Source organism: Symphalangus syndactylus, chromosome 15 (genome assembly GCF_028878055.3).
Source record: "Symphalangus syndactylus isolate Jambi chromosome 15, NHGRI_mSymSyn1-v2.1_pri, whole genome shotgun sequence".
Lineage (NCBI taxonomy): Eukaryota > Metazoa > Chordata > Mammalia > Primates > Hylobatidae > Symphalangus > Symphalangus syndactylus.
In genome coordinates, this window is record NC_072437.2 from 60,894,121 (window position 1) to 62,047,553 (window position 1,153,433).

General features: G+C 38.0%; 1 protein-coding gene, 3 long non-coding RNA genes, 1 other non-coding gene and 1 pseudogene across 12 annotated transcripts; 2 read left to right on the forward strand and 4 right to left on the reverse strand.

Moving 5' to 3' along the window:
- Positions 1-93,651: 93,651 nt before the first annotated feature.
- LOC129463856 (TAR DNA-binding protein 43-like) lies at positions 93,652-95,017 on the reverse strand (annotated as a pseudogene).
- Positions 95,018-164,763: 69,746 nt separating this feature from the next.
- Positions 164,764-177,049, forward strand: LOC134732611 (uncharacterized). 2 transcript variants are annotated; one of them, XR_010115935.1, is made up of 4 exons: positions 164,764-164,855; positions 167,380-167,444; positions 169,619-169,739; positions 177,006-177,049. It is a non-coding gene; the product is annotated as an uncharacterized lncRNA (long non-coding RNA). The 2 variants fall into 2 exon arrangements; XR_010115934.1 differs by lacking the exon at positions 177,006-177,049 and adding an exon at positions 170,394-170,482.
- Positions 177,050-220,186: 43,137 nt separating this feature from the next.
- DIAPH3 (diaphanous related formin 3) lies at positions 220,187-727,276 on the forward strand. 6 transcript variants are annotated; one of them, XM_055244170.2, is made up of 28 exons: positions 220,187-220,574; positions 251,369-251,401; positions 272,921-273,097; positions 291,314-291,418; positions 348,394-348,524; positions 377,813-377,887; positions 377,976-378,045; positions 383,558-383,694; positions 385,561-385,666; positions 404,191-404,301; positions 404,588-404,706; positions 405,497-405,613; positions 409,548-409,666; positions 412,905-412,969; positions 419,627-419,731; positions 422,916-423,248; positions 424,052-424,166; positions 469,992-470,087; positions 479,257-479,351; positions 483,672-483,773; positions 516,331-516,570; positions 534,198-534,327; positions 553,583-553,707; positions 559,774-559,938; positions 579,932-580,067; positions 616,500-616,595; positions 617,075-617,134; positions 726,021-727,263. In XM_055244170.2, the coding sequence occupies exons 1-28, from the start codon at positions 220,395-220,397 to the stop codon at positions 726,281-726,283; spliced, it is 3,606 nt and encodes a 1,201-aa protein (XP_055100145.2). In that variant the 5' UTR covers positions 220,187-220,394; the 3' UTR covers positions 726,284-727,263. The 6 variants fall into 6 exon arrangements, with proteins under 6 accessions (XP_055100145.2, XP_055100146.2, XP_063474866.1 ...); XM_063618796.1 differs by having other exon boundaries at positions 220,228-220,574; positions 553,592-553,706; positions 559,773-559,938; XM_055244171.2 differs by lacking the exon at positions 251,369-251,401 and having other exon boundaries at positions 220,226-220,574; positions 726,021-727,276.
- Positions 368,851-381,524, reverse strand: LOC129463542 (uncharacterized). Of its 2 annotated transcripts, none has more exons than XR_008651221.1 (3): positions 381,374-381,524; positions 372,955-373,042; positions 368,851-369,263 (listed from the first exon to the last, which is right to left on the reverse strand). It is a non-coding gene; the product is annotated as an uncharacterized lncRNA (long non-coding RNA). The 2 variants fall into 2 exon arrangements; XR_008651220.2 differs by lacking the exon at positions 381,374-381,524 and adding an exon at positions 380,858-380,957.
- A 183,107-nt stretch (positions 727,277-910,383) lies between the features above and the next one.
- On the reverse strand, positions 910,384-910,445 carry LOC129464251 (U7 small nuclear RNA). Its single transcript, XR_008651490.1, has one exon. It is a non-coding gene; the product is annotated as a U7 small nuclear RNA (small nuclear RNA).
- Positions 910,446-1,104,428: 193,983 nt separating this feature from the next.
- LOC134732551 (uncharacterized) lies at positions 1,104,429-1,113,632 on the reverse strand. Its single transcript, XR_010115868.1, has 3 exons — positions 1,113,586-1,113,632; positions 1,107,182-1,107,268; positions 1,104,429-1,104,500 (listed from the first exon to the last, which is right to left on the reverse strand). It is a non-coding gene; the product is annotated as an uncharacterized lncRNA (long non-coding RNA).
- Positions 1,113,633-1,153,433: the final 39,801 nt, after the last annotated feature.

The following is a 1,153,433-nucleotide window of genomic DNA, read 5'->3' on the forward strand; positions in this document are numbered from 1 at the left end:
CTGCTTGAGCCCAGGAGTTCAAGGCTGCAGTGAGCTATGATTGCACCACTATGCTCCAGCCTGGACAACAGAGCAAGATGCTGTCTCTAAAAAAAAGTAAAAAATAAAAATAAAATCAAAATATAAAGATTGCTCAAGCTGAAGGCCATTTGGAAATTAAATTATGTGAGGAAAAAAATTAAGGGCTTATCTTGAATTAAAATATCAATGATATAAAACAGAGGTCCCCAACCTCTGGGCCACGGAACAGTACCAGTCTGTGGCCTGTTAGGAACCGGGCCACACAACAAGAAGTGAGTGGCGGGTGAGCAACCGAAACTGAGATCTGCCTCATGTCAGATCAGTGGCAGCACTGGATTCTCACAGGACCGCGAACCCTATTATGAACTGCACATACAAGAAATCTAGGTTGCGTGCTCAGTATGAGAATCTAATGCCTAATAATCTGAGGTGGAACAGTTTCATCCCAAAACCATTCACCCATCCCCCTGACGAAGCCCGTCCCTGGTGCCAAAAAGGTTGGGGATTACTGATATAAATAACCAAACACACACACACACACACCAGGAAAACTGGGGAAATCTTAATATGATTGGTGAATTCTGTCTGTCAATATCCTCATTGTGATACTGTGTTATTGTTCTGCAAGATGTTACTATTGGGGTAACTGGGTAAAGGGTACCTGGATCCTCTCATATTATTTCTTACAACTGTATGTGAATCTATAATTATCTCAAAAAAAAGTTTAAATGCAAAAACTAATAAAAACATAAAAGATCAATAAGTTTTAAAAATATTAACAGGTATGGATCTTGCTAGATAGGCACTTAATAATCACAGTGTAAAAGAAGGACAGAGGAGGCTAGAGAGAGAAAAAATGAGTGCTTGCTTCAGTCAGAGAAACGTATGAGAGAATTTCTCATTTCCATATTGTGTTTTGAAAGAGAAAGGTAGCTGGTGCTATAGCAAACATTAAAAACTACATGTCCCAGCTTCAAGTTAGTAGTAGTTAAGTTATGGTACTATTCTTCAGAATCTTTAACTTGTTGCTGTTAGCCACTGTCAGCCTGAGGGTAGGCACACTGCTATCTATTACCTATGAGAGTAGCTGGCGTATAATAGACATTCAACAAATGTTTTATATTTTTTTTTAAATGAAAGAATAAGGAACTGATGGCCTAATGATTGAAGAAATGCCAGCGTAAGCCCTTTCTTCAGGAGGAGTATAACCCAATAATTAAGTGTATGAACACTGGACTTAGTCTGCCTGAGTTCAGATCCTGGCTTTGTTCCTAACTAGCTGGACAAGTTATTCAACCTCGCTAATACTTAGGTTCCCACCCTTGAAATGAGGATGATGACAATAACATGACCTACTTCAAAGGTTTTTGTGAAGCTCAAGAAAACAATGCAGCTAAAGCACACTAGCACAGAGCCTAGTAGACAATAAACACTAATGAACATTAGTAGTTACTGTCCATAAAATAATCCCAGTGGTAACACTGAGAATTGCAGGCCAGTAATTTTTCTCCCATATTGGATGAATTCGTTAAATGTAGAATAATAGTAATCACTAGCAACTAAGCTATGTAGAGCGAATACAAAAGGATAATCCTCACATAATGACTGGAGTTATGCATAAATGTAATTGTTTATTAAATACTTAGTAAATACCAGCTACTTTATGCAGTAGTTAACTCTCCTAACAACCCTAGGAGGTAGATACTATTATTTTGCCCATTTTACTCCTCAACAATGCAAAAAAAAAAGAGATACGCTAACTTGCTCAAAACCAAACAACTTGAAGCTGGAAGAGCCAAACTTTGAGCTGAGGTATTACCTCCAGAGCCATTGCTTTGATGTCCACATGACAGCTGGTCTTTTTGGGGAGATAATTAAAGATGAAATTTAAAGCATGATCAAGGACCTAAATATTGATACTAAAGTACTTACTGTAGATTCTCAGGCAGTGCATACTTTATGAGATAGTAAGCACCAAAAATTGAGGGGAAATAAAGGTCTCTAGTGCCAACAGAAATTCTTTCTTTCTTTTTTGTTTTTTCTGAGACAGAGTCTCACTCTGTCACCCAGGCTGGAGTGCAGTGGCACGATCTTGGCTCACCCGCCTCCTGGGTTCAAACAATTCTCCTGCCTCAGCCTCCCGAGTAGCTGGGACTACAGGTGTGTGCCACCATGCCCGGCTAATTTTTTGTATGCTTAGTAGAGATGGGGTTTCACCATATTAGCCAGGATGGTATTGATCTCCTCACCTCGTGATCCACCCACCTCAGCCTTCCAAAGTGCTGGTACCACAGGTGTGAGCCACCGTGCCCAGCCAGAAATTATTTCTAATGGATATCTAACTCATATTGAGGCAGTTTTATAAATAAAAAAGTACGTATAGATTAACTTTTGTATGCCTCAATGATTCTGGAGAGAAGCTTCTAAAATGATCAAGTAATTTCTGGAAAAATAAACAAAAACTGTTGAAGAGAAAACTGGTGACCTGTTGCATCTGAATGAACCTGAGCAACTAAAAGACAGAGGGATTGAGGAATATATATATATAAAATCATTGTACATATATATGTATATAAAATCACTGTACATACTTTTAATTTCTAATTTTTTGTTTTCCATGTATTATTTACAAAAACAAATGACTAAAAAATGAAATGACAAGGGCTAAGTGTATTAGTTCATTCACACTGTTGTAAAGAATAACCTGGGACTGGGTAACTTATAAAGAGGTTTAATTGACTCACAGTTCCACAGGCTGTACGGGAGGCATGGTTGGGGAGGCCTCAGGAAATTTATAATCATGGGAGAAGGGCAAAGGGGAGGCAAGAACATCTTCACATGGTGGCAGGTGAGAGAGAGAAGGAGTGAAGGGGAAAGTACTATATGCTTTTAAATAACCAGATCTCATGAGAACTCACTCACTATCATGAGAACAGCAAGGGGGAAATCTGCCCCCATGATCCAATCACCTCCCACCAGGTCCCTCCCCCAATATTGGGAATTACAATTCAACATGAGGTTTGGGTGGGGACACAGAGCCAAACCATATCACTAATTATCTAGTTTGATGCTATAAAAAGCTAAAGTATTAAACAAATCATCCCTAGGTATTTGCTAGATTAGATAGATGTTGGCTTCAAACAATATGCCATTTATATTTTCTCTTAAATTTGAATGTGGTTAATTACCGAATGTTAACTTTTGATTTCACATAATATTACCACCTGGTTTAATAACTTTTCTTCCACACAACTTCAGTCTTTTAGTATTAAGGTTTAATTAACATTTTTAAAGTCTGGTCTCAATTTTATATATTTCCTTGCTTGTCTGGTATAACAGTAAGGAATGCTGTGGTAGGCTGAATAATAGTCCTTCCAAAGTTGTCTATGTCTAAGCCCCAGAAACTGTGAATATGCTATCTTACATGGCAAAGGGATTTTGCAGTTGTGATTAAAGTGAGAATCTTGAGATGAGTCCCCTGGATTATCTAGGTGGACCTGATGTAATCACAAGGGTCCTTATGATAGAAAGGATGGATAGTAAGAGAAGGAGATGTAAGGACAGAAGCAGAGGGAAGAGCGATGCAGCCTAAGAGCCAAGGAATACAAGCAACTTCTAGAAGCTGGAAAAGGCACGGAGCATATTCCCATTACAGCCTCCAGAAGGAATGAAGTCTTGCCAACACCTTGATTTTAGCCCTGTGAGACCCATTGCAGACTTCTGACCACCAGAACTATAAAATAACACATTTGTGTTGTTTTACGTCTCTAAATTTGTGGTGATTTTCTTACAGTAGCGATAGAAAACTAATATAAATGTTGTGCTTTCAGTTTTTGAATATTGTAAATAAGAGAACAAATGCATAGATAATAGCAAAATCTAGAGATAATGTCACACAATAAATAAAGGTTTTACTATAAGCAAAATGTTTATCCACAAAATCCAATGCTGTTATAACAAGAGGAGAAAATAAACAAAACTAGTTATATCAGCAAGCAAATTTGTAAACATTAAATAATTATATGGGAAGTAGAAACTTGTTATTAAAATTAAATTGGATTAAACAAATGTTTACTGACCTAGGCTGGGGTGTCAATCAAGGTCTGAGTCCCAGGTGAGTTGATCCAGGGCCATAAGGTAAGCAGAGAGCAAGAGCAGGATGGAAATTCATGGGTCTGCCATGAGGCCATGAAGGATAAGAGATTGTTTCCGGAAGCAGAGCATGGAGAAAAGCCCTGATGCAATGGAGTGCATAGTAGAAGGGAACCTGTAGGTGAGGAGGAATCATGCACCTGCACCTACATCAGTGGGAAAGGACGAAGTCATTAGGACTTTCCCAAACAACTAGAATGGCCATGGTGATTTGCCTGATTAGTGATTTTATTCTTTAGCTGATAAAAGGCAAGTAGACTTTTCTCAATCAGGTCCGCAATATAAGAATAATTGATCCTCACTATGGCCGTAATGTCAATACAACCATCAGCACAGTGCCCATGTGGAATCGAAACTCTTTTTTCCATCACATGGTTTTATAAAAGAATAAAATAATACCGATAGTTTATTTCACTATGTCCCTTCCTTCCCTCCTTCCCCCAGCTCTTAGGTTCTTGAGCACAATAGATGGACTGTGAAACATTTGTAAGAAACTCTTTGACACATTTACTTTGAATTTTTGTAAATATAAGTAATAGAAGTTCCAAAAACTGTGTTCACTTTAGAGCAATTTATTAGTAATTACTTAAACATATCTTCTCTTAGAAACTAAAAATGGAAAGGAGTGTTGCTAAGTGGAATTACAATTCATTGGTAAAACAGAATTAACATTTTTAGAGTATAAATATGAAGAGTGACATTTCATATAGACTGACTAATATAATCATTTCTATTTCACTTTCTTGACATTTAAAACAAATTTACCTAACTTCTAACTTCTAAAACAAAATTGAAAAAGTTAGTGGTCTTAACTCACTTAAAAGCAGGCTAAATATGTTATGATTAAATAGGATAAATCTAACTATACTTTCAGAAATAATTCAGACAAATACTTGTGTACACTATAGTACTGTTAAGACTAACTTGTACTTATTGTGCTCAAATTAATTACCCTATTATCTTCATTTTACAATTCTCTACACTTAGTTAAACACATGGTTCACGATATATTAAAGGATGATACCCGAAAATAAGAATTAGATAAGCTTACAATACGATCATTAAATCAAATTAACTTGACTGTAGATTAAAGATAATAGGAGAAACACTATTCTTACAAAGACATGATGAGTCAAGAATGTTAAGTACTTAATACATTTTGGTTTGTCACTTACAGAATATTTGTACCATGTAAGTAAGGCTGAGATTAAGCCTTCACCTTGGATCCAGATAATTTTTACAAAATGTTTGCTCCCCCTGACTTAAGAATAGAAAAATGTTTGTATATCATTTTGCAGACAAACAGGGCACAGGGGAGGTTTCCTGGTTATAGACTCCTGCTCCATGAATTGACTTTCCTGGACACAGCAATAGATACAGGTAGAAGGATTCAGTCTAAAGTGAGCTATTTATGTTACTATGAATCTGGGAATGGGCAGGTGACTCAAGGTAAGCCTATGGAAACCTGCTCCAGTAGCTGAAGTTTCCTTCCTTCATGATGACAAAACTGAGAGGAAGTAAACTTAGGGCTAGTGTTTGTCCCCTCTACGACCCGAAAACTGTCCTCACCAAGATCACCAATAGCTTCAGGTTGCCAAAGCTAATCATCACTTTGACCTCTTACTTGACCTCTCAGCAGCATTCAAAGCAGTTGACCACTTTGTCTTCCAGTTGGCCACATTGTCCTCTTTGAAACTCTTCTCTTGGTTTCTATGACACCACACCCTCTTGCGTTGCTCCTCATTCACTGGCCAGTTCCTAGGCTTCTGGCTGGCTCCTGTTTTCAGCTGCTCTAAATGTTGGAGTACTCTAAGGTTATTTCCTGGACATCCTTCCCTTTTGTACTTACACTGTTGCCATAGAGATTCCTATCTAGATCCTAGGATTTTTAAAAATTATTTTATTTTGTTTATTTATTATTATTTTATTCTACTTTTGAGAAAGGGTCTTACTCTGTTGCCCAGGCTGGAGTGCATTGGCATGATCTTGGCTCACTGCAACCTCCACCTCCCAGATTCAAGTGATTCTCGAGCCTCAGCTTCCTCAGTAGCTGGGACAACAGGTGTGCACCACCACACCCCCTGTAATTTTTGTATTCTTAGTAGTGACAGGGTTTCACCATGTTGGCCATGGCTGGTCTCAAACCCCTGTCCTCATGTGATCCACCCGCCTCGGCCTCCCAAAGTGCTGGGATTACAGGTGTGAGGCTCCACACCCAGCCCCTAGGATTTTTTTTATATCTATTTTTTGATTGAGGTAAAATACATATATATAATTTACCATCTTAATCATTTTTAAGTGTACAGCTTAGTGGTAATAAATACATTTATGTCCTTTTTTTCCCTTCATGCTATCTATATGAAAATGGCACACAAATCTCTGTGTCTCCAAGTCTATCCACTCACTTCTGCCTATTGGACATCTCTCTTAATGTCTTTGAAATCTCAGACCTACCATGGTAGAACATAATTCATGATTCTCACATTCTACCCACTTACCCTCCATCGTAAACTATCTGCTTCCCTTTAAACTTTTTCCATCTGAGTAAATAGCACCACCATCAACCCAGACCCAATTTGTAGCATAAAAAATATTGACATCCCCGATTCCTTTCATTCCCTTAGCCTCCAAATCAACAAATCTCGTTGACCTACCTCGTCCAAAACGTGCTCCAAGTATGGTGACTTCTCTCTGTCTTCATTATTACCACCTTAGTCCAAACACTATCATCTCTTACCTAGACTACTGCCAGACCTTCCCACCTGGTCACCTTGTTTCCACTCTTATGTACAATAACTTCTTGCCACAGCATCATCAGGCTTCTTGTCAATCGGATTCAGCTTAAATTTTACCGCACAGGAGTCTTCCATGGCCAATCATTCTCAAGCAGTCCCCCAACCTTGTTTTAATTCTTGGAATAGCTCTTCCCTGTCACACTCTGCCTTGCTCTCCTTAATCTACATTCTTTCACAACAGGAAGATATGCTCCATGTCTTGCTCCCCACTGTGCCCCTGGAACCTAGTAGAGAGTACAGACTAGATAAACACTTATTGAATGACTAATTAAAGGAGTAATTATACTCCCTGGAGCTTCTCAACATAATTTTAAACCTCCTTCCAACCAAGAAACCTCCTTGTATTTCACATAGTTCTCTATACTTCCATACCAAGTTGTCAACATTACCCCCTCATGGTCTTACTGAGTGGTCCCTAAGGAGCACCCAAGTTTACAAAACTGAAGTCTTTGCCTTTTACTTATTGATTTGAAAGGCACTTTATACATTAAGATATTACCTTTGCCTAACACATTGCCAAGTTTTTTTTTTTGCCATTTTGTCATTGATACTTTAAACTTATTAATAAGCTTTAGTATTTGTTTGCTGATTTTTTTATTCCTACATAGAAGTTTGAATTTTTATGTTCTTCTCTTCAGTGTTGTGCTTAGAAAATTTTTTCCTTCCCAGAGATCATATGAATTATACATAATTATATCTATTGTTCTCTGGCTTATTTTAATGTAAATTGTTTCCATTTAATCCCTCTGGAAATTGCTTCACTCAGATGGGAAGGATCCAACTTTATTCTCTTCCAAATAATATATCAATTGCCCCAACATCAGCTATTCACTAGTCTAAACTTTTGCCAACAATGTCACCTTGAGGCTATATTGACGGTGGTTAAAAGGATGGCCTCAATGAAGTCTACTGTTTTTGATGCTGAATTGCTTCATCTGTAAAAGTGGAATAATAGTAGTATTTACCTCAAAGAGTGTGCCAAATATAAAATAGTTGTGAAATACTTAACCTGATTCCTGCCACATGGTGAGCATCATTATTAATCTTGTTAATGTTAGTATTACTATACTTCTATTTATCTAGTCTCTGGTACGGTAACTTTTCATGACCTTTTAAAAAATTTCTTCATCTAGATTTTCAACTTCAAATGGAATTTTGATTGGACTCGTATGAAATATATAGATTAAATTATAGAATTGCAATTTTTCGTGATACAGGGATCTCACACTGATGCCCAAGCTGTAGTGTAGTGGTGAAATCATGGCTCACTGCAGCCTCAAATTCCTGAGCTGAGGTCAAGCAATCCTCCTGCCTCAACCTCTCAAGTGCCAGGATTATAGGTATGTGCCACCATATCTGGCTAATGTTTAAAACTTTTTTAGAGACACCCAGCCTAGAATTGCATATTTATAATATGCAATCTTCGCATTCAAGGGCATAGCATGTCTCTGATTTTTCAAGTCTTTTTAGAGCTTATATTAAAAAGTTGTTCTTTCTTTCTATTCTTATTAAGCTTACTACTAGGTAATTTGTATGTTTTTATTGCTATTTTGAATGGGATTGCTTTTCTCATTACGTTTAATAAATGGTTATTTGTACTTAGCATTCTATCATTATTTAAAAATTTTTCTCTGAATGTGATGTATATTTCTTTTTTCTCATTGGTCAGATTTGTCTGATGTTTGTCTTACTAGCCTTTTAAAGATTTCACATATCAATTCTATTTCTGTTTTTGTCTATTTTATTGTTTTTAACATATTCAGTTATAGATTTATTAATTAATTTTCTGCTTTCTGTTTATTTTTTGTTTCCCCCTCCCAACATTTTAGTTGTGTTGTACATTATTCATTTAAAAATATAGCTTTATAGCTTTAACTATATCCCATAAAAAATTTTCCCCCATGATATTCTCTCTCTCTCTCTTTTTTTTTTTTTTGAGTCCAGGTCTCACTCTGTCACCCAGGCTGGCATGATCACAGCTTTCTGCAACCTCAAGCTCCTGGGCTCAAGCAATCCTCCTGCTTCAGCCTCCCTGGTAACAGAGACTACAGGTGCAAGCCCCTGTGCCTGGCTACATTATTGAATAAACTATTGACATCCTACATATATTTATTAATGTGCTCTCCTATTTAGTGGTTTCAACCTTTACATTTAATTCTCTCATTTTTTTTGGAACTCAGGTTTTGACGTGTATTTATTTATTACTGTGTAGCAAACTACTACAACTGGGTGACTTGATACCACTTATATTTATTACCCTTCAGTTTCTGTGGATCAGGAGGCCAGGCATGGCTTAGATGGGTCCTCTGCTCAGGGTCTCACAGGCTGAAATCACATGTTGACCAGGCTGTGATCCCTTCTGGAGTTTGGAGTTCTCTTCCAAGCCTACATGGTTGTGGGTAGAATTCACATCTTATGATTATAGGACACTCTTTCTTGCAGGCTATCTGCCAAGAAGTATTATAACTCTGAGAGACCCCCACAGTTACTGGCTATGTGATCCCCTTACATGTGGATGTTTGCTTCTTTGAGGCCAGTAGGAGCATGTCTGACATCAAAACTTTTCATTAGGGGGCTCACCTGATTAGGTCAGGCTCACTCAAGAAAATTTCCCTTTTGATTAATTTAAAGTCAGCTGATTAGAGACCTTAATCACATCTGTTAAATCTCCACTTTTTCCCGGTAACCTAACCACAAAAGTGACACATATTCATAAATCCTGCTTATAATCCAGTAGAAGGGATTGTATAGGCCATGTACACTAGGAGGCAGGAATCTTGGGGATGATCTTGGAATTATGCCTATCAAAAGTTGTTAAGTATCTTTTTAAAGTATTTTTCAGAACGCACACAGTTTTTTCAACACCACTTTTTGATTAGTTTTTTTCTCAACAGCTTTCAGATGCCTCATTTATCATATACTAATTTATACTATATATTTGGCTCTATTTCTGAAATTTTGATTCTTACCTATTTGGTTGTCTGAAGGCCTTGTAATATTTTAATACTGGTAAAGTTTGCTCTACCTCACTAAAAATTCATTTCCTTTTTTTTTAGGGTCATTATGTTTTATTCTTTTTAATTTTTCTATGTGAAATTTAGGAACAACTTGTCTAGGTAAAATAAATCTGTTGTATTTTCACTGAGACCATATTAAATTAGCAAATTAACATAGAGGAAACTGATTTGAATCCTAATCAAGCACATGATTTGTCTTTCCATTATTTCAATTGTTCTATATGTGTCCTTCCTTTGTGTTTTAATATTTTTGTGTGTGGGTCTTGCAAACTTATGAAAAAAATACATTTAGAATTTTAGTTTTTCTCCATACTTAGAATAGTTCCAATAGCATTGGAATCATTTTTTTAAAGGTTACGCAGAAATTCCTATAAAATTGTCTGGGCCTGGTAATTTTTCAAAGAAGATCACTCCCTGACAACTGCTATTTCTTCTTAGAAATTGGTTTGTTTACATTTTCTATCTTTTTATGGTAATTTATTCATTTCATCTAGGTTTTTCATTTATTTGCATAGAGTTGAGCAGAGTAGTCTCAGAATTCTTTGAATGTCCTCCTTCACAGGTTACTTCCCTACTGTCATTTATTAATTTGTGTAGTTACACTTTTTTTGTGTTTTTTTCTTCATTAAGCCAGCTAGTTTGTGTACTCTATTGTTTTTCCACCTCAAAGAATCTGGTTTTGGATTTATCCATTTTATTTTTCTATTTTTAATTCATTAATATTTTATCTTTATTACTACTTTCTTATTTCCTTCAGTTATTTTGATTTCCTTTTTCAAACATTTTCAGTTGCTAGCATAAGTCATTCATTTTTATTCTTCTTTGTTAAGTAATATAAATATTTAGGGCTATAATCTTTTTTTTGAGCTGAGTTTTATAGTATTTTTCCTATTATTATTCTTAGAAATCCTGCAATTTAAGTTTATAGCTTTTTTTGACCCATGCCCCAAGTTGCTTAAGAATTTTTAAGTTATCAGATGAAAGGACCCTTTTATTTTCTCATTACTTAAAGTTTTATTTGATTGTAATCACAAAGTTATTTGATTGTGATCAAATATACTATTTGAGGAGTAATCTATGATCTAAAAGATGACTAATTTTCATGACATACTCCTTGGGCATTTGAAAACAAGGTGTATTTTTTACTTTCAGGAACAAAGTTCAACATGCATCAACTGGATTTATTTTAATAATGTTTAGGTCTTTTAAGACATTCATCTTCTATACTGGTGTATTTTTGTCCATTTCTCCTTGTAATTTCTATCATTTCTGCCTTACGAGTATGACCTATTTTGACTGGTGCATAGATTTTCATGACTTTTATATCTTCATTGTCAATTGTCTGCTTTGGCATTATAAAAACATTTGTTATAAAATACTTTTTATTCTGAATTTTACCTTGTCTGATATTGACAATTCAAGAACTACTTTATTTTGTATTTTTAGAGACAGGGTCTCTCTCTTTCACCCAGTCTGGGGTGCAGTGGTACAATCATAGCTTATCAGAGCCTTGAGCTCCTGCTTAGCCTCCTGAGTAGCTAGGACTACAAATGCACACCAGCACATCCACCTAATTTTTTTATTTTTGTAGAGATGGGGTCTCACTATGTGGCCCAGGCTGTTCTCAAACTCCTGGCCTCAAGTAATCCTCCTTTATTCGGCTTCCCAAAATGTTGGGGTTACAGACATGAGCCATCACACCTGGCCAAGAGCTACTTTAATTTTAACTCTTCTGAAAGCTTTATATGTGTCTCCTGCATATAGAACAAAACTAAATTTTTATTTATTCACCAATAAAATTTTTTTCAGAAATGAGTTAAACTCATTTACACTTATGGATATGGTAGATATATCTGGCCTTATTGTTTATGCTATGTTATCTGATGAGAGTTTTTTAAAGTACTTTTAATGTAATTTGTTTGTACTGTATGTAGTTTTTTTATATTTAGGAAGGCCTATATTTTTATTTTTCGATTTACCCTTATTTCTTTAGATACCATTAGTTTCTATGACGTAATCCTATGAGATAATATCAGAATGTTTTCTTCTTTGCTTTCCTTTTTGCTTTTGTCCCCATTATGAGTAAATATAATTATATTTATTAGTGTTTATTCATTTTCTTTTACTTCTAGTATTTAACTGCCAACTCACAATAGTATCTTGTGACTTTCAGATATTACAGATGAGACAATCTTCCTTTTTCTCCCCCTTACTTTCCCAATTAATTAGCTAATTAATTTCAAAATTGTGACCATGTATACAAGGTTTGCTTTCTACAGCAGAGTGGGAGAAAGTAAACCCTGTATACATGTACACAATTTTGAAATTAATTAGCTAATTAATTTGTTTGTCTTGGTTTTATTGTTAAATGAACTTAATTCTCACTGTAAGTTCTTTGCTATTGTTTCCTTAGTCACTCTTTGTTAATGAAGTTCATCCTTCAATAATTTCCTCAATAAGGGCTCATGGGCATTCCATTCCTCAATTTCTTAAGTGCTCAAAATGTTTTCAAAATTTACTTCAAGGCCTTGAAGGACAACTTGGGTAGATATAAAATTGTTAGCTTGAGAAGCTGGGCGTGGTGGCTCACGCCTGTAGTCCCAGCACTTTGGGAGGCCAAGGAGGGTGGATCACCTGAGGTAGGGAGTTCAAGACCAGCCTGACCAACATGGAGAAATCCTCTCTCTTCTAAAAATACAAAATTAGCTGAGCGTAGTGGCACACGCCTGTGATCCCAGCTACTAGGGAGGCTGAGGCAGGAGAATCGCTTGAACCTGGGAGACAGAGGTTGCGGTAAGCCAAGATCACACCATTGCACTCCAGCCTGGGTGACAGAGCAAGACTCCATCTCAAAAAAAAAAAAAAAAAAAATGATAGCGTACAGGAACAGAAAACCAAACACCACATGTTCTTGCTTGTAACTGGGAGTTGAACAGTAAGAACACATGGACATAGGGAGGGGAACATGACACATCGAGGCCTGTTGGCGGGTGAAGGGCAAGGGGAGGAAGAGCATTAGGACAAATAATGCATGTGGGGCTGAAAACCTAGATGATGGGTTGATAGGTGCAACAAACCACCATGGCACGTGTATACCTATGTAACAAACCCGCACGTTCTGCACATGTATCCCAGAACTTAAAGTAAAATTTAAAAAATTAAAATTAATATAAAAAATTGTTAGCTTAGTAACTTTGCTACGATATATCTTCAGATTGACCATTTTAGGTCAATTTTCCTTGAACTAGTGTATACCCTTTCAATAGGCTGAATCAAAAAGTATCTTTAACTTTAGGATTTTTTAAAATTTCATCTTCTTTAAGGATTTCAAGATGCATACACTGAAGCTTCTTTGCCTGATTTTTCTATTGTTTTCCTTCTAATTCTTTTTATCTCCTCAATTTTTTTCTACTTCTCTAATTTCTATTTCCTCTATCTCTTATACCCCCATGAATTTCCACAGTGTCTATTTTCCCTTGTTTTCTAACCAGTTCCTCTTTTTCTGTAATTGCTTTACCTTTTTGCCTCAACTTTCAGTTCTGCACTTCATATTTCATTTCTTTCTGTTATTTTACAAAATTCTTATATATAGCCCTGCTTCATGGTCCCTTTTTCAGAGACAGTTGTTTCATTTACCGTTTAAAACATATTTGTTAGAATTAACTGAATGTTTGTGTTTCCTTAAAATTCAAAGGTTAAAACCATAAGCCCAACTTGCTGGTACTTGGAGGTGGACCCTTTCTGAGGTAGTTAGGTGATGAGCATGGAGTGCTTACGAATGGCATCAGTGCCCTAATATAAGAAGAGGCCAGAGAGCAACCTAGCTCTCCTTCCACCAAGTGAGGACACAGCAAGCAGATGTGTCTCATAACCCTACCTTTCTGCAGCAAAGGTAAATACACAATTTTCTTATAGGAACAAGCAAAGGAAAGACAACAGGACATTCTGCAGACCCCCTTATATGTCATTGCCAGCCTTAGCTTTCCTCACTGTACAACTAGCCAGTACCTCAGGGTAAGACAAGCTGAAACTAATGTTTTAGATAATTCCATGGGACAGAGAGTTGAAAAGGCTCTTCTTTTCTCTTCTCTTCTCTTTTGTCTTTCTTTCTTTCTCTTTCTCTCTGTCTCTCTCTTTCTTTCTTTTTCTTCTCTTTCTTTCTTTCTTTTTCTTTCTTTCTTCTTTCTCTCCGTCCTTCCTTTCCTTCCCTCCCTCCCTTCCTTCCTTGCTTCCTTCCTTCCTTTCTTCCTTCCTTCCTTCCTTCCTTTCTCCCTCCCTCCATCCCTCTCTCTCTCTTTATTTATTTATTTATTTATTTTCTGAGATGGAGTCTTGCTCTGTTGCCCAGGCTGGAGTGCAGTGATGCGATCTCGGCTCACTGCAAACTCCACATCCCGGGCTCAAGCAATTCTTCTGCCTCAGCCTCCTGAGTAACTGGGATTACAGGCACACACCACCACACCCAGCTACGTTTTGTATTTTTAGTAGAGACAGGGTTTCACCACATTGGCCAGGCTGGTCTCAGACTCCTGACCTCAAGTGATCCTCCCGCCTCAGCCTCCCAAAATGCTGGGATTACAGGCGTGAGTCACCGCACCTGGCCTGAAAAGGCTCTTCTTTCTTTTTCCTACATTTTGTTCCCATCTCTGTGTCTCTCCCTTCATTGTCTTTTCTTGATGTAACATGACTACTATCATAATTCTTTGACTCAACAAACACATAGGTTGTGTCTACCATATCGCCAGCATTGTATTAAATACTGGAATTGGTGCTTGAGAAATAATTCTTATTGAAAGTTATAAAATCTTGATCTATTCTGAGGGAAAAGCTATAGAAAGCCAATTAATAATGTAGGGAGGCTGCATTACTATAGCTTATTGTTATCTCTGATTTGGAAATACAGCAACAAACATAGTTTGTGGTTTGCAGAGTTTTTGTTTATTATACATCATTTTCTCCTTCAGCCAGATTTGTGGCTTATAAAAATAACCAAATATTTGCTTACAAATTGTTATAATGAAAATCTGTAGCTTGCTGCAGTAAGATTCATGGTCATGATAACTTTGAAAGCATTTGTTTGCATTTAGAGTGTGGGGGAATAATTTAAATTTAAAATTTTTGCATAAATTATTTATATGTTGAGTCCAAGATGCAGTGCAATTACAACGTTTTTCAGAAGTGAGGCAGAAGTTTAAAATTTATAAATACCTCTTTACATTTTGGCGGCACTCGATATAGTTTTCTAGAAAGCTGTATTTTTTGTTGTTTGAATAGCAGTTAGCTGTTTTCACTCTCTCTAACAGATGGAACCAAAGCATTGTGAACATTTTTATTAAAACAGCAAATGAAGCTATGAAAGAAGTGTCACATTGCCAAGTATTCATCTTGCAAATTAAATTCTACAACTTAGCAGGTGGTTTAAGTTCCCTTTAGAAATTTAAAATCAGCTTATTTCATTTCTCTGTGGTTTAACAGAGACACAGGTTCACTGCTGCATTCACTTACACAGATTCTGTTTGCATGTTTCTTAGAATTGACAGTTGGGAAAATATTTGCTAACTCACACTCAAAATGGCTCATAATTGCCACATTCAGATGGTTGAGTCTTCAATTTTCCTCACTATTAAAGTCTACCATTTGTCTCTGTAGTCTGTTTGCAAGGCCCTGATGGATCCAAAAATTTGAAGCCCACATTCAGTATGTTTTTTGACCATTTCAATACATATTATCATTTCGTGTACTGACAGTATACTACCCAATTTAGAAAACTCCAATATCAGATGATAATATTCAGCTAGTCTGCTTCTAGTTTAGAGAATGCCAGTGAAGTAATTGGCACTTCCAGGTCTCTACAGGACTGTACTGATGAGCTAAGGCAAGTCTAAAGAGCCACCTTTACTGGTCCTTGCAGAGGAAAGAAAGTAGAATTTCCTGTACTGCTTCTAATGTCACTGCAATGAGATTAATTTCACAAAAACATCATTTTCCCTCTACATAAATTTTCATATTTTTTCACTACCTACATAATAAAACTTAGGCTCATTGTTCACAGCCTTCTTCAATTTAGCCCCCAAACTCTTTTTACATTGATTTTTCAACAAACGGTCTTGGCCCAGGTAAAATGGTCTATTTATTATTGTCTCCCAAGCAGGTTGGTATTTCTTTGCCTACCCCTCTGTTCACCTGTACCAATGCAGTTTCCTTCTCCTCTTTGATTGTCCAAGTCCTTCTTTTCCCAGAAGGCACAGCTGAAGTCACAATGCCGAGAAGCCCTCCTACCTTCTCCTAGCCCCCCATCTCATCCTCATTCCTTCTCCGTTAATCCTCTCTAGCACCACTTATTACATGGCACCTTGCATTGTTCTTTATTTTCCATGTACACATCCTGTTTCCTCAATTAAAATGTAAGATCTCGAGGGTAGAGATACCATTTTTATACTGAATTACTGGCACCTCAGTACCCAAGATGCAACAGTCAGTCATGTGTGTTGATGTTGGTAAGGTAACCAAGATTTACAATAAGGGCTAGCTCATAACTCTTGGGGTTTAAAATTACAGCTAGTTTTGCTTATCCAGCATACTTTCTCATTTCTCTTCTTCTGGCTTTCTTGTGGACTTGACCCTACTCTATGTAGAGTTGTCAATTATAGTTCTGTGTTTGTCAGGACAGATCAGTAAACAAAGAACTTCTGGATATTAGATAGTTCAAGCAAAAGTTTAATTTTCACTCACACTGTATGTCTGTGTGCTTTGTCTCAGAGCTCTTCATGTTACTATCACTCTGAAACCCAAACTAAGACTTCAGCGTCTTTTGGGAGCATTGCCAATGAAGAGGCAGAGGAATGAAGTGTGGTAAATTATTCACTTGCTCTTAAAGACTTCACATAGAAGAGACACACATGTCCTGGTAGAAAGCTAGACATATAGATCAATGATACAGAATTCAAAGCCCAGAATTACACCTTTATATTTATGGGCAACTGAATTTTGAAAAGGTTCCAAGACTGTTCAATGAGGGAAAGAATAGTCTTTCCAACAAATGACGTTGGGATAACTAGATATTCACATTAAAAAGAATGAAGTTGAGCCTCACATCATATACAAAAATTAACTCAAAATGGATCATAGACCTAAATGTAAAAGTTCAATGTAAAATGTAAATGTAAAGCTAAATGTAAAAACTAAACATAGCAATAAATCTTTATGACCTTGTGTTTCTTTTTTATGACAAGAACAACAACAACAAAAAATAAACATCAAAATTAAACTTTTGGCTTCAAAGAACACTACCAAGAAAGCGAGATTACAACCTAAGTAATATGAGACTATATTTACAAATAATATATCTGATTAGAAACTTGTATTAAGAGCATACAAAGAACTCTTACAATTAAAAAAAAGCAACCCAATTTAAAAATGAACAAAGGAGTTGAATAGACATTTCTCCAAAGAAAATATACAATTGCTTAATAAGGAGGTGAAAAGATGCTCAACATCATTAATCATTAGGGAAATGCAAATCAAAATCACAATGAGATACCACAAGGATAGCTGAAGTTAAAAAGAAAGAAAATAAATAGCATTAGCAAAGAAATTAAGAACCCTTGAGCATCACTAGTGGGAATGTTAAATGGTGTAGGTGCTTTGGAAAACCGTAGAGAAGTTTTTTTTATGGTTTTTTTTTTTTTAAGAAAACATTGAGTTACCCTATGACCCAGCAATTCCACTCATAGGTATATAACCAAGAGAACTGAAAACATGTCCACACAAAAACTTCTACACAAATGTTCATAACAGCATTAGTTGTAATAGCCCCCAAATGGGAATAACCCAAATGTCCATGAACTGATGAATGGATAAACACAATGTGGTGTATCCATAAATGGAATACTATTCAACCATGATAAGGAATGAAGTACTGATATAAGTTACAACATGCAAGAACCTTTAAAACATTATGAAAGAAGCTAAAGCTAAGTGAAAGAAGCCAGTCACAAAAGGGTCACATATTGTATGAAATGTTCAGAATAGACAAATCCATAGAGGCAGAATATAGATTAGTAACAGCCAGTGAATAGGGCGAGGAGAAAATGAGCAGTAATTACTAATGAGTATGGAGTTTCTTTTTGGTGTGATTAAAATATTCTGGAATTAGTGGTGATGGTTGAGCAGCTCTGTGAGTATACTAAAAACCACTGACTTCTAATTTAAGAGGGTGGCTTTTATGGTATGTAAACCATAGCTCAATAAAACTGTTATATTTTTAAAAAGTAACACCCATCACTTCTGTTTAGTTTCATTAGTCAAAGAAAGCCACAAATTACTCCAACAGGCCAAGGAAGTGCAATCCTTCCTTACATGTGCTTAGAAGGGAAATGGAAACATTTGTTGAACAGTACTAATGACTACAATAAGGCCCCCGGCCTTTATGAGGGTATGAGTCTCAGAATAGGCCAATCGTGATCTTACACCCTCCTGCATACAATGATTGGTCCACTAGTGGTCATGTAACATAAGCTGGCCAACCAGCCCTTTTATGGAATGAATGTATGTTACAGGCAGAAACATCCTGTGATTACTGAATAGGAGGATGGGAGACTGGGACTGTCAGAAGCCATCCTATTAGCCTTATGGAGAGAGCCTGCATCCAGCTGTGACTGTTCAACCCCAAGATTTTCAAGATGCAGAAGAACTTGGCTTAGTAAGTCATTAGCAGCAAAATGGAATTCCAATCTTATAACTCTTTGCCCAGCAGATGTCTCACATTATTTCCTAAGAAATCCTGACAGTATTTCATCTTGCCACCTTCTAGACTCTCTTCTCTTCCTCATACTCTTTCCAATGCTTAAAAGGGAAGATCCCCCTTCTCAGCCTCTCATGTTCCCCTTATTTACAACCTCAGGCTCCATCTCCAATGTTATCCCTAGATTGAGAGATTTTCAATGGGGCTTATTCTTCCCATGTTTTCCTGCCTGTATTAAACACCTCCTAAGATGGCTTGTAATCTCCTCCTCTTGAGAGTGGGCTGGACGTAACTGCTAGCAAATAGAGCATAGGGCACTTCCAAGATTAAGTTACAAAAATGTTCTGATTTCTGATGTGCTTGCCCTCTGATGGACACCAGATGCCATGTTGTTAGCTGCCCCGTGGAGAGGCTCACATTGCAGAGAACTGCAGGTGGACTCTGGCCAACAATCTACAAGAAAACTAAGCCCTGCCAACAACCAAGGAATGACCATGGAAGTAGATACTCCTCTAGATGAGCCTTGAGATTTCTGCAGCCCAGCTGACATCTTGATTGCAGTCTGTGAGAGACCTTAAAGCAGAGCACCCAGTTAAGTCATGGCCAGATTCCTGACACGACACAAACTGTGAGATAATAAATATTGTTGTTTTAAGTCACTAAGTTTTGGGTTAATTTGTTATGCAGCAATTACATAACAATTGGTTATCAATGCAGTGCACCTCCCAAAAAATCTTGGCAGAATCTGTCTTTAGGTCCAGGTTGGGAATCATTATGTAAACTTTGTTCTAAACTGCTCTTAAAAATGATCTATCCTAGGCTGGGCGCAGTGGCTCACGCCTGTAATCCCAGCACTTTGGGAGGCCGAGGCGGGCGGATTACCTGAGATGAGGAGTTCGAGACCAGCCTGGCAAACATGCTGAAACCCCATCTCTACTAAAAATACACAAAAAAAATTAGCCCAGTGTGGTGTTGCATGCCTGTAATCCCAGCTACGTGGGAGGCTGAGGCAGGAGAATCGCTTGATCCTGGGAGGCAGAGGTTGCAGTGAGCTGAGATCATGCCATTGCACTCCAGCCTGGGTGACAAGAGTGAAACTCCATCTTGGAGTTAAAAAATAAAAAAAGATCTATCCTTACTCATAGCTTATTTAAGGTCCTAAACCAAGCAGGTTCACCTCACCTCCCTTCCTTTCAGTGAGCTGCTTCTTCATTTCAGTATGCTGTCTGGGGAGGTTACTGAATAGGAAGATGCCATTCATGTTCTTTCTTATCTTGACCCTAGAGTTTCAACCTAATGTGCCCAGTAGTTTCTTATTCTGAGACTACAGTGCTGCTTTCACACTAATAGAACCTCATTCCTCCTGGACACTCTCTGACACGTTCCAATTTGCAGTGAGCATGCAGTTAATCATCCACTGTAGGAATCTCATTTTACTAAATTCTGAGACTGAATGAGAATCAGGATAGTAGTAAGTAAATTTCAGAATGGGCTTAAGTGGGCTTTTTATATCAGCAGGCAATGGTTCTACAATAAGAATCTGATCATATCCCTACTACTTTCAGTCATCTGATGCCCTATAAATCTCTACAGAATGACGTCCAAGATATTTAGCCTTCCCCCTCATCTGTCACCCCCAATCCTTCCTCACATCCTAGGGTCCAGCCATGCTGCATTCTTTGGCATTTCCTAGACTTGCTGGGATCTCTCATGCCTGGGATCTTTGGCATATGGTTCCCTCTGTTAAGAATACCCATTTCTAGGTTTCTTCATGCTTCAAAACTTTATGCATACAGGACTCTTGACCTCTCTGGAAAGCTCCTCTCACCCAGTCCCTTCACCATACACTTCCCCCAAAATAGAGGAATATTGTTATATTTGGTCATCTTAAAGGCATTTTACTGAGTGCCATGAGAGGAAAAGAGCTTTTCTTTGGGCTGAGAAAAGACATCACAAAGTAAACCCATGCATGGACAGTCTTTGTGGTTCCCTCTTCAGTTGCTGGAGAGGTGCAGTGGGCTCAGGGACTGTCCCTGCAGCCTCAACCTGACGGGGTTGGAGGTAGTTGGTCTGCTCTTGGGTCGAAATCAGGGTGAAGGACAAAACAGAAGAAGGCAAAGGATTGTGGGGTTACTTTTGTTGTAGGCACTTGCTCTGCACAATCCCCACGGTCTGTCCTAACTTGCTCATTTCACTGACTTAGGGCCAGAGCTGATCATTAGTTCCTGTGCACATATTTCGCTGTGGAAGTTTGAAAGAGGAACTACTGGTTAAAAAAGGATTTTATAGCCCAGTGATCCCTGTCCCAGGTCTGTCTGTCTGTCTCTCTCTCTCTCCCCCCGCCGACTCCCTTCCTGGCTCTCTCCTCCTTCCTTCCTCCCTCTCTCTCTCTCAGTGTAAGATTTACATCCTAGTTGACATGACTTTCTTTGTCTGGGAGGCTGTTTTTAGCTCCCAGGCTAAGTAGGGTATTCTCCCTTGGCCTTCCATAAGACTTGTTGCTTGTATGTTATATAGCCAATTAGGCTTTTTTTTTTTTTTTTTATTTAACTCATGCACGTCTCTACTAGACAAGGAGCTTCTTGAGAACAGTGGTAATATCATTCATCTTTGTGTCCTCAGTACCTAGTATGGTTCTTGTCCCATAGCACTTTCTCAACAATTATTTAATACATGAATCAATGCTCTGTAATGCCCTAGTTTTTATCCAATCTGTGTCATGTAATGACAAATGATCACATACTGTCTTGATTTGTTCTATAATAAGTTATTCACAAGTCTCTTCTGCCCCCTCAGAAATCAAACTCTGTTCATGTGGATGGCAATTCCTGTCCCTATCTTAGCCCCTTTCCAGATGGTCCAGATGACCCCCTGCAGCTGCAGTCTACTCTGCTCTGCCTCAAAATTAAATCAGAAAATATTGAATCTGCATATCAACTTTTTCATCCAAGGAAGCAATAGGGCGTGAAATATTCAAGCCTGAGACAAGATTGCTAGGGTAGCCTATGAATCCATCTAAAAGAACCCTTTGAATAACTCCAATGGGGGGCATGCTACCTAGCTGACTTCTTCCACCTGGGTGTTTAAGATTCCTCTCCCCTGGTCGACATCGCCCATCCGCAGACTCACAACTCCCACCACCACTCACACGCAGACCTTAACCACCCTGGTCAGAGCCCCAGCTCCCTGTGGGAGCTCAACCAATGTCTCTTGCCAGCAGCTAGGATCTGCTCATTACCTTGTCCCTGCCAGCCCTACTCCCAGAAGATTGAACCCACTTCCTGCCTTCCTTGATCTGGTGACAGTAGTGCCTAAAATACGGTAGGCAGTCATCAGTTCACTTCTCTCCTGTAATCTAGGGATCTCCTGGGGCTCCCCTCTCCATCAGAGCTGCTGAAAATGCCCGTTCCCAGTTGGTGTCCATCTAGAGCCCTCCCTGTGATTTCTTATAGCTCTCTGGGAAGGGAATGCTTTCCCTTTTCTTCATTATATCCTCAACATCTGTCTCCACCTTTCCCCAGTTTCTGCAAGAAATCCAACCAAACTTGGTATTTTGTAATTTTCTGTGGATCTTTATTCAAGTTGGGAAGCTTGAAGGGCATGGGGGAGCTTTCAACACAGCCTTCTACTTCCTATCTGGCCCTATCAGCCGGTCCTGCCCTCGGCATCCACCCAGGTGACCTATCCACCTGAGCACAGTGCCTGGGACTTCTATCTGGCTGTCATACTCACAGCACCATCTCTGCCAGGAGTTTTGGTTTTAAAAGTTTTTTCCTTATTATCTTGTTTTGGATGCAGTTTCTAGTATGACCTGGCACTATGCCTGTTAATAGCTACCTTCTCTGTAAATCCCTATACTTCACCTATTCAACCACATTCCCCCAACAACAAAGCACCCCTTTTGTTTTCAAGGCCTGTTCTAGAACTGGGCTGCATCTGCCAAGCCTTGGATGTATTGGCCTGTTCCTGAGATTTGGTCTCCCTTCCCCAAGCTGATCCTGCATTGTTTACCACTAAACCCCTTTTTTGGGAACACTCTAACAATTGACTGGGACAGCAAAGCTTTTTTTGTTTCATAGATGTGTGTACTGAGCCTGAGGCAGTGTTTTCTCTTGAATCTGCATGCAGAGAAGCAGATTAATCAAAAAGATCTTAAGCAGGCACTGTTTGTTTTGCATGAACAAACAGCAATTGCTCTTTGTTTAAATTTAATAGTTAAAAATGAACAGTTCTGGTGATAATTACCACATATTTATATTGGCATTTTATCTTTTAAGTTCCAAAAGAACAGCAGTTTCACTCAAATGAATCAGATTTATCACACCAAAGGTTAAGTTCTACACAGTCTTTTAAAATTAGAGAAGGCAGTGAATTACTAAGAAAATGCCCCAAATTAATAGTCGTGTATAATATACATATCTTTTGTTGGGAAGGTGTGAAGGGAGAAATACGAGGAATAGTAGACCAAAAGAAACAAATACAACATTTGTCTACCAATATCTGAGAAGGTTCACAGAAAATCATCATTGCTGTTCACATTTGCACATGCTGACTTAGGTCACTGGACCATTGAAACATGTTTGTCATTGTAGGCACTGTAGCACAAATCAAACACTATAAACTTCACACCCAAAACTAATCCTGCTGATGCGGCATATACTACACTATAAGTGAGAATGTCAACAGTGGCATTTGCAATAAGAATATTGTTAATGATAATCTCACGGTTTATGAAATACACTGCTGCTTTAAGAATCATTCTTAATTTTAATGCTGTTTCCAACCAACACAAAGAGGAAATTTTCCCTTTTTATTGTGACAGTCTATTTGCACCTCTCATTAAAATGTGTCTTGCCAGTGCATAGTATGCAAGTTATTTTAATTAAAACTCATCTATATGGAAGCTTCCTATCTGCTAATAGTAAATAATTCCAAATAGAAATGTTTGAAAAGAGACCAAGTTATGAATTAGAAGCAATTACCAATTTGGAATTGGAAACAGAGTAGATAACATATAACATGTTTATAAAAATGTGCCTATAGTTATTTTTACTTTAGAAATTTAAGACACAACTTAAATTATAGAATTAGAAAACTAGAAGAACTCCACAGGTTACCAACCTCTCCTCATTTTGCTAGAGAAGGTAACAAGAGGTTAATTATGTCCCTGAGACCAGACAACTGGTGGCAGGGATGGAACTAATACACAAAGCTCCTGATTTCTAAATTAACATTCTTTGTACGACCTCAGTGTTCCAGTAGTAAATAAAATTAATTTGAAGTATTAAGCTTCATTGTATTTTAATAAATCAATTTTCTAAATGAAATTAAGATATCAATATTTCAACCAGTCAAACCATTGACTTTGTGTGGATATATTTTCATGTTTATAGTATTTTGCATATTTAATATTCAAGATGTTCTTTCCATACACCTAATTTTCAATCCCTACAATTGCTCAAGGTTGAGGGAAGGATAAGACATAGACTTTCAATATTCGCATCTTTTATGCCAAATGAGAGTTCAAAAAATTAGTTTCAGCGAGGCTTTAATATTAAAATATGACTTGAATTGTAGAATGCATTAATAGGAAATATATATTCATTTTCAGATAAGTAAAATGCTTAATCCATTATTCCTAAGCTGATTTTTTTGTTGTCTTATAAGATTAGGTTGCTGATTCCATTTTATTAGAAAAATGCTTTACAAAACTCATTGAACAATACTTCATACAAATAATCTTTCTTGAGAATTTGAAATAAATCAGTGACTCTCTGACAATTAAAAATAGAAGCAGCCTTCATATATCACTGTATCAGATAAGCGGCTTCCAGTTACAAGTAACAGAAACCCTAAATTAAACTGACTCAACAACAAGGAAATGTATTAACTTGCGTAACAGAAAGTTTGGTTTGGTAGATTTGGCAGCTCAACCATGTCATCAAGGACTTCGGTTACTTTAATCTCTGTATTGGAGTCTGAAGTGCCAGCTTCATCCTTTATGATGTAGATGCTAGCAATATCCCCATTTTACAGATGAGGAAACTTATGGTCTTAAAATGGTACCCTTATGATCACTTCATGGTTGTAAAATGGCCCCCAATTACAGTCAGTGCTATTATTTACATCCAATGGGAGATAAAGTCACTGGCTTCCTGTGGCTGTCTAGTAAGAGAAAGAAAGGACTTTCTCAGAAGTCTTTAATATACTTCTTGCCAGAATTGGGCCTCAGGTTCATTCTTGTACCAAACATTGGCAAGGAAGCATAAGATTGCTTTTTACTCTTTCAGATTCACTGTTGAGTCAGAGTCCCTTCTCCAAAATATGCAATGGCGCTACTCAGTGAGGAGGAGAGAATTTCTGAGTTTAGCAGAGTGGACCCCAACTTCCTCCCTGAAACATTTTAACCTCTTGACTTCCATAACATCACATTCTTAGCTCTTGGTTTGCCTTCTACCTCTTTAGCCACAAATTCTCAGATTCCTTTGTAGGCTACTCTACCTCTTCCCTCCCTCTGAATGTCAAAATTACGGATGCCTCAGTCCTAGGTCCTCTTCTTTTTCTTTCTCTAATCCTCCGCCTAGGTTATCTTACCCATTCTTATGGCTTTAATATCATACTAAGCTGATCGTCTCCCAGCCAAAACTATCTCCTAAGCTCCAGATTCATATATCCAGCCTTATTCCACATAATATTCAGGGACTCGGGTTTCTCTCATTTTGTGTTTTCTCCTTCTCTTAGAATAGTGGCTCTCAAACTCCAGCATGCATCAGAAGCTCTTGGAGGGCTTGTTAAAACACACATTGCTAGGCTCTGTGTTAGTCCGTTCTTCTACTGCTATAAAGAAATACCTGAGGCTGGGTAATTAGTTTAAAAAAGAGAGAGAGAGATTTAATTGACCCACAGTTCTGCAGGCTAAGCAGGAAGCATGGTGCTGGCGCCTGCTCAGTTTCCGGTGGGGCTCCAAGGAACTTTACTCATGGTGGAAGGCAAAGTGGGAGAGGGCACTTTACATGGTGAGAGAGGAAGCAAGAGAGAGGGAGCAAGAGACAGAAAGGGGAGATCCCAGACTCTTTTAAATAACCAGATCTTCCATGAACTGAGAACTCACTTCAAACCAAGGGGATGGTGTTAAGCCATTCATGAGGGATCCGCCCCATGATCCAGTACCTCCAATTAGGTCCCATCTCCAACATTCGAGGTTATGTTTCAACATGAGATTTGGAGGGGACAAACATCCAAATGATATCAGCCCCATCCTCAGAGTTTCTGATTCAGTAGGTTTGGGTTGGGGCTCAAGAGTCTGCCTTTCTAGCAAGTTTTTGGGTGATGTTACTACTGCTGATCTGGGATGACACTTTAAGAACAAGTATTTTAGAGTCTTCTCCACATCTAAACACCCAAAGCTTAAATTGCCACAAAGAGGATGCAATTAAACATTCAAAGAAGCTGCTACAAAGAGGATGCAGCCAGTGGGAGTGGGAGAAGAGAGGATAAGGAGGTACACCCATTGTATGCATTATTGGCCCAAAAGTATTCTACATCACTCCCACTGACATGCCACTGCTCCACCTAAATGAGGGGAGCCTGGGAAATGTATTGCAGTTGTACCTCCATTCACCTGGCTGCATTCTAGTGCTACAAAAGAAGAAGCGAATGGGTTTTTGTGAAGAGCTAAGTCTCCACCCCTCTCTAATCTTATACTACCAACAAATCTTCAGTCACACTTGCTTTCTTTTATTTTAACTGAGGGTCTTTATACGTGCTTCTATACACTCCTCTCTGTTCTGCTCATGGTTGACTCGTTCTGTTTCTTTGGTTTCAGTTTAAATGTCACCTTACAGAGAGGTCTTTCCAGAAATACCCTGTCCTAAGTAGACATCAGTCTACTTCCCAGCTCCTTGTTTATTTCCTTTTTATTACTCATCACAATGTATAATTTTATTTTTTAAATGTAATATCTATCACCCTTGCTAGGTGATTTTGTTGTTGTTGTTTTTAGCTTCATCAGGACAAGAAACTTTGCCCCTTTTACTTATGTGTACATTATTCATCTAACAAGACCATTTCTGTTGTTGGCTCAAAATTCATTTCCCTTTCTTTCTTACTAACATAATCTCAATTTAGTTCAAGTATCAGAAGATTCATCTCAGGCGATCTGGGACTAGTGTTCCAGGGGCAAGTGTGTAATCCAACGGTGGCCAGTGGAAAGCAATGAGAAATCTGGAAAATGTAGGAGAGCTTTTCTTCCCTGATAATAAAGAGATGGTGAAACAGAACTCTGCCCTGCATTTCCCTGTTTCTTGCTTCTGAATGCAGTTATGTGAGGGCGTGATTTCTGGAGTTGCAGCATCCATACTGCAACTATTAGGTCAAAAGAATTGTAGAGATATGAATCCTAAGACCTAACATATTAAGCCACTGCACACGCCTAGCAGCCTCCTACCAATTCTTAAGGGAGATAATAAAACACACTCTATGTTTAAGCCAGTTTCTGTTGAATAGTTGTATAGAGCCAAAGTATTGTGACTTAGCATATTACTTGGTACATACAAGCAGTGTATGTTCAACTTATTTAGGAATTTGTTGTTGAATGAATGGAAGAATACATAGCTTGCTGGGCACAGTAGCTCTCACCTGTAATCACAGCACTTTTGGAGACCGAGGCAGGAAGATCATTTGAGGTCAGGAGTCCGAGACCAGCCTGGCCAACCTGGCGAACCCCCACTCTCCCGTTTCTACTAAAAATACAAAAACAATTAGTGGAGCATGGTGGCACATGCCTGTAATCTCAGCTACTTGGGAGGCTGAGGCAGGAGAATCACTTGAACCCGGGAGACAGAGGTTGCAGTGAGTTGAGATCGAGCCACTGCACTCCAGCCTGGGCAACAGAGTAAGACTCTATCTTAAAAAAAAAAACAAAAACAAAAACGAAAATTAAAAAAAAGCCAGAAGAAGAATAAATAGGTACTCACATACTTTAAAAAACAAAACATAATTTTGTTTCTTAGGGTTACATTTGAGGGGAAGACAAGTGAGCACAGGGTACATATTATACAGACTGACTATCTTTATTAGAAAGTCATACAAATACTCTTTCATTCTTTTAAACATAATAAAAGACTTACTACTTTGAAAAGTAAGTAACTAAAGAAGCATATAGCACACTATTTGAAAATACAGGATTTGAGTTTTAATTTAAGGCAAGTCACTATCTGTCATTAACTTCAGTTTACTCATCTTTAAAAAGGAAATATTTATGCCTTTAAGAGTTAGTATGATGAATAAGTGAGATAATACATGTAAAGTGCTCAATGTAAATACACCCATCTATGGTAAACAATAAATAGTATTATAATTGTTATTATTATTAAGCATTGTTGGGAGAAATGGGACATAAATGTGAAAAATACATAGCCCATTCCATAACTAAAATATCAAAGAACATTTAAGTAATACAATCAACATGAGAAACGTGAAGGAAGGGAAGGTCTTTCTGTCATGGAAGATCAAACAATGTTTCAGGAAAAAAGAAGACATTTAATCTGGACCTTTAAGGAAATGTTCAATTTAATACACAGAGATGAGCAAGGAGCGTGTGTATTGTGGTGGCTGGAAGAGGGAGAAAAGATAAATGTGTTACAGACAATAAAGTATGGGGAAAGGAGGACAGGTGTCTTAGACTATTCCTGCTGCTATAACAAAACACTGCAGACTGGGCAATTTATAAATAATAGAAATTGATTCCTCATAGTTCTGGAGGTGGAAAAGCCCAAGATCAAGGCACTGGCAGGTTCAGTGTCTGGTGAGAGCCCAATCTCTGCTTCCAAGGTGGCACATTGAATCCTGCTTTCTCTGATGGGGAGGAACACTGTGTCCTCACATTGCAGAGACTGGGCAAAAAGCGTTGGGGTGCTCTCTCAAACTTCTTTTATAAGTTCACCAACCCCATTCATGGGGTGCTACCCTCATGATTTTGTCATCCCCCAAAAGGCCACTGCTTAGTACTGCCACATTGGCAGTTAAGTTTCAACACATGAATTTGGAGGAACACATTCAGACCGTAACAGCAGCAAAGTACAAATCATGGTTATGTAATAGCGGATAGAATGGTTTGGCACCAGTAGAGCTATACAGAGGAGGTCCATGGCGATGAGACTGGGAAAGTGGAAGGGCTACCTCATAGAGGAGTCTTGATAACTGATGAGCAAGGTGAGAGCACTTTGAACAGGCGATGGGGTGACATGAAAGGGTTTTGAAGCAGGGCAAGAAAGTGATGTGATGAAAGCATAGCAGACACTGTTAATTGGCTCCCCAATAGCCATTCTTTCTTTTGGCCTGCCTAGCTTTAATGGCAATATAACATATTGCCATAACACTAGCTCTGGCAATATAACATAAGTCTGAGCAATAAGCTGTAAAATAAATCCATCGAATGCGTCTGCGGGAAAAAAAAAAATTTCTCAAAGAGAAAGACATACCTTTTAAGAGAAACACATACCTTTTTAAAGGTAGAACGAGAAAATCATCTTGCTACCGCATTCTCCAAATCCATCTTGCTCCTCTTGTGAATTCTATTGTGTAAGGATGTGGTACTTATGAGCTTCAGCAGCAATCTTAGCTCAATAAGGAAGGCTCTCATGTTGACCACAACATTCTAACTGATGTGGAGAAGGATATTTTAGAAAGATCTGTAAGGAACAAATGGGGATGGATTGTGATGAAACTAAAGGCAGGAGATAGAAAAACAACTATTGAACGCATCTTGTGTGCAATCGTTAAATTAAGAAACGTGTATAGCACTTACTATGTACCAGACATGGTAGAGCACTTTGCTCATTTATTCCTCATAAAACTTCTATGAGGTTGGAATACTGTGCAGCCATAAAAAATGATGAGTTCATGTCCTTTGTAGGGACATGGATGAAGCTGGAAACCATCATTCTGAGCAAACTATTGCAAGGACAGAAAACCAACTACTGCATGTTCTCACTCATAGGTGGGAACTGGACAATGAGATCACTTGGACACAGGGTGGGGAACATCACACACTGGGGCCTGTTGTGGAGTAGGGGGATGGGGGAGGGATAGCATTAGGAGAAATACCTAATGTAAATGACGAGTTAAGGGGTGCAGCAAGCCAACACGGCACATGTATACATATGTAACAAACCTGCAGGTTGTACACATGTACCTTAGAACTTAAAGTATAATAAAAAAAAATTAATTAATTAATTAATTAAGGTAAAGAAACTTCTATGAGGTAAGTACTATTATTATCCCCATTTTTCAAATGAGTCATAGACAGATGATAAAATTTGCGCAAAGACACAGAGCTAGTAGGTAGCCGAACATTAAACCTAGCAGTCTGGCTTTAGAGTGTGTGCTCCTAACCACCAGTGTGCATTTACTTTACAAACATGTACTATCTTGCTCCTACATTAACAGTTCTATGAGGAAAAATACCATGGCTATTGCCATTTTACAGATGAGAAAACTGAAACAGACACGTTAAGTAATTTACAGTGACACATGTAACAAGAGATGGAGCAGAAAGTCAAGCCCAGTTCTACCCAACTCCAAAGTTCAAGCATGATAACAAATTCCTAGTTAGAAAACTGTTTTAGGCATGCTTCTGGGGGGGGAAAAAACTATTTTTCAAAGAGAAAGATATACTTTTTAAAGGTAGAAAGGAGAAAATCATCTTGCCACCTCTTTTCAGGGACCTGAATCAAGGCAGTGGCTTCAGAAATGTAAGGGAAGAAATCTATGTGAGACAGATCGTGAACAAAGGTTAGATAAGAATTATGGGTAGGTTATATGCAAGGTAAAGTGATGAAAGATGATTCTGTCTTTTCAAAGCTAAGTTAAAACACAGGGATACTTTATTTTAAAGGAAGCCTATAAAATGAATATTTTAAATGTATATTTTAAGTGAATACTTCCAAGTCATTGTCAGCATATCCAGTAAGTTAGGGTCAACTCAAAAAGTGGGTATTACGATTAACTATTACTTGTATAAGTGGCAATTTCTTTGTGCATCTAAAAACGTAGCCCTGTAAGAGTGGGTAGGGGCCTCTTCTACATAATGCTTTTGCAATTTAAATCCTTGCGTCAATTGTCTAAACAAAGTTCCCTGATAATTCACCTCCCCTAGAAGTAGGGTATGATTAAATTGCCTGTCCCTCCCACCCAGGCTTCTCTCACCGCCACGCAGTCTTCCTCAGTGTAGGACACAAGTAATAGTTTAAGAACTTGACATATTGTACTGCTGTGGAAGGATTCTTATATATATTCCCAAGGTTTTGGTGGGCTATTTCCTGCCCTTTCTTCCCAGGGTCCCTTTGCCCTCTAGCTCTAATCTTTAATCACTCTGTTCGTTCCTCATTCCACACCATACTTTTTATCTCTGAGCCAAGGCAGATTTTGTTTGTTTGTTTTGAGACAGAGCCTCAATCTGGTGCCCAGGCTGGAGTGAAGTGGTGCCGTCTCCTCTCACTGCAGCCTCCACCTCCCCAACTCAAGTGATCCTTTGGCCTCACCCTCCTGAGTAGCTGGGACTAGAAGCATGTGTCACCATGCCCAGCTAGTTTTTTTCTTCATAAATTATTTTTTTTTTTTTTGTAGAGACAGGGTTTGCCATCCTGCCCAGGCTGGTCTCAAACTCCTGAGCTCAAGCGATCTGCCCACCTCAGCCTCCCAAAGTGCTTGGATTAGAGACATGAGCCACTGTGCCCAGCCCAGATGATTTTACTTAGTTTCTATAGTCACTAAAAGTTTAGCTGTAGCTCAAGGCATTGGTTTGGGGTTGAAATTACTTTCTTCCTCTCCACCTGTAGCTCAATTTGGTAGCTTCTAGGAATTCAACTTAATTCATTCAATAAATTTCCATTAAGAATTGACTAAGTGCCAGGCGCCATGCTAGAAGCTTAAGGTCTATGAAAGTGGTGATTCTCAATCTGTAACATGCATAGGAAGCATCAGGGCATCTTGTTAAAAATGCACTTGTGATTGCTTAGTTCTGGGATAGGGCTTGAGCTCCTGCATTTCTAACAGGCTCCCAGGTGAGGCCCATGCTGCTAGTCCTAGGACCACATTTTGAATAGCAATAGAGGACAACGGGAATATAAACAATGAAGTTCAACAAAATAATTACAGATGCTAGGATAAATATGTGAGAAACTGAGAATAGGAGGTATAGGGGTCCCATATCTCTCTAGTCTGTGCCAATTCCTCAGTAACCACCTCTAACCTTCCCTCCGCTGCTCTTGATTCATTTAAGTATTTTTGGTCCTATTCTGAACCTCTGCCATCAATTCCCACTCTAAAAATTTACTAAGCACCTACTAACAACTACAGTTGATCCTTAAACAACATGGGAGTTTGGGGAGCTGATACCCTGCCAATACCCATGTATTTGAAAATCTGAATATCATTTTTGACTTCCCCTAAATTCAACCACTAATAGCCTACTGTTAACCAGAAGCCTTACCAATAACATAAAGTCAATGAACACATATTTTGTAAGTCATATGTATTACATACTTTATTCTTATAATAAAGTACACTAGAGGAAAGAAAATGTTATCAAGAAAATCAAAAGGAAGAGAAAATGTATTTACTATTCAATTAAGTGAAAGTGGATCATCAAAAGGGTCTTTATCCTCATCATCTTCATGTTAAGTAGGCTGAGGAGGAGGAGGAAGAGGATGGGTTTGTCTTGCTGTGGGAGGGAGGGAGACAGAAGTGGTAGAGGAGGTAAAAGGGAAGGCAGAACAGGCAGGCATACTCTGTGTAACTTTTACTGAAAAATTTTCACATATAAATGGATCTGTGCAGCTCAAAGCCATGTTATTCAAGGGTCACATGTAACATTCTTCTTTCCATGTCTACGAAAGCATCTCTCTGCTCTCCTATTTCCCTGTTGGGGAACCTGCCCCGATAGTCACGTAGGTTCTTTTCTATTTTCCCTAAGCATCGGCTGGCTTGAGAAATAATGGGACAGTGTACAAAAGAGAGAAATTTTAATGCTGGGTGTCCAGGGGAGACATCACATGTCAGTAGGTTCCGTGATGCCCCTCAAGCCACAAAACCAGCAAGTTTTTATTAGGGATTTTCAAAAGGGGAGGGAGTGTGCGAATAGGTGTGGGTCACAGACATCAAGTACTTTACAAGGTAATAGAATATCATAGGGCAAGTGGAGGCAGGGCAAGATCACAATACCACAGGAGTGGGGCAAAATTAAAATTGTTAATGAAGTTTTGGGCACCATTGTCACTGATAACATCTTATCAGGAGACAGGGTTTTGAGATCAACCAGTCTGACCAAAATTATTAGGCGGAATTTCCTCTTCCTAATAAGCCTGGGAGCACTATGGGAGACTGGGGTCTATTTCACCCCTACAGCCTCGACCATAAAAGACGGCCACGCCCAGGGGAGCCAGTTTAGAGACCCACCCCCAGGCGTGTATTCTCTTTCCCAGGGATGTTCCTTGCTGAGAAAAAGAATTCAGCGATATTTCTCCCATTTGCTTTTGAAAGAAGAGAAATATGGCTCTGTTCCGCCCGGCTCACCGGAGGTCAGAGTTTAAGGTTCTCTCTCTTATTCCCTGAACAACTGCTGTTATCCTGTTCTTTTTTCAAGGTGCCCAGATTTCATATTGCTCAAACACACATGCTGTACAATTTGTGAAGTTAATGCAATTATTACAGGGTCCTGAGGCGACATACATCCTCCTCAGCTGACAGGATTAAGAGATTAAAGTAAAGACAGGCATAGGAAATCACAAGAGTATTGATTGGGGAAGTGATAAGTGCCCATGAAATCTTTACAATTTATGTTTAGAGATTGCAGTAAAGACAGGCATAAGAAATTATAAAAGTATTAATTTGCGGAACTAATAAATGTCCATGAAATCTTCACAATCCACTTTCACTTAAACCTTTACAGAATTCCTTCATCCTAAAATATCTCATCCTTGGTCATCAGTCACTCTTCAGAAAATTCCATTTTCTAGGCATACAATGCCGAATTTTATCTCATCTTTATAATCACTAGCAGTGTCTAAACATATACATGTAAACCTATTCATTTATATGTTGATTATTTGTACCTAATAATAGTAATAGCTCACATTAGGGGAAGCTTAAATTATGCCAAGCACTGCTATCTCATAATAGCCTATGGGATCAATACTAATACCCCATTTTGCAGATTGAATATAACTGAGACATAGAGGTTAAGGTCACATTGCCACTAAGTGCCATCACCAATTTGAATATAAACAGGTCTTCAAAGGATGGTGCCTCTTAAAATGAATTGCAATACAATCTATTCGCCATCCTGGTATGGTTGGGAATGTGTGTGTTAAGCATTCCTGTGGCATGGGAAACCTCCATGATATGGAAAGAACTGGAATTTTCTCCTCTGCCTATGAGTGAAAGGGTATCAGGGGAGATCCAGTATCTAAGAATCATCTTTCAAACCTGCATAAATGGCATGCCAAGGTAACTTATTTCCCTAAGAGTCACTTAAACTCTTAATTCAGCTCTGCCTTATTTAGATGAGAGACTCACTTTTATTTGACACTTTATGTTCTGATCAAGCCTCTCAGTCAAGTGTCTCAAAATGCAAACACAAATTTTGGTTTTATAAAATCATCTGGGTTTAGCAGTAAATCTGATGTTGATAGAGAATTGTATCACATTGGGTTTCTTTTATGCTGTGACTATAATTGAATTGCCTTTTCACCAAAAGGATTATTTTGAACTCATAGAAAACTTCTTAAAAAAATAAATGACAATGAAAGCCCAAAGGACATTCAATATGAAACCAAATTATTATGGCATTAAAGGATCTAAGTTAAATCCATGAAGGCAAGAAAATTCAAAGCAAGGTTTTAGGAGTAAAATTCCTTTAGTTTCATGCCTCACCGCATGTACATGACCACTTCTGTAGATATATAGCAAGGAGGAGAGGCAGTTAAATTATTTTGCTGATGACAACTCCTATGGGCCATTAGACAATCAAGAAACAAAATATTGGTAATAGGAGTGGGATCATAAGGGAATGATCAACTTTTTTTTTCAAATGAAACCTTCCAAATGAACCTACTGTTCTCCCATCTTTTCTTTGTCCTTAGTATTTTCTTCAGCATACTGCCCGGAAGCTATCTTTTTGGCCATCAGAATGATATCACGAAAAATGAGATTCTGTTTCAATGCTATTGCCATCTCTTTACCTCACTTAATCACCTCCAACCCCTGATTCATTTTCTATCAGCCCATCCTAACAAAAACAATCTTTCTTTGTTCTTTTCATTTGGCCCTCTATAAAACCTCAAATACATGGGCAGCATGGTGGCTCACGCCTGTAATCCCAGCACTTTGAGAGGCCGAGGCAGGCAGATCACTTGAGGTCAGGAGTTCGAGACCAGCCTGGCCAACATAGTGAAACCCCATCTTTATGAAAGATATGAAACTTAGCTGGGTGTGGTGGTGTTTGCCTGTAGTCCCAGCTACTTGAGAGGCTGAGGCATGAGAAAGGTTTCAACCCAGGAGGTAGAGGTTGCAGTGAGCCGACATCGTGCCACTGCAGTCCAGCCTGGGTGACAGAGTGAGATCCTGTCTCAAACAGACAAACAAACAAAAAATACCTCAAATACAAATTCATTTCCTATATTAGTGCCTTCACCAGATCTCTGTACTATCCTGATGAAAATGTATAACAATTTCCAACATACATACGTGTGGGGTGTTTCAATAAGAAAAGCAGTCAAGGACAGTGCTCCTGAGTCAGTAGGCAAGTAGCCATTTTTGTCTATTTAATCAGATCATTCCAAGGGCCTCGAATTTACCTGTAATGTGCTTCACCTCTCCTCTCCATTGTGGTTAGCAACATCTTTGGTTCAATCATATACACAGCTTTGCAGTTCAGAGCGTCAGACATAATGTTTTTCTCTTCTTTTTCCCTTTGGAATAAAAATGTTCTGAAATTTGGTAGTTCCCCTTGCACAGTTTCAACTCAATATGTTACCCTTGCCTTTCTGGCTATTATTCAGGCTACAGAAATATTTAGGCGGGTGGAAAACCCATCTAAATTCTATTTTTTAACATTAAATCTAGCCAAGTTAACAGAAATATGCTGATTAATCTTTATTATGCACCACTTTTAGCTCTATATCCCTTTCCCCTGCTATATTTCAACTTACACAAATAAATTAGTGTAATGCAGTTCTGCATCTTTTTCACAAGATGGCACTATACGTTTCTATATTTGTTATCAAGCAAGGAAACAATAGAATTCTAAAAATTTATAGTTTAAATTACATAAATTATTGTTGAATATTAAAGGGAAAATAATAGCACAAAAACTATATGATGATCTAATTTTCTTTAAGATATTTTAACTCCCTTTTAAAAAGTAATCAGTGAAAATTAGAATGACCTCAAGGAAATTTGTGTTTTTATTTCTTCCTGGTTTTTAATATCTATTAAGTCAGGGAAACCTTTCCTCCTTTAGAATAATATGATATGGTATTTTCGCTGGTGCAGTGATACCAGACCTCTACTTGGCTCTACTTTCTTGATTTAATTTTTCTAATAATGTAATAAATACTTACTTGGAGAACAACTATTCCAATATTATTAAAATATAAAAAAATCAGATTTTTTTCAGAAATATGGGGGAAATCATAGAATTATGAATTCAAATTGGATTCTTAATGACATCTATGAGCATGGCCCTATAAAGAGTAGATTTTTTTCTTTTTTTTAATTTAAATAGAGATGGGGTCTCACTATATTCCTCAGGCTGGTCTTGAACTGCCCTCAAGTGATCCTCCTGCCTCAACCTCCCAGAGTGCTAGGATTACAAGCATGAGCCACCATGCCCAGCCAAGAGTAGACGTTTTTTAAAAGAAGATATAAAGAACGAAAGTAACAGGAAAAGTTAAAGAAGTTAAGGGAATGCATAATTATTTAATTCTTCTATGTCTAGGCCCTGAGATATGCATTTCAAGTAACTATATGGAGTAATAATAATAGTTAACACTCACTGAGCTCTTACTCTATGTTAAATGCTATGCTGGGTTCTTTGCAGAGGTGAGCTCACTTAATTCTAAAGCCCTATGGGGCGGTTACTATTATTGGCCACATTTTGCATAGGAAGAACTGATCCTTAGCTAAATTATCCATCCATTCATTTATTCCTTCAACAAGTAATTGTTGAGTCCCTACGATGTGGCTTGAACATCTGAGTGTGGCACAGTTGAAATTTAAACCCCAAATCTGCTGAAACCAAAGCCCTAAACTCTTCTGGTTAATTATAGAACTATAAAGAATAAATTTCTCAGATAAGCCTAACAGGAAATTCCATAGTGAAAAAGAGAAACATCCACTATAAAATGAATAAGCAAATTGACACACTATCAAAAACAGTATTCTTTTCTTGCTTTGTGTATTTTCCTTAAGATTTATTTAAAGCTCCTTTATACAAGGTTCAATTCAGCCAAAGTATGCTATAAACTTTAATTATATAACAATTCAACAACTATTTCTTGAGCATCTAATCTGTACCAGAGTGAAAATTACTTTTGTGGTAAAGACAAGAAGACCTGGAATGACATCCAGTCCAAATGGTGGACTAAGCAGAAGGGGAAATCCTTTTCACTCCTCCAGAAAAGCAAAAAATCAAAAAACATAGACATCTAGATAGAACATTTAAAATATTTTAATAGCATGTATCTAAACTAAACCCCCAAAAAAAAAAAAAAAAATCCAGGTTGCATAAATGAAGAAATCTCCAAGTAAAGAGGAATTAAGGCTTCATTGCCTATGAAGTATCAGGATACCATAATTGAGGCTTTAATACTTTGTAGAGATAAGACTCAAAGTGCAGAGCCTGCACACAGCAAGAACTAGATTCATTGCCTAAAGTGAGAAGCCAAGGAAGAATTTTCCTGCCATGAGGCCAGTAGACTTTAAACAGAGCCCAGAAACAGCCCATCTGGTTGGGGATATGGAGGAGTCTACACGGAAAAGTCAAATCTATGCTCAGGTGAAAGTATCTAAATTTACATTATTGACATTATGCAGAAATCTCAAACTGGAAAACATGATAGTTCAGAACCTCAATAGAGGCTATGGGAAAATTTCCTAAGGGAAACCTCTAGGGCTCATATGATACTGCTAGGAAAGATAACTTACGGAAGGCGAATGCATAAAAAGAAATTATAATATATAAGAGAGTTTAGTGGTAAACAAGAAACCCAACAAAGTGGAGATTTCACAACTATGACAATACAGCAATCTAAAGGGGACTTTAATATAAACATATTTAAGATGTTCAAAGATACAGGTTTTTTTGATGAGTAAAACTTTAAAGCTGAAGGAATTTGGACCATTTAAGAACAATAGAAAGGAAATAACAGTCACTTAAAAACAAACCTTTGATAGACTTGTTAAATAATGGTTTAGATACAGCAGAAGAAAAAATTAGTGAATTGAAGATAAATCTTTGAAAACAACACAGAACACAGCACAGAGAAATAATAAGATAGAAAATGTGAAAGAGAAGTTAAGAAATAGAAAATAGGATGAAAATATTGGGATAAGAAGATAAATGGCTAAGAGAATTCCAGAATGAAATGAAGACATGAGACCTCAGACTAAAGAAGCATACTTTATTCTGAGCTAGACAAATGAAACAATTCCATTATTAGACATATAGTGAAATTGCGGGATAAAGTAATCAAACTTACAAGTCATGAGAAAATCTTAGAAATAACCAGAGAAAAAACAGATTAACTTTTAAAGTGGACTATCAGCAGGAGCATTGAGTTTTCATTGGAAAGAGATGTGTTTTTTTAAGGGCTAACAGTAAGTGTAGTAAGCTAAATTTTATTCTAAAGTAAAGGCAAATTGAAGATACTTCAGATTTACTGATACCATCTAAAAGAAGCATAAGTTGGCCAACATTTCCCTCTCACACAGCAGTTTTCTTTTGAACTGAAATATTGCCCAAAATGGAGGGGAAAACTGACAAGTACAGTAAACTCCACTTCTAGGTAAGGGAATCTGTAATATTTCAAGTACTGGGAAGTACTTCCTCTTTTACTACCTGCCCTGCTAAAAGAGATTTTTAGTTGTCTTCTTAAGAAAATTCCTGTTACATAAAAGAAATAATAGCTTTGAAAAACAACAACTTTTGTTTCAGTGAGAAAGATGCTGAAGGAACCATAGAATTTTGACTTCAAGATGTCCAGAATAAAGGCTTTCCTTTAATAATTTCATGTACAGCTATAAACCCCAAATATTGCTTTCTCTCCAGCTGGTATACCCATCCTTGGGGCAGAAGATTAGGAACATGCAACTTTTGTCATTTTAGATTTATGGCAAGCCAATTCTTCCTTGTGTAGGTCTGTCCTGTGCATTGCAAGGAGTTTAGCATCTCTGATCTCTACCCACTTATTGCCAATAAATCTCCCACCTACACTATTTTAAGAACTAAAAATTTCCCCATATTTTTGGAAGACCAGTTCTGTGTCACTGCAGAACTAATTGCTTTTCTTTTCCAGTAACCTCCAGAACTACCAATTAGCTCAGTGCTTATCTAAAGATAGCACTTACCGCCTTCATCAGCCATCTTATCACCCAGCCATTTAAACAAACTTGGCTGCAACCAGAACAGCAGTTTTGCTCTGATTGGTGCTAATTCCCAATCTCTGTCCAATTATAGCCAATGCAATCTACAAAATACAATGTTCCCTAATGAATCAATCATATCAAAGTCAGTTCAAGTTATGAAAACTCATGTTGTAGCAGAGAAGCTTGCACTCCTGAGACCTCTGCACATTTTTTGTTCCCCTGTACATTGGCAAATCTTTCAACTTGTTCTCAGTTCTGAGCTCTGAGTACAAACCCCTTCCACCTCTTATCCACCCACCTAGAAATCGAACCTCAGATTCATATTGTGTAGAATATATTAAGTCTAAAGAAATCAGTATTTAAGCCCATTTGAAAGTCAGTGAGAAATTTGAGAAGAGAAGCATTATTTCCCTCCTGGAGACAGAGCACTCTCCAAATTATAAATAAATAAGAGGCAGGAAAGAGTGAAATGTTTCCTGCTGAACTCTCTCCTTCCACCCCTCCTCCTCAGGCATAACGGGACCAGGCAAGTAAGGAAACCAGGGAGAACCTTAGAAACTGTGTGTTCTCTTGTTTTATCTTTTGGGTGTGGTGAAAATCTTCAAATAGGAAATCAGTTCTATTCTTTTATAACACAATGTTTTCTGATAAAGAAAAATATTCTCTCCCATTAGAGGATATAATGAGAAAAATATGATCAGTAAAGACAGTTGGTAACCAAGTGATGAGGTAAGAAACGGGCTTACTTTAGTGGACAGGGCTTTTTGGAGGCAGCAGACAGGGCCTTGTTGAGATTGAGCTGCCCTGTAGTATCACAGGCAGACAACACAGAGGAGATCCTCTGTAAATGCAGAGAGGAAATGCAGCAAGGAAATGCAGCAAGGTGTCAGACTGCACCTGAGGCTCAGGAGGCAGCCTGCAGAGGACTGACAATGGACAAATCAGCAGCCCAGAGATGGAGCAGCCTGTTGGTGCTGTGCTCCACAGATAAGATGGGTGTCCAGGGGAAAATGTGCAGGAGAGCAGAACTGCAGAAGAAAAGAAAATTATGCTTATATCAGGACATTCTCACACAGGACAGCAAGGACTAAATCCAAAGATTTATATCTTCCTTCTTTCCTTCATTCTTTCTTTCCTTCCTTCCTTCTTTCCTTCCTTCCTTCCTTCCCTTCCTTTCCTTCCTTTTTTTTTTTTTTTTTGAGACGGAGTCTTGCTCTGTCGCCCAGGACGGAGTACAGTGGTGTGATCTTGGCTCACTGCAACCTCTGACTCCCGGGTTCAAGTGATTCCCCTGTCTCAGCCTCCCAAGTGGTTGGGATTACAGGCACATGCCACCAGGCCTGGCTAATTTTTGTATTTTTAGTAGAGATGGGGTTTCACCATGTTGGCCAGGCTGGTCTTGAATTCCTGACCTCAAGTGATCCACCTGCCTCAGCCTCCCAAAGTGCTGGGATTACAGGCGTAAGCCACTGCGCCTGGCCAAAGATTTATATTTTCATCCATCCATTCCTTCATTCAAGGAGTCTTTAGGAAGCTATAATTCCATGCCTGGCAATATGCAAGGTGCTGCCCCAAAGCGAGCATAATAAAATCGCCTCTGGAGTTTGGCGAGGAAGACTCACAAATAAACAGACACAAAACAATGTGATCAAGTGATACAGAAGAATATAGGATGCTGGGGAAAGAATGGAGTTTTCCTGGGGTTATAGAGAAGGCTGGAACATACTTTACAGACTGTTTCTTTCAAGGGCGAATAGAAAAGCTAAGATGTAAATGTATAGGTCCGGATGCTGAGGTGTAGGAACTGCAATTGGTTTACAATGGTCAGAACCTCAGTTGCCTATGGGAGAAGGTGGGGAGCAGGCTAGAGAATAGGCCCATGAAAGGCCTGCCATATAAGAAGTCTTGGCTTCATGTTGTAAGAAATTCAGAGAAAGAGCTTCTAAACATGGAAAATCCTATGGTCTAAATGTTTCCATCCCCTGAGAATTCATTTGTTAAAACCTAATCCCCAATGCAATAAAATTAAAACGTGCAGCCTGTAGGAGGTGATTTTTCAAGAGGGATTCACCCTCATGAGTGGGATTAGTGCCCTTAAAAAAGAGGCCTAAGGGAGCTCATTTCCCCCTCCTACCATGTGAGGACACACAGAAGGCACCACCTCTGAGGAATGGGTACTCACGAGACATCAAATCAGCTGGCACCTTGATCTTGAACTTCTCATTCTCCAGAACTGTGAGCAATGCATTTCTATTGTTTATAAATTACCCAGTCTAAGGTATTTTGTTATAGCAACCCAAATAGACTAAGACAGAAAACATGGCCAACATTTATTAATAATGCCCAACACCCATTTCCAACTTCCTTCTTCCTTGCTCATCTCTCCCTCTCTAGAAGCTGGAAAAAATCAAAACAAAACAAAAAACAACCAACCAAAACAAAACCTATATATTTTCTTTCCTGGTCTCCCTTGTAGCTTGCATGGCCATGGACCCAGTTCTGGCCAATGTGACCTGAGAGGTCTAATGGGCAGGCTTCTAGGAAAGGTTTTTCTCTCCCTGATAAACAGGAACAGGCCTGTGGGAGGAGCTCTCCCACCACTCTGGCCTCACTCCTGCTTCTTGTCTTTAAATTTTGAGGCCTGAGAACGTAGTGCTTTGTGCTGCAGGGATGTCCAAGATAATCACAAAGACATCAACCAAGTACCCTAAAATCTGGAGCTGCTGATCTAATCCTCAAATCATATGCCTCTAGGCTTCTGTTACATAAAGAGTAAAAATTCTTATGGCTTAGGTCAGTATCAGCTGGAGTTTTCTATTACATGCTGCCCAAAATATTTCTAAGAGAGTTAATAATTTGTAAGTAGTTATTAAGAATTACTACAATGTGGTATTCATAAACTAAATTAAACTTATTTTGGAATTTACTAGGGACTCTAAATTAACATTCTACTGGCTTTTAAACAAATTTGCAAACGGCTTACTATTTATGCATTGCAGATACTTGAAATTCTTTTTGCTTTTTGAAAGTACTCTTTATCATCAGTGTATCAATGGTATTAGGTTAGTCAAAATTTTCTTCACAACTAGTCTTACTCTTTAATTATATAGGACTGTTCACTTCATCATTATTAATCTAGTTTATTTTGCATTCTTTGGTCAAACTTATAGTGCAGGCTTATTTTCATTTGATCTATAAATTTCCAAATAATAGACTTTAGTTCATGTATACATTGTGGTTCCAAATAGAACTCAACAATGTTGCTACTGATAAAGGCGTAACTCTCAACAAAAAGTTGTTTGTACACATTCCATTGGTGTTAGGCTACCAGTGGATTTGTGATTTTTTTTTTTAAACTTACAATGCTGTCAGGGTGTCATATTATTACTGGATTATTTTTAAGATTATCTGTGAAATCATGCTTATATGTCATGAACAATTCATGTGTTATGAAATGCAAATGTTTCCTAGTTTCCTCTTTTCCCCTTTCAGGGAAGCATTCTCCAATCTATAAGCGTTGCCAGGTTTGGTCTTACATTTCTTTGGAATACTCGTCTAAGACTGCGAAACAGCACTGCTAATCACCTCGTGGAACTGTGCCCCACGGTCCACTCAAGAAGCTGATGCCGTCTTCCCTGAGGGCACCATGTTCTTTTGGTTTCTTCAGACAAGCACATCACGCACAGGTAAATGCAGATTGCTCTAGTAGAGCACTAGCAGAGTAAAGGATAAGTTTCTAGCTAACATAAATTTTTCATTTTGTTATCAAAAGGAAAGACACCAAAGACTTCTACCTTCACAAGGAGGTCAGTCTTCCTTCATAGCTGCCTTCCCTGCACACAGAGGAAGTCAGGTCTCCTTACTCAGTTCTCTCCCTGTGGAACTCTCTTCTTCTGGGAGCATTACACTTCTTTACACAGTAAGAGACCCCATTTTCTGTTTTTTTTTTTCATCATACAATACCCCAAATATAAAACTTCTGTCAGGTGATAAGGGTCAGGTTCTATTTTCATGTGTAAAAATTGATATAGATTTTCTATTCTGAGTTTCTCTTCCTGTGGTTTCTTCATCCGTAACAAGATAATAATAGTAGCTATCTCAGAGTGAATAGGAAGATTAAGTAATAGCTCATGTCTTCTAACAGTGACAGGCACATAGAAATAGCTACAGAGGAATTTGTTTTAAAAAAATCATGTGATGTTCCTTTGACTAATGTATCTAATTAAGATAGGTATATCTCTCCACGACAACTACCAATTTTTTCGGATATGGAATGGTCAAGTCCTGTGCTGGGGCTGTTAGTCTATTTAAACAAATGAATAAATAAGTACTAACTGGTTCAAATAGTGCACTTCCAACTAGCAAAATAATAGAAATGGAGGGGAAAAAACTGAGACTAGAAACGGGCATTAGATTATTTTTAAAACAACATAAAAAGAAAATAATGAAATTAAAAGTGAAATAAGAGAATGAGAAATATAGTAAGAAAACACAGAAGAACAAAAAGCAAAGAGGAAGAAAATCAAGTTGTTTGTTCCAGGAAGCAAGCCTCAGAGTTAATGAATATAGTTTCCTGTGGATTATGGCCAGGAGAAAATTAACAGTTTAGGTAACAGCCAATCCTCACTGGATGTGGAAGTCCAGGAAATTGCCAAGGCAATAGCAGCTATTTATGACATTTTGAGAAGAAGGGATATGGGGAATTTCTTGTTATTAAGCAGCTGAGACAATGGCAGAAGACCATCAAATAGTGGAGGTAAAGAACAGAACATGTCCAAAACTCAGCAGAAATGCAGTTAGCAGCCATACAAATATAGGGGAATGCTCCAAGTGTTTGTTGAATTCAGATGGGTTGAACAGTAAAAGAGATGTAAGAACAGTGGGGAAAAAATATGGAAACTAAAAGAGAAACAAAAGGAGATGCTGTGGGCTTTGCATCTTCTGTAAAGATGGGATGTGGCCTTTACTGCCAAAAGAAAACTTGGCTTTGAATCCTGATCATATGTCACTGGACAAGTTAACTTAAATGCTTTGAACCTCAGCTTCTTCACCTGCTAAAAGGAGGTAATCTTAGAGGATTGTTATGAATTTAAGTGAAATAATGTTATGTCGTGTCTGCCTGTTCTGTTGTAAGTGCTCCATAAATTTTAGACCTCTCCCCCTTTCTGTAGCTTTCTAATATTCTAGAAAATATTAGAAATATTTTTTATAATGGAGAATTCAAATATTCAAAAATTAGAAAGCATGAAGCTGAAAAAAATTAAATGGTGCTGTGTTTGGACAATTAAAAGTAAAAAATGACTTGAAAAATCTGAAATTTATTTCAGCTCTGTAAAATCAAAGAATTACATTACTAAGCATAATCCTTCATGTTGTGTATATTGATATATTTAGGCTAACTACAGAATGTGATTGACTTTATATTCATAATATATATATAATATAATATTAGCTCAAGCTCATAGATCTGATTTTCTAAATTACATCTTTACTTGAATTTCTTAGAGGCATCTCAGACTGCATGTTCAAAACCAACCTCCTGATCTCTCAACACACAGACCTTTGTAGGGTTTCTCAATTCAATACATGGCACCATGTTCACATATGAAACACTCAACCCAAGAGGTTTCCTTGATTCGTCCAATCCTTCAGCCTCCACATAGAATTCAGCTTTAAGTCCTTTTCATTCTACCACCAAAATCTGTCCGTTATTCTTTATGTCTTTTGCCAACCTCTGCTCTAAGCCACTCTCATCTCTAGCCTGGAATAGTGCAATAGGCTTTTTTTCCTACTTAGCTTCAGACATCCACTTTAGCTTGTTTATATCTATTCCTCACATAGCCACAAGGATGATCTTTTGAAAACATAAGTTCCCTTTGAATTTAGAGTAAAATCCCACTCCTTTGCAGGGCCTGTAAGGCCCTAAATGATCTGGCCTATGACCACCACTTCCTCATTTCATACCATTCTTCACCAGGCTCACTGACCTTTGACAGTTCTAGAACAGTCTACACGCTTTCTATTTTAGGGCCATTGTATTTGCTATTCCCTTTATCTGGAAACCTCTCTCTCAGCTCCTAACATAGCTGACCCCACTTTCTTTCGTTCTCAGACAAGCCTTTTCTGAATGTCCAGTGTAAACAATTCCTCGTTTTTACTTTCAATTACGATCACAACCTGTAGTTATTTATTGATTTATTATGTTAGCTTTTACTTATCTGCTTATCCCCTAAAATTTAGGCTATATCAGGGTAGAGACTGTGTTTATCTTTTTTTTTTTTTTTTTTTTTTTTTTTTTTTTTTTTTAGACGGAGTCTTGCTCTGTCATCCAGGTTGGAGTGCAGTGGCGCAATCTCGGCTCCAGGTTCACGTCATTCTCCTGCCTCAGCCTCCCCAGCAGCTGGGACTACAGGCGCATGCCTCTACGCCTGGCTAATTTTTTTTGTATTTTTAGTAGAGATGGGGTTTCACCGTGTTAGCCAGGATGGTCTCGATCTCCTGAACTCGTGATCCGCCTGCCTCGGCCTCCCAAAGTGCTGGGATTACAGGCGTGAGCCACTGCGCTCAGCCTGTGTTTATCTTATTCTGTGGTGTAACCTTTACAATTACATTCAGGACTTCCTTGCTCTATAACTATGTGCAAAATAAGTACATTTTTAGTCAATTTCCTATGTTTCTCTTTCTGCTAATGTGTATGTGTAGGTATATACACATTTACACATACACTCAGTGGTTTTTTGTTTTTAAAGTAAGCCCACCAAGAGTATAATCAAAAGTTTTTCTTCTGTTTTCCCATTATTTTTTAAATATTTGCATTTTGTTGTTTCCGTGGTTATTCAAGCCAAACATGAAGATTACTTTCTCCCACAGTAATTAGCTCCTTCTGGGAAAACTTTCTGGAAAAATTCTTTGTAGTCTTGCCCAATTGGAGCTCTGGTCTTACGTTAACTTTTTTTCTTTTACCCCTTATATTTCATCTCAACTGGCAAAAATATTGATTGACAGCTGAAAATCCATGTCCCTCTCTTGGAGCAGGAATTGATACAGGGATTAGGAAACCCCAGCACAGGCTAAGAAGTCTAACTGGCTGCTACAAATGTGAGGTCCTAAAGAACACCCAGGCCAGATGCTTAAACATATCTCTTTGCTAATAGCTTAGTACAAAGAAGAAAAAGGGTCCCTTGCTAGGTACCATATTTCAAATGGTTTTAGAGATGGGAATTAAGGTAATGAAAACAGGTGAATAAATACCAATTTTTCTTGTTGAAAATACAGGTGGTTCTTTCAAGTGCAGCTGTTATGTTTTAGGGGAAGATACTAGAAATATATTTTTCTAATTTCCTTATTCTGAAACTTGATTTTTCTTTGGAAGGGTTTGAAACACTACATAAATGCAAGATACTAGGATAGTTGTTAATATTATTAATATTGACATTATCATTTGTATTAGTTATCTATTGCTGTGTAACACATTACCCCCCAAACTTGGTAGCTTGAAACAACAATTTTTGTAAAGTAGGAATCTGGCCATGGCTTCACTAGGTCCTCTGCTCAGAGTCTCACAGGCTGCAATCAAAGTGTCAGCTGATGGGCAGAAATCTCAAGGCTCAAGGGAGGAAGGATCCACTTCCATGCGCACACATGTGGCTGTTGGCAGTATTCATTTCTACATGGGCCTTTGGCTGGAGGCCACTCTCAGTTCCTTGCATCATGGGCCTCTCCATAGGGCAGCTCACAGCATAGCAGTTTGCTTTATAAGAGCAAGTGAGCAATAAGGCAAGTCAGAGTGCTGCTAAGATGGAAGTCACAGTCTTTTATCATCTAATCTGAGAGTGGCATCCCATCACCATTGTCACATTCTATTTGTTAAAAGCTAGTCACTAGATCCATACTACACACAGGGAGGGGATTACATGAGAGAGTGAATATTAGGAGGCAGGGATCATTGGAGACCTTTCTGGAAGCAGTCTACTATCTCATTATGACTTCAGATATACTGAGGCAATGTCATATTGTACTTAGGAGCACAGGCCTTGAAGACAGAGGAGATTGAGTCCCAGAACTGTTATTTATTAACATGTGACTGGACAAGTCACTTAACCTCTGTAAGTTCCCATTGCCTAACCTCTAAAAATCTCATGCATACTCCAAGGAGTTAGAGGAATGATTAAATAAGACATCCGGCCAGGCGTGGTGGCTCACGCCTGTAATCCTAGTAATTTAGGAGGCTGAGGTGGGCAGATCACCTGAGGTCAGGGATTCAAGACCAGCCTGACCAACATGGTAAAACCGTGTCTCTACTAAAACAAAAAACAAAAAACAAAAAAAAAATTAGCCAGGCATGGTGGCGGGCACCTGTAATCCCAGCTACTCAGGAGGCTGAGGCAGGAGAATTGCTTGAACCCAGGAGGCAGAGGTTGCAGTGAGCCAAGATTGTGCCACTGCACTCCAGCCTGGGCAACAGAATGAGACTCCATTTCAAAAATAAATAAATAAATAAAACATCAAAGTCAAGCACTTAGTATGGAACTTGGCATATAGTAAATACTCAATTAACATTGCCAATTATTATAGGTATGATACAAGACCAGACAAGTGATGGGGCCATCAATGTTTTTGTAATAGCACATCACTCCTTTATTATACTGAAACAGAAAAAAACATTTAGTATATTATACTCAAAATGAACATTGGGCCCATGTGGCAGGGCTAAGCAATTAGAATGATTCAGAAATAAGACAGTGAAAAACACACTTGGCCACAATCAGGGTGCATTTCTCTGCCACAAAACAAGGTGGGGAAGACATTCTAAAACACACAGCAGGATGCATTCTTACCCCTTAGAAGTCAAGGAGCTTATCCTGTATTGGTGTGGGACTATTTCTAATACTTTCTAATGATTTTTTGTGGGACTATTTCAACTACCACTAGAAACCCCAGAAGGGCTTTTGTTTTGTGTCATTATATATATACATATATATACATGCATCATTTTATATATATACACACATGTATATATATCATCATTTATATACATATATACAGAGAGAGAGAGAGACAGAGAGAGTGTGTAAATGTAGTGTATAATCTTAATTTAGGATTGCCCTCAACCTTCTGGAGCCAGCTCCTCTAGAGTCAGGAAGGAAAGAAACAGTTATTTTTTTTACATCATCATGCAGGTTACATTTATCTTCCACTGGAGTGACTAAAGCCCCCTAAGGCAGTGGCCCAGCTACAGGAGAGCACAAGACTGGCTCCTGGGGGGCAACAGGCTCTCTTGCTTCTCCTCATTGGTCATGCCTCAGCATGGTTCCCTCCCTAACCCGTACTTAAGCAGGTTCTTAGTAAACAAAGCACTAGCAAAAACCGGAGTTACTACCTCAATATTACCTTGAAAAAGAGGAGTCTTCCCTCAGCTTGGACTGAGAACCCAGGCCCCAGAGGTGTCATTCTGACTAGACTGTATGAAGGAAACAAAATGGCTATGCAGGAGGCAAAATGGCTAAATGGCTAAAATAAAAATGGGAGGCACCGGTCCCCATCTGCAGCTACAACTTGAGATGCCTACATATGTGTTCAGTGTGGTACCCGCAATGGGCTGGGCAGGGAGGGTGTTCCTGGGGATAGTAGCCTACCTGTTGGCCTTCACTTCTTGGCCTAGCCCTGGCAGGCATGGCTTCCTTAGCTTTACCTGTGGAAGTTAATCCCCCAAGAACTGCATGGGCTTAATGGGCTTCCAGATCTTGTCGAATACTTAAACAATGGGAATCCCAGTCAACAGGTTCAGCTGCATGATGGCCTCTTCACGGAGACTCTCCAGATGCTTGTCAAGGAGACATCAATATTTAGAAAGGACTCTTCGAAAAAAAAAATTTTTTTTTTTTTTGACACAAAGTGTCACTCTGTTGCCCAGGCTGGATTACAGTGGTGCGATCGTGGCTCACTGCAACCTCCACCTCCCAGGTTCAAGCAATTCTCGTGCCTCAGCCTCCCAAGTAGCTGGGATTACAGGCACGTGCAACCATGCCCAGCTAATTTTTGCATTTTTAGTAGAGATGGAGTTTCACCATGTTGGTCAGGCTGGTCTCAAATTCCTGACCTCAGGTGATCCACCTGCCTCAGCCTCCCAAAGTGCCAAGATTACAGGCATGAGCCACTACATCTGGCCTAGAAAGGATTCTTATGTGAAAAACCCAAGCCCTGGGATGATGGGATGATATCAATATGGCTCCTATAGCAGCCATGTCAACAATTCATCATTATATCCTAAGGATTTTACCTCCAAAATACACCTTCAGTTTAAAGCTTTATTCCTCGTTCCTCAGACACTTTCTGTCACCTGCATGACAGCAATGCCCTCCTAACTGGTCTCCCTAATTCCTCTCCTGAAGGACCTCCACTGAAGCCTTCATATGGCAACCAAGGTGATCTTTATGGTATCTTAAAAGACCAAAGCACTCTCCAGATTTAACAGCTTTCAATGGCTTGATCTTTTACGTGAAATCCAAGTATTTTAATCTGGTCTGCATGGTTCTGTCTATCTTTCCAACCTCATCTTCTCCCGACTCACCTTCCCCTTTATACTGAGCCACACCAGCTTTCTTTTGGGCCCTTGGGCTTGACAAGTTCTTGCCTGCCGTGGGGCCTTTGCACCTTCTGTTTTCTCTGCCCAAAACCCTCTTACTCAGACACTTCATCTAGCTGACGCCAGTCGTTCTTCGGGTCACAGTACCAGTCACTCAGTATGGACTTCCAGCACCTTCCTCTTTCAATTCAAATGGGGCTTTGCCATCATTATTTCTTGTGGTATCTTATGCTCTCTCTCTCTCACTCTTTCACAGTTTCTAACTTTTTATTTTGAGGGAATTATATGTTTAATTTCTGTCTGTTCTGAACAAACCGAGACTGTCTGTTTTATTCACCATACTCTATTTAAGAATAACACAATATCTGACACATACCGTTAAGTAGAAAATAAAGGAGAAAGGGGAGAAACCTCAAAACTTGAATTACAGCATACCCTAATACTATACTTCTCTCCTTACTTATAACAACCCCTCACCCTACTTTCAACATTCTATCCGCTGTCAAAAGAGGCACCTGACCAGGCGTGGTGGCTCATGCCTGTAACTCCAGCACTTTGGGAGGCCGAGGCAGGTGGATCGCCTAACGTCAGAAGTTCAAGACCAGCATGGCCAACATGGTGAAACCTTGTCTCTACTAAAAATACAAAAATTTGCTGGGCGTGGTGGCAGGCACCTGTAATCCCAGCTACTCGGGAGGCTGAGGCTGGAGAATTGCTTGAATCCAGGAGGCAGGGGTTGTAGTGAGCTGAGATCATGCCATTGCACTCCAGTTCGGGCAATAAGAGTGAAACTCCGTCTCAAACAAAACAGGCACCTACACTTTCTCTGTTTCAGGAATATCTATATCCATTAGGGAACAGCTTTCTCTCTATTTCATTCCACCTTAAGAGAATTTTTGATACTTTTTTTAAGTTAAGCACTTAAAGACTCAGAATAGTCTCATTATTTGGTTATTTTATATTTTCTTTTACATCTGAAATAATATTGACAAATTTTTATGGAGCCTGTGTTTTAGAGATATATGCAATACTTACAGATGAAATGATATATTATTAGGAAATTGCTTCAAATAATTTGGGGCATTGGTGGGAGCTACAGGTTTAGATGAAGCAAGATTGATAATTTTTGGAGCTAAGTCATGGCACAAAAATGTTTGTTATAGTATTCTATTTTAATTTGACATTTTTAATAATAAAAAATGTAAAAGGATCCTTACAATGTAATTTTAAAACCTCCCAGATTCTATATACCTGTTTGGTTTCTCCTAACTCCACCTTAGGTTCTTACCATACTGGACTTAGAACCCTAGTGACTGAGAGTGTGGTCTGGTCCAGACTACATGAGTGCAAATCCTGGCTCCATTACTTACTAGCACACATAATTGGTATATCCTGAAAGAGGCAGTACGACCTTTCTGTGAATCGCTTTCCTTTTCTATAAAGTGGGGATAAAAAGAAATCTCTAACTATTATGAAGATATAATGAAATAAGGAATGTAAAATGTCATCTGCCGTGTAATATATGCTTATTCATGCTAATAATGACAATCATTTATAAGTTAATCCAATTGATAATTTATTGAGTACCTACTCTACATAAGACACTGCTCTAAAGGTAGCTATTCTTATTCCTAGATTTGACTGTTGGCTATAAATACATAGAAACCTGAAAAAGAGGGGAAATTTCCAGAAACTCAAGAGTTGAAACTTGGTTCTTGAAGGACATAAGACCCTAGGGCAGAAGATATACTTTGAGGATGCCCTCTTTATAATGGATAAGAACATAATTGCCTGGTTAACAACAATAACAACAACAACAAAAACCAATTAAAAACCTATACACTGGGAACCCTTATCCATTCAGTAAGGATAAACCCAGGAGAATTTTTATCTCAAATTCAAAACCTCAGGGGTACAAGATTCACGGATTTGATATGCATTTCTTTCTCAGGTTGCATCTGAGGGAAATGCCCTCACCCTAGTCACCTGTCTGGTGTTGCTTATTTAGCCCATAGCTACCATAGCCTTAGAAAGACCAGAAGCAGGGACAGACAGAGTTTTTTCCAAAGATAAAGTTTCTTTGACATTGTGAGTGCCCCCTTCTCTATCTGCAGCTGCCTGGTCCTGTCCCTGCCGACAGATTCTCCCCAGCCTCTACCTCTAGTCAGGGGCCTCAGACCCCCTGATGTCAGAGCCCTGGTGTGAGATCTTGATTTCCTCCTCTTCTGCTCCTGCTCGTCCAAGGCTCACGCCCGGCTGCCCTCCTGGCTTGGTGCTGTCCATCTCTCTACTCTCCGGATCCACAGTTTCATGAACCTGAAGCCACCTCATGCCTTGGTGCTGTCAAGAGAAAGAAAGAGAAAAAATTATGACCTTGGAGATTAAGATTCTTAGCAGCAGACTTATGGAGAGTTGTACAAACAAGAAAGGGAGAAAATAAGTTAAAAAAAAAAAAAAACTTTTTTAAGAGTACATAAATGTCTTAAAATGTGGAAGTTTTCTTTAGGAAAATAATTTTAAGGAATTCCTTTAGAATTATTTCAGAATGTTTTTGAAAGACTTAGAAACACAAACACTTTTACATAAGTCTCAATTATGTTATCTAATTCAGGATGAACACAGAGTGACTGCTTTTCTTAGGAAATCAAGCCTCCTCTCACCTAAGCATGTGGCATCTGACAAAATATGTTGACCACCATTATCTTAAAAGTTATTTTCTCATTTTTATATATTTGTCAAGATCTAAATTAAAGGTTTTTTCTTTTGTTTTTTTCTTTGTTTTTCATTTCTTAAGTCATTAGCTGGAGAGAAAAGGAGAATCATCCTATGATATCTACCAGTGATATCTGTAGCAGTTACAGGGGAGAATTTGAAACTCAGTTTGGCTGATGTGATCTTTTAAAAATTGCTGTGGATTATGTTACATAAGTGATGCACTCTGATGACCTTTTTTTTAGTATTGGTGGAGTTGGTAGAATGCCCACTTGTTGAATCTCGGAGGGAAATCAGCAGAATTCTGTTATTGATGTGCTCAGTAACTATTCATCCTCCCATGTTGATTTCCTGTAGATATCACCAGAGCAGCCACGTGGACATTTCCTACTCTCCTTAACACTTCCAAGCTTCCCTACTCCAGCCACTCTCTGTTGTTAGTATCACTTCCTCTTCTTTTTTGAGACAATCAGAGCCATAGAATGTGAGCTTTTGCTTTCTCAGCTTTCCTTCTCTCCATGGTGATTCTCCACATCTATATAAGCTCAATGAAGATTAAAATGTGTGTTGGCGGAGGCAACAAATAGGTTTGCAAAAGATACTGGCAGTAGTATTCTCCAGTAGGAGAATTTTAAGGGATTGCTTCTTGCTTCTTAAAGATTCTATCCATTGCAAATTGTCAGAAAAAACAGTTAATAATATTTTGATCAGAAAAAAAACCCTATATTTTGCAAATAACCGAAAGAATTTTTTTTGTTCTCTTCAGCATCTCTTCTCTTTTACCTTTCCTAGCACCCCCTTCATTCCTTAAAAGAAAGCCAGTATCAATTTCAGAGCAATAGGGGGGAAAACAGATGTATTTTGTAGACCTCAAAAGAAATTGTTTTTCCGTCTTAGCCCAGTTCCCAGGGTCCCGATTTTTATCTGTTCACAAGACTCCATTTCTATCCCTCACAGCTTGGTCTTGTTCCCAGTCCCTTTTCAGACCCTCCCTCATACAGCGCCTAATATTACCCAATCCCTCACCCTTTCCTCTCCTCTCTTAGCACTTCTTTTGTCTTATAGAATTCTAGATCCACGATCAGCAAACTCCCCTGTAACTCCGACTTCTTGAATGTACCTTGTACTTCTGCTTACAACTGAAACCAGGCTGTTCCCTGAGGATACGGCTCCCTTACAGCCTTCACGCACTCCATTTACCTTGGGCTAGAAGTAAAGGGTAGAATGTTCATTTCCATACCCAAGCCATTTCTCTTCCTTCAAAGCCCCAGATCTTCTGAGTCTCCTAACTTCTTATTTGCTGCATTTTCGTCCCCTGTTTAGTTGCCATCTACTGACTCCTTCCCAGACTCTTTTCTTTGAGGAGTTTTGCTCACTGTCTTCCTCTCCACCCCTGCAGTTGGCACCATTCTCAGTGACTTTTGACATCACAAGATGCCAAACATCCCAGTCTCTCTGGTCTTGGCCCACTCAACTTCAGTCAGCTTTTCCTTCATCCTGCTCCAGCCACCCACACCTATAGTCATAGCCTACTCATCCTAATCACCACTAACAGCACTCCTCTGAAATCACACTTTCAATAAGCTGTCCTTTTTTTTTTTTTTTTTTTTTTTTTTAAGAGACAGGGTCTCACTATGTTTCCCAGGTTGGATTCGAACTCCTGGGCTCAAGCAGTACTCCTGCCTCAGCCTTCCAAAGCACTGGGATTATAGGCATGGGACACCATGCCTGGCTAATAAGCTGCCTTTTAAATACAAACTCCTATCTTTCCAGCCCCCTTGTTCCTCCACAGACACTGTAATAACTCTTTGGCCCACTGACATGTTTAAGTGACCACTTTCTTTTTTAAAGAAAGGTGACAGGAGGCTTGATTTCCTAAGAAAAGCAGTCACTCTGTGTTCACCCTGAATTAGATAATATAATTGAGACTTACATAAAGGTGTTTGTGTTTCTAAGTCTTTCAAAAACAAAAAGTGTTTGTGTTTCTAAGTCTTTCAAAAACATTCTGAAATAATAATTCTGAAGAATTCCTTGGAATTCTTTTAGAGTTCTAAATTACATTTTTTTTACTTATTTATTTTTATTGATGTATAATTATTGTACATATTTTGGGGGTACATGTGATATTCAGATTTCTGTATACAATGTGCAATGATCAAATCAGGGTAACTGGGATATCCATCACCTCAAAGATGTATATTTTACCTGCGCTGGAAACATTACACATCTTTTCTTCTAGCTGTTTTGACATACACAACAAGTTATGTTTAACTATAATTTTCCTACTATACTATCATTCCTGTCTTTTCCTTTTTTTATTTTTTTTATTTTTTTATTTCTTTTTTTGAGATAGAGTCTCACTCTGTCACCCAGGCTAGAGTGAGACTATCTATCAGGGAGGTGGAAGTTGCGGTGGCACAATCTTGGCTCACTGCACCTTCCACCTCCCAGGTTCAAGCAATTCTCCTGCCTCAGCCTCCTGAGTAGCTGGGATTACAGGCGCGCATCACCACACCCAGTTAATTTTTGTATTTAAGTAGAGATGGGGTTCCACCAAGTTGGCCAGGCTGGTCTTAAACTCCTGACTTCAGGTGATCCACCCACCTTGGCCTCACAAAGTGCTAGGATTACAGTGTGAGTCACTGCGCCCAGTCTCCTACTGTACTATTAAACACTGGAACTTATTTCTTCTATCAAACTGTATTTTTGTACTCCCTAAGTAGCTTTTCTTTATCCTCCCAACCCTTCCCTTCTCAACCTCTGGTAACCATCATTCTACCCTCTAAATTAATGAGATCCACTTTTTTAGCTCCCGTATATGAGTGAGATGAGAATTTGCAATATTTGTCTTTCTGTGCTGATATAGTTTGGATGTTTGTCCCTCCAAATATCATGTTGAACTGCAATCCCCAGTGTCGGGGGTGGGCATGGTAAGAGGTGTTTAGATTCTGGGGGAAGATAACTTCATGAACGGTTTGGTGCTGTTCTCATGGTAATGAGTGTGTTCTTGCTCTGAGTTCATGTGGTGATTATATTTAAAAGAGCATGGCACTTCTTGCCTCTCTCCCGTTCCCTTTCCCACCATGTGATACATCTGCTCCCCCTTCACCTTCTGCCATGATTGAAAACTTCCTGAGCCCTCATCAGGAGCAGGTGCTGGCACCATGCTTCCTGTACAACCTGCAGAACTGGGAATCAAATTAAACCCCTTTTCTTTATAAATTACCCCACCTCAGGTATTTCTTTATAGCAATGCAAGAATGGCCTAACACATGTACTTAGCCTATTTAACTGATCACTTCTGACTATTCATCATTTCTCTTCTGTTTTCATGTCCTTTCTTCCCAGTCTAGATTTCCTGGTCCAGCACTTCCATGCAACCATCCTCAATGAACTTTCCCCTCTTTTCTTACATCATATTCACCTGTCAAAACTCCAACCTCTTTGAACACATATCTGCACCAAAGTTGCTAACCTTTGCTAGGAAAATGATACATAGGACCCATGGGGTGACTGGTTGCATCAAAATTCATGATCACAAACCCCAAATGAACATCCAACAGTGCCCAGCTATCCTGCTCATTTCTAGTGGGTTTGTTTTGCTTTCCCACTCTCTGAAATCGCTTTTTTTTTTTTTTCTTTTTTAGAACAGAGTCTCACCCTGTAGCCCAGGCTAGAGTGTAGCGGCACAATCTCAGCTCACCGCAACCTCCAGCACCCAGGCTCAAGCAATCCTCCCGCCTCAGGCTCCCAAATAGCTGGTATTACAAGCATGCACCACCACACCCAGCTAATTTTTGTATTAGTGGAGATGGGGTTTCACCATGTTGGCTTGAACTCCTGACCTCAAGTCATCTACCCCCTTCAGCCTCCCAAAGTGCTGGGATTACAGTTATGAACCACTGCGCCCAGCCTGAAATCACTCTTTCACAAGTCTTACTTCCCACACTTTCTTATTTCCTCACTCCAGCTGATGACCTTTCCTTGCTGTTGACTGATGAAATAGAATTAAGAACTCTCTTATTCCTGCTACCAAATTGAAAAACCTACCTATTTTTCAGGCTCTCCTGTGTTACTTCTTCCTCTTGTTACCGCCCCCTTCTTGTGACTCGAATACCATCTCCCCTCTCCTCAAGGACTTCATTCATTTGATTATTTCCTCTCTCCAGTATCATCTGTTTCTCCCTGTCTATTGGCTCATCTGATCAGTACAACAGATAGGCTCTGTAGTGTCCTATTTAAAACAACAACCTTCCTTTGCCTCACATTTCCTACCAGCTTTTTCCTTATTTCTCTTTTGTTTTTTCGCTGCAAGATGTCCCCTAACTGGTTCTATACTTACTGTTTTCACTTCTTCACTCCCATTCTCTCTTCCAATAACTTCAGCCTGGTTTCTGCCTGCACTATTCCAGTGAAATGCTCCTCTCAAGGTCACTAATGACCCCTAGGTCGCCAAATAAAATGGACACTTTTTTGTCCTCATTCTGACCTTTTAGCAATTTTTGACAAACTCGATAACTTTCTGTTTCTAGAAATTCTTCCCGCTCTAGGGGTTCTCTTCTACTCCCTCAGAACCCTTCGCTGGTTCCTTCTTCTCTTTCTTCCACCCCAAATATGGGAGGGCTCCTGTACTCCCTTCTTTCCCCTTGTTTCATCTACAAGCAACCTCCCTCCCTCCGAGGGCAACTTCCTCCTCCTCCATGGCTTTGAGCATCACCTCTATGCTGCTTACTCTCAAACGTCATCTTTGGCACTCTCCTCTTTCCCCTGAGCTCCAGACTCATACATCCAACTGCCTATATATCTCCACCTCAATGTCTAGTGTGCATCTAAAAATGGAATTGTCCAAAGCATTCCCTAGCCCTCAAAATTGTCTGTCTGCCAGCCTTCACAGTCTGAATAATGGAACCACTATGCACCCAGATGCTCAAGTCAAAAATCTAAGTGATATTTTGCTTCATCTCATTCCCTCCTTCTCACTCTAACACATTAGAATATATCCAGAATATGCTCGTTTCTTTTGTTTTTGAGATAGTGTCTCACGCTGTTGCCCAGGCTAGAGTGCAGCAGCATGATCTCAGCTCACTACAACCTCCACCTCCCAGGTTCAAACAATTCTCGTGCCTCAGCCTCCTGAGTAACTGGGACTCAGGCACATGCTGCTATGCCCGGCAAATTTTGGTATTTTTAGTAGAGATGGGGTTTCGCCATGTTGGCAAGGCTGATCTCGTGTGATCTACCTGCCTTAGCCTCCCAAAGTGCTGGGATTATAGGTGTGAACCACCACACCTGGCCCAATTTCTCTTCTTATCTACAGTTGCCACTCTTCCAGGACACTTGGAATATTCCCTTGAACAGGCTTAGCTTCCACTCCTGCCCCTCTTCAATCCGTTTTGCAGGAAGAGTAATCTGTTTAAATGCAAATTGGATCCTTTAGCACACACTTTACTGGCATCCCGTTATACATAGAATATACTCCAAATCTCCTTACCTCCTACTCCTCCCTCAGGCCCCAGCCCAGATGTCACTTTCTTCCGCTCTCCTGTTCTTTGACTGCACCCACAAGTCTGAATCATTGGCCTTCCCAGAGCCACAGAACAGTCTACTCTTCCTTCAGAGCTCTTCCCCTACAGTGCTTCCCCTGCAACTCTATCCCACTATGTTTCCTTATTGTCTGTCTCTCTTATTATGCTGGAAATTCCTTTAGAGCAGGGAATATGCCTATGCTGTTATTATTATATCCCAGGAACTGAGCACAGTGTCTAGAAGATAAATAATTATAATAGATGAGTGACCCTCCCTACTATGTAACTCTCCCCTGTATTCACCACAGTTCACACTTCACGTCACTCTGGTAGAGCTTTCTCCCTATGTGTAACTGATAAAGAATCTTGTTACTGATTTAAGTGAATTTTTTAGTCAATACAGATTTATTGACCTTTATTTGATGAACACAAGGCAAATAAAATAAGCAAGCAATTTTTGCAGTCTCTAGAAGATTCAGAGATATGAAAGTGCTCTGTGAGTGTATTTTCTCCAGTTCCAGCTGCCTGAATTACATGTGGAATGGTGACAGATATTCAGGACCTTCAGCCTTCTCTTGCTAATTACACAAAGATCTATCCCAAGGGCCTAACTTCAGGCAAGATAATCAGTGAAAAAAAAAATTATGGCCACAACTAGGAGTAGAAACTTTCAGCTTAGCAGTTTTCTTCCAAGCAAAGCTTAAAATGAATTCAAAGCTAACTACCAAGTATACCTCATTTGAGTTGTTGTTGTTGTTGTTGTTTTTGCAGTTTCTTTCAAAACACCTACAACAGTCCAGGTGTGGTGGCTCACACCTGTAATCCCAACACTTTGGGAGGCCGAGGCAGGCAGATCATTTGAGGTCAGGAGTTCGAGACCAGCCTAGCCAACATGGTGAAACCCTGTTTCTACTAATAATATTTTTTTTAAAAAATTAGCCAGGCATGGTGGCAGGCACCTGTAATCCCACCTACTCGGGAGGCTGAGGCAGGAGAATGGCTTGAACCCGGGAGGTGGAGGTTGCAGTGAGCTGAGATCGTGTCACTGCACTCCAGCCTGGGTGACAGAACAAGACTCTTGTCTCAAACAAAACAAAACAAAACAACCTATAACAAATATTAAAGATAAAGTTTGTTTTTAATTCATTTATTCATTTAATAAATATTTCTTGAGACATTCTATATATAAGTATATATAAGGCATTGGGCCAGGTACCAGAAATTCAGCAGAGAAAAAGACACAAAAGGTATCTGCCTTCAGGGAGCTTACATTCTAATAGGAAGACAGATGCTAAACAACTAATTATGCAATCCCTTTTTTATTTAAAATTGTGACAAGTGCCACAAATAGTAACTATGAGAACACATGGAATAGATTATCTTCATTTCCTCCTCCAAATGCATCCTCTCCCTTCTCTGCTCTGTGCCATGGGAGACTGGCTTCGTTGGGCAGCATCAGTGAGTTCCCTGTACACTGGCTTCCCTTTGGGTTCAGCAGGAGATAGGAGGGCCAAAATGTATCAAGGTCAGGGTAGTTATAGTCCCAGCTCCCTCCCAGCCTGGCCATAGTATGACAGTAGTTGCCTTCCTCTGCAGTTTCTGGGAACTACTTCCTGTGCCACTCAGGCGTGGGTGTGGTCACAGCTCCCACGGGCCAGGCTGGCGTTATTGGTCTCCCTTAACCCTGCATACACCTTTGTGGATTATCTCCTTGTTGAATTCATCAGTTTCCCAGTTTGAGTGTGCCGCCCATTTCCTGTTGGGACTAACTCAGACCAGATAGCTGGGGGGATCCGACTTAGCTTAGACAGAGGAGGCAGTGTCAAAGATGATCTTGTTGACAGAGTTATATTTAAGCTGCATGCTGAAGGATGTTAGTTTCCTAGTCATCCCTCCTCACACCTCCTCTTTTCCTCCATCCCAGCCTAGAAATATCTCTGTCAAGTGGAGAATATTGGCATAGTTCGTCATTGTTCTTTTATTTATCTCTTTCTTCCCCTGATCTCCCACAACCAGCAGTAAACACTTTCTTTTTTTTGGCTTTAAAGCCCCTCTTCATTGGTCTTTTTGTCCTCTGAGACCTTTCCTTCTCAGTCTTCCTCCCAGATCTTTCATTTCCTGTCAGCGTCTATCAAATATGTACAATCCCTCCCCATACGACCCACCTTTGATCAGCAGTTGCCTCATCTCTCCCTGCTCCTAGAAATTCAGCCACACTAGACCACTCACTGTTCCCATGCCTTTGTTCACTCTGTTTTCTTGCCCTGGATCTCCCTAACCTCACCCGTACCCTCTGCTGAAATCCAATCCAGTTTAAATGCCACCACTCTGCAAAGCCTTCCTGAAGGTCTCAGCAGGAAGTCCTTGCTTCCATTATTTTTTGTTCTCATAAATACTTTTTTTTAACCTTTGTTGCACTTCCTACATGCTTTATAGTTTTGATATTTGTGAAATGTCTTATTTCTCTCCCATGACCATTAGCTATGAGCAGGCAGGGGCTGGTTTGTCTCTGGAAAGTCTGCAACATCTAATACAATGCCCAGCACGTAGTAGGAACACTATGGCTTTCATATTGACTGACGCCTATTTTATCGTCTGTGTTGTAGAAAATCATTCTCAAGTTATTCCCTTATACAACAAAGTAAATGAAAACATTAGTGTGCTCTCTCTGTATGAGGTCCTTGGCATGGTTACTTTCATTATGTAGTTTTTTATTGCAATGTAATTAAATTGTATAGTTAAACCCAATATAACTAGGAGAAATAGAGCTAAGAATATTTTCTCCAGTTAAATCTTGGTAGGCCTGATTTTATTCCTCTATTTCCAGTCTTTTCACATTTGAGAATCAGTGATGCCAAAATATTTATCATCTCAGGAAAAATAAAATAGAAATCTTTTAAGGGCCTCCAGATACCATATAGCTGCATAGAGCTGGAGAAGTAGAAATGAGACATATACAGATTAATTGGGAGGAAAATAAAAATATGTTTCCTCTGGCTTCCTGTTCTGCACTCCAAATTGGGATGTCTAAAAGTTCTCCTCCAGGAGGGTTTTATTATATCTAATGTTTGGTTTGAAAACGTTGGAAGATGACAAATTTGAGAATTTTAACTCCTAAAAGACTTTTCAATTAAACGTGTTCTGTGAAATTGAATTTGGTTTTAAGTGGTAGTTTCTCTATTTTTAAGATATATTTAAAACGGCCGGGCACGGTGGCTCACACTTGTAATCCCAGCACTTTGGGAGGCTGAGGTGGGCAGATCACGAGGTCAGGAGATCGAGACCACGGTGAAACCCCGTCTCTACTAAAAATACAAAAAATTAGCCGGGCGTGGTGGCGGGCGCCTGTAGTCCCAGCTACTCGGAGAGGCTGAGGCAGGAGAATGGCGTGAACCCGGGAGGCGGAGCTTGCAGTGAGCCGAGATCGCGCCACTGCACTCCAGCCTGGGTGACAGAGCAAGACTCCGTCTCCAAAAAAAAAAAAAAAAAAAAAGATATATTTAAAACAACACAGTAATAACCACCATTTATTCATCACCCAATAACTCTTTTAATGTTATAACCCACTCCAATGCAGATAATATTGCCCCCATTTCATAGATGAGGAAACAGAAGCTCAAGATGTTAATTGCTGTATTCTAGGGCCCAGATTTTGGGTGACTGCTCTTCTGTGGTCTCATGCTCATGTTTTTAGCTAATAAGCATACCTCCTCCTGTTGTGAGTGCACATTTGCTTGGCCATCCTCTGTGGATGCTGCAAATATTCCATAACCCACTGGAACACTGCCCCAGAAGGCCCTTCTCTTAGGAAGGAGAGATGAACAGGAGCTAAAGAAAAAAAATGAACTGGCCAGAAAAATGCTGGAAAATGAACCAGACAGGATGCCCCCAGAGTGGTGCACCTGGGTGCATCCTGCCTGGTTCATTTTCCAGCAATTTTTTGGTGCATTGTGGTGCATTGTGGAAGCTGATGGGGCTTCTTGTGCCTTCCAGACCCACAATGGCAAGGAAGTGAGCCTGTCAATAGGCTAGGACAAGAATCTGTGGAAGGACAAAAAGACATTCCGCCCTGCACACACAAGTGAGCATGCTCCAAAAGCATATACTTATCATCTTCTGTTAAAAAATTACTCAGGTAAAATTGAATTTTCAGGCAATTCGATGATAGATATTTTACATTGCTTTCTATGCATATTTAAATGCATCTTTTCCTCAGTTGTCACATGTTTAAACATCAAAAGCCTCAAAGACATAGAAATCTGAGAAAAATAGTTTGTATTGAATTGAAGCTATTTTTTTAATGGAGAAAGAAGTCAATCTAAGTGGTTTTTCCTATTTTCTATCTCACGTATAACAGAACATCTCAACGGTAACATGAGAGACAGTATTCAGAAAGCAATTCCAAACACATTAGAAGAGCTGCTTCGGAAAAATGAATCTAGTGAGTTTTTTTTCCTTCAAAGGTCACAAAAAAGGAACACCCTTCCTATGGGGTAATAGGTTGAAAAGGGGATAAGAAGAGGAACACAATATCTCATCTAAAATCTTGCAGGCAAAAACATTTATTACTGCAGGAAGCAGAAGGTGAACCTAGCTTATAAATGAGATCCTGCAGACGAGGGAGATGTATCTTACTGAAGTATGACTGTACAGAATGAACCTTTAAAGCTTGGACTCTGAAGACATAAACTATTGTCCAATAAATCTAAACCGATATATTCATTTTTAATAAAAGTAAACGTGACATCACATTGCCACCATAATATGTAATTTCATCCTTGCATTTCAATTCTCAGGGATTATTTAATTTTCCTTAAAACATTACAGGAAACCACAAGGGGTTTGTTGAAAATAAATCTTGTCACCTAACACTGAGAAACAATAGTAGAATACTCAAATGTAAAGGTTCATCTATGGTTGATCTGTTTAATAAGTTTAAATACCGAAATTGACAAATAGAAGAAGAGATGGCTAATTTTTTTCCTTAAAATTAGTCTCTTCTTTGGATATTTAAATTTCCTACAAAGAAGGTCACTCACAGGAAAGACATAAATATTAATTGTGAAAAATAAAGAGAATGGAGTCAATAGAGGAGTATTTTATTGAAAACAGTCCTCAATATAAATAATCGATAGGGTTAATTGCAGTCCTGAAACCAAATGATGGCCAAAGCTGTTTGTTTAAAATGTTTTTCTTAATGTTACATTAGGTTTTTTACCTCAGCTGTTTTTCTCTCTTTTTCCCTTTTCCTCTTCCCTATTTTCTTTCCTGCATTCTTCTTTGCTGCTGCTTTCAAAGTCAGATTTAAGTTAGTTATATTAAAGAACACATAAATAAGAAGGTAAAGAAAATAAAAAATGAAAATTACTTGAAACTAATAACTTTACTATAAGGCTCTATGAAGATTGTAGAATCTTCCTGTGTCCCTGAGAATGCAGCTGAGTGAGTTTTATGGTGACCCAGGGAGGGAGATTTTAGGCCTTCTATCAGTGACCAGTCACCAGTTACTTAACCTCCTCCATTACCTAACATACCAGAGAAACTTTAAGTTTCTAGTACATAACTGTATTCAATGATTTAACATAAGGATGTTTTTCTTGACGCTCATATCATTAAAAAAAAAAAACCCAAATATACAGTTGATCCTTGAACAATATGGATTTGAACTGCAGGGGTCTACTTATACATGGATTTTCTGTCTCCACCAACACTGAGACAGCAAAACAAACCCCTTCTCTTCCTCCTCCTCAGCCTACTCAACAAGAAGATGAGAATGAAGATCCGTGTGATGATCCACTTCCATTTAATACATAGCAATTGACATGGTTTGACTGTGTCCCCATCCAAATCTCATCTTGAATTATAGTTCCCACAATCCCCACGTGTCGTGGGAGGGACCTAGTGGGAGGTAATTTAATCATGGAGGCAGTTACCCTCATGCCGTTATCATAATACTGAGTGAGTTCTTATGAGAGCTGATGGTTTTATAAGGGGCTTTTCCCCCTTCTGCTTGCATTCTTCTCCTTCCTGCTGCCCTTTGAAGGACATGTTTGCTTCCCCTTTGCCTCCCACCATGATTACAAGTTTTCTGAGGCCTCCCCAACCCTGTGGAACTGTGAGTCAATTAAACCTCTTTTCCTTATAAGTTACCCAGTCTTGGGTATGTCTTTATTAGTAGCATGTGAATGGGCTAATACAGTAAATTGATACCACAGAGAGTGAGGCCCTGCTATAAAGATACCCAAAAATGTGGAAGCAACTTTGGAACTGGGTAACAGGCAGACGTTGGGATAGTTTGGAGGGCTCAGAAGAAGACAGGAAAACGTGGGAAAGTTTGGAACTTTTTAGAGACTTGGAGGGCTCAGAAGACAGAAAGATGTGGGAAAGTTTGAAACTTCTTAGAGACTTGTAAAATGGCTTTGACCAAAATGCTGACAGTGATACAGACAATGAAGACCAGGCTGGGGTGGTCTCGGATGGAGATGAGGAACTTGTTGGGAACCGGAGTAAAGGTCACTCTTGCTATGCAAAGAGACTGGTGGCATTTTGCCCCTGCCCTAGGGAGCCATGGAACTTTGAACTTGAGAGAGATGATTTAGGGTATCTGACGGAAGACATTTGTAAGGGACAAAACATTCAAAAGGAAGCAGAGCATAAAAGTTTGAAAAATTTTCAACCTGATGATGTAATAGAAAAGAAAACCCCATTTTTCTGGGGAGAAATTCAAGCCAGCTGCAGAAATTTACATAAGTAACGAGGAGCCAAATGTCAATCACCAAGATAGCGGGGAAAATGTCATCAGCACATATCAGAGACCTTTGTGGCAGCCCCTCCCATCACAGTCCTGGAGGCTCAGGAGGGAAAAATGGTCTCCTGGACTGGGCTTAGGGGCCCCCCTACTCTATGTAGCTTCAGGACATGGTGCCCTGCATTCCAGCTGCTTCAGCACCAGCCATGGCAAAAAGGAGCCAAGGTACAGCTCAGGCCATTGCTTCAGATGGTGCAAGCTCCAAACCTTGGAGGCTTACACATGGTGTTGAGCCTGAGGGTGCACAGAAGTCAAGAATTGAGGTTTGGGAACCTCCACCTAGATTTCAGAGGATGTATGGAAACATCTGGATGTCCAGGCAGAAGTTTTCTCATGGAGAACCTGTGTTAGGGCAGTGCAGAAGGGAAATGTGGGGTGGGAGCCCCCACACAGAGTTTCCACTGGGGCACTGCCTGTTGGAGCTGTGAGAAGAGGGCCATCATCCTCCAGACCCCAGAATGGTAGATTTATCAACAGCTTTCACCATGTCCCTGGAAAAGCCATAGACACTCAACACCAGCCCATGAAAGCAGCCAGGAAGGAGGCTGTACCCTGTAAAGCCATAGGAACAGAGCAGCCCTAGGCTGTGGGAGCCCACCTCTTGCATCAGTGTGCCCTTGAAGTGAGATGTGGAGTCAAAGGAAATCACTTTGAAACTTTAAGGTTTAATAACTGCCCTATTGGATTTCAGATTTGCATGGGGCCTGTAGCCTCTTTGTTTTGGCTAATTTCTCCCATTTGAAACAGAAGTATTTACCAAATGCCTGCACCCCCATTGTATTTAGGAAGTAACTAACTTGCTTTTGATTTTACAGGCTCATGGGCAGAAGGGACTTGCCTTGTCGCAGATGAGACTTTGGACTTGGACTTTTGAGTTAATGCTGGAATGAGTTAAGACTTTAGTAGACTGTTGTAAGGGCATGATTGTGTTTTGAAATGTGAGAACATGGGATTTGGGAGGGGCCAGGGGAGAAATGATATGATTTGGTTCTGTGTTCCCACCCAAATCTCATCTTGAATTATACTTCCCATAATCCCCATGTGTTGTGGGAGGGAGCCAGAGGGAGGTAATTTAATCATGGGGCAGTTATCCTCATGCTGTTCTTGTGATAGTGAGTGATTTCTCATGAGATCTGATGGTTTTATAAGGGGCTTTTCACCCTTTTGCTCATAATTCTCCTTCCTGCCACCCTGTGAAGAGGGATGTGTTTGCTTCACTTCCCACCATGATTGTAAGTTTTCCTGAGGCCTCCTCAGCCATGTTGAACTGTGGGTCAATTAAACCTCTTTTCTTTATAAATTACCCAGTCTTGGGTATGTCTTTATTAGCAGTGTGAGAACAAACTAATACAGTAATATATTTTCTCTTCCTTATGATTTTCTTAATAGCCTTTTCTCTAGCTTACTTTATCATACGAATACAGTATATAATACATATAACATACAAAATATGTGTTAATCAACTACAATTGGTAAGGCTTCTGTTTAACAGTAAGTTATTAGTGGTTAAATTTTTAGGGAATCAAAAGTTACACAAGAATTTTCCACTGCACAGAGGGTCTGGATTCTCAACCTCTATGTTCTTCAAGGGTCAACCAAAAATAATCAAGTAATTGATTATTTTGAATTTTTTTTTTTTTGAGACAGAGTTTTGCTCTGTCACCCAGGCTGGAGTACAGTGGCACGATGTTGGATCACTGCAACCTCCACCTCCCGGGTTCAAGCGATTCTTCTGCCTCAGCCTCCCGAGTAGCTGGGATAACAGGCACACGCCGCCATGCTTGGCTAGTTTTTTGTATTTTTGTAGAGATGGAGTTTCACCATGGTGGTCAGGCTGGTCTCAAACCCCTGACCTCAGGTGATCCTCCCACCTCAGCCTCCCAAAGTGCTAGGGTTACAGGCATGAGCCACTGCACCCGGCTGATGATTTTGATTTTAAGACTCTGGGTGCAATTCAAGGAAAACTAACTTTCAGAGATATTTCATCTAAAACTTTAGTTTTTGTTAAACAGAAACTTTAAAAGTTGAGGAAAACACATTTGCAGTTCCTCAAAAAAATAAAACACAGAATTACATAACACACAGTGATTCCATTTCTAGATGTATCCACTAGAGGACTAAAAACAGGCACTCAAACAAATACATACACAGGCATGCTGGTGGCAGCATTATTCAAAATAGCCAGAAGGTGGATAGTTCAAATTTCCATCAATGGAACAAAGGACAAACTGTAGTATATAAATATAGTGGAATACTATTTGGCCATAAAAAGGAAAGAAATACTGTTATATGCTACAGTGGATGAACCTTGAAAACACTGTACTAAGTAAACGAAGGCAAACACAAAAGGTCATATGTTGTATGATTCCATTTGTATGAAATATGAAGAACAAGTAAATCCAGAGAGATGGATGCAGACTGATGGCTGCCAAGGGCTGGGAATGGGAAGCAACTGCTTAATGGGCACAAGGTGGTGAAAAGTTTTGGAACTATGTAGAATAAGTTTTGGAACTATGTGAAACCAGCTCTGGGAGTGTACTCCATGCCACTGAATTATTTACTTAAAAATGGTTAATGCTATGTTTTGTGAATTTCATCTAAAAAAAAAAACTTTCCAGTAAACAAAAAAGTTTAGAAATGAAGCCTCAAAGCCACTGCAGCTTAAAATATGGCTCAGAAAAATATGTGTAAGAAAGGCATTGGGCAGTCAGAATTTTATGTAAATGAACATGTGATAAGATCAAGATACAGAAGAAAACTGAGCTCAAAGCAAGTTTAAAAAAAACAAACTTCCATAGAAAGGCACACCTAACAAAAGCAAACTTTCCCTAAAGCAAACTTTGGAGCTGTTTTTAAATAAATGAAATATAAATGTTGACATGTTTTAAAATGTTATTGACCCAATTTCCCAATAAAGGTTCTAATTCAATTTTTTCATTGATAATAGGTAATTCATTTATACTTAGCTTATGAAATTATATAATTATTTTCAAATGTGTGGCATAATTCAAGGAATTAAATGTACTTCCTCAATCTTATTTATAGGTTTGCTCCATATGCCCCACTTTCAGAAAGCAATGCAAAGGAAAATCTTAGTCTATCTTTGGTCTATTGTCAAAAGAATTCTATGTAAGTTAGGTTTAATTAGTTTTAGCACACAAAACAAAGAAGCATATCAGAATAAGGGATGTGGAGCAACTTCTAAATACAAAAAGGAGACTATAAAAGTCCACATGTTGAGTCTGAGTTATAGCGATGGTACGATACAGTTATTTCAAATCATTTTAATGATTAGGGTATGTTAATCTGAAAAAAGAGAAAAGCAATTTGAAAACACAGAGACCATATTGAGTACAATACAGAGGGATAAGCGAGAAAATAGGAAAAGAAATGGAAAGTGTTGAGGAAGCAATTACTCACTCTCCCAGGGTTCCGTGAATGATCTAACAGTAAGTGCCCCTGGAGTGGAAAGGGGCGACTACAAGAGAATAGGACCTGGAGGAAGTAATAAGAGATAAGAATAACGAGTATTAGAGGCACAAGATACAGAATATAGAGAGAGGGTGACAAAGTTTACAGCCTGAACTTCAAAGACATTACACAATGAGAAAGCAAGTGAAAGCTGAAAATTAAATGAAGGGTCTGCTCACAAATATGAAAATGTAAGATGATGGAATACAAGCTCACTGAAGGAGGCGGTAAGGGCGGGTGAGAGAAAACCCAGGAATGATGTGCGAAACGCAGTGACATTATGAAAAGCGTAAGTGAATTTTTAGCCTTCATGTTCAAATGTATAGATAGGCAAGATGAATAGGTGCTGCAGTCAGGAATATAATTCTCAGAAGAAGCAATTGTGGAAAACCAAGTCCACCTAAACTGAAAAACAGAAAATGAGTCCTTGGCAATCAGGGATGCACTGAGGCCAGAGTTTCCCTTCTAGAAGTTTCAAGGAGGTGCAAAACGGTGAACTTAGAGCCTTTCCCAAACACTGACTGTGTGTTTGGAGAATACTGAACAAATACAACAAACTAAATATTGGGAAGAAAATGATAAAAATGATACAAGAAACAATTCCTTATCCTCTACCTACATCTGTACACAAATGTGAAAATTGAGAAGCATGTTTGATTACTCAAATTATACCAGAAACAGTTCTACCGCTTCATATCCTCCTAAAAATGTTTATGTGTGAATATGATGTGAAGCCAAGTGTGTTGTCTTTAATTACTGTTTTAAATGACAGATGTTATAGTTTTATATGCAACTTTGTCTCTTTCCAGTTGTGTCACTTAAGATTCCTCCCTCTCAATTTTCTTACCTGTGGAAAGGAGCTACTGACACTATCAGTATATGCTGTATGCCACACACTGTTGACATCAAAAGAAACAAGAGATAATGTTGTGACATGCCCTGCAATTTGTGACACAGTATACTCATGTTAATTTTGTTGTCATTATTATTATTATTGTCAGTATGACTCTGTCAAATAACATGGAAAGGGAGAAGAAAATCTTTTGGTCACAAACAATATAAAGCTTATTTGGTAGCAACTTACCATGATGCAAGAGAAAATGACAAGCTTTTTCCTACATGTTTTTAAAAAATTAAATGTTATATTTTATTAATAACAATATTTTGTCAGAAAAGAGGAAATGTGCACATTAAAAAATGCTTCAAAATTAGTCCAATGTAATTAGTGTGAATTATCAAAATACCGGCATATAGGAGTATATGTGTCCTGTTATAAAAACCAGGTGTTTAAATAAGATAAAACTGCCTCCTGAATTAATAGGGGATTTGAATTATGCTTTGTAAATGTAGAAAAGATTGTTTCTAATTGCCTTTCCATAGGTACCAAGCTTTTACATTTTATAAAAATGTTTCAAAAAGAAGTTGTCAATGTGATGTGGACACTTGTATTCATTTTATCCCTTCTCAATGTATATTTGGCCCCAACAAAAGAAATTTAAATATCAATCTATTATAGAATATTAGTTGGGAAAATGCTAACTATAATGAAAGGAAAAAATTTTTTTCAGGGTCTTGAGTTTAGCATAGAAATTTCTGCATACAGTTTTGAATCCTAGGAAGGGTATGTAAAGACAGAACAAGGTCCTGAAAGAGGCCAAAGGTAACTGGCTCAAGGGACAGGTAAAGGCTTTGGCGTTAAGCAGGAAAAGGGAACACCTCAGCCTCTGAGACAGGGTGAGAGAAACTGAGTGCAGGCATGAATGAAAATAGTTTATAGGTCGAGGGGCAGGATTTAAGAAAGATTGTACCCAGTGGCCTCGATTTTCTTGATTAATTGGGAGGCAAGATTGTCTGCTGAGAGTGGGGCCAGCAGAGGCAGGGCCAGGTTAAGGGAGCCAAAATTAAAAGCAAAACCAAATGAAGCATTAGTTATTGTCACAGACTCCAGGACTGGGATTAACCCGAAGAGATGTTAAGCCTTTTTTTCATTTTACGTATTTTCCTAAAGAAGTAAAAGATTATAATCTCGTATTCTAAATTTTTTACATGGCATCAGACTATCCTTTCATCTTCCATGTAGCTTTCACACTTTTCCTTATAAATATTCTTCACTAAACTGCCAGAAATACACGTGTGTTTTGCTCTGGCTGAAAAACCAATGCATCAGTCAACAATTCTTCCAGGTTATCCATGCTTGCAAAAATTGGTTCATCTCAGATTGATAAGAGAAGTCATTTCTAGGGCTTTATATTTGCACGAGGCTGTCTCAGCAATAACATCACTATGAAATCTTGGTTCCTACTGAATATCTTAGTCTCTGAAGATAATATTCTGAGAAATATGCCTGTAATTTCTACTCTAATTACTACAGTGCTCCAAAGGAAACTCTGTTTGACAGTGAGGTCAATTTGCCTACTCCTTCCATTAGCCAGGAAACAACTTCAGGATCCTATCTCTTCCATTTTTGCCCAAAAAAAAGTCAGATAAAGAAAAGTTTTGAGCACCTTGTCAACAAAACTTAGCCGTCTAATTGGCAATAACAAGCATCTTTTCACTCCTCAATAATCAACAGTTAGATGTGAACTTAGAAAGGTGGCCCATGCCTCCGTCCAGGTAACATCAATTTGTCAAACCACAGCCTACTGGGAACCATAATATAATGGCACCTGGTAAAACAGTTGTCTTACTGTTGGATAAGCCCTTTAGGTGTATGCAAAATGATTGTATCAGTTTATGTTTAGGTTCCAGGCAAACAAGATGTTGAAACCATGAAAGAAATCTGCTGCGACTTCTATTGGCAAGCCCCCTTGTGTCCGATTAATCTTCATAAAGTCCTGGAAGAGTTTTTCAAAACAGTTGGTGGAGGAAGGAATTTGGACTCTTGGGGCTTGAATATATGTGAAACTATTAAACTTAAACACGATACGTAGGTGAAGGAGACAGGAGAATATATACCATTGGAACCTGACCTATACTGAAAGCACAGTTTCATCACCCACTTCCATCTACAGCCAATTCACATGGAAAATCAAATTTCTGGATAGTACAGGCTGCAATAATAAAGCCTTAGATGAATGACTAGGAGAAATGAAATGATGAAGCTGCATGATGTCCTAGCAACAGCCGGGACTGATTCAAAGAGATGGAAGTTCAATTAGCTAGAGCACAGCCTGTCCTCTTACTAACAAACACTCAGCAGCTGAAAGGCTGTTTTTTGGCTGGTCCCCCCCATATTTGAGCACTGGGAATCTGTGGTTTGATAGTGTGCATTGACTTGAAAGTCACGCATCTCAGAGATCAGCAAAGACCCAGGACCCAACCAAATACCAGCACCCAAGGAGAGGCAAAATGGGATGTCATTATTAGATGTAAGCACACTTGCTAACTCAATTTCCAACCATCCAATTATTTTGTTTTTTGTTTTTTTGTTCGTTTGTTTGTTTTTGAGACAGAGTCTCACTCTGTCTCCCAGGCTGGAGTGCAGTGGCACCATCTCTGCTCACTGCAACCTCCACCTCCGGGCTCAAGTGATTCTCTTGCCTCAGCCTCCCAAGAAGCTGGGATTACAGGCACCCATCACCATGCCTGGCTAATTTTTGTATTTTTAATAAAGATGGGGTTTCACCCTGTTGGCCAGTCTGGTTTTGAACTCCTGACCTCAAATGATCCTCCTGCCTCAGCCTGCCGAAGTGCTGTGATTACGGGCGTGAGCCATTGCTCCTGGCCCTATCCATCCAATTCTTAACAATCACATTTTATCAATCTGACAGAAGATGCAGAAAAGAGGATGCCACTCTGAGTCACTTTGCGTTAACCCAGACAAAAGCCAATGTAATCAAAGATGGAAGCTCTTCTTTTGTCAATATAAAACAAGATCCATCTGTCTGTTAATAATAGGGTATCGCATTGCAGAGACATTACTAAAAAAAAAAAAAAAAAAAAAAAAATGGGCTACCACTGTCAATAACATATTTTTAATAATATATTATGATTATGTATGAGGCTATCATCAGGGAAAGCCAGGTGGAGGATACACAGGAACTCTGGCAATTTGTGAGTCTTACATAAAAAGTTTTTTAAAAAGTCAACCAAAACAAGACATAAAGGTCCTTCTGCACACAAATTTGTCTCAATCTCTCTCCAGTGATCTATTGGTCAAAAAAAAGTGATCTGCATTATCAGCAGAGGAAGTGGTTTCCTTTCTGTACTTGTTCCAGATTTCTATCTTACTCATAGGTTCAAGGTGGCAGTAAAGATGGTGTGAGGAGTGGGCCCAGACTGGGAAACTGCAGGATGGGGAAAACATGTTGTATGAGGGCTTTTGTGTATTTGTCTTCCATGGGGAAATAAAGTCCAGAAAGTCCATGTGGTTTATGAGGAGTTGGTGTAGCTGGGCCAGGGCTGAGAATGCCTGAGCACACAATTTATGTCCCATTCTGGATGTGGGCTCCTGGATAGGCCCAGGGACCACATCTCTCTCCAAGGTCAAAGAAAGTGGGAAGGCCAACTTGCCAGTCCTTCTACTTCCTCCATTTGTGCTCCTGTTGCCCTCTCTCCACCCCTGCTGGCTAGATAAAACCAGCCAAGGCCTCCTTGGCTCACCTGTCTACCCAGAAGCTGACTAGGAAGTGTCCTCCTCTGAACTGGGTAATGCAGACTGATCACAGTCCCAGGTAATCCCCACTGCTCAGCTCTCCAGCCCTACCCTTAACCTATGGCCAAGTCTTTCTCCAAAGCTCATTCTCTGATTTTCCACAAGGCCAAAGCAAGTCCCTGTTATTACACAGTGTCCAACTTCACCTTTAATTTGGCCTATTCTGTTTATGATTAATCCATTTTAAATTACTATACCATATCTGCTTGGGTCACCTGTTATACATGATCATTTCATCAAAGGTATGTAGAAGACAGCATTAGCACCATGCTTGTTAGCCAGCTATATACGTTGGCCAATTTAGACACTGGTCCTGAGTCTCCAGAAATATGCAAGGGAGATTAATGGGAGAAGTAAGTGTCCTCATCTCATATGCATCTGACTCCTGCAATGTTTCTACTGCTACCTCCTATGGCTGATGTGGGAGAGACCTCAGATGGGCTTATGAAGAAAGCATTGGAAGAAAGGGTCATGAAATACCCTGGACAAACCAGTTCTTCACTTAGGCACTGATATTGAGAGGTGTTGGATGAGTGTGAGGAACACAAACCAAAACTGAGCCAAGAGGTGAGAAGACCGAGGCAGCAAAAGGTAAGAAACAGAGGGGGAATGTAGACACAATACTAAGTTGAATTATATGAAATAGCCATTTGTGTAGATCAAAAATAGAATATCAGCCTTGGTGCTGTGGCTCACACTTGTAATCCCAGCATTTTGGGAGGCCAAAACAGAAAGATCACTTGAGTCTGGGAGTTTGAGACCAGCCTGGGCAACAAAGTAAGATCCTGTCTCTACAAAAAAGAAAAATTAGTGTGTATATGTGTACACACATATACATCCACACATAAAAACACTGACTATATATAGTCTATATATATATATAGTATGTTAGTAATATGCATGCACACATAGTATGTTTATCTTAGCATTACTATCTACATCAGTCTAACATTATGTATATAATGAATGTGTGTGTATATATATATACATAGTGTGTGTATGTATATATATATTTAGATAGTAATATGTACTATGAAGAAAAATAAGAAGGAAAGGAAGACAAGTAGTGCAGGAAGTGTAATGTACAATTGTAAATAAGATAATAAAGAAAGTTTTTATTGGTAAGTTGACCTTTGAGCAAAGACCTAAAGGTTGTAATGGAGTAAACCATTAGGATATCTGGAAGAATGCTCCAGGAAGGGGGAACAGCAAAAACAACAAGGTGACAGAAATGGAATGAGCAAAGAGAGCATAACAGATGATGTCAAAGAAGCAATGCGAGCCGTATTTTATCGGGCACTGTCAAGTTTTGGCTTTTACCCTGGGGGGTGTCAAGGAAGCCATTGGAGGGGTTTGAGCAGATGAGAACTGTGCCCTGATGTACATTTGTAAATAATCACTCTAGCTTTTCTAGAGTTGAGAATGCACTCTATAGAGTTGAGAATGCACATTTTCTAGAATTGAGAATGCACTCTATAGAGCAAAGGTGGAAGCAGGCAGCAAGTTAGACAAGTCTTATGGTAATTCAGAGGAGAAAGAGAGAGTGGTAGTGATAGAGATGAGGAGAAGTAGTGAGATTTGAGGAGTATTTTGAGGGTAGAATAGATAGGGTTTGCTGAAAGATTGGCTATGGCATGTGAGAGAGAAATAGAGAGGTCAAGAAGACTCTGAAGTTTTTGGACTGAACAACTGGAAGAATAAAAACCTGAAAGAATATGAGCTGGACATGGTGGCGCATTCTTGTAGTCCCAGCTACTTGGGATGCTAAGGCAGAAGGTTGACTTGAGCCCAGGGGTTAGAGGCCAGCCTGGGCAACATAGCAAGACCTCTTCACCTATAAACAAAACACGAACAAACAAAAACTGAAAAAAAAAATGGGGAAAACTGTAGCAGAAGTAGTTATCAGCAAGATGTAGGGGAATAAAATATGAAGAGTTCAGTTTAGATGGTGTTAAATTTGAGATGTCTATTAGACATCTAAGGATCATAATATAACATTTATTCCAGAGCTAAAGCTATAAACATTTTCATATATTTATAATTTTAAGCATCCTCAAATGATTGCTTGTGCAGTTATAGAAACACCTAGTTCCTTAAAATTAACCTTATTTTTATGTTAGCCTAAATGTTAACATACTCTTTTCTCAAACGAACAGGAATTTTAACAACTGACTATACAAAATAGGCAAAGGTAGAATTTGATCCACATTTTGCATGTTAATCACACAACTGAGAAACTTTTGCATTTAAAAGTGATAAACACATTCTTCACTTTATCCACATGTACATGAGAAATAAAATTTGACTTAATTCTAATTTTTAAAATTCATGAGCTTATATCTGGTGCTCAGTCATGCAGGACTGTAATTTGCTACTCTTATGTTCTCTTTATTTTTTTTTAAGTTCAGCTTCTTTGACTCTCTGGTGTCAGAACAAATGTGTCCAGAGTCTTCCAAAAGCATGTATGTCATCTCTTTTTGTTTCACAGAGTCCTAGACAAGTCAGGATCTAAGCCCGGGGCAGTCAATACACAGGTTGTGTGTAAGTGGGTCATGGTAATCGTCATTTCTGTGGATCAGAGACAAATGCAAAGCAGAAATCCAGTTATGTGCATATTGTTATTCTGTGATTGAACTGGTTTAACTTAGGCATTTTACTGTGTCTATCATTGTTTCAATAGCCTTTAGGTAAACAATAAAAAGACGTTGGATTCAACTAGCAGGATAAATTCTTGGATGGCAAAAAAGATGAAAAAAGAAATGAGGGAAAGATGCAGTTCACGATAATGATAGAATATACATGCTCCTTGACTTATGATGGGGTTATGTCCCAATAAACCCATCATAAGTTGAAAAAAAATTAAGTCAAAAATGCAGCCTAGCCTGCCTTTAACGTGTTTAACTTACATTAGCCTACAGTTGGGCAAAATCATCTAACACAAAGCCTATTTCATACTAAAGTGTTGAATATCTCAGGTAATTTATTAAATACTGAAAGTGAAAATTAGAATAGTTGTATGGGTACTCAATGTATGGTTTCTGCTAAATATGTATTACTTTTACACCACTGTAAAGTTTAAAAATAGTAAGGCAAAACCATAGTAAGCCTGGGACCATTTGTATTTTTTTTTTTAAAAAAAAAAAAAGGAGGGAAGAAAGGAAAGAACAAACAAGGCACTCCCCAAAATTCAGCCTTGTGTTTATTATATTTTCCACAGTTTTCTCTACCTCCCATTTTGTAGTTTTCAGACTTGAACTGGGCTGACTGTGATTTCAGTCCGCCATTCCCTATTCACCTCGCTTTTTACCTGTTATCCCTCTGAGAGCTTTGAAACAGGTAGGCATGCCTTTTAATGTAAACACGATAGTTTCATCTAAGTAAAAAAACCAGAGTGAGTAACTGGTTACACAGTTAACAAGGTGCTCCATTTTTACCTCAAGATCATCACGGATTCTTTCTCAATACCACCTTAGAAAGAAACAAATTCCCTCTAATCAGCTAGAACCACAATAAATTCTCAGTCTTATGCTTGGCCTGCTTTATAAGTGAACACAGTGTTTGCATAGGAAAGGCTTCAGACTGGTATTTTTTAATTAAATTATCCAGATAATTATGCAATTCTTCATATCATTCCACTAATATACACATAGACTGTGCTAGAGGCTTGCTGACAGTGCTAACTACAATACCCGATGGTGCAACCACTGAGCTTTCCTATGTTCTTTTTTAGTCTCTAGTTTTAAAAGTAAGTAAGAGGAGAAAAAAAAAAACCTAGAACGAAGGAGGAAAGATGAGTGATTTGATCATCACAAACCCCAGAGCCCTGTTAAAAAGTATTTGTACGTTAAAAAATCTTTTTTGCCGAAAGCTTTTTCAGGAGAAATAAATTATACTGACTATATAAATAAAATCAGAAAGAGCAAAGACGAACATGAACATATATTACCAATGCCATTCATCAAATATAGCTGACACTTCAATCTAATCCGGCAAATGAAAACACAGAAGTTTATAGAGTTATAGGAAGTAAGCAATTTAAACATACCAGGGTGCAAGGTCATCTAACAACACAACTAGGAAGATGTTTCCTTTTTCTTTTCTCTTTTTCTCTCTTTCATCCTTTTGAGCCTCTGAAATACTGATTGATAATCCATCTTTCTCACAGGATGAGGTGATCTTTAAATCATATAATTGATAGTAGCAGTCCAAATGTTCTTAACAAGTCTACCTTCCTCTAATGTCATAAAATAAAAGGACATTTCATCCTATCATTAGGGTGCCAGGTTTCTCTTTCCATAATAAAGTAATACATTTCTTAACTAATTAGTTCATTAATTTTAAATGTGATTCCCAGTAAAAACTCTTTGAGATAATCTTTCCTAAAAGTGTGTGAGGTTGTAAAAAACAGTTCTTAGAGCACTGTCACCACCAGTCACGAACAGTTGGAATGGGTGAGGAAATACAGAGCTGCAAAGACACATCTCATTTGTTTTCAAAAGCAAACCTCCAAGGCTGCTTTATAGCCAGAAATCATATCCACGTCATGCAGATGCTGTGGTAAACTTTACGGTTCCAATTACGAATGGACAGTTTTCAATGCACTGCTCAAACACTTTGCTAGTCTATATGTAAATACTTCAGTAAAACCACTGAACGGTGATGGAGTTCAATATTAATATCACAAATTAAAGATGACATCTGAATGCCTACTATCCAGAAGAGCGATCAGAGCTCATGGCAAGGCAATAATCAGTGGCTTAAGCAACTTTCAAGCACCATGGGGGGAAAAACAAATGGGATAGAGCTTGGAAATTGCACTGGTGCATGAAGAACATACCATATTAAAGAGCAACTGCTGATTGACCTGGTGATGAAGTGGAGGATATGACCATATGCTTCCATAAAGGACATTTGGAAAAGGCTTCGAGATTATCCCCTGAGAGCTCATGACTATTACCTGGTGTATTCCCATTAATTGACAATGTAAACTTTATCTGTAACAGTGAAATAAACTGTCAAAATAACTGCCTGTCCTCCTGGGAGGAAAAAATTACCTGAATAATTATCATGCCAAGCATATTCTCCAGGCAGAACTATCAAAGAGTTATGCTGGCTGGATTTCCCTTACATATTGTACTCATTGTCTTGGAAAAAGGAATGGTTTCCACTTCTTTACTTGGGTCATTTAGATGGGGAACATAGGTGTGTTAAAGTGGGAATAAGAATACAAAGTTATAGAAGAGGTGAAAGATGAATCAAAGAAGAGTTTATAATATCAGCACAGTGCCCTTTGCCATATGCTAAGAATACTGTTCTGGGCCTGCATCCTTTAGTAAACCACGGTTTTACTTACAGAAACCAATAATAAAGAGTGTGTAAAGAAGGTAGCCCCAGAGGTGATGTCCAAATCCAAGAATCTCTATGAGGAAAGCTATGCAGTTCCTAAGACACTGCACCATCATTTCTTACTGCATGTTGGGAAAATGACAGGAGTGAAGATGAGCATAGATGTGAATAAATGTTATTTCCTTGTGACCCTATGTGCAGTGGTCAGAAGTGCAGACTCTGGAGTCTGGTGGCGGGAGTTCAAATCCCTGCTCTGCTATTTGCCAGCTGTGTGGCCTTGGTTATTTATCTGTGCTTTGGCTTCCTGTGTCAAATGTGGCTACCCCACAGGTCAGGGCGTGGTATACATTCTATGGATACTGCCTGTTGTTTTTGTCTTCCTGGCCCTAGAACAGTCTAGGCATATGTTTAGGGAGCAAATTTAGAGTTCGACAATTGTCCTGGCCCCAGTTCATCCCGTTTGCTGTCTTTGGTTCAAAAAGTGAGAAGGGGGATTTTGAGTTGTTGTCATAACTCCCTTTGTCTGTGTCTGTGTCTGTCCTGGCTTCACTGAAGAAACCACAACCTGAGCTGCTTCCCCTGCTGAACCTGGGCCCAACAGGGATGTCACTCCTCAGGTCCCTTCCCCACCTGAGGAAGAGCCCTGGGCCACAGGCTGGGGTCACAGCACCTCTTGCCCCCACTGCCTTTCTTTGTACTGTCTTCCCACTAGTTGTTCTGCTTCTAGGCCCATGGAGATAGATCAAGCACCATGAGGAAAATGGAGCCATCCCACTCTGGACACCTGTCTCTGACATCCCCCATAACTACGTAAAGCACCAGACCTCTGATGCCAGATGGCACCATCTCCCCTGATTTCCCAGGACCAACTCCTAAGTAAACAATTTGCACTAGGATCCTCATCTTGGGTTCTGCTTCTGGAGAAAACCAAACTAAGACATTCAGTGGTCATTTTTTTCTGGTGGCGTCCCTAGGGCTTGAAAAAGTTTAGGGAACTGCAGTAGTTACATTGCTTTGGATGTTAGAGACACAGCATCAGCAGCAGCAACCAGGCAGACACCTGCGAGCAGGTGAACAAAGGGAGAAATGTTCATAAACATTTGCATGTCATGCTAATCCTTCTTTTATTTATGGCCTTCTCTTTTCCTGAATATTCTCTTTCTTTCAAGAGGCTTTAAAATAGGAATTTTAGAAGAAAAGAAACAGGATACAGAAACAGGTCCAAAGAGAGCACTGCTTCCTCCTCTAATTGCTGTGAGTGTACAGACAGACTGTGAAGAGCAGGTGCCACATTAGGTTGAGATTTTCTCACCTGCACTTTTTCCAGGAGGCTGACACAAATGGAAGGATGTGACATGAGGGCAAACTCCCTAGAACAATCATCTCCCACAACTGTACAGCCCATAATAGCTTTAATAGAGAAAGCAAACAATAATAAAGGCATGCTACCTTGCCTCTATGAGATCAAACGATGTTCAGGTTGATGGAGGGGACACTTTTATGTCTCCTGAAAAGTCCATATTTCTGGATATCAGTGAACTACCAAGACTTTTCCTAAGGGAAGGTTAAAAAAATAATTGTAGTTTGGGCTTCTGTTTCAAAAGGAGAACAAACTGTTATTTAAGTTCTGTGAGAGAACAACAGAGACACTGACTATAGACAGTGTCTCTGACCCATTGTGTGACAGAAGAAAAATAAAGCAGAGGCTGCCCATTAATACCCTGCCCTGAAGTCAGGAGTTGTTGGAGTGGGTAGGACAGGCAGGAGGTATTATTATTTTTCAATGGCTACTTCAATGGAGATGTGCATGCTAACATTGTTCTTGGAGATAAAGCTTTTATTCTGTGAGATACTTGTCACGCTCCAATTAAAAACAGAATTTATTGTTAAGGTGTAGGAGAATACCGGTTTCTTTCCACCTGTATTTTGTCTATTGTTGAAAATCCTACATAAGGAAAAAGTTTGAGGCTGAGAAGAGCTTTTTTAAGTCCAAAGTAGGGAACATTGCCACTTTAAAAAATATCATTTCTGAAAGAAAGCAGAGGTGTCAGAGACAAAGAGAAAAGGAGGGAGATGTGTCAGTCAGTCAATAGTATTTATTGAACACTCACTGTGTGGGGAGAACACAAAGGGCATAATACACTTGGTACTCCTTCGCCAGGAGCTAGTAAGCTACAGAAAGGACCAGCATTAACACAGGTAAACACTTTTAAAGCAGATGCATAAAAAACCACATGACTAATTGTAACTTTTAAGAAGTGTGTGTGTGTGTGTGTGTATATGTGTGTGTCTAAAAGGAGCCTGAAAGTAAGAAATAGCCATGGTAATGAAATCAGAAAATGAATGCCACCAAATGCTGGAGAAATGATATGAGAATACAAATTATCCTGTAGCACTTTTGTCTTTCAGTTGACTCTTCTCTGAGTGTAAATCAGAAGTGGAAACATAACACAGGATACCTTTCTTGTCAATGAGACATCGGGGAACTGGCATCTCACCATGTCTGATCGCTAATGCTTCAAAGATATGTGTCATATATATTACTGTTCCACCTCGTGCAAGTGATTTGACTTGAAAATGCAATGACAGGGAGCCATATTGGGGAACAGAAATTGTTTACATAATTGCTTGGTCTGTTGGTGAATCTAGGCCCTCATTTAGAATTCATTATTTTATAAACTGCACAAAAGGATTTCCAAGTTGTCAAGCTTAGTTTGTAAAAAATAAAATAAAAAGATATGATAAAATGTCTGGCACAAGCTTTTCTGACTTTAATTTTTTTTCCTCCGTCCTATTCATCTTCCCAGTCATAGTGGGTACTCCATCAGCTGTGATAGCTGCTATTTTCTCTTGATTTAGATCAAACAACCTCAGAACATCCATCAGGGCCATTTTTACATCCTTTCTCCTTTGATGCCAAACCCCAAAGATTCCCCATCATGTACAGTCTGCAAGTTGTTGGACTGACAAGCATTAGTAACCTTGGAATGTCACCCAGACACCAGCTTTCATCCTGGAGGAGGCTAATGAATTTTGCTGCAACCAACTTGGTCTTGAAATGATTTTTCTTTAGGTCACCTTTCATAGTTAAAATAGTTTGCTTTCTTATAGTTTACTTTTTGTCTGCTGAGTTAAAGTGGCAGAGAGAATTGAGCCCGAGGACACGAGAGTCTGAAGCACAAAATTCTAATACCGACTTTTAATGCTGCAGATTTTTTAATCATCTGAGCAAAACTTTAATTTCTGAGAGTGTCCTCATCAGTGAAATAGAAGTATAAAAGTATTATCTACTATTTAGGGTTTTTGACTTTTTAAGCATAGGAATCCTTTTAAAAATACATATATACAGTATACACACATTTAACATACTTTTAACATAATGCGGGTACACACACATACACACAGAGACTCCTGTGTGGAATTAATTATATATATGGTATACCTTAAAGAGGAATATACCAAATGACATAAATGTAATAAAATTTTAAAGAAACTTATATCTTACTAAGCACAACAGCCACTCTACATACCCTTTAACAGGACAGTACAAACACATGTGAGATATATCAATTACTAATGCAATTTCTGTATGCATAAAAACGTGCCTGTTCTTCAACATAACTGAGTTCTAGGGGATGCCACGGATTTAAGAACCAACTAGTGTTGGCATAATATGCAATAACTATTTCTGGGTCTATAATTTATTCATGTAGAGAAGAGTGTTAATATGGCCCAAGTCAAATGTTCAATCTCAGGATCCCATGCATTTATGTAATTAGTATTTGTTGAAGACTAACCATATGCATGTCACCCCTGTTTACCCAGCCATTGCTGGAGGCAGAGGAGACCCACAACATTTCAAATAAAAATAAATAAATCAATCTATGTCACCTAAGTTGTCCTCCCTCTCTCTACTTTATAGCTTCTAGTGGAGTTACCTGATTTACAGATAACTTCACTGGCTTCTGCCCTCGCCCAAATATTGCAGGCCTTTGGCCCCTGAAAACCCCACCCAGGGACTATATTTCTTTTCTTTTCTTTTTTTTTGGTTTTAAGGAACATTTCATAGGCAAGAAAGGGGGAAGAAAAAAAAGAAGTTCCCCTGTACAGAGACGAGGGGGGGGGTGGGCTCCAAAGCCGACAGATGGAACCCCACACTTAGGTAATACCAGCCAGCGCCAGCTATATTTGATGGCTAGAGGAGGCCGTGTCTGATTTGCACAGGGCTCAGGGAATTGGTTTGACCAGGCATGTCATTCACGTAGCCCGCGAAAAAACTGGCCCTCCCACCCTAGCCTTTTAATATGCAAATGCAGGGCGGCATGATGTTCCACATAAGTGGGGATATGTGGGGGTGGCCATGCTGCCAGGCACATGTGTGGGCAAGGGCAAGAGGAAAACGGTGGGAATTGTCATGTTGGGTGGACACAGTTTCCAACGGCTGGTATTTGCATATCAAAGATTGCTGGCCCGGGTCAAAGATCCAGGGCTTTCATGCTAGACAAGAGCTGTGGAAAATTTTCCAAGGACCCCTTTTTCCTCTCTATGTGCCTAATTACATTTTTTTTTTTTTTTTTTTTGAGACGGAGTCTCGCTCTGTCACCCAGGCTGGAGTGCAGTGGCACGATCTCGGCTCACTGCAAGCTCCGCCTCCCGGGTTCACGCCATTCTCCTGCCTCAGCCTCCCGAGTAGCTGGGACTACAGGCACCCGCCACGAAGCCCAGCTAATTTTTTGTATTTTTAGTAGAGACGGGGTTTCACCGTGTTAGCCAGGATGGTCTTGATCTCCTGACCTCGTGATCTGCCCGCCTCAGCCTCCCAAAGTGCTGGGATTACAGGCGTGAGCCACCGCGCCCGGCCTAAAATAATTTCTTAATAACTCCTACCTCATTTCCCCCTGTGGAGACATCACACTAACTGCCGTTAGGGGGTTCTGGACGACGACTCTGTCTGGCTACTTCCTGCTGAAAGGGGGCGTCAAATGGGGAACAGCAGCTGGGACTTCTCCCGTCTTGTCTTCTCTAAGTGTCTCACACGTGCCCTCCTTTCCTATTCCTCATTCCCACCATGACCCACGGATCCACTTGAGGGTGCCAGCACCCTCCTCGCGAAGGCACGGTCTCCCAGGGCTTCCAAAGCAGAAAACTGGTCATTTTAGAGGATGGTCACATTCCCTGATGACTTCTCATGCAAGATTCACCATGTTTGTCACAGAATGGGGGGGATTGCGCCTCTTTCCCACTTTGTGCCACACTTTATCAATGAGGCATCGAAAAGAAAGATGTCTCACCTGGCCCCTCATGAAAGCAGCTTGTCCTGGTAGCTTCGGCTTGTTCTGTAGCCACTATTCCACAAGGCTCATGACGATGACCTGAGGCACAGATATCTGAAATGTGCCCCACACTGTCCTCTCCAATCCTGCCCCCCCACCACACCCCATCCCAACAGCACTTCAGCAGTGCTTCTTCAACTTTATTATGCATCTCAATCACCTGAGGATCTTGCTAAAATGCAAATTCTGATTTAGTAAGACTGACCTGGGGCCTGACCTTCTGCTTTTATCAGGGCCAGGACTAGGCACAAAATTTAAGGGTTGACAAAAAATTCAGTAATCAAGATAATAATATTTTAATGCAATATTTTGAAAAATCAAAATGAATACCAAAAAATCCATGATGAACAGAATACCCAAATTTTAAATGCAGAATTAAAGATCCCAACTGAGGTTAATCAGATCACATTTTGAGCAGCAAGCTTCCATAGCCAAAAAAAATTAATTTACTCCAAGGGGTTATGCCACTTATTTATACCAATTATGCACTAATCTGCTGAGTTGGGCATATGCTAGGACTATATATATGTACATATATATATATACACACACACATACACATACACACAGGCATCTCATCTTATGCTTACATCATCATGGGAAGGAATTATTATTATTTTGAGATGGAATCTCGCACTTTCGCCCAGGCTGGAGTGCAGTGGCACAATCTCGGCTTACTGCAAGCTTCACCTCCCAGGTTCACCCCATTCTCCTGCCTCAGCCTCCTGAGTGGCTGGGACTACAGGCGCCCGCCACCACGCCCGGCTAATTTTTTGTGTTTTTAGTAGAGACGGGGTTTCACGGTGTTAGCTAGATGGTCTCGATCTCCTGACCTCATGATCCACGTGCCTCGGCCTCCCAAAGTGCTGGGATTACAGGCGTGAGCCACCGCGCCCGGCCCATCATGGGAAGGAATTATAATTAGTTGAAGAAACTTACATTCTCAACTAGGGGGAGGAGTCATTTTTGTGACCCTAGGGAGTGTTAGCAATGCCTCAAGACATTTTTGTTGTCACAAGATCTAAGGAGTCTACTGGAATTGGGTGGTTAGATGTCAGGATGCTACTAAATATCATACAATGCACAAGACAGCTCCCCACAACAAATAATTATCTGGCCTAAAATGTCAACAGCGTCAAGATTGAGAAATTCTGCTCTAAAATAGTATACGGCACATAAGTATACCATAGACAATCAATGTTGTCATAACTGAGTTTGATCTCAAGTATTCTTGAGTTTTTAATCTTTCCTACTCACCATCTTCTCTCACTATGAATAAAGCATTTTTACTTCTAACTTTGGGCATGACTTAGTAACAGTCAATAAATAATACCTCTTTATGTATAAAGATATATAAAGAAATTAATATTCTGGGAATCTTTGGGAAAGGCCATTAGGTGACAAATTGAAAAGATTAGGAAGAGTGGTTACATGTTTCTAATTTAAAGCCAATTAAGGATGCAAGCCCACTGTGATTCTGTGGAAAATTGGCTGTGACAATGTTTAATGAAAGTAGATCTCAAACCACATTATCTGGCACTGAATTTGGAAAGCTGAGCTTATTCTGAAGTTTTGTAGGGCTTTAGATTTGAAGCCAGCAGAAAATTCATCTAGCTTTCCAAAACTGTTTATCTGTCAGTTGAATAGTAATATCAAATGCCAAAATAAAAAATGCATAAGAACATAATTTAAAATGTGTGAGTATATGAATTAATAAAACATCAATATAATATTTTCATCTTGCAATAGTATTTTAGGGGTATTAAAAATGATAGGATCCAATCTTACTCTGTACCCCTTGCGATCACACTGTCCCAAGGTATAAAACAACTATAAATGGTTTCAAGGAGTCTTAAGGAAAAGTAAAACGTGCCTGGTGTACAAAAGTTTAGACAAAAGGTACTATATTAACTAATAATTATTGCAGAGCTGTGGATTGATGATTTGCATATTGTCTTTCAGCACTAAAACCACTTTTCTATGATCTGCTGTGTGATGCTGGGCCTGCGATTTTACAAAACATTTCCAAGGCTTCCTTGACTTCTACCTTCTCTTAGGCTAACAGAAGGCACAGACAGGAGATTGGAAGGCAGAAAGAAGGGAGAAGATATTTCTGTCATGTTCTCCAATTTCTGGACAGCCACTGCTACAGCCTCCAAGTTCTTTTGGCACTCCCAGCCAACCCAGGGACCACCATCAGCAGTGGGGTGGGGTGGAGGCCTCCTCCAAGCTCCTCTTCTCTTCTCTTTTGTATTCCTAGGCCTAGGGGTAGTACCTGCTCTCAGCAGTTACTAACATCAGGGTTTGTGATGGTTAATTTTATGTGTCAACCTGACTGAGCTAAGGGATGTCCAGATAGCTGGGAAAATATTACTTCTCGATGTGTCTATGAGGGTGTTTCTGAAAGAGATTTCACGGCTGAGTAAGGAAGAATGTCCTCACCAATGTGAGTGAGTATCATTCGCGCCATTAAGGGCCTGAATAGGAGAAAGAGTCTGAAGAAGGGCATATTTTTTTTCTCTTCTTGAGCTGAGATAACTCTCTTTCTCTGCCCTTGGACATCAGTGTTCCTATTTCTCAGGCTTTGTATTTGGACTGTGACCACACCAAAATATTTCCTGGACCTCCAGCTTGCAGATGGCAGATCGTGAAACTTCTCAGGCCCAACAATTACAGGAGCCAATCCCTCATAATAAATCTCTTTCTATGTACCTATCCATATCTATCTATCTATATAGGCTAGAGAGATGGAGAGAAGGAGGGGAGGAGTGAGAGAGGGAGAGGCAGAGAGGGAGAGGCAGGGAGGGAGAATTAAGGAGGGAGGCAGAGGGATGCAGGGAAGGAGAGGGATGGAGGGAGGGAGGGAGAGAGAGAAAGAAAGAGAGAGAGAGATCTCCTATTGATTGTTTCCCTGGAGAACCCGACTAATACAGGGCTACCTCAGCATTCCCTTTCTGTTCTTTCAACTTGCAAACACCTGAGTAAATAATTCTCTGCATGAAGTCCCTCTGCTTGAAATACCTATCCTCCTTCTGTTTTCTGAACTAGAACTTCACTAATGTAGGATACTAATAACAAAAATATAGGACATACATAGCAATAAAATGCATATAAATGTACTGATTACATCTTTACACATACAACTTATCAGTTGTATGTTTCTCTGTGACTGTGCTAGGAATGAATAACACGTGTAGAACATTACATTGTATGCCTGGAACAGAATAGGTAATTATAAAGAGGGCATATTTCTTTGCCGTTCATGCTTTCTTTTTTCTAAACTGGAGGAAGTTGAAGATTAGGCCGATCAAAATTTTATTAAAAAGAAAAAAAGGATTCCAGCTGTTTGACCAAAAGAAGAACTGTCCAGAATGTATTTCAATAATGTATCACTACCAGATGTTATCTAGAGCTTTCTCCTTTTTAAGAGCAATGAAGCCTGTCCAAGAGAAACACTTAATCATCCCACTTTTCCTTTGGGACTGTGGAAAATTGCTACCTGCAAATGTTGCAGGCCTAGTTGATCATGTGAAAGTATATATGCATGCCTGTGTATAACTTTTGATTTGCCTGTTCATTTTAAACAAATACAACTTATTTTTTTCTGGGGATCCTGGATGTTCTTAAGTCTTAAAGAAACTTGAATATTTTGGCAGCCTGGCTTCACTCATCTAAATTATACTCTGCATAACTGTAAAAGTTTTCCCTAAAAAAACAGAATCTTAGGAATGATGACAATTTCTGAATCTTCTGACAATCATTTTATTCTATACAAACACAGCAGTTAGTGATTTTATGCCAATTTCAATGACATTTGGTAGGTAAGGAGAAGATAAATGAATGTCTGTATCTTTATAAAGCCAGTTATATATCTTATATAGTACCTTGTTGTTCATAATACTCATGTTAGAGGAAAATATTTTTCTTGCCCTCACTTATGTGATTGTATTGAGATCTACAGTTAATAGAGATATTTACACAGCCACTGTCTGCAGGTTACCAGTGGCACAACACCATGAATTATCCATTGAATTTGGAACAACATCCTGGATGCTAAAAGGGAGAACCAAGGGAACATGAGATACGGGCCCTGCTTTATAGTCTTTAGCAGGAAGTGATGGGATAATCATGTGTGTCTTTACTGCAGCGTGATAAACTTTATAAATACATGTACATATGGAGGGCTCTTTGTGATGCACTGAGACATACTTAAGTGACAGATAATTCATGGAGAGGCCATTTGAAATCAGGGGAATGATTGCTGTGACCTGTGGTATGAGTCTGCTGTCTTAGCCTGACTTCTCCCTGGGAAAACAAAGCCTGAGATTCAGGCTTTTGTACAGGTAGTTTATTTTGGGACGGAATCCCAGGGAACAGGAGTGAAGGATTAGGGATTTTGAAACGAGGAAGGAAGAAAAGCCAAATCAAGGATATATTCTTGAGTTGGTCACCTCTGTGAGTTTACTGGAGCTCTACCATGCTGGTACCTTGGGTGGCCAAATAGATAGTCCACGCAAAGGATCATGGGGAAAAGCATTTATCCATTGGCTCTAGGATGCCCCTTGGATCTCCTTTGGGGGGTTAGCACTGCCCTTTGGCACCCACTTCCAGAGTCACAGGGGTCCCATTCCACAGCATGAAGAGCACAGGGCAGGTTATGAGATAAGCAGTGCTTTCAGCATAAAATGGGCCAAAGCTCCTGCAAGCTTATTTACAGTAGATGCAACTACAACAGGAAGCAAGATTAAAATTGCTTGAGGCAGTGTCCAAGAGGAGTCCGATAGGTCCAAAACAGAGTTTAAGCAAGGAAGTCTTCTAGAAAAGATATTTGGCCTTCTCTGCTACGATAAATGTTTTCATAAGGAAGTACGTGTCAATATGTCCTGGTTTATCTTTTCTTTCTTTCTTTCTTTCTTTCTTTCTTTCTTTCTTTCTTTCTTTCTTTCTTTCTTCCTTCCTTTCTTTCTTTTCTTTCTTTCTCTTTCTTTCTCTTTCTTTCTTTCTTCTTTTTCTTCTTCCTTCCTTCCTTTCCTCCTCCTCCTCCTCCTTCTTTTTATTCTTCTTCCCCCTCCTCCTCATGCTGATGCTGCTTTTGTTTTTGTTTTTGAGAAAGGCTCTCACTCTGTTGCCCAGGCTGGAGTGCAGTGGCACAGTCTCGGCTCACTGCAGCCTTGACCTCCCAGGCTTAAGTGATCCTCCTGCCTCAGTCTCCCTAGTAGCTGGGACTACAGGGACAAACCACCACACTCAGCTAATTTTGCTTATTTTTTGTACAGACAAAGTCTCACTATGTTGCCCAGGTGTTCTCAAACTCCTGGACTCAAGCAATCCTCCTGCTTCAGCCTCCCAAAGTGCTGGGATTATAGGCATGAGCCACCACACCCAGTCTTCTTTTTCTTATGAAGCACCTCATTTTCACAGACTTTCCACTAATAAAGAACTAATTTATTTCCTGGCTCTTATATAAGTGATATGTATGTCATCAACTTTGAAGAAAGGGAAACTTTCTTGTCTGACTTTAATCTGGCTAGACTGTAATCTTCATTGCTTACTGTAACTAACTACAGGGCCACCCTTACCTTGGGGTGGAAGGAGGAAGGTAAATATATTTTTATTTATTATTATTATTTTTTGAGACAGAGTTTTGCTCTCTTGTCCAGGCTGAAGTGCAGTGATGTGATCTCGGCTCACTGAAACCTCCACCCTGCCAGGTTCAAGCAATTTTTGTGCCTCAGCCTCCTGAGTAGCTGGGATTACAGGTGCACGACACCATGCCCGGCTAATTTTGGTATTTTTAGTAGAGATGAGGTTTCACCATGTTAGCCAGGCTAGTTTCAAACTCCTGACCTCAAGTGATCCGCCTGCCTCAGCCTCCCAATGTGCTGGGATTACAGGCATAAGCCATCACGCCCAGACCATTGATATATTTTTAAAGAGCTACTCTCTACATAAACAATTTGAGTCACCTCAAATCAGCTTGTTAGCACCATTTTGATGGTTCATCTCACGCAATCCAGCAAAAGAAATACTTAGCCTCCAGCAAGAATCACTTGCTCACCAGGCTGTCCTCTGGGAACTGGCAACTGGCCGCAGGGCCCTAGGATGGCCTCACAGATTAGAGTACTGGGATTCCTAATGGAATCTGGGTGACTTCACACTTTGGGTGTGGTGAGAGAGGATTGGAGAGTACCCTAATGTGTAGCCATGGGGTCCAGGGCCCCCACAGCTGTTGGTCCAGCCCAGGGCATCCTGCTGGGATGGCACTGCTGCTCTGGCTGGTCTCAGCCACATAAGGAGGGCTTAGAAACTTTTTAGGAAGTTGCTCCAACACACAAGGGGGAGAGGAGGACAGGACCGAGTCCCTGCTACCCTGCTCCAGGCCCAACCCAGGGCCCAGAGTTGGAGCCTTTTTGTCTAGATCTGAGAGCAGAACTAACTCTCCTAGTTGCCTCCTGTTTTGAAAACATCTTTCCTAGAGGCCAAGTCACTGCTATTCTGACAGACTAAACACCTGGAGAAATGGACTTTTCCTTTGTGTGCTAATGCTGAACATTTATAAATCAGGCTTTATGCACTGTAGAAATGTGTATGTATATTGGAAACCCGCTTTTATCTGCAATACAACCAAGGGGCAACTCATTAGCAGTATTAAAAAACCATCTTCATGCTTTATGTATTACTCCCCAGACGTTCATATTCTACTTAGAATGCACTCCTGGTTGAAGCAGAATGGAACTTCCTCATTTTCATTTGATCTGTAATAGAATCTGTAGGCAACACTGTATATTTTCTTCTTTTCTTCATGTTTAAAGGTGCTGCTTTATTATTTTAACACTTGGTTAATATTTCTTACAACCCACATTTAAATCACAGGTTCTACAGAAAACAACATTATCAAGGTCGTATAGTGCAAACATTGTCACCTATATACCCTTTCTTAAGACGACAGCATTAATGCTGCTGTTACTGTTGAACTGCTCCTGTTTCCATGAGGTTATAAAAATGTATTATTCATGAATGAAAATGCATTTTGTATATTTTACCAATTGTTATTATTGTTCTAGGGGGGGAAATAAATGAAAATGGTGGTAGTTGTAGAAATGCATCCTTATTCAGGACTTAATATACACTACCAATTTAGACTACTTACCTTCTTCAACTTTAAGCCTTCCATTAAACTGCAAAGCTTGATGTCAGCTAAACTCTATAAATGTTAATTTAAGGTCAAGGTGCTCCTGGGAAGCATTTGAACGCTTAGAGCAGAGCCCAAGAAAAATTCTTTTCAAAGATTTATGGGATGATATGGCTCCTTTCTGAAAAATAGGAACTCTATTTCTACCTTTTCCAATCACTTTCTATTTCAAGCTCTAGGACACACTTTCCTTTATGGATATTTCTGAGATATTTAATAGCATTCTGGAGATGTTAAAATGCAAATTTTTTCCATGTGTAATGTATGGTGTCTCTCCAATTTAAGCTTCATTTAGTAATGCCAAATGCTTTGTACAGTGAGGAATGAATCATCCATAACTCAGGAGCACCTTCGTCCATAAAGATGGCCAAAGCACAGCTGCATCATTTACAATATCCAAATTGTCACAAGGTTGGATTTTTAGCCAATAAGCACTTTTTCTGAAAATAAATCACATTTCAAAGTGCATTTAAGGTTTGGTTCAAAGGGGCCCACAGTCCAGTTTTCTCTGTTGCCTAAATTACTGTATGGAATGAAGTTGAGCACACAGGAATCTAAAGTTGTTCTCCATCTTTAGGCTACCAATATTTCTTTCAACAGGGATCTGGAAACTTTTGGGGAGATCAGAAAGAGCAGCCTGATTTATTATTTGCCTGAAAGCTACGGAGTCACTTCATTTCATGCACGAACATGAGGTGCTGACAATGAAGTCTCACAAGGAGAGAGGAAACAGCATCACCACATTCAAACTTCTTTCTGGGGTACGGAGTAGTTAGTTTATTGGCTCTCCTAGGAATCCCCCATCCACAGCCGCTGGTCAAGGAAAGCAAATTTAGACAGTCTCTTAAGCGTTTTTTTTTTTTTTTTAATTTAAATCAGTTTTATTTAAGAATTTCCAACATTGACAACTCTTCTAAAAAGCATCCAAGCACAGGACACAGAACTGCAGCAAACAGCATTCTTATGGGTAGCTAACAGACATTAGAACTTCCACCCTTCTTTGAGACACCTGAGCTCACTGATGAACTCTGCTTCCAAGTACTCCTGCAAAGCACATTACAAGCTCAGTCCATGTTCTCAACCCATCAGCTTCAGTTCACATCACCACACTTACATACCAGTAACAGAAGAGAATACACACCACACAGCATTCACAGCAGTTGACAAAGGGGTAGGGGAAGTACAAGTATCGTTTCACTTTACACATTCAACTAATGTGGGTTATCTAAGAACAAAAATTCACTTAAGTTCTTCTAACAGATGTGGATGTCCTTTGAATGCAAAACACATTTGCACGTTATTTGCTATCATTGCTTTCTGCATACTCTCTCACCAAAGCCACAGGATTGAGAGACATAGCTCGCCAAGTTAAAAAATATCCATTATGCACCACCAAGTCTCTGCACACGCTCTCGCCTTTTCTTGCTCATACTAGCTTTTCATGCCTCGGCACCACCAGCAATCCCACACAAGGTTTCAAAAGTTCAAACAGCCTTCTGGTTCCATATCACAGCCTTGCGTTCATAGGGTTGATAAAACTCCATGAAATAAAGAGTAGCAGATAAAAATGGGACACTCACCATCAAAGATGTGGCCTGTGATGCGTGATGATGAATTATTGAATGAGAAAGAATGTAGAAGGAAGTATTCCTATGGCAGAATATTTATAGCACTACTTTCAATGAAGTACTTGTTCCATAAACATTTGAAATGAGATGAACTGCAGAGATTAAATGAAGGCTTCATATTGTGCTTTTGTATATGAGGGAAGACAAGTGTTAAAAAACAAAACAAAAGAACCAAACACTGTGACACCATGATCTCCCAAAAGGAGATTTTCTTAAGGAAAAAAATCCATATGGTGGGGTTCAAATTAAAACAAGGAGTAACGAATGTAGTTCTAATCCATGGTTTCCATTTTGAACATGCAAAGAATTCACTTGACAAGTCCAGGGATAAAATATTACAGGGGAAACCCTTTGATATCAATTGTAGTGTATTAGTATACCAATCAGGCAAACAGCAGTTCACTTTTGACCACTCAATATTTCAACCTTTCATGTAACAAAACTTATTTTTATTTATTTATATATTTATTTTTTTATTTTTTGAGATGGAGTCTCACTCTGTCGCCCAGGCCGGAGAGCAGTGGCGTGATCTTGGCTCACTGCAACCTCTGCCCCCCACATTCAAACGATTCTCCTGCCTCAGCATCCTGAGTAGCTGAGACTACAGGCACCCGCCACTGCACCCGGCAAATTTTTTTATTTTTAGTAGAGTCGGGGTTTCACCATCTTGGCCAGGCTGGTCTTGAACTCCTGACCTCGTGATCCACCTGCCTCAGTCTCCCAAAGTGCTGGGATTACAGGCGTAAGCCACCATGCCCAGCTCATGTAACAAAACTTATAAAATTCCTTTAGCCCTTCCTTTAAAAAAAAATATACATATACATACTTTATATATATATACATACTTTATATATATATACACACATACTTTATATATATGTGTATATATATATATATATATACACTTTAAGCTGTAGGGTACATGTGCACAACGTGCAGGTTTGTTACGTATGTATACATGTGCCATGTTGGTGTGCTGCACCCATTAACTCGTCGTTTACATTAGGTATATCTCCTTACTGCTGAATATACTCCAGACTGAACAAATCAATTTTGAAAATTCTTAGTACATATGTATTTTACAATATACTTATCTTGAGTTTAGAAAAATTTGAATTCCCACCATTCTATACCAACCAACCACAACCCCACTGTCTACATTCCCCAGCCAGAAGACTTAGAATCCATGCTTGAGCCAAAGCCTCAGTTAAAACCACTGCCCAACCCTGCATTTGATGCTGATCCCCAACCAATTGCTGCACCAGAATTAGAACCACTATAGGAGTTATTTCCAGAACTGAAGGCCTGGTTTGGCTGTCTCTGCATGTTGCCTTGCCTTTGGTTATTACCCGATGGGCCTGACTGGTTCTCTTGGCTGGCTAACATGCCCATCATACCCCAACTGTTGTAGCACTGCCTGGGCTGCAGCCATCATGGTTGGATTAATGCTGAATGCACCAAAGTTTATCCCACCACCCATATTGCTACCTTGATTGTTTCCCAAACCAGCTCCACCCCCTCTACTATTACCAAATTCACCCTGATTCCCAAAGCCACCTGGATTACCACCAAATCTTCCACTTCTTTCTGTCTATTGCTATTTTGCTTAGGTTCGGCATTGGATATATGAACACTGATTCCTTTAATGATCAAGTCCTCTCCACAAAAAGACTGTGCAACCTGATCATCTGCAAATGTAACAAAGGCAAACGCCCTGAATGGCTTGAGGATGAAGACATCCACCACTTCCCCGTACTAACAGAAGAACTACCGCAACTCATCTGCAGTCATGTCCTCTGTTCAGCGCCCCACAGTTTTCTGCTTCTCAAAGGCTTATCTGGGCTTTGCTTAGCATTGGGAAGTTTACAGTCACACCATTGTCCATCTATCATATGTCGCTGTGACATTACTTTCACCTGTGTTTCATTTTTCGTACAACAAATGAAGCCAAACCCCTTTGAATGACCAGTCTTAGTATCTTTCTTGACCTGCACCATAAGAACTTCTCCAAAGGTACTAAAATATTCTTTCAGATCCTACTCAGTTGTTTTCCATGTGAGACCCAACACTATTAAATCGGATGTTTTCTGGACTGCTCTTTTCACTTTCACTGCTGTTGAAGCATCTATCTCATCCATTTTTCTTTTGTTATCTTTAGGATGGTTGACAACATACACCAGATTTCCCCAGCCAGCATCAGGGGCGTGAAGAATTCCTTCTACCAGCCGGACACTTCTCATACACTGAGACACTGGATTCCTGTAGCGAAGCCCACATGCCCCCGGAAACCGGGCTGTAACCGTGGACAGCAGCACTGTCCCATCGTCTTCCAGTGGTATTTCAATGGGCTCATCCTTCTCATCTTCGGTACCCGAATATATTCAGACATCTTTTACTTTTCTGCTAGGCCACTGCTGGGAAGCCCGACAGGGACACCAAGGCAGTGACCGCTTTGCCCCCACTTTTAAGTGATTTATATAACATTTTATATAACACAACATTTCCTAGACCAAGTGATAAAAGGCCAGCCAATATACAGGCTATCCAGAGGTTTATTAGGTGGTTTGACAGAACAGCTTTGTCTAGCAAGGGATGATGTTGATTAGGCAGGGCAATGAGATTTTTCTCTCAGGAATTTGAAAGTGAAATAAAAAACAGAGTTGAGCAATTAGCAGAGGGGTTGAAGGTGAAAGGACTCGCAGAGAAGGCCATTTGAAGAGGCCATTAGGCAGTAAAGGTTATAAATGAGCAGACACTCTAATAATGCCATAGTCATAAAGTATAAAATGCACATGTAGAAAGAAATTCCTCAGAAACAACAGGAGACAGAAGTTAAGTCATGTTAATCGCAAAATACCAGAATACAAACCTTCTCCGTGAGGCCTTGAGGTAGGCCTTTTTCTAATCCCCTGAGGCACTTGCTCTCCTCATTCCCATAAGTTTTTTCACCATAAATGTCTTGTTAATTGACATAACCTGAGTTCTTTTCACAGAACCAACAAAGAGGGGCAGGATGGTCACTTATGGAGCTGCCTGTAAGGCTGAGAAAATAACTCAGGCACCCTTATCATCTGACGGAGGACTCCTCCTGTCTCATGACTGACAAAAGGTGAAATTATGCAGACTTCACAATAATCATTGCATTCCTGAGGAAAGTCCTGTCTAAATAGCACCACCTTTTTGGTGGAAAGGAGACACCTGGAGGTTGGCGTGGATGTGCCTGGCAACAGCAACATGAGGAATCCAGGTGGAGCCAGAATAACTGCCATCCTGAGAGCCTGAGGGAAGAAAGTCAGCCTTAGACTTATTCTTAGTACTTCCCCCTAGTTGATGCTATAAGGCCTCGCTTTCAAGACAAATGTACACCTTGAGTCCTTCTCTTGGTTAACTGAGTCTAGAAGAATGATGCCAGAAGGAAAGAGTCTCTTAGAGTCCTTGACAGAACAGACTTGCTTTGACCAGTGTTGGGCTCCCATTAGGAACTCATTCTCTCAGGGAAAATCTGGTCTAAAATAATTAGAAATAAGATGGGGAGTGAAATTCCAAATAACGCAAGCAACCTTATTTGTGAAATGGTGGACTGTGGTAGAAAGTACTGGGGTAAGAATTTAGAGCCCATCTGTGACTAAGAGCATCTCACTTCACCCCTCTGGGCCTCAGTTTCTTCATGCCTTCTGCTACCTGCAAGCCAAAGACCCAGGAAAGCTGGTGATATCAATCCTACTCTGAGCCCAAAGGCCTAAGAACTGGGAGCATTAATGGGGCAAGTCCTAGTTTAAGGGCAGGAGACGATGAATGCCTCAGCTTACGTAGTCAGGTATAGAGAAAGAATTCAACCTCACTTCACCTTTTTGTTCTATTTGGGCCCTCAACAGGTTAGACAGTGCCCACTCACATTGGGAAGGACAGTCTGCTTTACTTAGTCCACCAATTCAAATGCTAATTTCCTCCAGAAACAACCTCACAGACGTGCCAAGAAATCATGTTTAACCAGGTATCTGAGTATCCCATACCCCAGTCAAGTCAACATATAATTAACCATCACATTGCCCATAGGTAAGAAATAGTTCATGGATTATTTACTTATTTATTACCTCTTTCTAAAAATGATCTAAGACAGATTTATATAATCATAGTTTTTTGGCTTGAAGAACCTTCCAAAGTTTTTAGAACCATCACTCAACTGAGATGTGTAACCTATATTTGTATAGTATCCAAAAATGTGAGAACATTCTCACATTTTTGGATAGCATTCTTCAAAAGTGTATTCATTTACTCATCTATTAAACAAATATATAGTCACATTCTACAATGTACTTGGAACTATGGTAGCTGCTGGGAATATAATGAGGAATAAGATGTGGTCTCCACACTCGAGCAGATTTTCCTCCAGTAAAAAAGATGGGGTTGGGCGCGGTGGCTCACTCCTGCAATCCCAGCACTTTGGGAGGCCAAGGGGGGCAGATCACCTGAGGTTAGGAGTTCAAGACTAGCCTAGCCAACATGGTGAAACCCCATCCCTACTAAAAATACAAAATTAGCCGAGTATGATGGCACACACCTGTAATTCCAGCTGAGGCCAGAGAATCGCTTGAACCCGGGAGGCAGAGATTGCAATGAGCCGAGATCGTGCCACTGCACTCCAGCCTGGGCAGCAAAGTGAGACTCGTATCAAAAACAATAACAACAAAAAGATGGAAAAGTAAACAGCCAGGTACAATACAGTGTGATGAGTTCATTGATTAGGTACGCACAGAGGGTGCCACACAGGAGTGTACCCACAAGGAGGAATAACACTGAGTCTTGGGGTGTTGTGGACCAGAGGAAGAAAGAACGAGTTAGTAAGGCAAGGGTAGAATTGGGAAGTGTGTGGGGGTGAGTGCACATAGATGTACACACAATATGTGTGCGCATGCACACATGTTCTCTTTTTTTACTTCTATATGTGTGGATTTTGAGGGCAGCTGGTTTCAGGCAGAGAGCTACATATGCAGAAGCCCAGGAGTTGAAGATGGCGGAATAGGAACAGCTCCGGTCTCCAGCTCCCAGCCCCAGCGACACAGAAGACTGGTGATTTCTGCATTTCTGCTTGAGGTACCGGTTTCATCTCACTAGGGAGTGCCTAACAGTGGGTGCAGGACAGTCGGTGAAGCGCACTGTGCGCGAGCCGAAGCAGGGCGAGGCATTGCCTCCCTCGGGAAGCGCAAGGGGTCAGGGAGTTCCCTTTCCTAGTCAAAGAAAGGGGAAACAGACGGCACCTGGAATATCGGGTCAGTCCCATCCTAATACTGCGCTTTTCCAACGGGCCTGGAAAACGGCACACTAGGAGATTGTGTCCCGCACCTGGCTCGGAGGGTCCTATGCCCAAGGAGTCTCGCTGATTGCTAGCACAGCAGTCTGAGATCAAGCTGCAAGGCGGCAGCGAGGCTGGGGGAGGGGCGCCTGCCATTGCCCAGGCTTGCTTAGGTAAACAAAGCAGCCAGGAAGCTCGAACTGGGTGGAGCCCACCACAGCTCAAGGAGGCCTGCCTGCCTCTGTAGGCTCCACCTCTGGGGGCAGGACACAGACAAACAAAAACCCAGCAAGAACCTCCACAGACTTAAATGTCCCTGTCTGACTGACAGCTTTGAAGAGAGTAGTGGTTCTCCCAGCACGCAGCTGGAGATCTGAGAACGGACAGACTGCCTCCTAAAGTGGGTCCCTCACCCCTGAGCAGCCTAACTGGGAGGCACCCCCCCAGTAGGGACAGACTGACACCTCACTCAACCAGGTACTCCTCTGAGACAAAACTTTCAGAGGAACTATCAGACAGCTGAATTTGTGGTCTCACGAAAATCCGCTGTTCTGCAGCCACCGCTGCTGACACCCAGCCAAACAGGGTCTGGAGTGGACCTCTAGTAAAGTCCAACAGACCTGCAGCTGAGGGTCCTATCTGGTAGAAGGAAAACTAACAAACAGAAAGGACATCCACACCAAAAATCCATCTGTACATCACCTTCATCAAAGACAAAAAGTAGATAAAACCACAAAGATGGGGAAAAAACAGACCAAAAAAACTGGAAACTCTAAAAAACAGAGCACCTCTCCTCCTCCAAAGGAACGCAGTTCCTCACCAGCAACGGAACAAAGCTGGATGGAGGATGACTTTGAGTTGAGAGAAGAAGGCTTCAGACGATCAAACCACTCTGAGCTACGAGAGGAAATTCAAAACAATAGCAAAAAAGTTAAAAACTTTCAAAAAAACTTAGAAGACTGGATAACTAGAATAACCAATGGAGAGAAGGGCTTAAAGGAGCTGATGGAGCTGAAAGCCAAGTTTCGAGAACTACGTGAAGATTGCAGAAGCCTCAGTAGCAGATGCGATCAACTGGAAGAAAGGGTATCGCTGCTGGAAGATGAAATGAATGAAATGAAGAGAGAAGGAAAGTTTAGAGAAAAAAGAATAAAAAGAAATGAACAAAGCCTCCAAGAAATTTGGGACTATGTGAAAAGACCAAACCTACGTCTGATTGGTGTACCTGAAAATGATGGGGAGAATGGAACCAAGTTGGAAAACACTCTGCAAGATATTATCCAGGAAAACTTCCCCAATCTAGCAAGGCAGGCCAGCATTCAGATTCAGGAAATACAGAGAACGCCACAAAGATACTCCTCGAGAAGGGCAACTCCAAGACACATAATTGTCAGATTCACCAAAGTTGAAATGAAGGAAAAAATGTTAAGGGCAGCCAGACAGAAAGGTCGGGTTACCCACAAAGGGAAGCCCATCAGACTAACAGCTGATCTCTCGGCAGAAACTCTACAAGCCAGAAGAGAGTGGGGGCCGATATTCAACATTCTTAAAGAAAAGAATTTTCAACCCAGAATTTCCTATCCCGCCAAACTAAGCTTCATAAGTGAAGGAGAAATAAAATACTTTACAGACAAGCAAACGCTGAGTGATTTTGTCACCACCAGGCCTGCCCTAAAAGAGCTCCTGAAGGAAGCACTAAACATGGAAAGGAACAACCAGTACCAGCCACTGCAAAAACATGCCAAACTGTAAAGACCATCGAGGCTAGGAAGAAACTATAGCATCTAATGAGCAAAATAACCAACTAACATCATAATGACAGGATCAGATTCACACATAACAATATTCACGTTAAATGTAAATGGGCTAAATGCTCCAATCAAAAGACACAGACTGGCAAACTGGATAAGGAGTCAGGACCCATCAGTGTGCTGTATTCAGGAAACCCATCTCACGTGCAGAGACACACATAGACTCAAAATAAAGGGATGGAGGAAGATCTATCAAGCAACTGGAAAACAAAAAAAGGCAGGGGTTGCAATCCTAGTCTCTGATAAAATAGACTTTAAACCAACAAAGATCAAAAGAGACAAAGAAGGCCATTACATAATGGTAAAGGGATCAATTAAACAAGAAGAGCTAACTATCCTAAATATATATGCACCCAACACAGGAGCACCCAGATTCATAAAGCAAGTCCTCAGTGACCCACAAAGGGACTTAAACTCCCACATAATAATAATGGGAGATTTTAACACCCCACTGTCAGCATTAGACAGATCAACGAGACAGAAAGTTAACAAGGATATCCAGGAATTGAACTGAGCTCTACATAAAGTGGACCTAATAGACATCTACAGAACTCTCCACCCCAAGTCAACAGAATATACATTTTTTTCAGCACCACACCACACCTATTCCAAAATTGACCACATAATTGGAAGTAAAGCTCTCCTCAGCAAATGTAAAAGAACAGAAATTATAACAAACTGTCTCTCAGACCACAGTGCAATCAAACTAGAACTCAGGATTAAGAAACTCACTCAAAACCGCTCAACTACATGGAAACTGAACAACCTGCTCCTGAATGACTATTGGGTACATAATGAAATGAAGGCAGAAATAAAGATGTTCTTTGAAACCAATGAGAACAAAGACACAACATACCAGAATCTCTGGGACACGTTCAAAGCAGTGTGTAGAGGGAAATTTATAGCACTAAATGCCCACAAGAGAAAGCAGGAAAGATCCAAAATTGACACCCTAACATCACAATTAAAAGAACTAGAAAAGCAAGAGCAAACAGATTCAAAAGCTAGCAGAAGGCTAGAAATAACTAAAATCAGAGCAGAACTGAAGGAAATAGAGACACAAAAAACCCTTCAAAAAATTAATGAATCCAGGAGCTGGTTTTTTGAAAAGATCAACAAAATTGATGGACCGCTAGCAAGACTAATAAAGAAGAAAAGAGAGAAGAAACAAATAGATGCAATAAAAAATGAAAAAGGGGATATCACCACCGATCCCACAGAAATACAATCTACCATCAGAGAATACTACAAACACCTCTATGCAAATAAACTAGAAAATCTAGAAGAAATGGATAAATTCCTCGACAAATACACCCTCCCAAGACTAAACCAGGAAGAAGTTGAATCTCTGAATAGACCAATAACAGGTTCTGAAATTGTGGCAATAATCAATAGCTTACCAACCAAAAAGAGTCCAGGACCTGATGGATTCACAGCTGAATTCTACCAGAGGTACAAGGAGGAACTGGTACCATTCCTTCTGAAACTATTCCAATCGATAGAAAAAGAGGGAATCCTCCCTAACACATTTTATGAAGCCAGCATTGTCCTGATACCAAAACCTGGCAGAGACATAACCAAAAAAGAGAATTTCAGACCAATATCCTTGATGAACATTGATGCAAAAATCCTCAATAAAATACTGGCAAACCGAATCCAGCAGCACATCAAAAAGCTTATCCACCATGATCAAGTGGGCTTCATCCCTGGGATGCAAGGCTGGTTCAACATACGCAAATCAATAAATGTAATCCAGCATATAAACAGAACCAAAGACAAAAACCACATGATTATCTCAATAGATGCAGAAAAGGCCTTTGACAAAATCCAACAACGCTTCATGCTAAAAACTCTCAATAAATTAGGTATTGATGGGACGTATCTCAAAATAATAAGAGCTATCTACGACAAACCCACAGCCAATATCATACTGAATGGGCAAAAACTGGAAGCATTCCCTCTGAAAACTGGCACAAGGCAGGGATGCCCTCTCTCACTGCTCCTATTCAACATAGTGCTGGAAGTTCTGGCCAGAGCAATCAGGCAGGAGAAGGAAATAAAGGGTATTCAATTAGGAAAAGAGGAAGTCAAATTGTCCCTGTTTGCAGATGATATGATTGTATATCTAGAAAACCCCATTGTCTCAGCCCAAAATCTCCTTAAGCTGATTAGCAACTTCAGCAAAGTCTCAGGATACAAAATTAATGTACAAAAATCACAAGCATTCTTGTACACCAATAACAGACAAACAGAGAGCCAAATCATGAGTGAACTCCCATTCACAATTGCTTCAAAGAGAATAAAATACCTAGGAATCCAACTTACAAGGGATGTGAAGGACCTCTTCAAGGAGAACTACAAACCACTGCTCAATGAAATAAAAGAGGATACAAACAAATGGAAGAACATTCCATGCTCATGGGTTGGAAGAATCAATATCGTGAAAATGGCCATACTGCCCAAGGTAATTTATAGATTCAATGCCATCCCCATCAAGCTACCAGTGACTTTCTTCACAGAATTGGAAAAAACTACTTTAAAGTTCATATGGAATCAAAAAAGAGCCCGCATTGCCAAGTCAATCCTAAGCCAAAAGAACAAAGCTGGAGGCATCACGCTACCTGACTTTAAACTATACTACAAGGCTACAGTAGCCAAAACAGCATGGTACTGGTACCACAACAGAGACATAGATCAATGGAACAGAACAGAGCCCTCAGAAATGATGCCGCATAGCTACAACTATCTGATCTTTAACAAACCTGACAAAAACAAGAAATGGGGAAAGGATTCCCTATTTAATAAATGGTGCTGGGAAAACTGGCTAGCCATATGTAGAAAGCTGCAACTGGATCCCTTCCTTACACCTTATACAAAAATTAATTCAAGATGGATTAAAGACTTATATGTTAGACCTAAAACCATTAAAATCCTACAAGAAAACCTAGGCAATACCATTCAGGACATAGGCGTGGGCAAGGACTTCATGTCTAAAACACCAAAAGCAATGGCAACAAAAGCCAAAATCGACAAATGGGATCTCATTAAACTAAAGAGCTTCTGCACAGCAAAAGAAACTATCATCAGAGTGAACAGACAACCTACAGAATGGGAGAAAAATTTTTGCAACCTACTCATCTGACAAAGGGCTAATATCCAGAATCTACAATGAACTCAAACAAGTTTACAAGAAAAAAAACAAACAACCCCATCAAAAAGTGGGCAGAGGACATGAACAGACACTTCTCAAAAGAAGACATTTATGCAGCCAAAAAACACATGAAGAAATGCTCCTCATCACTGGCCATCAGAGAAATGCAAATCAAAACCACAGTGAGATACCATCTCACACCAGTTAGAATGGCCATCATTAAAAAGTCAGGAAACAACAGGTGCTGGAGAGGATGTGGAGAAATAGGAACACTTTTACACTGTTGGTGGGACTGTAAACTAGTTCAACCATTGTGGAAGTCAGTGTGGCGATTCCTCAGGGATCTCGAACTAGAAATACCGTTTGACCCAGCCATCCCATTACTGGGTATATACCCAAAGGACTATAAATCATGCTGCTATAAAGACACATGCACACGTATGTTTATTGCGGCACTATTCACAATAGCAAAGAGTTGGAACCAACCCAAATGTCCAACAACGATAGACTGGATTAAGAAAATGTGGCACATATACACTATGGAATACTATGCAGCCATAAAAAATGATGAGTTCGTGTCCTTTGTAGGGACATGGATGAAACTGGAAAACATCATTCTCAGTAAACTATCGCAAGGACAAAAAACCAAACACCGCATGTTCTCACTCATAGGTGGGAATTGAACAATGAGAACTCATGGACACAGAAAGGGGAACATCACACTCCGGGGACTGTTGTGGGGTGGGGGGAGGGGGGAGGGACAGCATTAGGAGATACACCTAATGCTAAATGACGAGTTAATGGGTGCAGGAAATCAACATGGCACATGGATACATATGTAACAAACCTGCACATTGTGCACATGTACCCTAAAACCCTAAAGTATAATAAAAAAAAAAAAAAAAAAAAAGAAGCCCAGGAGTTAGGAAGAAATGGTGACTTAGGAAAGTGGCAAGTAGTTCGTTGTAAATAGAGCTTAAATGTGGGGAGCAAGAAAAGGTTAGAGATTGATGCAGGGGCTCTTAAGCATTTGGATTTTGTTTTTGTGGTAATCAAAAGTTATTGAAGGCTTTTAGTGGGGGAATCAGGTTTTCCTTTTTGGAAATATTACTTTTCTGCAATGTGGATGAAAGAATTGAAGCAGCAAAGCTGAAGGCAGGAAGACCAGCTCTGAGATAGTTGCAGAAACTCAGATGAAAGATAATGGAATTTTGAATGAAGTGGTGTCAGTGAGGATGGAGGAGCTGCCCTTGGCACCTGCAAGCAGACAGTCCAAGCAGATCTGCCCCCAAGGCAGATACAGGCTGCCTTCCTCTATTCTCTCACCGAATACAATATGTATTGTTTGCATTTATCATGATCTATTATAATTGTTTGCTTGCATGTCTTTCCCACTGGACAGTAACCTTCTTGAAGTGAATAAATGCTGATTTCCATCTTGCATCTAGTTTCTCAGAGCTCTACCTGATACCTGGCAGTTTCTTCAATGTTTGTTGAAGGAGAAACATGCATCCCTTATACGTTTCACCCATTTTCCTATTTCTACCACTTGGCAATTGTAAGGCACATATTTAAACCCACTTTCTATTTATTTTATTTTATTTTTTGAGACAGAGTCTTACTCTGTCATGCAGGCTGGAGTGGAGTGGAACGATCTCGGCTCACTGCAACCTCTGCGTCCCAGGTTCAAGTGATTCCCCTGCCTCAGCCTCCCAAGTAGCTGGGATTACAGCTTTTGTATTTTTAGCAGAGACAAGATTTCACCATGTTGGCCAGGCTGGTCTCAAACTCCGGACCTCAAGTGATCCACCCGCCTTGGCATCCCAAAGTGCTGGGATTACAGACGTGAGCCACCGCGCCCGGCCTCAGCCTCCACTTTCTGTTTAAAGTCTCTTCAGAGCTCCCCTTTCCACTATCAGGGTCAATGACTTAATCCTTTCAACAATTCTTTGTCTGACTTAGTTTTGAATCCTTCATAATCCTACTTCCAGTTTATCAACTTATACCAAACTCCCAGGACAGTGCACTTGATTTCTGGTATCTTGGAAGACACAAGCCAAGCTCCAGAAGATAAGTGAGATGGAACCTAGCCTATACTGTTAACCAATGTCTATCTGCAGTTTGCACGATCTTCTTTTCCAAAGACCAAGCTAAAGACTAAAGCAAAGAGAAAGCACTTCAAGGAAATGAACAGTTTCCTCATATATTCTAAGAGAATGTCCTCTATGTAAAGATTGGGGAAGGAGTGAGAAGCTGTGGAGGAAGGTTCCAGGTAGGCAGGAATGAATCTAGCCCCACTAACAAAGAGCAAAAGGAAATGCAAGCAGCTGAAACGAGAACCCAAGAGGGTCTACATTGCATTTTATCCCTTAGGCTGCCAAAGCACAGAGTATCAACTTCAATCCCACTCACAAGTTCACCAACCACCTCTCTCCCACAAAACTAAAATATTTAACGTTCCTCATTATTTTTCTTTAGAGATACATGTATAAGCACAGACTTTCTGGCTGGAGAAGGAGAGAGACAGCAATATTGAAGAATAAAAGTTCCATTGTTCTGTTGCTTCTAAAGTAAATGATGGAAATTATAAGCTAATTTACATATGGGAGATTAGCAGAGTATCCCTTTATTCCTATTAATATATTTTCCCTTCCTAATTATAAAGATTTGAATCTTTTTAAAACAACTTTATACAAAACATTTTGTGTGGATATAAGAACTGCATGTTAAATGCTAATTCTGGATGAGTTATTTGCATAACCTTACAAAGGAGCTAAATTGCGTGTATTTAATAATAAATAGAGAGTTTAAAAAGGATTGTGGATATCTTGAGAGAATGTGAAACAGAGAAAAAATTTGCTTCTATTTTAAGATATGGAACTTTTTTTCCACTTCGAATTTAAAACTACTCTCCACCCTCTAGGGAAAACTTGTCCTAACTTTCCGATAAGCTTAATATTCCAAGTCTCCTGTAACATGACAATTCAAATACATTGAAGGTGAAGAGCTAATCTGTTTTTAAATGAACATGGATAATTTTCAAAAGACAATAAACTGCATCTAAAATAGTTTTGCATTTGGAAAGTGAAGACTTTTGAAAATTATAGATTCTGCATATGTTAGCAAAATAAAGAGAAGTGTGGAAATTATCCAGGGAATTCAGGGGGAATCAAAATTTATAAAGAAAAAAAGATTAAAGTCTTTTTTTAAAGTATGAGATTTGAATCAGATAGTAGTCTCATGAATCAGATAGTAGTCATCACACCTGTAGGAGAAACACGATAGTAGGTGAAATACACATGAAATAAGTATGATAAATACTTCTAAATTTGATTTGATGTTTATGCTCTTTGAAATCAGGAACTAGCCTCTTCCTTACCAGTATTCAATACAGTAGACACTTTATCTTTCTTTCTCCCCTTCTCCCCTTAACTCTTTCCTTAATTGACACCATCCTCTCTTGGGTTTCCTTCTATCTCTTTGCCAAATCCTCCTCACACTCCTTGTGAACCCCTGTCTGCTTTTGACTTCTAATTGTTGCCTTTCCCCAGGATTTAGTCCTGAGCTCTCTTTCCCTCCTTACTGCCCTCTTTCTAGGGGATCTCTTCAGTTCCCATGACTTTAAATCCCATTTATATGCTCCCGAATACCAGCTTTACACCCAAAACCTCTCCTCAGAGTTCTGGTTTGCAGGTTCCTGCTAGCTATCTCCTCTCAGACGTCTCCCAGCATCTCAAAAGCAACAAGGCAGTTCCAAACCGCACAATCAAGGCAACCCACCACTCTTATCTCCCCAAACTCCTCCACTTCAGCAGCGACACTCATTCTGGTTACACCATAGCAACACAATCTCTCTGTCATTTCTACACTGAAAATATACATCGAATCCTTTCACTGTTCTTCACTTCCACCACTGACACTCTAGTCTAAGCTACCATCTCACATTGACTATTTTGCAGGCTTCTCTACTGGGTACTGACATGACTCCAAAAACCAGTTTTCTCCACAACAACTACAGTCATCTTCTTATGTCACAGATTGTTCCTGGCTGCCTTTCCTTCAAGTTAACAAGCAAATTTTAGACCCTACTGCAAAATGGCTACTCTGGATTGCCATGAGTTTGACCTGATCTGTGAACATGTCACTTTTCTATTAAAACCCTTTCATTGGCTTCCTACTGCATGAGAATAAAATCCAAACTCCTTACCATGGTCTACAAAGACCCCACACGATTTGGCTATTTCCTGTCTGACAAAACTCAGCTGTCTCCCAGCCCCTTCCCCTTTCTCACTACTCTGCAGCCACACTGACCTTCTTTCAATCCTCAAAGGCCCCATGCTTTTTCCATTCTCAGGAACTTTACATATGCTGTTCCTCTATTGCCTTCCTCTACAGCCCAGTGCAGTGGTGAGAAGAGGGGCCGGCTGGGCTTCCTGGGTCAAGTAGGGGCTCAGAAAGCTGTGAAAGTCACTCATTTCCGGCATCAGGACTTACTTTGGTCCTGGATGGATAATATTGAAGATATATGCTTAAACTATTCCTAACACCAGGATTTCTGCATGTATTTTCTTCCCCCAGAAAGCCATACACAGCGAAAATTTTGCTGTAAGTTTCCCTGTGTCCTCTCTCCCTCTCTCCCCTTCCCCCTCCCCCGAAACTAAAGTAGAAACAATGTTAACTGCCCATTTTTCTGTGACCAGTGGACCTTATCTATACCCCCAATCCCAATTCCTTGTGAACATACTTTGTAAAGTCCTGTAAGATGCTGTCTCCTTTGCCATGCCGCTGCAAGGTCATAAAATGAATAAAACCTAAGTTGCAATTCCGGTTTTCCTTAAGATCTAAGACATGTCACAAATGGTTAATTGTCTTTTTTTCTCACTCTGGTAACATCTTCCCACCGCACGTATTTCCCACCTTAAAGAGTTTAAAAGGCAATTGTATAATCTAACTCTGGCTACCCATTCAGGACCCCTTCTACACTGTGGAAGCTTTGTACTTTCACTCTGCTCAATAAAGCCTCCAGCTTTTCCTCTCTATCGGTCCTTGTGTCTATCACTCGCTGCGGTCAGCTGCCACACCAATTCTTTGGTGTGGCTAGGCAAGAACCTTAAGTGTTACATTTTGGCGAGCCAGCCAGGAGTCTCCAGGAAACGCATCTAGATTGTCACATGGTGAGTATGATCGGATTTCTTTCACTTGCTGTTGTGTCCTGTCCTTCCTTAGAATTCGGAGGCTAAACCGGGCACCTGTTGGCCACTTAAAGGCGATTAGCATGGCCACCGGACTAAAGACACAGGTGTCCGGCTGTCCGGAAAAGGGCTAACAACCCCTGACCCTTCGGGGTTAGGAGCGTTGGTTGGCCGGGTTGGCCTGGAACCAGTTCCAACTCTTTTGCTTTCTGTGGTGGTCCCGAAGTACACCCAGGAGTGCTCAGCAGACGTCTTAGTCTCCCAGATATCCTGGTTGAGACCATGGCCCCGCCACAGGCTCCCCCTGCACAGGTTACTGAGCCTGAGACAGCCACATCTTCTGACTCCTGCCTCCTGGGTCCTAATGTCCGCCAGTTAGACTTCTTTCCTAATCTCATAAGCAAGGTTATTCCCGCTAGGCAGGATCAAGATTCCCCATTTAGAAGTCTTCAATTCTTCGGGTGGTGCCCAAAAAATCCCTGTTCATGGTTCCCTCCAGGGTTTAGGCAGGTGTCGCCATTTGATGGCTATTTTGAAGGGCCAGTTCCCCATCATAGTGTATGGTCCCCCACATCAGGACAATTTAAAGGCAGATCTGTAATTTTCATGTGGATAGTAGAAGGCTTAGGGCATTTCCTCCATTGCTCCCCAGAGAAATTTTCCCCTTCCTTGGTCCCTCTCAAGTACAATCTGTGGTGCATAGGCACAGGTCTTAGAACTGTTGAATTGTTGTTTCAACCATTCAATAATTGGTATTGGATGGGAGAAAATATAGTCAATTGGGACACAGGATACTGGCACCACCTTGAGAGGGGGGCTTACTCCTTTGATGGCCAATGGGGACAGAAGGCTAAAGTGCAGCAGCTGTTCTGTCAGCCCTGGCCTAGAGGACATCCACCACCCCCTTTAAGCTTACTAAGCCTCCTGTGGCTAATTCAGAGATTTCTCCTTGAAAGACGGTTTTATGGCCAGGCCCACATAAATTGGGCCTTAGTATGCAAGCATCAGTGGTGCCCCTGACCCAAGCCTTGCCACCCTGGAACAGGTAGGATGTGTTGGCAGAAGGACCACGATGAATCCAACAGTCTTTGTCCTCCATTTAGTGGTCAATGGGCCCACGGCAGGGGCAAGGGAAGTTTCCATCCTGCAGGTAAGCATGGTTAAATGCTGTAGATGGAGAGCTCAGGAAAAGTGGCCATGAGCTTTGAGCACAATTGGACCTGACCCTTAGGGGATGCCCTAAGGGAAGATGAGTCCCAGGACTAACCAGGCGTACGGGCATCCCTGTGTTTAAAATTCCAGATGGGCATCACACCTTCAAAACTGGACACTCCCTTAAGATGTATCCTGAATTACTGGGACAAATTCAACCCTGAAACCTTAAAAAAGAAGTGGCTGATTTTCTTCTGTACCAATGCCTGGCCACAGTACTCCTTACAAAATGGAGAAACTTGGCCCCCTGAGGGAAGTATTAATTATAACACCATTCTACAACTAGATCTTTTCTGTAAACAGGAAGGTAAATGGAGTGAAGTCCCTTATGTACAGGCTTTCTTTGCCCTTTGTGACAATACTGCCCTGTGCCAAGCCTTCAAGCTTTGCCCAAATGACAAGGGCCCACAATTGCCGCCATACTCAGGGCCTCTTCCCTCAGCCCCACCCTCCTCAGTCTGTCTCTCTATCACTCACTGCGGTCAGCCACCACACCAATTCTTCGGCGTGGTTAGCAAGAACCTTAGGCGTTACAGTGACACATGCCCATAGTCCAGCTACTCAGGAGGCGGAGGCAGTAGGCTTGCTTGAGTCCAGGAGATCTGAGCTATATCACGTGATGACTGTGCCTGTGAATAGCCATGGCACCCTAGCCTGGACAATATAGTGAGACCCTCATCTCTAAATAAATAAATAAAAATAGAGGTCTTCCTCTACAATAGGTAATACCATGTATTATGTGTTTGTTTCCTTCAGTGCACTTAGCATAATTTATATTTATTTACTTGTCTATTCTATTCTTGTTTTGATACTCTTTCTAGACTGTTAACACTCTAAGGGCAAGGATTAAATTTATTTTATTCCCTGAAGTACCCAGAGCTTAGTACAGTACCTGGCACAGACTAGGCTTTCAAACATTTCTGTAGAATGAGTAAAGGAATGAAGAAATGAATAAGCTGTGGAAATTACAGAGATAAAGTGTTTTACCAAATTCTCAGGGAGTGAATAAAACTAGTCAACTTCTTAGCATCTGGAAACTCAGTGGTGGGTGGCTCTAGTTTGCTACTTGAGAACTTGATACACTTTAGGGAAGAAATTATGTTCTATAGCAACATTTTCATGTCTGGAGAATATTAAAAGTTTTGTCATGTAACCTTTCAAAATGTCAAGTGCCTATTGTATTAAGGTTTTTAATGTTTTTAAATGACTTAAGCTAAATTGCATTCTCATTATTTACTCACAAAACCCTTGCATGGCCCCGAGGAATAGAGTCAAGGCCTACAAATGAAGACAAGGCAGTCAGCACACAGAGACTGAAATGGCCTGTCATTGCAGGTCTCCAATTTTCCTGGCATGAGATGGAAAAACACTGTAGCAAGGTGACTGCAGAAGAGAATTACTCACCAGTGTGGGTTGGGACCAAATGACTTTAAGAGTACATGATTCAGTCACTCTCAACATAGTCAATGAGTTGATGTGTCTCCTTGGACTTCTGTGCTATTTTCTTTGTTCCAATATAATTTTTTGAGTCCTAGATATTGCTTCTGGAGTTATACAAAATAGTAACCTATGCAAGGCCAATGTCAAATCCTTGACAATTTCAAAAAAAAAAAATGTATTGAGATCTGCCAGAAAATAGCCTCTGCCCTGCTAATTCCCTCTGAGTGACATTTCAAAGCTGATTACTTAGCCCCACTCAGACAGATATCCCACTGCAATCAACATCCGTCTTGTGTTAGCCTAATAGGGATTTTGCCTTAATAAGAAATATAGAATTGGGTTCTTAGTGATAATTATGATAATAATTTTCAAAAGACAAGTCTTTCCTTTAATAAATAATCCTTTTCTAAGAGCAAGCATCCTTGAATCTTACCTCTGCTGTTTTTCAAATTAACATTTTAAAAAATCAATTCTGATACTTGAGACTTTTGCAAGGATAAGCGGAACTCAGAAGTGACAGATTCTGCTTTTATGTGGATATAGATGTGTACCTGATGCCAACAGTAGGGGCAAAATAAGCAAATTTACTCATTAAGGTGTTCTTTAATCTTCAGATGTCAAAGATAACCTCCAATTTATGTTAACCTAAATATCCCATCTTCCTCCTAAATTAATTAATTAAAACTAACAGAGGCTATCATATCAGCATATTGTTATCATTATAGCTTAAAATAAGACAAGTGATATCTCACTGAGGTTTTGATTTGCACTTCTTGATTACTGATGAGGAGCATTTTTTCATATGCCTTTTGGACATTCGTATGTACTCTTTGGAGAAATGTCTATTCAAGTCCTTAACCCATTTTTAAATCATGTTATTAGTTTCTTTGCTACTAAGATGTAGGAGTTCCTTAATATTTTGGAGATTAGCCCCTTATATCAGATATATGGTTCGCAAATATTTTCTCCAATTCTATTGGTTGGCTTCTCACTCTGTTGATTCGTTTGCTGTGCAGAAGCTTTTTAGTTCCATGTAGTCCTACTTGTTTATTTTTGTTTTTGTTGCCTTTGCTTTTTGGTGTCCTATCCATTGTCTTAATATGCTCAGACTGCTATAACAAAATACTACCAGCTGGGCACTGTGGTTCATGCCTGTAATCCCAGCACTTTGGGAGGTCGAGGCAGGTGGATCACGAGGTCAAGAGATCAAGACCATCCTGGCCAACATGATGAAACCCCATCTCTACTAAAACTACCAAAGTTAGCTGGGTATGGTGGTGCATGCCTGTAGTCCCAGCTACTAGGGAGGCTGAGACAGGAGAATCACGTGAACCCAGGAGGCAGAGGTTGCAGTGAGCAGAGATGGCACCACTGTACTCCAGCCTGGTGACAGAGTGAGACTCTGTCTCAAAAAAATTAAAAATTAAAAATTAAAAAAAAAAAATCACAGTCTGAGTTGCTTATAAACAACGGTAATTTATTTCTATCAGTTCTGGAGACTGGGGAGTCCTACAACAAGGCACCAGCAAATTCAATATCTAGTAGAGCCCACTTCCTCATAGATGGCCATCTTCCACTGTTACTTCCATGTGTTCCATATGTAACCTCACATAACCAACAGGGGTAAGAGCTCTCTCTGGTCTCTTTCACAGGGGCACTATTCCCATTCATGAGGGCTCCATCTTTATGACCTAGTCACCTCCCAAAGGCCCCATCTCCAAATACTCTCACATGGGGGGATTAGGTCTCAACATACAAATTTGGGAATACAAACATTCAGCCTATAGTTTCCATGAAATCATTGTTGAGACCAATGTCAAGAAGCTTTTCTCCTATATGTCCTTCCAGGAGTTTTATAGTTTCAGGTCTTACACTTAAGTCTTTAATCCATTTCCATTGATTTTTGTGTACAGCATAAAATAAAGGCCCTATTTCATTCTTTTCATGCAGATATCTTGTTTTCTCACATCATTTACTAGTGTCAGAGACTATTCTTTCCCTACTGTATCTTCTTGGTACCCTTTTCAAAGAAGAGTTGACCATATATGTATGGATTTATTTCTGGAGTCTCCATTTTGTTCCATTGGTTTATATGTCTGCTTTTACATGAATACTATACTGTTTTGATTACTTTAGCTTTGTAATATATTTAAAATCAGAAAGTGTGAAGACTCCACCTTGGTTCCTCTTTCTCAAGATTGATTCAGTTAGCTATAGTCTTTTGTAGTTCCATATAAATTGGAAAATTGTAGAAGAGTTGGTAAGGATGTGGGGAAGTTGAAACCCTTGCATACTGTTGTTGGGACTGCAGAATGCTACAGCTGCAATGGAAAACAGTATGGATGGCCCTCAAAAAATTAAAAATATATTTATTATATCATCTAGCAATTCCACATTGGAACATTCGTCTCAAATAACTGAAATCAGGATCTCAAAGATATATTAGTACTTCCATGTTAATTGACACACTATTTACGACAGCCAAGACGTGAAAACAAATTTGTCTGAATGGATAAAGAAAATGTGGTATATACACATAATGGAGTATTATTTGGCCTTTAAAAAGAAGGATATCCTGTCACTTGCAACAACATCGATGAACCTGGAAGACGTTATGTTAAGTGAAATATTTCGGGCACAAAAAAACAATACTGCATGATTCCACTTATATGAGGTATCTAAAATAGTTAAATTCATAGAATCAAAGAGTAGAACAGTGGTTTCCAGGGACTGGGGGATGGGGGGAATGGAAAATTAGTAATCAACAAACGAAGTTTCAGTTAAACAAGATGAATTTCTAGAAATCTGCTGTATAACATTGTAGTTACAGTCAACAATACTGTATTATACAACTTAAAAATTTAAGAGGGTGATTTCATATTAAGTGTTCTCGCCATAATAAAATTTTAACAATACATAAGGCAGGTGGTTGGATGACTTGAGGCAATTTAACACTTCCTATTTCCATCAGCCATCTCCCATTCTACCTCCTATAAATATATAATTAAGTAAAAACAGAACATTTGCTAGGCTATAGCTATAAGTCCACAGCCCTCCTTTAAATTCACATTCCTGCCTCCAAACTGCTCATATATGGAAACTCTGGACCCATCACTGGAGACAGGCAACATGGTGAGGCTGCTAAAACTGTGCAGAGGTTCTTAAAGAGTACAGATGATACAGGAAGTAAAAAGAAATTATTTAGGCAGTTAGGGTAAGAGAGTCCTCGGTAAGGCTTCCCTTTTAACAAAAAGCAGCCCCCAAATAATTTCTTTTCTAATAAAGAACAGCCGTAAAATCGAACTGCAGACATAGATAAGCAAGCTGGAAGCTTGCACGGGTGAATGCCGGCAGCTGTGTCAATAGGAAAAGGCTACCTGGGGGCCAGGCATGTTCAACATGGAGGCTCCATCTTTCCTTTTGTCAACCACCTGTATAGTAAAGGAAGAGGCAACATGACGCCAGCCAGGCAGAGAACCCATCTGTATAATAAAAGATCAGTGTGGAGCAGCCACCTTCTTTATGTGCTATGTAAACGGCACACCTGGTCTGACCAATCTTTTGGGCCCTATGTAAATTAGACACTGCCTCCTCAAGCTCATCTATAAAACCCCATGCATTTCACCAGGGAACTGGCAACCCATTTTTCTCCAGGACCCCACTCTGCACAGAGAGCTCTTCTCTTTCTTTTGCCTGTTAAACATCCGCTCTTGACCTCGCTATGGTGTGTCATGTCCTTGATTTCCTTGGTATGAGGCAATGAACCTTGGGTATTACCCCAGATGAATGACATTGCTTCACAGAGTAAAGAAAAAAAGTTGCCAGGAGTCAGTGGCAGTCCCTACAGTGTTTTTATGACACTATCTCTTGTTACATCATCACAGGTACACATCCTTTCAGTATCAAGAAGATACCCAAATTTCACTGTTACAATGGTGAGAGCACTGAATGAAGTGCTGCAAAAGTAGGTTTCTAATTCTGTCATGCCACTAGTAGCTGCAGATACCTTACCCAAGGTTTTAGTTTCCTCATCTTAAAATGGAATGTGTTGAATTTCTCCTTCTGGGAAAATAGAGTAGATGTATTTTTCCTATTTGCCCTGTTAAACACAATTTTAAAACCCTGAGCTTTACACATAAAACAAATACAAGAAGACACTGAAAGGTAGAGAGAAGACAAACCAACAAGAGATTTTGGGACATGGGAAAAGAAATGGGGATGAGTTTCCTAAATTTTCTTTTAGCCTCATATATCCCAGACTTAGAGCTGAAGAAGCCAATAATATTGGAATGCCAGTGGGCTCAAACAAACAAAAAAGCCACAACAAAAACCTGCTCTCTCTAGCCAAAGACAGAAAAAGGACAGTCTAGCAAGGCAGAAAGCTTTTAGACAATAAGAACAAAGCACCACAGTTAAGACTGTGGCCCCAACCTCACTCATGCCTGCAAAGGCTGATTTAGGAGCTGAGACTTTCAATCACACATCACTATAGCTAGGTGCCCCAAAACCCCCACCAGAGGGCTGTTTGAGAAGGCCGAGTAACAAGCCAGGACATCTATTCCTGCTGACTGGTTATAAATCCGCTCTCCTCATAGTAACACTGGAAACCATTTGAGAGTCTATAGTTCCACCCCCATTCAGCGGTAATGAGGCACCACTCCCTGTCTCTGCTGGAGTGGTATCAGAAGAGGCCCAGAGGATAGTGGGGGCTTTCACCATTAACTAGTAATAATAAGGCCATCTCTACTGCAGTGTCAACAGAGACCACAGGGGGAACCATAAGTCCCACAGTTTCAGCAGTAATGTGAAGCACCTCTTTTCCCCAGGTGTCAAAAGAGGCTGGTGGGAAACTTGGACTTCTACCTCCACCTGGCAGTAACAAAGAGATTCCCTCCCCTTTTCCTGACAGAGAAAGATAGTTAAAGTAAAATGCTTAGATAAGATCCACAGTCTCATTTAAAAAATATAAAAAGGTTAAGATTTTATTTGAAAATCACTCATCATAACACAAAGACCTGAGCAATGTAGCAAGAACCTATCTTTACAAAAAAATAAAAATAAAAAAATTAGGTGTGGTGGCATGCACCTGCAGTCCTAGCTACTTGGGAGGCTGACACAAAAGGATAGCTTGATCTCAGGTGATTGAGGCTACAGTGAGCCATGATTGTACCACTGCACTCTAGTCTAGGTGAGAGTACAAGAGCTCATCTCATAAAAAAATGAAAAATAAAAATAAGACCTTAAACTTAATTAAAAATACTAACAATAATGCCAATAGTGAGATGACAGAGATGTTAAATATTACCTAAGATTTTAAATTAGCCATCATAAAAACACTTCAATGAACAGTATAAACACTCTTGAAACAAATGAAAAATAGAAAGTCTCAGAAAAGAAATAGAAAGTGTAAAAAGGAACCACAGAGGAACTTTATAACTTAAAAATACAATAACTGAAATAAAATGAGTGCAACAGTAGAAGGGAGGTGAAAAAAGAAAGAATCAGTAAACTGGAAGACAGAGCAAAAGAAATTACCTAATCTGGCTGGGTATGGTGGCTCGCCTGTAATCCCAGCACTTTGGGAGGCCGAGGCGGGCGGATCATGAGCTCAGGAGTTTGAGACCAGCCTGACCAACATGGTGAAACCCCATCTCTACTAAAAATACAAAAAAATTAGCCGAGGGTGGTGGCAGGCACCTGTAATCCCAGCTTCCATCGTTGAACCCAGGAGGCAGAGGTTGCAGTGAGCAGAGATCTTGCCACTGCACTCCAGCCTAGGCAACAGAGCGAGACTCCATCTCAAACCAAAAAAAAAAAAAAAAGAGAAATTACCTAATCTAAACAACAGAGAGAAAATAAACTAAAAAATAAAATGAAAAGAGCCTGAAAGACATGGTGAACTGTAACAAAAGATCTAACATATGTGTCATCCTAGTTCTGGAGGAGAAGAAAAATAAGATTTCTCTAAGTACTTTAAAAGTAATAATTTATACTTTAAAAAGTACTCAAAGATGAAGTGACTAAATACTGCCCAAATTTAGCAGAAAATGTAAGTCTATAGATTCAAGAGGCTGGGGAAAGCCCAACAGGACAAAACCCAAAGAAATGCATGAAAAGACACATAGTGATTAAACTTTTGAAAACTATAGACAAGGAAAAAATCCTCAAAGCAGCTAGGAAAAAATGACACCTCACTAATGGGGGAAAAATAATTCAAATGACAGTAGATTGCCCATCAAGAATCATAAAGGTCGGAAGCATGAAGAAATCACAAAATATACTGGACTGAATAAAAATGAAAATACATGTCAAAATTTGTGTGGCACAGCTAAAGCAGTGATGAGAGGGAAATCTATAACACTAAAAGCTTAAGTGAATAAAGAGAAAATTCTCAAATCAATACTATAACATTCCATCTCAGTGACCTGATAAAAGAAGAACAAAATTAACCCAAAACAGGTGGAAGAAAGGAAATGATAAAAAGCAGAAGTCAATGGAATTAAAAACAGAAAAACAACATAGAAAATCAACGGAACAAAGAGCTGGTTCTTTGGAAAGATCAAGAACATTGACAAACCTCTACACTGTGAGGGTAAAACCACCTACTCAAGCCTCAGCAATGGTGGACGCCCCTCCCCCAACCAAGCTTGAGTGTCCCAGGTTGACCCCAGACTGCTGTGCTGGCAACGAGAATTTCAAGCCAGTGGATCTTAGATTGTTGGGCTCCGTGGGGGTGGGACCCACTGAGCCAGACTGCTTGGCTCCCTGGCTTTAGCCCCTTTTCCAGGGAAGTGAACGGCTCTGTCTCACTGGTGTTCCAGGTACCACTGGGGTATGAAAAAAAAAAAAACTCCAGTATTATTAACAAAGAAAAAGAGAGAGAAAACAAATTACCAATATCAGAAATGAAACAAATGATATCACTAAAAACTCTCCAGACATAACAAAAGATAATAAGGGAATATGGATTGAGTATACCTTAACTGAAATACTTGAGACCAGAAATTTGGGTTTCAGATTTTCTTTTTCCAATTTTGGAAGATTTGCATATACATAATGAAATATCTTGGGGATGAGACCCAAGACTAAACACAAAATTTATTTATTTTTATATAAACCTTATACACACAGCCTGAAGGTAATTTATACAATATTTTAAATAATTTTTGCATGAAACAAAGTTGTGTACATTGAACCATCACAAAGCAAAGGTGTCAGACATGAAATTTTTCACTGTGGTGTCAAGTTGGTACTCAAAAAGTTTCAGATTTTGGGGTATTTCAGATTACAAATTTTCAGATGAGGGATGCTCAACCTTTCTCAAGGTAGTTTCCTTGAGAAAACTACCATAATCCATCCAATATTAAATAGATAATTTGAAATAGACCTATAAATGTTAAAGAAATTAAATCCATAATTTTAAACACTACCAAACAAGAATTTTTCAGTCCCAGATGGTTGGTTCTACTGGAGAATTCTACCAAACATTTAAAGAATTAACACCTATTCTACACAACATCTTCCAAAATCTAGAAGAGAAGATTCCCAGTTCATTTTATGAAGCTAGTATTACTGTATATACCAAAACCAGACAAAGACAGTGCAGAATAAGAAAACTGAAGACCAATATCTCTCATGAACACAGATGCAAAAAAAAATTAAGAAAAAATATTAGCAAGTAGAATTTAGCAACATATAAAAGAGAATTATACATGATAAGTAAAAGAGATTTATTCCAGGGATGCAAGGCTGATTCAATATTTGAAAATCATTCAATGTAATCAATTTGACGTAATCCACTATATTAATCAAAGGGGAAAAAATACAACACAATGAAATAAATCAATGCAGACCAACTTATTTGACAAAATTCCATGCCCATTCATGATTAAAACTCTCAGAAAAATAGAAGTAGAGGGGAATTTACTCAACTTCATAAAGAGCATCTACAAAAGAAATCTACAACTAATATTATACTTCATGTTAAATTGCAATGATCTACTTTTACTACCATTATTTGACATAAAACTGGAATTTCTAGCCAGTGTAATAAGGCAAGAAAAGGAAATAAAAGGCATACAGATCTGAAAAGAAGAAATAAAATGGTCCTTATTACAGAAGAAAGACAATTTCAAATTCTACAAAAGAAAAAATCTTCTAGAACTAATAAGTGAAATTAGCAATGTGGCAGGATACAAGATATACATGTAAAAATTAATTATATTTCTATATACTAGTAATGGATACTGAAATTTAAAACATGATACTTCTACAATAGCTTTTAAAAATTACTTAGGTGTAAATCTAACAAGACGTACATGATTTGTATACTAAAAACCACACAATGCTGATGTAAGACATCAATGATATAAATAAATGAAGAGACATACAATGTTCATGGATTGGAAGAGTCAAAATAGTAAATATATTGCTTCTCCCCAAATGGATATGCAGGATTCACACAATTCAGCAAGGTTTTTGGTAGATAAATAGCATAAGATCAGTCTAAATTTTATATGAAAATGCAAAGGAACTAGAATAGCTAAAGTAATATTGAAAAAAGAATAAAACAGGAAGAATCAGTTCTGTTTTAAGAGTTATTATATAGCTACATTAATCGAGACTCTGTGGTCTTAATGGAGGGATAGAAAATAGATCAATGGAACAGAAAAGAGAATCCAGAAATAAATTCACACAATTATGCTGATATGGTTTGGGTCTGTGTCCCTGCACAAATCTCATGTCAAATTGTCATCCTCAGGTTGGAAGTGGGGCCTAGTGGGAGGTGATTGTATTATAGGGGTGGATTTCCCCTTTGGTGCTGTTCTTGTGATAGTAAGTCATCATAAGATCTGATTGTTTAACAGTGTTTAGCATGTGCATCCCCCAACCCCCAATTCCTCCTGCTCTGGCCATGTGAAATTGTGCCTGCTTCCCTTTCACCTTCCACCGTGATGGATAATTTCCTGAGGACTCCCCAGCCATGCTTCCTATACAGCCTGCAGATCCATGAGCCAATTAAACTTTTCTTTATAAATGACCCGGTCTCAGGTATTTCTTTACAGCAGTGCAGGAACAGACTAATACATATGCCCAGAAGATTTTGACGAAGGTATAAAAGCAATTCAATGGAAGAAAGATGACCCATTTAACAAACTACTATATCAAATGGACAGCCATAAGTTCAAGAAAACATGAAGAAATTTGGCCTAAGTCTTATATCTTATTCAAACAATTAACTTGAAATTAGTAATAGATTTAAATTTAAGATGTGAAATGACAAAACTTTTAATAAAAAACAAAATCTCCAGTAATTAGGGCTACACAAAGACTCCTTGGACCTGATACCAAAAGCATAATGCATAAAAGTTGATAAATTGAACATTACCCAAATTTTAAAATATTTACTTGGTGAAAGGCCTTATTAAAAGATGGAAAGACTGGTCACAGACTGGCAGAAAATATTGGCAAACCACATATCTGACAAAGAGCTTGTATCTAGAATATATAAAGAACTCTCAAAACTGAACAGTAAAAAAAAAAAAAAAATACTATCAGAACATTGGCAAAATACATGGGGAGACATTTCACTGGAGAGAACACACAGAGAGTAAATAAACACATGAAAAGATGTTCAACATCATTAGCCATCAGAGAAATGCAAGTTAAAACCACAATTAGATATCACTATGCATCTACCAAATTGGCTAAAATAAATAATAGTGACAACACCAAATGCTAGAAAGAATATGAAAAAATGGAATCACTTGCATATTGTTGATGAAAATGTAAAATGATACAATCACTTTGAAAAATAGCCTGAAAGAAAGAAAGAAAGAAAGAAAGAAAGAAAGAAAGAAAGAAAGAAAGAAAGAAAGAAAGAAAGAAAAGAAAAGAAAGAAGAGTGGGGGGGGCAGAGGAGGGGGAGGGGAAGAGGAGGGGGAGGGGAAGAGGAGGGGGAAGGGAGGGAGGGGAAGAGGAGGGGGAGGGGAGGGGATGTCCGTCAATGGATGAAGAGTTAAACATATGGTGCATTCATACCAAAGACTACCACTCAGCAACAAAAAGGAACAGGCTATTGATATATGTAATAACTAGATGAACGTCTAGAGAATTATGCTGAGTAAAAAAGCTAGTTCTCCAAGGTAACATTTATGATTTCATTTCTACTACATCCTTGAAACGACAAAAGTATGCTCTTTGCTGCTGAAATTATGTCAGGAATTAGCATACAGGGTCAATGTGGAAAAGAAAGGTAGGCAGCTTAACTGGCTTCTTTTTTTTTGTTTTTTGTTTTTTATTATTATACTTTAAGTTCTAGGGTACATGTGCACAATGTGCAGGTTCATTACATAGGTATACAGGTGCCATGCTGGCCCGCTGCACCCATCAACCCGTTATTTACATTAGGTATTTCTTCCAATGCTATCCCTCCCCCCGCCCCCTACCCCACAACAGGCACTGATGTGTGATGTTCCCCACCCTGTGTCCAAGTTCTCATTGTTCAATTCCCACCTATGAGTAAGGACATGCAGTGTTTGCTTTTCTGTCCTTGTGACAGTTTGCTCAGAATGATGGTTTTCAGCTTCATCCACGTCCCTGCAAAGGACATGAACTCATCCTTTCTTATGGCTGCATAGTATTCCATGGTGTATATGTGCCACATTTTCTTAATCCAGTCTATCATTAATGGACATTTGGGTTGGTTCCAAGTCTTTGCTAATGTGAATAGTGCCGCAATAAACATATGTGTACATGTGTCTTTATAGCAGCATGATTTATAATCTTTTGGGTAGACACCCAGTAATGGGATCACTGGGTCAAATGGTATTTCTAGCTCTAGATCCTTGAGGAATCGCCACACTGTCTTCCACAATGGTTGAACTAGTTTACACTCCCACCAACAGTGTAAAAGCATTCCTATTTCTCCACATCCTCTCCAGTATCTGTTGTTCCCTGACATTTTAATGATCGTCATTCTAACTCGTGTGAGATGGTATCTCACTGTGGTTTTGATTTGCCTTTCTCTGATGATCAGTAATGATGAGCATTTTTTCATGTGTCTGTTGGCTGCATAAATGTCTTCTTTTGAGAAGTGTATGTTCATATCCTTTGCCCACTTTTTGATGGGTTTTTTCTTGTAAATTTGTTTAAGCTCTTTGTAGATTCTGGATATTAGCCCTTTGTCAGATGGGTAGATTGCAAAAATTTTCTCCCATTCTGTAGGTTGCCTATTCACTCTGATGATAGTCTCTTTTGCTGTGCAGAAGCTCTTTAGTTTAATTAGATCCCATTTGTCAATTTTGGCTTTTGTTGCCATTGCTTTTGGTGTTTTAGTCATGAAGTCTTTGCCCATGCCTATCTCCTGAATGGTATTGCCTAGGTTTTCTTCCAGGGTTTTTATGGTTTTAGGTCTAACATTTAAGTCTTTAATCCATCTCAAATTAATTTTTGTATAAGGTGTAAGGAAGGGATCCAGTTTCAGCTTTCTACATATGACTTTTTTTTTTTTTTTTTTTTTTTTTTTGAGATGGAGCTTTGATCTTTTTGCCCAGGCTGGAGTGCAATGGTGCGAACTCAGCTCACTGCAACCTCTGCCTCCCGGGTTCAAGTGATTCTCCTGCCTCAGCCTCCTGAATAGCTGGGATTACAGGCGTGTGCCACCACATCCGGCCAATTTTTTGTATTTTTAGTAGAGACGGGGTGTCACCATGTTGGCCAGGATGGTCTCGATCTCTTGACCTCGTGATCTGCCCAGCCTCTCAAAGTGCTGGAATTACAAGCGTGAGCCACTGCACCCAGCCCTTAACTGGCTTCGATCCAAAAGGTTCAAGCTGAGAGAGCAACTGTAGATATGAGATATCAAATCAGAAACCAGAGATGGTAGAAATGCTGCCCAGAGCAAAAGAGGGCTGGATAAATTCTCCATACTGCTGGGACATAAATGAAGACACTTTTATAGGATATCTGTGCTTCAACTGTAGATGAAGAGAGCTGTTCCACGTTGGTTCAGACACATTTCTTTCTTTTTTTCAGAAGGAGTCTCGCTCTGTCGCCCAAGCTGGAGTGCAGTAGCACAATCTCAGCTCACTGCAACCTCCGTTTCCCAGATTCAAGTGATTCTCCTGCCTCAGCTTCCTGAGTAGCTGGGAATATAGGTGTGTGCCACCACACCTGGCTAATTTTTGTATTTTTAGTAGAGATGGGGTTTCACCATGTTGGCCAGACTGGTCTTGAACTCTTGACCTAAAGTGATCTGCTCGCCTTGGCCTCCCAAAGTGCTACAATTACAGGTGTGAGCCACTGCACTGGGCCCCAGACACATCCTTTTATTTGACAGATATTTAGTGAGAACTTCCTATACGTGCCAGGCCTTGTGCTGATTATTGGGGAAGTAAAGGCAATTAAATGCTTACAGTTTAGTTGAAGATAGAGATAAAGTAGCAATTACTAAGTCCTGTGAAAAGATAGAGGTAAACACGGGGTAATATAAGTGCCTCCAAAGAGGCATTTCTGTTGTTCACGAGTTTGTGTTGGTAAGGGATGGTGAGGGGGTCGGGCCAGAGAAAATGTTCCTGAGACCTGCCACTTGAACTGGGTCTTGAAAGGACAAATAGGGGTTGGCAATGTGAGGGAGAGAAGGAGGGAGAAAAAATGTCAGGCAGAGGAAAGCAGAAAAAGTCCGTGTGAAGGCACTGAGGTTCAAAAAACCGTGATGCCTCTATGCAAATTCCATTTCTGAAGAAATTGACCAGGAAAAGGTGGTGGTTTGGGAAACACTGGACAGAGCCGCTGCTGAGAGTGAGTCAAAGAGCTGAAAGCAAGGGCATTAAAAGGAAGACTGCACAAGAAAGGTGAATCTTCGAGCCCCGACCCTATGTTCAGAATGCCAACATTCAGGCTTCTACCATGTGGGACAGAAGTTTATTCTAGTTCAGTATTTCTGACACTTTAACGTATGTATGATTATCCTGGGTATCTTGCTTTGCAGATTCTGATGCAGTGGGTTTGGGGAGGGGCCTGAATATTGCATTTCTAAGAGTCTTCTGAAGGATGCTCAATCAGCTGGTATGTGGACCATACCATGAAGAGCAATGGTTTAGAGTGGACTCGTCTCCAGAGCAGACATGAAAACATTCCATAGGAGTGATGGAAGAAAATATTAGAACTTGTAATTTTTATAAAAACTGCTTTATAAAAAAAGTAGGAAATTAAATTTTGCTAATGTAACGTAGAGAACAACGCTGGCACCTTCATCCACTCTGTCTAGTGGATGCTTGAGAGGTATAATATGAAAGGAATTTTGAAGGCAGTGTGACATTCTGGAACTTGGAGGCCTTGAGAGTGGCACTTTTTCTCCTGTCAAATTTCAACTTCTAGCCACATATTGCAGTTATAACATATTGTTTAATGGATATTATATTATCTAGCATTAACTAACATTCATAAAATGAACAATTAGCTTAAAAGGATCCTACAAACAAACCACTAATCAAAAGTAACACTAGGGATATAAATACAAGTGAACAATAAAGTAGCAGTGAAAACATTTCCACTACTCCCTTCACATAGGGAAGTCAAAACAGTGATTCCAAGATCTGACTCCAAGTTGGTCAAAATAAATCAAAATTATGAATAAGACTTTGTGAACTATGAATTTACATCTACTAATATTAGCAATGAAGCTGGCCATGATCTTTTTAAATTACCTATATCTTCTTTCCACATGAATATGTTTTGTTTCTTAGGATATTAGTGAAGCCATCATGATTGGCAAGACTTTTTAAAACAAAGCATCACCATGAAGCAAACCTCTACTCTTTTTTGACTACATTTAAAGACATGCAGTACTCAACCTGGGACAACATTGTTTTAAATTTGATGATAATTTTTAGAAACTGGTTTTGAATTTTCTTGCATAATAGCAGAGGCAAAAAAGTCACATACTAGGAATGACTTGCTCTTTCTGGTGGAATAAAAATGGCTGAAACATTACAGGGAAAACAATCTGGCATCCAAGCATGTTGAATATACCCTGATCACCAATACTGTTTGAAGACCCATAGAAAAATCTGCCAGTATTTAAGTCCCTTAGAAAAATCTGCCAAATATTTAAGAAACAAAAGCTGATTAAAAACTAGTCAGCTTTTCACAGTTTCACTCTTAAATATGAAGAAACATCCAAGGACCACTAGATATATGAGCAAATTCTCCGACGTGGGAAAAAGAAAGAAACAAGAACTAAATCTAGAGCACATAAAGAAAGCAGAAAAAAAAGTTTTCACAAAATTACCACTAACACTTTGAGAGAGGAGAAAAAAGATATTGTGTACTGTATCCATGAAGAAGATGAAGGGAAATAATCAGAAGATAAAAATAGTTCTCGGAAATTAAAAATAATACAGCAGAAATAATTCAGTAGAAGAGTTGGGAGCTAAAGATGATAGAGAGATAAGGAAAGTTGAACCAAAAGACAAATAGATTAAAAGCAAGAAAGATAAGACAAGCTGATTAGGCCCAGAGGTTCCAGATATGAGTAAGAGGATTTCTAGAAAGAGATTGCAGAGAAAACAAAGGCAAAGAAAAAAAGCAATATTGAAGGCTTAAAGAAATGTCTTTGAAATTTTGAAGAAAACAATATTTCAAACAGTCAAATTATTGCATCAAGTGTGAGAATTTTAAAAAGACATTTTCAAAAATGTAATTATTTAGAAATGTTACCTACCATGTATCTTTCTATTTTTTTGGCAAGCTAGTAGAGGATATATAGTAAACAAACAAAAAAAAAGGCAGTAGATCAAGAAATACCTATTAGTCAGGGTGGGCTAACTGCTATAAAAAAAAATCCCTAAATCTCTGTGTTTTGGCACAATAAGTTTATCATTTATGCATCAGTCCAACAGCAACTCTTGAGACCAACTCTCCTCTAAACAGTGATTCAAGGATCCATTATTTTAGGTCCCTGAGTTCCCTCCATTTGCGGGAAATTGGGAATAATATCAGGGAAATTTTTGATGGGCCTGGAAGTGGCTTGCATCACTTTTGCTCATATTCCACTGGTCTAAACTCAATAACTTGGCTGCAAATAATTGCAAAGGAGCCTGGGAGATGTTATCTACCAAAGACTTAAAAGGAGCTGAGTTGGTATCCCTGTTGAGTAAGACTGGATGCTGAGAAGTAGGGCGGGGCATATCATTTTACTTACTGGTTAAACTGTGTGCATGTTGGCTTTTAAACATTATTCTGAAGAATAACTTTTTAAAAATAATAAAAGCATAAAATAAGTGGACATCTAGCAAGGCATTTAGAATCAGCAACCAATCTGTTTTAGGCATGTGTGTATGTGGTTTTAATTTTGTGGAGGATATACCAGTACCTAGATCTACTTGAAAATATAGATAAACAAACAAGAAGGTCAGCTAAAATTTTATTCAAAATACATACAAACAACTTTTTACTAGATACCTACAAAAAACAATGAAAATATTGATAAAATTTGGGGTGTATGATAAAGACTAAGCATTAAAATATACGAATCCAGGTAAGTTTACTTTCTTTTAATATTAGTCTATAAAACTACTATCTAAAATTACCATTTATAAATGCTTAATTGATATCTAATAATATTCTCTAGAATTTAGGGAATTAATCTAATTAATTTTGCTAAGCTGACAACAAAAAGCACAGAAAACAACTCAAGAAATGCAGACCATATAACAGATGACTGTTCTTATTACCTCTGGAAATAATAATTCCTAGGGAAGATAAAACATTCATCATACTGTTGTAAAATGAATGAAAGATGCAATTTAAAATTCTAAATCCTGATAGCATAACTGTACAAGAGGGGAAAGTGAAATTTACAAGGAACAATTAGAAAAATTATAAATACTTTGGTTTTCTAAAATTATTTCATAATGTATTTGATCACTGAGCTATTAAGATTTTTCTCTCACAAAATTATAATAAATCCTAGGCAGTCTGAAAATCCTATCAGCAGGGAGCATGTGTCTTTTTTTTAATGCAATGTGGCTTTAAAATGAGCAATTCCCAATTATGAACCTTAAAACATCTCAACAGACAGAAATAGAGATAAATGCATTGTTTTTCTGGAGCCCCACACTAGGCATTTCCATCATCTCCTCTTTCCTTCATGGGAAGCAATTAAATTTTGCATATAAGATTTACGGTCTTTGGAAAAGCAAAATCATTAGAACAAAACAATGTGGCCATTTGAAAAGAGTATCAGGGTAGGTAATAACAATTGAACTTTGAGTTATTAAAGCAATAAATTTTTTAATCAATTTGGAAAGTATGATGAGTATCTGAAATCTTTACTTGGTATTAGCTAATTTTTCTCTTCTAAGACAGGTATTCTCAGAGTGACCTCTTAAGATCTCTTCAAGACCTAACTCAATTATTACATTTTTCTTCAGACTTCCTAAAGAAATATAAAATACTTTCAAAAATCAGTATGGTCTTTATTTTGTTTAATTCTTGTGAAAGTTACTTGTTCCATAAGTCTTAGGATTTTTATAAATACACTTCCCCTTTTTAACCTGAAATGATATCTGCAGTTGCCAAAAGCAGTAACACTATCATTTATTGCTCTAAGCAGAGTTAAGGTTAATTCAGGATGATATCTAGCACCTCATAGCTGATAACATCATGCTGGGACAGTCTCATCAACAAAGGAATGAATACTTAACAGTTTCAGTATTTGAATACCAATTCTTGAAGTTGCAGACAGGATCCAAGAAACCAAGACTGGAATATTGTTTCAAATCTCCTGGGAAACTCTTTCCACTCAGGAGAGTGCAAATACCATTAAAAAACTTTCAGTTGTTGAACAGCTGAATGCTGATGAATGTGTACCCAAAGTGCTCACACCAGCAGATTTGCTGGATATATGGTACTGTTTGGGGGAGTCAGCACAATGATGTGTGCTCATGATCAACCAAAGACCCCAGACAGGCTGCAGCCCAAAGATACAGACAGGAAAAGACACAATTCAGAAACATATGACTGTGAGCCAAGATCAATTCAAAAATGCTCCCAATTATTTCCAAAGGGATGAAACCATTTATGTGGTAGTTACTTTTAACAAAACAACAAAAATTCTTACAGTACTGCCTCCATCCTTGTCATGGTCCTAATACCTCTCACCAGGTTTACTGATGCAGCCCCTGATATCTCCTTAATTTCAGTCTCTTCCATGAATTCTCATATCTCTGTGGACTATTGCCAAACTAACCTTCCTAGAGAATTGCTCTATTTTTTTCATATCCTCCATACTTCAGTGAGATGGCCCATGTGGAAGATTGCAAAAGTAGCCTTCCCTGTATCCTTTATGATGTGACTTTGCAGCTCCTCCCATTTAAGTCTCTACCGCTGGAATCCAGGCTGGCCTTGTGATATGCTTTCACTAATAGAATTTAGCAAAAAATGATAGTGTGCCAGCTACGCCTCAAGAGACTTTGGGACACTTCTGCTCTTGCTCCCTTGTATCCCTACCATGTGAGGAGAACAAGCACAGACCAGGCAACTGGAAGATGAGAGAATAAACAGAGGTGAGCCGAGGCACTTCGGCCAACAACCAACCAACAACCAGCCAATAAGCCTAACATGTGAATTACTCCAGACCAGCCCACCCATGCCTGACCTTCCAGCTAACTGCATCCCAAATGATAGCAAGTCCAACCGACATCCACAGAGCCTGGCCCAGATCAGCAGAATCATCCATCCAATCCTACAATAATGGACAATGGCAAATGGCCTTTGTTTTCAGTCATTATGTTGGGAAATGATTTGTTACATAGCAAAAACAAACGAATATAGCCCCCACACACTACTTGCTTATTCTCACCTCTAAGTTTACATCTACACATTGATCTTCCTGGAATGCTTTCTTTCTCTTTCCTCCGCTTCCATCTGCCTGGACACTTTAGGTTCCAAGTCAGGTCCTATCTTACAAAGCTTTCCTTCACTACTTCTATCCAAATAAATCTCTCTCTTTAGTTTAGAAAAAAAAAAGTTATCATTATCTAATATTTCACATATCCTTCATTATATTATACAAGCCCATAGTTATCTCAGTCCCCAATATAGAGCTAATTCATTCTGGAGGCTTAATAAAAATTTATTGGCTGGAAGCAAGTATTCTCCCAACCCTTCCAACCTGTGGCCTGGTTTAGGCATCAATATAAACTCTGTCAACTGACTGTGTCTTGGAACTGATAAACGGGTGCAAAAACTTCCCTGTGGAAGATCTTTATAAGGAGAATTGATGGCTATATAAATACAGTTTACTTAAACCATCAATTTCCTTTAAATAAAAGAACTATGTTGATAGATTTTTCATATATATATAAAGCTTAAGAGAATTCCCCCTTCGTAAGGGCTATCAGTTTTTGTTTCTACTTATTAAGGATGTACTTCATATTCATTTTACTTGACACCGTAGAAAATTGTGCGTGCCTCAGGCTACATAATTCTGAGCCTATTTCTGAGATGCTTTGTCTATTATTTCAAACTGTCACAAGGTCGGTTGACTCTTAAAATACATCAGGTAAAATAAGGTCACCTAATATTTTATTTGTAATATTAATTTAAATGCCATAATAAATATCCATGTTCAGTAACATCCATGATTGCCTCATGTTCTGACATTACTTTTTCCAGAATGTATGATACATACACATGATAATGCAAGAGTTACAGCACTAGAACTTTAATGTAATAAACAATTTTAGCATTTTTTATAATTTTGGACTCATTCGTCACCCCCAAATAATTCCAACAATTAGGATGAAAAATTTAACTATTCAACCTATTTTAAATGTATTTTTCTCTTTACTGAATTTTTCTTAGAAATCACAAATTCAGGGGGTGGAGCCAAGATGGCCGAATAGGAACAGCTCCGGTCTCCAGCTCCCAGCCCCAGCGACACAGAAGACTGGTGATTTCTGCATTTCTGCTTGAGGTACCGGTTTCATCTCACTAGGGAGTGCCTAACAGTGGGTTCAGGACAGTCGGTGAAGCGCACTGTGCGCGAGCCGAAGCAGGGCGAGGCATTGCCTCACTCGGGAAGCGCAAGGGTTCAGGGAGTTCCCTTTCCTAGTCAAAGAAAGGGGAAACAGACGGCACCTGGAATATCGGGTCAGTCCCGTCCTAATACTGCGCTTTTCCAACGGGCCTGGAAAACGGCACACTAGGAGATTGTGTCCCGCACCTGGCTCGGAGGGTCCTATGCCCACAGAGTCTTGCTGATTGCTAGCACAGCAGTCTGAGATCACGCTGCAAGGCGGCAACGAGGCTGGGGGAGGGGCACCCGCCATTGCCCAGACTTGCTTAGGTAAACAAAGCAGCCAGGAAGCTCGAACTGGGTGGAGCCCACCACAGCTCAAGGAGGCCTGCCTGCCTCTGTAGGCTCCACCTCTGGGGGCAGGGCACAGACAACCAAAAACTCAGCGAGAACCTCCACAGCCTTAAATGTCCCTGTCTGACTGACAGCTTTGAAGAGAGTAGTGGTTCTCCCAGCACGCAGCTGGAGATCTGAGAACGGACAGACTGCCTCCTAAAGTGGGTCCCTCACCCCTGAGCAGCCTAACTGGGAGGCACCCCCCCAGTAGGGACAGACTGACACCTCATTCAACCGGGTACTCCTCTGAGACAAAACTTTCAGAGGAACTATCAGACAGCTGAATTTGTGGTCTCACGAAAATCCGCTGTTCTGCAGCCACCGGTGCTGACACCCAGCCAAACAGGGTCTGGAGTGGACCTCTAGTAAACTCCAACAGACCTGCAGCTGAGGATCTTGTCTGGTAGAAGGAAAATTAACAAACAGAAAGGACATCCACACCAAAAACCCATCTGTACATCACCATCATCAAAGACAAAAAGTAGACAAAACCACAAAGATGGGGAAAAAACAGACCAAAAAAACTGGAAGCTCTATAAAACAGAGCACCTCTCCTCCTCCAAAGGAACGCAGTTCCTCACCAGCAACGGAACAAAGCTGGATGGAGGATGACTTTGATGAGTTGAGAGAAGAAGGCTTCAGACGATCAAACTACTCTGAGCTACGAGAGGAAATTCAAAACAATAGCAAAGAAGTTAAAAACTTTGAAAAAAAATTAGAAGAATGGATAACTAGAATAACCAATGGAGAGAAGGGCTTAAAGGAGCTGATGGAGCTGAAAGCCAAGTTTCGAGAACCACGCGAAGAATGCAGAAGCCTCAGTAGCAGATGCGATCAACTGGAAGAAAGGGTATCGCTGATAGAAGATGAAATGAATGAAATGAAGAGAGAAGGGAAGTTTAGAGAAAAAAGAATAAAAAGAAATGAACAAAGCCTCCAAGAAATTTGGGACTATGTGAAAAGACCAAACCTACGTCTGATTGGTGTACCTGAAAATGATGGGGAGAATGGAACCAAGTTGGAAAACACTCTGCAAGATATTATCCAGGAGAACTTCCCCAATCTAGCAAGGCAGGCCAGCATTCAGATTCAGGAAATACAGAGAACGCCACAAAGATACTCCTCGAGAAGGGCAACTCCAAGACACATAATTGTCAGATTCATCAAAGTTGAAATGAAGGAAAAAATGTTAAGGGCAGCCAGAGAGAAAGGTCGGGTTACCCACAAAGGGAAGCCCATCAGACTAACAGCTGATCTCTCAGCAGAAACTCTACAAGCCAGAAGAGAGTGGGGGCCGATATTCAACATTCTTAAAGAAAAGAATTTTCAACCCAGAATTTCCTATCCCGCCAAACTAAGCTTCATAAGTGAAGGAGAAATAAAATACTTTACAGACAAGAAAACGCTGAGTGATTTTGTCACCACCAGGCCTGTCCTAAAAGAGCTCCTGAAGGAAGCACTAAACATGGAAAGGAACAACCGGTACCAGCCACTGCAAAAACATGCCAAATTGTAAAGACCATCGAGGCTAGGAAGAAACTACAGCAACTAACGAGCAAAATAACCAACTAACATCATAATGACAGGATCAGATTCACACATAACAATATTAACGTTAAATGTAAATGGGCTAAATGCTCCAATCAAAAGACACAGACTGGCAAACTGGATAAGGAGTCAGGATCCATCAGTGTGCTGTATTCAGGAAACCCATCTCACGTGCAGAGACACACATAGACTCAAACTAAAGGGATGGAGGAAGATCTATCAAGCAACTGGAAAACAAAAAAAGGCAGGGGTTGCAATCCTAGTCTCTGATAAAATAGACTTTAAACCAACAAAGATCAAAAGAGACACAGAAGGCCATTACATAATGGTAAAGGGATCAATTCAACAAGAAGAGCTAACTATCCTAAATATATATGCACCCAACACAGGAGCACCCAGATTCATAAAGCAAGTCCTCAGTGACCTACAAAGGGACTTAAACTCCCACACAATAATAATGGGAGATTTTAACACCCCACTGTCAGCATTAGACAGATCAACGAGACAGAAAGTTAACAAGGATATCCAGGAATTGAACTCAGCTCTACATAAAGTGGACCTAATAGACATCTACAGAACTCTCCACCCCAAGTCAACAGAATATACATTTTTTTCAGCACCACACCACACCTATTCCAAAATTGACCACATAGTTGGAAGTAAAGCTCTCCTCAGCAAATGTAAAAGAACAGACATTATAACAAACTGTCTCTCAGACCACAGTGCAATCAAACTAGAACTCAGGATTAAGAAACTCACTCAAAACTGCTCAACTACATGGAAACTGAACAAGCTGCTCCTGAATGACTACTGGGTACATAATGAAATGAAGGCAGAAATAAAGATGTTCTTTGAAACCAACGAGAACAAAGACACAACATACCAGAATGTCTGGGACACATTCAAAGCAGTGTGTAGAGGGAAATTTATAGCACTAAATGCCCACAAGAGAAAGCAGGAAAGATCCAAAATTGACACCCTAACATCACAATTAAAAGAACTAGAAAAGCAAGAGCAAACAGATTCAAAAGCTAGCAGAAGGCTAGAAATAACTAAAATCAGAGCAGAACTGAAGGAAATAGAGACATAAAAAACCCTTCAAAAAATTAATGAATCCAGGAGCTGGTTTTTTGAAAAGATCAACAAAATTGATGGACCGCTAGCAAGACTAATAAAGAAGAAAAGAGAGAAGAATCAAATAGATGCCATAAAAAACGAAAAAGGGGATATCACCACCGATCCCACAGAAATACAATCTACCATCAAAGAATACTACAAACACCTCTATGCAAATAAACTAGAAAATCTAGAAGAAATGGATAAATTCCTCGACAAATACACCCTCCCAAGACTAAACCAGGAAGAAGTTGAATCTCCGAATAGACCAAAAACAGGTTCTGAAATTGTGGCAATAATCAATAGCTTACCAACCAAAAAGAGTCCAGGACCTGACGGATTCACATCTGAATTCTACCAGAGGTACAAGGAGGAACTGGTACCATTCCTTCTGAAACTATTCCAATCGATAGAAAAAGAGGGAATCCTCCCTGACACATTTTATGAAGCCAGCATCGTCCTGATACCAAAACCTGGCAGAGACACAACCAAAAAAGAGAATTTCAGACCAATATCCTTGATGAACATTGATGCAAAAATCCTCAATAAAATACTGGCAAACCGAATCCAGCAGCACATCAAAAAGCTTATCCACCATGATCAAGTGGGCTTCATCCCTGGGATGCAAGGCTGGTTCAACATACGCAAATCAATAAATGTAATCCAGCATATAAACAGAACCAAAGACAAAAACCACATGATTATCTCAATAGATGCAGAAAAGGCCTTTGACAAAATTCAACAACCCTTCATGCTAAAAACTCTCAATAAATTAGGTATTGATGGGACGTATCTCAAAATAACAAGAGCTATCTACCACAAACCCACAGCCAATATCATACTGAATGGGCAAAAACTGGAAGCATTCCCTCTGAAAACTGGCACAAGACAGGGATGCCCTCTCTCACCGCTCCTATTCAACATAGTGCTGGAAGTTCTGGCCAGAGCAATCAGGCAGGAGAAGGAAATAAAGGGTATTCAATTAGGAAAAGAGGAAGTCAAATTGTCCCTGTTTGCAGATGACATGATTGTATATGTAGAAAACCCCATTGTCTCAGCCCAAAATCTCCTTAAGCTGATTAGCAACTTCAGCAAAGTCTCAGGATACAAAATTAATGTACAAAAATCACAAGCATTCTTGTACACCAATAACAGACAAACAGAGAGCCAAATCATGAGTGAACTCCCATTCACAATTGCTTCAAAGAGAATAAAATACCTAGGAATCCAACTTACAAGGGATGTGAAGGACCTCTTCAAGGAGAACTACAAACCACTGCTCAATGAAATAAAAGAGGATACAAACAAATGGAAGAACATTCCATGCTCATGGGTTGGAAGAATCAATATCGTGAAAATGGCCATACTGCCCAAGGTAATTTATAGATTCAATGCCATCCCCATCAAGCTACCAATGACTTTCTTCACAGAATTGGAAAAAACTACTTTAAAGTTCATATGGAACCAAAAAAGAGCCCGCATCGCCAAGTCAATCCTAAGCCAAAAGAACAAAGCTGGAGGCATCACGCTACCTGACTTTAAACTATACTACAAGGCTACAGTAACCAAAACATCATGGTACTGGTACCACAACAGAGACATAGATCAATGGAACAGAACAGAGCCCTCAGAAATGATGTCGCATAGCTACAACTATCTGATCTTTGACAAACCTGACAAAAACAAGCAATGGGGAAAGGATTCCCTATTTAATAAATGGTGCTGGGAAAACTGGCTAGCCATATGTAGAAAGCTGCAACTGGATCCCTTCCTTACACCTTATACAAAAATTAATTCAAGATGGATTAAAGACTTATATGTTAGACCTAAAACCATTAAAATCCTACAAGAAAACCTAGGCAATACCATTCAGGACATAGGCGTGGGCAAGGACTTCATGTCTAAAACACCAAAAGCAATGGCAACAAAAGCCAAAATCGACAAATGGGATCTCATTAAACTAAAGAGCTTCTGCACAGCAAAAGAAACTATCATCAGAGTGAACAGGCAACCTACACAATGGGAGAAAATTTTTGCAACCTACTCATCTGACAAAGGGCTAATATCCAGAATCTACAATGAACTCAAACAAATTTACAAGAAAAAAACAAACAACCCCATCAAAAAGTGGGCAGAGGACATGAACAGACACTTCTCAAAAGAAGACATTTATGCAGCCAAAAAACACATGAAGAAATGCTCCCCATCACTGGCCATCAGAGAAATGCAAATCAAAACCACAGTGAGATACCATCTCACACCAGTTAGAATGGCCATCATTAAAAAATCAGGAAACAACAGGTGCTGGAGAGGATGTGGAGAAATAGGAACACTTTTACACTGTTGGTGGGACTGTAAACTAGTTCAACCATTGTGGAAGTCAGTGTGGCGATTCCTCAGGGATCTAGAACTAGAAATACCGTTTGACCCAGCCATCCCATTACTGGGTATATACCCAAAGGACTATAAATCATGCTGCTATAAAGACACATGCACACGTATGTTTATTGCGGCACTATTCACAATAGCAAAGAGTTGGAACCAACCCAAATGTCCAACAACGATAGACTGGATTAAGAAAATGTGGCACATATACACCATGGAATACTATGCAGCCATAAAAAATGATGAGTTCGTGTCCTTTGTAGGGACATGGATGAAACTGGAAAACATCATTCTCAGTAAACTATCGCAAGGACAAAAAACCAAACACCACATGTTCTCACTCATAGGTGGGAATTGAACAATGAGAACTCATGGACACAGGAAGCAGAACATCACGCTCCGGGGACTGTTGTGGGGTGGGGGGAGGGGGGAGGGACAGCATTAGGAGATACACCTAATGCTAAATGACGAGTTAATGGGTGCAGGAAATCAACATGGCACATGGATACATATGTAACAAACCTGCACATTGTGCACATGTACCCTAAAACCCTAAAGTATAAAAAAAAAAAAAAAAAAGAGATGGATGGTGGTGATGGGTGCACAACTTTATGAATGTATTTAACAACACTAAACTGTACATTTAAAAATGATTAAGATGGTAAATTACATTATGCGTATTTTACCACAATAAAAATTGAGAAACTGAGAAAAAAAAAAAAAAAAAAAGAAATCACAAATTCATACTCATTACCAAAAAGAAAAAACTGTCTCAGCTCAAAACTCTTATTCTAAGATTAATATTAAATAGTGATACTACTGAATATTATACACAGGCCACTCAAGAAGCAAATTTAAGCCAAAGTGCAATTTGGTTTATGCAGAAAAAGTTATCTATTAGAAGTGGTACTGGCTAGGAGTGAAAGTAGCTATTCTTTATTTAAAGGCAACCACTTACTGAGTATTTTCTATGTGAGGTACGTGTAAAGGGTTTTACCTTTATGGTCTGATGTAATTCTCACAACAATCTCATGAAAGAGGTATTAATATCAGCTTCATTTTTGTGAATAAGGAAACTGAGGCTCTTCAAAGTAAAGTAACTTGCTCATAATCACTCAGATAATGGGTCATATTTTTAAAATCACATGACTTGCAGCTTGCTCTTGTTTTCAAAAATTCCAAATGAATTGTTAAGGGTTCCCCTTGAGATTATTCTGAAGGCAAAGCTTCTTCCTATTAACATTTCCACCCATATCACCTTTACCTAGGTAGCTGCTGCCTTCTGTGTACAACCAGCGCAGGACAATGGGTGTGCTGCATGTGTAGTTTCCCCACATGCATAACTATAACTTTAATGCTTGTGTCTTCATATTAAAAGTCTGCTAAACTCACTAGTCTAAATTATTAGAAACTTGATGTATTAAATCTTTGAAAAAAATATGTTTTAAAAGAAGATAACCAAGAAAGAAAATAACAAAAAAGGAATTGCTTAGTCTGAAGGAAAGAGTTACTCACGGTAGAATTTTAGACAGGTGTGAGGATGTGTAATTAGATGAGTGGTTCTCAGTCTTGGCAGCACATTAGGATCACCTGTAGCACTTTAAAAAGTCCTTACCCAGCAATCCCTAGAGGTTCTGATTCAATTGCTTTGTGTGGTGGATACTGGGTACCAGCATGTTTGAGAAAATTTCCTAAGGTCGTGATAATTGTCAACCAGGGTAAGAAAACCACTAGTTTGGATAAGGAGCTCCTGGAACTGTTCACAAAATGCTTACATATCCAAAAAATTGGATCTGTCTTTGGTTTTCCTCAGACAGTGAATCAGTCTGTGGCACTGAGCTTGCTCTCTAAATGAAACCCAATTTTTTTCTTCACCAACATAAAAGTATGTGCACTTTAAGACTTTTTAAAAAATATTTTCCTAGAAAAGCATTAGAAGAGAACATTGGGAAAATGTTTTAACTCTGAAGTGTGGAATGGCTAATAAATTAATCCAAGAAGCAAAACAAGAACGGTGGGCAAACTGGGCTGCAAAACGACCAATTATTTCTGAACAGGAAAAAAATCATCATAAATAAAGTCAAAACAAAAACTTCACACTGAGAAAAGCTACTTGCAACACAAGTGACAAATCGGTAATTTTCTCAAACTATAAAGAAAGGGCTTGAAAGGCCCGAGAGAATTGGGAGCAGCAACACCCCAATAGCAATATGCATGACCAGCAACCAAAGTTTAGTTTCTAAGTACCATTTGCCATTAAAAGGAACTGGGGTCCTTAGAGAAATGGCCGATTCCAGGGCTGGGGCAGAAAAAGGACCAGATGAGCCTAGAACATTTTCTTGTGCCAGGAAGTAAGAAAGTACTAAACAAATAGTGAGGACATGTGAAAAGGACATGGGAACCACCTTCAAGGGGATCCCACTGTCATTTGAGTACCAAAATAAATATAGTAACATTATAATCCATTGAATGAAGTGGGAATCCAAGAGTCCACACTGAAATAAACAGGAAGTTAGATATGGAACAAGATATTTATGTAGCTTAAAGTATCTCCCCATAAAGCATTTATTGATTTAAAAGGGGAAGAGGTAAATACAGATAAGACTGGCAGGTGTGACTTTAATGGCGTGATCTAAGTTAACATCAGCCCGTCAGACAAACCAAAATCACATTCCATCTGATAGGATACAATGAGAACCAACATCCCTTTGGTGGCATTCCTGCCAAAAATTCGTACTGTGAATCTAATCATGAGGTAACAAAATGACAGCCATTCTATTAAAAAAAAAAAACTAATCTGTAATCTTCAAAATTGTCAAAGTAACCAAAGTCAAGGAAAGACAAACCCATTCCAAAGTGAAGGCAACTTAAATAACAACTAGTGGAAACACTTGATTCTGAACCAGATTTTTTTTCTGTAAAGGATATCGTTGTGATAGTTGGCACATCTTGAATGGAATCTGAGAGTTAGATGGTAGTAAAATATCAATTTTGATCTCCTGATTTGCGTACTTGTATTGTGATTATGTAGGAATATGCCCTTGGACTAAAGTATTTAGGGATTATGAGACATCAGGTCAACAATTTACTCTCTAATGGTTCTAGGAAAAAATCTTCGTATGGTGTTTGCCATTTTTCTGTAAGTAAAATTGTTTCCTTTTTTTTTTTTTTTTGAGATGGAGTTTTGCTCTTGTCACCCAGGCTGGAGTGCAATGGCCCAATCTCAGCTCACTGCAACCTCCACCTCCCAGGTTCAAGCTATTCTCCTGATTTAGCCTCCTGAGTAGCTGGGATTACAGGCATGCCCCAGCACACCCGGCTAAATTTGTATTTTTAGTAAAGACGAGGTTTTACCATGCTGGCCAGGCTGGTCTTGAACTCCCGACCTCAGGTGATCCACCCACCTCAGCCTTCCAAAGTGCTGGGATTACAGGCATGAGCCACTGCACCCAGCCTGAAACACTGTTAATGCATTGGAATTAGGAGAGCTCAGTGAGGTAGAGATGTGAATATACATATTCACAGGAAAGGGAGAATAGTAGCAATCCTCTAGATACTGCACATGGCTAAACAATACAAGACCTTGCAGCTAAGTATCAAAAGATCCTACCTTGAGGCTTCCACGACAGGTTTCACCCTGCCTTCTGACATTTAGGATTGCCACTAAAAACCATAGCAGACTGCTGGAAGCAGAGGGACTTCTTGGAGGAGAAATGACTTATTTTCCTCTTCAAAATTCAGTGGAAGAAAGAAGGAATCTGTAAAGAGAAAGATTATGTAAATAAAGCTCTGAAGTTTTGCAGCAGCTCTCTAGCAAATCTGAACATTTAACTGCAGTTAAAATATTTTTTAAAGCACAGATATTTATGAAGTTTCAACAAATACTTCACAAGTACAATTTTTTTCAAAAGCAAACTCAGTTTTTTAAAATGCTACCTCTTCTCAGAGATAAGAAAGACAGTGTTCATTGAATTAGAGCTTAAAGAGACCTCTGGAGCTCAACTAACCCATATACCTCCTGCTGGATTGTAACCCCATCCTTTTTGTTCTGCCCCGGTGGGTGTGGAGAACAGATGGAAGTCATCCTCTGATCCAGGCGAGCTCCAGGGTCTGCAGATAGAGTGCCTAGCCCCTACGCAGCCTGCAGTCATGCCATGCCTGATTCCCGTCAGATCTCCTCCAGCTGATGTCAATATTGATGTTTTGTGGTTCACAAGCTCCATGGGCAACAGGCTTTTCAGACAATGCTTACCTCCTGGCTGGCATTTTGCTAATCCTCCTGAACCGTGTAGTTTGTGGACCAAGCTAAATGGGAAAGGGTAGAAATTGGCTTTCATCATATTCTGAGGATATCTGTGGGATGCACAATGGTCATATTTCACCCCTTCCTAGAGTATAATCATCTTTCAAACAAGATTGCTTCCTAGAATCACTTGTCCAGTTTCTGTTCCCAGACTTCAAATGCCCTGCAGAAAGAACAGCACTATCAGTCTCCTGTTCCTCCTTCCTTGCCCCTTCCTTCTATGTGATCTATTAACCAGCCATCGAGTGGATTGACTGAACGACGCCTTTATTTTTTTTTGCTTTCACCTAACATGAGATGACTGGGACCAAAGTGGAGAATTCCACGGGAGAGGGAAGCCATGGACAGAGATAATGCTAAAATCAGGGAAATCTATCTCTGAGAAATCCGAGTTCACATGTTTTATACCTGAAGTAAACTGCAGGAAATCAATGAATCTTCATAAAACCACAGAGTGGGAACAGACTTTATAGCCACTTGTTCCAGCTGAATCCTGTTTACCATGAATACTCACAGGAGTTCTTAAGCTATAATCCACATTTCATTTTCAAAAGCTTTTTCCTTTCCTCTTTCGATCCATAGAAGAAGCAAGTTTGTGTAGTACTGCTTTGTCCCTACAAATTGTAATGTCCTTACCTTCTGCCTAGATAAGAATATACAAAGTCAGTATTTCTTAAGCCTCCCAACTTACCTATGAGGTAGGAACCATTATTTTCCCCATTTCCCAGATGATAAAACTGATTCTTAGAGAGGTTAAGTGGCTTATTCAGGATAAGTCACAGAAGCTAGGAGTGGCAGAACCAGGATTTGAAGCCAGACTGTCTGATTCCAACTTGTGTTAATAATCTCATTTCTGAAAAAACAATTGTAGTGTTTGATGCATACAAAATAATATATGTGACATCATGTTCTGGCTATCTCTTGTATGACCAACCATTTCCAACTTTGTGGCTTAGAACGGTGATGTACTACTCTCTCTCACAGTTCTGAGGGTTTACTGGGCTCAGTTGGGCAGTTGTCTCTTGGAGTTTCTCATGCAGTTGCAGTCAGATGGTGGCTGGGGCTGGAGTCATCTGCAGACTCAACTGTGCTGGACACCCATGATGGCTTCTTCACTTATATAACCAGTCTCTCAGCTGGGAATAGCTAGCCAGACATCCCTCGTCTCCAGGCAGCCTTTCCATGTGGCTAACTTGGGCTTCCTCACATGGTGATGTCTGGATATTTGGACTTCCTGCATGATGGCTTGCTTTCTCAGAACATGTGTTCCAAGAGGCCCAGGAGGCAGATACAAGGCTTCTTATGACCTAGGCTTAGAAGTCACACAGTGTCACTTCTGCTGCATCCTCTTGATTAAACCCCCCAGGTTTAATGTGGGAGAGCACTATATAAAAGCATGAACACTGGGAGGCACTGTGCTTTGGAGAGCCATCTTTGCAGACTGATTACCAAATATAAGTTGTGAAGCATAATCAAAACACAGCCATCAATCCACCATTCAACTAGTGAAATAAAATGTTATCATCACCATTGAAGATATTGTGTATTTTATCCTTAGCCAAATCCACTGACCTCTACAAGTGGTAATGCTGTCCTAAATTGTGTAGTTTTATTCCCTTGCTTTGTTGAAAAACAGTGTGCATATAACTGTTTAATTTTATTCACTTTAAAACCTTATTTGAATGGTATCATATAGTATTGTCAACCTAAATAACAAACAGAGAGAGGCCATCTGAAAATATTTAGTTTAATCAGGAACAAATAGGGCATTGCAAAGTGGGACACATGCTATGACAAATCATACACACATCCAGGAAGGCAAAGAAAGACAAGCATTTTTAAAGGTAAAATGAGGACGGTTACATAAGTTGTTGTGAGACAAATTATCCTTGGCTACAAGGATCAATAATAAGGGTAGCATCAGTCCAAGACTGGAGAGGCATTTGCTAGGCAGATGTCCTCACAAAAGTATTTTCTTTTTCTTTTTCTCTTTTTTTTTTTCAAGGGGGGTGGGGGGCGGTGTGCAAGGTTGTGGTGGTTTTATGCAACATTATGGGTTTGGCAGAATCTTTTGTGATAGTTTCTGGCAAACATGTGTAAGAATCCCCCAACTTCATGACTGCCTAACTCCATTTTGCCAGCATCTGACATAAGTCAGTCCATTTTGATTCCAACAGCTTTCACAGTAGGTAGTCTTTCATTACTGCTTTTTTTACTCTCAAAACTCTACAGTAGTCCCCACTTTTCCACAGTTTTGTTTGCCGTGGTTTCAGTTACCCATGGTCAACTGTGGTCCAAAAATACTAAATAGAAAATTCCAGAAATAAACAATTCATAAGTTTTAAATCACATGCCATTCCCAGTAGCATGATGAAATCTTGCACTGTCCCACTTCTTCCTAGCTGGACACAAATCATCCCTTTGTCCACCATATCCACACGTCCATGCTACCCACGTGTAAGTCACTTAGCAGCGGTCTCAGTTATCAAATCAACAGATCACAAGAAGAAGGCTAAGTACAGCACAATATGATACTTTGAGAGGGAAAGAGAGAAAGAGAGAGATCACATTCACATAACTTTAATTACAGTATATTATAATTATCCAATTTTATTATTAGTTGTTAATCTCTTACTGTGCCTAATTTATAAATGATAAACTTTATCATAGGTATGCATGTATAGGAAAAAAACATAGGATATATAGGGTTCAGTACTATCCAAGGTTTCAGGCATCCACTGGAGGTCTTGGAATATATCCCCTGAGGATAGGGGGACCCCCGTGTTTGTAAGATTCATCTGTTTAATTGCATATAGATTTGATTCATTCATTTTCACTGTTGTAGCATATTCTCTAATGGGAAAATATCACAATTTATTCTCCTATTCATAGATATTTGGGATAGTCTTATTTTTTTTGCTACTACATACATTGCTACTATGAACACTTTTCTACTGTTTCCTAAGGTACACATATTGGATTTTTTTCTCAGACATATACCCACAAGAGGAGGCTGGGTCCTGAGTTATAAAGAAAATCATCTTTTAATCAGTCTCCCTGTCTCCAGGATCACACCCCTCAAGTCTATTCTCTATGCTCTTTGCAGAGTGATCTTTCTAAAATACAAATCCGGTGTTACCCCCTTAGGCCAGGGTCTTCAGTGGTTCCCCATTGACTATACCAGTGGCTCTCAAATTTTGTGTACACTAGAAGCACCTGAGGAGCTTGTCAAATACATGTGTCCTGATCCTGCCACCGGAGATTTGGATGCTGTCACTCAAGGGCAGATGCTTGTGTTTTAACAAACTCCTCCAAATAATTCGATTGCACACTAAAATTTGAGTATTACTGGATACATCATCAATGTCCAAATTCTTACTGTAATGCAAAAGACACTGCACAATTTGGTCCCTGCCTATGACTCCAGCCTTATCTTCAGCCCACCTTGTCAAGCACCCTCGAATCTAGCAAGGCCAAAGGGCTTGAAATTCCTGGACAGAAAGGCCTGTTTCTGTCCGTAGCCTCATCCCATCTATTTCTTACTGTGGCACGTGTAGCTCTTTATTACTATTTTTTTACTGCCAGTCTTTCTCAGGGGAAAGTTGAAGAACTTTTCCTATTGCCATTTTAGCTCCAACATCTTACATAGTACCTAGGTGCTTAAGGAATATTTATCAAATTCATTGATTTTTCCCAAGGTCACAAAACCAGTTAATGATGCATCTGGGATGAGAACCTACAGTCCTTCCTTTTTAGTCCAGTGACCTTTCCACACCATGCAGTCAGTCATAATAACCAAATATCGCATTACTATAGTGCTCCTAATATCTGGACTAAAAGAAGAATGACCCTTCATTCCCCTTAGGAAAGGAGTACAAATTCGGTCCTGAAGGATTACACTGAAAAGAATATCCTCCTTTCAGAAATATAGGTTGAGCATTTCTAGTCCAAAAACCCCAAATCAAAAATGCTTCAAAGCTGAGCACAGTGGCTCACACCTGTCATCCCAGTACTATGCAAGGCCGAGGTGGGCTGATCACCTGAGGTCAGGAGTTCAAGACCAGCCTGGCCGACATGGTGAAACCCCGTCCCTACTAATAATACAAAAATTAGCCGGGTGTGGTGGTGCATGCCTGTAATCCCAACTACTTGGGAGGCTGATGCAGGAGAATCGCTTGAACCTGGGAGGTGGAGGTTGCAGTGAGCCAAGATCGTGCCACGGCACTCCAGCCTGGGCGATAAGAGTGAAACTCCATCTCAAAAAAAAAAAAGAAAAAAAATGCTTCAAAATAGGAAACTTGTGGAGTACCGACATCATGCCCCAAGTGGAAAATTCCCCACCTGACCTTGTATGACAGGTTGCAGTCAAAACTTTCTTACACAAAATTATTTTAAAATATTGCATAAAATTACTTTCAGGCTATGTGTTTAAAGGGTGTATGAAACATAAATGAATTTCATGTTTAGACTTAGGTCCCATTGCTAAGATATCTCATTGTGTATATGAAAATATTCCAAAATTAAAAAAAAATTCGAAATTCAATAATACTTCTGATCCTATCATTTCAGAAATACTCTACCAGTACATGTAAATCCTTGAACCTCAATTTCTTCCCAACAGCACTAAATGATGGTTCTCCAAAGAATACAAAGTTTGTTTCTGTTCACTTTAGTAAATAGCTTTGAAAATCTGCCATTTTTTTTTCTTTTTTTTTTCTTTTTTTTATTATACTTTAGGGTTTTAGGGTACATGTGCACAATGTGCAGGTTTGTTACATATGTATCCATGTGCCATGTTGATTTCCTGCACCCATTAACTCGTCATTTAGCATTAGGTGTATCTCCTAATGCTGTCCCACCCCCCTCCCCCCACCCCACAACAGTCCCCGGAGCGTGATGTTCCCCTTCCTGTGTCCATGAGTTCTCATTGTTCAATTCCCACCTATGAGTGAGAACATGCGGTGTTTGGTTTTTTGTCCTTGCGACAGTTTACTGAGAATGATGTTTTCCAGTTTCATCCATGTCCCTACAAAGGACACGAACTCATCATTTTTTATGGCTGTATAGTATTCCATCGTGTATATGTGCCACATTTTCTTAATCCAGTCTATCGTTGTTGGACATTTGGGTTGGTTCCAACTCTTTGCTATTGTGAATAGTGCCGCAATAAACATACGTGTGCATGTGTCTTTATAGCAGCATGATTTATAGTCCTTTGGGTATATAGCCAGTAATGGGATGGCTGGGTCAAACGGTATTTCTAGTTCGAGATCCCTGAGGAATCGCCACACTGACTTCCACAATGGTTGAACTAGTTTACAGTCCCACCAACAGTGTAAAAGTGTTCCTATTTCTCCACATCCTCTCCAGCACCTGTTGTTTCCTGCTTTTTTAATGATGGCCATTCTAACTGGTGTGAGATGGTATCTCACTGTGGTTTTGATTTGCATTTCTCTGATGGCCAGTGATGAGGAGCATTTCTTCATGTGTTTTTTGGCTGCATAAATGTCTTCTTTTGAGAAGTGTCTGTTCATGTCCTCTGCCCACTTTTTGATGGGGTTGTTTGTTTTTTTCTTGTAAATTTGTTTGAGTTCATTGTAGATTCTGGATATTAGCCCTTTGTCAGATGAGTAGGTTGCAAAAATTTTCTCCCATTGTGTAGGTTGCCTGTTCACTCTGATGATAGTTTCTCTTGCTGTGCAGAAGCTCTTTAGTTTAATGAGATCCCATTTGTCGATTTTGGCTTTTGTTGCCATTGCTTTTGGTGTTTTAGACATGAAGTCCTTGCCCACGCCTATGTCCTGAATGGTATTGCCTAGGTTTTCTTGTAGGATTTTAATGGTTTTAGGTCTAACATATAAGTCTTTAATCCATCTTGAATTAATTTTTGTATAAGGTGTAAGGAAGGGATCCAGTTTCAGCTTTCTACATATGGCTAGCCAGTTTTCCCAGCACCATTTATTAAATAGGGAATCCTTTCCCCATTTCTTGTTTTTGTCAGGTTTGTCAAAGATCAGATAGTTGTAGCTATGCGACATCATTTCTGAGGGCTCTGTTCTGTTCCACTGATCTATGTCTCTGTTGTGGTACCAGTACCATGCTGTTTTGGTTACTGTAGCCTTGTAGTATAGTTTAAAGTCAGGTAGCGTGATGCCTCCAGCTTTGTTCTTTTGGCTTAGGATTGACTTGGTGATGCGGGCTCTTTTTTGGTTCCATATGAACTTTAAAGTAGTTTTTTCCAATTCTGTGAAGAAAGTCATTGGTAGCTTGATGGGGATGGCATTGAATCTATAAATTACCTTGGGCAGTATGGCCATTTTCACGATATTGATTCTTCCAACCCATGAGCATGGAATGTTCTTCCATTTGTTTGTATCCTCTTTTATTTCATTGAGCAGTGGTTTGTAGTTCTCCTTGAAGAGGTCCTTCACATCCCTTGTAAGTTGGATTCCTAGGTATTTTATTCTCTTTGAAGCAATTGTGAATGGGAGTTCACTCATGATTTGGCTCTCTGTTTGTCTGTTATTGGTGTACAAGAATGCTTGTGATTTTTGTACATTAATTTTGTATCCTGAGACTTTGCTGAAGTTGCTAATCAGCTTAAGGAGATTTTGGGCTGAGACAATGGGGTTTTCTACATATACAATCATGTCATCTGCAAACAGGGACAATTTGACTTCCTCTTTTCCTAATTGAATACCCTTTATTTCCTTCTCCTGCCTGATTGCTCTGGCCAGAACTTCCAGCACTATGTTGAATAGGAGCGGTGAGAGAGGGCATCCCTGTCTTGTGCCAGTTTTCAGAGGGAATGCTTCCAGTTTTTGCCCATTCAGTATGATATTGGCTGTGGGTTTGTTGTAGATAGCTCTTATTATTTTGAGATACGTCCCATCAATACCTAATTTATTGAGAGTTTTTAGCATGAAGGGTTGTTGAATTTTGTCAAAGGCCTTTTCTGCATCTATTGAGACAATCATGTGGTTTTTGTCTTTGGTTCTGTTTATATGCTGGATTACATTTATTGATTTGCGTATGTTGAACCAGCCTTGCATCCCAGGGATGAAGCCCACTTGATCATGGTGGATAAGCTTTTTGATGTGCTGCTGGATTCGGTTTGCCAGTATTTTATTGAGGATTTTTGCATCAATGTTCATCAAGGATATTGGTCTGAAATTCTCTTTTTTGGTTATGTCTCTGCCAGGTTTTGGTATCAGGACGATGCTGGCTTCATAAAATGTGTCAGGGAGGATTCCCTCTTTTTCTATCGATTGGAATAGTTTCAGAAGGAATGGTACCAGTTCCTCCTTGTACCTCTGGTAGAATTCAGATGTGAATCCGTCAGGTCCTGGACTCTTTTTGGTTGGTAAGCTATTGATTATTGCCACAATTTCAGAACCTGTTTTTGGTCTATTCGGAGATTCAACTTCTTCCTGGTTTAGTCTTGGGAGGGTGTATTTGTCGAGGAATTTATCCATTTCTTCTAGATTTTCTAGTTTATTTGCATAGAGGTGTTTGTAGTATTCTTTGATGGTAGATTGTATTTCTGTGGGATCGGTGGTGATATCCCCTTTTTCGTTTTTTATGGCATCTATTTGATTCTTCTCTCTTTTCTTCTTTATTAGTCTTGCTAGCGGTCCATCAATTTTGTTGATCTTTTCAAAAAACCAGCTCCTGGATTCATTAATTTTTTGAAGGGTTTTTTATGTCTCTATTTCCTTCAGTTCTGCTCTGATTTTAGTTATTTCTAGCCTTCTGCTAGCTTTTGAATCTGTTTGCTCTTGCTTTTCTAGTTCTTTTAATTGTGATGTTAGGGTGTCAATTTTGGATCTTTCCTGCTTTCTCTTGTGGGCATTTAGTGCTATAAATTTCCCTCTACACACTGCTTTGAACGTGTCCCAGAGATTCTGGTATGTTGTGTCTTTGTTCTCGTTGGTTTCAAAGAACATCTTTATTTCTGCCTTCATTTCATTATGTACCCAGTAGTCATTCAGGAGCAGGTTGTTCAGTTTCCATGTAGTTGAGCAGTTTTGAGTGAGTTTCTTAATCCTGAGTTGTAGTTTGATTGCACTGTGGTCTGAGAGACAGTTTGTTATAATGTCTGTTCTTTTACATTTGCTGAGGAGAGCTTTACTTCCAACTATGTGGTCAATTTTGGAATAGGTGTGGTGTGGTGCTGAAAAAAATGTATATTCTGTTGACTTGGGGTGGAGAGTTCTGTAGATGTCTATTAGGTCCACTTTATGTAGAGCTGAGTTCAATTCCTGGATATCCTTGTTAACTTTCTGTCTCGTTGATCTGTCTAATGCTGACAGTGGGGTGTTAAAATCTCCCATTATTATTGTGTGGGAGTTTAAGTCCCTTTGTAGGTCACTGAGGACTTGCTTTATGAATCTGGGTGCTCCTGTGTTGGGTGCATATATATTTAGGATAGTTAGCTCTTCTTGTTGAATTGATCCCTTTACCATTATGTAATGGCCTTCTGTGTCTCTTTTGATCTTTGTTGGTTTAAAGTCTATTTTATCAGAGACTAGGATTGCAACCCCTGCCTTTTTTTGTTTTCCAGTTGCTTGATAGATCTTCCTCCATCCCTTTAGTTTGAGTCTATGTGTGTCTCTGCACGTGAGATGGGTTTCCTGAATACAGCACACTGATGGATCCTGACTCCTTATCCAGTTTGCCAGTCTGTGTCTTTTGATTGGAGCATTTAGCCCATTTACATTTAACGTTAATATTGTTATGTGTGAATCTGATCCTGTCATTATGATGTTAGTTGGTTATTTTGCTCGTTAGTTGCTATAGTTTCTTCCTAGCCTCGATGGTCTTTACAATTTGGCATGTTTTTGCAGTGGCTGGTACCGGTTGTTCCTTTCCATGTTTAGTGCTTCCTTCAGGAGCTCTTTTAGGGCAGGCCTGGTGGTGACAAAATCACTCAGCGTTTTCTTGTCTGTAAAGTATTTTATTTCTCCTTCACTTATGAAGCTTAGTTTGGCGGGATAGGAAATTCTGGGTTGAAAATTCTTTTCTTTAAGAATGTTGAATATCAGCCCCCACTCTCTTCTGGCTTGTAGAGTTTCTGCTGAGAGATCAGCTGTTAGTCTGATGGGCTTCCCTTTGTGGGTAACCCGACCTTTCCCTCTGGCTGCCCTTAACAGTTTTTCCTTCAACTTTGGTGAATCTGACAATTATGTGTCTTGGAGTTGCCCTTCTCGAGGAGTATCTTTGTGGCGTTCTCTGTATTTCCTGAATCTGAATGCTGGCCTGCCTTGCTAGATTGGGGAAGTTCTCCTGGATAATATCTTGCAGAGTGTTTTCCAACTTGGTTCCATTCTCCCCATCATTTTCAGGTACACCAATCAGACGTAGGTTTGGTCTTTTCACATAGTCCCAAATTTCTTGGAGGCTTTGTTCATTTCTTTTTATTCTTTTTTCTCTAAACTTCCCTTCTCTCTTCATTTCATCTTCCATCAGCGATACCCTTTCTTCCAGTTGATCGCATCTGCTACTGAGGCTTCTGCAATCTTCGCGTAGTTCTCAAAACTTGGCTTTCAGCTCCATCAGCTCCTTTAAGCCCTTCTCTCCATTGGTTATTCTAGTTATCCATTCTTCTAATTTTTTTTCAAAGTTTTTAACTTCTTTGCTATTGTTTTGAATTTCCTCTCGTAGCTCAGAGTAGTTTGATCGTCTGAAGCCTTCTTCTCTCAACTCATCAAAGTCATCCTCCATCCAGCTTTGTTCCGTTGCTGGTGAGGAACTGCGTTCCTTTGGAGGAGGAGAGGTGCTCTGTTTTTTAGAGTTTCCAGTTTTTTTGCTCTGTTTTTTCCCCATCTTTGTGGTTTTATCTACTTTTGGTCTTTGATGATGGTGATGTACAGATGGGTTTTTGGTGTGGATGTCCTTTCTGTTTGTTAGTTTTCCTTCTACCACACAGGACCCTCAGCTGCAGGTCTGTTGGAGTTTACTAGAGGTCCACTCCAGACCCTGTTTGGCTGGGTGTCAGCAGCGGTGGCTGCAGAACAGCAGATTTTCGTGAGACCACAAATTCAGCTGTCTGATAGTTCCTCTGAAAGTTTTGTCTCAGAGGAGTACCCGGTTGAATGAGGTGTCAGTCTGTCCCTACTGGGGGGGTGCCTCCCAGTTAGGCTGCTCAGGGGTGAGGGACCCACTTTAGGAGGCAGTCTGTCCGTTCTCAGATCTCCAGCTGCGTGCTGGGAGAACCACTACTCTCTTCAAAGCTGTCAGTCAGACATGGACATTTAATTCTGTGGAGGTTCTTGCTGAGTTTTTGTTTGTCTGTGCCCTGCCCCCAGAGGTGGAGCCTACAGAGGCAGGCAGGCCTCCTTGAGCTGTGGTGGGCTCCACTCAGTTCGAGCTTCCTGGCTGCTTTGTTTACCTAAGCAAGCCTGGGCAATGGCGGGCGCCCCTCCCCCAGCCTCGCTGCTGCCTTGCAGCGTGATCTCAGACTGCTGTGCTAGCAATCAGGAGACTCCGTGGGCATAGGACCCTCCGAGCCAGGTGCGGGACACAATCTCCTAGTGTGCCGTTTTCCAGGCCCGTTGGAAAAGCGCAGTATTAGGATGGGACTGACCCGATATTCCAGGTGCCGTCTGTTTCCCCTTTCTTTGACTAGGAAAGGGAAGTCCCTGACCCCTTGCGCTTCCCGAGTGAGGCAATGCCTCGCCCTGCTTCGGCTCGCGCACAGTGCGCTTCACCGACTCTCCTGCACCCACTGTTAGGCACTCCCTAGTGAGATGAAACCGGTACCTCAAGCAGAAATGCAGAAATCACCCGTCTTCTGTGTCGCTGGGGCTGGGAGCTGGAGACTGGATCTGTTCCTATTCGGCCATCTTGGCTCCACCTCCGCCATTTTTTTTCTTATACTTTAAGTTCTACGGTACAAGTGCACAACATGCAGGTTTGTTACATATGTATACATGTGCCATGTTGGTGTGCTGCACCCATTAACTCATCATTTACATTAGTTATATCTCCTGATGCTATCCCTCCCCCCTCCTCCCACCCATGACAAGCCCCAGTGTGTGATGTTCCCTTTCCTGTGTCCAAGTGTTCTCATTGTTCAATTCCCACCTATGAGTGAGAACATGCCTACCATTGTTTTTAAAGGTTGCCTTTGGAAAAGTCATAGAGGTTTATTTATTTTGTCACCCATCTTGTTTCTATTTGTTTTAAATTTGTTTACCTTCACTTATTTTATTAATCTTTTCTGCATTATTTATAACTGATTCCATTGTTTTAATAAGCTCAGACAAACCATGTGTAACCTATTCAAAACTATCCATATTTTATTATGCATTTCTGGGAGGCCTTTTTTGGAGATTTCCCATAGATCAGAATATGAATGGAATTGTTATTGTTGTGTCGTTGGACTTGGCTTCTAGCTTTAGAATTCCTTCTAAATGTTCTTTCAGTCGGACTTCTAGTGTCTTCTATAGTTTAATGTTGTCATGCTTCCGAATTTCTGCTCTTTTAGAAAAGCAATGTTGTATGCAACTTCAAATAAAATATAAACAACAAAAAGATTTATCTGAAAAATCATTTAAGGTGATTATTGGGTAAATGAAGTTAATCTCATGTTGAAATAAGCCAAGACATTTCCATTGAGCAACATATCCTATTTTACCGATATGAATTCTTGCCCTGACAGTGAGCCGCAGCAGACAACTTGAGACAAGAATAATTAATTAAAAGATACATTTCATGAAGCAGATGACATTGACAGAGTGAGAAATAAGCAAAGCAGGAAGGCAAAACAGAATTTACAATCTACAGATGAGGCACTAAAAAAACTCAGCCCTTTCAAGTGGTATAGGTATTTTCTTCCGATGAACAAAAATGCAGAAGGCAATTCAACCCTTTAGAGGTCTGTTTTTCATCAGCTTTGATCTGAAAATTGAGACAAGTGTTTGGAGTACTGTCACTGATAAGGAGGAAAGTGAGGGCTGGAAGCATAGTCGAACAGAATGTGGTTACTCACACCCTGAGCGATTAAACACTCACTGCATTTTTTAAGGCAAATTCCACAAGTCACACAGTTTCAGAAATCATTACAGGGAAAAAGAACACCACACTCAGTACTTTCATGAGAGCAAAAGCTGTCATGACCACAGAATACCAAAGCATAAGCTGTGCACATATTCCCAGTTTCATCTTTAGTTTCTCTTATTTGTTTCTAGACACTGTTTTCTCTGCCACCGACAGTGTTTACAGTCTCTGACTGTCACATAATGAAACAGAAGCAGAAAGCCTTTGTTATGGTGTTCATACTTTGGAAGACACCAACATAGCTGGGTGCCAGACTTGCTTTTGTTTTATTTTATTTTTATTCTCTCTCCTGGAGAAGGTTATTTCCTTGCTCTGAGGATCTGAAGAAATTTCAGGTCAGCAAATTGTTAGTAATTAAAAGGTCAAATTAATAAATCCAGTTGCATGGTTGAGATACAACCCAATGGGACCTAAATTATTATAGACATTTGCTCCTAGAAGAGGAAGAGCCATTTCATAAGCCCATCCATCATTGTCATTCTAAGACTTTTTGGTCCGGGCAAGAGTGAAACTTCTCCTGTTGGCCTGGGTTGAGCTTGTGGAAAGTCCGACCATTTTATTCAGCGCCTCTTTCAATTTAAGGGCAGGGCAAGACCTAATCATCAGCTAAAAAACAGAAACTTCTGACTTAAGCATAGTGCTTTAGTTTCCTCCTTATTAGCAGAATGCGTGAAATCTCTTTAGAGTTGCTCCCTTTCTGTATCTGTGCTAAATGACGGTGCATGTGTGACAAAGTATAGTTAATGAAATCATTTAAACATTACTCAGCACCCACTATGTGGCAGATACTGCAAGGCACTGGAGACACAAAGAAGAATGAAACATAATTATCCCGGGCCTCAAGCAGTCATGGTCTAGTGGGAGGAGACAGATCTGCAAACATCTAATTACAATATAATGACATAATGTGGAAAATGCTGTAATAAAGAGTACACAGGGAGCTGTAGGAGCATAGAGGAGGGATGAACTCATTCCACAGGGTTTCCAGGAAAAGGGAGACTGGGACCATGTGACAAAGATAATGATATATTTATCTGCTGAGCCAGAGTTCTCCAGGTAGAGAAGGAGTAGAAAGGCACTCCCAAAAGAGGATCTAGCAAAGACCAAAGCTGCTTGAATGTTTGAAAATATGTTTAGGAAACAACTGATTTGGAAAGTTTGTTATCAAGGGACCTCATTCAACAGGGGAAACCTTGGAGAAAAGAAATAATCCCCTTTCTACTGACACACAGAGGAGAGCAGATGAAATAAACATTAGAGTTGCTTTGAACAGGAAAAGAAGTAGAGATGGTTCAAAGAAGGAACAGACAGTGTGATGGGGAGGGAGGAGGGTAAGATAAGGTAAAGCCAGTCCCAGATGGATGCCCTCATGTTTCCATATTGTTTCTAAGTCCATACCTTTATCAGGTGCATTTTATTCCATTTTTACCACGTTCCCCTAGCCACCTGGTCTCTGAAGCAGCACTGAACCCCTTGAGTGACAGGGTTCAAAGATGAATCCAGATTTGGCCACGCCCCAGGGATGATGTTATCTAAATCCCAAGAGAGACATAGACTAAAGGTCCCCTCAAAGAACAAAAATAAAAGGGAGACAAACATTTCCTCGCCAAATTTGGGGTCTTGAGGAGGAGAAAGACTCTCTAGACAATTGAACTCCTGTCAGAACTGGGGGACAAAGCAAAAGCTTGTTATCTAAAAGACCAGGAACGTTCAGCCAGAAACTAGTGATACGGATTAATTTCCAGGATATATGTTTTTTTTTTTTTTTTTTTTTTTTTGAGATAGAGTTTTGCTTTTGTTGCCCAGGTTGGAGTGCAATGGCGTGATCTTGGGTCACTGCAACCTCCGCCTCCCGGGTTCAAGTGATTCTCCTGCCTCAGCCTCCCGAGTAGCTGGGATTACAGGCATGTGCCACCACGCCGGCTAATTTTGTATTTTTAGTAGAGACGGGGTTTCTCCATGTTGGTCAGGCTGGTCTTGAACTCCTGACCACAGGTGATCTGCCCACCTTGGCCTCCCAAAGTGCTGGAAGTACAGGCATGAGCCACCGCACCCAGCCCCAGGATATACTTTTAAGTGAAAAAGCCAAATGTAATCCTAGGATGTTATGTACATCCTAGTGTGTATAACATAGTATTAAAAAGTACACACATAAGGCCAGATGTGGTGGCTCATGACTGTAACGCCAGCACTTTGGGAAGCTGAGGTGGGTGTATTTCTTGAGCCTAGGAGTTCGAGACCAGCCTGGCAACATGGTGAAACCCTGTCTCTATAAAAAATACAAAAATTACCAAGGTGTGATGGCATGAGCCTGTGGTCCCAGCTACTTAGGAAGCTGAGGTGGGAGGATCACCTGAGCCCAGGAGGTCGAGGCTGCAGTGAGTTGTGATCATGCCACTGTACTCCAGCCTAGGAAAAAGAGTGAGAGTCTCTAAAAAAAAAAAAAAGAAGAAGAAGAAAGAATGAAAAGAAAAAAGGAAAAGAAAATATACATATATCTTCTTGTTTGTGCAGATAGAAACATAGTAAGAATAAACCTGAACTAATGAGATTGGTTACCCAAAGGAGTTGGGTAGGGACTCAATAGAAAGAATGGGAGAGCAGGAACAAAGGAGAAGGGCTAAAGGGAGGTGACATTTCTCTGATTATACCTTTAGATAGATATATATATACACATACATATATATATGTACATTCATATATATACATGTACATTCATATATATATATATGTACACACACACACATATGCTTTGACTTTTGGTATCATGATCATGTTAGTCATACTGAATAAATAGTCAAAATGAATTAGGAAGTAGAGAACATCCAAAATGAAAAACAGTAACAAATTTGAAAAACAATGTTTTGACTATATTTTGTAAGGCTAAAGACAAAAAAAAACTGTTCACAAATATTGTTAGTTACTGAATTTGTTTTTCACTGTAGTATGAGCTAGCAATTCAATAACTACTTTGTGTATATGCTAGGACTGCTCAAATAAATATATTGGGGGTAATAAGAGTCTAGTTCCTCACTATTGGAGACAGAGATGGGACAGGCTAGAACGAACCCTGAGGTGGTGGTTTGGAATCTGAGGTATCAGTGTGAACTTGTGTTTTTGATGTATTTGAGATAGCTAGAGATAGCAAAAGATGTAGATGGATGTATGTGGAACTTACGTATGTGTATACATGCGTATATTTCTCATCTGTTTTCTCTGTGAGCACCTGGAAACAACACCACTTTAGCAAATGAGCCCACCCAGCACTCGATCTCATTTTCATTTTAAAACCATTCTCTAATAAAAAGAACCAGTGCTCCGTGGCCGATTCCAGAGTTGACGACAAAGAAGTACAAGGGGAGCCCGAAATATTTTGTGATGCCAGAAAGTAAGGAAACGATAAAAAATTGATGAGTCATGTGAAAAGGACACCAGAGTGCACTTGAGGGAACTCCCCATGGTCAAAGTTGGAAAAGGCAACAAAATAAATGAGACTAATAGATTATAACCTACTGATTACAATAAGTATTCACGAGTCCACACTGATAGAAAGACATACTGTTTTCATGTGGGCCTTTATTTTCTACAATATCCTCATCTATAATAAGGGGATTAGTAATATTTATCTTGCAATATTGTTGTGAGGATTCATTTGGGAGAGGGTTTGAAAGAACTATTTAAAACACATGAAGAGTGCCTAGAAATTTTAATGGACTTCCCTGCCTTGTTCTCTTTGTACGCAGTCATTTTCCCGGAAAACCAGACTATCACAATTTTGAAGCTGAATCCTTAGTAGAGTTTTAGTTTTAGAAATATGGTGTTAGTCACTTTTTAGCAGCCTCCTTCAAAATGAAACCTTCTACCCATTGGCTTGTCAGTAGTATTTAACCTAGAATAGTCATTAGGAATTCATCATCATTTCCCTATGCATTTTGCCTTCAGCTTCTTCCCTCCAGGTAAATTGCGGAAGTGATGCTCAGAATTAAACTGTCAGGATGCTGTGATTCTGCTGCATGCTCCGGACAGCTGGCCGTTAGGAAGCACTGCAGGCTTGGAAGAGGTGACTTGTCTCCCTGTTTACAGCCCTCTGGGTAGAGCAGCTGTCATCTGAATACAGATGCTGATCTCCAACAGAAGTTCCAGTTTGGTTACAGAGGTAATTTCGGCATTTTTCCTTTCTCTCAGTATTTGAGTGGTCCATTTTTAGGATTGTTTAGAAGAGCTTCAGTGGACCTATTTTCCTACCTATTTTCTATGGGTATTGTCTTCTCCTTCAGGTAATATGATCCTCGAAGGCAGAGAAAGTTTCTACTTTTCTTTGCTAATCCCTCAGCATCCAATTTAATAATCTGCACACTAGACTTGATGCTATCAATCCTGTTATGGGTTCAAACTAATCTTAGGAAGCAGATATAAATCCAATCCTCCTTCTGTTAGAGGGAGATAATAATACTTGCTTTTTACCTATCATACAAAGATATATGTTCACATCATTTTTTTAAAAGTTAGAAAAACATACTATGATTTGTGTGTAAGTGCTTTAGACTCTGGCATAAAGACAGTTAATTTGTTGATAACACTATGATGTTACTTATTCAACAAATATTTATCAAGCATTCATGCTAGCCCTGGTATTGTGTTAAATAGTGAGGATAAATAAAACTCGGGGCAAATAAAAGACTATAACATCTGTCCTCAGTGAGTTTATAGTCAAATAATACGTGACAGATGTACAAATATGTTCAGCAAAGTGCCATAGTATATGTGCTATGACAGCCATCTGTACAAGGCACACTGAGGAACAAGGAAGGTCAAGACATTCTACTGAAATTATTGAGAAAGGCTTCACAGAGAAGGTATCAATTTGAGCTAAGTTGGAAAGACAACCTAGCAACAGCATGAAGAACAGATAAAAAGGAGAACTGACTGTAAGCAAGGAAACCAATTACGAGACAATTCCAAGAGTCCGGGCTGGAAACAATGAGTCCTGCAGCAGTGACAATGGCAGCAGCCAGCACTCTGCAGGTCTCATATGAAGATCTCAGTGAATATTTATTGAATATGTGAGGAATATCCAAGGAAACTGAGACGATAAATGTTGAAGGAGTAGGTATGACAGGAATTAATCATGCAGTCATTTACCAAATGTATGTTGTGTCTCTACTAAAGATTGAACACTGTTCTAGGTGACGAAAATATCGTTAGTAAGCTAGATCCTGGTTTCAGGGGATGCACATTTAATAGAGAAGAAAAATGAACAAACAAAATAAGTCAGGTGTGTATAAGTGCTATGAAGGAAAATGAAGCTGGATAGGAAGATAAGAGAACAGTAGGGGAGTAGGTTACTAATTTTATGTTGAGTGGTTAGGAAAGGGCTCAATGACAGATATTTCTATCAGTAGACAGATGAGCAAAGGAAGGTGGGGAGCTGTGTATCCGGGGGAAGAAAGGTCCAGGGAGAAGCAGGAAGGCTAGCATTTCTGGCACAGAGGAAGCAGGAAGAAGAGAAGCAGAAGGTGAGGGCAGAGAAGAGGAATACAACGTGATAATGTGGGATGTCATTCCAGGATCACAGGTTGTCCCACAAGTCCTGTGTGCGAACACTAAGTGAAATTCTGAGGGCTTCTGTTGGCAGCTCCACGGATGCTGGAGGTGGTGTCTTTAGGAGTACTCAGGTCTCCAGCCTTTGAGGAAAAGGAATACTCTAGAGTGGCTTCATGCTTCCTTGTTGAATTCCTAGTGCCATTCAACAAGATAAATAGCAGAGGTAAAGCCAGCCAGAGTGGTGGTGAATGAGCTATGTAATGAGTGTGTTAGGATATGTTGAGATTGAGGTGTCTATGAGTGGCCAGGAGGGGCTGCCTAGTAGGCTGTCTATATAAAAATCTGTATCCCAGGAGAGACTTCAGAGCTGGAAATAAGTGTTGTGTGCTTGTTTTTGATAGTTCTCTCATGGGAGTTGGTGTGGTCGTTGAAGGAGGGATGAGGGAAGCAGAGGATGATGCTAGCACCTGAGGACTGCCAACATTTTAAGAAAGGGCAGAAATAAATGAGATTCCAAATAAGACTGAGAAGGAATGGTTGGAGGTAGAAGAAGGAATAATAAAAATGAGATATCATAGAAATCAAAAACAAGAGATTTCTCAAAAAGACAGGAATGGCCAGGTGCAGTGGTTCATGCCTGCAATCTCTGCATTTTGGGAGGCCACGGCAGGCGGATCACTAGAGGACAGGAGTTCAAGACCAGCCTGGCCAACGTGGTGAAACCCATCTCTAATAAAAAATACAAAAATTAGCTGGGCGTGGTGTTGTACACCTGCAATCCCAGCTACTCAGGAGGCTGAGGCAAGAGAATTGCTTGAACTCAGGAGGCGGAGGTTGCAGTGGGCCGAGATCGTGCCACCACACCCCAGCCTAGGTGACAGAGCAAGACCCTGTATCCCCCCCATACAAAAAAGACAAGAATAATGAACACCATGCAGTGAGGAAATGCCAAATGGGGGGTAAAAACATAAAGACACTGAGAACAGGTTACGTTTTCAAGGAACTTTGGTATAAAGGAAAATGTGTGGGATGTTAGCGGGAGAAAAATCAAAGGAATTGAAATGAGGCAGTTCTTGCTTTTGTTTTTGTTTCAAACGTGGTTGGAACTTTAGCAAGTTTGTAGGCTTTGGGAAATGAATGCCTATACAGAGCTAGAAGCTGAAAACTTAGGAGAGAAAAGAAACAGCTAATTGAGCAAACTCGCAGGAGACAAATGAAAATGGGAAGGAAGGCATTCCACTTGGAAGCCTGGTTCACTAGTGGGAACAGCACCCTTATGCTAAAGTCTAATCCTGTCTTTATTTCAGATTTTGATATTCTATGAATCATGGGTTTTTTGCGTTAAGTTTAATTTTTTAAATATATTGCATTAAATACTATTTATCTTTATCACAGAGTTTTTTCGTCCTCTGAAGTTTTACAGCAGAACACTTACACACACACACACACACACACACACACACACACACACACACATATATATATATCCCTTACTTATCAATGAAAATGCTATTAGGATTAATTACTCAGGAATAAGGTTAATCCTCAGACAAACATTAAGGACTAGGGATGTAGGACACAGGTGGAGGTGAATATTCTCTGGGACTCAGGGCCTGGACTCCCGAGGAGCAGCAATACTGTGAAACAGAAAGGCACCACACAAGGGATCCCCCTCCACAGATGGGCCTGGCTTTGAATGTGAGCACATTGACAACAGCCATTAGATGTTCACTAAATCATTCTTCTGTGACCTGATTCCAGGATCTTCAGTAAAGCTTTCTATCAGGGACAAACTACTGCCCAGCAAACATATAGCAACTAATGAACTCATATTATTACCAAATTATGAACCCATGTAGTGCATTTCCTTATTTTAGTACATTCTTTTCACAAAGCACAATTTATGTCCCTCTCCTTGTGATAGCTTTTTCTCCATCTCTGACCGATATATTCATGCAATAGATTTACGAGTTTCATATATTTACTTATTTTCTAACAGCATAAAATGCTACCCACATAGTTGATTGGCATCATTTTTATTTCTTGTTGAAACCCAATTTAGTTCTTTATTGCTGCTGATTTACAATTTTCACTGGTGATAAAGAGAAAATGAGGGAATTCAGTTGTGAGTATCAAGGCTCACAACATTACAAAAATAGCTAGTTGATGGCAAAATGTCTCACTAGCCAGTCATGTAAACATAAGTAATTGTTTTGTCAAGTATTGGCAAAGGAATTGACATCTATTCATACTCTCGTTGTCAATGGGGTGACGGTAAACATTTAACAACTAGTTCTCTTGAAATAAAAGCCCTATTTTTTCATGTTTGCCAATTTCCATGGTGTAAATGCTCATAGTTGATTTCAAGCTACCCACCTGACATCACCAAATGTGGAGTGGAAAAGAGTTGCACACTTTTATATGATATTTCTACCATATAGATAAAATGAACATAAATATTGAGTATAGATTGTTGTAAAATGTAGTAAAATCACTAAGATGTGAAGAGTTTGGATTATTTGTTACCTTTTTTACAAGAAATTTATTTAATTCTAAGGTTATACAATTTAAATTTTAATAGTGGAATGTATTAGTTTGGTGCAAAAGTAATTTCAGTTTTTGCCATGACTTTTGATTACTTTTACACCAATCTAATAAAATAAAATTCCTGGAAATATAACAGTCAGCTCTAATGAGCCTGTATTGTCCAGCTTCAGCATACCACTGTTCCTTCTAACTTTAATGAAGACAGTTAGTTATGAGGAGACAGATAGGAAGCACATAACTTCTTATTTACTATAATAGCAGCAGCTCTCAGAGATGGTGGCTGCCTGCTTTGAAGGAACAATAGAGAAACTGAAAACACAGGCAAAGAAGCTTTTCAATGCAAAGGTACAACATTGAAATATATAATCATGATTGTCACATACTATGAACAATTCATAACTCTTTGACACATCCAACTTTGTGCTATGCAAGTAGGGCCTTACTATTGAATCTGCCCAACTCTGCTATTCTGCCAGGTAGCTTTGTTTAGGATATGGAAATGTTTTTCCCTTGCAGATTTATAAAAACCAAGGATCCCACTATAGAACTGGAAAATGGGGGCTCATTCTAAAGATGGTCAGTCTTCTCAAATATAATGCAGGGAATTGTTGTTTGTAGAATAGTGCCTCTGGGATCAACGTTCCCTTTAGCAAAGTAAGGTTCGGCATGCTAGTGTTGGAAGAAAAATTCTTTTCTCTCCAGTCTTATGTCAAAGTCTAAGCAACTTAGGAGTGTATCTTTGTGACGCAGGATTTTTGTCTGCCACTTTGCCAGTTGGGGCCCTCCACGGCCAGTGATGCCCCCACCTAGGCCTCACTTGGCCCCAGGCCTGCTGCAGGAGGCACTTCATCCACTCGGCCCACCAGGCCACGCCTGGCTCATGCACCAGCTCAGCCCACAGCTGGGCTGCGTGTGCTCCAGCCTGCCCGTGTTACAGCTTGTACCCACATTTGGTGGTTCCTGAGTTCTTGTCCCATGTTCAAGAATGAGGTTGCACTCACAATAGAAGGGTAAGGAGGACGGAGAAGAACTTTATTGAGCGATTGAACAGTTCTCAGTGGAGAGGGGAGGAAAGGGTGGTTCCCCACCCAAAGTTGGGTGGTCTCTCTCTCTCTCAGTGTGTCTGGGTCCGGGGCTTTTATGGGCTCAGAATGGGAGAGTACATGCTGATTGGCTTGTGAGTATGCAAAAGAGGCTAAAACAAAAGCACCACAAAAGGTGGGCATGACAGTGTAAAAAACCAATTAGGGAAGGGCAGGTATATGTTAAATAGGTGAAGGGTGGAGATCAATCACAGGAAAGTGTGCCAAACAGGAAGAGATGTTCTTAATCCAATCTATGGATTTATCCGAGATTGTGGCTTGGTTTTCAGGGTTTAAACTATCTTTGGTTTCAAGGTGGGGTTTCACCAGCAACCTGCCCATATCTGCCTAGGCATTTGTCTGCCTCCTGCCACTATCATTTGTACTGTCTCGACTGGGAATGTGGGTCCAGAATATGACACATTTAGGTTTTCTTCCAAATGGGTCATATTCTGAACCCACATTCCCAGTGTTTGGATCAGTTACCCAGTTTGAAAGTCCTGGGCTTACGACATGTACAACTTTGAATTATTGGGAGGATATCCATTCAGGAGAGAGGCAACAGAGCCAATTGCTAACGTGCTGCTCCAGAGCCCCAGCCCTTCCAACCTGCACGAGATGGGGATTGCAGACTGCGAAATTCAGTCTAGAACCTGTGTAGCCATTTCTATTTCTGGTCACAAAGCCTAATCCTGGAATTCAACTTTTTCATGACTATAGTTACTATATATTATTTTCTACATATGTTACTTAACAAATTTCTATTCTTTGAGCAACTTACATTTTTTGAGGAACTTACATCCTCTATTCTGGCTAGGAAACCTGTCAGTGAAAGGATTTTTGGTATAGGGCAATGATTGTCCAGTGATTTTCCTGACAGGAGATACTTCCCGAGCAGTTCCGCTATGCTGTTGGGTTTTGAGTGAGATTTTATTTGATAAGAGATTCCTCAGCTCAAAACGCAAGTTTGAAAACCACTAGTAAAAAAGAGACTGTACCTGTGCTATACAACAAAAGGAAGAATTAATCTGGAAGCATTTGAAAGTCACTGTTGGAATTTAGACTATGATAGAAGTCAATTTAAAGCTTAAAAAAGATGTGAAAAAGGGCCCTCAATATTAAATTGAAGATTGTTGTCCTGGTATCATTCTTACTCAAGGACTATTGATTTTTTAAAAATCAAGCTGTTTAAAAATGTTGTGCTAAGGATGAAACCATATTCAATGACAAATGAACTGCATAAACTGTCTTCACAGGGCCTTATCAAAGCCTTTCACATGGTGCTTGGATGGTTGGTTTTGATGGGCAGAATCTGAGTCATGTACCCTTATCTAGCTTCATTATTATGGATATGAACTTGGTTCCCAGAGACTCTCACTAGTCCCACAAAAAGAGATTTTTTAAAATGCAGCCTGATAAGTTCTCCATTCAATGAGAGATGGATAATGTTTTATTCTACTGTATTGCAGCTTAAAGACATCTGACCTGAGTTTCTGCAGGAAGTTGTATTTATAGGGAGAATATTTAGGTTACAATCTTCAATGTTGCTCTCCTCCCTTCACTTTCACTTTCTCCAAACCAGGTTTAAGTATTCCCACCCCATCCACCCCCCCTCCCACCCACCCCCTTCACTTAATAATCCAGGAGAACTTAAAATGAGAGACCACGATTGGAATAGAAGAAATTGAGAGCTTTGCTAAACATCTGGAAAAGCGTTTTGGAGGAATATCAATTCGCTTCATCACTATAGTAGCTCAGTTGAACTCCCCTAAGAAAAAAATAAGACTAATCTTAGATCTGAACTCCCACAGTGCTAGATTTGCTATGACAGATTCTCTCTAGTTTATGCAGTTGTTCTTTTCAGTTTTTGTCATAACTTAAAAGTAGAAAAAGATTTAATATGTAGGTCAGGAAAAGAAGAAGCCTGCCATTGGGGTCAACATTAAACTCTGAATTTACTAGCAAGGGTATTTACTACAGGCTGCTATTATGCTAAGAGTACCTGATCTATTTCTGTATGAGTACCACGCCCTAGCTGATTGTGCCACTGAAGCTCCATACCTGATCTATCCGTTATAACAACTCTGAGAAAGAAAACATTACTCCTACTTCATTGATTAGAATATTGAGGCTTAGGCCAGCACGGGGAGGCTCATGCCTGTAATCCCAGCACTTTGGGAGGCTGAGGCAGGCAATCACCTGAGGTCGGGAGTTGGAGACCAGCCTAACCAACATGGAGAAATGCCGTCTCTACTAAAAATACAAAATTAGCCAGGCGTGGTGGCACATGTGTGTAATCCCAGCTACCCGGGAGGCTGAGGCAGGAGAATCACTGGAACCCAGGAAGTGGAGGTTGCGGTGAGCCGAGATTGCAGCATTGCACCCCAGCCTGGGCAACAAGAGCAAAATTCTGTCTCAAAAAAAGAAAAAAAAAAGAAAAGGAAAGAAAGAAAGAAAGAAGAAAGAAAGAAAGAAGAAAGAAAGAAAGAAAGAAAGAAAGAAAGAAAGAAAGAAAGAAAGAAGAAAGAAAGAAAGAAAGAAAGAAAGAAGAAGAAAGAAAGAAAGAAAGTTGAGGCTTGGAGGCTTTAGGTGACTTACTCAAGGTCATTCAGCTAGAAAATGGTAGAAAAAGGATACAAATCCAAGCAGCCAGATCCCAGGGTCTGAGCGCTTAACTGCATCCTGTACTATGGTACAGTCAAGGATGGAGGGCTGTGATTCTAACACATGGCAATGTGACATGATGCATCAAAACACTTTGTAAGGCAATTCATCTACGCACTAGGCTACTTTTTGCTTTCACATAAAATGCAAATTTTGTACATTTCTAAAACTTTACTGTGTTCCTTATATAATAATTTGTATAAGGTCAAATTTGCATAAGTCAAGTGCTGAGTAACCTGGTGAGCATCTGTACATCATTATACTGTAACTAAATAGAACAGGAAAGGAGAAAGGTAGGTAGGATTAGGTTTGGTGTTTTGTTGTTGTTGTTTTTGAAGGCTAGGAGAGAAAGGATCACAAAGAATAAAGAAGTGGAGGTGGGGAGGAAAAAAACAGCAATAGGAGGAGAGAAGTCAGCTTTTACTTGATAATAAGAATGAATGCGCTAGCTCTGATCACACTTGCTTCTTTCTCTCACTCTCTCTCTTTCTCTTTTCTTCCTTCCTTTCTTCCTTGGTGGTTTTGTTATTAAACTCTCTCAGATTCTCAGGATCATAAACATGCTTAGGGCATCTCAGGTAATAGGAGTTATTTGTAAGGATATGTTAAAAAATAAGGAAGGAAGGTAGGTAAGGTAAACGCACACACACACACACACACACACAGAAAAACATCCAGGAGTTAAAACAACCAGGCCTTCAGGATAATAGCCCTTTGCTCACCAAGTCACACCTCAAGGAGAACTGGAATACCCTTCAGCTACCACATGGTTGTGTCTCATTATTTCACCCACTTCATCCACAGGCTTCCAGTGTTTCTCTCTGTCTTGGCTTCTACTTTTCTTGACACCACAGATTCTCCTGACTCTCTGTTCACCTCCTATCTTTTTCTCACTCAAGACTTCTGCTGACCCATAGCTTTGTCTTTCTTCTGTTTATATCACAGCTTTTGCCAAGCCATCCAAGAAAGTTCTGTGTATTCATTCTTTCACTCAAAGAATATTTAGCTTGGATGAGATGTCTCTCACACATATATTCTGGACACCCATTTTTGTCCCTGTATTGAAGACCTTTTAAAAGCTCTGATCAGTTCACAGGAAATTCCCTTAACTGCCCCCCTGTTACAGGTAGTTAAGCCTGAGCAGGGCAGGAGAGGGCTCCCTCGCCTCCACCAGGAATGTTGAGTGACGATGGTTTGGCAGTTATCACATTGCCTATCTGAACGTGATAAATTGGCAGCCAGTGCCAGGGAGAGGCCATTTCCTGGTGGTCTACACCTGTCGCACCGAAGTGTTGACTGAATGCAGATGTGAGAAAAAGCAACTTCCTGGGCATGCGCATTATGAGACAAAATGGTGGAGCATGACTTTCCGGTGGCACTCCGTCAGAAAAGGGAAGAAAGCTTCAGATGGCTGTGCATACAACTTCCTAAACACACTAGGAGTGTTCACTTCCCAAAGGTAAGGAGGACACTGTGCATGCGGGCAGCCCACCCTAAGGGAAGAATCACGGGAAAGGGATGCAAGACACCAGAAGTGGGCCAGGCTTTAAAGTCCTAGGATCAAAGTTAAATGCCACACTTGTCTTTCAAGTTGCTTGCTTGGGTCTCTTCCAAGTGTACTTTCCTTTCTTTCCTATTCTAAAGCCTTTTAAAATAAACTTCCACTCCTGCTCTGAACCTTGCCTTGGTCTGTTTTTCTGCCTTATGCCCCTCAGTGGAATTCTTTTCTTCTGAGGAAGCAAGAACTGAGGTTGCTGTAAAGCCGTACAGATTCGCCACCGGTAACTCAGATACATTCCACTGGTAACACCCCGGCCCACCCCAACATAAAGGTGGATCCAACAGCCATTTTGTGCATAATCCCACTCTTCTATCAGCCCCACTTGTCCCAAGATAAACCAAGCGGAATTCTTTCCTGGTCATCTGAAATTTAACAAAGAGAATGAGTCAATCTCTCCAGGTGGCTAGGTCTTTAGCTTGTGTGATTTGGTTATCCCTGCTCCTGGCACTGTCTTGTTTTGCTGCAACCCAGACAACTCAGCTCTTTTGTTAGTTTCCAGTAAAATATCTATCATCCCCGGTATCTTATAATTTTAATAGTCTTTACTATCAATGGAATGGAGGGGGAAGAGTTCATTCAGTCCCTCCCCTCTCCCTCTCCTTCCTAACTCTGTCTCTCTCCTGGGCCACACTAATTCTCCTCCTTGTTTTGTGCATAGCAATTTACAGTAATCATCTTTTCAGACATGAGCATGCCCTGAGGGCTCACCCACTAAGCCAATCAGCTAATCAAAGAGCTTATTGAAGCATTACTTTCAAGAGTAGATATTCCTCCTTAGGGGAATTCTGGTCAATATAATTGTCTTCTCTGGACTGGTCTGTACTTAAAAGCTGTGACCAGTTTTACAACAGCACTTGGACTGGGGAGCAAATAAGACAGTTTTGGGGAAAAGAAAAGGAGAAGCAGAGAAGAGAGTCAGAAAGAACATTTCCTAGGGAGACAACGACTCTCCAATTCCCAGTCCCTGTCCTCCCAAAAGTCAGGCTGCATTCCTCCTCTTGTGTTCTGTGAGACACCCCAATAATTCCCTTTTTAACCTGGATTAGCTAGGCTATCTACTTGTCACACCAAAACTATAACTAATCATATATTCCCCCTATCAAAAAAGTATTACTTGGCCAGGGGTGGTGGCTCATGTCTGTAATCCTAACACTTTGGGGGTTGAGGCAGAAGGATCTCTTGAGGCCAGGAGTTCACGGCCAGCCTGGGCAACATACTGCAACACCATCTTTATAAAAAATTAAAAACAAATTAGCTAAGGGTGGTGGCACATGCCTGTAGTCTCAGCTACTCGGAAGATTGAGGCAGGGGGATGGCTTGAGCCCAGGAGTTTGAGGCTACGGTGAGCTATGATCATGCCTTGGTACTCCGGTGTGGGAGACAGAGTGAGACCCAGTCTCTTAAAAAAAAAGTATTGCTTTTTATTATGATATCATTGCCAGTTATCATCTTCTCTGTGCTTTCCACTTGAAAGCTTCTTAAGGGCAAGGACTGCACTTGTCTTGCTCACTATTTCATTCTCAGTAATTAGCATGTTCTCCAGACACTTAATAAATATATTTTGAAAAACTGTAGAGTTATTGACTGCCAACTGTGTACCAAGCACTATTTTATGCACTGTGATTAAGAAGATGAATGATATAATCCTTTACCTCCTATTGCTTTGAGCCTAGATTACTCCCAAATCTATCTTGTTCATCTTTAATTTTTCCTTGTGTTAGTTAAAACTCTTTCATGGGGCAGCGTTGGCTCAAGTGGCCAAATGTTATAAAGGGCAGAGATAAAACTGGACCTAGGGGACAGCTGGAACCAGGGTCATATGTGGTCAGGACTCTTTCCCCTCTTGTCTCCATCCACAGGTTGACTTCACCATCTCAGACTCATTTCCCCCTGAGTATGGAGTGTGGGACACTCAGCAACAGCAGTTTTCAAGCTTACGTTATTCCAGTTTTATCACTTTCCATGGTTCCAACTTGAAAAATTGGGAGAAGTCCTCCAGTCAGCTCAGCTTGTGTGAAGTGTTCTTCTTTGGGCCAATTACTGTGGAGGGAAGGCACTAGGATGATTTTAATTTAGGTTTCCCTTTCTACATCAATCACCACCGCGGAATCTGTAGGAGGATGGCAGCTTCCAATCTCAGCCGTATGAATGGGGCATGGCCAGAAGGGGAGTGGATTCTCTTCTATGCAGATAAAATAATAGATGTGTGTCCACTCCATTTCATTATTCTCATATATCCATAAACTCTTTCCCTGACTTTAAGTAACAAATGTTTATAAAATGCTCATTGAGCACAAAGCATTGTTCTAGGCTCTTAGATTAAGCTTTTAGATTTTGTATATCAAAATTAATTTTTAAAAGAAAAACATTTTTTCTCAATTCCTATAATAATAGCCTAATCTGTTCTGTGTTTCTTTTCCAGAGTTACAGCATAGTGAAACTTCAAGAACTAGTGTTTTTTGGACCATCCCAGTGCACATGAATCAGGTGATTTTATCTTTTATTCCTCTCCTTGCTATCCCTAATCTGTCAGGCAGTCCTAAATCTATACCATCAGGCTTGTTTGTTCTACTTCTCTATCCTTTTATCATGGTTCCATTAACTCACATCCAAGGATGTCAAGAGAATAAATAGCCCAATAAAACAAAAGAATATACTTCCAGATTTAAAAAGAAAGAAACATACAAGAAATACATAAATCATACTATATGACAATAGCCCAGAAGATTGCATGGAGGATCTTTGTGTTTCCTGTAGAAGAAAAGAAAAATGGAATTTCCATCTCTTGCATCAGCACTTGACAGCTGGAGTTATTGTTTACCAGGCACCAAGAAAGGAGGGATATGCATCAGAAATCATTTTGCCTGAAATAAGCACAACTTCATGGAGGACGATGACACATTTTCTCTGGTGATCTTATAATTGGGGATGCTGTAAACATGAGTCTAATCTGCATTTTGTCTAAGAAATTCTTCATCATGAACATCTTCTAATAAAACATGGTTCCTTACAACATGAGTTTGCATGACAACTTACCACTTCATGTCACACTTATATCATGCAGACTCATGTCTCAATGAACGCTTTCCAGATAAACAGAAGGCACTTGTCCAAGAGTAATAAACACCTGCCATACAGGTTGCTAAGAGCTCAAATAAAGATAAATTTGTTGGCTTGACCCAAACGTTCTCTGGATCTCAAATTAATCTAATGTTATCGGACATTTGGCACTTTCTCTATCTCAACCAAAAAGACCAGTCTTTGATCATGGTCTCATCACTCTTTTTCAAGAAGTAATTGTTATTTTTCTTCCTGGTGTTCACATGCTGCTTCAGTAGGGTACATCGTGATCTCCAAACATAGAGCCCAAACTTGAACAGAATATAATTCCCAGTCAAATAGAATGTTTGCTTCTTGGAATTAATGTTAATGTAAGGCTAAGTCCAATATCAAAGGAGAATTTATTTTTTTAGATTCTCTACATGACTTGATTTAGAAATTATATTAATATTTTAAAATATTTAGAAATTATATTAATATTTTAAAATGCACTTTAAAGATTTCTTAATTTAGGCTTATAGTTTTACAGTTGAGGAAACTTAGACATAAGAAAGCCTTTCCCCAAGGTCACACAGATCTTAGTGACAGAGTGCTAACTTACACTGGAACATAACTTTGTTTTACTTTAATCATGAAGAAATTGAAACTAACTTCAAAATATTTTCTATATATCTTAATATGTTTAGCTATGACAAACAAAGAATTTTTTCATGTCAATGAAAACTGTCTTGGCAAGTATCCAGCAAGCTTACCTACCAGCTTTTATAGATTTAAAAGTTAGTAATTACCTTACCTTTCTAGGAAATAAAGATTCGGTACAGAAAACTCAGAGGGAAAAGTCAATGCAGAGGGAGAGAAACAACTGAGAAGGTCACCAGCTGTGGATGCAGAAAACACCGGCACCAATCTCCCCCATTAGATAAGAACAGACTTACACTATTAATATTATTATTACTATTACTAGTTTTATTGCATTTAATCTAACCTCTGATGTCCTCCCAGAGCAAGCTCTAAAACATGGTTTACAGCACTTAGGAAACTTTTTTTTTTTCTGAGCAAACCCTTTCTGCTGTTGTCTGGAAGCCTGGAATTTGCAAACAGCAGCTTTCTGACAGCTGAAACTGTAAAGAAAGTTTTTCCTCTTCATTCCCACTGGAACCTGAACTGATCTGAAACAGGTGAGATGGGCTTACAGTAGAACAGAAGAGACCACTGGAATTGCACTGCATCTGCCTCAAACCCAGGAGTCCAAAGGGCTTTGGGATTGCTGTGTGCTTCCTGCAAACCCTCCCAGGAGTGCAAGCTTCCTTTGTTTACCATTTCAGCCAGCTCGTTATCTCTCTGTTTTCTAGCTCTGCCAACACCCTCCACAGGATTACCACACAATCTTACTGATTTTCCCAAATATCTGCCCATTTCATTTACTCAGAAGTGACAGCTCTCTAGCTGACTACATCTGCACTTCAGTTGTAGTCAAATGCTCTTAAATGACTATTTTTTTTTAAACTTTCTCCTCTTAAACCAGTTTATTTAACCATGCATTTATTTTACATCACGGTGAAATTTAAACAAAAGGAAATGCATTATTCTATATTCTGCAGGAGGCAGATTACAGAAATCATAAGTCCAGTGACAATGAAAAACAATCAATTCCAGTCTCATGCACATCATGGATGAATTCCCCAGACATAATGCTGAGCAAGAAGAGGGAGATGCAGAAGAGTACGTATTGAGTAATTCCATATTTGTGAAACTCAAAAGCAGCAAACCTAATCTGTGGAGATATAGGTTAGATACTGGTTGCCTTCAGCAGTGGTATCAACTGCACGTGGGCATGAGCAGGCTGCTGGTGACACCAAAAGATCTCTCTTGACCTGAATAGTGGCAAAATGAATTTATAGTTATATGAATATTCACCTAGTTGTAAACTTTAGATTTTTGTACTTTACCATATATAAATGTATATATTGTCATGCTTTAATTTAATTTAATTTAATTTTTTGAGACGGAGTCTTGCTCTGTCGCCCAGGCTGGAGTGCAGTGGCACGATCTTGGCTCACTGCAACCTCCGCCTCCCAGGTTCAAGCAATTCTCTTGCCTCAGCCTCCCGAGTAGCTGGACTACAAGCGCCCACCACCACACCCAGGTAATTTTTGTGCTTTTTAGTAGAGACGGGGTTTCGCCATGTTGGCCAGGCTGGTCTTGAACTCCTGGCCTCAGGTGATCTGCCCACCTCGGCTTCCCAAAATGCTAGGATTACAGGTGTGAGCAACCGTGCCTGGCCAATAGTCATGCTTTAATTTTAAAAATTATAAAAACATGTTATATCACTACTTAAAAGTATAATCTTTTTTTTTTTTTTTTTTTTTTTTTAAGATCCAGTGTTGTGCTCCAGTCATTGATTCACATAAGAAGCATTCCTTGGGGTTACCACCCCTATCATCACAAATTTCCTTCTAAGGGTTCACAAGTCTATAGTCCTACTGTTTGTTGATGGAGGGGCTCACCTCTCTCCACCAGCCTGGTTGCTCCTCCAGGGGGAAAATCCTGCCAAGCTGCTCTTCAGGGAAGGTAGACTCCTCACACTTCTTCACTGGAGTCAGCTCGATCTTCCAATGTGGCTGTGATCTCTTGGTGTTTTCTCCTGGTTGGAATCGTCGTCCAGATATCCAGGGTACCCACACATCTTTCACCCACAAGCATAATTTCTGAAAGCACTCCAAAATCATCTTTAAAATATTTTAAAACATTTTAAATATAACAGCATCATAATGGCAAAGAATACTATGGTACATTCACAATCATCACAAAAATAATATTTAAAATACAGGAGAGGGATCACAACAATTATAGCAAGCTAACAGGTCGTTTATTTTCCTGGGTTCATGTTCTTTATCAGTCCTTGTCTATAGGTATAAATAATTTAAAATATATAATATAAAACATTTTTACTTAACAATTGATCAAACATTTTTTGAAAAATTAGTTGAATTGATAAAGTGTTAAGTATCCTCATTTTGTACAATACTTGAGGTTTTCAGTTTTTTAGTATTGTAAAGAATAAACCTTCAGGCATATAACTTTCTTCACAGTTTCAGCACTGAGCGTGGTTTAAATTCCCAAGGGCAGGATTACTGGATGGAAAGACTTGTACAGCTCACGGAAAGTATAGTCAAATTTGCGTCAGAAAAGAATTGTACTGATTTCTAAAAGCTTTAGAAAAGAATTGTACTGATTTCTAAGCAGCTAGTAATATGTAATTGTGCCAGTTTCATCAGTCTTGACAACATTGAATGATACAATTTATTTAAAGAACAGATTTATTGAGATATTGTTCATGTATCACCCATATCCATTAGGAGCCACTCCCCATTTTCCTTTCCTCCCAGATCTTGGCAACCTCTATTTACTTTCTGTTTCCATGGATCTGCCTATTCACAGAAATGAAATCATGTAATATGTGGCCTTTTATGACTGCCTTCTTTCACTGAGCCTAATATATTTTAAGTTCATCCATGTTGTAGCATGAGTTAATACTTCATTAATTTCCATGGCCAAATAATACTGCATTGTATGGAGATACATTTGATTCATTGATTCATCAGTTGATGGACATTTGAGATGCTTCCACTTTTGGCTATTATCTGCTATGAACATTTGTGTACAGTTTTTGTATGGACATGTCTCAAATTATTTTGGATATATAACCAGGAGTGGAATTTCTGGGTTATAGTAACTCAGGTGACTGTAACTATTTCTGGGTTAACTATAACTAACTCTTTCTGGGTTAACTGCATGAGAAATTGCTGAACTGTTTTCCAAAACAGTTTCACTTTTTACATTACTACCAGCAATGTATGAGAGCTCCAATTTCTCCATATCCTTGTCGATATTTGTCTGTCCTTTTTGGTTATAACCATCCTGATACATGTGAAGTAGTATTTGAGTTGATTATAGTTTAATTTACATTTCCCTAATGATTCATGATGTTGAGCATTTTTCCATGTGTTTGTTGGCCATTTGTATATCTTTCTTGGCAAAATGTCTATCCAAATTCTTGTCCATCTTTAACCGAGTTATTTGTATTTTTATTGCTAAGTTGTAGGAGTTCTTTACATATTCTATATACAAGTCCTTTGTCAGGAACTTGATGTATGATTTGCAAGTATTTTCTCCCATTTCTGGCATTGTCTTCTCACTTACTTAATGATATCTTTTGAAGCACAAAGTTTTAAATCTTGATGAAGTTCAATTTATTTAATTTTTTCTTTTTGTCATTTTTACTTTTGATGTCATACCTAAGAAACCATTTTCTACTCCTAGGTCACAAAGATTTATGCCTATGTTTTCTTCTAATATTCTTATAATTTTAACTGTTACACTTAGATCTATGAACCATTTTGAGTTAATTTTTGTGTGAGGTAGAGTCCAACTTTACTTTTTTTCATGTAGCTATCCAGCACCATTTGTTGAAAAGACTATTCTTCATTTAACTGCTTTGGGATTCTTGTCAAAAATCAGTTGCTGTAAGTATAGGATTTATTTCTGGATTCTCAATTTAATTCCTTTGATCTATATTTCTATCCTTATGCAATCTATCACATTGTCTTTATTACTGTATCTTTGTAGTAAACCTTGAAATCAAAAGGTGTGTGTCCTCCAAATTGGTTCTTTTTCAAGAATGTTTTGGCTATTCTGGGTTCTTTGAATTTCCATAGGAATATTACAATCAACTTGTCAGTTTTTGCCCCTAAAAAGGCAGCTTGAGGTTTTGATAGGCATTGTGTTGCATCTGCAGATTAATGTGAAGTGTATTGTCATCTTAATAATACTAAGTATTCTGATCCAGAAGCTTGGGTTGTCTTTTCATTTATTAAGATCTTCTTTAATTTTTTTCAATGATGTTTTCTGGTTTTCAGTGTACAAGTCTTGCACGTATTTTATTAAATTTATTCCTATGCATTTTATTTTTTTGATGCTTTCATAAATGTAATTGTTTTAATTTCATGTATAAATTTCTCACTTATAGTCTGTATAAATACAATTGATGTTTGTATGTTGCTCTTATAGCCAGCAACCTTGCTAAACTCATTTATTAGTTATCGTAGTTTTTTGTGTCTTTCTTTAGATTTATGTCATCTGCAGTAGAGAGAGTTTCTTTTTTATTTCCAATCTGAATGTCTTTTATTTGATTTTCTTGCCTACTGGCTCTAACTAGTACCACTAGTACAATATCAAATCGAGCTGATGAGAGCAGATATTCTTGGTGTTAGGAAGAAGTCATTCTGTCTTTCACCATTAGTTTTGATGTTAGCTATAGGTTTTTGTAGATGGCCTTTATTAGGTTGAGATAATTCCCTTTTACTTTTAGTTCACTTTTTTTTTTCACGAAAGGATGTTGTATTTTCTTAAGCTTTTCTATATTTTTGAGAGACTTGTGGGGATTTTTTTCCCCTTCATTCTGTGTGTGTGTGTGTGTGTGTGTGTGTGTGTTTTCAAGATGAAGTCTGGCTCTGTCGCCTAGGCTGAAGTGCAGTGGTGTGATCTCGGCTTACTGCAACCTCCATCTCCCGGGTTCAAGCAGTTCTTCTGCCTCAGCCTCCCAAGCAGCTGGGACTACAGGTACGCACCACCATGCCCAGCAAATTGTTTTATATTTTTAGTGGAGACAGGGTTTCACCATGTTGGCCAGGCTGGTCTGAAACTCCTAACCCCAAGTGATCCACCTGCCTTAGCCTCCCAAAGTGCTGAGATGAGCTACCACGCCCAACATGAGCTACAGGCATGAGCTACCACGCCCGACCCCCTTCATTCTGTTAATGTGGTCTATTACATTGGTTACCTGGGCTAAAGCCTGTTTGGTCATGATGTATAACCTGTTGTTGTTTTTTGTTTTGGTTGTTGTTTTTAGAGACAAGGTCTCTTTCTGTCACCCAGGCTAGAGTGTTGTGACACAATCATAGCTCACTACAGCCTCTACTCCTGGGCTCAGGTGATCCTCCTGTTTCAGCCTCCCAAGTAGCTAGTACTATAGGCACATGCCACTGCATCTGGCTAATTTTTTTTATTTTTAGTAGAGACAAGGTCTTGCTATGCTGCCCGGGCTGGTCTGCAACTCCTAGGCTTAAGCAATCCTCCTGCCTTAGCCTCCCAAAGTGCTAAGATTACAGGCATGAGCCACCACACCCAGCATGTAATCTTTTTTATCTGTTACTAGATTTGGTTTGCTAGTATTTTGTTGAGGATTTTTGCATCTGTATTCAGAAGAGACATTGATCTGTAGTTTTCTTATGATGTTTTTGTCTGATTTTGGTATTAGGATAATACTGGCCTCATAAAATGAGTTGGGAAGTATTTCCCCCTCTTCTATTTTTTTGGAGGAGTTTGTGAAGGATTGTTAATTATTCTTAATCATTTGGTGGAATTCACCAGAATATCATTTCTCTTACACATTAAAGTGGTGTAGGATATTAACACAATTATTTTAGCTTGTTTTTCTTTGATAACTAGCAAGGTTAAGCATTTTCCCATATGTTTGCTTGCAAATTATCTTCACTGGTATGTATTGTTTATTCATGTCCTTTGCTCATTTTCATATTGGGGTCTCAGTGTTTTTCTTATCAATTTTAATGAGCTCTTTAGAATAGTAACCCTCAGACCATTATGGTCTAATCTAATAATTTTTTACTGTCCAGAAGTATTAATGTACCATAGGCATACAGAGGACAAGTCATGTTTTAAAGATACTTCTGTTTATAATTTTCTTGACCAGGTGCAGTGGCTCACACCTGTAATCCCAGCACTTTGGGAGGCTGAGGCAGGTGGATCACTTGACGTCAGGAGTTCAAGACCAGCCTGGTCAACATGGTGAAACCTCGTCTTTACTAAAAATACAAAATAATTAGCAGGGTGTTGTAGCGCACACCTGTAATCCCAGCTACTTGGGAGACTGAGATGGGAGAATTGTTTGAACCTGGTGTGGAAGAGGGGGTAGAGGTTGCAGTGAGCTGAGATCATGCCTCTGCACTCCAGCTTGGGCAACAAAGTGAGACACTGTCTCAAAAAAAAAAATTGTTTTTCTCACAACTTTTATCCTGTTGGCATATAAAATTATTCCATATTTGGAGAGGGAAAAACAGGAGATCACAAATCTAATTAAAATACATTTATGTCTCTTGATGCCCAGACCAATTTTTAAAATTTATTTTATTGAATATTTTATCATTGTTACTACATCAAACTAGGTATATATGTCAGGCATACTCGAATCCATCACGTTTTATTCTTCCTGTGACTTCTTGCTGCGGGTTCCAGTCAGTGAGTTTGACTTACTGTGTGTCATGCCTGAACACTTAGTTCAGTTTGACTTACTGTGTATCATGCCTGAACACTTAGTTCAACATCTAATTCAACTTCCTCTTTTTCATTTCAGGAATATAACACAACAGGAATCAAAAATTTAACAAAGACATATATTCAAAAATTAATTTTGTCCACTATGCTAATAAAGAGCCAATTGTATAAAAAACGCTTGATGACCCCACTCTAGAGTCAAGCATCTGTTTAAGAAGACCAGTTGGTATAAGCCCACAGGCCTATCACACAGGCCTACCCCACAGGCCTATCACACAGGCCTACCCCACAGGCCTATCATAGTGCCTGTACCTCCCCCGTTAAAAATGTATCATTTGTGATTAGATCTGGAAAAGTCCTATTCCAAATATATTTTGTGTGGGTTATCGTGTGTGTGAGGGTGAATGTGGATATGTGATTTGAAATGCAAGAAAAGTAAATAAAACACAGAGATGCACAATGTTGTATTTTTGCTAGCACAGATTAGGAATCAAATTACTCTTAAAGTCTGTCTCAAGAAAGTAATTTAAACTGGCTGGTAAACAAGAGTTTTGTTGGCTCTTTGCACTGTCACCAGAAACAAAAACTGCCATTTGGGTTAGGAGATTTTTATCTCCTACTACGTTGTCACATTGGATGGGTACTGCACACAGTTGTACAACTTCTTCCCATTCCAGAACTGTAGAGATAACGTCCCTGCAGACTATCTGGAGAGCAGAGAGAAAAGTTTACTTTGTTTTCGTCATTCTTAGGGTTTCCCTTCTTCTATTTTAGTCCTTTCCTCCTGATCATAAATTGACACCGATCCTACACTTTAAAAATCGTCCCCACAAAATATGTTTCCATATGTATAACTTAACGAAGTATAGCTATCACTAGAAGCTTGCTAGACAGTATATTGAATACAATTCTCTTTCCCCCCAAGTTATCATTTTCATTTCGCTGTTTGAACTAGACAGACCTGCAGGCGCTATCATTTATATCTACATAATCCTAGTACAAGTCACCTAACCTCTCTGGGTCTCAGTTTTCCCATTCTTAGTGGGCTAATTCTTCCCTTTTGAGGTTGTTGAGAGGGTCTGTCAAACTTCTTTTTTTTAAGTAAACTTTAATGTCGAAAATGCAAACTTGGGGAAGGCAGAAAGATCACACACAAGGCCGTCACTTCACACTTGGAAGGTCGCACAGCGGCCGGGCAGAGGCGCTCCTCACTTCCCAGACGGGGCCGCAGCCAGCAGAGACGCCCCTCGCATCCCAGACGATGCAGGGGCCTGGCAGAGGCGCTCCTCACTTGCCAGACAGGGCGGCGGCCAGGCAGAGGCGCTCCTCACATCCCAGATGGTGGAGGGGCTGAGCAGAGGCCCTCATCACTTCCCAGACAGTAGGCGGCCGGGCAGAGGCTCTCCTCACATCCCAGAGAGGCTGGCGGCCAGGCAGAGGCGCTTTTCACATCCCAGACGGGGCGGCGGCTGGGCAGAGGCGCTCCTCACTTCCCAGACAGTGGGCAGCTGGGCAGAGGTGCTCCTCACTTCCCAGTCAGGGGTCTGCCAAACTTTTGCTCTCATGAAGCTCCAGTTGTAAGGCCACTTACTCATAGTTAGATGAATATAACATGCCTATTCTCTTCCATCACAGCTGGATCCATGTTGACAGAATCGCTGGAAGATTGAGGAGTGGGAAGAAGTTTAAAACTGTTTCTGTATCCTCTCATTGTTATATCTTCCATGGATATTCCATCCCTTATTATATCCTAAGTCTTGACATAAATACTTAAGATATCTGCTTCCTTTTTGTTGTTGTGGTTGTTTGAGATGGGGTCTCACTCTTTTGCCCAGGCTGAAGTACAGTGGTGCAATCTCAGCTCATTGCAGCCTCAACCTCCTGATCTCAAGTGTTCTCCCACCTTAGCCTCCCAAGTAGCTGGGACTACAGATGGATGCCACAATGCCCAGCTAATTTTTGTATATTTTATAGAGACGGGATTTTGCCACGTTGCCCAGGCTGGTCTCGAACTTCTGGACTCAAGAGAGTCACCCGCCTTGGCCTTCCAAAGTGCTGGGATTACAAGTGTGAGCCACCATGTCCAGCCTTCTGCTTCCTTTTGAAGCAAGATTTTTAAGCTACCCCTTGAAAACTTTTCTCCAACCTTATCACTATTTATGTTTGACCTATTGCTAATGGAAATATTTTATCCGATGTCCAGGAAAAATGTACACTTTACTCACCTTACTCACATAATAACTCAAATTATGAACATATCTACGGTCCTGACTAAGTGTATCGACACTAGAAATAATTGCAACTAGGTAATTGCAACTTGAAATAGATAAGCATTACTGTTCACAGAAGCCCAGAGAGCAGAGGCCAAGAGTTAGGTTCTCATACAAACTAAAGGCTTCTAAAAGCTTAACACAGGAAAGTGTTGATCAACTCTTTGCATCCAATGACATGGGTAAGTTTTATTCATCTAGGAAGTGAACACTGATGCTGTGAAAGAAGAAATTCCCTCCCTATAGACAACTTTCTCATCACCACTAAGCGATTTGATAAGAGTCAATGCTGTGTGTTCACATTATCTCTTTCTACAACCGTAAGCCCTTCTCAGCATATCATCAAGAGCAGGAAAATGAAAACCTGAAAACAACTTGAAGAAAACGGAAGCACCTCATTTCTCATTATGGAGTTTAATTAACTGAAAAGTTTTCCCTGAGTTTGGTACAAACTCATTTGGCAGCAAAACCTGAGCTGATATAAGGCTGTTTAAAGACTATTTATCTGACTTAGTATGAATATTCATTCCTTTCTCCGCAGAAGTAACAATGTGGTGATTACAGGGCACAGACCTGTTGGTGATGTTATATAATATATATCAGTACATTACAGAAGGTATATGCATTCGATTACCTTTCTGAAAGCCAAGAATTCTGAATTCTAAAATATTTCTAGCCTTAAAGGTTTTTAGGAAGAAAGGATGAATTTATACTAGTTTTTCCTATTCAGGTTATAGGGAATATTTCTAGACACTTTTACTTTATATAGCCTTATACTTGGCCCATATTCCTGATCCTAGCTTCTTCCTTTCTGTCTTTTTTCTTTTCTTTTCTTTTCTTTTTTTTTGAGATGGAGTTTCGCTCTTTTTGCCTAGGCTGGAATGCAATGGCACGATCCCGGCTCACCACAACCTCTGCCTCCTGGGTTCAAGCAATTCTCCTGCCTCAGCCTCCTGAGTAGCTGGAATTACAGGCATGCGCCACCACACCCAGCTAATTTTTTTTTTTTGTATTTTTAGTAGAGACAGGGTTTCTCCGTGTTGGTAAAGCTGGTCTTGAACTCCCTACCTCAGGTGATCTGCCCACCTCGGCCTTCTAAAGTGCTGGGATTACAGGCGGGAGCCACCGTGCCTGGCCGATCCTAGTTTCTTAATTTGTATCCTTAATGTATCTCATCTTAATCAGAGTACTAGGTAACTAATAATAGCTAACCATTTAAAATGATAATATGCATATTATCATATATGTATATTCATGTGTATACAAACACACACATAGCTGCTACAGCAAATACCTTGAATTTAGTAAACACAATTGATAATGGATACTTTCACTCAACTCTCAACAACAACGCTTTCTCAACAACAAAGCTTTCATCAAGAGCCCAGGCTGCCAGCAGGTAGGAAAGTGAACCACTGAAATACCGTTTGGTTTTAAAGAGGCTATCTCTAGGCAGAGAACTCACGGATCATTCTTCCAATTGCTGAAAGTTTTAGAGGAGCCTAATATTCATACTGAAAATTAAGTTATCAAAATATTGTTTAAGAGCTTTTATGTGGCATCTATATCTATGCGGATCTATGCGGAGCACTGTAAGCATTTCTTGATTGTGTTGCAGGAGTATCTTAGGTTTCTATTATGGTTTTTCAAAGAGCTGCAGTATATAGTCTCTATATTTGATTTTACATAATGGGATGATAATAGTCACGTCAAGTGTTGTTTTGAGAATTAAATAACACATTAAATGTCAAGCCCACTGCATTCTGTTTGGTATCACTGTGCATTATTATCCCCAGTTTTCAGGTGGGGCCCAGAAATTGTAGGTAGCTTGCCCAAGGTTACATGACTAGTAAGTTGGAAAACTGACACTTGATCTCATTTTGCTGTCAACAGTTGTTGTTCAGTGTTATTTACATACTATTTCACTATCTAAAATAAATGATGGTACCTTTTACCATAGCTTTTTGTAAGATGGAAATAACTCTGCTGTTTTTACTGATTATTCAAATAGTACATGCTTAGTGTAAGGACAATAGCACAGATCTAAAATTGAATCAATATAAAAAAAAGTACACAGAGAAATCTCTTATTCAATCACCTAGAGAGAGCCATGTCTGAATAGGAATATAAACTTTAAGACATTTTTCTAGCTGGGCATGGTGGCCTGCACCTGTAGTTCCAGCTACTTGGGACACTGAGGCAGGAAGATCACTTGAGCTCAGGAATTCAAGGCCAGCCTGAACAACGTAGTGAGACCTTACCTATAAACAAATAAATAAATAAGGCACTTTTCTATGCATAAACACATGTAAATACAATATAGCAATTTGAATATAATACTTTGTTTTATAATGTGGTTCTTTCATATAATAATATATTGTAGACATCTTTCCCTATCAATACATATATATGTTGTTTATGCATTTCAAAGTAGTTACTAAGATGAACAAAAATGTACCTTTCTAAAATGCTACTTAATTTATTCTTAAGATCCACAACTAGTAGAAAAGTCAATCTGGCCAATTCATGGTCAACTCAGTCACTCCTTTGTTTTCTTGGTTACTCTAGTTTGACCTAATCTCATCACTTAAGGGTTTTTTTCTGTCTCACTTCTCTGTCCCTTCACCTAGGATGATTTTTCAGTAATCAGACAAGAGCTAAAAATAACCTGGACAGCAAAGAGGCTAAAGTCCTTTGGACAATGGCCTCTACACTTGCTATATCTGCGAAGAGGCTAGAATCATTCCTTGACATCTGCCTGTCTGTCAGATTCTTCATTCTTCATCCTCCTTATTTCAAATACAAGGCCTCTTCAAGTCTGCCCAATCAGTCCGTCTGTGCCTTCTCATCCAACACTAAACTGAAGTTGCCCTTGGGACCATTTGCTGACACATTTAACACAGTCATTGCTTTTCTACTGTTAGGGGTACCATGTGGTGGTATGCAGAATAATGATTCCCAAAAATGTTCAAAATCTCATTCGCAGAACCTGTGAATGTACTATCTTACATGATAAAAGAGACTTTGCAGATGTGATTAAATTAAAGATCTTGATATGGGGAGATTACACTGGATTATCCTGGTGGGCCACATGTAATCACAAGAGCCCTTATAAGAGGGAAACAGGACAGTCAGAAGCAGAAAAGGAAGTGTAATGATGGAGGAAGAGATAGAAAGATTCGAAGGTGCTATGCTGCTGGCTTTAGAGATGGAGGAAGGACTAAGGAGCCAAGAATAGAGGCAGCCTCTAGAAGCCAGAAAAGTCAAAGAACAGATCCTCCCTTTAAGCTTTCAGAAGGAATGCAGCTCTCTCACCTGTCTTGATGCTTAGCCCACTGAGACTGATTTTGGACTTCTGACCTCTAGAAGTGTGAGATAACAAATGTATGTTGTTTTAAATCACCAAGTTTGTGGCAGTTTGTTAAAGCAGCCATAGGAAACTAATATATTAATACATACTGAACAGGAAATTTCTTTAAAAGTCCTGCAGTGTTCCTGGGCTATACCTAGAAAAGTAAAACACAGGTGCCTTTTCCATGAATGCTCCCCACCCAAACTCATTGGATTTCTGTTGCTCCTACTCATCCCACCTTCAAAGCTTGGCCAAAAGGGCGGCAGAGAACTGTATTTCTTCTCAGAGACCACCACCCACAGTCAACTCCATTACTCTAATCTCTGTGAAAAATAAACCTGTTTCTCTGTCCACTAAGGGGAAAAAACTGGCCAGACATTATGCTTCCAAATCTACCATTCATTTTTAACATCTCAGGACTTTGGCTTTTAACATGCAAAGACAAACTTTTCAAACTAAACATCTTTCTCTTAAAAGGTTCAGCTCTGGCCAGGCGTGGTGGCTCACGCCTTTAATCCCAGCACTTTGGGAGCCTGAGGTGCACGGATCACCTGGGGTTGGGAGTTCAAAACCAGCCTGGCCAACATGGTGAAACCCCGTCCCTACTAAAAATACAAAAATTAGCTGGGTGTAATGGTGCATGCCTGTAATCCCAGATACTTGGGAGGCTGAGGCAGAGAATTGCTTGAACCCAGGAGGCGGGGGTTGCAGTGAGCTGAGATCAGGCCATTGTACTCCAGCCTGGGCAACAGAGCAAGACTCTGTCTCAAAAAAAAAAAAAAAAAGTTCAGCTCTTACAAACCTAAAGCTTATTAAGTTTAAAATTTTATTCCCAAGCACATATTTTCTCAGTTATATTTGTCCTCTTCTTGGGTCAAGAATGCATTAATTTAACAATAGGTGGGGAGAGAATGTGGTTTTATATTACTGCAGTTTAACTCTGTTCGTATGGAACTCCAACAACACTTTTAATAACTGTGGAATATTCTATTATATGGCTACTCTACTATTTACCTAATTCCTTTTTGATGAACGTTTCTATTATTGCCAAGCTTTTACCAATACAGATAATGAAGAACAGAATATTCCTGTATATACATTTTGGTCAAGTATATAATCACTTTTTTAAGGGGAAAGCCCTAGGAACAGATTTTTTAGGTTAAAGTGTATAGACTATGTAGACATATTTTATTTGTAATCTTACAGCCAAACTGCTTTTCTTTTTTTCTTTTTTTTTAAATTGGTAAATAATAATTGTACATATTTTGGGGTACATATATTTCAATGCATGTATACAATGTATACTGATCAACTGAGGATAAATATCTTTCTGACCACAATGAAATAAAACTAGAAATCAATAAAAGAGGAACCTCGGAAACTACAAATGCAGACATACCTCTTTTTATTGTGCTTCACTTTATTGCACTTCATAGGTACTGCATGTTTTCCATATTGAAGGTTTGTGGCGACTCTGTGTCAAGTCTATTGACGCCATCTTTCCAACAGCAGGTGCTCACTTTGTGTCTCTGTGTCACATTTTGGGAATTCTCATGATACTTCAGACTTTTTCATTTTCTATTATTAATGTTGTTTCATTATCTATTATAGTAATATGTGATCAGTGATCTTTGATGTTACTATTGTCATTGTTTCGGGGCACCACAAGCCACACACACCCATATAAGATAGTGACCTTAATCAGTAAATGTTGCATGCGTTCTGACTGCTCCATTTAGGGGCCATTTCCCATCTCCCTCTCTCCTTGGGCCTCCCTAATCCTTGAGACACAGCAATATTAGGTCAATTGATAACCCACAATGGCCTCTAAGTGTTCAAGTGAAATGAAAAGTCGCGTGTCTCACACTTTAAATCAAAAGCTAGAAAGGGGCCAGCTTGAGCAACACAGTGAGATGCTATCTCTACAAAAAATGAAAACGTTAGCTGGGCGTGGTGGTGCACACCTGTAGTCCTGGCTACTTAGGAGGCTGGGGTGAAAGGATTCCTTGAGCCTAGGAGTTCTAGCTTGGTGACAGAGTGACCCTCTGTCTCAAAAAAAAAACAAAAAAAAAGGAAGGAAATCCAGAAATGATTAAGTTTAGTGAGGAAGACGTGTCCAAAACTGAGACAAGCTGAAAGCTAGGCCTCTTGTGCCAATCAGCTAAGTCATGAATGCAAAGGAAAAGTTCTTAAGGAAGTTAAAAGTGCTACAAGTGCTACTCCAAGTAAACACACAAATGATAAAAAAGCAAAACAGCCTTATTGCTGATATGGAGAAAGTTTGGGTGGTCTGGATAAAAGATCAAACCTACCACAACGCTCTCTTAAACCAAAGCCTAATCCAGAGCAAGGCCCTAACCCTCTTCAATTATATGAAGGCTGAGAGAGGTGAGGAAGCTGCAAAAGAAAAGTTGGAACCCAGCAGAGGTTGGTTCATAAAATTTAAGGAAAGATGCCATCTCCATAATATAAAAGTGCAAGGTGAAGCAAGCAGCAAATGCTGATGTAGAAGCTGCAGCGAGTTATCTAGATCTAACCAAGATCATTGATGAGGGTGGCTACACTAAACAACAGATTTTCAGTGTAGATAAAGCAGCCTTATATTGGAAGAAGATGCCATCTAGGACTTTCATAGCTTGAGAGAAGTCAATGCCTGGCTTCAAAACTACAAAAGACAGACTGACTCCCTTTTTACGGGCTAATGGAGCTGGTTGCTTAAAGCTGAAGCCAGTGTCCATTTACCATTCTAAAAATCCTAGGGACCTTAAGAATTATGCTAAATCCTCTCTACCTGTGTTCCAGAAATGGAAAAACAAATCCTGGATGGCAGCACATCTGTTTAAGAATGCTTTACTGAATATTTTAAGCCCACTGCTGAGACCTGCCCAGAGAAAAATGGTTCATTTCAAAATATGACTCTGCATGTTGACAATGCACCTAATCACCCAAGAGTGCTGATAGAAATGGGTGAGGAGATTAATGTTTTTTGTTGTTGTTTGTTTGTTTGTTTGTTTTTGAGATGGAGTCTCACTCTGTTGCCAGGCTGGAGTGCAGTGGTGTGATCTCAGCTCACTGCAACCTCTGCCTCCTGGGTTCAAGTGATTCTTGTGCCTCAGCCTCCCAAGTAGCTGGGATTACAGGCACACGCCACCACACCCAGCTAATTCTTTGTATTTTTAGTAGAGATGGGCTTTCATCATGTTGGCCAGCATGGTCTCTATCTCCTGACCTCATGATCTGCCCACCTTGGCCTCCCAAAGTGCTAGGATTACAGGCGTGAGCCACCGCACCCAGCCTAATGTTGTTTTTATGCATGCTAACACAACATCCGTTCTTCATCTTATGGATCAAGGAGTCATTTTAACTTTCAAGTCTTATATAAGAAATACATTTCACAAAGCTATAGCTGCTATAAATAGTGATTCTTCTGATGGATCTGGACAATGCACATTGAAAACCTTCTGGAAAGGATTCACCATTCTAGATTCCATTGAGAACATTTGTGATTCATGAGAGGAGGTCAAAATATCAACCAATATTAACGTGCATTTGGAAGAAGTTGATTTCAGCCTCCATGGATGACTTTTAGGGGTTCAAGTCTTCAGTGGAGGAGATAACTACAGATGTGATAGAAACAGCAAGAGAACTAGAATTAGAATAGGAGCCTGAAGATATGCCTGAATTGTTGCAATCTCGTGATAAAACTTTAACAGATGAGGAGTTGCTTCTTATGGATGAGCCAAGAAAGTGGTTTCTTGAGATGGAATCCACTCCTGGTCAAGATGCTATGAACATTGTTGAAATGACAACAAATAATTTTAAATATTATATAAGCGTAGTTGATAATTAAGTGGCAGGATTTGAGAGGATTGACTCCAATTTTGAAAGAAGTTTGACTGGGGTAAAATGCTATCAAACAGCATCACATGCTACAGAGAAATCTTTCATGAAAGGAAGAGCTGATCGATTCAGCAAGCTTCATTGTCTTATTTTAAGAAATGGGCACAGCCACCCCAACCTTTAGCAACCACCACTCTAATCAGTCAGCAGTCATCAACATTGTGGCAGGACCCTCCACCAGAAAAAAGATTAGGACTTGCTGATGACTTAGCTGATTGTTAGCATTTTTTTTTTTTAGCAACAAAGTATTTTTAATTAAGGTATGTACTTTTTTTAGACATAATGCTATTGCACCCTTCATAGACTATGGTATAGTTAAACACAACTTTTATGTGTACTGAGAAACCAAAAAATTGTAACTCACTTTATCTAAAAGAATAATTAATACTTTTTCTACCATGTCTGTCCTTTGCAGGATTGTTTGAATTTTGGAAAGAATTCAGAACACTTAGTCTCTAGACTTTATTGTGATATTTGCTACACTGGTCAGGAACTGAATCCATGCTTTTCTGAGATATGCCTGTACATGGAAATTAAATAGCATGGTTTTGAATGAACAATGGGTCATTGAAGAAATTGAGAAGAAAATGAAAAGTTTTCTTGAGATGAATGAAAACAGAAACACAACATACTAAAACCTATGTTTTACAACATAGCAGTACTAAGGGATACAACAAAAGCAGTAAGGGATACAACAAAAGCAGTACTAAGAGGGAAGTTTATATTAGAGGTAAATATCAAATTACTTTTATTGTTGATGTAAAAGAGGAATCATTCCATTGCTTGTACAAATTTTTGCTTTCATATATACCCCAATGTGTGAAAGTCCTAGTTTATCTATACTCTGCCGATTATAGATGTTATTCTTTTTTCTTTTATTGTCTTAATAATCAAAATAATATCAAAGTGATATTTTACTTTTTACATCTGTAATTATTAGTCAGATTAATCATCTTTTCCTATGTTTATTGACAATTTCTGTTTTTTCTCTAGATTCTTCAATCGTATTCACTGCCCTTTTTTAAATTTTTGAATATCTTTTTAGATTCAGGGTCTCACTCTGTCACACAGGCTGGAGTGCAATGTTATGATCACAGCTCACTGCAGCCTCAACCACCTGGGCTCAAATGATACTCCCACCTCAGCTTCTGAAGTAGCTAGGACTACAGGTGTGTGCCATACACCCAGCTTTCAGACCATTTTTCTCTGTTTGTCTGCTTTATATTAGCTTTACATGTCACTGTAAAAATTTCCAACATCCTTTTTGCTTGCCTTCTAAAAAATTTTTACCTTTTATTTTACTTTCATGGTTTCTTTGCCCTAGGAGGTTTTCAAGTATGTCAATCATTCCTTTGAATTTTCTGATTTAGATATTACTCCAGCTTTTAATTTTGGTGCCGTGGATGATTTGCAAAGCATGATATCTGAATACTGGGGTTAAGTAGGAAAGTTTTTAAAAAACTTTTCAATGACACGTCAACAGAGTTTATTTCATAATAAATAAATACACTTTGATTTCACTAAAGATTCAGGGTCTTTAAAAGCTGTCAGGCATAATTGAATGGTTTTCTGAAATTTTACAGTAATGTTCATAGCAGCACGTCCCCACAAAACACACTCATTTAATGTTTCTGGTTCAACTAATGATTTTTATTTCACATTTGGTATCTTTTTCTTCTACAAACTAATAGACTCTCCAGAACCTATTCACCTGAGATTTCTTTTTCTACCATGCCTCTCCTTTGCAGGATTGTTTGAATTTTCAGGAGAATTTGAAACACTTAGTCTCTAGACAGTTTCTTTCAATGTAGCCCTTTGCTCTTCAAATATATGTGACAGGAGTCAAATCACTGTTGAACACACCAGAATTACCTCTGTGTCTGCTGAAAGGTTAGCGTACTTTGTTCAGTAGGTGCATGTCTTCAGTCTCTGAGGGAAATGTAACCTGGAAAGTAACCAGGGGGAAACACTGGGACAGTATTTATACTAACCTACCAGATTAAACATTTGGACTAAAATAACAGTCAATTCAGTTAGGCAAGTAAACTGGCTGTTAAGCAAGCAGTTGTTTGTATAAATTAATGAGATCAATTAGTGATTTGGTATTTTGTAAATACCAAACTATATTTTGGATTCTTTAAAACTGAAACCATTGTCATGGTCTTGATATTTTATTTCTTTTGTACATTCTTCTTAAAATTTTTAAATATTTAATTGACAAATGAAACTTGTATGTATTCAAAGTGTAAAATATGATGATTTGATATATGTATACATTGTCTACTGACCACATCAAATTAATGCATCCATCACCACTCATAGTTACCATTCGTGTGTGTGTGTGTGTGTGTGTGTGTGTGTGTGTGTGGAGGGTGGTGAGGAAACTTAAAACTCTGTTCTCATCAAATTTCAAGTAAATAATACAGTATTATGAACTATAGTCATCATGCTGTACCTTATATCCCCAGAATTGATTTTTTATTTCAACACATTGTTGCCCTTGGTGCTCTAAAGTGTGTGTGCGTGTGTGTGTGTGTGTGCGCATTGGAAAGCGGATGGCAAAGAAAGTAATTCATGCCATGTAATTGTTTATAGATAAAACTGTTTTAACGTGGGATTTTTTAAAACATCAATGACTCTTTCAAAGACATTCTTGATGAGCTGATTAATTAACTGATTAATAAACAATTCTCTAAATAAGTACTGTTATAATTATGTGCCAGATAACTTTAATATTCCTACTTAAAATAGTTACATAAAAGATACTGTGGAATAGTACACAGCCACCAAAAAGGATTAACATAAATTAAAAATTGTATTTGTTGGCTCTTTCTTTCTAATGTACTTTTATTGGTTAAAACTTACTTTTTCTAACTGATACATACATTCAAGAATTGTTAAGCTATGAATGGAAGCAAAACCAATGTACTTATTTCTTAAAATAATAACTTCTGGCTCAAAAAAATTTATGTTGACTATTTCTAAATGTCAGATAGCTGGAATGTTAGAAATCTTTAATTTGGTTTTGCTAAAAGAGCTTGGTTGAAAGTTGAGACCATAGGCGCTATGTTTTTCCCCTGATAAATTCAAGTAGCTTGCATGAAAAAATCTGATATATTTTCATCTTATAATCTTTACTACAGACATAAGGAAAGCTTTGATTCCTCTTGACCACAGTCTATCTAAATCAAATTCATTTTTCTTCAACAAAAAGTTCAGGAAGACAGCACAGAAATATTATTAATGTTGAAATACCAAACATTTTCCAGATAATTCTACAAAAAGACAATTTTGAATGGGAGTTTTTATCTTGATAATGTGTTGCTATTCATTTTTCTTGGAACTATTTTTTCCTGATATATGTAGTTTTTCTCCTGTGGTGGTGAAACCACTCTTTTGCTAATAGTTAACAATATATCTCCCAGATGGTCACTCCCTCTGCCTTGGTTCCTTGACCTTTTCCTTCAGCAGTGTAAAATTCTTTTCAACAAATGCTTTTTAAAGGTATCCACCAGCTTTTAACAATTAAATTAGCAAGGAACCCAGTAGGTCCTCTGTCTAATTGCTTTTCTTCTCTGACTAACTTGTCATTGGCTGCTGATTTATGTGTATCCAGAATCCCTGACTTCCTTACCATGCTACCATGTTACCAACTGTTACTTGGGCAAGATCTTTCTTATTTCTAAATGGTAAAAATATATTTTCATTTTTCTTTGTAAAGAAAGATTTTTAAAAAATGACTTCAGTGGCACAGTCATAGTTTTATGCTTGTCCTCATTTATTAGCAAATTTGTTTCCTTTTGGTGATCTTCTTCACCTGATATATTTGTTAACATCCTACTGATTAGTGTTAATCCTTTGTATTATTAGAATATTTTGCTTACTTGCAAACACATATCTTTTCATCTAAAGTACCTTATCCTTATCTGATGTGTTTGCTTTGCTTCCTTGTCATCTTTTTATTTCCCACACGTATTTTAATTGTCAAAAGTTCTTTTAGTGGTATGTACTCAAGTTACTGTTGTATAGAGTTCTCATTCTTAAAGGAGTGAAAAGATACGCTGGGTTTTAATTAACATCTCTTAGACTGAATACTTCCTTCACACTTCTTGATTTTAGTACATTTTTTTTCCTCTGAGCAATTTTCCAGAGTTATTATATAGTTAAGTCTCTGCTATTATTCTGGAGCTAACAATCTTCTGCACTCCTACCTGTTTTTATATCTATAGTGTTCCACAAAATACGTATGTATGTTTAATCCACAAAACATCTTTTAAGAATTTCTAAAAAGACTTAGTCATTGTATTCTATGTTTTTTGCGTCACCTAACATTGGAGATGAAGAAATAATTTAAGAATATAGTGGGCCGGGTGTGGTGGCTCACTCTTGTAATCCCAGCACTTTGGGAGGCCAAGGCGGGCGGATCACCTGAGGGTAGGAGTTCAAGACCAGCCTGGCCAACATAGTGAAACCCCATCTTTACTAAAAATAAAAATTAACCAGGCATGGTGGTGCATGCCTGTAGTCCTAGCTACTGAGGTGGCTGAGGCAGGAGAATTGCTTGAACCCCGGAGAAGGGAGGTTACAGTGAACCAAAATCGTGCCACTGTACTCAAGCCTGGATGACACAGTGAGACCCTATCTCAAAAAAAAAAAAAAATAGAGATTAATACTAGAAGTCTTTGGATTTTTTTTTCTTTTTTTGAGACAGGGCCTTACTCTGTTGCCCAGACTGGAGTGCAGTGGTGCAATCATAGCTCACTGCAGCCTCAAACTCCTGGGCTCAAGTTATCTTCCCACCTCAGCTTCCTGTGTAGCTGGGACTACAGATGCCAGATGTGTGCCACCATATCTGGCTCTTTTCTTTTTTTTTTTTTCTGTAGAGATAAGGTCTTGCTGTGTTGCCCAGGCTGGTCTGAAATTCCTATCCTCAAGCAGTCCTCCTTTCTCAGCTTCCCAAAATGTTGAAATTACAGGCATGAGCCACCACACCTCACCCTTATTTGGAATGACTACCTTCTACTTACTTATTAGCAAGTAACTTGAGGCAACTTGTTGAAATTGAAAAAGCACAAAATCTATATATTTTTTAAATATTGGCTTTTAACACTGCTGTTTACCAGCTATGATCTTGGATGGATTTCACAAGCAATCTATGTCGAGCATCTTTATTTATAAAATAATACAAAAGCACTTTGAGAATAAAATAAGAGCATATAATTGAAAGAGCTACATAAAATGTAACAGACTTTCTAGACATCAGTTTCTGTTAAAACTCCCTCTTTGTTTATGTATGGGTTCAGAAAATGTGATGTGAATTGATTTATATGTAAAGATTTGACCAGGGAAAGCATATAAATTAAAAGAATCAAGGTTGGAGAAAGGAGGAGGAGAGTCCTTCTCATTCTTTTCTTGATGGATTTAATTCTCTTTTCTCAATTTTCAATGGTTAAAGTTAATTAAAAGAGCTCCTCTTCTCTCTCCCACTGTTGCTCTTTTCTACCTTTCCACCTACCCCATCATCTCAGGACAACGTTGACCTTGATTTGGAGGATGCAGCCAGGTCATTGTAACTCTGGAGGATGGTAGGTCACTATTGCCTGATTAAGCCTTTATAGATATTTTATACCTAATCACTTCTCCCCCATGAAAGTTTAATACCATAGATTTAGTGTATATGTGTTGTCATAGTGTGGCCCTTCAGAAAGCTGCAAACCATTGTAGTAGCTCATTTTTTTGACCCTATGTAACAATTTTTACCCTCTTAGAGGTAATATTACCCTTATGGAAAATTTGTGCTGTGATGGAGAGACAGTAGAATTAATTCTTCAAGTTCATCCTCCTCTTCCTGTCCACTCTTATAATAAGGTTCCCCTGAGCTAAACACAGCAGAAAGCCAGGAGGCAATAGTGTTCACAATCATGGTCTGTACAGATCAGCCTCCTAGGACACAGAGATGAAAGAAGAAGGGTGAAGAGTGGGTCTGGATGGGTGAACAGAAGATATTAACACAGACAGTAAGCCAATAGCCATGAAATACATTCAACCTATGTGGGTTGGTTTTGAGAATGGGCAAAGTCAAAAGTCAGATTTGCTGATGCTCTAGAGGAGACAGTGCAGACAGGAAATCAGAGCAATAAAGAGAGAGCTGAATACAACACACAAAACAAATAGCAGTGGCTAGGCCAATTCAACACCTAGATCTTCTTCCCAAATCTTCAAGGCAGGAGTCCTCAAACCTAGTGCCAGGATTGATGATACTCTACTGCGGGCGTCTTGATGGATTTTCTTAGTTAAATTAAGTTCTGCCAGGGATGTGGCCCAAAAGGGTTGAATAAAAGATTTCATTTAAAAGAATAAATGAGGCCCAAGAGAAGTGACTGGAAAAAATTAGAACTTGTGTTTAAATCTCTAATATACTCCAGAGCTTTCCTGGTGTACCACATTGTGTCACTACATTTCTCTTGCTGACCCAAATTTTCCAGCTCTTTCCTAAAACTGTCCAGTTTATAACTATTAATACTACTTGTAAAATGTTAAGAAAAAGACTCCACTTTCCTTCCCTTAAAATTTCACAAGTAGTATTAACAGTTATAAATAGTTATAAAAATCATACTTATAAATTGTTTTCAAGCATTCACGTAGTTGACTTTTCCACTTTTGTTTCATAAATAATCCCAGATTTTCATGCCATATAATACAGTCATCTACAGAGTGGCAATGGGCATATGTTCTAACAAATGCTTCATTAGGGCAGATTTGTTGCAGGAACATCATAGAGTGCACTTACAAAAATCTACATGGTATAGCCTACTACACATCTAGGCAATATCCGTATGGCCTATTGTTCTTAGGCTACAAATCTGTACAGCATGTTACCGTACTGAATACTGTAGGCAGTTGTAACACAATGGAAGTTTTTGTGTATGTAAACATGTATAAACATAGAAAAGGTAACCCATTATGCTACAACTTTATGACAACTACAGTGTCACTAGGCAATAGGAATTTTTCAGCTCCATTATAATCTTATGAGACCATCTTGCACATGTAGTCTTTCTTTGACTGAAAGGTCTCATGCACACATGACTACGATTTGTAATTTTGCTGGGGATGCTAATTTTAGTTCTTTGTGTTACGTGGTAGCTGTCCCTTAGCTAGTGAGTAAGGCTAGCCACCCATCCTGCGTGAATATTCAAATGAGCTTTGTGTTTAGCAACTTTTATGGCCATCACAAAGCAACTAAAAAACTTTGTGTTTATTGACTCATATGGTCATTTTTATGTCAGAAATTATGCATTAAGGTAGTATTTAGGAAAAGAGGAATATGAAAATGTATGGTAAAGGTCCACTATAGTTGAAAAACTAAGTATATAAAACATAAAAGAATGACATTTCTCATAGGGTTTTAGTTTTGTTGTCTTTTAGATGCCACAGAAGAGAAATCTTCATAAATGCAGTTAGAAAGAAAAAAGGAAAGAGGCTTAGTCATTATTCTCTTTCTGATAAAGTCCTATCACAAACTAAAAGTTTTCTCAATTTATCTAACACTCTTTAGAAGAGGCACAAAATGAAACAAATGGTAATTTTTAAGAGCACAAATACTGACCCTGTTCTGCTTAAAACAAAATTACATATTCCCTTGTAAAAGAAAAGATGTCGAAGTTAGCACAGAAGAATGAATTCATGTTATTAAGAATTCACAATTAAAATATTAAAATTCTGACATTATAAAAACGCTCATAAACCCATAACCATCATTTGATGTCAGGATGATATTATAAGTCATTAAAAAATAATATTACCTAGAAATTGCACTTCGAACAAAGAAATTAGATAGAAGAATTTTATTAAATAAAATTACCATTCCTAAAGATGTTTGAAATCTACTTTGGGTAACTTTTGCATTTGTGAACAGTAAATATGAGCATTAAGTACATATTTAAACCTGGTGAGTTACATTTACTTTTTATTTTTGTCACATATTTAGTTCTCCAGTTTGTAAGCAATACTAGCAAATTTATATTTAGAACAGCTTTCAATTTTTATATGCACATTTAAACATCTTAAAAATACATTTTTCAGCAATGTGATACCTTATTAGGTACCATACATAGTCAACTTAGCACTGTGGATGAATTATATTCATCTATATATTCATCAATAAAATATGGAACATGCTTATTTATTTTTGTCTACATAGTAAAGTGACATTGACAGATAGTCAACCTTTAAATGGAAGTCAGAACTTATCCCTTAGCTTTACTTCACCTGGGATTAGAATCAAGTATCAGTTAATGATCCAGTTTGTGCGGTGTTAGGAATATACAAGGTACCTGCAAATTTATTACAAATACGTTTAATCACACAAATGACTTTATAATAACAATAAAGCGTCATTTTAAAAGCATATTTTTCTCTGTGCCATGAGAAAACAAAAAAGCACACTTTTTTTCTCTATGATGGAGAAAATGATATTTGCTACTTTACAGAGCAGACATTTGGCTTTATCATATTGCAAATGTGGAAACAAGGATTTTATGAATGGATTTGTTTTCAGATTTTAGGGGATAGGTAAATCTCATATAGCAAATTATCATTTTTATATACTCCAGTAAACTGTTATTTTTCACTATCCTTATTATATATGTTGACTCTCTAAGAAAACATTTTGAAATCTCAGGGTTTATTGTAGTTCCACTGGCAACATCTTCATTTTAACCAGAAAAATCTTTGCTGGTTGAACCAAATTAATATTTTCCACACCTATTTTTAGTCCCAGTAATATACATTTATTTAACTATTTGTCTTAATTTGTAAATAACAATTCTGCCATAAAAATATTTCAGTTCTTACGAGTAGAATGATCTAAGATGCAGAACATTCTTGCCCAGCTATTTATTCCATTTCTATGATTAAGAATTAATGTTTCATGTTTTCTTTCTCACTGTCACTTATGTTTAAAATGCCTTTCTCTTCTCATTCAACTAAACCTCCTCACCTTCTTCATAGTCTTTCTGAAGTCCTACCATTTATAAACATTTTCAAATAACTAAAATGGGACAGTTGCCCTTTAAAGTAAATGGCAACGGATGTTGATTTCTCTGATAGGGATAATAATGGCCCACCAAAGACGTCCATATCCTAAACCCCGGGAACTGGTGAATATGTTATCTTACATAGGAAAAGAAAATAAAGGGTGCAGATGGAATGAAGATTGTTAATGAGCTAACCTTAAAATAGGGAGATTATTATTGCAGTGGACCCAATATAATTATAGGGAGTCTTAAAAACAGAAGCAGAAGATTGAGTCAGTTAGAGATGCAATGATAGATGAAGAAACAGATGAGATTTAAAATTTGAGACATCTTGACCCTCAGTTGCTGGATTTGAAGATGGAGGAAGAGAGCTTTAGTAAAGGCATCTGAGTGGTCTCTAGAGGCTGGGACCAGCCCTCAACTGACAACCAGAAAAGTAATGGATGCTCAGGCTACAAGAGCCGGGAAATAAATTCTGTCAACAATCTGGACGACCATAGACATGAATTCTCCCCCAGAGCCTCCAGATAGAAATGTAGCCTTACTGGACACATTGATTTTAGCCCAGTGAGACCCATTTTCAAAGTTCTGAACTCCAGAGCTATAAGATAATACATTTCTGTTGTTTTAAGCCTATAGAGAGGGTTGGTTCTGTTCCACTGTGGCAAACTGAGCCAAAGGCTGTTACCACCCACTCTTCCCAGAATTCCATTGAAATAGTAGTAAATAGAAGAATATATTCATAAAAGACTGAAAAACAAGGCTGGTCTGATGGTAGTGGGTTATCAAAGCATAACATTGTGACACTAAAATTAGTCTACAACCTGTCACTGCTAAATTTGACTGGCTTAAAAGAAAGAAATCAAAACCAAGAGAAGGAACATCCACAGATATTTAATGAATTGTAGAAGATAGAAAATAGTTGGAAACATATTGATGAGCAAGCTGAAGTGGAAGAATTAGAGACCCAAACCTGCACAGACAAGCCTGTGTTGAAAGCGAGCACGGGCATTTTCTGCCAAGTCCTGGAAGACTGGTAGTTTAAAACTAGGGAGTGAGAAGTGAGACAGAAATCACAGTGACTATGAGAAGAAATATCTATAGATCAGCTATGCAAGTTTCTTCATTCCCATCCCCAGGTAAAAAATTAGTGGAATAATCTTCCAGAGGAGTAAGGTTTCCAGAGTAGGGGTTGTCCACTGGTGTAAGCCCTCTTCAGAGTGAAAGGTGGGAAAGAAGACTTCCTGCCTGTTCCTGGATCTTGTACTTAAGGGGAAAGAGTCAATAGACTTAATTATACTTTTGGGTAAGTGGTATAAGCTTTGACAATGTAAACATAACTAGTTGATAGAAATGATGGGGGGAGCTGCCACCAGGGAGGTAGAAAGAAATAATTTCATCATTTTATGGTGGTTGAGAGATATTATCTAAATATGTTGAAATAAGAAACAAGATTTAATTACGTATATTGTTTAAAATTATAAGTGTGATCTATTGTAGTAGGTAGCCCCTAGGATCATCCTTATGGGTCCCTGCCTCCTGTTATTCACATTTTGTGTAATCCCCACAACTTGCCTGTGGGCTGGATTTACTAACTTCTAAAAAAACAGAATACAGCACAAGCAGGAAGTCAAGTGAGACTTGGTTATAAAAAAGACTGTGACTTCCACCTTAAGTGCTTTCTCCTGCTCTCGCTTGGATTGCTTGGCCGCCAGGTTATGGGACAATCCTGTGGAAAGGGCTTCTTCCAGAGGTGAGCCTTTCGTTGAGACTGAGCTCCTGGCTCATAATTTGACTGCAGCCTCATGAGAATCTTTAACAAGAGGCACCCAGCTAAGCCATATCCAGACTCTTGACCCAAAGAAACAATGAGATAGTAAACTGTGCTCTATTTATTTTTGTATTATTTATTTGTTATGTATTATTGTATTATTTACATTATTATGAAGGTAATTTATTATGCAGCAGTAATATATATATTTATATGTGTATTTACACACACAAATATATAATGTGAATTTTGAATTTTTATGTAATCAAATATGTCTCATTTCTTACAGAAATTTTAGTTTTCCTATTCATAGATTGTACATGTAGTATCCCAGGTATTTGGATAAGAATGTTTTTTCATTTTACATTTGTATTCTTTAGCCATATAAAATTTATTTTTTGTCTAAAATGGAGTAATGTACTTATATGACCAGTCAGTTTTGCCAGCAACGTTTATTAAATAATCAGTCATTTTCCCACCTACGTGAATGAATATAGTAAGTTTAATGAATTATTATATATACTTGGATTTGTTTCTGGAGGCTATTCTTTTCTACAGATCCATTTGCCTCTTACTATACAAATATCATTGATTCGATAAATGTACACTCTGCTACATATGGTGATACAAAAGTAATTATGGTTTTCGGAAATAAAAGGAAACCACATTTACTTTTGCACCAACCTAATGGTAAAGCAAGGTCTGACCCCATCCAAAATGCTTTTCTTTTCCACATTTATTGGCTATTCAACCTATAACATACAAAGAGCTCAAGATGGGTAAGAAAAAGACAGCTTAATTTTTAAATGGGCAAAGAACACAACAGTAATTACAAAATAGCAAATCTGGCTGAGTGTGGTGGCTCATGCATGTAATCCCAGCTCTTTGGGAGGCCCAGGAGCACGAATTGCTTGAGTTAAGGGCAGATCACTTGAACTTAGGCGTTCGAGACCAGCCTGGGCAACATAGCAAGACCTTGTACCTATTTAAACATTTTTTTAAAATCAGCAGGGCATGGTGGCACACACCTGTAGTCCCAGCTACTCAAGAGGCTGAGTAGCCAGGAAGTTGAGGCTACAGTGAGCCTTAATTGCACCATTGCTCTCCAACCTGGGTGACAAAGACCTGTCTCAAAAAAAAAAAAAAAAAAAATCACTTTGCATGGTTTTAACCTACATGGCCATTTCAATAGTGCTGTCTTACATGCAAAGAGATTAACTGCCTCCGTAGATATTTTTGGCCACTGTTTAATGTTGAGATCATGTTACCTATACTTTTCTGCATTTTGCTTTTCTCATTTGACAGTTCTTTCTTTGTGGAAATCTTTCTAAATCAACTGATACAGCTTTAAGGGATTTTTAAATAATCGTTGCAAATTTTGTGATATACATGTACCATAATTTATTGAACTATTCCCTTCTAATGAGCATTAAAATGTTTTTTGGGGGTGGCGGGCGCCTGTAGTCCCAGCTACTGGGGAGACTGAGGCAGGAGAATGGCATGAACCCAGGGGAGGCGGAGCTCGCAGTGAGCTGAGATCGCGCCACTGCACTCCAGCCTGGGTGACAGAGTGAGACTCTGCATCAAAAAAAAAAAAAAATACTTTTTTGGTACCACAATGGTCATCACTTCAATAAACATTTTGTACAAATATTCTTAAGTATTGCTTGATATATTTATGTGAATTAGATTCCTAGGAGTGAGATCGCTAGGTTGAAAATATGTGGTCTTTAAAAATTCTTTTAGATGTCATCAGACAGATTTCCCAAAAGGTTGTGATGTTATACACTCTATTACCTGTAAGTAAGTTAAAGTAAGGAAAGTAAAGTTAAAAAGTTCCTCACTAGAAATAATTAGAGCTATTAAATTGTTGCCAGACTGATAGGATAAGATTATATCTCACTGTTAATTTAATTGGCTATTATTGACTATTAGAGAATTTGAACATAGTTTATAGTCTGTTGGTTATTGAGATTGGTTTTTGTTGTTGTGGTTGTGGTTGTGGTTGTTGTTGTTGTTGTTGCTGTTGTTTGGATATAGGGTTTCACTCTGTAGCCCATGCTGGAGTGCAGTGATGCTATAATGGCTCACTGCAGCCTCAATCTCCTGGGCTCAAGTGATCCTCCCACCTCAGTCTCCCAAGTAGCTGGGACTACAGGCGTATGTCACCACCCCCAGTTAATTTTTAAAAAAATTTTTTTGTGGAGACAAGGTCTTACTATGTTACTCAGGCTGGTCTCAAACTCCTGGACTCAAGGGATCCTCCTGCCTTGGCCTCCAAAAGTGTTGAAATTACAGGCACTAACCACCACACCAGGCAGCAAAGTGATCTCAATAGTAAATGGAGTAAACTATAATTGTTTTGAGACCTTTAAAAATTTAATCCAAACATTAAGTTTTTTTTTTTACTGTAAGTTATAAATATGTAGGGAAATAAAAAATTTCAAAACTAGTATTTATTTAGTACACTGTAAATGAAAATATTAGAAGCATTAAAAATTAAAGCATCCTTTTTGTAAAATCGAATTAAAACAAACTTATTAAGTTATTAAGTATAGTTGCAATAGTGCTGCCTTCTTATTGTATAACTTAGAACATAGAGCAAGCATCTTTTCTATGCCTTGGCAAACTGTCATACTTCTTTCTAAGTTTAGATCACCTCTGACAATTTATTCATTGTACTTTCAATGTTGTCAAGTATCTCCAGAAATTTCCTTAATGTGAAGTTTTTGTTGGTGTTGCTTCCTCTGGGACACTATCCTTTTTGTCACAATTATTTTCCTCATTTATGTCAATAAGTTCACCTTCACTAAGTTCCTTTAGCCACAAAGCTAGAGTCTTCTGAACATTGGCAGTGTCAACATTTCTGTGGCCAGCTATTTTTTAAACATATGTATATATAATTTTATTTCAATAGCTTTTATGGTACAAGTGGTTTTTGATTACATGGATGAATTGTATAGTGGTGAAGTGTGAGATTTTAGTATACCCATCACCTGAATTGGGTACATTGTACCCACCTATTTTCTTCTATAACTCCATTTATGATCAATTTGAATTTCTCTTTGAGCATTATTTTCCCTTATTTGCAGCATTTTCATCTTTGTTGACCATTTCCCTCTTTTGATTATTTGTTTTTGTACAATGTCATGTGCGTTTATCTCAGGGAGACAGGGAAGCAACGCAACTATATGCTTTGCTGTCTGTGCATGAACTAAGTAAAAAATGTGCAGTGACCAATCACCAACAGATTTTGAAAGAAGTGACATGATTGGTCACCAACCGTGATGTACATTTGTTGTCTACGGTGATTTGTAGACTGACAAGGTAGCAATGAAGTTTATACTTTTATGGAGTCGTTCACATTAATATACCATAGCAACTGATTTGACCCATGTTGTTGGGGGAGTGGTGTTATTTAATTGAATGTTGGTAACTGAAATTTATATATAGGAATGGTACAAAGTGAAGACTTCCTGTATGTGTATTATTATACACATGTATATGGATACATATGTGTATGATTATAAATAAGTATACACATACATATGTGTACAATTATACAATTATGTATTTTAAAATTTTTAATTGTGAAAAAACACGAAACATAAAATTTAACATCTTAACCTTTTTTTGTTTTGTTTTTTGAGACAGGATCTCACTCTGTCACCCAGGCTGGAGTGCAGTGGTACAATCAATGGCTTACTGGAGCCTTGACCTCCTGGCCTCAGGTGACCCTTCTTCCTCAGCCTCCCAAATAGCTGAGACTACAAGCATGCATTACCATGCCTGATAATTGTTAAAAGTTATTTGTAGAGACAGGGTCTCACTATGTTGCCCTGGATAATCTCTAACTCCTGGACTCAAGTGATCCCCCTGCTTTGGCCTCCCAAAATGCTAGGATTACCAGTGTGAGCCACTGTGTCCAGCCATCTTAATCATTTTTAAGTGTACTCTCTGGTAGTGTTAAGTACGTTCATATTATTGTGGAACAGATGTCCAGGACAAGCACAGCGGCTCACGCCTGTAATCCTAACACCTTGGGAGACCAAAGCGGGTGGATCCCTTGAGCTCAGGAGTTCAAGACCAGCCTGGGCAACATGGAGAAACCCCGTATCTACAAAAAAAACCAAAAGTTAGCTGGGCATGGTGGTGTGTGCCTGTAGTCCCAGCTACTTGGGGGGCTGAGGCGGGAGGATCGCGTGAGCCTGGAAGGTTGAGTCTGCAATGAGCTGAGATCAAGTCACTATACTCCAGCCTGGGTGACAGAGTGAGACCCTGTCTCAATAAAAAAAACCCAACAAAACAAAAACCAAACAAGCAGATGTCCAAAACCTTTCATCTTGCAAAACTGAAACTTTATATCCATTAAACAAAGTGTAAGTTTTATATAATTATATAATCATGAAGAAATATTGAAGCATTCTTAATAGGTTGCAAGCATGTGTTAATGGGAAGAGACTATTTCTGAGTTCAGGGAGGGAGAATTAGGTGGAAAGAAAAGAAAAAAAGACTGCATTTAAACAAAACATACATAATATTATATTTATGTACTTATAATAATAAATGTAAATATATTTGTGTGTATACTTATGAATAAAAATAAAGGTAGCTAATTGGATAGAAATAAACATTAACAAAAATTGGGAGGAGAAGAAGAGATGGCAGAAGCTAGAAATAAGTTAACTTTTTCATTTTTTCATAATAGCCAGTTGATACCATTAAGCACTAATAAATTGAGAAAATGAGACTTAAGCATAAAATTCAGTATTTTGGAGGTAATGACCAGAAGAACTTGAAATAGAAACAGTTAAATGTGGTTATCTCTGCTGAATAGAATTAGGAGTAGAGAATGGGAAATTTTTACTTGGTATTTTATAATCTTTTATAATGTTGAATTTTTTTATTACCACATCTATCTTATTTTTATAATTTTAAGAAATAGTAAACTTAGTATATATTCTCTAAGTGCTTACAATCAAGTTATACATCACATAATTAATTAAAGTACCATATAGGGCAGTATCATTCGACAGCATAATTATCTGTTTCGAAATACATATATAATAAGATCATTTTTCCTTAAGAAGTGAAGCTTAGTGCAACATTAATGAGGAGAAAGGAAGTACTACATTTAAAACTTCTGTGATCATTATGCAGACAGTAATATCTAACACCATAAAATACTGAGATGGATTAAGGTAAGTAGCAGGACAGCAGTAAGAACATTAACCTAAAATTTGAAACCAATTTAAATAGTCTTTGGTCAGCTATACCATATAATGGATAAGCATGTCAGTTTCCTCCTTAAAGTGAGCCAAGGCACTTTAGCATTACTTATATGAGGCTGACATAATAGAAAAATGGATCCCAATTTAAAGGTTTTCTAGAACATCCTTGATAATGAGTAATTTAAGTAGAAGTTATTCATTTCTTTTAAAATGGATCCTGATTTAAAAGGTTTTCTAGAACATCCTTGATATTGAGTAATTTAAGTAGAAGTTATTCATTTCTTTTAAAGTTAGCCATATTTAAATCATGGCTCTAGATATATTTGTGGGCAAATTTCCAGACTTTCAGAGAATATGTGTATGTATACCAGTATCAGAAGCGGCAATGATTGAATTTGCCAAAATGTATGAGTGAAGATCTAATAATATTTTAAAGATGTTAAAACCCTTTGAGAGCATGATAGTGTGGTAGTAGTTCTGTTTGTTTTCCTGCCGCTGTTACTAGATAAATGAAGTTGTATTTTGGTATGAAGCTGAAGATTGGTGTGGGTTTTTATTTGTGCATGACATAAGACTGTGGTTGGTAGCAGGCATTCTTCTCCCTAAATTTTGGTATTGAAAGGATAACATATTAATGGGTGAGATTAGATTTTGCTTACCAAGAAGAGAAAATTCGATTGTAGCTTCTCAATACTAATTTTTCAGAATGGCTCATGTAAATGGACAGAAAGAATAAAATAAATTAGCAAACCACATGGAGGAGAACATCTGTTGTCCAATCTTATACCTGGTAATTAAGGCAAATAGACTCACTTATTTGCCTGTTTTTTGGTACCAGTTATTTCTGAATGCATGGGAAAATCCATTTTGTAGCGATGACTGTTGCTTTTCCAAGACTTTGACTTTATGTTAAAAAAAAAAAGAGAGAATTCATTGTAGATTCTGGATATTAGCCCTCTGTCAGATGAGTAGGTTGCAAAAATTTTCTCCCATTGTGTAGGTTGCCTGTTCACTCTGATGATAGTTTCTTTTGCTGTGCAGAAGCTCTTTAGTTTAATGAGATCCCATTTGTCGATTTTGGCTTTTGTTACCATTGCTTTTGGTGTTTTAGACATGAAGTCCTTGCCCACGCCTATGTCCTGAATGGTATTGCCTAGGTTTTCTTGTAGGATTTTAATGGTTTTAGGTCTAACATATAAGTCTTTAATCCATCTTGAATTAATTTTTGTATAAGGTGTAAGGAAGGGATCAAGTTGCAACTTTCTACATATGGCTAGCCAGTTTTCCCAGCACCATTTATTAAATAGGGAATCCTTTCCCCATTTCTTGTTTTTGTCAGGTTTGTCAAAGATCAGATAGTTGTAGCTATGTGGCATCATTTCTGAGGGCTCTGTTCTGTTCCACTGATCTATGTCTCTGTTGTGGTACCAGTACCATGCTGTTTTGGTTACTGTAGCCTTGTAGTATAGTTTAAAGTCAGGTAGCGTGATGCCTCCAGCTTTGTTCTTTTGGCTTAGGATTGACTTGGCGATGCGGGCTCTTTTTTGGTTCCATATGAACTTTAAAGTAGTTTTTTCCAATTCTGTGAAGAAAGTCATTGGTAGCTTGATGGGGATGGCATTGAATCTATAAATTACCTTGGGCAGTATGGCCATTTTCACGATATTGATTCTTCCAACCCATGAGCATGGAATGTTCTTCCATTTTTACAAGAAAAAAACAAACAACCCCATCAAAAAGTGGGCAGAGGACATGAACAGACACTTCTCAAAAGAAGACATTTATGCAGCCAGAAAACACATGAAGAAATGCTCCTCATCACTGGCCATCAGAGAAATGCAAATCAAAACCACAGTGAGATACCATCTCACACCAGTTAGAATGGTCATCATTAAAAAATCAGGAAACAACAGGTGCTGGAGAGGATGTGGAGAAATAGGAACACTTTTACACTGTTGGTGGGACTGTAAACTAGTTCAACCATTGTGGAAGTCAGTGTGGCGATTCCTCAGGGATCTCGAACTAGAAATACCATTTGACCCAGCCATCCCATTACTGGCTATATACCCAAAGGACTATAAATCATGCTGCTATAAAGACACATGCACACGTATGTTTATTGCGGCACTATTCACAATAGCAAAGAGTTGGAACCAACCCAAATGTCCAACAACGATAGACTGGATTAAGAAAATGTGGCACATATACACCATGGAATACTATGCAGCCATAAAAAATGATGAGTTCATGTCCTTTGTAGGGACATGGATGAAACTGGAAAACATCATTCTCAGTAAACTATCGCAAGGACAAAAAACCAAACACCGCATGTTCTCACTCATAGGTGGGAATTGAACAATGAGAACTCATGGACACAGGAAGGGGAACATCACGCTCCGGGGACTGTTGTGGGGTGGGGGGAGGGGGGAGGGACAGCATTAGGAGATACACCTAATGCTAAATGACGAGTTAATGGGTGCAGGAAATCAACATGGCACATGGATACATATGTAACAAACCTGCACATTGTGCACATGTACCCTAAAACCCTAAAGTATAATAAAAAAAAAAAAAAAGAGAGAGAAAAACATAGGGCATGTATTTAACATTTAGCATGCTTTCTTGAAGAAAATATTTAATATTTACAGAGTTTCCATAAATGAGTGCACATTAAAAGGTTTATAACCTTTTAGTTATATATTATATTTTGCAAACATACATACAGAAAAAGACCTATCATCATGTGACATGATTAAAAATTTTTTTAGTCCTCCATGTAGTTCTGAAGGTATGTTCCATATTAACCTAAGCGAAATGCATAAAAAAACTCAAGGTAGTTAAATAGAAAATTTTCAGAATGTTTAGCTTTTAAGAAAACTGGCTATTTGTATCAGTTATGAGTCAATTCTCTGTGTTACTCTGCCAGTGTAATAAAAACAAACTGTTGATTATATTTTTATCTTTTACCAGTTATCTTGTTTGTAATAAATTCTCTATTCAACTCTTCCTAGAAATTTAACTTTAGTCCTTTCTCTTTGAGAGTGTAGAGAGCTGCTTTACCTTCTTCAATGAGCTTTCAATAATGCATGGGCTAAGGGTGTAACCAGTATACCCATGTGTAAAAGAAAGGAAGCTCTGGAATATACTTCATAAAATTGAATGAGAAAGACACAGAAAGCTGTTTAGCTTGGATACCTGAATAGGTAATGACTAGTAGGGAACCTTTAGAAAAGGGCTTGTCCTAAAACTCCTGGAAAAGTTATATTTGGTAAATTTTTAAAATTCCATCTTGTTATCTCCAAATTTTCAAAAGCGCTTTATCATTACAAATTGTCTATCTGTACTGAGGGGAATTAAAAGACAGTTGATCAAGTTTTGACAAATAATGTGTACCATCTCTATTTAGGAAAACCTGTTCTGGAAAAAAGTCAGTCTTTATACTGTAAACACAAGTTTCTTGTCACCTGTCCTGCCATTTGTCCTTCAGCTTTCTCTCAACCGTTATATTAGTGGGTTTCGCAGAAGAGATTTAGAACCAGCCCGGATCACTGTGCAGTTCATCTTTACGTACAGATTTGAAAACCGTATCTCTACCCCAAATTAATGATACAATTCTTTATCTGAGGCCCACACTATCATTAGAAAATATAAAACAGGCCGGGTGCAGTGGCTCATGCCTGTAATCCCAGCACTTTGGGAGGCCGAGGCAGGGGAATCACCTGAGGTCAGGAGTTTGAGACCAGTCTGACCAACATAGTGAAACCCCGTCTCCACTGAAAATACAAAAATTAGCTTGGTGTGGTGGCGCATGCCTGTAATCCCAGCTACTCGGGAGGTGGAGGTTGCAGTGAACCAAAATTGCACCACTGTGCTCCAGCCTGGGCGACAGAGTGAGACTCCACCTCAAAAAAAAAAAAAAAAGATAAAGAAAATATAAAACGAACTAATATAGGTTGAATGCCCATAATGTAGTATTAACCATTTCATTTAATCTTCACAACTATGAATTAGAAAGATTAAAAAACTACAACCAGTAGGGTGGCAAATCAAACCCAGTGGGTTTTATGTGGTAATTTCAGTTTTGCTTGTTTAGGATACTGTTCCATCTCATGTTTACTGGTAAGAACGTTCCAGTTTCCTTTGAGGAGCCCTTCCCCAATTCCTTGTGATTTGGATGTATGGGTCCATACCATTATTTCACATGTATAACTCCACCTCTCCCCTGCAGATCACCTCAACAGAGAGGCTTTTCACTTAGGCCTGACCAATCAGAGCCCTCTCTGAGACCTTATGTGCTTGAATTAGCAAAGAAGACTGGCTCAACCCCTCTGCAGTAGGAGACAATGAGGAAAACAGAGAAGGAAAAGAAAAAAAAAAGAGAAAAGTAGATATGAGACATTTCAGAGTGTATGAGAGAAGGGAAGTCCTAGTTGACTTGAATCTCCAGCAGGACCAGGTTTATGGGCATGTCACATACATAGTCACACGCAATTCTGATCCTAGAAGGGCCCCCACACTTGGTTTCATACTCTACCATCTAGAAATTCTTAATAATTTTTAAATAAGACATTTTGCTTTTTAACTTTGCAAAGTGTGTTGGCAGGCCTCATTACCACCTCCACATCTAGTTGCTTCTATCATGTGAACTTCCCAGGTATTTTTCTCAGTGTTGTGAGAAAATAAAATGCCCGATGTGCTTAAATTAGTTTGAGTTGAGAATTTGTGACTTGCAATGAAGTGGTTCTGACAAATACATCTCTGAACCTGCACTTTCTATCAGTCCTCAGGTTATGGTACTATCAACCCCTGATTATCTGTGAAGGATAAATTATTCACTTATGAATGATTTATGACACAGTTCTAACACTAAATGTTATTTTCCTGCCATCTGTCATGCTTTCAGCTAACTTCACATCAGTTAGGTAGTCCATGGAATGAAAACTAATGTTAACAACATCTTAAAATATATCTATTTCTTATATACATAAAGTGTATTTTAATATATAATATAAAAATAATATAAATATTTTAAATATAACACATTTGAAAATATATATTCTATATATTTGTGTATATATAACTATGTATGTGTGACACACACACACATATATATATTTGGAGACAGGGTTTTGCTCTGTCACTCAGGCTAGAGTGCAATGGTGTGCAGTCACAGCTCACTGCAGCCTCAACCTCCTGGGTTCAAGCAATCCTCCTACCTCAGCCCCACAGGTAGTTGGAAGTACAGGTGCATGCTACCATGCTTAGGTAATTTTTAAAATTTTTTGTGGAGATAGGGTCTCACTATGTTGCACAGGCTGGTCTCGAACTCCTGAGCTCCAGAGAGCTTCCCTCTTTGGCCACTGAAAATGCTGAGATTACAGGCATGAGCCCATGCCCAGCCCATAATTTGTATTTTTAGAGTGATTTCCAGTTTATAAAATGCTTTTACTTACAACATATTACTATAAGAAGTTTGAGGCAGGCAGATCACAAGGTCAGGAGTTCGAGACCAGCCTGGCTAACATGGTGAAACCTCGTCTCTACTAAAAATACAAAAGTTAGCCAGGCGTGGTGGCAGGCACCTGTAATCCCAGCTACTCAGGAGGCTGAGGCAGGCGAATTGCTTGAACCCAGGGGGCGGAGGTTGCAGTGAGCCAAGATCGCGCCACTGCACTCCAGCCTGGGTGACAGAGCCAGACTCTGTCTCAGAAAAAAAAAAAAGAAGTTTTGTGTTTTGAAATAAACTCATGGGTCATTGTTAGGTAAACTATCTATTTTTAAATGGGTACATTCTCACATCAGAATCTTTTGAAAATGAACGAAAACTATATCCCATTGCCATATAAAAGCATGGTTCATTTACGTATGAAATTCAGTCTGTGGTTCTGGTTATCACATGTTAGTAAAGACACAGAGAAGTAGAAAAAAATTCATCCAAAATCAACCAAAACATCTGAAGGGGCTGAGTGCTGCTATATTGAGGTAGAACTCAAAGATGGGAATGCTTTCCACCAAAAGAATGAGACTGGGGGAGGACATGCTCAAAAGGCCTGAAATCGTATGTGTTAATTCGATGGAAAAGAACACGTACTTCAAATTCTGAATTATTAGAATGAAGTCTTGTGTTTCGAATTCCCAGTTTAGAAAGTTAGGTCAAACTAGAAGTACCATTTAATTTTAAAAAGCATTTGGTCAAATTTACTAAAGACAGAGGAATAAGTGGTTACCAAAAGAAAACAGACTATGCCTGAACATTAGGGTTTAACCTGCATTTGAAAGAGGCTAACACATGTTCGCACAGTCTTGTGGTTTTTAGGTGGGACCTTTGGGAGGTGACTAGGACAGGAAGGCAGAGTGCTCATGGATGGGGTTGGTGTCCTTATGAAAGGGACCGCAGAGAACTTTCTTGCCCCTCCAGCATGTGGGGCTGCAGCAAGAAGACATGCGCCTGTGAACCAGGGAGCCAGCTCTAACCAGACACTGAGTCTGCTGGCACCTTCATCTTGGAGTTTCCAGCCTGCAGAACTGTGAGAAGTAAGTTTCTTTTGTTTATAAGCTGCCCAGTTTATGGTATTTTACTATAATAGCCCACATGGACTAAGACAAGTCTCCTAGGTGTTCGTATCCCAGAATAACTTCAGCAGGGCCATGGTGCACCAGAATTGTCTTTTTAGCATCCTCCGTAGCGCTCCTCCTTTCTTCCTTTGCCAGCATGGCTTGTCCTTGCTCAAGACTACTTTCAGGAAATAGGTTAAGTTGCAACTCTTTCTTGTCATAGTGAATGTTTTATTTTGTTTATGACAGTTCACTCTCTCCTGTTAGTAAGAAGTGGAAATTAGGTTTAGGGAGTCATACAACTGAAGAGGTGAGAAACAGTTATAGAATGGCAAGACCTTAAAATGAATTCAGGATTTAGTAGCCATCTGAAGGACAATGGCAGATGGTAAGTTTAGAGGTGTACAAATATAATGGGAAGAGGTCAGGTGAATTTTGATAGCAATTGCAGAAGAACTGCGTGATAGTTTTGAGGAATAAAGAAGAGAAGAGAAACCATACGGTGAGATGATAATTAGGCTCAAGTATTTGTCTTTAAGAAAAGAAAAATATTGGAGACGTATTTATGAAGACACAATCTGAGGTAAAGGAAAAGAATTACTGGAAAAGAGAAGGAGAGATGGTGATATAGGTCTAAACTGAAGAGTTTTGGAGAGATTTTGCAATAGAATTAAAGCTAGGAAAATGGAGGAAGGAAATACAGTTATACATTGCTTAATGGCAGGAATATGTCCTGCAAAATGCATTATAGGTGATTTAGTCATTATGCAAACATCATAGAGTGCATTTACATAAACCTAGGTCATACAGCCTACTACACAGCTAGACTATGTAGTATAGCCTATTGCTCCTAGGTGGAAACCTGTACGGCATGTTACTGTACTGAATACTGTATAGTATAATGTACTGTGAATACCGTGTAAATAATTTTATTTTGTTTATATACTGTGTTAATAAATTTACTTTATTTTGTTTGTCTTCTTGCTGGATCCCCACATGGTGGAGGGGCAAGAAAATACTCTGAGGTCCCTATTATAAGGACACTAACCCCATCCATGAGCACTCTGCCTTCCTGTCCTAGTCACCTGCCAAAGGTCCCACCTAAAAACCACAAGACTGTGCAAACATGTATTATCCTCCTTCAAATATATGTTAAACCCTAATGTTCAGGCATAGTATCTTTCCTTTTAGTAACCACTTATTCCTCTGTCTTCAGTAAGTTTAGCAAAATGCTTTTTAAAATTAAGTGGTACTTCTAGTTTGACCTAACTTTCTAAACTGGGATTTCAGAACACAGGATGTCATTCTAATATTTCAGAATTTGAGAGACATACAATTACAACACTGGGAAACGTGTGTATCCAAACATGCCTAAAAATAGGAAAAGTACAGTAAAAATACAGTATTATAATCTTATGGGACCACCATTGTATTTGAGGTCTGTCATTGACTAAAATGTTATGTGGTGCATGACCACATGTAGTAATTTAAACAATACAGAACTATGAATCAGGCTTAATTTTAAGAATAGTAGAATATTCTTTTACAATATATTCTGTGTACTAATTCTTATAATGAGGAGATTGAGACTCACCTGACCTATAAAATTGGCAATTCTGTATTTCTGAATCCAGGATTACATTATAACTACAGGGGACCATGACACATGTAGTTATGTCCCTGACAAATTAAAGAGTTCCTAAAGAAATTATTTATGAGAGCTAATAAAAAACATTTTGACACTGAAAATAAACTGAGTAAAACTTTACTAAACTCAGGGATTACTCCTTTACCTAGGCTAGGCCCAAGTTTGTTTCTTTTAAGGTCAACAGAAGGTAGGTTTCATGACATAAAGCAACTAGTTAAAAGGTTTTTCTGCTGCCAGTTTTCTAGTCAAGGCAATACTGCTACATTGCTTTGTGGTGGTTTCTCCTGGAGCGGTTTCCCCTCCTCTCATTCTTTTGAGGTGTTGGAGGGGTGTGAAGTGGAGTAGCTGGATTTTAAACTGTGAGAGTTATGTAGATGATTAGATATCCTTTTTACAGAGAGCACTGTGGCAACAGCCTGCAGAATGCGTTGGAGGGATCTGAGTGTAGCCTCAGAAAGCTGGGCTGGGTCACCTGTCTGGGGGAGCAGGGGCAGAGCCTGTTCTCAGGTGGAGCAATGTTGTGGAGAGAATGGATTTGAAAGATATTAAGGATGAAGAATTGACAGGATTTAGAGGCTGGATGTGAAGTGGAGCAGATTTCTGCTTAGGTAATTGGGTAGGCTATGTTGCTATTGAGTGAAGTGAGTTTATTGGGTGAGACAGGTGTAGGGGCAAAAATGCTGAGTTTACATTTTTAATGCGTTTGATTTTTAGATGTCCATGGGATAGGCTCATTTTTTTCCTCCTTTCCAATTCTGACCGCAACTTCTGGTTAATATTCTTCTTTGCTGGTAGATTAATATACTCTTGAAGTCAAAGTTACCAGTTCTTTAACTCAGAAAACAAACAAAAAATAATCTCCTTTCTATTATATGTTAATGTAATTGGTTTAATTATCAGCGAGGCAACATATTTCATTCCTCCTTCCCAGAGTTTTGGGATGGTACTACTCTTTGTCACCCTATGCCACCTTGAATTAGGTGTAATTTGTCAAAGAGAGGGAAAAATCAAAGAGAACGTTCAGGATTTCTGCTTGGAATACTAAAGAACAGTGCTAACGCCGGCAGACACTGGCAACCGGGAGGGGAAGATGATAGCAGTAGGGCTGTGAGAGGTGGCTTTTTATGTTTAAATTGGGAAGATCCAAGTAGAATTGTAATTTCATAAAATGTCAGACTGCGTGAGACTTTCAAGGTGAAAAAAAATTAACCTTTATTGAGTATGTAATATGTACCAAGTGCTTTCTCCTGTTTTGTAAATGGAAATAGAGATTCTCAAGGATAACAAAATAGCTCAAAGTTACCCAGTTATTTATTTAGTGGGTTATTTAGGTGATTTAGAGTACAGGGGGGACTGTTACCCTTGAAAATTTATTATGAAAATTTACATTTTTGAGGTTATGAAAATTGGTTCTTAGGGGGCAATATAAATGTTCCTTTTTAGATATAAAGCAGTGGTATACATATAGTACATAAACATATACAGTATATCTAAAGTGGTAAAATTTCATAGAGGAGGACAATTAGGAAAAATGTCTAAAAGATTTTTTAAAAGGATGATTTATTTATTTATTTATTTGTTTATTTATTTTGAGATAGAATGTCTCTCTTGTAGCCCAGGCTGGAGTGCAATGGTGCCATCTCAGCTCACTGCAACCTCTGCTTCCAGGGTTCAAGCAATTCTCCTGCCTCAGCCTCCCAAGTAGCTGGGATTACAGGCACGTGCCACCAGGGCTGGCAAATTTTTATATATTTTTTAGTTTTAGTAGGACCGAGTTTCGCCATGTTGGCCAGCCTGGTCTCGAACTCCTCCCCTCAGGTGTTCCGCCTGCCTCAGCCTCCCAAAGTGCTGGGATTACAGGCATGAGCCACCGTGCCCAGCCCAAAAGGACGATTTTGAAAATAGGTTAAGGAACACTGATTTGGCCGGGTGTGGTGGCTCATGCCTGTAATCCCAGCACTTTAGGAGGCTGAGGTGGGAGGATCACTTGAGCCCAGGAATTCAAGACCAGCCTGGGCAACATAGCGAGACCCTCATCTCTAAAACTGAAAGAAAACAGAAACACTGACTTATAACCCATTTCATTTAATAAAGTTTTTATTCTTTTTTGCTGACTTATTTTTTCGTTTCACATGGTACCTCATATCGAATAATAAAACAAACAGGTAAAAGCAATGTCAGTTTAAATGTCCCTAGAGGGAGGGTCTAGAATCATACCACATGGATGCTTTTTCCCTCACCTTCTGCAGTGGTCCCTGAAGTACTGGTGTGAAAGCTTAGAGCTCTGAGTATCCCAGTTTGAACGTGTGGGGAATATAATTTAAACTCCTCATTTTGCAGATGAGTAAATTGAGGCAGATTTGTCCTGAGTAAGCATTCACTCCCCCAGTTGTTTTATTATTTGGAAGTTGCCCACATAGTGGAACTAAATCGGGCTTTCTGTCTCAAAGCATTCTACACAAAGAGGCATACCATCCCACTAGAAGATAGGGAGAGAAAGAAAAGCCCAAGCAGAGGTCAGGGAGATAATTTTTAGAGAGATGATGAGAGAAATAAGTGAGAAAAGAGTCTCAAGAAGGATACTGTGATCAACAGCAGCAAATAAAGAGGGATCAAAGACTGAGAATGAGGCTCTGGCAGTATAAAATTCTCTGGTGACTTGTGACTGCAGTGTCAGGACAGTGTGCAGGCACAGCTTGATTTCCCGAGAAACTGTAAATATTTCAGACATCTCAGCAAAAAGGTAAGGACGCTAACTTGCCCTTGTAACTGTTGCAACTAATTACACGTTACTCTTTCATGACCCAAATATAAACACCAATACCTTAATCAAAGCAAATTTAGTAAATACTTTTAAGTCTATTGTGTTACAATGAGTTCAAAGAACAAAACAGAAAGCAAATAATGCACACAAATGGATACCCTAAGGAGAGACGTGGCTACAGACAGGTTTTATGTACATTTGATCTTAAGGAATGTCCACAACACAGCAATTCACCTGACGATAAAAAGAAAAGCATATGTGGTGATGAGACAGAGATATAGATGAAAGAAACAGACAATTTGAAAATCTCTATTGGGCACCACAGAATTCTTATCGTGTATTTTACATTTCTTTTTAGCTTTGGGTGACATAATTTCTATTTGCTATTGTCGGACAAATTATTTTCCAAGTGACTCAACAAATTATATTTAGGTTTTAGTAATTGTGCTTTAAAGGAATTAAACTGTAATTTTACAAGAGTCTTAATAATTACCTAATTCCTTTTTTCTACTTATTTAATACTGGGAATATGATCTGGTAGTGACATCTAACACTTTCAACTGAACCTTAGTTAAGAATCTCACACTAATAGGAATATTTCTGTTCTGCTTTAAACGGCTCTATCACCTACAAACAGGGGCAGATTAATTTTCTAATCAAAACATTCTGGGAAACTGTTAAGCATGACATTAAACTGTGTTATACTAATTACATTCCCTATGAAGCATTTCTATCTGAACTTAGAGCATAAGACCCTGGAGAAAACTTATCAGAGCACAAATTGCTTTAATGTATTTTAAGAAGAATCACATATCCATATAATAATTTTATAATTTTAATAATTTGGCTTTTTTTTTGCCATCTCTTCCTGCTATCACTTTGCTTTTCACATGTATTTTAAATCAACTTGGTTCTCCACAGTGATTCATTATGATGGCAAGATATTTTTGACCTTGTTAAATAGGTTAAAGAACAAAAAGGATTAAAGCCTGTGTGGGTGTATAATATGGTAAAGGCAAGTACTTAGCTCCATTGTGAACACTTGTCCAAAATTAACATTTTACTTTTTACTAGAATACTACTGTCATTGAAGAAAAAGAAATAATCAAAAGTAATTGTGATACAATAAGGGAAAAAACATCCTTTAGCAGGGCTCAGAAAACATTTTCTGTAAAGGGTTTGATAGCAAATTCTTTAGGCTTTGCAGGCTATGTGATCTCCGTTAAAACTTCTTACCTCTACATATTGTAGAGCAAAAGCAGCTATAGACAATATATAAAGGAATGGGGGTAGCTAGATTCCGATAACATTTTTTTAACAGAAAATAGCAAATCAAAACCACTTCACACCCAGTAGGATAGCTAAATTCAAAAAGCCAGATTTTAAAATATTGTTGATGAGGATGTGGTGAAATTAGAACCCTCACGCACTGCTGGTGAGAATGCAAAATGGCCCAATTCCTCAAATATAGGATTACTGTATGACACAGAAATTCCTCCACTGCATATTGACAAAGATTCTTTCCTTTGACCAAACTTGAGTCAGCCTCCTCTGAGTTCCTTCTGACTAGGCTTGACCTTGAGCTTCCCTCTCTGTCCTTGTAGAATCCATATTGAGCAAGAATCCTGCTATGTCAGTGTATCCTCCACCACTGGTATCTTTTTGTTTTTTTTTTTTTTTTAGGCAGAATCTTGCTCTGTCACCCAGGCTGGGGTGCAATGGCACAATCTCAGCTCACCACAACCTCTGCCTCCCAGATTCAAGCGATTCTCCCTGCCTCAGCCTCCCGAGTAGCTGGGATTACAGGCGCCTGCCACCACACCCAGCTAATTTTTTGTATTTTTAGCAGAGATGGGGTTTCACTATGTTGGCCAGGCTGGTCTCGAACTCCTGACCTCGGGCGATCCACCCACCTATGTCTCTCAAAGTGTTGGGATTACAGGCGTGAGCCGCCATGCCCGGCCTGACTGTTTTTATCACTCTGGTCTGTCTTCAACAATAATTCTGTTGAGTCGGTTTAGCAAGAATCTCCTTACCCCTGATGTTTCCTCTTGGTAATTTTCCATCCACTGACCCCCCCACCAACCCAGCTCCTGGCTATAAATCCCCACTTGATCTTCTTGTATTGGAAGTCAAGCCCAATCTCTCTCCCGCCCTGCAAAACCCCATTGCACTGGTCCCTATGCTTACCTTGATGGCAGCTTCTTGAATAAAGTCTGCCTTACTTTCTTCAACAAGTGTCATGGATAATTTTTTCCTTAACAGTGTATACGTGACAGAAGTAAATACTTAGGTCCACACAAAAAGTTGTACATGAGTATTTGTAGCATCATTATTCAAAATAGCCACAAGGTGGAAATGTCCCAAATGTCCATCAACTGATGAGTGGATAAGCCAAATCGAAGTGTTATGTCCATATAATGGAATATTACTCAGCCCCTCAGGGATATTTGGCAATGTCTGGGGAAATTTTTAGTTGTCATAACCATGGGTCTGGGTCTGCTACTGGCATCTATTGGGTATAGGCTGGGAATCCTGCTAAACATCCTGCAATGCACAGGACAGCTCCCACACAAACAATTATCCAGCCCCAAATGTCAATGGTGCTGAGGTTGAGAAGCCTTAGTGTAGACACATACATTACGTGACTATATCAGTGGTTACTCTTTGTACCTATTTTGCTTCTTTCCCATATAACCTTATATTGTTAAACAGCAGCAATCTTAAGACACACAAGCATGTGGAGAGTGTGGAAAGTGCCATGCCACAAATCCTGTAAGACAAGTAACAGCGTTTTATCACTGAGGGTTTGAAATGGAAGATGCAAAGTCAGTGCTGTTGGCAAGATAATATTCTAATATCCTGTCATTAAGCACAAAATGCTATAAGATTTGTGTTCAGTGAGGTATATTTCTGCTGTAGTCAGATGGTGAAATAATAAAGTTGTGAAATTAAATCAATTAGGCATTGAATTAGACAGGTAACTAAATGGTTCTTCTTTTAATATACTGACCACTTGGAAAGCATGCATGGTAAAGAACTGAATTCTAACCTGAAACTGGAAGAGTGAAATGTTTTCCTGTCTTTTGACTCTCTGTCTCTGCACTACTTTAAGGGAGAGAAGAAAAAGGGATGTGAGAAGAGAGAATAGAAGAAAGTGGAAAGGCAAGGTGGAGGGGAAAGAATATATTTTATTACCCAGAATTAAAAATCAACTTAAAATCATCCTAAAAGGAAATTATTTTATACTTTATTACATAGACTTAATATCTCATTGTGGGCTCAATGCCAATAAACCAAGAATTTGTGGAGGAACAAAATTAAGGGACCTAGTACTAAAGTGTCTATTTTTCTGTTAATTTGTGCATTGTGTTAAAAATTTAATATGAAGCATTTCCAACAAACAGAAAATAATAATATAGACACCAATATCCCACCACTGAGATTAAAAACATGTTAATATTTTGCTAGATTTACTTCAGATATTTCCCTATTAATAAATAAAACATTTACAGATATTTTAACTATAAACTTCCAGCTTTAATTCCTTCCCCTTCTTCCTTTTTTTCTCTCGAAGTAGGTGAAGTTGTTGTGTATAATTCCCTTGTGTTTTCACTGTGTTATAACATGCACTTACATATAACATATTATGTATACATATACACACATATATATACAATGTTGTTTATATGCTGTTTATATTTTGCGACTTGATTTTTCTGTTTTTGAGATGTATCCATATGTAGGTTTAGATATTTATTTTATATGTAGTGTAGAATTCCACTGTAACAGCTCTTTCACACTGTAATCTCTTGCTCTTTCCCTGACTATAGGACAGTTAGGTTACCCACTTTTGCTACTATGAAGTGTTTAGAAAAAACTCTCGGCCGGGCGGTGGCTCACGCCTGTAATCCCAGCACTTTGGGAGTCCGAGGTGGGTGGATCACAAGGTCAAGAGATTGAGACCATCCTGGCCAACATGGTGAAACTGTCTCTAATAAAAATACAAAAAATTAGCTGGACGTGGTGGCGTGCACCTGTAGTCCCAGCTACTTGGGAGGCTGAGGCAGGAGAATTGCTTGAACCCATGAGGCGGAGGTTGCAGTGAGCCAAGATCACGCCACTGGACTCCAGCCTGGCGACACAGTGAGACTCTGTCCCAAAAAAAAAAAAAAAGAAAAAAGAAAAAACTCTCAAACTGTTTTTCTTCTGCTCTTACACATCAACAATTAACACAGAAGACTCCTGTGACCCCAAAATATGTAAGGAGTTCTCCCCACCAGCAAGCAAGCAGTCAGTTCTCCTGTGGACACCAGCTGAGTGTCTTCCAATTCAGTTCTGATACTACTTATCCAGAGATAGTGTCAGATCCCACAGGTTGAGGGCTCAGTCCTACAAGATTGCGTCCTCCTTCCCATCAATCACAGGTCGGCCTCTAGCACTTCTGATCCACTGGCTTCAAGCAGGGGTTTCCATTATACCTTCTTTGGGCTGGATTAATTTGCTAGAGAGGCACAAAGAACTCAGGAAACACATTTTCTGGTTTATTATGAAGGAGATTTTAAAGGATATAGATAAATAGCCAGATGATGAGATACCTAGGGTGAGGTCTGGAAGGGCCCTGAATGAGCTTCTATCCCTGTGGAGTTGGAGTGCACCACCCTCCCAGAATGTGGATGAGTTCTTGTTCACCTTCCTGTCAGCCTCCATGTGTTCAGCTCTCTGAACCCTGCTTTTTAAGGGGACTTCATTGGTTGTTCATGATTGAAGCATGGACAATTGTGTCGAAATGTGATTGCACAAAAGGGTATGCTCTAAACCCAGCAAGGCCTGTCTGTTCTGTTCAGATTCTTCCTGGTCTTTCTGTGCAGCCTTCCTTTCTCTAGAGTGTGGGGCAGGACTCTCTCTGGCCTGAGGGTCTTATGACCCACCATCATATTCGATTCCTGTCTTGGGCAGGTGAAAGGAGAGCAGGAGAAGTTCCCAGAGAGAGATTCTGTTCCCTGAGGCCTACTTCTGTGGCCTAAAACATTCTCACATTATAACAAAAGGCTGTAACAAGGGTTATGAGACTTATGAACTAGGAACCATGGGTGAAAATCTATATCTATCTATATATACATATATAGATAATCATAATATGGCAGAAGTGTTCAAGGAATATCTTTGTAAGTGTATGTTTGGGCTTTTCCAGGGAGACATCTAGACATGGAATTGCAGGGTCATAGGTACACATACCTTCACCTTTACCAGGTATTACCAAGTTTTTGTCCAAAATGCCTACACCTGTTTTGCACTTCCACTATCTGTCTAGGAATTCCCAACTTGGCCCAAACTTGGAAACATGGAACTTTGTGATATTTGCCAATTTAATGAGGGTAAATGACACCTCATTTAAAAAAATTGATTAAGGATAATCACTTCCTTCCCTCAGCTTTCAACAACTTTCTCATATGGTCCGTAAGAGTGAGCCATCAAAAGAAAGGCATTAGTAATTTTCTGGATGTTGACACTGAACAGAAATGATAAAGGAAAGGAATATATTCCTAGATTCCAAGCTTTTCCAGGCCTTTTTTTTCACCTTCAACTTTTTACCAGCCCTGCACACTAGGCCTGGCACAAGGTAGCATTTCCATGACTGTTGACTCACTGGGGTGTATCATCTCGCTGGGTGATCAAAATGAGGGTCAGTGCATGCTGTTATAAGGTTTAAATATGTTGTGGGCACACATATAAAATGTACTTTAAAAAACATAAAACTTATACAAAGGTATTTTCACTAGTACGCTGAAGTTCCAGTGCATTTCTATGAGAAAAAATTCAGCGTGCTGTATGTAAACTTGAAAACTAATTATCATGGCTCCTGTTTACTTATATTTAGTACCTTCTATGTGGCAAAGACATGAGAAAGAAAGGAGCAGTCCCTGACATCAGGGAACTAGTTTGACACTTATAGCTAAGCCTCAGTGTTTTTAGAAACTGGCCTGACACTCATAGCTAGGCCATGTTGTTCTGATGAACAGCATCTCACAGAACAGCAATATCAGACGGGGTCACTCTGTGACCATGATGAAGTGAGACAAAACAAGACCACTTCCATGTTTTGTCTAAGCACAGGCAATAACAAGGTCAGTGTGCAAATCAGAAAATATCAATGTTAAATAAATTCATGGGAAATGATTATAGACTAACCTTAGTTTTGGACTAATCTGCTGCACTAGGCTCCGGCAGACCAGACCAAAGCAGAATGGTCCCTCATGCGTATTGCCACATAATCAAACTCAACTCTGAAACTGGCCAGTTTTCCAAAAAGCAGGAAATTGAGAGCACCCAATCAGAAGGGGCCAAGTTTATCTGTGCTGGTATGTTAAGAAAGTTCCCCTCCGTTTTAACCCTATAAGGAAAGTAACTTTGAAACAACTCATCTGCTTCTCATTCCTTATTTCTGTTCTCTAGCTTTTTTCTGCTTATAAAGCCAACCTCCTCTGCTTAGCTCATTGGAACACTGATTCTATTTTACAGAATGAAGTTTTGCCTATTCTGGAATTGCAAATAAAAGCCAATTAGATCTTTAAAGTAAATTTGTTTTGTCTTTCGAAATCAAACGTCCCCCTCTCTCCATGATATGGATGACTAATGCTTCTTTGTCAGTTACAGCTTTAGGCTTGTCTTTTAGCTTGCCATCCTCCTAGATAAGATAATCCCTGAACTGTCTCCACTTCCTGAAAGCACCTAATCTTGAGCAACCCTTCCCACCTCTTTCCAGGGAGTCTTTCCCAAATCATCTAATCAAAGCCCAGATCCTTTAAGTGCTTTCTAACACCATTTACCTAAGACACTCCATGGCTCCCCATAGTGCATGTTCTCCCTCCCTGAGTAATAATCCCAACTTGTTCAACTACAGTATTCCTGTAGGAGCATTGACAAAACTCTAAGGGCTTTACATATGCTATGTTATTTAGGCCTGAAAATGCCCCTCTTTCATAGGTATTAGTGTAATTAGCCCCCTTTTGTAGACGAAGCAGCAAAGAAAGTTAAACGTCATCTCCGGTACCAAATAGCTAGTAAATGGCAGGAATAAAATCTGTTTCTGGGTCTGTCATCAAGACACAAGGAACTACTTGTAGTTCTCCAGATCTTGCTGTTCTCCTGTAAGTTTCCCCAAAGATTATTTGCTCTTTGAGGACAGAGCTGTAGAGTCTGGCACAGTAAAACAAATATTAAAAAAGAAAAGCTGTAGCGTGAAGACTTACTGAGAACTAAGGCTCATTTTTGAACTTCTGTGCCAATCTCCTCAGAGTACCTAGAGTTGTTTCTTGTACCAAAATCAATACTGCATGTTTCCGAGTCTTGGCCTACACCACCTCCATATGATCAGAAGATAGATATCTTAAAGGAATAGTTCCAAGGAAAAGCTCATTTTTAAAGAGGGTATATTGATGTGTTGAGAAAAAGGTGTTGGCCTTGTAGCTCGACCTTGGGTTTACACAACAAACTCTTTTGCATGGTTTCAGTTCAAGGCGCTTTGTTATGTGACCTTAAAGTTTCTTCACCTCTATGCTCTCTTGGCCTTGCTCCTGCCTGGAATGGAATGCCTTTTAAATGAATGCCCCGCCACTGTTTCCTGCCTAGTGAAAACCTATGCAGCCTTCCTTTTACCTTTCCAGATCCACTCCTTCAGATTTAATAACTTCCCTTTTTGTTCTCAAGGAACTTCTAAAACAACTGCTATAGACATTTACATTCCTTGGTTAATTGTGTTAGGGTTTGCGAACCACAGGAGACTGTGAGCTCCTGAAGGGCTCAGCCTAGCCTAGCTCTGTCTGATTTTGGGTGGATCCCTCTGCCACCCCAGAGCGAGCACTTAGGCAGGAAATATGTCCAGAAGGCTTCCTTTTGGAGCGTCGTGGGCCGCGTCGTTTCGTCCTGCCTAGTACCCCTTCCAGCACCGTACCCAGTCCCAGAACTACTTTTTCCAGCCCCAGACGTGCAAGGAGAGGGCTAGCAGATGGTTTTATATTCCAGCGCAACTCAAATGGTGGCGCAGGGCCTGTCTCGCCCGCCTTCCATTCTGCTGGAAACCTATCTGCAAATCCAAAGAAATCCAGGCCGATGACTTCCTCCACGGTCTCCGGCGCTTCTCCAACTCTGACGCCACTCTGTGCCCTTAAGGTGAGCGGCCTAGACAGCCAGAAGGGTTGAGCGGCTGCATAGACAGGCGGCACGGCGAATCATATTTCGCGATGCCCGGAAGGGGCGGTGCCTCAGCGTGTCATTGATCCGGCGGCGCGGGATTGGCCAGTCCCGGGCCAACACGGGTGGCGGGAGTTTTCAGATGTGTTGGCTGCGGCCCCGACTTCAGCGGTTGGGCTAGGCTGTGCTGACTGTTTGGGTGGCGGGCCGCGGGAGACAAACCCGTTGCCGATCCCTCAGCTTCCCGCTTGCAGCTTGCTGAGTGGCCACCTTCTTTCCGGTTCCCGGAGCTGCGGGGAAAGATGGAACGGCACCGGCCGCGGCTGCACCACCCGGCCCAAGGCTCAGCCGCTGGGACTCCCTACCCTTCCTCAGCCTCACTCCGCGGCTGCCGGGAAAGCAAGATGCCGCGCAGGAAGGGCCCCCAGCACCCTCCGCCGCCCGGTGGCCCCGAGGAGCCTGGGGAGAAACGCCCCAAGTTTGTAAGTATCGCCTGGAGCTAGGGTGGGGCCGCTCCCGCCCCGCCGTAGGGCTGACTGCCGAGGGTGGGCCCACAAGAACTTGGGGACCAAATTTAATTCTAGAGATCCAGAGGTGCCAAACATCATAGATTGACAACGACCGGGTCTAGTTGTAGTTGGATCCTGTGACAAATGCCCATATCTTTGTGTTGCCTCCAAATTTCTTAAGGCTGATGTGAAAAGCAGTTCAAATGTATATATGTATTGACGTCATCTAGGTGGACATTGCATTTTTTAAGTCGAAGTTCTCCTTTCTTCCCTAGTGTAAGAGAGTATAAGATATATCAAAGTGAACTTTTAGGTGACAGTATTTTTTTCCTGCTTATTATTTTAATAAGAACTTTTAATTACATATAAGAACTTTTAAGGTAGATATAATTTTCCAAGTTGAAACAGCTCGTTTTAAAACTTGACGGGTGGTGTGGTCACTGCTAAAGAATGTTTTGCTCAGCTTGGAAAGAATTCTAAATATTTGAAACTTGCTATTCTGGTTTGCTTGTCTTTAACACTTAAGGAAAGTGTCATGATTAACACCTTGTCTTTTCGTTGGTGTCAACTAGTGAAAGTATAGGCAGTGATGATTATTTTGGGGGGTATGTGTGTAAATAAATCACATAGAGGGTTGATAGATTTGGGATGAGTCCAACAGAATTGAAATTTCACATTGACCACTCCACCATTTTCCTTAGGAATATGGAAAAACTCTGTGTGTGTGTGTGTGTGTGTGTGTGTGAGATAGTACAGCATTTGCCTTATGTGGGCAAGTAAAAATTGTGAGAAATTTAAGTCATGATTCACAAATTAAGGGAATAATGGTTTGTGAACCAGTTGCTAACTATAACATTTAGTTAAAAATAATAGTTGAATAAGACTGAGAGCCCATATTCTGAAACATGAGATATATCAGAATACTGAAAATGAGGAACAGCATAGATTAATTGAAAATGAGGAACAGCATAGATTAATTATGCCAAATTAAGTATCAAAATGGTCATAGGAATAGTGACATTTTGCAGAAGGATCAAATATGGACTTGATCATTATCTTGACAAATCTGAAGAATGAATAGGACAGAGTTAACTTCCCAATGAAAGATTTTTGCCTAATGTGAGAAGAATCCACTAAGGCAATGACCTTCTTCCTTTTATAGTCTACTCTCTGGGTTAATAATCTTATTTTATTTTGTTTTAACTTCTGTGGTCCAGAATACAGGAGGTGTTATTTTCTGTGACTCATTCCCAGCAAGGAGGTCATGAAAACAGGATCTAAATTAGTATTTATGTTAAGTTTCATTGAAGGATTTGATCATTTGGTTTCCAGTCTCTGTGCCGTTTTTCATTCTTATGTATGTCACATTGACCATCTCAGCATGCCATTTGTTAAAAGGATTCTCATAAAGATGAAATGACATCTAAAAGATAACACTCTTAAGCTGTAAAGGTAAAACACATCTAAAACACTGTGTTTTTGGGTGGAAGTCTGATATGAACCATGACTTCCAGTTAATTTAGAAGTAATTTGGACTCTTGGTACTTTGAAGCTAATTTAGATTCTTGCTTATATGGTAATTTCTTTAGTTATATCTTCCAGTTCATTAATTTTGTTATCAGCTATGTCTAATCTGCTACTTTTCTGAATATTTGATTTTAGCAATTATTTTTTATTTTAATAAGTTCCATTTGCTTATTTTTCAAATCTGCCTGGGCATTCTTGATAGTCCTTTGTTTCTTATTCATTTATTTCTTTAGACATTTCCTACTTGGTTGTTCTTATTCTTTATTTGACAGTTCTGCTGTTTGCAACCTGGGCTGTCTACGTTGACTCAGATTCATGATGGCTTGCTCTGTTTCTTGTGCGTATTTATCTTTGTAAGCTCGTTGCTTTATCTTCACCTGTAGGATTCCAGGGATGCTTTTCTTTGGAGAGAGTTTGAGTTTGTCTGCCAGGAGCCTGGGCATGCTACTGATTTTGGACCACCTTCCTGTTGAACTGGAAATCTTAAGATGGGCAGAAGTTCCAGGCACAGCTTTACTCTGTTCCTGTCCTAAAGTTCAGTATCCCAGTCTCAAGGCTGCTTCCTGAGCAGCTCTTCCCTGTTTGCCTACCTTTCACTGCTCTTGATTGCACACCAGTAACTGTTGTTTTTTGGATGGAGCGGGAGGGATCTTTGAGACCGTCAAATTTCCCAGCAATGCCTCAGAAAGTAATTGTATTTGCAGGTGTCAAGTCAGTCACTGTTCTTGCAGATGTCAAGTCAGTTCTTGGCTTTTTCTTGATTGGATGAAGTGACGTTATCCTAAATCTTTTCAGGTCACTCAGTCATTATTCGAGCCTGGGGCAGCTGTTTTTGATTGGAACAAGTAATATGGGTTGGTGATGTGATAGATAGGAATAATTTAGGTGGCCAGTGTTTTGCACACTTCTGCAAAGCAGCAAGCGAGTAGTGGAATGGAGTGGTAGACTGGTCACTCCCTCTTGTCTTAGTGTAAGAAAGCAGGAGCTCTGGTACCCGCTGAAATCTTGTTTTACTTTGAGTCCTGATAAAGTAGGCAAATTCTTGTTTTCTACCAAATGTATAGTTGCGGGCTTCAAGTCACTTGTGAGTTGGGTAAAAGAGTTTGTAGCTTAGATATCTCTTCCCATAGATAAGTATAAATAGCAGAAATTAGTCTATTGTAATTGTGTGATACTTTGGCTGTGCTATGAATCAGTTGACTTTGGGATGCTTGTGAATTAACCAACTTGGTCTCATTTGAAAATATCTTAAGCCGTGAGCATTGAGATGGTAGGGATAGCTACTGGGGCATAGAAGAGAGATGGAGGAGGCTGAGAGGACAGGGCAAGTATCTGGGTGGAGACTTTGTGAAGGCAGATAAAATTCCGTAGGAATTAAACTTGGAACCTGCCCTAGGCCACACTCTTAATACCTGGACCTGAGTCCTATATCCTTTGTAGAACAGAACAGTTGTCCTACAGATTGTGGAAAGCCTTTCAGTAATACCTGTTTCTCATTACTCTTAGCAACACACAGGTAGTGGTGGCAGAGCAGAACATGTGGCTTCTAGAAGTGTGCATCTCTAGGATGTAGGTCAGTCCATTCAAAGGGAGCCTGTAAATTAGTGGTCCAAGTTAATGAAGGAGTTCTTTTTAATTAGGAGAGTCCTCTAAAAGTTCTCACAGACTTCAGTGTAAATCATCTAATCGTTTCCATCGGATAGATTGTTAATTATTGATTGATTATGTCATTGTAGTACCTTCAGTGTTGGTTTTGAGATTTTTCTTTTCTTTTTTTGAGACGGAGTCTTGCTCTGTCGCCCAGGCCGGAGTGCAGAGCCGTGATCTCGGCTCACTGCAAGCTCCGCCTCCCGGGTTCATGCCATTCTCCTGCCTCAGCCTCCCAAGTAGCTGGGACTACAGGCGCCCGCCACAACGCCCGGCTAATTTTTTGTATTTTTAGTAGAGACGGGGTTAACCGTGTTAACCAGGATGGTTTCCATCTCCTGACCTCGTGATGCGCCCGCCTCGGCTTCCCAAAGTGCTGGGATTAGAGGCGTGAGCCACCGCTTCCGGCTGGTTTTGAGATTTTTCACCTTGTCCTTTAATTTCTGTATATTTACCATGTTTGGGCATTGATAGTAATACTAGTTAACCTTTCTGAGTGAGCCAAGCACTGTTCTAGGTGCGTTGTAATTGTCAATTCCTTTAATTCTTAGAATGACCTTGTGAGGTAGGTAGTATTATTAACCTTGTTTGCCATAGGAGGAAACCAAAGTACACAGAGATTAAGCTGCCTAAAATCACACAGCTGCCAGTTCATGAGGCTGAGATTTGAACCTCGGCAAGTTGGCTTCAGAGTATTCTTTCTTTCTTTCTTTCTTTCTTTTTTTTTTTTTTTTTTTTTGAGACGGAGTCTCATTCTGTTGCCCGGACAGGAGTGCAGTGGCACAATCTTGGCTCATTGCAACCTCCACCTCCTGGGTTCAAGCAATTCTCCTGCCTCAGCCTTCTAGTAACTGGGATTACAGGCACGTGTCACCACGCCCGGCTAATTTTGTATTTTTAGTAGAGATGGGGCTTCACCATGTTAGCCAGGCAGGTCTTGAACTCCTGACCTCAAGTGATCCACTGGCTTCGGCCTCCCAAAGTGCTGGGATTACAGGCGTGAGCCATTGTGCCTGGCCCAGAATACACATTCTTAATCACTGTCCTGAATTCTCTCCCATAGCTGTTGGGAACTTTAATCTTTACTCTTTCTTTTCTCATCCAGGAACATTAGCAATAATTAGTGATGCCTTTAATTAATATATAATATGAATGTAGAATTGATTTTCTGATTATAGGCAGGCTGCGAGGTGAGAAGATTTACAAGGTTGGAGAATTTTTCTTGATTGTACACGTAGTAGGAATTTGAGTAGAGATGAAATCCCAGTAAGCTTAATGAGATTAGTGCATGTTTGCCAATTACTTTGGGTTATTTGGAAGCAGGTGTAGTAGGCTGAACAATGATCTTCCAAAAGATAGACATTCTTTAATCCCTGGAACCTGTGAATGTTACCTTATATGGCAAAAAATGACTTTACAGGTTATTTTATTTTATTTTTTTTAAAGAGGGGCCAGGCAGGAGCAACAATTAAACCCAATGTATGACTGTGCTATCGTGTAACTTCTGACAGCAGGATGTCTGAAAGAGATACTGCTCTTTGCTCTTCCAGCCCCTGAGAGACAGGGTATCTCATAGCCTCCAGCCTCCTGCTGGGAGGATGAGGAACTATCCTTCAGTGTTTACCTGCCTGAGTTTGGGCTGCCACTTTTTAGAACTCCCTGCTCAGCTTCCCAGCCAGTCCAGATTGTGGAATGTGGCTGCTTTTACCCTTTTAGCTGGGGCAACCACAGGTGGTTCAAGCAACCTCTGCCTGGGCCTGTTGAACTCCACCAGGAGGCAGCCCCAAAGTTCCACACATCTGGACATCTGGGGCCTTGGACAGTGATATGGTCAGCACATGGAGATTGAATCTATGTCTGAGATGGATACACATTAACTAAGCTCACAAGCTTAATGAATAAGCTGTAACCCAACTCATTAATGTATACCAGCCAGTGCGTGGCAGCCAAATCCTTCAAGGCATGCAGGCCCCAGAACAAAGGGGATTAACAAACAGCAGATGAAAACAATTCTAGCCAGTAAGCTAAAGGAGAAATCTGCTGGGGAATTCTGAGAAAGATGTCTTTGCTCTGTAAAAAGGAACTAACAGAAACTTTGCATCCAGTATTGGCTGAGCTCTCATTGGACCACAGACCTCTCACATGACAAAATTATAAAAAGCAACTATTAAAACACTGGAGAGTGATCAAAAGACATGGCTATTGGAGACAATACTTGGAAGAAGGGACTAGTGCTGGATAAGTTTGTCATTTTTTGTAGCTTTTTGCATAAGGGAAGCCCCTAATCAGGGTCATGTGGGGTGGTTAAAACTAGAATGTAAGCCCACAGTTGTACTGGCATAAAAAACCAGAGGGCAGAGTTCTGGTGACCATATAGTTGATAAATGAGGACGAAATCCTGGAATGGAGAAGGAGCCACAAATGGGTAGCCCCAAATTCTGTGTGTAGAGTCCTCAAATTTCTGAACCCTACATGTATGGGACAGACTCCAAGCAGCACAGGTAGGGCTAACATATCTGAACTAAGATTTCAGGTCCCATCCAGCAGATGGGACAGTATGTGCAGTTTGAGAGTTCAGCCAAGTTAACTGCCTGCTAAAACAAACACAAAAAGCAATACTTCTCAGAAGAATAGAAGGAATTCAGAGTCCCTACACCATACATTCACAATGTTCAGGATATAGTGCAAAGGCATTTGACATTAAGAAAAAACAGGAAAATGTGACCCATACAAACAAGAAAAAGAATCAATGGAGACCAACCTCAAGATAACTCAGTTGTAAGCATTAATAGACAAGGATTTTAAAGCAGTTGTATAACCATATTTAAGAATATGAATGAAATATGCTCACAATGAATGAAATGATAGGAAACCTCTGCAGAGAAACAGAAACTAAAAAGATCACAGTGGAAATTCTAGCATTGAAAAATACAACATCTGAAAGAAAAAGGCTAACAAGAAGCAATAGCCCATTTTTTGCCTTTGGCCATAGTCAGGATGTGATGCTTATTTTGCCATAGTCTTCTGGTAATGAGGATAGCTAGCCTGAAGACAAGGCCCATGTACTGTGCTACATATGGCAGACCAAGAATATAGGAAGGGGTTGGGTACGGTGGCGCATGCCTGTAATCCCAGCACTTTGGGAGACCAAGGCAGGTGGATCAGTTGAGGCCAGGAGTTCGATACCAGCCTGGCCAACATGGTGAAACCCCATCTCTACTAAAAATACCAAGATGGGCGCCTGTAATCCCACCTACTCGGGAGGCTGAGTCAGGAAAATCGCTTGAATCTGGGAGGCAAAGTTTGCAGTGAGACGAGATTGTGCCACTGCACTCCAGGCTGGGTGACAGAGTGAGACTCCTCTGTCTCAAAAAAAAAAAAAATATATATATCTATATATACATATAGATATATATACATATATATATATGTATATATATGAAGGATCTGGGTCTCTGGGCCACTATAGGTTAGGTTAACCTAGGAACTTACCTGCCACCACACATCTTGTACTGGGAGAAAACTAAAATGCACTTATTTAAGCAACTTCTGTTTAGAGCTTATGATACTAATATGAGAAAGAAAGCATTGTTAGGGCTCAGAAAATTATACCCCCAAATATGCCACTTTGGATTTCAAATCGAGAGAACCTGGGGAGCCGGAAATGCAAGAAGGGGTCTTCTCTGAAGTTCACCTCTCTACCTAAAGATTGTGTCCTCCAGAAGATATTCAACTGTTGTGAATCTCTTTCCCAGACATCTCAACTCAAATAGATGCATACTGAAGGAAGGAAGACTGGAGTTGACACCACACCGAGCCCAGACAAACTTTGTCTCAGACTTTTGTCTCTTCTTTGGGCCCATTCATCCCCCCTAAATATTATTTACTCATCCTGTAAATTGCCTTACATCCCCCACTTCCCTCTTCGCTATGAAGAGGGTATTTAAGATTTAGCCGTCTGGCCCTTCTTTGAGTTTCATACTTTGTATGACTCCATACTTGCCACACTTGCACATAATACCTTTGTATGCCTTTTCTCCTGTTTTCTTTTTTAAAGGACTTTACACAGATGATTAAGGATTTTAAAATGAGATTATTCTGGATTATCACAGTGGCCCCTAAATGCAAACATACGTATGGTTATTTGACCACAGAAGAGGAGAGAGTTTTGTGACTGCAGAGGCAGAGATTGATAATGCAGCCATCTGAAGCTGGAAGAGTCAAGGAAGGCTACTCCCCTAGAGCTTCTAGAAGGAGAGCAGCCCACCTTCATTTTGGCGCAGTGAAACTGATTTGGGACTTCAGGCCTCCAGAACTGAGAGAATGAATTTCTGTTGTTTTAAGCCGCCAGTTTGTGGTAATGTGTTACACCTGCCATAGGAAATGAACCTAGGTATAGTTACAAGGAGGACCGTCAGATTCATTTAAATCTCTCCCTTCTCTTTATTTCAGAGGGTTTGTTTGTAATTTGGAGGACAGAAGATAACCAAATTACAATAGAAAAATAAACCACAACTGGAATAACAACCAAAACCTCCATTCATGTTTTGTCTACTCTATAGTTTCTAGAAAGCTGGGAAAAGATGGAGGTGATTTCTGAATGCTCTTTTTGGTTTTTTGAACTTGTTCCTTCATTGAGTTCTCAGCTTAAGTGATGCTCTCAGTTGTCCTAGGTTTAAACTGTCAAGAATTGAGATACTGTTTTTAGTTGAAAGCTTTAGGCACCTAAATTTTATTCATGTCAGAATTCTACCTAACGCACACCAGACATTGTAACCTTTAGAAGGAGGTAAAATCATTTTATTCAGGCTGCTGTTCTAAGAAATTGCTCTGAATTTTCCCAGCCTTTCTTTCCTTTCTATCCTTAATAAAACAGAAACACCCAGAATTTTTTTTTAAATAAATGATTTATCAAAAGAAACAATATATGTTAAGTGGCTTTTTGGGGGATACATTTAGTTGCTGAAAGTAGATAACATATGGTATTTAATACTCCTGGACCACTCTGGGTCTTTTCTTTGAGGGTAAAAAGGGGTGGGGGTAGGGATAGGGATGATTGTCTCAGATTTAGAGCAGGGCTTAATTGCTTTTTTCAAAGACTCATGTCTTTAATTATGAAGCAAGCAAACTGACATACACTTATTACATGGTGAAACCTTGCATCTCATCTAGTCTATCTTGTAGCAATTGCTTCTGAACAGATGTTACCTGAAACACCTTTGTGCAGTTGGTGGAATGCTAAAATTTGTCATGCTTTTATTATTGTTGTCTTGAATTAACTCTACTTTATGGCGTAACTTTATTGGTGTGTCCTAGAATCTTTATATATTTATTGTCTTATAAATTGGATTTAAAATTGGCTTTTTATATGGAATGTAAATTAACATGTGTATGACTTGTTTATGCTTGCAGAATAATACAGGAAAAAACTGCTACGTATTACACTAATGTAATTGTCTTTAACTCAGCACATAGTATCCTCTAAACTAGGAATCAAATGAATGCTAAAGAATATGCTTATCCTTACACTCTTGCTTGTTTATCTCAGAAACTAATTTGACTTTTAGATCTATAAAATATAGATTAAGCATAACCTTTTACTTCGTGGGATATTAAGGATCAAAGCATGGGCTTTCTTTGAACAGGATCTACAAAGGTAACTTTTCTCTCAGTAGCAGCAGGATGGCATTGAAATACCTTACCATGGGGAGTAATTTTTCTCAAATAGCAAATTGAATAGTCTTTATTAACTTAGGGGAGAATTTAAGAGTTTAAATAAGCTTTGGTCCTGAAACATTCATGTTACTAGTTACTTAGTGAAATCTATTTGGAAATGCTGGCCATAGATTTTATTCTTCAAAAGACCCACTGCTATCTTTTCTTACAGTTTTTTGTAGAAGAAGCATTATGAGTAACATTTACGAGCAGTGACTTGAACCACTCTCAGGGGTTGAATCCCAGCAATATCACTTATTAGCTGTGTGAACTGAGCAATTACTTAACCTTTCGCTGTGCCTCCTCTTTCTCATGTGTAACATGGGGTTGTCATGAAGATTAAAGGTTATGTTTTGGGCCTAGAATACCTGGCTCATTGTAACCTCTATTGAAATATTTGCCATTTATAGGATTGTTGTTTTTGTTTTCATTAGTAGTAACGGTAATAATAGTACAATTTTTGCCTATACCTTAGGGCATTAGGAATACATTGGATATTTGAATAACTTTCTAATCTTGGAAAACTTAATTGAACCAGGCTTTTTGCTCTTGGTGTGCTGGAGGCAGAGCCATTCTGTTCTTAGTTCTTATCCTGGCATACCAGGTGACATTTGGATTGATGCAGAGTTCTGATCTGATGGCTGAGTGGTCAGAGCAAGTTTCTGAAGCTTTCTTAGGGGCCTGTTCTTTATTTCTAAAGTGGGGGTAATAGGATGATGAAACTTGGGGTACAAATGTAACTTACAAAAAACGTATAAAGGAAACAACTTCAAACTTAGGAAAAAAAAATTCTTGTGATACTCCAATATGGACTTGAATGATAATAAAAATAATGTTACTAATATATGTACAGATATAAAACTAAGTGTAACTCTTTATGCTTATCACTTTTTACACCTATAAAACTAAAACAGATTTACAGCTACAATCCAAAACAAAACTATAAAACCCATAAAATTCAAATTAACAGCAACATTAATGCGATTGATGATGTTTTGCTGAAATTAAGTCATCCTTATTGGATTTAATAGTGGAAAAATATGTGTATATTTTGCTGTTTTTCTTTCTATCAATTTGATTCTTGGGTGGAAATGGAATCCCAGAGGCTGAGGAAGATATGTGTAGACTGAGGAGTTCACAGATAGCCTGACACTGTTAGCAGAGGCCTGTCATCGGACACCATTATCTTTCTCATAGGTGTTGGCTTGAGGATGTAGATGAAGTGGTGAACTGTTATAAACCTGTTTTTAAAAAGAAAATAGCCATATATAAACATTTTTTAGTAAATGTTATGAAAATGTTGAAGCAGCAGAAAAAATAAAAACTCTTATACTTCCAGCTTCTGTATTCATTTTTCTCTTGAAATCTAATTTTCCATACCTATGGGTGCATAGTTCCCAGAATAGTGTGATTTTGGAATTATAAATAGCCATTTGGAACTGAATTCTTCCTAAGTGGAAGAGCTTGTGAAAATCTATTGTGTCATGATGTTGCTTGGCCCTCATTGAGTACCATATTGGTAGTAAATACAAAAGTATTTACAAAAGTAAAACCAAAAGTTCCTGACAGAACATGGTTATAGAGTGGGTCATTCACAATGTCCAGAATATGCTTACTTTAGTTCTAATGTTTAAGATAATCTTGAAAAAACGTAAGACTTAAGTAGAATTTGTGGAAGGCCTCTGTAGACCACAGTTTGGGGTACCCAGAGATGACTTGAGTGATGAAATTGGAAAACATCATTCTCAGTAAACTATCGCAAGGACAAAAAACCAAACACCGCATGTTCTCACTCATAGGTGGGAACTGAACAATGAGAACTCATGGACACAGGAAGGGGAACATCACACTCCGGGGACTGTTGTGGGGTGAGGGGAGTGGGGAGGGACAGCATTAGGAGATATACCTAATGCTAAATGAGTTAATGGGTGCAGCAAAACAACATGGCACATGGATACATATGTAACAAACCTGCACATTGTGCATATGTACCCTAAAACCTAAAGTATAATAATAAAAAAAAAAAAAAGAAAAAAAAGAAATTAGATGTGTACCTGAACCGGGCAAATTTTTTTCACCTTAGTCCTTTGTTTAGTGATGAGATAAAAGTGATTAGTATCAGTAGTGAAGGATGTATACAATGTGTTTCAAAACAGTTTGCTTCTAATAATCTTTTTGGGTAAATAAGGAACTTGCAATCTTTAAAAAAATATATTTTATCATATATGTATCATACAAAAGAGGTGTAAAACACTGTATACTCACTAATAAGCTTAAAACATTAAATATCATAATTCCATTGAAATGCTCATTTTCTCCCTTCTTATCTTTATCTCCTTTTAATCTTTACTCTTCATTTCCTGGGTTTACAGGGCTTTTTTTTTTTTTAATTCAATTTTGATTTTTTTTAATTCAATTTTGATTTTTTTAGGGTTCCAATTTATATATATATATATATATATATATATATATATATATATCTTTCCCTAAAAGTAAATCTGTGAATGGAATTAATACTCAGTAGCTTTCTGATCTCTCCATCTTTGAGGATCATGGCAGATATTAAATACTGGAAAGGAAGGGGGAGACTATGATTTAATGTATCAAATGTGAGGTCATTTTGTGTGCTGAGGGATGTGGGATATGCCCAAGTAGCTGTGGTCTAAGTACACACCCTCTTGAGTTAAAGATGACTGAATACCTGTTCAGTCATAGTTCTGTCAAAGGAGTTATGGTGTAGAATTTCTTGAAGCCCTTAGTAAAAGCCCTTAGTGGATTAATTGTGAGATCCATAATGCTGCATTTATTTGGTTAATTTTATTATGAAGTATCTTCCCAAGATACAGAGAGTTTATCCCGTAATTGCTGCATTTTTTCCGAGGTTGGCTGTTTATTTGGGTGTCACAAAATGAAACTTTGTAACATTCAGTTTTTAAATAAAAGATTTGCAAATTGGTGACATTAATTATGGAATTTACTATAGAATTAAACTGTTTTTGTTTATTAAAAACTTTGATTGAATTCCTTGCATAATGACAATTACAATTCTTTTTTAAAGAAAAAATTGACAGCCTGGGAAATGAACATGAAAAATGGAGTGTGTATAATCTGCTTTGTGAAATTCAGTATGACTATTTCACTTCTTTATACAAGGTGACGGTCTCCAATTAAAACCATGTCCTAACTCCACTCAGTCTCTTTTGAGGGTATAATTTTGCTCTTATTGTTATGTTATATTGGACCTGCTTTTAGTTACTTCATGCGTGTGTTTGTAAGCTTTTGGAAGTCACTTTCTGTGTGGTGCCTGGTATATATAGACTTGTGCTTATAGTAGGAATCTGAATGTTTGGCTAATTGAAAATCGAAACAAAGTACTCTTGTAACTTTGTAATGCCTGGTTCATTAACCCATTCATGATGAATTTGTTTAAATGTTATTAATAATTATTCATTTCTTTTTATGAAAGATCCTAGTGGTGGTGGGCAAGGGTATATAAAGACTACCAGAAACATATGTGGGTTATTGAAGAACTTGGGCCTGGCAATGTGGCTCTGAAGTCCCACCCTTAAACTGTGATAAAAAGACTTGAGAGAGACTCAAACGTGGCTGTATATCCTTGGGCAAATTATCAACCTTTGTGCCTCTGTTTTCCCTTCTATAAAATGAAGTAATTAGTCTCTATGCTTATAGATTGTTGTGAGGATTAGTTGAGTTAACACGTTTCAATAGCTTAGGCACCACACAATTAATATGTGACAGCTGTTATTAATAGGGGAGATCCCATCACTATAGTGTTAAGTTCTCAGTTATTGACAGCATTTTAACCTCTTCTTCTTGCTTCCTACTTCCTTTCTCCTCATAGCTTTTTTTTTTTTTTTTTTCCCTGGGGGACACTGGCATTGTGTCCAGGGACTCAGCCATTCATTGCAGTGGGACACACACCAGAGGTTTGTTTGGTGCCTGGATATATTCCCTTCCTTTCTGTTTCATGCAGACCTACTACAGCCTCTTTACATTGCCTCTCTTTCTCTGTCTGCCTCCTGCTGTCAACATTTGCTCCACACTAAACCCACACTCCACAAAAGTAACCATGGAGCTCCCTTTGAACTGGGATGCCTTCAAACTCCTCACTTCCTCACACCTCACATAAGGTAGAATATCAATAAATAATAGAACCTTTGGCCTCCTTGTTCAATTGCCTCAGATCTCCAAGCCTGGAGTAACCTGGCAGGCTTCTGTGGCTGAACTGGGTTCCTGCATCCTGGTGGAAACCACTCCCAGCTTTGTGAACTGATGCCCTTAGACATTGAGTATCTGTGTGTCCTCAGTGCTGCTAGATAACAATCATCATCCCAATAACTGCATTTGTTCAGCTCATACAATGGGCTGGGCACTGTTTTAATCACTTATCCCTCACACTACTTTGAAATGGGCACTCTCCCTACTGTTATTTTGTACATGATGGGGTTGAGACACAGAGAGATTAACTGGGAATAGGGCATGATGGGGCCTGGCTTTTAACTAGCTCTTTGGTCATCTCCTTTTCCATTTCTCAGAGCATTTATGCTAAACCTTTATCACTTCTTTACCTCATCTATGGGCCTGATTCTTTTTTGTCCCAAATAGTTTTTTCAATTGAAAAAGCGGCCAGGCGCGGTGGCTCATGTCTATAATCCCAGCACTTTGTGAGGCTGAAGCGGGTGGATTGCTTGAGTCCAGGAGTTCAAGACCAGCCTGGGCAACATGGTGAAACCCCGTCTGTACGAAAAAATACAGAAACATTAGCCTGGCGTGGTGGTGCATTTCTGAAGTCCCAGCTGCTTGGAAGGCTGAGGTGGGAGGATTGCTTGAACCTGGAAAGCTGTGGTTGCAGTGAGCCATGATTGTCACTGCACTCCAGTCTGGGAAACAGAGTGGGATCCTGTCTCAAAAAATAAACTGAAAAACAACATCTGTATTTCTTAAAAAGTCCAACAATGTAGGAGTACAAAGGGAAATTTCCTAAGCCTCCCTTCCATCCTAGACCACCAATTAAGGTCCCCCCGCCACCCGCCATGATGACATTTATTATTTTTTCTTTTTTAACATGAAAGAAAGTATTAGAGAAGTAAAGAAACAAAAGATGGCTACTCCATAGGCAGAGCAGCCCCAAGGGCTGCTGGTTAGCTTATTATTTTCTATCTTTTTTTTTTTTTTGAGACAGTGTCTCACTCTGTCACCCAGGCTGGCATGCGGTGGTACAATCATGGCTCACTGCAGCCTCCACCTCTTGGGCTCATGCGATCCTCCCACCTCAGCTTCTGGAGTAGCTGGGACTACAGGCACGCTGCACTGCTTGGCTAATTTATTTATTTATATTTTATAGAGACAGGGTCTCATCGTGTTGCCCTGGCTTGTCTTGAACTCTTGGGCTAAAGTAGTTCTTCTACCTCAACCTCTCAAAAGTGCTGGAATTGTAGATGTGAGCCACTGCACCTGGCTCTTTTGTATCCTTCCAATGATATTCTGTGTATGTGTCAAGCACTCACTTTTTTTCCCATATGGGAACATACCACAGCATTCACTTAAGATCTTAGAAATGATTACTCCTGACTCTTAGCATGCCCCTTGATACCTTTTTCAGAGAAAGTTTTCCTAGAGCTTGCTGTAATTGTCTATATCTGCAAACATTCTTCATTGTCTCTCCTCCAATATCCACACAAGGAATATATTTTCCTATTTGAGGTTAATCTCTTTACTGCTGTTTTTGGCCCATCCACATTCTGTCAGGAAGGTTTTGCTCTTTACACGCTCCATCCTGTAACGATGCTGAAATGTTTACCATTGTGAAAGAAAAAGCAGAAGGAAAACCAAACAACCCCTTTCCTCAACTTTCCCTTGACCCTTTGTCTCTCTGAATACCATGCTCTGCTTCTTTCCTTTTTAGCCACTTTCTGTGAATTACTTGTTTTCATTTATTCGGTAAATTTTTGAATGCCAGTTATACTGAGCATAGCACACGGGTAGATGCAATTTGGTCCTTGATTTCAAGAAGTTTATATTCAGTCTGGTATGGGGAAAGAGAGGTGTGAATCAACACATATACTACAGTGTTACTGGGGAGTTCATGTAGCATAATCTTTAAGAACTCAGGCTGTGGAGTTAAGTTGGGCTTTTTTGGGTCTTGCTCTGTTGCCCAGGCAGATCAACTGGCAAACCCAGTGCTGATTTTTGTTTTAAGCCTCACCCTATATGACTTCTTCATTGTATTTGTACTAACCTCGCCCCCCTTGAAACCATGGTCTAACATGTTCTTCTCTTCTGATCTTTGGTTATTCCTTTCCCTACCCTTTATAATGAGTGTTTCTAAGTAATCTCTTTGATTTTCTCTTTTTACTTTATACGTGCTTCTAGTGTGAACTCATCCATTTCTTTAGCTTTTACTACCACTTAGATTAGTGCTTTCTGAGACGATGGAAATGTTGTGTCCTGCCATGTCCAATTTGATAGTCACTAGCTATATGTGGCTTTTGAGCACTTGAATGTGGCTACTGCTACCAAAGAGCTGAATTTTTAATTTGTGTAATTTGAATTAAGTTGTGTTTAAATAGCCATATGTAGCTAATGGCTAGCATATTGGACAGCTCAGATTTAGAAGCTAATGACTTCTTAAACTTCATCTTTATTTTAGGATGGTCTTTTGAGCTTTTGTCCAAAATATTCAACCTTATTTTGCATGGATGGCTTAGAGGTACCTCAAACTCACTGTATCTCAACTTGAATTTATCTGCTTTCTCATAAACTTCTTTCTTTTGTATTCTCTTAGTCAGTGTCAACATTTTATCCTTGGATTTATTTTCAACTTCTTGATCTTTAACTTCCATATGCATTGGTTATCCAGTAACCTTGATTATGCTTCCTGGGTACTTATAGCACTTGCCTCTTCTCTTCACCTACTGTCCCTGACCTCATTTATCTTACCTTCCATCTCTCTGCTGGGTTATCGCAATAGCTTCCTAACTGATTTCCTTGGCTCTGGTTCTTGGGTCTACTCTGTTTTATCCACCATGTTGCTGCTACAGTAGTTTTCTTTGGAACCGAAGTGTGATTATGGAACCTGCTTAAAACCCTTCAGTTTCTCTCCTGCATCATCCACAACTTAAAGGCCAAGTAGCATGATCTTGTCCTTTAATGATTTCGTCGTTGCCCACATTTCTAGATTGGATCCCTCAATTTCCACCTGAAATTCCAGTTCCTCATCCACACAATTTACTTGTAGGTCCCTGCATGATTGCAATGTAGTTTTACAAGCTAGACCTCCTGTCTGGAAAGCTTTTGCTCTGTGCTGGTTTGGTCCATTCCAGTGTCCTCTGTGCATGCTTGAAGCAAATCTGGACCCTGAGGTGTTCCCTGGTATCTGTAAGCAGCTCTTCTGGAATGCTTAGATCAGTATCAGTTATAGCACTAATCTCACTGTACTGTACCTTACACATTGAAGTTTCTGTTAGCCTTACTTATCTGATAGATGTGTTGGAGAGGGGAAGGGGAGGCCTAAGAGGAAATTTTTCCTATTTGAGATCTCTAGTTCCAAACATGTACCAAGTAGACTGGTGAACAAATTTACCTTTTTTTTTTTTTTTTTGTCCCAGTCTCCTATACTTAAGAACCTTGGCTGCTCAGTCTTCCAAAAATGGCTATATTTTCCAAATGATCTTTTCTCTGTAAATGGAAATTTGCACAAGTTGAAGACACATGCTGAGAATTTTCCTATGGTATTCTTGGCAGCATTTTTTTTTTCTAGTTCTCCTTCAGCTGACAGACATTGACCTGCATTCAAGTTTAGAGGGACTACCTATGGCCCTTGGAGGCTTCACCTGTGAGTCAGGTGTTTCTTATAGACTACCTTCCAGTAATGTGATTTAGCTCTTATAGATAACAAGAACATTTTATTCTGGCAAAGATGATGCAGCTTTATAGCCTGTGGAGCTACCCTCAATAAGTTTACAAGTGAAACAACATCAGTGATGACAGAAACAGGCATGTGAGAATTATCTTCACATCCTTGTGAGATCTGCAGTCCTTAGTAATTTTCACTAGATTATTAGGATCATTGGGTGCCTTCCCTTACCTGTGGCTGTCAGCTGCTGACTTCCTGCAGTCCTTGTTGCCTTTTTTTATTAGTGTGTTTGAATGGTGTGATAATCAACCTAAAACTATTGTACTTTTAAAAAGTCCTATACAAATATGCTTAAATCATTGCTGAAGTCTCCTTTGGCATTGTTGGAGGATTTCCAAGGACAGTTAGGCTGCAGTTGCTTGAGCTTGTGGCTGGACTACAGAAATTGGTGTGTTCATAACCAGACTGCAATATAGAATGTAATGTGTTAGGATTTCACTGTATTGCATATGGCACAGTGCAAATTAGGTACAGTATTGGGCCACTCTGTATCAAATCCCATTCTAGAATTTATCTCTCCAAATTTCCCACATTGCTTTGGAAGACAAGTGCAAAGGAAAGCATTAAGGAGATGCATCTGTGTTTTTCAGTATGTTTAGCTCTGGCAGGCAGTTATTAATGTTATATTATTTTTTTGAATCACCAAAAAGGGAAAATAAGTGACCCAGCTTATTTCTTTTTCCTCTAGAACTTATTGCATTGTAAACTTCTTCAGGGCAGGTACCATATTTTATAGGTCTTTATGACCCAGCCCTCACCTGGTGGCCTGGTAACTTAGATGTGCAGTAACTGTATCCTGTTTGGTTAATATTTCTGAAAGAAAGGTAAAATGTAACCTATATCCTATGCATAGTACTGGAACTGCATGTAAAAACTGGAATTGTGCTCTTCATTTTTCAGATGCTAATTTTATAAATATGTACTCATCTTTTTGATTCCTTTTAAGAGATAAAACAATTTAGAGGGTATAACAAAAAGTAGTATTAAATTATACAAGAAAACTTAATGGTAATTCAGTTATTTAGAAAAAGTTCAAACTTTATCAATAATTTAAGAAATTAAATTTTCTTTAGCTGTTGTATTATAATTCCTGACAAGCATTTCTTAGTGACATGTTGGAATGTGGATAATTTTGGCTTATGTTTCAGTCTGAATTGACAGTATATGGTTTATAAGGTTTGTGGTATATACCACAGCTTTAAAAATCTATAAATGAGAAATAAAAAAGCTTTTCATTTCTATTATATATTTGAGAGCAACTTAAAAAAAAAAAGGAGGAAACACCCTAGCAAACCATGTATTCTTATTAGTGTTGGTCAATTGACAGAAATTGCAACCCCCCTCCATGCCCATTTATCTCTGAGGTTTTTTTTTTGTTTTTTTTTGTTTTTTTGTTTTTTTTGAGACGGAGTCTCGCTCTTTTGCCCAGGCTGGAGTGCAGTGGCACGATCTCGGCTCACTGCAAGCTCCACCTCCTGAGTTCATGCCATTCTCCTGCATCAGCCTCCCAAGTAGCTGGGACTACAGGTGCCCACCACCACACCCGGCTAATTTTTTGTATTTTTTTTTTTAGTAAAGACGGGGTTTCACCGTGTTAGCCAGGATGGTCTCGATCTCCTGACCTTGTGATCCACCCGCCTCGGCCTCCCAAAGTGCTGGGATAACAGGCGTGAGCCACCACGCCTGGTTTTAAGGTATGGTTTTGTAGTCAGTGTTGTTGTTATCATTTAGTAATCATCCAGTTGGAATTACACTCATCTTTCTTGTTAAGATTTCATTTTTGAATTCTTTGCTCCATAAATAATTCAGAAACTGCTTCAGCAGCTGGCTGTCCCATCATAGTTCTGGGGACTGAGGGAAAGGAAGGAGAATGAGGCTGGATTTTTGACTAATTCCCAGACTAGGTACTCACCAACCCTTATAAGTCACTTCTGTGCTGTTCAATTTCCTATTCTCTAAGATGGGGATAATAGCAAGTTTTTAGGGTTGCTGGGTATACTAGTAATCGCAAAGTGCCCAGTAAGGTGTAGTAGTAGTGATAAGGTGGGCTGTATCATATGGGTACCTAGGGACCCATTTAGCAATCTTGGGTTTTGTCTCAGTTAAAGGCCCATTTGGTCTAAAGGAACAGATCCCTATACAATATCTACTGTAATCCTGAAAGGAGGAATTGTAAAGATGCACAAGAGTAGCACCTCTAATCAAACTGGCCGTCACGAAGGACTGGAACCAGGAACTAAAAGCTGACAGCTTTTCTCAGTCTCTCTCTCTCTCAGGCCATCCAGTGTCTCTTTGCATCTCACTAGGCATAGCTCCATTGTTGGTTCTCTGCATTGTGTGGCTTCCTCTGCTTTGATCTTCACACAGCCAAGCCTAGAACCTCATAATTCCAGATAGACATACACGTCCTTGGTCCATGCAAGAGTAGAGCCTGATTTTCATTTCTGAATTCTAATTCTAGAATTCTGGGAAAATGGAGATTTGATTGGTTCTGCTTAGGTTTATATTCTGCCTTGTGTTTAGCTGCGGCTAGGGCTGGCTTACAAGGAACAGTGAAGACTGGTGGGCCTACCTCTATGGCATAGGCATTCTCAGAGAAGAGATGGTGTGCAGGAGGCAGATACACCCACAGGTGTCTACCTTGTTTACATGTGGGGATCTTTGGAGATTCCTTGATGACAGTCTTGGTACTGAAAGACTGAGTCTAAAATAGTTTGCCTAGTTTTAGTAGTTTGTTTCCTGTTTGCACATTAGAGTTACCTGGGGACCTTTAAAATTATCCATGGCAGGCTCCATCTTTGGGTATTGATTCATTTGGGCTGGGATATTACATAGGTATCTGTATGGGGAAAAGAAAGCAAGCTTTCAGGTGATTCTCATATGTAGTCAGGTTGATAACTACTCCCTAAAATGTTCCCTGCACCATGGTAGGGCTGGGGATTCAAAGTTGAGGGGAACATAGTACATGCGACATACAAACAGAGGAGGAGGTATAAACACAAACTGCAAGACAAACCATGATCGGTGACCCAAGGGAATTGTAAACAAAAGGGCTGTGGGAAGAAGGAAATGAGATCATTTCTCCATAATAATGAAGGTTGATCCACCCTTACTCTAAATTTTTATCTGCAGTACTTACTCAATCTGTTTACCTCACATCTCATTCATCCATCTGACTGTGAGTCTCCTGAGGCCCTGGCAACATGCTGGCTCTGGGGATGGCATTAGGAAACTGCCACTGCGTAGATTTCTCAACCCCCATATTTGAGCCCCAAAGAAATATGACAGCATGTGAAAAGCCCCAGAGGGCAGCCCAACATAACTGACACCCAGCAAAACAGAGCTGCTGGTAAAGTGACCATGACAAAAATCAAGCCCACAGGAGAGGCAGTACACATTTAAAATGGATTTAGATGGATTACAGACTGGTTATGGGGCCCCAGAGGAGGAGAAGACTGTTGGGAGTATCCTTGAGAACGAGTGAGCTGAACCCAGGTGATGCCTATATGGATCTTACTGTGAAGGAAGCAGAATAACATTGGTCAAAGTTTCTGAACCTCAGGTGTAGTATTTTATGTACTATGGCCTTTTTCTATAAGTCTCCTACCAAGCCTATGGGGAAGATGCTTGTTTGCCTCATGGTACAGTTAAGAAATTCAGGCTCAGAGAGTTTAAGTGCTCAAGATCACACAGATGATTGGTATCAGAGCTGGATTCTAATCCAGGTGAGTCTTATCCCAGAGCCCAGGCTGTCTCAGATAAAGGCCCAGTACTGCTCTATTGTGCCACAGCACAAGGCAGGATGTAAAAGTCTCAGGAGAGGCACGCTTGATGTGGGCAAGCTTACAGAACCTTCCTGAATCAGGCAGCATTTGAAAGGTGAGCCAGGTATTGAGAGGGAGAGGACTGTGGTAGTGTCTTGGTCAAGGCCCAGAAATAAACAGAAACCAAGGTAGGTTGGTTTAAGGTGGGGATTATTTAGGAAAGTATTAAAAGAGAAAGGCTGGCCAGATGAGGTGGGCTCACACCTTACGGTAATCCCAGCATTTTGGAAGGCTGAGGCAGAAGGATCACTTGAGGCTAGGAGTTTAAGACCAGTCTGGGCAACATAGTGGGACTGCCGTCTGTAAAAAAAAAAAAAAAAAAAAAAAAAAAAAATGTGGGGCATGGTGGTGTGTTCTTGTAATCTCAGCTACTTGGGAAGCTGATCGCTTGAGCTCAGTAGTTCGAGACTGCAGTGAGCTATGATCACTCCATTGCATTCCAGCTTGGGCGACACAGCAAGACCCTGTCTCTAAAAAAAAATAAAAAATAAAGGAAAAGGGCATATTGGAGATGCTGAGGTAAATCAGAGATTATTAACTGTAGGAAGGAAAAGAGTCCCTGATTGTAGGAGCTGGAGGAGGGGCAACCATGAGTGGTGCTGGGCTGTCTACAAGGGTCCCTGTTGCTGGGACTCGCACACGTGTGGAGCACATTACCATCTGCATGTAGACCTCTTGGGGGGACTCCTTAGGGTTTGTGCTTAAACTTCCGAGGGGTCCTCAGAGTTATGTTTAAATGGTTGTAAATACTGTTTTTCTTACCCTCTTTTCTCTAGACATGCTAAACTGGTCCCTCTACCCCCTAGACTAATTCCATATTAAAAAAATAGTTGATAGAATTAACTGAGTTTTTCCAAAAATTGCCTTTATTGGCTTTACAGTGTTTTGAGAGTATTTCTAATACCTTCTGGTAAATGACTCTTGGAAGCATAACTAAGCCACTTAAAGGGCCCTCAAGTAAATAATGATTATTTGAGTACAGACCTTCCTCCCTACCTTCAGTAATTTGTATAATATGCTGAATATGCTGATCTGATTATTTTTTACTGTGTAAGTTGGTTATTTATATTTGTTTACTTACAAAATATTTGTGACTATTCAGTTAGAAAAGTAAAAGCCCATGTCTTTGAAATGGTCTGGGACTGATCTGCCTCCTCCTTCCCTGTCACTGACTTCATTTTGTCCTATTGGAGCCAACAAGCTCCCTTGTTTCTTGAACATCAGGCATACTCCTCCTGACAGCCTTGTTATGGCTGTTCTATCTCAAACACTCCCCTGCCCATCCACATAGATGACACCTTAGCCCACTGGCAACTCTGCTCAAACACTACTTTGTCAATGAGGCCTGTGCCTACCTCAATTCCCCATGTTTAAAATTGCAACCTGCAAACCCTCTTGGCTTACGCTACTTTTTATTTTTTATCAGAGCATTCATCACCTTCTAACATCTTAAATAAGTAATTATTGTGCTTATTGTCTGTTTCCCCAATAAAGATAAGTTCTTTTAGGGCAAAAATCTGTTTTATTTATTGATCTCTCCCTTGTCAAGAATATAGCAATATTTAATTAACAGTTGTTGCATGAATGAATGTTTTAGGAATCTTTCATTCTATTAGAAGAACAAATTCTACATTCCAAGTTTTACCTGAATCATGGCTAAAATTTTATTTGCCTTTAGTCTTAGATCATTGCTATAGTGCTTGCCTGTTAATTAGCATGCATTTAAGCATATATGATTAGCAGGTGGAGACTCTGCCTTTTCTTCCAATCACCATTGAATACCTTATTATGAAGCATTTTGGTTATTGGTTTATCTTGTTCTTTTGGTTGCAAGCTTGTAAGGGGAGAGACTGGGTCTTCATATTTAATGTTGTGTCTCACACATGTTGTTGGCCTAATTGTGTAGTAGAAAAAATTAGAATTATGAGACTAGGTCTTGCTTAAAATCTTTATCTTTTATTTCTTATATTTTGGCATCATGACCTTATTTACATTAAGGAATTATCTAGTAAGTGGTATTTACCCTAACTTTCTCAAGATGGCATGATATCATTTACATTTACAATAAAGAAAAATGATAGATTTCTTTTAACTCTGCCATTAATAAGTGTCATAAAGTAGAAAAATAAAGCAAAGTCAATATATTATTGTTGCCACAGAAATTGAATTTGTGTCAAAAGGATTTGTGCTTGTGATGCAGTGATTCGTATATTTTTCTTGGAATTAAGTCTGTAGCAGGTGACAACATCAATAATTCACAGAACCAAGGAGCTTTTTGAGATTGGTTAATTTATATATGTGAATTAGAAAACAAATGAATAATGTGCTTAATATATTCTGACATACTTGAAAATATGCATTAAAAAAACTAGCCTATTAAAAAGTCTGTGCACATTATTAGATGTTTTTTAGATTTTCATTTTTTCTTTTACTAATACATACATTTTTATTTGAAAAGGAACAATCTATATTTTCTGCTCAACCTGAAAAGCATTATCCATAGTAACTTAAAAAATACTTTCTGTATTAAAAGTAAATATGCTTATTGTAGACAACTGGGAAAATACATGAAGATATGAAAAAACCCCACAAATCCCATAATCCAGATGTATAAAATTATGATTCCTGTTTTATTTTTTCCATGTATATGTATATTAATGAAGTTGGAATGTTACATATGCAATTTTAAATGCACTTTTTTTCATGTACCATTGTAAGCGTTTATGTAGAAAACTATGATTCCTGTTTTGTTTTTTCCATGTATATGTATATTAATGAAGTTGGAATTATGTTACATATGCAATTTTAAATGCACTTTTTTTCATGTACCATTGTACTGTAAGCATTTTTCCATGTCATTATAGTCCATATTGGTAGGACTGTGATTTATTTAATCTTTCCTATGTTTGGGGAAATGTCAGGCTGATTACAGTTCTAGTTATTTAAAGTAATGCTGTAGTGATACATATTTATATATAAACTTTTGATTGTATTTCTTAATTCCCAAGTATAGATTCTAGAAGTAGAATTATTAGGTTAAAGTGTGAACATGGGATTTGTTTTACCAAATTGTTTCCTAAAATGGTTTAACCAAATTTCCTTTCTTTATGGTGATGCTGAAATATTAACAAAATCTTTCTCAAATATATGTGAAAGAGTGGGTGATGCTCTGTCAGTCTCAGGAACATCCAATCTAAATTTGTGTCGTGGACAAGATGTCTAGGATGCTGAGCCACTCTCAGAAGTAATTTAGTAGTTGGGATAAGCTTCAAGGTGATTCTGGGAGTTCTGGGATCTCTAGTTCTCTGTATAGCAAATACTGTAAATGCTTTTCAGCCTTCTCCAGACAATGAAAAAGGTCTTGGATTCCCATAACCTAGAACTGAACCTACTTGTAAAGTGGTTCAGAGATTCGATTTGCTTTTCCCTGGACATGTTGCAAGAGAGTTTTTGATCTGGTAGTATAGGTGAAAAGACCTGAAATAGACAAAGAGGCATCTTAAAATATGTACAAAAGCTGTGTTACTAAATTAGCCATTATATTTCTCCTTTTATTTTACCCCAACATTGAATGAGTTCATTCAAGGAAAAAGAATATTGGAGTTATGTTAGAATGAAAAATGACTTGTTAGGTTAGCCTCTGTGGGGTGCAATCTAGGTCAGAGTTCCAAGCCACAATATGATAATTGTTTTTTTCTAGAGAGGCAGTTCTTTCCTAGCAGGTATGTTGCCTCCTTAAACCTTGTGTTCTCAGAGAAATGAATCTTTTCACTGCTGTGGACACTTGAATGATGCCTTCTCCTTAAAGCTGATCTCTCTTGTTGGCTCTCCTTTCACGATGGAGGAATTGAGGGGCAGGGAGGTCTGGATACTTGAGTGCATCACAATAGAGAAGCTTTGCATAATGAGTAATACATGGTATATTTGTCTTTCTGAGGTTGGCAGAATTGCAGTTTTGAATAAATGAGCAGATTAAAAGAGGCTGGAGAGCTTTTCCTAATTCTCACCTGTTCCTAACATCTCCCCTTTCACTTTTTTCCACCTTGGACTGAAAAAACGTGTGAACTTAAAAGTTTTCCTTTGTAGTATCAAAGAGCCAGCTCTACTCTTGCCCTCAGTGCTATGAAAGCTTCAGTATTATTTTTGGACCTTTCTTAGATGTTAAATCTGGAGCCCTTGAAGAATAATATTTTCACATCTATGTGTGTTGTGTAGTTGCCAGGGAGATGATCCATAGATAGACTCTGTAGGTGTGTTTAGTGTCATGGCTGGTAGGAATATTACTTTAAATTTTCATAGTCTTTATAATTGGTGTTGATGTTAAGATAAACACAGGTGTGTGGGCTAGAAATGTTATTAGATTGAAGTACATATTCATAAATTATTGGTGGAAAGGAATAATCTGGACTTCAAAACAAAAATGTGAGCAACATCTCAACCTATTATCAGCCATAGATTATGATTAAAAGAAGACTAATCCTTTTTTTTTCTTTACGATATCCTCCCCTCCCCTCCCTTCCCTTCCCCCTTCCCCCTTCCCCCTTCCCCCTTCTCCCTTCCCCCTTCCCCCTTCCCCTCCTTCCTTCCGTCCTTCCTTCCGTCCTTCCTTCCTTCCTTCCTTCCATCCTTCCTTCCATCCATCCTTCCTTCCTTCCTTCCTTCCTTCCTTCCTTCCTTCCTTCCTTCCTTCCTTCCCTCCTTCCTGTTAGTAACCTGTGATTTATTCATTTTGTCAAGCAAATGGTGTCATGTCATAGTCTGACACAATGAACAATCTTTAATACTTAGGTACTAAGTTTATGTTTATGAAATGATTTGTACCTTAGACTAAGCATTTAAATAAATGATGCAATTGGTAATTCATCCTACATACCAGAGATTGTTGAATTATCTTAAAACTACTAATTGTTACCTTTCACTTCATGGCAGTAAGGCTTGTCCCAACGTTATCAGCTCCCTGTCTTCACTTCTTTGAAATCCTCTTGTACTTCTTATCTATACCCTTCATGTGGCTTGTTTCAGGTATGTTCAGTTTTTAAAGTGAGCTACATGATGAGAAATTCATATGTGTGCAGGCTGAGGGAATGTTCAATGGCTGATACTGGTGGAGTATGGAGTAGGGTTTCTCACGTGGTCCTGGGCATGCTGCCACATCATTACAGGCATGACTCCTTAAACACGTGGGTTCCCAGGTCCCACCTTAGACTTACTGAATAAGAATATTGGTAGACTGAGGCCCTGTAATCTAGCTTTTCAAAGAAAGACTTGGTGTGATTCTTGTGCATGCCAAACAAACAAAAACCTGGAAAAACCAGCTGGTCCAGAGGATCTAGCTTATGAAAATTTTGTCTGAGTCTTTAATCTTACAAGTTTTCCTCCTGTTGGTAATCCCTCCTAACCCACTTAAATGATGTAAATTTTTGGCTAGGTGTGGTGGCTCACTCCTGTAATCCCAGCAGTTTGGGAGGCCGAGGTGGGAGGATCACCTGAGGTCAGGATTTCGAGACTAGTCTGGCCAACATGGCAAAACCGTGTCTCCACTAAAAATGCAAAAATTAGCCAGGCATGATGGTGCATGCCTGTGGTCCCAGCTACTCGAGAGGCTGAGGCAGGAGCATCACTTGAACCTGAGATCAAGTGCACTACTGCACTCCAGCCTGGGCAACTGAGCAAGACTGTGTCTAAAAAAAAAAAAAAAAAAAAAAAAGTCAATTTTAATGGAATTAAACTGTGTCAGCCAAAGATTATTTAAAAATACTACCACATATTTGGTTCTGATAATAATAAATTGATGCAAGCCTACTGGCTTGAATCTGATGGTGGCTGTCATGTTCCTAATGATATCAGTGGACAGATCCTTTGCTCCACTGGCCTGCTAGTTCAGATGTGCTAACCGATGAAAGAAAACATAAAATTTGCGAAAAGTCTTGGGCTACAGCTTGGCATCTTTTTCACTGTGTGTGGACCTCCTGGGTTTGTATATTTCTTCGTGTACTACAATTTATCTGTCTTTGTTACTTGTAAACTAAGTTAGTGGGGAAACTATTTCACATGCCTCTTGAATTCACAGCATTTAGGACAGTTCTCTGAAAGCTCTAAATCCGTTTTTTGACAGCATGTACTATCTTCAATAAAAGTTTTGATGCATTGCTTAAATGGGAATATAGAGACCGATGTTCTGTGTTTCTATTTTTTTCCCCCCGACTCCTATGTTCTTTTGAAGAAAAATCTATAAAGGCTTTTTTTCCTCTTTCAATTCCAGAGTGACCCTCTTGACCATTCATCCTAGGAACTGTCATTAACAGAAAACATTGTTACCCATCTGTATGTGGTTCTCCTTACTTTTTAGGGGGAAAATAGAATTAAGTAAGTTGAGAAACATAGGACTGTAGGAAGAAGGATGAGTTTTTAGCTTAGGAAAAGAGTCCTCATGTTCTTTAATATCACACCTTAACCAATAACCAGTAGTCTTGTGGACAGAACTGTTTATAATTTAAATTCATGAGTTTTACTTGATTTCAGTGCCATAAAACATTAATAACACCTACAGAATCATAGGCCAGGTAGGTAATATATGTAAAGGTCACAGTCACATTTAGATATGAAAGTTTTAATGTCTAAAACTGTATGCTTCTAACTTTTTTTTTTTTTTTGGTAAATATAACCCTAAAAGTTTGCTATCAGGTTATTATTTTTAAAGGTGTTCCTAGTTGCTTTCATTTAATAGTCGATTTTATGTTTCTATTTCCTTTTTGGAGTAGATGTTCACAGTGGCTACTCATGAACTGGATTGATGTTTGCAGTTAACTATTTTCCTGAACTAGGAGATAGTAAAAGAGCATTGCTGGTGGCTATAAAACAGAGGTACTTCATTTTAAACAGTACCACCATAAAATCAATATTTTTGTGTTACAAAGTTTTTTCTTATTTTAATTAAGGATATTACCCTTATAGTTTTGTATTTACAAAAGTAAGGCTAAAACCCCACAGAATTATCTGAGGATTTAGTTAGTCATTCTCTTCCTTTCTCCCTCTTCTTGGCAATTTCTACTTCATGGATAGTCCCTATTTTATGTGTATAAGCCAAACAGGCAGGACCTTGCGATCATATAAACTTTTCAGTGATAAACTTGAATTTAGTATTAACATTCAGACATCCTACAAAAGATTGCCACTTGATATAGTGTTTACATTTTTTCAGTAAGTATTTAGTGTTTATTTTTTCTTTAATTCACGTTTAAAGTAAATTGTGATGAGACATTCCAGTTTTTAAGGGAAATTACTAGTGCTTAGATTTATTTAGATTTTTAATGCTAGCCTATCTTTAGTGGTTTAAGATTGCATGTGTTTACATAACTATGTAATCTCTATTCTTCAGCAAGCTAAATCTTGAAATGAAACCTATTCTGACTTTATTGTTTTGATGTAGAAACACAATTCTCAGATTAGTTTTCCAGCTCCTTACTCTGTTAGTGAGTTTCTCCAGTGCTGTCTGGACTCTTGAATTTGCTGTGATTTCCTGCCCTATTGACTTCTCTTGCTAATGGTGAGAATTGATAGGTAAGTGTTCTCTGGAAGAGAAGGAATGATGAATTGACCTTCTTTTCTCTCAGACTCGGTTATACTCTCCACATCTACATCCCTTTGAGTTTTCTTACTTCTCCGTGCAAGATACACCTGCATCTTAATTCTGTTGTGATTCATCACATGTTCTTTGGGAAATATAATAACATAGGTTATAACTGGGCTTATGCACGTACCTATATAGTTTGAAAACAGATCAAGCCTTTAGGAAATTAAATCTTTTAAAAAGCTATATCCTCAATGAGATAGTTTCAGAATGTATATATTTAAAAAAAAAAAAAAAAGTGACCAAAAATGGATCCCTGGGGTTGCCTTGTTTTTACATAAGAGTGGCAGTTCTTTTTCCTGAACATTGTGAGCCCAACTGAAATTTTAAAAAGTTGGTCTAATTTTAGACCTTTGACAGTATATAAGTGTTTCTCTTGAATGTTTACAACTGGATTTTGCATCATGTAACTTACATTTCCTATTTTCCTATCTAGTTTTATTTTCCTTTTACTTTCTGTATCTTTTATGTAGTTTTTAGATCATAAATCTTGCCTGGACCCTAGTGGTCTTTATTTTAAAATTATTTATCTACTGTCTTTTACTCTTACTTTTTAAAATATCACTTTTATGGCTTTTTCCTGAAGCAACTCAAGCTGGTTTTGGGAATATTTTATTTGTTTAAATAGATGTTTTTCTCTTTATTGTGGCATACCATCCTAAATAGGATTTCAGCTTTATACTTTATTTCTTTGGCTTTACCTTTTAAGCATTAGGCCACTTGGCATGCCATTGTGCCAGAAGTTCATTACATGCCACTTTTTTTTTTCTTTGTCACAGGAACTTGAAATGAACCCTTTTGAGAGTGAAATGAAATGTGATTGGAGTGATACCTCTGATTGTAGAATAACAAGAGTGAAATGTGGTTAACCAAATGCAATAGGCTGGAAGCCTCTACTGGCAGGAAGGCACACATACAACAGGCTGTTAGAGGAAGGGCGCCCCACACAGGCATTGCCCCAGCTCCTTTCTCTGCAAACTCAAGAGCCCTCTACGTTTGGGTTTAATTTTAGTAATGATCTCTGGGGTGACACTCTGGCCCTAAGTTCCTTACATACTTTACAGTCCCACTCAGGATCCCAAACACTTTTAAGGACCACCGTGCATACTTGTTAATTTCAAAGACTGAAGATAGTATTGATAAAAAAGCAAATTCTGTAGCCTGGTATTAGATACTAACCCTTAGTTAATCCACTATTATCACTTCCTTATTCCCAAGTCAAAGTAGGTGATTCTAATTCAACAAGGCAGTTCAATCTGGAGCCTAGTGGTGTGGCTAATGGTCTTTCATTTGGCTACATTTTCTTTGGTATACCCAAAATTCATTTTAGATCCCAGTTACCTTCTTTCCTTTGCACTAGAAGAAGGAAAATCTTGGTGAAAGAAAGGGAGAAGAGAATCTGGGATGGTGATTTACATTGTACAGATTTTTAATCTGGATCATCACTGAGGTAGATTCATGAGCATGAAGGTGTGCTTGAGTATACAAAGATGAATGATAAATTTTATTCTATTAAGTAAATGTTGAATTTAACTGTGTACCACTTAGTCTGTTAGATAATGGTTGTTAACATCTGTCCTTATGAAAGAGTAGACCTTGTTTCCTATTTAGAAAATGTGTTTGACCCTTTCCCTGCCCCTTTAAAAATTGAATGCTCCAGTGAATAAGAGAAAGGAGAATTGGTAATTGACTCCAGTTACTTGAATACAATATCTTGCCCGACACTGGGACTTATAAAACTTAGATTTCTGTGTTTTTTCTCTAAATAATTATTTTTTCTTTTGAATTGTATTTTGTAGGAAACTATTCACTCTCTAGAATGGTCTTATGTTCGTCTAGCAAGGAAATCAGCAAAAGGGTCCTTGAAGCTAGCAATGAAATTGAAAAGTGTCTGCTGTCACCACTGGTGATAAATCAAACTGATGTTAAAGATGCAAATAGTCATTTTAGTACATTCTTCTCCGTTACTAGAATTGTTTAAGTTAATTAAGACAGCAAAGTACTTCATTATCTATTATGCTGCATACTAATGGTAAATTTAAAGTTTCACTGTTTTATAATACGAAAAATTTTCTGAAAAATGATCACATTAAAATCTTTTATATCCAATGTTCTTTTTTGTTTTATTTTTTCTATGTGCCCTCGTTCTCAGACAGATCCGTTGTGTTCTAAGTTCATATACTTAATGGTAATTAATACTGTTAATTGGGATAATGTATTTATTGTACTATAGTTAATTTTTTAGTTTGTGAGGTTTACAAAGTTTTAAAAAAAATTTTAGTAAGTGTTTGGAACTACCAGATGCAGGGTAACTTTTGTCCATCTTTTTAAGAAAGATTAAAATGATTATATATAATGTGTTTTTATTGGACTGTCAGAAATTTAATTATATTCAAGTTAGGATTGTAGAATTTTGAATGTACCCTATTAACTAAAATAAAAAAGCGGTTATAAATTACTGATATGATTGCTTTTTTTTAATTTGCAGCATTTAAATATTAGGACACTGACGGATGATATGGTAAGATTATCCTTCACTTTTCCTTTGTTATGAATTGTAACTAACCATATAACGTTGATGGTGTGCTCTGCTAACATCTTTGAAATTGCTAAAAGTCACATATATTGGAAACGTACTGTTCTTATAGTGCTGAAATAAGAGGCAGAACTGGTAAAATACACTAAATTGTTGGTTTTAAGTTGTAAAGTGAATGGTGGATATGTTAATCAAAAAATTTGTTTAATTACAAATTGTTAGTCAACTTTGAATCATTCAAATCAACTCTCATTCTTTAGGAATGAGTTGCACACTTCAAAAAAGAAGTAAAAATAGCAAAGACGTGTCAGCTTTTCAGAAATATGTAGTTGCTAATTAAAGTAAGTCAGACTAAAATATTATGCATATATATTTTTAAAATTTTGCTTAAAAATGAGAGAACTGGGCATGCCTTACTATGTTTTTTATGTTGAAAATAATAGGGCTTCTCATAGTAAGTAACACTTTATAGCACCATTATAGATTCTTGCATAGTCAAGTAAGTTTTTCTGAGAAATATATTTTTAAATGTAACTTGTGGCTAATAGTAATGGAATAACAAGAAGAACAACAACAAAACACAAATAAACAATGACACCAAAAATATGTAAGTGTGTTATAGAGGAAAAAGCATGGACCCCCATTGACCAGGCTTTGCATTAAACTTCACCATATATGAAGCATGAAGGAGAATGCCTAGACCATAGTAAGCACTTAGAAAATAGTACCTCTAATATCAAAGGACTGTCTTATGCACCTGGGTAAGGCAGAATACAAAGATGAATGAAACGTAGATCTTGACATGAATGATTTAAAAAATTGTGTTAGAATGTTGATATGTTTTATTCCTTTGAATAGTACCTAAGAAAAGCATATTTACATACAATTTTCTGGATGACATTTTCATATACTAACATATAGAAATTGGTAACAACACAGATTTCTCAACTTGCAAGGTAGATGTCTTTATTTTACAGTTGACAATATTGAGGCTCAGACAGATTAAGTAGCTTGCCCAAGTGTGCCCTGCTGGCAAGTGATACAGTCATAGCTTGAATTTTGTTCCACATTGCTTCAAGTCTCATATACTTACTGTGCTAACTTAACCCAGCTTGCAAATGGCTTCTCAAGGCTGATAAACCATCTGCAATTTTTATGTTTGAATTTCTATGATATACAATGATATATTTGTAACAGCTTTGATCTATAATTCATGGAGCATACAATTCACCCATTAAAAGTATATAATTTAGTGGTGTTTAGTATATTCAGAAGAATTGTACAACCATTACTACAGTCATTTTTAGAATGACTGTAAATTTTTAGGATTTTCATCACCCTTAAAAGAAATGTCATGTTCATAAATAGTCCCTCTCTGTTTTCCCTCAACTCCCTCAGTTCTAGGCAACCACCAGTCTACTTTCTGACTGTATCGATTTGCCTGTTCTGGACATTTCATATAAATTGACTCATATCGTACGTGGTCTTTCGTGATTATTTCACTTAACATAATGTGTTCAAGGTTCATCCACATTGTTGCATGTATCAGTACTTCATTTGTTTTTGTTTTGTTTTGTTTTGTTTTTTTGAGACAGGGTCTCACTCTGTTGTCCAGGCTGAAGTGCAGTGACATGATCATGACTCACTGCAGCCTTGACCTCCTGTGCTCAAGCAATCCTCCCACATCAGCCTCCTGAGTAGCGGGGATTACAGGCATGCACCACCTCACCTAGCTAATTTTGAAGTTTTAAATTTTTTGGAGAGACAAGATCTCCCTATGTTGCCCAGGCTGGGTTTAAACTCCTGGGCTCAAGTGATCCATCTGCCATGGCCTCCAAAAGTTTTGGGATTGTAGATGTGAGCCACTGCACCAGGCTCATTCACTTTTATTGCTGGATAGTATTCTGTATGATGACATTTTTGAGGTTTATTCATATTTTATGGACATTGCATTTTTTTCTCTTTGAAACACTGCCCTTGTTTTCATTATATGACAGTCCTTGCACACTGCCAACCCACAATCTTTACCTTAAGTTTTAGAAACTAGAGTCATGGGGTGGCTTCGGCATGCCATTCCAGAAGCCATGTTGCTCTATCTTATATTAATAATTGAGTTCCTCATTGAGGACTTTCTTAGTTTTTTCTCTGACCTTCCCCCATTCCTCACCTCTCCCCTTATCCTTGCAGCTGGCCTTGGTAAGGTAAAAACTTTTGAGTTGTTACCATAATGCCTAGTGCATATCTTCAACAATACATCATTTATTATCTGCCTTTCTCAATGGTTTAAACCTTTTGAAGGCACGGACGATGTGTAATGAATACTTCCAGTACCTAGTGTGCTTTCTGGCACATAGTGAATATTTTAATAAATTTTTTTGTTGAACAAGTGAAAGAGTCACTGTTCTGATAACCTGCCTGGTATTGGATCTCAGCCTGGCTTGGTGCTAGTCAGGCTTCCCAGAGACAGAGTCTTGCCTTTTTTGCACAAGGTAAGGGAGCTGTAATGAGGACCTTCTGTCAGTCTTTCTGACCGCTTGCCTGGATTGCTGAGTGTTGCCTTGCACCTGCTTTCTTCTTAATTGTACACATGTCTGTCTCTCCTGGATTCCTCATTGACCCTCTTCACGTGGACTTGCTGACTGAACTGCTGTCTCCTCACTCTCACTGTTCTCTTCTGATCTTGTGCTTTAGCTTGTCTCTTGAGTAGGCCCAGAATTTAGTCCAGGGAAGGATCAGGCAGGTAGCCTAGTTTAGGCATCTGTATCTGTTGCTGCAGAGATTTGAGAATAAGCATGGCTATCTTCAACAGGAGACACCAAAGAGTAAATTCTTTCTTATTCATTGTTGACTGATGCAGGGTAGAAAGAGCATTGTTGGATTTGGAATCAGAAGATTCTTCGTGAAAGACAGAATTTTACCTCTTCTTAGCTCTGTTACCTTGGCAAATCAATTATTTGATTGTTCACTTATTTAAATTGGGACTAATTATACAGTTTCTTCCTTTCTCATAGAGTTTTGGTGAGTTTCTTAAGTTTTTGTTGACCTGCTGCATTCAGTTCTGTCCGTTTTTACCCCTTTAAAAAATGTTTCTTGATGTACGGACAGGGAAGTGGTGTGACACGTTTGTAGCTGAGCCTTCCAGGGTATATGTTATAGATCAATGCAGAGTTGTGAGAAGGGAAAGGGTAGCTGGATATTTTGAGGGCTCTTTAAACTATTTCTGGTGTGTTAGAACTCAGGGCAGCATTTGCCAATGATGCTTGATATGTGCTAGCAATATGTTTTCTGATTGAAGTTTGTCCCCTTACAACATACACATTGCATGTATGCTTTCAACGTAGAAATTCTTAATGTGAATAGCCCTTTTTTTGGTCAGAACTTGAGAGAGGCATATAAGAATAGCATTGTGCTGTAGTCATACATTTGAATAACAGTATTTTAGAAACATTAAAACATCACGGGAAGCATTAATGTTAAAAACCTATCTCTTTAAGTTGTTTTGTTAAAGGTCTGCAAAAGTACTTTATGTTTTAAGGTTATTTCTTGAGTTACTATCAGAATTGAATTTCATTGTCTTGTTAAAGGAATAAAGGATTGCTATAGTGTTGGGTTCCCTAGGCAGAGTTAATAGACTATAAGCAGTGTTTGTTCTATAAATATGAGCATTCTCTTTGTATAAAGTGCAGCTTAGGTGCTAGGGTAATAAATAAAGATGAATAAATGTTTAGCTTATAACTTCCATTGCTTATACCTGGGTTTTGAGGAAGGTTTTCCTCATAGAGGCAAAAAGGTTGGGAGGAGGGGGAGTGAGGGGAGACAAGTTTGAAAAGGTAAGTTGGAAAACATTGAATGTGGATGTGACAATGCTGAATTATCCATCAGCGTGTCCACTGAGTGTTTTTGGAGTGTAGGAGTTGTTTTTGACTTGCTGTTTTCTCTCCTGTCCTTCACAACCATTTCTCTACAGTAGAGTACTTCTATGATCCTCATCTCTTTGTTCATCTAACTGCAGCCTGCTTTACTGTTTGGCCTGCAGCAATGGTTTTCAAATCTTTTTGACTAGATACTGCATTAAGAAATACATTTTATTTTGTAGCCTGGCATGCATAAACTCCTAAACTCTCTGCTTCTCAGTTGAAACAAGTTTAAAAACCAGTATTTAACATTTCTAAGCAAAATGAATTCTGATCTTTTTATTTCCATTCCTTTCTAATTTTCTTCACTCCTCTCCATTCCTTAAAAAAAAAAAAAAGGTGATTGAATCCACTAAATTGATTTCATGACCCACAAATGGTTAACAGCTATAGCTAGAAAACCAAACACTGGCCTGCACAGAAACTAGAGGAAGTCATGAGGTCTTTTCATTGGTGTCTATTCTTTATTATATGTAGTTGCATGTAGGAAAGCCAGGTTAGAGTGCCACCTCTGCTATTTACTAGCTGTGTGACTTTGTGTTAGTTATGTAGCTTTTGAGCCTTGGTATAGACATAGTTTAAGGGACAAAGTAAGTAAGATGCTTGGTAAACCGTGTGTTTATAATTTAGTGCTGTGATTAGTAATATACACTTTTAAAAACTGAGGTATGATCCAGCAATCTCAATGCTGGGTATATACCCAAAGGAATATAAATTTTTCTACCATAAAGACACATGTACACGTATGGTCATTGCAGCACTATTTACAATAGCAAAGACATGGAATCGATCTAAATGCCCATCAATGGCAGATTGGATAAAGAAAGTATGGTACTAATACACCATGGAATACTATGCAGCCATAAAAAAGAACAAGATCATGTCCTTTGCAGGAACATGGATGGAGCTGGAGGCCATTATCCTTAGCAAACTAACACAGGAACAGAAAACCAAATACTGCATGTTCTCACTTATAAGTGGGAGCTAAATGATGAGAACGCATGGACACAAAGAGGGGTAAAACAGACACTGGGGCATACTTGAGGGTGATAGGTGGGAGGAGGGAGAATATCAGAAAAAATATCTATTAAGTACTAGTACTAGGGCCAGTACCTGGCTGAAATAATCTGTACAACAAACCTATGTGACATGAGTTTATCTATATAACAAACCTGCACATGTACCTCTGAATCTAAAAGTTAAAAAAAAAAATTGAGCTATGATTTACTTACAATATAACGCACCAATATTGAGTATAATCTGATGAATTTTGAGAAGTGTATACAATAATGTGTGCACTAGTTGTGATATGAAATATTTCCATCACCCCAAAAGGTTCCCTCTGTACCCCCTTGCAGTCAATTCTCTTCTCCCATCCTGGCTTTTGACAAACACGTATCAGCATTCTGAACTATAGTTCAGTTTTTAGAATTTCGTATAAATGGAGTCACAAAGTGTGTTGCCTTTGTGTCTGGCTCATTGTTTGGTAATACTACAATTGGTTTAATTCTTCAGCAGTTTGGGTTGTTTCCAGTTTTTGGCTATTATTAGTACAGTTGCTATGAGCATTTGAGTACAGTGTTGTTTTTTTTTGTGTGTATATGTTTTTATTTTTTTGTGGGAGTCCTATAGTAAGTGTGTCTTTAACTTGGTAAGAAACTGACAAATCGCTTCCCACAATTACTAATGTTGAACATTTTTTTATGTGCTTATTTGACATTTTCTTGTTTAAATGTTTGTTACTAGATATAGGACTATTCAAGTAATCTATTTTTTTCCTAAGTGAGCCTTGGTAGTTTATGTCTTTCAAGGACATAAATTTTACCTATATTGTTAAATCTAAATTTTTACCTATATTTTACATTTTATCTATGTTGTTGAATTTATGGGTATAAAGTTTTTTGTGATATTTTCTTATCCCTTTAATGCAGGATCTGTATTAATTACCCCCTTTGCAATCCTCATATTGATAATTTGTGTTTTCTGTGTTTCTCTCTGTGACTAATCTGGCTAGAGGTTTGCCAGTTTTATTGATCTTTTGAAAAACTAGCTTTTGTTTTCACTAATTTTCTTTATAGTTCTTTTGTTTTTGTTTGTTTTACCTTTATTATATACTTTCTTTTGTTTTATTATTTTTTCTCTGATTTCTTCAGGTAGAACTCTAAGTCATTGATTTAATGCCTTTGTTTGCTAACATACTAGATTTTTTATGCTATAAATTTTCCTCTGACAGCTGCTTTAGCTGCATCCCACAAAATTTCATTGAATTGAATATTTTAAATTTCTTATCTTGTTTGACCCATGGGTTATTTTGGTATATGTTATTTAACTTCCAAATATTTAGGGGTTTTCCTGATATTTGACTGTGTCTGATTTGTAATTTAGTTCCCTCATGGTCAGAGACCCAGTTTGCATGAATTCTGTCCTTTCTGATTTTTTAAGTCTTACTTTATGTCCCAGAACATGGTCTATCTTGGTCAATGTTTGTGTGTATTCTGAATGATTGGTAGTGCTGTTCACATCTTCTGTATTCTTGTTAATTTTCTATGTGTTCTAACAATTATTGAGAGAAGTATCAAAGTTTCCAACTGTGATTTTAGATTTTATTTTTCCTGTTTGATTGGTTTTTGCTTCATGTATTTTGAAGCTTTGCAGTGAAGTGCATATATAAGATTGTTGTGACTTCTTTATCTTTAATAAATGATGTTTTAAAATCACAAATAATTTTTATTAGTTTTTAGTTCTTGGAAATTTATTGGATTTACCTACTCTACTTGATATAATCATATGCTGCTTCTTTGGAGAACAAAGATTTCTTGACTTCTGTGACATCAAATTTTCTCAATTTCATACCCCTTTGACCTTTCATTATCTATCTGGTTGCATAATTTTTCCTTTTTGCCTTAAATTATTGTTTTTTCTCAGTTGTTTTTCCTGATTCTACTATTCTTTTCCTCAGTAGACAGTGTTTTACTTGGGTAATCACCTCTGAAGTTTTCAACTAACCATGTATATCTCTGTTTAGGACCTTCCCTCCAATTGAGAAATAATTCACTGGCCTACTGAATAACCTCAATGGATGTCTCATCTATTCCAGAAGCTCTGTGTGCTCTAACTTAAACCCTTTACTTTCCTCATAAACTTGTTTTATTCTTTATATTCTCTTAGAAAGTAGCTTCACCTTTCCAGTGTTTCTTTCTGATTATTTCTTGAATCTCTTCTTCTCTCGTTCCTTCTATCAGAGTCCTAGTCTTCTCATTTTTTCTTCTCTGGACTCTGGCAGCTTCCTATTGCTACCCAAAATGCTGCCTTCCCACACAGCTATCAGAGTGATCTATCTACATTGCCTATCTGATCATGTTTTATGCTGTTTGAAACTGCTTAATTGCACCTGTTTTATATAGATCAAGTCTAACATGGCAGATAAGGCCTTCATGGCAGGACCCTGCCTCTCTAACTTGACAGTGCATCTCTCATTAGCATGCAGAAACCTTCTAGGGAATAGAAAGATATAAGATGCTGGAGAATTTACTTAGGGAGTATAAAAACATAATTAGGGGGCTGAGTGTAGCGGCTCATGCCTGTAATCACGGCACTTTGTTTGGGAGGCTGAAGTGGGAGGATTGCATGAGCCCAGAACTTCGAGATTAGCCTGGGCAAGATAGGGAGACCCTGTCTCTACCAAAAAAAAAAAAAAAAAAAATTAGCTGGGTGTGATGGTATGCAGACATAAACCTATAGTCCTAGTCCTAGGTACTTGGGAGACTGAGGCAGGAGAATCACTTGAACCCAGGAGTTTGAGGCTACAGTGAGCCATGATTGTGCCACTGTACTCCAGTCTGGGTGACAGAGGGAAACCCTGTCTTAAAAAAAACAAATCAAAACAACATAACTAGGGAATTGTGGTTGCTAATTAGAACGGTGTGTTAAGTAACAGTAAGAACTATGTAATTGTTAGCTATGTGCCAAAGAGTGTTCCAAATGTTACTATATAAACACATTTAATTGTAACACCAAACACCAAACCTCTGAGTAAGCACTGTTATTGTTCCCATCTTTAAAGATGGGGAAACTGGGGGAAGAGAGAGCTTAAGTAACTTGTTCAGTGTCATAGAGGGCGGCCAGGAAAACTCTGGCAGATTGGCTCCAAATAACATGATCTTTTTTTTTTTTTTTTTTTAATTATTATACTTTAGGTTTTAGGGTACATGTGCACAATGTGCAGGTTTGTTACATATGTATCCATGTGCCATGTTGATTTCCTGCACCCATTAACTCGTCATTTAGCATTAGATATATCTCCTAATGCTGTCCCTCCCCCCTCCCCCCACCCCACAACAGTCCCCGGAGTGTGATGTTCCCCTTCCTGTGTCCGTGAGTTCTCATTGTTCAATTCCCACCTATGAGTGAGAACATGTGGTGTTTGGTTTTTTGTCCTTGCGATAGTTTACTGAGAATGATGTTTTCCAGTTTCATCCATGTCCCTACAAAGGACACAAACTCATCATTTTTTATGGCTGCATAGTATTCCATGGTGTATATGTGCCACATTTTCTTAATCCAGTCTATTGTTGTTGGACATTTGGGTTGGTTCCAAGTCTTTGCTATTGTGAATAGTGCCGCAATAAACATACGTGTGCATGTGTCTTTATAGCAGCATGATTTATAGTCCTTTGGGTATATACCCAGTAATGGGATGGCTGGGTCAAATGGTATTTCTAGTTCGAGATCCCTGAGGAATCGCCACACTGACTTCCACAATGGTTGAACTAGTTTACAGTCCCACCAACAGTGTAAAAGTGTTCCTATTTCTCCACATCCTCTCCAGCACCTGTTGTTTCCTGCTTTTTTAATGATGGCCATTCTAACTGGATCTTTGACAAACCTGACAAAAACAAGCAATGGGGAAAGGATTCCCTATTTAATAAATGGTGCTGGGAAAACTGGCTAGCCATATGTAGAAAGCTGAAACTGGATCCCTTCCTTACACCTTATACAAAAATTAATTCAAGATGGATTAAAGACTTAAATGTTAGACCTAAAACCATTAAAATCCTACAAGAAAACCTAGGCAATACCATTCAGGACATAGGCGTGGGCAAGGACTTCATGTCTAAAACACCAAAAGCAATGGCAACAAAAGCCAAAATTGACAAATGGGATCTAATTAAACTAAAGAGCTTCTGCACAGCAAAAGAAACTACCATCAGAGTGAACAGGCAACCTACAGAATGGGAGAAAATTTTTGCAACCTACTCATCTGACAAAGGGCTAATATCCAGAATCTACAATGAACTCAAACAAATTTACAAGAAAAAAACAAACAACCCCATCAAAAAGTGGGCAAAGGACATGAACAGACACTTCTCAAAAGAAGACATTTATGCAGCCAAAAAACACATGAAGAAATGCTCCTCATCACTGGCCATCAGAGAAATGCAAATGAAAACCACAGTGAGATACCAAATAACATGATCTTTATCAAAAGCATTGTAATGCCATTTAAGTACTATCCTTTTCTCCACTGAAAGCACCAAGTGTAAAATCTAGAAGTATATCTCATTCTTTCCCTTTTTTTTTTTTTTTGTTTTTTTTTGAGACAGGGTCTCGCTTTGTCACCCGGGGCAGTGGTGCGAACACAGCTCACTGTAGCCCTCACCTCCTGGGCTCCAGCTCAGACCCACAAGTAGCTGGGACTACAGACATACACCACCTTGCTTGGCTAATTTTTGTATTGTTTTGTAGCGATGGGGTTTCTCCATGTTACCAAGACTGTATCTTAATATTTTCTGCTTTTCCCTTGATGCCATCTATATGAGACTTTTAAATGGAAAAGAGAAATTGTATCATAGCCATTGACCTTAATCCTGAGAAAATCATTGTAATTATAAAGACATACTATATCTAAGATGTTTTCTAAGATGAGAAATGAACTATTTTGAATATCTCAAGTAAACAAAACTGAAAAAAATCCACCCCAAAGAAATAGGTGTTGGACTGAGAGGTCATCTGTTAAAGAATATGAGATTCTTTTAATTGTAAAGGACATAGAAAAATTTCTCTGTATAGAAAGCACTTCACATATCTCAGAACAACGGCAGCCTGCGCCCAGAAACAGATACGGGCTTTCCTTGTTATCCTCAAAGTTCCCAGGGTAATGGGGTCATAGAGCTACTGCAGAAATCACCTGCTGTGGATGTAGGTTCTAGTGAGTGGGTGGAAGTTTTCACTTCACTACTCTCGCACCTCCTGACTGTTCCCTGGGCCTTCTTCCTCGGTATAACTGTTACCAGACAACTCTAGTACATTCCTGTGTGATTTCTGTGAGGCTTCACTCAAAGATGAATGCGGCCTAATAGGAATGAGCTTTGTTTACCTGTACCTACCTAGATGTGATGTGTCTTGTGGGATATATGCTAAATTATACATCGTATTTATGAAATAAAGGAAAATGACTTTAATTACCTGAGTTTGTTCCTAACTTTAAGGTGAAGTAATAGAACATAAGTCAGTAGCTTTTAAAAATAAAGGCTCAACCTAGAATTATTTAAGATAGTTTTATCTTATTATTCTAGTTAGGATATAAGGCTTTCTGTACTATAATATACTTTCTATTTTCATTAACTTTTTATATTTTCCTTGGTAAGTTAATAATAATGAGTGATAAAAAGTGTGATGTTCCGTCTGCCCAACCACAGTTTTTCAGTAAAACTATATATTCATATTATACTCTTCTGTGTAAAGTAGAAATACCAGCATGGATTGGGGCAACTGAATGTAAAATACATCCAAACAAGTTCTGTTTTAAATAACTTAAACTGTTCATTTAGTCAGGTGGGCCTTTCTTAGCCCATTAATGAGTTAATTAGGACTTCCTGTACTTAAATTTTCAGTAGTAATACTTAAGTACTATCTTAGAATCTTTAAATATTTATAGGATAGTTTAGAGAGCTCCTCCTCAAATCAGCACAAACTTGGGAATAAGATCAAGAGCTCTCAGAGTTGAATATACTAATATGTAGTAGGGTGTACACACTTGTATATTCATTCTTTTGTCCACTGATTCATTAATAATTTGTTGAGTGCCTAGTACTGTTTTAGAAATACAAATATGGAAAAAGAAGGTCTCTGTCGTCTGGGTGCAGTAGAGAAATGGATGTATAGACAATCAGTAGTTTTAGTGTGGTATGATAGGGGCTGGAAGGTCAACTTGATCTTGGAAGACTTCACATGAAGGTGACTTTTCAGCTGAGTTTTGAAGGACGGGTTGGAATCTGGGCTGGCAGGAGTTGGTGTAGTTTTTACTCCTTAATAATTTTACTTCTGGCATACCAATGAAATGGATTCGTAGTGGAAGCATGTCAGGTTGGCAAGTAGAAAGCGATTATTGATGTCTGCAGATGACTTTTTGTGTATGGGTAATATAGGTCTATGCTTTTTAAAATAAAATGTAATATATACAGAGCTAATTTATATTCTCAAGTATATAGTATTAATATTTCAATATATGCAATTAGAATTGTACTTTGAGTAGATGGGTAGATAGAACTTTGGGGTTTCTTGAATGTTAAATTTTTTTCAATGATATGTGTGCTCCCTTTTGAATGGATATTTTTCTTATTACCTTATATCATGACATTAAATAACATAAGTTATCCTTGTTTTTAGTGTAGGGGTCTACTCTAAATTGTCAGTGTTAGGAACAGTCTGGGTTTTCCTATTGAATATATAACAGGCATGACACCTGGCATTCTCCCTTGATATGCTATGTTAATTATTTTTTATTTAAAATATTGTTGAGAAAAATTTAGCAAGGCAAGAAGCAATGGCTGGGGTGTTCCAGGCCTGGAAGACAGGAAGCTAATTATTAATTTATTCACTTAACAAATATTAATATAACATCCACTACATGTTTAGAACTGTGGTAAGTTCAGAGGAGGTTTAGTGAATAAAATAACAGTATCTGTTCTCAAGGACTTAAAGCCTAGTTCACAGGCAGTTAAAGAATTGTATACATATTATATGATGCAAACACTAAGTCTTTTAGCATCTAACTCAGTCTTGAGGAATCAAAATGGGCTCTTACATTAGCTGTAGTTTAAGTTGAGAGCTGAAGATTGAGTTGAAATTAGCCAGGTAAGGGGATGGGGTATGAGGTGTGGGTAGGTTTTAGGCACAAGGAACAGCCTGTGCATGTTTAGGAGACTCTAGGTTGTTCATTATCTCTAGATCATACAGTGTAAGGTGGTGGAGTGGTGAAGAGATTGTCTAGAGAGGAAATATGTTCAGATCAAGATGGACCTTTGAGCCAAGAATGTCATCCTTTGAGTAACGAGGGGCTACTGAAAGAGTTTAACCACAGGAGTGAGGGGCATGATCGGATTTGCATTTTCAGGAGATTGAATGGTGTTGGGGTAGAGAATTGCTATAGCATGGTAGGGGGAGAGGGCAGTGAAGAGATGGAGGCAGGTTAGAAGGCTAGGAGGCAGGTTAGAAGTGGCCTGAGCTAGTGACAGTAGGGAGAGAGAGAAGATGAATTAAGGAGGTGTAATCCACATGCTTTGAATTATGTCTTTATTAATTTTCATTACGGTTATCACAATTCAAATCACCTTTCAGCAGAGCTGAGTCATAATCAGTTCATATCATCAGTAAGCACCCCTTTGCTTCTCTCACTATTCAGGTCCATTCATTCTTCTGATCTGATATTATCTCTCAAGTCCTCCAGGCTTCCCAAAGCCTCCTACTTTGCCCTTTGGAACTCGAAGTCTGTCATCTTCTTTGAATGTTCTCTTTCCTCCTTGCTATAGTTGAAACCTGGATGTTCTTTGATGGCTTTATTTTCCTGGTGGCTTCTTACTTCAAAAGCTTCCAGCTCTCTTTGAAGCATAAACCATCAGAGTATACAACCTGTTGGTTCCTCCTTGTTGGTGGTCTCAACTGTAGGTCTTCTAGTCCCTCCCACTGATTCACTGAAGGCATTGGAACTTGAGTTACTTTCTTCTTTTCCACCACAATTTCTGCTATCGTTCTGTATCCACCTACCAGGGGTTCTTAGCTTGTGGTCCATGGACCACCAAGGGGTCTTGGTGGAATTCATGGTGTCCTTGAAGAAAAAATTAAATCTTTATTTTCTTTAATCTGTAAATGAAATTTAGTATTTCTTTCAGTTATGCATATAGGAAAAAAACACCTATCAGCATGCCAGAAAAACCCACAGTAGTATTTGGCCTGTGACTTTATCACCAACAGAAATCAGATATTTTCAAAGCACAGTAGTTACTGAAGATATTTCAAAATATGGTTTACATTTGACAATATGTTGAAATTAGACTTGTCATTACCTTTGTTATTTAATGCAATAGTGAAGAACATTTATTGATATATTAAAATTTATTAATATTTTTATAACCTCATTTTACTTTAGTTCATATATACTTTAGGCATTTAAAAGTATTCTATGAGGAGCTCTGTAATTATCTATTGCTATATAACATTTCTCAAAACTCGGCAGCTTCAAACAATAATAAACACTTGATATTTCAGTTTCTTGCATCAAAAATTTGGAAACAGCTTATAGGATGGTTCTGTTTTGAGGTCTTTCATGAGATTATAATCATCTGCAGCCTTGATGGGGCTGGAGTATCTATTTCCAAAGTGGCTCACTCATGACTGGCAAGTGGGTGCTAATTGGTGTGGGGAGGCCTCGGTTCTTCCCTGTGCAGGCATCTCCAAACACTGCTCCATGGCATGACAGCTGGCTTTAGAACACATAATGCATGTTGTAACTTATTTTCAAGCAATTGAAGAAATTTTAAGAGCATAAATTTTTTTTTCATTTAATAATATTAAAATACTATGTGAAACCTACGTGTGGACAAAATATTATAAGTAGATAATCAAGTATTTTTTGGTAGGGAGGGAACAGTAAGTTTTCATCTTTTCAAAGAAGCCTCTGGCTAAAGAACTTCTTATAAATTTCAGTAAAATACAAATTAAGAGCTGAAGAAGCCCATATGTAACATTGAGGAATATCGAAGTCAGAATGCAGTTGATTGGATGGTAGGAATTGTTCCTGGGTGGTAAGTCTATGGCCGAAAACTGTCCTTGGCTTATCATACCTGAAAGATTGAATGGTTGGTTTTTCTCTCCACAGTGATACATCTTTGTACCAGTGATGTCACTAGTGCTTAAACATAAAGACCATAGAACAGGCAGACATACTGCTTAGCAGTTAACATGTTCTATAATTTTCATATCAGCATCACAAGTTCCCTGTTGTACTGCCATTCCAAAGCCCCTCTTAAGGTACTTTTCTCCACTCTAGAATTAATCGTTCATTCCTGTTGCTAGTTCACTTGGCTTATTTTCTTGGGGGCATTTACAATATTCTACCTTAAATTATGATCCTTTATTGTATATTTTTCTCTCAAATGGTAAGCATCTATAGGGATGGTAACTATGTTTTATATATTTTATCATCTAGTAATTGCTCATTCATTCATACCTTCAACAAGTATTAATTGACTGACTGCTAACTATCAGGTACTGTTCTATAGGCTGCATACACAACTTGACTATAATCGTTATCTGTTGGTATGTAACGAGTTGCCCCAAAACTTAGTGACTTAAAATAGCAAACATTTATCATTTCATACCACTTCTGTGTGTCAGGAATTTAGTAGTTGCTTAGTTGGGTGGTTCTGGGTTGGGGTCTGCCTTGAGTTTGCAGTAAAAATGTTGGCTGGAGCTACGGTCATGTGAAGGCTTGACCAGGACTTTCAAGATGGCTCACTCACATGGCCGTTGGCAAGAAACCTGTTTATCTTTTAGCGGAAGCCCTCAGTTCTTTGTCATGTTCTTTGCCTCCCTTAGGAGTTCTTGAGTGTTCTCATGATCTGGCAGCTGGCATACTCCCAAGAAGGAGCAAAACAAAAGCTGTAAAGTCTTTTATGATCTAGTCTTGAAAATTGCACTCCATAATTTCGACAATATCTATTGGTTACATAAATCAGGATCACTGGGGCCATCTTAGAGACGGGCTGCCACAGTGATTAAAACAGTTGATGGTTTGTCTAGCATGGCACTTACGTTTTAGTTGGAAAGAGACAGAGTTAACAATTACAAAATAAATGAGATAATTACAGATTTTCGTAAGTCATGTGAAAGGACATAGGAAGAGAATGTACTGTGTGCTGTGACGGATAAGAGGTGGGTACATGTGCTACTTTAGATAAAGTGGTCAGAGAAGGCATTTCAGCCTTTTAAATCCAAAGATGAGAGTGAATAGTACTTTTATTTCCTGTTAACACTTCTCTGTGATGGGTACTATCATGGAAGGTTTAAGTAGCTTAGTTGTGGTAACACAATAAGCAAGTGGCTGGACAGGATTGTGAAGTCAGACTCCAGAACCTTGCTTGTTTTTAATCACAAAGTTCCCAGATTAGTAATAAAGTTAACTAAAGAGCCAAGCTATGTTAGCTGTTAGGTTTTTGCCCCCTTTTAAGCATAGTGTAAGATTGCCTGAAAATAGAGAATTTCAAGCAGTAGATTTTATTCCGTATTTCAAGTATGTATTTGGATAGAATTGATTCTATAATGAGAAGGAATTTTTGTTTGCTTAATAATTCTCCTGGATTTCGTGAAAATTTCTACTCCCTTCTGGGTTCTAATGAAGTATGTTTATGATCATATGTAGTTTTTCATACTTGTGAAATTGTAAGATGACTAATTATATTTTCTTTTTATTTTAAATTAAAAAATCACTTGCCTTTTGGTGTTTAAAATGTTGTAATACTGAAAACCTTAAACACCAAGTTTTCACTTTTGCAGTGATATACTATAGCTAAAAATTCAGATAGTTTTTTTTGAACCTTTTTTGTTTAATTAATTTTATTTAAACTGTCATTACTGATTATCAGTGTGATTACTCAGTATGAGATAATACTCAGTAGGGTGCTCATTTAGCTTCCCCGAAGATAAGTGATATTAATTTATAAAACTTAGTATACCCCAGACACAGTCAAAGCCATATTAATGAAGTGTGGTATACCATCTCCAAATGGCATTATAACAGAATCTCCTCAGTCTTGCATATGTTTAACTAATTCTTCAACAAAGGCAAATTGTTTGTATACTTCACCTCTCTGGGTTGTGTTTCTTGCTCAATTTTAAGAGGAGAATTTCGTATAAAATTATGAAAATTTTACATGAAGTAGAAAGTGCACAAATTGTAATACACACACATAAACAACCCCCAGCCAAATTGCCAAATACAAGATAACCAACTTATGGTCAATATTAGGGGGATTCCGGTCATATTTTTATGTAAAAAGTATTTTTAAAGTTTGCTCAAGTGTTCTATTGTACCTTGGTTTAAGCAAATTGTGTGTTGCAATTTCATCACAGATAGATTAGGAGTGATTTTTCCATGTGTGAATGGAATCATAGTAACCTCTCTTTTAAAAAATGAAACTTCTTTTAAAACATGTAAAATGATTTGATAGTAAACCTCACCTTGCGCCTAGCTTTGTTATAGGGCCCAGATTTTGTAGAATCTACCTGGAGTGCTCAATAGGGCACGGAAATGCTTTTACTTTTAGCCTGAGGTATTCATTAGATCCGAGTTGCTATTCCAGTATAGGAGGAAGGATTGTGCTTATTTTTCTTTTATGGTTCTTTCCTTATTTTTTCTTTTATTCTTTCTTGTCTGGGAAAAGAAAGCATTATATTGAAAATATGAAATACTGATTGATCCTTTTGTATCTCATATTACTATTTTGACCATTGTGGATTTAGAAGCTAGAAGAGGGGAATGCTAATTTTTCCTATCTTGCCTTCATCCGTCTATACTAGTGGTAATGTACAAATTTATTTTTCAATTTGGGTAAAATTTATCTTTTCCCCAGAGTTTTAGGTGCTGAGCATATGGGGTAGGTGTGATAATTATATTTTATTATTAATGTTATTACTTTTACAAATTATGTTATTGATACAAGTACCGTTTTACTAGTTTTACTCCTGAAAACATTAAGGGCTGATTTTTTTCCTTTGTCCTATTTTTGAGCTCAATACTATGAAATTGTTAGGTACAAAAGTGTTTTGGAGCTTGTTCTTTTATTTTTTAGACATGCAGTTTCCTCACTTTAAGGATTAAACAAATGTATTCAACCTGATGCTGCATTTCAAGCTGTTAGCCTGGTGCTTGACATATAGAAAAGGCTCAGTAAATATTAGTAAAAATATTGTTAATTTTTATGACTTTAGAGATTCTTTTTAAAAAAAGTTTTGGTTTTTGGCGAAAATTAAGATTTTATGTCTTCTATCACTGTTAGAACCATTAGGTTATGCATTTACAAATTAGCTTGTGAAGTGCTTAAGCTTATTATTCCCATTTATTGACATGTTTACATTTATAATATTGATGTTGCATTAATGAAGTTTTGCTTAATTTCACTTCATTATAAGTTTGGCATATTAATTAAGTTACACTGGGTTTTTTTTGGGTGTGTGTGTATGTAAAAAACCAGAATAGTTTCTGTGCTTAGGAATTGATATCTGTACAGAAATGATGGCAATGAAGTAGTGACTTGGGAGATAGGTAACCAGTCCCATTTCCTAAAAACAGTTTCTTTGGTTTCTCTCATTTTTTTTTTTTTAAACAAACATCAGTAATGAGGGTACAAATGTACATAGGGATAGTAACTTCTGGACATATATTCATGTGGAGACAGTTTTATGTTTCTGAGTTATTCCAGAGTAGGAAACGCTTATGGTGGTGAGTTAGATGCCACTCTTTTTTGCTATTACATTTCACATACCTCCTACATTTTCTGTATAGCTATATAATTACCTATTTATGTGCTTGTCTCCTCCACTTGATAATTATTTAAGGTAAGTCTTATAGCTCATTTATCTTTGTATCACCAACATCTAATAGACAACTGTTGATTACTCTTCATTTCTTTTTGTAGATCTGGGATTTCATCCCAGAACAAGTTAAGAAAAAGTTATATATGTATCACTTCCCTACAGCCTGAAAAAATTCTTTTATACTTTTTGTAGTACAGGTCTGCTGGAGACAGATTATCTCAGTTTTTGTCTGAAAGTGTGTTTCTTTTGCTTCTACTTATGAAAGATAGTTTCACCGTATACAGAATCCCAGGATAACAGTACAGCTGATCCTGGAACAACATTGATTTGAACTGCCCAGGTCCCCTTAACACACAGGTTTTTTTCAAAGAAATATATTGGAGATTTTTGTAGATTTGCAATAATTTGAAAAAACTTGCAGACAAACTGATTAGAAATCTCGAAAAAAGAAAAAGTTACATATGTCTTGAGTATATTTAAACAATAGTCTGTTTTTTCAATACCATAAAACATTTACAAATCTATTATAAAAAAGTTAAAATTAATCAAAACTTACTGACTTTAGTTCACACAAACATGAACTAAAGATGGTGCCATTTGCAGTCAAGAGAAATGTGAACAAATGTAAAGATGCAGTATTAAACTATAACTTTATAAAATTAACTGTACCGCACACTATATTACTGTATTAATGTTATAGTCACCTCTGGTTGCTATTCCGGTGAGCTCAAGTGTGTTGAGTACCTACTTAAAATGTCATGTGACACTAATCATCTCCACTTGAGCAGTTAATCTCTCCAGTAAATTGCGTATTTCAGTAAAAACTGATATCTTGCAGTTCTTGAGTATTTTTCATCGTGTTTAGTGCAATACCATAAACCCTGAGTAACACCATGGGACCCATACAAAGTGCCACTAGTGATGCTTGAAGTGCTCCCAAGAATCAGAGAAAACTCATGACATTACAAGAAAAAGGTGAATTGCTTGATACATGAATTGTATAGATTGAGGTTTGTAGCTGCGTTGGTCACCATTTCAGCAGAAAATTCATCTTGTTATATGATGTAAACTTACAGTATTGATAAATATAGTACAGTATTGTAAATGTATTTTCTCTTATGATTTTAATAAGATTTTCTTTTCTCTAACTTATTGTAAGAATACAGTAAATATGTTTAACATACAACAATGTATTAATTGACTGTTTATGTTACTGGTAAGGTTTCCAATTAACAGGAGGCTATAAGTAGTTAAGTTTCTGGGAGTCAAAATTTATATGTGGACTTTGACTGCCCTAATCCCTGTGTTGTTCAAGAGTCAACCCTACCTTTCTTTCAACACTTTAAAGATGCCATTCCATTGTCTTTTGCCACCATTGTTTCTGGTGAGAAATTAGCTGTCATATCATTTTTTTCTCGTATATATAATGTATTTTTGTTTCTCTTGCTGTACTTTTATGGTTTGCTGTTTATTTTTAACTTTCGGCAGTTTGACCATGAAGTGCTTAGGGATAGGTAGGGGTGTGTGTGTGTGTGTGTGTCTTTTGTATTCTTTTTGGGTTTTGCTGAGCTTCTTGGATCTGTGAATTGAGTTATAGATATTTAATCAATTTTGGAAAATTCTTAGTCATTATTTTCTGAAATATTTCTTCTGTACCATTTCCACTCTCTCTTCTGCTTCTGGACCCCAGTTACACTTGTGTTACAACATTTGATGTTGTATCACAGATCGTACTCATTTTTTTTCTATCTCATTATTTTGTTTGTGTTTGAGTTTGGAACTTTCTATCGATCTGGGTTTAGGTTCACTGATTCTTCCTCAGCTATGTCCAGGTTACTGTTAAGCTCATCTAAGAAAATCTTCATTTCTGATCTATTCTTTATTTCTAATTCATCCGTTTTTCTTTTCTTAATAGTTTCTGTGACTTTGCTGCTGAAATTATTCATTTTATGTGTAATGTCCACTCTTCATTATATCCTTTCAGGAAAAAAAATGCCCATTTTAGGGTTAATGTAGAGTTCTCTTTCTGTTTTCAGTTCTACTTCTGGCTGTTTCTTCAGGAAATCTCTTTGACCAAGTACCCTGCCCCAGCCTTTAGATGGCATTATGACTTGCTCTTTCAAAGTCCAGAATGTGTCATGGGGATTTCTCTCCAGTCTTTTGCTTAGTCTATGGCCTTTGGAGGGCAGCTGTTTGCATATGCCTCACGGAGTATTCATACAGCTTTCCTGTTCTGCTCCGAGCCATTGGCTCACTACCCCATTCAGTTGGTGAAGACTAGGGAAAGAGTTGGTAGGTGGGTGTAGACTTGACAAATGGCTGGGGCTTCATGTGGGGCTCCTTGAAATTCTAATGCCAGCACCCATGCAGCTATCAATATTTCCTTAAATATTTGGCTGGCTTTTCTTTACCCTTGTTTAACTTATTCTTCTTCCTCAACTGTTTGTCAGGGATAAGAGCAGCTTGTCATTTTCTGGTATTTGATTCTTGTAGGTTTCTTTGGGTCTTCAGTTTTCTGCTGGGTTGATGACAACAGCAAGTATAACTTTATACGTTTTCTGGTTTGTTTTGGTGGTTAGAATGAGAGCAGTGGTGTTTTATGACAACTTTCTAAATCCTACAGGAAGCTGTATTCTTAGTACTGTAATGTTTAAGTGATGTTAGGTAGACCATGGGTGAGTGCAGTACATAGTATTTTTCCTAGACATTGTCTTCATAGTAAATTTAGAAACCTATTTTGAAAGATAATACTTATCTTTACGTCTCATTATTTGAAGAAATCCTATTTCTTTAGTGAATTGAATAAACAATACTGTGACTTAATTGTCCTTTTAAATTGAAACTTTGAGGTATCAGACGTCATGGAATCACTGTGTTTGAGTATACTTCTATTCTTGATGCCTGGTTCAGCTTAAGGCTTTGCATTTTTGATGGTTGAAACACTGTATTAGTCATGAGTCTGGGTATGAGTCTGGGTTCTTTGTGAGCAATAGAACTTGTGAAATTCAAACAATTTTGAATAAATGAATAATTAGCTTTGTAAACTAATATCTATGCTTTTTTGAATGTCAGCAAGCTATTTGATTATCTAGTTGTAGAAGAAATCTCATTGAAACAAAATCTAGCTTTATTTCTTAAGGCCTTAACCATTTTGCCCTGTAGATATTCAAGAAGTTCACATACAGACCAGCCTGAACAAAGATAAATAGTTTATCAGGCCAATAAGCTATGAAGATATAAGTAGAATTCAATTCCTAAAAATTCCTAAATCATGTTCCCCACCCACCCCACTCCAAGAGACAGTATGCATTATGGAAAGGGCAATAGGCAAAGGGGCCAGGAGGGGGTGGGAGATTGGACACTGAGTACTAGTTTGGGACCAACACTAAATTATCTAAGTAATCTTTCTAAACTGCTTAATTTGCTAATATATAAAGCAAAGGTCACCTGTCATTAGAATCTCAAATCTATGTATGGTTTTAAGATTAGAAGGAATCTTTCAATGTTGTCTGAGCTCTCTTCAATCTTTAGATAGAATGGTTACTGAAAAATTTTCACCACTCTTTATTATTAATTTTAAATATTCCAATGCTGAATGCCTCTTGATGAAATCACAATGATAACACGATTGGCCCTCTTTGTTTTTCTCATTTTTGAGATGAGATAAATGTTGGGAAAGGAAATACTTACACGTGTGTCATTCTGTCTTTCTTTGTAGCTGGACAAATTTGCCAGCATAAGAATTCCAGGGAGCAAGAAAGAGAGACCTCCACTTCCCAACCTGAAGACTACATTTGCAAGCAGTGATTGCTCAGCAGCACGTTTAGAGATGATGGAGAACTTTCCAAAGCCACTGTCAGAGAATGAACTCTTAGAACTTTTTGAAAAAATGATGGTAAGAATTTTGATTCTTTAGGAAATGTTTGAGGAAAAAACCTTAGCTTTTGCTCATGTTAATGGAACTCTAAGCATTTTTGGTAGCCATATTCCATAGGCTAATTTTTGATGTCACTTAAGATAGCACTTTAGCCACAAAGAGTTTTTGGATTACAAAAATATGAAATCTGAAGAAAAACAACATACCAGGTTTTGGTTTCGTAAAGAGTATGTGAAAACAAATACTCCAAAATATCGAACGGTATATTTTTGTCTTGAGTAGATATCTAAGCCCCTTTTTGGAACCAGGGACTGATTTTTATGGAAGACAATTTTTCCATGAGCGTTTGGGGGGTGGTGGAGATGATTTTGGAATGAAACTCTTCCACCTCACGTCATCAGGCATTAGTTAGATGCTCATAAGAGCATGCACAGTTCACCATGGAGTTTGTGCTCCTATGAGAATCTAATGCCACTGCTGATCTGACAGGAGGCAGAGCTCAGCTGGTAAAGCTGGCTGGCCTGCTGCTCATCTCCTGCTGTGTGGCCCAGTTCCTAAAGGGGTTGGGGACCCCTGATCTAAGTGGTCTGAGTCCAGTCCATGTTAAAATGACAGTCACTGTGCTCTACTGTTTGCATTGTTATGGGCTGGATCTTAGACCTAACTTGTTTTATTCTTTTCTTAGTTTTTAGGATAAACAGGTTCTTTTTGCAACACTTAGATCTGTGGAGGCTTGAACTCACCTTTTAAGTCTTTTTCTGGGTGCCTAACTTTTTCTGGTTAGCCTTTGCCTCTGTTAATGAGGCTTATATGAAGGTAACTCTCTTCAGTACTGTCTTTGAGGACTCAAGATCGTAAAGTGCCCTTTTCTCCCATCCATGCACTATATATCGAACTACTCACCTAAATTATCCATCCATGAGATTCCAGGATGACACTTTTATGGTTCACTTGTGGCTACTAGGTTAAAAAATTTCATCATAATTGAGGGTGCCATCTGAGTAAGTGGACTAAGTAGCCCATTGATATTAAACATTTATGGAGGCCACATTTTATTTCCACAAGTTAAAAGTACAACTACCTAGAAAGTACTGAATATATTTTATGTTAGTTTTCTGTTACTCTTAGCTGGGAGGGGGCGAATACTATAAATTTTAATATTATTTAGAGGTCAGATGAATATCAGCATTTTTGAAATATTTACAGAATACTTTTAAAATAACTGGGCCAGATCACTTTTTTATCCTTAAGCCGGTCTACCTATTGGCTTTAGATTTTGGGGATCAAACCCTCACTGGAGTAACTCAGCAGAAATAAAATGAAACTGTTGCCTTCTCAGGGCTGTCAAATTTGCTAAGGGATGAGACAGTTACAACTAAGCCCTTTTTTAAAAAATAAGGAACAGATTCTTTCTTTCCCTTACTGATTCCTTGAGTATATTACAATACTCTGTGGGGAAAACCTGCTATTGATTCCGAAGCTGAAAGGCTTTTGAAGGGTGTTGTTGCCTTCTTTAAATGTGGATTAGGATATTTTTCAAACTTCTCAGGGTACCATATTTTTGACAAATTTAGAGCTATTTCTATGTCTGTGGAGAATGCTAGATTTAAACTGGCCTGATTTTTGGCTTGTACATATCTGTTACATTTTTATTAATAAGAATTCTCTTGAGAAAGCAACATTGAATAATCAGCCATAGTAACCTTTTGGCATTTGTACCTACAGAGGCTTTATACTATTTAAAGTTTGCATCTAGGTTCTTTGCTTTGGCATTGTGCAATTTTTAAAATGATTGTTCTTATTTATCATTATCAAAGGTATTTAGTAATTTTTACATGAAGTAACAACTTTGTTTTGAAGAACACCTCTTTTCCCTCCTCAAGACAGTCCTTTGAAAGACTGTGCTGACTTGATTACTTAATGAATGTGAAGTACAGTGTAATAACTTCAACATTCGTACTCATTTCACTTGGGAAATTGATTTACTTGGTTTCTGGGTAATAGTCTAGTTTCCATGTGCATTCTTAAAAGTGGTGTTGAATTTTTAGTTATACTTAGAGGTTTTTCCCCTGTTTGTCTTTTGGTGAAAGCTGAAATTCTAGCTGAAAGCCCATATTGGTTTCTGTGTGACTATTAGATATGTGAAATGGTTGTTTTCATCACTACATTTACAACTTACGTTTCTGAAGTCAATTTCAGTGATTACTCCTGAACTCTTAGATACCTGTAAGCAGTTTTTTTTTGAACAAGGTGAACATGATAGATGTAAGTTGGAAGTGGCTAGTTTATTCCAGCCGTTGCACCTTTAAATCAGCCCTCTGAGCTTATTTTTCTTCTGATCCTGGTTAAAAGTCCCAGGTAGGTTCCAGAGATTTCCTGTTGGTTTCAGATAATACAAACCCTAGCTTAATATAAATTAATTTTCACCCAAAGAAAGCTGCTCCTTTTCCCCGGTTCAAGCTTATTCCATTTCTAGTCTCCAGTAGGGGCAATTGTTGGGGATGCGGTTGGCCTCTTCTCTTTCTCCATCTTGCTTTTCCATTCTTCCCTATTCTCTGGACTGAATCTGTCTCTTCCAAGACTAGATTCGGGTCAGGGGAGGGAAGGAATGAGCACTTGCTGGCTTAAGGTATCTATTGGTTTCCTAGAGTGTTGTATTAGTTTCCTATTGCTGCTGTAACAAATTACCACGGACTTTGTGATTTAAAGCAACACACATTTATTATAGTTCTGTAAGTGAGAAATCCTGGTTGGCTTGACTGATCTGTGGCAGTCACACACCGTGTGAAAGAAGTGTGTGTCACTGTGACACACACTTCACTTTTCCTAATTTTCCTCCTCTCTGGCCAGTTTTTTCCAGTTTACTCTCCATATCCTTCTATGTGTTCTTTTACTTCCTCTCAGTGTTGCCTCTGCCTCTCAGTCTTATCTTTATACACTTCAGTTTTCTGCGTACTCCTTTTGGGGGACTGGAGCTCTTTCATGTTGTAGAATATCTTTTATATTGTGACACCTTGGTATGTCTTCTACAGAAGAGCAGTTATAATCCAGCTCTCTAAAAGATGCTGAACCTCAACACATCAGAAAGTGAACTCATCGTATTTCTTAAATACACACACACCTCCCCCCAACACACACACACCCACTCACCAAAATTTCTGCTTCACTCTTAATTTCCTATCTCAGAAGTCCACACTGAAGTCATACTTGGGAGTCATAGTTGATCTCATTAAGGCATCAGTCACATCCATTTACTTCTCTATCCTCATTAGCTCTGAATTTTATTTCCCTCCTGCTTTAGTTCAAGCTTTCATGACCTTTTATCTAGGATATTGCAGTGTTCTCTGCCATTTATCTCCCTCCATGCCTCTGTTAGAGACTTCTTACACTTCATTTTTTTATTTTTATTTTTTTTTCGAGACGGAGTCTTGCTGTGTCACCCAGGCTGGAGTGCAGTGGCATGCCCTTGGCTTATTGCAACTTCCATCTCCCAGGTTCAAGCAATCCCTGCTTCAGCTTCCCGAGTAGCGGGGACTACAGGCACATACCACCATGCCAGCTAATTTTTATATTTTTGGTAGAGATGGGGTTTCACGATGTTGGCCAGGCTGGTCTCGAACTCCTGACCTCAAGTGATCCACCCGCCTCAGCCTCCCAAAGTGCTGGGATTACAGATGTGAGCCACTGCACCTGGCCTTATACATACTTTAAATCTTAGTGTATACATTAGTCTTTAATTATCTTCGCATGTGCTCTCTGAGTTAAGGATTCCTTAAACCTGCCTCTCAGAACTGCTTGAGTATGAGTCTATTGTGAAATTCATTCTTTTTTTTTTACTTTTCACTTTTTAGATATCTGTCTTCCCATTAGATTATATCCATGCAGTATCATCCATTGGTTTATCATTCCAAACAAATGTCTGTTAAGTGCAGCTTCCTAGCTTAAGATTTCTAGGATACTATATTTCTCTTCACCTTAGACACTATACTTAGATGGAGATTAGCTTTAATTGCTAGTCAGCTCAATAACACAAAAACATTAAAATAATGAATGGAAGATAGCTTTTCTCATGCATTCATACCTTTTCTTATTTTCACTATTGGTTGAGAGAATGAAAGCTAAGCAAGAAAGCTCATCTATCAGGATGCTATCATTAACAGGCATTAAATGAGTGCCAGTGATATCAGTATCATTCTGACAAAAATTATTTAGATTCTGGACTTCCTGTCTAGAATTGTTGTAAGTGTAGAAAAAATGACCTGATAAAATTGCACGAAGTACTTAAGTATGAATAGTGATGTTCTATTCTTTTATTGGGAAGATGTTTATCTGGCTTTTTTGTAATGTAGGAGAAAGCACATTTATAAAATGCCATCGTCATCTCTTAAGCATATGTTTGAAGTGTGTCCTGGTAGTAAGAACTTAGATGACCTACTATCTAATACGTATATTGGCTTTTCAGCATGGGAAACCTGGTTTAGGTAATACCAAAGGCATTAATATTTGACTTTGAAACAATTTTCCGTGTATAACATAGAGTGGAATCTAATTTTGTCCTGCAGTGTTTTTTTTAATTATACAGTATTTCAGGCATACAAAAAGTATAGAACATAATATAAAAAATACCACCATGGATATAAGTAAACTCCCTTGTGTAATTCTCTAATTCCCGCTTTTATCTTCTTTTTTTCCCTGAGGTGAACAGTACCCTGAATCCAATAGTTTTGCTCCCATACATTAAAGAAAGTTTCCTTTTTTTTTTTCTCTGTATAAGAATACAGTTGTACGGAACAAAACCTTTTTTCTTCTGAGATATTTGATGGTAAATTGCTGATTCAATGCCCCATAATCCTCTAATACTTCAGTGTATATTTTCTACAAGTAAGGACTTCCTTCTATATAACCACAATATAGCCACCAAAATCAGAAAGTTAACACTGATCAATTTCTACCTCAGACACTATTAAAGTTTTACCAATAGTACCAATATGCTCTTTATAGCAAAAGAATCTAGTTCAGAATCATATGTTGCATTTAGTTATGTTTTTAAAATCTTCTTCAGTCTGGAATAGTTCCTATATTTCCTTGTATTTTATGAATTTGAAAGTTTTGAAGATGGCAGGCTGGTTAATTTGTAGAACATCCCTGTTTGCATTAGTATTAGACTTTTTAAGTTTTGCAAGTAAACAAATGTAAACAGGATATCTCATACTAAAGGATTTATATTTTTCTGATTATAAATGTGTCCGAACATCTTTTCACATGTTTATTGGCCCTTTGCTTTACTCTTCTGTGAATTTTCGGTTTATATTTTTGCCCATTTTGTTGTTTGAGATTTCCATCTTGTTCATATTGATTTGTAGAATTTCCCATATAGCCAGAATAATACTCATGTGTTCAGTTTATATGTGTTGCGAGTATCTTGTCCTAGTCCGAGTCTTGTCTTTTTACTTTTGTTAGGGGGAAAGGGGAGCTGAAGTATAAAAATGTAAAATTGTGGTCAGATTTATCAAACTTTTTATGGTTTGTCCTTTTTGTATATTATTGAAGAAATCTATCCTGACATCATAAACCTATTCTCATATTTTCATTTAAAATTATTAGAAATATATATCTCTATGCCTGATGTGAGCTGTGGATCCAATTTTTTTCCACATAGTTTTTCCAGCAGCATTTATTTGAATAGTTCATTCTTTTTTATGATTTGTAATATCTCTAATGTTATAGATCAAGTTTTTGCACATGTGGGTTTGTTTCTGAGGTTTGATTTTTGCCCATCAGTTGGTTTGTCTAGTTCTGCATTTATGTCTGTTGTCTTAGTCACCACAACTGTATAATAAACCTTAATATCTAAGAGCCGTTTTTCCAGAGGAGAAAAGAAGAGCGCAAGTGAACCAATAAAAATCAGATGTGACCATGTTCTTTTGATATTTTCAGTATAGAGGTGGGGAGGGTTCATCTTGCTAAGCTTATTCCATATTGCCACTCTTAGGGTACATACTAATGACAATTTTCTTTATTCTCTTTAATTCTTGGTGTTAAAGATTTACGCATAGCTATTACTTTGGTCAAATAAATGAATGCCTATTGTGTTGAGTGTGCAAGGAATATCTTAAGGGTCAACCAGGAGTCTGAATGAAAAGAAAAACCAATAAAGACCCCTTTGTGTTAATTCTCTTAAGTGTTTATTGACTGCTACAGATTCCTATCAGCAGCTTGTTTCAAGTATTAGTATTCTTTACAAATCTACTTTCCTATATCGTGAACATTTTCTATTTCTTACAAACTAAAAAAGTATATTAAGGCTTGACTAGATAAAATGAGAGAGGTTCTGTGGGAATGCTTTGTTCTGATTTATTACTTGTCACTCTTTTCCCTCTCCATTGGGTAGAAATTGAAAAATTCAGGGAAAGGTGGTTTAAAAGCAATGCAAATAATAATCCAAGTATGAAGAGGAAGAGGGAGAGAAGTATAGTAGTTCAAGGCAATTATCAAGTTGAGTCATGGGTTGTGTTTGTCAGGGGGATAATGTCAATGTTTAGTTGTTTCTTCTAGATCCAGATAAATGAGAAAATAAATGATTTAGGTGTATTGGATTTTGCCTGGTGGGATTTTGTAGCACCAATAAAATGGTTAGAGGGAGGAATTTTAAAGGGGTAAATGTTATGGTAATATTTCAGCATGCTGTTTTGCCAATTAGGAGCTGTGCAGGCAATTATTTGTGTATACCTGTGAAGGCCTTTTCTCAGTCATATTTTCTTCTGTAGAAAAGTTGGCCTTAAGAAAAAAGTTGTATCTTAAGTCAAATGACCATTTTATCCTTTATGTAAATTTGTGAAGAAATTGTCATTTACTTAGAAAAGTTGAAAAACAAATATATGAATGAAAATCCTTTTTCATCACTGGCAGTTTTTTTTTTTTTTTTTTTTGAGATGGAGTCTCCCTCTGTCGCCCAGGCTGGATGCAGTATAGTGGCGCGATCTCAGCTCAGTGCAAGCTCCGCCTCCTGGGTTCACGCCATTCTCCTGCCCCAGCCTCCCGAGTAGCTGGGACTACAGGCGCCCACCACCACTCCTGGCTATTTTTTTTGTATTTTTAGCAGAGATGGGGTTTCACTGTGTTAGCCAGGATGGTCTCCATCTCCTGACCTCGTGAACCACCTGCCTTGGCCTCCCAAAGTGCTGGGATTACTGGCCTGACCACCGCGCCCGGCCAATCACTGGCGGTGTTCTTGTCTGCAGGATTACACAGCAGTTGTTTGTGATTGTAGGTGCTTATGCATACACTTGAACAATTCTGGCAAGGTTACATTCCAGAATAAATCAGAGTTGTGCAGCTTTCTGAATATTCAGCTCACTTCTTGTCTGTTCTGCTAAAATTTACAGTATATGAAAGAAAAGTGATATTTAAATTTCTTTTTTTCTTGTGTGTGTGTGTGTGTGTGTGTGTGTGTGTGTGTTCCTTGATACTGCATTAGGATAAACTGAAATTTGTTTTTCAATTAAGATGGTTTACACTCTTCTCATATTCTCCAGTTAGAATATTTGGCCAAAAAATAGTGTTTATGAGTTCATTATCAATCTCTGGGTAAATGTCATTCTTTGGCTGCTGTTCTATTAATGAGCTAGCCATCTGACTTTCTTTTAATTTTAATGGGAATTGAGTAATCCAGTGTTTACTGGATAGTACAGTGGAAATTCAACCCCACTATTGGTAAAACCAAAAAATATAACTTTTAAATAATCACATTTATGTTAAAAACGATTATTTAAATGTTTATATAAGGACATAGTAAAGCTGATAGGCAAAAGATTTTATAGCTGTTTTAAGCTATTTTATAGCTTCAATGTTATTTATAGACATCTTGAATATAGAAAAGTAGTAATAAAGTTAATTCTAAGTTCCAGGTTCTTGGTAGTATTTATCTTTTAGTTTTCTAATTATGTCTAAACCAGTAAAATTTATTAAATTGCAGAACTGGATAAGATTCATTTAGTCTGCCCTATTCAACAGTGTATAATGACCTTGAATGAGGTCATGAAATCTTCTGTTTTTTTATTTGGCACTAAGCCATTCATGGTAGTAAAAACCTTAGTGTAATGAAAAGCTTGACCATTTGATATTGTGTGATGTCAAAGATGAATTCAAATGTAGTTAAGAACAAAACTACATTTTTAGCAGAACTCTGGATAAAATTGTGCTTATATGATGTTGAGCTCTGTCGCACGAGAGGGAATTAGGGGATCATTTTGGACCTCTTAAGATGCTTAACCAATTTGTGGCTTTAATAACATAATGCTAGCAAAACAGAGACTGCTACCAAGAATAATTATGTTGGCTTTAACCCCTAAAACAAAACATAATGTTATTGAAATTAGATGATTGCTGTTGACTTAATAGGAATAAATGTTTGGTTTTGCTATTGCAGTGCTTCTAATTTTTATCTTCCAATATTATGCTTATTGGTTCATTGTAATACTGTATTTCCCGTATCCATTTTGTAATGCTAGTCATGCTCTGCCTGTCTGTAGTGTTTTTCCTTTTTGGTTGAATATCCTTCCACCTGACCATCTTCAGCAACTTGGTGCTTGTATATATTCACTTAATTCTGCAAATAGTCAATCATTTTAAATTTAATCTGACTCTCTGTGGTGTTAACTGTCCCACTCAACTTGATGTATGTAAATTTAATGAGCATGCTGTCTTGTAAAATCCACAGCCATGAATGAAAATATTGAGTCTAACGTGTGTAATTCAGCTGGAAAAATGTCCACTCTCTCATTGCTGTTCTCTGCTTGATTGTGCCTTAGTGTTCCAACGAGTTGCATGTGTGTGCACAGGTACTAAATTACATATTTCCCCCCCACCTCAGTTTTGCCAATAAAATGTGAAAAATATTTATTTGGTACTATTTTTAAAAAATCAGTCTAGTAGGGAGTTAGGGTCCCTGAAAACAGTAGCAAACTGGCAATTTGCTGGTGTGTGGGAACTTCTGGCCCCATGCAACTTGTAGGAAGACTCTTTGGGAATATCTTAAAAGTTGCTCAGTTGACCTGGTTTCCAGGTCAGGGCTGCTGCTGACTAATTTGGTGTCCTTGCGCAAGTTACAGAATAGGTGTATGCTTTCATTCTGGATGGACACAGCACCACACAAGGTCACAAGTTTGGAAGTTTGGAACAGATGATTAAGTGAGTCTGGAAGGGACCTTGACCCCATTCATTCCTCAACCAGGTACTACTTGGCAGGGGTCAGTCGTTATATTGACTCGGTTCTAGGTCACTGAGGTTTAGTGTGGTTCTGCTAGTGTTCCCTGAAAAAGTGATGGATTTTAGCTTGGCCATTTTTGTGTCAGTGCCACGACCTGAAGATTTCTACCTCCAGAGTTGGAACTCATTCCTGTAACTGTTATCTGAAGATTCTTGAGAACCTTCTTAGGAACAGCAATTGCTCAGTGTTCTAGTCTGGGGCTGTATGATCTCCAGCTTCAGTTCCATCTCCCAGAAGCTTACCTGCATCTCATATGTTTGTCCTAAAATACAATGAGCAAATTCTATTTGAGAACTTTTCTGATGTCTTCTTTATTTAGCAAATATTTAAAAAGTGACCATTGTGTTCCATGCACGGTGAAAGAGGCAGCAAGTATAGAAATATTTCTATTAAATGTTATTGGTGAGGGAGAAAAGAGTTACATATAAAGAGCCAGAGTTGAGGGAAGTTTTTTAAATTTTAATCCATTAAAGATTAACTTGCTTATATATTGATACTCAACCAACTGAGAGAATTTAGTGAAATAAAATAGAAGAGGATAATAGATGTGTAATGCCCTTTCTTGAGGTGGGAGGAAAGGGGATCTCGAGCATAAATGAACAGGAATGTCTTTGGATAAATGCATTGATTGGGTAGGGAAAGATAGTAGTGTGCAAATAAAATGGTAAAACAGCAGGAAATGGAATTATAGCTTTCTTTTCATATAGGGAATTGAAATTTATTTACTGAGAGTGATAGGCTGAAGTAGTGGTTTCATAGTTCCTGAAAATAGCTAAGGTTTGAAATAAGTACCGTATGAAATGTGAAAAGAGAAGAGACTAGTAGGATTTGCCATAAATGTTGTAAGAATTGATAAATCAACAGTGGCCTGCATTGGAAGAAAATGGAAGGGTCAAGAAACTGGAGGTTTTTATTGGGGCCAAGAAAAAGGTGGTTTGGGAGTGGGAGAAGTGGCAAGATGGAAGATTGAGGTCAGAGATAAGGATTATGGAGATTCTGATGATGACTTTGGTGGAGAAGTTTTAGATAACGAAAAGGTCCAGGTGTGGTCATTAGGACTGTAGCTGAGAACAGTGGAAGTGAAGGTTGCATTGGCGAGGAAGCCAAGGACACTCTAGGGCAGGGGTGCCCAATCTTTTGGCTTCCCTGGGCCACATTGGAAGAAGACTTGTCTTGGACCACAACTAAAATACACTAACAATTTTGATAGCTGACGAGCTAAAAAAAAAAAAAAAATTCGCAAAAATATCTCATGGTGGTTTAAGAAAGTGTTTGAATTTATGTTGGGCCACATTCAGAACCGTCCTGGGTGCAAGCTGGACGAGCTTGCTTTAGGGCCATTGTGGGTGATAGCAAGGTGTGGAGTGTCAGAGGAATCAACCCAAGTTGATGGCAGTGGAAGTATTCAGTCAGATGTTACTAGCCCCAAGGAAATCGGACTTTAGATGATAACATAGATAAATAATATGGAAATAAGAATGAGGGAGATAAGATAGAACAGAGTTTAAATCTAAGTTAAAGAACCATGGTCAACTTACAGAATTTTCCTAAACCTCAGCTCTCTCCTCAATAAAGAGTACATACCTCAAGTTACTGAGGATTAATTAAGTAATGCTTATAAATGTTTAGCACAGTGCCTGGCTCAAGAATTTGACTGTAGTTTAAGATTACAGGAGTACTAGAGGTCTTTGTAAAATGGTTCTGGGAGAATGGGTGAGAAGGTCAGTGCATAGAGCAGGTTTGGAATGAAAATAGGAGGAAATGTAAACAGTTGGAGAAGTTTGTGTTTTGAATGGAATTCTGTTACCTATGTCTGACCTACTTAACCCTTCCTCTCAGGACCCTTGGATTTGTCTTGATTGCGGTTACCTTAGTCTCCTTTCCTCCCTCAATTCAGTGTGTATTTGCTATAGCCAAATATTCTACAAACCTCTTCTTTTTATTTAGGGGATATAAAAAAATCTTTTTTTTTTTTTTTAATAATGATGTTCTGTTTTTCTTTTTTTATCTCAAGTTATTTATAAAAAGTTCTATTAAAATATTTCAATTTAGTCTTTTAAAATAACTCTTTATTTTGAAATAATTTTAGACTTATAGAAGAATTGCAAAAATAGTATAGAGAATTCTTGTGTACCTTTCACCGAACTACCTCTAATGTTTACATCTTATATAACATTAGTACAATTATTAAAACTAAGAATTGAATACTGAGACAATATTGCTAACTAAACTACAGACTTGCTTCAGATTTTGCCAGTTTTCCCACCCATGTCCTTTTTTTATTCTTCCAGGATCTAATCCAGGATTCCATCTTGCATTTATTTGTCATGTCTCCTCCAGTCAATGACAGTTCCTTATCTTTTATGACCTTGATACTTTTGAAGAGTTATGGTTAGTTATTTTGTAGGGTGCTCTCAATTTGGGTTTGCCTGACTTTTTTTTCCTTGTGATTAGATTGAGATATATTTTGGGATAAATACCACAGAGGTGATCACCCTTCTCATTATATCATAGCTAGAGGTTCGAAATATCAGTATGTCCTATTATTTGTGGTGTTAGCCTGGACAACTTTGTTAAGGTGGCATCTGCCAGCTTCTTCCCTTCTAAAGTTAGTATTTTCCCTCTATAATTAAGGAGAAAAAGGATATCTGCACAGTCTTAAAGTATCTCCTCAATTTATTTTGCTTTTTAGGTTATAATCTAATACTATCATTTTATTGTTAAAATTGTTCTAGTTTTGGCCACTTAACAGCTCTTGCAGTTTGGCTCATGTCCTTTTGGCTGGCCTTCTTTCTTTTCCTTTTCCTTCCTTCCTTCCTTCCTTCCTTCCTTCCTTCCTTCCTTCCTTCCTTCCTTCCTTCCTTCCCTTACTTTCTGGTACCACATTAATTTGGTCTTTTTAATTCTAGTCTTTTTGGATGACATAGCTGTGTTCCCACGTATTGAATGAAAAAAAAATTTTCCGAGTATTCTACTTCTGAAATCTGTTCCTAGTGCTAGTGAGATAAGCACAGTGATTCTGTTTAGGTATAGATTTTAATTAGAAAGTAATTGGCCAAAGGGAAACTATTTTTTTGATGTTGCAACTCTGTTTTGAGTGGTCCCCAACATATAGCGGTTCGATTTAACAATTTTTCGACTTTACAGTGGTGAAAGCAACTTGCATTCGGTAGAGACTGTACTTTGAATTTTGAATTTTGATCTTTTTCCTGGACTAGCTATATGCAGTTTGACACTCTCTTGTGATGTGGGGCAGCAACTGAGAACTGCAGCTCACCTGTCAGCCATGCAATCATTAGGCTGAACGACTGACTGTACTGTGTCCCCAGCATTTTTTGGATATTGTGCCTTGTGTGTTCACATCCCACCATGTCTACAAAATGTGCATCTGTGCATTCAAAATGTTATTATAAAATAGCATTTGTGTTAGATTATTTTGTCCAACTGTAGGCCAATGTAAGTGTTCTGAGCATGTTTAAGGGAGGCTAGGCTGAGCTGTGACATGCAGTTGGTTAGGTGTATTAACTGCATTTCTGCATTTCAATTTTTAATGGCTTTTTTGGGACATAACCCCATTGTAAGTTGAGCATCTGTATATTAAGGAGTACAATGAATGAGATAATTCATAATGTATATTACTAACATATTAATAGAACTTTAACATAAAAAACAATAATATGCTCTTCAGAGAGATTAAAATTTTGAATAGGTGACTTGGCAAATGATGTTTTTGAATGAGATATATTCAGCCCAATAGCCAGTTGATAAGATTTTTCCATTTAAAGGGTAGAGATTTATTTCATCTATCCATGGAAATTTTAACCTCATTCAGATTACTCACTGAGCCTTATGTATTTATGTTTTCTTTGTATTTCTTTTTACCTATAATAGATATTTAATGAGATACATACATATATCAGCATGCTGATATATTGAGGTAAACGGCCATTTTAGAACTGTTTTACAATCTGTGTCTGCATTGTCATTTTGTACCTATGCAGTGTGGTAGCACAGTAAAACAGCATGTTTTACTGACCTGTGTTCGAATGGAAGGAGGAGTTAATACACAATAGTTTATATTGCCTTTTTTTTTAAGGTCAGCTATATGTGTTTCTGTATTTATTCTGTTCAATTTGAAAGAAGTCTTATTTTAATATCAAGTAAATTATTTTCAGATGGTATAGTGGGTACTGTTAGTACCCCCTCCCAGCTCCTTTTTACCAGGCTGGTGCACCCATGCCCCAGGTGATGAGTGTTGGCTTCTAATGGCTTATAGATGCCCCTTTCTCCAGAGATTTGCCCTCATCAGAACTAGGATTCTGCAGCTGATGACTAACTTGAGGTTGTTGAGGCTGGTTTCTGCTACCAGGCTGTCCTGACTGTGGTGCATCTCAGGGTGAAGTGAGAATCCACCAGAGGCCACCTTTAGTATGTCTTTTTTCCTCTTCTGTCTTACCTCCTTTACTTTCTTATCCTGAGAGCAGCCCCACCTGCACCTGAATCCCTGTTTCAGGCTCTGCTTTTAAGGGAACCTGACCTTAGATAATGGAGATACAACATGATAATTTTGAGGAAATATAAACTAAGAAACATAAAAAATGATGACTTGCTCACTTCTCCCCCACTGACCTTCACCTAGATAGCCTTGGGAGATGCTTAACCCTCCTGGAATTGCAACATAAAATATGGATATGCGTTTTTTAGGAAAAAAAGCTCCTAATAAATTTTCTAAGGACTTCGTGACCCCCAGAAGTTAAGTGCCACTGCCTCATGGAGTTTTCTTCTTTCAGCCTTGTTTTCCATAAATAGAAATTCAAAATATATTCTAATAATACCATACCCTTCATGCTATCATGCATATTTTCTCTCTACTGCCCCCTTATTTCTCTCTCTCTCTTTTTTTTTTTCTTTTTTAAAGGGCAGAGCTGTTCTTACTCTTTCAAATGCCATTTCCTCCTGGACATATGGAGAATGACCTGTTAGATGAAGTTACATGCCTAGTGGATATCCCACAAAAGTTTAGGGTGTTATGTAATTGATTCCAAACTTTTATAGTATTGTCTTAGTCCATTTTTATGTTGCCATAAAGGAATACCTGAGGCTGAGTAATTTAAAAAAGAGGTTTATTTGGCTGTCAGTTCTGCAAGCTGTACAAGAAGCATGGGACCAACATCTGCTTTTGGCGAGGGCCTCAGGGAGCTTCCACTCATGATGAAAGGCAAGAAAGAGCTGGTGTGTGCAGAGATCACATGGTGAGAGAGGAGGCAAGAGAGAAGGTGGTGGGAAGGTTCCAAACTCTTATAAACAGCCTACTCTCATGGGAATTAATAGGGCAAGAACTCAATCGCCCCCACCCCAGGAAGGTCATTAATCTATTCATGAGGGAGCTGCACCCATGACCCAGACACCTCCCACTAGGCCCTACTTCCAACATTGGGGATCAAATTTAAATAGAGATTTACATGGGACAGCATCCAAATTAGAGCAAGTATTATTTGTTTCTTTTTTGTTTTTTATACTAGGACTGTCATCATACTTTTGTCAGGAAGGCGAGTGCCATATTTAGGCAAAAGAGGTGGATAAACCAGAGGAAGCAGCTAGGAGAACTTTGGGTTTCTCCCTTAATTCCAGATGTATCACTGTACTAGTCAGAGTTCTCCAGAGAAACAGAACCAATAGGATGTCTGCCTGTCTATATGAGAGGGGATTTATTAGGAGAACTGGCTCACATGATTATAAAGGGCAAGAAGTCCTACAGTATGCTATCTGCAAGCTGGAGAACCAGGAAAGTCAGCAGCATGGCTCAGTTAAGGTCCCAAGTTTTCAAAACCAGGGAAGTTGTTGGTGTAACTCAGTTGGAGGCTGAGGTGGCTTTAAGGCCTGAGAACTCCAGGGAGAGTGCCACTGGTGGAAGTCCCAGGGCCCAAAGGTTGAAGAACCTGGAGTTCTGATGTCCAAGGGCAGAAGAAGTTTGTCTCAGCTCCAGAAGAGAGAGGGAGACTTAGCCTTTCTTCTGCCTTTTTGTTCTATCCAGGCTTTCAGCTGATTAGATGGTGCCTGCCCACACTGAGGGCGGATCTTCCTTACTGACTTAGAGTCCACTGATTCAAGTGCCAATCTCTTCTGAAAGACATACCTAGAGGTAATGCTTTACCAGCTATGCGGGTATACTTTAAGCCAGAAGACTAACCTAAAATTAACCATCACACCTAAAATTAACCAACCCCCAAAAATAACCATCACAACCACTTTTGTGTATGAACTGGTGTTATCATGAAATTGTCTTTCCAAAAAGAAAGCAGAGGCCTTTTAAAAAAATTCTACTACTCACCTTGAAATTTTATTTTAATTTCAGCCATAACTAAAGGGCTTTCTGTTTTTTGGTATTCTGTATATATTAAGTATTTTAATTTACTAAAGAGACTGGGTAATATTTGGCCATTAGCCTGAAAATAAAAATAAAGTGAATAATTTAAAACAGAATTTTCCAGTGCTCTCAGATTCCCCCAAGTTTTATAACAATTATCCCCTAACTGTCTCATTACTTTCTTCCAGTGAAATTCTTTGTGGATAATGTTACCTATGTTCATAAATTAAGAAAATCAATATGTCTTACTCTACTATATAATAAAATGTATTTCAATTTAAACAATTGGCCATGACTACTCAAGAAGGTATAGTAAATTCACACTCTTGAATCTCTGCTTCATACCTCTGTGAGTACAGCAGTGGCATTGTAGATTGGTAGATTGATATAGTTGTGCTATTTTGGGGATTCAAATACCACAGACAGTATTTCCCTGGGATACCTACATTTCAGAAATGAAGCACAACTGTTGGTAAAGCTTAAAAAAAGCAGAGTGTAACTATAATTTACAGAATAGCTTGATTCTTGGAAAATTCAGTGAAGTAAAACTATGCAATACAAAGTATTTAATATGCAATAATTTTACATTTTACATCTATTTCTGGAATAGGAGACCGGCAGAACGTGTTTTCTAGTTACAACCCTGCTGATCAAAACAGAAACTGGTCCAGACAGACTAAAATATTAAAAAAAAAAAAAAATAAGTGGCAAATGGGACAAAAGCAATCCCTAGCTGCCCTCATTAATTAGCATAAGACACTCTTACTAGCACCATGACAATTTACAAATGCCATGGCAATGGCCCAGAAGTTACCACCCCTTTCCTAGAAAATTCTAAATAACCCACCCCTTAATTTACATTGACCCATACCCTAATTTGCATATAGCTAAGTGAGTTTAAGTGAGTATAATTATAATTGCCAAGAGCCCATACCTTGCTGACTCTGGGCACACTGCCTATGAGTTAGCCCTGCTCTGCAAGGAGCAGCACCATTCAATAAAAGATTGCTGTGTAACACCACCATCTTGCCTTTGAATTCTTTCTATGATGAAGCCATGAGCCCCACTGGGCTAAGCCCCAAATTTGGGGCTCACCTGTCCTGCAACGGTTCCATTGAATTAGAGTCTAGGCTTAGTTAAGGATGATTCTTTCTCTCTCTCTTTTTTAGGTGTGTGAATCTCTCTGTGGGGCACAAGGTAGTTTTTACTGTACAGGTCAAACTGTGATACTAACCCTGTAAATGCTGGTAGCATCACCTCAATTATTGTGACAACTAACATGCCTCCATAAGTTTCCAAAATTTTGAAAATGCTTCCTTTGTCATATTAAGGCCTATTGAGCCTTCTCTCACTAGCTTAGAGAAAAAACGAAACAAAACAAACACATTCACATAACAGGGTGTTTGTGTTTCTAACTAGAACAGCAAAAGTGACATTGCCAGTTACTACCTTTTATCGTGGTGTCAAATGGAACAACTTCTAAGATCTTAAATATTTCTATCAAGGTAAAATGAAGGGAATTTTGACTTTTAAGTGCTCGAAGGGTTTGGTAGCCAAGAATTGAGTCAGCTAAAGACATAAACTACAGCGTTTGATGAATGTAGCACCCTTATAAAATCTGTAAGAAATTTAACTTGCTAGGCTCCATAGGTGATCCAAAGTCCTGAATTTTATGGATCCATTCTGAGTAGATACGAAGTTTATATACATTCAGATATTTTACAATGCACATCACAAATGACTCAGGGCTAAGTTCACGAGGAAATTCATTTGAACTGCCCATCTCCTTTAGCCATTTCTGTCTTACCTCAGGCGCCCTTTCCTTTGCCAGAATAGCCTCTTACTTCAGCAGGTTAATTAAAAGCAATTCATGTATTTATGTGGATATATACCTGACTTGAATTTTTAGTCAAAATTAAGCTTGTAGCAAGATCTTGGTTACTTAAACCCTTATTTTGGTTGGTGCTGTTGAGAAATGTTCGATTTTAGGTGGTAGCTGTTTTTATAAGTACAACTTTTATGTAATTTAGAACGTTCAATAAATTAATTAGTTAACATTTTTGATAAGAGTAGGGAAAAGACAAAACTATAAAGTGCTTTGTCTTTTGCTGGAATCAGTACTGGATATTTGATATGTGCTTGTGGCTATCAGAATCTGAAAATTGGTTGGTTTATTTACTTTTTAATTTTTATGACACACAGAGCAGCTCTTTCAAAGCAGTGCAAGATAGCTTCAGGTGCAGCTGTTGTAAAAATAAATAAATATATTGGAATTGTGAATCCTAATGACCTTATGAATGGCAGAAATCTGCAACTGTCTAATTATCTATAGTGATATGAATATAATTTTATTTGCCTGCTGTGAATTTTAAAAGTTCTTTTGGTAAGTGTTTTACCTGTTAAAATGATCTAGAATACTTTCTTCTCTCCCTCTCCACCTCTTTTCTCTCTCCTTCCTTCAGGCAGAACTACACGTAAATCATTCCAAAACAATTAATGCTGCTTTAGTCACAAATTATTGATTTTTCCATTCGTAGTGCATGTAGAATTGCTGCTCTACTTAGATTCTAAAATAAGGCATTTTAATTGTGTTTTCCAGGAAGATATGAATTTAAATGAAGATAAAAAGGCACCATTGCGGGAAAAGGACTTCAGTATCAAAAAAGAAATGGTGATGCAGTACATTAATACAGCTTCTAAGACAGTAAGTAAAACTGTCAAATTGAAAAATACTGCCGAACATGTTTTAATATGGAAAACAACACATTTGTCTAATGACATGCTTAAGTTTGTGGGCAACTGTAATCAGAGGGCTTCTGAATGTATAATTAAGGGCATAAGTATTATACATTTGTTTAAAAATATTTCTCATCTTAAAACTTTTAAGCTGCTTGTGTTTTTTAGCTAGTTACATTGCTAAGAAACACTGGGGGGGGTCTACTCTGTCACCTTTCCTTGGTAGTGAATTAATATAGTCATTGATTTTTAATGTCATTTATAAATCAGTGGTATTTGCATTATAGAAAAGTGAGACCGATTTTACTCTATCTACATCAAGGTACATAATAGTGGCTTAGAAGTGTCTTTAATGTGAGTCTCCCTATGAATAAAATTATCTTGTAACGAATTATAAATGCTGGTATTGAAAGGAGCATTAGGCCTCTATGTGGCTGCCAATTTTCTAGAGAAACATGAAATACTTGGGTGGAAGTAATGACTAAATGTCTAAGAAACCATGACTGGCACACAGAATCAATTGCATTTATTTCATGGAAAACAAATGAGCTTGACTAGTCATATGCAAATTGTGAATAAATGGATTGGATGAAAATATAAAATGGAAGCCAATGAAGAATCAATCAGTAGAAAGACAGTGGAAAATGATTTTGGCTCAATTTACAACAGAATTGGATTAGGAAAAAGTAGCTTAACACACTAGTTTTCCTTGTGTATTTTAACCTAAGTTCAGGTTACAAGAACATAAGTTGTTTATACTTTCCACTTCTCTGCTAGACCAGTCATTGACTCTGAGGCATTTCTTGTGGAAGAAAGACACAAGTGATGTTTAATTTTTAAACATGTCTCATGTTTTGGCAGCTTGCTCTTCAGGTATAGAAATCACTGTGAGTACTGTGCTTTTTTTTTTTCTTTTGAGACGGAGTCTCACTCTGTCGCCCAGGCTGGAGGGCAGTGGCGCCATCTTGGCTCACTGCAAGCTCTGCCTCCCGGGTTCACGCCATTCTCCTGTCTCAGCCTCCGGAGTAGCTGGGACTACAGGCGCCCGCCACCACGCCCGGTAACTTTTTGTATTTTTATTAGAGACAGGGTTTCACCGTGTTAGCCAGGATGGTCTCGATCTCCTGACCTCGTGATCCGCCTGCCTCGGCCTCCCAAAGTGCGGGGATTACAGGCGTGAGCCACTGCACCCGGCCTTTTTTTTTAGCTCTTTATATAGATGGGCTCTGTATCCTGCTACTATGATACTGATACTAATTGCCTTTGTCCTTTAATGATACTTATATATCACAAATTGGTATTGGGGGTTTAAGAGTCAGAGCTCTGGTTATGTATCTCTGCTTGACCTTGGAAATCTTATTTTACCTCTTTGATTCTCAATTTCCTTACTATAAAATGGGAATACCTACATAGTGGACTCATTATCAGAGTTAAATGGGCAGGCATGGTGGTTTGAGAAGTCAAGGTGGGAGGATCTCTTGAGGCCAGGAGTTTGAGAGCAGCCTGGATAACATAGCGAGACTTTGTCTCAACCAGAAAAATAAATTAGCTGGATGTGGTGATGAGAGTCTATAGTCCTGGCTACTTGGGAGGCTGAGGTGGGAGGATTGCTTGAACCCAGGAGTTCGAGGCTGCAGTGAACTTTGATCACATCAGTGTACTCCAGCCTGGCTGACAGAGTGAGACCCTGTCTCTAAAATAATAATAATAATAATAAAAACAAAATTAAATTGTTTATTTCATGGTTAGAACACAACATATTTTATGACTGGTGACTGCCTCTTGCGGTAGCAGTGGTGGTAGCATTAGTTTGTTTTTCTCTGTAATTTGTTTATTGTTCTTGTTATTGCTATCATTATACTATAATTTAAAATATAGAGAAAAATACATCAGTAAAAATACAGATTTACTATTTGTAAGTTCACATTTCTAAGGCTTTTTTTTAATTGTTGTTTTTTAAGTGTCTATAAGGCCAGGTGTGGTGGCTCATGCCTGTAATTCCAGCACCTTGGGAGACAGATCTCTTGAGCCCAGGAGTTCGAGACCAGCCTGGGCAACATAGTAAAGCCCTGTCTTGACAAAAGATATAAAAATTAGCTGGGTGTGGTGGCATGTGCCTGTAGTCCAAGCTACTCAGGAGGCTGATGTGGGAGGATTGCTTGAGCCCATAAGGCAGAGGTTACAATGAGCCGAGATCGTGCCACTGCAGGTCAGGCAGCATTTTAGGCACTAGAGATGGTGCGTGACGATAGTCTATCACTGTGTCCTATGAAGCAGCACTGGACGTACATAACAGAAACACATAAATGTATATGTAATAGGAGGTGAAATGTGATGTGGAAAAAAAATAACAGACAGGTGAGTGTAGATAGTGTTCATGTTTTGTGTAGTCAGTGAAGACTACCCTGTTAGGGAATTGTAAATCTTAACAAGTGGGAATTCATTAATATAATTATAAGAGATACAACATCAGTTAGAACTGGTTTAGAAAACCTTGGCATGATAGTTCATATTAATTCTCGAATTTGAGATAATAAACATAATTTTAAGAAACAAACTGTTTTGAACTTTGTTATGTGGATCTATTTCAGTTTGCATTCACTGATTTTCAACTTTAATCCTCTAATCATTTTGGACTAAGGTTGAAATTTGTTTACCAGAATTAGGTAATTAAATTATCAGGATTGAAATAGATTAGTTATCTAAAGTGTGATTACAGCATTGACTCATTTAATTAGTGTGTGGAGGATCATGGCTCTTCCTAGGAAGGTTCTAAATAATTTGGCAAATGGTTAACATTCTAGAAAGTTCAAGCTGACCAGTCATTTATTTTTGCTCTGGAAGTAGAAACACATTTTATTAACTCTAGGGTGCAGACTTTGTCATGCCACTTTATTTACATTAATGACTGTTGAAAAAGTTACTCTGAAAAGAACAGAATCAAAGTTCATATATACATTGTTCTACAAAGGATATGAAAAGGATACAGGATAAAAAAGATATACTTTTGTTATGATTTTAGGCTTAGAATTGCTTTGAGATTCTCTTTTTTGGGTAAGCATTAATATTATTTTTTGGAAAATAGTACTGATGTCTAACAATGTATGGTTTGAAAATACTTAACCCTCAAAGTATTAACCCTCAAAGTAGGCCTAACGTAGATAAGATTGGTTTTTAGAATTAAAAAAAAATGCCACCAATCAAACTAGGTTATTTCTAAGACCTTATTAAGTTTGAATTTAGGTGGCACAAGAATAAAACTGAATTTGTGCAGTTAGGAAGGATTATTACAATTTTATTAAGCAAGTGTTGTATTTAGAAGCGGAAAATACCAGATTTACATTTTTCTAACTTCCAGGGCATGGGAACGTGATCCAGGTTTGTCCGGTACACTCTGGTGGGCAATTGCACTTCGGGGTTTTTGAGAAAGTTTTCCCTCTCTCATGAAAGGATCCAGAGTTGGAGAGCCACTTTGTTCCGCCATTGGATGTGACTGTGAGAGGTTGTACCGTGCTTGATGTCACAGAGCTGCTTCTCTGGCTTAATGCATTCCTGCCCCTAGACTCTTCACTGTGCGAAGTGATGCAGGTTCTCATGGAAGCTGCTCCGAGTTTTTTCTTTGCCGCTGTTAAGAGTCCTGATATACCATCCACATGCATTTTTGCCTGTGTTGGATCTTTAATTCTAATTCATTCTGGAAATTACTGTTTCCATTCAAAGGAGCATCTTTAAGATGCTCCCCTCACTCAGTGTGGGCTCACTCATACCATAGATGAGAGAGGTACTACAAGGCACTCTGCCCATTCCATGGTAAATGACTCAACTCAGATGTTTAACAGCAAGTTTATTGGAGAAAATGTTTTTTAAGAAGAATATAGACTTGACTTGTTAGATCACGTAGCTGGAGGGTAAGACTGTGATGCAGTTAGTGGTAAAGGCCTTGATAGCAGGATATGATGTGGTAGGCCAAATGGAAGAGGATCCATAGTTTCCAATAAATGTAAGAACAAGAAAATTCTGGACCAGAACAGAGAATGCTCTTGTAAACCACAACTGCCTGAGGATTTTCACTATTTTTAAAAATAAAAAAGAATTAGAAATTAATATACAAATCTATTATATACATACAGATGTATTTAATAGTAATGCTTAACCTTGAGTATAGTTCTCATTCTTTATTAGAGTTTGATTATTTTTAATCTTATCTTCCCTTAGAATGCTTAAAGTACTCCATCAGATACTGTTAAAAGATGATTTCTGTAGTCAAGCTTCTTATGTTTGAGTGGACAAACCAAGCATAGAAGATATATCCTAATAGAGTCGCTGCCTTCACTTAGTATTCTTTTTCTCTTTTCTTTTTGGGATGGTGCATCATACCTATGTCTGTGATAGAAGTGTTCATTAATGCTTATTTTCTTGTAGGTGCTTGAGTTGTATTAAAGGTGAGCTGTTTCTGGATGTATTATTTCTGGGTAATGTGAGAAAAATCTCATGATGGGGGTCATGGGAGACCGTGGATTAATTTATATACAATTAAAGTATGTGTTAAAAAGGATTCTTATTGATCTAAATCTATTCTGAACAAGATTTATATATTTTTTCTCTATCAATCACAAAGGGTTAGTAAAAATAAAATATATGGCTGGGCTTGGTGGCTTACGCCTGTAATCCTAGCACTTTGGGAGGCCGAGGTGGGTGGATCATTTGAGGTTAGGAGTTCCAGACCAGCCTGGCCAACATGGTGAAACCCTGTCTCTACTAAAAATACAAAAATTAGCTGGGTGTGGTGGCACGCGCCTGTAATCCCAGCTGTTCAGGAGGCTGAGGCAGGAGAATCGCTTGAACCCAGGAGGCGGAGGTTGTGGTGAGCTGAGATCGTGCCACTGCAGTACAGTCTGGGTGACAGAGTGAGACCCTGTCCCCCTCCCCGCCCCCCAAAAATAAATATACATTATACCTTTCCTATCTGTTGAGAGGAAGGAGTCTTCTATTTGCCATTCTACTTTTAGGTTTGTCAGGGTAATCTGCAGCAATATGAAACTAGGGAAGTCCTGAGAGGCCAAAACCTATATTCCAGACAAGTGAAAGCAGACCCTTGAAAGGAGCAGAAGATTCTTGAAGGAGGCAGAGGCTCAGAGAGGGGCAGAGAGGGAGTAAGGATAGAGGGAAGGAGGACAAATTTGAGAGATAGATAGGAAAGGAGAACCAAAAAGATGTTTGGTCCTTTGTGGGGAGGTGGGGTTTCTGGGAGAGATTTGGAGAGATATTTAAAGAGATTTTCAGGGGAATTTTGGTTTATGTTATGTAGTGCAATGTGTTTATTGTGTCTCCAAGAATACTTAGTAGAGATGAACATTTGCTTATCAGTGCTTTGGGAGTTGTCTTTTTCCCCCAGTTAGTTTTTGTAGGTCAAGATGATTAAACTGTCCAGACAGTGTAATTACCTACAGATTACAACTGGACTGCTACCTCTTAGCATGTTGCACCCCCCCGTCCCCCACCGCCACACTTTTTGGCCGTACCATTAGGTTTAGATAAAATGCTTTAAACATTTCTCTTTGAACTTTGTACTTCTAATTAAAAGCCCTTCTGAATGCACTAGCTTGGAATCAGAAGTTGTGATAGACTCCTCACCTCCCTTATCCACATATCATTGGCATCTGTATTACAGCTGCATTAACATGCCCAGTTTAGGTGAGCTGATATCGAAGGATAGCCCAATCCCACATTTCTAAGATTCTTAATTAGAACATCCATTCTTTATTTTCTATTTATGTTTTTGTTTTATCTTTTTTGATTTTTTGGATCAAGAAGCAGAATTCCTCTTTTATAAATGCTCCTGAAAGTTTGCTAGCTCCTTCTTTTTCCCTGTCAAGCTGGTTTCCATGTGAATGTAAGGGCTATTCTGAGGCATTTATTAGAAAAGTTTTGGATAAAGTTTTTATTCTTTGAACGCTTCCTTAAGTATTACTGTAGTAGTTCTTCCTCAGACTTTTTAAATGTGAAAGTTAAATATCAAGTATTAATGATCATAACTTTACAAGGCATAAAGACTGTAACAGAAGTTTTTTAAGCAGCACAATGAAACAACTGAGTCTAAATTGAGTCCATAAGTGTAGAATTATAGTTTCTTGTGTGTGTATGTATATATTTGTGTTTATGGATATATGTATAATATAGTGTTTTAAAGTATTTTGAAAGGTCTTGTCATAGTACCGTTGCTCTAGCTCAATAGGCCATTATGTTCTCAAGGATGGAAGACATTGTATTCTGCAGTATTATTCTTCTAGGCGTATCTTGATCAGAAAAGAACTATGTTTTGAGAAAATATCAGTCATATATTTAGATTTATGTGTACAGTTGAACCTCTGTATCCATGGGTTGGTTTTGCATCCATGAATTCAACTAACCGTAGGTTGAAAATATTTGGAAAAACAATTATGTCTACAGTGAACATAAACAGCTTTCTTTTCTTGTTATTCCCTAAACAATATAATGACTATTTACATAGCATTTACATTGTATTAGGTCTATCATAAGTCATCTAGAGATGATTTAAAATATATGGGAGGATGTGAATGTTATATGCAAATACTATGCCATTTTATATCAGAGACTGGAGCGTCTCTGGATTCTGGTGTCTGTGGGAAGTCCTGGAACCAATCTCCCATGGATACCGAGGGTGACTATTTTCTCTAGATGGAAAATCTGGAATTGATTTGTTAGTTTTAGCATTGATTTGTTAATATTGTAATAGTAGGGAGTTTTAATACATTTCAGTGTTTTTCTTGCTTTCAGTTACAGTTTCCAATGTTAATTTTGGAAAACATTGTCAGGTACAAGTAAATTAAGTTCTTTTTATTTTCTCTCACTTTTTGGTTGTTGTTACTTAAAGGAGGCTTAATTTTAACCACTAGAAACTTAGAAGAACCAAAGTTTCACACATTCTTGTTAACATTAACGTGGATTTTTTTTTTTGCTTCTATTTGCGATTAGGGATTTGATAAAAATGCCCTTATAGCACAAAAGCTTAGCAGAAAATTTGTGATTGACATTAGATGTATCTAATAAACACAATGCCCTTGCTTATGATGCTTTGCCTGCTTGTTTCCAGGTCTTACTTGCTGACTAGCAGAAAATTTCAGAGCCTCAGCACAGTGAACCGATTTCTTGTTAAGAGTATTTTCTAATAATCTAGCTGGCACTTTAGTTTTCATTTATCCCTATATAGTATAGGTTTTATGTATGCACAATTAAAATGATCTTCCAACAGCTAAAATTCATCCAGATTCCTTATGAGTTATTTCTGGGCAGCACCAGTGGTGTTTCATGTTCTCTAGTATTACTGCATTGTGTTTTTGTTTAGTTAGGAGATGATAATGAAGAAACTAATCATCTTTTCCTTTTTTATAGGAGTAAATTATATTAGGCTTACATTAGAATTGTATACTTTCGGTCTTTTAAAAATCTTATAGGTAGTTAAGACAGCTTTTCTTTTATTATAGCATTTTTTAAAAAAGACTTCATCAGATACAGAAAAACTGCTATTTACTAGTTGAATTTTATTATATCCTGAGTTGGTTAATGATGTTTATACCACTTGTTGGCATTAGAGGTCATCCAAGGTTGTTTTCATCTTGTCACTGAGTTGTTTTCATCTTGTCACTGAGTTGTTTCTTGGCCTAAGACATTTTGCTGTGCTCGTACTTACTTTTTAGATTTTTATGAACATAATTAAACTTACCATGTCAGATAACCATGAATGTGGTGATAACTTTGAAAGTGCCACAAGAGGCATGTGACATCTGTATATACAAATATAAAGAACCTTTTAAAAGAAGGAACACTTCTGAAGGAAAAAGTGAAAATTTAAGAAAATAAATGCTATGTATGTGCAGGTGTCTTTCAGTGAACAAAGGTGCTCAGTGATTGATGAAATGAAGAAAAAGTATCCAGGAGCAATAACTCTTGATCTTGATATCCAGTAGAATCATCTGGGAACTTTAAGTATTTTAATGTCCAGGCCTTACCACTTAACACTTCCATAAAACAGTTCCTATGGATGGGACCCAGGCATCAGTACTGAGTAAAGCCCTCCTGGTGATTTTAGGGTACAGCCGAGAATGAGAACTACTGGGCTGTAGAAAATGAGCCTTGTCACCAGATGTCTCTTAGTATAACATTAATTTAACAAGAGACCAGGAATTGACAGAATTTAAAGGCTAAGCATGGGCCATTTACTATTAAAACTATTATCTAGTCACAGTGGCTTCAAGGATAGTTTGCCATATGCATAACATCAAAATGAGTGTTCAAGTAGCATACATACTGGTAGCTGCTAAGAAATTCTCTATGACATTTGGTCACTAGTAGAAATAATCAAAGGATAAGGTTAACTGTTGTAACAGAGAAGAACCTGCTTTATTTTGGAAAAAGATGCCCAATAGAACAGATGTGAGTAAGGAGAAGAGTATGCCTGGTTTGAAAGCTTCCGTGAACTTACTCACCTTCCTAGTTGGTGGCATTAAACTTAAACACATAAGCTCTTTTGTACTTAAGAGATATCCTTTGATTTCTTAGTTATTCCTAAAGCGCATAAATTCTATACATACTTAAAAAAAATCCTTAATAGGCTAATCAATCACCTTGATGCCCAAAAGGCATTTGTTCCCAATTTAATGGTTTCCTGACTTACTACCATTTCCTAACCGTCTCAGTGTAGTGGTTTCCCCCACAACCCTCAAGACAATAAATATGGTTGGTATAGCCTCTTACTATCGATGTGATGCAAAAATTTTTCAAATGCTTTTATTACCAGAAGGCCTTCCAGGGTAGATTAAGTAAATTAAGGATCTGTCCTTAGGATTTGTTGAGATGTGGAAACCAAATAGTCCAACAGTAACTTTAATCTTAGGTTTGGACTATTCCTTGTATATTACTGTTATGGTAGATTTTATTTGTGGATTTTTTTTTTTCCTTGGGAAACTGCTTTGTACTACTTTGGTGAGTTTAAAACCTTTTTTCTGCATTTTTGTTAAGGATGACTTTGTTATACTCTTATTTAGTAGATATATTTAGTAGTAGTTCTTTTTTTTTTTTCTTTTTTTTTTTTACTTAGGTCTGGAAGATATCTTCTAGCATTGTTAAATTTTGCACATGAGGGAATGGTCCAAGGGAGTGTGTGACTTTCCCACATTAATGCCATAACTAGGACTAGAAACTAGGGTTTTTGACTTAAAGAAAAGAAGAAAACCCTTCGTCAAATAAAAATAGTTATAGAAAACATCAAAAAACAAATATGTAGCTTAATGAATTATCATAAGGAGGACACCACACAGATAAGTAAATAGAACCTTGCCAGTCATCCTGGAAAGCCCTCCATCTGCCCTGTCCCACCCTAAAACCTCTCTTCAGTTTTGTGTATATTTTAGCCTAAAAGTAATCACCATCTTGACTTCTATGGGAATCACTTCCTTGAGTTTCTTTCTAGTTTTATCACTCAAAAGTGCAACTGTGGACTATAGTATATTCTTCTATCTATCTATCTATCTATCTATCTATCTATCTATCTATCACTCAAAAGTGCATCCTCAGACTATAGTTTATTCATCCATCCATCCTTCCATCCATCCATCCGTAGGGTCTTGCTCTGTCACCCAGACTGGAGTGCAGTAGTGATCATAGCTCACTGTAATGCTGAACTCCTGGGATCAAGTGATCTTCCCACCTCAGCCTTCCAGAGTGCTGGGATTATAGGGTTTATTTAAATTTTTTATTAAAAATTTTTTTTTGAGAGGGAGTCCCTCGGTCTCTTCTGTCCAATCACTGTTGAAGCAAGTGATAGATCCATGGGGGCCACAAATGCGCTACTGTTGCTTATATTTTAAAATTTGGAATATCTCTATGTCTTGTTTAATCTTCAGTTATTTTATCCAGGACATTCTGAATTTCACTGATTTGTATATTTGTGGTAAAGTTAACGTGTTTTCCTATCCTCTGTATTTCCTGCACAGAGACAGCTAGATCTAGAGGCATGATCAGACTCAATTTTCATCTCTTTACCAAGATCATAAGAAGTATTATATTCTTTCATTAATATCTAGTTTGCAGCTAGAATTCTATAATTTCATTTTCATTTATTGGGATACTTTTACAACTCGAGACATCTCTCAAATACTATTTGGTTAGCCAGTGATATAGGAAATTTAGGATAATGCTTGATTTTTTTCCTTTATTTGCCAGCTTTCAATATACTGATTTCATTCTCTATCATTCTCTGAAGATGTTCCATCATTTTTAATATCATTAAAAATTTATGCATTACAATTATTTTTAGTGAAGATCAAATTGTCCCATCTTTGGCCATTGGGACTTGTCTAGTTGGCTCCTAGTCATTTTGATCTGATGATCAAGCTCCTCCTCTAGAATATTTATGCCACTAGACCTGGTATCAGTTTACTCTTTCCTTTAGTGTGGGGAATGATATTTCAAAGTTTACAAGCTGGGGGCCAAGGATACTTACTGTTCTTTTTGTTTAATTACTGTTTTTTAGTAGAGAAATAGAAAACTAAAAAAGCATGTGTGGATGTGTATGTAAAAAGTTTTTATTTTGCATATGATCTGTCTCCAACTGCTATTTTTGTCCTACTACGTCGACATTGACTAAGCATATAGCCATTACGTTTCACACTCTTCCTTTTAGTTCTCATTTAGTTTTAACCTCATTTAGTAACTATATTTGAATGCTCACCACGGTCCTTATGTTATTTCTGCAGACTTTTTGTTTGTCTGAAGTTTGTTCTTTAGTAGATTCCTCTGAAGGACTCATGGAAACAGTATTTCCTGAGTTTTGCATGTTGGTAATAGTATATGCCCTTTATTGTTTAGTCAGCTTTGTTGGATATAAAATGCTTGGCTCATACGTTTTTTTGCTTAGGATCTTGAATAATACTATAGGATCTTGAATAATACTATTTTTTTTTTTTTCTGGCAAAAAGCTTAATGGCATTGTTGTCAAAAGGTCAGCTGATAACTAACTTTTAGTTATTGATTAATGTCTTTCTTTCTCTGGGATATCTGAGTTAGGATTATCAAGTGTGCAGTATGCTCTTTTTCTTTTTTTCTTAAATTTCTTTGTCTTTCATTGATGTGTTCTAGTTTTTTGCTTTGGTTTTCTTTTTCATGGATTCTGTTATCTGTATGTTGGATTTTTGTCTATCTTTAATATGCCATCTTCTCCCAAATGCTTTTTATCTTATTCTTTATTTCTTTTTAAGTTTTAAAAATTTTATTTATTTCGTGTCTGCATTCTCTTATGATATTATGTTTGTTCTTTTGTTCCTTGTTAGTTTTTATTTCTGAAATGATTTTTTTATTTCTATTTTTTTCTTGAATTCCCTCACTGCATTTTTGAGTGTGTCTTAGTCCACTTTAAATATTTTCTCATGTCTTATATATTCTCTTAATGTCTATTAGCTCATATTGAAATTGTAAGTTACAATTTGATTTGTGGGTTTGTCTTTGAGGTGTCTTTCATCTTTTACGGGAATTTTCTGCTCAATTTTGATTTCACTTTCAGCACTTTCTCTTCAGTGTAGGACCCTGTTCTGGAAGGAGCTCTTGGCAACTCATGGGACATAGAGTGCTCCAGCCCCTTCAGATCTTTTCTGGGCCTCTTGTAGTCACTCATACTCCTTCCGGTTTCAACTGCTGCTTTCAAATTGGCCTGCTGAGATGTCCAGCGGATATCATTGGGCCATTTTGGAGTTATCTTGTTTTCATGTTCATTAGCTACTCTGTTGCCTCCCTTTGGTGCTTCCCATACACGTATTGCTACTGTGCGGATTTGTGGCTGTTGGTGGTTTGTCTTCAACCTCCTGTAGTTTGAGGATTGTTGAGAAGGTACTTTGTCACTCAGTATTGTTGGGTGTTTGATTTTGCTACTTAGTTATTTTGTCTTTTTTTTGTGGGCGATCAGGGAGTTTTCAAAACTGTATTGCCGCTGCCATCTGCCTAGATCCTCTAGCCTTCTGATTTTGAATCTCATATTCTTTTCTTTATTCTATGCCAATTTATGTCTTTGGTTAAAAAACAATTCAGAGTTATTAGCACTCCCCCTGCCCTATTAGGGTAGAAAATAATGACATTTTTCTATGTAACTTTTAGCTGTTATCTCTTGGTTTTGCTGTTATTTCATCCATAAACTTTCATTAAACCTCTTAATGGTCCATGACCTACAAATAGTTTTAAGCTTAATTTCTACGCTATGCTTATGCAGTGTTATCATTTCCTTCTGTAGTTTCAGTAAGTTATGCAGGATGCATCCCTTTCTGAATCCCATTGATAGTTGGGAAATTCAGACTGCCCTTCAGTACTATACCCCACCCCTGGAAAAATAGGTCTCATCTGCTTGTATATGTCTATAAATTAGTGAGTGTGTTAAATCTATCACAGCATGAAATCACTTCAAGCACTGTGAAAGACTATCTTAAAGAATTTAAATTGATTGCAGATGTTAGTGCAATTAAGCAGGCCTGATGAGCTCAGAATCATGTTTCTCAGATTTGAATATGAATGCATTTTAAAAAAGTATAGCGATGTACTCCATGTAAATGGAGTTCATAGGCATCTAAGAGTTTTTATCACCTTCTGTTTTAAAATGGCTCTGTAATGTGAAGAGTGATGTGTGACCCCTTGTGCAGATACTTATATTACTTTGGATAAATGTGTATTATTTGCCTTAAGTATATAGAGTTGACACTGATTATTTCCTTTGTTAATTCATTTGTCTACTATCAGTAGTTTGTCTACCTTTTGTGCCTATAATTCATTTAAAAATTATCCTATAGACAGAAAATGTAATGTTATTTCATTCCATTTTTAAGAAAAAAAAATGAATATGACAAGTCAAATGTGTTGGCTTAGATTATAGAAGCATAGGATCTTTTTTACCCTTGAGTTCAGATCTCTTGACTAATCAGACTTTACCTACCTTAATTTCTTTTGCTTTATTTTAGCTGAAATGTAAAAGTTTTCTAATTATTATTTTAAAATGTAACATAACTATAACAAGATTAAGTAGAATGTACGGTATGTTCATTTTCAATTTGTTTCAAATTGATCTGTGCACATTAAGTAATTAAACTCATCAATTTCTATAACACATTGTAGAATGTTACGGGCATTAGGGCTTTATTATATGTACAGTAGTAAAATAAAGTAGAAAAATGGTGAGTAATTGTATTTTACTACTGTTTTTAAATACTAAGAAAATCACTGAAATATTGTTTGAAGGATAACAACATTAATGATTTTTAAATAGGAACAAAATACAATATATTTTTTCTAGATGGTAAAAATTAAAGCTGTGTTCTGCAATATTTTATAATAACTTATTTAGCCCTTAAAACTATACTTTGTTTCCTGGAGTTAAGAATCTAGCTTTGTTGCTTCTAACTTTGTGGTTTCAGAAAATTCATTGTTTTTCTCTAGGACTCAGTTACCTAAATTATAAAATTTAGGGATTTTTGTGTGGGGAAGTTTGGAATAGGGGCTAGGTTTAAAGTCTTAACAGTTCAAGTCTTCTAATCCAAGTTCAAGTAAAGTGTAAAATGAGCCTGAGTAAATAAATGTTACAGTTGAAGCCTTCTTAAATCTGATTCATATCTGTAATAAAAAGTTGAATAAAAAGTTAATAAAACTGGGTATAAGAAAAAATAACACATATAGTATTTTTCCCACACATGAAATATACAAGTATGTATTCACAGCCAATCTTTAGATATTGAGCCAAACCCTTTTCTTTGAGTAGGAGTGGCTCTTACTTTTTTTCCCACATAAGACATGCCCATAAGACATCATCTGTAATCACCATTTTTGTGTATGTTTTGAGTAGACCAATAATTTATACTCATAAAGCAATCTAAGTTTAGACTTATAAGAGAGGTATATGGTTTTTATAATGTGATTTTTTTGTTATCTTAAACCTATACCTAATTTTTAAGATAAGTTTTTTTAAGCAACTTACCCTAACCTTGTCTTTCTTAAGCCCTAATAATACTCTTAATTCTCATATATGATTACATTAATGAACACAGAACAGTTCATAAACAGGGGTATAAAAAGTCAACTCTTGGTATTCACAGAATTCAATTTATGGAAGTAGATGTGTAGCCTTCAGTATGCTTTGAGCATCTATTACTTACTATGTGTTATAGAATAATGGAAAGCCTAATATTGAACATCTATCTCTGGAATCTTAAATCATGCTTTATTTTTTCTGGTGAACTTTGTTTGCTACCATTTCCCCAATGGGGTCATAGAAATATATTTTTCTATAACTTGTTTTATTTTTCCCCTAGTTAACTTTTCTACCCTTTTTTCTGTCAGAAATGACCTACTGAATTCAAACTGAATCAAAAACAGAGCATATTGGCTCGTGCATCTGAGAAGCCTGGTATTGGCTTCCAGCACACGTAGATCTGGGTTCTCAAATGACCTAAGGATTGGTTCTTTCTGTATCTCTTAGCCCTGCTTTTCTAATCCTGGCTTCATTCATGTAAGTTTTTTCTGTATCTAAAAGGTTAGTAGAACCTCCCAGTTTAACACCTATATTTTAGGTCTAGTAGTCTCCAAAAATTTTAGGTCTCTCACCCCATTGATTTTTAAAAAGTTGATTATATGTTACTAAGCTAATATATATGTATTTGTCTATACCTCATATTTGTTGTATTCATTTTATATGTAATATAGATTTTATTTTAAATATATGTGAATTGAAAATATAAATAATATATTAATATTTCATCTGAAAATTTTGCCTCTTAAATCAGTTTGGTCTCTCTTTAATTTTTATCATATTTTAGGTATGTTAGATTCATGACATAATTCCTTTTATTAGTTTTCTTCTAAAAATTATCTCCATTTCTACTCCTGAATTTTAACTTTAAATGACCCATTCTATTCTTTTCTGTATATCTGAACTTAACCATATTCACTCAGGGATGTTCTGGGATCATGTGCAAACATGCAGTAACCATTATACTTCTCCAAAGTTCATTCTGACCTCCACCTTGCCCACTTCAAGTCATTTTTCGTTCTTGCCTTGCCTGTACTAGTTCTGCCTTTCTTATACCACAAACCAGCTCCTGTTCTCTCTTTAGCCACATTTAATTATTCAGTTTGAATTTGCTGTTTTGACTTCAGCATTGCCACCCTTTTTGCCTATTGAGTTAGTAGCTGAGGGCACTGAGTGAGATATAATATGCTTTGGTTCTGCCTTTTTGTGTTGCACTTGGAGGAAAAGACATGTACTGAGGTAATGTGTCATTTAGGCAAAATAAATCCTTAACTGAGTATTACTTTTGTGAATTCTTCATTATTCACATTGATGGGGAACTTGGAGGCTCACAAACTTGATTGGTCAACATACAAAGACTCAGTTTTCATTTCATGAGCAGGCATACAATCTGTTTTAATGGAGACTGATATATAAAAATCCAAATGTCACTTTAGTAATTTACAATCAGAAATATTATTCTTAAGAAGACTCTTGTAGTCTCTTCTCTCCTTATAGGCAGTCTACACAGGAAGCCAAATAATAGAGAGTTGCTTACTTGGTTTGTTGGATGATCCACTATGGAGATAATGGGGCATATATTTAGACTAAGATCCTGCCACTGTGCGTGCACCCAGCATCATGTGCTTTCTTTAATGTGATAAACTAGAAGCTCCACGAAGGCAGAGAAATCTTGCTGCAGCAAAAACTAGATAATTGTGTTTATGTGTCTGAGCACTCCCTTTCCTGGGGAGTTGCAATGGTATTTTGCAGCACTTTAGGTCTCTGGACATGTTTGCAGGTACCATGCAGACTGCCTCCTCCTGTAACACATGCTCACCTCTCTTAGAGTACTCTGAAATTGATAAAGTCATACTTTCTTATGGCAACTAAAATAAATTTATTTTGAGGTCATAAATTAATTTTATTCTGATATTGGTGCAACTGTGTGTGTGTGTAATCTCCTGGGTCATTTTACTGGGAGGCTCATATTATCTCATATTTTGATTTTCCTTAATTTAATCTAAAGTTAACTATAATTTAAGATTTGGGAGTATCTTATAGTTGGCAAAATGTATCTCTCCTAAAGTATACTTCTTGTCTGGTTATGTTTTAGAGAAGTTAGATAAGAACTAGTGTTCTCATTTTATTTTTACACTATTTAGATTTTATAGCTCATGGTCTTTACGCATTTCCCCCTGTCATTTTTGAGGATTTTTTTTTTAGGACACAAAGGTTGTTTCAGTAATCAAAATAAAATGATTAGAAATTCTCAGATCAACTTGTTTAGTAATCAAGTAACATTCCAAGTATCATTCATTTATTCATATGCTCAAATTTAAAATTATTAAAATCAAAGATACAACTTAAAAGAATAGAGTATCTCTTAAGCAGTCTTTAACTAGTGTGAAATAATTTACTATTTTATTGCTTTGTTTTGTCTACTTATGTGAAAAAGGTGTATGATTTATATATACTTCTCACATTAACAGTGTTATAGAAATAATACTTTTCTTTTGATGTATGATCAGAATTCAGATATCATTTTCATGCCCAATAAATAAGTAACAAGATAAATGAGTGAATAAAATGTCTTTAAATAATTACTTTTGTATAATGCTTATTTAAGATTAATAGCAAAATCAAAGTTAAGATTGTGACCAGTGGGTAATGTGCCAAATAAAGGTATTTAAAATATAGCAGTTTTAAGTCTTTTTTCTTCTTTCAAAAGTGATTCATTGTTACAGAAAATTTAGAAAATATAAGATATTATGAGGAAAGAAATAAAAATCCTACCAAAGATGAGGCATTTGTCTATAATAGTAAGGGTTTCATTTTTGAACAGCCTATATAGGAATTTTATAACAGTAAAACTAAGATTTCTATAACAGGAAAATTAAATATGACTTTTCCTGTTATGTCAGCGTTTTGACAGAAGCCCAGGGGCTGAGGATATCAGGTGCTGAAACAACACAGCCATGAAAAGAGACGGCGAAGCCTATTGTGCTACCATTAGCCTGTCATCAACTTTGAAACTATACAAGATACGGTTCACAGTAATTTAAGAAATGGAAGATCGACAGAGGGGGTTTCTTTGGAGAGAGAGGTGTCAGAATGCTGTGATATTATTTCTGACCCTTTGGGAGGGACTGGAGCCAAATGAGTGGGCATTTGAGAGAAGCACTCAGAGGTTGATGTGTATCCCTTCCAGTTTGGAGACACAGATTGGAACCTTACTGTATTCACTCTGCTGGGTTCTAAAGGCAAGAGGCTATTCAAGCTGCTTTGGTGGCAGAGCAAAGAAAAAGGATTAGACTTGTGGTTGGAACAAGCTGGACTTTTGCCAAAACATTGGTCAGATGTGGATCTTTCAGAAGGCATTGACTTTGACTTGTCTTAGGAGGAATTTTGTCCCAAGGGGACCCCCTGCATGTGCAGTGACCCCAATAGGGACAGTTTATGTAGGGTGGACTGCTATTTCTTTAGTAGTATTTCTTTACTGTCTGAGTAATGCACATATGCATTCCATGAAAGATGTAGTCAACCCTTGGATATCAGCTACATCTGGCGGACCATGGCACCAGAGTATAACAGTGATGCTTGATTATAGCAGTTTTCTGCATCTGTTTCTCTTTCCTCCCCACTGTCTCCAGCCCTGAAGGTAATGGAGGAAACCTGATAAGTTGGCATGGTGGAATGGAAGTACAAGGTGGGAAAATGGTGAAAATCTGCAGCCCTGTTCGTCACTATAGATTTCTTTGAGTGAGGTTCACACTGAGAAAGGGGAGAAACTTTAACATAGTTAAGACTGAGGTTTTAATATTTTCTGTGTCTTGAGAAAGAAAAACTTACTTTATGAGGCTAGATAAGTTATCTGAAAATTACACTATCATCCTGAGATGATATTACCAAAATTAATCTTCAAGTGAGAGAGTGCTATTGAGCAGGTTAAAATCCAGAAGTCATAAGGGAAAAAAGATGGCTATATTTGCTAATACAACTAAAAACTTTTGTATGGGTAGTGAAGGAGAGAGAGAGAGAGGGAGCAAGCAAAGTTAGAAGAAATAAAAAGCTGGAAGAAAATGTTTGCTATGTATCAATAATGTGTAAAGAACACCTACAAATCAAGAAAAAGATGAACAACCTAATAGGAAGAAATTTATTTCACTTCAACAGGCAATTTGCCCAAGAAAAATAATGAATGTCATACATCCATATGAAAAGACGTTCAATTTCAATATGTAAATTAAAACAGGTATGGAGAGCATTTTTTGTCTGTCATAATAGAAAAACTAAAGATTTTTGATAGTAAATGTTTGGTGAGCGTATAGAAATATATATCAATGCAAACTATTGCTAGTATAATTTGTCAGTATCTATCAAAATAAAAACTTGTATACCCTACTGATGTAATAGTTCCACTATTTTTAACCTATTTTATAAGAATAGCTTGAACATATAAAGATCTATGTACCAGGATGTTCTTGCAGCACTGTGTGAAATGTCAGGAAATTTAAAACCAAAATATTTATCAATAGAGACATGATTAAGTAATTTATAGTACAGTCATGCAGTTGATGGATAATACAGCTATTAAAACCAATGACTTAGATCTGACTTAGAAAGTTACCCAATATTAAAAAAAAATAAAAGCATATGTATAGTATGAACCAATTTTTGTTTAAAGACATTGTGAGTTTATATTGTGAATGAGTGGGTGTCTGTGTGTATCTGCCCATGTAAAGGAAAACCCTTGATGGATTCTAACCAAACTTGTAAAAGCATTTGCAGTGATTATCTTGCACTAGGGTTGGAGAAACTGGGGCAAGGACTTTCATTTCCTTGTGTACTTAAAAAAGAGTAGTGAGATTATGGGTGACTTTTTATTGTGGGTATTTTTGCATATCTCAGGATAGTATTTTTTGACACACACACACAAAGGATAATGTGGTATAAAGAGCTAGAGGAATAGGAAGGGCAGCCATCCCTCAGATCAGGTCAATCTTCTGGAGTGGTGAGATGTAAACCATTGCATAAATGACTGCTCCTTGATTTTAGGCTAAAATAATCCAGTCTTCTGTTAAATGCAAGAAACTTGGGGTAGTTAATGTGAATAAGATAAGGTCTATAGCACTTCAGAGAGCTCACAGTTTAGTAGAGACAAAATGTGTAAGCAGGTAAGAGGAGTACAATGTGATATATGGGCCCTAAGTATATGCTAAAGTGCTGAATTATTGCCAGAAGCACAGTGTTGAAAATGCAGTCTGACTTATTGGAGTTAATGGGAGAGACCCTGGATTGTCATCAGCATCTTAGCTGGCAACCTAAGCACTGCAACAAGCATCTCCTACTGTGGCCTCCTTTATCAAAGTTTTCAGCATTGGTACCAGAAAATATCCCTTTAGAATAATGTTTTCTTAGCAGAAACAAAATCTGATGTTGTTCCTGACAGAGAACACCATTTTTGTCTTGTTTACAGGGTCATTTTGCCACAGTGCAGATGGCCTGATAACATGGACCACATTTCAATTAGGAAAAATAAAAACAAATCAGCAGAGCTAATAGTATGCTGTTTGCAAAGCTTTTAAATGTGACTTGGAATAGCACACAAATTCATTTTATATTCTTGTAGTAAATTGGCATTCATTTAATCACTTTTATTTACAGAACTTAAAGTCTTGGAAACATCTGGGTAAATCTATGAGTAATTTAAGTGTTCAGTTTGTGATCATTGTCAAATAGTGTTTATTAAGCATTTATCTATGTATTACAATGCTGGATGCCATAAATGAAAAATAGAGGCAGCTTGGATATTTACCTCATAAAGGAGGTATATTACTACATTAAAATATATGAAAAGTATGATTTTATATTTGAAGAATTTACGTATTGTCCATCAGAGTTTATTTAATGTTACATAAACGGATTGCTTTTAATCTAAAAAATTAGAGGACTAGATTTGATAATATCTAAGTTACTTTCCATTTTGCAATTCATTCCTTCATTTACCGGGAAATGCCACCCAATTATAATTCTTTCTTCCAAAATGATTCATTTGAAAACTTGATATTTTCATCTTTTTTTTTTGAGACAGCGTCCCGCTCCGTTGCCCAGGCTGGAGTGCAGTGGCGCCACCTCGGCTCACTGCAGCCTCCACCTGCTGGGTTCAAGTGATTCTTCTGCCTCAGCCTCCTGAGTAGCTGAGATTACAGGCACCTGCCACCATGCCTGGCTAATTTTTGTATTTATAGTAGAGATGGGGTTTTGCCATGTTGACCAGCCTGGTCTTGAACTCCTGACCTCAGGTGATCCGCCCGCCTCGGCCTCCCAAAGTGTTGGGATTACAGGTGTGAGCCACTGTGCCTGCCCTATATTTTCATCATAACACAACTTTTCAAAAGTAATGTATTATCATTGTAGAAAATGCACAAAACAAAATGCAAGCCATCCATAATTTCTCCACCAGAGGTAACTGTTGTTAACATTTTTGGTTACTTTATTTTTAGTCCTTGAAAATGAGTTTGAAGACACCAACCTCAAAGGTTGTTGTGAAGAATAAATGAATATTACTTTATGTGTGTTGGCTGGCAGATATATTTGTTAAAGCATCTAGCAGTACTAAACATAGGTGCATTCTTTAGCTATCTTTTAAGTGTCAGCCTTATTTCTGGTATTATTTCTCCTTTATTTCAATAATGTCCGGATTGTGTTTCAACTTTTTATTCTGAGATTTGTTAGAGACCTTTAGTAACTATAACTTATAGTAAGCAGTATAAGGTACATTTTGATGAAGATACATTTGTAATCTAGTGTTTCTTGGTACTACCCAATTTTCCATTTCAAGGAAAATTTTAATGTTCATATATATGAAAGTTAAGTCTGATAGAGAAGAGCAAGGAATACACATTTTCCCCTGAAATTAATAAAATTAGTTATGGCCTGCTATAGATTGGTTTTCTTGTGCATGTGTGTAAAGGCATGTATGAAAACTTATCAATGAAGTTAGCAAGAAGAGAGAAAAGATGGAGTGATAGTGAAAACGTCTGTTAAGTGGGTAGAGGAGGAGAAACTCATGAAAGGACAGTGACCAGCTGCTACAAGCATATCTACATCTATAGGTATAGTGGAGAGAGGTAGAGAAGAATTAGATGAGATAGTCTAGGAAGAGGGCAGTTCAGGTAGGAAAACACAAAGTATCTTGCTTCAGGAGATTGGCAGATGCGCATCGAGAAGAGACTTGTAGATTATGAGGTTCCTGATGGTCATTTGTAAGAGCTACCATGGGAGAGGGCCCATGTGGAAAGTAACCAAATCTATGGAGTCTTCTGAATTGAGTGTCTAGTGAGGAAGGGGGTTGGCGAATGTACCCCACACTGCTCAGATGTTTGGTGGTTAGCAGTGAGGGATGAATCAGTAGCCTGATGGGAAGCAGAATTGGGGTAGGTTTGGGTGAGAGGATGAGTGGTTGAAAGGTTTGTAGAAAAAGAGTCGCTAGGGAGAAAGAGATTGAAGATAAAAGAGGCAAATAGGTATTGGGATTAGATTGATGGTTTAGGGTTAAAAGTTTTAAAAATAAGGAATCACACATATTTCTCTGGGCAGAGGGATCAAGTATAGATAGAAGAAAACTTGTTTCCTTGACAAAGAGGAAATTTGAACCAGTTCATACTGTGTAGCTTCACTATTCTCAGTGAAGTAAGGGGCAAAGTTATGTGTCCAGAGTGGAGCAGATTTCAGGATAGTTTTGAGAAGAGTTCATGGTTTTGAAGAAGCATTGAAGGAAATGGGATATGATAAAAATATCTGAAAGCTACCCTGAGGGCCCATTTGAGATTTGAAAATATAAACAAATAATAATGCAGAATAATGGTTCTTAAATTCTGTTTAGTGCAGGAAGCCTTTCTGTAAAAATGGAGTCTTACACAGTCCTCCCTCCCCGCTATATCTGAAAGATAAATATGGAGCTATTCTGTTTTGAAAAAGGATAGTGGGACTTAGAAGCTACGGTCAATTCTCTTACAGTCAGTTCTGAATCCTAGAACTCTGAGGAATGCAATGCAGACTGCTATTGTCTGTCCTGATGGGAGAGGAGTACAGCAATCAGAAAAGGAAGATGATAAAAGAGAAATGGAAACTTTGGGGTCAATTTCTCCTTGGCTACAAATAGGTCAGAACAATCTCAATCTGTAAATAACACAATAGTTAATCTGGGTTAAGGCTAGAGAATAAACATGTAAAATGGGAAGTATTTTCTGAAATTAAGTATTAGCCATTGTATCCATAACTTTTGGGTGAGTGGAAGTGAGAATAAAAATTTTGCATATTTAAGGAAAAGAAACATTTGTCAAATGGAAATTCTAAATGTATTACTACTGTGGTTCTTAGGAATAATTTAAATAATAATATCAATTATACATCAATTTCAAAAGCTTTAGCTATTGTGCATGAAGAAATAATTAAATTCCATTTCTTTCAAACCATGTAATGATATGTTCTTTGTATAAACATGTGGAGACTTAGGCATACTGACATGGGTAGTGAAAATGGAAAATAATTTATATAATACCAATTTTCTAGTACTGACATAAAAACTGCAGTGTATCAAACTCAACAATTCAGTTGGGTAAGTACATGGCAGTGTTAGTCAGATTTCTTTTGGTTGTCAGTGACAGAAGGCTAACTTGAGATAATTTGAGCAAAAAGGGAAATTTTATTGGCTTGAATATCTGGAAGGGAAGGGGTAAGGTTGGAATGACACCAGAATGAAGTCTGGTGCAAGGGCATTTTCTCCCTTCTTTCCTGGGTCTCTTTCTGGATGTTGATGTCCTTTTTGCAGACTGCAGAACAGTTTTTTCCAAAAATTGAAAACTTGAAACTAAAATAAAACATAGGCATGATCAACTTTTTTTTTTAAACCCTAAAACTGTTTTTATGTCAAATTAAGCACAGGCAAAAGACAAATAATAGATCTGGTAAAAAATATTTCTAATGATTTTTACAAACAGCTACTACCAATACCCTGCAGTGGGCTTTTAGGACTTGGCTAGAAAAAAAGACCAAAAAAAAAAAAAAAAATCCAACAGAAAAGCCAAATCAAGAATGCAATCCCATTTACAGTAGCCACAAAAGGAATAAAATACTTAGGAATGCAGCTAACTGAGACATGAACGAACTCTACAAAGAAAATTACAAAACATTGCTGAGATAAATTAGAGACAACACAAACAAATGGAAACATATCCCGTGCTCATGAATAGGAAGAATCAATATTGTTAAAATGGCCATACTGCCCAAAGCAATTTGCAGATTCAGTGCTATTCCTATCGAGCTACCAACAATATTTTTCACAGAATTAGAAAAAAAAGTATTCTATAATTTCTGTGAGCCAAAAAAGAGCTTGAATAGCCAAGACAATCCTAAGCAAAAGGAACAAAGCCAGAGGCATTTCACTACCCGACTTTAAACTATACTACAAGGCTACAGTAACCAAAACAGCATGGTATTTGTACAAAAACAGACATATAGATCAATGGAACAGGTTAGAGAAATGAGAAATAAAGCCATACACCTGTAACCATCTGATCTTTGACAAAGTTGACAATAACAAGCCATAGGGAAAGGACCCCCTATTTAATTAATGGTGCTGGGATGACTGGCTAGCCATATGCAGAAGATCGACACTGACCACTTCCTTACACCATATACAAAAATCAACTCAAGATGGCTAAAGACTTAAATGTAAAACCTAAAACTACAAAAACCCTTAGAAGAAAACCTAGGAAACACCATTTTGGACATAGGACCTGGCAAATATTTTACGATGAAGACTCCAAAAGCAATTGCAACAAAACCAAAAATTGACAATTGGGACCTAATTAAACTAAAGAGCACCTTCACAGCAAAAGAAACCATCAAGAGAGTAAACAGACAACCTACAGAATGAGAGAAAATATTTGCAAACTATGCATCCAACAAAGGTCTGATACTCAGAATCTATAAGGAACTTGAATCAACAAGCAAAAAACAACCCCATTAAAAAATGGGCAAAGGACACGAGCAGACCCTTTTCAAAAGAAGGCATACAAATAATCAACAAGCACATGAAAAGTACTCAATATCAGTAATCATTAGAGAAATACAAAGCTAAACCACAATGAGATACCATCTCACACCAGTCAGAATGGCTGTTATTAAAAAGTCAAAAAATAACGGGTGCTGGCGAGGTTGGGAAGAAAAATGAATGCTTATACACTGTTGGTTAGAGTGTGAATTAGTTCAACCATTGTTGAAAACAGTATGGTGTTTCCTTAAAGACCTAAAAACCACCACCATTCAGTCCAGCAATCCCCTTACTGAGTATACACCCAAAGGAGGAATATAAATCTCCCATAAAGACACATGCATGCACATGTTCATTGCAGCACTTTTCACAATATCAAAGACATGGAATCAACCTAAATACCCATCCACAGTGGACTGCATAAGGCATATGTGGTACGTATACACCATGGAATACTACACAGGCATAAAAAAGAATGAAATCATTATCTTTGCAGCAACATGGATGGAACCAGAGGCCATTATCCTAAGCAAAGTGATGCAGGAACAGAAAACTAAATACTGCATTTATAAGCGGAAGCTAAACATTGAATACACATGGACATGAAGAAGGGAACAATAGACACTGGAGCCTACTTGAGGGTGGAGGGTGGGAGGAGGGTGAGGATTGAAAGAGTATCAGGTAGCGTGCTCATTGCCTGGGTGGCAAAATAATCTGTACATCAAACCCCATGATATGCAGTTTATCCATGTAACAAACCTGCACATGTATCCCTTGAACCTAAAATAAATGTTGGAATAAAAAAAAAAGACAAAGAAAAATGGGCTAAGGATCTGAAAGGTCAATGGAAGAACAAATTCAAATAAGTAAGTACATCTGTAAAGACTGACAGTATGGATATCCAAATTAAAGTAACTTTATACCTACCAAGTATCTTTTCTAGTGGAGAAAAAATACCTTCATACATGGCTGGTGGAACCATGATGTAATATAGCATTTTTGGTTAAGTTATCTGAAATGTCTATGAAAAAAGAAAATATGCATGCTCATTGACCCAAGAATCCACTCCTGCAACTCTATGGCGTAGAAATGAAAGCACCAATAGATGAGCACATATGCACAAAGATGTGTTTTCTACAGTTTTATTCACTGCTGTTAAACAGTTGGAAACAAAAGGAGATGGTGAAGTGAATTAAGACTATTCATGTTATGGAGTAATATGCCCATATTAAAAAGAATGAATTTGAATAATACTAGATAACTTGAGGAATTTCCATGAGGTGAAAAATGAGAAAAGCAAATCTGCAGAAAATCATATAAGATGATTCTGTTAAGAAATAATGGAATTATTCTCTATGTGTACATGTGTGTGTGTGCATGCACACACCTATATAGGATTTTATCTGTAGGGATTAAAATACAGAAGAGTATACATACCAGGCTTTTTACATGGATTACTTTATTATGGGAAGGAGATAGAGAAGCTAGGCAAAAAATTATGCTGCTATGGATTTATGAAAAAAAAATCAGATAAATATACACAATCAAATTAATAAAGAAGAGTTAAAAAATTGTTTAGAAAACCATATTAAAAGGGTAATATAGTTTTGGTTACTTTCAGGAATTATGACTAAAGGATTTCAGAATGCCATATTTAAAGTCCACTTTTCAAACTAAAGAAGTTGAGAAACATTAAAATAAATCTCCAGGCATAGTTTGAAGATGGCAGATAGACTTACTGTGAAGGAAATTAGCATGAGGTAATGGCATATCTAAGTCTAATTGTATCTCCTCATCCTAGCAAGGGGTCAGCTGTCTGTATATATCCATGGCTGTATCTGGCATTTAATAGATGTCGGTTGGATAAAGAGATATGTTTATGCCTATTTATCCAATATGTATACATACCAGGCCTGTATATATTTGACTTAATAAATGTTGGTTGAGTAAATGTATTGGAAGATGTAAATAGAGTGACTTTCAGTGAGAAAATAATTTTCTTTCTTTTTTTTTTTGATATTGGGTCTCACACTGTTGCTCAGGCTGGAGTGCAGTGGTGTGAGTCTTACTGCAGCCTCAATTCCTCACGCTCAAGCAATCCTCTCACCTTAGCCTCCAGAGTAGCTGGGACTACAGGCATATGCCACCATGCCTGCCTAATGTTTTATTTTTATTTTTTGTAGAGATGGGGGTCTCATTGTGTTGCCCAGGCTGGTCTTGAACTCCTGGAGTCAAGTGATCCTCTGGTCTCAGCCTCCCAAAGTGCTGGGATTATAGGCGTGAGCCACCTCACCCAGCCAAGAAAATAACTTTTAAAAAATACAATTTCGAATACCAATTATATACCTCCATAAACATATAGTTCCTTTTAGGAAAGATCTGTAATTCAGTGTCACTTTGATACATTTTGGTTAACTTGATGATATTGAGATATGTATGAAATCAGATCGATGATTGAGCAATCTAAAATGAATGTAAGCTGTTGCCACTTTAAGATGGAAAAAATAAATATCTGTTTTAGATTTTTAAGCAGTTTAAAATTCATATGGCATGTGCCATTTCTGATTTTCACAAGAACTCTAATTTCATTGAGGGCAGGGATTATGTAATTTTTAATCTCCTCAGCTTGGAATGTAGCATATGAACAATAAGTTATTGATGAGTGATTTATAACTACAGTATATCTCAAACACAAATTAGTCTAGCACAATATATCCTTCAGTGGTGGTCTAGATTCACTTTCTCCTTTGCATTCAGTGACATTGCACTAGTTGCTTGTAATCAGCCATCTGGGAGTATTTACATCACATAGATTGGCAAACAATATTAGACTGTTTTTCTGTTACTGAGGAATGGTTGTTAAACATTTACCAGCAATACCACTGTATTTAAGTATGAATCATGACCTGTGATATGGTGACTATACAAATTAATTGATGAAGGTAAATGTTACATTCTGTAATTTGTGATGTAATTGTTTCATCAGAAATTAGATATAACATTTATAATATATAGGATATTTTTCTCACTTAAAATTTTATTATTATTAAAAAATTAATCCATTAATGCAAGTGTGAATTATTGCACTTCCACTACTAGATTTGAGGGTGGTAGTATTTCCAGGATAAACCAATTTACTTTCATGTTTAATGAATGGCTTATTGCTTATGATACATGTTATTGAGTGCAAATGACACTTAAAAATTATACTTCTATGAAAGTTATACTATTTTCTTGAATTTTCTTGGCTTGTTTCTAAAGAAATGATTTATTAAAAATGACATTTTGATATATATGATTTGTAGGAAATGTGTAGGTTTCTGCAGATCATCATGAATATTAATCATTCTGAAATATATCATCCAAAACAATGATTAAATAATGGCTTTTCAGGGCCACTGTATTTTCTCTTTGGTTTTCCATTCAAAATTGGAAAGATACTTAATTACCTACCCACCCCTACCAGTTTTTTGTTGCTCAAAGCTGTGATTGGTGTGCTTTTCTCTCCTGTTAGTAGTTATTTTAGTAGTTGGCCTGGAAGATAGCATATTTATTTATTTATTTATTTATTTATTTATTTTTTTACTTTTTTTTTTTATACTTTAGGGTTTTAGGGTACATGTGCACATTGTGCAGGTTTGTTACATATGTATCCATGTGCCATGTTGATTTCCTGCACCCATTAACTCGTCATTTAGCATTAGGTGTATCTCCTAATGCTGTCCCTCCCCCCTCCCCCCATCCCACAACAGTCCCTGGAGTGTGATGTTCCCCTTCCTGTGTCCATGAGTTCTCATTGTTCAATTCCCACCTATGAGTGAGAACATGCGGTGTTTGGTTTTTTGTCCTTGCGATAGTTTACTGAGAATGATGTTTTCCAGTTTCATCCATGTCCCTACAAAGGACACGAACTCATCATTTTTTATGGCTGCATAGTATTCCATGGTGTATATGTGCCACATTTTCTTAATCCAGTCTATCGTTGTTGGACATTTGGGTTGGTTCCAAGTCTTTGCTGTTGTGAATAGTGCCGCAATAAACATACGTGTGCATGTGTCTTTATAGCAGCATGATTTATACTCCTTTGGGTATATACCCAGTAATGGGATGGCTGGGTCAAATGGTATTTCTAGTTCTACATCCCTGAGGAATCGCCACACTGACTTCCACAATGGTTGAACTAGTTTACAGTCCCACCAACAGTGTAAAAGTGTTCCTATTTCTCCACATCCTCTCCAGCACCTGTTGTTTCCTGCTTTTTTAATGATGGCCATTCTAACTGGTGTGAGATGGTATCTCACTGTGGTTTTGATTTGCATTTCTCTGATGGCCAGTGATGATGAGCATTTCTTCATGTGTTTTTTGGCTGCATAAATGTCTTCTTTTGAGAAGTGTCTGTTCATGTCCTCTGCCCACTTTTTGATGGGGTTGTTTGTTTTCTTCTTGTAAATTTGTTTGAGTTCATTGTAGATTCTGGATATTAGCCCTTTGTCAGATGAGTAGGTTGCAAAAATGTTCTCCCATTGTGTAGGTTGTCTGTTCACTCGGATGATAGTTTCTTTTGCTGTGCAGAAGCTCTTTAGTTTAATGAGATCCCATTTGTCGATTTTGGCTTTCGTTGCCATTGCTTTTGGTGTTTTAGACATGAAGTCCTTGCCCACGCCTATGTCCTGAATGGTATTGCCTAGGTTTTCTTGTAGGATTTTAATGGTTTTAGGTCTAACATATAAGTCTTTAATCCATCTTGAATTAATTTTTGTATAAGGTGTAAGGAAGGGATCCAGTTTCAGCTTTCTACATATGGCTAGCCAGTTTTCCCAGCACCATTTATTAAATAGGGAATCCTTTCCCCATTTCTTGTTTTTGTCAGGTTTGTCAAAGATCAGATAGTTGTAGCTATGCGGCATCATTTCTGAGGGCTCTGTTCTGTTCCATTGATCTATGTCTCTGTTGTGGTACCAGTACCATGCTGTTTTGGCTACTGTAGCCTTGTAGTATAGTTTAAAGTCAGGTAGCGTGATGCCTCCAGCTTTGTTCTTTTGGCTTAGGATTGACTTGGCAATGCGGGCTCTTTTTTGGTTCCATATGAACTTTAAAGTAGTTTTTTCCAATTCTGTGAAGAAAGTCACTGGTAGTTTGATGGGGATGGCATTGAATCTATAAATTACCTTGGGCAGTATGGCCATTTTCGCGATATTGATTCTTCCAACCCATGAGCATGGAATGTTCTTCCATTTGTTTGTATCCTCTTTTATTTCATTGAGCAGTGGTTTGTAGTTCTCCTTGAAGAGGTCCTTCACATCCCTTGTAAGTTGGATTCCTAGGTATTTTATTCTCTTTGAAGCAATTGTGAATGGGAGTTCACTCATGATTTGGCTCTCTGTTTGTCTGTTATTGGTGTACAAGAATGCTTGTGATTTTTGTACATTAATTTTGTATCCTGAGACTTTGCTGAAGTTGCTAATCAGCTTAAGGAGATTTTGGGCTGAGACAATGGGGTTTTCTACATATACAATCATATCATCTGCAAACAGGGACAATTTGACTTCCTCTTTTCCTAATTGAATACCCTTTATTTCCTTCTCCTGCCTGATTGCTCTGGCCAGAACTTCCAGCACTATGTTGAATAGGAGCGGTGAGAGAGGGCATCCCTGCCTTGTGCCAGTTTTCAGAGGGAATGCTTCCAGTTTTTGCCCATTCAGTATGATATTGGCTGTGGGTTTGTCGTAGATAGCTCTTATTATTTTGAGATACGTCCCATCAATACCTAATTTATTGAGAGTTTTTAGCATGAAGGGTTGTTGAATTTTGTCAAAGGCCTTTTCTACATCTATTGAGATAATCATGTGGTTTTTGTCTTTGGTTCTGTTTATATGCTGGATTACATTTATTGATTTGCGTATGTTGAACCAGCCTTGCATCCCAGGGATGAAGCCCACTTGATCATGGTGGATAAGCTTTTTGATGTGCTGCTGGATTCGGTTTGCCAGTATTTTATTGAGGATTTTTGCATCAATGTTCATCAAGGATATTGGTCTGAAATTCTCTTTTTTGGTTATGTCTCTGCCAGGTTTTGGTATCAGGACGTTGCTGGCTTCGTAAAATGTGTTAGGGAGGATTCCCTCTTTTTCTATCGATTGGAATAGTTTCAGAAGGAATGGTACCAGTTCCTCCTTGTACCTCTGGTAGAATTCAGCTGTGAATCCGTGAGGTCCTGGGCTCTTTTTGGTTGGTAAGCTATTGATTATTGCCACAATTTCAAAACCTGTTTTGGTCTATTCAGAGATTCAACTTCTTCCTGGTTTAGTCTTGGGAGGGTGTATTTGTCGAGGAATTTATCCATTTCTTCTAGATTTTCTAGTTTATTTGCATAGAGGTGTTTGTAGTATTCTCTGATGGTAGATTGTATTTCTGTGGGATTGGTGGTGATATCCCCTTTTTCGTTTTTTATTGCATCTATTTGTTTCTTCTCTCTTTTCTTCTTTATTAGTCTTGCTAGCGTTCCATCAATTTTGTTGATCTTTTCAAAAAACCAGCTCCTGGATTCATTAATTTTTTGAAGGGTTTTTTGTGTCTCTATTTCCTTCAGTTCTGCTCTGATTTTAGTTATTTCTAGCCTTCTGCTAGCTTTTGAATGTGTTTGCTCTTGCTTTTCTAGTTCTTTTAATTGTGATGTTAGGGTGTCAATTTTGGATCTTTCCTGCTTTCTCTTGTGGGCATTTAGTGCTATAAATTTCCCTCTACACACTGCTTTGAACGTGTCCCAGAGATTCTGGTATGTTGTGTCTTTGTTCTCACTGGTTTCAAAGAACATCTTTATTTCTGCCTTCATTTCATTATGTACCCAATAGTCATTCAGGAGCAGGTTGTTCAGTTTCCATGTAGTTGAGTGGTTTTGAGTGAGTTTCTTAATCCTGAGTTCTAGTTTGATTGCACTGTGGTCTGAGAGACAGTTTGTTATAATTTCTGTTCTTTTACATTTGCTGAGGAGAGCTTTACTTCCAACTATGTGGTCAATTTTGGAATAGGTGTGGTGTGGTGCTGAAAAAAATGTATATTCTGTTGACTTGGGGTGGAGAGTTCTGTAGATGTCTATTAGGTCCACTTTATGTAGAGCTGAGTTCAATTCCTGGATATCCTTGTTAACTTTCTGTCTCGTTGATCTGTCTAATGCTGACAGTGGGGTGTTAAAATCTCCCATTATTATTGTGTGGGAGTTTAAGTCCCTTTGTAGGTCACTGAGGACTTGCTTTATGAATCTGGGTGCTCCTGTGTTGGGTGCATATATATTTAGGATAGTTAGCTCTTCTTGTTGAATTGATCCCTTTACCATTATGTAATGGCCTTCTGTGTCTCTTTTGATCTTTGTTGGTTTAAAGTCTATTTTATCAGAGACTAGGATTGCAACCCCTGCCTTTTTTTGTTTTCCAGTTGCTTGATAGATCTTCCTCCATCCCTTTATTTTGAGTCTATGTGTGTCTCTGCACGTGAGATGGGTTTCCTGAATACAGCACACTGATGGGTCCTGACTCCTTATCCAGTTTGCCAGTCTGTGTCTTTTGATTGGAGCATTTAGCCCATTTACATTTAACGTGAATATTGTTATGTGTGAATCTGATCCTGTCATTATGATGTTAGTTGGTTATTTTGCTCATTAGATGCTATAGTTTCTTCCTAGCCTCGATGGTCTTTACAGTTTGGCATGTTTTTGCAGTGGCTGGTACCGGTTGTTCCTTTCCATGTTTAGTGCTTCCTTCGGGAGCTCTTTTAGGGCAGGCCTGGTGGTGACAAAATCACTCAGCGTTTGCTTGTCTGTAAAGTATTTTATTTCTCCTTCACTTATGAAGCTTAGTTTGGCAGGATAGGAAATTCTGGGTTGAAAATTCTTTTCTTTAAGAATGTTGAATATCGGCCCCCACTCTCTTCTGGCTTGTAGAGTTTCTGCTGAGAGATCAGCTGTTAGTCTGATGGGCTTCCCTTTGTGGGTAACCCGACCTTTCTCTCTGGCTGCCCTTAACATTTTTTCCTTCATTTCAACTTTGGTGAATCTGACAATTATGTGTCTTGGAGTTGCCCTTCTCGAGGTGTATCTTTGTGGTGTTCTCTGTATTTCCTGAATCTGAATGCTGGCCTGCCTTGCTAGATTGGGGAAGTTCTCCTGGATAATATCTTGCAGAGTGTTTTCCAACTTGGTTCCATTCTCCCCATCATTTTCAGGTACACCAATCAGACGTAGGTTTGGTCTTTTCACATAGTCCCAAATTTCTTGGAGGCTTTGTTCATTTCTTTTTATTCTTTTTTCTCTAAACTTTCCTTCTCTCTTAATTTCATTCATTTCATCTTCCATCAGCGATACCCTTTCTTCCAGTTGATCGCATCTGCTACTGAGGCTTCTGCAATCTTCGCGTAGTTCTCGAAACTTGGCTTTCAGCTCCATCAGCTCCTTGAAGCCCTTCTCTCCATTGGTTATTCTAGTTATCCAGTCTTCTAAGTTTTTTTCAAAGTTTTTAACTTCTTTGCTATTGTTTTGAATTTCCTCTCGTAGCTCAGAGTAGTTTGATCGTCTGAAGCCTTCTTCTCTCAACTCATCAAAGTCATCCTCCATCCAGCTTTGTTCCGTTGCTGGTGAGGAACTGCGTTCCTTTGGAGGAGGAGAGGTGCTCTGTTTTTTAGAGTTTCCAGTTTTTTTGGTCTGTTTTTTCCCCATCTTTGTGGTTTTATCTACTTTTTGTTTTTGATGATGGTGATGTACAGATGGGTTTTTGGTGTGGATGTCCTTTCTGTTTGTTAGTTTTCCTTCTACCAGATAGGACCCTCAGCTGCAGGTCTGTTGGAGTTTACTAGAGGTCCACTCCAGACCCTGTGTGGCTGGGTGTCAGCAGCAGTGGCTACAGAACAGCGGATTTTCGTGAGACCACAAATTCAGCTGTCTGATAGTTCCTCTGAAAGTTTTGTCTCAGAGGAGTACCCAGTTGAATGAGGTGTCAGTCTGTCCCTAGTGGGGGGGTGCCTCCCAGTTAGGCTGCTCAGGGGTGAGGGACCCACTTTAGGAGGCAGTCTGTCCGTTCTCAGATCTCCAGCTGCGTGCTGGGAGAACCACTACTCTCTTCAAAGCTGTCAGTCAGACAGGGACATTTAAGTCTGTGGAGGTTCTTGCTGGGTTTTTGTTTGTCTGTGTCCTGCCCCCAGAGGTGGAGCCTACAGAGTCAGGCAGGCCTCCTTGAGCTGTGGTGGGCTCCACCCAGTTCGAGCTTCCTGGCTGCTTTGTTTACCTAAGCAAGCCTGGGCAATGGCGGGCCCCCCTCCCCCAGCCTCGCTGCCGCCTTGCAGCTTGATCTCAGACTGCTGTGCTAGCAATCAGCGAGACTCCGTGGGCTTAGGACCCTCCGAGCCAGGTGCGGGACACAATCTCCTAGTGTGCCGTTTTCCAGGCCCGTTGGAAAAGCGCAGTATTAGGATGGGACTGACCCGATATTCCAGGTGCCGTCTGTTTCCCCTTTCTTTGACTAGGAAAGGGAACTCCCTGACCCCTTGCGCTTCCCAAGTGAGGCAATGCCTCGCCCTGCTTCGGCTCGCGCACAGTGCGCTTCACCGACTGTCCTGCACCCACTGTTAGGCACTCCCTAGTGAGATGAAACCGGTACCTCAAGCAGAAATGCAGAAATCACCCGTCTTCTGTGTCGCTGGGGCTGGGAGCTGGAGACCGGAGCTGTTCCTATTCTGCCATCTTGGCTCCACCACCAAGTTAGCATATTTATAAACTATTCTGGGAACTTGTGAAAATTTTTTAAAGAGCAACTCCAGAAATGGAAATTTGTTGATGAGTTGACATGGGTCATGTCTCCAAGTCATGACCTTTAGTTTGAGATACTGTAACAGCAGTGTATCTCTTAGATTAGTGGAATTGTTTCATCTCTCTCTCCCTTGTTCATTCATTTTTCTTTTGACAAATATTGCTGTGTGTCAGGCACTGTTACTATGCAGTAGGAATATTATGATGAGCAAAGTTGATCATGTCCCTACCCTAATGTAGCTTAGATTTTATTAGGGGAGTCAAACAATCAGTAAGTGCAACATAAGGTCAGATTTGGGAACAGAAGAAATTGTAATAGTTGTATTATAATAGTTGTATTTTTACTATTATTAATATAGGTATACCTTGTTTTATTATGCCTTGCTTTATTGGTCTTTGCAGATGCTTTTTTTTTTTTTTTTTTAATAAATTAAAGGACGGTGGAAACCCTGCATTGAGCAAACCTGTTGATGCCATTTTTCCAACAGCATGTGTTTACTTCATATTTCTGTGTCACATTTTGATATTTGGTAATTCTTGCAATATTTCAAACTTTTCCATTATTTGTTTGTGTATCTGTTATGCTGATCTGTGATCAGTGATCTTTGATGTTACTTTTGTAATTGTTTTAAGGTGCCACAAACCACACCCCTGTTAGAAAGTGAAGTTAATAAGTGTTGTGTGTGTTGTGACTGCTCCATTGACCACCTCTTTTCTGTTTCTCTTCCTCTCCTTGGGCCTCCCTATTCCGTGAAGCACAGCAATGTTAAAATTATGGAAGTTAATAACCCTACAATGACTTCTAAGTGTTCAATAAAAGGAAGAATCCCAAGTCTCTCATTTTAAATCAAAAGCTAAAAATGATTAAGCTTAGTGAGGAAGGTGTGTCAACTCAGTGAGATCGGCCAAAAGCCTCTTGTGCCAAATAGTCACGTTGTTAATGCAAAGAAAAAATTCTAAAGGGAATTAAAAGTGCTATTCCAGTGAACATGTGAATGATAAGAAAGCAAAACAGTCTTATTGTTGACAGAGAGAAAGTTTTGAGTGATTCAGATAGAAGATCAAACTAGCTACAACATTCTCTTAATCCAGAGCCTATTCCAGAGCAAGGCCCTAACTCTCTTCAGTTTTATGAAAGCTGAGAGAGGTGAGGAAGCTGCAGAAGAAAAGTTGGAACCTAGCAGAGGTTGGTTCATGAGATTTAAGGAAAGAAACTACCTTTATAGCATAAAAGTGCAAGGTGAAGCAAGCAGCAAATGCTGATGTAGTAGCTGCAGCAAGTTATCCAGAAGGTGTAGCTAAGATCATTGATGAGGGTGGCTACACTGAACAACAGATTTTCAGTATAGACGAAAAAGCCTTATATTTGAAAAAGATGCCATCTAGGAGTTTCACAGCTACAGATATGTCAATGTCTGGCTTTAATGCTTCAAAAGACAGGCTGACTCCTTTGTTGGGGCTAATGCAGCTGATAACTTAAAGTTGAAACCAATGCTCAATTACCATGCTAAAAATCCTAGGGCCCTTAGGAATGATGCTAAATCTTCTCTGCCTGCACTCCAGAAATGGAACAACAAATGCTGGATGGCAGTGCGTCTGTTTATAGCATGGTTTACTGGAAATTTTAAGTCTGCTTGTTGAGACCTACTATTCAGAAAAAATATGCTTTTAAAAAATATTTCTGGGCCGGGTGCGGTGGCTCACACTTGTAATCCCAGCATTTTGGGAGGCCGAGGCAGGTGGATCACGAGGTCAGGAGATCGAGACCACGGTGAAACCCCGTCTCTACTAAAAATCCAAAAAAATTAGCTGGGCGTGGTGGCGGGCGCCTGTAGTCCCAGCTACTTGGAGAGGCTGAGGCAGGAGAATGGCGTGAACCCGGGAGGGGGAGCTTGCAGTGAGCCGAGATTGCGCCACTGCACTCCAGCCTGGGCGACAGAGCAAGACTGTGTCTCAAAAAAAAAAAAAAAAAATTTTCTGTTCATTGACAATGCATTTAGTCATCCAAGAGTTCTGATGGAGAGGTATAAGGAGAGTAATGTCTTTTTTTTTTTTTTTTGAGATGGAGTTTTGCTCTTGTTGCCCAGGCTGGAGTGCAATGGTGTGATCTTGGCTTACTGCAACCTCCGCCTCCTGAGTTCAAGCGATTATCCTGCCTCAGCTTCTCAAGTAGCTGGGATTACAGGTGCGTGCCACCATGCCTGGCTAATTTTGTGTATTTTTTAGTAGAGACAGGGTTTCACCTTGTTGGCCAGGCTGATCTCGAACTACTGACCTCAGGTGATCCACTCATCTCGGCCTCCCAAAGTGCTGTGATTACAGGCGTTAGCCACTGTGCCTGGCCAGGAGAGTAATGTTTTTATGCATGTGAACACAACATCCATTCTGCATCCCATGGATCAAGGAGTCATTTCAACTTTCAAGTCTTAAGAAAGAAATACATTTCTCAAGGCTGGAGCTGCCATAGATAGTGATTCCTCTCATGGAAAACCTTCTGGATAGGATTCACCATGCTAGATGCCATCGAGAACATTTGTGATTCATGGGGGAGGTCTATCTATGAACATTAACGTGAGTTTTGAAGAAGTTGACTTCAACCTTTATTGATGACTTTGAGGGGTTCAACACTTTAGTGGTGGAATAACTGCAGATGTGGTGTAAACAGCAAGAGAACTAGAATTGGAGGTGGAGCCTGAAGATGTGACAATTTCCGCAATGTTATGATAAAGTTCAACAAATGAGGAGTTGCTTCTTATAGATGGGCAAAGAAAATGGTTTATTGAGACAGAAACTACTTCTGGTGAAGATGTTATAAACATGGTTCAAATGACAATAAAGGATTCAGAATCTTCCACAAGCTTAGTTGATAAAGTAGCATTTGTGATGATTGACTCTAATTTTGAAAGAAGTTTGAAAGTAAAATGCTATCAAGTAGCATTGCATGCTACAGAAAAATCTTTCATGAAAGGAGGAGTCAGTTGATGCAGCAGACTTCATTGTTGTCTGATTTTAAGAAATTGCCACAGCTACCTTAATCATCAGCAACCACCATGCTGATCACTCAGCCGCCATCAACATTGAGGGCAAGACCCTTCACCAGCAAAAATAGGACTTGCTGAAGGCTCAGATGATCGTTACCATTTTTAGGCAGCAAAATATTTTTAAATTATGTATGTTGTTTTAAGACCTAATGCTGCTGCTCACTTGATAGACTGCAATATAGTGTAAACATAACTTTTCTGTGTACTGGGAAACCAAAAAGTTCACATGACTCACTTTTTATAATATCTATCTGCTTTATTATCATGGTCTGTAACTGATCCTGCAGTATCTCTGAGGTATGCCTGTATTTTTGTTCAAGTTCCTTCACAGTACCACAGAACTTGAGAATCTGACATGTTCACCTTTTCTACTGGCACAGATGTCCTTATTTATTCATGATGTTCATGAGGGGCTGTGCTTGGTAGATGTCAGAATGTAAAGGTTTAAAGGTAATTGGAAGGAAATATATACAGAAACACTGGTTTAACTAGTAATCATAAAAAAACTTCTCTGGAAAGAGTTACCTAGCAAATTGGTAAAATTACCAAGCATGTATTTCCAGAGGTCAACAAGAATTTTGCACGTTTTGTTCATTTTTGTATTTTTAACATGTAAAACACTGCTTGTATATAATAGATGTTCAGCAAATGTAGGATGAATAAATGGATGTAAGTATCTTGTTTTAACCAGTAGCCCCAATATGGTTTTAATCAAGGAAGGATTACAAAAATTTTTTTAAATGTTTTTTGAGTTCCTGTTTTCTGAGATGCAGGTAAAGATAAATCCAACATTTATCTTTCTCTCAAGGAGTCTTTAATCTTGTAGTCATAAATATGTCACTGAAACGAGGTAGAAGTAATTAAGATAAAATAGGGGAAATAAACCTAAGGTGGGATTTTGAGGGTCAGCACTATCTCCTTCCGAGGGGGTTAGAAGAGGTTTTGTTGGGAAGGAACAGATAGGATTTGAACATTTAGAGGTGGGGTTGTGTAGGAGGCTGTAGGCAGTAAAGACGTTTGTACAGGGAAAACCATGGTATGCATAGCTGGATTGGAAAGTTGTTCTCCCCCTCACCACCTGGAGTTAAGGCTCTTGTGAAAGAGAATAGTGGGATATGAGGTTGGAAAGGTAGGTTTTGGAAAATTTTTACTTTTTTTAGATAGTAGAAAATTGAATATTTTTGAGAAGAGTTAGATTGTTTGAGAGACGCCCCTTTGCTTTGTGTCTGTTAACAGGAAAAGCAATTCTCCCTGTATTTTGTCTTTTAAGTTCCTTGAAGTCAGATATGTTTAGTTTCCTTCTTACGTGTGGGGGGTGGGAGGTATGTGGGGAGGGAGGGGCATGTTTTGTGATCAAATGCAGCAATTTTTTCCAGCTGTTTCTTTCTTGATTTTTTTTTTAAGTGTTATGGTAGAACTGAGAAGATGTATTTATTCATGTCCACCTGAACATGCCTCTTTGTAACCTTCTAAGCCTCTGGAGAGGCTCATGTCTCAGTCTTCCTCACTGTTGCTTGAATATATTTCTAACATACAGCTGTTTGTAACTTCCTTTCCAATCAGTTTTGCAGTTCCATCCTGTTGTCCGTAGGTTAAAGTCTCCTTTCCTTAGTGTGAGGTAGGCACGTTTCACTTTCTTGTTTCTGTGTGTTTTGTGCTTCTATTCTCTCCCTTCCTATAAAACCTGTAAATGTGGGCATATAGCTCCTAAAACATACCAGCTCTTCCACCTGACTCTGGCGTGGCCCATATTGCTTTTGTTATTCTGCTTTCCAATCCTGGTCTTTTAAGACCTGACTCTTGTCGGATCTCTGCTGGGAAGCTTTCCTGACCTTCTAGGCAACAATTGGGACATCTTCCCTTCTGCTCCCAGAGACTAGGTTCATGTACAGGCTCCCTTACTTTTTAACTGTTTAGATGTTCTTACTCAGCTGATGATGAGCACCTCATGGGCAGAATTTTCTTATTTCTGAGTTTCAGTAGTTATTATAACAGTATATAACAGATACTTACATGGTTATTTCAATGTATCTTTTAGGTGGATAGCTGGGTTTTTACAGAACATCCTAGAAATTATGAATTTATAAAATCACTATAATTTTATTTATTATTAAAATTTTAAATTTTCATGTTTGTGAATTTTCTTAGGAGCGTGGTAGTTCAGTAAATTTAGGTCTATTATCCTTTTTACCCTCTCGTTTATTTAGGAAGTATTTATACATTATCTGTTTAGAACATAATAGTGCCCAGGATTCTGGGAAATATAAAAGGCATATGAGACAATCTATCCAGTTAGTTACAAGGAGGATGAGGTATAAACAAATGAACAACACAACTCTTTTGGTTGGACTTTAGTTGCTTCTCGTTTTGATTATTCATTTGTTCGAGTTGTTCCCTTACCCTACCCTGCAAACTATGGGTGAGTACTTTCTTCTTTTGCTTTACTCTATAAACTGCACAGCTTTAAAAACTGTTAATCATAAAAGAGAATATTTGCTTATTGTGACAACAATGCAGGCATTTTCCCAGTATATTTCAATTTTGCAGCTTCTTCCACTCCATAACCACTGTGAGCATTTTATACTGAGGAAATCAGAGACCAAAGTCCCATAACAGATTGTAGTGGGATGTGATCCAATGATCCAAAGATTTTGTTTTATCCTCTCTACTATTTATTTTTTGCCTGTATTTAGCTGGTACTATTATTAATATGAAGAATAATCTAGAAAGTGAATTAGATTTTGTTCTGTTTGTTTTTGAGCTTTTTACTAATATAAACAGATTACATTTATAGGCTAGCTTGTACATATGAAGAGGCAAGGTGGTGTTCTTCCAAAAATCAAGAAAAGAAAAAAAAGGAAGACAGACTTGAAGTGTAAATGTAACAGTGACACTTGAAAGTAGTACTCTGAATTGTGGAGGGAAATAATTGTGCAGTTACCTGGAGGGATTGAAAAACAAATTGCCTAATTTTAAAGACTGGAACAGCTGGTGTTTTCTTGTCCCTCCTCCCCTTTTGTTGGTAAATGCCCAATGAAGTTTTGTTGTGGCTTTTCTTTTTACATAAACATAGTCAACACAATAAAGACGATAATGAACCAGTGACTAAGAACATCAGTGGATTTTTTCTATCTGTTCAGATGTGCTGAACACATCTTCATGCTTCAATGAACCATCAAATAGAGGCTGGCAAATTAGAACATCCATGTTTATTTAATCAGCTCCCCCACCCCCCAACTTTGAGCTGCCTTTAAATCTTTAAATCACAATTTGTTTTTTAGGTGAGATTAAACATTTTCCAGTACTAGAGGTATACTGAAGATGCTAAATAAAAACAAGTGGTCCTGTATGACACCATATGACCTTTTTATTTAATTTTATTGTTCAGAAAGGAAACATATAATGATAATCTATGTAAAGTATTTTAAGTGGCATGTTTAAAAACCTGAATTAAGGGTTTCATAAGAATTTGATTTGAATGTACCTTATAAATAGCATAAAGCATGAAACATTTGTAAATTTAAAAATAATTGTCTAGTACTTTTAAGATTATGTTCATACAGTAAAATCCATAAATCTTAAGAATACCACTTGATAAATTATCAATGAGTAAACACACCCATGTAATCAGTATCTAGCTGGGGAAATAGAATAATGGCCATAAACTCAAATGTTTCAGTCACTACCCTTTCTCCTCTTCAAGACAGCTTCTCTCCTGGCTTCTAACACTACAAATTAGTTTTTTTTCTATTTTATAAATTTTTTTAAAATGTATTTTTTAGTTTTTTAACCATTAAAAAATTTTTACTGAACATATAATACATATATAGAATATGTAAATTGTACCTTTTATACATATTAACAGTTTTTAATCTAATTAATATTTTTAATTTTAATTTTATTTCAACAGCTTTAGGGGTACAAGTGGTTTTTGGTTACATGTATGAATTGGATAGTGGTGAAGTCTGGGATTTGGTGCACTTGTCACCTAGGTAGTGTACATTGTACCCAATAGGTAATTTTTCATCCTCCAGTATTTATTATACCATGCTGTATGCCTTGTGTACACATAGCATAGCTCCAACTTATAAATGAGAACATGCAATATTTGGTTTTCAATTCCTGAGTTACTTACATAGAATCATGGCCTCCAGGTCCATCCAAGTTGCTACAAGATATGATTTTGTTCTTTTTTTATAACCAAGTAGTATTACAGTGTATGTGTATGTGTGTGTGTGTGTATATATATATATATATACACACACACACACATACACATGTATACACACCAAAACACCACATTTTCTTTATCCACTCACCAGTTGGTGGGCAGTTAGGTTGATTCCACGTCTTTGCAATTGCAAATTGTGCTGTGATAAACATACGTGTCCAGGTGTCTTTTTGATAAAGTGATTTGTGGAACTGCTGGATCGAATGGTACATCTACTTTTAGTTCTTTGAGAAATCTCCCTACTGTTTTCCATAAAGGTTGTACTAATTTAAATCCCCGCCAGCAGTGTATAAATGTTCCCTTTTCACCACATCCATGCCAACATCTGTTATTTTTTGGCTTTTTAATAACGATCATTCTAGCTGAGTAAGGCAGTATCTCATTATAGTTTTAATTTGCATTTCCATGATGATTAGTGATGAGCAATTTTTCATTTTTTTTGTCCATTTATATCTTCTTTTGAGAAGTGTCAGAAGTGTCTATTCATGTAATTTGCCCGCTTTTTAAAGGAATTATCTGGGTTTTTTTTTTTTTTTTTTTTTTTTTGCTGATTTGGGTTCCTTTTAGATTCTGGATATTAATTCTTTGTCAGGTGCATAATTTACATATATTTTCTCCCATTTTGTAGGTTTTCTGTTTACACTGATGATTTCTTTTGTTATGCAGAAGCTTTTAAGTTTAATTAGGTTCTATTTATTTTTTTTGTTGTTGTTGTTGCATTTGCTTTTGGGGTCTCACTCATTACTTATTTGCCAGGGCCAATGTCCAGAAGAGTTTTTCCTAGGTTTTCGTTTAGAATTTTAATGATTTCAGTTCTTAGATTAAGTCTTTAGTCTATTTTAAGTTAATTTTTATATATTGTGAGAGACAGGGATCCAGTTTTATTCTTCTGCATGTGGCCGTCAAATTTTCTGAGCACTATTTATTGAATAGGGTGTCCTTTCCCCAATTTATGTTTTTGTATGCTTTGTTGATGATCAGTGGTTGTAAGTATTTGGCTTTATTTTTGCGTTCTCTATGCTGTTCCCTTGGTCTATGTATCTCCTTTTATACCAGTACCATGCTGTTTTGGTTACTATATCCCTGTCGTATAATTGGAAGTCAGGTAATGTGATGCCTGCAGATTTGTTGTTTTTGCTCAGTATTGCTTTGGGTATTCAGGCTGTTTTTTGGTTCTATGGAATGCTTTTTCTAATTCTGTGAAGAATGGGATTGTTATCTTGATAGGAATTGCATTGAATCTGTAGATTGCTTTAGGGAGTATGGTCATTTTCATGATATTGATTCTTCCAATTCAGGAGCATGAGATGTTCTTTCCATTTGTGTCAACTGTGATTTCCTTAAGCAGTGTTTTCTTGTTCTCCTTGTAGAGATCTTTCACCTCCTTGGTTAAGTATATTCCTTGGTATTTTATTTTTTTGTAGCTGTTTTAAAAGGGATTGAGTTCTTCATTTGATTCTCAGCTTGGTTGTTGTTGGCATATAGCAGTACTACTGATTTGTGTACATTGATTTTGTAACCGGAGACTTTACTGAATTCATTGATTAGATCTAGGAGTCTTTTGGAGTAGTCTTTAAGGTTTTCTAGGTATAAGATCACATCATCAACAAACGGAGATAATTTGACTTCCTCTTAATGCCCTTTATTTCTTTCTCTTGCCTGACTGCTCTGGCTAGGAGGGCTTCCAGTACGGTGTTGAATGGAAGTGGTGAAAGTGAGCATCCTTGCCTTGTTCAAGTTCTTAGGAGGAATGAAAAACTTGTTTTAATTGGGCAAAATTTAAATAATATAAAATTTATCATTTTAAATTGCACAATTCAGTGGCATTTAATATCTTTACAGTGTTATGCAACTAGCACTACCATCTAGTTCCAGCACACTATATGTCAACCCAAAAGGAAACTTCATATGGTTTAAGTAGTAACTCCCTATCTCTTCCCACTCCCCCAAATAGATTTGGCCAGTAGAAGTCTCTTCAAGCTAGTTCCTTTGTCCTTTTTTGTCCTTATCATTCTTTGAATACTTCCTCATTGTCTTGTACACTGTCTTCCAGGATCATCTGGTACTATTCTACACCCAGCCTTGGAGTCAGACATTTCTCCAAGGACCCCAAGTTCCTCGTAGTTCCTTTTAGTGGAGAATGTTATTTAGAATTCAAGATCTGGATGCTAGATCTTTTAATGGTATATTTTCTGGGCCCTTATAGACAGAGCTAGGAAAAATAAATAAAATAAAATAAAATAAAATAAAAATACACACACAAGTACATATGGGTGTATATTTACATGTATGTGATATGTGTATATGTACATGAGTATGTGTGTATATGAAATATGTGTAGATCCATGTATAGAAAACACATGATATTTGTATACACATACCCATCTTTATTCTTCTTTTCATCTATCTATATCTATGTATCTCTATCCCTCCAACTCTCTCCTTTCTCTGTCTCTATTTCTCCTTCTCTCTCCTCTCTCTCTTTTCTATATATATAGCTAGATAATATAGCAGATAATATGTATAACATATAGAAAATAGATAATAGATAATATATGTATTTTATATATATATTCAAAAACCTCAAGTTCATGTTGCTAATCTTCAGTTAGAGTCTAACATTACAGGGTTCATTCTAGCCTTCCATATTTTCATATTCTTATTTCTCTGACATTATTATTCATTTGAAAAACAATTAGGTTTCTTGTGTTTGGATTTTTAGGGTTTCCTTCCACTCTTTCTGATACTAATATTTCTCATTTCAAGTGTATGAAACATTAACATAGTTCTAAAAGTCAGAACTATACAAGGAGGACTATACTAAAAAAGTCAGAAGTTTACAAGAAATAACTATGCAAAAAATTGTCACTTAGTCTCTCATCCCCCTTTCTTCTCTGGAAATTTTCTCTCCCCATCTTTTCTACCATATTCCCATCCACCCTGAAGGTATATGATTGTATTAGTTCCTTGTTCCTTCCTGTGTCTTTTTGCACAAATGAAGAGATATGTGTATTTTTTCATTTCTTTCTTCCATAAACATAAGGTAATATACTGTAGATATTCTTTGGCATGTTTCCCAGTTACACATGCTTTCTAGGATATGATTTTATCAGCTCATAGAGATACTGTCTTTTTTTCTTATAATTGCATGCTACTCCATTATGTGGTCCATCATGGTTTGTTTAGTATTCTCTGGCTATGGGAGAAACATTTGACTGTTATCTGTATAGTTATATCCTTTTTGAGGCTTAAGAGCTAAGAGAATACTTCAGTTCTGGTCATGGTAAGCAGTTAGAAGTGTTATAACACTGGAGTATTGCATTCAGCAGTTGAAGCAACGCTTCTTAAATATGTAAAATAGTCTAAATAATCAGCTCTCTTATTGAAGGCACTGGGCCAATGCAGGAAAGCTTTTCCATTAGAATGGAGGTCATGTTGGTTAAATATTGATGGATAATAAGAGAATGTTGTGTGTCAAATTTCTTCTGCTATTTCAAGTTAATTTCTAAGTGTCTCAAATTAGTATTAGATCATTATAATTATTCTTTATAGAGATATTTTAGAAGTGAAAAGGGGAGAAGTAGCATATTTTCTGTACTTTATCTTTTTTTTGGGTAAAATATAGTTGGTAATTTTAAGCTTTTTAATGTACTCTAAAACCAGCTTCCAAATTATAGGCAGAGTTTTTGGCACATAATGATACTCATTAAATGTTTGTTTAAAAAGCCAAGCAACTCTTTAAGGGAATCCCTTGCTAAACTTTATTTTGTTGGTGAATGCACCTTTCTGCAATATTCTTCAGCTTTCATAGTTTCTACTATGTGTTTGCATAAAATTATCTGTGAATAACAGATTTTATTGGCACTGGAGATCTGTTTGTATATGTTCTGAAAATGAGTTATTCATACAGCAGTGACAGCTTAGTGTTTCTGTTGGTCAGTGACATTGTGATGCTTGAAATCATTTGAAAAATGCAAGGAAATAGTCGCAATGCATTTTAATAGTAATATGCACAATAGTAATTTAGATTATAATTACCCTCTTGGCAGCAACTGTGCTTACCCTTGTTTTGTACTGCGCTGACTCTGCTCTTTTCTTAAAATATTGTCCCTACCAGTGCAAACTATTTCTTCAAATAGTCTTGACATTTCATATCATCTCATTCTTCTTCACAAGTCTCATCACGTGAGTAGGTACTGGGAATTCAGCAATTGCAAAATCAAAGAAAAACTGAGGCAGTTAATTAATGGTTATTGACTTAAATAGAAACCTCCAGGCAGAGAGATAGATACATATACCCATGCAAGAGTGCATATAACTCTCTTATCACTATGAGAAGGTAAGCTTTTTCACTATTTAGGCTTTATGTAGATAACAGTTTTCTGTTTTCTGTAATCTACTTTCTTAAAATTACAAAGTAAATGTTATGGAGAAGGATCTAGAATCTAGTAACTAACTTCACATAAAAATTAAAGTTCAAACTATTCTTACAGTTCTCTGATATCTTAATATTTTAATCTCTAGAGGCTATATATTATGGGCCTTCATGTAAAAAAAAAATACTGGTTTTCTTTACAGGTTTAAGTGTGATTTAAAGATTAAGCTATCACCAGCAGTTGAAGATGTTGCATGGTGAATTTTGGTATAGGCTACTATCTGGGAGAAATATGGCATCATTTAGTGAGTTGGAAAACAGTTTACAGTGATTGGAGTAGTGTTTAAGAATATAATTTCTGACTCCTTTGATATCACAGATATTCTAGGCAAACTTTTGCTTTAAGCAACTACCATGTGTTAGATACTTTATTAGGCAGATAAAGAAGGTCATTGTCCTGATCGATATTGGCATTGTGCTGTATCATCTTCTTTCAGAGTGTGTAGATATTTCAGATTTAGTTTTTTTTTTTTACATTTATTGTTTAAAAAATCTGGTCATTAATAAATGGTAGATTCTTTATGGTTGTATAAAAACCATTCAGTTATTTCAAAAATCAACTGGTAACTAGAAATTCAATGTATTTTTATACATTGAATAAAGCAAACAATGAGATAGAATAGCGAGTGAACATATACTGAATAAGTGTTACACCTGAACTGAGATGAAATGTAGTCATTTATGTAGGGACAAAATAAGCTTTTCAAGACAGGTCAAAGGAGAGGGTTACTATTACCTGTAATGGTTACCTAGCAAAAGAAAGAGCATTTAGTTTTAGACAAACAGAAATGGTAAGGGAAATAAGTATGGGAAAGGGTATATTACTTTTTCTACCTTAGAATACATTTAATAAAGAATATGATAAGAGGAATCTATGTACTTTTCTTTCTATGCTACATTTGGTATTTTAGAATAAAATTTGCTAAAGGATTTAAAAAGATTTAAAAATTATGTTGGATAAATATCCTTCTAATTTTTGTGATGTCAGGCAGACATCCTTATCTCACTAATGTGTTTTGATACCACAGGGGATAAAGCTTTCTAAGTATTTTCATCTTCATGGCTAATGGACTTAAAGATATGCAGCCATGAGTATCCTTTCCCCCCTCCCTGTACTTCCCTCTTCCTTTGAAGTTATGTTAAATGAAATACAAGAGCTGTGCTTAAAAGGAGTATTTCTGATTATTCTTGTAATATAATATTTTTCCCCTCAATTTCCTTTCTTTTATACCTGTGTTTGGATAGTAATATAATAAAAGGTAGTTAATTGTGTTGAAAAATAGTCTCTCTGGTCTATTTCCTATTTCTTTAAGAGGTGTGTGTGACTTATCTTCTTCTTTCTTCTTCTTCTTCTTCTTCTTCTTCTTCTTCTTCTTCTTCTTCTTCTTCTTCTTCTTATTATTATTTATTTATTTATTTTTTTTGAGATGGAGTCTGGCTGTGTCACCAGGCTGGAGTGCAGTGGCGCGATCTCAGCTCACTACAACCTCTGCCTCCCGGGTTCAAGTGATTCTCCTGCCTCAGCCTCCCAAGTAGCTGGGACTACAGATGGATCCTACCACACCTGGCTAATTTTCATATTTTTAGTAGAGACGGGGTTTCACTATGTTGGCCAGGCTGGTCTTGAACTCCTGACTTCAGGTGATCTGCCCGCCTTGGGTCTTTTCTTATTTTAACCCTTAGTCTATGTATACCTTCCATTTTATTATAACTTCATTCATTCACTGAATGCCATTCACTTTGCAAAGGACTGGTGTTACAGTGATGAATTAGGCAGACACAGACACTGCCCTGTAGGATGTATTCTAGTGGAGAAGATGGCATCACACAGAGATGCTGGCATGTATGACAGACTTCTTATACCTTGAAGACTGGGCTACCTAGTTGATTGCTTTTCCTTAAACTACTACCACCTCCATCATCCCTAATGATTTCATTATTCACATACATGATCTGTCCAACATCCCACTTTCCCATTTACTTGACTTTATCACTCCTAGTGAACTTTGTTTTTTCACCCAATCTCAGTCACCTGGGACAGTAAAATACCACTTCTAAATATGATTTACAAACTTCCTTTCCTGTGTACTGTCTATCTTTCCTATTTACTTAGTATCCTCACTTTAAGAATTTTGCAATCCCATTGGCAATTCTGACCCATTGACTTTACATGTTTCATGTTCGTCACCTCCCTGTTCCTGCCATGCCCTTACTTCTCTCCTTATATACTTAACACCCTCAGATCTTCACTCTCACACATACCATCAGTTTGTTTGCCTCATCGTTCATATAAACCCTGCCCTTGGTTAAACTAACTTGCCCCCCTCCTCTGCATCTGCACCTCAGCACAGCATGCATCTGGGAGGAAGCAGGTAGCTGCTACACTGACTAGTCTTTTTTTGAATGACCACAGTTAATAAGCAAGCCCTTAACAGTGCTCAGATATCCTACCACATGACCATTTTTATTGCAATTCTTTACTTCCTGAAAACAATTTCCTACCTTCAGCTCAGTGTTCTCACTTTTAGTTGATTATATTGCCGCTTGTTTCACTGAGAATGTTGATGTAATCAGAATAGAACTGCCATACCTCACTTTCTAATCATCAGATCTGACAATGTACCAGAATCTGTTCCCTTAAACTCTGCTTTTGCTCTTTTTACAGTGATAAACTTTCCTTGCAGCTGTATAAGGTCAGTCTCTCCCCTTGTATAGTAGGGCACATCCTCTGTCATCTACTCAAGTGGTTTTTGTTTGCTTGTTTTTTTTTTTAGACGGAGTTTCTCTCTTGTTGCCCAGGCTAGAGCGCAATGGTGTGATCTCAGCTTACTGCAACCTCTGCTTCCTGGGTTCAAGCAATTGTCCTGCCTCAGCCTCCCGAGGAGCTGGGATTACAGGCATGCGCCACCACGCCCGGCTAATTTTTGTGTTTTTAATAGAGACAGGGTTTTGCCATGTTGGCCAGGCTGGTCTTGAACTCCTGACCTCAGATGATCCACCCGTCTTGGCCTCCCTAAGTGTTGGGATTACAGGCGTGAGCCACCTTGTTTGGCTGCTTGTTTGTTTTTCTGAGCCTGTACCTACCTCCCTGCATCATCAGTTTTGTTTCCTTTTCTTGGTCATTCTCATCAGCATGCAAACATTACCATATATATATATTTTTTTTTCCCACTCCCCCCAAATTATACCCTAGGATTCCCTGTAGCCACTGCCCCAGTTCTTTTCTCCCCTTTACAGAAAATCTCCTAAAAGTTGTCCATTCTTCTTGCTTTTCTTCTTGAATTTATGATCAGGCTTATCCCTAATCCTCCACTAAAACTGGTCTTTTCAAGGTCACAGTGATCAGTAGACAGTATTCATTTACTTGCTGAGAACAAAAACCTGGACATCATCTTCAAAGTTTACTTTTTTCATTCTTACAGCTAAACTATCAGCCTCCTGTCTGCTGTACATTGAAGATTTATTTTCATATTGAGGACATCTAATGTTTTCCATCACTGCATCTTATGCCAGGCTACCAACAACTCTTGACGAGACAATGCAGTAGTCTTCTAACTGACCTCCTTGTTTCACGTTTTGCCGTGTATAGTCTGTTGCCACACAGTAGTTAGATAAATCCTTAAAAAATGTTTATTTCATCTTATACTTTCTATGCTCAGAACTCTCCAATACTTATCCGTCCCACTCAGAATAAAACCTAAAGTCCTTACCATGGTTTATAAGATCCTATCAGGGAATGGCATACTTTTTCTTAAATGGCCACACAGTAAATGTTTTAGACTTTGTCACATACGGTCTCAGTTGCATCTGCTGCTGCTGCTGCTTCTGATTTCTTCACTTCTTCCTCCTCCTCCTCCTATTCATTCTCTTCCTCTTCTCTTTAACAAGCATTTGAAAATATGAAAATTATTCTCAGCCCCAAGATCATACAAAAACATTTGACATTCAGGCTGTAGTTTTTCAGCTGCCTGCCTAGAGGATTGGAGCCCTGCCTTTTCTGTCTGTCCTTGTCATCTGTTACCCTTATCATGTTCACTGAGTCTTCTTACTGTCCTCTAACTATGCCAAGTTCATTCCTGCCACAAGACTTTGTATTTTCTCTTCTGTTTGCTAGAAGTTCTTTTTCTCAGCTTTCCCATGTCCTCTCCTCTTCATTCTGGTCTCTGCACAAGTGATATTTTCTTTCTTTCTGTCTTTAATTTTTTTGAGACACAGTTTTGCTCTGTTGCCTAGGCTGGAGTGCAGTGGCGTGATCATGGCTCATGGCAGCCTCAAACTCCTGGGCTCAAGTGATCTTCCAACCTCAGTTTCATGAGTATCTAGATCTACAGGCATGCACCACCATGCTGGGTTAATTAAGAAAAATGTTTTTTGTAGAGATGGGGTCTCACTGTGTTGCCCAGTATGTTTTCAAACTCCTGGCCTCTAGCAGTCTTTCTGCCCCAGCCTCCCAAATTGCTGGAATTACAGGCATGAGTCACCATGCTTAGCCGCATATCTCTTCTTAGAGCAAAAGATATTATTTTCTCTAGAGGCTCTTAAATAGCTACTTCCCCTATCACTCACTCCCTTTATTCTATCTCCCCCATCTAAGTAGATGGTACCATGTTTTGGCATAGACCGAAGTCCTAGGACTCATCTTTGACTTTTATTTCACTCCTGTGTCTGCATCATGTAAACAGTACTTGACACACAATAGGTGTTCAATATATCCTTTAAATAATAAGTAGTAATGAAAGTTATTTTAATACAGAGTAAGAGTTATGAAAAATGAATCCATAGATTGGGGGAAGGGACCCGTTGTGTGGCTCACGAGAGGCCTTCTGTGGGAAGCCACTCTCAGCCCAGGTCTAACCAATTTTTAGGAGTGGGCCTGGGTAAGGGTTGTAGTAGTGGTGGTGAGGGTTTGAGTAAGGGCGGAGGGTGTTAGAGGCAGGATTCTCAGTGAGAATGCAGAATCCTTGAGGCAACAAACTGTTCAAGTTGGACAGTTCAATATGGTTAAGTAATTATCGTTAGCTAGTGGATTTAGTCTGTCTTTCCCGGTGTTTATTGGTTAAATCTACTTGCTGCCCTATTTAAAATGTTGCCTCCTTTTAATCCCATCCTCCAGCCAAATACACCAAATTTAGTAGCTTTGCTTCTGTGCCTGAATTGTAATGGCCCTAGAGAAAAGATTGACAGGTTAGTTTTGGTTTTTCATATAAATAGAACCATCCACTGTGTACTTTTTGTTTGGGCTACTTCAACCTAGCATAATTTTTTGATTCCTTTGTCTTGTTGCATTTATCAGTAGTGAATTCTTTTTATTGCTGCATAGTATTTCATTGTGTGGTTATACTATAATTTGTTGATGAATACTTGGGTTGTTCTCAGATTTTGACTATTAAGAATAAAGGTATTCCATACATCGTAGATTTTTTTCATTTTTTTCCTCCTGCTTAACACCTAACTGCAATTGCTGAGTAATATGGGCAATGTATATTTAACTTAAAAGCAACAAACATCTTCCAGGGTGACAGTATCATTTTATATGTCCACCAGTAGTGTAGAAGAGTTCCAGGAGTATCAAATTCTCACTACTCTAGGAGACTACTATAGGGACTATGTAGCACTCCCTCATTTGTGGTTCCAATTTGAATTCCCCTGTTGACAGGTGATCTTGAACATGTCCTCATGTGATTATTGGCCATTCACATATCTTCTGTTATGAAGTTTTTAATCTGTTTATTAATTTGTCTTATTACTCTTGAGTTATAGGAGTTCTTTATTCTGAATACTAGTCCTTTATGAAATGTATCATTGGGAGAGGCAGTCTTCCATGGGTCCTGAGTTTCCCTGCATCTACTTGCTGGCTATGCCAAGAACACAAGGTTTGATTGCTCTTTACCCATCCCATTTTTCTGAGTTGCATTTGCAGTGAGTAGCCTGGAGAGGTGAGGTTTTGCCTCCCTCTGCACAATGAGCATGCCTATTACTGCTCACTATAAAAATGGTGAATCCCCTAAGCTCTGTGTTTTTCTCTTATGATGCAATCCACTGCATGTGCAGGTATTCACCATGGGCCCTGCATTGTCCCCATGCGATTGGGTGGGTTAGGGACCTAACACATGCATAATGAAGTCCTTTGGCTCTAATCCAGGAGTCTTGTGTTTTCTGCCAGCATCTGTGAAATAGTAACAGGCTAACTTAGCTTGTAAGTTGAAATCTCAGACTCTATACAGTTGAAATCTCAGACTCTATACAGTTCTTAACTGTATTGCAAATATTTTCTCCTGGTTTGTGCTTACCTTTCATTTCCTTACCGAAACTAATTTAATAAGAGACTTTTGAATTTAATGAGGTACAATATTTTAGTTTTATAGCCAGTACTCTTTGTGTCCTATTTAAGAAATCTTTGCCTTCTCTAAGGCAGGGAGGATTTTTACCTGTTTTCTTCTAGATGTTTTATAGTTTTAGCTTTCACTTTTAGGTCTAGGATCCAGGTTCACTTTCTTTCATATGAAAGTCCAATTGTTCTAGCACCATTTGTTGAAGAGATTCTTCTTCCCCCCATTGAATCACATTGGCAACTTTTGTGAAAATCATTGACGATCTAAGTTATATTTCTGGACTCTCTATTCCACTGATGCATGTATCACTCTAATTTGATTACTATAGATTTACAGTTAATCTTGAAATCAGGTAGTGTAAGCCCCCCCAACTTTGTTCTTTATCACAATTGTTTTTCCTGTTTTAGGTCTCCTTTATTTTCATATAAATTTTAGAATGTAATTCTCAATTTCTACAAAACACTTGATGGGATTTTGACAGTAATCATTGATTGAATCTATGGATTATTTTTTTCAGAAAATGTACTTAATGAATTTCTTAATAAAATTAAGTCTTCTGATCTACGAGTATGGTATAATGTGTCTATTTTTGTAGGTTGTCCTCAATTTCTCTCCACAAATTGTGTTGTAGTTTTATCTATAGGTATTTCCTTTTTTCTTTTTTTAAAAAAATACTTTAATTTCTGGGATACAAGTCCAAAACATGCAGGTTTGTTACATAGGTATACACGTGCCATGGTGATTTGATGCACCCATCAACCCGTCATTTACATTAGGTATTTGTCCAAATGCTATCCCTATCTTAGCCCCCCAACCCCCTGAAAAGCCCTGGTATGTGAGGTTCCCCTCCCTATGTCCGTGTGTTCTCATTGTTCAACTCCAACTTATGCGTGAGAACATGCAGTGTTTGGTTTTCTGTTCTTGTTGTTAGTTTGCTGAGAATGATGGTTTCCAGCTTCATCTATGTCCCTGCAAAGGACATGAACTCATTCTTTTTTTTATGGCTGCAGAGTATTCCATGGTGTATATGTGTTACATTTTCTTCATCCAGTCTATCATTGATGGGCATTTGGGTTGCTTCCAAGTCTTTGCTATTGTGAACACTGCTGCAATAAACATACATGTGCATGTGTCTTTATAGCAGCATGATTTATAATCCTTTGGGTATATACCCAGTAATGGGATTGCTCGGTCAAATGGTATTTCTAGTTCTAGAACCTTGAGGAATCGCCACACTGTCTTCCACAATGGTTGAACTATTTACACTCTCACCAACAGTGTAAAAGTGTTCCTATTTCTCCACAAGCTCTCCAGCACCTGTTGTTTCCTGACTTTTTAATGATTGCCATTCTAACTGGCGTGAGATGGTATCTCATTTTGGTTTTGATTTGCATTTCTCTAATGACCAGTGATGATGAGCTTTTTTTCATATGTTTTTTGGCAACATAAATGTCTTCTGTTGAAAAGTGTCTGTTTATATCCTTACAGTAATTGAGCGATTTTATGATTGGGACATATCCTATTGAGTGATAATAAAATGAACTAAAGCATTAAGATTTTTGGATGCCTGAACTCATCTCTTTAGTGATGTAGCTGTAAGGACTTTATAAAATGTGGATTCAGTTAGCTCTCATTTCATGGAATGGCATCTTTTGGTTCAATTGAGTTTACCTATTGCTATTCAGGAGTTGGAAGAGAAGAGGTTCCAATGTTTGAAGATAATTAAATCCTTATTTTTCATAATACAAATCAAAGGTAATAATGAATATTTAGAAATCTAAAAATATCAGGTACATTATTTAGACATATTAAGTAACTATCAGAAGAAACTGTTAAAGGAATTGAGAATTACTGTCTTTGTGAGACAGGGCTAAGATGTAGGATAGGTGGTTTTTGTTTTTTATCTTTTAATACCACTTTTATTCTTATCCACATGCACTTATTGGTTATTCTTATACTTAAAAAGTATTTGCTACATGGAGCTTACTTATTGTTGAAGAAAAAAATCTATTTATTCAGTTGTGGTTTATTTTGATCCTACCCAAATTGCAAGTTTTTAGGTAATAAATTTAGAATGAGCTACAAGAGATCATCTAGTTAACCTCCACTGCTATATTTTTGGATAAAAATACTGGCCTGACAGCACACACAGGAAACTTGAAAAATTTATGATATCAAGAAATTGTAAACAACCTACTTGCCCAAGAGCCAGGGACTAATTAAGTAAATAATGCAATAGTCTGTAGGCAGGAAGAGGTCATATTCTTTATGGCTTATGTGTTGAAATTGGAATATGTTCATGAAATATTGCTTAAAGATAACAGTAGCCTATAGAACAATAGGTATCAAACGATGTTTTAAATAAGTAAAGTGTATTGTATTAGTTTTTTCTCACGCTGCTAATAAGATGTACCTGAGACTGGGTAATTTATTTATTTTTATTTTTATTTTTTTTTTGAGACGGAGTTTCACTCTTGTTGCCTAGGCTGGAGTGCAATGGCACGATCTCTGCTCACTGCAACCTCCGCCTCCCAGGTTCAAGCTATTCTCCTGCCTCAGCCTCCTGAGTAGCTGGGATTATAGGCATGTGCCACCATGCTCAGCTAATTTTATACTTTTAGTAGAGAAAGGGTTTCTCCATGTTGGTCAGGCTGGTCTCAAACTCCCGACCTCAGGTGATCTGCCCGCCTCAGCCTCCCAAAGTGCTGGGATTACAGGCATGAGCCACTGCGCCCAGCTGAGATTGGGTAATTTATAAATAAAAAGGTTTAATGTACTCACAGTTTCACATGGCTGGGGAGGCCTCACAATCATGGCAGAAGGCAAAGGAGGAGCAAAGTCACATCTTATATGGCAGCAGGCAAGAAGTGCCAAGCGAAGGTGTGGGAAAAGCCCCTTTTAAAACCATCAGATCTCGTGAGAACTCACTGACTATCATGAGAACAGCATGGAGGTAACCGCCCTCAAGATTCAATTACCTCCTACTGGGTCCCTCCCAAAACATGGGATTATAGGAACTAGTATTCAAGACGGGATTTGGGTGGGGACACAGCCAAACCATATCATATATGTTTTAAAATATAAATATATGCAAATATATTAATATTCTCTCTATATATGAGAAAAATGCTTTATGTAGAAATACATTAACAGTAGTTATTTTGAGGCACCTTTGTTCCTGTTGCTTTTCTGTGTTTTCCAAATTTTCTCTGTGAAACAATCAATCCTTTGGTAATTCAGAGCAAAAAGAGACATCAATAAGTGCTGTGTTGGTGCAAGTTGAATATGTTCTTTGAATGATATCAAAGAAATAATCGGTAAAAATAAAGCGGTAAAAATAATCGGATGTTAATTTTCATAGCTTTCACCATTTCCCCTTTTATTTTCGGAGATTGTACCATTGAATTCTTCTTTATTAAATTACTACTTTGATAATGACATGAATAAAAATAACCCGTCTTTACAGTGCTAATTTGTTTTGCTTTATTGGGAATGTTTTCTTGAATAACATTATAGTAAATTAATACAAACAAAAAACGTGAAAAACACCTAATTTCCTACCACTTCACCTGATCTTCTTTTGAACTTACACAATTCATTTCCTGCCGTTGGATGGTGAATCTGTAATTCAAATAATAGAATTCAGAACTTTATTGTTCACCAACCTCATCATTTCCTATCTAGGCTGTATAGATACCTTCTCAACAGATCTCTCTGCTTCTGATCTCAGAGTAAAAGTCCAAGTTCTTTGAGTGGGCTATAAAACCTACAGTTCCCTGCATCACAGCATTTTTTTTTTTTCCTGTATCTGCATGGTTAGCTGTCTTATCTCCTTTAGACTTTTTATTTAAACACTCAAGTTTGAGGCCTTTGAAGTCTTCTCTGTGAGGCTTTCTTTGACCATCCTGTTTAAAATTGCATGTCTCATATGATGCTACTTACTCTCTTTCCTGCTTTTATTCTTCTCTACAGCATGTATTATTTACAGTGCAATGCATTTTCATTATTTTATGTATTACCTGTTTCTCCCCATATGTAGTAAAGCTACATGTAGGTAGGAAGTTCAATCTCTTATTCTTCTTTCATCTCTGCTCTATTCTCAGTACTTAAAACAGTGCCCAGTATTTAGTAGGTACTTAATGTTTGTTGAATAATGAGTGAACTCTAACTCTTCTAATTTGTATTTCACACTGGAGTGATCCTTCCAAAACTCCCCAGGAGAGCTAATTGCTTAGTAGTGCTCTATCACTCCATGATCTGGCCTCTATCTTCAGTTGCATATATTTTTGTTTTTCTCTGCATGTGTAAGTGCGTGTTATGTTTTGGTCTGGAAGTTAATTCCTTTCTTATTCTTTGCCTCCTTAATGCTTACTTACAAAAGAAAAACCAGGAAGATGTACCCCTGTTATGCAAGCTTCCCTGATCTGTTCTGCCAAGTTAGATGTTCTTTCTCTGAGTCTCTCAGTGCTGTGTTACAGGAAGTAGACTGTACTGAAAATTATTATTTTCTTGCTTGCATTTCTTCCAGACTTTGCTTTTTGTTAATCCATGTGTCTACAGTGCCTAGAACTAGGCTTATAGTGATAGTTGAATGAATTAATACCTAATAGCCTTTTCTACACTGCTCAGAATACTAATTTTAGTAGGGTAGTTCTTATATTGAGTTTTGAATTTTATTTTGTGTGTGCCTAAAAATATTACTGTATTTTAAGACATTTTCTGTATTACACAATTGTTCTCCATGACATTTTACATTTGAGAAAGCAGTTATTTCAATTTGCACACCTTCTGATGTTGTATTACTATCTGTTGTGGATACCACAGATTATGAATGCGTAGATTTTTGGGCAGAAGAAAGGAAATTATCTACCACCCTTGCGCAAATAGTGCTAATTATAGTAGTTATGTGCTGCTGCTAGGGGGATTAACTTGTTATTTTTTAATGGATAATCTCCATGCAGTATTAATCAAAACATTTTTTGACTTATTTTATAGGGAAGTCTTAAGAGAAGCCGACAGATCTCACCTCAGGAATTCATTCATGAGCTGAAAATGGGGTCTGCAGATGAGAGACTTGTCACATGTCTGGAGTCTCTCCGAGTGTCTTTGACCAGCAATCCTGTGAGGTAATTCATCTATTTGAACACCAACAGGGCAGATGTCATTAATGTGTTCTTTTAGTTTAATACTTTTTTTCATTGTGCCTAGTAAACCTCAACAGTTTCTCAAAGTACAAACTGAATACCTAATATTTATATGCAGGAAGAAATATAGTCTCAATAGTACCTTTTGCATTTATTACTGAGTGGTACATTGCTCAGGGACTTTAAAAAAGCCTTTTGCCCACATAGAATTTTTAGAAACTCAAGGTGTTTTCTAAAAGAGAATTGTCATGTGAGAAACTATTAATTTAATATGACTGAGTTTCACCCCGAATTTTGTCGTTGTATATTTACTTGCTGATCTTACTTGACACCGTAAGAAATACCACTAATTAATTTTTTGTGTTGTTGGAAATGATGTCGTTGTAGGGGCCTATAGGTTAGTTTTGCTATATTTACCAAATAAAAGTACAGGACAACCAGAAATATTCAATTCTAGACACACACACACTGTTTATCTGAAGTCCAAATTTAAGTGAGTATCCTGTATTTTATCTGAAAACAGTACCATAGGTGTTTCCATAAGTCAGTTTTGGAATGGGGCTAATTTTTGGTGCCTCTAAGAAATAGTTGTGAACAAAATTTAACAATCAGTGTAAATATATTTTGATAAACTGGACATATTTAAACTTGTCAGATTATTGTATGGTAGGAGACAGACTTGTTAAAAAAACAAAAACCAGGAAGATGTACCTGAAATATATCATGTATGTTAATTGTGGTGCCTAAAAAGAGAGATTTCAGTCTATTCAGAGGCCGTTTGCTAACTCTGAATTAGGTAGGTGGCTAAACAAGAGTATTCTTGAAAAAATTCAAGCAGAAGTTGTTATGAAATACCTAAACAGTCAGAATCAGAGAATTTCAGAGCTGCAAGGATTGTAGATCAGTTTTGGGTTTTCATTGTGTAAGAAATGAATGATTATTTCTGCATAAGAATATATGTATATGTAGTCATGTGTATATATGTGTGTGTGTGTTCTGAAGGCTAGAATTGTATGCTATAATTGGAGGTTCATGATATGGAGAAGAATTTGCTCTGATTATTACTTTTTTGGACATTTCTGTGGCTGGGATATAGTATGCAGAAATCCTTGACCGTACATGTATTTAAAAGAAAACAACCTTACCTGCTGAGATGTGAGACTGAGTGACATTTAACTAAGGAGTATGATGAGTGAACAAAGAAACTTTAGTATATTTCAACTTTATTTTTCCATATTTTGCCATTTCCAGTCTGTCCTCTAGACTGCAAACTAATGGTTGGCATGAGACTAGGGCTTCATATGTGTAATTTACCTCGCATTACCAAACACACTGTTTAGCATGTAGGAAATGCTCCATAAAGATTTGTTGATTGAAACAATGAGGTTTTAATTTTAGCCTTCTTTAGTCTTACCTTGGCTAGTGTTAGAAACTGAGAATGGATTGGGGAATTTATTTGACAGATATATTCATAAATGAAGAGCTTTGGTGTCCAGCTTAATCATTGCCTGTAAAATATGTTCATTTAAAAATATGTTTGGCCAGGTATGGTAGCTCAAGCCTGTAATCCCAGCACTCTGGGAGGCCAAGGTGGGTGGATCACTTGAGGTCAGGCATTCCAGACCAGCCTGGCTAACATGGCGAAACCGCGTCTCTACTAAAATTACAAAAATTAGCCGGGCATGGTGGCGGACGCCTGTAATCCCAGCTATTCAGGAGGCCGAGGCAGGAGAATTGTTTGAACCTAGGAGGTGGAGATTGCAGTGAGCTGGCATCATGCCACTGCATTCCAGCTTGAGTGCGAGAGCAAAAAAAAAAAAAAAATTATTGAGCACCTGCTGTTTTCTAGTAGTATGTTGGGTGTGGGGCTTGAGTAAACAAAGCAGATTCATACCGTATTTCCATGGAGTTTAAACATAGGAAGAGGGTATTGGGGGGGTTGACTGGGGAGACAATTCACACTCGTTTCGCAGTTTATCTGTCAGCCAGTGGGCACTGGAAATATTCATAGTTTTTCAATATAATGAGGAGTAGACCCTTTATTTACTACTACTATTATTCTCCTCTTCTTCATCTACTCAAAAGAGATGTCTGTGCTAACGAAAGAAAACAAAATAGAAGGTTTTCATATACGAATTCGTGCATCTTACAATGGATTATTATTGTGATTTTACCTAAAAACACTGGGAAATTATGCCGTGTCTTGTTCATTTGAACCTTATTTAAAGAAGAAAAACTAGAAACTGGTGGAATTGTTTCTCTAAGGATGGACAATTCTAGAATATGTTATTAGGAATCCATGATGTTATCCATGAAGTAGTTTTTTTTAATTGAAAAGAATAGAAAATATCATTGGCGAATTTTTTCTGAAATCATGCCACTTTATTTAGAGAGAAAATTGAGAAGATCCCCCTTTTTTTTTTTTTTTTTTTTTTGAGATGGAGTCTCACTCTGTCGCCAAGGCTGGAGGGCAGTGGTGCAATCTTGGATCACTGCAGCCTCCGTCTCCTGAGTTCAAGCGATTCTCCTGCCTCAGCCTCCTGAGTAGCTGGGATTACAGGTGTGCACCTGGCTAATTTTTGTATTTTTAGTAGAGACAGGCCTCACCATGTTGGCCAGGCTGATCTTGAACTCCTGACCTCTAATGATCCACACACCTCGACCTCCCAAAGTGCTGGGATTACAGGTGTGAGCCGCTGTGCCGGGCTCAAGAAGATACTTTTGAATATTTCTTTGTCCAGTGTTCCAATTAGAGAAATGACTTAGCTGGATATGTAAAACTTGGAAGTTATGCCTGTGATCAAATTTTTAGACTTTCCTGTTAGTTATGATATGGCTGCTCTTTGAATCAGTTTTTAATTTTTATGCAGTATGTGACTAAAAAGAATTTCTAATTTTTGTTAAGTTTGAGATCATTGTTAGACCTGTAATATCATTAAGTAAATTAAAGTTTTTTAAATGTCTGAATAGAACAAAAAAGAAAATTGAACTGATTGATGGTTTTCCAATGCTGGTGTAGGTTTAGGATTTATTTAAATAACAAATGAAGGAAGGCCGAGTACGGTGGCTCATACCTGTAGTTGTGGCACTTTGGGAGGCTGAGACGGGCGGATCACTTGAGGCCAGGAGTTTGAGACCAGTCTGGCCAACATGGTGAAACCCCGTCTCTACTAAAAATACAAAAATTATCTGGGCATGGTGGTACATGCCTGTACTCCCTGCCACTTGGGAAGTTGAAGCACGAGAATCCCTTGAACCTGGGAGGCAGAGGTTGCAGTGACCTGAGATCATGCCACTGCACTCCAGCCTGGACAATAGAGTGAGACTCTGTCTCAAAAAAAAAAAAAAAAAAAAAAAAAAAAAAAAACGAAAGAAAAGAAATCAAGGAAAAAGTAGATTCCTCTGTACTCCCAATTAGCTCTCCCCTCTTGGCGCTGGATACGTAATATTTTTAGAGCCACTCTTCAACTTCTGAAACTGCCTAGCAATTGTGAGCCATGTCAGCCTTTTACTCTCTATGAATTATGTGAAAATCAGTATGCTAAATACTAGATTATTTGCCTTGCTTTATGAAGGTTTGATGTAGAGATCACAAACGTCTTCTATTCGTTATTTATTGATTAGTATTCTTGGCGACAGTTTTTTTTTTTTTTTTTTTGAGACGGAGTCTCGCTCTGTCGCCCAGGCTGGAGTGCAGTGGCGCAATCTCGGCTCACTGCAAGCTCCGCCTCCCGGATTCACGCCATTCTCCTGCCTCAGCCTCTCCGAGGAGCTGGGACTACAGGCGCCCGCCACCACGCCCGGCTAATTTTTTTGTATTTTTTTAGTAGAGACAGGGTTTCATGTGGTCTCGATCTCCTGACCTCGTGATCCGCCCACCTCGGCCTCCCAAAGTGCTGGGATTACAAGCGTGAGCCACCGCGCCTGGCCTTGGTGACAGTTTTGAGCTAGTTCTGAACACCAGGGAAAAGACCAATTTCTTCAAATTATCAAATATTATTTTTAGTGGATCTTGACATAGTCAATAATTATGTTTGAATTATGGAATACATTTGGGTAGAAACATAAAAAAGTAGACAGCAACATCATTATGATTGATATCAAGCATTTATAGATCATACTCATCTATGCATTTAGCAAATTAGTGATAGAAGGTATCTTTATTTTCTTAATTTGACGTGCCTGTCAAGGGTAAGATTTTTTGTCTCAAAATCTAGGCTTCTCAGGTTTTTGTGTTTTGAGATTTTAGGCATTTTCCATTAATCATAGTTAAAATTTTCATTTTCAAATTAACAAGAATAATTTTCTCATAGTTATCTTTTTGTTACATTTCTAAAGAGATTCTTAAGTTGATAACTATAATTTTGAGAAGATCATTTTGGAAAATTTTGCAGAAATGTATGTGTTTACGTGAAAACAAGTAAACAGCCTTTGAATGTCATTATTCCATTTAGTAAGTGTCATTTTTGGAATCTATTTTTTCTTCATTTCTGGGATTAAAACACAAAGCAGGTGGAACATCTTGATTTCGGAGATGATCTAGTTCATACCATATGTCACATGTGTAAAGACAGAAAAACTTGTGACAATCAGTGAGATCAGTGTACTGATCAACGTGATCTGAGGAAGTCTTTCAAGATCAGAAATTTGAAGTTGCTAATACTTTGACTTACTTTAAATTTTTAAATAAAATATTAAACATTTCCAAAAGACAATTTGTCATAACAGTAAAGCATGCATCTCCTTGCCTACTGAGTCTGTGACATATAATATTGCATATAGCTTTGAAGCTTCCTTTCATCCCTTCTTAATCTTATACCCTCATTCCTAAGCACCCCTTCCCCCTACTATTCTGTGGTAACCACTATCCTGAGTTTTGGGTTTATCATTCCTTTCTATTATAGTTTTAGCATATACATATTCCTCATTAACCTACCGTTTGGTTTTATATGTTTTTGAACTGTATGTTAACGAGTCATCTTCCATGCATTCTTCTGAGAGTTGTATTTCCTCTCAATATTGTTTCATAGATTTATCCATCTTGATGTTTGCAGCTGTTTACATTTTTCCCAACTAATCATTTTTATACCTTATATTTTAGGAATATCTATTATAAATACCATATGAATAATTTTTTTTACCCCATCTGATAATCTTTGTCTTTATCTGGTAGTTTTAACTTTTTGTATCAATTGTGAAAATATGTTGGAATTTATGTCTGATGTTTCATTTTGAATTTTTAATTTATGCTACTTTTTCCAGGTTCATCATCCAAACTGCTCCTGCTCCTCCTCTTCTTTCTGCTTCTTCCTTTTCTATATTCATCGTTCCTCTTTATTCTCCTTAACTTCTTTTGGAGTGATATTTAATTTCTTATTTTATTTTTCCTCATTTACTAATCTAATCTTAGAAAAGAAATTTAACATGAACCCACTTTAAAAAGAAATTTAACTTGCATGTACCTAAAAGGTACAAAAGTAAGCAATATCTCTTCTCTTGAACCAAAGAATACTTTAATATCTTTTTTTACTTGTATGCTAGTTTTGAGTGAAATTTCAGTGTATCTGTTTTCTTTTAATAAGTTAGATTTTACTATTATTGAGTCATATTATAAATATGTGTATATGTATATATGTTTCTACACACATCATTCTTTTTTATTTTTGTCCCCGCCCCCCCCATTATTTTACTTTTGCTTTAAGTATATTATTAAGATTCCTTAGTGAGAGTGTGATGGCAAAATTCTGTTTGAAAGTATCTTTTTTAAAAATGATATTTAATCAGGTTGACCCACAATTTTTTTTTTTTGTTAATATACTTAATGTCTCAAAATATCTATTTGCCTTTGCTTTGGAAGGATAGCCTTCCTAGGGCATGCAATTGAGATGCAATTGAGGGTTTTAGATATCTATGCTTAACACATTGAAGATACTATTTTCTCTTCTGGCTTTCATTGCTATTTTTGAGAACTTGGCGTTTAGTAGAACTGATTCCTTTCCAGGTAATCTGCCTTTTCTCTTTGTCTGGTTCTGTGATTTTTTTTTTTATCTTTGGTGTTGTAGAGCTTCTTTTACGTGTCTGGGTGAGATTTTTTTCTTTTTTATTCTGATAGGGATTTTTTTTTTGGCTTTTTGAATATGATGGGTATCTTTCTGTGAAAATTTTGCCATTGTTTTGTCAAGTATTGCCTTTTCCCCTCTAATTTTGTATATGTTAGACCATCTTGCTCTATACTTTATTATTTCCTATTCTATCATTAATACTTTGCATTTATTTGTCTCTCTCTGCTACATTCTGGATATATTTTTTAGATTTGCATGACGTGTTTTAGAATTTTAAATTAACAAGTTATAAAAACCTATTGAAAATTCATCTTAGGTTAAAAAGTGTTTGAGAATTAACGATGTATTCAGATTCATTTTGATACTAGTAGTGATAATTTCTGAAAGGGGCAGGTGGAGTAAAGGTTTTCCTGGGTGTATTTCTTTTCTCTTTTTCCTTTCCTTTGTTTTTCTTTCTCTCTTTTCTTCCTTTCTCTTTGATATTGATACCACGGAGATAAGTAATGCAGGCAGCTCTGTTTTCTTTCCTGTTATTCAATATGGTAGCCACTAGCTGCCTGTGGCTATTTAAATTTAGTTAACTAAAAATGAATGAAAAGAAACACCACAACATATTAATTGCTTGAGAGCCACATGTAGTTAGTGGCTACCATTTTGGGAAATATATATAGGCCATTTCTGTCATTGTAAGCAATTCTATTAGACAGTGCTGCCTAAGGGGCCTTGGTCCTGCATATCCACTTCTTTGATGTATTAACTAGATTATTATTACATTCTCAATGTTATATTCCAGATGGTGAGACTATTATAAAGAAAATAAACTCTGACAGATTGAAGATTATTTTTTAAAATCTGCAAGGATGATTGGACATTAATCTCAAGAGAGTCCCAAGGGAATAGAAGAGTGATCTAAGGAGGGTTCCCTTCAGCAGGGAGTGCTGTCTTAGCAGGATGAGGCTAAGGGAGGGAGTGGGCTTTACACCAGGTATTAAGGAATAGAAAAGGAGAGGTGAAGTATGTCTGACAGGAAGTGCTATAGTTATGGTCCCTGGCAGTCATCCGTGTAACTGCCTGTAGCTGGGATGAGGGAATCAGCAATATAGTGCATCATAGAAGTTGTAGAAACATCTCCTCTGGTAATTTAAAAATATTAGTGGGATGCATTTTTTCTTTTTCTTTTTTTTTTTTTAATTTTTTTTTTTTATTATACTTTAGGGTTTTAGGGTACATGTGCACAATGTGCAGGTTTGTTACATATGTATCCATGTGCCATGTTGATTTCCTGCACCCATTAACTCGTCATTTAGCATTAGGTGTATCTCCTAATGCTGTCCCTCCCCCCTCCCCCCACCCCACAACAGTCCCCGGAGTGTGATGTTCCCCTTCCTGTGTCCATGAGTTCTCATTGTTCAATTCCCACCTATGAGTGAGAACATGCGGTGTTTGGTTTTTTGTCCTTGTGATAGTTTACTGAGAATGATGTTTTCCAATTTCATCCATGTCCCTACAAAGGACACCAACTCATCATTTTTTATGGCTGCATAGTATTCCATGGTGTATATGTGCCACATTTTCTTAATCCAGTCTATCGTTGTTGGACATTTGGGTTGGTTCCAACTCTTTGCTATTGTGAATAGTGCCGCAATAAACATACGTGTGCATGTGTCTTTATAGCAGCATGATTTATAGTCCTTTGGGTATATACCCAGTAATGGGATGGCTGGGTCAAATGGTATTTCTAGTTTGAGATCCCTGAGGAATCGCCACACTGACTTCCACAATGGTTGAACTAGTTTACAGTCCCACCAACAGTGTAAAAGTGTTCCTATTTCTCCACATCCTCTCCAGCACCTGTTGTTTCCTGATTTTTTAATGATGGCCATTCTAACTGGTGTGAGATGGTATCTCACTGTGGTTTTGATTTGCATTTCTCTGATGGCCAGTGATGAGGAGCATTTCTTCATGTGTTTTTTGGCTGCATAAATGTCGTCTTTTGAGAAGTGTCTGTTCATGTCCTCTGCCCACTTTTTGATGGGGTTGTTTGTTTTTTTCTTGTAAATTTGTTTGAGTTCATTGTAGATTCTGGATATTAGCCCTTTGTCAGATGAGTAGGTTGCAAAAATTTTCTCCCATTCTGTAGGTTGCCTGTTCACTCTGATGGTAGTTTCTTTTGCTGTGCAGAAGCTCTTTAGTTTAATGAGATCCCATTTGTCAATTTTGCCTTTTGTTGCCATTGCTTTTGGTGTTTTAGACATGAAGTCCTTGCCCATGCCTATGTCCTGAATGGTATTGCCTAGGTTTTCTTGTAGGATTTTAATGGTTTTAGGTCTAACATATAAGTCTTTAATCCATCTTGAATTAATTTTTGTATAAGGTGTAAGGAAGGGATCCAGTTGCAGCTTTCTACATATGGCTAGCCAGTTTTCCCAGCACCATTTATTAAATAGGGAATCCTTTCCCCATTGCTTGTTTTTGTCAAGTTTGTCAAAGATCAGATAGTTGTAGATATGCGGCATCATTTCTGAGGGCTCTGTTCTGTTCCATTGATCTATGTCTCTGTTGTGGTACCAGTACCATGCTGTTTTGGTTACTGTAGCCTTGTAGAATAGTTTAAAGTCAGGTAGCGTGATGCCTCCAGCTTTGTTCTTTTGGCTTAGGATTGACTTGGCAATGCGGGCTCTTTTTTGGTTCCATATGAACTTTAAAGTAGTTTTTTCCAATTCTGTGAGGAAAGTCATTGGTAGCTTGATGGGGATGGCATTGAATCTATAAATTACCTTGGGCAGTATGGCCATTTTCACGATATTGATTCTTCCAACCCATGAGCATGGAATGTGCTTCCATTTGTTTGTATCCTCTTTTATTTCATTGAGCAGTGGTTTGTAGTTCTCCTTGAAGAGGTCCTTCACATCCCTTGTAAGTTGGATTCCTAGGTATTTTATTCTCTTTGAAGCAATTGTGAATGGGAGTTCACTCATGATTTGGCTCTCTGTTTGTCTGTTATTGGTGTACAAGAATGCTTGTGATTTTTGTACATTAATTTTGTATCCTGAGACTTTGCTGAAGTTGCTAATCAGCTTAAGGAGGTTTTGGGCTGAGACAATGGGGTTTTCTAGATATACAGTCATGTCATCTGCAAACAGGGACAATTTGACTTCCTCTTTTCCTAATTGAAGACCCTTTATTTCCTTCTCCTGCCTGATTGCTCTGGCCAGAACTTCCAGCACTATGTTGAATAGGAGCGGTGAGAGAGGGCATCCCTGTCTTGTGCCAGTTTTCAGAGGGAATGCTTCCAGTTTTTGCCCATTCAGTATGATATTGGCTGTGGGTTTGTGGTAGATAGCTCTTATTATTTTGAGATACGTCCCATCAATACCTAATTTATTGAGAGTTTTTAGCATGAAGGGTTGTTGAATTTTGTCAAAGGCCTTTTCTGCATCTATTGAGATAATCATGTGGTTTTTGTCTTTGGTTCTGTTTATATGCTGGATTACATTTATTGATTTGCGTATGTTGAACCAGCCTTGCATGTGGGATGCATTTTTTAAACAGAGTTTTCGTTAGAGAGATGTGCCTACTTATACCTCTTAAAGGCATTTTTTCAAGATTACTTTCCAATAAGAAGACAAAAAGTATTAGGTAGGATATTAATATTCTTCTTTACCTCTTTATTTTGACACTGCCATCTATCTTCAAATATGCCTTCTATTATTTCTTAATTGCCATTCAGAGTTTGTAGTGTTTATGACAAGTAGCATTGCTTATTAAATAAATATTTGTTGAAAATACCTTCTAATTTTAGGTCATGTGACTGTCCTTTCTAAAGGCATGTCAAATTGATGAAATATTAATGAAAAATGTCCTGGAAGAAAGTAACTATTAATGTTTTCAAATAAGTATTAACTTTATATTTTCAAAGGACAAGCCATTACATTCTCATGCTTTCACAGTCCTTCCAAACCTAGCACCATTTCTCTAAGAGACCTCTAGAAAACTGAATGTTCCCTAGGGGTAGGAGGCTGCCTCTTTTGTATATTGTCATTCATTCTATAGCTTTTTTTTGGTTTATAGATGTAGCAAAATGTTGTATAAATATTTGGTTTCAAAGTGTATCTGTATCTTAAAAGCTTTGGCTTTGAATACAGGGTTAACAGTAAACAAAGAGCGCATGGAAAATTTATTACTTGCTTTTAACAGACACGTATCTTCTATAGATGGTAAATAAGAGCTGCTCAGCTGAATTTATAGTTGACCTGAGAGGGCCTGGAATTGTAAAGTGCTCCAAATCTATTTTTTAAAGTTATATCTATATCTATATATGCTGTACATATATACATGGCATATATACATATATGTATGGCATATATATCTGCCATATATAGCTCCCAGTTTATTTAAATATAAATTTCTATTTAAATGGCCAAGATTGACTATCTTTTTTAAAAAAAATTATGTTAACATGTAAAGTGAGTCACAATGTGACACAGAATCCAAAATCTTCATTTTTAATGCAGTTTCATATAACTACGAGAGCTCATTTATTTCTAGATTAGTTATATTCAACTACTCTATTAAAAAATAGATTTTGGACCCTATATTACTGATATTTAAGTATAACCGGGAGAAAATGTAGCTAAAACCTAATTATTTGAGCTGGGCATGGTGGCACATGCCTGTAGTCCCAGTTACTTGGGAGGCTGAGGCAGGAGGATCTCTTGAGTCCAGGAATTCTGGGCTGTGGTGCACTGTGCCAATCAGGTGTCCACACCAAGTTCAGCATCAATATGGTGACCTCCTGAGAGGGGCAGATCACCAAATTGCCCAAGGAGAGGTGAACTGGCCCAGGTCAGAAACAGAGTAGGTTAAACTCCCATGCTGAACAGTAGTGGGATTGTGCTTGTGAATAGCCACTGTACTCTAGCATGGGCAACACAGTGAGTCCCTGCCTCTTAAAGCAAAACAAAACAAAACAAAGCAAAACAAACCTAATTATTTGAAACTATCAGTTTACTGTTTAAAAGACAACAACAGAAGGTAGAGCGTTAAGCCAAAACAATTTGGAAAAAAAAACTCGTTAAACTTTACAGTTTCTTACGAATATAAAGGTAGAATATAATAAACTTTCTTTCTTTTTAATTGTTATTGCCTGTTTTCTGAGAATGTAAACCTTATGTGTTTATGGCTTTATAGCTATCAGTATGAAGTTATTAACTGAATATTTTGGTTTCTTTGGTTTCTGTTGAAAGATAAATATTTTCAATGAGATAAATTATTGAACTGCAGATACTAAAGCCTCTAGTTTTTAGTACTTTACATACAAAGAATCAGTATAGTTTATTCCTTAGATTAATTTTCTGGGCTTGTTATTATGTCTTAAAGTATTGCCAAGTCGGTTAAGTAAACGATTTTTAAAATGATGATGTTTATCTTGGTATTGCCTTACATATCTATACATGAAGAAAGGCCTTAATACAAAGGAAGGCATCACATTGACAATAGAAGGAAGTTTTAATTTTTATCATTCAGAAAACTTTTTAAGAGTAAAACTCTATCATTTAGATTGGTGATGGATTTCTAGTTCTTTTATTAGAGGGGCAGTATATATCTGAAAGGAGCAGGTACAGTTTATTTCAGCTTCTTGTATACTAAATTTCATAAATAATAATTGATATAGTTTGGATATTTGTTCTTGCTCAGATCTCCTGTTGAATTGTAATCCCCAGTGCTGAAGGTGGGGCCTGGTGGGAGGTGTTTGGCTCATGGGAGTAGATCCCAATGAATTTGGTGCTGTCTTTGCAATAGTGAGTGAATTTTCATGAGATCTGGTCATTTAAAAGTGTATGTCACCTCTGCCCACACTCTCTTTCTTGCTCCTGGTCTCGCCATGTGATGTGCCTGTTCCCCCTTCACCTTCCACCAAGCTTCCTAAGGCCAACCCAGAAGGCAAGCAGATGCTGGTGTCATGCTTCCTGTGCAGCCTGCAGAACCATGAGCCAATTAATCCTCTTTTCCTTAGAAATTACCCAGATGCAGATATTTCTTTATAGAAATGCAAGAATTGGTTAATACAGAAAATTGGTAAAAAAAAAAAAAAAAAAAAAAAAAAAAAAAAAAAAAAAGAGTGGGGCATTTGCTGTAAAAATATCTGAAAATATGGAAGGAACTTTGGTACTGGGTGATGGGCAGAGGTTGGAAGAATTTGGAGAGCTCAGAAGAATATGGGAAATAAGGGAAAGTTTGAAACTTCCTCGTGACTCGTTAAATGATTGTGACCAAAATGCTGATAGTAATATGGACAGTGAAATCCATGCTGAGGAGGTCTCAGATGCAAGTTAGGAACTTATTGGGAACCAGAGCAAAGGTTATGCATGGTATGCCTTAGCAAAGAATTTGGCTGCATTTTGCTTCTGCCCTTGGGATTTGTGGAAGGTTGAACTTCAGAGTGATTTAGGGTATCTGGTGGAAGAAATTTCTAAGCACCAAAGCATGCAAGATGTGGCCTGGTTTCTTCTAATTGCCTATGTTCCAATGTTGGAGCAAAGAAATTTATATTTGAACAGGAAGAAGATCATAAAGGTTTGGAAAATTTGCAGCCTGCCCATGTGGCAAAGAAAAAGCTCTTTTCAGAGAGGAACTCAAGAAGGCTGTGGAGCAACTACTTGCTAGACAAATTTGCATAACTAAAAAGGAGCCAAGAGTTAATGTCCAAGACAATGAGGGAAAAACCTTGAAGGCATTTCAGAGACCTTTGGCAGCCCCTCCCGTCACTGGCCCAGAGGCCTCCTGGGGAAGAATAGTTTTGAGGGCCAGGCCCCGGGCCCTGCTGCTCTCTGCAGCCTTGAGACATTGCTCCCTGCTTCCCTGCCACTCTGGCTCCAGCTTCAGCTCAAAGTGGCCCTGGTACAGCTTGGGCCACAGCTCCAGAGAGCGCAAGCTGTGAGTCTTGGTGTCTTCCATGTGGTGTTAAGCCTGTGGGTGCACAGAGTGCAAGAGTTGAGGTTTGGTAGCCTCTGCCTAGATTTTAGAGGATATACGGAGAAAGCCTGGGTGTCCAGGTAGAACACTGCTGTAGGGGCTGGCAGAATCCTCACACAGAACCTCTGCTAAGGTAGTACCAAGGGGAAATATGGGGTTGGACCACTTACACAGAGTCCTCAATGGGGCACTACCTAGTTGAGTTGTGAGAAGAGGGTCACTGCTCTTCAGACCCAAGAATGATAGATTCACCAGCAGCTTGCACCCTACACCTGGAAAAGCCATAGACACTCAATGCTGGCACCTGAGAGCAGCTGTGGGTGGTGCACCCTGCAAAGCCACAGGGGCAGAGCTACCTAAGGCCTTGGGAGCCCACCCCTTGTACCAATGTGGCCTGGATATGGGACACGGAGTCAAGAAGATTATTTTGGAGCTTTAAGATTTAATGACTGCAGGCCAGGTGCGGTGGCTCACGCCTAGAAGGCCGAGGCGGTGGATCATGAGGTCAAGAGATTGAGACCATCTTGGCCAACGTGGTGAAACCCCGTCTCTACTAAAAATACAAAAATTAGCTGGGCATGGTGGCCCGTGCCTATAGTCGCAGCTACTCGGGAGGCTGAGGCAGGAGAATCGCTTGAACCTGGGAGGCAGAGATTGCAGTGAGCCAAGATCGTGCCACTGCACTCCAGCCTGATGACAGAGCGAGAGACCCCATCTCAAAAAAAAAAAAAAAAAAAAAAGGTTTAATGACTGCGCTACTCGGTTTCAAACTTGCTTAGGGCCTATAGCCCCTTTGTTTTGGCTGATTTCTCCCATTTGGAATGGGAAGGTTTACCTAATATCTGTACCCCCATTGTATCTTGGAAGTAAATGACTTGTTTTTGATTTTACAGGCTTGTAAGTAAAAGGGACTCACTTTGTCTCAGATGAGACTTTGCACTTTGGACTTTAGAGTTAATGCTGGAATGAATTAAGACTTTGGGGGACTATTAGGAAGGCATGATCACATTTTGCAATTTGAAAAGGATATGATGTTTGGGAGGGGCTAGGGGCAGACTGATACAGATTGGATATTTGTCCCCACCCAAATCTCATGGTGAATTGTAATCTCTAGTGCTGGAGGTGGGACCTGGTGGGAGGTGTTTGGATCATGGGTCAGATCCCTCCTGGCTTGGTGCTGTCTTTGTGATAGTGAGTGAGTTCTTGTAAGATCTCATCATTTACAAGTTTGCCTCCCCACCCCTTCTCCAGCCAACACACACACTCTGGCTCTGGCCATGTGACGTGCCTGCTACCCCTTCACCTTCTGCCATGATTAGAAGCTTAAGGCCTTCCCAGAAGCAGAGTAGATGCTGGTGCCATACTTCCTGTACCACGTGCAGAAATGCGAGCCAATTAAACCTCTTTTCTTTATAAATTACCAAGCCTCAGGCATTTCTTTATAGCAATGCAAGAATGGCCTAATACAATAATGTGAAAGAAACACCCAAAAGAAGGTTAGAGCCACTGATGTCACCTGCAGTCCCTCTGCAGGGCTAAGTAGAAGTTTAGCCCATTTGAACAGAAGCCTGATAGAACTTTCTACAATGACAAAAATGGTCTATGTCTGTCTTGTTCATTACAGAAGCTGCTTACCACATGTGGCTGTTGAGCACTTGAAATATTGCTAGTGTGATTAGGATTTAAATTTAAAATTTAAATAGCCACATGTGTCTGGAGGCTACCCTATTGGACAACACATCTTTAGAGATCAGAAAAACATATTTCTTGTGCACTTGTTTTGAGCCTTTGTACTCTTGAGTCTATATGTGTGGCTGCTCTCTCCACTGTGCTATGAATTTCTGAGGAGGGGACCAGTTTGTGTCATGGTGAAGCCTTAATATGGGACTCAGGAGAGAAGATCAGAGTATATGTTAAATGGATTTGAATAGTAAAAACAGAATAAGGAGATTAATGCTTGAAATAAAGTAAAATACATGAACCTGTACTGCTCATTTTGCAAGACAGGAGAGCAGGTATTTCAAGTGTTGTTATGCATTCTCTGTTTGGAATACTAGATGAGGTGCAAGGATTTCTTTTCTTAAATTGTTCTGATTCCTTTTAGAGAGAAACATCTAACATGTGAAAGAATAAAGCTCTTAAGTTCCTGAGTATGTGACATGGATAACATGCCACTAAAACATAGCACAGGATTTTATAATCTATATATGCAACAAGTATTCCAAGGGCTATGCTAGGTACCACAGTAAATGAGAAGCATGTAGGAGAGAGAAACCTAGAACACAAATAAATAAAACAAAAAGGTATAATCAGTTCAGTAAAGAAAAAATGGGGACTGAGAGTGATTAACGGAGAGGTTTTTTGATTTAGCTGATTATAGAAAGTCTTTCTGAGGTGGTGGAGTTTGACACCAAAGGACAAGGAACTAGTTTAGAGAAGAGTGGGCAGAAGTACTGAACATGAGGTGGAAAAACCGTGTAGCAGAGGGATGGAGAGAGGAGAGGATGGTGGAATCCAAAAGGCTGTCAGAGAAGGTGGGCAGTGGCCAGGCCATGTGGAAGGTCATGGCCATAAAGCTCGTGGTAGGGATATTGGATTTTCATTCTATGGAAGTGGAGTCTGTTGAGGAGTTTCAAGCAGGAGATGAGCTATTCTGGCTTAACTTTCTAAAAGGATCACTTTAACTGCCACAGGAAGTGTATTAGTGTGTTCTCAGGCTGCTATAAAGAACTGCCTGAGACTGGGTAATTTATAAAGGAAAGAGGTTTAATTGACCCACAGTTCTGCTTTACTGGGGAGGCCTCAGGAAACTTACAGTCATGGCAGAAGGCAAAGGAGAAGCAGGCACCTTCTTCACAGCGTGGCAGGATGGAGTGAGTGGAAGCAGGGCAAATGCCAAATTCCCGTTATAAAGCCATCAGATCTTGTGAGAACTCACTCGCTTTCAAGAGAATAGCATGGGGGAAACCACACCCATGATCCCATTACCTCCACCTGGTCCTGCCCTTGACATGTGGGGATTATGGGGATTACAATTTGAGGTGAGATTTGGGTGGCAACAGAGACCCAAACCATATTAGGGAGAATTGATTGAAGGGAGGAGAGAGTGGACAAGGAGGTGTGAGATAGGAGGCTCTGGCAGTAGTCACATGAATTAGGAGGGTGGCTTGTATAAGGATTGTAGCAGTGGTGGGCCAAGGGATGGGTGAATGTTGCAGATAAATTGGAGGTAGAAACTGTAGGACCTGTTGATGGATTGGATATAGGATGTGAATGAAAAGGAGGAATCGAGAATAAGAGTTTTTTTTTTTACTTGAGCAAATAGGCAGATAGTAGTGCTGTTAACTGGGGTGGAGGAGGTTGTTACTTGTTCCGTGAATTTTGGAGAAGAAAAAAAAATCCCTTTTTCTTTGAGATGGAGTCTTGCTCTGTCACCAGACTGGAGTGCAGTGGCATGATCTCAGCTCACTGCAACCTCCGCCTCCCAGGTTCAAGTGATTCTCCTGCCTCAGCCTCCTGAGTAGCTGGGACTACAGGCGCACGCCACCACACCTGGCTAATTTTTGTATTTTTAGTAGAGATGGGGTTTCACCATGTTGGCCAGGATGGTCTCAATCTCCTGACCTTGTGATCCGCCCGCCTCGGCCTCCCAAATTGCTGGAATTACAGGCGTGAGGCACCATGCCTGGCCAAAAATATCCCTTTTTAACATGTTAAGTTTGACATGTTTAAAAGAGTATCACAATTTGAGACATCAAGCAAACCCCTACATATGTGGGTCTGGAGCTTACATATGTGGAGTGGAGATATTTAAGCCCTGAGAATGGATGCAATCCCAGTGTGGGCAGGTTGTATGGAGAAGGAAGCTAAAGATATAGGTGAGTGGTCAGAACAAGTTCTGAAGGACTCCAGGTTCGGAAAGTGTCCAGAAATAGGTGATCCAGAAAGGGAAGAGGAGGCAGAAACACAGACTGAAGAGTAGCCAGTGGGGAGGAGAACCCCAAACGCTGGTTTCTGGACCTAAAGGAAGAGTGTTTCAAAATAAGGGAGTGACAAACTGCAAAGCGCACTGCTATGAGGTGGGGCAAGATGATATTATTGGAACTGGCAGAGGAAGGTTGTTGGCATCCTTTTAGAAAATAGATTTTTTTGGAGTCTTGGTGGTAGAAGCCAGACTGAAATGAGATTGAGTGAACGGATGGCAAGAAGTGCTGACCATGCTTGTGATGAAATTTTTTGAGACCTTTTGCTATAAAAGAAAGGAGAGAAATGGGAACTAACTGGAGGGGTATCTGAGGTCAAGTGAATGGAACTTGGTGAGCACATGGAGAAATCAAATCAGTGAGATTTCAAAGAAGAAGGAAATGTGAATTGTCCTTGAAAGCTGAACTTGTTTCAGTTGTTACAAAGGCAGTTCTATGGAGGGGAGCATTATGAGTGCATTGCCACACAAAAGTAGCAATGAAATTTATAGAATCAAGGGAAGATCATGGATTTTAATAATTAGGACTGCTCTGACTAGCATTGGGTAGTAGTGACAAGAATTTAGGGTGGGGACAAGTGGTGAAAGGCCTGAAATGTGACCATAATGTCTTTTCCACATATATTGTTGGCAAATTAGTCTATATTTAAAATGAATAATTTAGTTCAATAATTCTTGAACTAACGATATTTAATTTGATACTAAGAAACTACCTATTAATATTTAATACATTCCAAATAAGATATTTCCTTTTTTATAATATGTTCCTTTTAATAGTGGACTTAAGTTTTGATTAGAGCACATACCAGTATCTGTGTTTTAAAATCTATAGTTCTTTTACTGTTTTTTTCATCTAAAGGTCAAGAACTCTTGTTTCTTGTGCTTTGTTTTTTATCATTCCTGTTAACCTGGTTTTATTTTCATTTTTTTTGGAATGCTTTCTCTAGATATTTTATGCCTTTCAGTATGTTATAGCCAAAAACAAACTAGAAGAATACTACATTTATTACTGTGTTATCTTATCTGATATGAAAAGTGGGAATAAATGATTGTTTTTAAATATACAGTTTCTTTAAGAAGAATATTTCAAGAAAATATACATATTAGTGGTTGTATTTTGAAGGTTAGTAGATTTTATAATCTGAACATTATTTATAATAGTTCCTGAATTCCCAGCCTGGCTCTGTAATTTAGTGTAATTTGGGTGGATGGGCCATTGAATGGCATGTAGGTGTATGTTTGTCTTGCCCCACAGGGCATGCTAAGTGCTTTGTACTCCCTCCTAGAACTGTTCATTTTAAGTATTTAGTCACCTTGGTAAAGGTAGGTGAAAATGAAAGCTTAAAATAAGCTATAATTATATTCAGCATTGGTGATATATTACTCTGACAGAGGAATGTAAATTGGATCTAGATATTATACAGTATTAAAGCTGACCTTCCAAGTTTAAGGTATGAAATTTGTTAGTTTGTCACATGTGAGCAGTAATGTATTTTTTCTCCTTTTAAGAAGCTTCGTGTATTGATTTTAAACCATCTAGATTTGTGTTTCCCTAGGCATTCATGTAAGATTATCCTTTTGGGTAATTAAAAATATTTTTCTTATTACAAAAAATATAAGTTCATTATAGGACAATGAGAAAATACGCAAAAGCAAAATCAAGAAAAATGTATAATATTATCTACTTAAATAGACACTAACTTCTTGGAGGAGAGAGAGAGAGAGAGAGAGACACTGTCTACAGAGGAAGTCTTCCTGTCTAATACCGTTGGTTGGTTGGTTGGTTAAAAAAATTGCTTAAAGTATGTAATCATCAAATAAATGATTCAAATATACCCCAAACATTTTTTTTTTTTCAATCTAAAACATAAACATTTTTTTCTCTAGACATTTCATATGGAGCCCAGACCTTTACTTGGAGTGGGCAAAGGCTGATTGCATAAAGCATACTCATAATGCGTTGTCTTCCTGGTATTGGTGCTTTAAAGAAGAACAGGATCGTAAAGGCTCTGGCAAAGCAATCTGAATACAGAAGTATTCTTCTGCTGAAAAAAAATTTTTCTGGTACTGTGATTTCCCTTTAATATATAGTTGTGCCCACATTTGCTTCTATAGCAATTTAAAAAGTAATCTATTTTTAGCTTTCCAAATCATTAGGCTTAGTTTTCATAGAAAAAGTACCTCTTTCCCCAATTAGGTGTTATCTGTTTATATAATATTAATTATATAAATACAATAGTAAGTACAACTGTCAGGAATGGATTTGGAAAGAAACCCAACTGGTTCTGGTGGGAGCAGTGTGTGGGGATGTATGAGAGAGTAGAATTAGCTGACTAGGTGGAGGATGATTAAGAATATGTTTGTATAGCTACACATATGTACATACATTTCTTATATGTGAACAAAAACGTTTAAGAATAATAATAGAAAATGCCTTATATACCATTTCTGCTTTTTAAACTTCAGATATATGAGCATCATTCCACTTCAATATTGTAGGCATAGTTTTTTCTTTAAGTTTGGTTTTGTTCCTAGGCCCTAGCTAAGTGTGGTAGCCATTTTCATTGCTCCTCTAATATTCTCTGTTTATTTTGGTAATAGTGTTTATTGCACGCAGTTTTTTTTTTAATTGTCCTCATCTCAGTCCTCCTACAAATTTCTTCCATCAACTCTTTAATCCCAAATTATGTTTTTTTCTTTGTACTTACTACCCTTTTTCTCTTTTAATTCTTTTGCAATCAGGATTTCACTTCTACAGAATTATTTATAAACTACTCTTGAATTCATTTCTTTATAGTTCTTTTTAGCCCTTATTTTCTTTGACCTCATTTTAGCACTTGACTCTTGACCCTTCTCTTTTTGAAACTTCTTTCCTTTGGATTTGTTATGTCAGGTTTACTCGGTTCTCCTCTTACCACTGTCACTGCCTTTTTCTCATTTGCTTGGTGGGAGCTTCTGCCTGTTCTCACACTCTAACAGTGGATGTTTCAGACTTCTGTATGAAAGATAAGACTAAATCTACTTTTTCCTATTTTTTTTTCTAAGCACAACTAGAAATACTGGACATTATATGTGAAACAAATATAAGAAGACAGGCTAGGAACCTTGATATTTAAGGAACAATATGGCAGTGAGTTTGCTGGGTTGTCTTTCTGCCTTTTTGTCAGATTTGGAGGTGAAGAAGTCAGTAACCCAGAAGTGACAGTGGGCACAGAACAAAGAAGTCCCAACAAAAGCCTTCTCTCTTAAACCAAAGGACCGCAAAAATGGCAGCAAACAAGACAGAAAATGTTGGCAATAACTGCTCTGTATTTCTGCTAAATACCGCAGAAAAAAATCTGTGGCTCCATCCTCCCCACCACACCATCAAAAAGCAAAGTGGGTAGCCTGGATTTCTACCCACAGATGGCAGTAATGAGGCATTCTTCCCCTTCCCCACTGGCATTATGTCCAAAGAGGCAAATAGAGTCAGGGCTTTCACCACCACCCAGTGATAACAGATGTCCACATCCCCCTTCCATGGTGCTATTGTAGGTTACATGGTGAGCATAATGAGACAGTCCTTCTCTCCATCAGGGAGTGCCTAGATTCCCATCCATGTCAAGTGGTAACAAAGAATCTCTCTTGGACTTCTGTTTCCACCTTGCAGTAATGAGGTGGTGCTTTCTCTTCTTCCACTGGAGATGTGTCACAGGAAGCTTACTGAAATAAGAGGTTTATATAAGATTTAGAATCTTATAACACGATATCCCAAATTTTCAGGCTTCAGTATAAAAAATATGGTCATACCAAGAAGCAGGAAAATCACAAACTGAATGAAAAAAGACAATAGATGACAACACTGATATGACAGAGATGGTAGAATTATCTGACAAGAATCTTTTAAAAAGCAGCCATCATAAAAGTGTTATAATAGGCAAATAGGAATGTGCTGAAACAAAAAAAAAAAAATAGAAAGTCTCAGCAAAGAAATACAGGAAACTATTTCTTCTTTTAAAGAACCAAATGTAAATCTTAGAAGTGAAAAATACAATAACTGAAGTAAAAAGCTTGCTGGAGGGCCTCAAAAGCAAAACATGAGGCTGAAAGGAGAGAATTAGTGAACTAGACTATAGAATGATAGAAAGTATATAGTCTGGACAACCAGGAAAAAATAGATTGGGAAAAAATACATACAGAGTCTCAGGGAATTATGGGTCTATAACCAAAGATCTAACATTCTTGTCATTGGAGACGAGAGGAGAAAGAGGACAGGATAAAAAAGTACATGAGGAAATAATGGCTGAATAGGGTGGGCATGGTGGCTCATGCCTGTAATCCCAGCACTTCAGGAGGCTGAGGCGGCTGGACCGCCTCAAGTCCGGAGTTTAAGACCAGTCTGGCCAACATGGTGAAACCCCGTCTCTACTAAAAATACAGAATTAGCCTTGCATGGTGGCACGTGCCTGTAGTCCCAGCTACTTGGGAGGCTGAGGCAGGAGAATGGTGTGAACCCAGGAGGCGGAGGTTGCAATGAGCCGAGATCGCGCCATTGCACTCCAGCCTGGGTGACAAGCAAGACTGTCTCAAAAAAAAAAAAAAAAAAAAAAAAAAAAAAAAATGGCTGAATAGTTCCCAAATTTGGCAAAAGACATAAACCTACCTAAACTGAATCACAAACAGGATAAACTCAAAGAAATTCATACACAGACATATCACAGTCAAATTCCCGAGAACTAGGCTGGGCACAGTGGCTCACGCCTGTAATCCCAGCACTTTGGGAGGCTGAGGCGGTTGGGTGTCTTGAGGTCAGGACTTCAAGACTAGCCTGGCCAAGATGGTGAAACCATGTCTCTACTAAAAATACAAAAATTAGCCCGGCATCGTGCCGCATGCCTGTAGTCCCAGCTACTCGGGAGGCTAAGGCAGGATAATTGCTTGAATCCAGGAGGCGGAGGTTGCAGTGAGCTGAGATTGCACCACTGCCCTCCAGTTTGGGAGACAGAGTAAGACTGTGTCTCAAAAAAAAAAAAAAAAAAAACTGAAAACCAAAGATAGATAAAAACATCTTGAAAGCAGTGCCCAAATTGCCAATTTCATGAACTAAACAAGAGATATTACCAAGACATCAACAGGGTAATGAGGGAATACTTTGAACAACTTTAAATACACAACTCAACAACTTAGGTGAACTAGATCCGTTCTTTGAAAAACTACAACACACCCAATATGAAATAGATAATTTGGATGGCCATCTGACTATTAAGATAATTAAGTACCTTCTCCCCACCAAAAGGTCTTCAGGTGCAGGTGATTTCACTGGAGAATTTTACCACAAACTTGAAGAATTAATGCCAATTTTCCATAGTCTATTCCAGAAAATAGCAGAGCAGACAGCAATTAATTTTTTTAAATGAGGCTTGAATTACCTGATAGCAAAACCAGACCAATACAGTACCAAGATAGAATAAAACAAAACCAAAACCCTCAAACTTACAAACCAATGTTCATCATGAGTATAGATACAAAAATCCTTATATAATGCATTATATTGACAAGCAAAAGAGGAAAAGTCACTTGATCATTTGAATCGATGCGGAAATAGCATTTGACAAAATTCAACACTTGTTCATAATGAAAACTCTCAGAAAAGTAGGAATAGAGGGTAAATTCAGTTTTGTCCCTAGAAAGATCTATTTACATTCTTAACAATCTCTGCAGAATGTGGCCCTTTTTGGAAACAGAGTCATTGCAGTGTAATTAATTAAGATGAGGTCATAAAGGAGTAGGGTAAAGTCTTGATCCAGTATGACTTGTGTCCTTAAAAAAAAAAAGCAGAGATACAGGAAGAGTCCCATCTGATGACTGGAAGGATTGGCAGCTTCCATCAGAAGCTAGGAAGAGGCAGTGAAGGATTCTACCCAGAGTCCCAGGCAGCAGCCCTGCTGACACTTTGATTTTGAACACCTTGCTTCCATAACTACAAGATAATATATTTGTTGTTTTAAACTCCTCAGTTTGCTGCAGCCCTAGGAAACTAATACAGAGGGGAACTTTCTTAACTTGGTAAAGAGATCTACAAAAATCCTATAGTTTATATTCTATTTCTGATGAAAGACTAAATTCTTTCCCTCTAAGATAGATTGAGAACAAGGCAAGGATGCCTGCTTTCAGGACGCTTATTTTACACCATGGGGAAGTTCTAGGTAGAACACTGAAGCAAGAAAAGGAAATAAAGGCATGCAGGTCAGAAAGGTAGAAATAAAACTGTCCCTATTTGCAGATGACATGATTGTTTACATAGAGAATCTCAAGAAATCTATCAAAAACTCCTAGAACTTATCACTGAGTTCAGCCGGGTTGCAGGATTCAAGATAAAAATATAAAATTGTATTTCTATGTACTAGCAATGAACTTGTAGAAAATGAAATTAAAAACACAATACCATTCATAATTGCTCAAAAAATAATTGTAATTCTAATGAATTACCCATAGGACTTTTATGCTGAAAACTACAAAATAATGATGAAAGGAGTTAAAGAAGATCCAAATAAATGGAGACATCTAGTGTTTATGAATAAGAGACTCAACTCAATTTGCTTGTCCATTTGGGTTATTGGCAGAACCCAATTTCTTGTGGTTGTGGGATTAAGATTCTTGTTTCTTTTCTAGCTGTTCAGTTGAGGGCCATTCCCAGGTTTTTCAGTCCACCTACATTTTTTGGCTCTTCTTTGGCCTCCTTCATTTTCAAAACCATTAAAGGTAAGATGAGTCCCTTTTATGCTCTCAGAGCCTTGCTCTGTTGCCCAGGCAGTGCAGTGCAGTGCAGGCAGTGCAGTGGCACCATCTTGGCTCACTGCATTCTCTGCCTCCTGGGTTCAAGGGATTCTCCTGCCTCAGCCTCCCAAGTAGCTGGGATTACAGGCACTCACCACCACACCCGGCTATTTTTGTATTTTTAGTAGAGATGGGGTTTCTTCATGTTGGCCAGGCTGATCTCGAACTCCTGGCCTCAAGTGATCCACCCACCTCAGCCTCCCAAAGTGCTGGGATTACAGGCATGAGCCAGGGTGCCCATCCCTTTTTGTGCTTTGACTCACTTTCTTTCATCTCATCTCTCTAACCAAGCTGGGAAATTAAGAATTATATGATTAGATTGGAACCACCTGGATAAACTAGGGTAATTTTCCTATCTTAAAATCATCTGATTAGCAACCTTAATTCCATCTGCAATCTGAATTTCTCCTTTGCTACATGAGGTAATATATTCATATGTTCTGAGTTTAAGATGTGCAGATCTTTTGGTGGGCAAGGGTAGGATTACTCTCTTTACTACACATGCCTAGTCCTTTTATGCCCTCCCATTGCCCATGGCATTATATATGTGGTTTTTCAAGATCAAGCCCTTTCTTACCTGTTTGGTTTTATCTCTGATACAGCTTTCTCTGTTGCTCAGCACAGGCCATTTCTTTTACGTTTAATGTCTTCATGCATATGCCCTCCTGCTTAGAAAGAAAGACTCAGGTCAGACAGCAGATGCTTCGAAGTTCCCAAGAGAGGTAGATATTGTACCTTCTCTTCCCAGAGCACCATGATTATAGCATTTATTGCATTGTGGAAATAATTTTGTTCAACATTTGTTTCAACCACTAGTCTGTGATCTTTTCAAGGGCAGAGAACATATTTTGTTCAGTTTTGTATTTCTCATTCCTAGTGCAGTATCAAGAACACAGTGTGCCCTTTAATAAAGGCTGACCTGGCCAGGCATAGTGGCTTACACCTGTAATCCTAGCACTTTTGGAAGCTAAGGTGAGAGGATTTGCTTGAGGCCAGGAGTTTGGACCGGCCTGGGCAACATAGTGAGACCCTATCTCTACAAAAGTTAAAATTAGCTGAATGTGGTGACACATGCTTGTAGTCCCAGTTACTAGGAAGGCTGAGGCAGGAGGATCGCTTGAGCTCAAGAGGTTGAGGTGGCAGTGAGACATGATTGTGTCACTGTACTCCAGCCTGGGCAACAGAGTAAGACCCTGTCTTTGGTTTTATCATCTTTGATTCAGTATGGATAAATAGCAGTTCTGAAATTGCAGTTGAAGTTTCTAGCTTGAAGGTTGAGACAGGTTCAGTAATGGTGTGGAGATCTGTCATCTCTTTGTGTTTATTTCTGCATGTATAAAGGCCACAAGCCTGGTTATCAGCAGACCTAGATGTTATTTCTCAGTGACTGTAACCTCTTATATGTAACAATAGAAGGGGACTTAGTTTCATTCTAAAATGATTTATTGAGTGCTCAGTCTATCCCATGCTGGAATAAATATGATATATAAGAAATGGTCCCTATACTCAAGGAGTATGCATCAGGTAAGATTGCTCTTATGATCTGGTATGTTTATTCCACATCATAAGGGAATAATTCCAAGATTAATTCCATTATAATTCATGATGGGTTTGTCTTTCCCTTTCTATGAGCACATCTGGGAAGAAAGGTAATAACTTTAAACAAAACAAAGGAAGGGTAGGAGGGTCAGTCTTTGGGAAAAATACTTGAGAGTGCTTTGTTCCTTTTGGCCAGGAGGTAAATCTGAGACCTGATTGTTGCCTCTATTGTTCAATGAGGTGACTGACTGTATTTGCTTCCTAAAGCCAACAACATGTCAGAAACCACTTTATACACTTTCAGTTTCATCCTGTGTTTCTGGAAGTAGTAACTGAATTTCAAAGTCTAAGCTGCTTTTGAACATTTAAAGGCGGGTTAAACATTTTAATTCTGGGAACCTGTTCTCCCTCTCCCTCTGTTTGTTTTTTTTTTTTTTTAATTTTTGTTAAGTTTTATTACCTCTTCATCTCTTCTTTTCTCCTATATTGAGACCCCTACTAGGAAGTGCTAAAGGGTAATATACTTAGAAGTTTTCCTTGAGGCAATTAGAAGAGTTTAATATTTCCTGTTACAGAATTTTAAGAGGTAGATTTAATATTTAGCACGCTACGGTTGCTGTTTTAAAGCAGTTTTTTTCTGATACAAATGTCATACTGATCTCTATGTCATTTCTATTCATGAAGAAGAAACATGCATATTTATCCATGAATGCAGTTTATAGTTAAACCACATAATCCCTGATGGTACTGTGCTGACAGGCACAGGAGAAATAGTGCAGATTTTAGTTCGTGGAGATAGATCATTTATAGATGAGTTGATAATTTTTTTCTAGGTTGCTTCTTACAGTGATGATGAGAAATTTTTTCATTTTTGTAGAAAGCTATGGATCTCAATAAACCTCTGTCAAGACTACAGACCTACCTACTCAATATCACTTTTTATCTTGAACATCTTTTCCAGTGGAAATAGGAAGTGATATTCGTACCCCTATCTTTAAAAATAATATTGCTGAAAATAGTAGGGGTGAGGGTGAAACACTTGAGATTATTGCTTTGTGAGTGATACCTGTTAATACAACAGTATGTTGAGTTTGCAAATTTTTAAGAAAACAGGGAGATGTTTTATGCATATTTATTTTTAATCTTTTTAATAAGTACTTTTGTTAGCTTTCTTTTAATTCTTATATCATTTCTTTGGTTGTCAAGTGTCTCAGTTTTTTTTCCCTGTACCCTGTCCCACTTTTCTTGTTTTTGACATGTTTTATGAAATATAATGTGTAATCTGGCTTGCAGAAGGCCATTGCCCAACTCTCATTTTATTGTTGTTGAGAAATTCCCACAGTGACTTAAAAGATTGTAATAGATGAAGTGATTTGGTTTAATGCCTCTTTACATGGAACTTTAATAAGTTTTGTTTTTTAGAGAATTAGTTTATATATAAAATACATGAGTAGGCATAAATTTTATTTGAATAGTTCATATTCTGTAGTTTAGAAGAGAGTTACATAGTGGATCTAGAAATAGTTGACTTTAGACCGTCTATGAGTCCCACTATTCTAGTTATAATTATGTTAAGGGTAATACATTTTAAATAGCTATTTTTTATTATTAATTATGTAGATCAGAGAACTTACTGATTTACATGGATTTGTATTTCTTAAATTTTATAGTGGGTCATAATATAAGCATATTAAGTGTAACAAAGTCTTTTTGTTATATTAACATAATTTAAAATTACTTTGCCTATTTTGGTGTGAGGCAGTTTGATGAACAGTGATTTTATTCTTCACAATGATTAAAGGTGATAGCAGTATGAATAATCTGAAACCATTTATATTGGCTTTAGAATATCTTTGTGGCTATATTTTTGAATATGGATATTGTTGAAAATTTACTTCAAACAAAATATTGAAGGCCCTCTGTAAAGTATTAAAGAGGAGTGCCTTATGAGCAGTCTCTCTCTATGCATCCCAATGTCAGCCCAAGTAAAACTCTCAGATTGCTCCTCACTTGCCTGCTGCATGTGAAATAGGAATAAATTCAGAATAGGATGCCAACAAGGCAAACAGTTAAGTGAGATGCTGTAGTTGTTTTCATGAAACATGAAAACAGGATTCAAAATGCCTACAGGTAATCTGTCTGGCGCTAATAGTGAAGAGTAAACCCTTCACTTTTGAAGTAGCAGCCTGGTTTGAAAACAACCTCTGTTTAACTTTTTTCCTTACCTTAACTATAATAGCAATCTTCAGTCTTTTACAAGAGAGTATCTTTCCTGTTTAAGTGCATTTTAAAAATTAGTTATTTCATGGCTTTCACTGGCAAGAGATGAGTAAAATATCGTCTGACAAGAGATTGCCAATCTAAATGGCAAATTTCTTTTTCTTTTTTGTAAAATCAGAAATCCTCAACATTGATAGGTGTCAAGTTGTATTTACAGAAATGTGCAAATGAAGAAGCTGGATTTTAATCAATATTTGTATTTTTTATATAAATATGTTGCATTTGGTTTTTATTCTCTTGTTTTCACTGGAAATGTATCTTATGGAAAAAATGATATTTTGGTATTTTCTGATATATGACTTAAGCTTGTTTTTATTCTTTATAATGTTCTGTTTTTCATTCCTTGAATTTTTTTTTTTTTTTTTTTGGTGATGGAGTTTTGCTCTTGTTGCCCAGGCTGGAGTACAATGGCACGATCTCGGCTCACTGCAACCTCCGCCTCCTGGGTTGAAGTGATTCTCCTGCCTTAGCCTCTCCAAGTAGCTGGGATTATAGGCATGCACCACCACCCTTGGCTAATTTCGTATTTTTAGTAGAGATGGGGTTTTACCATGTTGGTCAGGCTGGTCTCGAACTCCTGACCTCAGGTGATTTACCTGCCTCAGCCTCCCAAAGTGCTGGGATTACAGGCAGGAGCCACCGTGCCTGGCCAAAATTTTGTTTTTAACATCTTGCTGTTCAAACAGTACACATACACATACATAAAATCACATATATAAGTACAAATAAATACACACACATATATCTTTTCTTTCCTTCATTCTTTTGGTGACAGATTATTATCATTGTATTATTTATTGGCCTAGGTTTACTAATCTCCACTGAAAAAAATTATTCATTTCTGCCGAGGTAGTTTTCCTGTAATCCAGGCAAGCTGTTGTCTAGTGACAGTAATGTTCTAGTTATGTAAAGGCCTGTGATTGGGTCAGTGGGTTTATGGGACAGATTTGGTTTGGTGAACATGGAGATACTCATTTAAAACCCAGTGATGCAGTTTTGTTTTTGTTTTTGTTTTTAAGCAACTGAACTTTGAAACTTAGGAAATTCTTAACATTTGTAGGAATGTAGTTCAGTGGTTGGGGAAATTCTGCTAAAGCATCTCTTTTTTTTTTTTATTAATTTTTGCCAGTAATCTTTTTCTTTATGTTGATCTACATCTTTCCTCCATAGATCTTTACTCACTTGTACAATTTGTCTTCTTTGGCATAGCCCCAAATGGGCTGTAATTAGTGGTATGCTGGTAAATGTTTAGAGCCAGCTCTGGGTGCGTGGGTGGGGGAGGCTCTGATTGGTTTGCCAGTTTCTTTGGTGTGAATACTTTCACTGTGGCTGATTTCAAGCTACCCACGTGATGTCCCTAAACATGAAGCATGGAAGAGGTGGGCACAGTCTGCTCTTACAAGCTTGTGCAAGCAGAGTTTAGTACACTATTGGCATATCCATCTTTGCTTCTTTCACAACTAAGATGAGTCATGAATAATTTTTATATATGGTGTTATTCTTATGTTTTAGTTACGATTAGGAATATAGCAAATATAAAATACTTGTAGGTATATAACATGATAACACAAGCTGCATTACTGACAATGCGTAACTATCTTTTTTCTGTTTTTCAGTTGGGTGGAAAGCTTTGGACATGAGGGGCTTGGATTATTACTAGACATTTTGGAAAAACTGATTAGTGGAAAAATGTAAGTATTGCTAATAATTATTTTCAAGTAAGCATCATTCATATGTCCAATTATAATTCCAACACTGCTATTTTTTATGTCAATACAGCCAAGAAAAAGTTGTAAAGAAAAATCAACATAAAGTCATACAGTGTCTGAAAGCCCTGATGAATACGCAGGTATGTACATAGGTAATTAGTATCTGTCCATCACCAATTTTGTAATATATGATTTTTCAGTTGCAGTAAAGTGATGATAAATTGTTCTGATGTGTTTTTCAGTACATGATGGAAAAATATTGAATTTTATTGAATTCTAGTTTCAACTGTCTTGCAATAGGAGAAACTTGATAATGAATAAACCTCTTCTGGTGCTGAACTCCTCATGAATAGGTTAATTATCTCTCCCCACCCTTTCCTCCCTCTCAACCCTGCGCACCCCAACCCCATCTTCTTTTTTTCTCTCCCCCCACCACCCTTTCTCTGCTTTTTTGTCCTCTTCTTCCTCTTTTCTTTCTTCCTTCATTTCCTCTCTTAACTCTCAAAAGTACGGCATGAGTCAGCTTTAAGATCATGATTATTAAATGTGAGCTGCAATAATATTTATTACCAAAGGTTCAAGTTAGGAAGATTTCTTATATTCTAGGAATTTAAAATCTACAATGAAATTAATGTAAACAGATATAAGCAGGTCTCAGAAATAGAGCAATGATGCTTAACCCAAGTAATATTGAGAACAAACGTAATACGGAGGAATTTGCATAGTTAAAGAGGTTACATTAGAAGGGAGAAACCTGCCGGGCGCGGTGGCTCACGCTTGTAATCCCAGCACTTTGGGAGGCCGAGGCGGGCGGATCACGAGGTCAGGAGATCGAGACCACAGTGAAACCCCATCTCTACTAAAAATACAAAAAGTTAGCCAGGCGTGGTGGTGGGCGCCTGTAGTCCCAGCTACTCGGAGAGGCTGGGGCAGGAGAATGGCGTGAACCCTGGAGGCGGAGCTTGCAGTGAGCCGAGATTGCGCCACTGCACTCCAGCCTGGGCGACAGAGCGAGACTCCGTCTCAAAAAAAAAAAAAAAAAAAAAGAAGGGAGAAACCTGCTTGTGGCTCTCACCTATAATCTTACCACTTTGGGATGCTGAGGCAGGAGGGATTGCTTGAGGCTAGGAGTTTGAGACCAGCCTGGGCAACATAGTGAGACGCTGTTCTCTACAAAAAGTAAAACAAATAGCTGGGCATGGTGGCACATGCCTGTAGTCCCAGCTACTCAGGAGGCTGAGGTGAAAGGGTGGCTTGAGCCCAATAGTTTGAGGTTATAGTGAACTATGATCGAATCACTGCACTCCAGCCTGGGAGACAAAGTGAATCCCTGTCCTTAAGCAAAACAAAACAGAACAAAAAAACTAGAAAAAAAGAAGAATTCTTAAGCTCTTTACTGAAGTTAGATTTTAGGTTTGTCTAGCAATGTTTCTTTTTTGCTTTTATACTGTTAACTGCAGAAATTAGCATTATCCTATGCCGTTTCTTTAAGCTGCAGCATCTAAACACATTTACGTCATGATGTGTGAAGTAATGATAGGTGTTTAAGTTGCTGTTAGACAGCAGGGGAGGAAATTTTACCTGTGGTGGTACGATTATTTTTGTTTTGTAGCAAAACCATCTGTATATTTCTGATTAATTTTAATTTATAATATTTTGCCCTATTCTAATTTAAAAACAAACTTTTATAGGGCTACATACTTAAGTACTAGTATGTAAATTATTAAGATTTATATTTATTTTACTAAATGTATTAGCAAATATTTATATTTTCTAATTATTTTTATCTTATTAAACTATGTATTTTTAAGCATTTTCTGGAGCTAAGCTTTCTGTTTTTAACCAATGAAATATTTTTTCTTCCTTGCCTCCTCTAATCAGATATTATTTTCAAAGAAAATATGTGATGTAGGAATCACAACTCCTTTCTATGCTGAATTCACGGTTCTTTGAAAATCAGATATTAGATATATAAGGTAGCTTTTTACATATCTGTTTTAAGAGTAAATGAATGAAAGAATCAAATTGCTGATAAGGAGAGGTCTTTCCCACTAAGTACATAGAACTGGTTTAGGAAGCCCTTTTTAAAGTGAGAATATAGAAATTGGAAATTTCACTGGTGATGGAAAAGCCTAAAGTAGAAAAAATCTAGGAATTTTTTTAAACCAAAGGGGCATTTGGATCATAATTTGAATTTAAGAAGAATATCATGGTTAAATTAAGGTGGTAAATAGAAGATAATATTCTTACTTTGTTTCAGAATGAATCTGAGGAAGAGTGAACTTTATTTTCTAATTAATATACTATTTTTCTCTTAAGAGATTTTTGTTGCTTGTAGTTTATATACGTGGAGCTATAAAATATTGCCATTTTATTTGGTGCTTTTATCTGTGTTATTAAGAATAAAAAGTTAAGTTATTGGTACTTAGTATTATAGTGTCTGAACTCTAAACCTAGCAATATGTGAAATTTTTGGTTAAGTTTTTTTTCCCTTCAAGATTGGTTAATGGTTTTCTTAATCTTTATTTGATCACATCTATAAGTACAAAATTTGTTAAACCTCACTTATACAGTCTTTATTAGCATTCATTGAATGATGAAAATATAAGTTTTGAGAAGAAAAAAATGTGGTGCCTTATTTGGTACTAGTAATTAATTATACAATTAATGAGCAAATTTGATAACATTACATGAAAGTGAATTTCTTATAACATTAAATTGTACTAAGAATATTTTCTAAATGGAAGAGAATTTTAATTGCCTAGGGGAAAGAAAAGATAATAAGGATGAAAAGTTAGTATATTCAAATTGAAAGGTAATTAGAACAGAGGCTTCAGTTTGGTCAGTTAACTTTGTGTGTGTTGCTTTGAAGAGTGCACCCAAGGTGGGGGTGCTTTGCTCCTGAAGCCAGCAACTTTACCCACATTATTTCTGCTACTGGGATTAACTCACTGTGGGTGGCTACTCAGCACCAGTAGTCATGCTGTGTGGGTCCAGATGTTGGGCATCCTACATGAGGATTTAGAGCATTAACTTTCCTCTACCTAAAACATCATCTTCAGTGCCTGAAATTCCATCTATTAGCTAATAATAGGCCTCATGTGGAGTGCAGGTAGAACCTGGCATTGATCCTCAGTTTAGAACAGGCCAGTTACCATATTGTCCGGAGTGGGTCCTTGACATTCAGGAAAGATACATCCTTAGACCTTTCAAAATTTGTCATGCTTCTCTAACCTAAAACAGCCCTCATTAAGTGCACTTTAATCCAAGCACTGGTAAGTTGACAACTTCTCACACAGAGTCAACAGTTTTTGTTTTGTTTTGCTGTGTTTTTTTTTTAATAATTGAGAGTAATTTATACAAGTAGCAATTCTGTATTTATAGATACTGAGTAGTAGTAATTGGCCTCATTCCAGTCTTAAAATGAGTGTGACACATTTTTGCATTACCAAAATCAGAGCATGTTACCTGTGATGGACTTTTGGGGTCACAGGATGATGGTTAAAACTGTGAAATCAGAGTATGCTCCTATTTCACCTTTCATACATGATAGGTTAGGGCCAGAGGGCTTGACAGAGAAGGCAGGTAGTATCACCTGGAGGAAGTCATTATGAGTCACCTTGGGTGGCTGGAGGAGTCACAGGATTCTGATTCTAGAAGGGCAGGTGTTAGCTAAGGATAACCAGGTAGGTGGGAAATGAAGGGGAAATGCTAGAGGCAAGCTTTACTCAATTCCCAGATTTATTAGGACAGAGCCAGCTCTTCTGTACTTGGTAATCACTGACTGACATTCTGAAGTGGATCTAAGTGGTACTTTATAAACCTGACAATTCCCTGGAATGATTATCAAGGCATATTGATAGTTTCTGGTCCTGTACCTGCCTTTTCATTCTTTTTCCAGTTAGGTAATAGCCCAGGCTATCATAAAAGTTAGTATTTCCTGAGTGTTTAGCTGTCTTGTTGTAAACTTTTCCCTATTACTAACAAGACAGAGTAATCTCTCCAAAATTCATATTCTTGGGCCCTTGGCCTTTCCTTGTACTCTCTCCATTGTTCTGTGTTTCTTAGATGGTGGTTTAAAGTAAATACAGTATTTCAGCCTAGTACAAGGTTTCTTTGCATAAATGGCCATATACAAGATAGGAAAGTTATAAATAGGATTTTATCACAATCAAAGTACTTGGATCTAAGCTGGTTATAGATTCAACTTCGATGCTTACATGTAGTGCTGATTTTGAGTTTAGTTCATAGGCCTGTAATTGGGAATAAGGCCCTTTTTTAGTGTTTGGTAATAACTCTGATTAGTCAATTCTCATGCTTTAGTAGGATCCTCTGAGATGCATGCTAGGTAAATAGTACTGTTTTATTGTTTCTATTCGTCCTCTGTATTTTGACAGTTATCTTTCATGGATACATCATTAACATAACTTATCTTCTAATTGGATTTGACTTCCTGGCAGTAGTAAATAAACTTTATCCTAATCCCAATCGTCCCATTTATAGAATGAGTTTACAACTGCATTGTTTTCCTTATAATAAATACCATTGTGATTAGAATACCTGTGCCCATTGTGGCAGTTTCTACATGGTATCTGCTCAAATCATCCTTCAGTTTTTGCTTTTTTATGAACTAAATGCTAATATCTAGGCCTGTATTTTGTAATATGGTAGCTACATGTGGCTTCTGAGCATTTGAAGTGTGGTTAGTCTGAATTGAGATGTGCTACAGTGTGAAATACACACTGGATTTCAACTATTTAGGAAGAAAAAGAAGTGAAATGTCATCAATAAATGTTTTATATTGGTTATATGTTGAAATGATAATATTTGGGATATATTGGATTAATTTTACTGAAAATAGTTTTGCTTGCTTGAAATTTTTTAATTACTCATGTGGTTTACATTATATTTCTCTTGGACAGTGTTGATCTGTGTGTTTGCTTATGGTAATATATCTCTTACCAACCTTCCTTCCCAGGAAAAAGATTTTCATGGCCTGAGTGTCTGGTTCCGTATCTGGCTGTTTGTTTCATATGCTTCTGTTGGCAAATCCCATATTTCTGACTGCTTCCCTCTTTCTCAATTTGTCTACTTAACCTGTCTTAATAATTATCAGCTATATTGTCGTAAAATCACCTTGAGTTATCTTTATTTGGTTTAGTTTTGTGGTTCTTGATATAAAGTGAATACCCTTATGAACTTTTTTTTTTTTTTTGAGATGGAGTTTTGCTCTTGTTCACTAGGCTGGAGTGCAATGGCATGATCTCGGCTCACTGCAATCTCCGCCTCCCAGGTCCAAGTGATTCTCCTGCCTCAGCCTCCCGAGTAGCTGAGATTACAGGCATGCACCACCATGCCTGGCTAATTTTGTATTTTTAGTAGAGATGGGATTTCTCCATGTTGCTCAGGCTGATCTCGAACTCCCAACCTCAGGTGATCTGCCCGCCTCTGCCTCCCAAAGTGCTGGGATTACAGGCATGAACCACCGTACCCGGCCATGAACTTTTTAGAGTGTTACACAGTCTATATTTTTTAGCTTTAGTAAGTGTAAAAATATCCTATAAAAATTTTTTTAATAACTACATTTCTTTCAGGGTATTATTTTTCTAACTAATTTCTAACATTTGACCTCTTATTTTCAAAACATTATAGTATGGCTTGGAAAGAATTATGAGTGAGGAGAGGAGTCTTTCCTTATTGGCCAAAGCCATGGATCCCAGACACCCCAATATGATGACAGATGTGGTTAAACTTCTCTCTGCAGTATGCATTGTAGGGGAAGAAAGCATGTAAGTGTTATCAACCTTTTTCCCTAATTATATAATAATTTAATACAGATTGATTAATGTTTCATTATCTAGGCCAGAATTTACTAGAATTTAAATAAATGTTGAGGTATATTTAAGCAGCTAATTTAGATTCTTATTGGCTGGAAATTTTTGAGTAATAATTATTTCTCTTAATTGATTTATTAGTTATGATGTAAAATACTTCTATGAAAAACTGATTTCTTTATCATATTTAAACTGTTTTTTTAACTGAAACCCTAAATTAAAAAAATTCTAAATGAAGGCTTTGAAAATATACAAATGGTTCTATTTCTTACATGATTTTTTTCCCAGATAGAATTATTTCAAACTGTAGGTCTTCTCTATCCCCTTGTAAAAGCAAACATATTATGATTTGGAAATCTATATGTAAGGCAGATTAGAAAGTGATTTATGTAATAGTAGTTTACTGGTTGAGGGTACAAAGTCCTTGAGCATAAAGTACATACTAGAGCTGTAAAGAACTTAACCACATTTGTTAGGAGTATAATTAAATACCATTACATACATATTGAAGATAATTATAAAGATAAAGATTTTTAAAAATTAGGGTTCTAATTATAAGGAAGCATTTAAAAATTATTTAAAATGCCTTTTAAAAAAGATAAAAATGTAAAAACTAAACAGCCAAAAGAACTAACAGAAATATCCCCCATATGTAGGGGTTGGCAGAGCCCTGTAAGGGAAGCCTCCTGTGTTCATTTGAAAATCAGCCTTGTGGAGGTCCTGCTGGAGTTGGTGGGATTGAGCAGGTTCAGCTTGATAGTTGGATAGTCAAAGACACCACTCGGCCTCAGCCTGGCAGTCTGCCCGCAAAGTGTGCCTACAGTGTTTATCTATAGAAGAGGTGTAGCCACACCCAGCAGCAGTCCCAAGCGTGCAAAGCCAGGCATACAGCTTTGTTATTTAAGACCATATAAATGTTGGTGTACAAATATAAGAGTGAAATTTATGTGGACAGATGATACTTTCTGAGCTTCCCTTCCCACTTTCTTCCTTTCCCCTGTCCTCATTTTTTAATTCTGTCTTTTAACCTCCTCTTTTTCCCCTTTTCTTCCTCCTCTTTCGTCTTGGACTCTTCCTTGCTTTTCTTTTCCCTTCCCTATTCTGTTATCCTTCCCTTTTCCTTGTTTCTTGACTTCAGAATGGGTATCAAGATTCTGTAAATAACATTTAGGACTGCATGCCCACGTCCACGAACTGTGAGCCTCTCCAGTGTGCTGGATGCTGTTAACTATTATTTAAAAGAGGAGGAAGTATAGTTTTTGCATAATTATTATATTTTATAATTGAATATTTATAATACCATACTATTATATATTTTTGACTATCAGCTTCGTTTTCTTAAACTTGTGAGGCATAAGAGTGCAGTGGTTGAGAGCACTTATATGGTGCCCACCACATAAACTGTCTGGTTTCAGATTCTTGCTCCACCATTTCACAGATATGAGACCTTGGACAGGTTGCTTAACGTTTTTCTGCCTTAGTCTCCTAATCTATAATACGGGTTAATTATAGTACCTACCTCAAACAGTTGTTATATACTTGAAAATGAGTCGATGTTTGTAAGGTGGCTTAAATGGTGCCTGATGTGTAGTAAGCATTATATAAATGCTTGATAAACATCTTCACAGGGTTATTGTCAGGGATAAATGATTAAAATGTAACATGCTTAGAACTGTGCTTGATACATGGTATGTACTCAGTAATCTACTTCTAAAATATATTGGCTGCTTAGGGTATTGACTTCTTTAGTAGGATAAAGCAATTGTATTATGGCATTTGTGTTTGCTACTTGCAATTTAATTGACTCAAATTTTCCAATAGCCTTGAAGAAGTTTTAGAAGCTTTGACTTCAGCTAGTGAAGAAAAAAAAATTGACAGATTTTTTTGTATTGTGGAAGGCCTCCAGCACAATTCAGTTCAACTGCAAGTAAGTTTTGTGTGTATATAAAATCTATTTTTAAATGACATATATTACTTTTAACTGGTTTATGATTGGTTTATATGAAAACATTGTTATGAAGCTCTGCATGCCTTTTAATATTCTTTTATAGCATTATTTATTTATTTATTTTTTGAGACGGAGTCTTGCTTTGTTGCCCAGGCTGGAGTGCAGTGGCGCGTTCTCAGGTCATTGCAAGCTCTGCCTCCTGGGTTCACACCATTCTCCTGCCTCAGCCTTCCGAGTAGCTGGGACTACAGGCGCCCGCCACCATGCCCAGCTAATTTTTTTTGTATTTTTAGTAGAGACAGGGTTTCACTGTGTTAGCCAGGATGGTCTTGATCTCCTGACCTCATGATCTGCCCGCGTCGGCCTCCCAAAGTGCTGGGATTACAGGCATGAGCCACCGCGTCCGGCCTAGCATTATTTTTAGTATATAGAATTCCTATTTGTACTGTGTCATAATTTATCTCATAGATACATCTTGGTACACAACAATGGTTATTTCCTAAGTTGCTTTTCTTGTAGTAGAATTATTAGATTTCCCTATATAAGATATAATCACAGTCCTATGAACTGTTTATTCTATGTTAGTCTCATAAATTACTTTAACTTTTGAGATGTTTTGCCAATTAGGTCAATTAGGGCTTTTCATTGTTTTAATTTTAATAACTGAAAAGTTGAGCTTACATGAATAATAAGGAAACCCAAGGTTATAGATGTTTCCAAAAATACTGTTAAAAAGACACATTTAGACTTAAACATTTAAGTATTCAAGCTGAATAATATTCATTTAATTTCTTTCTTTTTTTTTTTAAAAAAAGAGGCTTTTATTGGTATAATTGTTCAAAAGTGATCATCTTAAAAAAATATTAATACCTGATTCTCACCTCCATACTTCTAAAACTTAATTGGCATGGTGTGACCTGGACATTGGGAAATTTAAAATGATCCTCAGGTGATCCTAACGTGCAGCAAAGTTTCGAAGCCAATGTGTTAATAGATATGAAGTAAATCTGTTTCACACTTAATAAAAGTAAAAAGTTACAGTTTTTTTTTAAAGGTTCTGGGCAGCTTGGCCATTTTATTGTTTCTTGGTATATAAGGAATAGAAAAGCTAAATCTTAAATAAAAAAATAAAGTGAAAAAAATAAAGTAAACAAGTGGTATTTGAAAAATAATAGACTGGGCGCGGTGGCTTATGCCTGTAATCCCAGCACTTTGGGAGGCCGAGGCAGGCGGATCACCTGAGGTCAGGAGTTCAAGACCAGCCTGGCCAACATGGTGAAACCCCGTCTCTACTAAAATACAAAAATTAGCCGGGCATGATGGCAGGTGTCTGTAATCCCAGATACTCAGGAGGCTGAAACAGGAGAATCGCTTGAACCCTGGAGACGGTGGTTGCAGTGAGCCGAGATCGTGCCACTGCACTCCGGCCTGGGTGGCTGAGCGAGACTCCGACTCAAGAAAAAAAAAGAATGAGAATATGATAGGAGCTGTGAAACTAATAATTTAGTACGACATTTCAGATGACAGTGTTAATGAATAGCTAGTGAGGAGCCCTATGTTGTGATTTGTTTCTCTTGGAATAGGCAAGATTGAAGACCTGACTAGAGGGTCTCTTTGGCATGGGTCCTGCAGGAACCTCTGGAAGAGAGCCCCTTTTCACACATTCTGGGCTTGTTAGATGACATTGGCTTCGGAGTCTGGGATGTGTTCCCCATCTCTGACATAGACCTTGCCCATTTAGTTGCTTGAGAGACTGGAGTCTTTTAATTCATATACTGCTAGCCTCATTTCCAGTCTCCTCCTCTTCTCTTTTCTCTTTGCTTTCTTCTGTCTCTTCTCTCCCACCTCGTCTCTGAGCTCCCCCTTCCCTTCTCTCCTTTTCCTTCCTATTGCTTTTCTTTTTCCTTTCTATTTTTGTGTCTTTCCTTGTCAGGTTGATCTGCTGTCATCTTGTGCTTTGAACAAGTTTCTTTGTCATCTGGTCCCAGGTTTTTTATTCAGCTGAAGATTAATGAAGAGTAGCCCTAAAGAAAACTTTGTAGAGGAAAGTTGAACCATTACTTTATCTGATTTTTTTGCAACGATTTATGAATCTATAATTATTTGAGAATAAAAGTTTTATAAAAATGTTGGTAAAACTGGGGTCCCATCCTTTTGTTTACAACAGCATTACATTACCTGAGGTTGTAAACTGTAAGGGAAGAGATGAATAATGGCTTGTTAAAGACAAAGCCCTGTTTTGTCCTGGTAAATGACATGATCTCCTCATTTGTTGGAAAGTTTTGACTATTGCAGTCTAATTTTTGGTTATTTGGAATATTTATTTTGGCTGTCAGACATAAAGGTAAATATATCTGACCTTTATTTTAATTAACTACAAATTAAATTGATGAATATGAACTTGAAGGCAAAGTATGTTGATTTAAAAAATTTAGGGGGTAAATTAAGTAATTTCTTTTATAGGTAGTTGTTCTGATTTTATTGAAGGTGCTCTTCTGTGGAAAAATAACATTTCTATAGTCATGATAAACTTATATTTAGCCAGTAAATATCTAGAAAGAGAACTATCAGTTAAAAGTTTGGAATTTTATATGTTACTATTCTATAGAAGATATTAAGACTTAAATAAATTTATATAAAGTTTTGATACAGGTTTAATTTCTTTTATTAACAGCTCTAGTCAGACTAAATTAACGTATCATAAAATTTACCCATTTAAAATGTGCGTTTCAGGTCAGGTGGTGGCTCATGCCTGTAATCCCAGCACTTTGGGAGGCCAAGGCGGGCGGGTCATGAGGTCAGGAGATCGAGACCATCCTGGCTAACACGATGAAACACCGTCTCTACTAAAAATACAAAAAAATTAGCCGGGCGTGGTGGCAGGCGCCTGTAGTCGCAGATACTCGGGAGGCTGAGGCAGGAGAATGGTGTGAACCCAGGAGGCGAAGCTTGGCAGTGAGTTGAGAACATGCCACTGCACTCCAGCCTGGGCAACAGAGCGAGACTCTCTGTCTCAAAAAAAAAAAAAAAAAAAAAAAAAAAGTGTGACTCAATGTTTTTTGTATATTAACAGCTTTGTGGAATCCTTACCACAATCAGTTTTAGAAGATTGTCATTGCCCCCAAAAGAAAGTCCCCATTCCTTAGCTATAACTCTACAATCTTTGATTCTCTCTAGCCCAAGAGAGCTATTGATCCACTTTCTGTCTTTATCGAGTTGCATATTCCAGACATTTCACGTAAATGTAATCATGCCTTATGTGGATCTTTGTGATTGGCTTCTTTTACTTATTAATAGCAAAATATTTTAGAGGTTCATTCATGTTGGAGTACTGCATTTTAAAAAATCGCCACATAATCGTCTGTCATATGAGTGTATCACATTTTATCAGCTGTCAGTTGACAGACATTCGGGTTTCTACTCTTCAGCTGTTATGAAAAATGCTGCTGTGAACATTTGTGGAGTTGATTTCTTTTTAAACTACTGCTTATTTGCCATATTTAGTGTTGAGTGAATAGAGGTAGGGAGGAGGAGAGCTTAGAGCAATGTTTTCTTTCCATAGTTATGGAAGTCATGGGCACGATGCAGTTTCTTTTTAATTTTTAATTTTTGTGGGACATAGTAGGTGATAATTCAATTTTTGAAAATTTTTTGCCAATATATAGGTAGCTGATTATATTTGCTTTTATGAAACTAATTGCTTTTGTTGTAATTATATTTTCTGTTACAGTTAGTAGTAGTGTTAATTATTCAATATCCTGTAAACACTAAAATAAATTTATTTATTTATTTATTTATTTTTTATTATTGTACTTTAAGTTTTAGGGTACATGTGCACAATGTGCAGGTTTGTTACATATGTACCCATGTGCCATGTTGGTGTGCTGCACCCTTTAACTCATCATTTAGCATTAGGTATATTTCCTAATGCTATCCCTCCCTCCTCCCCCCACCCCACAACAGTCCCCAGAGTGTGATGTTCCCCTTCCTGTGTCCATGTGTTCTCATTGTTCAATTCCCACCTATGAGTGAGAACATGTGGTGTTTGGTTTTTTTGTCCTTGCGATAGTTTACTGAGAATGATTTCCAGTTTCATCCATGTCCCTACAAAGGACATGAACTCATCATTTTTTATGGCTGCATAGTATTCCATGGTGTATACGTGCCACATTTTCTTAATCCAGTCTATCGTTGTTGGACATTTGGGTTGGTTCCAAGTCTTTGCTATTGTGAATAGTGCCGCAATAAACACACGTGTGCATGTGTCTTTATAGCAGCATGATTTATAATCCTGTGGGTATATACCCAGTGATGGGATGGCTGGGTCAAATGGTATTTCTAGTTCTAGATCCCTGAGGAATCGCCACACTGACTTCCACAATGGTTGAACTAGTTTACAGTCCCACCAACAGTGTAAAAGTGTTCCTATTTCTCCACATCCTCTCCAGCACCTGTTGTTTCCTGACTTTTTAATGATGGCCATTCTAACTGGTGTGGGATGGTATCTCATTGTGGTTTTGATTTGCATTTCTCTGATGGCCAGTGATGATGAGCATTTTTTCATGTGTTTTTTGGCTGCATAAATGTCTTCTTTTGAGAAGTGTCTGTTCATTTCCTTCGCCCACTTTTTGATGGGGTTGTTTGTTTTTTCTTGTAAATTTGTTTGAGTTCATTGTAGATTCTGGATATTAGCCCTTTGTCAGATGAGTAGGTTTCGAAGATTTTCTCCCATTTTGTAGGTTAAAATAAATTTCTTGATACAGTTCTTAGAGCTTAATTTTTAAGAAGTGAAAGGTTATTTTAGCATCATTCAAATTTATTTCTTTCTCATTTTTCTGATATGTTCAGGTTAAATTTCCATGCTCTTAATTGGGAATAGAAAATGGGAAGAATTGTTCCACATTCTTATTTTTTCTATTCAAATATTTTGTTGAAGGCTTTTACTCCTTAATAAAGGTTTCTCATTGTTTTTAAGCCTAATGTGTGAAATAGCTAGCAGGTAGCAGGCTTCAGAGTAAAAGATACCATTTTCTAGAGTGCTAACTTAGGCCAAACAGACAAACAAAAAAAGGTAACATAGATACTCTTTTCTGCATATTGCAGATTATGCTCTTTCTATATTCTTTAAAATTATCAAAAAAATTGTAGAAATATCTAAAAATACTTATTTCTCTGTCTTTCTGAATTTTCCACAAATAAATTTTGAGGTGGCTGGCTATCAATTTTCCTATAAAACTATTTGTACCTTTTTAATTCCATTTTAATAAATTGCATTATTAAAATGTGCTAAACTAGATGACATTAGCAAATCGCCAATTTACAATAAAACTTGTTTATTGGTGAATAAAATAAGAAACAATTGTTTACTTTTAAATTGGAGAAAATGAGATAGCAAAATAAAAACATTCTTCATTATTCTTTTACTGCAAAGTATATTTATGACAAAGTATTTTTTTAAAGGAGAATAAGGAGAATTGTTACTTTTTGTTATTTTGATCCTAATAATGATAGTTTGTTTATGATTAAGATAGAATTGAGCACACATCCCCCATTTGATATTATATAGTAAGAAAATGTTAAACTTTGTACCTGAAATAGCTTTATTCTCAGGCCTTGAGGAATATTATTATCAGGGGCCATGCGCGGTGGCCCACGTCTATAATCCCAGCACTTTGGGAGGCCTAGGCAGAAGAATCACGAGGTCAGGAGATTGAGACCATCCTGGCTAACCTGGTGAAACCACGTCTCTACTAAAAATACAAAAAAAAAAAAAAATTGCCTTGCTTGGTGGTGGGTGCCTATAGTCCCAGCTACTCGGGAGGCTGAGGCAGGAGAATGGCGTGATCCCAGGAGGCGGTGCTTGCAGCGAGCTGAGATCGCACCACTGCACTCCAGCCTGGCTGACAGCAAGACTCTGTCTCATAAAAAAAAAATATATATATATATATATATATGTATATATGTATGTATGTATACACACACACACATATACATTGTTATCAGGAAAGAAAGTACAAATATAAATCTAGGACTTAAAATAAGCATACATTACTTTTTTTTCAAACATCAGACAACATTTCTCAGCTGCAAGCACCATAATCACTCTAGGTAATTTAAGCAGAAAATGGTATTACAAAATTAAATATGCTATGAAACAAATTGAACAGATTTCATCATAGCCTATATCAATTAATTAATTCACAAATTTTGTACCTACCTTACAAAATTTCTGGTGGGCTCAGGGAATCATGTGGGTGGTTTGTAGCTAGAAGTAATTCAGAAGATAGGCTGCACTGTATCACAGCAATGCTCTAATGGAAGTGCCACTCCCAACTCTCTGCTGTGGTCAGCACTTGTGACACCAGGGACAGAGAGCCTTCTGCCACAGTTGCCCCAGGAGAACCAAACCCTCCATCATAGTGTCCAGTATTCATGTGTGTGGTTGTCCCTCATGTTGGCCAGTTTTTCCGTAGTAGAAAAGGACTGCGATAAGTATTCGTTAACTAATCTCTAGTTTCTGCTGTCCTTTAATCTTCTGTTATTTTTATTTCTGTCCTCTTTTTCTTTTCCTTTCTGTGTCTTCTGTCTACTCTTGTCAGGGTCATACTTTCCTGGAGTATCAAGAGCATTTTCTAGATTTCAAAGAATTTATTGAAACCTTTGCTGTTGGTCATAGGACTGATTGAATTGTGATATATTTTTGGAAGGGAACCAAAATATGGGAATCCTAGAGCGTTTTGGGTGGATATTTGGTTCTTCTTCTGTGTATATGTCCTCAGGCCTGCAGTGATAGAATTCTGTAACTTCCTTTTCCTGTGGTTTCTCCCTGATCCAGTACCCATGGAGTTGCTGATGGGAGGGTCAGGAACATGAGTGGTCTTAGATGATCTGCCACTTGTAAACTGACATGTTAGTCTGCCACAGTTCTATTGGTGCTGTCAAAAGACATGAACTCCTAGGTTAAAAACAAAGGATTTTAGTGCTCACAGCAATAGCAGTAGGCTGAGTATCAGCTTTCTGTCAGTCCCAAGGCCCATATTGTGACACTCGTAGTGTAATGTGAATACTGCCAGTTGCAGTGGGTTGTGTTTTAGGAGAGAAACCTTGAGCATAGGGAATACTACTTTTATATTATGGGCAGCAATGACTGTAATTGATCTGATTGATACAGGCTATGATGAAATCTGTTCAATTTGTTTCATAGCACGCTTAATTTTAAGTTCAGTAGGGACTGTGGGCAGCAGAATGAGGCCTGTCTGAAGTATTGGCCTCAGTACTGCCTTCCAGGTCCCAGATCTAGTCAGCTGAACAAATCCCATAATCTAGTAAATCATCAGAGTCTACCTTAGAACACCAGGTGGCTTTCTTTTTAAATTTTTTGATTCATCTTTCCACTTGGCCTGAGGTGTTAATTCAGATACAGTATGATGTGTTAGTGATAGCGCAAACTTCCCATTGTTCAGCAAAGAAGTCTAGGACAATTCTTTCATTCATAACAATTCTGGTCAGTGAGTTGAAGCTGACCTGATTGCCTCCCAGGGCTTATGTAGTGTCACTGATCACTTTAGCTAAAACCAGGCACAGATTTTTTACCACTTCCCATTGTAGGGATAACTACCTGCAGAGTACACATAGTAAGTCAGTATTTTTCTCCAGGAAGCTCCCCAGAGTAACTAAGGATAGCTTCCATTTGGAGAGATCTCCATAGTTGCCTAAGAGTTACATGACATACTGGTGGCATTTCTTTAAACACTTGAACATTTTTTATGATCATACCTGTAGGGTTCAAGTCATGGTGTTTTTGAAGAGAGAGGCAAGTTAATGCCTGTCTTTCACATAAGATAGTCTTGAAAGGTGTACATGGTGCTCCTGGAAGGAAAGTGTTGTTTGTAGTTGTTGGGACGACCCAAATAGGACCTTTATTAGTTGAGGGACTTACAGGGTGGCAGAGCTTTCAACTTGGCTTCCAGGTGGCTGGTAAATTTTACAGTTCTTGGTTCAGGAAATAATTAAGTCTAAAAATTTTTGGAGGGACTGTCTGAAGACAGTCAGTCCACCTTACCCCTTTTTGTCAGTTCTATTCACCCACCCCACAGAATGACTGAGCTACAGTTATGGGATTTGGAATAGGGTTGACATCCAGAGAGAAGGGAAGATATTTTGCATGGGAGATGCAGGAGCTGGATCTATTCTGATTGACCTCTTAATAAAGTGTAGGTAATGGTAATCAAATCATGGTCAGAACTTGCTGGTGGTAGATGGCAGGATGTGCTGTAGGAGAGGAACTTTGAACTTGCCTGCACTTTGCTCTAAAAGGAGACATTACCTTTATTATACTAGACATAAAGTGAGCCTGCTCTTTGCTCTGGAGAGATATGCTGTTGTCCAAGATTGTTTTGTATACACACATCCTTGAAGAGCATCTAGATCAAAGACTATCAGTGTCTTTACTTGCAGTACAAGTGGAAATGAAATATGAGAGATCCAGGGAGAATTGTCTTGCAACAGACAGAAGACCACAAACCTCCTAGTGTCACCTTGGCTACTTTTCCTTTGGCCCTAATGTTCTAATGTTGTTCCTACACATTTGTTATATCTTGGATGTAGATTGAATGGAATGAAACCCTCATTAATTTTAATTCTTGAGAATACCTCAAGAATATTTTCCCTATGTTAGTTACTGAATAAAGGGAAAACATGATTTCCAAAGTTTCTGAGTCCAGAGAGGAGAAATAATTACGTCAGAGAGCAAATAAAGGAAAAGATGGGAAGCTTGTTTCGGAGAGAAAAAATTGTTTGGTTGTCTGATGGTTTGATGTGAATCTATAGCATCTTTAGTTCTGAGCTTGCTCACTTAAAATGTATACTTAAATCCTTTTACTTAATTTCATTCAGGTTTCTAAATATCTGATTTTAGTATACTCTTTAGATATAATACCAATAGCTGGGTTTATGTTGTCCTTCTGTGGATCTCTACTTGTTATGATTATCTAGAAAAGATGACCCAGATCTTGTCATTTCTTTACCCACTGTTGAAATACGTAGCCATCGTTTGCTTTAGGTTTTTTTTTTTTCTATTGTGGTAGGATATATATAACATGAAATTTACCATTTTAACCATCTTCGAGAGTATAGTTCAGTGACATTAAACACATTCACATTGTTGTGCAACCCTTATATCTTCAGGCTTCTTAAGCTATAGTGATAACAGTGATGCAGTACTGGATAGGGGTGATTGATGGTTGGTATGTCTTTCTAGGATTCCTGTGGTAGATATTTCTCTACTCTAGAATATATTTTTCAAGGAAGCAAAAGCAAGAAATATAATCCAGGCTATTGGTGTCTCTGGAAATATTACTAGAGAAAAACTGTGTTCCAAATGTATTTCAGTGTCTGGCATGCATATGGTCTTAACCCGTATCTCATGATAACACATGAAAATACAGAAGCTGGTCATATATAAAGAACAAGAAGAAAAAGCAAAAGTGTTCTGTTAAATACCTAAAAAATAAGAAATTTGATTAAGCTTCAGTTACAGTACTTACGAGTCTGACAAGTTGAAAATGATAACCCTTGTTGAAACTTGCTTTGTGAAATGAGGCTGTTAGTCTTGGTTCTCTGAGAAGCAAGAGGTTTGATGTGTAAGGGACTAGAGGAAATGCCTGTCAGAGACCCTGGAGGAGGAGCTGGGGGAGACTGGGAGAGCTGTCAAACTCAATGCAGATCTGACCCTAAGTGAAGGAGAGAGGGAAGGAGTGGAGATTGGGTGAAAGTGTCTCAGGTTGCCCTGAAATTCTAGGAGAGCTTGGCAAGCCTGTTGGGGAATCCTTGAGCCAAAGTCCCATGTGTCCCAGGAACAGGTCTATTTTAGTATACTTGCTGTGCTCAAGCCTTGGCTGGCTTCAATTCAAATGCTGTGATAGGTTTCAGAAGGTAGCAGCTGGGGCTGTAGGCCATTTATGTTTCCTGCAGTCAAAGATTGAGTGTTGCATTGTTATGGCTGCAAAGATAGTTAAATTTTTCCTTAACTTAAAAAAAAACTCTTCAATCTGTGGATTTCATTAAGTTTAATTAGAAGAGAGATCTTTGAAAGTTTGATGGGATCTCATTTTTCCATGTCTGAAAAGGTAGAAAATGCAATATTTTAATAAATTAAAAAAGGATAACTTTTTATCATTATATAGTTTCATTAAAGTATTAAAAATAGTACCAAAAACTTTTCTTAATTGAATGATAATCACTATATTTTGAAATTTGTCATTGGGCAATAATCAGAGAAATATGCCATTGAATACTCACATTAAAACAAATCAGAGGTTAAATGCCTTTCTGGATTTAGCCAAGTTTATTTGCTTTGGTTGATTTTGTTCCACCTACCACTTTAATCTTCAAAGTTTACCCAGGTTTTATTATGCCCAAGACCAAGTAAAGGTCGTCTTATAATGAACAGTTATATCTTGATTTACTATTTTTTGTTTTAAGTATCTCTTCTGTTCTATCAAATCATTGTTAATTAATTTTCTGTTTTAAATACATTTTTCTCACATTTAGTGAAGGACTACATGAAGAATACAGACTATTAGTAAAAGGCTTATTTTTAGGATCATTGTTGAGCTATCCCAGAAGGATGCAAAAGTTGATTTGTTTTAATTCCTTTATTTTCTGACTGCTACTTTTATTGGGGTTTGCATGAATAGGGTTGATATATAAGTACCAATCGATTAAAACATCAACCATATTAAAATGGATCAGTAAATAATAAGCCAGTATGCTAGTAGACATTAAAGGAACAGATAATATTCTAATGTGAACTCATATTGTCATATGGAGCATACCCAAGTATAAACTAATGGTTATCATTATCTAGAGTTTACTGGCAGTTTTCTGAATCTACCTAATAAGTCTATATAATACATTTCTTCATTTATTCTACCATGGACAACTAGAAAGATAATTAATGTCTTGAAGGTAACTAAAAAGTTTCATAATTAACTGATCAATTACTTAGTTATTCAGTGACTGCTATGTACTGGGCTATGCTAGGTATTGGAACTACAAAGTTGAATGAAATACACCTCTGCCCTTCAGAAGCTTATACTCAAGAATTTAAAGCCATCTAACATTTCATATGAAAATTGCAATAAAGGTAGTTTTAGAAAAAGGCATGGGAGGACATAGAAGAAATTAATGATGTCTTGGGGGAGTTTTCGAATAAATATTTTAAGAATTCAAGTTTGTTCTTTAGTATCCCTGGTATAAATTATAGCTTCTTGAGTCCTGCAGTTTATTTCTCTGAGTCTATATGGGGTATATGCAGTTACTTCAGTGCATGTGTATAAAATTTTAAAATCTTTGGAATTTCTCTATTTACACTGGAGGCAAAATATTTCTCCATAAGCATCATTTACTCATTTTAACTTGATAAATGTGAAATTTAATTGTGCAAAGAGAAACAGATGGTTTCTGCTATGGGGTAGGAAAGATGAATAGCAGTCTAAACTGTATCTTCCAGGCCCAGATAATAAGCTTTTGCAGCCTCTGATAGAATTTTTATTTTTATTTTATTTTTTTTTTTTATTATACTTTAGGGTTTTAGGGTACATGTGCACAATGTGCAGGTTTGTTACATATGTATCCATGTGCCATGTTGATTTCCTGCACCCATTAATTCGTCATTTAGCATTAGGTGTATCTCCTAATGCTGTCCCTCCCCCCTCCCCCCACCCCACAACAGTCCCCGGAGTGTGATGTTCCCCTTCCTGTGTCCATGAGTTCTCATTGTTCAATTCCCACCTATGAGTGAGAACATGCGGTGTTTGGTTTTTTGTCCTTGCGATAGTTTACTGAGAATGATGTTTTCCAGTTTCATCCATGTCCCTACAAAGGACACGAACTCATCATTTTTTATGGCTGCATAGTATTCCATGGTGTATATGTGCCACATTTTCTTAATCCAGTCTATCGTTGTTGGACATTTGGGTTGGTTCCAACTCTTTGCTATTGTGAATAGTGCCGCAATAAACATACGTGTGCATGTGTCTTTATAGCAGCATGATTTATAGTCCTTTGGGTATATACCCAGTAATGGGATGGCTGGGTCAAATGGTATTTCTAGTTCGAGATCCCTGAGGAATAGCCACACTGACTTCCACAATGGTTGAACTAGTTTACAGTCCCACCAACAGTGTAAAAGTGTTCCTATTTCTCCACATCCTCTCCAGCACCTGTTGTTTCCTGATTTTTTAATGATGGCCATTCTAACTGGTGTGAGATGGTATCTCACTGTGGTTTTGATTTGCATTTCTCTGATGGCCAGTGATGAGGAGCATTTCTTCATGTGTTTTTTGGCTGCATAAATGTCTTCTTTTGAGAAGTGTCTGTTCATGTCCTCTGCCCACTTTTTGATGGGGTTGTTTGTTTTTTTCTTGTAAATTTGTTTGAGTTCATTGTAGATTCTGGATATTAGCCCTTTGTCAGATGAGTAGGTTGCAAAAATTTTCTCCCATTGTGTAGGTTGCCTGTTCACTCTGATGATAGTTTCTTTTGCTGTGCAGAAGCTCTTTAGTTTAATGAGATCCCATTTGTCGATTTTGGCTTTTGTTGCCATTGCTTTTGGTGTTTTAGACATGAAGTCCTTGCCCACGCCTATGTCCTGAATGGTATTGCCTAGGTTTTCTTGTAGGATTTTAATGGTTTTAGGTCTAACATATAAGTCTTTAATCCATCTTGAATTAATTTTTGTATAAGGTGTAAGGAAGGGATCCAGTTGCAGCTTTCTACATATGGCTAGCCAGTTTTCCCAGCACCATTTATTAAATAGGGAATCCTTTCCCCATTTCTTGTTTTTGTCAGGTTTGTCAAAGATCAGATAGTTGTAGCTATGCGGCATCATTTCTGAGGGCTCTGTTCTGTTCCATTGATCTATGTCTCTGTTGTGGTACCAGTACCATGCTGTTTTGGTTACTGTAGCCTTGTAGTATAGTTTAAAGTCAGGTAGCGTGATGCCTCCAGCTTTGTTCTTTTGGCTTAGGATTGACTTGGCGATGCGGGCTCTTTTTTGGTTCCATATGAACTTTAAAGTAGTTTTTTCCAATTCTGTGAAGAAAGTCATTGGTAGCTTGATGGGGATGGCATTGAATCTATAAATTACCTTGGGCAGTTAGAATTTTTATTTAAGTATTTTACTGGTTCTTGTTTTCAATCTGGATTTAGCTCCTGAAGCTGATATGTTGTTGCAATGTATATCCATGATTTAATTGTAAAAACATCTAGTTATACCCAGGATGAACATGTTGACTCAAGAGTAAACTTTCTAAGAACTACTTACTTTTGCTATTAGACAACTTTCTAAATCTTGTCAGCACAATCAGGTTGAAAGCATTTGCTCTGGCGGCCTTTGGAAAAACTGGATTGTCCTCGTGGATGGGGCTTAGGGATCATACCTGTTAGTGGACCGTGAATTTTGTGCTTAAGTTTGTTGTCCAAAAAGGGATCAGGGAACCAAAGGTTAGAAAAAACAATCTCATTACTGAGTATCCACCCAAAAGAAAAGAAATAAATATTTCAAAGGGATGCTGGCACTCATGTGTTTATTACAGCACTATTCACAATAGCAAAGATATGGAATAAACCTAAGTGTTTATCAGTGGATGAATAGATAAAGAAATTGTGGTACATGTACACCGTGGAATACTATTCAGCCATAAAAAGGAATGAACTCCTGTCATTTGCAGCAACATAGATGGAACTGGAGGCTATTATCTTAAGTAAAATCAGCTAAGCACAGAGAGACAAATATCCCATGTTCTCACTTATATGTTGGAGCTAAAAATTGTGATCACATGCATGTAGAAAGTGGAAAGATAACAGGCTGGGAAGAGTGAGTGGGGGCAGAGGAGGAAGGATGAAGAGAAGTGTGTAAAGGGTGCAAACATATGGTAGAAGGGATAAGTTTAATGTTTGATAGCAGCATAGAGTGACTGTATCTGACCAAATATATTGTACTTGGGGAATAGACACACCCTAAATACCTTGACTTGATCACTGCACCTTATATGCATGTAACAAGATTTCTCATGTACAATAAATTTGTACAAATAAACACATTTGTCTTTTCTCCTATTTGTGTTGAACATAGTAATTGCAATAAATTATGTACCAAAGGAAATTTAGGTACTATGTATTCACATATGAAGAAAACTTCATTTTCAAGGGCAGAAAGCCACTTTGCTGATTCAGTGATGTAGATAGTGGCATGTTCCTCTATCTTGTTGTTAACCTCTTTCGGCTTCTGATGATTTTCCTTTGATCATTTGCCCTGTTCTTAAGATTGCCTTTGACTGGCTCTGTCCCACATATTGAATATCTTTGAGATTTCTATTTACAGCTTATCTACTTTATTGGCCCCTGTTATGTCTTTACCCTCCTAGTTTATGGTATTGCTGACTTTTGTCCCACTCTTTGTCATTACCTTTTTGGCCGCTCGCTTTCCAGTCTTAGGCTGTCTGGAGTTTGCTGATGTCAGTCCTTGTACTATACTTTTAGTTTACTGCTGCCCTAAGGAAATCCTCAACTATCCTGAATCATAGATGGACACACACCCCTCCAGCTAGAAGTTACGTTTAAAATACCTTTTCTCGCAGAAGACCCTTTTTGATAATTGACACAAGAGTAATAAAGTGAGCTTACAGTATTGGCTTTCCAAACCATTAGAATTGAATTTGTAATCCATAACACCTAGAGATAAGTGTCTTTACATAGACTTTTTAAAAAGAAAGATAAAGGAGCAGTTACTTCTAACATATAAAGATGCATTTAGGGCAAAGAGGAGAATATTTTAGAGAAATTGCTTTGTTTACTGGCTGCATATGGCATCTGTGGGGAGGCAAGTGGTTTCCACTTGGACAGTAACTCTATCCCTTTGTAGAAACTATTCTTGTCAAGTCACCAGTGTTTTCATTTTGCCAAATGCAGTGGTAATTGATTAGTCCTTGTTTTATTTGACCACAGTTGACACAGTTGATCACTCTCTCACTGTTGAGACCACTTTCCATACTTCCAGGACACCACAATCTCCTTGTTTTCCTTCTACCTCACTTATGGTTTTTAACTTATCTTTTTCTTTAACTTATTTCTCTAATCTCCACATTGAAACCTACAGTTGAAAATGCCCTAAACAGTTCTTACACCTCCTTTTTCCTCTATTCTGTCGTGATTCCATCTGAGATCTTGGTTTTTACGTATTATTGCTATGGTAATTGCTTTATTTTGAACTGGAGTCTTCTATCTTCAATTTCCTTCGCAGCTTTTAAAATTTAGATCACTAATAGGCATTTCCAACTTATCTCCAAAACTGATTCCCTCTCTCTTCCCAAGCCTGTTTCTCCCGTGGTCATTTCTGTTTCAATAAATTACAATTTCATCCTTTAAGTTGCTCAGGCCCAAAACCTTGGAGTCAGTCTTGACTCCTCTTTCTCTCAAAGAAATTTCCATCTTTTTTCACAGCTGTATGTCTAGCACCAAGAACAGTGCCTGGTATATAGTGGGAATCAATAAATAGGCTTTGAAGGAATGAAGTATGTGAGCCAGTATCAGGGTAAACTGCTTCTAATGCCCTAAGATGGAACCTTTAGTTAACTAGATGCTCTCAAGAAGATGGAAGCTCCTTATTTTCTTACCCTTATTAGCGCAGAGGGAGGTTGGTTTTGTAATGTATCACAATGACTTCTGTAACATGCAAATTAAGAGAGATCATATGCTACATTTTTGGAACATCAAGTAGAGCACAGAGATTACTTCCTTATGACAAACATCTGACTTTTGTTTCTCATTTTTTGAGTGGGAGTATCTCCAGTTGACAGAAGTTGTAGGTACTCAGTAATTATTTTTTTAATGAATGAATGATTCTAATATACATCTCAATCAGAATTTTGAAAGTAGGATTTATCCTATTCTCTAAAACCTGTTGCTCTTCTTACATTTTGTATGTCTGCTAATGGTACCACTTTCTATCTAGTTAAATAACAAAAGTGGGAGGCCTCTTGTAAATGCTTTTCTTCTACCTCATTCTATCAATTTTTCTTCATATTTCAAATGTTCAAACCTTCCTCCTTGCTCAAAAATTTACTTCTACAGTAGCTTCTGAACTTGAATCTATTGCCTCTGTTATTGTGCCCCCATTGCATAAAATTCCTTATGATTTTCACTATTTCTGGTTGAATCTGAATTTTGTGACTTGACACACAAGGCTGTGTCCTGTCTCCTGTCTCCTTATTCAGCCTCATTTCTTGACTTCTTCCCATTACTCCCCTTTCTACCTTGACAAACCACTCATAAAATTTGAATTACTTGTAATTTAAAGGTTCCATGTCTTTGAATATGTTAATTCCTCTCTTAGATCTTCCTTCTTCACTTCTTCATCAGGCCATTTTATTAATCCTTGAGTCAGTACTTTATTCAGCTGTCCTAGTTCTCATTTAGCATCTCCATTTTCCCATTATTTACCAAACATATTTCTTACAGTATATAGTATATTTTTATCATTTTACTGATATATCTTCATTGGACAGGCAAAATGTCCTGTTAACCTTTGTAGTTTTTTAACCTTTCTCGATATCTCTAGGAGTTGATTGATATGGCATAAATGCTGATTGACACTCCCTTCTTTTGGTATGCTAAATTGTCTGATACCACAGGTATGTATCTCATTATGTATAAAACCTGGAAGGAACTCCTTGGTCTTTACCTTGATGATAGAATTATTTATCCATAAAGAAACAATACATTTTAATGCATACCTGTGTATATTTACAGACATGTTTGCATGATTTAAATTAGACTGTAGTCCATGCTAATGGCAAATTATGATTAGAATTGGGAAGCAATTTTATAAATTTAACTTGAATTCATTATTTCAATTTAATTTTCTATTTTTTTCTTCTATGGAGAATCACCTTTTTGAATAGTTCCTGGAAATAATTTGGATTATCTTTTCCCTTATTTCTCAATTTCATGCTACTGTTGTCTACATATATGTATTTTCCATTTAGGTAATATTTGCTGCTAGTTTTTGTGTTCCTTATTTTTGCTACTTTCTTTGAGTTGTCAGTAATTTGTGTTTTTCTAGAAGCCAGGTGACTGAATTTGATTTAGTTTCTCTGAATGTAGAGAAACATTATTTATTTGCTCTTTGAGATCTTTGAAAATTATATGGCATTCCTGAAAAAAACATTTGTGGGTCCTGGGTAATGACTGGCAAGGGGGTGGAAGGAAAGCATTTTAAACTTGACTTTTTGACATGAACTGGTTACAGCTGAATGAACATGTACTGGAAAGGTAGATTCTGTTAAGTTTTTTTTTTTTTTTTTTTTTTTTAGTATGTTTTTCTTCTTCCTCTCTCTTCTGACATATTTCCCATTCCCACTTTAAACAACCTTAAGTTTCAACAGTAGAGTCATGCTGGTCAGATTTTAATGCTTAGATATCAAATATAACAATTACTATATATTTCAAACAGCAGGAACTGAGACTCCTGTTGGTGTCTTACTCCAAAACAGCATTTTAAATTCATATAAACCTTGCCTTAAGGGATGGAGAAAAGACAATTTAGGGAACAGCATGAGGTTAAACATATTGATCAGTAGTCCAGTAGTTCTTGCTAGACTTGGATAGAATGTAGACTTTAGAAAAATAGTATTATCAACAACAACAAAGAATGCTTCTCTAGAAAGACTGTCTTTTGTTTCCATTTAATGGATTCTGGAGGATGAAAGATATATTTTAGCCAGGGATAAAAAAAAGTGGAGAAGTTGAAAGTTGAAGTGTTAAACATGAGCTGAAAAATTTTGTGATTTAAAAAATTTTTATCATTTAAGCTATATATTAAAGGATTTAGTGAGCTCTGTTATTTATTTCTGCTTAAAACATAGGGTAATTTTGAATTTTTGCCAAAGTATGAGAACCATTGCCTGATAAATGAACTTCTAGAAATTAATTATACAGTGTTTATTTATAACCTTGTTAACTAGAGTTAAGACCCTTGTTGACCTTGAAGTCTTTGGGACTTTGAGTCTTGCTTGATGAATGGAAAATTATTTTATTATCCTATTTTAGGTAAGTGTTATCTATCCAATAGGTGTTTATCCTTTTCAACTAGGATATGTTCAATTTCTGTTTTATGTGTGTAGAGTGATATTGCACAGGAACTTAGCTTTTGGTTACAAGTGTTTTTTTGTTTTTTTTCTATTTTTTTATGGAGCAGTAGTAATGGCTAATATTTTTCCATCTTCCTTTCACCACAGTAACGCTCAAATAAATGAGAAATGAAAAACTCCACTGAAACTTTATTTCTTCTGTAGTTTATAACTGACTAAAATATTTTGCTTACAAATTGTTTTAATAGGAAAGATATTTAATAATGCTGGAACAAAACCTTGAAGTTTACTTTTGTTACTCTTTCTTTAATGTTGGAAACCCAGTCTGTCTCACTGTTTGATCTCTTGTAGGTAGCTTGTATGCAGCTCATCAATGCCCTGGTTACATCTCCTGATGATTTGGACTTCAGGCTTCACATCAGAAATGAGTTTATGCGTTGTGGATTGAAAGAGATATTACCAGTAAGTGCCCTGCAGTCTCCTTATTAATATTTAAATTAAAAGAGTACTTGAGTAGGGGGAAATTTAGATAAATTACCTTGAAGAATAATTTATCTGTGGGAAAAGGCTTGAGTTAAAAAATCTATTTTTGAAATATAGATGATAAGATTTGAGTGTTATTTAACACTTTAAATGTTCGAATGCTATAAATCAAGTTGAATGGTTGCTTTATTGTTTATATGTTTTTTATTCTTTTGCATAATTAAAAACAAAATCATTCATCATAATTTTTATTTCATATCTCTAGAATTTAAAACGCATTAAGAATGATGGCCTGGATATCCAACTTAAAGTCTTTGATGAGCATAAAGAAGAAGATTTGATTGAGTTATCCCATCGCCTTGAAGATATTAGAGCTGAACTTGAATATCCTTTTGTTCTGAAGTCTAGTCAAATCATATATAAAATTATTGCTAAATCCAAAATACTCAGCCACAAATATTTAGCTCATTTCTATGTAAACAACATGAAATCAAACCTTCATGCATCAGAAGAATGTTATTTTATTAATTTGTGTGTTTTTATGAATACACATATATGTAAGCGTATGCCGCAACTAACAAATGGATTCTGTAGATTGGCTTCTTATACGTATGTGTGCAATCTGTTTTGTTTTCTTTTTGTATTTGACACTTTTTCTTCTACTCAGGGCTTTTTAGCATTAGGAATAGGGCAGCCTTAGTCACTGGCTACTCTTTCCCTGCATCTTAGGTGCATACGCAGGGGTCGCATGTTAATCTGTGGGTTTGCAGATGTCTGTGCTCCTCATGAGACTCAACAGGTTCCTATCCTCACCTGGGGCTTCTTCATGATAGATAATTAACCTGACCACCAGCTCTGTTGGTCAGGCAACCTTTAGAATTCAACACAGTATTCATAGCCAGCTTCCCTACTACCTTTGTTCCCAGCAGCGTCTGTGCTTAGGGGAGACAGATTAGTTGGAGCTGATTGTAGAAGGGAAGTCAGGAAGTGTCAGGTTAAGTCACCATTTCCAGAGTTTTTCCACTACCCTCAATCCTAAATATCTGTATTTTATGTTGAATATATAAGATGCCTGTATTAGAGTTCCAAAACCTTACAGAACGAATTCTGTCATATTATTATAGTTGTTTGGTGTAGAGTATAAATAAATCCATATATTCCTTAATCAACTCACTGAAGCATATGATGTTTACAACATGGTGTGGAGCACAGTTAAAGAAACTGGAGCAGAGAGATATTTTATTTCTATTCTTCAGCATCTTCTGCTGATTCGAAATGATTATTTTATAAGGTAAGAGGAAGTTATATTCTAATGTTTTCTTTCACTAATAAAAATCTATTAATTGTGAAATTCACATCATATTTGCCTTTGACAAGCAAGCGATTTTTATTTTTGTCATAACACTGATTCATAGAATGTGTTGTTTCCTCTGGGCATATATTTAGGTAGACGGTGGTAAAATGATATTACTACTACTTTTTAAGCTCCTGCGGATTCCTGGTTACAACCTTTCATCTGAATAAAAATGCAAACTAGCAACAAATTACTAGTTTATCATGTGACAGATAATATTTTCTGGTTATTTCTTAGGCAGTAGGAATGATGTTGATAAGTTTCTTCTTATAAGTTACATGAAGGGCACTAAACATTGCTTTTATTAGTGTTTAAGTAGCTGGCAAGCCTTAATAATACAGTTGCGTTTAATGTTGCTAATATATCAAAAAGCCAGACAAATGGCTTTTAAAGATTGATTATATCCTAGCCATCTGAGTTTGACAAATTATTTATCTTTCTTTTAACCTCATCTACATTATAATGTGACTAAATATGGAGATTAGTGCCTAACTCACTGGGTTGTTAGGCAGGTGAAATATGGGAACGTGGCTAAAAGTTCTAGCCAAACCCTTGGCATATGGTGTATGCTTAGTAAATGTTCTCTATATCTACTTTCCATTTCTATTACTGTTTTATGGTGGAAGCTGAGCTCTTTGAATATAAAATCATTTTGTTGCCACCAATTTAGATTTGCTGAAATTTCATTCTCTTATACTTTGGGTGTTTTTTTCTTTTCTACTTAATTTCAAGTAGAAGAGTTTTTTAGACAAGCTTCATTCAGGCTGTGTCCTCAGGGTAACATCAGAGGGTATGACTCAGTGGTTTTTTGATGTACCTAACAAGCAAGGAGGAGACCCCAAATGTTAAAACTTCAGGTTTTTCAGGATGAGGATAGGACATGCATCAAAATTACTCTCTTTGTAGCCAGAAATCCCATTGATATTCTAAAATATGAGTTTAGTAACTGATTTTTAAAATTTGCTTCTTTCTGATATTTTATTAAAAATAAACCAGTTTAAATATTTATATTATAAATGCTAGATTAAGAATTGCTAATTTAGATTTTAAAATACCATTTGTACCATGCTGTTTATGATACTATATTTCTACTCCAAATTTGCTTATAAATGAAATTGAAACTTCTACTTACTCTAAAGTAAACTCCATACATTTTTTGATCTGTATGTGGTCAGTCCTGTCGTCTTCTGGATGTTTGATGCTGTTTGAGTACCCAAGAGTTTAAGACTGTTGTTTGTTTTCAATGGTTTGAACATGCCTATAGTCCTGCAGGGGTTTTATCATACTTATGACTTTGATCCCTTCATCTGTGCCCCAAGAGGGCATGTGTTTGTATCTAGCTTCAAAACAGATTAAAAAACACAACTGTTTTGGGTTATGTTCAGGTGATCCTATCATTTGAGTTAAATCAAGAGTCTTGGAGAAAGATTAAATTGTGGCATTACCAAAATGACATTAAGGCATAGAAATTTAGATATTTGGCCATCTTTTGAGTATGAACTTTTACATTTGATGTTCATCTATGTTAATTCCTTCTTTGGCTCTTTAAACCTCAGGTATCTTGGTTGCAGATATGGTTGCCACAAAGGCAGTGTTCTTCCTGTGACTGCTAGACTCAAGACAACTCCATCAGTTTTTTCCTCATGTTTCCAAACTCTCCTATTTATTATTGTTGTTGTTAATATTTCTTAAAAATATGTTATGCTTTTATTCCAAGATTGTGTCAGAATTGTGATAATTTGCATATAATTTTGTCATGCATTTATTTTTTAATTTACATACAGTAAAAGTTACTCTTGTTGGTGTACACATCTATGAGTGGTTTTTTTTGGTTTTTACCGTCATTTTTTGGTTTCATCTACCTCAGAAGGACCTCTATTTTTACCTTTTCAGCAATCTTAGATAACCTGTAACATTTTTTGTTTAATGAGCTATTTAAACTACTTTTGATATGAACACACATAATTTTTCTTTTTCTTTTTACAAACAGTAGATTGTTCCATTGCAGAATGTTAAATGTTCTCATTTGAAAGAATTGGTAGATGGAAAAATTATAATATTTTTTCATTTCCACTTTTGGGACAAAAGAAAGTTTGACAGAAATGGAATTCGATTGGAGAATATATGTCAAAGGCAGCCCCTTTTCCCCAGGAAGAAGGGAGGGGGCTGAAATACAGCAAGATAATTGGGTGGACAAGATCAATTCAATTTTGCACCAAATAATTAAGGCTTACCGTGTGTAAAATACCATGCTAGTTAAATGCGCATGGGACATAATTTCTGATATTTGTTAACAATACCACAGAGAAAAGTGAAGATTTCAAAAACTCCTCCAACAAAAATAGCATTTTATCAGTAATGACAACTTAATGTTCATCCCTTAATTAAGTTATTCACATATTCCTCAGACACATTTACTACCTCACCAATATTGCTCATGGAGATTATTTCCTAGATTTACATTTCTGGAATCCGGAAATGTTGTGTATTATTCTTTGATAGTATTGCCTCCCCAATGAATTTTTGCATGAAATTTCAGCTACATTATAGATGAACTCATAATTGGACATTGTGGAGTTGAGGAAAAACTTACTAAAATTATGATTTCTTTAAAAGATGACATGAAATAGTTTGTGTTGTTAATTTAAAACATTTTCATTTTAAAAACATTAATGTTAAGAGTAGAAAAGAAATACATCATCTAGATTTTTAAATGTGATAGATATAAATGTGTTTAAATGTATGTACCACGTGTAAATGTGGTTATTATGGCAGAAATATTTGGGGATGGGAGATAATGTCTGGAAAGAACTTGAACAAATAGAGGCAAGCATAGGTAACACTTTTGATTTGTACCCAGGAACTGTTTCTTAAACATTTTTACTCTTTGACAGTTAATGATCATTAGTCATCTTTGCTATGTTAAGCTGTAGTAGATTTTCTTCACCATAATAGATGGTTTATTAGGTGGAAGGTAAGTAGGTCAAGAGCAGTGGGTCATAGTTTATGGAAAGGAAAGTCTAAATGGCTTGAGGGACCAACACTTAGGTAATGAGGAGGATTTAGAGAGCAAAAGTATGCTAAAAGTCATTAAGGAAAGAAGTTCTAGGGGATGATTTGAGATGGAGTACTATGCTTCATTAGAATAGTACCCAACCTGTTTATCACTTTAGTTTGGTTTTGCTTATAAAATCTTTTATCTGTTTTACATTTATTAAATGTTACGGGATGTTTCGTTTATGACCAGTGTAGATGGACTAGACTTAAATGTAATGACAACATGAAATCTACTTGGAGATTTTAGTTAAACTTCGATTTTTGGACAAATATTATTATACTGAATTTTTCTATTTCCTTTTGAGTAAGAAATATAAATTTGATATTGTATATAACTTACAGTACCAGTTTTAAATTTGATTTCACAAACACTTGGAAAACAGTATATCACATACTCCCATAAAACATTTTAGAAAAGATTTTTGTTTATTTTGGTTGTATTAATGAAGTGAATTAATGGTAGCTATTTCAGTGTGGTACAGTGGAAAGTTGATGACCTCTGAGCACGAATTTTAAGCATTTATCACTTCACTTTCAGCTAATTTACTTAATTCAAGGTTTTGACTTTTATAAGAAAATTAAGGGATACTGTATTTCCTAAAAGACTATAAAAATGATGTTTTGAATTCATTAAAAGCAAAATGATGACAATTGTATTTACTCTCCCTCCCATGTAAAATCTGTTGTGTCAGCTGTTGAAACTATATTACTAACAAATTGTTGAACTTGAAATCAATCTTAGCAAAAAAGTTTTGTTTTCATGTAAAGTTACACTAATGATCGATCGTACATTTACTCTTTTCTTTGGTTTTAGGCAACAGTACTTCAAATTAATTGATGAGTGTGTATCCCAGATTGTATTGCATAGAGATGGAATGGATCCAGACTTCACATATCGAAAAAGACTAGATTTAGATTTAACCCAGTTTGTAGGTGAGTATTTATTATTTAAATGGAAATATCTTACTGTCTCTTATTCTATGAATGAGCTCTAGGGTATTGGTTCTCGGGTTGTGTCTGGACTCCTGAGGGCCCTAATTGTCAAAACTGTTTTCATAATAGCACAAAAACATTATTTGCCTTTTTTGTTCGGTTGGTATTTTGCACTGGTGGTGCAGAACAATGGTGAGTAAAACTCCTGGCACTTTGTTATGAATCAAGGCAGTGGCACTAAACTGTGGGAGTAGTCATTGTCATCTTTACTGTCAATAAAACAACAAAAACTGCCATTTTTTACTTAAGAATGCCTTTGATAAGGTCCTAAAATTGTTAACTTTATTAAAGCCTGACCCTTGCGTACACATTGTTTTAATATTCTGTGTTAACAAGTGGGATTTATACATACAGTACTTCTGCTGCATATGACCAGTGCCTGATGTTACAAATTCTCCATAGGCAAAAGATCTATTAAAAGAGTTCAATAAGAAAATATTTGTGTAATTGAGTTGCAAGCAGAATTGCCTGTCCCCACGAAGCCTTTTTTTTTTTTTTTTAAACTTGGAATGACTCATACAGACGACGGCTTCTGTAACTTGAGAGTTTTTCTTTTCTTTTTTTTTTTTTTAAAGATAAAGCATTATTATTTAGTGTTGTAACATTTGAGTTTTTGTTAAAGTTTTCGTCAGGCACTTGCTTTCTTAAAAATGAAACAAAGTGAGCCTGTAACTTCAAAGAAAATGGCCGATAAATATGCTGCCAATGAGAAAATTTGAGTTTTTAAGTGGAGATTTGAATTTTGGAAAACTTGTATCTGCTGCTTTTAGGCTGACAGGTTCTCAATACTAAAATTATTTCCTGATGTCACTGGTGTTATTAACCTATCTGATTATTCATTGTGATATTGTATAAAGACATGTTAACGTTCAGAACTTTTGCATGATTCAGTACACCATTCTTTCCATATGACCAGTGCCTGATATTACAAATTCTGCATAGGCAAAAGATCTATTAAAAGTGCAACATTTATCAAGAGATTTTAGAGTAACAGAGTACAAGTTAATTGATATGATATGTGATTCCACATTGTAACTACTGTTTAAGAAGTCACCATTTGTCAGATTTCGATATAACATCAAAGAAGATTACCCACAATGATTTGAAAAGGCTATTAAAATACACCTCTCGTTTTCAGCTATGTATCTGTGCAGGGTTGTGTTTCTTTTCATATATTATCTGAGTCCAGGGAGAAGCATGAAATATAATTAGTGAATAACTAGATAATATTAATGAAAATGCTTGTTTCTCTCTGTAAGAGATAAGCAATTAGAAGTTCCTGGGGTGGGGGGAGTGGGAAGAGGAAACAGAAATTAAGAAAATGGTGCTGTAAATATGCAGCAAACTAAAATGTGGAATGATTTTGAATAGTATCTGAAAAAATGTATTCCACTGGGTCATTTAGGAATGGCAGCTGAGAGGTTTTTTTCACTGAGCTCTTGAGAAGGAAATAGAATATTTGAACACCATTTGGCTGTATAAGTGATGCGTGCTTATGTAGTTTTAATAAATTAATTGTATTTACTGATTTTTAAATACTTAGAATAAACTCATAAGTAAATACAAAAGATTTAAATACAGAAGAGAATGTCATTGTATTTCTTTCTTTTTTTTTTTTTTTTTTTTTTTTGAGACGGAGTCTCGCTCTGTCACCCAGGCTGGAGTGCAGTGGCGCGATCTCGGCTCACTGCAAGCTCCGCCTCCCGGGTTCACGCCATTCTCCTGCCTCAGCCTCTCCGAGTAGCTGGGACTACAGGCGCCCGCCACCACGCCCGGCTAATTTTTTGTATCTTTAGTGGAGACGGGGTTTCACCGTGGTCTCGATCTCCTGACCTCGTGATCCGCCCGCCTCGGCCTCCCAAAGTGCTGGGATTACAAGCATGAGCCACCGCGCCCGGCCTAGAATGTCATTGTATTTCTATGAATCGGTGAAAGAAGAACCAAAGTTGGGCAGTAGGGGAGAAAAGTATTGGAAAGCATAAGGCACAGATAATTTGACATACTATGGCAAGAATTTTAAGTTATTGTTAATGTAATGGGAATCAAAATTAAATATTTCGTGCTCTGGAGCAATCCAGTTTAGTAAATAAAATATCAAAAATTAGGATTAGAGAACAAACACCGTCTTAATCTTTTATAATAGAAAGTTATCTATAATGTCTTAAATAGATAAATCTAGAAATAATAGTTATGTACATTTTATTTAGAGTTAAGAAACTAACCACCAAAATAATCTAGTATAGAAATGGTAATAAGAGATTGCATTTAGGAAGTGTGATTAAGATTTGGATGCAGTAACTTTGTTGACTTATTTTTTATTATAAATTCTTCTGTAATATATTTTTATAAACCTTGTTCGTGTATCGCTTTCATTTAATAAAAAAGAAGGGATAACATGTATTATGGGAAATCCATATGAATTACTTCTATATTGTGTTCTATCATGTATTTATATCATAACTTATTTAAGCAGTTCATTACTGATGGGCATTTAAGTTATTTTCAGTTTTTTTTTTTTTTTTTTTTTGCTAACACCAAAAAATATTTTAATGAGTTTTCAGGCCTAATGGCCAAGTCTCAGAAATGGAATTGCTAGGTTAAAAGAAAATCCATATTTACAATTTTAGTACATATTGCCTAGTTTTTCATCAGCAAAGTTCTTAGTTTTTACTATTGGTTTCCTCATGTCAACTCCAACACTTGGCATTATCAGTCATTTAATCTTCACATTCATATTGCTAATTTTCATATCGTTAGGGAATAATAAACATTTATTCATCTGTTTTGGTGATTTTTTAGTATCAATTTTTTAATTTTCTGTTTGTTACTGTTGCCTGTTTTTTTTTTTAAGCTTGTTTAGACATCATCTTTTTTCTTGAAAATATGTACGAATTGGTGGTAGAAACATTTGAGTGTCATTACAATTGAACGTCTCCTTTTGCCTGCTAGAAGTTTAAAATTGTTACTGAGTTTGGCTTTTCCTTTGTTTTCTGTTTTCTGGTATCATGCTTAGAAAAGCCTTTTTGATTCCAACATTATAATATTTTTTTCCATTTTGTTTATTACTGGAGTGTTAGTATTTAATTATTTTCTATGATATTTTTTCTTTCGAAACTTTTGAAGTCATAATAAGTTTAAGAACTTTCACATTAAAAATTTCCTGTCATTGCAATTTTAGACATTTGCGTAGATCAAGCAAAACTAGAAGAGTTTGAAGAGAAAGCATCAGAACTTTACAAGAAAGTAAGTAGTTTTGACTAGCTTTATAGTATTCTGTGGGGAACCACTGCAGGCATGCTTCTGCCTCAGGGAATTTGCTTGCTATTGCTTCTTTCTTCTTTATCTGCTTCAGGTGTGTGCATAGATGCCATCCACCAAGGAGGACTTCATAGACCATTGTATCTAAAATCTTAACTCCCCACTCCCAACCTTGACCTTCCCTATTTTTCTTTCCTTATTTTTCTTTGAATATATTTATCATCATCTGACATGCTACATAGTTTATGTATTTATGTATGAATGACTTATCTATTTCACCCCAAGAGTAAACTTTGAGGCATTTTGTTTGTTTTATTCACTATCCCTGCACCAAGAACAATTCTTGGTCCTTTGTAAGAACTAAAAAGATACTTTTTGAATGAGTGGATGATGGAGCAAAATGTATGTAATCGAAATTTTAAGATTGTGGTAATTCTTAAGAAATCATATTATTTAGGCCCTTAAGAATGAAATCATATATAAAAATTTGAAGAGAAAAGTTAACTTGCTTTTAGTTTTGATTAAAGTTGCTTCATTATATTAAGTCAAACTTTATAAAATTGCCATTTTCATAGGTCATAGCTATCGGATATTACCAGTTTTGTTTCAACTCAGTAGTATTTCTTTTTTTTTTTTTTTTTTTTTGAGAAGGAGCCTTGCTCTTTCACCCAGGCTGGAGTGCAGTGGCGCAATCTCGGCTCACTGCAGGCTCCGCCCCCCCCGGGGTTCACGCCATTCTCCTGCCTCAGCCTCCCGCGTAGCTGGGACTACAGGTGCCCGCCACCTCGCCCGGCTAATTTTTTGTATTTTTGGTAGAGACGGTGTTTCACTGTGTTAGCCAGGATAGTCTCGATCTCCTGACCTCGTGATCCACCCGCCTCGGCCTCCCAAAGTGCTGGGTTTACAGGCGTGAGCCACCGCGCCCGGCCTTCAACTCAGTAGTATTTCTAACCATCCTGCCAATTCCTTACTTTTCTTTAACCCATTTATGCCTGAGATTGCAATTTTTTTTGAGTTTTGAAAAAATCAGACGTTGGCAATGACCTTGAGCAGTACGATATAAATAACTTCCACATGCTCAACGTTCCAATAATGGAACAGTAGGCATAAATTTAAGGTACTGTTTTGTCCTTTTATCTCTGGCTTAGCAAGTACCTATTAGACTTTTAATTTGTTGTTCCAATTCTTTGCATTTTAAATAGTCAATCTGATATGAATTATTCAGGTGGTTTTTCACATTGAAGGAGTGATGATAATTCTTACTACTATTGCCAGCATGATGAACCCACAGCAAACATTTACTAAGTGAATATTTCCTGTGTGTTAGGCATCATGCCAAGGAGTATAGGTTTTTGATGTAGCAGATACTAAATGTATCTTGAGGCAGTTGCACATTTCTGTAACTTTGAAGATAAAACATAACTTACAAATTATAGGGACTCTTTCGTAAGTTAAGAGTAACTTATGAAAAACATTATAAATGTCCTAAGGGGCCTTAAGGTTCTGACTTCACCAAACGCTAAATGAGAGGTTGTTATTTCCCAGGCCTTCGGCTGCAGGTTAGGATTACAGTTATGAATATGATATTGTTGTTGCTCTGAAGTGACTTAGTTTAGTGGGGGAAACAAATTAATGGATCATTTAAATTTAGTCTCATAGTGTTACAGTGGATAGATGTTCATGTTGTGGGGTGACCCTTCACCCAGCCAACATTGTGTTCTAAGCTGGATAAGCACTTTAACTCTTTATAGGAAAGTAGTAGTAGACTTTTAAGTACTTGATTTGGATACACACCAGATAGTATAAATTTGATTTTGTTATCATTTTTAGGTATATAGTATATATGAATGGAATTAAACATGAATGGAGTTAAAGTTTCTCAACAGATTTTTAAAAAAATTGTTGGTTTTAAATATATAAATAGAAGAAAGACCTTGTTCAAGGTTAGTTGTCTCCTTTTAGTCAGAAATTATATGCCTTAGGTATATTCAGAAAATACTATTTGCTCCATAAAATATTTCTATTGCCATATCATTTTGTATATATCGGCAAAAACTTTGTTCTGATAGCTTTATAAGGACACATGTAAATACTTTGCTTTAGGCAGGAAGCTATCATGGTTGCTAGACACATTCTTTATTTTGGTGCATAAATTTGAAAAATGAAGACCAGAAATGTCAGAAAGTATATAGAGAATATTGAATTATCAACCTTTTTGTACAGATGCACTAATACATTCACCCTAGAGAATGAAATTAAGCAGAGCCTCAACCTTAACTGTGTCTTTCAACATTTTTTTGCGTGTAATTTTGTAAGTGTAATATTGCTTTAGTAACTCTTTTTGGAGAAGGCTATCATATCAGTTTTTATAAGGTGTGCTTTTAATAGAGATTCATTTTATCCCCAAGGTTACAGTGATTTGACTATAGATGTTACAAAAATGCTAAAGCAAAGTTTATATTTCAGCCATCTTTTTATAGGGGAGGATGTGGAAACTTCTTTTTTCATAAGTAATACAGTTACTTTCAGTATGAGCAAGTTAATTTAATAAATGTTCTTAGAGTGTACTCACTATGCCTGTGGTTGTTTTTATAATTTTTATCTTAAGTCCTGAAATAATTCTTTTTCCTTACGAATTTTAGTCTAGGGTTTATGAAATAGGAAGTACACATGTTGATATTGTAGAAAGGCTTTTTCATTCTTACTGTCATAAGAATGCAATTTTTTTTCTCGCTGTGTAGCAGTGAACTTTGTCTTAGTTGTCAAAAAGAGAAAATGACCTCAAAGATTTTTGATGCTGGGAGAGTGACTATGTTGACATAGTAATTCAACATATAAAGGAAGATTTGACGAGGTTGGCTCATCACTTCATTCAACAAATATTTATTTGACTTTAATTATAGATGTAAGACACTGGAAAGGTGATGAATAAAATAGAAAAGTTTCTCACATTTATGAGCTTTCAGGTCGGTGAGTGTTATTTTGACAATTTTATATTACAGTGTGCAATTGGTATGGTAGACAAACCCTATGTGGTATGTAAGCCTAGAGGAAAGGTCCCTCACCTAGTCATGGGTGGCCAGGGAAGCCTTCTCCAAGGAAGTGATGTCTAATCTGAGCCTTGAGGAATCAGTATGAAGAACAACGTGAGATAGCCAAGAAGGATTCATATCTAAATTTCTTTTGAATTTCCTATACATATCTCAAGCTGAGCATATCCAAACCAAATTTATCTTTCTTCTCCCTAAAAATATCTTTTCCCCTTGCATTTTATAACCTTATTTATTTTCCCCAAATAACAACACTTTTTTTCCAGCTTGCAAAACAACAAAACCCTGTAGTCTTCTTAGATACACTTCTCTCGCTCATTTCCTTCGTTCAGTCAGATACTAACATTTTTGGATTCTGCGGTCTTTTTTCATTTCTTTGTCATTACCCTCTCCTCCACCTCAATTCAGGAAGGTCTTCAGTTCTCGCTTGGATAACTACAATAGCCTCCAAACCAATTTCCATGCCTCTAGTATGTCTTTTTCAGCCCATCTTTCACACCTGCTACTGGTTGAGTTTTTGAAAGTAAAAATTTGATTATGTTATTTACTTATTATGTATACCCTAATAACGCTCCAGGCTTTTTAGGAAAAGAGGATTAACTCTTTGGCTTATTGCAAAATTCCTTTCAACAGTTTTATTTCTGTATTCATCTCTGGCTTTATCCCCTTCAGTTTGTTCTCATACCTCTTTTTGTGCCCCTTACAAAGTATTGCTTGTCATTCATCCGTGCGCTGAAATACTAGTAAGTTTTTCAGACTTCGAGGTCAAGCATCATTCCTCCAGGAATCATTCCCCAGCTTTCAATCTCTCTCTGTCTCTCTCTTTATTGCTGGTATTTTTAATGGATTTAGGGTTGTTAGTTTGCTTTTACTTCTCCACCAGCCACTGTGCTGACTAAAAGTACACCGACCATATTCTGTTTAACTGTGTCTCCAGAACCTACCACTCTGAGGGGGCATATCTCGGGTGTGTTGTTAAATATTTATTGCATAATGGGAAATAGGTAGATTAGGGCCAGATCCTAGAGGGTCCTTAGATAGTAATGATTATAATGAAGTCACTGATAGTTTAAGAACAAAGGAGTCATGTTATTTGAGCTGCCCTTTACAAAGAATAGCAACATTCAAAAAACAAATCTTGTAGGGGGAAACATGTTTGGTTTTGAAAATATGTTTTTTTGTCTGTCTTGAAAAGTTTTCATTAAGTGGTTGGAAATATATTCATGGACTGATTTGTAGTCTGGAATTCAGATGAGAAGCTGAGATGTTGATAGGGATTTGTAAGCCATCAGCGTATGCATGGTGATTTAAACATGGCTGTGGAAGATGAGACAAGCAGGAGAGGGGTGAGGAAAGAGTCCTATAGAGTGCCAACATTAGTGGGTTGGATTTTGTAGAAACCCATAACAGGAATTGGTGGGAGCACTCAAGGAGTAGCAGGAGAACCAAAAGTGTGTGTTGTAATGGAACATACAGGAAAAGAGGTTGAATATGGAGGCCTATTTGTAGGTGTTTATGCTATAGAACTGGCCTGTCTAATATTGTATGGTGGAAATGTTTTATAATCTGTATTGTTCTACATGGTAGTCATCAGCCATATGTGTCTATAGTGTACTTTTTAAAATGGCTGGTGTGACCGAGGAACTGAACTTTTAAACTTTATTTATTTTAGATAATTTAAGTTTACATTTAAATAATCATTTGTGGTCAGTGGCTATGATATTGAAATAGCATGGCCCTAGAGAGATCACCTAAGATGAGGCTGAGGGCAGTCCAGAGAATTTGGACTTCTGGAATTGGAATTTGGTAAGTCAGGGTTTTTAGAATGAATTATAGCTAAGTTGTGATAGATAATGACATGAATGGAGTTCAACAGGTCAGAAAAGTGAGTGTGGTTTAAGAATACCCTTTGAAAAAGTTGACTTAAGCTAAAGAGGGATTATGGTAAGAGGGGTTATAAGGAGTAAAATGAGGGATGAAAGTACAGAGAGGTTAACTACGCAAGGGAGGTGTGAAGGCAATTGATTTAGCAAGTCCTTAGGGGGAAGCACTGGGTGACAGGAGAAGGTGGGCGGACCTCTGAGACTCATGCATGGCTTGTTTTGTAGATTAGTAATTTGATTAGATTTAGGCTTAGAATCTTTTTAATTATTTAACGGTAAGAGGGGTTTGTAGGATCTGTAGTAGTAGTGGGGAATGGTAATGTTGCTCTGGCTTAAGTCAACTGAAGGACATTTGGACAGTTTTTACCTGTTAGTTTTTGTTATCTTAATAAAGGAACACAGGGTTGAGACTGAGAGAGTCAGTAGTCTGAAATTTACTTTCCTTCCCTGTAAAATGGGAGTTAAAGCAATATTTCTTATTTCACAGAGTTTTTGTAATGAAATTTAAGAATGCTTCTTTTTATGCTTTAAAAGCTATAAAGTATGGGAAGAGATAATGCATTTGTAGGGTTAGTGAGTATGTGGAAAATCTGTTTTCTGCTCAGTTTTGCCGTGAACCTAAAACTGCTCCAAAAAATAGTCTGTTAAGTAAAACTGTAAAGCATTATCTAAACATTAATTGCAGGGAGGTGGCATAGTTTCATTTGAACTTAGACTCTGAAGGCGGGAAATCTGGCTTTTTAATCTCACATCTTTTACTAGCTATGAGGGACTAGCAACTGCCTCTTTGTGTTATTAAGGACAAAATAAGATTCCCTTTATAAACTAAGTAAAAATAAAAGCCCTTTGTAAACGGTGGAGTTCTACATTGTTGTTATTTTCCTAATTGAGGTTTGAGTGTATTTAAAATGTAGAGGCCACATTTGTGAGATAGTTGCATTTTTTTGATTGATTTTTTTTTCATTTTTCTTAAAGTCAAATGCTTGTGTTTGTGAGACAAAAAGGAGGTTTTTAGTCATAATAATGGCAAAGTTGAATCTATTTGAATGCAAGATGAGAACTGGTGATGAGTGGATATATAAATTATTATAGAAAACTCACCAGATTCACCAAATTTTATTGTTTGCTTTTTTTTCCAGAAGATATTTCACTAGGGACTTTGAAAAATTAATTTATCATTACTTTCCCAAAGATATTAGGAGATGTTATGTTGTTATAAGAAAAAAAGTTAGAAACTGAATAGAATGGAGTTATTTAGTAATAAAAAATATTAAAATGGAATCCCCTAAATCATGTTGATATACTTAAGATAAGTTTCAAGAATAAGTTTTTGCAGGTGGAGGGTGCAAGGAATTCGTACAATGCTTTGCTCTCCATTATTTTACACAAAGTCACAGTAATATTTAGAGACTTTGAAGAAAAATGCCAAGGTTTCAGATAACTGTGGCCAGTTTGCTCTGCAGAGAGAAGGTCACAGACTTGTCTGTGGCTTTTTTCTGCCCCCTTGTGAATGAACGATTTTGGTTGGGACCTGCAGGGGCCTAGAGAAAGACTGTAAGTGATTTTTCAAAACTCTACCACTCCTTTCAAAAAACCAATTCAGGAATTTGTGTTCTACTGGTAGATCATTCGAGTCATATTTCTATAAGAAGAATAGTGCTTTTCATTTTCATCTTTCTGTTTTTGTTATTATTTTTAATTTGTTTCAGTTTGAAAAAGAGTTTACCGACCACCAAGAAACTCAGGTTGAATTGCAGAAAAAAGAGGCAAAGATTAATGAGCTTCAAGCAGAGCTACAAGCTTTTAAGTCTCAGGTAAAATTCCACTCTGAGTGAACTTGGGTATTAAAAACACAGTGAGGGAGCAAAGGTTATGTTATATCTTCATAGTATCAAAATGTTTAAACTTTAATTTTGCTTGTATATTTTTATAGCATTATTTGTACTGTGTTTTGCTATTTTTTGTCATTTTTTTCTGTATGTATTTGTATCTAAGCTTTTACTAATTAATCTGCTTTCTTATGTTTTGTTAGGGTTTTGTTCCTAATGTCACATGTTTCCTAAGTAATTAAGCATAAAGAGTAAGAAAATCTTTTACTCTCAGATTTGTTATTCATCACTGATCTTTATCCCACTACAGGAAATTATTGCTCAAGGTATTTATTTTTCAAAACCTTCAGCCTAGAGGTCCCTTGCAGTAAAAGATAACCTCTAGCTGAATGAGAACATTTTCTGATAATTTTTCAATTTCCAAAGTAAACAGATTTAAAACATGACAAAAAGGAGAGTAAATCTGGATTACGAAGCAGATAGCTCCTATGCACCCTCTACACATAAAACATTTAGATAGCAAGAAATACATCATCTGCATGCTTTATGTGGATGTAAGTAAGGAGGTAGAATATTCATAGCTAAATTTCTTCATGTAGATTTACGTACAGGATGATGAGCAATAAGTATAGTTCTGCTATTTTCCTTTCATCTTAATTTACGGTTATGTTGAAATAGTCTCAGGTATACTATATCCTGTCTTATTGGCAATTTTGTTTTCTTTTAAATGCTTAGTGGATAGTTTTGTTGCTGAGGCTGTCTGGAGATAGCTATCTGTTAGTATTCAATTTTAGAAAAAAATTAAAATCTCCTATCTACAAGAAAATTATTCTCATTCATCTTCCTTCTTTAGTGCTGCAAGAGGGAAGTATCACATTTTATTGAATTTTTTTTAATCTTTCCCATATGGCTCCTTGTCTCTCATATTGAAAGAAACATTTGATTGTGTCTGTACTTCAGACTGAGTTACAGACAGTGGCTGAAATATTTATAACAAGTTTTTCTTGGTCTGGGGTAATGTAAATTTAAGAACTTTCTTTTCTTTTTAATTATGTTCAGTTGAAGGTTTATTTGTAAATCTTCTCCAGAAAATTCCAGTTTATAAAAAATGTTTCCACCATTTTTGGATAAGTTATTGCTGCATAGTGCTTTTACATAAAATGGGAATAAGTGTATGTTTTGAAAGTGAAATTAAATCAAGGAATCTCCTAAATTGTTTTAAATTGTATACAGTGATGACCCATGTTTATGGCTATGAGAAGAAAAGCTAGAATTAGATAGTTAACATTGGCCACCATATTCATGTTTGAACAACTGACAGATTCTTTCTTTAGATTCTGGCTTATTTCTTATGAAATGTGGGCATTTATCTTAAGATCCTTCTTTTTGTTCAAAGCTTTGCTGACTATGAAGAGTGTGAATAAAATATGTTCTGTTATCTGTGATTTAATTCCTTTGCTCCTGTAGTCTCTTCACAACCAGGTAGTTTAGGTGCTGGAGAGACATAGTGATGAGCAAGATAGTCACAGTGTCTGGCCTCCCAAACCATATCTTCAAGTCAGTCTTCACACTTTATCAAATGAACAATTCTAGAGCAGAAATTCAGCCATATCTTTAAGACATTGATAGTTAATTATCAAATACATTCAAAGGGTAGTATCATCTTTGATCACAGCAACCCAGAGTAACACTGAACTGGTTCTTCTTTATACTTAATGGTTTTGATAAGGCATGCTTTTGATTTGTGGCCTCAACTTCTTTTATAACACTGTTTTCTTTGTCATGATTTCAGACGTCATTGATTTCAAGCTTTTATACATGGTCTATTTTTCATAACTGTGCCATGAAAATTCAAAATTATGTAACATTTATTAAATGCCCACCACGTGAAAGGTAGTTAGAAGTTTGTAATTTCAAGAAGCTAATCATATTACAAAAGTTATTTATTAACCCAGAATGTCTTCTTTGTATCCATCGAAATGCATCTGTTAAATTCTTACTATGACATGGAAACATGAGGACAAAAGTGACCAGTGGACACAGGCGGTTCTTTTTCAACCCCTGATTTTACCTTGCTTCTCTGTGGCATTTGATTCTGCAAAGCAGTCTTTTAGGTGGTGCTCTCTTCATTGATGGTTTTTGACCCTGTGCCCAGTTGGCTTTTTCTCTTCTTGTCTTTCATGCATTTATCCTATGCATTTCTTCCATAGCTGTCATGCACCAGTCACTGCTTTAGGTGCTGGAGAAAGAGCAGTAAATAATACAAGATAGTCACTTACCTCATCAAGCTTATAATCTGTCAAAGAGATAAATGCTAATGATTCCTTAAATAAATTCTCACTTTTGATAAGAGCTATTGAAAAGTACAAGGTGCTGTGAGTGTAAAATGAGTGGTCAGATAAGGCTTTCCCAAGGAAGGGACCTGTTAGCTCAGACTGAAGAGGCTAGTAGGAGATGGTCAGGGGAAGAGAATGCTCCAGGCAGAGGGACCAGCATGTACAAGGGCCCTGAAATTAGCATGAGGTTGGCACATACACAGAATTAGAAGAAAGTCACCTACAAGTCCAGATAGCAGAGACCAGATCATGACCTACTTATATAGGTCCTATGAAGAATTTTAGTTTGTTGTTGTTGTTGTTGTTTTCTCAAGTGCATTAGGACACCATTGAGAAGATCTGAGCAAAGGCATGATGTGGCAATACCATTGAAGTCCTTTTGTTGAAATCTTATTTCTTACTTATCACTTAAATTCTTGCGTTCCATAGAACCCTGTGCATAGACCCTTTGTCATGCTACATATTCTCTCCATACTATGAGTGAACTTCTCTGCTTCCCTGGCTTCAACTGTTCTCCAGAGACTACTGATTTTCAAATCTTCTAAATCCAAATACCCATTTCTCTCCTGGACATTTCTACCTAGATGGTCATAACTGCCTCAAAACAGGGAATTCTGGCAATTATGTTTTTATGAGGAAAAAAAAAAACTATAATTATATTCTTAAATTAGAAGAAAAATTGTTGGAATTTTGATTTTCGGTTAAACGTTATGAAATTACTGATATGTAATTATTTTTGGTTTAAATGAATACCTTATTTTTGAGTAAAGTGCATATTTACCATGTTTTGTAGATATGTTCTTAGTTATGTCTCTTATTGTTTTTTTCTCCAGTTTGGTGCCTTGCCAGCTGATTGTAATATTCCTTTGCCTCCCTCTAAAGAAGGTGAAACTGGCCACTCAGCACTTCCTCCTCCACCTCCACTGCCTTCTGGTGGAGGGGTGCCGCCTCCACCCCCTCCCCCACCACCTCCTCCACCCCCTCCCCCACCACCTCCTCCACTTCCAGGAATGCGGATGCCATTCAGTGGTCTTGTGCCTCCACCACCTCCCCTGGGATTCCTTGGAGGACAAAATTCTCCTCCTCTACCAACCCTGCCATTTGGGTTGAAACCAAAGAAAGAATTTAAACCTGAAATCAGCATGAGAAGATTGAATTGGTTAAAGGTAAAAACAAATTAATGGAGGAAAATACTTTTACTTAGATCTAAATCTAATTTTGGATTTATATATACATAATTTCTAATGGGATTTAATTTGTACATACATAATTTAATTTATATATACATAATTTCTAATGTCACTAATCAAAGTGACAATAAAATAGCTTTTTTTTTTTTTAAATATTGAGACAAAGCCCTTTCATATTGACCAAAACTTCCTGCATTATAAATACAGTGAGAGTTGATGTTGTTCCAGTGGAATGCGATTTGTAATTAAATTGATAATTAAACATTATTGCAGTGAATCCTATGTTTATGAAGTGTTTCTCAAAAAAAGAAAAATGATGGTGTTCTTAGGAAATTTTCTCTATTGATAGATGTTGGGAAAGTGTTAACTAGTTGTCAGAAGCTAATACCTAGTCAGATATTAAGAATTCAGAATCCTGCAGAAAAATGGTTTCATGGTAACAGAAACATGGAAAATGCTGTATAATGTATCCTGCCCATCAAAATGTATAGTGCAGGTGAAGATTATTAGAGTCTATGAGAAAGGCAATTGAGAAGAAGCTAATTAAATCGTGTTTCAAATCCTCAACTATTGGATCATGGAAGCCTTTTCTTCCTAATAAGACCTTAACATCCTGCAGAACTTGTATCTTATTGAAGATACTTTGGGGAAAAATCTTGCAGATACGACTTTATAAATATCTGCTGACAGCTATGATACTCAGTGTATGCATAGTGCTTGACCTGGAACACAGGTGAAACACTCACCTATTTATGAATCAGTCTTCTCTCTGATTGTAGATCAGACCTCATGAAATGACTGAAAACTGTTTCTGGATAAAAGTAAATGAAAATAAGTATGAAAACGTGGATTTGCTTTGTAAACTTGAGAATACATTTTGTTGCCAACAAAAAGGTAAGTTTAACATCTTGATTATTTATTAATTTAATTTTAGAATTTTAACATGATACTTTTTATATACCAATTTTCAGAAAACATTATTTTATGAATCCTGTACATGATATTTTTACATTCCTAATGGGCAAATAAATGATATCATGAAATAAAGTGCTTAAAAAGTAAATTCTATTTTAAAAATGCAAAAGGTTAATATAAAATTTTGATTATTAAATTTTCTATATAATATTATTTTTGAAGATATTCCATTGGGATAAATTAGACTTTTGTAAAAGAGGATATTTTCAGAGGCAGTTTTGGCATGAGAATGTCCTTTAGTTTGAAAAATAGAAAAACAAAACGTGTGCTTTCTTTTAGTTATAATTTTACTACCCTTTAATATTACAGTGGCTAGGGGAGCTAGGAGAGGGATAGCATTAGGAGAAATACCCAATGTAGTTGACAGGTTGATGGGTGCAGCAAACCACCATGGCACGTGTATACCTATGTAACAAACCTGCATGTTCTGTGCATGTATCCCAGAACTTAAAGTATAATCCAAAAAAAATTACAGTGACTATCACATAATTTAATTGCTATGAGTCACATGGGATAGAAATATCAAATTTATAGTGTCTTCAAAGTTAGCTTGAAAGAGAAGTATCTGAGTAGGTTATATGATCTTTTCATTAAAAGCAATGGCATTCATTTTCCAAAATGTTTTGTGATAGGTTTTACTTGTGCAGTGTGATGTTTAAAAAATTGTTTAGGTATTACATAAGTCTGAAAATTGAACTTATTTCATCCAATTTCGTGGGCCTGCTACTTATATTTCAAGACTGATATCCACACAGAAATTTTAAGTATTATATAAAACTTACATTTTAGGTCTGTAGTGCCAAACACTTAGATTTTCAAAAAGAAACTTTTCACTATAGACTTATGCCACCTATATCCCTGGGCTCATAGAACAAAGGAAGAGGTGGCAGGGAGAGATTGTACTGGTTGGATACAGGTCAGAGACCTTTGTGTAGAGGGTTGAGTTGACTTCCTAAATGTTGACTGTTAGCCAGGCACCATGCTAGATGCTTTATGTATCTGTTTAACTTGAACACAGCAGCCAAAGAATGTTGGCAGATATTTTAAAAATGTATTAGTATTCCTTTGAATGAGTTTCTGAAAGATTAGAATCTCTTTCTAAAAGGTAATTGAAAATTAAGAAATTATTAATGTAAATTAGAAACTCTCTCTAAAAGGTAATTGTAAATTAAGGTAGTTTTCTAGAATTTGATAAATCAAAAACAGTGAACAGATATTTTTGAGTACCATTTATCTTGACTAAAATATTAAAAATGGTGTATTTTTGGTCTTTGAACACAGGGAGAATTTTCTCAGCAAGCTCACCCTAGTAAACTTGTGAATAAGATTTTAATTTTACCTTTTGATTATGGAGGATCAAAATTTTCTTCGAATAAGATTAGTGTACTCTTCTAGCAATCAAGGAAAATATATGGCAGTTAAAATTTGTATTTACATGTAAAACACTTCAGAATTTCAGATTTCATAATCTGGAATTGATTAGTTTTCCTTTTGCTTTCCTAGTAGTTACAAATGGTGGTACCTAAAAACTATTTAAGTAATTCTGCCATACAGCTACTCTCTCTTTTTTTCTCCTTACTCTGATTACTTTCTTAATTAATGAGGCTCAAAAGGGAAACTTGTTAGCATGTCTTTAATTTAGCTGTAGTGTTAGCCCTAAATGAAATAATTGGACCTTTAAAAAATTCTTAAGTCATCTAACTTTAGCCTTGAGATTCAAGGTTGAAAAAAAAAATGATGTATTTGCTCATTCTAATACTAGTTAGAAAGAGTAAGGTGAAAAGGTGATCATTTTTTGCATACTCTGTATTTCCATCTCTCTCTGCCTTTGTACTGCTGGTCCTTTGGCCTGGAATCTCTTTACTTGACTTAGAGGCTGGCAGAAGACTATGATACCTTCTGTCTCAACTCAACTCAAATGCTGCTTTCTTTTTTTTTCTGTGACAGTAGATGACATTTCCAGGGGGAACACAAAAGGTGGGGAAGCCCAGGGTTGTGACTCTGAGCCCTGCTAACATTTCTCAATGGTAAGCAGACATGAGCTGTAAAGGTGACTATTTTTTTGGGACTTCATTTTAAAGAATAATTCCTAGAAAGCATTATTTGAGAAGTCTTAAGAGTGCTTTTTGGCATTACTGGTCATCTGGCAATCAAGGAAAATATATGACAGTTAAAATGTGTATTTACATGTAAAACACTTCAGAGTATTTTATAGGAAAGGCCAGTTATTGCTACGTTCAGAGAAACAGGATTTTATATAGACATTTAATAGGAAAGATCAGAAAGGAAGGAAAGAGAAAGATGTCCAGAGAGCTTAGACAAGACTGGTCAAGTAGACAGGTTGCTTCATGTGGTCTCTTTATTCGTGGCCCAGCTGCTGAGGCATTGGGTCCAAATGTTACATTCACGTATCCCCCTGACTCCAACATACTTTGAATCAATTTTGTAATTGCTAAAGAATTCAAAACAATGGCCGGGTGCAATGGCTCCCACCTGTAATCTCAGCATTTTGGGAGGTCGAGGTGGGTGGATCACTTGAGGCTGGGAGTTTGAGACCAGCCTGGCTAACATGGTGAGACCCTCATTTCTACTAAAAAAAAAAAAAAAAAAAAAAAAAAAAAAAAAAAAAGCCAGGCATGGTGGTGCACACCTGTAGTCCCAGCTACTCTGGAGGCTGAGGCATGAGAATCGCTTGAACCTGGGAGGCAGAGGTTGCAGCGAGCCAGGATCACGCCACTGCACTCCAGTCTGGGCAACAGAGTAAGACTATGTCTCAAAAAAACAAAACAAAACAAAACAGGCAAACACCCAAACAAAAGTAAACCTGGTCACTTACGTATTGTTCACTCCAAGGTGAAAATCCGTTTGTCTTTCCACCCTTTAGCAAGCCAGTGCAGGAGATAGAGGCATTGGCTGCTGGCTGATTTTCATCACAACTAGGTAGGGAAGGATGATAATTACTGAAGAATAGTGGGTTTTTTAGAGAAATGGTGTATCTCTGTTTTTTATTGCAGTAGTAACTGTTTGGACTAAGAACCAAGGCTATTTCTTTGATTACAAAGATGGACATTCCATCCCAGGCATTTAAATGTTAGATGCCAATCCTTTGTGCTTCCCAAGCATTCAAAATAGGTAGTAAGAACAAAGTAACTGAATCCAATCATTTGAAGAGATCCTTGAAGTTTTCTCTCATGTAGCCTTTATTTGTTGTCAAATAAGTGGGGCTTTTTTCTTATGGTAGACACTACTTTAGGTTTTCAGGACTTCTAATGTTTAGACTACTGGGATTTACAGGTCTAATATGCTTAGAGTTGGCAAAGGAGCGAATATCTATATCAGGTATTGCGCATACGTGATATATCAGTGCCTGAGCTGGGTTGTCTTCATATTATCTTGTTTAATCTTTATTGTATCTCAGCTGAGATCTTTTCTCCTGATCTCCTGATGGCAAAACAACTCTGATTTCTTGTGATACTATCCAACCCTACCTACATTTACATATTACCAAGATATTCTTGATAAGGACTTGGCTATTTCCTCTTAATTCCTGTTGCCTTTTATTACATTCCTACTTTTTTTTTTTTTCCAATTAGATCTTACCTATTCTGCTTTTTAAACTAATCTTTGTGACCATTTACAACAATGCTTCTGTGGGAAAGTACCTTGTGCCATATCTGCAGAGGAATAGGAATCCTTTCTAATCCTTTTCCTGTGAAAAATCAGTAATTTTTTCCTGATTCACTTACATCATTTTCTTTTACACTTTATTTTGCTGTTAAGTAGCTCACTTCAGTTTTCTTGATTCTCTGTGTTGTAAGTTTTTGGGATACATCTTAGCTTTCTATATTTTAAATTATTCTGGAAATATATATAGGCACTTTTCCAGATTATCTTTTTTCTTTTTCTCATACCTCCTCTTTCATACCTTCCACTTTTTCTTACTGGCTACCACTGTTCCGCTCAACAACTATTTATTGGGTGCATATTGCATGTGGTGCCTCACGCTTGACATTGGGGATACCGGCATGAATAAGGCAGGTGTGCTTCCCATACTCATGTTGCTTTTACATTCCTGATGAAACTCAGTCAAGTTCTTAGTTGAAGCATAATAACGAGGGGTGGAATAACAAATGCTGATTTTGACTTTAGAAAAGACTGACATTTTACTAAATTCAGCTTCTGTTAAGATTTAACAAGGTTATAAAAGAAGATTGTTTATCTCTCTGAAATTTAATCATAATATTCACATATTGAACATTTGGTATCATCAAAATAATGCTAATGACCTATGTATTTTTTTTTGCCAGATTGGAAGCATCTGTTGGTTAATTTTTACAGGCTGTTGGAAAACAGATTAGAGTATACTAACAGGTTATTGGTGTTGGATTTGTCAAGTAAAATTAATATTAATTACTTTCATTATTCACAAACTGTTAACTTAATAGGGATTAAAGGGTTTTCTGAAAGTATATGAATAGTCTAATTCACTTAGAATAATTTATTATGAAAATGTGGTTCCACAGTTGTTAGCTTTCTGAAGTAATCATATTTTATAACAGGTATGTCATATTTGCCAGATAGAGCCCATAAATTGGTTTATAAATTATTTCTCAACTGAATAGTTATGGCATATGGAAACAGTTAATGGATTATCCACTTAAAAACAAATCAAGCTTAGATTTCTGACATCATAGTTCAGTGGACAAAGAATTGAGGTAGTAGGTGGTAAACGTGGATTATCCCAGCAACTTGGCTGTGTTCAAGATGTTGCATTGTATTTGAAACATAATTTATTCCTCTGTACAAACAAATGTGTCTAAAAATTTTTAAACTACTTCACAAGGCTACATTAAGGTGAACACATAGAAATATGCTTTTTTTGGAATGCATGCTAATAAAGAGATGATGCCAAAATAAGTGCAACATGTTTTATACATAGTAAAGTTTCCTCAAAAGAACAGAATATTTCACAAATACTAATTTGGAAAGATTGGGGAGAAAGTCAGTAGAGAATGAAATATTTCTCTAGGGACATATCATTTGGTTCTTGTCTGTGGCTGAATCTCAAAAGTACTAAAGACTTAAGGAAATTATGAAATGAGTCAAGAATATCTTATCTTCCCATTAAAGGATCTTATTGTTACCAGTTATAGTATATTCTCTGTTGGGGTGCTGAAGAAATGGAAATTTATTTTGAAAGCTTTAGCGAAATGGGAACTAAAGAGAGAGGCTAAAGAAAGTGGATTTATTTAGCTTGGAGCCACAGAAGACTTGCAAGTCCACCAAATGCTTTGGTTAAATGCTTAGTTATAGCGTATCTTTGGTATAGTGTGGTAGAAATTTATGCATTGTAACATCTGTACAGTATACAAAAAACATCTCTATTTTGAATCCCTATAAATAGACATGTTTCTTGCATACTGTACAGATGTTACAAACAGAAAGAGAGGAAACTAGAGTGTATGTGTATTGGTGTGTGTATGTGCATACACATAGCTTTTTCCTTCTTTTTTCTCCTTTCCTACTTCTACTGGAGAAAGGAATGATATTAGGGTAATGGATTTGACTGGAGTCACTTGACTAATGGTAGATTGGAGGATACTGTTTCTTTTCCATATTACAAGTTGACCTTGATATTTTAATCTTGGTAGTAAGTTCTTAGTGGTGTGTCTGTAGCTATCATCCCTTAACAAAATTATAAAGTTGTTGCATTTCATTGTTCTTATCTCACACCTTTTGTCTCAGAATGTATCTTCCATTTTCTCTGTCTTCTGCCTTACTCTCCATTTCACCAGGGCAATTCTAGTTGCCCTCCGATTGCTTAAAGTGCACTTCCATATTTTAGGCAGTTCTTTGCCTTGTCTGCATCATGTTCTGTCATTCAAGACTCTCATTCAAATTAGTGCTTGTTGTTATTCACCTGGAAATTTAAATGAGGCTTATCCTTCTGAATGCACTATTGTAATCTTAGGGCATTAATAATATTTTGAGGCTGGGCACAATGGCTCATGCCTCTAATCTCAGTGCTTTGGGAGGCCAAGACAGGAGGATTGCTTGAGGCCAGGAGTTCATGACCAGCCTGGGCAATGTATTGAGACCTGTCTCTACAAAAGTAGAGATTGGGTGATAGAGTGAGACCCTGTCTCTATTTAAGAAGAAAAATTTGTAAATCTAGCTATTCACTTACCTGTTCTCCCCCTTGCCCTCCCCTCCCATTACATATACTGTTTGCCTGGCTAGAAGAGATGGAATCACCTAGAGTTAGAATGGTAACCTGACACCATCCTTGGAACACAAGAAGAGAATAGGGTCAAGATAGGAGAGTCAGAAGTAGATACAGGGGACTTCTTGCTAGATTAAATGCTATATAGCAATTTGGTATTCAATAAATAGTATAGCAAATAAATTGTATAATATAGTAAGTAGTAAATTCTGTGTAGCATTTTGATGTTAAACAGTATAGTATATTCTTAGAAAAATCTGTATAAAAATAACTTTATTGTATATTTTAGAATCTTGAATTTCACAATTTAGATTTTTAGGTGATTATGCATTCATATGTTTAGATAAGCTGTTCTTGTCCCTCAAGGTTAAATCATTTGGGCATATGATCTTATAATGTATTCTGTGCATTTAGTAGAAGCTTTCACGTGTTTGTTGGCATCTGAGTAGGTAAGCCAGGTTAGAGACCTTTTGTTACCACAGCTTTCACTTGTCTAAGTGCATCTCTGTATCTTAAAAGAATGGATGTTTCAAAGTCAGACACTTTATCCCAGGATTCTTAACTTGGGGTCTTCAAATAGAATTCTGGGGTCTGAACTTGGATAAGAAAAAAATTCTGTACCTTAACCTCTAATTGAAATTTAGCTTTTTCTTCAATTATAGGCAACAAACATAGCAGTACCTATTAAGTTTCCATGAGTACAATTCATATATACTTTCAAAATACATGAGAATTATTTTAGTTAAGTTGAAATATTTAAAATGATCAGTATTTCAAAATTAGGGTAGTTATTAGACCTGCAACTAGATCTTGTTATTTAATTCATTAATAAAGAAGCAGATTTTGTTGGTTGGTTCCATCTGGAAGCAGTCACAGAGGTGCTGGAGTGTAAATGTGTTTTTTTTTAAGGGTCAAGATGTAAGACCGGGCGGGAAAAACCTTAGACCATGGTGTAAACCTGAGAAATTCTCAGCCAGTCTAGCCAGGAAAGAGCTCTGGAACAAATGATGCCTGTGAGGGGAGTCCCTCGTTGGGCCCTAATGGCAGTCCTTACTACTTGTGCCAGGCTCAGCCGTTGGCTGGGGGCTGCCCAGGAGGAGTATGGCCTGGACTCAAAAGCTAAGGAGGATTCTAAAGGTGTTAACAACTTGAAGCCTGTCAGCTAAATGCACTCCTTGCGGCTGAATGGAAAGTTCTTCCTAAATGGAGATCTGAGCAGCACATCTACATTGCTTCCTCACATGTGTATTACTATTTCATAAACTGGTGTTTAATGCATTTTGATGGCTGCATTCAAGTATAATTTACTTCCTTTGAAATCCTATGTATTTTTGTTTATGCATTTACAAATACTATTTTGAGAAAGGGTCCACTTCTTTGACTATCAATGGGGTCTTTGGCAAAAAAGGTTAAGAATTAATTTAGACTCTCTCATTTGTGCAGTGGTGAGAGTGAAGTAACATCAAAGACCTGGGCCTGAGCCTCAGCTTAACTGCTGCCTATTTAAATTTATGTTGCCTTTTTTTTTTTTTTTAATTCAAGGAACCAATACATGTAATGAAATATTTCATCCAACTTAGAATAATGTTTTAAGGCATTTTCAACATCAGACTGTCCATTTTTGAATCTCACTTTAGCAGACTACTATAATGCATTTATTAATAAAAGTATACTTAGGTCAAATCTGGACAAAATATGAAACTCATTAATTAGATAATAATAAAACAACATATTAATAATGTATTTTTTAGTAGTCAAATGTTTGCTTATGTTACTTTATTTGCTCCCAGAAACATTTATATGAAAGAATCAAGGCAGATGTTGTATACATTTATAGATAAGAAAGTTACATTCTTTGGTGAATTTCAGCTAAAAGAAGCAGCCCCTCTGAATGGAATACAGATCCGAGTCTAAAGCCATTGCTCTTTGTGCTATGCCATGCTGCTTCTCTGATTAAAAGAAATCCTATTATGTTTTATTTAAAGTGCTCTGCTTTGATTTAAAATAATTTTCCTCTCATCTCCTGCCACCTTACCGCTGCCCCACAGCAGTTCACCCTCATTCCACAATTTATATTAAAGGCTTTAAAAACTTGCCATTTTTTTATTAAGACCATCTTTCATCATTTCGTACCTCTATTCACTTCTGTAAGTATTTGAGCTGTAAATACTAACACCATGCTGTGTAATATACACGCAAAGTGAGGGACGTTGTGGAGTCCACCCTACAAGTGTGTGACCCTGGCTTTTACAGCATAGTTTCTTTCCTCTATAAAATGGGGGACATAATACCCATCTCATGAGGTTATTGTGAGGATTATATAATGCATATTGTAAAGCATCTTTTGCAGTGCCCAGCTCATTGTAGTTGCTCAGGAAATGTTAGCTGAACTTAAATGTTGAGAATACAGAACTCATTTCAACTTGTAAAGTTTTGTGTATCATCTCTGAATCTTCCACAATGTAACAAGTTAAATGGCCTATGTTCACTGTAGCCTTGCTTTCAAGTGAAACTTTCTAAATCATGAAACTGCTATGTTAACTGACCTATGTTAATAGCCACTTATGGAGACTACTGTAACACTAGTTCATACCATTAACTTTAGAAAATAATAATTATTTTGTATATCTAGTTTCATTTTTATGTATGTCTTAAATGTCAAGTATTTCATTAAGTTTCTCGAGACAGGGATTTGTTGAATCAGGAATAAATATAAAGCTTGTTTTTATTTGCTGATTTTTTTTTTTTCCATGACTTTTTTCCTTTCAGTTGATGACTCATTCATGGAACTAGGGCCTAATAATACTTGTAATTTTATGAGATTTGAAAGCTGAGATTCTAAACTTTGGTTTTCTTGTTGTGATTTCAGTTTTAGAGCGTTGAACTGGTGACTTTGGGGGGTGATCTTGAAAAGCTCATTCAGTCTCTTTTAAAGCATTACTTGTTTTTGCTAATAATTCATTATTTTTGACAGTTATTTATATTTTCAGAGATCAGTGAGGATGGTAGAGATGCCTCAATATAATTATGGAACTGGGTTGAATTAAGGCATAGAGAACCTTTATTTGATAGGCAAATAAGAGTGCCAGATAAAGCGTATGGCTAAATTCTCCCAAGGGTTTGCTGGAGGTATATAACTTTTAGTGTTTTTAGTTTCATAGATTGCTAGCAGAAGGTTCGGAAGAGTGATAATTTTTCAGGAATGGATTACTCCTTTTTTTCTCCTCTATTTGTGTGGTGCAAGCTAATAGAAATTAGTTGAGTGAACCATATGCCGTTATACCATTTTGACAATCGAAACCTTCACATGGTTCAACTGAATACTCGTTTCCTAAACTGGTGACAAATTATTAAGGAAATACATAAAGAAATGTCTTTAGTTTTTAGCTTAAATGAAAGTGAGTATTTATACTTCCCTACTAGCTTGACAGGTAATAGATAAGGAGGACAGAACTCTTGAAGTCAGAATTATTCAACTCAGAATATGACTGACAGCCCCCAAATCTGTGACTGGGAAAAAAACCTTAGAATTTTACATTCTGTATTAGTGTATATAAATCAGTCTTTTCTTGTGAATCATTGAGGAAATTTGCCTGCAGAGAATGATTAAAGCAAGAAGTCTGGTGGTTGGTTGTCCTAGAATTGGTTAATTCAATATCCCAGTGATGTCAGAACTCTAGGTTAGCTTCTCATCTATTTTTCTTAGTTTTCCCTTCAATTTCAGCTTAGCTTAGCTAGCAGACAGGAAGAATCATTATGCTTACAAATGGGCTTTGTATTAGTTTTCTATTGCTGCTGTAACACATTACTACGGATTTAGCAGCTTTAAAAATGCAAATTTATCATGTTCTAATTCTATAGAAGTCCAGTATGGGTCTCACTAGTTTAAAATCAACAGGACTGTGTTCTTGATGCTCTGAAGAATGTGTTTCCTTGCCTTTTCCAGTCGCTAGAGGCCACCCACGTTCCTCAGCTTGTGGCCTCCTTCGTGTATCATCAAAGCCAGCAACAGCCGAGCAAGTCATCTTGTTAGATCTCTCTTGCCTTCCATGATTCCATCTCCTTCTCTAACTCTGACCTAAGCTACAAGAGGTTCTTTTAAAGACTCACATGGGATTAAATTGGGCCCACCTGGATAATCCATTCTGCTCTTCCCCATCTCAGAATCCTTAACCTTGATCACATGTGCAGAGTTCCTTTTTTCCATGTGAGGTAAAATATTCACTGGGTCCAGAAATTAGGACATGGATATCTTTGGCAGCAGAGGCTGTGGAACAACTCTATGCCATAAAATTGCTTATTTCACAGGATACTTGGCCGTTAAATGAAAATATTTGTGTTACGTCAACTTTCTTTTAGCTTGCATTCCTTTTATAGGAATGCCATTTTAGGAGTCCTGGGGCATTTTGACTCATCTTTTTAAATCATTTATTCTATTCACAAAAGGTTTATTGAAGACTGGGTACAGTGGCTCACACCTGTAATCTCCCCACTTTGGGAGGCTGAGGTGGGTGGAGCACCTGAGGTCAGGAATTCGAAACCAGCCTGGCCAACATGGTAAAACCCCGTCTCTACTAAAAATACAAAAATTAGCAGGGTATGGTGGTGGGTGCCTGTAATCCCATCTATTTGGGAGGCCGAAGCAGGATAATCGCTTGAACCCAGGAGGTGGAGGTTGCAGTGAGCCGAGATCTTGCCATTGCTCTCCAGCCTGGGCAACAGGAGCGAGACTCTATCTCAAAAAGAAAAAAAAGTTTATTGAAGTTTAGATCTGTATCAGTCACATTAACATATGTTTTTGTCACCACAGCCAAAAATGCCTTTCTAGATTTTTAGGAAAAATTCTTATATAGTGTTTTCTTAAGTACCAGGAAAGATTTTTTTTCCCCTTCTTTTTCAAAATATTATATTAATGTGTATCAAGTATCATAGTGTATAATATATTTTGCAGTTTGTAATATATACTACTAACTTCATTTTTTTCTGGGAAATAATTAAATTATATATGTTTTTATTTCATATATCTTTTTAAACCTAGAAATACTTTCTATAAACCTAGAGTAAAGAGCCATTGGCATTTAAAATCATTTTTTTGTGACTCTCACTACTATTTAAGATTGAAAGAGAAACTAGTTCTAATCTAGAAAAAAGATTTATACATTATTAACTTTTAAAAGATAACAGTGTCTACATTGCCTGTTGATAAACTAAGTTTCCTTATCTTAAAGTTTATATTTTAAAACACAGATTGTTACTCTTGTTTTATGATGCTTCACAACATATTTTTACTTGAATATTTCTGTTCATGTGATAGAGATTCTGGGAATAGAGACCTTTTCCTAGTTCAAATGTTACGCAGACCTAATAATGGATATGAATATATATAATTTTATCCCAACATGGAAAATATATGTTATTATAATTGCACATTTCAATGGATAATTAAAAATACAGTATATAAAGTTTATTTTAATTGGAAAAATTTCATCACTGAGGGCAATCACATTTATCAGAAGGTCTATTGCAGCGACATTTCACACAAAATAAGCAATTTATTTTAATTTAATTGTTAGCTCTTAGTCATTTTCCAGTCCACTCTTCTATGATCATATTACCTTAGACTCATTCTTCCTGAAGCAGGACTCTTCTTTCTCCTTTAATCTTCTTTTCTTTTTCATTAGAGAACCAGTTATTTTTCAGGGTTTCACAGGTCACAGTGGGTCAGTTTGGCTTTCTGTTTCCCTAGCATAAGATTCAACCCAGGAGAGCTAAAATAGCCAATGGGATAATTGTGTTTGTTTTTAAATGAGGGGTATTAGTTTTTAGAGATTTTATGTTTTTCTATTTTAAAATTAGGCTTTTTCTGAATATTTTATTTTCCCAAGTTTTATTTTACTTCATTTTGTATCTTCTGTATCTGTATATACATAAATGACATTTTAAAATTGACCCGTTATTTGTATTTTCATTAAATACTTTTGCAGATTCAGCAGTTTTTCAGTACTAATGGCAAGAAAAACTGCAGTTTGTGTCAGCTTCTGCATGGTAACTGTAATTGTCTGTTCTCACTCTGCTAATAAAGACATGCCTGAGACTGGGTATTTATAAAGAAAAAGAGGTTTAATGGCTTCAGAGTTCCACATGTCTAGGGAGGACCCACAATCATGGCAGAGGCAGAGGAGGAGCAAAAATCCATCTTACATGGTGGCAGGCAAGAGACCCTGTGCAGGGGAACTGACCTTTATAAAACCATCAGATCTCGTGAGACTTATTCACTATTATGAGAAAAACATGGGAAAAACCCACCCCCATGATTCAGTTACCTCTCACTGGGTCCCTCCCACAACACATGGGGATTATGGGAGTTACAATTCAAGATAAGATTTGGGTGGAGATACAGCCAAACCATATCTTTCTGCCCCTGGTCCCTCCCAAATATCATGTCCTCACATTTCAAAACCAATCATGCCTTCCCAACAGTCCCCCAAAGTCTTAACTCATTTCAGCATTAACTCAAAAGTTCACAGTCCAAAATCTCATCTGAGACAAGGCAAGTTCCTTCCACCTATGAGCCTGTAAAATCAAAAGCAAGTTAGTTACTTCCTAGATACAATGGGGGTACAGGCATTGGGTAAATACACCCATTCCAAATGGGAGAAATTGGCCAAACCAAAGGGTCTACAGGCCCCATGCAAGTCTGAAATCCAGCAGGGCAGTCAAATCTTAAAGCTCCAAAATGATCTCCTTTGATTCCATGTCTCACATCCAGGTCACACTAATGCAAGAGGTGTGTTCCCATGGTCTTGGGCAGCTCTGCCTCTGTGGTCTTGCAGAGTACATCTCCACTCCTGGCTGCTTTCATGGGGTGGTGTTGAGTGTCTGTGGGTTTTCCAGGTGCATGGTGCAAGCTATCAGTGGATCTGCCATTCTGGGGACTGGAGGACAGTGGTTCCCTTCTCACAGCTCCACCCAGCAGTGCCCTAGTGGTGACTTTGTGTGGGGGCATCCACTCCACATTTCCCTTCCACACTGCCCTAGCAGAGGCTCTCCATGAGGGCTTCGCCCCTGCAGCACACCTCTGCCTGGGCATCCTGGCATTTCCATACATCCTCTGAAATCTAGGTGGAGGTTCCCAAACCTCAGTTCTTGACTTCTTTGCACCCACAGTCCTGACATCATGTGTAACCTGCCAAGGCTTGGGGCTTGCACCCTCTGAGGCAACAGCCTGAGCTGTACCTTTGCCCCTTTTAGCTACAGCTGGGACACAGGGCACCAAGTCCCGAGACTGCACAAAGCAGCAAGGCCCTGGGCCCAGCCTACGAAACCATTTTTCCCTTCTCTGTCTCCAGGCCTATGATGGGAGTGGCTGCCATGAAGATCTCTGACATGTTTTGGAGACATTTTCCCCATTGGCTTGGTGATTAACATTTGGCTCCTCATTACTTATGCAAATTTCTGCAGCTGATTTGAATTTCTCCTCAGAAAATCAGTTTTCTTTTCTATTACATCATTAGGCTGCAAATTTTTTGAGCTTCTATGCTCTGCTTCTCTTTTAAACATAAGTTCCAATTTGAAACCATATCTTTGTGAATGAATAAAACTGAATGCTTTTAACCGCACCCAAGTCACCTCTTGTATGCTTTGCTGCTTGAAAATTTCTTCCACCAGATACTCTAAATCATCTCTCTCATTTTCAAAGTTCCACAGATCTCTAGGGCAGGGGCAAAATATTGCCAGTCTCTTTGATAAAACATACCAGGAGTCACCTTTATTCTAGTTCCCAACAAGTTCCTCATTTCCATGTGAGACCACCTCAGCCTGGAGTTTATTGTCCATATTACTATCAGCATTTTTGTTAAAACCATTCAACAAGTCTCTAGGAAGTTCTGAACTTTCCCACATCTTCCTGTCTTCTGAGCCCTCCAAGTGTCTAGGAAGTTCCAGAGTTTCCCACATTTTTCTGTCTTCTTCTGAGCCCTCCAAACTGTTCCAACCTCTGCCTGTTATTCAGTTCCAAAGTCGCTTCCACATTTTCGGGTATCTTTACAGCAGCGCCCACTCTCTGCAGTGCCAATTTACTGTATTAGTTGCTTCTCATGCTGCTAATAAAGATATACCCAAGACTGGGTAATTTTTAAAGAAAAAGAGGTTTAATTAACTTACAGGTCCACATCGCTGGGAAGGCCTCACAGTCATGTAGGAATGCCAAGGAAGAGCAAAGGCACATCTTACGTGGTGGCAGACAGGAGAGCGTGTGCAGGGGAACTGCCCTTTATAAAAATATCAGCTCTCATGAAACTTATTCACTATCATGACAACAGCACGTGAGAAACCCACCCCCATGATTCGATTACCTCCCACTGGATCCTTCCCATGATGGGATTATGGGAGCTAGAATTCAAGATGAGATTTTGGTGGGGACACAGCCAAAGCATATGAGTAATAATAGTTTTATAATAGAATTTTTCATATATAAAAATACATATGTACACATACAAATACAAATATATATATAAAAGTGTGTATATATATATGAAAGAATATTCCATAAACCAGAAAAATCTAAAGTTGAGTAATCATTGGATTATTTCATTTGTTGTTACCTTGATATGGTTTGTCTCCATGTCCCCACCCAAATCTCGTGTTGAGTTGTAATTCCTGGTGTTGGAGGCGGGACCTATTGGGAAGTGATTGGATCATGTGGGTGGTTTCTAATGGTTCAGCACCATCCCCTTAGTGCTGCCTCATGACTGAGTTCTCATGAGATCTGGTTTTTTAAAAGTGTGTAGCAACTTCCCCTTCACTCCCTTTTCTTCCTGCTTCAGTCATACAGGATGTACTGGCTTCCCCTTCGCCCTTCTGCTATGATTGTAAGTTTCCTCAGGGCTCCCCAGTCATGCCCTCTCTACAGCCTATGGAACTGTGAGTCAATTAAACCCCTTTCCTTTATAAATTACGCAGTCTCAGGTAGTTCTTTATAGCAGTGTGAGAATGGACTAATACACACTATCTTATTATTTAATAAGACAGTTGAATGCAGAGAAGTCAACTAACCACCTGACATGATCATTCCCTGTCCACTTTTATATCTCTGAGGTATCCGTTATTAAGACAGTTGTTTTGTGAATGTGTTCTTGATGAATAAGCATGTCCTACAACCATAATAACCCAAATTTTACCATTATTTATGATTATATTGGGGTTATAAGGCCAGAGCAGCTGTTGAAAGCAAAAGGGAATGAGATAAAGGAAGTGACTTACAAGTTAAAGGAAAAGTGAGTGCCTTGCATAACCCCAGGGATGGTGCCCAGTCCTCACATTTGTAATTTAGGCTTTTGCCTTATTTTAATGTAAGAGGGTGAAATTCAGAAATTAAAACTCTGGCTGTCAAGGTTGCATTATTAGAAAGGAGTTGAAAATCAAGAATTTACTTTTTGACTTCATAACTTTTGTTCTTTCCTCTCTGTCCCGTTCATAGACATTAGAGAACAGGAGGGAGGGAAAGACATGAGAGCATTCTGGGTGCATCTTGAAGGACCTTATGCATTAGTATGGAATTGACCTTGGTGTCGGGAACCCTGACTACTTACACAGCACAGTTACATCTCCTATTTTGCCTTATTTTGTTTCCTGACACTTAGAAACAGTGATAGCCTTTCATTTATTACGTACTTTCTTCAAATGCCTTTTAAAAAAAATAGCTTCCAAATTGCTCTTTCTTTTCATATTCTTTTTTAAAGACAATAATGCAAACTGTCTTCAGATTTATGGTCCCGAGGAATATCACATTTATCATATCCTTTGTTTGCACACATACGAAAAGATTAAAAAGAAAAGGGACTTCTCAGTCTGGCATTTGTAGCCTTCTGCAATCAGTTCTAACTTGTGTATCTAGCTATTTTCTCCTCATTACTTTTCTGCTCTACACATCCTTTACTCCAGTAACAGTGGTCTCCTTTTTCTCTAAATTTGGCTTTGCATTTCATTGCCCCTTCCTTTTTGTCCTCATCATTTATGCTTGAGTGTTTTAATTTGTAATCCTTACCCATTCTTTATCTCCTACCAAAATTCCTACTGAGAGCTGTTGCTGACTGACTTAGAGTACATCTTTCACCAGGCATTGGAGAGCCCACCTGGATTCTGCCCCTGTCCTCCACATTCCATGTAGTTCTCTTTCTACCTTCAAACAGTTGAGCCCTTTTTTCTCAGTATCTGGAAAATGCTGAAGCTTCTGGAAACATTTTATTCTCCCACTCCTTGGCTTGCCAACTTCATTTCCTATTACCTCTCTTTCAGTTCTTTCACTTCTACCATGCTGGGCAACCTTTATGATGTACCCCAGATATGCCAAGTATACTCCTGCCATGGGCTTTTCCCTGCCAGGAACATTCATGCTCCAGATATCTGCTCCATGAGCCCCTTACCAGTCTTAACTCAAATGTCGCTTTCTCAATGAGGCTCCTACACTCAACTCCCAAATTAATCCTGCCATGTTTTCCTTTGTCCTCACGCCATCCCCATTTTGTCTACTGTGTTGTAGTTTTCGTATCATTTATCTCCTTCTAACATATTGTTAGCTGCTTATTTATTCGGTATGTTATCTTATTCTCTCCCTACTCCCACTGGAATTTAAGCTCCTTTACTAAAGAGCTCTTTGTTTCATTTACTGATATATCACAAGCACCTAGAAGAATGCTTGGCACATATGGGCACTGAATGTTTGCTGGATAAATGAATGCTTTTTCATTTCTTTAAAGCAGAAATGCAATAATTTCAGCCTCCTCAAGCAAACTGTCTTTTTTCATTTTAAGCAAATGGGAATTTTGGAAGGAGAGTAGAAATATTTAAATGATCTAGATTCCAATTAACTGCCACTGATGGCTTTAGCTCTGAGTGAATAGCAGACTCTTTTGTAAATTAGGTTAAAAAAATTCAGAGAATAATGAAGGTGGTTGAGAGTGGAATAGGTTCAGGACCTAGATGCTAAAATGATTCACCTTTTTTTTCCCTTATGTTTTAGCAGCAAAAAGTAAGAAGGAGGAAGGTAAAAATTATAGGTAAATTCTGTGTTATTGTTGGATGCACCCTGATTGGTGTCTACAAACCAGGAGCAACTAATAGCAAACATACTCTAACACATTTTGTAGGTATTTTTCCTGAAAATTGCTCCTTTGTTTGGTGTTGATTTTTGTTAAATTGTGATAAAATTTATATCACATAAAATTAACTGTGAATAATTGTGGCTTTTAGTACAGTCACACTCTTGTATAATCGCGGCCTCTATCTAGTTCTAAAACATTTTCATCATTCCAAAGTAAAACCCTGGACCCCTTAAGCAGTCTCTCCCCATTATCCACTTCCCCTAGCCCCTGGCAATCATCAGTCTGTTTTCTGCCTATGAATTTATGTGTTCTGGATGTTTCATATCCATGGAATCACACAATATGTGACTTACTGTATCTGGCTTTCACTTTACATAATATTTTTGAGTATGCATTGTAGCATGTGTCAATGTTATGTTTCTTTTAATGGTTGAATAATATTCCATTGTGTTTTTATACCATGATTTATCCATTCATTCACTGGTGGATATTTAGGGTGATTCTGCCTTTTGGCTATTGTGAATAGTGTTGCTGTGAACATTGGTGTACATGTATTTGAATACCTGTTTTCAATTCTTTTGGATAAATACTTTGGATTGGAATTGCTGTATTATTTGGTAATTCTATGCTTAACTATTTGAGGAACTGCTAAGCTGTTTCCACAGTAGCAGAGTCATTTTACATTTCTATTAGCAATATATAAGAGTTCTAATTTCTCCACATCCTTGCCCACACTTATTTTTCTTTTTTTATAGGTGTTGATTTTAAGCTTTAAAAACCTCAACATTTTACGGAAAATGATGCTTTTATAAAAGTTTGATGGGACATAACAGAAAATCAAGTATATTAATGCCTATTATAGAAACTAAAAAAGTCTTTAAGTAGGGAAATATGAAGCTCAAAATAGTATTTAATTATGAAGTTTATTGAGTGAATGGTGGCAGAAGATTCATAAATATGACTGAGAAGCTTGCAATTTTACATGAAAGATAGATGTGTTATAGGTAATACAGTATACAGTATTATGTATGTCTGTATTAGTTCATTCTCATGCTGCTAGTAAAGACATACCTGAGACAGGGTAATTTACAAAGGAAAGCGGTTTAATTGACTCACAGTTCAGCATGGCCTGGGAGGTCTCAGGAAACTTACAATCATGGCAGAAGGGGAAGCAAACACATCCTTCTTCACATGATGTCAGGAAGAAGTGCTGAGCGAAGTGGGGAAAATGCCTTTTATAAAACCATCAGACCTTGTGAGAACTCACTCACTATCACAAGAACAGCATGAGGGTAACTGCCCCCATGATTCAGTTATCTCCCAGTGGGTCCCAACCACAACATGTGAGGATTATGGGAACTACAATAGGAGATTTGGGTGGGGATGCAACCAAACCGCATCAGTGTCTTAATAGTTAAGTACACATAAAACATTACTTATGTATTTCATTAAGATTATATAAAGATAGTTCACCTAAGCTGCCCTAATTTATTCATTATAAAATAATTACGTTACAGAAAATTTAGAAAATTGATGAAAGAAAAAAATACCACCCTAAACTCCACTACTCTATTCAATTTCATCGTAGAATTTAAATTTCCTTTAAGCTTTTCAAAACTGTTGTTTTCTAGCAGTGTTTATACTGCTAGAATAAATAACAATATATATACATAGTTATTTCCACATATTTCTCATGCTATTAAATAGCCTTCATAATATCTTGACTGACCATATAGTATTACATTTAGTCATTATATCACAGCTATTAAGTATATTTAAAAACCTGTTGATTTTAATTGGGATAATTAGAAAAGTATCATGAAGGAGGATAGCTTCACCTTGCCCACCTCATATACTTCATTTCTTGGCTTATGTGTCATCTCCTTTGGGAAATGACTTCTATGACTTCCCAGATTGGCATAGATTTTGTGATTCAACCCCACACGGCCCTTTATTTTTCATTCATAGCACTGGTTTGTAATTCTACTAAAATTCTTAGTTGTGTGAGTGGTTAGGAACTATGTCTTCTGCCTACTCTACTCCTTTTACTCAGGGCAGTGTCTGATGTTTATCATTGCTTAATAAGCTCATTGGATGGATGAGTGAATGTGCCAATAAGGAGAGGAAGTCAAGAGTGTGAACAAAGGCACTGAAACATGTGCTGCTGGGGTGTTTGGGGAAATATGTAGGCTTGGGAGCTAAAGATCAACAGTGAAGTATACCGCACTGTGTTTGAGAATAAGAAGATATATATGGGACAATGTCACTGGAAGACAAACCTAGAAAGAGTTGTGTTTACATTAGGGAGGTCTTTATATGCAAAATATAGGCATTTATATTTTCTTCTGTCACTTATGTTTATAAATAATTTAAAATATTAAATTATATTGTCACAAAGTTTTAAATGTTTTGAATAGAGACATAACATATCATAATCTATGTTTTAGCATGACACCTTAGTATCACACAGCTCTGTGTTGCAGCAGGTAAAGTCCAGAAGCAGGAATATCAATTAAGAGACTACTTTTATTACCAAGGGCATTGGTGATGAATTTATGAATCTAGGTTACTTCCATGGGAGTACATTAGATATAAAAGCTCTTTGAGGAAGTGCGATCCATGAGGTTTAGACAATCATTAGCTGGTAGATTTTGGGAAGAAAGCAGAGCATGGGATGATTTAGGATTATAGAGTGAATCAAGCTGGTGTCTGTAGATTTTAGGCTAAAGATAAATGGGTTTTATTGTTATCTGCTTGACTCAAGATACTGTTATGGATCTTCACTACAGATTATAAGTTGGCCACATTTTTCTATACAAGACTGAATAGTAAATATTTTTGTTTTTGTAGGTCATATGTAGGTCAAATATTTTTGTTTTTGTTTTGTTTTGTAGGTCAAATATTTTGTTTTTGTTTTGTTTTGTAGGTCAAATATTTTTGTTTTTGTAGGTCATATGATCTCTGTCACAGCTGTGCTATTGCAGTGTGAAAGCAGCCACAGACTCTATATAAACTAATGGTCATATCTGTGTTCCTCTTATACTTCATTTATTAAAACAGGTAGCAAACTGGTCTTGGCCCATGGGGCTATAGTTTGCTGACCCTGGTTATATTACTGAGGTTTTATTTCAGATTATATTATTAAATTATAGTAGATCCCATTGTAGGTGATGTGATTTCCTTCAACAAGGAGCACTAATCACAAGTAGGACTAGAGATATAGACTGTTGTATCTATTAGGTTTCTTGATTCCCCTCTCCCAGATATTTGTGACTAAATGTTGCTAAACAATTCATGGGAGGCCATTGTTTTTGACTAAGCAGTTGCACTTGGCCTTAACAGACCAGATCAAACCAGAAAGGAGTCACTTGTGCTAGGTGCCATTTAATCAAACTGAACTTTAACCTGGGCCAGTTTTCTGAAAAATAGGAGATTCACAGCAGCCAATCAGAAGGGGCCTATTTTACCTGGGCCTATATGATAAGGAAGTCCCCTGTTTTAAGCCTATAAAGAAAGTAACTCAAAAATGACCAGTCTGTTTTTTGTTCCTTCTTCCTGCTTTCTTTACCCCTTCTCTAGCTATAAAATCAACCATCTCTGCTCAGTTTATTGTGGCACTTTTCTACATTTTTAGATGAGATGCTACCTGATTTATGAATCACGTATAAGATCTTTAAATTAGATTTTTAAATGAAATTTGTTGAAGTTTCCTTCCTTCCTTCCTTCCTTCCTTCCTTCCTTCCTTCCTTCCTTCCTTCCTTCCTTCCTCCTTTCTTTCCTTCCTTCCTATGTCAAGCAAGGCAGAGAAAGGGTATAGAAAGAACCACATTAAGAAGTTTGATTAGAAAATCTAAAGCATGGGCTGGTGAGGTAGTCACACCTACAATCCCAGTGCTTTGGGAGGCCAAGATGGGAGGATCGCTTGAGACCAGGAGTTTAAGACCAGCTTGGGCAATATAGCAAAAAAAAACCCGACGTATATACAAAAAAACACACTGGGCATGATAAACACATGCGTGTAGCTCTAGCTACACGGGAGGCCAAGGCAGGAAGATCACTTGAGGCCAGGAGTTTTGAAGCTGCAGTAAGCTATGATCGCACCACTGCACTTCAGCCTTGGTGACCAAGTGAGACCCCATCTCTAAAAACAGCAACAACAAAAACTAAGTGTGATGGAAGTGTCAAAGGGAAACTAGGTAGACGTACAGGAACTAGAGATTATCTGAGTGTTAAGAGCAGGCTTCTTGGACACAAGGAGAGTAGAAAATGTGGAAGTATAAATGCTATGTCTTGGAATAAGGACCTTCTAGAAATAGGTCTAATTCTACAAAGTATTGTACAGCCAAGGAATTGAGATGAAATAATGGAAAATAAATAAGATTCTAATATAGAAATTAACCACGAAGCCAGGTGAAAAGCATCGGCTTTGGAATCAGAATACCTGGTTGGAATCCTGTCTCCATAATGTTTTGACTTGGGATGAATTTTCAGTCTCTTTCAGATTAGCTTTAATTTTCTCATCTGAAAAAGAGAGTTAATACTACTTTTAGGATTATTAAGAGACTGTGCCTATTGAGGGCCTGGCATGATACCTGATTCACATTACTCTAAAAATGGCAACTAGTGTTATCATTATCATATTAATTCCATTTTATTTTTATTGCATTATGGCAAAGAAGTAGCTATCAAAGCTGTTATGAATAGGATGTTGGACTGGATTCTAAATTCCCTTCCATATGTAGGACTCCTTTTTTATTGATATTCCAGATTTCTTCAGTGATATTAATTTATTTTTCTGAATTGACAAGTTAAAGCAAAAATAATAAATAATGATTTTATGGGACTTTATAGAAAACTATTGTTTTTTTTGTTTGTTTGTTTGTTTTTTTAAATACAGAGTCTTGCTCTGTTGCCCAGGCGGAGTGCAGTGGCATGAGCTCAGCTCACTGCATCCTCCACATCGGGGCTCCAGTGATGATCCTCCCACCTCAGCCTCCTGAGTAGCTGAGTCTACAGGTGTACACTATCATGCTCAAAACAATTGTTATTAGTAAGGTGTGAAACTCTTCTCTTCCTCCTCCTCTGCCTCCTCCTGCTTTTCTGTCTTTAAATTAAATCACAAATTTAGATCGTGTCTGATTGTACCACATCAAAAATATTACTTCTTTTCATGAAATAGTAGAGTAACCAGGGTCAATGTTTTTCATTGGTTTATTTCAAAATAAGAAAGCGTTAAGAGAATCAGGCGGTGGACCATGCAGAGTTAAAGTTAGAGGAGATTGCTGTTTGTGATAATGACATTTCCTTCACTTCTGTTGAAAGCTATTCAACACGAACATGTGACTCTTTTACTAATTGTAATGCATTACAGTACCCCATAATCTATGAGAGTGTTCACCTCTGCACTCTGCCTGTCCAGCTGTTGTCTCGAACAATTATCAGCGAGTTATTATTCCGGTATGAGCTGTGTCATGCTCGAAAGTGTGATGAAAAAAATGTTAATGAGCAGGCATGAATGTTGGTTGATGAAGGTTAAGTGGTTGCAGATATGCCCTCTGCATTCTTTCCTATGAATGTTCAGACTGAGGCAATGGGTTCTGATGAGGGATTACAAACAAATGGTGCTGATTGACAGTTCTTGATTTAACATTAAAATGGTATCTAAAGGCAAATTCTGTGTTTCAGCTGAATAATAGACACAGTGTTGTTGACCCCTGGGTGCAACTCAACACTTCAGCATCCATTTTATTTTAAGAGTTTTTTTCCCTTATCGTACCAGATTTTCAAATGTTCTCATTTTTGTATTACATTTTATTTTAAATTTGTGCCTGGCAGTGGTGGTATAGTTAAATAAAATAACGTATCCATTATGCATTTACATTTTTAGAAGAATAACTTTGCAATTTTAAGTATGATTGAATTAAAATATTGTACACAATAGCTGTCTAAGTAGGTAAGCATGGGACAGTACTCATCAGCAACATGTTTGTTTCTCTTTGTGTGTTTTCATGTATTTTAAATGACTCAAGTGCTTTTTTAGCATTTGTTTATTTGTATGCTACTTCAAATTAGCTGTCTATATACTCTTTAGGAACTTTTAAAATTTATTGTTGTGAACATTGTGTTTCGTGTGCTATCTATTGAGCATAAACTTCAAATACTTTTTTTTTTTGGAAGAAATCAACATTGTGAGGAATGGTATCAGGTAGCGTTCGGGAGGTTTCTTTTCTCTCATCATTTTCCCCATTATTAATAACCTTGAACTTGGTGCTTTGTATCCAAACTGGATTCTGTGCTTTGTAAACTGTAAAATGTCGTGCAAATATTTGTTTTTACTTAACCATTTTAGCTGAAAGGACAACATATTAGGAACACAATGCTTTGCAACATGTAACAGAAGTACAAAAAAGTGGAAGATTGTTCAATCATCATAGGATTGTAAAGTTACTAGATCGTAGCTATCATTTTCTCATTTAATAGATGAAAAAATCTGAGAGCTAAGTATGGAAGCCATAAAAGTGTTGCCAATAGAAATACCATTTGACATATTTGGCTTATTTGTTGATATTTTTTATGTCCCCTATGGAGACAGCTCTCTGTAATTCACTGCCTACTTAACGTATAAGCTTTCAGTAATAAGCCAGAGTGTTCTTCTTCATTTTTTCTTTGCAAGCATATTTTTAATATGTGAAGCTTTCATTTAAATTTTAATTCATAGGTTTTAAATCTTTTTTGGTAAAATTAATTTATAATTGTTGTGGAAAATACTTGTAAATTAACCTTGAGTCGTGAAGGAAACAGGACAGAAATACTCACCTGTACCTCTTGACCCTGGTTCTCATGTCAATATCCCTCTGTGGAAGAGGGCCTTCCTATTTCCTAGCCCAGCATCTTTGTGCTTAAGGACTATTTCTTCTCAGAGCTCTGTAATTCCTATTGTATTAAGTGCTTAAGTCTTAGTGCTAGTGTGGCTTTTTTTTTTTTTTTTTTTTTTCTGTCAGCGAGTGAAATTGGATATACAAGTCATATTCCCTCAAGGCTAGCTGCTACTTAGTACTATGCCTAGGATTGCAGCTATCTGCTATCAGTAAGCAGGGCTCTCGTTTTGGTTACTGGGTCCATCATGGCAAATCATGCAGCCAGCTGAACAGTTATTCAGCCAAGCAACAGATAATATTGGATGCCTCTCCCATGAAAGATACTGTCCTAGCTCCTGGGATACAGTGCTGAGCAGATAACTTCTTGCTTTCCTGTAGTATATAGTCTAATGGAGAAGACAGAAAATAAATAGGCCAACAAAAATGACTGCAGTTTTTGAATGTGCTATGAAAGTAAATGAGCAAGGTATGATGAGGGGTGTGTTTAGAGAGGATAGTCATGGAAGGTCCTCAGATTGGAAAGAATCTGTGATCTAGGATCCATCAGAAGTTTAGTGTGACTGGAGACAAGGGCAGATGAGATTTGAGGTGTGGATTTTTTGGAAAAGCTTCAAAGAAACATTTGAGTTGTTTTGAAGCATGAGTGTATGATTTTTGAAAGCAGGGAGGAAGGAGAAGGCCAATCCAGCAGTAGGAGTGATAGGGGCAAAGGAAGCATTGGTACAATGTTGAAATACCCCTAGCTTAGGGCATAGTTATGTAGATGTTGATGATGGTATTGCTGGCCTGCAAGAGGGAGTGGTGGTGTTACAAGTTAGTTAGTGGCCAGTTATGAGCCTGGAAAGATTGATTACTAAGGGCAAGTTCTTTCCACATGTTTTGCCTCTCTCCTTTCTAAAAGGAGGTGTAAAGGATAATACCCCATCTTCTTTTTTTTTCTAACATACAGAAAAGTTGCTAGAAACAAGTTAGTGTTAAACGTAGTAGTTTTTAATTCAACTATGCATTAATAATAAATGTATATATTTAAACAAACTATCAAAAATCCCATTGTACACAAGGTATGAGTAGCAGTAGAAGTCAAATCTATCAATTTTTCTTTCCAAATTTGAGTCCTTACGATTCTGCTTCCTTGTGAAGATTGGTTTGTCTCACGTCCCAGAGATGCACTAGGAGTTTATGTGTGATAATTTTTGAAACAAGTGTTCCTATTCTCCAGTTGCCTTCCAGAAAATAAAACTGCAAATGCCTAAAGCTTTTGGATTCATCTATATTTTAGTCAACTTTTCTTCTACACTCTATGGAAAACTTATTCAGAGCTATAGTTTGCTTCTTTCTCTATATGTATACAAATGCATATATTTATATTTGGAAAATAGCTCTTCATAGAGAAGAGAGGAAAGGAATGCATTCCAGTTCTGTCCCCTGTTAATCATTCATGGCCTACATGTGATACCATTTACTTTGTGAAGATTTTCCTGGTCCATCTACTGAGATGTTATTGCCTCTTTTAACTTTCTAAGTCCATCATTTTTTTTTGAGACAGTGTCATGCTTAGTCACCCAGACTGGAGTGCAGTGACATGATTATCACACACTGCAGCCTTGAATTCCTGGGCTCAAGGGATCCTCCTGCCTCAGCCTCTCAGGTAGCTAGGACTACAGGTATGTGTTAGTATGCCCAGCTAATTTTAAAATTTTTCTTGTAGAGACATGGTCTCACCATATTGCCCAGGCTGGTCTTGAACTCCTGGCCTCAAGTGATCCTTCCACCTTGACCTCTCAAAGTGCTGGGTTTGCAGGCATGAGCTACCGTGTCCAGCCTCCGTCATCTTTTCCCTTGGTTGGCCTCAAGGAAATAGTAGTAATTGTTATTATTAATGAATATTAGTGAGACCTCAAATAATTGAGGCCAATCAAAGCCTTTGGTCACTGAAAAATTTACTAACCTTTTACTGGGCTTCTGATAGAATAAATATCAAAATGTGCTTGAACTCTAATGCTTTTCACTTTATATAAATGATTATGTTATTGTATAATTTTATATCTGCACATCTTACTGTTCCAATAAGATCTTTAACTCTTCACATCTTATTGTTCCAATTTCAACCGAGGTTCTTTATGAGCAAGCCTTACATTTGACTTTTCTGTATTCTTCTATAGAGAGCCTAACTCAGTGATTTGGGAGTGAGTGAGTGAGTGAATGAATGAATGAAATAGATTAAGATTTTCTTTATCGTGACAGGGAAGCCCTCAGAGGAGCTCCATATTGAGAACCATTACATTTCCACTTGCTATTATTGTTCCAACAGGGCTTTCTTGGTCCTGTGTGTCTGTGTTCGTCCTTCCCCGGGAAATGGAGTGTGGTACAGTAACAGTGACCTAGAACCAGGAAGCCGATTTCTTGTCTTGAATCTACCACTAGGTAGCTGTGTGCCTTGGAGAAATCAATTCTCCAGGCCTTAGTTACATATCTATAAAATAAGAGTTCTTGGTAGCTTAACATTCTAGGATTCTTTGAAACTGCTGATCTTCGTTAACATTAAGAAATAAACTGCCAAAATAAACTTTTTTTAAAAACCAGAAAGCCCATTTTATTCAGACTCGATAGAAGAGGAAATGTGCTAAATGGTGTTAAATTGATCATATTTCTTTTCTCGTAAGAGAACGAGATTATTACATAGGCACAGTTAAAAGTAGATGCAACAAATGCTTATATATATGGAAAAATATGCAAGAATATTTATTTTAGTAATATTGATAGCAAAGATTTATAAACAACTTAAATACTCATTAATAAGGAAAATAGCTAAATTATGATATGTAGCCAAATTATGGTACCCGGTGATATGCTATGAAGCTGTTAAAACAAATGTTGTTGATCTAGACATATGAACATGGAAGATTACACTGGGTTTATTGCTTTGTGAAACAAGTAAAATGCAAAATAATGCATATGATATGAGCTCAATTAAGGAAAAAACCCTTAAATTGTATATTTGTATACATGTGTATACATCTTTTTTGTTTATTATGTTCACTCATACACTTTTATGTGTGGCCTTTCAGAAGGCTACCAGCAGTAGCTTTTGTTAACAATAACTATCATTTCAATAGTTTCCTTTGGAGAATATTTGTATTAATGTGTGGGGAAACTTTACTTTTTAAAAATTGTACTTTTATATTGTTTGAATTGTTTCACAATGAACTTTAAAAAGTCAGTATCTTTTCCTAGGGGACAAATCTAGAATAATATGGCAATTAGCTGGAATAGCATGTTTAGATTTTTTAAAAATCCTTTTATATTTTGATGTGTATTAACTAGAAAATAAAAAGGCAACTTTGCCTTAGTCAATATAAATGAATCTAAAAGATTGTTGCAAGATCTGTGAGTCATTTGTTTTATTTTTAAAGTTACAGCTTAGAAATTACCTTAGCTTTTCAAAGTGAAAGAAATTTTTGTCAAGTATATTACGTACACAGGGTTCCATTAATTCAATAAACTCCATTCAGAAAGCAATATATTTGATAGTTAATTATTCCAAATGGTGCCTGTGATCAAAAGGGACACTCATTTATAATGAAGGAAATCTGTGTAATGGTTATCCTGAAGAATATTTGCTCCAATGTGAGGATGGAAGTAATTGATGAAGTGAAAAATCATATATATCTTCTTCAGGCTTAGAAGGAGCAGCTTGTGAAAAGCTGAGAAATCATTATGAGTATTTGAGAAACTAAGCCAAAAGAGCTAAGTATGGGGATAAGGTGTTAAATTTGATAATTTAAGATAAGGTATTATACAGGTCAATAGAAATACGTGTTTTTTTTTTTTTTTTTTTTTGTTTTTTTTTTTTTTTTTTTTTTTTTTGAGACGGAGTCTCGCTCTGTTGCCCAGGCTGGAGTGCAGTGGCGCGATCTCGGCTCACTGCAAGCTCCGGCTCCCGGGTTCACGCCATTCTCCTGCCTCAGCCTCCTGAGTAGCTGGGACTACAGGCGCCCGCCAACACACCCAGCTAATTTTTTGTATTTTTAGTAGAGACGGGGTTTCACCGTGTTAGCCAGGATGGTCTCGATCTCCTGACCTCGTGATCCGCCCGCCTCGGCCTCCCAAAGTGCTGGGATTACAGGCTTGAGCCACCGCGCCCGGCCGAAATACGTGTTTTATGTGTTATAATCCCTCTGGGCCTTTGCATGTACATATTGGGAAGAAATTCATGTTTTTCTGCCGTCCTTCTTGCTGCCTTATTCTTTGAAATATGAAATATAATATTTGCTGCTAGTATAGATTTTTTTCCTAATTGAGTTGCAGGGGATTTTATATCCAATGAAAATTTTTCAGTTGTTACTTGAAAAATCTAGCGAGACGTAGTAAATATTTTTTGAAAATATGCCCGCTGACTCTTTTAGTGCTTTTACATCTCCCATTAACCACTTACAAAGCAAGATATTGTCACAAGCACACTTGTCTAAACTTACTATGCACTATTTTTGTTCTCTAGCGCTTGCCCCGTATTGGTAGAGGCTTCTGTGAGACGGTCTTCCTGTGGAGGTCCAGACAGGAAGCTGGCCACAAATACCCTCTGCTCTGGGGTCTCCAATATGTTTTTAGTTATTTAGTTTAGTTATTCTTTGGAGTCACTCCCCAGGTGGCTCTCCTTCAGCCTTGCACCATGAGGCAGGAGGAAGAGAGCACACCCTCCAGAGGTGTATATGAATTCTGATCTTGTCCTTCTGATCCCCTGCTAGTTCTCTCTTGGCCCAGGAAGGGCTTTTGTGTCTTCCCTATGTCTGACACTCTGTCCTTTTCTCATATGCTGCATCCTTCCTAGCCACTGCTTATAGTAGGGCCCTGTTCTCAGTTTTATATAGTTAAAGGAATGTTTTGTGACTGCATTAATTTTTTTTCCTGTAAGTACCCAGCTTTTGCAATTGAACCACATAGCTTTCAAGACTATTGTCTCACTGTAGATATTAACAGAAATCTAATTTTATACTCAGTGCTGAGGAATGACCTCTTATTCTAAGGTTTATCTTTTCTCCCCAGAGGAAATAAATGCCATTGATCTGAAATGGCACGGCTATGGGACAAATTTCAGGAAAGAAAAATATTAATCTCCAGTTATCATCTCCAATTATTATCTGGCTCCACTTTCTCTGCAGGGTAGAATGAATCTTAGTCATTCTGCCTTTAATTCCATTTAGTTCTTTTGTCATCACATTTGCAGTTTCTACTGATGGGCTAGATAGGCTTTGAATGGCCAAGATGGCATAAGCACAAGAATGAGAGTCCAGAGTCCTCATTTTCATTTGCCGGGCCCTTAGCCTCTTATGGGTTAGTTTTCTTATTGGAAATAATAGTTTCTTATTGGAGATTTTTTTAAATTAGATGATATTCCACTGTCCATTAGATGATATCCCACCTACCATTTTAATTGGGAAAAAAAGGATTTGAGTCTTTCAGAAATTCAAGAAATTATATGAAATTACAGATTTGATGTTTCCAACATGAAGTAAAATAGTCTTAAGCATATGAATATGATTTATTAAAACATTTTAGAGATTAGAAATTTTGACATGAGCCAGAGAGTCCCAATTAATAGGTGTTCCTGGATGTCAGAGGTTTTCTGTTTAGTATTGTGTTTCTGTTCTGCGTTGGCTTGTTGGCGTATGTCTTTCGAACAATAACTTTTACTGTCTGACATTTTCATGAAGCATTTAAAGTTAAAGATAGTTTTTAATTAGTTAGGTTGGGGAGTTTACAGTAAGGGATATTTCAGTTCTTGTAAAGATTCTTCTTCACTAAGATGTTAATTCTCTGCCCAAGTGTCAGGTGGCCAAACATAATTGTAAAGTAATTGAGTTTAAAGTGAGATTTCTAATACAATTTAAGCCCCTGCATTCCCATTAATGAAGGGTTACTTCGCTCCCCATTTCACAACACAGCTCTGTTAAGTACAGTCTGTTTAATAGCAGATTTGGTTGTTACGCTGAAGGTAAGATTGTTTAGGGGGGTGGGGGCAGGCTCGAAAACATTGGGAGATTTTGATTTTATAAGTAGCCTAACTTTAAATATGGACATTGGCAAGGGGATGAAAGTACTGCTTATTTTATATTCTTTGGAGTTTTTGTTGGGGCTTGGAGGATTATAAACCATCCAGGGATTTCTGAATCCTGACTTGGCTTAGCTCTCCGTTTTTCCTGTGGGATTCCTTAGTGATACACACACACACCTCATTCTCCCTGTATATACATGTACATATGTATTGTTTAACTAGAAAATAAAAGGTGACTTTGCCATAGTCAGTATGAGTCAATATACAGGGATCCACAACAAACCTAGATAAAGAGCCATTCCATTGTTAACTTGGCTTTTTTCTGAATATTCCAAATACATCTCGCTGGTCTCTGGTCCTGGGTAAATGGTTTGAGGCTTTTAAGCATGAGGATGGCTTGGGTTTTCTTTCCAGAATCTAATTCTGTACATTATCCATGTGCCACCTGTCTTTATGCGACAAAGAACAAGAAGCTGAAGAGAGTCAGTTTCTGTGTAGGAAAAGATGAAGATCTTCCTTTCCTGTAAAAGTCTGCCCTGGCTTTATCACTATGCAGCTTTAATGACGGAGTAATTGATATGGGCTACTATAAGCTTAGAAATCTGAGAGCTGGGTATTCAAGGAAATAGAAATGTGATTAGGTTCTTGAAACACTGAATTGCCCAATAATGAAATTCTTTGTACAATTTGGAGAGGTAATCCGGGTGAGAGGTAGAAGAGAAATCATTATTTTGTAACAGCATTATCTATATCATCATATAAATAGTCAAACTGATGTATAAGTTTGAGGTGTGCAGTGAATAAGGACCAACTCTGCCTTTGAACAGCTCTTGAGAAAGAACGTATACATTTTAAATGATCCCAGTTTGGTCTGATTAATTTTACAGCCACTTAGATTTTTGTTCTTCATTTGACAAAGCAAAATATTAACGACATCATTCCTACATAAATTTCCAAATCAAGAGGTCAAATTAAAATGAGTGATTTGAAATCAAGCCTCATAAAGAAATTTTTTCTATTTTTAAATGTTGTGGTTAAGTATACATAACAAAATTTTACTGTTTTAACCATGTTTAACTGTACAGTTCTGTGGCATTAGCAACACTAACGTTGTGCATCCATCAGTACCATCCGTCTTTAGAACTTCTCATCTTCTGCAGCTGATAGTCCGTACCCATTAAACAATAACTCCCCATTCTCTACTCTCTCATAGGAAGATTATTTTTTAAGATATCATTTTCTAATCACAATATAAAATGAATCCTGCTAGTCTTCGTTTAACTTCACCTCCTTATACTACTAGGGAAGTGTTGGAACATTTGGGTTGCAGTTAGATGGTACAGTGGAAAAGAGGTCTGTGTGTGAGCTGGGCATTTTATTAATTTAATTTTATTTTTTTCAAAACAAGGTCTGCCTCTGTTGCCCAGGCTAGAATGCAGTGACATGATCTTAGCTCACTGCAGCCTCAAACTCCTGGGCGCAAGTGATCCTCCCACTTCATCCTCCTGAGTAGCTAGCACTACAGGTACATACCACTATGCCCAGCCAATTTTTACGGTTTTTTGTAGAGATGAGTACTCATTTTGTTGCCCAGGCTGGTCTTGAAATCCTGGCCTCAAGCAATACTCCAGCCTTGGCCTCCCAAAGTGCTGAGATTACAGGCCTGTGTCACTGCAAGTCGGGTGTTATAAATAGCTATATAAGATGTACACAACACAAGCTCCAGCCAGAAGGTAAGATAACATAGAACTACAAATTTTAACAGACCAGATTAATAAAAATTCCAAATTCAAGAGATTGTGGGGACAGAAACTAGCACAGAATAGTTTATTCTAGAATACAGATCAGGCAAATAATGGAACTCCAATTATCTAGACCAATTGTAGACCATAATGATCTGGAATGCTAACTGGGGCGTTATTCTTAGAGCACAGAGAAATAAAGATTCAATAACTGAGAAACTGGGCAAGTGACTTGAATTCCCAACTGGGCTATCAAAAACAAGAATATAAAAGCAGAGAGAGAGGATAACTATGTATCAGAGAGTCTAGATAATAAAAGTTGAGTTCATTTGAACAAATACCTAGGTATTGTCTCTACCTTCTCCTCCTCTTTTCTACCCTGGCACACCCACACCCCATTCCCCATACAATAAAGCATTTTCTTTCTTTCTTTTGCTTTCCCTCCCCTCCTCCCCCCTCCCAATACAAGATCACAAAATTATAGGCATGCTGTCATCAAATATAGAAGTAAGTTTATTGTAAAATTCTACTACTTAAGCTTGACCATTTTGCTATCAGTCAATTCTTTTTCAGTATTTTGGAATAATGGTCATTTTTGTGTCAGATCACTTCTCTTCTATCAAGTTTTGGATAATCACTCTGGCTGTTTTGATGATTGTGTTCTGTTTTCCCCAGGAACACACCAGGATGGTCTGCCTATGATTTAATGTGACATTGCTTTTTTTCTGTTTGTTAATATAATGTATTGTTACTTTTACTAGTTTCAAGTTGCTTAGCATTGTGTGTACAAATACTAGTAAGCTGGTTTATCAACTCTTTCCATTCGACACCATGCTAGAGATCCTGAATTACCTGTGTTATCATTTGGATTTAATTCTTCTAAATTAGGAATGTACACTGAGTTCTCATTCATGACTTTTATCCTCTCTTGAACTTTCTTTTGTATATGTCTTTGTATGTCATACATTAACTTTCAGAGTTGGTTTTGTAATTTATTCTAGCAGAGATTTATTTCTACCATCAGTGAACATATGAGAGAATGTTATACGTAAAAATAGTGGAAAAATTATTATTATTATTTTTTTGAGATGGAGTCTTGCTCTGTTCCCCAGGCTGGAGTGCAGTGGCGCAATCTCGGCTCACTGCAAGCTCTGCCTCCTGGTTTCAAGCCATTCTCCTGCTTCAGCCTCCCGAATAGCTGCGACTACAGGAACCCGCCACCATGCTCAGCTATTTTTTTGTATTTTTAGTAGAAATGGGGTTTCACCGTGTTAGCCAAGGTGGTCTTGATCTCCTGACCTCGTGATCCGCCCGCCTCAGCCTCCCAAAGTGCTGACATTACAGGCGTGAGCCACCGTGTCCAGCTGGAAAAATTATTTTTTATGAATATACATGTATGATTCCATAATTGGGAAGCACCAACATTCAAGAAGAATTCACAGGGGCCAGATACTAGAAGTATTTCTTATGGTGGTGAGATTTTGAGGACACATAAAAATTTATGGATGTTTTCTGGAGAAGTTGTGATGAGCCAAGAGAGATGATGTTAGAACAGGATTCCGTTTTCTTTCAGTTGGGTTTTGAACTCTTTCCTGTTATCTTTTACTTTCATCTCTCAGTCCTTAGATCCATTCAGTCAGAGCTCATATCAAATTGTAATGAACCCAGTTAACACTAAGATATATGTGATAAATAGGCTTAACTTTTCAGGATTATTTTTCTCTCTAATCCACAGCTTGTGAATTTAAAAAGCTGTTTCATCTGTGAATTTGAATGGTGTTAATATTTTATTTGATTTGAACTCTTGTTTTTCTGCTAGTTAAATCTTTGGTTATGAGGGGGTGATTATACCCAGGGAGACCTCAATAAAATGGTTCTTTTTGTAGGGGTCATACTTTTGAGATGAGCAAAGTTGCTAATTATTATAATTTAGAAGGTCCTTGGATATTAAGCAGTTTTTATGAAATATTTTGGTTTTTAATTTCATATAGGAATAAAGAGGTAGGGGAAGCATTCTTTAGGTAGCCTTTGTAAAAATCGTTATTGTTTTGAGGTATATACTTTAAGTTTTTTAACAAGATATTTCCCGATACTTTAACAGTTCTTTTGTACATATGACTATGGCTAAAAAAATCTAGATATACCCATAATGAAGGGTTTATTAAGTAGTGAGGTTCTTATTCCTGTCTGTGTAGGAATTGAGTTGCAGAAAAAAGACCTTCAAGACTATTTGTTTTGTGACATTGTCTGCTAAAACAGAATGTCACAGAAAGAGAAATACGCATTTATCTGCTACATTTTTGATGATTGCTACAGTTGAAATAATCTGTTTCACAAAATTTTATTTAGGGCTTTAACTACTCTTCCTATATATTATATAATTCTTAGCCTTGAATTGTCAAACAGACTTCTTTTTGCTAGTAAAATACCCTGATTTGTTATGGCAGTCATATATATTAGTATTTGAATAGAAAAATAGCCTGTTTCTCCACTGATTGTTTTCTATGTAGTTAGGTACATACCCATTTATTTATGTGCCTAGAAATATTAAAACTTGGTTTGAGAAGGCAGATATGACTAAAGTGATTTATACAATGTGGTTTTCAATACCAAAGCATTTACTTCGATATTTTCCCAACGGTCTATTGCCAACTCATAAAAACATTACAAATTTTTTCACTTTTTTTCATATGTATTCTGTATCATTTGCTTTTGAGCTACCTAAACCTTCTTTGAAACCATATTGTCCTATCAACCACCAATATTGTTAACTCTCAGAAATTTAGTTTTTTTCTGTCATTTGCCTATTCTCCATTTCTGACCTTTAAGTTTAAGATTATCAAGTATATTCCATTCTACTCTATGGCTGAATAATTGAAGCCTATCCAAAGCAAAGTTACCCACTACTTGAGAGGTAGTGATAGGCACATTCTTGACTTTTCCTTTGGAACCAGAGTCATCCTTCTGTATTTGCAGGGGATTATTTCCAGGAACCCAACAAATACTAAAATCCACACATACTCAAGTCCTAAAGTTGGTTCTTCCCAGCCTACAGTTGACCTTCCATATCCACAGGCTTTGCTTCTTGAGAATACTGTAGTTTCAGTCTGTGTTTGGTTGCAAATGGGAGTCTGTCAATATGGAAAACTGACTACATTTATTGAAAAATACCTGCATATAGGTGTACCTGTGCAGTGCAAGCACGTGTTCAAGAGTCAACTGTGTGGTTATTTCCCAAAGCTTTAAATCCTGTTCATTGTGTTCTGGAGACTAAACATTTCTCTTCCCTCCCTCAGGCCTATTCAGTTTCCCACTAACTGTCCTGGTGAACATGTACAGCAAGGGAAAATTTGGATCAACTGTAAATGCAAAGTGTGGGGAGTTATCCTTTCTAATGTGCTTGGTTGCAGACTGCTTTCCTCATGCAGATTCCCTGTCCCAGAGGATGCTCTAGGCTTGCTGTGTGGTGGTCAGTTCCTGGTCTCAGGTCTGCTCATAGCCAAGCCTTGTGCCACCTTCAGTATGTAGCTTATATTCTCTGTGCTTAGGTTTCCTGATTTATAGAATGAGATGGTTAAAGTCCATACTGAAGGGCTGTTCTGGTTCAAAAATTTATATCTTTTAAATTTCGATACTCTTTATCAGCCTCTTAGAATCTCCTGAGTTAGAAGGCAAAGAAAAATAACAGCAATTATGCAAATAATTCATAGATATCTCCCCATTTGAAGACTATTAGTGACTGGTGTTTTTCATTTTCTAGGTAAATTATTTTGCTTACTTTATTTTTTCAGTTGAGTTGAATTTATTGACTTCTCTCTGCGTCATAGAGAAGAATACTTGCTTATTTAATCAGATATACTTATTTTCATCCTCTTAAGGCTAGTGTAATTAGTCTATTTAAAAAGGTAATTTATTATAAACATTAACATGTGAAATTTAATAATATCTATGCTAAAGGCATACCAGAAAAAAACTTAAAATGCTTAATATTTTAAGTGCATATTGTCATAAGATGCATTTAACCAGGGAGTACCAACAAAAGAAGAATAAACACTTATTAGTAACATTTACTGATTTAAAATACTCGGTTATAGAAAGAGAAAACTGGTTTTTAATTACCTTTTATGCCTATACTGACTAGTAAAACATTTAAAACTGCATATTCTGAGGTGTTTTTTTCTTTTGCAATGGTGAAATAATGTATGATAATATTTATATGAAATCTCACTCCTAAAAAGCTATATTTTTAATCAATCTGATTAGTACATAATGGAAAATGAACTGGAATAATATGTATAACCATGTGACATGGAATTATGATTTTTAAATGGAAAATTTAGTATGAAAGAAAGGATTTTGAAATGATATTCTTTATATAATTTTGCTACTATTTTTGAAACTTTGAAAATAGAAAAAGAATGAAGTGAAAATGTAATTAAAGGCTGGGCGCGGTGGCTCACGCTTGTAATCCCAGCACTTTGGGAGGCCGAGGCGGGCGGATCAAGAGGTCAGGAGAGCGAGACCACGGTGAAACCCCGTCTCTACTAAAAATACAAAAAATTAGCCGGGTGTGGTGGCGGGTGCCTGTAGTCCCAGCTAGTCAGAGAGGCTGAGGCAGGAGAATGGCGTGAACCCAGGAGGCGGAGCTTGCAGTGAGCCGAGATTGCGCCACTGCACTCTAGCCTGGGCGACAGAGCGAGACTCCATCTCAAAAAAAAAAAAAAAAAAAAAAAAAAAAAAAAAAAAAAAAAAAAAAAAAGAAAATGTAATTAAAAGAGACTTTTTCAGTTCATGGCTCTTGGCAACATAGAAACTTTTGTCATCTTTGACTTCATTCTGACATAAAACCCTTATAAAATGCGGTATATGCTGTGTCAGTGATCAGAACAGTTTTTGAAGAGTATTAATCTTCTCTTGGAAAAATGGAGCCTTACGCAGCATCTCTAGGAAGTAAAATTAAACACAAAACTGTAATGGCAACAAAGCTAGATCACAAGTATGGATGGCACTAATAATCTGACTTTATGATTCAGAGTTTCATGTTATATTTGAGAAAATCTAGTCTTTCAGAGTAAGTGTATTTTGTACTGGCTTTAGAAGAGTAGCTCCACCGATTCATGGGTTTGAGCCTAAAGTGTGCTTTACTCTTGAATGCTAAATTGTGTTTATGGACTCTGATTGTACTCTTCTTTGTCACCACAGTGGGAGGGTTACATGAAGGTATTTATCATCTCATTTCATTTTCACAACTACTTGTAGAGGGCCAGTATCCCTGTATCATAGGTGAGCAATCACAGCCATAATGAGGTTTAGCTACTAGCATGTGGCAGACTGGGATGTAGAACCTGCTGTCAGGATTCCAGGCCTGAGTTCCCAGACAGAGGACCCTGCCCTTCCTCCAGGCATGCTAGTATTTTACCAGAGGTATTGCCAGCATGGCTACCAGAAATAGTATTTTGTACAAAAACTTCATTCTCACTAAATGTCCTCCTTTATGCTCATTTGTTTTTAATTCATCCTTATTGTTGCCAACATTTAGGTGCTGCTTTATCAGTGATCTTTGCATAAAACATTTTTGCTGGTTTTCCACTGATGCAGCCCTGATTGCATTAAAAAATAAAAAACAAAGAAACTTTTGTTATCTCTCAATATGAAAGATTTTTCCAAATCAGTCTTTTTGTATAATAGACTCATTATCTGGCTTCATATCGACAAAAAAGTATTTCTTTTTTGGTTTTAAAATTTCTGTTGTTTTCTCTCTTAGGCAATTCTGCTTCTTTGTATCCCTTTGTCCATATTCTCACTATCTAAGTTCCATTGATCCTTTGTCCCAACAATCCTATGATTATATGATAGCAGCGAAGATGGGAGAAGATGATTACCTTACTGGGTGTATACTCACCATCCTGAGTATGCTGATACATTAAATTCAGTAAGAGTCTAATTTGTCATTTTTATTTTCAAAAGGTAGAATTGGTTAAATTATGTCAGTGTCTTATTTGGAGGTTGAAGTGGTGAAGGTTGCTTGTATTTGTTTTTTTTAAACTATGACACCTAACATACTTCATAGATAGTGAAAAGAATATTGGAGTCCAAGTCAGGTGGTCATCATTCTTTTATCAGATTTGTTGCTTAAAATTACCCTAAGCATTATTTTTCCTTATTGTGATGATGGTGATGACAACGATAGTAGTAGTAGTATTAGGATGACTATAATGAGAATTATATAAGAAACGGAAACGGAAACAGAAAGCATTCAGTGCAGTACTTAATAGGTGTTCAGTAAATGTGATTTAAAATTTACGGTTACTTGTGTCTTTGACGTTTTTCTTTAGGTAGACTATGAAATGTTTCAGAATGTAAAAGGATACTGATGATGAGAAAAGTAAACATTTTAAAAAGTTACAGTCTGCTCTTAAGAATAAAGACAAGAAAATAAAATGTATACATTTTCTGAGAAGTTGAGGATTGCTATTTGGTCAGGTTAAGGAAGGGAATCCTACTAACTTTTTTATTAGCCTTCATCTGAAAATTTTAATAATACAACAAGACCAGAAACAAGGTTTAAATTTTGGGAATAAGGAGATGAAAGTGTCGTTATATGTACCTGGAAAACCTGCGACAGTCAGTGGAGTAGTTACTAGGATTGATACCTGTATCATCATTTCCATTTTCTCTTCTCCACATCTGTATGTCCAGCTGCCTCTTGTACATGACTATGTGGATATACAAGAGCTTCTGGAACTGAACATGTTTTAAACTGGACTAGTCCAAACCTGTTCCTCATTTGTTGCTGAATTAAATAAACATCACCATCGTTTATCTAAATAAACATTATCATTATCATCTATCTGATTGCTTAAGCCTGAGTATCCTCTTTATTCTCTTTTGCTCTGCCGATTCATACATACGTACACACAAGTGACCATATGTATGTCCATCCAAAAGATATTTGTTGAGCACCTGATGTGTTCCAGGCTTTAATCCTGGTGCTAAGAATATAGTGACAATCAAAGTTTCTGCCTCTAAGGATGTTATTTTCTAATGGAGGAAGAGGGACAATATCAAATTTATGATATGTAAGGAGTAAGTGCTTTGAAGGAGAAAAAAGGCAGAGCAATGGTGATACAGAACACCAGGTGAAGAGTTTGCTTTCTATATAAGGCAGTAAGTGAAGCCTTTGCCATTAAGTTTTTAACAGGATTCACTTGCTGCACTGTAGTGGAGAGACTACAGCTGGTCAAGCCTGAAAGCAAGGAGACTAGTTAGAAACCAGTTGTGGTCCAGGTGAAAAAAGATGTTAGCCACAAAAAGAGAAATTGTAGCCAGGGCAATGGTGAGGAGTGATTACTTTAGTGAATATTTTGGAGTTAGAATCGACTAGATTCACTGATGGATTGGATATTATTGTGAGGGGAATAGTAGCAAAATTCAAGCGTTTAACTTGAAAATAGAAAAAAGAACATTCCCGTTTTTTAAGCTGAAGAAAATAGTTGGGAGAGCAGATATGGAGGTGGGCACGTATATGTCAGGAGTTTGCTTTTGGGCATGTTAAGTACAGGTGCTCATTAGACATCCAAATAAAGATGTTGAGAGAGAGCAGTTGGTTATTCAAGTCTGGAGTTCAAGAGACAAATTTGGGCTGGATCAGTAATTAGTCTATTTCCCACTATAGAATCAACTTTTGTAACTCATCCACACTCTCCTTCCCTGTTGTTATTGCCCTTGGTGAAGGTGCCATTTACTTTCATTTGGATTACTGTAACTTCCTTCAGTCTTGCCCTTCTATTGTGATTTTTGCCATTCTTCTAATCACCTTCTTTAGCCTGAGTTTTTCCTAAAATATAGTTCTCCTGATGTCTCATGTGCTTAAATCTTCAGTGGCTCCTCATTACTGTGAGAATAAAATCCAAATGTCTTAGCCTGGCTTAAAATATCTTATGTGATCTGGTACCTGACTCATTTCTGGTGTCATTTATTTCTGTTTAATATTTTCTGTTCTTGTTATCTTCACGTCTTTCAGTGCCTTTAGAGTTTTTGCACCTTTACACCTTCAAATACTATTCTTCTATTATTGTGTCTTTGCCACATACTCCCACCTTCTTACCTGGCTGACTCCTTTTTCCTTTCAAGCTTTGCTTAGGTATTTATCCCAAAAGGACTATTTTTGACATGCATGGTTAGGGTGCTCTTCTGTATTCTTGCGTAGTTTTCACTATAACATCACTAATACATCCATGTATTATAATTGTCATTTATTTTATAGTCACTTCTATTAGACCTTAAATTCTTTGAGGCAAGGAATTTCTCTATCTTGTCTAGCATTGTATCTTTGTTGCCTAACACAGTCTCTTTTAGTTGCTTAATAAATTTTTTTATCTGAATGAAAGACAAAATAAGTAAAATCCTGATTATAAAACATGTATACAAAATTAGGCAAAGTTTCTATACAGTACCTAGGAGTATAAATTAAATGTCCTTTGGATACCTAACACTTAACGTAAAATATACAGGTCGTGTATGAAGAACACTGTGCTAAGTTGAATAATTATAAACACATGCCATGTTTATGATAAGGAAGTTCGGAAATGATCAAGGTATCAAATCTCTCAGAATCTATTTACAATTACCTTGCAATTCAAATACAGTTCAAATGGATTTTATTTTTAGACCTTTTGGATTGCTCTAAAGTTCATGTGGAGAAGTAAATGAGGGCCAGGCGCGGTGGCTCACACCTGTAATCCCAACACTTTGGGAGGCTGAGGCCGATGGATCACTTGAGGTCAGGGATTCGAGACTAACCTGGTCAACATGGTGAAACCCTGTCTCTACTAAAAAAAAAAAATACAAAAATTAGCTGGGCATAATGGCATGCGCCTGTAAATCCAAGCTACTCAGGAGGCTGAGGCAGGAGAATTGCTTGAACCTGGGAGGCAGAGGTTGCAGTGAGCCAAGATCGCACCACTGCACTCTGGCCTGGGCGATAGAGCAAGACTCCATCTCAAAAAAAAAAAAAAAAAAAAATGAACAAAATTTAGATATGGAGAAAAATAATTTGAACAGCCAATGAATAAAATGTATCATAAATCTATAGTACTTAAGACAGGGTGATAGCAGTGTTAACAGTAGCACAGAGAATAATGTAGCAGACCTAGTAGCCCAGAAAAATAGAAATAACGTATCTAGACACTAAGTATATGATCAAAGTGTAACTTAAAATCAGTTGAGACAGATGGTTAATTATATAAAATGACACAGAAATATCAAATGGAAAATTTGATTCTTACCTCATGCTATGTACCAAAATATATAATTGTAACATACAGGTTGAATATCCCTTATCTGAAATGCTTTGGATCAGAAGTGTTTTGTATTTTAGATTTTGGAATGTTTGCATAATACTTACTGATTGAGCACCTCTAATCCAAATCTCTCTAGTCTGAAATGCTCCAGTGAACATTTCCTTTTAACATAACCTTTGAGTGTCATCTTGATGCTCAAAGTTTCAGATTTTGGAGCATTTCAGATTTTGAACTTTACCTTTAGTGATTTACATATCTACCAAGACACATTGCTACACTCTTCTTTCTTATCAAATTCCCAATTTTTTCCAATAGCAACCTCGCCACCTCCAGTGTGGGACTGCCATACGATCGATCACATGTGCCACCTGACTGTTACTGCCAGTCCCCAAGTACAACCCCCAGGGGCCCAAGGACTAGTCTTCCCAGAACCTATGTTTGCTGCCCAGGGGATGAAGGACTGATGTGACTAGGGCCTGCTGGTATCCATATACATGCCACTTGATGCCACTTGGGCTCAAGGACAGACCCACCTTGGGTCTGGCTTTTCATCTTCATCACTATGAAAGTCATACCAAAGCCTCCACAAACAACTGCAGCCTACGCCCCTGAGGAAATCTCAGACACTGCTGATGATTATGGCTGAAGAAATCACACAGAGACTATGTGGCTGCTCCCACTCAAAACCCCAAACACTCTACTTAATCGATGCTGTAAATACATCTGCAGGAAAAAGTCTTAGCTTATTAAAGCTACTCTATAAAATTAGAAGTGATTATTACAGGAGGTGCACAGATATCACTATAGGGACACAAAAAAAAAACAGAAAAAGAAAGGAAACAGGATACCTTAAAGGAACATAGTAATTCTCCCATAGCACACCCCAAATAAAAAGAAATTTATAAAAGACCTGAAAGGGAATTCAAAATAATGATCATAAGGAAACTCAGTGAAACACAGAGAACACAAGTAGACAATATAAAGAAATCAGGAAAACAATTGATTAGAATGAGAAATTCAACAAAGAAATAGATGCAAAAAAAAGAGTCAAATAGAAATTCTTGAATTGAAGGATTCAATAAAGGAAATAAAAATACAATCAAGACCTTCATCAGTAGACTAGACAAGGAAAAGAAATAATTTCTGAGTTTGAAGATAGGTTTTTTGAGATAACCCAGACAAACCAAAAAAAAAAAAAAAAAAAAATAGAGAAAAAGATTTAAAAAGTCTGTGTGACATGTGGAACAAAATTAAGCAAATATATATTTTGTGTTTTGGGATTACTGGAAGGAGAAGAGATGGGAAAAGGCATAGACAACCTATTTAATGAAATAATAGCTGAAAACTCTCAGTCTTGGGAAAGAAATTCACATCCAGATACACGAAGCTCAGAGATTCCCAAATAGATTCAAGTCAAAAACTCTTCTGTGAGACATATTATATTCAAATTTTCAAAAGTCAAAGGCAAAGAGTGATTTATAAAAATAGCAAGAGAAAAGTGTCAAGTCACATATAAGAGAATCCCCATCAGACTATCATCAATTTTTTTAGCAGAAAACTTACAGGCTAGGAGAGAATTGGATGATACATACAAAATGCTTAAAGAAAATAACTTTCAGGTAAGAATACTTTACTCAGTATAGCTGTTCTTCAGAGATGAGGGAGAAATAGTCTTTCCCAGCCAAGCAAACACTGAGGGAATTCATCACCACTAGACTCCCTGCTTAAGGGAGTCATGTATCTGGAAGCAAAAGAAAGCTGTGTCTACCACTGTTAAAACACATAAAAATATAAAACTCCCTATAGAGCAGGCGCACAAATGAGAAAGAATGCAAATATTGTTATTACAGAAAACCACCAAACTACAAAGATAAACAGAGAGGAAGAGATGAGCAAAGGATATACAAAACAATCAGAAAATGATCAACCAAATGACAGAATTAAGTGCTCTTCCATTAATGACCTTGATTATAAGTAGTGTAAATTCTCTAATTGAAAGTTATATACTGGCTGAATGGATTAAAAAAATGGGATGCAAATATATGCTGCCTACAATAATTCACTTCACCTGTAAAGATACACAGTGACTAAAAGTGAAGGGATTGAAGAAATGTATGTAAATGAAAAGTGAAAGTGTGCAGGGATAAGCTATACTTGTCTCAGTCAAAATAGACTTTGTCAAAAAAGATAAAAAGAGACAAGATAATTATATAATGATAAAGGGACCAATTCAGCATGAGAATATAACAGTTTTAAATGTATGAATGCCCAGCGCCAGAACACCCAGATGTTTGAAGCAGATATTATTATATCTGCAAGGAGAGAGACACTCCAATATAGTTGTAGTTGGAGAATTTAACTTTCAGCATTAGTCAGACCATCTAGGGAGAAAATTGTCAAAGAAATATCAATCTGAAACTGCACTGTAGACCAAATAGATCTAATAGACATTTACAGAACATAGCATCCAATAGGTGCACAACACACATCTTCTCTTCAGCTCGTGGAACACACTCTCCAGAATAGACTATATGTTAGGCCAGGAAACAAGTCTCAACAACTTTAAAAAAATCAAAATTATATTAAGTATCTTTGTAGCTCACAATGGAGTAACACTAGAAATCAACAACAGGAACTTTGGGAACTTTACAAATAATATGGAAATTATACAACTTGCTTCTCTAATGTCCAATTAGACAATTGGTCTCAATGTCCAACATGTCATGAAAAAATTAAGAAAATAAAAAATATTTCTGTAATGAGTTAAAGTAGAAACAAAATATACCCAAACCTTTAGAATATAGCACAAACAGTACTAGGAGGGAAGTTTGTAGCAAAAAATACCTACATAAAAAAATAGATTTCAAATCAAGAACTTAGTGATGTATTTCAAGGAACTAGGAAAAGAACAAACCAAAACCCGAAGTTAGTAGAAGGAAAGAAATAATAAAGTTCAGAGCAGAACTAAATGAAACAGAGACAAACAAAGAAGATACATTGCTGGGTGAGGTGGCTCACACCTGTAATCTCAGCACTTTGGGAGGTTGGGGTGGGAGGATCACTTGAGGGCAGGAGCACTTGAGGGCAGGAGTTCAAGACGAGCCTGGGCAACATAGTGGGACTCTGTCTCTGTGAAAAATAAAAAGAAATTAGCTGAATGTGGTGGCACACATCTGTAGTCCCAGCTACACGGGAGGCTGGGGTGGGAGGATCAATTGAGCCTGAGAAGTCAAGGTTGCAGTGAGCTGTGATTATGCTGCTGCACTCCAGCCTGGGTGACAGAGCGAGACCCTGTCTCAAAACAAACAAAAAACAATATGAGATTAAAGACATGAAAAGTTGTTTTTTTTTTTTTTAATTAAATTGATAAACCATTAGAAGAAAAAGAGAAAACGCAAATAAAATCAGAATCAAAAAAGGAGATATTACAACATACCACAGAAATAAAAAGGATTGTTAGAGGCTAATTATGAACAAATGTTTGTCAACACATTGGAAAACCTAGAAGAAATGAAGAAATTTCTGGACACGTAGCTACCAAGATTGAATCAGAAAGAATAGGAAACCTGAGCAGACCAATAATGAGTAAGGAAGTTGATCAGTCTTCCAACAAGACTGGATGGCTTCACTGTTGAATTCTACCAAGGTTTTGAGGAAGAACTAACACCAATTCCTTCCAAACTATTCCAAAAATATGAAGAGGAGAGAATTCTTCCTAACTCATGCTACAAGGCCAGCTTTACACTGATACCAAGACAAGACAAGGACCCAACATAAAAAGAAAATTTAGACCAATATTCCTGATGAATTTAGATGCAGAAATCCTCAACAACATAGTAGCAAAACAAATCCAATAATACATCAAGAAGATAATACAGTATGATCAAATGGGATTTACTTCAAGGATGCATAGATGATTCAACATTCGCAATCAATAAAATTTATTCTGTTAATTTTCCATAAGCTATGTTTTTAAATAAGAATGGTATTGTATATTAGACATAAAATGACTGTGTTTTAGTTAGCATTCTTAGAGCTAGCTTCATAATCCAATTAAAAAATATAATCCAATTAATATACTTGCAACTTGAGTGCAGGTGTATTAATTTTTATAACTGTATCCTGTATGCTATTCAAATGAGCTAATTGTAGTTATTCTTATACCCATTTGTAATGGTTTCCATAGTATATGTAAGTTTTATTTTTGTTTTTCCTGTTAGACCTTCAAATATTTACTTTCCATAGTTTCTCTGGCATAAAAGCTCCCACTTTTTATCTTCAACAGTTCAGGTCCTGGGATATCTATTGTTTTATTTGTTTTTATAACTTTTATTTAGAAGAGTTACATCCTTTTTAGCTTATTTAATAATAAAAAGTTCACTTTTTACACTTTTGTATTTGAATGAATTAGTGCCCTTAACATGGATCTACTCTTGGTTTTACAGAGAAAAGAGAAGAGGAGGATATTGAAGAGAAGAAATCGATTAAGAAAAAAATTAAAGAACTTAAGTTTTTAGATTCTAAAATTGCCCAGAACCTTTGTAAGTATCATATTCCAATACCATTGAAAGACAGTGGAAATAATTCTTTAAATGATTTCATTTTCTTTAAGACTGATTATTCATTATTTGCTATTTTCATTTTGTTATTATATGCATGATAAATTCACAGATAACTCTCCTTTACGTAAATTATGGGATTAAATTCTTCAAAAGATAAGTGCATATTAGAAAATACAAATAGGAGGTTTTAAAATGAAATTCTACCTTTCATAACTGAAAAAAAAACTACTCCTTAAAGTCCCTTTTTTAAAGTATAAAAATAAAGACTTACAGAATTTAGGTAATGACATCATATTTTGAAAAAAATTGGTAGTGTATTGCTTCTTTTATAACTCTGAATCTGTAATATTTGTGATACTTGATCACGCATAAAGGAGGTTATAATATTAACGGAAATAAGGATGGTGAGTAAAGTGAATTCAGTTATCCCATCTGAGCAGTTCAAGGCCTTTCCTCAAAAGTTCTGAGTAGAAATATTTTAGATTTAATTACTGTTACAGGAGCTAAATACTCAGTATTGAATTATCTTCTTCACCAAATTACTGTGAGAGAAGAAGGCAAATAGTTTTGCTCTTAACTCATTTCTAACTACTCTAAATGCATAATAGGTAGTTATGCTTAGAGATGATATACTATGGTCTGTATATATCACTTTCTGATGGTGCAAGAGGGATATAAATAATGGGGAGAATCTAGAGTGATGAAGAATTAACATGGTTTTTAGTCTCCCTCAATTATTACATGCCTCAACTGAGCTTTTAGCAAGTATTGGAATAAAACCGTTCTTCAGCGAGAGGATAAAGATCCCTGCTACTGATTAAAGAGGGAGTTATGTTAGAGGCAATATATTCAAATGGTAGAGTTGGCATTCCTTTTATGAAAATTTCAGAACCTCCTCTACTTCATAATCACTTTGATCTAAACCCATCTCTTTTCTACAATGCAAGCCTGCCAAGATCCCCATGGATAGTATGGCAGCATTGGTGTATTGTCTAGTATTCAATTCTCTATTTCTGGGCACTGCTGATTGCACATCTCTGCCCCTGTCAAGTTAGGAGTCACCAAGTGACATGCTTGGACCAGTGAAGATGGGAGTGGAAATAATGTCACTTTTTGGGTGGAAGCATTTCATTGGTGGTTGAAGAAGCTCCCCCTGGCACCCAGAATGTCATCCAGAGTGGTGTCCATCATCCTGATATAGGGATCATGATTAATAGAGCTCTGCATTTCTGGTGTGATGAACATATGCTCTTCATGAGAAATAATTTGTATGTGTTCACATAGACCACAGAGATTTTGTTTGTGTTTTTTGTTTTTTTGCATGATATACATATTTTAGGGAATTTCCCTCCCAAAAGAACTTTGTCTCAGTTCAAAGCACTGTGTTTTCAACTATCAGATAATGTCAAAAAGTTCTGTATCTGTGATCTAAAAGAGATGATTTTATTTTGAAAAATGTTCATGACCTGCATTACAAATTACTAGTGTTGATTCTAAATAGTCTTGTAATAGTTCCTGAAGAAATATAATGTTTAATAGAATTCTTTCTAGATGGGTCAGCTGTGATAAGTTAGCCTAAATGTCCATCTCATAGTTAAATAACTTTTTGAACACGGTTATTTATTTATGTATTACAGAACATGTTCTACATGGGATTTCAAATTTAATTAAAACAGCTAATAAATACTGATTACCTTTGTTTACTAGTTCTGTATTTGGCCCTTTAATCTTCACTATAACCCCACCAGGTGGGTATTAGCATTGACAGTATAGGTAGGGAATTGGGTGGGTGTAGCAGTTAAGTGATAAGATTGCTCATTTTGAAAATATTTTGATGTTTATATAGTTTAATGTGTATCTGTTCCTTTTTAGAGAAAACAGAATAACATTTTTATGGAGAAAGATCCTGTTCCCCTTGTTTTATTTAGCTTGAGTATATATATCCTATTCATTTAATTGAGAAACATGTTTTAAAGTATAAGATCAAAAGATACAGAATTTATACCATGTCATATTAGGATGCAATCCATTTTAAGATTATTCTTGTCCTCTCTGATGGTAGCAGGCATTATGATTTGAGCTTTAAGAAGCTTTAGCAGCCTATAATCTTTATTGTAATTATAGTTTGATTCACAGCTGGTTTTTGTCATGAGATTTAGAGTTTTGAGAGTCTGAATTCTGAGAAGAGTCTTAGAACTGTTTTGGAATGAGATAAATTGAAATAAAACAGTGGTCAGTAGTAGAATACTGATACTAAAATGGAGAGGTTCATTTCTACAGTTCATTGAAGAGAAATATTATGGGTGTGTACTAGATTAGAATTTTGGAGAAAGAATCTAAAAGTCATACATTTATCTACTTGTCTATTTAAAAGTGGTTTTGGTTTCCTATATTTTTGAGTTCATAAAGGTTTCCAGGCACTCTAGGATCAAGAGAAGGCTTAGGAGTTTTATAAGATTCATTTGTTTATGATTTTTTATATTTCAGGTTGTTTTCTGCAAGCAAGTACAGCTTATTTCTGCCTATTTTTTTTCTTTTGCCTAATTGCCCTGGCTAGGACTTCAAGTAATATGTTGAATGGAAGTGCTGAAAGTGGAGATCCTCATCTCTTCCAGATTTTATAGGAAAAGCTTTCAGCTTTTCTCTATTTGTTATGATGATAGCTGTATGTTTGTCATATATAACACATATATTTATTGTGTTGTGACATATTTCTTCTATACTAATTTGTTAAAATTCTTTATCATAAAAGGGAGAGGATGTGGAGAAATAGGAACACTTTTACACTGTTGGTGGGACTGTAAACTAGTTCAACCATTGTGGAAGTCAGTGTGGCGATTCCTCAGGGATCTAGAACTAGAAATACCATTTGACCCAGCCATCCTATTACTGGGTATATACGCAAAGGATTATAAATCATGCTGCTATAAAGACACATGCACACGTATGTTTATTGCGGCACTATTCACAACAGCAAAGACTTGGAACCAACCCAAATGTCCAACAACGATAGACTGGATTAAGAAAATGTGGCACATATACACCATGGAATACTATGCAGCCATAAAAAATGATGAGTTCATGTCCTTTGTAGGGACATAGATGAAATTGGAAAACATCATTCTCAGTAAACTATCGCAAGGACAAAAAACCAAACACTGCATGTTCTCACTCATAGGTGGGAATTGAACAGTGAGAACTCATGGACACAGGAAGGGGAACATCACACTCCAGGGACTGTTGTGGGGTTGGGGGAGGGGGGAGGGACAGCATTAGGAGATATACCTAATGCTAAATGACGAGTTAATGGGTGCAGGAAATCAACATGGCACATGGATACATATGTAACAAACCTGCACATTGTGCACATGTACCCTAAAACCTAAAGTATAATTAAAAAAAAAAAATGATGAATTCTGTCAAGTTATTTTTCTGTCGATTGAAATGATTATATGGTTTTATCTTCTATACTGTTAATAGGATGTGTCACATTTACTGATTTGCATATTTTGAACCATCCTTGCATCTCTGGAATGAATCCCATTTGATCATGGTGAATGATCTTTTTCATGTGTTGAATTCGGTTTATTGAGAATTTTTGCTTCAGGGTTATTGACAAGTAGCTTTCTTTTGTTGTATTCTTGCAAGTTTTAGTCTCAGGGGAATGCCAGCTTTGTGGAGTGAGTTTGGCAGTATTCTCTACTCTTTGATATTTTTTGAATAGTTTGATAAGAATTGGTAATAGTTTTTACTTACATGTTTGATAGAATTAAGCAGCAAATATATTAGATCCTCAGCTTTTCTTTGGTGGGAAACTACTTATTACTAATTTCAGTTTCCTTACTGGTTATTGGTTTATTCAGGTATTCTATTGTTTTATAATTCAATCTTGGTAAGTTGTAAGTTTCTAGGATTTTATCCATTTTTTTTCTAGGTTATCCAATTTATTGATGTATAAGAAATTATTCAAAATGGTCTCATACAATTCTTTTTATTTTTGTGGTGTCAGTTGTAATATCTTTTCATTTATGACTACATTTATTTGAGTTTTCTTAGTCTAAATAAACATTTGATTATTTTGTTTATTTTTTCCAAAAATCAACTTTTTGGTTGTTCTTTCTTTCTTTTTCTTTTGGTTTTTTTTTTGTTGTTGTTGTTTTGTTTTTGGTGTTTTCCAGTCTCCATTTCATTTATTTCTGCTTGGATCTTTGATATTTTCTTGCTTCTACTAATTTTGGGTTGAGTTTGTCTTGTTTTTCTAATTCCTCCAGGTGTAATGTTAGGTTGTTTGAGATTTTTTTTTTTTTTTAGTGTAGACATTTATTTCTGTAAACTTCTCACTTAGATTTGCTTTTGCTATATCCCATATATTTTGGCATGTTGTGTTTCCCTTTTCAATTTTCTAAATAAAATTTTAAATTGAAGACTTAATTTCTTCATTGACCCATTGGTTATTTAGAAGCATGTTGTTTAGTTTTCATGTATTTGAAAAGTTTTTGAATTTTCTTCTGTTACTGATTTCTAGTTTTATTCCATTGTGGTCAGAAAATATACTTGATATGATTCTAGTCTCCTTAAATTTGTTAAGACTTGTTTTGTGGCATAACATATGATCTGTCCTGGAGAATGTTCCATGTGCAGTTGAGAGAAGGATGTTTATTCTGATTTTGTTATATGAAATGTTCTGTAAATATCTGTTAGGTCCTTTTGGCCTAGAGTTCATTTTCTATTTCATGTTTGTTGATTTTCTGTCTAGATGACTGTTTTATTGCTGGAAATGAGGCATTGAAGTCTCCTAATATTATTGTATTGCAATGTATGTCTCCCTGTAGATCTATTTGCTTTGTATATTTAGATGCTTTGGTGTTGGATACAAATTATATACACACACACACACACACACACACACACATATATGTTTACAAGTGTTACATCCTTTTGCTGACTTGATCACTTTATTATGTAATATCCTTCTTTGTCTCCTTTTACATTTTTGGCTTAAAGTATATTTTATCTGATGTAAATATAGCTACTCTTATTCTCTTTCGGTTTTCATGTGCATGGAATATCTTTTTCTACCTTTACACTTGGTTTATATGTGTCTTTACTGGTGAAGTTAGTCTTCAGCAGTCAGCGTATAGTTGTAGTTTTGTTTTGTTTTCATTCAGCCACTCTGTCTTTTAATTTGAGAATTCAGTCCATTTAGATTCTAGATAATTATTGATAGTGAAGGACTTATAACTACCATTCTGTTGATTGTTTTCTAGTTGTCTTGTAGATCCTTTTTACTTTCTTCCTCTATTACAGTTTTCCTTCCTGGATAAGTGATTATTCTCTAATAGTATGTTTTGATTTTTTTGCTTTTGATTTGTAGTACATTTAGTATAGATTTTTGCTTTGTGGTTATGAGGCTAACTAAAAGACTTTTTATAGTTAAAACAGTTTGTTTGAAACTGATAAACTTGATCACTTATAAAAAGTAAAACTACATGTTAATTTTACTCTTTCCTTCAATTTTGAATTTTTGATGTCACAACTCACATCTTTCCATATTGAATATTCCTTAACAATTTATTGTAGTTACTGTTAATTTTAATAGTTTTGTCCTCTGTTCTCCCTTTTAAAGATACAAGTGATTTACATGCCACCATTACATTATTAGAATATTCAGAATTTGACTGTGTACTTACTTTTACTGGTGAGTTATACTTTCAGATATTTTTATGTTTCTCATTATCATCCTTTTCTTTCAACTGGCAGAATTTTATTTAGCAATTTTTATAAGACAGAGCTGTTGATTGTGAACTTCCTTAGCTTCTGTTTGTCTGGGAAACTCTATCTCTCCTTGATTTCTGAAAAATAATTTTTTATGGTACAGTATTCTTAGAAGTTGTTTTTCTTCAGCACTTTGAATATGTCATCATATTTTCTCCTGGCATGTAAGGTTTCTGTTGAGAAGTCTGCTGTTAGGTATACTGGCACTCTCTTGTATGCTATTTTATTATTTTTTCTTGTTGCTTTCAGAATCCCCTCTTTGTCTTTGATCTTTGACAGTTTGATTATAATGTCATGGTGTAGTATTGGATTCAATCATACTAGACACCTTTTACCTTCCCGTATCTGGATATTTATATCTTTTTGCAGGTTTGCAAAGTTTTCTGCTATTACTTATTAAAATAAGTTTTCTACAATGTTATCTACTCTCTCAAACCTCAATGACATATTTTTGCTCTTTAATGCTGTCCCATAAATTTCACATTTTCTTCATTCCTTTTCATTCATTTTTCTTATTCTCTTACTGTATATTTTTAAATAAATTGTCTTTAAGTTTACAGTTTTTTTTCTTCTGCTTGATCACTTCTACAGTTGATGCTCTCTACTGAATTTCTCATTTTGTACCTTGCATATTTTAGTATTTCTGTTTAATTTTTAAAAACTATTTTCTTTGTTAAAAAAAATACTGATTTTTTTTTGTATTTTCTTGAAGTTCACTGAACTGTCTTGAACCACAGTTTTGAATTCCTTGCCAGATGGTTCATACATGTCCATCTCTAGTGTACATCACTGGCAGCTGATTTTGTCCCTTTGGTGATGTCATGTTTCCCTGATTGTCTTTTTGCATTGTGGTCAAGTGTTGCTGTCTGCACATTGAAGAAGTAGATATTTATTCCATTCTTCTCAGTGTGACTTTATTTTAGGTCATCTTTCAACAGTAAGTCTGTCTAGGGTTTTTGAGTAGACCATCTGGTATGAATTGCTGTTGTTGGTGCAGTGCTAGGGAGTGCCCTAAGCCTCGAAGTGCTTTGGGTGGTGCAGCCCAGGCTGGAAATTTTTGGCTCCCACAGCTGGCCCAGCATCAGGCTCATTTTCGTGGTTCTTAATGTTTTTGCAGTCCTGGGTGGTTCCTGAAGCCCACGGCTTCTGTTGCCTGTTTGCCACTGAGTATTTTCTGTAAACGAAGGTCGCTGCAGTCATCTGTCAGTGATATAGGCCAGAACTCAAGTCTTTCTCAAAGGACCGTTGGATTCCTGTCTGGTACCAGTGTCAGTCTAGATGCTTAGATTGCAGATACCTGTCAGGAATCAGAGTCCATGAGCATTTTATGCTGGTAGATTTGTTGTTAGGGACAAAGGGAAATTTCTATGTTCACTTCTCTCTCTTTTTTTCAAGTGGACAGTATCTCTCTCTCTCTCTCTCTCTTTTTTTTTCTCTGTGCTGCCTGATGTTGGGGGACAGGTGATTGATATGGGTGATGTAAAACATTCTTTACATAATCAATGTATCTTTTTTAGTATTAGTCTATAGCAGGTACTGTGATTTTTCACTTGTTTTCTTTCTTTTGAAGGTATTTTCTTTCACATGTGACTAGTTCAAATTCATGTTTCTGTGAGGGTGGAGAATTACTGGAGAGCCCTACTTCACCATCTTCAGTGATTATATTTTTTGCATGTTCTATTGTCTACTATGGAGTTATCTTTTGTAATTTTATAAATCTCTACTTACTTTTTTTTTTTTTTTGAGACAGAGTCTTACTCTGTTGCCCAGGCTGGAGTGCAGTGGTGCAATCTTGGCTCACTGCAACCTCTGCCTCTTAGGTTCAAGCGGTACTCCTGCCTCAGCCTCCCGAGTAGCTGGGACTACAGGCACATGCCACCATACCTGGCTAATTTTTTGTATTTTTAGTAGAGACGGAGTTTCCCCGTGTTAGCTAAGATGGTCTCGATCTGCTGACATCGTGATCTGCCTGCCTCTGCCTCCCAAAGTGCTGGGATTACAGGCGTGAGCCACCGCGCCTGGCCAAATCTCTATTTACTCTTATACCATTTATATATTTCATCTTGTTCTTGGGATATTAAGGATTATAGATATCTGTGAGTTTTATTGTAATGATTTCATATTTAAGACTTCCTGGGTTCAGAACTGTGTGTGTTCCTGATATGAACACAGATGGTGCCCTTGTTAATCTGTAGGTGATACATGATATTCTCACAAATCAGGAATACAACCTCAATAAAGAAAAGAAGCAGATCCTGTTTCCTGAGTTTTATAAAAAATAGTCATCCTTTGATATCAGAGGGATTTGTTCCAGGACCCCTGATGAATACCAAAATCCACAGATGTTCAAGTTCCTTATATTCTGCTTTTATATCCATGGTTTCTGTATCTTTAGATTCAACCTACTGTAGATTGAATTTGATCCACAGTTGGTCAGATTTGTGAATGTGAAACTCACAGATATGAGGTGCTGAACATAGTTTCTTTATCTAGAAATACACATACCAGATGACATAGAAATTCATTAAATAAAAAGAAAAATAATAGGCTATTGATTTGCAGGTGCTGAGTATGGTTAAGAAGTGACATCTTGAATGTAAAAACATAATAGTACAATAAGGGGTGAACTAGCAAAAGCATAGTATCTGTTGCTGTGAAAATATCCTTCTACTTCAATAACTTTTGAGAACATCATTATACTAGTTGATATAAGAGGCATCAAGAAAGATGTAAATAATGTTTAGAATTCTCAGTAATAACATACTATCTAGTACATTTGGATAATTTTCAGTGAGAATTTGTTTTCTAAAACTGGATATTTTAAGCTTTGGTTACATGTGAAGATTTTTCTAGCATACTGTTTACAATGTTTCTGAATAGTGAAGTGCTACTATTACTTGTAAAAGTGTTAATGTACTGCTTAGCAGTTTTCTTAAAATACTTTTTCCTGAACTCTTTCCTAAGGCTAGAAGAGATACAAGCAAATAACACATATGTTTAGACAAATATTACATGCATATACTGTGGTTTTCTCATTATTTTCATTACAATGTGATGTTTTTATAGTGTACCTTATTTCATTTTTTGTTATCACATGAAAATTGACATCATTTCTATGGTAGAAAAATAACTGAGCATTTAAAAATCAACCTTGGATCCAGTGCAATAACCCAAGACTGTTGTTTAAACACTAGTTATAAAACTAGAGAAGAGTATAAAATGTGGTAATGAAGGTTTCCCCCATAATAATTATATTAAATATTTGAATTCTCTTGTTTTATGAATTTATTTTTGATTTTATAAATAGAACTACATCTGAAATACTTTTTTTAACCTTATTCATTATAAGCCTTTCTCTCTTTCTCTCTCTTAGCAATCTTCCTGAGCTCTTTTCGGGTGCCATATGAGGAAATCAGAATGATGATATTGGAAGTAGATGAAACACGGTTGGCAGAGTCTATGATTCAGGTAAACAAACAGGCACAGCTTAAATTTCAATATTTCACTGCAAGCTTCTCATTAAATAGAAATCTGTAAGTGAAGCAAAATTCTTCACCCAAATCATTCAACTGGAAAATCATTGCTGCATAATTAGTTTTAGCATAACTTCTGCATTGCCAGGAGAGAAAGCTGCATCTTCTCTTAACTGCACATGAAATATAATGCTATCAAATGATTACATTTTAAGTTATTGCTTCTGAAAAGCAAATTGTTTATTTTTACATTTTTGTTTTTGTTATACTTTAGATTATTAATATGTTACTTAAAATTTGTTTCTATAGCCCTTTTAGAATGTGTTTTTCTTTGGCTTATGAAGATATTATTATATGGTTTAGAAGATTGAGGGAGTTTTCATTTACAGTTACCTTTACTAACAATTCTTCTTTGAGTCATTTGGGCTCCTATGAGTATTAGAGATTGTTTACACAGTATTCTGAATTTATTCAGAAGGCTAGAAGATTTTTGTTAATGGTTTTTATTCATAGTATTTTCAAGTGAATACTAGCATCATGTCGAAGTTATTGCTGAGTTCCACTTAAGAAATCAATAATGTGTATCTTGATAAAATTTAAAGTTGGAGAATCAAAACACAAATTATATAGTGAGAGATTATCTTCAGCTTACCATCTTTTGTTCTGATAGCGGATATATTTAGGAAAATGATTACTTAGCAATAAAAAGAAACCAAATATTTATTAGTGCCAGCAAGCAATTAAAATTATTTTGAACATTTTAACTAATCAATAAATGATATCTTTGGAAGTTGTTCTAAGTTTTGCCTGTCCTATCTTGTCTTCTAAATGTAGTGGTCATATAATTTCACTAGCGATTTGTGCTGTGAGTCGCTGAGACTCATAAACTACCTGATTCAGCTACTCTTATTTAAGCATTTTTTTCTCTTTCAGTTTCTTTTTAATGGATTTTCATCTTCGTTCATGTTGATTATGTGTGTGCCTTCTTGCTAGGAATAGATTCCAACTTCCTTAAATAAAATTTTTCTACTTAATACTTATTTTTATTTCTCATAATGAATTGGTTAAATATTTACAGAGTAGCTTTTAGCTTGATTACATGAATGTTTTAAATGAACACGTGGTTTTGTTATATAATAGAAAAGAGATGATTTGCTTTTTAAAATTCGTGTCCAAAGTACATTCAGCTCCATATATTTTGTAACGTATTAGTTTTTTATTTGTACTGTAACAATTCACCAAAAACTTATTTGCTTAAAATAATACAAATTTATTATCTTACATTCCTGTAAAACATAAGTCTGGTATTGGTCTTACTATGCTAACATCAAAGTATTGGAAGAATGGCCTGTGTTTCTTTTCGTAGGCTCTAGGGAAGAATCTGTTTGTATTTCCAGCTTTTCATGGTTGCTCATACTCTATGGCTTGTAGAACCATTCCTTCGTCTTCCAAGCCAGCAATCTTGCATTCCTCGATTCCTTTGTCTCATAGTCACATCTCCGTCCAGCTCTATTGTTTTTTTCTTCCACTTTTAATTACTTTTTGATTACATTGGGTACATCCAAATAATTCAGGATAACCATGCTAAGGTCAGCTGATAGCAACTTTAATTCCATCTATAACCTAAATTCCCTTTGCCATGTAACTTAATATTTTCATGGGTTTTGGGGATTAGTCATGTACATCTTTAGGAATGGATGTCATTATTGTGCCTATCATACTTTCTAAATATAAAACCAGCCTTGGGTATTTCTAAAATGTAAAAATTTATTTTGAACATATATAGGGTTTTAATATATTCATTAAAAAATAAGAATTTCTTGCTATTTGAACTCTTAATTTTAAAAGTATATTCCTCATTTTAATGTGAAGAATTCCTATTTTGACCAGGGCATGGAAACAGAGCTTTATGTTGTAATAATCATGATTTTGGTTCTCTGTGTTCACTGTGATGGTTATATTTTGACATATTAAGTTACTTATTCATATATATGTCCAGGTCAGCAGTATGTCATTGTTTTGCCATTTTTCATGCCACTTTGCCACATCATTTTTTACCCATTTACCTTTGTTTGTCACATCAGTCATTTATTAATTCATTTTGCAAATACTTTATTTTATGCAACATGTCCAGGGCATTGTATTAGGCTCAATAATTTTTATTTTTTATTACTTTTGTTTCTTTTTGAGACAGAATGAGACTCTGTCAACCAGGCTGGAGTGCAGTGGTGCGATCTCGACTTACTGCAACCTCTGCCTCCTGGGGTCAAGCTATTCTTCTGCCTCAGCCACCTGAGTAGCTGGGATTTCAGGCGCCCGCCACCACGCCCAGCTAATTTTTGTATTTTTAGTAGAAATGGGGTTTCACCATGTTGGCCAGCTGGTCTTGAACTCTTGATCTCAAGTGATCTGCCCGCCTCGGCCTCTCAAAGTGCTGGATTACAGGCATAAGCCACCGTGCCCAGCTGTATATTAGGCTCGATAAGAATTAGACTTGACCTTCTTGGAATTTATAATTTGACAAGGGAAATGACATTTACATACATAATTGTAAAGCAAGGTAAGCAAAGTTTTAAGATTGGTTTAGACCTATAGAAGATGTTGAAGGAGTATGCTTTGTGAGTGTATGTGTTGAGGCAAGGGTATGTAAAGGTTGAATAGGTATAGATGTAGAATAGAGCAGAGGAGTTGCATGAAAAATGTAGTGAAGGGCAATTTTTTTGGCAGTAATAATACTGTGGGCTGTGAGGGAAGCTGGGCATGTGTGCATATGTGTGCAGAATTTAGCTGAACAGGAGCTTAAGATTTGCGAAGGGTATGGGTAATTTGTAAGGGGAGAGACAAAGGGAGGTTGGGACCATGCACTTAAAAATCACAATAGTATTTTTATGTTAGAATGTAAAATTAATGAAGTGAAAAAATTAAAAAATTCAGATGAAAGATGAAAATCTGATTATATATGAGATATTCAGGGGGATTTGATTGTCATCTAAAAGGATGCTAAAGAAATTCAGAGGCCTGAAATAATAAAATCTAACAATCCAGCTGTCAACTAGAATGGGTAAAAAGAAAATATAAATAACCATGTCTTTTGGTCTCAAGCAATTCCACTAAGAGAAATTTCTATTTATGCGGGGAAATCATATACTTTTATTTTTATTCAATTTGATAGTATTAATAGTGAACACTTTGTCTACGGATGATCTTAAAATGCCGCTTTTTTTTTGTTTTGTTTTTGGCCAGTTAACCAAGTTTTTGTCCAAAGGTACACAGTGAGTCAATAACTTATTCTTTGATCTAATTGATTTTGATGTATAACATTCTCTAACAGTATTTTTAACTAATAACACCTTTGGGGAATTTCCCCCCATAAATATATATAGCATGATCTAGGCTTAATTATAGTTTGTATTCAACTTTGGGCTTGTACAGAATTTACTTATGCTGTAATTTGGAATTGTGAGCACCAACCACTCTTATTTTAATTTTAATATCAATGCACTAACTTCTTGTAACACTATTATAGTTGATTGTATTTTGATACAGAGGATCAATATAGACTTTGTCCAAGGGATTGTTTAATCATTTAAGTTCTATCAGGAAGACATAGTCTTGTGTATTTCTTTAATCTTTCTTCAAGTAGTTCTGTTGTTTAAGTGTGTGGCTTACTTAAGTTTCTAAAGGACCTCTACATGCCTTTTATCTGCAAGGTATATCAATCATCATGTGTCTTCAACACCTTTTAAAATTTTCTTTCACATCAGAAAAGTTACTTTGTTTTAGAGACATCTTCAGTTTTTATTATTAAAACTGTTATCCTATTGGTAAATCTTGCAAGCACTGCCATTAAAATTCCCGTGATTTCTCTTCTGTCCCTTCCCATGCCTTTTTGTAGCAATATGATGATTTCTTTTAACCCCCTGAGTGAAGTGTTAAAATATGTTTGGCTTTGCCTGAAATTTCTGACATTTAATTCCTTAAAGCTGAAATGTAATGGATCACATTCATCCAGGTGAGAAAGCTGTTCCTTTGGTATAGGTTGAGTTCTCTTTCTCAATTATGTAGCTAATCAAATAAACATTCAGTTTCAGTAGTGCTTGATTTGAATATATAATAACTCTGGGATAGAGAAATGGAAAATTGACTGTTTTCAAGATGCAGGGAATTTTGCTTAAGGCTTATTAGGAGGGAGGTTACCTAGAAATAAAACTGAAGATTAACTTCACTGGTTTTCTTTCAGTAGTTTTTAAATTATATTTTTAAAATTCAAGAAGTACATTTAGTGAAGATCTTTCCTTCTGGTTTTAATTTTTAGAACTTAATAAAGCATCTTCCTGATCAAGAGCAATTAAATTCGTTGTCTCAGTTCAAGAGTGAATATAACAACTTATGTGAACCTGAGCAGTTTGTTGTTGTGGTAAGTACCAAGTCTCAGAGAGGATTTTTATACTGTGCCAAACAAGAGAACCTGTCAACTGTTTTTATATTGTTAAATGTAAAAAAGCATGTGAGTAATCACATACATTTAATATCCATCTTACTTTTTTTAACTTAAGGATATTCATGTGAAATTATCTTGATTTAAAATATATATTGAAACTCTGGCATTAAGTGAAGTCCAAGGGGCTTTTGAAAAGTGTATGTATAATTTTTTTGGTCTCTATTTAATGTTAAAATGTAAAGTAAAAACTGTACTTCTTATGAATAGAGGTATATTTGTGATTTATTCTAGAGCTATGTATTCCAACATATTGCAAGAGTAGCTTCGGTTTCTTGTTCTGATCACTTACTTGAATTCATCTCATAGTTTAGACTGAAATTATAAATATAGTATCTTTCTTGGCAATGAGGATGAAAAATGAATTCATTTTAGAAAATCTTTGAGGTACCTTGATAATCATCTTGCTTCAGCCTTTTATTTTATAGAAGCTGGGGCCTAAGAGGTGAAAAGAATTTCCAATAGCATATATTAGTTGTATTGCAACTTAAAATTTTAAGATTTTTATCAAGGTTTCTTTTCTGTGCTCTTTTCTCTTACCATTAAATTATTATTTTTAGGTTGGTTACACATTGTCATTATAACAATACTACAGTGTTGTTTCTCCAGTAAGATTGTTTATTTTTTCCCTTTCATCTTCAGTTATATTAATAATCTCCAGGGCCAGGATGGAATTTTGTTTGACAGAATTTTAAAAATTCAGGTTGATTTACTTAATAGCTGTGCCTACACCTCATATTTGGCATGTTGTAGACATTTACTTTTACATTCCTTCCTATCTCTTCATAAACGCATTCCACTCCTCGCTACCACCAAAGTTAAAAATAAAAAAAAAACCCTCCAAATAAACACAAAAGGAAAAAGCATGATTTTCCTTGTTCACAGTCTTATAATTTTTATTCTAAAACTTTTTTTTTTTTTTTTTTTTAAATACTTGAGACAGAATTTTGCTCTGTCGCCCAGGCTGGAGTGCAAGTGGTGCAATCTCAACTCACCAAAACCTGCGCCTCCCAGGTTCAAGCGATTCTCCTGCCTCAGCCTCCTGAGTAGCTGGGATTACAGGTGGCCAACACTACACAGCTATTTTTTTGTATTTTTAGTAAAGACAGGGTTTCACCGTGTTGACCAGGCTGGTCTCGAACTCCTGACCTCAGGTGATCCGCCTGCCTCCGCCTCCCAAAGTTCTGGGATTACAGGTGTGAGCCACCCCACCCGGCCTATTCTAAAACTTTTAAATTCATTGTCTTTAAGAAAACAAAAAAAGTTTTTACTTTTTAATCCAATTCTTCAGGGTATTCTCTTCCCTGCCTGCCCTTTTTCTGTCTCCTTTCTCTTTTCTGTATTTCCTTGCTTGCTTGCTTTTCTATTATCTGGTCAGTTTGTCTAGTTGATACTCTATTTGCCATGTCTTCCATAAGAGAATAGGTGAATAAGGGAGAATTTGCATTACATTTTTAACCACGGACTATTTAGAGTGTTTGTTTTTACCTACGTTTTGACACTTGAATTAAAATAATATGTAAAAGTACATTTTTGAAATATTTTCCACGTACATTAAATCTGATACCATGCAAGGTTATATGAAAATGTCTAACAAGTAGCTTTTATATTGCCTATCATTATAGTAAAGATTTAAAACTATTTCTGTGTTCTAGTGATTCAAGAAGACTGCTCAAATTTGCAGATATTTTCATTTTACTTAAAATAGCAAGTTATGCCTTGTTAAAAATTAAGAATTCAAATCAAAGAGCTTTGATTTACAAAAAGTGTACTTTTAGGGATCAGCAGTTAAAACAAATGGATTCCCAGATACCAATGCTAGAGGTAATAGTTTTGATTTTAAGATGGTGATGGACCACTTCCCTTTCAGGACATGTCAACTGAAACTTAATCTGGAATGTACACATTCCATGCTGGGTCATACCTGAGTGCCAATGGAATATAATTTGGAAGGAATAATGCTGTTGAAAAACATCCTCTGTAGACAGTATGAATAATGCCTTAGTCATCTATTGATTATGACAATATACTCTTGAACAAATTGTTTTCAGTTCTGGTTTCTGTGGTACTAATATTTTAAAAGGTAATTGTATTGGTGGAAAAATCAGAATGAAAGTTGAGGAACAAAATGAAATATTTTGTTTTTTTTTTGTCAAATAGTAATGTTCTTAGATTTTACCTTTTTCCATTTCTGTTTTTCACCATTTCCAATCTGGCTGCTACTACTTCTCAACTTCTGCTCTCCAAAAAGAAGTGGGAAACCTGCTTAAATTTCCAAACAATCCTTGATAATTAACCAAAAAAAAAAAAAAAATACCAGACAAAGAGTGTTAGACAGTCTGGAATGTCTGAAATTTTCTGTACTCCTTTCTAGATTAAAAACTTTTGCTAACTTACTAAAGAATGATGTGTTTTCAGTTTATCAACATTATCAATAATACAGTAATTTGATGATTTTAAGAAATTGGTTATAATTACCAAGTGTATTTCTGTAAGACTTCCATAATAATGTTTCATTTTTAAAGTAACAAACTTTTTGAAGTGTTTGTATCAAAAATGGGCAATTAACTTGAAGTGAATAAAACTCCAGATTTCTATAAGACATCCTTGCCTTAAAAACATGTTTACTTCTTGATTTAGCCTAGATTTAAAGTACGTTAGAAATGTACTAATCATCTTTACCTGAAAAATCATCACACAGTTAGATATAAGAAAAAGTCAAGAGTTTGGGATAGCGTTAGTGCTTTCCCAGCTCCAAATAGGACCAGAGCTTGACTTTCATTTGTTTTTCACTGTAGAAAAATTAGCTCTTAACTCTTTCATCTTTAGGTTTCGTAGACTGATGTTGTGATTTCTAGCATTTTCATTTGAACAAAAATTAGTTAAAATTCTACGGTTTTTACTTGCCACTAAGTTTAAGTTTTCTTTTATCCAGTTATGTGAATTCATTAATTTGATTCATATTAATTACAAATTTTTGCAAAAGGTTGTGTTTTATTTAAACTGATACTCAAACTTGAGACAGTAGATTAAATTCAGTCAAGTTGCTTGCATTATATAATCAACTTTAGTTCTCCATAAGAATTAGTTAAAAAACATAAGGTGTAGCTCCACCGGGACATTGATGTTTATGTTATTTTCTCTTTGATAGAAAGGCAGGGTGTAAAAGTAACACATCTAAAATATTAGTAACCAATGTCAATTAAGGTCAGTTAGCGTGTATCAGAAATAGTTTGTATACTGGAAATGTCTTACTCTTTTTTTTTTTTGAGATGGAGTCTAGCTCTGTCACCAGGCTGGAGTACGGTGGCACGATCTCGGCTCACTGCAACCGCCTCCTGGGTTCAAGCGATTCTCCTGCCTCAGCTACCTTAGTAGCTGGAACTACAGGTGCACACCACCAAGCCCAGTTAATTTTTTGTATTTTTAGTAGACATGGGGTTTCACTATGTTGGCCAGGATGGTCTTGATCTCTTGACCTTGTGATCTGCCCACCTCGATCTCCCAAAGTGCTGGGATTACAGGTGTGAGCCACTGTGCCCGGCCATATGTCTTACTTTTATCGTTGTATCACTTAGATACAGTTTTCCAGGGCTCTATATCCTGTAGAGTATGGTATACAAATTTACTATGGGAATTATGTCAATTTCTATTAAATTGTATATCCTTGAAACTTCTAACAACCATGTGATGTGCCTATTTTTTCACATTTTCTGTAATATAGACTTTCATGTTCATATTTATGTCTCTGTTGAAATTCGAAGCAAAATTATTTAATGTTGATATTACCTCTTTCTAATTAAGAGTCGTAAATGTATATGTAGTAGACGTGGATACTTTTTGTGGTACTCAATTCTTACTTGTTCATCTGTCACTTATATAGTAATTCAGAAACTTAAAAGTTACCTTCTTGAACTGATCTCCTTGTGGTTCTTGTCACTGGACATGCACTCATTTGGTCAGGATAGCTCTCAAGGTGTTCTAGAGCTGATTATCCATGAGTAGGGTAAAGTAGTGCTGGTAACGTGTGGTCGTAGGTTGGCTTGTACCTATTAGGATTGAAATTCAGTTATATGATTTCAAGGCCTTAGAGCTTAATTATATTATTGACTTTTTTTTTTGTAGATGATCATATATTTATATGTCCTGTGTTTTCTAGGAGATTTTGCTATATGAAAAGTAACACATCAAAAATCCAATAAACTCTCATTTAATGCTAAAAGACTAAGGATCCTGGCCAAATGGTGTTTTAGAGGTGGTCTATCTCTGCATCTTTTTATAGTGGCTTGTAATGAATAAGGCCATTTACATGCTGTTTTTGTTGGTTTAGGTTCTGGGCAGAGAACACTGAATACTGACTGATATGCTTAATTTGAAATATTCTGGCCGGGCGCGGTGGCTCACGCTTGTAATCCCAGCACTTTGGGAGGCCGAGGCGGGCGGATCACGAGGTCAGGAGATCGAGACCACGGTGAAACCCCGTCTCTACTAAAAATACAAAAAATTAGCCGGGCGTGGTGGCGGGCGCCTGTAGTCCCAGCTACTCGGAGAGGCTGAGGCAGGAGAATGGCGTGAACCCGGGAGGCGGAGCTTGCAGTGAGCCGAGATTGCGCCACTGCACTCCAGCCTGGGTGACAGAGCGAGACTCCGTCTCAAAAAAAAAAAAAAAAAAAAAAAAAAGAAATATTCTTTTCCCTGGACAGTCCAGGACAAAATTTTCTTGTGGAGAAATTGGTTTATATTTGAGAGGCAATAGTCTCCTCTTTTACTCAGCTTAATTTTCTATCACTAGATTAACAAATGAAAATATACTTTGTCATTAATTGGAGTCATTGCTTGTGTCTCTTCTTGGATTCTTTCCATCCCTGTTTATCACCAACACCTTCTCGTCCATCTTTCCAAAATATTAGCTACTTACCAAAGGTTGATTCCGGTGGGGTAGAGCCTGACTTTAGTTGTATGACTGCATTTCTTGTATTTGTAGGCTTTCTTTGATCAATAAGCTATTAGGTAAAATCACTGTGTTCACAGTGGCATGGTTTAACTGTGAGAAATGATTTATGTAAATATTCAGTGGGATCAGAAGATTAGCTGAAGTTTGGAAAGAGGCCTAAAAATTTGCAATTGAAGCTTGGTGTACTAGACTTTCTTTGATTAAAAATTCTAGGTTTTTGAGTATTTGTCTCTACGTTATTTAATTCTGTTAAGCTTCCTGTTCTTCAAAGAAATCAAACATTTATAGGAAGATTGAATCGAACAAATGTCGTTTGTGTGCTGTATTTTGATCTACCACCATTTGGTGTCACTGTAGGGCAGGGCTTTTAAACTTTGTGCAGCTGAGGCCTTTTTAATGAAAAATGTAGGAAATTCATGCATATCTCCCTGCATTAAAAATCCCTCGCTTTAAAATACATCATATATTCTTGTTGTAAAACATTCAAATAACATAAAAATCTTGAATACAATGTAGATGTCCCCTGTATCCCACTACCTCTTTTCGTTCCATACAAATGATCATTTTTAACAATCTGTTGGACTTCTAATTCCATTTCTATGTATTTACCAATGTATGCATGTTCATGTGAACATTTTTAAAAATCCATTGTTCTGAAACTTTTTGGCTGTGTCATATATTTTGAATATGTTTTTCATGTTGTACTGTTTTTAAATTATTGCACTTTATTTCATAGCCCATATTATGATTTTTCCTTTTAATCATTCTGTTAATGAAGGACACTTAGTTGTAGTTTCTCTCCTTGCCTCAGGTTTTTAAAAAAATAATTCTGTATTCATCTTTGTATATGTATTTGAAGGCAGTGTGTTAGTATTGCACATTGTCTGGGTTTAAATTCTAGCTGTACCTCTTCCTAGCTATATGATCTTTGGAAGTTACTCATTTTTTTATACCTCCGTTTTCTTATTTATGAAGTAGGACTATATTAGTTTCCTGTTGCTGCTATAACAAATTACCACAAACTTGGTGGCTTAAAACAACACAAGTTTATGATCTTACAATTCTGGAGATCAATAGTCCAAAATGGTTCAGCTTGGGTGCATTCCTTCTGAGGGCTCTAGGGGAAAAATTTATTTCCTTGCTTTTTCCAGCTTTGAGAGCTGCTTGCATTCCTTGGCTCATGGTTCAGCATTGCTCTGACTTCAATTTTTGTCATCACAACCCCTTCTCTGACCCTCCTGCTTCCCTCTTATAAGGACCTTGTGATTATATTGGGCCTTCCTGGATAATCCAAGATAATCTTCCCCATCTCAAGATCCTTAATGACATCTGCAAAGTCCCTTTTGCTATGTAAGGCAACACATTCAAAAGTTTCGGGTATTAGGACATGGATATCTTTGAGGAACGGTTATTTCGCCTATAACAGGGACAATAATAGTGCCTACCTACATTGTATTGTTCTGAGTATTAAATAAATTGAGAGTGAAGAGGTGTAAATCATCTCACAATCATAGTTAGTCTTTGAATTGCTAAATTGAAAAGCCTTTTTAATCTTGCTAGTTACTGTCAAATTGTCCTTCCAGAAGGCATGTGAACTTACACTTTTTTTTTTTTTTTTGAGGCAGAGTCTCGCTCTGTCGCCCAGGCTGGAGTGCAGTGGCGCGATCTCAACTCACTGGAAGCTCCGCCTCCCGGGTTCACGCCATTCTCCTGCCTCAGCCTCCCGAGTAGCTGGGTCTAGAGGCGCCTGCCACCACGCCTGGCTAAATTTTTTGTATTTTTAGTAGAGACGGGGTTTCACCATGTTAGCCAGGATGATCTCTATCTCCTGACCTCGTGATCTGCCCATCTCGGCCTCCCAAACTGCTGGGATTACAGGCATGAGCCACCGTGCCTGGCTAAACTTACACTTTTATGAATAATATAAGTGAGGATTCTTTTCCTTGCATAATCACTAATATTGTTTTTCTTTTTTAGTTGGTGACTTTTACTTTTTTACTTATTTCATATTTTTTTATTTACTTATTTACTTTTTTACTTATTTCATATTTCCTGGTTATTAAATGAATTTAGTATTTCCTGGTTATTAAATTTAATATTTCCTGGTTATTAAAAAAATTATTTACTTATTTACTTTTTTACTTATTTCATATTTCCTGGTTATTAAATGAGATTGAAGCAGTTATGTATTTATTGGTTGTTTATATTTTTTCTTAGAATTGCCTATTAATATTGTTTATTTTCCTATTTTATTGTCTTATAGCTTGTAAGAGCTCCTTATATATTCTATAGCGCTACTCTTGTAAATATTTGCCGTTTTTCTCACTGCCTCTTGTCTTTTTATTTATGACGTCTGCTGTATCTTGCATCTTCGAAGTTTGGTTTTAAAAGTGAATTAAAATAAAGAAGATCTGTATAACTCAATGATAGAGATGTGTTATTTTAGGGACACATTGGTGCTTTGTACATGATAGGTGCATGGAAAATAGCAGTTGGTTAATTCTTTAATTTGATTAAATAGAGGATCTTGTCAAGATGTAAAATGGAGAATGAAATGCCTCTAAATATGTTTCACTGACTCTAAATTCCTTCAGTTGCTCCCCGAGACTTTCACACTGACCCAAAATTCTTAGAATAGCATTAAAACTTTTTTAAAAAGTATCATTTAGGTAAACTGATACAATAAATGGCATATATTTAAAGTATGGCAGTTGATTAATTTTGACATATGAAAACATCCATGAAATGTTTACAACAATCAAGATAATGAACATACCCATTACCCCTAAATGTTTCCTCAGGCTCATCTATAATCCTGTCCTTCCCACCCGGCATTACGTCTTTAAATGAAGCAGTTCCTACCATTCCCCTTCTACCTCCTATCTTACTTTTTTCTCTCCGCCTCATCATTGCTAGACAATTTGTTGAGCTCTAAAAGCATCATGCTCAAGCCTGTCAATATTTTGCCTTTCCCTTCTTTCCCCTTTGAGGAAGCCTCTTTGGGGAGCTTTCCCTAACACTTCATTCTATACAAAATTCTGTATCTTTCCTCTTTGTTACCATAGAACTCTGTGCATATCTCTAAATGGTTTGTATTATACTGGAATATAAGTGTTATTTTACAAGTCACAGTCTTCATTTATGCTCTGAACTTTTTGACAGGCTAGAGTGTATTGTGCTCATCTTTCTATTCCCAGCACATGGCACATCTACTGACACATAGTGCCACATAACATATACATATATGTTAAGTGAATGTATGAAATAAAGAAGAGATGAACAGAAAGGATGGAAAAAATATAGCAAGAACAATAAAATGAAAACAGTGTTTTTAAAAATCATGTTGAATATTTTTGATTTTTTTGTTAAAAATGAATCTGTAGGTGATTTCTCTATGAGTGAAAATGGGTTAATTCAAAAGTAGACCAAGAAATCAATAACTTGGTGCATAATTCACACTTTTTTTTTTTTAAAGAGTAGAACTTAAACCCTAAGTGATCTTGCCATTTAACTTGTAGGTTTGTCTAGTACAACATCTTAGATTGAACGTTTTCCTGATTTTTAACTCAGAAGGCCATGTTGTTTTGAGTATGACTACTCATGGTACTCTATCCAATACTTGTTTTAGTACTTAGTGGTTTTATTTCATAAAAGATTTTGAGGAAATTGTGATTTGATATAAGAATCATGGCTTATTGAAACACTTGTAAAAATCATTGATCAAGATAGGTGAGAACCTGAAAGGATATCTCCACCAAACCAACATTTTCCCAGACTAAATATCTCCAGGTCTTTCTTGCATTCCTTAGGTGTTGAATATTTCAAAGCTTTGCAAATGTCCAGATACAAAATCAATCATGTTTCCCAGAGTTCAATCTCCTAACAAAAGACACACAGTTACTCTGATATAAATTTTTTCAAGAACCCATTTTGGTTTCTTGTAATTACTACTTCCTTTTCTCTTTAATAATTCATCTTTGATCTTGTCTGTCAATTACATAAGTTGTGTCAGTCTGAAATTGGCAGAATCTACTGTCTTCTCTTCCTGGAAAAGAGAAGTTCCATTCATCCACTGCTACTGCTTTGTCCAGTTGTCCAAGGTCCCTCAAGTTCCATGGTGCTTTAGACGGTTATTTGGTAATCTTGTCTGGAAATCTTTCATTACACAGTGAGAACATTTGTTTGAAATAATAAACTATTATTTCATAACTATATTTCTAGCTATTTTAAATCTTAGATGTATGCATCTCTTAAGATAAGCATTCAGTCATTGTTTTTCTTGTCACTTTATTTTTACTTTTATTTTTTGGAGACAGTTTCACTTCATTGCCCAGGCTGAAGTGCAGTGGCACGATCTTGGCTCACTGCACCCTCTGCCTCCCCAGTTCATGCGATTCTCATGCCTCAGCCACCCGAGTAGCTAGGATTACAGGTGTGCGCCACCATGCTTGGCTAAATTTATTGAATTTTTAGTAGAGATGGGGTTTCACCACGTTGGCCAGGCTTGTCTTGAACTCCTGACCTCAAGGGATCTGCCTGCCTTGGCCTCCCAAAGTGCTAGGACTATAAAGAAACACCTGACACTGGGTAATTTATAAAGAAAACAAGTTTAATTGGCTTACGGTTCTGCAAGCTGCACAGGAAGCATGTCAACATCAGCTTCTCGGAAAGCCTCAGGAAACTTATGATCATGGTGGAAGGTGTAGGGGAAACAGGCACGTCTTACATGGCCAGAGAAGGAGTAAGGTGGGAGGGGGGTGCAACACACTTTTAAACAGCTGGATCTCCTGAGAACTCTTATCACAAGAACAGCACCAAAGGGGGAAATCCACCCCCATGATCCAGTCACCTCCCACCAGGCCTCACCCTCTAACATTGGGGATTACAATTTGAATTGAGATTTGGATGGGGGCTCAAATCCAAACCATATCAACCATACACAGTTTTTCTTTACATGTTTAACAGTCAAAATAATGTGTTATCGATTCATTGATTTAACCAAATATACTGACATTCATGGAAAATTAGAGGCTTTTTAATGGTGAAACTTAACATTGCTTTTACTGCTGATAGGCTGGGTATACTTAAGAACTTTGTACGTTTTTATTTGCACTCTCATTAGATGATTCGCCTGGCTGAGGCATGAGAATTCCATGAACTGGGGAGGCAGAGGGTGCAGTGAGCCAAGATCGTGCCACTGCACTTCAGCCTGGGGAATGCCTCCTGGCAGCAACTATTCCAGTAGTGTGTGTTTCAGTCTTAGGATGTTTCAGGGACTTGGATTTTGTTGGAGAAACTTAGACTTCGAGTTTGTATTGGTAGACTGTACCATTGTCTGATAAATTTTCTTAGAATACTTTGTCTCCTTGATTCAGCAATAATTTATTCATTTTCTGACAGATATTTATTGAACACCTACTGTGTGCTAAGTATTGCTGCAGACTCTGAGTTAAATGTGATGATCCTTCTCTTAGTCCCTATTTGTCATATATTTTCATTGGGGATGGTAACAATATATGCATAAATAATAATGTAATATCAGATAGTAGTGAATGCTCTGCAGGAAGTGGTAGGATGAGTGTGTTTGTGTGTGCAATTTGTGTGGTTAGGAAGGACTTTCTGAAGAGGTAAGAGTTGAGCAGAAGCCTGAGTGACTTTAGTTAGAGGTGTGGATATCTCAAGGAAGCATGTTATAGACAGAAGAGACCACAAACAGCAAGGCCTTGAGGGGTAAGTGAGTTTGGCTATGTGAGGCCAGTGGCTGTGGCAGAGTGAAGGTGGGAGATGGTGTAAAGAGGCCACTAGGGCCTTGATCATGCATGGCCTTGCAGCCATAGTGTGACAATTATGGATTTTATTTTAAGAAAGCTGTTAGTGAGTTATTAACAAAGGGGTGAAATGATCAGACTGATGCCGTAGAAGTGTTATGCTGGCAGCTATGTGGAGAAACAGATAGTATGGTGAGGTGAGGAATATAATTAAAGCCAGTGACTGGTTAACAAGCTATTTCAATTATCTCATTATTAATGTGTGAATAAGTGGTAGCTTGACAGGCTTAGCAGCATTGTAATTGGTGAAAAGTAGATTCTAGATGATTTTGAAAATAGTGAAGTAGAGTTTCTGACAGATTGGATTTGGGGTATAGGAGGAATCATGAATAACTCCAGGTTCTTAGGCTGTAAAATTAGATAAGAGTTCCCATTTATAGAGATGAGGGAAAGTCTGCAAGAGAAGCAGATTATGGAAGGGAAGATAACTAAGTGTCTGTTGACCTCTAAGTGGACATATGAAGCATGCATTTGGGGGTATAAGCCAGGAGTTCAGAGATGGAGGTATAAATTTGGAAGCCAGTAGCATACAGGTCACATACAAAGCTATAGGAGTGGATGAGATCACTGAGGGAGTGAATTAGAAATGTAACACAAGAGGCAGTGAAGGGCAAGGTGAAATATGCAAACCTTACTGTTTTTCTCAGTCTTCTCCCTGGAGAGGGGCACATCATCAGCAAGGTTTTGTTTGTTTTTGCTGCTGGTTATCACCTCTCAAAGGACAATTGCAATCCCTTACCTAGGGAATTGTACAAGGTGATTTTATAATATAACACTATTGCAGTTTGTTTCAAAACCTAACCATGAGTTGGGGTGAGAGGGATATTTGGCATTTGTAGGGTATATAATCCATCAGGGACATTTAGAAAGAAGCTAGTGGTCATGACAATGTGTGTCTGTGCAGTGAAAGAAAAAAAACTTTTTGCCTCCAGACCTTGCTCTCATATGGAAGAAAATGGAATAATCTCTAATACATTGTGATAATAAATATATAGTTCCTATATTATGAACTAAGATAAAGTTAAAATGCCAGAAGTGTGCAGGCATATTCCTTGATAAAATAACTCTCATTTAATCAAGGGATTGAGTTCATTTAGTTCAAATCTCCATCAAAATAGTAATATCAAATCCTGCCATTACAGGGAAAAAATCACTCACATGCTACCAATTGTGTTCTCTGTAGAGTGGGAGGATAAGTGGAATTGAGCTTCACTGAATGAATTCTCTTATGAGCTTTTGTTACTCTTGTTCCCTTGAAATTAGTAGAATGTCAGCTATATTAAATAACTCTGCAATTCTTTAATTTATTAGAACTAATAAAAACACAGCATGATCAGAATAATATGCTATTTCCTTGAGCTGCTAATACTTGTTTCTCAAAAAGTTTGAAATTTCAACTGTGACTTATATTGATCTCTCTTCTTTTTAATTGATGGCAAAAGGTACAAAATTTTGCTTGTGTTTTATATCACATGCATGTAAAATTTGTGAAAGAATTTGATATAGCATCTCAAGTTATATTTAACACAGTCTATTCTTAACACAACAGCCAACGACTTCAGTCACATAATGTTCTGTTTTACCTATAACCCTACAATGACTTCCCACCTCAGAGGAAAGTCCAGAATTCTTGTAGTAGTCTACAAGGCTCTACATAATTTGTCCCTGCCTTGGTATTTCTTACCTCATCTTCTACCATTCCCCCTGGCTAAGGCAACTTTAATCATATGGCTTCTATACTGTTTCCTAAACATGCCAATCACATTCTTGAGAATTTCTCACTTGTACCTTGCCTTGTCCAGTTATTCAAATGGCTTGTTCTCTCATTTCTTTCTGGTCTTTTTTCATAGGTCCTTTGTGGAAGTCTTCTCAATGCACCTTCTTTGAAATTGCATAATCAGTTGCTCAAAATACTTCTTTTCCTCTTATATTAGTCAGAGTTCTCTAGAGGCACAGGAGTAATAGGATAGATGTATATATGAAAGGGAGTTTATTAAGCAGTTTTGACTCACAGGATCACAAGATGAAGTCCCACAATAGGCTATCTGCAAGCTGAGGAGTAAGGAAGCCAGTGGGAGTCCCAAAGCCTCGAAAGTAGGGAAGCTGGCACTGCAGCCTTTAGTCTGTGACCGAAGCCCAAGAGCCTCTGGCAAACCTCTGGTGCAGTCCAAGAGTCCAAAAGCTGAAGAACTTGGAGTCTGATGTTTGAGGGCAGGAAGCATCCAGCATGGGAGAAAGATGGAGGCCAGAAGACTTACTCAGTCTAGTCCTTCCATGTTCCTCTGCCTACTTTTATCCTAGCCATGCTAGCAGCTGATTAGATTGTGCCCACCTAGATTGAGAGTGGGTCTGCCTCTCCTAGTCCACCTACTCAAATGTTAATCTTCTCCTTTGGCAACACCCTTAAGACATACCCAGGAACAATACTTTGCATCCTTCAATCCAAACAAGTTGACACTCAATATTAACCATTACAGCTCTTTACTACATTATTTTTCTCGCTAGTACTCATCGGCTTCTCATTTACTGTATTATGCTCTGTCCACTAACCTAGTTAGCCTGCCATAAGTATCTGTGGTGGCAGGAATCATTCTCTCAGGTATTCACTGGTGAATTCCTAATGCCTCAAACAATATATGGTATTATACAATAAATATTGGTGAATGAATAAGTAAATTTCCCTCAGATGCTTTATTTATTTTAAATATGAAAAACTAAAATCATTTAGCTCTGGGCTTATTGAGGCTTGCCTGGCAATATGTTCTTAGTATTGAGACTTGAATCTGGGTTAAAACAACTTCATCTAAGTATTTCAGAAACCTTCAACTGTCCTTCCTTGTGTTTCTAATCTGATTGTGAAGACCTGGGTTTGAATTCTGAATTTACCACATCTAGTTATGAAACGCTGTATGAGTTTCTACTATCTTTCAATTTCATTTCCTTTATTTATAAAATATATGTGAATACAGAACCTGCCTCACAGAGTTGTGGTGAGATTAGGAGAGCATGCATGTGTATAGTGTATAGTGGATAGCAAATGCCTAATTATGTTAACTGCTGTTATCATCATTCTCTTTTTTTTTTTCTTTTTTTTTTTTTTTTTGAGGCGGAGTCTCACTCTGTCACCCAGGCTGGAGTGCAGTGGTGTAATCTCAGCTCACTGCAGCCTCTGCCTCTCCAGGTTCAAATGATTCTCCTGCCTCAGCCTCCCGAGTAACTAGGATTACAGGCATGTGCCACCATGCCTGGCTAATTTTTTTCTATTTTTAGTAGAGATGGAGTTTCAACATGTTGGCCAAGCTGGTCTCGAACTCCTGACTTCAAGTGATCTACCTGCCTTGGCCTCCCAAAGTGCTGGAATTACAGGTGTGAGCCACCACGCCCAGCCTTCATTCTCTTATTTTTGTTTTGCACTTTTTCTTCTCATCTATTGTGATCCAGTTCAGCACACACTTTCTTTTTTTTTCTTATTCTTTTTTTGTTTTTTTGAGACCGAGTCTTACCCTGTTGCCCAGGCTGGAGTGCAATGGTGTGATCTTGATTCACTGTAACCTCCCCACCCCGGGTTCAAACGATTCTCTTGCCTCAGCCTCACGAGTAGCTGCAATTACAGGCACACACCACCATGCCCAGCTAATTTTTGTATTTTTAGTAGAGACGGGGTTTCACCATGTTGGCCAGGCTGGTCTTGAATTCCTGACCTTGTGATCCGCCCCCCTTGGCCTCCCAAAGTGCTGGGATTACAGGTGTGAGCCACTGTGCCCGGCCAGCACCCACTTTCTTTAAGATCTGTATTATACTTTACAGTAAGAGTTTTCTACGATTCTTTAGCATGTTTTATGTATATGCTTTTGTTCCCATCACTGTCATAGAGTTATTCTCTTTGTGATGTAGACAACCTCATAATTCCAGATTCAGCTTAGGTCCTTTCATTTCTCATTTTGTGTGGTCTTGACCTCTGGTCAGCATTTCACCCTGTTAATTATATCTACTTTTTGTTCTCTTTCCTGGCTCCCTTGTGCTTCTAATGTCTGACTCCTCCCTGACTCTTTTCCCATATCTTCTAACACTTGAATAAGAATCTTACTCAGATGCTGTCCTCTACTCTCTCTTCTTTTGATACCCTCTTCTTTCTCAATGATTTTATGAAACACATATAATTTTTTTTAATAACTCTTTTTCAGCAATTTTTACCTTCCAGACTTTCTGTACTTTGGCTTTCAAGTAGACACAATTGATTGCAGTGAAAAGTAGCAAAGGGGATGCCATATAGGGGTTGACATAAAGGTAGATACTAACTGATGAGCATTTCAGTGTGATCAATTATTGTAACTTCCAGATCTCATATTGAGACACAGTGCTGGGTTATTTATTTTCTTTTCAACAGAATGGGTTTCAAGAGTATAATCTAAATTACTAAAAAAGTAATTAGAATAAGCTTCTCTTCTGATATTAGTTGCACATGTTGGGGCTAGAAATATGAGCCTTTAAAAGCTTTCTACCTCTAACTCTCTGACTAGGTATCCCGGATTTCTCGGAATCCCCTGAAATTAAAATCAACGAGTTGTGTTTAATAACAGCCTAATAGTTGTTACGAAAGTATGTTCAAGGACCGCCCCCCCCGCCCCCACCCCTGCCTCTCCCACCAAAAATACTGCAGTTCATGTAACTATCTGAGATATTATAAAACATCAGGTCAGCCTTCTGTTTGTAAATCATATAATGCTTTAGGATACCTAGAGGAGATTAAAATCTTACTCTGCATTCCTTTAGTCTTATTAACTTTTAAAATATGGTATCTGTGACTTGTGATACTCAAAAGATGATGGTTTGGATAAAGGGAGTGGGGAGAGAGGTCAATTTTGGAGTTTCAGGTTAATGGCATAATATCGCATCAAATGAGCCACTATAGAGCAGACAAGTAATTACACAGCAGTTATATGAAGTTTATTTAGTGATTTACAGTTCACAAAGTATGTTTATATACACATATATGATATATTCTTTATAATAGCTCCTCAGGGTTACAAGAACAGAAACTCATATAGAATAGACTGCTTAACCAAGACCTCCTCCACGTGCCATAAGCAAAAGAGAAAGATTGAAACTGAGGATTTCTAAACTTACATTTCCATATTTCATTTTGTTTCCACCACACTATGTTGTTTTTAGGCACAGAGTTCTTGATATATTGGCAAAGAATTAGATGCACACAGGAGGTGGGAAAAAGGTAAATGAATGCAAAGGGAAAGGTTTTTAAAAGTAGAGTTTAACCTGTGTTTTTGTTTAGGATCAATCTTGTCCCTATTTTCTGTCTTTAGAAATAAAAGACCCAAATGGGAGAGGATTCCCCCGTCCATCCTTAAAGAGCCCAGTGAATATGTATACTTCTAGAATGTCGACTATCTCATCTGGCTCATTATTCTTGTGGCCTGACCACTGACTTCTCTTGAGTAGGCCTTTCTCCATTTTCTGTCCTCAGCTTAACAGGGAAACTGGCAATCTGAGGCCAAGCACTTGAAAATTTCTCTGAGATACTCAGAATCAACTTTTAAAAGTTTTATTTAACTTCGTTCACATTGTGGCTCCTGAGACAAAGGGTGGTAGTGTTTTGGCCCCATATGTATTTGGTTAATTACAGTCTTTGTCTGAGTTGATTTTCTTTCCCTTTTTTGCTTTTCTTATATTTTTATTTTGTATTAAGTTATATGCATCATTAAACATCCTTGTCTTCCATACCAGACTTGGCTCTTTTCACAAGATGAATGTGTTTTGTTTTTGTTTCTTTTTTTTCCTTTAACACTGGATCAAGTTTCCTATCCTGCAAGTCTGCTATTTTCCATTACTGTTATTTTTCTTTCTTTTCCAAGGATGCCAATTTTATATCCAAGTCTAGATATTACAGTTATTTAGAAGAGCAGATACTGAATAGCCAAAGTGATTTTTTTCCCATTTAGTGAAACACTAGCACTAACTTATATGCCACCAGCATCATCACTACCAAATCATTTGATTTACTATATTTGTCCAAATTCCTTCTGCAAGGAAAATCTAGGAATTTGTTAAAATTGTTATATGTTAGGAAATTCCTTTTTTTGTGTTTATACTGTCCCACTTACAGTATATTGACTTACATTTATGCATTAAATAGTCAAAACTTAGCAATATAAATTTTAATTTGTTTAAGGGTTCTCAGTTTGTGGCTTTATGCTGAAACTGTCATTAAGTCAGTTTTTATTCTGTCAATATTTTGTTCCTTGTACCATTATGTGTCATCTTCTTATAGTAAGCTATGTGGCATTACTGAAGTTTTATGTTTTGGACAAATGGAGTCTTTCTACCCTGTTTTATAAATGTTTCCTTTTTAAGTAGCTCCCCTTGGAATCACTAGCCACAGTAAAGTGCCTAAATCATTCTGATCAGTTGAATGCTAGTATGTTCTGAAAAGATTTAAGGTTCCAGCAGCTTTATATTATTATAAGTTTCCTTGACACTGTATTTGTTTTTCCTAAGTTCTGACCCAGAATTTCCAAAAACATTTTATATTTTTAATGTAATTAAGAGAAAACTTGTTCAATTAGTTTCATGACAATCTTTTTCTTTACTGCTCAATTGTCTGTTCTATTCTCATTCTATTACTTTATGTGCTTTTGGGAGGGGCGGGGGGGACTTCTTTTCTTTTCTTCTCTTTTTTTTTTTTTTTTTTCTCCTGGGAAGGACTATGTCTGCTGTGGTCTTAGCTCCTTCTTACTGAATTCTTATTACCACTTCCTTTGGAACTATCCATGATTTTGACTGCTGGCCTCACTAATTATCTCTCTTAGCAGTTAGAGACCACTGTTTCCTCAACCTGTACTTCCTAAAATGCAGGTTTCTGCCTATTTTTTAATGCCCACAAGTCTTAATTATAGCCTCATCCTTTATTATGTCCATTACCTGAATGCCACCTGATGTCCCATCTTCAGTAGGTTTTCCTTTGTCTTCCCACATTTTAGTATCTCCCATTCTGCTTAAATTGCAGATCACAGACCTGGCCCTTCTGATATCCTCAGACAATAACAACGGGCATACTTTATTACTGAAGGGCAGAGGAGTTGCCTGAAAAAAAATGTATCACAGTGATTTGATCTGAATGCTCCCAAAATGCACCCACCAAATCAATGGCTTGAAATAAAGCATAACCCAAATACCAGATGAATTACTGAAAGGCCACCAATTTATTTTTAGAAGTCCCTGAATGAATTTTACTTGTCCTAACGTAGCAACAAAGAATAAAAACTGCATACAATCAATACTAAGAAACACAGCAAGCTGTCGTTCTTAATGGGTTTACGTTTGGAATATAGAGAAATACTTTTGTCATTAATATTCTGGCATCAGCGAAAAACAAGAATTTGTAAAATCGCATAGATTAAACTTAAGGCAAGGAATTAGTCATTTAAGAGTATGTGGGCAGAGTTATTGTTCGAAATATGAGCTGGTTAGCAAATATCATAGAAAAATGTTATTTTGTTCATTATTTTTGAATAAACTAATCTGCAACATAGAGAGCATTTCCTGTGTCTGTATCTCTACCCCTGACCCTGCCTCCCTAAAAGACCACCAAAAACTTTAATGTCTACTGGTGATGTCCACTTTTAGAGATAGATATAAAACCATTAGCTGGCAGGAATTGCATTCAGGGATCCGACTGAGTTGTGTTTTGTTTGGATCCTACCTCCCAGCTCCAGCTTTCCCTTTTACTCTGTGACTAACTGACCTTTACCTGGTCCACTGATCAATCTTGAACATGTAGTTAATTAACCACTTGCAAGTTCAGAGGATTTAGCCAAGTGACTCTAGAATGTAAGTATCACGTTTATAGTATTTTAATGAATTCTCATAATCCCTCTTTTGTTAAATAAAATTCTGAAAGTATGGCAGGGGTTGCCATGCTTATAATGTGTTTGTTTCATAAATGTTAATGAAATGACAGTGGAAAGCCAAATTGAAAGTAGAATAAAATATGGTTATTAATCTTAGAACAATATTGTTGAGAAAAGATGTAATGTTAGAGATGTTGATGCTATGGCGGTTCATCATACCATATGTATTTTTGTATTTGCCATTTGTTATTTACTGTGTTGCAGGACCTGTGCTTCATATTTTGAATATACTATTTTCACATAGCAGCTACTGACTCTTGTTATAAAATTAAATGAGATTTTATGTCATTCACAAACTTCAAATACTCTAATGGTTTCTGAAACTTACTTTGTGTTATCTTAAAATAGTCACTTCAGCTTTATTTTGATTAGTGATTGCATGCTATGCCTTTTTCTATCCTTTATCTTTTAACCTACAGTTTTTATAGGCAGTCTATTGAGTTTTGCTTTTTAATCCAATCTGACCATTTCTGCCTTTTAATTGAAGTGTTTAGACCATTTTAATTTAATCTGGTTATTCATATGGCAGGGTTTAAATCTAGCATCTTACTATTTATTTTCTATTTATCTCATCTATTCTTTGCTACTCTTTTTCTACCTTCTTTTGGATTGAGTATTTTTAATGAGTCTATGTTATCTTTTTTGACTTATTCACTCTTATTCTTTGTTTTGCTATGTTATTGGTGCTTTAGGACTTAGAGTATTTCTTTTTGAAAGAAATTTTAAGTCTTTTTATTTTTTTAAAAACAGTCTTTTATGTCTACTTACCTATATACCATTTCCAGTATTATTCACATCATTGTATAAATCTAGACTTCTATCTGAAATCACTTCCTTTCTTCCTGAAGAAATGCTTTTAACATTTCTTTTCGTGCCAATGAATTCTTTCAGTTTTTTCTTTGACCCTTCTAATGGTTTCCAGTTTCATGATAATTTATAAGATAATGTAGTCTCTGTTTCTTTAATCCCAACTTTTGCTACCCTTGTCCTTTTCCACTGTTTGAGCTATATACATTTTCTTGTTCTCATTTTAGGTTTTTTCTTGCTGTTTCTTCTTGGGCCCAAATGCCACTTCCTTATAGAAGTTTTCATTATAATGATGCTGCCCCCATCATTCTCTATCTATGTTACCCTATTTTTCATTTATTTATGGCATTTATTTTTGTTTAAAATGATCTGATTTGTTTATTGTTTTTCTATCTCTTTTTCACCCCTTCTCCCTCTGCTTGCTTATGGTATATTCCATGTGCACCAGGTTCTTGTTTTGTTGTTGTTGTTGCTTTGTTTGTTTGTTTAATATGAATCTTCAGGTCCTAAATCAGTGTTTGACACATAAATAAGGTTCAATAAATATTTGATACACAATGAATGAGTAAAGTTAAATCTCATTTTCATATAACTCCAGAAATAGGCATTACCATTACATAGATGAGACAACTTTTTGACCTGTTTACTCAACCGGTAACTATTACAGCTCAGCTATGAACCATGCTTTTTTGACACTAAGGCCATACTTCATTTCTTATGGTGGCAATCACTCTTGTGTTTCTATTTGCTGTAGGTACCTACTGTACTTAAAGTTGCTTTTAGCAGTGGTTTCTCTGTTTCAATACTTCCGCAATTTATTTTTAATAGCTGAAGATTAACTTCGAGGTAAAAAATTACCTAGAATATTTAAGCATCAATTACCTTGAATTGATGGCTAATTCAAAGTACGTTTTTGGAAATTTTCTTAGTTTCTACTTTTTCTAATTTGGGATTTAAAATCTAAAATCCCCACTGCTCCACTAAATTCCTGCTAAAAAGTGGGGGCATTTTATTTTATCATAGAATTGTGGATTGTTTTTATTTTTCTGATGATAATTTTTGGGTTTTTTTGGTATGGAAACATGATGCTTTCTAGTTAGACCATCTATGTAGCGTCAAAATTTTATGACACAATCTGCTTAATTTCTTTCATTTGGAAAAACAAAACAAAACATCATTATAGTCACATACTAATTACTAGCCATGCATCATTCATTTGAAATACAGCCTAAAGCATTTTGTAGTTATAAGCAAAAAGGTCTCTTATGATTTAGCACTTTGCAAACAACATTGTTTTAAGGTTGCTTTTAGATCTGACTTTCATCTGGTGCCTAGGAATCATTTTCCTGTACTCTTCAAATCTCATTATGAGGTTTGAGATTTGCTTTACCTATACGCTTGTAAGACTATTTTGGAAACATCATGGAAAAGAGGAGGCTGGACTTACGGAACTAAATCACTGAAGTTAGGCAATTTTGTTGCAGTTGTGGCTTAAAGTGAAATTATTGTAGATATGTTCTGATTCATTTGCACTTTTATGTCATGCTCTTGAAGGTACTGTTGTTTCTGAAAGGGTCCATAAAGTTCAGTTTTAATAAAGTTGAGTAGATTCTGTATTTTTCTAGTTAGTGTGCTATCTCTGTTGATACAAATGTGAAAATTTGGTGAAAATAGGTTATATACATACTATTTACATAGCCTCAAAACGGCTCCTCATAAACTATTAATTATAAAGGAAAGAAATAGTAATTTAACATTGGAAAAACTTGTGGAGAGCACCTTGTACATACATACATACATACGTACATATATGTATATATGTGGAGAGGAAGAGAGAGAGAGAATATGATAAATTAAGTGGAGCAATATGTGGACAGCATGTTTAATTTGGGTACAGGATTTTTTTTTGTATTTTAAAAGTGGAAATTATAGTAAAAAGTTGTAAAAATTATGATGACATCAACATCAGAAAACTTAAAAAATGCTTAGGAATACATATAACAAAACATATATAAACTGCTAACAATGATAAAACTGGACAAAATATCCAAGTCAGCTGTTTTCAGACAGTGAACAACCAGTAGAGAAAAGCTGTAGTTCTTGAGAGAACAGAAACTTACAAGTTTCATGAATACTCAGCCTTTGGCTTGGTGACAGTTTTCCAGTTAAATCACAGAGATTTGAGTTCTAGCAGAGAATATAGTTCTCTGAGCTGAGGAGGCAAAGATTAGAATTTATGGCAGTGAAACAGCTGGTATCTACAAGGCAGAGCACTAATGGGGAAGGAATTGTGCAGAAAGGAACTCCAGTAGTCGACGTGGGTATCTCCCTTGTGTCTGTGCCTAGGAGCTGGAGGGTTCATACACTGAGCAAGACTAGCCAGATAGCAGCTGCTACAGGGTGAGAGTGGAACAGAGATACTAGAGGTTCAGCTTTGGACTTCTGGCTCTGCCAAATTACAGAGATCATCTTAACATTTCATTAGCATATTTGTCATTCAATCAAATAAGGAAAAGCTGGTGCTTTAGGAAGTAGGGCCACACCCTAAAGACCTACTCTAGACCCACCCTAATAAAACCTATAGCACGTCTTGACGAACTCCCCAGGGAAAACAGTTTGGAGATTGAGTTTCACTAAGTTAGAGGGTCTAAGAAAACAAATCTTACTTTCCACAGAGCTACACTAACAAAGTTTATAGTGAACTGTACAACTTAAGATGATCACCCAGTGATTGATTTGACTGCTAAAATAAGAACAAATAGTTTTCAATGGGATATTACAGAACTGAGAGTGGTTATATGTAAGTAAGTATTCAATATTGAATGCAATATTGAATTAAAAATTAAATAATAATAAAATGGGATGTATTGTCAAGAAAAGAAGTCCAAAATGGCCCAGGTTTTGGATTTCACTTGCAAAGACAAAATATGGATACTATAAATATGTTCAAAGAACTAAAGCAAATGATCTTCAAAGAATTAAAGAAAAACATGGCCATAATTAAGGAATATTTGCAGGGAAATGAGAACTATAAAAAAATTGCTATATAGAAATTATTGAAAAGTTCAATAACTAAATTAAAAATTTTAGTATGTGGGTTTAATAGTGCATTGGAGCTGGCAGGGGAGTCAGTGAAATTCCAAGGCAGTTTTATAGTGATTATTTTCTCTTAGTTACGTAGGAAGGAAGACTGAATAAAGTAATAAACAACAGGTATTATTGGGTAGATATCATTCAGTCTAAAATACCTGTAACTGGAGTCCCCAAAGGATAAGAGAGTAAGATTGTGGGTGACAAAATATTTGAAGAAATAATGGACAAAAAAGTCTCATTCAGTGAAAAACATAAACTTAGGGTTTAAAAGGCTCAGCAGATCCCAACCAGGATAAATATAAAGAGAAAAAGATATCATGGCACAGCCTAGTAAAACTGCTGAAAACCAAAGAAAAAGAGAAAATGACAAAAGTATCTTGAGAGGAGGAAAAAGATAAAAGGCACAGTACATGTAGGAAAACAAAGGTAAAAGATTTTGCTGGCTTCATAGAAGTAATAGATAGAAGTCAACAGAAGAGTTTAAAATGCAAGAAGCTCAACAGAAAGGTGTTAAAAAAAATACCCTGTAAACTCAGAATTCTCTATCTAATGGATGTCTTAAAAAAAAAAATAAGGTGACATGAAGACATTTTTAGTATTATAAAAGCTGAAAGAGTTTGTGACAGTCATACCTACCCTACCAGAAATGCTAAAAGTTATCCTTCAGGCAAAAGGGAAATATGCCAGATGGAAACTCAGATCTACAAAAAGTAATGAAGAGTACCTGAAATAGTAAATAAAACCTTTTTTCTTAAGATTTTTTGAAAGAAAATTTGTAATAAAAAACATTGCATAACGGGGTTTATAATTCCAATTAGATTGATACATTAAGATGTATTAATCCTAGACAAACCAGAGAAAATATAAAAAGAGGCATAGTTAAGCCAGTAGACGAAATAGAATACTAAAAATTGCTTGACCAACACAAAGCAGAAAAGGGATAAAAGAGGTTGTCTTGGTCTATTTTGGCTGCTGTAACAAAATACTATAAACTGAATGAATTATAAACAACTGAAATTTATTTTTCACAGTTCTGGAAGCCGGGGACTTCCATGATCAGGGTGCTGGCTGACTCCATGTCTGGTGAGGGCCCACTGATTTCTGATTCATATATGTTGCATTTTGTCTGTTCTGAGATGGTGGAGGGACAAGGCAGCTCTCTGGACCCTCTTCTATGAGGGTGCTAATCCCATTCATGAGGACTCTGCCCTCATGATCCAATCACCCCCAAAGACCCCTTTCTCATAATCCCATCAACATTTATGTTTGGTGGGACACAAACACTCAAACATAGCAGTGGAGAAAAAGGCAGAAAGGACATATGGAAAACAAATAGTAATAAAATAAGCACATGAAAAGTATCATGGGTATGTGTATTTCCAAGAAGGTATCTTTCAAGGCGAACTATATTATAAGAAATAAAGTATCAGTATACAGTAACAAAAATAATAACTCGCCATGAAGAGATAATCATTTTAAATATGTATGCCTAAAAATTGAGCATCAGAATGTATGAAGCAAAACCTGGGAGAAATAAATGGAAAAATATACAAATTCTCAATCATAATGAGATTTTAACACTCCTCTTTGAATAAATTCTAGAAAAAGTGTACAAAAAAATCAGTAAATACTTAGAAAATCAAGATACTTCTATCATCCAACTTGTTCTGATATTTATAGAACACTATCTACAACAACTGCAAAATACACATTATTTTTAAACACATATCAAATGTTTACCAAGGTGGACCATATGGGAATATAAAATAAGCCTCAGTAATTTTCAAAATATAGATATCTTGCAGGGTATGTTTTCTGTCTATAACAGAATTAAGTTAGACAACAACAATAATAGAACATCTACCACAGTCTAAAAATTGCATAACATAATTTAAAATTACTGGTGGGCCAAAGAAGGAATTATTTTGATCCAAATGAAAATGAAGCACTGAAAAAGAAAACCAAACTCTCAAACTACTGGTATCAGGAATCAAAGAAGGGAATCTACTACAGCAAAACTAGAAACTAATATAATATATAAACATAGATGCAAAAGTTGTCAACAAAATATTTTTGCATCAAATATTGCTGAACTTAATAAGGAGAGTATGTTATGACCACATGGAATTGATCCCAGGAATGCAAGATTGGTTTTACACTTCAAAATTAATTAATTAGCCATATTATCAGATAAAAAAATACAAGGTAATTATGAGAAAAATCATAATTACCTAAATACATGCGAAATAAGCATTTGACGGAATTCAGTCATTTTTTATGAAAAAACTCAACAAACTAGAAATAGAAGGAAACTTCCTCATTTTGATAAAGGACATCCATGAAAAACCTGGAGTTATACTCAACTTAACGGTGAATGATTAGATGCCTTGTCTTTTATGGTTGAGAACCTGGTAAAGGTGTCTATTTGCATTACTTCCTTTCAGCATTATAATGTACTAGTCTGTGTAACAAGAAAACATAAAAGATGAATACATTAGAGGAAAGAAAGTATACCATCTTTTTCTTTTTTTCAGCTGACCTAATTGTCTATGTGAATTGAGCAAGGTCATAGAACACAGTCAGTGTACCAAAAATAGTTATTTTTTTCTACAAACAGCAAAAATTTAAATGTAATTAAAATAATATTATTTACAATGTCATAAAAAAACTAAAAATACTTTGGGATACATTTCACTTAATATATGCAGATTTTCTACTGAAAACTATAAGGTATTGCTGAGAGAAAGGAAAGAAGTTGTAAAGAAATGGTATTTATTATGCTTATAGACTGGAAGAGTTGGTATTGTTAAGATTTCATTTCTCCCTCACATGACCTAGGAATTTCACACATTCCCAATCAAAATGCCAGCAGGTTTTATTAAAGAAATTGACAAATGATTTCTAAAATTCATATGACATGCAAAAGACATAGAATATAGAAAACCAATTTTAAAGAACAACAAACTTGGTGGACCTAAACTACTGATTTAACATCAAGGCAAAAGTTTTGGCTTAAGGATATACAAATAAGCTTTCTAGAAGGTTAGAAATAGACCCAGAAAGATACCATCATTTGATGTTCAGTGATGTTCTTTGTATCAAATGGTTTTGTAAAGTCTATACATCTTGGGGACTAAAACGAATCTCAACTCCTGCATCACACCTCACTGAATAATTAGAGGAATGGAGTATGGACCTAAACATGAAAAGATAAAAGATAACTAGAATAAAACATAAGTTGGTAAAGGGAATATAAAATCATATAACCTACTTTGCAAAAACAGTTTGGCAATGTTTCAGGTTAGGTATACATTTGTACTATATTTTTTACTAATTTAACAGAAATGAAAACACTCACAAAAGTATTAATAATAGCCTGTATTAGTTTCTTAGGGCTGCCCCCACAAATGTCTATGATCTCGGTGGCTTAAAACAACAAGAGATTTATGCTGTCACATTTCTGGGTCCAGAAGTCATAAATGAAGGCATTGGCAGGGTTCCTTTCTTCCAGAGGCTCTGAGTGAGAATCTGATCCATACCACTCTGCTAGCTTCATTAAGCTACTCACGATCCTTGGCGTTTCTGGGTAGATGTATCACTCCAGTCTAGGGCTCACCCCAAATCCAGGATGATTTCATCTTGAGATTCTTAATTTAATTACGTATGCTAAAACTGTTTCCAAATATGATCACATTCAAGGTAGCAGAGGTTAGGATTTAGACATACCTTTTGCGGGTCTCTGTTCAACTCAACTCACTACGTAGCTCCAAACTGGGGTGGGTTGGGGGGAAAGTCCATCATCAGGAAAGTAGACACACAAATTTTGGTATATTCTTGCATGGAAATCTATTAATAAAAAGGAACAAAGTACTGAATTATACAACATGTGTATAAATCTCAGTCATTTATTTAGTAGAAGAAGTCAGCTATATAAACTGTTTACCGTATAGTTTCATTAATATAAATTTCAAGAACAGGCAAAACTAAGGTATAGTGATTGATATCAAAACACTGGTTTTCTGCGATGGGATGGGGATTGTCTGGAAGTGGGCATGAATGAATTTAAGACACTAATATGATTCTGGGGTTTATGCCAGCTTTTTAATTCAAGAGATATGAAACTTATGTGTTAAGACTGTGTGCTGAGACTGCCAAATTAAATTGGAAGTCTCTTTGTTCTTTAGCTTTACCAATCATAGCTTTACCACTTGATGATCCTGAGTATCTTCAGAACTCATTTGGACCTCCTGTGAAATCCTTAGTGATCCAGAATGGATAAGGATTTATAAACAAAGGCGCAGCGGTCTCTGATGTCTATAGCCAATTGTTTATTTCTTGACTAAGTGGAGGAATATACATTTTAGCCTTTTAATATTTTTGTACAAGCCTTGGCTTTACCTTTCTCCTATGAAATATATAAAAATTATACCATATGTACTTTATTTTTGTATAGTTTTCTTAAATAACTTTAGCATAGCAGCTTTAATATCATAAGAGTATATTTTAAAAACAGTTTTGATATTCTGAGTATTACCTCAGGCATAAGTCACTTGGATAACTTTTTTTTTTGAAGCCTTTCTCCAGCTGAAATGAACTTGTGTTTTTTTTCTGAGAATTCTAGAGATCGTGAACATATTGGTCTGTTAACAATTAAAGATATTTTTTATATCATTAGAAAAATCAAGCTCAAACATTTTTTCCCTAGTGTCTTAATTCTGTAATGTATTAGGTCACACTACTTTCTCAAAGTACTTTCTCTTGTCTTTCATAAAACTGCATTTGTTTTTTCACATTCTTCTTGCTTATCATACCTCTCCCATGGAGAACTGAAGAATTAGCTAATAGGAGAGTATCAGTGGAGAGTGTAGTATAGAGCAGCAGTCCTCAACTTTTTTAGCACCAGTAAATGGTTTCATGGAAGACACTTTTTCCACAGATGGCAGGGGGATGGTTTTGGGATGATTCAACCACATTACATTTATTGTGCATTTTATTTCTATCGTTACATTGTACTATATAATGAAATAACTATACAACTCACCATAATGTAGAATCAGTGGGAGCCCTGAGCTTGTTTTCCTGCAACTAAATGGACCCATCTGGGGGTGATAGGAGACAGTGACAGATCATCAGGCATTAGATTCTCATAAGGAGCATGCAACCTAGATCTTTTGTTTGCGTAGTTCACAACAGGGTTCTTGCTCCTATGAGAATCTAATGTCACTACTGATCTCACAGGAGGTCAAGCTCAGGTGGTAATGCTAGCAATAGGGAGCAGCTATAAACACAGATGAAGCTTCACCTGCTCGCTCAGGCCTGCTGCTCACCTCCTACTATGCGGCCTGTTTTCTAACAGTTACTGGTGTAGGATCCCTGATGTGGAGAGACAACAAAAGTAGATCTGAAAAAGTATTAAATATTCAGCACAATAGGAGGTAGTTGGGTATATTAAGGAGGAAGGTAAGAAATATTGAGATAGTACAGGTGGCAGGCAGAGCTCATTGCAGGGTGTTACTTGATAATTACTGTGAAGAAATTAAAGTTCATTCTTACTTACTAGAAAACATAGCAGAGGAAGCTTGAGTTCCAAATGGTTTGTAAATTGTGGTTCTTAATTTCCACATTGTGATGCTCTGAGTGGTAAGGACAGTTGATTAGCAGCAAGTTAGCTCTAGGCCTGGGTCCTACTAGCCAGGTGACTTGAAAGAGTTATTTCACCTTCCTGAAGTGCTTTTCTATTATTTCTTATAATGTGATATCTACAAAGTATATGAACTAATGCTTTTAGAGTATTATAAATTAAGACTGAGGCCAGTAACTTCCCATTCAGCAGGTTACTACACTGTTAGAGAGTTAAGTGAACAGTGAAGTTTCATAATGACTTCAGGGAAGAATAAAAAATAATAAAAAATAAATCCTTTTGAGGTGTGCCTTGTTAAGTCTGCATAGTAGGACGGGGAAAAAAACATCTGACAACCTTTATTTATAAAAGAAAATGTATAAAGAGAACTAGATAAGGTGTTAAAGTTGGTGTAAAAAATGATTTTTTTCCTTATAGAATAATGGATAAAATTATATGTGAAAAATATAACCATAATGAGATTATGAGAGATTACATCTTCCTGGAGACCTTTCCGACTTTCTACTCCTTAAGACAGGCAGAAAGAATTCAACAATAAGGGCTACAGGGGCAGCTGCTATGGCTCCTGTGCCGCTCACAGCACTGAATGGGGCCCAGTCAATACTTGTTGGTTCATTGATTTTTCTAAAGGTCTTTTTACGTTGTTCCCTCTCCAACAAACATATATTGCCAACAAACAAAATTTTGAAATAAAATTACCCTTAGGGTTCTGGATATTGCTTCTTGATTTTTACCAGTCACTGCTTTTAACTTCTCTTCATTCTGACATATGACATCTGTGTATGGGGAGGTTACAGGTGTACTGCTCCCTGCCTTCAAGAAAAACGAGTGAAATCAATGTATTTTTCCTTTTTTGGATTGATCTTCAGATTACATCTCATTATTGTCAGATTTGGGTTTCGTGAATTTATATTGCTAAGACTTCATAACAATAGATTTAAAGGATAACTGTAAAAATGAAATTCTAATTTCTTCTAGCATTCTAATTATTAACTAGCTTACATTTTATGTTTATTGTTCATTTACCCTTTCCTTCTTCTCATTTTTAAAAATGACTTTCTGTTGCCATTCAGAGTATTATTTGAGCACCATAGTTCATTTCTGCCTTCTACTTAGACAAGTCAGTTTAGTTTTCTTAGCAGGAAAACAGAATGCAAATCCCCAGTGTTGATAGAATATGAGAAGTGGTGAGGATGCGGAAACATTTGTCGGGGTTTTTACATATACCTATATTTTCCCCCTTCTTAACCTTTTTTATTTGATTCCACCTGAAGAAATAAGGTTTGATTCAAATAATGAGGAAAAGGGCTGGGCTCAGTGGTTCACGCTTGTAATCCCAGCACTTTGGGAAGCCCAGGTGGGTGGATCATTTGAGGTCAGAAGTTAGAGACCAGCCTGAACAACATGGTGAAACACTGTCTCTACTAAAAATATAAAAAATTAGCCGGGCGTGGTGGCTCGTGGCTGTAATCCCAGCCACTCAAGAGGCGGAGGCAGGAGAATTGCTTGAACCTGGGAGGTAGAGGTTGCAATGAGCCGAGATTGTGCCACTGCACTCCAGCCTGGGTGACAGAGTGAGACTCTGCCTCAAAAAAAGAAAAGTAAGCCTTCTGTTATTATCATAGATTCCATGATTTAGATCTTGGAACATTAACGTTAAATGATATTTTGTTGTTAAATAAAAAGGGCAACCATTTGGCCTAGAGGTCATCATATGGCTAAATAGTGAACTAAAGACAGGCACCATCTCCAGGTGACCTTTCAAGTTCCTTTCCCACTCAATAATTTTATTTATTAAAACACATTTACTCAATAATAGTCAAATACTGACTATTTCTTCCAAAAACTTGGAAGAAAGAACAATAGGAAAAGGACATCTAATTTTTTTTAAAGTGTTGTTCAAAGCTTTGTTTTTAGGTTACCTTTCCTGACTTTGCCTTGTCAGGGATTTTCATGAACTTGTAGCACTTTGTTCTGCATTACATCATAGACTTACTCTATCTTTTCAAGGTACCTGTCCCTAGTGCCAGATACACTCATTATTCATACAAATCTAGGTTATATTTTTCTAGGAGAATTAATTACTTTATGCTGGCTACATATGGTTAGCTTGTCAGCAGGAAAGCTTTAACATATTTTGGGGTGGTATAATGTAGGCATTTAAGCAGTCTCTTTTTTCTTCCGTGCATGAAAGTAGTAGTACGTTAATATATGTTAGAATTAATATATTTCGTAATACAAATGTTTTGCATAGAATACTGGAGAATTTCTTCTCATATTTACTGCAAGTACTTGGCTTCTTAATAATGAGTAATGGCACTTACTGAAAACAGTGATGCTATGAGCCCATTATACACCTTCAGAATGGCCATAACTACAGGTACTACATGTGAGTGCTCTTTTGTATGTCTGACTGCTCTAAAGGACATATTAAGTGTAATAGAGCATTATTCATGTTACCAATGTCATATGAACATCTTCCTTTTGCGATGGTTAAGGATAAAAAAAATCCAGGCAAGTGAACCCATCTGGAGACATATAATATATTTTAAGACAAATGTCTTTGTGATAAGTGATCACTGCTTAAAAAGAACAATTCATGCCCAGTAAGAATCAACATTCTAATAGTATATCTCTTTGTCTCTTTATAATTTTATATCACTTAAACTTACTCTATAAACTTTTAATGATATTTCTTTTTCTTCTTCTTTTTTTTTTTTTTTTGGTCCTTGTTGAACTTACGTTCTTTATTTTTCCTAGACAGTGGAATATGAAGACGTTCCTTAAAGTGCCTTGTAAAGTAGACTTCTTATTAATAACTACATTAATTGAGCCCTTAGAATCTTGATTGTATATGCATAACCATTTAATTTGGCAAGGGGCTGGGGAGAAAGCTAAGTATAAATTAGATATTTATATTATTTGAAAATGGAACTTTTCGTTCACTATAAGGCTTTGGTCTATATGAAAATATTCTCTCAGAGTTGTGTACAAAGAACTAATTATTGCTCAATTTTTGTCAGATGAGTAAGCTGAGTTATGTTTAGTCATTAAGGCAGTGTCTGTAATATGTTGGAGTCTAATAAGCCTTTGTCTAGTATATTTTAAGTAACGGTCATATTATATTATGAGCTGATAGCTTTCTGTGTACCAAACAATCATGATTTTCATTATATTTGGCACCCTACAGGCTTCATATAGCATTGTTTTTTAGCCTTTCCTTTACAGTCTGTGACTAAGAGAAACAGTCCCTATTTTAACCTGTCACTGCTTTTTTTTCTCACCTTGCCTTAACCTGCTTTTGATATTTACAATAGTTGTCATAGTTCAACAATTTTACTATTACCGCCCCTTCAGTGCGTTTTAAGTCCCGAATCCCTAGTGCGTTTGGTCAAGGAATTCATATCTAGCTTAATATGTGGTATGTCTTCAGCCTACAGCTAAGTGATTATTTCCTGCATGTGTGTTGATATAACACAGGAGTAAGGATAAAGGCAGGAACCTGCCCTTTTGTTCTTTTAGACACCTCCAGTCCCCCACATTCCCAATAGAGAAACCTAGAGTCCCAGACAGGGTTAACTTGGCATGTGATAGATTTGTGGGTTTGCACCGCTTCTGCCTGCTACTACTCCCATGTTTCCTAACTCCGATTCTGCTAATTTAGTATGTGTCAGGAGTCATTCTACTTTCCTGTGTTTCTGAAGAAAGTCAATTTAGTACAAATTGGGACCTATTTACTCTCCCTCTGTCTAACACATACTGTTAGTCAGCAGGGTTTCTGAGGACAGCAATTGCTATTTGAAGAAAACAAACCCTCTTTAGACTTTTCTGAATGTCTTTTAAACATGACCCAGTATATTGCAGTATTGAACAAAAATTATTCAAAATAATGACATGAATGCCTTGTAATTTGTGGCCTATGTATCTTGTTACCTTTTTAGAATTTAGTTTAAAAAATGCTTACTTCATTGCTTAATTAAATATTATCATTTAATTAAAGCTTTCTTTTCATTGAGCATCTAAATTGTTAATTTGGGTTTTGAGGGATGACTCTGGATTCCTTACAAAAACAAGCAGGCCTTTTCTCTCTTCCTGCTATCAGTTTTAGGAGACATATTTCTTCTTTGGTACTGTCATACCAATAAATCATCCCAGATTACTTGCAGTCGTACAGTACCAAAGTATACCATGCATTTTAAAGGAAATCTGCTGTTTTCTTTTCAATCAGATGAGCAATGTGAAGAGACTACAGCCACGGCTCAGTGCTATTCTCTTTAAGCTTCAGTTTGAAGAGCAGGTGAACAACATCAAACCTGACATCATGGCTGTCAGTACTGCCTGCGAAGAGATAAAGAAGAGCAAAAGCTTTAGCAAGTTGCTGGAACTTGTATTGCTAATGGGAAACTACATGAATGCTGGCTCCCGGAATGCTCAAACCTTCGGATTTAACCTTAGCTCTCTCTGTAAAGTGAGTTTGTTTTTTAAAAACACGTATTTGCCTGAACACTTGCTCTTAAATGTCAGCCCTGATTGCATTATTTAAATATTTTTTATTTTGATGTGCTCATTATCAAGAACTTGAACTGAACCATGAACTCAAACCCAGAGTAAACTGAGCTAATTTACTCAACCTCTGAACTAAACCCAAATATTAATTTTCTTCAATCTGCAAATCCAATTCAAGGATTTTATTTAATAACAAAATTATATCATAAACCTATGCTTTCTCAAACCAATGAAATGGAACATCAAAATATTATTAATACTGACTCGTACTTACTCAGTTCAGATACCTGTATATATATTGAATATTGCTTAGGATTGCCATTAATATTTTTACCTTTAACTATTTAAATATTTCTTTGCATTGCTTTCATAAGCAGACTGAAAGGAGAGAAAAATGATATATATAAAGGGGAAATTATTATATTGGAAATATATGCAACTCAGATATTATTGATTTTGAAGTGTTTCTATTTAAATATAATTTTAGAGGGCGTGAAAATGGAGTAAGTTTAGAGCCTTTTTTTTCTTCTGTGTCTTTCATAGGTTGAATTTCCTTACAGCAAATATATTCAATGTTTTTTAAAACAGAGCTCTTTCCTGAGGAGTGGGCCAAAGTAATAGGGCTTTATTGATCTGCTTACAACAAATTCCTCTCAGTTACACATCAGAAGAAAACCTTTTTCTTGTTCTTGACCTCGTAACAACCACACTCCCTGATTAAGGAATTTGATTATTGCTATTGCCAGCTAGTTAGGGAAGGTGAAAAACAAGTTCAGCTTTACCTATAGGTTTACTGCATACTTATTCTATTGGGGCTTTCATGAATTTTCTTATATAATTTCCCTGTCCTAAGCCTCTCATTGCTATCAATGCCTTGTGAGCGTTTCCCTTGCCCCATCTCCATTCTTTTATTTTCCTCTCTGTTTTCTTAGGCAGCTGGGTTTGGTGAAGATCCCTAGCATGGGCAATGCAATTCCTAAAACACATCCTGAAGACTTGGCACATCTCTCGTGGGCTTACTCAGAGTGAAGTCCTGTGCCAGATGCTTTGCCAGATTCTGTCTTTAATGTATGTGATTAATATTTACCTGGCATACATGAGACTCATATTTTCCACATGTAAACCATTAATTATGATTAAATGCTTTAATGAAGCCACATACTAAAAGTTATGGCAGCAGAGTTAAGACAGAGAGCCTAGCTCAGCTATGAGAGGGCAGTTAGCTATTCAGAGAGAAATGGGAATTTAAGCTGGATCTTGAAGGATGAGCAGATGTTCTGTGAGAGGAAAAGGCATTCTAAGCAAGAGTCAGCAGCTTCCATAAGGGTTATAGCTTGGCATGTGTGAGTACAGTGAGTGGCCTACTACCTTTGCAAACTAGATGGGAAAGGAGTGGGGCTGAGATTGAGGTGGTAAATTGGTCTAGATTGTAAAGAGCTTTGAATATCCTGCCTAATGATGGAGATTTTATGGAGTCACATTCTGTAAGGCAAGTAATATGATCAGATGTTTTGTAGCAAGATATGTCTTCAGCAGTATGGAAGAAGGTTAAGCTGCATTGTTTAGTACTGTTGCCATTAAACATATATGGCTACTTAAATTCAAATTAGTTGAAATTTAAATAAAATTAAAAACATAGTTCCTCAGTCACACTCGCCACATGTCAAGTGCTCAGTGTTCATACCCGTTGGCAGCATATATATGGCACATTACCATCATTGCATAAAGTTATTGGACAGCGCTGGGTTAGAGGGTTACATTGAGGAGGTATTTGGTGTTTGGTTGACATGTAGTGTGAGACCTAAGAGAGCAATAGAGGAAACCAAACTGAGAAGGTAATAGGAAAGATGGTATGGGAGGTGGCAGAGAAGAGAGAAAGGTCAAAGATAATTCCTAAGTATCTACCTTAGGCAACTAATGGGAGATATTGCTACTGGCATGTTTGAAGTGGTTGCTCAACAGAGAATGAGATCAGGGTTTTTTTGTTGTTATTCTACTCTTGTTTACCTCAGTATCTTAAAGGGCATATGATTGAAGCTACCTTATTCAATTATTTGGCAAAGGTTTGAGTGTCCACTAAGTAACTATCACTGTGCTTTGAGATGATGGAGTTCCAAGCTAAGCTAACGGCAGAGGGGTTTGAGGTAGAATGTAGTGGGGATGTAGGGAAGTACACAAATTCAGGGACATCTGAGGAATTGTCAAGGTGTGCTGGTTATGAACTTGGAAGCTGAAGGAGAAGGAGGCAAGCAAGAATGGCAGATTCAGGCTTTCCCTGAGAAGGAAGGCAACGTAAGAAAAACAGGGTGAGGGGCAAGATAGGGGAAAGTTAAGTCCACAGCCACACATGTACTACAGTCTTTCCTCGTGCAAAAGTGTCTGTGATCCTCTTTAGGTTTTACATCTCAAAATTATAGTTGACTCACAAAAAAACTGGCTGCATGCTCTTCCTCATGTCCTTATGCCTTCCTCTAAGGAGAGCTGTTGACAGGAGACTAGGTCTGATTAATGAGGTAGGATAGCCTACTGCAGTGGTTGGTATATAGTAAGTACTCAATAAATAGCTGTCGAATGAATGAAACTTGTCATAAGACAAAAAGTAGTGTCTTATGTTTATTTTGTAGTTGAAAATAAATAGACATCCTCTCACTGAGATAGAATCACCGATGCATAGTAATTTTTAAATCTTTTACAAATGCAATATAGCTGTTATTATTTTACTACAGTTAGTCAGCAAACTAGTTAATCTGTCTGCAGATAAAGAGTGACTTTATTTTCATGCAATGATACTGAGTATTTTGATCATCCCCCTTAGGAGCCTTCTGTTATGGAAGAAACAAAATAAATACTACAACTTCATGTTTTTTATTAGCCTACATGTCAAGTTGAAAGCATATATTGAACAAGATGATATCTCATCATATTTGTTATCAGAAGTAGCAGCTTGATCTTTGACAATTGTGATTGAATTTTCACACTGAGTATAAAGCATTTGGTTTGATGATAAGCTCCTACACAAGGAATTCCATATATATTTGACAGTAGAAAGACAGGGAAGTATTTTAATCTGTTAAAACATGCTGGGTAATTATATGACATTTAACATTTTATATCCAAAATCCTTACTTTTAAATGCCCTTTATGAATTTAACTCAAGTATGAAAAATTCATGAAAATTCATATTAAATTAACATTGCATTGTTAGAAATAAGAGCATGAATACTTGAGTTTCATGTCCATTATAGTTTAGTTTGGGGAGCTGTATCATAGCTTTGTAGACATTTGTAGTCAGGATGGCAATGAATAACTATAATATCTCTGGATTCGAGAGAAAAGGATTTGCTTTCTTATATCCCAAAGATTTGATGTGGCATATGACAAAAAAGTAAAATATGACATATAAGGTAAACATAACTGAATTTATGATTAAGATCTAAATAAAAATTGAAGTTGCTGTATAGGTGCTTGACTTTTTGGTGATCAAAGTGATGTGCAAACTTCACTTCATGAGCGAAAATAGTGTTTTCCCTGATTAAACCTTCATAAGAAATTTTGCGTATGTATCTTTACAAAAGGAAAACATGTTGAATAGTGTTATAAACAACAAATGAGTCAGTTTCATCAGGAACTTTTTTTGTTTAGAACCATCTCTCTTTCTCCTCCTCTCTTCCCGTCTCCCCCAAAATATGTATTCTGGGCCTCTTAAGGACCTAGCACCCCACGCGAACCCTCATGATGCAAAACAAAATGTACGTTTCAGTCACAATAATGCTACTTCTAGTTTAGTTAAAATGGTGTAAGTACCTTGCTTTCTGATGGCTTGACTTTTTAAAAGGATAAACCTTGCAGAAATAATGGAGGACTGCCTGTCATTAAAAAATCCTCCAAATATAGTACTGAACTTTAGATAAAAAATGGATAATAGGCATTTTGAGATTATATTAATTTTGAGAGTGGGGGGACTGCTGTTGATTAAGTGGAAAACATATCTTTAGAAATTAAATTGGCAGATGGTAGATGCTTATCTGACCAAAATGCTGACCTAGAAAAGTTTGTATCTGGTTAGTGTCAAAGATGTTTCTCCAAGAGACGTGTTGATAGGGCCAAGTTCATTTTTTTCAAAGGATTTTAGGTAAAGAGTAAATTGACCCAACCATCAAAGTTCAACACCATATTAAAATATGTGAGATAATTTTGACTTGTAAATTTAAGAAGATGTTACTAATCCACATGTAATAGCTATAACATGTGTTTAATAATGTTTACTAATGTCTAATAAGATGTATAATTTCTGAGTAACAGATCATTCTGATCAATATAACAGGATGATGCAGCTCTTTGTTCCAGGTGATTAAATCAACTGACTTCCTGTATTGGGGTAATAGATATAAATTTTGAAGGAGTTTTACCACGTGTAATAACTAGTTTTTATTAGTATTTATGCTGTTATTCTTTGGGAAAATTGCAGAAACAAATAACTATTGATCCCACTTTAAATTTATCCATACTGTCACTTTGTAGGAAGCCTTCTGTTTTCTATGGCAGTAGAATATCTAATGAGTTCATCTCAAAGTTGAAGTCATTGATGAATACATGGTAATGGGGCTATGGGCGTTGAGGATTTGGTGCTAAGATGGTGAGGAGGTGGCAGGCAAAATTAATTTTTCCTAAATTCTCTTTTCTAATGCATGAATTTTTTATCTGATTCTTGATATTCCTTTTATAAGCAAAAAGTAGAAAAAGTAGAGTAACTTCATCAGAGCTGTGATGGGGACAATTAAAACAATAGAAACAGCAACAAACATTGAATTCTCATATTCTTTAATGTTTCCACCAACCCTAACGAGACACTTTACAAAACTGTGACAAATGTCTTTCGGATGACATTGATTAGCAACCTGGAGTACCCTTTAAGAAATACTGATGCCACAGTCCCCACACCAGTTCAATTAACTTAGAAAGAATGGATGTGGATCCTGATTGGTGGCATTTTTAAAGCCACTTCCTAGGTGATTTTAATACTCAACTTGAAAAGTGAATCACTTGGTCTTCTGCCCTACTTTCATATCCCAGAGTGGAAAATCCCTGACTGGTGGTCTGGAACCAAAAGCACATAGGAAAAAATGAAAATTAACCAACACCAAAGCCACGACAAAAACGAAACAACTATATTTCTTCACTTAAGAATGAGTGGTGAGGCCAGGCACAGTGGCTCACGCCTGTAATCCCTGCACTTTGCGAGGCTGTGGCTGGCCTATCACCTGAGGTCAGGAGTTCAAGACCAGCCTGGCCAACGTGAAGAAACCCTGTCTCCACTAAAACGACAAAAATTATCCAGGCATAGTGGCAGGTGCCTGTAATCCCGGCTACTCTATTCATGAGGCTGAGGCAAGAGAATCGCTTGAACCCAGGAGGTGGAGATTGCAGTGAGTCGAGATCACGCCACTGCACTCCAGCCTGGGTAAACAGAGTGAGACTCTGTCTCAAAAAAAAAAAAAAAAAAAAAAAAAAAAAAGAATGGTGAAAATATTTTCAAAAATTGCTGCTTTTCCTCTCATGCCAAGCTAAACATTACTCTGAAAATGAAAACTTTGAAAAGGAGCGTGAATTTCAGGCACATGGTGGAACTGAAATAAGTTGAAGGCCTGTTTCTCGAGCCATTTTACAAGTCTCTAGCTTGTACAGGTAGAGTTTCAGTGACTATAAAAGCATGAGACAGGATACCTTTGCCTATTTCAGGCAGTTTGTATTTTGCATACCTGTCACACTCACACAAGTTAATACTGTGAGTCGTTTTTGTGAAAGTTTGATCCCTATGTATCACTTTTTCCTTTATGAATTTATTTTTAAGCAAGATCTCTGCCAAACAAATCCCTTGTTCCATTTGCATTCAGGGTATTTTGGGAGGGATTTTTATTCTTTATTAGGTTGGCAAAATTATACCAGTAAATTTTGGCAACCTTTGAAAGTAAAGCAATTATGGGCCAAAGACTTGCAAATAACAAATGCCATTCTTATTCTACATGCAGCCAATTAAATCACAGAAATACTGATTTCCAAAGCAATGTGAAACTATTTAGAATGCTTAACCGCCTTCGACTCATTTATTAACACATTTAATTTATGACATTTTCTAAGAAATATTTAATTGGCTTTTCTAAATAGCGTTTTTGGTAAATTCTTTTCACCTCACCTTTGTTATTCAATTGCTGTTAAATGTTGTAAATGAGAATGATTCTTTTAATAGAATTATAAAAGATAGAGTGACTTTGCTCAGGCTCAGCAAATAGGCTGCTTGTGTGCCTTCATCTTCCTGCTCTCATAGCAAGCATAGCTTCTCTATCAAACTACCCTTTCCCCCAAACACCCAGCCTCTGAATCCTCCTCAGCATCAGGCTTATAGACAGCTACCCCATCAGAGATAGCACTGAAGGTGAATATTACCATCCCTGGTTTAATTCAGACTTCACTTTTATATATTTTATAAATGAAACATAAAAACCAGAAACAAGACACTCAGTTCCTGATACTCTAAGAAGTGTCTTACCTCTCCTTTATCAAGGGTCTGCATTGTTTCTACATTTTTGGAATCCAAGACAAAACATGCAACATTATTATCCACATAGTAATACTTAGCCATTGGTACTTATGAACATTTGTTCTTGGGGGGAGGGGAGAGGATGATGATGAAATGTGTCATAAGTGGCTTTGAACTATGGTTCCAGCATTGGGAGGTACAGAATCCACCACCACCAGAACAAACTGAAAAGTATCACCCGAGATATATCAGGCATGTGTTGTGTTAAGTCCATTAATGTAAAGTTCAGAAGTTTCTGTATTTTTTTTAAAAAACAAAAACATCTCATTTAAAATTATTCTGTTTGATCCACTTATATGAAACAGCAAAATGAAAATACAACTTATAAAGTTTTGTTGGATGCAATAAAAGCAATGCTCACAGGGAAATTTGTAGCATCAAGTGCATATACTAGAAAATAAGAAAGATCTAAAAAGAATACTCTTTAACCTTAGGAAACAAGAAAAAGAAGAGCAAATGGACTCTGGAGTACCTAAGACAAAGAACTAATATATACTAGAGCAGATATCAATGAAATTGATACAGAAAATTAGTAGAGAAAATCAAACCCACCAATATCTGATTGAGTCTTTAAAAAGATCAATAGCCAAGCTAACCAAGAGAAAAAGAGAGAAGATACAAATTACCCATATCAAAAATGAAAGAGGGGCTATCATTACTGATCCTATGGATGTTAAAAAGATAACAGAAGAATATTATTAACATGACCAAGCCTACAAATGTGATAACCTAGATGAAATGGACCTTGATAGATGCCATCTACCAAAAGTCACACTAGAGGAAATGGATAATCTGAGTCTATTAAAGTACTTGAATCAATAATGAATAACCTTCAAAAACAGAAAGAACAAGGCTCAGATCGTTTCACCAGTAAATTCTATCAAACATGTAAGGAAGAAATAATTTCAATTCTCTAAATCTGTTCAAGTAAATAGAAGGAGAGGGAACAATTCTATACATCCAGGCTGGGTGTGACATTTGAAAATCCGTTAATATAATCTATCACCATCAATGAGCTAAAGAAGAAAACTCACCAATAGATGCAGAAAATGCATTTGAAAAAAATGTAACATTCATTAATGAGAAAAATTCTCACCAAATTAGGGATAGAGGGGAACTTCCTCAAGTTGATAAAGAACATCTACGTAAAATCGACAGCTAGCATCATACTTAATGGTAAGGAACTAGATGCTTTTTCCCTAAAACTGGAAACAATGCAGGTGTGTCTTCTCTCACTACTACTCTTGAACATTGTGTTGGAAGTCCTAGCTAATACAGTAAGACAAGAAAAGTAAAAGCTATAAAGATTGGGGCAGAATAAACAAAACTCTTTCTTCATAGATGAAATGATTGTCTGTGTAGAATGCCCACTCCCTGCAAATTGACAAAATATAAACCTCCTGGAACTGTTAAGCAATTATATCAAAGTTTTAGATTATGAGGTCACCTAATTTAAAAAGCCAGTGGTTTCCTGTATACCAGCAATGAACAACTGGACTTGGAAATTTAAAATAGTATATCATTTTCTTAGTAACAAAAACCATACATAGCTATTAATCTAACAAAATACATACAAGATCTGTATGAGGAAAACTACAAGGCCAGGCGTGGTGGCTCATGCCTGTAATCCAAGCACTTTGAGAGGCCGAGGCGGGCAGATCACCTGAGGTCGGAAGTTCAAGACCAGCCTGACCAACATGGGGAAACCCCGTCTCTACTAAAAATACAAAATTAGCCGGGTGTGGTGGCAAATGCTTGTAATCCCAGCTACTAGGGAGGCTGAGGCAGGAGAGTCGCTTGAACCTGCGAGGCGGAGGTTGCGGTGAACCGAGATCCTGCCATTGCACTCTAGCCTAAGCAACAAGAGTGAAACTCCGTCTCAAAAAAAAAAAAAAAACTACAAAACTTTGAAAGAAATCAAAGAAGATCTAATAAAGTAATAGACATTTCGTGTTCATAGAAAGCATGTCTCAGTATTGTTAAGGTGTCATTTCTTCCCAACTTGATCTATAGGTTCATTAGAGCCCCAGTGAGAGTTCCAGCAAGTTATTTTATGGATATTGACAAAATGATTTCAAAGTTTGTATGGGGAGGCAGAAGACCCAGAATAGCTAACACAATACTGAAGAAGAAGAACTAAGTTGGAAATCTGACACTCCATGACTTCCAGACTTAGTATAAAGCTGCAATAAGGAAAATATTGTGGTATTGGCCAAAGGAAAAAAAATAAAAATAATTTAAAAATAATGGACCGGAATAGAGACCCCAGAAATAGATTCGTATAAATATAGTCAGTTGATTTTGACAAAGGAACAAAGGTAATTCAATAGTGAAAGAATAGTGTGTCTTTTAAAGAAAAGGTACTAGAACATCTACATTTAAAAAAAAAAAAAGTTGCCAAACCTAATATCTTTCACAAAAATTAAAAATTTATCATGGACCTAAATATAAAATGCAAGATTATACAGTCTATAGAAGATAAGAGAAAATCTATGTGACCTTTGGTTTTATTATGACGTTTTAGATATAACACTAAAAGTATAATCTATGAAAGAAAAAAATTGATAAATTGAACTTCATTAAAATTTAAAACTTCTGTGGCAAACAGTTAAGACAATGAAAAGAAAACAGGCTGGAAGAAAATCTTTCCAAAACATATACCTGATAAAGGACTTTTATCTAAAATGTACAAAAACTCTTAAAACTAAGAAAATAAACAACCCAGTTTAAAGAAATGATCAAAAGATGTGAAGAGATACCCATCAAAACGTATAGGTGTCAAGTAAACGTATGAAAAGATATTGAAGGGATTAAAATATGCTATTCTGGTATATTGACTATTTAAAGATACTTGAAAAACAGCAGGTGTAGAAAGATCACTTTGACCTCCTTGCTATTTCTTTAAAGCAGAAGATAACATTTTCATGCAAAAGATGGCCTTCCCGTACCAGAAAGATGCAACATCCTTAATCGTCAAGAACAAAAAGTCGCAACAAAGAGAATTTTTTAGAGGCCTTGTTAAAAGTAATTTCCCACCTAATGTAGTTGCTTCTTAACAACTATTCTTTGCCCAATCCAGTATATGGGTAACTGACTCTATTTCTTTCAGTCTTCATTCCTTTGATGGCCTTTGTGCTACAGAAAACTTGCATTACACGTTTCTCCTGTTAATCTATCTCACGTCAAATTAAATTGTCAGACCAGGAAGGACCCTAAGAGGATGGAGTTGTAATTTTTCTGTCCCTATAATAGTCAGCAGCAGATGTCATTAAGGAATTGCAGACTAAAACAGTAAGACACCACTGCATATGTACTGGCATTGCTAAAATACTAAACACTGACAGACCAAGTGCTGGTAAGTGTATAGTACAACCTTCATTCATTGCTAGTGGGAAAGCAAAATGTGGCTCATCAACTTTGGATAACTGGCAATTACAAAGCTATACGTAGAACAAACCATCCAGTAATCACACTCCTGGATGTTTACCCAAATGAATTGAAAACTTAAGTCCACACAAAAACCTGCATACAAATGTTTACAGCCATTTTATTCATAATTGCCCGAACTTGGAAGCAAGCAATATGTCCTTCAATAGGTGAATGGATAAACTGTGGTATATTCATTTGGAATATTATTCAATATTAAAAATAAATGATCTCTTTAAGCCAAGGAAAGACATGGAAGAACATTAAATTCATATTGCTAAGTGATAGAAACCAGACTGGAAGGGCTATGTACTGTATGATTCCAACTATGTGATGTTCTGTAAGTGACAAAAGTCTAGAGACAATAAAACATCAGTAGTTGCCAGGGGTTCTGAGGAGAGGAAAGAAGGAAGGAATGAATAGGTGAGACACAGAATTTTTTAGGGTGGTAAAACTATTCTGTATAACACTGTAGTGATGGATGAATAACACTGAGTTTTTTATCAAAACACACAGAACTGCAGAACACAAAGAGAGAACCTTAATGTGGAAACTAGTTAACAATAACGTGTCAATAGTGGTACATTACTTGTCACAAATGTGCCACACTAATGTAAAATGTTTACAACAGGATAATTTGTGTGTGTGTAGGGAAGGGTATATAGGAACTCTGTTTTCTGTTAGTTTTTCCTGTAAAGCTAAAGTTGCTCTAAAATATAAAGTCTAAAATATAAAGTTAATTATTAATAAATTTTAAGGGTTAAAAAACCTTTAATTTAAAATTAATGTATTTGGTCAATTTGTATAAACAATCTAAACATGTTAACTTTCTAAGCACTTACTCCAATTTTTGTTAATTGTTCCCATGAGAAATTCTTGTTATTAGATTAAGAAATCCGTGCTCTAAAATAGCAGTTTAGTTATATAGCTTTGGCTGGACAATATTGGACTCCAGTGAGTTTTCTGAAACTACTCCAAACAAGAATATTTTTAAAATTTTTGACATATGTTACTAAATCATTTTCCTGGAGGTTTTACTGATTTGCACATGCCTGCAGTGGCTTTCATAGACTGGCACTGTGAAAGTGCCAGTCTCACTGCAACCCTGCCATGACTCGTTGTTCTTGGTGAGAGTTTTTGTTAGGTGGAGATTGCTGATATAGTTGGTGAAGCAGTATCTTGTATTTTTTTTTATGTCTTTGATCATCCGAGTTTAGCATTTTAAAAATATATTTGTATTCTAATCATATTTGTTCCCTTGCAGATTGTTTATTCTAGTACTTTTTCCCATTTGCCTGTTAGGAATGTCTGTTTTCTGATCTCTCAGTACTAAAAGAACTGAAAATAGTCCTTTTTTATAAAGAACATTGAGCTGCTTTATATCTTTTGCAGGAAAAGGGGGGCAGTATGAACAGAACAGTGCAATATAATAGATAATGTAGTGTGCTAAACTTTTACTAAAATGCACAAATGCTTTCTATATAGAAGTTTCAACACTCACTGTAATTCAAGAGAAATGTGTTAAAAATATAATTCAGAGAAAGTGTGTGGGGATATGGTAGCATATTATAATTATGGAAGTCCACATTATTTAAAGCACTTTCTTGGTCACTTAATGTTTTAATTCTCATTATCATTTTAAAATGAAAATTAAGTAATTAATATAAATTGTTTTTATATATGAGTGCCATAAGTAATTTAATATTTATGTGCCTTAGTATCTAATTTATGTAATATCAATTGGTTTCTATCTTTAAAATTATTAAGAAAGTTGTATTTTAGTATTAATGGTTGTGGTTATGGCAGTGGCATAAGCACCTCGGGCTTGTTTTGTTTTGTTGTTTTTTTTAAGAGCCAGGTCTCACTCTGTCACCTATGCCGGGGTGCAGTGGAGAGATTATATAGCTCACTGCAGTCTTGAACTCCCAGGCTCATGCAGTTCTTCTGCCTCAACCATCTTGTTTTATTTACTTCAAGATTTTCATTGCCATTTATATTGGAGTGATACTCAGTTTTGTTTTGAAAAATTTCATTAGCACAATGATTATTTAAAATATATATTTAAAAATATTTATACATATAAATAAATATATATGTAAATAAAGCAAGAGCCCATCTCAAATACACACACAAATACACACCAGGCACACACACAAGAACATATACATACCAGAAAACAATATCCATTCTATAATGGTGGTTGGTTTTATTAGTGAATTTGTACTACCACATTGACTTTTTGAGCTTTCTATCTGAGCAACTGTGATATAGTCTTTGTTAGTATGTCTTCATACATTGATTTTCATGTGGATACCTTTATTTTTAGAGATGCTATTTTATGCATAGACAATCCACTTTATTCTGCAAAAGATTTGAGGTGGGATATGATGCTATTAAAATATAGTGGTATAAATCCATTGAAGGTTAAACTTTATAGATACCTTTTTCTTCAATCATATGATATTTTGTCAGCAGTAATCCATTAGAAATATATAAAGAGTTGCTATTTGGTTGATATGATTCAGATGGCATTTTATTTATTTTACAGATAAAACAATAGAATGTTGTGCTCTTAGAACTAGAAATGACCTCAAGGGAGTGTGGTGTCTGTTTTTAGATGCTTTCCAGGCTAGAATTAGCAGGTTAAAGGGTGCTAGTATTTTAAATTGTGTTAGTGCTCTTTTGTTGTTTTACTACCATTTTTTGAGAATTTGGTTTATTTTGTTAACAATAAGCTAGACTAAAGATTTCTGTAAAGGAACTATATTTTATAGTGGATAAGAGCTTTGTATTCACACAGACATGTGTTCCAATCATTGGCTCCATGTGATCCAGTGTAAGCTATATGATCTCTCTCAATTTCCATTTTCCTTTTTAAATAATGGATATAATACTAGTTTGGGGTTGTATGTTTTAAGCACTTAACATGTGTTATATTATTTGGCTAGTGTCTGTCTCATAGTAAGTACCAAACAAGAATTGCTACTGTCATCCTCAGCATTAATATTATTTACAGGTTGTATTCTTCTAAAATGTTAATGGTGCCGTTACAAGATTTTTCAGAATTTTGTCTTGTTTCTGGTGTTCACTAATGTCCACAGCATCTAAACATCTAAATATTCAATGCTGCTTTGATACATACCTAGATTATAGGAACATAATCATGCGGAGTAGAGTTATTAATGTGATAATATTCTTAAGGTGTAAGTTTCATTATTTCAAACAGGAAGGGATTCTAGTTCCTTGACTTCTGAAGATCACCAAGATGCTTAGTTTTTATTTTAGGGTTTAAATTTAAATTATTTGCATGTGACTAAAATAAATGGAATATTCTTTAAATGTCATCCAAATTTGTGCTGAATACCTCAAAAATATCCCCAAACTTTGCACTGTAACTACAAGGGAGTTTTACTCCAGACTGACAGCTAGGCCATGATTTATTACAGGATCCACTTTTAACATTATTTTGTCTGGAATGAACAGAGTGGTTGGAGAAACTCCATCCATCTTTTGTTTATTTGACATTTATGCCACATTAAATGTACCTTAAAGAAACAATACATAAATAGGACATTCTATTTAACAGTGATGATTACTCATCAGTAAGATAAATCTCTTGACAATAATACAAAGGAAATCCTGTCAAGCACTGACTGTTAAAGTTTAAATAAAGCATACTTTTAACCTGAACATATTTTTAAATCAAATATTTTATTTTCTTTCCAAGATTTAGCATTACAAAGTTTGCTTAAGTTGTTACTCATCTTCAACAAAATTAACACTGTCTTCCATGCTTTAATTGTTCTAGCTCCGAAACTGATTATGATATGAGTAAGTATGATATGAGTAGGAGTAGAATGTGCCTTTTTAGTTGGTGATTTTCATTAATGAAATGAAAAAATATTGAGCAAATGGATAAGGACCTAATACATTTTATGCTTTCATGCTTTTGGAAGACTTTTTAAAAGATGATTAGAGAGAGGGGAGGGAGAGAATAGAGTAGTTGAGGCAGGGAGAGTATCTTGGCAGCATTGTGAAATTTTTCTAGAGAATGTTAGAGCATAAATGAAGAATCTCTGTCCTGGAGTTTAGAGCTGCATAGTAGTTTATAAATGAAACACCATGCATGATCAACAACGTGCTTCTTTTCTGAACCTCTTATTTATTAGGCTTAGTTTCAAATTTATTTACTTGAAAGTTTGAGCGGTGTCTTTCAATTGTTAAATACCCATTTTGAAATGATAGGAATATTGTGCTTCCCTTTACTATTCAGTGAGTGTACTTTTTAATACTAGATTGTTCCCAGTATGCTGCTTGCCACTCAGTTGATGTTTTCAACAAGACAACCCATGGTAGCACCCTCCTCCTAAATCAGCGTTTAGCTTTATAATTGTCTCTGAATAACTCGAATCTGTGTTTGACTTGAGTATTTAACATTTATTAAACTAGTAGTTGTTTTCCATGATTCTAAATTCTGAATTCCCATTGCTTACAAATAAAGACCAAGATCAGTCCAGTTGGTTGTTCTTCTTGATACATTAATCCTAGCAGTTGCTGGCTGTTTAGCTATGTCACAAATACTATTGGAATACTCTTTCTAGGCTTTACAAATTGTGAAGGTAGATGGTGATTGTCTTAACATTCCACAGAGGCTGCAAGGGTGTAGACTGGTAACAATGGGTTGCCGAGAGTTCAGAGTAGGAACGGTGTTCCCCAAGTAGTCATTGCTGTAAATGAGGGTAGGTGAGATAAAGGATCTTTGCTACTAGGGTGCTTTTTAACAAAACAGGATACAACTTTCATGTCAACTTTTGGTGGCTGTACAAAGAGAAAACTATTCGTAAACGTTTGCTGCTTTTAATCTGGGCTTACCTATTTCAGATGATAGTATGAATGAAATTATAGGATTGTAAGGAAACTTAAAAATTGTATTTGACATTCATGAGTCTATATGTAAAAACAGAAGCCCATAGAATGATTCCAACTGACCCAAACACACAGATATAACTCTGAAATGAGATTATTACTACATATCTCCACTCTTCTAGTTTTTAAAAATTAGATTGTACTGTGTCTACTAACTCTTAGTTCCACTATAATGTATGCTTAACATTTTTAGAGTAAAAAGTGAATTTAGAGTTTCTGTGTTGTTTCATTTTCTTATTTTACCTGTGTGAAAGCTAAGGTCCAGTAACGTGCTCAAGACTATTAATTAGTCAAGGGCATCCTTTAACATTGCCAAATCATCCACATATGTTAGTGACAATTTGTCTAGGTAGTCAATGGAGTCATATTTTTGAAGCATCCTCTTGTAAAACACTCAGCTCTATGTTGTGAAATCTGTATTTCTTTTAAACAAGGTACCAAATCATGGACTAAGTGTTCATGTTCAGTCTGTTTTTAAAGTACTGGGAACTGCTGTATAAGTTGCATGTTGTGTAGGTCAGCATAGCATTTGAACCTATTACATGTGTCATGATGTGAAAGTAAGGCCGTCTAGGTGGGTAGCTCACTGTTCCCAGGGCTATGATAGTTTTTGAATCAATAAGTAGTCAGTATGTTAATATATCTGATGGTATGGAAATCTCCCATTCTTCCACTACCGGACATTAACAGTTATTTGGTATTTTTCTGATAGTGATAGAATATTTAGTGAGGTTGGATTTTTTAAAATATTACTTATGGGAATTTATTTAGGAACCAATTTTAAAGTGGGACATTCTTGGAAAGGAAGCAAGTAAATAGCGCTGTACCCAATTAGATATGCCTTGAATTTCCAGCTCTAAGTTAAGTTCTGGTAGAAAAGACTGATTTTTTTTAACCCTTTATTTGTATCTCTGCTCTAAATGATTACTTAATGGTAGGGAATGCTACCAGATTACCTATTAGTCCTGTGTTCATACCACTCCTCCTTGCCACTATTTTCTATCCCAACACTACACAAAACCCAAGCTAACTTTTATCATTGTCGAAGTTTTAGCTTAACTACCTCTCCCTGTGATTGCACTCCTTGGCCATTTCAGATTAGGATTGGTCCACCCTGGTCGTCTCAAGCCCGTGTCCTCTTTTCATTCATTCTACATACCTGTTTATGTTAATTTGATCAACTAATTAGCTTTGGGAGCAAAGGGGTCACAAGTTGGTGCCCCAGTTTATTCCTCTGAGGTTTAACCATGTATTTTCAATAGGTATCTTTCAGGGATAAAGAGTTGGTTCTTGGAGAGCAAAAATGTCTTACTTGTTTAACCAGTTTTTAGGTGTAAAACACAGATATGCATACAGTGTATAAACATAAATGCATCACCTTTGTGGTTTTAAAATTGTATAGGTGCAGTTAGGAAAAAAATGCCTAAAAACTTCTTAGGGGGCAATCATGAAAAAAATAATGAAAGCACTGTTCTATACATAGATAGATAAATTTATGTTCTTTCAAGACATTTCCACCTGGATACTACCGAAAAGCTTCAAATTTACCTTGTCCAAAACAATTTTCTTCTTTGGCCACCTCACACAAATCTGTTTCTCATCCTTTCTGACATGTTAGTTAACAGCATCACCTGGGTTTCCACACCCACATGGTCTCATTGTCCCCATTTCCCAGGCACAACCTCCATTCAGACTGCCCTCTCTCCCTGACTGATTATTGCCACGGGTTTTTAAATTACTCTTCATGCTTCTCTTAGTACTCTTGCCCTAATCTTTTTAGCCACACTCACTGGAGGGAGCTTTCTAAAATGTATATCTGATCATCTCTCATCTAGATGGAAAACTTATATTGCTTCAAAATCAAAATCCTACTTCCATTGCATGCCATTATCTTTCCTTTTATTTTTTGGTCTTTTCAGATTTATATCTTTGCCATGTCCCTACTTGCCTTCCCTAATACACATACACTTTAATTCTGGAGTCACTCAGCCGCCTCAGATGTGTCATATCCTTCCTCATCTATAGCTCTTGTAAATGCTGCTCCATGAGCCTGTGTTAATGCACTTTTGTATTTTTTCCTTCTTTTCCCTAAGCCCATACAACTTCCTGTCTTTGAAGTTTCAGTTCTGTTGTCATGTCCTCCTAGATGAAAGTTGTGATTATTTTTACTTTACTATCTGTCACATCAAGGCAAATACGTATATTTTTTAACTAAACAGCTTCTTGAGGAAAGTCTACGTTTTATTTGTTGTTAGGTCTCCAACTGCTACAGTAGGTAGTAGGCATTCTATGAATATGTGCCAAATGATAAATGGATGAATGCTCAGGGATGTTTAAATACTACTATTAAACAGACTCATAGGTTACTCTGTTTTCCTAGGCATTTTGCCATTTTTTTCTATAAAACATTGCATGCTAGATTAAACTTATTCCTTTTTTGCAACAAATAATGATTTTCACCAAGCAGCAAGTCAAAAGTAGTTTTTCGAGTATTTAAATATTTGTTTTTCAAAAACGAAATCAACTAATTTTACAACTTTTAGTTCTTATCTACAAAATACAGTATTAATATTGTTTAAGTAGACAGAATATCAACATACTTATGACTCTGTGTTTTTTCTCCCTCCTGTTCTATTTAGCTAAAGGACACAAAATCAGCAGATCAGAAAACAACCCTACTTCATTTCCTGGTAGAAATATGTGAAGAGAAGTACCCTGATATACTGAATTTTGTGGATGATTTGGAACCTTTATACAAAGCCAGTAAAGGTTTGTGCCTTTTTAAGAAACATTTCATGGCTCTGGTCTTCAGTGCTAAAAGACTGAAAATTATACCTTTTATTTGTACATACTTTCCACTTTGTCACAGTGTTTTCATACCCAATATCTCATTTTAAAAATAAAGAGAGTTGTAGGATTTTATGAGTTGTCATGATTGGAGCTATGAGTTTAATTTGTTTAGTTAGATGATGAGGCCTTATATTATAAAATACTTTGTTTTACAGTTTAAACCTTATAGATACCTGCTAGCCCTACCTTCTACTGCTAAATCTCCTCCACTTTTTGGCCAGGGCGATGCTCTCTTGATTCAATGTCATTCATAGGCACTAATAGCCTATTACATACCTGAGACCAGAACCAGCAATCAGTGTCCCCACTTGCCTGAGTACCAAATCTATCTCTGCCCAACTTGTTGGTCCTCTCTTTTTTTGTTATAGAAGACACCATACTGCCAGAGTTTCATTTCATCCTTTCCTGATGCCCAAATTTCTAACCTGATTCTAGTCTCAATTGTGGGCTTAAATCAGGTCATAAAGGGTCATAGAACGGATAGAGCTATTATTAATACTTGGTTATAATATGATTTAAATATAATTTTTTGACTACCTTAATAATTCAATTTTCTTTTTCTTTTTTTTTTTTTTTCTTTTTTTGAGATGGAGTCTCGCTCTGTTGCCCAAGCTGGAGTGCAGTGGCGTGATCTTGGCTTACTGCAAGCTCCACCTCCCAGGTTCACACCATTCTCCTGCCTCAGCCTCCTGAGTAGCTGGGACTACAGGCGCCCGCCACCATGCCTGGATAATTTATTATATTTTTAGTAGAGACGGGGTTTCACCGTGTTAGCCAGGATGGTCTCGATCTCCTGACCTCTTGATCCGCCTGCCTCAGCCTCCCAAAGTGCTGGGATTACAGGCGTGAGCCACTGCGCCCGGCCTCAATTTTCATTTATATTTCACATTGATTCTGTCACCTTTACTTGGTGTCAAACAACCAATTTGTGAATACATTTTGGAAAACAACTCATCTGGAATGCTGGAATATCTGTATTCTTTTTTTGTTGACTACTAGTCATTAGTAATATGAAATTGTCTTTATAACCTCTTTATTTTCTTTTTAATATTGGAATTCATCAACTTGAAGGATATTTTATTGTTTTCCATATTAGAGTGAATATTTCTTCTTTAAAAAAATCAATTTTATCTTTTCCTGCTCCCTTTAAATTGTTCTTCTATAAAATGAGGATTATAGAACTTTATTGATAAAGAAGCATGTGATTGGATGAGATGTTCTTTGAAACTTTGTTCTGAGATGTATGTTTCTTTGAAGTAAATATTTCATATGGCCTGTCTTGATTTGTAAGACAAAAAATAAGCTTTTTACTTAAATTTTTACTAATAAATCCTAGTGTTCTAATGAATTATTGAATTACTCACTTTACCCCTCTGCAACCTGAAAATGTCCTTGCTATAAGAAGAATCTTTCCATATATTTAGTTACAGATGTTTTAATAGGATTCAAGAAGGGAAAATAATTGAAATTATTTTCTTGTATTAAATCACCTGACGTAGGGCAAAAGGGCATTGAAGTGAATAGGTTGTAAACATTCAAAATCACTCGGTGATAGTCAAAATAACTTTTAACTCAGGGAAATCAACTCTCCTAAAGAGAGAATTCTGATATTTTGGATTTTTTGACCAAATGGGATGAAAAAAATTGGAAATGAGTATTCTTGATGGACATTAAGCAGTTTGATAGATAACAGAGTAGTGGATGAAAACATGGTACAAAGTGCCTTGAAATACACCAGGAGTTTTCTTCCTGGGGAAAAACATGGATGAGTAGATGTATTTTTTATTGTAGAATTTATTGTTTAGCAGGTTTTGCTGTAAATGAAGTTTTTGAGATATTTATGTTGACTCATACTCAAAATTCTTTATTAATATTATAATTTGTTCTTTAAAAATATTTACCTTTGATAAGGACTTGCAGAATTGTAACTTGGTTTGGTTCTGGGTATTTTTCTGTTTGTTGTTTTTGTGTTTCAGCAGGGCGTTCTGGGGTTTTGGGACTTTTTAGTTTCTGTCTGTTAGGAGTGGCGTCTAGTGTCTGTGTATGGGTCAGCAGATACCGTTAGTATGTTTCACAGGGAGCAGCCAACTTCATCTTTAACATAGAAAAGCCATCACTGAAGTACTTTTTATAGTGTAGGTGATTGTTAAGCATAACTTTTTTTATTATTATATTACTTTATTAATGAATGAGGTTTGAGGAGGAAATGTAATATTTTGAATGAGGTAAGTGTGTTTGCTTTGGAGTATTTTAATGCTCTTATACACGTATTATATATCATCATTTAAAAGTTTCCAGATTTGAAACCTCCTCAGTGAGCTATCACATGAATTAAAAAGTACCTTTGTTTTTGAGGCATAACAAATCCTGGTCATTAAGTACTCCTAGATCAGCAGGGAGAACTTTCATTGCAACTAATGAGCTTACCTGTATGACAATTTTCAAAAATCTACTTCATTATGACTGCTTCTTTTCTAAGATATAGTGGCTTACAGCTTTTCTGTTGCATTTCAGTGGAAATATTTTGAGTCATTATATTTCTGTATACCATTGTAATATTTCTCTCTTTTTGGACTTCTAAGGTTCAATACATTTTTCCTTGTCTAAGCAGTTAAAATTAATCTATAAAGGTTTTATTGATTACTTCCCAATAATCTATTTCATTATTAAATTTTATTAAAGAGTAGAAAATATGACAAAACTTACTTTTTTTTTGTTGGTGAGTATATTAAAATAAAACTAAGGTAAGTTTACAACATCACCTTGGTCTGACCTTTTTAGAGTTATAATTCTACCATGTATTTCCATCCTTTCCTAGTCAACTCTGAATTCTAGAAATACCATGCTAGTTCAGTCTGTAACTCATTCATCCAATCACTAACTTAACGAGCCTTTATTGAGTGATTACACAGTGTTAGAAACTGTGCTCTTGTCTTACTCTTGGTTCAGGTGTAGTGTCTGTGTCTTAGTGAAACCCAGTCTGTCTCACTCCCATCTAGCTCTTTCCCAGCAGGCTCTTCCCTCCTACGGTCAATTTCCTTTACTTTCTCCTCTTCCTCTGTGCAATGTCTGTGCATTGCTTTTTTAAAAGTGCTTTTCACTAGCCTAATGGTGAACCCTTCTCTTTTTTTCTCCCTAGATCTTCTCTTTAGGTGATGTTTTCAATTCCCATAATACCACCATTATGTTAATGACTTACAAATTTATATCCCAGACTTTCCTTCTAAGATCCACACTTGTATCGACAACAGCTTTTGCTATTTCCATTGCATCTCAAAAAGGTATCAGAATCATATTATGCCTCAAAATGGGACTCTTGATTCCTACACCCTTAACCTCTCCTTCCAAATTTTGTTTACTTGAAAAAATCCTGCTTGGCCCCCCTTCTTTGGATATCTTTTCTCTCATTTGTCATATCTCTATATAGCCTTCAGCATCTCAATGCAGAGCTGCATGGTGGGTTTTGCCTAACTTAAATCCATGGGAAGTGGCAGCCGTGGCCGAGAATGTTGTCTAGTTTTCTCCTTCATCAAGAAACTTAAAAGTAAATGTCACCTTCCCTTTGGTGCTTTTTGCTGGGAACCTCACCTAAATTTGTGTATTCTACTCTTTCTTTAAGGGTAAATTCATAGGTTTTCCAGGAATTCTTATACTACTATTTAGGAACTGCTGCTCTAGACCAGGGATTATTCCTGGGACAGCTGTGAATAGATTTAAGCTTCTAGAAGAGATCAACATTCAGTGTATTATCAGAGTGGATTCAATGATAACTCATTTTTAATTTTTGCCATATTTCTCTGTTTCCATATTTTAGCATTAAGAGCATTCATTGATATATTTGATTTTTAAATCCTTTCCATTTAATACTACGCCTTGTACTTTTAAGATTCTGTTTGTATGTTTTTAGCTAGCAATTCCTTGATTTGACCCTAATATTTGTCTGCTCAAATACTTCTCCTGGTTTCCAGTTTCTCATGCATTTCCATCATTTTATGATAAATGTCTTACTAAATACCAAATGTTTATCTTTTATTCACCTACTGTGAGCACTTAGAACACTTAATTTCCAGGTGGCAACCACCTGGAAAATTTATAGTGTTTGAAAATTTCAAATTTATCTGCTATAACCAGCAGACACGTTAACCTCTTTGTTGCTATAGCCTTCTAAAAATGCCAGTTAAAATTTGTTAGTGAGCTTGATACATATTTTGAATAATCAGTATTAGTTATTAGTTTAATTGTATTTTATATCCCCTGCAGCAGAGTCAACAACACAACTGACATTATATTGGTTGGAATCATTATGTCGTGGAGGTTGTAGGTTGGGGCGTCATAATTTGTGTGCGATATATTAATTCATTTGGTCTTTCAAATCAGGAATAGAATATTAGAATGTTATTAAAAGACACGTTTTTTTTACTCATATCTGCCCATATGATGTAGTTAATAGGCTACATTGCTGGTGGTGGAAATATTTATAATAAAATAATTTAGTTATAGAAGACAACCATGTGGGATATTGCTTTTATTGAATGGTCAAGGGAACAAAAATGTTTTCTAACTGTTACAAGCTGTACTGTTCCCTCATAAATTCCTATGTTAAAGCCCTAAACCTCAGTATGTCAGAACTTGACTATGTTTGGAGATAGGGCCTTTAAAGAGAGGAGAGTTAAAATGAGATCATTAGGATATCCCTAATCCAATCTGACCTGTGTCCTTATAAGAAGAGGAAATTTAGAGTCACAGCCATTCAGGAATGTACATGTACAGAGGATAGACCATGTGAAGACACAGTGAGGAGGTGGCCATCTGCAAGCCATGGGGAGGGACCTGGAGCAAATCATTTCCTTACGCCCCTCAGAGGAAACCAACTGTGCCGACACCTTGATCTTGGACTTCTGGCCTCCAGAATTGAGGAAATGAATTTCTGTTGTTTAAGCCACTCAGCCTAGGGTATTTTGTGAAGGCAGCCCTAGCAAACTAATATACTAACTTAAGACATTTTTCTCATTTGCTTAGAGGTCTTTGGCTATAGAATAGAGTAGCCTATACTGAATGGTTTTTCACTTTATCAAATCAGTTGAAGTAGCAGTTGTAGAGCTGCTGTGTTGGATGTGCACTAGTAATCAATTTAGAAATATCAAAGGTTCTTCTACAAACTGAATTATCACATGATTTGAAATAATTGCAAGTATGCTTCAATTCCTCTTTTGAGTAGACATGAAACATAAAGTAGTACATGTATAAGGATATGTTAAGGCATTTAAAATAAATATATTCGTGAAAATTCTCATTTAATTTCAGAATTAGATCTATGGCATTTCCTAGAGCTTGTTTTAGAGTACACTTAATCATACTATACTAAGTTTTTGTTTTGTCTTTTTCTTTTACTCACTGTATCCATATATATATATATATCCATAAATATTTATATATCTCTTTTCCATTTCTCCCTGTTTTGCTACTATAATAGTTGTAATTTTCATATAAGCAGGTAACTGATAAAAATTAGTAACACTCTAAGTTATCTCTTGACACCTTTCCAAAAGTAAGGCATAGGTAGATGATGTTACTTTTTTTTTTTTCATTTTCCTATGGGAATAATGAAAGTATTTAGTATATCCAAGTTGTGTAGTGCTGGTTCTACAGATAGATCGTGGAGTAAAACCTATGTTTGTAAAGCCAGCTTATGACTCCTAATGGTTTTATGTCTCAGGGAACTAATTTGACTATCTGCAGTCATCTAGTAAGTATACTTAGGAATTTACTTAGGAATTCAAAAGCGTACGTTAGTATACTTTACATATATATTTAGTAAGTATACTTAGGAATTCTAAAATAATTTTAATGTTAATATAAGCCAAATATAATAAAAGTTAAATTTATTTTTAAAACATAATTTATATGTTTGCATATACTTACCAAAATGTTAGAATATGTACAATTTTATGTTCAACAAATTAATACTTTTTTCACAAAAAGGTATGATGAGATATAACTGGGCCATTCCCAAGGTAATTACAGGATTTGTGAAAAATATTTATAGTGTAATTGCAAGTGTGGTATACTGGTAAGAGACCACATATTTAAATCCTGCCAGTTTATTTCCAGGGATTATCTGTATAGAGTTGGCATCAAAAGTTTAAGTTGTAGACTTGGATATGAGATTGTAAGAGTAATTATTTTATAGTGCAAATATAAACTGTTTTGGAAAGCAGCAGAGTGGAACAGAAAGAGCATGTCCCAAAGTCACTAGAAGGATTAAGGATTCTGTAGATTGACATTGAAGAACACTGGGCACGGAGGAACTACTTGCAGCTGAAGATTGCTTTTTGAGATACTGAGCTAGGAACATTTCCTGAATCTGCTGTGGCTTGGGCTGATAGATGATGATGAAGAAGAAAACCACATCAGGAAGACTTCTATATCTTTTTGGAGGTTAACAGGCTGAAAGTGGCATCAATACATCATTAATCTTTTCGAGAAGCTAACAGTTTACAGTGTTTGCAGATTTTGGGCCAGCTACGGCTTTGAAGTAGCTACTTGAGCAGTTCTGTCAGTGTCACCTATGAACTATAGCGAACATCAAGTAACAGGACAGTATCACCAGTGACGACCAAGGTTTTAGAACTCTCTTACACTCGTGGCTGTAAAGCAATATTTACTGTACCTTAGTTTTGCAATACGAAGTAGGAAATTACAAAGTAGGTGAAAGAAAATTTCAGAATAGTGTATTCTGAAGGACAGTTGAACATAACAGATCTGTGTACTACAAAGAAACCTAAGCAGTGGATAGAGCAAACACATTAGTGGCAATCTTATGAATCTTGTTGGAGACAAGGTTGACATGTAACCAGTCGGGGGAAGAGGTATGGAGATAATCAGATGCTGCAGGTAGAATTGTCAGCTGCTCTCCAGAAACCAGATTGTATTTATGTATCTTACAGAATCTTGAATTAGTAGTTGTATTGGTCTGTTAGGGCTGCCATAACCAATTACCACAAACTGAGTGCCTGTAAACAACAGAAATTAAGTCTCTCACTAAAGTCTCTGAAATCACAGTATTAGTAGGGTTGGCATCTTCAGAAGACCCCAGGGGTGGAAGCATCCATGCTTCTCTTCCAGCTTCTAGTGGCTACCCGGAGTCCTTCGTGTTCTTTGGCTTGTAGATGCATCACTCCACTCTCTACCTGCATCTTCTCACCATCTTCTCCATGTCTCTTGGGCTCCTCACCTCTGCTTATGGACACTAGTCATTGGATGATGTCAGTCACAGGATGATTTCATCTCAAGATCCTTAACTAATTTCATCTGCAAAGTTCCTATTTCCAAATAAGTCACTTTCTGAGGTTCTGGGTGGATATGCATTTTTGGGGGGCACTACTCACCCACTACAGTCATCTTTGGCATAAGTCCTATAACTGCATGGAGATAGCACTGTCATCTTTGAGTATTATGAAACAGTGCAGGGAAATTATACTAATAAGTATATCTGGAAAGCATGTATCATTAAATTGTGAAATAGTTTGGTTTTTAAGGGTTATTGTTAATATGCTTCAGAAATACCCTTTTCTTTGTCATTGTGTGAAAATACTAAACCAGTTAAAACTGAAATTATTGTATGCCTTTGTATTAGTCCGTTTTTGCATAGTTATAAACAGCTACCTGAGACCAAGTAATTTATAAAGAAAAGTGGTTTAAGTGGCTCACAGTTACACAGGCTATACAGGAAGAATGGCTGGGGAGGACTCAGAAAACTTACAATCATGGCAGACGGCAAAGGAGCAGCATGCATATCTTACATGGCTGGAGAAGGAGGAAGAGAGTGCAGGGGGAGGTGCTGCACACTTTTAAACAACCAGATCTCATGAAAACTCACTCACTATCATGAGAACAGCCAGAGGAAAATTCACCACCATGTTCCAGTCACCTCCTATCAGTGCCCTTCTCCAACACTGGGGATCACAATTCAACATGAGATTTGGGAGGGGACACAAATCTAAACCATATCAGCCTGTGAATTTAAGGAATTTTTTTATTGATAGGCCATGATGACAACAACTGTAATAAGTGATTTTAGTGGGCAAAATTAAAAATATGTTTGCAATCAGATTATAGAAACATTATATGATAGGAGAAACTGTTATTTGGACCATGGACTCTGAGGTTAGGTAACTGGTTCACCTGGAGTTGAAACCCCGGCTTGCTATAGGTATAATCTTAGACAAGTATCTTATTCTGTCTGAGCTTCCCTTTTCTTACCTATAAAATGGGTGCAATATTAGTACTTAACCCAGAGGTTTGTTGTGAGGATTAAATAGGTTAATATGTACAAATGTTTATAAAGTTTGAAAAGTACCTATTAATCGTTGTATAAATATTCTCTATGTTTGTTATAGTGTTGGTGTTATTTTTCCGTGATTATTTATTGTTGACACACATCCGCCTGTCATTAACAGTGCAGGTAAACATGAGTCTATGTGAATAATATGTTATTATAGAATTTTAATATATATTGTCAGAAATTTGAACAGATTCCAACTGTGTGTTGCCTGAAGCTTATTCAAACTTTAGAACATAACAACCACAAATTTTGTAGGCTTATGTTAGTAGTTTTCTAAAAATGTTGGTACTTTTCTAAAAATTAATAATACACGTGCAGTTACATAAGTGTACAGCTCAATGCATTTTCACGAGTTGGACATACTAACATAGGGAATGGAATTTGGAAAATGGGTTCTATTTTTCTTCCTCTGCTTCAGCCTGCAACACTTTATTTTGTATTTTTGAACTTTGACATAAGGTTTCTTTTGAAAACGGAGTTCTAGTACTAAACAACCTTTGAAAACAACTGGTCTCCAGGAACTCTTCAACTCTGAGTTTATTTTTCTGGAGGTGATGCATGAATTTAAAAAAGAATTTTTTTCATTTCAGCCAAGAATTATGAAGGAATGCCATATGGAAATATGAACTAACTTATGAGAAATGATATAAGTGATAGGAAAATCTAAAATGATATTTATTCACACTCATAGGAAAACCTAAAGAAAATAAGATCTTGGGTAATCATCCCTTCTCCCCTCAGAAGAGATCACCTTTAAGTATACGTTTAAAATTGATCAGCAGTGAGACCCTTTTGTCATATAAATGTCTAACACTGTGATGGTAGCTTCTCGGCAGCTATCTTTCAAATCATATTTTATGGAAAAAAGAGCTAGTGTTAATTAGTAGTTTTTGATATGTTTTGACTCTGTAAGGAAAGGACTCAAAACAGCTTATTGAACTCCTGTTTGGTAGACATTGTGCTAGGCACTTGTATTAGCAAGGATTAGGCTTGACTGTGAGTGACAGAAAAAAAAGATAAAGTTAGTTTAAATAAGATTCATCTATTTGGCTGGGCGCCGTGGCTCACACCTGTAATCCCAGCCCTTTGGGAGGCCGAGGCGTGCGGATCATGAAGTCAAGAGATTCAGACCATCCTGGCCAACGTGGTGAAACCCCGTCTCTACTAAAAGTACAAAAATTAGCTGGGCGTGGTGGCGCATGTGTGTAATATCAGCTACTCAGTAGGCTGAGGTAGGAGAATCACTTGGACACGGGAGGCAGAGGTTGCGCCATTGCGCTCCAACCTGGGCAAAGAGTGAAACTCTGTCTCAAAAAAAAAAAAAAAAAGATTCATCTATTCATTGTTCAATGAGTCATTTACTGAATACCTCATCCATTCCAAGGCACCAAAGAGGTGTGAAAACAAAAGCCTCTGCTTTCTTGAAGTTTACATTTTAGGTGGCAGATATAGAACCAAGCCAATGAAAGAAGTCAATGTATGTCTTATGTCTGACTCTGGCATGCCAGGGCAGGGTTTTTTTGCAGTTTTAGATTGAGTGGTCAGAAAAGGTCTTGTAGAGAAAGTGGTCTTTGAGAAAAACTTAAGAGTCATGGAGAGGCCATTTATGTTGGTATTTGAGAGAAGCCTATTCCAGGCAGAGGGAAAAGCAAGTGTAAAGGCCTCAAGGTATGGAAGTGAGACTGGAGCAGAGGGAGGGAGGGGGAGCATAATAGGAGATAAGGTCACAAAGGTAATAGATCCTGTAGGGCATTACTGTTCATTGTAAAGATTTGACTTTGAGATGAGGAGCCACTGGAAGGTTTTGAGCAAAAGAATGACATCTGACTTAAATTTTCAAAGGATTGCTTTGGCTGCTCTGTTGAGGAAAAAGTGTAGATGAATAATGGTAGAATGAGTGAAACCACTCTGATGCTGCCAAAATAATCTAGAGGAAGAATAATGTTGGCTTGGATCGGGAAGAGTAGTGAGGGTGGTAAGAAGTATTTGGAAAATGATTGCATTTTGAGGTTAGAACCAGCAAGATGTGCTCTATGGTTAGATGTGTGGGGCATGAAAGAGAAAAGAGTTATAAAAACTAATGATTTACTGTGATGTAGGGGCAAGTCAAGGAGGAAGATAAATTCTAATTGGAAAAGTGAGTTTAAGGTGCCTACTAAACATTAAGGAAACATGTCCAAATAGGCCATTGGAGTTCAGGGGAAGGATCTAGGCATGAGAAAAAATTTGGACTTTTTTGAAGTCCAGCTAATACACAATCTTGGACTTGTGAGGCTGACCTGGTCTCCAATAGCAGCAAGTGAAAACTAGTCTTACTTGAAAGTCCGTTAGTCTGTGCTTAACATTTCCCCTGTGACAAAGTAAAAAGCAGTAAAATTGCCCTCCCATGTACACGTACACAGAACCATTATACTAAGGGAACATTTTGAATATTGTTGTTAAACATTTCTGTTATGCACCTCTTTTTATGTAATATTTATACCATGGTTTTGAACATCTTATCTAAGGGAATTCTCAAATCTTATGAGTAAACATGATTTCCTTTGAGATGGGCTTCTCCCACTAATACGCTCTTCTGGCTGCCTGCCTTTAATACCCTCTTTGTACTTGTAAAGGACAGGGCTGGCTCTTTCTTTCAGGGGATGAAATAGCTCGACAGAATTGACTAGAGGCCTTTAATTGGTTGTATTCATTTCCTCCACTTGCCTTCTCCCTTTCCTCTTTCCATGTTCCATAGCAAATGAAGGCATTTCTCTTGCAGTATTATGTAAAAACAACAAAAATTAAACCATCATTGCATACAGTATAGTAAATTAATTAGGGAATGCAAATTCCATTTGTTTTTACCGGGGGTTCCATCAAGAATCAGAACAATGGGAAGAAAGAAGATCTGAGTCAAGTGAGTCAGGGAAGGTACAACTACTTGATGAGGATGATTCGCTGTTCACTTAGCATTGCTTCTTTGTCTTTCTTGTTTCTGAGACAAGATCTCCCTCTGTCGCCCAGGTTGGAGTGCAGTGATGCAGTCATTGCTTACTGTAACTTCAAATTCCTGGGCTCAAGCTATCCTCCCGCCTCAGCCTCCTGGGTAACTAGGAGTATAGGCAGGCACCGCTACCCCTGGCTAATTTTTTTAAAAAATTTTATAAAGATGGGGTTTCACTATGTTGCCCAGTCTGGTCTCAAACCCCTGGCCTCAAGTGATCCTCTCACCTCAGCCTCCCAAAGTGCTGAGATTACAGGAGTGAACCACTGCACCCGGCAGCACAGTTTCTTTCAATTTATCTTTGCCTGTTATGAACTAAGCTACCATTTACTTTTACTTTAATTTTTTTTCAGTATTGTTTTAGTTTCGTATCTTTTTGTCATGTAATGGATTTTATAATGATATTCTAGAATTTAGGTTTTGTTGTAGACCTACTTAATAGTCAAGTTTTTTTTATACTACTGAGGTTTGTTTTGGACCATCTTGTCCCTACAATTTTATTATTTTAACTTGCATTTATAAAATGTTGTTATAGCTTTATAAAATGCTTTTATTATTACAATTGTCTAGGAAGAAATATATTGCTTGGAGCCTGAAACTAAATAATTTTGCACATGAAACAATTGATTCTATGAGTGTAGGAAGGTTTGATTTAGTTTGCATGTTTAAATTGTCTATGGTAATAAGTTGTTCTTTAAGCTTTCCTTAAAGAAATCAATTTCCCTGGATTGTATCATGATATGTAAGAGTGAGTGTGGCATTTTTTAGTAAGCTTATTATGAAATAATGACCAACACCTCCAGGAGATACTCATAGAGGATTTTTTTTTAATTACAAAGATTATGTAACCTCTCCTTTCTTACTTGAAATCTTAATCTAGTAAATCATAGAGGCCATGGTGTTATAAAAAGCATGTATTCGTGATTGCTTTAAACTTAAATATTTATAGTTTTGATTTTAACTTTTACTCTAAAGCTTCTTTAACACCTCTGGTGTATAATTATCGTAATAATAAGACACTTGGAGAAAAGTCTGTGTCTTAGATTTTAATGTCTGGGATATTTAATCTTATATTTTCCTATTTCATTTTTAATGCTCTTATCTGGAGGGGTTAAAGTTAAATCCAAAACCCAACATTTGTGTATCTGCAATATGTTTTGTAACGAAAATACAAAGATGAATGGTGTCTTATCTTAAGGAATTCCCAGCCATTTGGGAGACGAAGACAGATAAAAAGATAAATGTAAATAGAGAGTAGTAATTGCAAAGATAGAGATAATTACTAGTTGTGATGGGGAGAACGGGCACTTTACCTGTGTACTTGCTCTAGTTTTTGACTCCTTGTAAATTATGAATGGTTATGACCATTGGTCATGAATGGTGAAGTGCACAAGGCAGATAGACACACATTATTTCCAGGATCAGGTACAGATTAGATGAAGAGGGATATGGTCAGGGGAACTATAAGAAGTATGTATTTTGGAGATGAATGTTGGCGGGATATGAAGTAGAACATCCCAGGTTGTAGGTGGGGCTTTGTTTAGGAACTCAGATGTTATGTAACCAGTTGACTGACATGCATTAAACAGGAAAGGGGCAGCTTTACTGATTGTCTGGAAACCCCTATGCACAGTGTGAAAACGACGCTTGAGAAAAACTGTAGGAGACCAGAGATCAGAGAAAAGAAAAGGTTCCCTATGACTTTAAAAGTGTTAAGTCAGCCAGGTGCAGTGGCTCACGCCTGTAATTCCAACACTTTGGGAGTCCAAGGCAGGCAGATCACGAGGTCAGGAGTTCGAGACCAGCCTGACTAACATGGTGAAACCCCGTCTCTACTAAAAATACAAAAATAAGCCGGGTGGTGGTTTGCGCCTATAATCCCAGCTACTCAGGAGGCTGAGGCAGGAGAATCGCTTGAACCCAGGAGGCGGAGGTTGCAGTGAGCCGAGATCACGCCAGTGCACTCCAGCCTGGGCAACAGAGCGAGACTCCATCTCAAAAAGAAAAAAATGGTGTCTCAAAAAAAAAGAGAAAGAAAAAAGGTGTTAAGTCAGGAAGGTATTAAGTACTATTTGTCAAGTAAAATGCCTAAGTGTCATGATTGTTTGAATCTGAGAATTGCAGGAGAGGAAAGGGTCAAGACCAGCAGGTTTCTAGCACAAGCAATGGGATTTTTGGTCCTTTTGCCTTCTGTGGTATGGAGATGACACATAGGGAGCTGGTTGGAGATAGAGACACACGATGTCTGAAGTGACTGAGAGATGTCATCTGGTGGAATGTTAACTGAGGAAAATGCAAAAGTCAAAATTGTCTAGCTAGCTCTGTTTGATGATGGCTCTGTTTTGTTAGTTTTCTTTCAAAGAATGAACAGGAATACAAAAAATATGATTAATTTCTTGGTGAGAAGATTGAAAGTTAAAAATCACACATAGGTCACATACAGAGACACCAGTAAATTAAAAATTCTTTAAGAGTGTACAATTTAATACTCCTTGGTATAGTTTTTGTTTTGTTTTGCTTTTTTTTGTTTGTTTGTTCCTTTTTTTTGTCAGGGGGGTGGATGGAGTCTCGCTCCATCACCCAGGCTAGAGTGCAGTGGCACGATCTCGGCTCACTGCAAGCTCTGCCTCCCGGGTTCATGCCATTCTCCTGCCGCAACCTCCCGAGTAGCTGGGACTACAGGCCCTCGCCACCACGCCTGGCTAATTTTTTGTATTTTTGGTAGAGACGGGGTTTCCCCGTGTTAGCTAGGATGGTCTCGATGTCCTGACCTTGTGATCCGGATATAGTTAAGATTTTTAAGACATAAAATATAGTTCCTGACCTCAAAGAACTTGACACATGTGAAAAATGTGGCTAAAATTATGTTTGAAAATACATACAAGTATCGTCTATAGAAATAGAATAATTGCTGAAAAAATAAAAACACCAAGGGAATTCTTTTTTTTTTTTTAAGTTCTGGGGTATATGTGTAGGATGTGCAGTTTTGTTACATAGGTAAACGTATACCGTGGTGGTTTGCTACGTCTATAAACCCATTACCTAGGTATTAAGCCTGCCATGCATTAGCTATTTTTCCTGATCCACTCCCTCCTCCTGCCCGCCACCCATACAGGCTCCACTGTGTGTTGTTCCCCTCCCTGTGTCCATGTGTTCCCGTTATTTAGATCCGACTTATAAATACACCAAGGGAATTCTTAAAATGCTCTTTAGTTTTACCCATCAGATGGCATACATTTTCTTAGCCCAGAATTCTCACTCTCCTTTCTTTCTTCCAAGCGTGTGTTGGTCCTTATTTAAAAACCAAGTGAGAGGTTGGTCAATTACATTTAAATCTGCTTAACCATAATGTGCAAGTAATGTAATCAGAGGCTTCTGATGAAGCATAAGAAAAGGCTTAGTGAGATTTGCATCTGTAGAGTAGCCTCAAGAACCATTTTATTTTTTTGAAGATAGCTTGCTTACTCTTCATGATGTTGACCTGGAATGTTTGAATACGCCCCAAACATTCCTACTATTTTACTCTTTAAAATAGCAACCCTTCTTCTTAGGCTGACTGTCCGTGGTCTGGTGATGATGATGTTGAAGATATGATGACTTTACTTTTTCTTTGATTCTAATATCACCTATTTCAGTCTTTAAGCTTTTTGTTTCTTATTTAGTTCTAATAATAACATAGTGCTATTCTTTTTAAAAATTTCTTCCTATATTATAGCATGCAAACTTTTGTGAAATGTCTGTGAGGTAAAAATATGCGGTGAGATCCTTCTCATTTCACTAATGTGGAAATGAAGCCCAGGAGAAATTGCTTCCAATCATAAAGAGCGTAGTTCCTGACCCACTGACAACCACAGAATTGGAAAAGTCACAGACCTTTTATCCAGTGGACTAAATCCCTCTCCCACCTAGCTGAGAAGCACTCACCCATTGGGGTGGCTCTATCTTCAGTTACCAGTAGCTGGCTTTCTCTGAGGGCAGCCCAGACTTTAGGCACCTCTGAGAATGAGCCAAAAATGTGCTTTTCTTACACCTCCCCACTGGAATTCTGCCCTCTGACCAGACGTGTACTTCTATATTGATATGGTACAATGAAAAGTAAATATTTGGTCTTTGCTCCCTGGTTCCTGACACAAAGCTCCTAGAAGTTTTGGAATTTCCTGAGTGACACATATTTTGTATGTGAATGTAGTGACTAAAGGCAGGTAGGGGTATAGCTTCAGGATGAAGACTGGTCTTTAGAAGCAGTAAACACACGATTAAAGGGTTAGAACTATGGGCTTATACCCAATGTATGGGTGCGAGAGGGGCTGAAGACTGAGCTCAATCACAAATGCCAGTGATTTAATCAATAGTGCCTTTGTAATGAGGCTTCAATAAAGACTCTGAAAGAGGATAGAGGAGCTTCTGGGTTGGTAACACATGGATGTGCTTGGAGGGTGGATGTGCTGCAAGGGCAATGAAACTGTGAACCACCCCCGTCCCACCATTCCTTGTCCTGGACATCTCTTCCATTTGGTTGTTCATGGGTTGTATAATCATAAGTATAGTGTTTTCCTGATTTCTGTGAGTCATTCTAGTGAACTGTGGAACTTCAGGGAAGGGAGTTTTGGGAATCCCCAAATTTATAGTGAGTTAGTCTAGAGTGGTCCTCTAGACTGGCAACTGGCATCTGAAATGAGGGTAGTTTTGTGGGAGTGAGCCCTTCTACGTGTACAGCCTGACACTAAATCTGGGTAGTTAGTATCGGAATTGAAGGATTTTCTCCTTAACTTATGGAGTCTGCACTAACTCCACTTGTAGGACACCCAGTTGGTATTGGAGAATTAGACAATTGATTGGTGTTGGAACAATGTATTTGGTGTCAGAAAAAAAATCAAACAATCTATGTTCCCTCCCAACATTTGCCCTGTGTTTTTTCTCATATGGGAGTCGCTCAGACCTATTGGTCTGTTCTCTAGATCTTTTGCTAATTTGACATGTGTGCATAATAAAATTGGTTAAGCAGACTAAGTATTTTAAGTATGTGGTTTTGTTCAAGGTGAGATACCACTGTAATATATATACTACTTAAAAATAAATACGTATATAAAAAGTTATATATATAACTGCACACTCACCCGTCCATCCAGAATGCTTAGGCATATATTCCCTGGGTTTAGGCAGGGAATACGGATTGCTTGTGATTGCAATGGGCAAGAATGTACAAGAAACCCCTTATTATGTGAAAATTATATCTGTTTATTTAAATGTTACAGGGGTTATGAAAATAAAATGGTAATTTCTATAATTATATATAACACAGTAGTTAAAAATAAGGTCTGGAATGAAACTGCTTGAATTCAAATTCTAGCTTCACCAATTTTTAGTTTGACCTTTTTACTTACCTACTGAGCTCCAGTTTCCTCATCTGTAAAACAGGAATAATAATAATGCCTACTTCATAACGTTCTTGTGAGGATTGAATGAGTTAATTAATAGAAAACACTCAAGACAGTACCTGACATACGTAAACACCACATTTTAGATGTTGTTATTACCATTACTATTATTTTTATTGTCACTGCTATTATTATAACAATTACTGCTATCATTATACTACTAATACACTACTTTTTTGAACCTAATTTATAGCACAAAGTGGATGTATGGCTTATAAACGTTTCTGAGCGTGTATTTACTTAATAAAAGAGACAGGGTCTTGCTCTGTCACTCAGGCTGTGGTGCGTTGGTGCCATGACTGGTCACTGTAGCTTCAAACTTCTGGGCTCAAGCAATTTTCCCACCTCAGCCTCCGTATTAGCTGGGACTACAGGCACATACCACCATGCCTGGCTAATTTTTTTTCTTTTTAATTATTGGAGACACAGAGTCTTGTTGTTGTCCAGGCTGGTCTTGAACTCCTGGCTTCAAGTTGATCCTCCTGCCTCAGCTCCTAAAGTGCTAGGATTACAGATGTGCATCACCATGCCCAGCTTGCTTTTGAACCTTTATTTAATCAGAAGTTGCAGAGTTTTAGGAAGTATAAAAAGTGACTGAACCACCTGTAAGAGTTCTTGAAAAATGATAGAGGAAATGCTAATGAGACTTTCAGGGAGAGATCAAATAGACTAGGAGAGCAAAAGGAATCTCTTCTGTAATGCAGATAGAGAACTTTGAAAGAAGCAAAGAAAAAAATTGGAAATGAGAAGAGTAAATGAAACACCATTGGCCTAATCAAATAGAATCTTGGTTATGGATAATTGACAAGCAGACATAAAAATGAAAGAGCATAACATAGGAAATATATGTTACCACTATGAGCAGTACACAGCAAGGTATTGGGGAAATGAATTAAATAGTTAAAAAGGTAAGAATCTGTGATTCTTAAAATTGAGACAATGACTCAGATAATGGTGTGTATTATTATAGCATTTAGTGTGTAAATTCAAAGTATCACAGAAAGGGAATACATGAGAAGGAAAAAAAATACCTACTGAGAAAATATGCATGAGTATAAATCCAGACTAGCTTCATCACGGTGGGAGCAAACAGTTAAAGTACCATCACTCTTCAAGCACAAACAAGTATTGTATGTGGTTCTCGGAAGAGTTCAATCATTGGACTCCTTAAACGTTGCATCTGAGAATTAGGTTGCTAATTTTTTAAAATAAGAAAACACATTTAAGTTTTATTAAAAGCTGTTAATGTCAGAATACCAAATGTTATTTTCTGTACAACTAGGTTAAAAAAAAACAATAAAACACCATTTCATATTCTTATACATTATTTTTAATGTCTCCGTACTATTTTATTCTTTTGAACCAAGCATAAAATTAAAAAAAAAACAACTCAGTTTCATTTTGTTGGGCATTTAGATTGTTTCCAAGGATATTCCTATCCTTATAGATAAAACTTGAATTGCACCCATTCTTCAGGATTAATTCAAATCCTTCAGGATTAATTCAAATCCTAAGAATGGCAGATTACCTTGAATTACTGTATTCATTCTTTAAACATCATTTTATATAGTTCACATTGAACAAAAACAATAGATTTTTTTTTAACCTAGAATTCATTTGTACCTAAAGAAAATATTTTAAAAGTTGGTTTAGGTCACTCTATCTTCTTTTTGCACTATTAAATCTTTTTCCTAGTGTTATATAAAATTGACTATGAAAAGATTTTCAGAAATGATCCTTAATGTCTGTTCTGCTGGGTGACTAGTGTATTCTCATAGTGACACAGTGCCCTGGTTTACCATTTCTTCTTCATGTGTACTGTGAGAGCCACTTTAAGTCAAAGAAGGAAAAATATTATTAGATAATAAACACAAATTGTGTTCAGGATATCAGTAAAGAAAGCTTGACATTTGTCATTATAAGTAGCCTCTGATACCTTTTCTTTCCCATTGTAGATAAGCTTGGACAATAGAAAGCACTTTTCTCCAGCTTTCCCATCTACTCCTCACTGTTCCCTGTCAAGAGATGATTTTGAAAAATGTCAAAATTATATTTAAATCAGTCAGATTTTTAAAAATGTTTTCTTTTTGTCTCTGAATAGACTGATGATTTTGTAGTATTTCCAATAGTCAAGAATTCTAATGAAACTTATTTCTTAAGTGTGGTTTATTTGTGTGTGTGAGCATTTCTCAAATTTTGTCTTATGTTTTAAAGACTGTCTTACTGAATTTTTTATAACTAGATTTTAAATTGAAAGGTTAAAAAAAGTGAAATTTATTTTTCTTTTATAATGAATTTTCTTACATTATTGTGAGTTGTTTTCATGAATGTTTTGTTTCTAGGGTGTCTTACCTTTTATATATTATAATTTTGTCCTTTCAGGGCATTTAATATACTCTCTTTTAGTCTCTGTAGAAACGCTGGAAAAGAATTTGAGGCAGATGGGAAGGCAGCTTCAACAGCTTGAGAAGGAATTGGAAACCTTTCCCCCTACTGAGGACTTGCATGACAAGTTTGTGACAAAGATGTCCATATCCTTTTGATATCTAAATAACTTAAGTCACTAGTCAACTAGAGATACAATTTATTTAATATTTTAGATGTCTTTGTGTAACCAGAGATCGTTCTGTAGTGCCAAATTACAGAAAGTTTAACCTTTGCCTTCTTGCAGGGAAGTTTATCAAAGTGTCTGTCTATCATGAATAATACACAAATGTATGTCTGTTTGTTTGTTTATTTATTTATTTATTTATTGAGACGGAGTCTCACTCTGTCACCCAGGCTGGAGTGCAGTGGCATGATCTTGGCTCACTGCAACCTCTGCTTCCCAAGTTCAAGCAATTCTCCTGCCTCAATCTCTCAAGTAGCTGGGCCTACAGGCACGCACCAACACGCCCAGCTAATTTTTTTGTAGTTTTAGTAGAGACTGGGTTTCACCATATTGGCCAGACTGGTATCGACCTCCTGACCTCAAGTGATCTGCCAGTCTCAGCCTCCCAAAGTGCTGGGATTACAGGCGTGAGTCACCACGCCCACCCACAAATGTATGCCCATTAATTTCCATTTTTTTCCTTTTTATCAGCTTAGATAATAGCATGTTCTCTCATCTTTTCCCTGTCATATACCTTATTTCTTTCTGATGTACATGATGAATTGAAAGGATATTAAAACTCAGTTTGAGGAAGTTTGACTCTAAACTCATGATGTGATTTAGATACCTTTGAAATGTCTGAGGAAGCAGATATCAGACTTCATAAATGGGTTTAACTAGTCAGCTTAGCTTCAAGAATTGGCATATATTATAAATTAGTTTGTGCTCCATAAAATTTAATATTTCCTTAAGAAATACTAGACGGTTACAAAATCAAAATGGAGTTTATTATAGTCACTACTTCTATTGATATTTTCCTAACCTAAATAAATCGATAAATATATATGTGTGTATATACATACACACACACACACACACACATATATAATTAATAGCATGAGGCTTGTGTCCTGTTTAAGGTTTCCTTTGTATTCAATTATCTTTATTATCACTAACTTTGTAGCTTAATCTCTAATGAGTAACTGAAGTAATAAACTTTTTTATTTCCTGAAAGTAATGTTGAGTTGCTTTGCAAACCATTTTGTGAAATTACAGACTGATATCTTTTGTGTTGTAATAAAATATTACTACAATGCATTATTAAAATCCCATATGGACAAATGAATTCTGTATGAAAGATAACTCACTTCTAAAATGAGCTCTTATAAATAGACACTCCTAATATCTTAAACTGAGGTACTTGAAATAAAATGACTATTTTTCCTCTTTCTACCTCTTCTCTCCTGAGATTTAGTGAATCACAAAATTCATATTTGGCTTGTCATAGATTTTATTGTATATGCTTTCAGCTTAATTGTGAACTAGTTGAGTTTTAGTCTCTGTCGGGAAATATCATAAAAATATACTCCAGCAACAATCAATTCAGGCTAACGTGTTTGTTTCCTTTTGTATCTTGCCACCCATCCACTTTCTTATTTCATTAGGGAGGATGCCTTTATCACCATACTGAGTAAGGCTTTTTTTTTTCCTTTTTCTTTTAAGTAAAGGTGAAATCTGTATTCATCAAAAAATTTTTTGTACTACCTTCTCGTATGACAAAGGATGCTTTTTAAAATAAATATATTATTGCAGTTATATGTTTCATCATTCTTAGCTTTTTTCTTAATTTTATCATGTTAAAATGTTCATATGTGACAGTTTGTTAATAACTAAGTACTGTTAATTGAACTACTTATTATTGTTCCCTATAGATATAAAGCAGTTCAGAAAAGATTTTGCTTGCATGTAGCTTCTGGTAGTACACTATGAGTGCACTAATTATGAAGCTCAGGTTTATAGAACCAAGATGAATTCCTCAGCTTGGAGTAAAGGTTGTAGAATCTTGCTTAGCAGACGATCTCAGGACATATCTATACTTGTATTTATATGACACAAGAAACTGAATGATGTCGGCTTCTTGAAAGGTATGCGGCTCATAAAAAGCAACCGGCAGGAAATCAGAAACAGGAAGGATGATGCTTTGTTGGAAACAATTTTTCATTCTGAGTACAATTATACTCCATGGACAAGAAAGCCACTACATCCTGTCGCTAAATATCACAACCTAGAAGCCTCTAATGAACTGATTAGCATTCATGTATCTCTTGGAAGTCAGATATATGAACAGTTGGTGCACTTTGCTATTGACAAAGCTTATAATCATAAATATTCTTTGCTGAGATTAGATTGCACTCGTTTGCTTTTCATCTTAGTTAGACATACTAGTTTCAAAGTAATTAAATTCATTCATTGCGAGTCTTTGTTTACATTAATTAGGACTGACAAGTCAGATTTTGCATATTAAATGCATTTATACAGATCTTATTAAAATGGCAAATTGTGAGCTTCTTAGATGTTAAAAAATTGAAGAATTTGGAAGCTAAAATGCACAATGAATAAAATATACCTAAAGTTTGTTATTAACCACTTAAACTTTGTTCACGTTTTTCATTGAAATGCTTATTCATCTAGGTACATATCAAATGTTTGGTTCATTCACCAATTCTGGAAGAATATGTGTGTTTTTAAATTTGTTAACGATGTATCTTACAAGTACGTACTTAAATAATTATAGTTTAGTGAACTGTTAAATCAATTAATTGAATTGTTTTAAATTATTAAGATACAATTGTATTGTAACGTGAAATTTTACTAATAGCACTTGATGACAGTGTATTGTATTTTTATTCTTTCTGTTTATGCTTACTCTTTAAATATACTGCTTAATATTAAAAAATGGAATTTAGTGCATCCTTTAAAAAGCATGCACTATTATTTCAAATATCATTGGCGTTTTAGTAATAATTATTACCTCCCACTTGCTAAGTCTAGTCAGAGCCTTAATTAGAGTTGAATATTTCCACAGTAACTACTTGCTTGAAAAATGTGAAACCAAATTCAATGTATATCAGTATTGTTACATGCAAGCTATTATGTGTGAGGTGTACGTACTTACTAAATTTTTATCGGTGAGAAAATTAAGAATATGCCAGGATTTGTGTCATGTAGTGCTTGTTCCTTTCTCATGATCTTTAAATTCTGTGATATGTCTTATTTTAAGGAGAATAACAAATAGAATTTGGAGCATTGCACTTGAAATTCTTCTTGCATGAGCACTTGCCTTTCTATTTTCTTCCTACTCCCTCTCCTGAGTCTTTCAGAAAAACTTATTTTGCTAGACATTTATATATTTCTGTATTTATTACAACTTATGTGACAAGTTACTTGACTCCTTTCCATGTTATATTCTTTAAATTTGTTCATTGAAATCCCACTTTATTTTCACACTTTTTTGTGTGTTATTCTATATAGCAATGCTTTAGAAACTTCTGAAATCACTGGGTAGATGCTAAAGCCAGCCCAGTAAATTCATTGAGAGAAAGATTTACTTATATCTATATTCTACACTGCATAATGTACAGCATTTTTCAGATAAAGGAATTTAGTATGTTGAACTTTGAACTGTGGCAACTAGGAGGTAAAAGAGAAGATTGGAATGGATGAAACATAAACTTGTATAATACATGGCCCAGTTGTAAGAGTGGGAAGTGGGGCAATTGGGTGATTTATTGTAGCAGATTTTTCTTCTCTTGAATTAGTCTTCTCACTTCCTTCTCCTTTTCTTCTGTTCTTTCTTTCTTGCCTGTCTTTCACTTAATTCCTTCTTAGCAAACTTTTAAAACTAGCATTAAATGTGCTGCTCTTAATTCTCTCTGAGTCCCCAAATTTATAATAATCTTTTCATTTTCTGAAGTCTTATACTTACAAGGGAGTACTACCCAATGGACAGCTCACTGCTCTTTAACAGTCAAGCCTCTGTTGTTTTAGTCAATCCCACTTTTTAGCCAAGACTTTAACTACCTAACCTCTGTCACTCTACGTAATATCAATTTTTTTTTTTCTACATCATACTTATTACTATGTTGAAAATCTGATTCATTTATTTATTATCTGTCTCCATACTCTAAAATGTTTCATGACAGCAGGGACTTTGCCTGACTTGTTAGCTACTGTTTTTCCTAGTGCCTGGAATACGGTGGAACTCAGTGAACACTTACTGAATGGCTTGGTGGATCCTGTGTACTTAAGAAAGTCTATGAAATATATTAGACACATAGAACTGAATGATGCTGATCCTTATAAAGTATGTTAATGGAAGTTATGGGCATACTCAGTGACAGAACTGTAATAATGGCAGTGTGACCTAAGAATAAATGTGGAATATATTTGTGGTAGGTGGTTTGGTAATGAGCAATACTGGCATACCAGGAGTAGAATTCCAAGTCGTAGTTGACCAACACTTAATACTTGAGGTTCAATGCATGTAAACACAGATCTGGTTGTTATCTACCTCTCAAATGGGAAGATGACAGTGATTCTAGTAGAAATTCATGAGAATTTGGCCTTAGTGTTGGTAAAGGAAAACAAAATAGATTTCCCAAAACATCAAGTAATTGGGCTTATATCAATATTTTCCTAATGAATTTTATGAAATGTTTATTTTGTTGAGTATCTCACGTATTTTTCCAAAGCTCTTGACAAATACAGAAGTTGGAGTTTAACAGTTTGCACAAGGACAGCTAACTACGTTTGTATTTTCTTTTAGGTGATGATGATGGTGATGGTGATGAAGAATTAGAATTCTTTCATATGCTAGTCTACATTTACTCTCTACCTGGCAGTAGTGCTGTCTCTTTTTTCCTTGGTCTTTCATTATTTTTCTCAAAGTAAAGGGCCTGCATCAGTTTCCTTATTTCATTCTCTACTGATGTAAGTTCTGGCCAGAAGAACCATATCTTTTTGAAATTGTGGGCCAAAAAAAATTTTAGATATAAAAATCCCATTTTTAGCTTCTTTCTCTTGGCCTGCCTGAATACTGGTTTTTGTTTTAAATTTTGCTACTGGCTAGTCAAAGTCAGTAAAAGGACTTCAGAAATTTAACTATGTTCCATTTCTTTAAATGTTAATTTAAAGGAGCCATAGGCAATTATGAGTGATGGTCTAAAAGAATCATTTTTTCTGGATGTGGTATAGTGATGTTATATCTGACTGCATTAGCAATTTGCCACACAAGAAAGAAAATTTCATTGTTTATTTAGAAAATGTTTTCTAATGTCAGTGGCTGTCACATTCACATTAAATTCATCTTCTTAATTTCAGTGTGTTTTGAACTATATGGTCATGAGTGAGAGAAGAACATTTCTGTATGTGTGTGTCTGTGTGTGTAATCATAATTTTTAATACTCTAACGCATAAAGGAAATTATATACCAGTTTTCTAAGAGAGGTTAGAACACTAATTTGCTTCGATAATGGAAGAAGTTTTTCAGTTTAACTCTTAAAATTTTATTTTGTTTGCTTTTAGAAACTTAAAGTTTAAAATAAGTGAGGGATGATAATAACAAGTATTTTTGTGTGCTACTAAATGCCCACTTTTCTGAGAACTTTGCATGTGTTAACTCATTTAGTCCTCCCAATAGCCCTGTGAGTTGGTGATATTATTGTTCCCATTTTACAGATGAGGAAATTGAAGCACAGAGACATGAAGGCACTTGCCCACAGGCACACTACTACCAAGTATAGGAGCTAAAAATTGATCCCAAGTTGTCCAATTTAACTGTTGTGTTTAATGCTTGTACTGTTGATTTCCATATCATCGCAATTACTCAGCTGCAACTACTGAACTATAATTTTAAATAATATTGTATGATCTGCATATTATATTATTATAGTAAGTTGGAAGAAAAATTGTTTAAACTTGTTAAAGAGAGATATTAAATATATAAATCTTTTCTAATGATTTCCCAATGTTAATTGGAAATTGAATTTAAGATTTTGTTGCTATGCAGTATAGACTGACTTTAAGAATGGTCAACTATTAGAAGAAATTTTAGAATTTTGGAAATGTAGTAATGGTGGCTATTAGACTAAAACATTGGATTTACAGAGCTCCCCCTGCCCCCAAAGCATTACTTTGTAAATTTCAGAATACCTTAACTATAGTATACAGATTTGTTATCAGTGCAAAAGAACAATATGAGACACTTTCGAAGTTACATGAAAACATGGAAAAGTTATACCAGAGTATAACGGAATACTATGCCATTGATGTGAAGAAGGTGTCTGTGGAAGACTTTCTTACTGACCTGAATAACTTCAGAACCACATTCATGGTATGGTAAAAAAAAAATTGTTTTTTAAAAAGTTTTTTTATTTATACTCTCTTATCTATTATCTCATTACATCATTCTACTCTTGTTGCTGTAGGAAAACCAATCTTTTCTGATTTTGAAAGTTAGCTATAAAATTTTAGATTTAAAAGTCTATTGAAAAATATATGGTTTGTTCTCCTTTTGGCCTTTCCAACATTAAGCTGTAATCAGACATTTTGACTGAAAAAGTGACAAATTCTGAAGTTCTTCATAAAGACTCCCTTGCTGGCTGATTACAGAGCACTTCTGTAATAAGTTTTTGGCTATGAATTTGTTTCTTTATACTTCAAGATGAATTTGTATTTTTGTGATATAATTTTACCAAATTCCATGCAGCTTTTATAAGGCTTTTTTTCCTTAATGCATTGTACAATAAGCTACACGCAATTTGCCTTTGAATAGGTTTTACATTCGTAGAGTTTCCTTTAGGATACTTTAATAGGGAGGTCAGGTCTTTGATGTGGAATCCTTTCATTTAGGCATTAAAAATATCTTTTCAAAAATATTAGCTGATTAGGAGGGGGGAAGAAAAGAACTACACACATATTAAAGTGAGAAGGCATTGTTGCCTCCCTAGGGAAACTGGTGTTATATTTCTACAATGAAAAATTGTTATTCTTAATAGATGGGTAAGTCATTTCTGTATTTTAGCAATTGTTTGTGGCGATTAAAAAGTTTTGAGGTGTGAAGAAAAAGAAGGTTGAATTTAAAGAACTGGTTATTTTTAATCTCAGGAAAACTTTATTGCTGAGGTTGTTGGACTTGGTTATAATTATTTAGTTAGGATTAGATCCTTTTAATAAAAACACTATTTTAAAGGAAAACTAGTTTACAGGAAATATACATTTGGTCACAGTTCTAATTTCTCCACAAATTCAAAGCAATTCTGTAAATTATTTTTCATTGTCAGAAATGAATTTGGTGAATAAATATATTTTTGATATACCTGTATGTGTCACATACTTTGCAATATATTATTTTAAATTTTGTAATGTTTTGTGAAGCAATATGGCTTAGTGGAAATAGTAAAGACTTTGCAGTCTGAGCGAGCTAGATTTGAATTTCATACGAGTTATGTGTCTGAAGACTTATTTAACCTTGAGCCTCAGTTTCCACATTGGTTTTAAAAAAGTAATGTGAATTCCTTCCCCATAAAAATGTTTTAAGTATTAAATGAGGCAATATATATTTAATGTTTATCATAGCTCCTGGCACATGGTAGTTGCTCAATAAATTATTATGCAGTAAAAGGTTAATTCAGCAGGCTTGGGGTGCTCAAAACCTTCATATTCCAAAGAACACTGGCCCGTGACTGGCTACTAAGAGACCTAGAAATACTCTGCCTGATAAGGGCGTTTTATATACCTGGGGCCTTGGGCCAACCTATATGGATATGCTAACGATGTGATTTATGGTGAACACCTGTTTTGTTTACCTGGGGCCCTGGGCCACACTGTCTCCATTTGACCTCTTACTGAGCTGGAGATAGAATAGCTAAGATTAGTCTTCCAGGCAGTCTATGCTTAAGTGACTGACTCTCAATAAAATCTTTGACACCAAGGCTTACAGAAGCTTCCCAGGTTTGCAATACTCTGTACATGTTGTCACGTATTGTTTCGGGGATGTTGAAGCATTGTCTGTTGGACTCCACTGAGAGAGGGCAATGGGAAACTTGGATCTGGTTTCTCCTGAAGTCTGCCCTTTGCACATTTTTCCTTTTAATAGTGTTGTAATAAACCATCACAGTGAATATAATGGCTTTTCTGAGTTCTATGAGCCTTTCCAGCAAATTATCAAACATGAGGGTGTCTTGGGGACCTCTGATACAATTATGTATCAAGTGTAAAATGAATATATGAAGTAATAATACCCTTATATTCTGAGTATTTTCTATAAGCCAGGCATTCTTCTGAGTGCCTTACATACAGTATGTCAGACAAGCCACACAGTTCTTCTATGGCAGATAAAGAAGCTGAGGCACAGAGAAAGAACATATCCAGCTCAGTGTTATACTGCTATAAAATGGTCGAACTAGAATTTAAACCTGTAAAGCCTTCTTTAAGGGCCCTAACTCTTAAACGTTATGTCATGCTGCCTCTTGTATTCCACAGTTTGTGTTCCATTTCACAAATTAGAATACTGACGTTTGGAAGGTTTCCAAATGAGATCAGTGCCATATTGTTTGTAAGTGATCCAGTTGGGATTTGAATCCAGATCCCAACTATGTAAAGTATACATATTTTAGATCAATTATTTACAAACCAAATTATTGTTCTGAAAAATGACCACTTTTTCTTTTTTTCTATTGGGAGAGGGGTTAGGTTTCAAGCTAGTCCTGTTTGACACAGCAATAGCAGTTATGCATATAATAGAGGTTAATAGATCTAAAAGGATTAGAGGGTTTTGGCATTCTATGGGTAACTTGGCATTTCATGTGGGCAAATGGGCAGAGAGAGAAAGTGTTTGAATGGGAAAAGGGTTCCAAAAAGTGGGTAACAGAGTGACAGCTCTACTTTGTTTCAGAGTTCTCATGGGTCCTAGAAGTCACTACCACCACACACACATTCATGTGTACACTGCACTAAATTAAAATTGTTAACACTAAATATAAAAATGTATTAAATCTAAACAATAGTATGTAGAAGACATTGTATTTAGGAGAAAAATAAGCATGAAGGCTGGGAGGGAAGTAATTGTAACCAGGTTGTGAGATTTTATACAGGTACTTTTTTCTCTTCTATTTTTCTTTTTTTTTGGGGGGTAAATATGGTTATATTGTTTAAATTTTAGACAAAATATCTCTCTTTGAAGTCCGGAGTGGTAATATTGGCAAAAACTCCCGACAAATGTCTCGTTTTGTCAGGGTCTTCTGATCTCTTAGGTTGCTCTTTAATTCCTTATCATTCAACTTTGAAAACCAGGTTAATGTGAATGAGTCACTATGGAAATATTAGATCTGTAGCTAAAGAAAGATGTAGAGTTTTATTTGTTGAAGATCTTGTTCTGGAAATCCGCGTTAATAGGCAAAAATTTTCTTCTTAAAAAGTACTGTTAAAATGTTTCCATTGTTTATTCATCCACTGGCATTTAGGTGTACTTCTGGTCATGAATGAGCTTTTATCATAAAGTGAAGCCTAATTTTTGTATTACATATCGGGGGTTGGAACCACTGTCTTCACTCCATACCTACTCCCCACACTGGCAGTTTTCCATGGAATGTTTTCTCTCGAGTTCAGACCACTGTACTTACTGTTTCCTATGTTTGGAGCACTTTCTCCATACTCTGCCTGGCTAAATTATCGTACTCATCCCTCTAATCTCTGTTCAGACATTTCTTCCTTTAGTAAGATCTGTGTCTGTCATATTTATCTTTCTCTAGTGCAATTCATGGCATATAATAGATAAATTTGTTGAGTAACAGATGATCAATGGGTGATTTAATAGCTAACATATATAGAGCTAACCATGCGTCTGGAGCTATATTTACTCATTTAATCCTTATAGTAGCGACCAGATGTGGTATGTGTACTATTATTATTCCCATTTTTCAGATGAGGAAACAGGTACAGAGAGATCCTGACTTGCCTATCATTACATAGCTGCCAAGGAACTAAGATTCTTCCCAGGCTGTCTGGCTCCACGGTCTATACCATATGTGGCTGACCTGTGTTAACATCTATTAAATGCATAACTGCTATTGCTGTGTCAAACGGGACTAGCTTGAAGCCTAACCCCTCTCCCAATAGAAGAAAAGACAAAGTGGCATTTTTTTTGGAACAATCATTTGGTTTGTAAATAATTGATCTAAAATATGTATAGTTTAAGATTGTCTTGGGATTTAAACTTAAGTAGTTAAAGGCTGGGTTTAAAAGCTTTTTGCTATACCTTTGACTAACTCATACAGTCTCTCCTCATGACTAATCTGTGTAGATAGGATCTCATGACTAATTTGTATAGATACAGCCCTTCGGGTTCATTTTTTTGTTTGCTCTGTGAGAGCCTTTTTACAATAGCTAAAGAAGGAACATCTGCTCCAGACTGCTGCCTCAAGCCCTGTAGACCAAGGGGGAAAAGTTTCAAAATCTTGAAGCTTCTCTGAGGAACAGCTGTTTATTTTGACAGCAGTTTAACTCACTTCTCTTCTGCTTGAGAATTCTCAACTGGGAATTAGTTTTTTTTTAAACAATCTACTATAGATAATGTGCTCATTGGGAATGGTTCTATTTCGAACTACTGATCAATTTCCCAAGAAATAGGGAGTAAGTTTGCATTGTAATTTTGTTTAGCTTTATTTTTGTTACCATGATCAACAGAACAAAACCAAAACAACTGCCATGGTTTGAATAGTTGCTTCTTACTAGATCCAGTGCCCAGTGCTTTGCATGGAGTGTCCCACCTCATCTTTACAGTGTTTTTTTTGAGGTCCAGAATGTGACAGGTGAGATAACTGCAGGTTAGAGAAGCTCCATGTCTTTGCAGAGAAGCTTCAGAGTTGGTAGGGCTAAGACTGAATGGAAGCCTGCCTGACTCCAAGGCCTGTTCCTTAACAGCTTCAGGTACATTGTTGCTCAGAGAGTTTGCAAGAAAAGCCAAGGTTTTAATTTTTAAGAGTGTTTTTGATAACTTACTAGAGAGAATCAGCACAGGGCATACTTTATTTTCATACTCCTTGGGTATAATAATTGTCTATTTACATTGATGGGTTCATGATAGAAGAATGTTTTCAGATCTGCTTCTATTTCAAAACATGAAATGTGTTCCTTTAAAATTAGAGGACTATTAATGTAAAGCCTGGTTGCTGGGATGAAGGATAAGGTGAAGGGTAGAAGGTCAGCATCTTTCTGTAATAGATTTTTACTTACTGTAAGACTTGAGTGTAGATAAAAGTTCAGATTGGAGGTACTAGGTGGAAATATCTGACCTCATACTATATGCTGAGTAAATCGGTGGCATATCGGGCATCAAGCTTTATACCAAGTGAATTTCATACCTTTATTCATGTAGTGCTGTATAGCAGTAATCATTGTTTTCTATTTGTGACTGGTTTTGGATTCATTGCATGCTATTAACCAGTCTATTTGTTATTAGCAAATGATATCATGCTTCTACAGGATGAATTGAGCTCATGGAATTTTTGTTGGATCTTGTGAGCAACCTCATCCTCCTTAATCTACCCAACAGCTGTAGCGTGTTCATGTTTGTCCTTTGAGTTTAAACCTAATTTTTCTGCCTTTCATTGGTCACTGTGGCTTTGAAGCATGATGTATGTACTGTTCCCACTTTCCATTCATGTGAGAGGATTTTGATCTAATTGCTTTTTCTCACATAACCCAGACTACATGGTCTCTTCTTTAATGCTCTGTTATCCAGGTGATGCTTCTCCTAATTGGTACGGGTGGAAGCCCATACTAATTAATCCATTAGCCCAACTTTACTGAAAGTTCTTTTACTATTCTCTTTCTTTATCCAAAATTATTAGCACAGTACAACACTCTTACCTCCTTAAGCAAATTTCATCTGACATCTTATTTGTTTTGCTTAACATCCCAAAGAAATTCTTCCTAATGCTTTCATCCTCTTCACACCCGTTTGTTACAGAACTCCTTACAGGTAACCTATTTCAAAAGAATTTTTCTACCAAATTATACTTATTAAAAATGTGTCATTTTTCTGTTTTAGTTAGACATATGTAGCTGTTATGTGGACTCTCTGAGTTTGCAGTATCACCTATTCTCATATAGAATACATTTTTATTTCTGTGGCTTATTTTTGAGCACATGAACATTTCCTGATGGGATTTTAAAGTACTGAAAAAGGCCACTACACTTCTTTCTTAATCATAGTTTCTAAGACCTTGAATATCTGGAAACCCCACTTTGAGGTTAAGATTTAGAGGGCAACAAATCCCTGCCTTAAAAAGGATTATTACTGCACACAAAAAGTGGAGAAGCATTATATTGGTGTTCTCTTTTTGTATATGGGTATAGACATATGTGCCAAACTTTGTAGTTATTATTTTCTAGTTCATAAAATCCAGTCTCTTTCTCCCATAACTTAATTTCCTATATATAACTCCCATCTGAATTGCCTGTGATGACAATCAAAGAGAGACATGGTTATTCCTGATTTCTTCAAATCTTAAGTGATTGATGAAACCTGCCTATGATGGGACTCAGCCAATTCATTTGTTATTAATAGTGATGTTTTGCTGTTTGCCGTTCTAGTGGGAAGACAGCAGTAGTTGAGATGCAAGTTCTGGCATCCAAGCATCTTGGAGTTGAGTCCCATCTCTGTAGATTATTAGTGATACGAGTATAGGCAAATTACTTAACCTTACTGAGCCTCAGTTTTCTGATAATAACAGCATGCATCTCTTAGGGATGTTACTTTTTGAAGATCAAATTACATAACATACGTATACCCTCAAAACAAGTTAGCCATGTACAAATAATAGAAGTACAGTAATTTTACATTTTCAATCTCATTATAATAGGATTGATATTGTATTTTATCCTTTTTTATTTTTATGCTCCCGTATAGAATACTGTGAAATAAATAAATAGCTACCTGTTTCACATGTATAGCTCTGGCTTTAGAGTATTTCTACAATTTTGGTAAATTTATGTTTCATCTAGATAAAGATTTGTCATTCGTGCTGTTTGCCGACTTTAAGTCAATTTTTGGTTTATAAAATTGAAATCTATGTTGTGAGCAAATATAAAATCAATTATAATTCAGTTAATCTTGCTGCATCTGTTGATCAAATATAATTTATTATTCTACTGAATTCTCAGACTAAAGTAGTGAAGTGCCAAACAAAAATGAAATCATCCAGCCAGAGGGTATTTTTAGTGTAAAATTGTTTGTGATAAGGAGGACAGCCAGAACAAAACTCATTTTGCCAAATCATTTAGATTACACAAATTTGATCCTTGTCAACTCTAAATGCCATTTGTGCTGACTACTATGTGGACCAACTAGATCATCAAAAGGAATGTCAAAGCACTAAGCATTTCCTGTGTGCTCCTAAATCTTGTAGATTGACTCATTATATGTGTTAGAGGAAGGAAAATCATGTACAAGTCCTATGGTCGAGTGTTGAGCCAGCTTGTGCAATTATAATAGGAAGCATCTTCTATCCTTGCTTAATTTGGTGGGCTTACAACTTGAAAATTGTGTTTGGAGTCTTTTCACATAAGACTTATGTCTTCATTAGCACATTTGTTATTCTGAGATCAAACTTGGAGCTATAATGCTCCAAACCTAGAACAAAATAAATATGCTAACTATAAGACTGTTTTTCTTATTATCCTTTAGTATCTGTTTATTTAAGGAATTAGATCAATTTCAGGTGCTGAATATTTTGAGTTTGCAACTTTGAAAAATAATTTAATTCTGATAGGTTTTCCTAGTCTTTACTCTTTAAGTTCTTCACAATAAAAACAGACCTTTACTAATTGGCTTACTTTTCTTTCTTTCTTGGTAAGATTTATTCTTACTATGCATTGCTAAATGGGATAATAACTGGATTTGACTGCCAGGTTCTGTAGGAGTAAATGACTGCTAATTTTTATTTCTTTTCCACATTTTAAGTATTTTGTTTGTTCCCTGAAATAATGTAGCAAAAGGTAATGCCTAGATTATTCTAATATGGTAGTAAGAATAAAAATAGATTGATAATGTAGGGAAAAGAAATCAACTTAATAACTAATACATAATAATAAGATATATTAACTCATGTAATTAAAAAGGTGACATTAACCTAGAATACCACAAACAAAAATGAATAAAATGGTATGTTCTTTGTACATCAGATGCAGTGGCCTTTTCTAGATTATTCTCATACACTCTCACATAGAGACAAGAGGAGAGGGAGAGATAGAAGGAGAGGGTGCATGTTAAGGCTCTTTTTTATGTTACATTTTAAACATAATTAGGTTCATATGGCCGGGCCTGGTGTCTCACGCCTGTAATCCCAGCACTTTGGGAGGCCGAGTGGGTGGATCACGAGGTCAGGAGATCAAGACCATCCTGGACAACATGGTGAAACCCTGTCTCTACTAAAATACAAAAAAAAAAAAATTAGCCAGGTATGGTGGCATGCGCCTGTAGTCCCAGCTACTCTGGAGGCTGAGGCAGGGGAATTGCTTGAACCCAGGAGGCGGAGGTTGCAGTGAGCCGAGATCGCACCACTGCACTCTAGCCTGGCCACAGAGCGAGACTCCATCTGACAAAAAAAAAAGATAAATAAATTAGGTTCATATGAGACTAGTGGGACTTTAGTTGGATGTTTCCCTTGAATATGTGTTTAGCAGCAACTCAAAAAACTGCTGCCTTATCAGCAAGCCTACCTTTAAGCACACTGTGGCTGCCATCTTGTATATAGCTACCTGTGCTTGTATTTAGCCTCGTAATTGGGAGATAAAAATAATATTTTTATTGTATATCGCTTCTGAACAAAAGGGAAGAGAACACACAATGGGAAATCAAGATTATACTCTGGGGAAAACTTTATTGCAAACATCTTTTACTTTATTAAAGAAATGTGAATAGGTTGAAGTATCTCATTTACTTGAAAATTTTGCGAAGTGTGGAAGGAATTGGAAAGAAACTCAGAGCAAAGTTAAGAAGGGCCAGTAATGTTACATCCCTGATGGGTTAATAAGTAATTTGTTGTTTTACCTGAGACCGATTTCACAATAAATAGCAACTTAAGCTGAAACAGTTTAATAATCAGCACCTGCACATCCTTTGGGATATTCTAGTTTGTTCCTCAAAGGATAGTTTCCCATTTTCATAAGTTTCACGGTCATAAAAAGTTCAACTAATAGCAATGCATATTGAAGGTTAAGATGATGAATTGTTTGTGCCAGAGCACAGTATATCATGTTCTCCTATTTTCATTGATAGCAGTTTTTTAATTGGATTTGGTAATACTAGAAAAATTATTTTGATTAATTTTACTGTCATTCTAGATTTCTTTCTAAAACATCTATCATGTAATTATTACAATAAACTTATTTTCCACAAAGTAGCTATAATTTATTGTTTGTTTTTGGCACTTGGCGAAAATTTTTACATTTTTACATTTAGTTACCAAAGAAAATAATTTTAATGGAAAACTGAAAGGTAGATCACAAAATTTCTATATTCTTACAGACTTTGGTGACTAGTATTAATTTTTTAAATTTTTTTTCCTGTTCCACTACAGGAATATGTATGAGAATACAGAAATGTATTTTTAAGGATTTTTTCCAAATTAAAATATTTTCCACTTATTCCTAAAGCTAAAGTCGGCAGGAGCTTCTAGAAAGTAGTAATTAAGTATGGTGAAGCATTGCCTTTTCTTAAGGTTAAATAACCCTAAGCAAGGTGTTTAGTGGGAATGTGTGAGACCTGCATGTGCTTGTTTACTTTGAGAAAATTAGTGTTGTTGTCATAGTACCTAAAAGTCACTCCCCTGGAAAACATGGAGATTTAAGTTAGGTTTGTCTAATCTAATCTCATTTTAGGGACTTGAGACAAAATTGAATACTTAGGAAAAAGTAAAGACTTTTGAGTTTAGTGAAACCTGTGCTAAAGAGATCCCTGACTTGTATAGCTTGAGTATCCATTAATGCTGAATGAAATAGAACTCAGAACAAGAAGACATTCATAAGCTTTTCGACTTTTTTTCAAATAATTAAATCTCCTAGTTTTCTATGTCACAAAAATATACAGGATATTATAATATGTTGAAAAATGTTGAGTTGGGTAGGTGAATCTATTTAAATGGGCTAAGACTCAAATAGAGATAAAGTACGATCAAAAAGTCAGAATCTATGGCAGCCTACTTGTATTTAATGCTATCATTTTTATATTTTGTTTTATTAAAATTTTATTTTATAACATAAAATGAGACTGATATACCTGTCAAGTAAAGGCCTATTTGGAATATAGGCTGTTTATAATGCTTTTTTTGGAAGGAGGGGAAAATGCACATTGATATTTTAAATTGTACTTTTAGGGAAAAATAGAAAACAAATGTTAATTGTATTATTGGGCAGTGTTCTAAGTTAATTTTTTAGGAATGTCTAATTTCAAGTGAAAGTAGTACTTTCGTGGAGAAAACACAGGAAAGCTAACTCTTTTTTTCCAGAATGAAATCTCATAATGAACATTCAATTTAGAATATTAAAAACAATGTGCATATATATGTAAATTAAATCTTTAGAGGTATAATAGCTAGACTTGAGGTTGAGAACTACATCTTGCCTTCCATATTTAATTCGCCAGTATAGCTTCCCTGCCACGTGATGCAGCTTGTATTGGGTGCATCCATTTTACTCCTGATCAACTCAGTGTACCATCGTATTCCAACATCTCTGAATAGGAAGCATTCATATTCTTATAGGAACTATGAAAATTGGCACTCCCCCATATGTTTGATGGAAGCATATATAATTGATACAAGCCAGAAAATGTTTTTTTCTTGAATTGTTGCTGGATAAATGTGTTTGAGGCATTTCATTAATGATATTGTAATAATAAAAATATTCTTAAAATATCCTTACATTGCAGGTACTATTTTGTCCATGTTACAGTAGAGGAAACTGAGACCTAGTCACACAGCTATTTAGTGCTAGGTGGTTATTTAAACCAAACAATATAATTTCAATTTCTACCCTCTTATCATTATACTGTCTTTATAATATGCAGCAATAAGCTCAGATCAATTTTTTTTTTTACAACTTCTAAAAGTGGTGAAATGTCGTACTTAATGTATTCTTGAAGGCATTCTTGATCTTCAGTTCCATGATATTTTTTGAGTGCTTGTTCAGGACTCATTTGATATGGCTGTCCAATGACCCCTTTTTTGTTTGTTTATAACCTTTGGATCATGAAACACACATGTATAAAGTATCCCCCAAAATACATACTGTATAAGAACTGCTACATTATATGAACGTTTTTTAGAAATAAGATATCTGTGTTGTTCAACCCTATAAAACAATATACTTTTTAGGACTTTGCTTATCACAATACGATTTACTAGGGACTCTTAAAAATCCATCCCGCCGAAATACAACAAACTGTTTTAAAAACATGGCTGTCCTGTGAGAAAATTAGGGAAATCTCCAAGGCAAAAGTGGTTAAAGAGAAAGAATGAAGTTGAAACCTGAACAATAAGCACAGGTGAGCAAAGGGGAAAGCTAGGCTTGCCCTGGGAATGAAAACCAAGACTACAACTTGGTGAATACAATGAATAAAATGTTTACAATAAGCCTGTGACAAAAGCAAATTAAAGTTATTCAGGTTAGAAATGATCCCTGGCTATTTACAGAAGCAGATTCAAATCTGCCAGAGGACAGTTACAATTTAGGTCCTCAAGATTCTCACAAATTAAGTTCAATTAAGTAAGAACACTCAATCCTAACCACCAAACACACAAAGAAACAAGGGATTGTGTGGTGAAATGATCAGAAAAAGATAGTACATATAGGCCTGCAAGACCCCAGATATTTAGTAACGATAAATGAAATATTTAAGGAAATAGAACATGAAATTTTTAAAAAGAGAAAAAGAAAGCAACAAGAGAACACTAAAAATGAGCAATTTTGAAAAAAACAAATAGAATGTATGGAAATGGAAGTGTGATGGTTGAAATTAAACATTCAATGGATTAAAGAGCAGGTAGTGCTCACTTAAGGAAAGAAATGGTGAATTGCACAATACATCTAAATTGTCCAGAATGCAAACCAGGTGGACAGTATAATTAGAAATGTAAAATACTTCTTAAGAAACATGGAGAACAGGATGAGAAGGCTTACCGCTTGTATAATTAAAGTCCCAAAAGAGTAGATTCAAAAAGAATGAAAGACAATATTCAAAATGGTGGCTTAGAATTTTCCAGATCAGGAATCCATAGAATAGGAAATACAACTTATACAAAGCCAGATAAATAAAATGAGACTCACTTCAAATAAATAATGAAGCTGCAGAACACTAAAGACAAAAAAAAAAAATGCAGCCAGAGAGAAAAGATATGACCCCCAAAGCAACAATTAGATACAGATTACTTATCTGCAGAAATGGAAGGCTGAAGAGAGTGAGATCTTTAAGTGATGCACAAACATAAATGTTCTTCTAATTTGGGGTATCCAGCAAAAGATCTTTATAGAACACAGGTGGAATTATCTACTGTTTTTAGATAAATAGAAAACAAAAGTGTTTTTCATCAGCATCCTTATGTTAAAAGATTATTTTAAGAGATTGGCAAACTTTTTCTTAAATAGCCAGATAGTAAATATTTCAGGTTTGCAGGCAATACGGTCTCTGTTGCAACTCTTGTGTAACAGTGCAAAAGCAGCCATACCCAATATGTAAATAAACAGCTGTGGCTATGTACCAGTAAAACTTTGTTTACAAAATACATGGTCAATCTAAGGATTGTAGTTTGCTAGCCTCTGCTCTAAAGGTTGTGTTTAAAGAAGCAACAAGAAAAAAAATATTGAGAGACAAGAAGCCATAGCAACTATGAAAACAAATGTAAAGAAAGTACACAATAAAACAATGTTATATAAATTTATAAATTGAGTGAGAGAGATTTAGAATTTGGGTTTTCTTTATTTTAGTCAAGGGAGAAAGGGAAATACAGATATTAATTAATTTTAGGTCTTGTTAAGTTGCTAATTTGTGAATAAAAATACAAGGATAACCAGTGAAAGGATAGAAATATCAAGTATAAATTCTAAACTGTAGTGAGAGAACTAGACTAAGAAAGACACACCAAAAAAAAATCAGGAAAAATAAAAATAAACGCATAGCTAAAGCTAGACAAATAGATGGAAACAAACATTTTATAAATCACAATAAATTTTTTAAAGGACTGTAATATTGTATAAAAATAAAATCTAGTTTTATGCTCTTTATAAGAGACCTCCCTGTAACCTATGGATATAGAAATGTTCGAAGTAACAGGACAGTTAATGAAATACAAGGCAACTATTAATCAAAAGAAAGAGGGAAACTATGTTAATAGGTACAATTGACTCAAGACATTAATTACTTCACGACAACAAAAAGCTTAATTCACCTGAGATACAACAATTTAAAAATGGCATGTGCCTAATAACATAGCCCCAAAATGACATTGTAAAAATTAATAAACTATATCGATAAGTTGACAGATTTAGGATTATGTTAGGATATTTCAACAAAGTTCTCTAACTTACTGATAAGCAGAAAAATATCATTAAAGACAAGCGTTAAACAATTAACAGACTTGGCCGGGCGCGGTGGCTCACGCTTGTAATCCCAGCACTTTGGGAGGCCGAGGCGGGCGGATCACGAGGTCAGGAGATCGAGACCACGGTGAAACCCCGTCTCTACTAAAAATACAAAAAAATTAGCCGGGCGTGGTGGCGGGCGCCTGTAGTCCCAGCTACTTGGAGAGGCTGAGGCAGGAGAATGGCGTGAACCCGGGAGGCGGAGCTTGCAGTGAGCCGAGATTGCGCCACTGCACTCCAGCCTGGGTGACAGAGCGAGACTCCATCTCAAAAAAAATAAATAAATAAATAAACAATTAACAGACTTGATTAGTGTATATAGAATTCAAACTCAATAATTAAACAATACACATTTTTTCATGCACAAGTTGAACTTATATAAAATTGATTTATGTATAAAATTGATTTATATATAAAATATATAAAATTCATGCACAAGTTGAACTTAATTAAATTGGTTACGTACTAGAGACCATGAAATCTCAATACATTTTTCAGTGTCAGTTTTATTTGTTTATTGATCTCAATGACATGAAATTAGAAATAAAATTAAAAGGATGAAATTTTAAAACCTCTAGTTTGAAAATTCTAAAAACAAATGTAAAAAGTCATATGTCAAAGATGAAATCATAGAAAACAATTATACCTGAACAATATTGAAAATACCCCACATTAGACTTTGCTGGATGCAATAAAAATGGTATAAATTTATACCATATGTGCTTAAGAGAATAAGTCAAATGTTTCTACATATATAAAAGATAAATATTTGAGGTTATGGATATTCCAATTACCCTGATTTGATCTTTACACATTATATAAATGTATCAGATTATCATATGTACCCCCAAAATATGTACATGTATTATGTATCAATAAAATAACTTTTATCAGAAAGACTTAAAAGCATCTGACTTCAGAAATTTAAAAAGGATTCATATGATCCTAGAGAAACCAGAAGGAGGGATATGAAAGATTAAATGAAAGAAAAAGTGACATAAACTTAAAAGGCAAAAATGAGGTTATTCTGAAAAGACAAGTTAATTAGATATATTGCTAAAAAGATTAATCAAGAAAAAGAGAAGATAAATAATATTGAGGATATAAAAAGGAACATAACTAAAGATACAGAAAATAGTAAAAAGAGAAGAGCTTTCTGTAAAAATTTGTAGGATAGTATTGGAGAAAGTAAATGAAATGGATAAGTTCCTAGAAAAAAATAACGTATTGAAATTACTTTAAAAGAAATAGAAAGCATGAATAGTTCTATAACTAATTTTTATTTTAATGACTTTTCATCTTCAAAATAAATACTTGGCCTAGAAGTTTTTCAGATACATTTTACCAAATTTTAATGAAATGATTATCTCAAACAAATGGAATACAAAAATGTATTTTATGACTAAATATTCAAAAAGATAAATCCTTCCTGTCCAAATTGAGTTTATCCCAGAAGTGAAAGTATGGCTTAATATTAGAATATCCATAAATATAATTCACTATATTGAGCCTAATGGGAAAAAAAATTGTGAAATTTCTCTCAGTCAAGTCAGAAGATCCTATTCAGATTTCAAAACAAGAACCATGAACTAATTTAGCCCTCTACCCGACTCCAAAGTAGGAAAGGAGTCAAAGGAAACCCTTTAACCTAATACTTAGAATCTACCTCCTAGTCAGTATAGTAAGATAAGACAAGTAGGAGTTGAAAATGTAAAGATTGAAAAGGGAGAAAATCAAGCTGTCATTATAGCACTCTATGAATAGCAAAAACAAATCCTATAGGAAAACTATAAGAAATAATAAGAAAAATTATCAGTAGTATATATAAAAATTACATTTTTTAGGCTGGGTGCGGTGGCTTATCCCTGTAATCCCAGCACATTGGGAGGCTAAGGTGAGAGGATCACTTGAACCCAGGATTTCAAGACCAGCTTAGACAACATTATCAAGACCCCCATCTCTACAAAAGGTAAAAATTACATTTTTATATGTTATAAAACAATAGAAATCATTGTTTTTAAAGAAGACACCATTTACAATAGCAAAAGAAATGTAAAGTATAGAGAGTAAATCTAACAAAAATGTTCAAGACCTGAATGGAGAAAATGATTTTTTTTTCTAAAGCCTTTTTTAAAGATCCAAGTTAATAAAAAGCCACATGCTGTTCAGATAGAAGACTCAAAATTGTGAAGGTATCAATTAAAAATCCTTGTAGTCCTTTTCAACGAAACTTAACAAGTCTATTCTAAAATACAGATGGAAGAGCAAAGGCCCAAGGATGTAGAAGGCATTCCTAAGTAAGAAAAATAAGATGTAAGCCATAATAATTAAAATAGAGTATTATTCTTAGAGACATGGCCATATGATCAAATGGACTAAAACAGCCATAAAATAAATCAACACACATGTGCTAATTGAAATCCAAAAGAAGTGACTTTGCATATTATTGGAGAAAGGATGGGCAAAAGTGAATTGGATCTCCACCTCATACTGTTCAAAAATGTTGATTCCAACAATGAATGAATGGATTTTTAAAATGTGATTTATATACACAATGTAATACTATTCAGCCTTAAATGAAAACATGGAAATTCTGTCACTTGCAACAACATGGATGAAACCAGAAGACATTATATTAAGTGAAATAACCATTCACTGAGAGACAAATACCATAATATGATCTCACATGTGGTATATAAAAAAGTCAAACTTATAGAAATGGAGAATAGAATGGTGGTTATCATTCTACTTGGAGGGTAAGGGAGTTGCACCAAACTCTGTCTGGCAAGTAACACTCAAAGAATTTCTTTAGGCAAAGTGTAGCTGAAAGTAGTTGGTGGCAGTGCAGTTTATTTGCCAGTTGACTAAATATAAAACAAGGTCAAGAAAAGATGATGTTTTTAAAAAATCAATGTCTTATAGCCAATTGTCTTTATATCTGGCTAGCCCTTAACTTTTCTTTCTTAATTCAAATTTAGGATGGAAGTCACTAAGAGGCAGTCATATCCAGAAAAATGTTGTTCTCATGTAATTATTCAGTTTTTCTGTTTTAAGCTACTTTTACTTCTTAACATTTAGAATAAAAGAAAATCTCAAATTACTGTTTGAACTGGGATATTAGTCTCAGACTCAACACCTGTTTCTGTGCTCTCTATTGGTATTTTTTCAGCTAAAATTCTTCTCCTAATAGTTATAATATCAGGATATGGTATGTTTTAAATGAAGTAGGCTTTTAAATGAAAATCAATAGTGCATTTTTCATAAAACAAAATAGGTTTAAGAACTTCTTTAGACCTTATTTCTAAGTGTAAACATTGTTTTTATAGGTCTTGGAAAAGTAATTTTGACTTTTTATTACCCATGGGAATGCTAAAAGGGTGTGGCAATTATATCTGATAGCAGATGGCCTATTATGTACTCACATTTAAATGTATTCAGTCATTAGAGTAGAAAATTCACATCAGAAAATGTTATACCTTAATTAGACTCATAGATAAGCTACATGATATATTATTTATTTATTATAGGTTCATCTTGTTCATTTCTCTCAAGCAAGAAATACAATTTTGATTCCTGAATATTTGCTTATCCTTTCTCTATCACAACCTATCTTCTTACCCCATCTCCCTTATAGATACATACATGCGTATACATGCACACACACATACAGATATACACACTTGTCTTTGAACCTATGATTATCTTCTCCTGCTTTTCTTATGTTGAATTTTTTTTTTTTTTTTTTTTTTTTTGAGACAGAGTCTTGCTCTGTTGCCAGGCTGGAGTGCAGTGGTGTGATCTCGGCTCACTGAAACCTCCGCCTCCTGCCTCCCAGGTTCAAGTGATTCTCCTGTTTCAGCCTCCTAGTAGCTAGGACTACAGGTGTGTGCCACCATGCCCAGCTAATTTTTATATTTTTAGTAGAGATGGGGTTTCACCATGTTGGCCAGGATGGTCTCAATCTCCTGACCTCATGATCCACCCACCTTGGCCTCCCAAAGTGCTGGGATTACAGGCATGAGCCACTGCGCCCAGCCTTTTATGTTGATTTTTATTACAACTTTTGTCTCATAGCTGCCTCTTAATATACGTGACCATAATATGAAGCAATATGGTGCAAAACCGCTGACTGTAGCTAGCTTTCAAATCTTGCGACTTACTGCCTCTTACTACTTTTATTACAGTAAACAAGTACTTAACCACTCTGGGCCAGATTAGAGAATGCAGAATCCAATTTGAGAATTAAAGGGATTGCACATTAAAGCATCTAGTATTGCAGCTGGTATTTTATAGCTTAGCAATAATAACTAGCGTTTATATATGTCAAGAACTGTGAAGAGTTTGAGAGTTTACCTACTAACAGGCTAACAAGTTAACTTGACACCATTTCATGGATGTGGGGTCAGAGACAAAGAATCCTTTCCTACTCACACAATAGCAATAGCCAGATTAAACTTTTTTTTTTTTTTAGGTTTCTGAGCCCGTACTCCCACAGGGCTATATGAAAGGGGCAGGTGACACTTATATCCACAGTGGTTTGTGTCATTGGAGGGAAATCCTGAATTTAGGGAATACAGTCTTTTATAATAGGTAGTAAGACTGTCCAGCCTTTGCTCCAGTTTATCATTCTGGGCAGTAACAAACCCCTTAGCTTAGGAGGGAGATACTACCTCTATCTTCTGTTCATTATGCAAATATCTTTGAAAAGATAGTTCGAAACAAAAGTACTTAGTTGGTGCTTGTATCTCAGTGTACGTAGTTTTGCACTTGCTTGAAAATCTCTAGTCATTTTCCAGAACCCTTAAAAGAAAATCCAACCTCTCTATCTTGGCCTAGAAGACCCTGAGGGATCAGGCCTCAGCATACCTCCCTGACCTCATCTTATACCTTTATACTGGCCTTCTGTCTCCTAAACCCAATAGCAACCTTTGCATTAGCACTTCCCTCTGCCTAATGTGTTCTAGATCATCACTTACCTAGCTCCTTGACATTCAAGATTCAGCTTGAATCAAGTCAGAGTGAGACCTCATCTACCTACCTAATGTAAAGTAACCCCTCAGGAATGCTATCACAGCACTCTTATTTTGTTGTTGTTATTTATTGTTTATTTCTGCCTCCTGCTGCACCCTACCATATAGAATGTAAACTTGTTTTAGCGTGCTCTCTTACGTACTCTTCCTTCTCTCCTCTCCACCTTCCTTTCCTCTCTTTTTTTTCTCCCCTACTTTACAACAATACTATTTAGTAGTCTCTGAGTAAGTATTAGTTGGATGGATGGATGGATGGATGCATGCATGGGTTACTGTCCTCTCTACTCTATGCTTTTTGTTTCTTTTTGTTGTTGGTCAAAAATATTAAACTTTATTATTTGATTTTTAATGAAGAACTTGTACTAACTCTAGGGTTAAAATAAAGATACCACAGTAAAGAAATAAAAGCCTTCCCCTGAAACAACATAAGCCACCTACTTGTTATAGTTTAATTACACACTTTTCTGTTTAATACCAGTGGTGATAAATGTCCAATGTGTTAACCTGTTTGGTTTCATTGGTGTTTAATATAATGTTACTCTCTTTGTTGGCACTTAAAAATCCCATGTTTACCTGCTAATTCCCCTTAATGCCACATGAGAGGTATTTCTTGATGTGTATAACACTTAAGAAATTAAACAAATAATCACATATCTTCTTATGATTAGCATGTTATTATTAGTTTTGATCAATAGCCAGAGGACCTGCCTTTGAAATGACAAACATTTCTTTTTTTTTTTTTGAGATGGAGTCTTGCTCTGTCGCCCAGGCTGGAGTGCAGTGGCATGATCTCGGCTCACTGCAAGCTCTGCCTCCTGGGTTCACACCATTCTCCTTCCTCAGCCTCCCGAGTAGCTGGGATTACAGGCGCCCCCCACCACACCCAGCTAATTTTTGTATTTTTAGTAGAGATGGAGTTGCACCGTGTTAGCCAGGATGGTCTCGATCTCCTCACCTCATGATCCGCCTGCCTCGGCCTCCCAAAGTGCTGGGATTACAGGCATGAGCCACCGTGCCTGGCCAAGAAACATTTCTTTAGTTACCTTTACAATATTTCTCTCTATATGAGAAAAATTCATATATGATTGTAATAAAAAGTAGCCACTACAAGATTTCACTTCTTATGTCTTTAATTTGATAATTTTTCTTGTACATGATAATTTGCTTTGCAAAGAAGATATGGAAAACCCTAATTCAGTTGCTAGACACTTTTGGAAATGTATATGGGAAAACAGTTTCGATTTGTGAATTAGTTTTTTTTATTTTCAGTTTCTGTCTCCCATATCCCTTTTAGTTGATTAATTCCATCAAGATGTAGATGTTTTAAAGATGCAGGTTTTTGCAGTGAGCCGAGATTGCGCCACTGCACTCCAGCCTGGGCGACAGAGCGAGACTCCGTCTCAAAAAAAAAAAAAAAAAAAAAAAAAAAAAAGATGCAGGTTTAAGTTTAATAACAGTCGTATTTATAGATACATAACATATTTAACAAGGGTTTCTGTGCATACCTTTTAGAAGACTGTGTTACTAACATAACTCACCATTATCTAAAAGATAATCATGTTTCTACCTTAAGTATATTTTCAAATAGATAATTTTCCATTTTGTGGGGTGAATCACTGGTTAAAATTGATCACTTTTCAAAATTTTTTGTAATAGCAAGCAATAAAGGAGAATATCAAAAAAAGAGAAGCAGAGGAAAAAGAAAAACGTGCCAGAATAGCTAAAGAATTAGCAGAGCGAGAAAGACTCGAACGCCAACAAAAGAAAAAGCGTTTATTAGAAATGAAGACTGGTGAGTACTATCAAATTTGTTATTTATTCTATGTATACTTAAGATTTATACTGGCTGCTTTATTAGTATACTAATGAACTTAGTGAAAAAGGAAAATACAATCACTTGTTTCTGTAATTAAACCATAGAACAATTCTTTCTTTATGGTCTTCTCTCCCTTCCATTTACTAACAAGTAGTGTAGTGTCTTCATTCTGATGTTGGTCATAGATGATTTGGTCCTCTGTTATGCTGTTTTGGTTCCAGCGTATTCACATTTCTTTAATTACTACCTCAATAATCAATCTTTAATAATGTATGTCAGTTAATAAAGTAACTATCAGAAATGGACTGTGGAAAATTCTATAGGACATGTAACCTGGTTTCTTCAACAAAATATCCCAAGGGAGGGAAAAAAAAGTGATGGCGGATAAACATTGTTTAAAGGAAAGAGACTTAAGTGACATATCAGCCAATTGCAATGTATGGAATTTATGTGTATTCCAATCTGTGGTCCCAGCTACTCTGGAGGTTGAGGTGGGAGGATAGCCTGAGCCTGGAAGGTTGAGGCTGCAGTATGCCTTGATCTTGACACTGCACTCCAGCCTGGGAGGCAGAGTGAGATTTTGTTTCAAAAAACCAACAAAAGGAAAAAAGCAGTCTGAACATTTTGGATACTTTTTTTTTTCTTGTAAACATGACAAAATTGTTGTCAATATGTTTCAAAGTATCTTTTAGAGACTGGTACTGAAATTTTACAGAAACATATGTATATATGTATTTCAAGAAGCTAAAAGATACCACTTATTTAGAAGCAAAAGAATTATGTAAAATGTAGTTATATTTTCATTCCCTGAAAAATTTGGCTTTTCTACTTCCAAGCCAGTAAGGATTGAACAAGGCTTTAATTAAAATCCATCCACTTCACTGCTAAATCACCACAGTTTACAATTCAGGGTTGCAAATTCACCTAAGGTTTCCCCAGGAATAGACAGAGATGCCTACTTTGCCTTCTTTACTTTCACTTTACAAGTATATTTTTATGCTTACTAAAGCGAACCGAGTACCTTAATGTATTGCACTTGTTTCTTCCTGGGAAGAAAAATCATCTAAGCACAATTTCTTGTTTATATTTGAAATTCAGGGAATATTCTCAGAATTATTTTTAAGTATGAATGAAAATGGAGATCAGAAAGATTTAGTATTTATTTTTAAGATACGCTTCTGGAAAGAATTTTAAATTAATATATTACTTCCTAATTTACAGAAGATTCTGGTGTTTGGTGTTTGAACGTTAGCTTTTTTTTTTTTTTTTTTTGAGATGGAGTTTCGCTCTTCTTGCCCAGGCTGGAGTGCAATGGCGCGATCTGGGCTCACTGCAACTTCCGCCTCCTGGGTTCAAGGGATTCTCCTGCCTCAGCCTCCCGAGTGGCTTGGATTACAGGGGCCTGCCACCATGCCCGGCTAATTTTGTGTTTTTAGTAGAGACAGAATTTCGCCGTGTTGGCCAGGCTGGTCTTTAACTCCTGACCTCAGGTGATCCACCCACCTCAGCCTCCCAAAGTGCTGGGATTACAGGCGTGAGCCACTGCTCCCAGACTGAACATTAGCTCTTTTAGCGTTGGCTATAGTTATCTAGATAAGTTGCTAGATGGCAGATTGGATGTATTGCTTGTGGGTTTTGCCCAGGGTCTGATCACACAGAGTGTCTCAGTAATTCTCTCTTATACCAATTTGAAAGATTGAAACTTGATAGGGCAAAGAAATTCTAATAAAACTTCCAATGTAATGTCAGTAATGTTTTAATTTAAATTTGTGTCTCCCTAAGGAAGCTTTCACTTTTAAGAATAAGTTTATTTCTCAAATTTATTTACATTGTATTCTTTGGGAGGCCGAGGCGGGCGGATCACGAGGTCAGGAGATCGAGACCATCCTGGCTAACACGGTGAAACCCTGTCTCTACTAAAAATACAAAAAATTAGCCGGGCGTGTTGGCGGGCGCCTGTAGTCCCAGCTCCTCGGGAGGCTGAGGCAGGAGAATGGCCTGAACCCGGGAGGCGGAGCTTGCAGTGAGCCGAGATCGCGCCACTGCACTCCAGCCTGGGTGACACAGCAAGACTCCGTCTCAAAAAAAAAATAAATAAATAAATAAAATAAAATAAAATAAAATAAAAAATAAAACACCTAAAAAATAGTAGATCAAAAGACTGTTACCCATAATCTTCCTATCCAAAAAATCACTGTAAACATTTTTGCACACTGTTCTTTCAGTTTTAAATTTTTCTGCCTTCTAATAGTAGCTATGATCCTAGTAAATATGCAATTCAGTGTCTCACTTTATGTTGCTGAACTTTTGAATGTTTCATGTTATTCATAGCTTGTAATTCTTATAATTTTTAATATATATATGATTGATTCCACTGGTTGTGCCATATATAATTTAACTTGCATTAGTCAGTAATGAAGTCATGGAACAATAGTTATTGCTGACTTTTCAAGTGATTAATCTTTTTATCCATAAATAATGTTTGTAATTATTTTATTGGACATGGAATAGAAAAGGATATTTTTAAGACTTTTGATGCATACTTACAAATTGATTTTCAGAAGCATAACTTTAATTTTCTCAACTTTCACATTGGGTTATGATTGTGCCTTGGTTGAATATTCTTATTTTTTAAGATTTGTGCTAATTTTATAGATTTTAAAATTATGTTTTATTATCTTAATTTGCATTTCTTTGAGTATTACTAAAGTTGGACTTTTAAAAAGGGTTTATAGTTCATTTTTAGTTCCTCTGTTGTGAATTGTGTTATCTTTTTCTTACTGGTTTGTGCAAGTTAGCTCAGTATGTATTCATATTTACATTTTAAATATCTCCTTCCAATGTGGCTTTTTTATTTCTATATCTTGATATATATAAAACTTTATTTTCATTCTATGATGTTGTAATATTTGCCTTTGTGAGTTTTTCTATCACCTTTAAGTTTAGAAAATCATCCTTTCACTGATTTCATATCAACTTCGTTTCTTTTCTAGTTTTGATGATTTATAATATGACTGTACTCTACTTATTTATAATCTTCCCTTAATCATATATTCGATATATAGGTTTTAATATAAAAGGATCTGTTTCTAAATTTTACCAAAAGCATTCTAATATTTAGCCATCAATTGTGTTTAATAGCTGGTTTATGTTTCTTTAAAATAGGTGATTTTATGTTGATGACATTACCTTCTTTTCTTAATTTTAAAAAAGCTTGAATGTGTTTAATTTTAACAATAGATTTAAAGAAAGGTTTTATTATATCTTTCGTTAATCATAGAGCTCATCTTATTTGACCTATTAGATTATTTGATTAGACTTTTTCTATAGTATCTCTTCCTAAACATGGTCTGCAAATTATCATAGGTGGGCCTCAAGTAAATGCAAAATCTTCACCCAATAGGACTTTCCAAACCTGTAATGTGCTGAGGTACATATGCATCATACATTTTAACATTTTTCAGGAGAGCCCTCTGCAGAGCATAGTCTGAGTAACTTTGATTTATATAAATGATATTAAAATAGATAATTTTAAAGTAATACACCTGTAAAATAAATACAGATATATGCTATATCTATATCATACATATGAATTTGCTATAGATGTAATCAAACTCATCTGATACAACATGCTGAAACAGCTATGATTTAAGAAGCTACTGTGAGATTTTGTCTTTTAAAAACATTTGAAATTTTTGCAAGTCAACTTTGAATTTTTTTTTCAGACTGTGGGATTTAAAATAATCCAGGGATAATAGCCCAAATTTCATAATATTTACATATTTTTCTCACCAGAGTGAAAGACCTCTTCTAAAACCCCAATAAATTATGATGATTCTGAATGGTCCTTAGTTTTCCTTTAAAATCAACACAATTATTAATGTAGAAGAACAAAGCATTTGATTTCTTAAAGTAACTGCTATTACCAAGTGAGTCATATAACCATATAACAAATATATTACTACATGCTTATTTATTGATAACTTTTTTCATTTTTAAAAAAATCACAAATATACAGTCAACTTTTTTCCGTATCATATGTAGAATATGCTTTCTGTCAAGTCATAATTTTTATAATATTTGAAGGCTTTATGAAATAGAGGTTACTAGTGTATCTAATTTAGCACTTAATTACTGAAAATATGTAAAATATCAGTTTTTTATACTTTTAAATTGATACATTGAATTTTATGCATATATGATATTTGACAAATATGATCTTCAATAAAGACAATGTACTATTATAAAAATATGTGTTATTTCTATTATTATTTTATTGGTAAAAATGAAATATAGCAAGGCCACTTTTTATTGTTCTTTTATTCATCAAGTTTTTTTCTATATGTTGAGATTACAGTGATAAATAAGAATAAAAAGGTTCCTGCTGTAATGAAGTTTAAAATTCTAATGAGTGCTTCAAATAACCAAATATATAAAATAATGTCAGATAATAATTTACAGGAACTAAAATAAGATAGGATAATGAGATGGACACTGCTTAGGCTGGTGGTAGTAACAAAATTTGGTCTCAGAGAACTAAGGAGACTATTAGTATATATCAAGCTTTCTAGTTTAAATATCGTTTAATAAAAATCCTCAGAAGTTGGTAAGATTTATATAATCAGTATATGTGGTTTTCGGATAACCAGGCTTATAAACTGTACTATATGTGCTAATATGGTGTAGTTTTTAAAAATTGTGAGGATCAGTTGAAACTTTATGTAATTTTTCTTTGCAGGTGTTATATTTTAGTACAGAACATGGTACTGCTCAAATCTTTGTAGAAATTTTTAGCCCGACTTTCTCAGCCTTAAAAGAATGTGGAAGGGTGAATTATTGAATTTACATTAGTGTTTTGTTACCTCACTGGGCCAGGAACTTTTTTTTAGCTTATTTTCGTATGTAAGGCACATACCCCTGGATGATAGAGGAAGAGAGAAATCTTCACATAACTCTTCCATAAACCCACAGGGAGCTTCCTTCCATATATTTTCATGGCTTTAGTATTTCCTCCATGCAAATAAGAACTGAATTTTTTCACAGGTGTAGAAATTCTTGTATCACTATCTGAGGTAGCACAGTAAATTAAATTCCTGTTCTTTCTTACCCATAGTAAATCATTACTTGCCCTCGGCAAGAGAACAGGCAACTATTTCCAAATCTACTATTGTTTATTATCACTAGCATTTTAGAATGTGATTTTTGTTAATAGAATGAAAATAAAGATAAAAATAGTGGACTAAATTTCTCCAAGAAGAAAAATGAAGCATTAAAAATCCTTCTGAGCAACCAAACTAAGAAAGCAGTCTCCTATTTTCATGTTATAGTGTTAAAACATGATGTTTTTCGTTTTTGTTTTCTCATTTTTTTTAAATGATGAACCTGAAGGTCTCTTAAATATTCACATACACAGTTTTGGTTATTTCTGTTGAATGTTTTGTTATTACATAAACAAGAAAGTTACATTTTCATGATGTCTTTATTTAATCAGCATATAAATTTTGAATAAATGTCTAAGGTTGATGCTTGAGTTTGAACTATTTTAATTTAAGAAGTACCTATTCATCTGACATGAAAACTACTAAGCATAGACCCTAGTGGTTATTAATTTAAAATGCATAACTGTTCTTATGTGGAATCATTTCTAGTAAGGCAAGTAGTAGTAATAATTTTATGTGATTATGCACAACTTTTTCTAAATTCCATTTCTGTTTCTTAATCATGGACACAAATAGGGCATTTGATAATAGAATTCAAGTATTATACTTTAAGACTTCCTGAGTATGTAAGCTGATTCACATCATTTTTAAATAGCAGATCAAAATGGCCTTGAAATGGACCCAGTGTTGTGTAATTACGTTTTGTGGGGGAAGTAAATAAGAGCTTATTTAATGGAGCAATAAAAACTGTATGAGCAGCTCCTATATTTTAGTCTTTAGGTTACAATTTATCTATTATTTATTAGACTTAAATGTCTCATTTGGTGCAACTTCAGTCTATTAAATAAAGAGATAATTAGCTTTTAGAAATCTGTTGTTTACCCACATGGCCAAAATTGCTCCTTTGTTTTCCATTCTGCAATTTAGAATAACTAAGCAATTAGGCCTCCATTTTAGAGGAAATGCATATTACATAAATTCTACTTGGGAATGTCTCTGCCAATCTCAACAGATATGCAATTAATGTTTGTACTTGCTTTCATAAAGGCTTTAACAATTACCCTGTCTTCTACAGATATCATAAAACTTAGATTACTTTCCATAATTGCCCATATTCTAGTTTTGTACAGTAATGCTTTCAGTTTTTTAGTGTTATTGGCAATTGGTGCATATAAATAAGCCAATAGTTTTAATAATTTCTCGATATAGAAGTGTAGAACAAATGGAATTGCATTGGCTTGGATATATTTCTCTTTTCTTTACTCCATCATTTATAGAACAGACATTGTAATAACAACAACAGCAACAACAACAACCGCTACTACTACTGCTAGCATTTATTGATCACATATTATTTGCCAGCCTATATTTATTATTACATGTAATACTTATAACAAACTCATGAGAGTATTTTATGTATCAAAAAGTTTAATTTACTTGCACATAATCACAGATTTAGCAAGCCATGAAGCCAGTACTCAAGTCTTCTCACGAGGTCATATTTTTAACTATTGTGCTATTATATTTTACCACTCATGATTTAACCGTGGTACAGGAAAAAGGGACCAAAATGATTATGGTAACTGTCACTAGACTATACCTATATAAGAAGATTGAGAATTATTTTCCCTGGAAATGTGTGAGAGGGTCAGCCATGTCTTTGGTAACATAATCAGTGGTTTTAAGCCAGGTGGTCTCTCCCTTTGTGTTTGTAACTTCTGGGAGGATTGTCACAGTCAAAGGAGGGATTTTTCAATGTTCTGAATAGTTCTGACCCAACATAGTTGCCAGAGGTCAACTTTTCTGAGGGAGGTAGAAATGTATTCAGTACTTTCATTGTTTGACTCAGAATAGAAGTTAAGGAACCAGAGAATTTGCAATATAGTAGGTTTTAGGAGTGGCACAAACATTTTGTGTGCTTTACTTGTAATGTGTGCCCTGAGACATTCTTCCACGTCCACCAACTGTACCATGTAACAATTTTTTCCTTCTGATGGTATTAAGAAACTGAAATTCTGTTCCATAAATAGTAGCAAGCAATGTCTGGTGGGAAATTTTTCCAAGAGTCTCTCTGTCAGTTAGCTATGCAGCTTTTCGCTTATGTGCAGGCATCTCTTTCACTGGAATAACATAGCTTAAATTATGAAAACTCATTCAGAGTTCAACCATTTTGTGCACTAATTTGCATCTTCTCCATGCAGCTATACAAGGCTCACACACCGTCCTTTGTCCCCTTCCAACAAGCCCCAGAAAAGAGAAGGAGGTTCTCAGACTTCCAGCATAACTTAATTTGAAAGTGATTATTTTTTTCTTTTTTTTAATTGTATTATTATTATACTTTAAGTTTTAAGGTACATGTGCACAATGTGCGGGTTTGTTACATATGTATACATGTGCCATGTTGGTGTGCTGCACCCATTAACTCGTCATTTTGTCTTTTTCTTTCTTTCTTTCTTTTTAAACTTTCTTGAGCCTTATCAGTGCCACTCTTGTTAAACATTTTTGTGGCATATCCTCATACTAATTAGTTTATTGCTCATCCAATATTTTAAAATCATTTTCAAAATGTTTTTCATATTATTATAATATGGTATTTACTATATTCTCAACTTCACTTTTTGTTGTTTAACTTTTCTGGGAGTAAAAGATTAAATGCCAATTTTCATAAACTTTATTTGAGGCAAAATAATTTAAATTTTTAAGGTGTAGCATGGTCTACCTCTAAGAATTTTACCAAAAAAATCTTTATATTAACATCACTTATTCATAATTTCACCCTGTTCATATTCTAGGGCAAAAAAATCATACCAATCAGTTCTTTTGATCTTATCACAGTGTGGAAAACTCTGTAACTTTGATAATATCAGCCACATTTATTGTATTATAATTGAGAACTCAATCACAGCATTGCATCTTCTTTGTCTGTAACATTCAATACTCCTTAGCTGTCTCCACTAATCGACATAAACCATATATCCCACAAAGCCTAAAATGTTTGTTAGCTGGCCCTTCACAGACAAATTTTGCTGATTCATAATATAGATCAATAATTCATAGACTCTGTTCTTTGATTTTAAGAGACAGATTAAAAAAAACCATGAAGTAAAAAAAAAAACTTTTTCCTTGTCTTCGTATAGACAAAAGCATGCATTTGCAAAATGACCAGTCTGTGTTGAAAAATAACGAGTTATTGTTATTTTGATAAATTTGATATATTTATAAATTGATGAATAATTGATAAGTAAATTAATTAAAATTGATATATTGATAAAATTAATGATAATTGTCAGGGAAAACTTAATCTTTAGGCATATTTCTTGCTACAGAGAATTGTGTGATTTTTAGATCTATTAATTTGAAATGGAGAGTCATGCAGTTGAACTTTTGAAATGCTAGCAAGCATCTGGGCTGCTGATTGTTTCAGCAACCGATCTAGCACAAGCATTGTGCTGCTTATCCTTTTAGCCCAGCTTATAGACCACAGTATTTCTATAGTATTGTTTGTATATCTTTCAAGATGAAAATATCAGTGTGTCAAAAGGTCATAGGTGGAGCCAGGTTTTTCTTTTTTTATTAATAGGTTCTCTCTTTTCTTTGTATTTTGGGTCATTCTGACATTAACTCCTTAAAGTTGAAGGAAATCTATTCATTGGTGTTGAACTTGGTCGTGAAGGTTGCTCAAAGTCTAAAGTGATTATCTCAAAGAGGGGGGAAGAAAACAACTCAGTAGTATTTGGCATTTGATGATGAATAAATATACCCTAGGGCAGACTGGGCAAATTAGGCAAAGAAATTGAATATTTATATGTTACACGTAAATGGTATAAATAGGCATTAGTGTTTAGATGAAATTAGACATTATTTTGTAATAGGATTTTAAAATATTGTTTCCTGGATAGCTTCCTTCCTCAGATATCCAATGTTTTTCAAGAGAATTATAAGCAATATGATAGTAACAGAGTTAACATTGAGGGCAGCCTTAACACAGGCTAGAATGCCCCAAGGCAGGAAGAATATGACAGACTAGCGTAGTAACAGGAAATAGATGACTGACTGTTTTTAGAGCAAGCAATTCTTGGAGACCATTGCCTGACTAGAGTGAATTGCCATCATAGAACTTCCAATAATAATTATCATTAATGGGTATAAGTGACAGTAATTTCAGTTCAATAGAATCCTTTGAATGTTTATTTTTAAACTATTAGTGCTATTCAGGCAGGAACTCTTATAAAATTAGTGCTGAATCTGAGGTTCTATTACTAGCTTTCATGAGTGTTGTGTAAAGGATCACTGCTTTAGGAAACTGGATAGATCCCCTCCAAAGTCATTCCAACACTGATTCTGTGGCAATTAGTTTGAAGATTCTAAATGTGTGACAGTTCCTCATTTTAACTTAACTGCAAAGTAGCCTTCAAGTGTTACAAAGTCAAGAAGATTGTTTGCTTGGGGAACAAAAGATTATTTTAATTCAAAGGCCAAGAACCAAGAAAAAGTCTTTTTGCTGCATTTCAGATATATTTCAGAAGTGATGATTCTATTAGTGCTGAATTGCAATTATGATCTCTGATTTTCAGTGGATGTTCTCAGTGCTAATTAGATTGTACTTTCTGCTGGATTCACGTGTGAATAAAAGTACTTTTTTAAAACCTTTATTCTTTATTATTTATTTTATGGTTTGATATGGAACACTAATGCTCTTCCCTCAAAAAAAGGACAGTGCCTTTTGATAGTAGTCACTCATTATTTCTTGAATGCATGGGATACTTTTATTAGATAAAAAATAAATTTATTAACTATTTTAACAGATTATTTTACCATTTTGCTGTGACTCTGTTAATTGTACTCTGTGATTTTGGCTTTGGTAGATGAAAATATTGTTTATGATCATTGGAAATACCATTCACCCTTGAGCAAAGATGCTAGTTCTGCTCCCACTACCCATAGACAAACTTTCAGAGACCCTTTCCATGGGATTCTGAAGGAATTTGGTCTGAGGAAACATGTCGTTTGGATTATACTGTATTCTGATTGATTCTACCATTAAGGTAAATAGCATTGCAGTCTGAGGAAATGCTGTTTCCTAAGTCATGATATCTGCCGAGATCGAGCATAAAATGTCTTAATGTTATATTTGGAGGCATTGTGGGAAATTAAAGAAACGTTCTTCTCTGCCTAGAAAATATTAGAAGAACCCAAATGATGTCAAGCTTTGTTCAGAATTGCTACACTCATGTGATGGGGAAATCTTCGGAAGGAGTGTTGTTTTTCACATCTTCCTCTTCCCTATGAGATAATTCCCATTTTATGCTTGATACTGTCCTATTCCTAAAGCACTGCACTTTGATATAAGTAGGATATGAACTTAGTCATCTTTTATCAGTTCTAAAAGGGGAAAGGTAAGAAAAGAAGGGGAAAATATATCTTATGGTGTTTACCATTCTTAGAAACTGAGGAACCCTTAGAGATAAAATTTTCCATCTGAATATATTACAACTTAGCTAATGAGGGTTTCTGTATGGGGGAGGATGCAAGTGTACGTGTCCACACGCACTTGTGTGCATGTTTTTAGCCTGCTCCAATTTGAGGTCAGCTGATTCTGAAACAGAAGTTTTGACAATTTGGTGTATTCCTCCTAGAAACTTCTTCAAAAAGAAGTCTTTCTGAAGTAAGGGTTTATCTCATTTCATTAATTAGATACTCAATATTAATCTTTAATACTAAGTACAAGAAAGGAGGGACATGATATAAAACATTTACTATAGTTATTTTAAATGATACTTCAGTTAATATTTTGATTTTGCTATGAAAAACTTGCTTTTTTATAAAGATCAAACATGCCGTTATTTCTCAATAATAAATCTTACAAAAATAAAACCTTTAATCAAAATTAACCATGTTTTAAAAAAAATCTTTTACAGTGAGCTGTTGCTTCTAATTTCTTTTCATAGCAGGTGTTTAATAAGCACTTTAAAAATATTTATGGAATTCACATTTGTGGGACAAAAACTCCTCAACTGTACATGTTCTATTTATGCAGACCCCATAAAATAGATTGGCACAGTCCTAGGACAAGATATGACACATGTCAAGTTTGTTTTATGTGCTCTTATAGTTTTGGTAACAAATGGGGAATTTCATAGTTATGACAGCAAGTTCAGATATGCAAAGATACAACTATTTCTATAAATGCAGTTTAATTTATGACTGAGCCATCAGCCTACCTGATGGTTAACAATGTAGTCAATTCTCTCTCTGTGTGTGCTTGCGTGTGTGTGTGTGTGTGTGTGTGTGTGTGTGTCTGTGTGCATATTTCCAGTAATTTCAGTAGAGAGTTGTTATTTGTGTTTGAAATTCCCTTCCATGATCTCTTCTTATCTCCCTTCTTCCTTCGATGAAGGAAGCCAGCTGGGGGCACCCTTCTGTGCATGTGCCCTCTTTCTGGTTCAGTTGGCATCTAGGTCCCTAACAGCCTCCCTGCTTTGGTATCATTCCTCCTGTCTACTTGTGGTAAAGGTGATCACTGGTTTGCCTTTGAATGGTAACCAGATAGAACAATTGGATTTCTCTTAGTTCCCTCCTTGGCTTCCTTATGTTAATGATTCTTGGAAACATTCTTCTCTTGCACTTGTGCTCTTTCTTAGTGAACTTTTTTTTTCCTCCCCAGGCAGGGCACATAGGAAATTACTGTGCTTCAACCACAGCACTCAGCTTCTTGTGGTGCTTCTGCAGCCTTCTCGTACCCTAATCTTGTTTCCTTAGCCCATTCTCAACAATTCTGCATGTTAGACACAAGACGCCTCCACTCTTGGACTCAACTCCCTGTGACTTCCTAGGAAAGTCTACCCAATATGCGCCACTTCCTCCTGGGATGAATGCACAGGGCTACTGCACTGCATATAATCTCACTTCCAATTTCTCTTCCACCAGATGGGGGCATCTTTTCTGTTCAGAGCCTAAGAATGTGGTGTGCATTTTCTGCTACATGGGTAGTTCCTATACTAAGAATGATCCTTTGGCTCGACATTGGGGTGGGAGAAAGGAAGATGGATTGCCATCTGAGCAGTAAATGTGGAAAAGTCTACCTTTGTTGTTCCTTTGAAATGTGGAATCTTGAATTAGGTGGATACCAAATGAACACAGTGAAATGAAGGGCCAGAGTTTCTGTGCCTGGGCATCCAGTGGGCCAAGTAAATTCAGATACAGAGGTGTGACATTTATATATGGACTAACAAGTAATGTAGCAGGCCTGATTGATCTTTGGGTAGAACTATGGGCAAAAATGATGCTAAATTGGAAGTCAAGAAACCATGCTATGCTTTGGATTTTTTTTTTTTTTTTTTTTTTTTTGCTTTATTTTGTGGGCACATTTCAAGGGCATTAAACAGCAGTGATATGATTTGCTTTTAGAGAAATGGCTCTGTAGCAAAAACGCAGATAGATCAGAGGGTGTTAGGACTAGGAGGAATGAGACTAATTAGGACACTTGCAATTTTGCAAGAGATAAATGCAGAAGACCTGAACTAGGATGCACTAAAAAGAGAAGACAGGATGGATTTGAAAGGCAGTTTAGAGGCAGAATCAATAGGGCTTTCTAGTGGATTGGGTGTGGGGAGACAGGGAGAATACTTCATGAACAGGTAGGTAATGCTGCTCCTACCAGGTTTAGAACACATAGATTTTACATCTCCAATTTAAAGGCTTTTTAATCTTGGGAATGTTTTTTACCTGAATGGGCCTGGCATAGGGTAAGAAACACAACATCTGCACAGTAACCATTAACTTCTTTCATAGAGGAAAGTAAAAACAAATTTGTTAATAAGGACAACTTTGCCAGTTTCTATAACTAGATTAACCAAGAACCTCTGAAAATAAATCATGTTTAGCTCATGAGGATAAGCTGGAGGTAGCCCTTTCTTGGAGAATCTGAGGCATGGGGTTCAGGTAGCATAACGGAGAGAATGTGTCCCATTATCCCCTTGAAGGAAAACAGGTCAGTCCCACTCTTTCCTCTCTATCTAAAACTAGCCCAAACATTCAGTTCCAAGGTTCTAGGATTCTCATGATTGAAGTTTGCATTCGTTTATTTTGCTGGCATGTAATATTGTTGTAGTCAGTATTTGGTTATTGTTTTTTTGTTAGGTACTAATTACACCTTATCTAACATTCTGAGAGACATTCCCAAGGCTCCTGTGTGATTTGCATTTGTGACCATTAAATTTCTGACAAAAGGAATTATAAAAATGGGCATTGAAATACTTCCTTCATTAGTAGAATTATTAGTGTGATGGTGAAAAAAAAGTATTTCTATCAAAACTTTCCTTCAACAAATATTTATTTATCGCATATTATGTCATGATACTATCCTAGGCACTAGGGGTACAGCAGAAAATAAAACAAGCAAGTGTCCCAGCCCTCATGGGCATATATTCTGGCAGGAGACAGACAACATTTAAGATAAATATACAGCATTAGAAGTCCACAACTTATAAGTAGAACAAAATAAAGTAGGGATGGGGGGATAGAACGTGTGGGAAGGAGTGACATTTTACATAGGGTGTTTTTTTTTTTAATTTACTAAAACTATTGACATTATATACAATATTGCTATTCTCTGTGAATAGTGGTGTCATGAAATGTTTCGTGCTCAAGCTTAGAAGTTGGGTTACCAGTATTCCAGTCCCTGCTCCACCAGTAGCTAAGTAATAGCAGGCCAGTTAGCTTCAGACCATAATTCTCCTTATCTACAAAATAAGATTCCTTCTAATTTGGAAAATTCCATCTGTATTCTGTAAATTAATAACAAACTTTATTAGAACCCAAGGAATCAAGTTTTGCCTACTCTTCCACTTACTTGTTCTATGACACTGTCCTCTTTTACAACATAATCTCTAAGACACTTTTTATTACACAGTAAATATGACTCTCTTCTTATACAGTTATGTTTTCTCCCCCCTTTGGTTATAGGATGAATTTAGTTTAAAATTACATGTTTAGAATGTTTGCCCACAATATGGATCAGTAAAAGATATGTTTAGACAAAGTTACTGACATGGGGAAGTTAGGGAAATATATCTGTATGCACATATGTGTGTATGTATACAGACAACTCTTTTCATTTATGAATCTCGTAGTTTTCTGTCTATGCTCTTAATTTTCTGAATGGAAGGTACTTAATATGTTTGTAGAACAGAAATGAAAATGTCATATTATAGAAATGGTTGACCTTTCAACAGATTGACACCTTCTCATTTTCTCTGACAAATACTCAATCCACACTTCAGTCTATTAAGAACAGAGCTCATTAACATACATAAACTAGCAGTCTGATCTAGTTATGGTGCATCCTTAATGTGTGACATGTTCAGCATTGTGTAACTACTTAGTCTTGTCATAAAAGGTAGAGTGGCCACCAGTGATCAAGGTTCTGAGATCAATTTAACCTGGATAAAATCTTTATCCATAAAAACTGTCATTAGAAATGACTAGCATTTCACTAATTAGTCCACCATTTACACCCCATAAGCTTCTCACAGATGGTAAATGTTTATAAACACCCACAGATGTGTGCACAGCTGACTCTCAGTTATCCGCAGGAATAGGGGACATAGATCATTTAGATTCACTTACAATACAAACCTCTCATTTTAGCTAGTTTCAATCTTTTTTCTCCTTGGACTTTTTACTACAGCTGTTAATGAAGTAGCAAATTAACTAATCTAATTTCAACTTCTCCTCTTATTGATGCACTTACCCCCTGATGAAAGCACTAATATGTACAAATGTGGTCACAAGATGGCTGGTAAGCTGGTGGAAATGGTCATCATGAGCTTAGATAAATACATTGAGCAATGGAGAATATGTTTGTAACTGTCTGTCTAGTAACAAACTTTAAGTTGTGAAACCCCAGCAAGCCACCCAGTTCAAGAATGACATACCTGGCCGGCGTGGTGGCTCACGCCTGTAATCCCAGATCCGAGACCATCCTGGCTAGCACAGTGAAACCCTGTTTCTATTAAAAATACAAAACATTAGCCGGGCATGATGGCGGGTGCCTGTAGTCCCAGCTACTCGGAGAGGCTGAGGCAGGAGAATGGCGTGAACCCGGGAGGCAGAGCTTGCAGTAAGCCCAGATAGCGCCACTGCACTCCAGCCTGGGCGGCATAGTGAGACTCCGTCTCAAAAAAATAAAAATAAAAAAAGGGAATGATATACCTAAATTTCCTGGGACAGAAGCATCTCCTTAAATTCAAGAGAAGGGAAAGGATGCCATTTTCCTTGGTGGCCAGGCCCTGTAGTAATAATTATTTCTTTTCTGATAGTTCTTCCTGAAATTTAGTCTCAATTTTTCATTATAGTATCAGCCTATCTACTGTCTTATGCTGAATGAAGTTGAAGAAATACAAATACAATAACCCAGAGCACCATGAAGTCACTTTTTTGTCTTGCTTCCTTTGGCCTGAAGAGTCTTGGGTCTTGTGCTTCTCGTACATTCTTAATCTGAAGCTTTCATTCATTCTCTTTTGTGCCATTGTCCAGGCAAATTTAAAGGCAATATTTGATGGAGCCCACACAGAGTGAGGAGACGTGTGGAGCTAACTGCCTCCCACAGGCCATTTACAGAATGAACTATGAAACACAACCATTTTGTCTCCTAATGACCTACAAAGCATGTACTATGTCTTGCGGACTGAGGCATTCACAAGTTAATACAAATTGTTTTCCAGAGTTTCATTACTTGAGGAACATGTCTTTCTTTCAGCTTATTGGGAAGGAAAATTAATCATTCCTAAACAGCATGTTAAAAATATTCCAAAATGTTTAAAGAAGAATATTTATACTAGCCTGGGCATGGCAGCTCATGCCTGTAATCCCAGCACTTTGGGAAGCTGAGGTGGGAGGATCTCTTGAGGCCAGGAGTTTGAGACCAGTCTGGGTCACACAATGAGACCCTGCATCTATAAAAATAAATAAATAAATGATATTTATAGTCAATTAGATAGTGATCAAAATTAGCATCAAGAACTTGAACAGTAGAAGAATGTGGCATTGAAGAAAAAAATCTTGCACCACTGGCACTATCCAACAGATCTGTAACTTTTCAAATGAATGATACATTTTTTAATTTTTTTTTCACTAAAGAAGATTTGAAATTGCTGACAGGCTGTATAAGAATTCTATTGAATATTTCCCTAATAAGAAATGTGACTGGAAACTCAGTGCTTAGGCATACAGAAATCATTCTATTATATTTACCTTCAACTATTGTTAAAAAGGACTCATAGTGTTTTGACATGAGTAGGTGGTGCCATTCACTGAGATAAGAGACACAATAAGAGGTAGAGGTTTGGGGAAAATGGTAATTCAAGTTTGTATATACAGATGCACCTCAACTTTTGATGGGGTTATGTCCAGATAAACCCATCATAATTTGGAAATATTGTAAGTCAAAGCTGCATTTAATATACCTAAGCCTACCAAACATAGCTTAGCCTAGCTTACCTAAAACATTCCAGAACACTTATAGTAGCCTACAGTTGGGCAAAATCATATAACACAGAACCTATTTTGTAATTAAGTACTGAATATCTCATGTAATTTATTGAATATAGACAGTGGTTGTATGTGTAGTCAAGTACAGTTTCTACTGAATGTGTATTGCTTTGCATGATTGTAAAATCAAAAAATCGTAAGTTAGGAACGGTCTGTATTATATTTGAGGTATCTGTAGGACATCCAGGTTACCATATCTAGTGAGTAGGAAGGGACTAGTATGACCAACTCATCCCAGATTGCCTAATTCTCCCAGTTTTGTCACTGAAAGTCCTGTGTTCCAGGAAACCCCTTAGTCTTGCAAGTCAGGATGGTTGGTCAGCCTAGCTGGAACTCAGGAATAGCGCTTGTTGCTGGTGATAAAAACTTGAGAGTTTTCAGTAAATGAAGCCATGGAATGAATAAAACACCAATGGAAAATTCAAGGAATGGTGCAAGAATGATCAGAGTAAGAAGATCCAGAAGAGGACCTTGAAAAGGGAGTCACCATGGAGGTAGTAGGAAGACCAAGAAAGTCTGGTATCGTGAAGCCCAAGGAAGAGACCATTTCAAAAAGGAAGGGGTAGTCAGCACAATCAAATACTGCTAAAAAAATCGTGTAATGAACTAACAGCCATCCCATTGACTTTAGCTCAAAGAAGAGTGTAAAGAGTTAATGAATGAATATGGGAGATGAGACTGAGATATGAGTAAGAAAGGATAGTAACTACAGGGGATTTGGAAGTCAAAGGGGAGGGCAAACCAGGTGTTTTAATTTGTTTAAATGCGGACTGGAAGGAATGAGAAAGGAGGGTAATTGGAAGAGAATGATAATCAATGGAGTAAACTTCTGAGGGTGGCAGGAGGGGTGGAGAGCAACAAGATACTAGCACAGGTGGAGGAAATTGTCTTGGAAATCCACATGCTCTGCCATTGTGATAGGTTGAAAGGAGGAAAGGTTAGGCCTAGGTGCAGATACATTTGTAGGTTTAATGGTGTGAAGTTAAGGAAGATTTCATCAAGTGGTTCCTGTTTTCTATCTAAAAGGAAGGCCTTTGCAGAGGAAGGGCAGTGGTTGGTTGGGAGGCTTGAGTGAAATGTGTAAGCATATAAACCCTCTCAGGGAGTGGGAGAGTCTCCTGATGAAACACAGAGGAATGCTGAGTAGCAGTAAGAATCCAGTTGAGGTAGCAGTTGTGCATACGTACTAGTCTGGAGCCTGTGGTATTGTTTCTCACCGGCACTACTCAGCATCTGGAGTAATGCCAAGAAGATGGAGTTTGGGGCTTATTTACATTTTAGTGGGAGTCTGAAAAAGTAGGAGAATGAAGGAGGGAAGTAAGATACCAGCATGTGAACCATGGTCAAAGTGATGCACCACAGAGGCTAAGCTAGATAGTCAAGGATATGAAGACAGTGGGCCAGGGCATTGGAGATTTTCATGGGTACATAACAGGAAAAGAGAGAGCAGAAAAGGAAAAGGATATAGGTCAGAAAATGGTTGTATGAATTTAAGTTATTGGAAGTAAAACAGCTCTGGGTAGTGACAAGATTTCGATTATGGCCAAGGAAGTTGGTGATGGGAAGTAGAAGGGATTGCTCCCTGGAGAGGAGGAGGTCAAAGAACTCTTAGGACCTGGTGTTAGATTAGATATTAACATTAAACTGAATTCTCACAAGATGATGGTAGAGCCTGGCCTGATGAGGAAGACTGACTCAATTGACAGTTTATTCTAAATGAGCGGGTAGACTTGTGCATGATTAGATGACAGTGACCCAGAGGGATGGCAGCAGTATAACTGAGTGACATGTATCTCAAAGGCGGGTGCTTTTTACTGAGGAAAAAAAAGTGACAGCCTGACATAGCAGCTTAGATCAAGGAGAAAGCAGACATTCCCATGTCCTCCACCTGTGTCCCGCGTACTTTAAGCACGTGAGATAGGAGGGTAACAAGCAACATTTACCAGAAGGAGTGAGCGGAGATCATCTGTCCAGTTTCCAAGTAGAGCCCATTTTCAATTAAGTGAACAAGGTGAAAGGAGTGTATGCTGAAGAAATTGAGGTAGTAGAGAGATTGTTCATGCTAATAATGCTGGAGGAAATAAAGATCAGAAGGACATTGTTGTCTAAGAATGATGGTGATGGTGGTTTAGCTGCCTTCAAAGTTTTAGCCCAACTACAGCAATCCCCAGTGGCTAGGTTGAAAGGAGGAGTCCAGGAGGCCATGGCAGATTGAAGTAATTCTAATATTTTCAGATACTTCTGGTCTCAGGAGGAGGAGTGTTTCTGGTCTTTCTCTGTGAGGAAGGAGCATCTGTGAATGACCTGCATCTCTCTTATTGTCAGATTCTGGGAGAAAGTTCCCATTGAATTTGGGGAAACGAGCTTGTGCTTGCCTGCTCCGGTTTCCTGCTCTGAAAGCTACTACCTCTTTGTGACTTAAGGCATTTCCTAAAACACCTTTAAATATAAGTCAGCAAACCTAAGGATCTGAATAGTTATCAATTTTCATGTAACACCTCAATAAAAGTCTATAGTGGAAAGAATGAGCTTTAGAATCAGAAAGATATCAAATCTCCCCTCTGCTACCACCCTATGGCAGGGCTTTGGGCACCTTACTTTACCTTTTTGAGCTCCAAGTTCCCTAACTTTAAAATGGATCAGGTAATAGCTACTTTGAAAGAGGGGAGTGAGAATTAAATTAGAAAATCTAGGTAAAATGTTCCATACAGACCCTAGCACATAGGCATTCAATCAAAGTGATAGTTCCTAGTGTGTCTTAATTCATATTTAAGTTTTTTATTCTTTATGTATCCCTTATTTCCTAAATAAAACTGTTCTTGGCCAGGAATGATGGCTCACACCCGTAATCCCAACACTTTGGTAGGCTGAGGTGAGAGGATTGCATGAGGCCAGGAGTTTGAGACCATCCTGAGCAATATAGTGAGACCCTGTCTTTATAAAACAAAATTTTTTTTAATTACTTGGGCATGGTATAGTCTCAGGTACTCAGGAGGCTTTAGCAGGAGGATCCTTTGAGCCCAGGAGTTTGAGATTATTATAGCGAGCTATGATTGTGCCACTGCACTCTCCAGCCTAGGGCAACAGAGACTCATGTCTTTCAAAAAATAAAAATAAATAAAAGTAAAATAAAATTGTTCTCAAAGTTACCTAATATCAGCTTTTATTGTGGGGCTCGTGTATTCATTTTGTCAGCTTTTTATAGTTGTGGGGCGGGGGGAGGGAGTCTTTCATTGTTCTCTTGAGACTGTAGCACATTTTTGCCTCCAGTTTTTTTATAATTGTTAATGAGTTCATTGAAAGTTCAGTTGTCTCCTCTTTCATTTTTCTCTTACTTGCTTTCTTCTGAAAGCATATGTCAATTCTTTTTCTCCACCAATTTTCACTCATTCAGATTTGCCTTATTCTCCTCGCTGACTTCCTCCTTTTCAAAACTATGTTGCTGTTATTCTGAATAGGATTTTAAAATTTCCTCTGTATTTAATACTAATGGGATGCTACATCTCACTGTGGAAGGAATAAGGAAGGACATTATATTTGGGCAGAATAAATCTGCATTTCTCCTTTAAAATGAAACAAAGGTAATGAATACTTACAGTACTTTGAACACAAAGTTTATGTTAGAAATGAACCAAAAACTTGAGCCTGGTAAAAATTACTCTGTGCAAGGTTGGCAGCAGTGAGATGGGCTTTAACCCCTAAAGCTCAAAATGAGAATACACAGGTTTCCACAGTTTACTGTGATATCTATATGGTTCTGTCTTTAAGGTTCAAATAAAACATATCTTCAGAAATTTAAGTACAAATCCAGGTATCAAAGAATAACCCCTGGAATCATCACTAGGCAACCATAGCTATAGCTCTTCACCTCTCTTGCCTCAGTATTAAGCAATTTCATAGCACCCTGATTTATTTTGTGGGACATTCATCATACAAGTAGTCATTAATTATGTGTTGAACTTGCTCTTACATTTAAGTCCCTTGGGAACAGGAGCTGGGGCTAGTTCAGTGCCTGACACGTAGTCCTTAGTGTATCTTTGTAGAATTGAATTAAACTATAGACTTTATAGTTTCATATTTCCAACTACTTCCTGAACAAAACAGAATATTCTGCCAGTACCTCAAAATCAATTCATCTAAAACCTAACTTGTCATGTTCCACATAAAACCTGATTTTCATGTTCTCATTTTGGGTTAATGATACCACCATTTTCCCAGTCACCCAGGCTTGACACCTTCACACTATGCCAGCTTTAATCATCATGGAGTACAGTTTTGATTATTTCACACCTTTCAAAAACATTTGATGGCAGTTCTTCAGCCTCGAATCCAAGCTCCCACAGTCTGCCTTCCTGACCTTATTTTCCCCTTCTTCCAGTGCACACCATATGCTGCTGTCAGAGCATGACTGCTGGGCCCCTCTGGGCATCATACGGTGTTCCAGGCACCACTCACTGGCTCCTCATGGCCTCAAGTCCATTTATCCTGGCTTCTCCTGAAAGAAAATTCCTGTGAAATTACTGATATTATTCCCTAGCTCCTTCTCCTTCTTTTTTAAATTCTTGTTGAATTAAGCATTTTCATTATCTGAAACCATTTCATTCTTTATTCAAAAACTTCATAAGGAAAAAAGCCATTGAAAAGTCAATTCTTCACTAATAAGAAAATACTAAAACAAATCTAAAATAAATCCTAATATATTTTCAGTGAGAAGTAAGCATTTGTCAAGCTTAAGCTTGTCAAACTTCACTCAGAATAAAGTGAAGCTCTTGTGGGTGACAAGTGAAACTTCTACCCAGAAGTGGAGGTGGTGTGCCATGTAATTAACCTTTTCCTCCCTGGGTTACTCTGTAATTAAAGGATCGTGGGTGTTCGCTCTGTGTGATAGTCACATTTTGTTAAATGTCATTATCACTTCACATCTACATATGTATTTAAATAGATACATTTTCCCCCCCTGACATTCTGTGCTTTTGCAACTGAAGGCATCTGTTCAGCACCCTAGACCCTACATAACACACAAGGTCGACTGTGGTAGCATTCTTTTTGCCAGGGAGTCAATGCCAGTTTTTCAATTTTGCTTTCTTTAGTAATTTTAGAATAGGTCAGAGTGAACAAGCTCATCAGAGTGGATCACTTGAACACTTACATGCAAGACATTTTAACAATCATTTACCACTGGAAGAATGATTAAGTAGTGCCTTTCTTCAGCACCATGTGGTGGAATAATTGCTAAGCTGCTGGAAGTCATAAAACCCATTGCTGGCTCTGTAGCTAATAGCCATAAGTGGTCATAGAAAGGTCTTCATTCGATGTCCTCATTGATAAAATAAAGACTTGGCTTATTTCACTTACTATATTTTGGAGATGGTCCATATCAATAATATGCCTTATTTTTTCACAGTACAAAATACTCTGGTATATGGATGTCATAGTTTATTTAGTCAATCTCTTGTAGATGGACATTTAGTTTGTTTCTAGTCTCCTGTTACAATAAACAACAATATAACAGACACCCTTTTACATGTTTTTCGATGCATGTAAGTTATACATGTAGAATAATTTTCTCAGAGAAAAATTATTATGTGATATGTGCAACCTTTTTTCTTTTTAAAAAAGATATTTTTTAGAGGAGAGGTCTCACTGTGTTGCCCAAGCTAGTCTCAAACTCCTGGCCTCAAGCAATTCACCCACCTTGGCCTTCCAAAGTGCTAGGATTATAGGCATGAGCCACCACAGATGGCCACAATTGTATTTCTAATAAAAATTACTAAATTATATTCCAAAGTGATTGCATTAGTTTTATATTTTTCAGCCACAAATGTGTGAAGTGACCTGTTCCCCAACCCTTCACCAACACTAATTTATCATAATTTTTCACTGTTGCTATGGTGTTAAATGAAAATGATCTCTCATTGATGTATTTAGAGTATCTTTAATTATGAATGAGGTTGAGGATTATATCACATCTAAAGCGTGGTTTATTTATTTTCGTTATGGTGTCTTAGTCTATTCAGTCTGCTATAAAAAATATCATAAGCTGAGTAGCTTATAAAGAACAGAAGTTTATTTATCACAGTTATGGAGGCGGGAAAATCCAAAGTCAAGATGCCAGCAGATTCGGTGTTCACTGAGGGCCTGTAACCTTCTAGCTGTGTCCTGACATTGTGGAAGGGACAAAGGCAGCTCTCTAGAATCCCTTTTATAAAAGCACCAATCTCATTAACAAAGGCTCTGCCCTTAAGATCTCATCACCTCCCAAAGCCCTTTCTCCTAGTACCATCACCTTGAGATTAGGATTTCAACATATAAATTTGGGGTTTGGGGGGGACACAAATATTCAGATCATAGAAGATGGGTTCCCTGAAAAGAAATTGCCCATTTCTTGGTCTGTTTCTTACTGAGTTATAAGCATTCTTTATTTTAAGAAAATCAGACCTAGGGAATGCCCATGTTTCAAATATTTTTTCCAGCTTATCCTTTCATTATTTATGTGTACAGTTTGTTATTATTTGATCTTTTATTATTTTTAATAGAAACAAAGTCTCACTATGTTGTCTAGGCTGGTTTCAAATTCCTAGGCTCAAGTGATTCTCCTTGGCCTCACAAAGTGCTGAGGGTACAGGCATGAGCCACTGTACCTGTCCTATTTGATTTTTAGATATTTATATTACTTTTGGATTTTCTTAGGAATATCTTCCCTATTGAAAATATACTTTTCCATATTCTCTGCTATAGTTTTACACTTTAATCTTTTAATGTTGAAATGTTTGATCCACTTGGAATTTATTTTGGTATAAATAACAAGGTGAGATCCCAATAGGCTGTTGCTACCACAGTAGTTATTGAACACATTTTTTTAATCTTCTACTGATTTGAAATGCCACCTTTATCATGAATTGACTTGTCATGTGTATTTGATATGAATCACCAAGAGTAGTACATGTTACACATTATTATTGTTATTACTGAGACAAGGTCTCACTTTGTCACCCAGGCTGCAATGCAGTGGCTCAGCTACAGGTCACTGCAACCTCAACTTCCTGGGCTCGAGTGATCCCCCCACGTCAACCTCTTGAGTAGCTGGGACTACAGGCATACACCACCATACTGGCTTTTTTTTTTTAAGAGACAAGGTCTCACTATGTTGCCCAGGCTAGTCTTGAACTCTTGGGTTCAAGTGATCCTCCTGCCTCAGTCTCCCAAGTTGCTGGGATTACAGGCATGAGCCACAGCACCCAGCCTCTGTTGCACATTATTATCCAAACTTATTTTACCACAGAGCCACCTTCTCTACCCCCTCTCCCTAAACACATACACACAGAGCATCTTATAGGACTAGTGTTCTGTGGTGCACACTTTAGGAAATGCTGTCTTATGTACTGAAGTTTTTTTTTTTTTTTTTAATGTGATATATCTCCTTATTTTTGTAAAGACAAATTCATCCATTGTATGGTTACTCTTAAATCTTGTGCCTTAATATGTTTATATTCCAAAAATGATTGTATCTTTTTTATTTGAGTAGACAATTAAGTGAGCAGATAAGTAGCTTTTTTATCCGGAATTATTTTCTTACAACAGAATCTAAATCATAAGAAATTTGGAAATTAAGAATTAATAACAATATGATACAATTTGTTATAGTATATTTATATTACCATTTTTCCTGGTTGTGTATATAGTTAAAATTCAATCATAGTTTGTTCGTGACATCCAAGAATAGGTTTTTTTTTTAAGCTGGAGAGTTTGTAGAATAATAATCCTTTATTTCATAAATATCATTGCTATAATCCTATTTAGTGTAAGATACGAAATTATTTAGATTCAAATTTGGATACAATGTAATAAATTGTATGCTAATTATGGTTTACACATTCTAATGTAGCTGCGAAATATTTTTCACTTAAACTTTGAAAATGTAGCCTTATTTTTTGTTGTTGGTCATGGGATTTTTCTGAGACAGGGTCTTGCTGTGTCACCCAGGCTATAGTGCTGAGGCGTGATCTCAGCTCACTGCAACCTCTGCCTCCTGGACTCCAGCAAGCCGTATGTTTTTTTTTTTTTTTTTTTTTTTTTTTTTTTTTTTTTTTTTGATGCCTAAGATGTTCACAATTTAATCACACTTTTACACAGTTGTACATTATGATTATAAACATTTCATGTTTCAAAATCCAAATATTAAGTATAAAAACGATCTCACTATAAAATAATTTGCCATACTGCTACAGTTGTTTGTTTTTTAAATTCTTTTTTCATGCAAGCCGTATGTTTTATCCAGAGCAACTAAAAGAATGGCCTTGTGGTCTGTACTCATAAGTATAAGATGGATGCTACAGATCCAAGCCTATCCAAGATAGGAAGAAGGAGGTGGTAACATATGATAGCAGTCATAGCTGCCATAATTCCAGGCCATATTTAAGATAGGAAGAGGAAGAGTGGTTATCAACATATACATCTTTTATTTCTAGGAATACCATACTTTATGTACATATATGCCTTATTAGACAGAAATGCATCACATGGCCACCCCTAGCTTAGCTGCAAAGGAGCCACAGAGAGAAATTTTAGCTTTCCTAGCCTCTGTGGAAGGAAGGAGAAGGTAGACAATGAATGTGTTGCATTGACTAATCAGCAATATTTGCTATATTAGTGAACAAGAATAGTCATCAAAATATTAAAAATATGAATAGCTAATTTTTTTAGGCCTTACATATGGGGGGCACTGTGCTAAGCTCTTTATACCTTGCTTAATCTTCACAATAGCCTTTGAGGATAAATACTGTTATTATCCTCATCTTATAGGTATGAAGAGGCACAAGGAGACCGGGGTGGTCTTTAAGGAGCACACAGCTGATAAGAGTAAGAAGCAAGATTCAAGCCCAGGAGTTTCACTCTTTAACTTTGCTCTTGGGTGCTCTATTTTAAGGAAAAAATAAATAAAACTTCCTTTCTTGTAAAATATTCTAGTTTTTTCTCCTAACTTATAACAGAAATATATTTAATGAAATTTGTACAAATCATGAAGAATAAGAGAGAAAAAAACAGAAATATTAACCTATTGGAGTTTTTTCCCCATAAAATTCCACTTCTTTTGGTTGAGCCAGTCACTTAATTACAGTATGAAAGCAAACTGTTCTGATTATCATTTTATCAGTTAAATCCCAATGAAAATTGGCTTTCTAACTCCCTTGACTCAAATAAATTTTCAGTTTCACATCTGGATTAAGACAAGTTCAAAGACTTTGTTTGAAGTTATTCCTGTCTTTTTGCTGTCTGGTTTAAGTAGTATTTTGAGCTTTGTTCTAGCTAGTTAAAGACTGAACTGGGTTACCAAGAGAAGCCATATAATCTTTTTCCCAAAAATCTCTATAACCAGAATCATAGAGGAGTAATTCATGTAATTATGTTAGAGCAACTCTGTGTGTGTGTGTGCCCGCGTGTGGTTTTTCTTCTAGAATTGGGTTAAACTATAAGCCTATGAATTTTGTATATCAACTGCACACTTTCAACCTTTGGGGAAACTGCGCTTTCCTTCCCTAGTCCCATTCCAAATTCCAGATTGTAATCTTTATGTCACTTACTACTACTGAAGTATTAGAAAATGTCGCTGGGCTTGGTAGCTCACTCCTGTAATCCCAACACTTTGGGAGGCCGAAGCAGGCAGATTGCCTGAGCTCAGGAGTTCAAGACCAGCCTGGGCAACATGGTGAAACACCATCTCTACTAAAAATACAAAAAATTAGCCAGGCATTGTGGCACATGCCTATAATCCCAGCTACTCTGAAGGCTGAAGCATGAGAATCACTTGAACCTGGGAGGCAAAGGTTGCCATGAGCTGAGATCACACCACTTCACTCCAGCCTGGGTGACCGAGCTGTCTTCAAAAAATAATAATAATATAGGCTGGGCACCGTGGCTCACACCTGTAATCCCAGCACTTTGGGCGGCCAAAGCGGGTAGATCACGAGGTCAGGAGATTGAGACCATCCTGGCTAACATGGTGAAAACCCGTCTCTACTAAAAATACAAAAAATTAGCTGGTGTGGTAGCGTGCACCTGTAGTCCCAGCTACTCAGGAGACTGAGACAGGAGAATCACTTGAACCTGGGAGGTGGAGTTTGTAGTGAGCCGAGATCGCGCCACTGCACTCTAGCCTGGGCGACAGAGCAAGACTTCACCTCTAAATAAATAAATAATAGTAATATATAGTCGTTTGACTTTAGGAAAGTATGTCAGGAGACAGTGGAGAGTAAAAGAGGAGCTATAAAAGCACACACAAAGTAAACACAATGGAAAATGGTCACAGGTTGATAATAGTCATTTCCTCTTAAAAGCACCTTTTCCTATTAGTTTGCCTTGTGCATTACCCTCAGCTCTCTTTTCCTGTCACTACACACTGTCTCCCTAAGAGAGCTCAAGCTCTACCATAATATCAATAAGCAAAATAACAAAGATTCACTGTTAGTAAGCTCTTAATATGAGCCAGGCACCACCCTACTGAGCATTGTACGTGATTTATCTGTTTTAATCCTCCCAATATTTTGTGAAATAGGTGCTGTTCTTCTTGCCCTTTCAACGTTTAAGAGGAATAAATGAGGGCTTTAGGGACTAAGTAATATGCCCAATAATACTGATTGTTAGTTGGGGAGCCATTGGTTTGAATCTAAATGGATGAATTCAAAACTAGTGTTCTCTACCAATTTACTATGCTTGTACTCTTTTCCATAGTTTCAGGTACAACCTATGCTTCTAAGTTGAATGTATTAGTTAACCAATTCCTTTCCCAAGTTTTAAACCTGTGACTCTATCAGCCCTCTAGACACCTTGAATCACTTTGTATTTGTATATCTCGTGAACATTTCAACTTAACATATCCAAAATTGAACTCCTGTCTAGATCAAACTCATTCTACCACCAAAGAAAGACAGTTCTGTACTTGGCAAATGAGATCAATATATATACAATTGGCCGAGCCAAATGCCTGGAAATCAGCCTTAACTTTATATTTTTTATAATATTCACGTCCACGGAGACCAAGATTTCTCTATGTCTCCTCCTTTCTCTTTTCTATTTTCACCACTTCTATAACTTATTTGGGCCCTGAAATCACATTTTGTCTAGATTTAAATCATTAAACATGCCTCTTGGGTTTGTTTTTTGTTTGTTTGGTTTTTGCCTTTAGTCTTGTCTCTTGTCAAAATATTCTTTCTAAAGTAGAAATTTGACCATGTTACTTCCTAGCTTAAAATGACTTGATGGCTCCTTTAAAATCTAAACTCCATAGCATGGTATATTCAGCCCTTGGTGAGTTGGCCCTGTCTTCACCTTCACCTTGCAGCATTACCCCATTATCTCTTCCTACTCATATCCATTGCACATTCTTCAAGAATCCCTGCCTTGTACAGCTTTCCTGACAGCTTTAGCTGGGTCTTGTCTGTTTTGGCAGCTCTGGCACTCTTAAATCAGTTCTTTAAGTCTCAGATATTCTGAGCCTTCCGTAACTGCTGTTCCTTCTCCCTCTGCCCCATGCTACGTGCGCACCACCCTGTACCACATGCTGAATATCTCTGTCATAATATTCATCCTGTTGTGTTGTACCATTTTCACCTGTCTTCCTCCCCTTCTCAGAGGTAAGCATCTTTAGGTCAAGAATCAACCTCTTCCTTCACATTCTCTTCCTCAGTCATCTTCTTTCTCTTTCAATAAAATTTTTAACTATCTTGTATTTATCAATGTCTACAAATTCCTAAATTAAATATAATAGGCTCATAGCATGATAAAATATCTTCTCCCTCACTCCTCTCAACCTTCTCCCACTTCCCAGAGGCAATCACTTTTAATTCTTAGTTATTTCTTCTTATATTTATGTGTTCCTTATTTCTAGATAATAGCATAGACTGTTATGTATCAATTTTTTATTTTAGACATTACTGAGTTCCTGATTTAGTTCCCTAATGCCCTCTCACCGCTAATCCACCTTGTGTACCCCTCTTGCTTTACCCCATTGTCTTTCATTATAATTATATCACAGTTGATGGCCAACAGAATGGCCAGTGTTTATAATATTGGCACTATGTAAATATACTTCGTTTTCTTTATTTTTCTTCTTTTTTTTAATTTTTAAGTTTTTTTTCTTTACCCCAAATTTCAGTATTCCTTGTTTTCTGTCTTAGTTTATTCCTGCTGCTATAACAAAAACACCTTAGACTGGGTAATTTATATACAACAGAAATTTATTTCTTGCAGTTCTGAAGGCTGGGAAATACAAGATCATGATGCCAGCAAATTCTATGCCTGGTGATGCCTCACTATCTGCTCCATACATGGTGTCTTGCTGCTGTGTCCTCACGTGGTGGAAGGGACTAACAGCTTCCTTGAACCTCTTTTATAAGGCCACTAATCCCATTCATGATATTTCTGCCCTCATGAACTAATCACCTCATAAAGACCCTACCTTTTAATACCATTGCATTAGAGATCAAGTCTAACATATTCAGACTACAGCATTTCCTATAGGACAATCTTGTTGTTTCTAGATTAATAGAGACTTTTCAAAAAGTTTGTTTAGTATTTGTACATACATACCTGTTACTGTATTATCCAAAGTCTTCAATGGATCTGGGAAATAATCAGCAATCATTTTGCAAATGGTCCGACACAATAGATTTGCTATCGGTTCTGTGGCCACTACTCTGTCCCATGGCCCAGTTTCCTCCCATGTGATCCATGTGATTCTGAACTGGCTGCTCTGAGACTGGGACATCCTGGGAATTCCTTTGCCACTTTGTTCTCTTGTCCCTTCTCCTTTTCTGGATGCCATGTTTTCCTCTTTCTTACTATTCTACCCCTCTTGTTTTGGTTTTGCAAAAGCACATCTTGCAGTCTCTTTCTAAGATGGCATGTATAGACACTTGTATGTTTGAAAAATGTCCATTTTCTTTTTTTTTTTTTTTTGAGACAGAATCTCGCTCTTTTGCCCAGGCCGGAGTGCAGTGGCGCTATCTCGGCTCACTGCAAGCTCCGCCTCCCAGGTTCACGCCATTTTCCTGCCTCAGCCTCCCGAGTAGCTGGGACTACAGGCACCCACCGCTGCGCCCGGCTAATTTTTTTTTTTGTATTGTTTTTAGTAGAGACGGGGTTTCACCATGTTAGCCAGGATGGTCTCGATCTCCTGACCTTGTGATCCACCCGCCTCGGCCTCCCAAAGTGCTGGGATTACAGGCGTGAGCCACCGCGCCCGGCCTGAAAAATGTCCATTTTCTATCCTCATCAGATTAGCAACATAATCATCTCTTCACTGGAAATAATTTCGCTTCAGAATTTGGAAACCATTTCTTGCCTATCTTTTGGAATTCAGTGTTGCCATTGAGAAATCCAGTCCTAGTCTTATTTCCTTCCTACGTATTTGACCTGTTTTCATTTGTTTACTTGCTTTCAGCATTCTAGAACCTTTTAGGATCTTCTTTGTATCCTTAGTTATTTAAAATTTCAGTGCTGTACCTTGGCTGAAGAAAATGTATTAGGAAAGAGAGCTCCTACTGGATCACTGACTTATGTTTTTTCTCCTGTCCTTTAAACTTAGGTGGTTTCCAAGATGCCACCTCTCCTGATTCAGGCATATACTTTTCCAGAGTGCTGAATGAGTATTTTTTACAATATGGAAATGACTTCCAAAAATATTACCCACATTTTTGTCTGAATTTGAGGCCCGAATTTCCAGCTGTCTTCCAGAAGTTATCTGGAGGTCCCTGCTAGCACCTTCCATTAACATGTCCAAAAGGAAACTCATTATATTTTCCAATCTTTGTTCCCCATCAAAATCAATAATATTTAAATTTCATATTTTCTTTTCCTCCAGCCATGGGCCGCAGAGATCTCAGACATGTCCTTAGCAGTTCTGCCCTCTTTCGGTTCCTAAGACCTATTGATTCCACTTTAAAAATGTCCTTAACTCTCCCTTCTCCATTTCCTTTGACACAGTGCAATTTTTTAAAATACCATTTACAAATTAAGATGATACGTTATTCAGATATAGGAAATCTTTGACTTTTGCAGTTAGTCTATTTATTTAAGAGTTTTCACACCAGGGGAGAAACTATAAATATTTTTAATATAAATTATAGCTGGAGAAATTGAATTCTACTCTATAAGAAAAACTGACCAATTTTAACTTCTCTGGTCTGTGTTAGAATATTGTAAATATAAATCATTTAAACACCTTATTATACCTCATTTTTTGTTTTTATTCATACTTTTTGCCTTCGTACCTGTTATTCCTTTTGCCGAGAATGCTATTCCCTCTCCAGTCCCTAACATGAGTAACTCCTGCTTATTCTTCAAGTCATCATTCACTAGGAAGCTGTACATCTCCAGTAACTCATATATACACTTTTCTGCTTGTGAGAGCAGAAATGCTTTCGTGTTTACCCTTGGGGCCTAGGTATCTTGGTGCCTAGTAACATCCTGGCACAGAGTACCATATGCATGGGTCTTAGGTATCTTTAGTGCCTAGTAACATCCTGGCACACAGTACCATATGCCAGGTGAACATGTGTTGGTTGAATGTTCTAAATGCATTTTTAACATTTGGAAGAACATCTTCTTTATATGTCCCCATCTTACACTTTGGTTTATTTCAAGAGTCTATTTGTACTTCAAGTCAGAGTTTTTCTTAGAAATGATATTATACCTAATGAAGAGCATAATAGAATACACTATAAAAGACTTCCCTCGGCCATGTGCGGTGACTCATGCCTGTTATCCCAGCACTTTGGGAAGCCTAGGCTGGCAGATAACCTGAGGTCAGGAGTTCGAGACCAGCCTGGCCAACATGGTGAAACTCTGTCTCTAGTAAAAATGCAAAAATTAGCTGGGCATGGTGGTGCACGCCTGTAATCCCAGCTACTTGGGAGGCTGAGACAGGAGAATCTCTTGGACCCGCGAGGCAGAGGTTGCAGTGAGCAGAGATCACGCCACTGCACTCCAGTCTTGGCGACAGAGCAAGAATCTATCTCAAAAAAAAAAAAAAAGACTTCCTTCATTTGTAATATATCTAAAACAGTGCTTGAAACATTTAATAATAAGCAGGCATTTCATACATGTCCTATAATTTACCATGGATTTTATCTGTGAATTTGTTTCCTTATATTTGTATATCATTTAGCAATTTATCAAGTGCTTTCATTTGTATTATCTCATTTGATTCCCTCATTAACCCTAGACAGGTATTGTCTGTATTGCATGTGTCAGGAATGATTATGTAAATAATAGTCTAGTGTCTCACAGGTAGTTAGTTGAAAGCTCAGACTAGAATGCAAGTTGTTTTACTTCATTATTGTATTCTTCCCATTATGCATGTGAGAGTGAAGGCCAAAAATAGCCATCTGCTCTGGAGGATGAGAGCAGGGGTAGACAGTGGACAGTGATGGACGAGAGAAAGAATGTTTGTAGAGAATCACAGGCAGTTGCCTTTAGCTAAAGAACAGGTTGTGATGGTTGGAAGTAAGAGATAACATTGGAAATACAATTGAAATCATTGTTGGGGTAAGAATTAGAGTTTGGACTTTATCTGTCAAAATCCATTTGAGCAAAAAAAAAGAAAATTAAAAATAAAAATGAAAAAAAGAGTTGGAACTTTATATTGTAAGAACTGAGATATATTGAAACTTTGTGACCAGGGGAACTGAAGATCATTTCTGCTGTAGGACTTATCAGTAATGCACGGGCAGAATTAGGGAGAAACTGGAAGCAATGTGACTAGGCAACTCATGCAGTATTCCAGATAAAAAATAATTCAGTTCTGTAATACCAACATAAAGTGTAGTTAGAAAAGGAACAGCAGATTAGTTCAGGAGATAATGAGGAATTTCAATCTATAGTATTTGACAACTAAATAGATGTATGAGACAAGGGAAAAGGAAGAAAGAAAGCTGTGTTGTTTAGAATGGTGGCGGGAATGTACTCCCAGCTCTTCCCTGGACCCCTGTCCATCTATGACCTTTATTCTCCTGCATAATCAACCCTTCCAGCTGACCATCTTAGCTAATTTAGTCAACATATATTTAGCTAATTTAGCCAGCATATATTTATTGAACACTCTCTATATAATAGTTGTATTTTGCCAGGTGTTGAAGATAAGTGAAATCTATAATCCCTGCCCTCAGTGAGCTCATGGTTTAGTGGTAGAAACAGTCACATAAACAATATAACATTGTAAAGAATTTATTGGTATATGTATTACAGACCACTGGGACACAGAGGGGCACCTAGTTTATGTCACATGAGTCAGGAAAGGATTCTCAGTTCTCTGTTTTGAAGGAAGGGTAAGAGCTAGCTTGGTGAAGAAAGTGAGACAGATGTTCTGTGTAGATATAATAGCATGTTCAAAGGCATGAAGTAATAAACATGAGACTGTGTAAGTTGCTTTGTGAGCCTAAAACTGTCAGCATTTATTGCCTAAGAACAATGAGATTATTCTAGTGAACCATAATACAGTTATCACACTCTGATAACTTAACATTGGTACAATGTAATTATCTGATATCCAGTCCATATTCAAATTTCTCCAATTATCCCAATAATGTCATATATAACTTCTTTCAATTCAGGGGTTAATCAGGAACTCCTCCATGCTTAATTGTCATGCCTCTTTAGTCTCCTTTAATCTAGAACAGTTCTGTAGCCTTTTCTTCTCTCTTTCTCTATTTCTTCCTCTCTTTGTCTTTCATGATATTGATACATTTTTAGATCCTAGGCCAGTTGTGTCACAGAATGTCCCTCACTTTGGATTTCTATGATTGTTGCCTGGTATTCAGATTCAAGTTAAATATTTTTGTGTGAAGTGCTACACGGGTTAAGTTGTGCATCACTTCAGGAGGCAATTGATATCAGCATATTCCACATTATTGGTAATGTCAAATTTGATTATTTGGATAAGGTGGTATCTACCAGATTTCTCTATATCCTGTTCCTCTACATCCTTACACACAATAGTTTTTGCAACTGTTGATGACTCCTGCCTGAATCATTTCTTACTATGTGAATTGTAATGTGGTGAATTTTGTATTTCCCTCATATCTTTGATATCTATTAGTTGACGCTCTTCTTTAAAGAGGAACTCTCCTTCCTACATTTTTATTACTATATATTTTTTAGTATCACTATGGATGCATGATTCTTTTTTCCTCAGTGTGCAATAATCCCATTCCCATCATTATTTATTTGATACTCAGTTGTCCTAAATTTGGCCACAGCAATGTTTCAATCTGGCTTCTCTGTCTTTTCAACATATCACTATCTATTTTTGAACACTTTCTTATTTTCTGGCACAACAATATGTTTCTGACTCATTTCACACTTTCTTGGCCTCAGTTCTAGAATCAGCCATTTCTGTAAGCATTGTCATTCCTTTTAGGGAGTAATGGTATGTAGAAACCAAGATCTGAGGGCAGGAGAGCTCGTTAGAAACCAAGATTTTAGGGCTAGTAATGGTAGCTAGAAACCAAGATCCAAATGCTCATTGATACTACTATAGTGTTATAGGAAAAGAGTTTTTTTGTTTGTTTGTTTGTTTGTTTGATTTGTTTTGTTTTGTTTTGTTAAGCCTTGAGTTTACATTAATACCTATAAATCCAATCCAACCCTTCTTGGTTCTTTTTCTTTTTCTCCAATTCCATATTTCCATTTTCTTTCCCACAGTGAGCACATCAGCACATTTACACATCTTCTCCATCTTTTATACACACACAATAGTCTGAGAATCACTATATCAATACCACTACCAACAATAAGTTTACTAAGAAGAAAGTTCACATTTTCTTTATAGTTTTTTTCCCTTAAACTTTATGCCGTTAAAGTATTCAGAAGTTACTTGGATTTCTTTTTCCCCCCTCCTTTATAATTAATGCTATCAATATGAAAACATGTTTATTTGTTTCTATTTGATATGAGTACTAGGATTTTTTTTCAATCTCATGACTGCTTAAAAAAGATTTAAAATTGTAATTTTAGATTTTGAAATGTTTTCTTTTTCTTTTACTATCTTAAATATTTGACATTGCCTGCAGTTTTTTAAGGAAAAATATAGTTGAATTTGAATATAAATTTTCAAATAGCTACTTATTTAGCTGTCTGAAATATTTAATATATTTTAGTTAAAATAGCCATCAAATCACTTAGAATTACATTTACTGTAAATTCACAACTTCCAAATATTCTATTTCTCACCCACCTTTTTTGATAACACCTACAAGGTTTAGTACTCTTCTAAAAATATGAAATAGCAGCAGATGGAAAAGGGGCTGATACATATTTATATTTATATATCTGTTTATAAACTGTAAATGAGTATGTTATTTGTATTCTACTGCATTCACTTTTCATCTTTTCTCTGTAAAGGGATTGTGTAACAAAAGGGAAAAAATAAAATAAAAAGTTTGAAGGAAAATAGCTTTCCATTATTTTAAATGTAGCAGTATACCAACCATACAATTTCATAAAGAATGCCTGCAAGTTACCTTGTCTGGATGGGCAAAAAGTCCTTATGGTTTCCTTGAATTTGGTTTAGGCCAGTAGTTCCTTTGAAGCTTTTTCTCCTGCTTTCTTTGAACAATATTTAACATTGATAACTATAAATACTTATAAGTATTACAGGCATAATCTGTTCTTTGTAGAGATAATTGGCTCTATATCCATGTCCTTCCTTAATTATATACAGGATATCAATTTAAAGTAATCTTAATGGAATGCAGTCCTTTTGATTTCAGAGAGCCTCTTTTGATTTATTTTTCATTATAGAAGATAAACCTATACATTCTGTAAAATTTTGTAGTGATTGTTCTGTGTCACCTCAAGTCAGGGGATGATTGTCTTCTGATATGAAAAATCAATTGTTGGAAGCATGTTCACAAAAGTTAGCATGGAAATATAATTTGTCTGATAAGTTTAGACAGCAGAATCTCAGTAACGACAAAAACACTCTCCCGGGCTGTGCACAGTGGCTCACGCCTGTAATCCCAACACTTTGGGAGTCTGAGGCGGGCAGATCATGAGGTCAGGAGATCGAGACCCTTCTAGCTAATATGGTGAAAGCCCATCTCTACTAAAAATACGAAAAATTAGCCGTGCGTGATGGCAGGCTCCTGTAGGCCCAGCTACTGGGAGGCTGAGGCAGGAGGATGGCATAAACCTGGAAGGCAGAGCTTGCAGTGAGTAGAGATCTCGCCACTGCACTCCAGCCTGGGCGATAGAGCGAGACTCCGTCTCAAAAAAAACAAACAAACAAAAAAAAACTACTCTCTCCCATACCTGGTTGACTTTAGAATAGAGGATGATGCCTTGAAAATAGCTCATTTCTACAAAGGAAATGTGATTTATAACTCAAGACTCAAACATGACTAGAAACACATTCCATTTAAGGTAATTGTGCTGTTGGACTATAAAAGCAGTGCTCTGAAGTGAATCAGTGGAACTCGGCCCTCTTTAGTGCACAGTAACATAGGCACTAATGAGGCAGTTTTCATTAAAAGATAGTTGATTTAATGAGAGAGTTAAAGTCCTGTCTTATTTTGAAATTGCTAGCTTAGTCCCAGCATCCGATCTTTTTTCTCCCTACCATCACCATCACCAGTTTTTGTATATGCTTTGACATTGCTATGGTAACCCTGAGGGCTGATGGAATTCCCTGCATCTCTTTTCACAGAGGGTGATGAGACAGGAGTGATGGATAATCTGCTGGAGGCCTTGCAGTCCGGGGCTGCCTTCCGCAACAGAAGAAAAAGGACACCGATGCGAAAAGGTGAACCCTATACTTGTTTCGTGTTACTTTCTAGGGAGCTATCACAGAGAAAGAACCCTGTTTTTCTCATTCTTTTAAAGTTGTATGTCAAGAATGCAGTGCCGTGGGCAACAACTGTTCAGAAGTTTCGTAAGTTTGCTTAATCCCTTGCACAGACAAATGTCAGAGAGATATGCATTCCAGTTGGCCGATGTCAGTAGCACATTAACAAATCAATGCACCGAACCTAGAAAATCCTGATTAGTGTGACAAGTCTCATCTAAAGAACCATATGTACCTTATCCCAGTGGAGTTTACAGTAGCATAATTAAATGGGAAGTAAAAGTCATAACATTACTGCTTCAAGTATTTCAGGGTATTGAAGCATTACTTTGCTGCCAGAAATACATAACCTTAGAAAAAAGTATGTCTAATACTGTTTTCCTTCTTGAGATGCACAGACCTCTATATTAAGTTTATTTTATATATTTTTTTAACAGATGTTCGGCAGAGTCTCAGTCCAGTGTCTCAGAGGCCTGTTCTGAATGTTTGTAACCATGGTAATAAACCGTATTTATAAATTGCACATTCTTCTTATCTACTTTTATCCTATTGATCTGTGATTTTAGTAGACTGCTGTGAAATTCTCAGGTTCCAGTATAACTAAAATAGTAAAAATGTGTGCATGTACATATTTGCTATGAGACTGCATACTCGTATTTTTCATCCTTATATTATTGCCTTGAGGTTGTGTCTTAGGTTCTTCTATCAGGTCTCTAGTGAATTTTTTATTATTTTAATTATCTGAAGTTAACGTTCAATCATTGCTGATCAGTGTTATCCAAGGCACTCTTTCTCACAACACTTTTTAAAGTAGTGGACTTACTATATGTCAAGATACAATTTGAAGTATTAAATCTGTCATCTGTTTTAATCTCCCACATTTGCCAGTGCAGTTAGAAATACCTTAACTGGCATTTTGGCAAAATCGTAAGTGTAGATGAGCTTCATGTGGTGTTATTGTGGAAGGATGTGATAAAATCACTAAGAAGGTGAATTAACTTAGTCTCTGATATTTATCTAAGATGGACTCCTGTCAAAAATCTCTAACCAGTCCTCCATGCCCAACCGCATAGAACTCTCTGCTCTGTTCAGGATACCATTTCATGTTGATTGGGTTTTATTTGCTTTTGTTCTTTTCCCTCTGTGTTATGTCCTTGGGTCCTGCCTACCTTCCACAGTCAAAACACATTCATTGATTGTGGGTGCTGTGAGATTAGTGAGATTGTCACTAATGTTTGCCATTAGTGAGATTGTCACTAATGTTTGCCAGATTTATAAATGTAAAAAAACTTGACAGATTTTGTATGAGTTTTTTGGGTGCAGATGAGTTAAGTTCTGGAATTATTAACATGTGACTGAGAGAAAAACCTTTGCCAATTTCTAGAGAAGCCTAAAATAATTATTAGGTAAATAAGAAAAAGACATGGATGTAATTACCTTTTAATAGGTGTGTGGATCCTTACTGCCGAAGGTAAAGTATATATAGTAGGTGCTTAACAAATGACAATTAAGGTAAAAATATACTGCAGTCTCTTAAATAGGTCTTTTTTGTTGTTTTTATCTTGCCTTTCTCTTGTATAACAATACAAATAAAAAGAGTTGGAATAAGTCAGAGAAGTTCACTGTGAATAATTAAGTAATTCCTAAATTTAGGGTTATGATTTAGAGCCATTGTGACATATTTTACAATGGCAAAACCTGTAGAGAGTAGATCTATCCTGATCTTAAGGATGATTTTGTATTATCCATGAATAAATAGAAACCCAGAGGGTGAAGACTTCCAAAGAGTACAGAGCTGGTTAGTGACACAGCTGTGACCAGAATATGGTTCCATTTCCTATTGTATTTCTTTTTTGATTTTGTATATGTACTTCAGTTATTTTTTATTATTAATATTAACAACATAATGAACTCAGCCCCCATTTTAAGTCATTAAAAAAGAGCCACAGCCAAACACAATGATTGTGATATGATTAATGATATGCATATACCATCCTACAGTTAATTTAAAATATATATTTTTAGATACTATGTGGGGGAAAATTAGTTCTGATAACTTTGTACACTGGTCTTGGAGAACTCAGCCTTGTGACTATAATATTAGTAAAGTGTCTGGGATATAATGGCTCAGATACAATTACTTATAAATTGTAATGTTTCTGTTTATTATATATACAGCAGATGAGCATTGCATTTTTATAAAGCTAATGTGTACTGGCTTAAGTTCTAAGGCTGTTAAGATAATTAAGCTAGTAGATTATACAGCAAGCCAAACAAGATATATCACAAAGATCAAATTCTCTGTTCTAATATAAATGTGATGAATTCTTACATTTTTAGAAAGTATTTTCTATTCATATTTCTGTTGTTTTCCCTTCATATTTCTAACCAAGTAGAAAGAAATCCAAATGACCAAATTTATCTTAAGAATTGTGTGTATGTAGATTTATTGGACTAGATGCTCAAAAATGCAGGATTTGGTTAAGGAAAATGTCTTCATTGCAAAAAGGGTAGTGATTATTTTTAGTATAGGATGACATTTTGGAGTTCATTGTGTAATCTTTCTATTTCTAAAAACTACTTTGTTTTCATTGAAAATACTAACCCTACAACTGAACTATGTGATTGAAATGTAAGATTGAACTTATTTTTTAATTTGCTTTTATATACTTAAAATTGATGTCTAATATTTGTATTTTGTACAAGTATATATTGTTATTGATCTCATAACTTATTTTTAAAGATTTAAAAGATTTTCCACAGCTATTTGAAATTCATTTATAGCCTATGTGAAATAATGATAATATTAATAAGCTAATGTTTACTGAGATATTTGGCTTACTAAATGCCAAGCACTATGATGAATGTTTTATGCATATTACCCATTTAACCTTCTCAAATATTTCTATCAGAGAGTCAATATTTTTATCTCCATTTCATAGTTGAAACTAGTCAAGTATTAAAGAGGTCTGATAACTTGTTTAAGGGCATGTAGTCAAATTTTGAATGCGTGCCTATCCGACTTCAGAGTCCAAGTTGTTACTTTCTTTGCCATGCCATACTCTTAATATAACTGCTTGAATCCATGTCTAATTCCTTTCCCATCCATGAGCTGGTGACTTATGTGCATACATTTTTTTACCTTGTAACATAAAGTTGAATAATTGAGACACAGCCTCTCAGAGGTTCTCCAGCCTCTGGTGTGCCTCATCTCTTCTTCCCAAATTTAACCACTAGATAGCACTGTTTTCCTAGTCTGAGGTTTGGATTATGAAAATAATCTGGAATTAATTATGACCACTTTTTATTTCTTTTAATAAACTCAGTATTAAAACATTTTTGTTAATAAACCTATGCTCTTTTAGAAATATTATAGAAAGCTTGGGTAAAAAATATATATCCAAAGCCTAAATTTGAGTTTATTAGCTGCAATTTTAATTTTTTATTGTCTGTATATCTTTTGCTGTCTGTGTATTGTCTGTGCCTTCTTAAATCATAGCTATAGTCTCAGACTTCTTAGGTTTCTTTTTTATATAGACAGAGCATCTTTTCTCTCAGAATAGAAAAAAATTCTGGCAAAGTATCCTCCTGGATGTTGGGGCTAAAATGTCCCTATATGTATTTTAACAAACTGACCTCAAGCATTCTAACTTCAGTGGACTTCAGAAGCAGACATCTTAATCACTGAATTATGCAGCCTTTGTGCTGTGGTCCAAACCTCTACCAAAAACACTTTGGTTACAAGTTGTACCTGTTATCTTTTGCTTTGGCTGTAAAGGCACAGGCAGAAATGAAATATGTGCTAAATCTTTATTTATTCAGCAAAATTTATTAAGCTGTTGCTAGGCACTTAAGATTTATAGATACCTTCCAAGAATGCACCATCTAATTGAAAGACAGACTAGTAATAATTGCCCTACTTTTGGTAAATGCCAGGTTAGAGGTAACATAAAAAATTTTGGCAAGACCAGAAAGTCAGAAAGACTGATCCAGACTTCACGAGGACAGTTTAGAGCTGACTTCCAGAAAGGATCTGAAATGCAAGCTGAGACTTGAAGGATGAGTAGAAAGGAGGCCAAAACCCAAGGGCAAGAGTGAGCCTAGCAGCAGCAGCAGCAGCAGCAGCATGTATGCAGTTTTTCAGGAGGTCCTTTCTGAACCCCAGTCTGAACCTTGTAGAACTGTACATTCTAGTAACACCCTAGTCTTCCCATTTTATAATACACACTGCCCTGAAGATGTTTTTATTCAGTGTCTGTCACAGTACTCATGAGTTTCATCAGAGTGGAAACAAAGCATAAAGGAGCATATCTGTCTTGTTGACTGCTGTAACCCCAATACTTAGTTGGATTGGTATCAGGCATGTAAGTGTTTAAAAGAATGTGTTGAATGAACAGACATATTTATGTTTATACTTGAATGGAACTATTAATGTATATTAAGGAGAAAAATATCTTAATGTCACCCAAATAATTTGATATGCCAGTTGCTGAAGTTCCAGCTGTGAACACAGTTAACCGCTTCCCATCTCCTCCCTTGAAGTTATCTATCATCAAAAGGAGATATTTGATTGTTTGGTCTATGCATAGCTTCAAAGAGTTGTTGGATCAGATGTAGGGGAGGGGAGATTCAATTTTGATTTGGTTACTGGCTTCTTAGAAGTGGAGGGCTACTTATTAAATATCTTTCCCTTAGTCAAGCAAAGTGTGGCAACATTAAAACAAAAGAATGTATTTGTTGATGAGTACAGGACATTATCTATTTTCTTTATTCAACACAGTCCAAACATAAAGATTTTCTATAGTCTACAGAAAATAGTAAAATCTCCTCTTTTAAATCAAGATAATTAAAATATTTATTAGTGCATTTTAATAAATATCATACTATGGTGTTTGAGTGTTAAGAAATCAGCTGGCCCAGTTTAAAATAAAGTACCAGATGGGGAAGAAATATATTGCGAGTCTGACACCAGGCCAAGAAATTTGGATTGTTGAGGTTTTTGAGCATGAAAATGACAGGTCCCCATAGTTAGTATGGAACTAAAGTGTAAGTGAGAGGGAGGGATTGGAAGGACTTCATGGCAACCTCTATGCCAGTATGAATCGGCTGCTAGGGATGGGGGAAAAGTCAAAGAGGGGAAGAAAAAAAAAGTCAAAAAGGAAAGAGGCCCAGCCTAGAGCTCTAGGTTAAGACACCCTCACAGAGAATTGCTAATAATTCATAAGCAAGTGAGTTATCTAAAGGAGAATCTTTAAAACGAGAATGGCAAGTTGAGGACTGAACCTTAGGAATGGAGTCAGGTGAGTAATGAAGTGAAGGAGAAGCAGAAAAGAGATCAAGAAGTTGAGAGGAATTACACAGTAGTGGAGCCTATACAACGAAGGTTGAAAGAAGACTTTGCTTTTCTCATTTCTTTTTCTTTTCTTGATTGTTTTCTTTGTAACCTCTGGTATACCACTGAGTGACTAGTGTTTTTCAGGATACATTAATTTCTACTCTCCTAGGGACTTCTCTTCCTCTGTACACTCTGTAAACTGTCTGTAAAACTTTTGTGATAAAGGCTCCACAGATATGAATTGTTGAACCACACCTTATGCTGCATCTGCCTGCAGTTCGTTTGCATCCTCATTAGGTGGTTCTCTTTTCATAAGTGGTACAGTGGGATTTTTTTTCCAGTTAAATGGATAGAGAGTAATCAGAAAGAATTCTATAAACTATATGCAGTTAAAACCCCTAATGATAAAACTATTTAACTGTGACAAAATAAGATAAAACATAATCAAAATTTTAGGCAAACAAGTATTATGCATTTTTAGAGAGCATCCATAACCTAAACAAAATCTTGCTATATTATCTTTACACTAAATCAATTCTTAATAGCCTTAATTTGGATTTGATTATCTATTTTTACTCTTCCACTTATATATGGCACTTTGAGAGATTTTTATAGAAATAAGATTGTATTGCCTCCAGGCACAGCTGCTCTGCCACTCTAAGATTTGAAGTCAGAGTTAAATGTGAAGCTGGTTAGATATCTTTGAACTAGCATATTTTTCTAAGGGAGGCACACAAGACGGGCTTTGTTGTTGATATATCAAAACTTCATATATAGCCACCCCTCCCCCATCCCCAATCCACTGGCTCTTGGGACGCCTTGTTTCTTGACCTGCCTTTTCTCACACAGCAAGAGTTTGTCTTGAGGCAGAATTAGGACATTTCTAAGGTTTCCATTGGTGTCTACTGAGCACTAACTGCCTTAAGTCTTCTTTGGAAACAATGAGGACAACTCTATCGAAGTAGTAAATGTTGACAACTACCATTTTCATTTATTTTAACTGTATCTTATTTTAAAGTAGAAAAAGTATAAGGAACAATATATTAAAATTACTTGATTTTCTAAATGTCATTGGCCTATTGAGAGTATTTTTTGTTCTTTTCCTGATGAACTTATGCCTGCCAAATAACCTAAGAAAGGGAGCTATTAAAATACTAATGGTTTTTGACACCCTTACACTTGGGCTTTCAAGCAGAATCAAATGCTACCTGTAGCTGTCAAAAGACTTAAATATTTTTTAAGGAGATTTTTCTAGGCTAGGAATGTAAAATAATTTGGATGATTTCACAATTTATTCAAACATCAGTCTCTTATATTTACCACTTGTAGTTAAGCAAAAGGCAGAACGGACTCAGCAGGGCTCCTGCCTAGGTAAGGATGCCCTGTGGGTAGACAGGAAAGGCTTTTCTTATCTAATTTATAGTCAGGGCAGGACAACCTTTTGGCATAGTCATTATCAAACAGACTCTTAAGCATGAACAGGTTAGAAAAGTCTCAAGTAGCGAAGACTTCAAGTTGTTTTAAAAGGACATTTATGCAAGAAATAGCAAATGTCTTTCATTTAATGAGCATTCACAAGTGTATGCTGAAGGCTGGAATAAATTTAGTGAGAAGGAGATAAGTAACTGTATTGTATAAGGAAAGTAATGTCCTTGACTTCCCTGAAATGGTTGTTATGATTAATACGTCTCTTGTTCTGCTTGTATTCCATAGTGGACTATAATTATTATGATCTTTTTAAATTGTTTGCCCATTCTGAATCTCTCCCTTTTCTCGTAGCAAAGTTCAGAGTCTTAAGTTTATAAGGAATCAATGGACAGACTTTAGAAGCTCCTTGAACTCTGTACTTTTGTTTTAAATTTTGTGTTTGGACTTAAAAAAAAAAAAAAAACTGGTGAAAGGATATGTTGATTTCATCAAATTTCTCCCAAAATAAAAATCCCTTTTAAAAGAGGATTAAAGAATTACTTATTTTGTCATTTGATTACTGATTTGTTACACATTGTCTCTGTTTCTGTGTGTTGTGTAATTTTGCATTACTTAAAAGGGAAGCCATTTCTATGATGTTAATAGTTGTTTGCCGTTTGAGAACTAAACTTTCATGGGCATGTCAAATGCTTGGTGAATCTACAGTTTTAGAGACAAATAAATTGTTTAGCCTAAACAGTTACAATCCAACGAGGTGTTGCTACTGTGGAGGTTCACTGAGCATACAGAGGAAATGACATCATCTGTACCTGGGATAGTCTTTGGTCTTACTGGATCTCCCAAGCTGGAAGGAGTGCAGGGCTCATCTGGGTCATACAACTTGGAAGGAGCAAGACAGAGAAAGAGGAGCCAAAGGAGGAGCGTTCTCCCCTAGGAGCCACCAGTGACAAAGAAGTTGGGAAAGAATAGTCACCAAAGCCACATGTTCAGAAAGGCCAGGTACAAAAAGGATGGATGAGCACCCGAGCACAGATTGGATGGAAGGACTCAGGTATCACTGCTTACCTTGAGAAACGCAGTATTGGTAGAAACTGAAGCCAGGTAGCCTTGGCTGGAGGAGGAGTGGAGGTTTTTTTCTTTCTTTTTCTTTTTTTTTTTTTTGAAAGCCTAGATATGAAGAAAAGAAAAACTAGGGAAATAGCTGAACCAAATGGTTTGTGATTTAATGAGCATATTATGTTCCTTTGCCGTTCATATGACAAAGGCTTTACTTTCTTTGTATTCTGAAAGGAAGTATTAATAGCTCTGGAGGTGTGGGGTTAAAACTTAGGGGAGCAGTAGCTTAGGTTAGGTTCCTGGGGAATGGGATGTGAAAGCGTAGGTGCAGAGCACCTGGACAGTTACAAAGGAAGGATGTTTGAACAGAAGTGGATGCAGACAGTAATTGAGGGAAAATTCGGAACTCCCACCTGATAACACCTGTTTTCTCTGAGAATTAGGAAATAAGATCTCTTCCTTAAAGTCGTACTCTCTGGCTGGGGGAAGGAGGCACGGTCATTAGGGCTGACAAATCTCTAGGGAATGTCAGAGGAAAGTGATCAGGGAGACACAAAATAATTTTTACATTAATGGCCCAGTTGCAGAGGGAGATGATTACTTATGTAGTGATTGTATAGTGTGTGAAATCCATGGGAAGAAAAGTAGCCAAGGTGCCTCCCGGGCCCTGTGAAAAAGGGCACATGGTCCTCAATAGCCTAAAGGTTCTAAAAAGTAATCTCCACATGTGACCACAATGCTCAGTTAGGCAGTAGGCAGACTGGGTGTGCTATAGAGCACCAGCCAAGCAGAGTCATCAAATTTTCTGAGAGGATAAGGTATTTTGTGTTTTGAAAACTGTAGTAGTTACAGGAAAATAATGAAAACTCTTTTGGAACATAACAATGTGTGGTTCACCAGTGTTTTTGCTGTTGTATTCCATCTGTAGTAGGCATTATGGCAGGGATAGGGGGACCCTACTGCAGCTGAGTTTCTTCCAGGCATGTGCCAACAGCATTATGTGTCTGAAATCTTTTCTAAGAAAACAACATTTGGTATTTACTTATAAGATACCGTTGGATTTATATTTTACTTTATTTGCCCTCCTTAAAGGTCAGTTCCAAGTAGCCACAGATATGGAAACCACCTGTCAGTATTAAAAATAAATAATTTGCAAAATACCTTATACATAGTAGGTACTTTAAAAAAAATAGCAGTAGTTGTTCTTATTCAGTGACTATTTGTGAGAACATGAAACTAGCCAGATTTTCAAATACTCTTTCTACAAGTGAATGGTCTGGCAGAGCAGTTTGACCTTGAAAAACAGTTTGGAGTCAGGTTTGGGCTTTGAGGTCAAACAGGTCTGGTTTAAATTCTTTACTTACTATCAGGGTGACTGTGGTTATTTGTCTTTAGGTTTTCTTTTCCTCAGCTATAAGAAGAGAAATTACACTGTGTTTCATAGGCTGTTAGGAAGACTAAATCAAAGTGTATGAAGGTGCCTAGATTTGTGATGTAGTGCCTAGAATTGAGTAGCTACTCAGTAAATTCAAAATATGCTGGCACTTCCTCATTCCTTCCCCTTCGTCACTTTCCTTCCATGATACGTTTGCCAAAAGAAAGTTATTGCAAATCCTTCAACAAGAATGGCACATAGAATGGGTTTAATAATTGGAGACATGGAAATTAATTTTCTTGCTATGAATATTTCTTGGACTGTACTTAAAATACCTGAAGTAATATAAACTAGTTTAGCAGAAAAAAATTGAATATTAAGACTATGGAGAATTTTGTTTTTAAAATAGAATAATAAAGATATTTTTACCTCCTTTTGTCCCTGGGAGTCAATCACCACAGAGCCACCAAGAGAAAGAGTCACAAAAACAATTCCCAGCACTTGTGACATCAAGATATCTTTAATCTGGAACAACAATATGTAGACACGGGAAGGATGGAGAAAACGATGATGTGAGGGGAAAGCTGGATCCAGATGTATTATTTTCCTAGGGCTACCATAGCAAATTATCACAAATTGGAAGGCTGAAAACAACAAAAATTTATTCTCTCACAATTCTGGAGGCTAGAAGTCTGAAATAAGTTGTTGGCAATGCTGGTTTCTTCTGGCAGTTCTGTGGGAGAATCTGTTCCATGCCTCTCCCCTAGCCCTAGGCATTGCTGGTGGTCCTTGGTGTTCCTTGGTTTGTAGCTGCATCACTCCAGTGTGTGTCTCCATCATCACATGGTGTTCTCCCCATGTGTCCTTTAACTTGTCACATGGCCGCCTTATAGGAACATCAGTCATTGGATGAGGACTTAACCTAATCTAGTATGGCCCTGAGTTTACCTGATAACATCTGCAAAGATCCTATTTCCAAATACGGTTGACATTCACAGGTACTAGGGGTAAGGACTTTAACATATCTTTTTGAGGGGACACAGTTCAACCCACAACACCACAGGGCCCCAGTGGCAAATGGACTGATCCATCCCTCCCAGGACTCTGAGGGCTCAGGAATTATTGGTGCCAGGAACTGCTGACAGAACTAGTGAGCCATAGAGCTGAAAATGGGACTGGAAAAGGAGAAGTTCAGCCACCATCTAGACAGTCTGACTCTGAAGTCCAGAATTTTAACCATTATGCTGTACTGCCTCACCTCACTTCCATTTCCCCCACCCTTCCAGGAGATCAGAGATTTATCGTTTGGAACAATTGCGCTCAAGAATCTAGAATGGGAATATGAAGCAGGAGCAAGGTGTTCTACTGCAAACAGGGATTGTGTAAACCCAGAGGATGACCTAAGGAGAAAAAAGTGGAAATGAATGGAAAAAGCCTCTTCTAAGTCCCTTCTGCCACTTAATTCTTAGCATACAGAAGCAAAGTTTATGCTCCAAGCAGATGACAGAATACATCTCTGGATATAATGAACAGTCTAGAGAACAGGCTTTCTGATACTACTGTGCTCCTCCCCACAGTACTAGCTCAGAGCAAGAGAATTACACAGAGAAACCCATTAGTTGACCAACTTACTTATTCATACAAAATGTTTACTCTTAAATATTGATTTGGGCCACGGATTCATTAGCTAACATTTTAGGGAAACATTTAACATGGAGAAAAAAGGAAAAACAAAGGAGCTCTTAATAAAAAGAGAAAATATGAAGAACAAAAGAAAAATTTCAAGCAAAACACCACAATTATAATTTCAGAGATATCAAAGACAATTTTTTGTGTGTGACAGGGTTTCTCTCTGTTGCCTAGGCTGAAGTGCAGTGGCGTGATCATAACTCACTGCAGCCTTGATCTCCCAGACTCAAGCCATCCATCCACGTCAGCCTCCCAAGTAGCTGGGACTACAGGCGTGTACTACCGTGCCTAGCTAATTTTTTTATTTTTTATTTTTTGTGAAGACAGAGTCTCACTATGTTGCCCAGCCTGCTCTTAAACTCCTGAGTTCAAATGATTCTCCCCTCTGAGCCTCCCAAAGTGCTGGGATTCAGGTATGAGCCACTGTGCGTAGCCGAAAACACCATTTCAATGATGAAAGGAACAGGATACATGCATACACATATGTGTGTGTGTACACACATATATGTATATACATATATACGTGAATATATGTATATATGTATATACACTTATATGTATATATATATATACACACATGTATACACATATATAAAGATGTATGTATGAAAAATAATTAGGAAACAAGGATCTCTTGGATATAGAAAACAAGGTAGCAGAAATAAATAGTACAATATTTGAAAAAGCATAAAGATAGAGGGTTCTTGGAGATTGTTTTGTCTATTTTTTGCTGTTTTAACAGATTACACAGACTGGGTAACTTATTATGAACAGAAGTTTATTGGCTCACAACTCTGGAGGCTGGGAAGTTCAAGATTGAGGCTCTGGCATCTAGTGAGAGCCTTCTTACTGCATCTTCCCATGGTGATGGGCTAAGGGAGACAAAACAGGGCTGGACTCATCATCCTTTGTAAGGAAACTATTTTCACAATAATGGCATCAATCCATTAATTAAGACAGATGCCTCAAGCCCTAATTACCTTGTAAAGTTCTCATGTCACAATACTATTACGATGGCAATTAAATTTCAACATGAGTTTGGGAGGGGACAGCCATTCAAACCATAGCAGGGAAGATCAGGGGAAAATGTGAATCTTACAATTAATCTGAATGATCATTTGTACAATTGTATTAAAAGACTTCAGGGACAATTTTAGAACACCATAATGATAGACACTAAAAAAAAAAAAGAGGCAATAGGTAATTATTAATTTTAGAAAAAAAGACAAGTGATATATGATTATGGTACACTACTTGGCATAGTCCTAGATACTATTTTACTTTGCCATAATAATAGAAACATTGTAACCACACTTTAAAATGGTGCCCAATGATCTCTGCCTCTTTGTTTTCACACCTTTATATAATCCACTCCCCCCTCAAACATTGTTCCAATTAAATATGGCAGAAATGATATCTCACTAACAAGCTTAGATTATAAAGGATGCTGAAGCAGCCGGGTGCGGTGGCTCAATCCTGTAATCGCAGCACTTTGGGAGGCTGAGGCGGGCAGATCACAAGGTCAGGAGATCGAGACCATCCTGGCCAACATGATGAAACCCCGTTTCTACTAAAATACAAAAAATTAGCCGGGCGTGGTGGCGCACGCCTGTAGTCCCAGCTACTCGTCCGGAGGCTAAGGCAGGGGAATTGCTTGAACTCAGGAGGCAGAGGTTGCAGTGAGTTGAGATCGCGCCACTGCACTCCAGCCTGGCAACAGAGCAAGACTCTGTCTTTTAAAAAAAAAAAAAAAAAAAAAGATGCTGACGCTTTCATCTTGGGTGCTCTGTTCTCTCTCCCTCTTCTTTGGCTATGGGGGACACTATGTTGTGAGCAGCCCTTTGGAGAAACCCAAGTTGTAAGGAACTGGAGCTTCCATCTAGCAGCTGTCTGAGCTTCTAAGTTTATTAAGATACAACCAGAAGCCGAAATCTGTTCTTTCATTTAGTTATCTATCTCCTTTTCTCCTAAAATACACTGGCTGTACTTTTATTTTGCATTATTCCTCTTTACTTTCTCTCTTCCAATGCTGTGTATAAACCTAAAGGGGAATTTTCTCTGTTCTAACTCTCAGCTTATCATTTTTATGTGATCCAGAAACTAAACTGCTCTTCAGTGTACATTCCTAAGGAGTGATAGGGATGATAGGAGTCAATAATGGTAGTGCCACTAGCTCAGGATAATAAATGTGCTTTTGTATATAAAATGAACACCCTTCCAACCTTTTCTTTTGTGTTCTATAGATAACATTGGCCAGTGATTTTTCAGCACATTTCTGAATTATTTTCTTCCCTTGTCATTCTTAATGTGCAAAAAAAAAAAATGATAGAAATGAGCAATAGAGAAAAATCAAGTACCACTCTACATTTTTTTACTTTTTAGAGCAAAGGTAACCTTCTGGTAGTATGTAAAACTCTGGTAGATAATGTGTATCCACTGACTCCTTAGTAAACAAGAGGGTAGGATGAAATTAGCATTTTGAAACACTGATGTTAGTTATAATCATTGGCTTTTTTGTAAAGAAGTGACTTTTCATATATTACACTGATCTCATGAAAGCCAGGGATGTAGTTAGCATAGCTGGAACTGTGGTTTGGAGGGGAAATGATGGTTAGCTTGTTATTTCATCTAGGTAAAGAGATAAATACTAAATATTTTTATACTTTTAAAGGGTTTCTAAATTTTTTGAAGCAAGAATTGACATGCATTAAGAATGCTATAATGTCTCATTGATTCCCAAGTAAATTAGAAATTGTTAGTGTTAGCCATGATATACTTTATTGTGATGTGACAGCATTTGGCTTAAACAGTTTTACCATTTCTTAGCACTAATATTAGAATAAATGATAATGATCATTAAGTGCTATGTACATGATCATTTAAGTAATCATGCTTGCAATCTCCTTCTATTAGTCAAACCTCTTTGTGTTAGTCAGAGGAGCTGTCTTATTCCAATTTCTAGAAGAATAATGAAACAAAGGAACACTGAAATATACCAAAGAAAACAATAGCGCATCACTCATTTACCTCATATATTGACTGTATGTACCCTCACCTAGTTTGTATTGCCACCTTAAGGTTAAAAAAGTCTGACAACATTTTTTATTTTGAGATAAGATAATTAGGCCTATTATATTTGCGTACTTTCCTCCATTAAAGCATGTATGCAGCAGAACAATGCTAATATGATATGCAAATAACAACAAAGTTCACATTTACCAACATATTCACGCTGAAAGATGAACTAGTAAATACCGTTAGGATTTAGGATTTTAAAATGTTAAAACATCTTGTATTTTAGCTCTGACAAGCCAGTAACTCAAAATCTGTGTAACTTCAAGGCTACAAATATAAGAGACAACTAAGAAACTTTTATTATCAGTTTTTTATTACTCACATCTTGTTAATATAGTTACTCTGAAGAGTTGTTAAGTTGATATTTGATAAACCATGAACGGAGTTTTATTAAATCCAAAGTGCTATTTTATCACTGGATGGAAAGCATATTTCATAACTTTTTCTTAGTTTTCCCCATGTACGAAAGGAGGAGAAAATATAAAGAAAAAGATCTTTTAAAATTCTTTGTTATCTGTTATCAGGCAGCTTCTCAAATGAGAGTGATGATGTATGCTCTATTTTTTAATATGCCAGAAGAAAGAAGTGAAGGGCATAGTGCATTAAGGAAAATCTCTGACAGTCTTATTAGGGCAGAGAAAAGTCCTGCCTGAGACAGCTCCCAGGACCTGTTTCTACACTTGCAGCCTTTGGCAATAGCAGCCTCTCTAATAAAGTCTCAAGGCTTTCATCACTTTTTGTGTTTTGTTTGTTTGTTTGTTTTGAGATGGCGTCTCGCACTGTCTCCCGGGCTGGAGTGCAGTGGGCGCGATCTCGGCTCACTGCAACCTCTGCCTCCCAGGTTCAAGAAATTCTCCTTGCCTCAGCCTCCCCAGGAGCTAGGATTACAGGCACACACCACCACACCTGGCTAATGTTTTTGTATTTTTAGTAGAGATGGGGTTTCACCATGTTGGCCAGGCTGATCTTGAATGCCTGACCTCATGATCCACCCGCCTCTGCCTCCCAAAGCCACTGTGCTCAGCCACTTTAATCACTTTTTAAACACTGGTCTCTGTTTGCTGCTCACTTACTGGAAGCTGAACACTGCCTATTACTCTTCATTCTGTTAACCTACTTCCTCTTCATTTACTGATGCCTGTTCCCTTTCCTTGCCTAAATATAAGAAATCTTGATCTGCTGAGGGTGAGAAAGAAATGTATTTAGTGATGGGATGAAGTAATACAAGTCAGTAACTCTAGGTACTATGTTGCAGAAATGTGATATTTCCTAGAAATTAACTCTGTGTCTTCAACATATTGCTTTAATAACCAGAAAATGGGTTTTGAGAATAATTTTTTAGGTTATTTGTGATTAGTTTTCATATCCTGCTGATACCACTCTCCTTGTGGTAGTTTCTGTGCCCCTAGGCCCATCCTTATGTGTTTTTCAAAGTTTGCTTTTTTGTGTTGTAGGCCCATATGGTTCATCACATGCTCTTCTAAACCGATCTCCTGTTCTATCTATAACCTCTTTGTATTTTTGCACTAAGATCTTCTTTAACCACGTGAAAAAGGTATTTTTCTTCTTTCAAAAAATGCCAAGCACTATTTCAAAATCAGAAATAAAAGACTATATAGCTGGTCCGGATTTGGTGTCTCATGCCTGTAACCCCAGCACTTTGGGAGGCTGAGGCAGGAGGATAGCTTGAGCCCAGGAGTTCGAGACCAGCCTGGGCAACATAATGAGATGCTGTTTCTACAAAAAAAAAAAAAAAAAAAAAATCAAAATTAGCCAGTTCTGGTGGTGTGCACCCGTGGTCCCATCTACTCAGGAGGCTGAGATAGGAAGATCACTCAAGCCCAACAGGTTAAGGCTGCAGTAAGCCATGATCCCACCACTGCACTCCAGCCTAAGGGACAGAGCAAGACCCTGTCTCTTAAAAAAAAAAAAAAAGAAAAGAAAATTCTTGCCTCTGTGAAGCACCTCTTCACTAAATTGCTTTGCATTGTGTATTGCATTTATTTAGGAGGTTTTGTTTTATTTTATTTTAACTTCCCATATACTCCCTAGCTTCTTCCTTCATTTTAAATGTAAACTTTATATGGTAGAATCACATACATATGGAAAAGTAAACCATCCTAAGTATATGGCTTGATGAATGTTGATTAAATGAGCTTGCCTTTATAACCAGATCAAGAAACAGAATTTAATTAGAAACACAGTAGCCCCATGGCCAGTCATTACCTCACATTCCACACATGTCCTGACTCTGAGCATAAACTAGCTTTACCTTGTTCTTTCCAAAAATAGGATAGTACACTTTGTATCCATGTTGTTGTATGAAGCTGTAATTCATTTATTCTTACTATTGTTTAGTATTCCACTATAAGGGCATATCACAACTTTTTTTCCTTTTATCAATGGATATTTATGTTGTATCTAGATTTGAACCATTACAAATAACATGGCTAAGAATGTTTTTATTGTGTATGTCTTTTGCTTCTATCAGGCATACACCTAGGAGTGTAATTGCTGTTTTGTTGGATATGCATATATTCAGCTTTAGTAAATACTGTCCAACAGTTTTCCAAAATAGTTGCACCAGTTTATACTTCCATAAGCCAGGTATTAGAGTTTTAGTAATTCCAGTAGGGTATCTCAGTGTAGTTTTGATTTGCGTTTCTTCTATGGGTAATATGAGTACCTTTTCATAGGCTTATTTGCTTTTGTGTATATCCTATTATGTGAAGTGCTTATTCAAGTCTGTCCTGTGTGTTATTTCTCTATTAGGATAAATTTACTGTTTGTGATGATTTTTTCAATGCTGCCATTGAGTAGGTTTTATTTGCCCATTTTTCCATTAGCTCACCAGCATTTTTCATATTGAGAATAAATAGATTTTGATGCAATTTTATCACAACACCTGTCAAACTGCCACTTGTATTATGAATATTGTCCTTGTAGCATGTACTCTTTTAACAGTGTTTCAGTGGCTGCATGACATGACTGTGTAGTAAAGATGACCCATAATAACTAGCTTTCCTAGGGTTTGGCTTTTATGTGTTTTTAATTTTTTTACCATTATATATAGCACTGTTTCTTCAGGATAATGCAACAGATATGAACAATTTTGAAGCTTTTTATACATATTGCCTCACTGGTCTGGGTGGAGTGAAGAGATTATACTAAATTATACTCCTACCAGCAGCCTATGGACATGTCCGTTCATCTAATCCTCAATAACACTGGATGTGTCTCATAATTTTTACTATCGACAAAATGGTGTCTTATTGTTTTGCATTTTTCTTTAGCTGTGAAATTGCATATGTTTTCATCCTTTATTTATAAATGATAAAATTAAGGGGGCAAAGGAACCAGAAATGGGGTAGGAGGGAGAACCTTCTCAGTATTTCTTAGCAAACTATGTCATCCTTAAGGAAAAATCAGAAACTTCAATATTATTATTTCCTCTGTCTTATTTCTCTATTAGGATAAATTATTATTACTGTTTGTGATGATTTTTCAATGCTGCCATTGAGTAGGTTTTATTTGTACGTTTTTATCGTTAATGATAATAAATACTATTAACTCTGATATACTGGAGTAATGGGTTGGAAATAGGTGAATGACAATCAGAGGCAGACCTAAATCTCCGTGGCAAGAAATAGCTGGAACCTCAGATGGGTTCACACCTCCTTCCCCAATGTTTTTGGGTAATGAGATAGCAGCTTAATGGATCTGTAAAACTAACTGTGACTAACCTTAGTCTACATGATGCCAACCAATGAATTAAGTTCTCTTCCAGGCTATTTTAACAGCAACTTTAGCAGATTTCCCTTCCTCTCTCCCTTCGTCCCTCCCTCCCTCCCTCCCTCCCTCCCTCCCTCCCTCCCTCCTTGCCTGCCTGCCTGCCCGCCTGCCCGCCCGCCATCCTTCCTTCCTTCCTTCTTTTTACTAAATTTACCAAATGTATCTATTTAATAAAAGGTATTTCAATAGTGAAGGTATTAGTAGATTATAACTTTTTTAAAGTTTATGTTTATATACTACTTATTTCTAGGAAGAACTTGAAATGGCTTACAAAAGGAGACACATAATAATTATGTATATAAGAGAAAACAGATGCTATAAGAAAAGAAAGTTGGCTTCTTAGCTTATAGCCTTGGTTCTTAAATTTCAGCATGCACCAGAATTACCTGTGGTCTTGTCAAAATACAGTTTTCTGGGCTCAACCCAGAGTTACTAATTCAGTAGGTTTATGGTAGGCATGAGAATTTGCATTTCTCAATTCCCAAATACTACTCATATAAGACCCACACTTTGAGAACCACAAGATCTGGATCACCTTTATCTGTTTTGAGTATTTGGAATCATCATTGATTAATATCATATTTTTTATTAGTCTTTGTGAGCCGTATATATATTTCAGTGTCTGATCATAATAATAGCTATTATTTTTTATAAGGCTCATTATATGGCTGTACAGGATATGATTAATTCTATATCATATCCTGTATATTGTCCTGTATATTCATATGTATTCTGAACCTTGGCCACATTAGAAATACCTAGAGAGTTTTTCTAACGGCTCCAATATGGAGCCTTAGCTCCACACATTCTGATTTAATTGGTCTAAGATGGGGTCTGGGCACTGTATTTTTTTGAAACTCTCTTTGTGATTTCAATGTGCAAAACAAAATTGTAAGCCACTGATAGGTAAAGATAAAAAATAGCCTCTTTTGCCAACAAGTAACAAGATTATTTCATCTGTGGCTTTTTTTCCATCCATGTGCCTAGCCACTCATTCTCTTTTTTTAATCAGTGTGGTATGTTTTTGGTTCTTGAGTATACCATTTTGTTCTTCTCTCAATTGAACTTCATCCTGTTTTTGATGAACCATTTCTCTAATCTATCAAGGTCATTTTAAATTCTATTTCTTCTAAAGCATTTAACCCCTGCCCAACTAAGTATCATCTGCAAGTTTAATGAGCAGATTTTCAATTTCCTAATTGAGACTGTGCTCATTAAGTTTTAATATTTTATAATTTTATTGCAAATTATTTCCACCATGTGGGTGATGCTACCTTGACCTTGCCCTGGCTGTGCACATTTTCTTCATTATCAATGAACATTTATTTAGTGCTTAGAAGTTGTGAGGTATTGAAACAAGTTCTGTGACTTCTAAATAATTGAAAATAAGTACTGAATCTGACACCATGTAGTTTGAACTCTAAGGAGAATATGTATATAACATAAGCTGTATGAGCAATGCAGAACATATAAGCATTTAAACAGAAAAACCAAACATTGAATGTATAGTTCATAGGTCTGTTCATAGGTCTGTAATGATCTTTACTATACCTGTATAGAAAAGAAGTTAAGGATGTAGGTTGCCACTTTACTAGCTGTGTAACCTTTAGCAAGTCACTTCCTTCTTGTGCCCCAGGTTTTTTGGTCAGTAAAATGGGATCATAATCATTCCAGCCTTGGTTCTTTGTGAGGCTTAAAATCCAGTAATGCATGAAAACTTATCAGTACAACCTAGCACATAGCAAGAGTTCAAGTAAATTAAGAGTCAAATGAGAAATTGATAGTAGAAAGTATTTTAGGTTTGGTTTGACAAGACTGATAATAATCCAAGTGACAAAAGGATGATTAGTCTCAGATCTACCTTCTTCAGTGACTAATTAAGCTAATGTGGAACCTTCCATTTTTACAAACTAGAGCTTATTTTTCAGTAAGCAAACAGTTTCGATTTTCATTCTCAATTTGCTATATTTATAATTGGAAAGGGTGCTTTTGCAGATCATTATAGCTATTAAGTGGCAGAGTCAGGATACAAACTCAGAACTTCTGTCTACAAGTTGGTTACTGCTAAATGGTAGAGCGAAGGGAATAGATTGCCCCAGACATAAGAGGTGAGAGGAGTGGGAATCTATTTTAGAAAGATAAGATTCCAAAAAGAATAAAGTAGCTAGTATTTGACCACTTATTACATGTCAGACACTGAGTGTATTATTTGCATTGTCTCAAACTGAGGCTTAGAAAGGTTAAGTAACTTGCCCAAAATCATAAAGCTGATAAATGACAGAGGCAAGAATTAAACCCAGATCTGTGACAGCAAATTCCATTTTCTAAATCACTTCAATAAATTGCCTTTCTTTGAATGGAATCAGGAGATTACTTTTTCTGGAACAGAAGATGCACTCAAAAATATCAGAAGTAGAGAGCAGAAAGACAAGTTGGATACCGGAGTTGTGTTTACTCCCTGACTGTTTTGTGACAGATTAAATGGAAAAAATCAGCTGAGGGATTTCTCTTCAGTTTAGCATGTATTTAAATTAGTTGAATAGCTAAAAAGTGAAGGTGTCCCAGTAGGAGGAGGCTGGAGATGGCCTAGATGAGGGTTTTAGAAATAGAGATAGATTAGAAGGGGTGGGTTAGAAGGGTATGGAATTTATATACTTTATCTTCTTTTGTTTTTTAATTTACTTAAAATAAGTAAATGTCAAGGGTGATCTCTTTGAGCCCATAAAAGCTAATGCTGTTTTTGTGAAACACACATTTTTATAGCACTTTACAGTTTTCAGAGTGCTTTCAGGTACCATATTTTGTTTGATCTTAATATATTGCTGGCACTTTTACAATTTTGTTTCTATTATCCTAAAACATCCATAAGCATAAGAAATATATTTACAACAAATTGGATGGAAGGCACAACTATTCTGGAGTTTCTTTGTATATACCTGTTTAAATGTGTTTATTTCACTGTAAGTGACAAGTATAATTATGATCAAAAATTAAAATATAGATATTACTCAGAAAATACCAGCCATTAGGCAGTGTCACGAGAGGATATTTGCTTTTCTGTCACAAAAATCTCAATACTGCTACTGCTCAAACATGTTCAAAGCAAAGTAGTTTTCCCCCATGCAGTACAGTTTTGAGTCCCAAAAAACTCCGTATAACAAAAACATATTTTTCAGATTTGTATTACTATATTATTTGGAGTCGTGAAAATCTTCCAGCTGCATTTTGTCTGAAGTTTAGTGATTTATAAACACTCTTGATCTCATAAATTAGAATTACATAAATATCTGTGATTCATCAGAGTAGAGGCCTCAGATATCGAATTTCTTGAAAAGTTTTCTAATATTTGCCCTTTACTAATAGATTGGACAAAAGTTAGGCTTCATCAAGTTTGTCTATTTATAAAAATCATTTTTAACCCTGAAATTATTTCTGCTTTTGTTTTTTAACCCAACTTGTTTGGTATTAGCCTCAGATCTAAAAATACAGTATAATCTGAACTATCCAGATAGTATTCAAAAAGCTGGAAAGCAGAATCATTTCTGCCAGAGAGTAAAATATTTGTAATTTTCATTAGTAGCTACTTACCACTAATAAAGAGTTTACTTTTAAAAATAATCTTTTATAAAATGAAAATAGATGTCTACATGTGTTCTTAAGGGAGATAATTTCTGTTCAGACACTTTACATGTATATATTCAGACATTTTATACCAAAACCAGAACTAGCTAATGTGTTTCATTCTCTCTTCATTCCCCACCTACCCACATCCCCAGATAATTATTTAAGAAATTTGAATGATTAAATTAAATATTATTCTTACATGCTAAGAGTTTTTTGTTTAGACCTTTCCCATTATAGAATTTGTACTTACCCTTGTTCTAAAAGAGACTGAAGCTTTAAAATGACTACATTAGCTGGGTGCAGTGGCTCACATCTGTAATCCCAGCACTTTGGGAGGCCAAGACATGGGGATGCTTGAGCCCAGGAGTTCGAGACCAGCCTTGCACAACATGACGAAACTCCATCTCTAACAAAAATACAAAAATTAACTGGGTGTGGTGGTGTGCACCTGTAGTCCCAGCTACTGGGAAGGCTGAGATGGGAGGATTGCTTGAGCCTGGGAGGTCGAGGTTGCAGTGAGCCATGATAGTACCACTGCTCTCCAGCCTAGGTGACAGAGCGAGACTGTGTCTCAAAAAAAAAAAAAAAAAAAAATTGACTACATTATTGCTTATTGTGGTACAATACTAATAATGTAGCTGAAGTAAAGAAAACCCTGTAGGGGTCTACTTAGTTTTGAATCCCAGCTTTGCTGTTTATATGCTGGCAGTTACTGAATCTCTTTGCACCTCGGTTTCCTTATTTAAATTATACCTACCTTTTAGAGTATTTCTGAAAACTAAATTAAACAAGCCATGCAAAGCACTATGCACTCAATAAAATGTTAACTGTTATTACTGATGATAATATTTAGTTCTATACTAACAAGGATGTTGTCTGGGAAAGAGACTGTACTCTGGAAATATTTTGAGTTTTGAAAATTTTAGACCACTGTCATCTGCCAGGTTATACCAGCTAGCCCCATTGTCCTGTGTTGCCTGTGAATATATCCTGCTTCTTGGCTCATTAAGAAGTGTTACTGGATCAGATCCATAGAATGTTTTACATGACTATGAGTGGCACTGGACCAATTTATGAAGCTTGACTGCAGAGGTATTTAATGGTGGCTGAGGTAACCCATTTTTATGTCATTTGATTAATTTTTCCATTTTACTTGTAGTACTGTTACCACACCAATTTCAAGATGTTTTCAGTTTCCTGCTTTAAAAGTTTACTTCAAAAACAGTGTAATAGATGTTCTCCTGCTTGATGTAAAATTATTTAGAAGACCTGCAAGGTTGTAGCTCCTAATATAAAATGCTTAGATATGGTTCCACCTTCCTTCATACAATTACAGACATCCAGAGGTTGATTGAATATCCAGGTGTAATGAAGCAAGTTAATTTTTTACAGGTTGTATACATTTATGTCATAGCAGTTGATTGAAGAAAAAATGGATTTGTAAATAACACTTGTAGCAATGAAAGTAAAGGCTGCCTCTTAAGGTGTTTACAAATAGAAAAATCAAGTTAGGAGGATTCTAGTTTAATGATTAATTATTTTACTGGAATTTTAAAGGAATGGATCGATAATGATATTTGTTTCAGGGTATTAACAGCCAGAACCTTGGCTCCCAGAATTAAGAAATCAGTTCTTGTTAATTAAACTTAAAGATGATGGCAGAGATCTTTGTGCCGTGAAGCGAGAGCCTGATCTATGGCTATTTTGTTCCATACTTGGTATAACACAGTACACTCTTCTCAGCCAAAGCCCTATGTTGTCTGGGCAACTCCCGTTGCCATAGCAATGAAATTCTTTTGCGGGAGCAGGGCGAATGCTAATTGTAGCCATTTGTTGTTCCTTCTGTCGATCCCTTAACTAGCACAGTTGTAGAGCAGCCAGAGACTCAGGGTGAACAGCACGCAGTGCCCCCAAAAGCATTGCTGCTGAAGGCAACCGGCTGCTCTGCTTAAAAAATCATTTGAGCAGCCGACAGTGCTGACAGTGCCACTATGTGGGCAGAAGCACAGCTTGACTCAGACCCTGACAACTGTTGATCTGGGACTTAGAGGGAAAGAGAAGACTGTTTAAAACCTGTTGAGAAGGTACTGATGACATGGAGATTAATTTGACACCAGTCCCTCAGAGGTAGGTGCTAGGCATATCGTAACAACTGTTTATCCAGGCCTGAACTCAATATTGGAATGCCCAGAGGCTATAGGAGACAGATCAATAGTTATTCCTTTTATTTCCATCTAAAACTGCATTACCGTGGCCTACGGTAAAAATATTCATTTGGTTGGAACCAACCAATTGTAATTCACACGGGTATTAGATGCAGTTTGTGCTGGTAACTCCCTCCTCTCCTTATAATCCCTTATTTTTAGAGACTTATGATTTAACTGCCAAAAGTGACTTGAAGCTGAAAATAAACTCAACATAAACGAGAGCAGACCCTTTTGAAAAATAAAAGGCAAAGTGATACCTACCAATTGCATGATCTTTCATGCTAGTTTAATTTGATAAAATGTTCTTAAACCTGGAGACTAGTAATTCTTGTAAAAACTAATTGCTATAGGTATTTAGAGATGAAAAAACTTATTATCATGGTAAGAAGAAACATGTGAGGTCCTATTTATACTCATATCCTCCCTTTGAAAGTGTATTGACCCATAAAAATGGTCAAGTTCATGAGGTTTTTAAAACCAGCTATTGTGTAAACATAGCAATAAATTTCAAGGTAGTTTTTTAGGTATAAATTTAACATATGTGCCTCTTAATTGAGTAGACTGATAGTGCATCCTAGCTGAAATGTTCTTAAAATTCAGGAGAACTAATATTGTAGGCTTGTTATATCAAGCTATTTCTCACTATTGCTTTATGTTTTTTTGTATTGAGAGAGTCAAAATCAGTAATAACAATGACCCAGTCATTACCACAGATTCCTCTTTTTATTGACCAGGAGGGAAGGAAGGTTTCAACTCAATGTGATTTTCTTTTCTTTGAAAGAACTCCATGTATATTTAATGTTTGTATCATTTGTCCTGCTCTTTCCAGGGAGATAGGTAGCAGAGTATCATGAAGGGCCCTGAAGTAAATTAGTTTCTGATGATGGTGATCCTAATACGTCATTTGTGTGCCTCAACCACTAAACAAATCAGTTTCATTCATTAAAACAGATACCATTCCATAAATTCTAAGGAGAAAAAACTTGAAATTTATATTTTGAAATTTTCTAAGACCTGTTGTTTTTTCCTTTAAGAAATACCTATGAACTGTATGATACTATTTTTAAAATATTATATACTTCTTATTTGTGAATTTTATATGCAAGGTATCTTGCATATAAAATTGTGAATTACATATGTGAGATATTCTTTAATAAGCCCTATTGGATATAATAAAAGGTTATTTTATTAAATCATCTACTTTAAAATATTTGGCTTTACTTTTTTTTTTTTTTTTTGAGACAGGGTCTCACTCAGTCACGTAGGCTGGAGTGCAGTGGCACTATCTCAGCTCACTGCAACCTCTGCCTCCCGGGCACAAGCGATTCTCCTGCCTCAGCCTCCCAAGTAGCTGGGACTATAGGTGCATGCCACCACACCTGGCTAACTGTCTCACTCTCAGTAGAGACGGGGCTTCACCATGTTGGCCAGGCTGGTCTGGAACTCCTGACCTCAAGTAATCCACAGACCTCAGCCTCCTAAAGTGCTGGGATTATAGGCATGAGACACCGCACCTGACCTGGCTTTACTTTTGAAGCACTGTGTGCTCAGCATGATGAAAGAGCTCTAAAATGTCAGAAATACTCTTAATTCCTCAGTCAACAGAGATTGAGATGCTGTCAGATTACCACCAACCGTGGCTTCTGGCCCCCTCTAATATAAAATGCTTAGATATGGTTACACCTTTCTTCATACAATTACAGACATCTAGAGGTTGGTTGAATATCTAGGTGTAAGGAAGCAATTTAATTTTTTACAGGTTGCATACATTTATGTCATAGCAGCTGATTGAAGAAAAATGGATTTGTAAATAACACTTGTAGCAATGAAAGTAAAGGCTGCCTCTTAAGGTGTTCACAAATAGAAAAACCAAGTTAGGAGGATTCTAATTTAATGACTAATTATTTTACTGGAATTTTAAAGGAATGGATCAATAATGATATTTTGTTTCAGACTATTAACAACCAGAAACATGGTTAGGTCTCCCATAGGGTTCTGAGCACAGGTGAAGTCTAAAATGTCTTCACAATGAGGCTGCACATCCATTTTTTTCTTGGCAGAGAGTATTTTTGTTTTCACAAAACCTTGCAATGTATTGCATGAGAACCGGTAGGATAGATTTCCGTAATGATCAAGCCACAGCAGCCCTCTAGAGAACTAGAGTAGATATTCCGCCCTCACTCTGCCAAAGTTCTTTTCTCTAATGACCAAAGATCTGAAGGACCTAAAACTGGAATGTAGGTTGAGGAGTGCTCTAATATCAAGAAGCTTTCTACAAGTACATAATATTCAAACTTATCAGGAAAGCAGCTCTTTTGGTACCGGGAACTCTCCCAACGTTGTTCCGGGGGCAGAATCAGAGCCACTGCTGACTCTGTTCCATAGTCTTCCAGTGTAAAAACCTGCGGCCACTTATCTTATTGCATGATTTGTAGACCTTTGCTTTTAGTGGTGCAGCATGTTCTGGCTAGCTAAGCTCATTTGGGCCAAGACATAGATTCATAGTTTCAGTGATCATCCCGAATAATACTGAATTTTTTTTTTCATATTGGTACTTGGCAATCAGTTATTTTTTAGTATATTTGTTTCTAGTTTGGTTTGCTATTGTGGTTATTTTCTCAATCATTTTCAGCCAAATATGCCTTCTTTGCAGCTTAGTGATGTTATCTGAATTATTTTTATTGTATGCAACATTAAGCAATTTGCTCCTAAGAAAACTAGTCAAAAATGAATGTTTCCAAGTAATTATATATTCTTAATTTTTTGCATCTCATGATTTTATAACTTGTGGGTGATGGTAGTTCAAGTTTTTACTTTTTAAAACTTAAATTCATTTTTCTCTTTGTCAGTCATTGTGGGAAAATGATGAGTCAAGCCAGAAACTATCACTATTTAAATTATAAATTATACATAATGAGAAATACGCTGTCAGTGGTTCCAAACCTTGCTATGTGTCATAAGCAAGTGGGCAGCTTCTTTAAAAAATGCTTTTATGAACTTCATTCCAGACTTACTGAATCAGGATTTCTGGGTGTAGGTGCCTAGGAACTGTTTTTAAACAAATTCCTCCAAAGCTTATTGTGTAGCTGAAATGTCTCTGATCAGAAAAGAAGAATTTTGGAGATAATGATCTGGAATAACTCTCACCTTTTAATATCAAGTTCCAATGTGAAAACAGGGTTTAAAGTCTTGAGGGTGACTATTCAAAACCCAGCTGGTGCTGGTTGCAGTGGCTCACACCTGTAATCTCAGCACTTTGGGAGGCTGAGGCTGGCAGATCACTTGAGGTCAGGAGTTTCAAGACCAACCTGGCCAACATGGTGAAACCCAATCTACTAAAAAAAAAAAAAAAAAAAAAAAAAAAAAAATTAGCCGGGTATGGTGGCGCACAGCTGTAATCTCAGCTACTCAGGAGGCTGACACAAGAATCGCTTGAACCTGGGAGGCAGAGGTTGCAGTGAGCTAAGATTGTATCACTACCTTCCAGCCTGGGCCACAGAGGAAGACTGTCTCAAAACAAACAAACAAAAACTCAGCTGGCTTATATTTTTCTTGTTGGTCCTTGTTTGATATTTTGTTTTTCACTAAAAAAATAAAATATTTTTAAAGCTGCTTAAATATAAAAGATATATATAATAAAATCATGCTAAATAGGTAATATTACTGACCAAAAATAAACATCAAATAAATGTAATATACAACATGGACAGAATTGCTGTTTTTAAGATGTAAGCATTGTTTAAAAAGAACACCCTGAGAGTGCAAAAAGAAAAAAATTATTGTATGAACTAGTGATTAGAAATATTCACTTTCAATACATATCATTCCAGAGTATTTACTCAGCCTGAAACATATTTTCAATATTAGTGAAAACTGCCAAACAAGCACAGCAGAATAGTTGGGTGAAACTGTTGAATATTTCTTTGTTTAAAAAATAATTTTTACATATCCCTAAAGTATGCATTAATTGTATGCATTCATTTTTTTTTTTAAGTCAGTTTGCTAGTGACAGTTCACTGGAGCTGAGAACAGTGCTGGGTAGGCTGCTCCTCTCCAGCCTGCCTTCCCTAGCTAATATAATACATTGTTTCAGTGAAGTCTGGGCTTCTGATTAACCAGAGCATTCTGAATGACTGTTTAACTTAATCTGTGTTTGTATGTGCAGCCTTACCTCATATGTTACATATTCTTGAGAACTGGCAACCATTGGCTTGCACGTAATTCTCAGTTGTGCAAGGAATATCTCTATTACAAACACTAGTCATTTTTTTGTGAGTTCATTTCCTTTGTCTACCCACTAAAATCATGAGAAAACTCAACACCCTTGGTACACTCGTCTGAAATACCTCTTCCAAGATATTTTGCTGATCCCCTATTGGAAATACCATTCTCCAGATATACCAGAAGAAATTGCTAAAACTTTGGTATTCTGTTTTTAAAAGATAATTAACCTCTAGGTTAAACAATTCAGTATTCACCCTTGAAATAGTACTGGCCCCTGCTGTGTTGTTTTTTAGTCCATCTCCCTTCTCTTTTGCCTTCTTTTTCACTTTCTTGCTTGGCTCTTGTTAAACATGCTGACAAACCTCCGGCTGTGTGTTAAAGCTAGAGGAAAAAGCAAAGCAAACAAATAACCAAGTTTTTAAATTCTTCCTTTCTGGCAGGCTAAAGTTGTTCTTATGAAAGCAACTATGGCAAGATACCTTCTTGGAACAAAAAGGCTCCAAGTCTTAAGGTTATCCATAAACTCTACTCTAGCTATTTATACTGTCATGCAGACCTATAAGGGATGAGGCCAGGGTGAGGGCATTCTCTCCCTGAGTGTTCTCATCTCCTGGATGGCTCTTCCCTCAGGCATCCCCAACATGGTGCATCTCTATCCTCTTAAAGTGCTTTTGCCTTCACATCTTTGGTCAGTCGCCCTGATTGGAATTTTTTTCTCCTTTGTCCAGGTGCACTGTTGGTTCCAAAACTCTCTTTCAGATGTCACCTTCAAGGCCCACTCCTGCCCCATTGCTGGCCAAAGAAAGCTAACCAGGGCTGCTCTGTGCTGTGATAATAAGTTATACCTCTCTTTAAACGTGGTCAGTGGTGGTTATAGTTGTCTTTCCTAATAGAGAAGGAGTCTCCAATCTTTTGGCTTCCCTGAGCCACATTGGAAGAAGAAGAATTGTCTTGGGCCACACGTAAAATATACTAACACTAACGATAGCTGATGAGCTAAAAAAAAAATCACACACAAAATCTCATAATGTTTTAAGAAAGTTTACAAATTTGTGTTGGGCCGCATTCAAAGCCATCCTGGCCCACAAGTTGGACAAGCTTGTAATGGAGTGTGCCCTCTTGGAGGGCAGAGGCCATCTTCTTCATCGTTGATTCCCTAATGCCTAACAGAATACCCAGCACACAGTACGTATTAACTGAACTTGGTGGATATTATTTCTACTCATAATGTCATCTGTCCCTGAGTCACAGTTTTCAGATAATTGACCAATATAATCTGTGCAGTAATTGGATATCATGTCATCATCTGGTATCAGATTAATTAATAACCATCATTAAAATGTGGGGTTTTATTTTTGGTGGTTATTATTTTACTGAAATGTTATATACATGCAGAAAATGCACAAGTCATAGGGCACAGTTCAATGTATTTTTCTCAAAATGAACACGTGACCAGGACCCATATAGTTGTTTAGAAATATAGAAACTTAATCCCCCAAATAAAAAGTTGATCCTAACAAATTTAATGTAAGAATAGCATGATTTGCCACCATTTTACTTGATTATGTGTGTATATGTGTATTTTGAGACAAGAAAGGGACAGTGATGCCTGTGGGGTGTAGACTTTTTTCCTCTATTAAAGTGCTTTTTTTATTCTCCCTGTTGCAGTCCCTTGGCAATTTCAAAGGAAACTGAATTTAAATATGCTTTTCTAGCTGCATTTAAATGTATGTAAATGGATTGTAAATAAAAACTTTAAAGGAAATGAAAATGCTTTACAAATATCCCATTAATTCCCCAAGCATCCCATATAACTCTGAAAAAGGCAGTTGTCATAGAATCAAAAGGGCTAGAAGAGACCCTTCAGTAGATCTGTGAAGGGCCATTAGAGAAAGATAATATGCCACTTTTTCTTTAAAATGTTCAGAAAAGGAATATTTGCACTTTTGCTTGGTGGCAGTTCTTAGTTTGGGCTCTCACACAGACCTTTAAGGGGTGAGGTCAGAGTGACAGCATTCTCTCCTTGGGTGTTCTCATCCACCCCCAACAAATTACATCTCTGTCCTCTTATCTCACCTCCCAAACTCCAACCCAACTTGCTCCGCCATGTTGGAAACTTCCTCCTTTGCCTTACTCACGACCACTACTACATACACGCCACATTTGTCACCAAGCATGATTTATTCTATCTCCTTAAGGTTGCTCAAGTCTGGCCTTCCGTCTCTTTGAGTGCCACTGCTTTATCTCAGGCCATCTTCATTTCCAGACTGCTTTGTTGCGGTAACATCCCAATCATTCTCCCTTCCTCCAGTTGTCCTCCTATCCATTTCATTCCTTCATGCTATCACTGCCAAAGAGATCATCAAAAAATACAAATATTTTCTTGGGCTCTCTGTGTAAGTTCCAGTAGTTTAGAATATGAATTCCCCACATGATTTTGTTTGTGCCTCCTAGGCTTATTTTATCCCACTCCATAACCAGATTCCACTGCCTGGCTATACTTGAGCCACTGGCAGTTCCCAGTGTGATCCACACTTTTCAACTCTGTACAATTCTTTCGCCTTCTAGGAATGTTGCCTCTTTATTTCACATTCCAACATTTCATTAAGATTCAAAATGTGATGTTCTCTTTGAAAATGCATACCCCAAAATCTATCATTTCTTTATTTCTGTTGAGTCATGTCAACTTATGAAGGATGAATTGTCAAAGCTACTTAAATATCAACATAAAATATAAGCATAAAAAGTAAAAACAGGACCTACTGTGTAGAAGAGACATGTCTTGATCTGCTTCTTTCTTTCCTTTCTTTTCTTTCTTTTTTTCTTTACTTTCTCCCTTTCTCCCTTCCTTTCTTCCTTTCCTTTCCTTTTTCCTTCCTTCCTTCCTTCCTTCTTTCCTTCCTTCCTTCTTTCCTTCCTTCCTTTCTCTTTTTTCTCTTTTCTTTTCTCTTTCCTTCTTTTCTTTCTTTTTCTTCTTTTCTTTTCTTCTTTTAGCAGCATCCATGCTTACATCAGAAGCCAGCCCTTTTAGATTACTACTCATCTGTGGATTCATTCTAAAGTAAGTCATATGAACCAGAAAAGTCCTCCCTGTTACCGAGAAGGATGCACAGAGACATCAGGAAGAATCTGAACGAACAGGCCTTCATAAGTTCCCCACAGTTTATCTGCTTAACTGTCCACTTTTCTTCAAACCTAAGCATAAAAATATGCAAATTTTCCTGTTTCTTTGGGTCTTCATTTCTGAAGTTTCACCTGTCATGTAAAACTTACATTAAATAAATATGTATGTGATGTGGTTTGGCTGTGTCCCCTCCCAAATCTCACCTTGAATTGTAATAATCCCCACGTGTCTAGGATGGGGCCAGGTAGAGATAATTGAATCATGGGGGTGATTTCCCTCATACTGTTCTCATGATAGTGAATAAGTCTCATGAGATCTGATGGTTTCATAAATGGGAGTTCCCCTGCACAAGCTCTCTTGCTGACTTCCATGTAAGAAGTCCCTTTGCTCTTCCTTCTTCTTCTGCCATGTTTGGTAGGCCTCCCCAGCCATGTGGAACTGTGAGTCCATTAAACCTCTTTCCTTTATAAATTACCCAGTCTTGGGTAGGTCTTTATTAGCAGCATGAGAAAAGACTAATACAATATGCTTTTCTCTTGTTAATCTGTCTTTTGTTATAGGGGTCTCAGTCATGAACCATGCAATGGGTAGGAAATATTTTATCCCCTACGTCATTTTGAATTTATTTAAGATGATATCAGTTGTTTAGAATTATAGAGTGGAATATCTCATTAAAAGTTTTATTTGTTGCCCAGGCTGGAAGGCAGTGGTGCAATCATGGCTTACTGCAGCCTCAACCTCCTGGGCTCAAGCAATCCTTCCACCTCAGCTCCTGCCTGACTAATTTTTATTTTTTGAAACAGGATCTCACTATGTTTCCAGCTGGTCATGAACTCCTGGGCTCAAGTGATTCCCCCTTCTTAGCCTCCCAAAGTGCTAGGATCACAGTCATGAGCCACTGTGCCTGGCCTCCCACTTTCTTATTGCTAGCAATACTTACGGTTTTGTCTTCTGTTTTTGTCTCTCTGAAATACACTTAAATCTGTAATATTTTCATTAGGTGGAATATGAGAAACTCACATATGTAGTACAATAGCATAAATGCTGCAAGAGTATAATATTTTTCTTTCCCCTCTATAGATATTCACTCAGATTTTTTGTTTATGTGTTTGTTCTCTATAGATACACTTTTCAAAGTATGCCTATAATGAAAGAAAATTCAAGAAAAAAGCTTCCCTTTGTATTTCTTCTTTCCTAACTACCCCATCCCTTATACTCATTCATTTTCTTTCAGAAAGCACCTGCTTCATTTTAAAGTCTTCTTTAAGTTGATCATGTTTGTCTTGTCAGGAGTAACAGTGGGTCAAGCTGTAAAAATGATCCGTTAACAGCTAGAGTGAGGCACAAAAAATAACTAGTCACCTTGGTTTCCTACAATTCCAGGTCACCACTTACCCTTAGCCCTATCTGCTCATCATCCTTATTGTTTCTTTTCTCTTCCCAGCTTTGGGTATAGATTCCTTGAGCTGTTCACCAACAATCTTTGAGAAAATGGCCTTCATGCTTTGGGGCTACACCTTCTTTATTCATCTCTTCTTATTTATTTCCTCATTTCCTGACCTCTATTCCTTTGTAATAGTGTGAAAAATATGAAGGGGGAAGTAAATATGTTTTTTCTCTAATATAGATCAAGTGATTCTAACTTGTTAAAGAAAGGTAGATAAGTTACCTATTCCAGCTTGCTGTACATTTCTTGACCCTTTATATACAACTTGATGAAATTTTTCTCAGGATACCTAAGTTAAAATTAAGTTTGCTTTTACTTCCTTCTGTGGCATTTTTATTTATTGCTTAAATGTCCATTGTTTGCTAATTTTACAAACTATAAAAGAGCTTCGTGCTTAGTGTTAGACTTAGCATCTGGGAAATCCCAGCAAACAGGCTAATTAAATGTCACCGGTGCTATCACTGTAATTAATATTCTCAGACATCACTTACTGAGCACTCTGTATGTGACAGGTACTATCTATTATCTTATTTAACTCTTACAACAGTTCTAGGAAACAAGTCAGATTATTCTCATCTCCAAGGTAAAGAGAAAGAGATGAAATCATTAGTGTACAGTCTCATAGGTATAATATGGTAGAGGTGAATTGGAACTCAGATCTTTCTGACTCGAAAGTAGGTATTTCTTAAATGCTGTGCTTAAAATGTTCCATAATGGTTCTTAGATGGGGTATATTTTTAAGGAAACAAAGAATAGTCTGAAACGATTCTGTACCATAACCTTGAATAAGTAGGTAAATGGGTGTATACACATTATCAAAAATGTGAATGGTGTATATCTGCTGAAGTTTCATTATTGGCATTTAAGTATAGTCATCCTTTAGTATTTGTAGGAGATTGGTTCAAATCTCCTACAAACATGGCATAGTATCTGCATGTAACCTAGGCACATCCTCTAGATTATTTATCATACCAAATGCAGTGCCTACACATCACTTCATTCATGTGGATTCAAGTTGTCGGTGCACAGCAAATCCAAGTTTTGCTTGTTGGAACTTTCTAGAACTTTTTTTCTGAATATTTTTGAATCACAGTTAATTGAATTTGTGGATTCGGAGGGTTGACTTTATACTCTTGTGTATTTTTCAGGGTCCTCCATTATGTTTGAGTAGTGCTTTGCAGGAGTCTGTAGCGCTGTGATAAAGAGGATGTACATTGGGATAAGCAGATTTGGATTCAAATCTCAGTTTTGATATTTACTTTATGTTTAATCTCTCTATGTCTCAGTTTTCTCTATTTAAAAATCAATAAAATAACCATATTTAGTAGATGTCTGTGGTTACTAAATAAGTTCTGTATGTAAAAGCAGTTCACAAAATGCCTGTTCCAGAGTAATACTCAAGTAGACCTGAAAACCACAGAGACCATTGTACTTCTGATGCTACTAGTACCGGTGTTGTAATCATTAATACTCAAAGGGGTATTGTGAGGGCACATGTTGATATTCGTATTCCCAATTAACAAATGAATACTTAGAGGAGTTAAGGCATCAGCTCACAGTGTTACATATGGAGTAAAAAATTCCTGACTCTTGCATTTGATGTGGTTTTCGTATTATACCATGCAGCCTCCAACAGTTCAGTATTAGGATGCCAAATACATTCAAGATTCGAATTGCAATTCAGTAGATGAAACGTAGTCAGTTTATTTTATACAGCACATTATTCTAAAGGATCACATTCTTAACAAAATGCAAATTCAAACCTTCAAATCCCTTTACTAATCCCTCTAACAGTTGTTAATTTTGATACTTTGGACCTAAGCACGAGGGATAGTTCTTTAGAAACATGATCAGGAGAGATGGGAGGCCAGTAAGGAGAGCGTTTAAATGTCAGCCCTGAAATGTTCTTAATACATGTAATTGTATTGCTTCTATTCTGTAAAAAGAAAAATTCAAAAAGGGGGGAAAAAAGGAAGCAAAGCTTCCAAAAGTGAGAAAGCCATTGGTTGTAAACATAGTCAAGTTTTTATGGACAGATGATGTGTTAGGGAAAATATCTCAGTATACAAGGAGGCATATAGGTAAATATGTACAGTGGTCAAACTGACTTTTCAAAATTTGAAAAGATACATTTCAAGTCAGTCTGTAACTGTTACTGGAACAGATGCAGAACTGACTTGATCTAAAGAATTCCCTTATGGGTATTGCAAGCTGTTATGTGAAGGAGTAGATTTTTAAAGTGGTGCCACTTAAAGATACCTTCATAGATTAGTGGGATTATAGGTTTTCATCAGTTGAGGAATATATTCCCTTGTGCATATCGTCTTCTTAGTAGTCTTAGTATTTGACAGTAGGGTAAATCCGTCTTGGTGGAGGCCTGCCTGTCATAACAGCCCCTCCCTTCCCCAGTACAAGGAGGGAGAAGAAAGCTAAAGGAGTAAGACAATTCTTAAGCAATTTAGGTACTGCTTTAGCAAGTTGGCATGCCTTGGGTCTGGCCAGTCCACAGAGCTCACTGTTTCCCTGGAGGCTCCTCTGCTGAGCCTTTTCTACTCCTTCAGCCAGCCACTCCTGATCCCACCCATTCCCCATTCACCCCCACCCTCTTGCCTCTGTGGTCCCCTCGCTTTGGTAGGCCACCTTCTTGAGCAGGATCTCTACTAAGATGATCCCAGGCCATTGTTGTCATGGGCACCAGTTCTGGTCAAAGAATTCTAGATATCAGGTAATTTTTGATTTTATTTTATTTTATTTTTTATTTTTTGAGATGGATTCTCTCTCTGTCGCCCAGGCTGGAGTGCAGTGGCGTGATCTCAGCTCGCTGCAGCCTCCCTCCACTAGGTTGACGCAATTCTCCTGCCTCAGCCTCTCAAGTAGCTAGGATTACAGGTGCCCACCACCACGCCAGGCTAATTTTTGTATTTTTAGTAAAGACAGATTTTCATCATGTTGGTCAGGCTGTTCTCAAACTCCTGACCTCAAGTGATGCACCCACCTCGGCCTCCCAAAGTGCTGGGATTATAGCCATGAGCCACTGTGCCTGGCCTAATTTTATATTTTAAATGAAGAAGATAGGCCTTGTATGTTTCTGAGGATGGCAACTAAACATAGAATGTATTTGAAGGTAAGAGTTTGTGTATAATGAGCAATTAATATAATGGCCAGTGTTTTGTTGTATAGGTTAATTCATTTGGAATTCAGAATAACCTTTTTGAGGTAAATCCATTTTTACAGATGAGAAAAAGGTGAGGTTAAGAGAGTAAGTTACTCCAGGCCTTACAGCTCTTTACCTAAATCAAGATTTATATCAAGCTTTATAAGTCCACGTATGTTGTGGTTTGGAGGTAGTAAAATTATTGCTGCCTTACTCACTATGATACTATCTTTTTTATACCCTGTGGCCGACATAAAACTTCCCTAGTTTTATGCTGATTTTGTTTAACAGTAGTCCCAATGCCTAAGTTTTGTTCATATTTCTATGTCTGATGCTTAGCTTAACATAGAATATATAGTAGATTCTCAATAAATGGTGAATAGATGATAATGAGTATGCAAAGAATATAGGCATTAAAATTAGGCAGAACTGTTCATATCCTTTGCCCACTTTTTAATGGCATTGTTTATTTTTTCTTTTGTAAATTTAATTTCCTTATAGATGCTGGATATTAGACCTTTTTCAAATGCATAGTTTGCAAATATTTTCTCCCATTTTGTAGGTTGTCTGTTTACTCTGTTGATAGTTTCTTTGCCTGTGCAGAAGCTCTTTAGTTTAATTAGATTCCATTTGTCAATTGTTTTTGTTGCAATTGCTTTTGGCGCCTTCGTCATAAAATCTTTGCCCGTGCTTATGTCCTGGATGGTATTGCCCAGGTTGTCTTCCAGGATTTTTATGGTTTTCATTTTTACATTTAACTCTTTAATCCATCTTGTGTTAATTTTTGTATATAGTTTAAGGAAGGGGTCCAGTTTCAATTTTCTGCATATGGCTAGCTAGTTATCCCGGCACCATTTATTGAATAGGGAATTCTTTTCCCGTTGCTTGTTTTTGTCAGGTTTATCAAAGATCAGATAGTTGTAGGTGTTCAGTCTTATTTCTCTATTCTATTGCTTCAGTCTGTGTCTCTGTTTTGTACCAGTACCAGGCGGTTTTGTTTACTGTGGCCCTGTTGTATAGTTTGAAGATGGCTAGCATGATGCCTCCAAGCTTTGTTCTTTTTGCTTAGGATTGCCTTGACTATTTGGGCTCTTTTTGAGTTCCACATGAATTTTAAATTTTTGTTTCTAGTTCTGTGAAGAATGTCAATGGTAGTAATGGGAATATCATTGGATCTATTTTTTGCTTTGGGTAATATGGCCATTTTAATGACACTTCTCAAAAGAAGACATACATGCAGCCAACAAACATGTAAGTCTCAAAACGACAGTGAAGTACTACCTCTGTTGTACTACAGTCTGTTGTAAAGACACACACACACGTATGTTCATTGCAGCACTCTTTCACAATAACAAAGACATGGAATTAACCCAAGTGGCCATCAATGATAGATTGGATAAACAAAATGTGGTACATGTACACCATGAAATACTATACAGCCATAAAAAAGAATGCAAGCATGTCGTTTGCAGGGACATGAATGGAGCTCGAGGCCATTATCCTTAGCAAACTAACGTAGGAACAGAAAACCCAAACTGCATGTTCTTACTTATAAACAGGAACTAAATGATGAGAACACATGGACACATAGAGAGGAACAACACACACTGGGGCCTGTCAGAGGGTTCAGGGTGGGAGGAGAGAGGATCAGGAAAAATAACTAATGGAGACTAGGGTTAATGCCTGGGTGATGAAATAATCTGTGCAACAAATCCCCATCACACATACTTAACTATGTAACAAACCTGCACATCCTGCACATGTACCCCTGAACTTAAAATAGAAGTTAAAACAAACAACAGTAACAACAACAAAAAAGAAATTAGGCAGAACTGAATTCAAATTCAGTCTCTTTGACAGGATCCCATGCCTTTATTTTTGTACGTTGTGAAAAAAAATATCTACCTTATGGGTTTGAGGAGCCAATGAAATCATGTCTGTAAAGCATCAGTTATCGTCTTATAGAAAATAGACACCTGATATATGTTACTTTCATTCCCTTCTCTTCTCCCCCTCATATAAATGCCTTATGGTCTTTGAATTACCTTTGTTTTGCTTGTACTGTGCAAGATACCTGCAAGATCATTCTTTCCCATTTAATTTAGCACACCACCTAATATGATGTCAAATGTATCCAGATTTTTTATTAAATATTTTTGACATTGAAGATTGCATAGTAAGGTGTTACAGATTTTCAAAATGTTCTTCAAATTCTGCAAATTAGATCAGTGTTGTTTTCTTTTCCTTCAAATGACCAGGTGTTTATTTAACGTCACAAAATATCTAAAGTGTACTGGTTTTAGTCTGCAACTAATAACTTTGCCAATAATTTTATATTTTCGTATCTGCAAAACCAGTCTTCTATATGCAACTAATATTCAATGCTACTAATATTTGCTTATAATGTTGCATTAAGTTTTTATTTCATTTTTGTAATGACATTGCTTAATAGTAAAAAAAAAATTCTGTTTTTCAGGAAGTTTTATTAAAATATTTTGTAAACATTCTATTTAAAACATGACATCTTATCTGGAATAACCTGAAAGAAAATGTGATTTTTCTTACTAAATATAAAAGTCACAGATTTCAGAATGTAAAATCTTCTCTTTCAAAGTTTTAGTGACTCGCTTTAGAAATTGAATTAAATAATAGGAGTCTTCTGTGGTGTTAAATTTTTGTTTAGAGATTCTGTATTATGTGATTACTTACAGGTAATGTTAGATACTTCAAGAAATAAACTTTTGGCATTAATCTTGCTTAATAGTTATATTTTTTAAAATTTGAAAATAAAATGAGACCAGATGGACTGAAGAGAGCCGCCCGCACCTTTCTGCGTGGTGGAGTTGCTATTGATTTATGACAAATGCCAGTAAGAGAAGGCAGGGACTGGGTCGTTGCTGTCAGATGAGAACTGAAAGCAGACAGGTTTTGTTATCAATCACTGGTTGTCGGTGTAAGACAGCAGCGGCTGTTATAATTGATTTGATGGCTCCGAATGACTTGAGCTTTAGTGGCCAAAGCGGATTGCAACAACTCAGCCATGCATGACATTGACATGAAGAGGAAGTGACATGACTCCTCAGAGGCAAAGTTAGATGATTTAAAGGGGCAAATCTACTCATCAATTCAATAATTCATAAACTTTAACTTTTGATATGAGATGATATTGATGAGAAAAAAGGAAAAAATAAGCTTTTATTTTTCATAGGCTTTAGGTGCTTTTTGTTGGATTAGACCAACTTTTCCTATCTTCTTTTTTCACCGTCAATACTCTGTTATCCATAAATGATACTTATATGTTTTAATGCAGAATGTCACGTATTATGTATCATTCCTACTAAGCTGTTTGATGGGAACATGAGTTTAAAATGGGAGCCAAAAAAGGAAGAAATAAGAACCAAATATCTACCTTTTATATATGACCTAACTCCTCAGTTTGAAGAATATAAATAAATAGTTTCATCAAGTCAGGTAACTTTAGGAACTAAACACAATGAAAGGTTAGAATTCCTGATGATATCATGCCTAATTATAATCTTAAATCAACCAGATTTCTGAAGGCATGTATGTATTAGCCAATTGGGCATGCATACTGGGAATGCGTAGGGTGTGTATATGTGATGACAAGTTGGTTTCCATACTAATCATGCCATAGATTCTGGCCTGGGCCAAATAAGAAACTGTCTCCTCTCAACAACTCATTGGTTGGTATTCAGTTCTTTGAGCACTGGGTTGGAAAATGCTCAATTGGAAAGAACATGGTGCTCATTTAGTGATGTCTGTGGTGATGGGTGCTGAAGAGGGAAGTGTCGTATTCCATACCACATGTCTGTCCTAACTGAACAGTGCTTGAACTGTCGAGGCTGATAATGAAAAGAGATTGGGGGTGACTACTTGCTTGGGATTTTTGTTTCCTACACAAATATATATGAGAAACCTAAAGGGCGATGGCACTGGTGGTACAGAAGACTTTAATACAACTAAACCTTCCTATCTTAGATATTATTCTTCAAATTTTACTTGTAGAGAATTCTTCAAAGTTATATATTTTTCTTTTATAAGGACTTTTTTCAGAAATCTGAACTTTGGTAGTTTTATTTTAAACTTCAGGATAAGACGATAAGACACAAGTTACACACTAGTTTTTCAATAGCACCTTTCATTTTCTTTTCAGTCTTTATACTCAGATTATGGGTGTTTTAGATTGAAAGATTTTATGGAAATTAAGTTCTGGCTTTGTTGTTTGTTTTGAGGAAAAGAAATGGTTAGATATATATTTCTTGCAAGTTTTACTCAATAGTGATCATTTTCAGATTTATTAATGTGTTTATCTGTTAAACATTTTTTAATAGTCTCCTTTGGATAAAATTGCCCATAATTCAGTAATAGTTCTTAGCTATGATGTAAGAAGAAAAGTTAACATCTAAGTGAGTGCCTTAGAAATTAAAGCATGTAGATAATGAAGGAACCTGAAGATTGTCTATCCTAGTGGCTTTCGAACTTTTTTAACTGCAACTCACATTTAGAAAAACATAATATACTAAGACATACACATACACACACACCCCTCTACCAAAAACTGAAAAAAAAAATTTCACGACTTTTACCTGTACTACAGGTGATATATTCTATTTTCTAATCCATTCTTTTCTACATTTTCCACTAAAAAATGGAACACGTAATGCCAGTTTTGGTGGATGGAGAACTGAAGTTTAAAAATAATGTTCTAATTGTCTGATTTCACTGATTAAACCTAAAACTTGAGAGGTACCTTTCGTCAGATATATATATATATCAGGCCAGCACAATGACTCACACCCGTAATCCCAGCACTTTGGGAGGCTTAAGTGGGCAGATTGCTTGAGCCCAGCAGTTTGAGACTAGCTTGGGCAATGTGGTGAAACCCTGTCCCTACTAAAAATACAAAAAACTAGCAGGCCGGGTTGGAGTGCACCTGTAGTCCCAGCTACATGAGAGGCTGAGGTGGAGGATCACCTTAGCCGGGGAATTCGAGGCTGCAGTTAGCTGTGATCACCACTGCACTCCAGCCTGGGTGATGGGAGTGAGACTCTGTCTCAAAAAAAAAAAAAAAGTACCAAAAATTAAGCTCCAGGCTCTCAAGGAATTCACAGACTGAATTATAAATAGGACAAAACAATTAAGCATATTTAACTGTTTTGTCCTATTTATAATTCAGTCTGTAAATTATATTTGTTATTTGCAATTCTATTTGTTTTAAGTTGGTATTAGGGGGATTGGTTGTAACACTAGTGAGAAGAATATAGACAGACTCAAAAAAATACTTGAGATACTAAATATAATTTGAGCTAAATTTTGAAGGAATGGAAAACAATAAACTTTTTTTATTCACAAGAGGACTTTTTTAGGAAGACGTTAAAAAATAGCATTTTGTACAAATAGGAAAACATGACAAACCAAATCTTATGGAACAATGAGGGTCAGAATAAGAGATTAAGTCGCTTTGGCTATATTAAGAATATTATGCTGATGTTGTTCTAATCTAATCCCTAAACTAATATCCCACAAAGATTCAGCATAGTTTAGCACAGTGGATCAATTCTCGTAATAATAGGCTTTTAAGTATTTTCAGTGACATAAGACACCAGGATTGAGACAGATGATCACTAAAGACATCCAGATGTTAAAAATCTTCAAATTCAAGTGAAACCAGCAGAAAATAAGCAAGAAATCTTTCTAACTTTAGGTACAAACATTTTTCAGCTGTGAAAAGCTAAGCAACTTTACTTTTTGGTTCTTCTTACCATTTTCCTTTTTCATTTTTTAATAACTATATTGGACTGTAGATAACAAGCAAACTCATATGATCTTTGAATATGGCAATTATGTCTCTTAACGTTGATTTACTCACTCATTCTGTTTCTAAGCTTTTTAACTGTGGTGATCAGTGTAATTACAGAGCTGCCTTTACGGTGAGAAGGCACAATTTACAGGTCAAAATATTATACAGAAGTATATATGGTGTCTAATTAGATTGCTTAATATTTATCAGAATGGTATTCTTTTTTGTTGTGCTATTGCTTGACTCTGAGTCCCAAATATTCTTTCTTAATATAATTATATAATTGGATTTTCTGTGAACTTTATAGAACATTAATCAGAATTAAACATTTAAGCTTAAAGTTTTATTTGCTGTCAGACATAAAATCGACAGTTTTTTCCCCAATGTCTTGTAGTTTAATGCTAAGAAATTCATTCCATAGAGGTTCATTGTGTAGCTCCAGGGAGCACTTGTTTTAGATGCTGGGTTGCTCTAGCTGTTCATGCCCTTGTAGACTTTACAGGTCCACCTTCTTCTGCAACAGCAAGTAAATAAATAAAGTAGCAGCTTATTATGCTGTCAGTGAAACAAATGAGAAGATATGATAAGCAGCAGAAGCCTTTCTTAGTCACATTCAAGCTACAGTGAAGGTAGGTCCCAGAATTTTGCAGGTAAGAAGCAACAGTAAATGCAAGGAGGCAGGAAAGATCTGAGCTTTTTAGAAGAACCAGTACAAGAGTGATGTTGACAAGAAGGGAATAATGGGGAATGGCAAGCAGTTAGAGAAATTAGCGGGGTAGGCTGGGGACCAGACAGGTAAGGTAAGGATTTGGGATTATATGCTGACAGTAATAATACTCTCTCATTTTTATTGAGCACTGATAGGTGCTGGGAACTGTGTACATATTTCACATGCACACTCATGTGATCATCTCAACATCCTTTGAAGTAAACAGTAATACTATCTCTGCTTTATAGATGGCAAATGGAAGATTCATGGAAGGGAATTAACTTGCCAATGTAACAAAAGCAGAGTGTTTTGAGTGCGAGGCAGAATGGCCTCAAATCTCAAAAGTCAGGTTCCAGAGCTCACATTCTCAACTACTACTATACTTTTTATACCAATTTCATTTTACCTTTAACTAAGTCTATATTTACTTTCCTGTTGTTGTTTTTTAAGTTATTTCCTTGGAATAGCTAAATGTACAAGCAACAAAAAAATAGTAGACTTAATTTTCTGTGATGCATTCCACCCTACAATCTCTCCTTTTATAATAAAAATAATTTAAAAGCTATGGACTCTTCTCAGTTTATTGTATTTCCTTTTGTTTTGTTTTCCCTTGTGTAGTCAAATGCTACACTTTTCCTTTATAATTTTTCAAGCACTTCCAGATTTATGAAACATAAAGGTATAAAATTATTCTACTGGTAGAGTAGAAATAAAAGCTAAAAAATATTGCCAGAAACCAGGCACATAATAGAAATGGGCTTGCCAGGCAGAGGCCTGAGGGGAATTGAAGAGTGTGTCCTATCTGAAGAGGCCAGTTGCTGCCTAGTTCAGCCACGTGATGTCTAAGACTAGTTATGCTATTTCTCATAGAAAAATCAGAAATCTACATTTTTATGTGAAATGTCACATTTAAAATTTAGGGCTTGCTGATTTTTTAAGTATGCTGACCAGATCAAATACTGTAATAGCTTTCAACTCAAGAGCCTAACTAAACTGTTGTCCTCTCATTTTTTAGACCTATACTCAATTCTGTGATCCATCTGAATTTTATTTTGATTCATAGTATTTTGTATAAATTTCAATTTGCTGAAGTGGAAAGATCACTTGAGCCCAGGAAGTCAAGGCTACAGTGAGCCAAGATCACATCACTCACACCACCACACTCCAGCCTGGTCAACAGAGAAAGACCCTATCTCAAAAAAAAAAAATTATTAATGTATTCATCGGAAGTCACAAAAATAGTAGAGAAAGATTCCCTGGACCTAGTTTTCCCCCAATAGTAATACCTAGTACATAACCAGGAAATTGGCAAATTGACATTGGTACATTCTACAGGCCTTATTCAGACTTTACAAGTTTTACATGCATTTTTTTTTTGTATGTGTGTTATGTATTTGTATATAGGTCTTTGCAATTTATCACACGTATAAATAACTAACATCACAATCAAGATACAGATTTCAGTACCACAAAGATCTCATGCTACCACATTATGGTGAATTGTTTTTTGTTCTCCTTCCTACCCCGTGCTCCACCCCCAGCTCCTCCTCACCCCCACACACAACTGCCAGGAGCAAATGTAGTACAAATTATTGAATGGTATCTTTCTAATCTATTTAATTACCGTTTGCTTCTGTATTAGAGTTCTTTCTGGTCATTATTCCAACTCTTATCTCTATGCCTGCTCATAGCTACTGTAATCTTACTAGACTAAAAAAGAGACAGAATATGATTTCAGACCAGCCAAGGGGAAATGTCATAAGTAACTGCCTGACTGACACGTACCTATGATCATGCTTCTGCCAAGATGAGTGCTGGCTCTGTGGTTTTTTGAGCCAGTCCACTGACTGTAGTCAAGCTTTTTATATTACATTGGTGGACATTTTCACACCGTGCCAGGAATTCTGATGCCTCTCTTCTTTGCCACATGAATGTCTTGGTCACAGGCAGTTCCAGTGTACTTCACCAGGAACATTCTTGTGCCTTCTGAGCATCTCATTGTAATTAGTGAAGTTATTCAGAGATTTCAGCTCCCAGTAGCTAGGAGGGTTCGTGGTGCACAGTCAGCTGTCCTCTCAAGAGACTGATTTATCCTCCCACAGGCTTCTTTGGAGCTTCCTACTTCTTCTTATAATATATCCTACCTTTGTAAAACCGTGTTTCTTACTTAGAGTTCCCCATGTATACACTTTTCTACTTCCATACATAGAGAAAAATTTATCTACATAAGTACATTTTTTTTCCATTAAATATCAATACTTTCCTGTGTATTGGTAAAAGTTAAATATATCCTATTATAGTCACCTGTTTTTGTATTACTTAACAGTCTACATATTAATTTTCCTTTTCTACATGCCATGATTAATGTTTATACATAAGTCAACTTGTTCCAATTAACCATGATTATATTCATTTTATAACTTTATTTTTAATAGGTAATACATTATTATACCTAAAAATGGAAAATTTACAAAAATTTTCCTCCTACTTATGTCCTTTATACACACAATTTCTTTCTACAGTGTCAATTAATGTTACCACTATCTCTTCTATCTTTTCTTTTTTATGTAACTTAAATCTCTGTATATCTTTATACCTTAAATCTCTTTTCCCATTTTTATTGGGTTATTAGTTCTTTTTCTTAATTATTTCCAGGAATTCTTTATGTATTAATTCATAAAGATGTCAGTCAACATTAAGTCATTTACAATAAAAATTATCTATAGAAGTTTTCTTAGGAACAGATAAGCTAATTCTTAAATTAAAATGGAAAAGCAAATAAGCAAAGCCTAGAGAAAGTAACAATTAAAAATAAAAAGCGTAACCAGTGGGGGTGTCTAGCCTTACCAGATACTGAAACGTGAAGCAACAAACAAGAAACTAGGAGAATATATTTCAACTTATGTAGGACTTTCTCCTTTATTTTTATTTATTTATTTTTTTTTTGATGCCCTGTCAGGCTGGTCTAGTAAGGACTTCCTTTAAGTTTCCATGTACTACCCTAGGCATTTTTAAATTTATCTTTAAAAGTTGACAACAAGGTATCCCAGGCCCATTTGACTTTTTTTTTTTTTAAACCCTGCTGCAGGACTTAGAATCAATTACTCTCCACACTCACCTTCTTTAATGGAAGAGACTGTCTGAGACCAAAATATGGGTATTAGGGCTGCATGTCAAATTGTGTATGGTGGTAGACCCTCTGTATGAAGCCGCAGCCAGGCCTTTTTAATAACAGACTAGACAAGAAATTCCCTTTTCAAGTTCACAAGTTCATGATGGTTTATCTGTTTTCTCTACATCACGTCTTCCTAACCATAGAAATAAGAGGCAATGCTTATATAGCTCCTACTCTAGGTAGGCAGTGTTTTGCCCTTATATGTACCAACTTACTTCATCCCCCAAATCCCATAATGCACAGGGCTTATATGTATGTATACACATACCACGCACATAGGCGAGGAACTTTAGACACAGAGAGGTTAAGTAACTTGCTCAAAGTTAAATAGCTAGTAAATGGCAGAGGTGGGATTCAAACCCACACATTTATCCACATTTTTTATTTGAGAAAGAAGGATGGATGTTGATAATGACTCCTGTGGAAAAGTTTCCAAATTCCCAGTTTCATTTTAGGCAGACATTTGGGAAGAAGATAGATTATGGATCAGCCCAGAGAAGTTCTAAGTCTTCTTCCCTGAATAACAAACAATTGTTTTATTTTGCTCTATGTGACCTCAGGGATATTGGACCTAATTATCATTTACCAGTTTCCTAAACAACCACCTGTACCACTAAGGAACTGTAGCCTGAATTTGACCACCAGCTGTTGTCAGGGGAGAGTAAACACCTACTTTGTTAACTGTAGGTCACAGTAACCTTGCAAGAAATCCTCAGAGGGTTGCTTTGTTTTTGAAGAGGTTTCTTCAGATAGAACTAATTCACTGCCCCATTAAAAGACATGATAAGGAACAAAACATTAATGTAAAAAGAGACCCATTTCTATTTCTTTGAAGTTTTTAATCTCTATAAAGAGAAAAGATAATTTATATGAAAAGGCTTTGTAGATGAGTACATTTTATTATTATTCTTGATTTCTAACATCTAATTTCTACTCCATTCACCAGGACCTCTTCATCAACATTCTTATACACTTTTATTTTTAATGTGTTTGTATTTACATCTTTGCTCCTAAGGCTAATGTTTTATTATATTGCATTTTAACACTCAATTACTCATTTTTCTTAAATGTCTAGTGAGGACAGTTAAACCTCAGTTGAAAACTAAAATGTTGAGATGGAATAGTCCCACAGATCACTTCTCTTACGAGGGAAGGGTCACTACATTAGCCATCTGAGCCCCTCTTGGCCAGGCACTGAGGAGAGAGACTCTCGGCCTGGATCCATGGCTAAGTACAAATGGAAGAAATATGTAAAGGATTGGGGGATTCTTGACTTGGTTAACTGGACCAGGGTGCTCAATTATCCCATGAAAATAAAGTCCTGAGGTAGATATAAGGAGGTGTACATTGTATGGAACATAGCATAGGAAAGTCAGATAAGAGCAGGCAAATAGACCTAGCCTTTGCCTGGGACTGATGGCTGCCCTTTCCCAAAGTGTTATATTCAGATTAACTGGTTCTATCTGTGAATGACACATTCACACATATTCAGCATTATTTAATTCAGTGATCCTTGTTTTATTGTACATGCATTCCAGAGAATACGTCAGTTACATATAAAAGATGACATATGTAGGTCCAGACACACAAAAACACACATGGACATACAGACATATGAACATATGAATTATATAGAAATAGAAATAAGTGGTTTTGTATAAAATGCTTTCTATAAATTTGGCTATATGAAATAATACATGCAAATCTATATAGTTCCAGAATAATGTAAAGTGAAATTTTAATTCATAGAATGGAATAGGCTTTTTATATTCTGTTAAATATGGCAGGTATGTTTTCAAGAGAAATATTTCCCCACCAGGTTAATAATCAGGTTGGAATTTTAATAAGTAATTATAAATTTTTAGCAGAGGAAAGGCATTGGTCATCAAAGCATATGATGCTATTTTTCCCTTCTCTCCTTTACCTTTGTAATAAGGCTTTTTTCTTAAGTTGCTTTCTGCTGTTTAAAATGGTAGCATTCGTGTTCTAGCAATAATTGTAGAGGTTTGGGTTATTATAAACTTTGAATATCAATTCCTCCCCTTCTGTGACAGTTCTACCACTAGGGAAGTCAGGCTTGCAAGGTCTAATTACTGCAGTATTTTGATATCCCTAGCTACAATATTGGCAGGAATTTAAGCTATGGTAGAATTCACTGGTGACACTGTTGTAACTAAAAAGCACAGAATCTGTTTTCAAGCCTGTTCAGGATGGAATCAAGTATTGGGTGATGTCAAATAGTCTTGCTGCAAGTTCAGAAGTGCCTTGGACGAATCTAATGTGAAATGCTAATTATCTGCAATAGAATGTAAATAAGGTGGCACTAAGTCTTATTTGCAGTGACTAATGAAAGCTGTTGTACTATAATCATTGAGATACAGAGCAACAGGACAATTCATTAGGAAAACCATAGTTGACAAGCAGTTAATGCATGCCAGTCTGGACCTTTCCTCTGGCTTCTGTTTACTTCTATTATTTCTTCTTGATAATAAGAAGTCCCATATGGAAACATATAACAAGGATAAGAAGAAACTAGCAGCTAAATTTTGCCAAGCTGTGCTGAATATCTACAGACTAAGTCTTCCTTAGCTTTTCTTTGCCTATGAAAAACAACTGCCATATTAGGCTGATTGAAAATATAGTCATTTTCTAGTCAGCAAATTGCTAGTCTGAAAATTTTTCATGTTATCTCTCCAGACTTGAGCAAAACTTAGCTATGCTGCAAATTATTTTATTTCCCAGACATATATTACATTTCAAAGTTTAGCCACATTTTCACTTCTCAGATTTTAGCAGTAGAACACTTTTAACAATTAAAAACTAAAAAAAGTAAATTGCTTGATACAGCTCTCTCCTACGTATTATAGAATACAGGCCTTGATAAATAAAAGTTGAAACTCTAGAATAGCTTTTCTTTTCTGGGGTGTATATTCCTCAGAGCAACAATAGTGCAAGATGCTATCTTATTTTCAACTCGAAAAGCCAAATTTTGAACTTATAGAAGAATTAAAGTAAACAAAGTACTTTCTGTTCCCCAAAGGTATAAAAATTAGGAAGGTGATTTCTATTATGTGTAATTTTCACAACTATTTCTTTCACTATCTGTGACTACCATAAAGGAAAGCCAGCTCCTTTGACTCAATCGGCAATTGATGGCCCATCCCCTTTTGAAAGGATTTAAGGTAGCTTATCTTTTTAAGGATGAAGAAGTGAAAAGTTAATACTGCCATTTATTTTTGAGCTTCCTAACAGCCGGGGGAAAAAGAGGAAATAGAGCTTTTAGAGTGCCAAAACTTGGGCTGCATCTTCTAGGCAAATGCATACTTGAATTTAGGCTCAAGGAAATAAAACCCAAGAAATACCGAGAATAAGGCCAACCAAGAGTTTCATGTACCATTTATTCCCTATTATTTATAAGGCCATAGATTACCCATACTGAGCTCATTCTTTCTATCTGAAAATGGGTGTCTTAAATTCTTTAGACAATCTCAGGCTCCTAAGCTGGTTTGGAATAAGATCACTCCGCAGTGATAGTTCACGCAAGAGTTTTTCTACGACTAGGGTTGCCAGATAAAACATAGAAATGTCAGTTAAATTTGAATTTCAAGTAAACAATGAATACTTAATATAAATATGTCCTAAATGTTGCATAGGGTATACATATACTAGAAAGTTCTTCATTGTTTATCTAAAATTCATATTTCACTAAGTGTACTCATTATATTGTTTTATTTTGCCAAATCTTGCAACCCTACCCACACTTGCTGGTAAAGCCCCTCACGGTGTATAATAGAGAACTGTCCCTTTATCACAAAAACTGAGGGCCCATAGTGACAGCCAATCATATTCTTTTTTTTTTTTTTTTTTGAACTTTTAACACATTGAGGTGAACAGATAGAAAAACTATCATTTTCTGGCTGGGTGCAGTGGCTCATGCCTGTAATCCTAGCACTTTGGGAGGCCGAGGCGGGCGGATCACGAGGTCAGGAGTTCAACACCAGCCTGGCCAACATAGTGAAACCCCATCTCTACTAAAAATACAAAAAAAATTAGCTGGGCGCAGTGGCACGTGCCTGTAGTCCCAGCTACTCGGGAGGCAGAGGCAGGAGAATTGCTTGAACCCAGGAGGTGGAGATTGCAGCGAGCCGAGATTGCGCCACTGCACAACAGCCCAGGTGACTTTTTTTTTTCTCAAAAAGAAAAAAAGAAAGACTATCATTTCTATCAGTGTCACTTAACAAAGAATCTTTAGACAGTGTGCAATAAAACAAACTTTTACCAGGAGACTTGACTACTTCAAGTGAGCTATGGATTGGTGGGGAAAGACCACACACACACACATACACACACACACACCCACACACACACACTCAATATAGTTAAATTAGGTTTCCACTTTAATTAGCCAGGGGTATAACATCTTATGGAAAGTTGGATGGATGCATAGCAGGAGCAGATGTAGCATGTCTCAGAACCCATTGCCTCTATAAATGAATGGGCACCTGCAGCTACCAGGACACACTGTTGCTAGAAAATAAGGTCTCACTGACTCTAAGAAGCTTAGTTCTTACAGTACTACTGTTTTAGGGTTTACATTCTAGAAGTACACTAACAATCTGGACACCTTGGCTCAAGTGAATATTTTAAACATTGAGCTCTCCTGGTCCTGGAATATATCTCAGTGTCACCAGGAACACATCTTCATTCAGAGTGGGGGAAAGAGTTCACACCCATTAGTCCCTGAACATTATTCTGGAGAGTTATTTTTCCTATAGACTTTTAGAACCTCTTCCTCATCACTACCAAATAGGAAATCCATTTCTTGGAAGGGGTATGTATGTGTTGGCATACTGTATAGGTCAGGGTTCTGGCTCAGAGACTAGAATCCAGTTTAAGCAGTGAAGTGTTTAATCATGACATTGTAAGTGGATTCGGGGTCATTAGGAGGACTGAAGAAACAATTTAGATCAAGCTTTGATGAGCTACATGTAAAGCCCTAACAAGGGCTACCATGGCATTTGCTCCCTGCTCTGTGATACAGAAACTGCCTGCTGAATTGGGAAGCTGCTGGCTCCAGAACCTCACTGCCACTCCCTAACAGGAAGTCCCCATGATCAGGAAGCCACCACTGTTACTGCCAGATACAGAACCTTGCAGTGCCTGTTACAATCCACACCAGCATAACAGAGAGCTGTCTTTCTGCCTTTTAGTACTACACAGCTAGTAACTAGATACAGGGAATGTTGCTGGTGCTATGAGAGAAAACCAAATGCTTCCACAGTCACACTTGCAAGAAAATCAACAAAAACGTGGCCTCCACCTTACTTCCAACATCCTGACCTTGAGCAATTTGAAGACTGGCCAAACCAAATCACATCCAAACTGCATGGGGTCTCTGATGTGGTTTTTAGCTTTCAGCCACTGCAGTACAGGAAGACACTCTAGTAGATGGTTAAAAATGGATGTTGAATGTCAGTCCACCATAACCAGGACACATTACCTGTTCACAAGTAATAATCACATTTTATTAATTCCTTTGAACCCTACAAAAGGGAAAAATCAATAAAGGCCATGTCATAAGGCTCTCAGACTCTTTTTGAAAAATGTTTCCTAAGGACCTCTGTAGGTTAAATCATTATTATTTCCTTCTATAAGGACGTATACCGATTCTTGAAGAGTGGCAAGCTTTTTTTGTGGCTTTGAATTCCTAAGGGCTTTGAATGCAGAATCTTTGACAGGGATAATTAGATGTTTTATGGACAATGTTTTGACAGCAGCTTTATATAAAGTGTAAAAGCTGCTTCATATGGTTATATCTTTATTCAAAAGCTTTTATCTTGCTTTTGCTGGCAGGTAAAGCCCAGCTTCTGAAAGAGCACAAGCAGCCAGTACCATTCTGACCATTACTTTGGTGGTGCCCAGAAGCTGCTTTCAAAACTCCCTCTATCTGCCTTGATTAGTTTTGCTCTTGTTCCTCTGGACACAAGCAACCAGTGGGACTGGAATTCCTTCCCTCTTTCACCTACTGTCATGGCTGGATTGGTGCCAAATGGGACAAACTCAGATCCACCCACATTTTGTTCTGTGTATGGTACAACCTCTTGCCCACTGTCATTACCATTATTTTGTCAGATGAACATAAAATGAAAAGTATGCTAAGTCAATGGTGAAAGGCAAATAGAGTAGAATTAGTGACAATCCACAAATATTTATAGGGCTACTACACTCATTTCTTTTCCTTGGGATTTTTTATGATTTAGAACATAGAGAAACTCATGCCGTCAATTCACCTAGTTCTTATGCAGATGAAGAGACATTGACAAATTACTTTAAAAGAAACATGAGTTAACAGCTTGAGTACTGAAATATGGTTCTTCCTCTTACATTACTTGAAGAACCATGGTTGTATAAAAATCCCAGTGCAATAAATGCAATAAAATCATCTTTATTTATCAAAATAACATTTATTACCAAGACATGAAAAATGAAACCGACAAATTAAGTTACATATCCCTATCAATCTTCTGAAAGTTTTCTGCATTTGCTTGGTAAAAAGCCCTTACTTGCCAATTCCATTTGAGCTGTTCTAATCAAATTTTCATATCAGCTGGTTATCATTGTTAACAATCCATTTTGGGAAGATGGGTGATTTTTGTAATAGAACTACCCAAAAAATATGTGTTATATATGTAAACTATAAATCAAAATTCTTGATTTGTGTAATGATTAGCGAGTTATTTGTGGAATTTTATAGTATGAAAATTTAGCCAAGTGTGCATTTAGTCAGTTGTATTCTTTTGGGTTGTTTTAATAGAATACAAATGTTAGAAAAAAATAAAAATCATGGAAATTAGGCTAAATACCTACAGTGCTCCTTTAACAGCAGCCTCCACCCCACCCTACATATATACTTTTAAACTTTCACTTGGGGATTATTACGTATGCCAGATAGTCAGTGAATACTTGCAGAGGAAAATGAGTTATTGGGGTAGATAAATAAATGGGTTTATAATGTTTGCTTACTAGCTTAAATAACTACCAATAACTGTGTTCTGCTAAGCTTCTTCTCAAAAATTCTAATCTTTTTTTTTTCTGTGTTTGCCTAAAATCTTCCTCATATATTCAGTTTTATAGATAACTGTCAGGCACATACAGAGGACAGCTCTTTGCAATGGGGATATATTTTATGGCATTTTATTTGTTCAACCATCATTTACAAGCACCAGCCACATGCAGAATACTGACTGGATGTTCTAGTTGCAAAGGTGATCACAATGTTTCCCGTCCTGATAAAATTCTCAGTTTCACAGAAGAAATGATTATGACTTATATCACATTGCCCATGTTTATTGAAATAAATATTTTATGTTCAATTTTTAAGAGCCTTTTTTACAAAATAAAAAAATACTTTAATAACAATTTCTAATATTTTGAGCATAGTGTTTTTACAGTTTTTAGAATTTAGTTTTGGACTAAGTAATATATATGGTTCAAAATTCAAATTTTGAAAAGAAAATATAGTCATGTACCACATAATGATATTTAGGTCAATGACAGACCCAATATACAGTGGTGGCCCAATAAGATTATAATGGAGCTGCCCTATACAGGTGTACCATTTTTATCTTTATATTGTATTTTTACTATACCTTTTCTGTGTTTAGATACACTAAGATGCACAAATATTTACAGTCGTGTTACAATATAGCCTAGGTGTATTTAGGCTATATCGATTATGTAAGTATAGTCTATAATGTTCCCATGACAGCAAAATCACAATGACGCATTTCTCAGAACATAGCCCATTGTCCTCCAGCTATACAGTTTCCCCTTCCCAACTATCCAGTTTCTCCTCCTCAATTGTTTAGGATTAAGTTCAAGTGCATAGGAGAGAACCCTCAAGTTATCATTGATTTTTATACTTCATTTAAATGGAGAAATTCAAAGGTAGTCTGATGTTTGTATGGCGGTTCCACAATGTCGTCACAGACTTGGGTTCCCTCTGTCTTAATGCTTACCCTCTTTATCCTTTAGCTTGTAATTCCCAAGTCTGCCTCTCAGTCCAATTTCACCACTAGAGTGCCATCTGTCATTTCTTTATTCAGAGAGGAAAAAGAAGACAGTAACAGCCAGAAAGCATGGCTCTTTAAAGAGCTTTCTCCAACACCAAGAAGGAGAGGTATAGACACAAATTCAGGTTGCAGGGTACTTCACATGAAGGAATGTCTTTAGTAGATAGGCCGTGAGCAGTGTGAGAGAACCCATTGCCTGGAATGTGTTCTCCAATAGCTGCTCATGGCCTAATGGAATGTCACCACCAAGGAAAACAACATCCAAAGGCAGGCTTCATTTAATTCACCTTTTTGCTTAGAGCCAACCTCTCTCCATAAGTTTTAAGTGTCATAGCTTTCAAATTAATCCATTCTTCATTAAATCATAGTGTTTTATTTGTTAACTAAAATTTTACCTAGAAATAGGAAACAGAACTAATATTAGTATTGTATTTGATAGATATCTTCTCTAAGTAAAAATGTGGCTCTCTTCATTGTATGTGCTACAATTGAACCCAAATCACACAAATACGTTTGTCTGCATTCACTAATATATTGATTTTCAAGCAAGACATTTTATTTTATGGCTTAATTTCAAAGGAAAAAACATTCTAGAAGGAAGGCTTTATATGGTATGTCAGAAGAAAAAGAGCAACCTACTGTTTTGTTTTGTTTTGTTTTTTTGCTAAAGAAAATTGAGTGCTTTTTAGAAAAATGCATTTCCTTATCAGAGGCATACCATGAGCTAAATTTCGGGGAAAGAAATGGACTATCAGTCATCATTATACTGTGTTTATTTTCAGGTTATATTATGAATACATTTTCTTTAAGTTATCAGTTAGGTGGGGGGGGTACATTTTGAGGTGTCATTGTCATTAAAATATATGAATTTGAAGTATCTATTACATCTCTCAAAAGCCTTAATAAAATATACAGAAAGATATTCTCCAACCTTTGTGATGATTGAAAACCAGTTCAAAATATTACCTTCTTGGAATACAGCCTACCAAAAGGATTTAACAAATAACAATTACTTAAAAAAAAGAAATGTTACATTTTCCTTTTTCAACATTCCACTATTGAAAATGTCTCAATTATATATGTTGTATAGTACATGTGTTAATATTAATGTTTCTTTATAAGATCTATTATTAGAAGACATAACAATTTGACTTTGGAAACTTGCTTTTGGTGGTCCCCTTTCTACCTTGTATCATCTTAACAGGCACATTAACCTAATTCATTAAGTTCTTTATATTCAGTAGCTATGAGTAGGATCAGAGAGTGTGTTTCATTTAGGCCGGTAACATTCTGGTGTTTATAATTTATAATGATTTGCCTTGATTAAAACACTATTGCTGTTTCTGAAAATTTGAATGGATTGTCAAATGCTAAACATCTGATTTTCTTTTTGAGCTATTCAAGGAGACTTCAGAACAAGAAGAATTTAGCTTTGTAATGACAAGAACTTTCCATAGTAATTCCTCTAAATGTTTAGGACCTTATTAGGGTGGTTTATGTTCAGTGATATTCTTTTTAAAGGAAGGAAAGTTAAGTGTGAGCTTTTTCCTCACCACCAGCAGCATGGTATCAGGGAGGTGGCCAAGGGTCTGACCTTGTGCCTCTAAGACTGTTTTTCCTCACCTGTAAAACTGGAATAACAATTCCAACCATGAGAGGTTGTGATAAGTCTGAAACGGAATAAATAATGTAAAAGGACCTGGCTAGTGCCTAATATATACAGTACCAGCCCAGTCATTGTTAATTTTTCTGTCGTTGTATTGTTAAAATTACAGGTTGTATGTTTAGTGATTTCTGCATAGGTGATTAGAAGTAAAAAGTTCAGTACAATTGATGACAAATAAGATTGTCCATTTTAATAGTCTCTCTGTCTCTTTTTTCTTTTTCTTTTTTTTTTTTTTTTTTTGTTTGTTTGGTTTGGTTTTGGTTTGGTTTGGCTTGCAGTTTTTTTGTTTGTTTTTTGAGTGGGGTAGAATGGAACTCCAAGGGTAGCATTTCAGAAGATTTATCCTCCTATACCTATAATTTTCTTGGTTGCCACCTAACAATGTTGAGGTGGATTTCTAGTTATGAGGGAAAGCCAACCAGTATTTTGCATAGATAACTGAAAACAAAACCTAATCATTTGTGGAGCTTTTAAAAGTTCTTTAAATACAATATTTGTATTGTATAATCATTTGTAACCGAATAGGAGACATGTGGCTAGAAAGTAAGACTTATCCCAAGTGGTCTGAGTGAGTGGTCAGACTGTACACACTGGCCTTGGCTGGACCAGGAAGAGTGGGCTGTTGGGTGGCAAATTAATGCAAGACTTGAAAGTAGAAGAAGCAACAGAGACCAGAAGTTCCTGCCACCATGGATCACTGGCTGGCACTGAAGGTGACTAGTTGGCTGATGGCTACCCCATCTGTACACTGTTAAGTAGGCCCCTGAGAAGATACTTCAAAATACTTAAAAAGTACGGAAAAAGTACTTAAAGCTTAATCAGTATGTATAGATACTATTCTTATTTAAAAATTTAACTGCTGTATTATAAATTCTTAACATTTTAATGATTTTTTAATTCCTTCCCAAACTCAGAGTAGTTCTAAGGTTTCGTTAACTTACTGGGTTTAATATTTTTTTTCTAATGTCAACCCTCCTGGACTGCTGCATTGCAGATCTTTTGAATATATTTTGTCACTGTTTTTAAGACAGTATGTACATGCTTGACACTATACTGTTCTTTGTTTCTGTTGCATTTTGTGATAGTTAACACAGTACATGAAATTTTAAAAAAATTAAGTGAGATTTTTTTATTCTTACTACTTTTATTTTGTTAATAGGTCCATCTGTCATTGTAGTTACAGAATCATCACAAAAGAGTGCAGACGTAATAATGTATGCTACCAAAGAGTCAGGTATTCCCCTGTTGATAGATAATCTCATTTAAAGCAGAATTTAGTGAGTGATACATTTTAAACACAGTAATTGTGTCAGACCCACCCATTATATGTATTAAGGGAGCAAACAAAGGGGGTCTAACATCAAAGAACAGATTTCAAATCCAGCCTCAGCTGCTTATAATGTGATCTTTGTTTGAGTTATTTAAGCCATCTTACATTCAGTTTCATATTTGTAAAATGGAGGTGATAATAATGTCTACTTCAAATGGGTTTCCAAGCACTAGGAGCTATTCAGCATATGAAGGGTTTAGTGTATTGCCTGGCATAGAGCATGTCTTCATGAGAGGTACCTGTATTTTTGTTGCTGACACTTCTTCTTTGTCATCTCTTTTTTAAAAAATGTTTCTTGGGGCCGGGCGCGGTGGCTCACGTCTGTAATCCCAGCACTTTGGGAGGCCGAGGCGGGCGGATCACGAGGTCAGAAAATTGAGACCATCCTGGCTAACATGGTGAAACCCTGTCTCTACTAAAAATACAAAAAATTAGCCGGGCGTGGTGGTGGGCGCCTGTAGTCCTAGCTACTCAGGAGGCTGAGGCAAGAGAATGGCATGAACCCGGGAGGCAGAGCTTGCAGTGAGCCGAGATTGTGCCACTGCACTCTGGCCTGGGCAGAAAAAGCAAGAGACTGTCTCAAAAAAAAAAAAAAAAAAAAATGTTTCTTGGATATACAAGCCCAGCATTATTCCAGTGAATGTAAGAAAGGCAGAATCATGAATATTAATGCATTTTAACTTAAAAATAGTCATCAAAAGATCAGCATGTCCATAACCAACTGCTTGTAATATGTAACTGCAGTTGTCTGTTAAGTGACGTTTTTGTGCATTAAGACTTTAAATGTATTTAACATTAATGTGGTATGTCCACTTTAAATTTTTTTTAACTTTCATCTTTCTTAAAGGATTATCCTTAGAAGTGCTCAGTAGTATCATTATCTTCTTGCATACGTTAAAAAAATGTTTTATCTGCAAGCAGGCACTGTGTACTTTCACTTACATAATCTCACTTATTTCTCACAATAATGTGGCAGGTGAAGATTATCCTCATCTTAGAGAAAGAAAAAAATGAATCTCAGCAAGATTGTGTGCCTTGTTCAAAGTTACACCTGGTCTTGTGTCACCAGGTCACTGTTAATTCCATTAAACCACAACCACTTTCTTCAAGAGCTATAATTGGGACAAACTGTGGAAATTTCCTCTCCCCTCTGAACAGGGGAACAGATTTTTTTTTTTTTTACTCTAAAGAACATTATAATGGTCAGGACTGTACAGTGATAGACTGACCTCTCTTAGGACAGCATGACTTCCTTACAAGTTGTAATATTGAAGCAAAAGAAGGATTGTTGCTTGTCAAGGATGTTATGGAAGAAATAGAGGCTTGCGTGTTATGTGTCTATAAGGAACTTTCAAAGCTTAAAATTATGCCTTCTAGTCATCTCTTTCCTCATCCCCTCCTCTAATCAGATGCCATATCCTGAAGCTTTTATCTTCACAAGTTTTCTTTAGAACTCTCTAAAAAATGTAATGCTACAGAACAGATGCATTAAACAAATATTTGATCGTCTACCATGTGCTGGGAACTTTGCTAAGCAGATAATTTGTGATGTCTTCTTGAGGTGAATTCTGAATTATTCTTGGAGGGCAGAGATAATGATGTGCTCTCATTACCATCTAGATAATAGATGGTTACATCATAAATGGTAACAAATATTAGATGAATGAAAGAGAGGAGTACAACCATATGCTGCATCTAGATAGATAAATGGGGAAAATAGGGTCTATCCTACTTGCTAGCTTATAATAAGCATCTCAATTTATGAGAAGCTGGTTAAAAGAGAAAAACTATGTCAGTACTGCCCCTCTTCATTCTTCTCCCTGCTCCCTTATTGTTCTTGGGAGAGGGAGAATATGGATTGGTGACTTTTTTGGTTTTTTTGGACAGGTAGAATACTTATTTTTGTTCTCAAAAACAATTTTCTTATAAAATTGAGCTGTATGATTCACACTAGAAAATGGAGTTGCACACTCTCCACACCCCCAGCCAGCTCCCTCAGGCCCCAGTTGGCCACACCAAAAAGCCAAAACTTAAGATTTCTTGTTAAGTGAAACAATAAATACACCTTGTAATAAGCAATCTGCCACTTTCGGGAACATCCTGATATAGACAGGATGGATGGAAGAAGCATTGTGAAGGTAAAGTTGAGGATGTGGCATCTTATTAGAGGAAGGGGGACAAAAAAAGGTAAAGTTATAAACTGAGGTTTAACATCCTGAAATTTGTTTTCTTATCATTAAAACTTATTTCTAACTTAGACACGGTCTCACTCTGTTGCCCAGGCTAGCAGGCAGTGGTGTGTTCATAGCCCATTGCAGCCTCAAACTCCTGAGCTCATACGATCCTTCCACCTTCGCCTCCCAAGTAGCTGGGACTACAGGTGTGTACCACCATGCCTAGCTAATTTTTTAAAACAGTTTTTGGAAGATGGGGCCTCACTGTGTTACCCAGGCTGGTCTCTAACTCCTATCATCAAGGGACCCTCCTGCCTCAGCCTCCCAAAACACTGGAATTACAGGCATGAGCCAAGAGCCATGACACCAGGCCTGATTCAGACTTAATTTTCCTCTTTGCTCTCCATGGCTGTTATCCGTGGCTCAGCAACTCATGCTTACAGAATAACTGGCATCACATCCACACACAGCTATGTCCAAAGACATATGGATCTTAGGACAGGCCCTCTTCTTTTTGGTGCCTGTTTTTATGAAGGAGAATTTTTCTTGGAAGTCATTTAACAGACTTTCTTTTTTAAGCTTTAGTAGCCAGAACTAGGTTACATGGCCATGTAGGTGGCTGGCTCTGCCATCAAAAAAAGCTTCTTGCCTATAGTAATTTAATAGCTCCCCAACAACTCCCCTTCCTCAAGTATTAACCCACTTTAGTCCCCCACACTGCTGCCAAATTTTTCTTCCTAAAACAGATCTGATCCAGTCAGTCCACTGCTTAAATTGTTCAGAACTTCCCTTTGAATACTACTTCCCCATCCCAGATCACTGCACGGTGCCTGCATAATGTCAGTCCTCAGTGGAAGTGGACTGAATTTTAGTTCTTTTAATTGTAAGATGTTTACAAACACATTTGAGATCATTTATTGAGAGTTTTTTAGGTTTCAAAAAACAGACTGTGCCAGATGTGGCAGCACATGCTTGTAGTCCCAGCTACTCCAGAGGCTGAAGTGGGAGGATTGCTTAAGATTAGCCTGGGGAAAATAGTGAAACCCCATCTCAAAAAAAAAAAAAAAAAAAAAGAGACCTTCAGATTACTACAGATGATGTATTTGTTGAGAAAATATGTTTCACTTCTTATGTGCCAGGCACTGTAGCACTGTACTTGGTGTACAGGGGTCCCCAACCCCCAGGCCACAGATAGGTACTGGTTAGCGGCATGTTAGGAACTGGGCGGCACATCAGGAGGTGAGCAGCAGGCAAGCGAGATTACCCACTGAGCTCCGCCTCCTGTCAGATCAGCGGCAGCGTTAGGTTCTCATAGGAGCACGAACTCTATTGTGAACTGTGCATGCGAGATATCTAGTTGTGTATTCCTTATGAAAATCTAACTAATGCCTGATGATATGAGGTGGAATGGTTTCATCCTGAAACTATCCTCCCCCCTCACTCCTATGGAAAAATTGTCTTCCATGAAACCAGTCCCTGGTGCCAAAAAGGTTGCCTCTGGTGCATAGTATTAAACAAAACAGACACAGGATTGTTTTCATGGAGACTGCCATCTACAAGGGAAGACTTATTAAAGTGAACAAGTAACTGCAAATGTGATAGTGTTAAGAAAGGAAAATGGGGGATGACAAGTCAATAACAGGAAGATCAACCTACTCCGAAGGTGAGCCTCCCCCAAAGAAGTGGTATTTAAGTGAGAGTTGAATAAATCTGGGCTAGGTGCAGAAGATATGTGTGGGAGCCAGCTATATGGAGAATGGATTGAGGGGGCCAGAGTCGATGGCTGGAGACTAGGTCAGAGGGAATTGCTGTAATCCAGATAAGAGATAGTGGTAGCTTGGGCCAAAGTTCAACCAGTGAGAATAGAGAGAAAATACAGAACATGGTACGTGATTGTTTATGGGGAATAAAACATATGGCTCTTGAGTTACTGACTTGAACAGACAGATGAGTCTCTTGTTTCCTGAGAAAAGGACCCCCGCTTTATTTGAGAAAGAGAAGCCAGACAAAAAGTTTGAAAGACCATGTCAGCAGCTACCTAGCCAACCACTTGGAGAACTAGAAGGTTGTTCAGGATATTGCCATTGCCCCAAGAGTGCAGTGTCATCCTAATGATGTATCTTCTGCCTGTTTCTGCCTGTTTCTCTTGTCATTACCAGCTGGATATAATGCTGTTACCTTTTTGGCTAATATTTGCATGTTTTTCTTGACTTTGTGGTTCTAACATATTGTCTTCTCTCTGGTCCTTGATTTCAGTGGTCCTATTCTATTTGTAACCTTCTCTTTGTGTTTTATTGTCCCAAGAGAGGAGCTTACAGGGTGAGTTGGATAATATCTAGTATAGAATGTCTCATAAGGCATTCTTCTGCCAGGTTGCCTCATGCCAAGTTCACACTGCCTGTGGATCATTTACCATCCTTTGTCCATTGAGCCATGTTACCCAAAGCATGACAACTTTTATTTATTCATGCAACAATTTTTTTTTAGTGTTAACTCTGTGCCAAATGATATGCTAAGCCATGGAAAGAACATGTGCCTTGGAGTTATTCAAACTTTGATCTGAATTTTGGCTTTCCCATTCACCTAATATAGGAACATAGGCCAAAAATTATTAAGTTCTCTGTGCCTTGATTTCCTCATCAATATAATGGATATAGCATATCTTGAATTGTTCTGAGGACTAAATGAAGTAATTCAAGTAAAGGACTTAGTTTACTTCTAGCTTATCATTAGTGATGTTGGTAAGAGAGGGGGTAGTAGTGGTGATGGTGGTGGTGGCAACGATGGTACTGGTGGTGGTAGTAAGAGAGGTGGTGGTGGTGTGGTAATGGTGTTGGTAGCAAGAGCAATAGCATTCATTGTGGTAATAACAAAAGAAGTCATTGAGTCAGTGAGAATGGTGTGGTAGGAATGGAGGTAAATAGTTCTTGATCATGAGAGTTGTGGGGCTGGTGGTAGTAGATTATAGGGAAAAAAAAAAACCTGCTGTTAGCCGCAGGATGCTCAGAAGGGCTGTGGGTAAGAAAGCCACTCAAAGCTTCAAGGACTGTCCAGTACAAAGGAGTTTTTAAATGTGGTTGGGCTCCATTGTTAGGAAACAAATCACTATGCTCACTTAAACTTGGACCTTGGGGAGTGTATTTTATGAGTTCAGTACTGAATTACTTTCACAGTTCAAGAACACTGGCAAAGTGACTTAAAAGTACACAACAATTATCTAACTATTTCATAAAGTCAATTTAAGGGTGGAAAGTCTATATTAAAATGACAAGAACAGTGCTCACTTGCATGTACTTTAAAGAGCAAGATAAAGCCTCGCTTCTTGGCCAGGGTGCATTACAGTCATTCACTTACATCCTCTGAGTGTTTTTGTCTTTTTGACAGAAGAAACTCATCTCAAAGTATAGTTTTGTTCTGTATAGTAAATTGTGTTGCTTAAAAACTTTCAAGCTGAACTCAGAGCTCTGTGAATTTTTTTAACTTGTTTATTTGAATAGCTTTTGTGAATAAACCTGTTTTGAAAAAGGAGGTAGTAAATCAGTTTAAGAAATTAATACAAAGGCAGTAATAGCCAACATTTGTTGAAAAGGCCTGATACTCTGCTAGGATATTTACTTATATTATCTCACTTAATCACAACAATGTTAAGATGAGAGCCAGCACAGCATTATCTTCTGTTTACAAATAAATGAAGACACAGATTTTCCCATGCTCACACAACTGGCAAGCCAGTCTGTTGCCAAAGCCATTTTTAACCAGATTGTTAATTGAGCAAGTTCTTTATTATTCCTTCTCCCTTGATTGTTTAACAATAAGAGAGATGAGTCGCCATTTTATTGAAATATCCCTAATCTACTCCCATATTTTAAATGGCATGTCTTTTTCAGCTTTATAATTTGTTGTGCCATTTTTTAACTAACTTTAAATGTGGAGAGTACATTTGAAATAATCAAAATGAACTTGTTGGAGTTTTTTTTTTTAAGATCTTTGCAGATATACCATGGTATTACTTTTTAGCACTTTTCTATCTTAGCTGTAGCCAATCTGTTGTTTTGAAAGAAGACCAACTTAATAAAAGTAAATCTTGTTAAACTAATGATTCTATAAAATTACAGGCTCACCCAGAAATAAAAGTTATTCATCTGAAAGAATACAAAAGATTATGTATTCATTTAAAAACTTTTTCCCAGCTATGATTTTGTTCCAAATGGGCATAGATCTGCACTTTTTACAGATTTTAAAGAGTTTATATGTGTCTGAAAGTTATTATCTCTACGTGTTGAGAGGACAGGTGATTTTTAAGTTTCTTTATTCATCTTTATAGTCCTCATACCTGGTAACTTTTTAAAAAATTATACATGGGAATAAAGGTCTTTTGGTAAAGGATTTTTAATCTATAAGGTCTTTTTAAAATCCAGAATAAATAGCATGTTTTTAAAATATATTTATTATTATTATAAAAGCAATATGTCTTATTTAAAGCCTTCAGAAAATGCATTCTAGAGACAGGTCAGAGCTGCGGAAATATAAATTGGGGGATTGCCAGTAGGTAAATGGTATTTAAACAATATGACTGGAGTAGATTGCTTTGAAATTAAGTGTAGATATGAGAGTTAATATATTCAAGGGCAGCCCTGGAACATACCGACATTTGGGGCTCAGGAGAAAGGGCAGAAACACAAAACACTGAGAAGGAAAACCAAGCAAGGGTGAAGTCCTGGAAGCCAAAGGAAGAAAGAATTTCAGGTAGTAGAGAGTGACAACTGTGTCCAGTCTGCTGAGAAGTCAAGTAAGGTCAGAGTTGTAAAATGACCATTGGATTTGGTAATGTGGAGGCTACTGTGACCTCAGGAAGAAGGGGAATTTTAGTGCAGTGGTAGGGACAAATATCTGATTGGAATGAGTTCAACAGAGAATAAGAGAAATTAGAAACTGCGGTTGTAGGTAACTCTTTCAAGGGAGTTTGCTATAAAAGGAAAGAGAGGATGAGGCTGGAGGTTCAAGACTAGCCTGGGCAATATAGTGAGACTCCATCTCTAAAACCTTTTTTTTTTTAATTAGCCTGGCATGGTGGCTCTCACCTGTTGTCTCAGCTACTTGGGAGGCTGAGGCAGGAGGATCACTTGAGCCCCCGAGTTCAAGACTACAGTGAGCTATGGTGATGCTGCTGCACAGCTTGGGTGACAGAGACAGATGCAGTCTCTAAAAAAATAATAAAATGAAAGGAAGGAAAGAAATGAATTAGTAGTTTGAAGAGGAATTAGGATCAAGGGAAGGGTTTTTTTTTTAAAGATGAGAGAAATAGTATGTTTGTTTGCTAGAGAGAAAAATGAAGTGGGGAGAAATTGGTATGTTAGAAAAAGATGAGTCAATTGTTGGAGCATTGTCCTTGAATGAGAGATTATGAAGTCTAGGTTGCAAGAGGAGGAGTTGGCCTTATTGGAGCATGGATAGTTCATCGGTAGAAATGGGAAGAAAGGTAGAGTCTACTGGCAAAGTGGTATAGGTGGAAAGATGTCAGCTGTGAAGGGAGTTTGTAGAAGTTCTTGTTTCACTGGCTTAGTAATTTATTTTCATTTCTTCTCTTGCAGTTTAAGAATTTAATAAAAGGTTTTTTCGAATCGTACAGTATATTTAAACCACCTTCATAGAAATATTAAACCTTGATATGAAATGTATCATCAGCTCTTCTAAGTTATAAATAAACTTTGGGGAATTTAAACTCCCAGAAATACCAGATTTTCTACTTCAATCCCTTTGATTCCAATTCCCTTTAATATGTTCACCCAATTTTAACTTTCTAAAACCTTATTCTGCAGTTTTCTTCCTGATATGTTGTAACTGTGAGAAAGTCCATTTTATTTCTGTGAGCTTTCACATTTAACTTGAGAAACCTCTGTTTTCCAGATACTTAACCAGTTTCTAAATTACTTAACCAGGTGCCAGCGTACTACATTTAATGTACCAAGTAATGATTACTGATTGCTGGTCAATCCATATTCTAATTGCTTTTCCCCTCAAGGTATTGTTCTCTTGGGGGAAATTGTCAGCTGTTCAGTGTTTTGAGACCAGAAACATTTAAAAATGCATTAAAACTTAAACTTGGAGCTTAGTAGAAACACATTTAGCTGGCTTTACTACTAGGTTCTAATCACTTTTTTCGTGTAATGAATATGACTTCATTTTGTGTTAAAGTCTGTTTTCTTAGACAGATGGATATAACCATTTTCTGAAATTATTGCCACAATAACTGCTAATAATATAATCATAATTACTTCCTTGCATTTATATGCGTGTGTCAATTCTACCCAATCAAACTATTCCCATGGAAAATATGTGTTATTACTATAAAATAGCAACATATTTTTGTTAGTACTTTCCATTTGAAGAAATGAATTTGGCTATCTTGATTGTCCACAAATGCAAATATAGCCCATCACAATTATTAATAGTAATCTGAGAACGACTAACAGGAGAGAAAAAAGGAGACAAAAGAAAGTTGACCTCTCAGAGGGTAGTTTATTTCCTCTTATTAATAGCAGACCATTCACAGTCAAAATGTATTGTGTTCAGGATCTAGATAAAAGAAATAGTCTCTTAAAGTGTTAGCTTATGTATGGGTTATGGACACTTTAAAGTGTCTTATCATTTGGAGTTCTATAGTAGGGTTTGTAAATTAAAATGTCAGAACATTTACAAAGTATACATTAAGCAATATATTAGAGTAACTTAATCACCTTTACAAGCAGCCAGCTTTCAGTTTCGTAGTTTATATTAGTTTGTATTTTATTTGTATTCTTAATATTTCTCGTTTCCTTCTTCTCCCCTATTTGACCTAGTAGCTCCTCAACTGAAAATGGGAACAAGTTACTTTTCTCTTCACAGTTGTTTGTTATTATATGTGTTCTCAAGTTCATGTTAGAGGGTGATTGAAAAATTATATGGTGTAGAAGATGTGCAGTTGACCGTCTGTATCCAGGGGTTCAGCATCCATGGCCACAACCAACCACAGATAAGAAATACTCAAAAATTGCCTCTGTACTAAACATGTGCAGACTTTTTTTCTTGTTATTATTCCTTAAACAATACAGTATAACAACTATTTATATAACATTTACGTTGCATTAGGTATTAGAAGTAAATCTAGGCCGGGCGCGGTGGCTCACGCTTGTAATCCCAGCACTTTGGGAGGCCGAGGCGGGCGGATCACGAGGTCAGGAGATCGAGACCACGGTGATAACCCCGTCTCTACTAAAAAATACAAAAAAATTAGCCGGGCGTGGTGGCGGGCGCCTGTAGTCCCAGCTACTTGGAGAGGCTGAGGCAGGAGAATGGCGTGAACCCAGGAGGCGGAGCTTGCAGTGAGCCGAGATTGCGCCACTGCACTCCAGCCTGGGCGACAGAGCGAGACTCCATCTCAAAAAAAAAAAAAAAAAAAGAAGTAAATCTAGAGGTGATTTAAAGTATACAGGAGGATGTGAATAAGTTATTTGCAAATACTGTGCCATTTTATATCAAGGACTAGAGCATCTTTGGATTTTGTTATCCTTGGGAGGTCCTAGAACAGTCCCCCACGGTTACTGAGAAACGTCTACGTAGTCCTACTAGATAACAACAGTAAATGAGGAAAACCAAAGTATTATATACATAGTTCATTATCATGAAACACAAAATAGAAGTCTTCATTATTAAAAACCTGCTTAGCAATATTAGCACAGGAAAGTTGTGCATTCTAAACCATGAAATAACAGGATTTGAGAAATCTCAATAATCTCATTTACCATAACAATTAGCAATATACTTCCCTATATTCCCAATATACTAGTTGTTCACCCCTATATTCTTTCATTCTTAACTTTCAGTGGGTATTGTATACTTTGAAAATTATGTGTTCAACCATAAGACTAAAATAATGAGAGAAAACACTAAAGTACTTACTTCAACAATATTTTCATGCTTCTGTATTTTCAAGTTTCTTGAAGTTGCCTTCAGAGCCAGTTTACAAAACACACAAGAAGTCCCATTTACTTTATAGTTTTCCCTCATTGATCTGAAATGATTTTATGAGGTTCCTTTTTTATCAGGCCTCACTCCAAAGGGCTTCTGACTGTTTCTAAAGTCAAATCTACTTTCAGGGGGAAAAATTTTTGCCACCATTGAAATCAAAGATGCTACAGACCCTGAAGGCAATTATAGAAAAATTGGCAGATTGTTCTGAGTAGAATCCGAGTGGCACCGTGGGAGTAATAAGAGTATAACTTCCCACAGAAACTTTCGAAGGGGTTTGTGGTTAATTAGGGTCTCCATGTGTTTAAAAATTCATGGCTGCTCTCTTGTCATGAGTGAAGAAAGTAGTTGGTTATTTTGTTTTTAATCCCTATTTTTTTGCTGGTCTGTTTCTTTGGAGTGAGGACTAGGCTAAAATCATTTTTGAATGCAAACCTCTCACACACTGTTTGGCACACAGGAAGAGCCTAGTAAATTATGGTAAAAAAAAAAATTCTGTTTTCTTGGCTGTTAGACTGGGAGGACAAATCAGTTCATTTTTATTTAATAATCACTTTCATTCAGGTTTCTCCTATCTTACCATTGTAATGGCTATGGAACTAATTCTTTTCACATTTTTGAGGGTGCAGCTGTGAAACAAATAGTCAAATCCTTAGACCTCCTGGAAGTTACATTCTGCTGAAGGAAAATGATGATAAACTAAATAAATAAAATATAGTCAGATGGCACTTAACGATGAAATACATTGTCAGGTGATTTCGTTGTCATGCGAACATAACAGAGCGTACCTACACAAACCTAGGTGGGATAGCCTACTACACATCTAGACTGTTGGTGTAACCTGTTACCCCTAGGCTGCAAACCTGCACAACATGTTACCATGCTGAATATTGTAGCCGATTATAACACAATGGTTAAGTATTTGTGTATCTAAACATATCTACACATAAAAATGGTATAGTAAAAATGCAGTATTGTCTTACAGGATCACCATCATACATGCAGTCCTTCATTGACTGAAGTGTCATTCTGCAGCACATGACTGTACATAGCATGTTAGATAGTAAAGAGTGCTAAGAAAAAAATACCACAGCAAGCTTCTGCTTCTGTATGGGAGTGGAGCTGGGGGCAGATCAATATTCCTGCCAAGAGCAACCAGAATACCAGAGGAAACAAAGATTATCCAAGAGCTGTGGAAACAGTGAGGACCAGAGGAACTTAAATTTTCGCGCAAAATCTACCTGTCTGTAGGAAGATACTTGCAGCTGTCAAGGCGAGAGATTGACAATCTGGGTTTGGCCCCAGACAGAGGGCTACCGCTTTGGACCAAGAAGCCAGCCACGTTTTGGCAGTTGTGTGGGGCCAGACTGGCAAAAAGGGAAACTTGAAGGGCCTCAGCACAGAGTCCATTTCTCCTTCATAAGATTTACTGAATTCTGAAGCTGTGGATGGTGAGGGGTTGCAAAAGAGACGAAGTCTAAGAAGAAGATCTCTTTTTGCTGAGGAAATGATAACCTGCCAGACAATCAGTCGAAAACCCTGGAGGCCTATGCCCTAGGAAATAGAGCAAATCAAAATAGACCCAATCTTACTAAAACTGCAACTTAGCCTGGGGTTAGCTCAGTCCCTGACTGGATGGAAGTTAGTAAGACATTTACCTTTTCTTTCCAGAAGAAAGTGAATCTCAGGTAGAAGACAACATCATCTGGGGCCTCCTAGGTTTTTGTTTTCTTTTTATATTTTGTTTTTTTAATATATATATAATGTCCAGATTTCAATAAAACACTGCTAGACATGCTAAGAGATAGGACATTTGGACACACACACACATAAACACGCATACAAGAAATAGTTATTTAGATGATCCAAATACTGAAGTTACTAGACAGGCACTTTGAAATGAATATATTTCAGAAACTAGAGGAAGAGAAAATACATAAAAAGAGGGAGTGCTTCACCCGATAATAAGAATCTATCAAAAGAATCTAATGGAAATTCTAGAACCAAAAAATACAAACTATAAAATTAAGAATTTAGTGCTGGATAAAATAGCAGTTTAGACAAGCAGAAAACAGGATAGGTGAACAGGAAGACCCTCAGAAAATATCCAAGCAGAAGCACAGAGCAAAAAAAAGATGCTGTATATAGAAAAAAGTATAATGGACATGCAATACAACAAAAAGGTTTAACACTGCATTGTCCAATAGACTCCTAATGTGGAACATGTATGTTACTTAAACAGATGAAGTTAATTTTAATAATTTATTTTACCCAGTATATTCAAAGTATTATTTCAACATGTAATTAATATGAAAATTTTAATCAGATGCTCTGCTTTCTTTTACTCATGCGAAGTCCTGAAAATCAGTGTGCATTTTGCACTTCACCACATCTCATGTTGGGCTAGCCATTTCAAGTGCTCCATCATCACATGTGGCTATGGCTACTATATTGGACAGCTCAGATTACATGTGTGTAAGGAGAATCCCAGAAAGAAAGAGAAAAGAAAGGAGAGCCGTATTTAATTTTTTTTTAAGATTAGGAAAAGGGATAGAGAGTGCCAAACATTGGTAGTGGCGAGCGTGAGGGGCATACAGTTTTAAATGGAGAGATGAAGGCAGGCTTCGCCACAGGGTAGTGTTTGAGGATAGACATAAAGGAGACGAGGAAGTGAATGAGCCTTGCACGTGAGTGCAGGAAGGAGTTTAAGGATAGGGACTCAAGGCAGAAGTGTGCTTGTATGCAGCAAGAAGGTGGGTGTATTGTAGAGGGATTAACTAGGAGATTAGGTCACAGAAGCAAAAGGAGGCCAGACCATATAAAGCCTCGATATATTTCTTGAAGTTTATCTAGAGATTAAGAATGTATCTGTATATTTTCATGTTTTGTGTACTCACTTCATCTTAAGGAGGGGGATCTCAGGGCTTAAATATTAGCTTTGGTTTTTCTACCTCTGTTAATAAGAAAATAAAAATACTTCCTAAGAGAGACTGAATGGTAAAGTCATGTAATGCCTTTGTAAGTGCAGTGTGAAAGGTCAGGGAAGGTTTGTGTGCGTGTGTTCTAAAGCTGATTTTCAGAAGTCCTTTTCCTCTAATCAAGCTCTATCAGCATAAAATATTTTAAATAAACAGCTTTTCCACACTGAATATAATATCTAGCAAGACCAATATAATGCTTCATTTTCAAATTTCTCACATTTTGTTTTTTTAAAGACTGAAAATAACCACATTCAATTTGTAAGTTAAGCGTAATTTCTTTTATGACAAGTGACTCAGTCTTCATTATAAGTTAGGTAATAAGAAGGCATCTAGTTAGAAAGCTAGGGCATTTCTTCATCTCACAAATGCAGATTTTAATGCTGAGTATGCCTGGGTGTTATATATCATCTTCCTAATAAAAGGTAAGAAAAATACAATTACTACGGCCAAGATGGCAAAATAAATAATAACAAATCTTTATTCGTTGAGGTTGGATGAGAGGTTTACTTACAGTAAAGGAACTATCTTAGGAAAGGAAAACAAACAGTAAGAAGAAAAGGTTGAGAAGTTTAAGGAATAGGTTTCTTCAGGGATTGATATTAGCTCTAGGCTTACTTAACACTTTTACAAATAATCTGGAGAAAGGCAGTACTCAGTCAAATATCAGAGGTTTTAAGGAACGCTAAACTTTCTAGTAGGAAAGAATCAATAAATTGGAGCACTTCCCAGGGAAGACCTTGCAGATCTGTGCAGGTCGGCAGATCAATATGGGGTGGTAAGAATGCAATGATGTATGTATGGCCATTGAGTTAGTATGTTTATGTATGTGTGTATGTGATCTTCAAGCAATGGGTTTTAGCCTTTTTGAAAGATTTCCCAATTCCTTTGAGAATCTAGTCATAGTTAAGAACCTTTCCCCTAGGAAAGAAAGCTCGTAACCCCCACAATAGGAAGTCATGGTCTTGAATGAGCTAAACATTTCAGAAATAATTTTCTTCAGTTCATTTATTCAGTGAGCAAACAAATATTTGTTGAGCTTCAGCTATGAACTCTGTCCTATATGACGTGCTGGGAATACAGAGAAATAAAGGCACACTTGGCCTCTGACCTCAGACTGACCTATGTTACAATTTGGAAGGAGCTAGATTAGCAAGTGTTTTTGCAGCAGTGTGATCACTGTTCCCACCTCTATGCCAAAGTGCTGTGTATGTCTCTAGAGAGGCACTGGATTCAGACTGTGGAGGGAACCAAGGATTTCAGAGATGGCTTGCGAGAGAGCATCTAATTGACGTATAATGATTACCTTCAGTCAAAATTACCAAAAATGTCAAAGGCCAAGATCTTTGTTATATCATATTGTGAACATTCAGTATCTGTGAGTTTGATATACCTCAAGGTAGGTACAATGGAATGCATGCAACTAAAATTAACAGAAGGATAAGATCAATTTCTAAATGTGTAATTTTTTAGACTTGGAGGCAGAGGCTGGGAGAGAATGTTATAAAATATACATACATGCAATGTATATATACATACAGTAAGAGAAATGGTGTTCGTAAAGACTGATGTACCAAATCTTCTAATACTAAAATAAAATGAATATCCTTGAAACTTAATCTGAGTAGCTTCTTTTACTAAGTAAATAAACTACTGAACTAATTATTTTAAAATAATAAAAGGAACTATTAATGGAAATGATTTTTGATAAATTACCAAATGCCAGAAGTACTAAAATAATCTACTCTTTAACATTTATGGTTGATTTAACAAGGATAACTGAGTAATCTTTATTATTCAGCATAAAGACTTACTGTTATAGCAGATGAACTCTAGAATCTCAAGGGCTTAATACAATAAAGGTTTATTTCTTTCCCATATGAAGTCCAGTGTGGGCCAGGCAACTTCCCCTCATCAGCTGGCTTTATCCTCTGGAAGATCATGGTCTTTGCACCATGGAAAGAGGGATGGAGGAGATACCTTGACTCTTAACTACCTCACCCTAAATATTCCACAAGTTACATCATACCCATGAACCAGAGATTTTCACATGGCCTAAACCTAATTTCAGAAAGATATGGGAAATGAAAGAAAGTACATAGAATATTTGGTGAGCTCTCTCTCTCTGCCACATCCTCCAATGTCACATTCTTGGGGATACTTGTCAGAAAAAATATCACTGTGGCCTAGTCAAGGAATTAGTGTGTGTCTGTGTATTCACCCTGCAAGCACACATTCATCCCTCTATTCCAGAGTTCTCCAAACAGGAAGTCCCCAGCAGAGAAATATTTGACTACTATTACAAAGGTTTCCAGCTGAGTAATTGCTGGATAAAAGGGAAGGGGGCAATTAGGTGTTATACTATGAGGAGATACACCATTATTAGAATTGGTCTTTCCTCCCCCTTCATCTTTCCCCATGGTAGAAATAATGGGCTAAATGGGAAAATGGTGGTAACACTAACTAAAATGGGGAATGTAAAGAGAAGCAAATTTTTTCTTTTAGAAGAAAAACAATGTCCATTCAGACGTGAGGAATTTGAACAAAAAAGAGATACACCATATAAAAATAGAAACCGAGATTTGCAACTCAGAAATGTATTTAGCACAGAAGAGTAAAGTTTGAAGCCGAAGCCTGTGTTTAAGCCATGGAGACAGATGACCTCAGGCTCTCTCCCTCAGGGAAGTGTTCACATTTAAGATTGACCAAGGGAGGGTGTGTGTGCGGTTGGAGCAGCAAGGGTGGGTGTCACCAGGGTAAGAGAAGTGAATGAGCTGCATAGCTCTTTCCACCTAACTTAAAGATTAGAAAATCCATGTAAGCCTATCATTCTAATTCAGCTCCAAAAGTCCATAGGTGGTCACTGCATGGACTTTCCCCAGTGGGCTCTGATTCCAAACTGTTCAAAGTCCTGTAAGGAAGCCCTGGAGAAAATCCAGCTATAAATTAAGATGGAGTGAATTACTAAAATCACTTTCTGATAAAACCTGGATTTAAGATCATTCTGTGCCCCAAAGTGTTTCTGAAAGGAGTGGGACACAGGGAAATAAATTAGTAAGTCAGATTGGATGAGATAACTCTTCTCAAAACCCTCCAGTGAAGTAAGAGACCAAGGGCCAAACCATCTGTCCCCATCATCTCTCTGGCCTCATTTCTGCTACTCCAACCCTGGCTCACTCCCCTTCAGCTGTGCCAGCCGTCTTGCTATTCCCAGAACACATCAGTCTTTGTAGTTGCTGCTCCTGTCTGGAACATCTTCAAAATATATGTATACTCACTCCATCTATTCCTACAGGTCTGTGCTCCATTATCCCTTTGTGAGACAGGCCTACTCCGACCATTCTTTGTAAAATAGCAACCACAACCCTCAGCATGTTGACACTGCCTTTTTCTCCAATATACTGACCACCCTCTAACATATGTGTTTACCTGTGTGTCTCTTGTGAGCTGCCTCCTGCCTTACTCCTAGAATATAAGCTCCATGAGAGCCAGGGACCTTTTCAACTTTGTTGTCTACTATTCCTAGAACAGAGCTTGACCCATATTAGAAGTTCAGTATCTGTTGAATTAATAATTGGGTATTAAAGATTATCGTTTGCAATCACTAATATTTTACTCTTAGTGAGCATGTTTTAATATCAAAAAGGAGAGAGGACATAATTTTAAATTTGTATAAATTTAACTTCCCGAATCATTATTTTTCTCATTTTGCCTCAGTGAACACATGTAAGCTGCAGTTGGGGACCACTGCACCATGCCATCCTAATTCTTTTAGGTCTGTTAATCCTTGCTATCCAGTATTTGTGTTATTCATAGGAAATAGATTACTTCAAGCTGATTTAAGGAAATAAGAATATTGCTTACTTCCTATTTTTTAAGGAAGCAGGAATATGACTTATTGTGCTATTCCTTTTGGTAATACTTTTTCATGCACTAATTTAGCAACTTTTTTGCACATTTGCTCTAATATTTATGCAAGAGAGATTTTAAAAAGATAGATGAAAGGGATTTTTGCTTTGTTAAGTATTGTTAAATAGGATTTTTATATTCAGGTTGCTTCAGCAACTGTTGTGTTTGGTAGCTCTGATTTTCAAATGTAGCAGGTTGTCATGGAAGGTCTGTTGTTACTTCATTTATTTTTTTTCTTTTATTAGTTGTTTGAGGCAGTAAAATAGGCTTGTGTTACCTCACTAAAAAGACATCATTTTAAGTTATTTTAAGTCCTTGAGAAGATCAGTTTACCACAAGGAAAAGACTTAAAATCTCATATTAAGCTCAGTGAAATTGTAATCAGACAAGCAATTATTTAATTTTCTTCATGGTATACTTCATAAATGTCAATGTGATAACTTTTTGAGGGAAAAATGACAAAAGTATGAAATGTATTGGTAAGTATGAGGAGAGAGAAGACAGATCATCGAAAGGATGCTGCCCATATTTTAGTGGTTGAGCAATAAGCATTCTTTAGTTTATGCACATTTGGGTATATGCATTTTATTGGACTTTCTTGAGCGTTTTCTTTTTACCAATACATAACTTTCTTTGACTACCATAATTTAAGATAATGTAAAAAAAATGCCAGGAGTGTTATTTACTTCTGAACAAAATTGAATGTAAAAGCAACTATTATTTTCAAACACGATTAACATCTTAAAATGAAAGCATAATTATTCACTATATCTAACCCTTTTCTGGGAAATACAAGACATTAGCACAATAATCAAGTAGCTGATAATTAGTTGAATGATTTAAAGTTGTTTTTAAACATCCTGAACATTTATCCTTTCCTTTTATCAATAGGTAATCTTTTTCTCATAGCTTGTGTAGAAGTGAAAACCCAACCTCCCATCCTCAGATTCCAGGTTGTTCCAATGGTGGACCTCACAGGGAGGAATGATTCTTAGATCTGTCACATATCTCTAATAATAATAACTCTGTCAGAGCTGAAGAGGCAGTGCAGTTTCCTGGTAGCTGTGATGACTAATGACCATCTACATAGAGTGTATTTATTTGTAGTGATATTTAAATAAATTACATGAAATAATCACAGATGTTGGTATATGAGTTGAATCCCCTCTTCTTTTTTTTTTTTTTTTTTTTTTTTTTTTTTTTTTTTTTTTTTTTTTTTTTTTTTTTTGAGACAGCGTCTCGCTCTGTTGCCCAGGCTGGAGTGCAGTGGCGCAATCTCGGTTCACTGCAAGCTCTGCCTCCCTGGTTCACGCCATTCTCCTGCCTCAGCCTCCCGAGTAGTAGCTGGGACTACAGGCGCCTGCCACCACACCCGGCCGGTTTTTTTGTATTTTTAGTAGAGACGGGGTTTCACCGTGTTAGCAAGGATGGCCTCGATCTCCTGACCTCGTGATCCGCCCGCCTCAGTCTCCCAAAGTGCTGGGATTACAGGCGTGAGCCACCGCACCCAGCCATGAATCCCCTCTTCTAAAAACCTTTCTGCTGTCTTACCTATCCTATTGTCAGCATGTGGAGTAGTTTGAGGAAGTATTATTACTAATATTTCAAGTTGGAATTTCTGAATTTTTACAACTATCATTAGGTTATAAAGCCCTCAACATACCATGTGTTAGTCAAGTTCATACTCAAGTTAAATGATTCAGAGGTTTAGAATTGGATAATCCAAATCTCTTGGCAATATGATTCCCTAATTCATCTGAAATACAATTAAAAGTTTATTTTGCAACTAACTAGGATAGTATTACGTTTACTTTTACTTTCTTTCTGCAAGCAGAAGCAAATACATGTCAATTAATAAAATGGGAAGATGTTTTTGGTTTCTTTATTAATGATTTACATCAAATCTGGAACCTACTTAACACATACAAATAAGGAAAACACCATAGAAAATTCAATTTAGCATTACAGAAATTACTGCAAACCAACTCTTTGTCTGTACTAGTATATAAAAATACTTTGAACAGTGCATCAATTTTCACAGCCATTTAGTAGATTAGAAAGCAATTGTAAACAGCATAAATCCCACATTAATGCCTGTCAACATCCTGCCTTTTGCTCAGTTACGGATTTGTTTGAAATAACAGTGATATCTAAAGTGATTGCATCAACATCACAGACTGTATAAATATGAATGAACCCACCGTAATGGGATGCATAGCACTATATAGCAGGCGTTCGTCCTCCCTGTCATGGTAACAGGTTTGTGATGTAAGAGAACATGGCATTGTCTCCAAGAAATAACTCCACATGTTCTTATACTGTAATCATAGCTACTGATGGGTTTTCAGATTGCTCCAAATTTTATATTCTGATATTGTACTATTAATAACCATCTGTTGTTTAATGTTCAAAAATCAATCCAGATAATATGAAATCCATTGAGCTATTTCTAAAAAGTGATTGTTAATTTCAGTAACATGCCATTTTGATTTTTAGTGGATTATCTTGATTGATCTCTGCCTAAAAGCATAAGATCAACGGAACCATCTCATCTGAATAGAAGCTAGTGAATGGGATTGGATGCAGTAAAATGGAAATCCTTTTTAATGAAAGATAAGAGCTGCATCCTTACGTCTCAACCTTTCAATCCTTTCATTTGAGGATTTAGTAAGTTGTTGTTTTCCTTTGTTTGGAATATAACGGTGTATGTTAACTTAGTTCTAGTTCTACTGTTTTATTTTTAAAGATGACCACATTAAGAGGTTTTTGGTGGTAGAACAAATAATTTTTTAAGGACTTCTTTTATATTATTAAATTAGAAGAAAGAGTACCAGTGCATATCTTTTTAATTGCTTGACTCAACTTAAGTTGTCATTCTTATTTAGATAAGGGTCATTTTATTCTAGTACTTAATTTTTTTGTTGGAATACTCTTATGCTGGTAAAAGTTTTAGTACTAAAGTACATGTTTTAGTCTTCAGAAAGGGTAAAGTGTACGTTTCAGTATTAAAACCATTAATCCAGCTTGGTTGTATATTGACATTTCACTTTTTAGCAGATCATTTACTTTTTAGCAGATCTCTCTTATTTATTAGGAATGTTGCTTTTACAGTTTTCTGATACTTAGGAGAGGAGACCATGGCCATTTAATAGAACTAATATTTGTCTAGTGACTTTTCTATGGGAGGTACTGTGCTTTGTGCATTGTATTATCTCATTTAATGCATCCTCCCTTTTACTTCTATTTGAAGGGAGGAACCATCTGGATTGTAACAGCAAGTTCTTTTCAAGCACAAAAGTTCCAGGAGAGAGAATATAGATTTAGTATTATTCCTCCTGGCATTCCTCATTCTAACTTTCGCCATCACCTGAGTTCCAGCAGTGGGGAAGATAAAAGCACCAGGGTGCACATCTTTAAAGACATTTATGCTGCTTGGCTTCAAGTAAATATCAGCTACAACCAGGAATATTAGACTGTCTCCCTTTTCCCTGTAAAGTGGGCCTTTAATGGGATGGCCACACTTTATTGATGGGAATCCTGTGTTCAAGTTGAGATCACAGGTACAAATGAAGCCTAACTAGTAACCTACAAAATATATGCACTAGAAGCTATGGCAGTGGTTCAAAGTTAGAAAGATGATTAGTATATTCATTTTTTCGACTGTAGCACTTTATGATGCTTATGGAAATATTCTTAGTAAATTATTCAATCAAATAAATTTTACATGAGGGTTTTACTAACAAGTCTAAAAAATTATTTTCAACTAGATTCAGTCAGACAGATGGATTTTGTTCTCCAGGTGGTTGCGTATTTTTTGCTTGATAACCTATTTGGCAGCACTCTTTTGAACCTGTGAATATTTATATTTTAGGGCCCTCTCAATAATTAAGAAATCCACTTTCAGTACCAGATGTTTCCAATGACTGAACAACTTTGTTTCATTCTACAACTGTAACATTTTTTTTTACTTTGTTTGTGTTTTCAGTAATATTTTCCCAAGAACCAGGAACAAAGGAAGCATTTACTAAAGTCATATGTTACTAAGAAACTGTATAAAGTCTAATTTGCTTTATTAAGCAGAAATGTAGGCATCCCAAGAGCATTGTTTATTTTAACAATCAAGCATTTTAGAAGCTATAAAAATTAGCTAGTTTATAACGTTTTCAGTGACTTTTCTTCTTAAGTTGTTGAAGTACCCAACTAAGACACAAATTTAATTTTAGAAACTATGAAATTATGCTTTCCTGTGATGTATTATCTAACCTTTGGATGAAAAGCTTTAAATTTTTCAACCAAGAACTGTGCAACAGATGAAGAGTAAAATAACTTCCTTTATAGTAAACTAGACCAAAATCAGTGTATCAACCTCATACACTTATTCTTGGAATAAACCCTGACCTGAGACAAGATTTTCATTCTATAGCAAATAAATCTTGAGTATCCTGTAATGGTTGGAGTCATACACAATTATCTGAGTTTTTACCGGTCTCCTATTTCATTTTACCTGGACTAAGTCTATTCTTCGATTATTTTTCTTGATGTCACTGAGGCTAACTATTGGTTCTTAATATTTCAAAGACAAAAATATTTAGTATCTTTAATATCTGTCCTTTCTTATAATGGTAGACAAATTGAAAGTGGAGTATTTGGTGACTTTGGTTTATATATAGCACCACAAGAACAATTAGGGATCACAAAAATGAAGTCACTTATTTGAAGAATCACATTTTAGGATATTACTAAGATTTTTCTTTATGTTGAATTTAGAAGGTTGTATACTAAACATGTCATCATTTCATAATTTATTTCAGAAACTATTTCCTTTTGGCCTTGCTTTCTAAATGAGGATTATAAGGATCATTTAAAATTCAGATTTAAAAATATAATTCCCTATATAAATTAAAGCTTCAAGTTTATTCTGCAAGTAAGAAACTCAAATTTGTCATATAATTTTACAATAATTTTCTTTCTCTTTTTATTAAAAACATTATCATTTTTACTATTTTTGAGATATCCCATCACATGCTTCATGAATTTTGCATAAACTTTGTGACTTTTTTCTAAGATTGGGAAATATGCTGTTTTTGTTCCGCAATGAGTTTTCATGTGAGATTGCAAATAATTCCGATACTATATAAAGACCACCCAAAGAGCATCTACTTTAAAATGCCTTTACAAGTAGGAGAGAGGGATTTGCACTGATAATTTTCCTAATTCCTTGGAATAATGTCATACACTTTTAAGCCTGAGTTTTGACAATCAGAATCAGACAAAGAACTGAGTTCCATGACATCAGAGAGCTTATAAAAGCACATCTGGCCAGCCCATACTCCTGCCTAACATCTTTTAGTGGCTTCCCGTAGTTCTTTGAATAAAATCTCAGTTCATACAATGTCCCAGAACGCCCTCACCCCCAGGCCCAGGCTACCTCTTCCGTCTCAGTCCGGTCACTCTTCTCTTTGGTCACTACTTTCCAGTCACAAGCGCCTTCCACCAGAGGCCTTCGCGCTGTTCCCTCTACCTGGAATGCCATTCTTCCACTAAACCTGTCTTGCTCTTTCTTGTTCTGTTCTGAAATATAATTTTCTCATAGTAATTTTCCTATAACTGCCTTCTCTCTAAAGCTTAAATCAGGTCCGCTGTTACATTCATAATTGCACCCTTTACTTTTCCTTCATTGTACTTACAAGTTATAATTACATATTTGTTTGATTATTTGTTTAATGCCTGCCTCTCCCAATAGAATGTAAGCTCTGTGATTAAAGAAAGAGTTGGAGTCAGAGGAAAGATTTTATTATAATCACTATTTCACACTTTTGACAGGTAAATTAGACCCAAAATAACTCCCAGGGAGCAATACACAGCCTGGAAAACATGAAATCAAGGAGCAGCTGTTTGGTGTAATAAAGGAAGAGCACCAGGCTGAATTTTCAGAGGCCTAATAGAGTAGGTTATGGTTGATGGAGGTGGTGATGGTGGGTCGATTTCTGCATGGCAAAAGAGTGTACCCTGACTATTTCACTGTGTCATTTGGGACATATCTTTTGACCATTCTGGGCCTGTTTCCTTGTCATTAAAAGGAAACCTAAAGTTCTATGACTATAACACTGTCACCTTCAAACAGGAGAATGGAGTAAGGCTGGGCTTCAGCATTCTTTAGTGTCCAGAAGATGGATTATAGTTGTGAGCCTTACCAAGAATTCCAGACACAGCCAATAATATAGACCTTATTTGGTGGCGGGGGATGGGGGGATTGGGGGTGTCAGTCAGGGAAGTAGGGGGATGTAAAAGGTCTGGAAAAAGGGATACAACTAGAAATGATTTAAATGACCTCTTTGGCTCAAAATTTGTAATTATTTATTTACCATTCATACCTCTTATTAGCCCTTGAATGTTAAACCTCAACCTTCCTTTTGCCTCATCAGATTTCATAGATATATTCTCAGGTACTCAGAAAAATAGCTAAGCTATCAAGAGTAAAAGTTTTTGTTCTTTTCTAAAAAAAAAAAAAAAAAGAAAAAAAAAAAACAAGAATTTCTCAAAGCTATGAGTAATCTGTACCAAGTAATTAAAAAAATAAGTTGTCTTCTATTATTTTTATCAAAACCATAGAACAGAGAATACTGTGAACTGTACATGGGGTATTCTACATTCTAAATTCTATACTTAGCTTTTTAAAATCCTTTTTCACTTGTCTTAGACTGAATGAAGTATTTCAGTCCTAACATGAACATTGCATAAGCTTCACACTGAAGAGTCAGGATTATTTTTAACTAATGTTTACAAAGGATCAGTGGACTGTATCCTTTTGTTTATGTTATACATGAAAGAAATACAGTTTACATAGTCATAAACACCCTCAGTCAGCCCTCTGCAAATGGATTATGTACTTGAATATAAAAAAGTTTCTCACACATTTTAAATGTACTTGAGCTAAAACATTCTTTCCTCCTTGTTTACTTCTTTCCCTTTCTCTAGCTTTGCTTCCTGTCTTTTGCTTATTTTATTCGTTCTACATGCTTTAACTAAAATTGATCTATATACAGACTGAAATTTCAGGTTGAGTTTTATTCTGAATACTCCTTAATTATGTTCACAGTGAGACCTTTTCTTGTGGTCAAAAAGATTATAATTTTGCTGATATAAAGCATATTAATTTAACAGAAGCAAGCATATGGAAATGTTTCAAATGTGCCAGGTTTTATTTTAACTACTGGTCTTTTACCATATTTCCTAAACACCTAGATATCAGTAGGTAAGCTTTTATAATCTTTGATCTGATCTCATAGTTCAGCAAAACATTGCTGAAGGTTGACAGTATGACCCATGGGGATAAAAAACAAGACTAATGATATGAGTAAGCAGAAATTCTTCTCTCTCATACAGGGCAAGGGTCTGTGTAATTTTCTCAATCTAGTCATCCCCTTTCCTTTGGAAAATCCAAAAAGATAAGATAATTGAAGAGGTCCCAATATGGACTAACTTTGCTTATACACTAATTTTGATTCCTATTAGTTTTTTTCTCAAGAAATTACTTAAATTTTTAATGACTAAAAAGCAACTGATAATTAACAGCCATCCTGCTTTCCTGTGTGTTGCTGCCATCATTGTCCCTAAACACCAGACCCTTTTACCTCCCAGCATTTCGTATTTGCTTCTTTCTCTACCCGCAGTGCCTTACTATTCTTCTTTATTTGACAGACTCCTACTTACATGTCAAGACCCAACACAAATGTTACTTTCATAGAAAATCCCCTGGAGGTCTAGTTTCTCTGTCCTCTTTGCTTCTGCAGTATTTTTCCCCATAGCTCTATTTTAGCACTTATTTATAATTTATTTATTTTAATAATTTGTTTCTCTCTGATAGATATTAGTGCCTCAAGGCCTAAGATCTTATTCATCCTTGCATCCCTGGCCTCAGCACAATGGCTGGTAGATGCATAGTAGGCAATCCATTATTGTTTGCTTCAATTGCATGAATTAAGCAACCAATTACATGAAATGTCCGACCAACAATCTTCTACTTTGAAACCAGTGTATTCCCAAAGTTAATTTTTAAATCAGTTGTTTTGGAATTCACAAAGCAATTTCCCATAGAAAGAATGTTATAAATGGTGGTTAGGTTCCCAGGCTAGCCCTCAAGAGTCTATTTAACCCATAATGTAGCTGTAACACTATGTAGTTGTAATGAAAAATAGCAGAAAACAACACTGTTACAAATGTGCAATGTTTTCATTACATTAAGTAAATACAATTCCTCTTCTGTATAGAAAATGCAATCTAGGGCCAATTATACCAACCAGCAAATGTAATATGATCTAGTGACAAGAGCAGGATGGCTGAACATAGGCCAAGCTCTTTCACTAATTTGCCTTATAAATTGTTTAACTTTACTATGCCTGAGTTTCTGCATCTGTCCAGCCAACTTGGTAATTCTTGCCTGCTCACGCTGAAGAAAAGGTAAAGTAATGTATATAAGAATGCATTGAAACACATAAAGCCCTATGAAAATGCAGTGTATCGTGGCATAAAGTGCTCACAGACAAATGAAATTAGACTGAATTTTGGACTTTTAATGGAATGAAAAATAAAGGAGCAGAGTTGATGTTTCAACTTCAGTTGCCCAACCCCATCACCTGGGAGCTGGGTAACCACCATGTTATCCTTTCTCCACCATGACCAAATTGAAAACACATGAGTTAATATCTCTGGGCCTTGGTTTCCTCTTGGGTAAAGTGACATTGCGCAAATTAGATGACCTTCCAGTTCTTTTAATCTGGATGTCTGTGTTTAACATTATTTGGATAGAGTAGCAACTTTCATAGCATAAAAAAAATGTCCTGGAAGGGTCATAATTATATGGTCTGAATTTCTTCAGTTTTCTGTGATCAGCTTACTTAAAGCATCACTTGCATAGCATACACACACACACACACACACACACACACACACACACACACAATGCTTAATACAGTTTTTTTCTTAATCTGCCAAATCTGTCCACCCTAAAACCAACTTGTCCCCCAACATCTGCCGAATCTTTCCACCGTAAGACCAATTTGTTCCCCAACATCTGCCATAAAAATCAGCGTGGAAACCAACTTCTGTCAAATAATATCTCTATCCAAACCTGCAGAATAGCAGTCTTCTCATTTCCTACTCAAAATTTGGCTTTCTTCCATGAAGAAAAAAGTTTTCCTTCATGATTTGCCTAAAAATTTCTCCTTGATTCTGGTGCACCAGATATATACTCAGGAAACTGTCTAATCAAATTTTATTCTCTATTAGGAGCCATCTGTTTGCTGATGACGACTCTGTTTGTTTTTTATTTTAGTGCAATCCATTTTCAATCCTTCATCGGTTTTATCATACCACCTGCACTTCCCATTTTCCCAGCTCATTCCTTCCTTCCTCTTGTGTGGGTGAAGAAGGAGACAGGGTGTGGACAGCAGGAGGCCGCCATACTCCTAACAGAATAATTAAGGCTCAAATTCTTCTCTCTGACTGATTAGAATGCCTCTCTGCCCTGGTAGTCCAGGCCTTCTTTACTTTCTGCCCTGTATTTAACCTTCGTCAGAAATCTTGTGGCCTTTCAGGAGACTTTCTTGCAGCAGAAGAAAGAAGGTGCTAAATTCTTGCAATGTTTAACTTTCTATAACAAGAGATTCACAATTATCTCTCCCTCAATCACTGCTTTCTTTTTGTGCCTGGGGATTGACTAGTGCATAATAAAGATGAAACCCAGTCTACGTAGTTGATTGCTTTTTGGTGAAACTCTATTACATAAACATCTCCTATGTGAAATTTCCACAATTTCAGAACCTGTTACTGGTCTATTCAGAGATTCAACTTCTTCCTGGTTTAGTCTTGGGAGGGTGTATTTGTCGAGGAATTTATCCATTTCTTCTAGATTTTCTAGTTTATTTGCATAGAGGTGTTTGTAGTATTCTCTGATGGTAGATTGTATTTCTGTGGGATCGGTGGTGATATCCCCTTTTTCATTTTTTATTGCATCTATTTGATTCTTCTCTCTTTTCTTCTTTATTAGTCTTGCTAGCGGTCTATCAATTTTGTTGATCTTTTGAAAAAACCAGCTCCTGGATTCATTAATTTTTTGAAGGGTTTTTTGTGTCTCTATTTCCTTCAGTTCTGCTCTGATTTTAGTTATTTCTAGCCTTCTGCTAGCTTTTGAATGTGTTTGCTCTTGCTTTTCTAGTTCTTTTAATTGTGATGTTAGGATGTCAATTTTGGATCTTTCCTACTTTCTCTTGTGGGCATTTAGTGCTATAAATTTCCCTCTACACACTGCTTTGAATGTGTCCCAGAGATTCTGGTATGTTGTGTCTTTGTTCTCGTTGGTTTCAAAGAACATCTTTATTTCTGCCTTCATTTCATTATGTACCCAATAGTCATTCAGGAGCAGGTTGTTCAGTTTCCATGTAGTTGAGCGGTTTTGAGTGAGTTTCTTAATCCTGAGTTCTAGTTTGATTGCACTGTGGTCTGACAGACAGTTTGTTATAATTTCTGTTCTTTTACATTTGCTGAGGAGAGCTTTACTTCCAACTATGTGGTCAATTTTGGAATAGGTGTGGTGTGGTGCTGAAAAAAAATGTATATTCTGTTGATTTGGGGTGGAGAGTTCTGTAGATGTCTATTAGATCCACTTTGTGCAGAGCTGAGTTCAATTCCTGGTTATCCTTGTTAACTTTCTGTCTCGTTGATCTGTCTAATGTTGACAGTGGGGTGTTAAAATCTCCCATTATTATTGTGTGGGAGTTTAAGTCCCTTTGTAGGTCACTCAGGACTTGCTTTATGAATCTGGGTGCTCCTGTGTTGGGTGCATATATATTTAGGATAGTTAGCTCTTCTTGTTGAATTGATCCCTTTACCATTATATAATGGCCTTCTTTGTCTCTTTTGATCTTTGTTGGTTTAAAGTCTATTTTATCAGAGACTAGGATTGCAACCCCTGCCTTTTTTTGTTTTCCATTTGCTTGATAGATCTTCCTCCATCCCTTTATTTTGAGTCTATGTGTGTCTCTGCACATGAGATGGGTTTCCTGAATACAGCACACTGATGGGTCCTGACTCCTTATCTGGCTTGCCAGTCTGTGTCTTTTAATTGGAGCATTTAGCCCATTTACATTTAAAGTTAATATTGTTATGTGTGAATCTGATCCTGTCATTATGATGTTAGTTGGTTATTTTGCTCGTTAGTTGATGCAGTTTCTTCCTAGCCTCGATGGTCTTTACAATTTGGCATGTTTTTGCAGGGGCTGGTACCGGTTGTTCCTTTCCATGTTTAGTGCTTCCTTCAGGAGCTCTTTTAGGGCAGGCCTGGTGGTGACAAAATCACTCAGCATTTGCTTGTCTGTAAAGTATTTTATTTCTCCTTCACTTATGAAGCTTAGTTTGGCGGGATAGGAAATTCTGGGTTGAAAATTCTTTTCTTTAAGAATGTTGAATATTGGCCCCCACTCTCTTCTGGGTTGTAGAGTTTCTGCCGGGAGATCAGCTGTTAGTCTGATGGGCTTCCCTTTGTGGGTAACCCGACCTTTCTCTCTGGCCGCCCTTAACATTTTTTCCTTCATTTCAACTTTGGTGAATCTGACAATTATGTGTCTTGGAGTTGCTCTTCTTGAGGAGTATCTTTGTGGCATTCTCTGTATTTCCTGAATCTGAATGTTGGCCTGCCTTGCTAGGTTGGGGAAGTTCTCCTGGATAATATCTTGCAGAGTGTTTTCCAACTTGGTTCCATTCTCCCCATCATTTTCAGGTACACCAATCAGACGTAGGTTTGGTCTTTTCACATAGTCCCAAATTTCTTGGAGGCTTTGTTCATTTCTTTTTATTCTTTTTTCTCTAAACTTCCCTTCTCACTTCATTTCATTCATTTCATCTTCCATCAGCGATACCCTTTCTTCCAGTTGATCGCATCTGCTACCGAGGCTTCTGCAATCTTCGCGTAGTTCTCGATACTTGGCTTTCAGCTCCATCAGCTCCTTTAAGTCCTTCTCTCCACTGGTTATTCTATTTATCCATTCTTCTAATTTTTTTTCAAAGTTTTTAACTTCTTTGCTATTGTTTTGAATTTCCTCCCGTAGCTCGGAGTAGTTTGATCATCTGAAGCCTTCTTCTCTCAACTCGTCAAAGTCATCCTCCATCCAGCTTTGTTCCGTTGCTGGTGAGGAACTGCGTTCCTTTGGAGGAGGAGAGGTGCTCTGCTTTTTAGAGTTTCCAGTTTTTCTGCTCTGTTTTTTCCCCATCTTTGTGGTTTTATCTACTTTTGGTCTTTGATGATGGTGATGTACAGATGGGTTTTTGGTGTGGATGTCCTGTTTGTTAGTTTTCCTTCTACCAGACAGGACCCTCAGCTGCAGGTCTGTTGGAGTTTACTAGAGGTCCACTCCAGACCCTGTTTGGCTGGGTGTCAGCAGCGGTGGCTGCAGAACAGCGGATTTTCGTGAGACCACAAATTCAGCTGTCTGATAGTTCCTCTGGAAGTTTTGTCTCAGAGGAGTACCCAGCCGAGGCAATACCATTCAGGACATAGGCGTGGGCAAGGACTTCATGTCTAAAACACCAAAAGCAATGGCAACAAAAGCCAAAATTGACAAATGGGATCTAATTAAACTCAAGAGCTTCTGCACAGCAAAAGAAACTACCATCAGAGTGAACAGGCAACCTACAGAATGGGAGAAAATTTTTGCAGCCTACTCATCTGACAAAGGGCTAATATCCAGAAGCTACAATGAACTCAAACAAATTTACAAGAAAAAAACAAACAACCCCACATCAAAAAGTGGGCGAAGGACATGAACAGACACTTCTCAAAAGAAGACATTTATGCAGCCAAAAAACACATAAAAAAATGCTCATCATCACTGGCCATCAGAGAAATGCAAATCAAAACCACAGTGAGATACCATCTCACACCAGTTAGAATGGCGATCATTAAAGTCAGGAAACAACAGGTGCTGGAGAGGATGTGGAGAAATAGGAACACTTTTACACTGTTGGTGGGACTGTAAACTAGTTCAACCATTGTGGAAGTCAGTGTGGCGATTCCTCAGGGATCTAGAACTAGAAATACCATTTGACCCAGCCATCCCATTACTGGGTATATACCCAAAGGACTATAAATCATGCTGCTATAAAGACACATGCACACATATGTTTATTGCGGCACTATTCACAATAGCAAAGAGTTGGAACCAACCCAAATGTCCAACAACGATAGACTGGATTAAGAAAATGTGGCACATATACACCATGGAATACTATGCAATCATAAAAAATGATGCGTTCATGTCCTTTGTAAGGACATGGATGAAACTGGAAAACATCATTCTCAGTAAACTATCACAAGGACAAAAAACCAAACACCACATGTTCTCACTCATAGGTGGGAATTGAACAGTGAGAACTCATGGACACAGGAAGGGGAACATCACACTCTGGGGACTGTTGTGGGTTGGGGGTAGGGGGGAGGGAAAGCATTAGGGGATATACCTAATGCTAAATGACGAGTTAATGGGTGCAGCAAAACAACATGGCACATGGATACATATGTAACACACCTGCACATTGTGCACATGTACCCTAAAACCTAAAGTATAGTAATAAAAAATTAAAAAAGAGGTTTCTTGTAGACAACAACAACAACAACAAAAAAGCAATTTCCAACATAATTTGATACTAAAAATGTTAGTATTAACCCCTGTTATGTGAGTTTTTTTCATTGTCTTCATATATTCATCTTCATGAGTGTGGCCTCTCTTGAATCCTAACTATCCACTAAATGGGTACTTGGTAGCATTTTTAATAGATTTTTCCTTTAGGTAAAGTTCCCTGCAAGTTGTTTCTGATGTATCTAATCCTATTGTTACTCAAAACTGAAATGAGACCCTGCCCTTATGAAGCATGATTTCACTTAAACTATCTCTAGGTGGACCTCACTCAACCAAAATTCTGTTGTATTTATTATGTGCACAATTCATTTGACACTTGAGTGACACTAAAAATGAGTCAACGTAAGCTCCTCTTTTGTCCCTGGTCCCTTTCAGACCAATGACAGTACCTTAAACTTCTTGGTGATTCCTAGCTCTGTGTCTTATGCATATAGGTGCTCAATAAACATTTATGGATTCATTATTCATTTACGTTTGGACTTATTTGTGAGGTTGAAATGTTCAATTGATCCACTTTCTGACCTTTTCAGTTATCATTTTTTTGTCAGTGGTTTTGATTATTCTGGCGGACTTTTACCATCAACAGGTCATATCTATAAATAGAAGTCTAGAGACATTTTTAATGTGTTTGGGAAAAGAATAAAGAAATTCAGATTTTAAAATTGCAGGTGAATATTGTGCTAGTGATTAGCTTGGCCAACATACTTTGAAGCAATTTATCAAGCTGCGAAAAAGACAACAATAGAGCCATCCCTTATGACCAGAATTTCAATGGCTTCCTTCAAAAATAGCCATTTTAAAGTTTTTGTTTCCTTCTTCTTTTAATCTCTCATGTTATGAATAATATTTAGCTGAACTCCCAAAGCAACTTGGGGAAGAAAATCTTTGGTGTTGATTTTGGATAAAATATGAGACATTTACTTTTGTGAATGCTAATCTCTGAAGGCTTCAATACAATCTTTTGTTCTCCGGGTTCTTGTGTCATTCAAAGATTTAAATTTAAACACCAATATGTTTTTGACCACAAGAAAGCCCTCTGAAACACCTAAGTATGAAAGTTTTAGTTGTTAATATCTATAGGATTTCATTATTTTAATTACCATCTCAGCAATTCCCAGTAGGTAATAATGGCATGTGGTTGTCCTGCCTGTACTTCTACGGGCAGTTCATAGAATAATCATCCTTATGTTACACCACATTGTGGTTCATTGTCTGTCTGAACTTTTTATTTTATCCATATTTGCTTAGCAACCAAGTTATAATTGTTTATAATTTATCCTAACATTCTCTGAGTTTTTTCGATACATCGTTTCAAGACACTAAGAGGAAATGTCAGACTTTGTCCTGACTTCTTATCAAAAGGGTTAAAACTCTACTTCCTGTATTCTTAGCCTCATAAAATCCTTTCTTCCTATAAATTCCAAAATCTGACTGATCACAAAGCATATTAATAGATCTAAAAATGGGTATGTTTTCTTTAAAACTGTATTTGTTGGAGACAAATACTTACACTCCAACAAAAGTTTTATGAGCTATAATTCCCTCTTATAATTGTTTTTAAAAAGCCCAAACTAAGTTGTTTTGCTCTGGTTGAGGCATGTTGGCTGATTTTTAGACTTGGATGAATTTCATTGTAAATTGCTGTTGGATGTGACTGGAGTACCCAGGAGCTGTCAGGATGGCTCAGTGATTTAACGTTGGTGTCCTGCAGCTTTGACTATAATCAGCAGATGCTGTGGTATTACCATAAATGTTTTCCTAACTGCTTCTGTCAAAAAGAGAAAATTCTTCCTGCACTGAGTCTACTGCTTCTGATTAAATTCAGTTTGCCTTCTTTTGCATAATTAATGTCCCATGATGATCTCTAACCTTTTGTTTTTAATATTGCCTCTTGGTCTAGACTCAGTCTTTACAGGGAAGCTCAACTAAGAGCAGACAAAGAGAAATGGTTGGTGCTTTTACATGAACCCCCAGCACCTCCATGGCTCTGAAGTCGTTACTGTTTTATATACCATGACTTGTCAAAGATCATGAAAGTTTCTGGTGTTTGCAATGTTTTTCATTGTTGTCCTAGTGCTCTGTTCTACTTCAGAAGGCTATTTCTGTAATGCTTTGGTGCACATGGTTTTGCCTGAGGATGTGTGATGATAGGGTCTGCTTTGGAATGTTCTTACCCTGGTCGTGTAAATTGATAAACCTCTGACACAAGCCAGGCAAAAGGCTTCCTGTTCTTCCGCAAAACTTTCTATACCCCTAGCCCTAAATAACTCAGAGATTATATTTGCTACAACAAAGTAAATGTGTATAAAACGTAAATATGTTAAAAATGAATACCATGTTTTGTCAGTGAACACATTTTATACATTATCTCAATGGGAAAAGATCCTTGAGTTTATTAAATAGCAGTACTTTTTTTTTCCTGAAGAGCCCAAAGTGCTTTCTTATTTGTTCTTTTCGAACCTCTGAGTACTCTTGCATGACAGCCACCTGTGAGCCGAATTTTTTTCCTCTTTTGAGTAGAACATTGGTGTGAATAGATATCCTTTGTGATTTTTATTCTTACAGTATAAGATAAAAGGTGTACGTGACATCTCTAAGGCACTAAATAACGCCTGTAGTAACTGGCAAATTTACAGCTTAGAACTAGCCTGTAATCATATTATCTGAAGTTAGAATTCTTCCAGTTCCCTTTGTTTCAGAAAAAGAGATGAATGACTGAGTGCCACATTTTCTGGGGTTTATCTACTTCTTTCTCCTATAGCAGATTCCACTAACAAATATTTATAACATTTTCAATTTAATTTTATTTGCTTATAGAATCAAATAGCTTTCGAATCAAAAACTACTTAGAGATCACAAAGTATTTTGTGAGTGACGAAGCTGAGTCTAAATACACAGAGTCACATGCAGTGGCACATTTAGTTTGGGGATTGCCAACTTTTAACTACTGCAGTGTTAACTTGGACTATAGATTTTAGTTTATCTCAGATTAAAACCAAATAAAAGAGAAACACGGGAATTTCAAAATAATTGTAGCAGTCCTCACATATCTTCCACATAAAAACAAGATTTATGATCAATAGAACTTTATTTTTTAAGGCTGTAGCTGCTTAGATCTCCTGCAGCTCCAGTATATTATTTTCTTCCACACAACCAACAGCGATACCACTTTTCCATCTCTATTTACCATCTCTTCATATTACAAGAGAGTCCTCCCTTTCAACATAACAACAATCCATGATCTAGACGATGACAGAGTACCCCTTGAAACTGAGACTTTCAGGTTTTCATCCTGGTTCTGTCTTTTCCTTGCTCTGTCATTAAAGTAATCCACTTAACTTCTGGGCTCAGTGTTTTTGTTGGTAAATGGAGATAAGCAATAACCACCTCAAAGGGGGATTCAGTGGATGCTCTGTGGGCTAATGTGTCCACATACCTGCTTCTTTGAGACCTATATTTGATAGCCAGCAAGAACTTGGAAAAGGCAAGGATATAAGAACAAGAGGTCTTCAGTGTAATTAAATAAGAGATGTCGATTGTTCTTCTTAGTCTGTTTCTCATTCTCATTATCATAAGCATAATGTATTCATTACTACTCAAAACAAATGTCACAGATATTTCGATATATTTGAAGGTATATTTCAAGATATTTGAAGGTAAGAGTAGAAGGAAGTCAGTTTAAAAAGCACCAATATTTAAGAAAATGTGAAATACTTCTCTGACTCTAAGAAAATCTCCTTCCCACCCTTCACCCCTACACTCCCCAATAAGCTTTCCATAAATTATTTCTTACCTTGATAACTCTAGGTGCCCTGAAATCCTCAAACTTCATATTAAGTGTATTGCTGTTACCGTGCTGTAAGAGAAAGCTGTCAGGTTATTTTAATGACAAAGAGCTGTGATTCATATGTATTACAGCTGCCATTCTCATAGGACATATTATTCTGAATTTGGATATCCACCCACCTTATCTCCAGCAAATTAGCACATAAATACACATCATAGGATTTATCATTGTAACCAGGAATTTAACGATACTATGTGTAAGCATAAACCAGTTTGCTGATGAGATAGATTACATTGAAAGTCTTAGAAATGAAAGTTCTTTCTCTATTTGTACAACATTGAAAGACATATGTTGATCAATTATTCCCAAAGCTTCTATGACTCTGTTTTAACCCAGAGTTATCTATCTTTAATTAGTGTCTGTTACTAATCTATCTGCTGTAACCATCAGAAAAGAGGCCCAAACCCAGCCACTTTCAAGATTTGTGATGAGTATGATGATCTGTACTTTTCAAAGAGCTTTTGCATATGTTGTTTTTGTCATAAAAATCCTTCATAGGTTTAGCTTGTTTAATCATCCGCAGTAAACAAAGAAAGGTGCTGAAGTCTAAAGAGATAAAGAGCATTGTTCCAAGATATAAAAAGTAAATGATAAAGCCAAGAAGAAACCTTTGCAATTTTTCCTTTTATATATAAACTAACCCCATAATACAACACCTTCTGATCTAAGCTGTCACAAATGTACCATTTGCAACTAACTAGATGAGCCGGGGAAAATTGTTTTGGTTCTCTGTAAATCCATAGAACAAACAAATCAATAAGTGTACAGCTTGATAAACATAAAGGTTGCTCCGTGGCAGAAAGCTCAGGCAGAAAGCTCCAAATCTGTGGAGACAACAGATGCTTCCCAACCTTGCATCCCATAAAAGGGTTTTTAATTTGCCTGAGATATTCAGAGTTCTCTTAAGAAGGGCCAGAAGAAAGCCACAGCAGCAAACCAAGAACATTGTCATAGTCTCACAGATAACAGCTGGCTCCTTGGCCTTGTTTTTTTTTTTCCCTCCCCCTGCAGAATGGGAATATTAACAACAACTTCACTGGGTATGTCAGAATTAACAGGAGAAATGTTATTCAAGTTCCTCCTCGTGTCTGGCACACACACAGGCACATTATATAAGTGGTAGCATTACCATCATCACCATTTGGATTAAGACCTACTTTCAGACTGACTGTGAAGAGAATGAGAAACTGGAATACTAATCTCTTAGGAGAGGCCCAGGTGGAATGATGAATTCATTTTATTCTTCCTCTTTAGTATAGCATTGACAACAAGGAGAGTAAAAAGAGGTTAACCTCGGTGAAAGAATGTTAGAGGAAGCTACCATTTTTAATGACATCTGGGACAAACGTGTCTCATACTCAGGACTTCTGGTTATAAATCCATTTCCTTTTTCATATGCTGCTCTTCAAATTCTGTCCAATGCAACCTTTATAAACTCTTCCAGATTTTATCACTTCATGCCTGCATTTCTACATAGCTTCCTTTGTATTTCCTGCCTCTTGTCTTTCAATGAGTCCCCTAAATATCCTAGTTCATTAGTTTGGATTACAAGATTTCCTCTAATTAGTGTCTATTACCTTCGCATTGCTTACGTTCCCTTCATTCATCATCTGTTGCTACAGATGACACCCCACCCGCAGCTCTATATATTTTCTTTTGGAATCTAACACAGCCACAGGACTTAAATGTTTGTATTTAGTATTTAAGACAAAATGGACCCGAATTTTGCTAAAAGTCATAAAAGATTCCAGATTCAATATGGCTTTGAAAAAAAATGAGAGGTTTGACTGACTACTCAACACAATCCAAGCTGTTCTTACTGTTTCTACTTGTTACATAGGGAAGGTAATAAGCAAATCTCTCTGTCGGTATAGATATATGAATGTGGTTAGATTGTAGGCTTCCTGAAGGCAAGGACTGTGTCTGTTTATTCTCTGCCATATCCCTGAAACATAAAGCAGTGTGGCCCACTGTTCATACTTTTGACTAAATGAATGAAAGCATATTCTTTATCTTGTGCCTTGCAGTACACCAAAGAATTATGAAACATTGTCCTCTTGAATGTAGAATCTTATGATAAAATATGACACATCTGCATTAAAATACCGCTTTTGACACAAAGAATGCGAAGTACATAGACTACTTTGAATAGTTGATGGTCATCACTAGACTTGAGTATGCGGCAGGGGCACAAAAAACTACAACACCAGGCTAACTAGGATACAAAACATATGAGAGAAATACAATACAAGTTGGCATCGCTATGTTTTGGAAAATCAGGAGGTCATATTTGGTTGAGATTTGAGGGATCAAAGATTATTATAGACAATGATTCAGACTAGGGAATAGGGTATTCCCTATTATATAGAGAGTTTTATGCAGTATTATATATAGAGTTTCATGCAGTATTTTATATAGAATTTGCTGCATGAGTACAGCTAAAAAGTTTAAAGGCATTTTAAGAAATTGCACTATTTCCTAATAGAAGAATAGTGTCCTAAAGCATAGCTTGCTAGTGAGAGAAAACTATATGCTAAAACTTTAACCTTTAAAATAGATTGAAGCCAGGCATGGAGGCTCACACCTGTAATCCCAGCTACTCAGGAGGGTGGGGGGAAGGATCACTTGAGCCCAGGATTTTGAGGCTACAGTGAGCTATAATGGTGCCACTGCACCCCAGCCTGGGCGACAGACAAGACCCTGTCAATAAATGATTATTAAATAAATAATAGAGCAAGATATTTGTGGTTAGCTCATTTTTGTTAAAAAAGAAAACAACTGGAAAATAATTTTATGACTCTGGACCCTTCGTACAAATTGGGTAGTATTTGTCAAAATGTGAGGATTTATGTATAATAACATCAAAATAACTAGCTTCTAATATTTTCCAATGTACTAGTGAACCTGGGCCATAGATTTTGCTGCTTTTGTGAGTAGATATACAGCAAAGATAAGTATGGACAGTACTCTGTACCATATAAGCAGAAAACCTGGAAATTAATATTCCTGGTTCTCTTTAACTAGAGAGGTAACTATATTTCTAGGATATTTGTCAGAAGCAATATCAGTAAAAATGAAGTGTCTCATAGTTTCTTTTTGGTTTATTGTACTGATATAGAAATACTTCCTGCTTCTTTTACAGCATTTACAGTTTAAAAATGTTATTAAAGTGCTATAGTTTGGAGCCAGAAGCTGAATTGGATTACTTGAGCTTGAATCAGAGCTCCACCCTAACTTGCCTCTTAACTAGGACAGGTTTCTTAATCCCACAAAGCCTCCTTCCTCATTGTGAATTGGAGAGTATAAAAATTATACTTTCTTAGGCTATATGATGATTTTTGTAAAGCAGCTTGTGCAAACCTGGCACTTAGTAAGTGCTCTAACATACTAGTATTGTTTTTATAATGAGTCTTGTAAAACATAGCCTGAAATGGAAAAAAAATAACCTTAAAACAGTTATTTTATTAATATGTTGGTGAGAAAGTGAACATAATTTTGTTACAACTAAAATTTGAGTTCCTTATTTGTGGATTGTGTTACAGTTGAAAAATTTTTTTAAACTTTTTGTTTTTGAGAGAGGCTCTCACTCTGTTGCCCAGACTGGAGTGCAGTGGTGCAGTCATGGCTCACTGCAGCCTCAACCTCCCAGGCTTGAGTGATCCTCCCACCTCAGCCTTCCAAGTAGCTAGGACTACAGGTGTGTGCCACCATGCCCTGGCTAATTATTTCTCTTAATTTTTTGTAGAGACGGAGTCTTACTATATTGCCCAGGCTGATCTTAAAGTCCTGGGCTCAAGCAATCCTACCATCTCTGCGTCCCAAAGAATGTGTTAGGATTACAGGCATGAGCCACTGAGCCCAGCATTTTGTTGTTTTTTTAACAAAGTATGTGTGATAATAAACCTCATTGGAAAGACAAGGAGTAACATCCCCCATTATAATAATCTTTAATAAGTAAAGCTATAACTAGGTACAATAAGATTTGTATATACCAGGAGAAAAAAGGCAAGAGATTAGATAAGATAAATAAAATGATTCAGATCGGAAGGTTCGTTAAGAGTTGCATTACCAAATGGGTTTGGTAAAACTACAGAACACATTGCTTCCGTGTTCTACTCCAGACAGCGGTCTTTTCGTATCATGAGATTCCATTAATTGCAAAGGTTTCTAGATTCCAGTATTGCAATGTTTTCCTTCCCCTTCCAAATAAAATGAAAGCCAGTAGAGAAAAGTAGTACCATTGCAAAATCTAAGACCTTTAGAAATAGAATAATTAATTAGTAAGCATATTATTGTTTTGCCATAATAGTTGTAAATGAGTGTACTCTGTTCTATATTTTTTAAGTCACCAAAAGTTATTCAGGGAACTATAATGCCCCATCAAATTTAATGATTGGTGACAGGTGTAGCCGTCTGACCTCTAGTGGCTGTAGCTTATAGCTGCATTTTCATTGATTGAGTTAAAAAAAAAAAAAAAGACTAAGGAAAGAAGTCTTCTTAGATCCTAATAACAGAGTTCTGCGAGTAAGTGTATGATTAGCGTCCCTGAAGTTCTGCTGGTCTAATTGTTGGGGTACTACCTCAAGGAACAGAGGTCAGAACCAACTTCGTTAATCTATGAGTTTAAATGCTTGCAATGTGTCAGCAGATCCTGCCCTGAGGCCCAGCAGCCAAGCAATCTCTACAGCATTTTTGTAATAGACATTCTAAAGTTCATAACAAGCTCTCAACACTGATATTCAACAACACATCATAGGCTTTCATGAAATATTTTTAAAATCCTGATAGGATACCTATGTATGACAATGTATGTTTTTATTAGATATCTATATGAATAATATATCTTTCCCAATGTGTAGGTGTGTGTGTTTCTTAAATATTTTGGGGTTTAAATTGACAGCATTACTCTTCCTCATATACTCCACCATGTTTTTGAGACAACCCTTCTGAGTTCAGGGTGCTGCTTGTGACCAAGAAACCAAATGGAACTGACCAACAGTTTGAGGACATAAACCTTCTGATTATTTTGAACCATTGAACTAACAGATGCTACATTTACTGTGATGCCCCAGATTGAAAAAAAGTAGGAAAATTTGTATTTAGAGTTGAAAAATTAAAAAGAGAACATTCTGCCATGTGATAGTAACATATTTTTCTTTGTCTTTAACATAAACCATACCATAATACTTGATGTAATTTATTCTTTTTGTACATTGTGTCTCCACCGAGAATTCTTATTTCTCTCGGTAACTTAATGAATTGCCAAGTATTTATGGCCAATATGGGTCTCTAATTTTTTTTTTATTTCAAATACTATATGGATTATAAAGTTCCACATACTTTAAGGCTTCTGTGCTAACACTTGTAGCTCTTTTAAGAGGATGTATGTGAAATGGAACAACTAACAGTTACTGTATCTTGTCCTCCTTGTCCATCTTCCTGCTGTCAGCACCTTCTTTAGCTTACCAGGAGTACTATACTCTAATTTCTTTCTTTTCTGCCCTCTGTGTGGTACATTTCTAGTCTTTGTGTTTTGTGTTACCATAGAGACAGGAGGTGCTCCAAAGCCCAAAACCCCAAGAAGACAGACTGGAAGCAGGTCTTTGAGGAAACAGTCCCTGCTGACAAGAGAAGCCTAAGGCAAGAATCTACAGCAGTAAACGGAAAGAGGGGGATTGTGTGGCCCAATCTGATTGTGTGTCCACAGTCTCAGGAAGCACAAGCTCTGCCAATGCTGTGTTAAAAATGAGTTGTTTACAGAAACCAATTTTACAGAGACCTCAGTGCAGCCTGGGGTTTCATAGGAATCAAACTTGGTGTTTTATTTCCAAAAAAATAACTGAAGTGACATTGACCTATTCCTTTTACTATTTTCCTCATTAAAAGGGAGCAGCTTCTGAGAAAGGTCCTCTTTGCCTGACTTATTTTGCTGATCAAAAATCTCACCTTTAAAATAAAGGTTCATATTCTTCGACTTGGCAAAAACCATCAGAATTGAAACTGCAGTTTGATTGCAGAGGACTCTACAACCAGCACCCAAATCATTGATCCAAATATGCTAGTTATAGAAATAAGTAGTTTCTGTTTATCCTAAGTTGTCATGTAGTCATTGCTCCCTTCATATTTTAGATAACTTACAGCTTTTAAACATTTCTCTGTATTTAATGAATTGTTATGTTTCCTACTATATTAACTCATGTCATACTTGTTAATATTTTTATGTAGTAGAAGGCTGCTAAAAGATTTAAAAATAATATAGATTTTTGTTTCTCTTTCTTAGAGATGTGATGTGAGGTCCTGTAGGGAAAGTGGGAAGAAGAGAAAAATGAAAAATTTAACAACAAAATAATGTGAAATAGAATTTAAACTAACAGATGTTTTCTGAATTACCTTTAAAACCTATTTCTTTTTTGGAAAGGAAAAAGACCCATGCTCACGGTGTTTGCTGGATTTTTTTTCCACAGATCTAGCAGTCTAAGCAAGGGAAGAATTCAGAGAAATTCAGAGAACGTCAATATTTCTTCCTAGGTTATCTGCACAAAACTGTCCTTTGAAGGAAGAAAGCCACTTGTCTGTAAACCTGTAAATAGAAATAAGGATGAGTAGGGCTCTCTCACTTTCCTCAAACTGACAGTAGGAGGCAGTAGTGTACTAGCCTGGGTACTCTCTTTAGGGTAATGCCTATGACTCATGCCAGATTTCTTTTTTTCACTCATTTTCTAGAAATACATGAAACTAAAATTTTAGAAATAGTTTCAGATTTCATAATGAAGCTTGGTACCATCAATCTAGTACAAGATAATGCTGCTATGCTATGAAGAGAACAATAAAAAAAGGCCAGTCTATCAGCTTCTAATAGTGGCAACACTGTGAACCTAACCCCCACATAGGTCCTGATCCAATATGAATCGGAGAATAGCATAAAGGTCAATCTCATTTTGAAAGGGAGGAGAATTAGATTTAATAAGTTAGATCCTCCTAATTTTCATTGATTTGCTAAAACATGTACAGAGCTAGTAAGCAAAAGTAGAAGAGTCTCTGAACGGTAACCCAGTCTCCCCATGCCTAGATGGCTGGATAAACAGATGCCAAAACATAGACAGTAGCAACAGTAGGCTTGCACTATTAGCATTCAAATTTTGTGAGTATATTTTTAATCTTTAGCCTTTGTCTATTTTGCCATTCACAGAAGCTACCTAAATCCAAATTACCTAGAAATGTATAACTGCTCCTTCCTCTTTATATGAAACAAAATCACAATAAAATGCTAAATATTGGAACAATTCATTTTCACTTGTTTGTAATATATACATATTCAACTCAAAATAAATAATGTATAGGTAATAGCACCGCAAAACTCCAGGTTCTAGATCTGTGCTGTCCAATACAGTAGACAATAGCCAGGTGTGGCTCTTAAGCTCCTGAAATATGGCTGGTCTGAATAGAGATCTGCTGTAAGTATGCAATACACATTTGATGTTGATGGCTTAGTACAAAAAAATGCCAAAGATATCAATAGTACATTTTTGCTGTATATATGTCAAAGTGATAATATTTGACATTGGATTAAAATACATTATTAAAACTAATTTCACCTTTTTTTTCAATGTTTAATGTGGCTTCTAGAAATTTTTACCTTGCATGTATAGCCCATTTTTGTGATTCTCATTAAATTTCTATTGGACAGTGCCGTTCTAGTCTCAATGTTGAGTCCTCAAGGGACCCAAAAGCACAAGAAATTTACAATAAACCAAAATGATGTGTCATCAGCTGTATCTGGGTAATATTACTCCAAAGTGTTTCCTTTTTTTTTTTTTTAAGGTTTAGTTTAAAACATTAAGTGAAGCAAGGCAATAAAATCATGCCATGCTTAGGTTTAGCCACTGAAGAAATAAATTATCAAGCACTTGTTATGAGGCGGGCATTGTGCTAGGGCTTGGGAATACACCAGTGAATAAAACAAAGATACCTGCCTTCATAGAGCTTATGTTCTAGCAAGTTAGGTCACAATTAGATGGATATGAATTAGATTTCTTACTACTTGAACATATTTCTATGTTTAGATATGGCTAATATAGTATATATGTAGTAATAGGCCAGGGAGAAGTAAAGGAACATTTCTATGTATATAGTCATACACAAAATTACAAAAACAGTTGTAAACACAAATGTATCCCAGGATTGAATTCTCTGATAAATAAAAACATTATTTTAAGCAGATTCTTATTAAATGCATATCAAAAATCAACCTGAAGTATTAAGTCTACATGGAAATTTTTTAAGAGTCTATGAACATATAATTGTATTGTTTTACAGTACTGCACACCCTAGTTGGCTTTAGCTTTTCCCCAGAATTTTGAACTACTAAGCGAATATTGTTTTGCATGTTCATTATAGAAATGACAGGATCTTAAGTGTTTCAAAAGCTTAGCACCTAGCATGGTGGGCTAAACCCTCATTGAATTAACTAATGAACTGACTTAACCATAATTTCAACTCATGATCACTGAAGGAACAGTTGAAGAAACTATAGCTGTTTGGCTTGGAGAAGAAAAGATTGAGAGAATATAATATCTGTCTTCAAATATTTGAAGGGCTGGTGGGTAGAAGAGAAATTGGATTTAATACAGCCCTAATGGAAAAAATCAACAGAGCCAGTGACTAAGATTTCAGGGAAACAAACACTGGATAAATCTAAGGTAAAACATGTAATTATTAGAGCTGACCAAAGGTAGAATATACTGCCTGATGAGATTGTGAGGAAATGACTCGAGGTCTTCAAACTGAGGCTGGACAGCTACTTGATAGGATGCTAACTAAATGTAATTCAAGCATTGGCTAGGTGTTTCCACCAAGTAACAAGGGGTCTTTCCATTTGATTCTACATTACATGATTCTGTGAATCAAAATGAAATGAAACAGAAATAGCATAAGTTATTTAGAAGAAATACCTGTACATTCGAAATGTCTAATAAATGTTGAAGAAGTTTAAGAAATAAGGGAATATACTTAAAAGCACACTATGTGATGAGACTTAGAAATGGCTTCAGAAATATATTCTAGTCCTAAAGTATTTAAAAATAGTTAGCTAGTTAGTTTCTAATACAGCTCCCAAGTTATTAGCACTCAGAATCTACCTCTCCCTAGCCTCTTCATCCTTGGGAAGTGCTCTTTCCATTTCACAGCATGTCTATTTGCCATGGCCTAATCATGTGCCCCCAGAACCATGAGGGCCAACGATTTGGACTGAATTTGCCAGAGGCAAATTTAAAATAGCAAAGCCTATGTGGTCTTGGCAGTTCATGGACTTCTCTAAACCTCAATTTCCTTATCTATAAAATGGGCTTGTTGATACCTGCACTTTGGGATTGTTGTAAAAATTTTAAAATAGGCCAAGGTGGGTGGATCATGAGGTCAGGAGATCGAGACCATCCTGGCTAACACGGTGAAACCACATCTCTACTAAAAATACAAAAAATTAGCCGGGCGTGGTGGTGGGCGCCTATAGTCCCCGTTACTCAGGAGGCTGAGGCAGGAGAATGGGATGAACCCGGGAGACGGAGCTTGCAGTGAGCTGAGGTCGCGCCACTGCACTCCAGCCTGGGTGACAGAGCGAGACTCCATCTCAAAAAAAAAAAAAAAAAAAAATTAAAAATGGCGTGTAAAGGCTAGGCACAGTGGCTCACACCTGTAACTCCAGCACTTTGGGAAACTGAGGCAGGAAAATCACTTGGGACTAGGAGTTGTAGGTGAGCCTGCGCAACATAGCAAGACCCCGTCTCGATTTTTAAAATGTTTAGGTTAGCCAGGCATGGTGATACGTGCCTGTAGACCTAGCTACTCCGAAGGCCAAGACAAGAGGATACCTTGAGCCCAGGAGTTCAAGGCTACAATGAGCCATCATGGCACCGCCGCATTCCAGCCCGAGCAAGTGACAGAGCAAGACCCTGTCTCTAAAAACAAAACGAAAAAAAGATAGCATGTAAAAGGTTTATCAGGTATGTAGCATGTGTTTAATAAGTATACTGTCAAACCATATCCCTGTATTATTTCTCTACCCTCTCCCTCATGAACCACCAGATCAACTGACCAAATTACTTCTGACCTGCTATCTATTAGCTGACAAGCCATTACATACTTTAGAAATACTTATTTAATACCTGCCAAGCCACCTCCAGGTGACCACAGGTGCATAGTAGTCTGAGACAGCTGTCAATAACAGATAGCATGACTGATAAACAGACGCCATGGTTGGTTTCAGTCTGTTAGTATGAAGAGCATGAAAGTGTGGTTTGAGAATGTGTTATCTGAAGTAGTAGTAGGGCATATGTGGGAACATTTAAGGAGGCCATGGTTATACAGTATTGGAGCTCTGTTGTCAGGGCTGGAAATGCAGATGTGAGTCTTCTTCCTAGAGGAAATGGTTGAAGCTGTGAGATCTTGATGGAGAGAAGGTAGAAAGGGCAGAAAAGAGGGCCAAGGATGCAACTGTGAGAAATGGCCACATTGAGAGTTATGATTGTTTGGTAGAGGTTGGGAAGGTAACACAAATTACCAAAGAAGATTTAAAATGAATCAACAAAAAGTAGAAGAGTAAGCACAGTCAAGGGCAATATGATAGAGCATGTTAACCAGGAGTCTGAGGACTTAGTTCTGTCTCTGGCTCTGCCTGAAAGTTACGTCTGCTTTCTCAATTTTATGTCAAACAAGGTAAATATACCCATATTGCCTATCTCACAGGGCTGTTATAAGAATCACATGAGTGGATATATGGGGAAAGTGTTTGCAAGCTATAGAATAGCCATATATAAAGGTAATATGATCATATCGATATTATTCCATAATAATGTTCAAAGTCACAAATAACATTCTACATTGACTCCTAACACCAGCTACTTGAAGTTAAGCCAGATTTCACAGGTCACAGTCCTCTAAAAGATTCCATCACTTCAGTACCAGCTGCAAATTTGAGGTCCCTAGGTTACCCTCACTTTTGATCACTTGGCTACAAATTCAGTGCTTCCTCCTACCCTCTCAAATTCAATAATTTGCTAGAATGACAGAATTCAGGAAAGTACTATACTTACTATTACAGCTTTATTATAGCAAAAGAATACAAATCAGAAACAGCCAAAGGAGAGACACATGAAGCCCCTGTTGTCCTTAGGGACGCATCACCCTCCCTGCATATTGATGTGTAAGGATGCACAGAGGATTACCAACCAGAAAACTCACCTGAACATCAGTGTCTTGAGTTTGCACTGAGGCTTTGTTACTTAGGCACAATTAGTTGAATCATCAGCCACATGATTGAGCTCAAGCTCCCGTTCCCGTCTCTCACTCAGAAATCAGGCTGATAATCATTTGGCTCAAAACCCCAACCCTCTAATCACATGATTGGTCTTTCTGGCTTGGTTAACCCCCATCCTGAGTCATTCATTACTATAAACGATCTAGGGGCCCACCATGAGTTACCTCATTAGCAAAAACTATCATTTTAGGGTTTCAAACTATACATCTGAGGGGCCCAACATGAATACAAAATTCCAAGGCTTTAGAGGCCACCTCCCAGGGACTGGGACAAAGACCAGATGAATTCTTTATTACACACATTCCAAAATGTTGCAAATGTGAGAGAAAAAAGAGGCATGAGTAAATGCAATTGAGTTTAGGAATTTCGATGCTTTGGGTAATATTGTAAGGAGCAATTTCAGTAGAGAGGTATGGATGAAAGCCAAATTAGAATTGCTAAGAATTGAGGGGAGAGGTGAAAAAGAGGAAAGCAGATATGGAGAAGAGTATCCAACTCAGGTAGCATATTACAAATCAGGAAGATAAGCAGTCAAACAGAAGAGTTTACGTTACTATTCTCTTTAGAGGCTGAACCTATCCTGGGTGTTGCGTGCACAGAGCCTGCGTCATCCTGAGCTTCCTTGTAGCCCTACACTCAATTAGAAAAACTCAACATAGGAAACTGTGAAATGGCAGTGCTGTCTTTGAAGTTTATTTAAAGGATAGTGATACAGAACAAGAATGAATAGAAGTTTATATATTAGTTTCTGCAAATAAAGTTCTTCATCAATTGTCTCCTCTATTCAAAGATATCATTATATTCTGCTTTGCATACTGTGTTTAGATAGGGGGAGTATTGTTTTGTTTAGTTGTTTGTTTTTACATAATTTGTTTTAATAAGAGTTCCTGGCAACCCTAAAAGATTTTAACTATATGCAAAATGACCTTTTGCTCTTTGAATTATTTTTATATATTTTCAATACATAAGATAAACAGCAAAATGAAACCAAAGGAAGACAATTATTTATAACATCAGTAAATCAACGATAAGGAAAACCACAGGGATATGGGCTGCTGGCGGCCACCACTAACTTCCGTTATTGCATAGATTAAAAACATATATTTGTCACACACTTTACTATCATGTAGACCCAGTGGTACTTTAAAATTATATTTATGGGTGATCCTTTTTCTTTCACCAAAGTAAAGCCATTGCTGGGGTGAAACAAAACAGCTACTTAGTAGGTCAAAGTAATAGTTAAAAGCAAAAGGTAAAGAATTGTGAGGAGAGACCAAATTTCAGGAACACTGAATAGATGTAGTCAATTTAGGACACCAGAGTTCTACATTCTTCCTTCTGTCAAGGCTGCCACAACTCCCCATTGACCACAAAAGACAGGAGCTCAATTTTATATTTCATCTGAGAGTTGGCACTCCTAAGAAGCCAGTGCCCATTAGAACCACAACGTGAGGGGAGATCAATACTGACTTCAAAGGAATAATTCCTCTTTCTGAGCCATAACTGATACTTCCTGCAGCAGAGAAGTCTTCCCCAAGGGCCATGCGCCAGGGCCTTAGTTAGCCTTGCCTTCTTAGCTCAAGAAGCATAAAAACTGTTGGCTGAAATATTTCCTCATTTAGATGCCAAGTTGCGTGCATTCATATATATATACATAATTCTTTTGTCAGCAACTTTCCTAGTTTCCTGTGTCTTTTGTGTTTCTCAAGAAACAATGGAAATATTAGCACAGGGTGATTGAGTTTTTTTAAGCTTTCTTTGTCATCCAAATCTATACTCTGCCAAAGGTTATGTGGGACCCAACACTAGATGTAGTTCAAGGCCTTTATTCTCATTGTTAAGTCCAGTGGGTATCAGTATTTAAGAGGCATTTAACTCTCCAACAACGTTCAACTTTTAGCTCAGTTTCAAAGAAAAAGCTGTGGTGGGTCTCTAGATTCAATTCTTATAGTAAGAATCCTATGAAGAATTAAATTGAAATGAGTAAGTATTCCTATCTTAAAGGAAAATAGCATGTATTCTCATCGTGTTTATTTCCACAGAAACACAAATACAAGATGTGTGGATTGCATTTTCTTACTGAATTGGTACTAAGAATAGCAGCTGGTTCTTTGCCTATCAGTACTACAATCAACAGCGGCCCTGAATATTGGCAGTAGTCCTAGATATATTGTACATACAGATCAATTGTAATATCTTAAACAGAAAAAAAAAAAGGCCTAGGATTCAATTTGTAAAATAATATAACAAACTCCTCGCCTTGAAGAATTAATCATCCCACTTTGCCTTAGTATTTTTAGTTTTCATTTAAAAGTGTGTATGGTGAAGATTTGAGTTGAGAAATAGAAACACTTGTCTTTTTATTGATACCCCAGCCTTACCTTTCATTGAGTCCATATGTCCTAGGTATCATCTTGCATTTGTAACTGTCTAACTTCATATGAAAAGAATCGGCCCACCTGCCTCAAATTACAATTTATTTATGCCTCTGAGCACCTGGATAAAATATAGAGTTTTCCCCAACTTACAAGGTTGTGGGATCATTCTGTTGTTTGAAAGTCAACCATTCAGAAACTAAGTGCATGTTTTTGCATGGAATTTAGGTCTCCAGTCCACACAAAGCCACCAATGACAAACTTTTTAAATAATGGTAATAACAAAAGACACCTGGCCTTGACACATTATAATAAGATTTCTATGTAAGAGTGAACTTCAGGGGTCAGCAGTCACAGTGGCTCACACCTGTAATCCCAGCACTTTGTGAGGCTGAGGCGGGTAGATAGCTTATCCCCAGACTGGCAACAAAGCCAGGCTTAAAAAAAGTGAACTTCCGGCCGATCGCAGTGGCTCGGAAGTGCTGAAATCCCAGCACTTTTTGGGAGGCCGAGGCGGGCGGATCACGAGGTCAGGAGACCGAGACCATCCTGGCTAACACGGTGAAACCCCGTCTCTACTAAAAATGCAAAAAAATTAGCCAGGCATGGTGGCAGGCGCCTGTAGTCCCAGCTACTCGGGAGGCTGAGGCAGGAGAATGGCGTGAACCCGGGAGGCGGAGCTTGCAGTGAGTCGAGATCGCGCCACTGCCCCCCAGCCTGGGCGAGAGAGCAAGACTGTCTCAAAAAAAAAAAAAAACATCATTCTCAGTAAACTATCGCAAGGACAAAAAACCAAACACCGCATGTTCTCACTCACAGGTGGGAATTGAACAATGAGAACTCATGGACACAGGAAGGGGAACATCACGCTCCGGGGACTGTTGTGGGGTGGGGGGAGGGGGGAGGGACAGCATTAGGAGATACACCTAATGCTAAATGACGAGTTAATGGGTGCAGGAAATCAACATGGCACATGGATACATATGTAACAAACCTGCACATTGTGCACATGTACCCTAAAACCCTAAAGTATAATAAAAAAATAAATAAAAATAAAAAAAAAATAAAAAAAAAAAGTGAACTTCCAGCTTGAGCACTTCCTCTACCTGCACTATCTCTAATTATAGTGGGATAGGCAACTCCTCCTGTCTAGCTTCATTTACCTGCTTTGCAGTTTAAGATCTGACTTGCTCAGTTCTACAGTTTTGGTCTCCCATGTCTGGAGACAAACCAAAAAGAAGGTGAGGACCAGAATGGGGGCTGTTGGGGTGCTGAGAGCTAATGTGAGGGCTGGGAATGAAGAGTTGTTATCTAGGAATTTCTAACAAAGCTATAAACATCCTTTAAAAAGCTCTTGTGCACTTTTCTTTTTTATTTCTTCAGTGGTCTCAGGAATGGCCTCTTTCCTTTTTACACTGTCTTGTCTGTTACTTCTCATGAAAGATTCCTCACCTGAAACCACAGAGGAGATAAATACCATCTTAGTTTTTCTCTTTACATTTTGTCCCTAAAGCAAGCCCGCAGCTATTTTGAGTTTTCTCAAAAGGATAGAAATGCTTTTGCCTGCCTTGGCCCATCCATTATTATTTACCTTTGTCTCCAAAGAAGTTCAAAGACCAAACGCTAAAAGAAACACCCAGGCAATGCTAGGCATTTCATCCTTGGATCTGGTATAGATCAAGGAGTACTAAGACATTCAAATAGATATGCAATCCTTGTTTTTGGCAGCATGCATGTTCATTAGCAACCTTGACAAGAACTGTTTCAGAAGAGTAAAGGGTCAAAAGCATGATTGGAGTGGGTTCAAGAGAAGAATAGGGAGCGAGGAATTAAGAGAGTAAGTATGGGCAATTCTTTCAAGGTATTTTGCTATAAAGGGAGCCAAGAATTTAGATAGCTGGAGCAGGATGTGGAGACAAATAGAGATTCCCCCCACCTCCTAAATTTATGATTATTAGAGCTTCTCTGATGAGGGGAATGAGCACCTGGAGAAAGAAACCTTTACAATGCAGCAGAGAGAGGGCAAAGCAGCCAGAGGGATGTCCTCGAATAGACAAGCAAAAGTCACATCCGTCACTCACCTTGAGGGCTGTCCTCAGAGGGGAGCTCGGAAGGTTGATTCATCCTAACAGGAGGGGCGGATGTATGTGTGTGCAGTAGGCAGATAATAGGTGTTGGGGAAGGGGTGAAGCAGGTGCAGGAGCTCTCTTCTGATCACCTCTATGAATGAGTTAAATGAGAGGTAGGACATGTTGGAAGTTTGAAAGAGTGGAGAAGGTGTGGAATAGTTGTCTGGGAGAATGGAAGGGTGAATGGACTAGGGAATTGTAGTGGGTTAAAGGTCGTGCTTTTGAAGTTCATAGTCATGAACCTAAGTGAGACCAGGAAAGAAATGGAGGATATGTGTGACCTTGGATATACCGTGTTAAGGTAGTTTACATAGGTGTACTATCTGCTTTACAAAGCTGTTGCGAGAATTCAGTGTGTTAGAAGGCATTTTGAAGTATAAGTACAGGACACCATTGTTATGAAACTTAGCTTTGAAGTACTTAGCACTTTCCTTTGGCAAAAAGGTTTTCGGATTTCTTGAAGACAGCCTCAGTATCTCTAGAGACAGCATTTGGCATCTACCACTGATTTACTCAGTAACTAAGCCTAAGAAAATGACTTCACCCCCTTTTGCTTTTACCCCTCAATCTATATGCCGAGGGTAGTAATGTTTAAAGTGCAACAAAATACAGGCTATTCATAAGATGGTATGTATGTATGTGGTTTTTTTTTGTTTGTTTGTGTGTGTGTGTGTGTGTGTATATATATATATATATATAAAGTTTTAATAATTTGCCTACCAAGTTCATTATTTCTCTGAAGGAAAACCACTGACTTTAAAAATTCTGATTAGAAACTTTCCTTCTTGGTTTCGTTCAAGAAAGAAAATAATGTCATTACTATTCAAATTAATGTTTATCTTGTGTCACAGAGTGTGGAAATAATTTCTTTACCCAACACATATTTATTGAGCACCTACTTTGCACCAAGGACAGTCTAGGCACTAAAGCTATAGCAATATTTAAGACAATGTCCCTACTTTCTTGGAGTGCATACATGCGCACATGCACACACACACACACACACATTTCATATTCCAGACCCATATTTTGGGTAATTTAATCTCTTCTTTGCCATTAGACATTTAACTAGAGCTGTCCAATACCAGAATAAACTGGTTTGTTGGAGATACCATCATGATGGAGTGGTTTGCAGGAAATCAAATAAGCAAAGATAGGAACATTTTGGGGAAGGAGCAGTAAGCTGGTCAACATTCTACATTTAGCTACAAATGCAGTTTTCAAGTGTTCTTTGGGACAGAAGTGTGGGAGCTAGAAAAGAAAAGGATGTGGTCATAGGAACTGCAGGAATACATCTACTGTGCTCTTTCCAGCAAACACAATATGTACATTATAAGCTACAAAGCATATACTCCTTTAAGAGAAAAATCACTGCTCTATTAGATTTTGATTTTTGAGTAATAATTGCCCACCTGATATAGAAAGTGAAAGACAAAGTGTATTTATTTTCTTCCAGCAGCTAAAAGGTGATCATACTTCTAAAATTTGTTGAGATTGTCCAAGAAAGTGTGTAAAATCCTCATCCATCACTGGAAGCCTCTGGTCAGGAAATGACAGTGCAGTAAATATCTTCAGCAGCCACCTTTTAATGTGCAAGCTGTTTTCAGTTGGAATTTTCAGCACTCACATAAAACACACTGTCATGAGTGACTGCTTGTGCTCCAAAGTCATTACTATTGGGACAATGGAACATCTCTCAGAGAATAACCAAAAAACTTTAAATGTCATGTCAGGTTTGTTGAAGCCATTTTCAAGCCCCATTCAAGGTTACATGAACATTGAGGGTGTCTGTTTTTTAAAAGTCATCATTACCATCACTTACCAATAAAAGAATGTATGTGTGTATGTATATATGTACATGCCTGTATGTATAGATGTGTATATACTTGACAATTACATGTAACATTCTGGTTTGCTAGGAAGTTTTAATTATTTGCTTGCCAAGTTCATTGTTTCTTTAAAGGAAAATAATCAACTTTTTAAATTCTTATTAGAAACTTTCCTTCTTGATTTCATTCAAAAAGAAAATTAATCTCATTATTATTCAAGCTAATGTTTATCTTGTGTCACAGAGTGTGGAAATAATTTATTTATCCAACAAATATTTATTGAGGACCTACTTTGCAGCAGGGCCATTTTAGGCCCTGAAGTTACAACAGTATTTAAAATAATGTCCCTACTGTCTTGGAGCACACATTCTAATAAGACAGACAATGGACAAGTGAGCAAATATATTGTGTGTCCAGCCGTCATGTGTCCTGTGAAGGAAAACATGATGGGGAAGGATAGAGCAGTGCAAAGGGCAAATGCTATTTTAGATGGGTGGCTAGGGAAGGCCTCTCTTTTTAGGTGGTGTTTGAACAGAGACCTGAAAGAAATATGGGACCAGGCCCTGATAATAACCACGTGACAGGCACGTCAGGCATAAAGAAAGAAGGAAATGGGCATTAGTACTAATGAAATGGTTGGCTGTTATATTTTAGTTTATTCTTAAACCTCTGTGTGATTATTTTAAACCTGTCTTACTCTGTTGACTGTTTCTTTGTTTAGTCTAAGAAGACTATTTATTGAGAATAATTATTTCAAATATGTTTCATAACGTGCACAGTCCTTGGTTATCATGGTGATAAGTTTTATGTTTCTTTTTTCCTTACTGTAGAACATCAGAAAGTGCAGTTGACAGAAGGGTCACGTTCACACTACAATATCAATTGCGACTCAACAAGGACTCCAGTCGCCAAGGAGCTTAATTATAATCTAGACACTCATACGTCTACCGGGAGGATCAAGGCAGCTGAGAAGAAGGAAGCCTGTAATGTAGAAAGCAACAGAAAAAAGGAAACGGAACTTCTTGGCTCTTTTTCTAAAAATGAATCAGTTCCCGAAGTTGAAGCCCTGCTGGCAAGATTACGAGCTTTATAAGTTAAACTGGTTTTAAAAAAAATGATTAAGCCAAATATAAAGCCATGCTCTAAACTATAACACTTGAAAAATTGCTTTTATGTAAGTGACTTTATATAGTTTTAAATTATGATATATATTAGAAAAATAAAGCTAAATATATGGTTGCAATGCTTTTTCTATGTACTGGAGGTTTTGGTTTATTCAAGATTGTAATGGGCTTTAATGCTTTTTTTTTTTTGTCTCCTGGTATTCCTCTGTTCTATATTTGGTGGTTAAATTATACATATTGCTTTAGAGAGCAGGTAGGTGGCCATGTGGTTCAGCAGTGTGTCCTTAAGAAAATACCATCTTTCTAAGCCACTGGAATTTTTACTTTACTATTTTTAACATTAATGGATGTCAGGTCATCAACCTCAAGTCTTTACGTATCCATGTATATTCCATATATATTGTTTATATAGGCCCAAGTTTCTCCTTAATTGGGATCTATATACTACCAGCACATCAGAAACATGTAATTGAATACATCAGGGCTATATATGTAAGGAAATGACTGGTGACCCCATTATCATCATTGTTGAATTCATGTTAAGTAGACCCTCTAGGGGACCATAAGGCAATTGAGCACATAACGAAAAATGATGCAATAAGAATGTATGCACTCTCTTTGCCAAATGCATGTGCTTTTGTGTAACGTGGATGTAAACAGTATTGCAGTGGTGCCGAAACTCTTGGTTTTAGCTAAGAGAGTATTTTTCCCCTCGTAATTATGACTCTGAGATTAAATTGCCATTTTGAAATTTCCAAAGTAACAACATTTTTTTATTTTATGAATAAACTTGGAATTGCAATTTCTCTGATCTGACAATCAATGACTTTAACAAAGATCTAAATAAGTGTTTCAAGGAAAGTTTTCCTATGCAAATGTAATATTACCTCATTTGAGCCTCATTGCTCTGTTAATTCTATATCAAAGAAAATAAACTTGCTACTTGCACTAAATGAAAAAAATGCTTTCTTTTGTGTCTCTTTTTTGAAAACATATTCTGTGGATAAGCTGGGAATAGACTGTGCTGTGCAGTCTGTCTAAGCATCTATTTTGCTTTATTACATGTAATAAGTAAGTGACTGTTCTTTTACCTTCAGTTAAAAAGCAGTTATATGGAACTAGTCGGGCAAGGTCTATTGCTTTTTATTTCCTTAAGTTGCCACCTCCTTTCAGCTCTAAGTTAATAAAGTTAATTAATTAGAACTATGAGCCAGGCCCTGTTTATAGACATTGGAGAACAGAGTATTCTCTATAGCCAGTGTAGGAATAAATGTGAATTTGTATATATTGCTGAAATGTGCATTTTGCCATCCAGTTGCAATTACTGTTTTTCTGAAAACAAACCTTAAAAATCAAGAAAGGTGAAGGACATTTACACATTTAAGCTGACAGCACCCCTAACACCAAGGCAGGATTGTTTTGTTTAGGAAAGAATTTAAATGAAAGAACTCTCACTATCAGTTCTTAATGTGATTTTGCAGACTTGGGTTTTTCAGAAACAAAACTTAAATTCAACTAAATAGTTTGGGCACACCAGGAAGCAGGTAAACACTCTGGAAACTTGGGACCGGGGAGCAGCCACAGGGGAGAAGAAGCCTGGCAAGTAAAGGAAAGTGAAGATGACGGAGACTCCCAGGGGCAGAGGAAGGCAGGGAAGTCCAGAAATGGAGCAGTCAAGCTCCAGAGCGTCTGTCTGCAGGGGCTGAGGACAACTTTCAAGCAAGAGGGCCAGGAGCCCAAGGCTAGCAGAGTATCAGAATCGGCTGGCCACCCACAGGTCAGCAGCCAGCACTCTCTCTCCCTTGATGACAGCAACTGGCTCCAAAAAGGACTATAGCTGTGGAAAGGAAACCTCTAAATGACTGATAAAGATGAGTACTAACTCAAGGAACAGATCATTTGGTGATACTTTTCTTGGTAGGTGCCCCTTCAGCAATGGGCTAGAGGTATGATTAGGGTTTTAAAATGCATGATATTTCCTTAGCCAAACCACAGCATTGACCTTTAATTTGAGGGCAGGTGTTGAGGTACAATTTTATTTTTTTGAATAAGTAGTTTATTTGAATGAGCCAGTATGATGATTTTTTTTTTTTTTTTTTTTTTTTTTGAGACAGAGTCTGTTGCCCAGGCTGGAGTGCAGTGGCGCGATATCGGCTCACTACAAGGTCTGCCTCCCGGGTTCACACCACTCTCCTGCCTCAGCCTCCCGAGTAGCTGGGACTACAGGCGCCCACCACCACGTCCGGCTAATTTTTTGTATTTTTAGTAGAGACAGGGTTTCACCATGTTAGCCAGAATGGTCTTGATCTCCTGACCTCATGATCCGCCCGCCTCGGACTCCCAAAGTGCTGGGATTACAGGCATGAGCCACCGTGCCCAGCAGATGATTAATTTTATGTGTCAACTTGACTGGGCTAAAGGATGCCCCAGACAAGCGGTATGGTTTAATTTCCGGTTGTGCCTGTGAGGGTGTTTCTGGAAGAGATTTGCATTTGCATCCATAGACTGAATAACGAAGATAGCCCTACCACTGTAGGTGGGCATCATCCAGTCTCCTGAGGGCCAGAATAGAACAGAAAGTGGAGGAAAGGCAAATCTGCACACTCTACTTGGGTTGGGACATCGTCTTCTCCTGCCCTTGCTCATTGGCCTTCCCGGTTCTTGGACCTTTGAACTCAGACTAGGATTTACATCACGGGCTTTTCTGCTTCTCAGGCCTTTGAGCTTGGACTGGAATTACCCCTTCAGCTGGCAGATGGCAGATGGTGGGACTTGTCAGCTTCCAAAATCACCTGGTCCAATCCCTCATAAGAAACTGTGCGCTCTCCCTCTCTCTCTTTCTTTTGTCTGTCTTTCTGTCTTTCTCTGTGTGTGTGTGTGTGTGTGTGTGTGTTTGTGTTTGTGTGTGTGTGCGTCTTGACAAGGATGTTCCATCCAGGCCAGTGACAAACCCCATGATATGGTTTGGCAGTGTCCGCATCCAAATCTCATCTTGAATTGTAGCTCTCATAATTCCCAGGTGTCATGGGAGGGACCTGGTGGGAGGTCTTTCCTGTGCTGTTCTCATGATAGTGAATAAGTCTCATGAGACCTGATGGTTTATAAAGGGGAGTTCCCCTGCACAAGCTCTCTCTTGCCTGCCACCTTGTAAGACATCCCTTGCTCTTCTGCCATGATTGTGAGGCCATGTGGAACTGTGAGTCCATTAAACCTCTTTCCTTAATAAATTACCCAGTCTTGATTATGTCTTTATTAGCAGAGAGAACAGACTAATACACCCCTGATCCCAGAAAGATCATTGTGCCCTTTCTCATGTTAGTGTAGAGAATTTGGCTGGAACACATAGACAACTGGATGGTCATTGAGTTGTCCTAGAGCAATGACCCACTGCTAACAAGTTTTCACCCAACAAATATTTAAAGTAACTTAAAAATAATGGAAGTAATCTCATTACATGAGCTTGTATCTCCTTTATTGTTAACATATTTGCATATTTAAACAATATATCAAAGACATCTAGTTTTTATATGCAGAAGTGGGTATTTCAATAATTCATATCAAAATTTTCTGGTAAATCTAAAAAACACAATTTACGACAAGTTGCTCCGAAACTCTTTTAGTTGTTAACATACTATTTATTCAAAAACAAGAATGATTAATGACATTAAAATGCTAGTTTACCCATAAGTGATTACTTCCTGGGTGATTCATTTTTATTTTAAAATATCATAATCTGAAGTAGAGCTGCATTTCACTAGAAACTAAATTATTTAGGCTATAATATACATTTGTGCTAGATTTCCTCTGATTATTAAGCTTTCTTTGATATGTAAACACATGTAGACTGGAAATACTTTTGGTGATAAGTTGTGTGGCAAACTTTTGTAGGGACTGTGTGACTTTTGGGAAGTAATAGGTCCTAATATGTAAACTGCTAGTTTGATTGAAAACCAAAAAAGTGACATTTATTTTCTTTGCCTTTCATATAAATTATTTAAAATGTTGAAATGTAAGAATTGTAGCTGGCAGTGACCTGGTAATCATTTTTGTCTGGTGAATTCTTAAATAGTAACCAGGCATGAGTGTTCTTAAAATATGTCCTAGGGCCACATTGTTCAACCGTTTTGCTCGAAGAGCTACTGTTTAGCAAAACACGTGGAGTTCCCAAAGACCCACAGAGACCGGATGGCATTTCAGAATTGAATCCAGATCTTTCCATAAAATGAAAATAATGGAACCTTGATCCATGAAAGTTCATTATTCCTAAGCAGACCTTTGCCTTTTAAAGTGGATCTAAGGAGAAGGTTAAAGCTAGAATGGGGGATAGGGCTTGAAGTAGAACAAAATGTCCTCTAATTAGGATTCAACTAAAGAGGCCTCTTTGTCTCCTATTCAGCTAGTTATATTTGAGTGTTGTATTTTACTTCAACAATAGTCTCCCTTTAGGCATCTCCAAGAAGCAAGAACTTAAAAGGAACCTTGGTTTCTTTCAGAAAACCTCTAAAATGATAGATGTTATTCTTCTATCCATTTTGAAACCCCAACCATTGGACAAAAAATGTTTTAAAATCTCCAGACATTGCCTTCTTACAATTGATATTATCAACATTCACCATGTTCCTATGGATCTACGTTATTACAGATTTCTTATTTGAAATCTAATTGTTGGAAAAGCATTCTAATGACAGAATTGGAAACCAAATATCTGGATTATCTCTTCAGGACAAATTACTCATTTTCACTTACAACAGCTTTTTAAAGTATTTTAGTAAGTTTCTGTTGTGTTACTTAACTTTTTTTTAACAGTATTTAAAGATTAAGACTTTCCATTTTTATCCTGACATTTTTATCTCATGTTATATTTGGACTGTAACCTCATTAGTAAAAATTTATTTTTTCTCCTTATTTTCTAACTAAGGGTTACTAGCATTTATTTTAAAGATGAATGTCCAATCAGAATCTATCTAATATTAATATTTTATGTATAATGTGAGTTCATGTGATTGATGGTCAAACATGAGGCCTATTGTAGGAAGCTATAATAAAATAATTAGATTAAACAGATTAAAACAAATGTTCTGGTTTCTTGAGAGTGGGACTAAGTCTTCAGATATGTATATTCCAGTGGATTTCTACCTGAAGTATCTGCTTTCTCACAGACATGACTGGTTCTGGTGGAGAATGTTCATTTATGCATCAAAAAAATAGAAGATTGACTATAAATATTTAATGTGTATTTAGTTTAATACACTTAATAGCCATAAAGGCAAATATAGTTAGGTGCAGATATTAGTATATAGAAATGTCTATTTACATATTTGGTAATTATTTCCTTTCAAGGCTTAATCTGTGTGAAGTATTCTCTATTAAAAGACTACAAAATTAGGCAACAAAAGCTTAGACTTCATAAGTAAAGTACCCAATTCATCAGGGAAGCTTGATTTTAAAATGGAATATTTCTTTCCTTCCCTTGTTTCAGGCACAAATACGTGGCTCTTTCAATGCAAAACCAACTAGGTGCCTAATAAAAGCAAACAGATGCCTCTCCACCCTGAAGAAAATGACAATTTCTTTGGAGGGCCTTATCTTGAATCCTTTCCTTTCCTTAATGACCTAACGAGAGCCATTCTGTTGATTGTAAGAGCCATGACTGACATTCCACACCTGTGGCCTACCCAGAGCATAAGAGTCCAATTTGACTGTGATCATAAATAAAATCTTGTCGTACTATTATAGGATGTTTGGCAAGGACAAGAATTAAGGCACCTTTACAGCTCCCTAAGGAATCTGGTGATATTTCTAACATGATCTCACACATCATTCTGTCCTGCCCGACCTTCCTTGTATCACCTTCCTGAGTTATAGCTTGTATCCATTACCCTCTCCTTCCACAGCCTCTCCCCAAAATAAAGAATTGCTGACCTGAAGAAAACAAATCTGGGTTTTTTTTTTTTTTTTAATCTTTATAAGAAAGTCGGTTAAAATGTTCTGGAAATCATGCCATATGTTTTCTGCAAAATATTTACTGCCTCCATTAGATTAAATGTTTTGTCTCCCGTTATGAGGTGAATACTGAAGGTCCCTTAGAGATTAAGGGACCTCATCAAGAAGTGTCCAGCCTCATCCTTTAATAACTTCTGGGGCCCGGGATCTTAGAGGAAACATTATCTATTCACCAAGTCCACCAATTCACCACCCAGCATTTCAATGATTAGTTCCTTTATGCTGGCAGTCAATGGGGAAATTTGCCTCTCAGGCGCTTCCCTGTGAATCCGCCTGGAAAAGGAGATTTTTTGATATTGTAATAGCTTTTCTCATACTCTCCAGAGATGCTTAACAACTTCTGTCTGATTAGCCAAAGGAAGCACATTTATATAAGAAGAACAGGCACACTTCAAGGACGCTATTAAGCATGAGGATGTTAGAGACACATGGGGATGGCAAGCCTGCAGAGACGAAATGCCCTGTTCACGGACAGTCACTCAGGGTGACCGTTCTCTAGGCCTGGCCCAGATACAGCATAAGGAAGGCAAAGTTAGATTTTGATCAGCTCCCGCCTTCCTGAGAAGCTACACCTTTGCTACTCTTACGGCTTCTCTTTCTCTGTTAACTGAGCTTCCTTTCAGTTCTTTAGGTGAACGGTAACAGCAAAATGTTACCCTTCCAAGGGAATATTTGCATTTTAGTTTACGTCTGACCTATAAGGGTTAAAAGTCTACTAATGGAGAATTGGGAAGCAACAAACTAAGGGAACCTATGCTCACTTATTTTACTGAGCCCTGAATCGCACCTCCCTCTTGGCATTCTCTCAGTCCGGGTATCCTTGTTACCACCACCCTGGTCTTCAAAGGAAGTTACTTCCCCTCAATGCTGAGACCAAAGCACAGACAAAAGTTCCTCCATTCTTCTTTGTGGAGTTGAGACAAGATGGGTCTTTCAAAAAGCTTGCTCTGAGTAGAGAAGTGGAGAGTTAGAAAAAGGCAGTAAGAAATAGAAAGACGCCCAAGCTAACAGACAACAGTTTTCATTCTCCACAGTAACCATGTGCCTCTCATTTTGAGAAAAAGCCGTTGAGTGTGTCCTCTGGTAGGACAACAGATGATGAAAGGGACCAGTGGTTCATTCCTGAGGAACAATGCAGCCACCTTTCATCTTCAGGTATCTTTCAGAATAGCAACCATCAATTCAGTCCTAGAATTATATCCCACACAGCTAGGAGGATTGCATGGGCATTTGGCTTTGGATTGCATGGGCATTTTTCAGAAATGAGACAAGAAACCTTACCTGAACTGTACAGTGTTGTCAGCTCTACTAGGGTGAGTTGGACCTTGGGTTTGATGTTTGGGTGGATGTGGACATGTGGTTCCTTTGCTAATAAGCTGCATAATGCTAAACAGCAACTGCCTTCAGAAGCCACACTCACCAACTGGCTGACAGGTGCACTGACTGGAGGGTGTGGGGGAGGACAGAGACCATGCACACATACAGAGAGTGAAGAGAAGGGCCGAATAAGAAGCATGAGATGAGAGGAGTTTGCTGAGGGGGGCATGGAGCAGGAGTCCTCGGCAGTGAGGGCTGGATGCTATACACATCACAAGTTCAGAGGGAGGCAGGACTCAAAGAAGACAGGACAGCTGCCTTCAAATCCTTCAGGAACTCACATGGAGAAGATAATGAACTGACTTTCTGTGTCTCCAAAGCTAAAGCCAACAGACAAAAATAGAGTATAGTGTGTATGGGAAAGCATTTTAACTGTAGAGCTGCCCAGTGATGACAGAGTCTGCCCTCCAAGGTTATAAAATCATTGAGTCTTAGAATTTGAGCAAGTTCTTAGAAGGACAATTGGAGGTCATCTCACTGGAACCCCTTGGTCTTCTCCTGAGGGGGAAGTGGCCTGCCCCAGCTGGAGCATCTGTCTCCTGGCTCTTCCTGCTCCCTCCCTCATCACACAGCCTCTCTCATTCACCAAGCTACCTCAGCAAGCAGAGGCTAGTCTCGGTTTGGTTGGGAGATAATAAAGGAATCTATTACTCAGGGAGGAGGCTGGCATATATGAGCTCTGAATGACTTTATCTTGCTTAGAATCAGTGTTCTGTGATTTTATGGAATCATAAGTGGGCACCCTAGCCTTGGGGCTTATCACCTTCCTCACGCCATCACATATTCCGTTTGCTTATCTCCTTGAGGGACATAATAACTGTCTTGGTTTATTCATGTGCCTGCACCAGGTCTTGTAACTGAAATAAATCAGCACTGCCCTCGAAAGGAGTGGTCTGGACGGGGAAAAAGCCTAGTGGGAAGAAGCACCTGCCGAGGGCCTGGGCTGCCGCGGGGCTCAGTCTGAGAGTAAAGCAGCTCATCCCCAGCATGCGGAAATGCAGGAGGAATAAAACCACTCACTGATGCGGCTTGTGCACTCACACGCCAGACACTGTTCTAAACATGCTATGTGTATTATCTTACTTTATGTATATTACAACCTTATAGGAAGGAATTGCTATTGGGGCTGCATTTTTAACAATGAAGAAACTCAAGTGTAAAGAAGTTAAGTAACAGCTAGTATGAAACGAACAGGGTAAAAATGTCAGCATTCCCAAACTCTAGACTCTGTGACCTTAGAACACACTGTTTCCCTGCACTACTCTGAACTGCCTCATGGAACGACGCTGGCAATTAGCACCGAACACGCTGCCTCTGCCATGCCTTGCACGCAGTTGTGCGGCTGCCCTAGTGGACAACTCTCCCCTCAGCTTCATTGTTCCAGAGTGCTATGAATCTTCAGAAAACCTATGTACCAAAGATGACAATGGAGAAATTTCTCATTTCAGTTTCTGTCATCTCTGTTTCTCTTTTAGTATAGTGTTGTGAGATAATCACATATATAAACTTAAGGTAAGTTTAAACATGGATGTTTGCTGCCAGAGTTGGTCAAACCACCGGCAGTTGACAGGAATTTCGGGTCCTCTGAGAGTGGTCGCCTTCCCGTGCACTGCTCCCCCTAGCAGTGCTTCTCCTGCACAGATGAACAGCTTGTCAGACCCTCTGCGTTTGGAAGACTCTTGAGATTTCTGCGAGTCTGGTTTGTACAGGAGGTGAGTGCTTCCCAAACCGTTAGCCTCTCTGTAAAGTACCAATGCTCATCATTTTTTGCTTACTTTTTCCTTTTCTTCCCTTTTTTTCTGAATTTAGGGAGAAATAGAAGCACAATACATAAATAGTAACTTTCACAAGACTTATTTTTTGCCAAAACAATCACTTTGTTTAAGATAGGCCTTTTAATAGTATCTAAAAACTAGAGTACTTTCAAGTGGGTTTTTTAAGATTCTGAATGTGTGAAGTTCTAAGGAGACAAGTCCACTCGTGACAGTATTTCTCACACCTTTGATTAGTAGTAAGCTGTGTGTTTTGGAATACCATATTTTGAGAAGTTTCTGAATTTCATCATTTGGATAAGAGGCAATTTTTGTTCCGTTCATACTGAACATTGGATAACAGGCAGTTTATATTCCAATCATACTGAAGGTAAGAGATTTATTGTAGATGAACTAAAGTTGGTGTGGCCCTCCCATAGATAATGCTTTTTCTAGTCCATAACCAGCAATACTGACAAACAAATAATTGAGTTTTTAAAGACAACTTAAAAAGCAAATTTGCTCCTCTTATTACTAAAGCATTTCCACGTAAGTCTTCTATCTGTTCATCCTATTTGTTTCCACAGATTAATCCTTATATTATATTTTCATTATAATTATATTGAAACAAAGTTAAAAGTTAAAAGTTCCTGACATCCTTTGCACACTGATCTAGTGCCATACGTACCCATTATCTGATTTGCTTACTAAGCACAAGAATATTCATTGTCCTGTATGACACCTGACGTAAAGCTCAATAAAATTTACTTCAACTGTAAAAAAAAACAAAAAAAAGTAAAAAAAAACAAAAAAAAACCAAAAAAAAAAACTAATGAAATATTTGTTTAATCGAAGAAGACCAAGGGATTCATTAGATAATTTTCTTGGTTTATTCATTAAAAATTCATCCTTTTGTTAAATCCCATGTATGTATATTCAATAGCAATTAGATGCAAGAGTCCGTCATAACCTGTTCAGATGTCGATCCCTAACATAGACCCATTCATTCAGTAATGCCAGGGACTGTGCTAAATATTGGGAATGTAAAGTGCAACAAGCAAATACAGCTGACCTTTGAACAATGCGGAGGTTAGGGCCACTGATCCGCTATGCTGTCAAAAATCCACAGATAATTTTTGACTCCCTAAAAACTTAACTACTAATAGCCTACTATTGACTGGAAGGCTTACTGGTAACATAAATAATCAATTAACAGTATTTTGTGTGTTACATGTATTACACACTGTATTCTTTTTTTTTTTTTTTTTTTGAGACTGAGTTTCACTCTTGTCGCCCAGGCTGGAGTGCAATGGCACAATCTCAGCTTCCTGCAATCTCTGCCTCCTGGGTTCAAGCAATTCTCCTGCCTCAGCCTCCCGAGTAGCTGGGATTACAGGCATGCACCACCATACCCAGCTAATTTTTGTATTTTTAGTAGAGACGAGGTTTCACCATCTTGGTCAGGCTGGTCTCGAACTCCTGACCTCAAGCGATCCACCCACCTCAGCCTCCCAAAGTGCTGGGGTTACAGAGGTGAGCCACTGCACCCAGCTTACATACTGTATTCTTAAAGAAAGCTAGAGAAAAGAAAACTCTATTAAGAAAATCATAAGGAGGCTGGGCGCATTGGCTCATGCCTGTAATCCTAGCACTTTGGGAGGCCAAGGCGGGTGGATCACGAGGTCTAGAGATCGAGACCATCCTGGCCAACATGGTGAAGCCCTGTCTCTACTAAAAATACAACAAATTAGCTGGGCATGGTGGCAGGCACCAGTAGTCCTAGCTACTCGGGAGGCTGAGGCAGGAGAATGGCGTGAACCTAGGAGGTGGAGGTTGCAGTGAGCCGAGATCGCACCACTGCCCTCCAGCCTGGGCGACAGAGCGAGACTCTGTCTCAAAAAAAAAAAAGAAAAAAGAAAAAAAAATCATGAGGAAGAGAAACTAAATTTACTATTCATTACATGGAAGTGGATCATCATAAAGGTCTTCATCTTCATTGTCTTCACCTAGAGTAGGCTGAGGAGGAGGAAGAAGAGGGGTTGGAGGGGTTGGCCTTGCTGTCTCAGGGGCAGCAGAGGCAGAAGAAAATCTGTTTGTATAAATGAACCCACATAGTTCAAATCCATATTGTTCAAGGATTAACTATATGGTCCCTGCCCTAGAGGGGTGCATAATCTAACAGAGAAGACAAACATAGGATAACTGTGCTTGGTATAAGAAGTACAGGTTTAGGGGGAGAATATAATGGAAGGCTAACCGAGCTGAAAGGGGAATCAGGGAAGCCCTCCTGGGTAGTGACTTAAGTTGAAGTTAAGAGGATGGGCAGGACTAGACAGAGGCAGGAAGGAGTGGAAGAGTGCCAGGTAGAAGGAACAACATGTATGAAGGTTTATAAGAGGGAAACAGCATGAAATTTTCATTTGGGGCACAAAATAGGTCTGAGATTGAGGGTAAGCTAAGCATATTGCATCTTCTATAGCATAAAAATTCATACTTTTTTAAAAAGCCATTGGAATTTATTTTTGAGAGAGAGGGTTGTATAAATTTTACCAAGCCAACTACAAAATGAAAACAACTAATAATTACTCATGGTATCAAACTTCCTTAAATTTTGTTTCATCTTCATAAATATATATATAATTAAGTTAGAGGGCTTCAACCTTTAATTAATTTTAAATGCATTAAGATTTCTATTTTTAAGGTATTGCAAGGTGAACATCTGTTATATTAATTATTCCAAGGATTTCTCTACACTAAATTATCTTGGTATTTAAGGCAAGCACATCACCTTCCTACTTGATACAAGTATATTTTTTTCAAGTATACATTTCAATATATGCTTTCATGTGTTATTTTAGAAAGTAACCATACAGTTTGAGACGAAGTCTGCCACACCAATTTTTAACATTGCTGGTACAAAATGCCATTAGATCATCCACATCACCGTGGGATGTACATTCTTTAGAAATGATGGGAAGAAAAAAAAGAATATGTAAAAATAGCCATTTTGTCTGATTTTTCAGAGATCCCTTTTTTCCTCCATAGATGCATACTTTTATGACAACTATGAACAGTGGTGTTTTGTCTAAGATCCATGCAGGCAAGGTTGTATCCACTAGGGAGCTTCCCGGAGACAGTAATTTTCAAACAATAGAGGAAAAATGCACAGATCAGCCAACTAATTTATGCTACATCAATTTTACACACCCAGAAAGCATGAAACTTTAATATGATCTCACCAAAGTCAAGCAAGACAAACAGAAGCTACCAAAACAGGCTTGGCCCTTTCATCTAAACAAGCTTATGTCATGCCGGCTTTCAGAATACAATGTATTTCAAAAGGGCAGGGTGGCCATGCTTCTAAATGCATGTTATATGAGACAGCAAAGAACTACAAAAGACTCTCAAAGCGAAGTGGCTGGACCCAAGTTGATTAATGTGTAGCTTTATTTCACTCCAGGGGCAAAGGACTAGAGGGAAAAAAAAAAAAAAAAAAAAAGACCATAAGCTCATTTGACAACTGTAGAGGTCACAGAGGAAATTATGGTAGGTAATGTGAAGTTGTCAGAGACCCCGTACTCAGAAGTGTGAGGCAGAGGCCCCGGGAGTGAGGTGCCAGGTGGGTGTTGGCTATCAGAGGGTTCAGGCCAAAGGAAACATGTGTCCCTAGAATTCTCTGTTCTAGTTCACGGTTCTCGTGCCCAGTAAGAGACAGGAAGCAGATCATCCAGGACTAGGAGTCTCAGCCACCCTCTTGGAGAACTTTGGGCCCTCATTGTGGTCAGATATCTCAAACTCGCCTGCTCACAATGGCTCCTGGCAGCTCCCAACACAGGCCTCCCTGCCCAGTGGCACAACATAATAGCAATGCCAGGTAGTCACCATCATTCCTCATCGTGAAGCAAGGCTGAGGACACAGCTATGGCCATCGCAGGGCGGGTGCTCCAGTTTGGTTGCTTCAGGGAAAGCTCCAAGCAAACAGCCTGAAGAAGTACTTGTCCTCCAGGATTATCTAAAGGACAAGGAAGCCTTCCAGAACTGCTCTTTCACGAATTCCATAGCACTAGAATCCTGGGTAAAAATGGAAACAAACAGAACACTTAAGAGTAAATCTTTGCATGCCTAAAGGCTCTTCAGTCATTTCTCAAGTGTTTGTCAGTGGACTGAAGCATTTGCTCCCCAAAACTGGTAACCGAGAATTACAACTGGTATCTGTAGAGATCAAAGCTGCACCCCCAATTTCTGGGCCTTGCCCTTTGGCACACTTTTGCAGTTCATTCACTGAAGGGCTACAGTGCTGTGGGGGGAACGAAGAGCTTTTCCTTGAAAAGTGGAAAGAGCATAGAAAAGAATCTTAAGATTAATACAATCTCATGAAACTTCAATATCATTATGACAGAAACAAAAAGATTCATACTTAGGAATTCACAACGTTTTTCCAACCTCTGTTCCTTTCCCTGGACCTTTCCTTGTAGCTCAGTGTATTGAGTGAGGCATGAAGTATCTGAAGGAACTGTAGCAGGATTTGCCTTGAAAAGAACAGAGAGGAGCTAGCAAAAGAAGAGGGAGAGGAAAGCGGAGGAAAACGTAAAGAGATCGCCACGGGGAGAGATGTTTGAGCAACCACTGTAGGGAATTGGTAGAGATGGATGGGTGAAGAGGAATTTTAAAACATTTTTCTGTGTGTCTCATGTATAAAGCCTTGCAGCACTGCTTGCAGAAACCTTTAGTCAATATTCATATAATTTCTCAAGGCTTCTGGAGTCACAGTTGTGGGATATGTGTAAATGGCTCCACTATGTTTGAGTGCTATCTGAGATAGCCTCACGAAGAACAGTCAAACAGCAGGCTCATTCTGGAGGAGACAACTCTCCTGAAATGTCTGCAGCCTCTTCCAGAACAGCACATGTTACAGGAGCCCCCTTATCCGCAGGCATATGTTCCAAGGCCTCCAGTGGATGCCTGAGACCAAGGATGGTTCCAAACCCTATATAAAAAATGCTTTTCCTATGCATACACATCTGTGATAAAGTTTATTTTATAAATTAGGCACAGTAAAAGAGTAACAGCAATAACTAAGAAAATAGAATGATTATAACAATAAACTGTAATAAAATTATGTGAATGTGGTCTTTCTCTCGAAATATCTTCTCGTGTTGTACCGCAGGTAGCTGAACAGTGGAAAGGAAACTGAGGATCAGAGAGGACTACCGTATGGAGTTTTAGTTATAACTGTCAGTTTAAACCTTTGGTTTTTCTCTAAATAGGAGACTTCTGCTATTTTTCCACTTTCAAAACCGCAGTTTCAGCTTCCACATCACATTCCCACCAGTAATTGTAACCAACCGAATGGATGTAGTGGAAAATACTGCTCTGTGTAACTTTTGGCATCTGAGATGTACCCCACAGAGTGTGCCTCTGTTTCACACTGAGTGAAAAGACGAACAGTTTTGCACCCAGGAGATCAAATTAACTAATGAGGTAAATCTGACATTCATGGGTGAAACACCACACAGTGTTTGAGGATTCCTCTGAAGAGGACTGTTACAAATAAAGTCATTAGAGAAAAAAATTTCATTCTCAAGCCGTTTATGAGCCACTCTTGAGAATGTGCCATTGTTTTCTTTAGGGTAGGCAAGATGGTGGAAACAAGTAGACCGAGAAACTCAAGGCCTGACAGCAGCTAATCTCCGGAGCACACGTGGCTTAGAGAGGTTTGAGGTGGGATTGAGGTGGGAACGGGGATGGGACTAGCATGCTCCACACAGTCATTCAGAGCCCCAGGCTGACGGCAGCTTTGCCATTTCAGCAAGCAGCTTTGTGGTTGCCGTGGGTAGGGAGGTGAGTCAGGTGAGGGATAGGCAGCCTGAAGGAAAAAGGAGCTTGGAGGAGGGGATGTGGGAGTTTTTGATGCCAGGCCTGGGAGTAGTAGACAGCACTTGTGCTCACATTCCATTGAAGAGAACTTAGTCACCTCATGGTAGGGAAGGCTGAGAATGGTAATCTAGCTCTGTGCCCAAAGGAGGGGACACCAGTGGGCAAAACAACAGTCTCCACCACAGCCATTTCTCTGATCTGATTTTCTGCTTTTAAAGATATTATTTACACATATTAATAATTATAGAAGTCCCACAATGTGGAAATCCTCTGTTAGAAGGTGACTTAGTCTTATGCGACAGCATGAGTTACAGATTTCCGTTTTGATAAAATGATCTCTTGAGGGGAGAATGAGTGCCAAAATACTAACTTCCATGTGGGAAAAGATAATAACAATGAGAGCAGATATGGGGCTTTACAGTTTCTAAAGCACAGCCCACCTTAGGAAATTCAATTAGAACATTAAAAACTACAACCAAAATAATGTTTTCAGGGCAACTTCTAGAGAATTTCAAACACTGGTCTTTTCAAGACACAGAAAATTCCCCTTGTTACATCCTGCAATCAGATGAGTTTAGTTGTATACATATATGGGGTATTTTATGTTAAAATTTTAAATGAAAATATAAAGAAACTAAAAGTCACCTGAAATTCCACCAAAGATCATCACCACTAACATTTTGGGAGTGAGGTGTTTTGTTGTGTTTTTTTTCTCAGACAATGAAATATCTGATTCCTTTATTCATGTAAGTCAGATGTTGTGACCTGAGCTGTCACCTCACTGGCCAGTGGAAAATCCCCCTCATCACATCTGGGACTCCGTCCTCTCCTTCATGGGATCGTACAATTCTCCCAAGCTGAAATCGTGCCAGAGAAATCAGGAAGGGGCTGTGGGATCTTAATCCATGTTTTTCTCCATCTTCACCATAGACCCTTCAGCTACCAAAGGTGCTGCTGAGAACCAGTTCTCAGGTTCCCTCTGCGCACTCCACTCTTGGCATTTAGAGGCATCCTTGAGTCCATCCTGTGGCCAACTTCGCTGACCCCAGACTAAGGGAGACCATGTAGAGTGCCATGGTTTGTGTTCAGCCTCCACAGACTTTCTCAATTTTGTGTTCACTGTCTCACTTTTGTGTTATTTCCATATATATATATATATATATGTATACATATGTATGTGTGTGTGTGTGTCTATATATATACTCTCAAACAATGCGTTTTAGTCTCTCTTCCAACTATTCTCACTGCATTACTTTCCTCTATAAATTTGGAAACTACGCATTTTTCTTTTAATGGTTTCGCTAGCTATTTTGATGGATTAGTTTTAAAAATCTAAAGTTAACTGTTTTTATTACTCTTCTTCCAAATAATGCCAGCTCTAAATAAATAACACCAATTAGGCCCTCCAAAACCATATGCTTAAATTGTCCAATATTTTACTTCAATCTGTCTTTAGCTTAATAGATTTTACATTCTTACTGCTGTTTTACACAGACAATGTTTTCTTCATCCCAAACCCTTCTGGAACCATCTTGCACCTACTTTCAAAATTTGCCTTAGTAAGACTCTATTGATGGTAAACTCTCTCAGTTTTTGTTTGACTGAGAGATTTTCTTTATTTCACTCTCATTCTTGAAAGACTTTATGTTTGCAGATTTTCCTTCAGCACAATGATGATATTATTCCATGAGTTGCACTATGGCTGTTGAGACATCAGTTGTCAGTCTAACTGCTGTTCTTTGAAAGTAATCTCCCTTTTCTCTCTCACTGCTTTTAAATTTCATTATCTTTGGGATTTTGCAGTTTCACCATGACATATCTAGGTATTGTTTTGTTTCTATTTATTCTCTCTAAGATTCGCTGAATTTCCTGAATTTGAGCTCTGATGTGTCTCCATAATTCTGAAAAATTCTGGCTATTATCTCATCAAATACTGCTTTTCCGTTCTATAACCTTTTGGCACTTCTATTAGATACATAAAAGAGTTTGTCTATCTTCTATGTCTCTTAATTCTACTTTAAAATTTTCTATGTGAGCCAGGTGTAGTGGTTCACGTCTGTAATCCCAGCACTTTGGGAGGCCGAGGCGGGCAGATCATTTGGGGTCAGGAGTTTGAGACCAGCTTGGGCAACATGATGAAATCCCATCTCTACTAAAAATATAAAAATTAGCTACGTGTGGTAGTGCATGCTTATAATCCCAGCTACCCAGTTGGCTGAGGCAGAAGGATCACTTGAACCTGGGATTCGGAGGTTGCAGTTAGCCAAAGTCATGCCACTGCACTCCAGTTTGGGAAACAGAGTGAGATGCCATCTCAAAAAAAAAAAAAAATATATATATATATATATATATTTGATGTTCTGTGTGGTACCCTGGATAATGTCTTCCAAACTATCTTTCAGGATGCTAACTTCTTTCCATCTGTGTTTAATCTTCCATTTAACCCACCCACTGAGTATTTGATATTAATTATTATATGGTTCAATTTTAGAACTCTGCTTGCTTCTTTTCCAAATCTTCTTGGTTGCTTCTGATAGTCTCTCATTCCTTTCTCATCTTTCTAAGCTTCTCATACACACATTTACTTACACATATTAAATATGTTATTTTATACTTTGTGTCTGATAACTCTAGTATCTAAAGATGTTGCCAGGTTATATCTGCTGGCTCTTGCATCTGGTACCTTGTTTCTTTCCTTTTTGACTGCATGCTCATTTTCTTTGGCACATTATTTCTGAGAGTTCTTTAGGCCTGGGTTGAATTTGTGTGTCCTCAGAGAAGACCTGCACTTGCTTCTGCCGGTTGCCTGGGGCCACTGCTAGCTTGAAGTTTCTTGGACTAACTGCATCAGATAATGAGAACTCTGGCCCAGTGAGGCCTGGCACATCCTCAGGGGAGGCTTCCCCTCTGTCTGCTCAGTGCCAAGGTGGTCCTAGACACTTCTCCTAGCTTTCCCCTTCTATCCAACACAGCGTGTTTCTCATTCGCCCCAACAATAAAGGGCCAGGCCCTTGCTTCGTTGTGTCCCCTTCTCCCTGCGCAACCACCATAAAGAGCAGGTGTGTTGGCAACGCCCTGAGAGTGGAGACTGTTTCTGTGCTCACTCACCTCACAGGGTCCTGCTTTAGTTTCTCTTTTGACCTCTGCAGATTCCTTAATTTCTGTCCAGCTTAGCAATGCATTTAAATAACTTAAAATGTTTTTTAGCCAAACTTTTAGTTGTTTTCAGCAGGAAAATTGTTCAGTTATTTTATTGATCTGTGAGGCCACAGAGGGACTATCTGGCAGGAACCTCGGCAGGGCAGGTAGGGACTAGGAAGAGGACTGAGGAAATTAGTACCCTGAGTGCTTTTACATCCTGCCCTGTGGTCTCCTACTAGTGCCCCCATTACACAATCCCAACCAGAATCCAGAGAACGCGGAGATTAGTGAAGCCCTTTCTAGAGAGCAACCTACAGCCGCATAGAGAAGGCCAGAAAACAGACCTGAGGTGGGAATAGAGAATGACTGGCATGGCTCCATTTACAGCCTGGTAGCTTTTCCACTTGCAATCCTGAATGCTGTTCAAATTTGAAATGTATTCACAGAGAAATTCTATTGAAAGTAATTCTAGAGAAATAATAGACTCATTATCCTGAAGCCAGATGACTTTGTGAAAATGCATAGTTACCTGCATGGGTAACACTTGTTTTTCACTTGAGGTTTGATGTGTTCTAGGCTGCAAACCTTCCTTGTCAGGTTGTAAAGTTGAAATTTTTTCTGGTGACAGAGAACAGCAGCCGTCAAATTGCCTGTTTCCTTCATCCCTTCCCTCCACAGACACAGAGCCTTATATCTCACCTATTACAGGATGATCTCTCATTAGCTTCAGCTTTGAAATATAATTTTCTACTTCCTGATTGTAAAATCCCCAAAGATGCCTCAGAAGTTTTTATAGGCATTTTTCACCCAAGAAATGCAAGAACAATAAATCTTTCCACAAAGAGAATCCACAGAAACTAATAAACAGTAGTTTAAATTCCAGAGCACCTGACAGGAATGCAGAACTCAGCAGTTGAGAACAAACTGGGTTTTTTCCAGGAAAGGTTGCCTAGGATCATCGCTCTCCTCCTTCTGCTAATTTCTCCAGCAGCCTAACCACAGGCAGCTGTGGTCAAATGCCTTTGACCCAAAGAGTGGCAAGTAAAAACCCAGTGAAATCAGCCTTTGTCCATCCTCTGCTGGGTGGGCATTTTCCCTCCAGGTTACGCCTAGGGTCAAGGAGGATTCAGAGCCTTCATTCTAAAGAACAGACACATCCCATCCTTCCCAGGAGGCAAGGGCAGCATGAGAATACAGGGCGAACAGAGGATGCTGCTGAAGGACAGATGTAGTATGTAGCTGAAGGACAGATGTGGGCTGCAGTGAACTCTCAGTCCTCACATTATCACCAGTCATCTCCCCTGTTATATGCCAACAGGGTGGTATTAACCACAAACCATTGTTTTCTATAGAAATAATGACCTTCAGACCTGATAATGTGCTTTGGCATCAGGGCTTCAAAGCAAACGCAGAGAATGCCCCTGTGCCTGCCCCGGCTGCTCTGATAAATCACCCATCAATGGAGTCTCGGGGAGAGACTCTAGCAAATGAACAGATTATTGAATTTGTTCAGGTCATTTGAAGTATGCGAGCCTGCCCTGGATAAAGAAAGCAAATAGGTCTGTCTCTTCTGTGTCACGTTCTTCACGATGCAGGCTCTTGAATAGAAGGGGGCAGCGCCAACCCTAAGGCTAGACTCACCCTGGCTAATTTTATTACATAATTTCTGGTTAGTGCAGCAGGCTGTTGATGTATTTTGATAATTTCAGAAACAGATATGTACTTCGTTTGCTTTCTGGAGATGGATGTGCTTGGGGCTGATTTCACTTTTCCTTCTTAAAACCCTCCTCGTCTGCCTCCTCTGGCTCTCTGCAGTCCTGGGTCACTTAGTACCTTTTCCTTTCTTCACTCAGTGTCTAACTGAAGATCATCACCAGGGTCTGTCCTTGGGCACCACACCTTCCCTCTCTCCTGTCTCTCAGCCCTTCACCTGAATCTGCATCTACAGCACCTGTCCCTTGCTTAAGCCCCACATTTGCTCTAGTTTGTTGGCTACCCCACTGCACGTCCTCCTAACACCTTAAACTGGACACATCAAGCTCAGTTGGCCATTTCCCCTCAATACCAAAGCAATCTCTCCTAACATCTTTGTTTCTTTCCCATTAGCCCTATGCCATTATCTAATACCCAGGATAAAACCTTGGAACTAATTTTGCAATATTCCTCATCTGCCCACTTTCAGTCTTTTCAGGTGAGATTCATCGTCTCTTATCTTGAGTATCAGAAGAGGCTCCTAACTGCTCCTCTCTGTGCCTGTAATCTCTTCTGATTCCATTCATCAGAGGTGTTCCTAGATTAATAATACTGGTATGGTTTGGCTGTGTCCCCACCCAAATCTCATCTTGAGTTGTAATCCCCATACTCCCCACGTGTTGAGGGAGGAACCTGGCAGGAGGTGATTGGATCATGGGGGTGATTTTCCCCATGCTGTTCTCATAATAGTGAGTCTTCATGAGATATGATGGTTTTATAAGGGTCTAGTCATTTCCCTGCTTGCTCTTCTCTCTCCTGCCACCATGTGAGGTGGTCCAAGCTTGCTTCCCCTTCGCCTTCTGCCATAATTATACGTTTCCTGAGGCCTCCCCAGCCATGCGTAACTGTGAGTCAATTAAACCTCTTTCCTTTATAAATTACCCAGTCTCGGGCAGTTCTTTATAGCAGTGTGAAAAAGAACTAATACAAATACTAAAACAAATTTTACTCACACACTTTCTTTTATGTCTTTACTCACATACCTTTCAATCTGCTGTGACTTCCTACGAACTATCTATTGAATTATTTACTCCACAGTTTAGGATTAAGGGTACTACACCAGCCTCCACTTGTAGCCCTTTCAGTATTCCCTAGACCAGGTGTCAGCAAACTACAACCCAAGAGCCGAATCCAGCCCAGCACATGTACTTACAAATAAGATTTTATTAGAACCCAGCTACACCCACTTATTTGCATATTATCTGCAGCTGCTCTCACAATACAGTTGTAGAGTTAAGTTGCTGCAACAGAGACCATATGGCCTAAAATATGTGCTAACTGGGCCTTTATGGAAAAAGTTTGCCAACCTTTGCTCTAGACACACACTCACATTAAAACCAAACCCTTATTTTTTGCCATTTTCCAAACAGTACGCCCTGAACTTCCCATTTATGCATTCTTCACATTCCTAAAACATTTCCCCAGCCCCATGTCTGTGATTTCATCAAAATTCTTCTCAAATGCCACCTCCTTCAGGAAAACTTTTATCTAATAGCTCTCATTCATTCATCACTGAACCACTCATATGGCAACTGTCTTTATTGTACATCTATTTTCCAGGTACTCTGATACACCACGTGGATGTTGTGTGAAATAGTGGCCCTACTGAAGCTTACCATCCAATGGGAAAGATTCACATCAAATGAATAATCACATACCTGGGTGTGTGATTGCAAACTGGGATCAGTGGGATGAAGAAAAAGCCCAGGTGCTATTAGATAACATGACAGAGGATCTAATTTAAATAAGCAATCAAGAGAGTCCTCCTTAAGGCTAAGAGCAAAGGATTGGGGTGAGAGTATTCCAGGCTCAAGGAGTGGCTGGGAGAAGGCCCTGGGGCAGAACAGAGCATGGCAAGTCTGAGAACCTAAACCGAGGGGTCCCTGTGGCTGGTGCCTATGTGGAGAGCAAGGAGGAGTGTGGACCAGGCAAGGCTGAAAGGTCAGTAGGGGTTTTGAGGGCCATACCAGGAGTGGGATTTTTTCTTTTCTTTTCTTTTTTTCCACAGAGAGCCATTGTATAGTTTTGAGCCTGCTTTGAGCCTGTTCAGTTTATTTTTAACTTATTTTGGCTTCTGTGTGGAGACAGAATAGAAGGGATGACAAAGAATATCCTCTCATCTAACTCTCACTGCACTTTGTTAATCCTCTTTAATGACCTCCACCACCTTCTACCTTGTATTATAGTTATTTGCATAATATTGTGCATTGTAGTTATATGTGAACATGTCCTGTTGCCCTGCTATGTGGAGGTCCTGAACTCTCTTCTCCATCTGAAAATCTTCTGCACCATCCACCACAGTATATTGCACAAAGTAAACACATAATAAAGAATTGATGAATTATGTTGAATTAGTTGTCTAGATTGCCCTGCTTTCACAAACCTCCACATTTCTCTGACCCTTAATGTTTTAGCTTCAGCTCTATTCATTAGTCTTATTGCAAAAGAACTGAATTTATCCCTCAGTATTTCCATAGGCAGAAGTAGGACTGATGGGGGAAAATTACACAGATGCTGATTTGGGCACAACATGAAGATTATCTTTTATGAAATTAGAGTTTAGCAAAAAGTGAAATCAACTGTCATGTGAGAGAAGAAATTGCCAGTCATTACAAATTTGAGCCGTGATCATACACTGTTGGTCAGAGAGGCTATGGCTAATGTAACATGTAGAATGATGGCTCCCAAAAAGATAGGACCATGTTCTAACACCAGGAACTTGTGAATGTGGCCTTATTTGGAAAAACTATTTTTGCAGATATAATTAGGTTAAGAATCTCAAGATGATATTACCCTAGAGTATCCAAGTGAAGTGAGGGATATGGCTGGGGCTCTGCATAGTGGGCATGCTGGCAGGTCTGGGAAAAAAACTCAACCCGGAAATGGAGAAGACATTAAAGAAGTTGGTTCCAGATACTCTGTGTAACACCAACACTGTGTAAGATCATCTATGTTGTCCAGGTGAGGACAGACAGAATAAGCCCCTTATCTCTCCATTGTGTCTCTTATCCTGGGAATGGAATCTTTTCTTTAGGATGAGCTTTTGTGTAGCTAGTTGTATTAGTTCTTCCTCATACTACTATAAAGAAATACCTGAGACTGGGTAATTAATAAAGAGGTTTAATTGGCTCATGGTTCTGCAGACTGTACAGGAAGCATAGCAGCTTCTGCGTGGCTTCTGGGGAGGCCTCAGGAAACTTACAATCATGGAAGAATGTGAAAAGGAAGCAGGCATATCTTATATGGCTGGAGCGGGAAGAAGAGAGCAGGGGTTGGTGGGAGGGGGGTGCCATACACTTTTAAACAACCAGATCTCATGAGAACCGTATCGTGATAGCCTCACCAAAGGGGGAAATCTGGCCCCATGATTCAGTTGCCTTCCACCACACCCCACCTCCAACACTGGGGATTACAAATGAACATGAGATTTCGATGGGGACAAAGATCCAAACTGAATCATTAGTCAGTTGAATAGTTATGTAAATAAACCATTGAACAATTGAGCATTTGAAACACGCTAATGATACTAATACAATGTATAGGTATAAGAAGGAAAGGAATAGAAAATAATAGCTATCCAAATAACTTCACTGTCTGTTTTTTGTTTGTTTGTTTGTTTGAGACAGAGTCTCACTCTGTTCCCCAGGCTGGAGTGCAATGGCATGATCTCGGCTCACTGCAACCTCTGCCTCCCAGGTTCAAGTGATTCTCCTGCCTCAGCCTCCCAAGTAGCTGGGATTTCAGGTGTGTGCCACCACATCTGGCTAACTTTTATATTTTTAGTAGACAGGGGGTTTCGCCATGTTGACCAGGGTGGTCTCAAACTCCTGAGCTCAGGTGATCCTCCTGCCTCGGCCTCCCAAAGTCCTGGGATTACAGGCGTGAGCCACCACACCTGGCCCACTGTCTGTTTTAATATCAGTTCCCAGGAAGAAAAATTAGAAACTTTGCCACTAATATTTTTATTGAAAGGTGTTGAGGGTAAGAAGCCCTGAAACTAAGGAATATGGGTGTGCTTATCAGGTTACAAAGCGGGATACCAAAGACGGACACAAATAGCAAGCAACCCTGAGCTCATCACTGTGCTGGAAGGGTAGTTTCTGGTTGGCAAAGTCCATTTGTCACAGGATGCAGGATAGATCATACCTCCTAGAATATTAGAGGGATCTTAGGGTAGTGGTTAAAAGCAGATGGTCAAGTCCCATCAGATTTGGAGCTGAATCCTAGCTGCACCAACACCAACTTACTCATGATATGACCTTAAGCAAATGACTTTTCCTCCTGTGCTGTGAAAAGGGACAGCATAATCCCAAAGAGGCCCGAGGAGTGACACATTGAGACCTAGACATGGGTCTCATGCCTATGCCTAGCAGGTGCTCAATACATCCCTGTGTTTACCTATATTGTTTGCAAGGTGCTCAAGCCTTTGGTTTCTGTGTCACTCAGGGAGACATAACTGAAGAAAACAGCAGAGAGGAGGAGAATTTGGACCACCTGCTCTCCATGGCCCAGAGCACGGGAACTAAACACTAAGTTCAGTTACTGAGTGTTCCTATCAAGATGCTCAAACCTGGCGTGCACCAGCTGCTTTAAAGCACATAAAGCAGAAGCTTAAGAACCAAAGTAAAATCTCACTCTGCAGAAAAAGAGAAATAAATCTCTGTGCCCAGGAATAGAACTTCCTGAAAGTCCTGGAATTCCCTGGTCACAGGGGAACTGTGCACTTTTGGTGATCAGGCTCCTATGAGGAGCTTCTGGTTTACCAAATAGGCAATCCCGCTCCAGCCCCCCAAACTGCTCCCCTTGGCTTTCTCTAGATCATCCACATTTCCCTCTAACTTCACAAAAATGCCCCCACTCTGAGCCTTGTGCTGCTACCTCCTACCGACTGTTCATAAGAATTTTAAGCAGATGTAGTGGAATTAACAGAAAATCTATTTATAGGATATTTTTCTTGAGGAATTTGAAGATAAAATTTGAGAGATGCCAAAGTCCTCCTGGAGCTATTTCTGTACCTGCAGAAAGGTAGATTAGAAAGATGACTGTCGTCTGATGAATGGTGTGAATAGTCTTCGGGCTACGATCCTGGAGTTTCTGTGCAAGCTGTGCTGCCCACCCACTGGCAGGCCAAGGCAAATTGCTGACACTTGCTGTGCCTCAGTTTTCCCATATGCAAAGTGGAGATAAAAATATACCTCCCCACCGGGGATGTTCTAAGGATTGACGAAACAATATCAGTGAAGCACTTTGTGGTGTTATATACCCCAAAAAGGTATTACCATTATAAAAATGCACAATATGAGACTCTATTTTTACTCTGTGACTTTGATGGCATGAACAAACTTCACCCTCCAGCTTTTTAATATGATTATAAGCCCTTTACAAGAATACAGCTTTCACTTTGCACAGCAGGATACATAATATTTCTTATAAATTTAATTTAGAAAACGGCAGGAAAATAATGTTAAGGATTTGCCTTAAACCTACTAAAGCAAGGCAATTCCATTAATATTGCCACTCCATCTTTAACTTGACACATTGTGCTTTAAGATGACAGTCTTCTAAGATCCCTGCTATTCTTTGGAACAATAAAGGTAAACTTGAGATACAGGATACATTTTGTCTCTGAATCTTTTTTTCTAAAGCTGCCTAGTCTGATCCTTAACAACCCCCTTAATGTGTATTTCTTCTTTTGAAGCAGTAGTCTGAAAAGTTCTGAGGTAAGTTTCACGTTGACTTCCAATAATGGATGTCCTTCATTTCGCACTCTGCCCATCTAGAACTTCTGAATGCCTGCGGTCACAGGGGATCTGGCTTAAACTCTCTATGCCACTGGAAGAAGTGGAACTTAGGAAGATTTTAGGTTGTGGTTAAAGATGAGAAGTTGCTCTCTTCAGGGACTGAGAATATGATTCGCGGCTTTGGACAAATCGGCTGGTGGAACGAATCCTGCATCTCCTCTCAGAAGGGACCTGTATTAGTTTCCGATGGCTGCTATAACACATTCTCACAAACTTTGTGGCTTAAAACAACACAGATTTGTTATCTGACAGTTCTGTAGGTTACAAATCCAACATGGGTCTCACTGGACTGAAGTCAAGGTATTGACGGGGCTGCGTTCTCTCTATAGTCTCCAGGGGTCACTCCCTTTCCTTGCTTTTTCAGCTTCTAGAGGCCACCTGCATCCCTTGCTGGGAGGTAACTCTCTTCTTCCATCTTCAGAGTCAGCAAGAGTGGGTCAAGACTTTCTTATGTCATCAGGCCAGCCTTTTATACTGCTTCCCTCCTCTACTTTTAAAGATCTTCGTGATTATATTTGGCCGACCGAGATGATCCAGGATGACCTCACCCATCTCCAGGTGAGCTGATCAGCAACATTAATTTTATCTGCAACCTTTATTTCCTTTACCACATAACTTAACATATTCATAGGATTAGGACACAGACATCTATGGAGGGAGCATTATTCTGCCTACCACAGGACCCAAATATATTTCCCAAGTCTTGCTAAAGTGGACAGCAGGGTCCCCTGAGGTACAGGGATGGTGCAATAGGAAGCTGTTACCAGTGTCAGAAAGTGTGCTGGACCACCAATCTTCCCCACACCTCAAGTTTCTCACTCCACAGGCAGTGAATGCCCTCTTCCTTATCAGACCCTACACTCCAAATTCCAGTCTGTACTCTATTCACGGATAAGAAACCCACCAAACTGAGGCCAGTGCTGATCCAAGTATCTCATGTAGACAACAGTTACCTTCCTACAGTGGTCTGGATGCATCTTGATTATCCTGAATGCCCAAATTGGAGGCTACGAGTCTCACTCTAGACCCCCACCCTCCATCTGTTGAAGTAGCCACTGATATGCATTTTTGTATTCTTGACTGAAGCCAAGTCTGGCCAAAACTAAATTTGGCAGTGAGTGGTATTTGTATTTATTATAATGCATCTACATGGTGGGTCATATAGTTTAATGACCTTGAACAAACCCAGATGGTTTGTTTGACACTAGGGTCATGTTGCATCCTCACTTAGAGTCTCACTACTTGCAGGCACCCAGTGCCCTCAAACGTCTCAAGATACCCAGAATCCCATCTTCAGTGCCCTTTTCCTTTCCTTTCCCCTTACTCCTGTATGAACTCTGTCTTAGGACACCACTGCCTTGTGAGAGGCAATTGGTTAATTTTTCTAGGAATTCTTTATTCTTGGAAAGAAGTCCTCAGGAGTAATGGAAAGGGGCTAGGAGTGAGTTCCCACACCCTGACACTCTGACAAGGAGACACCTTTGGTTGACAGGGCCCTCAGATCATTCTATAGGGCAGCTGTCTGTGTTTCAGCCACAGCTCATCTCATAGGGAAGCAAACGAAGCCCAAAGCATCCCCTCTGCGAAATTCTGTAGTATACAAGGAGGGAAGTGTGCTGGATTTACTGGCAACCAAAGATTAATTGGGTCTGTGTGGGTAAGTGGTTGATGGGACAAGGTCAGCCTTTGCTCTGTGTCAGCTTGAAAGGGGATGTTGGGAGTGGAGTCAGGAGGCTGTGAAGGGCGGCCTCAGGGTCAGAATGACAGCAGCTCGGGGAAGGCTCTGGGCTGTGAAGTAAAACAACCACAAGTGTAAATGACCCGAGGCTCTGATGATGTGCAGCAGTGATGTGCATGCTTTTAGACTGACATTCAAATGACTGAAATATCACCCGCCTCAGCAGCCTGATCTATACTAAGGGAGAGTGAACTCAGATCATCAACCGAGGGTTTAACGTTTACTAAACAGAGTGTTAAAAGGTTTCTCAGTCCCTGAGGTTTGAAACCTTTGTGATAATGTCACAGCAAGGTGCAGTTAATGTAACGCATGGGTGGCCTGTTTAAAATATTTACCTCTAAATGAGCCTATTAAATTTCTAAAAATATTAAGTCTTTAACAGATACAACACTTTTCCCCAAAGACAGATTCAAAGAAAAACACATCAAATGCATAAGCGGCATCACTCCTGATCCATTTGAAGCTGGGAACTGAAAAACAACCCTAGTTATTTCTTATTCCGTCTGGATATGTGTGCTCAAGTAAAGATTGGAAGGAGGAAAGTAAAAGAAAAATAGGAAATTTTCAAGTATGAAAAATGTTATCATGTAGAAGAGTGACCAGATTTAAGGCATGTGCTTCCACGTGGCACAATTGGGAATGGCTGATGTTAAGAGACAAAATCCCACTGTCAGGATAGCCCATTGCTCACTCTCCGAGGGGTGGGTCTTCTTGGTGCAGCCACTGATCCAGGGCGTGGACTTTGTCCTCAGAACACAAAGCACATCTCAGAGTTTGGTTCTTCTTAGAAACGAATATAAGTTTAGGGGCCTGACTCAAGCTAACCTAACTCAACAGAAACTACATATAAACACAGTGTTATCTTCTTACTATTCATTGAGAAATATACTTTTATTGGTGGCCAAGATACTCATAAAGCAGCGCTCTAGGAAGCCAAGTTAATAATCAGAGTTTCCTGATTTGTAGAGACATATATCAAAAGAAGGTAGAGGCTATAAGGTCTAGTTTGTCCAGGTCATGGAGTGACCTGTTAGAATTTTCTAAGCCCATCACAGGGCATACCTAGTAGTACCACAATAAAACTAATATTTATTTAGCACTCAAACATAACAAGCAAAGAACTAAGCAGTTTATAGTCTGGCAATTATTACTCCTATTTTACAGAAGAGGACACTATGGCTTAGAATTGATCACTTGTTCTAGATCACATAAGCTACAGAGTGATAGATTTGAGGTTAAACCCAGGTCTGTCTGACTCCAAGCCCAGACTCTTACCGGCCATTATATACTTCCTCTGTAGTCACTGGGGTGCTCAGATTCTCAGATTTACCGCCTCTTCCCTGACAGTGTTGGAAAAACACTGCCAAATCCCTGCTTTCTGACTCCCCTTTGTTTAAGCTGCCACATTGACCATTCCTTTATGTTAACATAATTTTTCTTCTGTCTTCTCTCTTCTAATTCATTCTTTACATCTCAGCCACAGTGATCTTTCTAAAACACAAATCTGTTCCTGTCACTCCCCTGCTTAAAACCTTTAATTGGTTTCCATAGAATAAAGCACAAACTGTTTTTCTTGGATTTCGAAGTTCCTGATGATCCGCCTGCTCCCGGCCTCTCCATTCTCACCTTTCCACTCTCTTCCTCACCCCACTTTATATTCCTGCTGCATTTAACTTTTTCTGTCCTTGGAGTCTCAATCTCAAAGCCAGTTAATTTCTCTCTCTGTCTCTCACTCTGCCAACATTTCTCCATATCTTTTCATTCCCCAGTCTCTCCTTTTCACCTCACCTCCTCTCCCTCCAGTTCTCATTACCCCTCCTCTTCTACTATCATCATTCATCCATTCATTCCACATATATTTATTGAGCATCAAATGCGTATCAGGCAAAATTCTAGGCCCCAGGGATACAGTAGCAGACAAGATAGACACAGAGTTTCTGTTCTAGTGGTGGTAGACAAACAAAAATCAAATAAGCTAAAAAAAGAGGGTAAATCACAGACTTTGATAAGTGGTACGCTGAAAATTACAGTGGTAGTGATGTGAAATTGAGTGGAAGGTCAAATAAGGTGTCTGAGGAGGTGACCCTTCTTTGTGATCCGAATGATGAGGAAACCAGCTCTGTGAAGATCAGAAGGACCAGCCTATACAAAGGCCCAAAGTTGGGAAGGAAGTAGGTGAATGGGAGGCACAGAAAGGCCAGCGTGTCTGGATGAAGGCAACAATAGTAGGAGTTGAGCTGGGAGAGAAAAACAGGGACTACATCACATATGCCTTTATAGGTCAGGAAGAGGAGCTTGGATTTGATTCCACATGCACGGGAAGCCTCTTGATGCTGGTAAGTGGCACGGTCTGGTTTAGCTTTTAAGAGAATTTCACTCTGGATACTGAGTCAGGAAGGGATGTGTGTGTGTTTGGCTTGGACAAGAAGGACGGAAGCAGGGGGACCAGTCAGGACTTCATCCCAGCAGGCCATGTGAGAGACGATGGTGCTAGGCCAGAGAAGTGGCCGTAGAGACTGTGAAAAAAGGGAAGATTCACGGTGTGTTTTGGAGTGGGCAAAATTTGTTACTGGATTGTGTGTGTAGAGCTGAGAGGACCAGGAGTGAGGGTAGGGGGTTAAGGTTGAGGGAAGAAGAAGAATCAAAGATGACTCCTACAATTTGGTTTAGGCAACTGAATCGATGTGGTGACATTTTCACAGCTGGGAAAGACAGAGAAACTGGTAAATCGGTGCTGTAAGTTCTGTGAGGGCAGGGAAAGGTACACATATAATACATGTGATATATGAGGGAGTGAATTCAGTTCATTATTTCCACATGTCTATTCATTGGATTAGATAATAGCTCCAATTTAACACATGCATAATTGTTTATCAGTTATGTGTCTTAACATTTTCTCAGCCAACCTGTACAGATTATTTTTTGAGGTCAGTCATTTCTGTATCTAATGAATCTCATCTCTTGGCTTTTGATTCTAATTTTACTTTCAGCAGCTGCAGAGGTGTCAAAGGAGGGCAGAGACTGTGCTTTGTTTGTTTTATTATCAGGACCTAGTGCAGTGTCTAGCAGGTGGCAGATGTTCAGTAATAATTTATTAAATGAATAAATTGACCAATGTCTAAAAAATACTTGGAGGCAGACTTCAGCTTTATCAAATATTTTATAACAATAGGGACATCAGGGAATGGCAATCTGTCCTCTCCCAAATCTGAGTTTTTCACAATAGAGATAGCTGAGTGAGGTGACATATGTACTATAAAGGGATGTAATTCAAGGAATATGTTATTTACAACACAACAAAATGAAGTTTCAAACATTCTTACGACTTTATTTATCATCATCCGTTTTTTTATGAGAAAATCATTTGGAAACTTCTCATACTGAGGAGGCCCCTGGGAACGAAAGGATGTTCTGAATGTCTAGTTTAGATCTCCAAACCAATTTCAAGTCGCTCAGTTCCTTTGCTATAATGCAAAGGATCATATTATTTCCTGCCTTCTGCCCACCAACTTCATGGAGAACTTCATGGAGGACTAAGAAATGGGTGTAAACCACTTTTCTCAAGCCAGTGCTGTGTGTTACATTATACCGCCAATTTCAGCAACATCCGCATTTATTCAATGATGCTTGCCTTATAATAATATGAATTTAATTGTTCTGTAATACTAGGGCTATGGTCATTTTGGATGCAACTTCCAAGGTTGAGTTAAAACAGAAAGCAGCCTGATACTGTTTGCAAGGTTTGGGCTCCAGAATGGTTTTTGTCTCTATTCCAATAATCAGGCTTAAAGAAGGCTTGGTTATTCAACCATTTATTGAGGTTTGTCATGCTTATAAAGTATGTGACAAAATAAACACTTTGGGATTCAGAATAAGCACTCTTCCAGGAGTGACAGAAATTTAAGTTTCTTCCATGATTAATTATACGTTTTTAATGGAAAGCAATAATGAGTAAAGATTCCAGTCTTAACAAATTTTCTTTGGGTGCCGTGGCACCAGAATGATCTTATAGTCAGAAGATCACCTAGGTAAAGCAATCAGATTATGTCTTGTACTTTAGGTTTATTCTTCTGACCTAGAGAATGGATACTAAGACTACCTAGGTAACTGAGGATTTTTTTGTTTGTTTGTTTGCAGAGAAGGGGAAAAAAAGGCAAGAATTAACTTGTTTTCTCACACAGGAAAATAAAACAAACTCCTTCAATGTAGCTAAGTCTTGATTATTTTGTCTTCCAACAAACCCCTAAACATACAAAAAGTGGTTCAAGTGCCAATCTGAATTTGGCAGGCAAGTTGGGCTGCAAATGATCTAATTTATCTCAATTCAAATCAGCTTAGCAAATTTGGAAGATGCTACATGAAAATAGGTAACATGGGAGTCACAAACACATGAATTTTAAGGTCTTTAAGCAAAAGTGACTTTCTAGGACAAACCACTTCCTGTTCTCCTTCCAGCAAACAGTGCATGCAGAAACCAGGGAGACAGGACAGGCTACTGGGTACACAGCTTTCCGATTTAAATGCTTGGCTCAAAAATAAGAATTATAAACCACCTGCCTTCATTTCAGAAGGAAAGAAACTTTCAAAAGGCAACAATCTAGCTGAAACCCTAGGAAGAAGTGGGAGTACAAAGAGAGGCCCCAGTAGGAGAACACAGTAATTATTCAATAATTATTGGCGTGAATAAAGTGCATGAAATGCAGGTGTAAATTATAATGCAAGAATGCCATCATCGTCTAATGGCAGTGCCTCCTCAGTCCAGAAAAGAGCACCCCCATGGATTCTTCTTCCAAACCCTTTACTTTGCTAGGGGAGCTTTAGAAAGAGCAGCAGACTGTGAGTTTAAGAAAGTTACAGAAATTTTGTAAGGGGATTGAGGCTCATGTCACCTAAGCATTTTGGAATTTTATCTTCCCTTTTCTGAGTTTGGCAATTTTACTATAAAATATAAAGGACACGTTGCTGATTTGGTTTCTTAACTTACAAAAAAAACAGCAGCACAAAAAAGAAAACTGAGCCAAAAATTAGGTTTTGGGCATGGGCAAATCTAGTCCATTATTTTTAAGGCAATTAGGGCCACTGAAAACAATGACTACTGGTACACAATGACCTATGCTGATATATTGCTTTGTGGTTTTTGCAGTGCTTTTATGTCCATTTTCTCATTTGACTCTCACAGCATCCTGTTTTAGGTAGGAATTATTAAGTGAAACAAGGAGTATATAAGGTCTCTGGCCTACACTTGGCTCATGGTTGGTGTTTTACAAGTGAGACTACTGGGATGCAGAGAAGTTAAGTGAGGTGCCCAAGGTCATCCTTTCTGTTTGGGCCAAAACCACCTCTCAAATGCAAGTTTTCTGATTCCAAGAGCAAATTGCTTTTCCACTACCTAATTGACTTTCTGACTTCCCAAGGCACGTTTAGAGACAACCTGAAAACATCCACTTACACAGCAGCTTCCAGTCCTTCCCCGGATGGAAGCTGTTAATTGGTGGTAATGTCAAATTATTTACGTATCATCTCTTTATTTCACCTTTTTGTTCTTTTATAGAGGTAAAGATGGGCAGAAAAATGAACCATCAAAAGAGGAGAAGGAGGATCAATGCATGACTCATGAATTAGTCTTGCTTTACTGAAAAGTTTCAGAAAACTCAAGATTTTCTTCATGCACTCAATCTGTGGTAATACAATCTCAAGCAAACAGTGCATTTATCTGATATGTGCACACTGGAAATTTTCTGTCTCATACTCTCCAGAATCTCAGGACTCACCCAGCACAAGACGGGGCTGGAATTTGGAAAACATAAGATTGATTTAAAACCTAAGGACTCAGTGAAGATTTCTGTATCTGAATCTCTCTGCCTACCTATTAGATGTTGTTCCCAGGGAGATCAGCTCCAATTGGAACTGGAGTGAAGCTACAATTCCCCTATCCATGGACAAAACCTTTACCCACCTAGGCATCTAGACATCTAGACACCGACCTATGTCCCACCTAGACATCTAGGCACCGAGACATCTAGATACCTAGATATGTCTAGACATCTTCCCATCAAAAAATCCCAATCCAACTCGCTCCTGGTCATTCCTACTTGGATGTCTCACAGACACTTCAAAATCAATGTTATAAATGAAATTAATTCTCTATCTCCTGACCCTCAGTGGCCCTCCCTCATCATTTGTGTCTTGCAGAATGACCCCACCATTCACCAGTTGTTCCAGCCGAAAGCCAGGAGGCCACAACAGAATGTGAGTGGCCTACAGAGATCCAAATGGTACTGAGAGCAGCACTGAGGGCCCACTCAACTGCAGGATGAGGGGCCCTGGTATGACAGGTACTCCTGATGAGTACTTTCGCCATCCTGCTCCAAACTACTTCACTCGATTTATCCCTGCAATGGCCTAAGATAACAGTCCCCAGAACTGATTAGCCAGTTTCATCTAACTGCTTAATTTTCCAAAGAAAGTTTTATTGGGACTCAGCCACACCCATTCATTTATGTATTGTCTATGGCTGCTTTTGCTCTACAGTGGCAGAACTGAGTGTTCATAACAGGGACCGTATGATCACAAAGCTAAAGTGTTTATAATCAGGCTCTTTACAGAAAATGTTTGCAGGCTGTGCCCTAAGAGGACATCAGGATTAATCCCCTGATACCCTACATTACTTCCTACCTCAGTTTCCACACACACAAAAAAACCCACAACCCACCCAAAGAACTACCCCTATAATGGCCCCATGCAGCCATCTTCTGACCCAAGTCCCTACTCTTCCCTGAGCACCTAGACCTTGCAGCTGGATTCTCTGGAACTCACAGAGTGTCATCAGCAAAATCTCCTAAATCCTCAACCTCAACGTTCCTTTCGTTTTGCTCTTGCAGATATCTGACTTTCTCTTGAGACAGTGCTTCCCATGTTAACTCTCTCAAATGATGCCTATTTTTCTCCCACCATCCCATGTACCACATGTTCATCATAACTTCTAGACTATTATTCTCCCTGCTCCTCTCCCCTACAAATGTCTCTGACTATGGTACTTGATACTTCTCCTTTTAATAATCACTTACTATCCTTCCAGTTTTCTACCTTTATTAGTTGAAGAACTTAGTCTTGGCTTACTGGAAATTTCCCTATCACTACTCTGTTATCATTTTTTGTGTCTTTAATATCTATCTAGATAATTTGTCCACCTTGTCCTTGCCTTCAATGACTTTATCTTCCATTGCACCTTAGTTATCTAAACCCATGGTATGCTTTGTTACCAACAGAGACATCTTTAAAAATCTCAGTTTAAGGCATCCCACTTTGATCACCACCTCCTATTTTTCTAGCTCATTTGCTCTAATACTTTCATACCAATGGTTTGGTTTTGTTTTGTTTTACCCCATTGTGATTTTCTATCCATTGGCTCTACCTCTTTTTACTTTCTATCACTGTCCACGTTCTCACTTCCATTCTTTACCCAACTTAGACTCTGTGGTCCATACTTACAATTGCTCGCTTGCATTGACCCACGAATCACTTCTCCCCTTCTCTTTCCATCATGTTCACATTTAAAATCCCAATCCCAATTAAATCTAACATTTCACACTCTCCATTACTGCTCCCAAGCAGCTGATCATGGCTGAGAAAAAACAGGCACACAACCCTGCTGGTTTTAAACTAATGACTACAGTCCTCGAGGGGCTTTCCACGTTGCTCAGGAAATCTGCAACATTTCCCATGGCAACACATTCTCCCACTCTCTTAAATAAATATTTCACACTTATTCCTCTGTCTTGTAATCATCAACACCCCACAACCACAGACACACACAGCAATACCCTTGCTTTGTATTCCATCAGGGGAATAGGTAGAATACACTGGTCTCTCTATGTCTGTCCGTTCTCTCTTGTTCCACCTTCACCCTTGTTAACAAACGCAGAGTGATTTCTGTTCCTACCAAGATCAACCCCTCCACTTGTACACTGGATCCTGTTGTGCTCTGGCTTAGCCAAGGACTACACTTCTACCTTTAACCTCTTTTATTCCTGTGTTATCCACTTTCCCCTCTTTGCTGTATGCTATATTCCCATCAGCAGACAGACTTGCTGAAATATCTCCAATGTAAACAAAAAAAATTAAAAAGCAGCAACAAAAACACTTCGTTTGACCACACATTGCCCTTCAGCCCCTTTTTTCTGTTCCTCTTGGGAATACAATTTTTTGAAAATATTCTCCACACTGCATCAAAAGTGAACCTTCAAAGCTCTAAATTAAATCATGCTACAACTTGGGCTATAGATTCTCTGAAGTTTTCCCAACACACTGAGAATAAAATCCCAAGTCCCTACCATGGCTTATAGACCCCCTCCTTGACATCATTTTTTTTTTTCTCTCTAGGGACACTTTCTATCTGCTTACCCAGCTTTACTTTCCTCATTGCCATCAGCTGGATAATGCCTGCCCCACCCCACCCCCACCACCAAATGTCCATATTCTAATCTCCAGAACCCATCATGGCAAAAGAGACTTTGCAGATGTGTTTAAATTAAGGATATTGAGATATGAAGATTGTCCTAGTTTATCTGAGTGGAACAGGAGTCCTTGCAAGAGGAAGGTGGGAAGACCAGAGTCCTAGAAGGAGCTATGCCTACAGAAGCACAGGTCAGAGTGGGCCCATGGCAGGAAGGGAGCTAGGATCCCATGAAGGCACATGGCCTCTGGAAAATGGAAGAGGCAAGGACATGGATTCTCCGAAGGAACACTGTGCCACTGACACCTTGACTTAACCCATAAGATGCTCTTTTAGACTTCTGACCTCCAGAACTGTAAGAAAATACACTTCAGGTATTTTAAGTCACTCAGCTTGTGGTCATCTGTGACAGCAGCAATAGGAAGTTAATGCACTGGTGTTAATTTGTTTCTTTACTTGTTTAGTATCTGTTTTCACTAGTGCAATGTAAGCCCCATAAACTGAGGGGTTTTCTTTCTCTTTTTCACTGTAACGTTCCTAGTGGTCAGTACAGTGGATATTTGTTGAATTAACAAATGTCTGTAGAAAAATGAATGAGAACCACTTCCTCCCTGACTGAAATATATTTTTTATTCTTCTTTTTACTCTCTGCCACTAGTCTCTGGTACCAAGGACACAATACATAGCCCAAGGCGCTCCTTTGACCCCATATGTCTGCATTTCCATGTTCAGTCTAACAGTATTGAAGAGCGAGCCCTTGGAAACTGAACTCTCAGGCTAAATAATCTGCCTCAGTTCATCATTTTCAGAATACGAAACTAAGGCATTTGTTTTACCTTATGGAAAGTTGTTCATGTCTCCTGTATACTGCATGATAAATAAGGAGACAGATTCATAGGAAGGGTACAAACGAAATTAATTAAGCCTTAAATTTCCTTAAATCCATTCATTATCTTTCTTTCTCACTAGAATATAAGCTCATGATGGCCCAGAATGTCTTATTTACTGTTTTATCCTCAAAGCCTAGAAGAACATTGGTACTTAATAATAGTAGGCCCTCCATCAGAGTTTGTGAGTGAATGAGATTTCTTTGGTTCCTCCTTCCTCTCAATCCCAAATCCAGACAGTCATCAAATCCAATAGATTGTTTTTCTTAGCATGTTTAAATCTATTCTCTATTCTCCACCCCTTACCTTCACTGTGCTTGCCTTAGTTCAGGGTCCCCATGAGGATGCTGGGATGAAGGCAGTATTCTCTACATTCCCAAACCTTCTACCCTCTGCTGTCAGGAGGGTTTCCTCACATCTGATTATTTTAGCCTCCCCCTCCAACAAGACGTCTTCTATGGCTTCCACATTGCCCATAGGGTGGGATCCTCACCCTTGGGTATGGCCTCAGTGATCAGCCACATCCTGCCCCTGATCCTGCTGCTTGGCCGTTCTTTCCTTCTATTGCCTTCCTCAATCTCAGCGAACCTGCAACATCCAAGGTCTAGCTGTTGCTTAGCATCTCTGTGCTGTTACGTAGGCTTCCTCTTGTGTCTGTGTTCTAGTTATCTGTTACCGTATGGAAAATCACCCCAAAACATTGCAGCTTAGAACAACAGTCATATGTTTTGTGGTGATTTATTCTTCCTATCTTCATGGTGGTGGAGATTCAATGCATCTAGGTGGTTCTTGCTTGTATTCTCTCATGAGGTTGCTGTCGGCTGGTGGCTGGGGCTGGAGGCATCTCAAAGGTTTCCTCATTCATATGTTTCGCAATTGTTGCTGGAGATGGTCTGGGAGCTGGGGGCTCACAAGGGCATCTCTATGTGACCTGGACTTCCTCATAACATGGAGTCTAGATTCTAAGAACAAGCATTCCAGACAGACTAGGTAGAAGAGGCATGGCCTTTTCTAACCTAACCTTGGAAGTCACATGGCACATTTCTGTCACATTCTACTGTTAAAAGTGAGTTAGTAAGATCAGCCCATATTCAGGAGCAGGGGAAATCCTCTGATGCTTGATGTGAACAGCATCATGCACGTACACAGAGGGCAGGAATTGATGGTGACTAGCAACAGTGGTCAGGAGTGCATTCTTCTCCTCCATTCCTCTATCTTCATCTACTAGCAGACACGCCATTCACATTTCAAGATCAGGCTTGTCCCTGACTCCCAAACCTTGAGGCAGAATTCAGCCCTCCCTCCTTCATGGGCCTATTGTTCTTCCCCTGGTTTGCTTCTCTCTTGGCATTGATGGGGTTCAGGACACACTATCCCAAAATATGACACCTTGGCATTTGAGAAAACAGCAGAAGTAGGAAGGTCTCTCTGCATTTCTCCCGCCCTTATCCCCTGAAGCAGGCAGTGAAATAGTTCTCTGACTTTCCTCTGACATGGTTTAAGACCCTTATTCAAGAAGTACTATCTGTAGACCCAGAGGAAAGAAATATTCTTATCCTCAGAGAAACAGAGAGAGAGATGCCAAGAAGAATCTGAACAAACAGGCTTTGCTAAGTTCTCCCCAGTTTACTACCATTAGCTCATACCCACTGTGTTCAATCATACTTTTCCATGACTGTCCACTCTTCATCAAACTTAGCATAAAAATACATAGATTTTCCCTTTTCTTTAGGTCTTCATTTCTTTTTTCTTTTTCTTTTTTTTTGAGACAGTGTCTTGCTCTATCACCCAGGCTGGAGTGCAGTGGCACAATCTCAGCTCACTGCGAGCTCCGCCTCCCGGGCTCACACCATTCTCCTGCCTCAGCCTCCCGAGTAGCTGGGACTACAGGTGCCCGCCACCACACCTGGCTCATTTTTTTGTATTTTTAGGAGAGACAGGGTTTCACTGTGTTAGCCAGGATGGTCTGGATCTCCTGTCTTTAGGTCTTCATTTCTGAAGGCTCATGTGTCATGTAAAATTTGTATTAAATACATTTGTAGGCTTTTCTCTAGTTAACCTGTCTTTTGCTGTTGGTGTCTCAGCCATAAACCTAGAGAGAAATGAGGGGTGAAAAAAACACTATTCTCTCCTATGGCATCTACAACATATAATTTAAATTCCTTGTTTACACAACTGTCTCTCCTGCTAAACTGTAAGCACATTGGGATCTGAGTCTGTGTTTTCTCATCTGTGCCCAGGAAAGGGTCGGGTACAAGGTAGGCCCGTAAAAGTATGTGTTGAAGGAAAAAAAAAATCAGTTTCTTTGTTTTTGAAGATTAAATTAGCCAGAAACACGTTTCACACAATTGGTATTTGAAAAAAGGAAGTCTAAATGGAAAGGATGACAGGTGAGTTTTAGGAAGCTGTCATCTGAGCCACACAAACCATGGTCTCTCTGTGTATTGGTAGGATTTCATAGGATCCTGGGTACATTTAAGGCAAAAGACAAAAAATTACCTCAGTGTAAGAAGGTATTTTAAACTCATTTGAAGAGGTCGAGGGTCACAGCAGTAAATGAAACTTTCTGCTGAAGAAAAGTGGAATTTTGAATGTCGCTGAGACTTACAAGTCCTGGTAAGCTGGAAACACCTTTGGAGGTAGAAAAAGCTTCAGTACTTTTTTTCTCAGTGGACTCCAGCTGTTTGTGGTTTCAGCCCACAGGGCGCCAGGGCACCCACAGAGATAATGGTCAGGCTCCCAAGCTCCAGCTGACACCACGACCAGGAATTATCCCAAAAGTTTACCGACTGATCAAGTGCATAATAAATTAAGAAAACGTTTAGCCAGGAGTGATAAGAAAATCTAAAATACTTCTCTGTTCAGATTTAATTTTCCAAGCAATAAAGTTTCTAATATTAACAAAGGTGGTGGAGCGCCTAAATTATTTTTTTAATCTTTTTTAATTTCTTTGAATATCTCAGTCCAATGACTAATCAGGAGATGTCACCAAAATAGCAGGTGAGTTGAATTGTTCCCATCAGCATTACAAAGCCAACATTTTAAGGATTCAGTCCTTTTGGATTTAATTTGCTAATTAGCTTTTTTAAAGAGAAGTACAAAGGTTCAAAGCTGCTGCCTTTCTAGAATTCAAGTATTTAAAGCTCCACTGCAAACCTGGAAACTTAATTTCAAAATTAAACAAAGCAATCTGTACAGAGCATCTAAATAAATATCTAATAAAATCTGTTTATAGTTTAGCCAAACTGAGATTTAGGACAAATCTTGCTATGATCTGCTCCTTTTAAAAATCTAACACTTTGTGGGCATAAATCATGTCTTCATAAACCCTATACTGAGGTTTATTTCATGCTGTTGGTAAAGTGTGAAAAGCAATTTTATAAATATGGCTGATATTCTTTAAGCTGGTATTCTAGATCAGACTAACAAGAGGTGCTGATTTTTCCCGAGTGGTTAGGGAAGGAGGAAAGAGTTATGAATGGTGAAGGGCAGTCTAGGGAACACAATAACTCTTGTATTTCTTGAGAATCATGTCTATATAGTACCGTTTTCTTGTTTAATTTGACTCAGCAAATTTTAAATAAATTCACCCATCAACTGTATGCATCTCTTCCTCTGATTACTTTCATGAGTTTATATTTTGAAAGCTCCTCCAAATCCAGATTTTAGGGAAATGTACACCTGTATTCTCTTTTGTAATTGTATTTATTTATATTTTTACTGATGTAAAATTCATATAACATAAATTAACCTTTTTAAAGTGACATTTAGTATATTTACAATGTGGCACAACCATCACCTTTACTTAGTTTTGAAACATTTAATCACCCCCAAGAGAGAACAAAAATTCATAAAGCATTCATTCCCTATTTCCTACTCCCTCCAAACCCCAGCAACCACTAATCTGCTTTCTATCTCTTTGGATTTACTTATTCTGGATATAAACGGAGTCACATGATATGTGACTTTTTGGTATGGCTTCTTTCTCTTAGTATAATGTTTTTAAGGTTCATCTGCATTGTAGCTGGTGTAAGTACTGCAATCTTTTATGTGAATAATATTCCATTGTATGACATACCACATTTTGTTTATCCATTTATCCGTTGACGGACGTTTCCACCTTTGTGGAAATGGGGTGGAAAAGGGCTGTTTCCACCTTTTGGCTATTATGAACAGTGCTGCTATAAACATTTGTGTATAAATATTTGTTTGAATCCCTACTTTTAATTATTTTGAATAGATACCTAGAAGTAGAGTCGTTGGGTCTCTGGATAATTCTTTATTTAACATTTTGAGAAACATGTTTTTATTTTTGTGTTTAATTTTTAAAATCCATCTGTAAAGTTAGGTTCTGAATGGATTATTTCCAAATTACCCATTTTACCTAAGCTATTTATTGAATAATTCATTCCTTATTCTTTAAATTTGTGGTTCTGTTGCTCTACCTGAGACATTTTCCAGCATCAGATACTTTAAAAAAATTATGACTATGGTTCTGAAGATTTTCAAATATCTTGTAAAGAAAGACCTTTTTTATTTATCTTTTTCAAAATTTTCTTGGCTTGTCTTTCCTTTTATTACTTTCAGATTAAATTTAGAATCATTTCTGTAAAGTTAAAAACATTTCATTGCTATTTTAATTGAAATGGCATTCAAGTTTTATATGTCATTTTGGGAGGAATTGACATTGTTGTATACTTTTTAGTTAGTATGACTCTGCATTTTGTTATATTTTCTTTAGGATCTTTCTTACAATTTCATTCATACTGGTATTGCATATTCCTTGGTAAGGAGCATGGCTATTTTATCATTTTACTGCCTTCATGAATAATATTTCCTCCCAACTTTAAGTTGGAGACTGCTATAAACTGAATGTTTGAGTCCCCTCAAAATTTATATGTTGAAGTCAAACCCCCAAGGCAATGGTATTTGGAGATGGGGCTGTTGGCTATGATTGGGTCACGAGAAGGGAACCCTTTTAAAATTAGTGCCCTTATACTAGAGGCCCCAGAGAGCTCCCTGGCCTTTCTGTCATGTGAGGACACAGTGAGAAGACTGCTGTCTATGAACAAAGACACGGGCCATAACCACAACCTGACTGTGCTGGCATGGTCTTCCAGACCTCAAACTTCCAGCCTCCAGAACTACGAGAAATAAATTCTTATTGTTACTTTATTAGTCATCCAGCCTATGGCTGTTTGTTATTGAACCTAAAAAGACTAAAAGAGGAACATTTATGTTTTTAATCTCATTAATTCTAGAATATTTTCAGTTTATTATCTGATATTTCTGCATAAACAATAACATTATTTGCAAATAATGATTATTTTCTTTCTCTTTCATATATATATATATATATATATGTTTTTTTTTTTTTTTTTTTTTTGGGACAGAGTCTCGCTGTGTCACCGAGGCTGGAGTGCAGTGGCGCAATCTCGGCTCACTGCAAGCTCCGCCTCGCAGGTTCACACCATTCTCCTCCCTCAGCCTCCCGAGTAGCTGGGACTACAGGTGCCTGCCACCACGCCTGGCTAATTTTTTGTATTTTTAGTAGAGACGGGGTTTCAATGCATTAGCCAGGATGGTCTCGATCTCCTGACCTCGTGATCTGCCTGCCTCGCCCTCCCAAAGTGCTGGGATTACAGGCGTGAGCCACCGCACCCGGCCTAGAGACAGGGTTTCACCGTGTTAGCCAGGATGGTCTTGATCTCCTGACCTCGTGATCCGCCCACCTCAGCCTCCCAAAGTGCTGGGATTACAGGTGTGAGCTACCGCTCCTGGCCTCTAATAGTTATATTTTTGTATCTTTTTGTTTAGTCAGAACTTTCACAACAATAAACTTTATTTTGTTTATTATTATACTCCCAGTGCCTGTGAAAATGTGTGTGAACTTTATATATATATATATATATATATATATATATATATATGTCTCACATAATAGTTGTACATATTTATGATAGTGATGTTTCAATACATACAGTGTATAATGCATAATATATAATGATCAGTTCAAGGTAATTAACATATCATCATCTCATCATTTCTTTGTGTTGGGTACATTCGTTATTCTCCTTGCAGCCATTTGAAACTACATATCATATTTATTGTTAACTGTAGTCATCCTGCAGTGCTATAGAACGCTAGAACTTCATTCTATCTAGCTGCAATTTTGTCTTTTTTAACAAATATCTCCCAATCCTTCACTTCCCCCTACTCTGCCAGCCTCTAGTATTTCCCTCTACTCTGTCCAGCCTCTATTCTACTTTTTACTTCTATGAGCTCAATTTTTTTCAGCTTCCACATATAAGTGAAAACATGCAGTGTTTAACTTTCTGTTTCTAGCTAGTGTCATTTAACATAATGTTCTCCAGTTCCATACAGGTTGTACAAATGACATGATTTCTTTCTTTTTTATGGCAGAATAGTATCCTGTTGTATATATATACACCACATTTTCTTTTTCCATTCATCTGTTGTTGAACACTTGAGTTGATTTTGTATCTTGGCTATGTGAATAGTACTGGCAAAAACATAGAGGTGCTGATGTCTCTTCAATTTACTTACTAATTTCCTCTCTTTTGAATAAATGCTTAGTAATGAGACTGCTGGATAATATTGGTAGTTCTGTTTGTAGTGTTTTTTGAGAAACCGTCATACTGTTTCCCACAGTGGTTGTACTAGTTTACATTCCCAAAAATAGTGTGTAAGTGTTCATTTTTCTCCACATCTTCACCAGTATTTGCGATTTTTTGACTTTTTGATAGTAGCCATCCTAACTCAAGTCAGATAATACCTCATTGTGGTTTTGATTTGCATTTCCCTGATAATTAGTAATGTTGAGCATATTTTCATATATTTATTGGCCATTTGTATGGCTTCTTCAAGAAACGTGTGTTCAGACTATCTGCCTATTTTTTAATCAGACTTTTTGTGGTTTTTTCTTTTTTCCTTTTCGCTGTTGAAATGTTTGATTTCCTTGTATATTCTGGATATTAATCTGCTGTTGGATAAATAGTTTGCAAATCTTTTCTCCCGTTGTAGATTGTCCATTCGCCCTGTTAATCGTTTATGCTTTACTTTGTAGAACCTTTTAAGTTTGATATAATGCTGTTTGATTATTTTTGCTTTTGTTGCTTGTGCTTTTGAGGTCATATTCAAGAAATCTTTTTCCAGAATAATGTCCTGAAACTTTTCCCCTATGTTTTCTTCTAGCAGTTTTGTTGTTTTGGGTCTTACATTTAGGTTTTTAATCCATTTGAGTTTATTTTTGTTTAGGGTGAGAGTCAGGAATGTAGTTTTATTCTTCTGCATATGAATATCTTGTTTTTCCAGCACCATTTATTGAAGAGACCATCCTTTCCCCAGTGGATGTTATTGGCACCTTTGTCAAAAATCAGTTGGCTGTATATGTGAGGACTAATATCTGAGTTCTCTATTCCATCCACTGATTCATGTGTCTGTTTTTCTGCCAGTACCATGCTGTTGTATTTACCTAGCTTTATATTACCTTTTGAAGCCTGGTAGTGTAATATCTCCAGCTTTGATCTTTTTGCTCATGATTACTTTGACTATTTGAGTTTTTATGTGGTTCCATACAAATTTTAGGATTATTTAGGGTTATTTTTTCTATTTCTGTGAAGAATGTCATTGATATTTTAATAGGAAGTGCATTGAATATGTAGACTACTTTGAGTAGTGATATGGTTTGGCTGTGTCCTCACCCAAATCTCAATTAAACCTCCTTTTCTTCCCAGTCTCAGGTATGTCTTTATTAGCAGCATTAAAACAGACTAATACAGGTAATACAGGTAGTATGGTCCTTTTTTGTGTGTGTGTAAGACGGAGTTTCACTCTTGTTGCCCAAGCTGTAGTGCAATGGCGTGATCTCGGCTCACCGCAACCTCTGCCTCCTGGGTTCAAGTGATTCTCCTGCCTCAGCCTCCCAAGTAGCTGGGATTACAGGCATGCACCACCACACCTGGCTAATTTTGTGTTTTTAGTAGAGATGAGGTTTCTCCATGTTGGTCAAACTGGTCTCGAACTCCCAACCTGAGGTGATCTGCCCACCTCAGCCTCCCAAAGTGCTGGGATTACAGGCATGAGCCACCATGCCTGGCCAGTTATTTTGACAGTATTAATTCTTCAGATCCATGAGCATAGGATGTCTTTTCATTTGTTTGTATCCCCTCAATTTATTTCATCCATGTTTTGTAGTTTGCCTTATAGAGGTCTTTCATCTCGTTGGTTAAATTTGTTTCTGGGTATTTTATTTTATAGCGATTATAAATAGGATTGCCCTCCTGGTTTATTTTCAGCTAGCTCATTATGTGTAGAAATGCTACTTATTTTTTTATGTTGATTTTGTATCCTGCAACTTTACTGAATTAATTTAGCAGTTCCGAGAGTTTTTGGAGAGTCTTTAGGTTTATCTATATATGATCATGTTGCCAGCAAACAGAAATGATTTGGCTTCCTCTTTTCCAATGTGGATGCTCTTTATTTCTTTCTCTTGTCTAATTGGTCTGGTTAGGACTTTTAGTACTATGTTGAATAAGAGTGGTCATGGTGGGCATCTTTGTCTTGCTTGTTCCAATTCTTAGAGAAAAAGCTTTTAGCTTTCCCCCATTTGCTCTGACATTAGTTGTGCCTTTATTGTGTTGCTGTACTTTCCTTCTATATCTGGCTTATTGAGAGATTTTATGAGGAAGGAAGGTTAAATTTTATGAAATGCTTTCAGCATCGATTGAGATGATTATATGGCTTTTGTCCTTGATTCTGTTCATGTGATATGTCACATTTATTGATTTGTGTATGTTGAATTATTTTTGCGTCCCTGGAATAAATTCCATTTGATTATGGTGAATAATCTTTCTGATGTGTTTTTTTTTGCTGGTATTTTGCTGAGAATTTTTGTGTCTATATTGACCTGGGATATTGTTCTATAGTTTTTGGTTGTGTCCTTGTCTGGTGTTGGTACCATGGTGATACCTCATAGAATAAGTTAGGAAGAATTTAATCCTCTTCAATTTTCTGAAATAGCTTGAGAAGAATTGATATTAATTGTTCTTTAAAAGTTTGGTAGAATTCAACAGTAAATTCGTCTGGTCCTGGACTTTTTTTTTTTTTTTGGTGATAGACTTTTATTACAGATTCAATCTTGTTACTTGTTATTGTTCTGTTCAGGCTTTCTGTTTCTTCTTGAATCAATCTTGGTAGTGTATATGTTTCTGGGGATGTATCCTTTCCTCTAGTCTTTTTATTTATTGGCATATGGTTGTTCACAATAATCTCTAACGATCCTTTGCATTTATGTAGTATCCATTGTGATGTCTCCTTTTTGACTTCCGATTTTATTTATTTGAGTCTTCTTTCTTTTTTTATAGTCCACTGAGTGGTTTGTCAATTTTGTTTATCTTTTGAAAAGCTAACTTTTTATTTACTTGATCTTTTGTATTTTGGGGGGGTCTAAAATTCATTTATTTTTGCTTTAATCTTTATTATTCTTTTGCTGTTACCAATTTTGGGTTTGGTTTGTTTCTGCTTTTTTATTTCCTTGAGAAAGATCATTAGTTCATTTATTTGAAATCTTTCTACGTTTTTAGTGTAGGAATTTATTCCTATAAACCTGCTTCTTAAAACTGCTTTTTCGGCCGGGAGTGGTGGCTCATGCCTGTAATCCCAGCATATTGGGAGGCTGAGGCCGGCGGATCACGAGGTCAAAAGATTGAGACCATCCTGGCTAACATGGTGAAACCCTGTCTCTACTAAAAATACAAAAATTAGCTGGGCATGGTGGCACGTGCCTCTAATCCCAGCTACTCGGGAGGCTGAGGTAGGAGAATCGTTTGAACCCAGGAGGCAGAGGTTGCAGTGAGATGAGATCGCGCCATTGCACTCCAGCCTGGGTGGCAAGAGCAAAACTGTGTTTCAAAAACAAAAACAAAAACAAAAAAAACTACTTTTTCTCTTTTCCAAAGCATTTGGTATGTTGTGTTTCAATTTTTTATTTGTTTCAAGGAATTTTGCAATTTTCTCCTTAATTTCTTCCTTTACCTACTGGTTATTCAGGAACATGTCATTTAATTTTTTTATTGGTATAATTTCCAAAGTTTCTCTATTATTTATTTCTAGTTTTACTTCATTGTGGTCAGATAAGATACCTAATATGATTTTGATTTTAAAATTTGTTGAGACTTGTTTTGTGCACTAACATATGGCCAATCCTGGAGAATGTTCCAGGTGCCTATAAAAAGTTCTGCAACTGTTGGGTGAAATATTCTATAAATGTCTGTTAGGTCCATTTGTTCTATGGTGCAGTTTAAAACTTATGTTTCTTTGTTCATTTTCTGTCTACATGATCTCTTTCTAATGCTGACATTGGGGGCCTTTTTCTCCCTTCAGATCTAACATTTGCTTTATATATCTGTGTGTTCCAGTGTTAGATGCATGAATTTACAGTTGTTATATCTTCTTGATGAATTGATCTCTTTTCTATTACATAATATCCTTCTTTGTCTCTTTTAGCAGCTTTGACCTGAAATCTGTTTTATCTAAGTATAGCTACTCCTGCTTGCTTTTGGTTCCTGTTTTTGTGGAATATTTTTTTTTCCATCCTTTCACTTTCAGTCTATGTCTATCTTTACAGGTGAGGTGAATTTCCTTAGGCAGTGTATAGTTAGGTTTTTTATTTTATTGTATTTATTTACTTATTTCATTCAGCCAGTCTTTATCTTTTAATTGGAGAATTTAGTCCATATACATCCAAGGTAATTATTGATAGGTGGGAGCTTACTCATTTTATTGATTTTTCTATTTTATTGATCGTTTTCTGGTTGTTTTGCATACCCTTTGTTCCTTATCTACCTTCTTATTGTTTATTTTTGCTGTTAGATATTTTTCTGTAGTGAAAAGGTTTGATTCCTTTCTTTCTCCTTTATGTGTCAGCTCTGCCATTGATTTTTATAACTTTGCATGTTTTCATGATGGTGGTTATTGTCTTTTCACCTCCAGATGTAAGATATCCCTTGAGCATTTTTGTAACAGCAGTCTAATGGTTAGTTTATGCTTCTCTGAAAGACTTTGTTTCTCTTCGTCTCCAAAGAATAGCTTTGCTGGGTATGATATTCTTGGCTAGCAGTATTTTTCTTTCAGTGCGTTGAATATGTCATTCTATTCTCTCTTGGTCTGTAAGGTTTCTTCTGAAAAATCTGGTGTTGGTCTGGTGGAGAGTCCCATATATGTGACTTGATGCCTTTCTTTTGTTGTTTTTAGAATTCCTTGTCTTTGACTTTTGACACTCTGACTAAAGTGTGCCTTGGAGAGGACCTTAATGAGTTAAATCTATGTGGGAACATTTGAGCTTCCTGAATCTGGGTGTCCATCTCTCTCCCAAGACTTGGGAAGCTTTCAGCTGTTTTAAAATTAAATATATTTTCTACATATTTTCTTTTTCTTCTTCTTCTGGAACACCCATAATGCAAATATTTGTTCACTTAATGGTGTCCCATAAATCCTGTAGGCTTTATTTTTTAAATTTTAAAAATAATTCTTCTTCTTCTTCTTCCTCTTCGTCTTTTCTTCTTCTTCTTTGTCTGCCTGTTGTTTCAAAGGATGCCTTCAAGTACAGAAAGTCTTTGTTCTGCTTGTTCTAGTCTGTTGTTGAAGCTGTTGATTATATTTTTTATTTCTTTCATAGAATTCTCAGTTCTAAAATGTCTGATTCATTATTTTTAATGATATCTATCTCTGCTGAATTTCTCACTCAAATAATGTTATTTTTCTGATGTCATTAAATTGTCTATTTGTATTCTCTTGTATTTCCCTGAGCCTCCTTAAGATCATTATTTTAAATTCTTTTTCTGACGTTTCATATATTTTCTTATGATTGAGGTCTATTACTAAAAAATTATTGCGTTCCTTTGGAGAGGGGTCATGTTTTCTTGATTTTTAATGTTTGATATGTTCCTATGTTGATTTCTATGTGTCTGCTAGAAGAGTCACCTCTTCTAATTTTATGGGGTAGGGCCAGGTGCAGTGGCTCATGCCTGTAATCCCAGCACTTTGGGAGGCTGAGGCAGATGGATCACTTGAGTTCAGGAGTTCAAGACTAGCCTGGGCAACATGGTGAAACCCCATCTCTACTAAAAATACAAAATTAGCCAGGCATGGTGGTGCACACCTGTAATGCCAGTTACTTGAGAGGCTGAGGCAGAAGAATCACTTAAACCCAGGAGGTGGAGGCTGCAGTGAGCCGAAATTTTTTCACTGCACTCCAGCCTGGGTGACAGAGTGGTATTCTCTCAAAAAAATAAAAATAAAAATAAATAATTTTATGGGGTAGGTTTTCTAGGGAAAGACTTATTTTTATGTGTAGATTTTGGCATGTCAGTTGGGCGGGGTAGGTTTCGTTATAGGTAGATGCAGTAGTATAGTCTTTGTGCAATTTCTTCAGCTGTAATCCATGCTAGTAATGTTTGTGAGTGTCTCAGTGGCATAGGCAGTGTATTGTGGCAGTGGAGGCATAGCTTTGCTGGGGGTTGGTTTCCTAAAGTGTTTCTAAAGTCAAAGGCTTTGTTCACACATTATGTGTCAGCCAACTTGAAGTCTGGCTTGCTTAGGTTGGGGTCACAGGGCTGTTACTCTGGCCAGAGGCTCAGGCATGCAACTGCTCAGCTAACTTGAAGGCACGACTGCCTGGAGTGGGACTGCCTGGCTGTTTCTCTGGCCTTGGGTGCTAGTGTTCATCTGCTCAGCCAACCTAAAGGTGTGTCTGTTGGGGATGGGCCCATTATGTCTTTTTCTCAGAACTTAGGTGCCAGTGTGCGGCTGCTTGGTTGGACTGGGGGGTGTTTTCAATGGGGATGGCTCCTGAGGTTTTTTCTCAGACCCAGAATACGCGTGTGTGTCTCCTTCAGGGCTAGGGGTGTTTCCGCTAGGAGCGCACGTGCTGGGCTGTTTCTCAGATCCACAAGCCTGCGTGGGCAGCCTAGGGGTGTGTTTGCCAGAGGTGGCCCACCAGACTGTTTCTCAGGACCCTGATGTAGGTACAGGGCTGTTGGGTAAGCTAGGGACATGTTCATGGCAGTGGAAGACGTGGGACTATTTCTCAGGCATGGAAGGCAGGCATAGGCCATTGGTCAGGTCAGAGGTATGTCTGCAAGAGGAGAGTTGCCTGCCCCAGGTCTGTTTCAGACCTGGGGATGGAAGTATATCCATTATGCTGGCCTGGGAGGGTGTCAGTTGCTTTGTGGTTGTGGATCTCTTTCTTAGGGGAGGGTGTGCAGCAGTTTGGCCAGCTCAAGGGTGGATTTGTTCTGGGTAGGACTGCCAGAGTGCTTCTTAGGTTGGAAGTGCAGGCAATGGGAGTTGGTTTCCTGGTTGTGCAGGACCAAAGACACAGCTGATCCTGGGCCCAGGCTCCACACAGCTGGGGTTGTGGAGTTCAGCCACTCATGTGAGCCTGGTATAATGAAGACGGAACCCCAGTGCTGGAGATGTACAGTGGCTACTGGCCCCTGGAGCAGGGTGCACTCCAGAAATGGCTCTGGTCTCAAGATGGGCCCATGCTGTGGCAGCTTGGCTCACTAGGGTTTGGTAGGGGATAGGGAGTGCACACCTTGTACTCCTAATGTGGAGCAATACAGTTGCTCAAATTCTTGGAAACTCTCCAAACTGGACCCAGAGCTAGTGAGGATTGTGGGATTCTCCTATAGTAAAGACTACAGGTGTTTGTGTTGGCAATGGGGACCAATAGGGTTCTTCTGCTTACTTTCCCCACAAAGGGTTGTCCCTTCTGACTCCAGGTCAACCCAGGCATGAGAGCTAGGGCTACAGAGGCCAGGTTCTTGCAGTGGGCTTGCAATTAGCTCAGATTCCTCTTCATTCCCCTGCTGAACTCCAGCGCTCTTCCCTCAATACTCCAGTCAAATCTCAGCTGCTTATGTGTTGCCTTGATCCTTTCTCGTAGGGAGGATGAGTGCCAGGTTCCTCTGGTCAACTGTCTTGTCAATGTCATCTTAATACATATGTTTGAAGGAAGAAATGGACTTTGTATAATTATTGTAGTAGGCATCCTTTTTATTTAGAGCTCAATAGAAATGCTTATGGTATTTTACCACTAAATGTTGATATCGTTGTATATTTATTCCCACTCAGATCTCACATTGAATTGTAATCCCCAGTATTGGAGATGAGGCCTGGTGGGACGTTTGGTTCATGGGGGCAGATCCCTCATGAGTGGCTTGGGACCATCTCCTTGGTGATGAGTGAGCTTTTGCTCTGAGTTCACACGAGATCTGGTTGTTTAAAATGTGTGGCCCCCTTCCCCCCTTTGCCCCTTCTTTTGCCATGTGACATGCCTGCTCCCCTGTCACCCTATGCCATGACTGTAAGCTTCCTGAGGCCTCCCCAGAAGCCAAGCTGATGCCAGCACCATGCTTCCTGCAAAGCCTGCAGAACTGTGAGCCAATTAAACCTCTTTTGTTTACAAATTACCTTTATAAATTACAGTCTCAGGTATTTCTTTAAAGCAATGCAAGAACAGCCTAATACAAGTATGATATGACCTTTTGGGTTGAGATAGATATTCATCATTATAGAAAAACAGTCTTCTATTCCTAATTTTTAAAGAACTTAAAATTAAGAATGGAAATAAATTTTAATCAAATTCCTCTTCAGCATATACCGAGATTATCCTATAATATTTCCTACTTAATTGACTTTTCATGTTTTTATGTACCTTAACCTTTTCATGTACCTTAACGAATTTCCTGTAACAAATTATGCTTGAAGATAGTGGATTATTATTTTAACATACTGTTGAATCAAATGCACTGGTATCTTATTTGGAATTTTTGCGACAAGTTTCAGAAGTGGCTTGGAGGGTATGAAGTTCAACCACATGCCACTAAGTTCACTTCCTCCCTCACTTCCCCATGGAGCACATCCCATGTGTTCCTGAAAGGAATGGAACTGATACCAGAATGGATAGTATTAGCACAGCCTCTATGGTAATTAGCTGATCCTGCACCTATGCTCTGTGCAGCCAGGTTTGTGGCACCCATGTGGGCTTGGAGGAATGAAGATGGACCCCCAGGGCTGGAAAGGTACAGTGGCTACTTGGAAATCAATCCTCTTTTCCTTCAAATCTTCTGAAGCCACTGACTGACATTAGCTAGTGATGTCTGATTTCTATTGTTAAGCCAGAGCCCTTCCACCAATCCCTAATTGTCTGAAGATTTTTACTCCGTTTTCCATTGTTGTTTCCTTGAAAGAGACTTGAGCTATCATAAAATTTGCATTTTCCCATCTTTTGGGATGGTTTTATTGTTGCTGTTTATTTGAGATAGGTCCAGTACTGTTATGTGCACACACTTTGTTGGACATTAGAAGTTAAAGCCCAATTCATCACACAATAACTAGTAAAAAGGATTAAACAACACATAGGCAGAGCACGGCAACACAGAGTAACCTGAGTAGAGCGCCACCTGGGTGTTCACCATCAGGAACAACTGTTAACATGGCACCAAGAATGCACCGTGCAGTCTACCATGCAGATTTTTGTCTCTCAGAGTACATAATGGTGTTTAGGGCATGGGGAAAATCATCGAGTAACTTTTTTTGGTGGGGAGGAAATGCTTCAGACACAAACTTTTTTGACTAATCAGTGCTACTTATGACAGCATTAAACAGAATATGCCTGCTTTAGAAAATCCCCGGCCGGGCGCGGTGGCTCACGATTGTAATCCCAGCACTTTGGGAGGCCAAGGCGGGCGGATCACGAGGTCAGGAGATCGAGACCATGGTGAAACCCCGTCTCTACTAAAAATACAAAAAAAAATTAGCCGGACGTGGTGGCGGGCGCCTGTAGTCCCAGCTACTCGGAGAGGCTGAGGCAGGAGAATGGCGTGAACCCGGGAGGCGGAGCTTGCAGTGAGCCGAGATCGCGCCACTGCACTCCAGCCTGGGTGACAGAGCGAGACTCCGTCTCAAAAAAAAAAAAAAAAAAAAAAAAGAAAATCCCCAAAGACAAACAGAAATGATTATCTTTAATGTGCCAACTTGAATTATACAAAATATTACTGCTTCTTTGCAGAATGTAAAGTTGACTCTAATCTAGATCCATTTCTAGGTGAACACGGTGGATTTGGAAGAGGCCAAAATCGTGTTTGGGTTGTTAAACTGTATTTCTTCACCCATACTGTAGGTGGAGTTATGGAAACATTCCTGATATTCTTAGACTGTTAAGAGGCACCTGAGTAAGTTGACTTGACCTAAAGTCAATGCCAAATCCACTAGATATGGTATTCACAGTACCTGGTACATTCCAGATGTTTAATACATATTTGTGGAATAAGTCAATGAATGGTTATTTCTTGTACCTAAAGATGCAGCTGTTATGTTTTAATAAATATGAAGAAAGTGATCAATATTTTCCACCCATTAGTGTAACATTATAAACTTAGAAATAAGAACAGTATAGTCTTGAAATAACGACTTTAAAAAAACACAGAGCACCTACTTGCATGAAACTACTTAAAATATCTTAGCCAGAGAAATTGGGTAGCCTAGAAAGTTATGCATGCAAGATTTATCTGAGCATATTCCTTTTCCCTCGTATCTGTTCAAATGAACAGAGATAGGGATAGGGGTGGGGTAGAAACTCAAAATTGGCTTTAGGGAAGAGCAATAAAAATGATAAGCAGGGGCCTGGCGCTGTGGCTCACGCCTGTAATCCCAACACTTTGGGAGGCCAAGGTGGGCAGATTACGAGGTCAGGAGATTGAGACCATCCTGGCTAACAAGGTGAAACCCCGTCTCTACTAAAAATACAAAAAATTAGCTGGGTGTGGTGGCAAGCGCCTGTAGTCCCAGCTACTTTGGAGGATGAGGCAGGAAAATTGCTTAAACCTGGGAGGCGGAGGTTGCAGTGAGCCGTGATTGCGCCACTGTACTCCAGCCTGGGCGACAGAGACTCCATCTCAAAAAAATGATGAGCAGGTTGGATATGTTATTATCAGGAAAGGCTAAGGGAATCAGGACTTCAGATAGGTGAAAGGAGAATAAGGAAAACTTAACATTTGTCTTCAAGGATATGAGAGGTTATAATGAAGAAGGTGCTGACGAGCTGTTCTTTGCTGTCACAGAGGACAGAACTAATAAAAGAGGGATACTTCATAGAGAAGTAATAGAACTTCATAGTGAGGCCTATTTAATACTTGTCTCTATTACCAAAACAGGTGGGCTTTGGGCAGATGAGAGGGTCTCAAGTGTTGCTAATGAACCAGCATCATTAGTATCACCTGGAAACTTGTTAGGAATGCAAATCCTTGAACCCTGCCCCAGACCTACTCAATCAGATACTCTGGGATTGGGACTCAGCGCTAGGTCTTTTAACAAGCCCTCAGGTGATTCTAGTAGATGTGAGGTTTGAGAATCATTGGGATAGATAAACTCTTGTAGACACTGTGTTTCAGATATCCTTGGAAAGCAGGGGTCCAGAAGAAATGAAGTCTTTAAGCTTCTTCCAGCTTACTGTTGTCTGTCTTTTGTGAACAAGACACCCTTATCAATGTAGTTTATGTCCATTCATATTATAAACTATAAGTGATAAAACTGTCTCTCTTGGAAGATAAAGTTAGTGGCTGTAGTGAGGTATAGTTTGTAATCAATAGTAGTAAAAACTGCCCCAAAGGAAAATGAAATTCCTTTTGTTCCAGGAGTTATTGAAGATATTCCACAAAGAGTGATACCTTAGAGAAAATGTGAACCACCAGCCTGATGTCAAGATTTTCAGGATCTAGCAAGAGATGTGAGCACACAGAGGGATGATTATGATTAGAGATATAAAGTAGAGTCAATGAAGATGTAAGTATAAGAATACTGAATACTGGGGAGGGTGCTGTACAATAAGCCCTCATATACTCTGTGATATGGTTAGGCTTTGTGTCTCCACCCAAATCTCATCTTGAATTGTAATCCACAGGTGTTTAGGAAGTCACCTGTTGGGAAGCGATTAAATGATGGGGGTGGTTCCCCCATGCTGTTCTCGTGATAGTGAGTGAATTCTCGCGAGATCTGATGGTTTTATAAGTGTTTGGCAAGTTCCTCCACGTACTCTTCTCTCTCCTGCCACCATATGAAGAAGGTGTCTTGCTTCCCCTTTCCTTCTGCCGCAACTGTAGCTTTCCTGAGGCCTCCACAGCCATGCGGAACTGTGAGTCAATTAAACTTTTCTCCTTTGTAAATTACCCAGTCTCGGGTAGTATCTTTATAGCAGTGTGAGATTGGACTAATACACTCTGCTAGATGGATTTAAAAGGCCACAACCACAGTCTATCTCGAGAAAAATTTGGCAACATCATTAAGAATCTTAAAAATGTTCTAGCTCATTAATTTGCTTATTTAACTTTTAGAAATTCAGTCCAAGGAAACAATTGGAGGTGTAGTCTAGTTTGTTGCAGTTTCATTTGTAATAGTGAACATTCTGAAAGCAAAAGAAGAAACCCGGAAGCCACAAAGAAAAAGGCAGCTTGACCATATACAAATCAAACATTTTTTTTTTTTTTTTTTTTTTTTTGAGACGGAGTCTCACTCTGTCACCCAGGCTGGAGTGCAGTGGTGCAATCTCGGCTCACTGCAAGCTCCGCCTCCCGGGTTCACGCCATTCTCCTGCCTCAGCCTCTCCAAGTAGCTGGGACTACAGGCGCCTGCCACCACGCCCGGCTAATTTTTTGTATTTTTAGTAGAGACGGGGTTTCACCGTGGTCTCGATCTCCTGACCTCGTGATCTGCCTGCCCCGGCCTCCCAAAGTGCTGGGATTACAAGTGTGAGCCACCACGCCCGGCAAATCAAACATTTAAACAATTGGTGATAGCAAATACAAAATCAAGACACAAATGATTAGGAAAAATAAGTGCAACACATATATGATAGACTAAACTTATGCAATAACCACCTACAAGGGGGCAGAATAAAGAGGAGGATCTTGTTAAATGGACAAAAGATATAAATAGACGTTTTACAGAAAAGGAAATCCAAGTGGAAAATAAACATAAAAGGATTAAACTTTACTAGTGGTCAGGAAAAGACTCATTAAACTAGCAATGAGAGAGAGATGATTTCTCCCATTAGAATGACAAAAATTAAAGAGTGATCCTACACCTCCACTGGTAAAAAGCTGAGGAAAAGAGCACTCTTCCACTTGGCAAACAGGTGTGTGAATTCTGAAAGGTTTTTTGGCACATAATTTGGCAAAATTCATTAGAATAAAAAATATACACAATCTTCAACATAGCAATCCTACCCCTAGAAGTAGTCAAAGGGATAAAAGTGCCTGGCATATTGAGAATACATGTAAGAAGATAAGTACTCATACCTTGTTTGTAGGGACAAAAAAAAAAAATCCTAGAAAAAAATATGAATCCCCATTATGCAGAGAATGAATAAACTCCAGCTATCTGTATCATGGAACATTATGCTGACATTAAAAATAATGAATGAAATGTAAACCATTGGCTTGGAGAAATTTCCAGTGTTTATTATTAAGTGATAAAAGCAAGATAAAGGGAAGAATACATGCAAGTTTTCATTCAAAACAATGACAGCAAGTCCCCCATATATGTGTACATATGTTTATGATTCTACTAGAATGTGTGACTGTGGAAGTAAGCCACGATTTAAAAATTTTAAAATATGTTAAATTTTTTAATTGTGTTAAATTTTAAAATGTGTTAACCATGATATGATAAAAGTAACATGGATTAGATGGTCCCATTTATGTAAAATTATACCAATTTATATGTATTTGTGTTAAGACATATTAAAGTTAGTTTGCTAACAGTGGCACTCTTTGGATTGTAGGAGTTAAGGTGATTCTTACTTATTTTTTTATATGTCACTTGAGTTCTTTTTATAATAGGCATGTAGAATAAAGCATAGCTCTTTTAATTATAAAAAGAAAAATTGGCCGAGTGCAGTGGCTTATGCCTGTAATCCTGACAGGAAGGCTGAGGCGGGAGGATTGCTTGAGCTCAGGAATTTGAGACCAGCCTGGCAACATGGTAAGACCTCATCTCTACTAAAGAAAAAGCAACAACAACAACCATCCAGGTGTGGTGTAGTGTGCCTGTAGTCCCAGCTGCTCAGGAGGCTGACGTGGGAGATCACTTGAGCCTGGGAGATCGAGGTTGCAGTGAGGCTGAGATTGTGCCACTGTACTCCAGCCTGGGCAACAGAGTGAGACCCCATCTGAAAAAAAGAAAACTATAGCAGAGACATAAAAATGAACAGAATCACTAGCTGACATCATTTAGGAACTAGGAAGCAGAGGAAAGGATATGTTGAAAAATATAAATGACCAGTTACTGCTTTTCCAGAGAAAAGTGTTAGATCAGGCTGAATAGAAAGGAAGTCGTTAAGGAGAAATGGTGGAGACAGTAGTTTCAACAGTTTAGAGTTGGTTGGTGGGAAATGGGCTCAGAATGGTGTGTATTCTGTGAAGAACAAATCCATGTGTCTAAGGACTGCTGAGGCTACTGTAGCAGCTCTGCTGGTGATTGGGGAAGTTACGAGTTGAATGTTCATAGGACGCTTTCATGTTACTCTCTGGCACTGATGCTATCTGTCCCCTCTAACTAAGTATCATAATTCCTGCTATGAAATGTTGGTGTCCTGCAAAATTCATGTTGAAACTTAATCCCCAATGTGATAGTATGAAGAATGGTGGGGGTGGGCCTTCAAGAGGAGGTTAAGTCCTGACGAATTAGATATATGGTATTAGTGCCCCTATAAAAGAGGTTGAAAGGAGCTGCCTTTCACTTCATCATTTAATTATTAAGATAAAACCATTCTTAAGAGAAAAGTCCATTGGTGAAGTGAAAGGCAGCAACGAGGTGCCATCTTTGAAGTGGAGAGCAAGCCCTCACTGGACCCTAAATCTGCTGGTGACTACATCTTGGACTTCCCACTCTAAAACTGTAAGAAATAAATGTTGCTCTTTATGAATTAACTAGACTAAGGTATTTTGTAGCAGCCCAAATGCACCAGACAATTCTAATTCTCTACTCCTGGCTAATGCCTCCCTATATATTTTCCATTCTTCCCTATCTGTACTTCTGGACAACTGAGGCAGGAGGACTGCAGGAAAAGGAAAAGTAGGAAAGGTGATTCCTGACTCTTGACCCTCCCACAACCAGTCTTGGGTCTCTGGAAACAGAAAACTGTTTCCTCTCTATCAAAAACCCTGTCATGGGCTTCCTATATAGCACTTATGGTTGCTACTTTCTTAGCTGTTGTTGTTACAGTATCTGTAATTACTTTCAAAGTTCTTTAGCATTATCTAGAAAGCACAGTCAAACAGTGGTCAGTCTACTAATTAAGAACGTGTAGCCCAGGGTGTCAAATAACATTCTATCAGCAAGGACCACACACTCCAGAGGCAGCTATCACAGGCCTTCCTGTTATCCACATCTCCATCAACAACAGATGCTTTCTAATTAGCACACTACCTGTAAGAAATAGGCTTTTATTAGTGTAAAAACAGCCTGTTGCTTAATGTGAGGAATATTAGAAATGAGCTGTCAATTGTGAAATAAAGATATTTAATATACATTGATTGTCTTTAAATTAACATGAATAGGATATAAGAATTCAACAGGATCTATAACTATATGCATCCTTAGGGACTGCACTTAAAAGGCCTGGTTTCTAGAACGCTAGATTCTTTCAGATAAAGGTGGCAGAATCCTGCCTTTGGAATCTTGCATTGTTTTAGAATGAGCCTTTCATACAAAATTGGTGGTCAGATCATCTGAAAAGAAAGACAACAGAAGCCTTCTCCAGTCTACAGACGTCATATAGTTTCTTTAATACTGTCTTTGCTGATAAAATTTTAATTGATAAACATCTAATTAATAAGCAACTCTGAGATTGCTTTTAGTATAACCTATTGTAAGGAACCAGCTGACCCTCTGCACTTCAAACTTCTTTGGTAGACACCATGATCTATAAAAGACTTTAAGAGTTGTGCATATGGTCAATAGGTCAGTCTGGAATAGTTGGTATTATGGTTGATTGTCTTCCTCCTTTCTTAGACTATAAACTCATCATGTTTATACATGAGAGGCTAGCACATGGACGGCTATGGAAAAGATATGAAAGTAATTAGGTGCATGTTGTGAATCTGTTGGCTGCGCGCGCCAGAGCTCTTTCCCACTCTTCCCCAGTCTTCCTGCTGAAAGTAATCAAAGTAGCAGGCTCTTTTGAACTGCCCAGAGCATAATCCAAAGCTTCAGTGGGTTCTGGCAGTGAAGAGATGCTCTTTTCAGGCTAAGTTAATTTTATTCTTGGGCCTTTTGGAAATGTTACGTCATGGTCATGTGTTTGCCCAAGCTTCTCTTCAGGTATGGTTGTGGCAGATTGGACAAGTGGAGATAGAATAGTTTTGATAAAAGAGTGGTCATGGAATCAAATAGCAGAATTAAACTGTGGTTCACTACTTACTGGCATGATTGTAGGCAGCTGGTACCTTAGTCGCCTTATAAAAACAGTAACTACTTGTAGGTTTGTTGGATTAAAGAAGATAATACATACAAAATACTTAGAAAAGTGCTTGCTTGGCCTGAGGTAAGCTCTAGGTGATAATTAGCATTTCTTACTACTATCATTATTTATCCCAGGAAACAGTTGCAAATAAAGTGTGTGGGTGCCAGGTGCTCATTTTTTTTTAAAGTGTTTTCAAACTGGAGAAACATTAGAGTCACCTGGAGAACCTGTTAAATATTCAGATTTTCAGCCCCTGCCCCTGGGGACTGATTCAGAAAGTCTGTTATCTGTAGCCTGAGATTCCCCTCAGGTGATCTGTATGATAAGGCAAGTTGGGGAAACACTACTCTAAGTGAATAAGGAAATGAATTTCTAAGCCTACAATCAACTAGTTTAAAGTTGGCTTCTGATTAAGAAGCCTGCCTAGAGCAGTTTTTGGTGCCTTAGGGCACCTTTAGGAAGTGAGAGCTAATTTTATTTCTTAAAGCAGTAGGTTAAGAGTATGGACTTTGGACTTTAAAACACTAGGTTTGAATTTGTTATTGGAATGTAACCTGGGGCCTTTCTTCACTTCTATTTCCTTATCTGTAAAATGTAAATAATAACAGTTACTTCTCATTGGGACTCCTGTAGGACTAAAATGCGATATTGTATGAAAAAGCACAGTTCCTGTACAGAGCAAAGACTTAGTAAGTGATTATAAATCATAATCAGGAATATTGAATTTTCCCTTCCTGTATGACTGAGTGGCTCCCACTAAATCTCACCCTCCTGCTGATAAAACTGCAAATTCTGGACAAAATAAAACACCAATGACCTAAACTCACTGCGGAGTGAACAAAAGCAGGCTGGCTGATTCTGGAGAAGAGTAGACACTTAAAAAAAGGATATGGGTTACCAGTTTTTTAACAGCATTCTGTCTGAGGGTGGGTCAAAGTTGACACCAAGATGTCACTATAATTCTGAAAGGAAATTCTCAGTTTTTCTGGTCTGAAGAACCAAAGGACAGTTAGGGCAGGTGAAAGGGAAATTCTGGAGAGCTAGGAACAGAGAAAGCACCAAAGTTCTGTTACAAACTCTGCCTAAATCTTTGTCTAGCTGCCAAACTATCAACGTGTATGATAGACTCCAGCTAAAGGTTAAAGAACTGAACTGAACTGAACTTGAAGGTGCTTCCCAGGAGTCTGTTTGCAGTTTGAATCCAGCCAAATCATTGCTTGCAAAAACAGCAAATGTACAATTTTCAGAAGAATGTAAAAGAACCCAGTCTCTCAAACAATATTCAGTGTCTGAGATAAAAATCCCAAATTACTTGGCATTCAAAGAACCAGAAAAATCCGTTCTTAAGAGAAAAGACAAACTTTGAGATAAGTGAGATGTTAGAAATAGTGAATAAAAATTTAAAGCAACTTATTTAACTATCCTCGAGGACACAGAGGAAAATATATTTGCAACGAATGAAAATATTTTTAAAAATTCAGCAGAAAATAGCAATGAAGAAAAACATTTAGACATTCTAGAACTGAAATGTATAAAATACCTGAAATTAAAAATCACTGAATGAACTTAACAGCAGAATGTAGATGACAGTAGAAAGTAAGACTTCCTGGAAGACAGATTCAGAATAATCCAATCAGAGTAACAGTGAGAAAATAGATAGAAAAAATTGAATGGCACCTCAGGGACATATGAAATAATATAAAAGAGTATAGCATATGTAAAATTGTAGCATAAAGGTGAGGGAGATAATGAAATAAATCTTAATTTTTTTTTTTTTTTTTTTTTTTGAGACAGAGTCTCACTCTGTTTTCCAGGCTGGAGTGCAGTGGCATGATCTCGGCTCACTGAAACCTCAGCCTGCTGGGTTCAAGCAATTCTCCTGCCTCAGCCTCGCAAGTAGCTGGGACTACAGGCATGCGCCACCAAGCCCAACTAATTTTTTGTATTTTTAGTAGAGATGGGGATTCACCATGCTGGCCAGGCTGGTCTTGAGCTCCTGACCTCGTGATCCACCCACCTCGACCTCCCAAAGCAGGATTACAGGCATGAGCCACCATGCCTGGCCAGTGTATCTTAATTCTAATCCAAATATATGAATAAAGATGGGTAAAGAGGTAGGAGGAGGCGTAAGAAATTTAACAGAACTTCACCCTGTGGGAACAAGTCCTTTTAGATGTCTTCGTGTTTCATCTATGGAAGCCCTTTTAAGCTTTCTTTTTTTTAAAAAAAGAAAAATCTATTTTTATATAAATTTACAAGGTACATATGTAATTTTGTTACATGGATAGATTGCATAGTGGTGAAGTCAGGGTTTTTAGTATATCTATCAACAGAATAACATACATTGTACCCATTAAGTAGTTTTTCATCATCCACCTACCTCTCACTCCCTTATCTCTCCACGTCTCCATTTTCTAGCATTCCACACTCTATGTCCATGTGTATACATTATTTAGCTCCCACTTATAAGTGAGAGTTTGTGGTACTTGTCTTTCTGTGTCTGAGTTGTTTCACTGAAGATAATGGCCTTCAATTCCATCCATGTTGTTGCAAAATAGCTGATTTCACTCTTTTTTATGCCTGACTGCTATACTATTGTGTATACTTTCTAAACTTTCAAACTGAAAATGGGCTCTCCTATTTCAAGTGATAATTCTTCCTTCCTTCCTTCCTTCCTTCTTCTTTCTTCCTTCTGTCCTCCCTCCCTCCTCTTCTCTTTTCCTTTCCTTTTTTCTTTTCTTTCTTCCTTTCCTTCTGCTTAATGTCTCTCCACTATATTTTGTGAAGAACAATTACTTTATCTGGTTCCTTTGTGTTACAGTCCCACTGGAGACTACTGATAAAACTTTCTACTTGGTTAAAAGGGTTCAATGCATGCCTAGGGTGAACTGAAGGAATCTGATTCCACAGGAGTTTTTCCCCCTTGCGTTACAGATTTGGTTGAGGTGTGAAAGTTCAGAGGCAAAAGGCCACAACTATCATCTACTCAGAACTGCAATGGGAGCCTGGTCTTCATGGCACCATGGATGTAGATGCTATAGATGCGGCTTTCATTCTCTTGAGGACTTCTGAGAGTATTTACTTACATAATCTCTGTACTATTGCTGCTAGTAGCTTCTTTGCGTGTTTACATTCCTTAAACTTCTCTTTTGCTGGATGAGAGTAATTTTTCTTGAATAAAATTTACTTGTACAAACTTATAGTGTACATGAGTAATTTTGCTACATGTATGTAACGTGTGGTGATCAAGTCAGGGTATTTAGAGTGTCCATCATATGAATAATATATATATATGTTTTTTAATTTTTGAGATGGAGCTGTGCTCTGTCACCCGGGCAGGAGTGCAGTGGCATGATCTCGGGTCACTGCAAGCTCCGCTTCTGGGGTTCATGCCATTCTCCTGCCTCAGCCTCCCAAGTAGCTGGGACTACAGGTGCCTGCCACCATGCCCAGCTAATTTTTTTGTATTTTTAGTAGAGATGGGGTTTCACCATATTAGTCAGGATGGTCTGTATCTCCTGACCTCGTGATCAGCCCGCCTCAGCCTCCCAAAGTGCTGGGCTTACAGGCATGAGCCACCGCGCCCGACCAAGTACAATATATTTTTGATAAGGGTAGTCACTCTACTATCAAATATTGAGTTTATTTCTTAAATCTTACTGAATGTTTATACCTTTTAGTCTGCTTCTCTTCATCTTCCCTCTTCTCCCACACTCACTCTTTTCCAGTTTCTGTTATGTATCTTTCTCCTCTCTACTTCCATATGATCAAATATGTTAGCTCCCACATATAAGTGAGACATGTGATATTTGTCTTTTTCTGTCCGGCTTCTTTCACTTAAGATAATGACCTCCAGTTCCATCCATGTTGCTGCTATGATGTGATTTCATTCCTTTACTACATTTTCTTTATCCATTCAATACTGATGAACACTTTAGCCTTCCAAGTGGCTGGAATTGCTGGCATGAGCCACTGTGTCCAGACGAAGTCCCCTACCATTATTGTGTTGCAATCTATCTCTCTGTTTAGATCTAAGAATATTTGCTTTATGAATCTGGGTATTGCAGTGTTGGATGCCTATATATTTGAAATTGTGTATCCTCTTGCTGGATTGATTTTTAAAAATTATTATATAATGATCTTTTTTCTTTTCCTACTTTTCTTGACCTAAAGTCTGTTTTATCTGATATAAGTATAGCGACTCCTGCCCACTTTTTGCTTCTGATTGTGTAGAATATCTTTTTCCATTTCTTTCCTTTCAGCTTATGTGACTTTACTCATAAGGTGAGTTTCTTGTAAACAGTACATAGTTGGATCATTTTTTAAAATCCATTCAGCCATCCTATTATCTTTCAAGTAGAGAGTTTAACCCATTTACATTCAAGGTTATTATTAATATGTAAGGCTTTGTTTGTGTCATATTGTAAATTGTCTTCTGGTTGTTTTATATATTTGTTATTTCTTTATTTTTCTCTTATTGTTTGTTGTTATGGTTTGGTTGCATGCTCAGTTGCCTAAGGTAGTGGATTATGTTGGGCAATCCCCAGGACCCTGGGCTGTGTGTTCTTTCTCACAGCTAGAGGGTGAAGCTGGGCTAGGTTGGCTAGTGTTCAGGTTACCCAATGGTGAGAACCAGCACTAGCCATGGTGGACAGAGGTAGGGTGATCCTTGGGTTCCAGGTGGAGTGCTCAGGTGAGGGGCAGTAGCAACTATGGTGGGGCTTTACTACTGGAGTAGGTTGTGCCATCATCATTGCCCACAGCATAAGCTGGTGGGTGGGAAATGTATGTCCTTCCTATGCCCCATTTTTGGTGATGCTCACCCTTTGGCCCTGGTGGCCATAGCTCACACCTAGCTCATGTCCCTGCCCTGGCTGTAGGAGCAAACACCCAGCTTGTGACTAAATCCCAGCAGCAACTCTGTGCTTGCATTCCAGTAGCAGTCCTGGCAGTGTTCCCTTTCTAGCACTGGCAGCTGTAGCCTGTGCCATGCTTGCTTGCTTAGCCCTGGCCATGGCAGTATTCCCAGCTGGCTTCCTAGTCCCAGCAGTGACAGCCTGACTTCTGTAACACTTCAGTCCCAGTGCCACTGGGCCCAGGACAGCATTCAGTCTGTGAGGTTTGAAAGTGTCACCTTGCTGTAGCTACTTAGCTCACAGAAAGGGTGTAGGACCCAGCATGAGCTCCGTCTCAGAGCAGTTCTCCCCCATCATCTTCCAGCAGCTTCCCATGTTAGTTTCAGGGGTTGGGAGGGTCAAAGAGTTCTCCTGTGACATGGGTTGCACAATCCCACAGTGGGACTGTGGGCTACTGGAAGTCCCTTACTCATCCTTGCCCTGCATTGAGAAGAAGTTATTCCCAGCCCCCAGCCAATCCTGTCCCAGCAGATTGCCTCTTCCTTCTCCTTCCCCACTTTTGGTGTTCCCTGTCACTGCTCTGTTCAATTCTAGCATTCTATCTTGGATAATGTATTCAAAGTATGGCTATCCATGTACTATTTTTGTTTTTTCTAAATGAAGGAGGCTTCTGGTCATCCATCTTAAGCCTCTCTTTGAATCAAATCCTAACACTCCTTTAACATCTTAGTAGCTCAATAGTAGCTTGCCCAACAGAATCTAGGCTTCTTGTTTTACCATATAGACACTTTTGACATTTGCCTAGATACCCAGACTCATCTTAAGTTCTCACCAACTGCTTCAATGCCCAGCTTACCCTGTTGCTTTATGTCTCCATGTATTCCCCTTCCCCTCCCCTTTTATACCTATTGACTGCTTGCTCAACAATTAAACACACAAACAGAAAAGCAAATGTGGTCAGGTATGACTTTTTCTCAGAAACCATCCCCAATAATCCCAGAAAAACGTAGCCATTCTTTCCTTTATACTATCATATTACATCAAATCCAAAACACACTATTTTTTCCTCTACATCTTATTTCTGAAATCAGGATGCCTTTATCATTACTGATATTTTATGATCACTGGTAGCCAGGCAGCAGTTATAACATGGTGGTTGTTTCATGCACATACTCAAAGCTGGTTATTATTCATGGAAGCACGACTGAAAAACTGCAAACTCTCATTGTCAACAAACTTTAAGAGAGCCATTCAAAGAAGTATTATGAGTCTTAATTGTTTGAAAATCTTTTGTTGACAACTTCTCCATAAAGTCAAGAAAGAGTTGTCATCAAAACTTGCAGATACTTGTAGAAAGAGTATCAGCAACTTGAAAGTAAATCCTAGAGACATGAGTAAAGCACTCTTTCAAGAATTGTCCCATCACCAATATTATTGAGGGCACAGAAAACTATACTGTGTGGAAAGACATAGACATGAAGAGCTCTGACTCAAAAAGTGATACTAAAAAATGAAACTCTGAATATGAAGTTTCAGGAACAAGTTAACCAATTTATTTTCCTTTTAAATGTATATATAATACAAATCTACATCTAAATAAGTTTATAAGTTCTTTCAGTAAGTATAACATAAAGGTCCTGTTATAAAAATGTGTTTAAGCAGCAGTGGCTTTTCTTTCTTAATGGTACATAGAATTATGCAACATCTATGGTATCTTATATTTGATAAAATACAGTATTTCTGCATATTCTGTTTTGTATCTTTCCTTCAGTATTTTATTTGTTTGAAATCTGTTAGCTGTAAGCTTCTTAAAAGCCAAGTGATATCATATGTCTATCTACAGATGTAGATAGATATATAATCTTGTACAAATCAGTATCTGTATGTAAAAAAGACTTTTATAAGTCTTTCTCAAAGTGAGCTAAACAAAATATGTAAAGGAGATCAGAAGCTGGCAAAGCCAGCATTAAAAAGATCAAATGAGTCAGAAACAGTCCAAGACAAGCGGTGCTCCAGACACAAAACCTCCGAGCTAACCCCCACTCATTCGGTCTTTGTTGAGATTAGCATAGAGAGTCTACTTTCCTCACACTCAGAATACTTGAGACTGGCTCTGGCGTGGGTTCATAATGACTATGACAAGTACAAATAGGAGAGGAGCCGAATCTAGGAACCTCGTGTGAGTGGCTATGTGGCCATGTGTGATTGATAGATGGTCTGACCCGGAGTGGTTTGGGACCAATTGGAAAGAGGAAGAGGGGCAGTTCTGAAAGATGCTGGGCTTATGTATATGGTCGTCAAACTTTTTTTTTTTTAATTTGCCCAACCACACATTTTTTTTTTTTTTTTAAAGAAGGAAGAGGTTTTTTTATTCAGCCAGGAGCATTAGCAGACTCGCGTCTTAAGGGCCGAGCTCCCCGAAGACAAAGTTTCTGGCCCTTTTTTTATTTTATTTTATTTATTTATTTATTTATTTATTTTTATTATACTTTAGGTTTCAGGGTACATGTGCACAATGTGCAGGTTTGTTACATATGTATCCATGTGCCATGTTGGTGTGCTGCACCCATTAACTCGTCATTTAGCATTAGGTATATCTCCTAATGCTGTCCCTCCCCCCTCCCCCCACCCCACAACAGTCCCCGGAGTGTGATGTTCCCCTTCCTGTGTCCATGAGTTCTCATTGTTCAATTCCCACCTATGAGTGAGAACATGCGGTGTTTGGTTTTTTGTCCTTGCGATAGTTTACTGAGAATGATGTTTTCCAGTTTCATCCATGTCCCTACAAAGGACATGAACTCATGATTTTTTATGGCTGCATAGTATTCCATGGTGTATACGTGCCACATTTTCTTAATCCAGTCTATCATTGTTGGAACATTGTGGAAGTCAGTGTGGCGATTCCTCAGGGATGTAGAACTAGAAATACCATTTGACCCAGCCATCCCATTACTGGGTATATACCCAAAGGACTATAAATCATGCTGCTATAAAGACATATGCACATGTATGTTTATTGCGGCACTATTCACAATAGCAAAGAGTTGGAACCAACCCAAATGTCCAACCACACATATTTTAATTGGCCTCAAACATTCTTTATAACTTTAATTGGGAAAGATGTAGTTTCTGGTGTTTTATAAATGCTATTTAAATATAAAACTGCTATATCATTTTTAAAGTATCTAATGGTATCCAAATATGACAATAATTTAATACTGTAATTCATTTAAAATATATAATTAAGTTATTCATTAAACTTGAAAAATTATATAACATTTGTCTCCTTGGACTTGAGTTTCCAATTTCAGGAAAGTATAGTATACTAAAAAGATGCTATCAAGACTTATAAAATGATAAACAATTTTACCTATTATTTTTTAAACTTAGAGGCATCCTATTTACCCAAGCCCTATATACATTCAGAAAAGACAGGGAAAATAACACGTTGTTAATTTTATTACACTTTTACCAGGATAGTATGTTTGAGATAATACTTTCATTTTATCATGTGGCTTAAACAGTTTTTTACCTAGAGTAGAAAATTTAGCTCATTAATGATCAACAGAGAGCCTAATTAGAAAGCAAGGACACATTGACAAACCAGCCAAACAAATGTCTGACTTCATTTTTTGGAAACAAATTTTAAAACTTATTTTGAGATAATTATAGATTCACAGAAAACTGCAAAAGCAATATAGCAAGGTCTTGTACACACATCACTCACTGAGTTTCCTCCAGTGGTTATACCTTACATATCAAAACCAGGAAATTGACATTGGCATAATGTGGTGTATAGTTCCATACATTTTTATTATATGTATATATTCCTGTTATAACCATCACCGCAATCAAGATACAGAACTGTTCTATCACCACAATGTTACTGAGGGCACAGAAAACTCAAAGATCTTCCTCATGATATCCTTTTGCGGTCACACCTAAACTTCTCCCTAACAATCATCTCTGGCTTAAGTCTGTCATTTTATTTTTGTTTTCTGCTGATTCCCTGTTTTCTTTTCCTTTCCTCATTTTTGCCTCTTTATTGCCTCCCTGTGGGTTACTGAAACATATTTTAGAATTTTATTTTGATTTATTTAAAGTCCTTTTGAGTATATATCTTTGTGTAATTTGTGTGTGTGTGTGTGTGTGTGTGGTTACTCTAGATATTACATAACTTATCACAGTCTACTGGTATTGACATTTTACTAGTTTGCATGAAGTATAGAAACCTTACTTCCCTTTTGACTTTCCTTTTATCCTTTCACATTTCTAATATAATCATCTTAAACATTTCCTCTATGTACATTGAAAATGAAAGAGAACGTTTTAAGTCTAGCTTTAAACATCAAACTTAATTTAGAAAACTTAGAGGAGCCAGGATCTACTGTATTTACTCATATTTTTATTCTGTCCATTGTTTTTTCTTCATTCTTTCTTAGGAAATTACATTAGCTATTCTTTTAAGGTAGAACTACTGGTGAAAACTTCTTAGTTTCCCTTCTTTTAAGAATGTCTTAATTTCCCTTTCATTCTGAATTATATTTTTATTGGATATAAGATTCTGGGTTGACAGCAATTTTCTTTATGCACATGAATAGTGTTTTATCATTTCTTTCTGCCTCCAGGTTTTTTGATAATAAATGTGCTATCATTAGAATATTTTTTCCTTTATAAGTAAGATGTTTCTCACTGCTTTCAAATTTTTTTCTTTCATTAGTTTTCAGAAGCTTAATTATAATGTATCTTGGCATGGGTGTCTTTGGGTTTAATCTGTTTGGGATTTACTCAGTTTTTTGTGTCTGTAGGCTTACATTATTTTCTAGATTTGGAAAATTTTCAGCCATTATTTTCTTTAAATATCTTCTTAGTACTGCTCTCTTCTCTCACCTTGGGATCCTGATGACATAAATTGATATGGTTTGGCTGTGTTCCAACACAAATCTCATCTTGAATTGTAGTTCCCATAATTTCCAGATGTTTTGGGAGGCACCTGGTGGAAGATAATTGAATCATGGGGGTGGTTTCCCGCATGCTGTTCTTGTGGTAGTGAATAGGTTTTCTAAGGGGTTTCCCTTTTTGTATGGCTTCATTCTCTCTTGTCTGCCACTGTGGAAGATGTGTCTTTCACCTTCCACCATGATTGTGAGGCCTCCCTAGCCACATGGAGCTATGAGTCCATTAAACCTCTTTTTCTTTATAAATTACCCAGTCTTGGATATGTCTTTATCAGTAGTGTGAAAACGGACTAATACATAAATGTTAGGTTTTTAATTATAGTCTGATAAACTCCTAAGGCTCTCTTTATTTTTTCAGTTTATTTTTTCCATCTATTGTTCTGATTGGGTAATTTCTATTGCTCTTTCAGTTCACTGATTGTCATCTCTACTGTGCTGTTGAGCCCACCAACTGAGCTTTTTATTTCAGCTACTGTATTTTTAGTCCTAAAATTTCCATTTTGTTCTTTTTTTATATCTTCTTTTTCTTAGCTGAAACTTTTTTTTTCCTTTGTTTAAACTATGTTCATAATTGCTCATTGAAACATTTTTTCTCATGGCTACTTTGGAATTTTTGTCAGATACTGTCACCATCTCTGCCACTTATGTGGGAGGAGTGTTGATGATCTTAATTCATTAATTCATTCAAGTTAAGCCCTTGGTATGATTTTAAAATTTTTCCTGGACATTTTAAGCATCATGGGACTGTGAATTTTATTTAAATCTTGTGTTTTAGCAGATATCTTTTGACACCATGATGGTGGTGCCACCCAGTTGATGTCAGGTTGGGGCAGATGTCCAAGTTCCATTAATACCTTGGGGTAGGGGGAGGGTACCTCATTACTGCTGGGCAGGGCTGGGAGGTCAGGCTCCCCATGTGGCCTTCACTGACACCATGGGTGGTAGAGGGAGCTCTAGTTACCACTGGGTGTTGGTGGAAGCTCTGGCTCCCCACTCGTGCTTCTCTCACACCATCCCAGCAGTAAAGGGGCACACTTTGTTATAGACTTCTGATGAGATGGAAGTCTGAGCTTCCTACTTGGCCTTTGTACCTGATGGAAGCATGGCCTTAGCTTTTTCCATGTTGTATGGCCAGAGTAAGGAAGTCATTGTCCAAAAGTTTTTGTCTTACTGGGCAGCCCTTTCCTGGTTTTTTGGCCACAGAAAGCGGACTATTAGGGAGATTTTAAAAAATCTCCACCATTGGTGTTTCTGGATTACTAGCTCCTCTATCACCCTGTATAGGGTATGTATACAAGGCAAACAGAAAAACCAGGAAACTCATTGCTCTGTGTTTCTTAGAGCCCAAGGCCCCACACTAGCCTGCCTTCTTCTCTCCACCTTTCAGTCTTCTTGCTTATTATTTTATAATGTCCAGAGTTTACAGTTGTACTTAGCAGATGGAAGATAGATATATATGTTTACTTTTGTCCTAGAAGTGAAAATCATTGACTTAATTTTTGAATTAAATTAAATTAAATAAACATATGTCAATAAGCATGTTTTAAGGTATACAATAGAAACTCTGAAGAAAGAAATTATATAGTGCATCTTCTAAAAATGATTACCAAGGCTGGGTGCGGTGGCTCATGCCTGTAATCCCAACACTTCGGGAGGCCAAGGCAGGCGGATCACAAGGTCAGGAGATCGAGACCATCCTGGCCAACATGGTGAAACTCTGTCTCTACCAAAAAGATACAAAAATTAGCTGGGCATGGTAGCTTCTGCCTGTAATCCCAGCTACTCAGGAGGCTGAGGCAGGACAATAGCTTGAACCAGGGAATCGAAGGATGCAGTGAGCTGAGATCATGCCACTGTACTCCAGCTTGGGTGACAGAGCAAGTCTTCATCTCGAAATAAATAAGTAACCAAAACACTTAAATCAAGATTAAAATGCTTCAGATCTAATATAACTAATTTATCCCTTTTATACTAAGATGTAAAAACAAGATAATATGTAGTTTCTCATTACTTAATTTTCTAAAAATGTAATATGTAGGTAAAATTATAAGTTACCAAATAGGGTTTGATATGGTTTCTCTATGTCCCCACAGAAATCTCATCTTGAATTTTAGTTGCCATAATCTCCATGTGTCATGGGAGGGACCCAGTGGGAGGTAATTGAATCATGGGGGCAGTTATCCCCATGCTGGTGTCCTCATGATAGTGAGTGAGTTCTCATGAAATCTGATGGCTTTTTTCTTTTTCTTTTTTTTTTTTTTTAATTTAAGTTCTAGGATACATGTGCACAAAGTGCACGTTTGCTGCATAGGTATACATGTGCCATGTTGGTTTGCTGCACACATCAACTCATCATTTACATTAGGTATTTCTCCTAATGCTATCCCTCCCCCAGCACCGCCCACCATGACAGGCCCTGGTGTGTGATGTTCCCTGCCCTGTGTCCAAGTGATCTCATTGTTCAGTTCTCACCTATGAGTGAGAACATGCAGTGTTTGGTTTTCTGTCCTTGTGATAGTTTGCTGAGAATGATGGTTTCCAGCTTCATCCATGTCCATGCAAAGGACATGAACTCATCATTTTTTATGGCTGCATAGTATTCCATGGTGTATGTGTGCCACATTTTCTTAATCCAGTCTATCACTGATGGACATTTGGGTTGGTTCCAAGTCTTTGCTATTGTGAATAGTGCTGCAGTAAACATACATGTGCATGTGTCTTTATAGCAGCATGATTTATAATCCTTTGGGTGTATACCCAGTAATGGGATGGCTGGGTCAAATGGTAATTCTAGTTCTAGATCCTTGAGGAATCTCCACACTGTCTTCCACAATGGTTGAACTAATTTACAGTCCCACCAACAGTGTAAAAGTGTTCCTATTTCTCCACATCCTCTCCAGCACCTGTTGTTTCCTGACTTTTTAATGATGGCCATTCTAACTGGTGTGAGAGGGTATCTCATTGTGGTTTTGATTTGCATTTCTCTGACCAGTGATGATGAGCATTTTTTCATGTGTCTGTTGGTTGCATAAATGTCTTCTTTTGAGAAGTGTCTGTTCATATCCTTTGCCTACTTTTTGATGGGGTTTTTTTTTCTTGTAAATTTGTTTGAGTTGTTTGTAGATTCTGGATATTAGCCCTTTGTCAGATGGGTAGATTGCAAAATTTTTCTCCCATTCTGTAGGTTGCCTGTTCACTCTGATGGTAGTTTCTTTTGCTGTGCAGAAGCTCTTTAGTTTAATTAGATCCCATTTGTCAATTTTGGCTTTTGTTGCCATTGCTTTTGGTGTTTTAGTCATGAAGTCCTTGCCCATGCCTATGTACTGAATGGTATTGCCTAAGTTTTTTTTAGGGTTTTTATGGTTTTAGGTCTAACATTTAAGTCTTTAATCCATTTTGAATTAATTTTTATATAAGGTTTAAGGAAGGGATCCAGTTTTAGCTTTCAACATATGGCTAGCCAGTTTCCCCAGCACCATTTGTTAAATAGGGAATCCTTTCCCCATTTCTTGTTTTTGTCAGGTTTGTCAAAGATCAGATGGTTGCAGATGTATGGTGTTATTTCTGAGGCCTCTGTTTTGTTCCATTGGTCTATATCTCTGTTTTGGTACCAGTACCATGCTATTTTGGTTACACTAGCCTTGTAGTATAGTTTGAAGTCAGGTAACTTGATGCCTCCAGCTTTGTTCTTTTTGCTTAGGACAATCTTTTTGCTTAGGATTGTCTTGGCAATGTGGACTCTTTTTTGGTTCCATATGAACTTTTTTCCATTCCTGCGAATAAAGTCAATGGTAGCTTGATGGGGGATAGCATTGAATCTATAAATGACTTTGGGCAGTATGGCCATTTTCACGATATTGATTCTTCCTACCCATGAGCATGGAATCTTCTTCCATTTGTTTGTGTCCTCTTTTATTTCATTGAGTAGTGGTTTGTAGTTCTCCCTGAAGAGGTCCTTCACATCCCTTGTAAGTTGGATTCCTAGGTATTTTATTCTGTTTGTAGCAGTTGTGAATGGGAGTTCACTCATGATTTGGCTCTGTTTGTCTGTTAATGGTGTATAGGAATGCTTGTGATTTTTGCACATTCATTTTATATCCTCAGACTTTGCTGAAGTTTCTTATCAGCTTAAGGAGATTTGGGGCTGAGATGATGGGGTTTTCTAAATATACAATCATGTCATCTGCAAACAGGGACAATTTGACTTCCTCTTTTCCTAACTGAATATCCTTTATTTCTTTCTCTTTCCTGATTGCCCTGGCCAGAACTTCCAACACTGTTGAATAGGAGTGGTGAGAGAGGGCATCTTTGTCTTGTGATGGTTTTCAAAGGGAATGCTTCCAGTTTTTGCCCATTCAGTATGATATTGGCTGTGGGTTTGTCATAAATAGCTCTTACTGTTTTGAGATACATTCCATCAATACCTAGTTTATTGAGAGTTTTTAGCATGAAAGGCTGTTGAATTTTGTCAAAGGCCTTTTCTGCATCTATTGAGATAATCGTGGTTTTTGTTGTGGTTCTGTTTATGTGATGGATTATATTTATTGATTTGCATATGTCAAACCAGCCTTGCATCCCAGGGACGAAGCCAACTTGATCATGGTGGATAAGCTTTTTGATGTGCTGCTGGATTTGGTTTGTCAGTATTTTATTGAAGATTTTTGCATCGATGTTCATCAGGGATATTGGTCTAAAATTCTGTTTTTTTGTTGTGCTCTGCCAGGCTTTGTTATCAGGATGACGTTGGCCTCATAAAATCAGTTAGGGAGGATTCCATCTTTTTCTACTGATTGGAATAGTTTCAGAAGGAATGGTACCAGCTCCTCTTTGTAACTCTGGTAGAATTCGGCTGTGAATCCATCTGGTCCTGGACTTTTTTTTGGATGGTAGGCTATTAATTATTGCCTCAATTTCAGAGCCTGTTATTGGTCTATTCAGAGATTCAACTTCTTCCTGGTTTAGTCTTGGGAGGGTGTATGTGTCGAGGAATTTATCCATTTCTTCTAGATTTTCTAGTTTATTTGCATGGAGGTGTTTATAGTATTCTCTGATGGTAGTTTGTATTTCTGTGGAAGCAGTGGTGATATCCCCTTTATCATTTTTTCATTGCACCTATTTGATTCTTCTCTCTTTTCTTTTTTGTCTTACTAGCAGCCTATCAACTTTGTTGATTTTTTTTGTTGTTGTTGTTTTTCAAAAAAACAGCTCCTGGATTCATTGATTTTTTTTTTTTTTTCTTTTTAAGGGTTTTTTGTGTCTCTATCTCTTTCAGTTCTGCTCTGATCTTAGTTATTGCTTGCCTTCTGCTAGCTTTTGAATTTGTTTGCTTTTGCTTCTCTAGTTCTTTTAATTGTGATGTTAGGGTGTTGATTTTAGATCTTCCCTGCTTTCTTTTGTGGGCATTTAGTGCTATAAATTTCCCACAGCATACTACTTTAAATGTGTCCCAGAGATTCTGGTATGTTGTGTCTTTGTTCTCATTGGTTTCAAAGAACATCTTTATTTCTGCCTTCATTTTGTCATTTACCCAGTAGTCATTCAGGAGCAAGTTGTTCAGTTTCCATGTAGTTGTGAGGTTTTGAGTGAGTTTCTTAATCCTGAGTTCTAATTTGATTGCACTGTGGACTGAGAGACAGTTCGTTGTGATTTCTGTTCTTTTCCATTGGCTGAGGAGTGCTTTACTTCCAATTATGTGGTAAATTTTAGAATAAGTGTGACGTGGTGCTGAGAAGAATGTATATTCTGTTGATTTGGGGTGGAGAGTTCTGTAGATGTCTATTAGGTCTGCTTGGTGCAGAGCTGAGTTCAGGTCCTGGATATCCTTGTTAACCTTCTGTCTTGTTGATATGTCTAATATTGACAGTGGGGTGTTAAACTCTCCCATTATCCTGCGGGAGTCTAAGTCTCTTTGTAGGTCTCTAAGACCTTGCTTCATGAATCTGGGTGCTCCTGTATTGAGTGCATATATATTTAGGACAGTTAGCTCTTCTTGTTGAATTGATCCCTTTACCATTATGACTTTCTTTGTCTCTTTTGATCTTTGTTGGTTTAAAGTCTGTTTTATCAGAGACTAGGATTGCAGCCCCTGACTTTTTTTGTTTTCCATTTGCTTGGTAGATCTTCCCTTTATTTTGAGCCTATGTGCATCTTTGCATATGAGATGGGTCTCCTAAATACAGCACACTGATGGATCTTCACTCTTTATCCAATTTGCCAGTCTGTGTCTTTTAATTGGGGCATTTAGTCCATTTACATTTAAGGTTAATATTATGTGTGAATTTGTCCCTGTCATTATGTTTGCTGGTAATCTTCCCCGTTAATTGATGCAGTTTCTTCATAACATCCATGGTCTTTACAATATGGTGTGTTTTTGCAGTGGCTGGTACTGGTTGTTTCTTTCCATGTTTAGTGCTTCCTTCAGGAGCTCTCGTAAGGCAGGCCTGGTGGTGACAAAATCTCTCAGCATTTGCTTGTCTGTAAAGGATTTTATTTCTCCTACATTTATGAAGCTTAGTTTGGCTGGATATGAAATTCTGGGTTGAAAATTCTTTTCTTTAAGAATGTTGAATATTGGCCCCCACTCTCTTCTGGCTTGTAGGGTTTCTGCTGAGAGATCTGCTGTTAGTCTCATGGGCTTCCCTTTGTGGGTAACTCAACCTTTCTCTCTGGCTGCCCTTAACAGTTTTTCCTTCATTTCAACCTTGGTGAATCTGACCATTATGTGTCTTGGGGCTGCTCTTCTCAAGGAGTGTCTTTGTGGTGTCCTCTGTATTTCCTGAATTTGAGTGTTGGCCTGCCTTGCTGGGTTGGGAAAGTTCTCCTGGATAATATCCTGCAGAGTGTTTTCCAACTTGGTTCTGTTCTCCCCATCACTTTCAGGTATACCAATCAAACGTAGATTTGGTCTTTTCACATAGTCCTATATTTCTTGGAGGCTTTGTTCATTCATTTTCATTCTTATCTCTCTAAACTTCTCTTCTCACTTTATTTCATTCATTTTATCTTCAATCACTGATACCCTTTCTTCCAGTTGATCAAATTGACTATTGAAGCTTGTGCATGCATCATGAAGTTCTCATGCCATGGTTTTCAGCTCCATCAGGTCATTTCAGGTCTTCTCTACACTGTTTATTCTAGTTAGCCATTCATCTAATCTCCTTCCTTGCAATGGGTTTGAACATCCTCCTTTAGCTCAGAGAAGTTTGTTATTACTGACCTTCTGAAGCCTACTTCTGTCAACTCGTCAAAGTCATTCTCCATCCAGCTTTGTTCCATTGTTGGTGAGGAGCTGTGATCCTTTGGAAGAGAACAGGCACTCTGATTTTTAGAATTTTCAGCTTTTCTTCTCTGGTTTCTTCTCTGGTTTCTCCCCATCTTTGTGATTTTATCTACCTTTGGTCTCTGATGTTGGTGACCTACAGATGGGGTTTGGTGTAGATGAACTTTTTGTTGATGTTGATGCTATTCCTTTCTCTTTATTAGTTTTCCTTCTGACAGTCAGGTCCCTCAGCTGCAGGTCTGTTGGAGTTTGCTGGAGTTTCACTCCAGACTCTATTTGCCTGGGTATCACCACTGGAGGCTACAGAACAGCAAATATTGCAGAACAGCAAATATTGCTGCCTGATCCTTCCTTTGGAAGCTTTGTCCCAGAGGGGCAGCCACCTATATGAGGTGTCTGTTGGCCCCTACTGGGAGGTGTCTCCCAATTAGGCTACACAAGGTTCAGGGACCCACTTGAGGAGGCAGTCTGTTCGTTCTCAGAGCTCAAACGCTGAGCTGGGAGAACCACTGCTCTCTTCAGAGCTGTCAGACAGGGACGTTTAAGTCTGGAGAAGTTGTCTGCTGCCTTTTGTTCTGGTATGCCTCGCCCACAGAGATGGAGTCTAGAGGCAGAAGGCCTTGTTGACCTGTGATGGGCTCCGCCCAGTTTGAGCTTCCTGGCTGCTTTGTTTGCCTACTCAAGCCTCAGCAATGGTGGACGCCCCTCCCCCAGCCAGGCTGCCACCTCGCAGATCGATCTCAGACTGCTGTGCTAGCAGTGAGCAAGGCTCCATGGGTGTGGGACCCACTGAGCCAGGCACAGGAGAGAATCACCTTGTCTGCCGGTTGCTAAGACCTTGGGAAAAGCACAGTATTTGGGCAGGGGTGCCCCGTTTTTCCAGGTAGTCTGTCACAGCTTCTCTTGGCTAGGAAAGGGAAATCCCCTGACTCCTTGCACTTCCTGGGTGAGGTGATGCCCTGCCCTGCTTCAGCTTGCTCTCCGTGGGCTGTACCCACTGTCCAACCAGTCCCAATGAGATGAACCAGGTACCTCAGTTGGAAATGCAGAAATCACCCGTCTTCTGTGTAGATCACGCTGGAAGCTGCAGACTGGAGCTGTTCCTATTGGCCATCTTGGAATGCCCCCTCTCTTTTTTTCTTTGAGTCAGAGTCTTGCTCTGTCACCCAGGCTGGAGTGTAGTGGTGCAATCTCGGCTCACTGCAACCTTGGCCTCCCAGTTTCAAGTGATTCTCCTGCTTCAGCCTCCTGAGTAGCTGGGATTACAGATGTGTGGCTGTAATCCCAGCAATTTGGGAGGCCAAGGCGAGTGGATCACTTGAGGTAAGGAGTTCGAGACCAGCCGGGCCAATATGGTGAAACCCTCTCTCTACTTAAAAATACAGAAATCTGTTGGTTTTATAAGCGGGTTTTCCCCTTTTTGCTTGGCACTTCTTCCTCCTGCCATGTGAAGAAGGATGTGTTTGTTTCCCCCTCTGTCATGGCTGTAAGTTTCCTGAGGCCTCCCCAGCCATGTGAACTGTGAGTCAATTAGACCTCTTTCCTTTATGAATTACCCAGTCTTGGGTATGACCAATTAAACCTCTTTCCTTTATAAATTACCCAGTCTCAGGTAGTCCTTTCACAGTGTGTGAAAGGACTAATACAGAGATTATAATAAAAGTCATTATAATCCTTAGTAAATGTGTGTATGTGTATATATGCATATGTGGTATGTGTGTATCATATTTTGGTGTTTGGTTTTTACATATAATTAAAAAAAATTCAGGTATAAACAATATATAACACCATTATTTTAGTTTGATACTACAATCAAAGTTTCTGCAGAAGAAACAAGAGAGAAAGGTATATAAACTGCTAAAAATGAACTGGCCTGGCAGCTAGCATAATTTTATATTTTATTAATAAGGGGGGAAATGTTAAACTTTTCATAAGATGAAGTTTAAAATAGACACTTTAACCTATAACACACACCAAATCTGAAAAGTAATTACATAGAAGTTTATCTGTGAGTTTTATTAAATCTATCTTAAACAATTTGGAGTCCCAGAAAACATTCCACTTACATTTAAAAGATCTGAATCACTAACCCATACTGTTTGGGCTAATGGAAGGTGCTTTTCTTTGGATGATGGAAGCTGCTTTTTCCTCCAGCTAATAACATGTCTTAGGAATGAGCATTGAGAATAGCTGTAAAAGAAGTGCTTACATTTAAGTATATGAAAAAGAATTTAGTGTTCCATATTTCCCACAGATGCTCTTTTCACCTTGCTCTCAACAGATTTTTCCTTGTAAATAATGAATTCTTTGATAATAGGAGAATAGAAGAGGTAAAGTCATTAAACAAAAATTATCATTACTCCCACTTTATTTCATTTTTATTTTTATTATCATTAACCCCACTTTATTGCATACCTGAATTTAGAGCATCCAAACAGGGATCCAAATTTCTTTGGTTTTTGCCCAAACGCCAAATTTCTTTTTAATGCCCAGCTTCATCCTTATCAGGAAAGTGTACATAAAAGAGAAGGAATGATGGGAAGCCCTAAGACCTTACACTGTCTTGAGTAGTCATGAAAGGAAAACTCCACCATTTTTTTTTTTTTTTTTTTTGGAACCCAGTAATTTTTCACCAAGGGTGAAGCAATGGTTCATTTTTGGTAAAGTTGAAAAAAAGGGCTATTGGTGAACACATTGTATACTCAGGTAAATCTTATTTAAGAGAGGGTATAAATGGAATTTGGGAATCTGGAAATTGATTTTCTGACAATTATAGGAATTCTTTTACCCCTTGGGAAATCATTCTGTAATGCCAGGGCTGTGAGTACCCCAGTTTGATCATCACTGTACAGATCATTGCTCTAGCATGTGGACCCAAAGGTCCACATGTGGACCCAAAAGAACACTCAGGAGCACTGAGGTGATATGTGCTCAGTGATAGCACTAACACGCAAGTTGTGAATGATACCAGAATACCAGCTGAGTTTGAAAACTTAGAGTTGCTTTTTTCAATATTGGTTAGAATAACCAAATATTCCCTTTCTGTCCACTCTTGCTGATTTCTGAAATTGTGACTCTCTTCATTAAAGTTACATAGGGGTAATCACCCATCAATATAGGTTTTTAAAGTAGCTGGAAGGGTACAAGAGTCACTAACCGGATTAATTAAATCAAACAATGAAGCTTTCTCAGGGTGAAAAATACTGCACTATACTCTTTCTCATGTGACTACTTCAACTTTTGTTGATCACATTAGCGTTTGTGAAGACAGGAGGCAAAACAACTTGCAGGTTGCTTTTCTAGCAGCTAAAGAAACCCTGTAGGATTTTTGCAATTGAAATTAAGACCTATTGGTTAGGAATCATTAAGATTGTAAAAATTTGAGCCTGAAAGCTGATGATGCAACATCCCTGAGTGTGTTTCTGAAAAGCCAGAGTGGAAATAATTTCATATATCAGAAATCAAAGGCATTTTATCAGCCTCCCAGACTTACAAATACCCACTTGCTATTGCCAATCAGGTCCAATGTGTTTAGTTTGCAAATTAACACTTCCCTCCTGTGCAAAGTTTTGTGAGAAGGTTAACAAAACATTTGAAGGAGCTGTGAAAAGGAAGTTACATGCAACACAAACCAGGCAACCAAGAGCTTTTGGTGGTCATCACTGAAGATGGAAGCTGTGGCAGACGGAACTCTCTGCTTCCTGAAGAGAAACTACGTATTGAGTATGCATGATCTGTGTGCCTGGATATCATCTTTACCTGCTTTGTTCTGTATGTTGTCAAAGAGGATTGCTTTGGGGAGCATTGTGTCTGTACACTCTGGATGAACCCCTCTGAAGCAGGAGGTAGGATGGAATACTTGTGCTTTTGTTTAAAACATGCCTGGGGCCTATATTGACAATTTTGTTAGGTTCTTCATTAAAAATTTATTTGAATAAACCATAATTAATTTATGCCAGAAGAGCAAAACAGCAGACATTGTGCTTCTTTTCACAGATTATGGCTGAATGGATTCTAACCAGTAAATCTGTACATTTGAATTTTATTTCCTGGATCTTTTCTCAGTAAGTCCAATGGAGTGATGAGCTTGGGATGGAGGCTTTATAGAGGTATCTTTTAATAGACTTTTGATAAAGCCCTAAGAAAGTTTATAATAATTTTAATTGATAATGAGGAAGCAGAGGAGCAGAACAGAAGATAGTTTCTTAGTGTTTAGAGACCTTGAATTTATTGTTTCCTTTGCAAAGTCTATTAGTCACCCCTGACAAGAAGCCTACAATTTCAGGTGTTTGCAGTTTCCTGACCCTTCAGAGCTACTCTCTGTGGACTCTTTATCTGGCCTGGCTGCTGCGACTGTGGCTGTTTTATATTCATTATTTGATTAAAGACTCAACAACTTTATTAAGTAGGTATCTCTCTCGCTTTGCAGCCGGGAGGTTCAGAGAGGGAAGTGCTCTGCCCATGGGCCACAGCTGTAGTCACTGTTGAAGATGAGATTGACCCAGATCTACTCAGCTCCGCAGGACACACCCTTTCCACTATATTACTCTCACCCCAACCATCAAATCAAAGGGGCAGAGCAAACACAGACAAAAGGTTCTCAGGAGCTAGCTAACAGTTTGTGTCAAACAAGGTGAGAGTGGACAAGTCTGCTCCAGGAATATCCCCCCACTCTCCACTGAGCAGCAAACCCCAATTAGTTCCTATAGTCTTGGCTTGTAGAAAAGGGTTGAACTCTAAATTAGGCTTCACAGTCCTAGCCCTATGCCTTCTACTTATCCTTTAGAGCTTAGCCTAGATTTGATTCCTTCAAGAAAACCTTCTGTGACATTCCTCTAAAATGGATTTCCAGATCATAACAGATACCAAATCATGTTTATCTGTGGCAAGCATTAGACTGTGAGATTTGTTAGTACTTTGTTTACTGTTTTTTTGTTACCTAGCAAAAATGTCTGGAGCTCAAATATTTCTTGAGTAAAGGAAGAATATCACTAGCAGCCTGAGTGACTTGGGGAAGCTAGATATCTCTAGATCTCATTTTCCCCCAAGGAAAAATGAGGTTTTTGTAAATGATCTCTAAGATCATTTCAGATATAGTATTTTATGACACTAGCTGCAAGCTATGCATCCTGCTAGAAGATACTTGACCTTATTGACCTAAATTCCAGGAACTTCTTTATGCTTATTGCTGCAGGGGAAAGAAAGGACTCTGTCTTTTTTCCATTGTTTTTCAGGCCCCAAAATATGTGCTCAATATATATCTATCGAATGGATGGATATTTAAGTTCCCAAAACCAACACACAAATATAGCAAATCTCCATCAGCATTATCATGTGGTTTTGTAAGGGCACAATTCTAAATCTGGCTCTGAGACAAAGTCAACATGCTCTATAGCTGCCTTCATCTAAAGTTATTTAGTTAGAGGGAGTAGGAAAAGGCTCAGTTCCACACTGAGACATAGAAATGTACACCTCTAGTCACTTTCAATATTCTATTGACATTTCACAGCTAAGGATACCTGAGATACTTGGAAGTGGAGTGATTTTTCCAGCATCCCACTGGCAGGGAGTGGCAGAGCTGGAACCAGGTCCCAGGTCTTCTGACCCCAAGTCTAATGCATTTTTAACCCCCTATGTTGCTTCCAATAAGTCAATAATCTTTTCTCACCAAGACCAGCATCCTGAAAATCCATATCACCGATCACACAAGAATGATTTACTGCAAACCCATTACTTGAGATAATGGCAGATACATACCCTGCTCCTTAACAGAACACCATTACAATGATGTGTTGAGATGAGGTCATGACTTACGGTCCATAGAACACCTTTGTTCGATACTATTGAAATTCCCACTGAGAATCAGGAATTTCCTGCCTGTCCTTGCCTCATTCAAGAGGATCACTAAACGATTGGGTCATACCAATCAGTATATCTATGTGTTTTTCTCTCCAGACTGTCAGGTTCCTCAGGGCAGTGACCATGAGTATCCTTTCTGACAATCCATACGTATCACAGTAACTATCACACTGGGACACTCACCCATAGACGCTGAATAAATGAAAGGGCTTAGAAATTGAGGTGACCTGTCTAGATTGAGTTAGCAGTGACAGAAGCTAAATAAACATTTTGTTATTGAAACAAAATAAAACCTTAGATGACTCTGCTAGTGACAGGCCACCTAGAAATGCCAGTTTCCTTCGCTGTTAAAGGCTTCCTCCAGGCTTGCTGAATTTGACTCCCCAAGACAACAGTTTTATCGGCTGCAATTCTGTGGATCCAGTCTTTCCTGCTCTGTCAATTGTCAAGCTGCTTCCCTTTTAATGCAGCATAACAAACTATTTTAATAATGCATTCATTGTAGAATGAGGTCCTCCTAAATCTAGTTCTGATGGTCATTTGGAAGCACGATGTGCTTATAGTCTTCGAATTTTACTATTGAGGAAAAACTAAATCTGAATATTTCTCTATCATTCTGATAAATTTTCATCATGGACCCTCATGTGAATAGTACAATTTAGCCAATGGCCTCTTATAGATAATAGACCAATATATCAGAATTAAACAGTGCAGAGTCCATGCATCTTTTAAAAATCATCAAATACAAAATCCTCCTGGCCACATAAATATAAATGAAAGCTTGATTGTATCACAGTCTGCAGGCATATGATGCTTGTGATGATAGCCAGCATAAGCTATCGATTATTAAAGACAGACATGAATTTTTCCAGCAGTGTCTCCAGAGTTTGTACTGTTTAGTTTTCTCTTTTTGGCCACATTTTGTAAAATCTACATTCTTCCTTGCCTCTCCTCTATGCAGGAGGGAGGGAATCTTTCTCCAGGGGCCAGAACAGTGTCTTGGGTATCAACCCAAGGACTAGTATGAGAAAAATGCATTCTCTTCTCACACTCACATGTGATGGCGCTGTGTCCTCAGCAAAGCAAGACCACAGCGGCCCTTGGTAGGGGGTCCTGGGATGCTACAGGAGGAGCCTACATCCCTGAACTAGACTATAGGTGGCTTTCCTTTGTTTTTTGTCCAAGAAAGCCCCTAGCTTTTTCAGGATTCCTTGTTATTTCTCACCAAAGCCAGCATAAACTTTATAGGAGGGAGAATCCTCAAGCAGAGTAGAAGAAATTGGGGACTCACAGAGGTATATAACAGGTGGCATAGGCAGAAAGAATGGCTTAGAATGTTTTTCTTCCCTATGATCTCAGGAAGGGACACATTCTGTGCAACAGTGAATCCAGAATTTCTACATATTAACTTGAACCATGTGAAATTGAGGACAGTCAACTGTGCTTGACATATAAAAAGGGTTATTTAATATGGTTCAACCTAGTAGAAGGGGCTTAGGAATAGAAGCTAGTCAGAGGTGGGGACCTGGGAGACTTGTAATTGGGCTTGCAAAAAAAAAAAAAATGACATGACTTGACTTGCATTTTTACATTGTACTCGTATGTGGATTACTTGAGGGAAGTACAAACTGAAATTATTGGGGGTGGGGGTGGAGCAAAAACCCTGTCTGTAGCCACTCCTTGACATCACCTCTTCTGGGCTTGCTGAGAAAAGGCAAGTGAGGAAAGTGAGGAATGACCCTGATATAAGCATCAAAAATTAACACCAGTTTAGATTACTTTTATATACACAGTCTGTTTTCTTCCTTTTTCGTTTTGGCTCTTTATTTTATTTGCCAGTGACCTGAAGAAGATGGGAAGAGAGAATTCACCAAGAATTAGAAAATGCCCCCAAAATATATCAGCTATAAATAGAGTCAAAATTCAGTGAAGCTTAATCAGGCATATGAATCATAAGCTGTGATTTTACTAGTGTAAGCACTTACAGGAGTACTTTTTTCAGTATAAGAAGATGTATTTTGAAAATCAAAGAAAACGTACTTTAAGCACTCAATGCAAGAGTATATCTATTCCATATAGTGCAAGAATCCTATCCAAATAGATGGTACCTGCATGGCACGAATAGGATTCTTTGACCACTCATGAGACTTTCTCTAGCCACTCTGTTTCTGGGGCTCAACGTCTGTGTGTGTGTGTGTGTGTGTGTGTATGATTTAAATTATAAGAAAGTTTATTGGTATAAAAACCTTTTTGCAGCTGGGGGCGGTAGCTCACGCCTGTAATCCCAGCACTTTGGGAGGCCGAGGCAGGTGGATCACGAGGTCAGGAGATCAAGACCATCCTGGCTAATACAGTGAAACCCTGTCTCTACTAAAAATACAAAAAAATTTTTAGCCGGGTGTGGTGGTGGGCGCCTGTAGTCCCAGCTACTCAGGAGGCTGAGGCAGGAGAATAGCGTGAACCCGGGAGGCGGAGGTTGCAGTAAGCAGAGATCGCACCACTGCACTCCAGCCTGAGCAACAGATCAAGACTCTCCATCTCTAAAACAAAACAAAACACCAAAAAAAAAAACCCCACCAAAAAACAAAACAAAAACACCTCTTTGCAATCCCCTTTCTTTATCCTACTCCCCAAATATTCCTGCTTCCAAGCTTCAGTCTTGGATGTCAACCTGAGCGTTAGTTCCTTAGTGGAAAGAAAAGATGTTCTCCCCTCACACTGCCATGTGCTGTGTCTGCAGCACAACAAAACCACCCAAGGCCCTCAATGGGGTGGTCCTGGGATATTTAAGCTGTTTATCTACAATTTAAATCCTCTGTGAAATGTAAATACTCCTAGCGAGGATGATAGATTGCCTTTTTCATTTCTATTTGGTTTTTTATGTCCTAATGTTTTTCAAGGTTTTTAATTTTTGTTTCTCTTTTTGCTATGTCAGCTCCCACTACCTCATTTCAATCTCTCATCACCTTTGTCTTGGACTTCTGCAACCACCTCCTGATGGTGTTTCTGCTTCTAGGAGGGCCAAGGTGATCTCTAGCATTCGAAGCTGGCCAGTTACTGTTCAAAAACCCTTTCTCCACAGTCAGGTCATCATTACATTCATCACCCTGCCTCACCACCTATGTAAGAGTCCAGTCTTTTGTACTGCCCTTTCACACTTGTAATTTGCCACAGACTCCATGGCACTTCACACCTCTTCCCTCGGCTCAGGCTGTCTCTTCTGCCCAGAATGACTTTAATCAGGCCCACACAGTATTTGACATAGTCCCACCAATGGTGAATTGAACTTGCATGCATTCATTCATTTACTTATTCTTTCTTTCTCTGCTGTGTTGTAATGGATAGAAGGTCAAACCCCAGGGGATATTGGCCTTACTTCTACTTCAGGATAAATACTAACTTTCAACAAGTGGAATTTTGGACTGTGGGCAGAAAAGGAGTAAGAAGGCATGTTGTCTTGGATTAATTGTCTAATATTATTCCTTAGAGATGGGTTCTTAACCTTGGGGTCCATGGACTGTGTATGTCAATATGTTTCATTTTAGAAAGAAAGTTTGTAGCTTTATTTAGATTATCAAAGGAGTCCAAGACCCTAAAGATATTAAGAACATTACCTTAGAGAAAAGTATGTGTGTGTGAAAGTATATTCAAAACACTCTTTATTCTCAGAAAATTTTCTTCCATTTTTGATCATTTCTCATCACATACTATTTGCAATAAATTGTTTTTCTTTTGTGCATTTCCATTTATGACTCAAAAAATCTTTGCTGACATTTAAAGCCATTCTTTATTTTTTCAATGAAACCATGTTATTGGTAAAAACAGATCTTTTGACAGTCCGTAGAAAACATTTAAGCCTCAGCTTCAAAGTTTTTGAAATATGTCAGACTATAGAAATGATTACTTTTATCACAAATCTATTACTAAAGCTTAATGTCATAAAATGAGTTGTCAACAGAAGTTAAATAAGGGTAAAACAAGAATAATAATCCCAATAGATATAAGAAAATATACAAAAGGGTTAAAATGTACACTTAAATCTGTTCTTGAAAATAAACACTTTAACAAAATAAAGCAAATAGGTATGAAGACAGACAAAAAGTCTATCAAATGCTTGGTTAAAATGCAACTATCTAATAAGGCTATGGCTCTGAAAGAAGATTTTTATTTTGAAAGAGAAATGATCTTAGAGGGTGAAACTGAGAAAGTTTATAAAGATTGTATGGGCGAATTTGCAAATACTTCGCCTGATACTTAAATACATACATCTTTGCAGTGGAAGATGAAAGCTTGAACTCTTAAAATAAAGACAAATGGCAAAGATTGATTTTTTTTATGCTAGAAAGAATAACAATGTAATATTCTCAAGGTTATTTTTCTTCTTGCATGTGCCAAGTTTTCTACGACATAGTATGCCTGAAAGTTAACCAGGAAAAAGGTTGCTTTGGGAAACTTAAGTAGGGATTGGGCTTCATTCCACTTGGAGAAGGAAATAGAGGTTAGAACTAACAAAAATGAAGAGTGCAAGGTGAAGAAGGAGAAGACAGAATTAGAAGAAAAAGAAAAGAGGAAGAATAAAAAAGAATATGAGAAAAAAAGGGCTAAAAGGAGAGAGAATGAATGAATGAATGAATTAGAGACTGCTATATAACTTTGGCCTCTCAGAACCAAAGTTGGTGGGATGCAATGTCTTGCTTGTGATTGCTATGTGATCCTGAAGAAACTTAAGAATTATGTCCTTTGACCCCTAACATGTCTGGAAAAGGGTAAAGAACTGTATGGAGGCAAGATCCCAGTGGATACCACTCAGTTGAAAAATGAAGGATGATTGCCTTTCATAAGGTCTGAGCTGGGGCCAGAGTTTATGGAGCAAAGGATTTATTTCAAAGCAAAATACATGAGCCAATGTACCCATGCCATGGGATTCACTGGTCTTACTGTATACTCTACCGTCCAGAAGCAGCTGGACTAATAGCACAGTGGAACGGTCCATTTAAGACTCAGTTACAGCTGTGGCTGGGAGACAGCTCCTTGTGCAGCCCATGTACTGTTTAAGACGTAGGTTTGATGTGAACCAGTGACCAATACCTGGTGCTGTTTCCTTAATAGCCAGAACACAGGGTTTATGAAACAGATGTGGAAGTGAGAGTGGTATATCTCACTATCATAACTCTTGGCTCCAGGAGCTAGAACAAAATATTAGAAACTGGGTGGCTTATCAAGAACAGAAATTGATTTCTCATAGTTCTGGGGGCTGGAAGTCTGAGATCATGGTGCCAGCATGGTCCGGTTCTGGTGAGGGCCCACATCCAGGTTGTACAGCTGACTTAAAATAAATCTTCTATGGAGGTAGAAGCTCCAGCTCGCTCTATAACCGAATTACTCCAATAGCCTTTGTTTTCTCTGTCTTTGGAATCTCCTTGTTTAAGTGTGTTAGTAACCAAGAGAAAAATGTTTCTGTCAATAAATGCAACAGTGATGGAAGTTGAGATTGAGATGAGTTGAGAACGCCATCTAGCATTCCTCTGGAAAACAGGCAAAAATAAGAATTCCATGTTAACTAAGGTGATGGATCCTTATTATCAACGAAAAATAGGGTTACTTTTGTACAATGGAGACAGACAGGGAGAATTCTTCATGGAACCCAGGAAATCTCAGTGATGTCTCCTAGTTTTTCCTTATTCAGTGATAAAGATAAAACTACAGTAAACATCTACGGGCAAGATTACCAAGGACTTGCATATTCTATGAGTAAGATTTGGAGAATCCTACCACGTAAAAGAACCTTGACCGGCTGAGGTACTGGCTGATTAGATTGGGAACATGGAATATAGGAGAAAGAAAATTTAAAATACTGTAACTTTGTCACTAATTCAGAGATAAGTACTATTGTTCTTACTCATATTTTCTTCCTTACTGTTTCATGTGTATATTTACATATTCTAACTTTCCCTGTTTTCCTGTTGCCTTTCATACTTTATTTACAGTGAGTAAAGTTTACAAAATAGTGCATAACTGAAAGACTGTCCAGATGGAATTGCAAAAGATGTAGAGGAGGAATAGACCTTTCAGAGCTCTTGGATTTGGGCCTGGAGGCAGTGGCAGTTAGCGATTTATCTCTTTTACTGACGTCTTCTATAAGGGGTATATTTGGTGGCAGTATTTTGCATTGCATAGTTGCTAAATCTGTTGCTGCTTAATTGTAAGCATGGAAAAAGTATGTGTATGTGAGTGTTGGGCAGTCAAGTCCTCGAGTGGACATTTGTTATGTTATTCATAATAAGCCCCTCTCACCCATACCTGAGTTTATGTGAAGCAAGTGGCTCTTAATGGGCCCCTAGATAGCTTCAGGATGGGGGCTGGTTGCCAGAGGCACCAACCATGTAATAGAGGGCTGGAACTTTCAGCCCCACCCTGCAACCTCCTGTGAGATTGAGTTAATCACCAAAGGCCAATAATTTAATTAATCATGCCTAAGTAATAGCTCCTCCATGAAAGCCCTAAACGACAAGGTTAAGAGAGCCTCTGGGTTGGTGGACACGTAGACGTTGGGGTACTCATCCTGCATTCCAAGGGGATAGAAGCTCATGAACTCAGGATCCTTCTGGACCTTGCCCGATGGACCTCTTCATCTGGCTGCTCATTTGTATGCTTTATAATATCCTTTATAAAGGATACAAGTGTAATTCTTGGTAAATGTAAGCAAAGTGTTTTGTGAATTCTGTGAACCATTATAGCAAATTGTTGAACCTAACAACGGGATGTGGGAACCCCTGATTTGTAACCAAGTCATACAGATGTGTGGGTAACCTGTGGATCGACTATTTGTGACTGACATCTTAAGGTGGGGAGCAATCTTAAGGGACTGAGCTCTTGATGTATGGGGTCTGTGCTAAGTTGGTTTTAATGTCATAATTGAATTACATTGTAGGACACCATCTTGTGTCCACAGACAACCGGAGAATTTCTTGGTGCAGAAAACCCACACATTTGGTGTCAGAAGTGTTGAGAGTAGAGAAGCAGTTTCTTCCTTTAGCACTTCTATCATGTAATTATTTTAACTACCCAGAAGGGATGGGAGGAGAACTTGTCACAATTGAGAGTATGTTATAACCGCATAAGTTCATTGTTGTCAGAATGTATCAATATTCACTAGACAAATTGGTTTATCCCCAGTACACCTGCTACTGTGATGGATCAGCTACTTACCATCACAGGAGCATTAATTCTTAGAGGACATTAGAGATTTCTTCTAAGTATTTCCTATAATATATGACTAGAGTCTTTTCTGCTCATCCTTTCCAAGACTGGAGGGAGGAATTCTGAAAATCATTAGTTCTCCTTCTTGCTTTTGTCTTTCTTTTTCTTTTCTTTAATTAAAAAACCTTTTATTTCCTTTCTTTTTCATCTCTTCCTACTCTTCTTGGCCTCTGGTGACCACTAATTTACTCTCTATTTTTGTGAGATCCATTTTTTTTTTTTTCCTTTTTTTTTTAGCTCTCACATATGAGTGAGAACACGTGACATTTGTCTTTCTGTGCCTGGCTTATTTCACTTAACAGAATGACCTCTAGTTCCACCCATGTTGTTGCAAATGGCATGATTTCCTTCTTTTTATCACCAATTAGTATTCCACTGCATATATATACCACATTTTCTGTATCTTTTCATCCATTGATAGACATTTAGGTCAATTCTATATCTTTGCAATTATTAATAGTGCTGCAATAAACATGTGAGTGTAGATGCCCTTTTGATATATTGATTTCTTTTTCCTTGAGTAAATATTCAGTAGTAATCATATAGTAGTTCTACTTTTAGTTTTTGGAAAAATCTCTATACTGTTTTCCACAGTGGCTGTACTAATTTAAATTCCTACCAACAGTATACAAGGATTCCCTTTTCTCTACATCCTGGCCAGCATCAATTATTTTTTTTTAAACAAAGCCATATTGCCTGGAGTGAGATGATAATATTTCATTGTGGTTTTGATTTACATTTTTCTGATGATTATTGATGTTGAACATTATTTTTCCCCATGTACCTGCTGGCCAGTTGTATGCCTTCTTTCAAGAAATGTCTATTCAGATCTTTTACCCATTTTAAAATCAGAATGTGTGTGTGTGTGTGTGTTTGCTATTGAGTTTAAACTCCTTGTTTATTCTGGTTATTAATCTCTTGTCAGATGAATAGTTTACAAATATTTTCTCCCATTGCATGGGTTGCCTCTTTATTATTTCCTTTGCTCTTCAGAAGCTTTTTAGCTTGATATAATCCTACTTGTCTATTTTTGCTTTGGTTGCCTGTGCTTTTGAGGTCTTTTACACACAAAACAATCTTTGCCCAGATCAATGTCTTGCAGCAATTTCCAAATGTTTTCTTCTAGTACTTTCATAGTTTCAGGTCTTAGATATGTCCTTAATCCATTTTGATTTAATTTTTGTATATGGTGAGAGACACATGTGTAGTTTCATTGTTCTGCATGTGGATATCCAGTTTTTCCAGCAACATTTATTGAAGAGACAGTACTTCTCCTAATGTATGCTCTTCGAGCCTTTGTCAAAAATGAGTTGGCTGTAAATGCATGGATTTACTGGGTTCTCTATGCTGGCAGTGGTCTGTGTGTCTGTTTTTATGCCAGTAGAATGCTGATTTGGTTACTATAGTGTTGTAATATACTTTGAGATTAGATATTATGATACCTCTAGCTTTGTTCTTTTTGCTCAGGATGGCTTTGGCTATTTGGGATCTTTTGTGGTTCTACATAAAGGTTAGGATTTTCTTTTTTCTACTTCTGTGAAGAAATTGTATTTTGATAGGAATTGTATTGAATCTGTGAATTGCTTTGGGTAGTATTGCCATTTTAACAGTCCATGAGCATGGACTATCTTTCCATTTTTTTGTGTCCTATTTAATTTCTTTCATCAGTGTTTCATAGTTTTTTTTTGTATAAAATCTTTCATTTTTTGGCTAAATTGATTCCTAGATATTTTATTTTCTGTGTAGTTATTGTACATGGGATTGCTTTCTTGATTTCTCTTCAGACTGTTCACTACTGGCATATGTAAATGCTACTGGTTTTTGTATGTTGATTTTGTATCCTGCAACTTTACTGAATTTGATTAAAAGTTATAACAATTTTTTGGATAGAGTTTTTAGATTTTTCTAAGATTATGTTTTCTGTGAACAAGGCTAATTTGACTTCTTCTTTTCTACTTTGGATACCTTTTCTTTCTTTCTTTTGCCTAATTGCTCTGGCCAGGATTTCTAGTATTATGTTGAATAAAAGTGGTGAAAGTAGGCACCCTTGTCTTGTTCAGATCTTAAGATAAAAGGTTTTACATTTTTCCCCATTCAGACAATGTTAGCTTTTGATTTGTTACGTATGGCTTTTATTATTTTAAGGTATGCTTTTTCTATACCCAGTTTGACGAGTATTTTTTTTTACCGTAAAAGGGTGTTAAATTTTATTGAATACTTTTCCAGTATCTATTAAAATAACCATATGGTTTTTGTTCTTGATTTTGTTAATGTGATGTGTCACATTTATTGATTTTCATGTATTGAACCATCTTTGCATCCTTCGGAGGAATCCCACTTGATTGTGGTGAATAGTCTTTTTAATGTGTTTATGAATTTAACTTGCTAGTATTTTATGGAGGATTTTTTGCATCTATTTTCATCAATGATATTCTCTTGCAGTTTTCTTTTTGTGTTATGTCCTTCCTTGGTTTGGTAGAAGAGTAATGCTGGCCTCATAGAATGAGTTTAAAAGTATTCTCTCCTTTTTAATTCTTTTGAAGAGTTTGAGCACAATTGGTATTAGTTCTTCTTTAAATGTTTATTAGAATTCAGCAGTGAAGCCATCAGGTCCTGGAGTTTTCTTCGATGGAAGACTTTTTATTACTACTTTGATCTCATTACTCATTGTTGGTTTGTTGAGGTGTTTTATTTCTTCAAGGTTCAATCTTCAATGTATGTGTCCAGGAATTTATCCATTTATTTTCCATTTGTTGGTGTATATTTTTTCATAGTAGTCTCTTAAAATTCTTCATATTTCTGTGGTCTCAGTTGTTTCGTCTCCTTTCATTTATCATTTTGTTTAGTTGGGTCTTTTTTCCTTAGGCTAGCTATAGGGTTGTTCATTTTGTTTATCTTTTCAAAAACTCAAGTTTTTGTTTTGTTGATATTGTTTATTGTGTTTTTAGTCTCAATTTCATTTATTTCTGCTCTGGTCTTTATTATTTCTTTCCTTTTACTATTTTTTTTCCTTGCTTTTCTAGTTCCTTGAGGTGCATTCATTGTTAGGTTGTTTATTTGGCATATTCCTACTTTTTTATAAAGATGTTTATTGCTATAAACTTTCCTGTTAGTACTGCTTTTGTTGTATCCCATATGTTTTGATATATTTTATTTCCGTTTTCATTCATTCAAGAAGACTTTAAATTTTCTTCTCAGTTGGGCATGGTGGCTTTTTCCTGTAATCTCAGCACTTTGGGAGGCTAAGGCAGGAGGATAACTTGAGCCCAGGATTTCAAGAATAACCTGGGCAACAATGTGAGACCTTGTCTCTACTTTTTTTAAAAAAAGAAAAAAGGCAAAATTTTCTTCTTAATTTCTTCATGACCCATTGTTTGTTCAGGGGAAATTAACACATGTTAATTTCCATGTGTCTGTATAGCTTCCAAAGTTCTTCTTGTTATTGATTTCTAGTGTTATTCTTTTGTGGTCAGAAAAGATACTTGATAAGATTTCTGTTTTCTTGAATTAGTTGAGACTTGTTTTGTGGGCTAAGATATGGTCTATTTTGGAAAATACTCCATGTGCTGTTGAAAAGAATGTGTATTCTGCAGCAGTTGGGTAAATGTTCTGTAAATGTCATTTAGGACTATTCGGCCTAGTGTGTAGCTTAACTCGAATATTTCTTTGTTGATCTTCTGTCTGGATGATCTGTCCATTACTGAGAGTGGGGTATTGAAGTCCCCTACCATTATTGTATTGCAGTCTCTCTCTCCCTTTAAATCTATTAATGTTTGTGTTTTACACTTGGGAGCTTTGGTATTGGGTGCTTAGATGTTTGTAATTGTTACATCCTCTTGCTAAATAGACCTTTTTTATCATTATATAGTGACCTTCTTTATCTGTTTTTACAGTCTTTGATTTGCAGTCTATTTGATCTGATAAGTATAGCTATTCCTGTTCTTTTTTGGTTTCCAGTTGTATGAAATATCTTTGTCTACCTCTTCCCTTTCAGTTTATGTGTGTCTTTATAGGCGAAGTGGGTTTCTTGTAGGCAGCATGTAGTTGGCTCTTAATTTTTATCCATTCAGACACTGTCTTTTTAATTGGAGAACTGAGTTCATTTACATTCAGTGTTATTGCTGGTAAGTAATGATTTACTATTGCCATTTTGTTGCTTGTCTTCTGGTTGTTTTTTTAACTCCTCCTTCCTTTCTTACTCTCTTTCTTTGTGGCTAAGTGATTTTCTCTGGTAGTAAGTTCCAATTTGTTGCCTTATTTTTAGCAAATCTATTATAGGTTTTTGCATTGTGGTTACCACAAGGCTTCCCCCAAACAACATATATGTGTGCATATATAAATGTGTGTGTATATATAATAGACATACATACATGTGTGTTATTTTAAAGAGATGACAGCTTATCTTAGACCACAAAGCAAAGAACAGAAACAAATGAAAAAAAGAAGAAAAATTCTACATTTCAAATCTATCCCCCCACAGTTTGACTATTGATTCTTATTTTATATATATTTTTGTCTCATTTTATATATATTTGTTGTTGCCTCTTAACAGATTGCTGTAGCTATTATTGTTTTTGATAGATTTGTCTTTTGGCAGCTTCATACTAGAATTACGAGTGGATTACTCATCATAATTACAGTATTTGAGTATTCTAGGTTTGTCCATGTACTTAATTTTACCAGTGGGTTTTATATCTTCAATTTGTGTGTGTGTGTGTGTACATTAGTGTTTTCTTATTTCAGGTTGAAGAACTTCCTTTAGCATTTCTTGTAAGTCAAGTCTGGTGGTGGTGAATTCTGTTTTTGTTTGTCTAGAAAAGACTATTTCTCCTTCAGACTTGAAGAATAGCTTTGCTAAATACAGTATTCTTGGATGGCAGTTTTCTTCTTTCAGCACTTTGAAAATGTCATCCCACTCTCTCCTGGACTGTATGGTTTCTGTTTAAAAGTCTGCCAGACAAATTGCAGCTTCTTTATATGTTATTTATGTCTTCTCTCTTGCTGTTTTTAGCATCCTCTCTTTGTCCTTGGCCTTTGAGAGTTTGATTACTAAGTACTTTGGGACGGTCTTATTTGGGTTGAACTTGTTTGGTGTAATCTGACCTCTTTGTATCTGAATATTTATGTCCTCAACTTTTGGAAAGTTTTTTGTTACTACTTCTTTGAACAGACTTTCTACTCCTTGCTCTTGCTCAAATCTCTTAAACACTAATAATTCTTAGATTTGGTCTTTTGAGGTGATTTTCTATATCTTGTAGGTCATCTTTGTTCCTTTTTATTCCTTCTTCCTTTTACTCCTATGACTATGTATTTTCAAATAATCTGTCTTTGAGTTCACTGATTCTTTCCTCTGTTTGATGCATTCTGTCATTGAGAGCCTCTAATGAATTTAGTTCAGCACATGTATTTCTCAGTTTTTACATTTCTGTCTGGTTTTTAAAAATTATCTCAACATCTTTGTTAAATTTCTCTGATAAATTTCCGAATTGGTTTTCTGGGTTATTTTGGAGAACATTGAGTTTCCTTAAAACTACTATTATGAATTTTTGGTTGGAGAGCTCACATATTGAGGTCAGTCACAGGTTCCTTTCTATGTCCATTTGGATGGTCATGGTTCCCTGTTTTTGTTTCTTGTGAATGTATGTCTACATCTTTGCATTGAAAGATTGGTTATTTATTCCAGTCTTCTCTGTCTAGCTTGTTTTTTAATTAGATATATTTGCCTAGAGCTTCTTTGTAATCTACCTGTTGGTCCTGCTGATTTTCTTTCCTTTTTTTTCCCTGCTATGTCACTGCTTCCTTTTCAGTACTAGATGGCACCTTAAACACAGGTTTGTCTCTATTCTAGCAAACAATCAGAGTGCTGCCTGTCCTGAGTGAGGAAGATCCCCCAAGGGGATATCTTGGTAGTATAAGAGGGCTGCTTAAGGGTTTGTGTCCAGGATACCTGTGCAACAAAGCTCTTCCAGCGTGCGGCTGCTGAACAGCAACTTTGATTTGGTGTCTCCTTTGGCTGAGTTACAGAATAGAGTTTCTAGGACTTGGAATGTTACTCCACCCTCCCTCCTTAGTCTGGCTGGCTTCAGGGGTATCTCTCTCCACGCATTCTGGATGCCTCTTGTGGGTTGAGACAGGGACAGGGCTTCTGGCAGGGAACCCAGGATAGTAGGGAAGCTGGTTGTCCACCTCAATCTCACTTTTTCTAGTATACAAACCATAAGTTGGGGATAAATTTTCAAATACTTGGTGCTGTGCAGATTAAGGGAAGGAGCATCTTAAATATGGAAGTCCGATTTTTACTTCTCTATGACCGCGTGAACTGCCTAATCCTCATAATTTGAATTCTAAGATATTGCTGGTGATAATCTCAGCACTGTATATTTGTTTTGAATTTTCTGTGTGTGGGGTGAAGCCAGCTTGCTTCTATACTGATATTTAGGAACTCAGAGTCCCTCCCCTTTTTGCTTTTAATAAACATGTTTCCTTGGCTTTGTAAGCTTGGAGACACAGCTCCTCAATTCAAGGCTCCCAGAGGACTCTGTTGGTGCCACTAAGCTCCAGGTCTCTGCTCCCCCTGGCTTTTTGCTCCCTGGTGGGCTAATGCTTTTTCTTAAATTACTTTAGAATTCTTCTCACTACTTCTCCTCTTCCCCACAGAAAGGAAGGTTCTGGAAAAATGTTCTTTGCATCTACTGCTTAGATCTAATAGCTTTTGTGGCTGGAAAAAAATTTCCTGATATTTTTGAAATAATATCATACTTAACATCATTATTTCTAGGTACGAACCTTTTCTGAAGCTAAATAATTGCTTTTCTTCATAGTGTTTGCACCTTTCAAATAATTGCAGATGTTTCTTTTGTATTGAAATTATAACTATTTATCCCTATTAACCTTTTTATTTGCATCACCCTTGGTGATTCTCAGTTCAGATCTGTTCTGTAGTCTCAGACTTTTCCAGGTTGAATACTTGGTGCCAAGTTAGACATGCTTTTCTAAGTTCATCTCCACCGAGTCAGGAGGAAGGGAAAATTTATTCTTTCCCATGAAGCAGTATCTTCATATTTACCCTAACGTAGGTCTCTTTCTTGGGGGGCTGGGTTTAAAGGGGGATGATAGCTTTCATATAACATCACAAAATATGCATGTTCTGTATCACTTTCAGACATTTCCTATATTTCCCCCTTTTTTCCTTCCTTGTATTTTTAACCATCATGAGTTTATTACTCTGTTGTCTTTACTGGTATTAGCAACTGCTCTGAATTTAGCATCATCTACAAACTTCGTTTAAGTACCATTTGCTGCCTCCACAAGATCATTAATAAAGATGTCAACTAGAGCATTTTAGAAAGTTGCTACAACACTTCTTCATCTTCAAGAAAATGACAAAGATGTAGAGAAAATTTTCCCTGATCTAAACTATTGAGATCTTCTCCTTGTTTGACTTTCAGGCCCTCACAAGTGTCTTCTGAGAGACAGCTCACCTCTTTAGCAGAGACTTGGCTACATGCTGCCTCTTGTCATGTTTTCACTGTGTTTTCAAAGTAGTTTTCTTAAAAAAAAAAAAAAAGCAACGTTAGGATAAAATTGTCCAGTAATTCCAAAAATTGACTTTCTTGCCATCCAGATGGCACAGGGCGTGGGGTCAGATTTAAAATATTTAATCATAAAAAAGAATATAATTACTTATTCCCACCTAAGTTTGTGGTCCTAGATTTATTCTTGCTGTAATTTGACTATCTGGTTGCTCAATTACCAGTAAACTAAAGCAGTGACTGGTTTACTAATCACCACAGTGTTTCCAATACTGACATAAGGACAAAAAGCATCCTTAGATATTTTGGGAACAGTTAATAAAGGATCTCTGAGGACCAATTATGTTCTAGCAGGTGTGGAAAAGATTATTGTCCCCAACCATCCCTTCTCTCCTTCTTCCTTTAAGTCATAGAGCACACTGCCCCTCCGCCTACTATTTTTCTCAGCCTGCCATACAGCTGTATGACCATGTGACCAAATTTTGGCTAATGAGATATGAGCAGAGTGATGTGAGCAACGTTTGCTACACATCCTTAAAAATAAAGGTGCTTGAATTTACTGTTCTCTTTTCCATTTCCTGTGGGCTTGAACAGGGGCATGGCACCAACTTAGCTTTGATCATGCATAAAAAAGCCAAAAACAAAAACCCAGAGAAAGGTCAGGTACCAAGATAAAAGAAACCTGGTTCCCTGAATGACCTTGTGAGATGGAGCTACTCAGTGAGCCTAGATTGGCCAAATAATTAAATGAGAGAGAAATAAATCTTGTCTTATTTAAGCTCTTACCTTTTTTTGTCTTTGTTACAGCAGCTTAGCATTTGCCTTAGCATATAACACAAATACCAATCTTTGTTATAATAAATCTTTCTCAAAAATATAAATAATGTTAATATATTCTGTTTAAGAAGTGTAAGGATTGAGTCCAAAAGTTTCAAAAGAGAGATTTGATGTTTAAGTTATAGGCAATACCATATACATGAACGTAGAGCTTTATGCTTGAATTTTGCATTTAAAATATAATGAGCAGCTCCACCTTCCTTTCTCCCCACATCACTGAATGTTCTTTAGAAACATTTTTTTGAATGGTACGATATCTGGGTATACATAATTTATTAAATCTCATGTTGTGAGGTATTTAAATCATTTCCAGGTTTTCATTTTATTTGTAGCACTACCATAAATATTTGGTACATAAATATTGGTCTTCACTTTTTATATTTTTCTAAGGATGGCGTCTTAGATGGAGAATATGCCATATCACTTTACTCTTTTTTCTAACCCTGGACCACCCAAGACCCATCTTCAAAGAACTCTAATACCAAAACTTTCCCACATATACTCCAAAAAGAAAATATTTTAAAATCAAGTTTTACCTAAACTTGCTTCTATAATCAAATTTATCCTCTCTAATATGCACTTCAGGGCCCTCCTCAATTAGCCCACAATTTACCTTTCACAACTGTATTTTTTATTACACCTGTATATGAACACTGCTGCAGTTCAAATACCCTATTCTACTTTTTTTTTTTTTTGAGACGGAGTCTTGCTCTGTCGCCCAGGCTGGAGTGCAGTGGCGCAATCTCTGCTCACTGCAAGCTCCGCCTCCCGGGTTCATGCCATTCTCCTGCCTCAGCCTCCCGAGTAGCTGGGACTACAGGCGCCCGCCACCACGCCCGGCTAATTTTTTGTATTTTTAGTACAGACGGGGTTTCACCATGTTAGCCAGGATGGTCTCGATCTCCTGACCTAGTGATCCACCCTTCTCGGCCTCCCAGAGTGCTGGGATTACAGGCGTGAGCCACCGTGCCTGGCCCCTATTCTACTTTTTAACCATACCTTAACATTTCCTATCTTCATGCCTTTTGACCTTTTGTCACATAGTCAAACTGTACCATTCTCAAAGATACCTCTTAACAGTCACTTTCTCTATTTAGACTTCCCAGTGCATACAGTTCACTTAGATATCTGATACCATGGAACTGTTTGAGGACTCTGTTTTTACTATGTGCATTGGGCAACATACAATATATCTCATGTGATACCTTAGAATAGCCATGAATGACCACCTTTGCATGGTTCTTACACTGTTACACATGTATTGTCTTAGTCTATACAAGTGGCTATAACAAAGTGCCATTGACTGGGTGGCTCATAAACAACAGAAATGTATTTATCACTGTTCTGGGGACTAGAAGTCTGAGATCAGAGTGCCAGCATGGTGGGTTCTGGTGAGAACCCTCTTTCTAGTTGCAGACTGCCAGCTTCTCGTTGCATGCTCACATGGCAGAGAGAAGGTAAAGGAGCTCTCTGGCTCCCTTTTATAAGGGCACTAATCTCCATTTTTGAGAGTTCCACCCTCATGACCTGATTACATCCCATAAGTCTCTACCTCCTAATATCACAGTTCTATAGGGGTCAATCTACACTCCGTGTGCTCACAAACCTCTTGCCAAACCAATTGACAACAGATAAATTTCTCGGCCAAGGGCAAACAATGCAGCTGACTGCAATGGTGAGGGGGACATTGCTTGACAGAGAAGAGAAGACATGTGCTGGTAGCATAAAGTGATGGACTCCAGAGTTAAGAGTCAGGCTGCATTGGGCTATTTTCAGATATGCCAGCAGAGGAAACCGGGTGAAGCAGAAAGGAATTCAGAGCAAAGAATCCAAGGAAGGTCGAGATTAGAGAATTCGTGCTGAGCAGGAAAGATTAAGCGCCTGCCTCAATCCCTAACACTTTCACTTTACAATTCTAGTTTATATGGCTCAGCATACTTCCTTTTCTTTCTTTGAAACAGCCTTATGATAAAGCATCAATTCATTTGAGTTATCTTGAATGGGTTTTTGTTCATGTGACTTAAAAGAACCTTGAATACAAGGTCTAAGTTCTTTAATGGTAGGAAGAATATCTTATACTCTTTGGCCTCTCTTGAAGCATTGTCCTAAAAATTAGTTTAAGTAATTAAAAAAAAATTTTCTATGTCTCTTCACAATCTGTTATTCTATCACAAAGGATATTTCTCCGAAAATTTACTATATCATTCTATATATTCTTTTGTTGTTTTGTTTTTTGTTTTAAGAAGTAGAGAGTTTAATAGGCAAGAAGGGGCATGAAGGAAGGGAGAAGGAAGAAGCTCCCTTGTACAGAGACAGAGGGAGGGGATGGGGCTCCAAAGCCAAGAGAAGGAGCCCCTCATTCTATATATTCTCACAACTTCAACATTTATCTACGGGTCTGATTGGATTTGAGCCCAATTCTATCATTTACTAGCTGTGAGATATCACCAAAGAGAGAGGTTTATACCAGAAAACTCCTGGAAAGTTCTTTCTGTTGGGATTGGAAACCATGATTAACCACCAGGGAAATAAATTTGAGTTAGTACCCTAACAATTACATTCATAATTTTCCCACTGAGCAAATGCCGTGCATAGAATAAAAATATAGAATTTTCAATAAAACTAAGTTCATCAATAGAGCAAATGAAAATATTTACTATATTTAGGGTTGGAAGATGCGGTACTTGATTTAGATATAGTATGTATTTATATAAAATACCATTTAAGGGAAAATAAATGTAAAATTGGAAGGTAATTGAGACATTGTTAATGAATAAAATTTTAAAAATCTAAGACAGATAATAAGATCTTTAATGCAATACACTACCAAGCTTTGTTATAAGCATTCATATTTAACAGAAATCTTTATTTGGGGAGAGTAATAACAAGAGCTCACATTTATGGAGAACTTAATACTTGCTTGATTGCTTTTTGCATGTACTAAATTAACCCTTAAACAGACCTATAATGTGAATATTTTCCATTTTACAAAAGAGAAAATTGAAGTTTAAGCAATAATCTCATTTTTCCATGGATTGAACACAGATAATCTCTCTTATATTTATGTCAAACTATATCACTTCATTTAAAACTCTCTTTCAACAAGTAAGAGTGAACAAGAACAACAAACTCATAAGTATATCATGGTGTTTTTGCTTATACCTGATAGAGCAGGACCTTCAGAGCTTTGTCAAATTCAGCCTAGTTATTTCTAGCAGTGCCTAGGGTTGTTTCGTATGTGTTAATGACCAGTCCTGATTGGCCACCATGGTGTGCTGCAGTTACTTGGGGTCAAGTAATTGAAAGGACTCACAGGACTCTAACAAGGTATACTTATGAAAGATTTATTACAGGCAAAGTATACACAAAACCAGGAGCAAGAAAGCAAACAGCAACATTATGACAGCCAGGAACACCTGAGCCCGGTGTTGGTCCTCTCTCAGTTGCAGACTATGCTCTATCTCAGGATCACAATCCACCACTATGAGAATGAGATATCTGTCTCAGGCAAGGTGAGAAACAACTTTACTGGGTTGTCTTTTATTCTTCCGATCAAACCGCTAACATTGGGCTGAGTGATCAGGTAGACCAGGTGAGGACCATCAATGTATACATCTCACTAAACAATGTAGACAAGCTGGCACCCAGTGCCTCTGGGGGAATTCCAGGCTTTAAACAGCACGTTGTAAATCATTAGCCAGTACATTTCATCCCTATTTTGGCCCAGAGTTTGTACCATAGCTCCAGGCATCCCTGAAGATAAGCTATAATTTAATATTATTTCTACACATGTGGATTTGTCATTTAAGAAGTTCTTCCCTTGCTATAGCCCAGTGCTGTCTACTAAACTTTATGTAAAAATGGAACTGTTCTTGTCCAAGAGGGTAGCCATTAGCCATAAGTGGCTCACTTGAAATGTGGTTAGTGTGACAGAAGAACTTAATGTTAAATTTTGTTTAATTTTAGTTTAAATAGCCACATGTGGACAATGGCTACCGTATTGGACAGTGCAGCTATAGCTCCTCCCTGTGCTTGATTCTGCTGTATCTGTTGGGCACCACTTTGTCTACCAGGAACCACTGATGCTTCCATTTGCTACTGCCTTTCCTTCTGGGCAATGCTGCCTCTGGTAGGCGTTGCATCCACTTCTGCTGAGTATGGCTCTGTCCACTGGTCACTACTGTGCCCTCTTCTGGGTATTGTAGTAGATACTCTGTGGCATCCAAGGTGAGTGGTAGACACTGTTAATAAGTTTGCCTACCCAACAGCCATTCTACACCCCCACTTAAACTTAATAGCAGAGCCTGCCTCCCACTCTAGAGATGGAAAATCCCAGCTTTCCTTGTTCTATTCTCCCTTGCATTGATAGCATGAGTATGTGACCCAACTCTGGTGAATATGACCTGGAGGAGTGCATACCTACACTCCAAACTCATATGTTGCAATTCTAACCCCCAGTGTAATGGCATTAAGAGGTGGGTCTTTGGGAGGGAATTAGGTCATGAAGGCTGAGCCCTATGAATGGGATTGGTGCCCTTAAAAAAGAAATCAGAGAGCTCTCACTCTCTCTCTCTGCCATATGAGGATAAAAGAAGTCAGTAGTTTGCAACCCAGAAGAAAGCCCCTCTGTAATAAAAGACAGATGCATGGCAGGAAACAACTCTTTTCTTCACATAGATATTGGGGGCTGTGGCAACTCCCGTGGGACTACTACACAGGGGCAAATCTGAAGACCGAATCAATGATCTGAGGATGCTAGTGTAGAAGCAGCCTGGCTCCTGATGGCATTGCATTGCATGACTAAACCAATCTTGGAAATAGCTACTTCCTGACTTTTCATTATGTTCAATAATAAAATTGTCCTTCATATCTCACAGTGCAGTTAATTATAGCTTCGCCTCTCCAAAGATGTGACTGCATGGTGGGTGGAGGTAAGAAACAATTATAATTGATAACATCATATTTTACTCTGAATTTCTCCTATTGAAGCTTTGTTAGTTTTAAAAAAAAATCTTTAAAAGAAAAAGTGGATGGGAGGCAAGAAAATGGAGGCCCCGTGTATAACAAACCCTTCCAGGCAGCTTGACTGAACAGGACTTTAACTGCAGGTAGAAACAGTCACTGCAAGAGCATGAATGCTGATGGAAAAAAACAAATCGAAACAGAGAAGAAGTGAAAAAAAGAGCCTACATGGAGAGATTAAATGTTGTCAGAAAGAGGAAAGTTTTTTTGTTGTTGTTGTTTTTTTTCTGAGACAGAGTCTTGCTTTGTTGCGCAGGCTGGAGTGCAGTGGCGTGATCTCAGTTCACTGCAACCTCCACCTGCTGGATTCAAGCAATTCTCCTGCCTCAGCCTCTGAGTAGCTGGAATTACAGGTGCATGCCACTACGCCTGGCTAATTTTGTTTTTGTATTTTTAGTACAGACAGGGTTTCACTGTGTTAGCCAGGATGGTCTTGGTCTCCTGGCCTCATGATCCTCCTGCCTTGGCCTCCCAAAGTGCTGGGACTACAGGCATGAGCCACCATGCCCAGCCAGAAAAGATCTTTGATTTAAAAGTTTTTATTGTTTTTCATGTTTACTTTTCTCTTACTTGCCTCTTTAACTTTTCCTTCCTGCTTTATCTAACTATATTACTTCAGCTCATTTGCTTAGAAGAAATCATTTTTAGAGAAATAAAACATCCTGTCATGGAAACACTTCATAGCCCACTCATTGTCCTCTCTCCAAGTGGCAACCACATTCTGAATTGGTTGTTCATTTTTCCCATGCAAGATTTTATTATTTAGTACATATTTATGTAGAAATAAAATACTGCATTTTATGTTTTTTTAATAGAGTTGACCATACTCTACATCTCTTTTTCAGTTTGCTTTGTTTTGTTGTTTTGTTGTTTTGTTCAGCATTGTTACTGAGATTTTTCCATCTTGAAACATGAAAGCTCCATTTTATTACTTAAAGAGCTACATAATCGGCCAGGTGTGGTGGCTCACACCTGTAATCCCAGCACTTTGGGAGGCCGAGGTGGGCGGATCACGAGGTCAGGAGTTTGAGACCAGCCTGACCAACATGGTGGAACTCTGTCTCTACTAAAAATACAAAAATTAGCTGGGCGTGGTGGCACATGCCTGTAATCCCAGCTACTCAGGAGGCTGAGGCAGGAGAATCACTTGAACCCAGAGTTAAGGTTGCAGTAAGCTGAGATTGTGCCACTGCACAAAAGTCATATTCAACTTTTGTAGCTGACTTTGCAATTTGCCTTCAAAGCTCTAATCACTTATTTTTACATTTAGGCTTTATCTATTATCATATGGAAAACAAAGCTTTAGCTCTCTTTCCCACAAATATTTCCTCCACCACAGGCCAGCACTGTCATTCTTCTTTCCACCTTTTCAATATAAGTTTATTATAATTTTGATTAGATCAATATAGTTTTATTAAGACTGAGAACACTATCAGATCTGAGTCATACAATGATTCTTTTTTCTTTTTTTTTTTTTTTTTGAGACGGAGTCTTGCTCTGTCACCCACGTTGGAGTGCAGTGGCACGATCTCGGCTCACTGCAAGCTCCACCTCCCGGGTTCATGCCATTCTCCTGCCTCGGCGCCCCCACCCGTAGCTGGGACTAGAGGTGCCCGCCACCACGCCCCGACTAATTTTTTTTTTTTTTTTTTGAGTCGGACTTTCGCTGTTGCCCAGGCTGGAGTGCAGTGGCGCAATCTCGGCTCACTGCAAGCTCCGCCTCCCGGGTTCACGCCATTCTCCTGCCTCAGTCTCCCGAGTAGCTGGGACTACAGGCGCCCGCCACCGCGCCCAGCTAATTTTTTGTATTTTTAGTAGAGACGGGGTTTCACCGTGGTCTCGATCTCCTGACCTCGTGATCCACCTGCCTTGGCCTCCCAAAGTGCTGGGATTACAGGCGTGAGCCACCGCGCCCGGCCTGCCCCAGCTAATTTTTTGTATTTTTTAGTACAGATGGTGTTTCACCATGTTGGCCAGGATGGTCTCGATCCCCTGACCTCTTGATCTGCCCGCCTTGGCCTTCCAAAGTGCTGGGATTACAGGCGTGAGCCGCCGCGCACAGCCTATTTTTTCATACATAACTTTTTGTTATCACTGAAGTTAATAATAGCTGCTTTTTAAAATTTCCATAGTTTTTTTATATGCTTAAAATTACTGCACATGCAGAACCTCCCCTAGTTGTGTAAGTATTCTCTGATCCATATAAACACAATTGATATTCTCTCATTTTTATCTTTCTATTTTTTAAGAGACTTAAAAAGCTTTTATGATTCTTTAAATGACACATAATAATTATAGATGTTTATGGAGTACAGTGTGATGTTTTGATACATGTATAAAATGGGCAATGATCAAATCAGGGCAATTACCATATCTATCACCTCAAACATTTATCATTTCTTTGTGTGTTCAGAACATTCAAAATCTGTTCTTCTAGCTATTTGAAAATATATAATAAATTGTTCATTAGGGTCACTCTACAGTGCTATAGAATACTAAAACTTATCCAGCTGTAGGCCAGGCGTGGTGGCTCACGCCTGTAATCCCAGCACTTTTGGAGGCCGAGGCGGGTGGATCACTTGAGGTCAGGAGTTCAAGATCAGCCTGGCCAACATGGTGAAACCCTATCTCTACTAAAAATACAAAAACTAGCTGGGTGCCGTGGCAGGCACCTCTAATCCCAGGTACTCGGGAGGCTGAGGCAGGAGAATTGCTTGAACCTGGAAGGCTGAGATTGCACCACTGCACTCCAGCTTGGGTGACAGAGTAAGATTCTGTCTCAAAACAAACAACAACAACAACAAAAAACAAACAACTTATCCAGTTGTAATTCTGTATTTATTAACTAACCTCTGGCTATCTCCTCTTCCTCATTACCCTTCCCATCCTCTCTTAACCACTATTCTACTGTTTCTATGAGATCAACTTTCTTTAGAATCCACAAATGAATGAGAACATGTGGTATTGTCTTTCTATGCATGGCTTATTTCACTTAACACAATATACCACATTTTCTCTATCCACTCTTTTTTTGATGGACACTTAGGTTATTTCCATATCTTGGCTATGATGAATAGTAAACATGGGAGTGCAGATATCTCTTCAACATGCAGATTTCCTTTCCTTTTGATGCATATCCAATAGTAGGTTTGCTGGAGCATATGATAGTCCTATTTTCAGTTTTTGAGGAAGGAATCTCCATGCTGTTTTCCTTAACGGCTGTTACTAATGTACATTCCCACCAACAGCAAGTAAGAGTTTCCCTTTCTGTACATCCTTGCCTGCATTTGTTATTTATTTATTTATTTTTTGGTCTTTTTGATAATAGCCATTCTAACTGGAGCCAGATGCTATCTCATTGTGGTTTTGATTTGCATTTCCTTGATGATTAGTAATATTAAACATTTTTTTCATATACCTGTTGGCCATTTGTATGACTTCTTTTGAGAGGTGTCTATTTAGCTCATTTGCCCGTTTTAAAATTTAATTATTTGTGGGTTTTTGGTTTGTTTTTTGCTATTGAGTTGTTTGAGTTCCTTGTATATTCTGGACATTAATTCCTTGTGGGACAAATAGTTTGCAAATATTTTCTCCCATTCTGCTGGTTGTCTCTTCACTCTGTTGACTGTTTCCTTTGCTGTGCAGAAGCTTTACAGTTTGATATAATCTCATTTATCTATTTTTACCTTTGTTGCCTGTGTTTTTGAGATTTTATCCAAAAAATCTTTGCCCAGACCAATGCTCTAAAGTGTTTTCTCCTAGTAGTTTTATAGTTTTGTGTCTTACTATTAAGTTTTTAATCTGTTTATTTTTGTATATGATGAAAGATAGTGGTCTAGTTTCATTTTTCTGCATGTGGATACCCAGTTTTCCCAGCACCATTTATTGAATAGACTATCTTTTCTCCAGTTAATGTTTTTAGTGCCTTTGTCAAAAATCATTTGTCTGTAAATACATGGATTTATTTCTGGGCTCCCTATTCTGTTTCATTGGTCTATGTGTCTGTTTTTATGCCAGTACCATGCTGTTTTGATTACTATAACTTTGTAGTATATTTTGAAGTCAAGTATTGTAATGCTGCCAGCTTTTGTTGTTGTCGCTGTTGTTGCAGTTTTGCTCAGAATTGCTTTGGCTATTTGGAGTCTTCACCTGAGGTCAGGAGTTCATGACCAGCCTGGCCAACATGGCAAAACCCTGTCTCTACTAAAAATACAAAAATTAGCTGGGTGTGGTGGTGCATGCCTGTAATCCCAGCTACTTGGGAGGCTGAGGCAGAAGAATTGCTTGAACCTGGGAGGTGGAGGTTGCAGTGAGCTGAAATTGTGCCATTACACTCCAGCCTGAGTGATAGAGCGAGACTCTGTCTCAAAAAAAAAAAAAAAAAAGAAAAAGAAAAAAATCTTTAAATATTTCTTTGACAAGTATCATTGGTATTTTGATAGAGATTGTATTGTGTAGATAGCTTTTGGCAGTGTGGCCATTTTTTACAATATTAATTATTCTAATCCATGAACATGAGATGTCTTTCATTTTTGTGCATCTTCTTCCATTAACTTCATCAGTGTTTTATAGTTTTCCAGTCAGTGATTGTTCATCTCCTTGGTTAAATTTATTCATAGGTATTTATTAGTATTTTTTAGGTATTATAAATGAGATTTCTTTGTTTTTTTTTTTTTTGTTTTTCTGCCAGTTTTTTGTTAGTGTGTAGAAATGCTACTTTTTTTTTCACATATTGATTTCGTATCCTGCAACCTTACTGAATTTGTTTATCAGTTCTAGGAATTTTTGGTGAAGTTTTTAGGGTTTTCTATATATAAAATCATATCATCTGCAAAGTGAGAAAATTTGACTTTCTCTTTTCCAGTTTGGATGCCATTTATTTCTTTCCTTTTGCTAATTACTCTGGCTAGGACTTCTATTACTGTACTGAATAAGAGTGGTGAGATGGGGATCCTTGTCTTGTTTTAGCTTGAAAGCTTTTCCTTATTCAGTATGATGTTAAGTGTGAGTTTGTCATATATGGCCTTTATGGTGTTTAAGCATATTCCTTGTATACCTAACTTGTTGACAGTTTTTATCACAAACGGATGTTGAATTTTATCAAAAGCTTTCCCTGCATCTGTTGAGATGATTATATGATTTTTGTCTTTGATTCTGTTGATGTGATATATCGTGTTTATTGATCTGCATATGTTGAGCTATCTTTGCATCCCTGAGATAAATTCTTCTTGGTCATGGCATCTTATTTTTTTGATTGATGTTGGATTCAGTTTGTTACTATTTTGTTGAGAATTTTTGCATCTATGTTAATCAGGGATATCAGTTCATCAGTAGTTTTCTAGTTTGGTTGTTGTATCCTTGTCTGGTTCTGCAATCAGGGTAAAGCAGGCCTTGTAGAATTAGTTAGGAAGAATTCTCTCCTCTTTAATTTTCTGGAAGAATTTGAGAAGAACTTGTATTAGTCCTTCCTTAAAAGTTTGGTAGAATTCAGCAGTAAAGCCATTAGGTCCTTGGCTTTTCTTTTATAGAAGACTTTTTATTATTGATTCAACTTTGTTACTCAGAATCAATCTTTTCAGGTTTTCTGTTTATTCATGGTTCAATCTTGGTAGGTTCTATGTATCCAGAAATTTATTTCTACTAGGCTTTCCAATTTGTTGGTATATAGTTGCTTGTAATGGTATCTAATGATCCTTTATATATCTATAGTATTGGTTTTAATTTCTCTTATTTATTTGGGTCTTTTTTATTTTGGGTAGTCTAGCCAATGATTTATCAATTTTGTTTATCTTTTCAGAAAAAAACTAAAAAAACTTCTGTTTCTTAATTTTGTTCCTGCTCTGATATTTATTATTTATTTCATTCTATTAATTTTGGATTTGGTTTGTTCTCACTTTTCAAGTTCCTTAAGCTACATCATCTGTGTGTGTTCATTTGAAACTTTTCCCTTTTTTGATTTAGGAGTTTATTGCTATATACTTCCTTCTTAATATTTATTTTGCTGTATCCCATAGGTTTGGCAATTTGTGTTTCTATTTTCATTTGTTTCAATAATTTTTACATTTTCTTATTAATTTTTTTCACTGCCTCATTTGTTTTTCACAAGCATGTTTTATTTCCATGTGTTTGTACAATGTCAAAAATTCCTCTTGTTATTGATTTCTAGTTTTATTCCATTGTGGTCTGAAAAGGTACTTGATATGATTTCAGTTCTTTTAAATTTGTTGAGACTTGTTTTGTGGCCTAAGATGTGATCTATCCTGAAGAATTTCCATGAGCTGATGAAAATAATGTATTCTGTAACCCTTGGATGAAAAGTTCTCTAAATGTCTGTTATGTCCATTTGGTCTAAATACATTTTAAATGCAATGTTTCCATTTGAAATCCAATGTTTTTTTTGTTGATTTTTTGCCTAGATGATCTGTTCAATGCTGAGAGGGGGGTGATGAAGTCTCCAACAATTATTGTATTAGAATATATCTCTCCCTTTATATGGATCTAATATTTGCTTTATGTAACTGGGTGCTTTGATGTTGGGTGCATACAAATTTACAATTGTTATATGCTCTTGCTGGATTAATGCCTTTATCATTATATAATAACCTTCTTTGTCTCTTTTTACAGTTTTTAACCGAAAGTCTTTTATCTAAGTATAGGTACTTCCGCTTTCTTTTGCTTTCCATTTGTATGGAATATCTTTTCCTATTTCTTCACTCTCAGTTTATGTATATATAGGTGAAGTAAGTTTCTTATAGGCATGTACAATTGGGATTTTTTTTTTTTTTTTTTGAGACAGTCTTTCACTGTGTCACCCAGGCTGGAGTGCAGTGGCACAATCTCCACTTACTGCAACCTCCATCTATAGGGCTCAAGTGATCCTCCCACCTTAGTCTCCCAAGTAGCTGGGACCACAGGTGCGTGCCATTATGACTGGCTAATTTTTGTATTTTTTGTAGACAGGGTTTCACCATATTGCCCAGGCTGGTCTTTAATGCCCAAGCTCAAGTAACCTGCCCACCTCAGCCTCCTGAAGTGCTGGAATTACTGGCATGAGTCACCATGCCCAGCCAAAAAGTATGTTTTAAAATATGCATTTTGCCAGTCTATATCTTGTAAGTGGGGAATTTAATCAATTTACATTAAAGGGTGTTAGTGACAGGTGAGGGTCTACTTCTGTCAATTTGTTAATTGTTACTCTGGTTGTTTTATATATTCTTTGTTTCTTTCTTCATATCTTATTGTTTATGGTTGCAGTTTGGTGATTTTCTGTAGTTATCGGGTTTTGTTCTTTTCTCTTTCTCCTTTACGTATCTGCTGTACCAGTGAGTTTTATACTTCTGTGTGTTTCATGATAGTGATAATTATCTTTTGGCTTCCAGATTTAGGATTCTCTTGGACATTTCTTGTAAAGTTGGTCTTAGTGGTTATGAATTCTTTCAGTTTTTCATTGTCTGGGAAAAACTTTATCTCTTTGTCATTTTTGAAGGATAGCTTTGCTTGGCATAGTATTCTTGATTGACAATTTTTTCCTTTCAGCACTCTGATCATATCATCTCATTCTCTCCCGATATGTAAGTTTTCTGCTGAGAAATCTGCTGTTAGTTTAGTTGTGATTTCCTTATATGTGACTTGATGCTTTGCTTTTGCTGTTTTTAGAACCTTCTCTTTGTCTTTTAATTTTGACAGTTTGACTATAACATGCCTCAGAAAGGACCTTATTAGGTTGACTCTATCTGGGGACTTTGAGCTTCCTGAATCAGAATGTCCTTATCTCTCCCAAGACTTGGAAAGTTTTCAGCTACTGTTTTATTTAATGGGTTTTCTATGCCTATTTCTATCTCTTCTCTTTCAGCGACTACCAAAATTTAAATATTCTTTCACTTAATAATGTCCCATAAGTCTTGTTTTCTCCTTTTCATTCTTGTTCTTTTTTTTAAATCTCTGGCTAGATCATTTCAAATGACCTTTCTTCATATTCAGAGATTTTTTTTCTTCTGCTTGTTCAAGTCTGCTGTTGAAGCTCTTTATTTTGGTTTCATTTATTGCATTTTTCAGCTGTAGGATTTCTGTTTGTTTCTTTTTAATGATATCTATCTCTTTGTTAAATTTCTCATTCATATCATAAAGTGTTTTCTTTATTTCATTGAATTGTCTATCTGTATTTTATCTCACTGAATTTCCTTATGATTATTATTTTGAATTCCTCTTCTGGCAATTCAAAAATTTCCTTTTCATCAGGGTCTGCTACTAGAGAGTTATGGTCTTCCTTTGGTACTGTCAGTTTTTTTTTTTCTTTTTCAATTTTTTTGTGTTCTTGCATTGATGCCTGTGAATCTGGTAGAACAACTGCCTTTTTTGGCTGGGCACGGTGGCTCACACCTGTAATCCCAGCACTTTGGGAGGCTGAAGCGGGCAGATCATGAAGTCAGGAAATCGAGACCATCCTGTTTAACCCAGTGAAACCCCGTCTCTACTAAAAATACCAAAAAATTAGCTGGGTGTGGTGGCAGGCACCTGTAGTCCCAGCTGCTTGGGAGGCTGAGGCAGGAGAATGGCATGAACCTGGGAGGTGGAGCTTGCAGTGAGCTGAGGTCCCGCCACTGCACTCCTGTCTGGGTGACAGAGCGAGACTCCATCTCAAAAAAAAAAAAAAAAAAAAAAAAAAAAAAAAAAAAAAAAAAAAAAAGAACAACAAAAAAGAACAATTGCCTTTTTCAAACTTCTAGAGTGATTTTCATAAGTAAAGACTTTGACCTGGAGATGAGTCTTAGTGTGCTGTTTGAAAAGGATGTGGTAAATCTGCTTCCAGATATATACAGTGGTATAGTCTCCATGCAGCTTCTTTAGCTGTGTTTGACATCAGCAGTAACTATAGGTACTTCAGTGGCCTAGGCTGTAGAATTTCGGAAGCTGTAGAGTGGCATAGGTTGTCAAGGTCCTCAGGAGCAAGGGCTTCTGGGGTCTTCCTATTCTCATTTTCTCTACAATAAGCTGAAGGTTTCCTTCCTGATGTCAAGTCTGACATGTCCTACAGGCAGCTGCAGTGGTTCTGGGTTCCAGGTGCATATGTCTAGAGCATCTGTGGGGCCGGAGTCCTAGGCGCTTAGGGTCTCACATATTGTGGCACCAGAGTCTTGGGGCATAGCTTTTCTCTCTGTGGCGGTGTTGGATATAGGTTGCCCACAGCCAGGACCTGTGACTCTGAGGCACCCCCTAGCAGCTTGGGCCCAGGGGCCCATTTGTGATTCTACCCTTGGGAGACAGGGCACAGGACTGGCCTAACTCTGAGAAATAAGGGGTTCTCTGGATGTTTGACCTCAGAGACCAGAGTATAGCTGCAATTTGGGAACCCGAGCCAATAGGGCTCAGTGGCAATTCGGGTCCCAGAGGATGAGACACTGTGTAGTATCTTTAGCCTTTAGCCCTTGGGATGGCAGGCCTTGGCTGTATTTCAGACTGTGAATCCAGGTACAAGTATCCCAGAATGGCGGAACCCACCTGTTGTTTGGGTGCTAGGTGGCATGGAATAACACTGTGATGAGTCCACTCTCTGGGGAGAGGGATGTCTCAGCAGTTCAGACTCTAGGGAACTAGTCCAGCTCCAGAGAAGTGGGATATTTGAGTTGTTTGGCCTGTAGGGTGTGGTGTCTTGGCTTAGCTTCTTCTGTTTCCCTGGAACACACAGTACTATCTCAGCTCAGCCCTGGATGTGCAGCTGCTCAGTTTGACCAATGCACTGCCTCCCCAGGCGAAAATGTGCCTCTTCAGCTCAGGCCCAGAAGGCATGACTATTCTAAATGGCCTGGGCACTGTTTCCCTGGGATTTAAGGCACTGCATCAATTTAGGCACTGGGAAGGTGTGACTGCTCTGGGCAGTGAAGGCGCTGCTTTCTCAGGAGGCAGAGTATTGCTTCAGCTCAGGCACAGAAAGGTCCTTGCATTCTCTGTGTGGTTATTCTGAGTTTTTGTGCTCTGGGTAGCCAAGGCACCATTTCCCCAGGATGACTGATATTGTTTCATTTGCAGCACAGGGGTGCAGGGTGCAGCAGTGACTAGGAGAGGTATTTGAAGCAGCTCTGCCAAGGCACCATATCTCCAGGAGGCAGTGTGCAGCTTCAGCTTAGCCCCATAGGGGCAGGGTGCCACAGCAACTGGGAGAGGTAGATGGAGTTGTTGTGCCAAGGAAGGCACCCTTTCTTTCAGAGAGAGGGTGGGCAGCTTTAGCACCAGTTCACAAGTGCAAGGTGCAGCAGCAACTGAGATGGGTAGATGAAGTAGCTCTGCCAAGGTACCATTTCCCTAGGAAGGAGTGTGCAGCCTCAGCTTTGGCCTGAGCGGGCAGGCTGCATCTGGGTACTATAAGAGAGGTAGGTGGGATGGGTGTAACAGCTGATTGTAGCTGAGTTTGGAATTGTTGGGCCATTGAGTGGGGCTGGTTCAATGGCAGCTTAGCCTCAGGGATTAAGGGGTGCCATGAGCACTTGTCCCCAGAGCAGGACATACTCCAGTAGCAGTTTCAGTTCCAAGATATCATAGTAGAGTAGCCAGGTGGCCACAGGGAGTGGGACACAGTGCTGGCTCCTTCTCTGAAGGAGCACAGCTATGTAGACTCCAGGTAGCTCTCTCCACTAGGCTTAGTGTCTGTGAGGACTGCAGGGGACCCCAGTGGAGAGGACTGCAGGTGTTCCAGGTATCGATGGAGCTGCTGGGACTCTCTTGTTTACCTTTTTCCTGCAGGGAGAAGTTCCCTCTGGTTCCCAGATGGGGGATGGGATGGTGGAGGCCCAGTTGTTTTCTTTTGCTCTCTGTGTGGTTATTCTGAGTTTCTGTGCTCATCAGAGTTTCTGTTACTACTTTGATGTACTGTGGCACTTTCCTTTTGCTATTTTCATTAAAATCTAGTTGTTTATTTGTTGTTTTGGCTGTCTTTGCTGGAAGGACAAGCTCTAGGGGCTTCTATGTGGCCATCTTGTTGATGTTGCTACAATTTTATCTTCTTAAAGCAGTTTCTACCAGAGCTGAATGATCTGCTTCAATCTAGAGCACTTGTCCTCTATACTGAGTGACTTGTAGAGTTTGTATTTTGTTTTGACCTAATCTGTAGATCCAAGAAATGGAACCTAATTCCTAGGGTTTTTTTGTTTGTTTGAGATGGAGTCTTGCTTTGTCGGCCAGGCTGGAGTGCAGTGGCAAAATCTCGGCTCACTGCAACCTCTGCCTCCTGGGTTCAAGTGGTTCTCCTGCCTCAGCCTCCTCATTAGCTGGGACTACAGGCATGTGCCACCACACCTGGCTAGTTTTTTGTATTTTTAGTAGAGATGGGGTTTCACCATGTTAGCCAGGATGGTATCGATCTCCTGACCTCATGATCCGCCTGCCGTGGCCTCCCAAAGTGCTGAGATTACAGGCATGAGCCACCACACCCGGCCGATACTGAGTGACTTGTAGACTTTGTCTTTTGCTTTGAAATAATCTGTAGATCCAAGAAATGGAACCTAATTCCTAGTTTTATGATTCCATGTCTTTATTTTATTTTCTGATTTAATGAAGACCACTGTTGGTCAGCTTCCTGAGAAAAGGCCAATGAGACATAAAGGGAGATAGTCACTCCTCATGTTTGTTTGATAATATGGCTGGGAATAGAATGATAAAGATACGTTTCCTTCAGAATTTTATCAACGTTGCACAAGTCATCTAGTCTTCAGTTTATTTAAAGTCTGGCGCCATTCTGATTCTTGATTCTTTATGTAAGTCAGAGGTTAGCAAACTACTGCCCACAGGACAAATGCAGCACAATGTCTGTTTTTGTTAATAAAGCTTTATTGGAACACAGCCATGCTCATTTATTTACATGTTTTCTATTGTTGTCTTTCATGCTACAAGAGCAGAGCTGGGTAGTTTTGACAGACTGTATGGCCCCAAAAGCCTAAAATAGTTATAACCTGTTGTTGTTGTTCTTTTTGTACAGAAAAGTTTTCAATCTTTTTTATAAGTCCTGGGTTTGTTTCTTTCTTAGAAGTTTGTAAGATTTTCTTTTTGTCCCAGTGTTTTAATATAGCTTGGTGTGGGTCCATATTTTTTTGTGTTGAGTGCAATATCCTTCATTTCTGGTATATTATCTTGAATTATTTCCACTATACTTCCTCCTCCTCCTCTTATAATTTCCTCATTTCTTTCTTTCTGTGGTTCTATTATTTAAAACGTCCTCTATTTTATTCTCTTAAAAGAATTTTTAACTTGTCTTTTTACTCTAATTTCTGAAATATTTTTGTAACTATTTTCTAAAGTTTCTATTAAGATTTCTAGTTTTGCTCTCATATTTAATTCCCCCCTACACCAGCCCCTAAAAAGCATGCTATTTGTGTATCAAAATATTCCTTTTCCTCTCTGAGGATAGTTAATAATAGTTTTCCTTTTTGATTTTTTCCTCTTTCCCATATAGTGTCTGTATTCCATGAGTTTTGTTTGTTTGTTTGTTTGTTTTGGGCTCTGATATTCATATCTGTTGCCTTTCTCAAATGCTGGTGATACTTGGCTTATATCTAATGTGGGGCATTAAATAGTTGTTTAAAGATTTATACCCATGAGTTGGTTTGCCACTGTGAGCTTCTCTATATAGTGATTTGACATGGTCTTTTTTGGAGAAAGATATCAGTATTTCTCAGGTCTTTTCTCTTGGGTTGGTCAGATTCTCTAGGGAAAACTCTTCCAATATCTGGCCCAGAAGGTAAAAACCTGGCTAACACCTACAGGAGTTGATGGGGAAAGAGAGCTAGAAGGTCCAAACACTTAATATGTTCATTTTCTCTTAACTGCCCTGTTTTAAGAACTGTATCCCTCATCATGAACTGAGTTTACTGGTCTAGTCTAGAGATCATCTGTTTTATACCTCATCATCCTGCACCAGGGAGGGGCAATTACCCAGTTGGACAAATGAGGAATGGGGTCCAGGAAGTGTTCTCTGCTTGACTGACAGACGGCAGCACAGCTCCATTACTCCCCCTGTTCCCCCTGCCATCGTGCCTCTTCTAGCCCCTCTCATATTTCAGGGGCTGGAAGACCAGGAACTGTGTTCCCAGAGTCATTTGCTGGTCATGTTCTGGATTGAAGTCTGACAATGAGAGGTACACCTCAAGATTTGGAAGGCATAAGAAAGGCACAAACTATATTATTGCCTTTAGCAGCAGTAGGCAATTTTGCAGATTTCAGCAAAAATGAAATTTTCCAGCAGCCTCAGGGTGTTTCTTTGCAAATCCTCTGCTATGATGCTTCAGATAGCTATAGTCATCTCTGACATTTTCTGAAGTTCTTGCAACTTCCTGACTCTCTGATAGCTGACAAATCTCAGGAGTAGCCATAGCTTTCCCTGATCTGTGCGTCTCCAGTCTTTCCAATTAAGTGGCTAGTTCTCGGTATTACATTCCTTCCTGACCGGTACAGTTTAAGTGCTCCTTGAATGGCATTTTTCACCAGTCCTTTTGTTTTTAGCCTCGCCCTTCCCCCATTTCACCAGGTAAATGGGTAAACTGGGTAACTTCTCAGCTTTCTGCACTGTGGCTTTTCTCAGATTTGATAAAACCACTTCTGACATGCTTTTAAAACTCTAATGATTCTGTTGTTTCACCTGCATCTCTCTTTGTTCTTGGGTATTTATGCCTTTCATAAAAAAATTACTCTCTGTCATTTTATAATGGGTATTTGGAAGGGGGTGGAGGAATTCGATCCTGCATTCCATCCATTACCATTCTATATCAAGTTCCCCATTCACTCTTCACCCTTCTCCCATATGGACACTGGCCACCTCTCCAGCCTCATCTTGGGCCATGTTTTCCTTTATTCCAGCTATGCTGACCTTGACTAATAGTCCTTGAACTCACCAAGGTCTTTCCTGCTTCAGGATCTTTTGCATACTGTTACTTTTGTCTGGTCTCTCTTCTTTTCTCACCTAACTTGTCTCTGCTCTTTGCAATTCTCAGAGAGGCCTTCCCTGATGACACATACAAATTGGATTATCCTTTTTTTTTCTATCATAGAACACCATTCTTTTCCTTTATTGTACTGGTATTTTATAGTCATATTTATTTGTTAATTTATATTTAATGTCTGTCTCCTGCAAGAGCATAAACTTTATACCTAGTAGACATAATCAGATCTCCATTAATAATTGAAAATAGAGAAGAATTATTTTTAAGGAAACTTACAGAAAGGAAATATTATGCCCTGTCTGGTCTGAGTGTTGCAACACTGGCAGTATCATTCAAATAGAAGGGACATTACAAAAGATCCATTTCTTAGAAGACTCAATCTCAAACTATAAATTTTCCCATACTATTTTAATTCTACAAACTACCATCAAGGAAAAAAGAACAGGATCAATTTATAGCTATAAGGCTTAGTATCTCCATAAGCCTTTCTTTTCTTTTCTTTTCTTTTTCTTTACTTTTTTTTCTTCTGTCTCTCTCTCTCCCTTTTTCTCTTTCTCTTTTTCTTTCTTCCTCTTCCTTCCTTCGTTCTGCCTGCCCTCCCTCCCTTCCTTCCTTCCTTGCTTGCTTGCTTGCTTGCTTGCTTGTCTTTAACAGGAAAAACCCCATTCATTTTCTTTTATATCCCCTTAGGCTTGAGCCTGTTGAAAAAACTTCCTTAATAGTGCTCACATGAAAAAAAAAAAAAAAAAGGAAAAGTGATGAGAAAATTAATATAATGAAATAATCAATGCAAATGACATACCATTGTCCAGAAAAACCCTCAATCAACTCTCTTAGAATTACTGAATCTGAGGGGTAATTGTGCCCTAATCTCTAACTGTAAGATCAAGGCATGCTGTCAGAAGTACTGCCAATATTAAATAGATATTTTATGTTACTCATTTTAAGGTGGAATTTCTAAGAAATCGAAAACCATTTATCAAAAACATAAATCATTCACACTAAGTATGAACTAAAAATCCTTAATTTTGATAAAACTAAAATTTATATTCATCCTCAAATAACACCCATCAATGCTTTATTTTTCTAGAGTCTACAAGTGCAGAAAAAGTTTGAATAATTTTTTAAAATAATAATTTTAAATTATATCTGTATCAGGTGAGTTACTGAAGTGTGTTGACATAGCTAAAGAATCAGAGGTTTGGGGGGAGGAAGAGAAGAAACTTATGTATAATATTTGTTTTATGAAAATACATAACAATGTATCTACTGTTTAAATTCTATGTTGTTTTGGGGAAACAATGTGCATACATAGTAGCAGTTTACAATTTATAAATGTTTTCTCATTTTACAATACATCTTATATTTATAATGATTTTTTAACCTCCCTAGACCTTATAAAATGATGTGATTGGCTTAAGCAATCATTAAGATTCTTTCCAGCTTTGATTCCATTATGTTTTCAAACTGTGACTCTGCCTAATCACAAGTACAGCTCAGTAAATCCCCTTTCCTCTGTGTGTTTCTGTGTTTGTCTCCGTCACTTTGGTGTTCTCCCAGTAGACACATCGAAGGGCATGCTGATTAAATTAGTCAAATTAACTCTTTGCCTGACTCCATCCTCATTAGGCTAATGAGCAGACTTAGGAGTAAATCTGTGTGTCTCAGTTGTCTTAGGTCAGAAGTACTGTCACTGGGAGCACCAGTGAAAATTTCTAATTGTGACATTCTTTAGGAGTTTTTAGCTGGCAGCTCATTTTCCATCCTTTCTCAAGAGGGAGCATGTGGCTCTGCTGAATGGAAGTTATAATGTGTTGGGCAATCTCATTTTCTCTGCTGGATCATTGTTAAAGAGGGTGTAATTTTGTTTCCTCCCCTGTAAAGAGTTTCTTGGGTAGGCATGTGTGAGAGATGTTGAACAAGTATTAATCAAAGGGTGAGGGGGGAAAATCCTATTATCACCATAAGGTGCTGTGAAGTAATAGATCTTAATGATGAAGTAGCCATGTGAGTAGCTACACTACAGATTTGTTTATGATTAAGTGTGTGCTTGTGTGTAGGGGATGACAGAAGGTGACTTGGAGATAGATTTGGGGGAAGGACAGACAAGGAAGGGAGAGAAAAAAACAACTGGTTTCAAAGGTTGAATGTCCTCTGATTCTAACAGGCATACTTCCTCTGTTCAAATCACACATCGGAGCACTCATTTGACTAAGTGACAAGTCATATACATATTAAAACATAGGCCTAAAATTTTTACACTGGCCAAATGATTTTTAGTGCTTGGATATATTTGTAAAACATAAAACACTGAGGGTTGATAGCAAAGTAGCCAGCATATGGTAGGTGCCAAATACATGTTTTTGAATAGACCGAAGGACACTGAACAGTAGTTGTGTTTAGATATTACAGCTGGCTGAGTCCCCCCAGTGGGAGCTGGTGATAGCCTACACAATACCTTCCTTTGGCTCATCAAATAGTGTGAATGAAGATACGGTAATACCTCCAGGGATTATGGTCCGTTTATGATGGAAACTATTTGTTTTCTAGAAGGAAGAAAAAATTTGCTGTCTCTAACTCTATGAGATTGGGTTGGGTAGAAGTTTCTCTCTTTGGGGCTCTCAGGGGTACAACTGTGTTGCTACATGAGCCCTACATGGGCTAAAATGTGAATATAGTCAGACGCTGCATAATGACGTTTTGGTCAATGACAGGCCACATAGATAGTGATGGTCCCATAAGATAACTGTATTTTATTGTGCATTTTTTATATTTAGATATGTTTAGATATACAAATACCATTGTGTACAATTGCCTACAGTATTCAGTGCAGTACATGCTGTATAGGTTTGTAGCCTAGGACCAATAGGCTATGCCATATAGCCTAGGTGTATAGTAGGCCGTATCATTTAGGCTTGTGTAAGTACATTCTATAATGTTCACACAATGACAAAATCACCTAATGATTCATTTCTCAGAACCTACACCCCTAGTCAAGTGATGTGTGACTGTATATACAACCAGCAAACATCTAATATTCTGGAAATTATGAGGAAACTATGAGTTTTATAAAAACATAAGACATTTAAAAAAATTATGGCTTTTTTCTTTTTTCAGTTCAAATCTTATTACTTCCCAGTTGTGTGACACTATCCTCACAGGGCTCAAAGCATTGAACAGTAGATTCCAGCGCTTCATTTATGGCTCTGTGGCAGCTGAGAAAGTCATCTATTGGGAACCATAGCAGATCCAGGGAGTGCCTGGCACAATTTCTGTATCAACAGTCTACGTTTCTACGTTTCTTAACCTTTTATTTGCACAGATCTTGCCAAAATGCTTAGCAATTGTAGAACATCTAGACACATCTTTGTAATGAGGATTAGGTACACTATAGAGACCAGTACCATGTGAAAAACAAAACCTGTTGGAAATGAAAGACTCCTTTGTCACTATACTGTTTCAGATTTCACCAGCAGGTTTACGTCCTGGCTCTGCCTCTTATCATGTGTCTGTTCTTACCATGAGTCTCCTCAGCTATAAAATGGGAATAATTAAAACCACCTACATTGTAAGTTCATTGTGAGGAATAAATGAAAAAATGCATGCAAAAGGCTTAATACACTTCTTTGCACATAGAAAGCCCTCAGTAAATGCCAGCTGCAATTACAAACGTAGCTCACTGTGGCTGGGTTGGAGTAGCTCCTTGAATCTCAAAGTGTTACAATAATCAGTGACATAACATTTTTATTTGATAAAATGCAACTTTTAAAATTTGGTGTAATTAAATCCTCCCTAGCCAAGAAGAGGCCCCACAGCTACTATGCAACTGGGGAACTAGAATGGTTCCTTGGAAATTTGTATCAATGTTGTCTCTCTTGAAAAATAAACAGGATGCTCTACTCTATTTTTCTCCATCGGAGAGAAAGGCTACCCAAGCAAAGTGACTTAAGCCCTAGAGTATAATTGAGTTTGGCAAAGTAGCTCTTTTTCTGTGAACACCAGCCTGTGCCTACCCAGTATGCACAGAGGAATGAAAAAGGTGCACTGAAGTATCACAGGAGTTTATTGATTATGGTGAGCACTCCACCCAAACCATGCTCAAAGGCCTAGAAGTTTAAGAGTGTAGGAAAAGCTCAGGAGATGGGAGGAAGAATTGTTACCAGTGTTACCTGGGCAACAATGAGGTGCAGCCCAATAATCTGGACATAAAAATCAGATTACCCACCAAGTGTTTCTATAAAACAAACATTTAATAGATCAGAGCAAAGATATATGATTATCTTAAAAAAAGCAGAATATCTTCCATCCAGGCCAAACTTGAAGGAAAAGTATTTTTATGGCAAAAGGAAGTTTAAAAAGTCTTAAAGCTGATTGATCAACAGTATGGCAGGGCACAGTAGAAAAATATAGACTTTCCATCTCCAGCTATGTCCAGAAGACTGGTTTTCCTGAGCTGTGGGCCCAAGGACCTGGCCTGTGCAGCATTACATATTCCTCAGTACTCTGGTGACTTGACCACAGCAGCCGTTTGGCTCAGGCAATAAGCTTCTAATTCTGTATCCATCAAGTAACTTTCCAGTGAGCCTTGGCCTGCCCAGATCCATCAATGGAGCCTTATTTTTTTTTTTATCATAAGTGAATAAATTGGCATTCTGGATTCCTTAATGTCACACTTGTGAATTGGGTTGCTGTGAGTTATTTCCCTGTGCTTGATTAACTCCGGATGTACTGACTATTGACTTTCCAATCTCCATATTTAAGACCACACCCTTGGTAACTACACCAAGGTGGCTTTTTTCAGGAAGCCACACTAGCTGGCTTTTCCGGGGAAGTATTGCTTTCCCTCTCTCAAACTGCAATGTGCATGTGACATGAATGTAAGGGAATATCAAGACTTTATCAATGCAGGTGGTATTAATATTGTGTTAACATCACCAATGAAATACTTGTGAAGGGGACTTAAAAGTTGCCTCTGAATTTGAACTTCTTTCCAAAGTCTGCTGAATACTGAAAATAAAAATCTGTCCAATAGAAGATGGTGGAGCAAAATGGTTGAATGGAAGCCTTTGCTCTTCATCCCCCACAGCAGGAACACTCAACTCTAACAACTAACTACACACAAAAAAGCACCATCACAAGAACCAAAAATCAGGTGAGCAATCATAGTACCTGGTTTTAACTCTTCATGCAGAAAGAGGCACTGAAGAGGGTAGAAAAGTCTTGAATCAATAATGCCACCCCTATCCCATCCTCTGGCAGTGGCCATGTGGTGTGGAGACAGTCTGTGCACTTGAGGGAGGGAAAGCGCAGTGACTGGGGCACTTTGCATTGAACTTAGTGCTGCCCTGTCACAGTGGAGAACAGAGCCCTGCTGTGCTCAGCTGGTGCCCAGACATGGAGGGAGCATTTGGACCAGATCTAGCCAGAGGGGAATCACCCATCCCAGTGGTTGGAACTTGAGTTTCTTAGCAAACCTCACTACCATGGGCCAAAGTGGCCTTGGGTCCTAGGTAAACTTGAAAGGCAGTCTAGGACACACTGATTCCTAGGCAACTCCTAGTGGCATGTGACCTAGCCATATGGCATGTGATCTAGGGAGATACCAGATGAGGAGGCTAAGGAAGTTCTTGTGCCACCCCTCCCCCATCTCTAGGCAGTGCAGCTTGCAGCAAATGAAAGTGACTCTTCCCTTCTGCTTTAGGAGAGGAGAGCAAATAGTAAAGAGGACTTTGTCTTGCATGTTAGATTCCAGCTCAGCCACTGTAGGGCATGGGGCAGAGTCATAAGGTCCCCATTCCAGGCCCTAGCTCATGAACAACATTTTGAAACACTCCCTGGACCAAAAGGGAGCCTGCTGCCTAAAGAGCTCTTGGGCCCTGAATAATCAGCAATACCCAGGGAGTGTGCCATGGGCCTTAAGTGAGACTCTGAGATGCGCTGGCTTCAGATGTAACCCAGCACATTCCCAGCTGTGGTGGCTATGGTGAAAGGCCCCTTCTGTTTGAGAAAAGCAGAGGGAAAGATAAAGGAGACTTTGTCTTGCACTTTAAGTACCAGCTCAACCGCAGCTGGATAGACTACCAAACAGGCTGTTGGGGTTCCCAAGCCTAGGTCTAGGCTCCTGGACAGCATTTCTGGACCCGCCCTCAACCAGAGGAGAGCCCACGGCTCTGAAGGGTGAGTCCCAGGTCTGGCAGCATTCACTACAAGCTGAAGAGCCCTTGGGCCTTAAGTGAATATCAGTGGTGGCCTGGTGAACCTCTCCTGTGGACTAGTGGCAGTGGTAGCCACAAGAAGAGGCTCCTTTTCCTATAGCAAGGAGAGGGAAGAGGGGAAAGGACTTTGTACTATGATCTGAGTGCTCGCTTAGCCACAGTAGAATAGAACATCAAATGCATTTCTAAGGTTTTTGACTTCAATCCCTGGCTCCAAACAGCATTTCTGGACCTTCCCTGGGCCAAGGGGAACTCACCACTCTGAATGGAGGGACACAAACCTGGTTGGCTTTACCACCTGCTGATCGTAGAGCCCTAGGGACTTGAGTGGACATAGATGGTAGCCAGGTAGTGGTTATGGCAGGCCTTGGGCGAGACCCAGTGCTGTGCTGGCTTCAGGTCTGAACCAGTGCTTTTCCAGTGTTGGTGGCCACAGTGGTGCTTGTGTCCCCCATTCTCAGTTCCTGGTGGCTTAGCACAGAGAAAGAGACTTCATTTGTTTGGGAGAAAGTAAGGGAAAAGAACCAGAGTCTCTAGTAATCCAGAGCATTATTCTGAATCTTATCCAAGACCACCAACACAGTACCTATATGAGTCTGCAAGAACGATAGCATTACTGGGCTTGGGGCCAAAGTTCCTTTGAATATCTAGAAAGTCTCAAGAAGGATGGGCACGAACAAGCCCAGACTGCAAAGACTACAATAAATACCTAATTGTTTCATGCTAAGACACGTATGACCATCTATAAGCATCCAGACTATCCAGGAAAACATGACTTCACCAAAAGAACTAAACAAGGTACCAGGGACCAGTTATGGAGAAACAGAAATACGCGACCTTTCAGACAGGGAATTCAAAATGGTTGTATTGAGGAAACTCAAAGAAATTCAAGATGACACAGAAAGAGAATTCAGATTTCTATCAGACAATTTTAACAAATAGATTGAAATAATTAAAAAGAAATTCTAAAGTTTCTAAAATGCATTCGACATACTGATGAATGTATCAGTCTCTTAAGAGCAAAATTGATCAAGCAGAAGAAAGAACTGGTGAACTTGAAGACAGGCCATTTAAAAATACACAGAGGGGACAAAAGAAAAAAACAAAGCATGCCTACAGGGTCTAGAAAATAGACTTGAAAGGGCAAATCTAAGAGTTATTGGCCTTTAAAAAGAGGTAGAGAAGGAGATAGGAGTCAAAAGTTTATTCAACGGGGTAATATTAGAGGACTTTCCAAACCTAGAGAAAGTATCCATATTTAAGTACAAGAAGGTTGTAGAACACTAAGAAGATTAAACCCAAAGAAGACTACCTGAAAGGATTTTATAGGCCAGGCACGGTGGCTCACGCCTGTAATCCCAGCACTTTGGGAGGCTGAGTCTGGAGGATCACAAGGTCAAGAGATTGAAACCATCCTGGCCAAAATGGTGAAACCCTGTGTCTACTAAAAATACAAAAATTAGCCAGGCGTGGTAGCACACACCTGTAGTCCCAGCTACTCGGGAGGCTGAGGCAGGAGAATCACTTGAACCCAGGAGGTGGAGGTTGCAGTGAGCTGAGATTGTGTCATTGCACTCCAGCCTGGCGACAGAGCCAGACTCTGTCTCCAAAAAAAAAAAAAAAAAAGGCATTTTATAATCAAACTCCCACTTATTTGTGGAAACATCAAAATCAAAGCGATTGAACTCATGGAGATATAGAGTAGAAGAATGATTACCAGAGGCTGGGAAGGGTTGTTGGCGGTTGGTTGTGGGGAAGTGAGGATGGTTAATGAGTACAAAAACATAGAATGAGTAAAACCTAGTATTTGATAGCACAACAGGGTGACTATTGTGAATAATTTAATTGTACATTTTAAAGTAGCTAAAAGAATATAATTGCATTATTTGTAACAGAAAGGAAAAATGCTTGATTGGATGTTTACCCCATTTCCTCTGATATGATTATTACGTGCTGCATGGCTATATTAAAGTATCTCATGTACCCCATAAATATATACACCTACTATGTACTCACAAAAATTAAAAATTAAACTCTACATAGGACTTTTGCACTTTCAGCAAGAAAAGAACAAAAGAGAAGTCCCCCTTTGCAAAAACCATCTCAATTTGCTCTTTTTAAAGTAAGAATGTGTTGATGTAAAGTTTGGAAGACAATAAACCTACTATCAATGGCATATTTTGCTATAAAAACTAAGCCTTGAGCAAATGTGAGAATAAACTCTGGCAACTTTGATCAACAAATACTAATAATGCTGTATATTTATAAGTGCTTTCAATATTTCTAAAGTTCTTCTACTTCTTTCATATCATTTGATAGTCAATAACAATCCAGTAAGGCAGTAGAGAAGGCAGAATTGTTATTCCTACTTGAAAATAGGAAGCAAAGAGACAGGGAGCTTATAGGGCTTCCTCAACATCAACTGACTAGTTAGTGGACGAGCAGAGGAGATAAAGCTCACCTGTAGTCCCTGTGTGTTTCCCTCAACACAAGATACTGTCTGTTCATATTCACTTTGGCTGTTGACAATAATCATGGCTACAGAATGGATGGTAGAACAATCTCCACAGATAGTAAGGATGAATAGATTGTGCTGTAATCGATCAGTTATGGTGACTCATGTCTGCAATCCCAGCACTTTGGGAGGCCGAGGCGGGTGGATTTGAGGCCAGCAGTTCGAAATCAACCATGGCCAAAATGGTGAAACCCCATCTTTCCTAAATATGCAAAAATTTTGGAGTGGTTGGCCACGCCTGTAGTCCCAGCTACTAAGGAGGCTAAGGCAGGAGAATCACTTGAACTTGGAAGGTGGAGGTTGCAGTGAGTCGAGATCGTGCCACTGCACTCCAGAGTGAGACTCTGTATCGGAGAAAAAAAAAAAAAAGTTTGTGCTGTATTCTGCTTATTTCATGTCAGTTGGCATTTGTCTATAGTCATAGCCGGGGAAACTTTCAGCTCTAGTCATCCAGATTATTTTGTGGGGACTGTTTTCAATTAACATTGTAACACTGGTCCTTTGTTACATATTGTCTTTCCACAAATTGTGATGGAATCAACTCTATATGATCAGTTCTGTATTTCCACATCTTTTCAAGGTGTTTAGCCAAGATGGAAATCTCGTTTGTTGTCAAGGAAAGAATTTGATTCCCGCAGAGGCATAGCACCTGTAATTCTGGTCTTTTCATTATAGCCTCAGATACAAAATATCACCTTATGCTTTCCAACACAACTCTCAAAATAGCTATGTATTCTTTTATAAAACCTTTTTACTTTGTTGCAGTTTCCTTCTGAGACTTCCTGATTTTCAATGATTCTACTCTGGATGGTTGAAAATGCTAAAACATTTTTCTTTATCATCAGATCTATTCTTTTCAAATCCCTCTGTTGCCTTTCCAAACCACATTTAAACTTTGTAAGTTTTTTTTCTTTAAGATTTCTATCAAACTAAATTTTTAAACCAATCAAAAGAAATAATAACTATAATACAACTCCTCAATTTTCAGCAATAAATAATTCTGGTAACAAGAAGGAAAAGAAAATTAAACTACTGAATGCATTTTCATACCATGCTGGGAAGAACAGCTATAGAGAATTATTAGATTCTCCTCTATAAATGTCTTAGTACAGAACCTGGCGTTTTGCTAAGTTTTTTTAATCCCCCCAAAGGATATGAATTATCTAGCCAAAAATGTTTATAGAGGTAAATGAGAACCAGATAGTTTATAAATAGAATAAGAAAGGGTGCCAGGGAGGGAAGGAAGAAGGGGAGGGGAGTGGGAAAGGATCAGGGGGAAGAAGAGGGAGAGTGTGAGAGGGAGTGAGAGAGAGGAAAAGATTGGAGAAAGAAAAATCCGCCCAGCACAAGCTGGTGCCTTGCAGTAGTCTGACATGATACTGGGTAGTAGAAGGATCTGGCAGGATTCTTCTACTATAGATGAAGCAAGAAGCTCTGAAACTTTCCAATGTCTTTAGAACAACATGGGATAGATCCTATAGTTCTTCTATTGTCCCAAGGACTAGGACCTGACATATAAGGAACAACCACAGAACCATTCACTTGTAATAGTAAAATTGAATTTTAATTCTTGTTCTGTTTTATAAATGCACAATTTATTGAACAAAATGATCAATGCACTCCACAATGCATTGTAAATATTTCTACAGGCAGTTGTAAAGGATATTATCTCTTGAGACAAGTGCTTCTGGTATTTTCTATAAATGTGGCTGGGGTCAAGACCTGTTGGTCTTGACTCACTGGTATTTTATGCTGTTACAGGAAGTCTGGGGCAGGTGGGGGATGGCTTAGTAAACATTAGTTCTTTCTGAATCAACAGGAATATTGAACCTGATATCTGAATACTCAGGTTAGAATGTTATTTCAATCCTGTCAGTCTCCCATTAGCAGGGACTGATTGCAATAAGCTCTAGATTTTCAGAAGTACTTTATGGAAAATGCCATAAATCAGAAATTAAGACAGTGCAATTTTGACAAAAGTGCATTACAATTAGCATTAACTGTATTGATTGGTCTGTAGCAGAGCACTGTTTACCAATGCAATCTAGACGCATCTGCTCTTCTATAACTGCTTATTTAGGTGGAACTTTATGAGTTTTCTATGCAAAGTGTCTTGCTTTAAATCTTGTTTTCTTTCATGCTAGTAAATAGAAATAAGAAGCTTTCTCCCTTATAAATACAGACCAGAAAGAGATCGATAGAATGCCAGTTCTATGTTTTTCAAGATTAATAGATGTTAATAAAATGAAGTGATAAAATTGCTAATTGGATTCAGAAGGTAGAACTGTGGCAACAAATACTTTTTAAAGGGTTTTTAAAAATTGTGATTTTTATTGGAAGGAGGTAGATGGGAAGATACTCCTTATGTTGGGATCTGGAATGGCCTAATTATCTTTGGAAAGTCCCTGTTTTACTTAATTCTGTATTCATATCTTCCTTAGAGTATTCAGTTTTCTTAGATTTTCTTCTTTCTTGCAAAATGAGAGGTTTCAAAATTACTTAATTTCAATTGATGCCATTTTCTCTGGAAAGCTGCAAAAAGACATCAGACAGCAACTATGCATTTACTATTTTATTGTTAGTGTCATGTACCTTCCAAATGGAACTGCTACAAATAAACATTTCATATTTGTCAGGCTTCACAATGTTACGTTGGTAATATCAACTGGGTCTACCTTTGTACATGGGTGTATATCTGTACATATGTGTTTCTAGAAAAGAATATTCAGTACATGGTTGGAGAAATTTTAATAAAAAATAGTTACAACATCTAAGATAGAGTACAAGAAAACACGTTTAATTTTAGGCCTATTGCAGAGATAATTTGAGGCCTAAAAATTGTAAGCCTTTCATTAACACATTTATTTGTAGACAAAATTTGTCTCTGAATATATAGTGGATTGAAAATTCCTGGACAGTGAATGAGTCATATGCCTTTGTATTTGCCGTAGCAACTAAAAAGCCTGAGTAATTTACCTGGTAATCTGTAATCTTGCATCAAAAAAGTATTTAAGGTAGATTACTGTAGAAGCCACACATAGAGTTGCAAAAGATAAAAGAATTAAAATCTGTTAGGAAAGAGAATGACATTCTCCAACCTGGGCTAATATTGAATTCTGCAATTTTAGCTTTGAGTTTCCTGGAAAATAAGACAAGAAGTAAAACATGATGGATAAATATTTATCATTATCAAATGTAAGAAAGTAAGTCATTTTGACAAGAACAACAAGCTTTTACTGATAAAAGAATCTGAAATGAATTCATATGGAACTGTAGAAGGAGAATATTGAGCTAGATGAAGTGTAGCTTGAAGACCAGATTTTTAAAAAGCGGAAATGTTTTTGGTATAAATATTTCTTATATTGATATTTGAAAAAAACACTGCCTGCTTAATATTAAAATATAAGTCAGCAGTCATCATGAACAAAAATGTTATGTGGAAAGATTGTCATATCCTAGAAATTAGATGGTGGCCTAGAGAGTTACATAAACAAAGAATAGCTGGAAAGAGTTCAGCGTAACAACAGCAGCTACAAAAATAAACTCGGGCAAAAGCTGTGCTAAACAAAAGCTTCACCCTGGCAAGCCGCCAAGGGAAGTTACTCAAACTAGGCAGAGCCTTTCCTGAGAAACCTCTGCCTCCTGGTCGGGAAGTTTTCCCCTCAAATCCTAAGCTTTTCTGGTCGTTTTATCTAAGAATTCTGCCTAGAGTAGCATTTGTTAGGTTCTACCTCACTTTAGCATCCTGTGATCTTGACATCAGGGCAAGGAGCTCGCTCTTATCTCAGTGAATCTGCACAGTTAACTTCCTCAGTTACAAACCTCTCCCACCTACCCTCAGCCCCTGCTGGGCCCAGTATCTACTTAACAGTGCACACATAGCCTCTGCTTAACTACTGCTTCCTTCAGGAAGTCTTCCCAAATCTGAGTAAGTTGTCCCCAGGTCAGTGATTCTCATGCCTGGTTGCACATCAGTATCACCTGGTATGCATTTGAAATACACCAAGGCCCAGGCTCCACTTTTGGTAATTTAGACCAGGAAGTTCTGCTTTAATTATCCTGGGTGAGGCACAGACATAGAGAGTTGTGAAAGTTCCCCAGGTGATTCTTTTTCTTTTAATTTTAATTTTTCAGAGCCAGCACACTGGACCCAGCTGATTCTAAGGAACAGGTGATATTAAGAACCTCTATTCTGTATTATCTATTAGCTCTCTGCATTTCCCGGTCATAACACTTACCAATTCAATTTAATGCAATATTAACTCACTGAGCATCTGCTATGTGTAAAGGATAACTTGGTGAATAATTAGTGAATAAAACATACAGGATGACTATGTTTATAAAGCTTACAGAAGACTAGCGCAACGAATACTGAGCCAGTTCTTTATAAATGCAATGAGTATTTAAAGAGGAACATTACAGAGTATAATGTACTCTGTATTCTGTAACTAAAAAAAGGTAATCTACTGCAGCAGGTTGAATCATCTTTTGCAATTTTTTTTTTCTTAGGGTCTCACTGTTGCCGAGGCTGGAGTGCAGTAATGTGATCTTGGCTCACTGCAGCCTTGACCTTCTGAGCCTCCTGGGTAGCTGGGACCACAGGCACGCACACCATGCTTGGCTAATTTTTGTATTTTTAGTAGAGATGGGGTTTCACCATGTTACCCAGGCTGGTCTCGAACTTCTGAGCTCGAGCAATCTACCCGCCTCAGCCTCCCAAAGTGCTGGGATTATAGGTGTCAACCACCGTGCGTGGCCCATCTTTTGCAATTCTTGACACCAACCCTGTATTAGAATTATACATCTATATCTTTTATCATGTGACTTTGCAGTACTTTCCTACAACGGGCCTTTCCTGCACTATTGACATTGAGCTTGGTCATGGGACTTGCTTTGGCCAATGGAAAGTTAATGGACATCATGGGGCAGAGGCTTCTAATGTATTTGACATTTTGTGCTCTAGCGATCCACCAGGCAGACAGCATGCTCTGAGAAGCCTGTGCCCCAGAATTAACACACAAATGTCTTTGTCCTGAACCCAACTCACAGTGAGGAAGCATGCCCAGACAAACTTCAGTGTGAAGCAGAACCTCCCACTGGAGCCTAGCCGAGATTAAGCAAAGTCTAGAGAACCTGCAGACCCATGGGCATGAGAATGAATGCTTGTAAGCCACTGACATTTGGGATGGTTATGTAGCATTACTGTGGCAACAGCTAACTAATACGTGAGTCTGGGGCTCAGACCACACTGCATTTGCCTAAATAAGCCATGTTTACTTTATCTTGTTCATCACTGTATTTCTTATTCCTATTACACTGTGTGATATGTAGCAGGTGCAAAAAATGTGTATTGAAGGAATACAAATATGGTTTCTGACCGCAGCGATCTCATAGGATAGTGTATGAGACAGTTCTGTGAACAAATAGTTACAATGTGAAGTAATAAATGCAGTAATAGAAGAGCTATGATAGCATGGAGGTAAGAAGTCTTCAAGTCTGGTGTTACCTACACCAGGGAAAAGTGTCAAAAAACAAAGCACCCAGATTTGAATATAATAAGAGCTACTTATTTTGTCCATCAGAAGTTTTTATTAAACTTTCTGGTATAAGGTGGGCTACTTTGGAAGTCATATAAAAAGACTTATAGTTCCTGCCATGACTTAATAATATGTTCAAATATTTTCAATATATGCACAGAATAACATGAGATATATAGAATCTACATTGCACACAAGAAAAAGGGCAATGGGCTTACAGCTGGGTTCTAGTGAATGAAATTCCAGAGAGTTATAGACTGGAATATGTGTTTATTCTGAAAAGGCACGTTGTGGCCTTATAAATCAAAGTGAGAACTCATCAGAAATTGCATAGTGAGGGATAAGGAGTGGGAGAAGATGAAAGTGCAGGATGCACCTACTCCCTGTTTTCAACTGTGCATTATAAATAAACGTCCTCCCCAAATCACCAGTGACCAACAAATGTCTTCCTTCTTCTGACTACTTGATTCAGTCCCTTTCACACATGGCCCTGTGAGAGCTTATGGAGTCATAATTTGATCAAGGTTAGAAACGCACTGTCACTCCTGAATAGGTATTGCAGAGAGATATTTAGAAAGGTTGTTTATAGGGAAGAAATTGCAAAATATTATAAAGAGCTGTGCCTCTCAGTGCTCATTAGTACCAATTTGTTGGCTTCTCATTGGAACCCCTCTGCAGCCTTCTTCTACTGAGTCAGTTACTCCTCTCTATTCTTGGTCTTCCAAAAAATGTATTAAAATCTGTAACTTGCTGAGGTCTCCTCTATTTTTATCTTCCAAAAATACACTGAAATCTTTAATTTGCTGAGATCTCCTCTTGCACTATCTTTTTTCCTTATGGATTAATGCCCCTTTTCTGGTATTTTAGCAGGGTTTGGGGAAGGAGAGGGCTAAAGTGTGTGTGATCAGTTTGACATTTTTAAAACCAGAAATCTACAACCTTATTCATTATAAGTAAAAATTGGGGACAACGTACATTTGCAAAGACAAGGAAGTTGTTACATAAATCAGGTGTATGCCCAGGCTGAAATTACATGTGGGCACTAAAAATATGGCTTTGAAGATTATTTAATGACAAGGTGAAATGCTCAGAATAGAAATTAAGCACAAAAGTCGGATTGTAGAATTCTCTTTACAGTCTGACCCTAATTCTCTCATTCACATACCAAAATGATAATAGTTGCTAGTACATTTGGATGGTGAGATTATAGCAAATTTATCTTATTTCATTACTTTTGCAATTTAAGATACCAGCTTATTTTGTGTATTGCTTTTATAATTGAAATAACGATACAAAATTCTATGTAAGTCTTTTTTTAATCTAATGTTTTAAAGAGCAAATCCCTAAAATCTTAGCAATAGATGCTTTTATCTGTAGGTGACTAAAGCAATCAAAATTTGATTATTTTACTGTTCAATTTCCAGATTAATTGATAACTTTTTTTAAAGATCCCAAACTCCCAAATTTTAGATGATTAAAAGACTCCAAAGATATCATTTCTTCTGGAACATTTTGCTGTCCCCCACTACTTTCCAGATCATAAGAGAAGATGGTTGGGTTACGGAGATAAAGAAAGGTCTTTATGATTTAGCATTGCTAGCACAAAGACACTTTTTCAGCACTCCACCCTTATGCATTCAGCTATGCACAACTGGGTATGAAAAGCATTCACATTTCATCTATATTAAATGCTGTAAATTACATTCTCAAAAGTCCCTGAGGTGTACCTACCAGTCACACTAATAACTTTCAAACAGTGTGACCAAAGCAGGAAGTAGCATCCCTAAATAAGACAGGAGGTTCTGCTTAAAGCCTCACCATGGGACATTTCATTTATTTTGAATGTGTGTGCAATGATTTGTTCATTTCTAGTTTTTCAGATTGCAAGCAAGCCTTCTAGATTATAGAGGTGAGAGTACTAACATTTTCTTCTAGGTTAAGTTTCTTAGCTCAAGTGAGAGGGTACATCTGTAGTCGATTATCTTAAAAGTTATGATGGTTCTGTTTTTTCAAAGTCTATTGCCCTTGAATAAAAATCCAAGCTCCCTGTTATGTTCTTCGAGGTTCTGTATTGCTGACTCTAAAAGTAATGTTAAAGGAATGAACAGGGAGCACAAGGGTCTTGGTGAATGGTCAGAAATAGCTGCTATAAATGTGAAAGATGAGCACAGTGTGGACGAGAGCGCAGGGACTCTTGGCTGTGGTATGGTGGGGTGGAGTGGGGCGGAGCTTGGCTTTTTGAAGGGATGGAAAGAAAGCCTATGTGACTGTAGCACGTGGGGCAAGATGGCAAATCATGCAGTATGGGACTGGAGAAACTGTGGTTTTCAACAATGCTGGTCTTGAGTAACCCAGATCTCTGACTTGGGCATTATTTTCTCCTCCTTAAAGTTTCGATCCAATGCCCTGTGTTCCTAACAGCCAACACGATGTGTCTTCTACCCCAGCATCGTGCCTTGCATTGGGCCCCGGAGCAGGTTAGCAGGAGACACTGAAGTGGGCTCCAATCCTAGGACAGAAGCTCTCTACAACAACCTTCTCTGCTAGCCAAATATGGCCTTTGACTCAGAGTTATTTCTTATAGGACTGCAAGATCACATTGCCCTAGATTTAGACAAGAGAGAAATTTAGAGGTTATCAGAAGGTAACTCATTACCTTCTGATTAACTCATTAATCAGGTAATTAAGACTCATTCCAATACCTTTCAATCCAATTGGTGAGAAATTAGTGTACTTCACAAAACACAGGGTAAGTGAGTGTGAGGCATGGGGAAAGAAAAACATTAATGTCTGTCTTATCTACATCCATTAGGAAAAGCACAGTGTCTAGTATGGCCCATCACCATATCTGTGGAGCCTAACAGAGTGCCTGGCATATGGCAGGTTTTATAATAATGTGTGTGATGCAAATAAATGGCTTCTTTCAGGGCTGGGGCAGGGAAGGTCCAAGATGAGCCTGGACCATTCTGTTATACCAGAAAGTAAGCAAGTAATCAAAACATTTGTGGACATATTGAAAGGATACACAAGCCAGCTTGAAGAGGTTTTCACTGGCCAAACACAGAACAATTTTAACTATGAATGTAAATAAGGACATAACTCATTAAAGAAAACAGAAATCTATGAGTCCATACTGAAAATAATTAGATAGTAAATAAAAATGGGAAACAAGGCCGGGCGCGGTGGCTCACGCTTGTAATCCCAACACTTTGGGAGGCCGAGGTGGGCGGATCACGAGGTCAGGAGATCGAGACCACGGTGAAACCCCGTCTCTACTAAAAATACAAAAAAAAAATTAGCCGGGCGTGGATGGCGGGCGCCTGTAGTCCCAGCTACTCGGAGAGGCCGAGGCAGGAGAATGTCTTGAACCCGGGAGGCGGAGCTTGCAGTGAGCCGAGATTGTGCCACTGCACTCCAGCCTGGGCAACAGAGCGAGACTCCGTTTCAAAAAAGAAAAAAAAAAAAAGGAATCAAGAGGGCCCTTCCTTACAGGTTAATTTAGACAGATAAATATGGATGGGATAGTGAATTTGAAAATTAACCATTTTGCAATTATCATAGTAAAGATTGAGTCAGGCAAGAATCATCAATGGATGCTAAATCTATGGAGAAGAGTGTGATGAAGAGCGGGATATTTATATGTTCTTAATATGACTACTCCCAGATAGCTTACTAGTTGCAGTGATACATGGCATAACTTAGAATAAATGCAATCTATATACAACATGTGACCTTAGACTGGATTCTGCACTGAAAATAAAAGTAAATATCATAAAGGACTTTAGTAGAACAATGAACAAAGTTGGAATATAGACTGCTTTGTTAAAAGGTATATATCATTGTTAAATCTCCACAGTTACATAAATGAATAGGCTTAGGAAATATACACTGAAATGTTAAGGAATAAAAGAGCATGACATATGCAACCTATTCAAAAGAAGTTCAGGAAGGATATATTATACATAACACACATACACAGAGAAAAAAGGTACAACAAATATTGCAAATGTTAATGTGTATCTGTGCAAAGGGTATATGTTCAGTATGATTTTTGTAACTTTTCTGTGAGTTTGAAAGTATTTCAAAATACAAAATTAAAGAAATAATATGACAAGTACATAAAACAAGATAAGGTCAGGGAAGGTACAAACTGAGTACTAGTGCTAGTCAAATAATGAGAGGAATTTTGACCAGTGGAAATTAGAGGGCGAAGAAGTCTTTCAGTCGGGGGAAAAATAAATGCAGACAAAAACTGTAGGAACTGACTTACCAAAGAGGGAAAGCAAAGGCATAAGGGAGAGCAAAGGATCCTGTTCAACTAGACTGTATAAAGTTAGAAAGATAAATCGGCTGGGCATGGTGCCTCACGCCTGTATTCCCAGCACTTCAGGAGGCTGAGGCGGGCAGATCACAAGGTCAAGAGATGGAGACCATCCTGGCCAACATGGTAAAACCCCATCTCTACTAAAAATACAAAAATTAGCCGGGCGTGGTGGCGTGTGCCTGTAGTTCCAGCTACTCCGGAGGCTGAGGTACGAGAATCACTTGAACCCTGAAGGCGAGGTCGCAGTGAGCCAAGGTCGTGCCACTGCACTCCAGCCTGGCAACAGAGCGAGACTCCATCTCAAAGAAAAGAAAAAGAAACATAAATCAACGGTTGTGATTTGGAGATATGTTGTGAGAGGCTGTCTTGAATGTCCAAGGGCAGATTATCAACGCGTGCAAATTCAAACCACCACCTAGGTTGAGCATCCCTAATCCAAAAATCTAAAATCTGAAATCCTCCAAAATCCAAAACTTTTTGAACACTGACTCGATGCCACAAGCGAAAAATTTCACACACGACCTCATGTGATGAGTCACAGACAAAATGCAGTCAAAATTTTGTTTCATGCACAAAATTATTAAAAATATTGTATAGACTGGCCGCAGTGGCTCACGCCTTTAATCTCAGCACTTTGGGAGGCCAAGGCAGGTGGATCCCTTGAGCTCAGTAGTTTGAGACCTGCCTGGGTAACTTGGCAAAACCCCATCTCTACAAAAGAAGAAGAAGAAAAAAGGCCAGGCACAGTGACTCACACCTGTAATCCCAGCACTTTGGGAGGCAGAGGCAGGTGGGTCACGAGGTCAGGAGTTCAAGACCAGCCTGACCAATCTGACCAATATGGTGAAACCCCATCTCTACTAAAAATACAAAAATTAGCCAGGCATGGTGGCAGGTGCCTGTAATCCCAGCTACACGGGAGGCTGAGACAGGAGAATTGCTTGAACCTGGGCGGCAGATGTGGTAGTGAGCTGAGATCGTGCCACTGCACTCCAGCCTGGGTGACAGAGTGAGACTCTGTCTCAAAAAAAAAAAGAAAGTATAAAATTACCTTCAGGCTATGTGTGTCCAGTATATATATATATGAAATTTAAATGAATTTTATGTTTAAACTGATATTCCATCCCCATAATATCTCATGTATATGCAATATTCCCAAATTGAAAAAACCCAAAATTTGAAATGCTTCTGGTCCCAATCATTTTAGATAATGGATACTCAGAGTGTACTATAAATAATACATCCAGTCTTAATAAGTGATAACATACCATAAGGGTTGAGAGAGAAATTTTTAAGGTGTGATTTTAGAGAAGAAAATATTATTTCTAGCTCTTTCTAAATCTAAGCAAAAACCAGCCAAACAGAAACCCCAAATATGCTGCTCATATATTTACTTATAAAACTAAAACTCAAATACGCCACTCAGAAAAAGGACAGGTTATTACAGTGAACTTTGGACTCAATTCAAATTCCTTCAGAATTTTTATTTTATACTCCTATTTGTTAAATTGCTGTAAAATTATTTGAAAGAAGGTCTGCATTTTCTGATCATTGGCAGCTCTTTCTTTCCTCAAGGTACTTCAGTGTACTCAATCAATCCTTCATTCAGCATTCAAATGAAAAACTGATTCTCATCTCAAAGCTCCCTGCTTTAGCTGGGAGCTACTTTGCTGCGTGCAGTATGCCCTGGACAGCCAGCTGCTTCAGCTGGCCCTTGTGGGAGCCATCAGTTGACCCAGAGAGAGTGTTTCACAAGATCAAAGGCAGCTGTAAGGTCAAGGAGGCTAAGGCTGGCACAGAGGCCAGGAGGCTTAGCCCCTGAGGAGGAGGTAATTGGTAGCTCTGTATTTCAATGGAGTGAAGTGGGTAAAAGCCAGATTAGAGAAGGTCAAAGAGAGAATTGAAGGAAAGAAACTTAAGGGCACAGATGCAAACTATTGGCCAAGAAGAATTGCTTAACCAAAAGAATAAGGTTAAGAGGAGAAGTAATCAAAGCCAAGGGAGGCAACAGGGGATACAGCAGTCTCCCAGGACATAGTTCAGAGTCTGGGCAAGATGAGAGAAAGAAGAATGGCATTACAACCACATGAGGGGGTTGAAAATAAAGGTTATAGAAAAAGCTACCAGTTATGAGACAGAGTTGGGAAAATTGGACCCAGAGAAATTAGATCCTATAGAGTGTAATAAGAAGGGCATTTAAATCCATATGTCAGAGTGGTTAATGGATTAGAAGCTGTGAAAAATACATGTGGGACAAGGATAAAAGAGGAAAGAGTGTTATTAAAGAAAAAGGAACAGAGAGAGAGACTTACAGGAAGAAATATTTTATGTTAAAAGCAGTCACTAAGCCAAAGGAAAAAAAAAAAGCCCAGTACAACTTTCCTTTATAGGCGCCTATAAGATTTTTTATTAAAGAAAGTTGTAATCATAAAATATTTGCTTTATAAAATGTCTATGTTTAATACATGTAAAATATAAAGCATAATAATAAAACACTCATGAACCTATCACCCTACTTAACAAGCAGAACTTTATCAAACACATGCAAAATGGAAGCCACTTCCCCTGACTGCATGCACAGCAATAATACGCATTTATGCATTTGCGCTTATCCTTTCCTTTCTAAGATAATTTTTCCACATATGTATATATTCCTAACATTATACTGTTTAGCTTTCCCTCTTTTTGACCTTTCTAATTATGGTAGAGCAGTACCGCTATACTCAGTTTTATATGCTTTTTTGCACCAGTGTTTGTTTTGTATTTGTCAAGACTCTCCACAGAGACAGAGCCAACAGGAGAAAGAGAGGGGCTAAGAGAAAGAGTGAGATAAATTTTAAGGAACTGACTCATGCAAGTGTGAGGACTGGCAAGTCTGAAATGTCTAGGCCAGGCCAGCAGGCTGGAAATGAAGACTCAGGCAGGGTTGGATTTCTTGTTTCCTCTTTTTTATTGGTTTTAAATTAACAAATATTGTATATATTTATGGCATACAACACAATGTTCTGAAAAATGTATACATTGTGAAATTGAGTTAATATATATATCACCACACATACTTATTTGTAATGAGAAAGCTCAAGATCTACTTGCTCAGCAATTTTCACATACTGCGATGAACTACAGTCACCATTGTTGTACAATGGGTCTCATGAACTTATTCCTCCTGTCTAACTGAAATTTCGTGTTCTTCGACCAACATCCACACAATTCACTGCCCCCACCACCAGGCACTAGTAACTACCATTCCACTCTCTGCTTCTATGTATTTGACTTTTTAAAATTCCATTTATAAGTGAGATCATGTGATACTTGTCTTTCTGTGCCTGGCTTATTTCTCTCAAGCCAATGTTCTCCAGTTTCATCAATGTTGTCACAAATGACAAGATTTCCTTGTTTTTTAAGGCTGACTAGTATTCTATTGTGTTCATATACCACATTTTCTTTATTCAATCATCCATTGATGGATAATTAGGTTGATTCAATATCTAAGCTATTTTGAATAATGGGGCAATGAACATGGGAGTGAAGATAATCTCTTTGATATGCTGATTTCATCTCCTTTGGATGCATATCCATTAGTGGGATTGCTGGATTATATGGTAGTTCTATTTTCAATTTTTTGAGAAACCTCCGAACTGCTTTAATGGCCACATGCATTTACCTTCCCACCAACAGTATACAGGTTTCCCTTTTCTCTACATCCTCACCAACACCTTTTTTCTTTCATGTTTTTGATAATAGCTATTCTGACAAGTGTAAGGTTATATCTCGTTGTGGTTTTAATTTGCATTTCCCTGATGATTACAGATACCACTCAATAATTTTCATATACCTGTTGGCCATCCGTGTCTTTTTTTGAGAAATTTTTATCCAGGTTTTTTGCCCATTTAAAAAAATCACATTATTTGACTTCTTGCTATTTAGTTGTTTGTGCTCCTTATATATTTTGGATATTAACCCCTTATTTGATGCGTAGTTTGCAAATATTTCTCCCATTGCAGAGGTTGTCTCTTTACTGTGTTGAATGTTGCCTTTGTAGTATAGGAGTTTTTTTTTCGCTTGATATAATCTCATTTGTCTAGTTTTGCTTTTGTTGTTTGTGCTTTTGGAGTCATATTCAGGCAGGGTTTTTATGTTGCAGTCTTTAGGAAGAATTTCTTCTTTTATGAGAAACCTCAATCTTTGCTCTTAAGACCATCAACTGATTAAAGGAGGCCCACTCACATTATGGAGTGGGGGACTCTGCTTTACATAGTGTCTACTGATTGTAAATGTTAATCTCATATAAAAATAGCTTCACAGAAATAGCTAGACTAGGTTTTGACCAAAGATCTGGGCTTTACAGCTTAGCCATGATGACACATAAAATGAACCATCCCATGTTTCCAAGAGTGGCCCTTGTTGTTGTGTGTAGCTCTAGTTTATTTTAGAACACTCACCATTCCATTATTTTAGCATTCTCTTCTCAGTTGACACTTAGATGTTTTCATTTATCAGTTGTTGTGGACCAAGCAGCAATAAATATTCTTGTACATGTCCCTTGTGCACATATACAAGAGTTTAGGAATGGAATTGCTAGTTAATTAAACTTTAAAAGAGTGTAGGCTGCGCGCAGTGGCTCACACCTGTAACCCCAGCACTTTGGGAGGCCGACGTGGGCGGATTGCCGGAGCTCAGGAGTTTGACACTGGCCTGACCAGCCTGGGCAACATGGTGAAACCCCGTCTCTACTAAAAATACAAAAAATTAGCCAGGGGTGGTGGCGTGCACCTGTAGTCCCAGCTACTCGGGAGGCTGAGGCAGGAGGAATCGCTCGAACCCGGGAGGTGGAGGTTGCAGTGAGCCAAGATCGCCACTGCACTCTAGTCTGGGGGAAAGAGTGAGACTCTGCCTCAAAAAAGAAAAAAAAAAAAAAGTAAAAACTGTTCGCTAAAGTGATTGTATCAACTTCTTTCAAAACATTTTAATAAATAGAGTTGTAGTTTTCAATATTTGGTTCCAAAAATAGGTTTAGGTAGATGAAAAGAGTTCATTTATTTTGACAATTTGATCCTCATCTACTCTTTCACTCCCTTTGCACTTTTATATTTACCCCAGGTGATTTAGAAGCAGGAATCAGAAGTGAGGCAAGATTTTTAAGGAGCTTTTAGTAAAGACATTGTAAGCTACTCCTTCATGCAGCAAATATTTATTGAGCATCTGCTATCTACCTAGCACTGTGCTAGGCATTAGATAGGGTATATAATGATTTATCACAACTCATACCTGCCTTCAGAACTAAGCAGACAGATATGTAAATAGGTAAATAATTACTAATAGTGTAAAGTAAGTATAGGATACCATGTTTGCACACAGGAGGGGTATCTATTTATAACCTTGAAGATTGAAAGGCATTCCATAAGATAATTTAACCACTTATTCTAACTATAATATATAGGCATGGTTAGATATGGGTAGGTATATGCATGAGTAGATGTGTGGCATCACATCTAATCAATATTTGAATTGTTATGTAGTATCTATTGGAGTTTGTACTAAGTCTACCTCCCTGGAGTTGTACATTATAGAACTTCTCACATGTACACAGATGGTTAATTTTATGTGTCAACTTGATTGGGCTAAGAGATGCCCAGATAGTAAAACATAATGTCTGTGGTATGTCCATAAGTATATTTTCAGAAGAAAGTAGCATTTGTATCAGTAGACCGAGTAAAGATTGCCCCTACCAATGTGGATGGGCATAATCCAATCCACTGAGGGCCTAAACAGAATAAAAAGGAAGAATAAGAGTGCATTTTCTCTCTCTGTTTAAGCTAATGGACTGGGAGTTAGCACCATCATCCCCAGACTTGGGCTGAATTACATCACCAGCTTTGCTAGTTCTCCAGATGGCAAGTTGTGGGGTGCTCAGCCACCATAATCGTGTGAGAGAATTCTTGTAATATATTCCCATGTGCGTGTGTGTGTGTGTGTGAATGTATGTATGTGTGCGTGTGTGTGTATCTTCTATTGGTTCTATTTCTCTGGAGAACCCTGACTAATGCAAGAGAAATTCAGTAGAACAGTTTTTCAGCTATCTGTAGCAAGAAAGCACTATCCTTAAACTGGGAGTGACTAGTAATAGGGACCCCAAATCCTTTAGGTCATGTCCATGCCATCTCTGAACTCACCTTATGGACAATTGGCTTTATTTCTTTCAGCACTATACCAAAGTAGCTTGAGAAGTGAAATTTTCTTAATCTTGACATGAGCCTAACTTGAACTGAGAGTCTAGAAAGAATGTGGAGAGACATTTCTTCATTCCCTCCCAGTGACGACACAAGGTAAAGCCCTCATGGACTAAACCCTTTTCATCTGCTTGAAGTTGTGGGATGTCATTCACATAAATTTACCAGATGATACAGGTTATTTGTAAACAATACGTTTCTTAGAATAATAAGCATTTATTTTTAAGATAGTAGCTGGTTTTTAGCCTATTGTTTCTTTTCTGCATATTTGTTAACAAGTATTTGTATTAAGAACGTAAGATCTTTCCTTTGCATAATTCATTTTCTGTAACTACTCTTCATAATCAGGTCTTTGCGGTCTGTAATAAGTATCTTTATGGGAATACATGACTATAAAAATAGGCTAAAATTCAATACACAGAAACAGTGAGCTTCAGACCAGCTACCAGGAAGATTTATTTTAGCAATATCATTCTATGTGAGGCTGCTGCCTGGTACTTTTTATCTGGCTTACAACATTTTATCTCCTTATGTTGGCCAGAGTTAGTCCTAAGAGTAGGATTCATCTTTAGGAAACCTTAAGTGTCAATAAGCTATACTGGTCTTGCAGAAGACTCCAGCCCCATCTATTCTGAAGAGTACGACACTTCATTCCAGTAATCTAACAGTTCCTTTAGTTTCTACACTTCATCTGTCCCTGCTGTCAGTTTGTCTGTCTTCCTTCTCCTAGACACACTAGGTATCATAGTACTTACAACGGTACTATAGAAGGCAGGGAGTAGGGAGGGCACAGAGCTGAAAGCAGGCCATTAAATGAAACTCCACCAATCTTTAGAATCATCAGTGGTCTCCCACTGTCCCACTGCCAGGAGTATGATGTGTATTCACAAAGTTCCCTCGCCTCCAGCAGGGAATTAGATAATTTTTGGAGAAATATAACACTTCTGGAGTTGGGATCCCCAGATTGTAACATTTGCTCTCTCACCAAGCCTTGTTTACTTCAGAGCTAAACATCTTCCAAATTCGCTCATCGGTGGACAAATCATGGCCATGCACGCCACACTTCCACTGATGGATGAGTCAGAATCATGAACACTGAGTTTCCAATCAGCAGCTTTGGAATTGCCAGACTTAAATGTGAATGTACAGCCAAGGAACACTGTATATTTCAGCAAGTCATCTACCATTAAAGGAAAAAAACAAACAAACAAATAAAAAAGGACCCATAAAAAACAGAGGTGATGAAGAAGAAAACAAAAATCTATATTTAATATCTTCAGAGCAATAAAAGATACTACATCTATAAAACAAACATAGGTGCTATAAAAAGAAATAATCAAGGGATTAGAAAGAGCCCTTAAGAATGAGAAACATGGTAGTAACATAAACAATTCAATAAAAGGACTGGAGGATGAAGTTGAGGAACTCTGAGAAAATAGAACAAAAAGAGAATACGGAGGAAAGAAGGATATTAGAGCAATCTAAAAAGTTCAACATCAGGTTAATAAGAGAGAAATCAAAAACAAAGATGAGGAAATTATAAAAGAAAGAAAGGTTTTTCCAGACATGCAAATAGTGAAAGAAAAAAAGAGAAGGATCTCCCTTGTTCCTCTTTTTGGGAAGCTGCTGGAAGTTGTGCTTAAGCAAACTAGGGAGTAAACAAAGATAAAGACCAAGAAAAGTGGATATTCATCTAACACAAGAGAAGGAAGAAAGGGAAGTCCTAGCAAGTTCTTGGGAGGGAGGACTGACTATATGATCTATTTAAACATCTGGAAACATTAGGAAATTATTAGAGATAATTACATAGAAATAACAACTATTAACAAAATATTGTACTGGAAAGGAAATCATGTAATCATAGCACAGTTCTTGGCTTAATACAATATTTACACAGCTATAATGATATTAAATGAAAGTTGTGATATAACAAAATTGGGAGCAGGAAAGGACAGAAAGAAAAGATGAGTGGGGTTGATGAGGAGGGGAGAGTGGACATCTCAGCCCCAATAATAATATCAAGATAGTGTATCTAAAACTGGCAAAAAAAAAAAAAAAAAAAAAAAAAAGCAGCAAGGTAAGCATATTATTTAAAAATACGGAGTTACATATTAGAAGAAACATCAAAGAGTGGAGGGAGGTGGAATCTGATGAATGGGCTTATGGGAATGGGGAACCTTGAGTCAGGGCTGCTATGTTCACTAGAGGCTTATGCTATATTGTAAGCCTTATAACCTATTTTGTGTTTCAAAAATGCACATGTATTCCATTCATAGAAATAAAAATTAACTTTAAAATAATGTAAGTCTTATATATAAATTGCTGAGCATAGCTCTAATTTTTTCCCTTAGGATTAATTACTGGAAATGGAATTACTGGGTCAAAGGATTTGATCATTTTTGCAGCTATTTATATATATATATATATAAATCAGTTTTCTCCAAAGCTCGCTAGTGGTACAGAGAATGCCCATTTCCTTACATCCCCATCAATATGGGGTATTCACTTTTAAAAAGTCTTTGCCTGTTTGGGCAACCTACAGAATGGGAGAAAATTTTTGCAATCTACCCATCTGACAAAGGGCTAATATCCAGAATCTACAAATAACTTAAACAAACTTACAAGAAAAAAATCAAACAACCCCATCAAAAAGTGGGCAAAGGATATGAACAGACAATTCTCAAAAGAAGACATTTATGCAGTCAACAGCCACATGAAAAAATGCTCATCATCACTGGCCATCAGAGAAATGCAAATCAAAACCACAATGAGATACCCTCTCACACCAGTTAGAATGGCCATCATTAAAAAGTCAGGAAACAACAGGTGCTGGAGAGGATGTGGAGAAATAGGAACACTTTTACACTGTTGGTGGGACTGTAAACTCGTTCAACCATTGTGGAAGACAATGTGGAGATTCCTCAAGGATTTAGAACTAGAAATACCATTTGACCCAGCCATCCGATTACTGGGTATATACCCAAAGGATTATAAATCATGCTGCTATAAAGACACATGCACACGTATGTTTATTGCGGCACTATTCACAATAGCAAAGACTTGGAACCAACCCAAATGTCCAACAATGATAGACTAGATTAAGAAAATGTGGCACTTATACACCATGGAATACTATGCAGCCATAAAAAAGGATGAGTTCATGTCCTTTGTAGGGACATGGATGAAGCTGGAAACCATCATTCTGAGCAAACTATCGCAAGGACAGAAAACCAAACACTGCATGTTCTCACTCATAGGTGGGAATTGAACAATGAGAACACTTGGAAACAGGGCGGGGAACATCACACACTGGGGCCTGTCATGGGGTGGGGAGATGGGGGAAGGGATAGATAGCATTAGGAGAAATACCTAATGTAAATGATGAGTGAATAGGTGCAGCAAACCAACACCTCACACGTATACATATGTAACAAACCTGCACGTTGTGCACATGTACCCTAGAACTTAAAGTATAATTTAAAAAGAAAGTCTTTGCCTGTTTGGTGGGTAAAAACTGTTTTTCAATTAGTTTAAAACATATTCAACTCCTCCATATTCCGCACTACCCTAGGAGTGGCCCTGGTTAACAGGTTTCAGATCGTTATATATATACATATATAAAAAATACTTATTTTTATATAAATGAAATCTTACAGCCCATGTCATTTAGCAAATTGCTTTCTGCACTTAAGAATATGTCTTGGGATTGTAGCCACCCGGGGCTGAAGCTGGCATTTTCCCAGAACCTGTTAATAATTTTGATTTGAGTTTTAAGTACCTGTAGATTTTCCTTTGCTTTACTAGATGTGTTGATCCAAAAGCAGCATGTTTCACTTAAAAGTGCATTACTAAACCCAATAAAAAGTTCCAGCAGACTTAGTGATAGCAAAACTTTCATGCTTCCTTTTTGTTAGTGACTATTATCCCTGCTATAAGGATAATAATTAAGCAAAATATACAGCAATGAACACTCTGTGTCCAATATTTCAGTTAGAAGGTGCTACCGTGTGTAACCCTATTGCAAATAGTAGAGTGAGAATAGCAGTTCCCACAAGTGTGGTATAGTAGATAATTTCCATCTAAAATTTTACTTGCTGAGATATAAAATTTCCCTTTGGGGATCTATGAAGTTTCTTGGTTTTATTTTCCCAAACAAATTTCTGGGTTATGGGCAAACTACTTACTTTCATTACCTGACAGAATTTGCAGGATAATTGCCCAGAACTAGCATATTGATTTAAATTTTTACATCACCCCTCCCCTTTTATTTTGTCCAAGCTGCAGGAGATCACCGCTTGATTCACAGAAATAAGCAGGGTTAGTCTAAAATGTAGGCGAAAAGTCTGAAAACAATTCGTGAGACTAGGAATTAACGACAAATATATAATAAGCTTTGGGGCAAAATTTTTCTCTCTAGTTTTCATTTTTGGTTAAAAACTAATTATGAATAAACTTTATACTTGGCCTGATTATTTGCACAAAGTGTAGCAAGAATGGTTATTTCTATATAGGCTTCTCAAAACCCAAAAAAAAAAAAAATGTCTTCGATGTCTCCTGGTCAAGTATTGCCATTATGCATTTTAAACAATGTGTTGTGGTCAACCCACAGAGGTGGGGTGGACCCCTAACTCAAATTTGGTTGAGATGATATCATACATGCACCAAGAATGTGCAAAGGTTTATTAGTCATGGAATGAGACTCTCTGTGGAGAGCAAGGAAAGCTCCGAAGCTGGTCTGAAAACAGCTTGAGCAGGCAGAGAAAGAAGATTTTTATAGTGATTAGTGAGGTGTGGCCAGGGTGAGGGTTCTGTGCATGGACAGTGGCTTCTGTTATTTGGGCTTGTTTTTGACGCCAAAAGGGGGACCACCTGGGCTTTCTTAAGAGAGTGCTCAGATGTGGGGCAGAGAGGAAGGAGGAGGAGTAGGGCTTAAAAGCTGTCAGCGTTCAAACATCAAAAATGGAGTCTGACTCTTCATTAAACAGTGTTTGCTATTCCTTGAGTGCTTAGTTACACAGATCCTCTTTACTTTTGGAAAATATTCCTTACAATTTGAAAAGACTGGACAGAGCACAGTTACATACTAAGGCAGTGAATGTGTGTTTCTCGTTGGTTTAGTAACCTCCCATGCATGATGGCTGTGCTCCTGATGGCAAATAAATGGCAGTGACAAGCCACCGTCAAGCTGGCACACACAGCAGCATCCAGCACCATCCAGAGTCTCCATCTGGAGAGGCCGATGCCCTCTTGCTCTTCTGGCTCTGGTCTCATTTTATTGCTTTGTGCAAACCAACCCACCTCATTCTTGAGAGTCCGTGTTGCCAGCCTGGTTGTGCCCTAGTTTTTGAATGTGACCTTGTGTTGCTTCAGGCCTGCCTCCCATATGCCTCTGAAGGGCTTTCTCTGTCTCTTTTCTAAAAGTGAGTTATATTCTGCTTTGGTCCCAGGAGGAGCACTCATCTTTGGTCTTCTCCCCTCAGTGCTCTGTAGGCACAGAGATTAAAGGTGGAAGGATGCCTAATATTTTTCTAATCTCAGAACCACAGGATCGACTATTGCCTGCTCAGCAAGTGTGAAGGGCTAAGCGAGGGTAACCAGAAGGCATGCTGACTGAGGTCTAATCACTGATTTTTGGGTAAAAGCTTAAAAATGGCCTGTTGATAGTACGTAATAGCCAGAACAATTATTCTCTCCCTTGTAAAGAATTCTAATTAATGTGGAAATGTAAAAGAAAAGCCTGGGCTTAGAACAGAAGGTCTAAGGCAACAAGATCTTAGTTCTCCCAGAAGCATTTAGAGCACTAGGAAGTGTTTAGGCCCAATTTCACATTTCAGATCAAGCAGATTAAAGCACGTGGTTTTTTCCACCTGGCATAATCCTAGCCTACGAAAGCCACAGTTAATAATTATTTCCCTGAACCCAGAGGGTGTTCCACGATAGAATCTCTTTTATCCTGGCAAACTGAAGTCATATTGTGGCCAGCATTTTCAAAGCTGGCAGACCAAGGTTTGGCCTGCTCTGGGTGAAAATGTCTTTTTTTTTTTTAAATTAATTAATTAATTAATTTATTTATTGCAGTTGCAAGATTTAGTAAGAATGAAAACAGAGCTCCCATACAAGAGAGGGGATCCAAAGAAGGTAGCCATTGCCGGCTCGAATGCCCGGGTGTATATCCCGATCATTGTCCCTCATGCTGTGCTCTCAGGCAATAGATGATTGGCTATTTCTTTACCTCCTGTTTTTGCCTAATTAGCATTTTAGTGAGCTCTCTTTCCTACCTGATTGGTCGGGTCGGAGCTAAGTTGCAAGCATGACAAGCGCTGTTGTTCCCTCAGCCTCTAGCACTTTCCGGGCCACGTTTTGTCTTTGCATCATGAATCTCTCAATTCCATTTGTGCCTTTTGTACTTCTGGGTGACTTTGCACTTGGAAGAGCTTGTGGGTGTGTGGAGGTAAAGGAGGGAGAGGTTCACCATTGTACATGTTGAGGATACATCAGCCAAAGGTTCACAGTGGGTCTTCTCTGGCTATGTTTGGTCAAGCATTTTGGAAGTCTGAATTGCTGACAAACTGAGGGGTAAGGATTTGGACTCTCACTAATGACAAAAATGGGGAGTCCCTCGGGATACAAAAAATTATAACCCTAAGCAAACCAAGAAGTGAATATTGGGCATCTGCTCTACCCAGGATGCTGTGACAGTTATTAGGGGACATTCAAAGCAAAGCTGATAAAATAGCAGGTAATGTTTCTCAAGGAAGGCTTGTAAGGCAGAGCTTCTCCCATTGACTTTCTGTTATCAAACCACAGGCACCAATTTTGTCATCCATAAATGATGTACATTTGCTCAGTTACTTCTTTAGGTAGGTATTTGGAGACAGGTATGAATCCACTAATTATTACAGTTTCTTTCAGGAGATCTAAAATCATAAATACCATCGAATAAGATAAGGTATATAAATCACAGCATGGTACTGAGAACACAGTGCTCACATAACTTTTGTTATCGTCTACTTAAAGGTATATGTGCTATCTTTTGTCCTTCACCCATTTACATTTTCCTTTTCCACCCATTTCCCTCCTCCCTTCCCTTCCTCTGATCTTGATATTGTTGGCCATCTTTCTACAGAGATGCTGTCTGTCTTCCATGGGGCTCTAAGCTTGTGACAGTAGGGTTTGTGTTTCTATGTTCTTTCTACTCTTACTGATTTATGCAGCATAGGGGCTTGCTGTGGATTGACTTAAACACACCAGAAAGTGTCTTGTAACTATAACATCTTCTTATCCCAAGAGGGCATTACCTCTTAATGGGAATTGCCCACCCCATTATATATTTACTCAGTTTAAAGCAGAGCAGGACCTGCTTAGCTTAGAACTCCTAAGTATCACCATAATCACCTTATCCAGCACAGCACACACAAGGTTTGAAGGTGGGGAAAAGGGGAGGGAGGCAGAGATGTTGCCAGATGGTCACTGTACATTTTCTCTTGTACTTTGTGGACTTCAGAACTTACTACAATATTCCTGAGGAAGCTTTGTAGAAAAATAATGGGATGATGATGACTTGTTTGGAAGATTTTCCCGTGCTGTCTGAACTCAGGGAAGCTTTTCTAAAATGGACTTTCTGGCTAAAGGATCAACCACCTTTTGGCCATACATGCCCAGAGAAAACCTTAGGCAAGAGTGTTTAAGATAGACACGGAAGTTTTCTTGCCTTTTCTGGGTGAGAAGGGGTTAAAAAAGGAAAACACTCAATGGAGGTATAATTCTTCTCCAGAGATGGTAACACTGGTTGTTGGTCATTCATTGTTTCTAGTGTGTGTGTATTAGTCATCCACTGCAATGCTCTTCATCAGAGCCTTGTCTCTTTTATTTCCCAGTCTATTATAAGCACTCACTTCTGACCCTCCAAAGCTTGTTTCCTATCCAGACCTTCAGATTCCAGGTACTCACCATTGTTCTCAACCATGTCCAATGTCCCTTCTTGTCATTGCATTCTGTCAGTTACCTCCATCAAATATGATCTGTCCCCTGTCCCACCCATTTAGGCCCTGATTTCCAACTTGGTATTCATGCTGAAGGATTCCTTGGACAATTTCAAGGGAGAGCCCCTGTTGTATAATACATGATTTCCATTTTAACAGTATTCTCCTAGGAATGCAATGGTGTAAATTTAGAGAAAGACATACAATGGTGAGGTTTTCAGGCATAAAGCCAGACTAGAGGCGACGACCTATTTGGGTGGAGAAGGAAACAAAGTTCTACTCTTTGGTATTGCGTTTCTCAGGCAAGAGCAAAGCTTCAGGCTTCCTTGTGACTCTCAATGACCCTTACTGACATGTGCTCCAGTACATGCCCCAAACTATCCCTGCCTTTGGTGTCAGGAAATTTGAGCTTCAGTTCCAGTCTACTGCCCTAGAACTGTGATTTTTAGGACAGTCTGGGTCTGAGTCTGAGTTTCTCATTTGTTAAATGAATGTAGAGAATAGAGAATCTGTAAAATTATTTTCAGCTGTGATTCTATGACTTTCTGATACCAGGCTTTATAGCACTTGATGTAAACATGGCAGTAGGAGATAATCAAATGGTACTTAGAAAGGAAGGTTGACTGAGTATGGAATACCACTGTAAATCTGGTAATCTTGCCTGCTGTGTGTTAAAGACAACTATGGAGGCAATACTTCCCTAAGCAGCTCTAATTTGTGTAGAACTTCTATTGCCAAAGTAGAAAAACTCAACTAACACTTTCAATTAAGTTAAATGACTTCATGTTCTGTTAAGTTCAGGCTGGCTAGGAATTTCATAACTTTAACTGACTTCATTACAATAATGGTTAGCATTAGGTTCACATAGATGATGTCTACTTGATAGTATTTTCATAATTGTGCAGCTATCATCAAATTATGTTGATTTATAGCTGGATGAAAAATGACAGTGAATAGCATAATTGTGAAATTTCACAAGGCACTGACATTTGTCTTTAAAGCAGAAAAATTCAGCAAGTACGACTATTGAAATGGAAGTGCAATTGTAAAGACTTCATGGAAAGTTCACAGATTCAAATGTAATTAAGCATGAATTAAACATGATGAGCTACAGGGCTAATTCTAGCACTGCTGAAGCTCCATTATGGAAATCCGCTTCAGAAATATGACCAGCTCTTTTTTAACATATGTCAGATGCCTAACATATGGTCTCCTAAGGCCTCCAGCATACCTTGGGTGATCCAGGGCAGTCAACGTATGTTTGGCACTGTTGAAGGTCTAGTTTATTGAGCCAAGAAGCTAGGAAACATAATGGGAAATCAACCCATGCTTGTCAGAATCTCACTTCTTCTCCTTTAGAACAAGTATTATAAATTCAAAGAAAAATGTGAGCCCTTGTAGTGCGGTGTTCTGACTTTTCATGCTGGTGCAACAAACAATAAATCATGAATGTAGGCTAATGCCTATTTACAATTAATTTATCAAAGATAATAACAAACTAAAGGGACAAATTTTATAAGCCACAGACACAAAATCAACTGCTTGACAACTCTATATCTTTTTTTTTTTTTTTTTTTTTTTTTTTTTTTGAGACAATCTTTCTCTGTTGCCAGGCTGTAGTGCGGTGGCGAGATCTCGACTCACGGCAACCTCTGCCTCCTGGGTTCGAGCAATCCTCCTGCCTCAGCCTCCCGAGTAGCTGGGACTACAGGCAAGCGCCACCATGCCCAACTAATTTTTGTACTTTTAGTAAAGATGGGGTTTCACCATTTGGCCAGAATGGTCTCGATCTCTTGACCTCGTGATCCGCCCACCTCGGCCTCCCAAAGTGCTGGGATTACAGGCATGAGCCACCGCGCCCGGCTGACAACTCTATCTTGCATATGTTGTGGGACACGGATAACCTGGAGAAGAGCTTCCTGTAATACTACCTTTCATCCCCGACCTCCCTTGCATCCCAATCCCTCAACCTCAAAAGGAAAGAGCAAAAAGCTAGGAGACTGAAAGGCAGAAATTCAGGAACAAATCTTCCATTGATTGCTGTGGCAAAGTTGATCTGCTTCATTTGGTGTAGTTTTTCTGTATGTAAAATTAAGATAATTGTATTACCAAGGCTGGGCACGGTGACTCACACCTGTAGTCCCACCATTTTGGGAGGCGGAGGTGTGGGGATTACGAGGTCAGGAGTTCAAGATCAGCCTGGCCAAGATGGCGAAACCCCGTCTCTACTAAAAATACAAAAGTCAGCTGGGCACGGTGGCGGGCACCTGTAATCCCAGCTACTTGGGAGGCTGAGGCAGGAGAATCACTTGAACCTGGGAGGTGGAGGTTGCAGTGAGCCAAGATCACTCCAGCCTGGGCAACAGAGTAAGACTCCATCTCAAAACAAACAAACAAACAAAAAAAACGATAATTATATTACCTTGCCCATGTCATAGGGATCCTAAGTGAAGGTGATGTGATAAATGCAAAAGTCGTTCATGTATATGTATACATCTGTTTATATATGTATATATGTGAACATATGTATCTATCTAATCTCCCTAAATAGAAGACATACTAATACATACTAACAGTTGCCTCTGTCCTCTGGTCATATCCCCGCTGGAGTATGGGAGTTGATAATCAATGACAATAGTAACAACAGCAATGATGGCCATTTGTCACACTTACCCTGTGCTAGGCACTAGCACCATATGTTTATATAGACAAGTAAATTGTATGAAAATCTTTTCTGAATCCTGGAACAATAAGGAGTAAGACGAATGAAAATGTCTAAAATGTAATAGCTAGTCTCTCTTTTAAAAAATAATGTGCTTTTGGCCAGGCACGGTGGCTCGCGCCTGTAATCCCAGCACTTTGGGAGGCCGAGGTGGGCGGATCACGAAGTCGGGAGATGGAGACCATCCTGGCTAACACAGTGAAACCCCGTCTCTACAAAAAATACGAAAACAAAATTAGCCGGGCGTGGTGGCGGGCGCCTGTAGTCCCAGCTACTAGGGAGGCTGAGGCAGGACAATGGCGTGAACTCGGGAGGTGGAGCTTGCAGTGAGCCGAGATTGCACCACTGCACTCCAGCCTGGGTGACAGAGCGAGACTCCATCTCAAAAAAAAAAAAAAAAGTGCTTTTCTGGCCGTAATTATTGAAGTAAAATAGGTTTCTTCATTATTGGCAGTGGTTTGTGGTCTTTGTGTTGAATGAAAGTAGTGGCTGTATCCTGCCCCAGTGAAAGATTTGGGGGAACAGTATTTTGCCATTTTATCTCATGGTTTTACGCAAGCGTTTTCTCCTTTAGACCTTTATTGTTTTTTTCCCCCAAATCTAGGTATACCAGAGTGACCCCTTTAGAGCTGAAAGAAATAAGTTTGGAATGTGAGAAACTCACTCTTCACAAATGTTAGAGGAGGCTAATAACGTAAATAGCTTGTCAGCCTGGTTTAGATAAATAACAACGACAGATCATTAATGGAAGTTCAGGCATGTCTTGGAGGTTGATGTGAAAGAGCACAGAGACGTCCTTTTGCAGCATAAATTTCAGTGCCTCTGACAGAGACAAGGTCTGCCACCTGTGATTCTGCAAGATGACTGTATTTTCATGTAAAACCCTCCTTAAGGTTACCAGGTTCTGGAAATTTCTCTCATCAAACTTATATAGGTGGGTTAGAGAAGAGACACTGTTGATCAGCATCTTCATTGTCATCATTTGATCATTTTTCATCATTAATTACTGGGGGAGCATCAGTTATAACTTGAGTTTCCACTAATTGCAATACAGTTCTTATCCTATATGTGTTGATACTCAAAGATTTCAGACAGAAAAAGCAAAGATCTTATCATCCATTACCCAGGCAGCATCAGTTAGAACATGTTTCTAATTCACTGAGTGAAATACAGTTCATCTTACCCTATATGTGTCTATTCTAAAAGATCTCAAAAAAATAAAAAAGCGAAGAAGAAAATGCTAACAAATCATTCCCAATAGAGGTAAAAATAAGAAACAGACAAAGAGATCTCATGGTTAATGTACTCTTTATCCCAAATTGCTCTGCCTACTTACTTGTGGGTCGTAGAAATCAGAGATTCAATCTTTAAACCACTGAAGGCCTTAACTGGTATCATGTCAACCATTTCTTCCCAAGTCAACTGGAATCTGAAGTCTGCTGGGCCCACACTTGGTTTTCTGGGCACCTTCTTAACACTGGGATGCGAATCACCAAATCCTCTACTGAGCATCTCAGTTATTTATTTACTGAACATTTATTGAGTTTTTACTAGACGATTACGTAATTTTTTTGAGCACTCTTTTGTATGGAACCTTCTTCTAAACCTTTTACGTATAATGAACTCACAAAAACATTATGCAATAAGTATTATCAACTTACCTATAATGTACTGGTTATGAGGGGAAGTAATGGTGTTCTTCAGATTGGGAATCATTTATATGATATGCTAGAAGTTTTGTTATTTTCCCCAAAGCTTGTCTTTTACAAAATAAAAGCAGAGAACTCTGGAGGACAAATTTAAGACAAGAGTATAGCAGAGGTGATGAGGTAAATTAGGAGTGGAGTCCCTTACTACAATTCAGGAAAGTGATGATGAGCACCTTAACTGTAGCAATGAAAATGAAAATAGAATTGAGTAGAACTGTTAAGACGTATTTAAGAGGAAAAATCAATAGTATTTGGTGAACAACTGTGTGTGAAGGGCAAAGGATAGGCAAGATTCTAGACTGACTCTCAAGCTCTGGGTCTGGGTGACTGGGAGTGAACTGAGTAGTTATCAGAGAATGAAAACAATAAAATAAGGAATTTTTGTGAGGAAGCACATGAGTTCAATTTGGGATGTGATGAGTTGGAGATCGTCCTGGGATTTCCAAATAGAAACGATTAATAGACTCTTTGCACGGAGTAGCCTGGAGCTCAGGAGATCAGGGTTGGCTCTTTGAAAGTCCTCTGTGTATATGTGGTTGGTGACAGCTGGTGTGTGTGAAATTTTATAAGTAATAAGGGTACTGTGAGAAGAGAGAGGGAGAAGAAGAGATATCAGTGAAAGAGTCTATGAAGCAATAGAGAGTAAGAATAAGATAGAAGAGACTGGTGTCACAAGAGGCAACAAAAGAGAAAGTGGACAACTGTTAAATGCAGTCAGTGAAACATAGAAAAGTGTCCATTGGTTTCCATCATGAGCAGGCAGTTGTTGACTTGGCGAGGGCTGTTTCAGTTGTGCCAGGTGAATAGGAGGTGACAAATGAGACATTTTTGAGTATAGGAGAGCCTTTTAAGTCACCTGAAAAAATAGGGAAGGAAAGAGGTAAAGGGATAACTTTTTTCTTTTTTTAATGTGGAAAGACTAGCTAAGAGTTGGTGCAAGAGAGAAGTTGAAGATAGAGGAAAGGAAAGGAGGATGTAATTGATGGAGCAAGTTTGCAGAGGACTTGGACGGGGTGTAATTCAGAGTGCACATGGAGGGCTTAACTTTGAGGAGCAGAAGAGTCACCTCTTTTTCTGAGGTTGAAAGGAAGAAGGCTGGGTGTGGTGGCTCATGCCTGTAATCCCAGCACTTTGGGAGGCCAAGGCGGGAGGATCACGAGGTCAGGAGATCGAGACCATCCTGGCTAGCATGGCGAAACCCTGTCTCTACTAAAAATACAAAAACAAAATTAGCCAGGCGTGATGGCGGGTGCCTGTAGTCCCAGCTACTCAGGAGGCTGAGGCAGGAGAATGGCATGTACCTGGGAGGTGGAGCTTGCAGTGAGCTGAGATCATGCCACTGCACTCCAGCCTGGGAGACAGAGCGAGACTCCATCTTAAAAAAATAAAATAAAAATAAAAATAAAAAAGGAAGAAAGCAAAGGTCCAGATACCTTTTCAAGTCAAAGGGTAGGGGCAGGAGATTGAGTTATTTTTTACCCTAAGATTTTTGTTTTCTTCATAAAATAGAAGGTCCAGTTGGCAGAGAGTCGTGGTGAGAATGGGACATAATGGGAGTGGAGAGGTTGAAAGAGCCCACTGAGATGTCAGTGTTCTTAAATGGAATCTTGAGGAAGATGACTGGGTACACTGGGCACACTCAGATGGAGGTGAGGTAGGTCATTAATTTTAGTAATTGGATCATCCCGCTCAGTTAGGAGAATTTTCTGATGAGTTACCTGATTAGTGACCAGGTATGTGAATGGATATGTAGGTGGTTGAATTGATCCAGGGTTGGGGGTGTTCCTGGCAGATTCATCACGGGGACAAAGATCAGAAAATGAGCCCATTAGAAGCGTACACACTTATGGAATCTCAATAAAATTCAAAGACGAGTGTGATGAGCGACGGGGAGTCAGTCTGGTCGGCTTTTTGTCCTGTTCCTCAATTACCCCTGCCCCTTTCCATAAACCAAGTTAACTTGGCCAGGGACAGTGGTTCTTCTTGCCTGGTTACTACTGGCCCCTTTCTGAGAGTTGGATCCTGCTTCTATCATCTTTCACAGCCCATGGCTCAGGCACCACCTGATGCCCAGAACTCCTGCCACCCATAAGTCCCTTGTGTGTTCAGCCAGCACCTGGGGCCTAGAAACATGCATACTGCCTCCTTCCTGGAGTAGGTGAGCATTCACTGCATACAATGGGCCCAGTGTTTGGCCTCTTGGCTCCTTCCCAGAGGTGGCCGTCTCTCCTCCCCAGGTTGGTCACTTCTCTGCCTTCCATATCCCATATGGTCAAGACATGATATCTTTGTGGGAGCTACAAAAGAGAGGGTCAGAAAGCATTACCCTTATTTTTATCTCACTAAAATATGTCACTGGAAATGCCAGAGAGAAGAAAAATCACTGTCAAAGCATTTAGTCTCTTGCTCTTGGAGGTTAAAAAGATGATAGCACATTTGCAGATAATTCAGAGTGGCTGAAAAACAGTCATATATTTAAACATTGGTCATATATTCAAATTGTCTGGAATAATTCCAAGACAGCAGCTCACCCCTTCTCTACATTTTTGCCATGTTTTACTGGACCTGAGAGGGTCAAAGCCGGAGCTAGCCTTTGTATTTTATGGATGTCAACAGGCTGCCGGCACCCGGCTCTGGAGCATCATCCTGCTCTCTGCTTTATATGCGGGTCATATCTGAGAGCCATTCTGCGAGGCTGCTGCAGGGTTTCCATCTGTCTTGAGCGCAGCAGAACTTCAGGGATCACAATAGGAGATTCACATGCCCTGACAGGATTTTCATTCCACCTGCTGTTGATGGTTGATAAAGAAGGCAAAAGTGAAAATTCCATGTATTTAAGCTATGTCTTTTCTCTATCCAATATTCATTCAATAAATACATGTTGATTACCTACTAAGTGCCAAACTCTGACGCTCTGAGGGGCAAAGGACATTATAGAGAACCCACATGTAGTCTAGTGGAGGCAGAAAAATAGTAATTAAATAATTTTCCAGACACATATAGAATTTCAACTATAATTAGTGCTGTGAAGAAAAAGTCCATTATATTTTGAGAATATATGAGAGGTACTCTGACTTTTTACGTGGGGACTAGGGAGGATTTCTTAGCGGAGGTGACTTTTGCATTGAGTTACGAACAATGGTTAGGAATTAAGCAAGTGTAGCAGAGAGGGAGGAATAGGCAAAGTCCCTGAGGAGAAAGGAAATGATCCAGGAGCTGAAGGATGGCTGTGGGCTTGAGTTTAGAGAGGAGTGAAGAGTGGGTCAAGATGAGTCCCCAAAAGGGGCCAGACCAACCCACAAGAAAATGGGAAGCCTTGAACATTCTTTAAACAAAGCAGTATGATGATTCAATTTATATTTGTGAAAAATGACTGAGTGGCTGCAGTCACAGAGGATGGATGCAAGGTGGGAAAAGTGAATATTGGGAGAGGACTTAAGGGGCTACCCCAGTGGTCCACTAATAGTGGATAGTGGGTTGGATTAGAGCTGTGGCTGTAGAGACCAAAAGATGGAGATGAACTCATGCTGCATTTTGGAGCTAGAACTAATAGGATTTATTGATAGATTGAACATGCCCCAGGGTAGAGAGAAAGAGGAATGATGAATCATTGCTATGCTCTGCCTTGAGGGGATGCTGTGTGGGTAGTGGTGACATTTAGTGCGCAATTAGAAGACTAGGGGAGGAGCTACTTTGGTTAATTAGGTCCTAAAACTGACAGAACACAATAATGTAGATTTTTTCCATTTCATATGAAATTCAGAACTCGTAAATTATTATTAATTTCTTAAAATTTAAAAAGTTATTCATGAAAAGTGTATTTGCAGGTCAGTTGATATCATCAGAAATACTTTGTAGTCAAAGATAGAATAACTCCATTTGCAGCAAGAGTCGTAATATTTATATGGAAATTTGTAAAAGAAAAAATCAAGTAGAGGTGGGAATTGAAGGCTCCCAGCAATGGAGATATGTGTGTGTGTATTTTTTTTTTTTTTTTTTTTTTTTTTTGGCTGTGTGTAGGGGTATATGTGGGTAGATTATAGTCAACAGATGAGCTTATTTCCTTAGCTACCACATCCATAAATTTGCTATGGTCTTCCCCCACCTTAGTGTGTTATAAGCATAGTAGACCTTATCTGCCTGCATAATGATAAATTGAGAGAGATTTTCTCCTTACTGGTTTTATGGATATTTCTTCTCCCTACAATCTGGAATAACATTTTTTCTGTAAGTTATTGCAAATAACCATTTCAACTTCAATGACTGAGTATTCCAGCTATTATTTTTTCCCTCCAGTTCATTGCTATTGCTGTTTTGTGTTAGATGGGGCACTGGGTCCAATTATAGCTTTGCATTTAATTATAAACTTTGCATATGTATGCATTAATTAGAAGATTTTATTGCTTTGCATTTTATGGCTGGAGGTTGTGAACTATAGCAATTCAATATACCACTTAAGGGGATAATACAAATTTGGAATAATAAAAAGAAATTTATAATGATCATCTCAGGTATCTGAAGTAGTACATAGAAAAATAATACAGCATAAATACAATATGCACAAGAGTCAAGCCTATTCTTATTTAATGAAGAGCTTTAATCTGATAAGGAAGACAAAGATCTGGTACAATATATAATTGACACTCAATTAGACTGCACATTTAAAAGCACAACCTAAACGTATGACCTTAAAAGCATGTCTAGTTGTGTCTGCCCTAAGAATGAACTACCTAGGTAACTCTGGAAAAAGGTATTTTGACTAAATATTGTAAAGACAAAAATAACTGTATAAAAGTAATGTATTTTAGTTAGTAAATGTGTTTCTCACAGGGTCATGGGTTAGAAATCCTGAAATACTTTATGCGTATACTGGAGCTGAATAAACAAGTAAATATATCTACTTAAATAGAATAAATTAGAAAGTAGATAATAAGAGATCTTTCACTATTGAAGACAGGTGTTACAGATAAGGAAAGGGGTAAGGCTAAAATGAAACCCATGGTGTTGGACTAGAATCAGAGGTATCAGCATAAACTCATGGACGTTGATCTATATACAGATAGATAGATAGATACAAAAATATAGATATGTGTGTATGCATAGGTTAGTCTACAGATACGCATTCTCACCTCTCTCTGCTGAAAGGGCCTGCAAGCAATGACACTACAACAGCAATGAATACACCTGATGCCCAGATCTTGGTTTCTAAACACTGTTTTTCAATACAGAAAACAAGGCTTCATAAAGAAGTGATAAATTCCTGGGTAGGCTGGGAAAATACAAAACTAACCTGGATCATCTTGTGAAGTAAGGAAGTGTGTAAAAAAGAAAGAGCTCTTTCTGGAAAGACACAGGTGTCAACCTAGAGTAACTCTTTTGTTGTTGTTGTCGTTGTTGTTGTTGTCGAGACTGAGTCTCGCTCTGTCGCCAGGCTGGAGTGTGGTGGCACCATCTTGTCTCACTGCAACCTCTGACTCCCTGGTTCAAGGGATTCTCCTGCTTCAGCCTCCCAAGTAGCTGGGATTACAGGCATGCACCACCACGCCCAGCTAATTTTTGTATTTTTAGTAGAGACAGGGTTTCACCATGTTGGCCTCAATCTCCTGACCTCGTGATCCACCTGCCTCAGCCTCCCAAAGTGCTGGGATTACAGGTGTGAGCCACTGCGTCCCAACCCAGAGTAACTCTTAAGAGTGGCCAAAGTTGGAACAATTTAAGCAAGAAAATAAATGATAGAATATTAGATGATAACGAGGGTTTCCTCGGGGAGTGCCTAAAAAGGGTTAGCTTCTTTGAGAGTAGCTGGCCCCAGAGGCTATGAGGAATTCCAAGAAGGAGTTTGGAGGTCTAGGGATGGAAACTGGCAGAAGTCATTCAGGCTGTCCTTTGGTTGCTTGTTGGAGCAGAATCAGCCCCTGAGGGGAACAAAGCCTGTGGGGGATGGAGAGGGCAATGACGAAGTGAAGTGAGGATTCTGAAGGAAGCAAGCCTTACTTAGGCAAAGTGGGTTACAAGGGGAAGGGGACCCTGGAGCCTGGGTTAGGATGGGTCACACTAGGTTGGTGCAAAAGTAATTGTGGTTTTTGCCATTGAAAGTAATGCCCCAAACTGCAATTACTTTTGCAGCTACCTAATATGTATGCAGCAAGACCCTCCCATGCTAATGATTCAGGATAAACAGACCAAATGTTCCCCTTGTTTTCTTCTCAAAGTTAAAGGAAGGTCTTTGGAAGGAGAATGGAAAGAGATTTCTAGGATTGACATCAACGGGGCACCCGATCTATGTCTCTCTGCAGTGAACATATTGGTTCTTCTCTGATGGAGGGGTCTAGGAGGAGATCTTAAAAGACCTGGTGATCCCCTACCTTCAGGCTCTCAAAAACCTTCAGAGCAGAATATGCTGGGAAGTATTATGGATTATGCCATAAATGTCTGATGTTCATTATGAAGCTTGCTGCCTTTCCCAAGTTTTGCTTGGGTGCCTCCAGCCGGGGTGCTTTGAATAGCCCGAAATCAGCCTATTGTCTTTCCTTAGCCCCTTTTACTGCTTCCATTAATTTCTTTAGTGGTTATTTCCAGGAAAAAACCCTTTCTTCTTCTTTTTTTTTTTTTTTTTGGTCCCAGCTACTCAGAGGCTGAGGTAATCCTCCTGTCGCAGCCTCTGAGTAGCTGGGACTACAAGTATATGCCTCCATGCCCAGCTAATTTTTAAAATTTTTCGTAGACATAGGGGTCTGTCTTTGTTGCCCAGGCTGGTCTTGAACTCCTGGCCCCAAGTGATCCTCTAGCCTCAGCTTCTCAAAGTGTTGGGATTACAGTCATGAGCCACTTTGTCTGGTTGAGAAATCCCCTTCTTATTAGCATGTAAACTTTCGGTAAATTTTTCCCTCAGAATTCTAAGAGTAAGTTATATAAAGTATTACAACTATTGGAATAGCAAAGATTAAATAAAACCACTGGACTTGATCAGTAATCATTCCTTCTACCCTAAATGATGATAGCATAAATGGATCTCTGAAAATAAGTTTCTACCTGTCTAGTTTGGACCAGCACTCCTTGGAAGAAAAGACGACCTGAGACCTGTAAGCCCCTCTAAGATGTGACATGGCCGTCTGTCAATATTGGTGATGGTCGTGGTGGGAAATGAAGTGAAGAGTGAGGATGTAGGCTGCCTATCTAGCATTTACTCCCCACACCTTCTCGTAACATTAACTCAATTTTGTTCTGTAATTCACCCTCCCCACCACAGCCGTATGACTTAGGACAGGTGGATCTTACTTTTCATACCAAGGGCTTGATTAGTTCAAGGGTTATAACTCATTCAATTATGTAACCATATCTGGCCGGGCGCAGTGGCTCACGCTTGTAATCCCAGCACTTTGGGAGGCCGAGGGGGGCGGATCATGAGGTCAGGAGATCGAGACCATGGTGAAACCCCGTCTCTACTAAAAATACAAAAAATTAGCCGGACGTGGTGGCGGGCGCCTGTAGTCCCATGTACTCGGAGAGGCTGAGGCAGGAGAATGGCATGAACCCGGGAGGCAGAGCTTGCAGTGAGCCGAGATTGTGCCACTGCACTCCAGCCTGGGCGACAGAGTGAGACTCTGTCTCAAAAAAAGTAAATAAATAAATAAAAAATAAAAATAAAAAATAAAAAAATTATGTAACAATATCGAGAGACCCTTATGATGTGACAGATACTGTTTTACGCGAATATAACAACCCTGGATCCCTAACACAGGCTGACATTCTTGTGTGTGTGGAAGAAAAAGCACAAATAACAAAGCAAATCGTGTGGTGATAAAAACTAAGGAGAAAAACCCGGCCTCAGCAAGGGCAGAAGGGAATGCTGGGAGATGTTGTCGGGAGTGCTTGCCGTTTTAAAAGGGTGATCAAGGGATCAAGGAAGGCCTTGATGAAGTGACTTGTTCTCATTCCCTTGCCTTGCTTTAAAATTAGGTCAATTCTGCCAATGAAACCAGAGGGAAGTCTACTGGGGGAACTTGTAGGAAAACGTTTCCTCACAACAAAGATAGAGGCACAGGAAGAGACAATCGCCCTTCTTCCTCTGGATGTTATTTTAATTGGATGTGATGCCAGAAAGAGCCGCAGACACCTTGCTCCCAACTTGAGACACAAGAATGTCAGGGTGGAGAGAGAGAATGAAACTAGGACCTTGATTATTTTTCTGAGCCACAGAGTTAACTAACCCTGAAGTCTGATCCATGTCTGTGCTTCTTGTAATGTGAAATAGTAATTTTTCATATTGTGTGTGCCAGTTTAAATCAGTTTCTTTTTCTTGCAGCTGAAGGCATCCTAACTGATATAGAATGGGTCTTGGTAGCTTTAATAGGCTACAATAAACCAGTTTTCAAAATTCCATGTAGATAGGAGTAGAAACTTATGATACTCGTTATAACACTGGCACTTCCCTTGTACACACTATTAGATGTTAGCCCAGCAACTTCTTAGAGCTTGAAGCAGCAGGGATAGAAAAATAACTACCTGTTAAAGCTCATTTTCCCAAGACAATGACATAAGGGATTCTAGACACTATTCTTGAAAACCTCATATTCAGGTGCTGATAGTCCACATGTCCTAATTTGCAACTATGTATGGAGAAGAGCTGTACAGATGCAAGGACACATGGTTGAAGACTACTCCACAGAAAATAAGAGCAGCAAATTTAGACTATTGGGGCTGCTGTATGGTGGTTGTGGAGGGGATTGGGCCACATCAGGTTTGTAGTTAGCTTTGTAAAAATCCCTTGTAATGGACAGTTGGTGAGAATTAGAATCTCTGATTTCTTCCTTTTTTTCTTTTTTTTTTTTTTTTGAGACAGGGTCTCGCTTTGTTGCCCAGGCTGGAATACAGTGGCATGATCACGACTCATTGTAGCCTCGACCTCTTGGGCTCAAGAGATCTTCCTGCCTCAGCCACCTGAGCAGCTGGGACTACAGGTACATGCCACCACACCTGGCTATTTTCAAAAAATCTTCTGAAAGCAAGGGGTCTCACTATGTTGCCCAGGCTGGTCTCAAAATCCTCAGCTCAGGTGATCCTCTTGCCTCAGCCTCCCAAAGTGCTGGGATTACAGACGTGAACCACCACTGCCAGGCAGTCTCTGATTTCATTGCCACAAGTTGCCAACTATTGTAGTCAGAATAATGTATCCCTTCTTTTTTCAAAATATCCACATCCTCATCCCCAGATCCTATGAATGTGCTATGTTATGTGGCAAAAGGGGCTTTTTACAGATGGGATCAAGGTTATGGATCTGGAGATAGGGAGATCATCCTGGATTATCAGGGTGGGCCCAGTCTAATCACATAAACCCTTAAAAGCAAAGAAATTTTCCTCACTGGAGTCAGAGAAATGTGATAAATGAAGAGGCAGGAGAGATTTGAAACATGAGAGGGACTTGACCTACCTTGCTGGCTTTGAAGATGGAGGAAAAGAACTAACAGCTGAGACATGTGGGTGGCCCCTGGAGGCTGGGAACACCCCTTAGCTCACAGCCAGCAAGAAAACAGAGCTCTCCATCCTACAGCAGCAAGAAAATAAATTCTACCAACAATCTGAATAGCAAGGAAACTGATTCAGAGCCTCCAGGAAGGAACACGGTCCTGCCGACACTTTGATTTTAACCTGGTGAAATCCATGTCAAGCTTCTGACCTACAGACCTTGGAGATAATAAACGTGCATGCTGTTTTAAGTTGCAAAGTTTATGGTAATTTGTTATCATAGCAAGCGAAAAATGAATACACTCACCCAGCAGAGAGTGGTGTCTTGAGTGGATGAGGCACCAGACTGAACTACCAGCTGATTGGAGAGGGTAGGCAGGAGTTGAATAAAGGAGTGCCGCTTTGAAGCAGCCCAAGTAAGCAAGAGACAAAGAAGATAGTCTGAGTATTAGGGTAGAGAAGACATGGGAAGTGGGTAGGTTGTATACCAGTTGCCTCATGTATGTAACAAACTACCTTAAAACTTCGTGGTTTAAAACAATAGCAATATTCTGTAGATCTGCAGTTGGGACTGGTCTCAGCTGTGTGGCTCTTCTGCTGATCTCTGTTGGAGTCTCTCATGCATGTGTGGTGGCTGGCAGTCAGCTAGGCAGCTGCATCTGGGGTTTGACTTGATGAGCTGACTGGCCATGTTATTGCCCCATCCAGCAGATTAGCCCAGACTTAGTTCCTGGCAGGGCTCTCAAGAGCAGCAAGAGACATTTTCCAAGTCTTTGCTTATATCATGTTTGCTATTGCCCCTTGGCCAAAGAAAGTCACATGATTGGCACAGCGTCAGTATATTAGTTTCCCTGGGCTGCCATAACAAAATACCCCAGGTTAGGTGGCTTAAACAACAGAAATTTGTTTCCTCAGGGTTCTAGAATCTGAAAGTCCAAGATCAAGGTGTCTGGGGTTGGTTTCCTCTGAAGCCTATCTCATTGGCTTGCATATGGCCGCCCTCTTGCTGCCTCTTCACATGGTCTTTTCTCTATGTTCGCATCTCTGGTGTCTCTTCCTCTTCTTATAAGGACACTGGTTATGTTGGATTAGGGGTCATGGCCTCATTTTTAACTTAATCATCCCTCTAAAGACCTTATCTGCAAATATGGTTACATTCTGAAGTACGAAGGGTTAGGCCTTCAGCATATGAATTTTGGGAGGATGCAATTCAGCCCATAACCGTCAGTGTAGGAGAAAACTCCCTGGGGCCCGGAGAGTGGGAGATAGGAACAAATGAGGGAGCTGCTGCTCTAATAATCTACCACAGATAGTTATCGAAGTGTAGAAAACTAAATAAAACCCACAGTATTTCCTACAGCTGACTTTGTTTAAGATACAGTGTCTTAGAGAAGAGATCCCCAAATTATGGCTGTGGGCTAAATGTGACACCCAACCTATATTTGTAGATAACGTTTCTTGGGACTCAGCCATGCCCGTTTATTTGTGTATTGTCTGTGGCTGCTGTCATGCTATAACCTCAGCGTTAAGTAGTTGTGATGGAAACGGTATGGTCTGCAAACTTTTAATCTATTTACTGTCTGTCCTCTTACAGAAAAATTTTTCTGACCCCAGTGTTAGAGGATTCTAAGAAAGCTATGAATCGGGTGGTGAAAGGGTAAAATAAAATAACCAGACAACTACCAGCAGGAAACATACGGTCTAAGGGAGGGAAGGAAGGTGGCAGGCATGATTCTCCTTGCTCATTTTATGTAAACAAATGACCAGATAAGCAACAGTCCTGGAATTGTTACCCAGACGGGTCCTAATGGTGCCACTTATGAAGCTTACTGAAACTCTTTCTCAGAGGGTTGTTTTACACGGCCTTGGCCTCCCACCCATCTGCTGCCACACCTCTCAGTCCTTTCAAGTATTATCTAGGGAGATCCAACTGTCAGACACTGAGAAGAAAGCATGAGTCTCAGCTTTAATAGGGATTTCCCCTCCTATAATATTTCATACAAAGCCTCATTCACACCCAATATGAAGGCAGTGCTGCTTTTAAAACCCATTTCACATTTTTAAACCAATTCTGTTAAGCATGACTTCAGCTGTCACTTCTTGTTATTTTTGGAGAAGCTTGATGCTCGTAGGTTTGAAACGTCCCATCCATTTGTTCAGTGGGCTTCTGATAACTATCCCTGCCCATTGGGTATGAAGTTGACACCAATTAAGCAGCTGACTGCCTTAACGACAGAGTATTTTAGAACAGGCCACAATGCCATGTAGTTATAATTGTTCTTACAATGTCTGGATACTTGGTGCTTACTATTCTAGAAAATCCAGGACTTCCAAACTGGTGAGATTTTATTATTGCTGCAAATGATGAGTGCAGAGAGAATTTGGGAATGAATGAATGTCGACAGTGGGCTCTAGGCTGTCCGCACTGCAGACATAGTCTGTAACCCCCCTAGAATCAAGAGAGAAGCAGGCTTTTCAAACCCTTGCTACAATAAGCCTTGTTATTGCTCAAATAGACCACTTGAGATGGAAGTACAGACGGATTTGCTGCTGATGACAGCTCACCAGGACCCAGCTCTCCATTCAGGTACATTGATATGCATATTCACTCTACTGGAAAAAAAATCATCTCCTCTTCTACCCTGGGACACGGCTTTTGTAGGCTCCGGAATCTGCTATTTTATACCCACCTGCTGGTACAATATAAGCAGCTGCAATAGGCATCAAGCTATGAAAAGCTCTGAGGAGCACTATTGCAGTGCGAATTGCTTCCTTGCTCTGCACTGTTTGGTGATTGTAAGATGGATTGCCAGATTAGCACAGACACACAGTATTTGTGTAGGGAACAGGGAGGGTGATTTTTCCCTGCTTCTCCTACCAGCTATTTCTTACCAGTCCCTTTGCCACCTATAAAAAATTGGGTATTTGCTATGTTTATTAGTGGAAATTCAAAGGCCGGAATCACTAACTCAAGCCCACAGTAATACCACTCTGTTTCTTTCTGCCCTCAAACTGCCACATATGAGACTCTGATGCTACTGGCCAAAGAGGCCACTAGCCTATGCAATTGCTGGCTCACAGAAGCTTCCAGGACAGCAATTCTCTGTTCTTAATGTTTTATGTCACCAATTAACTAAACATAGCCACCTTTCCCAAACGCAGAAAGTTGTTTCCAAAACACAAAAAGTTGACCCCCCACCCCAAAAAAAAAAAGTAGAAGTACAGATAACTCGGAGGTGTGGAGGCTGCCTCATGCTTTGGGAGACTTGTGCAGCTGTGTGGGTAATCTATGTTAACATCTTGTCTTCAAGATGCTGACCTCACTTTGATTCAGACATTCTAGAAAAGGATTCATTTCTTCTCCATTTCAAAGCTGTTTATCTGGCTTGGGAAATAGCTGTTTTAAACAGAAGCCTTTACACTTGTCTGAGTAAATTCTGTTCCAATTTTTGTTTTGGCCATAAGTCAAAGATAACAGCTGTGCGCTTGTGGGTTCACTGAACTCTACGTGCTTGTTGGCTGCATCACCGACCAGAGGGAATAACCAATAATTAGAACATTTCAGGTCATCTTGGGAAGAACAGAGTTTTCTCTTGTTTGGAAAGGTGGTGTGACCTCCCTCTGATTTCCCCAAATGCGGATCTTTTGGTGACTGAGTGTAGAGCTGAATATACAAGCCTGGACTCATCACCACTGTGTCCTCCCTTTCCCAAAATATTGCCTGAAAAATGGAAGCTTAAAACCATATTTACTGTTTTTCAGCTTAACTCTTGCTCTGCAACAGGCCTGGGCCATGATAATAAGCAAAAATACTTGTGCATTCCTAGCACATCAGCATTTCTGATCACAATGATTTGTGACTCAGGCCTTGAAAGCTGTGGGGTTTCTTCCTAGTTGAATCAATACAAGTTTACACAAATATATGTTTCTGTTTTTCTTTCATTCTTGATTCAGCATTCATGTTTACTAGCTGGTAACTACAGACAATGGGAGCATGGGGGCAAGGGAGAAGTCGAGCAGATAGAGAGATGATTCAGAAGAAATTATTTGGGTGGGTTCTAATGTCTTAACTGATGATGACTTTTTTTCTTGTGAAGAGTAATGTGTTAGAATTTTCATTTGAAAAGATAAAATTTATTCTATATATCTAAAGAATATAACTGCTCATCTATTACACTGAGTATATACTACTATAGCCATGCCTACAGTAGGAAGTGTTCTTGTATCAGGGTATTTGGTGTGCTAGAGCCTTTCATATCAGAGATATGTATCCTAAAGCATTATTAATCCAATAGTGACATAGGGGCTGGATTGCTACTGATGCAAGGAGCATTTGTTCTATATTTAAAATCTCCCTGAGTCAAGGAGACAAAGTTGGCAAGAGATATGGTGATTATTTTTTGCTCAGTTTTATGTCATGACAGGGAAACCCTTCACTTTCACTTGAATAACCACAAGGATGAAGGAGAGGCCACCTTTTCAAAGACTCACCTGCAAGACAGTCTCTGTTATTAAGCAAGGACTCATTACTGATCTGCTCTCACTCTGCTGTAGAATGTGGCCTGGGCTGCTTTCGGTGACTGAACTGTTTGTGAAATGTAAAAATGCACCTGGCTGAGGTAGAACATGGGGTCTGAAATTGAGACCCCCCTACTTCTGTTCAACAAACTCTTGGCCAACAGGGCTGCTCAGGGTTGGAGTAGGAAGACAACAGGTTTTTCCTAGATTGCCCACATTTTCCATATTGACTAATGGCATCTCTGAGCATGTTTAGGCTTCTTGGTGTCACTTTGAACCCAAGACGTTTTACTTTAATCATCCCCTGATTTCCTTGCCCTTAAATCCTGTTTCAATATGGAAATAAATGAATTATTGACAAATGAAAGTAAATTAATAATTATTGGTTAATATGGATACATTTTCTGTGACTGGTTTCACTTAGGTAAAGGCTGCCTAGATATAGATATTTTTGTGGAATATCCACAAATTTTTCATTTATTTCCTTAGGAAGACTTTAAATAACATTTTATATTCAAAGGGAAAAATTAGAACTAATTTGAAGTTTATGTGATTATATTCTATCATGCTGTTGGTCAGCATAGGATCTTTTAAATAGATTCTTGAAGTGTGACCTGGATTAGGATCGATATTGATTGGTAACAAAAAATCCTGCCCAGGAAGTCATGATAAGAAAATATCAGTAGCTGGCTGGGCGCAGTGGCTCATGCCTGTAATCCCAGCACTTTGGGAGGCCAAGGCGGGTGGATCACCTGAAGTTGGGAGTTCAAGACCAGTCTGACCAACATGAAGAAACCCTGTCTCTGCTAAAAATATATAATTAACCGGGCGTGGTGGCGGGTGCCTCTAATCCCAGCTACTCAGGAGGCTGAGGCGGAGAATCGCTTGACACCCGGGAGGCGGAGGTTGCAGTGAGCCGAGATTGTGCCATTGCACTCCAGCCTGGGCAACAAGAGTGAAACTCCATCTCAAAAAAAAAAAAAAAAAAGAAAAAAAAAACAAAATCAGTAGCGTACTCCCATCTCTGAAGGTATGTATTCAAAGTGCTGTGCCCAACATGGCCATTGTGTCCCTGCAGGCAGCTTCCTAAACTGGTCCTAAGAAGAAAGGACTCTGAATAAGCCAGAACTGTTTAAAACTTTCTCCAAAGATGGAATGTGTGAGTTCAACTAGAGGAGACTGAGAAACACTCATCTTCCTGAAACAAGACAAAAGTGTGTCACCACACTTCTGGGTCACATTTCCTGTCTGCTTGGAGCATCCCTCTAGGATTGAAGGAACAAAGAGGGGTGGTAGGGAAAATCCGTTGAATCCCAGAGATGCCTGTGCTTGCAAATTATTTTCAGTGTGAAGATTTAGAATCTGGGGAAAGACAGGAAAGTGTGCAGCAGGGATTTTTTTTTTTTCCACCTCAGCATTTCTTGCAATGGACTGATTGGTGTGAGAAATTAGCTGTCCTGCTGAGAGTTAGGTGTAGCATCATAAAGAGTACTTCAAGGAAGCCTTTGTTTATAGCATATTGGTCTTTAAACTGTGGGCCCTCTCCAGTAGTTTTCCTGATTACCTTTATCATGTTGTCACACAGGGGGTGTAGAAAACAGATTGCAGGTCTCTATCTACTAATACACTTAATCTGATTAATTTTTATGCTAGTGCCTTTTCTCTTTTATTCCTCAAAGTGCCTTTATCTCTTTCATCTGTGACAATACCACATAGGTGCTCATTTAACAATGAAAAAGAGCTTCCAGAATGTCTCCTTCTGTTGTGTGAACTTAAATAAATCTAATGGTTTCAGCAGAACAGATCCCCTCCTAACACACAGGAATAAATTATGATTCAGTTTTCTAGGGACCAAAAAAGAAAACCGTAGACTTTTCTATTAAAGAAACAGAAGCCAATTTTCTTACACTTCTGAAGCTAGATATTATTAGTGATTATTACTATTATTATACCCATTTAATTCCTATATTGAAGCCATTCTTTCTGACCTATCTACATTAAGAAAAACACGCATTTGGGGAAAGAATAAATCAGTAGATATGGTATAGGCAGCAGTGGCTTAATGACAGAACTAATTCCCCACTTCCCACTAGGCTTTTTACCTTAAGCCATTAGTCCCTTAACAATGTTTAGTAAGGGCTGTCTGTAGCTTAAGGAAAGAAGGAAAGAAATGAATACAGTCAGCCCTCTGTACCCATGGGTTCCACACCATGGATTCAACAAACTGCAGATCAAAAGCATTTGAAAAAAATATATCAGTATTGAACATGTACAGATTTTTTGTCATTATTTGCTATACAACAGCTATTTATATAGTAGCATTTACATTGTATTAGGTATTATACGTAATCTAGAGATGATGTGAAGTATATAGGAGGATGTGCATAGGTTATATGCAAATCCTACACCCCTTTACGTCAGGGACTGTAGCATTGCTGATTTTGGGATCTGAGGGAGGTTCTGGAACCAATCCATACAGATACCAAGGGACGACTGTATTTTTAAACTATCTACTGTATGTCAGGCACTGTGCTAGCTCCTTTTTATTCTGTCATTTAAGAAAAAGGAGCTCATCATGATACTGTGAGGTGGGCAGTGGTTTTATTTTTCAGATGACGGAACTGTGAAATAGAAGTGGGGGCCAGAAGAAAGGGGCTCTGGGGTTTCTGTTGTTGATCATTTGGCTTTTGAGTTAAATAGACTTTCTGTTCTTGGAATTATGAAAGGGGCACAGCAGAGCTGTTGTAGCATGGCCAGAAGCTGTTCCTGCTGGAAGGCTACAGGTGCACAGTTGGATTCTTCTGGAATGAGTCCTTTCTGAGCCTCACTGGGATGATTTGCTGGGGCAAGCACAAGATGTGAGAGCAGGTCACGGGACACATTTCCGCTTTGGACAGATAATGATATTGCCCCACCCAACTCCAAAGAGGTCAATATACCATATGAATAATAAGGACTGACACCTACTAAACACACTGAACCAGGCACTATCCTAATGACTTAATGGGTATCAATTCATTTAACCCTCAGAACCATATAAGGTAGATGTCAATATTATTCCTACTTTATAGAAGGGAAAACTGAGGTAGTGGTTGAGTAGCACAGAGATTAAGTAACTTGTCAAGGGTCGCAAAACTAGTAAATAGCGAAATTGGGGTCTGATCCGAAGGAGGCTGGCTTCAGAGTCACTGCTGTTTAAAACTTTTACTTACTGCCTTTAACCCATTCCCTTCAGAATTGTCCTTTGTTAAGCTGACTTTTTGGGACAAGGCTTCTGTCCCTGTTCACCTCCTCCTTCTCAGTTGCTTTCTTCTGACTTACTTTCATTCTGGGGGAATCTTTTTCTCTTAGAGGAACTTCAACTCTCTTGAAATTGTGTTTTTCTTTGTTCTTGCAGAGTGGATGGCCCATTATACTCAGAACCCTTGGCATCCAAATTGTCAGCAACTCATCAGTTAGCGTTTCTTTCTTGAAGGGCGAAGTCTCAATCCTCAAATGTTCTAGGAGGTGAGTAGAAATTTTTGCCTTCCATCGTTTTAATGTAGCAAAGTAAAAAACAAGAAAACAGCTGAAAAGGGTAGTTCACGAAACTATCATAGCATCTTAGGCTCTGATGTCAGCCTGGGTTTACGTCTCCACTATTCCGTTCTACATAACTATCTGGCTGAATATATAACCAGTACAAATCCTTGGTTTGTCCACTGTAAATCAGCTTTACTTTCTAGTTCACTGAGTGGTTATCAGAATCAATGGAAATGGTGTGTAGAAAGTGCTCATCACTATACCTGGTAGCTATAAGCTTTTAACAAAAGATATTTTCATTAGTTGTGATGATGATAATTATTAAAGCTCTGGATGAATAATGAACTGGCTAAAGTTACTGCATTTTAATTCTGCAAATGCGTGGAAAACACTCCCTATGACTGGGAATATCTTTTTTTTTTCTTTTTTTAAATTTTATTATTATACTTTAAGTTTTCGGGTACCTGTGCACAATGTGCAGGTTTGTTACATATGTATACATGTGCCATGTTGGTGTGCTGCACCCATTAACGCGTCATTTAGCATTAGGTGTATCTCCTAATGCTGTCCTTCCCCCCTCCCCCCACCCCACAACAGTCCCCGGAGTGTGATGTTCCCCTTCCTGTGTCCATGTGTTCTCATTGTTCAATTCCCACCTATGAGTGAGAACATGCAGTGTTTGGTTTTTTGTCCTTGCAATAATTTGCTGAGAATGATGGTTTCCAGCTTCATCCATGTCCCTACAAAGGACATGAACTCATCATTTTCTATGGCTGCATAGTATTCCATGGTGTATATGTGCCACATTTTCTTAATCCAGTCTATCGTTGTTGGACATTTGGGTTGGTTCCAAGTCTTTGCTATTGTGAATAGTGCCGCAATAAACATACATGTGCATGTGTCTTTATAGCAGCATGATTTATAATCCTTTGGGTATATACCCAGTAATGGGATGGCTGGGTCAAATGGTATTTCTAGTTCTAGATCCCTGAGGAATCGCCACACTCACTTCCACAATGGTCGAACTAGTTTACAGTCCCACCAACAGAGTAAAAGTGTTCCTATTTCTCCACATCCACTCCAGCACCTGTTGTTTCCTGACTTTTTAATGATAGCCATTCTAACTGGTGTGAGAGGGTATCTCATTGTGGTTTTGATTTGCATTTCTCTGATGGCCAGTGATGATGAGCATTTTTTATGTGTTTTTTGGCTGCATAAATGTCTTCTTTTGAGAAGTGTCTGTTCATATCCTTCGCCCACTTTTTGATGGGGTTATTTATTTTTTTCTTGTAAATTTGTTTGAGTTCATTGTAGATTCTGGATATTAGCCCTTTGTCAGATGAGTAGGTTGCAAAAATTTTCTCCCATTTTGTAGGTTGCCTGTTTACTCTGATGGTAGTTTCTTTTGCTGTGCAGAAGCTCTTTAGTTTAATTAGATCCCATTTGTCAATTTTGGCTTTTGTCGCCATTGCTTTTGGTGTTTTAGACATGAAGTCCTTGCCCATGCCTATGTCCGGAATGGTATTGCCTAGGTTTTCTTCTAGGGTTTTTATGGTTTTAGGTCTAACATGTAAGTCTTTAATCCATCTTGAATTAATTTTTGTATAAGGTGTAAGGAAGGGATCCAGTTTCAGCTTTCCACATATGGCTAGCCAGTTTTCCCAGCACCATTTATTAAATAGGGAATCCTTTCCCCATTGCTTGTTTTTGTCAGGTTTGTCAAAGATCAGATGGTTGTAGATATGCGGCATTATTTCTGAGGGCTCTGTTCTGTTCCATTGATCTATATCTCTGTTTTGGTACCAGTACCATGCTGTTTTGGTTACTGTAGCCTTGTAGTATAGTTTGAAGTCAGGTAGCGTGATGCCTCCAGCTTTGTTCTTTTGGCTTAGGATTGACTTGGCGATGCGGGCTCTTTTTTGGTTCCATATGAACTTTAAAGCACTTCTGCGCAAATAAACTAGAAAATCTAGAAGAAATGGATAAATTCCTCGACACATACACCCTCCCAAGACTAAACCAGGAATAAGTTGAATCTCTGAATAGACCAATAACAGGCTCTGAAATTGTGGCAATAATCAATATCTTACCAACCAGAAAAAAGTCCAGGACCAGATGGATTCACAGCCAAATTCTACCAGAGGTACAAGGAGGAGCTGGTACCATTCCTTCTGAAACTATTCCAAACAACAGAAAAAGAGGGAATCCTCCCTAACTCATTTTATGAGGCCAGCATCATCCTGATACCAAAGCCTGGCAGAGACACAACCAAAAAAGAGAATTTTAGACCAATATCCTTGATGAACATTGATGCAAAAATCCTCAATAAAATGCTGGCAAACCGAATCCAGCAGCACATCAAAAAGCTTATCCACCATGATCAAGTGGGCTTCATCCCTGGGATGCAAGGCTGGTTCAACATATGCAAATCAATAAATGTAATCCAGCATATAAACAGAACCAAAGACAAAAACCACATGATTATCTCAATAGATGCAGAAAAGGCCTTTGACAAAATTCAACAACCCTTCATGCTAAAAACTCTCAATAAATTAGGTATTGATGGGACGTATCTCAAAATAATAAGAGCTATCTCAAAATAATAAGAGCTATCTATGACAAACCCACAGCCAATATCATACTGAATGGGCAAAAACTGGAAGCATTCCCTTTGAAAACTGGCAGAAGGCAGGGATGCCCTCTCTCACCACTCCTATTCAACATAGTGTTGGAAGTTCTGGCCAGGGCAATTAGGCAGGAGAAGGAAATAAAGGGTATTCAATTAGGAAAAGAGGAAGCCAAATTGTCCCTGTTTGCAGATGACATGATTGTATATCTAGAAAACCCCATCATCTCAGCCCAAAATCTCCTTAAGCTGATAAGCAACTTCAGCAAAGTCTCAGGATACAAAATCAATGTACAAAAATCACAAGCATTCTTATACACCAATAACAGACAGAGAGCGAAATCATGAGTGAACTCCCATTCACAATTGCTTTAAAGAGAATAAAATACCTAGGAATCCAACTTACAAGGGATGTGAAGGACCTCTTCAAGGAGAACTACAAACCACTGCTCAACGAAATAAAAGAGGATACAAACAAATGGAAGAACATTCCGTGCTCATGGGTAGGAAGAATCAATATTGTGAAAATGGCCATACTGCCCAAGGTAATTTTATAGATTCAATGCCATCCCCATCAAGCTACCAGTGACTTTCTTCACAGAATTGGGAATATCTTAAATCAGTGCAGGACTTGCCATATTCTGATGGCTCTTTATAACATGTTAAGGTGGCCTTACCTAATTTCAGATTTCACTCAAGATCTGTTATGAGAGGCTGGGAGGAGACTTTTATAAAGCTGTATTCAAAAGCAATTATATTATTTTCAGTGTATTTTAAAAAGATTCAGAAAGAATGAATTATTTTCCAGAAGTAAGATTTTTAAAAATTCATTGATGATATATAAGGCCGGGCATGGTGGCTCATGCCTGTAAGCCTAGCACTTTGGGAGGCCAAGGTGAGCAGATCATGAGGTCAGGAGTTTGAGACCAGCTTGGCCATCATAGTGAAACCCCGTCTCTACTGAAAATACAAGGAATTAGCCGGGCATGGTGGCAGGCACCTGTAATCCCAGCTACTCAGGAGGCTGAGGCAGGAGAATTGCTTGAACTCGGTAGGCGGAGGTTGCAGTGAGCCGAGATCATGCCGTTGCACTCTAGCCTGGGTGACAGAGTGAGATACCATCTCAAAAAAAAAATTAATAATAATAAAGGTAAAAAATAAAAAAGATAATATATAAGAAGTCAAATATATAAAGAGTCAGATATGTAGAAAGGGGAATGAGGAGAAGAGGGGTTGATAAACTGAATTAAAAATTCAGCAATGTAGATTAAAAATAGCAAAATCTGAAAGTAGGGTCATGGTTTGGTGCCAGACAAAAGACCATCCCAATTTCTAGTTGTGCATCTTTTCAAGTAAGATAGTAACAGGAAGAAAGAGTAAAGAGAGGGAACTGAGTTGACTGTCCTGAACAGGAGAGGAGGTAATGCTCTGTACATTGTTTTCTTTTTGAAACAAAGGCACAAAACAAGCAAACACACAAACATGTTAGTGGCAAAGGCATATAAATGCTGGCCCAAAGGGCTTTAAAACAATACAGACACAAATTCCATATCTGACCAACTATATTGGGAAGAGTGGCAAATTCTCATTTCACCGATAAAATATCTTCCCAGACATGGGCAATAACCAAGCACACAGTAGGAGTCTTGGCCCTGTGAGTCAGAGCAAACCTACAAGCTAAGAACAGATCAAGTGGTAACTAATAAAAGGCAAGGATTGTAAACAAAGAGCCAGCCTCTGAGATGTTTAGTAATTCTGTTTTCAGTCTTTCAGTAAACAAATCTTTCTCAGGCATCTATTCTATGTCAAGCACTGGACAAAGCATGATGATAAAGATTTCAGAATAATCCCTAACCTCAGAGAGCAGGCAAGTTAGTTTCTGCCAATCTTGCTTTAAACGGGATTTTCCATAAGCCTAATACGTAGACACAGTCTAATTTTCAGTTAAGAGCCATTGTTATATAAAAGTAATGGCCATATTTTTATTAAGGAAATTTGTAGTACTTAAATTATGTGTGATAATTTTTGAATCTTAGAGAAACATACTTAGCTAAAGTTTCTAAGGGATCGGCACATGCCTAATGATAGACACTCTAATTTTAGGCACAAAACGGTTATGAGGATTTAACCATTTTCTAGAAAGTATATATGAAAATTGACTTATGGGCTCCAATTCTTTATCCTGCCTGGTATCCACATCTCTTGCTGTGGGACTTTGTAGCCCGTCCCCCGGTGGGGAATGCTGCTTGATTACTTGATGTTAGTCTCAGCCAGGTAGTTTGTATTGGATTTTGGCACAATTGCTTGAACTGTGCTCAGATGTTGGCCTTGACTGCTTGCACATCTGCTGTTTGACAAAAGAAGAGCCAGTTCTAAGTCATAAAATACACAAGGATTAGCCCTATACCAGCCTTCATGGAGGTAAGTCCAGCTTAGCACCACCCAGATCAACTGATTCCAAGCTGGCCAGCAGAGACACATGTATGAGAATTCGTGAATGTTGGCTTGGAGTGGCATATTAAATGGCAATAGTTGACTGATACAACGTACCTTGTGATATAGTTTGGATGTTTGTCCCCTCCAGGTCTTGTGTTAAAATATGATCCCCAATGTTGGAGGTGGGCCTAGCTGGAGGTATCTGAGTCATGGGGGTAGATCCCTCATGAATGGCTTGGTGCCCTCCTCCTGGTAACAAGTGAGTTCTTGCTCTATTAGATTAGGGGACAGCTGGTTGTTTAAATAGCTTGTCACCTCCTCCCTTCCCTCTTGCTCCCTCTCTCACTGTGTGACACATCTGCTCCCCCTGTGCCTTCTGCCAGGACTGTAAGCTTCCTGAGGTCACACCAGAAGCAGATGCCAGCACTGTGCTTCTTGTACTGCCTGTAGAACCATGCACCAAAAACATCTTTCTTCTTTATAAATTACCCAGCCTCAGGTATTTTTATAGCAATGCAAAATGGACTAACACACCTCGCAAATTCAATTCTATTTCAGTGAGCAAACACTGGAGATATCATTGTGGGTTTTCCTTGGAGCCATTTATAATTCAAAATCATGAAAGTCCCAAGTTCTTTGCCCAAAAAATACCTTCCACAGAGAAGGCAGTCAATAAATGCTTAGTGAATCTGGCCTCAAATATATCTCAGTCTCTCTTACTGTACAACATGAATCCAAGTGAAAATGGGAAAATAACCATTTGGAACAACACCTGTGATGTTTGGAAACATCTCTTATGTATAGGCAAGTTCTTAGTGGCCGTTGGAGGTATAGGCTGGAAGGGCCTTGTATAGCTAATGATTTCCCTTGCACTCTGTATTTAAATAAATTCCCAAAGCTGCTTCTGCTTATATCCAGAATAGTAGCACTTTGAAGAAAAATTTGCCACTCCTTCAGTGGAAGGCATTTTTTTCCATTACTAGCCTGTGAATCCTTACACAGTGGTATGGGAATTTTGTTATTATTATTACAATTACGAAGACCACTATCATTATCTCTTTGAGTATTCGTTGTTCTGAATGATACTGTTTGAAACCTATCTGCACTAAGTCTCTAATGTGAAGGTTTTCCATCTTGCTTTGACTCACTACCAGAGTCTAATAGAAGTTTCCATACATGAAGGCCAACTGGGTAAGGACATCTCCCTAAGTAAGAAATTGGATACTAAAACTCAAGATGATTAGAAGTTTCCCTGAAAATATAATAGCATAATGTAATGGCAGCAGCCAATATTTATTGAACACTTTACAGCATGGGATGCAGTGGAGTACTTGCCACATACTTCGTAATATTCACAAACACCTTATGAGGCACATACATCTCTAGACTCATCTCACTCAGTGGTTCAACACTTTTACCAAAGTTCTGCAGCTGTGAAGGAACAGAGGTGGGATGTGAACCCAGGCTTCAGAGCTTACCCACTACATTTTGCTTGTGGCCAGAAACAGAAGCAGGAAGACTCAGTGTCAAGATTCCAGGTATTGGATGGAGACCGTTAAGATTCAAATTCCTGAATGTTAAGTGAACTTAATCCTCTATACCTCTGATTTTAGTTTCTTCCACTAGAAAATGGCAAGACGATGACCAATACCACAGAGCTTTTTTAAAGAAACAAATTGGTCGGTGCGGTAGCTTACGCCTGTAATCCCAGCACTTTGGAATCATGAGGTCAGGAGATCGAGACCATCCTGGCTAACATGGTGAAACCCCGTCTCTACTAAAAATACAAAAAATTATCCAGTCTTGGTGGCAGGCGCCTGTAGTCCCAGCTCCTCGGGAGGCAGAGGCAGGAGAATGGCGTGAACCCAGGAGGCGGAGCTTGCAGTGAGCCAAGATCGCGCCACTGCACTCCAGCCTGGACGACAGAGCAAGACTCCGTCTCCAAAAAAAAAGTAATAATAATAATAAAAATAAAAAATTAAATAACAGCCAGGGGATGGCATTGATGCTAAATGGATCTGATGTTATTTTTCCCACAGTATAAAACACTTGAGGCTGGAATGGGTTGAGTGTTGGGAAGCTGAGCAATGGGTTTACTCAGTATAATGAAGCTGCTTTAGGAGAAAGTGCTCACCCTGCAAAATAGTAGCGAAGGCAGTCTGTTTCCACAAAAACCCACTTTTCACCTGTCGGGGTGTGACTAAGAGAACACTCTAAATCTAGAAGATGTAACCATCAATTACCAACTATTCCTTTCCAGAAGTAAACCCGATTCTTTGATAAGAAACTGTAAGTTATCTACTTCCGGTTCTGCAGTTACAATAATATGGTCAGGAAACAAAGAATAGGCTAGGTCCTGAAGGCATGAGTTCTGTGTTAAAATAAATCAGTTTATGGCAAGTGAAAACCTGAATAATTTTGTAAAATATTGCCCAGACAGCCCAAATTTTCCACTATTCAGGCTTTTGATGCCATTATATGCATCATTTTGACAACAGGCATAAAAGGATGATTTGAGTCTATGACAATTTTGCTTCCTTGCAAGGAATTTTGCTAGTTTGATTTTAAATATGCAGAGAAGGTTTATTCTTGTAATATTTGAAATAATTTAAAATGTGAATAAGGTGGTAAATGAAAAAAATCAACAATTCTCTAAATGTCACTTCATTCAGCAATATACATTGTGTTTCTCCTCAGCAAGTGGGGAAATGAAAAATGTCATGTACACACAAGGTTGATAAATTGATTTTTCTTTGTGAGTATACATCTTTGCATTAAGAACCAGAAAAAAAATATTTGTACTTTGCAGGTTTAAATGCTGAATTTATACCATTTAGCCCATTAAAATATTGCTAAGAGCATAGAGGTAAAACATCAATAATTCTGTGATGTTTTGATTCTTACGGGTGATGGTTTCTTAAATACCACCTGCTCCACTGAAGCTGAATTCAGAAGGTAAATCATAATTTTCAGACATTATTGTTTATTTTCAGCATTTCTAGATAGAAAACATAAAATGTTAAAAATACTTCAAAAGTGACTTGATATGTAATTCTTGTTCTTTCAAAAATGACTTGGTATGTAATTTTTGTTCTTTCTTCACTCAGAATTCCTAGATGCATGTATGACTTTTGCTCTAAACTTTGCTTCTCTGAGAATCCACAGACCTCAGAATAAATATAAAATATATAATTTTTCCCTGAGGCCATCTGTAAGATGATTTCCTAAAAGAACAAAAAATTGCTTTTAAACGAGGGATAAACATGGAGTTCTGGAAACTCTGATTAAACTTCTTTGAAAGTTTTAAGCCAAGGCAGAGGGGGACAAGTGAAACTGCAATGGAATTCATCTTGCCAGCAGCATCATACAGCACTTGCCTCCTGAACGCTAACTTCAGCTGTGATTTATTAGGCGACCAAGTTCATGTCATTGTGTCTGGTCTTCAGAGACCTGGCTTCAAATCCTGATTTTACTCACAATTGAAAATGGGGCTGGTGGTCAGGTCCTAGCCCCATTTGACATGATTGTCAGCCTGCACTTGGGAGAATGGCCGTCTGGAAAAACAGGGAGTGTTAACTTGCAGGTCAGTGACTCAAGTGCCTATCAGTGGAGTTTTTATCTGCAATGAGGCTGGGAGGGGCTGCAGCTCCTGACCCTCTCAGTGGGACACTTAACTAAGCTGCCTGACAAAGTAGGGTAATACGATTTAATGTCCTCCTAAGGAAGATTTTGTCCTCTCTTTTTGTTGTTGTTAAAGCTTAAGAAAATGACTGATTATTAAAAGTTTGGAAAAGAAATTGTTCTGGGACTTGGAATGTCTGTGTAAAATCTTAAAGGCAGCCAATTTTGCTTCCTGGCATTTACTTGCCTTGTGCAGCTTACAAATAGTTTCCATGTGGTTGCTGCTCCAGTACAGACCTCTGATAAGAGGATGGGGAAATTAGTTTTGTAGAAGTCTGTCAGTCTAGGGGTAATGTGTATGCCTAAGTGAAAATTTTTTTTAATGTTCTAGAGAAGGAGGGTTGTTTGCTAACTTTTGTGGACAATAGGGAAAGCTGAAGATTTATGAAAACTAATTTTATAATCTAAGACAAAAAATCCAATCAATGTAATTAAATTTGATGTTGAATTGATGAAAAGAGACATATGAAAAGATATATGTCAGAGTTATAATGCTAATTTGTTATCACATCCTGGGCTCTCTGCTCCTTTAATATGAGACTGCCTCTTGCTTTTCCTTGAACATCTATTGTTAATTCAGGAGAAGAGATGATAGGTACCACCACGCCAAGAGTCTTTTGGGAAAACGTATTCCATTCATTATGACATATCTGGAGGGAAGGGGACCCTAGAGCTATTTTTTGTTTGAATATGGTCAGTGTATTAGTCAGGGTTCTATAGAGGGACAGAACTAACAGGACACACACACACACACACACACACACACACACACACACACATATATATATATAGAGAGAGAGGAGTTTATTAAGTTGTATTAACTCACACAATCACAAGGTCCCACAATAAGTCATCTGCAAGCTTAGGAGCAAGGAAACCAGTCCGAGTCCCAAAGCTGAAGAATTTGGAGGCTGATGTTTGATGGCAGGAAGCATCCAGCATGAGGGAAAGATGTAGACTGGGAGGCTAAACCGGTCTCTCTTTTCACATTTTTCTGCCTGCTTTCTAGCTGCACTGACAGCTGATTAGATTGTGCCCACCCAGATTAAGGGTGGGTCTGCCTTTCCCAGCCCACTGACTCAAATGTTAATCGTCTTTGGCAATACCCTCACAGACATACCCAGGATCAATACTTTGCATCTTTCAATCCAATCAGGTTGACACTCAGTATTAACTAACAGTCAGAGTAGGTCTTTTTGGTTGAGACAGAGGCTACATCAGATGTTTTTTTACCCCTATAGGAAGGTCGTCTCATCCTTAGAAAAAGTAGGTATTACCTAGAATAAATGCTTCAGCCACCCTGTCTTGAGAGACATTGAATTAGGGCCTGCTGACACTGACATTTACTTAACACGACCTGTTCAAAGCACTTACCAAGGGCCAAGCACTATTCTAAATACTATAGAAATATTAACTTATTTCTTTCTCATAACAACCCTATGAGGTAGATGTGATTATTATCCCCATTTTTCAGATAAGGAAACTGTGATATAGAGAGGTTGAGCTGAAAGTCAAATATCTAGTAAATGGGAGAACCAGGCTTCAAACCCAGTCAGTCCAGCTCTGGAGTCTTTGCTTGTTCCAAGCTGCTTGATGGTGATGTGTTCCTGACTAGTGAGACTTCTCCAATAAACCAACTACAGATTGCCTACAATGTACTTAGTACATAAGGATTTTCTAAGGGGGCCAACGAGTTCATCTTCATGCCAGATTTTAAACTTCTTTGAATTTGGTAATGTGGTTCCATAATAACTTGTTTTGTGTGTGTCCATCATCATTCTACTTAAATTCCTTAGTCAAACTATAAACTCTTAAAGCTGGTTAACCCTAACTAAGCATATCCAGGTCTACCAAAACCTGCATCAGAAATAACTTCTAAGAATGAACTCTTGGAGGGACATTTTCCCCTAGTTGGTCAGGAAGCCATTCCTGACCCTCAGTAGGTAGCTGCCCCTGTTATATTAATAAATCTGTATTGTGATTATTCTTTCTTTAATTGTCTCCCTCGTAAATACATCAACTCTGTGAGATAGAGTTTATGCCTTCTTTGTCCTCTTGTAGCCTCTGCCTAGCAAGGTGCATGATAGGTAGTAGCTATGCAAAGGTACTCAGAGAGGTCTGTTGATTGAGGCCAGTTGACCTTTGCTGCCTACTTTCTGTAGATCTCCAGGCTGTGCTGATGGACAAAGACTCTGTCTCCTCTCTACCTTGGAAGAGAGTTTTGTTTTGTGACTGATTTTATGAAGTGATAAAATAGCTTTACTTGAACTTGTGAAACAAAATTTAATGATTATTGGAAATTCTGAAATAGAAATGGGGAAAAATGGGATTTTTATTGGGAGAAACTCCCCAAATATCTATTAAACACCAATTTCACAAAAGAAACTAGAGGGAATTTAATTACCTCTGGATCCATTTTGCCAACTCGAAGGTGCCTTAAAAAATTAAAATTGTACCAAATGAGAGGTTATTATGAAAGCAGAAGCAGCCATGTTAAGAGTAGGAAAGCTTCCTTCATATTTGTCCAGTTTGTGATTTGCAATATCTAAATTATAGGACATAGTATAGTAACGGACCTTCCCTGATCTAATATCCCACATTTCCCAAGTAATATAAATAGTCTAACCTCTTAGCCTTCACACGACACTCCTACTCACTCTAATCATCGCTGCTCCCTGGAGTCTTCTGTCTCGTCTATTTTATTGTCATCTGGGGTAATTTTCAATTTTTATGTGATTGTCTCTCCCTCCCACATAGCTACACACACACACACTCTTACATGCACACACGCTGACACAGTGTGGAGAGATTTTAATCTCGTTTTGCTCTCCTCTCCCCAGTTTTGTAGTAAAGATCAGAAGATAGCAGGGCTGTTTTTATGGATGTGGAGGGAGGAGATAATTGAGGATGAAAATCTGCTACTTTTCATCTTCTAGATGTGCTGCATTTGCCTATCGGCTTGTAGGAGAGGGTTAAGGTTTATTCAGCCAGGAAGGCGTTATTTTCAGGAGTCCAGAGGATTTTCCAACAGGAGTGGGTTGGACTGTTTGCTGAGGCAGTGAGATTACAGGCGACCTGGTGAGGGTATTTGTACCACTGACCTCTAAGCAGGGATGCGTGTGTTAGACCCAGCCTCCCTTTGGGGTTTCTCAGGCTTGACTATTTCTACATCTGGTGGGTACATCATTGTTTAAAAAATAAACTCAAAAGTTGAGAATAACCGTATCCTTGACAAGATGTATCCTTTTCTAAGGAGGATTGCTGCAGCTGCCTAACAATGAATTACAACATTCCACAGCTGTCTGGGCAGGAAATGAAGAAAATTATCCTGGCTATCTCAAAATGGGTGTTTGGGGAGTGGGGGAGGGTGTATGAATTGCTAGAGAGTATTTTGGAATTAGGGCACTGGGCCTGCCTGATCAATCTTATCTTGGATTATAGGGTCCTTGGCCATCAGATTTCAGAGAGTATTAAAAAAATTGAACATTCTAAAATCAAACAGTATGGTTACATAGATTCCAGATAGTGAACTAAAGTGAAAAATATGTTATTTTTGGCCACAACCTGGTTTTACTTCCTTATCCTCCCATCTGATGACTAAATTGCATTTAAAAATTAATATCCTAATTACCTAACAGTCAAATATGATGGAGCTATGAGTACAGGGGTATCATTTATTAATCATCATTCCAATAGACGAGTATTCATATTATTTTCTATTTTCACTTTCTATGGTTTTTCTAGTGCAAACCAGAAAATCTCCTAGACCAATTCTAAAAGAGCTGTAACACTTAACATTCATATTTTCAAAACATTTTGTTGATTGAATAACTGTTCATTCATTTGGTCATTCTGTGTGCCCTCTACTCTGCTTCCTAAAGTTGCATTTCCCAAGCACATCTAAGAACAGATTACTCCTCTTGCCCAGGGACCTCCAATGGCTCCCCATTGTCTGCAGCAATGTTTCTCAAACCTTCATGTACATATGAGTCACCTGGGGATCTTGTAAAAATGCAGATTCTGATGCATTTGGTCCAGGGTGGCGCCTGGGCTTTTTGTATGTTCAAGTTTCCAGGTGTTTCCGAGGATGCTCTGGCTTTGACCTCACTTTGAGTGGTGTGGGTCTACAAGATGGGCCTGTCCCTCTACTCTCTGGCCTTCCCAGGACATTATTGTTTTTCCAGATACCTGCACAACCTCTGCTTCTGTGCTTTTTGGATGCTAGTATTCATCCACGTCTTACTTGCCTTTACCCACAGAGCCCATACTCTCCACAAGCTCTTCACAGATTTGTCTCTACCCTGCCCAACAATTAGAATCACTGTCTCCCTCTCTTGTTCTCCTCTTGCACTTTGGTCGGAAATCAATTTTCCAACTTAGTACTGTCTGCTGGACTGTACATATTGGGTGTGTATCTGTCTCTACCAATGAACTGTGAACCTCCGGTGGAGAACATCCCATTCTGTACATTTTACCCTCTTCTGCCGCGTTCTGCACAATTCCTACATAGAGCAAGTGTAAATAAAAGTTGAATTGAATAAAATTTACAAATTGTATAAAATCTCTTTTCTAGATGGATTTCTCTTGACTAGGTGAAACTTGCTGACATTCAGATAAACCTCTTCAACGTTCTTTCCTGAAAGGATGTCTTACTCCTTGGTAGTTAGGGATCGCTCCTGGGTGTTTTTAAAAAAGATTTTGACTTAGAAGATCTGTGAATGTGACTATGTGGGCTAAGCTTCTTAAAGGGGCAACCCAGCTGAGAATCACAAAAGAAAGCGGAGGCTGCTACTTTTGCCGACCGTACAGGCTGGGTTTTTATTGTTGCTAATGAGAGCCACTCATGTTGACTGTCTAACAGGAAGTACCTTAATCCTTTCTCATTAGACTTCTAAAATTAGCCTTGCCTTGCCCTGCTGGAAGAATCATGAAATGTGCTACCTTTTCAGATTTAGGTGGGATGATAGAATTGAAGGTGCATTCCTAGAATCTGGACAGATATTCCTAGCTGGGCAGTATTAATGAATAAGCTTTTTGAATCAGAGTGACCTGGGCTCTAATTTTAGTTCTGCAATGTGGTAAATTTGTCATCTTGAACAAATTAGTTAGCCAGTTTGATCCTCGGTTTTCTCATCTTTTAATGGGGTAATCATACCGCTTTGAAGGATTATTAAGGTTAAATGGAAGAATGTGTATCAACAAATAATGGTGAATGTTACTGCAATCAGAGCTCTGGCATGTCACCAGCCAATCTTTCAGGGCTGTAAGGGAAAACTATTTCCTTCTCTCCACCAACTAAAGGAAAACTGTTTTTTTTTTCCTCTACTCTCTACTACCCTCAATACTTTACTTCTGACACCAGATGTGTGGGTTTTCCACACCAGGCAATTCTCCAATTCTCTGTGGACACCAACTGTGTGTCCTATGATTTAAGTCAATTCTGACACGATCTACTTGGAGATAGCATCAATTCCCACAGGTTAAAGGATCAGTCCCATAAGACTGGCCAGGTGTGGTGGCTCACGGCTGTAATCCCAGCACTCAGGGAGGCTGAGGCAGACAGATCACGAGGTCAGGAGATCGAGACCATCCTGGCTAACACGGTGAAACCCCATCTCTACAAAAAATTAGCTGGGCGTGGTGGCAGGCGCCTTTAGTCCCAGCTATTCGGGAGGCTGAGGCAGGAGAATGGCGTGAACCTGGGAGGTAGAGCTTGCAGTGAGCCGAGATCGCGCCACTGCACTCCAGCTGGGGTGACAGAGTGAGACTCCGTCTCAAACAAACAAACAGACAAAACAAAACAAAACACACGGCCTCTACTTCAGGCTGCTGACAGGTCCAGGTTGTCACCTGTGTTTCTGACTGGCTGGCTATAAATCAGAGGGTCCTGTGACATCCTCCTTGGGTTTGATAATTTGCTAGAATGGCTCACAAAACTCAGGAAAACATTTATTTACGTTTACCAGTTAACTCAAGAACAGCTAAATGGAAGAGATGCAAAGGACAAGGCATGAAGGAAGGTACTCAGAGCTTCCATGCCCGCTCTGGGCATGTCACCCTCCTTAATCACCAACCCAGAAGTTCTCTAAACCCTGTCCTTTTGAGTTTTCATGGACGTTTCATTCTATAGACATGATTGATTAAATCATTGACCAGTGATGATCAATTCAGGCTTCAGCTCCTTGCCCCTCGGAGGTTGGGGGTAAAGTTTCAACCTTCTAATCACATCATTAATTCCTCTGGCATCTAGCCCCCATCCAGTTATTTTCTAGGGGCTTTTGAAAAATCACCTCATTAAACTTGGGTGTGGTTGAAAGGGGCTTGGTATGAATAACAAGAAATACTCTGGAGCTATTTTAGGAACCCGGGACAAAAGACCAAATAGTATAACCAAAGATACTTCCTTAGCTCTTATCACTTAGGAAATTACTAGGATTTTAGGAGCTGTGTGTCAGAAATGAGAATACAGACCAAATATGTATTTCTCATTATAAATCACAATATCATGGGACTTAAAGTCTATCATTAGTGTTTGTTGATCGCATCTCAACTATTAAAAGCTGGGATGAGAGAAGGGCTCTTGACACACAGGTTCTGTTTTTTTTTACACAACTCTGGCTGCTGTGTTGTACACACTCACTGCCCCCATTAGTGGCAGAGGCAGTAACTTCATCAGTGACTTGATTCTATTCTAAATCCATCAAAATTGAGACTTTTTAATCTTTTCTGGATCATGGACTACTTTCAAAATCTAATGAAAACTATTAACCTTCTCCCAAGAAAAAAATGCAGGTATTTATATAATTTTGCCTTTATTTTATGGAGGTTGATGAGCCCCAGGGTAAAAACCACTGCTTCTTCTATGTGCTTACAAACTTCTGGTTCCTCATGAGGCGAGAAGCCAAGAATAACACAACGAAGTTGAATTGGCACAATTAAAGATTAGGAAAGTTAGTGCAAGGATGGAGAAAATCACTCACTTCTCCCCCAATTCATTTTTCCTGCTCAGGAAAACCTAGAGCCAAGATTAAGACTTGAAGGGTAGGGTGAGAGTGGTTTGATAATCTTTCCTGTTATATTTTGCATTGGGAATTACGGTCATTTAAGTGTATCTGTGTATTTTAGATGGTTTCTGATATAATACATTAATCTCCACAAGGTTTGTGATAAAAATGAATAATATCCTAATTCAGGAAACTTACTCTGTTTTAGACATGGAGGGAAAGCTGCCCAAGCAGCAAAGTATACTGCTCACCATTTTTCTTGGTCCAGGTGGTAGATCTCTGTGCAGGGCTGACTTGCATTAACAAACATGAACACAGTAGATGTGGAAACATGTCCAGGCCTTGCTCATCAGTTCCCATTTTCATACTTCCTGAGTAGGCTGGGAAACGTGGAAGGACAGCATGAATTCAATTTAACAGTCCAGTAAGTGCCAAAGAAATGATCACATCTCTGAAAATAAGTGTTTTAGACAAAATTTTTCAGATGGTAAAAAAAAGACAAATCCTTTGTTTAGTAAACAGCAAACACTTTATACATTAATCATCCAGCTGACATTAAGTGTAATCAAAGGTTCCGTTTTAGTTCAAATACAACTTATGTTCCCCAATTAATTACTTACAGGACTACGTAGTTTGCATTTTAAAATAAATGTTCCGCTTCCCAGATGTCTTCTTATAGGCATGCTGTGACCCTTCTTAGAGAGGCAGATTCTCTTATCAAAGTGATTTCAAGGCCTGCTGGGGTGTGAAAAAACTGATATGGTTTAAGTACCACCTGCCATATTGGACCTAATAAGGAATTTGTGGAGCTGGAATGCAGTTCCTACACTTAAGTAGGTTATATTCTTGGCAAAGAAGCTGTGAAATGAGATGATGTTATTCAAATTTGATTTTTTCCAGAGAAACATTATTATAATGGAGTTATCTTCCTGACCAAGGGTTAAGTTTTAGTGGATTCACAAAAATGAGGCTATCATACCAGTAAGGAACCTCAAAGGAAATGTGGGTCAGTCCTCTTTCCTGAGTCAAAAAAGTGTTATCCTCACTTTTTAAATGAGACAAGTGAGATTTCTTGAGAGGCTGTGTTCTGCTAATATGCTAAATATGAGTAGGGATTTTGGAGGGTAAGGGTAGGATCTAGAACAGAGCTATCCAATAGAACTTTTTGTAATGATAAAAATGTTCTGTATCTGTCCTGTCCAATATAGTAATGTAGCCACATGTGGCTATTGAGTGCTTCAAATGTGGCTAATGTGACTAGGATACTAAAATTTAGATTTTATACAATTCTATTTAATTTAAATTTAAATACATATAATTACATGTGAAGAGAAGAGGTAAATTGAATATAATTCCTGGCATTTGAAAGGCAAGGCCTATGTAACAAAGTGAAAAGTATAACCAAGAAAATAAAATCAGATGAGATAACTACCCTGCTGGCTGCATTGGTTATTTTAAAATGAAGTTTGTTTTTGTTTGTTTGTTTTAGATAGGGTCTCACTCTGTTTTCCAGGCTGGAATGCAGTGGCATGATCTTGGTTCACTGAACTTCCCCTCCTGGGTTCAAGTGATCCTCCTGCCTCGGCCTCCTGAGTAGCTGGGATTATAGGCATAAGCCACCACACTGGGCTAACTTTTGTATTTTTAGTAGAGGTGGGGTTTTGCCATGTTGCTCAGGCTGGTCTCGAACTTCTGGCCTCAAGTGCATAATGAAGTTTAAAGATCATCAATCTGCTGGACAATACCAAGGAAAGACTCAGAGCCATTTTTTAAAAATATTTATGGTATAAGGAAGGAAAAGCACACACACAAAAATCTCAGGGATATGGACAAGTACTAAATAAAATATTTAAACTTAAACAAATGCCATATTTAATGACAGAGTTAGGACACATTTAAAGAAAAATTTCCTAAGGGTAATGGAGGAAGTTGCCATGGAAAATTGTGGAATATACTTTGAAATACAAAACCAAAAGCAGTTTTGGACTGTGGCTGGCCATAGGTCGAGAAGCAAAATTTATACTACTGTAATTCTTTCCACTTATTTGGTTCTTACTTTCAATTTTAACATATCTACTTTTTCTTAATTTTGATACAAAATACATAACACGAGATCTGTCTTAGCAAATATTTAAGCATACATGACAATACTGTTAATTATAAGCACAATGTTGTTCAGCAGACCTCTAGAAGTTTTTTCATCTTGCGTGATTGAAACTTTATGCTCATCGAAAAGCAGCTCCCCATTTCTTGTCACCCCAGATCCTGATAGCCACCATTCTGTTTTCTGCTTTGATGAACTAGACTCCTCATATAAGTGGAATGATACAGTATTTGTCCTTTTGTGACTGGCTTATTTTGCTTAGCATAATGTCCTGAAGGTTCATCCATGTTGTAGTATATAACAAGATTTCCTTCCTTAAGGCCAAATAAAATTCAGTTGTATGTATGTGTCACTTTTTTGTCCATTTATTCATTGATGAACGTTTAGGTTGTTTGTACATCTTGGCTATTCTGAACAATGCTGCAGTGAACATGGGACTGCAAATGTCTCTTTGAGATCCTGATTTCAGTTCTTTTGGATTAAAACTCAGAAAGCTGGATCATATAGTAATTTTATTTTCAGATTTTCATCATAGTGGCTTCCACTATTTTACATTCCTCACAGTGCACAAGGGTTCCAATTAATTTTTCCACATCCTTGTTTACCCTTATATTCTTTTTTTTTTTTTTTTTTGAGACAGAGTGTTGCCAGGGCTGGAGCACAGTGGCATGATCTTGGCTCACTGCAACCTCCGCCTCCGGGGTTCAAGTGATTCTCCTGCCTCAGCCTCCTGCGTAGCTGGGATTACAGGTGCCTACCATTGCGCCCAGCAATTTTTGTATTTTTGGTAGAGACAGGGTTTCACCACATTGGCCAGGCTGGTATCGAACTCCTCACCTCAGGTGATCTGCCCGCCTCGGCCTGTATTCTTTTTTGAAATTTATTTTTGACAGATGCAAGATATGTCATTGTAGTTTTGCATTTCTTTGATGATTGGTGATACTGAACACCTTTTCATATTCCTGTTGGCTATTTGTATGTCTTCTTTGGAGAAACGTCCATTCAATTCTTTTTCTTATTTTTTAATAGGATTGGTTTTTGCTATTGAGTTGTTGGTCTTCCTTATATATTTTGGGCACTAACCCTTTGTTAGATATATGGTTTGCAAATATTTTCTCCCATTCCATAAGCTGCCTTTTCACTCTATTTAGATTGTTTCCTTTGCTGTACAGAAGCTTTGTAAACTTGATGTGGTCTCACTTGTCAATTTTTGCTTTTGTTGCCTGTGTTATTGGTGTCACATGTGAGAAACATTGCCAAGACTAATGTCATAAATCTTCCTCTCTGTGTTTTCTTTTAGGATTTTTATAGTTGCTGGTCTTACGTTAAGTCTTTAAACCATTTTGAGTTGGTTTTGTGTATGGTATAAGATACAGGTACAATTTATTTTTGCATGGGGATATCCGGTTTTCCTGACACCATTTGCTGAGGAAATAATCCTTTCCCCATTGTGTATTCTTTGTGTTTTTATTAAAGATCAGTTGACCATATGAGTGTGGGTTTATTTCTGTGCTCTATTCTGTTCCATTGGTCTATATGTCTGTCTTTGTGCTAGTACTATATCATTTAAATTTCTGTAACTTGCAAAATGCTTTGAAATCAAGGAAGTGTGAGGCCTTTAGCTATGTTTCTTTTTTCCTCAAGATTGTTTTGGCTCTTCAGGATTCTTTGTGGTTTCATATAAATCTTAGGATTATTGTTTCTACTTCCGTAAAAAATGCCAGTGGGATTTTGATATAGATTGCACCGAATCTGTAGGTACCTTTGGGTAGTATGGACATTTTAACAATATTGTCTTTTAATCCATGAACACGGGATGTCTTCCAATTTATTTGTATCTTTTTAAGTTCTTTCAGCAATGTTTTGTAGTTTTCAGTATAAAGGTTTTTTCTCTCCTTCATTAAGCTTGTTTCTAAATATTTTAATTCTCTTTGATGCTTTTATAAACGATATTGTTTTCTTAATTTCCTTTTCGAGTTGGACATTGTTAGTGTATAGTAACACAGCTGATTTATATATGTTGATTTTGAATCTTGTAATCTTACTGAATTAATTTATTTAATAGATTTTTGTGGGATCCTCAGCATTTTCTACATATAAGGTCATGTCATCTGTGAACAGAGATAATTTTACTTCTTCCTTTTGGATTTGGTTGCCTTTTGTTTCTTTCTTTTGCCTAATTGCTCTGGCCAGCATTTCCAGTACTAGCCAAATTATTCTATGTTAAAAAGAAGTGGCAAGAGTAGGAATCCTGGCTGTGTTCTTAATCTTAGAGGGAAAAATTTCAGTTTTTCACCATTGAGTATGATGTTAACTGACGGTTTGTCATATATGGTCTTCATTATGTTGAAATATATTCCTTCTATGGCTAATTTGTTGAGAGCTTTTATCATAAAGGAATGTGGAATTTTATCAGTGCTTTTTCTGAGTCTATTGAGATGATTAGATGGTTTTTGTCCTTCATTCTGTTGCTATGATGTATCACATTTATTGATCTGTGTAAGTTGAATCATCCTTGCATCCTTGGAATAAATCCCATTTGGTCATGGCATATGATGCCTTTAATGTGCTGTTTAATTCTATTTGCTGGTGTTTTGTTGAGGATTTTTGCATATACATTTATCAGAGTATTGGCCTGTAGTTTTATTTTCTTGTAATGTCTTTATCTGAGTAATGCTGGCCTCATAAATTGAGTTTGAAAGTGTTCCTTCTCTTTAATGTTTCTGAAGACTGTGAGTAGAATTGGTATTAGTTCTTTAAGTGTTTGGGAGAATTCAACAGTAAAGCCACCAGGGCTTTTCTCTGATGAGCAACTTTTTATTAAGGCATTAATCTCATTATTCATTATTGGTTTATTGAGGCTTTTTGTTTCTTCATGATTCAATGTTGGTAAGTTTTATGTGTCCAGGAATTTATCCATATGTTGGACTATAGTTGTTTGTAATAGTCTGTAATGATGTCTGTGGTCTCAGTTGTTACGTCCCCTTTTTTGTTTCTGATTTTATTTATTTAGGTCATCTCTTTTTTTAGTTTGTCTAGCTAAAGTTTTGTCAATTTTGTTGGTCTTTTCAAAAAACAACTCTTAGTTTCATTGATTTTTTTTTATTATGTTTCTATTGTTATTTTATTTATTTCTGCTCTAATCTTTATTGTTTCCTTCCATCTGGTAACTTTGTGCTTAGTTTGTTTTTCTTTTTTTATTTCCTTGAGATCTAGAATTATGTTGTTCCTTGAAATACTTCTTCATTTCTAGCATAGGCATTTATTACGATAAACTTCCCTCTTAGTCTTGCTTTTGCTGCATCTCATAAGTTTTGGGAATGCTATGTTTCCATTTTTATTTGTTTAAAGATATTTTCTAATTTCCCTTTTGACTTTGTTTTTCCACCTATGGGTTGTTCAGTAGGGTGTTAATTTCCACATATTTGTGAATTTTCCAGTTTTACTTCTGCTTTTGATTTCTAGTTTCATTACACTGCAGCTGGAAAATAAACTTGGTATGATTTCAGTGTTCTTACATTTGTTAAGACTTCTTTCTTGACCTAATGTGTGATCTATCTTGGAGAATGTTCTGTGTGTGCTTGAGAAGGGTATGTATTCTGCTGCTGTTGGGAAGAATGTTCTGTATATGTATGTTTGGTCAATTTGTTCCTTAGTGTTATTCAAGTCCTGTGTTTCTTTATTGATCTTCTGTTTTGATGTTCTATTTGTTATTTAAATTGGGGTATTGACGTCTCCTACTATTATTGTGTTGTTGTATATTTCTCCCTTCAACTATGTCAATGTTTGCTTCATATTTTAGGTGCCATAATGTTGGCTGCATTATATATTTACAATGTTTTTATTTTCCTGGTAAATTGACACTTTGCCATTATATAATGTCTTTCTTTGTCTCTTGTGACAGTTTTTGACTTACAGTATATTTTGCCTAGATAAACATGGCCAGCTGTGCTCTCTTGATTACCATTTGCAGGAAATGTCCTTTTAAAAAATCTTTTAAAAATCCTTTTACTTTCAGCCTATTTGTGTCTTTAAATATAAAGTGAGACTTTTGTAGACAGCATATAGTTGGATCTTGTTTGATTTTTATTCATTAAGCCACCTTATGTTTTCTGATTGGGGAATTTGATCCATTTACATGTGAAGTAATTAATGATAAAGAAAGCCATACTACCACGTGTTATTATTTTGTATGTGTCTGATAGCTCTTTTGTCCTTTTTTTGCTCTCTTGCAATATTTTGCATTGTGTTGATATTTTTGTAATAAATTTTTATTCCTTTTTTGTTTTATTTTCTGCCTTTTTATAGGTATTTTCTGTGTGGTTACCATAGGGCTTACATAAAACATCTTATAGTTATAACAGTCTAGTTAAAGCCGATACAAATTAAGTTTAATCACATACAAAAACTCTGCACTTCACTCCTTCCTCTCAACCTTATGATATTGATATCACATATAATTTTTTATATTGTGTACCCATTAGCATATTTTAATATAGTTATTTTTTATACTTTTGTCTCATAACTTCCACCAGAATCAAAAGTCATTTATGCACCACTATTACAGTATTACAGAATTCAATATTTGTTTATATATTGGCCTTTACCAGCATGCTTTATATTTTCATATGCATTTCTATTGTTGTTTAGCATCTTTTTGTTTAAATTTGAAGGATTCCCTTTAGTGTTTCTTATTAGGCAAGTCCAGTGGTGATGAACTTCCGCAGCTTTCACTTATCTGGGAAAGTCTTCATCTCTCCATTTTTGAAGGACAGTTTTGCTGGATATAGTGTATTTTATTGTCAGTTTGTTTTCTTTCAGCATTTTGAATATATAACCCTACTTTCTTCTGGCCTGTGATGTTTTTGCTGAGAAATCTGCCAATAGTCTAATGGAGTTTCTTTGTATGTGATGAGTTGTTATTCTCTTGCTGCCTTTGAAATTCTCCCTTTGTTTTTGAATTTCAACAATTTGATTATAATGTATCTCAGTGTTAACTTCTTTGGATTCATCTTATTTGGAATTCATTGGGATTTTTAAACTTGGATGTCCATTTTCTTCCCCAAATTCAGGAAGTTCCCAACCATTATTTCTTTACATAAGTTTTCTGCTCCTTTATCTGTCTCTCTTCTCCTTATGGAGCTCCTATAATGTATTTGTTGGTCTGCTTGGTGGTATCCCATAAGTTCCTTAGGCTTTCTTTAATCTTTGTCATTCTTTTTTCTTTTTGCTTCTCTGACTGAATAATTTCAAATCACTTGTCGTTTAGTTTACTGATTTTTCTCTTGTACCTGATCAAGACTGCTGTTGAATTCTTCAAGTAAATTTTTCACTTCAGTAACTGCATTCTTCTGCTCCAAATTTTCTATTTGCTTCTTTCTTTAAAAATATATTTTTGTTGAAACTCTCATTTTGTTTATGTATCTTTTTTATCTTATTGAACATTTTATTGACAGTTATTTTGAATACCTGTCAGGTAATTTATGTATCTCCATTTCTTTAGGGTTGGTGTCTAGAGATTTATTTTGTTCCTTTAATTGGGACTTTTCACCTTGTTTCTTCATTGGTTTTGTAACTTTTTGTGGGTATGCAACACTTGAAAAATAGCAGCTCTCCCAGTCTTTATGGACTGGCTTCGTAAAGGGAACAACCTTCACCAATCAGCCTGGCTAGAGATTTTGGGACCCTCTCAAATCTTTTTTGCATTTTTGTCTTCTCTGAACTTGTGCATGTAGATTCCCAATTAGAGAGATCAGCTGGTTGTTGTTTCTTCTTTTCCTTCTCCTTCTTTTTCTTCTTCTTCCTTCCTTCAGAATTCCTTCTTCTTTCTTCTTTTTTTCAGAAGTTCATACTTTCTGGCTTCCTCTGGTATCCGTCTGCTGTAGCATGTGTTCTTTGAAATTGAAATATGCCTCCTCACTCTTTCTTGTCCTCAGTGGCATCTAGACTGTGTTGGGTCCCCTAAGTACCCCAAGGCAGGCTAGACAGAAACCAGTCCCTTGGGTAGCCCCCTGAAAAGCTGGAACATTAGACCTATGTTTTACTCTTCTCTTTCTCCCTAAAGGAGAGGTCACAGAGCTGTATCAACCTCTGTCTGCTATACTGTGGGTTCTCTGGAGCAGCAGCTCACTACCCAGCTCTTTTGTTATCAGTGTTTCCCAGGAATCTAGAATATGCTGGGTTTCATCAGCACTTCCAGACAGGTGAAACCAAAACCGGTCTCTTCTGCAGTCCCCTGACAAAAGTCAGAACAGTGGATGTATGGTTCAGTCTTTCCTTTGTCTCCCCAGGAAGAAGCCAGGAGATCGGAGCTTCACCATGCACAGGGGAAGGAACTATAGTGAGATGATGCCACCATTTTTAGTTCTTCCTTCAATATAGGCTGGTTTAACACTCACCTGGGTTTCAAGAGCCTCTTAGCTCATTTCTGGATTTTACATGGAGAAAATTTGTCAAGTATTGTTGAATAAGTGTTTTTATGGGGAAAAGGAGGCTCTGGGGCTTCCTATTCCACCATCTTAATGAGGTGGCTTCAATATACCTACTTTTGATTGTGTTTAGTGCTCTAATATAGGCCTAATGATTGCAAAACACCATATTCAAAATCTATAAATGATTTTACTTCATACTTATATCAGTCAGGGTTCTCTGGAGAAACAGAACAAATAGTATGTATATATATCTACATTTAAAGGAATTGCTGCTGGCAAGTCTAACATCTGTAGGGTTGGCATACTGGAATCTCAGTTAAGAGCTGAGGCAAACTTGCTTTTACTCTGTGAAACCTCGGGTTTTGCTCTTAAGTCCTTTGACTGAATGAGGCCCACCCATATTAACAAGGATATTCTTCTTTACTTAAAGTCAACTGAATATAAATGGGAATCACATCTAAGAATTATCTTTATCACATAATCTAGACTAATATTTGACTAAATAACTGGGCACCATAGCTTAGCTTAGCCAAATTGACCCATAACATTTATCATCACATTACTCTATACAACTAACCTAAGGTCATGGAGAAGAAAGATTGTCAGGGCTAGAAAGGACGTGGGAGATGATCTAGCTAAGGTCTTTATTTTACAAGTGAGAAGGCTGAGATGCAGTTAGGCAGGATGACTTAGCAGAGGCAGTGTTAATTAGTGAAAAGGACTTTGTGGTTTGAAAGATGTAAATATGAAAGCTAGGTTCATCTTTTATCACCTATCAATTTTCAGATAAGGTACTTAACCTCTCTGTGCCTCTGTTTCATCACCTGTAGGATGAAAATTTTATATACCACCCTTATGGCAACATTTTGTAATAACAGTCTCCCAGAGAGAGTGAGTAATTACTCAATAAATGGAAATTAATTATTATGTTATCATCATTGACAACATTATGGACACTTAAAATGCAGCTTGTAACTCACTCAAGAACTTATTGGTAAAATGGGAGAGTTCCCTTACCCCCCTTGCAGAGGACGTAACAGGGGTGTGGCTCGTCTATTCAGCTGCCGTTGGCATTCAAACCCCCTACAGGAGAGGGAGCATGTAGATGGGCAGGTGCAGGAACTAGAGTGAGCACCCCGGGGCTCTGGCCCCATAGGAGCATCTAGGGGTGGCAGCCTGTGACTCCTGAAGCCCAAGTGGGCATGTGTTACAGTGTTCTCTTTTAGCCTTGCCATCCATGGACAGCTTAAGTGTTAACCAGCTCAATGCCCTCTTGGTACCTGGGTCGTTGTCCAGGTGTCCAGGAAGAATCAGGTCAAACATGGACTGGAAGGATGAATGTGAGGATTTTATTGAGTGGTGGAGGTGGCTCTCAGTGGGATGGATGGAAAGCTGAAAGGCAGATGGAGTGGGAAGATGATCTTCCCTGGAGTTTGGCCATCCAGCGGTCAATCTCTTCTTCGACCGTCCCCAGCCAAACTCCTCTTGACATTCAGATGCTCCTTCTCTTCTCTCCTTCTCTGCTGCTCTTCTGCTCCTCTGTTTGCCTGGTCATCTGCTTGTGGAGTCTGGAGTTTGGGGTTTGTATGGGTGTAGGATGGGGAGGGGCGTGGCAAGCCAAAAGGCAACATTTGGGCATGAAAACGGGAATGCCTGTTCCCATTTTTAGGGTTGTGTGTTTCCAAGATTGAAAGTGGGGCCTTTAACAGAGAACTGCCCTCTTCTACCCAGTATTTCCTTGCTTCCTATCTGTATCACTGGGAAGTTATTAAGACTGTCACTATTCTTGTTATTTATTCTCTGTTATAGTGGTGCTATCACTAATAATCTAAAATTACGTTACTTGTACTATACTATTCAATCAACTGCATATACTTTTTAATCTATCTATTTCTCACTTAGTTATACTGAAATAAAATCAGAGGATATTCTGTCATTTGCTGATTCTTATCAGGGTTAGTGGATTCAGTAGGATATTCCCAGAAAGATTTTGAAAAATATTTTGAGGACTGTTGTGGGTAGACCTAGGTCCATGTTGGATGGACTTTTGAGGCGTTGATCCAGGGCCGTTAGTTTTGTGGCTCTCGCTTTCTTATTATGAATGCCCCTTCGCAGGCATAGGCCTTAGAGATCATCCTGCTGTCCTCTCTGTGCTTGGAATCAGAATGTCTGCTTTTGCTGCCTTGAGCTGCCAGCTCACCAGCTTAGTAGTTTCTCTGTGCTTGCTGATGTTATACAGAGAATACCTGTGTTGGCAGAGGCCAAGCTAACCCCGACATGCAGAGAATTCTCCATCCTTTGATCTTTGACTATGTTGTTGCTTCATAATGTCAAGAGCCTAAAAGCTTTGGTTTGAATGGTGGCCAAATGCAAAGGCATTCAGAACCGAGTTTGATCCTTAATCCACAAAATCAAAGGTTCTTCTCTCTCAGCCACAGGTCCTGATTGTTGCCTTATAAAATTGGATTACTACTGTCACTAGAGCACTGCATTTTCCTTTTATCCATCATTTTAAAAGCTTGACTATGGGTGTGCTGATAAAATAATGAGATATCCCCACCCCCCACAAACATAGCAGAGAAACTGCCAACTAAATGTGTCTTTGGAAATCATTTTTCTTCAAACATTTCTGTAACTCACATTTTAGAACTATTTTAAAAATGCCTTCTTGTGACAATTTTACCGAAAGAAAAAAATTAGTTTTTCTATATTACACTCATAAGGCATTCTTCTGGGCTCTACTATATTTTTTCCCTTCATTTTTTCTCTTTCTTTCATTTTTTTCTTGAGGGTGAGAAATGGGGTAAGGAAAGGTAGCGTTAAGGCTAGAAGTCAGGGAGAAGCCAGGGAGACCTGGATGGGGAGCATTCTAGAAGGATTACATAAGGTAATACTTCTCAAATTTTAATGTGCAGAAATTTGGGGGGATAATGTCCAAATGCAGATTCAGATTCAGTGGGTCTGGGGTGGGGCCTGGGAATCTCCATTTCCAACATGTTTCCAGGTCATGATGCCACTGCTGCTCCATCCACCACGATTTGAGTAAGAGGACTTAGGAGGAGGAGGAAGCCAAGGTATCAGGAGCACTCTGAATGAGGCATTTTACAAGTTTGCTCAGTCACATCTCAAAACAGCCCTGTAAGATTATTCTTCCTGTGTTACAAATGAGTTTACAGATTTAAAGAGGTTAAGGAAATGGAACCAAGCTGGAGTGTAAACGCGGTTTGGGGTGACATCAGGGGCCACAGGTGGCTTCCTCTCTGCATGTTGGTTGTTGATATGAGTGCTTCCCTCCTTCCCGCTGTTGCTCAGTGTCCTGGCAAGGTGCGTACGTTCTGCTCCAGGGATGTTTCTCACGGCAGCTGCCCCTTTCCACTTTCACTTGTTCAGGGTCTTTGGTTGGACTATTGCCCTCTTCCCTGTCCACAGACTCTTTTTCTCTTCCAAGCACCCTACATGGTGCTGCCAGAGTGAGTTTAAAGTGCAGCTCTAACTAAATGCTCTTTAGTTCTCAAACCTTCTGAATCTATGACACGCTTCTTGGCTTCACATTCAAGGCTCTCCGTAATATCATCCCCCCTTTGCAGGTTTCTCCTGCATATTTCTTTGGCCACAACGAACCAAAACCAACCAAATGGGGCTTAACCGTTTGTTTGAATAGACCTTGAACTTCCCGACCTCCCTACCTTTGCTTATGTGAGCTTTTTCCTGCAGTGCTCAACTTTCCATCTCAGCACAGTGAGATCCTTTCCTATACCTTGCCTGTCCCCTCAGCCAGATACCAGTGCTTCCTTCTTTGGAAACTCCCCAGGCTCTTTCCTAACAGCATATTTTTTATTCCATCTCACATGATATGAACACATTTATTTGTACTCATCTTATTATTAATAGCCTATGAAAAATGTGAGACAGTCTTCCCAGGCTATTATCATTTAGTGATGTGTAGTCTTTCCTCACCCTACATATCAATAGCCCAAATAGCAAAACAAACAGTAAATAATATTTCATGAATTAAATTGCATGACACTATAAAGTTAAGAATAATAAATGAGATTCAACGGTAAGTGAATTGTAACTTAGGTGCTCTTAGAGTATTAGTTTTTAGGGTTTTTGTTTGTTTATTTTTTTTGAGATTCTAATGAGCGAAATGGACCCCAGAATAAAACCTACGCATAAAACATTAAGTAATGTGTCCAACAGTAATTCTCATCATCATCTGGAAAATGCAATAAATAAACTTTGTCTGCTAGAACTGCAGTGGAAACTTTCTGAATCAGTAGCAATAGAATAACTAGAACAGTGACCAGCATGAGGAGAGGCTCACTAAATGTTGAATTCCATCATTTTGCTCCCTAACTTAATTTTATAGGACTGCTGAAGGGATTTCTTTGATCTAGAAAGCTTGCACAGCAGTAAGAAGAAAGCATTTGGTTTTCAGCATTTCATTTAACTGCCAGGTGTAGAAACATCTTGTGAAGGAGAAGTGGAAAGCCACATCTCCTTGGAAACCTTTTTGGTATTCTTAGACAAATCAGAAGAGCAATGAATAGCCACTGATAGTACAATAACCCACTAGGCACCATGCTCCTTTGTCTTGGATGAATAGTTTAGAATGATTGCCAGTCTTGGTAGTTCTCCTATAAAGCAATCCTTTTGTTATGATTCAGTTTAAGGAAAGGCTATAACTTCTTCATCTATGATGGAGGTTAAAGAGAGAAGACAAAATATAGTACAAATGTCAACTTAGAGATTGTTCCAATTACTGCTCCTCTTTTTGGCATTACTAGAACTGACGCACACATCACTAGCACTGACGTTGACATAGAAAAGACTGTTCCTTATATTTATTGACTATAGTGATTCAAATGAAAATGTGCCTAAGCATCACCTGGGAAGCTTGTTAAAAATGTAAACCTCTGAGAAATTCTGATTCAGTAATTATAGGGTAGGACTTAAGAATGTGATGCAAGGGACTCTTGGATCACTTTACACTTTTCATATACAGTTCTGAGGGAATTGAGGGTCAGAAATGCAAAGTGATTTTCCAAAGGTCACCCAAGTAGAAATAGAGCAGAGCCAGCCTAGGTCTTTTGATGCCAATCCATGCCTATTTCCTCTATCTCACAGCTGTTTCCAATTATCTGGAGATGTGCATCTCAAATTAATGTACACGTGAATTAACCATAAGACTTGTCATAATGTGGATTCTGCAACAGTAAGTCTAAGGACAGGCCAGAGATTCTGCATTTCGAACAGGCGCCTAGGTAATGCTGCTGCTGGTCTGTGGACTGCATTTTGAATAACCAGAATCTAGGACATCACTGGGCATGGATTAAAACATTTAAGGAAACGAGAGCTGGCCATGGAACTCAAATACATTGGCCTTTTGTGACATTGTAGCCTCTACTGTGGATAACACAGGACTGAACAGATGAAAGCTATTAGAAAAACAAGAATAAAATTTAGCTGTTGAAAGTCCCATGGGAGTAAGTAAGCCCCAGATCAGGTGGTGGTCTCAAATTAGTCTTGCCTTGACTGTTTTTCCTCTTTGGTATAGTTTTCACGGTGATCTGTTTCCTTGGGGAGTTACTGAGATAGTCTAATGAAGGCAAATGCTGGTTCTTAGAGTTATAGACAAGGTAGCAGGAAATGGAGAAGATGCACAGGAAAAAATAGAATCAAAAGCATGGCTAGGGTTCATGTGGATGTTTTAGCTTATGAGATGACCTAAAACCAAAAATAAAATGATAAACATTTAAGCGTGTTCATTAGTAGTTAACATAGTTAACTATAGTTTAAATAGTTTATGCTATTTTAAAAATAGCATAAAATTGCCGGGCACGGTGGCTCACACCTGTAATCCAAGCACTTTGGGAGGCTGAGGCACGTGGATCACTTGAGGTCAAGAGTTTGAGGTCAGGCCAGGCGTGGTTGCTCACGCCTGTAATCCCAGCACTTTGGGAGGCTGAGGCGAGTGGATCACGAGGTCAGATGGAGACCATCCTGGCTAACGTGGTGAAACCCCGTCTCTACTAAAAATACAAAAAATTAGCTGGGTGTGGTGGCGGGCGCCTGTGGTCCCAGCTACTCGGGAGGCTGAGGCAAGAGAATGGCGTGAACCAGGGAGGCAGAGCTTGCAGTGAGCCGAGACTGCGCCTCTGAACTCCAGCCTGGGCAACAGAGCGAGACTGTCTCAAAAAAAAAAAAAGTTTGAGGTCAGCCTGACCAACATGGCAAAACCCCGTTTCTACTACAAATACAAAAATTAGCTGGGCATGGGCATGGTGGCTGGCACCTGTAGTTCCAGCTACTCAGGAAGCAGAGGCACAAGAATCACTTGTGCCTGGGAGGCGGAGGTTGCAGTGAGCTGAGATCACACCACTGCACTCCAGCCTGGGTGACAGAGAAAAACCCTGTCTCAAAAAAAAAAGCATAAAGTTAGATTATCAATTGAGTTATTCAACCAGGAAAAGAAAAATGGACACATACAATTACCTGATATTTTTTAGAAATTTTCAAAACCAGTTGTATACATTCTCAGAAAAGAGAAAAGAAATAAGAATTTGCATTGAAGTAGCAATATTTTATTTGGTATAAAGAAGAGTTTGGAGTCTCTAAAGTCTGAGAATAGTGTATGGGGGAAGGTTACAGACATAACATCTCTAGAAATTTTTATAAAATGAAACACCTTCTTTGAAGGACTTTAATCAGTCAAGATTTGAGTTCCTATTATGTTCAAGGCACTGGGCTGGGTACTGGGGCTGCTGCAGTGACAAGATATGGTAGCTACACATAAGACAGGAAACAGATGTACAAATAGATAACATAATACAATGGAATGAGGACAAGAGTGGAATTGTGATCTCAGTGTGGGAGGTCAGAGGAATTCACTTTGTCCTGGGCAGTTAGGGGAATCTTCAGAGAAGACTTAATACTTAACATGAGCATGGAAGGATAAGTAAGAGATGGCCTGAAGAAGTTTAATAACATTCACTTTAGCGAGTGTTATTTACCGTTACATGATAAGGGTAATAAAAGAACATGCCCTATGGAATCTAACACTCCTGAGTTCAGTTCCTTGCTCCACTACTTTCTTCTTTTTTTTTTTCCTTGAGAGAGGGTCTCCCAGGCTGTAGTGCAGTGGCACGATCTCGGCTCACTGAAACCACCACCTCTAGCATTCAAGCGATTCTCATGCCTCAGCCTGCAGAGTAGCTGGGATTACAGGTGCGCACCACCATGTCTGGCTAATTTTTGTATTTTTTCGGTAGAGACGGGGTTTCACCAAGTTGGCCAGGCTGGTCTCAAACTCCTGAGCTCATGTGATCCACCTGCCTCAGCTTCCCAGAGTGCTGGGATTACAGGCGTGAGACACCACGCTCAGCCGACTTTCTGATGGCATAGTTTAGGCATACTATTTAATCTCTCTCTGAGCCTATATTTTCTCTTTTGAATAACAATATGGTATGCTCCATGAGAAAATAAATGAGATAAATGAGAAAACAGTAAACACATGCCTTTGAGTCTTATAGGTATTTCTGTACATAATGTCAACAAATTTAGGGTCTAACTGATATCATAACTACACTCCCGAACACATTATTTGGAACAAAGCCGCTCCTTTTATAAGCACCCATATTCTTTGCTTGAACCCACTGTTCAAAGATTTTTGTTCATTTTCTGTTCTAGATTTTCCCTTGTAACGCTTGTACTGGATTGAATTCTGTGCCCTACAAAATTCATGTCCATACAGAACCTCAGAATATGACTTACTTTAAAAATAGCATCTTTGCAGATATAATTAATTATATTAAGATGAGGTTATGCAGAATTAGTGTGGGCTCTAAATCTAGTATGACTTGTGTCCCTATAAGAGAGGGGAAGACACACATGGTCACACGGAAGAAGGCCATTTAAAGAGAGCAGCAGAGAGTGGACCCAGGCTGCCACAAGTCACAGAATGCCAAGGATTGCTGACAACCACCAGAAACTTCGAGAGGCAAGGAAGGACTCTTCCCTAGGCTCTGAAGGGCCTTTGGAGGTAGCATGCCCTTGCTGATGCTTTGATTTTGGATTTCTAGCCTCTAATACTATAAGAGAATAAATTTCTTTTTTAGGCTACCCAGTTTTGTTACTTTGTTATAGCAGCCCTCGGAAACTACTACAACATCTATACGCCATCTACCTTCCATTTAAAGTCATGACTTAATTCTGAAGGCATGTGGTGGCTTTGTAACATGTTGAACTGACAGGGCTGTGCTGCATTTCCTAGAACCCCCTTCTCTGTCTGTTTCTAATTAAGCTGTGCCACAAGATACATTTTTGTGCAAGCTTTGGGGGCACAAACTCTAACAGCAGCCATATTTTTGTTATGCTTAGAATATCGGGGCAGGGCCACCAGGTGCTTTTGTGGCTCAAACACCTTGCTCCTCATCTGCCTGCTCACCTCATTGGTGTTTAAGGCAGCAGCCGCACCTGCAATTGCTGTGCCTTCCCCTGCATCCTTTTTCAGCTTCTCTGACTTCTGGCCCGGGTGTGTATTTACCTCGTGAAGAAGAGTCCATCTTCTCCTGCAGGAGACAGTGAGAAACTGACATGGTTTGAGCTTTTCCTTGTTCTCTCTACTTGATTTACATCCACCCATTCCTTCCAGACTGCCTTCCCAGCAGACATCAAGCTCCAGCATCAAATGCAAAGACAATGGCCTTGCAGACACTGTTTTACCAACTCCCTCAATTTTCTAAAGTCAAATCTCTATAATAAATTGTTTCTCTAATTAGACCCTCACAGATGTAGGCACTCAGGGCCCCACAGCTTGGTCCTAAGTTTTCAGACAAGATCATTTCTCCCTGTCTACAGATGAGACAGCTATAATTTAAAAATCCTTGCACCCAAAGTTCTCAAACATACCAGGTGAAATGCCAAATGGTGTTTTATGTGAACTTACTTTTGTGGTTTTCAGCCTCCAGTGAATTTAGTGGCTCAGCATAAAGATCTCTCATTTCCTCTCCCTCATGTTTGTGACACTTCTTTCCCTTGCTCTGCTGCCACAGACAAAGAAAATTACAGGCAGCTCCTACTGTTCCCTTCTTCGACTCCCACCAGGAGCAGTAGGCTCCAGGGTTCACATTCTGTTTTACAAAGGCTTTTTCAGCCATCGTTCGAGAAGACCTTGGCTCAACTGTCAGCAGGAAGCGTAGCTATCTGCAGCTGGAGCCTCAGAGGAGAGGCCCTGACTCCACAGTGGCAACCCTTCCCTCCAGCCTTGTCCTAGTTCTCTTTCCTGAGAGCCAGACAATGTAATCTGAGACATCCTGGTGCTGATGGGAAGAAGATGAATCACAATGTAATGGGCGTTGGATTTTTTTTTTTAAAGCTCTCATTTCCTTTGTGCGTAAAAGCTGGACATGACATTTGCAGCTGGCTCTACCAGGCAGTTCTCCTTGTGCCAGCACCGAGTATACTCTCATAATATGGCCCACAGTGAAAGCTTCATGCAGTTGTAATGAAGAACCTGTAGCCAGAATGAATGACTCCATTCACTGCGAACATAGAACTTGCTATGGATGTTCAATTACATTTGATGTCTCCTGGATAGTGTAGAAGGGGAGGTGAACAGTGATGTCAGCTTGGGCGAAGACAGGTCAGAATAAGCAAAAAGGGGACTTGCTGTTCTCATTTCTAGTCAGCATGCCAGTAGAATGGTGTCTGTAACCTGGCACTCTGTTCTTAATAAGTTATTGATAACAGTCTTTATTCATTTTTAGAGGACTCTTCCGTAGCTCCAGTTGACCCCCAACCCAGCCCCAACTCAATGTCTCTAAGTTGTCATATTTCTGTGACTTGATTTACCCTATTCTTTCTGCAAGGATATTTCTTGCCTTTTCTGTACTTCAAGAACTCCTGCTCAGGTTTTGAGAACTAGCTGAAACATTCTATCTTTGACATCTTCAGAAAAACGGAGTTTTTTCTACTGTGTTCCCAGCATCTTTTAAGAACCTTTATTATAATCCACAGTCCAAATCATATAATTATTTACTTACCTGTCTAGTATCTAAATTTCTTTGGACTTGACTGATTCATCAGAACCTAGAACAGTTCCTGGAACTAATGTGGAACTAATAGCTTTTCTTTTTTGAAGAGAATTGGGTAATATTGGGAAGAGAGTGATTGGCTTGGCTAAAGAGCATTAAATTAGCATTTTGAGTACCTGGATTGTAATCCCCAATTCTGTTACTATCCATATGACCTTAAAGGTTTTAAATGGCTGGTCAGGGTTGAGTGACACTGACCAGTGAAGCAAGTCTCAATTTCTTTTGCCTTGATGTCTTCATTTGCTAATTGGTGGATATGATAATCACCCTTGCTAACTCATGGGTTTGCCTTAAGAATCAAATGAAATACAAAATATAAAAATGTCCCTGTTCCCCCCATCGATAGAGCATAGAGCAATGCCAGTTATTTTTGTTAACGCTTTTATAATATCTTCAGAGGTTCAGGGATGGACATGCTCCTTGTAACCTGGGCCTCTTCTCTCTGATGCTGGGCTGTTAGAACAGGCTGACCTGGACTAAGGTCTTGTTTCTCTGACCTGTGATTGGTGGAAGGAGTCCCAGTGAAGGCCATTGGCTTCTGAGATTTAGGAGAACGAACTTTGTTATGTGGCTTGTTTGTTGTGGGCTTTCTGCCTCTCCCCGGGCTCCTAACAGGTGATATACATGGTAAAAATACTAGTGACCACTTGGAAGACACGAGTTTGAAATCACAAGTTAGTGAATGGCCTGAATTCCCTGGGAACAGTCATTCAATCAATAAATATTTCTCAGGCAGCTATGGAAAGAGCTATTGAGGGACATTATGGATTTTTCAGAGATCTTTACAAGGAAAGAGATTCTCATTGGTCTGGGATGGACCAGGGCTTCTCTTATTTGAGGCTGTTTCTCAGGTATGAGCTGGCCTAACTCTTTTCTTTGGCAGTTAGGTTCGCTATAACCTGGGCAAAACCAAAAGCCAAGTAAAAATGACCTCTGGTGTCTTCACATCTCCCTTATGTACTCACTCCAACTTCCTAACCAGCTCTTTTCCTTACCTCTAAGGGTGCAGGGGCCTCGTTTTGTCCCCTAGCTGTCCAAAAATCACTGCTTCCTTTTTGCCTTTCCCCAAACAGTAGAAAAAGATTTAGTAGCTTATCATCCTAATTATTAAAAAGAGCTCTTCCTTTATGGATTGATATATCTTTCTTCCCTGTGTCTTCAGACATTTACTGGGGATAATATAGTACAATTTCAAAACAATATAGTGATGCAAACTACAGAGGGACATTTTTCTCTGATAAACTCAGCACCTTTGCTAATTAATAGTTGTGGACATCTGCACATTTGATTATGATGTGCATTGTCAGAGTTTTAGTGATTTTCCCCGTGTCTATAAAGGAAAGGTGAGTTTCAAAAGCTCTCAAAATGGGGATTCTTAAAATCAGCAAACAGTTCACACTGTTTAGGGAAGTCACAATAAGACTAGATTTTGGAGGGGCAAGACAGTGGAAGTAAGAATAAAAGGAGCAGATTTTGTTTTGCTTTTGTATTAATAACACAGATGGTCACACTACTGAAGACAATCACATCTTAATAAATTATAGTTACACCAGCAGCAGCAAAGACACCAGCAATGAATACAAAGTGATGATACCACACTTCTTAATGAAGTTTAGTGATAAGAATTGTCATTAATGTGATGTGCGTTTACTGGTCAGGTAAAAATAAAATTTGTTAATGAGATACGATAGCCTTAAATAAGGCACAGAGAAAGGATTTACATATTAGTACAGAAAAAAAAGAATTTCCTAGTTGTAAACATGATATTTGTATCTTATTAGCAAAAAGTAAATCAAATAGGTGATAGCCTTGTTGTATCGGGGACATCAAGAGTGCCTTAACAGTTGTAATTCTGCAGAAGTGCCTTCTATGCATGTTAGCAACGTACACTAAAAATATCCCCTGTGAAAATGAATGATTTATTGCTGTTCCTGAGACAGGAATGGTTTCATTTAGAGCAGTAATAAATACCTGGCATTTGCTCATCTCTGTCTTCTCTTTTTGTCCAGCTTTTCTCTCCATTTCATAGACTCTTAGTTGGGAAGAAACAGAAAAGGTCACCTTGTTCATCCACTCATCTGATGCTTGGATCTTTTCCAAAGAAGAACAAACAGAAGGGCTTGAACTGCTCTAGTAAGTGACCTCCCGAGGTCACCTGTTCTGTCTTTGGATGCCCCTAATTGCTCAGAAGTCTCTCCTCTGTGCGTCTCCTTCACACTGGCCCTGGCTCTGCTCTCTGGAACTACACAGAATAGTGCCAACTGCTCCCAAAAATGACACAGTCATAGGGTCATTCGAGGGCTTTTCTTTTTTCTCAGGTTAAACATTCCACGTCATATCATTCCTCACATGGCAAGGTTCAAAATCCCCTTCACTCTTCTGGTCACTTTCTTCTGAGCATATTTCTCATTGTCCACATGCATCTTAAATGTGGCTTCAAAACTGAATGCAGCACTCCAGGTGTGGTCTAACCAAACAGGACAGGACTATAATTGTCCTTGCTCTGTGTTAAAGTCAACATATATAAATACTGCTTGAACTCGAATTAACCCTTTCAAGTCATATAAGACTTTAATTGGAGTCAGTGATTGTTGTTTAATCATACAGTTACTAAGTCTTATCTTCACCCCATCCTCTGTTCTTGTTTGCTTTATATGAATCCACATGTTGGACCTTTCATTTATTCCTTTGTTTTAGGTTTGATTCATTATTCCCACCCATCACAATTTTTCAAATAACTTTCAGAATATGAGAGAAACTAGAGATCATCTAGTTCAATCTGAGTCAAAGGCATAGAATTGTTGACCCCAGTGAGAAACTGACTTAGATCTCCTGAGGTTTTATTGCACCTCCTACATAGCATCTCTTGGTTCTTCTTCCCTTGCAGTAAACTCTGTGCTTTCAGCAATATTGTCTTTCCCCTTTGGGTTGCTGAATTTAAGAGCCCATTTACTTTTGGCCAGGCATGGTGGATCATGCCTGTAATCCCAGCACTTTGGGAGGATGAGGAGGGCAGATCACTCAAGCTTAGGAATTCTAGACCAGCCCAGGCAACATGATGAAACCCCATCTCTACAAAGAAATACAAAAATTAGCTGGGCATGGGGGTGCATGCCTGTAGTCCCAGCTACTTGGGAGGCTGGGGTGGGAGGATTGCTTGAGCCCAGGAGATTGAGGCTACAGTGAGCCATGATCACGCCACTGTACTCTAGCCTGGGTAGCAGAACCCAACCTTATCTCAGAAAAAAAGAGAAAAAAAGCCCATTAACTTTAGCTTGGATAACTGCTATAAAGCATTATTGTGGAATATACTTTCTCTTTTCCTTTATGGAAGAAACCTTTAAGTGCTATCCATCCACTGTCTGAGATCTGGTCTGCCCTTCCCTCTTTTTGGGAGACAACGTTAATCATCATGTCAATTGGTCAGCATGTACCTCAAACTGCAGCAGCCTTCATAAGAAGAAGAATAAGAAAGATGAAGCTGCTTGCAATGTTGAGATTTGAAAAATATTAGTTCTAATTCTAGCGGCATCTTCTTGGGCAAGTGAGTTAATCTCTCTGGGCCTCAGTTACTGAAATGAAAAGAGTGGGATTGTGCTTTGTGGGCTATTTATAGAAATGCCACAGTTCCCTTATTAGGAAAACAAGCTTAAAATTTCATCATTACAAATTGAGGCTGGGCACAGCGGCTCATACCTGTAACCCCAGCATTTTAAGAGGCTGAGGCAGTTGGATCACCTGAGGTCAGGAGTTTGAGACCATCCTGGCCAACATGATGAAACCCCATCTCTACTAAAAATACAAAAATTAGCCAGGCATGGTGGCGTACACCTGTAGTCCCAGCTACTTTGGGAGGCTGAAGCATGAGAATCACTTGAACCCAGGAAGCAGAGGTTGCAGTGAGCTAAGATCGTGCCACTGCACTCCAGCCTGGGTGACAGAGTGAGACTCCATCTTGAAAGAAAGAAAAAAAGAAACTGAGTCCTCTTTGCTAAGGAAAGACTTTCCCATTCAAATCCAAAAACTCCATGGGAAGGTTAATGCATTTAAATTAGCTGCTAGTACTTTTGGGCACTTCTTTCTGGAAGGTTGCCAAAGGGATGGCTCGCTGAAGCAGGCTCTGAATCTGATGAGATTCACAGTAGAAAACTGTAGGTAGGAGACAGCTGGGAAGTCCCACGCTGTGGAACTGCCTGAAATCAGAAGGTCTAAAAATATACTTTATGGAGGTACCTCGCTGCTGGACATGGACTTAGAAGCCAAGAGCCCAAGTGTGGAAGGATGATGACAAATTATTGTAGGAACTGGAAGGGAATTAGAAAAGAGTCCAATTCAGTCCCCTCATTTTAGGGATGAGGAGATTGAGGCTTAAGTGCCTTGCCCCAGGTCACATAGCTGGTTGGTCGTGGAGTCAGAGCCCCGTTTCCTGTGCGGTACTTTTCCTCTACATCATGAAGACAAATGACACAATTTTGCCTAAAATGGCACTGCTCTCAGATTCTGGTACCATGCAAAGTGAACAAGATTGATGAAGTGCTTGAAGCAGTCTATTTGGGAGTAGATAATGCCTGTCCCTAAGGCTGCACAGCCGTCCTCTCGGTAATGTTTGAGTAAATGGATCAATGTGGTCTGTCTCTACAGAGATTGGCAGAGACCACAAAATAGAGTCTTCGCATACTGTTATTCCGTGGAGGTGGACTGGACTGATTAATAGGACTCAAAGTTCTGGTTGAGGACATTCACAGAATAATCTGATGCTGAACATGTAGTCACAGATGAAGATAAATATCACAAGTCAAACGGATCCTGAATGGATGGAGAATGTTCCTGGAATGATGTGTGAAAGATGAGTTTATGGAGGTACCCAGCCACATCATCTCTGCTCTCTCCCAGGGCACATGCTGGGTACTTTGAGTATTAACATTTTGGGGTTTGTTCCTGAAGGGTTGACTGGGATTTCTCTAAAGCATCCAGTTTGCTCATTATGGCTGAATAACTGGTGGTCATCTTTTGGATACCAGCTTTGCTCTCATTTTCAAGGAGAGCTTGAAAGGGCAGTCCCCACACAGACTTAGCTTACTTAGCATAAGTTGGCACCAAGAGTAGCCTTCTGTCTTGAGCAGGCTTGTATTTGAATACAAAGGTACATATGAATCACTTGGGTACCTTATCATGATGCAAATTCTAATTTAGTAGGTCTGGTGTAGGGCCCAAGATTCTGCCTTCCAAGCAGACTCCCAGAGGAAGCCCATGCTGCTGGTCCACAGGCCACCCTTTGAGTAGCAAGGCAAAGTTCCAGATTAGCCTTCAGCCTGGCATGGGGGAGGCTGGTGAGTCCCACCTTTAGCTGGGACTAAAGGTGCCCGCCACCATGCCCAGCTTATTTTTTTGTATTATTAGTAGAGACGGGGTTTCACCATGTCATCCAGGATGGTCTCAATCTCCTGACCTCGTGATCTGCCTCACCTCTTGTGATTGAGAGGTGAGGTTCGCTTAGGCAGGGCTTTCTCCACTCTAACCCTAGAAAAGTGCTTAACCAGGACCTTCCTGGGCCCAGAGGGAAGATTATTGAGCCTATTAGGCACTAGCAATGAACATGGATCTTTGCACCTAAGCCTTCTTAATCAAATCTGCAATATTTGTGGGTGGGACTGTTTGCTTGCACAAACACCCTACACTTGCCCACAGTAATTAGGTAATTGAATTGCAAACAGTAATTAGCTGCCTAACTGCCTGCTTGTTCATGCAGGTATCCAATTTGCTTTTGAAATGTGGGCTTATACTGGTGAAAACGGAAGCTGCTGTTAAAGACTGCAGACACAATTAAGAAGGCCCATTGAAAACCTGGCCCTGAGTGAGCGGCTGGTATATACTTCTCCCTGATATATTTTCTTTCCTCCTATTTCAACTACTCTGATTACATTTTCTCTGTGACTGGGAGAATCTCAGTTCTATTACACTACTTAAGAGAAATGAGAGGTGGTATTGGACTTCTGCTTTCCTGTCTTTGGAATAAAATTAAAAACTAAGTGTTGTGCAATAGAGTGACAGCTGGTCTGCCACTTCCTTAGTGAACTGACAAGCTTGTTTGCTTCCCGAGAGCTTGTCTGTCTGCGCTGCCCATCATGAAAACAGGTGAGGGCTTCTGATGCCATCTCTCCCATTACACTGGCATGCACGCTCAAAATTGTGGCCCAACACATGCAGTTCTCTTTTAACCTGTGATCATTTTCATAACAAAGAGAAAAACAGAAATCGTAAACATCTGCTTCTCTGGTGAAGGAAATTTGTGTCCAAGCTTCCCAAGAAGCTTCAGTGAGAAAATTAGATTATTTCCCTCACTCTTTAGGAAACTGTTAATTCTTTCAAAACTTGTCTCACAGTTTCACAGTTTCCTCTTCCTACCTATCTCAAATACGTAACATCTTGACTCTCCTGTATCCCTGGCTTTGGGTTCCAGAGCACCAGGGCACCAAGCTCTGCTGAGGTCAGTAGATATATCTAATTCACATCACACCCTGGGCTTTTCTGAAGCCACTTCTAAAGGATGACCTTGAACCTGCTGACCTACAAAACAGTGCTCCACTGAGCTACCTCATCCTTTCTAACAGGTAAAAATCTTTGGAACACACAATTATCTTGAGCACAGATCAATGGAGAGTTTTTGTTAGCACATTGCAATCTTTGTAAATTATGATAGCGTTCATTTGTTAATCCTGCATGCTGCATGGATCCTTTAAGTTCTTGCACATGACAATAGTTTTGACTGGATTTTAACATTAGAGCTACATTTTTAGGGAAAAAATGCAAAATCTCCCTCCTCTTTTTTTTTTTTTTTTTCCATAACTAGCACAAAGACCATTGTGTAGTCTCCAACTTTAAAGGATGTCTGTACAAGAGGACTTGGAAACATATAAACTCAATCATTGAAATCCATTTAGTTTTAATTTCATTATGAAATGTACTAAAGGGCTGGTGGTCAAGTCTGTTACTGGAGCTTTCAGAGGCAGAAATCTGAGGCATCATTAGGGAAAACAAAGGAACAAAAATTGGGGCATTTTTATGTTCAGCATATAGGAATACATTAGGATGCAGAAAACTATGGCTTTTGAAAATAATAGGGAAGCAACCTCCATGTAAAGATGAGAAATTATAATATTAAAGACTATTGTCCTATAAGATAAAGAAGTAGGGGTATAATTTTAAGACCTTTTAAAAGAGTAATCTTCAACAAGCACATTTCAAGTCTCCTTAATATTGTTCCTCATATATAAGGGGCTGCAAAAATCCAGAACGGGGTTTCTCAGGGAGTTTACTCTTGCATTGTTTCCTTGAAGTGAAGGGAGTCAGTTTTCCGATTGTATAAATCTAACTACAAAATTGAACTGGGTCCTTGCTCTCCACCCCTCTCAGAGTCTGGCTTTCATCATCTCTCTGCCGGACCATAGCAATCTCACCAAATTAGTCTCCCTCTCATCCTTTTTTTTTCCCCTTCTTGTGCATACTGTTCATACTGTCACCAGAATTATTTCTTTAAAACAAAATTCATCACATCATTCTCAAGGCTTCCTGAAGCTCAGAAGATAAAATTCATACCATAGCATGCAAGGCCATTCACACTCTGCCTCCTATCTCTTTAGGCAGATCTCTCAGCAGCCCCTGCCTGACCATGCACCCAGCACCCTTGTCACATTAAACTTCTCAATATTCCCTGAATGTCATGTCTTCTTACTATACCGTCACTTGGTCCTGTGGATGGGGAATTAGAATGGGGTAGAAACAGGGATCAGTTGGAGGATATGGTGAAAACTCAGATAGAAAGGGAAGAACAGATAATTGGGAGTGATTGTACTTTAATCCTTTCAAAGGTTTATTGAGTAGAAAGAACACTTGTCTAAATAAGCTCAGTGCATAGCAGTCATCCATATCACATTGCTTTATAACCAACATTCAAGGAATTATATTAGCCTCTGGGCTACAGAGCATATGGAAGTCCAGATGGGTGCAGATTTTTTTCTTTTCATTTTGTTCCACTTGTGCTGACAGTATCAGATTTTCCACCTCCAGAGTCATAGCTTGTACTTGTAAACATAGTGGGTTCAGTGGAAGAGTTGGGGGGGAAAGACACAAATGTGTTTTATGAAGACAGAACAGAGTTCACCTTCCTTCTTAATGCCTAGCAATAGACAGGTATCCTTGAAGATTAGTTCCTCTCTAGCAGGAAAAATTTCAGGTTTGGTGCTCTTTACGAAAGAGTCAGTTTATAGCATCTTTAGCTTCATGGAGCTGAACGAATTTTTTGATTGAGTTAAATTTTCCCTTTAGATAATCTATAATCCACAAATGAGAACAAAACTTTTGAAAACAGCATCCAATTTTTCATTTTGCTGCTTATTCCACTCTCTCCACCCTGGTGCTCCACAGATCAGGTCAGGGACCCTTAGTCTTCTAACAAAGGAATGACCTTCAGTTGCAGGAAACTGGGGAGGGAAGGAAGAGAAAGAACAATATTAGAGGATGCTGATATGGAGATTCCACTTGTAGTTGGGCGCTATCTCTAATGACTGTTACATGCTTCCTTCCTGGGAATAGGATAGAGGAATCCTTGCACTAGGAAATTGAACCGTGCAAGTAGACAGACTTTACATTTGCATCGACCACAATAAAGATATACCTGGACACAATCTCCTTTCAGTCACATGATGGAGATGAGCACATGTTCATTCACCATCTAGGAGGACAGTTTGTGTTTGGATCACTCTATTGAGAAATGTAATACAATGAATAATGTCAGATATTTGATTAGAGGAAACAAAAATTACTCCACACTATGTAAAAATATAAAAAGCACCAAGATTTCAGTACATGTGCCCTTGCTGACAGATGCCATCTTGTGAAGGCTCTTCCCTGATTGGGACGCACATGAATCAAACCAAAAGTAAATGCTATCAAGGGAAGGTTATTCATATTCAGAGTTATCTCCTTCAGCTAGATAAAAAAGTATTGTAACTAGATTGTATAGAGTGGTAGAAAAAAAGTGAAATACCCATGATTTATGATAACATCAAACTGCCTTTCTCTTAGCTAGAATGGGCAGGAAATCTGAAGCAAATTACTCAGAAAACCCAAAGGCGGTGATTTTTGAAGTCATATGACTTATCTCACCTATGACTGTGCTAGCTCTAGAACTTCTCTTTTTTTTTTTTTTCTTTTTTTTTTTTTTTTTGAGACAGTGTCTCGCTCTGTCACCCAGATTGGAGTGCAGTGGCGCGATCTCGGCTCACCGCAATCTCTACCTCCCGGGTTCAAGCGATTCTTCTGCTTTAGCCTCCGGGTAGCTGGGACTAAAAGTGCCCGCCACCATGCCCAGCTAATTTTTTTGTGTTATTAGTAGAGATGGGGTTTCACCATATTAGCCAGGATGGTCTCAATCTCCTGACCTCATGATCTGCCTGCCTCGGCCGCCCAAAGTGCTGGGATTACAGGTGTGAGCCACCACACCTGGCCACTCTAGAACTTCTCTAAAGGAGAAGGTAAGCTCCTTCAGCAGGTTCTAACTGAGTGATTGCTGTGTGTCTGCTACCGGCTGGGAACTGGGGAAACCATGTGCATGTGGCAAACCTCTGCTCTTATAGGAGTCATTGATGAGAGGTGCAAACAAGAAGGGGTATGGTGGCAGCCAATATACTAAGAGATGTACTACTCAGATAGCTCCTAATTGTTCTAGACCCTGTACTAGGCAGGGCTTTGAAATCTGCCAGTAGATCCCATGTTCTAGCTTAAGATTTCTAAAGTTTTGACACTTATAATCCACACTGCATTGACTGACGTATGTAGTCATTTCTTCTCTATTCCCAGGGTGGAAGGGCGAGACCAGAAACCTTAGGAGGGGTTAGGCTATGTTAGCAGTCCACATTGTTTTGCTAATTTTTCCTCCATTCAGGCAAATAACAGAATTCAAGCTTTTACAGCTGAATAAGACAAAGCCTCCATTCATCCTTTCAGCAGGAAGAATGTGAAAAACTTTAGGAATGGAAGAGTCATTACCACTGAACCCAACAGATGATTCCCACATTGCTTGCTGGTATGGGCAGAATTGTCCTCCCCTCCCCTCCAATTCATATGTCAACACCCTAATCCACAGAATGTGACTGTTTTTGGAGATAGGGACTTTAAAGAAGTCATTGAGTTAAAATGAGGGCATTAGGGTAAACTCTATCCGATCTGACTGGTGTCCTTGTTATAAGAAGAGATTAGGAAACACTGATACACATCAGAGACAGAGATACAAGGGATGCTCATGCACAGAGCAAGACCACGTGAAGACACAGCAAGACGGTGGCCATCTGCAAGCCAAGAGGACAGGCCTGGAAAAGATCATTACTTTATGGCCTTCAGAGGAAACCAACTCTGCTAGCACCTTGATATTGAACTTCTGGCCTCCAGGACTGTGAGAAATAAAATTCTGCTGTTTAAGCCATTCAGTCTGTGGTATTTTGTTTTGGCAACACAAGCAAACCAACATATATGCCTTTGCATCTTTTGGATATTCTGTGGCTTAGTAAGTTGATGGACTAACCTCTGAAAGGAGAAGAACCTCACCTTTTCCTAGTTCACATTCAGACAAGGAAAGGTGCTTGGATTATTCTTCTACCACTTTCTATGGCCACCAAATTGGACATCTTATGAATACTTTATTTGCTATTTGGTCATCTCTCAAGTCCACAGAGGCTCTATTAACTTTGTGGATTAAGATTCTTTAAGAGTAGAACCCGAAAATTCTCCCAATATTTGATATTTTAATATTGACATGCTTGAAGAGAGTGCTCAGAAATAAATGACCACTTCAGATCTGTTCTGGCTCAGTGATCCACAAGCATACCTTGAAAGGACTTTGGTCTTCTCTAAGGCTTTATAGAAATTCAAAGTAGTTAGTGTTTCGAAGATATTATCTGCGATTTAAATTTTTTTTCTATTGGATGCAGTTGAAAATCACATAGATAATATTTAATAATCAAGAGATTGACATGTAAATCACCATTGTTTGAAAAAGCTCACTGATGCAAAGATGTAATTTTCTCTCTCCTCCCCAAACCAGTAAGAAAGCAAATAACAACCTTCTTATAGTCCTGTGGTTAATAGATTGAGGATTTGTGTTGGGAGACATCAGAAATGCTTTTTTCTAGAGCTTTCTGGTTGATAAAGTGCTAGATAAAGCAGGCTTTTTACCGAAATTCATTTCCTCTGCTTAATGACTAATTGCAGCAAAATAGACATGGCTTCAAAATCATGTCTTTCCTATTTGCATTTTTTTCTTCTGATTCTTAGATTTAAAATTCCAGTTGTGCTAGAAATCATGATATGTCTAACACTTTTTGAAAATTATATAGATCAAAAGAGAAAGCATGTTCATAAAAAGCTTTGATAGTCTCCTTCTAATAAACCCCCTTTTAGACATTTTTAATTTATACAGAAAAGTAATGTTCAGTTGGGAAATGCTCAGATATTATGCTTTAAAGCCCTAATTTATGTGATCAGCTTGATCCACATGGTGCACATTATCCCTAACTTGTTGGCAACGGGAAAAATTCAGCTCGATAATATTTTCTACCCTTTGTGAAAAGAAAATATGATTATTAAGAAACCAGGGAACCGAGCCCATTCTGGGCTGCTACTAGCACAGGTACCAGCCTAGTGAATGCAGAGCTGTTCTGGGTGGGCTAAGGACACCTTGGCCTGTCTAATTTTCTGTTGCTCTGGTTCCCAAGAGATTACTAATTCCTTTCTTATTTTGTAGTCAAACCCAATAGAACGGACGACAACATCTGTGTTCAGTAGGTATATTTTTGCCAGCTTGCATTAAATAATTCATTATGGATGTTTGTAGGGCTGAAATTAACCTTTATTAAATATAGAAGCAGGCATCGCCACCATTCCCTAATGAGAACAATCAACCCCTTTAACGATTTCTCCCCCTAAGTGGAATTGTCAGGACTTTAAATTTTTTTTTTTTTTTTTTTTTTTTGGCGTTTCTTATTTACCAACTGTTATGGATTGAGTTATGTGCCCCCCAAAATAGGTTGAAGTCCTAATCTCCAGCACCTGTGAATGTGACTTTATTTGGAAATAGTGTCTTTACAGTGATGAAGTTAAGATGAGGTTATGGGTTGGGGGTGGTGTAATTCAGTATGTCTCGTGACCTTATAAAAAGGAGAAATTTGGATGCAGAGACAGACATGCACAGAGGGAAGACAGGAAAGCCTCAGGCCACCAGATGCTGGGAGAAAGGGATGCAACTGATTATCTCCCACAGGTCCTCAGAAGTCCCTGCTGACACTTGACTTCAAACTTCTGGTCTCCAGAGCTGTGAGACAATAAAATAGCTATTTGAGGGAGCCAGTTTGTGGTACTGTGTGACAGCAGCCCCAGGAAACTAGGGCACCAACTGATTAGGCCTATTATACCAGGGTTAGGGTATTTCCACTCATTTGAAGACTGTATGGATGACATGGGCTCCCATGTTAAATGATCACCTCATTTAAAATTGCACCCTCAGCCACTTTTTATCTCCCTCTATTGTATTTTTCTCCTTACTTATCATTGTTAGTGCACATTGTATATTTTATTTATCTTTTTTGTCAGCTTTTCCTCTCACCAAAATGTAAGCTTCACAGAGGCAGATTGTTGACTATTTTTGCTTATGTTCCCCAGTAGTAAACAACGTTGATACTCAGATATTCATGAAATGAATGAATTGCTTCCTCTTCTTTGTCATCGTATTTTATTCCACATAAACCTCAACACCTCTCTTACTTCTGAACACAGCCACTACAAAAAGGAATGAAAAGGGGTTCTGTATAAGATCCTGGGAAATTTGCCTAACCTAAGATGTATTTTATTTGAAGTTGCAAGTAGTAGGAGAGTAAGATTATTATTCTTTAGGTTAGATCTTTTCATCTTTCCTTTCTATTGATCTCTATACCTTGGTGTCAGCCCATTTCAAATCCATGGGATTTTAATAATTTTTGAATAAGTAACATTTATTTCCTAAAGGATAGCACCGTAATTTTGAATGTCCATATTTTACTTGAAATCTCTGATTTTAGATTAACTACTCATAGAGAAAACCCATGAATTTATAATATGCTTAGGTTCAGATTTTCATCCAGTACACTTTGGTAGGCACTATGCATGAGTAGATGAATCATCAGCCCCATGTTAAGGTTCTGAGATGGTTTTCATGCCTGTGCAATTACTGGAGAGAATAAATAATACCTCATAATAGTGGCCCCTATGGGCTGGGCATCCTATTGTTTGTATGAGGTTATGATGTCCTAGGCTGGATCCCTTCCTTTGTCTCTTCTAACCTGGAATAATATGCTCTGGGCTTCCCAAAGGTTTTTCATTTATTTTAGGATTAGCCCAACATATAGTTACTACCTAGCTGATGGCCATGTTTTTATGTTGCTGAAATTGCAATTTACAATTTACTTGTGTGTTCTAGTTCCAATCCCAGAGCAAAGTAGAGGGATGCTTTGGGATCAAAAAACGTCTTGCTATGCCTATGGCCCTGGGCAGATTATTTAGACTTTTGAGGCCTATGAAAAAGAAATAACAATAGATAGCCCTACCTAATTATTGTTTAGAGAACAAAATGAATGTAAGGCTCTTGAACATGATAGGTGTTCTGCACATGGCAGAGACTATTTTCCTTTGTAGGCTGGCATGTTTGATTCAGTATTTACTTAACCTAAGGACTCCAGGCTGCTCAGTTTTCAGCAGAAATATTAACAGCGGCACTTTCCCCACAGGTGTGGGCAGTGCGGGATGCCTCTGATCCACTTTGATTCTTCCACATTGTAGATATGGATGTGATTCTGTGCAGAAAATTCAGGTTGCGGGTGCCAATGGGAAAAGGAGGGGTGTGTGTGTGAGTGCTCAGAAAGAGCCTTGAGGACTCTCTAACAAAGTCCTCCTTAAAATTCCACTTGGAAAACTTCCCAGTGACCACAACCCTCTTTCTTCGATAGTTGCTAGGATTGTCTGAAACCTTCTGGGAGATCTGTGAGTCCACTGCTGTATCACTCAAGCAGAAACACTTAGTACGTCCTTCAGCAAGAACCTCACCTGTTTTTCACAAATAACTCACTCCCAATTCCACTGAGGAGGTGTAGATGTTCGTTAAAGCATTTCATGAGCATACAGAGAAAAAGAAAATCAACTTGAAAATTTATGAGCAACCTTCTTCAGTTTGAAAATATGCCAACAAAGCTAGCAGAAGCCACTCTGGTTTTTATGTTTTTTGTTGTTGTTGTTCTTATTGTTGTTTGTCATTTTGGTATGATAACCACCTGTGGTCATTAACAGTTCCTATTTCTAACACAGGGTCTCAAACATCTGCTGCTGCAGCCAAAATGTCCCTCAATACACTTAAACTTTATGTCTCTGAAATGGGAATTTCATATCCCACTGTTGGAATTATGCACATGCCTTCTTTCGCCTGCAGTCTGGTGATTCTCCACTCTAGCTCTGCGTTCCTAAAGTAGTTTGCATCATCCTGTTCATCCTCACAACTGTGCTTTTGTTTTTTAGGTATTCCCACAATTATCTTACCTTTCCTGCTGGATTTCAGGCTCACTGAAGGCAAACATGAAGTCTCCTATGATTTTATGTCTCCCTGTGCACCTAGCAGAGTAGGGGCTCAGTAAATGCTTAGTGTATATATTTTGCATGTAATTCCGTAAACATAATAATACAGAGCCAACAGAGAGAGTGGGATAAAGGATGAGCGAAAGGAAATGGAAAAACATCACTTTGGTTGTTTTTTTTTTTACTGAAAAGATTTTATAATATGTACTCATGAATTAGGTCCTAAATTCAAGGTCCTAAATTATGCCAACACTTTAGAATAGCCAGTGTTATCATAAGGATTGAAAACTCCATGTTTGTGTAGGTTAGAGGTTTTTTTCTTCCACCCTGAACACAGGTTCTGAAAATAAAGAAGCTTAGATTGAATTTTCCCTGCAAATGGTTTATCCTGGAAATCCTTTTCTCCTAAGCGCAACTCTGGGTATTAAACGGCTGCTGCAGCTCATCAGTCTCATCTTCAGTAAATTATCCCAAGAGAACACAATATCGAGTCTTGGAGGTTTTAAAGATATTAACATTCTAGTATGATGCTATTTTTTTTTTTACTGGAAAGAAACTGATGTAATTTGACCTTAAAATATGAAATGTGATCTTCCATTCAGACCAAACAGAGGCTCTGTATCTCGCGGACCACATTTCCTGTAAATGCCCTATGTGTGTTCTAAAGGATGTATTTTTTTCATGGTCCCTAGTGAAACTTAAATTATGTGTGCTCAAAAATGTTGTTTTGCTTTCAAGAATTTCATGACGCTTTGAAAATAATTTTCAAGTATGAACCATAATGTGAACATAACTTACCATCCAGGTAGCAGTTATTTTCACTAAAGAATAAATGTTTTCATTTTGTTTAGATACAGGCATATTTTTCTTAGAAAATATTATAGTTGTGTGTTTATGATACAAAAAAAGTAAAAGTAGAAAATTAGACATTTGCATAAAGGCAAATACAGAATTAAGCCCACATAGAGCTGTGTGGTATCCTCTGCTGGGGGAGAGTCACTATCTCGGCCTGGACACTGACATTGTCCAGGCTTAACACATACAGTTTCTAAACAGAAAATCAGATGAAACCAGGGAAGGCAAAATATGTTGTTTTTCTTAATTTAAGGCATAAATGACAAGGATAGCATCTGCAGAGTTGAGGACAATGCTGCCTAAGGCCCCTTTTTAGGCTTTCAAGATAGCTCCCCTGGCAGGCTTACTGAGCTCAGAAATATCCAAATGAATCTGGAAAAGAAAAAGTCTTTCTAACGTTGGGTCATTAGAAGTGGAAGATGAAGATGTGTAACACTCCTTTCCTGCAGACTCAAGTTTCCGGATAATGTCTAGTCTGTGTTCAGGGAGGCAGAAAATAAATGATATAAAGAAATCTTAGTGAACATTATGTTTCTGAGTTCATTTACCTCATGATTCAGGCAACGGAATGCATGTGTATGTAAGTATGTGTATGTGTGTATGTATGTATAGTGTATGTAGGCAATGTTGTGTGGGTGGTTTATATGTCGTATGTATGCATGTGTGTGTGTATGGCATTGTGTAGCATGTTTGAGTATGCATGTACACGTGTGTGTGGTATATGTGTATGCAGTGTGAGTGCATGTGGTATGTGTATGTGTGGTGTATGTGTGTGAGTGGTGTGTATATGTGTGTGGTATATGAATGTATGTAGTGCATATTTGATGTGTATGTGTGTAAGTTGTATGTATTCACATGTGTATATTTGGGGTATGCGTGGTACATGTTTATGTGTAGTGTATGTGTGTGAGTTTTGTGTGTGTGTGTGGAGGGTTACTTGTAAATATATTTTTATTGAAAGAAAAGTGGCTCCAGCTTTCATCCCTTCCAATCCATGCTCCTCTTTGCTCCAGGCTTATCTTTCTAAAACACAAAGCTGAGCTTAGCTTATCCCTGCTACAAAACAAAAACAAACCCCGAAACATGGCTCTTCAAAGCCTGAGAAGACAATTGGCAGCGCTTGTCAGCCTGACCCCAAGACACCTTTGTCAGGTGTTGGTTGTCTGGCCCTGCCCCACCCATCCCTCCTGAATTTCATATGCAGTCTCTGCAGGGGTGGCGCTTGCAGGGGTCAGGAGAAGTTAGGAACAGAGGCTCTGGAGCCAGATCACTTGGGTTCGCTCTACCATTTACCAGCTGCTGCTTGCATTTAGGGTGGTTACTTGATCTCTCTGAGCCTCGTTTTCCTGATTTATACAGTGGGAATGATAATAGTGTGTCTGGAATTGATGGGTTCTTGGTCTCACTGACTTCAAGAATGAAGCCACGGACTCTCGCAGTGAGCGTTACAGTTCTTAAAGGCGGCGTGTCCGGAGTTTGTTCCTTCTGATGTTCGGATGTGTTCGGAGTTTCTTCCTTCTGGTGGGTTCATGGTCTGGCTGGCTCAGGAGTGAAGCTGCAGACCTTCGCGGTGAGTGTTACAGCTCTTAAGGTGGCGCCTCTGGAGTTGTTTGTTCCTTCAGGTGGGTTCGTGGTCTCAATAGCTGCAGACCTTCACGGTGAGTGTTACAGCTCATAAAGGCAGTGTGGACCTAAGGAGTGAGCAGTAGCAAGATCTATTGCAGAGAGAAAGAACAAAGCTTCCACAGTGTGCAAGGGGACCAAGTAGGTTGTCAGTGCTGGCTCGGGCAGCCTGCTTGTATTCTCTTATCTGGCCCCACCCACATCCTGCTGATTGGTCCATTTTACGGAGAGCCGATTGGTCTGTTTTACAGAGAGCTGATTGGTCCGTTTTGACAGGGTGCTGTTTGGTGTGTTTACAATCCCTGAGCTAGACACAAAAGTTCTCCAGGTCCCTACTAGATTAGCTGGATACAGAGTGCTGATTGGTGTATTTACAAACCCTGAGCTAGACACAGAGTGCTGATTGGTGCATTTATAAACCTTGAGCTAGATACAGAGTGCCGATTGGTGTATTCACAAGCCCTTAGCTAGACATAAGGATTCTCCAAGTCCCCACCAGATTAGCTAGATGCAGAGTGCCGATTGGTGTGCATCCACAAACCTTCAACTAGGCACAGGGTGCTGATTGGTGTATTTACAAACCTTGAGCTAGATACAGAGTGCCGATTGGTGTATTCACAATCCCTTAGCTAGACATAAAGGTTCTCCAAGTCCCCACTAGACTCAGGAGCCCAGCTGGCTTCACCCAGTGGATCCCACACTGGCTGCAGGTGGAGCTGCCTGCCAGTCCTGTGCCCTGTGCCCACACTCCTCAGCCCTTGGGTGGTTGATGGGACCGGGCGCCGTGGAGCAGGGGGCAGCACTTGTCGGGGAGGCTCTGGCCATGCAGGAGCCCACGGTGGGTTGGGGGGAGGCTCAGGCATGGCGGGCTGCAGGTCCCGAGCCCTGCCCCACAGGGAGGCAGCTAAGGCCAGGCGAGAAATCAAGCAAAGCTCTGGTGGGCTGGCACTGCTGGGGGATCTGGTGCACCCTCCACAGCTGCTGCTCAGGGTGCTAAGCCCCTCACTGCCTGGGCTGGCTGCTCCAAGTGCGGGACCTGCCAAGCCCACGCCCATCCGGAACTCTAGCTGGCCCGCAAGCACCACACGCAGCCCCAGTTCCCGCCTGCACCTCTCCCTCCACACCTCCTGGCAAGCTGAGGGAGCTGGCTCTGGCCTCAACCAGCCCAGAGAGGGGCCCCCACAGCGCAGTGGCAGGCTGAAGGGCTCCTCAAGTGCGGCCAGTGTGGGCGCCGAGGCCGAGGAGGCACAAGAGTGAGCAAGGGCTGCGAGGGCTGCCAACACGCTGCCACCTTTCAATAGGACTTCTCCTCATTGGAGATGTAAGACTTAGCTATTATTTTCCCTGTCTCAGGGACTCATGCCCTAGCCTCCACGTATCCTTTTCTTCCTCTGGAATGCCTGTCTCCCTCTTAAACATGTTAAAATCCTGCCTGGTCCAGCTGAAATGTCGTTATTGAAGTAAACTATAATACTTAAACTAGGGAAGCATTACAGGTTAGTAGTTTAGTGTTTAGGTTAGGAATCACAGACTCCTAGTGTCAAATCTGGGCTCCACCCTATATCAGCTCCTTTTCAAAGTGTAGCTGTCTTGTCAGTGAACTGGAGGTATTGTCAGTGTTAAATGAGCTAATGTGTGGGAGGCCTGTAATGAAGCAGTTCCCTCCAATTTGTATTCCCTTGCATTTTGTTGTCTTCTGAACATGTACATCCAATTATGTGCTTTGTGTTATCCTGATGTTGGTGCCTGTCTAGACTGCATCAAGTATTTTTCTTTCCCTCCATTGCCTAGCACAGTGCTATGTTCATAATGCATCTTCAAAAAAACATTATGAAATAAACAAATATAATAAGAATGAAACATGAATCAGAAAGTGAATCGTGAGCTTCTAGGGTCAGCCTAAAAGCCATTACTGTAAGAATATACAACAATATTGATAAGCATTCAAAGAGCTGCCTTTAAAAGTTTCATAGCTCAAAGATACCCTTAAATCTTTAGAAGGCAAAAAAGACTTTTAAGAACTTTAATTTGTTTTCATCCTCCATTTCTTTTGTTGTCATGTGGTAAAGAAGGCTGATTCTCAGGGTCATTGCAAATTGATTTTGTGCTGTGCACTTAAAAGAACTGAAGTAGGTTCTTAGAGTTTTGTTCACTATTATTGCTCCTAAGAATTCTCATTCTGATCATTGATTTAATTTTTTTTCTTTTGGTAATAGCTTTTTGAACTACAGTAAAAAATTATTTTAGCAAAAATATTAGCCCTGTGGATAAGTGGCATAGGATATTTTTGGTGTTGTAAAATATATATACAGAAATAGCATAACTCATATGATTCTCAAAAATCAAATGCAACAAAAAGGATGTATTTCTGGTAGTTAGGTTTTTAAATGCCATTAAAAGTCTTTAGATAATTTGTTTTGGAAATGGTCATGACCTGTAATGGTAGTCAAAATGTGGAAGGTAGGCGGGAATGTGTGTAAAATATCATATTTATCATTTTATTATTTGTATATTTGTATATCTCAAAGAGGATATTCTTAAAGCTGATATTTCTTTCTTAATTTTTTTCATTGTACTTGAGATGGACTTTCAGGTTGCCTGTTCTAACAGTTTATAGCAGAATCCAGCAGTCACCTTTGTAAATATCAGAACTGGTACCTAGACTCCAGAGGGACCCAATCTTTAGCAGCCTGAGTTGGTAACTGGGAGATTGATTTTATGAATTGGTATTCAAAGTTTGCCTTGATAAAATGTAGCCTCTTCCTCTACTTGAATAGGGTTCTATAATCCACCATTTTTTTTTTCAGATTTTTCAGCTGTTTCTTCAGATAGTATTCTGCTGAGATGCTGTGTTCAACCATTCTACAAAATAGTAATAAATAGAATGCTTGCCCTTTGCTGTGGTTTTAGTCAGCACCTTGGAGAGCAGAGGTTAAACCATAAGGAAGTGATGAAACATAAAAGGGGAAGTTTCACAAGGTGATAAAAAAAACATTCCAATTATAAGTGGGAGATGTATATGAATGTTCCATTGATGAAATGGCTTTCCTCACGATGTGAAAATTAAAGAATCCCTGGACCCAAACCCCTTTAAAACCCCCAAACAGGACTCCTGCCACTGCAGGAAGTCAATTATCTCCATGGCAACCAAAACAAATAGTGAATATTGCCTTAGCAGACAAGATGGATAAAAGGTGCATCTAAAATTAATTTATGTCTTGGGATCAGACACTTGAGATGAGAGAACTGGTCCATAAAGTACCCAAGAGAAGCTATTAAAAGAGAAACAAAATAAGTCCCTTGTTGAGTTCCCAAGGGAGCTGTGGTTGAAGCATATAAATCCTGTTTGTGTCTGCCTTTAAGGGGGAAAGTTGTCAATATGTCCCCATTTACATGGCTGCTTTGATGATGGCCCCGTGTAAATCTCAGGCCTGCCAAAGAATGTTTAAGAAATGTCTTAAAGGGTAATCTCTTAATCCAAACTTTCGTATAGTTGGGGGCTTTATTATTATTATTATATACAACAATTCTGAGATGTGGAGATGCCCCAGAGTTCAGAAGATTTTGAGTCTATAAAAAACTTGCATTAAAAAACAGGAAGAAAGAAAAAAAAGATAACACACACAATCAAACAGAAGTTTCAGTGCAACCATGGAGCTATAAATTTTTCATTACGTTTAGAAATTAAAAACACTAATTAAACCACTGTTTGGAAAATAACTCCAAATATTAAAAGGAACTTTTCAGAAGGAAAAAATGCCTCTGCTTTTCTCTGCCTGGAGATGTGGCTTTTGAAGTCAGGGGGATTCCAGTGGGGAGCCTGCTTTGTGGAGGAGTCCATTTCTTACCTTTAAATGGAAAGATGGTGGCACATGAAGGCTGAGCAGGATGGAGACCCCAGCTGTTCCTTTTTAGGGCAGAGCTGTTCTCTCTAGACTGGAATTGCATTTACTGCTTTACCTGACTCAGGCTTCCTCTTTGTAGCAGATTTTACCCCATTCCTCCCGACCCCTCTTTTTCCAAGATCACAGTTATTCTCTTTCATGTGCAACCTTCAGTCAAGCCATACTCCAGCTGTTTCTTTCTTCCTGGAATCTCTCACCAGTTTCCCTTCCTCTGTATCAACCTTATTATTAGACAACTGGTTGATTATAATTTACTTGGCTATCTTCCACCCACCTCAGTCCCATCTGTCCACATACACTCATTGGATTCACTTCCGCAGATCATTTTAATTTTTCACTCTTTCACTCAAAAACCTAATGATTTCCTGTAGCCTGTAGAATAAAACCCAAATTCCTCTATGTGGCACTTATGGTTCTCCACTGGCTGACCTTATCTGCACTCTAACGTATCATTCCTCTAATTGTTCCCACAAATTCATCATTCTACTCATCATCACTTATCACAAATGTCTTACACTTTCCTGTGTCTCTACGTGTGTGATTCTTGTTGCTTTTCTGAACAGCTTCTCCCATAGGCTTATACTTCTTCCTCCCCAACACAAGGAGGACCTTGTAATACCTTATGTATCTCTTAAAATCCAACTGAATTTTACCTCCATGAATACTTACTAATCACCCGGCCTACAAAAATGTCCACACCCTAATCCCTGCATCCTATGATGTACTCCATTACAGGGTAACAGGGAATTTGCAGGTGTAACCTGCAAACCTTAAGAGAAAGAGTTATAAACTTTAAGAGAAAGAGGTTATCCTGGATTATCTGGGTGTTCCCAATTAATCATATGAGCCCTTAAAAGCAGAGAAACTTCTCTGGCTGCAGTCAGAGGGATGTGGTAGAAAAGGAGGCAGAAGAGGTGCAGCAGAAAAGAAGGTTAGAGAATCTAAGTGTGAGAAGAATTTGAGGCACAGTTACTGGGTTTGAGATTATATATATATATCTCTATATGTAGGCCTCTAGGAGCCAAGGGTGGCCTCCAGCTGACAGCCAACAAGAGAATAAATCCTCAGGCCTTTGATTGCAAGGAACTTAATTTTTCCAGCAAACTGGATGAACTTGGCCATATATTATTCCCAAGCCTCTGAGATAATAACTCAGCTTTGATTTAGCCTTTGTGAAACCTGAAATGGAGAAACAAGCCAAGCCACTTCAAACTTCTGAACTACAGTACTGTGAGATAATACATTTGTATTGTTTTAAGTCACTAAGTTTGTGGCAAAGTGTTACGGCAGCAAAAGAAAGCTTGTATGATAATCTTACTGTACATTTTATAAAGTATGGTGATCAAGAGACTGGGATTTGTAGTTTGATTGGACCTGAATCTGCTTCAGCATCACAGACTGTATGATCTTTTGCAAGTTACTTAACCTTTTGTGTAGTACAGTTTCCTCATCTTTAATAATGACATTTATATTCATTCATGGTCATTCATAGAATTATAATAAATGCTTAGATGTTACATATAAAGCATTAGCTGGCATATGTTGGCATTCAATAATGGTTTGCTTTATGGTTATTTATATTTATGATGCAAGCAGTAGATTAAAAATGTTCATGAACTCTTCACAGCTCTTTCCTTGAGAAGATGATGCCTTTTTTCCCAACACTTGCACCTAGGGTGTACTTTGACTTTCATCAACCCATAGAACACAGTAGATTGGGAGAGAAGAGGAAAATGGTGGATAAGAGGTAGGACTAACTTGCAGCTCCCACTAGGAGGGAGACAGCAGTGTGTGGAGACCCATATAGTGAACTTTTTCTCCAAGAACTACCACAGGAACATACCAGGAAAGCTGAGAGAATCTACAGACCTTTGAAGGAGGTGGATTGCCACTGCAGGCTCCATGGGACAGCAGAGGAACTGTGAGTGTGCTTGCTTTCTCAGCTGGGAGGCTTGTAGCCTGGGGCAAGTACTCAGCCCTGCTCAAGGGCTGCCTGGAAATAAACTCGGTGCTGTTGGGGGGACACAGTGGGAGTGAGACTGGCCTTTCTGGCTATGGGCTCTGTGGGAGCTGGGTAAGGCCTATGGTTGCTGGCTTCACCGCCTTCCTTGGCGACCTGTATGATGCAGCAGAGACAGCCATAATCCCCCATTGGCCTGATAACCACACCCCCTTATCCTACAATGGCCACAACAAACCCTGCGAAGCAGAGTCTGAGCTCAGACATGCATAATCCTGCCCCCACCTGATAGTTTTTCTCTACCTACCCTGGTAACCAAAGACAAAGGACATAATCTCTTGGGAGCTCTGTGACCCTGCCCAATGCCTGAGAAACCTGAATACTCATCCAAAGGCAACCTTAGGGCAAGGATGTATCCTCCCTATACAATCACAGCTGATGTGCTCTTGAAAGCACCACCTCTTGGCTGGAGGCCAGTTAACACAAAACCATCATACTTAACCAAAATACAACAAAGAACCATCACAGAGTCCATTTCATTCCCCTGCTACCTCCACCAGAGTAGGTGCTGACATCTACAGCTGAAAGAACTGAAGACAGATTATATTACAGGACTCTTTATAGACACTCCCCAGTACCAACCCAGAGCCCAGTAGATCTGCTGGGTGGCTAGATCCAGAAGAAAAATATCAATCACTATAGTTTGGCTTTCAGGAAGCCCCATCTCTAGAGGAAAAGGGAGAGCACCACATCAAAGTAGCACTCCCATGGGACAAAAGAATCTGCAAAGCAGCCCTTGAGTACCAGATTGTCCCTCTGACATCATCCACCCAAATGAGAATAAACCAGAAAAACAATTCTGATAATATGAGAAAACAAGCTTTCTTAACATCTGCAAAAGATCACACTAGCTCACCAGCAATGGATTCAAGCTAAAATGAAATCTCTAAATTGCCAGAAAAAGAATTTGTAAGGTTGATTATTGAGTCAAACAAAAAGGAGCCAAGAAAGGTGAAGTCCAACTTAAAGAAATCAAACAAAAATGACACAGGACATGAAAGGAAAAATATCCAATGAAATAGATAGCATTAAAAAAATCACAACTTCTGGAAATCAAGGACACATTTAGAGAAATGAAAACTGCACTGGAAAGTCTTAGCAATAAAATTGAACAAGCAGAAGAAAGAAATTCAGAGTTCAAAAACAAGGCTTTCAAATTAATCCAACAAAGCTAAAGAAAAAAAATTTAAAAAAATGAACAAAGCCTCTAAGAAGCTTGGGATCATGTTAAGTGATCAAATCTAAGAATAATTGGTGTTACCAAGGAGGAAGGGAAATCCAAAATTTGGAATACATATTTGAAGGAATAATCAAGGAAAACTTCCCTGGCTTTGCTAGAGATCTAGACATTCAAATACAAGAAGCTCAAAGAACACTTGGGAACTTCATTGCAAAACGACCATCATCTAGGCATATAGTCATCAGATTATCTAAAGTCAAGACAAAGGAAAGAATCTTGAGAACTGTGAGGCAAAAGCATCAGGTAACCTATAAAGCAAAACCTATCAGAATAACAGCAGATTTATCAGCAGAAACCCTGCAAGCTAGAAGGGATTGGGGTCCTATCTTTAGCCTCCTTAAACAAAACAATTATCAACCAAGGGTTCTGTATCTGGCAAAACTAAGCTTCATAAATGAAGGAAAGATAACAATCTTCAAACAAATACTGAGATAATTTGCACTACCAAGCCAGCACTACTAGAACTGCTAAAAGAAGCTCTAAATCTTGAAACAAATCCTTGAAATATGCAAAAATAGAATCTCCTTAAAGCATAAATCTCACAGGACCTATAAAACAATAACACAATGAAGAACAAACAAAAAAAAAACAAAAAATAGAAAATCAGGCAACAAATGGCATGATGAATAGAATAGTACCTAACATCTCAATACTAATGTTGAATGTAAATAGCCTAAATGCTCCAGTTAAAAGACACAGAATGTCAGAATGGATAAAAATTCACCAACCAAGTATCTGCTGTCTTCAAGAGAGTCACCTAACACATAAGGACTTGCATAAACTTAAGGTAAAGGGGTGGAAAATGATATTCCATGCAAATGGACACCAAATACAAGCAGGAGTAGCTATTCTTATCAGATAAAACACACTTTAAAGTAACAGCAGTTAAAAAAGACAAAGAGGGACAGTATATAATGATAAAAGGAGTAGTCCAACAGGAAAATATCACAATCGCAAATATACATGTACCTAATGTTGCAGCTCCCCAATATATGAAACAATTGCTACTAGATTTAAGAAATGAGATAGACAGCAATGCAATAATAGTGGGGGACTTCAATACTCCACTGATAGCATGAGACAGGTCATCAAGATAGAAAGTCAACAAAGAAACAATGGACTTACACTATATTCCACAACAAATGGACTTAACAGATATTTACAAAACATTCTGCCTCAAAACTGCAGAATATACATTTTATTCATCAGCACATGGAACATTCTCCAAGATAGGCCATATGATAGGCCACAAAGCAAGTCTCAACAAATTTACGAAAATCAAAACTATAGCATGTAGTCTCAGACCACAATGGAATAAAATTAGAAATCAACTGCAAAAGGAACACTCAAAACCATGATAATACATGAAAATTAAATAACCTGCTCCTGAATAATTGTTGGGTTAACAGTGAAATAAAACATTATTTGAACTGAACAATAATAGTGACACAACTTATCAAAACTTTTGCTGGATACAGCAAAAGTGGTGCTAAGAGGAAGGTTCATAGCATTAAATGCTTACATCAAAAAGCCTGAAAGAGCACAAATAGACAATTTGTGCTTTTGAATTAACCCAATCCAACAAAGCCAAAGAAAAATGAATCACCTAGGGTCATGCCTCAAGGAATTAGATAAACAAGAACAAACCAAACCCAAATCCAGAAGAAGAAAAGAAATAACCAAGATCAGAGCAGAACTAAATGAAATTGAAACAAAAAATACAAAAGATAAATGAATTAAAAAGCTGGTACATTTAAATGATAAATAAAATTGATAGAACATTAGCGAATTTAACCAAGAAAAGAAGAGAGAATATCCAAATAAGCTCAATTAGAAACAACACAGGAGATATTACAACTGATACCATAAAAATACAAATGATCATTCAAGGATACTATGAACACCTTTACACACATAAATGAGAAAATCTAGAGGAGATGGATAACTTCCTGGAAAAATATAACCCTCCTAGATTAAAACAAGAAGAAATAAGAACTCTGAACAGAGCAATAACAAGCAGCAAGATTTAAATGGTAATTCAAAAGTTATCAACAAAAAAAAAATGTCCAGGACCGGATGAATTCACAGCTGATTCTATAAGATATTCAAAGAAGAACTGGTACCAATCCTATTGACAGTCTTCCAAAATAGAGAAAGAGGTCATCATCCCTAAATCATTCTATGAAGCCAGTATCACCCTAATACCAAAACAGGGAATACTAGCTAACAGAATACTAGCTAAGTACTAGCTAAGTACTAGCTAACAGAATCCCACAGCATATCAAAAAGATAATCCACCATGATCAAGTGAGTTTCAAATCAAGGATGCAAGGATGGTTTAACATACGTAAGTCAATAAATGTAAGACACAACATAAACAGATTTAAAAATAAAAGTCACATATTCATCTTAATAGACATAGAAAAAGCATTTGACAAAATTCAGGATTCTTTATGATTAAAACCCTCAGCAAAATTGGCATAGAAGGGACATAGCTTAAGGCAATAAAAGCCGTCTATGACAAACCCACAGCCAACATTATATTGAACAGGGAAAACTTGAAAGCATTCCCCCTGAGAACCAGAGCAGGACAAGGATGCCCACTTTCATCACTTCTATTCAACATAGTACTGTGGGAGTCCTAGCCAAGAGCAATCAGACAAGAGAAAGAAATAAAAGGCATCCAAAGTGGTAATGAGGAAGTCAAAGTGTCGCTATTTGCTGATGACATGATTGTATACCTAGAAAACCCTAAAGCCTCATCCAAAAAGCTCCTAGAACTGGTAAATCAATTCAGCAAAGTTACACAGTACAAAATTAATATAAACAAATCAGTAGCTCTGCTATGCACCAATAGCAACGAAGCCAAGAATCAAATCAAGAACACAACCCCTTTCACAATACCAAACCAAACAAAAACAACAACAACTACAAAAAACTTAGGATTATATGTAACCAAGGACGTGAAAGGCCTCTACAAGTAAAACTACAAAACACTGCTGAAAGAAATCATAGATGACCCAACAAATGTAAACACATCCCATGCTCATGGATGGGTAGAATCAATATTGTGAAAATGACCATATTGCCAAAAGCAATCCATAAATTCAATGCAATTTGCATCAAAATACCACCATCGTTCTTCACAAAACTAGAAAAAACTCCCTACAATTCATATGGGACCAAAAAGAGCCCACATAGCCAAATCAAGACTAAACAAAGGCCGGGCACAGTGGCTCACACCTGTAATCCCAGCACTTTGGGAGGCCGAGGCAGGTGGATCATGAGGTCAAGAGATCGAGACCATCCTGGCTAACGTGGTGAAACTCTGTCTTTACTAAAAGTACAAAAAATTAGCCGGGCGTGGTGGTGGGCACCTGTAGTCCCAGCTACTCTGGAGGCTGAGGCAGGAGAATGGCGTGAACCCGGGAGGTGGAGCTTAGAATGAGCCGAGATCATGCCACTGCACTCCAGCCTGGGCTACAGAGCAAGACTCTGTCTCAAAAAAATAAAAAATAAATAAACAAAACAAATTCATAGGCATCACATTACCTGACTTCAAACTATACTATAAGGCCATAGTCACCAAAATAGCATGGTACTGGTATAAAAATTGGAATATAGAGCAATGAAACAGAATGGGGAACTCAGAGATAAAGCCAATACTTACAGCCAACTGATCTTTGACAAAGCAAACAAAAACATAAAGTGCAAAAAGGACACCCTGTTCAACAAATGGTGCTGAGATAACTGGCAAGCTACATGTAGAAGATTGAAACTGTATCTTCATCTCTCACCCTATACAAAATTCAACTCAAGGTGAATCAAAGACTTACAGACTTGAAACTATAAAGTCTCTAGAAGATAACATTGGAAGGAACCTTCTAGACATTGGCTTAGGCAAAGATTTTATGACCAAGAATCCAAAAGCAAACACAACAAAAACAAAGATGAATAGATGGGATTTAATTAAACTAAAAAGCTGCACAGCAAAAGAAATAATCAGCAGAATAAACAGACAACTCACAGAGTGGGAGAAAATGTTCACAATCTATACATCCAACAAAGGACTACTATCTAGAATCTCCAAGGAACTCAAATCAGCAAGAACAAAACAATCCCATCAAAAAGTGGGCTAAGGATATGAATAGACAACTCTCAAAAGAAGATATACAAGAGGCCAATAAACATATAAAAAAAAGCTCAACATCACTAATTGTCAGTGAAATACAAATCAAAACGACAATGCAATACCTCGCTCTTGCAAGAACAGGCATAATCAAAAAATCAAAAAATAATAGATGTTAGTGTGGATGTGGTGAAAAGGGCACACTTTTACATTATTGATGGGAATGTCAACTAGTACAATCATTATGGAAAACAGTGTGGAGATTCCTTAAAGAACTAAAAGATCTACCAGTTGATCCAGCAATCCCACTCTTAGGTATCTACCCAGAGCAAAAGACGTCATTAAAGAAAAAGATATTTGCACATGCATATTTATAGAAGCACAATTTGCAATTGCAAAAATATGGAACTAGTCCAAATGCCCATCAATCAAGGAGTGGATAAAGAAAATAGCCAGGTGCAGTGGCTCATGCCTGTATCCCAGCACTTTGGGAGACTGAGGCTGGCAGATCACCTGAGGTCAGGAGTTTGAGAACAGCCTGGCCAACATGGCAAAACCCCGTCTCTACTAAAAATACAAAAATTAGTTGGGTGTGGTGGCAGCTGCCTGTAATCCCAGCTACTCAGGAGGTTGAGGCAGGAGAATTGCTTGAACCCAGGAGGTGGAGGCTGCAGCGAGATGAGATTGCGCCACTGCACTCCAGCCTGGGTGACAGAGCAAAATTACATCTCAAAAAAAGAAAATATAGTATCTCTCTTCCTCACTCTTTCATGTAAAACTACTCAGCCATAAAAAGGAACAAAATAATGGCATGTACAGACATCCTGGATGGAATTGGAAACCCTTATTCTTTTTTTTTTATTTTTCCATAGGTTATTGGAGTACAGGTGTTGCTTGATTACATGAATAAGTTCTTTAGTGGTGATTTGTGAGATTTTGGTGTATCCATCATCCGAGCAGTATACACTGCACCCTATTTGTAGTCTTTTATCCCTAGCCTCCCTCCCACCCTTCCTCTCAAGTCCCCAGAGTCCACTGTATTATTTCCATGCCTTTGAGTCCTCGTAGCTTAGCTCCCACATATCAATGAGAGTATACGATGTTTGGTTTTTCATTCCTGAGTTACTTCACTTAGAATAATAGTCTCCAATCTCATCAAAGTTGCTGCAAATGCTGGAAATTCATTCCTTTTTATGGCTGAGTAGTATTCCATTGTGTTTGTGTGTGTGTGTGTGTGTGTGTGTGTTTATCACAGTTTCTTTATCCACTAGTTGATTGATGGGCATTTGGATTGGTTCCACGATTTTGCAATTGCGAATTGTGCTGCTATAAACATGAGTGTGCAAGTATCTTTTTCGTTTAATGACTTCTTTTCCTCTGGGTAGATACCCTGTAGGATTGCTCTATCAAATGGTAGATTTAATTCTTTAAGGAATCTCCACACTGTTTTCCATAGTGGCTGTACTAGTTTACACTCTGACCAACAGTATAGAAGTGTTCCCTGATCACTGCATCCATGCCAACATCTACTGTTTCTTGATTTTTTTGAGTATGGCCATTCATGCAGGAGTAAGGTGGTATTGCATGGTGGTTTTGATTTGCATTTCCCTGATCATTAGTGATGTTCAGCATTTTTTCATATGTTTTTTGGCCATTTGTGTATCTTCTTTTGAGAGTTGTCTGTTCATGTCCTTAGCCCATTTTTTGATGGGATTGTTTGTTTTTTTTTTCTTGCTGATTTGTCTGAGTTTGTTGTAGATTCTGGATATTAGTCCTTTGTCAGATGTACAGATTGTGAAGATTTTCTCCCACTCTGTGGATTGTTTGCTTACTCTGCTGATTGTTCCTTTTGCATGCAGAAGCTCTTTAGTTTAATTAAGTCCCAGCTATTTATCTTTGCTTTTATTGCATTTGCTTTTGGGTTCTTGGTCATGAAATCCTTGCCTAAGCCAATGTCTAGAAGGGTTTTCCAATGTTATCTTCCAGAATGTTTATACCTTCAGGTCTGAGATTTAAGTCTCATTCCATCTTGAGTTGATTTTTGCATAATGTGAGAGATGAGGATCCAGTTTCATTCTCCTACATGTGGCTAGCCAATTATCACAGCACCATTTGTTGAAAAGGGTGTCCTTTTTGTACTTTGTTTTTGTTTGCTTTGTTGAAGATCAGCTGGCTGTAAGTATTTGGGTTTATTTCTGGGTTCTCTATTCTGTTCCACTGGTCTATGTGCCTATATTTATACCAGTACCATGCTGTTTTGGTGATTATGGCCTTATAGTATAGTTTGAAATCAGGTAGTGTGAAGACTCCAGATTTATTCTTTTTGCTTAGCCTTGCTTTGGCTATGCAGGCTATTTTTTGGCTCTATATGTATTTTAGGGTTGTTTTTTCTAGTTCTGTGAAGAATGATGGTGATATTTCGATGGGAATTGCATTGAATTTGTAGATTGCTTTAGGCAGTTTGATAGAGACCATTATTTTAAGTGAAGTTACTCAGGAATGGAAAACTTTTTATGTTCACATTTATAAGTGGGAGCTAAGCTATGAGGATGCAAAGGCATAAGAATAATATCATGGACTTGGGGGACTTGAGGAAAGGTTGAGAGGGGAGTGAGGGATAAAAAGACTACACATTGGATGTAGTGTACATTGCTTGGGTGACGGGTGCACCAAAACCTCAGAAATCACCACTAAAGAACAATTCATGTCACTAAACATCACCTGTTCCCCCAAAATTTACTGAAATAATTTTTAAAAGACCAAAGTAAATTGGATGCTGTGGGTTCTCAAGGGGGACTCGTGGCTTTGCTCTTGCTTTTTTGGAATGCTTCTGCCATAACATTAAGAAATCTCGGATAAAAGACCAAATGGGGCCAGGCGCGGTGGCTCACGCTTGTAATCCCAGCACTTTGGGAGGCTGAGGCAGGCGGATCACGAGGTCAGGAGATCGAGACCACGGTGAAACCCCGTCTCTACTAAAAATACAAAAAAATTAGCCAGGTGTGGTGGCGGGCGCCTGTAGTCCCAGCTGCTCAGAGAGGCTGAGGCCGGAGAATGGCGTGAACCCGGGAGGCGGAGCTTGCAGTGAGCCGAGATTGCGCCACTGCACTCCAGCCTGGACGACAGAGCGAGACTCCGTCTCAAAAAAAAAAAAAAAAAAAAAGACGAAATGGCCAGAGTCTTGGCCATCTCTGTCACTTTAGACACCCCATCTTAGGCCCAAGATATGTGATAGCCCCAGCATTAGAGCATTCAGCACCAACCAAGCTGCTTACTGAAGCCACAGAGTCCAGGTGAGACCAACAGAACAACTGCCCAGTCAGCCCACAAAATTTTGAGATCAAATCACTTGTTGTTTCTCCTGCTCAGTTTCATTTTCATTTTATTTTGCTCCTGCAGTAATACATGGCTGATACCTGAGGCTCTCCTAAATTGGTTTTGTATCCTCCTTAAAACATAGATTAAAGCCTTGTGTATTATAAACATTCAAATATTTTAATAGAATTATTCCCCACTCTTTCCTTGAATTTTTTTTTTTTGGGGGGTGGGGGGACAGAGTCTCGCTCTCTCAGGCTGGAGTGCAGTGGCACAATCTTGGCTCACTGCAAGCTCTGCCTCCTGTGTTTACACCATTCTCTTGTCTCAGCCTCCCAAGTAGCTGGGACTACAGGTGCCCACCACCATGCCTGACTAATTTTTGTGTATTTTTAGTAGAGACAGGGTTTCACTATGTTTGCCAGGATGGTCTCAATCTCCTGACCTCATGATCTGCCCGCCTCAGCCTCCCAAAGTGCTGGGATTACAGGCATGAGCCACCACGCCTGTCCTCTTTTCTTGATTGTTAATACCTTAATCTGGTTATAAAGAAACCCAAACACATGTTTACAAACTAGTTTCATAATTTGGGTAAAAATATGTTTTCTGTAATATTGTATAGTCTGGGTAAGGCAAGTAAAAAAAGTTCTCACTGACTAAAATAACTGGAAAAATTTGGGAGTAATAGAGCTTTAACTCATTATAGTGATTTGTGCAAGTCATTTATCCTTGATGGATGTTGGTGAGCTCTTCTGTAAATTAGGAAGTTTGTATCAGATGAGCTCTACCCTTTCTTCCAAATCCACATTCTATCATGGAACCCATTGTAAAGACCAAGCTTAAACAGCTGTGGCCATGGGTGCAGGAGCTGAGTTCCTTCCAAGTTTAAATCAGTCATCAAAAAGGAAAAGGACTGTTGCTTCTGGGGTAGAAGCCAAGACCCAGTGGCCACTGGTTTAAATGATTCTGTTTCATGATATGTTTTTCCATTTGTTGGGAAGAAAATTAATTGGTGATCTTTGTCTACCTCCCTGTGTCCATGTCATAAAGTACATCACAATTGGCAGGTGGCTGGCAGCTTCAGCAGGCAGAAGAGAACAGAATCATTTTAAGAATGAGTGGACCTCTTTATACCTCATCTAATGGCAGCTTCTTTCGCATAAACACATGTTGCAGCAGTGCTAACGGATGCTTAACATAGTTCTATGTTTGGTCACTAAGGGGAAGTAAGAAGATAATTTTCTTAATCTAAACCAATCTAAATAATGTCTTAAGTCTCCAGGGACACAGTATGAATACAAATTATTTTTTGTTATACAATTATTGCTCTCTCTTAGTAAATGCATGCTGCTGATCACAACAGAATGAAAACAATCTCTTCCCCTGGATGAAGGGAGAGAAGTGGGTGTTGCGTTACACTTTTACTGTGGCTGATTTCTTTGGTCTCCACTCCATGGTTAAACGCACTTGAACCTGCATTCATCCTGCTCCCCATTTTCATCCCCTCTCCTGATCCTAGGTCAGTGACCTGCAGTCTGAGGGCAACTGTCCTCCCACCTCTGAGCCGAGTTAAGCTCTTTGACTTTACACTTTTTTCCTGGCTTGAGAAGTACAGATGAAATATCTTTCAAGGTTTCTGTAGCAACAGAAAAAAGTAAACTGAATCTCTCAAAAGTTCTCTAGTCTCCTTCATGCAAAGAAAATATACCTCCCTCCACAAATCAATGGAATGGAAATAATTTCTTTATCATTCAAGGAACCTAGCAATTTCCAGTGTGTTTAATCATAAATCATGTTATAGTCATGTGTCACACGCTTGCACATTTTATAACTTCATTCCAATGTATTTCACATAGCATTCTTACAAGTCATTGCCAAATATTTTGGATCTTTTTTTTAAAAGAGCAGCATGATGAAAGAAATGGTCACTAGGCCACCTGCAAAAGTTTAATATAGATTAAAGAGGATAATATTGTTAGAGTAATTTTGATGGTCATGTATTTTAAACCAGTATAAATTGACTACATGGCAAAGTGTGCCATAGTCACTGAGCTTTAAAGATATAAATATTAGAGTTAAAAATACATTTCAAAACTCTTGCAAGTACTTCTACTTCCAGCCACAGTAAAGTTCAGGGACCAGAAATACCCTCCTTCCTTAAACAACTGGAAAACTGGACAGCACCTATGAAATAATGGTGTATAGCTACTGTGCCAGAGGCAGAATGTAACAGTGATTCCTGAGAAAAGGAACACAAATAAGGGAGCCCTGTGATTGCCCCAGTTTACTGATTGGAGAGCATTTTCAGGCTACAGTGTAGGAAGAAAGAAACAAAACAGAGCCAGAAGGTCTCACTGACTCTAGGATAGAGATACAGATATAGATAATATTTTAATGCAATATTTTAAAAATCAAATTTAATGTAAAAAGTTACAATGGAAAAGATATCAAATGTTAAAGACAAAAACTGACTCTGCACTTGCACAAATTTGGCTTTGTTTGCCTTCTCCTAATCCTAGCCCTGTCTGAGAATTTTCATTTGGATAAAGTCCAACTTCTGATTTTTTTCTTTTGTGATTAGTGCCTCTTCAATCCTGTTTAAGAAATCTTTGGCTATATCAAGTTTACGAAGGTTTTCACCTATATTTTCCCCTGGGAATTTTATTGTTTTCATTTCTAAATTTAGATATGATGAATATAAAATTAATTTTGTGTACGGTGTGAGAAAGAGATCAAAGTTCATTTTCTTCCACACCAGATATCTAGTGGTTTCAGCACCATTTGACGAAAGGAATGTGTTTCTTTATCACGTTACCTTGGGGCTTTTGTCAAAAATCAATTGACTATATATGTGTAGAGGTATTTTGGACTCTATTTTGTCTGTCATTACATCATTATCACATTGTCTCAGTGTGACACAGTATCAGAAAGTGATTACTGTCACTTTGTAGTAAGTCTTGAAATCAGATGATATAATTATTCTAGCTTGTTTTTTGGTTTCAAAATTGCTTTGGCTGCATGTTATCGGCAGCGGTCCCCAAGCTTTTTGGCACCAGGGGTTGGTTTCATGGAAGACAATTTTTCCATGGACGAGGGGTGGTGGGGGGTGGTTTTGGGATGAAACTGTGTACTACAAGCAGTGCAAGAATGTAAGCCCTGAAAAAGGAACTGGGAATGTGAGCCCAGCTGTCTGACTGGGGACAAATTCCTAACTAGAGTGCAGTGAGCTGTTGTCCAAGCAGATCCTGGTACCCGTCTGCGGCCTGGGGATTGGGGACTCCTTAAATCTGAAGAAGGTTTCTTTTGTTTTAAACTGCTAGCCTGCAGTTCGATTGTTGTGTGATCATCTTGCATTGTGTAACTGTAATCTTAGTGATATACTTTGTTAGGGCAGATATTTAGAAAAGCCAAGGTGTTTTCCAGATCTCTCTAACCTGATGGGACTAAGCCTCTGAACTCTGTCTTCCTACAGATCTTGCTGGGGTTTTGTTTTTGGCTTTGTTGAGTGGGTATGGAATAGGGCACAGCCCTTACTTCTAAGATGCGGCCTTTTGGCGTCTCTGGAGGATATCCAAGGTGTTAACAACATTTTTACAAGCAGAGCTTGACCACTAATCTCTTTCAAATGTTGCACCCTGAAGCAGCTTCTTTTTTTTTTTTTTTTTTTTTTATTTTTTTTTTTTATTTTTTATTATTTTTTTTTTTATTATACTTTAGGGTTTTAGGGTACATGTGCACAATGTGCAGGTTTGTTACATAAGTATCCATGTGCCATGTTGATTTCCTGCACCCATTAATTCGTCATTTAGCATTAGGTATATCTCCTAATGCTGTCCCTCCCCCCTCCCCCCACCCCACAACAGTCCCCGGAGCGTGATGTTCCCCTTCCTGTGTCCATGAGTTCTCATTGTTCAATTCCCACCTATGAGTGAGAACATGCGGTGTTTGGTTTTTTGTCCTTGCGATAGTTTACTGAGAATGATGGTTTCCAGTTTCATCCATGTCCCTACAAAGGACACGAACTCATCATTTTTTATGGCTGCATAGTATTCCATGGTGTATATGTGCCACATTTTCTTAATCCAGTCTATCGTTGTTGGACATTTGGGTTGGTTCCAACTCTTTGCTATTGTGAATAGTGCCGCAATAAACATACGTGTGCATGTGTCTTTATAGCAGCATGATTTATAGTCCTTTGGGTATATACCCAGTAATGGGATGGCTGGGTCAAATGGTATTTCTAGTTCTAGATCCCTGAGGAATCGCCACACTGACTTCCACAATGGTTGAACTAGTTTACAGTCCCACCAACAGTGTAAAAGTGTTCCTATTTCTCCACATCCTCTCCAGCACCAACCTCACTCTGACCATGCATCGCACAGCCGTTAGCAAAAGACCCATTCCAAACTTTTGGAGTCCCCTCTCTGTGCGGCTTCCTCCTCTGCAGTCCTGCCCTGTAGATTCCAGCTGTTTCATCTGCTCCTGCTGTGATCTCTATCTCCTCAGTTGGGATGGACTAACACGATCTGCTTGCAAAGCAACTCACTGCCCTCTAGTCAGGAATTTGTCCCGAGTCAGACAACTGGGCAGTTGTGAGGCTCACATCCTGAGTTCCTCTTCTCAGGGATCACACTCTTACACTGCTTGTGGTCCACTGTCTCAACACAGTTGCCTCATATATTTGACCTACTGCTTGTTTATGACAGGAGCACTACTTTGATACCAGTTACTCCCCTATTATCAGAAATCACTGCAGTCTTTATATAATATTAATGAAAGGGCTCCTTTCTATTTATTTGGATTAGTATTTTTTAATCATGCATAATTCCTGTGCATAAATGAAAAGTGAAATAAATTGGATAAGGTATTCCTAAAATGTCAAATTCTCCTGAATTACATCAACTCAGCGTTGTCGGTGCTTGTATTTTTCCCTACAATAGCGCTCTCTGTGCTATTGAGATCATTGGTGATGCAGTATTCCTCTAAAGAGTGATACACTATTGATTCTGTGTTTTTTTTCCAAGTTGCTGTCACTTCTGAATTTTGATGTTGGTACTTTTTAGAAGGGTAAATGTGCAGACAGCGTCACTGTGTTATGATTGCCACCCGGTCCACTGCAATTACAAGATGTCATAGACAGTAAGAAGGCATTCAGATTTCAAAGATACTAAAATGTGAAAAATATGTGCATCTTACAATCGGTGTAATATGGTATTTTACTTTTAAACATATGCATTTTAATTTAGAGAAAAAAAATCAACTATTTAAAAAATAAAAATATATTATATCATGGAGACCAGCAAGATTCTAGAATTGATTTCCAGTCTTTACTGTTGCAGCAAACACAGAGCGTATAATTTAATCACTGATAATTTTTTATTAATGTAGTTAATAGGAGATAAAAGTTAATTGTGAATATCAATGCGCAAAAAGAACACAGAACAAAGAACAGTATCAATCTACAAGTGTCTATTTATTTCCTGACAAGAACTCAGGAGAAATGAGTTCTAAACTTGTATATTAATAGCTAACATTTGTTCAGTGCTTTATATATGTTGGCATTGTTCTATAAGCTTTCAGTAGAAACTTCCTTAACCACTTGAATTTAAAAGATTACTTGGCTTTCGCCATTCCGTCTGTAAAGCACACTGACATACTTACAGCACCCTGACAGCTCCAGAGAGTGGGCCCACCTCCAGGAAGCTGATCACTTTTACTCCTGCAAGTTGAGATGGATGTTGTCAAGAGAGTTGGGGGTGTTTGGACCCAATTTGATTATATCAGTTGCACTTATGAATGCAATTGCATATTTTCATTAAATATAACAAAATTCAATGAAATAAGAATTTTAATAGCATAAAGATTGTTTTTGTAAGAACTAAGTTAACTGTATTGGAAGGATTCAATTAATATAATTTATGTTTTTAATGCTGTTGAATTAGGTAGAGGTGTGCTTTGGTCCAAAAGTTTGTGTCCCTTCAAAATTCGTATGTTGAAACCTAATCACCAATGTGCTGGTGTTAGGATATGGGGCCTTTGGAATGTGTTTATGTCATGGAAGAGAATCCTCATGAATGGCATTAGCACCCTTATAAAAGAGGCCCCAGAGAGCAGCCCAGCCCCTCACACTACATGAAGACAAAGCTAGAAGGCAGCGTCTATGAACCAGGGAATGACCCTCATTAGGCATAGAATCTGATGGTGCTTCCTGGTCTCAGATTTCTCAGCTTCTAGAACTATGAGAAATAAATCTCTGTCATTTATAAGCTACCTTGTTTATGATATTTTATTATAGTAGCCTCAATAGACAATGTGAAACAACAACTACAAAATTGGAAATCATAAAACTCTAAAAGAATGCTGTATTTTGACTGACTCATAATTGTATTTATTTCTCGAAATTAAAGGGATGGAAGCTTATGAGTATGGTTTATATGAAGAAAGATGAATGGAGGCTGGGCCTGGTGGCTCACGCCTGTAATCCCAGCACTTTGGGAGACTGAGGCAGGTAGATCACCTGAGGTCGGGAGTTCGAGACCAGCCTGACCAGCATGGAGAAACCCCATCTCTATTAAAAAAAAAATACAAAATTAGCTAGGCGTGGTGGTGCATGCCTATAATCCCAGCTACTCACGAGGCTGAGGCAGGAGAATCACTTGAACCTGGGAGGTGGAGGTTGCGGTGAGCCGAGATCGTGTTGTTGCACTCCAGCCTGGGCAACAAGAGTGAAACTCTGTCTCAAAAAAAAAAAAAAGAAAGATGAATGGAAACAAAATCAGAGGACCCATACTCAAAGAAAAGGCCTTGACTCTACATGAAAATGGGTACATTATGTGCACACACACACACACACAACAACAACAACACACAGCTAACCCTTGAACAACATGCGTTTGAACTGCACAGGGTTCACTTATACATGGGCTGTTCTCAATAAAAATTACATCAAGTATGCCTGCCTCTCTTGCTTCCCCTTCTACCTCTGTCAACTCTGCCTCTGCCACCCCTGAGACAGCAAGACCAAACCCTCCTCTTACTCCTCCCTCCTCATTTCTATTCAATGTGGAGACAATGATGATGAAGTCCTTTATGATGATCCATTTCCACTTAGTAAATATATTTTATCTTCCTTATGATTTTCTTGATATTTGATTTTCTCTAGCTTACTTAATTTTAAGAATACAGTATATAATACATATAACATACACAACACATGTTAATTGTTTATGTTATCAGCAAAACTTCTAGTCAACAGTAGGCTATTAATAGTTATGTTTTGGGGAGTCAAAAGTTATATGAAGATTTTCAACTGAGTGGGGGAATCAGTGCCCCTAACCTCACATTGTTCAAGGGTCAACTGTATATGTCTTAGGTTAAAAATAAATAATTTAGTGTTTGATATGGTTAGGCTTTGTCCCCCCACCCAAATCTCATGTTGAATTGTAATCCCCAGGTGTTTAGGGAGTGACCTGGTGGGAAGTGATTGGATATGGGGGCAGTTGCCCCTTGCTGTTCTCATGATAGTGAATGAATTCTCATGAGATCTGAGGCTTTATAAGGGACTCTTCCCCCTTTGCGTCTTTCACATGCTATCTTGCCTGCTGCCATGTAAGATGTGTCTGCTTCCCCTTCCACCATGAATGTAAGTTTCCTGAGGCCTCCCCATCCATGTGGAACTTTCAGTCAATTAAATCTCTTTTCTTTATAAATTACCCATTCTTGGGTATGTCTTTATAGAAGTGTGAAAATGGACTAATATAGTGTTTGTATGTTTTAATGAATCTCTGCTTACACTGATGTTTTACTACATTTGTTTTTATTGTCACACCTATTTTTCAGGTAAAGAAATCGAAACCCAGATAAAGTAAGGAACATGCTTATGGTAACACAGTGACCCAGTAGTGAAGATGAGACACATATGTAGATAACACAATTTCAGAGCTCCCCACCTCAAACTTACCAGCCTCCCACTAACTTGCTGTGTGTCCTTAGAGAAAACATTCAGCTTCTCCAAATTTATTTTTTATCTGTAAAACAAGGAAGTTGTATCAGATATCTTAGGTCCCTTTTTAATTCTAAAAAAAATAACTTCTATGACTTAATTCTTTGCCACAAAAGTATGGCTCTGATACCTATGTTCTTCATGGGTATTTTTACTGGAAAAGTCCCTACAAACAGCAGGTGAGGAAAAATACCTTCAATCTTTATTTGAATTATCACTACCTCATACTGATTACAGCATGGTGAAACTGGGGCAATCCTGGTAACAAATAGAGTTTCTCTTTGATGATTTTATACTTATTCTAAGTTCAAAATCTTATTTATTTATTTATTTATTTATTAGAGACAGGGTTTGGCTATGTTGCCTAGGCTGGTCTCAAACTCCTAGCCTCAAACGATCCTCCTGCCTCAGCCTTCCTAGTAGCTGGGATTACAGGCATGTGCTACCATGCTTGGCCTTCAAAATCTTTCTTTTTTTTTTTTTTTTTTTAGAGTTCAAACATCAAGATGGTGGTGGAGTAAACTAGCTGGAGTCTTACTACTGGTTAATTGTGTGTCCAGAATTAATGGGTTCTTGGTCTCACTGACTTCAAGAATCAAGCCGCGGACCTTCCTGGTGAGTGTTACAATTCTTAAAGGCGGCGTGTCTGGAGTTTGTTCCTTCTGATGTTCGGATGTGTTCAGAGTTTCTTCCTTCTGGTGGGCTCGTGGTCTTGCTGGCTCAGCAGTGAAGTTGCAGACCTTTGCGGTGAGTGTTACAGCTCTTAAAGCAGCGCGTCTGGAGTTGTTCGTTCCTCCCGGTGGGTTCCTGGTCTTGCTGGCTTCAGGAGTGAAGCTGCAGACCTTTGCAGTGAGTGTTACAGCTTATGAAGGCAGTGTGGGCCCAAAGTGAGCAGCAGCAAGATTTATTGCAAAGAGTGAAAGAATAAAGCTTCCACACTGGGTAAGACGACCCCAGCGGGTTGCCACTGCTGGCTTGGACTGCCTGCTTGTATTCTCTTATCTGGCCCCACCCACATCCTGCTGATTGGTCCATTTTACAGAGAGCTGATTGGTCTGTTTTACAGAGAGCTGATTGGTCCGTTTTGACAGGGTGCTGATTGGTGCATTTACAATCCCTGATCTAGACACAAAAGTTCTCCACCTTCCCACTAGATTAGCTAGATGCGGAGTGTTGGTGTATTTACAAACCCTGAGCTAGACACAGAGTGCTGATTGGTGCATTCACAATCCCTTAGCTAGACATAAAGGTTCTCCAAGTCGCCACCAGATTAACTAGATACAGAGTGCTGATTGGTGCATTCACAAACCTTGAGCTAGACACAGGGTGCTGATTGGTGTGTTTACAAACCTTGAGCTAGATAGAGTGCTGACTGGCGTATTTACAATCCCTTAGGTAGACATAAAGATTCTCCAAGTCCCCACCAGACCCAGGAGTCCAGCTGGCTTCACCCAGTGGATCCTGCACGGGGGTGGCAGGTGGAGCTGCCTGCCAGTCCTGTGTCATGTGCCCACACGCCTCAGCTCTTGGGCAGTTGATGGGACTGGGCGTAGTGGAGCAGGGGGCAGCGCTCGTAGGGGAGGCTCAGGCTGCGCAGGAGCCCAGGGCGGGGGGGGGTGGGGGGGGCGGCGGGTGCAGAGACTCAGGCGTGGTGGGCTGCAGGTCCTGAGACCTGCCCAGCGGGGAGGCAGCTAAGGCCCAGCGAGAAATCGAGGGCAGCGCTGGTGGGCCAGCACTGCTGGGGAACTCGGCGCACCCTCCGCAGCTGCTGGCTGAGGTGCTAAGCCCCTCACTGCCCAGGCCGGCAGGGCAGGTTGCCACTCCCAGTGCGGGGCGCCAAGCCCACGCCCACCCGGAACTCTAGCTGGCCCAAAAGCGCCGCACACAGTGTCGGTTCCCGCCGGTGCCTCTCCCTCCACACCTCCCTGCAAACCGAGGGAGCCGGCTCCGGCCTCGGCCAGCCCAGAGAAGGGTTCCCATGGTGCAGCGGCGGGCTGAACGGCTCCTCAAGTGCGGCCAGAATGGCCTCGGAGGCTGAGGAGGCACCGAGAGTGAGCGAGGGCTGTGAGGGCTGCCAGCATGCTGTCACCTCTCAATTGGAGGTATATTGCTGAGTTTCTGGGAGCAAATGATTCCTATCCAGGATAACAAGTGCTCAATCTTTGGCCTCTCCTGAGGACCCTCTTCATACTAAAGCTTGTTTTAAAATTCCTCTTGTCAGATGTCTTACAACTAATGCCATTCACGTTTTTGATACCTAGATTCAAACATCTTTTTTGAGTAAGGTCATACCCTACTCCTTTTGTGGCCTTATTAATCTTTCCTGGCCTTGAATAATGAATGGCCTTTGGTGGACAACTAATATCACCGTCTGATAGCACAGCACTGGTCCTGGAACCCTTCGACAATCTGTCCATGTTGGCCAAAATGTGGTAGGCATTATTATTCATTTTAATCATAACCTTAAAATCCACCCTTTACTTGGTTAACTTCACAAAGCATTTGGTTTTGTTAGTTACTATTGGGCAGTATATCAAAGACTGTATGTGTCTTTATAAGTAGACTTGAACTAAAAATGCATATAAAATAAATGATGTTGATTTGTTTGGAGAGTCATTAAGAAAGTATATAACAAGTGCATTAGTCGGTTTTGTGTTACTATAACAGAATACCACAGACTGGGTAATTTATAAATAAAAGAGATTTTTTTCTTACAGTTTTGGAGGCTGGGAAGTCCAAGGTCAAAGGTCCCACATCTGAAGAGGGCCTTCTTGCTGCATCATCCTACAGTGAAGGTGGAAGGGCAAAAGAGCAAATGCAGGCCAGAAAGAGCTAGAGAGGGTCAAACTTGCTTTTATAACAACCAACTTGTGATGACAAACCTACTCTCCTAATAAGGGTGTTAATCCATTCAGTGGGGGCAGAGCCCTGATGACCTAATCACCTCTTACAAGTCGTACCACTCAACACTGTTTCACTGGGAATTAAGTTTCCACCTCTCGAACTTTGGGCGAGGGGGCACATGCAAACCATAGCAACACTGTATAATAAAACAGATATTACCAGGGAAGTACAATCTTGCAAGGTATGGAAAAAATTTATTTTCTCATAATTTATCATTTGGTTTAGGTCATGGAATTTTCTAATTAATTCCCAATCAATTTTTGGCAATGTGTGTTGCTTCTACTTCCAGAAGATAAAGCACATAGCAAAAGTAAGCTATTTCTGAATTTTTTCATGGTCTTATATCCTATTACCTCAGCCCTGCATTTATCTGTGGGTGTTCATGTACAATGATCTAAATGATATTTTTGTGGTGAATATTCGTTTTTCACAACATACCAACATCTGTTCCCAATCGAGGTAATAGGGTTACAGTCAACGGGATATAAACAACTCATAGAAACATTTATGTTGAGAAAGAACCTTCTGGGACAATTGAAAGATGGATTTCCTGTTTCCCACATGAGTGACTTCTATTCAAGGGCTGGCAAAGCATTATGACTAGAGGACAACACAGATTAGGGCAGATACAAAGATGAACCTTAGGCACAATCTGAGATCAGCCACCCACAGAGTTTTGTTTATTTTTAAAATAGATTGTTCAGATATGGCATTCCTCATATAGAAAAATGTAGTAAAAGGAAAGACAGGGGTAGAGGGGTGACTTTTCTCAGATAAGACTGACAATTTATTAAACATTGTTTGACCTTAAACATTTCAGCAGGAGACTCTAAGTGTAACATAGACTTCATTTCAGGGTGGAAACTGGGGAAACTAAATAAGCATATCTCAGAATATTTATCTTTAAATGGATTCTTTTTTTTTAAATTTAAGTTCCGGGATACATGTGCAGAACATGCAGGTTTGTTACACAGGTATACATGTGTCGTGGTGGTTTGCTGCACCTATCAACCCGTCATCTGGATTTTAAGCTCCGCATGCATTAGAGATTTGTTCTAATGCTCTCCCTCCCCATGCCCCCCACCCCCTAAATGGATTCTTTAGTTAACAAAAAAAAAAAAAAAAACCCACAAAACTGTGTTCTGATCCATATGAAAATTTTAGGTTTCAGAAACAAAGGGAACTATGTAGAATAAGATACTAGTAAAGAGAACAGAAGTAATTATACACCTCCTTGCCCTTTTTATGTTTATTAGCCTTGTTTAATTCAATTTTAAAGCGCTTTTGTGTCAAATGGCATATTGGCAATTATTTTCAACAAAACCCAAGCAAGAGTGAGGCAATGTGTTCTGAGCTGCCTTTGTCTCAGAGACATTGTTTCGTTTCCATCCTGAGACAAACAGTGTGGAGATGTGTGCATCTGTCTTCCCAAACTCCTCACTTTCTAACAGACAGCACGCACATTGCCTGAGGATCTTTAAGTACTTGCCCAGGTCTTGGTGAGCTTCCTTGGTCACAGCTGCTCTGACAGTGTGACTGGCTCAATTTCCTCATTATGTGAAAGAAAAAATGTTTAGTCTATACTTCTTGAAGCATGCATAGCCCCTGGGAATATTTCTGAATAAATAGTTGTCAGTCAGATGACTTTTTCCCCTTTAGTCCTTTATTATTCTAGAGGATTGATATCCTAGAAAGCTTTGAGGCTCTTCTAGGCCGAGCATGCAAGCAATGCCACCCAATTTAGGTGACCCTATTTTGGCTACTTATTTTAGCCATTTACTTAACATTCTCTAATCCAGGCAACTACTGAAAGAACTGTCCTCCATATTAAACATATACAAGTCTTTAGAAAATAAATATTCCTTCCTTCTGCCATTAGCCACTCCTGTCCAAACTTACAGATCACATCCTAGATACAAATGATCTACAGGTTTTGAGATGGCACCTCCTGTGTTGCTCTCCTCTCTTTTTCTCTCACTGCCTCAAACCCCTTTCAAGCCCTTTTTGAAGCTGGGATCGTCCTTAACCAGAAACCTTTAAAGTGAACTCTACAAAGTGTGTATGTGTGCATGCATTTCAGAGATGGAAGGAGAATAATACCTTTTAAGGACTTCTTACAAAAAAACCTGTTAATTAAAAAATTTCGGAGTTCATTTAGGGTCCTAGGGGGAAGGACTTGGACAAAAGCAGGCCCGAAATAGTTGGGTTTGCCTAGAACCTAAATTACTCCTAGGAGTTTATCAAATGGTTTTATCCTTTAATTAGAAGAACAATTTTTGAACATGGGATAAATCCTGTGAGGTGCCACTTAGTTCATTGTAGTAGTAATTTCAAAAATGGCACCCTGGTGACTTGACAGATTTCATGCCATTTTCAAAAGTGCCAAGCTTATACTCAGACACAGGAAAAATCTGGAATGTTATCTGCATAAACCTTAATCAGTGATTTCTTCACAAAAAGACTACAATTACCAGTGCACTACAAAACCAGGGTTTCTGTAGGTGTTATCAGTGCCACCTCGCCGAGCTCTCAGGAGCGGTGACCTCTGTTCACCTTAAAACTATTATGCCTTAGCTCTGTGTTTTACAAGGGTTTCACCTCCACTGCGCTATTTCACTGCCAGGCTCTTATCTCAGCGGAGAGAGTCAGTGCCAGTGCCCCCACTAACATTTCAAGAGGGTAAAGGAAAGAACTCTCAGCTCGGGTCACAGATGTCAGGATTCACAGACCTTAACACCAGGCTCAAGGCTGGAAATCTGATACAAACATGAGAAATCAAGACAAAATGGTGAAGCATTGGAATATAATCACCTACTAAGTCACTGCTATTCAAAAGTCCCTTTAGAGAACAAATTGGCATAACACTGAATAGGAAAACATCATGTTTAAGTAGAAAGTATAGAGGGGGCAACTGTTGCATTGTCAGAATTTTTGGCATGAATTTCAACAATTTAAAGGTTGTGAACTCTAATCCTACCTTCAAAGTTTTCTTATTCCTTATGATTTTGTTCCTTCATTTATTGTAACATCCTCCTCATGGGATTATGGTGATAAATTATATAATATGTTTTAAGGAGTTTTCTCCACTTTTCATTTTTTTTAAAAAAGCAATAATTATTCTTTATTTCAGAAATTATTTTTCTCCAACTAAGGTGTTGAACAAGTTGGAAACTGAAACTATCAACCCACTAAAGATCTAACCAAATAACACTCACCCTTCAGCGTGGATTGTCTATTCAGAGCTAATGCCGAACTGATAGCCAAATAGAAATACTCAGGTTTCAAATTGTGTAACACTCAGCTAGTGATCAAATATTTTTAAAAGCAGTAACTAAAAGGAATTTCTACTACAGGCCAGGTGTGTGGCTCATATGTGTAATTCCAACATTTTGGGAGGCCAAGGTAGGAAGATCACTTGAGCCCAGGAGTTTGAAACCAGCCTGGGAAATATAGCAAGATCCTGTCCCTACAAAAAAATTCAAACAAAAAATCTAGTGTGATGGCACATACCTGTATTCTCAGCTACTTGGGAGGCTGAGGTGGGAGGATCACTTGAGCCTAGGAGTTCAAGGCTGCCGTAAGCCATGATGATGCACTGCCCTTCAGCCTGGGTGACAGAGCAAGACTCTGTCTCTAAAAAACAAACAGACTAAACCCAGAAAAGCAAAAACTAAAGGGCATATAGCAACATAGCAGACATTTTAACCCCTTACATTGGGAACTAGCTGACCTTTGGGTCTCTTTCTGTAGCCCAAGCTACAGTGTAGTGGTCCAGTTGCAACCCCAGACTCCTGGGCTCAAGCGATCCTCCTGCCTCAGCCTCCTGAGTGGCTAGGACTACAGGGTGCACTACCCTGCCCAACTAATTTTTTTTTTATTTTTTGTAGAGACAGGACCTCACTATGTTGCCCAGGCTGGTCTCAAACTCCTGGCCTCAAGCCTCCTGTCTCAGCCTCCCAAAGCATTGGGTTACAGGAGTGAGTCACCATGACTAGTCCAACTAGCAGACCTTTAGATTAGTAGATTTCCAGAAAGAATGATTTCTGTAACTACATGCTTTCTGTGTGCTTGAGAATGGAATATATACAGAATCAATGAGTTCAACCCCACAGTATGAATGATGCATCATGTTATTCTTCATACACTATAACTCCCATTGCCTAATTACACACAATGAATGTTTTAGTGATTTGGATTTCCTCCCCCAGTTCTAACAAAAAAAAGCACAAATTTTCTAGTGTTACTAGCAGGCTCCGTGATCTTTCTTCACATCCATTTATGGAAATTTTTGGTTACAGGACAGCCTCCATCCAAATCCCTGTAGCCAAGAGCTTGGTGGTAAAATCTCTGAAGGAAATGTTTTCGGCTGGAGCTTTGTCACAGGGCCATAGGACTTTTTTGGGAGTCTTGGTATTCATGGAGTCTTAGTATTGGTGGTCCATACTGTCTGGACCTGTCCTTTTCCCCAGGAAAGCAGACAGCCATGACATAGGATGGTTTTTGGGTATTAGGTTTACTATTGAGTAGGATAATTCTTTGTCGTGAGGAGCTGTCCTGTGCCTTGTAGGACATTTAGCAGCATCCGTGGCTATTATCCAGTAGATGCCAGTAGTACCTCTCCCCTTCCCTCAGTTGTGACAATGAAAAATGTTCCCAGACATTGCCAAATAACTCCTGGTGGCAAAATCTCTCCCACCTTCACAGTGAAAACCAATAGATTAAAGGAATGTTCCACAGTGTCCTGCTGTTAGTACTTGGAATTTCGATCTCATCTGAGTTAACACATTAGGAACAGTGTGTTGCATTTATAATTTGCAAAGAGCTTTTCACATAGAGCACTATATTTAACTCTCACAACAGCCCTGAGATACATTTGTTGATATCCTTCTTCTAAAGACTTAGAAACTGGCTTTCTAAGTGACAAACTCTTAAAGTGACAGGTGACTAAGCACATAAAGTGGGGTTTCTGGGACATTCACCTTGTTCTTCAGCTTCCTCATTCCTGTGGTTCAGTTTGTCTGATATTACTGTGCATTAGACTGCCCTATTAATTTATCTTACATTAGGGCTGGAAGAAATCTTAGAGGTTTTCTCCTCCTTCTTAGAAGAAACTGGATTGCAGAGGAATTAAATGACTTGCCCAGATAACCAAGTCTACATTGGTTTAGAAAAATTATTCATAACACTTGTTAAAGAATGCTAAGGCAGAATTTTTTCAGGACCACCATGATAGGTATAGGGACCACTGAAATAAGATCTTCCAGTAAGGAGAGAGACTGGGTTCAACTTTAAACACAAGGAAAAATGGGAATTTATAACCAAGGAGGAGCAAGGTGGGGGTCAATGGATGGAAAATTGCTAAGAGGAAACACCAGATGTAAGGGAGAGGGAATTCTACCAAAATTGACCTGATAGGATTGTTGCTGAAGGCAGGCCAGGGTGATCATCCATCATCTGAGGGATGATGGAGGAGGAAGAACCTGATCAGATGTCAAAGGTGATCAGATACTAAGGATGGGAGATTCTGGCTAAAGTGACTTAGCAAGATTCTTGTTAAAGGTGAACAATGCAGAGACTAACACCAAAGCCTGAAAGCCAGGTCCTGTTGAAGAGAAAGAGGAGCCTGATTAATTTGGTCAGGGAGAGACTCTGTCTGACTTGAATCCAGCTCTCCAAGCTTCCTAACCAGTGCTGTTACATAAGTATTACATGAATGAATGATAAAATGGATACAAATTAAATACATTTTGGGGTGTATGTGTGTGTGTGTATGTATGTATGTATGTATGTATGTTGCAGAGAGTGGATATAGGGGAAAGTGGATTGAGAGGAATAGGTGCTCTCAGAATAGTCAGAGTAATGTCAATGGGGCCAAATAATCAGGAAAAAAACAGGATGTGTTTGAGAGCCACTGTTTTCCTCAAAAAGCCTTTACCTGGTCAATTACAACTTAACTGAAGTAGCTAAGTGTTGTGAGGAGCAGTAGGGATGAAGGAGGAAATGATAAGTGTCTGCAAAGAGTCAAAACCAATGTGTAAGAGTTGGTTAAGGTGGCCCTATCCAGTCCTATTTAGCACAAGGATGTTCAACTTCATTTTTTTCCCTATAGATCCTTTGGTCCTGGCTTAGGCATCTCCTCCCCTGAGATGCTGTCCCTCCCTCTCCATTCAGCTGGTTGCTGGCTTAGTGCTCCTTCTTTATTCTCCCAGCACACTGTTTGTATTAGTCTGTTCTCATGCTGCTAATAAAGACATACCTGAGATTAGGTAATTTACAAAGGAAAGAGGTTTAATGGACTCACAGTTCAACATGGCTGAGGAGGCCTCACAGTCATGGCAAAAGACAAGAAAGGAAGAGCAAAGCGACGTCTTACATGGCAGCAGGCAAGAGAGCTTGTGCAGAGAAACTCCCATTTATAAAACCATCAGATCTTGTGAGATTTATTCATTACCATGAGAACTATTGGTATGGTGGAAACCAGCCCCATGATTCAATTATCTCCACCTGGTCCCACCCTTGACCCATGGAGATTATTACAATTGAAGGTGAGATTTGGGTAGGGACACAGCGAAACTATATCACCATTGTAGCACTAAACACACTACATTACATTTTTGTTTCCCCCGCTAGCCTGGGAGCTCCTTGATGGCAAGAACATTGTTTCATTCATTTTTGTAAACATAATCCCTCAGCGATCATAGGCATTTGAGGAATCAAAGGAGTTAACGATGGTGGAAGAGCAACTCATCCCAGTGCCCTCGATTTGTAAACAGGGGCCTCAGTTTTAAAAACATATTTTAATCACCCACTATTTGTCTTTCCTCCCTCCACTCTCATCCCTTCATTTCTTCTCTCTCTAGATACCCCCCTCTGGCAATGCAGGCTTATCTAATTGTGTTCTTGCTTGAGGAATTCCAGAGGCTAATCTTGAAACAAACCAGGCACGGAGTCCAGATTGCAGAATCCTCCCGCTTACGGGACTCATGAATAGTTAGTCCATGACCATTGGGCCAAAGTCAACATAATGCCAACTAGGTCTATCTCTTACCCCTGGTAGCCATTGGAACAAGACATACAGACCCAACACCCTGCACCACTCCCACATGTCTCCCATATCAAATTTTCCTTTAAAGCCCCTGTGGTAAACTGAGAAATTTAAGATGGTACTTGAGAACACTTGTTCACCATCTTCTCTGTTTGCTGGCTCTCTGATCAAACCTGCTTTTTCTCCCACCAACCACCTCTTGGGTTTTCAAGCTGCAAGTACAGACTAATAGGCCCCCGAGGACACCATTTGCTCTGACCCTGTGCTCATCCAGTAACCTGCCTTCTCTAGCCTGGACACCTGAGGGACTTCCCACAATAGGAAGCAAGACCTGCAACATCATCAGCTCTTTGTGGCTCATGTTAGGTTCATCTCCCACTGTAAGTTAATCAAGAGGAGTGAGAGAAATGGCCAGAAGAACCATTCAGAAAGCTGGAAGGGCTCAACCAATTTTTTTGTTGTTGTTGTTTTGTTTTTTATTTTTATTTTTTTGAAATGGAGTCTTGCTCTGTCGCCCAGGCTGGAGTGTAGTGGTGCGATGTCGGCTCACTATAAGCTCCGCCTCCCAGGTTCACACCGTTCTCCTGCCTCAGCCTCCCAGGTAGCTGGGACTACAGGTGCCCACCACCATGCTGGGCTTTTTTTTTTTTTGTATTTTTAGTAGAGATGGGGGTTTCACCGTGTTAGCCAGGATGGTCTCGATCTCATGACCTCGTGATCCACCCACCTCGGCCTCCCAGAGTGCTGAGATTACAGGCGTGAGCCGCTGCACTTGGCCGGGTTCAAGTAATTTTGTAATTTTGCCAGAGGCCAGCCCAATAGTTTGAGCCCAAAGTACTCTAGTTGGGAGATCTTAAGGCATCCCAGGAGGTTTTAGTAAGGTTACGGTGGTGTGTGTGTGCATCTGTGTGTGTGGTTAGAGGGTGAGCTGACAATGATGGAGTTACTGCCTGAGTTTCCAGCATTCAGAAATGGCTGTGGCTGGGCTCTTCCAGAATTATCAGGTAGAATATTTCTGCCTTGAAATGAATATAAGAAGTGAAAAAAAGTGATGGGAGGAGGGAAATCTTTTAAGGAAAGATTAATTATTGTACTTAAGAAGACAGCCTTTCTAGTAAACCTCATTCCATACCCCAACTCCCTAACCTCTTTCCTGATTGTGGATGAGAAATTGTCAAATCCTATAAACTCTACGCTTGTGGCGAAGGTGCAGGATTGTTTGCCCGCCAGGCTGTCTGAAAATCTTGAACGCGCTATGCTAATAGTACTCTCGTCATGCACACTGATGCTTTGTTTCCATGCCCCCAAAGTCTTTGCTATGCAAATCAAACCACAGGGGCACTTTAACATGTAAATCACATAATCTCCCTCATGTGGGATGAATTGACGGATCTTAAACTCCTTGACTGTTGGGAGGTAATGAACTGTACTTATTTAGCCAGCATTATTGCACTGGGCATATCCCCTACACTGGTCTTTACTCGGTGGTACAGCTATGCCAGGGGAGAGCTGGGGCGATTATTAATATTGCTTGTCAAAAGAATAGGAGAGGCTCAAACCTGAGAAATTCTGACTCCCTTTGGGGAGGAAAATAAAGCCTTCCTCAAAAACTGTGTTGAGTTCTGTGTCCCACTTGAGAGGTGGTGGGTTTTTCTTCTTTGATTAGTGAATGAACAGTGAATCTTCCTGGGAAAGGCTGTTTTCAGCTTGTTTCACAGGTGAAAGGAGCCAAGGAGACTTAAAGGGACATTTCAGGCCCTGCAGCTGGGAGGAAATCCAGGCTGGGGCAAGGAGCCAGGAACCTGTGTGAAGGCTGTGGAAGGCTGTGCTTTCACCAGCTGCTGCAGTCCTGATCCCTAGTTTGTGGCTAAAGTCACTTAAGCACCTTGTGCCAGCTTCCTTTTCAGTAAAACAGGGATAATGCTAGGGATAGAGGGAGCAGTGACTAGATCCTGTTTGTAATGACAGCTGAGCTGCTTGGGCAAGATGTGCTTGTTCCAGAAGTGAAGTGTGATTCCATTAAAATGTGTGATCTTTTGAAACAGCCTACCTTGTTTTGGGGTATGTGGTACTGGATTTATTTGTTGGGAACAAATCGATGAGAACAATATTTTGGCCTTGAGGCATCAGTTTAAGCAAGGCACAGTTAAAAAGCAACTTCAGCTCTTAATGGGCTTTCACTCTCTCTCTATGCGTTTGAAGAGTTTGACAATTGTAACGTGCTCATTTTAGCCATTAACTGTGTGGCAGTCCTCACCCGAGCACTGTTCCAGAACTTCTTTTGAGCTTAGTGTTTGGAACTCAATATACATTTTCTTATAGAAACAATGGCTGTAAGCCTTCTCGGATGGTGGACAAAAATTGATCTCACCCAAATGTAGCTGAAATACTGCGCATTTGCAATTACAAGCTAGCAAGAGAAATTAGAAATGAGTATTAAAAATTCCCTTCAAAAATATTACAAAATGTATTTAAGTCTATCAAAACACACAAAATTTAAAACCACCAAACCCTAGGCCTAAGCTGCTTGCCTTAGCATGACACTTTTGCAGGAGCGGAAGCAGGAGTCCCCTCGCGGTATGACCCTAATGCATTGCTGGAATTTGCCAGCAAGGAGGAATGACAGAAGGATGTTGAACCAAATGGAGAGGGGAGAAAAGGTGGTTACACCACCTTAAACTCTTCCTGACATTATTGGGGTGAGAGGGTATGAAAGGTTCTCTGGGGGCGCTGCTCACGTTCACCTTCTGGTCCAAGACCCCTATTCCCCAGATTATGGGAGCGTTACTGCTGAGGGCTCACAGCTAAGTCTCTCTCCAGAAATTGCCCTCTGCCTGCTGGAGCTGCCTTGTCCTCAAGGTTATAACCCTTTCCTAGAGCAGCCTTTGCCTAATAATCTGTGGATTTGGGAATATAAAGCCCCGGCCACATTGCCTTAATTTGGAAACACTGAATAAATACGTTAGCTTCAGAAGGCCCTGTACAATTGGCCTCTGTTGTGACTACATCTCAGTTCAATTTCTTCTTCTACTCCAAACCTGTTTTCTTCAGTCCCTTGGATGTGTGGGTCCTAACTGCATTCCCCCAGTAATTCTGCATGCAAATCTGTCTCAGAATCGGTTTCCCCAGGAACCTGACCCAAGACAAACAAGCAGACAATTAAGGGTAGGAATGGAGAGGCGATTAGTAAAGACTTTGTTATTATTAATTCGTAGCAGAGGGCTGAAAGCTGATCTAGAGGAAAGGGGAGTACCAGTAAGGATACTAGTGGCGAGAATACTAAAAATGACAAGAACTATTCTGGCAGGGTAGGCATTCAAGATTACTTCTATATGAAGTAGATCCAATGACTTAGTCAAAGCCACTAAAGTAGTCCAATCCTTATGCAAATAGGGGTCTGAAAACAGACAACCTACAGAATGGGAGAAAATATTTGCAAGCTATACATTTGACAAAGGTCTAATATCCAGCACCTATAAATAATTTAAGTTTACAAGAAATAAACAAGCCCATTAAAAAGCGGACAAAGGACATAAATGAACATTGTTCAAAAAAAGACATACATGTGGCCAACAAGCTTATGAAATAAGTTCAACATCACTGATCATTAGAGAAATGCAAATGAAAACCACAATGAGATACCATCTCACACCACTCAGAATGGCTATTATTAAAAAGGCAGAAAATAGTGGATCTTGGCAAGATTGCAAAGAAAAGGGAATGCTTACACACTGTTGATGGGAATGTAAATTAGTTCAACCATTGTGGAAAGCAGTGTGGCGATTCCTGAAAGAGTTGTAAACAGAACTACCATTCAACCCAGCAATCCCATTACTGGGTATACACCCAGAGGACTGTAAATCATTCTACCATAAAGACAGATGCATGTGAATGTTCATTGCAGCACTATTCACAATAGCACAGACGGAAACAACCCAAAAACCCATTGATGATAGACTGGATAGAGAAAATGTGGTACATATACACCACGGAATACTATGCAACCATAGAAAAGAATGAGATTATGTCTTTTGTGGGAACATGGATGGAGCTGGAGGTCATAGCAAACTAATACAGAAACAGAAAACCAAATACTTCATGTTCTCACAAATGGGAGCTAAATTATGAGAACTCATGGACACAAAGAAGGGAACAACAAACACTGGGGCCTACTTGAGGACAGAGGGTAGAAGGAGGGAGAGCAGCAGAAAAAATAACTATTGGGTATAAGTACCTGGGTGATGAAATAATATGCAAAACAAACCCCTGTGACACAAGTTAACCTATGCAACAAACCTGCACATGGACCCCTGAACCTAAAATAAAAGTTGGAAGAAAAAGAATTCAAGTGAGTTGGTCCTTTAGGACTATGCTCTCTTTGAAAAAAAAACCCAAACAAACCCAAAACTCTGCCAAGTCTCAGGAAGATCTAAACTCTTGATCTTCCTCCAGAGTTTTAGCTTGAATAACATTGTCTTCATTTATTTTGCATTGCTATAACAGAATACCACAGACTGCATAATTTATAAAGAAAATAAATTTATCTCTCACAGTTTTGGAGGCTGGGAGGTCCAATATTAAGGTGCCAACATCTGGTAAGGGTTTTTTTTTTTTGCTGTGTCATTCCATGGCAGAAGGTAAGAGGATGAGAGAGAGAGAAAGCTCAAACTCACAGCCACAAGCTTTTTTTTTTTTTTTGAGATGGAGTCTTGCTCTGTTGCCCAGGCTGGAGTGCAGTGGTGCAATCTCGGCTCACTGCAAGCTCTGCCTCCTGGGTTCACGCCATTCTCCTGCCTCAGCCTCCTAAGTAGTTGGGACTACAGGTACCCGCCACCATGCACAGCTAATTTTTTGTATTTTTAGTAGAGACGGGGTTTCACCATGTTAGCCAGGATGGTCTTGATCTCCTGACCTCGTGATCCGCCTGCCTTGGCCTCCCAAAGTGCTGGGATTACAGGCTTGAGCCACCGCGCCCAGCCAACAAGCTATTTTTATAATTGGAATTAAATTATTCATGAAGTTGGAGGCTTCATGATCTAAACACCCCCTTTTAGGCTCCACATAAAACTGTCCCAGTTGTCCCTTAGAACTCCCATAGAACTGATATTTATGGTTTCTTTTGAATAAACATAGGAACTGATCCTCCTAGTCTTAAAACTTGAGAAAGTTATATTTGTCTTATCTGAGTTCCTTTCTCAGGAAACCAACCATCAGTCCTCCCAGAGAGTATCAAAGAACTGAAACTTACCAGATTATGCATCTAAGCAATGAGACACCAAACCTCTCACCCATCATGATTGCCTAACCAGCCACCTGCTTCCTGCTGACAAACTCTTCCTTACCCCTCCTTAATTCCTGTTTTCGTGCCTGTAATTACATTTATTTCCTGCTATATAAACCATTGATTTTAGTTGGTAAGGGAGATGAACTTAAGACTCATCTCCTATCTCCTTAGATGCAGCACCCAATTAAAGCCTTCTTCCCTGGTAATACTCCTTCTCTCAGTGACTGGCTTTCTGTGCAGCAAGCAGTAGGATGTAGACTGACCCCTAGTGTTTTGGTAACACACCTTCCAACACTGCTGCTTTGGGGAGGACACATTCAAACTATAGCAAACACAGTTCTATGGCTGAAGCAATTTGGAAGGGTTGCTTTCTCAGAAAGACTCTTATTTAGTTCCAAGCCTGGTATTTCGGTATAAGATGTTCAAAGGTTATTGATCACAAAAGCATCTCTCCTCCAAATGGCTTCTTGCTGCCAGCTGCAATCAGTAGTGGTGCCAGATTGGGGTTGGGGAATTGCTTACCTTGCCAGTCTTAGGTTTGGATTACGGTATTACTCATTCCATAGCTGCAGTTCTTAATTTTATTACACTGAGCTTTTTCCTGTGCACTAGATACACACAAAATAAATGAATAGTATACAAAAGTGTTTCTAAGAGATCTAAAAGATTTCTAAGAGCTAGCCATCTTCCTCAAAAGCTGAGACTAAAGTATGTCCAGCAAGCAGTGGGCTCTAAACAGATGTGAACGTATAGTGCTGTGGGAGGACTTGGGAGGCAGGGCAAAGATCTTGAGGTCAAAGTGTAATGATTTCCCATGACTGGCTGGCTGGAAGGACAAACCTCAGAAACTGGCTGTCAGGGTCCATCAACTCTTGTTTTCCAAGTCTGTTTTCCTGAGGACCAAATGTGGCGCAATGCTATTATGGGATCTCACAAAACAATTTGAAGGCCAAACAGAGATTTTGACCTGACATGTTTGACAGACCCCTGAACAAAACATTATTTCATGCTCTGATGTTTGGCTGTTGTTTTCTAGAAGGATGAAAAATGTAAAACTGCAGTGGTGATACCCATGCAAGGATCAGCAGTTTGTAGGAACTACCAGAATATGCAGAATTGTTCTTAAGTCAGAGTGGGTGATTTAAACTCAATCTTTGCAAGTCCAGCACTGTGTTACCTAATTAGGGATAACAGATGCAAGGACTGAGTCTTAGGCAACTGAAATGGAAACCTAGGTTCTAGGGTAGGATTAGTACTGGGATTGCTACAGAGAAAGTCTCTCTTAACATGTCAGTAAGAGATCATTAAAAAACCCTCCGATTTGGAACCACTGTGATGGTAAGATGTGAACCATAATATCCTCAGAAAAGGCCTAAACCAGTCATTTATTAAACAAATGTCACTGACTGCCAACCATGTGGTGCTGAGCAAATGTTTGAAAAGCTGCAAAAGTGAAAATTTCCTTCCAGACTGTTTGCAAATTATTTTACAGAGAACAAATAATTTGTTATTAATTTTAATATTTTAGGAATATTTTAACACTTTTATTGATCTCAGGGTAAAATACAAACTCTCTACCAAGGTTTATAAAAGACTCTTTGTGACTCTGCCTCTGCTAATCTTTTCAAAGACTCTGTCCCTCAGCTTTATGACCCATTCAGTATGGACTGTAAATGTGTCTTGCTCTCTTTCACACAAGCTCTTCTCTTTGGGAAACCATTTTCATTCAACAACTTTCCCTACCCCCTTCACCAGTTCTCCCTTTGACCTGATGACACTCACTCATTTTTGTAGCTAATATTACATTTCATTTTTCTCTTAGGACACCTTCTATGAACCCCTAAAATTGGGTTAGGTGCTCCTACAACACTGCAATTTTCCCATTGTGTTGGTCTTCCTGGGCTGCCATTAATACCGTAGACCAGGTGGCTTACAGAACAGAAATTTATTTTCTCACAGTTCTGAAGGCTAGAAATGCCAGATCAGGGTCCAGCAGGGATGGTTTCTGATGAAGATTTTCTCCCTGGCTTGCAGATGGCCACTTTCTTGCTGTGTTCTTACATGGTGGAAACAGAGTAAGTTCTTTAGTGCCTCTTCTTATAAAGATACTAATCCTATAAGATCAGGGCCCACACTTATGATCTCATTTAACCTTAATTACCTCCATAATGGCTCTATCTTTAAGTGCAATTACATTAAGGGCTGGGTTCCAAACATATGAATTTTGAGAGGAGACAAACATTCAGTTCATAACACCCATTATGTATTTCTTTAAATTTTTTTTTGTTTGTTTGTTTGTTTTTGAGACGGAGTCTCGCTCTGTCACCCAGGCTGGAGTGCAGTGGTGCGATCTCGGCTCACTGCTAGCTCCGCCGATTCTCCTGCCTCAGCCTCTCCGAGTAGCTGGGACTACAGGCGCCCGCCACCTCACCCGGCTAATTTTTTGTATTTTTAGTAGAGATGGGGTTTCATCGTGGTCTCGATTTCCGGACCTCATGATCCGCCCGCCTCGGCCTCCCAAAGTGCTGGGATTACAAGCATGAGCCACCGCGCCCGGCCTAAATTTTTAAATTTTTAATTTTTGTGGGTACATAGTAGGTGTATATATGTATGGGGCACATAATATGTTTGATACAGGCATGGAATGTGAAATAAGCACATCATGGAGGATGGAGTATCCATCCCTTTGTACATTTATCCTTTGTGTTATAAATAATTCAATTATACTCTTAGTTTATTTTAAATGTACAATTAAGTTATTATTGACTATAGTCACCCTGTTGTGCTATCAAATAGTAGGTCTTATTCATTCTTTCTAACTTTTTTTTTATTCATTGATCATCCTTACCTCCCACTCCACTCCCCCACTATTTTTCTCAGCCTCTGGTAACCATTTGGTGTCCATGAGTTCAATTATTTTTATTTTTGGATCCCACAAATAAGTGAGATCATGTGATGTTTGTCTTTCTGTGTGAGGCTTATTCCACTTAACATCATGATCTCCAGTTTCATCCATGTTGTTGCAAATGGCAGGATCTCATTCTTTTTTATGGCTGAATAGTACTCCATCGTGTATATGTACCACATTTTCTTGATCCATTCATCTGTTGATGGACACTTAAGTTGCTTCCAAATCTTAGCTATTGTGAACAGTGCTGCAACAATCATAGAAGGGCAAATATCTCTTCAAAATTCTGATTTCCTTCCTTTTGGGTATATACCCAGCAGTGGGATTGCTGGATCATATGGTAGCTCTATTTTTAGTTTTTTGAGGAACCTCCAAACTGTTCTCCATAGTTGTTATACTAATTTACATTCCCACCAACAATGTATGAGGGTTTTCTCCATTATATTTCTTATCCAGGGCACCGTTCACATTTCAGATTGTGAAAATGTACTTCAGGGGTGTCAATTACATAGACTACTTATCTTTCATTAGAGCTTAAGCTTCATGAGAGCAGGAAACATGCTTATCTTGTTTATTATTGTCTTCTTAGTACTGACCACAGTGCTTCAGAAATACAAACAGTGCATATTTATTGAGTAAACTCAATAAATATTTTGATAAGTATAATTCAGCAGGATCAAACCAGTTTGTGGCACTCATTCTCTTCACTTGAGGACAGTTTACTTGATTAAATCATGGGTTTCTGGTGGTAAAGCCGTATTAACTGTGTCACCCTATTGCTTTTCTTAAACGGATGTCTTCATCAAATGCGCTTCCTCTAGAATGCTACTTTGACTGTCTTCCTTCTGACACACTATTTCCTCCCTGATGCTATCTTCCTGTTCCAGCCTGCTTTTTTCTTCTGTGCCTCACAGGTTCTGACTATCTTGACTTTTAATCTTGACCCCTTCAAAGATAGAAAGAGACCCAGAGAGACAGAGACTTTCCCGGAGAAGAAGAGACATTCCCAAGGCCATTTGGTGATGCAGAAGCAGACCTCAAACTGGAACCCGAGATAGTGGAGCCCTGTATGACAAAAGCACTCTTAATTCCTCAAGTTAGGGTAGGGGGAGTGGGGAATGGGGGAAAGTATTATTTACTGAAACAAATGATCAACTAACAAGGGGATATTTGAATAATTACTATGTATAACGTAAGAAACTGGGTACAGTGGGACTACAAAAAAAAATAAATGGGAACTCCTGGAGCCTACAACCAGTTGGAATACACAGAATCATGAAAAGTTAACCTTCCGTAGAGTGGGAAGAAGAAATGCTTATCCAGAGAGTGAGGAGGAGTTCAAGGAAGGAGGGTCATTCTGGGGAAGGGTAGTCCCATGAGGTGGGTTAAAACCTTACCTAATCAGGAGATCGAGACCATCCTGGCTAACACGGTGAAACCCCGTCTCTACTAAAAATACAAGAAGAAAAAAATTAGCCGGGCGAGGTGGCGGGCACCTGTAGTCCCAGCTACGCGTGAGGCTGAGGCAGGAGAATGGCGTGAACCCCGAGGGGCAGAGCCTGCAGTAAGCCGAGATCGCGCCACTGCACTCCAGCCTGGGTGAAAGAGCAAGACTCCGTCTCAAAAAAAAAAAACCTTACCTAAAAGAATGACTTCAGATAGGTTGACTTTCAAACATCTTTCAAACTCATTCTTTCCACTCGAGGCCACAGAGTTAGATATCTTGATCATTATTTCTTAAATTGTATTTAAAATAATTACACAACAAATATAATTCTCATTTTAAAAAATTCAGACAGAATACATTATAGTAAAAAGTAAAACGCATACACACATAAATTATGAGGATTTTTAAAAATACAAATGGGATCATGTATTATAAATTATTTTGTGATTTGGTTTTACCCATTAAAATTATGTCTTGAGGCCGACTGCAGTGGCTCATGCCTGCAATCCCAGCACTTCAGGAGGCTGAGACAGATGGATCGCTTGAGCTCAGGAGTTCGAGACCAGCCTGGAAAACATGGTGAAACCTCTTCTAGCTCTTAGAAAACATGGTGAAACCTCTTCTCCAAAAAATACAAAAAAAAAAAAAAAATTAGCTAGGTGTTGTAGTGTACACCTGTAGTCCCTACTCGGGAGGCTGAGGTGGGAGAATCAGCTGAGCCTGGGAGGTTGAGGCTGCAGTGAGCTATGATTGTGCCACTGCACTCCAGCCTGGGCAACAGAATGAGACCCTGTATGTACGTATGTATGTGTATATATATATACACACACACACATATATACACGTCTCTGTGTGTATATATATATATATATAGAGATAGAGAGAGAGAGAGAGAGAGAGAGGAGAGCTCTTTGTTTTGTTTCAGGACACATAGCTTATTCTATTGTCTTCCCTTCTTGCTTGAACTTTGGCAATAAGACTATTCTGCTGATTTCTGGCCTCTTCCAGCATGTTCTTTTCCCATTTGTTGTCAGTAATATTTTTCTAAATTGTACATACAATTATCTCTTTCCTTTGCTTAGAGTCTTTTATTGAAACCTGCATCAGTTAAAAATATTTTGATAGAAAGTAACAAAAAATAAATCCCAAACTGGCTTAAATAATAAATAGAATTTTACTGGCTTACTTACTAGCTTGTTAGGGCTGCCATAACAAAATACCACAGATTGGGTGGCTTAAACAACAGAAATTTGTTTTCTCACAGTCTTGGAGGCTGGAAGTCAAGGAGTCAGCAGGTTTGTTTTTTTCTGTGGTCTCTCTCTTTGGCTTGTGGATGGTGGTATCCTCACATGGTCACCAATTGGAATGGACTAGGGCCGTCTCTAACAGCCTCATTGTAGCTTAATCATTTATTTAAGGATCCTGTCTCCAAATATAGTCACATTCTGAGTTACTGGGGGCTAAGGATTCAACATATGAGTTTTTTGAGATACAATTCAGCTCATAACATTCACATAATTGAAGATCTCAATATAGGTGGACTTAAGGTAAGGCTTGATTTTGGGGTGTTTGGGTTTATACTGTTTGTGAATTCCTAGAACCATGTAAATCTCCCAGTGGAAAATGGAGGCTGGTGGGAAGTAGAGGAGGTGTGCTGAGGGAGTAACCACATATTTGCCCTGAAGCACTTTATCGTTTTAAGAATAAAGTGTAAAGTATTTAGCATGATTTATAAGGCCCTTTACCATGTGGTCTCTTTTTATCTTCTATTTTCTTTTTCTTTCTTTTCTTTTTTTTTTTTTTTTTTGAGACAGGGACTCATTGTGTCACCTGGGCTGGAGTGCAGTGGCGCAATCTTGGTTCACCGCAATCTTGACCTCCTGGGCTCAAGTGATCCTCCACCTCAGCCTCCTGAGTAGCTGGGACCACAAGCACATGGCACCATGCCTGGCTAATTCTTGTTTTTTTTTGTTTTTTTTTTTCCCCGGTAGAGACAGTGTTTTGTCATGTTGCCTAGGTTGCTCTTGAACTCCTGAGCTGAAGTAATCTGCCCACCTCAGCCTCCCATCATTTTATCTTTTGAATAAATTTTTCTGTCATATACACATTCCATCCAATATGGCAATGGTAATCTTGCAATTCCATATTCATTTCATTCATTCTCATGGACTTTTTCCCTTTTCTGGAATGACCTAAACTAAATGTCACCTCTGTGAAACCTTTATTCACTTTTCTCTGTTACCAGAAGGGCTGGTGTCCACGGCTTCTAAGGTCATGCATTATACAACTCCAAGCGTGTTTTCTCTCACATATACTGTGACATAAATATTGCCTCCTGGGTAGTACAGTGTAAAATCTTCATAATTGTACGTGATTGCCTTGGCCTGCTTTCTTTAATATAAAATTACATTGTAATGGTTTACTTAAATGTCTGCCATCCTTCTAGTCTGTAAGGCCAGCACTGTAACTTAAATAGTACAGTTATATTGCTTGCTGTTTTTAGATCTTTATCATTCTTCTCAACTACTAAAACACTAAAATATTTGTTAAATGAGTGATTCAATCAATATGTATCATTTTTAGTGCCAAGTTAAAAAATTATTTAACCATGACATCATTCTTATGAGGTAGATATTATTTTCTTTCCTTTTCAGCTGAGGCAACTGAAGCTCAGAGAAGTTTAGTCATTTGCCCAGGACCACACAGCTAGTAAGTGACAGAATTGAATAGTGCTCTCTCACTCTCTCTCTTTCTCAAGTCAAGGTTTTCAGTTCTGATCAATAGTGGACATAAATTTCAGCATTGAGAATGATTATGTCTTGTTTAGTTGCTTTAGCTACATGATGGAAAGACTGACCACACAGTCTACCTCCTAGAGTTCCCAGGAGTAAATGCGATTATGCATGCGACTGTGCTCTGAGCACAGAGGTAACTATACTAGGCAAATATAAGGTATTATTTTATAATGATAGTTTTGTATTAATAGCTTCCAATTCCATAACTAGCCTAGGATGCATGTTTTAAGAGATGCATGTTTTAATATTTTTATTGATGCAATAATGGAATCTTGAAATACATTTGCAGATCAGTGCTGTGGCCCCAAAGGGAAGCAAAGCAACCTAGTTTTATGGCTCATCTAAGGACCAAGATGAAGCAGCTTTACAAGAAGTTCTCCTTTTGCTGTTAGCTCTCATTAGCTGAATTCAAATTCCAGTAGTGATAATACACAATTCTTCAACTGCATATAGATTCTGCCTCTATAAAAAGAAAGAAAATTCTGTAAATGTAATCATTTCTCCCTTGTCAGCTAATGTAACATAGTAGTAACTATAGAACAGTTTTCTTTAGGTGCTTTTGTGTGATTTATTCCTCCTGGCATGGATGGGGATATGAGCAGCATTTTGTTTCAATAGAGCTTTTCTGTAGCTTTTAACCAGTTACAAAGGGCATCTGTCTATACCTGGACACAATCCTGCAATAGAAATGAAACAGGCTTTTAAGGCTTGAAAAAAAGGAAAATAGAAGGCCAGGGGCAAATTGTCTTTTCATCATTTTGTGAAGCAAATATTATATATCTGGGAAAAAGATTTTTTAAAAGTATATAATTTAGGAGTGTCTAAAGGTTGTTTTGTTAGGTCAATTGTGTATCAGAAGTGTAAAAGGAAGGGCTTATAGATCTTTAAATGTCCCCCAGATAGGTGAGCTTAATTTATTTCAAATTATACTTCCCACTCCCTGATCTGAGAGAAGGGCTTTCTGTCTTGCTTTCAGTATTTAAAATCTGAAATAATATAGACTCGACTACCCAGGGATCTGCCTCTTGGCCTGGTGCTTTGTCACCACAATTGAAATAGGCAGGTTGGAAGCAGTGGCGTGCTCCCCAGCATCACTCACAAAAGTGGGAGGTAGTGTTGTCTGCCTTTTTTCCAGAGGCTGGCTGGCACAGTACTCCCCTTGAGTTTCTGCCAAGGCACATCACTAAATAAGAAGGAAGTAAAATAAGGATAAGATTTAACTGCTTCTTTCCAGGGAAGCTTGGAGAGAGTATCACTTCCTTTTTTTAAAGTTGGAGGCAGTTTTATTTGTTTAGGTAAATCCCGTGGGAAATGAATAAGTAAAGTTATCAACTGACATGCTTCAGAGGCTGAAAATAGATCCCAGAACATGATTTCCTTTTTATTTATCAACCATATATATTTATTCCTGGTTTTCTTCTCATAGGCTCCCGGATTGGGGGAGTCAGAGATAGTAACAGCTGAAAAGAACTGATCTTTTTTAGTTTGCTTGTTTTTGGGAATTATCTCCCCAACATTTTATTTAAAAATTTTTCAAACGTACAGTATAATAAGCATTTTTCACATTTGCTTTCTCTCTCGCTTTTTCTCTCTTTTTTTTTTTTTTTTTGGCTGAAAGTTTGAAAGTAAGTTTCATGCAGAATCATGATACTTTCTCTCAAAATATTTTAACATACATCTCCTAAGAACAAAGATATTACCCTATCATTATCATATCCAAGGTATTTAACATCGATACAATAGTATATTGTAACATGCAGTTCAATTTCAAATTTCCCCTAGTTGTCCCAATAATGTTTTTTATAGTCATTCTTCTGTTAAATCCAAGAGCCAAGGAAGGATAACGCATTGTGTTTGTTTCTCTTGTTTCTTTAGTCTCTGTCCATCTAGAAGAGCTCTCCCTTGCCATTTTGTTGTTTGCAACATTAATATTTTCAAAGACTGCAGGACAGATATCCTAGAGAAAGTTCCACCGTTTGAATTTGTCTGATACAATTCCACCAAGAATGTTTAGTTAGGCAACTGTGTTCAAAACCTACTTAATTATTTCTGTTTTTTTGTGTGTGGTTATATTATCAAGTTGATATGTAGTTAGATTCATTTGTTTCTGTTTGATTTCAATTTTAAGAGCTTGCTTTTGGTAAGTCCTTTTTAATATAAATTTAAATTTAGAATTATGAAACATTTACATGGTTCAAAAGGCAAAACTTCATTTAAAATGTCTGTTCAGAAGTTTTATTCCTGTTTCTTTCTCCCAATTTCCATCCACCCCTTATGATAAACCATTTTCATTAGTTTCTGATTTGTTTTTCCTATATTTTATTTTTTAAAAATAAGCAAAAAAGTTATACATGAATTGTATATACGCATAGGTATATAGGTATATATACATATGCATAGTTATATATGTGTGTGTATATATATATACATATATATTTTCTGCCCTATGGGAAACATATATACATATTATCTATCAATCTATCTATATATCTTCTGTGGCTGTGCATTTAGGTTTTCCCCAATATTTGCTATTACAAATAAAGCCTTAGCAAATAATCTTGTGCCTATGCTGTACTTGTGGAGGTGCAACTGTGAGTATGGGTGCCATGCTATACCAAAGGTAAGTGCATGTATCGTTTTAGTACATATTGCAAATTGCCCTCCATAGGGTTGTATCATTCTTCACCTCCACAAGCAATGTGTGAATGGATCTGGCATGAATCTGAACACTTTACATTATCTCACTGAATCCTCACAACAACTTTTCCTTATTATGACATTATTTCTTTGTTTTATGACTCTTACGTATAGTTAGGAGATTAAGGCTCATAGATCTTCAGTAATGTCTCCAGGGTCGTATGGTAAGTAAATGGCATAGCTAGGATTTGAACCAAGATGTTGACTCCAGACTCATGCAACTAACCACCTCACTGTACCATATACTCCTTACATTAACCTTCTTGAATCATATTTTTGGTGTCTGGATGGGATTAGTAGGAAATTTCCTATTCCCAGAGATGATGTTCCTGAAAACCTCAAGGACTTCTGGAGAATCAAAAGAACTTACTAACTTAAGGAATGCCAGAGAAGTAAGAGAACAGCTTTCATGTTCATCCTGTTTCTTAAGGAGATGAGTGTTCAATCCAAGTCCCTAGGTCCCATCCAAAGATTCTGACCTAGTAGGTTTAGCTATGACAGCAAGAGTCTTTGAAAGAGGAGAAGTTGGACGGGCATGGTGGCTCACGCCTGTAATCCCAGCACTTTGGGAGCCGAGGTGGGTGGATCACAAGGTCAGGAGATTGAGACCATCCTGGCTAACATGGTGAAACCCGTCTCTACTGAAAATACAAAAAATTAGCTGGGCGTGGTGGCGGGCGCCTGTAGTCCCAGCTACTCGGGAGGCTGAGGCAGGAGAATGGCGTGAACCCAGGAGGCAGAGCTTGCGTGAGCCAAGATCGCCCCACTACACCCCCGCCTGGGTGACAGAACGAGACTCCGTCACAATAAAAAAAAAAAAAAAAAAAAAGGAGAAGTTTTAGGAAGGCCCCTATCTCAGAACAAGGCATGAGAGTACAGAGAGTTGGATCCAGTTCTAAGACAGAGTGGGCTGCTGGGAGGAAAACAGGGAATCAAAACCAAGGTAAACGGTTTAGGATTTGGGGCAGGCTCCAGTCCCAGCAGAGAACTGGAAAACAAACCAGGAACCTGGAGAGGCTCTTAGGACCAGACTTAGGGGGTCAGCTTTTCCCATGACAGAGACAAGAAGTAAATAAATGATTTCAGATACAGATAAATGCTATGGTCCAGCAGAGTAGAATAGAGAGGAGTTAGGATGTTTAGGGAAGACCTCTCTGAGAAGGTGGCCTTTGAGGTAAGATATGAATAATGAGTTGGCCAAACACCTAGGGGCAAGAAACTTCTAGGCAAAGAGAACAGCAAATGCAAGTCCTGAGGGGAAAATGAGGCTGGAAAAATACATTACATAAAGTCTGGTACAGCTGGAATAGATTAAGTTAAAGAGGAGGTCAAAGGCACAGATCAGGCGGGGCCTTGTTGTTTAAGGTAAAAGAATTTGGGCCGGGTGCGGTGTCTCATGCCTGTAATCCCAGCGCTTTGGGAGGCCGAGGCGGGTGAATCCCGAGGTAGGAGTTTGAGACCAGCCTGGCTAGCATAGTGAAACCCCATCTCTACTAAAATTACAAAAAATTAGCCGGGCATGGTGGTGGGTGCCTGTAATCCCAGCTACTCAGGAGGCTGAGGCAGGAGAATTGCTTGAACCTGGGAGGCGGAGGTTGCAGTGAGCTGAGATCGTGCCACTAGACTCCAGCCTGGGCAACAGAGCGAGACTCTGTCTCAAAACAAAAAGTTTGGACTCTATTCTAAGTGCATCTGAGCATGCTTGGGGGAGGCAAGTTTTGATGGATTTCTGGAATGCGTTGCAATTTAGTCATCAGGAAATGTATTTAAATTCAGTTCTATGAGGTATGATAAGTTCTAAAGAGATAAGAATAGAAATAACTGCTACTGACTGTATATACTTATTTAAGTAAGAGTTATGCTATGGATTGAATGTTTCTGTCCTCACCTAAAATTCATGTTAGAACTTTAATCTTCAGCAAAATGGTACTTGGAGATGGGGCCTTTGAGAGGTAATTAGGTTATGATGATGAAGATCTCAGGATGGAATTAGCACATAAGAGACCTAAGGGAGCTTGCTTTCTCTCTTTACTCTCTGCTGTGTAAAATGAGAAGACAGCCATCTCCAAACCAGGAAACAAGCCCTCACCAGGCACCAGAAATGCCAGCACCTTGATCTTGGAATTCCCAGACTCCAAAACTGTGAGAAATAAATTTCTGCTGTTTAAGCTGCTCAGTCTATGATATTGTTTTTTAATATGTATAGCAGCTGAACTGACTAAGACAAGTTTTTTTTTTTTAAGGCAGGGTATAATAACAGGCTGAATGTAAAGTTTGGCCAGTGGTGTGAGTTAAAGGACATTTATACAAAAATAAGTACCTTGCTACTCATGCTTATTGCCCCCAGATCATTTATCAAGCCTAGTATATTCTTTACATTCTAGTAAGGATACAGTACTTGTTCCAGTACTATATGCATAGTAAATATATTTCATTTCATGGAAAGAAATAAGAATTTTAAAATATCTTGCTATGTGCCACATGTGAAGCTCAGAATGTATGCCACTGATGAATTCAAATAAAGAGTACAATTTCCCCACACCCGGTTCATCAAATTTTCATTTTGTGTGTGTGTGACATCAGGTAACATAAGCTTTCTTTTGATTATATCTCTCATTTTGCCCTCAGTATTTTTTGTAGATTCCTGAAATCAGAAAAGTTTACCGTTAAGTGAGAAATCTAGCTATGTTGGCATAAATCCTGAAGAAAGAGTGAAAAAAAATGGCATCATGCCACATCCTAATCATCATAGAGCTAAAATAGAGTAAATGGCAAGAGTGTGACTTAGAAGAAACATTGAAATGAAATGAATGACAGTAAATATATTTAAAAGTCATGACAGGCATATCAAAATAAGGATAATTTAGTACTAAGTCATCTTTATAAGGAAAAAACCTCAAACATAAAATTTAACACTTAAGCAAAATCATTAGCTGAGTAAAAATTCAGTAAGAACACTAAAAACATATGCTTTACACATTTTAACTTTTCTTCTTAGGCTGATCTATAAGGTATGTCAATGATCCAGGTATTTTTAAATATCTAGGTGTTTGATACCATGTAGACAAAAAATGCAGACATTTGGCTCAATTTTCTATTTTTATCTGGCTATGTAGAATCATATAGATCATATAGAATCGTATAAAATCATATATCATATACAATCGTATAAGTCATATACAAAATCACACAGCATGAACCATCTTTTCAAATCCTATAAATTAGGCACAGACATAAAACCAGAGGAACGACCATAGAATCAAGATGATAGCTGTTTAATTATGAAAGATAACCATTTATTAGTAGATAGTTGTTTATATAATAAACATTTTTAAAGAAGTCCTTCTGTGGAAATTTACCTGGCAGATATTTGTGGCTGTCAAAGGGTGATAATATTTGGCTGATGGAAATAGACAAAGTACACAAGTAGCTTTAATGCAGGTAAAAGATACTATTTATTGTACACAGATGGCCTCTTATTGTGGAGGTACAGCAACCCTCAGGGTTGAAGAATGATGATTTCCTGTACTTCAGATCCCCCTGAGGATGCCTGGTGGACCCTGACAGCATGAAACTGGGATAAGGAGTGCTTCAAGCCTGCCCAAGAAGCTTTTTCATTTCTAAAGGGATTCCTTCTTGGGTTTGCCAAGTTTTATGGAGTCTCTGGCTCCCTCTTCACCTATCCCTAGTGTACTGTACTCCTGCATGTTAGCTGTGAGACTGGCCAAACCGTAGACCAGCTTCCCAGGCATCTTATTCTCCCAGTAGGTCTATTCCTACAGGCTGTTACTAGTTCCACTAGTTCCTTCTACACACACATGCACACACGCACACACACACACACACACAAAGAAAGCTGGAAGAATTTGAGTTTATTACTAAAGCAAGAGGTACAAAATGGAAAAATCAGTCTAAGACTATAAAATGTTGTCAGTTTAATTGATTGGAGCCATCCTAATGATACCCAGGGTCTGTCAGTGGTTAGACTTGATCTGACGGGCAATAGGGAATCATTGTACATTCTGGAGGAAAGGAGAGCTAAGATGAAAATGATGTTTGAGAAAAATACTGATGGATTCTTTATAGTGGCCTGGAGATGGGAGAAATGGAAGAGAGGCAAAATAAGTGATATAGGCATGAGAAGCACAGGTTTGTCTACCTTTCTCTACTACCTTCAGTTTCAACAGTTGGCTATGTTCCTAACTTGAGTCAGGAGCCTTTTATTGGTGATCTCACTGGGAGGTAAGATTTAAAGGGAAATGACTGGAGGCAATCAGATAGAGCAAACCTGTCTGTTCTCTAAGGGGCCAGCAGACATGAATAGAAAATGCTAGATATGGTGACAAGAGTTTCTTAGAGAGCTAAGTTAGCCTGAACAATCACAGAGGCTGAAAATATTTGAGAAATGCCTGTATCTAATGGGATGGTGAAGAACTGACTTAGCTTAGGATATAAGATTATCCCCAGGGGATCTTGGCATAGAGTCTAAAGAAGAGTCTAAGGAGGATATACAGCTCATCTGTGTCCGTCAGAGTCCAGCCAGGACATAAAATACACACCTGTTATTTTAATAGAAGGAGTTTAAAATAAAGAATTTTTACCTAGGAATTAAAGAAATGAAAAGGCAAAAAGAGAACACTAAGTATAACCCTAGGCCTGGAGGATGAGGGAAGAGGTTGAAATTATTAACACTTAGTGACTTGGAAGAGAGGCTCTGCAGAGCTGGTGAACCAGAGAGGTGAGATGAGGCTGAGTCTTTAAGCGTTGGAAAAATTGCAAACTGGAATCAGCTATTCTACTGGAACAAACCGGTGTAAGGGTTGCTAGAGTGACATAGGAACAGGAAACTAAAATAAGAACAGAAAACCAAGACAGGAGCAAGACGCAAACAGGAAGTGTTTGTGGTCCCTGCCTTTAGCCTAGCTGTCTCCCTCTGGTGCCCCCTAGTGACAATGCCTAATAGAACCGCTGGCAAAAGAAAAATAAGAGTCTCAGCCCTAGCATTACCAAAGGGAATACAGAAAAATGAGTTTGATGCTGAGACAATAGTCTAATACCTGGGCAGACATGCATAGTCACTAGTTGGTAGGATGAGTGTCATGACTAGAGTGAAGTGACCAGAAGACACTCAGTCATGGACATTCTGGGACAGAACATAATTGAGACAAATAATGAGCTCAGAGCCTCTTCCCGAAGGAAGACTTATATCTTGAGAAAATCTAGAAGCTAGTGATAAATAATAGTAATGCTATCAACAGCATCATTTCATGAGTTCTTTCTATGAGCTAGACAAAGTTACGGCCCATCGTATTTAATCTTCACAACAGTACTAAAACGGTAGGTAGATATTATTCTACCCATTTTGCAGATGCAGAAACAGGAGTCAGGCAGAAGAACATCCAGTATGGTTGATAGATCATGATTGAAATCCAAGTTTTTCTGATTCCATGGCCTAGGAACAAAAGTGTTACTTGGGTTTGACTCATGATTTTCAGCTTCATCAAATTGCTTAAAAATAGTAAATTTCAACTATCAACATAGGAGAGTACGTATAGAAGAACATGGGGAAAATTAAAACTTGTGTTGAGAATGGAAGTGCCCATTCAAAAAACATCTACAATTACATGTGAGGACTTTGTAGCAACCCTGTGCATGCTCCACAAATATTGTCTAATAAATATACTAGTGCTAGGTACAGGTTAAGATGGTAGATAGGAGGCAGGACTAGCTTGCAGCTCCTGCTGGGATGGACAGAACAGCATGTAGAGACTCACGTCATGAACTTTTGCTCCAATAACTACCATAGGAACATACAGTAAAGCAGAGAGAATCCAAAGACCCTTTGAGGGAACTAGATCACTGCTTCAGACTCCCTGAGATGCTGAAAAACTGTGAGTCTGCTTGCTTTCTCAGCAAGGAGGCTGGTGGTCTGGAGCAAGTTCCCAGCCGTGGTCACCTGCTGCCAAGAAGTAGACTCGGTGCTGTTGTGGGGGCACATTGGGAGTGAGACCGGCCTTTAGGCCTTTGGGCTGTCCGGGGAGGAGGTGAGGCCTGTGACTACTGGCTTTCCCTGGTGACCTGTATGATTCAGCAGAGGCAGCCATAATACCCCTGAGAATATAACTCCATTGGCCTGAGAACCACACCTCCATCACCCACAGCAGCCACAGCAAGCCTTGCCCAAGGAGAGACTGAGCTCAGACATGGCTAAACCTGCCCCCACCTGATGGTCTTTCTGTACCCACCTTGGTAGCTGAAGACAAAGGTCGTAATCTCTTGGGCACTCTATGACCCTGCCCACCGCCTGAGAAGCCTGAATACTTAACCAGGTGTCCCTAGGGCAAGTTTGCATCCTTCCTATAGGACCACAGCTGATGTGATCTTGAAAGTGCTACCTCCTGGCTGGAGGTCAACCAACACAAAACCAGCAAATAAAAAAAACGACTAAACAAAACTAAACAGCAACTAAACAAAAACACAGTCAAGGACCCTCACGGAGTAAACTTTACTTCCCTGCTACCTTCACTGGATCAAGTGCTGATATCCATGGTTGCAAGACCTGAAGACGGTTCACATCACAGGACTCCTTGCAGACACTCCCCAGTACTAGCCTGCAGCCTGTTAGCTCTGCTGGGTGGCTAGACCCAGAAGAGCAAAACAAGCACTACAGTTTGGTTCTCAGGAACCCCCATTCTTAGGGGAAGGGTGAGAACACCACATCAAGGGACCACTCCCATGGGACAAAAGAATCTGAACAGCAGCTCTTAAATCTCAGATCTTCCCTCTGACATAGTCTACCCAAATAAGAAGAAAGCAGAAAAACAATTCTATTAATATGACAAAACAGGGTTCCTCAACACCCCCAAAAAATCATACCAGCTCACCAGCAATGGATCAAAACCAAGGTGAAATAACTGAATTGCCAAAAAAATAAGAATTCAGAAGGTTGATTATTATGCTAATCAAGGGGGCACTAGAGAAAAGTGAAGTCTAACTTTAGGAAATAAAAAACATTATACAGGATATAAATGGGAAATTCTTTAGTGAACTAAGTAGCATGAATAAAAAACAATCACAACTTCTGGAAATCAAGGACACACTTAGAGAAATGCAAAATGCACTGGAAAGTCTCAACAACAGAATCAAACAACAGAAAGAACTTCAGAGCTTGAAGACAAGGCTTTTAAATTAATCCAATTCATTAGACAAAGAAGAATTTTAAAAAATAAAGCCTCCAAGAAGTTTGGCACTATGTTAAATGTCCAAACCCAAGAATAATTGGTGCTCCTGAGACAGAAATCTAAAAGTTCAGAAAACGTATTTGAGGGAATAATAGAGGAAAACTTCCCCAGCCTTGCTAGAGATCTATATGTCCAAATATAAGAAGCTCAAAGAACACCTGGAAAATTCATTGCAAAAAGATCATTGCCTATGCACATAGTCATCAGGTTATCTAAAGTCAAAACAAAGGAAAGAATCTTAAGAGCCATGCAATATATGGCAACACAATAATAGTGGGTGACTTTAATAGTCCATTGACAACACTAGACAGATCATCAAGACAAAGTCAACTAAGAAACAATGGACTTAAACTATACCCTACAACAAACGAACTTAACATATTTACAGAACATTCTACCCAACAATTACAGAATATACATTCATCAGTACATGGAACATTCTCCAAGATAGACCATATGATAGGCCACAAAACAAGTCTCAGTAAATTTAAGAAAATTAAATTCTATTAAGTACTTTCTCAGAGCACAGTGGAATAAAATTGGAAATCAACTCCAAAAGGAAGAAAACGATGCAAATACATGGAAATTAAATAACCTGCTCCTGAATAATCAATGTGTCAACAATGAAATCAAGACGGAAATTTTAAAATTCCTTGAACTGAACAATAATAGTGACACAACCTATTGAAACCTCTGAGATAGAGCAAAAGCAGTGCTAAGAGGAAAGTTCATAGCATTAAATACCTACATCAAAAAGTCTCAAAGAACATAAAGAGACAATCTAAGGTCATACCTCACAGAAATGGAGAAACAAGAACAATCCAAACTCAAACCAAAGAAGAAAAATAATAATAAAGATCAGAACACAACAAAATTAAATGGAAACAAACAAAATACAAAACACAAATGAAATGAGAAGCTGGTTCTTTGAAAAGATGTATAAAACGGATAGACCATTAGTGAGATTAACCAAGAAAAGAAGAAAGATCCATCATCAAAAAGCTCCAAGAACTCGTAAATCAATTCAGCAAAGTTTCAGTATACAAAATTAATGTACACAAATCATTAGCTCTGCTATACACCAACAGTCATCAAGCTGAGAATCAAATCAAGCACTCAACCTCTTTCACACTAGCTGCAAAGAAAATAAAATACTAAGAAATATACCTAACCAAGGATGTGAAAGATCTCTACAAGAAAAACTACAAAACACTGCTGAAAGAAATCATAGATGACACAAGCAAATGGAAACACATCCCATGCTCATGGATGGGAAGAATCAATAATGTGAAAATGACCACATTGCCAACAGCAATCTATAAGTTCAATGCGATTCCCATTAAAATACCACCATCATCCTTCACAAAACTAGAAAAAACAAACCTAAAATTCATGTGGAATCAAAAAAGAGCCCACATAGACAAAACAAGACTAAGCAAAAAGCACAAATTTGAAGGCATTGCGTTACCTGACTTCAAACTATACTATAAGGCCATAGTCACCAAAACAGCATGGTACTGGTATAAAAAAGGCACATAGACCAATGGAACAGAGTAGAGATTCCAGAAATAAAGCCAGATACTTAGACCCAATTGATCTTTGACAAAGCAAACAAAAATAAAGTTGGGGAATGGACACCCTATTTAACAAATGGTGCTGGGATAATTGGCAATCCATATGTAGAAGAATGAAACTGGATCTTTATCTCTCACCCTATAGAAAATCAACTCAAGGTGGATCAAAGACTTAAATTTAAGACCTGAAACTATAAAGATTCTAGAAGATAACATCGGAAAAACCCTTCTAGACATTGGCTTAAGCAAAGACTTCATGACCAAGAACCCAAAAACAAATGCAATGAAAGCAAAGATGAGTAGACAGGACATAATTAAACTAAAAAGTTCTGGCACAGCAAAAGAAATAATCAGTAGAGTAAACAGACAACCCGCAGAGTGGGAGAAAATCTTCACAATCTATACTTCCAACAAAGGACAAATATCGAGAATCTACAAAGAACTCAAATCAGCAAGAACAAAACAAACAATCCTATCAAAAAGTGGGCTAAGGACATAAATAGAAGTTCTCAAAAGAAGACACGCAAATGGCCAATAATCATATGGAAAAATGCTCAACCTCACTAATTATCAGGGAAATGCACATCTAAACCAAAATATGATACCACCTCACTCCTGCAAAAATGGCAATAACCCCCCCCCCCAAAAAAAAGATATTGGCATGGATGCAGTGAAAAAGGAACACTTTTACACTGTTGGTAGGAATGTAAACCAGTACAGCAAATGTGGAAAACACAGCGGAGATTCCCAAAACAACGAAAAGTTTATCTACCATTTGATCCAGCAATTTCACTACTAGGTATCTATTCAGAGGAAAAGAAGTCATTATACAAAAAAGATACTTACACACACATTTATAGCAGCACAATTTGCAATTGCAAAAATATGGAACCAATCCAAATGCCCATCAATCAATGAGTGGATAAAGAAAATGTAGTATCAGCGTACGCTGCTTGGGTGATGGGTGCACCAAAGTCTCAGAATTCACCTCTAAAGAACTTATTAATGTAACCAAACACCACCTGTTCCCAAAAAACCTATTGAAATAAATAAAAAATAAAACATGTATAAATAAAGCACTGCTGTCTTTTTCTTCTGCATATTTTTGTTCTGGACCATTTTGTCCTTTCCTTGTTTGTTTTGGCATCTTGAAAGCCTTGCTCAGGAATTTGATGACCATTGGTTGACCATTCATACCTTGGTGTGAGGCACTAAAAACTTAATGGAACCTATGTTTTCTGCAAGAGTTTGTTGACTGGGGTTCTGGTGGCTATCTGATTTTTCCTTGGGCAATCCTTTTTTTTTTTTTTTTTTTGCAATGGGTCCTTGCTCTGTCATCCAGGCTGAAGTGCAGTGGTGTGATCTTGGCTCACTTCAACCTCCACCTCCTAGGGTTCAAGCGATTCTCCTGCCTCAGCCTCCCAAGTAGCTGGGACTACAGGTGCATAACACCATGCCAGGCTAATTTTTGTATTTTCAGTAGAGACGGGATTCCACATGTTGACCAGGCAGATCTCAAACTCCTGACCTCAAGTGATCCACCTGCCTCAGCCTCCCAAAGTGCTGGGATTACAGGCGTGAGCCACTGCACCCAACCAAGCAATTCCTAATTATCAGTATCTGTAGGCATTTTCTCTGATACCAGTTTCTATATATATTTTAAACTTTTTGATTTGAAAAATTCAAATTTACAGAAAAATTTTAAGGGTAGTACAAATATACCTATTTTTCTGCAATGTTTGAAAGTAAGTAGCTTACCTTTTTATATGATACTTTTGTGTGTATTTCCTGTATACAAGTACTTCCCCATTTACAACCAAATTGTATTCATGAAAATTAGGAAATTAATGTTGATGTGCATTGCTACCATCAAATCTTCAGACCTCATTTAATTTTCCCCAAAATGTCTTTTATAAGAAGAATCCAGGAGAAAGTCATTTGTTGCATTTTGCTGTCATATCTGTTAGTCTTCTTCACTCTAGAAAAGCTTCTTCTTCCTAAAATTTTATGACCTTAATTAACATTCTGAAGGTCCCTCAGTTTTGTGTTTTACAGATTTTTTTCTCATGATTATTTTCAGGTTGTGTGTCTCCTGAAGGAATATCACAGCAGTGAAACTTCTTATTGCATCCTACCAAGTGATGGTGTACAATTTTGATTTGTCCCATTATTAATGACATCAAGTTTAATCACTTGAATAAGGTGGTGTCGTCTATGCTTTTCCACAGTAAAGTTTCTATAGTTTGTGGGTGAGGTACTTCAAGATTTTTTAAATACCCTGCTTTTCATCCAAGTAATTAATATCTATATCAACATAAATTGCCATTTCTATTTTATTCAATGATTATCATTTGTTTCTATTATTATTTATTTTGATGCTTAAATTGTCCAGATTTGATGAGTAGGAACCACTTCAAAATGATCTTTGACTCATCCCCATCATTCTTTAAGCATTTTCTTTTATCTTGACACACCAAGTTGTTCCAGGTCCATCTTGAAGTTTTCTAGTTCCCAACTTGCAAATCGGCCCTGGTTCCTTTGATTTACAGATAGTATTTAGCGACCACAATCTGCACACTGGATATGTTCTGCTTAAGTCCCGACAGACCATTCTAGGTGCTCAAGCCCTCAGCTCTCCTCACCCTTCTTAGGCTCCAATATGCCACGTGCTGCCATGACCCTCCATTCCTCCCCCTCAAAGATGGCAACCCTGCTTGAGCTTAGCTGCAGAATTTTCAGGTAAATTTTTCAAGAATGAAAATTGAATAAAATTTTTATAAATTTAAAATTTAAAAAATTTTTTAATAAAAATGCAATAAAACAGAAATGGCAATTTATATAGATTCCTATTTATATAGATATTAATTAATTGGATGAGAAGTAGGGTATTTAAAAAATCTTGAAATACCTCCCTCACATGCTATAGTAATGTTACTGTGGAAAAGCCTGGACAATACTACCTCATTCAGGTGATTAAACTTGATGTCATTAATAATGGGACAGATCAAAATTGTACAGCATCACTTGATAGGATGCAATGAGAAGTTTTACTGCTGTGGTAGTCCTCCAGAAGACACACAACCTGAAAATAATGATGAGAAAGGAAGAGAAGAGGAAGATCTAGTATCTGCATTCTAAAGAAATCTCTCAGAGGAATGGTGAAACTTTAGAAGTGGGAAGGCAGAACCACAATTTTGAGTCCCCCTATGATTTCAATTCTAAGGAGATACATATACAGACATATACGTATACATATTCTATGGCCTCTAAGTCAGTTGCTTTACTAGATCCTTAACAAAAAAGGAACAATTCGTTTCCAGATTTATTAAATGAAAATGTGGCTATAATGGATTTATTGAGAGGTAGTGTCTTGATTTGGAGTCCTCAGAAGCTGGCTCTGGGACAAGGATTCAAGTGTATGTAATGTATTATTTGGGAGGTCCTCCAAGGAAACACCCACAGAGAGAGAATTCAGTCAGGAAAGGGAAGGAAGACAACAAAATGTGTGTTCTGAGATAGTTATCTCTGAGGACCTCTGGAGCTCTGCCCCTGAAAGGAACTCTGGGAGACAGTGAGAACACATTTCACTTCTTTCAGCTGATGGCTAAGGTAGTGGTAACATTTATCTACTGATTTCTTTGTTTTCATTGGTTGGGGTTCTGGAGGGCATTAGCTCTCCAGACTTCCAGCTGACCCTGCCCATGAATTGAGGGTACTCCCACAGCCAAATGAAAACTCATTTAGGCAGAGAGTGACAGGTGTTTGTAGGCAGTAAGTGGTTTACAATACACAGAACATCAACAGACCATCCACAGCGTTTGCTACACATGCTATGTCTTTGCCAGGCTATGTACCCAAGAGAAGACATACAACTTTAGGGGGATTTTCAAGAGCATGTTATATTATACTATAATTTTTTTGTGTTATATCCTGATGAACCAGGTGCAATGGTGCATGCCTGCAGTCCCAGCATGGTAGAGGCTGAGGCAGCAAGATCACTTGACAACAGAAGTGCTAAGCCAGATTACACTGTACTACATGATCATAGTACACTTACTATGATCACGCCTGTAAATAGGCACAGCCCTCCAGCCTGGGCAACATAGCATGATCCTGCTTCTCTTAAATAAAAAATCCTAATGAGACACCAGTGAACCAGAAAGTGTATATATATATATATACACACACACGTATATATATATATATATATATATATATATATATATATATACACACACATATGTATATATATATATATATACACATATATGTATATATACGTATACACATACACACATCTATCTATATTTACCTTTATGCATTTATATATGTGTTATATATGTAAAAATAATAGCTTATAATATCCCATATTCTGAGTGCTAATTACACTGTTATGATATTTTTTATATACTGGTTAATTTAATCTTCAAACCACCTCTTTAAAGATAGTATTGTAAGTATTTACATTGAATATATGAGGAAACTGAGGCTTTGGGAGGGTTAGCAACTTGCTTAGGTGACATTGATAAGAGGTGGTGTTGGTATAAATCAGAGGAAGGTAGCTCCAGAGCTGATGCGTACAGTCATTTGATCTGTTTCCTAAAGCAAAGCTGTTGGAGATTCCGCAAAAGAAATAGAAAGAAGACATCAGAGGAAGATCCACTGAAATGCTCCCACAATCAATCATCTAGTAAAAAAAGCATTGATCCAGTGATGAGGAATGCTAGGATTCCACCAGGAGGTCTATAAATTCAAGTAATCAGCCTTAGGTTCTAACTGGAACCCTGGTGCAAAATTTTACCCTGAAGAAATCTATTCAGTTCAAAGCATCAGTCCTGTTTGTAGAACTCGCTTCCAGCTTCTGATGAGAGGATCCCAGCAAATGCAACAGGGAACTAGACTCTAGGAAAACACCATTTTGCTATTCTGGGACTCTGAATGGAGACGTGATTCATCTAAGTCATACACTTGAGATCTTTTACTCAGTTTTCAGTTAAGAAAAGTAGTTACCGCACTTAGCCTTTTTGGTACTGATTTCTGACAGAGTAGAAATTCTTAATATAACTAAGATTCTCATTTGCAACATAGAGAAATACTTCTTGTCTCCAAAAAACTCAGGAAAAAAAGAAAGATGAGTAACGGATTGTAAAGTCAATCTAAGTTTAACTTTGAATGGAAATGCTTGAAATCCATGTTAGGACATTACACAATTAACTTACATTGCGTTTTTAAATGTCTTTAAGAAAATTTTAAACTGCCTTCGGAACATAGGCGTAATACAGTGAGAATGTTTTTGGTTGAAAGTAGGTCACTTCCTATTCTCACTAGGAAACTTTTGTTTTAGCTTTAGTACATTTTTAAATATTATATTGAAAAAGTACAGTTGTTCAGAAACATTATTTATATCTCAGCTGATGACCTCTTTAAATGTGTACCTAGGAACATGGGCAGAGCTTTGAATCCAATTAATGTGGATCTCATTTGAAGAGATTTAAAGAGCTTATTAATCCACATCTAGAGTAATCATTCAACAAGGGGAACTAGACAAAAAATACCAGGGCATAAGGAAGAAAATGAAACCTGCGGGTGTAACAGTGAAAAGGAGGCCTAGCATGACTAACTCCATTTTGCTCCTAACCCCCACTGCCATGATACCTTTTAGGTTAACTGCTTTGGCTTATCTCTGAACTTCAAAGCAGGAATGATAATAGTTCCTTCCCAAAACGAATCCCCAAGAATATAAGGAGGGTGTACACGTAAGTAACAATGTTGTTAAAAATTTATAAGAGCATGGTGATGTGACCAAGGACAATGATGTTTACCTTTTTTTTTTTTAATACTTTAAGTACTGGGATACATGTGCAAAACATGCAGATTTGTTACATAGGTATACACATGCCATGGTGGTTTGCTGCACCCATCAACCCGTCATCTACATTAGGTATTTCTCCTAATGCTATCCCTCCCCTAGCTCCACAACCCCGCCCCCGACAGGCTTTGGTGTGTGATGTGCCCCTCCCTGTGTCCATGTGTTCTCATTGTTCAACTCACACTTACAAATGAGAACACGCGGTGTTTGGTTTTCTGTTCCTGTGTTAGTTTGCTGACAATGTTGGTTTCCAGCTTCACCGTGTCCCTGCAAAGGACATGAACTCATCCTTTTTTATTGCTGCGTAGTATTCCATGGTGTATATGTGCCACATTTTCTTTTTCCAGTCTATCATTGATGGGCATTTGGGTTGGTTCTAAGTCTTTGCTATTGTGACTAGTGCTGCGATAAACATACGTGTGCATGTGTCTTCATAGTAGGATGATTTATAATCCTTTGGGTATATACCCAGTAATGGGATTGCTGGGTCAAATGATATTACTGGTTCTAGATCCTTGAGGAGTTGCCACACTGTCTTCCACAATGTTTGAACTAATTTACACTTCTACCAACAGTATAAAAACATTCCTATTTCTCCACATCCTCTCCAGCATCTGTTGTTTCCTGACTTTTTAATGATTGCCATTCTAACTGGCGTGAGATGGTATCTCATTTTGGTTTTGATTTCCATTTCTCTAATGACCAGTGATAATAACCATTTTTTCATATGTTTGTTGGCTGCATAAATGTCCTCTTTTTTTTTTTTTTTTTTGAGATGGAGTCTTGCTCTGTCACTCAGGCTGGAGTGCAGTGGGGTGATCTTGGTTCACTGCAAGCTCTGCCTCCTGGGTTCACGCCATTCTCCTGCCTCAGCCTCCCGAGTAGCTGAGACTACAGGTACCCACCACCATGCCTGGCTAACTTTTGTGTTTTTAGTAGAGATGGGGTTTCACCGTGTTAGCCAGGATGGTCTCAATCTCCTGACCTTGTGATCTGCCCCCTCAGCCTCCCAAAGTGCTAGGATTACAGCTGTGAGCCACCGCGCCCAACCAAATGTCCTCTTTTGAGAAGTGTCTGTTCATATCCTTTGCCCACTTTTTGATGTTTTTTTTTTCTTGTAAATTTCAGTTTTTTGTAGATTCTGGATATTAGCCCTTTGTCATATGAATACATTGCCAAAATTTTCTCCCATTCTGTAGGTTGCCTGTTCACTCTGATGATAGTTTCTTTTGCTGTGCAGAAGCCCTTTAGTTTAATTAGATTCCATCTGTCAATTTTGGCTTTTGTTACCATTGCTTTTGGTGTTTTAGTCATGAAGTCTTTGCCCATACCTATGTCCTGAATGGTATTGCCTGTGTTTCTTCTAGGGGTTTTATGGTTTTAGGTCTTATGTTTAAGTCTTTAATCTATCTTGAGTTAATTTTTGTGTAAGGTATAAGGAAAGGGTCCAGTTTCAGTTTTCTGCATATGGCTAGCCAGTTTTGCCAACACCATTTATTAAATAGGAAATCCTTTCCCCATTGCTTGTTTTTGTCAGGTCTGTCAAAGACCAGATGGTTGTAGGTGTGTGGCATTGTTTCCGAGGCCTCTGTTCTGTTCCATTGGTCTATATATCTGTTTCGGTACCAGTACCATCCTGTTTTGGTTACTGTAGCCTTGTAGTATAGTTTGAAGTCAGGTAGCGTGATGCCTCCAGCTTTGTTCTTTTTGCTTAGGATTGTCTTCGCTATATGGGCTCTTTTTTGGTTCCATATGAAATTTAAAGTAGTTTTTTCTAATTCTGTGAAGAAAGTCAATGGTAGCTTGATGGGGATAGCATTGAATCTATCAATTACTTTGGGCAGTATGGCCATTTTCACAATATTGATTCTTTCTATCAATGAACATGAAATGTTTTCCATTTGTTTGTGTCCTCTCTTATTTCCTTGAGTAGTGGTTTGTAGTTCTTTTTGAAGAGGTCCTTCATATCCCTTCTGGGCATTTAGTGCTGCAAATTTCCTTCTAAACACTGCTTTAGCTGTGTCTCAGAGATACTGGTACATTGTGTCTTTGTTCTCATTGGTTTCAGAGAGCTTATTTATTTCTGCCTTAATTTTGTTATTTACCCAATAATCATACAGGAGCAGGTTGTTCAGTTTCCATGTAGTTGTGCAGTTTTGAGTGAGTTTCTTAATCCTGAGTTCTAATTTGATTGTACTTTGGTCTAAGAGACTGTTCGTCATAATTTCTGTTCTTTTACATTTGCTGAGGAGTGTTTTACTTCCAATTAATTGGTCAATTTTATAATAAGTGTGATGTGGTGCTGAGAAGAATGTATATTGTATTGACACTGGGTAGAGAGTTCTGTAGATGTCTATTAGGTTTGTTTCATCCAGAGCTGAGTTCAAGTCCTGAATATCCTTGTTAATTTTCTGTCTCGATCTGTCTAATACTGACAGTGGGGTGTTAAAGTCTCCCACTATTATTGTGTGGGAGTCTAAGTCTCTTTGTAGGTCTCTAAGAACTTGCTTTATGAACCTGGGTGCTCCTGTTTTGGGTGCATATATATTTAGGATAGTTAGTTCTTCTTGTTGCATTGATCCTTTTACCATTATGTAATGCCCTTCTTTGTCTTTTTTGATCTTTGTTGGTTTAAAGTCTGTTTTATCCGAGAGTAGGATTGAAATCCTGCTTTTTTTGCTTTGCATTTGCTTGGTAAATATTCCTCCATCCCTTTATTTTGAGCCTATGTGTGTCTTTGCACGTGAGATGGGTCTCCTGAATATAGCACACCAATAGGTCTTGACTCTTTATCCAATTTGCCAGTCTGTGTCTTTTAATTGGGGCATATAGCCCATTTACATTTAAGGTTATTATTGTTAAGAGTAAATTTGATCTGGTCATTATGATGGTAGCTGGTAATTTTGCCTGTTAGTTGATGAAGTTTCTTCATAGTGTTGATGGTCTTTACAATTTGGCGTGTTTTTACAGTGGCTCGTACCAGTTTATCCTTTCCATATTTAGTGCCTCCTTCAGGAGCTCTTGTAAGGCAGGCCTGTTGGTGAGAAAATCCCTCATCATTAGTTTATCTGTAGAGGATTTTATTTCTCCTTTGCTTATGAAGCTTAGTTTTGCTGGATATGAAATTCTAGGTTGAAAAGTCTCTTCTTTAAGAATGTTGAATATTGGCCCCCACTCTCTTCTGGCTTGTAGGGTTTCTGCAGAGAGATCTGCTGTTAGTCTGATGGGCTTCCCTTTGTGGGTAACCTGATCTTTCTCTCGGGCTGCCCTTAACATTTTTTCCTTCATTTCAGCCTTGGTGAATCTGATCATTATGTGTCTTGGGGTTGCTCTTATCGAGGAATATCTTTGTGGTGTTCTCTTTATTTCCTGAATTTGAATGTTGGCCTGTCTTGCTAAGCTGGGGAAGTTCTCCTGAAGGGGTTTTCCAACTTGTTTTCATTCTCCCCATCACTTTCAGGTACACCAATCAAATGTAGGTTTGGTCTTTTCACATAGTCCCATATTTCTTGGAGTCTTTGTTCATTCCTTTTCATTCTTTTTTCTCTAATCTTGACTTCACACTTTATTTCATTAAGTTGATCTTCAATCTCTGATATCCTTTCTTCTGCTTGATTGATTTGGCTATTGATACTTGTGTATGGTTCATGAAGTTCTCATGCTGTGTTTTTCAGCTCCATCAGGTCATTTACGTTCTTCTTTCAACTGGTTATTCTAGTTAGCAACTCTTCAAACCGTTTTTCAAGGTTCTTAGCTTCTTTGCATTGGGTTAGAACATGTTCCTTTAGTCAGAGGGGTTTGTTATTATCTACCTTCTGAAGCCTACTTCTGTCAATTTGTCAAACTCATTCTCAAACCAGTTGTGTTCCCTTGCTGGAGAGGAGTTATGACCCTTTTGAGGAGAAGAGGTGTTCTGATTTTTGGAATTTTCAGTCTTTTTGCACTAGTTTTTCCTCACCTTCATGGATTTATCTACCTTTGGTCTTTGATGTTAGTGACCTTTGGATGGAGTTTTTGCGTGGATGTCCTTTTTGTTGATATTGATGCTAATCCTTTCTGTTTGTTAGTTTTCCTTCTAACAATCAGGCCCCTCTTCTGCAGGTCTGCTGGAGTTTGCTGGAGGTCCACTCCAGATCCTGTTTGCCTGGGTATCACCAATAGAGGCTGCAGAGCAGCAAAGATTGCTGCCTGTTCCTTCTTCTGGAAGCTTCGTTCCAGAGGGTGACCCACCAGACGCCAGCCAGAGCTCTCTTGTATGAGGCATCTGTCAACCCCTGCTGGGACGTTTCTTTCAATCAGGAGGCATGGGGGTCAGTGACCCACTTTAGACAATCTGTCCCTTAGAAAAGCTCAAGTACTGTGCTGGGAGATCCACTGCTCTCTTCAAAGCCAGCAGGCAGGAACTTTTAAGTCTGCTGAATCTCCATCCACAGCTGCCCCTTCCCCCAGGTGCTCTATTCCAGGGAGATGGGAGTTTGATCTGTAAGCCCCTGACTGGGGCTGCTGTCTTTCTTTCAGAGATGCCCTGCCCAGAAAGAAGGAATCTAGAGAGGCAGTCTGGCTCCAGTGGGTTTGCCAAGCTGCAGCGGGCTCTGCCCAGTTTGAACTTCCTGGTGGCTTTGTTTACACTGTGAGGGGAAAACTGCCTACTGAATCTTCAGTAATGGTGGATGCCCCTTCCCCCACCAAGCTCAAGAGTCCCAAGTGAACTTCAGACTGCTGTGCTGGCAACGAGAATTTCAAGCCAGTGGATCTTAGCTTGCTGGGCTCTGTGGGGGTGGAATCCACTGAGCTAGACCACTTGGCTCCCTGGCTTCAGCCCCCTTTCCAGGGGAGTGAACAGTTCTATCTCACTGGCATTCCAGGCACCACTGGGGTATGAAATAAAAAAACTCCTGCAGCTAGTTCAGTATCTGCCCAAACAGCCGCCCAGTTTTGTGCTTGAAACCCAGGACCCTGGTGGTGTAGGCACCCGAGAGAATCTCCTGGTCTGCGGGTTGCGAAGACCATGGGAAATATGTAGTATCTGGGCCGGAATGCCCCATTACTCATGGCACAGTCCCTCACAGCTTCCCTTGGCTAGGAGAGGGAGTTCATTGACCCCTTGTGCTTCCTGGTTGAGGGGTCGTCCCACCCTGCTTCTGCTCGCCCTCTGTGGGCTGCACTCACTATCTAACCTGTTCCAGTGAGATGAGCTGAGTACCTCAGTTGGAAATTCTGCATTGATCTCTCTGGGAGCTGCAGACCAGAGCTGTTTCTATTCAATCATCTTGCCCAGGTCCCTCCAGATGTTATCTTTGATGCTGCTTGGGTGTCTGTAATCTTCAGTCACCTTTTGACCTCAACCCCCTTCTGCTTACCACTTTCCTTAACATAAAAGGAGCCCCACATCCATATTAGCATAAGATGGTTCTTTAGGACATTTGTCTGCCATCTTCTTGGTTTGCTGACTCCCAGAAATAAAGTCATCTTCATTGCCCCAACACCTTGTCTCTCCCCTTACTAGCTGTTGTGCACTGAATGGTATGAGCTTTGTACTCAGCTACATGGGGAGGACAACACTCTCTTGACCTTAAAAAGCTATTTCTAGGCCAGGCACAGTGGTCCATCATCTCAGCACTTTGGGAGGCTGTGAGGTGGGTGGATTGCTTGAGTTCAGGCATTCGAGACCAGCCTGGGGAACATAATGAAAACCTGTTGCTATACAAAATTAAAAAACTGGCTGATCACGTTGCCTCATACCTGTAATCCCAGCACTTTAGGAGGCCAAGGCTGGTGGATCATCTGAGGTCAGGAGTTTGAGACCAGCCTGGCCAACATGGTGAAACCCCATCTGTATTAAAAATACACACACACACACACACACAAATCAGCTGAGCATCATGGCAGGGACCTGTAATCCCATCTACTTGGGAGGCTGAGGTAGGAGAATCGCTTGAACCCGGAGGCAGAGGTTGCAGTGAGCCAAGATTGTGCCATTGCACTTGTTGTCTGGGCAACAAGAGCAAAAGTCCGTCTCAAAAAAAAAAAAAGAATTTTAATAATAAAAAAGAAGCAAAAACTAGCCTGGCACGATGGCACATGATTTGTAGTCCCAGCTACTCTGGAGACTGAGGTGCAAGGATCAAGTAAGCCTGGGAGGTTGAGGGCTGCAGTGAGCTATGATTACACCACTGCACTCCAGCATGAGTAATGGAGTGAGACCCTGTCGAAAAAAAAAGAAAGAAAAAAAGTGCTATTTATAATGTCTGTACTATTGTTGATAAGATTTTTCTGGCTATAAAGATGTTAAGAGATTACCTAAATTTTCAGACTCCCTAAAGAGTCTAGAGTAGACTGGTAACTAAGTTATTTAGCTTTGGTCATAGTTAAGACCCAAGTGGATAAGGAAGGCATCTTTTGGTACTCCATGTTAGTCACACATTTTTGTGGGAAAAAAATATCAAATTGTTTACCTTGTTTTCCCTTGTGAAAGATGGATATATTTTGGAAGATCTGGTCTTGGCTTTTTGCAACATGTACTCCAGTGATCTAAATGATGAAATGCTCTTCCCCCACTTCCCTCCAAAGATTTTGAGCAATAGTCTTAGCTTCCTTCTTAGTCCTGTACAAGGAAACTTTCCAGTAGTAACCATTAAAATCCAAATAAAGTTAAAAGATAACCAAAAAAGTGAATATGTTTCCATCTGGAATCTCTTCATATTTCAGTGTGAATAAATTGGCAGATACCTGATGGAGCCCTAGGGCCAAAAACTGAGCTTATTTTGTTTCTGTTTTCCGTTCTCCTTTTTCTTCCTTGTCAGTTGGATAACATCTCTGCTGATTTTTGGAGACTCAAGCCTTTATGATGGCCATTTGTCATTCCCTCAGCTTCCATGGCTTCTGGCTATGGGTACTGAAAAAGCACCAAGGTGAGGAAAAATCAGGAAATCATATTTATCCAAATATCCCTTTCCAGAATTTCAACCAAATGTGAAAACCTAAGCCAAGTGACAAAGTAAAGATTTCCTTTCCATGGATCTTCTAATTGCCCCAAAAAGGCGGCCCCTGGGAGCACTGCAGATTTTTCAGCATTCAAGGTGTGTGACTGTAGACTGTTAGTCATAAGGCAGATGGCAGGGAATCTGCTGGAAGGCTGAATTTTCACTGGCGCCAAATAGGGCTGACTGCACAGTAGTTAAGTGGGGAAGCTGTCAAGGAAAGAGACACTTTCCCTCCCCTACAGGGACAGTTGAACCACATACTTCCCTCCTTCTCCGGTTCCCAGTTGCCCTGGGCATTTTTCTCTGTTACAGCATTTCACTCTTGAAATGAATGGCACTTAGCAGGGAAGGTGTCTTTGGTAAGTATTTTACAACAGTGCAGGAGTTAACAGTTTCTTTTTTCATTAAAAGTGAGTTTTTGGTGGCTTTGTGACTGGCAGCCTGGAAACTTCTTACTTCCCTTTGATCCAGTGATTTCATAAAGAGTCTCCTTTTCCCAGACATCTGCCAAAGGGAAGGTTACGCTCCTTTCCTTGCTTCCTTCCGCCTTTGTTCCCTGCTTCCTTTCCCTCCCAAGAGTCATCAGAGAGATTTTTTGTAAGATCCCTGTGAATATATGCACAGTGATGGATGCTGGATAACACTACAACCACAACAACCTTTTATTCACTGGATGTGTGTGTATGTTTGCGCACGCACGTGCATGTGTGTTACTGTGTGTATGTGCACGTGTATGGGGGAAGAGTTTAAAAAAGTGACATGGAAGGTAGCCATTGCTCATTTTAAAAGACAATGTAAAAAAGAGGGGAAGAGAAAAATAGTAGTCACTTTACAAAATCAGTGGACATACCAATTGCAATTTTTTAAAATGTAGATCTGCTGCTGTTAATATTCCACTTACAGCCAATTAAATATTGACAAGGTAATTCTCTTGCAAGGGAAATAATGTACTGTTCCAAAGTCAAAATGTGTCCTCCTTAAGGACAGGCATTATATCACACTTATTACAACTGCCCAGAGCTTACCACAGGGCTTGGCACAAAGAAGGCACTAGATAAAGATTTGTTAACTTGGATTGAAACAAAGTTAGTAGATCACTACATCATGAACTCTGAAAAAGTATTTATGAGAATTAGGATAGTGATTATATGTAAGTGGAAGCTGATTTATCTGTTATTCTTCTGACCTACACTTTATTAGCACAATCACTCTTCCACAGGATGATGCACCTGAGACATTACAAGGGCTTAAAGTATCATCTGAGGCATCCAAAAAAAATTTGATTATATTCTGTGGAATTTTAGTACTTTTGGTCTTAAGGGTATTTTACTATACTTTAATTCTTTAAAAATTAGCAATTCATTAATGATATGTGGGATAAATTGTTATAATCAGAGTCTACAATTAACCAGAATGCGAAATGTGTAGCAATAAAATAGGTTTTTACGTGGACAGAGCTGGATTGAAAAGTGGGTTTGACTGTTGCTAGCTTTGTCATCTTGGGCAGGTTCTTTAACTTGTCTAAATTCTTGATTCCTTATCTCTGTAAAATGGAAAGACCTAAAATAACCTCCACCTTCCAGGGCTGTTGTTAAGATTGAAGGAGGTAAACTATGGAGGGAGCTCAGCACAGTGTCAGGGATTTGGCAGTCCTTCAACAAGCAGTAGGAATAGGAGCAGTAGGCTACCCTGGAGTCTGTGGATGCTCCCCATTTTTGGTGCCCTGTGATTATTGTATGGAAGACGTACTGGGACAGAGAAACCCTGGGTGTGTTCCATCGGGCAGCCTATGTTCCTGCTCCAGGGCTTGGAATCTTATAAAAAGACAGAAAGTCATAGGAGCTGGAAAAGCTTCTCCAGTATTTGGCAGCATGTATTTAGTAACATGGGTGGAATTAGTCTAGATGTACATTTTTCCAAATATAATTTGTTGCTTTCTAAGGTGGATCTATACTCATACCTGTGTTTTTCCTCCAATCCCACAGGCAATTTGTGATCAGTTCACTGAAAATGCCATCCGTTCTTTGTAGTGGGAAATGAAAAGAAACTAAGTTTTCAGCATCACTATGAGATTTGCATTTGAAAAATAGGTGTCACATACTTTGGTCCCCATTTCTTTTAAGTGTGAAGCTAAATGCTAGTGACTTCACTAAGTGTTTGGAAGCAAGATGTTAATATCATAATTATCTTTTTCCTTAATGAGATAATATTGAGCAGCAGCTTTAGAAAAAAAAAATCTGAATAAGATGCTGAGAATAAAAGAAAGATGAGTTGGCTGGCTTTCCTTGCTTTCTCTTGGTGGGGCCCAGGCTGAAGAGATGGAGATGTACCCATGAGTTGTTGCTTGAAAACTCAGGCTACCCTTTCTGTATACCCTAAACCATTCTCTGTGAACTGCATAAGAGCTGAAGTCTGAGGAGGTTCTATTTTTAGACAACTGTTGGTTTCTTTAGGCATAGAACCTCAGGAAGTCACTGTAGAATTTCTGGAGAATTGCAGTTTCTTCCCCATCCCTCCATGCAGTTCCACTTGCAATTTCAGGAGTTACCAAGACCACTCAATTCTGAAACCGAATGCATATTTAGAGATTCCCCAAGACCTGTACGGAGACCCCTATTGAGAGATCCCTTTTGCTCAGGCTTGGTAATTCACTAGAACCCAGAAAAGCTGTTATATTCATGGTTACTGTGTCAGTCTGTTTTCACACTGCTGTAAAGATACTACCTGTGACTGGGTAATTTATAAAGGAAAGAGGTTTAATTGACTCACAGTTCTGCATGGCTGGGGAAGCCTAAGGAAACTTACAATCATGATGAAAGGCAAAGTAGAAGCAAGGCATCTCTTCTCATGGTGGCAAGATAAAGAGCACAGGGGAAACTGCCACTTTTATTTATTTTTATTTTTGTGAGATGGAGTTTTACTCTTGCCACCCAGGCTAGAGTGCAATGGTGTGATCTTGACTCACTGCAATCTCCGCCTCCTGGGTTCAAGTGATTCAGCCTCCAGAGTAGCTGGGATTCCAGGTGCGCGCCAGCAAGCCCAGCTAATTTTTGTATTTTTAGTAGAGACAGGGTTTCACCATGTTGTCCAGGCTGGTCTCAAATTCCTGACCTCAAGTGATCCACCTACCTCGGCCTCCCAAAGTGCTGGGATTACAGGAGTTAGCCACCGCACCCGGCAGAACCTGCCACTTTTAAACCATCCGACCTTATGAGAACTCCCTCACCATCATAAAAACAGCATGAGGGAAACCACCTCCATGATCCAATCACATCCCACCAGGTCCCTCCCTCAACAAATGGAAATTACAATTCAACATGAGATTTGGGTGGGGACACAGAGCCAAACCATATCAGCTACTGTTTATTACAACAAAAAGAAGCAGATTAAAATTGGAGAGGAAAGAGGAGCATAGGGCAGGATCCAGTGGATAAGGCATGGGGCTTCCACTTTAGCTCTCCCAGTGGATTTGTGTTGGATAGTGTCTATTTATTTCAACAACATGTATGGCAATGTATATGGAGTACTGCCAACCATATAAGCATACCTGATTCTTGCTGTCCAGAGTTTACTGAAACTTAGTCATGTAGACATGGTTGACCCCTGCATGACCTAGCTTAGGCTCCAAGAGGTTGAGCTAATATCACATGGACCTAGGCTCCCCACTCTAGGTCATATTGTAAACTTAGACTATTTGGCATGGCCCAAGTCCCCCAGGTAAGCAAGGACACTCTTGTCAACAAAACTTTCCAAGGGCTTAAAGGTTACCTCTCAGGATCTGAGGGCAAAGACCAAACCTCAATCTGGACAAGGTTAATCCTTTACTGCACACCACTCTGCACTTCTTCAATACAGATATGCAATTTAAGATCCTAATACAGATTTAAGTGAAGTGGCCACACATATCAAGTCTATGTACAACTTATCCCTGGCCCCTTGATCTTCTGAAGCTTGCAATTATGGGTGAGACTCTGTATGTAGGTAGGATTCTGCCAGAATTAAGGAAACGGACAAATTCTTGTCATGCCACTGCCCTTTTGTACTCAGGCCTGACCTCACCACACCATAAAATATGGCCTAATAATTATGTAATTTTGTTTCAGGGATGGTTTATAAGTATTATTTTCCTTGAACCACATTTAGCACTGGATAACAGCATCCTCATCCTTGAAAGAAAGTGCATATTCTTGCTAGTATCTATTAGAGGAGTGAATTCCTCTAAATATGCAAGCTCTCTCATCCCTAAGAACTACAGAAGGTTTTCTTGGGAATTATTAAGAAACAGAATGACTTTTTTGTTTTAGTTTACCTTATGCATCCATCCATAAGAAGGTTTGCGAGAGTGAAATTTAATCAATGTTCTCATTTTCTTACTACATTTCCAACAAACTTATTATTAGAATGTTTTCAGTTATCATCAAAAGTTCACATCTCTCCATATCTCACCTCAGCTGAGATACACTCAGCTTAGGAATCAGACACTGAAATACTTTGGGAACTAGGTGAGTAATATAAATGTCTGCAGTGGTACAAGTATGTGACAACTGATATTACTGAAGAGTGTCGCAAAGTGTAGATTGCCAGCCTGCCTAGAACATTCATTTTTTTTTTTTTTTGAGACAGAGTCTCGCTCTGTTGCCCAGGCTGGAGTGCAGTGGCACTATCTCGGCTCACTGAAACCTCCGCCTCCCAGGTTCATGCCATTCTCCTGCCTCAGCCTCCCGAGTAGGTGGGACTACAGGCACCTGCCACCATGCCCGGCTAATTTTTTTTTTTTTTTTTTGTATTTTTAGTAGAGACGGGGTTTCACCATGTTAGCCAAGATGGTCTCAATCTCCTGACCTCGTGATCCACCTGCCTTGGCCTCCCAAAGTGCTGGGATTACAGGTGAGAGCCCCCACGCCCAGCCAGAACATTCATATTTAGACTTTTAAAATATTTTTCAGGTAGCCAGGTGCAGTGGTGCATGCCTATTGTCCTTGCTACTCAGGAGGCTGAGGCGGGAGCATTGCTTGAGGCTAAGAGGTAGGGGCTGTAGTGCATTATAACTGCACTTGTGAATAGCCATTGCACTCCAGCCTGGGCAACACAGTGGGATCCCATCTCAGATAAAAGCAGAGAAAAATATTTTGCAGGCAAATAAAACACATCTTTTGACATGGCCCATGCAACACCATTTTAGGACTCTTATATTAAAGAGATAGATAAGCAAATGACCAAATATTTGTAGGAAAGCAGATAGAGCTTAAGATTTGGCTCAACATTTCAAGTATTTTCACATTATGGAATTATGCCTGAGGTTGACTATACAGATTCAGCTTTCCAATTTCCCCAAGAAACGTAAAAACAAAAGTTAAACAAATAAATGTCTCAAATATTGGGTGGAGAAACTGAGCAAAAATAATTCCCTTTGTTATCTTATTTGTCTTTATTGTTTATGGCATGAACTCATAACACTGGTGATTGTACTTGACCTGGAAAGGGGAAGTTGCTTTTTACTTAAAAGCACCTGAGCTGCTCTGTAATAGGAATAATAGAAATACGTATTTTAAAGTTGCAGGAAGTAAATAACAATATCTAATATTTAAATTAAATTCTAGACATTGAAACAAGAGGTGGTAGGAAGATTTATGCAGTAACATTTTTGTCATTTTCTGTCTAAGGTTGCACAAAAGATATGTGGTCTATAAGGCGTGTTTATGGAAAGCAAATATGTAATTATTTTATGGAGAGTGAAGTAAAGTCCAGCTTCCTGCATTTCCAGCACATAGTAGTCATCAATAAATTATTACTGAATGAATGAATGAATGAATGCTTGAGTTTCCTTCTCAGTGCCAAGTGTACCAGGCTCTCTCATCACATATAGCTCACATCTCGTGAAAAAAGATAAACGATTCATAATAAACAATGACCACCTTCTTTTCATCTTACGGAAAATAAGGAGCAGAAAGGCCAAGGTTTGAAGGGAAATTATTCTCTTGATAAAATTCCAAGTACTTGAACTTTTCTAAGGTTGACCTTCCCAGTGAGATTTTTAGATCCAAAGAGTTTCAGTAAAGAATTGGCGTAAGCACTCACAAGTTTGGGTGCTTATCTAAACCGAAATTAATCTCTGAACCTTTTGAGGTTTTCTGACTTCTAAAGAAAGCTGAGAAAGCCAGAGAGGGCAGAGAAATCACAGAGAAAAACAGAGGAGAGTGATCATAGGAAAAGCTACAGAGGCCAGAGAGATCACAAGGGCTGAGAGAGCAGAGGAGGGCAGAGAAAGGGTTAGGAAATAGAAGAGAGGGATAACAGAGGAGCAGAGGTAGCTTGGAGAAGCCAAGGAGGCCAGAGCAATCACAGAAGAGATGCTGAGGGCAGAGAGAGCACTAAGAAAACATAACTGAGTGGGGAGATTAGAGGGGAGCAGGGGGTGAAATTGTGGACAGAGCAATCAGTGCAGAGGAGGAGGGGCAAGAAACATGCACTCAAGAAGGGCTAGACTACAAACTCTGACTGCTTAAGGGAGGAATGTTTGTCATGCCTTTTATTTTGATTGTGATCATTTGAAACCTAGAAAAGATTTTCCTCTTCTTTCCTTTCCTATTTTTTCTCCTCTTCACCCTTGTCTCATCTCCTCTGAGAGAAGAGGTAGATAGGAGGGGAGAGTAAGGAAGTGAATTGAATATTTCCTAGAAATTTTGCAGTTTGATTATCAATATGTCATACCAAACGAATGCAAGTCTTAAAAAATGAAACTGACTTGAAGTAGGATATAAGCTGTGTTTCTTCCTTCTGAAAATTCATCTTTCTTCCTTCTTAAAGGAAGAAACTACTATATTTGGTGAAAAGAAAAACATGCATTTTTAAAAAGAAATAAAGATATAAAATATTAGTAATAATACAGCAAAATCAGGTTTTACTAAAGAGTACTACTGTTTCCTGGACAGACTCCCTTTATCACACGATGAAAGAGCAGCGTGAGTGAATTACATCAATGTATTGCAGTGTGTTGCAGACTACTTATGCATGACACAGTGCCTAGAGTCACAGTTTTAGCTGATCTCCTTGGAGGCCATACCTCTTCTCAATTCAACCCCATCCTTTACAGATGAAGAAATTGACGTCCAGGGAAATTGTCATACTGTCTGTAGGCCATGCACCTACTTAATAGGAAAGCTTTAAAGTTCATCTCTACTAAACAAAATTCTGATAAGATGTGTAACTGCATTTTCTCAGGTTCTGAATTATAATTTATCTACAGGCTATGTAGATTGTAACTAAAATGAAAAGTAGAGAAAGCAGTTATTTTAGCCCCACCCTCAAAATAACTCCTTGGCCTGGCTTCTGGGTACTTTTGGTGGTATGTCTCCTAGTTCCATTGTAACATGTTGATAAGAGCCAGCTTTCCTATTTTCCCCAATAGCTCTCACACATAAACACTAACCCAATCCATCTGGGTTTGTATTGTTCAATTATCGTAAGTATGTGATGTTTATTCAGGACTAGGGTGGGGTGGAAGAAGAGTCAAGCCAGAGAGTCGATTAATAAGCTATATCTACCACCAACATAAAAACATGCGACTAAGAACAAAACAGGTAGAATCAGTTTTCTTTATATTCAAAATACAATATAGAATCTTTACCATTATCAAAGTCTCCTTTTCTCCAACTGCCTTGCTACAGAACAAGTAACAAAAATAGTACAGCCTTTCCTCTTACTAACTTCTTATACTTTCTGGATAACTTCTTATACTTTCTGGGTTCTATAACTTCTTATATTTTCTGGGTAACTTATACTTTCTGCGTTCCATAACCCTTATACTTTATACATGCTACTGTCAAACTTCATAACTAATTTTCCTATTTCAGACCTTGGGCCTGAGTTAAAATAATGGAAACTTTTAACATTACTTCTAACTTCCAGCAGCAACTGGATTACAAGTCCTCAAACCTCAGCATTGTTCTACTCATCAAAACAAAGTCCTTTGATTCATTTCAAGAGTCTTATCTAATGACTGCATTGTGCTATTTATTTTTTTCTCAAGAATAATTTTAATATTGATAATTTCTTTACCAGTAATCACTGTTTTTTTTTGTGTCTTCTTTACGAGTAGTCATCTTCTGGAGTAGAGGGATACAAAAAAATTAGAAGACAGTTACTTTTTCCAAGGATCTTTTTTGGGAGCTAAGGTAGACCAACAAGAACTCTTGTTCTTATTTATAATGACTTACGTGCATCTGTCCCTTTTTCTTTTTTCTTTTTTTTTTTGAGATGGAGTCTCTCTCTGTCACCCAGGCTGGAGTGCAATGGCATGATCTCGGCTCACTGCAACCTCCACCTCCCGGGTTCAAGCGATTCTCCTGCTGCAGCATCTTGAGTAGCTGGGACTATAGGTGCCTTCCACCATGCCTGGCTAGGTTTTGTATTTTTAGTAGAGACGGGGTTTCACCATGTTGGCCAGGCTGGTCTTGAACTCCTGATCTGCCCACCTCGGCCTCCCAAAATGCTGGGATTATAGGCATGAGCCATTGCCCCCAGCCATTTCTCCCTCTTTCTGATGCTAAGCTCTTTAAGGTTGGAGGGTTTGGCATCTCCTCATAACCCATAGTATGGTCTTCATAACCCAGTAATTGTGATTTCTTGGCTGATAGGCCTCAGCTAAGCCTCTCTAGGATCTTGAGCAGTGTGTCTGTCTTGCTCACTCATTGGTGTGGGCAAGCCAGCTTGACTTCCTTTAGTCATTGGTTCCATCATTTTCCTTCTTCCTCCTGTATTTTTCAGAGTTGATCCTATTGTCTATTGTCTTTGATGTTCCCATGCCTAGTTGCTTGGTCTTTCACTCTGAGAAAATAACATCTACGTGACTTCATGAACTTGCTGTGAGGACCAAATGAGATGCTGGGCACATTTGGGAAGTAAAGGCGGAAACTTTTACAACTAGATGTGATTTTTACAGAGCTGATTACTTTAGAGTGAAAGTAGAGAATATAGGTAATTTACTTGGGAAATGGTATAAATATATTATTCATACCTTTGGTGTGTATGTAGAAATACCAGTAATTCTATAACGTTTAATAACAATTAGAAACAAATTTTCATCTGAGCAACTACCACTAGTAATAATCATGAAAAACAACAGGTAATAGAAAAGCAATTTTGTTTTATTGCTCCATAGGCCAGAAATGTGCAATTAAATGCAAGCACTTAGATGTGCATGAAGCACAGTTGTAAGCACATGCAGTTACCCTCATAGGCTCAGTAAATACTGTCAGGCTGGAGTGTGGACTCTGGACAAAGATTGCCTAGGTCTGAATCTGGCTCTTCTCCTAACAGCTGAGGGATCACTCCTCCCTCTTGTTCATTGTTGGTAAGATGGAGATGATGGAAATAAGAGTACTTACTTTTTTGGGTTGTTGTGACAAGTAAGTTAGATTTACCACCTATAAAGTGCTCACAAAAGTGCTTAGCATACTGAAACACCATATAATTGTTAGATGGAATTATTCTAGTACAACAAACGTCTGAATTAAAGATGAAAAGTGTAGGGAGAAATTTGTTAAAGGATACAAAATTACAGCTAAATAGGAGTAAGTTCTAGTGTTCTACACCATTATAGGATGACTCTAGTTAGCAATAACATATTATATAGTTTCAAATAGCAAGAAGGAGGGTATTAAAGTTTCCCAAGACAAAGAAATGATAAAAATTTGAGATGATGGATATGCTAATTACTCTGATTTGATCACTATACATTACATGTATCAAAACACTGTGGTGGCTATGTACAGACATTATTTGTCAATTAAAAAAATAAAATTGAAGATGTGAAATATAGCCAGGCATACCAATTTTTGTTATTTAAGGCATTTAACATTAAGTTGTTCTTCACTTCTAACCCTGACTGAGGTTTCCTAGTGAAGACCTCAGATTCAGCTGAGGAGAGTGAAGAGCAACAAATCGCAGACTAATTCAAATGCTAGATGAGAGGAAATCAAACTGGAAAGTCCACTACCGACAAATGGTTAAGGGAACAGGCATTGGGTAAGTTCTGGGTCTTCATCCCAGCTTTGCCAGTGGCCAGCTGTATGTACTACATCTCCCAGGCGGGGAGGCTGCATTGTGGTTGTGATGTGATAGTGCATGAATAGCAATGAGCACAGTACATGGCAGAAGGGCATGCTGTGTGGATGTTAGTTTCTGTTCAGTTTGCCAACTACGCATGATTCTGTTTTGTTTCAACTATCCGGCTTTGCTTTAATGACTTGGAAGAAACGGCAGATTTCTATTCCCTTTTGCAAATATTTTAGCACTTAAACATTGTCATTCACACAGTTGTTACATCGATAACAAAGCAAGCCTGAGCCCTGCTTGAGCAAGGTCTGTTCCTGGGGAAATAGCCTGTCTGTTTCCACTCTGCCTCATCTGCCATATTTTAGCTGTTAATTGGAGATGGAAATGTTTCCAAGTTTTCTTCTTCCCTAGGAATTGATCTTTTGGGTGAACACAAGCCTTAACCCCTTAAGCTTTATCACTATGCTTTCTCTACCTTATCAATTCAAATGGATTTAGCATGTATTATCGGTATTTAGATCTTGATTTTCTTTCTACTTCATTCTCCTTTAAAGCAATCTGTCTAGCTGAAAACCTCTTGTTAGAAGAGGTTATATGATTGTTTTTTGGTTTTATAAACTGTTTGAAGAAGTGGCTGCACACTTGAGGATTTAAAATGATGTCTCAACAGGAAACGGCCTCTCTGTTGAAAACCTGATTTCTCACAGGGCTGCTTATTCTTTATATATAAAAAAAAACTTTTCAGATTCGATCACATTCTGCCAGGACACTTCACTTTATTTAAATGCAACAACATAAACATCACTAATCTGGTTTCCCCAAATTCATTTGCGTACTCCCTGTCAACAATGGTTTTATCAGCCATCAAAATCTAATTGAAATGGCAGTGCAGCATGTAGTCATCCAATAATTATAAAATAAGCACACTGAAAATTCAGATGCATTTGAACAAAAGCCATCAAAGTAACATAAACAGGAGAAAAGGTAATTAAAGAGCTTTCTCTCCTCAGCTTTCCACATTGCAGGTTTATTTAAATGCAGCTCTAGCAGGAGACCAGAGGTGGATTGATTGGCCAAATTTGTTGGCTGATGCTATTCTGAAATGTGTCCCATTAAAAATATGGTAAAGAAATTTAAAAAGCGTGACAATCATGGCACCCAGAAGCCCACTTTAATTCCTTCTCTGAGAACTTCTATGGTAATGTGCACGTGACAGTTAATAATAGGTGACAAAGAGCCTCGCCCTTTATCACCTGGACACTAGATCTTTAGAGACGTGGGCAAACAGAACAGTCTCGTTCCTGACTATAAAATCCTGACGTCGTAAGGTTGCTCGTATAGCCTGCAAATCTCCATTTGGGTTTTTCACGTGCTGGAGAAAAAGAAGCTGCCCAGCTATCAGAGGCTGTAATGTGTGAATGCAAGCATTTTAGCAATGAGAGATTCAAACTTTTGAAAGAGAGGTAACAAAGCCCTAAGAATAAGCCCTGGTCATGAATGTATATATAGTCCTGGGGCTGGTTGGCATAGCAACTATTTCTGAGAACCCTGATGCTGCTTAAGTAAACAGCTGAAGCACAGAGCGTGCCTCAGCTAAGCTGGGTCCATCTGTAGTATCAGCATGTGAGGATCAGAACAGGAACATTTTCTCCAGCGAATCAGTGATATTTTGGTATCTCCTCCTAATAACTATTGTTCTCAGCACTTCATGGCAAGCCTCCCATTCTTTCTGGTTTTCCGTATGGCTGTTTTGCTGAACAATCCCAATATAGGTAAATCTAATGAAGTTGGTTTTGGAATAACTGAAAAGGTCTAAGCTCAGTGTCTTTCATTTGTTATTTGCCAATAATTTCCAAGGAAGGAAAATTGGTGATTCAACAGCAACTCATTATGATGATCCAACAGATAGGATAGCTGTTGGAGTTTTCATTTCAAAGTTCAGCACACTAGGTAATGGCAAATGTTTTAGAATCTGACAAAGTTGGCCATGGTGTCTGGTTCCACCATGAAAAGACGTGTGACAGCAGTTGTATTACTGATCCATTTGGGCATATGACTGATCCTTTCTGCAATTTTTTCTCGTATGTAGAATAAGGACAGTGATAACTACCTCACGGATATTTAATAATTGACTAAGATAATGTATTTAAAATGCTAAGCACGTACACTACTCAAGAAATGGTAATGCTAACATACCCTGTTGAGTTCCTATACGACGGCTATTTTAGAATTGGATGCATTCATTGTCCAGCACTCTCCATATGATTCAGCAGTAAATCCTAACTTGTCTAAGCCCAGTGTGGTGGTCTAAGTCCCTTCACTCGTGACTGATTTATGGTGGACATGTAACCTAGTTTTGGCCACTGAGATACGAGGGGAGGTCTTAATACACAGAATAGTGCTAAGAGATCAGATGCACTTGGAGTAGGATAGTAAGAGGCTCCTAGGAATGTTAAGGTAACCGAGTGTCCAAGAAAACACGCTGTGAGAGTTTGTATGCATTTGCAATTGGCCCCTCTAAATATCTGTGATTCGTGAGTAACGATAAGAAATTTCTGTTTGGGCTGGGCTTCATTATATATGATACTCTTCTGAAAGTGGACTATGCAGGCTATAGCGTTTCAAAAGTACAAAGCGTTTAAAAATACACAATATAGGAGGCTGGGCACAGTGGCTCACCCCAGTAATCCCAGCACTTTGGGAGGCCAAGGTGGGTGGATCACTAGAGGTCAGGAGTTCGAGACCAGCCTGGCCAACTTGGCGAAACCCTGTCTCCACTAAAAATAGAAAAATTAGCCAGGCGTGGTGATGGGTGTCTGTAATCCCAGCTACGGGGGAGACTGAGGTAGGAGAATCGCTTGAACCTGGGAGACAGAGGTCGCAGTGAGCTCACATGGCGCCGCACTCCAGCCTGGGAGATAGAGCAAGATTCTGCCTCAAAAAAAAAAAAAAAAAAAAAAGAAAGAAAAAGAAATACACATACACACGTACTCTATAATGCTTTGAAAAATATGTAGTTGAATAATTCACCTGTGTCTTGTTTCCACAGAGAAAGGTTACAAGAGAAGAGTTCTGTCTCTTGGAAACTTTTGAGTTCTTTCCAAAGAGCTCTTTTTGGACACATAAGAGAACCTAGTAAGGACTGTAACTGATAGGTCCCTTCCTTCCTTGGGGAGTTTTCTCTAGGCCACCCATTTCTGATGAGGGAAGAAACTTTAATGATAAAAAAATCAGCCAGGCGTGTTGGCTCACACCTGTAATCCCAGCACTTTGGGAGGCCGAGGTGGGTGGATCACGAGGTCAGGAGATGGAGACCACGGTGAAACCCGTCTCTACTAAAAATACAAAAATTAGCAGGGTGTGGTGGCGGGTGCCTGTAGTCCCAGCTACTCGGGAGGCCGAGGCAGGAGAATGGCGTGAACCTGGGAGGCGGAGCTTGCAGTGAGCTGAGATCGCGCCACTGCACTCCAGCCTGGGCGACACAGCCAGACCAATTTGAGTCTCTTTTATTGACATCAAAAGAACTGTGCTTCCTGAGAAACACAAACTGAGAAATGAGAACTTCTGAGTATCTGGAAGAGAATTCTGAATGTTTTATATTCAGACTCCCATGTCTTGATCTCCCTTATAAATCTTTGCCCAAAAGATAGTTCTTCTAACTCTAGAATGACTTATTTTTATATTACTTTTACCACTGATAATTTTAAAGTTTTGTGTTTCTAAGAATTTGGAAGTATTTTTATGAATCATATTTTTTCTGATTATTATAAGTTAAGATTTTTCTTACTCTGTAAAACTTAGGATATTGTGAAGGAGGATGAGATAACAAAGGATGAAACCTAGTGTCTGTGAGCTGCAAGTTCCTCTCCTTGGGAGTTTCACTGAATAATCTGCCTCTAATATGATGCATGATATTGTCTTGGCAGTTTATTATTTTAAGGCAGTAGAACATAACACATGGGAAGGAGCTATCTTGATCTATTATATCAAGAATCCACAATTTATAGCTCTGTCTATTTGGTAGTAAAAAGATACTCCCTGAGAGCTAGAAGGCTGTGTATATCTGTAGTGGTAAGAATGCAGTCCTTTAAAAATATCTTGACATCATTATATTTGTATGAAATCTATCACTGGGGTGAAAATTCCTTTGTTTACAACTTTATATTTTATATAAACATATGAAATATGTGTGTTTGTTAATATGCATTATTACATTAAATTTCCACAGTAGTCCTGTAAATTATGTGAATTCCTGATTCACAGCTAAAGAACCTGAAGTACAGGGGAAGTTGGCTAACTTGGCTGAAATCACAGAGCAAATGAGTGTCAGAAGGACTCAACTCCCAGTCTTTTGATTAACCATACTGGTTTATTGTTTTTATTTTGTTTTGTCTTTTCACAGTTGTTTCTCTGAGTATTTATGGTTTGGCATAGGGCTAACACTATTTATTAATAACTATTTGTAAAAAAATTTTGGAAGATGTTTTATATCCAGTTTTAAGGCCATGGCTAAAGGCTAGTTAGTTCTTGTCCAACAAGGCTGCATCCATACCCTAGTCATTTCTTTCCTGGAGCTCTCATGTGCATAGGCTACTATGCATCTGCCCTAATTACCCCAGGGCCAAATACCAACAACTAGGGCAGGTCCTCTGCCCTGGAGCCTGAGTCCCAGGAATTGTTCAAATTAGCCCATTCACAGGAAGCCCTCTTAAGCTGCCTCTCACAGCTCCAGCTTGCTGTTATGCTTCCTCTGTCTAACTTCCTGTGTGGCCCTGCCTGGCAGCCTTCTCTCTTTAGGAGCTGTGAGTAATATAGAGTTCTGCTTTTTATCTATCTGAGTTTCATTGTGTTGTGTTTTGCCCTCCGAAGAATCTTTGGAGTTTAAACTTGTCTCTAACCTTTTTAGTTGAACTGTGGTATAACTAGAAAAGCTTTGGATAGGAAGACAGGCGACTGGGTTTCTTCTACATTAGGCTTTGCGTGGCCCGGTAGAGGTTTATTCAACCTCTCTGAATCTCAGCTTCCTTCCCTATAAAATAAACAACAATCCTACAATCAATGGTTACTGATCTGAATTGGAATTCCTTAATTTTGTGGTATAAATTGGTGGTGTCAAAGTACAAGAGCACCCAAGGACAAATGGAAACATGATTATTCAACTGGAAGGCAGTGCCTGTATTTGATAAATGGGAATCTATTAGTTTGGTTTATCCACATATAAGTTATGATAGCATGATAAAAGATATGAGGCTGGGTGTGGTGGCTCACGCCTGTAATCCCAGCACTTTGGGAGGCCAAGGCAGGCAGATCACCTGAGGTTTGGAGTTCGCGACCAGCCTGACCAACATGGTGAAACCCTGTCTCTACTAAAAATACAAAATTAACTGAGCGTGGTGGCACATGCCTGTAATCCCAGCTACTCAGGAGGCTGAGGCAGGAGAATCGCTTGAACCCAGGAGGTGGAGGTTGCAGTGAGCTGAGATTGCGCCATTGCACTCCAGCCTGGGCAACAAGAGTGAAACTCCAGCTCAAAAAAAAAAAAATAATGAAGAAACCCTTTTGTTAAAATGATTATTTTTAAGCACACATAACTAGGCACTAGCTAATAAAACAATAAAGACCAGTGCCTGCTTGGTAGCCCATGATTTTATCACCAGAAGCTTGTATGTTGTAGGACTCTAAAAGTCTCCTTTCCAGAATGTAAACTATGAATTCTGAGATGGTCTGTTAAAGTTCCTTTGAGATTTTTTTTTTTTTCACACCGTCTCTCTTTCTCTCTCTCTCTTTTGCTGTCTAATTTTTTTGGTCAGGAACTTCAGAAGCTGCTGAAGCTGCAGATTTTGGTGTCATTGACCTGCCTTCCTCTTTGTTTGGCAGTTGATGAATCCTTGGGGAGAGGTGTCTGCAACCCTGATGGAGAGCCAGAAAATAGAGTTTCTCTGAATGGCAGCCCCTAGACACTTGATTTTTCTGAAAGATAGGCTCTTGATCAGGCCAGCAGGGGCTTAATGATTTATGCCTTTATGCCCGACTCCAGATAAAGTTAGACTACATCCTAAAGCGTGCATAGGAGAAAAAGCTATTACTGCACTTTGCTTGTTGGTGATAAATTCTACTAAAAAAAAGAGAAAAAGAGACACAGAATTAAATAGCTTTTATTTGAAATGGTTTCCAAATTTTGCAACCTAGGAAGGATGATAATAGAATAGGGAGTATAAAACACTTAGGTAGGTCTCATCCTCTTCCCACCAGGCTTCCTTTTTATTTAGGATTGAGGCCAGGGTTTTGTGCAGTATCTGTATTTTAGAACCAGAATGGATGAATAATAGCATTGCTAAAATTTGGGAAAAGCATATGATTTTTTTTAACTTCCTATCACCTCTTATTTAAAGACAAATGATTATGTTTAATAACTTAAATAAGAGATGAACTCAGGATTCCTCCTTGGGACTGGAAACAGAACTAAGAGCCTAGGTTATAACTTCCCATCATTCTAGAGCACCTGGAGGATTCTGCTACTTTTAGAATTAGTCTTAGAATGGTAGATTCTATAAAATACTTTGTCCTCCATGTCTATACCAATTCTGCCTATCCTTTAAGGCTCAGTATAGGTGAAAGCCAGCTCCTTCAATGGAACTTTCTCCAACAGAGCAGACCTTGATGCTTTGCTTAGATGCCCTCAGCTCCCTTTACCACTTCTACATGTTTTCTTGGGCTCAGTGTGAGCTTCCCTGTGACCACAGGCACCTGAAACTTTCTTTGAAGGACTGCCCAGGCTACTGCAGCCTCTTTGTCTACTTGTCCAGAGACTCCCGCAGAGAGCTGTAGTGCCTAAGAGCTCGCTTTCCAGAGAGGACTGTGGCCAATGGGTGACTGGTGCAGAAGCTTGGAAGCTCATTTCCTTTGCCCCAGGACAATCTCTGAGGTGTTAACTTATATTGCAAACATCCTATGGAGGATCGGGCTGAAGCAATCGTCTGTGAGATGTTGAGATATTACCCTGGCTTGACTTCTTCCCCCTTCTGGTCTGGCTTTCCCCATTCCCTTAGCAGTTTATTTTAAGAGCACTTTCATAATGCACATCCTATCTCAAGGTCTGCTTCACGGGAAATTGACCTAAAACACAAGTTTTCTGTTGTACCATTTCTTTGAATTCTAAGAGCAATTGCTAGTTAGTTGAACACTAGTAACAGGCTCTGCCTTATTGCTTGCTCTTTTTTCCCTCTGAGATTGTGATCTCTCTGACGGTGGCTGGAATCTTATTTAATGTTTACTGTTTATTTTGTTGCTTTATCTCTCATCTAATTTTAAAAAAGGTCTTTAAGGCCGGGCACGGTGGCTCAGGTCTGTAATCCCAGTACTTTGGGAAGCCGAGGCGGGTGGATCACCTGAGACCGGGAGTTTGAGACCAGCCTGACCAACATGGAGAAACCCCGTCTCTACTAAAAATACAAAATTAGCCAGCTATGGTAGCGCATGCCTGTAATCCCAGCTACTCGGGAGGCTGAGGCAGGAGAATTGCTTGAACCCGGGAGACGGAGGTTGTGGTGAGCTGAGATCACACCACTGCACTCCAGCCTGGGCAACAAGAGTGAAACTCTGGCTCAAAAAAAAAAAAAGATCTTTAAGAGCTTTGCAATAAATGAGTAAATAGGATAAAACCAAAGTCAGTGGATAGAAAATGAAGTAAGAGAATCAAAAAATAAAGGGGGTGGGGAAGAGGAAAAACCAACAACTTCAGACTGAGAAAGGCAACTGAAATCAAGAATCATATTTAGTTTGTGCTTCTTAGCAGCTTGGACAAAGATGGAAACATAATTTCCTAGATAATTTTTAATCCTTAGTAGTACAAAATTGTTTTAGTTATCTATTGCTGTGTAACGAATTACCCCCAAATTTAGCAGCTTGAAACAACAAACATATATTATCTCTCACGGTTTCTGAGGGGCAGAAAACAGGGAGAAGCTTAGCTGGGTGGCTCTGGCTCACTGTCTCTCACAAGGTAGCAGTCAAGCTGTTGGCAACAGCTGCAGTCCCATCAAGGCTTGACTGGGGCTGGAGAATCCATTTCCAAACTCGCTTATGTGGTTGTTGGCAGGCCCCAGTTCCTCGCTGGCTGATGTCCAGAGGCCTCCCTTCCCGCCACATGTGCTTCTCTACAGGCTGCTGAACGTGCTCATGACGCAGCAGCTGCTTTCCCTAGAGTAGCTTATCTGAGAAAAAGAGAGAAAGCCAAGATGGAAGCTGCAGTGTGTTATAGCCTACTCTGGGAAATGATAAACTCTCACTTCTGCTGTATGTTATGCATCTCACCGATCAACCCCAATGCAACGTGGGAGAGGATGCCACACCATGCGAATGCCGGGAAGTGGAGATCAGTGGAGGCCATCCTGGAGAAGGATGACCACAGAAATATATGGCATATATTTCTCCTGATAAGATGAAGCTGATAAGAGTGAAAAAGATAATTCAAAGGAGGATCATGTGTACTTTCTTTTTGTATGCTCCATTTACTCATTGTACAAAGGGTTCTCAGCAAATATTTATGGATATTCAAAAATGTACTAGTCTTCCAAGTTGTTTTCTCCATAAAGAAAAGTAGGTCAGCTGCCAGCATAAAGGACAAAATATAATGTACAGGGTACTGTAGTGGATGCTAACTTGGGTATTTTAAGTCAATGTTCTTTTAAAAAGTGTCATAGCTATGTCATCTCCTCTATATTTCTAATGCTAACACTCTAAAGCAAGTGCTTAGATTTTTGCAGCAGCTTCTCAATGTACTTTCCCTTTGTCTAGATTCTCTTATGCTATATCTCACTTTCATCATGTCATTATTGTTTAATGACTCATCACTAATAGAATAAAATCCAATCACCTTGACTTTTCAAAAGCACCATTCATCTATTCAAGTCTCTATTCCATTGCTTCCATCAGGAGCCCTTTACTTTAACCTGGAACTATTCTCACTGCTTTCCAAAAGTCCATGCTAATGTTTAACTCTTAACTTTTTCTTGTTGCTGTATCCCCTTCTGGGAATTTCTTATTCTGTTATCTGGCATCTCCATGTCGTTGTTCAGCCAGCCTTCCCAGTGTTTACATATCTTCAGCACGTCTGCCTTAGTGCAAGGCCTCAGTATTTCTTAGGTGGATTGTTATCTTAACGACTTTTTCAATTCCTGGGTTCCTTCTGCTTTATCCTCCCTATTTCTCCTTTGTTGTTTCTACACGGCAAACTGATTGTATAATTTTGTTTACAACAAAACACTTTGAGAGCCTGAAACTTAGTAGGTACTCAGTAATTGTTAATTGCATGAATAAAATGTCCAGGCAAATTCCCACTCCCATTTCCATGAAGTTTTAACGTAATTTTGCATCTCACTTTGATCTTTTCCTCGTTTGAAGTCCTGCCATACTTATTGTCTGCATCACTTATTTTGATGTTCTATGATATGCTTCCTCCTATTGTCACTTAATTCTTCTCTTATCTTTCATTCATTCATGTATTTGTTCATTCATTTATTCAACACCTTTCTTGATAGGCTACTCTATGCCACAGATTATGCTAGGTCTTGGGAGAATAGAATGCTTGGCAAACACAGATAAGATTTCTGCTTTCATGGCCCTTGGAGTCTACTTGTAAACAGAGACAATAACTAAATTATCACATCAAAAGAGTGTATTAGTCCGTTCTCACACTGCTATAAAGATACTACCTGAGACTGAGTAATCTATAAAGAAAAAAGTTTTAATTGACTCACAATTCCTCATGGCCGGGGAGGCCTCAGGAAACTTACAATAATGGAAGAACGCAAAGAGGAAACAAGGGACATCTTACATGGTGCAGGAGAGAGAAAGAGAAGGGGAAGTGCCAGACATGTATCAAACCAGATCTTATGAGAGCTCACTCAATATCATGAGAATAGCATGGGGGAAACCACTCCTATGATCCAGTCCCCTCCCACCAGGTCCCTCCCTCGACACGTGGGAATTACAGTTTGGATTACAATTTGAGATGAGAATTTTGAGGAGACACAGCCAAACCATATCTGAGAGTATAATTACAGATTGAGAAAAGTCTTATGAAGGAAGAGTACACGGTTGCATGAAGACATGTAATAAAGGAAGCAGTCCTAGACTTGGACTTCAGAGAGGCTCCTCTGAGGAAGTGACCTTTGGACTGAGATCTGAACAATAAGTAGAAACCACACAGTAAAGAGGGCTAGGAGTAAGGAGTGAGGGTAAAAGACAGTGTTTTAAGCATTGCAGTGGCATGCACAGTGACCCTGTGGTGGGATAAAGATTTAAAAGAAGGCCAGGGTGTTCAGATCCAGAAACAGAAAAAGGACACTAATGGAAACATTGAAGAAATCTGAATAATGTACAGAGTTTAGTTACTAATTAATGTTCTAATGTTGGTTTCTAAGTTTTCACAAACATTTCACAGTAATGGAAGATGATAACATTAAGAGAAACTGAACCCAGGTGAGGGGTATACGGGAACTATCTATGCAATTTTTCTGTAAATCTAAAATTCTTCTAAATGTAAATTTATGTTTAAAAAATAACGTCAGAATAAAAGAAATTCACTGCATAAAAGAATGGTACAAGGTAAGGTTGAAGATTAAGACCAATCCAAGACGTCCAGAGGCTTTGAGCACTATCTTAAGAATGTTGACGTTTATCTTGGAGTAAGGTGTGATGGTTTTACCTAGTGAATGACATGGCAGGAGCTCCATTTGAAAATATCACTAACCTGGGGGCAGTGTACAGAGTAGACTGGAGGGGTACATGGGTGGGTAAAGGAGGCCAGGTCAGACACTCTCGCAGTTTCCAGACTAGAAATGAGTTGAGTTAAGGTGGGGACAGACTCTCTTTAGTAACATATATGTTTACAAACTGCATTTATTTTTTTCTTTCTTTTTTTCTCTCTTTCTTTCTCTCTTTCTTTCTTTCCTTTCTTTCCTTTCTTTCTACCTGTTTAGTAAGATATATGTTTACAAACTGCATTTATCCTTTCTTTCTTTCTTTCTTTCTTTCTTTCTTTCTTTCTTTCTGTCTGTCTGTCTGTCTTTCTTTCTTTGTTTCTTTCTTTCTTTCTCTCTCTCTCTCTCTTTCTTTCTTTTGAGACAGTGTCTCACTCTGTCGCCCAGGCTAGAGTACAGTAGTGCGATCTTGGCTCACTGCAACCGCCACCTCTGGGGTTCAAGCGATTCTCCTGCCTCAGCTTCCCAAGTAGCTGACATTACAGGCATGCCCCACCACACCTGGCTAATTTTTGTATTTTTAGTAGAGACAGGGTTTCACCATGTTGACGAGGCTGGTCTCGAACTCCTGACCTCAGGTGATCCACCCTGCCTTGGCCTCCCAAAGTGTTGGGATTACAGGCGTGAGCCACTGTGCCCCAGCCCATTTTTCTTTCACTTATGTATCTATCATAGAATTCTTTACATAATATCTACATAATACATGTTCTTTGGATAAATAAATGAATAGATAAATAGATGAATTAATTAAAAAAGGGTTAGATCAGATTAAGCAGCCCCTGAAGACAGCAGCCCCTTGGCAGTATTATGGTGGCTCTGTCCCAAGCTCTAGAACCAAGATTGGTGATTTCAAATAGAAATCAACAGACTACCTCAGTTTTACCCTCTGCTTCCAAGGATGCTTTTTCCAGAAATGAGTGATGTTTTGTCTTATTTTTGGAGTGCCCATTATTTGCACAAAAGTCAGGGAGGAGCACTGGGTGGAAAACAGAGGCTCAAAAGACATTTTGAAAGAAAATTTAAAAGTGTTCAATACCTGGAAATGGAAGAAGCAAGTTAAAGTGCGGTGAGCCATCTGCATCATGCCTTCTTCTTTAGAGCAAATTCATTCTGCATATTATTTGCATTTTGCCCTTTTGGCAATAGCAGTAATCTTAGCTTTTTTAGAGGCATCTGTAATTAGAGGTTCTCCACTTCCTGGCGGAAAGTGTTCTAATTTCCCGATGGATAAAGGAAGCCGGGGGAAAGGCTGCAGAGTAAGGATGAGGAAGGGGCAGTACCAAAAGTTCTGCTTGTTTAGTTCAGTTGAGATGCAGCAGTTTAGGCAGTAGCAGGTCTGTGTTTTCTGCAAGCCTTTCCCATTTGGAAAGACAATGCTGGTTTTTAAGAACCATCTCTTGGGCTAATTAGTGTGAAGATCATCAGGTGGAGACTGCTGGGTTACTTTCAACTTAGAGAACGAAGAAAATAAGAATGATTAACATTCCAAGATTATTTCAGCCAGGTGACCCTAAGACCCCAGTTTCTCTCCTAGAATCTTTGTTCTAACATTTGTGTTCAGTGTTTAGACAGGGCTATCACTACCCATGTTTGTTTTCTAACACATGACCGATTTTAGCCAATGGAGTTTATATCATGGATCTCAGAGGTTAATCTTTTACCTTTCTTGTCTCCTCTGCTTCCCAGACATGCATTCATTTGACTGGCAGCCTGGAAAATTGAAAAATGCCACAGGGGTTATTAAGGTGGAAATCGTTTCTGCTCTTTGAGGCTCTGCAAGCTAGTTATTGCTGCACCTATAATATCCAGGCATCAGAATAGCACGCATTGTTCTTAACTTGCCTGACACAGGCCCATATCAGTTGTAACACCCAGATAGAATGAAGGGGTCTCAAGATATCATTTCTCTACTCAAAATATATCCCTTTAGTCGATTAAAACAGAGTCCCTGAAGTTATTAGAATGTATTCTGTGTCTTTGTGCACACACGTTTGATTTACTTTTGTTCTTATTAAAAGGGTAAGCCTAGAGAAAAGGAGAGAAGAGAATCTTCCATAATCCATATTTTAATAATTGCCTGAGTGCACATTTACTCTACAGAGACTTTCGTGTTTCTCTAACTATTTACTTGGCTCTTTTACGCAATGTGTATTACTTACCTGGCCTGGTAGACCATGACCCAGCTTCTGGCCTATAACGTAATCCTGCATTTGGCTCCTCTGAGCCATTATGGCGTGTTGAGTCTGGCTGTAGGATGGAGATATTATTTTAATGGATCGTTTTTCACAATAAATGGCTCCATATTGTATAAATTGTATTGAGCTGTTATGATGTTAATATATAAATATTAAGAAAACCATTGGGGAAAAGTTACTGTGTAATTGAGATAGCCTATTTTCCAATGTTAATAAGTTCTTTATTAATTCTTTTCTCCATAAAAATATTGAGGGAGTTTAATTCACATTAAAAACTTATAAACATATATTTTAAAAAATATTTTACATCCCAACTCAACAACAGGAAACCACTCCTCAACTGGAAAACCTCTATGCATCATTTAAATAAGGCATAGAGAAAAGAAAAACACCCCAAAGCCAAAGTACCCCATGGTAACAAAAAAATCTTCAGAGAGGTTTTTCAGGAGAGAGAATTTGTTTGTTTCTATTTAGCTTTAGGGCAATGATCTTTTTAACCATGTTGCCACAGGCAAAAATTCAATATTAGCATTAATGCCTGCTTTTGATAAACTATAAGAGAATGAAATATAATCTACAATAACACAAAACCCTGATCATAAAAGTGAACTTAAATTCATGTCCTGTTTCAAAACTCCCAGGCATGTTATTGGCCTCCTGTATTGGTATATCAATCAGGGCCCTGGCAGGAAACAAAATTCATTCCAGATGGTTCAGATAAGACTTTAATAAAAGGAGTTGCAGGGGCATGGGCTGGAATCAAACAGAGGATGGCGGGGTGCTCTACCCAGGGACTGAAAGCAGGAAGCTGTTACTACACCTAGGACCTAGGGCTGAGCAGAGGAAATAGTGTACTGGAACCCAGTGAGCCCTGGGACTGTGCAGGACATGAGGCTGTCTTAGTGGGTAGACATAGTTACTGCCAGAGATGTGATGTGAAAACAGAATGAGTGGAGATGAAATACCCTGTCACTGCTCCTCCTGTCATCCCTCTCTCACTGGTGCCTCTGTTGGCCAACGCCACCCAGAAGGCAGCCAGTGAGAGAGTCCATAAAGTGTAATTTTTAGTGGGCACTTCCTGAGCTTGAAAGTAGGGCAGATGAAGTGGGGAAGGGGATGAAAAGTGGAAAATATCCAGAACAGTTGGTTTTCAGATCACTAAAGTGTTAGCATTATTGGTGTCTAAATAACAAAATTACTATAAAGGGATTATATTTTTTAACCCCTCATGAGAAAGAAGCTAGAAGTTCTATATTTTATTTTAAAGAAGGCAGGATGTAAAGATGACTATTAGCAGGGTTTTCTTCTTGCTGGGCAAAAATATTCAAAACTTTACCTAATAGTCTAATACTCCTGTAGGAAATTACAGTTTCCAAAGGACTTTCCACTGATAGTATCTCATTGAATTCCAATTAAAGCCCTAAGAGGGGGGTATTATCTTATTAACTTTATAGATGAAGAATCTGAGGGTCACAGCCTCAGATGAATTTCTCACTATCTAAAGTTATAACTATGCAACATCAAGATGCAAATTTAGGTCTGACTTCAGATACCACTATGCCATTTTAAAAATAATAATGTCACACACTTTTGATAGCATATATGCTGAAAGAAGAACAGAACTGTCTGTACTCTGCAGAAAATTGCATTTGCAGGTGAACTACAGTCTCTGTATCAGGTAAGCTCAGTATCAAGAAGCAAAGAACAGTCCAAAGCGTCAAGTAGTCCAGTGGAATAAAATGATTCAGGAAGAGAGGCAAGGAGAACATTTGGGAACAGAGACTGGAAAGAGACTCCCAGGAAACAGTGAGAAGCAAGGAGGATCCTTTTATGAGGTGTGTGCATTCCTGAGAGTGGTTGGGAAGAGACTAGTAAGAGTGTAAAGCGAGGTTTCTCAAGAGTTAAGGAGGAGGCTACATTATTTCTCAATGTATTGTTCATGGACCACTTGCATCAGAATCACCTAGGTTACCTATTTCAAAGGTCAATCCTGGATCCCCCTCTGACTTGCAGAGTCAGAATCTGTATGAGGAGAACTCTGCCGTTTGGCATTTTGACATGTTCTCTCCATTAGCCCCTGCTCTCCCCACTACCCCACCACACACACACAACACAAAGGTTGAGACCTGCTGACAGAGAGCGCATTTGGGCAGCTTGACTAAAAAGAGCTCTGTAACAGAACTATAAATATTTGGTTACAGCTCAGTTTTCTGGCATGGCTGAACATAAGCCCTCTGACTATCCATCAATCATCCCAACTTCTATTTCTTTGCTTCAATCATAGTTTTTGAATAATCTTTTGAAAATATGTTTTCTAATTTTATGCTTTAATAAACAAGGCATATTAAACGCAAATTGACTTTTCAGATTCTTATAGCGCCTTGAGTTAAATATTTTAAACATCAATTATGGTAAACATTAAAGATGTAAATGTAGTAAGTTAGGGAATTGGGTTAAACTGTACGGATGCTAAGATTGCTTTTCAAAAGGAATCTCTAATATGAGCCTGTGTTCTTGTTATTTAATCTCATTTTCATAAAAGGAGTGTGAAGAATGGGCAACTGCAAGACCTCAAAAGTGAGATAATATGGCTACCTTTTCTTTTTTTGCAAAATTAATTAACGACAACAGATGCAGTCATCTGCAAGATGTTTTCCAAACAACACTAAGAGCTTCTTTTCTGTTTTTATCATTATCCCTTTGCAGCATCCGAAACATTATGTATTGTTTCAGCATGAAAAACACAATATCCCACTTCAACTTCCCTTGTTAGCTTTAAGACTCTTTTGCAGTGCCAGATATTTGGGTAAGAGTGTTTATGGTATGGAACAGAATGTTGATTATCACTGTTGTAACCAAAGGTCATGTTGGTCATTTGGAACATTATTTTGTAGAGGATGGATGTGCTACCTTTATACTGTAACTTTTTTTTTTTCCAGTTGAAACCCTATAATCTGAGTCATAGTTCAAACAAACAGTATTTCAAATACTGTTTATCAAAACTTTTAAAAGAGTAACTGAGGCAGGCTGTAATTTAACTGTGAATTTGATTTGCCTTGCTGATTTATAGAGAGGTGCAGATACTTTATAACTAGTAGTCAGGTTAAGTTTGAGTCAATTACAGAATTTTTCTTTGTTTATTGTGATTCAGTATGGCAAACATATTGTTTGTTTCCCTTAAATGAAGGTAGAATTATTGATTAACCACAAAACAATACATATTGGTTGATTTTTTCCCCCATATTAATAGGTTATCTTTTGGCTGAGTCTCTCAGCCAAAAAATAACACTTTGAGTTATTTTCCAGTAATGGCCATGAGTTTGAGTTGACCTGTTTACACTAGAGAGTAGTCTCTGTTGAATCAACATCTGCAGTTTTGATCTGATTGGCCTGAGATGAAGCTACAACCTATAGTCATGGAACAAACAAAAATAAACAGCTTATTTTAGAATTAACTCAAGAGTATGACCTCACGTGGAACATGCTCTATACTAGAGTTCACTGATATTAACCTAATGGCTATTTTTAAAATTAAAGTCCTTATCTTTGGGGGCTTTTCCAGAAAATCCAGCAATTACTTTTTCAAATATCCATTATTTCTTCAGGGACATATTTTATAAGAAACAGAAGAAAATATAAGCATTAGATGTTTTGGTGTATATAAATTACTACAGCAATCTCTGTAGTATTTTCCTGTAAGTTCTTATCAAAGCAATTTAGGGCAAACAATTGGAAAGTGAGAATTAAACGTGATCATCTTTCTGAGAGAAGTGAGTTCACAATGCCAGATAATCCATTTTATTGAATTTCCACCCCTCAGAACTGACCAGTTGTTTTGCTTTCCAGCGGTGTCACCTACATCTATCCCAGAGAGCTCTTTCTTTTTTTTTTCTGAGATGAAGTCTCGCTCTGTTGCCCATGCTGGAGTGTAATGGAAGGATCTTGGCTCACTGTAACCTCTGCCTCCAGGGTTTAAGCAGTTCTCCTGCCTCAGCCTCCTGAGTAGCTGAGATTACAGGCATGCACCATCATGCCCGGCTAATTTTTGTATTTTTCTAGAGGTGGGGTTTCACCATGTTGGCCAGGCTGGCCTCAAACTCCTGACCTCAGGTGATCCTCCCACCTCGGCCTCCCAGAGTGCTGGAATTACAGGCATGAGCCACTGTACCTGGCACAGACAGCTCTTTCTAAACTAAGAGACCTTAACAGGCGTGTCCTTCTGAATTAGCCCATTATATTTAAGAAAGCACTTTTATAAGACCTGACTTTGACTTAGGTATTATTTATTCTTGGACTGGTATGAAAAAAATCCATCAGATTTTTGTTTTAAAGTTTTAATTACATATACACATGAGTGTATGTGACTGCTCGCACCCAATTTTCTTTGCCTTCTCTTATGCTATGACTGGAAAGCAGATGTTTATTATAAATTATATTTCTTTTAATATGTGACTAAGTAAATATATGGGATTGAATTATTTCTTTCTTGAACTTCTGCCTAAAACATTAAACTATACTAATATCAACTCTGCAGACTCTGTTTAAAAATAGGAGCAACTGGGGTACAGTATTTCATGACTGAATGCTAAAGCTTTCATTTCGAAAGAAAGCTGGGAGGTCAGAACAACTGAAAGACTCCAAATGCGTCATGTCTAAAAAAGCCAAAAGACAAGCCAAAGCTATAAAAATTTCTTGTCGTATTCATTTCTTCTTTCTGTCTATACAGTAAGAGTACTGTAAATCGTTTGATTTCTTTCAAAACTCTTGGCTGGACATTTGTTCTCAAATTATTAGAATTTTTTTATTGTATAGAGAATGTATATTCTTAATTTGGTCCTAGAAGGCAGGACTTGACTCTAGAGGTGGGGCTTGGATACTGGAACAAATTGAGAACTAGCTAAAGCAGGGATGGGGTGGAGGCAGCTTTCCATAAGACACACCCACCAGTGTGCCACATCAGTTTACCATTGCCATGGCAACACCCAGAAGTTACAGCCCCTTTCCATGGCAACAACCTAACAACCTGGAAGTTACCCCCCTTTTCCTAGCTAGAAATTTCTGTATAATCCACCCTTTAATTTGCATGTAATTACAAGTAGGTATAAATATGATTGCAGAACTGCCTCTGAGACGCCACTCTGGGCACACTGCCTCTAGGGTAGCCCCGCTCCTCAGGGAGCAGTACCTCTGCTGCTGCTGGACACTGCTGCTTCAATAAAAGTTGCCATCTAACACCTCCTGCTCACCCTTGAATTCTTTCCTGGGTGAAGCCAAGAACCAACCATCCTGATCTAAGCCCCAATTTTGATGCTTGCCTACCCTACATCCATGCCCTGAAATTAAATAAAATTACAGTCCAAGACTTCTCCCAAAGTTATCTTCACTTGCACTATTGCAGAACAGAACAACAATAAAGAACTGCTGATTTCCAGCCCCTTAGTTGACAGTCATTGCTATTTTTCTTCTTCTGTTTACCATTTGAAATTTTGGCACTTTTTCCTCTATATTGATATGAAACAGAAAAGTTTGACATGACAAGACACTGAAACTATTTATGTATTTCTTTCCTTGTGGTTTAAAACACAGACAGGTCTCTGCATTCTAAAGTGGTGGTTTTTAACCTAGGGTGGTGTTGCTGCATTTCCCCCTACCCTCCAGGACACTGGGCAATGTCTGGAGACATTTTTTTACTGTCATGCCTTGGGGACTGGAGGAGCTACTGGCATCCAGTGGTTAGAGGTTGGGGATGCAGCTAAACATCTACAATGCACAGCAAAGCCCCCACAACAATTATCTGGCACAAAATGTCAGTGGAGCCAAGGTGGAGAAACTGTTCTAAAATAACCCCTCCAAAACCTTGCTTAACCCTTCTAGGCATTCTCAATCTGGCTTATGTCAATCTGGCAACTCCACTGCATTCCGCTATTGGGAGTACTACAGTCTTGTGAAATTCGAAGGCCTTTAAAAGTTTTTTTGCAAGGTCATCTCCTTTAATTATGGGGCATTTGATCCTTTTGGTGCATACATATGTATATATGTGTGTGTGTGTGTGTGTGTGTATTTTTTTTCTGACATTATGTCTCCCTCATCACTCCATTTTTATGTTCTTTGGTGTCTCCCCTTCATCTTTCCACTCTCTAAACAGTTCCTTAAAAAAATGTTTTTTAACTTTTACTTTTTAGATGTGGGATCTTGCTTTGTCATCCAGGCTGGAGTGCTGTGGTGCAATCATATCTCACTACCTTCTTGAACTCCTGGACTCAAGGAATCCCCTGCTTCACCCTCCCAAGTAGCTAGGAATACAGGTGCATGCCACCATGCCTCGCTAATTAAAAGAAATTTTTTTTTTTTTAGAGTCTGCGTCTTGCCAGATTGCCTACACTGGTCTGGAACTCTTGGGCTCAAGCAATCTTCCCAGCTTGGCCTCCCAAAGTGTAAGGATTACAGGCATGATCCACTAATAGTTCTAATCTATGATGTCCTTCCATCATTCCCTATGTGCTCAAACACTCCTGACTCTATTATAAGTTTGTGCTGTTTATTAGGTAGTGCTGAGACTTGGATTGCCCTGTTTGGAGCAGGGAAAAGCCTGGGAATTGTTCTGCTGACTCTGTTTTCTTTAGCTCACTTTGGGGTCACATTGGGAGTATCTGGTCCTGAGCCAGGGGAATGTCATCGCTTGGAGATTGTGCTGCTAACAGAGGGCTCACATCACTGATGTTGGCTCTTCTCCATAGAATGCCAGCCACATGTCAGGCCCTGTGTGAGGTGCTTCTCACATATTTATCTCTACAGGGAAGCTGTTATTAACCCTACTATGAATAAGAGGAAAGGGAGGCCCAGCGAGTCATCCAAGGACACTGGCTAGCAATGTGTAGAACTAGGAGTTGCACACAGGATGATTTGATTTAAAACCCTCACTCTTTCCATAGGACAATGTTGTCTTGGAGTGCTGCAAATAGTTAGGGACATCTCAACACAGCTAGGTTTGTTTTAGAGCTTGGTGAAACCATGTAAAAGCCTTTAGATGACCAGAATGGCTTGAATCAAATTGACCTGGTATTCTCGAGGCTGGAAAATGTTTCATTTTATTACTTGTTACTCTCTCTCTCTCTCTCTCTTTTTTTTCATGGCCAGCAGAGAATTGGTTTCACTCACATATTCAATTTCTAACATAATTCAGCAATTACACTAGTTGCTGGGGTCTTCGGCAGGCCAGGGTGGTGTCCCCCGGCTCTGCAGTCTGACTGGCATGGCTTGATACCACACAGCTTTTCCAGGACTCACTCTTTCTCAGTCATCTAACTTGAATTCTCTAACCCTCAAACTATTCCCCTTTCAGATCAGGATAGTGACACTTCAAATCACAGTGTTGCCAGGAGGCTCAAAAGACTCCATGCACAAAGACTTCGCTGACATGAAGTAAGCAGGGATGAAAACCCCCTTCATTTTCCCCTTCATTAAAGGAACAAGGGACATGGTACCAGGGTGTCCAGCAGGGTGTGCCTGTGAACAAATAAAACATCCACAAACAAGACAAAGTGCCTTGGCACTACATAAAATAGATGTCACTTGTTTGATAACAAACCAGAAAAGAGATAGGGTGAAATGTGGAACATTGGTGGGAGATTCTTCAGGCAGATATAGTCTGTTCTTATAATCTGTTTTTGTAGTTTTGCTCTGGTGAAAGTGGCTTCTATTTCCATGCTGACCCTGGGTTGGCGAATTCCTGTATGCAGCATGGCAAACTACTGCCATATCCTGTTTCAGAGATGGCTGCTGTTTTGTCACAGTGGAAATTTTCCAGTGCATAAAAGTATGAAAGTTTATTTGAAGGGTGTGAATGTTTTTATAAACAAGATCTAGAATATCTAGAATATCTAGAATGTCTAGAATACATTATTTCTACCCACAATTTACTTTTGTGCTTTGTGTGTGCATGTGTATGCTTTGGAAAAATCTTTCAAAATCCCATCCAGATGGTTTCAGTCCCTCGAGCTAATCTCACCATCACCTGTGTTTTCTTACATTCATCCGTCCAAGTGTGGCAGACACAGTCCCTTGGCAGACTCTGGGTCTTTCCCAATCTCTTTCTGCCAGCTAGTCAGAGCTCCAGAAAGGCTATCACTTTTCCTAATAAAGGGGGCCCATTTCTTCTTTTAGTCTCCCTTTTGTTCATTCCCCTCTGCTCCTTTTCTTTTCTTTTTTTAAACCTTGATCAAAGTTATGATGACTGGAGCTGCAGCAGCCATCTTGTGAGCAAGAAAGAGAACCAAGACAATCATAAAACTTCCAGCTCTTTTCTCTGAGACTGCAGACCTAACACCAGTGGCTGATCTCCCGACTTCCTGTTAGGTGAGACAAAGAAATGCCCATTGCCTTGAATTGCTGTCAGTCACATTCTTCTGTTCCTTGTATGTCCCTACATTCTGATATGGTTCTGTTCACTGGTGAATTTTCATAGATCCTCTCCATCAATTCATTTTCTGCTAAGGACTCATCTTTTTGAGGAAGGCATGAATGATTGAACCCTCATTCTCATCCCGAGTATATTCATTTTCTTTTCATGGTGCTCAGTGAACATTATCATTGAGCAGTCCTTTAGTTCCGTTAATACCTTGCACTTTGCAATACTAATATATCCTATTTGTCACTATGTTATACTACAGAGGCATTCTTCTTTTTGTGTTTTGCTTTTTGTCTTTCCAGATAAATAGTGTGTCATAAAGTCTGAGTTTTTTTTTTTTTTTCGTATTCCCTTAAGATGTATAATCCGGAATGCTCTTCTCATTAGACACTTTAGTAGGTATTTTTGATGGATGGACACACCACACATTGAATTCATTCTTGCAGCTGCTACTAGGCAACAAGATAAGGTGTCAGTGTGTGGTGGTGTTCACACATACAGAGTTAGGCCTAGACAGACTTTCATAGTGTCAGTTACTTCAACTGGGCAAGAACCAGACTTGTAACTAGCTCCCGCCCCCCTTCTTTTGCTCAGAACTGCTTTTCTCAATACCTTCCCACTGCAGGATTCCTTTCAGAGCTCAAGCCCTGAACGTTTACATGTGGCATATGCATAAAGAGAGTTCTTTTTTTTTCAAAGTGTAGATCTTTTCTTCTTGATTTGGCATCTGACTGTGGTTATTTCTATTATTAAACATGAATGGTTCATATTATATAACTAGTTATTCAGAATAAGAAGGTATAATATAAAGTAATAAGGTACCTTCAGCTATGCATTGCTTTACAGTACTTGGATTATTTGATTTTTTTCATATTTCACTTCTAGCTGTCCCTATCATTTCCATTGAATTGCACACACAGTATTTCTCTACATAAAAATTTCTCTCTTTTTTTTCTTAAAGGAAAACATTGAAAAGGGCAATAGATTCAAACCCTTTGAATGTTGACTCCCTTTCTTTACACAAATACTTGAAAACCCTTGTTAATTGGAAACAAAACAGCACCTCCCACATTCGTTTTGCTTCTTTGTGTCATCTCTGACAGTTATGAGAGACAAATGTGTTCCCCTTCATTACTGGCACCACTCAAGCAGTAAAGCTCAAAGAGAAGAAAATGTGAACAAATGCAAAGACGTAGGAAATGCGTTAAATACGGTCATTGGCTAACACGTACAATGATTTCATCTTAAACAGACAGGAAACACCCAACCTCATTCTATTTTTTTTTCACATTATCAAGAATTTGAAGCCTTAAATAGCTCTCCTATGTCATTTCTTCAGGAACTGATTTAATATCCTTGTTTCTGATTTGAAAACGGTAAGAAAGAGACTGCATTTTTGTTTTATAAATTCAAAAGGAATGCTAGCTGGAAAAGACTCATTGATGGAAATGAATTGTTCAGGCACATGATAAAGACTCTAACACATCTTTAAAAACTCCAAAGCCTTCTCTGTGCACTTGGTGCAGGGCTATCCTACTCTTGTCCCACTGGCTTATAGAAAAATCTAATTTCTGATATTTCCCGTTTTGCAGTCTTCCCATTAGACTCCGGCTTGAGAGGCAGGAAAGCTGCTGGCAAATGCATTTGAAGCACAAGTGTACTCTGAGATGAAAGTGTTATGGATATAGAACTGTTATCACACTCGCATAGTCTCATTCTCACTTGTTCCTCAGCTATATGATCTTGGCTTCCTGGCGATCCACTTGATTACAATGTGTAAATGTCTAGGTCCAAAGTCGGGCTCACATTTTGATCTACTTGTGGAGATTGTTTGTCTTCCCTATCTCCATATTACTTTGCTTTGACCCCTTTTAATTAAAGAAGCTGAATCTTTTGACTTCTGAATCTTGTATTCCACTGATTTTTGTTTTTGACAAATGGAAGCAGGACAGCAAGGCTGCCTGGAAATGTGTTGCTGAAGAGAAAACACTGCTGCCTGGAAGACACATCTGGACATGTCGGCCTCAGATAGTCTGTTTGGAGATCAAAGTACGATAGCCCATGGCAGTCAAGCCATGAGCTGCTGCCATTCACCTGCCTCTGCATGAGCAACACTCTTTTGAACTGATCCTCCTCTAGTGCTGTTTCCATCTTGCTACTCTTCTCAACCATCCCAGTCTTTGTAAGCATGGCAGGGGCACAAGTAATGGGCGCAGTAGCCCCCTGACCAGCTCATTATACTTGCAGCTTTCTTTCTTTTTGTTTTCTTTTCTTTTTTCTTTTGAGACAGAGTTTCACTCTTGTTGCCCAGGCTGGAGTGCAATGGCGCGATCTTGGTTCATTGCAACCTCCGCCTACCGGGTTCAAGCGATTCTCCTGCCTCAGCCTCCCAAGTAGCTGGGATTACAGGTGTGGGCCACCATGACCCGGTAATTTTGTATTTTTAGTAGAGATGGGGTTTCTCCATGTTGGTCAGGCTGGTCTTGAACTCTCGACATCAGGTGATCGGCCTGCCTTGGCCTCCCAAAGTGCTGGGATTACAGGTATGAGCCACTGCGACTGGCTTTTTGTTTTGTTTTGTTTTGTTTTAGATGGAGTCTTGCTCTTGTAGCCCAGGCTGGAGTGCAATGGCACAATCTTGGCTCACTGCAACCTCTGCCTCCTGGGTTCAAGTGATTCTCCTGCCTCAGCTTCCTGAGTAGCTGGGATTACAGAAGCCCACCACCACACCCAGCTAATTTTTGTATTTTTAGTAGAGACAGGGTTTCACCATATTGGCCAGGCTGGACTCAAACTTCTTACCTCATGACCCGTCCACCTTGGCCTCCCAAAGTTTTGGGATTACAGGCATGAGCCACCGCTCCTGGCCTACTTGCAGCTTTCCAAAGGGGTGGTTCTTTGGAGTGAGTGTTCTGTTGTGAGAGAAAACGTTTGAGAAATCACTCAGTATAATAGCTGTCACTGTTATATTATCTGGAAGTTCTTTACGATTGCAGAGTACCATTTCATACAGCATCTCCTTGGACTGTTACACAAGGCTTCACAATAAATGGTATTATTAAGATAGTGTTATTATCCCCACTTGAAGGATAGGGAGACGTGTTTAGTCATACAACTAGTGAAGTCAGGACTGGAATTCAAGCCTGTTGTTGCTGACTTCACGAGTTGTGCTCTTGATCATCTCATTCCACTGCATTCAGAATAGTGATTAAAGACTGTTTTGAGACCATCAATGCCTTCGAAGTCTCGTAGAAAATATGAGCATTTCCTGAGAAATATGCACAATATTTTTATATAAAGTTAAGGGGTTTATGGTCAACTGTTTCCATAATGAGATAGCAGCCCTGTTTTGGGATGGGAAAGCAGAAAGAGGGATAGGACAGCATAGAATTAAGCTTATCAGGGCAGAGGAGCCACACCAAAATTAACCACTGCCTATGTATTTCAGAATGATTGTGATGATGCAATCATTGTTTTTATTGAGCGCTTATTTGTGTATTCTTCTTAAGTATTCTTATTCTTAGGTATTCTTCCAAGTGTTTTGCAGAGATTATTTCACCTCATGCTCATTGCAATCTTGTAAGTTGAGTACTTTCTTGTTCCATTTCCCGAACAGAAACTGAGGTTTAAACAATGCACCCAATGTCACATGATCATTTTGACTGTTGGTGTTTAAGCCAGAATTTGAACACAGGCAATTTACATTTAGATCCTGACTCTTTATCCACTGTATGGATGAACTTCACTTCAAGTTATGATATGGGGCTAACCACATGAATTTTGTTGTGGTCTGTCTTCATTATGATTCAAACACTGTGTACCAGGCAGGGCACTCCCTACCAGTCCCTCACAGTCAGCATCTTTATTAGATAGGTAGAGTGCTCTACTCTGCCTAAGAAGAGCTCTTCGAAATATTGCATTATTTTATTCTCTATGACTTTTGATTTACTGTGTCTAATGCTGTCCTCCTTTTGCATTGGTATTAGTTTTATGATGTTAACCTATTGTGTTTTATGATGGGGATGATTTTTCTCTCCAACGTAAATTGTAATTCCCTTGAGTGGAACCACACATTCGTACATACCTTATAGTCTAGAGTAGTGCTTCTCAAACATTTTGATGTACATTAGTCTCTTGTGGGTCTTGATAAAATGCAGATTCTGATTTAATAGATCCAGGGTGGAGACTTAGAATTTGTATTTCTATCAGGTTTCCTAGTGGCGTTGGTTCATGGACCACAATTACAATAGAAAATTGTAGAGCATGCAATGCTTACTTCAACCTAAGCCGATAGCAAACATATGAGGTAGGAGGTACCTATATGCCAGGAACAGGCTTATTTATTCAACAAACATGTATTAAGCTCCTGCTGTGTGCCAGATACAGGCACAAAATAGAATAGGTTTAAGCACTTGCTCTCTCACTATCCTGCTTCAAGAATGACAGAATGGATAACCTTATTTCCACTTTCTGTGTAAAGTAAGGGCATTCATCTATGACTACCTGGGAGTCAGTATGGTACATTGGAGGAAGAATGGCTTTAAAGTCAGATACATTGGTGTTTTAATCCTTCTGCCTATGATTTCATAGAAACATGACATCTATTCATTTCTGAGTCAGTCAGCAAAGTTTTATTGAACATCTTTGAGGTGCCAGGCATTGGGCTATGCACTGGGAGCATAAAGGGCTTGTGGGCTTATTCTAGAAACTAGAGGAAAGACAACCAAATAAATCCCTGCAGATGAGTAAGACAAGTGCTGTGATAAAATAATAGTTGTTTAGAGAGAATAGGGAACACCATCTAATTCAAATTATGGAGTAAGAAACATTTGTTTGGAGTGTGAGTTACCCAAACAAAGGGCAAAGAGGGGCATGATACATGATACAATGAACTTTAGAGACAAGTTCCTCAATTTAACCTCTTATGGCTGTGAATTATTGTATAAGTTACTCTACTCTTTAAGCCTCAGTTTCCTTGTCTGTAAAAAAGAGTAACAATTACTGTAGTCTTTTCAGGGGTATTCTATGAGCCATTCACATTGAGCAATTGGAAAAATGCCCAGCATAGACAATAACTCATCAAACAGAAGTGTAGGTAGAAACAAGTAAGGATGAAAGAGCATGTTGCATGTGTGGGTGTGAATTCTTTTCCACATGGGATGAAGAGTGAGAGCAAAGACAAGGCAGAAAGTGGTTCGAAGGAATGCCCTTGGAAGTCTTTTTTTTTTTGCTTTTGCTTTTGCTTTTGCTACCCAGGCTGGAGTGCAGTGGAGTGATCTTAGCTCACTGCAACCTCCGCCTCCCAGGTTCAATCGATTCTCCTTCCTCAGCCTCCTGAGTAGCTGGGATTACAGGTGTCTGCCACCACACTCAGCTAATTTTTGTATTCTTGGAAGCCTTTTTGTACTAAGATAAGGGGTTTCAGTAGAAACTTACAAATATGGAAGTGGTAATACGGTAACAGGGTGACATAGGGGCTATGGAATAAACAGAATTGTACAAGAGTTTGATCAGCCTCAATTTCCCCATCTGTGATAGGAGAGTTTGTTTTCCTGAATTTAGATTGAGCACCTCTCTGCAAAGCCAGATGGATCCAGGGGCCTGAGGGCCCAGGTTCTCTCACTGGCTTCACTATCTGCCCAAGTATCTGATCTTTCTCTTTGTTTTCTTTAACCTGAATTTCTGATTCCTGTTGCCTGACTCCCAGATGTGTCAACTTTAGCCACCTGGAAACCGTTATCTGTGAACTCACTGAAAGTCAAGTTTGAACTTGGAATATTGTGAGTGCCCACTAAATATTTATGAGTGTTGAATGGACGAAGAATGTTGAATAGATGAATAAGTTCTCGTTGAAAAATTGGACAGATATCTGTTCGCACCTTGTCTTGGTTGACCTTCCTTAATTTGACCACTGCTTGATTTATGCTTCTTACTTGATCATCTCTAATTTAACTAGACTCACATATAGCCCTATTCTGAAAGGTATTTTCCCCCAATTCTAGCATACAACTTTTTTTTCCTGAATGAGGTATATTCTTTTCTAGTAATTACTAAGTATTTGAACATTGCATGGAATGAAAAAAAATATTGTTTATCTATTTTGGGTTATCTGTGAGTTTTACTATATATTTTTTTCTCTCTTCCATGTGTATGCATGCACACACATGTGCACGTATATGCATGTGTGCGCTTATACCAGGCCTAGTGAGAAAAGTTTGACAAATTGTAAATTTGCTAACGTGTGTGTGGGGTGTGTGTGTATGCGTGTGTGTGTGTGTGTGTGTATTTGGGTAGAACCTGTTTGAACAAAAACAAATACATAATTTATTTGAGACTTGTCTCAATGCAACATACAGTTTTGCCCTCCCTATTTTCAAAGTGACTTGCTCCCAAGGCTTCCTGCTGTTGTCTGCGTGCAAAGATTTACTGTAAACTGGGTCTGTTTAAGTTGTGAAATCATACTTCCCTGCTGAATGAAGTCAGAGATGAAGTTAGAGTATGGACGCAGAGAGCAGATTGTGTAAAATGAGAAACCCCAGAGAAAGGAAGTCATTTTTATTTTTAGTTGATCCTTTCAGGCTGTTTGGCTGATTGCTGCTCCTGGGGACAAGGCTGCTTCCTGCCCTTCCACTGCTTGACTTGCTGCATATCTCCTCCATTAATGGAAGAGAAATATCTCTCCTTATGTTTCATTGTCTCTGCTAACTAAACAACGTGGGCTTTTTTCTTTCCAACTTTCTCTATCAGAAAAGATCAGGTGAAAGTGACTGTTCTTGACTGACAGCTGAAATCGTAGATGGAGTTATGCCAACCATTGAGTTTCAAACTGGGTATATAAATCAAAAAAGGAAGGGGGATATAGAGAATTCTAAGAAAACTAAAACTGAACCTTAGCATAGAAATGATTTGGTGTTTAAGTAACCTGAAGTTTGCAGTAAGTGACCTTTTTCCCATTTGGGTTTCTAACAAGTGTCCTGTTGACTGGGTAGCTTTCTTTTTACTGAGCATACAATCATTAAATGAGAATTTTGGACTGTCAAGGTAACAGACTCAACTCTGGTTATTTGCTTTTTGAACTTTACCTATTGTTTTTAACAACTTCTGAAACATACATGTGGTGAATGTAGTGAAATAATTCTACATTCTACCTTTAAATAAATGTCACAGCTGCAGTACCTTTTCCTTTTTCTTCATTTTATTCCTTTCCATAAGTTACTCCTTAAGTTTCTATTCTTTAATAGGTAGACAAATAATAATATAAAGTTCTATTATTTCTAAATATCATATAAAAGTTATATCAAAAATAAAATGTTCATAAAAACTATAGGTTTTCCTAAATTAACTGTCAGCTTGGATCTTGTTTTTGTCTTTGTTTTGACACATGTTCTGTTTATATATCAGCATCGAGTGTCCACTGAGAGTGGCCTGGTGTGTGTGTGTGTGTGTTTGTGTGTGTTGTAATGAGAAAATAAATTTTAATTCATGCTAGGAAAATAAGGATTCTCAACTTAAAATCAACATAAGTTGATATTATATATTAAAGCATTTAATACAGTTGACCCAAACCATTAAATCATGGTATTAGAAAATTACCTGGTTTAATTTCTTATGTTACAAAACTGCAGTAGTCCTTATAATTTAATTTAGTATTCATAGACCTCAAGAAACAAAGGTGAAAGGACTCAATTATATATAATTGATCCTCCCTTCCTTGAAACAAGGGTCAGAATCCTTCTGTATCCTCATCTTTAGTCTTTGAATGAGTAAATAAATACACATCAGTTGGTAAAGTTGGAGAGGAGAAGAAACTCATGTATGATTTCGATGCATTCTCTACATGTAGCCAAATGTGTTTCTAAGTTTTCTGAAAATGCATTTACTTTTCTGAATTGTAATTGCCAGTGCTTGTGCAAATTTTGCATAAACCTTAATTTCTCTTTTGAATACTTTTCACATCTGGTCTTTGCCCTTCCTTTTATTATTTTACTTGACAAAGCTTAACCTCAGTACCGACAATATTCTCCCCCAAAATTGCTGTGCTGAAATAGACTGATTATCATTGCATGAATATCATCTCCAAATAAGATTTTTTGACTGCACACCTATGGAAGGCACTGAACTAGACCTTGCAATAAATGTTATTGAATAACTTCCACCTCCGTTCATAAGATTTGTGCTGCTCAAAAGTAAGGCAAAAAATTACCTCATATCCTATTTCCCCTGCTATACTCTGAATATAGATTTATAGTTGGATTTCTTCTTTCTACTTTGTGATCTGGAAACTCTCATTATGAAGTAGTTGTTCTTTCCATAAACTTTTTAGATCTTTGTGAGCTCCCTTTTATTACTTTTTTATGCTGATAGGCTCTGGCATCAAGGAGTCCTTACAAGGGATATCCATGGGCCTATTCCTTGGTGATTATAGAAAACAAGACATTTTTTTCTTCCATAAAATATAAATTTAGTGCAAATGTGAATCATATGCTAAAGTTCCATTCACTTAATGGAAAGCTTATCACTATCAATTTAGTAATGTTTCAGGTACTTTTGATTTTTAAAATTAATATTATGTATGGCTACATGATTTGATTTTTAATTTTTAATTGACAAATAATGTATATATTTATGGGGTATAATATGATGTTTTGATATATGTATACATTATGAAAGTATTAAATCAAACTAATGTATCCATCACCTTACATACTCATTTTTTTGTGGTGTGAACATTTCACTTAATCTTAGCCAAAAGGCCGAGAAGCGATAATGGTGTGAACATTTAAAATCTGTTCTATTAGAAATTTTGAAATATATACTACGTTATTATTAAGTACAGTCACCATGCTGTGCAATGGATCTCCTCCTTCTGTCTAACTAGAACTTTTTACCCTTTGATCAGAATCTCCCCATCTCCCTCCTGCTAGCCCCTGGTAACCACCATTATACTCTCTACTTCTCTAGGTCAGTGTTTTCAGATTCCTCATATAAGTGAGAACGTGCAGTATTTGATTTTGAGCCTGCCTTATTTCACTTAGTATTTGGTCCACTAGGTTCAACCATATTATCTCAAATGACAGAATTGCCTTCTTTTCAAAGGCTGAATAATCTTTCGTTGTATATACATGCCACTTTTTCTTTATCCATTCATTTCTTGATGGATACATTGGTTGATTCCATATCCTGGATATTGTGAACAATGCTGCAATGAACATGTGAGTGGTTAGATTTTAAACATGGTTAAATAAATTGGTTTTAAAAAATTAAAGGAAGTGTTTGATAACATTAATTGCTTGCTTGAGTTTCACGTCATTTAGAAAATATGTTAAATGGTTTGTGCGTGAGCATTTTGGAGGTGTAGGCAACATTAATTCGTATCTTAGAAGAGGACATTGCCTCATTTGCCCTTTTGCTTTTAGTGTAAAAATATTGCATTTAAGGTATACATTCAGTATTGCATTCAAGGTATGGCACTGAACAAACTGGGATTCAAATCATGGCTTTGTCTTGCTTGACTGCATGACTTTGGGCAATTCAACCTTTATGACCCTCAATTTCCTAACCTGTAAAATTGGAGCAGCAGTATCTATGTAGCAGGGTGGTTGTTAGGAGTATTATAGATAATTCAATGTAAAATGCCTTATACATAGTCAGTATTAGATATATAGTAACTATTAGTATAGCTTTTAGCAGGCCTTGAAAATGTGTTCAGAAATCATTTAGGTCTCTGGAATTATATTTGATCTGTAAATTTTATTAAGCCTATCATGTTTAAAGTGATGGCCTTCCTGCTTTTTCTCTTAGTATTCCTATACCTCACATTGCTTTCCTTAACCGATTAGTTTATAGAAAATATTCAATGTATAACCACAAATGAATTTTTTAAAAGCCTACATAGCAGGACTTAAACATACAAATGAGTCCTTTGAAATGCCCCCACAGGGGAGCTCTATATTACACCAACATTAGTGCCATTGTTTAAGATCATTTTAGAGCTTCCCTTTGAAAATTGCCTTCAAAGTCAATATGTGAACCACCCAAGAAAATCGATTACATTACTTCAGAGTCATTCCTTATTGTAGCTGAAAGAAAAGTGTCACCTAGCTTGACTCTCCATTTATTAAAATAAAATTTACCTTAGAATTACTTTTAGATCTTGCCCTTTCTTTTCCTTTTTCCTTCCTTCCTTCCCTCCTGTTTTTGGTGACTATCCAATTCCAGTCAAAAAATATTTACTAACTACTTACCATATGTTGCACTGGTGAAAAAAAAAGATTCCTGCCCTCATGGAGCTTTGCATTCTAGCATTCATTTCCTTTTTTTTTTTTTTTTTTTTTTTCTTTACTAAAGAGGACTGCAACTCTCCCTCCAGTAACTCTCTCTCCTTCATCCCGTGAGGACTGAGTGGGAAGGTAACTCCATGTGCTTGCTTTCTTACTAGAGAAACTAAAAAGGCCATGTAGATCCCTTACTCTATATAGATCCTTCTTCTTAACTCCGGTACTGTCAAGAGCATCTTGACCAACTAGATATACTTCCTCAAGGGAAAATTGAACCTTGAATGGGATGACGCAGAAACAGATTTTATTTATTCTTATCATAGCAGTTCCAAGGCGGGACTTCCAGGTGTTTCCTGTGACTGAGATAGGGACTGCCTGCTGCCTATTCCCATCTTACTTCCTTTTGGTCCTGTGAACAACTTCATGCCCTTCCAATAAATTATTAATATTATGATTCCTAGGCTGGCTAACTAGTAGTAATTTCTGCTGCTGGTATATACAGATAATATGTCAGCTATTATTTCAGCTCTGATGGTGATGTTAGGTTTGTGTTCAGAACAGAATTTGTGCAATTATTTGAATATTCTATTTTATCCTCACTATTGTCCAAAAATATGTTAGAGAATGCAAACAGGAAAATGCTTATATGAATAATAAAAAACAAAACTCTCAAATGAAGATGATTGAGATAAAATGAAAATTTGGCATGCAGACAAGAATCATTAGACTCAATAGAATTAAGCTAATTGATTGCAAATTCATTTATGAGAAAAAAGAAGAAAACCAAAGCATACCTATTAAATACTTAAAATATACTACCAAAGTTTGTGTCCCTAAGGAGAAAGAAAATAGAACGGATTTTTAAAAATAAATAATATTTTATCTCTTTAGGAACGTCCCTATATATTTTTAAGTCAATTTTTATTCTGTTGGCACATACACATTTTTAGGCATTAATGATGTAATTATGTAATAATAAACAATAAAGAACATAATTATTTAACCATAGAGAAATGGTTAAATAAATTAGGATATATTTATATGATGAAATACTATATAGCCATCAAAAACTATTTTCCATGAATATTTACAGATTTGGGAAAATGACCAAAATAAAATTACCTAGGGAGGAAAGAATACTAAATATGAATCATGAGGTATCTAAAATGGTCAAACTTATAGAAGCAGAGTAGAAATGGTGGTTGCCAGGGGCTGGGGAAAGGGGGAAATGAGGAGTTTCTATTCAAAGGGTATGAAGTTTCAGTTATGCAAGAAAACAGAAATTTGCTGTACAATATCATTAGTACAGTTAACACTATATTGTATGCTTAAAAATTAGTTATGGGTAGATCTCATAATAATGTTTTTCACACACACACACACACACACACACACACAGCGCTAGATTAAATATATTATCCCAAATTTGCTTTTAATACTCTTTATTATTTACTTGTTTTCTAGAGATGGGGTCCTGCTCTGTTGCCCAGGTTGGAGTGCAGTGGTGTGATCATAGCTCACTGCAGCCTCAAACTCCTGGACTCAAGCAATCCTCCCACCCGGTCTCCTAAATAGCCACCACCCTGGCATAAAACTCTTTATACACACACACAGACACATATGCGCACACACACACACACACACACAAACATATATATACACACACATAAACATATATATGTGTGTGTGTATATAAAGAGTTTTTCTGTGTGTGTGTATATATGAAAGAAATACACCAAAATGTTCATTCTGGGTAGTTTATAGGAGATTTTTAAAATGGAAACATCCTTATATTTTCCCAATTTATTTTGAAAATGAATTTGTAAAATCTGTAAGAATTTTTAAACAGGAGAAAAAAAATACACATCTGTACTTAGAGTTAAATATTTGGAAATAAACTAACAAAATATTTAAAGATAAGGTCAAATGGTTTGGATAAAAAGTGACAAATAGGACTGACATTCTTTAATAGATTACAAATTCTCACATTCTACAAAATCTCATGTGGTACTCTTCTGTGTTTAAGTAACCCTTAATTGTTGTTTTTTTGTGGTTTTTTTCTGTGATCTGTACCCAAGTGTTAAAAATTTAGAGGGGTAAGAGGAACTACCCATTGAATAAAACTAATATGGAAAGCATAGCTGGAAACTTGAGCTACTTAAAGTGATTTTCTGCTTTAATATCACTATTCCACCTTATTTAGGCCCCCAACCAGCCTCATAAATAATCAGTTACCAAATCAACCTAAATTAATTCTACTTATGGGAGCAACCAAAAGTTTCAGATGCCTTAAACCATTAAATAAGCCCTTAAATGAATAAACGCAATGAAACCCCACTTGTAATATTAACAATTGGTTATAAACTTAGAAATAGCTACAATCCAATAGAGCTCAGTATTGCTTATACACAATATTTTAAAAAATTTTAATCAGCACAGTTTTATGTTTCCGCAAATTCTTCTTAATATTGTAAACTGCTGCTGTTGCTGTGGTTTCTATCCAGATATGGTAATGAACTGGATAAAAATGAAAGTAGTCTGTTGTAGCAAATTCTTCCATGTTTTTTTCTTGGATTGTATTCATTGTAGCATTGCTGTGACTTATTGGAATGCATTGGGCAAGTCTATTCTGCCCTAATGAGCAGTAAATATCATGTCATACAAAGTATATTGGATTAAATCTCGCATGTGTTGTGTTGAATAGTTAAAACAACAGTAACAATAAAAGCATCATGGGCCTTAATGAGATGGGCCTCCAAATATTTTCCAGAATAATTTGACATGTGTCATAGAATGCCAAAACTCCCCAAATGACTCACAGTTAAACCATAGCTCCTTTTAGGCATGAATACTACCAAAAAGTATCGAAAATCTTAACTTTGAAACTCTAGGGAGTATATTTAATTTCTCTGGTCTTCAGAAATATGCTTGACTACACACTGGGCATTCAACTTCATTTTTCATCAGAGCAAGCTATTGAATGTGAATTTGTTGATCCGTTGGGGGCTGGTTTGTGTATAGAAGAGACCATTCAGGAGTTAACTTGCTTTTAAAGAATAATATTCATTTTATTAAGGTTAGACATTTAAACACTGAATTCTTCTTTAAATTTTTAGGTTTATTTGACAAAATTTATTTTGCTTATAAAGGTACAATAACTTCAGGGCATTTGAATAACTCTTAGGTCTGTTTGCAAGTATATACACCTTTAAATCATCTAAACTGTGCTAATAGATTTAATATATTTTCTTTTATTTTTAATTACATCATTAACATGATCAATACATGTCAAGAATTTAATCATTTCTTATGGATCTAATAAATTAAAATTACAAGTATGGAGCACTTAAGGTTTTAAAAATGATCTAATATATTAAAGCTAGTACTTCTACTTAAAATCACAAAGACATTTAAATTTTAGTTACACACTTTAACTCAGAATTACAAAGCTGATGTGTTACATTAATAAGCTGACTCTGTTAAATTCAAGACATATTTAAAATACCAAATATCCACTGATTCCTTTATACAAAAATAAAAACACAGTGAATGTGATTCTAGCTCAGATCTTTGCACTTAATACTAGATATGTCAAACTCCACTTAACTGTCAGCCATGGTCTGAAAGTTTGTGGTCCCCCAAAATTCATACGTTGAAATCCTAACCCCAGGAAGATGGTATGAGGAGGTAGAGCCTTTGGGAAGTAATTAGGTCCTAAGAGTGGACCCCTTATGAATGGGATCAGCACTCATAAAACAGGCCTTTCCCCTCCACCACTTGAGGACATAGCAGGAAGGTGCCTTCTGTGAATCAGGAATTGGCCCCTTACCAGACACTGAACCTGCCAGTGCCTTGAGCTTGGACTTTCCAGCCTCCAGAACTGTGAGAAATAAATTTCTATTGTTTGGAAGCTACCAATTTACGCTATTTTGTTTTAACAGCCTGAACTGACTAAGACGCTGCCTAATAGACATCTCAAATTTAACATCTTCAAAACTAAACTCTTGATCTTCTACCCTAAACATGCTCCAACTGCAATTTTCCCAATATCTGTAAATGGCAACTTCTTTCTTACAGTTGCTCAAGTCCCAAAATTTGGAGTCACCTTGAGTTTCACACTGGCATCCAATTTCGAAATGCTGTTGACTCTACCTATAAAATATGTCCCGAATCATACTACTGTCATCACTTTCATCATTAAGCCTTGGGTCCAAGCCATCCTCATCCCTTGCTTTTTTTTTTTTTTTTTTTTAGATTTTTAAGAAATGGAGGTGAAATTCACATAACTTAAAATTAATCATTCTACATTGAATAATTCAGTGACATTTAGTATATTTACAATGTTGTGTAACCAGCATCTTCCAAAATACTTTCATCATTCCCAAATAAAGCCCATACTTATTAAGCAGCTACTCCTCAACCCTCTTCCCTACAACCCGTGGAAACTACTAATCTGCTTTCTGTCTCTAAGAATTTACCTATTCTGCATATTTTGAATAAATGGAATCATACAATATTTGACCTTTTGTGTCTGCCCTTTTTCACTTAGCATAATATTTTTGAGGTTTATTATTCCATTCCTTTATATGACTGAATAATATTTCATTGTATGTAAATACAATGCAATTTATCTATTCGTCTCTTGATGGACTCTTTTTCTTTTTAGCTTTCAAACATTTTTTATTGTGACCTACACTAAAATATTCATTTTACACAGCAACTCAGTATACATAGACATACAAAAAAATAAAAATAAAAATAACTAAAGGTTTCACAAACTATTCTTAGCATTATTATGTACCATGCAGTGATTCCTTTCTAGTCTATTCTATCCTGTCCCATTCTGTTCTGTTCTTTCTCAAAGCTGGTCAAAATTCACTAAATCGATTTCACAAGCCAGAATTTTGTCTTTCCCTGCTGCTTGGGAGAGTTCCTGAAACTGATCTTCAACTCGATCCATTCCTTAGTTGTATCCATTTTGCTCTTTATTCCATCTATTTGTCCTATATCTTATTATTTTTTTTTTTGAGAAAGGGTCATGCTGGTTGCCCAGGCTGCAGTGCAGTGGTATGATCTTGGCTCACTGCAACCTCTGCCTCCCAACCTCAACTGATTATCCCACCTCAGCCTCCCAAGTAGCTGGGACTACAAGTGTGTGCCAACATGCCTGGCCAATTTTTGTATTTTCTATAGAGACAGGGTTTTGCCATGTTGCCCAGGCTGGTCTCAAACTCCTGGAATCAAGCAACCCACCCACCTCAGCCTCCCCAAATGCTGGGATTACAGGCATGAGCCACCACACCCGGCCCCATCTATTACTTTCTTCATGCTTAATGTTTCCACTAGAATTTTTAAAAAGTATATTATTTCTTTTTCTTGTTTAATGCCTTGATTGACTCTTGCCTGCATTTTGTAATAGATGTCCAACTGGTCCCCCTGTGCCTACCTTTGACATCTATCTTACAGTTCTTTCTCAATACAGTAACAAAAAAATGCTTTTATAACATATCAATTAATGTCACTCCTCTGCTCAAATCCTTCCATATCACTATGTCACTTGGGCTAAAATCCAGAGTCCTTATAATTATGGCCTTACAAAGTCTTTAACCCTCCCACCCACGGCTGCCATGTTCCTTGTTGTGTCCTATTTTCTGCTTCACGGCATACTCTCTCCTTCACGTGCTCCATCACAGTCATAATGGTAGCCCAGGTCCTGAACGAACCAGGCATACTCTGGCTTCGGGGTCTTTGCGTTGGCCTTCCCTCAGACATCCCATGGTTTACCCCTTTATTTCCTTCAAGTCTTTGTTCAAATGCCTTCCCCCACCCTTATCCCTGTCCTCTAATCCAGATCCCTCCTAACGAACTCTATATTTTTCCATAGCACCATAACACGTGCCACTTTTTTTTTTTTGCGAGATGGAGTCTCGCCCTGTCTCCCAGGCTAGAGTGCAATGGCACGATCTCGGCTCACTGCAGCCTCTGCCTCCCAGGTTCAAATGATTCTCCAGCTTCAGCCTCCCAAGCTGGGATTACGGGCGCCTGCCACCATGCCCAGCTATTTTTTGTATTTTTAGTAGAGATGGAGTTTCAACATGATGGCCAGGCTGGTCTCGAACTCCTGACCTCGTGATCCACCCGCCTCAGCCTTCCAAAGTGCTGGGATTACAGGTGTGAGCCACTGCGCCTGGCCCTTTTAATATACTATATGATTTATTTGTTTAGAAGCAGACACATTCTCCTAGAAGAAGATCCTGAGATACAATTTGAGCCAGTAGTTTATTTGGGAATTTACTCCAAGCAAAACAGGCAGGGGAGTAGGGTAGCAAGTCAGGAGGAGGTAGATTATTAAGCAGATTATCTCTGTGGACAACCAAGGCTCAATAACTTTCCACCAAAAGGTGAGGAATATGGGGTATGGATCTACCAGACCCCCTTCTGTCCTTGGTTGAGAGCTGCTTTCAGGACTTCCACATTCATTTCTGCCTTGCCTTGAGTGTGGGCAGAGTGTGCTTCTTGTGCTTGGGCAGAGAGTTGCAGTTGTTCACAGTTAACAGTCTTCAACCAATGAGTGTAGAGGAAATATAAACAGGGCACTCACTGGTATCATCAGCCATACTTGATAATAATGTTTACTGTATTTATCTCCTGACTAGAAAGCAAGGTCTACAAATGTAGAGACTTTTTCTGTTTTGCTCATTAATGTCTCCACAATTTCCAAAATAGTACTTGGCACCTAATACTACTCAATAAATATTTGCTGAGTGAATAAATGATCATCTTAAATATTCTACATTTGTTCTACATTTGCTTGGCTTGAACAATGTTTCCTTTGGGAGGTACAATTTTGTTCCCTCAAACACTTTTGAGGGTAGCTTTCTCACATGATACTTTTGGTTGCCTTCTCAGTTTGCTGAAGTTATTAATAATCAGAGTTTCTGGTCAAGAAGCAACTAGTTCTTTGTGATGTGGATAGGACAAACTGATCCTGTGCATTGTATCTGACAAGGATTTCATAACTTAAAGTCAAAATTAATCATGGAGTCCGAAAGTCAGATTGCTCCACAATCCTCTCCCAGGCTATACTTAATTATTGGATTTTGCATTTCGTTGGCTCATAAAATATGCAGAGTGTTTTTTCCTTTTAATGTTAGAGACCCTGAACTTAACTAAATCATGTGTTTTTATTATGTAGTTTAAAAAGCTTTTAAAATCTCAACTCTTAAGAATGAAAAATTAATACCTGGCTGAATTCTGGACATCTCACATAGCTTCCAAGGTTATCCCACTAAAAGAAACATTTTATCAAATAAAATATTATTTGAAAGCTTGGTGAACTAAACAAATAAATTCTGATATTCTCTTGGAAGGAATGTGAGGTTTGGTACTCTACTTTCTTGAAACTCCCCTCTAACTGAAGAAGTCCTGGAGGCACAAAGGAGGTCCATAGAAATGGAAGATTGGCAGAGGCCCTTCCAATTCCAACTCTCAGGATTTCTGTGCAAGAATCTGCTGCCTTCTTTTGGTCTCTTCTTAGGCTTTCTAATGCTCTTTAGCATTTTATTACAGTATGACTGTAACCTTAAGAGTCATCATTCGGCCTGGCGCAGTGGCTCACGCCTGTAATCCCAACACTTTGGGAGGCCTAGGTGGGCAGATCATGAGGTCAAGAGATTGAGACCATCCTGGCCAACATGGTGAAACACCATGTCTACTCAAAATATAAAAAATTAGCTAGGTTATTTGGAGTGTGACTGTAATTCCAGCTACTCGAAAGGCTGAGGCAGGAGAATCGCTTGAACCAGGAAGTCGGAGGTTGTAGTGAGCCAAGATCACACTACTGCACTCCAGCTTGGTGACAGAGCAAGACTCCGTCTCAAAAAAAAAGAAAAAAAAAAGAGTCATTCTTTTTGGGTGCTTGCTACGTGCAAGACCATAGTAATTTGATTTGTCTTCTAACTTTTATAGTCATCTTGGCATCATACGTAAAGTTATTCCCATTAAACAAGCAGAAATAGGTGCAGGAGTGTTAAGTTTCCAATTTATACAGCTAGTAAGTAGCAGAACCAACATTTGAGCCAAGACTGTTCTAAATCTTCCTGGGTTTGAGTAATGCTTTATCATTAATGGGTATTCAATAAAGAACAGTTAAGAGCCAGCATTTAATGTAAACAATGTTACTGGTTTTGTTTTTGTTTTGAGGAAGCTCAGGATCTAGGATCTAGAATAAAAAACACTTTATTTTGTGTGTGTGTTTGAGTATTTGTTTTTTTTTTAACTTTTAAGTTCAGGGGTACATGTGCAGGGTGCATAGGTTTGTTACATAGGTAAATGGTGTCATGGGGGTTTTCTATACAGCCTATTTCATCAGCCAGGTATGAAGCCCAGTATCCATTATTTGTTTTCCTAATCCTCTCCCTCCTCCCACCCACTGCCCTCCTGTAGGCCCCAGTGTGTGTTGTTTCCCTCTATGTGTCCATGTGTTCTCATCATTTATCTCCCACTTATAAGTGAGAACATGCAGTATTTGGTTTTCTGTTCCTGCATTAGTTTGCTAAGGATGATGGCCTCCAGCTCTGTCCATGTTCCTGCCAAAGACATGATGTCATTTTCTCATTTTTTTAATGGCTGAATAGTATTCCATGATGTGTGTGCACAACATTTTCTTTATCCAGTCTATCCCTTTCTGCTCAAGGAATTCTCTCATTAAAACTGTTATGTTGGAGATAAAAACCTTTGCCTAATACAATTTTTACATCTCATAAAAAATACTGGTGAATTTATTAACACTAGATAAAAATAATAAACTGTTTATCCACTTTATTTATGTATTTATGTATGTATTTATTTATTTATTTATGTTTTTTGAGACAGAGTCTCACTCTGTCACCAGGCTGGAGTGCAGTGGTGCAATCTCAGCTCGCTGCAACCTCTGACTGCCTGGTTCAAGCAATGCTCCTGCCTCAGCCTCCTGAGTAGCTGGGATTACAGGCATGCACCAACACATCCAGCTAATTTTTGTATTTTTAGTAGAGACGGTGTTTCACCATGTTGGCCAGGCTGGTCTCGATATCCTGACCTTGTGATCCACCCTCCTTGGCCTCCCAAAGTGTTGGGATTACAGGCCTGAGTCACCGCACCAGGCCACTTTATTTTTATGATCTAGTATTAAGTTAACAAATTCACCAGTATTACATGTGAGAGATAAAAATTGTATTGGACAAAAGTTTTCATCTCCAACATAGCAGTTTTAATGAGATAATTCCTTGAGCAGAAAGGGCGTGACCATTTATCTATGCAGTTTTATCCACAAGGGACAGATAAATGAACCCATTATGAAGGAACATGATGTTGTTGCAAAGGTCCTTAAAGGTCCCTAGATAGTGGGGAGGAAGAGAATAATGAGCAGGTGGGGAAAGATCACCAGTAGCATTTGTGCTATTGTGAACATGTTCAAAGTGGTAACAGAGATAAGAATTGAAGGACCAAGTCCTAGATCAACTCTAAGATCATGGTTTTGTGATTTATACCCATTATTTTGGCCAGAAATAAAATATGTTTTCAATGATACCAGCTCAGGTGAGGGGAAAAATATTAATAAGAGAAATGGAATACCAAGGCACTGGAATACCTGGAAGCTATAAGGGCAAGAGAAAATTATGATAGTTATAATCCTTCTATTTTTATGAGAAGCAATATGAATGCAATATCTGTTTGTCAGCTAGACCTTCTTTCTTATATCATGAATGCATCTTTGAATAATGTCTCTAAATTGAGTGTGCTTATACCGTAGTGATAGGATTTAGGTAATTGTCATAATCCTGAACATGTTTTGGATTGCTTCTCAATTCCCATTTCTAATTGCTGCTTCTTTCTCTGGGACCCAAGAGATGCAAAATTTGAGGATGTGATTTTTGTAGCCAGTTGCCTCTATTAATGAGATTAATCTATATTAGATAGAAATTAAATATTAAATTAATCTATATTAGACAACTTAAATATTCCCTTTGAAGTCCCCTAGTGTGATGTTTCCAAAGCAATGTTATGATTTATGTAAATCATATGCTATAAAAGAGTTTGAATAACTTAATACTCTACATTCAGAAAAAGTTTCCCAAAATCATCACAGCAAAATGAAAATCTAAACTATTTAGAATTTTAGAAAGTCACCGGAAAGAATGTCCCTTACTCTTTCACAATATGTTTTCTAATATTAGTGCCATGCATTGAGAAATAAAGCTTTCCTTCCTCCTAATTTTCTCCTTTTGCCTCATAAGGCTATTTCTTTACTCATCAACTGCCATTATCTACTGACACATGCTTTAGCTATCATCCTAGCCCATGCTATTTAGTTCCATCAGACTCTGGTATATTCCTTGGGAACTGAAAGGCAGGACAGCCTATGAAAGCCCTGCAACTAGACTGCTAGAGTTCAAAATCCTGATTGTGGGAACTTATGGGCAAAACTGCTTACCAATTCTAGATCTCAGTTTCTCATGGAGTTAGTATATAGCTCTTAAGATGGTTTAAGTACTAAATGGGACTTTATAGGTGAAAAATACAGGACATTGCCTGATATATAGTAAGTTCTTGATACAATTAGCAAATATTTTTCCTATCTTTTTATTCTAAGATAATTTATTTTTGATAAAGTAGAGATTCTTTGACTCCTGGAGTCTGTAATTTCAAGCTCAATTTCCCCAGATTTTTCTTTGTTTGTTTTTCTGTTTTGCTCTTTTAGTGATCTGACTGGGTATCCTATTGTATAGATTGGAAAATAACTATAAATATTTGAACGCTTCTTTAGCCATGTACTCATTAATTCACTTTTGAAAGATTGAGTATACTTATTCTTTTGAGTATATCCAGCAACTGATATCCCAGACATACCATTGATTGTCTATATGCTAGAGATTGTTCTCTATCTTTAATGTAAATCATGATAGGAAACAACTGGAATCCATTTATTGTTGGTCCTGTTACTGCCTAATGAAAGCAGCTGGTTCTTTTGAGAACTTGTTCCCTTTATGCATCTTTATTTCCTCCCTTACTTGGCTTTGCTTTTAGGCTGAACGTCAACTGACTTCTCTTGATCTCTGAAAGCAAGTCTGATTTTCTAAGCCTTGTGGTTGATAGTTTCTTTTCTCTATCTAGCTATCTTCTATCTATCGATATTTATTTATTTATTTATTTATTTTTCTTTGTGCCTGTTTTTTTGTTCTCCTGTAAACTCTGTGTAACTTTCTGTGTAATGATTGTGGCCCAAAGTGCTGCACTTTTCCAATTTTGGCCTAACCATTAGGGTTAAGAAATGCTGCTGCTGAAAAATTACCTTGCTTGTTTTACATAATATGTCTATTAATGCAATCCAATATAGCATTTGCCTTTTGGTGACAGTGTTACACTGCTGAATCATATTCAATTTTTCATCCATTATTTCTTCCCTGGTGAATCATAGTACGTTTGTCTTTATTAGCCCTCACAGTATTGATTTCCGCCCTTTCCTTCTTCTATTGATATCATACCACATTTTAATCATATCTTCCAAATTGGATTCTTGTGTCTTAACATAAAAAATGTCCAAGTGAGAAAAAAATTTGTAATCAATTTCAGCTAGCTGCATTCTGTTTCGTTATGTCATAAAGTACTGGGTATACAGGATCTTGGGGAACAGTGGGAAGCACTCAATCAATGATTGACATTAATTTTCTTTTGCCTTGAAGAGGGCTTTGTAGATACATTAATAAATTACCAGTGGCAATTGGCTTAGGTGAATTTACCATGGAGAACAAAGTGAAGATTTTATGCTTACAAGCCTCTATAGAATGGGCAGAATTGGACTTATCATCAACCAACATTTATTGAATGTTTGCTATATTTAAGGCATCATTTTAGAAGTGATTTTGAATAGAAATATTTTCTTTTTGTGAAAATTTAAGCATATCCTCAGATTATGTAAGTATAATAGGGGTTATTTTGATATTTATTTTCAGCCAGTTAAATGTTACAACTATGCAACATTTATAGAATGCCACACTTTTTCCAAAACGTAAGCACTTTCATACCTCAAACTATTTTCCTTTAGTTGGTATATTTTAGAAAATAATTCCTTTCCCAGTTCTTATGAAATAATTGACTATTTGTAACTTGGCCACTAGAAACTTTCAAAACTTAGTCTTGTATGAAAAAACTTCATTTTTAAAAATTAACAGAACATTAAATAACTGAGTAGGCTCCAAATTACCAGCTAGCAGTTTACATCTCAATAGAAACAAAACACTGGAAAGTTTCATGACAGAATTGCTACAAAGAATGATTAATTGGATCAGATTTCTTTGGCATATGACTTTGCTTTCTTTATGGCTTCATTTATTTGTAGCCTCTAAAGGGGTGTTGCAGTCCTAGTAGCTATAGGCAATTCATTATTCCTTTTAAGAAAAAAAATCAAAATGACAACCCTTTATTTTTAAACGATCAACTGCATTGTCCTTGCTATTTTTAACGATAGCTATTTGTTGAAAATGACTGTAAAAGCTGGCATAACCTAAAAAGAATATTGGTTGTATCTCTTCCAGCTGTGAAGATTTTTCAAATAGAAAAAGCTAATTTAATTTGGTTCTCTATTTTTTATATTTAAATTCACAACAGAACTCTGCAATAGTTTCAGGTGGGCTCAATCAAGGTGCACTGGTTTGATGCATCATTGTAAAATTCTGACACCATCTCACAGGGCTGCTGCGGTGACAGTGTTCACAGACAGAAAACATGAAGGTGAAAGTCTCTGCCTATTTCTTTTGAGTGTAATTTACAGTGCAACTTAAACTCTGGACCTGTTTAATGGTCCTAACAGCAGAGTTTCTAGGCCAACGACTAAATCAGCTGCAGTGCTCTGCATTCACAGACAAGTCTTATGATTTACAAAATTTAATAAGCTGAGCCCTCATGACATTTCCCCCCAAGATTCTGCTTTTATAATCGCTGCCACGAAGGTTGTCAAAGGAGCATATACCCATTGGCATAATGAAACCTTACTGTCTTCTTTTTTTTTTTTTTTTGCACAAAAGCGTATAAATACACTCCTACTATTGTTAATTCATTAACAGTGAATAAATTCTAGAGCATTCTTCTTGCCGGATCTGATAATACATTAGTGACTTTTTTTGCATTGCTTTATGGAAGTGATATTTCTTGGGTAGTATTTTTGTGAGTGTCTGCCAAATAGAGTACAGACCAAGGTCAGATGACTTAACGGTTTCTCATCTGTACCCTGATGCTTTGTCAAGGTTTGCCATACGTCAGAATCCCTTGTCACAACTTGAAAGATTATCTTTTCTACTGAGGGAACATACAGTGTCTGGTTTGGGTTTCTTTGTCTTCATTTGCTTTGAAAGGTACAACTATTTAGCAGCTTTGCCGAAGAGGCTATCATTCTATCAGCCTGGGTTGTGCTGCTTTGTTGTATCAGATGGTTCTTTGAGGCCAAATTTGGTTTTCGAATAGGAAAACAAAAGTACTTGGATGATTCTATTTCATTAAAATAGGCACTACTCCAGCCATGCTTTGGTGGCCTCTGGTAACTTAGCTTGCCCATTGCGTGATGTTGCTAAGTGAGAAGCCTGCAAAAATCACAGCCTAATCTACCTGGAATACCTGGCTTGGTTAATAGTTGTTTGGTAGCTGACATATCTAGTGGTACTATTTGCTATTAAATAAAATTATAATATTCATCAAACATGAATTAGAAGTTACCCCGAGGCTACTCTTTTGAAGGCATGTTATTTCTGTTGAGATTGTATACAAAAAATAATGGATCTTCCATTGTTTCAGGCATATTCTCCCTTCCTTTTAAAGATACATTTCCTGAAACCAAAATAGGCACATACTCCAAATCTTCAAATCAAATTGTCTTCTGTGTCCTGTTTCCTGTCTCCCATTGTTCTTGTCTCTTATTTCTCCCAAAGTCTTGTTTTCCCTGTTATACAACTCAAGTTCATGTAGATTAGTTCTGCAGCTCTTTTCCCCCCATTCAGCTCAATCCTAGTATCCTTATTAAAAATGTACACATTTTGCTGTGTTTGGGAAGATTGGCTTAAATATAATGATAAACATGAGAAAAATAGATACATTCTATTATGATAACCTGACTGCTCTATTTTGTTTTCACTACGGGGAGTTTTCATGGGTGCATGGCAAAACAAATTGCAATCACCTGGGCATTTTCCACTCTGGTTCTGTCATTCTGAATGATAAATGTATTTATTCTTTAGCTGAGAATTAATATATCTGTACATCTCTATATATACATATATATCTTTCCATATGCATAGGCAGATGATAAGCAACAACTAAGGAGAACAAGTTGAAAATATTTTTTTATGAGATCAGTGGAAAAATGTTTTATGTTCACATTGAAACGTTTAAGGCCTGGGGTAAGACAGCTTTTAAGGTCAACCAGAAAGGAAGATTTTCTTCTTGTAAATATCTATCAACAGTCCTTGGAGGAGCAGTCAGCACTAGCATAATTTAATATGCCTTCTCTGTGAAAAGAATGCCTCTTTGACATCGTGCCACAACTTGTACTTCAACTGAAGATTTTCAGGTGGTTTATGTTTTGCTGCATTGATTTCCTTTTATCATTTTAGTCAGTTTAAATCCCTTTTTTTCTTATGTGTTCTAGAAACAAGGAAAATAAAGACTCATACAAAATATGTATTCCTCTGGCATTCTCTTTCCGCACTGAAAACAAGCAATAGTTGCTGCCCTGCAGATGGTTAGGCAGCCCCATTCTAGGATCTGCTGAAGCTGCAGGTTAATTGTGGCTAGACTGTGGCATGGTTCCTTGGAAATTCAGGCTTGACAAGCGGAGCTGACAAAGAATAAATTGTATAGTGTCTTTTACCAGCAGGGGCCGCTGCAGAGCAATAATAGCTGGGATGCTTCTTTAGTTTGCTCTTCGGAAATAGAACATATAAGAATGTTAATTCTGTTGAGGCAAGAGGTTTGGGGGAAGGGAAAATAACAGGAAATAATGAATACAGTTGAAATCAGTCAGACAAATAAAGTAAGCTTTTAAAAAGTTTTGCCAGAACCATATGTCGAAATAATGCAGATTTTTTACCTGCATTTTACGTGTTGCTTCTGCACGTGCGTATGTAAAGCAACATATAAAATTATTGGAAAAAGAAGAATGAAGCAACATCAGAGGAGTTCAGGATTTGTACATGGCAAATCTAACTTTTTAAAAAAACTTTGAAAATCATAAACATTTTTGGAAATGTGACTAGAACTGTAGCAGTGAAGACTGCAGAAAAATGACTCCCTGTTCACCCTCACCATTCTTCACTCAAGACAAACCACATACCTTGAATATATTGCAGTAAACTTTTTTCCTGGGAAGGTCTCTTTTCAGAAAAATAAGTCAAACATTTGTATACTTTTCACATGGTTTGTTTTTAAAGACAGTTTTCTGTGGATTGTGGTGTTTTAAAGATATATGGAGGTTGCACAGATGGGTAACACAGTTCTATGTCTACCGAAGAAAGTTATCTGGAATATATGGACTCATGCTGGTATGTAATTTTGGAAGGGGGAAAATTAAGCTAGGTTTTCTTAAGAGTGAGGTTTTCCTTCTGTGTTGAGAGTTGTGAATATAAAGATATTGCCCTGAAATATCTTTTTCCCCAAAATTTCAGAGCTGAGTGAAATAGGAAAGAAAACACCAGGATGCTGTCTATTGACCATACATCATATAATGTTGGGGAACAGTTGGTCCCCTAATTTAATTCTGTATGTAATCCAGAATAGCCTTATTTATTTAAATAGATCTGGCCTTTTCAGCAATTGCAGTAAATTCTCTTGTTTTAGTAATTAAAAAGTAAAGGGAAAGTGTACAGATAATTAAGAAGCTGGAGCACCTGTTGCCAGAATCCCATGGGAAAATACTGGCTCTAATAGAAATGTATTTGCTCTATCCAGCAGTTCAGGAATATCAGCTAAAATGTCATGCTAAATGAAAGAAAGGAAATGGAAGAAACTGTTGAGTTTAGCTTTATATAAATACAGCAAACACTTATGTATGCATTGGATTTTCTGATATCTAATTTAAACTAGTATTGATCAGAATTCTTTGAAAATGAATCTGGTACATTGAAAGTGATCCAGAAAGTTTTTATGAAATGATATGTTATCATTCCTTCCAGTTATGAACAGGGATTAGCTGAAAAACCAGCTGAAAGCTAATGCATGAGTAAATCAGTTTACAAAATTGATACTATCTCTGAAAGTCTTCAAAGATTCAGGTCATTTCGACAAAAACTTATTTAGCATCTACTAAGTGCCAGATACTATGTTAGGAATTAGCAATCATTAGAAGAATAAGACAATGTTGCAATCCTAATGGAACTTAGAGACTGTGGAAAGGATCTCAGTGGATTTCAAAACAGTGAGAAGAGTGCTATGAAAGAAATATTCCCATAGAGCCGCAGAAGTTCAGGGGTGTGTGTGTGTATGTGTGTGTGTGTGCGTGTGTGTTGAATACTTAACTCAGACTGGGAGTGAAGACAGGCTTTCAATGTAGATGGTGCTTGCATTGATTTTTAAGGATTAATAGCCATTAACTAAGGAAATATAACTTGAAATTATCCTAGAGGGATTATCTTACGTGTTCTACCACCTTGATTTTTAAAAACCATTTCATATATGAAATTCTATCTTATTTTTCAGAACCTTTGAATTTAAATGTCTCTAAGGACAGCCTGACACTTCAAAGAATAGGATTTAGTCATTCAATAAATGTGGTTAAGAAATTCTTCTGTTAGCTTATTTTAATAAGAGGGATATCCATTTATTCATTGATAAGCAAGTAGTGAGCTTCTACTATGTTCTGCTACTGTTCTCAGCACTGGGGTTAGAGCTGTGGATAAAAGACTTTCCCTGCCTTCATCAATCTTATCTCATATTATATAGGCTTAAATCAAATCTGCGAACAACAGCTTTTCTAGCTTATAAAACACTTTTGCATGCATAGTGTTATTTAATTTACAATCCTTTGAGATGGTGACAGCATCTGCCTTGCTCCCCTTCTTTGAGGCAGCATGACTCACCTGCATCCACAAAGCATTAAATGTGAGGCCTAGAATCCCAAGATCACCTCTTCTCCAGCTTGCCCCAAGCATGATCCTGACCTTTGATATTTTGAACTTTAAACCCAATCTTGTCTATGGCCTCTTGGTCAAACTTACTAGGTCAAATTCAATAAAATACTTGTGGTTTCCTGGGCCAAGCCTTGTTCAGTATTAAGAATATGACTTCAGGTGGCTTCCAGGATAGTCATGGAGTAAAAGAGTTACATAAGCTTAAATAAATACATAATTAGACACTGTGCATAAAATGGTAAAGGAAAGGCACATTGTGCTATGAGGAGATATAATGGGGAGGGAGTTAGAGGTGAAGGAGGGGCAGGTTATGAAGGCTTGTTTATGTGAGTATTTAGGAAAAGTGTGTTTGGTTCAACTGAGGAAAAGTGTGTGTGTGTGTGTGTGTGTAATAGAGAAATATGGAAGAGATAGATAGATGATAGATAGATAGATTGATTGATTCCAGGAAGAGGAAAGAATGCAAGCAAAAACAAAGAGAAATGTGTGAGATGAGGGCTAGGTTGGAGAGACAAACAGGGGCCGGATCATGCAGGGCCTTGTAAGATCGTAAGAGCCATCAGAAGCGCTAAAAAGCTTTAAGTGAGAGAGTGACAAGATCAGATTTGAAATAGAATACTGGTTGTACTGTAGAAGACCAATTAGAGGCCAGGTGCGGTGGCTCACGCCTATAATCCCAGCACTTTAGGAGGCTGAGGGGGGCAGGTCACCTGAGGTCAGGAGTTTTGAGACCAGCCCGGCCACCATGGCAAAACCCTATCTCTACTAAAATTACAAAAATTAGCAGGACATAGTGGCACATACCTGTAATCCCAGCTACTCGGGAGGCTGAGGCACAAGAGTCACTTGTACCTAGAAGGTGAAGGTTGCAGTGAGCGTGAGACATCATCTCAAAAAAGAAAAAAAAGAAAACTAATTGGAGGCAAGAGTAGATGTAGAGAGACCAATTAGGGATTGATTACAGCAGTGTGAGGGAAAGATGATAGTAGTTTGGAGTGGAAGGGTGACTGCAAGGACAAAGAGAAATGGAAAACGTCAGAGATATTCAGGAGGTAAAATCTTATGGCTTATATATGAACTGGATATGGAAGTATAAGGATTACTCATACATTTCTGGATTGTACAAGTTACATTAACTCAAAGAAGGAACAATATAAGAAAATCAGGTTTAAGGTGAGAGAAGATCTTGAGTTCATTTTGGAGCATGAAAAATGTTTATACTAATGGGGATTTTAAAATAGAAAGTTCAGTTTGTAGAACTAGAGACCAGAAGAGAGGACTGGAGTGAGTATAGACACTGGGGGTTATTAATTTACAGATGGGAATGGAAGCTAGTCATGGGAGAGAGCATAGACTGAGAAAAGGGTTGGGAAATGATGCTACCAATAGCTAAATATGAACAGCCAAGCAGAACAGGATGGGTCAGGAAAGAAGATTAAGAAGGAATAAACCAAACAAAATAACACAGGAGAATGTGGATCCTGTTACTTGAGCTGGGTAGAGTTTCTAAATTTCTAGACTGAGGAAGTGACCATTGTTAGGAGTAATTCCTAAGAATTCAAGTGGGGTGAAAGCTGAAAATGCCAATTGAATGTGCTCAAGGTGGAGTGACCACAACAGAACTAAGAACCACTTCAGTAGGGTGATGGACTGGGAGCGAGTTGGAGAAGGTTAGAATTAAAGAGGCTGATGGCAACATAGGGACAATGAGCCTGAACCTCTCTACTCAGAAATCGAGCTCAGACCTGGGGTAGGGGTTAAAACAAAAAGAAAGCCTTGGGCATTTTTTTGTTTTTTTTTTTTTTTTGACACGGAGTCTCGCTCTGTCACCCAGGCTGGAGTGCAGTGGTGTGATCTCTGCTCACTGCAAGCTCCGCCTCCTGGGTTCACGCCATTCTAGCCATTCTCCTGCCTCAGCCTCTGGAGTAGCTGGGACTACAGGCACCTGCGACCATGCCCAGCTAATTTTTTTTTTTTTTTTGTATTTTCAGTAGAGACGGGGTTTCACCGCATTAGCCAGGATGGTCTCGATCTCCTGACCTCGTGATCCACCCGCCTCGGCCTCCCAAAGTGCTGGGATTACAGGGGTGAGCCACCACGAAGCCTTGGGCATTCTTAAGGATGAAAAGAATCCAGTTGAGAGGGAGATGATGAAGATATAGGAAAGAGAGTGGGTAATCAACAATTTGTTAGAAGAAAAAGAAAGGTTCTTAGAAAGGCAGTAAGGATGGAATTCAAAGTGCATGTACAAGGTGCACTTCTTCCTAATATGGAAGAAAGGATCTTTCTGAATTGTAAGAGAAGGGAAGCAGGAGAAGAGGGTGAGTGGGATGCAGGCAGTGGAAAGTTATGGAGATCCCATGTGGCACCTTCTTTTTTTTTCTGTGAAATGGAAATGGAGGCCATTAGCTAAAATTGAGATGGTGGTTGGTACTGGTATACGGTCTCTTAAGTTTTATTCTATTTTATTTTATTTTATTTATTTTAATTTACTTTTGAGACAGAGTCTCACTCTGTAGCCCAGGCTGGAGTGCAGTGGCACCATCTTGGCTCACTGCAACCTCCATCTCCTGGGTTCAAGTGATTTTCCTGCCTCAGCCTCCCAAGTAGCTGGGATTACAGGCATGCGCCACCATGTCTGGCTAATTTTTGTATTCTTAGCAGAGATAGGGTTTCACCATGCTGGCCAGGCTGGTCTTGAATCCCTGACCTTGGGCGATCCACCCGTCTCGGCCTCCCAAACTGCTAAGATTACAGGCGTGAGCCACTGTGCCTGCCCTCTAAGTTATTTTAAACTTAGTTTTCCCATATGGAGTTTGACTTGGTTTGTCCTTCATGCTCTAGACATTGTGTGCTGCTTTCCCCTGTCCAAATGTGGCCTTGGAAGTTGGGATGTGCTTGGGATGGCCAAATGACCAGGAGACCCAGAAATATCTGAATTCTACTCCAGCCCAAAGTCAACTTCCTCAATGAAGGATACATGCAAGTAAGGAGTAATGGAAAGGAAAAAACAGTGGCACTGTATTGCTAAGTTGACTTGGCACCCAGACCTCATCAGGAAACATTCTGGTAGACTGGATTGCAGCACATGATCCAGAGGTCTAAAGCCCTGCCCTGGCCAACCATCCCACCCCATCATCAAAACAAAAGTGAACTTGAATTTTGGCTGACCTAATTTAAAGAAGAGAGGGACATATGATACTGCACATGTGTCCTCAGTGCCTTGGACAAGCTGGCCTCAAGCCCAGCATGGGGTAAAAGTGCTGGCTTAGTTATTACAGCATAAAGAGCTCAAGCTCTTCTGTTCCAAGACAGCCTCTGTGCCAGGGGCAGCATCCAGAAGGTAGAGCCTTAATCAGCTGTGCTGGATAGACTGCACAGATGAAACCGATCTTTTATACCTGGCGTACATACCTGGACTTTTTCCTGCAAATGCAGTGCACTTCCTTGACTCACACAGATAAAAACAGTCCACAAATCTTCAGTTTACTGGATATTTCTGGGTTTGAGGTAAATTTTTTCATGGTTAAACTAAGTTATTAAACTGCTTTCCCACCTAGTGTTAGCCAAATAGCCCAATGACAGTAGCAAATAAAACATTCTCTGTTGACCTTGCTGATCCAGGTGCTACCCCTTTTTTCTTCCCTTTCTTTCATTATTAAACTTCTTCGAGCCCTACATGTGCTGCCTTCCTTTTCTCATTGGCTAAGTCAATCCCATCATCTGCCTTCTACCCCAGATAATACTCTCAGAATTCAACAGTAACTTTCCCATGATCAAATCCATGGTTTTTTGTTTGTTTGTTTGTTTGTTGTTGTTTCAGTACATCTGTGATAGTTGTAGAATTAGAATTTATTGGCCGGGTGGGGTGGCTCACACCTGTAATCCCAGCACTTTGGGAGGCCGAGGCGGGTGGATCACGAGGTCAGGAGATCGAGACCATCCTGGCTAACATGGTGAAACCCTGTCTCTGCTAAAAAATACAAAAAATTAGCGGCGTGGTGGCACGTGCCTGTAGTCCCAGCTACTCCGGAGGCTGAGGCAGGAGAATGGCGTGAACCTGGGAGGCGGAGCTTGCAGTGAGCTGAGATCGTGCCACTGCACTCCAGCCTGGGCAACAGAGCGAGACTCTGTCTCAAAAAAAAAAAAAAAAAAGAATTGGAATTCATTCATCTGGCCTCTGTGGCACTGCATTTTTCTGGTACAGCTTCTGTCTAAATACTAATCAGTCATGTCTACTTGTTTCTTTGCCTCTTCCCGTTCCACCTCCGTGGATATTCTTTAAAATTTTGCCTTTAACCCCTGTATTTCTTTTCTTCCTGGAAGACCTTGCATGACTCCAACTATCATCACCATGCAGACAATTTCAAAATTTATTCCTCTAGTTCTGATATTTCTTTCCAGCTCTGGTCTCATCTCTCTAGCTAAATTATTCCTTGAGCCTACTGAATGCCCTGCCATTATCTCAAATTCAGTAAATCTAATGCTGAATTAATCTCTTGGACTTAGCTTCTTTTTCAGTAGAATGACTAGACAATCACCTATATTGCAGCAGAAGTTTCCTAACTATACTGATCATCAGAATAATTTTGATGTGGGGTGGTGAACTGGGTAGTCTGAACAGCTCTTCAGGTGATTCCAATGATTAGCCAAGTTGAAAGCACTGGTCTAAAGACAGGATTATCATAGAATTGATCTAAGGTCTCTTGTAGTCTAGGATATCGTAAGTCAATTTTGTACAATCTCTTCCGCTAAATTGGCACTGATATTTAATAGCAATGTGATCCTGGGCAAGCTATTTTGTTTCCTTGAGCCTCAATTCTCTCATTTGTAAAATGAATATGAAAATATCTATTGCAATAAGTGAGATTAGGTGTGTGAAATACACTGTTTAGTGACATATACATAGCAAGAGCTTTCTAATTCGCTTGCCTGCACCTCTGTCCTTTCTGGTCCATTCTCCGCACCACTAACAAATTGATTTTCTGTATCATGTTTCTTTTGCCACTCTTGCTTATAACCTCAGTGGTTTCTCTGACTTTCTGCAATGAGACTCAGACCCCTGCTCCAGAGGCAAATACCTCTCATCAAGAGTAATTTGTGGTGTTTAAATGCCTTTAATTTCTGATTTAGCATTCATGTAATTTGAAGTCTCAAGTAGGTTGCTTTCTAAAAGTATGGATGTCAGTGGTTTTGAAATTTAGATCACATCCCCTCATTGAACAATATTTTAAAAATTGTTACCTTTCATGCTACACCACAAAAATGCATTTGGCCTTGTATAGCAGAAAACTATATACTTATAATGAAAATATTAAAAACTGGAAATAATAGAAAACAATTACACTGTACAAGTGTATGAAATACTTTATCTGCATACATTTCTGGGAACAGGCCACTGGGCAATTCAGCTAGGTCTACCTTGGCTCTGAGACATATCCCTGCTAAGCTGTAAAGGATTGATTTTAGATCGGCCTTTGTGCTGAAAGCAGAAAAAAAGGAAAGAGAGCATGGAAATTTGGATGCCTGGATGGAGTCAGAGGTAGTAGCAAAAATAACTTTAAATGTCTTACTAGCATGATTTTATTGTGTTGGCCTGCAATCCATGCAGGTCATTTACTTTTTAGGTTGTCAGGTGCATTTTCACTCTGCTTTTTCTAGTTCCCATTAGTGATCAGGGTTGAAGAGTGCAGCAGGTCCTCAAATCACATCTTTTTGCTCAATGTTGTTTCCTTATAACGTTGATAAGAGAAAAAATGATTCTGGGCTGAGGCCACTGTCTGTGTGGAGTTTGCATTTTCTCCCCATGTCTTTATGGGTTTTCTCTGGGTGCTCTAGTTTCCTTCCACATCTGAAAGATGTGCATGTCAAGTGAATTGGCATGTCTACGTTGTCCCTGCATGAGCGAATTTGGGTGTTTGTGAGAGTGTGCCATGCGACGGGATGGGGCCCTATTCAGGTCCGGTCCTTCCTGGTGCCCTGACCTGCTGGCATAGGCTCCGGCCACCCCAGACCCTGAACTAGAAAAGTTGGGTAAATAATTACCTTACTTGTTTTTATTCATCTTTCTTAAATGTATGTATGACTCACATTTACTTCAATGTTTGATGTTGGAAGTGTTTTGGTCTTTAAAATTTCATTGATGTTTTTGTGACCAGAAATATGTCATGGAAACTTAACTCTTGTTTATATCAATTAGCCTATGGTAAAATTGGTTTGGTTTTGTACCTCATTTTGTTTACAGTCACATTTTCCGAAAACTTATCCACGATGTTAAGTGAGGACATACTGTATAATTATTAGCTGCTTGGGGTATAAAGAGTAAAAAAGCAGCTGGGCGCGGTGGCTCATGCCTGTAATCCCAGCACTTCAGGAGGCTGAGGCAGGCAGACTACCTGAGGTCAGGAGTTCGAGACCAGCCTGGACTATATGGTAAAACCCCATCTCTACTAAAAATACAAAAATTAGCCAGGTGTGGTGGCAGGCACCTGTAATCCCAGCTATTTGGAGGCTGAGGCAGGAGAATCACTTGAAGCTGGAAGGAGGAGGTTGCAGTGAGCCACGATCGTGCCACTGTACTCTAGTCTGGGTGATAGAGCAAGACTCCATCTCAAAAAAAAAAAAAGAGTAAAAAAGCTTTTCCTAGAATACTCTATGTATACCTGAGCTCCCTCCCAGACAGGCACCTCTTCTTCAAGAGGAAGAGTTGGTTGGCAGCTATTTTTAAACATTCTTATTCTACACGTACATTCTTATTTTTAGTTGCTACATATTGTTCCAAGGTATGGATCTTCCATAATTTATTTTAAAACACTCTTATTGATGAGCATTTATTTTTTTTCATTATTGCCAATGATGCTACAATGAACATTCATATATGTGATGTACCTATGGACGCATATGAGCATTTAAAAAAATTATTCCCAGAAGTAGTGAAGGGAGACTGTGTTCTAGGCATGGGTCTTCTCACGAAGACAGGAACACTACTAATGGTCCCCAGAGTAGCTTTAAAGAAAAGATGAAAGTAGTCAAGAAAGAAATTTGAGGTGATAATTTCCTTTTTTCCTATAATTATTGCATACTTCTGCAAGAATTTCATAATTTTAAAGTAGAAATTTACTCTATGCTGAATTTTTAAATTAAAAATTAGCAATTTACAAAGCTAACCATACTCTTGGAGAGAAAGAAGATGTGAAGCTGGCTCTTGCTGACTCCAATATGGTTTGACTATGTCCCCACCCAAATCTCATCTTGAATTGTAGTTCCCATAATCCCCATGTGTTGTGGGAGGGACTAGGTGGAGACAATTGAATCATGGGGGTGGTTTCCCCGATCCTGTTCTCATGATAGTGAGTAAGTTCTCAACGAGATCTGATGGTTTTAAAAGGGACTTCCCCCTTCACTCAGCTCTCATTCTTCTTTTCCCTGCCACCATATGAAGAAGCATGTGTTTGCTTCCTCTTCTGCCTTATTTTTAAGTTTCCTGAGGTCTCCCCAGCCAAGCAGAACTGTAAGTCAATTAAACCTCTTTCCTTTATAAATTAGCCAGTCTCACATATTTCTTTATTAGCAGCATGGGAACAGATTAATACAGAAAATTAATACTGTGGAGAGCAGGGTGCTGCTATACAGATACCCAAAAATGTGGAAGCGACTTTGGAACTTGGTAACAGGGAGAGACTGGAACAGTTTGGAGGGCTCAGAAGAAAACAGGAAAATGTGGGAAAGTCTGGACCTTCCTAGAGACTTGGAGGGCTCAGAAGATAGGAAGATGTGGAAAAGTTTAGAACTTCCTAGACACTTGTTGAATGACTTTGACCAAAATGCTGATAGTGATATGGACAATGAAGTCCAGGCTGAGGTGGTCTTAGATGAAGATGAAGAAACTTTTGGGAATTGGAGTAAAGGTCATTCTTGCTATGCAAAGAGACTGGCAGCATTTTGCTCCTGCCCTAGAGATCTGTAGAACTTTAAACTTGAGAGAGATGATTTAGGGTATCTGGAGAAAGAAATTTCTAAGCGTCAAAGCATTCAAGAGGAAGCAGAATATAAAAGTCTGGAAAATTTGCAGCCTGACTATAATGTGACAGAAAACAAAACCCCATTTTCTGGGGAGAATTTCAAGCTGGCTTTAGAAATTTGCATAAGTAATGAGGAGCTGAACGTTAATCACCAAGACAATGGGGAAAATGTTTGCAGGGCATGTCAGAGAAATTCACAGCAGCCCCTCCCATCACAGACCCAGAGGCCTAGGAGGGAAAAATGGTTTTGTGGGCTGGGCCCCGGGCTTTCCTGCTCTATGCAACCTCAGGACATGTTGTCCTGCATGCCAGCTGCTTCAGCTCCAGCAGTGGCTAAAAGGGGCGAAGGTACAGCTCAGGCCATGGCTTCAGAGGGTGTAATCCCCAAGCCCTGGCAGCTTTCACGTGGTGGTGGGCCTGTGGGTGCACAAAAGTCAAGAACTGAGGTCTGAGAACCTCTGCCTAAATTTCAGATAATGTATGGAAATGCCTGGATGTGCAAGCAGAAGTTTGCTGCAGAAGCGGAACTCTCATGGAGAACCTCTGCTAGGGCAGTGCAGAAGGGAAATGTGGAGTCAAATCCCCCACATAAAGTCCCTACTGGGGCATTGCCTAGTGGAGCTGTGAGAAGAGGGCTACCATCCTCCAGACCCTAGAATAGTAGATCCACTGACAGCTTGCACCATGTGCCTGGAAAAGCAGACACTCAATGCCAGCCTGTGAAAGGAGCCAGGAGCGGGGCTGTACCTTGCAAAACCACAGAGGCACAACTGCCCAAGGCCGTGGGAGCACACCTCTTTGATCAGCATGCTCTGGATGTGAGACATGGAGCCAAGGAGATCATTTTGGAACTTTAAGGTTTAATGACTGCCCTATTGCATTTTGGACTTGCATGGGCCTTGTAAACCCTTTGTTTTCCCATTCTATCTAGGAAATAACTAACTTGTTTGATTTTACAGGCTCATAGGTGGAAGAGATTTGCCTTGTCTCAGATGAGACTTTGGACTTGGACTTTTGAGTTAATGCTGGAATGGGTTAAGACTTTGAGGGACTGTTGGAAGGGCATGATTGTGTTTTGAATTGTGAGGACATGAGATTTGGGAGGGGCCAGGTGTGGAATGGTATGATTTGGCTGTGTCCCCACCCAAATCTCATCCTGAATTGTAGTTCCCATAATCCCCACATGTCGTGGAAGGGACCAGGTGGAGATAATTGAATCATGGGGGGGTTCCCCCATCTTGTTCTGATGATAAGGAGTTACTTCTCTGAGATCTGATGGTTTTATAAGGGGCTTCCCCCTTCGCTTGGCTCTCATTCTTCTTCTCCCTGCCGTCATGTGAAGAAGGACATATTTGCTTCCCTTTCTGCCATGATTGTAAGTTTTCTGAGGCCTCCCCAGCCATGCTGTGCTGTAAGTCAATTAAACCTCTTTCCTTTTTAAATTACGCAGTCTTGGGTATGTCTTTATTAGCAGAGTGAGAGCGGACTAATACTGACCTCTAGGTGTTTAGGATGGCCTTTCTCTGAACCAACCAGACAGCACAGAGGGAGAAGTTTTAGGTTCCCTCTCTCAGCGTGAAAGCCACGTGCTTATAATGAAAATATTATAGGCCTTGATAGGCCCATGCACACACAAACATTCTCCTATGTTAACCACAAATTTATTTCCCCCCCCAAAATGCTAACCTTCAGATTAGCGTTATAAAGAAGTGATGAATAGGAACTCAGTGCTCTCCATGCAACTCATTCTTTGAAAGGCTTCTTCTTTGCTACTGTCTCCTCTCAGGTCTTCTTGCCTCTCTCCTTCATCCTCCCTCTCACTTGCAGACCTGGATAAGACCTGGCTAGTTTCTGTAAAATTTTATTTCAGAACTTATAAAGAAAGCTGGCTAAGAAACTTGACCTGCCACTTAGGCATTGGGCTGACCTGAGGAAGGGATGTAATTTCCCAGAGCCTCAATTTCCCTACCTATGTGGTGGTGATGCAGAATTTCCCATCTACACCATTACTGAAGGAACCAGTTGATATACTGCTTGAGATAATAGTGATGTCTATTACCTGAAGCTCCTGCTGTGGCTCCTGTGCATGCTAGGTGCTGGAAACATGTTTGATGATTTCTTATCAGTATGTGTGTTAGTCAATGCCAAATTACTTTCCTTTCTGGTATAATATACGCTGCTGAAGGAGGAGGAAAGGAATTAGAAGGAGATAGCAGAGACTGAAGATTTCTCCTAACTTCCTGAGGTCTGCTTTGATCTCTTTCCTCTGTCAAGGGTTCTTTTTTTCACTTTTATCTTGTAGGCAAGGCAAACAGATACTATTCATAAGATATTTGAGTTTCTCCGGCCCTTACAATATATATTTTTTTACCTCCTTTCCACCACAAAGGCCATAGTGATGGTCAAAGTGGCTTGCACAAAGGAAACTATTAGTGGGAGAGAGCTCCTGTCCACTAGCTCAGTGGTCCCCAACTGTTTTGGCACCAGAGACTGGATTTGTGGATGACAATTTTTCTGTGGACAGAGGATGAGGGTGGAGGATGGTTTTGGGATGAAATCGTTCCACTTCAGATAATAAGGCATTAGTTATATTCTCATAAGGAATGCACAACCTAGATCCCTCACATGCATGTGCTGTTCACAATAGGGTTCGCACACCTGTGAGAATCTAATGCTACCACTGATCTGACAGGAGGCGGAGCTCAGGCGATGATGCTCACTCGCCCACTGCTCACCTTCTGCTGTGTGGCCAGGTCCTTGGCCTGTTAGGAACTGGACCACACAGCAGGACTGCTGCACTAGGGCACCCTTGGTGGGCGGGTCCCCACTAGGGGACCTAATAAGACAGATTCTTTCCAAATGAGGCTCCTTCCTGCATTGCGGACTCCTGCACTAGCTCATTTAGAAAGAGCCTGTCTTATTAGAACATTGTTCTTTCAGGGGGACTGCTTATTTGGTTTTGCCTGTTCACTGTAAACATCAAATTTTTCTTCCTAAGGTGAAAATGTTTTCAAGACTTTTTTTCCTGAGAATGTTTATACATGTTCTTTGAAAGAAATTGAGAAATGAGAGTAAAGTATAAGAAAGTTATAGAAATCATACACAGGATTACCACATGAAAATTCTTTAATTAACAAAAATTATTTCACTCTATGAGGGTACTATAACAGTTTTCACCAGACTCTTATAAGTTGTTTAGAGTTCTTTCCAAAAGCATACTAATGCACAATGCAGTGATGTATATCCTTATGTGCCTCATTTTTTCCTATATGTCCACATCTTTTTAAAATAAATTCTTACATATGTAATTTCTCAATGAAGGTATGCACTTATGAAATACTTTTAACACATATTTTTGACATGCTTTTCATAAAGGCAAATACCAGATTACAAAAGATCTTACAAGTCACTTAAAGGCATTTTAGGTTTAATGTGAGAACAATGGTGAACGAGTGAATTATTTAAAGCAGAAATGTGATGTGGTCAGACATTAATTTTAGATAGCTGCATTGACCAAGGTTCAGTAGTGGACAATGGAACTCTCTGGCCAGTTTTAGCAGAATGGGATTTCTTACCAGGTATTAAGCAGCTTATAGGGCTGGAGGGGCTGTTGGAAGGGCTGGAGAGGCTGGCTTTAGGCTGATTTTTAAGAAACAATAATCACGCAAGTCACACTGCTATGCTGACTGGCCAAGGAACTGCTGTGTCTGTGGCCACCACCTCCTACTCAAGAACTACACTGGTCATGCAGGAAAGCTGCTGAATCAGGATCAGCTGCAGCTACCATGGCCTAGGCTTGGCAACTAGAAACTTAGGGACCAGCTGGACCTCAGAGTAATGTTTTCCAATCCTGGCTGCATGTCAGAATCACCTGGAGTGTTTTACAAAAGTACTGGTACTTGGTCAGCACCCCCAGAGACTGCATTTAATTGAGCTGGAGCTGGGCCCGGCCATGGTATTGAAACAAAACAAAAAAGCTCTGGGTGATGTTTGTGCACAGTCAAGGTTGAAAACCAGGGCAGAAGGACATCCATGAAAGCTGCCACTGGATAACCAAGCTGCTTCCCTACCAGTGCTTTCAGATGGTCTGTGTGGCTGCCCCTTCCCCATATTTACCTCTGTCCTCTAACCTGGAGGGTGATTCTGCTTGGAAGTTCTGTGTGTGAAAAACACAAGATGGAAGGTAGATTGGGAAATGCAGTCCTTAAACATGTCAGCTTTTTTCATGCTGTTCATATGAAGATTATGAGGGGTGTTGCCTCAAAGGATAAAACATTTGATATGAGAAGACCGGTTGGGAACAGAGTAGAGAAGCCATTGCTGGAAGTTCAGATGATTAATGAACAGGGCTGATATAGGTGATTGATAATTAACAAAAGGGCAGAAAGCCCTATTTGAGGACAATTTAAGAGGTTGAATAGGGTGGATTTGGTCACTTTAGATGTACAGTTCATGAAAAGGGAAAATGAGGATAGCTAGAATTTGAGCTTGGGTGTTTTTCTGAATGATTGGACCATTCATCCTAGGAAAAATGGGTTGGGGTTTGGTGGGGAACAATACATTCAAGTTTAAACATGTTCAGTAAATAGTTTGATATCCATCTGGATATTAAAAGAGAGAACTGAACTGGAGAATTAGAAATAATTGACTTTTAGATTTTAACAAATGCCTGAGCATGGATGAGATCATCCTGGGATAGGATCTGGGGCAGAATAATTAGGACCCTCAATATTTAAAGCAAGGACAGAAGACTAGGAACTCATACAGGAGACAGAGGAAAACCAATAGAATGTGGTCTCAAAAATCAGGTAAGACTAAACATTTCTTCAAAGAAGACATATAGATGGCTGGTAAGCACATGACAGATATTCTACATCATTAGTCATTAGGGTACTGTGAATCCAAACCACAATGAGATATCATGTCACATCCACTAGAATGGCCATAATTTAAAAGATGGACAGTAGCAAGTGTTGGCAAGCATGTACTGAAATTTGAACCCTCTTGCATTGCTGGTGTAGCCACTTCAGAAAACAGTTTGGCAGTTCCTCAAAAAGTTAAACATGGATTGACCATATGATTCAAGAATTCCAAGCCTAGGTATATACCCAAAGAGAATTGAAAACATATCTACATAAAAACTTGTATGTGAATGTTCATAGCAGTATTGTTCATGATAGTCAAAAAGTGGAAACAACTCAAATGCCCATCAATTGATGAATTGATAATATGTGATATAGCCATGCAATAGAATATCATTCAGCCATAAAAAGAAATAAAGTTTTGATATATAATACAATATGGGCAAATCTTCAAAACATGCTAAGCTAAAGAGGCCAAATATAAAAGGCCACATATTACATGATTCCATTTACATGAAGTGTCCAAAACAGGCAAATCTACAGAGACAGAAAAAGGGTTAATGTTTTTCAGGGGAGAGGACAACAGGGAGTGACTCATAATGGGTACAGCGTTACTTTCTAGGGTAATAAAGTATTCTGGAATTAGTGGTCATGGATATACAACTTTGTGAATATACTAAAACTCAATGAATTGTATTCTTTAAAAGGGTGAACTTTATGGCATGTGAATTACATCTCAATAAAACTGTTATTTAAAAAATCTCAAGGGAATAAAGCATTCAAGAAAAAAATATCTAGAGGTTAAAATGTCAATTGTTGCCAAAATGCCAAACTTCCATTGCAATAAATAACATCGACAAGAGAAGTTTCAGTTATGGGGTGAGAATGCAAACATACCAAGGAGTAAGTGGGAAATAAGAAAGTATCGACTGTGAGTATAAATAATACTTTCAAGGAATTTCCATGGAAAAAGCAGAAGAGAAATAGGGCAGTAACTGGAGAGGATCTGAGGAAAAAAGGTGCTTTGATGTGCTGTTTTGTTTTCATGTGGGCAGGAGAGAGACTCATGGATGAATCAATGCTGATAGAGAAGATCCAGTAGAGAAGGAATACAGGAGTGGGAGGAAGACACAGATTGCAGTCCCTGAGAAGTCAGGTGGCAGGGCTTGGAGTTTGAGAAGAATGGCAGCCAAAGTAACTACTTCAAAAAAAAAAGGAGAAAGATGACTAGGAAATAAAGCTGATGGGTAGCTCTGAGGTTCTCCTTGAGGATACAGGCCTTGGATTTATGGTAGCATCCATCCATTCATTCTACTTACTAAACACAGTGTCCTAAGGACAGTATACCCAGAGGTATTCAGTTTAAAATTTTATATTTATTTATTATTTGGTGGCAGCCTAGGACTGGGGTTTTATAGACAGAATGCATTGGAAGTACAGGGGGACAGTGAGGTGAGATTTGAGAACGCTGGCAGGAGGGTGACTAAAGTGAATGTCCAAATTGTCTAAGACTGGGGTGCAGAGTGAGTGAGGGGAAGAGAGTTTAAAAACAGGCTAATAAGGAAGGAAGTGGAAGAGCGAAGTAACTAGAGGTCTTGATGAGGTCAAGTAATAATAAAAAGGAGTGTGATATATTGCATGTTTTGTCAGTGCTGTCGTGCTAAATGTTATAGTTTATATTATCCTCCCAATGACAACTATTATTTTCACAGGAAAAACAGATGCTTAGCAAGATTAAGAAACTTGCGTGTGTTCACACATTCTGAACATGGCAGAATTGCTCTTAGCCTAGGGCATCTGATGCCAGAGCACTTGCTGTAACCATTGAGCTACTTTGCAGCTACAGGCATTTTGTAAGTAGCCAAGTGAGACAACTGGAAGGATAGGACTTGTGGTTATCAGATAGTAATATTTTTGTTTAGGAAACCGGACACGAGCATTTCAAGTGATGAAAAAAGACCAGGCCTGCTCCATGGGATGTGGAGAGCAGAATTAGAATGGTGGGAAAGTAATTGAAATTACGAAAATAATGTTTGAAGCCAGATTTTGGATGTATTGTCCATCTATATGCTCAACTTTCTGGGAGTGATGGCAGAACTTGGAATGGAGAGGGAGACTGTGAATTAAACTGCTTGGAATTGTCTTTCATTTTCTCTCTCCCTGAAAAAAAAATGAAATATCTGCCCAGAATTTAATTAGATGCATCAAGATTTACCTCGTGGAAAATCAGAAAATCTGGTATAGTTTTTAAAAAATTTTACATTCTGCTTTCATTTCTTGATGAAACCTCAGGAAAAACTGGTCTCAATCATGTTTGGTATTTGATTAAGTTAATGATTTTCTCAGTGGAAAACAAGATTTGATGCCAATACATACCAATGGCGACAGCAATGATTCACAGAGACATATGGAGTCTTTTTTATTCCCAAAGCTATCAAAAATATCAGGCACACTCTAGTCTCAAGTCTTTTCACTTACTCCCTTTGCCTGGAACATTCTTGTCTCAGACATCTGTATAGATCACTCACAACCTCCTTCATATCTCTGCTCAAATGTTATCTTCTTAGAGAGGTCGCCCGATCTCCTTTACAAAATGTTACCAAACCTTCCCCTCAGCAGCTGCTATCCCCTGCACCTTACTTTGCTTTTCTCCATTACATTTCTTACCATGTGACATAATTGGTGCTTGTTTATTGTCTTTCTCTTGCACAGGGCCCTATACTCCACAGAGGCTGGGACATGGTCAGTTTTGTTCACATCTGTTATCTGCAGCATCTAGAACAGTGTCAGGCACTGAAAATATAGATTTGCTGAATGAATGTTCCATCTGTGTAGAGTACAGCATTTTGTGCGAGGATCTCCAGAAGAGGAGGGCCTGTGTTTCCTGGGTTATTTTCCTTCACTGTTCATTCCTAACCACGCTTTAGGCTTCTCATGAATACTTCTGGCCTTGCTATCACCATGCTGCTGTCCTCTCCCCACACTGCTTTGCCTCAAGCATAAATAAAGCCCATTTATTTCCTTCTCTAAGGCTATACTAACATGTTTTACCAAACATGTGAGGCTCTCATAGTAGTAAATTCTTATAATTCTATGTTGGCTCAGCATTAATTTTGAATACAACTTTATCATACCAGAAGCAGGGCTCAATGGCCCTTGACAGTTTCTAGTTCTACACCACACCCAGCTGGCTCAAGCCAGTGGCCAGAGCTAAGAACCTAGAAGCATCTTTCCCACCTAGCAGGCTGGGATCCCCGCTTTTCCGCTTCCTTTAAACAAGCCATTCAGGCATTTGCTGCAAAGTTAAAGTGACCTACATTCTATTCCTTTCTATATACTGCCAGTGGCCACACACGCTCGCTCTCTCTCTGCCTGACTCTTCATTCCTGCCTCACGGGAGATGGAGGACTGACCTCTCCACTCATTACACCCTCTCTTCCCGGGATCTGTGAGTAAAAATCTTTGAACTTGTTTCCTACTGTGATGGTGTATTGAATTTGCGCCTTCCATCTGAAGAACCACGGGCTGCCCCAGGCCATTTTCCTCAGGATGCCAGGGAGAACACAAAAGTGAGCTCCCAGTGCCAGAGCAATGGTCAGGCAGGCATAGACTGGACACGGGTCAGACAAGAGCCACAAGGGCATCTGCCAGGATAAACAAGTTTCCCATGTGAGGGCCTCCCTGATCTTGGGTCGAACAACTAGGCATGAGGCCGTCTGCCAGCTAATAAAAGGATCTTGCAAAAGCCACTCTGGAAACACCAAGTTTCAGCTCCACATTTTTTTTTTTTCCTGTTAGAGCAGGATTGCTAGTGGTTCTGGTACCAGAACCCAATTTAGCTGGGGGCTTAAAAACAACTTATAAGAGTATTACAAAGCAGAAAAAGAAAACTCGGAACTCAGTTAATTTGTCATTATCTGTCACAAGGGGTTCCTTGCTGGTTTCTTCTCTTGACTCCAGCCATCCCATGGGTCGATGCAATCTGTGGTCTGTTCTTCCTCAAATGAGAACCTCTCTTACCCCATGAATGCTGAACCCAAAGAAGACAAAAGAACCACTCCTTTCTTTGGTCAGAGAGATGACAAATTAAAATTCCCTAGCATTAGAAAAAAACAAGTCAACAAACTCTTATTGCCCAAAGACATCCCCAAATTTTTCACTACATTATCTTACTTGCAATTACACTACAAATTAGCTCCAAGAAATTTAGTCTTCCATAAACTAAACAAAGTGATTTTTAAGCTTTTATTCCACCTCAATACTGTTTCCTCTCCATCACACCTCTCTCAGAATTTTTAAACAGTTATCCCTCAGTATCCTCGAAGGATTGGTTCCAGGAACCTCTAAATGCCAAAATTCATGGATGCCCAAGTCCCTCATATAAAGTGGTGTAATATTTGCATATAACCTACGCACACCCTCCTGTTCACAGCTGATACTTGAACAACATGGGTTTGAACTGCATGGGTTCACTTCTACTTTCTTCTGCCTCTGCCACCCCTGAGACAGCAACACCAAACCCTCTTCTCCCTGCTCCTCCTCAGCCTACTCCACCTGAAGATGAGAAGGATGAAGATGATCCACCTCCACTTAATAAATAGTAAATACAGGAGCTGGGTGTGGTAGCATGTGCCTGTAGTCCCAGCTACTCAGGAGGCAGAGACAGAAGGATTGCTTGAGCCCAGAAATTCGAGTCCAGCCTTGCAAAGATAGTGAGAACTCTCTCTCTAAAAATGTATATAAAATATGTGTTTTATTCTTTATAATTTTGTTAACATTTTCTCTAGTTTATTGTAGGAATACAGTATATAATATATATGATGTGCAAAATATGTGTTAATTGACTGTATTATCAGTAAGGCTTCCTGTCAACAATTGGATAATAGGTAAGTTTTTGGGAAATCAAAAGTTAAACACAGATATTTGACTGTGTGTGGGAGAGATTGGCATCCCTAACCCCCATATTGTTCAAGTGTCAAATAATACTTCAAATCATTTCTAGAGTACTTATATCTAATACAATGTAAATGCTATATAAATCATTGTTATACTGTATTGTTTCTTATTTGTATTATTTTATTTTTATATACTTCTTCCTAGTATTTTTGATCTGTAGTTGGTTAGAGCTGCAGATGTGGAACCTGCAGATAGGGAGGGCCGACTGTTTCAAAAACACCTTGGTATATGTGCTCTCTCTTTGTCTCCAATACAAGAATCACCCCGCCTGAATATAGAATTTAGGATAGTAAGGAGTAAAACCAGAGGCACATAAAAGAATGTAGCAATTTTAAGAACCAGTTAATAGACGGCATTGACTTTGACGAGAGTGATTGATGGCTGTAGGTATGGAGACAAATGGATGAATTTGAGAGGTATTTAGGGGGTTTGATACATAGGAGTTGGAAAGTGAGTAGACGTGGGATCAAGGATGAGCGACACAATAGGTCTTGATTCCTGGTTTGGCAAACTTTTGGTAAGGTTTCAATATTTCCAATTCAAGTGTTCTCATTTTTAAAAAGTCTACCAATTCAAGGTAAACCTTTATGTTTGTTGGTTTCCTGTTTCTATTCCTATACATCTTCCAACACAGCAAAGATTGTGGCTTTTGTATCCAATTTCAAAGATAAAATCAAAACCAAAGGATATAGAGGCATCTTTAAAACCTTTATAACCTCTGAAACTTTTTGCAACTTAATCATGCACAAACAATGATGGATTTATTTAATCATAAAGCAGAAACATTTTATTTATTTTGTCAATAGGAAACTCTTCTGGACATTGTAATATGGTTTTGATGATAACTGCATGTTACTTGATCATATATACTAAGTAACATAGACCATTTGATGTGAGGCAGTATTCTTTTTTTTTTTTTTAATTATACTTTAAGTTCTGGAATACATGTGCAGAACATGCAGGTTTGTTACATAGGTAGACATGTGCCATGGTGGTTTGCTGTATCCATCAACCTCTCATCTACATTAGGTATTTTTCCTAATGCTATCCCTCCCCTAGCCCCCCAGCCCTCAACATGCCCCGGTGTGTGATGTTCCCCTTCCTGTGTTCACGTGTTTTCATTGTTCAGTTGCCACTTAAGAGTGAGAACATGTGGTGTTTGGTTTTCTGTTCCTGTGTTAGTTTACTGAGAATGATGGTTTCCAGCTTCATCCATGTCCCTGCAAAGGACATGAATTCATTCTTTTTTATGGCTGCATAGTATTCCATGGTGTATATGTGCCACATTTTCTTTATCCAGTCTATCATTGATGGGCATTTGGGCTGGTTCCAAGTCTTTGCTATTGTGAATAGTGCTGCAATAAACGTATGTGTACATGTGTCTTTATAGTAGAATGATTTATAATCCTTTGAGTATATACCCAGTAATGGGATTGCTGGGTCAAATGGTATTTCTGGTTCTAGATCCTTGAGGAATCACCACACTGTCTTCCACAATGGTTGAACTAATTTACACTCCCAACAACAGTGTAAAAGCATTCCTATTTCTCCATATCCTCTCCAGCATCTGTTGTTACCTGACTTTTTAATGATCGCCATTCTAACTGGCATGAGATGGTATCTCATTGTGGTTTTGATTTGATTAGCATTTCTCTAATGATGAGTGATGATGAGCCTTTTTTTAATATGTTTGTTGGCCACATAAATGAACACACACTTCTTTTGAGAAGTGTCTGTTCATATCCTTTGCCCATTTTGATGGGCTTTTTTTTTTTTTTTTTTTTTTTTTTTTTGTAAATTTGCTTGAGTTCCTTGTAGATTCTGGATATCAGCCCTTTGTCAGATGAATACATTGCCAAAATTTTCTCCCATTCTGTAGGTTGCCTGTTCACTCTGATGATAGTTTCTTTTGCTGTGCAGAAGCTCTTTAGTTTAATTAGATCCCATTTATCAATTTTGGCTTTTGTTACCATTGCTTTTGGTGTTTTAGTCATGAAGTCTTTGCCCATACCTATGTCCTGAATGGTATTGCCTGTGTTTCTTCTAGGGGTTTTATGGTTTTAGGTCTTATGTTTAAGTCTTTATCTTGAGTTAATTTTTGTGTAAGGTATAAGGAAAGGGTCCAGTTTCAGTTTTCTGCATATGGCTAGCCAGTTTTGCCAACACCATTTATTAAATAGGGAATCCTTTCCCCATTGCTTGTTTTTGTCAGGTCTGTCAAAGATCAGATGGTTATAGATGTGTGGTGTTATTTCTGAGGCCTCTGTTCTGTTCCATTGTTCTATATATCTGTTTTGGTACCAGTACCATGCTGTTTTGGTACCAGTACCATGCTGTTTTGGTTACTGTAGCCTTGTAGTATAGTTTGAAGTCAGGTAGCACGATGCTGCTAGCTTTGTTCGTTTTGCTTAGGATTGTCTTGGCTATCTGGGCTCTTTTTTGGTTGCATATGAAATTTAAAGTAGTTTTTTCTAATTCTGTGAAGAAAGTCAGTGGTAGCTTGATGGGAATAGCATTGAATCTATAAATTACTTTGGGCGGTATGGCCATTTTCATGATATTGATTCTTCCTATCCATGAGCATGGAATATTTTTCCATTTGTTTGTGTCCTCTCTTATTTCCTGGACCAGTGGTTTGTAGTTCTCCTTGAAGAGGTCCTTCACATCCCTTGTAAGTTGTATTCCTAGATATTTTATTCTCTTTGTAGCAGTTGTGAATGGGAGTTCACTCATGATTTGGCTCTCTTTTTGTCTATTACTGGTGTGTAGGAATACTTGTGATTTTTGCACATTGATTTTGTATCCTGAGACTTTGCTGAAGTTGCTTATCAGCTTAAGGAGTTTTTGGGCTGAGATGATGGGGTTTTCTAAATATGCAATCATGTCATCTGCAAACAGCGACAATTTGACTTCCTCTCTTCCTATTTGAATACCCTTTATTTCTTTCTCTTGCCTGATTGTCCTGGCCAGAACTTCCAATACTATGTTGAATAGGAGTGGTGAGAGAGGGCATCCTTGTGTTGTGCCGGTTTTCAACGGGAATGCTTCCAGCTTTTGCTCACTCAGTATTATATTGGCTGTGGGTTTGTCATAAATAGTTCTTATTATTTTGAGATACTTTCCATCAATACCTAGTTTATTGAGTGTTTTTAGCATGAATAGTGTTGAATTTTGTCAAAGGCCTTTTCTGCATCTATTGAGATAATCATATGGTTTTTGTCACTGGTTCTGTTTATGTGATGGATTACGTTTATTGATTTGTGTATGTTCAGCCCTGCATCCCAGGGATGAAGGCAACTTGATCGTTTTTTGATGTGCTGCTGGATTTGGTTTGCCAGTATTTTATTGACGATTTTTGCATCACTGTTCATCAGGGATATGGGCCTGAAATTTTCTTTTTGTTTCTCTGCCGGGTTTTGGTATCAGGATGATGCTGACCTCATAAAATGAGTTAGGCAGGAGTCCCTCGTTTTCTGTTGTTTGGAATAGTTTCAAAAGGAATGGTACCAGCTCCTCTTTGTACCACTGGTAGAATTCGGCTGTGAATCCATCTGGTCCTGGGCTTTTTTTATTGGTAGGCTATTAAATACTACCTCAATTTCAGAACTTGTTATTGGTCTATTCAGGGATTCAACTTCTTCCTGGTTTAGTCTTGGGAGAGTGTATGTTCCAGGAATTTATCAATTTCTTCTAGATGTTCTAGTTTATTTGTGTAGAGGTGTTTTTAGTATTGTCTGATAATAGTTTGCATTTCTGTGGGATCAGTGGTTATTTCCTCTTTATCATTTTTTATTGTGTCTATTTGATTCTTCTCTCTTTTCTTCTTTATTAATCTAGCTAGTGGTCCAACTGTTTTGTTAATCTTTTAAAAAAACGAGTTATTGGGTTCATTGATTTTTTTGAAAGTTTTTTTTTGTGTCTCTATCTCCCTCAGTTCTGCTCTGATCTTAGTTATTTATTGTCTTCTGCTAGCTTTTGAATTTTTTTGCTCTTGTTTCTCTAGTTCTTTAAATTGTGGTGTTAAGGTGTCAATTTTAGATCTTTCCTGCTTTCTCTTGTAGGCATTTAGTGCTATAAATTTCCCTGTAAACACTGCTTTAGCTGTGGCCCAGACATTCTGGTACATTGTGTCTTTGTTCTTATTGGTTTCAAATAACTTATTTATTTCTGCCTTAATTTCGTTATTTACCCAGTAGTCATTCAGGAGCAGGTTGTTCAGTTTCCATGTAGTCGTGAGGTTGTGAGTGAGTTTCTTAATCCTGAGTTCTAATTTGATTGCAGTGAGAGACTGTTTGTTATGATTTCCATTTTTTTGCATTTGCTGAGGAGTGTTTTACTTCCAATTAATTGGTCAATTTTATAATAAGTGTGATGTGGCACTGAGAAGAATGTATATTCGGTTGACACTGGGTGGAGAGTTATGTAGATGTATATTAGTTCCGCTTGGTGCAGAGCTGAGTTCAAGTCCTGAATATCCTTGTTAATTTTCTGTCTCATTGATCTGTCTAATATTGACAGTGGGGTGTTAAAGTCTCCCACTATTATTATGTGGGGGTCTAAGTCTCTTTGTAGGTCTCTAAGAACTTGCTTTATGAATCTAGGTGCTCCGGTATTGGGTACATATATATTTAGGATAGTTAGCTCTTCTTCTTGCATTGATCCCTTTACCATTATGTAATGCCCTTCTTTGTCTTTTTTGGTCTTTGTTGGTTTAAAGTCTGTTTTATCAGAGAGTAGGACTGCAAACCCTGCTTTTTTTGCTTTGCATTTGCTTGGTAAATATTCCTCCATCCCTGCTTTTCTTTTGCTTTCCATTTGCTTGGTAGATCTTCCTCCATCCCTTTATTTTGAGCCTATGTGTGTCTTTGTACATGAGATGGGTCACCTGAATACAGCACAGCCATGTGTCTTGACTCGTTATCCAATTTGCCAGACTGTGTCTTTTAATTGGAGCATTTAGCCAATTTACATTTAAGGTTAATATTGTTATGTGTGAATTTGATCCTGTCCTCATGATGCTAGCTGGTAATTTTGCCCGTTAGTCGATGCAGTTTCTTCATGGTGTCGATGATCTTTGTAATTTGATATGTTTTTGCAGTGGCTGGTACCAGTTTTTCCTTTCCATATTTAGTGCTTCCTTCAGGAGCTCTTGTAAGGCAGGTCTGGTGGTGACAAAATCTCTCATCATTTGCTTATCTGTAAAGGATTTTATTTCTCCTTTGCTTATGAAGCTTAGTTTGGCTGGATATGAAATTCCAGGTTGAAAATTCTTTAAGAATGTTGAATATTGGCCCCCACTCTCTTCTGCCTTGTAGAGTTTCTGCAGATTGATCCACTGTTAGTCTGATGGGCTTCCCTTTGTGGGTAATCTGACCTTTCTCTCTGACTGCCCTTAACATTTTTTCCTTCATTTCAACCTTGGTGAATCTGACGATTATGTGTCTTGGGGTTGCTCTTCTTGAGGAGTATATTTGTGGTGTTCTCTGTATTTCCTGAATTTGAATGTTGGCCTGTCTTGCTAGATTGGGGAAGTTCTATCGGATAATATCCTGAAGGGTGTTTTCCAACTTGGTTCCATTCTTCCTGTTACTTTCAGGTACACCAATCAAATGTAGGTTTGGTCTTTTCACATAGTCCCATATTTCTTGAAGGCTTTGTTCATTCCCTTTCATTCTTTTTTCTTTAATCTTGTCTTCATGCTTTATTTCATTAAGTTGATCTTCAGTCTCTGACACCCTTTCTTCTGCTTGATTAATTTGGCTATTGATACTTGTGTATGCTTCACGAAGTTCTTGCACTGTGTTTTTCAGCTCCATCAGGTCATTTATGTTCTTCTCTAAACTGGTTATTCTAGTTAGAAGTTGCTCTAACCTTTTATCAAAGTTCTCAGCTTCCTTGCATTGAGTTAGAACATGCTCCTTTAGCTCTGAGCAGTTTGTTATTACCCACCTTCTGAAGCCTACTTCTGTCAATTCATCAAACTCATTCTCCATCCAGTTTTCATCCCTTGCTGGCGAGTTGTGATCCTTTGGAGGAGAGGAGGCATTCTGGTTTTTGTAATTTTCAGCCTTTTTGCACTAGTTTTTCCTCATCTTCGTGGATTTATCTACCTTTGATCTTTGATGCTGGTGATCTTTGGATGGGGTTTTTTCATGGGCATCCTTTTTGTTGATGTTGATGTTATTGGTTTCTGTTTGTTAGTTTTCCTTCTAACAGTCAGTCCCCTTTTCTGCAGGTGTGCTGGAGTTTGCTGGAGGTCCACTCCAGATCCTGTTTGCCTGGGTATCACAAGTGGAGGCTGCAGAACAGCAAAGATTGCTGCCTGCTCTTTCCGCTGGAAGCTCTGTCCCAGAGGGGCACCCGCCTGATGCTGGCCAGATCTCTCCTGTATGAGGTGTCTGTCCACCCCTGCTTGGAGGTGTCTCACAGTCAGGAGCCACGGGGGTCAGGGACCCACTTGAGGAGGCAGTCTGTCCCTTAGCAGAGCTCAAGCACTGTCCTGGGAGATCCACTGCTCTCTTCAGAGCCAGCTTGCAGGAACGTTTAAGTCTGCTGAAGCTGTGCCCACAGTTGCCCCTTCACCCAGGTGCTCCATGCCAGGGAGATGGGTGTTTTATCCACAAACCCCTGACTGGGGCTGCTCCCTTTCTTTCAGAGATGCTCTGCCCAGAGAGGAGGAATTTAGAGAGGCAGTCTGGCTACAGTGGCTTTGCCAAGCTGCAGTGGGTTCCACCCAGTTCGAACTTCCCAGCAGCTTTGCTTATACTGTGAGAGGAAAACTGCCTACTCAAGGCTCAGTAATGGCGGACGCCCCTCCCCCCACCAAGCTTGAGCATCTCAGGTTGACTTCAGACTTCTGTGCTGGCATCAAGAATTTCAAGCTAGTTGATCTTCCCTTGCTGGGCTTCGTGGGGGTGGGATCCGCTGAGCAAGATCCCTTGGCTCCCTGGCTTCAGTCCCCTTTCTGGGGGAGTGATCAGTTCTGTCTTGCTGGTGTTCCAGGTGCCACTGGGGTACAAAAAAAACCTCCTGCAGTTTGCTCGGTGTCTGCCCAAATGGCTACCTAGTTTCGTGGTTTAAACCCAGGGCCCTGGTGGTGTAGGTACCCGAGGGAATCTTCTGGTCTGTAGGTTTTGGAGACTGTGGGAAAAGCCTAGTGTCTGGGCTGGATAGCACCGTCCCTCATGGCACAGTCCCTCATGGCTTCCCTTGGCTAGAGGAGGGAGTTCCTCAACCCCTTGTGCTTCCCAGGTGAGGTGATGCCCCACCCTGCTTCTGCTCATCCTCTGTGGGCTGCACCCACTATCTAACCAGTCCCAATGAGATGAGCTGGGTACCTCTGTTGGAAATGCAGAAATCACCTGCCTTCTGTGTTGATCTTTCTGGGAGCTACAGACTGGAGCTGTTCCTATTCGGCCATCTTGCCAGCCACACGATGTGAGGCATTATTCTTGTAATACAGTAACAATTTTCAGTTTAGAAAGATGTATTTAAAAATAACAAAAAGAAAACAATAAATCTTTTAAAGTATTTCACTGAGTCCTTGAAACAGTTCACAGACCTCTTGTTAGAACTTCTGATTTCTAACTAAGGCAGAAGATGAATCGTTCTGAGAGATTGAATATGTAAGGATTAATCAGATTGGGGTTCCAGCGAACGCAGATGAAAGATTTGGGAAAGTGGGGAACAGTGGGGCATGGTTTGGTAAAAACAAGTGGCAAGCAGTTTTGGGGTTGGAGGACTGAGTAAACAAGAAGGTTTAGTTTAGCATCTAACAAAGATGGAGTATGAAGTAGCTAATTTGAAGATTATTACACAATGCATCCCAGACATTCTCTCATTGATGGTGAATAGTTTGCAACTCAGAAGGTACCAAGGACTTGGATTGGTTACAACTCCAAAGAGCTCTAGTCTCTTGCACATAGGAAATTGGTTCTGTGAAGGAATTAAGCAGGAATTCATATGGATTGTGGAAGCAGCTAACATATCTTGGAAGCATTTTTGAATTGTTTCATGCTTATTTGAATATTTCACTTTGGTTTCAGTACTCTCTTACAAGGAAATGAAGAGGAAACATATTGTTCTTTGTTTTTGCTAATCTGGAAACAAGAAAGATGGAATCCTTAAAAGAAATTCTCAGCCCTAGATCCTGAAAAAAAAAAAAAGAAGAAAACAAAAAGTAATTCAACCCCATTCTTCTTTCATCAGTTATCAAAGGGCCTTATTGAATGTTTCCCTTTTTTGAGGGTCTTTCTTTGAGAGTCTCTTTCAGACTTCTGGAATGGACTATATGTGGTTTGTGGAAAGATCCAGATATTTTCATATCTCTTTTACACGTATCAGCCACAGTGACACTGGATCATGTTGTTCCTGTTTTTTCTTAAAACTTTTTTAGAGATGGGATCTTGCTATAATTACTTAGGCTGGAGTACAGTGGCTATTCATAGGCACAGTCATGGCACACTACAGCTTCAAACTCCTGGGCTCAAGTGATCCTCCTGCCTCAGCCTCCCAAATAGCTGGGACTACGGGCACACTCCACTATGCTTAGCTTATCTCTGTTTTTCTCTTCCGTGGCACTTTGTTGCTTTCCTCCATGTATTTATAAATTAATAAATTAATACTTTATATTTGATGAGTATCTCTCTCTCACTAGACTATAGGTGCCAAGAGAGTTTGCTCTTTTATCTACACTACCTAACACAGTACTTGGCATAGGTAGTTGCCATTGATTGATTGGTTAAATATATGCCCAAGGAACTGTTTTGCCTTTTTCTACTGTATTTTACATACTTCCTATGAAGAAAACATTTCAATCTGTTTTTAAGGCAGAACATTTTCTCACTTGAGGAGGGAATTTGACCATATCAACAAAGAACAAATTGTACAAGATGGCTAACAGTGCATGTGTAAATAATTTATGAATTAAAATGTTTTTGGGGTGTTAATTCTTCAAGTCAGATATTTACATTGTCTACTTCTCATTGATCTTGTTTGATTTTTCTCTTTGGTGGTATAATTGAACTTCTCTTCTTCATTGCTGAGAAGGTAAAAGAGGTAGGTGGCTGTATTAGCTCATTCTCATGCTGCTAATAAAGACATATCAGAGACCGGGTAATTTATAAAGGAAAGAGGCTTAATTGACTCACAGTTCAGCATGGCTGGGGAGGCCACAGGAAACTTACAATCCTGGCCAAAGGGGAAGCAAACACATTCTTCTTCACATGGCAGCACCAAGGAGAAGTGCCAAGCAAAAGAGGGGAAAGCCCCTTATAAAACCATCAGATCTCATGAGAACTAACTCACTATCACGAGAATGGGATGAGGAAAACTGCCCCCATGATTCAATTACCTCCCACTGGGTCCCTCCAACGACACGTGGGGATTATGGGAACTACAATTTAAGATGAGATTTGGGTGGAGACACAGCTAATCCATATCAGTGTCATTAGAGCTTGGTTTCATTTCTGGCTTTACATGTGACTTTGGGCAAGGCATAAGCTGTGAGCGAAAGCCTCATCCATTGTAAAACAGGAAAACTCATTTGGCTATATTGTTTCTCTACAGAATGTTGTGAGGATAAAACAAAATAATTAAACATGAATTTTCTTTTGGTAAAGGTATTTAATAAATAGTATATGTTTATATGCATATGCACACATATATAATTATTCCTGTTGTTTTGGCTATGCCAAATTTTAATATCGTATATAGTATTTGAATGATAGGGGATGACTCCATAAAAATGATAAAAATAATGATGGCAACTATTTAGTAGTACTTTATAATGGCCAAGTGTTGAGTTAAATGCATATGTTTTCTTACTTGATTCTCCCCAAAATATGTTAATAACCTTTTTCATTCCTATTTTCACCCCTGCCGCTCTCACTTGAACTCACTCCAGTGAATAAGGCATTCATACTCATGACTCCACTAAATCTTTTCCTCTCAGGGTTACTATTGGCTTCTATGTTGCCAAATGTCAGTGGTCCATTCTGCCCTCATCTCACTCAGCCCCACTGAACATATGACAGTAGGTTCTTCTCTCTCTCGATGCACTATATTCACTTGGCTCTAGGACACCACCATCCCATGGTTTTCCTGCATCGTCCTCCTCTTCTTGACCTCTAAATATTGGAGACCCCCAGAGCTCAGATCCTGGCCCTCTTTTCTCTTCTATTTTAACATACTCCTACAGGGATCTCACTCAGTCCTCGTAAATTAAATATGTTTTTTCTCAGATAATGCACAATTAAGATCCATTTTTGACCTCTTTCTGGAATACGTACCATATTCAATGATCTACTCAAAATTTACATGGGAATATCTAATTCATATCTCTAACCTCTTTATAGTTCCTTTTCTTTTTACTTATTCCTAATTTAGTCTTCCCCATTTCAGTAAATGGCACTGCCATTTACTCGGTTACTTAGGCCCAAAACTTTAGAATCATTCTTATTTATCACAACTGACAATCTCTCAGAAGTTATATTGAATCTACTTGAAACTCATCTTGAATCCAACCACTTTTAGCTACTTCCAAGTGTCGTCTTCCCCTTTTAAGACACCATCATCACTTGCCTGCCCTATTGGAACTGCCTTTACCTGGTCATCCTGTATCCACTCCTGATTCCCTAGGGTCTGCTCTCCACATAGGAGCCAAAGTGATCATTTCAAAACACAATTGGATCATGATACTCCCCTACTCAAAAGTGTCCAATGGCTTCCCATCACAGAATAAAATCAAAAACCCTACTATGGCATATATATTTGTCTATGAGTTACCTGGGCTACCTTTTATTTATTTATTTATTCTTAGTTTTTGAGACAGAGTCTCCCTCTGCTGCCTATACTGGAGTGCAGTGGCATGATCTTGGTTCACTGCAACCTCCACCTCCCCTGTTCAAGCAATTCTCCCACCTCAACGTCCCGAGTAGTAGGCACTACAGTCGCCTGCCACCACGCCTGGCTAATTTTTGTATTTTTAGTAAAGACGGGGTTTCAACATGTTGGCCAGGCTGGTCTCGAATTCCTGACCTCAAGTGATCCACCTAGGCTAACTTTTAAATTCAACATGTAAGTCAGTGAATAATAGTGTTACTGATTTCCTTGCTTTTTCTCAAATTCAGCAGAACATTCCTTCCAGGAGGTCTCTCATTTGCTCTTCCCTCTGCTTAAAATGCTCTTCCTCAAATATTCACATGGATCACCATCCCATATTCTTCATGTCTTGACTCAGATGATATCTCCTAAGAGGACTTACCAGCCCCTACTCTTGTCTGATCATGATTAGCTTATCTAGAATTCTTTTCTTTGGAATCATTATTACAATCTGAGATTATATTTAATTTCAATCTTGTTATTACAAGCTATGTATGAGAGTAGTTCACGGCCACATCCTTACTGTCTAGAACACTGCTCAGCATACGGTAGTGTAAAATTTATTTTAAAAATTTACCTTTGGATACCCCTCTGTGGTCAGTCTGATTTTCCATCTTTTATAGGAAAGGTAACTGAGACTCAGGGTGATCAAGTCACTTTGTCAAGATCACATAGTAAATAATACAGCCTGGATTCGTAGACTGATCTGACAGTAAATCTTACACTTCTAGCTACTATACCATATTGCTTTCCTTTTTATGCTATACTGTCTTCACTCAATAATTTTGGAAATTAAGAATGCTGAATTTCCATAAACATTAAAGTTTTTAGAAGACTTACATGTGTGCTCACATTTCAGCCTTTGTTGCCTTCCTAGGATTTTTTTTTAAGGTTCACACACATGCTCACCAGCTTGTTTCAGCTTCCCTGAAGGAAGATTTAAAGAGGAGAAAAACACCTTGCAAAACACATCAATACAAAAGATTGTTAAAAAACAATCAATGACACATCACTGACAATTGGATAAATGTACAGATCCTTAGAATTTCAGACTCTAAAGTGAAATTGATATAGTCAGGTGACTTTTATCTCTTTGATCCCATGTGCAAGTTTAGCATAGGCCTGAAGCAGTACTTAAACCGTAACAGTGTTACAAGAGGAGCTATTGACTTTGGCATTAGAGAAGACCTAATGCCAGTTATTGAAGTAAGGTTTTACTGATTTTTAACACTAAAAAGATTTCTCTAAAAGTAGATCCAGCAACCGTCTTGTTAAAATGCTCTTAAGAAATGCTAAATTGTCTCCTCTATTAGCCATTACTTCATTTTATCCACATTTAAGACAAAAATCTAAGTGCAGAAATCAAAACACACAGCTTACCAATTTTGTAGGAGTTTTGTCGATGTTTGAATAGAAGCGGAAAAGTTGTCATTCTTGTGGCAAGAGTTGGACATTTGAAGACACTTGAATAAGTTTTTCCTTTTCCATGAAATGTAATAGTTAGCATTTATGGAATCCTGGTTCTACCACTACTGGTTGTGTGACCTTGTGTACATTACTTCTTTTTTGTGTTTCTGAGTCTGTAACCTGGGTATATTACTAGAACAAACCTCATGGGATTTTGGTGAGAGTTAGAAGAGAAAGTGCTAAGCACTTAAGTGTGATTACTTGGGAAATGCTGCCAGCTATTATAATGCGTGTAGGACCACTACACCAGTGTTTCTCATCCTTGGCACCACTGCCATTTTGGGTTAGGTCATTCTTTATTGTGGGGTGCCATATGTATATGTAGGAAATTTAGCAGCATCTCTGGCCTCTACCCATTCCTACCAAAGCTGTGATAACCAAAAATGTCTCCAAACATTGCCAGATGCCTTCATGGGAGGCAAAAATACCCACTTGTTGAGAGTCACTGTATTAGACTAATGCTTTGTATATGCTATCTGATTTAATCTTCACAAACAAGCTTGTGGAGTAGGTAATAATGTTATTTCATGTTTACAAATGAGGACAGTAGAACTTAAGACAGTTAAATATTTGCCCTAGACACACAGATGGTGAGAAATGGGCTGTTGGTAGAATCTGACTCTGCCTAACAACAAAGCTTTGATGGTGTGTTACTTGCATCGAACTCGATAAGATTGTCTTTGGTAATGTCTCTAGTTAATAGGTTGCTCCCGTGCAAATCGCCAAGTCAACATTTCACTCTATTTCCACTAATCCCTGACTCAGGAGCCTATACTATCTTTATAGCCCATTCTCTTTCCTCCTTACAACTTGTTGCTCGTCTCTCTTTTGCATTGAAGAATGGTATACCTTTCTATTAGGCCCAATTGGTTAGTGAGGCTTCACAATTCTCACAAAATATCAATTGCACTCTCAGCTTGACATTAAAGCAACAGTTTCTACCTTTAACTGGCAATAGATACAATCGGTGCTTCTGATACTTGTTACTAAGAATAACATTTAACTGACTTTTGCATAAAATTTATTACAAGCTTAAGAAGAATGAATTCAGGAAGTATTGTCTAAAGAATTTGTAGTGCTTTGAGGACTAAGCAGAGAATAAAGAAAATAAATGGATAAGCCTTCTCTTGCTTAGAAATTAAGGAGGCCAGGTACAGTGGCTCATGCTTATAATCCCAGCACTTTGGGAAGCTGAGGTGGGAGGATCGCTGGAGCCCCGGAATTCGAGACAGTATTCAGATAGAACGAGACGGAGAGGGAGATTAGGTGTATTTTTCCATCTTTATCTTACTGAACCTCTCTGCTGCATTTTTCACTTTTGTGGCTTTCATAATATTAACATTACGGGTTCTCCTCCTATGTCTGATGAACTCCTTCTGTTTCCTTTCTTGGCTTCTGTTCTTTTTGGCAATGTCTGAAATAATTGTGCCCCAGGGTTGGGTCCTCAATCCACAAGTCATCTCACTTTCTATATTCTTTCAGCAATGTTATTCAGCCTTATGGTTTCAGATGCCATTATTTGCCAGTGGATTTCAAGTCTGTGTCTTTAAGGCTATGCTCTAGCTTAAAACTCAACTGTTCAATTACCAAGTGAGCATCTCTAAGGAATGTTCCACAGTCACTGCTGTTTCAACAGGCTCCCCCAAATGGGCTTTATTTCCTTAGGTGGTGGCACCACCATCCACCCAGTTGCCTAAACTAGAGTTTGTGCATCATATAGAATTTTGCAATTACTTACCTCTCCATGCCCGATCAATCACCAAGTTCTAATAACACTAATTCCTAAAGATTCCTTCAGTTCATCTTTTCTCTCCATATTTACTGTCACTGTCATTATCTGTCATCAGAACTACTGCCATCACCACCCCAAAGATCATTAAGACAGGAAAATGTCCAAGTTGTTAGCAATGACTACCTAGCCTTTCTTGGTGCAGCCTCCACTGTTGCATTTCTCTTTGTTCCCACTACTTGTCTCACAGTGAACACTCAAGCAACGCTTAACTCCTTGTGATTCTCTATACCAACCAGACTGATTTTCACTTCTCTGCCTTTGCCCAGCTGCTCCTTTTGTCTGGAATGCCCTTTCCCAATTATCTCATTTCAGAAAGTTTTTGGTAAACCTTACCGTTCCCTCCCCAATACCTCTCTCTCATAATCTCTACCTTGATATACCTTCTGCATACACACAGCCAACTCTTTGGGACAAAGCCATAGCAAACATTTCATAAATGTTTGTTGAGTGAATGACTATGTCAGATATCTCACTGAATTGGTAGCAATCTACTTCACTAAAAGTGCTTTGTAAAATAATGATCTCAATGCAGTCAAGATTTTATGTGATTTACTGATGAAGGTTAGCCTAGAATCATAAATTCAGTAGAGGACTATTACTTTTATTCATCTAACCACCTTCAGTAAAGTATCAGATGTTTCCTTTGCTTGTGGCAGAGATCCTGGCTTATCAAACTAGATGTTGGTATAAAGCTCTTTTGCAGTAGGAAGAAATGTGTGGACAGTGGAATTAGATTCTGGGTACGAAAGCTGGATGTTTGATCCAGTATTTTTGTTCAAATCTCTTGCCTCCAACATACAGCCCTTGAAGCTATACCTCTCAGCATTATCTCTGGAGGAAGAGTAATGGGGAACATTCCAACAACAAATACAGGTATGTAGATTAAAATTTTTTATATTAAACACAATATTTAAAAATTGTATGTATAAAAATATAAAGTGGAAAACAGAGAGAGGATAGTTTTTTATATTACAAAAGTTATTTCTGGCTTTACTGAAAGGATCATTGCAAAATTTATTCAAGCAATCATGTCTCAGTGAATTAAAATACCACATGATTTAAAAAAGTGTTACATACATTTTAGGAACAGATTGCACATATTAGAAGATACCTGTTCTTTAGATCCATAAATATACATTTTTTTTTTTTTTTTTTTTGAGACGGAGTCTCGCTCTTTCGCCCAGGCCAGACTGCAGTGGCTCTATCTCGGCTCACTGCAAGCTCCACCTCCCAGGTTCACGCCATTCTCCTGCCTCAGCCTCCCGAGTAGCTGGGACTACAGGCACCCACCACTGCGCCTGGCTAATATTTTGTATTTTTAGTAGAGACGGGGTTTCACCATGTTAGCCAGGATGGTCTCGATCTCCTGACCTCGTGATCGACCCGCCTCGGCCTCTGAAAGTGCTGGGATTACAGGCATGAGCCACGGTGCCTGGCCTAGATCCATAAATATACATTTTTTCTTAGTGTTTATATTGTTATGTGAATATACATTCACTATCTCTTTTCAGGTTTGTTTAAATGTGACCATATTTATGATTTATGCTATGTATTTGAACATGTATCATGCACATATGTAAAGTAACAAGCCTTTCAAAATGTCATTGTCCTGAATATTTATAAAATGTCACATCAGTGTTAAAAAGAATTTCAAGTAATAGATATTCTGTGGCATATGCAATAGTTGTTGAGTATATCATTTAATGAACTAAAATCATTGGAATTTTTAGGATGTATCATTATTGACCAGTTTTAAGCAAAAACGCAAGAAGTTTCATTATTTTCTTTGTCAAAAATCTCTCTCACTGAGGGCTGAAAGACATCTATACAGTTATAAATAGCGTCATAAGGATGTCAAACTTGACTCAGGTGGATCAACAAGCCATTATTCCTCTCATTTGTACTCATTTTTAATGATCAGCACCTGAGCTCAACAGTATTTTTGTGACAATTTCAATCTATAGGACTGAGAGAGCTGCTGTTTATCTATTTCTCACTGGAGACATTAGCATTAACGAGCTGACTCCTGCACTACCTGGTGCTAACTGTGGGTCACATTGGTATGAAGGTAGCTGCATCTCGAGGTGGACCATGCCATCTCTATTTTCTGGACAACAGCTGGCAGATAAATCTTCCACTATTAACATCAGTGTGAACCGAATGCCAGCTACCTGCATTATGGCCTCGGGTCTAAGAAGGGAAGCATGGCACTATTAGCACAACCTATACACATTACCCATAAGAAGCAGAAGGAGCTACATATATCAGGTGAACAAAAGACACCATTAGCCTTCCCCTTGTCCATATACAGTTAACTGATACTGTTGCCCTCACTATTTTGAATCAACATGAACAAATTCAGAGCTACCAATACACTGATTCTAGGTTGGCATAGTTTTCTTTTCTAGTGGTTTATAGATGTGTGCTGCAAAACAACTAGGGTTTATTCATTGAAACAATTACTTTGATTTTCAATCATGTACATTCTCTGAAATCCACTAATATTAATAACATTTTGTGTGCGTGTGTGTTGAAGAGGGAGGGGAAAAATTACCATATTCTTTTCAATGTGAAAGTTCTTTCTGTTCTTGGTAGGGAAATTAAGCTCTTAGAGCAAATATGACCCTGGAGATCTGTTCTTAACTAAAAAGAAATATTATTGCATTTCTATTTATTAAAAATTTTAAAAAGTAGTTTAGATTTTTTTTTTTTTTTTTTTGAGACAGAGTCTCGCTCTGTGGCTCAGGCTGGAGTGCAGTGGTGCTATCTGGGCTCACTGCAACTTCTGCCCCTCGGCTTCAAGGGATTCTCGTGCCTCAGCCTCATGAATAGCTGGGACTACAGGCGCACACCACTATGCACTGCTAATTTTTTGTACTTTTTTTTTAGGTAGAGACGTGGTTTCGCCGTGTTTCCCAGGCAGGCCTCGAACTCCAGAGCTCAGACAATCCACCCGACTCAGCCTTCCAAAGTGCTAGGATTACAGACGTGAGCCGCCGTATCCTGCCTAAAAAGTAGTTCTGATTGGCAGAACTTTGCATAACAAATGTTTCCTTCTTTACTTCCTGGGATTCTCACAGTTCTTTGCACTTTCAATCTTAGAGTAGGATAACATCTGATCAATTTAATTGTTGATGATGCAGAACATCTCCCAGTAAAAATTATTTTTGCTTTGAGCAAAGGATGAATAAATCTGGGAAGGAATGAAAGTATCCCTCAAAAGGTGGCTGCACAATGGCAAAGCAAACAACTGGAAATTGAAAACTGGTTATTTGCTTTATTTTAGGTGAAAAAAAAGGGAAAATCTCATTATTTAAATTTAGTTTTTAAAATGAACAAAATGAGTTACTTGTTGAGATACATACCAAACCTAGACTGGAAACACATGTTTTATGGACAAATTATTCTTACTTTATACCTCAGAAGAATAGTTTTATATCCATTTTTTCCCGGTGCAAATAGATGAGTTCTTGCTATTTGCATCGTTTGGAAAACAAAACTATCAGAATTACTTTCTTTTTTTGCTCCCCAAGGACATAGTTTTATCATTAAATTCAGGAAGTAGATAAATGCTGAAATAACATAAACAGATCCCATTGTATATAAATAAGCCAATTTAAAGTAATTTAGTAAGGGAAAGGCTCTATTGCTTTCTTAGTTTTTTTTCTGAACACTTTGCTTCATTGTAACATGTACTGGGCCTGCATGTTTTAATGTTCTTTTTTCTCTTTACATCCCCCTTTGGGGTTTCCGTCCACTAAATTCAAAAATCATTGCCTTTCGGGGATTTATTGGTATTTAAAAGCAGATCCCAACATCTTACAAATTGCAGTTGTAGCCTATGTAAGGTGATGGTCAATAAATAAGGGAGAATAAGAACACTAAAGCTAGATTGTGAGAGAAGAAAAGGAAAAAAGCTTACTACATTCTTTCTAAACAAACAAAAAAGGCATAATTGGAAAAATTCATTTTTATGTTTCCTTACATTAGATGGGACCACTGAGTGAAACATTCACTGATGAATTACTCCTGTAATCTGTGTAGGAAAAACAGCTACTGGCAAATTAAAGAGTCCTGGAACAGAGCCATGAGAACTAAATGGCTAAAAATGAAAACAGGCAAACATTTGAGAGTATTCTACAGAATACAGATCTTTCAACACCTCCCCCTTTTCACTGGTTAATTCATTGTCATGGAAACAGAATTTATCAAAATGTTCTTGCTCACTCCTAGTGACCCAGTGAGTAGACTTAGAGAGCTAGTGAAAGGTAACTCAGGCTGAAGCAATTTTTACAAATGATATGCTGCAGTTCATACACTGGTGAATTTTGAATGGTGCCATTGTGTCGGTTGAACAGGTTTCCAAATCTCAAAGGGTTCACTTTTTTGTTTGTGTTTTAAAAATCTGCCAAGCAGAGAAACCAGAAACCTTTGCTAGTGAGTGAGCACAGGTGACTAACTCTATGGAAAGTGGCCGAATTTAGGTCTGAACTCACCTTTCCCCCTCAATTTGCTTCCCCCCGCCACCCCCACTTGTCTAAAGGATGTTCAAATCCAGAATTTGGTAGACATTTCTTTGGTCAATTTATCTGCCTCAGCAGCTCTCTTCTGTTCTGTAGCTCAGAAATACAAAAATCCTTCGTTCCTCATTGTAACCATCTTCTCTTATCTTTACCAAAAGCTAGGTGTTGGTAATCAAAGCCTGGCACCTCTGGGCAGCTTGCAGCTGACACCTTTGCCAGACTAGAATTAACCCTGCAATGGAGTACCTTCTTGGATTCAGGAAAATGACTCGAGGGATTCCCTAAGGAAAAGTGCCATTTCACTGTTTTAAAAAAATTAGACATCATCTTTGTAGCTGCCAAATTCAAGGAAGGTTGATTTTTTACTTTATTTTATGTTTGCAATTAGTGACTTGTTGTCATGGAAACCACGCTTCAGATGATTCTTGAACTTAAATGGCTGAATGTGATCAGGCAGACGCCCTCCTCTTTTTTAGGCTCAGTAGTCAATGTCTCTCTCTTTGGTTATTCTGATAACAGAATCGCATGAAACATCTATAAACATGCAAAATAATAGCATGGGGCAACATCAATTAAAACTGAATATTCAATAATTCATTCTTTAATTAAGGCTCTTTCCTCTTTTCCTGAAGCTGTAACCTTTCAAGTGTTAAAACAGACATAAGAACTAAATCATTTTGTAAAAAATCTTTTCTAATTAGCTGTTTGCGATACACTAATGAAGAAAAACAGGATTTGAAATTCTTTTTTGGTTTTTAATGTTTTGATATAGAAAGAAAAGTGAAAGGGCTTCATTTGGAAAGTCTATTCAAGGTGAAATAACTATGGTTTGAGGCTGTAGCCTCTCTCTGTGTGTTTCTTTTGTCTCTGCATGAGGGAGGGTTGGGGTTTATCACAGAAACCAGCATAGCCTACTCATGGTTTCTGGCAGCCAGATAATTAATCTATATTGAGACTGCAGGCAAAATGTCCGTGTTTGCATCTGTGACCACTCTGTGTTAGAGCTGAAAAATGAAAACTTCCAACCATCAGAGCAGCTCATCTTTAAAAAGAAAATAATCAAACACTCAGACACTCTGGATTTATTTGCTGACCTCTGTTTGAATATAGAATTCACTACTCTTCAGAAATACCATTATGCAGCATGTACACTAAGCCCTCGGTATATCTGGGGCTTGCTTTACTCTCCAGATATGGGGAGTTCACTCATCTTCCTTCATTAATGCTAATTCATGGACAAGAAACCCTTAAGAGAGGGAACAAAATAAGTCTGGTCAATTTTCTTTTTTAAATTAGGGAGCATTTTGGCATATTTTTTTTTCTAGTGAAAAAGAAAGTTGACTTTGAACATCTTTTTAATTAAACCAGAGTGTAAAGTCACAACAAATTTTATGAAACTGAGGTAAAAGCAAATACTTGCATTATGTTATATGATTATCTGTCTACCTATTAATATCTATCTATCTAACTACCATCTATCTATCTCATGCTTCCTAAAGGATGGCAACATTTGGAGCTGTTGTGTGAAACGTAAGTGAAGTGATTTGGCTGTCAATCACTAAGCCTGACTCAAAAAAAGGTCTCATTTTTGCAATTATATTCCATTTCTTAGTTTCGATAAATCATCTAACTTCTCTGTGACTTTGTTTCTTCATCTTTAAAATGAGAAAAGTGCCCATTTTAAGTTCCCACAGACATGTATAAAGAATATTTATGAATATTGAGGTACTCAATGCATTTTGGTGACTGAATAAATAATTGTCATATATTATTTTTCAAATTGAATAGTGACAACGGTGATAGCCTTTTGTTTTTTTTGTAAGACGAAGATGTTATGGAGGACAATGTTTGCCTCTCGTTCCCTGAAAATCTATCCAAAGAAACAGGTTAGGATGAAATACATATTTTACAGCAGTGTAGCAATTGGGTTACAATGTATGTGAGACCAGAGAAAATTGGTAAAATGGGAACACTGCGTTGCTACATATTTTGTGTGTCTTTCTTAAATACATGTTTCTAGTAGGAAGCAGGAGTTCTCACTCTATTTCTTACCGAGAAATGGTATGCATAGCGGACAGAGATAATAGAAAAGATGTGATGCATGAGACCTCTTCTTTTGATTCTGAGGCCAGAGAGGTCTAAAGACAAGAGGGTTCTTATCTTCTATCTCATAGCCTTTATTCACACATAGCCCTCTATGTGGAGGTAGAGCAAAGCACTCTCCTCCTCCCTAAGAAAGGTGTCCAGGAAGGTCAAACACAGTCGAGAACTAAAAGGAATGATGTTGTCCTGATGCCTGTCCCTTACTGCTGTGTGTCATATGTGTACAGAGGGGAAGTTAGTTTAATGTCATCCCTTGAAAACTAGGAGAGAGGAAGCACATTCATCTTTAACTTGAATTCAAGTGAAAAGCAAGCACTAATACTATGCTTTCTTCCTACATTGATTTTATCTGCTTCAGAAAATTGACAGCCTAAATTGAAATCAGGTAGATGAAAAATACATTTCTTCAAACGTTGTGCTCTTCAGGGAAAAATTACACACACAGAGTGATATGTGCATGCACACATGCGCACACACACACACACAAACACACACACAACCCTAGGCTGCAGCCTACGTTTTTATCTTTGCTTCTCCAAGCCACGTTTAGTGGAGGCATAGCTGAAAATATTTTGGGACAGGTGACATAGTGAAATAACTCAAGGAATGGGACTATCAAGAATGTACAGCTGTACAGCTACTTGAACAATGAATGTACAGTGTACAGCTGCTTTTGGGGATGTCAGATCAATATCTTTCCACTCTCTTCGTACCTGTCCGTCCTGGTCTGTCACAAGAGTGCACTGGGTGGTCTGGGAAGTCTGGCTTGGGTTCCGTTAACTCTCAGAGTTTACCCCAGGACTGTCACCAGCAGTGTTACATTTCACACTCTCTGCCCCTGCATTGGTGATATCATTCTCCATTGGGGTATCCATTCTCAATAGTTGACACTATTGGTGGGGAATGCACAATATAATTTCAATGAGAGTATCTATAAGACAGAAATGGAGCTCAAGAAGAAAAGGATATAGTGACTCAAAGTTACCATTTTCATTGGAAATTTGTTGGCTTTTTGCAGCATGCTACCAAATGCCTAGAAATTTCGATAAATTCATAACATACTAAGAGGCCACCATGCCAGTGGTCCCTTCCAAACATGAAGTAGAAAGCAGCTTGTCCTTAATTCATTTTATTACATGACTTTTCTTAGATCAAAGATGATTAGATTGGGATTTGACACCAGAGCCAAATACAATCATCTATCAACCTATCAGGAGACTTGAAGAATGAATTCTGTCTAGTAGGGATGGTTTATGCTGGACAGTGATTAACCCCGTCATATTATTCCTTATGGAGTAGAATAGGAACATAGAGAGAGGGACACAGACACTAAATGGATCAGAAGGCTAAGAGACACCCAGAGAAAAACAGCTGGTACGAGGTGGCAGAAGTCATGTAAACAAAGGACATGAGGTAGAAGAAGGAAGAAAGTAGTCAGGAAACAGAACTAGACCCACTCATCATAGAAAAATGATCTATGGGAATAGCAACTACTAGATTATGTCGTGTGATGAGACAGACAAGGTATTCTAATTCTCCATGAGATACTTTCCTTGGTAGCTGAAACAGTTTTTTACATTCCCTAATTTCTCCTTGTATCCTCATAGCAAGTCCCATCAATTGAAAATTCTTGGCCATTAACGCTGCAAATATTATTTCTGTTTTTTTTCTTTCTTCTTTTACAGAAATTCTTATTATTTGTATGTTCCATCTTTCATATTTGCCCCACACTTCTTGGATAGTCTGCTCCTTTTTTTCCAGTTTTTTTTTTCTGTTTTAAACAAATCTCTGCTTTTCGGTTTGAGGCATTTCTATTGACATATCTTCAAGCTCACTGATTCTTTCCTTGGCTGTGTCTACTCTACCGAGGAGCCCATTAAAGGCATTTTTCATTTCTGTCATAGCAAATTTTACTTCTAGCATTTTTTTTTAATTCTTAGAGTTTTCATCTCTTTGCTTACATTACCCAACTGTTTTTGCATATTGCTCCTTTTTTCATTAGAGTCATTAGCATATTACTTGTACTTAAATTCCAGGTCTGATCATTCCAGAACCTCTGCCATACCTAAGTCCAGCTCTGTCTCTTCAGACTGTGTTTTTGGCCTTTCAGCATGACTTGTGATTTTTTTGTTGAAAGGTAAACTTCATATACTGGTAAAGGAATGGAGGTAACTTTTTGAGTGAGGTTTTGTAGTTCATCTGTGTTTATAATTTGCTGTAGCTGTAGATGTCAGAGGCTAAAGTTTCTTCTGATGTCCTGTTTTTTTTTCTTCTCTGTTGTCTTTGCGTTTCCCTATAGGCTTATTTGTAAATGGGGTCTGAGACTTGCAGTGCTTTTTAGCTGTAATCCCTTGTTATTATTTAGGAGCACTATTGATGTGGTTATAGGATAGGTGTGTGGAGTGGTAGTGGTGGGAGAAGAACTCTATAGACCTCTGATTTTATCTAAGTCTTTTAGTTGGCCTGTGCCCCTGGGCTGTCACTTTCACTAATGCTTCTTAGTTTTATTTTGTTTTGTTTCTCAAGTGAGACAGGAAGGCTAGAGGGGACTAAAGTTGGGTATTTCCCTTCCTCTGGGTCTATTAGGGTCTGGTAAAATCCAAGTCAGTTAGAGTCTGGGAAAATTTTTTCCTTAAAGGGAGCCCTTGTTAAGAAGGCTAAAATGCTCTGGGCATTTTCAAAATGGTCACTTTTCTCCCTCCCTTACTGGAAGATAAGGTGATTTATTTTTTTTCGTTGATATCTCACTAAGAATCTTGTGGGGCTACTCAAGGTAAAACTCATGAAAGTGTGAGGGCACCCCCAAGGCTGCCAGAAGTTTTTCTTTCTTAAGCTAGTCCACGTTTACTCTTCAGCAATTAATCAACTACCCTTTAAGAATTCCTAACCAGTGCTGGTGCTAGCTGAGGTTTCTGCTCCTGGTAAGCTGTGATTCTCTATGTCTTTCGTGTTTTGGGGATGGTGCTTTGTCCTGTGACCTCAATTTTCTGAAGGTTGTAAGAAGAGTTGTTGATTCTCGTTTTGCTCAGCTTTTCAGCTTTTTTTTTTTTTTTTTCTTGTGAAGATGGGAGTGATGACTTGTATGCTCTTTACAGGCTGGGCTAGAAACTAGAAGTGACCCCTACCACTGACATAACCTAAAACAATGTCGTTTATACCATGATTAAGGACCAATTTTTCTTTTTCTTTTTTTTTTAAAGTTGGCCAGACATGACCTCTTTTATCATATTTGAAAATTATCTTATTAGATGTTCTGAATCTTGTCTTTTTTTTCAATATGAGCTGAGACAAGTTACTCAACTCATTTCCTTCTCAATTTCTTTATCAGAATAAAAGAGAGAAAAGGGGAGAGAGAGCGAGAGAGGATTTATCTAATTTATAATCAAGGAACCATAGAAAAATACTGCTGAGAATTCATGCATAGGTGATGTTTGAAAAATGTGCAGTGCTATAGAAATCTAAATAATGTAATCTCGCACATCCTTTTTGACTCTGTTTTGAAGCACCTGATGCAGAGTAGTTTCTTTTTAAAAAAATTGTAAAGTGATATATTTTAGGATTATTTAAAAGAATTTTATTCCTTTAGATTCTTCTCCCTGCCTCTTATTTTCAGATGTGCCATTGTTTCAGGTAACTCTTCCATATCTATAATTTTATAGAAATAATATGTGAACAGGTATACCCTTGAGAACATATTTTCTCATTATCAGATTGGACAATATACCTGTTATATAAAGGCAGTCTTTGAAATGTAAGCTATACCATCAATAATCATTTTAACAATGTAATTCATATACTACAATAGAGTCTCTATTACTTTCTCTGCATTTTGGGTTGTCTCATGCATTTTTGGTGTTTATACTGTATTAACACCTCTTGTTGTGCTAATTTAATTGTTTTTATGAACTTAGCAAATTTTATCTCTATGTACATTAAAAATATGTTGGGTGAAGAGGAACAATTTACTAATTCAAATTTATAAAGAACAAAGCACTTGCCCTTGAATTTATATCATGGCTAGTACTTTGCAGTGTCTTCAAAGAGAAAAATAAAAGCCCTTTAGAACAGCAATGTTTTTGTTTTTCTTCTTATTTATTTAGAAACAAAGTAGCCTTGAAAGATTAGCTAACACATAATCCTGGAGACATTTTTCTATTTATTTACTTATTTAATACTTTGAGGGGGTGGGGGAGTCTGTGTACAAAGAAAAATAATTAAGTGTGACAGGTTATTTGACAGCTTGCTAACACAAATTAACCTTTTAACACTGGCTGCATGTGAACATCCAGTTTTACTCCTCTGGCTTGGTGACACAGTCACAGTTTGTAGGGACTATCCTGAAGCATGTAAAAGTTTGGAGAGCAAAGCTACTTCTGCTCTATTCTGAGCACTGTGAAACTTGCCATGAACAATGTAATGTTTTTGCTTGGCTTGGGACCTGTCTATTGATGATGAGTACTTTGGGCAAGAATGCCATTTTCCCCTTCTCATTTAATGGTTGAAGAAACTAATGCACAGTGAAATGATGTGGCTGAGGCAGGGCTGTAAGACAGATCAGCCAGCACTCACCATGCTCACATTTGTTGTTGTGGCTGTTGTTTTTCTCACTTGTATTTTAGGCTCCGGGAGTACGTGTGTGGGTTTGTTACATGGGTAAACTGTGTGTCGCTGAGGTTCGGTATACAAATGATCCCATCACCTACGTAGTGATCATAGTACCTGATAGGTAGCTTTTCAACCCTCACCTCACTCCCATGCTCCGCCATCTAGTAGTCTCCAGTTGTTCCCATCTTTATGTCCATGTGTACTTAATGTTTAGGTCCCACTTATATGTGGGAACGTGTGGTATTTGGTTTTCTGCTCCTGCATTACTTAGAATAACAGCCCCCAGCTGCATCCATGTTGCTACGAAGGACATTATTTCATTCCTTTTTATGGCTGCATTGCATTGAGAACATACTTAAAAATAATAAGAGCCGTGTATGACAAACCTATAGCCAACATTATACTGAATGGGAAAAAGCTGGAGCTAGGACAAGACAAAGATGCCCACTCTCACCACTCTTATTCAATATAGTACTGGAAGTTCTAGCCAGAGCCATCTGGCAAGAGAAAGAAATAAAAGGCACCCAAACAGGAAAAGAAGAAGTTAAATTATCTCTCTTTGCTGATGATATGATTCTATACTTAGAAAATACTAAAGACTCCACCAAAAGGCTTCTGCAGTTATTAAATGATTTCAGTAAAGTTTCAGGATACTAAATCATCATGCTTATATTTGAATCCTGTTGCTTTACCATCTGCCATCTTGCTTGTGGTATTCTTGAGTTCAGAGATCATCTCTTCTTTCTCTGATCCTCTGGGGCTCTTTATCTGTATCTCTCTCTCTGAAAGCATACACCATTTTACAGATTATGTATTAGCTCCTTATGCATGCCTTATCTTCTCTCCTACCCTATGGAATCCTTGAAGACAGAAGAATCCTATCCTCACTCATGCATATAAAATGTCAACACTAGCCCATAAGGCTAATAATAAAAATGTTATCTTCTATACAACAGTTGTGTAATTCAAGCAATTATTTTTGTATACCATGTGAATGAGAACTCCAAATCATATCCCACTAACCTTCTGAACATTTTTGTATGTTTATTTTATGAAACAGAAACATACTTAAGTGAAACTCAGTGGAGGACATGAGTACACTTACAGACCAAAGACACCTATGCCTCCTGTGCTTGGGCATGAAATTTCCAGAATCAGAAGAAAAGAATCTCTTACAGCATTTAGCAGAGGAGAAATGAGTCCCAGAGCTTGTAGATGCTTTATCTCCATTTGAACATACATTTCCTAACCTACTACTTAGCTAACCCTCTCTAGGCACATCTGTCTCTAACTTCAACAGCACAAACCTCAAATAACCCAACTCTCATTTTCTGCTGATCCCATCCCAATTCTTCCAATCCCTACTTATCAAGTGAAAAGCTGCTATCACCACAGTGGTCATCATCAGCTTGCTTTTATCCAGCATGGCAGCATTGACCTTTCCCCTCCCTGACAGCCTGGTTTGAGGGATTTGAGGTTTAAACTATATTTTATCTCTGCACCTTCCTGATATTGGTAATAGAACAGGTTGGCTGGAAGACAGATTGTGAATGAGAAACTATGTTTCTCCTAAACTGTGAACCTGGCTTTACGCTCTTAAAAATCTAGCTTGAAAAATGACTTTTACTCTCCTGGTATGAGGTAAATGCCGCTCCTGACCATTTTCATTTTGCCTTTTTGACATAACACTAGTTGTGGAAGCAGAGAAAAGTGGCAGAAGTTCCTTATAGGATGTCTGCCCTTAGGTGTCAAACCCAGAGATTAGTTCCTGATTAAATTTACAATGCCCTTGCTAAATTGCCAGTTTTCTAAACTTCAATTCCATTTTTTTTCATTTTAAAAATAACTATTTTAGGTTACATTTATTTTGGTTATTATTACATCCTGTGGGCTCAATAGATTTGATTTTAGCAGGTAACCAAGTGAATTAGATATCATAACACAGATGGTAAATATCTCATTGGTGTCACCAAAGCTTAGCGAGCAGGGTATGTTTGAAATATGGTAATGGGAGAACAGCTCCAATTCAGTAGGAACAGATTTTGTTGAGGGGAAAAAGTCACAGTCATATTCTGTGTCGTATTATTTATGCCTGCTTAGAACTCCAAAATTCTAAGAAAATAATTTATTGGAGATCATGGAGTATTAATGAAAGGTGAAAGGACAGATGTACTATTATTGTGAAGATGTATTAAATATCATTTAGTTTGATATAAGAAATAAATGACTTATTTCTGATTTAGGTCATACAAGTTGCACAGGTATAACATATAGAAAAAGGGAATTTTAAAAATTGGGGGATATGCAATGGAACGTTCATTCACTTAATAGTACAGGTCTGACAACTTCCTGACCTGCTTTGTCTCAAAATTTATCTCCCAGAGTTATTAAAAACAACTGGAAATAATAATTACCTTGTATTTGATAGTGAAAAGATAATTTTTCAGCAAAATGGAAGTTGTTATGTAATTGGAGAGGACATGGCCACCTCCTTTCAAAAAATGCAATAGCTAGGAAAGGAATGAGCAGGTATAGTCATACATATTCTCTGGATTTTGGAGAAGTAGATTTCCACATGTTCAGAATGATATTGTGATATGAAGATCTGAAAAGGCAACTGTCTCAAGAGGAGTCTGGTAATTGAAGGCTTATCACTTAGAACAGGGATTGAATGTGCTGAAATGGCTCTAAAGATCAGGACTAGAATGAGTGGACTGAAGCTAGAGGAAAACATATTCCAGCTTAATGTAAAAAACAATTTAACTTTCAGAATTGTTCAAAGATAAAAATGGGCAGGCATGGGAAGTATAGTTACTTATCACTTGATGTAGTCAAACATAACTGGATGACTTCTTACCTAAATATTCTAGAGGGGAGTTGAGCAACAGATGGGTAATTGAACTGGGTGATTCATGATTCTTTTCCATACTAAAATGTGCCAGTTATTGACAAAGTATTTGCTTAGGTACAAGGTCTGTTGTTCAACTCTGAAGTAGGTAATAGTGCTCTCATAAGAAGTGTTTCCTTAAGTTGTGCTCTGTATTTTCTCCTGCCCTCTTAATAATTACTAACATTGCCAATGAAAACTTCCAGGCCGGGCGCAGTGGCTCACGCCTGTAATCCCAGCACTTTGGGAGGCTGAGGAGGGTGGATCACAAGGTCAAGAGATCAAGACCATCCTGGCCAACATGGTGAAACCCTGTCTCTACTAAAAAATACAAGCATTAGCTAGGCGTGGTGGCACACACCTGTAGTCCCAAGTACTTGGGAGGCTGAGGCAGGAGAATTGCTTGAACCTAGGAGGCAGAGCTTGCAGCGAGCTGAGATCGTGCCATTGCACTCCAGCCTGGAGACAGAGCGAGATTCCATCTCCCAAAAAAAAAAAACAAAAACCCAAAACAACAACAACAACAAAAAACACTTCTAATTGCCTTCTTCCTCCCAAGGACACGTATTTAGCTTCTACTGATTCAGCTGTACACATACTTCATCTAACGGGAGTACAACACTGAAATTATTCTGGCAACTGACCTGACTACAATCACATAGGCAAGATAGAAACTTGTTTTTCTTCCATACAATTCAAGCCTGGAGCTGGAAATTCCAGAGCTGGTATGGCAGCTCCAGAAAATCATTAGAGACCTGGCCTTATAATATCTTTCTGTTCCAGCATCCTCAAAATTACAAGATGACTCATGGAGCTCCAGCCATCATGTCTTCATTCCAGGCAGGAATAATAATAGTAAGAGCCAGGGGCAAAAGAGTTTCCCTGGAGGTCTCTTACATCACAGTGACTACTTGGATTTACAAATGTGGTTGGGAAATACAATTCTTAAGCTAGGCACATTTCTCAGGTTCTCTCATTAAGCAGGAAAGTGAAAAAAGCAACTTCTAGTCTTTGCCACAGGCATCTTATTTCACATTTTCATAGTTGGGCAAGCAATGACTGCTTTCCCTAGTATGTTTGTAATTTTCAGTGACATACAGCCAAGGTCTAACAGATTTATAAATGTCCTACCAGTTTACAATTTGGCATCCTTAAAAAAATATCATCATTCCTTATTTGTTCAACAAAGGTTTAGAGGAAACTCTGAACTCTGAAATGAGGAAGAGGAAGAGAGGAATAGCAGCTGGTAGGTGCACTCAGGCTTTTCTTTCTACAGACTTGAGAAAATCAGCCCTGCTCCCTAATTTGCTTACCCATCTCCACAAGAGAAAACGCTGTAAGCAGTGGGGCATACCTTCCTTATTAAGGAGCTAAGCTTGATATGGTCTTTTGAATCTATGGGGCATACCTTCCTAAATAAGGAGCTAAGCTTCTTAATATGGTCTTTTGAATCTATCATTCATTCATTCATTTATCCATTAATCCAACAGTTATTAATATTTATTGAACAGTTACTATATGCTAGGTAGTGTTTTTGGAGTATAGAAATGACTGAAATAGACAAAATTTCTTATCTCCATGATACACACATATAATATCCTTCCTGAAAGACATTCTTGGGAAAACTTTACCTTTACATTCAGATGATGCCATAACTGATTGGCAGCTATCTAGCTCTGTACTGATAGTTGTCTCCACAAGGGAAATCAATTAAGACCGTTCACACACTCCATTTCCCTTTCTCCTTCTCTATCAGAGGCCTGATGTGCCCCTCTGGCAGTTCCAAAACTCCTGTACACTCCCGCAACATCTGGTCTCTTAAAAATCCAAATTCTCTTAGCTTACTTCTCTCACGTTTGCTCCCAGAATCTTCTTTAAAAGCACTTGTCTCGTGTCAAGAAGCAGTTTGGTTATAGTGGGTTTTTTTTAAAAGCTCATATTTGCTAATTGCTTGTGCCCTGTGCTAAGAGTTCATTGACTCTTCACAAGAAGTGTATTTTAAAAATTAGGAAATTAAACCTTAAAGAGGTTAAAAGACATGTTCAATGTCTTTGAGTGCTTTGCTAAACTCTAACTCAGATCTGCCTGGCTTCAGAACCTTGCTCTTAACCACTGACTGTGTGCATAGTTTTTGATGTTTCAATGCCTGATGAATTTAACTCGCTCAGAGAGCATTTGGATTATATTTCATTAAAATATTGTTTATTATCCTAAACACATAAATGATTTGACGTGTGTGTGTGTGTGTGTTTGTGATATACTCTTTCATCTACAAATTTTTCAGCAATGATCTATTCTCCAGGTGAAGACAAATAATGTAGCTGACATCTGTTCCTAACTCTTAAGGAAGGTGAATGTCAAAAGTTTCCGGAAAAAAGATGTGTCTAACCCTGGAATGATCTAGGCAAAAATTACAGATTATTGAAGTTGGGAGAGAGAGTAGGCTTTAAACAGGGCAGATTTTAACATCAGGAAGAATGAGCTGAACTTTGATGGAGAGAGGATGGGACAGTGAAAAGAGCATGAGTTTTAGAGACAGGCAGCTTAGAATTTCTGTCTTGCTTTCGCTACTTAGTGGCACAAAAAAATATAAGTTATTATGTCATTCTGAGTATCAATTTATTCATATTTAAATGCAGGTAATAATATAATAATAATATCAGCCTATTAGCCTTATTGTGAGGACAAGTGATAATATGCTTAGTAAGTTTTCATTTAATTGCTTTCTGGTGGGGGCAAGGTATGAGCATTTAAAAAAATCTCTTCGGGTGGAATTCCAAACACTAAGTGTAGAAGGACTCACCATTAGACAAACACCACAGTAACAATTGTTGTAGACAAGATCTATTGACAGATGTTAAAATAAGTGGGTGCAAGTTTGACAAGAAATAGTATTTGAAGAGTTGCAAAGTGTTATCCCTAAGATATGTATAACTACAAAGGGAAAAATAGTAATATTACCATGGAGAAACCCGGTAAATATGACCTGAACCAAGCAATCAAAGTTAACGGCAGCAAGAATAGGATGTTAATATCACAAACCCCTTGATCTGACACACTGAGAAGCGCCCATCACTTCTGTGGTATTCTTACAGAAATGCATCACTTCATTCTGAATATGAGAAAACATCAGAAAAACCCACACTGAGGGAAATTCTACAAAATAACTTGATCAGCATCCTTCAAAAGGGTTGAGGTTATGAACGATAAGGAAAGACTGAGGAAGTATCAAAGATTGGAACAAACTAAGAAGAAATAACAATAAATACAATACTGAATAAAGAAAAAAATGTTAGTGAGACAATACAATTCTAATAATCTAGTTAATAGTATTGTACCAATGTTAATTTTCTGACTCTGATCATTGTACCATGATCATGTAAAGAGTTAATGTTATAGGAAGCAGGCGAAGGATATATGAGAACACTAGGTGCTATTTTTTTTCTACTACTCTGAGTCTAAATTAATGTAAAATAAAAAGTTAAACCGAAACAAAAATTTCTTCAGTGATTCTAATATGTAATGAAGATTGAGAACCTGCAGCTTAGAATATAGAGAATTCTCAGTGAATGATAGCTATTACCAAACCTGGCCACAGTGCTATGCATACCAATTAGTTTTGCTGTTAGGGAAGTGCAGTTCATTTTTTAAATATTCGTCTGACTGACCCATGTGTGTCTTTCCAGATAGTGATACTTGGACATATTCAAATATAGTATAGTCTTGAAAAATATAAGTAGTCAAAGGAAATTTTGCATGATTCAACTTTAAGAATTCTGTGTTTTTCTAGATAACAGGGGAACAAGGGAAAACTCTTGACTTCCCTATCAAGAATGTGAGTGAACTTCACCCTTGCTTGACTCTCTTGATCCTTGTTAATTCTGCAATATTTTTCACAAATAAGAAGGAGTGCCTCTTTAAGTGTGGTTTCTCATATGAAAAACAATAGTACCTGTTAGTCATTGGGCAGTTTCTAGGGCAGAACCATTATCTTGGTTTGATTAGCAAGGAAGGAAGGAAGAGGAACTACGGAAGGGAAATTTGTGTTTATTTTCCAGACCCAAATTTAGACATTCCGATTGTTTCTCTTAAGTAGAAAATGTTAAGTAAAGCACAAATATTTTCTTCAGCCTGTATCACCCACAAGAGAGTTTAGGAAGGAAAGAGGCTGCAATAGTTATTTGCCTGTTTGTAGAGTTTTAATAATTACTTGTATAGGCAAGACTGCTCAATTTGTAACCTTAGATAATTTGAAACAAAAATTCCACTCAATTTTGTAACAGAGTTTAAGGTTCTTAACTTCTTCCAAAACGATCTGCAGCTAATGGCATGGTTGTTTATATATTCAAGTGAAAATGGGAAATTTTAACTAATGAAAAATATTTCAGGTTTTTTTCCCTAAATCATGAAGACTTTAACCTGTAAAAGCAAAGGTCTGTGAAGCTGGTAGTTCCAAAAGTGGTATGGTTATCTGCATAAGTTTCTTAACATCTTTGTATGCATCTTCCTTATTTGCAAATAGCACTAATAATAATGATTTCTTCACAGCATTGGTATATGGAGCAGTGAGTTTATGTTTTTAAACAGTGCCTAGCATAGTACCTGATACATGGTAAGTATTAAATATATATTACCAATTTTGTATTTGTGTGTGTCGTGTGTTTGTGTGTGTGTGTGTGTGTGTGTTTGCGTGTGTGTTTCCAAGAAGCATGAAAAAGAAAAAAAAGAAAGGCTGGGTTAAGGAAAAAATCTACACCCAGTTCTGGTGGAAGCCCTAGACAGTGGCCAGTACTTAACAACTCCCTGTGGCTTAGCTGAGTATTTTTGCCTAGTTACTGATACATACCAGGAGTTCAATGATTATTGCTAACTAAATTAACATCATCTTGCTCTTGCAAAAGCCCTCAACTCCATTTGCTCTTCATTTCTCTCCATCTTGACCTACAATAGCTTGTGTTTAGTTGAGTCCACGTAGCTTCTTGTTGGCTATCCCCAGCTTTCCAAATACTGCTGGAGAAAGTTACGTGGATGGGCTGACTGGTTTCACTTTAAATTATTACAAACTTCGAGTGGGCCTTCCACAAATACTAAGAAATCATTTCCTCTGTAACTCTGCTTCTCTACCCAGCAAGATTTTAATTTCAAACCTTCTCTATTCTCACACCTCCCACCCTCTCATTCTTAGCTGAATACTTCACTTCATTTTTCATTCAGAAAATAGAAAACAGAATGAAAACTCCATCTGCCCACAACTAAATCTAGAAACCTACATTCCTGTGCCCCCATCACCGTTACATTCCCACCCGTTACTATGGAGGCCAATCTCTCTACTGGGGCTCTGAATTCTCTCTGCTGACTGTCAAGGACACCCCCTTTTCTGATATATATACACACACACACACGCACACACACACACACACATATATATATATACATACATACATATGTATATATACATTTTCCAACATTCTTAATCTCTCCCACCTCCCTTGATTATTTCCATGAATATATAAACATATCCCATTACTTCCCTTCTCATAATGTAATTTTCCGTTGATCTGACATCCCCTTTAGCTATGGCTCCATTTCTCTGTTCCTCTTCAGAACCCAGCTTTATGAAGGATCAAGTATTATTCTCTCTTACTTCTTCACTTTCTATAGGCTCTTCATCCCACTCCAGTTTCACTTTCACCTTCATCATTCCAGGTGGTGAGTTTGTAGTGTGGTGGTTTGAGTTCAGTTCAGGAGGACATATTAGGAAAGCCATTGGCCTTAAATCCAAGCCACAGGCTGTAGTTTAGATCCATTAGTAAATGATAATTTGATTTCTAATTCAGACTTCCATCTAGAAACTGGGAAAGGAAGAAAGGAAGGTCATTTATTGGCCCCATGAAACCTCAGCATCTTTGTGGATTAGCTGAGAACAGTAAACCTAGACAAGGACTAGAAATTGGGACTCATTATGAAGATTAGATTTTCTAAATGGTCATTTGGCTTTTGTAAGTGTGGATTGTATTGATTTTGACCTTGGTGGGGTATAGCAGGTAAACATGGCTGGTGTCTCAAGAGCAAAGATAATTTTGGTTTTCAGAAGTAAAGATAATTTTATCACCTTACCAAGTTGAGGGCTTTGGTAAGAGAAGGCTTGATGAACAGGCTGGGGTGGCAGATGCTGACCTCAGTCAGGCAGGTGCAGCTTCTACCTAAATGGCATAGCCAATGTATGGATTCGTTGATGTGGAAAAATAGTCTTTCCATCCTAATTAAAATTTGCCTCAAAACAAGAAGAGCTTTAACATATGGAGTGAAAGTAATTGAAGTTGAGAAACTCAAGAAATTGACAGGGAATGTGTCAGATGGCAGACAAAAATGGAGAACAGGATCTGAGTCAAAGTAACAATTTGCAAATTTGGTTGGAATTTTCTATAGAAGAAGATCAAGGAATGTTTTGTACAATTTTGAAAGATTTCCACGAAAACAAGATTTTTAAAAAATAATGTTGGTGTTCAAAGTATGTTAGCTATTTGAAAAATTTACTCAAGTGAATTACATGAATCAGCCCATTCTCTAATGGAAATGTTGGCTCAACTTCTAATTCATATCTTGAATACAGTCCTATCTTACCATTTCCACTGCTTCTATCAGAGTCCCAGCCATCATCATCTTTTACCTAGGCTATTGCACTAGCTTCATGGTTTTCCTCATATTTTTGCCCCTCTAGAGTCTTCCTCTACACAGCAGCCAGAATGACCTTTTACAAATGTAAATCAAATCATACCACTCTCCTGCTTCAAATCCTACAGTGGTTCCCCTAGCAATTAAGTTAAAATCCTCATTACTTATCATGACTTACAGGCACCCTACATAATCTGGTCCCAATCATCCCTCATCATCTTTCCCCTGACAATTATGTTCCAACTACGATCCCAGGTCATTCTGTTTTTAGAGACTTTGCAAGTTTTATTCCTTCTTCCCTGGAAGACTTTTTTCTCCCCATCTCCCTTCAGACCTTAGTTCAAATATTATCTCCTGAGTGGGGTGTTTACTGACCTCATTATCTAAATCAGTGCTCGACCTCATCTTGTTCCCATCTTTTTTAATAATTATTATTTTAAAACTTTGTAATTTTTATGGTGGACAGTCATTATTTGCCCCAATAGCCTTCTGAAGCCAATAGTCCTGATTATTAAAAATTACAAAGTTGTAAAAATGTTTCTCTTTTTTAAAAAATAATATTCATTTTCTCTTTATGAAACAGGGCTGACTTCAAAGTCTTGAACTGACAATGTCATCTGCGGAACTAACTTTGTTTAATCAGAGTAGTAAGCTAGCTGTTCCGTTAGGAGACAGATCCTCTCTGGAAGTATGCAACCAGGGATTGTACACAAGGATGCTTTGCCACCAGTGTCCTTGGCTGAGGGTAGCACTGAGTTGATACGAAATTATTAGGCTCATTGTTTTGGTATAATGCCAAGCCAAAAGAAAACCAAATTTCAATGGCTTCTTTTCCTTGGAGAGCCAAGACATTCTTTCATACATCTTAGAATCTGGGTTAAAGGATAAACCTATCAAATCAATGAAAACACTAAATTTCATGATTTTCTGCCAGAATACTCAGGTGGATGTCCTTGAAGTCTAGTTTTTTCATGTCTTTATCCAGTGATAAAATTAATTTTCTGTTTCATACCAGGGCAGTAATATTATCTTCATTAATATTTGCATTGTATTTTAGGGCATTGCATTTTAGTGCAACCATGTAATCGTGGCAGTGTGTCTCCATGAGATGCAGGTGGTGTAACTAGTGGCAGAATTTGGATTTCTGGCAGACCAACAAGTGTCCAGGGGCCTCTTGCAGCTCCCTCCGGGAGCTATGCGTGCTCCACTCTCATCTTGCTACCTTTTAAGCCATGGCTTTTTTCTTTCCATAATGCCTAGACAAATATCATCTTATTTGTTTATGTATTTGCTTGTTGTCTGCTGTGTCTCAGTAGAATGGAAGCTGGATGAGGACAGAGACTTTGTCTGGTTTGTGGTTGTAGCCCTAATATCTAAAACCACGCCTGACACTTGATGAATATTTGTTGCATCTTTTATTGAGCTATTTGCCTCTCAACATCAGACTCACCTTTCTATATTTTGCTTTGTGCAGTTGGGGCTGGGACCCTGCAAGTCACGTTTCTCCCTTAGAGTTGAACTCCTGTTTGGTTCTACTACTTGGGGGCAATAGAGGAAAACTGCAAGGCTAAGGAAGGAAAGGACTTCGTCCTTGTTTCTCTATTTGCCCTATCAGAACCACTATAACAACACCTCTTTACCTTGGCAGGGACAGTTGATTCAGCAGCAATTGGTTCCAATTTGCAGATTTTTACAGTGCCAGAACCAGGCTTATCATTTACTCTCAGATACACTAACATCAGCCTCTAGCACCCTCTCCAAAGACTGTGTCCAAGCTCCACGGGAGCCTTCCTCTGAGCCTGTAAGCCAGCCCTGTCCAATGAAATAACATGCAAGTCACATATGAAATTTTAAACTTTCTAGTAATGACATTATAGATATTTTAATGCTATTACAAGAAAGTCATGATTTGTTATAAGTAAAAAAGAAATAGGTGAAATAAATATATGTTTAACCCAATGTATCAAAAAATATCATTTCAACATATAAGCAATCTAAAAATTATTGAGATATTTTACCTCCTTTTCCATACTAAGTCTTTGCAATCTCATTTGTATTTCACTCTTTCAGCACATCACAAATTGAGCTAAACACATTTCAAGTGTTCCATTCCACTGGTGGCTAGTGGCTACCATGTTGACAATGTAGCTCTAAGTTTAATATTTCCAACATCTCCCCTTGTTCTCCAGCCCCTGGGGAGGTAGTTGCTTTCTACATTTAGCACCTCTAGGAGACCTCCAGGTTTTCAGTTTTGTAAATTCTAATTAAAATTTCTTTGCATTAATTAAATTCTCTTTATTAAAATAACTGGTATGGTTTTGATTCCTTAACTGGATGCTATCTGATACTTTTGTTCAGCAAATGAATGATGATGCTAAAAAAATGAGATTTTTAAATCTTAAAATGCTGCATAGACAATTTGGCATAATCACACATTTGGAGCAGGGTGAAAGGACTGTGTACTCCTAGAGAAATAGAGCATGGCAGATTGGCTTTGTAATCTGAGATCTGTCCACACATGAGCTGGGGAAATTCTGTCTTTCTTTTGGACTGTGAATTAAATCCCAATTTGGTCACTGTCTGACCCCCTGTTTTACCTCCCACCACAAAGAGAGATGTGACCACAAAATCTGATGGATTTTGTCCAAGACTTTTACAAAACCACAGGATGGGTTTTGGAATTACCTATGTATAATACCAAAGTAAGGTATAATATTTTTGCCCCTAACAATTTATGTACATTTTAACATGTTTACCTTTTGTAGGCTGTATTGTCAGCTACATCTAGATAAAGTTTAAGTGATGAGATTAAAAAACAAATTGATCAATATAAAGCTAACCATTTACTTGATAATAAGAGCCTGCAAACCAATATAATTATGTTCAACTTTTCAACTAAGTTCTGTTAAATTGCTTTTTTTGTATACAAATACAGTTTCGGTGGTCAGTATATTTTATGTTAGAATATCTGAATATGAATAAAATATTTCTGTTTGCCATATGCGAAGAGGCTAAACCACGTCCATTTTATTTGGTCAAGTTATTTTTGTATCAGGAAGGTGACAGGCTGGGCTAACTCTGATTTCATGAAGTCAGGGAAGCAATCCTTGCTATTATGATGAATGGGGGCTAATGGACTCTTAGAGATCCTGTTAAAGTTCTTAAGAGTTTCATTCTCTATTGTTTTATCATGCCCCTTACTGCCTTTTAACTGTTTTCTTTCTCTTGTTCCCTGGCATTTTTTGCTGCTTTTTTTCTTTTCTCCACTTAGAATCCTGATTCTTTTCCTGTTTAATGGATATGCTTCCCTTTAGGACCCACAGGAGCATTCCCTGATGGAGCCAACGCGGCCGGAGAAAAAGCCTTTTTTTCTCTTTAAAAAAAATAAAAAAACACCTTTCCTACCCCCTACTTTGTGTCTGATCTTTCATCTTTTCCTTAGACCTGCTTCAACTTATATTTTTCATTATAACTTTGTGTAACTTTCCATTCCTTTTGCCATTCTCTAGTCTTTTCCCCTCCCACTAATATAAATTTTCAGCACTTAAATCAAGACTTTTCTCTTCAAGGCAGTATGTGAACTTTAGTTAATCCTCAGCTCACGCTCCTTTATTACCACTGCTATATAAGGCAGGAAGGAGACTGAGACTTCCCCAACTCCCAGAGGGGTCAATTTGGTGTCTGAACTGTAAGTCAGATAGGCCTTATGCTTAGTTCTTTATTAAGACTGGGAGATAAAGGCTCCGTCTCTCTCACATAACAGTCCCCTGGATTTATATATTATCCTTTTCTTGAGGATCCAAAAGCATCTGAACACATTTTGCCCATAGTCTCTCAGGTCCGAGGAAATAAATGCTCACCAATATACCCGTTTGCTAAACATAATCAGAATGAGTCAAATAGGATTCAGTCAGTGGCACTGAAACAAAGGTAATAGTCTCCCTCTTCCTTTCTTTGTAATTTGGATTTTCCGGGGAATGTGTGTATAGAAGAGAACTCTGCCTTTGCATTTACTGCAGGCAAATGCTTGCCTCCTCGGCATAGCTGCATGGTATGCAAATCAGTTGCTCTGGGAGATACAAATCTCACAGGCTGAATGGATTTTCTGTGGGCCAAAGGGCATTTACAAATTAATTGAAAAGCTGCCCTAGGACACTGTTGTGAAGTAGGTTGGTAACTTGCTCAAAGTCACTTTGTTGATGAATGCTGGACTGAGAGAAGAGTACCCTACTCCAGGAGCCGTCCTTCCTATCACTCCACACTGGCCTCTGAGTTCTCCCTACCGATGAGCCGTACAAACTGAGGTGCTACCACAATGTTTCCAGTTGGAACTGGCTGCAGTAATTTGCATCGCAAGGGATGTAGTCACTTACCCTCTGCCTAACTGTGCTACTGAGTGGGCTTGCCTGTTCTGATTCCACAGAAGTTTGAATCTCCTCTGGTGTGAGGACACTCAGGAGACTGCCTGCACTCAACAGCCTTCAGTTAAAGCAGTTAAAGCTCTGCCTCTTTTATGAGGTTATACACCCAAGGCCCTACGCGCATTGTGTAGAACTGCTGAGTGCAGAGTGAATGATGAGAAATTGCCCCATTCTCTACTACACCCAAGGCATCCGTATTAGCTTCCTGTGGCTGCTCCAACAAGTTACCACAAACTTGAAAAAGTTATTCTGTGATAGTTCTGGAGGCCAGAAGCCCAAAATCAGTATCTCTGGGCCAAAATCAAGGTGTGGGCAAAGACACTTCTCTCTGTGCAGGCTCTAGGGAAGACTCCTTTGCCTCTTTGAGCTTCTGGTAACCCTAAGGCTGCCGTGGCTTGTGGCCACATCAGTGCAATCCCTGCTTTCATGGTCGTATCGCTTCTCCTCTTTGTCCATATCAAATGTCCCTCTGTGTCTCTCCTACAAGGACACTTGTGATTGCATTTAGGGCCCATTCATATAATCCAGGATCATTTTCCCCTGTCAAGACCATTAACTTAATCACATCTGCAAAGACTCTTTTTCCACATTAGGTAACATTTACAGGTTCCAGGATTGAGAACGTATCTCTGGCAGCTATTGTTCTTCTAAGGTAGGGTGCTAGATCAAGGTAGGTGTGTCTAATTTCTAACCTCTCTAAAACTACTTAAACAATTTGTCCTTTTAAAAATGTAAGGCAATTTTTTAAAAAGGTGTAGCGCCAGTAAATACTGCTTAGGGTAATTTAATATACTCACCATGTTGGTTGTGCAGTTCTTTTGTAATGACTGGGGAATTTTCTGGTTTGGCCATGTATTTGCCAGGCTATATCCAAGGCTTGTAATGTTAGGGTATCGTTTTTCCCAGACTCAAACCTATCAACATACATTTACTGGATTTGTACTTTTGGCCATCCAGGGAAGGAGCAGCAAAAGAATAATGTTCTCTTGAGCATTGTGTGAGTTGGCTTGTTATGTGGGGTTTGGGGAAGATTTTTCTTTATGAACAACTCCCTTGCCTCTTCTCCCTTCGTGTTATATAACTGATATTTTTAGCACCCTATGGCATTTATATTTTCTCAGAAGTCTGTGTTACTTTTATTTCCTTAAAAGAGACTATCAGGATGGTATGTTTGGATTTTCACTGTTATTCATCTCTGTTTGCTCAAGGCACAAACTACTTTTTTCCTATTTTTTTTTCTTGGCTCATGGTTGATGTAGTAAAAGACAAAGACTGGATGATACCTGGAACATTTTGAAATGTGCTTACATTTATCTTTGCTTGAGAAGTCTCTTAATAGGAAACTGTACTTACCATATCAATTTCATGCAAATATGAAAAGGATTTCAGTCTCTCCTCAGATTTTTGGAGGAAGAAGAACCCTAACGGCTTATAATTAGATTTGAGGTTTGCTTAAATTCCAGGTTCAAAGAAAGACTCATAGGATATGAACTCATGTAAAATAATAGTTGTAGAAACTTCTTTTGATTTGAGCAGAAACACCACACTAAATTCAGAAACACATCAGATTCACTGAGGCATTTAGGGTTGTTTATTACGCTATTAGTAATTTATATGGGGAATACTAATCACAAACTTGTCATTATTCTTCTTATCTTTTTAGGTATTTTTCATTTTTGTTCCCTAGGTATAATGTTGAATGTTCCATTTTTTTTTTTCTAGAGCAATGAAAATATAACTGTTAGTTGGGCAAGAAGTTTCACATCTGTTAGTGCTCTTAGCCCATCAGGGTAATGACTAGATGCAGCCCACGTAGCTGCCTTGGGCGACTTCTTAGGATGGTTAGCCACCATGAGTGATTAGGTTCCACAGATCACATAACACAAAAATAAAATAAAAAATACATGATATAAAGAACCTGGAGAGATATTTATTCTTTTTTAAATCTCTACACTTACATAGCAAGTCCCATTATTGTTTTCTCCTTAATACTGTTCCAATTTATCCATGTCTTTCCAAATCGTCTCCACTCCCTTGGGTTAGGCCATCATTACCTCTTACCTGGCTTACCAGAACAATCTCTAGACTGTCTCCAATCTTGTCTTTTCCCATACCGATGGCTTATGATCTTTCTAAAACCTAAATTATGGAATTCCTTGCTTCCAAGTACAATTCACAGTCCTCAGAATAAAATCCAAACTCCTTAACATATCTTATCAGATTTTTCATGATCTTGCCTTTGTTATCTTTTCAGCCTCTTCTGTATTTTCTTCCATATAGTATACGTTACAAGATATTGAAGTGTTTGCAAATTAATTAAAAATATGCTTTTCATTGCTTTTGAAGATGCTGTTCTTTCAGACTGGGAAATCCTCTGTCTGTCCTCTGCTTCTCTTTTTCCCATTCCTCTGCCACCCTTCTTTACTGAATTAACTCAGTATCTCAGTATAACAGTGACCCTCCCACCCTGCCTTCTCGCCACTTGCAAGTCCTTGCTAAAGTCCATATGTCACTAAATTATGTTCTTTTCTCCCTGCTTTCTCAGTTTATCCCTGATCACACATTGATTTTCTCTTTGATTTTTAAAAATCTGCCTGATAAGCTTCAGGGCAAGGAATGTGGTTTGCTAACCATTATGTTCACATAATAGCAAAGCAATAAGCATTTATTGACTGAATGAAGAGCTCTAGTCAAATAAGTTTGTCATGAAAATGAGAATAGGCAAGGAAAAGACAAAATAGATACTGATTAGAAGTGTCAGCTATGTTTCATATTTGCTATTGCTAAGAGGAAGCTTAACTTTCTTTGTTCTGTCTCTTTCTCCAAAGAAGCAACAATGTTAATAACAGAACTTTGCAGACTAAAGCTACATGTTTTCTTACAACTTACTTATGCAGTACTCTAGGCCTTAATAAGCAACACCTATTATTCACTATCAGCTCCTCCTCTAGCTTTCACTCATGTAGATTAACTATAATGGTCTTATTTTTTTAATATTCAAGTTTTATTTATTCCTGTAATAATTTTTAAAGGATTTTTGCATTTCACCAAGAAATGGACTTCTGGAGCGTTAAGATTTAATGCCCCCCCCCACCCCTCCCCAAAAAGAAAGAAACCATGAACTATAGTTTAATTTTTGAAATGTTGTATTTCATGATTGTAACCATGACAGTCAGTTGCAGCTGTCTGGAAAGAGGGCAGCAACTAGACAACATAGTGGAGAGATGTGGTACTCTTCCAGCGGTACAGCAAATTCACAAGTGCTTTATAAACATAGTTGAATTTTCCCTCGCTTGCTTTGTATAGTTGCACCTTTTAATTGAGTAGTAGACATTTTTGGACTTGCATAACTCTACAGGCCTTAAGACAAAGTGAAGAAAGTTAAATATTTAATTAAAAATGGCTTTTCCTAAAAGATTTGTTTTTACTCTGTCTCCTAATAACTTAAAATGCAATTTAGAATAAACCCTCTAGTTATTGAATTGTTTCAGAAGGTCTATTAAAGCAAAGTAATTAGCAGGAAGACAGAGGAATAGAGATACTCAGCCTTCTGTCTGCTTTACTGTATGGATCTATTGAACATTTCACAAGGAATGTTCATTGAAAAACTTAATATATAAATGGCTGAGCTCCTTTCTTTCTTTTTTTCCTATCTTTCTCTCCCTCTTCCACCCTTCTTTCCTTCATTTCTTCTTTCCTTCTTTCTTTCCTCACTCCCCACTTCCCTTTCTTCCACCGTCCCTCCCTTCTTTTTTTCATTCAATAATTTCTGAATCTATGTGTGTATCATTTAGTCCTGCTTCCAGAGATGAAGACCAGTTAAGGAATTTAGCATATATATTAGAAGAAAGAAGGTAAATAACCATTGTAAAGCAGTTTGATAAATGCAGTGTTAGAAATATGCATAGATACCATGGGAAGAATCTTCTACTCAGTCTGAACCCAGTGGTATGATAAAAAGTAAGCATTAAGATTAGCAAAAGTTGTGTGGAGGAAGGGAGGCATGAGTTGTTGTCTTGAAATGTAGGTAGTAAATGAGAAATATATTCAGACAGAAAAGAGAAATAGAAGAGCACAAAAACAGCAAATGTGAGGAGAAAGAGCAAAGAATACTCAGACACCTGTGAATAATTTGGTAAACTTGGAATTAGAACTCACGTGAGAGTTAAGAAGAAATTTGTGGGGCTGTGACAGGGCCCAAAGTTGGAGAAATAGTCAGGGTCAGATGTGGAAGGGTCTTGTATACAGGTCAAAATATTTCTAATATAGTACTTAGATACATTGCCAGGCATTGGCAATATAATAATAAATGGGAAAACATCTCTGTAACGCAAGAACTCCAAAGAACTAGAAATGTAGTAGAATAAAAAGACATGGCAACAAATAATTGCAATAAACACAATACTGACAGGCATTTGGATGTTATCCTGGAGATGACTGGGAGCACTTAGTTTTAAGTGATAGAATAGTGTGATTACATTGCATCTTAGAATATCTCAGAATTGTAAAGAATGAAATGGAAGGTTGTGAAGTCAGAGACTAGAACATCATTTGGGAGATTCTGCTGCACTGATCTAGGGGACATGAAGGAAATACCAGTGAGGATGGGCAAGTGGAGACAAGGTTGTGTTGTATCGGGAAGATAGAACTGATAGGACTTAGGGATTGCCTGACTATCATGAGAGAAGAGAATGGGAGAAAACTATCAGGGGAGAAGATGATTCTCAGGTTTCTGACTTTAAAAATGTCGGAAGGAAATATTCTGTTCTTTTTATTCTGCTGTAAGTTTGACTTTTGCAGGGTCACACTGAGAAAGAAGCTCCTGCCTCTTTCTGTGTTTTCTTTGAGGTGGTGGATTGGTTGATTCACTTGGCCAGAGTTGGGTACTCCTTGGACTATTATTTATTAAAAGGAAGGGCAGCTGTCTTCTAAAGAAAAATCCAGGTAGGAAACCTCCCCTTCCTTTGTCTGTGCTTATGTGGAGAGGATTCCTCTGCATCTTGTCTCTAACCGCATCCACAGAACTGGGGCCCTCTTCTTGGCAGATGTGCTTGCCATTCTATCTCTCTGATCCACCTCTGTCAGAGTTTGGGAATGTGTTCCTTGATGCTGATGGAGACGACTACTCAGAATCTGCCCTGTGGAAGATTGACTTGGGGTAAAAAATAAGAGTGCTCTTGGTATAGTACTCGAAACCTCTTTTTGTTGTTGTTCTTCACCAGCCATTAATAAAGTTGATTATTTCGCCTCATTTGCCACTAATCTTGGCATGTATTCTCTAAGGGCCAGAAATGTGGAACAGAGACTAGACCCCCTTTTTTTTTTTTTGAGATGGAGTTTCACTCTACTGACCAGGTTGGAGTGCAATGGCGGGATCTTGGCTCATCGAAACCTCCACCTCCCTGGTTCAAGCGATTCTCCTGCCTCAGCCTCCCAAATAGCTGGGATTACAGTCATGTGCTACCATACCTGGCTAATTTTGTATTTGTAGTAGAAATGGGGTTTCTCCATGTTGGTCAGGCTGGTCTCAAACTCCCGACCTCAGGTGATCCGCCCACCTCGGCATCCCAAAGTGCTGGGATTACAGGCATGAGCCACCGCACCCAGCTAGACCCTAACTTCTAATGAGTGATTAAGTTCCATTCACCAAGATAGGAGAACACAGAGTTAACCTGTTTAGCCCTCTAAGTCTTTCTTCATTCTCCTTTTCCTTTCCCAGGTGATGGAATAACACCCACCTTCACCCAGGATCTACAGCTTGCTCATCATCTGTAATTCTTCCCTCTCTCTCATTACCAAGCGGCAGCAATTTCATCCTTGAAAGGACACTTGAATCCATCACATCCTTTCTATTTCAGTCATCACCGTTGTGGTTCAGATGACTGCAGAAATTTTTTCACCAATCTTTCTCTCTCCAGTCCCTTCTCACTGCCCTCAGGGTTTTCTCTGGTGTGATATGCATGTCGGATCATATCACTCTCCTCTCAGAAACTTCCGACACTCACCAGAGCCACCTTCCACAATATGATGCCAGCCTACACATGGGATGGTGCAAAAGAAACTGGTTTGGATGACAAAGTATTTGGGTCCAGTTCTGGCTAGAAGTAGTTATCCTTGTGATCTTTACAAGTCACTCTAGCTACTTTTTGTTTCTTCATCTATAAAACTAGGGAGTAGAATTGGATGATCTTACAGGCCTATTCAGATATACACTTCTAGGTGGTCATGATTCTACTTTTTAGCCTTACATTTTGCAAGTAACTCTTTTTTTGTTGTTGGCCAGATGGAGTCGCACTCTGTCTTGCAGGTTGGAGTGCAGTGGTGGGATCTTGGCTCACTGCAAGCTCCGCCCCTCGGGTTCAAGTGATTCTCCTGCTCAAGCCTCCCAAGTAGCTGAGATTACAGGCACATTCCATAGAGCCTGGCTAATTTTTTGTATTTATAGTAGAGACGGGGTTTCACTATGTTGGCCAGGCTGGTCTCGAACTCCTGACCTCAAGTAATTCACCCGCCTCAGCCTCCCACAGTGCTGGAATTACGGGCATAAGCCACCACGCCAGGGCCTTTTTACAAATAAATCTTGACTTACAAAAGGATATCTATATTACCGTGAACACACTGTACTTTCTTGTGCTCTGTGGCTTTACCGTCACATTTGTTTGACATATGGTTACTTTCTTATCCTTCACTGATCACACTTGTTGAAATCTCACTCATCTTTCAAGACCCAGACCAAATTAAACTTTCTCTTCTCATGATCCCTTCAACTGAAATTAATCATTCATTTGTAAGTACTCTCAGAGCATTTTGTTGATAAATAATTTAAGGTGCTGGAATTGTCCAAGTGAGGGAGGGAAATACTGAGCAGAAGAGGGCGGTTCCTGGGACGGCCCCACCCTCAAGCCTGGAACCATGGCTCAAAGTGAGAACTTTACATCCTCATTTTCCCCCCTTGAACATTGCCTTTTCGAAAACTGCCCTGGCCTGGCCCACCCCCCCCATCCTATAAAAACCCCAGGTTCTCATAAAAACCCCAGGTTCCACTGGCAGAGGAGCAGCAGAGAAAGAAGCAAAGAAGTAGGCAGATGTCAGAGAGAAGCAGCTTGACTTTAGAGGGATGGCTTGATGCTGGGACTTCAGAGAAGAACCTGGCAGGGGATGGCCAGACTCTAGGAGAAGACCACCTTCTCACTCCATCGCCTTTCCAGCTCCCCTTCCCCCTGAAAGCCTGTGTCATAGGCAATAAAATCCTCTGTATTCATGACCCATCAATTTGTTCATGTGACCTATGACCCTTCAATTCGTTCATGTGACCTGATTCTTCCTGGAAGACAAAGCAAGAACTTGGGAGCCACAGGTGTGGGTGCTTGAACTGTTTAACATTTAAGCCATCTATGGATGGCAAAGCTAAAAGAACACAAGGTAACACACCCCCTGGGGCTCCAGGGGTCTCAGGTACCCTCCTAGATGCTGCTGTAGGGCTGCACGGGGTTCTGTTCCTGCAGGCGCCCAGAAGCACTCGTCCCAACTCCTGCGCCTGCTCACCTGCGTAAGTGAGGCACCCTTGTCTCAAGGCCTGTGAAGGGGTCAAGGAGAATTTCCCATTTCCCATCTCTCTCTCTCTGATAGATGGTCAATAAACATTTGTTGCATAACTAAATGGACATGATAAACATGTTGTTCATTAAGGAGTGAGTGCTCCAGCCTGGGTGACAGAGCGAGACTCTGTCTCAAAAAAAAAAAAGGAGTGAGTGTTGGTTTCCAGAGTAGTCACTGGGGACTCTTATTTACTGGACTTGACTGATGAATTTCCAAATGAATTTGAAAGTTTTCAAAAATCAAATTCAGCCTGAAAAAACAAATATAAAGAGAGTGAACTCATTCTATATTTACATTAAATTCCAAAACAAAGTATTTAAAAAATCCAGTGCAATTGAAGGATGATTGGATTAAGTGTAGCCTCTTGATGTAACACAAATAGATAAAACACCCTCTCATATTCTTTGCACTTTTTAAAACAAAATCACTAATACTATATTTATTTAAACTTTATAAGTCCCTAAAGATGATTAAAACTGAAATGACTTATTCTCACGGAGATAAAAGATTGTTTGGTCACTATATTCTGTATAAGCTCTTATTTTAATGTTGAAGATGCTGACCATGTGGTGATCCTTTATTATTAAATACTCTTCAAATTGAAGTTAAAATACAAAGCTTTAATTTTGTCTTTGTATGCAGAGAAGAGTGATTAATTGCTGCCTATTCAAAAAGTCAGTTAATGGGAAAAAAAAGAAACCAGCCCCATTGTAGGAATGCGGTCCTCCTTTTCTCCACCAGAAATAATCACAGGACACTTGTCTGACTTAGCCTCTTCAGATGCGGAGATAAAAACTTCAGCTAATTGTATCTTTAGAATGGGATAAACACTTGGGTCTTTCTCTGAGTTTCAGCAGAGAGGTTCAGTGTCGTCAATGATGCTTGCCGTCTGAAATTGCACTTTCACAATTAGAGTAATTTTCCATTTAGGAGCCTCCTGCAGCAGCTGAACATTGGCAGAGCACTCCAGTCCCCCGTGCTTGATAACTTCATGGCCTTTATAGCACTGAGGGTGAGGAAGAGGGTAGAGAAAATCTTCTTATATCTTAGCAACTAATTGATTTAGTAGGATTCATGACATTCAACAGACATCCTTATTACTTGCCTTGTCTTGTCCTAAATCCATCTCGGACCACTGTGACATGAAAATGCAATTTCTTTCTATGGAGCTACTTAAGTAATCCCACAGTGTCTAATAATGTCCAGTGTTCAGTCTGTCTTCCCGGCATGCTACTGCTTCAATTTTGTGACCAGATTTGAGTGAATGACATGCATTTTGCAGGGAGGAGGGCTGATGTGTGTATGATTCTTCCTGGCATGCTGCTTCTTCAGTTTTGTGACCAGATTTGAGTGAATGACCTGCATTGTTGGGGAAGGACGGCTGATGTGTTTATGACTGAAAAAAAAAAAAAAAAAGAACTTTCAAAAGGAGGTTTCATTTCAAAAATGGAAGAAATGATGCAGCACCGAGAAGATTTCTGTATGCAAATCAAGCAAAATAAAGTGTACTGTAAGGTGTTTGACATGCAGTGTCATTTAATGAGGCATAGTTATCCTAGTTATTTGAACCGTTTAAAAATCATTGTTAGCATCTGGTGAGAAACTGCCAAGTTTTACAGCTAATCTCCACACACACACAGAACTGCATATGGGTTACAAGACAGAATAGAGTATATTTGCTCATTTACTTGCTTGGAGTTGTTTCTCTCCTTTCCCCAGCAACTTTAAACCCAATTCTCCATGGTTATTCTCTAATTCAGGAACTAGAACTTCATCCCAAAGCCCATATTACTTAATGGTCCTATGTTTAAATATTGGGAAAATGTATATGTAAGCACCCAAGAGAATGTTGTATTGAGACAGAATTAAGTAAATGGTGAGAAGGTGAGAAAAATAAAAGGAATCAGATTTATCCAGTAGGATAAGAGAGGGTCACTGGGGAATTTGGGAACAGACATACACTTCAATAGACATCAGCTATTAGTGATACAGTAACCAGGCTGGCTATACTGTTGGGTAGAGTAAGATTATGGGGTGTAGAGAGAGGATAAAATTGTTCTAGGTACAGGGTTTAAATAGGAGACTGTGTCCAAATTTGCATTCTCATAAAAACACATTTCCAAGTTGGTTGATTATAGTCACATTTTGGGGAGTTGCCATATTAATCTAAAAACACAAATTTATCCAAGTAGCCTAATCTGTACAAGAATCTTGAGTTCGTTTCCTACATAAATGTCCATTTTCTTTTCACCACATTGCCAAATCAATTTCCTCTTTCCTGGAACATATAAAATGGTTTCCTAGAGGTTCCCACAAGTGGAGTTTGGAAACATCACTGTTTTGTCCTGTTGGCTGGTCTTCATTATTTTTTATTTTCCTCTGGGGTATTAGAGGATTTGACTACTTTTTCTCTTTGAGGACAAAGCAGGAACTTCCAAATGTCCAGGAAAATAAATGTGTTACTGTCTAGTTGCCCAGTAGAATAATGCAGCTGAAATTACTGTTTTTTTATGGTTATTAATACTGAATTAATCTGGTAAAAATGGTCTAAGATCCTGTGATAACCGGCGCTATATAAATATAAAATCACACTGTTAAACAACAGCTGCATCCTCAAAGGATATTGGAAATTCACTTATCTAGATTTAAATAAGAGAAAGAGCATGAAATGTGTTAGCTTTTGAGATAGGGATGTGGATAAATTTGCAGGTTCACATATAGTGATTATTTGAAGTGTATTCTGATTTATCCAGCTGGCTCTTCCCTACTGGATTGATAGCAGATTTTAATATACGGTATTTCTTTCATGTTTCAGCCACCCATATGACTTATGCCATTAGGTAACGACACAGTGTAGGTTCTAGTAACTGCTGGCCTTCGTTAACCAGGGAACATGATCTTTGCTGTAAGTAAATAGAATACAAGGAGCATGCTTAACATGCTGTTCTAAATTATTTATATTTAAATTGGTTATTTTGAAGCATTAGGAAAAATCTCTTCCATCTCCCATCTTTTCTTTTTGTCAAATACCTATTAGGGTGAAAAAGCGTAGAATATTTACCCAGGGCTATACCAGAGACCCAGCAGAAGATGCCAGTGTCATGAAAGGGGCACAGTGGGGTAGAAATATTCTCTAAGGGACTCTCCTGCAGGGTCCCTTCTTTTGTCCCATGCCTACGAAATCTCCCTGACACCACCTTCTTAGGTTTACCAGATCCATCCTCTTGTACTGCCTCTCTCTCTATTCCCTAAGACTGTATGGGGATATGGGGAATAATGGAATGTATGGGACAAAGCAGAGAAAGGACATCTTAGGTGACTATTGACTTATTTTAGCTTTACTTGTCTTTTTTGTTTCTGTGTGTGACATGGGAAACCTCGAATGGGTAACTTGGGAGAAGGAGGTACAAAGCCTTTCCATTGTTTCTGAGCCGTATTCATTTGCAGTTTGTTGCCTTTTTTTTTTTTTTTTTTTGAGATGGAATCTCGCTCTGTTGCCCAGGCTGGAGTGCAGTGGTGTGACCTTGGCTCACTGCAAATTCTGCCTCCCGGGTTCACGCCATTCTCCTGCCTCAGCTTCCCGAGTAGCTGGGACTACAGGCACCCGCCACCACACCTGGCTAATTTTTTGTATTTTTAGTAGAGACAGAATTTTCACCGTGTTAGCCAGGATGGTCTCGATCTCCTGACCTCGTGATATGCCCGCCTCGGCCTCCCAAAGTGCTGGGATTACAGGTGTGAGTCACTGCGCCCGGCCGGTTTGTTGCTTTAAGACAGACCAAGGTTAGCCATCTGTCTATCTCTATCAATTTTTAAAAATTCCTTTAGGGGAGGGTTATCAGATATAGCAAATAAAAATACAGAAAATACAAATATTGCATGAGACATACTTGCACTAAAAGATTATTTGTAGTTTATCTAGATTTAAATTTCATTGGCCCTCCTGTATTTTATCTTGCAACCCTATCTGGAAGACAGTGTGTGGTTTACTACAATCCTCAGTTTCCTCAGGTTGAACTATGTGTGGGGTAAAATATGGTCTAAGATCCTATGATGTGTTATCACTTGGAAAACATTTTTGTGACCAAAGATGACCAGCCAGATCAAGAGAAGGAGTTAGAAATTATCGGTATTATTAGCTATAGGCCTTTCAATAGTCCCTCTTTCCAAAATTGTTTGCTAGATATTTCATATACTCTATTGAACAGCGGAGACGTATGTATTTACAGTTTCCTTTAAAACTCTCCCTAAGCCTCCTCAATGATTTTGCTTTCTATAGATGACCCTGGCTACCATTGTAGAAGGAGGTGGAGACCTAGAAGAACCATCACAATGGCCTTTGCAGCCTCTGCAGCCTGGAAGAACTTGTTGGCAGATGTCCAGAATGGCCCAGAGCACTAGGGAAGGTGACGCCTCCACAGGCCCACAGCAGCAGTCTAGGAGAGTAGCTGTGCCCTAGGAATGAGACCGCCCTTTGTCATTCCCATGCTTTCCTCATTAGGAGTCAAGGGGGAGCTCCAGAATTCAAGCTCTTGGCAACAGCCTCCCTCCCCTGATACTTCCAGCCCCTTCTCCATCATGTTACTTGGGACCAGGAGAACTAATCCCATCATGACTTTTACTTCTGCTCATATCAGTTAGTAAAAGAAGTTCAGGAGTCCCAAACCATTCCAGACTCTCATCCTCATTTGTCTTACTTCTTCTCATTTCCTGAAACATTTTGGCTTTTCTGGAGCAAAAGGCCAACCACTCCTGTGACTACAGTCTTGATCTTTTCATTACCCATACCCATCCACGATCTCAGTTTCCAACAACCCATTAACTGGTTGCCACTCCACGCCCATCTTCCTAGCTTATTCCCTCAATCACCTCAATTGCAGCAATCTTTCAACAGCCTCCTCCCATTCTGCCCCAAGTTCCTGCTATCTTTTCTCTATCCCTAACCTCCTCTCCCACATTTAAATCCTGCAATCAATCATCATGTTTACTTACTTGCAAATACTCTGAACTCCGTTGCCCCTCTCTGCTTTTTTGGTTATACTCACTTGGCCAAATCACAACCTTGGTTAAAATAAGCTTTCTGACTATTCTGTTTGCTTAAACCCAGGCATCTAAAGTAAGTGGGATGAAATATACAATCAAGATGAACAGTTTCACTTTAAACACATGATTATTAATTTCAAAGTGGGTCTTAATGCTGCCAGCTGTCCTACCAATCTACTTATTTTCCCAGTCTCCAAGATTACGCTGTATACTTCTTTTTCAGTCCTCCAAAGCCTCTTCCCATCTATCCTGACCCTCACCTGACAAACCTGTTTTCTACTTTACTGATAAAAGCAATCAGGAGAAAACCTCCACATGCTCTCATCGCCTACCTGTGTCTTAATCCACATACCCTACCTTCTCTTCTTTGTAAATAAACTATGGATATTTCTGGCTAAGACCAAATACTCCATGCGTGATTAAACCTCATCCTGCCTTCTCTACTCAAAAGCAACAACAATGGCAATTCTCCCCTTTCATTCATGGCTCACCCATTTCCCCCGTCTGTTAGATTATTCCAGTTAGTTTACAAATGTTTGTTTTTTATTTTTCCAACATAAAAAAAAAAAAATACCCTCTCATGGCCCCACTTCCGCCTCTGGCTTTCCTCATTTTTCTTTGAAAGAGTCATCCATGTGTGCTGACTTGCTGTTTCCAATTACTCTTTCTTTTTTTTTGAGACAGAGTCTCGCTGGAGTGCAGTGGCACAATCTTGGCTCACTTCTGGGTTCAAGTGATTCTCCTGCCTTAGCCTCCTGAGGAGCTGGGATTACAGGTGCCCACCACTACGCCCAGCTAATTTTTGTATTTTTAGTAGAGACGGGCTTTCACCATGTTGGCCAGGCTGGTCTCGAACTTCTGACCTCAGGCGATCCGCCCACCTCGGCCTCCCAAACTGCTGGGATTACAGGTGTGAGCCACTGTGCCCGGCCTACTCTTCTTTTTCACTCAAACCATCTTCTGCCTCCTCTTCCCCACCGAAACCAGTCTTACCAGGTTATCTATGATTTCCTGATTGCTAAGCCTAATCAGAAGCTTTTGACATAGGTAACCACTCTGCCCTTGAAATACTTTCTTCACTTGACTTCTAAATCACAATTACTTGGCTTTCCTTTTAGTTTTCTAGATACTTCTTTGCTGTGTTCTTTGTCTTCCCAGTCTCTAAATGTTGAAATGTGTTGGGACTTCTTAAATTTTTTCCCTGTTCTATTCATTCTCCCTCCCTTCCCGACACAAGGGGATCTCACCCTGTTTCATGTCTTTAAATACCACTATCCACATGCTTATAATGTCTAAATTTATGTCTCCTGCCTGGACCTCTCCTCTGAACTTCAGTATCTAAATGCATTCAAATATCCCATATACACAAATGCCTACTTGATGTTCCATGGGGATGTCTATACATTACACACTTAATTCCTGAACAAATCTGCTGATACTCCCCCACCTTCACTTCTGCTCTTATGGCTGTCTTCCATATCATAGTGAATAGGGGAATTCATTTACCTATTTCTTCCAGCTAAAATCTTGGTGTTGTCTTTGACTCCTCCCATTCTCTGGCATCCTACATCTGCTTTGACCCAAATTCTATTGATTCTACCTTCAAAATATATCTTAAATTTATCCTATTCTCACCACCCCCACAACTGCTGAGTAACTTGTATGGATTAATGGACACCTAACTGATGTTTCTGTTTCTTCCATTGCCCCTTTTGGCCTATTTTCAACCATGCAGATAGAGATGTTGCAAAGTATAAATTTGTTCCTATCACGTTCTGTTCACATGACTCTTCATCTACTATCAGGCCTTATATTATTGTCCCTAGTGCCTCTCTGATTTCACCTCCTACCACGATTGTCTTCATTTCACTGAACTCTGACCACACAGGCTTCTTTTCTTGTTACTTAAAACACACAGGCATGGCTCCACACCAGGGCCTTTGCACTTGCTACTCCTTTATATGGAAAGCTCTTCCCTCAGACATCTACGTAGCTAGTTCCTTTGCTTCAATCAGGGTTTTACTCAAAAGTCATCTTCTCAGTGAAGCCTTACATGATCACTGTATCTAAATTTCAACTCCTTGCCTCTATCCTAATACTTCTTTCCCTATTTACCTAATTTACATGTTTTAGACTATCCAACACTCTATAAATTTCTTAATTATGTTGTTTACCATCTGCCTTCCTCATTAGAATCTAAACTCAATAAGGGCAGGAACGTTAGTCTGTTATATATTCTCAGTGTCTTGGCACATAGAAGGTGCTCAAATACTTATTGAATAAATGAATGCAAATGTCAACACTCATGGAAGATGTTCTAGAATCTGTGAGGCATTCAAAATGAGTAACCTATGGATCTTACTTATCTATTTGTTGGTATGTTATGAATGCCAATATGCTTTTCAGAAGACTAAAGAAAGAGTCCTAGAAAAATTTATGTATTAAGAATCATTGCTTGGGGTACAAGATTATTTTAAGTGAATATTTGTTAATAGAATAAATAGAATTCTAAGAGCTTAGACTATTGAAGGAAGAAGGCAAATCATTCTAGATATGGTGGAACATTTAAGTAGCAAGGAAGGAGGAGGATTTTAAATAAAATGATCAGGAATGCTTAACTATAGTGCATCATTTTGCGTACGGAAAAGCACCAGAAATCTGAAGATGCGAGTACTTAAGCAGAAATGAGGATAGATTTCTCATTTTTCAAAAAGAGATATTAATATCTGTTCTACGTTGACTTCCTTAGTGAGCTTCTGTGATTATCAAATGATATGGATATAGAAATGTACCGTAGCTTCTGAAATATTACACAAAATGCAAGGAATTATTTTGGGCATCACCACTAAGGAATGATCCGGTAGGGAATGTGAAGCAATCAACAGTCAGCAGAATGAAAGTCATAATTTATCTAGAGGCTTACTGTTGGCTATTAAGAACAGGTAGAATGTGGCTAAACCAGCGTGTGCTGATGGATTATTGTGGTCTGTGGTGCATAAGAGGTTAAGACAACTGATTTGAAATCTAATGGAATTTCTGTGTGTAATTCGAAGTCTGCTCACAGTTACTCCTCGGGGCTATAATGTGATTTGAAGTGGAGGAGAGACTGAAGACGTAAAGTATGTTTCAGGAATCTGTGTACAAAGCAAACAGCATCTGGCCAATCACTTTGGTGTGCATGAATTCTGGGAAAAGGATCACCAGAGTGTTCATGAAAACTGCCTTGGCAATGCGATAAACTTGAAAGACAAAAGATGGCAGGACAACACAGAGCAAAACAAAGGGTTATAGGCTTTAAGGTTGAGCAGATCCCTGGTTTGGCTAATAGGAGTGACAAATCTTAATTTTTTTTTAAAAGGTGGCATATCAAAATACTCAGATTATACCCACTCTAGGGTCTCACTACCTTTGCAATTATAAAGTTTTTCCTTATTTCTAACCTCCTGCAGCAGTTTCAGCCTGTCTCCTTTTTTTACAGTGGTCATAAAATTATTCAGCCTCCTTTTAAAATACAGCTACTGCATTTGACTCTCTGATCTCCTGCAGCACTGAATTCCACTGTGTGCAGAAGTATTTCATTTTATTGGTTTTTAAATTTCCTTGCTGCGCCATTCATATGAATACTTATTCTCATATTGTGCAGTGGCATTTCAAGCTTGGAATTGATAACTTTGTTCCCCCTATACCTTTCCTCATCTTAAATAGTTCAATTAAGTTTCTTTCTAACTATGCTCATTGTCAGGCTGGGAGAAACCAGGTTTTTATAATCTTTCATTGCATGTCAGTCCTGACAGACAGCTCACCTCTATCACTGCCCTAATCTGGATTTTCTACTAAGTACACTGCATCCTACCCTATAATCACCACCAGGCAGCAATTGTGAGATACTTTGAAACTCGTAAGGTCATTACCTGACAAAATCTTACATTTAGGTTATGCTTTCATCCCTAAAGATACCCATTGTTCTTTGGCAACAATCTCTACTCTCTAGACAGCAGCCATCTTATAAGGAGGCATGTGCTTGTGGTGTGGGTCTGTGTGTGGACCCTTAAGAGGGGTTCACCCCATCTTTGTGGCCCCCACAAGGTGGAGTGTATGAGGATTGATAGAATGGTCTCATCAGTCTCGCCAAAGGGATCCATGTTTGCTGTCGCTGCAGGCTGGTCATTTAGGTGGTCAGCCAAAAGCCAAATAATAAAGCCAAATAAAATAAAACAGAACATTGAGTGGTTGCTGGAGGCAAAGAAAAGTGTTAGTCCAGCCTTTTGTTATGTCTCTGCTTTCAGCATCAGAGCATGTAAGAAGCCCTGGACTGGTGCTAGGATGATGTTGTGTAATTTGAAGCAAGCAAAGTACAGACGCTAGTTCTTATTAAATATCTGCAGGTTTTAGTAGTTCTACACACCTTCCTTTTAAAAAGAAGAAGAATCCCTCCAAAGGGGCTCACAGTTTTTACTATTCACCTGATTCGCAGCTTTTTGATGTGACCGTGTAGCTCCTATCACAGGGATAGTTTGACCAACTCTATTATAAACATGTCTAGCGAAGATAAAGGACTTGTAATTTTTAGGGAAACAATAAGACTGATTGAAGTTATTTAATGCCACCTCTTCAGAGATCATGCATGGCACAGGCATTTCCTCATTATCATATAATAATGTGAAGCAAAAAAGCATCAACTAGTATTACATTGCTGGTGTTCTAAGATTCGGAAATGCAGATGAGGTTGACAGAAGTCATACAAATAGCCAGCGCTAGGTTCTGAAATGCAGGCTGGGATTAGGCTGAGACCCATGAGATCATTTCATAGATCCTCCTCACACACTTTCATCTTGAGTTCCAAATTTAAAAAGGAGCTAATAAACTCAGCAATCAATATATTTTTTTTTTTTTTCCTGGAGATGGAGTCTCCCTCTGTCGTGCAGGCTGGAGTGCAGTGGCACGATCTCGGCTCACTGCAATCTCTGCCTCCCAGGTTCAAGCGATTTGCCTACCTCAGCCTACCGAGTAGCTGGGATTACAGGTTCACACCACCATACCCAGCTAATTTTTGTATTTTTAGTAGAGACAGGGTTTCACCATGTTGGCCAGGATAGTCTCGATCTCCTGACCTTGTGATCCACCCACCTCAGCTGCCCAAAGTTCTGGGATTACAGGCATGAGCCAGTGCACCTGGCCAAGATAATATTTTAATGCAATATTTACAAAATCAAAATTTAGTGCAAAAAATCCATAATAAACACACTGTCAAAATTTTAAGTAAAGGCAGCAACAGTGTAACTGATTTTTTTTTTCTTTTGTCTCAGGGTTCAGTATAGCTTGGCATGGTACTCTGTAATGGTACATAACTCCAGATTTTCCCATCTACTGGAACGTAATAACATGTAACTGCTGTCTGCTGTGTAAGGTTTATTCCCTGGCATGGTTCTTAGAAATATGTAAGGTGTGGAATGTATGTTAAAAACAAAACAAAACAAACAAAACAAAAATGCCTGGAGTATGACACTTGTTTCCCTGGGCATTACATTCCTATTGATATCACTGAAGACACTGTTCAGTGAATTGAAAATTATGCTATTTTGTCATGCTTTTTCTGAAGCTCAGATAACGAATATATAAAGTGGTGATACTTTTGTGTGTTGTTTTATTTGATATAATTTTTTAAACCACAGACCCAAAGAGGAAGAAGAAAAACATACAATTTTTATAAAATCATTATTTTAAATGGACAAATATACAGAACTTGAAAAATAAAGACTAATCATATACCTGATATGACCTTACACTACTATACTGTGGGGCAGCTCATAATATTACTACTGGGCTAGCCTAATCACTCACTCCTCTTCTTCTCAAGACTCTTATCTAAGTTGAGAACTATCACAGCAAGGCAGGATGAGTTTAAAATAACTGCCCTATTCAGTTTAGCTCAACTACAGAATTGGGCTTGGTCTTGAGACCAAAATGGACCTCCTTC

Coding starts and splice junctions, on each gene's coding strand:
- DIAPH3 (XM_055244170.2), top strand. CDS start 220,395: ATGGAACGGCACCGGCCGCGGCTGCACCACCCGGCCCAAGGCTCAGCC. Junction 383,695..385,560: donor ATTGTAGGGGAAGAAAGCAT/GTAAGTGTTATC, acceptor ATTTTCCAATAG/CCTTGAAGAAGTTTTAGAAG. Junction 412,970..419,626: donor CATCAGAACTTTACAAGAAA/GTAAGTAGTTTT, acceptor AATTTGTTTCAG/TTTGAAAAAGAGTTTACCGA.